The 1,039,305-nt window shown below is 40.7% G+C and overlaps 26 protein-coding genes and 3 long non-coding RNA genes across 66 annotated transcripts; 13 read left to right on the top strand and 16 right to left on the bottom strand.

Moving 5' to 3' along the window:
• The first annotated feature begins 31,587 nt into the window (after window positions 1-31,587).
• cldn10a (claudin 10a) lies at window positions 31,588-35,372 on the top strand. The gene is made up of 5 exons (XM_085264368.1): window positions 31,588-31,842; window positions 33,212-33,373; window positions 33,507-33,588; window positions 33,692-33,796; window positions 34,782-35,372. The coding sequence occupies exons 1-5, from the start codon at window positions 31,623-31,625 to the stop codon at window positions 34,909-34,911; spliced, it is 699 nt and encodes a 232-aa protein (XP_085120494.1). The 5' UTR covers window positions 31,588-31,622; the 3' UTR covers window positions 34,912-35,372.
• A 5,566-nt stretch (window positions 35,373-40,938) lies between these two features.
• Window positions 40,939-46,518, top strand: cldn10e (claudin 10e). Its single transcript, XM_085264379.1, has 5 exons — window positions 40,939-41,170; window positions 41,268-41,429; window positions 42,074-42,155; window positions 42,257-42,370; window positions 45,583-46,518. The coding sequence occupies exons 1-5, from the start codon at window positions 40,939-40,941 to the stop codon at window positions 45,974-45,976; spliced, it is 984 nt and encodes a 327-aa protein (XP_085120505.1). The 3' UTR covers window positions 45,977-46,518.
• Window positions 46,519-51,188: 4,670 nt separating this feature from the next.
• Window positions 51,189-52,771, top strand: cldn10d (claudin 10d). Its single transcript, XM_085264380.1, has 5 exons — window positions 51,189-51,462; window positions 51,659-51,820; window positions 51,910-51,991; window positions 52,095-52,202; window positions 52,338-52,771. The coding sequence occupies exons 1-5, from the start codon at window positions 51,231-51,233 to the stop codon at window positions 52,528-52,530; spliced, it is 777 nt and encodes a 258-aa protein (XP_085120506.1). The 5' UTR covers window positions 51,189-51,230; the 3' UTR covers window positions 52,531-52,771.
• A 5,583-nt stretch (window positions 52,772-58,354) lies between these two features.
• On the bottom strand, window positions 58,355-74,206 carry dzip1 (DAZ interacting zinc finger protein 1). Of its 6 annotated transcripts, XM_085264970.1 has the most exons (20): window positions 74,189-74,206; window positions 73,701-73,807; window positions 73,000-73,076; window positions 72,202-72,804; window positions 70,263-70,347; window positions 67,415-67,530; window positions 66,426-66,584; window positions 66,201-66,332; window positions 66,059-66,121; window positions 65,827-65,955; window positions 65,515-65,563; window positions 63,432-63,482; window positions 63,199-63,258; window positions 62,577-62,752; window positions 62,279-62,480; window positions 61,774-61,948; window positions 59,592-59,950; window positions 59,214-59,335; window positions 58,933-59,092; window positions 58,355-58,806 (listed from the first exon to the last, which is right to left on the bottom strand). In XM_085264970.1, the coding sequence occupies exons 3-20, from the start codon at window positions 73,000-73,002 to the stop codon at window positions 58,721-58,723; spliced, it is 2,730 nt and encodes a 909-aa protein (XP_085121096.1). In that variant the 5' UTR covers window positions 73,003-73,076; window positions 73,701-73,807; window positions 74,189-74,206; the 3' UTR covers window positions 58,355-58,720. The 6 variants fall into 6 exon arrangements, with proteins under 6 accessions (XP_085121096.1, XP_085121097.1, XP_085121098.1 ...); XM_085264971.1 differs by lacking the exon at window positions 74,189-74,206 and having other exon boundaries at window positions 73,000-73,147; window positions 73,701-73,809; XM_085264972.1 differs by lacking the exons at window positions 73,701-73,807; window positions 74,189-74,206 and adding an exon at window positions 73,310-73,619.
• A 30,897-nt stretch (window positions 74,207-105,103) lies between these two features.
• Window positions 105,104-109,521, bottom strand: LOC146547648 (uncharacterized). Its single transcript, XR_014890606.1, has 2 exons — window positions 109,134-109,521; window positions 105,104-109,002 (listed from the first exon to the last, which is right to left on the bottom strand). It is a non-coding gene; the product is annotated as an uncharacterized LOC146547648 (long non-coding RNA).
• A 13,286-nt stretch (window positions 109,522-122,807) lies between these two features.
• Window positions 122,808-153,255, top strand: LOC146547647 (heparan-sulfate 6-O-sulfotransferase 3-B-like). The gene is made up of 2 exons (XM_085265092.1): window positions 122,808-123,704; window positions 151,773-153,255. The coding sequence occupies exons 1-2, from the start codon at window positions 123,163-123,165 to the stop codon at window positions 152,539-152,541; spliced, it is 1,311 nt and encodes a 436-aa protein (XP_085121218.1). The 5' UTR covers window positions 122,808-123,162; the 3' UTR covers window positions 152,542-153,255.
• A 4,866-nt stretch (window positions 153,256-158,121) lies between these two features.
• On the bottom strand, window positions 158,122-160,118 carry LOC146547646 (2-oxoglutarate receptor 1). Its single transcript, XM_085265093.1, has 2 exons — window positions 160,085-160,118; window positions 158,122-159,186 (listed from the first exon to the last, which is right to left on the bottom strand). The coding sequence occupies exon 2, from the start codon at window positions 159,175-159,177 to the stop codon at window positions 158,188-158,190; it is 990 nt and encodes a 329-aa protein (XP_085121219.1). The 5' UTR covers window positions 159,178-159,186; window positions 160,085-160,118; the 3' UTR covers window positions 158,122-158,187.
• A 2,123-nt stretch (window positions 160,119-162,241) lies between these two features.
• Window positions 162,242-171,823, bottom strand: LOC146547645 (kelch-like protein 41b). The gene is made up of 6 exons (XM_085264953.1): window positions 170,592-171,823; window positions 169,531-169,688; window positions 169,061-169,168; window positions 166,004-166,189; window positions 162,746-162,892; window positions 162,242-162,643 (listed from the first exon to the last, which is right to left on the bottom strand). Exons 1-6 carry the CDS (start codon window positions 171,702-171,704, stop codon window positions 162,532-162,534), a joined length of 1,824 nt encoding a protein of 607 aa, XP_085121079.1. The 5' UTR covers window positions 171,705-171,823; the 3' UTR covers window positions 162,242-162,531.
• Window positions 171,824-175,161: 3,338 nt separating this feature from the next.
• LOC146547644 (uncharacterized) lies at window positions 175,162-211,773 on the bottom strand. 2 transcript variants are annotated; one of them, XM_085264691.1, is made up of 36 exons: window positions 211,500-211,773; window positions 211,211-211,368; window positions 209,631-210,205; window positions 207,334-207,354; window positions 207,183-207,242; window positions 204,691-204,744; window positions 204,555-204,599; window positions 204,339-204,365; window positions 203,941-203,985; window positions 203,783-203,827; window positions 203,388-203,441; window positions 200,299-200,367; window positions 200,129-200,197; window positions 195,031-195,099; window positions 192,335-192,403; window positions 191,476-191,544; window positions 187,815-187,883; window positions 187,140-187,208; window positions 186,953-187,024; window positions 186,104-186,172; window positions 185,945-186,016; window positions 185,767-185,835; window positions 185,209-185,277; window positions 184,463-184,531; window positions 183,759-183,827; window positions 182,749-182,817; window positions 181,179-181,247; window positions 180,973-181,041; window positions 180,801-180,881; window positions 180,565-180,600; window positions 180,450-180,486; window positions 179,728-180,285; window positions 178,172-178,452; window positions 177,907-178,081; window positions 176,264-176,458; window positions 175,162-176,102 (listed from the first exon to the last, which is right to left on the bottom strand). In XM_085264691.1, the coding sequence occupies exons 2-36, from the start codon at window positions 211,359-211,361 to the stop codon at window positions 176,095-176,097; spliced, it is 3,627 nt and encodes a 1,208-aa protein (XP_085120817.1). In that variant the 5' UTR covers window positions 211,362-211,368; window positions 211,500-211,773; the 3' UTR covers window positions 175,162-176,094. The 2 variants fall into 2 exon arrangements, with proteins under 2 accessions (XP_085120817.1, XP_085120816.1); XM_085264690.1 differs by lacking the exon at window positions 175,162-176,102 and having other exon boundaries at window positions 176,250-176,458; window positions 178,166-178,452.
• Window positions 211,774-223,830: 12,057 nt separating this feature from the next.
• On the top strand, window positions 223,831-227,443 carry LOC146547643 (ATP synthase F(1) complex catalytic subunit beta, mitochondrial). Its single transcript, XM_085263679.1, has 10 exons — window positions 223,831-223,988; window positions 224,777-224,950; window positions 225,052-225,226; window positions 225,399-225,520; window positions 225,600-225,784; window positions 225,877-226,035; window positions 226,220-226,342; window positions 226,519-226,731; window positions 226,816-227,017; window positions 227,169-227,443. Exons 1-10 carry the CDS (start codon window positions 223,886-223,888, stop codon window positions 227,264-227,266), a joined length of 1,554 nt encoding a protein of 517 aa, XP_085119805.1. The 5' UTR covers window positions 223,831-223,885; the 3' UTR covers window positions 227,267-227,443.
• A 504-nt stretch (window positions 227,444-227,947) lies between these two features.
• On the bottom strand, window positions 227,948-236,307 carry LOC146547642 (retinol dehydrogenase 7-like). 3 transcript variants are annotated; one of them, XM_085263681.1, is made up of 6 exons: window positions 236,162-236,247; window positions 234,588-235,994; window positions 232,439-232,753; window positions 229,423-229,681; window positions 229,188-229,351; window positions 227,948-229,104 (listed from the first exon to the last, which is right to left on the bottom strand). In XM_085263681.1, the coding sequence occupies exons 3-6, from the start codon at window positions 232,749-232,751 to the stop codon at window positions 228,881-228,883; spliced, it is 960 nt and encodes a 319-aa protein (XP_085119807.1). In that variant the 5' UTR covers window positions 232,752-232,753; window positions 234,588-235,994; window positions 236,162-236,247; the 3' UTR covers window positions 227,948-228,880. The 3 variants fall into 3 exon arrangements, with proteins under 3 accessions (XP_085119807.1, XP_085119806.1, XP_085119808.1); XM_085263680.1 differs by lacking the exon at window positions 234,588-235,994 and having other exon boundaries at window positions 236,162-236,307; XM_085263682.1 differs by lacking the exons at window positions 234,588-235,994; window positions 236,162-236,247 and adding an exon at window positions 232,860-233,025.
• A 10,643-nt stretch (window positions 236,308-246,950) lies between these two features.
• LOC146547641 (uncharacterized) lies at window positions 246,951-248,624 on the bottom strand. Its single transcript, XR_014890827.1, has 4 exons — window positions 248,475-248,624; window positions 248,114-248,222; window positions 247,887-248,008; window positions 246,951-247,744 (listed from the first exon to the last, which is right to left on the bottom strand). It is a non-coding gene; the product is annotated as an uncharacterized LOC146547641 (long non-coding RNA).
• Window positions 248,625-249,459: 835 nt separating this feature from the next.
• LOC146547636 (beta-1,3-galactosyltransferase 1-like) lies at window positions 249,460-541,623 on the bottom strand. Of its 5 annotated transcripts, XM_085265583.1 has the most exons (6): window positions 541,489-541,623; window positions 457,972-458,027; window positions 406,783-406,916; window positions 404,466-404,641; window positions 403,490-403,581; window positions 349,938-352,156 (listed from the first exon to the last, which is right to left on the bottom strand). In XM_085265583.1, exon 6 carries the CDS (start codon window positions 351,896-351,898, stop codon window positions 350,912-350,914), a length of 987 nt encoding a protein of 328 aa, XP_085121709.1. In that variant the 5' UTR covers window positions 351,899-352,156; window positions 403,490-403,581; window positions 404,466-404,641; window positions 406,783-406,916; window positions 457,972-458,027; window positions 541,489-541,623; the 3' UTR covers window positions 349,938-350,911. The 5 variants fall into 5 exon arrangements, 4 of the variants coding, with proteins under 4 accessions (XP_085121709.1, XP_085121708.1, XP_085121707.1 ...); XR_014890826.1 differs by lacking the exons at window positions 349,938-352,156; window positions 404,466-404,641 and adding an exon at window positions 249,460-249,922; XM_085265582.1 differs by lacking the exon at window positions 404,466-404,641.
• On the top strand, window positions 259,194-281,061 carry abcb11b (ATP-binding cassette, sub-family B (MDR/TAP), member 11b). 2 transcript variants are annotated; one of them, XM_085263934.1, is made up of 29 exons: window positions 259,194-259,421; window positions 262,762-262,850; window positions 262,987-263,005; window positions 263,644-263,673; window positions 263,754-263,805; window positions 263,900-264,204; window positions 264,373-264,460; window positions 266,220-266,353; window positions 266,423-266,594; window positions 266,820-266,944; window positions 267,033-267,207; window positions 267,445-267,558; window positions 267,648-267,758; window positions 267,845-267,970; window positions 268,416-268,619; window positions 268,705-268,875; window positions 269,078-269,279; window positions 269,414-269,483; window positions 269,890-269,992; window positions 270,188-270,355; window positions 271,929-272,033; window positions 272,326-272,487; window positions 273,046-273,249; window positions 273,854-274,095; window positions 274,685-274,841; window positions 274,966-275,163; window positions 276,685-276,891; window positions 279,140-279,286; window positions 279,749-281,061. In XM_085263934.1, exons 2-29 carry the CDS (start codon window positions 262,772-262,774, stop codon window positions 279,947-279,949), a joined length of 4,071 nt encoding a protein of 1,356 aa, XP_085120060.1. In that variant the 5' UTR covers window positions 259,194-259,421; window positions 262,762-262,771; the 3' UTR covers window positions 279,950-281,061. The 2 variants fall into 2 exon arrangements, with proteins under 2 accessions (XP_085120060.1, XP_085120059.1); XM_085263933.1 differs by lacking the exon at window positions 259,194-259,421 and adding an exon at window positions 262,517-262,674.
• Window positions 290,850-292,708, top strand: LOC146547639 (uncharacterized). The gene is made up of 3 exons (XM_085265148.1): window positions 290,850-290,951; window positions 291,144-291,206; window positions 291,557-292,708. Exons 1-3 carry the CDS (start codon window positions 290,850-290,852, stop codon window positions 292,667-292,669), a joined length of 1,278 nt encoding a protein of 425 aa, XP_085121274.1. The 3' UTR covers window positions 292,670-292,708.
• On the bottom strand, window positions 292,968-299,649 carry LOC146547638 (uncharacterized). Its single transcript, XM_085264761.1, has 11 exons — window positions 299,503-299,649; window positions 299,252-299,314; window positions 297,038-297,448; window positions 296,771-296,831; window positions 296,056-296,191; window positions 295,748-295,834; window positions 295,226-295,527; window positions 294,720-294,943; window positions 294,235-294,435; window positions 293,931-294,120; window positions 292,968-293,678 (listed from the first exon to the last, which is right to left on the bottom strand). The coding sequence occupies exons 1-11, from the start codon at window positions 299,602-299,604 to the stop codon at window positions 293,371-293,373; spliced, it is 2,085 nt and encodes a 694-aa protein (XP_085120887.1). The 5' UTR covers window positions 299,605-299,649; the 3' UTR covers window positions 292,968-293,370.
• On the bottom strand, window positions 377,343-396,498 carry LOC146547637 (uncharacterized). 3 transcript variants are annotated; one of them, XM_085264365.1, is made up of 5 exons: window positions 380,937-396,498; window positions 380,453-380,488; window positions 379,929-380,076; window positions 379,480-379,567; window positions 377,343-378,901 (listed from the first exon to the last, which is right to left on the bottom strand). In XM_085264365.1, exon 1 carries the CDS (start codon window positions 392,985-392,987, stop codon window positions 389,829-389,831), a length of 3,159 nt encoding a protein of 1,052 aa, XP_085120491.1. In that variant the 5' UTR covers window positions 392,988-396,498; the 3' UTR covers window positions 377,343-378,901; window positions 379,480-379,567; window positions 379,929-380,076; window positions 380,453-380,488; window positions 380,937-389,828. The 3 variants fall into 3 exon arrangements, with proteins under 3 accessions (XP_085120491.1, XP_085120490.1, XP_085120489.1); XM_085264364.1 differs by having other exon boundaries at window positions 380,453-381,069; window positions 381,191-396,498; XM_085264363.1 differs by having other exon boundaries at window positions 380,453-396,498.
• An 11,064-nt stretch (window positions 541,624-552,687) lies between the features above and the next one.
• On the bottom strand, window positions 552,688-638,472 carry xirp2a (xin actin binding repeat containing 2a). 3 transcript variants are annotated; one of them, XM_085265645.1, is made up of 10 exons: window positions 638,129-638,472; window positions 600,286-600,394; window positions 576,392-576,537; window positions 567,899-568,036; window positions 566,361-566,441; window positions 566,123-566,192; window positions 565,668-565,771; window positions 555,909-565,167; window positions 554,831-554,964; window positions 554,605-554,744 (listed from the first exon to the last, which is right to left on the bottom strand). In XM_085265645.1, exons 1-9 carry the CDS (start codon window positions 638,327-638,329, stop codon window positions 554,870-554,872), a joined length of 10,203 nt encoding a protein of 3,400 aa, XP_085121771.1. In that variant the 5' UTR covers window positions 638,330-638,472; the 3' UTR covers window positions 554,605-554,744; window positions 554,831-554,869. The 3 variants fall into 3 exon arrangements, with proteins under 3 accessions (XP_085121773.1, XP_085121771.1, XP_085121772.1); XM_085265647.1 differs by lacking the exon at window positions 554,831-554,964 and having other exon boundaries at window positions 552,688-554,605; window positions 555,919-565,167; window positions 638,129-638,468; XM_085265646.1 differs by lacking the exons at window positions 600,286-600,394; window positions 638,129-638,472 and adding an exon at window positions 586,318-586,486.
• LOC146547635 (uncharacterized) lies at window positions 610,988-616,389 on the bottom strand. Its single transcript, XM_085263755.1, has 2 exons — window positions 615,919-616,389; window positions 610,988-615,888 (listed from the first exon to the last, which is right to left on the bottom strand). Exons 1-2 carry the CDS (start codon window positions 616,387-616,389, stop codon window positions 611,704-611,706), a joined length of 4,656 nt encoding a protein of 1,551 aa, XP_085119881.1. The 3' UTR covers window positions 610,988-611,703.
• A 6,223-nt stretch (window positions 638,473-644,695) lies between the features above and the next one.
• On the bottom strand, window positions 644,696-650,004 carry LOC146547633 (uncharacterized). 4 transcript variants are annotated; one of them, XM_085265665.1, is made up of 6 exons: window positions 649,960-650,004; window positions 648,498-648,557; window positions 646,932-647,976; window positions 646,682-646,828; window positions 646,001-646,102; window positions 644,696-645,827 (listed from the first exon to the last, which is right to left on the bottom strand). In XM_085265665.1, the coding sequence occupies exons 3-6, from the start codon at window positions 647,964-647,966 to the stop codon at window positions 645,522-645,524; spliced, it is 1,590 nt and encodes a 529-aa protein (XP_085121791.1). In that variant the 5' UTR covers window positions 647,967-647,976; window positions 648,498-648,557; window positions 649,960-650,004; the 3' UTR covers window positions 644,696-645,521. The 4 variants fall into 4 exon arrangements, with proteins under 4 accessions (XP_085121791.1, XP_085121792.1, XP_085121793.1 ...); XM_085265666.1 differs by lacking the exon at window positions 649,960-650,004 and having other exon boundaries at window positions 648,498-648,879; XM_085265668.1 differs by having other exon boundaries at window positions 645,721-646,102.
• A 10,324-nt stretch (window positions 650,005-660,328) lies between these two features.
• Window positions 660,329-670,122, top strand: LOC146547632 (uncharacterized). 2 transcript variants are annotated; one of them, XM_085265663.1, is made up of 5 exons: window positions 660,329-660,731; window positions 663,748-663,921; window positions 664,557-664,813; window positions 664,922-665,218; window positions 667,142-670,122. In XM_085265663.1, the coding sequence occupies exons 2-5, from the start codon at window positions 663,774-663,776 to the stop codon at window positions 668,240-668,242; spliced, it is 1,803 nt and encodes a 600-aa protein (XP_085121789.1). In that variant the 5' UTR covers window positions 660,329-660,731; window positions 663,748-663,773; the 3' UTR covers window positions 668,243-670,122. The 2 variants fall into 2 exon arrangements, with proteins under 2 accessions (XP_085121789.1, XP_085121788.1); XM_085265662.1 differs by having other exon boundaries at window positions 664,922-665,233.
• Window positions 670,123-673,498: 3,376 nt separating this feature from the next.
• LOC146547631 (sodium channel protein type 2 subunit alpha-like) lies at window positions 673,499-715,752 on the bottom strand. 3 transcript variants are annotated; one of them, XM_085265649.1, is made up of 27 exons: window positions 715,493-715,752; window positions 709,263-709,582; window positions 708,432-708,549; window positions 708,026-708,116; window positions 707,487-707,615; window positions 706,876-706,967; window positions 703,458-703,748; window positions 702,638-702,701; window positions 701,689-701,830; window positions 701,130-701,336; window positions 699,600-699,878; window positions 698,677-699,018; window positions 697,787-697,919; window positions 697,455-697,693; window positions 697,169-697,342; window positions 693,583-693,939; window positions 692,626-693,150; window positions 689,241-689,376; window positions 685,446-685,600; window positions 685,009-685,182; window positions 684,498-684,620; window positions 682,260-682,532; window positions 681,050-681,103; window positions 680,749-680,886; window positions 678,886-678,990; window positions 678,524-678,794; window positions 673,499-678,420 (listed from the first exon to the last, which is right to left on the bottom strand). In XM_085265649.1, the coding sequence occupies exons 2-27, from the start codon at window positions 709,527-709,529 to the stop codon at window positions 677,228-677,230; spliced, it is 6,072 nt and encodes a 2,023-aa protein (XP_085121775.1). In that variant the 5' UTR covers window positions 709,530-709,582; window positions 715,493-715,752; the 3' UTR covers window positions 673,499-677,227. The 3 variants fall into 3 exon arrangements, with proteins under 3 accessions (XP_085121775.1, XP_085121774.1, XP_085121777.1); XM_085265648.1 differs by lacking the exon at window positions 706,876-706,967 and adding an exon at window positions 706,542-706,633; XM_085265651.1 differs by lacking the exon at window positions 706,876-706,967 and adding an exon at window positions 706,542-706,633 and having other exon boundaries at window positions 698,698-699,018.
• A 5,246-nt stretch (window positions 715,753-720,998) lies between these two features.
• On the top strand, window positions 720,999-732,142 carry LOC146547630 (uncharacterized). Of its 10 annotated transcripts, none has more exons than XM_085265658.1 (11): window positions 720,999-721,124; window positions 722,660-722,822; window positions 722,928-723,129; window positions 723,222-723,492; window positions 725,054-725,077; window positions 725,168-725,250; window positions 725,345-725,533; window positions 725,695-725,788; window positions 726,804-726,824; window positions 728,661-729,941; window positions 730,104-732,142. In XM_085265658.1, exons 2-11 carry the CDS (start codon window positions 722,731-722,733, stop codon window positions 730,109-730,111), a joined length of 2,265 nt encoding a protein of 754 aa, XP_085121784.1. In that variant the 5' UTR covers window positions 720,999-721,124; window positions 722,660-722,730; the 3' UTR covers window positions 730,112-732,142. The 10 variants fall into 10 exon arrangements, with proteins under 10 accessions (XP_085121784.1, XP_085121782.1, XP_085121783.1 ...); XM_085265656.1 differs by having other exon boundaries at window positions 725,342-725,533; XM_085265657.1 differs by having other exon boundaries at window positions 725,051-725,077.
• A 63,485-nt stretch (window positions 732,143-795,627) lies between these two features.
• Window positions 795,628-827,898, top strand: LOC146547629 (fidgetin-like). 2 transcript variants are annotated; one of them, XM_085265521.1, is made up of 3 exons: window positions 795,628-795,883; window positions 796,724-796,754; window positions 822,952-827,898. In XM_085265521.1, the coding sequence occupies exons 1-3, from the start codon at window positions 795,683-795,685 to the stop codon at window positions 825,228-825,230; spliced, it is 2,511 nt and encodes an 836-aa protein (XP_085121647.1). In that variant the 5' UTR covers window positions 795,628-795,682; the 3' UTR covers window positions 825,231-827,898. The 2 variants fall into 2 exon arrangements, with proteins under 2 accessions (XP_085121647.1, XP_085121648.1); XM_085265522.1 differs by lacking the exon at window positions 795,628-795,883 and adding an exon at window positions 795,896-796,500.
• A 30,756-nt stretch (window positions 827,899-858,654) lies between these two features.
• Window positions 858,655-903,897, bottom strand: LOC146547628 (uncharacterized). Its single transcript, XR_014890636.1, has 3 exons — window positions 903,835-903,897; window positions 898,453-898,536; window positions 858,655-858,801 (listed from the first exon to the last, which is right to left on the bottom strand). It is a non-coding gene; the product is annotated as an uncharacterized LOC146547628 (long non-coding RNA).
• A 13,084-nt stretch (window positions 903,898-916,981) lies between these two features.
• On the top strand, window positions 916,982-996,659 carry LOC146547627 (voltage-gated inwardly rectifying potassium channel KCNH7-like). 3 transcript variants are annotated; one of them, XM_085265558.1, is made up of 18 exons: window positions 916,982-917,492; window positions 918,263-918,493; window positions 942,518-942,673; window positions 957,873-958,352; window positions 958,960-958,980; window positions 959,710-959,733; window positions 960,415-960,629; window positions 966,464-966,889; window positions 972,386-972,617; window positions 972,713-972,880; window positions 973,180-973,379; window positions 975,382-975,625; window positions 977,158-977,363; window positions 977,902-977,986; window positions 982,246-982,536; window positions 983,660-983,819; window positions 990,072-990,249; window positions 991,731-996,659. In XM_085265558.1, the coding sequence occupies exons 1-18, from the start codon at window positions 917,417-917,419 to the stop codon at window positions 992,004-992,006; spliced, it is 3,669 nt and encodes a 1,222-aa protein (XP_085121684.1). In that variant the 5' UTR covers window positions 916,982-917,416; the 3' UTR covers window positions 992,007-996,659. The 3 variants fall into 3 exon arrangements, with proteins under 3 accessions (XP_085121684.1, XP_085121683.1, XP_085121685.1); XM_085265557.1 differs by having other exon boundaries at window positions 975,373-975,625; XM_085265559.1 differs by lacking the exon at window positions 959,710-959,733 and having other exon boundaries at window positions 975,373-975,625.
• Window positions 996,660-996,908: 249 nt separating this feature from the next.
• Window positions 996,909-1,007,387, bottom strand: LOC146547626 (grancalcin-like). The gene is made up of 8 exons (XM_085265560.1): window positions 1,007,223-1,007,387; window positions 1,006,471-1,006,680; window positions 1,004,032-1,004,101; window positions 1,001,230-1,001,273; window positions 1,000,902-1,001,049; window positions 1,000,059-1,000,172; window positions 999,794-999,852; window positions 996,909-997,576 (listed from the first exon to the last, which is right to left on the bottom strand). Exons 1-8 carry the CDS (start codon window positions 1,007,244-1,007,246, stop codon window positions 997,550-997,552), a joined length of 696 nt encoding a protein of 231 aa, XP_085121686.1. The 5' UTR covers window positions 1,007,247-1,007,387; the 3' UTR covers window positions 996,909-997,549.
• A 7,893-nt stretch (window positions 1,007,388-1,015,280) lies between these two features.
• On the top strand, window positions 1,015,281-1,031,208 carry LOC146547625 (dipeptidyl peptidase 4-like). Of its 3 annotated transcripts, none has more exons than XM_085264808.1 (26): window positions 1,015,281-1,015,490; window positions 1,015,590-1,015,677; window positions 1,016,164-1,016,259; window positions 1,017,040-1,017,131; window positions 1,017,275-1,017,349; window positions 1,017,447-1,017,499; window positions 1,017,632-1,017,704; window positions 1,017,864-1,017,984; window positions 1,019,897-1,020,051; window positions 1,020,139-1,020,236; window positions 1,020,327-1,020,456; window positions 1,021,201-1,021,236; window positions 1,021,604-1,021,702; window positions 1,021,834-1,021,904; window positions 1,023,487-1,023,540; window positions 1,023,630-1,023,739; window positions 1,023,843-1,023,890; window positions 1,023,973-1,024,071; window positions 1,027,669-1,027,738; window positions 1,027,823-1,028,017; window positions 1,028,244-1,028,298; window positions 1,028,458-1,028,557; window positions 1,028,641-1,028,699; window positions 1,028,799-1,028,871; window positions 1,029,373-1,029,446; window positions 1,029,529-1,030,288. In XM_085264808.1, exons 1-26 carry the CDS (start codon window positions 1,015,488-1,015,490, stop codon window positions 1,029,619-1,029,621), a joined length of 2,220 nt encoding a protein of 739 aa, XP_085120934.1. In that variant the 5' UTR covers window positions 1,015,281-1,015,487; the 3' UTR covers window positions 1,029,622-1,030,288. The 3 variants fall into 3 exon arrangements, with proteins under 3 accessions (XP_085120934.1, XP_085120935.1, XP_085120933.1); XM_085264809.1 differs by lacking the exon at window positions 1,015,281-1,015,490 and adding an exon at window positions 1,031,118-1,031,208 and having other exon boundaries at window positions 1,015,539-1,015,677; window positions 1,029,529-1,029,608; XM_085264807.1 differs by lacking the exon at window positions 1,015,281-1,015,490 and having other exon boundaries at window positions 1,015,539-1,015,677.
• A 1-nt stretch (window position 1,031,209) lies between these two features.
• Window positions 1,031,210-1,034,269, top strand: LOC146547624 (glucagon-1-like). Its single transcript, XM_085264810.1, has 6 exons — window positions 1,031,210-1,031,422; window positions 1,031,572-1,031,678; window positions 1,032,375-1,032,530; window positions 1,033,075-1,033,191; window positions 1,033,663-1,033,806; window positions 1,033,907-1,034,269. Exons 2-6 carry the CDS (start codon window positions 1,031,581-1,031,583, stop codon window positions 1,033,929-1,033,931), a joined length of 540 nt encoding a protein of 179 aa, XP_085120936.1. The 5' UTR covers window positions 1,031,210-1,031,422; window positions 1,031,572-1,031,580; the 3' UTR covers window positions 1,033,932-1,034,269.
• Window positions 1,034,270-1,039,305: the final 5,036 nt, after the last annotated feature.

Here is a 1,039,305-nt window from a genome sequence, read left to right as displayed (position 1 = left end):
CTTTACTGGTGAATATCAAATTTTCTTTATGCTGTAAAAGAGCTCAAACGTGTCCATATAAACTTCCTGTGTGTCAGATGCTTTGAGCTTATCCTCATTAGTCAGCAAAATACGTTCCTCATAGGGCTTGCCTTGTAGCTGTGAGGTCTCACTTGACTGTATTTAAGTTATGATAACAATGTATCATAAACGAAATTGTGTCTGTCCTGTGGGACCCAACCTGAGAGTTTTCTACTCAAAAGTTTCCATGGCAAAGGAGGTGGCATTTGTTTGCTTGCTTGCTGTGACTTTATGATCCCAGAGGCAAACACACTGATGTGAGGTAGACACAAAGAGAATATCCTATAAATAAAGAGCAGGTTGTTGATGAGAGAGGCTGTCTGACATTCAAGAGGTGTTTCCTGCTTTGACATAAAAGACCAGAGATAGAAAAAGAGAGCAGGGACTAAAACACCTACCTCCTCTCCTTCTCTCACTAATTTCCCCTTATTCACTGAAATTCAGTCAAATATAACCAGGGTAAATGAATGTCCTGACAGTCTCAGTCTAATGATAACAAAGCTGCATGTTCATAGCTCCTAACCTCACATGTTACTTTATACTACGGTTGATGTTTAGCTAGCGCTGACTGGGAGAAAGGCCAAAAGAAGAGAAGCCAGCAGGAGATTATTACAAGCAGCTGAGCTCAACCCAATAACATTCATCTAAACTACTTTCGCTTGCTATCCTAAGTTGTGTGGCAGGTCTGCTTCATTTCTCACATGTTGTAGTTTCAGGTTATTTTCATTTCTTCAGTGCTCAACAAGGCAAAGGTGCATTATTTTCACAATTCTTCAGCATGCTTTATTGACTTGGGTCAGGGTGACCAGACAACTGCCGCTTACAACATATACATTACACTATAAACCAAGGGGATGGTTCTGTGGGAAAAACCCAATAAATCAGCAGTTTCCCTCCTGTCGTCCTGGGACCTTTTTGTACCACTTTCTGGTTTTAAATGCATGCCATTTCCACTGTGTTCAGTGGAATATAACCAAACTTGCCAAAGGATTTTTTTTTTTTTAATTTTAAAATTTCAGTGTGAATTTCTTAAATCAGCCTAAAATGGCTGAGCAACAGAAATCCTCACACCCTTTACCCTAGGGACCATTTTCGGCCCCATTGACTTCCATTATAAACGCTATTTTTCATCCCAAAATTATTATTATATGATTTTATTTATTTTTTTTGCTTTGGATGTCAATGAGGACTCAGGGCCTTGAAATTTTAATTTTTATATTTGTCCACCAGGTGGTGCAATTTTTTCACTTTTTGGCCAGTGAATGAAATGAAGTAAATTTTCGTATTTATTCCATAGACTTTCTGCTGAATAAATGATAATTCTGTGTCACTAACAGTCTTAGACAATGGGGTGTATGTGTAAAAAAAGAAAATAAAGGTTTTTATGCCTAAAAAAAGAAAAAAAATACGCATGCACACACACACGCGCACACACACACGCACACCTTTTCCCCCCCGTCTTTTCTCTTAGGCCAATATGCAATACAAAAACAATAAATATAAAAGCTGGAACCAAAGCCAAATTAACTTTATTATAGAGCTGGGCGATATGAGATTTTTTCATATCACGATATGTTTTTTTCATTTCAGGCGATAACGATATCTATCACGATATGAGCCAAATAACTATATTTGTAAGATTTAAATGTGCCGTTGCTCACAAGTAAAATGTGAAATAATCAGCAGCTTGTTTTTATTTAAATATTTATTTCCCATAATAAGTTCAACGGGGTAGATGTACTTAAGGAACATGAGACTTTTTCAGATAAATAAAGGCAAATATTGCAAACTACACAAAAGGCAGCCGCTAAAGCGTTTAAGTTTCAAAATAGAACAAACGAAACAGACTAAATTGTCAATTCCACTTAGAAACAAAATATTAATTCTAAAAATAAATCTAAGTTTGTTTTACAGAAGAACAGACAAAACTGACTAACTTTTGTCAATATCAAATAAACTGAGAACTAAAAGGAAATTCTCAATCTCTCCTTGTTGTATAGCTTAGCTTTTCAAACACTTTTAACAGTTACTTTAGTCTGACAAAAGCCGAATGAAGAATTAGCGCTTCCAGTCAGAGACTGAGGCTACGTCCACACGTACACGGGTATTTTTGAAAACTGAGATTTTCCGTTTTCGTTTTAAAAAAGAATCCCGTCCACACATAAAGGCAGAAATGAAGGAAAACGCTGCTATGAACATGCCAAAGCAGCAGGTGGCGCTAGATTCCTAACCGTGCAGAAATGTTGGCCAATCAGAAGTCTAGAAGCCTCGGTGGGAAAAAGTAAACAAAGCTGGGGCATAGAAGCAGAACCGAGTCGTATGTGTGGAGGGACAGTAACTGTGTGTATATGTAAGCATTTAAACACTGCAGAGAGTAGAATTAACAGTAACAGTATTGTAGAAATTCATTTCACCGAAACAATAACGTGGCGCACAGTGTGACGCATGCACGAGTTTATTGTATTTCCAGACTTGCTTTCGGCACAATTTACAGTGCACGCTACTCTGTTTTTTGTCAGACTTGAAATATCCGAAATACCTTCACACTACGGAACTTCTTTGGCTCTTCCGTTCGACAATCTCTCCGGCATTGGAACCATCATCTGTTTTCTCTTCGGTCACGCTCGGTTGATTTTTCTAGTCGGCACACTCATTTCCTCCATTACGCGCTGGCTCCATTACCCGCTGGCTGCTTCCCAAACAAACACACGTGCGGCTTGGCACTTGTGCTGTACGTAACAAGTCACGCGACGTGACGCTGCGGCTGTGATTGGTTCGGCTCTGCGCTACCTAATTTGGATTGGCTGACCTTTTTTTTTTTTTTTTTTAAGAGGACAAGAGCGGCGAGGTCTATCGCGATAGCTTAATTTCTCTATCGAGTAAAAGTTATATCGCGATACATATCGTTATCGTTCTATCGCCCAGCTCTACTTTATTATGACAAAAAGTTAATTTTTCAGTGAAGCTGTGGTTGGGAAAACAAGCTGTACCCCGGAAGTAGTTATTTTTGACGACGGAAGGGCTCGGCGCGCACTGCGGTTGGCACACTGGCACGCAAATTTAACGGTAAAAAAAAGCACCTTTGCCACTCGTTATAACATTGGGAGCGAAAAGGAGATGAATGAGACAGTAACAGGGCGATATTTTAAAGTATTTTGGTCACTCAAAGACAATGATCCGCCATCGCGTTGGCGATGCTTTCAGCCGATGGCTGTTAGCGGATGACAAAATCCGCCCTTCCCCCCTGCATCGGGATAATGCAGGGAAATATTAATGTTTTCGTTACTTTAAAAATTAGTATCGTTGCATTGCCACTCAGTTACCGGGGGTTACAAAAGAAAACGATAGATTTATTGCGTGGGATCGGACATAACGTGTAGGTAGCTACCCTGTCGGGGTAGCTACAGGGTAGCTACACGCTACAGAACATGACACATGTCACGATGATGCAGCGAGCTATGGTTTGTTTTGCTTTTATGAAGAACTTGTATCGTTGCATTACCATGCAATTTGAGAGTTAGAAAAGAAAACTACAGATTTATTGCTCTAGCGTGGATCGGACATGTCGTGTAGGTAGCTACCCCGACCGAACATGGCACATGCGTCACCATGACGCAGCGAGGGAATGTTTTGGTTTTATAAAGAACGTGTATCTTTGCCTTATTATTCAATTTGAGGGTAAGAAAACATTTTATATTGACTATTCTCACGTTCGGACAGGATTATTGTAATGAACAAAGGACATTTTGCCTGATAATTATTTATATCCTGCTGTAACTTTTCTGTATAAAGAACTAAGCCCTCCAACATTTCAGGTGTAAAACGTCATAATTAGAAGTGTTTGTAACTAAAAATAAAAATTGTGGAATACTGTTTGTGCATGATTTAGACTTCCCAGCCTGAAACAAACTGGCCCGGAACACTCACCACGGAACGACACCGGGACCCACCGCTGCAGCCAGCTGGAAGCAGACCGCTCCAAGCAGCCGGCTGGAGGCAGCGGAAATCATATTCTTCCTTGATTCTCAACATAACTGTTCATATTCATCCTTCTCAAATAAATGTTTTTTTGGTTCAAAGTGATCTTGTATTGTTATTAACATATTTTTGTAATTTTATTTTTAGAAAACAACGAGGTAATAAGCACTTAGTATGTGAAAACTAAAAACATAATATACCGTTTTATTATAATTTACTATGATGCTGCAAAAAAAATAATGCTGGATCAAAACAAATGTTGGTGCCAATCTTTGACCCATCGAAAGGCCTAATTATAACAATAATCAAATATTACTTCAAATGTATTTTATGGAAAATATTTAAGTTTTTGTTTTTTGGGGCTAAAAAAACGGTGAGCTCATGGAATTAAACTACGATTTAAAGGGTTAAAACCCCCGAAATATAATTATAACTTTATATGAATATTTCAGGGAGAAGTAGTTTTAAAAGATTGGCTAATTTAAAGTGGAAAAAAATATGAATATATAATCTTTTTATAGCACTTTTTGGGGTGTGGCAGAAAACGGTCCCTAGGGTAACGGACGTAAGTTTTTCTTTTAATTTGCCCCTGCATTAAAAATAATGCTGGATCAAAACGAATGTTGGTGCGAATCTTTGGACCATCCAAAGGCCTAATTATAATAAAAGTCAAATATTACTTCAAATGTTTTTTTTAAAAAATATTTAGTTTTTTTTGTTTTTTGGGGCAAAAAAAACGGTGAGCTCATGGAATTAAACTACGATTTAAAGGGTTAAAACCCCCGAAATATAATTATAACTTTATATGAATATTTCAGGGAGAAGTAGTTTTAAAAGATTGGCTAATTTAAAGTGGAAAAAAATATGAATATATAATCTTTTTATAGCACTTTTTGGGGTGTGGCAGAAAACGGTCCCTAGGGTAACGGACGTAAGTTTTTCTTTTAATTTGCCCCTGCATTAAAAATAATGCTGGATCAAAACGAATGTTGGTGCGAATCTTTGGACCATCCAAAGGCCTAATTATAATAAAAGTCAAATATTACTTCAAATGTTTTTTTTAAAAAATATTTAGTTTTTTTTGTTTTTTGGGGCAAAAAAAAAAGGTGCACTCATGTAATTAAACTGCGATTTAAAGGGTTAAAACCCCCGAAATATAATTAAAACTTTATATGAATATTTCAGGGAGAAGTAGTTTTAATTTAAAGTGGAAAAAAATATGAATATATAATCTTTTTATAGCATTTTTTGGGGCATGGCAGAAAACGGTCCCTAGGGTAACGGACGTAAGTTTTTTAAAGGATCGCACCAGTCAACCTAACACCAGCAAGCATGCCATCTTTAAAGTCACTAAAATCACCTAATTTCCCCATCCTGCCAGTTTGCAGTAAGCAGGTCAGCCTGACCATGTCTATATGCCTAACTAAAAGCTTTAATGCACTAATGAGCTGCTGCCATGTGATTGGCTAATTAGATAAAGAAAAGATACCAATAATGAGTCATAACCACAGATGGGCAATAACGCGTTACTTGTATCGCGTTACTGTAATCCGATTACTTTTTTCAAGTAACGAGTAAAGTAAGGGATTACTATTGCAAAAACGGTAATTAGATTACCGTTACTTCCCGTAGGAACGCTGCGTTACTGCGTTACTAAAACCATGATTTTTTTGCGAGAATGTCTCATCACAGTGATGTAAGCAAGTGCAACGTTCGTGACAACAGCTGTCTGCAGATCAACAGTAGATATCGAGTGCGGGAGAGAGTATGAGCGTGCAGCGTTTAAAGCGTTTAAGTACTGACCTTACTTTAAGTTTGATTCCATAAAAAGTGACAAAAACATTAGTGTTCGTTGTGCGTGGGAAGAAAACTTCTTTTTACAGCTAAAAAAACCCCCTAAACTTCCAAGCAAGCACCGAGTGCACTATGACATAATGGGAAATTCACAGAGAAACTCGCGGATTCTTCCACTGACCGCCGCGGCACACCTGCACCAGAGTAAACCTCCACCTACCCTACTGCTGCTTTACAGGTGAAAATAGAGCAAAAGGACCGCTAGTCTTTGACTTTATTTATCTTCTGCTGTGTTTTACTTGCATCTATTTGAAAGAGTGAGTGTAAACAAAAAAAAAAGAAAAATTATGTGCTGGAATGTGCAAAAAATAGGTTTAAATGTTAAACAAATTTCTTCCAGTCAGAGAATGTTGCATATAATTAAATTTTTGCCTGATGCATAAAGTTAAAAGATTAAAACTAATAAAACAAGTTTTAAAAAGAGACTTTTCCATTTGATTCCATTTTGTATGATGGATCATGTAGAAAAAGTAGAATTGGGCTGAAAGATCTATCGCTTTATCACCGATTCAGGTTGTAAATCGTGTTTTTAAAAATTAACTAAGTAACTAAGTAATTATTACTTTTGAAAATAAGTAATCAGTAAAGTAATGGGATTACTTTTTGGGGGAAGTAATCAGTAATTAGTTACTGATTACTTTTTTCAAGTAACTTGACCAACACTGGTCGCAAGTGAAGCCGCGCCTCTCTAGTCCTCTGTGCCCTCCTTCCAGACCCCCTCCACCCGCCCGGGTCATTGATGGCCACCCGGCTTTCACCATTTCGAGAATCATGGATGTCCGGCACCAGGGGCGCAGTCTGCAGTATCTCATGGATTGGGAGGGCTACGGAATGGAGGAGCGTTCTTGGATCCTGCGGGCGGCCCTCCTGGATCGGGGTATGTTGTGGGCGTTCCATGCGGCTCACCCTGACAAGCCTGGGGTTCGCCGGGAGGCTCCCGTTGGGGGGCGGGGAGGGTACTGTGCTGCATGCTGATCAGCACTCTCTCTGTTTCTCTCTCTCTTCCTCTCTCTCTCCTCTTCTCTCTCGCCGGGGCAGAACTCACTGTGGGTTCACACCCTCGGGAGATGAGACACCTGGTCTCATTAAGGTGAGCAGCATTTAAACCAGGAGGTGACTGCTGTTCGTCGCTGGATTGTTGTCTACCACGCGTTAGTGAAGTCAAGCTACAGCAAGTTTAGTTAAGAGTGCTTTCCTTTGTGCGTCGTACTTAACCCTGTTTCCCTGTCTACAGAGCTTCCTGGATTTACCCCCGTGTGATTCCCGTGTGGCAGTGTCGGAGTGTGAGCCTGTGATCGTGTGAATGGATAATCGGAAGAACGCGTGCTTTCCCCTGGACTACCCTGGAGACCCCTTCTCCCCCCACTCAGCTGTATATAGCACCCCCCGCACATTCTTGTATATACACCTGGTGAATTGTAAATAAACCCTTCTTGTGAGCATCAGAACCGGAGTCCTGCGCTTGAGTCCTCCTCCAAACCGTAACACCTGGAGACTCTGTTGTCCTGCTGGGAGACTTCAATGCTCACATGGGTAACGACAGCAAGACCTTGAGGGGCGTGATTGGGAGGAACGGCCTCCCTGATCTGAACCCGAGCGGTGTTTTGTTATTGGACTTCTGTGCAAATCACAGTTTGGCCATAACGAACACCTTGTTCGAACATAAGAGTGTCCATAAGTGTACGTGGCACCAGGACGCTCTAGGCCGCAGGTCGATGATCGATTTTGTAATCATATCACCAGACCTATGTTCTGGACACTCGGGTAAAGAGAGGGGCTGAGCTGTCAACTGATCACCACCTGGTGGTGAGTTGGATCAGGTGGCGGGGGAGGACGCTGGACAGACCCGGTGCACCTAAACGCGTAGTGAGGGTGCGCTGGGAACGTTTAGCAGAGGCCCCAGTCCGCGAAATCTTCAAGGCACACCTCTGGCAGAGCTTCAACAGCATTCCGAGGGAGACTGGGGACATTGAGTCCGAATGGACCATGTTCAGCGTTTCCATTGCCAAAGCTGCTGCATTGAGCTGCGGCTGCAAGGTGGTTGGTGCCTGCCATGGTGGTAATCCCCGAACCAAATGATGGACACCAAAGGTGAAGGGAGCCACCAGGCTGCAGAAGGAGTCGGGCTTGGTTAGCCTGTGGGACTCCGGAGGCAGCCGACAGGTATCGACAGGCCAAGCGGAATGCGGCTCGGGCAGTGGCTGAAGCAAAAACTCGTGTGTGGGAGGAGTTCGGAGAGGCCATGGAAAAAGACTTTCGGACTGCCTCAAAGAGATTCAGGCAAACCGTCAGGTGTCTCAGGAGGGGAAAGCAGTGCTCTACCTGCACTGTGTATAGTGCTGGCGGAGCGCTGCTGACGTCGACTGAGAAAATTGTCAGGCGGTGGAAGGAATACTTCGAGGATCTCCTTAATCCCACTGACACACCTTCCGAGGAGGAAGCAGAGTCTGGGGATGAGGGGAATGACCCGCCAATTTCCCGGGGCGAGGTCACTGAGGCAGTTAAACAACTCCTTGGTGGCAGAGCCCCTGGTGTTGATTAGGTCCGCCCCGAGTTTCTGAAGGCTCTGGACATTGTAGGGCTGTCCTGGTTGACACGCCTCTACAATGTTGCGTGGAGACCAGGGGCAGTACCCCTGGACTGGCAGACCGTGGTGGTGGTCCCCATCTTTAAGAAGGGAGACCGGAGGGTGTGTTCCAACTACAGGGGGATCACACTCCTCAGTCTCCCTGGGAAAGTCTATGCGAGGGTGCTGGTAAGGAGAGTTCGTCCACTAGTCGAACCTCGGATACAGGAGGAACAATGCGGTTTTCGTCCTGGTCGCGGAACACTGGACCAGCTATTTATCCTCTCAAGGATACTTGAGGGTGCATGGGAGTTTGCCTAACCAGTCTACATGTGTTTTGTGGAGTTGGAGAAGGCATTCGACCGTGTCCTTCGGGGTGTCCTGTGGGAGGTGTTGCGTGAGTATGGGGTGTCTGGCCCATTGCTACGGGCCATTTGATCCCTATACAACCGTTGCAAGAGCTTGGTTCGCATTGCCAGCAATAAGTCGGACTCGTTCCCGGTGGGTGATGGGCAGGATTTCTAGGCGCAGCCAAGTGGCGGAGGGCTTTCACTTTGGTGGCCTCAGAATCTCATCTCTGCTTTTTGCGGATGATGTGGTTTTGTTGGCTTCATCGGGTGGGGGCCTCCAGCTCACACTGGAACGGTTCGCAGTGTGAATGCTAAAAACTTTTGTATATTCAGCAGGTGGAACCATGTCAGGTGACCCAGGTGACCCCGGACTCTCCAGATTAGAATAAATATGATGTGGAGGTAGTGTCTCCTGAGTCTGACCAAGTAAGCATAAGTAACCAGTAAATGCCAGAAACAGTGTAAAATGTGTATAAAAGTGTTAAAGAAAATGTACTGTATTGAAACCAGTTTGCTAAAGCATATAGTTAGGGCCAGATCAGGTGACCCTGAATCCTCCCAAAGTTATGCTGCAATGGGTGTAAGCTGCTGGGGGATTCCCATGATGCATTGAGTATTTCTTCTTCAGTCACGTTTCTCACACAGTATCTGTTAACAGACCTCTCTGCACCTCATACTTGTTATTAATCTCCGTCTCTCTTTCACAGCATGTCTTTTATCCTGTCTTCCTTCTCTCACCTCAACCAGTCATAGCAGATGGCTCCGCCCCTCCCTGAGCCTGGTTCTGCCGGAGGTTTCCTCCTGTTAAAAGGAGGAGCCAGGATTTAAACAGACTTAACCCACATTAAGTCTGTTTAACTTAAGAAACCCACCTTGACCTTACCTCCTAACACAGATTTACAGGCCTGTAGAGAAGCTATTCCAGAGGAGAAGTCCTGATATTGCCCAAGATATGGTGTATCTAACTTTCCTTTATTCTCTTGGTGATTTGGTGATGGTAAATTGAGGCATGGGAGGGACAAGACGTGTGTCAAAAGGAGGGATTCCAGGTTTACTCAAAAACTGTTTTGCGATTTAAAAAAAACCCATTGTTCTATTGATTTGTGTCACTAATAATTCATATACAGGTGGTACATCCACGCTGAGATAAGTCTTTTGATAACCTATAGGTTAAGTTCACTGAGTGAGGTAAGGGGTGAAAAGAGCGCCCTCCTCCAACTCATTGACTGGAGGGAATTCACCAAGTTGGACTCTGTGTCACCTACGACGGATCAGCGATGGAACACAGATAGCACCTGATTAAAGAGCCGGGCTAGTTTTGTCTGAAAAGGTTCAGTATGTTTTAAGTTATGGTAGTCATTGGTGTGATGTTTCTAATTGTTTTACAAATGATAAACATTGACATGACTCTCCAAACATCACAAACACAGTGAAGGTGGATGTAAATTTCTAAGTTTCAAACTCTTCCCGACTCCTGATCCTAATTAAAAGTGACTGAGTAATTATAGCATGCAAATTTCAAAGCTACTTGATTTTCTAGGGTAGCTAGACTGCTTTTCTAGCATGCCAGTTCCTGATACGTAAGTGCATTCGATCCTCATTATCGTAGTAAACATAGCAACAACAGCTGTAAGTTCCTTTGGCATATTTATTGAATTCTGACACATTATTTGATCCCCTTAAAGTACAAACCGGATTGCAAAAAAGTTGGGACACTAAACAAATTGTGAATAAAAACTGAATGCAATGATGTGGAGATGGCAAATGTCAATATTTTATTCATAATAGAACGTAGATGACAGATCAAAAGTTTAATCCAAGAAAATGTATAATTTCAAAGGAAAAATATGTTGATTCAAAATTACACGGTGTCAACAAATCCCAAAAAAGTTGGGACAAGTAGCAATAAGAGGCTGGAAAAAGTAAATTTGAGCATAACGAAGAGCTGGAAGACCAATTAACACTAATTAGGTTAATTGGCAACATGATTGGGTATAAAAAGAGCTTCTCAGAGTGGCAATGTCTCTCAGAAGCCAAGATGGGTAGAGGATCACCAATTCCCACAATGTTGCGCAGAAAGATAGTGGAGCAATATCAGAAAGGTGTTACCCAGCAAAAAATTGCAAAGACTTTGCAGTTATCATCATCAGCTGTGCATAACATCATCCGAAGATTCAGAGAATCTGGAACAATCTCTGTGCGTAAGGGTCAAGGGTGTAAACCCATACTGGATGCCTGTGATCTCCGGGCCCTTAAACGACACTGCACCACAAACAGGAATGCTACTGTAAAGGAAATCACAGAATGGGCTCAGGTATACTTCCAGAAACCATTGTCAGTGAACACAATCCACCGTGCCATCCGCCGTTGCCAGCTGACACTCTACAGTGCAAAGAAGAAGCCATTTCTAAGCAAGATCCACAAGCTCAGGCATTTTCACTGGGCCAGGGATCATTTAAAATGGTGTGTGGCAAAATGGAAGACTGTTCTGTGGTCAGACGAGTCACGATTCAAATTTCTTTTTGGAAATGTGGGACGCCATGTCATCCAGACCAAAGAGGACAAGGACAACCCAAGTTGTTATCAACGCTCAGTTCAGAAGCCTGCATCTCTGATGGTATGAGGTTGCATGAGTGCGTGTGGCATGGGCAGCTTGCATATCTGGAAAGGCACCATCAATGCAGAAAAATATATTCAGGTTCTAGAACAACATATGCTCCCATCCAGACGTCATCTCTTTCAGGGAAGACCCTGCATTTTTCAACAAGATAATGCCAGACTACATTCTGCATCAATCACAACATCATGGCTGCGTAGGAGAAGGATCCGGGTACTGAAATGGCCAGTCTGCAGTCCAGATCTTTCACCTATAGAGAACATTTGGTGCATCATAAAGAGGAAGGTGCGACAAAGAAGGCCCAAGACGATTGAACAGTTAGAGGCCTGTATTAGACAAGAATGGGAGAGCATTCCTATTTCTAAACTTGAGAAACTGGTCTCCTCCGTCCCCAGACGTCTGTTGAGTGTTGTAAGAAGAAGGGGAGATGCCACACAGTGGTGAAAATGTCCTTGTCTCAACTTTTTTGGGATTTGTTGACACCATGACATTTTGAATCACCATATTTTTCCCTTAAAATGAAAATTTTTCTCAGTTTCAACTTTTGTTCCGTGATTTATGTTCTATTCTGAATAAAATATTGACATTTGCCATCTCCACATCGTTGCATTCAGTTTTTATTCACAATTTGTTTAGTGTGCCAACTTTTTTGGTATCCGGTTTTTAGGATTTTGGGGTCACCACACGTCATTGAGGGATTTTACTAAGCCTCAAACATGCTTGGAGCACCTAGAAAATTAGGGTCGATTACCCTACAACAGTAAAGGTTACAGTACACTGCATACATAGAAAACAGAGCTCTATTACTCTATTGGACAATGTAGATTGTATTGTGGCTGTGTGGAGACACGTGGCTACTTCTGGTTTTATCCCCGTCTTTGAGTCTAATCCCTAACAATACTGGGGCTAAGGGTTCTTATTATTGAAATTATTGAAAGCATTGGCTGAAAGATTTAATGATAAGGGCTGACTCACACCGAATGGTTTCCATATCTTAACAACAGTTTCTCATAGATGTGTACTTAGTTGAAGCTCTGTTTAGCAGGTGAACAACAAATGCTATTTCATATTTCCATGTGTAATCTGATATTTATGAAAGTTTTTCCTTTGTGTCATTACTACTATTTTGCATACAAATTTTGTGCCATACGTTATTCTACGCATAGTGAGGCATTGTAAGTTAGAGTGACACATGCAGGCGCCTGGGGGGGGGACAAGGCCTTTCTCGGAGGCGAACTGGGAATAGGAATATCACGAGTGACAGTTAAATATAGGATAAGTTGTGACTTTGTCTCTGGAGAAAGGGGGCTGGAGGTATAGACACTGTTTTGTAGTTTTTGTGTGTTCATGATTTGTTTTGAGAAATTATTTATGTTATGCTCTTAGTCTTCTTATAATCGTTTGATGTTTTGTTCCTTTGTGCTTTTGTGTTTTGGTATTTCATGCCTAGGAATAGATCTGTTAGTTCTTTTTTGTGCTCCCTCTCTGTTTCCCTATGTCTGTCTGGTTCTCTGTGGTTGTCTGGTTTCCCTGTTTCTCCTCTTCAGCTTAGGATGTTCAGGATCTCTGCTGAGGTGGCACTGGTCCCAACTAGAGGTGCTACAATTGAATTGATAATCATGATTGGATGTTATCAGTAGGTGCACGCATAACCATGAGTTCCACCTGCATCCCTTTCTTTGACAGATATACAGGATAAGGATCCACTCTGGGATTGCCCAGCAACAGCAGCCATGGAAAAGCATCACTGAGGGGATTTCATTACGGCACTTGAAGCACTTTCCCCCTGTGGTTTACTAATAGTGAAACACCTGGGTTTAGTCTTCTTGGAATGCTTGCTGTTGGAACACATGCTCATTTTATGATGCCCAGAAGCTGCACCAAAGTCATGTGAGAACAGCACAACAAAGGTATCCTTCGAGTAACAATATGCCCAGAAACAGTGCAAGACTTTTGCATGCACAGATTAGATCTAATCTTTTCTTGGAAATCCTCTGTAATTAAACAGGCCTATATCTATATCTACAGGATGGGCCATTTATATGGATACACCGTAATAACATGGGAATGGTTGGTGATATTAAAGTCCTGTTTGTGGCACATTAGTATATGTGAGGGGGCAAACTCCTCAAGATGGCTGGTGACCATGGTGGCCATTTAGAAGTCGGCCATCTTGGATACAACTTTTGTTTTTTCAATAGGAAGAGGGCCATGTGACACATCAAACTTATTGGTAATGTCACAAGAAAAACAATAGTGTGCTTGGTTCCAACGTAACTTTATTTTTTCATGAGTTATTTACAAGTTTCTGACCACTTATAAAATGTGTTCAATGTGCTGCCCATTGTGTTAGATTGTCAATGCAGGGCAATGTCTCTCAGAAGCCAAGATGGGTAGAGGATCACCAATTCCCACAATGTTGCGCAGAAAGATAGTGGAGCAATATCAGAAAGGTGTTACCCAGCGAAAAATTGCAAAGACTTTGCAGTTATCATCATCAGCTGTGCATAACATCATCCGAAGATTCAGAGAATCTGGAACAATCTCTGTGCGTAAGGGTCAAGGGTGTAAACCCATACTGGATGCCTGTGATCTCCGGGCCCTTAAACGACACTGCACCACAAACAGGAATGCTACTGTAAAGGAAATCACAGAATGGGCTCAGGAATACTTCCAGAAACCATTGTCAGTGAACACAATCCACCGTGCCATCCGCCGTTGCCAGCTGACACTCTACAGTGCAAAGAAGAAGCCATTTCTAAGCAAGATCCACAAGCTCAGGCATTTTCACTGGGCCAGGGATCATTTAAAATGGTGTGTGGCAAAATGGAAGACTGTTCTGTGGTCAGACGAGTCACGATTCAAATTTCTTTTTGGAAATGTGGGACGCCATGTCATCCAGACCAAAGAGGACAAGGACAACCCAAGTTGTTATCAACGCTCAGTTCAGAAGCCTGCATCTCTGATGGTATGAGGTTGCATGAGTGCGTGTGGCATGGGCAGCTTGCATGTCTGGAAAGGCACCATCAATGCAGAAAAATATATTCAGGTTCTAGAACAACATATGCTCCCATCCAGACGTCATCTCTTTCAGGGAAGACCCTGCATTTTTCAACAAGATAATGCCAGACTACATTCTGCATCAATCACAACATCATGGCTGCGTAGGAGAAGGATCCGGGTACTGAAATGGCCAGTCTGCAGTCCAGATCTTTCACCTATAGAGAACATTTGGTGCATCATAAAGAGGAAGGTGCGACAAAGAAGGCCCAAGACGATTGAACAGTTAGAGGCCTGTATTAGACAAGAATGGGAGAGCATTCCTATTTCTAAACTTGAGAAACTGGTCTCCTCCGTCCCCAGACGTCTGTTGAGTGTTGTAAGAAGAAGGGGAGATGCCACACAGTGGTGAAAATGTCCTTGTCTCAACTTTTTTGGGATTTGTTGACACCATGACATTTTGAATCACCATATTTTTCCCTTAAAATGAAAATTTTTCTCAGTTTCAACTTTTGTTCCGTGATTTATGTTCTATTCTGAATAAAATATTGACATTTGCCATCTCCACATCGTTGCATTCAGTTTTTATTCACAATTTGTTTAGTGTCCCAACTTTTTTGGTATCCGGTTTTTAGGATTTTGGGGTCACCACACGTCATTGAAGGATTTTACTAAGCCTCAAACATGCTTGGAGCACCTAGAAAATTAGGGTCGATTACCCTACAACAGTAAAGGTTACAGTACACTGCATACATAGAAAACAGAGCTCTATTACTCTATTGGACAATGTAGATTGTATTGTGGCTGTGTGGAGACACGTGGCTACTTCTGGTTTTATCCCCGTCTTTGAGTCTAATCCCTAACAATACTGGGGCTAAGGGTTCTTATTATTGAAATTATTGAAAGCATTGGCTGAAAGATTTAATGATAAGGGCTGACTCACACCGAATGGTTTCCATATCTTAACAACAGTTTCTCATAGATGTGTACTTAGTTGAAGCTCTGTTTAGCAGGTGAACAACAAATGCTATTTCATATTTCCATGTGTAATCTGATATTTATGAAAGTTTTTCCTTTGTGTCATTACTACTATTTTGCATACAAATTTTGTGCCATACGTTATTCTACGCATAGTGAGGCATTGTAAGTTAGAGTGACACATGCAGGCGCCTGGGGGGGGGACAAGGCCTTTCTCGGAGGCGAACTGGGAATAGGAATATCACGAGTGACAGTTAAATATAGGATAAGTTGTGACTTTGTCTCTGGAGAAAGGGGGCTGGAGGTATAGACACTGTTTTGTAGTTTTTGTGTGTTCATGATTTGTTTTGAGAAATTATTTATGTTATGCTCTTAGTCTTCTTATAATCGTTTGATGTTTTGTTCCTTTGTGCTTTTGTGTTTTGGTATTTCATGCCTAGGAATAGATCTGTTAGTTCTTTTTTGTGCTCCCTCTCTGTTTCCCTATGACTGTCTGGTTCTCTGTGGTTGTCTGGTTTCCCTGTTTCTCCTCTTCAGCTTAGGATGTTCAGGATCTCTGCTGAGGTGGCACTGGTCCCAACTAGAGGTGCTACAATTGAATTGATAATCATGATTGGATGTTATCAGTAGGTGCACGCATAACCATGAGTTCCACCTGCATCCCTTTCTTTGACAGATATACAGGATAAGGATCCACTCTGGGATTGCCCAGCAACAGCAGCCATGGAAAAGCATCACTGAGGGGATTTCATTACGGCACTTGAAGCACTTTCCCCCTGTGGTTTACTAATAGTGAAACACCTGGGTTTAGTCTTCTTGGAATGCTTGCTGTTGGAACACATGCTCATTTTATGATGCCCAGAAGCTGCACCAAAGTCATGTGAGAACAGCACAACAAAGGTATCCTTCGAGTAACAATATGCCCAGAAACAGTGCAAGACTTTTGCATGCACAGATTAGATCTAATCTTTTCTTGGAAATCCTCTGTAATTAAACAGGCCTATATCTATATCTACAGGATGGGCCATTTATATGGATACACCGTAATAACATGGGAATGGTTGGTGATATTAAAGTCCTGTTTGTGGCACATTAGTATATGTGAGGGGGCAAACTCCTCAAGATGGCTGGTGACCATGGTGGCCATTTAGAAGTCGGCCATCTTGGATACAACTTTTGTTTTTTCAATAGGAAGAGGGCCATGTGACACATCAAACTTATTGGTAATGTCACAAGAAAAACAATAGTGTGCTTGGTTTCAACGTAACTTTATTTTTTCATGAGTTATTTACAAGTTTCTGACCACTTATAAAATGTGTTCAATGTGCTGCCCATTGTGTTAGATTGTCAATGCAACCCTCTTCTCCCACTCTTCACACACTGATAGCAACACCGTAGGAGAAATGCCAGCACAGGCATCCAGTATCCGTAGTTTCAGGTGCTGCAAATCTCGTATCTTCACCCCATAGACAATTGCCTTCAGATGACCCCAAAGATAAAAGTCTAAGGGGGTCAGATCTGGAGACCTTTGGGGCCATTCAACTGGCCCACGATGACCAATCCACTTTCCAGGAAACTGTTCATCTAGGAATGCTCGGACCTGGCACCCATAATGTGGTGGTGCACCATCTTGCTGGAAAAACTCAGGGAAAGTGCCAGCTTCAGTGCATAAAGAGGGAAACACATCATCATGTAGCAATTTCAAATATCCAGTGGCCTTGAGGTTTCCATTGATGAAGAATGGACCCACTATCGTTGTACCCCATATACCACACCAAACCATCACTTTTGTTGTTCCAACAGTCTTGGAGGGATCCATCCAATGTGGGTTAGTGTCAGACCAATAGCGGTGGTTTTGTTTGTTAACTTCACCATTCACATTAAAGTTTGCCTCATCACTGAACAAAATCTTCAGCGTGAACTGAGGGTCCTGTTCCAATTTTTGTTTTGCCCATCCTACCAATTTTGTGCGCCGATCTGGGTCATCCTCACTGAGATGCTGCAGTAGCTGGAGTTTGTAAGGGTGCCATTTGTGAGTAGCTAATGTCCGCCGAAGGGATGTTCGACTAATGCCACTCTCCAGTGACATGCGGTGAGTGCTACGCTGTGGACTCTTGCTGAATGAAGCTAGGACAGCCACTGATGTTTCTTCATTAGTGACAGTTTTCTTGTGTCCACATTTTGGCAAATCCAACACTGAACCAGCTTCACGAAACTTAGCAAGCAGTTTGCTAACTGTAGCATGGGAGATGGGTGGTCTCCCATGCTACAGTGCTGCAATGACCCGGTTACTGCGTTCACCAGATATCAACACAATTTCGATCCGCTCCTCACGTGTTAACCTCTTTGACATGTCAATGGCTGTGAACAAAGAGAAACTTGTAAATAACTCATGAAAGAATAAAGTTACGTTGGAACCAAGCACACCATTGTTTTTCTTGTGACATTACCAATAAGTTTGATGTGTCACATGGCCCTCTTCCTATTGAAAAAACAAAAGTTGTATCCAAGATGGCCGACTTCTAAATGGCCACCATGGTCACCAGCCACATTGAGGAGTTTGCCCCCTCACATATACTAATGTGCCACAAACAGGACTTTAATATCACCAACCATTCCCATGTTATTACGGTGTATCCATATAAATGGCCCACCCTGTATCTATATCTATATCTATATCTATTAGGGGTGCAACCATACACGCATAGCTGGACTGGCCATCGGGCATTTGCCTGGTGGGCCGATAGTGATTTTTTGTTTTTATGGGCCGATGATTTTTTATTTTTTTCTGGTAACGGTATAAACAATGAAAGGTGGTGGATTGGTCAGATGCTGGCCAGTGTGTAAAAATAACTCAGTTGTTTGGTGGTGGCTATCGCAGAGCTTCCACAGATTCAGTAACATTAGCAAGTGGTGGAGGACAGCAGGTGGATGAGAGAAAGGGGAGGCAGGAGAAGGAGAGACCCGAGGCGGCCGCCGGTCCGAGTGTCAGGTGAACTGAACTTCAGGTAAGAAGTTATGACCTGCAGTCTATCTGGGTCAGATATAAACCAACTTTAGGTGTAGTTTATTTTCGTTGTGCTGACTTTTTACAGTCAGTTACAATAACTCGTACTGCGTACTAGCATGACGGAGTTTCTATACAGCTGGGTGGGTGCTATGATGTTACTGATAGTGAACTTTATTTTATTCATAAGGTTAGTTAGTAGAGTTGCCAACCGTCCCGTAAAAAGACGGAATCGTCCCCGCATTCAGAGAAAATATTACGCCTTTCGTATTGAGCTGAAAAGGAGCACAGTTTATCCCGTACTTCAGCTAGAATGGAAAAAGACACAGAGCTGGATTTATTCTGTCTTTACGCTGTCAGATGCCTCTTCTTCGCTCATTCTTTCCCCTCCCTCTCCTGTTTCTACTTCAATGAACATGATCATGAAACTGATCAATGATCAGCTGATCAGCTTTTCTCTCTTGTTTATGTATCACCCACTTTGCGCCAGAAAGAGGAAACCAGTGGATGTCGTGTTAAACAACAGCTGCATGTTTAAGCTTGATCAGCTGTTGTTAGAATTTATTTAATATTAAGTATCAGCTGATGTTTGCTGGAGCCACAGCTGTTAAGCTGCTGGTCATGATATCGGTTTGGATATGTGGTGAGAGGGAAACATGAAGATGAAACCAGGAGATGTCCTTACTGAATCATCAGAGCTGAACAGATGATGGACAAACAGGTTCACCTTTTAGGTGACATGAATGAGTTAAAGGGAAGTTATGAACTGTTTTTGAGAGACAAATAACACCAGAATCCTTTTTTACACTGACAGCTGGTAACTGTGCAGGGGCGGATCTAGCAAAGTTTTGCCAGGGTGCCAGGTAGGGCATTAACAAGGAAAAGGGGGCACAAAGAAATATGTTCTTATTCTCATTTAAAATGTCTCGCTTTTATTAAATAATTATCTGAAGATTACAACCAAAGTTTTTATCTGACGTAAAATGTATAGAAAACATACATATACCAACAAGACAGTGTACATCACTTTCACAACAGCGTCTGTTTTCATTCAAAGGCTTTATGGCTTTTCCTATAATACCTGGGGGGCCGGTCTCTAGTCAAAATGCCCGGGCCAATTTTTTGTCCCAGTCCAGCCACTGAGCTCTCAACACAGACAGCATCATCAGAAGAAAAGTTGATCAAATAAATTAAAAATTTTGTATTGTTGTTTTGTATTGTTCGATACATATGCGTACCGAACCGAAAGCACTGTATCGAACGGTTCGATACGAGTATCGTTGCACCCCTAATATCTATCTATCTATCTATCTATCTATCTATCTATCTATCTATCTATCTATCTATCTATCTATCTATCTATCTATCTATCTATCTATCTATCTATCTATCTATCTATCTATCTATCTATCTATCTATCTATCTATCTACCTAATTTTTTTGTCATTTCCTAAAAAAATACAAGATTAGGAATATAATTAATATCGCCTGGTGTTGTACATAGAATTGATGGTTTAACATGTTATATCCATGCATGCAAATTTTTAACATTCATTATACTCAGACTCACTCTTTTGATACCCTTTGCCCTTCATCACACTTCTCAGTTCAGTGCTGTGGACACAGAGGATTCCACTTAGACTCTGTAGTTTCTCGACTATATGTTATTGTATCCTACATGAATCAAGAGGATCTTGATTACATTGTGGCAGGGGTGTGATCTGCATCTCTGCACTTCTTCTGCAGAAGAGGGGTGTAGGTTTGGGGCCAGTACTAGGGAGCCCGGGAGGGCAGCTGGGACTGGTTTTCTAATCATGCTCTCCCTGCTTTAGTAGCCCGCTGAGAATGGATGAGGGAAAGAACTGAGCTGGAGGCATGGCAATTGAAAAGTCAGAAAGGACAAGAGTGTAAATTGTTGTTGGACTAAAGGAACACTTACACTGACCACAATGGTGAATGTGTGTGCATCAGGTACTTGTTACAGTGGTGTCGAAACCCGGACAGCCCCAGCCCAGTTGCTGATTGAGCTAGGGATGCACCAAGAACACGTGGTGGTGCATTGTGCACAGTTAAAAAAGCTGCAGCATCAGACCAAGCACCAGACACAGGTGCTAGAGTAGCTGTTTGCTTGCTCTGGAACCTCTTTGGCACTGCCGCTACTCTCCTCGGCACTGACGGTGATGCTGTATCAGATCGGAGTGGATGATCCCAGGCATTCCTGGAAATACCCCAGGCCACGGTGGAGGCTGAAATTAAATATAGACATTGACTCAAGGCCAGTTTACCCTGCCCGGGATAGGGTTACCGGGGCCCCGCCCTGGAGCCAGGCCCGGGGAGGGTGCCCGAGTGCGAGCGTCTGGTGGCCGGGCCTTAGTCCATGGGGCCCGGCCGGGCACAGCCCGAAGAGGAGACATGGGCCCATCCTCCCGCAGGCCCACCACCCGCAGGAGGCGCCATAGGGGTCGGGTGCATTGTGTGCCGGGTGGCGGCCAGGAGCGGAGGCCCTGGCGTAGGGCTGCTCAATTAATCGAATTTTAATCACGATTACGATCTGGGCTTTCAACGATCATTAAAAATGACTGAGCCAATTATTGGCCCCTCCCTCATTTATCCGCGACACCTTAAAGGCCGGTCCGTGAAAATATTGTCGGGCATAAACCGTGGCGCAAAAAAGGGTGGAGACCGCTGATTAAGAGGACCCGAGGGAAGCTCGGAAAGCTAAGCAGAAGTTATTTGGAGAGGAGAGTGACTGCCGTTGGTTGAAAAGAGAGGTAAAAAAACTTCAGTGGTGTTGCACACTATTTTATATTATTTTTTAAAGTCATTATTCAATACGTTGTCATCGTTAACCCTTTAAAGCCGGTCAGAGCAGCATGCTCCGTTTTGTGTAACAATTTTTAAATCCCTGTAGAACCTGAACCGTGTAAGCTAGCGCAATAATTTGTTTTGCATATGAAACCGGAGTAGTTGTACTTACATCTTATGCCATCAGCTTGTCCTCGGTCACGGTTTCCTTCCACATAAAGCTTTGCAAAAATTGCATAAAAAGCGCTTGCAGGAACAAAAACATAATATTCCAGAAACACGCTTTGCCGATCCGATCAGCTGTTCGTAACACTTCCCACAGTGAAACAGACGTCAGCAGTGTTGCCAACTCCTCAGTAAGGAAAATCGCTATTGGTTGTCCTAAAAGTCGCTAGAAGTCGCTAAATGACGTCATCGCCAAATTTGCATAATTGGTCATGCTAATCTAATTGTAACCTATGTTGTTGGAGAGAGAAATAACATCGTGGAAGAGACATAAAGTGAGTAAAAAACGTCCTAAATGCATTTAGAATTTATTTAGAACTACAAATTAAATTTCTTTTAGCAATTATTGTTTTTTAATGTCACAATTCCAACCCTGCTCCTTTACCCGGGCTTGGACCGGCAAAAGTGACCCGAAATAGGCGCTCTGGTGGAGTTACTTTGTGTGTGTGTTTATAAGTAGTTTTAAACCTTGTGATCCACAAAACAGCATAAGAGTAAAAGAGTAAAAGAAGAACTGACTGCGTTACAGCACCCGCTGCTTGTTGAGAGTAAAAGCAATAAGGGCTTTCACGTCTTTTTTTTAGCGGGTCTGAAAACTTGCTAAATATAGCGACAAAGTTGGCAACACTGGAAGTCACGCATGTCCGCCATTTCCTGCCTGAAACCGGAAGTGACGTCATTTTCTCGGAAATGTAGTTTTTTACTTGTAGGCCTTAAATACCTATACTGGTGTTTTTATAAGTCATGTTTGACTCTATACTTTTCTGAATAGTTTCTGTGATGCTTAGAACTCGAATTGCACTGCTGGAAATAGTTTATTTTGATGCACATGCTGTTTTCTTTGCAAATTTGCATCATAGGATTGTTTTTTCGTTTTTCCTGCAGTATATAGAAATTGGTGTATCTCCAAAATAAAACTATGAAGACACTCAAAATAAATTTCCTGTGGTGAGAAACTATTTTTTGCAACTTTTTTGTATTTCAAGTTTTGAGGGATAAACCTCTTAAATTTCTCCAAGTAGAAATATATGTAAAAAAAACAAAAACGATTTTCAATTTTTTTGTAGTTTATTGTACTTTTTTGCAATTAATGTAATTACTATGGACTTAATGCATACATATTATTACAATATGGGCTATAACAGTTGTATTGATGTATAGCAACTTGAATTGCTCCCACAAATGGCACTACAACATGTAAAAAAAAATATATATATATATAAGCTCTGGCGGACTTGGTTCTATAGTAGGTCGTAAGGGTTAAATAAATATCGTCAAATAATCGAGATCTCAATTTCAGTGAAAATAATCGTGATTATCATTTTTGCCATAATCGAGCAGCCCTACCCTGGCGGACTGACCCCCGGCTGCCAAGACTGGCAATAGGGACATGGAATGTCACCTCTCTGGTGGGGAAGGAGCCTGAGTTAGTGCGTGAGGTTGAGATATAGTCGGGCTCACCTCTACACATGGCTTGGGCTCTGGAACCAGTCTCCTGGAGAGGGGCTGGACTCTGTCTCAGTCTGGAGTTGCCCCTGGTGAGAGGCGGCGGGCTGGGGTGGGTATCCTAATATTCCCTCGGCTTGCTGCCGGTACGTTGGGGTTTTTCCCGGTGGACGAGAGGGTTTGCTCCCTGCGCCTTAGGGTCGGGGAACGGGTCCTGACTGTCATCTGTGCTTATGCGCCGAGTGGCAGTTCAGAGTACCCAGCCTTCTTAGAGTCCCGGGGGGGGGGGGGGGGGGGGACGCTCTAGGCCGTAGGTCGATGATCGATTTTGTAATCGTATCACCAGACCTGCGACCATATGTTCTGGACACTCGGGTGAAGAGAGGGGCTGAGCTGTCAACTGATCACCACCTGGTGGTGAGTTGGATCAGGTGGCGGGGGAGGACGCTGGACAGACCTGGTGCACCTAAACGCATAGTGAGGGTGTGCTGGGAACGTCTAGCAGAGGCCCCAGTCCGCGAGATCTTCAACGCACACCTCCGGCAGAGCTTCAACAGCATTCCGAGGGAGACTGGGGACATTGAGTCCGAATGGACCATGTTCAGCGTCTCCATTGCCGAAGCTGCTGCATTGAGCTGCGGCCGCAAGGTGGTTGGTGCCTGCCGTGGTGGTAATCCCCGAACCAAATGGTGGACACCAGAGGTGAAGGGAGCCACCAGGCTGAAGAAGGAGTCCTATCGGGCTTGGTTAGCCTGTGGGACTCCGGAGGCAGCCGACAGGTATCGACAGGCCAAGCGGAATGTGGCTCGGGCAGTGGCTGAAGCAAAAACTCGGGTGTGGGAGGAGTTCGGAGAGGCCATGGAAAAAGACTTTCGGACTGCCTCGAAGAGATTCTGGCAAACCGTCAGACGTCTCAGGAGGGGGAAGCGGTGCTCTACCTGCACTGTGTATAGTGCTGGCGGAGCGCTGCTGACGTCGACTGAGAAAATTGTCAGGCGGTGGAAGGAATACTTCGAGGACCTCCTTAATCCCACTGACACACCTTCCGAGGAGGAAGCAGAGTCTGGGGATGAGGGGAATGACCCGCCAATTTCCCGGAGCGAGGTCACTGAGGCAGTTAAACAACTCCTTGGTGGCAGAGCCCCTGGTGTTGATTAGGTCCGCCCCGAGTTTCTGAAGGCTCTGGACATTGTAGGGCTGTCCTGGTTGACACGCCTCTACAATGTTGCGTGGAGACCAGGGGCAGTACCCCTGGACTGGCAGACCGTGGTGGTGGTCCCCATCTTTAAGAAGGGGGACCGGAGGGTGTGTTCCAACTACAGGGGGATCACACTCTTCAGTCTCCCTGGGAAAGTCTATGCCAGGGTGCTGGAAAGGAGAGTTCGTCCGTTAGTCGAACCTCGGATACAGGAGGAACAATGCGGTTTTCGTCCTGGTCGCGGAACACTGGACCAGCTCTTTATCCTCTCCAGGATACTTGAGGGTGCATGGGAGTTTGCCCAACCAGTCTACATGTGTTTTGTGGAGTTGGAGAAGGCATTCGACCGTGTCCCTCGGGGTGTCCTGTGGGAGGTGTTGCGGGAATATGGGGTGTCTGGCCCATTGCTACGGGCCATTCGATCCCTATACAACCGTTGCAAGAGCTTGGTTCGCATTGCCGGCAATAAGTCGGACTCGTTCCCGGTGGGTGATGGGCTCCGCCAGGGCTGCCCTTTGTCTCCGGTTCTGTTCATAATTTTTATGGACAGGATTTCTAGGCGCAGCCAAGTGGCGGAGGGCTTTCGCTTTGGTGGCCTCAGAATCTCATCTCTGATTTTTGCAGATGATGTGGTTCTGTTGGCTTCATCGGGTGAGGGCCTCCAGCTCGCACTGGAACGGTTCGCAGCCGAGTGTGAAGCAGCAGGAATGAGGATCAGCACCTCCAAATCTGAGGCCATGGTTCTCAGCCGGAAAAGGGTGGAGTTCCCACTCCGGGTCGGGGATGAGTTCCTGCCCCAAGTGGAGGAGTTCAAGTATCTCGGGATCTTGTTCGCGAGTGATGGGAGAAGGGAGCCGGAGATCGATAGACGGATTGGGGCTGCAGCTGCAGTAATGCGGTCGCTGCACCGGTCCGTCGTGGTGAAGAGGGAGCTGAGTGTAAAAGCGAAGCTCTCAATTTACCGGTCGATCTACGTCCCTACCCTCACCTATGGCCACGAGCTGTGGGTAGTGACCGAAAGAACGAGATCGCGGATACAAGCGGCAGAAATGAGCTTCCTCCGAAGGGTGGCTGGCCTCTCCCTTAGAGATAGGGTGAGAAGTTCGGCCATCCGGGAAGGGCTCAGAGTAGAGCAGCTGCTGCTCCACATCGAAAGGAGCCAGCTGAGGTGGTTCGGGCATCTGACAATGATGCCCCCTGGGCGCCTCCTGGGTGAGGTGTTCCAGGCATGTCCCACCGGGAGGAGGCCCCGGGGCAGACCCAGGACACGCTGGAGAGATTATATCTCTCAGCTGGCCTGGGAACGCCTTGGTATTCCCCCAGATAAGCTGGAGGAGTTGGCTGGGGAGAGGGAGGTCTGGGCCTCTTTGCTTAGGCTGCTTACGCCCCCATATCCAGGACTTCCTCGTCTCCACTGTAGGCATCCGCCCGGAGCAGCTGCTCCAGTATGAAAAGTCGGAGGATGTTCAGCCCGGTCCGCTGACGGATTCGCGGCCTGGCTTGTCTCCTTCCCCTTCCCGGAGAAAACGCCGTCGGCGTTCCCGAGCAGCGGAGCAGTTTTCATCCCTGGGTGAGAGTGACTGTGCGTCACACACTCAGCCCAAGTTTTCTGGACCCGAACTTCATGACTTATGCACTACTGTGAGTGGCTCTGTTTTCCCCGCCTTTGTGTTACCTGACTCGGATAATTCCGCCGCTTTTTGTTTGGACTCCAGAGACACTATACAGCGAGGCACCTCAGTGTCAGATCATTCACCGGTTGCTCTCGCTAGTAACCTTTGTGTTTTTGAGCCCTCTGATTCGGGAAATGCTCACAGTATTTTCTTTGATTTAGCTGATATGAATGTGTCACCTGTAGAGATAGTTGAACCTAAGACTGTTATTTCACACCAGACTCATCTACATACTGCTACCAGCATCGTAGCCCCGCAGGACTGTTTTACTCAGCCCTTAGACTCTAAGGTTTCCCAGTCTGAGCTCAGCCACACACCGTTAGCATCATTAGCTATAGATGTAACGGCGCATGCTGAGAAACACATACCCTCTGAAACTATGTATTCACTGCCTGCTAAGGTTAAAAGCCGCAGGGTTTCATCTGCTATACAGAGACTGGCAAAAGATTTTAGTTTGAGCACTGCAGAGCTGTTTGCACAGGTTAACTTTTCTGTTCCCCGGTCATGTCAGTTTAACTCTATGCGCCGTGCTTTTCGGCCAGGCTTCATGGACTCTGTGTGCACTACGTCTCGGACTACATCCTGTACGACTGTGTGTAGTGTTGTTTCACATCCAGCTTATCCAGACACTGCTTGTGTGAGTTCTCCTGTACCTGTGGCTGCTCCTAAACTCACTCTTTCTAAGACTGCTAATTATGACATGGACAACTTAAGTACAGCAGAGTTGCTAGAACCAGCCCACCATAAGTCTCTGTTTACTGAAACTGTGTTTGGCTCCACTAACTTGGTTCACCCAGTGACTGTTACTGTTCCTGTGCTTCGCTCTCCGCCTCCAGTTCCTGTAACCAGGGCAGCGCGGGCCTGGCTTTCCCTTGCTCCCGTATCAGTTCCTCGGGAGAGGGTGGCTGAGGTCCAGCTGGTCCCTGCTTCTGTCCCCAGCCTGGCAGAGGCGCCGTTCATCCCGGCACCCGTACCTGCCCCTCGGGTGGGGTTGATGGACGCCCAGCCTATGCCTGCGCCAGTTCCAGTTCCCTGGGTGAGGTCTACTGTGACCCTGCCGACTCCTGCACCCGTCTCAGTCCCTCGGGTGGGAGCAGCAGAGGTCCAGCTAGCTCCTGCACCTACACCGGCCCCCAGGGTAAAGGCAGCCAGAGCCCAGCTCGTCCCTGCACCCGTATCTGTTTCTCGGGTGGGGATGACTGGTGTTCGGCCAGGCCCAGCACCCGTTCCTGTTCCTCGGAGGAGAGCAGCCAAGAGTCAGTCACCTGTTCAGTCACCAGTTCAACTACCTGCTGTCCCACCATCACTACAACCACAACTACAACTTGCACTTCAATCGATAGCACAGTCATCACCTCAGTTCATTGCTCAGCAACCCGTTCAGACACTGCCCACCTCAGCTGGAAGCTTTGGTGAGCTTTCTCCGCCAGCTGGGGACTGTGTGGTGCTGACACACTTTGGACAGACTGTTTGCCCTGCACAGCCCCAGCCGTTGCATCCTAAGCCGACTGCGTGCCCTGTGCCGCTACAGTTAGCGTCCGCTGAGCCAGAGGTCCCCGCACGTGCTGGCTCTGCATCCGCTTCCGCTGGGGGTTCAGGAGAACCTCTCCAGCCGTTCCTCGTTTCCGCTGGGGGTTCAGGAGAACCTCTCCAGCCTTTCCTTGTCTCCGCTGGTGGCTCTGGTCAGCCCGGCCAGCACCTCCTCGTCTCCGCTGGAGGGTCCGAGGGGCCCATTCAGCCACCAGCTGCTCCACCAGCAGCCTCATCCACGCCAGCTGCGGCCGCCGTGTCTCCGCCCACGCAGTCTCCTGGTCCAGCTTCATCAGAGTCTGCATCCTCGCCCTCGCCTGGTCCGGCTCCGGCTTCATCCTCGCCTGGTCCGGCTCCGGCATCGCCCTCGCCTGGGCCGGCGCCTGCTTCAACTTCGCCTGGTCCAGCGCCTGGTCCAGCACCTGCTTCAGCTTCGCCTGGTCCAGCGCCTGCTTCAGCTTCGCCTGGTTCAGCGTCCGCTTCAGCTTCGCCTGGTCCAGCGTCCGCCTCAGCCTCGCCTGGTCCAGCGTCCACCTCAGCCTCGCCTGGCTCACCTCCACTAGCTTCGTTTGGTCCAGCATCTGCTTCAGCCTCGTCTTCGCCTGGTCCAGCTCCAGCATCTGCTTCAGCGTCGCCTGGTCCGGCCCCCGCATCTGCTTCAGCGTCGCCTGGTCCGGCCCCCGCTTCGCCTGGTCCGGCCCCCGCTTCACCTGGTCCGGTACCCGCATCGCCTCCGGCTCCGTCGCCTATGGCTGCCACGCCACCGTCTGGTCCTGCCTCGTCTGGTTCGTCTGGTCCGTCTGGTCCTGCCTCGTCTGGTCCTGCCTCGTCTGGTCCTGCCTCGACTGGTCCTGTGCCCACCGAGCCTCGGCCAGTACGCCTGACACTGGAGAGCTGCCGCTGCCTTCCGCGCGGCCGGCCCCCTGAACTGCTCCGTCGTCTCCTTCGCCGCTGCCTTCCGCGCGGCCGGACCCCTGAACTGCTCCGTCGTCTCCTTCGCCGCCACCGCCGTCTTCCACGCGGCCGGCCTCCGGACCCGCTCTACAGCCGCCGCAGTCTTCCACGCGGCCCGCCTCCGGACCCGCTCTGCTGCCACTGCCACTTTACACGTGGCCGGCCCCCGGAACAGCCGAACTGAACTGTTGCGCTGTCACCTCCCGGGTTGACCTTCTGACCTCTTTGGACATTTGCTTCCCTGTTTTGCCCTGTTTTGTGTATTTGTGGACTCAGTTTTGTTCTCGTGCTCCTTGTCTTTTGTTTGGTTTTGCGATTGGGTCCTCCTCCTGCCTGCCACACAGCGATCCATGACAATGCCATTCTCTTCTATACTTTGACTTTCCATTCTATAATATGACTTGTATGACATTCCATTTCATACATTAACATTCCATTCTACGGCATTCCATTTATACTATGACACTCCATTTTATACTATGGCATTCCATTATTTAGAATGACATTCCATTGCCTATTATACACTTCTATTCTAAAATATGACATTCCACCTTTTCCATTTTGTGTGTACTGAAAAGAAAAATACCAAACAAGGCAAGGTGAATAGTTTTTAAAATGAAATATAAAGATAAAATCAAAAGTAGGCAAAACTGGCAATCATGCCACGCACCCCAGAGGGTTGAACTGCAGGAATGTCTTAAAGATGTAAAGACCCGGATTACCTCTAATTTTCTGCGTCTAAATAAATCTTTATTTCTTACTATGCCATACCATTCCATTCGACACTATGGCATTCCATTTAATATGTGTGGGTGTGTCCTGCATCTCTATTGCCTTAGGTGCCATGCTTTTTGTACAGCTGACTCTACTCAGCTATTACCTCTTTGTTTCGAGTTGTAACGCCTGAGAACATGTGAGGGAACTGTGGAGAAGTGAGTGTGTGTACAGATGTTTTGGACATATGAGTCTCCTGTTACTGCCTGTAAGTCATTTAACTTAGTAATTTAAATGTGGAAACAACTCCCCATACATTCCATGTGACAAACCTCAGTGTGCTCATGTTTACTAAAGGTGTATGTGTATGTGTATCTGTCTATCTTTTACGGTTGTGTATGTGACTGTGCTTTATATTGGTGTGTGTGTGTGTGTATTTGGTATGGCTGTGTATGTGACTGTTCTGTATGTTTATGTGGTAAATTGCAACACTAAACGCAGAGCATACATGATGCTGTGTGAAGAAGGAGATGAGATAAGATGTGAAAGGTGAAAATGGGATTACCATTCCATTTTATACTAATGCATTCTATTTGATACTGTACCAGTTCATACTATCCTATGACATTCCATTCTACATTATATCATTCCATATTATGGCATTCCATTTTATAGTATGACATTCCACACTATGTTATACCATTCCATTCTACTATGACATTTCATTCTTTATAATTACATTTCAGTTTATACTATACAATTCCATTGTAAACTGTTACATTCCATTTGATACAATACAATTCAATTTTATATATGTATATAGGTATTGACACCCACAGTGCCCTAGGCAGTTTTTCTGCAAAGTTTAAAATAGCTTAAAAAAGGTATTGGGAAACTCATTGAGAAAAAGATTGCAAACATATAAATATACATACAAATTATACAATCACCATAGTTTTGATGTTCCAAGCCCGATACAAAAATGACTCAATGAATGATTATTATAATTATAAAAAAAATAAAGAAATTATTGTTTATTTTCCTATCAACATAATTTCACTTCATGTCATCCTCTGTTTGACCATAGCCTTTGTTTAAGCCATTGTTACTTTGTAAATCAAAGTTACATAGTTTAAGACTAATATGTTACCAGCAAAACATTGAGAGTTTTATTGACAATTAAATATAAGGGAACATTTAAGTTGTGACAAACATACTCTGCTGTACTTTTCATACATCCATATTTCATTTCACACTACAGACACTGCAGAGCGAGACCAAGGAAGCATTTCGCTTCAGTTTGAACTATTCTGTTCTGTCCTTAAACCATCATACCACTGACAAATGTAACTGATATCAATAAATGTAATAGGTGTATCATTGCTGGGCAGGAAAAAAAATACAGAGCGACAACCACCACAGTTTAATCAGACAGCACTAGGACTCAGTGCCTATTTGTACTGCTATTCTGTTGTCATCATCAGTGACATTCACACATATAAAAGAGTCATAATTTGATTAGCTGTCCTGATTAAATAACAAATATTTATCCTAAAAATTACACTAGGTTATCAAAACTTTGACCAGAACTTTGAAATACTTGTTAGCATTTCTTAATATTTCCTAAACTTCTTCAGCATAGGTTTTATTCTGCTGTTATAACACTTGAGCCCACAGCAGCCTGTCATTGTCACATGGCAATGAGGTAGAAAGAGTGTGCATGTGCATGAGAGAGAGAGAGACCCAGGGTTACTATTATGAATATCAACCCTACAGTCTAATATTTCTTTCAGAGGAGGAACTGTGTTTGTTTTTTCTGCCACTTGATGGTGCTCTAATGCTGCTAAACAGGGATGTCAATCACAGCCTAGGGGGCTATAACCAACTTTTCAATGTATCTAATTCTGCCCACTGGGTTGTTTTGAAAATTGTAACTTCCGAAAAAACAGGGCGTACATTGAAGACTTTTAACTGTATTTTAATCAATTTTACACTCATTTCAATGACAAAGATATCAACCATGTCCAATCATATTACTATAAAGTAAGTCACTAAAAATAACCTATTGCATGACAGAAAAGATGTTTCTCATTGTTTGCATTACATTAAGTAATAGAATTCTTAAAAGTAACAGTTTTTAAACTGTTTTCTGCTTATTTGCAGCATTTCAACAGATTTTTTCCCCCCTGCCAGTACTTTCTCTGTAATTTTATGACTTTATTTCTTAAACTCTAAGTCCAAAGAGCTGTACCAATGGGTTTCTTTGATGTTCTACACCCTTATTTGTTCATGTTGTTGAAAAACCGAGGCATACTGTTGAAACCACACATCATCATCCCTTCTATCTGTGTTCCTCATCTTGCCTTTTCAGATCCTTCCAATTAAAGACTTCCTTCTCCTGGAGATCCTCATGCAACCTCTCTTCATACCGTGTGGAGTGATGACTTGTGTGTCAGTCCCAGCCCCCATACCCTATAAAACTACAGAATGTGGATCGGAGAATGGTGTGTCTTTGAGTGATGCTTGGTCAGAGGCTGAGCAGGAGAAGCAGAAACTAAATTCTGCAGAACTGCCAGCACTGGTGCACCTGTCCTAGACCGACACTCCCACTTTTTGAGAGACAGAACTTGTACTTGTCCCAATCCAGACCTTTAAGTCAGAGGGAAAATGGGCAACATGGCTACAGAAATCACTGCTTTTTTCCTGACCATCTCTGGATGGATCTTGGTGTCATCTACTCTGCCGACAGACTACTGGAAGGTATCTTCTGTGGATGGTACGGTCATTACCACAGCTACCTTCTGGTCCAACTTGTGGAAAACATGTGTGACAGATTCCACTGGTGTGTCAAACTGCAAGGACTTTCCTTCAATGCTGGCTTTGGATGGTGAGTTCATAATATAATGTTGTGTTGCAGTCACAAGGGACGACATTTCTTACATCAGTAAACAGACACAGTTAAATAAATAACCACAAATCTGTGAGCACACATCTGACAGATGTACTTCTTAGATAAATGACCTCATTTGTGAAAAAAGAATGTATTTGAAACTTGATATTTCATTTTCTACCTCAGCCTTGAGGCCACAAATGGCCACTACATTTAAAGCTACTAGCTACTACTTATTAAGCCCTCCTTATATGTCCAATCAAAACAATCTGAGAAAGCCATACAGTCACAGAGAGGTCACTTGATACTTGATATTAGTTTTTCAAAGTTAAGAAAGCAATACTTCTGGCCATCTTAGTGTCCTTTAGACTGCTGTTTTCATTCCTAGGGGTTGGAGAGATCTTTTACCATCTATACATTTAAAAAGCCCAAAGTAACTAAAACACTTTACAACTTAAATTCTACAATTCTTAAATTTCTACAAGAACAAGATGTTAACACAACACTAAATGATAACATTTCAAGTGCAGTCAACTTGTAAGTGAGAAGTCGATATTTACACATCAATCAAACATCATGATTGCATTTTTCTCTACCTGATGAAACATTAAGCTAGCAATAATTAGTTTTACTTACATTTTATTTTTGATCATCTTTTAGTTTTTGCCACAATCTGAGACACTTTTCACATACGAGTCATTTGCAACACTCATGCAACATTTATGCCCATTATTAGCATTATTATTTCTGCATGTGCTCCAACCTTGATACAAGTCTTAAGTACAGACGTAACCTTTAAACTAACTCCCTCACAGTCCACTCTGCAAAAAGTAAGCAAATGAACCAAGCTGGAAAGCATTTCAAAAGACCTTCCTTTTTATCTATTAAAATCAGGACAAACTGTCTTCAAATAGAGGACATTCAAGACTCTTATTAATAGTGGACAACTTGCAAACCATGTGTAACCCTGGAAGAGATCTTTTTTAAAAAGGCAAAACAGATGTAATTAAGATTTTTTTTACATTGTATAAGATGACAAAAGAAAAGATTACACAGGCATTCATAATTTTGGTTCTCGCATTGCAAAGTTATGACATCACATTAATGTGATTGGTCAGTTGCAGTGTTAATCGTAGACCAACTTTATTATGAAAATCAGTGCAGAAATCCAATTTATTCCAAGTGATTTATTTGCAACTTTATCTCAAATTTCCCTCACACAAGAATACATCAAACTGTTCAATATGAACAAAACAATTCTTTTTTTTTTCACATTTGTAAGTCTGTTTATTGTTACGATTCATGGGCAACAAAAAAGTAGGGAAACAACTAATGTATAGCTCTCTTCTCTGTTTCATTTTTTAAGCGTACATCCAGGTGTGTCGGGGTTTGATGATCGCTGCTGTGAGTCTGGGTTTCTTTGGTGCCATTCTTGCCTTGGTAGGAATGAAGTGCACAAAAATAGGAGGCTCAAAGACCACTAAAGCTCGGTTGACTGTCCTGTCAGGCTTCCACTTTATTCTTAGTGGTAAAAACCATCCCATTCTATGTATGTCTGGATTTAATGGAGAATAATGTGTGGATTGAATTCTTCTTGAGCTAAGAACATTACCTTAGTTCCTTTTAATTTGATGTAGTAATCTGCTTATTTCTTTCCACAGGCCTCTGCTGCATGACGGCATGCTCCATATATGCTCGCAGGATCACAGCTGACTTCTTTGACCCCCTATTTGTTGCCCAGAAGTAAAAGGATTCCTTTCACATGGATCAAAGACATAATCAGATGAAAGGAAGTCCAGTCAGAAATATCTTGGTTTTTTCATTTTCTTTTCTTTTTTCCCTGCAGGTTTGAGCTGGGAGCCGCTCTCTTCATTGGCTGGGCTGGATCTGTGTTGTGCATCTTAGGAGGACTTATCTTCTGCCTCAGCCTGTCTGAAGGCTTCAGTATCAGGCAAGTGGCTTGGTTTTGCAGATATACAGAATGCGAACAATGTGATTCCACATGAACAGCAAGGTCATAGTGGATCTGATGTGGATGCACTCTAAACTGCATGATTGATTTACTAACTCAATTGGGCAATTTAAGTAATTACTTTAACTGCAATAGACAGGCAAATCCAGTCAAAAACATCCAGTAATCTCTCAGCAACTTGCTGCATAATTGCTGAACCTACAAAGTAAATTGTATGATTGTACGTTATGTTGATTAGCTACTCCAGCTGAATGTTTCCTTTGTTACAGTTGCATAAGAAGGACCTTTTAGAAGTTAAAGTCACCTTGACTGAGGGGAGCTATTGAGAAGTGTTGCATGAGATGGGCAAAGAAAAACAGATTTTTTTTTCTTTCGTTCCTTTTTCTTTTAAACATCCTAGTTCTTTTTCCCCACTTTTTGATAACAATCAGGCTGATTAGAGTGTTCTCACTGTATGAATACGGTGAATAGCAGCAATGGCACCTAGTATTGATTGGCAGTCAGTTTGTAATCGTAGTGATTATAAACCAAAAAAATGTGCTACTGGTACTACGTGAAAGTTTGTCTATGCATGTTTTAATCAGACAACCTAGAGGCTTCTAAGAATGGCAAGCTTGGTTTCAAAGATCGGTTTAAAATTTTCCAAATTTCCATTAAATTCATGGTTCCCAGTGGAGGAATCCTAATGACTTCTCTGATCAAACAATATTTAAAATAATTTATTCCATAATGGAGCTGAATTTGTAGCTTTGAGAAAAAATATCTTAACCAGTTTGATGAAATCCTATAGATTAAGTCCCTTTGGTTATCTTTGAACTCTTTTGAAATGCATGAAAAACTCAATATGGTTGTAGAACTTCTTAAATATAACAAGAAAGTTGAAAGGTGTAAGAAAAAAAATGTTTTGCTTGAAACAGAGCTTTGTAGCCTTTACTATGTAAATTTCCTGTTTTGACTTTTGCAGAGCTGAATACTCCTACAGTGGAGCTGCATCTTTTCCGACAACATGCAACAAGACCAGTAAGCCAGCCCAGAGGCCAAACAAGGAAACACAGGAGCCATTGAGGCAGTTTGGAAGAAATGCATATGTGTGAAACTGGACTCTTGTTACACGAGTTGATTTGAGAATTTAACAACATTTCATCATTTAAAACCAAGGACAGCATCCTCCAAAATGAACTAATCTGCATCTGTGGGAAGATAAAAAGTGAGCTAATCTGGGATATGGTTTACATATTTGATTTAGTGTTCAGATTTAAATATGGCTGCCTCATTTCTGTCATAAACTCGATTATGAAACATAAGCATTGAGAGTAGGACATTTAATTTGACATAACATGACATTCAAAGTCTTTAATCACCTTTAACAAACTGGCTTTTTCACCATCTTATGGATTGTTAAAACATGTCAAAAATTAATAGTGAAACCTTTTGTTTTCTTACATTTTCTTAAATGTTTTATAACTAACCATTGGCATACTATGACTGATCCATAAATTAAGTAAATGAATTAACTGCTCCAGCTCACAACGATACAAATGTCTTCTTGTTAAAAATGAGCATTTTGGTACTTTTTCCTAAAAGCCTGCATAACTTATAGTAGTTTTATCTTTGTATAATTTACCATCCCTACAACCAAATAATAGGTGGAAGAAGTGCCTTTCTAATTTTCCTAGTCAAGACTAGTTTGACCTCCAAGGCTAACTAGGTCACATCTGACCCCGGAGATGCTTATGTAGATGTGGACGCCCAACCGGAGGTTTCCCGTCTTATCAGCCATCCATCTCCACCTAGGAATATAGGAACCCTGGGCTATGTTACGCAAAACCTCTTGGCCCAGAGGGTAGATACTTGAACCAGCTGACAGAGCGTAGATGTCATGTGCTTTCCACTGCTTTGCATCTGCGAAAAAATAGTCAGGTGTCCAGGGCTCAGCAGAAGGGTGGCTTTGTGTGGTTGTATGTCTCCTGTGTTAAAATGATAAATACATTTTAGCTGGAACTCTCTTGAAATTCTTAAAAAAAAAAAGTTGACAAATATCAACAGCTTGCAATAGCTTTTGTCTAAACTAAAATCATTACAACTACACATTTCAAAAGAAACTGTTGTATCCTGAATGTCTGTGACTGAGAATCATTCAGTCATCTAAGTTATGGTAGTCTTCAGAACTTGAAAAGAAGTAACTGAATAGCTCATTTAAAAATACATTTCTTCCAATGATAAACTTAATGAATTCTAACATCAACTTTATTTCAAACATTTCTAGACTAATCTTCTAATGTTGCTCCTTTTTCATCCTTCATATAAATTAAATACATATTTAATTTTACATATTTAAACCAACACAAAACCAAAAAGAGTTTGTGAGCATGCCAGTAGCTTTTTGACACTAAGCTGAGGAACAGTGCTACCTTTCAAAGGTTTAGACTTTTCATCCACTTTATTAGGTACACAATATGCTTGTTAAGTCAACCAATCATATGGGAGCAACCTAATGCTCAAACATCAGAATGGGGGAAAATTGTGTTTTAGGTGGCTTTGAACATGGCATTGTTGTCTGCTGTTGGTGCTAGACATGCCAGTCTGAGTATTTCAAGAATTTCTCGTGTACTGGGATTTACCACAAAACCATTTCTAGGATTTACAGCGAATGGTCTGAAAAAGAGAAAAGATACAGTGAGGAGCAGTTCTCTGGGAAAAAAATGCCTTGTTAATGCCAGATATCAGAAAAAAACTGATAGGAAGGAATCTAGTATTTGGAAGGTCAGCACATGCATATAGGTTTATATTGGGAGGTTCTACTTGAATTGTTGGTTTTGCACCATTTCAATAAACAGCAGCAAACAGTATAGGGTAGCTGTGATCTCAGTGTTAATGTTAATGTCTGCTTTAGTATACTAGCATTTGTCAGAAGCATCTAAAACACACAATGTGGGTTATAAACCAGTGGACTGGCAGAATTAATACAGTTTGGTATGTTTTTCTTTTTTTAAGTTATTTTTTTCATTTTTTCTGTACAGTCTAAATATCCTGCAGGTTTTAAGAAACAAAGTAACATATATTTCTGTATATGTCTGAAAGCCCATATAAAGAAAAGAGGACATTTGGGAGAGTTTGGCTAGTGAATTGTAAAAGTTGCAGGCTCAGGCGTTAGGCCTATTAAGTACCTACAAGGGGAGGGGCCTCTTTAGGGTTGATGGCTGGGAATCTAATTTAAAGCTAATTTAAACCATCTTTCATAAAGATATTAAGGCTGCCCAGCCTCCAAAATATCAGTATATTTCTCTACCACACTAACAATAACTTTAATATAAGCTGGGTGAACTTTGGAACAAAAAAAGAGCTCTTTCATCTGAACTAAAAGAACATTCATCACTCCCCGGAACTCTCATTACCTCAGATTTAAGTCTAATTAGAGCAGCACAAAGACGCTATGCTGTAATTATGCAGCCCGCCACACAGTGAGGTCCTGGCAAAATTACTAATAACTAGCAGCTTAAATGCCGGAGGCAAAATTGAGAAGAATGCTTCAAGCAGCTTTATTACATATTTCAAGAAGACTTGTAAAGGTCACTCTTTTAGTTGAAATATCAAGCAATGTGATCTCATACGTTGCTTGTTATAATTTTTATACATAAAGTCTGATTTTATTATTTCAAAAATCAGCGGGCCAGAATAGCATCAGTTTAAGGGACAGTTTATCAATCTTTTGACTTATTGGTAGGGACTACCTGAGATAGACTGGAGGATCTGCCTCTCTCCCTATAACAGCTGGCACAGGCTCCAGCAGCCAACCAACCCAGAATTAGGTAAGTGGAAGAAAACAGACGGATGGAAGTGTTGTGGCTTGTGTGACTCAGTGTGTTTTTGAGGTTGACTCTAAGTGATTCTTGTTTTTGTTTTTTAGTGTTTATATTGTTGTTATATATTTTTCTCCTTTAGTATATTCAGTCCCTAGTTTCTTTAGCGTTTCATTCCTGTTACATCAATTCTCCTTTATTAATATCATTTATGTGGGACCCCATATGGAAAAGAAATAGAAAAAACTTATAAAAGACTTGCATCAGATGTGGCCTACTTCATATAGTGAATCATATAAGGCTTATATGATTTACTCATGAAAGTGGCCACTTTCATATATTGTTTTAGTAAGTATCCAAAACATACAAGTTTCATTTATATAATTTTTTATATATATCTGTTTTCACTCTTGTATGTTTTTCACACAAGTTTCACACAAGACAGATAGAAACTTTATAATATATATATATATATATATATATATATATATATATATATATATATATATATATACATACATATATATATATATATATATCTTTTCCATATGCAACAGGCCATGTGTCTGTGGTTTCCCCATATATATGAGGAAGAATTTCATGAATCTGAATTTAAGGCAAATTGGCAAAAATAACTCCCTGTCTGTTGCATAAATTCAATTCAGTTTCATTTCAATGTTGTTTATATAGTTGCATATCACATTAACAGTTGTCTCAAGGCACGTCATCCCATAAACTGTCATGTCCTTTATAGAAATGAGGCGGAATCCAATCACAATGAGAAATGTTTTTCTGATGTGCTTTGTAAAAGCACATCAATATTGTACATTTACATTACCCCTACACATCCACAACTTGGTTAAGAAGCACATCATCATTCTAGAGTTCCCATTATGAGGTAATTGCATGAAGTTAAGAATTGGAAAGTAAAATCTGGAAAATTAAGAGGTCCGGAGCTCAGCTTGTGCTGTAACTCATAGCATCTCAGTCTAACACACTATGGTTGGAAAGCGGGATTATATGTACCAAAAATCGAAAGGGTAACTGGTTAAGCACTTATAATAAAATATAGATGCCAGACATCGGTATGTACTAAAGGCACACTGTCTCATTATGGCTGGCAATGGAGAAATATTAAAACATGACATGTCAAAAAAGAAAGAAAAAAATTCTGCTAGACACAAATCCATTTGTACTTGGTTTATAGCCAGAGTCAAACAAAACTGGGAACCTTTGTTACCATTTTGTGAATCAAAATGGGGATCAGTTTGAAATAGTTATTTGCTAACATTTAATTTTGCAGCATTTCTGCCTCTATCACATAGCACAGTATAGAGTGTGGAAAGAGTGAGGGTGGATGAGTGTAGCTTTTGGTATATTGGTCACCGACTATGGTTCCGAATTATGACATATCCGGTTGTTCAGTGATGACGCGACGAATCCTACTTCCGGGGCTAAAGTAGTCTGCGTTTAATATGGCTTTTGTGTTGTTAACATGTTTAATGTTATGTATTTTCTTCTATTTGATCTCAAAAAGCTCCTAAAACAGTCAGTGATCACTGTTGACCTCCCTCGGCTTTTATTACTGCTAATCATTTATTTAAGCTCAGTTTTTAAAACCTTAGGATGTAACTACAGCCCAGCCCATGCAGCAGTATATGAATGACTAACCTCGTATTGTGGATGGATTATCTCAGTTGTTCTCCTGGCTGAAGTTTGGTCCTTTTACAGCATCCTGCCATGCGATTACATTTGTTCATGTCCACCGAGAACACTCACGTTAACTTTTATCAAGTGGAAAAAAAAGTTAGCTTGTTTATATTATGCTAACATAGCTGTGTCGCTAGTGGTCACGTAGCACATCATTATATACCAGCTAGCTCAACTTCAGTAACCCTACAAACGTCACTGCTGTTTAGTTTTCTGTCTTCATTTATGCTGGAAGTGATAGCAGAGCTGTACGTTTTAATTTGTTTCCAAAACCCCGCAGTCAGGACATGCTATATTGTCTGTGAAGGTTCTCAGTCATCCAGGTCATCGTAGGCAAAGGAGCTTGCAAGGAAAGCGTCTGGACTTCTTTAAGTTACTTGAAGACGTTTCACCTCTCATCCGAGAAGCTTCTTCAGTTCTAAGGTCAAATGGTGGAGAGTCCCAGATATAAACCTAGTGGGAGTATCCCACTAGGTTTATCACACCTTGGCTCAGGCGATTAGAGGATCATTAGGGGGTCCTTTTGTCCCTCTGTGGGGGGATACTCCCACTAGGTTTATATCTGGGACTCTCCACCATTTGACCTTAGAACTGAAGAAGCTTCTCGGATGAGAGGTGAAACGTCTTCAAGTAACTTAAAGAAGTCCAGACGCTTTCCTTGCAAGCTCCTTTGACATGCTATATTGTATTTAGATAGAAGCTAGCGAGCTAACTCCCTGCTAACTTCTAACTCCGTTAAATGTCATAAATTCAGTTTTCATGGATGCCTGGATGTTAAACTCAATTGTTACACCTGGTAGAGCAGAACGCTGATCATTTTATTAAAGATGAAAGACTTTAGACAGTTTTTCAACTCTCAGTAATGCCATAGTGATCGTTTGATATATGGACCTGCAGCGGGGTTTAGGTCCAGACACGGCTAGTGACGTCAGACTGAACAATCGGATTATTGAAAAAAATATCAAGCTAGACCTTTACATCCTTAGTCTGGCAACCCTTCCTTAAATTGTACCGTTTGACCCAGCAGTTGTGGAAGATGCAGAAGAAGTAAAGAAATATTCTAAAATCTCTCTTTTAATTAGGTAACCTTTCCTATTCATTATTTTAAGGTTTTGTGATGTTTTTAAATTCCATGCTTTTTAGCTATATTATGGAGGGAACTTAAAAAGCCTGATATAAAAACAAATCTCAGTATTAATTATGAATTAGAAAAGAAAACGCCTCATGCTATAAATAGGTCCTTCTTCTTTTAAGCTGTCTGAAAACAGTGGATATGTCTCCGGTAATTTGAGATACATGCTAAGGTAAGCAATCTCAGACCCATGAGGACCTGCATTACTGCTTTATCCCACACAGACATGCAAAAAGAAATATCTGGATAACAACACCACACATCCCCTTTTTTAAACACGATATTCACTTCTCTCTGAGAAGAGCATTTGTTTGAGTTTGGAGACCGAGGACTGCTTGAATCACCAACTACCATCTTAAAAATTAAAAAAGAAACTCAACAAACTGGTGGTTTGCAGTTGGGTGAAAAAGGATTCAAGCTTAAATAAACAAAAGCTTCTGGGTCAGAAATCTAGAAAGGAAACAACAACAATCCATACAATGAAAATTCGAGTGGTTCAGATCTGGGGGTTCCTGATGACGGTACTGGGTTGGATCTTTGTGGCCTGCACTATGGCAATGGAGGGCTGGAAGATTGCCTCTGTTGGGGGCATGGGAGGTTCGGCTGTCATCAAGGTAGCCTGGCACTGGACTAGTCTGTGGAGATCTTGTTTTACAGACTCAACTGCTGTCACCAACTGTAAGGATTTCCCTGTACTCTGGTCTGTGGAAGGTATGTCAACATATTCAGTATTCAAGCTGTATTTATTCTCATTTGCAAATCAAGAATGTTTATATAAACCTTTGTCTGTCCTTTATTGTCACTCTAGACTATGTCCAAATAGTGAGAGCCCTGTTGATGTCGGCTCTTTCTGTAGGCATGCTGGGGTTTGTACTTAGTCTGCTGGGTATGGAGTGCACCTACATTGGAGGAAAAGTACAATCAAAATACAAGAAGATCTACATTGGTGGATGTTGCCACATCATCAGTGGTAAATGTCTAACTTTAATTACTATAAAATCATAGGGTGTGAATACCATATTATCACTCTTTTAGAAGGGAGGGCTTCTAAAAGTACACAAAGGGATGGCTTTGTGTACTTAAGTTCTATTCATTGTCTGCTCATGGATTTTGCTGGTTAATTTGTGTCAAGGCTGGATAAAGGTAACTTACTGTTGACATTCAGCACAGTAACTTAATATCCTTTTTGAAGCGTTTACCACTGAACCATGAAATAATTGCCAGAATATTCAAGTTTTTACCTCTGCCAGGCAGTTATGATTTTGGTAGGATGCATGAGATTCCTTCTGTCTGTAAATATGATAACTTGAACAATTCTGAATGAATTCTGATGAAACGTTGTAGGGATGTCATCATCAAACAATCCATTAAAACATGGCCCAAATTGACCAAGGTCTTAAAGGTCAATTAATGAGTAATTGGTTGAAAACTGACAAAATGTCTTATAATTTTGCATCTATGACTCTTAGATTACATTTCACATCTGCCTTTCTTTCAAGCTGACCCCAAAATGTATTATATATCTTATGCATACAAACATATGTTGCATATGCAATATGCATAGCAGCCAGTGTAACTTTTGACTCTATTTTTTTAAATTTGATTTGCATTCAGGAGTGCTGTCCACATCTGGGTATGGTGTCTATGCACAGTATGTCTATGCAATACATATTGACCCTGGTCCCACTGGACTCCAGTAAGTAACCATAGTTACACAGAATAAATGTTAACCGACATTGAATAAAACGGAAATTTTAAAATTATGATCTCAGCATCTCTCTGGTTTGCAACCAACAGGTTTAACCTTGGCACCCCAATATTTCTTGGCTGGGTGGGTTCAGCCTTTCACATCACTGGTGGTGCCTTTTATCTATGGTCAGTGTGCACACCGCTCTGTGGAAGAGAGAAAAAGTAAGTGCTTGGACAGTATAGAAGAGAAATGTAGCTTCCAGGTAGGAAAAATGAGGCCAATGCTTTCTATCTGAAGGCCATTAAATGGTTGTAAAAATGGTGGTTGCAAAAAGAAGTCCTGTATAAGTCTATGGGAAAACGGCTTTCCATGCTAACCTCTGTTAACATTACCTGCCAAGTGTATGGGCTCAATCACTAATTTTAAGTCTTAATAATATATGTCTATTTTGCAACTTTGTCAAAATTGAGGATCATTTGTGTTATGAATCAACACACTTAATGGCAAACAACTTGTTACACAGTCAGACCTGTCTAGGGATGGGAATTGATAAGATTTTCACGATTCTGAATCCATTTTCGATTCTGTTTAACGGTTCGATTCTTTATCGATTCTCTTATCAATTTTTAAAAAAATAAGGAGAACACTAAGGTTGATTAGCTTAGAACTGTGTTTTATATCTTCTCTTGAACAAGATAGAAATTTAAGAGTAACATGGCCTTACAAACCCAACAGTGAGATCTTTAGAGATCCACAGCCTACGGCTCTTCAATGTGGTGTCACAGGGTCCCCAGGAAAAAAAATTGTAAATGTAAAATAATAAAATAAATATTCTTCTGTAGCAATAACAAAGTATAACATAAATTATGCTGTAGTAAATACACAAGAATATCCAGTAATGTCCCTGCCTACAATTAAACACATTCACTTACCGAAAATCAGAGGGATATACTGTGGCAAATGGGTGCAAGCCTTTTACCACAAACTTAGTCACTGCTTGGTGACATTCGTCTATCCTGGCCTGAAAGGAGACGCTACCGGTAGACTGCAGCGAGAACTGCCAGCATCTGAGCCTCATGGTCACCTAAATGCAGCGCACAGTAATGGCAGGTTTTGTAATAAGGCAGATCGCGCTAACATAATATGCACTGTTAGTTGATTATTTACCTGCCGCATTAATGGGAGAGGACGTTCAAACGTTACCGCTGCTGCTGGGTTGAGTCCGGAGCGGAATTAAAAACACGACATTCATTTAAGGTCATCGCTTGTTTTGTGAGCAAATGCTTTTGCATCTTTGTAGTGTTTCCTCCCTTAAATGAAATATCTACTTTGCAAGTATTGCAAGTTGCCCTGCTGTCATCCGTTCTCGTAAAGTATAACCAAACTTTTGAGCGTTTGAGCCGCCATGTTTCCTGCCAGGTCATGTGGGGTGACTGAAATCGATAAGGGAATCGTTTGCAAAAATGCCAAACAATTACAAGGAATTGAAACAGTGGGAACCGGTTCTCAACAAGACCCGGGTTTCGATACCCATCCCTAGACCTGCCCCTCTTTGTCAAATCTGGTATTTGGTAAGGGTAGTTCAATAAGGAGAGATCATTTGAAAGAATGAACACGACAAATGACAAATTTGGCGGTTTGTCTACAATGGCTCGTCTTAGCGGAACAGAAAGGGAGAATGAGAATGAGATTTAAACTACACAGCATGAGTGCTGATTGGCTTGGAGAAAGCCAGGAGAGTGTTACTGGACTAGACCAGTGATGACAAACACCTTGACAACATGATAAACTTGGAGTGATAAAGCTTTAATTTAGCCAGCAGAACCTGGGAGCAGACAGATGAGAGACCATAGATTGTTCTTAAAGAACTTATGCAGAAGCTTATTTCAATAAAGAGAGATTATTTGAAAGAATGAACGTAATTTATTAATGAACAGAAATTAGATAGGGGTATTGCATGATTAGACTACAATGGTCCGTCTTGGCAGAACAGAACCCCAGCTGTGAAAGGGGATAGAGCAAGATCCCAAAAGAAAAAAAGATCTTACTGCAGCAGAGTTCTGGCCCATGGGAAAGGAAACCTATGCATGTAAGGAGTAATGCATGGCATGGCAAGGCATAGGAAGCATAAGCACAGAGAAGAGCAACAACAACAGACCACCCAAAATACCAGCATGAGTTCTGGGCCTGGCAGTGGCCCTCCAATGGCAGGCTATGTTTGCCATTTGATTGGAAGGGAAAACTGAGGGATATCAAAGGCCAGAGAGGTTGAGCTTGGGTTAAGGCCCTGGGCTGCAGATAGCTGACAGAACAGAGAACCTGCAAAGACTGAAAATGCAAGCGGTAAGAGCAGCGTTGGCACAGGGCTTCTGATAATTGACAGAATAGAAAGGCTACAAAGGCTGAAAGTTGCAGCACAGGAGAGAAGAGCCGACAATAATGCTCGGGGCCGCTGATGGCCCACAGAGAGAAAAAAAGGCTACGAAAGGCTGAGAGTTGCAAGGAACAGTGGAGAGAAGACACTGCATTAAGGCTTGTGCTGCTGTAGGCCAGTAGAGAGCACACAGAACATAATGAGGCAAAGAGTTAGGAGTGGGAGTAAGAGTAAGACTTTTATACCACCACCAGCTCGATGCCGACTGAATTTAGACTTGGTAACTTAGAAAAGTAAGGCAGAAGATGTGCAAATGATTTGGAGATGAGTGGAAGGAAAGCTGTTTCGAATTATAAGGACTTACCTTACAACATTAAGCCTCCTAGGCAACTTTGATGTGTTTGGCGCTACACGACTGAGGGTGGAAAGAAAGGCTTGTAAGGCTGATAGAGCAGCACCTACCAACCTATTTAGTGAAGATCTTTGAAATGAAACAGTAGAGATAGAGCTATTACCAATTCTAAATGCAGGACTTTTCCAAGATGTTAATGGAAAGAGTTACTGTATAGAGGCCAAGGAGATGCTGCTAAAATGGCAGATAATACAGGGATCCATGTGACTTTATAAGAACCATGCTTGAATCATTCCTGTGGAGGACAGGAAACATCAGAAACTCAGAAGGACTACTCCCGCTAACGATTACCAATGCTGGTACCCCCAAAACCTGAAGAGTTGTGCTAAATGTTTAGAGCACTGAAAACAGAAGAATGATGAAGACAGAAAAAGGACATGCCATTTAAAATAATGAGCAGGTATGCCAAAACCTCCGAGGCAGAAGCCTAAATGACCAAAAGTAGTAGAAGTGCCATGAAGAGCCAGGATGAATAATCGAAAGTAAATGTGTATGACTTGAAAGAAGGCAAATAATAATAAATAATAATTAAAAACATCAACAGTTTGGCTGACCTATCAATTAATACAAATTTGTTTTTTATTATGTCTTGCTTAGTGGAACATGTAACTGTCATGTTTGACAATAATGTGCATCTCCTTCCTTAGGGTGGTTGTCAAGGGATTGCCAGACCCATTGCAAAACAAGTCCACCACATCTCTGTCCACAGTGTCGGAAATCACATCCAAGACCAAACTGTCCTCTATTTCTGAGCTATTATCAAGGTCGGAGGGCTCAGATTTATCTAGCATTGCCTCAAGATCCAGACACACGACCAAGTCAGGGCGTTCCACCCAGTCAGAAAGGTCTGAAAGGTTTGAGCTGAAGACAAATTTAGGATCAAGATCTGGGTCACAGTCTGGCCTCTCTTCAAGGTCTAGCCTATCAAGTCTGTCAGAAGTGAGGAGTGGCAGGAACAGCCATAGAAGCAGGGCACAAACCTCTATGTCAGGCACTTTAGGGAGTGAGATTGCACCATATGTCAAAAACTCTTATATTTGAACAAATATCAATTATTAGGTAAAAAAAAAACTTCAGAGCATGTGATGACCAAGCAGTCAGATACTTCAATATTTTAATATGTGGTATAAATTGCATTCTTATCATTGCTGGTGTATTGCATATATTTACCAAATGAAAGGGATGTGGAGGAGACCGGGTCAGATCCTGGGGCTACTGCTTAGCATACTAGGCTGGATGTTTGTGGGTTGCACACTTGCTATGGCCTACTGGAGGTAGGCTGCTTCACATTAGAGGAAATAAATAGAACAATTAATGTGATTTCATCTATAGCTAGAGACTTCTGATGGACAGAAAATAAAAAGTGCAGACTGTTAGTTACTAAATAGTGGATATGTGGTGGGATTAAATAAGTTGATGCTTCTTCCTTCTCCTTTTTGAACATGTAAGTTATAATTATTATTGCTTTGTTTTCGTTTTGTTTGCTTTGTCTTTTTCCCTCTTTTGTTGTTGTTATACTATTTTAACATGTTCAAAATAAAGATTCAGTACAATACAATACTTCTATCTCTGTCAATTGAGCATCGCACCTTGTGGAAAATCTTGAAAACAAAGTGTTTAGTGTTAGAATATCCAGACACTGCAACTGCTATATAGAAACCCAAGCAAAGATCACAGGCAACCAGTCCTTGCAGCATAGCCTTGACACAATGAACATAATACATTTCTTACCACATAATACAAAGCTGCTATCTTCTGTTTGTTATAAACACAGTTTATTCCTACAAGTCACAATAGAAAGTTAAAAGGGGTCAAATGGATAGAAATAATATGACCATAATCAAGCAGGAAAAAACAAACAAACAAAAAAAACCAATCAGTCAGTGCCTCCCACCTGACCCCTCAAATTAATCTTTAGTACAATAACAATTAAGCTCTGGAAAATGTTAGCTTCATGTTATAAATATTTTCTGAGTTGAACAACTCAGAGTACATAACAGTTGGTAAACATTTATAAAAACAAACAAACAAACAAAAAATAGCCTATTTGAGTAATGTTAGAAGTAAATGAATCTGTAAATGAAAAAATAAGAGTGGGTTTTATTAAGAAACTATATAAATGTGTGTGTGTGTGTGTGTGTGTTCATGTGTGTGTGTGTGTGTGTTCGTGTGTGTGTGTGTGTGTGTGTATATATATATATATACAACATACTAAAGGTAAAATTCATTTGAGGGCTATGTAGTGGAGTGCTTTGCAGTTGCTGTTCTTGTCACTTTAGCTACTAATCCTAATTTCCCTTGTTTTTAATCAACTGAGGGCTCCAGAAAAAAAATCTTAAAGTGTTATGCATTTCTTTTTAGTTTGCTTCCAAGGAGCACGACTTTCTTGTTGGTTTTTTTAAAGTGTTTCTGAGAAACTTCTCCAGGCTTTATGAAGGTCTTTCAAAGTTTTTCTTTGGACCTTTCGGTCTTTCACTTTTTCACTCATTCTCACATCAGTCCAAGGTTCAACAAACTTATCTGTTTGTTGAACCACTTAATGCTGACCTGAGAAACATTCAAGCATAAAAAAGGCAGCAAACTCAAGAAATGAAACAGTGCTGTGTCTACACACAAGGAACAACTTAAGATAAGATAAGATAAGATAAGATAACCTTTATTAGTCCCACACGTGGGAAATTTGTTTTGTCACAGCAGGAAGTGGACAGTGCAAAAGTTATGAGGCAAAAATTAGAATACAATAAGAATAAATACAGTACACAACTGTACAGAATAGAATAAAATAATATACTATATACAGTAGAATAAAATAGAATAAAAATATACAATAAGATAAAAATAGAATACGAATGCTATATACAACTGAGTAAAAATACAACGATGCCAGAAAAGATTATTGCACTTAGTGTTATTGCACATGTGTGGATGTGTGTGTTTGTTCAGTTAAAGTCTTTGTTGTGGAGTCTGACAGCAGTGGGGAGGAAAGACCTGCGAAATCTCTCCGTCCCACACCGTGGGTGCCGCAGTCTGCCACTAAAGGAGCTGCTCAGTGCTGTCACAGTCTGCTGCATGGGGTGGGAGACGTTGTCCAACAGGGATGACAGCTTAGCCGCCATTCTCCTGTCACTCACCACCTCCACTGGGTCCAGAGGGCATCCTAGAACAGAGCTGGCCCTTCGGATCACCCTGTTCAGTCTCTTCCTGTCCCCAGCAGAGATGCTGCCGCCCCAGCAGACCACACCATAAAAGATAGCAGAAGCCACCACAGAGTCATAGAAGGTCTTCAGGAGTGGGCCCTCCACCCCAAACGATCTGAGTCTCCGCAGCAGGTACAACCTGCTCTGCCCTTTCCTGTAGAGGGCGTCTGAGTTATGAGTCCAGTCCAGTCTGTTGTTCAGATGAACACCAAGGTACCTGTAGCTGTCCACAGCCTCAATGTCCATACCCTGGATGTTCAGTGGTTGCAGTGGAGAATGCTTGTGCCTGCGGAAGTCTACCACCAGTTCCTTGGTTTTACTGGCATTGATCTGGAGGTAGTTCAGCTGGCACCAGTCCACAAAGTCTTGAGTCAGTCCTCTGTACTCCTTGTCGTCCCCATCAGTGATGAGGCCGACTATTGCAGAGTCATCAGAGAACTTCTGCAGGAAGCACTGGGTGGAATTGTGGGAGAAGTCTGCAGTGTAGATGGTGAAGAGGAACGGAGCCAGAACCGTTCCCTGTGGGGCCCCCGTACTGCAGACGACCCTGTCCGACACACAGCCCTGAGTCCTCACATACTGTGGTCGGTCGGTGAGGTAGTCCAAAATCCAGGTAGTGAGGTGATGGTCCACTCCAGAGTTCTCCAGCTTGTCCTTCAGAACCGAGGGAAGAATGGTGTTGAAGGCACTGGAGAAATCAAAGAACATGATTCTCACAGTGCTTCCAGCGGTCTCCAGGTGAGCGAGGGAACGATGTAGGAGGTGAATGACGGCATCATCCGCTCCAATGCCAGGCTGGTAGGCAAACTGAAGTGGGTCCAGTGATGAGCTTGTTAGGCGCCGAAGCTGAGCCAGGACCAACCAACTTTGCCCATTTTAAATGGTATCTTTAGGCACTTTGTTATTAAGGCAGTCTATGGCAAAAACACTTAATTTGTTTCCATGTATTTAGCTGAAAACCTGTGAAAGATAAAACTTCTGATATTTCTGTGTGTGTTGCTTTAAATGTCATAGCCTTTTGTTTAATCTAATACTTATGAGTACCCTGAGTAAACACAATATGCTGGAATGGCCCTTTAAGAAAGAAGAAAATGAGGTGACCAAAGGAGAAAGAACGAAAAGTAAGCCTGCACTCTGACCCTGGTGTGCTATTTTGGGATAATATGTTATAATGAGGTCTTTAAGATATGGTGGGGCCTGACCATTCCGGACTTTGTCTCAGCATACCTTCAGGGAGTCAGGGAGCTTCTGCTGAGCAGTTTCTCCATTGGTTTGGCTGGCATAGTGATTGCATTTTTTGGATTGGAGTGCAGACACATTGGGGGAGACCAGAGAAGTATAAATGGGATCTGATAAACAGCATCTACTTTCCATGTGGTCGGCTGTGAGTATCATTTATTTGCATGTACAAAGCCTGAGCTGCAATTCAATTCAATTCAATTCAATTCAATTCAATTCAATTCAATTCAATTCAATTCAATTCAATTCAGTTCAATTCATACAGCGCCAAATCACAACAACAGTCGTCTCAAGGTGCTTCATATTGTAAGGTAGACCCATAGGATGACCCCCAAATGAGAAGGCACTTTGGCAACAGTGGTAAGGAAAAACTCCCTTTTAACAAGAAGAAAGCTCCAGCAGAACCAGGCTCAGGGAGGGGCGGGGCCATCTGCCATGACCGTTTGGGGTGAGAGAAGGAAGACAGGATAAAAGACACAATTTCAGAAGCTTCTCGGAACACCCACTTACTGGTTTGTTGTGTGTGTTTTTCCCCGTGTGTCATCAACTCTCCCTCATGCAGGTGTGTCAGGCATGGCTGCTTACTGTTTATACATAAACAACGTGGTCGAGTTGTTTTTACATAGACAAGCAGATCCATCGAAACTGAGGTAATGTGGTTTTTAAATCCCTCTCGTGAATTCTCACTCTAACTAGCTGTATAATTCACTGTGTAACTCCACACGTAGTTAACTATCCAAAAAGGTTGGTTTACTTAAATGTAAACCATATAAACTACTGTGCTTTGTTACCACTACTAGAATCAATGGGGGGGAAAAAACATTTAAAGCGTGAGGAAAATTCTTGATCCTCTCCCTCCATCAGACTGAAAGAGGAAGATAGAGAGATGTTTTGAGGAACTCATAACATTATGAGCAAGGAAAAGCTTAGATTCAGAAACATCATGCAAAAGCATCTCAACATTACTGAAGTAATGTAGGATGATCTTGTCAGTGAATGAAACAAAAGGCAGCCAACATTCAAAGAGCGTTGGAATGTCCTTGACGAAGCTTGGAGATCTATTCCAAAAGACTATTTACAGAAATGACAAGACAGCTTGGATAAGACAGTTCTGGCTGAATGCAGAATGCAATGACGGCAAATCGCATAAATGCATGTTTTATTTACAACAGCACGACATGAAACACTCAGACATAAAGTTAGGCAATGGTTCACCAAAATGCAGAAAACTATCTCTATAAATTTTGGAGGATTTTTTTATTATTTTCCCCAATTTTAAGTCGCAAAAGACTGCGATGTACTCAGAAACAACTTCATCCACAAACACAGGTTAAAGGTCTACCATTGCAAATAAGCCCCATATGAACATGATCCAGAAACCATGCTGTCTTCTGTTATTACACAATAACAGATATGAAACAATGAAAAACAAATACGTTTAACAATTCTGAAATCTGGGATCACCGTGAAACTTGAAAGTTATGAAATACCCCCCCCCCCCCCCCCCCCCCACCACACACACACACGCAACATCACACAAACAACAGTTAATGTTTAGTCATGAAAACCATGACTTTTACACATTTGACATCTGAGCAGGGAACCTAAACAAAGTAGAGGCACACCATGATGAAAAGGTTAAAACCAATGGCAGGCGTAATGCTGTTCCTGGTGGCAACATCAAAGGCGCTTACTGGACAAAACTATCTAAAAGATAAGATGAGCTCAAAGCATCCACACTGCTAGTCTGACACTTACACATCAGCAATGACACAAAGGAGGAGGCCCATTCACATTTCCTGCAGTGAGACCTTACTTTTTCAACTGTTACGAATTTTGGTCGAAGACCAGAATTCACCATGAAATACAGGACGGTGGTGATGTACGTGGAGATTGGCTGCTTCGTGTCCTGCTTATGTGGCTGGATTCTGGTCTCTTCAACTCTTCCCACAGAGTACTGGACTTTCTCAGAGGTGGGCACCGTAGTGCTGACCACCTCCAACTACTACTCCAACCTGTGGATGGACTGCATCTCAGACACCACGGGGGTGTCTGACTGCAAATACTACCCCTCCATGCTGGCCCTGCCTGGTAGGATACGCTGAGATCTTCAAAACTTTACAGTCTCTCTTTTTAATTTCTACTCAGCTGTTCCTTTAGCTCATTGCTATGTTTTTCTATGTTGAAGATACAATTTGAAGCAGAGAAATCATACAAATTTCTTTAGGTTATCTTAATAAAATGCACAACTGTTATGTTAACATAAACTGTATTTGTTTTCTTTCAGTGTTCTTGCACGCCTGCAGAGCACTGGCGGTCTGTGCTGTCATTACAGGCTTCTTCGGTGGCGTCCTCACACTCATAGGGATGAAATGTACTAAAATAGGTGGGACAGAGATTGTCAATTCAAGGGTGACATTTTCTGGTGCTATCACCTACCTGGCTTCAGGTAAACAATCCTTCAATACATATATGTTGGTTGATCAGTTTTCAAAATAGCCAAAAAGAGGTTTTAAAATACAGCCTCTTTTCTGGTAGGCGGCTGCGGCATGATCACCTACTCGTGGTGGGCTAACAGAGTCATAACTGAATTTAAGAATCCAAATTTCAGGTCACAGAAGTGAGTAATTTTCAAGTGGTATTCATATTATAGTAGCTGATTTTTAAAAATAGATATTAACTTTAAAAATCCATGCAATGAAACACATCTGCATTCACTTCAGGTTTGAACTTGGAGCGGCAATTTTTGTTGGCTGGGGAGGATCCCTTCTTCTTATTTGTGCAGGGGCAGTGCTGGCCTATTTGTCTGGGAAAGAAATCCTACCATCATGGTGAGTAAAATAAATAAGTCCTTAAAGGTTGTAAAGTGGTAACCTTTCTCTATTCGTGGCTGCCTGTATAGCAGGCCACAACTAGCAACCGATAACAGCTTGGATTACCTCACCTTGTGTCTCCTGTTTTTCTAGCATTAGTTCCACCCAAAGGCCACAGAGACCAGTTTCCTACACCACTGCCCGTACCAGACGTACATACATGATGCCGCCCCCATCCTCCAGAGTGACATTAGTACCCCCACTGTATAACAAAGGCATGGATGGCCGAACAACCAGAGCAACAAATAAGACAGATCAAACCTTGGGGAGAGACAGCTTCGTCTGAGCCAGAGGGAACCAAGAGTGAAGAGAACAGGAAACGTATGATTACCCATACAATATGAAGCTGTAGCATAAAGGAGAAATTGCTCTTACTGGTTGGTGTTGTAAATTACATTTGAGTCCACAAGGTGGACGAGGTGTATTTTGTATAAAAATTGGCCAACCTCCTCAAAATTCCATGTCTCCAATCCTCTTTGTACAAGTTCAGTTGCTAATATAAGTTATAAAATGTTTAACAATTGGCCTTTAATGTTTTACTGGTGCATTTCCTTACTTATAATATTCTGCACCAATTTTTCTGTTTGCAAGTTTTTTAATGCTTAAAATCTCTGCAATAAAGTTGTGTCCCTGAATTGCCTGTGCCACCAGTGACTCTTATGTAAATCCTTCTGAATGGGTCCCCTCATTGGGGACTCAATGAGGGGACCAATTCATCTTCATCTTTTTCTTGATATTTCAGAATAGCTAACTGATGTGTTAAAGCATAACATGTCCAACCTGTTACTCTTATTTACCATACAAACTGATCATTTTTGTAATTTTGATCAAGTGGTTGATAAGCATTTTAAAACTTCTTTTTGAGTTCTTCATGTTCATGCCTGGTTTGTGTTGTGGAAAAATAATTTGAGCCCCTCCCTGAGCCTGGTTTTGCCGGAGGGTTGTGAGAATCTGCCGGAGGTTTCTACCTCCAGCAGAAAGGGAGTTTTTTCTTTCCACTGTTGCCAAAGTGCTTGGTCATAGGGGATGTTGGGATTTCTGTATACTATTGTAGGGTATTTACCTTACAATATAAGGAAAGGTATATTATAAGAAAGCCCTCTGTAAAGCTAGAACATCTTACTATTCATCACTGATTGAAGAAAATAAGAGCAACCCCAGGTTTCTCTTCAGCACTGTAGCCAGGCTGACAAAAAGTCAGAGTACTGTTGAGCCAACCATCCCTTTAACATTAACTAGTAATGATTTCATGAACTTCTTCACAAATAAAATTTTAATCATTAGAAAAATTATTACTTAATTAATTACTAATTACTTCCTCCAAATAATCAACGTGTCTTTTAGACCCCATTTCTACAAAACTGCTCAAAGAAGTCCTGCCATTAATTAATTCTTCGATCTTAAATATGATCAACCTATCTCTAATAATCGGCTATGTACCACAGGCCTTCAAGCTGGCTGTAGTTAAACCTTTACTCAAAAAGCATCTCTAGACCCAGCAGTCTTAGCTAATTACAGGCCAATCTCCAACCTTCCTTTCATATCAAAAATCCTTGAAAGAGTAGTTGTCAAACAGCTAACAGATCATCTGCAGAGGAATGGTTTATTTGAAGAGTTTCAGTCAGGTTTCAGAGCTCAGCACAGCACAGAAACAGCTTTAGTGAAGGTTACAAATGATCTTCTTATGGCCTCTGACAGTGGACTCGTCTCTGTGCTTGTCCTGCTAGACCTCAGTGCAGCATTCGATACTGTTGACCATAATATCCTATTAGAGTGATTAGAGCATGCTGTAGGTATTACAGGTACTGCACTGCAGTGGTTTGTATCATATCTATCTAATAGACTCCAATTTTTGCATGAGTCAAAAATGCAAGGTCAAAGGTCAACTATGGTGTTCCACAGGGTTCAGTGCTAGGACCAATTCTGTTTACATTATAAATGCTTCCCTTAGGCAGTATCATTAGAAGACGTAGCATACATTTTCACTGCTATGCAGATGACACCCAGCTCTATCTATCTATGAAGCCAGATAACACACACCAATTAGTTAAACTGCAGGAATGTCTTAAAGACATAAAGACCTGGATGGCCGCTAACTTTCTGCTTCAGATAAAACTGAGGTTATTGTACTCGGCCCTGAAAATCTTAGAAATATGGTATCTAACCAGATTCCTACTCTGGATGGCATTACCTTGGCCTCCAGTAATACTGTGAGGAAGCTTGGAGTCATTTTTGACCAAGAAAATATCTTGCGCAAATTCTCTAAAATTAGAAATATCCTGTCTCAGAGTGACACTGAAAAACTAGTTCATGCATTTATTACTTCCAGGCTGGACTACTGTAATTCATTATTATCAGAAATTCCTAAAAACTCACTGAAAAGCCTTCAGCTAATCCAAAATGCTGCAGCAAGACTACTGGCAGGGACCAGAAAGAGAGAGCATATTTCTCCTGTTTTGGCTTCCCTTCATTGGCTCCCTGTTGAATTCAAAATCCTGCTCCTCACATACAAGGTCTTAAATAATCAGGCCCCATCTTATGACCTTGTAGTACCATATAACCCCATTAGAGCACTTCGCTCTCACACTGCAGGCCTACTTGTTGTTCCTAGAGTATTTAAAAGTAGAATGGGAGGCAGAGCCTTCAGTTTTCAGGCCCCTCTTATGTGGAACTTTCTTAAAACTTTCCTTTTTGGTAAAGCATATAGTTAGGGCTGGACCAGGTGACCCTGGATCCTCCCTTAGTTATGCTGCAATAGACGTAGGCTGCCGGGAGATTCCCATGATGCATTGAGTTTTTCCTTTCCAGTCACCTTTCTCACTCACTATGTGTTAATAGACTTCTCTGCATTGAATCGTACCTGCTATTAATCTCTGTCTCTCTTCCACAGCATGTCTTTATCCTGTCTTCCTTCTCTCACTCCAACCAGTCGCAGCAGATGGCTCCGCCCCTCCCTGAACCTCTGCCGGAGGTTTCTTCCTGTTAAAAGGGAGTTTTTCCTTCCCACTGTCGCCAAAGTGCTTGCTCATAGGGGGTCATATGATTGTTAATCCTCAGGACCTTCTACCACTGTGCCATTGAGAGCATCCTCACTGGATGCTCTCTACTTCCGTCAGTTAAGCTAATCATCTGCTCCGTCAGGCAGGAGGTACTCCGCATTGTATATATTATACATAAAAGCTGTTTTTTTGAATAATATTCATCTACTGACTTGTGTACACACATGCACACACGCACACACACATATATATATATATGTATATACACACATATGCACACATCTGTTGTTTGTGAAGCTTGCACACAAGACTTTGACTCACGTGTGCTGTACCAGTGCCATCCACTACCATTCAGATAGTCTTCTCCTCTAGCATCTTGACAGTCATAGTATCCTGTTTTGAACACATAGGTTGAACACCTAAGAATAGTCCTTTCATTCTGGCACAGGAGAACATTCATCTGCCAGAGTTTGCCCACATTACTGAGAAGTTTAGCACAGGGAGTCAGCGTGCTCATTAATAGACACTGAGGAGTGGAGGCCTGATGTAGAACTTTGGCTGGACCCTGCAGAGTCAAACTGAGTCATGTCATGAGTGCAGCTGGCCCTCCTTGCCGACCCAGATGTACAGACTCTACTAGAGTCAGGAGATGGGTTCAGAGCCATTCAGCAACAATGGTTGACGGGGAATACCTTGCAGGTCACGATAGGTCTTCAGAGCATCAACTGGATGTGAGTGTTTGGAGAGTTCAGTGGCAGTGAATTCTCTCTGAAACCACTGACCCAGAACTGTTTCCCAGGGTCTGTGGTGGAGGCTATTGAGAAGAAAAACTGACCATCCCAACACCATTCTAATGTCTCTGATTTCTTAGCAGGAGGGCCATAGCCCAATAACATGGTGGTAGTTGCTGTTGCTGCTCTCTGCTTGGTATCAGCTTTGCATCCTTCCCTTGATGGACACATTGTTGAGGATGATGGAAATACACATCATGATCTTGAATACAGACTTTGTACTCGAGCCACTCTGCAAAATCTGGTAAGGTCGGCATTGGTGACTGAAGAGGATTGATGAACCACTTAAACTGTACTCGAAGAATGGCAGTTTGGACAGCAGTCTGGTGACATGCAACCCACACTCCAGTTCTAGTCTCCCCTCTTTCCCAAGCTGTTCCAACATTCCGACTAGAGCTTGTACTTTTAGAGGAAAAAGATGGAACCCTCAGCTGTCGCCACTCCAGACAGGAGGCTCAGACAGCACGTCAGTGATCTGCTGCAGGGCTAGTTTGTGAATTTGACCATACGGCGAGAGCATCTTCCAGCTTGAGCTGATCATGATAAAGGTGGGATCAATTTTGCTACTAACTCTCCACAAGACAGTTAATAACTAACTTTAGTAGCTTTAGTAGTTTTTTAAATGTTTATTTTATCCCCAGTTTTTGCTTAAATGAGAAAGCTTCTGCTTTTTTCTGACACTTTCATTCATGACATTACTTTTTGACTGTATGTGTTGTTAAAGCAGGCATATAATGCATGCTTATGAAAAAAAGAGAGAAAGAGCATCACTATATCCACTACACAATTATTTTGTCACCTCTACACGTCTTCAGATATCTTGCCTTTGTTACTTCTGTTTTTCTTTTGCATTGATTGATCACCCGATACACATGAAACATACACAAAAATCTTATTTTAATAAAGAGATTTTAAAAAATTATTTCCAATCTGTAGAAAACAATGTAGGTACAAAGTATTCTGTACCTACGTCGCACATTGTACATTACATTGTACCATTTGCACTCTCCCTCCTGGTTGCTCAGGTAAGCCAATCATCTGCTCTTAGATGTGCCAGGACACAGCGTAAGCTCAGAGAGCTTTTGCTGTGACAGCGCCTAAGTTGTGGAATTTGCTGCCATTGTCTATTTTTAAGTCACTTCTTAAAATCCGTTTTGAATTATTTCTTATTATTCATTTATTTATTTTTGTATTTTTCTTCTGTCCTTAATGATAAGCACTTTACTCATCACTCGCTAAATACAAAGCATTTTATAAATAAAAATGACATACTTTAATTGGAAATCAACGAAAGTGAATTTAATCGGTAATGCTCTCCATTGAGAACGAGTGCCACACACAGTGATCAATTTCTCATATTTCTTAAAAAGTCCTTACTGTAGTACTGAGCCTGTACTTCTGCTGAGATGCCAGAAGATGGTGCTCAAGATTAAATAAACGAATAAAAAGACAATGTTTTCTGTATACTTGGTAGATGTTGCAATCCTACAGATCAGCAGATAACCTCAAAATGTTGTTGAAAAAAAGAACAAGATCATTACAAAAAGCTGAAACGTAAACTTTCAGTGTGTATGACAAGAACTCAGTTTATCTCATAAGATCAGTTTCAAGGGAATCTACTGAGTTTGTTTTATGCTCCTTACGTGTTTAATTCTTGGAGTCTTTTAATGCAGTTTTGCATGTTCTCTCTCTAATTTTCACATTTCTTGAAAGTAAATCTTTGCCTGAATATAAGGAAAGGCATATTGGGTCTACTTTAACTTTCATCTGACGCCAGGCTCAGATAGCTTGCCTTGAAGACTGTGAACTGGTGCTATATAAAATAAATGAAATAATATTATTATAGCTAAATAATATTGTTTACCCCCAAAATTACAGCAAAAATTGACCCAAAATTTTCCACAAATCCTGCCATTTTTAACGATTTCAAGCATTTAAAGTATATTCTAGTTTTTATCTTATTGAATTAAAAATATAGACTGTAACATAACGATGTCAGTTAATTATTAGGCTGTTTTAGACAAGACTGCATTGAAACTGGTTTGCAGATATCTCATATTTTGCATATTCTGTATATTTAGCAGTTGAATTAATGCTGAAATGTTGTCACATGAAGTTTTATGTTCAAAATCCACAGAATAGGCATCTCAAAAGATTGTTTCCTGTGACATGTTAAGACTTCCTATTGTACAGCTCATTGTTTTATTTCCTTCATTGGACATATTTCATTGTGTTTATTGACATTAAGAATACTTCCATTAAAGCAAAATTTGGGCAAAAAACTACTTGCTTGAAATCATTTCATAAGAAAAATCTATGATTGCTTGTATAAATATTTTATTTACAAAGTCACATACATTATAAAATGGGATATACAAAATCGTACCCACTCTACATACAGTACCAAAATCAGTATCTCATTTAAAGTTTGGATTGTATATGAGTAAAAAACGAAATAAGAAAAACAGAAGACAATCTATTAAAAGATAAACAGTAAAAAAGACTAAGGCAAGAAGAGAGTTTCGAGGTCTATGGTATTGATTAGATGGCCACCTTTTCTATGCCAACCTCTGAATCCTAGCTACCTTTGTGAAATATTGCTTTCCTCTATTTACAGCTTTTATAATATGGCTTTTTATGATTGATTGTAGTTGCCAGAGGAGGTGGCTGAGGTTTCTTTGTGTGATCAGCTGATGTCCTCAGAGTCACTGATGTCACTCAGGGAGCACAGGCTGCTCTTTAGCGTGCTTCCTGTTCCAGCTTCAGTTAGACCTGAGAGCCACACGACAACACACAGACAGCATGAGACAGAAGCTTCATACTCCAAATGTCAACATGTCCTCCTATGAAGACCACGAGAGGCAGTAAAACATTCATCTGCATTAAAGTGGCACTGACCTGATTTAAGACCCTTCTCTGTGGGGGTTCCCCAGACACTAGTGCTTCGTGATTCCAGGCTTTTCCTCATTGGTCCTGAATCCTGGGCTGGTTTTGACATATCCCGTCGGTCCTCTAAGGAGGAGACCATCCACTCGCTGCTCTCCTCTAGATCTGTGTACTGCCAGCAAGTATATTAGTGTTTCAGCATTATGGATCATTTTTAATTTTGCGATGACAGCTTACATTTTTATTTATGCAGTATCAAATCAAAGCAATCCACTGAGATCACATCATCTTACACTGAGTTCCTGAACCTCATCCGCCCTCTCTGGTAAGACGCTAACGCCACCTGGTGGTTTCTTGACTGCTCTCTCAGCAAACTGCTTCTCCATTTTTCTCGCCAGGTCACTGATTTTGTTTTCTGTAAAAAAGACATAACACACAATTTACACTTTAAGGCATTGTAACAATTCCTTGGAATCTTACATAACAAGCAAACTATGATAGCATAAACCACATCCTGTGAATGGTCTTTGATCAACAACCACTGATCAAAATCCAGATAGTACCATTCACAGGGAGTTGAGGAATGGCTATAACCACAGCACTAAGGGTGAACATGTATGCTGTATAATGTCATTTTACACAGATCCTTCAAAACATCAAACCTAACTAACCTTTCCCGTAGTTTTTCTTCTCCACATTGCCGTTCTGGTCTTTGTAATTCTGGAGGTCAGTCTCCTGCTGCTCGCTGACTTCTGACCAATCATCTTCCTCTTCATCGCTCTTTAGTTTTGTGACCGCAGTCTTGGTTACACCACCCACTTTGGAGTACTGAATGTTGGAGATAGGCGACTGCCTGAAAATAGCCTGCCTGTCCTGGACAGGACTGGCTTTGTCAGCTCTAGTTTGGATTTGGGTTGCTTGGTTAAATCTGGGTTGTGGTGATTTCCCCTGCTGGTGTTTTAGGGGCTGTTCCTCATCCTCTTCTGTGACATCATCCTCAGATTCCTCCTCTGAACTGAAGGGAGGAGTCCTTAAGAATGACACAAATAACAGTTTTTGCTGCACACAACTAAGTTGACAGTGATCAGAACAATGTTGCATTTAGTTTCTGTTTCAAATAACCGAGAAGTCAAAGTGTTAACTTTTTAAGTGTAAGAACTTCATTGATAATAAAGCCAGGGGTCTTAAACTTAAATGAGCTGTGGGCCAATGCTGGCACTGTCACTTCATTGGAGGGCCACTTTAGTGTTCAAGTAGGACACCCCCCCACCCCCCCACCCCCGGACATCAAACAAGAAAACACAGTGTTTTGTTTCAAGCATTGTATAACAGGTCAAAACTGCAAACGTGATCGCAATTTATTTCTCTCACTCGCAACTAACTGAAGCCTTTCACGGAACTGCCAAATAAACACACTACTCCTCTCTTTCTGGCCGGACACGTGGCAGCACTTCAGCTACCATTTTGTTCGTATTTAACAAAATAAAAGTCTACTTCAAGGGCCAGACTGCTTCATATTTATTCATGTCAAAATATGGGCCGCAAGTTTGAGACCCCTGAAAAAAGCCGTAGTTCCTAGTTGATGTTCAAAATGATACAACTTAAGCAGTCTATGACAAGTCAGCAGGAGGCTGACAATGTTCTTAACGGTATTTCAGACTTTGCAATTTCCTGGAAAATGATTACAAAATTGTTGATGTGTCACACTGCACTTGGAAGCACTTTCCTTACAAAAAATACCCCGGTCAGAGATGTGTTCCTTGCTGGGGGTGTTGGATGATCAGACCACATCAGCTGTGATATACAAGCCCCACCCCATCTGAATAAAGTGAACATCCTACACACTTTCACTGTTTGCATGTGTATCCAGCACTGAGTCTGATACAGGTTTACCTGCCACATCCTGACAGTACAACACCTGTTTTGTGCCCAATCGTTTCAAAAATGTTATTACAAAAAAAATCAAGAAAGAAAAAAAAAGAAAAAAATGGGAATTTCCAGAAACAACCAAATGGAACTGAAATAGAACATTTGTATTTTCCAAAGTGTTGGTCGTGATACTAAACTATTATTATGATTCTACACAGAGAAGAAAAGGAGACAGAAAATACTGAAGTAAGGTTACAAAAGACCTCAGCACCTGTGTGTCACAGCCTGTACTGACCCAGCCCAGCTGCTTCATGTGTGCTAGCATAGCATACTAGCCTTACAGCGAACGGATAGCACTCTATACTAAAGTCCAACCTACCCATTAGCTGGCTGCAGGCACTGGGGCTTAACAGCACACTGTTACCATGAAAACCATGACACACACAAACACACAACTCTGATTATGGCGACCTCTACCTTTTTGTTGCGGATGTCTTGCTGCTATGGTAACCATCTGCTATTTTATCACGTTAACATTCCTACTGGAGGTGCGAATGCAAACAGAAAAGAGAAGCAGAACTCAGCAAAGCTCACTACATATAGTCGTATTCTAAACAAATATTAAAAATATAAAATTCCCTGCAGCCTTGCTTTAGCACGGGTTCATTTATGCCTATAACCATGTTCACAACCAAGCACTGAGACATACTTAAATATACATCACTTTGATTTTTTTCAGTAAATGGCAAAAGTTTTGAACCTTAACTGTGCTCCACTGAACTGATGATGAACAGACCGGTGATATAAGTAACAGCGTGCTATATTTAAATGGTTCAAAACTGTGTGAGTTTTTTTTTCAATGGCTCATCAAAGATGACTTTAGAACATTTATCACAGCTATGATTAAACCATGTAAATACTGAGTGGACATTTATGGACAAACTATTCTTTTACAAAGACTGATAAATTAACTTGTTGTCATACTTGGTAGCAAAGCTCTTTAAGGCTGTCTTGGAGTTGGGTGTAGAGGTCTTGAATTGGGCGGTGGCCTTGGTCCTTGGTGCTGGCTGAGGGGTCTTAGGCTGTCTGATTGCAGAAGCAGACGCCCCCTGGCTGGCTCTGGAGGGCAGGCTGCTGGAGCGAGGGCGGATCTGCAACACTGAATGAAGAGAAAAACGAGTCAAGTAAACACAATTAGCAGCTCAGTCACTGACAGTGTGTCAGAACTTAAATCAGCTTATGTGGCAGCAAACAAGCTATAACAGATTACACCTACCTTATGGAAAGCACATGCAGTCATTGTCAAATAAAATAAAATTCAACTTTACCCACATGCGATGAAAAATTCTGATTGTAAAAGGAGCAGCAAATCTAACAGTAGCTCAAACAGCAATATAATTGACAAAAGCACAGTGTATTATTTCTTGTTGGTTAAGAAGATGATCTCATGCACTAAGAGGCTTTTGGATGATTAAGAACTGGAAAGCACCTTGAACAGGGTGTCTGGATCTAGGCTGAGAGTATGCAGCAGGATTGCTGGTGCTTTGAGCACCCAGCTTCTGCTCCACAATGCTCTTTATCTCTTCCCGGTGGTTCCAGTAGGCAGACATCGACTTTGCAACACTCTCCCGCTTTGAATCCAGCTTGGACAGAATCGCAGTGAGCTCCTTGTTCTTTAGACCGCTCTGATCCTTTTAAAAGAGGTAGAGGGAATAACATTAGCATTACAGATTAGCATAAGGGTACATATTCTTCCTTGTATTGCTCATTAGGAATATGCAACATACAGGCTTGACCCCCAAGTTCTCCAGCTTCTTGATCAGAGCCTGTTCAAGCTCTGCTTGTATCTCTCTCTTTATGTTGGAGTTCCTTTTCAAAACACTTGTGTTCACCCTTGGCTTCTTCTCTGGAGCCGGCTCAGGCGTCTTCTCCACCACCTTTCTGTCTGACTGGCTGCTCGAGTCTGTAAAGGACATCTCAGTCAGTCAGTCGAGCTGTTCAGGACATTCATGGTCCAATTACAGACAGCAAACGGGAAATAAAAGAATACAATGAGCATGCATTTGGCAGTTTTCACAGGAAGCTCCAAACCACAGGTGGAGTTGGGTAGATGTGACTGCAGAGGAGGAGAATGTCTCTAAGTTTATTTGTCAACAACAAGGCAACAAGATGATGAATGGACATGATGATGACAGCATCACAGAATATACACAGGCCAAGAGTTGGCTTTCCAAAATGCTTTAGTGTACTAAGGTCATCTTAACGTCCTTTGTGTCAGTACAGAATAAGATGATCTCAGTCCAAATGCACTCATTGAAAACGGTCACTCAGAGGAGACTGATTTATCCATGCAGCAGCAGCATGCAATCAGCTGGATCTGCTGGTTTTAATGTCTTTAGTGTATTTTACCTTTCTCCTCTTCTGACACCTCCTGAATAGGATCCAGCTTAAGAACAGAGACTGGCTCCTCTAATTGGACAGCATGAGGTCCAGGTAAGTCAGAAGGTCAGATAAAATGAATACTGAGTATGAGCAGTAGAAAAACAACACAAAACGCTAAATCTTTTGTGCACAAAAGCACATGCACAGCCTCACTGGGAGTGACAAATGTTGCTTCTGCTGGCACGCTTCTATTAACTTACCGACTACAATTCTTCTTTGTTTAGGTTCCAAAGCCGGAGGACTGACAGTGACTGAAAAACAGAAACAAAGATGAAAAGTGTGGCATTAAGATCAGAAATGTTATTTCCTTGTTATAGCATTACAGTATAAACTATATATAGACTATATGCTCAGAGTTATACCACTGCTTCCACTATATCAATGTAATTTCATATGTGATACAAACTTTTCCAGATACCATCATGCAGATGAGATGCATAAATAACTACTTTAGCTTTTGGTGTTTCAGAGTAATATATATGAAAGTTTGATTTTAAAGACCGCTTCATTTCTGCTCATGGTGGTTCTGTGCTGGACAGGTCCTCTGTACAACTGACAAGATGAAGTGATGATTGAGTGTTACTCAAGGCTGATGCGTTTTTACCACAGACAGATTAACTTGTGCCACAATGTCTGGAAGAATAAATCCAAATTGAAATTGTCTGACAGAAAATGAATGCAAACAAACCACAGAAAAGTGTCATCATTTCTGTAAGAGCAGCACAGTTGGCATATTAGGACACAATGACTCCTTATAGCCCTTTGTCTGTTTTTTCTAACACAGCATAAGAGTTGATTATTTATTATTTTGGACGTGTAGTTTAATTTATTGCTGGTTTATTTACTTATTTTTTTTGTGATGCCAGTAAAATGATTTATAATCTACATACTGCTGACCAAAAGGTGACTTACTGTAAACCTATATAAAGGCCTAGCACCAATGTTCCCTAATTTTTCATGTGTCTGAGAAAACACACAAGCTCCCTGAGCGGTCCCTTGGACCACTGTGAGCAACAACAGACGTGTGCACTGTGGTCACGCCAGCATCGAATCCATCCAAGTTACATGGTTTATTAAAATAATCAAATTACAGCATTTACATTTATGTTAGACTACTTTTAATTAACTGCTTTAGCCCACTTACAATGAAAATTTAAAAAAATCTTGTTCATGACCTGTGTAGTATGTTAACACTATTGGAAGTAAAAATAACTTGAACTCCAATTTTGAAAACACAACTTTCTTTCTTTTTTTTATTTTTATAAAGCTCTGACTTGTATTATGAGTCTATGGTCTGGGAGAGAGTCCTGTAACTGTTTGTCTGCAAATTACAGTATACAGTGGCTTACAAAAGTATTTGGTCCCCTTGAACTTTCCCACATTTTGTCACATCTCAAAACACCGCCGTCACTCCTAAAACTTCCCCCTTCCTAAACAACTAAATGCCATGTTGCCATATCATTTTTTGATTGGTTGACATGGTACATTTTTCCACCAATAGGAAAGGGTGGGGTGTTTTTTTTTGGTTTTGCTTTTGCTCACAGGCGGAGAGCGCTTTCCTTATAAAACACAGTTTTTACCGTTTCTTCCCGCAGTAAATATAAACAACGATAGTATTCAGGAAAAAAACCCAAACATTGCAGATATTTTTATCATAACTCTGGTTTTACATGGCCTATCAACACAATTTAAAAACTGGTATAAAGTCCACACTTTTTCCATCAATTGTTCCATCTGTCCTGCTCACATCTCCAGTGGTTGTACACGTTGTCATTAACGTGGCTTCACTCCACATCAGCCACGCCGCTTTGCTAGCTAAAACACCGGTGTCGGCACATAAGGACGCTGCCATAGCCTGTCAACAACGTTGATTAGCTGCGTATATACGAATGTGAATCGCATTATTGGCTGGAGCAGCCAGTCACTGACTGACTCACACTGCAAAACAGAATGAATTGTTAACGTATTTATTTTAATTTCAATTCAGGTCAGATTTTTGTTTTGTTTTTTGTGCGCAATGCAGATTTTCTGTGCACAGAGACTGTGCCAGCCGTGCGCGATTACGCACGCGCACAGCTTAGAACCCTAGCACCACTCTAAATACAGGCATCTATTACTGAATAGACAATTCTATGCTTCAAACACAGGTGGCTGTTCCAGCAAAAACAGATGTGATGTAGAAAGGCAGTGGAGTGGTTGCACATCGCTAATGCAAGCACACACAAGCTACAGGAGAATGCCACCTACAGCTGTGACTGTGGTATTATTAAAAGGAATCCATACCTGGTACTTCAGCTACTTTTGTAGGTGGATTTGAGGAAATGGTCTTTATCTGGGGAAGAAAACAAATGTCACTTACTAGATCACATGATCCAGTATCTTCAAGGATTTCTTGGTTTATAATCTAAAAACTGAACTACTCCAGGAAAAGCACAAGTAGCTTCCAGCCAAATGTACACTATCTCATGTCAATACAAGCCCATGTAGCAAATACAGGATATCCTTAACAAGCACCGGACCCGCGCCTTACTTCCTCGATACAATATAATTGTGCAGTGAGGCGATTACTGTGCCACTGTGATTGTGTGAGCTAACCTGCTCCCTCTGAGCCTTGATGGTTTGCTCCTTTTCCTGCAGCCTCTTCCTCATCTCCTGCTGCTGCCTCTGGCTTTGCTCCTGGTACTCTGATAAAGACGACTGCATTTTGCTCAGCTCATTCAGCAGCTGGAAGACAACGGGAAGAGGATGAATTTTCCGGCTGGTTCATTTCAAAAGAAGCTTGTTTAATACTGCATATGCTTTAATCAGGATGAACATTAAAGCATACCTGATTCTTTTCAGACTCGTGTTGAACCTTCATTTCTTGCAGTCTGGATTCCCACTTCTTATCCTATAAGAGTCATTTTTAGCAATTTAAGTGGCATTAAAAATAAAATCGCTTTGGGGTTTGCAACAATCTCAGGACTGACCTGTTTCTTCAGCTGGTGTTCCAGCTTTTGGATGGCTTGGATCTCTTTGTACGTGTCCACATCTCTCTCTGGCTGTGAGTGCACAGGGCTGGCTGACCTTTCATGCTTGGCTGTCTGATTCTGATTTACTTCCTATGAATGGAAACAGATAAGAAAGATTATAGGAATGATTAAGACACCCTGAAGATCAAATCAGTGGTATACAAAAAAATACTGATTTCATACATTGAGAGCCTGAATATTTCGGTTGTAAAGAAATTCCATCTCTCTGCGCATGCCGTCCCTGCTGTCTTCTATCTTTCTGTCCATGCGCGCCATCTCCTCGGCCTTAAAACGGTCCAATTCTCTCAACAGGTCTTTGTGCATCGATTGTTGTTCTTTTTCCTAGAATCACAACCGTTAACATGAGCTTCATTAGTGACCACGAAGCTCTCAAAAAAAAGCTTTCGCACTGTGATCCATATCTTACAATAAAATAGCAGCATTTTGTGATGACAGTGTTACAAAGTGAGATTAGTGGATAAGCTAGGAATATAGACAGTATGGAAAATTGCCGTTTTAAAAAAAGAGCTATTTCTAAAGTGATTCTGACTTGAATTTATTTTCTGGCAATGCAGTAATACAGTGTAACAGGGGTATTGGGATCAGTAGTGTCATCATTTCAGTTGCTGTTTTTGATTAGGAAGAAAAAGGATGTCATGTGCTTTTCTGGACCACAGGAGGGCCACAGTGCTACAAGCTAATCCAAAAGTCTATTATCTATTATTATAGGATATAGTGTACAATCTAAAGCACCTTGAGTCGACTGTTGTTGTGATTTGGCGCTATATAAATAAAATTGAATTGAATTGAAGTCAAGCTCCATCATGCTGTAAGATTGTGTCAGTGCCCCAGAAAAGTGTTACCTTCACTTTAGCCAAGGCACCATTGATGCTAAAAAGTACACTGAGATCTTAAAACATCATGTAAAGGCTTCAAGACACTTTTTTCCATGAGTATCTCACAAAGCTGAGAACCCTTTTGGCATAACAACATTGCACATCTTACACCTGTAAGAAGAACCTTTTTCTTCTTTTTATTAAGAGTTTTCCAAATAGTAAATATTGTATTATTTTATTGTAACCCAGGCCAAAGATAATTTACAAATCACAGCTTTCAGTTTTATTTGATTAATGTTTTCTGATTAAAGTTCAGATGTTGCTTTGTGATCCTACCTGAGCTATTTTGGCTTCTAACACCTGCTGTTGCTGAACAATCTGTTCCTTCAGACTGCTGATCTCCAGTTTGAGACTATTAATCTCAGATTTCTGCTCACTGTGGGAGTTCAGCTCTGAAAAGACAAGTGACAGTGACATCCAGTGGCTTGTAAAAGTATTCGGCCCCCTTGAACTTTCCCACATTTTGTCACATTACTTCCACAAACATGAATCAATGTTATTGGAATTCCACTTGAAAGACCAATACAAAGTGGTGTACACGTGAGAAGTGGAACGAAAATCATACATGATTCCAAAAATTTTTTACAAATAAATAACTGCAAAGTGGGGTGTGCGTAATTATTCAGCCCCCTTTGGTCTGAGTGCAGTCAGTTGCCCATAGACATTGCCTGATGAGTGCTAATGACTAAATAGAGTGCACCTGTGTATAATCTAATGTCAGTACAAATACAGCTGCTCTGTGACGGCCTCAGAGGTTGTCTAAGAGAATATTGGGAGCAACAACACCTTGAAGTCCAAAGAACACACCAGACAGGTCAGGGATAAAGTTATTGAGAAATTTAAAGCAGGCTTAGGCTACAAAAAGATTTCCCAAGCCTTGAACATCCCACGGAGCACTGTGCAAGCGATCATTCAGAAATGGAAGGAGTATGGCACAACTGTAAACCTACCAAGAAAAGGCCGTCCACCTAAACTCACAGGCCGAACAAGGCTGATCAGAAATGCAGCCAAGAGGCCCATGGTGACTCTGGACGAGCTGCAGAGATCTACAGCTCAGGTGGGGGAATCTGTCCATAGGACAACTATTAGTCGTGCACTGCACAAAGTTGGCCTTTATGGAAGAGTGGCAAGAAGAAAGCCACTGTTAACAGAAAACCATTAAAAAGTCCTGTTTGCAGTTTGACACAAGCCATGTGGGGGACACAGCAAACATGTGGAAGAAGGTGCTCTGGTCAGATGAGACCAAAATGCAAAACGCTATGTGTGGCGGAAAACTAACACTGCACATCACTCTGAACACACCATCCCCACTGTCACATATGGTGGTGGCAGCATCATGCTCCGCTTCTCTTCAGCAGGGACAGGGAAGCTGGTCAGAGTTGATGGGACGATGGATGGAGCCAAATACAGGGCAGTCTTGGAAGAAAACCTCTTGGAGTCTGCAAAAGACTTGAGACTGGGGCGGAGGTTCACCTTCCAGCAGGACAACGACCCTAAACATAAAGCCAGGCCAACAATGGAACGGTTCAAAACAAAATATATCCATGTGTTAGAATGGCCCAGTCAGGAGGACTCAGGGCTGTGTGTCGGACAGGGTCGTCTGCAGTACGGGGGCCCCACAGGGAACGGTTCTGGCTCCGTTCCTCTTCACCATCTACACTGCAGACTTCTCCCACAATTCCACCCAGTGCTTCCTGCAGAAGTTCTCTGATGACTCTGCAATAGTCGGCCTCATCACTGATGGGGACGACAAGGAGTACAGAGGACTGACTCAAGACTTTGTGGACTGGTGCCAGCTGAACTACCTCCAGATCAACGCCAGTAAAACCAAGGAGCTGGTAGTAGACTTCCGCAGGCACAAGCATTCTCCACTGCAACCACTGAACATCCAAGGTATGGACATTGAGGCTGTGGACAGCTACAGGTACCTTGGTGTTCATCTGAACAATAGACTGGACTGGACTCATAACTCAGACGCCCTCTACAGGAAAGGGCAGAGCAGGCTGTACCTGCTGCGGAGACTCAGGTCATTTGGAGTGGAGGGCCCACTCCTGAAGAAATTCTATGACTCTGTTGTGGCTTCTGCTATCTTTTATGGCGTGGTCTGCTGGGGCGGCAGCATCTCTGCTGGGGACAGGAAGAGACTGAACAGGGTGATCCGAAGGGCTAGCTCTGTTCTAGGATGCCCTCTGGACCCAGTGGAGGTGGTGAGTGACAGGAGAATGGCGGCTAAGCTGTCATCCCTGATGGACAACATCTCCCACCCCATGCAGCAGACTGTGACAGCACTGAGCAGCTCCTTCAGTGGGAGACTGCGGCACCCACGGTGTGGGACGGAGAGATTTCGCAGGTCTTTCCTCCCCACTGCTGTCAGACTCCATAATAAAGACTTTAACTGATCAAGCACACACATCCATACATATGCAATAATACTAAGTGCAATAATCCTTTCTGTCATCGTTGTATTTTTACTCAGTTGTATATAGTATTTGTATTTGTATTCTATTTTTATCTTATTGTATATTTATTTTATTTTATTCTACTGTATATAGTATTTTATTCTATTCTGTACAGTTGTGTACTGTATTTATTCTTATTGTATTCTAATTTTTGCCTCATAACTTTTGCACTGTCCACTCCTGCTGTGACAAAACAAATTTCCCACGTGTGGGACTAATAAAGGTTATTTTATCTTATCTTATCAAAGTCCAGATCTAAATTCAATCGAGAATCTGGCCAAGATCTGAAAACTGCTGTTTACAAACGCTGTCCATCTAATCTGACTGAGCTGGAGCTGTTTTGCAAAGGAGAATGGGCAAAGATTTCAGTCTCTAGATGTGCAAAGCTGGTAGAGACATACCCTAAAAGACTGGCAGCTGTCATTGCAGCAAAAGGTGGTTCTACAAAGTATTGACTCAGGGGGGTGAATAATTATGCACACCCCACTTTGCAGTTATTTATTTGTAAAAAATGTTTGGAATCATGTATGATGTGACAAAATGTGGAACAGTCCAAGGGGGCCGAATACTTTTGCAAGCCACTGTAACTGCATGTAAGCATGTTATCAACATGCTTCATATTTTTCCTCCATGTCGTTCTTCAGATCAATCCTAACTTCACTTACTGCTCTCGTACTCATCAGGGTGCCTCCGCTGCATGTGATTCTGCAGAAAGGAGGCATTGAGGAACGATTTCTCACAATGCAGGCACTAAAAGCAAGAAAGAACACAAAAATGCATTAATCAAATTGGCTGCAGAAATAAATCACTACGTAATAACTCAAAATTTATAATAAAAAAATCTTTAATATCTCATCATAAACACACCAATGCTACTATTATTTTACCACACTGTGGTGGACAGTGCTCTCTTTTATGCTGCAGTGTATTAAGACTGCATAACACACGCTTACAGGCACCAACAGCTGGAGACCTGACAGCTTTGTAGTCAAGCTGCATATATAGTTGGTGTATTGTAACGTCAATTATCTGCGGACTAATCTGCTCAGTCAAAAAACAGACAGGTGGACTGTCCAATGGGACCCAAGCAGACACTAGCGGACTAAAAGTTTTTTTTGTCTGTCAGTGCAGCCTGACAGACAAAAACACCAAGTGGCTGATGTTGGCAGGAGACTGGACTTACTTAGGACTCTGGAGGAGAGAGAGCACATTGAACAGACACCCTCTCCACAGCCTCCTTGCTGGCAGAGGAACAGCAATCACTTACACCTTCTCTTACTAAGGAAGAGCTTTATGAATCAGCTTTATTTTATCAAGTAATTGCACAATAAAATAAAGAAATGCTATTTTATAACTTTTTGTTTTTTTCTCCTTAAAGAAGTTACAATAGTAACAAAATAAGGTAGCAGTTAAAGAACTGTATCAGTAAGAATATTATCAGTACCCTTAAAATTTTTAAAAATATCCATCTTTATGTGAGGCGTTTCATTTTGCATAAATTGCAACTGAGGAATCTGTGATAACCGATCTTACAAACTGATACTAATTCCTAAGATTTCACAAATGTAGTGGAGCAAACCACCTGTCTGTGTGTTCATGAATGCAGCATGTGTTTGATTCAGACAGAGCCCAGCAACATAAACATGCTCCAAACAGAAGCATCCTGAGTTTAGGCTCATGTTTCCAAACAGACACATAGCATGAGTGATGATCATGTTTCCCTGCGGCAGACATCGCCACACACCAGCTCACACACACGCTACATTTAACACTGCCTCTGATTGTTCCTGGGACTAAATATTGCTACAGATATGTTGTCAAAACATATGTTAGCAAAAACTCAAATGCAGTCATGTGACTTGGAGGGGCTCATTCAAATTACTGGTTAGGAGTAACTCTGAAAAATTAGGAGTCAAATTAAATTAGTCTTCAAAGACAGCAGTGTGGGTTCATGTTGTAGAAATATGGCACCAAAGTAGCAAAGGTCCTCAAAGGACACATGCACATGGCCTCGCTATCAATAATTGAACCAGCTCTGTTAGCTGAGCTTCTAGCGCACACCTAGCAACCACATGCTCTCATGACACACTATATCTGTTGCCTTGGGAACAGCCTAGCCAGGTCAGAGCTAGTTGTTCACCTGAAGAGGACAGGAAGCTTTTTTTTATTTGTGTGATAAATAACCTACAGGGACAGCATTCACAGACATGCGATGAGATGGCAGATGGGTTTGCTTTCCTTTTAAGATTAAAAAAAAATACACTAATTGCCACTAATTGACACCATCTGCTCAGCAGCTTTAAATCTGATTTTTCCTGCATGAAAACAAAGATTATTAGAACTTGACTGTGGTTAGGACATAACAACTGCTTTCAGAGCTGCGAATTTCCTTGGGCCATGCTAAAAGCTTTCCATTTCTCCCGTGAAACCCTGTTGTGAAATGCACAAAGCCAAAGATGTGAATAGGTTTCAGGAACAATGACAGACTTGGGCCTTCGGAGAGGAAAAAAGAGGGTGGGGGTGGATGTCTGCTGCCACACATATATTAAATTCAAACAGCTCCAATAGCCCTCAAAGAGAAAGCGTTTAGCCTGTCAACGGTACCTTGTGGCTGCTGATGATTCGTGGGGCGAGCAGCGACTGCTGGGTGCGAATAACCTTCTTTCGCTGCTTGAGCTCTGCAGTCAGCGCCTTCACCTTCTCCTCCTGCTTCTTCTGCTGAACCAGCAGCTGCTCACGCTCCCTGGCGGTGGCCGACAGCCTCTCCTCCGCCGCACGCAGATTGAGGGAGAGAAAGTCCTGGCAGTGGAGGAGCCACTCCACCGTGAGCTGAGCAAGGCGCAAGAGCTTCAGCAGAGCTGGGTCCACGGGGGTCTGGCACCGCTGGCATCGCTCCCCCTCCAAGCTGCAGAAGGTCACCATGCTGATGTGCTCCTGAAGGGCATCCACATCCAGCTGGCTCACTACTAAGTCTACATCCACTGCATTGATCCGCCGCCAGTCCACGCTTTCTCTGCGTGGGCGGAACTTGAAAGGGAGAAAGGCGGAGGTGGTGCTGGACGGAGTCATGCCTGGTGCAGATGATGCTGTGTGGCCGTTTACAATGTTCTGGCTGAGAGGAGAATTCAGAAGAGAGGGGATCCCAGCTGACGAGTGGGTCCCCTGGGTGTCACTGGTGTACGGGTAGTAGACTCCCTCGTGAAATGGCTGAAAAAAAGAGGAGAGAAAGGGATGGAGTCACATTAGCATCAAATACAATCACTAGGAGAGAGAAAGAAAGACATACATCAAGAAGCATCTGCTTCAGCGAGGTAACAGCAGAGCACAGATTCCACCACTTCCTGCTCAGCCTCCTTCTACCTATGTTGCTGCTGCTGTCCTCACACAGCCAATCGCCCTTACCATCTTCGACTGGTTTTGCCTTTACTCGAAGAAACAGATCAAAGAGCCGTCACTCCTCTCCGGTTCCGCCCCCGTTGCTAAAGCAGCACAAAGCGACAAGCAAGATTAGGCGTCCGCCCCGTTACCTTGGAGACAGCGGCGAGCGTCCCTGGGGAGAAACGTTATCTAAACAGCGACCAACAAAACGTGTCCACACAGTTCACAGTGCGCTGTAACCTGCAGTACATATCAGCTTATTCTGTACAACAAAGTCTCCTCACTCACCTCCATCTAAACGGTGTGAAACAGAATAAAAGGCGAACTAACGTACCTGCGGAGGAGCACGAGGGAGGTTCAGGAAAACGTTTTCCATGCTAACAGCAAATACAGTTAATCTGTCGGAATCACGTCTCTAAACAGTCATTTCAAGTTCGGGCAGGCTTTTGTTTTATTCCCCTGCTTGATCTCAAGTCAAACAACAGCAGGCATGCTTGAGCTTGTCCTTCTTAATACTTCAAGTTACGGTTTAGAAAAAAAGAGAGACCAGAATAGCCGCTAGCTAAAAAAAAAAAAGAACAACTCTTTGAAATCTTTTCATTCCTGCCTGTCTGGGTAACGGACATTTTTCTTAAGTCAATATTAAACCTTATTACACGTCACTAACACCTGTGAATATTTAATCTTAAGTTTGACATTGGACTACCACATGAAAAATAACTTACCTGGAAGATTGTGATTTTAATTCGTGGCCTTTAAAAAAGTTTATTTTCGACGAGATCCCAGGCGATTTGAGGGTGACGTAGCTGCTGGTCTCCACATTCCTAAATGCCTGCTCCGAAAAGACAACGGTCAAGACAGACGTAATAAATACGACACTTCCTCGTTTGCCTTTAAAATAAAATGCCAATGCAGAAAAGTTTAAGCTAAATTTAAACCTTTTTATTTCATTTTACAGAAACGCAGTAGTACAATGTTCCCAAACATTAGCCATATGCTATATGTTTAACCTCAGCTTTTTTTTCTGACTGAGCCGTCATTTTCTTTTATTTTTATGAATTACATTTGTAATTTTTAGCGATATTCAATTCAGGTTCATGTCTTATTTTACTGCGGAAACTCCAATTCACTGATCCGAGTAGAAACACATCTGTCACTCTGAAAAGTCTATTTCCAGCTTCGATACCAAAGCTTTCCAAGAATTACTACGAACCTGTACTTTGGCGAAGTAAACACATTATTTCCGGTGTTATCCGGCGTGAGTTTGACGCATCTCGCAGTAAGAAGTGGGGGAAGGGAGCAGCTGTTCAATTTGGGGCTGAATAGGGGTGTAGAATCTTCCCACTTCAGCGGAAGGAAATAACTTTAAACACATTTAAAAACACAAAAAGAGAGCACATTAGAAGAAATTGTGAGACACCTGCATATCTACAGGGACGCAAAAGCACCATGTATAGATGCATGTGAAGATTTTGAAAACTTTCCGATCCTCTAACCTACAGCATGCCAGGCTTGCAGAAAGACTCCACCTTGTGGTTGTTTCCTTTTGCCTTTTTTGTTTGCGTCTTTATTACATTATTTCGTCCTTTCTTTTCAGTTCCATAGAAGACGAAGGAACAAAAATAAAAACACACGTTCAAGCGGATTTGAACTTCTCGTGATCGTTGTTTTTTAACTAGACTTCGTAGATGCGTTAATGTTGTTATTTCTCCATCACATGTGAGGTATTTACAGCTGACGGGTTATACAGCAACATATAACACGGCCCCTGGGTCTTTGACTCAAAGTCTTTTGGTTTTGTGAGTTAATGATTTGTCTTTGTTTTTAAGGGATTTATGTTCTAAACATTTATAGATTTGTGTTATTGGTTTGATAATCCCCCCCCACACACACACCTTTCATTTGCATAGCATTTGTTATGTATAGTTTTGTTAGTTCCCAGTCATCATCTGTCTGGTCTTTCTGTGCCACGTCTCCTCAGTCAATCATGTCTTCATGTTTGTTGACCTTTTTGTCTGTGCCAAGTTTAAATGTCTCTGTGTTAGTCTAAATGTTATTTTGCTTTTGCATTATGTTCAGTTTGACCTTCTCTGACTCGTTATCCCTGATTTGTTTCTACTGTTTCCCACCTGTTTTATTTTACCCTCATTGTCTGCAGTGTATTTATTGTCTGAGTCATCCTCAAAAATGTGTTCCCTGCAGCTCTGTTCCTTCCTTGGTTAGTTAATTCCTGCCTCATTCTTTACTCGTGTTTTTGTGTTATAGGGTTATAGGTATATATAAGGTATAAGGAGACTCTTCGGCATTAAAGCTGCTTTTAAGCTAAGTTTAAGTCTTGTCTCACGACTCCTGTATTTGGGTCCACACTTTGCCTGCCACACAGCCATTATTGAAATAGACTCCTATCCAAACAACATGGTTTTTCAGGGAAGACCTTAGTGGTAAACATGTCTGTGTCGCAACTTTTATTTGAGACATGTTGCTTCCATCAAATTCAGTATGGCCTTCTTTCTCTTCTTTTTTAAATGCTACATTTTCTCAGTTTAAACACCTGTTTTCTGTGTTGTACTGTGTTTGCAAAATAACTGAATCCTGTTTTTATTTAGATTTTTACACAGCAGACCAGCTTTTTGGATTTGGGTTGTAATATTGTGATGTTTGGTAGAATCTGTACTTTTTATTGTTTCTACCTGCTGTATTATGGGGGAGAGCAGAGATGCTGAATAAAAAATTGATGCCGAATAAAAAATTCTCTAGCTATATGGAATTTTAAAGAGTATTATCGAAACTTATTCTTTAATAAACTGAACCTCTAACATCTTTCAGTCCATTTCGATTATAGGGGTCACACTATTTACCGCATCGTCTCGCCAGCAGAGGTCAGTAGAGAACTGATCTGTGCTTATGCAGGCGCTTTGACTCTATTGTGGAGCAGCTGTGGAGGTTCCTCCCTCCTTCCCTCTTTGTCAGAGTAAATGTTGCCCACTGCTGCTGTGATGGAGAGCAGCTAGAAGAGGCGACACAGTCTGAGCATTAATAAGGAAGAACAACTCAGCAGGTCGGACCCGCACACACGCACGTCCTTGCACATGCAGGTCGCACTGTTTGTGTTCAAGGGAAAAACGCCAGTCATTCTTTCTATGTTTCTTTTAGACATAAGATTAAAGAATGCTTCATATTCAGGTTGGTGCTGGCAGTGGCACAGTTTACTTAAAGAGTGAAACAAAGTATGAAGTTGTAATGAGTGTGCTGTCAAGAAGCAATCTTCACGGACACATCGCAGCATGTTGAACTCTCCATCTGAGTCCCACTGTTGGAATAGGCTGCCTGTGTGCTGTGTGCCATTTCCCCAGTCAGTCCCCGGACAGCTTCAGTCGAGTCCTGATAAATAGAGATTTTAATTCCTCCGGACAGGGCCTGTGACTGTCAGGATAGCCTGAGGCGAGCAGGAGAGAGTCTCCTTGCAGGCTTTGCCCGGGTAAAGACAGCAAGCTCTCACCAGTAGCATCACAATGAGGTGTCGGAGTTCAGCTGTAGGACAAGACGCTGATGCTTGCTCGTGGACCCAAATCCCTGCTAATCTCACTTTTCTGTTTCCCCCCTCACCATTTCAGATGCTCCTACACTCACTGTAGCCTCCAGGCCAGAGTTACAATGTTTACTTGAAAATAAAATCCACACTTTTTGATGAGAGTTTATCAGAGTGTGTGTGAGAGAGAGACACACATGCAGGGGCAGAGAAGTTGTGGTGTTGCATTAGTCATGCAGTAAAAAAGGAGCAGGGGTGTGTGGAGGAAGAGGAGCAGACCTCTTGAGATGAGTAAGCACAGCCCTACACTCAATTTACTGCTTGATTTATGAGTTCATTTCCTGCATGAAGTTCTGTGGGGGTGAGGTGGTATATCTTTCCTACTATAGGTAGCAGTGGCTCCACTTCCAATTCCCCCATGAGACTCACGTTCACCACTGCAGGCCTTAGTGGGACTATAAATAATGGTTCCTGTAACAAGTGCACATTGAACACAGAAAGGAGAGGATGCCCAAACATCTTTATTCATGAAGGAGATTCTTATCTTCCGCTGCAGAGGACCAGATGGATTTAGACCACTCTGCATACCGAAACACTGCATGCACTTATGCTTACTTTATCTCTGCTCTCAGATAAGCATCTTGATATTCAGAATAATTGGACGATAAAAGGGCACCTTCTGTGTGTTTTTCTGTCTGTATCCAGGTGTGATTGTATGGAATTCATAAATCAGAAAGACAGAAACTGTCTAAATACTTAGACTTTTATTCTTGAACAGGAAAGTACTCAAAGGACGAGGTTAGCAAAGAAAAAGCTGAATAGTCAAGGAGAGGAAGAATGTAGACAGGAGTACTGGGAGGCTAACAATACGGCAAAGAGAGAGGTGGGAAAGACAAAAGAAAGGGAGTGAGCCATATGAAAGGCTGGACACTAAGGAAGGAGAAAAGGATCGACTGGCTGGGCAGAGACATTGAGCTGGAATGGATGTGCAACAGGTTAAGGTGATTAAGAATAGTGATGGAAATGCACTAACAAGTGAAGAGTGTGTTGAGAAGATGGAAGGAGTATTCTGAGGAGCTGATGAATGTAGAAAATGAGGAAGAGGAGAATGGATTGAGGACAGTTATTGAAGCCGGAAGTGCAAAGGATTAGTAAGAATGATGTGAGGGCAGCTATGATAAGGATGACATACTTGTAGAAGTATGGGAATGTCTAGAAGAGATGGTGGTGGACTTTCTTTTTTTTTTTAAACGTAATCTTTGCGAGTAAGAGGATGCCTGAAGAATCGGGAAGTGTACTGGCTCTGATTTCCAAGAACAAGAGTGATGTGCCAGTGAGCTCAACTACAGAGGGATCAAATTGATGAGCTATACCATGAAAAACCCAACATAACAAAATGAGTGAAAAGTGGAGAAAGACAACATCTATTAACATGTTTAGGCCTACTTTGAAAGAGAGAGCTTTGTGTTCTACCTGTTTGCAACAGTAAATAGGCAGTTCTTATATAGCGCTTTTCTTCTCTACCTTAGCAATTCAAAGTGCTTCATACAAAATGTCATTCAACCACTTTTTTCTCTGTTTAAGTGCTTTCTGTCTAACATTCATGCTCTAGTAAACCAGCAGCCTTCTGATTAGTGGATGACCTGCTCTACCTCCTGAGCTACAGTCCCCCACTGAGCAAATGAATGAAATTACCGTTTTTTAAAAAAAACCAAAAAAAACCCCCACAAAAGCTCTCACAGTACAATAGCTTTAAGACATGTAAACAAACAAACAAAACAACAATGGACCATTTTTTTAAAATTTAATTTTGACTCAAATACTTACAGCAACAATGAATAGAAACTTGAATGTTAACATTCATATTTATCTAACTGTAGTTTTGGAGGACTGATGAGGTTATGGCAGGGCGAGGCATCTGTCAGCTGTCTGTTCATCCACAATTCACAAGAATCGCTCCTCATGTCACGTCTGCTGTGGAGTGGAGAGAGTGTGGACCCAAATGCAGAGAACGGAGATGGAGTGAGGAGATTAATAAAAGCCAGCCTTTATTTGAGGCTGTAGAAAACTAGAAACAAAAGCAGAAAGTGACAAAGACTAAATTAACAAAACCTAAACTGGGAAGCAAGAAACCGGGAACATGGGAGGCAACAAGGGAAGACAATCCAGCAACAGACAAAGGCTGTATCCCAATTCAGGGTCTGCAACCTTAAAGGCCGCATTTTAAGGCTGATTACATCACAGCGACGCGACGAAGGCTGTCCCAATTCGAAGGCTGCTCGAAATGGGGCCCTCAAATGAGTCCTTCATTTCCCTGAATTTTAAGGATGTGGCGGTGTAGACTTCGTGACCCAACATATCCCAGAATGCATAGCGCGGCGGTGGGTGTGGATAATTTTGCTGAAAAAAAACGACGGATGAGGGGCGCCCGAAGAGTAAACTTTAAGTAAGTACGAAGAGTAAACTTTAAGTAAGTACTGAATATTATGTCACTTATTTATGTGCAAATGTTTAATAACGAAGAACATTAAAACATTACTGTTAGTGTATGTGACATTAGTGACGTTTGTACTAACTTGGTTTTAAAGCCTTTACTTTAAAATATACACCGTTCAATAGCTGACCTTAATCTTACAGAGAATGATCAAAGCTCATGTAGAAACAAACAAAGAAATGAACAAACGATTTTCTCCTTCATTTCTGTTAAACAAAGCTGTATGACACGTTTCCAGCTGTTAGTATCATGGTTGCTAGGAGCACAGGAAAGGCACAGTGACAGAAAACGAAAGACTAGGAACGATAAATACAACACAAGCAGAAAATAATAAAGAGAACCCAAACTATGAAAAACAACAAATCAAATAATATATCTTGAACCACAATTACAGATACTGGTTCACAGACAGACCCAGCTGTGACACCTCATCCTGGGGTATTGGTCAGATTTGAGTGAAATTTACACACAATGATCAGTGTTGGGAAGGTTACTTTTAAAATGTATTCCACTACAGATTACAGAACGCATGCCCCAAAATGTATTTTGTAACGTATTCCATTAAGTTACTCAATGAGAGTAACGTATTCTGAATACTTTGGATTACCTATTATATTATCATGCTTTTTACAACTACACGAATGTACTATTGCTGTGTGAATTATTACTTTTACTGAAGGTTACTCGCCATACCAATAGCAACTAGATTTTTAAATCTTAATATAAATGAGTAACAGTAGGGTGGGCATTAGGTAAGGCTGCACTTTTTACAGCAATCTCGTATAGAAAACTGATTCAGACGTATATAAAACAGGTCCGCGGCTCCGAACCGTAGTAAAGGGACCTCTGGCTAATATGTCGGGTTCGTGTCGGGCTCGTAGCCGAAAACTAGTGGAAAGTGGAAACCAAAAATAGAGAGGGCATACCTGAACATATGAAACAGGAAAATACCGCCGTGTAATCCCTTCATTTCAGCAAAGTAACTATATTCTGAGTACCACCTTTTTAAATGGTAACTGTAACAGAATACAGTTACTCATATTTTGTATTTTAAATACGTAACGGCGGTACATGTATTCCATTACTCCCCAACACTGACAATGATCACCAAATGGATGTTCACCCAAATTACCAAGGTCAAGGCCTCATGTGGCTCTTGGTTTCTGCACTAAACAAAGCAAAAGGTGTGTTAAAAGGGTTATCCATGAGATGCCAGGAAGTGTCATATCGTCTGTTTACATACGTGCTACATACACAAAGAACATGCCTAAAGTTTGAGTATTATGCTCATATTGTGACAGTCTTGGTTTTTTGACCCAGCATTTTTGTGTTTTTGGTATCATTCTTTCTGTTGACTCTGCCTCCTGTTTACTTAGTTCGTTTGGTATTTTGATAGACATGTGTTCTTGTGTTTTGAGTTTCCTTCCCCATGTCTCAGTCTCAGATTTAGTTTAGCTGCGTGTAGTTTCCAAGGCGTTTCCGCTCTGCCCTTATCACCTTGTGTGTATTTATACCCTCGTTTTGTTTCAGGTCTTTGTTGCATCATACTGTTGTTTCTGAGCTCCTGGAATTATCCCTAGAGTTTCCTATGTTTATTCATGGACTTTGCTATTTTGCTTTCGGGTTTCAGTTACACCTTCAATAAAAGGTCTATTCTTATTCAGTCCTTGTCTGCTTATGAGTCCATTTGAGGTCTTCACTGATCATTAAACCTGGCAATTATATTCAAAAATAAAAAGTACAGACAGGACAGCAGAGCCAGGGAGTCTAAAACAGATACTCACTCTGTATTAACGTGAGGTCACATTAACGTGCTTTAGCTAATACACAGTAGCTGAAGCTGTCCCAGCCGTCATAGGCTGTCATATCAGACAGATCACCGGCAGGCAGTTGCAGAGATTTTGAGCCGGAAAGGTGTCCAAATTATGAAACCAAATTTCAACCACGGATTCCAGCCTGGTGGCACAAACAAAGAAAAATTTATAGGAAACCCATCTATGGTATAATTTTAAAGACCTATTACACCAAACAAACACGACAGATTTTACATTAAGAAGCTAAAGCAAAAATATTATCTACTGTGACTGAGAAAACAAATAATACACAAGTTTATATTTTCATTGAATAAAGCAGAAATTAGGAGAAATAAAAACCTGACCTGAGTTGAGAAAAGTACTTGTCAAACATTAATAGTCACGTGCCTTTTAGTCAATCAAACTGCAGCAGATGAGTCTACAGGAGGCAGGGACAGTATATGGTAAATGGACTGGTTTTTATATAGCCTTTTCTACTCCTCTGAGCACTCAAAGCGCAATACTATTTGCTTCATTCAGCCATTCATACAAGCACTTGTTTTCTATGCTTGCCCAATATCCAAGCATATTTGGCATGCAGACTGGAGCAACCAGGGATCAAACCAACCTTCCAATTAGTAGCTTACCTATGTGACAAAGTGGAGGAGCAGTTGCAATGCTCTCCATTTGTCCCATATGTGTTTACCTTTTTTTTTTTTTTTTTGCACATTGTACACATTATTCTGTTTCTATTAGTGATGTGTCCTGTGTGTTAGATGCCTGCCTGGCATTTCCTCATTTTAAAGTCCTGATGATGTCACATATGACATCAGCAGGTCAAACCAAGTGGAGGGGTTTCTTTTTCCAGAGAGATGCTTCCTTTTGTTTGTGTTAAGGTTTAAAGGGATTTGTTTAATGTCCTTCCTTTCGTTAGTACTGCCATTTAGTTGTGTAAATGTGCATGTTAGAAGTGTGTAGAGGTTTTGTGTTTTTAGATAATCTGTGTAGAGTTTTAGATCCCTCAGTTGAGTGAGTGGTACTGGCTGGGCAATTGGAGGGAAATTGATGGCCCTATTTATAGTCAGTCTCTACCAGATGTGATGGGATGGTTCTGGGACCTTCCTTGATGGTTGAGGCTGACTACTTCACAACCTATGCTACCTCCTGAGCTACAGTCTAAGAAAACTGAATTTACCCCTGAAAAATAGGAATTTCTCTATAGCCCCAAAGCTAAAACTAATGTACAGTATTGCTTCTGTGAGCTCTGGATTATTGGCTTATTGTCTGGCCTTTTGATGTTACCCTGTGTCTCACTTCAAGATCTTTATTTGTTCAAGTAACTATCGTCCCCATAGGAAGTAAATTCCTAAATAAAGCACTTTTCAAGTGAAATACCACAAACTAAGATGTTTGGGGTTCTTTATTAATTCAGCAGACCATTTCTGGTTTGTAAAGATACAAACATGGGTCTCAGCAACAGCCAAGTGCAATAAGAATACTGGTTTTTAGTGGAGAATAGTCTCCACTAATAGTAGTGCCACACTATGTATTGATTACATTTAAATGATCATAATGATGATAGGTTTGGTAACATAACTGACACACATGTGGTCTCTAGTGAAACATATGCATGTGACTGTATCCAGGAGGCAATACATACCAGAGGAGACCTCGTTTGAATGAAATCTGCAGAACAATCAATGGAAAAACACTGTTACGGTAGTTCTTTTTTGGCCTGCGCTATAGAGCAGCACGGTCCTGCCAATACTGAATGCAATGCCATTCATTTTCATGAAAAGGTGCAGAGGAGCTTTTTTCCTTTTCAGACAATGTAAAACAAGCAACTGGCTATGCATAGCCCAAGGGCTGGAACCATGGGCAGAGCTAGCTTGCAGTGGTTTTCAATTTTTAACTGTCAACATTTAAGTTTTGACCCTTTTTGTTTTGTTTCTTGGAGCCAGAAGTGAACATAATTGAACAACAGGTGGCTAAGTTACCAGCTAATGCTAGCTAGGTGGTTAGCAGCCACATACCGCCTAATTACTGCTAATAAAACACTCAGGTTTTCACTCACCAAGGGTGAAGCACAAACATCTTGAATGTTATTTTCCACCAGCAGGGCTGATAATTTGTCAGATAAATAGATTCTGCTTTCCCTTCCATATTTGTCCAACCCTAACCTCAACTCCACCCTTAACCAGACCTGTATTATGATGCATAGTTAGATTACAGATTTAAAACAAGTTTACAGTTTAAACTGCCTAATCGATTAAATGTGACTCTACAGGATAGATGCATTTTGCAGCTTAAACATTGTCTTGTGTTTTATACTCACAGCTGTGGGTGCATGAAAGTACCAGCCTGCTCCCTTATACAGTGCAAGCTAGACAAATGGATGTGTCAGCTAAGCTCAGGGAGAGAGATCTTGCCACTGCCCAGGCAACTTGAAGCTGAGTGGCAATCTAGCCTGCAACTGCCCACCAGTTTTCATCTCAGACACTTTGTTGTCTATTTTCAACGAGGCAGCCGCAGGGGTCACCAGTGGTGAATCAGCCTTGTAGGAAGGGGAGATGAAAGAGTGCCATGGGGAGGAGAGAGAGAGAGAAGCATCCCACCGTTTCCTTTTATTGTCCCCTATGAATGTTGCTGGGGTCATAAAAGACCCCAGCACTAAAGAATTATATATAGCAGACAAATGACGAGGTTTGCACTGCTTTTTTTTCTTATCCTCCCACTGAGCGAGGAGGCCTGGACTCTATAGGGCAAATCAGCCACAGCAGCAGGGAATCTTTGGAAGGGAGCACAGGTAATGGAGATCGAATATATATGGAGAGTGTAATGTATGATGAATGTGCTCATGATTGTGCAACAAAACTCAGAATTTATTGTAACACAGTATACACTGCTTGAGCCTGCAGCATTACCGAGCTGGGCACATTTCCTTTTCATCATTGCAAGAATACATATTTATAAATGTTTAGTTTTAAACTTTCCCCCCACATGGCTGCAATCTTGAAAGCTTATGGTGAGGTTGACTGAAATGACAGATTCCTTCAATGTGTCTCCTAATTAACTGCTCTGAACACACACCACTGCTTCTTCTTCCCCTTGCAAGTAGAAGGTTTGAGTGGCTCTGTGTTCCTGGGCTTCCGTTGTCACATACTCATCAGCCACAGTATTGAAGGACCAGTTTTAGCACCTACTCCCCACCAGATTGTTGTCTCCCTCATCGTGCTAATGTGCTTTATGAGTTTTGCTCGTTGTAACTGTTGGTTGCTTCTTCTGTCTTCCCTTAGTGAAACGCATTGCTTAAGAGATGGTTAAAGAAGAAAATGTGTTTTTTTTGCTTAGTAATTTCTATAAACTGGCTTTTTTTAAAAGTGAATGTCTCTGATAATTAATTCGTGTTTCAGGAAACAAATGCTAGTTTCTTGACACCTAGCACCACAAGCTTAACCCTCTCAAGGCAGGCGTTGCAGATTTGCAACAAGTAAAAGCTAACAACCTGATTACCCCACATACATATTTTATGATTTTTTTTTACTCAGAAGTACCACTGCAGGTATTCTTTTGTGCATTAGCAACAAAACTTAATTTGAGCCTGAGAGGGTTAAAGCCAGGAAAGAACTAGTCTGGCTCTGTCCAAAAAGAAAACAAATTTAAACACAGGCACCTTTTAAAGTTTATATCAATTGAATTCTGTTCAGTGCTGTTTAGACAGGTGCGTTACACTCCCCGATTACTTTACGGTATTGGTCAAATGCTAATCCCAGGTTTGCTTCAATTCTCTGTGGCATAGATTCAGCAGCATGCTGGAAGCATACCTTTTGACATGATAGCATCATGCAGGTGCTTCAGATTTTGAGGCAATTTGAGTGCATGTTCAAGAAACCAGTCTGAGATAATCTGAGCTTTGTAATATTTTGTTAGGGAGCTGGACAATGGTACACTGTGGTCATAAAGGGATGGACATGATCAGAATGGAACTCAGGTAGCTGTTTTTACTCTGCTTGTTGGGTAATAAACCTTACACTTTTAGCATCAGTGGATTCAGAAAGAACCAGACCCATTCTGTAGTCTTGTCTTGTTATATCTAAAACAGTTTAAATCCATATTTCTCCCTATCTATTTAAAAGGTTGCCTTTTTTTAATCACTGGATTAGGGGTGCAACTAAAAAACAGCTATAAAATAAACAGAAATATACTTTTTCTGTTTTTTTAATCAAATTTTAGCAGTTTAATCAAAAACTGAATTATCACATTAGCAAGACATTTAAACTGAGCTAGGCTACGTATTTGAGGCCTTATGTTTTTCATTTCCATTAGCCTATTGTGTTTAAATGCAGTATGTAAATGAACTAACTGGACCTGACTCAACTTTACCCTGACCAGAAGTATCCCTATAGCATGCCACCATCATGCTTCATCATTATTATTTCATTATTTCACAGGCAACAGGTGGTGGACGCTTTCCTCCAGAAGTCATTCAGAGGACTGAATCAACCTGGGTTTAGCCAGACCACAGAATCTTGTTTCTCACAATTTTATAGGTCATTTTTCAAAAACTCCAAGTGGACAATTATGTCTTTTGTGCCTCGTATGTCTGTCTCTGCTGTGGAGCTCAGGTAGAGCTACATCTTGTTATTTCAAACTTCTTCCATTTAAGAATTATGGAGGTAGCAGTAATCTTCAACTGAGCTAATATTTTTATTTATTTTTTGTGGCCTTCCCTTGATTTTTTGCTCTGATTTGTATTGCCACCTGTGAAACTTTAAACAGGTAGGACCGTCTGAAAAGATAGCCTTAATTTAGGTCAACTAGTGATTTATTCAAAGATCACATTTTTCTACATGTGATGTTTCAGTTTTTTGTTTTTAATACACTTTAATACACTTTATTATACAGAAATGTATATGAGGATAAGGATGCAATATACAAATGTGGAAAATGAGAGTTCTCTGCATACTTGCTGAATACACGCTTCAAAAAGAACAGCTGTGCAAGTCTTTTTGAGGACAACACACTTTTGATTGCTGATTTTCAAGGTGTGTTTTTCCACCTTGTCCTCAGGTTTGCCATTGTGAGTCATGAATGATGAGAAAAGCAGCAAAATGAAAGCTGCTATTAACAAGAAGGTAAATGGGAGACATTGTGTTTCTGTCTCAAAGTTGCTCAGGTGCAGCTTCAGACAGCTAAAATAACATCGTGTTATAACATTAGCAGTTAAAGAGTCATCGCTTCCTCAACATTGTCCTCTTGATATCTTCCCTGGGGAATCTAATTATATCTTCCTCTTAGTATTAAGTTACAGAGCGATTAGTAGACAGCTTGTGCTCATGCTGTTTTTAGATATATCTGTACGATGGCGAGGACTGCTTTAATTTGAGTTACACTGACTAGAATTTTAATCCTGCTCTTTCGAGCAGCCATGACTTCTGCTATACGAAAGAAATCTAGCACTCAAATTTAGTTAGGACCAAAAGTGGAAGACTCAGTCGTCCGTTGGGTAGCCCTATTAGAGACTAAATGTTACTTCTGACAGTTTGAACAAATGAAGGAGAGAGCAGGAAAGAGGAAAGCAGATAACTGTCGCTCCCTTTGAGCTATGGCAGCCATCCAGTATGGGCCTTCTTTGTATTCAGAGAGCACCTCGTTTTCGTGTCAGTGCGGGACAAGAGAAGCACTTAACGTGACATTTAGAGATGCTCAGAGATTCTCTCTGGAGACCAGAGGGAGGGAGAAAAGAACCAATGATGTTATCGCAGACATGTGTTTTAAATGCCAGGAGGGCTGCTTTGCCAAAGAGCTTTGGCCACAAAGATAAGAGAATAACCCGGCCTCTGGTCTTGCACCTCTTGCACCCATTCTAGGGCTCACGTTAAGCTTTGTCTGAAATGGTTTCATCTCTTTTTTATCAAATATGCTCTTGTAAAGCTTACAGAACAATCTTCTTAGATTGTACATTAGGGCTGTGGTTATCCTTAGAAGAAATCCTTGCATGCATGGTGCATTTTAAACAGTCGGCCACAGGATAGGACACACTTAGCTTTATGCGTGGGTGACTAGTGCTTTCTGGGATTCTGGATCTTAACCAGATGGCTGTAATACACATCTTAACTGTGGATCATAGCCATTTTTAAAGACTCATGAATAATGTTGAAAATCTCCCTTCCATTAATACTGCACTAAATATCTTATTGATGCGGGTTTATCCTGAAGGGACAACAAGACAGCATGAATATTTAACAGGTAAGGAAAGGTCAGTCTTTGGCATGGCATACTAAGATTGAACTAATCAATCATCGTTTGTGTGAAATCAAATTCATTTAAAGCACAACTGCTGCATTCTGTGGAGATTTGTAATTCCATGAAACAACCGTTTGAATGTTTTGAAATTCAAATGCGCAGCCCTCATCCATCTTACAAATATATCTTTCCTGGTGCAGTCTATGTAAGCATTTGTACTTGTGCACAAAACGCCTCGGTGTTTGATGCAAGGTCTGGCGACTGTGCCCTACCCTCCAATAAATCAGGCTCGGAGTTAGATGTATGAAGATAGAGCTGCATAGTGATGAAGCTGCTGCACAGGAGCAGCGTTTAGGAAACAAGGTTAGCCATTCATCATGGAAACATCACACACATACATCTTGAGAACTTTTCCACAGGCTCATTTTTCCCCATACGTGTCTGATATGGCAAATCGTTCTTGTTAGTTTTATGCTTCACCACAGCTTCACAATATTTAACAATTTTCTTAGAAATGGCGACTAATGTTACAATCAAGCAGTGTTATAACACCAGCTTTGTCTTGGAAATCTATTCTTCTTTTATTAATCTCATCACCTCCCGTCATATTGAACCAAGTGGTTCAATCTGCCAAATGCTCTCTTGCATGCAGTTTTTTTCTCCTCACTGTGCCACATGGTTCTATTCAGTGTGTGTTTACTCATGGAGAAATCATCCATTTGTACATTACTTGCCATCTCAGGGCTCCTTGAAAATTTAAGGCTTTGATGTTTGGTTGCCTAATGCAGTTACCTAAGCAGCTTGTCATAACCGGCCTCCCGGAGATTTTCCCTGCACGCCTCTCTCCTATTTTGTGTCTGGATTGTGACAATAAAGTATCCGTTTGAAGCCCCTTCTTGCTGCATCTTGGGGAAGGTGTTTTCTGTAGATAATGACTTATTCCAATTCACACCTCAACCAAAGACTGCAGCACACATCTTTTCCTTTTTTCTTTTTTATGTTCATTCTTGGTAAAGGATTGAGAACCTGCAAATGTTGTGACAAGAATTCAATGACACACTGGTAGGAGCACACAGAGTAGATTTGGCCTAACATTAATTATCCCTTCCTAATGGTTAATATAACAAAGAACAGGTACTGGCAAGGATGCAATATGGAAAAAGAAGCATAAACATGCCTGAAGATCTGGACAGTTTCCAGTGGATGTGTGCCTGGAATGTGTGATGAGTGAATTCATGCACCCTGCAGTCTTGAACAACGATCCTGTAAATTGGCTGTAAAGTAGTGAGCTGTTGACTGCCACAGTTTTCGGGCTCATGGCCCAGACAGTCACTGACTCAGCTCAAAGGCACAGTTAACTTGGCACAGACACACAAACCAGCTAGATAGACTGTTAACTTCCATAATCAGCCTGAACCTCATTAGAATTTTTATGCTAATATGATCTTTTGTTGGAATACAAATTCTCCCTTAGAAGGAATAAAATGCCTAATTAATCTCAACTAAAATAAAACTTATAAAGAAAACGGTGCCATGATTTTCTAATAATAAAGTAATAAATTATAAGGTAATTGATATTTTTGTACTAAAGTATGAATATTTTTATGAATATAAGTAACATGTTTTTTCCCCATTTACTATAAAATGTGAGAAAACAGTGTTTACTTTGGCAAGTTACAGAATTTCAAAGAAATCTAAACAAACTCATCTCTTTTTTTAAAAATCCCTCTTCTTCTTCTTTTTTTTTTTTTTGCTTAAGATCGGAAAAAATACCACTCGTGTGTGTGTGATGACCAGTTAGTTTGTAAGTGGGTTTTGCTGTTACCATCTTAGTTTTTTGAAAGGGAGTGCAGAGTTCGGGATCTGACTGAGGGACACTGAATGCTCGTACTATACACTATATTGCCAAAGGTATTCGCTCATCTGCCTTCCCACTTGAGTGAGATTCTAATCTTAATCCATAGGCCCACTTGCTGTATCTATAACAGCTTCAACTTTTCTGGGAAGGCTTTCCATGAGGTTTAGCAGTGTGTTTATAAGAATTTTTGACCACTCTTCCTGAAGCGCACTTCTGAAGTCAGACACTGAAGTTGGATGAGAAGGCCTGGCTCACAGATTCTGCTCTAATTCATCTCCAAGGCGTTCTGTCAGGTAGACATCACAGCTCTGTGTAGGCCAGTCAAGTTCTTCCACTCCAAATTCGTCATCCATGTCTTTATGGCTAGGGTGATCGTGGCTCAAGAGTTAGGCGTTCGCCTTGTAATCGGAAGGCTGCCGGTTCGAGCCCCGGCTCGGACAGTCTCGGTCGTTGTGTCCTTGGGCAAGACACTTCACCCGTTACCTGCTGGTGGTGGTCAGAGGGCCCGGTGGCGCCAGTGTCCGGCAGCCTCGCCTCTGTCAGTGCGCCCCAGGCTGTGGCTACAATGTAGCTTGCCATCACCAGTGTGTGTGGATGATTGTGTATAGTGTAAAGCGCTTTGGGGTCCTTAGGGACTAGTAAAGCGCTATATAAGTACAGGCCATTTACCATTTTTGGACCTTGCTTTGTACACTGGTGCGCAGTCATGTTGGATCAGGAAGGGGCCATCCACAAAGTTGAGAGCATAAAATTGTCCAAATTGTCTTTGTATGCTGAAGTATTATGAGTCCTTTTTACTGGAATTAAGGGGCTGAGCTCAACTTCTGAAAAACATTCCCACACCATAGTCCCCCCTTCAACAAACTTTACATTTGGCACAATGCAGGCATACAAATACCGTCCTCCTGGTGATTACCAAGCCCAGACTCATCCATTGGATTACCAGATGGACTGTGAGTCCAGTGGCAGTGTGCATTACACTACTGCATCCAACACTTTGCATTGTGCTTGGTGACTTAAAACTAGGGGTGGGTTTTGATTATTGATTTATCGATTAAAACGATTCTCGCTTGGATAACGTGATATCGATTCATTAAAATCCTGAATCGATTTTTTTTAATATAAATTTATTTTGGCCAAAACGCCAGAATCTCAGGTTAAACCTCCCAAAATTTCAACCACCACCAAACAGCTAAAACAGTAAATGAGAGCACAAAGATGTAAACACAAAGCGCGGACCCGCCGACGCATCAGAATCAGTGAGATGTGACTTTCTCACCTGACTGCACGGACACGAGCCGAAAGCCGACAGCTCGCTAATTCTGATGTTTCGGCGGGTCCGCGCTTTGTGTTTACGCCCTTTTTGCGCTGATTCTGAAGCTGCAGGTTTTATCTCTCTCCAAACAATATTGAGTAAACCAGCAGCAAAAGAAGATCCAAACTACACTTCACATAAACATCGTCATGAATTCCCTCTGATTGTTTTGCTGCCACCACGAAAAAAATCACACTTCATGCACAGCTCTCACTCTCTCTCTCTCTGTACTTCAAGAACATTTTTGCTTGCTTGTTATGCACAAGTCTACCGTTCTTACAGCGCTGTCGGCCGCTGTTTTTTTTTTCTTTTACTTACTTCCGAAAAGAAAGCCTCATTTCTGCTGTTCAATACTGAACAAATTTAAACTTTTTAAAATTATGCAAAATTGCAAAATGCTCTGCTGTGTCTGTAATAAAACCTCTGTAACTTTGCTCTGCTTCACGTCAGCAGCATCAGGTAATGTTCATATGTTCATTAATGGTTTTCTTTCGTCTTTGATCTACTGCAGAATATTTTTTATAAAATCCCAGGCCAGAAAAACCTTCATGTTTTTCTGTGTTTTATCCTCAGCTACTTTGACACAAAGGCATCTGCTGTGATGCTCACACCTTTGATAAAGTCTCGCAAGTGTCAGATTTCTTTTTACAGATATAAAAATATAGAAATGTACTGATGCATGACCTGAATTATAATATTTCTGACTGTCTGAGGCAAAATTTCCCCGATTCAAATTGAATCAAATTGAATCGAATCGTGCAAGGGTGTAGATTTGGTGTTGGAATTGGTGGGGATTGATTCAACCACTGAACCCTGGCCTGTTTGCTTCTTGATTAAAAGAAAGGAGAAATATACTTGCCTACATATGCTATTCAACATGCTTTTTTAAAATTACAATTCATAGTTTTATATGTGAATTATATAATGTTAAATTACTATTAAACAAATGACTAAGTATTTTAGACTTTAGTTTACTTCACCCATATTCCATATAAAAAGTGAGACATGTCAATTCAGATTCTTTGTCAAATATACACTAATGAATCAATTTACATCAGCAGCCTAACAATTGTCATGATAATAAATACTAGTTAATCTATAGCACCAAATCATCAGTCAGTCACCTGTGACCTCACCTCTTCACCTCTGTCCGAGCTACAACATGGCAGAGCTGCCTCTGTCACCTGATGAATAACAGTGAGACATTCCAAATACATGCAGTCACACATGTGCTTCAAATACAGTCATGAACCACCAGGTCATCATCCAATTTCACCTGTGATCTTGTGTCACCATTACTCTCTGAGCTTTGTGTTGGTTCTTCTGTCACCTGACAAATAGGACATACATGACAATAAGAATAAAATGTGGAGCTGCTTCAGTGTTCCTGTCAATTTGTGCAGATCTTGACTCATCAGTAATGTTTGTAGGGTGAGTGCATTTTTAAAACAATTTGTGCAAACTGCACTACAAGGTGGAATATTTGCACAATCATGACTATTCATTACTATGACCTATGAATACATCAGTGCCATTAGGATGAAATTTCTGTGTCACCAACATTTAACATTAGACATATAATTCTAACAGCCTCTGTAAACTAATATCCTGGCTTGCTCGAGGCTGCCGTTTTCTCTGACAGTTTCAATCAAAATTAGAAATGCTACTCTGAGACTGAGAGAACTAATAGTGCTGCCTGTTGTGCAGTTAGTTTCCAAAACATGTTATTCATGGTTACATACAATTTTAGACTGATGTGGGCCAAAGCCTAGCATAGCCTGTAATGTTATTATGACGGACACATTTTATGAGTGAACTTGACTTTAAGTGACTTACAGGTTTCTTTGAGAAATACTTTCTTATATCCAGGTTCTTCCTTTTTGCTGCCATCCTCCTCTCCTCCTTGCAGGTCCTCGCAGCGCAGGCTTGCCGCTGCTAAAACTAAGCAGAGCTCCCTGAAAGGCACAGCCAATCAGTGTTGCCAACTCCTCAGTAAGGAAAATCGCTATTGGCTGTCCTAAAAGTCGCTAGAAGTCGCTAAATGACATCACCGCCTAATTTGCATAATTGGTAATGCTAATAACTTGATGGATTAAACCTGAAAAACCAACTGTAGAAGAAATATCTGAGCAGATAATTCTAGCGCAGTTTTTGAGAATGGTTAACCCAGAGCTGGAGATTTGGATACGTGAGCATGACACGAAGACGGCAAATGAAGCAGCTAGCCTCGCAGAGGTTTTCACTTCAGCCAGAAAAGGCAGCAAGAGCACCTACTTCAGCCGGCAGACCCACTACGCCCAACCAAGTAAGTCCATTGGGGGTGAACAGGGTTCTGGTCAAGTTCAGGCTAGAAATCTTTCTAGTTCGAGGCATCTCCCTTCCCATAGACCTCACAATGTGAAGAAATCCTTTAACTCTTTAGTTCAGGATATTAAATGTTATCACTGTCATAACTTTGGCCATACACAACAATTTTGCCCTGCCTTTAAGTCAAAACCATCTCTTTTGTGTGCAGTTCCAAGACCAGCCACAGAGCCGGTAGGAAAGAAAGCTTGTACTGTCCCTGTTTTAATTAATGGGTGTAAAGAGGAAGCTTTGCTTGACTCTGGGTGCTTCCAAACTCTTGTACATTCTAGCATAATTTCAGGAGAAAAGCTAAGTGGGGTTGGAGCTACAATAAGTTGTGTGCATGGAGACGAACACAGCTACCCCACTGCTCGGGTTTAAATGACAGTGGGAGGTTAAACCTACTTGTTAGTGGTAGCTGTGGTTCCCAGTTTGCCATATTCAGTGATACTTGGTAATGACATCCCCACTCTTTTTGATCTAATACATCAGTCAGATTATGACCTTCAAGTGAGTGCTGAGAAAGACATTTAAGGCTTAGGTGATGAATCTGGAAGCTCACTTCCTCTAGATATGACAGTTGAACCATTTAAACCCTGTCATGTAGTCACAAGAGCACAAAGTGCAAAGGAAATGATGCAAGAGCTACCCTTTTTTGAGGAGTCTCTGGAAACAGTCAGGGAAGATTAGGAAGTCTAGGGCTCAGAAAAGAAGAGAAAAGTTCAAAGGCTCAGGGGGGAAAAGGTACAGCATTGTTTCCTAAGCCAAATAGCCAGCTTGAGTTTGATGTTCCCTCAAATTAAGGTGCACTCCAAAGAAGCGACCCTACTCTAAAACCCTGGTTTGAGAAGGTAACAGAGGTAGAGGGGGCTAGTCAAGGTCAGGTAAGCTGTCTTGAAGACGCTGCTTACTTGATTAAAGGAGGCATTTTGTACCAGAGAAAGGGGAAGTGCGAAGCTGGAGCACTCCCACAACAGTTCAGAAACAAAGGGCAGGTCATATGGCTTTTCACAAAATGCTGAATAGGATCAGCAGCAGTTTTGTTTGGCCAGGGATGTATGTCCAGGTTTCTGAGTTTTGCCGTTCCTGTGAAAAATATCAGTTGACCTCAGGCAAAGGAGTAGCGCGAGCCCAGTTGCAACCACTGCCAATTATTGAAACGCCGTTTGAGAGGCTAGGCATGGATATCGTGGGCCACAGGTCATCGCTACTGAGGCCTTCCCACTCAGATCAATTAAAGCCCGTCACATTGCTAATTGTCTTCTGCAGCTTTTCTCTAGGGTAGGCATATCAAGAGAAATTCTGACAGATTGTGGAACGAACTTTCTATCCAAGTTGTTGCAGCAGGTTTATAAGCTGTTAGAGATAAAGGGACTTAAGACCACCCTGTATCACCCCCAAACGGACGGGCTAGTGGAGAGATACAACCAGACTCTCAAAAGTATGCTGCGTAAGTTTGTCTCTAACACAGGCGCTGACTGGGATCAGTGGCTGCCATACCTTCTGTTCGCCTACCGGGAGGTCCTGCAGGTTTCCACTGGCTTCTCGCCTTTTGAACTTTTGTATGGTCGCCAAGTGAGAGGCCCCCTGGACCTGCTTAAGGACTGCTGGGAGGACCCCAAAGCAGAGGGTGAAAACATCGCAGCCTACGTTATAAACATGAGAGAGGGGTTGGAGAAAATGGCATCATTGGTGCAAGACAACATGAACGCTGCACAAAAACATCAGGCCAGGGATAGGGTCTTCCTTCCAGGTCAAAAAGTACTGTTATTGCTTCCCACCAGTGATAACAAGCTGCTGACAAAATGGCAGGGACCATACGAGATCGTCAGACAAGTGAGTAAAGTCACTTGTGAACTGAATATGCCAGAAAAAGTTAAAAAAACATCAGATATTTCACGTGAACTTGTTTTTTTTTTTTGTTTTTTTTTTTGCCTGTCCCATTTGGTTCTTTAGCCATCAGAATTGTTGTCTGAAGACCAACAAGGATACCCAATGGATTTACTTTGCCAAATGGATCATCATGGCATTGCCGTATTGGTCCATTTGGTCGATCTTTGTTTTTATTATTTATTATATTTTATTTTCAGATGTTACAGACGGGACAGACATGAGTGAGGGATAGGAAAGGGAGAAAGAAGGAGGAAGGAAAGGAAAAACAGAAGGGGAGAGGGACAGTGAGAAAGGGGGGGAGAAAAAAAAATCTCCTGGATCACCTGTTGAGAGAAGAATAGAAAACAAGCAAAAAAAAAACCAAAGCAACATACTAAACACAACACCATCGCATTAATCTAGCTAAGTGTAAACAGCAGTAAATACTAAATATTCAATGTTGTTGTGCAGCACGCAGGACAGATGTGCTTCGAAGTAGCAGCCAAGTAAGGTGTAATTTGGGTCTACGAGCAGTGAACACCCGTGTGCATACCTGTGTGGATCAGCGTGCTTGTATTCCAAAGGTTTCTCCATGTAACGATCTGCTAGGGAGTCACGTGAACTTGTTGAAGGAATTCTACAGCCGACAAGAGCCAGTCTATCAGTTACTGGTGCGTTCAGTTAGGGATGAGGAGGTGACTGAGAAGTTCTTTCCAACTAACATTCTAGTTTGTGCTTCAGTTGACCTTTCTCATTTGTCTCCTACTGAGCAGGCTGATATAGAACCACTCGTGGACCCACAGCTATTTCGAGAAACACCAGGCTTCACATCACTGGTTCAACACAATATACAGGTGAAAGAAGATGCACCCGTTCGTCAAAAGGGCTACAGAATTCCAGAACGGTTGGGGCCAGTGCTGCAGAAAGAAATAAAACTGATGTTACACCTAGTGTTTGTTTGACTTTGGGACCTGAAGCAGAGTTTGGCCCCCGAAATGGCTAATGGCATATATACACCTAGGACCTTCTCTTCTCTATGTACTTTTTGAAGTGTAGGAAGTCATGGATAGCTCTGATTATAAAGCTGATACTTTCTTCCATTTCCCAGAGATCCGTCCAGGTGAACAGTGTTCCAGGTTTTCCCATTTTGTCTGCTCGGCCTACTTGGATTGTGAGAATCTCTTTGTGTCTTTCTTGTCTTGGCAAGAAAACCTGTCAATTATCAGCTTTCCTCTCTGGATCGACTTGTCAACTAGTCGTTGTGCCAACCAAAGTCCTTAGTTAGTCAAAGTCCTGCCCTTCCTTGCTGAATCTGCCCAACTATTATCTCCATGCCAGAGAGAAGATTTTGCTTGCTGCATGGCCTGTGATGGAGTCAATTTCCTTCCTGTGGTCAATGTGGGAGCAGCATATTGCTGCATCTTGAGACTTAGTTATTGGTCATGTTTAACTTAAATTTGGTGCACTTTTCAGTGAGGCTGGAGATAGGCAGTTCTAAAGCACCCTGTTCATGCAAGCTGATACTGCTGAAGCGACACAGGAGTCCATCCCACGCATGTAGGAACTGACTGTCCGCTCCAGTTTCCTGATCTTCTGAATTGGAATCTGATAGATCAATAGAGGTCACAATAAACCCTGGCCTGAGACGTAAAGGTTTTCATTATGCCACCATCCTAAGCTCTTGATCGGCTGCTCTGATACCCACAGACCTTGCATATAGATATATATAAAAAGAACATTTACCCCCATTCTTTAGGGGGAAAAAAATCATTTTAATATCTTGTTCTTTCATTCTCCTAAATCTGACTATTTTAAAATTTACTACAGTGCAGTACTCTCTGTCCTTTGGAGTGTCTGCATTAAAGCCTTCTTTTGAATCAGCAGGTATTGCGTGAATATGAGTAACAAATCTCTTTGAATTAATCTCCCTGTGGAGCGTGAAGGTGTTTGAAATTGTATGTACTTTCCTTTAAAATGTGTCAGGGCCAATAAGTGACTGCCAACAAAAGATACACTGATTCTCCCCCCCCCCAGGTTTCACAAGAACACCACTCTCTATCAGGTTTTAATAGACCTTACCAAACAAGGTCATTTTTAGGAAGTTTAGAAAGTTATTATGTGAAGCTTTCATTATAAGATTACTGAAGATCCTAAACCATTTTTATGTTGCTCTGATATAAAGGTTAATGATAAAGTTAAGGGGACCTGAGCTGCATGTTTGCACTTGTGAGAAGGTGGTAGACATTCTAGTACAGGCTGTAAGCCACATTTAGATCTGTGAAAACCTGCGTTTCATGAATCAAAGTCAAAAATAGGCCAATTTCATACTCTTTTGCTGAAACCACTCAACTGTGGACTGGAACAAAAGTACTTCCAGAATCTGTTTTCTATTTGTAGATACAAAAAAGTGTGATTCCCACATTTCTTTTTTCCTGCTACCAAATGACATCAGACCAGGTCTAGCTCAGACCTTTCGAAATTCTTCAGAATGTTCTCAGTAGGTACAATGGAACATGCGATGAAGATAGAAACTAAGTAAGATTCATGCTAAATAATGCTGTTCCAGTATTGCTCAGCTATAGATGAATGACCAATAGCTGTGCATCCTTACAGGATGCTATAATCTTTATTTAATTTTGTTTTAAAATGCAACATTTTTGCAATATTCACAGCATTCAAACTTCTGGCACTGAAGACGCATTAAACAGTTCCTACATGTTCTTCCCTGATTCTTCATGCAACTACCTCATGACTTCTATAGATCGATCCTGACTAGAGATGGACCGATCCGATATTACGTATCGGTATCGGTCCGATACTGACCTAAATTACTGGATCGGATATCGGAGAAAAATAAAAAATGTAATCCGATCCATTAAATATCACGAAAGCACCTCACAAAACTTGCAACACGCCGTAACTCACCTCAGAACGTATGCATCACGTGATAGAGCAGCTGTGGCATGCAGGACCTGTTGGTGGTCTGGATAGCATGTGGAGCTTCGCTAGCAACCTGGCATTTCATCTCCGACAAAGTTATCCCCGAGAGAAGTAAAGCAAGTGTGTAAGTCCATCTCTGAATGTTTGTAAAGCATTCCCACGTTAAGCTTAACAAGCGACTGCCTCTCGCTCTCCGGCTGCTACTTCAATCGTGAAACTGCTTAAATCAGCTGATCGGCTTTTCTGTCGCGAGTCTGTCTCTCGTTTGTTTTTGGTCCACTTTGCGCCAGAAAGAGGAAACCAGCGGCTGAACAACAGCAGCACGTTTAAGCTTGATAAGCTGTTGTTAGAATTTATTTAATATTACTTTCTACACCAGGATCTTTTTCTACGTAGCTGACGGCTGTAACTGTGCAGGGGCGGATCTAGCAAAGTTTAGCCAGGGGGGCCGATAGGGCATTAACAGGGAAAAGGGGGCACAAAGACATACTTTTCTTTCTTATTCTCATTTAAAATGTCTAGCTTTTAATAAATAATTATCTGACACCCAAAGTTTTAATTTGATGTAAAATGAATAGAAGTCAATTACTGTACATAGTGACTATTAAGTCTAATATATATACCCTAGTAAGCTATAGTACTTTTTACTTTGGGAAGGTACCATCTGTGCAGTCTGCAATTTTGTTGAAGAAAGATGTTGAATCTATTTAATATTTCTTGAAAAATAATTGATTTCTGTGCATTTTTTTTCACACTGCATCAAATTAAGGTTGATTACGTCGATTAAGCATCATGAGGTGGCGCGTGAGGGGTGGTTCCCTATTTTTTATTTATTTATTTTTGTTGTTGCTGGGAGTTGGAACCCTATTAGTTAGGTTGCTTAATATTTACGCTAAGTACTCTTTAAAATACCAGAATAGGGAGGATGGTGTAGGTCTAAGTTTATTAGATTGATCAGTATTGCTGAACTATGAAATATTTTTTTTGTATACAGGTATAACAGAATAGCTTTAGTGTAGTTGTTGTTTTAAACTTGAGTATGAACTTGCAGACTTGCAAAATGCAGCAAGATATTTTAAAAAACAGTTTTGTTGATTAAAAAACACTATATCGGATTCATATCGGTATCGGCAGATATCCAAATTTATGATATCGGTATCGGTATCGGACATAAAAAAGTGGTATCGTGCCATCTCTAATCCTGACTACCAGATCATGATTCAGTATCAATAACAAATTACAGGAAGCAGTTGTGTATGCCATATAACTGTAGAAGTAGTATTCAGGAAAGGTCAGCTGACCTTATTTCCATAATAGTTTGAATGTACATCAAAGAGGACGCATATGACATGTGATGAATGTGCAGAAAGTTCTGGAAAATGAAAAAATAAATCTTGAAGTGTTAGTTTACAAACATAAAGAAATTATATATATAAACTAATGCAGTAGATTAAAAAATTGGGACTTAAAGATTCATCAGAATGCAGGAAATTAAATTCAATATTCATGATTCTTTATCATCATTGTTCAGTCACATAATAAAATTCTGCATGGTAATTCTTAGCTTAACAAGACAGCATGTAGGATAGACTAATGCGCAATAATTATAAAACAACAGGGAAATAGTATATATGATGGTCAAACAATTAAATAAATAAAATTACATAAAATGCATGAAATTTCCTAGAGTAGCTTTTTTAGACCCCCACATAATGTGCATCTTTTTTCCTTATAAGTGTACCAAAGGCGGACTTTCAAAGGTTAAATTGGCTATTTTAACAATACAACTACCGTGATTTTTTTCAACATACATTTACGCTTCTCTGAAGATGGTTTAGTATGCTGAAATTGGATTTGTGAAGGACTTAAAATAAAATGTTTAAAATGCTTTTGGTCTGCTGTGTTGTTTAGGTCCTAGCCCTACAACTTCAGCAGCCACGGACGCATTGTTTTTTTTTTTTTGTTTTTTTTTTGGCCTGTCCCGTTTGGCTCTTTTGCCATCAGAATTGTTGTCTAAAGGCAAAGAAAGATGCCCAACGGATTTACTTTACCAAACTGACCATCCCAGCCTTGCCGTAATGGTCCATTTGATTCACCTTTTATTGTTTATTTTATTTTCACTTACTGAATACGGGACAGACTTGACTGGGGGAAAGAAAAGAAAGAGGGAAAGAGAAACAGCTGAGAAGAGGGACGGGGGAGAAGGGCAAAAGACAAAAACCAACAGAACGGGCAGAGAAAAAAAAATGCATATATCAATCACCTGGGTCACCTGCTGAGAAAGAAAAAAGAAAGCAAGCAGAAGAGAACAAGAGTAATAGAATAAACAACATCACAATGATATATGGGAATATGACAGTAAATACTAAATGTTAAACATTATTGTGCAGCACATAAGATCAACAGAACACAGTGTGCTTTGAGGTAGGAGCCAAAAAGGGTGTAGTTTGTGGGTGTGATCACCCGTGTGTACACCTGTGAGCATGGACGCGCTTGTTTTTTGTTTTTTTAAAAGGTTCCTTCATGTAATAATCTGCTAGAGGGTGTGGGGGGGCCACAGCCCCGTCCTCCAGGGCGTGAAGCAGGTGTGGAGGAGATCAAAACTCCAGACATCCAGAGGCCCCCAGAACACAAGAGACCAAGGAAGACCAACAGAGGGGCAGCTGCGCCACTGTCCCAGAAAGAGCTGAGGAGAGTCCCAGATGAGGGCTCACTCAGCAGCCGCGGAGCAGAAGCCAGGGGGAGTTGCAGTGACGCGCCCGTGAGCTCCGCCGGCAGCCAGCTGCGCCTGAGTGACCGAGCCCCAGGCCGAGAGGCCGGGGGCACCCCACCTCCGAAGTGGCCCGAGCGAGCCCCAGGCTCCAGGCCCCGATAAGCGGCCGCCAAGGAGTGAGCCGGTGTGTACCTGGACGCCCATCCCCGGACACAAAGAACCACCAACGCACCGATGTCTGAGGGGGTCCGCCACTGGCAGGGGAAGTGGTGGTAGGGGGAGATAGGCCTCCAAACCTTGGAGGGCCTGAGATGTCCCCAGAGAGGTGGCGCCTGACACCCAACCTGACATATAGACACAGACATACAGGCACACACAGATACAAACATCCATTCCCACCCTCATGCTCTCATATGCACTTACTCCACACTCAACCAACGTGGAGACATACATAAAGAGACGTTGTACACACGATCACACTCCCCAAGCATACTCTACAAACCGGGTCTAGGTGCCCCCGCCCCTGGAGGGGGGAACTGCACCCAGACCCAGGTGGTGTTTCCCTTTTCCCTGCGGTGGGGGGAGGCAGACCGCCCCGACTCCGCAGCAGCAGGAAGGCTCCACACTCCAGACCGCAGTCGGACGGCCAACTCCTCCTCCTAGTCCTAGCCCCCCCGCTCCAGCAGGTCGCAGAGAACGGGGGTGAGAGAAGACTCCGAACCTCCCTCCACCCGCTCATTGTAATGTTGATGCATGTGTGTTCTAAGGTGCATTTAAAACCCAGGAGGGCTTGGAGCTACCTGCCAGAGAGCAGCAGGTAAGCGCATGGTCCCTCCTGCTAGCCCTCAATGTCTACGTGTATTTAAAATTGAGAGGTGGGCAACGATGCCAGGGGTGGGGTGTACACCCTGATGGTACTTTGGACTCCGTGTATCGTGCCCACCCCCAAGATCCTATATGTATGTGTAATGAGAGTGTGAGTAATGTGAATGTCTAAGTTGTGGGATAAAATTGAGGCAGAGGCAGCCAGAAGGGGACAGGGGGGGGGGGGGGGGGTAGCCTCCTCTGCACCCTGGTGACATACCCCTACTCCAAGGCCCTGCATGTGTGGGTGGTTGTGGTGGAGCGGGAAGAGGGAGGCAGCTGGAGATGGGGAGGGAAGGAAGGGAGGGGCAGGTGACCCCTCCCTGGGGCCAGCTCCCCCGCTGACCCCAGTAGGCACCCCCATACTCCGCGACCCGCCAGGGAAAGGGGGCCCAGGCCCATCCAGACCGGGCCCAGTGCAGCAGCGCCGCCCGGCCCCACAGAGCCCGGGACAGTCCACCCAACCCCACCACAGAGAAAACTGCACCCACCCCACCATCCACTCATCTTCCAGACTACATAAGACAATAAACACCCAGGCTGAGATCTTCCTCCACCTCTCCTGTATCTCCCCCTCCTGCAGAGGCAGCTCCTGAGGAGAGGAAAGCTCCTGCAAGATGTGACAATCTCCCCCACCAGTTGAAGAGCCCCCCAGGTGGCTCGACGCACCGGCGGCACCCTGCTCCAGGGCTGGGCCCCCATGCACCCACCCGCCCACAACCCCGGCAACACACCAACCAGGACCCAAGCCCCCGAGGCCCGGTCCGGGTCCCAGCCCAGAGACGGAGCGCCCCCAGAACCTCACGCCCATCCCGGACCCACCCAGGGGCAGCCAGGCTACCAGGTCAGTGAAGGATATAAAAAAAACAACAACAGCAATAGAATAATATTAAACACAAAGTGAACCCGTCTTCCTTCATTAAATAGGTTCTTTTAGATGTTAAGGAGGAATTGACTTAACCAGGCTGGCGGAGAATGAAGACAACCGGACACCTGCAGCAGATGGGGAATCAGTGAACTTTTATTGAGACAGAGACAACCTCTCAACACAGCTCACATCAGAAGATTCCTAATATTTGCTGTGAGGATGGGTATATATTCTCTAAAACTTACAGGAGGGGGTTGTGAGGAAAGTGCTGCATTAGCAGAAAAACAACTCCATAAAAGGAAAGCGGCCTTGGGTGTTCTAGTCTCTTCGCTTGCAGATATCTTTCGCCTGCAGGATGAGGCGATCGCTTCTTATCGCTCTCAAGGCCAAAGTCGTGAGCACATTTTTATTACACAGTTGCACAGTAACTTTAAAGCTGAACAATATTTAAAGCTGAATAATGTTTGATCAGATTATATTTTCTTCAAATCCCCCTTTTGACCCATCTTAAATGGGTCAACACACAAAAATAAGTAACATTCAAAGGAACACAGAGACGTGTCGAAGCCTGGCTCGAAAAACTCCTCGGGTCTTATCATTTGTCTTTATCTGTCATTGCAGATGAGGAGAAAAGAGTCCAGGCACCACCCTGCCCAGGGGTCGGCTGCAAGCAGTCTCGGTTCCCGACGAAAGCAGTAACAGCTGTCCTGCACACACGGATACAACGAGTTAGTGCAACCAGGGTAGTGACACAAAATTAACAGTTCCTGTAACTCAACAACCAAAAAACATAAGTAATGATAAAAATGTGGAGAGTACAGAGTATACTATAATAATGAGAGATATAAACGTGAAAATGTGAAAGAATAAATCAACCGTAAAATAAACCCAGAACGGTAACTGCTAAGGACATTCAAAAGTGAATATGGTAAAACGTGAGGAAGGGGTGTGGAAAAAAAACAATTTATATCCAGTGGTGGGAGTACACATTCGCTCAGGCTTAAGTCCGGAGACCCTGAGAACATCGCTTAACCCTCACAACCCGGCCAGACACAGTTCAACCAGATATATCCTTCAAGAGGAAGTGGGTGAGGGAAACAATTAATAACAAGCCTAATACGAAACACCACAGAGAAACAACCATTCTAGAAGCATTTAAACAAGAGAAAGACGATAATGTTCGTCGCCCTCACGATCAGAGTTTTCATCATCCGTTGGCGAGGAGGTAACCGTGTCTCGTTTCTTTCTAAATGGATCGGGCGTGGGCAAAACTGGAGAGGAAGTGGTGGGCAAGACCCTAGGGGCTACATTTGTCAGATTGGGACTGTCAGAAGGGGGCGAAGCTTTTGAACTTGAAGGTGTCAGAAGTGTCGGGGGCCCTTCACAGATCAGGATTATGCCAATGGGAATGAGACCCAGGGCCAGGAAGCAAACAAAGACGCAACATCTTTGCCTGCCTGTCATTTCAGGGGGAAAGGGCCAAGACATGTTTACTTAGCTTGGATGTCGTCTAATAGAGGATGATGGGGCACAGAAAGGTGGTCCAGTTCCCCCCACCTCGCCAAGGGCGTGTTCTAGGAGTTAAAGAGCAACAACCTGCAATCTGTACCAAAAATCTTCATAGTCCCACCGGAAAATCATAAGAGTAATAAACGATTCAGGTCAACAGACAAGTATCATGTTCAGGTTTCTCCAATCATTAAATCACTATTATTGCCACAATTTGCTTTATTCACCCTTTGGGCAATGTTATTCCAAGAGAGAGAGAGAGAGAGAGAGAGCCCCTAATGGCCAGTTAGTGGGCTCTAGGTCAAACTGTCCCCAAATTTGTTATTTGTTATTATTACTTGTTTTCATGTCACTTGTCTGTTTTCTACTGCACCCCTCTCACCAAAGCAAAGCAAACATTAGCAGCACATTGACCGTAGTCAGGCATCCTCATTCCATAGGTGCTATAAAACATTTCCTGTAAAAGAATCACAGTTTTCAAGACAGGGTGTGTCTCCCCCAACACTCTCACCAGAATACAGTGTAATAGCATCCCCAACTCCTAACCCATAAACACCGTTTCTTCACACATCCGCCCAGAAATCCTGTAATAGAAAAACATTAAAACTGTAACCCTGTAGGGAAGAAAATGTAAATGGTAACGCTGCGCAGTTACCTCTGTAAGCAACACAAGACACAAAAATGGCATTTACAGGTTCACTCATCCTCGAATATTTTGTCATCCTTCTACTCCTGTAAAAGAAACCCACATAAATTCATCCACCCTTTTATCCTATCTAGGTGGAGGTGGTTAACCTTGAGTCATGGTCAAGTCTTGTCATGTTTTACCAGTCAGTCCGTTTGTTTTTATTCCCAGTCTTTCATCCATTCATCCGTTCTTTGCTGATAGTGAAACCTGTCGTCGCATCTAGTTTCCACACTCAGCAAAATGACGTCATCTCAAAAAGAAACAAGAACTTGAGTTTGGATTACCTCGCTGAATCCTTTTTTAAACAGGGACTCTCGTTTCTAATTGTCCCCACAAGTGTTTCCTCCAGAACCCATTTCAATGCGGAGAAACTCACAACAATTTTCTCGCCGACGTGTAATGCTTGTAATTTCCGATGTGCAGATCTGCTTAAAGAAAAGATTCACAAACAAAAATCAGTAAATATAAAACAAAATAAAATGAAAAATAACAAAAACAAAATGCAGACGCCCGGGTCTTAGGACTTGTCACTGAATATTCTTCCCATCAATAAAAATACCAACCTAAACCTACACAGAGTCAAATCAACACCACCTCAACCTTTTCATATTCATAAAGCTATATGTTTTGCGTTCGTTAAACAAAATTTAACCATTAAGTAAGTTGAGCTCTTGAAATGTTTTAATTCTCTTAATTCTGCCAGTTTATTTCAACACTTATTCAATGACTTTTATTCAACTGCTACTTGGTCACTCGACTTTTACCTGTTCAAATTGCCTAGGGTTCAACAAAGTCTAGATCCCCGTTATCATGAAACTTGAACGGTGTACGATGATTTACTTACAGTAATTTAGAATCATCACTCAACCTAGCTCTACTACTGGCACTGCGTGACTTTTCTCACACTGGAAACCAGAATTTAGTACAGAACTTTAATGCCTCAGGGAATCGCGTTCAAGGGCTGCCCCCCCTTCTCTTCTTCTTTGTCCGTGTGTTCCTCCTTTATTAAATCTCCATCACAATGACGTGGCGCTCTGAAATAAAACTCACACTGTTAATTCCTCGTTTTCACTCTGCACCACTGCTCAGAGTGTTTTCTTTTCTTTTTAGTGTAGAGTAAACAATTAAGTCGAGGCCTTAAGCCCCAGATATCTCGCACGGGCATCATTTTCATAACCAAACCGCTCCGGACTCTGCTCCCCAGACCACACAAATGCCCTCTGGGCTTATTATTATAGCAAATTCTGTATTTGACTTTGTTGTGTGCAGCATTGAGCCTTTGTCAGTAAAGCATTCTTCATTGCAGCAGCTGGAGCATTGTGTGTCACTTCTTAGTAAATTAAATCAACATTTTGATTTTAGTGCATGGGTATGTATCAGTTTTTACTCCCTCAACAAGTGCATAAGTGTTCATGTGTGTGTTTCCCTTCATTCTAAGTAGGCGCATGCAGAAGTGTGTGTTCGTGTGTTGGTATATGTTTGTGTTCATCACCTTCCTGTTCTGTAGTTTAGGTAAACCAGCGGCCTGACGCATGGCCTAGGGTCCTCCCCTCCTCTTTGGGTCTGTTTATGTTGTCCTTACTTTGCTCCACGGCCTTCTGCAGCTCTGCTGTTCGGCTCTTCTCAGAGGTCAGCATCCTTCTGCTCACCGTCCCTTTTCCTCCGGGCTTAATGCGCGTCTCGTCACAGCTCTGTCAGCTGACGCAGCCTGGGAATTTCCCCCGTGTAGTGAAACGGGCTTTAGGTTTAGTGCTCTCCGTCTCTGCTGCATGAGATCACTCTTTTGCAGCACTGTTGACATCCTCAAGTTGTTGTTGTGAGTCCAGCTGCTGTGGCCTTCAGGGGTCAAAGGGTCAAATATGGTCGCGGAGAGGGCAACGATGGTAGAGGGGAGGGTAGGAGTCCAGGTCAGCTTCGGCTCTCAGAAAAAACAAAAACAAAACAAAACAGGCGAACAGGAAAATGATGTTGTGTTGGCTGTGCTGTGTTGGCTGTGTTATCCCGAGAGGGGAGAAACAACGAGATCTCGTCTCCCCCCTTTTTTGTTTTTGTTTTTTTTTTTTTTTTTTTTTCACCATATAATCAACTCATAACCCCTCAAGTTGACAGGACAACACAGGTACGTGTTAAAATTCTTAAGATCCTGTTTAGAAACCTAAAAAGGAATTTCCTATCATTCAGTAGTCATTTGTCTTAAACAATCAACAAAAACATGTCCCAAGTCGACCCTTTTAACCACTAAATTTGTCGTGTCCTCACTTAATCCTCAGACCAGTGTCTTTGTCTTTTGACGTTACGTTGTTGTCCTGCAACCCAAAGCGTTTAATTGTCAGTAATGTATAAACTATATCATTTAAAAACAGGTGTATGTTAAGTGTCGCTACTTTAACCTTGCATGTACGTGCACATGTATGTAAGCTGTTTCTTCATTGCATGTATGGGTGCGTCTGTATATGGGTTACTTTAACTTTTTCTCAAACGAGGCATTTCTCTAACACGCACATGTGTCTGTTCCTCACCCTTCTCATATCTTTCTCTGGTTGTGTGTGGTTTTATTTGTTTCAGTGATTTACCAGGAACATCTTTTCCTTTTCTCCATGTCTTCCGCCAGAGGTTAACACTGGTGAGATTCAGGGACACAGCACCCAGAGCAGTTCAGCGAGAAAAACCCGCCCCAAACTACATTCTCTCTTTTTTGTTTTACCGGGAGGGGTGAGGACAACTCTGGTGTCCAGCCGTGAATTTTAGCCAAAGCTTGGCCTGTCTTCTGCTGCCGTACTCAGGCTTCCAGGTTAAGAAAAAACACCTGTATGAAGACACTAAACATACATTTAGTATTTGTATAAACATAACTGCCTAAATCATTGAACTCTTGAGGAGGGTGTATTTCAGAATCAGAATCAAAATCAAAAACTTTATTGTCATTGTCATGAGACCGACGACATTAAGAATGGTCCCCGATCATTGCATCATCCCTAGTAATATCAAATATAAAAAACAATAAAATTCAATCAATAAAATAGATAGAATACTTAAAATACTAAGTATTCCCACCGTCATGCTTCAGACCGTGCATAGATTAACACAAGAGTGGCATGGTGGACATTTTTGTAGTATTCAGATGTGTTATTGCAGTTGGATAACAGCTGTGTTTGAGTCTATTAGTCCTTGCTCTGATTGCCCTGTACCGTCTGCCTTAGGGCAACAGTTCGAACAGGGAGTGGCCAGGATGTGAGGTGTCTTTTATGATGTTTTGGGCCTTTTTAAAACAGTGGGCGTTGTTTGACTCTTTACTAACTTTAAAACCCCACCATAACAATTTCTCACTGACAAACTTCTATGCATCCATTTAAACATGCGAAGCCAGCACAAAATCACACACATACCCCTACAGCAAAGCTTTAACATAACCACAATGCAACTCCTCCCTTAAACGGGAGAAATCACCCTGAATCAACCAACTCTATATAAAACGTCAAACAAAGATAAACCACAAACATTTCTACACTTCTGTGTCTTCCACGCAGCACAATAGGCAGAAAAACACCGATTACTCACAGTCTACAAAAAAAGAAAAACCTGCTCTTTTCACAACTCTCACAGCTAAAGTCAAAACTCTTACCCAGTGCCTCTGAAATAATAAAAAATCACCAAATACTCGATTACTCTTTTCACTCGCTCCCTCTCACTCCCTTCTTCCTCATACAGCATACACGCTCGCTCCCGCGGACCCGCTCGGCCCCGCGGGCTCACTCGGCCCCCACCTTTTTCCTCTCACAGAGACAGAGAGAGAGACCCTTTTCCTTTTTTTTATTTCTCCAGCACACATACACACACAGAATCCCAACTGAGAGAAAGAGGGAGAGAAGAGAAAAGAGTTGTAGAGAGGAAGTTTTTTAGCAGGAGTTTCAGATCTAACAGATTTATACAACTTATTTACACACACCGGTAATTTATGTTCTATTTATTGATTTTAAAGGAGAATTTGGGCCAGCTGGGTTTCTGCCTCTGTTAGGCACTAACAGCTGGGGCGCTGCTTTAAAGGTGAGTCAGCACTGAAATATCCCTTCAGGTGTTACCAGGCTTCTACCAAACCGGAGTCTGGCGGGTAACCTTGCCTAGAGCTTCCTGATAGGGGTGCTAGTTGGTTGTCACCTTGTTCACACGTCTCATTCACACTTCATACATTACCTGCAGTCACTCATTACCCTCCTTATGTATGTAATAAATGTGTAAAAAAATTCTATGTGTGGTGTATTATTTTAACCAAAAGAGGAACCTAGTTCCTTTAATTGTGTAATCTGTGAACAACGGAGAACCAAACTGTCCTGCCCAGTGTTCCACAGCAAGCATTCAGCGTGTATTTATGTGTGTCCAATATCAAACAGAACATCAAAACATTTAAAACACTAAAATCATCGGGGTTTTAAGAAGAGATCCGTTTTCTCCTATTGATCAAAGGGACCCCTCCTTTGGACTCCAACCAGTACTTCTCCTTTTTAAGTTTTAGAGGATCTTTTCTAATAAAGTCCTCTGGGCCTTCCTAACCCTTCTGTAGTTTAGAGAATATTACTAAAAAATATTCTCAAGGCCTTTAACCTTTTAATTTGTTTAGAAAGGCGTTACTAATAAACCCTTTCAAGGTCCCAGACCTGCACTGAGGTATGTATCCGACACCGGAGAGCAACCCGTCGGCTGCAACCGTGGTCAGACCTCAGTTCACTCTTATCTTTATTCACTTATTCACTTATTTCTTATTCACTTATCTCTTATTCACTTGTCTGATTCTCAACAAGCCTTAAGTAAGCCAGACAATTTTGGTTATGAATTACTAGGAGTTTGGACACTAAGTATTTTTATAATGTTCAATATAGCAGAAATAAAAGGTCTGCTTACCTTGTTTTTGTGTGCACACAGCTTTTGTCCAAACTCCGTTCACTCAGACCACGGCTGATGTCCTCCCCCCCGTTCCAGTTTGGCCTGGAGCGGATCCTGTTCCGTGACGCCAATTGAAGGATATAAAAAAAAACAACAACAGCAATAGAATAATATTAAACACAAAGTGAACCCGTCTTCCTTCATTAAATAGGTTCTTTTAGATGTTAAGGAGGAATTGACTTAACCAGGCTGGCGGAGAATGAAGACAACCGGACACCTGCAGCAGATGGGGAATCAGTGAACTTTTATTGAGACAGAGACAACCTCTCAACACAGCTCACATCAGAAGATTCCTAATATTTGCTGTGAGGATGGGTATATATTCTCTAAAACTTACAGGAGGGGGTTGTGAGGAAAGTGCTGCATTAGCAGAAAAACAACTCCATAAAAGGAAAGCGGCCTTGGGTGTTCTAGTCTCTTCGCTTGCAGATATCTTTCGCCTGCAGGATGAGGCGATCGCTTCTTATCGCTCTCAAGGCCAAAGTCGTGAGCACATTTTTATTACACAGTTGCACAGTAACTTTAAAGCTGAACAATATTTAAAGCTGAATAATGTTTGATCAGATTATATTTTCTTCATCAGTAACCCACGTCCGTCAGCACAGACCCTCCCCTAGCCCCGCTGCACGCCACGGACGCATTGTAAAAGAGACAGAGAGAGAGAAACGACAGTGAACAAATTCTCAATCTCTGAAATCTGTGGAAATATTCTACAACACTAAGCTGGTTAGAAAATATGCTCTTTAAAACCCTTATTCTAAACCCTTTCAGTCAGATTTGATTAGCGATTCTATACGTGCAGTCCTTGTGTCCAGTTTAAATTATGGTTCAAAATAAGTGGCTATCTAAATAAAAGGGAAATATTTTTATTTATAATACTCACTTTTCACACTTTCATACAATGCTTTCCAAGATCTTGTGCACAGACTTGATTAATATGATTAAGATGGCTATGTTTCCTGTTTTACCTTCCAGTTGGCGTTTTGAGGGACAACAATCATTTCTAATATTTCAGAAATCTCCCGTAGATTTTGCTATATCTCCTAGGACCTGGCGTCCACGTATGTGGACATCACATTTTGGGTTATTTAGACCAAAATACTCAATTTTGCTCTACAAGTGCCTGATATCCACTTACGAGGACATTATACTGCTACTGTTCCATCTAAACTTAAAACGAATGTCCTCATATGTGGCTCTCAGTTTTCTTAGAAACAAAAATCAGATAAAAAAAAAATCTCATAATTCTTTGTTTTTACATTCATCGGGTCCCAATCAGCCCAAATATCAAAGAGAAATTAAAAATGCATGCCGTGGAAGAGTTCGGGTCTTAGGAGGTTAAGGAAACCCCATCTCTGACTTTCTGTCTTTCTGAGCACCCCACCCTTAATTCCCTTTTGTTTCGCTACGTCCCCCTTGACTACAACTGGTAATGAAATATTTATGGAACCTCAATAAGTTCCTCACATTCTGCCTCTATTTCTCTTCATGATATGGGCTGCTGTCTTCTTTGCCACTTCTATTTTCCCAGACTTTCAAATTCACCTTATTTAAAATTTCAGCAGTGCCTGACCAGTGATCTATGACCTATGTTTGTTTGTTTTTAATGGTGATTTATAATTAAGACTTAGGACCAGACTTACTTAGACTTCAGGAGGTACAGCTTGTAGATGAAAGGTCTGCGGGTCAACGCTCGTCTCCTCCAACGTGTCCTTGGGCAACGTTAGTGCAACTTGTTGTATAAATAGAGCTTTTAGCCTAGAAACACACAATATAGAATTTTACAGTAATGCCTGTTTATTCTATTTTTAAAATGATTTCTCCTTATTAAAATCATATGTGTTTGTGGTGGGGTGTGGTCTGCGGTGCCGTGCAGGGAGGGCCCACGCACCTGCGCGGCATCCGCCCGGCAACCTACATAAGGGGAACTGGGCTGTTGTGTGTTAGTTTTTTGTTGTGTGATGTGCGGTTGACAGCCAAGAGCTGCAGCCAGAATAAATAAAATGGCTCTAACACTGTGGTTCCACCATGTCTCAGTCACGCCACAGTGTTATTATGTTAACCTTGTTGCGAAAGTCTACTAGTGTTACCAGTGCAGTTTTAATAAGACTAGTATTTGACTAGTATTTGACTAGTATTTGACTAGTATTCACCTTGAGGCGACTTTTGTTGTGATTTGGCGCAATATAAATAAAATTGAATTGAATTGAATTTTGAATGTGTCCCTTAGCCCATGCTCCCTTTGCACTGTGATCTGAAGTAAGAAATGCAAATTGGGTTTCTGTGCAGGACAACAAAAAAGTTCTTTTTTTTGGCCTGGAAATTCAAAGGGAAAAAAATTGACTCTGTATTTCTCAAGGTATCAAATTGGTACAAATGTTTGGAGCAGAAACCTGGAAAGAACAGAAACAAAGATTTAAAAATGTAAGAAACTGCACATGTAAAAATCAAAGAGTCACAAACACGGTGCTTCTTTGGAATGAAATCGCATGAAACTATCTAAATTAATCAGTGTAGCAAGAAAAGATGACCTTAATATTGGGGTATATTAAAGCTTGACGAGTGAAATTACAGCAATTTTCCCTATGACATTCATTCAGTGACTTGAATCAACTGCTACGGGAAGTGACATGCAGGCACCGTTTGAGGAGATGATAAGCATCCATCAGTGCTGATAGTAAGGACAGGAAGGCTGATTAGACCGTGGAAGGCGACATCACCATCAACTGTCCCAAATGTCCCAAATTCAATCACATGCTAGAAAATGCAGATTTTATCACAGGCCTCTCCTATATCCTCGTCGTGCTATGGGTAGTAAACCAATCTGGGCTCTTCTCTGTCAGGCTGCCAAGGTGCACAGCATGGGCCAACAGCTACCTTTTCATGCAACACCAAGTAGAGAGAGTGTCCCTTTTGATTAAGCGCCTTGTGGTTGGAGGCTGGCACAGGTTGGCGTGGTGCTGTCGCTGCACCACAGGTCTGCAGGCCTGCTGGTGGAATCCTGCGGTGGAGAGTTGACACATCTTCGGTTGCCTACACCACATGCAGCCAAGGCAAATGGCCAGCTATAAATTTACTGAAACCAAAGATGCTGTTTGGCATCAAGTAGCATGAACAATTAAAATGTTTAATTTTACAAATAAAAATAGTAAACTCTTGGCAGCCAAGGTGCTGTGGTTTAATATGTTCAGTTATCAGATGAAAGTCAAAAAGGGATTGCAGCTCACCTGTAAACCACTTTCTGCATTTCAGATAGGAAAGAGCAAAGAAGCATGAAGGACAACTTACAGAATCTGTTTGTTCAGTGATGTCAATATCTTAATTTGTCCATTAGTTTGGCTTATGTTCAGATGACTGAAAAACTAATAATATGCCTCAGCTGCTGCTCACTGCTTCTTTCAAAGCACGTTACCATCATATTGTTAAATTGCTAGGAGTTGATTTGGAAAAGGTGCCATTTGACAAGGTTGTTTGGTACTTTTAAACTTTTAAAGCTACAATACCTCCCATTATAGCTATAATCAGCTAATTTATAACACCTTACTGTTTATAGGGCATATAGAAAAGTTTTCTTAGTTTCAGTCTCTTCTTGATATCCAAAACATTCTGTTTCAAAAAATTCTAACAAAAGAAACACTATCTAACACAATATGTGTACTAAATAGATGGCATTTTCTTGGCCTACTGTGAGGAGCCTTGGAGCCTTTAACTCACGCATTAAACAGATGTCTAGACTGCTGAATATAGTCAAAATTAGGACTTAATATCCACACTGCAATGAGAACATTGACAGAGATTAGAAAGAGAGATTGGATTTCTTCCATATTAGCTTTTTTTTTCTTTGGTTCCCAGTGAATGATCAAGCCCCATCATATATTAAAGATCTCACAGTACCACTTTTCTCTCAGAGTGCAGAGAGGGGGCAGAGCCTTTCACTTTCAGGCTCCACTACTGTGAAATAGTGATGTGCGATACCACTGATTTCCTTTCCGATCCGATACCAAGTAATATTCAGGGTGGTATCGACGATACTGATCCGATACCGATACTTTGTACAAAACGGATTTTATTTATTGTATCTCAAATTATAGCGTCATAATGATTACAGGACATCAGAATACCTTCTTCTTATCACTTAATAATGCAGAGTTCATCATATAGAAATAAAAAAACTAAAGTTGTGTGCTATTTGAACACCTTGCCTGCCTGGAGGACTAAAGGACTCCGTGAGAGACTCTCACCCTAGCAGCACCTGTCCCTCTCCTCCTCTTCAGTTCGCCTCAACATACGCTCGTCATATTTTGTGATATGATTTACTCTGAGGTGTTTGACAAGGTTAGTGATGTTGCCACAACCATACATGCCAACCCTCCCGATTTTTCCGGGAGAATCCCACCTTTCTCCAGATTTTCCACCCGGACAACAAAGTTGAAAAACCATATCGCAGAATTCATAGCGCGGCCCAGCCAATTCCAGTTTCCAACAATGACGGCAGCGACTTAGTTTTAATATCACTCTTATTTCTCTTTCTGGGTCGCAAAAAAACTTTTAACATATTTTCAGGTGAGAATGTAGCTAGCTGTGTAAACTTCAAATATCTGAGCCGACCGACACATCGTCTTCAAACCCCCGCGGTCTTTCACCACTCGGGTTAAACATGATGTACAAGTCACTTTGATAACTTAAAAATGTTCTTGTTTGGCTTTTTCAGTGTTTTATTTGTTCGTGAGTAAATCGGTTTGGCTGAGATTAAAGTTATTAGATTAGATTAAATTAAATTAAACTTTATTATTCCCTCGGGAGGGTTCCTCCGGGGTTTTCACACAGCTGAATAAACGTCAAACAGAAAACTGATTAAACAGAAGAGTTTACGTCAGTGTCCGGTTATATTTTAGACAGCAAGGAGCAGACGGCAGAGTTTCACTCCACCGAGGGAGCTCGTGACGTACTACCCGGCTTTCTTTAGACCGCGAAGGCCGGTCCTCAGGTGGAAGCAGCCTCTGAATTTGGACACCCCCGCTGTTTCCGGGCCGGCCAATAATAACGGTGACATTTAACGTATTTTATCCGATAAATAAACCCTGTAAAATATATTTATCCGCCCAAACAGCCCTTTTGAATGTCTCCCTAATTCTGAGGTCTCAAGGTTGGCAAGTATGGCCACAACACCTCACTTTTTTTGCCACATTTATTGCAAACCACGGCTCAGCTGTTTGTGGAGGTAAAATACATCCGCACAATTACGCTCAGCCATTGTTGTGAGTGCGCACGCCAAGGGGCTGCGAGACATTTATACAGCCGTATTTCGCACATGACTATGAAAGGCGGAAGAGGAAGTAGTTCCTTTGAATGTAGGCAATCCGAATGTTATAGTTTCTTTCCACTGTGTTCCTGTTAATGATAAACTACAAATTTACTCTAAATTACTAAAATATCGATATTTTAATGTGAGAATCGATTCTAGAACATAAATGATTGGTATCGGAGGAATCGATATTTCAGGATCGATCCGCACATCACTACTGTGAAACCTACCCCTGTTTGAGTTCAGAAATGGACAAACTCTGCCCCTCCCTGAGCCTGGTTATATTACAGGTCTATTCCAGTTAAAAGAGAGTTTGTCCTCTGTTGCTAAGTGCTTGCTCATAGGGGACTGTCTAGGTTCTCTCTCTGGTATTGTATGGTTTTTTCCTTAAAACGTATAATGCTATGCAGTGGCCTCACCAACGCCGACTCTGCATTCACCAATGAGCTGAATCAGTTCTACGCCCGTTTCGAGGTTAGCCAGGCGGCTAATGCTATCTACCGCCTGACTACCGAGGACAGTGACGTCATCAGCGAGAGACCGGTGACCAGCATCGCGGAGCATGACGTCCGAGCGGCATTGGTGAACACAAGGAAAGCGGCGGGGCCAGACGGCATCACCGGCCGTCTGCTGCGCTGCTGTGCTGACCAGCTAGCAGGTGTGTTCACTTACATCTTCAACGAGTCCCTGGCGAAGTCTGTGGTCCCCACATGCTTCAAAAGATCCACCATCATCCCTGTGCCCAAGAACAGCAAACCCTCATCCCTGAACGATTACCGACTAGTTGCACTGACCTCGGTAGTAATGAAGGTGTTTGAGAGGCTGCTGAAGAACATCATCTCCTCCTCCATCCCAGACACCACAGATCCGCTGCAGTTCGCCTACAGATCCAACAGATCCACAGAGGATGCCATCGCCCACGTCCTACACACCACTCTCAGCCACGTGGACAAGAAACAGGGTAACTATGTGCGAATGCTGTTTGTTGATTACAGTTCAGCGTTTAACACAATAGTGCCCTGCAGACTGTTCACAAAGCTGAGGGATCTGGGACTTAACAGCCGTCTGTGTGCATGGGTGTTGGACTTCCTCACTGGCAGAACTCAGGTGGTGAGGGTGGGCAGGTGCTTCTCCAACAGCATCACCATCAACACAGGAGCACCTCAGGGATGTGTCCTCTCGCCACTGCTCTACTCCCTCTACACTTCAGACTGTGTGGCCACCCATGGCTCCAACACCATTGTGAAGTTTGCTGACGACACAGTGGTGTTGGGTGCCATCTCCAACAACGATGAGACGGCCTACATGGATGAAGTGAAGAATCTGCCATCGTGGTGCCAGGACAACCACCTCCAGCTGAACGTCGGCAAGACCAAGGAGCTGGTGGTGGCCTTCAGAAGGAGTCAGCACAGAGACTACAAGCCCATTATCATCAATGGAGCTCCAGTGGAGAGGGTGCAGTCCTTCAAGTATCTTGGTGTTCACATCTCCTCAGACCTGACATGGGCTGCCCACATTCAGGTCCAGACCAAAAAGGCTAGGCAGCGCCTGTATCACCTACGACAACTGAGGAAGTTCAGGGTCTCTCCAAAGATCCTCAGGATTTTCTATACAGGCGCTGTGGAGAGCATCCTCACACAGAACATGACATCGTGGTTTGGGAACAGCTGTGTGAAGGACCAAAAGGCTCTCCAGAGAGTGATCCGTACAGCAGAACGCTGCTGCAGGATTGCTCTCCCCCCGCTTCAGGACACCTACACCAGGAGATGCCGGACTAGAGCAGCGCAGATACTGAAGGACCCGTCCCATCCTGGCAACAAACTGTTCCAACTTCTGCAATCTGGTAGAAGGTTCCGCATCTTCCGGGCAAGGACAGAGAGACTCAAGAGGAGCTTCTATCCCCAAGCCATCCGTGCCCTAAACACACACACCTGCCCGCTCACATCATCTCACATCATCTATAATTGACTGAGACAGGACTCTTCCAGACACTAAACCAAGGAACAATGTACATTTCAAATTCCTTTAATTTTAAATATGTTTATATTGTCTATCCTGTAAAATAGTCAGATGTCTATTCATATTAATGTACAGAAGTCACGTGCTTGCTGCTACTACTGCACATTCACCCAATGTACATACTATGTATATATATATATATATATATATATATATATATATATATATATATATATATATATATATATAATGTTCTTCCTCTACAGCCCCCCCCAATTTTTGCACATGTCGAGGAGCGTGTCAGGCTACATTTCACTGTGTGTTATACTTGTATAACTATGCATGTGACAAATAAAGAACCTTGAACCTTGAACCTTGAACCACATTGCTAAACTGCTTATAAATGACTTAATGAGCAGAACGAAAAGCCCAAAGTTACTGAACTGCTTGACTGAAAACTTTTAAATTGAGATGAGTTTTGGATGTTTTTTTGTTTTTTGTTTTTTTTTGTCATAAAACCTGTTTAGTGCCAGGGTTTTTTTAAAGGACAAACATTTTCAGTTGGTTTGAAATATGTTGTTACTTTTTTTCTGTGTTCTTAGCATCTGTAACAACTCATGGAAGAAGTGGGATAAGTCAGTCGATCATAGGCTTGTAATCAGCAGCTGCTTAGTGAGCAGCATCCTAACCTATGTTCTTTACAACTAAATTTTATTTTTGGTTGTGATAAGAGATTTTTTATTTTCAAAAAACAACAACAAACATGCAATTAGTTTGAGTAGTATGATGGTGAAAGAATTAGTTATTTCACGTAGTAAGATGTCTTTTCTTTCTTTTAACTTTTCATTTTTACCATGATTCATACTGCTTGGTGAAATGATCATGTCTTGAATTAAAATAGATAAGCCACATTAGAAACTTCTCTCTATATTTTGTATTACCATGACGGGGCGCCACCTTGTATATGAATGGCTGCCTGAAAAGGAGCAACAGCAGGAAAATAAGAAAATAAATGACAAGTATATTCTGATTGCTGAGGCATTTGTGACATGTCAGGAACAAATATAATCTGGAATAAAATAAATTCAGCCTGACATGCTATTGAAAATGGACCGGTTGTATAGGAATGTATTTTTACAGAACAGATCTGGGTATCCGGTACAGGTAACAGGTAGCTAATTAGGTGAAGATGGCATGGCAGCTGCCAGCCTGACAGAACCACCATCAGTATGTTTTTCCAGGTGACATGCTTGATGCTTTCCCCCCTATAACCACAACATGTAGATTAAAAAAAAAGGTGATATGAATAGATTTGTCACATTTTAGTTAAACTGGCCCCAGAAAGCCACATGTACACCACCTCATATTTTTAAACTAAGAAGAATATTAACCATGACTAGTTGTATGTCTTCCACCATATTGCTCAGTCTAGTGGAATTAATCTCCAGTTTTATTAGCTGTATGTTGTCATAGTGAGCTCAGTAGAACAAGTTTGTTTTATCACTGCTTAATCATTATTTTTTTCTCTGTAGTTAATACAGAAAACCTTGTATGAACTAGCAATCATCCCTCATAAGACTGCTGTAAAAGTGCAACCAACAATTATTTATGTTTTCCAAAATCTGGTAATTATTCTCCATTACAGTACTGCATAAATAATTTGAGTCACCCATATTTTATTTATATTATGAAATGGGAAATAGGTGCAACAACTGAAAAATGTTCAAACATAACGTTAACATTTCATATGACCAACTTTATTCTTCAACACTACCTGAACTCTCTTAGGGGTGCTATCTTGTCATTTCTGTAAGTAAAGCTTATTAAGGGTCATTCCAAAGCACTCGGGCTGTTGGCTGGCTTTCATCCCATTCTCTGTCAAGATGATCCCACAGTTCTTGAATAACACTTTGGTCCAGTCTCTGGGGGGGCCAGTCCACGCTGGCTAGTGTTCCATTGTGTGTGTGCTTTTACTGAGCTGGCAGTGTGTATGGAATTATCACTTCATCATCATGATCACTTTCCACATGGTTATTGGATCAAAATCTAATGCTACTTTTTTGTGTTCATGACTCCATCAGTTTTGACACTGGCTGATATGTAGATCCAAACCACGACAGAGCCTTCACAGTGTTGTACAGCTGTCTGCAGACACTGTTGTCCTTCTCTCCTGAACATCAATATGTATAAATTATCATATATATTGATGATGAACCAAAAGTTTCAAATTTGATTCCATAACTTTATAATACCTGTTGCAACTGATTTTCAGTCCAGTTCTTGCATAATGTGACATATTTTTCATCCTATTTCTCTTTGATAAGAACCATTTCTACTAAATAAATGGGAGCAATTTATGTGTTTTTTTAACAGGATGCTTGTGACAAGATAATCGAAGAAAGAATTTAAAACTGTGCCTTTCCTGAGTTGTCTGTTATGGACAGTGGTTCATCCCTTGAGTTTGGGATCTTAAACAAAAAAACAAACAAGAAAACATTCCTCTGAAATGGTCAGCTAGAAGGACTGGAAATGAGACAAAAAGCAACCAGTGTCCAAGAATGAAAAGAAAAACTTGCAGCTTGAACAACAAAGAAAAACTGTTCCTGAACCACAAAAGAGGAGATTATCATAATGTCACGTATTTGACATTTTGTTAATCGTCAGAATTTCCGATTGAATTCTCTGTCAGCTCTTTTCAGTTCAGTTGTGCTAAATTGTTCATAGATGTCTGCATGGGGGATATGATGAATTTGACATGTACGGGGCCAGTGAGAACCAAACAACAGGTGCTTGCCCCAAAGCCCAACAGAATGTTAGTGCACTCCAATTGAGTTTAGCGACATTGATTTTATATTTGCACCCAGTGTAATAGTAAATAGTTTTATGCATTTGTTAACATCCTTTTAATTCTCCTTACTTATTCTCATTTTTTCCCATTGTATAACCCTGAGAACTTGCAGTAAGAGGCAACTATGCCCTCGTGGTACAAGGCTGTTGAGTTTGGAAACATTTTTCATACTCTACACAATGAATCAGCAGCTGAACACACCTCTTTAAAACCCCACAGTGTTTTTTTCCCTTTACATTTTCTCAATCTTTCTTGTGCAGCAGTTTTACATTCCATTTGCTTTCCTTAATAGCATCTCAAGCTGCTCATTTACTACAAATGCCCCAAAAACTCTCAGCTCACCAGAGGTCCCGCTGCAAGAATATTCTCGTATATTATTCTCAGTATTCAAATCAATACTAATTCTAATAAACATAAAATGCTCACACGCATGCGGGCAAACAACAAGGCCACGCTGAAAATGAAAAAGACGAAGACAGATAAACAGAAATCCCAATCCAATCATAATTTCCAGGAAGCTTTAGTTCCATTACTGGGAGCTCCGTACTTTGCTGTAGTCAGCTGAATCAGCACTTCCCAAGGGTTATTTCTCATAAGGCTTGTGTAGTGAGCGTCAGGGACCTCGTAAATATCCCACATGCACAGGCAGAACAACACAAGTCTTGCCTCACTGCACAAAATATTAATGGAGGCCCTTTCTAATCAGGACTTTTTAATCCATTGGTAGAAAATATTTCTTTTTACAAAATGAATCCTGCAGCATCATGTGTGAAAGAGGCCTCGCTATTAAAGAGCAGGCTGACACACAACGTTACCATCACTGAGACGGAAGCAAACCTTAGGTCCAGCAGTTCACTCCTGCGTGACCTTTAGAAAATGAGATATTTCTTGTTCTGACACTTTCCATAACAGATTCCTTTCATGCCCCCTACCTTCTCCTAGGGTGAGGGATGTTGACTCTTCTCAGAGACAAAGACAGGGGAACCGGAGACTTAGCGCCCATACAGATTAAGTCAGTGCCAGAGCAAGAGGGCAGAGGGCACTCAGTGCTGAAAGAGGATTGAATAGAATATATACCAAAGTAAGCCCTGGTTAAATCCTTTGATTGATTTCATCTTGGGGAAAAATAACAAAGGCTTCTGATCAGTGCAGGCTTAAAGGAAATCCATTATGGAGGGCTTGACTTAGTTAGAGCATGTAAGATAAGATAAGATAAGATAAGATAAGATAGAACTTTATTAATCCCTCGGGTGGGTTCCTCTGGGAAATTCGACTTCCAAAAAGCACAGCAACGACCGAAGTTACAGTTACAGAATTGTTATATATATATATATATATACACACACACACACACACACACACACACACACACACACACACACACACACACACACACACACACATATATAAATACAGAGACAAATATAAATACAGAGACAAATATAAATAAAATATACAAAGGGGATAAATAGAATAAATAGGAATAAAAAATAAAAATACAAGTGAATTGCACATTTCAAGTATTGAGTCTATTGCACTGTTGACTATTTACAAAAGTATTGCACAAGGTATTGTACAGTGAGGTGAAGAGGCACTACAGCTTAGTTGTTCCCCCTTCCTTTGTCCTCCTGTTTCCCCTCCCTCTCCCCTCCAGAGAGGAGTTAAACAGTCTGATGGCGTGTGGGACAAAGGAGTTTTTAAGTCTGTTAGTTCTTGTCTTGGGGAGAAGCAACCTGTCACTGAACAGACTATTCTGATTGTTTATGGCCGTGTGCAGAGGATGCCTGGCATTGTTCATAATGTCCATCAGTTTCTTTAATGTCCTTTTCTCTGCCACTGTCACCAGAGTGTCCAGCTTCATGCCGACCACAGAGCTAGCCCTCCTGATCAGTTTCTCCAGCCTGGATGAGTCCCTCTTTGCTGTGCTGCTCCCCCAGCACACCACAGCATAGAAAAGTACTCCAGCAACCACCGACTGGTAAAACATCCTCAGGAGCTTCCTGCAGATGTTAAAAGACCTCAGCCTCCTGAGGAAGTACAGTCGGCTTTGGGCTTTTTTATACAGGTGCTCTGTACCTGTATAAATGACCAGTCCAGTTTATTGTCCACCCACAGCCTGAGGTACTTGTACTTGTTGACCACCTCCACCTCCTCCCCCTCTATCTGAACCGGCAGTGGACCTTCTCTGGACCTCCCGAAGTCCACAACCAGTTCCTTAGTCTTTGAGGTGTTGAGTTGCAGGTGGTTTGTGTGACTCCATGCGACAAAGTTCCTCACCAGACTTCTGTACTCCTCTTCCTGATCATCCCAGATACACCCCATGATGGCCGTGTCATCTGCAAACTTCTGAATATGGCATAATTCAGAGTTGTAGCAGAAGTCAGAGGTGTACAGGGTGAAGAGAAGAGGGGACAGCACAGTTCCCTGTGGTGCTCCTGTGCTGCTGACCACAGTGTCAGACGTGATGTCCTTCAGCCTGACGTACTGTGGTCTGTCGGTCATGTAGTGTGCATACAGCGCTGTGCAACTGTAAAACCTTTATTGGAATCATGTGTTCAGCTCAGTTGATATCCAGGGAGACCTGTGTCAGACCGTGTGTTTCCCCTCAGACATGTTGCCAATTATTGACTGCTGGAATCTGTCCATGGTGCTGAAATGACTGACCTGAGGACTTTATTCTTTCCTGTTGCCTGCATGGAGCTCAGTTCATATTTTCAAAGTCACACTGCACACTGCAAAATAAAGGCCCACCTGTAACACGAGTCTTGAGGCTCAACAGAGCAAATCTCAAGCCTTTCATGAACATAATAGAATTATTAAAAATACTAAAAAACAAACCAGGTGGAATAAACATACAGTTACTATTTAATTTTGTCACCGTGTAATCTGGACGGACATTTGTCCCTTATAACAAATGGGAAAAATACAATTATTATCCTGCGTGCATACATCATTTCCGCTTCAAGACTCAATGTAATTCCATTTTTAATTTAATTCTTGTGACTTTCCGCCAGCAGCTGTTTCCAGGGCACTCAAATAGCGCGCTCGTGTGTGTGTGTGTGTGTGTGTGTGTGATTAGAGATGCGGTTGCGTCACCGACACGGCAGCCGGGACAGACGACTGGCGCAGATGTTGAAACAAGGCAGCGACAATAAAACAGGAAATTGTACTATTTGTACTTCAAGATAAAAGCATGAACTCCATGTGATTTCACTCATTGGCACTCCCTGTGTGATTTAAGTACATCAGTACCTATAACAGGCAAGGCGAAACTGGGTTATTGAAGAATAGGGATGGATGATCTGGGCTGATCAACAGCTTATAACAGGCCCAAGGTCTAAAATGCGTTAGCTAGTCTGTCTGGACTGAGTAATGAGTAATTTGTAGTTTGAGTGTAGTTTTGATGGACTGTTGCTGGGACAGTGTGAATAACCCTCAAATCAAAATGATACAGTGAAAAGTTTTATTTATTTAGAAAAGCAATATTCAGAGTTCAAACAAGCTGAAAGAAACAAAATTATACAAGAAATCATTAATAAAGAATATGCAAAATATATTGCCTTGATATTTCTTTTATTTTTTAACTGCATATAGTCAAGCAATGTAGTTTAATTGGACCTTACCTCAATTGTTTCATGTTAGTTTAATATGGTAAAGCAATGTATTTTGAAAGTCTTGGGCGGAAGTTTATCTCTTAATTGTCTGTCTCTTGCTCCTGGCTCTACTCTTGGCTAAGATACCGATCAGCAGTAGGCAGGTCCGCGAGCGTGGATGCGTGGTTCCGCTCTGAGTGCTTGGGAGCTGTTACTGCACCAGAGTTATGGCAGCACTTTGACACATTTAAGCTGAAATATGTTTAAACCTCTGAGGAAGCAGCTGGACTCAAAGTGACAGCCTTAAGTTTGAGAAGTGGTGCTGTCCTGGTGCAGGACGAGGCCGGTCAAAGCTTCCCTGCAGGAAGAGTTCTCACCTGCCGTCGGGACTTAGACTCCGGGCGATCACCCTGAGCTCAAAGTGCAGGATGAGACGGGGGGAGGAAGAGGACCCACTCGGACGTCACGCTACCGTTTGTGCCGACGGCGTGATTTAGGAGTTTTCCACCATGGAGGAGAAGTTCAATAGACTCATCTTCATCCCCATTGCGGCGGTGCTCTTCCTCATGATCGGCTATCAGTATGTGTGCCCGGCGGACAGCAACACCTGCTACTTCAGAAGTGACGAGAAGGGGCTCTTCCAGCGCTACTCTGCGGGGCTGGAGCTGGTTTATACGGAGCCGGAGGCGGACGAGGATCTCCCCTCCAAAATCACATCCAGATTCAACTTCACGGAACGGGACCTGGACCGGCGCGTCGACTTCAACATCCGCGGGGACGATGTAATGGTGTTCCTGCACATACAGAAGACCGGCGGGACCACGTTTGGGCGGCACCTGGTCAAAAACATCCAGCTGGAGCAGCCCTGCGACTGCTTGGCCGGCCAGAGGAAATGCACCTGTCACCGGCCCGGGAAAGCCGAATCGTGGCTCTTCTCGCGGTTCTCCACGGGCTGGAGCTGCGGGTTGCATGCAGACTGGACCGAGCTCACGAGCTGCGTGCCTGTAGTGATGAACAAGAGGGACAAGAAGAACACCCCAAATGGCAAAAGGTGAGGGGTGACCTGCTGGACAGGTGTGATCTCGTGTTTGTGAACGTGATTTGATTAACTTATTATTTCATCAGTGGATCCGTTTGCTCAGCTGATATGGTCACGGTTATGGTTATTTCATTCATTCATTCATTCATTCATTCATTCATTCATGTTTTAACTGCTTCTTAAACAGACAAATTCACTCAACCAGCTACCTCTTACTTTTATGTCAACCCACTGTATGTGCTACACATAAGTGAGGCACACTATCACTCTTGAATCACTTATTCATTGTGTTAATAAGCCAAACAATGAAATAGAAATAAAGTCTGCTTATTCCTCTATTCAAGTTAGCCATAGTCTCTCCGACATATGTATGCAACAGGGCACTGATTGAGTGATTGATTCCTAATTTATTCAACCTCAGTTATTCAGATTGATTCACTCATTTATTCACTTTAAGCATTTGGCTCTCTTATCAGCTTAAGAATGAATAAATCAATGAAATAAATGAATTAATTTGAAAATGAAACTTAAAGACATCTCTAACCTCTCGTTCACACTCACTCACTCAATCAGTCAGTAAAAGAATGAGTGCATGCATTAAAAAGCCAATCAGTCAACTGTATTCTAATTCAATCATTCATTAAGTAGGTAAACAAAAGGGCAAACGGATAAGTGACTAATCAGGCTAAACTAATGAGTGAGTGACTCAACAAGCAAGTGTTAATAAGGTGGCTCTCACAGTTTGTTCATGTTTTAAGCAATTCATCGTCAAAACCTGACGATCCTTTATGTATTCACCTTGCATATTTTTCCTACACATTTTTTGGCACGTTTTTTGCTAAATACTGAACTGAGTGAACGTGTGAGCTACAGTCTTGAAATCTGTGCAACCCTCTCAAATGGAAATACATCATATTTAACCCTCTACCTAAATAATCAAGACAATGGGCTTCCTTGGAAATGGTGTGGCAGGCAGTTAGGTGCACCTCCCCAATAAAACAAATTCTGGCTTTTGAACTGAGTGCAGTGATTGCACGTAGACAATCGTTCTTTAGCTCCGGGGGCATTCATGAGATTTGAAAAGAATTTCAAATTCTGATTAGTCCACTAGACAGTTTTCCACTTTGCCTCAGTTCATCTTGAATTAGTTTTAGCCCGGGGAATTTTGCACGAGTCAGGGGTGAATTACATTGAGAGAAAATGCTTTTCAGATGTGTTCCAGAGCCCATGCAGTGATTTCCATTTCAAATCACTGTATTCTTTTGTGTGTTTTTAAATGTGTTTGTAATTTTATAGTTAATAGGCTAAGATATGCATTGGGACAAATAATTATTAGATTCCTTGTTGAATTTGTAAGTTTGCTCACTTACAAAGAAATACACTCTCTTCGTGTTTATGGAGAGAGGCAGAAATGCAGGAAAAAAAACACATAAAATTGATATCATTGCATATCATTCAATAAAATAAGTGTTTGATTCCAAAGCAAAACATGACTTAGCACTTGGTGAAGAAATCCTTGTTGCCAAGGACAGCGGTAAAATGTGTCTTATAGTTGATCACCAGGTTAGCAGACATTTCAGGAAGGATTTTGGACAACTTCAAAAAGTCTTTTAGTTTTTTGGCTGCTGTTTGGCAGCTTGAAGCTTCAGCTCAGCTGAAGGAGGAAGGTTCTTGTCAAAGATTTTACTTGGCCATGCCCATTGGTCCATCAATCTGTTGAAGTCATTCTGCACCCTTAGCAGAAAAAGAATTCAATTCAAATTGTATTTATACAGGGCCATATTACATCAACAGTTGCTTCAAGGTGCTTTATATTGTAAAGTAGACCCTACAATTATACATACAAAGAAAAGCCCAACAATCATATGACCCCCTATGAGTAAGTACTCTGGCGATAGTGGGAAGGAAAAACTCCCTTTTAACAGGAAGTGATAGTATATGGTATCACAATGAGATAGATGGTAAGGTGATATGTTAAATCACCAATCATCAATATGTTAAATCTAATCCAAACATGGCAGATCAATTTGATGCCAGAGAGCTCCGTTTTCTCTGGTGAGGAGGTTGGAATGGAAGAAATCGATTCTGTGGCAGATGTGCTTAATACACATAAGAAGCAGCCATCAGGAGTATTGATTAACTGATTGACTCTTTTTTTTTTGTTTTTGAACATGTAATGATCTGTAATTGATTGATACTAATGTAATGTGGCCTTGAGGGTCCTTAAAGGCACCTATAAATAAAATGTATTATTATTATTTTTATTTTTTGTAAGTTGCAAACTTAGAAATTCAGAAGGGGATCAAATAATTATTTTCTCCCACTGTATATCTGCTTTGCTTATCTTGAAGTGCCAAATCAACATTGTAGGTCATGACACCAATTCTCCTTATTGGCATGTAATGCAGGGTATAGGGCTGATAAAGCTGCAGTGTCAACATGAGCACCGCATTGCATGTCCACTCCAGCACACTTGCAAACAGCTGAGCAGACAAGTCGCTTCCTCATCCGCAGGTTTGTTTCAATTTGCTGTAATTACAGGAGCAGCACAGCTAAGCTTAAGGTAGTAAATCACTTAAGAAGGGCACGGTCCTCTGAGGTTTTCCGGCTGCGTGTTGAAGCCAATTTGCTCTGCAATTGGTTGAGAGAGCAAATCTCCATATGTTACTGTGAGTGTTAAAGGGGCTAGACGAGGGCGAGGAGTGCCTTCAAGAATCCTCCAAATCCATTAACTGCTCTCAGTGGCAGCCATCAGACTTAATTTAAGGCTTTGGAATAGTTTTGAGGTGTCACCTCAGAGCCAAATCAGCGCTATGAGTGAATCAACAACACTTCAGTCAACACTTGTCAACTCAATATAATGGCTAGAGAATAATCAGCACTCATTAGCGTTGACATTCAGCTGGCTGGCAAGGTGACTTCATGTTTAAAGATGGAAACAAATCTGGTTTATGCAGCCCTTTCTATTTAAAATAGTCATTTTATATTGTGTTGTGAGTAAAAGAAAACAGGAAGTGGTAGATGGGAGATCATGCTTCCACTCATGGAGATAATGACTGTAAAATGAACACTTGTGGGTGTCAATTATTCTGTGGCTCATATGCACCAGACAATCGCTGATATAGGACACCAAAGTACCTCGGGGGACGAGCTCACTGGTAATGTGACATTGATCCATGGAGAGAACCACTCATTCTGCCATTCCACAGCAAGGTCAGAGGTCACTGCTGCTCCTGAGTGGCTTTTAGAAATCTGGCATCTTAATAAGGATCGAATCAGCGTCTGCTGTCTAATGGCATTCAGTGTGCTGCTGCAATTTGCTGTGTGTATGTTCTAGAAGAAGGTATCAAATCGGAGCCAAATGCACCATGAGTCACAACTCAGCTTATACCCGTGAATTTGTTGGAAGAGCTGTGAGTCATAACTCACTTAACAGCCACAAATCTGTCACCCGAAGTTTTCATTTCCCGCAGCATAATGCTTGCTTGATTTTCTGTCCGCCACCTTTAGGAAGAAATATTGGGGAACCATTACGCAGCGCAGAGCGCCGTGGAAGGAAAGGAACAATTAAGGGAAGGCTTTCTGTCGTTTTAGATTAAAGCTGCTGAATCGCAGAGTCATCTGTATTGCCACCAGGTTTCATGCAGCTTTATCAGAACTGAAAGACTCTTGTCTTGTCACTTCAGGCGATGCAGACCATTCACGATGGACTGTGACGCACACAGCGAAGGGAGCAGGAGAAATAGAACTGAGTCCGTGTGTGTTTGCGTTTTTATAGAGACGTGTTACGACTCATCTTAATACGATATGTAATGCTACTCTGATCCGTTCTGTAAGATCATCCTGCCTCGCTAGATTTATTTGTATTTCAGCCTTGATCCCTGTGTTCTAAAGAGAGGTTAAATAGTGTTAGAGCTGTTTTCCCAAATATCTATAATCCTCGCTGCTTTATACTATACCGAAGTTAGGGCATAATCATAAGTAGCAAAGCACTCAAAACGTTTTCCCTCGTCTGACTGCAAAAGAAAATCCAACTTAGTCAAAGCATGTTGATATTAAAGTCACAGATAGCGACGAGAGTGCAGACAGTCAGTGATCAAACCTGGGAATAGATGAAGCCTACTTTTATCTCAAGGCTACATTAAGCAGGATGTGATGTAGTTTGCAGACAGAGACAGACAAAAACACAGAACATGGGTAAAAAGTTTATATTTTATCATTTTCTGCTACTTTATATGTTTCAGAGACCTTTATTAGCTTGATTTTTTTCATCAAGGTTAAGCTTGTGCTTTTGTACCTTTTTGGCTTGTGCACCTGCCGTGTATAGTTGGAGGGTCCGTGCATAAGTATCATTTATCTGGAGCTGATCTCATCATATCCCAGATGAGCGGGCATATCCTGCTTCCATTGTTTAACTCCTGCTATTGCAAATGTAGATTAACCCACATCAGCTTGTTCTTCAATACCGATGCCGCTTGAGTGGTCATAACTCTTTTCTTGAGTTGTTGTCACATTAAGTGAAGACATGTAATTCAAAGTCGTAAAGCATCAGCTTGCTCTGTTATCAAAGTTTGTCAATGAAAGCTTTAAAAGGATGTTAGAAAAAGGCTTAAAAGGAAAAAGGAAGGGCCAATGTAGAAAATCCAGGAACTGCCATTCTTCTAACAGCTGCTTCAGGCTAGTCAGTCCCCACAGACTCGCAAATAAGGTTTTGTATCTAGTTTGTTGCCTCTTTCCTGTGTTGCGCCTTTAAATTTCATTGAATTAAATTTTCCAGCATTTAATGGATTTAATTAAATTTAGACTTAAGCAAAGTCCTTGTAGAAGCAAGTCTTGCAACTTGGCAGCCATATGGAAATAGCTCTGGTTAAGCTTATAAGACTTGATGTTTACATCCCTAAGAATAATCAGTGTTGTAAAGGTGGGAGGGGTAAAAAAATTCACCAGGGTCATCAGAAGGGCACTGTCCTTCATGGGTTTCTCCTTAATAAGCCTACGAAACTTCAAGAGAGCATTACATTAATACTTGGCATCCTGGGCGTGCCCTCCTCTGATTTTACCCCTCACGTTGGATATCTATGGCCTAGTTAAGAATTTTTTCCTCTTCTTCCAAAGGTACTGCTGCTTCTTCACTCAGCAGGGTGTAACACTGACTTGATAGTACAGTAAGTTGAAAAGCCCATCTTTGAACCCCCATGTTCTCCAGGAGTCTGGTTGTTGACGTGGCCACACACAAATGTGCTGCATCCCACCTCTATAGGGAACACTTGAGTACACCAGCTGCGTTGTTCTGCCTCTGCTGCTGTGTCTCTATATTTTAGCCTTTTGCATTTATGTGCTGCCCACTGCAGTCTCCTTTAGCTCTGTGTGCAGGGACCGCTACAAGATTCACCACAAGATCTGTGAGTAGTTGTAGCGATCTCTGGTGGAAAAGAGTTTCTGCTCCGGATCTGCTCCTTTGTCTTTCAGCATCCAGTAGGGCAGCTTCCACTCTTGCAGATTGTTTTGACCTCATTTTGCCTCCAGGTGTGTCACCCTTGACAACGGCAATTCTATTTCTATGGCACATTTCATTATATATAAACTCAATGTGCTTAACACATAAGATAAAAACTAAAGAACCTGTGTAGGTTTACAATGGCCTAAGACTGTGAGAATGGCAAAAAGAAAACATGGAGAGAAAACACAGCTGTTAAGTGTAAGTCTGTGCGGGGAAAAAAGGTTTTTAGTCTGTTTTTGAATGTGTGCACAGATGTAATTGATCTCAGGTCAACAGGAAGCTTGTTCCAAAGTACAGGAAGACAGTAACTGAAAACACCTTCATCATGCTTGGATCTGATTCGAGGAAGATTTAAAAGATCTCCACCTGATGACTTGAGAGACACCGTGGTTTTTTAGCCAATTAATGTAGTGAACACTAGGTGGATCTTCTTCAGTTTGCTGGTTTAGGTTCTTGGATATGGAGAAAATAAGATAAGGCATGGATAAGCTAACTTGGATAAGGCAGCTTGGATGATGAAGCTCATTTGACTTCCATCTCTCTCTATGTGAACCGATGGTGTTTCCCATTTTCCCATTTCGTCCATTGGGCATTATTCTGGTTAAAAATGTTTTTCTTAAAAATCACACAGAAAGCAGTTTCCTTATAGACTGCCATTATAAATAAGACATCAGTGAAGCTGCTGAGAGGACTCCTCCAGTTGCTACCAAGGTCGATTGTCTTTTTCAGTCCATCAACATTTCATAGACTAAAGGTTTGCATAATCTTTCCACCGCCTGTGAAATATTTCTATGATTTTGTCCCAGTGTAAACACAAGGGAGGCTCCAGCAGGTGAGTTCCTTTAATAATCATTGTTTTTAATCATTTTGATTATAGAATTGCTTTTGACTATGGTGGGAAAACTTTCATATTAATAAAAAATAAAATGGAATGTGGCAACTGTATGAATGTGGCCCCTAAGGTAAAAAACAATGCACTTGATAACTTAACTACAGTTTTTTTTTGTTTGTTTGTTTTTTTTAATCAGGTCATGTCATGCAAAGCGACTGGTTACTAGGCAAGAATGTATATGTCCATTGAAGCTTCCCAGCTTTCTCTAGCTGACTGCATAATGAAACATATTTTGGTCTCAGGGGATTTTGAAATGAGGTGAAGTGTGTCTAAAAATTCTTTGCTGTACCCTGAATGTGGAGAATATTTCAGGGCATGTTCACAATCTACACCTTGGCTGTGTTGAAATCGGTCTCTTTTCATGGTCACACAATTCAGTGATGAAATATCTTCTCTACCTGGATTCTTCTTATTAATGTACTTCGGGAATATTTTGCACATTTGCTGTGTGTTGTTGGTCCTGCTGATATGTTCTGGATACAGAAGCACCATCTGTCTGCTTTCGAGCAGCACTTCATAGTCACCTTGAAGTCACCTCTCTCCCACACACACTGCCAGTGTGGAAACTAATAACACAAACAAATACATAAACTACAGCAGGGTATTAGAGAAACTTGACCATACCTGCACTGTAATAGGTGGAAATGTTTCATATCTGTAATTATCATTTTATTCTCTTTATGCTGCTGTCATTGTAGGTTGTTGACATATTGAAAGATTTTTCAGTGAGTGAGTAAAAAAAAACAACTAAAATTAGAGACTGATCACTAATCAGCTCCTCATTTTTAGGTGAGTTGGCATAAAACAGGTTCAGTGTTCAGCTATAGGGATGCATCATGCAAACAGTTTTTCTTGCTTGTAAGACCAGCAGCAAGCTGGTGACAGTGAATTTGATAACACACAACACAACACAAACACTCCTTTCACAAAAGTAGAATATAATGAGAACTGTGATTGCCATTTCCCGTTTTTTTCCCCCCATCCACCCCTGACTTAATCTAAGCAGCATATCCAGCTATCCTTATGTCTCGTAATTTCCCTCTTAACACGTAAAACTTACATGGCCACTTCAAGTAGTTTTTGATAGGCACACCACTGCCAAAGCCTTCTTCAGGGCTGTGCTCACAGCACGGGGCTATAGCATTCAGATCGCAGCGGGGTATGAAATTGCTGTAAGGCCACATGTCAGCCCTGCTTGAATTGCCAGGCAGTCTTGCTCGTCCTCGACTGCTGGCCTCACACTGAGCAGTCAGAGAGTGTAGCCTTACTACTGACCTCATTATTTCAGATTTAAACAAAGAATGGCCAGAACACAGATGAGCCAGGGTTTTAATTAGGATTCCTTACACATATAATGTGGTCTTAGCTATTAATCTGGCAATGGCACCCTATTACTGATGGCCATAATGGCTTTAAAGGCTTTAAAATATGGAAAGACAAGAAACAGGAAGCTGACATGGTTTAGTAACCAAGAAGGAAAAAAGGTAAGAAAGTTTTGATCAACATACTGAAATACTTTATTATTTATGGAAATAATAGTCTATTGGGAGAAAAACGTCTCTTGACATTAATCTTCCCTCACAGTGGCAATGAGTCAGATGTGTCAGATGAGTCAGATTATGTGGAGATTTCAGAGAGGGGTGTGTATTATTGAGGTTTTCTTTCATTCTGAAGGGGGAGACCTTAAATGTCTGTGGGCATAATGCTGTCTTTTTACTGTCAACCTTGCCTTTGACTGTAATTCAGTGTCTATGCTTTCGCATGAGGTCATTTCAGGCTGCTGACAACAACACAGCTGTTAAAAATCGGTGTGACAAATGCAAAAATAAAAGAAAATGAGAACTCCAGGAACCAGAAATCATAAAAACACTCCAAGTGGGTGTGGGATTCCTTTAAATGACAATTTGTAACTTTTTAAAGACAACAACTTCTACTTACACCAGTTCATAGTCAGTAAAATCTACTTCTGCGTTTAATTTCATACATACAGTTTACATCTTCTGGTATGACAGTAGCTTATAGTGGCTAGTTTTTATGAGAAATATTCCTGTGCATGTTATCTGCTTAACTTATTGCATTTACCATTTATTAACTTAGGGTTATTAATCTGAAGCCAAAAAAAGCTAGCACTGGCTGGTGTGACAATGCTAGTTTGTGCTACTGTTATAGTACAATTTAAAACAATGGGGAAGATAACTGTTAGGAATGCAAAGTTGGCAGGCAGCATACCCGACAAGCGACTGAAGAGACAAACAATGAAAGTAAAGGATACTGTTGATTTAGTGTTTTTTAAACATTAGTGGGTAGTCTAGGCAAGCCGACCCTGGAAAGTTCAGGCCTGACAATTCTATGATTTAATTTTAGACAATAAACGTCTATGGCGTTATTTTTGTGCCACTATTCTGTCAGTTCAGCCTTATATATTATGTTTAACCCAAGTGTGCACCCAGGCAGGTCGTGGGTAACAGGCATCTCTGAAAAAGTTAGAGCACTTTTGCAAATATGTGATGTCTTGATAAATCGAGCAGATATTTGAAGTTTACACAGCACCATTCTCGCATGAAAATATCTTAAAAGTTTATTTTGTGACCCAGAAAGAGTAATATTTCAAACTCTGTGTTCCTCTGCCACTGCCTCGTTTGAGTTTTGGACGAAATGGATTCTGGGATATTGCATTTCGTCATTTTGAGCTGATTGGAGACCAAAACAGCCAATCAGATTTTTTTGCATCCAAGTCTGTGATTGGCTGGTTTTGTGGCACAAATATAACTGTGTACAGAAAGAGTTGAGCGCGCACGGGCAGAAATGTTGAGAGCGCAAGCAACACATTGCGAGCGAGCACAAATGCAAAAACTGAGCGAGCGGGTGTCACGGTCTGCAGAGACAGGCCGTGCGGTGGTGTGTGTGATGGACCCAGGTGCATACACAAGTGAGTAGACGGGAGTGGACTTAACAGAAAGCGAGCCTTTATTATGGCTGAAGACAAAGTGCACAAACAAAGCAGGGATGGCGTGACTAGACTATAACTAAACTGGGAAAACTAATACTGCGACAAACTAAGAAAACTCAGACTATGATGATCACTGCAAGGACTGACCGTGAAAACATGGAGGTGAGAACACAGACGACGCGACACAGACTGTACGAAACACAGAGACTAAATACACATGAGGGATGATCAGGGGAAGTGGATGCACACGGGGAACACAGGTGACACTGATAATCATAACAAGACACGGCAGGAGTGAACGTAACACTGATGGGAGATGGGCAAAGTAAAGCAGGAAGTACACAGAGGTTCAAACAGGAGGAGAGAGAGCACGGGGAGAACGCAGACATAACGGGCTGGGGAAAACATAGAATAAAGCACAAAGAGAGACGAGGGCTCATAAATACACAGAGGGGCACACAGGGGGTAAGAGTCACGAAGGGAAAACACATAAGGAACAACGTAACAGATCAACCCAGGAAGCATGGCCTAAATAAAGAACAAAATACAAAAATACATGAAAACTAAGAATACTGGGCCCACATGGCCCAGGACCATGACACCACCCCCCCCTAAAGGGCTGGCTCCCGACAGCCCAAACCCGAGAAACAAAACACAAGCGAAACAGAAAACACCCCACCCAGGGCGGGAGGCGGGGGACCAGGACGGAGGGAACAAAACGAACCAAAAACAAGGAGCACGAGAACAAAACCGAGTCCACAAATACACAAAAGAGTCCAGAACAGGAAGGCGAATGTCCAAAGAGGCCCGAAGGCCAACCCGAGAGGCGACAACACAAAAGTCCAGTCCAACCGTTCCGGAGGCCGGCCACGGGAAAGGTGGCCACGGTGACAGAACAGATCCGGAGGCCGACCGCGCGGAAGGCAGCGGCGGCGGCGAAGGCGGAGCAGTTCAGGGGGCCGGCCGCGCGGAAGGCAGCGGCGGCGGCGAAGCAGTTCAGGGGGCCGGCAGTGCGCAAGGCAGCGGCGGCGGCGAAGCAGTTCAGGGGGCCGGCAGTGCGCAAGGCGGCGGAGAAGCAGTTCAGGGGGCCGGCAGTGCGCAAGGCGGCGGCGAAGCAGTTCAGGGGGCCGGCAGTGCGCAAGGCGGCGGCGAAGCAGTTCAGGGGGCCGGCAGTGCGCAAGGCAGCGGCGGCTCTCCAGTGTCAGGCGTACTGGCCGAGGCCCGGTGGGCACGGGACCAGTCGAGGCGGGACCAGACGAAGCACAGGCTGAGGCTGCGGCGGACGAAGCACAGGCTGAGGCTGCGGCGGACGAAGCACAGGCTGAGGCTGCGGCGGACGAAGACTCTGAGGCTGACGAAGACTCTGAGGCTGACGAAGACTCTGAGGCAGACGAAGACTCTGAGGCAGACGAAGACTCTGAGGCTGCAGCAGACGAAGACTCTGAGGCTGCAGCAGACGAAGCACAGGCCGGAGCTGCAGCAGACGAAGCACAGGCCGGAGCTGGAGCAGACGAAGCACAGGCTGGACCAGGCGTAGCAGAAGGTGGCTGGATGGGCTCCTCGGGTCCTCCAGCAGACGAGGCGTGAGGCCGGACGGGCTCCTCGGGCCCTCCAGCTGAGACAGGAGGCTGAACGGGCCCCTCGGACCCTCCAGCGGAGACAGAAGGCTGAACGGGCCCCTCGGACCCTCCAGCTGACGTGGCATGAGGCTGGTGCGGTTCTCCAGAACCCCCAGCTGACAAGGAAGGTTGCTGAACGGGCCCCTCGGACCCTCCAGCGGAGACAGGAGGCTGAACGGGCCCCTCGGACCCTCCAGCGGAGACAGAAGGCTGAACGGGCCCCTCGGACCCTCCAGCTGACGAGGTAGGTGGCGGCGTGGGAGCCGCGGAGTCCTGGATGAGCTCATCCGAGCTCCCAGCAGGAGCTGATGCAGAGCCAGAGAGATTTGAGACCCCTGGCTGAATGTTAAGCTGACCAGCGGACCGTACTGCTATCGGGGACTGGGCTACAGGCGGCACTGGAGACTGAACTGAGGGTGGCTGCGAGGGAGCTAACTGAACTGAGGGTGGCTGCGAGGGAGCTAACTGAACTGAGGGTGGCTGCGAGGGAGCTAACTGAACTGAGGGTGACTGCGAGGGAGCTAACTGAACTGAGGGTGACTGCGAGGGAGCTAACTGAACTGAGGGTGGCTGCGAGGGAGCTAACTGAGCTGAGGGTGGCTGCGAGGGAGCTAACTGAGCTGAGGGTGGCTGCGAGGGAGCTAACTGAACTGAGGGTGGCTGCGAGGGAGCTAACTGAGCTGTGAAGGGCTGCGAGGGAGCTAACTGAGTTGTGAGAGGCTGCAGACCCTGGTGGCTCCGAGGGCCCCCGAGAGCCAGGCGTGTTCCCCGAAAGATGTGCTGACTATCGGGGGTAGGCCACGGCTTTCCCCAGAGCTCCTCCTCTACGTGGGTGCAAGCTGCTTGCTGCTGCTCACAGAGACCGGACTCCATGATTTCCTTAGTAGGTCTTTCTAAACAACTAAACACTGTACTGTCAGTCTCCGAACACGATTCAGTCATAGTGTCCGGCCCCGGCAAATCAATGCTCATCTCACTCTGCTTCATAGAGGGGACGTGAGGCACGAAAACGCAGTCACTCACCGGAGTTAATGCGGTGCCACGGCGGCGCCGGCGCCGCCCCCTTCTGGTAGCTGACGCGATGGGCGCTGATGGCACCAATGCAGGGGGTGATGTAGCGGCGATCTCCCGGTCGTCCGCCCACATCCTTGCCAGAAATGAGGCAGGCGAAGTAAAGTCTAAGCGGATTGGAGACGGCGAGCGGCTGGTAGGCTGTGCAGCAGGTGAGAGGTCCTCCTCCGGGATGAGCCAGGGCTTCCACCGGAGCTCGTCCTCCCGATAAGCCCGTAACACCTGCTGCCGCTCTTCCTCGCCAAAGTCTATGGCCTCCGTCGTCTCCGTGTGCCACGCCGTGCGGCCAGACCGCGGTGAAGACGCGGAAGCCGACGGGGCGCGAGCGGAGGGTGTGTCGGTGGCGAGCCTCACCGTTCCAACCGCAACTGCTTCTGGCTCGCGAAGCAGCGGGGAAACGGGACAACAGCAGGGCTCTGGCGGCACCGTCCGCACACTAGGCAGCCGTGGCTGCGGACAGAGTTGGAGAGCGGTGATGAGAAAGTCAGTGATCAGCGGGTGTAGTGCCTCCCATAGCCAGGGAAACACAGACACGCATACTCCCGCTTGGCGGGATAACTCCTCCCGTTCCTCCTCTCCGGAGCACCGCAGCCATTTACCACATAGTGACTCCACCGTCTGGAGGATCTCCCTCTCTTGTGTCGCTGGGTCCGACATGGTCGCGTCGTACTGTCACGGTCTGCAGAGACAGGCCGTGCGGTGGTGTGTGTGATGGACCCAGGTGCATACACAAGTGAGTAGACGGGAGTGGACTTAACAGAAAGCGAGCCTTTATTATGGCTGAAGACAAAGTGCACAAACAAAGCAGGGATGGCGTGACTAGACTATAACTAAACTGGGAAAACTAATACTGCGACAAACTAAGAAAACTCAGACTATGATGATCACTGCAAGGACTGACCGTGAAAACATGGAGGTGAGAACACAGACGACGCGACACAGACTGTACGAAACACAGAGACTAAATACACATGAGGGATGATCAGGGGAAGTGGATGCACACGGGGAACACAGGTGACACTGATAATCATAACAAGACACGGCAGGAGTGAACGTAACACTGATGGGAGATGGGCAAAGTAAAGCAGGAAGTACACAGAGGTTCAAACAGGAGGAGAGAGAGCACGGGGAGAACGCAGACATAACGGGCTGGGGAAAACATAGAATAAAGCACAAAGAGAGACGAGGGCTCATAAATACACAGAGGGGCACACAGGGGGTAAGAGTCACGAAGGGAAAACACATAAGGAACAACGTAACAGATCAACCCAGGAAGCATGGCCTAAATAAAGAACAAAATACAAAAATACATGAAAACTAAGAATACTGGGCCCACATGGCCCAGGACCATGACACCACCCCCCCCTAAAGGGCTGGCTCCCGACAGCCCAAACCCGAGAAACAAAACACAAGCGAAACAGAAAACACCCCACCCAGGGCGGGAGGCGGGGGACCAGGACGGAGGGAACAAAACGAACCAAAAACAAGGAGCACGAGAACAAAACCGAGTCCACAAATACACAAAAGAGTCCAGAACAGGAAGGCGAATGTCCAAAGAGGCCCGAAGGCCAACCCGAGAGGCGACAACACAAAAGTCCAGTCCAACCGTTCCGGAGGCCGGCCACGGGAAAGGTGGCCACGGTGACAGAACAGATCCGGAGGCCGACCGCGCGGAAGGCAGCGGCGGCGGCGAAGGCGGAGCAGTTCAGGGGGCCGGCCGCGCGGAAGGCAGCGGCGGCGGCGAAGCAGTTCAGGGGGCCGGCAGTGCGCAAGGCAGCGGCGGCGGCGAAGCAGTTCAGGGGGCCGGCAGTGCGCAAGGCGGCGGAGAAGCAGTTCAGGGGGCCGGCAGTGCGCAAGGCGGCGGCGAAGCAGTTCAGGGGGCCGGCAGTGCGCAAGGCGGCGGCGAAGCAGTTCAGGGGGCCGGCAGTGCGCAAGGCAGCGGCGGCTCTCCAGTGTCAGGCGTACTGGCCGAGGCCCGGTGGGCACGGGACCAGTCGAGGCGGGACCAGACGAAGCACAGGCTGAGGCTGCGGCGGACGAAGCACAGGCTGAGGCTGCGGCGGACGAAGCACAGGCTGAGGCTGCGGCGGACGAAGACTCTGAGGCTGACGAAGACTCTGAGGCTGACGAAGACTCTGAGGCAGACGAAGACTCTGAGGCAGACGAAGACTCTGAGGCAGACGAAGACTCTGAGGCTGCAGCAGACGAAGACTCTGAGGCTGCAGCAGACGAAGCACAGGCCGGAGCTGCAGCAGACGAAGCACAGGCCGGAGCTGGAGCAGACGAAGCACAGGCTGGACCAGGCGTAGCAGAAGGTGGCTGGATGGGCTCCTCGGGTCCTCCAGCAGACGAGGCGTGAGGCCGGACGGGCTCCTCGGGCCCTCCAGCTGAGACAGGAGGCTGAACGGGCCCCTCGGACCCTCCAGCGGAGACAGAAGGCTGAACGGGCCCCTCGGACCCTCCAGCTGACGTGGCATGAGGCTGGTGCGGTTCTCCAGAACCCCCAGCTGACAAGGAAGGTTGCTGAACGGGCCCCTCGGACCCTCCAGCGGAGACAGGAGGCTGAACGGGCCCCTCGGACCCTCCAGCGGAGACAGAAGGCTGAACGGGCCCCTCGGACCCTCCAGCTGACGAGGTAGGTGGCGGCGTGGGAGCCGCGGAGTCCTGGATGAGCTCATCCGAGCTCCCAGCAGGAGCTGATGCAGAGCCAGAGAGATTTGAGACCCCTGGCTGAATGTTAAGCTGACCAGCGGACCGTACTGCTATCGGGGACTGGGCTACAGGCGGCACTGGAGACTGAACTGAGGGTGGCTGCGAGGGAGCTAACTGAACTGAGGGTGGCTGCGAGGGAGCTAACTGAACTGAGGGTGGCTGCGAGGGAGCTAACTGAACTGAGGGTGACTGCGAGGGAGCTAACTGAACTGAGGGTGACTGCGAGGGAGCTAACTGAACTGAGGGTGGCTGCGAGGGAGCTAACTGAGCTGAGGGTGGCTGCGAGGGAGCTAACTGAGCTGAGGGTGGCTGCGAGGGAGCTAACTGAACTGAGGGTGGCTGCGAGGGAGCTAACTGAGCTGTGAAGGGCTGCGAGGGAGCTAACTGAGTTGTGAGAGGCTGCAGACCCTGGTGGCTCCGAGGGCCCCCGAGAGCCAGGCGTGTTCCCCGAAAGATGTGCTGACTATCGGGGGTAGGCCACGGCTTTCCCCAGAGCTCCTCCTCTACGTGGGTGCAAGCTGCTTGCTGCTGCTCACAGAGACCGGACTCCATGATTTCCTTAGTAGGTCTTTCTAAACAACTAAACACTGTACTGTCAGTCTCCGAACACGATTCAGTCATAGTGTCCGGCCCCGGCAAATCAATGCTCATCTCACTCTGCTTCATAGAGGGGACGTGAGGCACGAAAACGCAGTCACTCACCGGAGTTAATGCGGTGCCACGGCGGCGCCGGCGCCGCCCCCTTCTGGTAGCTGACGCGATGGGCGCTGATGGCACCAATGCAGGGGGTGATGTAGCGGCGATCTCCCGGTCGTCCGCCCACATCCTTGCCAGAAATGAGGCAGGCGAAGTAAAGTCTAAGCGGATTGGAGACGGCGAGCGGCTGGTAGGCTGTGCAGCAGGTGAGAGGTCCTCCTCCGGGATGAGCCAGGGCTTCCACCGGAGCTCGTCCTCCCGATAAGCCCGTAACACCTGCTGCCGCTCTTCCTCGCCAAAGTCTATGGCCTCCGTCGTCTCCGTGTGCCACGCCGTGCGGCCAGACCGCGGTGAAGACGCGGAAGCCGACGGGGCGCGAGCGGAGGGTGTGTCGGTGGCGAGCCTCACCGTTCCAACCGCAACTGCTTCTGGCTCGCGAAGCAGCGGGGAAACGGGACAACAGCAGGGCTCTGGCGGCACCGTCCGCACACTAGGCAGCCGTGGCTGCGGACAGAGTTGGAGAGCGGTGATGAGAAAGTCAGTGATCAGCGGGTGTAGTGCCTCCCATAGCCAGGGAAACACAGACACGCATACTCCCGCTTGGCGGGATAACTCCTCCCGTTCCTCCTCTCCGGAGCACCGCAGCCATTTACCACATAGTGACTCCACCGTCTGGAGGATCTCCCTCTCTTGTGTCGCTGGGTCCGACATGGTCGCGTCGTACTGTCACGGTCTGCAGAGACAGGCCGTGCGGTGGTGTGTGTGATGGACCCAGGTGCATACACAAGTGAGTAGACGGGAGTGGACTTAACAGAAAGCGAGCCTTTATTATGGCTGAAGACAAAGTGCACAAACAAAGCAGGGATGGCGTGACTAGACTATAACTAAACTGGGAAAACTAATACTGCGACAAACTAAGAAAACTCAGACTATGATGATCACTGCAAGGACTGACCGTGAAAACATGGAGGTGAGAACACAGACGACGCGACACAGACTGTACGAAACACAGAGACTAAATACACATGAGGGATGATCAGGGGAAGTGGATGCACACGGGGAACACAGGTGACACTGATAATCATAACAAGACACGGCAGGAGTGAACGTAACACTGATGGGAGATGGGCAAAGTAAAGCAGGAAGTACACAGAGGTTCAAACAGGAGGAGAGAGAGCACGGGGAGAACGCAGACATAACGGGCTGGGGAAAACATAGAATAAAGCACAAAGAGAGACGAGGGCTCATAAATACACAGAGGGGCACACAGGGGGTAAGAGTCACGAAGGGAAAACACATAAGGAACAACGTAACAGATCAACCCAGGAAGCATGGCCTAAATAAAGAACAAAATACAAAAATACATGAAAACTAAGAATACTGGGCCCACATGGCCCAGGACCATGACAGCGGGGCTCCTATTGTGTGTGTGTGTGGATAATAGCAAACACTGAAATACATTTTTTGCACGCAGCAATTAATTTTGTTCACTCAAATTTAGCTTTTCTTCGCTCAAAAATAAGTTTCTCCTCAAAATGCAACACTTGCACCTGGAATTTTTTTTTTTTTACGTGTGCTCAAATTCTTTTTATGTGCGCTCAGAATAGTGGCACAAAAATAACGCCATAGACGTCTGATGTATGTTTCTGATATTCGTGTAAGGTTTGATGCCCCTAAGACTATCATGTCTACTATCTTTGTTGTCTTTTTTTTTGTAATTCTGTGCGACTAATTTTAAAAAATTAAGAGATTTTAAGTTAGCCACTTACGAGATAAGTGGCATTATCTCATACGAAACTATAATCTGCCTAAATGTTACACTGTATCCTTGAAAGAACAGAAAGATACCAGTCTGAAATGTAGAGTGTAGATTTTTGCACACCTCTGTATAGGAGACATTTCACAACTTCTAATTTGTCACTTGCTGTGGGTGGAAAAGTAGATGTACAGTACCTTACACCAGAGTTTTATTTTTAGGAAAGGGTAAACGTACAGGCCTTTTGGGAGATCCTATGCAGCAGCCTGATATTGTGATGTAGGCTGACAAGGGATAAAATCTCCACGTGTTTAGCATTGAGGGCTTTTTTTTCCTTTGCAAATTCTTCCTATCCTTATACAGCTCTGACTAGCCTTTGGTGGCGCCAGACGAGGTATATGACACAAAGTGTTTGATGATGAGGTGTAGACGCTTGATGCGCTCAATCCGAGGTATGTGTTAGCGTATGTCTTTTCACACTTTTCACACTCGTGACACAACATATCCTCACCAGATTCTTAGTGACGTCTGTCTGCATTCAAAATAGCCTTCAATACTAGCTTGTTATGCCAGTATCATTGTAAAGGGTGACCTCAATCACATGCTTTATGATTCAGGTCACATTTACAATATATATTTTTTTATTATTTTCTTTTCTTTTTTCTTTTTACCAAACTGTTGACCTATTGATATTTACTCTGATTACTTATTATGCTTTATTATTTATACTTTATGTATGATTTATTTTTATTTATTGTTTTAAGTCTTTAACAGATCACTGATGCATTTGACATCTGATGAAAATCATGTATAACTGCCTTGAAAAACTGCAACCTTACGGCCCCAGTATACATGTAACATTGATTGCTTTGCTTGAGGAAAGTTACTACAGCTATGTAGCATTTACACCAGTGCTTAGGGTGTGGGTAACTGCAGCAGTATTCTCCTGAATGACAGGTGTCACTTCTCAGACAGCACCTTATCTCAGAGAAGTAATTCTTGCTTCTCCATTTTCAACTGGAAAAAAAAAAATGACATAAGTGCCAATCTTCCCTCCCTGAGCCTGGTTCTGCCAGAGCTTTCTTCCTGTAAAAAGGGAGTTTTTCCTTCCCACTGTCACCAACTGCTTGTTTAGTAGTCTGGTTGTTGATTGATATCTAACCATAATAAGAGAGACACAGAGTTACACAAACAAGTATCTTTTATCTAGACATTTCTTTTGTGTGTAAATGTCTGGTTTAAATCCTTCTCCTAAAAAGTAAAGAAATAGTGTTAAAGTAGAAGGAAAAAAAGTAAAATTGCCCGAATTCTGAAAAAAATCAAAGCTTTCACTGCACTCTTTAAGGCAGTGAGCAGTGTTCTGTATTTTAGTGAGAAATAAGAGATATTTCAGAGGATCTTGGTAATCTTCATACTCCTTCGGGGGATTAGGGACAGTCGAAGACAGACTTTATTGTGGGGGAGGGGGGTGGGGATGGGTGGGGACTGGCTGTGTTTTGGTGTGTGTTTAGATTTTGTTCAAACAAGGGGAAAAAAATCAAAAGCAGGAAGTTTTTGTTAAAAAGGATTAAAATCGGTTAGATCTTTTGGTATAAGACAGACGAGCCAACATGAAACTGCTAAATTGTTTAGGGACTACACTTCAGATTTAGTCCTTTTTACTTCATTTTAGTATCCTTTTCAAGTGCAGTCTTCCTTTTATCCCTACTCTATGTACATGGACCGAGAGGAAAAGCTGACACCTGACAAAGCTGCAAAGATTAAGATGTCAAAGTAAGGTTGAGGCTAAGACACTGTAATGACTAAGTCTGCACATGCCAGGTAAGTGTGCTGATGTCCCTGGTGCTATTCTTGACATGGTTGTGTCTAAAAAAAGGAAAAAAAAGAACCTTATGGAGAATTACATCTGAAAGGCAGACATTTTTATTTTTTTCATAAATGGAGATTTCTGTTGCAAATATAAATTTATATTGAACTGTTGATTACTCAATTCAAATATAAGTGGCCTCCAGCTCTTCAGGTAGTCTATCACCCAGTTTTTAGCAAAACCACACCTTCACACCCGGCTTGCCTGGACACCGCGTCTTTCTCCGTCCCCTTGTCTCCACACCACCATCCCTGAGGCTTTTTTTATTGCTGAAAATAGCTTTTGATATCTCTGACCAATGAAGATCACAGTGCAGCCCTTGCCCATCTCTTCTCTCCTCAAGCTCTCCCTCTAAATCTATGTTCTGTATCAGTTATCAAGCAGTGGTACCTGCAGATACTCTCCACAACTGGGTAATGTTTCGGAGGGGAGAGTGCACTTCTGAGAGACCATTTACTACTCAAAGAGAAAGTACTGTGTTGTAGTTTCTGTGTGTGCTGTGCTTGGTGGACGGTGAACCCGCTGTGCTGCAGATGGGGACAGGGATCATTTTGCTTGTAATTGGGACACAAAGATTAAATTAGTACAGAAGAGTGAAAATGGATCCCGCTTGACCTCTTGGTCCAGAGCCTGATGAGATGAGATTTCTGTGGTCTCAGTTCATCTGAGCAGCTTCACTCGATCATCCTGATAACGTGCCCTTTACCTCTGCCCTCTGACATTCCTCTTCTAGTTGTCTAACTTGTTCCTGGATTTGCAGATATCCGCTGTCTGTAGTGGGGTTTTTTTCAAACTCAAACTAACTTTTTCCTTCTGCTCTTCTGTAGCCTTCCATTCACCAAGAGGCAATTTGAGAAAGAATGATAGCTAAATGCAGCGTTAGCTGCTGTAGACATTTATATACAGGCTTATTCTAGCCTCATAAAAAAAATCTAAGGATTTTTTTTCCATGGGTGGGACTGGGGAATTTATTTATACAGTTTAACACTCAGATTATCTTCTTCATTGGGGTTGTTTAGGTTTGTTTTGACAAGATTTTCATTATTTGATGAATTAATGAAAGAAAAATATTTTCCACAACCTCTATTTGATGTTATTCTGACTGAACTACAAATACAAATTTACATTAATATATTTGTATTAATAAATCCTAAACTTGGATAGACGGCTGGGTGATCTTCTATGTAGCTGGATTGTGCTATCATACCAGTCTGTGATAGCTAGTAACTGATACCATACGTCAGGGACAGGGTGGTGGATGGAAATAATGTGCACTGATTCATACAGCTGCTATGTCATCCACATAGAAAAAGTAAATGCACAAAGAGGAGTTTATTTCCAACTTGTAGCATGAAAAGAAAGGAAGTGGATAATGCAATAATGAACTTACTTAAATTACTTACTGACTAGTAACCACAAGTTACTATAAACACTAATAACTAGTTGTTTCTTCTCTATTTACTCAAATCATAATATTGTTGGCAAATCAGTCAATTTTAGCATTTAAAAATGACTTCTGGAAAGATGAAACTGAAATGTGGAGACAGCAGGAGCGTGTGACTAAGGATGGCGGTGGCTGAGGCAATTTGTAATTCCATGTTAGATCCCTTGGGGGCAAAGAAACACCTTTAAAATTGATCTGCTCCAACTGCGTAAGTTATCAACCCCCGGGCTTCAGGAGCGAAATTGTCCTGCCCTGTGCTTGTTTTAAGAGTCACTTCTTCTCCCATCTTGGCTGATAGAAATACCTCAGAAAGCGATACTTCATTCACAGCGTGTATTGGAACAGTACAAAGCTGAGCCATAGCAAATACGAGGGTCTCAAATACAACATAATCCATTTTCAGGTTTTAAAAGAGAAAATAAACAAGATTGCTGTGGATCCACAAAGCTTCTCTATTGGCTGGTTTTTCTGTGGCATAAAAAGCTTCCATCAAGGCTTTTATCATGAGTCTGATAGCGTCCTTGATGGTAGTGAGTGAATTAACAAGGCACATATCGATCTTTTGCTGTGAGTTTCCTCTGTAGCTTTTTGATGATGATTTAGAGAGTAAGAGAGAGACAATCAGGAAGAGAGATGGAAAGAGGGCGATCAATAGTGTTTGCAGGTTTGCTGTGTGGGGTAAGGTGACAGGCAGCAACGAGGACATTGACAAGGTGTCAGATTGATCGCCAGCAAAATACGACAAGCCGATTTAATTTTGCCTTCAGGACCAACATGCATGATCTCACACCCACTGTTGTGTGTTGGCAATGACTGCGCTATTATTTGACCGTAGCTTCAGGTAGCTTTGTTCAAACTTTTCTGAGGTTTGAATGAGCATCAGGCTTTGGCTCGATCGATCGAGAACCTGAAAACATTGAAAATGTTCAGGCCTGAAAGATTTGACACATGTGGAATTAACTAGGACTGAAGGCAGACGATATCTGATATAAATGGTTGATAAAGAAGAGATCATGCTGGATAGAACTAACATGCAAAAGCAATGAGCATCACAGGAAAAGGTTGGAAAGCTAGAGTTTCTCAGCTCTGTATTGCAGATTATAGAATGTCAATTACTTGGAAAAAATAATCATTGGCAAGACTATGTCAAGTTTAGCTAATGTTAATGTTAAGTAATTGGTGCACCTAATGCTAAATGTTAGGGGGTATCTACAAATATAGAGCCTGTATTCTCAGGCATCAATCAAATAGCCACTAGAACAGTCATTGCATTTATAAAGAAGCTTTATTAAAAACCATAAAAAAGGGTTTATAGTTCAATTCAATACAGTTTTATTTATACAGCGCCAAATCACAACAACAGTTGCCTCAAGGTGCTTTATATTGTAAGGTAGACCCACAATAATACATGCAGAGAAAACCCAACAATCATACGACCCCCTATGAGCAAGCACTTTGGCAATAGTGGGGAGGAGGAAGCAATAGTACAGGGTGGGTGGGCCATTTATATGGATACACCGTAATAACATGGGAATGGTTGGTAATATTAAAGTCCTGTTCGTGGCACATTAGTATATGTGAGGGGGCAAACTCCTCAAGATGGGTGGTGACCATTTAGAAGTCGGCCTTCTTGGATAGAACTTTTGTTTTTTCAATAGGAAGAGGGCCATGTGACACATCAAACTTATTGGTAATGTCACAAGAAAAAACAATGGTGTGCTTGGTTTCAACGTAACTTTATTCTTTCATGAGTTATTTACAAGTTTCTGATCACTTATAAAATGTGTTCAATGTGCTGCCCATTGTGTTGGATTGTCAATGCAACCCTCTTCTCCCACTCATCACACACTGATAGCAACACCGCAGGAGAAATGCCAGCACAGGCATCCAGTATCCGTAGTTTCAGGTGCTGCACATCTCGTATTTTCACACCATAGACAATTGCCTTCAGATGACCCCAAAGATAAAAGTCTAAGGGGGTCAGATCGGGAGACCTTGGGGGCCGTTCAACTGGCCCACGATGACCAATCCACTTTCCAGGCAACTGTTCATCTAGGAATGCTTCCTATTGAAAAAACAAAAGTTCTATCCAAGATGGCCGACTTCTAAATGGCCACCATGGTCACCACCCATCTCGAGGAGTTTGCCCCCTCACATATACTAATGTGCCACGAACAGGACTTTTGATGTGAATGGTGAAGTTAACAAACAAAACCACTGCTATTGGTCTGACACTAACCCACATTGGATGGATCCCTCCAAGACTGTTGGAACAACAAAAGTGATGGTTTGGTGTGGTATATGGGGTACAATGATAGTCGGTCCATTCTTCATCAATGGAAACCTCAAGGCCACTGGATATTTGAAATTGCTACATGATGATGTGTTTCCCTCTTTATGCACTGAAGCTGGCACGTTTCCTGAGTTTTTCCAGCAAGATGGTGCACCACCACATTATGGGTGCCAGGTCCGAGCATTCCTAGATGAACAGTTGCCTGGAAAGTGGATTGGTCGTCGTGGGCCAGTTGAACGGCCCCCAAGGTCTCCCAATCTGACCCCCTTAGACTTTTATCTTTGGGGTCATCTGAAGGCAATTGTCTATGGTGTGAAAATACGAGATGTGCAGCACCTGAAACTACGGATACTGGATGCCTGTGCTGGCATTTCTCCTGCGGTGTTGCTATCAGTGTGTGAAGAGTGGGAGAAGAGGGTTGCATTGACAATCCAACACAATGGGCAGCACATTGAACACATTTTATAAGTGATCAGAAACTTGTAAATAACTCATGAAAGAATAAAGTTACGTTGAAACCAAGCACACCATTGTTTTTCTTGTGACATTACCAATAGGTTTGATGTGTCACATGGCCCTCTTCCTATTGAAAAAACAAAAGTTCTATCCAAGATGGCCGACTTCTAAATGGCCACCATGGTCACCACCCATCTCGAGGAGTTTGCCCCCTCACATATACTAATGTGCCACGAACAGGACTTTAATATCACCAACCATTCCCATGTTATTACGGTGTATCCATATAAATGGCCCACCCTGTATATGGTATCACAATGTTAAAATGACCAAATTAATACTATCCTTAAATGACTGTGAATTGCTAGTCTTGGTAGCCAGGGATCGGCCCACCAGGAGCTCACAAAGCACCCGACCCCTATGGTGCCTCCTGCAGGTGGGGGGCCCATGTCCCTTTTTCGGGCTGTGCCTGGCCGGGCCCCAGTAACCCTATCCCTGGCAGGATGAATTGTTCCCTTGATGGTCTTCTGATAGGGGTCTTCTGAATCGCTCTCTGTCTGGTCCCTCACCCACAACCAATTTACCATGAGAGACCCTACCAGGGGGCAAAAGCCCCCAGACAATATAGCCCCTGGGATTCCTGGGAGACACAAACCCCTCAGGTAGTGATTTGCGGAGGGGCTACTCTGCAGTTCATTTCACATTTTCTTTTATGTGAAAAGAAAATGATCCCTTCACTCTGCAGGACTCCGAACCTCTGCTATTGTTTTCGCCCTTTTTAGCTAATTATGCTTGTCCTCTTTCCTGTTCGCTCTCTGCCCTGTCACAACTAGTGGACAGAAAACGTTAGCTCATGAATGCAGGGAAACATTTATTCTAACAAATGAGTTAATATTCTCAAGTAGCCAAAACAAATTTACTTTACTTCAGCTTTCAACAAATGCTCTCTAACAAGACCTTCCGTTTTAGAATGAAATGTTTCTACTGAAAGCACTTTAGCCACTTCAGATTCAAAAGAACACTTCCTATGGTTGAGGTCATGGTTATTTTCTGCTTTCATAAACGCCATAAAATTCTCGATCAAAGTGAGAGTTTATGTTTGCTGCATGAGAAGACTCCAACTACACACCCAGTGAGGAATCATTCTTGACCTTCTTCGCGTGACCCGCGCCTCTGTCCCTGACACGAGTAAGCAGAGAGCTTTGACATTTACTGCTCTTTGTCAATAGGTCATGATGAAAGCACAGACACACAAAGGCTGCTTTGCATGGACATTTATTGATCTGACTGTCTTGTGGTTAGCTGTACAGATAGATGATAGGCGCAGGAGGAGGAAAAGGCTGAGCTGTTTTCCAGGAAGTACAACAAAGGCTGTTTTTGTGAGGCGCTCTTGTGTGCCCATCCATCTACTGCTGTCTGTTCAACTCGGTAAAGACGGCAGAGTAATTCACTTAGCTTGCACTGTGCATGGCTATTATCTCTGGATGGTGTGTCTGTCTGCGGGTGTTCTGCTGTGATATCATTACACCACTCACTTAAGTATATATCACAACTGATTGATATTGCTGTCTGGCAATAATTGCTAAATTGCTGACCTTTTAGGGCTGTTTGGCTGTGCAGTCTTTACTCTGTAGCACAAATGCTCTCTCAATTAATCACATTTTATTCAGTTTAGCATTGAAGTTTAAGCTATTACAGCTGTACAGATGCTCTTTTTACATCCGGTATACATTATCCAACAGTCCAGCATTCTGCTAATACCACATCCTGGGACTCATGTGGATGTTACATTGGCAAGAGATTCAGACGTCAGATTATTCCAATCAAAAGAATTCACTACCACCTTTCTGGCGAGATAAACTACAAGATGTCACCATCTTGTAGTTGGAGACCGGTTCTGCCGGAGGTTTCTTCCTGTTAAAAGGGAGTTTTTTCCTTCCAACTGTCACCAAAGTTCTCGCTCATAAGGGGTCATATGACTGTTTGGTTTTTCTCTGTATGTATTACTGTAGGGTCTACCTTACAATATAAAGCACCTTGAGGCAACTGTTGTTGTGATTTGGCACTGTATAAATGAAATTGAATTGAATTGAATCCAGAGGCCCTTTGTCCATACCTCGACGATTCAAAACTGTTTTCACAGCATTCGAGGAACCTAAACGATATTTGGCATCTGGTTTTAATGTTGTGTTGCATCACCCAAAGAAGTATTTAATGCTACAGTCAAACACTTCTGCTTTTCTTCCACTAGCAAAATGAGATGAAATTCATCTCCTTTTTATTAATTTCTTTTATAACATCACTGCAGTCAGCTCTCCTTTCATGATAGGTGTCCTTTTTTGATTTTCATTTTGTCCTTTGTAAAAATGTAATCAAAAGTATTTTTCTTAAAGGACGATGACTAAAAATTAAAACAATATGAAAGAAAAAATTTACAAAAGCTCAGTAAAACAGGAATCAAATGTATAATGTCTTGAAAAACAGGTCAAACAAAGGCAAAATTAAGCAGAAAGCTTAGAGCGAGAGGGCTTGAACAGTATAGAAAGCATAGAAGATATTAAGGGCTGTGTAAAATAACAACACAAATAAAAGAAATTTGAGTTGCTAATGATAGAACAGCCACATGAATGATTACACTTTGCTACCCTTCCTAGATGGCAGCAAAAATCCGAGTTCGTTAGGATAATTTTTACCATTGCAGTATACACTCAGTACTGCAATGGTTTCGTGTCTGTACACTAGTTTCATGTCTGCACGGGGCTCTCTCCACGTACTCTAGGTTCCCCCCAGAGTCCAAAGACACAACTCTTTTATTTATTTAAAGAGTTTATTATTAATTTTTTATTATTAAGAGTTTATTAATTCTAATTAATTGGCCTTAGGTTTGAATCATCTCTTCCTCTGTGTTAGCCATCTGTGACTTTTAGATCTCAGAAATTGTCGGCTGTCGCTCGGGGCAATTTACAGTGTTTTGTTTTATAAAGAGGCTTCACAATAACTGTGAAGCATTTCATGCCTGACTGATAAAAACTGTAACTCAAATTAAAGCACCATGTGAAATGTGTGTGTTCCAGCACTGCTTTTATTAGCACCAGCATACTAAACCCACCTTCAGCTAATCACGCAGTCGCACACATGCACACTCATGTGCTACACTATAAAAAGAAACACACAAACCATAAGGGATTGTTACACCTGCAGGGTAACAGTTGGTTCAAGAAAGGTACATCAACAAGTCATAAGACCAGTAGATGAGGAAATTTCTTTTTGCGTTATGTGCTGAAACCATTCCTGCAAATAGGTTTAAAAGAGAATTTTCCAGTGCAGCATTGCTGGTAAGTGTCCTTGGAGCTGAAACCTCCCAGAAAGTAAAATTCAGCTTTGCGGAATGAAAGAAAGAAAATGTTCCGCTTTTTATTTTATTTAGGCCTTATGTCAGGCTTCTGCATGACATGGTAAGGTCATGGTGATCTGTGCACACAAGACGAACATTTTCAATTTCTCCTTTATCTATGCTGTTTTCGTTTAGAAGAAGGAATAAAAAAACTTTTTGAAAATGGCTGAATTTCTCCTGCCGATGACTCCCTCAGTCACCTTGTTGTTATGCTGGTCATCACTGAAATCAATAGATAAGAGCAGAAAGCTGTGTTTGTTCGCTGAAAGGCTTCCGTGCAGCTAGGTTACAGCAATTTTTGAAACGCTGTTAGAGGCAGATCAGAGACAGGAAAGGTGCTGGAGATGAAAAAACTCATTACTAGAGGCAGGAAGGAGCAAATTGGTGTGACAAAAACAAAAATAATTCCACATTTGCAGGATATTAAATGCTATGCGTGCTTGGTTTGTGTTTCTTTCAATGTCATTATTCTCTAACACCCTCAGACATACTCAGTGATGTTTTTCATTTAAACCCTAATCAGACTTTCAGTGCACTCCATATACTTCCAACGCTGTGTTATCTTTTTTCCGCTCATATTTCTTTTTTTAACTGTGGCAGGATATGAGAAATTTGATGTATAGTTTCATCCTCCTTTGCTGTGTTGAAAATGTGACTCGCTGACACGTTTCTTCGACTTTAGTATCTTTCTCTGAGTACTGCCTGTACTCAATACCACGTGCTGTTTCAACTCAGTTGAAGTTTGAGGTTTTAAAAGAGAATGATAAAGAAAATATATCTATGCAGTGGTTGAAAAAACATCATAAACTGTGAGCGGATCAGCTGAAATATGAATTTTTGCCTTTGTAAGTGAAATTATGTCAGTATGCAAATATTGAGTTACAGGCAGCAGGTGTTTAGTTTAGCATGGCATTAAAACAACAAACAAAAAGCCTGATTTGTGGTATTAGGGGAAGTCATGTTTATGATTTATGAATTTTTTGCTGGTAAACCTTCATTATTATTTTCCAGCTATGCTAATGTAAATATTGGCTTACTTTTACTCTTCTTTTTTTGTGCCAGTTAGGCTACGCCCACACATACACGGTCATTTTTGCCTGTAGTTTGCGTGAAAGACACCAACTCGTTTGCTAACACTCGATGCCGACTGGAAATGGAGACCTTTGAGACCTTCAAAGTAAAACCTGGACCTTTTTAAACATGTTTGCTCAATGTTCACTTAGTGAACTTTATGTTTATACAGAAATGAGTGTGGGTTCAGATTTTTTATCTACCTCTTGGAAAAAAGGAGCCTGGTTCTGAATGCTGTTGGGTACCTCCTCCTGTCATGTCCAATATTGTTGGGTCTTTACCTTGGAATTAATTTTTAAGCTAGTGCGATGTGCATGCCAAGCACCTCGTCTAACGCGTCTCTTAATCTGTCTCTGCAGGAATTTCTACTACATCACTATGCTACGTGACCCTGTGTCACGCTACCTCAGTGAGTGGAAGCACGTGCAGCGTGGGGCTACCTGGAAAACTGCCCTCCACATGTGTGATGGTCGCCCTCCCACTCAGGATGAGCTTCCTGCCTGTTACAGCGGTGAAGACTGGACAGGGGTGCCCCTTCCTGACTTCATGAACTGCCCTTCGAACCTTGCTAACAACCGGCAAGTCCGCATGCTGGCAGACCTGAGCCTGGTGGGATGCTACAACATGTCGTCCATGAGCGAGCTGGAGAGAGGCCGCGTGCTGCTCGCAAGCGCCAAGTCCAACCTACGCAACATGGCCTTCTTTGGCCTGACGGAGTTTCAGCGCAAGACGCAGTATCTGTTTGAACGGACGTTTGGCCTGCGTTTCATCCGGCCCTTCACGCAGATCAACAGCACGCGAGCTGCTAGCGTGGGAATCAGCGAGAAGGTGCGGTGGCGCATCGAAGGGCTCAACGCCCTCGACATGGAGCTTTACGAGTATGCCAAGGAGCTGTTCCTGCGGCGCTACCAGTATAACCGCCAGAGGCAACACCAGGAGGAGCGGCTCAGGAGACGGCAGGAGAGGCAGCAGAGACAGCGGCTGCACAGGACCTATTTGGCTGAACTCTGGAGACTGGGAATAGGAGGAGGAGGAGCAGAGGAGGTGGAAGAGGAGGAGGTGGAGGTGAAGGTGCTAGAGGAGGTAGCCACCACAGAGGACTATGGCAGCCAGGTCGTGCGGTGGTGAGGAGAACACGGGAACTGCAAACACTTCATCGGTGACTGACGGCTGGTTGATTCATTGTGCTTTACTCCCCTCCCTCTGTCTTCCTCCATCTCGCCTCTGCTGTGAATCTGCCAAAACCTCCTGCCCTCCCAGCCTCATAGCGCTTTGTCAGACTGCCGAATGGTGTCTTAATATTTATGATGGATGTATTTCTCATGGCGACATTTTGTATTTACATTTTTTTCTTATGGCTATTTTTGGCACTGCGGTTGCGAAATTGATTGATTGATTTATTAGCAAGTGCTCTGAGTGTTCTCAAAGCAGCAAAAATGTTTCTTAAACCATCGTTAGAAGAACTAAGTGAAAAACAAGTGTCATTAAGGAGGCCCATTTTAGTAAATTTCAAACTGGTGACTGCCTTGTGGTGAAGGATCCTCAGTGTCATGTGTGTGATCTTGCGCTGTGTTGAACAGTGAAATCTTGTAGTTAATCTGTGGTGTTTGGCTTCGTAGGAATATCAAAGCACAAACCTGGCAATAGTCTGCAGTGTGTTTTCTTCTTTCCGACTGATTAAGCTGCAATATAAGAGAAACAGTCGAAGCAATTTCTCGCAGGAAATGTGTTCAATAAAAATATGCAGCAGCCAGTGATGTTAATTTGTACCTGATGGACTCTCTGTTATGCATGTGTACATGCAAGTGTTCTTGCCTTGCTCCTTTTTTTCACAGCATGTTCTCACCATAAAAATCTGAAATCTTCCCTCAGTGTGCCGACTTCTTCCACCACCATGCACGCACAAATACAGTGACGCACACTGATGAAGCTTTTTCTCAAGGAGAGGAGGAGAGCTGTTGGCCTGACAGACAGGCTGTCAGAGCCAATTTCAGAACTCTTACATCACAGAGACAGAACATTGGTATTTCCACCATTAGGCCATTGATTATGGGGCTTTTTGCTTCCAGATTGATCATTTAAAGTTCAATTGACCATGACTCCGGCTTAGCACAAAGTAACAAAAACCCAGCAGCTTGCTGAACACATTTTCCTCCCTAATTTGACAAACATGTTGCTCTGCTGAAGTTCCATTTACACTGCAGTAGCCCACATAGCAAAATTGGTATGGCCCGGATCTGGCCCACACAATTTGCTTACACATGGCCACATACCGCAAAGAATGACGCCCCTTTGGTGGCCCAGATCTGGCTTTGCCAGATGTGGCCCACACATAGGCCAGCACAAGGCCATTTGCAGACACGCTGGTGGTCCTGTGCTGGCCCATGTGTGGATTACCTCTGGCAAAGCCAGATCTGGGATACCAAAGGGCCGTCATTCTTTGTGGTATGTGGGCAATATGTAAGTTGTGTGCAGCCACGGTTCAGTTGCAGACACACTGCTGACCCTGTGCTGGCCCAGAACAGTTTCAGCTCTGACCCCAGATGTCAGCCTAATGTGTAACTTAATCAAGCCATGTAATAACAACATGTGCCGGAACATAATAGTGCAAAAGTAACATGACGAAACTCTGTTCAGACAGTGAATGGACTGATTCTTAGATAACGCTTTTCTACTCTCCCATATTACTCAAAGTGCTCTATACAACATGCCACATTCACCCAATCACACACTTTCTCTAAACTGAGTGCTTCCTAACTACATTCATACACATTCACACTCTTGACATGCAGACTGGAGGAGCCAGGGGTCTAACCACTAACCCTCCGATCAGTAGGTGACCTGAGCTACAGCCACCCACTGGCAAAGATGAGTAAACCGTCACTAGGTTTTGGATAAAGTGTACCCTCACAAACCTGTCAAACCTGCATTTGAAATGTTGGCTACCATAGCAGTATAGTATTGCAACATGGCATTTGGGTTTTCTAACTAAAATAGGAACATAAATAGTGCCATCATTGCCAGACCTGGCCCACATCTGGTTGACTTACACCCCGCCATAACATCAGTCAGTCAGAGGTGCCAGCTTGATGCCGGTTGCAGGGAAGACCTGTTTTCTATGAGCCTGGGCCACATAACCCAAACCACAATCAAGACAGATATGGCATGCCATGACATAGACAGCGCCATCTATGCCAGGCCTGGTCCATATCTGGATGACATACGTCTTATCGTTCCAGAAGTCAGCAAACAGTGCCAGGTTGATCCTAGATCTGGGCCAGACCTGTCTACTATGTGGGAGACTGCTCCATGCAGATGTTTTGTCTATGAGAAGGCAAATGAGGATGAGGAGAAGATCAGTCAGGAGGCAGAAAAGGAAATGCCATAGACAAAAATAGCCTCTTTATTCCCAGCTGTAGCTTCAATTCTACTTGCACAGCTTGTATGAGAGCAAAACAAAACAAAAAACATGTTAGTGATGCAGGATTTTTTCCCCCCTCGTACAAAACCAGAGGACTGATGGCTTCCTTAACATTTACAACAAATAATATCACGAATTTTAGGCTTTCTTTGTAAATGTAATCTCAGATATAAATCAGGAAAGGGAACAACAGCAGAACAATACGCTGTATCCAGGAAGAAGCAGCAATAGACAAATGATATAAAAGCTTCTGTTGAGGATGTCTTTGGGTTGACAGTATGACTTTGTTCCAGGACTTCTGGGTGATTGTTTGTGTGTTCTCACAAATTTTGTGCTTTGGTTTGACTTAGTAATATCGGCCTCTTTGAAGGTCCCAAGTCCTTGGCTCTTGCTCTTAGAGCATCTATGCTTGAGAAATGAGAAAATTGCACAGCCTGTCTTGCTAGCACATGGGAAAGGTGAACGCATCTGCACGGAGAACTCTGAAAGACTCTGGGATATGTGAGCACTTAGCACAGATCATGACTGGAGGAGGTGTTGTCGGGCTATATAATCGTTTTATAGCACTGTTGGGGAAATGCAACAAAGCAGGATGACTAATGCAGTGTTTTTAGGGCCAGCAATTAAAACGTTTCTGACCATTTCCAATGTGACGCAAAGAGAAACCTCAAAGAAAAAAGTGCTAGAGATAGATGGTGGAGGTGAATTAAAATGAGTCAATTTGCTGATTCTAAATTATATTTGATGACTCCTGTTAGAAAAAGTTCACACACTGAATACATTTATTTATTTTGGTTATTGTTTTATTTAAATGTTGCTTATCTTGTCAAAAAGCATTATTGCTCACACTATTCATACTGAGACCTTCAACAGCCACATCAAGCACTGTACATGAAATTTATATTTCCTGTTACTTTCACCAGATTTGGATATAAAGATTGCTGTCTTTTAATGTGCTTTAAATAACAAAGTAGCATGTTGTGAAGCAGGTTTAACAAAATGGTAATCCATCCAACTTTAAATAGGTTTGTTCCTTTATCAAATTTAGTCAAATGAGCCAAAGCCTTTGGTGCTTATAGGGAAAAAATCAGATTCAGCATTCCAGTAGAGGTGTAACTCAATAAAATAAAATATGCTTAATGCAATATGATACGTTTGACAGCATAATATTTTAAGATTATTTAACCAGACAATGATAGGCTAAAATGACTCAGCTAGCTACAACTCCTTTTTGAATTTTAGCGTGTTGTTATAGTAGATGTTTTAAAATGTATAAAATAGAGATGGACCGATCCGATATTACGTATCGGTATCGGTCCGATACTGACCTAAATTACTGGATCGGATATCGGAGAAAAATAAAAAATGTAATCCGATCCATTAAATATCACGAAAGCACCTCACAAAACTTGCAACACGCCGTAACTCACCTCAGAACGTATGCATCACGTGATAGAGCAGCTGTGGCATGCAGGACCTGTTGGTGGTCTGGATAGCATGTGGAGCTTCGCTAGCAACCTGGCATTTCATCTCCGACAAAGTTATCCCCGAGAGAAGTAAAGCAAGTGTGTAAGTCCATCTCTGAATGTTTGTAAAGCATTCCTGCGTTAAGCTTAACAAGCGACTGCCTCTCGCTCTCCGGCTGCTACTTCAATCGTGAAACTGCTTAAATCAGCTGATCGGCTTTTCTGTCGCGAGTCTGTCTCTCGTTTGTTTTTGGCCCACTTTGCGCCAGAAAGAGGAAACCAGCGGCTGAACAACAGCAGCACATTTAAGCTTGATAAGCTGTTGTTAGAATTTATTTAATATTACTTTCTACACCAGGATCTTTTTCTACGTAGCTGACGGCTGGTAACTGTGCAGGGGCGGATCTAGCAAAGTTTAGCCAGGGGGGCTGATAGGGCATTAACAGGGAAAAGGGGGCACAAAGACATACTTTTCTTTCTTATTCTCATTTAAAATGTCGAGCTTTTAATAAATAATTATCTGACACCCAAAGTTTTAATTTGATGTAAAATGAATAGAAGTCAATTACTGTACATAGTGACTATTAAGTCTAATATATATACCCTAGTAAGCTATAGTACTTTTTACTTTGGGAAGGTACCATCTGTGCAGTCTGCAATTTTGTTGAAGAAAGATGTTGAATCTATTTAATATTTCTTGAAAAATAATTGATTTCTGTGCATTTTTTTTCACACTGCATCAAATTAAGGTTGATTACGTCGATTAAGCATCATGAGGTGGCGCGTGAGGGGTGGTTCCCTATTTTTTATTTATTTAATTTTGTTGTTGCTGGGAGTTGGAACCCTATTAGTTAGGTTGCTTAATATTTACGCTAAGTACTCTTTAAAATACCAGAATAGGGAGGATGGTGTAGGTCTAAGTTTATTAGATTGATCAGTATTGCTGAACTATGAAATATTTTTTTTGTATACAGGTATAACAGAATAGCTTTAGTGTAGTTGTTGTTTTAAACTTGAGTATGAACTTGCAGACTTGCAAAATGCAGCAAGATATTTTAAAAAACAGTTTTGTTGATTAAAAAACACTATATCGGATTCATATCGGTATCGGCAGATATCCAAATTTATGATATCGGTATCGGTATCGGACATAAAAAAGTGGTATCGTGCCATCTCTAGTATAAAATAGCTGTAACAGCAATAATGCCTGTAAAAGTTTCACATATCTATCTATCACGTTGCCCATCAATTTTTGATATACTCTGAAACTTTAAGGTGAGATCTAGCAGTTCTCTATATTCAGGCACCACTGTGGCATCTCGTTGGGGAGAGCAAAGCAGGCAGTGCTTGCCTTATGAAATCTAAAAATTGACACAAATGGAAAACAATGTGAGCAAGTCTCCTAGTATCTCAATGTTCTGTCCTAGAAGCTGCCCTCATTGTATCTTGTGGCTTTATTTTTCAACCTGATTGCTCATAGGGGGTTGTCTTACTAGCTGAAAGAATCTGAATAAAATTAGCATGTCAGAGGCTCAGGCATTCTGTTAGGAAATCTGAATCACAAACAAAAGAGTTTAGAAATACAAACTCTCTTCCAAGGTCCATAGCTACACAGTAAATATTTTTGGGGCTTCAAACAAAGGAATCCATTGTAAGTCAGGTAAATATGCTCAGGGGACTTCCAGTCAGAGAAAGAAAAACTGTAGACAAAGGTCTTAACTATTGAGTCATTAATACATTGAGTCTTTATTATTTTCACTTCTGGGTTGCTGCAAAGTTTCCCAAGACGAACCTACGGTAAAGACGACACAATGAGTGCATATTATTACAGCATGTCTACAGTATGAGTCACAGAGCTACTGAAGAAAGAAAGTTAGGTGTTGTCAGTCATGTAGCAGACTTGTCCCTGCTTGCCTTGCTAATGACGGCCAGGTGGACCAGTGACCTTGTTTTGGTCAGGCAGCGTTCCCAGTGGAAAGCGTTGAGAAAGGCCCTCCTAAATGTATCACCTGAAAGAGTGTAGAGCACCAGGTTGAAAAATGTGTTAAATCCAGCCAGAGGCCGGGAGATGATATACGCTGCATGCACGATGTTCTCTGCCGGACAAGTCACGTTATGATATCTTGATTCTATCCGCAACACACGCAGGACGTGATATGGCATAAAACATACAACAAACACCACCAGGATCAGTACAGTCACACGCCGTGCTCGCATCCGACAGAAACTTGTTGTGCGTGGTCCGTTTGCCAGCTGTTTTACTATCCCAATGTAACACATAAACACCACCACAAGGGGAAGTAGAAATCCAAACGCAGTAAGTAGCCAGCCGTACAACCGCACAGTAGCGACGGGTTCAGTACTTGCAAAGTCTATGCACTTCTTGTTATCATTCACTGATATCATGCTCAACATGGGTGTTATTTCAGCGGCAGAGATGATCCAAACAGCTGAGCAGGCAATTATACCCCAGCGCTTCTGCTGTACCTGTGCTGCACTCAGTGGTTTAATCACCACTACATAACGAAAAACTGCCAGACATGTTAGAAAGAGGATGCTCCCATAAAGGTTCAAATGAAACCCAACGCGCACGACACGGCACATGAATCCGCAGAGAGACCACTTATCCCATCTGCTGTAGTAGTAGACCAGGAACGGCAGGCTGAGGACGTAGAGAAGATCGGTCACCGCCAGGTTGACCAAGATGATGCTGCTGCTCTTCCAGGGACGCAGCTTTGTCAAGTAAATGCTGATAGATGTTACATTTCCAACCAAGCCCACAATGAAGATGAGACTATAAGCCACAGGCAGGTAGTAGTGTTTCATCAGTTCATCCAAATCGGTACAGTTGGAATTGTTGGAATGGTTGATGGCCATAGTTCAGTCCTATTGAGAATGAGAAATGATTTTAATAACCACACTGAAAACTAAAAAAAAACCCTCAAAATAGAATGTCCCCTGCATTTATGAAAATGTAACTGAAGCAATTTAAAAGGAATTGGGGAGACACAATGTAGCAAAATTAGCAATCCTATAAATTAATTAATTTTTAATTATTCAAAATTATTAATATTACAAGAAGGGCTGGTTAGAGTTTTCAAACAGACTTCAAATATTCACATTTAATGTTAGTGATGTTTTTGGTATAGCTGCTATTTCTGATCACTAAAATTTGGAAATCACACCGTGAGAAACATGGGAATGAACACAACATGAGTAGTGCAGGCCTTAACATAAAAACAAACAGAAATATTAATATATTAAATATAATTGTCACGCATTGAACAAATGCCTTTTCTTTAACAACACCTCTATTCTTGTGTACTGTATTCATGACATATATGTTTTCTGAGCAATACAATAGGCAACACGCAAATCATTTCATTTCCCCCCAGCTGTCAGATCACAGCAGGCAGCAATTACTGCTCATGGAAGGAAGGCGAGAGCAGGACAAGCAAAGAAACAAACAATCAGGGAAACTCGGTGGGAAAGAAGCAAGCAAAATCATTCTTTTTCAACAGTCTGATTTCTGAAAGCCTCTCAGTATATGACAGTGCCTATGGCATCCTGTAATGCTGTCAGTACGATCTGTTCTCATTATGGATGTCAGGGGATGTGTGAGGTGTCACTTACACATCATAAACACTTGGTTTTCATGAGGCAGGAACTTGCACTCATTAAAATGATTACATTTTGCAAAAAACTACAAACTGTAAATTATTATTTCAGTGTTACATCTCAGCATAAAGGTAACATTCGATTATATAAAAGGTTTTTTACTCACTTCTACTGCCAGTATCCTCACCAGTATGCACTTCAGTCCTTTAGCATCTCGTCTCTATTTTCACTTCCATCCCACAGTCACACCCTCTTTTATTCTTTCCTTTTACTGTTACACACCACAAGTGGGAAAGTCCAGAATATTTTTACTTGAAGTCCTGTGTTGTGTGCTTCAGCTTCAGCTATGTGAAGTGCATACTTCCTGGTATCACGCTTAAGCTGACAAAGCTCAAGGGTCAATTTGTCTATGTAGCTTAGGTTTCAGGTGGTGAGGTGAGGGAATGGAATGTCGGGGATCTAGCAACACAGGAAACAGTCCAGTGTTCATTTACAAGAATGAACTCAAGACTTCCTAATGAGGTCTTTATTATTTCTTGAAACGAGCATGTGAATACCTCAGCATGGCACTACCGAGCTAAATTTAGCACACGGTTTCTGATTAAAGGAACAAGAAGGTTTAGAAGCAGGGAATGAACACTTAATTATAATAGTGTGTTACCATTTTACTTTAACTTTCTACAAATTCGACCGTAAGTTTCAATCAAAAGTGTCACACTAAAACTTATATGTTGTGAACTGTGCTTCAGTTGTGCACATCTGTAATCAACAAACTGCTGCTCACAGTAAAATGCAGCATTTTCTAGAAGTCAGATATCAGTAACTAGTAATATAATTAGTTCTGTCCAGCAAATGTAATGTCCAGCAAAAAACGAATATTATATTTTACAGTGGTTCTGAGACTATTTTACTTTTCTAACATGTGTTTTTATTTTTTTGACTACTTGGCTTCTTGTGTTCCTTCTTCCTGATGTTGCTACCACTACTTACCTGAGGATAAAAACAGGAGAAAGGAGCAGCAAAGTGTGAATAAGGACAATTTCCAAAAGCACAACGGCTGAGTTTTCTGCACTTCTATCCTGAGGCAATTAAAGCATTTTGTTCCTAGTCATCTCAAAGAGCTCACAAGTGCTGCTAGAAATAGACAAGATTTAAAACCAAGTGCATTTGACCTATGCAGCTTCTTCTCTGCCTCACGACAGGACCTGGACACGTTCCATCTGTCCATCCATCCATTTTTTTCCACTTATAAAATTCATGGACTCTACTTCACTAGAAAATCCTGAAGGAGAATGTCTGGCCTTCAATTCATACCCAGAAGCTCAATCACACTTGTGTTATGCAGTAGTAAGACAACCTCTGAATGGCTCAAAAAAGGAACTAAATTTAAGCGTTCAGAGTGGCCTAGTCAAATTCAGGGTCAGATCCATTTAAGGTACTTTGGCATGATCTTAAATAGGCTGATAATGCATGAAAACCCTCCAATGTGGTTGAATTAAAACAATTGTGGATAAAGGAATGGGCCAAAATTCCTCTACAGCAACGTGAAAGACTCATTGGCAGTCATTACAAATACTTGGGTGCAGTTTTCGTTGCTAAAGGTAGTACCAAACCAGCAATTACTTTTTCACATATGATTAGGTAGGTCTGGCTACCTGTTTTCTTTTTAATAAATAAAATGTCTATTTAAAAACTGGATTTTGCATTTACTCAGGTTGTGTGTGTGATCTCAAACATGTAAGTCTGAAAAACAAGCAAAAATTTAAAAAAGGAGAGGAATCAGGTAGTGGGAGGGGGGTACTTTTTCATAGCGTTGTAGTTCGGTACTTATAAATAGGTTGCTTGTCTTTGTTAATGATTCACTTCAAGCATTAATGATTGCAGCCGCCTTAACACATCTTCCCACCTCATGTAGTCATCAGCTACAGACCACACTGAAATATTGATTTAAACCTTGTGCAATTTCCTCTTCCTTTTGTGTCAGTCTTTATAATGTAAACATAAAAACATGCACGCTGTTATTTTTCAGTGTGAATATATTTCACTCATTGTCGGGGTAAGCTGCAAAAATACGCCTACAATTCTCACATTATGTTTGACTGCTGCTATCGCTAGAGCATGCAGTGTTGACCGCAGTCATGCTTAATATTTGTCCTGTGTTTAAAGGTTATTACGCTGAGTGTCAAGTCTACACCTGACATTACCTCAAAGCATAACACATCTGCATCTACAAATATATGTCTTTTTTCCCTTGGCTGCCCTGGACATGCTGATGTTCTCTGTAATGTCCCTCACGCACGCACTTAAAAGCAGTAAAAGAAGCTGAAGTTTACAAATGTTTATTTTACAAAAGGGAAGCTAGAAAAGTGAATAGAAATCACTCTAAATTGTGATTCCTATTCACTGTCGGGATGGCGCAGTCCAGAAGCAAGTGTTTTATTGTAGAGATAAAAATCATCTTAGTTCAGAAAAAAATGAATGTCAAAGATCAACTCGACGCACAGAAATCTGAGTAGAGAGGATTAGGAGGCCAGGGGGTAGCTCGCCTAAGGAGGAGAGGGTGACAGAAGGTGTTGATGGTGGGGATGTGTAAGAAAAAGAAACTGCTTCTGTCTACAGTTTAGGCATCTTTGCAGCATTGAGGCGCATAGAAACACAGGAGGATCCAGCAGCATAGCGCATCTCCCTCAGCATGCCGCTCCACTGCTTCTTGTCTTCCTCATACCTAACAAGAGCGAGAATTGGGTCATTTTCCCCAAACGAGCAAAGTAGCAATATAAAAAATAAAAGCCTGTAAATCTGGGTCCCTCAACTTAATAAGACTTACTGCCAGACATCAGTGACCTCTGTGGGAGTCACCTCCTTGTTCTCCATCTGAACCATAGCAAAGCCACCCACAGCGTAAAGCGAGCCACCATTGCTTACTAGGTTGACAGAGCTTCTCTCCTGAGGAAACTCTGTGAAGGGCTCCCACCTGAGGAGACACAACATTAGGAGAAGGTAGGAAATAAGTCTAAGCTATCCCTGTTGTTGTAGTTTGTACCGCAGTCATTTTTTCCAGTTTCAGTATTTCTCTTTTCTTTTGGCAGATAACTGAACTGTAGTTTATCAAAGCCAAATGAGTGCAACATTTTTTTTTAAACGAAAAAATTCTGTTGGTTATAAACAAGTAAATTAACCAGTCCTGTAACTTAAATGTATTTATATTTTGCACTTAATTGCAGAAATTTTAATGTCAGAGTTTAAACTAGCTAGCTTAAATACTGTTAATCTGAGCCAATAGGCTCCAGTTAGTTATAGCAACTACATCGCTAAAGCAAATCTAAATCAACCTGATAGAGGTTCCTGCTGCAAATAAATAAACCACACTAAGATAAATCTATGTTTTATTAGTATTGAGGCTCCTTTTAATCCTATCCAGATGCTGCACTAGCTAGGGCAGATAAATCGCACTGAGAAGCCAGCTAGCTAAAATTATTAGAGAAAGGTTTGACTCAATGAGCATGAAGAACCAGTGAGCGCTGTGATTGTTCTAACCATCTTGGGGGATGTGGGATGATTTTAAATGTGACATGTAATAAAACATCCTGTTCTACCACATCCCAAAGGTGCTCTACTGGCAAAGCTGGACTGGTCATCTGGCATTTTGGGCCAATGGATTGAAAGGCCGCTGCCGTGCAAGCACTTATGGGGGCCCATTAGTTCATTTTTATTACTGACGCTGTATTGCCCAATTAAATCTCTTAAATGCGATCAGCCCCTCCCCTCCCCTCTCCTCCCTTCTCTATTCACTGGTGCAGCTTGTGGAAGAAGTTTAGTGTAGAAGAAGTGAGTAAAAGGTGGAGCTGAAAAGCTAAGAGAAAATAATAAAAAGAAACTTAAAAATAGATGCAGCAAAATGGGTCAAATTAACAACATATTTGTTGTTGGCGCTGCTGCACCGTGAACAGCAACTAGTAACCAGACCTCACAGTTACAGGAGGCTGCTGCTGAACCAGCTGTGTAGAAGTGAGTAAGAGATGGAGGAAGATGAAACTCACATGATAAGAAGATAGATGGAGGGACATACACTCAACAAAAATATAAATGCAACACCTTTGTTACTGCTCCCATTCCCCATGGGATGGACGTAGAGACCTAAAATTCATTCCAGATACACAATATAACCATCCCTCCCAAACAGTGGTCACAAATCAGTCCAAATGTGTGGTAGTGGGCACATCTGCCATATTGAGATAATCCATCCCACCTCACAGGTGTGCCACATCAGGATGCTGATCTGACATCATGAGTAGTGCACAGGTGTACCTCAGACTGCCCACAACAAAAGGCCACCCTGGAATGTGCAGTTTTGTCTCACAGCAAAATGCCACAGATGCCACAAGCAATGAGGGAGCGTGCAATTGGCATGCTGACAGCAGGAATGTCAACCAGATCTGTCGCCCGTGCATTGAATGTTCATTTCTCAACCATAAGCCGTCTCCACAGGCGTTTCAGAGAATATGGCAGCACATCCAACCGGCCTCACAATCGCAGACCTCGTGTAACCACACCAGCCCAGGACCTCCACATCCAGCAGGTTCACCTCCAAGATCGTCTGAGACCAGCCACCCAGACAGCTGCTGGAACAATTGGTTTGCACAACCAAACAATTTCTGCACAAACTGTCAGAAACCGTCTCAGGGACGCTCAACTGGATGCCCGTCGTCCTCATCGGGGTCTTGACCTGACTCCAGCTCGTCGCCGTAACAGACTTGTGTGGGCAAATGCTCACATTCGATGGCGTCTGGCACGTTGGAGAGGTGTGCGCTTCACGGATGAATCATGGTTCACATTGTTCAGGGCAGATGGCAGCTGAGAATGTCCCAGTTCTTGCATGGCCAGCATACTCACCAGACATGTCACCCATTGAGCATGTTCGTGATGTGCTTGACCGGCGTATACGACAGCGTGTACCAGTTCCCACGAATATCCAACAACCTCGCACAGCCATTGAAGTGGAGTGGACCAACATTCCACAGGCCACAATTGACAATCTGATAGACTCCATGCGACGATGTGTTGCACTGCATGAGGCAAATGGTGGTCACACCAGATACTGACCGGTTCTGGGTCCCCAGACCTCCAATAGCGCAAAAAACTGCACATTCCAGGGTGGCCTTTTGTTGTGGGCAGTCTGAGGTACACCTGTGCACTACTCATAATGTCAGATCAGCATCCTGATGTGGCACACCTGTGAGGTGGGATGGATTATCTCAATATAGCAGATGTGCCCACTACCACACATTTGGACTGATTTGTGACCACTGTTTGGGAGGGATGGTTATATTGTGTATCTGGAATGAATTTTAGGTCTCTACGTCCATCCCATGGGGAATGGGAGCAGTAACAAAAGTGTTGCGTTTATATTTTTGTTGAGTGTAATTAGGAAAGGAGCAAATGGCTACTTTCATCATGAGCCACTGCTTATATCTAAAATGTAGCAACTAAGAAATAACCCAAAAACAACTGTACCTGATGAGAACCTGTTTCAATATCTATAATCAAACAAAAACATAAAAAATGCATAATATGTGTATGCCTGACAGATATACATATTCTTAAAAAAAATAATAAGAAGAAGAAAATGATGGTTGGCCGCCTGGACCAAAAATGCCAGGGCTGATTTTTTTGTCCCAGTCCAGCCCTGTCCACTGGAGTAAGACCTTGGGACTGGTGACTTGAGCAGTCTGTCTATCTCTGACCTCTAACATGAACAAGAGGGCTGCTGCTTACTGGATACTTTTTCAGAACATTCCCGGGAAACCCTAGAGATGATAGTGTGGGAAAACTTCAGTAGAAAATTTCAGTCGTTTCTAAAACCCTTAGACCATGACTTGCTCCCTTAAATGACCCTTCTTACCCATTCCGATGCTCAGTTTGAGCTTGAGCAGACTTCCTTGACCAGGCCTACATGATGCACTGAGTTGCTGCCATGCGATTGGCTCATTAGATATATGCATTAACAAACTGCTGAATAGGTGTACCTAATAAAGTGACCAGTGAGTGTTCTCATTTAACAGGAAAGTTGCAAACATATTCATACTTGTTCGTTGCAAAGTCATAGGCTTCACACGAGGCAGTGAGGCCTTCCTCGTTGACTCCACCAACCACTATGATCTTGCCATTGTGGACAACTGCTCCAAACATGGCTCTGGGTGTCTTCATGGCGGCCTGCTCCCTCCACTCTGACTGTTTGTGGTTATACACAAACATCTTGTTAAGGGCTTTGCTGTGAAGATGAAGGAAAGATGTGGGACTTTCAGCATCAAAAGCTGTCAAACGTTTTTGTTCATTTTTGGTGTTGATTTGGTGATGTCACCTACACAAATAGATGCAATTAATGGGTACTTTAAGCATCTATAATTAAAGCTCTAAAATTAAAATGATGATAATTTAAATCAATTGCTTTTAAATAAGGAAAGATACATGTTTGTTTACCGACAAAGAAATTTAATCTTAAAGCCAATGTTTAAATGATTGATTATAAAAATGTATCCTCATGTCTTCATTATTATTATTTTTTTTACTAATTGGACTAATGGACTCACAGTGTGTTTCAACATGAAGCCTTCATTAAAAAAATCATGATTTCTCTATTTGAAAGGGCACAGCCTCTAAACACCAATCAACAGGAACACATTTGAAGAAAGAAAAGCTTCATGTGGATAAAGAGCAGAACAGGAGTGAGTAAATGGACTAAAAACAGTTCTACAAGAAAAGAAAAGAGAAATGACACAAAAAGCAAGTTAGTAAACGTAATCTATATAACAAACAAAGGTGTCCTGAGAAGGAGCGCTTAAAGACATAGGGACAAAATTAGTAAAGGTTCACAAACCTTTACTAATTGCAGTCAATGTTAGGTTGACATTCATTGTTACTTAATCCAAAGACTGAAAGTCTGAACAGTGATTCCATTTTCCTCATAATTAAACATTTGCTGTGTCCGTTTTGGAAACAGTTAAATGTTGTTAAATGGGCAAACGGAGCAGCTAGACCAAAAAGTATTCTTATGTGGTTACAAAACTAACCGATCTTTTTTTAAAGATCTGAATTTAAAGTTTAAAGTTGTAACTTAAAACTGTAACTTTAGTTACGACAAGCTGTTGGGTGTAGAGAAAAGTGCTGGAGTGAATGGGCTACTGTAGTATGCTGTAGAAAAGTGCCATTTACCCTTACCTCTTGCTCTTATTTTCCTCTTGGTCGAGACCTTCTGGTGATAGTCCCAGCTATATTAAGCCAGGTCGAGCACACCTGTTTACATTTGATAATTAGCAGCCTGTTTTACTGACAGCTGAACTCAAGAGCTGACTGCATGTCTTATTACAGTTTTAAAGCCTAAGGTTCATTTTGTTGTAAAAAGTGTGTCCCTTCCCAACTCTGGCTTCTATCGCAGGCATAGAGAGAGAGGAAAAATAGCATATGCTGGCTGTAACAAGAGATGCACAGGGCTGGTATTTTCCATGATTGCAGCATATATTAGATTACACACTCACATTTATTCAGCTATCTCTGTGGGGACACCCATCTCACATTCTTCACCCAACATTTCAATGGCTCCCCTCTGGGCGACGCCTCCACTGCATTTCCTGCAGGACTGAGAGGAGGAGAGCCACCTTTGTCCCCAAAGCCACTCTGCTTTTTAACTCCAGCCGGTAAGACCATTTCCCACACCGATAAACATAAACTACACTCTTCTTATACTACCGACACTTTATTAATTTTTAGTCACTTACAGTTATTTATTCACCTTTCAGTCACTTTAATTTCAAAACCGTATATATTGTATATTCTGTGTATTTATTATTTCACTCTTATTGCCCGTTCTTATTGTCCTTATCTTCAACGTTATGCTCCTCTGTTGTTTGTTAATTGCTCCTTGGGGATAAATAAAGTCTCCTGATTCTGATTCTCACAATAAACACCCTTGTCTTAAATATCACGACAGAATACAAAACCCATACTAATCTTTACCCTAAGACTATAGGATAATCAGTGAGTGTGGTGGAGGTGTGATCCCTGGCCCAGCTACAGGGGAGGGGTGGTGCCAGGGAGGTTGGAGGGACAGGTGGATGTCATTGATGTCAAGGATTTCCCTTTTTCAGTGATGTTGGAGACCAGAGGGGGAGGGGTGTGCAGCTGACTGGAAGTTGGCTGCCATGTGTGCCGAGCGGAAAAGTATTACTGTGTGCTTGATAAAAAGCTCAAACCGAATGGTGTGTTGGGTCGGAATTCTTTGCAGTGAGCATTCAGATTAAAGTTTCCACTCTAAAGTATAAGAACAAGAAACATACAAACATACAGAAGGTCCTTTTGTCACGATCCTGGGTCTTATGACCCAGTGTTTTGAGTTTTAGTTCATTTTGATGTTTTAGTTTATGTAAGCCCTTCAGGTTCCTAAGTTCATTTGTTATCATGCTTAAGTGTTTCTAGTTCTTATTATTTCCCCCTCGTGTTTCCAACTATGGTAAATCTCCCCTGCTCTTCATGTGTTTCATGTCTGTGTCTTACATTGTGAAGTTTGGGTTGTCATGTCTACGTCTCATTATGTTTCCTGTTTTATTGTGAAGAGGTCTGGTGTTTCTGTGTTCATTGTGTTCAGTTTTACTCTTCCCCTGTGGCGTTGTTATGTTCATGTTGATCTACTGTGCCTTTCTGTTCCATGTTTCAGATCCCTATGTTCTGTCTCCCCCAGTCTGTTAAGTTCACATGTCTAGAGTTCCGTCAGTGTGTTTCCTGTTTTACTTTCACAGTCTGTTCTATGTTAATGTTTCTAGTTTTGCTTCCCTTGCCTCGTCCTGCTTAATTAATCTCAGCTGTGCTCTCCTCCTGTGGCTCATTCCCCCTCGTTAATCCCTCAGTGTATTTAAGCCCCATGTTTCTCTTTGTCAGTGTTGCGTCCTCCCTCATAGCGGTGTGATTTTTTCCCTGTGGCTCCTTGTGCTTTAGTTTTCCCAGTTTAGTTTATTTTGTATTGTTTTTCGTGTCCCACTCCACGCCAGCAATAAAGCTGTGTTTTTTGAGTTTACCTTTTGACTCTGTGAGTTTGCGTTTGGGTCCTACTCTTGCCTGCACACAGCCGTATTGTGACACCTTTACTCACTTGTCATCCGTCTTTCCTCCAATGCTATAGACCAGCCCTTTGTGGGAGACAACTGCATGGCCGTGGATCTTCAGGGGAAGCTTTTTGGTCTCGCTCCACCTCATCTTCCTGAAGAATGTGACAATTGTAAGCAACTGAACTCATTAAGTGTTTTTCTCTTCCCTTGAATTCATTGCTTCTAATTTCTTTGGGATTTAAAAAAAAAAGTTATATATATGAGTAATGTCAATAACTTAAATGGCCCACAAATGAATGCAAGAATGAAAATAAAAATAAAAACAGCCAGAGCCGATCAACAACTTCAGATTTACCATAATTAATTAATTAAATTCAATACCAGAAAATCCTTAGTTAAAACAAAGAAATGCAATTAAATCTACTTGGTTAATTATCACCTAAAAATGATCAAATGTGAGATGTTTAATGAGAAATGGGGGAAGTAGGGATCAAAACAAAGAAATAGCACTGACTCAGTATCATAGCACATCACACTATCCAATGATTCATTGGACTGGAGGTCTTTTCCAGCCACAGCAAACAGCAGGTTCTCGCTCTCTCCGATGTTAAAGAGACATCTTGGAGAAGGCATTGGGGGCAGCGCGATCCAGTCTGAGCTGAACGGATCCAACTGTGGAGGAGGAAAAAAAAAACAAAACTATAACTCACAAGAGTGGAGAAAGCATACTTTTAGCACCCATTAGCTCTTTGTCTTTTTCACCTCATGAATCTGCTTGTTATGCTCCATGATATCCGCATATTGATTATGCTGTAAGATACAGCAGTTCAAGGCCTCTATCACATTCTTAATTGTGTATATTGCTTAGACCTGATGGATAATTTAATTCATCTTTTATTGGAAAGAGAATTCAGATAGAACTATGTTGCAGCCTTTTTGTTATCACATGCTAAAAAAATAACTTTCACTTATATTTTCCTTCTAGTTTATTTATAGTTTGAATAAGGAATTAAAATAAAATCCCACAAGATGGTTTAGGTTAACTGATACTACTGCTTCTTTTATCCACTACACTTGAAAACTAGTGCTAGACCAGCTATCATTTAACTTTTAAAAGTTTCACAACCACCATAACATCTAAAGCTAACTATGTAACACAATATAACCCAGTGATACTGAATCAGATTTATACTGTATTTCTGTACTGTTGATATAAACATTTAATATAAAAAAACGGACTTTTTCCCTGCCTTTAAGCTTCTTGCTTCTTGGAAAAAATGAGACTGTTTGCTGTTTTCAAAGTGTCTTAGTTTCAGGATGAGGAACACATTTTACTTCAAATAAGGAATATCCTCAGTTTCTGGTTCATGTGACATTTTTTCAAGTTTCTCTACCACTTAGTAATTAGCTAGCTTTGGTGCAATACCGTCTTTTTGAGTGATTTCACCCAGCAGCAGCCAGCGACCTCCTGCAACGACTCATGACCAGTCAGGAAATATACATTTTTCCTTACCAAATAGGAGATCGCCTACTACAGAGAAAAGATAATGTCAAATGAAAAGAAAACCTCCTCACCAAATATGCATAACATTGCAGAGGAACATCCTTGTTTTCCTCGTCGACAAAGAGTCCTCCAATGATGTATAGCTGGTTCTTCTTTGTCACCAGGCTAACGTGGTTACGTGGCACCTGCTCGGACATGGCTGCCAGGAAGCACTCGTTCTCACTGACGTCATATCCCACTGCTGCCGTGTCATTGATCATCAGGATGAAGTCACGAGCATACATGCCTTGTCTGCGATTATCATTCAGGAATCCAGGGAATGGACTGTCCTCCTCTTCACCTCCTTCCTTGCTGGCCCCCTCCTCTCCCTCATTCTTCTTGGGTTTCTCTGGCAGTTTGCCCTTGAAAGCATCCCTGATGACCTGAATCATCTTCTGAAGCTCTGGGTCAGCTTTGATAATCTCTTCAGTCTCCACTCTCTCTTTGAAGTATTTCTCAGGCAGGAGGCGGAATCGGATACAGTTGAAAGCATCCTTCAGGACCTTGAGGCGTTTCTCCCTGTCATGGCGGACCCAGGCCATGACGGCTTCAAAAACCAGTTCCTCTCTCTCAACATTCAACGAGTCTCCACCAATAATGGCAAACAGTTCATGGGCTGCGAGTTTTAGGAATTCCTCTTCCTTATAAAGGAGTTCAAAGCGGTCAGCAATGTAGTTGCGTGCTGCGATGGCCAGCCTGGGACAGCTGAGCACCAGGCCCATCCTAAAGATGGCCAAGCAGTTACCCAAGGACAGCTTCTTCTGAAGGTAGTTGACACACACTGTGAAGACAGAAGGGATCTGGAACCTGTTTGCCACAGCAATTATATCCTGAACGTTGTCATCGGTGAGATCAATTTCAGCTGAGTAGAGGTACTGAATAATCATGTCCAGGATGGAAGGGTTAACATCCTCAAGGACCACCTCTTTGGTGTTCTCCACCTCCTTCCCATCTTCAGTAAAGAAAATTTCCCTGAAGTAAGGGCTGCAGGCAGCCATGATCAGCCGATGGCAGGGAAAGCTACGATCGCCTACCTTCAGGTGACAGTCCACAAACTTGTTCTCATTCAAAAGCTCTTTCAGGCCGTCCTGGAGCAGGGTGCTCTGAAACAGGCGCAGCTCCTCCTTGATGGCGTTGGGGTCCATGGTGTCAGGAGGTAAACAGTAGGAGAACAAAGGAGTTGGTGGAGAGAGGAAAGAGACAGTGGCCACAGGTCCTCTTGGCAGTCAGTGCTGGCTGGAAAAGGCAGAGCAAAGAAAAGGTTCCCTGTGTGAAGACCCTGCAATTTAATCCTGTCCCACTCTAAATATAGTTCCCTCTGGCCCCCTGAATGGTTCAGCTTCTATGGAATTTAACTGGGCCAAATCACAGTGCACCACAGGCCAGGGTTGAGCAGCTGCTGCCATAGACTGAAAGAAGCAACTGGCTGGGGATATGCCACCATGATTCAGCTCCCAGAGTGTCACAGGGTAGGTAACAGTGGAGACAATGTGGTCACATCCTACAAATAGCTTTCCTTAAGCTGGAGTCTTAAGAGACATTTACAGCAATCGCTGTCATATTCAAAATAAGTGCACCCTCTTAAAGTTGGACATATTGTTCACTGGCTCATTGAGTTTTTTTGCATTTACATTTTCAGATAATTATAGCCACTGATGTGCTTTTGTACTGAAACATACTCCAATTTCCATTGCTTCGCATTATATTATTGATATCAGATTTTGCAGATAATATAAAGTCAGTTTTAAATTGTGGCACATCTGAACCTAGGACCAAAAGATTCCCCCAACGTTATGATACCATCCTTCTTAAGTTCTTGTTTTATCATAGTAAAAAAGTAGCCTAAATAAGTAAACCTATGATAATAAAAGAAAAGTGCTATCAGTGCTTTTTTTAGGCTTATGAAATGAGATAGTATGATACTCACACAAGAACTTTCAGGTGAACTTCGTTCCAAATGAAAACCACCTGTGTTTAACTGTGAGTAGGTTTTTCTGTTTGATGTATTTTAACATTATAGTATTGCATCAAGCCTTGGTAGCTGGGGATTGGACCGCCAGGGCCTCCACTCCTGGCCACCGCTCACAATGCACCCGACCCCTACAGTGCCTCCTGCGGTGGGCCTGCAGGAAGATGGGCCCATGTCCAGGGGTGCACATAAGTGGTCTGCAGGTGCGCATGCGCTTTCAAAATAAAAGACGCACACCAGATAAGAAGTTGCAGCGCATGTTTGCATACATTAAATTTTCTGGAGGAGGACAAACATTTGTTTAGAACACTTAAAGATGTCGAAGAAGCAAGCTCCTTTAAGCAATTACTTTGGTGTTCCTCCACCTCCAAACAAATGTCAGAAGCGCTTCTTTTGCGGTTCAGACTCCTTCTGACATTGCAACTTCTTATCTGGTGCGCGTTTTTTATTTTGACAGCGCATGCGCACCTGCGGACCACTTATGCGCACCCCTGCCCATGTCCCTTTTTCGGGCTATGCCTGGCAAGCAGCACAAATGGGCTTCCTCTGAAGAGTGGCTGGGAAGTTCAGCCATCTGGGAGGGGCTCAGAGTAGAGTCACTACTCCTCCACATCAAAAGGAGCCAGTTGAGGTGGTTTGGGCATCTGACGAGGATGCCTCCTGGACACCTCCTGGGTGAGGTGTTATGTCCCACCGGGAAGAAGCCCTGGGGCAGAACCAGGACATGCTGGAGAGATTATATACCTCTTGGTGTTCCCCCAGACAACCTGGAGGAGGTAGCTGGGGAGAGGGAGGTCTGGGCTTCTCTACTTAGGCTGCAGCCCCCGCGACCTGGCCCTGGATAAGCAGAAGAAGATGGATGGAGATAGCATCAGCAATTCACTTTAACTGACAATATTAACATTTATATTTATGCTAATATCTGAGCTCGAAGTCAAACAGAAAAATATTGACGAGAAATGAAAAGAAATGAAATTCAAAATCAATTCATGGAAATCAAATGCTAATGGATTACAGCAGACTGATAGTCCACCACAAATGGGTCATTTGTAACGTGCATTTGTGCACTTTACAGAGAACACAAAAAATTCAGGATAATAATAAGCTAATGTGGCAAGTTCTTGTAAATTACTCACATGAGCAGGAGTCTATTGATATGAGTGAATTTTGCATAATGACAGCAAAAATTGTCTCTGGAAGAACTTCTTTCCACCAATCAGCATTATTCAGCACTTTCCTTGTTGGCTGTTGGTATGTGTCAGCATGTGTGTGTGGCACTCCGCTATTGAACCTTTTAAAACACTCTTCCATTCACCAAGATGATTTTAAAATGAAAACATTTATTTGATCTCCTTGGTCTTGAATGGATGGATGGTCACACCGCAGAAGTTACTACAAGATGTTAAAATGCCAATTAAAAAAGGTAATTACTGGTGCGTCTGAATCAATATGAGTCTTATTCCTGTTGCCTGATAAAGTGAGGAGTGTGTAGAGTTAGGTAACATTTCTCCCGTGGGCAGCGCTAAAGATAGATCACACTATGCCACTTGTCGAGGAGTGTCTAATGTAATTTAAGGAGAAGGATAGAGCTGACTCTGCCACTTCCCTAAAGCCACAGGAGGTTAATTATGCACACTTACACCATATTGAAATCACATTTAAGTAGCCATTTGTCCAGGGTATTAAGGGACTGTATAAAAATTACTGTTGGGGAAAGTGGATCAAAATTAAATTATATTTTACTCTGACTGGCCCCTTATTCTCGTTGGGTGCTTACTTGTTTTATAAAAGATGGAGTTGTTTCGGTCGGTCACCCACCAGGGCCTTTGTAACCTGGCACACAAAGCATGCCCAGGTTGAAGACATGTACAGGCATTTCAATATATAACCGATTACAGAGAGGAGAATGTTGCAACAGAAAGATGTAAAAACCCTTATCGATCACTTAGAAGAAGTTTAAACAGGAAGCTATTTATATTCTGTACCAGCGCCAATGCAGAGGTTTTTTTTCCCCTATGATCACGTATCGTCAGAAGAACATTGCCCAGATTCTGGTGTTTTTCAACACAAATATAAATGGTTACAGGGCTGCGGTAATAATAAAGCCAGCAGTGATCACAAACAAAGTTTTACCCTTTTCAAATGGGGCATCCCAACTGTGGAGATGATTTGACTGTGAAACCAATGGACACCACCCACTCTTGGTACATTACCTGATTTACTCTCCTTTCTTACCAATGCTGACCAACATTTACAAAAATAATTTCATGTTGTATTTAATGTGACTTAACATAATTGATGGAGCTCATGAAGTCATCATGAAAATAGTCACAGAGCATTCCATCTTTTATATTCAGTCTATGAAAGCCTATGTTAATGTTCATATCTGAACCATTAACCATCAAGAACCATGAACTGCTACGCTAAAAGCAATTTGGTTTTATTATGAGCCTTGATGAACCGTTGAATCGACGCACTGATAACATGAAACATGTTCCAAACTTTAAACATCCTCAGTCAAAATGTTTCTCCTAATAATATTAATAAATACTACAAATGCCGATGTTAGGACACTTTTTATATGATCAATTTTGGGATTTTTAGGAAGGCTTAAATAAAATATAGACATTGGAAAAGAATAAAAGTCAGCTTTATTTTAGAAAAAATACCCCCATACTCCAAATCATGTTTATACAATAACGTTGGTGCATTTTACACATATTACTTTAGAAATGATTAATTAAAAAATGTTTGATATTAAATGATGACCATGTAGCACTTAGTACAGTATGTATGAATGCAGTCAGTATAGCCTTGCAACAAAGATGGGGTGCTCAACAGTAGGTTTTCTGCTCATACAGCAGACGTCAGTTATGACATTAATACTTGTTACCCAGTAGAGGGCAGTGTGTGTGAGTATACATGCATGTATTTCCATTATTGTTACAGCTTGTGAAGTGAAACAGTGTAAACATTTTTCATTCAGTAAATCTAAGAAAAAACACATTCAAATGCTCAAAAAGATTCCATAAAGTTAGGAATCATATATATGAAAAGAAAAAAAAAACTATATTTGATCGATACAAGGGATGAGAAGCTTCATCTCTACTGTGTGTTTTTAGTTTTTTGTGAATATGCACTAATAGACCTCAGAGTGATTGAGTAAGGAAATTAAATCTATATGACAAGTCATGAAGCACTGGAGTTATTAGTTATAGTCCATCTTTTCAACACGTTTGCAGCACTCATGCTTTGTATGAAAAAAATGATCTGTGGGTATGTCAAGTCCTCTGGAACTCCTAACACGCTACGAGCCAGCCCTCATTTGTATTCCTGAGAGAAGACGGATGATCTCCTGCCCTATCTATCCATGCTACGTTCCTTTTTTTCACTGTAATTACAAGAGATCCTGGAGGAGGAGGCAAAAATGTGGAGATGATACAGAACATCAGTGTACATGTATATGCCTGAGAATTATGCTAAAACTTCACATAACCCTGTGTAAAATGGCTGGTCATAGCTGCCCCTCCTCGAAATGTAGGCAGATGTGTGACGGATGCCCTCACTCAGCCACCTGGAAAAAAAATATATGAGAAAGTCAATACTCCCAAACATTTGGATCGAAGCGGAGTGTCAAAGCCTCAATATTTCAGTCATGAAATAGGCAAATAAAGCAGCAAGGTGTGAAAGACATAAAAGACAAAAATATGGCTGACATAAATCATGAGAGCATACCAGTTGATCTGACTTCCACACATGTCCTCTTGCACTCGTCCTCTGTGTCAAATCGATTTTTGTTGCCATTGCAGCCTCCGTACCAGAACTGGGCGCACGCGTTTGCTTGTTTGTCATAGTACCAGCGGATGCTGTAGTCCCTGCACGTGCCTTGGTCCAGAACCAAGCCACAGCGGGGGTCCAAGGGGACAGTCTCTGCAGGAGAAGATGTCATATGAATGAGAGAACTCGTTTCCACCTAATCTAACCTCAGAGTGGCCCTTTCTGCTCCGTTTCTTCACCATGCTGTCAGAAAAGAGCAGATTGCACAAAATCAGCCACACTGCATCAAAAATAATTGGCTCCCCTGTTCTTCACCTTGCTGCGCACACAGCAGAAAGGCCACATCAACGAAAGCTGCTCCCTTTCTGCTGCCTGTACTCAAAGCACACTGGACTAGAACTCCAAAGGAGCTTCATCTACTCCATCAGGTGTCATCACACCACATTTGCAGCCATCTCAAAACTGAGATTGCTGACTATTCGTTTAATGCCCCAGTGTCACTATCCCTTATCAGCACTATACTATACTGCTATCAGCACTATACGGACAAAAATATAACAGGGTGCAAAACACAGAAAACATTTAAACATGAACGGATTATTATGTACCACCCCCACACTGAAGGCAGAGGTTTGGATTTCAGTAATTATCTGATATCATAAGTAATTTTCTGTGCCATTATTCATTTCGGTTGTTGACATTAACATCTGTTTGCAGGTTCTTACAAAAAATATTCATGTCACAAAAAAATACTGTGGCCATGAGGTGGCGTATCATTTTAGGTCCATTTTAAGTATTTTAAGTAACTCTGAAAGCTGCCATTAGTCCAAAGTTATTAAAAGATAAAGAATTTTCCTATCATGTGATAAATAAAGTATTATCCTCCTCTCGTGTCCTTAATTAAGGATAATGTACATTTAGAAAAAAAATAGTTTAGTTATAGCGTGACATATCATTTTAACATGTCAACTAGCTAGCTAACTTATTGCTAACCTTTAGCTCTATTTAACCTTGTAAATATACTGCATTGATTGTAACACCTTGGGCCACAGTCACACTGAGAGTCGCACTTTATTGGACCTTTCCAGAAGAGTTGAAACAGCTGCAAAGGTTTGGCCAATGTCTTTTATCCTGTCTTCCTTCTCTCACCCCAGTCGGTCGTGGCATCTGGCCGCCCCTCCCTGAGCCTGTTTCTGCTGGAGGCTTCTTCCTGTTAAAAGGGAGTTTTTCCTTCCCACTGTTGCCAAACCACTTGCTCATAGGGGATCATATGATTGTTGGGTTTTTCTCTGCATGTATTATTGTAGGGTCTACCTTGAGGCGACTGTTGTTGTGATTTGGCCTTGTATAAATAAAACTGAATTGAATGTCATATTAAACCCTATTGTTTATGAATGGGACATCAATCGAGTTCATATGTATGTGAGGGCAGATACACATAGTATGTGTATTGTCTTTTAAATATTGAGGTCCTAACTGAATTTTTGCTCATGGTATGTCTTTGCAGTGAGGGAATTTATTTATTTTGGATCTCTGTAATAAAAATAATTTTGCTCATAAGAAAGATAGAAAAGTAGAGCAGAGTATTGGACTTCATATACCTTTGGGAAGAACTGGCCTTGGTACAGGTACATACTGTACAGAAACACCGGAGGATGTTGTACTTATGCTTGTGGATGAAGATGATGATGACGATGAAGAGTGTTCCCTGGATGGAGAGAGATGTTTGTCTGAGGTGCTGTGGGTAAATGTGTCCCCACGCTGCACCCCTCCTTCCTATTGAGGAAAAAAACAGAAACCAGTTGTTAGAATAATAAATGTGTGTAATGTACATATAAAGATGTATTCTTGTTTTCATACATGTACTTTGTTGGATCCTTTAATCTCATGCTGGGTGGTCTCTATCATTCCTCCATGGCTGTGTGTGCTGATACCAGTGTTGATACCAGTCTGACGTCCATTCTCTACTTCCGGTTGGGTCACAGGCCTGTACCCATAGCCACCAGTAGCATACTTTCCATTGATTAAATTTTTGTTCCCATTATAACCATTGTTTCCATAGCCGTTGTAGCCATTAGTTATTCTGTTATATATTAGGGCTCCATTCTCATCTTCACAGAACTGGCTGACCAGCTTGGATTCGAGGGCTGTGACACAAAGACACAGAAGTTAGGAACTAGGAAAAAGGATTTAACTAATTACTGTTTTGTCACTATTCGCTCGCCAGACATAGCCTAAAAGATTTTTTTAGGAATTCTTTTCTGTTAAATTTCTAACTATCAGATGGCTTTGCATTAATTTTGTGCACAAACAAACATACAGGTCATATGCAGAGGTGGAATACTAATATACTTCATTTAGTGCCAGTAACAGATAAAGCTTGAGAAATAAACATTCCTATCGCCCATGCCTTTATAAAGCTTTGCCTTCTGCTAATTAGCAGATTCCGGGTCGTGAACACACTACATTCATTATAATAATGCCTACTTTTGCTCCAGTAACGTGCAAAGCTACAGTGAAACCGAACTGGCTAAGTGTGCAAAAGTACAGTAGCTGGCTGGTTTAGGTTAAGCTCTTCAGAAGTGTTATTGAAGATGCATAATCCATTATTTCTTCAAATTGTCACTCACATCAACATAGAATGCTAAATTATGGATTGCCACAGACAGTAGGGCTAACCACAAACTAACCAACTAACAGTGGAAGATCAGAACGCTAATGAGATTTGAAACCACTATGAGGTTATTCTGCCTAGATTAAATAATAATGAGTATATGTGACTTGCATATCTGTAGTTAGACTTGGTGCATTGTTAAAAAAAAAAAAGTAAATGTAACTATAGGGTACATAAACGTGCGCTAAATAGGTGTCTAAAATAGCTTGTATAAGATATAAGTTAAGATATGATTTTTTAATAATATAACACAAAAATTGTAGATTTCAAGTCACACAAGCACTTCACATATAAATGGATCCGTATAAAAATGGAAAAATCTATTTTTTAAAAATTGGTTCACTACAGGCGGGAATCACCAGGCAACTCACAATACGACATCCCTAAGGTAATCCTGGGGACATTTTGTGCCATTACGGGGGTTTTTTCATGCTATTTTGGCTGTGCTGAATGAATACAACTAATTTGTCAGAGGATATTATTTTATTTTAATTTTAGAATTCTTGTCTCAGTTCCTTAGGGATATTATCACAATACTTCAGTCAATTCTTCACATTTTGTGAAGGATGCTGCTGAAGAATGCTTTATTACAGTTAGCTGTAATAAATCACCGAAAATCACATTTATGTTGCTTTTTACAAAGACATCATTCCTGTTCTATAGGAATATAATCAGAATACAATCAGCAAGCAACTCAACTCATTAACAAAGACTCATATTAAGGGTAAGTAAAGAAAATGCCTCTTACCTGGCAGGGTGTTGAAGTCATCAATGAGGAACATGTGCTCCGTGTCTGGATCAGATGCGATTAGATTCAGTTCTTTCAGGAATTCGGCCTGCGTTGGGTCTGAGGTGTTAACGATCCCCAGGGCAAACATCTCAATATTGGCAGCGTGTGCTTCTCGCACAGCTATATCCAGCTTCACTGGTTCTCGCTTGTCGGTTTGCCCATCAGTAATCACGATGGCCACTTTGCTTACTCCCAAACGTGAACTATGGAAGACCTCCTGCGTCGCCTTGCGGATGGCGGTACCAGTGTAGGTGCCCTCTCCCATATATGGGATGTTTCTGATTGCATTCTTGACATCCTGTTTGGTGACATAGCGGGCCAAGTTGAATACAGTTCTCACCTCAAGGCTGTACAGGACCAGGCCAATCCTGGTGGCGTTTCGGCCCACTGTTACCCGGTCCACTAATGCATTCACAAAGTCCTTGATGATTTCAAAGTTCTCAGGCCCCACACTCTCTGAGCTGTCAATGACAAACACCAGCTCCATAGGCCTCTCCTTACACTTGATCCCACATCCTAGAATCACATCACATCAACATATGAGATCATGGCGGAAATGTCACATTGATGAGTTCCAGTCTGTGGAACTGGATCCAGCACTTTACAGATCAGATGACACAGTGGCTTTCATTGAGAAATTAAATCTACTACAATATTTATGCTATCAAAAGATATTTTACCACAGATCTCTTTGATCAATCGAATGACGTCTTCTCTCTGCAATGAATACACAATATAAGCATATGGATAATCACAAAAAGTAAAACGATACAGATATGAACACATGACACTCACAGTGAGGCCAGCTTCACCTTTGGCACCGAGTCGGCCCTAGGATCAAAAATATTAAAAAACGTTTATTCACAAAGTGTCACTGTTTCTGCAAATCTTCCAGTTTCATGGGGCAGACAAATGTCAGTAGCGATAACAAGCAGAATAGGAGCAGGTTCAGGGGTTGGAGCCCTCTCCCCAGCCATCACAAAACAGAACACAACAAAGTGAGACATGAAGGAATCATTAGCGTCACTCACAGGTTGCCCTGGGGTTCCAGGGTCTCCTACATCTCCTTTGATCCCCTTCAGCCCCCTCTCCCCTGTCAAACCTCGATCACCCTGTTGCACACCACATTGCAAAACATCAGCACTCAAAGAATTATAAATGCTCACAACCCCACATTCAGTCCCGGGTAACACAGTAACTGACTTTAGCTCCAGGAAAGCCTTCTCCAGGTATTCCTCTTGGTCCTACCACACCCTGGGCCCCCTGTTCACCCTGAATCAAACACACAAGGCAGTTGTGTTACAGCTTGTGATAGATACTTACAGGTTTAGGTAGTACACAGAGCCCTGGATGTCTTGATATTTTATAGATATGTGAATGTCTATCAAGGACAATAAATTACAGCCTACCTTTGGCCCTTGAACTCCTTGCCCTTGAGGACCTGTTGGCCCAGGTGGACCAGGTCTCCCAGGGTTACCCTGCAAGTCAAAACATGTTGCTTATATAACTACAGCTCAAGGTCAGTTACAAAATAGCTACAATGTGACAAAAAAGCAGATTTGTAATTTATGAAAGAAATATTTGTTGCAGCCATACAAATGGCACAGTTACTGGGGTCAAGGCAGCAGACCTGCTGACTTGCTGTTCACATAAGTATACAGGCTCCACCTGTGGCGAGGTGTAGGCAGGGAGACACCTGTCAGGTGGAATGTTATTAAAAAAGCCAGGAACAATACTCTATTACTTAAGCCTTTTGCTGTAGTCATGACTGAATGTCAACTAGTCATGACTACAGCAAATTCAAGTCACGTGCAGCTACCAGTTATCATCAAACTCCAAAGTGAATTCAGTAATGTGTTTTCTCTTGTCTGTGTTCAGTATTAAAGCTTAAAGTTGGCAAAATATCCTCAATTTTTCTTGAATGGCTTAAAAAAAAGAAAATAAGTAAAATAAGATTACTGATTTTGATTAGAAAACATACACAACTCAATCTTGCACATGCATGTGTGACATCTGTACACTCCTCTACTTTGAATGCTTTGTTGTCTGTATGCTGCTATGACAACTCGATTTCTGGGCTGCAGTGCATCTGTGAAAACAGCTTAATCCAAGAAATTATCTGATGTCATGACCCACAAAAGATTTTGACTGTAATACGTTTCCTGTTTGGGTTGACTTCATAATGTGAGAAAAGGCAATAGCAGCTATATATATCACATGTGCAATTAATAACTCAACCCAACAAAAAATTTACTTTATCTATAAGAGTATGAAACACACTTTGTATTCTTGTAATAAAGAGCAGCAACTTCAAGGTTACCAGTGTTGTTGTGAATGTTTCACATCACCATTTTCTCAGCACGGACAAGAGCTGATAAGTGTCAGTGTGCTCTGCTTTCCCATTTTTTCCTATTATTTGCGTCTTCAATTAAAACCTGCCTACTGCTGCATGACTTTGACAGAGCTCGGACCTGCACAGACAGTGGCCTGAAGCCTGTGGGGAATCTGGATATGATATGTGAGGACATGCGGGGTGCCGGGTGTTCTTTTAGTAAGGCCTGTTAGGCCAAGTGTTTCTCATCAGACACATATGTCTGTGGAGATTCACACCCTGCACCCATGTGTCACAGTGCTGTTGGAAAAATCACGATAAATGCCACCAAAAAATGAACAAGCAGCCCAGTTGTGGGCATGTTTGCACAGAAGACGATGCACTGTGTTTTTTTTTTCAACCTGTTATTCTTCAGAGAATGTAACTCAGTCACAACCATCTGGCAGTACTTAGGAGAAATTTGAAAAAGGCTCCTCTTAAGTAAACATCTTAGAATGTTGTCCTCGGCTCATGTTCCCATAAACCAAATAAAAAACCAAATAAAAATGAATAATATTATAATATTTCTGATTACAAAACAGGTAAAAGGGAGTTGCTTAAAACAGCAGAGGTTAAAGATTTGAAAAATGTAAAGGTTTTAAATTTACCAGAGGTCCTGGGAGGCCTTCACCTGGAAGTCCTGGTAAACCAGGCAACCCTCGAAATCCAATATCGCCCTGCAAAGATGAATGCACAGCAAAGATAGATGAACACTGACAGCACAGCAATTTACAATCTGTCAAACAAACTCGTGCACTGACTAAAATCGTGTTTCCCTTAATTAGCTTCCCTAAACAAAAGACCAAATCTTTCCATGGTGAGATAATCTCACTTATCTTCAGTGCAGATTCAAACACAACTTGGAAATTCATCTTACCAGGACTTGACAATGGCTTTGGCTCTAAATTCTGACCTCACAGAAAGAACCATCTATGTCATATAAGGTTTACATCCTACAAGATTTTTGAAACATGGGACATTTTTGATTGAATTTTGCATTCAAACCAATAATGAATTCCATAATGTTTATAAGCAGTGACTAACTATCATCACAATACTGTATGACAGATCCAGGAGCTTTGCAGACCGCATGTCTACATGTTATAATTGTATACTGAACCTGCGGGAAGCGTCATAAACAGCAACAACTGTTAATGTGGGCTTCTGTTATTCATGTTTGTGCTGTTGCTGGTCCTTTAGCATAGTTCCTATGTTTTTTCCTTCCCAGTGTTGCCAAGTGTGTGCTGATAGGGTATTGTCTTAATGTTGGGGTTTTTCTGCAGTACTGTTTCGTCATTACCTTACAATTTTAAGCACATCAACTGTTGTTGTAATTTGGTGCTATATAAATAAAATTGATTTGAAAATGGAAGTGAATTGATTTCATATAGCTTTAGTGTGTAGACATATTTTTAAAATGACTATGTAGACCTGCAAATTACCAACACATCACTATACTGGGACCTTTGTACAAACCACAAAGTCTGCTGGAAAGTGTGGAAACCTACTGTAACCTTACTATAATTCTCAACTTTTTTTAAACAAAGACCCAACTTTACACTGACATTTGAAAGAAATGCACGCTGGAAAGTTCTATCTTATGGATCCACATTCTCACCTTCGGTCCAGGAACGCCCACTCCCTCCGGCCCAGGTTCTCCTGGAAGTCCAGGCAGCCCAGGAGGACCCTGAAAAAGCAAAAAGCTAACTTAAGTATGGATTTCCAGAAAGAAGAGTAAGTTAATATTGTACTCTGAAACAAGCAGAGTATAATACTTGAAATTGAATAAGAAATTGTCTGGCTTTTATAAAATAATGCAATAAAACAGGATTTAATGTGTAAAAATTGGAACAGTTAGCACCACAGGGGGATTTTGTTACCTTTGGACAGCACCAGGTTAGCGGCTTCTCATTGTTCCCGGACTTTATGCTAAGGTAAGCTAAGCATCTGGTTTACAGACCAAACATTTGGTTTCAATCTTCATATCCAACCCTCAATGAGAAAGTAAAATATAGTAAGTGATTTTTTTTCTTATTTTTTTAAGGCACCACCTTTATTCTTACTGCCCTTAATGAAAGTCATGTTAATTTCATCTCCCTCTGGTTTAAGTTAAAGGAAACATACTCAGGATAAGTGTAAGGGCCACCTACTGTAAAGTTGGGTTATAAATGTCTCACTGATTGATAGAGGGTTGGAACTGAGCGGCAGTACAAGAGAGGCAAATGCTAGATGGATGGAGGACTAGATATAGTATGCAGATGAAAGGTATGGGTGTACAGATTTATGAGGAGACATATGTCATTGTCTAAATCAGCTCCTCACCATGGGGCCAGGATAGCCGTCTCCTTTGGGACCAAATGGGCCTGGAGGGCCTCGATCTCCTCGGTCACCCTACAGGAGGCAGATACATAGGAATCAATAATTCATTCATACAAAGGATACAAAGAGATTTACAGACTTGCAAAACAAACTAAAGTGGAATATGCACATAAATGGACACATATGCTCCTTTGCTTGGTCCCTTATATTAACCCTCTCAAGGCAGGCGTTGCAGATTTGCAACAAGTAAAAGCTAACAACCTGATTACCCCACATACATATTTTATGAGGTTTTTTTTACTTAGAAGTACCACTGCAGGTATTCTTTTGTGCATTAGCAACAAAAACTTAATTTGAGCCTGAGAGGGTTAAGTATTGAGCAAAACATAAAAACAGGTTGTAGCATTTTATTAGCTGAGATTTTCAGCAAATGTTAGCGTATGGAAAGCATGACAGGATGTACAGCTGTGCTTCCCATCCTAATTTTTGACATATTCTCTGTTCTTTCTAGATGGACTGTAAATGGCCTTGATGATGAAAGCACAAACACGTGTTTCCTGATCTGCCCCTCATTACTTGTTTGATTATTGATTCTTTTCCAGATTTGGACGCACTCAGCACATGTTTAAATGTGTTTGTTCGAAAATCTGACTCATGCTTGTTTCTACAGGCAGGCACCCAATAGAAATGCAATACATATTTATATGTGTATTTCTTTTTCAACCAGAGAATAATAATATCAGTTTTACCTTAGGACCAGGAAGTCCATAGCCAGTCTCCCCAACTGGACCAGGAGGGCCATTTGGACCAGGATCACCCTACAACACATTTTTAGTAACAAAGCTGCCCCTTAGTACAGAAGGTTGTACATAGATGTGCAACATGGATGTTGTACATCTAATATAAAAAGGTTAACTTTAATAGACACTGTATATACAATATAAAATGTAGAACATTGTGCAACTGTGCTGTTGCTACTTAGAAGCAAATTAAAGACTTCTACCACTGATAATATTGTTTAATAATGGGTTAATGCTACGAACAAAACATACTAATTCAATTCAATTCAGTTTTATTTATATAGTGCCAAATCACAGCAGAGATTCTACAATAATGTAGTATGTATGTAGTACAATAACAATAATGCCAATAACAAGTTTACGTGCATCAGGAGAATCAATGTTTCTTTCTACAAAGAGTCTTGGAACAACCTAAAATAATAACCACATATTTTGTGAAAATGTGAAGAAAACATGACGAATCTCCGCAGTCTTACACTGATGGCTCAGTAAAACTGAATCTTATACCTTGGGTCCAGTGATGAAGCGTCCTGGAGGACCAGGCAAACCCAGCCTGCCTTGCGCTCCTGGTTCTCCCTGACAAAGTTTATTGTATGAAAACTGGTTAAGACCAAAAACATACAGAGGATATTTTCTCATTATCTCTTTCCAGGTAAATGTTAATGATGGCCTAATGATTGCTCACCTTTGGTCCTGAGGGTCCAGCAATGCCTGGCGGCCCAGTCAAGCCTCTGATTCCTCTTTGGCCTTGGTCACCCTTGAAGGTCACATCAGGAATATACTCACTGGTCTGACTTACTTACTGACTTGCAGGAAAATGAAATATGGAATATTACTTTTTTACCTTTTCACCTTGGATACCAATTCCAGGAGCGCCATCTGGCCCTCTTAGGCCAATAGCTCCGGGCTCGCCCTAAAGACACACATGCATCCAAGTATTTGGCCCCATCCTGTTTTTGTTTTTTTTAATGTTTTGCCTATTTGTCATACTTACATGTTTTACATCATCAAACAAAATGTAATAATAGATATTGCTAACCTGGTTGTAACACCCTTGTTAGTAAGAACTGCAATTCAGCAACTGGCAGTTGCTGAATTGCAGTTCTTCAGAGTCTTTCATATCAATGCAGAAGAATCTTGGCTCACTCTTTGCACAAACTTTTTAATTGGAGACTTTTCAAAAACCCAAAACCTTCATTTGGTTGTTTTTGAGTGATTCAGAGTAAGCCAAGTGGGCTTGAGCTTCAGGATATGAACTGATGGCTGGACATTCTCTTCAGGATTTTCTCACAGATAGCAGAATTCATGGTTTCATCAATTAAGGCAAGTTGTCCAGCTCCTAAAAGAGCAAATCCCCAGACAATCATACCACCATTGTTCATAATGGAGCTCAATGTGGTTTGATTGAGTCCTAAAGCCTTAGAAATGGATATATAATCCTTCCCAAACTGATAGATGTCAACTATCTTTAGAAAATTTCTATATATCATGGGATGCTGCATTGGTTCTTGAGACCTTTTAGCCTACTTCACTTGATCAGACAGGTTTTACTTAAGGGATTTTTTGATACAACAGAAAATTTAATTACCATGTACAGCGAGATAGATTTGGATAGCTTTTTCCCTTAATAAATAAAATGATCATTTAAAAACTGCATTTTGCGTTTGCTCAGGTTAAAACATCTTCAAACTACCTTCTGTCCAGGGGCTCCATCCTCCCCTGGAAGCCCAGGCAAACCTGGCATTCCTGATGATCCTGGTTCACCCTGAGGACAGATTGGTGGCTCTGTATGAGTTTATGGAGGGAATGTTTAATACTTTAAATAATGTATACTGATAACTGCTGCTGATGTGGGTTTTTACCAAATGGTTTCAACTCACCTTAGCTCCAGGGTCTCCAGCCCCTCTCTCCCCTGGAGCACCAATTTCACCTGGAAACCCTTGGTCTCCCTGTGTTAGGCAATAACATCTTCACATCTTGTCGTAATTACTAAAACACTTACACCAGTATTGTTAATATTTGCTAAGCGGACTATTACCAGAGAGCCACGTATTTTTTAAGAAAATATACTTGCTGGCATTATTTTGTACAGGCCTGGTCACACCAGCGTTTATGCTGAGACACCAGGAAGACTTGCAATGAAAGTTTACATAACAGCTTAAAATACAGGACGGACTGAGTACCTGGTCAGTTTAGCATTCAATTTACTTTGATTTAACATCCTCACCCAGTTGTACACTTGATAATCTATGTGGATATACAGTATCGCTCCAATTGTAGGTTAACCTTTAATTTCTGTCTTCAGTGCTGAGAGCAGAACACGTACAATAGAGATAAATGTGACTAAAAGCATCAGCCTTGCTTGCTTGGCTATCAAATCATTAATCAGCTTGCCAGATCCTGCAGTTTAAGTCATTATTGCTAAGCATTATACCACTTAACTATGTGACGTTTCAGGGTCATATGATCCAGTTCCAACTATAAACTCTGTGGCCTCCACATAGAAATCCTGACCCCTTGTTATTACCACTAAGATTTTGAGCATATGTACAAACCTTGGGCCCAGGCATGCCTTCTCCTGGTGGACCTCTGCTTCCCGGTGGCCCCCTTGGACCCTCTATGCCCTGCAGGTATGAATAAATGCAGTAATTAAAAGAAGCCTGAATGGAATCTGTAAACAGGGAGTGTTTTTGCTGAAGGCAGAGTAATTAGAATTTTTTCTTGGACATCAGAAGGAGGCAAACTTTTCTTCTAACACAAAATTTAAATGATTTCATTGGTTCAGTGCAATATATGTTTCTGGTTTAAACACATATTAAAATTAAAAACAGTTTAGCATGAAAAGTTTTTCTTCTTCCAGTAGGCTGGTTTATTATTTTCTATAATCAGGTGATTAATGGAGACTTTTTCAGTCCTATTATGAAGCCTTTTCTTTAAATAACTTCAGCTGTACACAAAGCCCAGTGTGAGAGCACACCTGTCTCCCTCTCTTCCACAAGTGAGTGAATGGTGAACTGGAACCAGACCTGTTCTGATAGCAATTAGCTGATGTTTTGATGACAGTGAAAAACTCTTTGGCTAAGCTGTCAGCAGCCAACAGTTTCCACTAGCTGTGGTTATTGTGTCAGAGCATGAATTTGTATGCACTTCTGCATCATGTTGGTTAAATTATGATTGTTGATCAAAAGCTTGTATTAATAAAGCAACACCATGTAATCATATTTTCTGTCATTTGTTATCAAAGAATAGGGAAAAAGTAGCTCAAAGCAGATGCTTCTTTATTTATTTATTAGTAGGTCTGCAAAAAACAAATACAGGGAGTGCAGAATTATTAGGCAAATGAGTATTTTGTCCACATCATCCTCTTCATGCATGTTGTCTTACTCCAAGCTGTATAGGCTCGAAAGCCTACTCCCAATTAAGCATATTAGGTGATGTGCATCTCTGTAATGAGAAGGGGTGTGGTCTAATGACATCAACACCCTATATTAGGTGTGCATAATTATTAGGCAACTTCCTTTCCTTTGGCAAAATGGGTCAAAAGAAGGACTTGACAGGCTCAGAAAAGTCAAAAATAGTGAGATATCTTGCAGAGGGATGCAGCAGTCTCAAAATTGCAAAGCTTCTGAAGCGTGATCATTGAACAATCAAGCGTTTCATTCAAAATAGTCAACAGGGTCGCAAGAAGCGTGTGGAAAAACCAAAGCGCAAAATAACTGCCCATGAACTGAGAAAAGTCAAGCGTGCAGCTGCCAAGATGCCACTTGCCACCAGTTTGGCCATATTTCAGAGCTGCAACATCACTGGAGTGCCCAAAAGCACAAGGTGTGCAATACTCAGAGACATGGCCAAGGTAAGAAAGGCTGAAAGACGACCACCACTGAACGAGACACACAAGCTGAAACGTCAAGACTGGGCCAAGAAATATCTCAAGACTGGTTTTTCTAAGGTTTTATGGACTGATGAAATGAGAGTGAGTCTTGATGGGCCAGATGGATGGGCCGTGGCTGGATTGGTAAAGGGCAGAGAACTCCAGTCCGACTCAGACACCAGCAAGGTGGAGGTGGAGTACTGGTTTGGGCTGGTATCATCAAAGATGAGCTTGTGGGGCCTTTTCGGGTTGAGGATGGAGTCAAGCTCAACTCCCAGTCCTACTGCCAGTTTCTGGAAGACACCTTCTTCAAGCAGTGGTACAGGAAGAAGTCTGCATCCTTCAAGAAAAACATGATTTTCATGCAGGACAATGCTCCATCACACGCGTCCAAGTACTCCACAGCGTGGCTGGCAAGAAAGGGTATAAAAGAAGAAAAACTAATGACATGGCCTCCTTGTTCACCTGATCTGAACCCCATTGAGAACCTGTGGTCCATCATCAAATGTGAGATTTACAAGGAGGGAAAACAGTACACCTCTCTGAACAGTGTCTGGGAGGCTGTGGTTGCTGCTGCACGCAATGTTGATGGTGAACAGATCAAAACACTGACAGAATCCATGGATGGCAGGCTTTTGAGTGTCCTTGCAAAGAAAGGTGGCTATATTGGTCGCTGATTTGTTTTTGTTTTGTTTTTGAATGTCAGAAATGTATATTTGTGAATGTGGAGATGTTATATTGGTTTCACTGGTAAAAATAAATAATTGAAATGGGTATATATTTGTTTTTTGTTAAGTTGCCTAATAATTATGCACAATAATAGTCACCTGCACACACAGATATCCCCCTAAAATAGCTAAAACTAAAAACAAACTAAAAACTACTTCCAAAAACATTCAGCTTTGATATTAATGAGTTTTTTGGGTTCATTGAGAACATGGTTGTTGTTCAATAATAAAATTATTCCTCAAAAATACAACTTGCCTAATAATTCTGCACTCCCTGTACTGATGCTAGCAGCTTGAAGGTGTTCTATTTTGGCACGGGCATGATTTAAGCTAAATGCTAATGTCAGATTGACCTGTTCTCAATGAACGTGCTACAATGAAGATCTTGGCAGAATTATTGTTTACTGTGGTCAGTATTGGGGAGTTACAGAATACACGAACAGGCGTTACGTATTTAAAATACAAAATATGAGTAACTGTATTCTGTTACAGTTACCGCTTAAATAGATGATAATTAGAATACAGTTACTTTGGTGGAATAAATGGATTACACAGCAGTTTTTTCCTGTTTCATATGTTAGGTTATCCCCTCTCTAATTTTGGTAATTCTGCGCATTGCCGGTGTTCTGACAAAACACCCTACCTATCAAGCTCTCCTACTTGTTTTTACTGACAGTTTATTACAGTTGATACTTGTTTTCCTTAAGCTGTTGTCAATTTGTTAACTTTTCAAGCTAACATGCGTTCATTTGTGCAAAAATACTCCAATTTGGAGTCTCAATTGAAGTCATATTTCAAGTCTTGATTTAGTACTTCTAAACTTCTGTAAACTGGCATACAGTGTAAACCTTGTCAATTAATTTTAGTCCTCCTGCAGTTAGTGGACACCACGCTCCGTTGTTATGTCGAAGAAAGTAATATTGCACTACATACTTGTTAATTGAGTGATAACGTTGTTTAATTTCTAAGAACCTTGACATTGGTTATTTTATTTACTGTATAAATCCAAGCAGGAAGCACGTTTTGATAAGTGTGATTTGGCCATCAAAGCGTCCTACCTATAGATATGTACGATGGAGGCATAAACCACGTAAGGCAGTATATTCTGATAAGGTAGCACAGATTGATTGACATGACTATAAATTTACGCTACGGTAAGATGTTTTGACAAAGTAGGACATTTTGTCAGAACACCGGAAACCCAGACAAACACGCAATAAGAGGCTGTAAGCGTCCTGTTAATGTTGGTAGCATCAGTTACACATTGGACCCGGAGCCAGCACAACAGAGCCAGTAGTGCACAGGCAGGAATGTTTGCACGCTCCTTAGCACTAAAAAAGGGCTTCGCTTGGATTGAGAATCATTGATAAACTACAAACTTCTGTCATATTGCATATGGTATCTTACTTAAACAATACATTTTCCTCATTATGTTATTGATAATTGTCAGTTCATCACTATTGCCTTACATTAACAAGTCAAAACATGGATGGTGACAGTAACAATTAAAAAAAACTATTTAAAAAAATCAATATAAGCCCACTGTGATTATAAAAACATGAAAAAATCAATGTATTAGAGCCACTGTGGGAATCATATTATGAGTCCAACACTTGCCTTCTCACCCTGTATGCCTAGTCCTGGGGGACCGACAAGCCCTGGAAGACCCGGTGGCCCAAAATCCCCCTACAAGTTCAGATAACAACATGTAAATGTTAATAGGTTGACAGTGCCTCACACTGAAATGTGATTTATTATATGTGGAAAACACCCATCTGTATACAATTCTATAGCGCTGCATTTTAATGAATTAATAATATAGGCCACACTTGATGACATCTGCTCCTTTTGCCTCACTTCCTTTTATCTGTCACATGCTATAATCACATCACAAATATATGATGGTAATGCAGAGAACCCTGCAGGCGGTGTTTGTCATTACTGCATGAAAACTTTGTGATTACCTCCAATAAACTTCACTACAAAGCCCACGGTAAAACTGTCAGCAACATCGGTGTCGAGAACACCCGTGTAAATCACAACGAAAAAGTTTTTTTGGGGGGGAAATGATTTTTCATGTAGCAGAAAGAATTACATAGCTAAAAATCAACTCAGCCTTTCTTTGTCTGTAAGTCTGTGAGCTAAAATGCTGCCAGATGGCTGTGAAGCTCTACAAACACATCCTGAAAGACAAACCTTTACCTTTATGTCTATGTCTGACTGTACCTGACTGCAGGCTAACTTTTCCACATTCATCAGCACAAGCAGTGAAACTGCGCTCCTCCTACACTATCCATGCTTTGACCTTGATTCATCATCTGTGGACTGTGACCTCCTACATAACACTGCACTGAATGCATTCATCCGTGGCTCTGCCAACTTATGGCCTTCTTCACAACAGGACTCCGGCTTTCTCTTCATGGCTGTGTGAAGGCTTTTCAGCAGGCGCCTTAGTTAAGGCCTCTTTAAACTCCACCTTGTCTCCTTTGATTCCAGCACCCGGCTGTCCTCTGGGTCCCCGTGGCCCTTCCAAGCCTCGCTCTCCCTGCCAAGATGGACAAAAAAGTTACTGCAAATTGACTCTTGAAATATCAGTAAGATGTATGAAAATAATGCCAAAATAGGAGCAGAAAAATAAGTATAAAAGTTAGAATAATAAGATATTAGTCAAAATACAGATGTTATTTTCCAAAAGAACTCACACAGTGTAAAACATTACACGACTTTGAAGCCAAACAGGAGTTTTAGTTTAACCAATGTATCATCTTTCAGCTGCTTCCTCATTCCCCGAGGTTTCACCACAGCAGATGGATCCACATACTTGATTTGGCACAGTTTCTGTACCAGATGCCCTTCCTGACACAACATACAGGCCTGGGCCCTGCACTAAGAATACACTGGTTTATAACCCCTCCCACTCACCCACCCAAGGCTGGATTTATGTCTCCTCAGTGTCAGACTGGGGATGTCTTATATGTAAAGCAAATGTGTTAACCACTACAGCATGCTTTTCATTCACAATGAATTATTTCATCTTTTTAATCTGACTTTAAAGAGAATGATGGCTTTGTAACTGAAAAGCTGCCATTGGAGTAATGTGCATTACGAGCTGTTTCTCAGTTAGTTTCATGGCTTCTTGTGATGGTTTAGCAAAAACAAAATGCTTATTGTTATTATAAATGTTCAGTTTGATTTATGTCAGTTACTGATAGAAGAGTGTAACTTGCTCACCAGAAGTGGCCTGAAAGATCCAAACTTGCACACAGTTTCTGTTTCTTCTACGGAAAGCAGAAGTAGCCATACTATATAGTATATAGGAATATTGTGGTATTTCATGTATATCAAAACGTGCCTAGAGGATAGATATAAGTATTACACAAAGAGAAAAAGCAGGAGGAGAAATTCACTGAGGGATTAGAAAGATAATACAGGATGACAGTCAGTAAAATGAAAAAAAAAAAATGCTGCATAATGTCCTGCACTTTATAGACTGCAGAAAAATCCGATTTCCCTTAAGGAAATATTTCTGCGTCTTCCAAGGACATCCAAGGACAACAGAAACAATGTCGCATAGAGGAGTACACTGATTAACATGCCGCTCTTGCATGTTAGCCTCAAGAAGTAAAGATTTACTGTCGTAACTCTATGATCCCTCACAAGCTGAGGTGCTAATGATGTGGAAAAAGCTGCAGAGCTCCTGTGAATCTGGAGCCTGTCGAGGCTTGTCATGTGAAGAATGCTGCTTTGGAACAAGAACGCCATTAAAAAAAGTGGGGAAAAAGCACCCTTGAGGCCAATCTTCAGCAGTGGGGGATCCACCTTCTCCTGTGTGTGTGTGTGTGTGTGTGTGTGTGTGTGTGTGTCGGGGGGGGGGGCATGGCTGATACCATCACCAAGGCAAGTCGCCAAGTGATAAATCAAATAGTAGTCTGAAGCAGTCTAAAGTTGAAAATTTCACCTGAATTCCACTTCCTGTGATACAAAACTGCTCTGTTAGTCTTATAACAAAGTCACAGAGTTTTTACAGTAACTATGTTTAATTTAGCTGTGTGCATTTATCAAAACAACAGAGCTGCATGACAAATGCACAGATCTGACACCTGTAATTTGAAAGAAACCACAAACATTTTACAAAGGAACGCTTCCAAAAGTAATAATACATTTTTGCAATTACACTGATGTTGAGCTATGTTGTTTTTAATTGCTTGGGGAATCAATACAACTTTTGTGAGAGATAATTAAAATGATCTTAGGGCTGAGTCTGATAAATATTTTAATATTTTTCAACATTAAAAAGAATGAAATAACTCTGCTGGATGTTTCAAATTGTCTTAAATTTTCCACTTTCATTTCAAAAATGTCTCTGTCTGCATGAAAACACAAAATAACACGTCACTCAAAATCATGCCAAAAGAACAGGTGGAGGCATAAATCTAAACATACAGAAATGTTGGCCAATCAGAAGCCCATAAACAAAAACACGCTGTGCAATCTGAAAAAGGACGGGAAAACTAAGAATAACAATAGGAAACATTAAAGCATCACAAAAACATGCTGTGTATGTCTTCTGCACAGTATAAGGACACACTCAAATACTGAATGAAAAATTTTTTTGGCCCAAAAATGTCAAAGATATCTCTCATGTGGAAATTGCTTTGGAAAACAAAAACAACATGAGAGAACGTATATATCCACATGTGCTTAAAAGACACTGAGTGTGCATATATGAATGTGTGTGCCTGATGGCCTTGAGAAAACACAGACATACGAAAAGACTCTTTATTTCCTCTCTCAGTGAGTCACTGACATGATGCCCTGGCTTTTTTCTTGAACCATCTCTGAAACTTTTTTATGCTTTATGTGGAGATGTTCTCATGTCCTGTGCTGGATACGATCAACGGACTAGATCACAGCACGAGGTAATGAGAGCCATACCACACTGTTAATTTATGGAACTTTTGTGTTGAGTTATCATGTCTTGTAATCCTACACATCATCAATTTCCTGTCATTACATTCTGGAATCTGGAGCCCAGATGGATCTTTGTGTAGGTCAGTTTGTAGATATGAAAGGTATGAATGCCTTAAACAGGGTCAAAGGGGTTAAAAGAGTTTCCCTGGCTGTTTTTTACACGAAAAAGGTCAGACTTAAAAAGCATGAACGCTAACTCACCTTTGGTCCAGGCAGACCTTCTCCTATCAGCCCTCTCTCTCCTTGGACTCCCTGTGGTCCTTGAGGTCCCTGAGTAAAACAAAGGAAACTGAAAAGATGTCTCACATGAAAACTAGGTTGTCTCTGAAGATAAAATGTAATGTCCCTGCTTGGATGTCAACATTTCGTTCTGTTGCTTCTTTACTTGTCTCTTGTCTAAGGTGTGGTGACAAACTGGATCTAACCCCCGCCAAATGTTTCCATCTGGCCAAGGTATTAGCAATAGATCCTTAAACAGTGAGGGGGGTTCACAGAGGGGAAGGTTTGCCTTCAGGGACTTTTGCCAGAAAGCTTTTTTAAAAGTCAGGTGTAGTAGTTTATAGAGCAGCAAGGCTCACATATATATTAGGTTTTATTGGATGTCTGACAGACAAGAGACAGGAGACTGAGGTTGGTGTTCCATGTGTCTCCAAACATCAAAATTCTGATTTTTATTGTTATTCTTTCATATTTAAATTTTTTAAATTACTTTTAAGTTGCACTTTGATTTTAGATTTAGCCATCATTTACCTGCGGCAGAAGTTTAAAACTTGAATTAGATATTATGTGTAGCTAGCCCTCCTGAGTATTTGTTACATTTAATAAAAACTGTTGATGGCAAAAAAAAAAAAAAAGCCCATATATATATATAAAAAAAAACACCCAGCACGCCCATGCGGGCGGTTTTATCCTTCAAGCTCCGGTCCTCTACCAGAGGCCTGGGAGCTTGAGGGTCCTGCGCAGTATCTTAGCTGTTCCCAGGACTGCGCTCTTCTGGACAGAGATCTCTGATGTTGTTCCCGGGATCTGCTGGAGCCACTCGCCTATCTTGGGAGTCACCGCACCTAGTGCTCCGATTACCACGGGGACCACCGTTACCTTCACCCTCCACATCCTCTCGAGCTCTTCTCTGAGCCCTTGGTATTTCTCCAGCTTCTCGTGTTCCTTCTTCCTGATATTGCTGTCATTCGGAACTGCTACATCGATCACTACGGCCGTCTTCTTCTGTTTGTCTACCACCACTATGTCCGGTTGGTTAGCCACCACCATTTTGTCCGTCTGTATCTGGAAGTCCCACAGGATCTTAGCTCGGTCATTCTCCACCACCCTTGGGGGCATCTCCCATTTTGACCTCGGGACTTCCAGGTTATACTCGGCACAGATGTTCCTGTACACTATGCCGGCCACTTGGTTATGGCGTTCCATGTATGCCTTGCCTGCTAGCATCTTGCACCCTGCTGTTATGTGCTGGATTGTCTCTGGGGCATCTTTACACAGCCTGCACCTGGGGTCTTGCCTGGTGTGATAGACCCCAGCCTCTATGGATCTTGTGCTCAGAGCTTGTTCTTGTGCTGCCATGATTAGTGCCTCTGTGCTGTCTTTCAGTCCAGCTTTGTCCAGCCACTGGTAGGATTTCTGGATATCAGCCACCTCCTCTATCTGCCGGTGGTACATACCGTGCAGGGGCCTGTCCTTCCATGATGGTTCCTCGTCTCCCTCCTCTTTCTTGGGTTTCTGCTGCCTGAGGTATTCACTGAGCACTCGGTCAGTTGGGGCCATCTTCCCAATGTATTCTTGGATGTTCGTTGTCTCATCCTGGACTGTGGTGCTGACACTCACCAGTCCCCGGCCCCCTTCCTTCCGCTTAGCGTACAGCCTCAGGGTGCTGGACTTGGGGTGAAACCCTCCATGCATGGTAAGGAGCTTTCTTGTCTTTATGTCAGTGGCTTCTATCTCCTCCTTTGGCCAGCCTATTACCCCAGCAGGGTACCTGATCACGGGCAGGGCGTACGTGTTGATGGCCCGGATCTTGTTCTTACCATTCAGCTGACTCCTCAGGACTTGCCTGACTCTCTGCAGGTACTTGGTGGTTGCAGCTTTTCTAGCGGCCTCTTCATGGTTCCCATTCGCCTGCGGGATCCCCAGGTACTTGTAACTGTCCTCTATGTCTGCAATGTTGCCTTCTGGTAGTTCAATCCCCTCAGTTCTGACTACCTTCCCTCTCTTTGATACCATCCGACTACACTTCTCCAGTCCGAACGACATTCCAATGTCATTGCTGTATAGCCTGGTAGTGTGGATCAGTGAATCGATGTCTCGTTCACTCTTGGCATACAGCTTGATGTCATCCATGTACAGGAGGTGGCTGACAACTGCTCCGTTCCGTAGTCGGTATCCGTAGCCAGTCTTGTTAATGATCTCACTGAGGGGGTTCAGGCCTATGCAGAACAGCAGTGGGGACAGAGCATCTCCTTGGTAGATCCCGCACTTGATGGTGACTTGTGCTATGGGCTTGGAGTTGGCCTCTAGTGTTGTACGCCACATCCCCATTGAGTTCCTGATGAAGGTTCTTAGGGTCCCATTGATCTTGTACAATTCTAGGCATTCCAGTATCCAGCTGTGGGGCATTGAGTCATAGGCCTTCTTGTAATCAATCCAGGCAGTGCACAGGTTGGTCAGTCTGGTCTTGCAGTCTCGGCTGATTGTTCTGTCTACCAGTAGCTGGTGTTTTGCGCCTCTGGTATTCTTGCCAATTCCTTTCTGTGTCCTGCTCATGTATTGACCCATGTGCCTGTTCATCTTAACCGATATGATGCCTGACAGGAGCTTCCATGTAGTACTGAGGCAGGTTATTGGTCGGTAGTTGGAGGGGACCGGTCCCTTCTTGGGGTCCTTGGGGATCAGGACCGTCCGGCCTTCAGTTAGCCATTCCGGGTGTCTCTCGTTAACTAGCAGCTGGTTCATTTGTGCTGCCAGACGCTCGTGGAGTGCAGTCAGCTTCTTCAGCCAGTAGGCGTGAACCATGTCAGGCCCTGGTGCTGTCCAACTCTTCATACTGGAGACCCTTTCTTGGATATCTGCCACTGTGATGGTTACTGGACCCTGTTCAGGGAGGTCGCTGTGGTCTGCCCTCAGATCCTCTAGCCACTGAGCATTGCCGTTATGGGTTGCATCCTTCTCCCATATGCTCTTCCAGTATTGCTCCGTCTCCAGCCTTGGTGGTGCTGTTCTCTTATTGTTCCCTTGCCACTGAGAGTACACCTTTGCTGGTTCTGTGGAGCACAGCTGGTTTATTCTCCTGCCTTCTATCTCTCTGGTGTACCTCCTCAAGCGGCTGGCCAAGGCTGTGAGTCTTTGCTTGGCAGTTTCCAAGGCCTCAGGTATGGACAGCTTGCTGTATTTCTTAGGCACCTTATTTGTCGCACGTTTCTGCAACTCCGTTAGTTGGCTAACCTCCCTCCGTGCTACTTTGATCTTGCCCTCTAGCCTCCTTCTCCATGGAGGGTACTGCCCCTTGTGGCTGTTCAACTTGTAGCCAAGCATCTCACTGATGCCGTATTGTAGATCAGCTTGTTAGTGTCGGTAATCGTGGTTGTAGGTATTGCCCGTAGTGCTGCATTAACATCATCTAGCAGACCTTCTGAGGGTACTTCACGTAATCTTGGTAACCTGCTACGGGGGATCCAGGTTTCAAGCTTGGCCATGATCCTATTTTTCAGGTCAGTTCCTCTCGCACTCAACGATCCTTCTCCTATCACACTTGGGGCTATGTACCCAATCTCGGGTGGGGGTGATGATATCTCCCCCCTGACCTGGCGTCCTGACTCCTCCTTGCCATAGCATTTGTGTTGTACCTCGTCAATCTCTAGCTGTGAGAGCAGTCCCTTCTTTCGAATGTTGGAACACTGAGCTACTAGTTGTTTCGCCGTCATTGTGGATGTTGGGTATCGAAGAATCCATAGGTCCCTCATCCTATTCATGTAGCCCCTTCCGCCGGGGTTACTTGCGTAGTAGCATTCCAACAACACCCTGTTTTCGTCCCTTGCCCACCGATGCCTTCTTGTTCCAGTAGCCCACTTTTCGTCAGGGTGCCCTGGTTCCTCAACACCTGACGCGGACCTTGTTGATCCGGGCAACGTCCGAGCCGGCATGCCTTCATATTTATCTGTCTCGCTCATGTCTGCGGTAGGCTTGCTTAGCATAGGGGGTCTAGCCTTAGGACCCTTACTGGATACAGACGCCCCCAGGCAGGAATCGAACTTGCGATCCTCCGTTCCAAAGGCGTGTAGTTTAACCACTACGCTATCCAGATATATATATATATATATATATATATATATATATATATATATAGAAAGCCCTGAAATATAAGACTTTTAAAACCAGCTCACAATGTTAGCCTCCAAAATTAATAACATTTGAATCTCAATCACGATTTTGGGTTCCCGTAATTAAATTAACATGACAGATTGATATTACCAGATCAAGTATTCCTCATATCAGCGCCTGACCACGTGCCCGCATTCTGTATGGCTGAAGGCATTTGTCCACAAACACAGTAAGTAACAAAATCTATAAGAAAATGGTCAACATATTGCACAAAAGATACATTATTCCCTCAGCAATTATTGTTCTAAAGTTGCAATGCTTATGCAGGGTGCAAAACATTGCAAGGGAAAAAGAGAGGCATATCCCAGCTGTCAAGCACTTTGCTTTGAGTTTTAGTCACACTGATCTCAATGGTACAATTAATGTAAGTTAGATTGTCTCTCCAGGTAAAATATGTCTCTGCATGGCTGTCCATATTTTCTTCTGTCGCTTCTTTACATGTCAAACGATTCTATCATTCACATTTATACAGAAATAGATCACTTTTTAAACTATTTAATACACTGCTGAAGCTGTATGTGTCTAAGAGGTATTTTTCTTCCTAAACATGCTCATAATGGTCTTTATTTAATGTCCACTGGACAAATCTTCACACCTTTCAAGGTTTACTCTTGTTTCTGCCTCCTTTGCCTTGTCCAAAAACAGCACTTTTCCAGTTTAGCAAGCTAGTTGCCATAGTTACTCAGGTTGTTTCACCATTCACTATTTCAGCTGCTTGGAAGAAGGTACCAAGAGCGAAAAATGCTATCTTCTCGCATTTTATTTATTTATTTATGTATGTATCCAGAAGTTTAAGTACCCCCTAGACATCATTACTCCATACCCATTACATTGTACATTTGGCATTTTGACATTACATTGCCATCATCTACAATGCTAATGTGAAGTGTGAGTTGCTAGTTTATCTCACCGGTGGTCCAGGCTCACCAATTCCTAGAGGACCTGGAGGCCCTGGTTGCCCCTGGAAACCAATATCACCCTGCAAGAAAGTGAGAGGAGTGCTCATACAGGGTGAGAGTCAAGTGGATTATTATGCCTTTGTAACTTAATTTTCCAAAAGAATAGGGTAGCAGACTTTACCTTGGGTCCCGGAAGGCCAATCCCTTGTTCCCCTTGGATTCCAGGTGGCCCAGGAAGTCCCCTTTCCCCCTATAAAAACAAGCAGGGACAGACTTGTGGATACAAAGGCACATAAACAGTTGCACGTACAGTTGTAAACAACAGCAAAAAAAATCCGAAATGACTGACTTTCTTTCCCACACCCACATAAACATACATGTTCTGCTTCCTCTCCTTCTCAGCTGTTTTTAAAGGGGATTTAGGACTACGGGGTTCCTTCATTCCTTTAGCTTTATTGTTAAAGAATGCAATTATTCACGCAGAGGTCATAAATCACAGCTTTGCTGTGCAACAGGAGGGCGAGCAAAAGGCGTGAAGAGGCTGTAGAAATGTTAGCAGGCGCATACCAGTAGATTTTTTTTCTTCTGTTGCCCTTTCAAGCAAGTTGGGACAATGTTTAATGCCAGACATTAGTCTGCCATTGAGGTGATATAGGATGACAGCCAGATTATCAACATGAACATTCTTCCAAAATAATTAAGGAGGGAACACTTGGTGGGGGAGTGTGTGCTTATGGCAGAATTGGCAGGTATAACACGGGACTGGGGGCTTAAAAAGTGGAAACAGACAAATAAGCTGACAAGGTAATAACAGATGAGCTACTTCAGAGGGCTTTCCAATGTTCCAGCAGGGACGGATCATAACTCACAATAAAAGCGTTCAAATGTATAGTCATTGAATCAGTGTTATCAGTTAGTAGAGCTACTTGACATTTGTGATGTTATTTATGCCGGCGCTGGATGAAGTTAATCAAATTGCATTTTAAATGTCAATGTTGTGCGTGTGATATTTTGCATCTGACGATCAAACACTTTATTTATGTCACATTCTTCCATAGGCAGCAAAGCGTTTCATGTTTCACTACTACTACTCCACAGGTACCAGAATTATTGGAGGCTCCTTTGATACGGCTATGTAAGACTTAACCCAAAGCAGACTTCAAAGGACTTTATGTGTCCAGCTTAAAAAAAAAGTGTATCCTTTAGATATACATCTGGTTTTTAAGATTTTGGGTCACCTTTGATGAATGATTTTGGGCTGGACAAGGGGAAAGGCCAGTCTCTGGTTCAGAGAGAATTCCATCACATATAAAGGAATGTCTGATTTATGTCTCCTTTAGTTCACTTTTGTACTCTCGGAACAAGTTCTAAAGACATGTAGTGCAGCCTTGTTGAAAATCAAATGAACTTCTAGCCCTTCCACAGGGGCCACAGTGGAAGGTGGAGTGAAAAGGCTGCCACAATCAGATGCATCTATCTTAAATGTAAAAAATGCTTTATTCTCTACACAACAATCAAACAAAAGTAGGGACTGGCTTGATTGCTCAAAAATAAAGTTCCTCTAAAGCCACTTAAGGTGGCTCTGAAAGTGAGTGAGTCCTGATAGACTCACCAGTTAAAATGTCCAACGTTACAACATTAAAAACCTCATTTAGAATCCATCCATCCGTTCGCTTCTGCTTATCCTTCTCAGGGTCCCTGGAGCCTTTCCCAGCTGTCGTAGGGCAAGAGGCAGGGTACACCCTGGACAGGTCGCCAGTCTGTCGCAGAGAGCCATTCAGAACTACAAGTAATTTAGATTTTTCAATTAACCTATCCCCACAAACTACATGTCTTTGGACTGTGGGAGGAAGCCAGTGTACTCACGCAAACACAGGAAGAACATGCAAACTCCACACAGAAAGACTGATAGTGGATTGAACTCAGGACCTTTTTGCTGTGAGGCAACAGTGCTAACCACCGTGCCACCGTGCTGCCCCTTATTTTGAGTATGGCACAAAAACTATTTTGGCTTCAACTGTACTACTGCTTTAATTAAGTATTTGGATACAGCTTAAAATGATATTGTAGGTGTATCTATGGTTGCTTTAATTGACAGGTACACCTGCATGGGTATAGGTTTACCTACACAGGTGACTTAAGCTTCAACTCAACCAGTGATGCTGGTGCTTTTTGGAGAATTTTTACTCTCATCAGTGTTTTCATTGGGACATCTAACGGTTTTATTTCATTTCTTTTTCTTAAGTAATTTCCCCATTTTTTAAACATAACTTTTAATTTCCCTGTGCCATGTTTTTCAAACATTTGTTTTCTGCTCTTACTTATAAACTGTTTTTCTTTTAGTCAATTTTCTGTCTTCACATTAATTATTACCTTCTGGCTAAACCTGTCAGTTACTGGTTAACTTATTGGACACCTGGAAGAGTAAGAAAATCAACACATTTTTTGTGTGTAACAAGAAAAAAAATTTTTTTTAAAGAAAAGCAATAAATAAAACACATTAACCCTTTATTTCACATGAATTGTGTGACTTTAAATCCAGCCACCTTAAAATGACTTAAATCTACTGTATCCATTTGGAGATGTATTAATCAAAGTGGGGTTGCATCAACACTAACCAGATACTTACTCTGAATAGCCAATCACCTGAAAAACAAGTTAATACATTGAATGTAGGCTGGACTATCAGAATATCCTAACAATTCATTGAAAAGCCCTCAGTTGAACCTAAATGCTGCAGTAAGAGTACTTACAGGGACAAGAAAGCGAGAGCCTATTTCTCCCATATTGGTTTCCCTTCATTGGCTCCCCGTTAAGTCTAGCATCTCTTCTGTGGGCCAAACTCCCACGAGACAGCCTGTTTACCTTTAGAATAAGGCTTAAAAATTTCCTTTGTAATCAAGCTTAGTTAGGGCTGGATAAGGTGAGGTAAATGGTAAATGGACTGATTCTTACATAGCGCTTTTCTACTCTTTCTGAGAACTCAAAGCATTTTATACAACTTACCCACCCATTCAAACTTCTTCATTCAAGTACTCTCATCTACGCTTTTGATAAAGCTTATAGTCAGGGCTGGATCAGATCACACTGAATCCTCCTTTAGTTATGGTGCAATAGTCCTAGACTGCTGGAGGCTTTCTCTGATGCAGTGATCTCTACCCATTATGTGAACCGAGGCTACACTACACTACATACAATCAGTATTTTAGATGGAAGCTTCAAACATGTCAACCACTGCAATTGGCTTCATTGAGACAGAGGAGTACTTACTTTTTTGCCCATCACACCTTCAGGTCCAGTATCACCAGGTGGGCCGGATAAGCCCTAAAAGTTAAATGAGTGTGTGAGTGACACACTTATATATAAGTAAGTAGTAGACAGAAGTAGTACATTAAGTTAATGTAAATTAATTATGGATAACATAGACCGACATCTTTGAAATAAAAATACTGTCCTGATGTCCTACTGACCTGAACAACAACATGCTAAGGCTGTATGGATAGGCTACACCTGTTGATGTGTACCTGCCACTAACAGTCACTATTTAAAAAATATCATACAATTTAATGACACAAATTTGTCCTCTTTTTTTAATCATTCTTAAGTGCATTGTGGGATGTTTTGACAGGTGATTTGATACCAAGAGAAATAAAATTTAAATTTACTTGAAGTCCACGATTTCCTCTTGGTCCAACTGGTCCTTCAGGACCCTGTAATAAATGACATTTGTTAAGCTTCATATTCACAAGCAGTGCTTTAGCAACTTTGTAATATTTGAACACATATATAAGATTTGTTTCACAGCATTCAAATTGCAACATACTCTGTCTCCCTTAATTCCAGGTGTGCCACACTCCCCCCTCTCTCCCTGTGATAGAATAAAAAGTGTTAGGTGAGTTCTTTAGTATAGCATCATTATGCATAATTTAGGACTTGTATCCCATGGTTTTTCTGTGACACATTTATGACACAGAGTGTAATGCCCAAGGATAACTTTATCATTGTACAATGGGAAATATGTAAACACAAGATTGGCATCAAAGATAGTTGAACAAAGTTGTAAAACTGAAACAAAACTGAACTGCATCACATTTCCAGTATTACTGTATTATATCATGTACGGAGGATATAATTCTGTAGTTTCCCACAAGCATGGGGAAGTTTGCGTAACCATGAAGACAGAGAGATAGACATAAAGAGAGACTAGAATCTATACATTACCTTCTCCCCTTTGTATCCTGGTTTTCCCTGTGTGTACAAAACATCACGTCAGGAGGATAAAGACAAAGAGAAAAGCGCTGGAATACAGTTAACAAAAAAATACTTCATTCTTCTCATTCTACAATAATGATTTATGGAAGAGCGATGTTAAGGCTTTCACACTGAATTTGTCAGTCTTGACTTAGCCTTGACCTTACCAACTTGATTTAAGCTCACCTCTGCTCCAATTCGACCTGGAAGTCCACTGAGCCCAATCTCACCCTGTGAAAAAGGGAATTTTAGTTTAAAAAGGAAAGGCAGGCCACGTTGTTTGCATGTGCTTTAACTGTGTGAAATAAATACAAGTCTGCACCTTTTGTCCTTTTGGGCCAGGGCTTCCATCCTCTCCAGGACGACCCTTCTTGCCCTGTAGAGAAAAACATTGTAGCAAGGTTAAAGATACATAATCATCGACAGAGTAACATTTCTGTTTGTTAATACTTTGTATAAAATAAATATATTAAATCTTATTTAATTAACTTTATTCCCAGTACAGATAGTGAATAACTGTATTTTACTGTAACTACCTAGCAATACACCTTTAAGTCTGGCCCATGCCATCTCTTGCAGGAGACCCTTCAGCATGTTGAACAGCTGTCAGTGGAAGCGAAGGCCAATAAAATAGCCTTCCTTCTTCCTATTGCTGTGCTGCAATGCACAGTATAACAGCTCTTTTTGTTTAACAGAAACATGTTTCCAGTTCATCACAGCCGCTGAGTCTGGGAGCAGATGAGACAAAAGAGATGTGGTCTGCATGCGAGTGTAAGTCCGTAGACGAACAACCGTCTGGTTGTTTTTGCTGTTTTTGTGTTGTGAACTATGCATGCTCTTACATTGTAAGTATACGCCTTCTTGTGTGTGTCTGTCTTCATACAGTGTTTCCGTCAGTGTGTGCAGATAGACACAGCTTTGGTTTTGGAGCATTAGGTTTGAGAGGGTAATTACGCTGTTCTCATCCTGTGAAAATACATCAAAGAAAAACTGCAGTGTCTAATTGAAGCTGACCTTCTCGCCACAATAAAAGATATCCTCTTGTCACGACATGGCTTTGGCAGGCAAAGGAGGTCTTTCATTGTAACATTGTATCTGCTGAGATGTGTCCTCACACAATCCAAAGTTCACGGGTTGCTTTAACAGACGTGATTCAGCAGATTTCTCATGTACATTTAGATCATTTCTGAAAAAAATCGCTAGAGGAATGTACTCTAACTGCTTCAGGGTTGTTTAAAACCATAAGATTTACTAAACTCCCTCCAAAAATGTGCAAGTAGTCTTTTGGCATAGACACGGAGTTGTTATCTGTGCTGTGCTTGTTATCAAGCAAGCCAGTTTTGGCGTCACTGTCTTTTCAGCACAGTAGAAAAGTATGGATTATGACTGTAAAATAAATGATAACAATTGAAAATTGATAAATGAATTATTAAATATAATTTCATAACTTTATACTACAGAAATTTTTACATAGTGGCGTTTTTTAAATGTCATTCTAATTTATTATTTTTTGATCTGGAAAAGCAGAAAATACAATTTTCTAATGACTAAAGCTAAAAATGTAACTGAAGAAAGGCTGTTTAGCAGTGTACTCAAACTGTTTAACTTCTTCTAAATTGTATTTCTCTGAAGAAGATATTTAGAATTCAAATGCTGCAGTTATTTGCTTCTGTTAAACAGAGCTCTATAGTGAGTGACAACCCCAACCCTGGTATGTTTGGAGGCTTTCGGTGGGTGAGGCTCAAAACTTAGAACACTGTACCAACTGTCTAGTAGCCTCTAGCCTCTGGGGCTTTTCTGTTGCCAGCGATACTGGTACATTACAAAAAGTAAATAATGAAGAGGACCAACTCCAAATTCTTTAACTTCATCTAAAATCATCAGGTAAACAGTTGAAACGTGGACATATTTGGGTGTTCCAACATGATAATGATCCCAAACCCACATCAAAACTGGTTTTTGAATAGATAACACAAGCAAGATAAAGCAAACTATTAACTTTTTGGAGTGGGCATCTCAAAGCTCTGACCTCAGCCATATTGAAACTATGATTAAAAACAGGGTCTCTATCAGGAAACCAACCAATTTAAATGACCTATGAAAACAAGTTTGGTCAAATATCCATCAGAATGATACAGGAAGCATCTGGTGCAGAGTTGACTTACTAAAGGACATCCAGCCAAATATATACGTATATATATATATATATATGAGCCAGTATATGTAATTTTGATAGCTCAGTCAATTTTTAAACTGTACTGGCAACAACTTTAAAATTAAACATGCTAACTGAAGTCTGTAAAGTCTGAAAAGTAGCTCTTGGGCTTTTTTTTTTAGTAATTTCTTTGAGCACTGCAATATTTGACATTTGGGTGAAGTTTGGGAATTTGTGAATATTTTCTGCTCTCAATAATCTTGCTCACTGTACAATGATGGACTACAAGTTATTTGAAAATGGCCATATAACTCTTTCCAGATTGATGCAGAACAGTGATTGATTTTTTTAAGGTTACTGATGATGAGTCTCCTGCTTTGTGTTAACAAATATCTGAATGCTACAGACTAGTGAACATTCAAGATCCTTGTTTTTATAGAGGTCACACCTCTCACACCTGGTTTTGAGCAACTCTGTAAAATTAAATTAAATATTTATCTTTTATTTATATGTAAAATGCAGTTATTTTCCTTGTGTTGTTACATAAGAAAAAAGGCAATGTTACCCAATTTTATTTATCTAGTTACATATTAAATACTTTATTTAGTAATTATTGATTATTGGACACTTTTCTGCTCCATAGATGTTGGCATACTCACAGCAGGTCCACTGGGTCCCCTCTCACCCTTCTCACATGCACATTTGCTCTGCAGGGGGCACTTCAAAAAACAAGAGAAGAAGAGTGAGATGGACCATACAGGGGCAAATATAACAAAATATGTCTGGAAAAACATGAGGCTCAAGACTTACCCCTTCATCAGCCACAGCCGTCTGTGATGGAAGAAGCAGAACAATATCAAGATGTTGTAACCTTCTTTTTTTTTTTACATATATACAATTCAACAGAGTAGCTCAAAATTGAAGGTAAGACAATATTCTCAGTATTCTGGCTTCAAAACACACATCTAAAGACACGTCTGTTATTAGAGGACCTGAGTGTTGCTGTTCAATGGGAACTAAAGATAAAAGACAAGTTCTCAGCTGGGACAGGACTACATGATTATGACATACAGATGCTGACTGTACAAGGCAATGAGATGAAAGTCGTGAGTGTAGATGCTGCTGGGCTGTTGCATGCCATGAGAATTCAGTCTGTCAGATCCAGTGTTCTGGGAACCTCGGTGCAGGTTTTCCATAAAGATTTTCCTTTGTCATGTGTACCACCTGTGTCAACAGTAAAGCTTAAGTTTGAAGCCTGAGTGGCATTTGAGGGGCTTGTTGAATGATGAAGCATGCTTGCATGGGTTTGCTGTGTTGCTGTATTTACTGCACCCAATTTTCCCACAAAGAGTTATAATGTGAAGCACATGTTGCTGCCAGTAGCCTGGAAGCATGTCTGGAGAATGTTTCAGAGCAACACATGCTGCAATTGTCTTGGCAGAAATACTTATAAAAGTTAACTTACCTAACTTAAGTCAACATAAAATGTTTCTTAGTTTCATCACGTTTCTCTACAGAGTTTTATTGCTAATGACAGCAGATCTATTACCATGGCAGCCGGTAGCAGGTGTACATAGGGGATGCAATAAGGCAAGAAATCAAAGCAGTGGGTGGTAACAATGGCAGCAGCAGTGGAAGTGCTTATTCAGTGCCTTGAGATACTAAAGACTTTTGATTTGGAAAGCATCTGTCTGCATAATGGCTTTTTGAAGATTTTATCTGTCATAATTCTTTTCCCCTCTGGAAACAGGCAAATATCAAACATACATGCAATTTCACAAGCAGTGTAAGAGCCGTAGGTATATGGTTTCTAGCCAGTTCAGAATGATAACTTGTAAGTCTGAACATGCATGAGCGTAGGCTTTTCTTCCAAGGTGCTTAAATGAAAATGTATTTAGAAAACTATAATTGGGCAATTTATATTTTTGTGCCATGAAAAATTAATTGCACCCTGCATGATTTCTTAGCGTTAGTGCGTATTTGTCAAACCCCCAAAAAGCAAAAAATGAAATTTTGCATCAGGTTAAACACATTTTAGCATGAGAAAAAGCAACATGAATAAATACAAAATGTGGTTCTTTAATGATTATTTAAGGGGGGAGGGGGGGGGGATCCAAAGCTTAGTTCATTTTCACTAGGCATGCCCAGGCTTGATTAATGCCATACTCGATAAATCCTGAAATCACTTAAAAAGAACCTGTTTGACAAACCTGTTTGCTAAATGATCTCAGAAACTAACACATCATGACTCTTTCTTTAAAAAAAACAACAACAAAAAAAAACTGTTGAAAAACAATGTCAAGAACAGAGTCTGGAAAAACTTTGGACTCTACTGACCCACATGAAGAATTATTCACAAATGGAGAAAACTAGAAACAGTGGTCCAAAAGTGCCTCAATAACTAATACAACAGGTCACAAAAGAACCCAGAACAACATCTAAATGTCTGTAAAGGTTCTCAGTCATCAAGGTCATCGAAGTCTAAGGAGGGTCATGGACCCCCTATTGATCCTCTACCTTATCACACGAGCCAAGGTGTGAAAATGGTGTGGGTCACAATCCAAGCCAAGGTTTCAGGTGAACCCACTGACCCACACCCGTTTTGACACCTTGGCTCGTGTGATTAGGTAGACGATCAGTAGGGGGTGCATGACACTCCCATAGGGCTTAAAATCTGGGACTCTCTACGAACTCAAGAAGCTTCTCGGATGAGAGGTGAAACGTCTTCAAGAAACTTAAGAAATGCAATCTTCACTTTCCTCAGTTAAGGTCAGGGTTCAACAGGAAGAATAAGCCTGGACAAAAATGGCATCCGTGGGAAAAGTCCAAGCCAGAAAAACACATAAAGGCTTGTCTCATAGGAAGGCTTGGGCAGCATTACAGCTTAATAACTTAAATCATCATTTTGTGTTTACTCTGGTTATCTTTTTTAATATTGAAATTTGTTTGATTATCTGAAACATGTAAGTGTGACAAATGCCAAAGACTAAAAAATCAAGAAAGGGGGCAAATATTTTTTTTTATTGCAGTGTACCATAAAAAGCTAATAAGCCAGTCTGTAGCATACAATCCAAAACAAGCAAAAACTAAATGTTGTTTTTACTCACAATTTCTTTAATAACTTTTTCCGCAACGTTTCTGTCCTGCAGGTTGTGAAGGTAGCGGGAAGCTGGAGAGTTAGCAATTAGCTGCAGCTGTGCTTTATTAGCCAGCTCGTTGGCTTCAGGCGTGATTCCTATGGCAAAGAAACGGACACCCTGGTTCTTGGCATCAGCCACAGCTGAAAATATGTCTGGGTTCCTTGGGTGAGAGATGCCATCAAAGAGCAGAATGGCCACCTTTACGCTGCTGGTATCTGACTCTTCTGAGTAGATGCGGGTCAAGTTAGTGATGGCATAGGTGGTGTAGGTGCCGTGGCCAATATACACAATTGGAGAAATTCGGGCCTTAAAGTCTTCTGTGCCTCGCCACTGTTTGAAAGTCTGCTCTATGATGACGTGACTGCTGTACTGAAGGAGGGCTGCACGGGAACTCAACCCCCGTCCAGTCTGCAGCCGCAGGCCCTGCAGCCGGTCCATCAAGTCTAAGGCAAAGCGCTTTTCCTGGGCATGGTTGTCCTTGGCACTCTCTGAGCTATCGATAAGAAAAGCTATCTCCAAACTGCAGTCCTCATCAACAAGCGCTGCAAAGAGAGGAGTTAGGCTTTATGAAACATGCAATAGCAAAAATATCAGCTGCCTTAAACTGAAATCTCTCAGCTTTTAAATATTAATGAAGCTATTAGTGAAGAGGCAGGAGAAAACAAGACAAGAGAGCAGAGACGACACGTAGCAAAGGGCCTCAGGTCAGAATCGAATCGCATTATATTATATTATGTTTAACATATTACATTATGTTATATATATATAACCAATGAGTGATATCAACTAATGTTTAACATTTAAAATGCAGAGCGTAAAGGACCAAGTAAGTATTTAGCAAACAAAGCACATGTTGCATTTCACTGTTACAGGACAGCTGTTAAGCTTCACAGCAAACCTCTGGATACAATGAATTTTCCTGTATTTGTTGGCTGGAAATTTTCATTTTAATGATACCAGCCAAATGCAAAGACCCCACTGATCACAGTCAAACAAATTTCATTACTAGGGGTGACATTTTTATCAGACTGTCCTCTAGAGGGGGGAAAGGTGATTTATTAGGTTTATTGACTGTTATAGGCTGATCGCTTTTCCAGAACAGTGTGATGACTTTGTGAATGTGACATGTCATTTTAAAAAGAAAATAAAAGTAACTCAACTTGCTGCACCAACCTTGGTGGAAGGAGGTCACAGATCTAATACAGGCTGAGGATAAATCACATTAATCTTCACGGGAATATGTCACAGAGAGAATGTGCCTGGGGAAACAGGACTCTGAGCGAATAAAACGTTTGGGTAACAGAGCACTGAATGGTCACGAGGGAGATGGATGATTCTGAGAAGCCTCAGAGATACGATCAATCCAGGTGGATTGCATCCTGCAGCGATGTCCTTGTTGAATATCATGTTCTACTTTTTACACCTGTAGCTGTACTGTTTCCTTACCTGAACAAATTCCACACCACTTCCTCCAAATTAGAGTATTAGTGGAAAAGAAAAAAAGTAGACTCTGGTTTTCTTAGAAATTCTTGAAACAAAAAACTTACATTTGCCATTTGGAGGTATGAAGTTTGAAGAATATACTTTGTTCTTCTTCTTAGGGGTTACCGCTGGTTCTTCATCGCCTTCTTCATAGTCCTGTGCCAACAGACCCTGAAGTCCCCACAGCAGCAGGAGCCAGTGCATGGAGGGGACCATGACTTCTCTAACAGGGGTAAAGGAAAAACGATTAAAAAAGAGATGCATTTGAATACTGCGCACAAAACCCTGTACACACTCACAGAACAAGCTTTAACAAGCATAAATGTTTAAGACTCAGCCATCAAGCATGCATACCTTGCAGTGTTGCTGACTCCTTAAGAACTTGTGCCCTGTACTCCGTAGCTCTCCTGGCAGTGAAATTCAGGAAAAAGTTTAAAATAGGACAAATAAGAATTTCTTCAGTCAGAGTAAGTTTGATTCCATGTCCTGTGCGTCATGTTTATTGGCCTGTTGCAGAAGTTGTTGCAGAGTCTCCAGATGCAGCAGGCAGCATATAGTCACACCAGAAGCTGAAGCAGCAGTGAAAAACCCCAAACCTTTATTCTGGCTCTCATGGGACTCCCATAAATTCAAGCCATCCCCAAGCTTGCATTAAATGAAGAGAAGTCCGGCCCTTTTTCTGATGATCGCTCCCTTTGGGTGAGAGTGTGGGTGGGGTAGAGAGGCAGTTACAGACATTCTAGAAAGACATGATCGAGCAACCAGTAACCTTTCCCTCTAAGCTCATTTTTTTGTAATTGCTGGTTGGGTTCCAAGTGAGTATTTATCCGTGTTTTCAGTGTGTTTTGTGGCAGTAGGGCAATTTAGGACATAAAGATAACGATATTATAATATGTCTGGTGAGAAAATGGGCAATCTATCTAGTTTTTCAATATACAAGATGCCTCACTCATCCAAGCACTTTTTATACACCTAAGTGCTTTTTTGTGTTATCCTTGCCCAAGGATACTTGGTCATCCAGATTCGAGTACCCAGAGCTTAAACCACCACCCTTCTGATTGGTAGTTGACCTGCTCTACCTCCTGAGCTGTAGCCTCTCCACTGGTGTTACTCTATTATCTAACTGTCAATATGACTGGACCATTGAAGTCCAGGTTAGCTATTTCAGGTAACTATTTTGCCTCTTGGAGCCACTGTGAACTCATTGCAGTTTATAGATGTATGACAGAAGCTCATCTAAAAATGTCCCATTGACCCCCTGCTGTACATGTTATTAGCCTTCCATCTAAGCCAGTAGTATTTATTTTAATATTATTTTAATATTTATTCATATTTGTGTTTACCTGATAATTGTAAGTCCAGCCTTTTAGCTCAGATTTTGGACCCCACCATTAACAGAGGTAAACATTTAGCTCATTGTTTTTTCTGTCTGAATATACCGCTAATGTATATTGGATTTTTAGAATCTATTTGTGGCTAAAAGGAATAGTAAGAGTAAAAGAAATAAAGCTTGAAGTCTCCATCAAGCCAAGGGAACAATCACTCCATGGTCATTTTCTGTAGGTTAACCAGTGCAAGCAGCCCCGTTGCGAGATCTTGCAAAACAAACTCGGGAGTTGAAAAGTTGAATTCCAACGATGGCGGCAGCTACTTAGTTGTAATATTATTCTTTCTGGGTCACAAAATACACTTTTAAGATATTTTCAGGCGTGAATGTAGTTGTGTAAACGTCAGATACCTGTTCGGTTTACAAGACATCACATATTTGCAAAAGTGCTCCGACGTTTTCGGAGATCTGACATCCACTAGCTCGAAGCTAACGGGAAGTCGAGACCTACTACAGCCAGGAGGAACACCGCCTTCCCGGCACATCGTGCCTCGACCTCCCGGTTGGCTTCGAGCTGGTGGCCTACGAGATCCCGAGTTTGTTTTGTGAGATCTTGCAAAAGTTTTGCGAGATCCCGAGTTTGTTTTGCGAGATCTCGCAAAAGTCCGTCTTAATTTTTTTTTTCTCCCATGTCCCCTGCGGGGCTCCGTACTCTTAAGGTAACACACCGTGCAAAAGAAGTTACCAGAACCCACCTATGAAAACACCCAGAGCAGTTATCTGTTTTTCCTTTGACTTGATTTCCTGACATTTACAATACTCCGAACTAAGTAAACTAATAAGAATATTTACAGACCAATGTAGTGTCTACAGGTAAATACTAGTGTAATATATTTCTGAGAGTACATCTGGATGGAATTTTCAATATTCATTTATTTATATTGTTCAGAACCAGTAGGTCTAATTTGGACCCACATGAATCCTTTTCAGTTCCAAAGAAAAGTTTCATAGCTCCTGAAATATATTATAATATCTGTGCAGTACTGGATCAGAGGAGTTTTGTATTCCCAGGGTTTAACCATATAACTTGAACCAGACTCCCATAACTCAGAAACTGGAATAACACTTGGACTAAATGAAGAAATGGATAGGCTCAATATAGCAGGAACTCAGCGTAATTGGCAGTCCAAATATAATCAAACAGTATATGAGCGACTTTGGCCTTTGTGATGCATGGCGCTCCCTTCACCCCAACAGTAAGGAATGTACTTTTTTTCTCACATGTTTATCAAAGATGAAGACTTTATTAAATATTTTTAAAAAGAATGGACTCTATATTTAGACTATAAAGACACTCCCGGAACTTCAGCATCTATGGGAAGCAGATGGGAAGCAGGGAAAGCTGTGATGAGAGGTAAAATAATTTCTTTCTCATCACATAAAAAGAAAGAAGAAAACAAAAATATTCAGGAATTAGAAAAAAACATCAAATCCCTAGAAGAAGCCTACGTGTCTCACCAAGATCAAGAAACAATGAACAAAATAGGCAAAACAAAACTAGAATTAAATGAGATAATTGATAAAAATAAAAATAAAAATTCTTAGTACAAAGACTACGCTTACTAAATTATGAACATGGTAATAAATCCGGTCAATTTCTAGCAAACCAGTTAAAAATAAAGAAAGAAAAAACAAGATTCTGCTGTTCAAGATTCATCTGGGAACACAGATGAATCTTGTTCAAAACAAAAAAACAACATTTTCAGGGATTTCTATAAAACGTTGTATTGACCACAAATAAACCCATCTAAAAAAGAAATTGATCAGTTTTTGGACAACAACTCTTCCAAAATTATTAGACACTCAAGCAATGGCACTGGATTCACCACTGACGCCAGGTGAACTCCAGGAAGCCCTGATAAGTGTGCCCAATAATAAGGCTTCGGGTCCAGATGGCTTTCCTGCAGAATTCTACAAAGAATTCTGGACGATTCTAGCACCAGTTTTTTACTGAACGTTGTTGGAAATCAAAGAAAAGGGCAGACTTCCATGAAATATGAATTCTGCAAACATTAATCTCCTGCTAAAACCAGGCAAAGACCCTGTATATCCCTCAAGCTATCGTCCAATATCCCTTATAAATGTAGACCTTAAAATAATCTGCAAAGCTCTCTCAAATAGACTAGAGAAAATAACCCCCCTCTTAATTCTTACGGGTCTCCTCAGCTCTTATATCCCTGGGAGAGCGCTTAGATCAGCAGGCCAAATGCTCCTGGTGCGACCTACAGTGGGGCAAAAAAGTATTTAGTCAGCCACCGATTGTGCAAGTTCCCCCACTTAAAATGATGACAGAGGTCAGTAATTTGCACCAGAGGTACACTTCAACTGTGAGAGACAGAATGTGAAAAAAAATCCATGAATCCACATGGTAGGATTTGTAAAGAATTTATTCGTAAATCAGGGTGGAAAATAAGTATTTGGTCAATAACAAAAATACAACTCAATACTTTGTAACATAACCTTTGTTGGCAATAACAGAGGTCAAACGTTTACTGTAGGTCTTTACCAGGTTTGCACACACAGTAGCTGGTATTTTGGCCCATTCCTCCATGCAGATCTTCTCGAGAGCAGTGATGTTTTGGGGCTGTCGCCGAGCAACACGGACTTTCAACTCCCGCCACAGATTTTCTATGGGGTTGAGGTCTGGAGACTGGCTAGGCCACTCCAGGACTTTCAAATGCTTCTTACGGAGCCACTCCTTTGTTGCCCGGGCGCTGTGTTTTGGATCATTGTCATGTTGGAAGACCCAGCCTCGTTTCATCTTCAAAGTTCTCACTGATGGAAGGAGGTTTTGGCTCAAAATCTCACGATACATGGCCCCATTCATTCTGCCCTTAACGCGGATCAGTCGTCCTGTCCCCTTGGCAGAAAAACAGCCCCATAGCATGATGTTTCCACCCCCATGCTTCACAGTAGGTGTGGTGTTCTTGGGATGCAACTCAGTATTCTTCTTCCTCCAAACACGACGAGTTGAGTTTATACCAAAACGTTCTACTTTGGTTTCATCTGACCACATGACATTCTCCCAATCCTCTGCTGTATCATCCATGTGCTCTCTGGCAAACTTCAGACGGGCCTGGACATGCACTGGCTTCAGCAGCGGAACACGTCTGGCACTGCGGGATTTGATTCCCTGCCGTTGTAGTGTGTTACTGATGGTGACCTTTGTTACTTTGGTCCCAGCTCTCTGCAGGTCATTCACCAGGTCCCCCCGTGTGGTTCTGGGATCTTTGCTCACCGTTCTCATGATCATTTTGACCCCACGGGATGAGATCTTGCGTGGAGCCCCAGATCGAGGGAGATTATCAGTGGTCTTGTATGTCTTCCATTTTCTGATGATTGCTCCCACAGTTGATTTTTTCACACCAAGCTGCTTGCCTATTGTAGATTCACTCTTCCCAGTCTGGTGCAGGTCTACAATACTTTTCCTGGTGTCCTTCGAAAGCTCTTTGGTCTTGGCCATGGCGGAGTTTGGAGTCTGACTGTTTGAGGCTGTGGACAGGTGTCTTTTATACAGATGATGAGTTCAAACAGGTGCCATTCATACAGGTAACGAGTGGGGGACAGAAAAGCTTCTTACAGAAGACGTTACAGGTCTGTGAGAGCCAGAGATTTTCCTTGTTTGAGGTGACCAAATACTTATTTTCCACCCTGATTTACGAATAAATTCTTTACAAATCCTACCATGTGAATTCATGGATTTTTTTTCACATTCTGTCTCTCACAGTTGAAGTGTACCTCTGGTGCAAATTACTGACCTCTGTCATCATTTTAAGTGGGGGAACTTGCACAATCGGTGGCTGACTAAATACTTTTTTGCCCCACTGTAGTTCTCGGCTCAAGACCAGAGGTGACCGCGCATTCGCCGCTGTCGCACCCTACCTCTGGAATAACCTCCCCCTAGCTATTCGGGCGTCTGATTCAATTCAATCTTTTAAATCTCAATTAAAAACTTATTTGATTAGCCTTGCTTTTGTAACAGCCGCCGTTTTCTTTGTGAGTATTTATTACACGGCGTGCTGCGGGCAAAAGCCTGTTCTAACGTTTGAGTCTAAGGTTTATTTTTTAGCACCTGGCGGCTCTTTTTTACGGAGCCCCGCAGGAGACATGGAAGGAAAAAAAATTAAGACGGACCTTTTCGAGATCTCGCAAAAAAACTTGGGATCTCGCAAAAGTTTTGCGAGATCTGAACTGGGCCCCGGTCCAGATGGGCCTGGGCCCCCTTTCGCTGGCGGGTTGCAGAGTATGGGGGTGCCTACTGGGGTCAGCAGGGGAGCTGGCCCCCAGGAAGGGGTCACTTGCTCCTCCCTTCCTTCCCTCCCCATCTCCAGCCTCCTCCCTCTTCCCACTCCACCACAATCACCCACACATGCAGGGCCTTGAGGTAAAGGTGTGTCACCAGGGTGCAGGGGAGCCCCCCCCCCCCCCGTCCCCCCCCCCCCCGTCCCGTTCTGGCTGCCTGTGCCTCAATTTTATCCCACAACTTAGACATTACTCGCACTCTCATAGCACAAACATATAGGATCTTGGGGGTGGGCACGCTACACAGAATCCAAAGTACCATCAGGGTGTACACCTCACCCCTGGCATCGCTCCCCACCTCTCTGGCAGGTAGCTCCATGCCGTCCTGGGTTTTAAATGCACCTTAGAACACACATGAATCAACACTACATATGAGCGGGCGGAGGAAGGTTTGGAGTCTTCACACACCCCCATTCTCTGCTGCCTGTTGGAGCGGGGGGGCTAGGAGGAGGAGTTGGCCATCTGATTGGGGTCTGGAAAGTGGGGCCTCCCTGCTGCTGCCGAGTCGGGGCGGTCTGCATCTCCCCACCCCAGGGAAAAGGGTAACACTACCTGGGTCTGGGTGCAGTTTCCCCCTCCAGAGGCAAGGGTACCTAGACCCGGGGCTTAGAGTACGCTTGGGGAGTGTGATTGTGTGTATAGTGTCTCTTTATGTCTGTGTCCACTTTGGGTGAGTGTTGAGTAATTGCATATGAGAGCATGAGGGTGGGAATGGATGTTTGTATCTGTGTGTGCCTGTTTGTCTGTGTCCACCGAGGTATCAGACGCCACCTCTCTGGGGACATCTCAGGCCCTCCAAGGTATGGAGGCCTATCTCCCCCACCACTTCCCCTACCAGTGGCAGACGCCCTCAGACATTGGTGCGTTGGTGGGTCTTTGTGTCCGGGGATGGGCGCCCAGGTACACACCGGCTCACTCCTTGGTGGCTGCTTGTCGGGGCCTGGAGCCTGGGGCTCGCTCGGGCCACTTCGGGGGTGGGGTGCCCTCGGTCACTCAGGCACGGCTGGCTGCCGGCGGAGCTCATGTGCACGTCTCTGAAACCCCCCCTGGCTGCTGAGTGAGCCCTCATCTGGGACTCTCCTCAGCTCTTTCTGGGACAGTGGCGCGGCTGCCCCTCTGTTGGTCTTCCTTGGTCTCTTGTGTTCTGAGGACCTCTGGATGTCTGGAGTTTTGATCTCCTCCATACCTGCTTCATGCCCTGGAGGATGGGGCTATGCCCCCACCCACACCTTCTAGCAGATCATTACATGAAGGAACCTTTTAAATACAAGTGCGCTCATGCTCACAGGTGTACACACGGGTGCTCACACACACAAACTACACCCTTTTTGGCTCCTACCTCAAAGCACACTGTGCATCTTGCAATTTAAAATTGTTAAAAAATTAGTAAATAATTGCATTCTGGTGTTGTTTATCAATCAATCAATCAATCAATCAAATTGATTGATTTATATTCTACTCAGCATCAAAATGTTTTCTGTAAACCATAAAAAATTTTCTGTACACGAAAGTTTTGCTGGTTTGGTCTTCGCACCACCTGAGTAGAAGAAAAAGAAAGAAAGAAAAAAAAACCAGTTGGTGTTGTTATTGCCTCCTTTGTTACTGAATTTAGGTAAAGGTAAGCGGTCACAAAAAAATGCTCTCTTTCAAAGATAAAGCTGCTTAAATCCCTTTCTTTCAAGTTTCAAGTGCTGATTAAGCAAAGCAAGAAACTCTTGAAGTTACTTTTTTTCGTTTCTGCTTCTGCTTTGGATATTTCACATGAATCAAGGGAATGTCTGTTGCACAGACTCTTTTTTTGTTCCATAACACGCATCATATGGTAAAACTAGGATGCAGCATAGCGCTGAATTTCAATATGACACGTCTAATAAAAATGAAGGGCCAAAAAATGTAGAAAATCTTCTGTAAAACTAAACAAACAGCTGCAAATCCACAAAACTCTCATGACACTTTTTTGAGCTCTGTTTTCTCACTTTTTTGTATTATTAAAAACGGGTTGCATTTTCCATCTATGAACTTTTATTTGTTGACGGTTTTCTAAACGCAACACCCACCATGACTCTAAATTTCACAACAATTAACTGACATTCATTGAGAGCATGATAATAAATTAATAAAGATGATCCTATCTGAAAGTGTACTGTGATGCTCTGAGCACATGCAGACACCACTAAAGGGCATCAATAAAGAGCAGGGCATGGTATTTTTATGCAGTGACACAGAATTGAATTTTAATGAGCAAATAGCTTCATTGGAAGAAGACGTGTATGGCAGATCGTTCTTTTATGACACTATGGAAGAAATCACTTAGCTCTTTGAAATTCCATAACCCCTCCAGACATCTTTCCGGTGACTTTAGTTTAATCACTGCTTTTACAAGATAATGCATGATCTTTAAACAGATCGTTACAGCACCACAGACGCATGACATGCGAAGCTCTTGATTGTCGCATCAATGCATATCACATATTTTTAAGATTGTTTGGAGCAACAAAACACGCATATGTGTCCCAACAAGCCCTCGCATCAGTGTGGTGTAAAGGAGAGCTGAGGGCTATACCACAGTGGAGTCAATAGCTCAGGCTTTTGGTTGCCATGTAAAAGGTTTTCACAGAACTCTTTGCAGTTCTACATCGACCTAAATATGCCTTTACAGGAACTGAGAGATAAAGCAGCAGCCAGGTCCTGGTAATCAAATGAAACTGATTAACTGATCATCAGTAAGTGTGAGCACTTCCATAAAAGCAGAATTCTGGATGCTAACATAATCGCACAGTCTTTCCAGGACTGAATGTTCCAGCAAATTCACCACAAGGTCAGACCATGCAATGTTTGCAGAAACTGCAAAAATCCAAAACCTAGATCTCAGACTCTGCAGGCCTCAGCTAGCATGTTAAATGTTAAAGTTCAAGACATTTGAAAACGACTGACAAAATAAGCCGGTTCCGCTTTCTTAATTCTTCGATAAGTCAGGGCCAAGCCAGCTCCGATCAGCCAGAACCCTGTTACCATGATTCCGAATAGGTAGATATCTTCAGCACTCAGGCTCACCCAAGCCCAAACTTCTCGTTGAGAAAGGGGTGTCAATTGCATATGCAAGCACGACTTCCACTGTGAGCATTCTAACTGCTCCCATCATCTCATGATCAAAAATAGGAAATACAGTTTGCCCATAGATAGTGCCCATAGAAGGTCAAAGGTTACTTTTTGTCGATTCAAACAGAGAGTAGATTCTACAGATAACTCCGTAATGATTAACATTAGCACATTAAGCTTATGTGCTTGAATGGTAACCACATCGACCTCTGCTGCATTTGACTGTTTGAATAAACATGTTGATTCTTGTATCACACTCTTGTGAACTCATATAGCAGATCACTGTGGCTACAGTAACAGAAACTCAAAGTCTGTCTAACACTAAGTAAAGGCTGCTAACTGACGTCAGTATTATTCCACCAACAACATTGGAGCTTTTTCAGCAGAATTGTTAAAATAGTTTTTTTCAACGAGCTTCTACCTGTAACAATCCAGCAACACAAACCACAAAGCCTAGCAACTAATCTCAGTCATCAGTCATCAGACATTACTTTGGGGCATGCAAAGGATGCTTAACTCATGTGCTGTTTTTGCAGGCAAATTCAGACTAGTAGAGCTCTATCTGAGCCTGCTGGTTGTCAGATAGTCATCTACAGGCATGGGGAGGGATGCCAATTTTTCACTTAAAGCAATAACCCAAATTATAGGTGTTTAAAAAAATTGTTTAAAAAACTAATAGAATACCACGAGTGCATCAGCAAACACTAAACTTGATTATTTCATGCTGACTGGACTCACCTGCAGTTTTGCCAAAAGTCAAAATCAGACATCACATCTGATTACAAAGCATACTTAAGATTAGAATGGTTCTATACAGAACATAAGATTAGCACACAGACATTCCTGCTTGTTAAAGTGTTAACTATGTGCTGCTGAAAAGGCAAAGTGTAATAAAACAAAGACAACAGACTTTTCTATACATATTCATACACTAAAAACCCCAAACAACAGTGCTTACACTAGGAAAGAGCATGAGTCACATATTCTATATCTTTTGGTACGGCAGCTCCCTCTACTGTAAATCTAGTGGAATTACAATTCACAATTTCCCAGTTTCATCCTGCAGACTAACTCAAAATATGTCACGGTTCTGGGTCAGTTTCGACCCAGTATTTTGAGTTTTGATTGATTAGTTTATTTTTGAATGTTTATTGTGGTTTTGGGCGCTATGAGTATCATTATTATTATTAGAATTCTATGTTTCTGTTTATTCATGTTTAAGGATTTGTTCTCGGTTGTATCTCACGTTTAGTTTAGTTCAGGTTCCATGTGTCATTCTGTCTGTCTGTCTCAGTGTCAGGTCTGCGTCTTGGTGTAGTGTTCTCGTTTCCTGTTTTATTGTGAAGGTCTGCGTCTCATGTGAGTGTGTTCAGTTTTACCTTTGTCTCGTCTTGTTGATTATTCCCAGCTGTGTCCACCACCTGTGTGTAATTCCCCTGTGTTTCTCTGTGTGTATTTAAGTCGTGTCCTCTGTCATTGTAGTTGCTGGTCTGTCTGTGTATTCCACCCTGCTTCATCTGTGTGTTTCCCTGCTGTCAACCGCCAAGTGTTTCTGCTCGCTTTCATTCATGTTCAGGTTCTGTAGTCAGTTTGTTCCCAGTCTAGTTTAGTCCTTGTTCGGTTCACCTTTTGTCCATTTTTATTTTGTGTTTAATAAACCACCATCACACCTTTACAAGTGCCTGCTCATCTCACTCGCCGTGACAAAATATTTCCCATATTTCTCTCTCTCTCTCTCTCTCTCTCTCGTGCAGATGCCTTGAGCCATCTGTTATGTCTTTATATTTTGTTAGCAAAATGGGAATTAAATGTAGCAATTCATTGAAACATGGGCGAACAAACAGTCTGAATTGTATAAGGCACAAACAGAGATTGTACAATTCGAACACAGATGAAACGCTACCTTTGTTTCATCCTCTGACAAGTTTGGCATGGTGGATCACAATTTAATCAAACTGAATCAAATTAAACACAATTCAATTATATTTATACAGTACCAAATTACAGAGAGACAGAAATAAATATGTGTATAAACAGATAATGAGTGGAAAAAGGTGCATCATGGGAAGCCCCTAGCATCCTAGGCCTATTATAGAAGGATTCAAGGTCATCCGATCCAGCCCTCACTATAAGCTTTGCTAAAAAGGAAAGTTTTAAGCCTAATCTTAAAAGGGTGAGAGGGTGTTTTTCTCCCAAATCCAAGTTGGGAGCTAGTTCCACAGAAGAGGGCTTCTGCTTCCCAATCTACTTTATACTCTAACAACAAGTAATCCTGCTTTCTGAGGGAGGGTTAAACACTATAATGGGCTGATACAGTAATATGAGGTCTTTAAGATCTGATGGGCCCTGATTATTTAAGATCCTGTATTCGTAGAGAAGAAATTTAAATGAGATTCTGTATGTAACAGGGGGCCAATGTTGGAGAAATAGAATCTCTCTTACTAGACTCTGTCAGTAATCTCACTGCACCATTCTGGATAAACTTTTCAGAGAGTTTTTTGGAGAGCCTAATAATAATGCACTACAACAGTCTGCCCTAGAATTAATAAATGCATGAACTAGTTTTTCAGCATCACTCTGAGTCAGGATGTTAGTGATTTTAGAGATACTGTGCAAATGCAAGTCCTACATTTTTTTAATATAAAAATTGAGAGATGCATCCTGGTCAAAAACAACATTCCAAGATTCCTCAAAGTGTTACTGGAGGACAATGTAATGCCATCCATAGTAAGTATCTTGTTAAACACCATATTTCTAGCATTTATAGGGCACATTACAGATTCAATTACTGTACTCGGCCCCATTAGATTTTGCTTTTTATAATTCCATCAGTTGAGAAGATTTTCAAAACCACTGTCTGAAATATGGCCGCAAAACAGGACCGAGCCTCAGATGGCTGTAGACACTCACTGTGTACAGTCATCTGTGCGTTTTTCTACCCAGGTATGCTTTTACGGCATTGGCAGTGTATATCCTGGTCATGCTAAATGGCTTTGTGACATCCACTGATCATTTCAGAAACAGCGGATTGATTAAATGAAAGGTCAGATGCATTTTTCAGGATGCAAGTCAAGTCTTTGCTGTTTATTTTCCTGTTTCTTAAGGACATGACTTTCAGCAACAACTGCTGCTACTTCACTGATGAACAGTTTATTCACACCTTCAAAATGGAAAACAAATGATCAATAATGAATGTAAAAAATTAGTATTATAGTAAAATATTGAACAATATAAAGGGAATATGGGATATTTTAAATTGCATTGTTAAAAGCAGTTCTGGACAACAAAATTGTCCTCAATATTTTATTGATAATGGCAATAAATGTGCAAAATTTAAAAAAGTGGTTTGACAGGAACAAACTAAATCTAAGTAAAACTAAAATCACAATTCAATTATTGTTGAATTAACCCTAACCCTATTACTGTTATTACTATTATTGCACAGTACTCTCCAATTTATGCTGTGAAACTTTAACATTAGCAAGGTAATTTCGATTTACATGTACAATAAAAATGTTCTGTAAAGTCTACTGGCTGTTGCTATAATGTAAACACGGTAGAAGTGTCTTGAGGCAAACTGAGGCAACTATTTCTCATTTTAATGAGGGCACTGTCAGTGACCTATAATAAAAATAGGTTACATGGATAACACTAGTTATTTAGAGTTTCATCAGGGTTTTTATTTAATTTGGCTACCCCACTGAGAGTCCAAACCATCTACATTAACTAAAACAAAGAATTATAACTGTGATTATAACATTTCGTTTGGGCGGTCATTTGGTTCAAATAAGCCAGCTCTATCGAGGTCACAATGTCAACTGCATGTGCTTAACTACTACGCATGGTCGTTGTGGCGTGTTTTACGTTGTGCGCAGGCGCAGTTCGTCTAAGCGGTCATACGTTATAAAGCCTGAAGTTCCTCTGTCTCTTTCCACCTTCAGCCATTTTGACAATGTTAGGAGCTGTGGGACGCTGCTGCACCGGGGCTTTGCAGGCTCTGAAGCCTGGAGTCCAGCCCTTGAAGGCTCTTGTTGGATCCCCAGCTGTCCTTTCACGTGAGTCCTGCATGCTCGTTGTTTCTGGAAAGAAGATTGTTTAAAGAACAGACGCATTTACGTGGCTGTCAGAAGAGGGCAGGGACCATGCTAAACTTAGCTGGTGCTAGCAACACGCTGGCTTGCCTGCCGGTGGCTTAGCAGGCCTTAATATTAAAATGTACATTTTAAATCAGCCGGAGTGTTTCCAAAACATTAAATGGATACACATGTGTGCAAACAGATCTTTTCATGGTTACTTCGCATTGTGAAATGAGCAGACTGTATTATTCTTGTGTTATTAGAAATGACCTCTGTAATGACATGAGGCGGTCGAAGACTGCTGTTAGCATTCGTAGTTGCAGATTAGCAGGGTTAGACAGTCGGTAACACGGTTCACTTTTGTGATACGTGTGGAGGTAATACAGTGCCAAAATAACAAAACTATAAAGGGAAAAACAAAGTTGTGTCACTGAGTTTGTGGCCAAGTATGCAGCATTAGCAATTCTAGCTCGGAATCGCTATCCATTCATCTGTCACTGTTGGCTCTGACGCTATTTAGTGGGAGAACTCGCTTATTTGCACTTAATAAAATAAACTGAAATTTTACTGAATTCTGCTTAGTACTGCTGTTTCACTTTCCAGTTTAAAAACTTATTCGCAGATTAGCATAAGCCACTTGACATTGAGATGTACCGGCCGGACACACACAAGTATAGAAGCCCTTTTCGGTGCTTCTTCCGGCCATAATGCATAACAAGGTCACAGCTGCAGCACATCTGTATGACACTCAGTGGTTCATGTTCCAGGTAGGGACTATGTCGCACCTGCCGCCGCTGCCAGCACCGCCAACGGACGCATTGTGGCTGTCATTGGTGCCGTTGTCGATGTCCAGTTCGATGAGGGTCTCCCTCCCATTCTTAATGCCCTGGAGGTGGCAGGCCGTGAATCCAGGCTAGTCCTGGAGGTGGCACAGCATCTTGGTGAGCCAGCTGGATTATACTCTTCACCTACCTAGCTACAATACCACTAGCAACTCTTTCTTAGGTTAAACAGACACATCAAAAGCACTTTCTGTTTTTAGGGGAGAACACAGTGCGTACCATTGCTATGGATGGTACTGAGGGTCTGGTCCGTGGACAGAAGGTTCTGGACACTGGTGCCCCCATCAGAATTCCAGTGGGTCCCGAGACCCTGGGCAGGATTATGAATGTCATCGGGGAGCCTATTGATGAGAGGGGTCCCATCTCCACCAAACAGTAAGTACACTTTGAAAATATCCTGCAGTTTTTTGTATGAGGTTTAAACATGCACAGTCTGAAGCAATAATAAAACCTGTTATGATAGGACATATATAGATGCTGTGCTTTTAAATGTTAACTGGTGTGTTCAGTGATTACATTAATCTACTTTTTTTCCCCTTCTTCCCAGGACTGCACCTATCCATGCAGAGGCTCCTGAATTCACTGACATGAGTGTGGAACAGGAGATTCTGGTTACTGGCATTAAGGTTGTGGACCTGCTGGCTCCCTATGCCAAGGGAGGAAAGATCGGTATGAGCCCAAACATGCACGTTTTCTCAGCCTTGACTTTGATGCGTGATAAACTAACTTGGTTTTCTCGACTTGACAGGTCTGTTCGGTGGTGCCGGTGTAGGCAAGACTGTATTGATCATGGAGCTGATCAACAACGTGGCCAAGGCCCATGGTGGTTACTCTGTGTTTGCTGGTGTGGGAGAGCGTACCCGTGAGGGGAATGACTTGTACCATGAAATGATTGAGTCTGGTGTGATCAACCTGAAGGATACCACCTCCAAGGTGAGGACTGTGGAAAGCAACTTTAAAAAGATGCATTTTTATTACAGCACATTCCAAAATGTCTGATTTAACCAAACTCTTGTCCATGCTAGGTGGCGCTGGTGTACGGACAGATGAACGAGCCCCCCGGTGCCCGTGCCAGAGTTGCTCTGACTGGATTGACTGTGGCTGAATATTTCCGTGACCAGGAGGGTCAGGATGTGCTGCTCTTCATTGACAACATCTTCCGCTTCACACAGGCTGGCTCTGAGGTCTGTGCAACTTAATTTAAACCAAAGCTTTCCTTAAAAATAAAGATTTACAACTGCTCTAGCTACACCACACATCCAATGTAAAGATTCTCATTTCAAAAGTTATTTTGTTTCCCCCTCTTCCTCCTTCAAATACACTGATTCTGTCAAACTGCAATCTTGATGACTTCACCTTCTCTCTCAGGTGTCTGCTCTGCTGGGTCGTATTCCCTCTGCTGTGGGTTACCAGCCCACTCTGGCCACTGACATGGGTACCATGCAGGAGAGAATCACCACCACCAAGAAGGGTTCAATCACATCTGTGCAGGTGAGGTTTGAGGAGTGCTGAGTCTGCATTTTAGAAATCAAAAATCTATTTACTTTGACATAAGCTGGAAACTATCTTACTGACAGTAAGGAATAAATCCTAGTTTTATATGTTGCTTGGCAACCTAAAGGGTAACCTAGGACTTCCAAAAATGCTAACAAGTCCTGTGTTTCCAGGCCATTTACGTGCCTGCTGACGATTTGACTGACCCTGCCCCCGCCACCACCTTCGCTCACTTGGATGCCACCACCGTGTTGTCCCGTGCCATCGCTGAGCTGGGCATCTACCCTGCTGTCGACCCCCTGGACTCAACTTCCCGTATCATGGACCCCAACATTGTCGGAGCCGAGCACTACGATGTTGCTCGTGGCGTGCAGAAAATCCTTCAGGTTTGCAGCTTTATTGGTACCATTAGAATTAACATGACAACTGTAAGTGCTTCAAACAAACTAGGCTACTTTCTTCTTCTGTAGGACTACAAATCACTACAGGATATCATTGCCATCCTGGGTATGGATGAGTTGTCTGAGGAGGATAAACTCACTGTGGCTCGTGCCCGTAAGATCCAGCGTTTCCTGTCTCAGCCATTCCAAGTGGCCGAGGTCTTCACTGGCCACTTGGGCAAGCTGGTGCCCCTCAAGGAAACCATCAAGGGCTTCAAGAGCATCCTTGGTGGTAAGTTTGAATTGTCCATTTTTTTTTTTTTTTTTAATTTTTATTTTTTTTTAATTTATTTATGTTTTAATTTTTTTTATGGCTTGTGATCCTCAACTTCCTCAGCTCTGTTTATAATTTAATTGCCTTTTTTGTTCTCATTTCATTTCAGGTGAGTATGATGCTCTGCCCGAGCAAGCCTTCTACATGGTCGGTCCAATTGAGGAGGTGGTTCAGAAAGCTGAGAAACTGGCTGAGGAGCACTCATAAACATCCAGACAACCTAACTGAAGGGAAGAGAGAAGAGTAGAAGCAGAGAGGCCCTGTGGTTAGGAGCACTTGGTTTGTAAAACATGTCAAAATACAAATGTACCTGTCTTGTCATCCTGAAAAAGTTCTATTTAATGTTTCCAGTGAAAGACGGAATAAAACAGTCTTTACATAAAACTCATCGTTAACTGCATATTTTCTCAATGGTTATACTTGTAGTGGAAAATCTTGTTGCTGGTAAAGGAGTTAAAGAAATGGCTGTCCTTGTCTACTTTGACCAGAAGATGGCATTCTGGAGCTGCTATGTTAAGCTATCAACTGTGCTGCAGCTTGTCACATGCTGAAATAAAACAGTTGAACAATTCTGTCATTCTGCAGTTGTTTACTTGGTCAAAGTAGTCAAGACGATCTGAAATTGTACATTTATATGTACAAATTAAGTCAACATGCGCCAATGTACATGCTTTCCAAAAACATGTACAGCAGAGTTTTATTGAACCTAAAAAAAAAAAGGGGTTATTGTGGCTAAAACCTATTTAATGCTTGAATCGGGGGTAAAAAAAAAAAAAAAAAAGTTGGTATGAAATCAAATCCTTTCTAAAGACAGTTGACTGTCATGCAGACATAACAGTGTTGACAGATGCAGCCAGTTTGACAGACTAAAACTAAATATTTAAAACGTGATGTTTCAGAAATAATTTTATTTCAGTGTTTCAAGCTTTTCACAGAAGCGTTATACAAATGACCACTCTAGATCTCAAACTGCTGTCAGACGCCAGCAGGGACTATATGAATATAAGAATAAACAAAAGTGTGAAGGTACTACCTAAATACAGAGTTTTGGCTCTAAATCTGGTTTTATTAGAAAGCACTAATGGCATTACTGTTTACAGGAACAATGACAGAATATAAAGGCTTAATATATATATAAAGGTTTCATATAGGAAAGATTGTTAGTGCCACTGGAGACAAAAAAATACTATGTATTTAAACAGTTTGACTCCTCGTCTAGATAGGAGTCACGAAGTAAAATGAACAGAATGAACCTTACAACCTTGTGTCCACCAGGTCAGTGACTCCCTCCAAGGTAAGATTAGCACTGCATCCTAAAAAACAAGATTTTATCTTTTCTATATCTTTTGGACATAGTTCTATTTTTATTTGCGCAGCTAACTCTACCAATAACTAAACATTTTGCTTTGTAACTTAAGAAGTTAAAATCCTGCAGGTGACATTGCAGTCTTGTTTTGATACTGCAAAACAAGGCATTTCTACTATTTGAAGTATAGCAACAACACGATCCTGCTCGCTGTGTACTTTGAAACCAAGTGTGAACTGGACTCTTTTTTTTTTTTTTTTTTATTGGTCTTTCTTAACCTTTCCCACATGCCTATCAATAATCTCATGGACACAGGTCTTTTCATCTGTTCAGACTAGCTGTAGATAAGATGGCCTTGAAAATGCCTTTGTGAAAAAGGTGCAAAGGTTTCTTTCTGAGAAAGTAATGTGATAAGTAATGAGAACAGATTGAAAGACAAAGCCTTTCTGAAATCAGTTAAATTTACTGATGCATGAGATGTACATACAGAGAGAATGCCTTTATTACATGCAAAGTTATTCTATCTGCTTGGCGATGGGAATAGCTTCCAGGTTCAGGATGTAATCACTGATGCAGGTTGGCATGTAGGATAGCGGCAGCCAGAAGAACTTGGCGTCCCAGCCTGGGGAGTAGCGAGTGCGAGGATGGACAGCAGCCACGGCATGTTCCATGCAGCTGACCACTTTCATCAAGTCTGCATCACTCATTTTGGCAACTTTGTCAGTTAAGGTTGTTAATGCTAAAAGGGGCAAATAAATGAAATAAGAACAAATAATCAGTTGGGAACCAAAATAAATGGAAGAAGTGGTAATCCACATATACCTTTCTGTAGGTATGCCGTTCCATAATCATCTCGGACTTCCTGTGGAAGTTTATCCCAGATCATTTTAATGTTTTTGCTCAGGATAGCACTGTTGGTCACATTTGTCTTGAAGAAGCCTGGCTCAATGCAGAGGACCTTCACACCAAAAGGTGCCATATTTAACCTAAGAAGGACACTTCATCAACCCGGGAAATCTTTGTATTATCATACCAATATTTTATGAGTTCTCCTTACCTGAGGCTGTCATTGAATGCTTCAACACCGTACTTTGAGACAGTATATGGGCCCCCAACAGGACTGATCCTTCCAAACACACTGGCAACGTTCACCACCCTTCCCCTTGCCTTTTTTATGAGCGGTAGGACGCTTAGGGTCACACCAATCACCCCATTCAGGTTCACATCCAGCATGGGTTTGTAGTCATTGAGGGTCAGCCAGTCACATGGGGCACTGGGAATGGAGATGCCGGCATTGTTCACTACAGCCCACAGGCCTAAAATAATGAAAAAGAGCACATACAGTCTACTGAAATTCATCTGTTCTTGACCAGTAATGTTTTATGTGCACTAGCAACAGTAGTTGATCGACATTCAAATGGGAAAAATAACTCAAAGCGAAATTATTCTGCTCAAGTCCAGGTCCATATTTTTATCCCTAAACTCTACTACAGTCAGGCTGCATGACAGAGTTTAGAATAAACCCTGCTTATCTCATACTGGTTCTTATCTGTATGTTTGTAAAAGCAAACTCAGTCTCCTCCTACTATAAGACCCTCCTATCATTAGCTTTCTTCTGACTGGCTGCCTGGGATGACCATATTATGCTTCCAAGGAGCCAGACATTCTTTTTAATAGTTGAGCAATAGTTCTGCAGGCTTTCTGGAGGTCTTTAAATTTTTTTCTTTGGACATTTGGACCCTAAAGGGACCCCAGAGAGTACTGCGCAGTATCTTAGGACTGTGCTCTTCTGGACAGAGATCTGGGATTTTATTCCTGGGACTTGCTGCAGCCACTCACCTAGCTGGAGTTCATAGTAGCATTCCCACAGCACCCTGTTACCATCACTTCCCCATTTCTCATTGTAGATACATATTGAAGACATCTAATATATGAAGCAAGATATATGGAATTATGTAGCAAAGAGAAAATTAATAAATAACTCTAAATACGTCTTATATTGTAGATTCCTGAAAGTAGCCACCCTTTACTACTTTCAGGGTTGACATCACAGTAAACCGTTGGCCTTTTGTCAATGAGCTTCATGATGTATTCACCTCAAATGGTTTTCACTTCACAGGTGTGCCTTGTCAGGGTTCATTTGTGAAATTTCTTGCTTTCTTAATGGGGTTGGGACCATCAGTTGTGTTGGTCAGGTTGGTACACTGCTGACAGCCCTATTTGACAACCGTTAGAATTCATTTTATGGCAAGAACTAATCAGCTAATTAAAAAGAAACGAAAGTACATCATTACTTTAAGGACTGAAGGTCAGTCAGTACAGAATATTGCAAAAACTTTGAATGTGTCCCCAAGTGCAGTCGCAAAAACCATCATGGCTACGATGAAACTGGCTCACACGAGGACCGCCCCAGGAAAGGAAGACCAAGTGTCACCTCTGCTGCTGAGGAAAAATTCATCCGAGTCACCAGCCTCAGAAGTCACAAGTTAACAGCACCTCAGATTAGAGCCCAAATAAATGCCACACAGAGTTCCAGTAGCAGACACATGCATAGTTCTCACTGTAAAGCATGGAGGAGTAGGTGTGATGCTTTACTGTTGACACTTGGGGATTTATTCAAAATTGAAAGCACACTGAATCAGCATGGCTACCACAGCATCCTGTGGGATGAGATGGACTGCAGAGTGAAGACAAAAGGGCCAATGAGTGCTCAGCATCTCTGGGAAATCCTTCAAGCTTGTTGGAAAACCATTTCAGGTGATGACCTCATGAAGCTCATTGAGAGAATGCCAAGAGTGTGCAAAGGAGTAATCAAAGCAAAGGGTGGATATTTTGAAGAATCAAACAACTAAAACATGTTTTGAGTTATTTCACACTTTTGTCTTTACTACATAATTCCACGTGTTCATTCAGAGTTTTGATGCCTTCAGTGAGAATCTACAATGTAAACAGTCATGAAACTGGAGAAAAAACCTTAAATGAAATCTTGTATCTGAGCAGCAGGATTTTAAATTTGTTCTGAATTTAACAGGGAGCCAATGAAGAGACGCGAATATAGGAGGAATATGCTCTCTATTTCTAGTCCCTGTGAGTCCTCTTGCTGCAGCATTTTGGATTAACTGGAGGCTTTTCAGGGAGTTTTTAGGACATCTTGATAATAATGAATTACAGTAGTCCATCCTAGAAGTAATAAATGCATGAACTAGTTTTTCAGCATCACTCCGAGACAGGAGATTTCTAACTTTAGAGATTTTGCACAAATGGATGTGCACAATATTGTCACATAATAAAATTAGGAATTAAATAAAAATTTTCTAACTGGGATGTTGGATCTTGGAACAAGCTTTTTAACTAGTTGTTTAGTCCTATGTACCCACATAATCCACCATTTGCGCTTCCTGTCATATGGAGTGTTACTAGCAGAGTTTCAGTGATGCTCAGTGGAGTCCTTTATTTACATTTGGGTCGCACATAGCTGCTGGCATCTCCTCCTTCATACCCTGGTTGTACTTGGTATAATCTGTTTCTGCCTTGAGTGCTGAAACATATTTGTTGCTTCCACCTTCAAGCAAGAACAGTTTTTTGCATATTTTGCAAAGTACTTTATTGGAGGTTGTTGAAGCAGCTCTCTTTTAGGTATTCAAATTGTTGCTGACACATGTGCCTGGGCTTCCGTCATACGTGCACATACTAAGGAAAGTTAACATGTGGCATTGCTATTAGAGTGATATCAGGCTATTACATTTTTATATCAGTTAAAAATGTATACATGTCTTCTGCAATAATACCTGTATACATTTTTATATCACTTAAAAATGTATACAGGTATTATTGCAGAAGACATGATATGGCACAGTCCTACCAGGAAATGTACAGTTGGTGAGACCTCTGTGATTTTCAACCATTTATTTATTTTTTACCAGTTGGCATAAAGAAAAAGAAGATCCTATAGACTTACTTGGTCTTAATGGTGCTATTGAAAGTCAGAGGTCACAAACATAAACAGCACTCAAACTCTGTGGGGAAACAGCTATTTAAATGAAGTGCAGGTATTTCCACCAAATAAAACTTACCACGTGCCCCAACCATATCCTTGATCATTGCCGCAACTTTGTCAATGCTTTCCTGAGAACTAACATCCAGATGAGTTGTGATCAGGTTGCTGGAGCAGGACTTCTTTAGATCCTCTTCTCCTTTCTCAGTGAAACAAGAGGCAATCACTCGAAAGCCCTGCTTGTCAAGATGCCGGGCCAGAAGATTCCCAAAGCCACTGTCGCAGCCTGTGATGTACACATACTTGCTGTTTTTGTCAGAGACCCTGGGGAGCTCTCTGATCCAACGGTACAGGTAGTAGAGAACCACCAGGCCCAGAAGGTACAGGTACATGACTGGAAGGACAAAGGAACGTATGTTTACTCGTTACTGGCTGTTTTAACAAAGTGAACAGAGTAAGCCACGTGACAACACTGTTGTGTAAGGCCAACTTTAAGGTACCTCTGCATGTTTGATTTGGCTTTTTTTCTTAATAACAGAAGCCAGTGTTCTTTTCGTCGACAGTCCCAAGCCCAAGTCTCATGGCCAAAGTTAACAGTGAAGGCATCCATGTGCTGAGCAACAGGATTCATGGTTAAGCAGTGGCCTGCTGGAGGTCATTTTGTATCTGAGCAAACGATCAGGAACAGACTTGATGAGGGTGGCCTGAGGGTCCGACGTCCTCTGACAGACTAACAAACTCAAGTTAGTGTTTAATTTGAACTGGGTGTTCTTCCAGTGTATGTGTTGGTGTTCTTAAGGTCAGTCATTGCAAACAAGGCCTGTGCAGGTGTACACCCTGTATGAACCTCATACAGTTCAAATTGGGAGAAAAGCTAAAATAAATGTGCTAATTATAACTGACATCTAAATGAACTTTTGCTATTAACAGGAGGCAAAAAAAGACGACTGTAAAGTTAGGCTTGGTTGTACTTAATAACATGATATTAATAATCATGATTAAACGTATTCAACTTATTAAAGATTACTTTGAGCTGAACCAAAGTAGGTGACATGGATTCAAAATGGTTTATGCTACAAGTCTGTGTCCCCCCATTAAATTAAGCTAAACTAAACTTATTTAAAGAATTCCCAGTGTTCCAGGCTTCACTGTCTTGTTCCAGATGTTGCATCTGCAGATTCATCATTTTAATTATTAATCATTTGTTTGTAAATGCTGGTAAGTAAATGCTGTTTATTTCAGCATACAACTATTCAATTCAGTTCAATTCAATTTTTTAGTATAGCTCCAACAAGAGCTGCCCCAAGGTGCTTTACATTGTACTGTAAAGGCAAATACTTGTTGGCAGTGGGAAGAAAAAAAAAAAAAACTCTCTTTTAACAGGAAGAAACCTCCAACAAAACCAGACTCTGGTAGGGGCGGCCATCTGCAGCCACAGTTACCAGTTTACAGAAGTGCATGTCTGTGACAATACATCATAAAACATTACGTGGTTAAAAAATAAATGCATTTCATTGATTAAACTCGTAATTGTACGGTGTAGCGTATAATTGTAGTGGCTTACAATATAAAGCGACTGGAGGCAACTGTTGTGTTCCCAGGGAGCCTCCCTCTCTTAATGCACTATGGAGCATATCAAATCAGTGCCTTCCTCTCCTCTATACATGAAGCGTAAGGCTCAGACATTCCTATGATTATGCCTTTTCCTGTTAGTTTGCATTTGTGGGAGCTGATTTCTTTAACCGCTCTTTACAGAGACTTTTTTTTTGCCCTCTACCTGCTCAGTTTGAAGGAAGAGTCCACGGCCAACATTGTTCATTATTTTAAATAAAAAACAAACAAACTCAGTGACGATGTTAGGTCGTCTAAAGTTAATTAAACTTGCAGCTAAACGCACTTCATTTAAAGTCCGCCTCTAAATGTTCACAGATGTGACCAATTTACGACTACAAACTTTTGGAGTTTATTTGTTGACTGGTTGAAATAGTTGACGTGGAATCCAGCTGACCTGGAAGATGGGACTTGGACGCTTCTTTGCTCAATGTGACAGCAGAACAAAGCTGGGGTCATATGGAACAGAGTTCAAAGTACATTAACTCGAAGTTTCTTAACCCTTTTTTTAACAAATATTAAAGCGTCCACCAAACGTACTGAAAATGTAACACTATTCATCTACTCAGCTACTGACTTATGCCAGTAATGTGCTGTCAGTACATGGGATTTCTTACCTGATCCGAAGAAGATTTCACAGACAGTTTGTGACAATGTACGTATCCCCAACTGAGTTTGTTACCCCTGCATCCTGGGTATGGATGAGTTGTCTGAGGAGGATAAACTCACTGTGGCTCGTGCCCGTAAGATCCAGCGTTTCCTGTCTCAGCCATTCCAAGTGGCCAAGGTCTTCACTGGCCACGAGCCACAGTGAGTGGTCAGTTTGCCCTGGGGCAGTCTGACAGATGGCGCGATATGTCCCTCTGGCCAACACCAGTAGGCGGTAGGGTAAAGTGTCTTGCCCAAGGACACAACGACCAGGACAGAGAGCCCGAGGATCAAACCGGCGACCTTCCGGTTACAGATTCGCTTCCCAACCCCCTGAGCCACGGTCGCCCCCACAGAAGCGTTATACAAATGACCACTCTAGATCTCAAACTGCTGTCAGACGCCAGCAGGGACTATATGAATATAAGAATAAACAAAAGCGTGAAGGTACTACCTAAATACAGAGTTTTGGCTCTAAATCTGGTTTTATTAGAAAGCACTAATGGCATTACTGTTTACAGGAACAATGACAGAATATAAAGGCTTAATATATATAAAGGTTTCATATAGGAAAGATTGTTAGTGCCACTGGAGACAAAAAAATACTATGTATTTAAACAGTTTGACTCCTCGTCTAGATAGGAGTCATGAAGTAAAATGAACAGAATGAACCTTACAACCTTGTGTCCACCAGGTCAGTGACTCCCTCCAAGGTAAGATTAGCACTGCATCCTAAAAAACAAGATTTTATCTTTTCTATATCTTTTGGACATAGTTCTATTTTTATTTGCGCAGCTAACTCTACCAATAACTAAACATTTTGCTTTGTAACTTAAGAAGTTAAAATCCTGCAGGTGACATTGCAGTCTTGTTTTGATACTGCAAAACAAGGCATTTCTACTATTTGAAGTATAGCAACAACACGATCCTGCTCGCTGTGTACTTTGAAACCAAGTGTGAACTGGACTCTTTTTTTTTTTTTTTTTTATTGGTCTTTCTTAACCTTTCCCACATGCCTATCAATAATCTCATGGACACAGGTCTTTTCATCTGTTCAGACTAGCTGTAGATAAGATGGCCTTGAAAATGCCTTTGTGAAAAAGGTGCAAAGGTTTCTTTCTGAGAAAGTAATGTGATAAGTAATGAGAACAGATTGAAAGACAAAGCCTTTCTGAAATCAGTTAAATTTACTGATGCATGAGATGTACATACAGAGAGAATGCCTTTATTACATGCAAAGTTATTCTATCTGCTTGGCGATGGGAATAGCTTCCAGCTTCAGGATGTAATCACTGATGCAGGTTGGCATGTAGGATAGCGGCAGCCAGAAGATGGGACTTGGACGCTTCTTTGCTCAATCCGACAGCAGAACAAAGCTGGGGTCATATGGAACCGAGTTCAAAGTACATTAACTCGAAGTTTCTTAACCCTTTTGAAACAAATATTAAAGCGTCCACCAAACGTACTGAAAATGTAACACTATTCATCTACTCAGCTACTGACTTATGCCAGTAATGTGCTGTCAGTACACGGGATTTCTTACCTGATCCGAAGAAGATTTCACAGACAGTTTGTGACAACGTACGTATCCCCAACTGAGTTTGTTACCCTGCATCGGGAGCGCGCACTGGACGGGGAGAGCCGATCCAGTTGACCCCGCCTACTAGTTTAGTCTTTTCTGTTCTTTCTTTCTTCTTTCTTTCTATTGGCGGTTGGCAAACAATTGAAAGGTGCATTACCGCCACCAACTGGTATGTAGTATGGTCTGGAACGACGCTCAAAAAAAAAAAAAAATCCTTCCAAACAGGTTCCCCTCTCTTAAAAACTGAAATAAGGCCTGATAACTTTTACTTCCCGATTCCTTTCGCAACAAATCAACCAAATCCAGTGTGATTTTTAGGTTACTAAGATTTTGAATCAAATGTCTCCTCTCAACCTGATACCTCTGACACTGCAACATGACATGTTCTACAGTTTCCTCTACCCCACAGTAATCACATTTTCCGGTACTATGTTTCCGTATCATGAATAACGTATTATTCAAGCCAGTATGTCCAAATCTCAGTCTGGATATGATCACCTCCTCCCTCCTAGTCCGTCCTGCATTTCTCATTCCTCCCACCCTCCTTTGAATCTTACAGGGAGTGCAGAATTATTAGGCAAGTTGTATTTTTGAGGAATAATTTTATTATTGAACAACAACCATGTTCTCAATGAACCCAAAAAACTCATTAATATCAAAGCTGAATGTTTTTGGAAGTAGTTTTTAGTTTGTTTTTAGTTTTAGCTATTTTAGGGGGATATCTGTGTGTGCAGGTGACTATTACTGTGCATAATTATTAGGCAACTTAACAAAAAACAAATATATACCCATTTCAATTATTTATTTTTACCAGTGACACCAATATAACATCTCCACATACACAAATATACATTTCTGACATTCAAAAACAAAACAAAAACAAATCAGCGACCAATATAGCCACCTTTCTTTGCAAGGACACTCAAAAGCCTGCCATCCATGGATTCTGTCAGTGTTTTGATCTGTTCACCATCAACATTGCGTGCAGCAGCAACCACAGCCTCCCAGACACTGTTCAGAGAGGTGTACTGTTGTCCCTCCTTGTAAATCTCACATTTGATGATGGACCACAGGTTCTCAATGGGGTTCAGATCAGGTGAACAAGGAGGCCATGTCATTAGTTTTTCTTCTTTTATACCCTTTCTTGCCAGCCACGCTGTGGAGTACTTGGACGCGTGTGATGGAGCATTGTCCTGCATGAAAATCATGTTTTTCTTGAAGGATGCAGACTTCTTCCTGTACCTCTGCTTGAAGAAGGTGTCTTCCAGAAACTGGCAGTAGGACTGGGAGTTGAGCTTGACTCCATCCTCAACCCGAAAAGGCCCCACAAGCTCATCTTTGATGATACCAGCCCAAACCAGTACTCCACCTCCACCTTGCTGGTGTCTGAGTCGGACTGGAGCTCTCTGCCCTTTACCAATCCAGCCACGGGCCCATCCATCTGGCCCATCAAGACTCACTCTCATTTCATCAGTCCATAAAACCTTAGAAAAACCAGTCTTGAGATATTTCTTGGCCCAGTCTTGACGTTTCAGCTTGTGTGTCTTGTTCAGTGGTGGTCGTCTTTCAGCCTTTCTTACCTTGGCCATGTCTCTGAGTATTGCACACCTTGTGCTTTTGGGCACTCCAGTGATGCTGCAGCTCTGAAATATGGCCAAACTGGTGGCAAGTGGCATCTTGGCAGCTGCACGCTTGACTTTTCTCAGTTCATGGGCAGTTATTTTGCGCCTTGGTTTTTCCGCACGCTTCTTGCGACCCTGTTGACTATTTTGAATGAAACGCTTGATTGTTCGATGATCACGCTTCAGAAGCGTTGCAATTTTGAGACTGCTGCATCCCTCTGCAAGATATCTCACTATTTTTGACTTTTCTGAGCCTGGCAAGTCCTTCTTTTGACCCATTTTGCCAAAGGAAAGGACGTTGCCTAATAATTATGCCTATAGTTTCCAAATAGTAGGTCAATCTTTCAGTTACCATACGCTCCATCACTTTACAAATGTGCGATGTTAACGCTATAGGTCTAAAATTTCCTGGATTTGTGACATCCTTTCCAGGTTTCCGTACCACCACAGCTTCCTTCCAGCTTTGCGGCAGTTTCCCACCCTCCCAAACTCTGTTATACAACCCTAAAGTTCTTTAGCTGACTCACTGAGTTGGTTCAACATGGTATAGCATACCTGATCTTTTCCCGGCGCTGATAATTTAGATTTCTGTAGTACCCGATGTAGTTCTGGCTTTGTAAAAAGGATATTTAATGAATCATCTGCATCCCCTACCAGGTCCATTAAGCCTCTATTCTCTGCAATAGTCATGTCTCTGCCTCGTCGCCCTTCCTCACTAACATTGCCTGAACTGTGGACTTTAACAAAAGTTTTAGCCAACACATTTGCTTTTTCCTCATCTGTTACAGCTTTGACGTCTCCATCCCTCAGGATTGGATAATCACACTCCCTTTTCATACCATTCATCCTTCTAATCATCGACCAAATGTTCTGTATTCTCGTCTCCCTCCCCACTGAATTACAAAACCCCCTCCAAAAGTCCCTCTTTGCACTTTTAGTGGTTCTTTTTACCTTCCTCTTTCTCTCTCTCCCCCTCCTGCTCTGTTCCTGTGCAAGTCTAACTACCGCCCCTCCCTCCTCTTCCCAGCGCAAAGCACAAGGCTCGCGTGAGGAGTGAAGCGGAAAAAGAGTGCGAGAGAAAAAAAAAAAAAAAAAAACCACGGCTCGCGATCCATTTAACCCTAGTCATAAAGCGTATATTTATTTTCTTACTGTTCTTATATATATTGATATACTGGACTGTATGTAGCGGAGATGACAATAAAGTTTACTTTGACTTCAGCGAGGAAGCGCACCAAGGGTTCTCACGCTCACTTTTCGCGTACAGAATTTCGAAAAAAACATCGGTGCAAATTATAAATCTGTATCATAATGTCCGGTGTTTTCATGTTTGCTGTTTTGTTTTTATTTTATTTTATTTCGCGAGCTCCAGCCAGCCAGAGAATCACCCGCCGCCCCGCCCTCTCCTCCCTGTGCCACAAGCAGCAGGCGCACCTCGCAAACGGTGTGCCCTTACTCCCAGCAAATGGGCGATAGTAAGCCGATCGGTGCCTATGCCTATCCCAATATGCGCTGGCATGACGTCGGGGCAGCATGAGTACGAGTAAATTATTATTATTATTTTTTTGCCGATGCCCGTGATGCCACCCCGGGCAACCGCCCGTATCAAAAACTGGTTGTAGATACAACTTTTCTTTTTTGACCCCTAAAAAAATGCTGGTCTGCACTGGTTTAATTTTTCCTGAATCTCTTCTGAAAACTCCATGTTTTTGCCTCAAAATTATATTCGCCTGACAAGGATCAGGGTCATACATTTGTACCACAAGGTGGCAGAAGTGCTGTTTAATGACTCATTTGCTGTTCTGCAGAGGCTGCTTTCAGATACCCCTAGAAGATTTCCACTTTTAAAGTTTTAAACTCACGGATATGTAAATGCTATACGACAAATTTTTAACAGAATATAATAAAACAGGACTACTTGCTAGGTACACTAAGCTGTTAATGCACATTTCCCAGCTCTAAATAAATCTCACCAAGTCAAGCAACTTAAAGTTTCTGGGGATTTTGTTAATCATTGCAACATTTCTAAGCCTACAGAGAGAACCACAGTTCCCTTTAGGTTGACTTTACACATCATTTATGTGCACGAAGATAATACATTTTCCATGACACATGTCAAAAACACATCAAACAAGAGCTATTAAATGTACCCATTCTTTAAATTATTTATTTAGTGATATTGCACTTGGTACATTTGCCATTTTTTGTGGTATTGCCAGCCTGAATAAAGTAATTGACATGCAGTGGAGATTTTAAAACACTGTGCTTGAAATGAGTATCGCTATGTTACCATGACCTCTTAATCTGAAAGGCTTCTCCCAGACATGCACATTATTTTGTTGTTTGTGGTTTCCTGAATGCACTTGAAAGCTGCGGTGAATGACCTAAAGTTCACAACCATCAAACCCTCAAATGTGCAACCATGCATATCCAATTGCCAGCCATTATTATATAAATAATATAAATCACTAAAGTTGTCCATCATTCATGACTGAAGAGGGAAATTTATACACAAAAAAGAAGAATTTTGTGTGTTCCACATAGTTAAAATATGAGTTAGAGGACTTCAACAGCATCTATAAACATGTCTTAAATTTACTACCTACACTTGCACAGCAATGCCTTGACTGTTCATTAGTTTTTGATTAGAAGTTGGACTTTTTGCAACTACCAGACTCAGCAACCTGTGTTTATCCCTTTATTCAATTTAATCTCAGAGAAATGTACTGATAGTAAGGTCCTCATGAATAAGAATGTAAGTAAATATAAATATAAGTTGGAACAACTTCATTTTTTTTATAAGTGTGACACTGCGTGTCTGGCCCGGCACACACACGTCAGTGTTGCAGGGCAAGTGAACCTTTTATTTTCCTTTTCAGTGAACAAACTTGCAGCCTTTTCAGCCGTTGCGGCTGCTCTGGCTCAGGTCTCTCGTCTTCTGTGGTCCCAGCTGGCTACTAAAACAGGGAAAGCATGATTGGATGATTGAGCCCACCTGCCCTGCCAGCATCCCTGGCACTGCCCCCAAACCCACTGCAGCACCCCTCCTCTGCAGCTGAACAGCAGACCACACCCTGCCACATTAAGTTTAAAGGCATTCATTTTCTTCTTCTTCTTCCTTCTCCAACACGTTCTCACTCCCAACTCGTCAAACGTGTGACGCATGGTCAGGCTCCCTCTGCTTCACTTATGGACGCGCAGGGTACCCCCCTCGCGTCGGGAATTGACGTGAAGGGTCCTCCGATTGAAGAGATTGCCGCGGAAGTGCCTGTTGTCGGTATATTTAGACATTTTCCATCCATCCATCCATCCATCCATCCAGGCCCTGCGACAGACTGGCGACCTGTCCAGGGTGTACCCCGCCTCTCGCCCTATGACAGCTGGGATAGGCTCCAGCGCCCCCCGCGACCCTGAAAAGGATAAGCGGAAGCGAATGGATATTTAGACATTTTCCAAATCACATTGTAGTGACGTATACAGAACACAATAAACTATATAATGTAAACAACTACCTGAAAAACAGGTAGAACGATACTTTTGTATCGTTTATTTCATTTATGGAGGGAGTGATGTATGCTGGGTAATGGCCAACATAGCTACTGGGTCACTATTCACCCGCTTCGGCTGTTATCAGTCCATACAATGGGCGTTATAAGCACAAACCAGTCCCATAGATATGGGCCATCTCCTGCTAGATTGTTCAGAAGGTTGTTCTCATCCATCCAGATGGAGGATCACTAACAGGAGCGTGGAAGACTCCAGAATCCACTCTGGCTGGAATCCGGTGGATATGCAGTGTGTACAGGTAAGACCATTTAAACGGACAGCATTTAAAAGTCAGCGAGTGTCAGTAATGTTAATGTGGTTATGTTAGTAATACACCGAGTGCTAATATAACAGCTTTAAGATGCATTTGTAGATGTTATTACGTGTTTTACCGTCTTTATGGTGCTAGCTTAAAGTTACGGTGTAAACGTTAGCTTATATTGGAGTAAAGCTGTTACTGTTTAAACGATGCTAGCACAGAAATATTAGCTTCTGTCATGACTGATGAAGTTACTAGTTAATAAAGTTTTCAGTAAAGTGTTTAATCGCAGCCACAGATTGACAGCAAATATCTCGATTAGCTTCAGTGCATCCATAATAAATATGTGCAAGTTTCAGTGCTTCGTTTAAACTGTATGATACTTATACTGACCCAGGGTCAGTGTAAAATACAATCCTAGCTGTGTGAACAAAGCCACTGTAAATTTAATCCTGCATGACAAACCTCAGGATGCAGGTTATTGTTACTCTTTCCTGCTGGCACACCTGTCACACCTGAGAGTCAGCTAGAAACTTACAGTGTCGTGGACATCATGCAAAGACTGCCAGACTCTGTAATACTGCAAATGATCAGTGACTCAGGTTATCACTAAACTTTTAACGGCACCTCTGTGTCTCTGTGTGCTGAACATTTAGGATTGAGTCAGGCTGCATCAGCTGAAGCTGTTATTTGTATATATCAGTATTTTTTATTCAGGTGTGGGGAAAATACGTAAGACTGCAGTGAAGCGATGCACCAGATTAATCCCTGGCCAAAGGTATCGTACTTAAATCAGACTACTGATCCAGCCACATCAGCCTTTTGTGAGGTCTGTTTAAAGTTGACTAAAAGTGAACTGCAGGTTCCTGAGAGGTGGACTGTGAGCACAGAAACACATGTTCATACATACAGCTGCAGCAAACTTACATTAATTTTAAATAGATTTGTCTCTGTGTTAGTCCTCTGACAGACTGGTGACCTGTCCAGATGTGTCCTACCTATGACTACTGGGACAGGCTCTAGCCTTTTTAATAGAAATTTTCTGTTATTCTCATTTAAAGTATTTAAGTGCTTATGCATATGCTTAGTTGTGACACTGTTATGGACTGTTCAGTGAAAGTTTCTAAAACTAGATGAACTTACTTCAGCGTCAGCAGTTTGAGAGAACAACTCCCTTTACGGGTGCTGATAAGGCCAAGGGCACAAAACAGCATAACCATTGATCTGTTGAAGTGTGGTAGGATCAGTTTGTAACTTCCTCCCTCTTCCTTGGAATGCATAAAGGAGGAGGAGCACAACTTCTGTGGCAGCACTGACATGACTGAACTGTGATGTTTGATGTGTGTTGGCGCAGTAACAAATAGCTTGATCACAGCTCTTTCTGTGTTGCAGACTTTATTTAAAAAATTCCACGACACCTCCCCCCCTCCCACTGTGAACCTGAATTGAATATTCAGAAGACATTTGTTTAAATAGTTCTACAAATCTGAGCCATAAAGATTGCTGGACTGCATGATGGCCTTACCCCTGAGCAGTCATCCTGTTAAAGGAGGAACCACTTAGAAGCTGTTTTCAAAGTAGCTGAGCAGATTTCATCTCAAGTAAGCGATTAACTGTTTGTTCGTTTGTTCTGCCACTTAAAGAGCATTTAAGGACGTCTTTTGAGTGTCCAGTTGAATTAATTCTACTGGCTCTCATGGTCATTTGTTATTATAGACATATTTTTCATGTTCATCCAGCTATTTAATCGGAAGGTTGCTGGTTCGAGCCCCGGCTTGGACAGTCTCGGTCGTTGTGTCCTTGGGCAAGACACTTCACCCGTTGCCTACTGGTGGTGGTCAGAGGGCCCGGTGGCGCCAGTGTCCGGCAGCCTCGCCTCTGTCAGTGCGCCCCAGGGTGGCTGTGGCTACATTGTAGCTTGCCATCACCAGTGTGTGAATGTGTGTGTGAATGGGTGGATGACAGGTTGTGTAAAGCGCTTTGGGGTCCTTAGGGACTAGAAAAGTGCTATACAAATACAGGCCATTTACCATTTAGTAAATTCTATCTATTTAGTAATATCCGTCAGCTATAAAATGTAATATAAATATAAAAATATCTAAATATCTCCTGCCCTTTATATTTTAATGATGTAAGTCTGTTATCGTGTTACATTAACATTCCTCACATATCAATGAGATGCTGTACAGTACAATCCTACTGACGCAGCAGAGGGATAACGACGGCTATTCAACATCGTTACACGACACATTCGAGCTGCATGACACAGACAAAGTGACTAAATCATCTTTTTTGTGGTTTATTGACTTCAAACCAGCAGACCAAGCCGATTGCAGAAGATGTCAGAGAAGAACTTCAGGCCGTGGACTGAAAAGGTTTTTTTTTTTTTCTTGTTATCAAAAGACATTTGGAGTGGCAGCTTCTACAACTGGTTGTGCTAAAGTAAAGCTTACAGTCTAAGAAATCACAGTGTTGATATTCAGCACAAAGAGAAAAGCTCACTTGTTTGAATTTATTTACAATCATAGTTTTATAAATTCTGACTGTAAACAGCTTTTACAGCTTTGATATTGTTTGGCACTCGATATCAGGTGATAGGGTTTAATTTAAAGGTTTCTGTGTCCCAATGAGCCATTTACACTGACCAGTGTCAGTTTAACTGTAACACATTCATTATTTAGATTCAACAAAGAAATAACTGAATGTAAGCTTCAGCGAAGTGGCGTTCATGGTCTCAGTGAACAGTCATGGTCACACACTGCATGTGGTTTTAAAGCAACATGTCTGTTCACTACAACGATCGAGATGTGTAATATTAGTGCAGCTACGGTTTGTTCTTGAACATCAGTTCTGTTTTCTACTTTGATCACTTAGACCAAAAAAGTGTTGTTTTCAGATTCTTTCTTTTACATCTATAAACCACCTGTTCATTTTTTTTATTACAATTAGTTTCACATGAATGTTAGTGTTTCCTTTATGATCTTTTAATGCTTACACTACACTGTACACATTAGAGACATTTCTGTTACCTGTTTCTGTTGACTCAGAGTTGTGAAATGTTCTTTTATTTGATACACAATATGAAGTTCATAATTTTCTTACAAATAAAACTCTAATGACAAACATGAACAGCTGTGCTTATTTCTGAGACATGAGTTTTCGAATGTGTTGATATTTAGACAGTGTGCATCTGTCTGCTGAAACTGTAATGGTGAACCTGAGGTGATGGTCAACAGAAGGCTAATATATATCAATATAAAACAATATTGAAGTAATGTCTTTACCCCCTGCAGCGTGTGGACGTGGTGCACACAATCACCTTATTCACTGTAGTAAACATGCACCGCTAGCTCAAGTGACTGACTGTCTCCATGGTTACATCGTATATTATTAGCTATGTAAACAGCTTCCATAGATACCGCCATAGCTCTCTGCAGCTGTAACACTTTCACACTTTGCAAATCATTTCACGATTTTGATAGTTATGAAGACAGAATATGTTTTTAAGGTCATGCTAGGCGGTTGCTATGGTGGTTGCTGTGGACTTGGCTGGACCGCGTCCGATTCCTGTTATTAGCTGTCCGCCGTAGGAAGGCTGCGTTCCATTTACAAGTAGTGACAGTCTGCCGCAACTCGAACTCAAACCCCGCTTTGTTCTTTAATTATAGGCCTTTTATAGCCGTTCATGACACGCACACACATAAAGCACTTTGCCTCACCATGAGAATGCAAGTTTACCTAACCTAACCTTTAAAATATCTGATATAGTATAGAAAAATGAAGCAACCAGAGATTTAATGATGAAGACTCTGGGTTCTGTAGTTCACGTTTTACAGTCCTGAATGACTCTTTTCATATGATTTATTGAAGAGGACTTTAGAATGCACTTTACATTTAGACTGTTGCTGTTTCATTTTTTGCATTGTTGCCGTGTTATGTCATGAATAAGGTTCACCTGCTGGGGGTTTGATGGATCAGCTGGACAATACAGTCAAAGACAGACTTCATTCATCATATGCAAGAATCCTAGTTGGATTTTTGTTGTCACTCATGTTTTTGAACCAAATATTGAAAACAAATCTGACAGACTGGATACCTGGTCAGGTGTACATTACCTTGTACTCAAGCATCCCAGGACAGAGCCCTGCCCCACCATGAGCCTGGGTGGATGTGTGGTTATAATATAAAAGGACCAATACTGAATATGAATATTTCATGAAAATTGAATTATAATACAAATTAGTAAAAAGGGTTTCTCTGCGCCCTTATCTACCCCATACTCAAAGAGCTGCGGGCAGAGAGGGTGACAGGAGAGGATGGCACTGAAGAGAAGATGCTCGGTTTCTGGAGTCTCCTGGTCCTGTCAGTATTAGTAGGATACATCTGCTGTGTCTTCTCGTGGATGCTCACCTACCTTGACTCGTTCCAGCCTGGTATGGATTTCCCAACACTGCGGACAGTGGCCCACGTCAGAGACGTTTAATATTTATTACATATGTCTGAATTGCTAACCCTAACCCTAGCTCAACAGACCACAATGCCCTGGACTGTCAGTATTATTACATGCTGTGAACATAAGTAGCTTTGATCACAGTTTATGTTGTAAAAGAGAAGGAATATTGAAAAAAAGATCAACATTGTGATATTATTTCTTCCAAACTGACCAGAAACATGCTTGTCATACTCTCACAGCAAAGGATCAAATTCACTGTGCATGACGGCTCAGGCCAATGATGTCTGTTAGATTGTCAGTTGTTTAGTGCTTCTGTACAGTTAGGGTCACCGTCTCTATTTCAGAATAATTAATATGCGGAAAACACTAAAAGTTGATTGTCTTCCAATATTCTAGCATAATTAAAAAACTTTGACTTTGTAAGTACATATTATTAGTCCTAATGCCAGTATGATTCTTCATAACTCCTGCTTTGAAATACTGAACTTTAAAATTTACCTGATGAAAGATCATTTACAGTGGCACTCTGTCAGGATCATTCTGACTGTAAGATCACTGTATTAATCTGAATCCTTCCGAAATGTGCTGTGAATGAATGCTGATGCAACTCACTGTGGGAAAGCTGTTAATAAAATGAATCTGTGACACATGCAACACATTCACAGAGGAAGAGGACACAAAGGGAGGACACGCAGAGGCTGTGTTAAAGTCAGAAATCCAAATCTTTATTAACTCATTCACTGCCATTGACGTCTATAGACGTCAATTACGTTTTTCAATGGGAGGGGCTAGAATACAACCTCGGGCAGCTTGTCAGTGAACATCAGACTGCTTGAAATGTATTTTTCACAAAAAGCTTGTTTTCTCCCTTTTTGTGGTCAAAACAGGCATTTTTGGTGGAACCCACCTCTCTTCTACAGCTGATTACTAAAGAATGGAAAATGGTAGAAACAAGCTTTTTTTTTTTGGATGGAAGAAGAGAGTCTGTTCTTCATTTTGGTAGGTTCAGCGTTTATATGATCATAACACACAGTTTTCTGTGGCTCTTCAAAAATGAGTAAAAATGCTCAAAAACCCTGGCAGTGAATGAGTTAAAAAACAGGCGGCGGTAGCGAACAGGAAGACAAGCAGTCCATCAAACAGTCCACAGGGTCAAACATACAGAGAATTCAAACAGCAGTAAAAAATAACTGGACACTGAAAAACTTAAAGCAATGTGTGACGCAATAAAAGGAAGCAGCGCAGTATATTCACTGAATTATCATCAATTACAAAAGAGAAAAACGACGATTTCTAAGGATTATTTTCTTAAATGCAGTTAGAGTGTGGCTGGTAAAGATGGAAACATACAGAATGTAAACTGTGTGAGTTTGGTGAACTTTGTTAGTAACAAATGAGGTAAAAAAAAACAACCCCAAAACAGACAAAACACAGAAAGAGGCTCTCAGTATTCATTAATAATTAGAAAGAAACATTCTGGTCGTGGATTTTTACAGTCTTAGTTCCGCTCGCTGTCATCATTATAATCATCATAATCAATGGGTCCTGAGGTGGGTGGGGCTGTCTCTGGTGATGTCACCATGAAGGAACAGCATCTGGCACGTGTTGGTGAAACATCTCAGTACACTGGTGTAGTTTCCTCTCCAGCTGTTTGACATGTGACACTTGAACATTAAGGGGAAGGAGAAGAAACAGTGTTAGGTCAGGTGACCACATGGTTTCTAAAGTAACTGACAGGAAGTAACCAGGCCGTTAGAAATGGATGGCATGTGTTTAGAGTTACTGGAGTTGGGTAACTCTACTTACCAAAAGCAGAAGCACACAGATGAAGGATCAGATGCTGAATGTTGCAGGAACATGCTCATGTGCGGTGGTCATTCAGTGCTGCTCCGGCAGGTTAGACAGTCCAAGACTGATATCCTGCCCATCTGAGAGTTTGAAAACACACATGCAAAGATTTATTTTGTATTACAGTCAAAGTTGGATGTTCATTTTTGTCCTTTAAAAATGTTTGTGTATTTGAAAGCACTAACATTTAAGGATGACTTGGATCGTCTCCTTTAAAGGGGAGACAAGTGTATCCACTGATCCACGTCACTTTACCTGGATGATGACTCCTCTCCCCCTCACTCAGAAACACTCCTAATATAACCAAGCAAATAAATAATATTGAAGATTTACTTATATCATTACAAAAACATCAAAAACATCTCCCTTTGATTCTATTTCTCCATTCCTGCTGAACATCAGGCAACAAATATCTCAATAAATCACAGTAAAATGTAAAGCACATGTTTTCTCTGCTTTGTCTAACCTCTGCAGAGCCTCTGCCAAGAAAAACATATCTGTAAGCATAAAACAAATATACATTTCATAACACGTCACTGGACAAACCTCGGTCAGTTGATTTCCTCTGTGCAGTGCAGACGAACATCAGTCAGCAAGTCAAGGTGGTGAGATGGACTGGTGTCCTTTGTGACTCTGCTGGTTCTTCTGAGGAAACACCACCGTCTCTCCACACCGTCACCATCTGTGAGCACAAACTGCTGCTCTGCTAGCATGTAGGAAATCACATATCACACACACAGGGGTGAAGAAACATTAGAGCTCAACTTTGGATACTTTAGATCTAAACAGATCAAAGTAGCTCTTAGTTTCAGCAATCAGTGAACAGACAAACAATGATACCAAACTGATTCTGTATGAATACAATATGGTATTTTCAATACAGGTGTCAAATTAATTTATTAAAACTAATACAGATATATGTATATATATTTTTTTAATAAATTAGTTTGCTAAATTATAAGAATATATATATATATATATATATATATATATATATATATATATATATATATATATTCATTTAACAATTCCAACTGAAAGAAATTAAATATTGAACAAAAATATATTGTCACATTCTGAGCATGCTCAGCACGCTGACAAACTTGAAGCTGCTACAGATTTTAAGAAGTGATAATTATAGGGAAAAAACTTCTCTTTTTCATCCGTTTAATCAAACATTTGATGCCTCAGCTGTCTCAGTCTATAGCGTTCTGCAACTACAACTAAGCTGAAGCTTGGATTTGGCTGCAGGTGCCCCTGTACATCCTTCTCAACATGTGGGTACCATTTAATCCCACTTCTTCCTGAGCTTTGCTTCGTCACAAGACCAAAGGTGGCATCCCGTGTCACGGTCATATCATCATCCAGAAGAAACATTTGAAGAAACATCATGGAGAAGAAACATTTACGCGCCTCCTGGTTTTGTTTTCTGATCCTGCGAAAAGACTGAGGACAACAAAGCCCAGAGAACACGAGATGCACAACATCCAACATTCAGACTCAACAGCCTCCATAAATGAAAAGCACCAGGTTGGTTCAGTTATAGTAGATATAAGCATACTTCACATTACTGGGTATGAATAATAATGAGGAGGCAAACTTTGAAGATGCAGAGCATGATGTCCCATCATCAGACTGTAAACAAACATCCACCAGGCTTCTTTGCTGGCAAAATTGATGATTCTCCTATCAGGGATCAGTAGAGTGTATTAACCTGTGGTATAAGCAGCAGTCACTGAAATATTACTGTTTCAGATAAGAAATCTAGGACATAAAAGCCAGGGTGGGAGGGATCTCTGCAAACTGACTTACCTCTGCAAGTGTGAAGCTCAACAAAAATCTGACTCTCCAGTCACAGACAAACAAAAAACTCCAGCTGGGAGATAGAAAACGCTGTCTGGGTCTTGCTGGATATTGCTGGTCAGGGTCCACACATTAGCAGAGTGCTTCTTGGTCCCACTGACCCATGTGGACAGTGACTGTGAAGAACTGTTCTGGAAAACAGAAAAGAGAATTAAAATAACAAAAAGCCAAACAGGACCATGCGTCACACGTTTGACGAGTTGGGAGTGAGAACGTGTTGCCTTCTCGCTTTAGCGCTTGCTAACGCAGAGAGTTTGCCCCTAGCTCTCCTTATCCCTAGCATCTTTCTCTGTCTCACAGATCTTCTGCATATCTTTCTTCACTACATTCATGAACCTGCTCTGTGGTCTTCCTCTTTTCCTTCTGCCCAGCAACTCCATTTTTAACATCAGTTGTCCAGTATATCCAATATTTGTCTTCCATACATGTCAAAACTAGGGCTGGGCGATATGACCCAAAATTCATATCTCGATATTTTTTAGCTGGATGGCGATATAAGATATATATCTCGATTTTTTTTTTAAAGCCATAAGTTAAGAACAAAAAGAGAGTTCTTAGTCACACTGTGTCCCAGATGTCACACGGGCACTTTTATTTACATACAGCGTAGATGTACATGAAGAAATTACTCAAAAATAAATTATCAGCATTTATTAAATAATCATGGTCCATAAATAAAAGAAAACAATGTTGTTTTTGTGCATAACAAAAAGCTCACAATTGTGCAGTGAAAATGTAAACTAATAGACGCTGAGCATAATAACAAAGAGACAGATTTCACAGCTGCACCACGTCTCTGAACAGGTGCCATTTGTGGTCCTTATACACACACAGTACTATCACTCCGCGAGGCTCCTCCCCGGTAGCCGTAATCCTCCGACAATCCATCAAGCGGTGCAGCTCCGTAGCTTAGCAAAGTCATATTAAAACATTTTTTGACAGATTGCTGAGCGCTGTGTACCACATAATATCGGTTCGCGGTCAGTAAGCACAACCAGAATTCATACGTAAGGCGCACTGTCGATTTTTGAGAAAATGAAAGGATTTTAGGCCGTGCAGCCCCTCCTGGCTGCATGTCGTTAGCGCGGTTAGCTCGCTAACACGTTGACACCGTCCAGCCCCACGCACGGTAACTCGCTAACGGAGATTTTCCGCTTTCATCTTGTCATTGCCTGCAGGTGAAGCTATGGGGGAGGCGGAGTTGTGTTCAGTGAAGGAGAGGCGAGGCCGAGTAACGTTGCGTAGAGACAAAAGTGGACGAAAGAGAGGCAAACCTGTGGCTCCACAAGTATAATCATAACGTAACATAGACTATATCGATATAAACGATATTGTCACATCTTATATCTCGTATGAAAATATATCGATATTTTTAAAAAACTCGATATATCGCCCAGCCCTAGTCAAAACCATTTCAGCCTGGCCTCTTTAACTTTGTCTCCAAACCACTCAACCTCAGCTACTTGTATACTTGTTTTGAACTCTTAACCAAATGTGACTGAAAAAGAAACAATGCATCATGGGAATGCCCCAGCAGATTAGAGGTATTGCAATGTATCTAAGGAATTACTTAAGGTCAACTAATTCAGCCCTAACTATGCTTTATCAAAAAGCATATAATTACTCCAACAGGGTAACAGGATTTGGTGGAAGCAATGTGATGGTGTGGGGTGGCTTCTCCCTCCATTGAAAAACAAAGCTGCAACCAGTGGCCAAATCTCCACAGTCTGGGACCAAACTCCATCCCCTAACAATTTTTGCCCCCAGAGAGTGGGTTTATCAGAGAGATTTATCAGACTATCTCCAGAATTTGGGAGGAAGAGGCTTGCCTCCAGTCCTGTCCTTAACCACAATGAACACATGTGAGATCACCTTGGGTTGCTGTTTGTGCCAGAGGGACCAACACAACCACACTGGCAGACTTGTAACAAATGCTGGTTGAGGAATGGGATGCCATTCCACAGCAGTGTGTGACAAAGCTGGTGACCAGTATGAGGGGGAAGGTGCAAGGCAGATTTATTTATATAGCACATTTTCATGCACAAGACAACTCAAGGTGCTTTATATAAACATTAAAAGGCATTACATTAAAAACAAAGAACATTAAACAACAGATAGCGAGAAACCATCAACGGAACACACAGTGAGTTATATACGACACAAACAGAGGTCAATGGCAAATACACCGTCATCGTAACTATTATCATTTCCACCACAATCACCACCACAACCATCATCAGCACTGCCATCATCATCATCATCGCCACCACTGTCAGTGTACATATGCATGAAAATATATTCAAAAGAGAAAAAAAAACCTGTACATATTATTTAAAAGTGATAACACAAAAAAGTTTCAAGACCTAATTTAAAGGACTTTTGAGCAGATTTTGATCAGAGTTCAGGTTTTCTGGTAGTTTGATATTATTTGACCAAATTAGTAGAGTTTAGTTCTGGACCAGAACCATTCAGCACCTGGCGGCAGTGTGACAAATACACTGGCAGCAACCTTTTAAAATGAGATGTTTGGGGCACAGGAAATCAGTGTAGAGATCTGTGAACTGAAGTAATGTGTTCCCTTTTATTGGTCTTTGTAAGGAAACATGCAGCTGTGTTCTGAATTAGTTGCAGTTGTCTTAATGATTTTTAAAAGAGACTTGAAAAAAACTCCATTATAGTAGTCAAGCCTACTGAAAACAAATGAATGAACAAAATTCTCTAAATCATTTTGGGCCATCAGTCCCCTTATTCTAGATATATTCTTTAGGTGATAAAAAGGATGATTTGTTTATTGCTTTGATATGACTTTTAAAATTTAGCTTAGATTCCAAAATATCACCAAGATTTCAGGCAGAATTTCAGCATTCTAGCAAGTGAAGGTGGGCATTGTACTTTGGACCCTCATCTGTTTTTATCCATCCATCCATCCTACTCTAAGCCCTTCCCGCATGGCCTAAGCCCTCACCCTATCTCTAACAGAGAGGACAGCCACCCTTCGGAGAAAGCTCATTTCTGCCGCTTGTATCCAAAATCTTGTTCTTTCGGTCACTACCCAAAGCTTGTGACCATAAGTGAGGGTAGGGACGCAGATCGACCAGTAAATTGAGAGCTTCACTTTTACACTCAGCCCTCACTTCACCATGACATATTGGTACAACGTCCACATCACTGCAGCCGCAGCACCAATCCATCTGTTGAACTCCCGCTCCCTTTTCCCCTCACTCGCGAACAAGTACCCGAGTGAGGGGAGAAGGTGGCCGAGATGCTTAAACTACTCCACTTGGGGCAGGAACTCGTCCCTGACTCGGAGTGAGCACGCCACCCTTTTCCAGCTGAGGACCGTGGGATCAGAATTGGAAATGCTGTATTTCATTCCCACCGCTTCACACTTGTCTGTGAACTGCTCCAGTGTGAGCTGGAGGCGGTCACTTGATGAGGCCAACAGAATCACATTATCTGCAAAAAGCAGAGATGAGATTCTGAGACCATCCAAATGGAAGCCTTTAGCCAGTTGGCTATGCCTAGAAATTCTGTCCAGAAAAATTATGAACAGAATAGGTGACAAAGGGCAGCCGTGGCAGTGTCCAACACCCACTGGAAACAAGTCTGAATTATTGCCAGCTATGGGGACCAAGCTCTTGCAATGATTTTATAAGGATTGAATGGCCTGTAGCAATAGGCCAGACACCACATACTCCTGAAGCACCTCCCACAAGACACCCAGAAGGATAAGGTCGAATGTCTTGATAGCGGATATCAAGATTTGTTTCTCCATGGAGAAACTCACTTGAGTCTTTACTGTTGTTGGATGAATGCACTCCAAAACATCTGTAATTTTGAAACTGAACTCATCTACAAGCTTGTTAACTGTTAAGTGGACAAAGTCCACAAAGTGGAGGCAAAGAGGAGATAGTGTGGGAGAATAATTCCCTTGTCATTTCATTAATATATTACTTACTGATTACCTCAATTTTGCGTCTTTGTGCACTGGAGCATTTACATGAAAAAAACACACAGTTATGGTCACGGAGAGCCACATCACTTCCTGTGATCTTAGAAATATTAAAACCCCTGGTTTTAATATTACATCCAGTCTACGCCCTGTGCGTTGGCACTGTAACATGTTGGATCAACTTATAATTAACCAGAATATTACACATGGGAAATGTCAACATGGATGTTATAATCACCAGTGATTACCAGATAATCAGATTAAGTACAAATTATGGACAATAATTCAGCAAATTCATCAAAGAATATTGTATTTAGGTGGCTTATAAAATTTAGAAAAACTGAATATAGTAACCCTGATTGCAACATATTGAAAGGAAGTATATTCTCTGTAGTACATATGTTTGCACTGGATGGAATTATTGACTAGATTGGTCAATAGGCCCTCCTTTCTTTCCCTCTCTCTCGTGAACAAAACTGAAGTCAGGAGTGACTGATTCAGTAAGAATGATTGTAATTGTATCTTTATCTAGCCAAGTCTCCATTAAAAACATGAAATTAAGTTAATGTATGATAATAAAATCATTAATTAACAATGATTTACCTGACAACTAAATTAAAAGTGTTGCAAGTGTTATGTACCTTCTTAGGTCTTTTCCTGTTACTTTTTTTTTTTTGTCCTGTTTGGATCTTTAGCCATCAGAATTGTTGTCTTAAGGCCAAGAAAGATGCCAAGCGGATTTATTTTACCAAGTGGATCATCATGGCCTTGCCTTATTGGTCCATTTGATTGACCTTTATTATAATTATGTAATTATTTTATTTTTGGTTGCTACAAACGGGACAGACATGACAGGGGGATAGGACAGGGAGAGAGAATGAAAGAAAGAGAGGGAGAGAAAGAAAACCAGAGGGGAGAAGAGACGGTGAGAAAGGGTGGAAGAAAGAAAGAAAAACAAACAAAACACCTGGATCACCTGTATGGAGAAAAAAAAAACAGAAGAGAAAGCAAACAAAAAAAGAGCAACATAATAAATACAGCACCACCCCGATAAACTAGCTAGCAGTAGATAACAGTAGATACTAAATATTAAACGATATTGTGCAGCACGCAAGATAGACAGCACACAATGTGCTTTGAGGCAGCAGCCAAGAAAGGTGTAGTCCGCGTCTGTGAACACCCGTGTGTACACCTGTGTGCATACCTGTGTGGATCAGCATGCTTGTATTCCAAAGGTTTCTCCATATAACGATCTGCTAGGGAGTGTGGGGAGCCATAGCCCTGTTCCCCAGGGCATGAAGCAGGTATGGAGGAGATCCAGGCCCCAGGTCTTTTCCTGTTACTAATCAGCATGGGATCTTTTATTTTGAGGACTGAGTTCTCCCTGTACCAGTCTGTCATCCTACTCAACCTGCAAAGATTTATTTTTAAGTATTCTACGTTTGTTTGGGATCTTCACCTGGGCCCAGGTGAAGTAGGATTTAGATGCTTCCTTGGAAGTGAGGGAGGGACAGGACATTTTAGACACGAGGGAATGGCAGTAGGGCAGGGAGTTAGTTTATTACGTGCAGTGACCAATCATTCAAAACTTTCAAAATTTTGGACAGTTTCAGTGCTGTGGCATGAACCTGTGTTTCACACAAGTCTTTATAAGCTCTGAGCAGAAAAATCTCCACAGACATGCACATCTATGCATAGTGTTAATTTTGTATTGGACCATATGATATTATTTATAATTGAGATTTCCCTCAAAACTATCTTTGATTTCTTTTAGAAATAGGCAATGAAATACGTAAGTTAACCCCGCTAAACAATCTGACAAATCACAACAGTACAGCACCTAATCACAGCAGCGATCACTCTGGAGAAACATGGCGTGGCAGGATCAATACGAGGTATCTATACAGCAACAAAATTAAATGTTCTTTGTATTGGGGACGTTAGAAAAGATACAAAATACCAAGTCATACTAAACAAACAAACTGCTACTAAACAAAAAAGCTTTCACTAGCACAATTATTATTATAATGAACTCATTTTTGTTATTACTGGTCGACCACTGCCACTGTGTGTAACATGTGGAAGATGTACAGCAAGAAGTATTCAGCTTTCTAAATGCTGTGCATGTTGTTTACTGTCCCACAAAATAAATGGATGGCCAGGTCATTACTACAGTGACCACAGAGGTTGCATGGAGCTTAGATTAGCTGGAAACTCAAGTCCTTGATTTAATTTAATGTTATTTGATTTTAGGGGCTCGTAAAGAGGATCTACATCATTTGGATAACTGTTACACTGAATCTTCGGTCTGTGTACATTCCCATAGCTACTGACTGCAGAAACTATGTCATCCTTTGCTGGTAATGTAACTGCTGATGCACTTCTGACAGAGCAGCCACACTGATAATAATACTAACAGACAGTTCTTAGAAGAAGGCCTTCTAGTAGACACAGCTATGGCTCACAACTCACCTTGTGTTTGATTATCACATCATCATTTGATATTGGTTAATGTTAGCTAACTGGAGCCTACATTTTCCTTTCATGTTGCTCTGTAACTATCCCAAATAGTGTAACAAAATGTTACCTATCAAAATGTAAAGGATTTACACTTTTTCATACTGGTATTTTAGCTTTTCAAAGTATAGAACTCAAGACCGCAGTAAAGTTTTCAAAGCAACAGTGCAGCCGCTTTTTCCTGCGGAACTCCTTTCCAAGGGGCATAACTTCCGGGGAAAACATGACCACTTTGTTTGATTTGAGCATAATTCATTGTAAGAGACTGAAAGCCCTTAAACAATATATGAAAATTGCAAGACTAAACTAAGTTTAGATGAGAAATTTAAATTAGTCATTGACAGGGGATGTTAGGTTTTGTATTGTTGATTGTCATTTATGCTTAGAAATATTTAACCATATGCTTAGAGGTGTATAATCAATTGTGTAGTGATAGGATGTGTGATCTTTAGCAGGAATGCACACCTACATCCTGGGAGCATGGGAAGAGGTCGTACCTTGTTTTATTGTTTTATGGTAGGATAAACGTGGCTATATCTGTTTTAGGCTAAGTGCCTTTTGTTTAGATGAACTGTTGGACTTCCAGACCAGCAGGTTTAGGGAAGTCATTTATGGGGTCACACTCTGACACCCCCCCCCCCCCCCCCCCACACACACACACACACACAGGCAAGGTACTTTTTGTTTGTATGTAGACGTCATATGTTAATGAACCTCTATGCATATTCATATAACCTCAATAAAAGAGCAGTGTTATGGGGGAGCAGATGAGAGTAACTGGGGTCAAGCGAAGGAACGGCGTTTGTCCAGTTCTCTCCCGTGCACGAGAAGCATGAAGAACTTTGCCTACTTCGTGTCTTGCTTGCTGTGTAAATATATTGTCTTCAACGTTCCAGCGAATAGGTTCAAGCTACAAACCTATCATTAATTGGTCCTTCGAGAGCCGGAGCCCTGCAGTCGACATTCACCAAGGGGAGAAGAGACACGCTGAAAGACTGACGTCAGCCAGGAAGTTCCTGTAGTAAAGTCCCGAGACGTGAGAATTTGTCATCGGGCCAGTGGATTAGCTGTCTGTTTTCTCTCCTTGATGAATGACGATCGGCGGGATCCGAGGCTATACTACACGCTAAGCAACACCGAGTAAGTTTAGAGTCCAACTCTATAACTGTACGTCTTCGCCGCTCAGTGGGGAGTTGTCCGTGGCCGCTTAGTGGGGCTAAAATTCGCCGTCTTAGTGGGGCGATGTACAAAGCCGCTCAGTGGGGTTTTTTTTGTACAGAAGCATTAAGTCGCAGAGTTGCGCAGTTCGAACTTTTTTGGTTCGCCGTCTTAGTGGGGAGAAATGTAGACCGCTTTGTGGGATCCGCCGCTTTGTGGGGAATTGAGAAGTTCAGCGGGGTCCAGATTGTGCTGGACAATAGGCCTATTTTGTGTTGTTGTTGTTGTGTTTGAGTGTGTTTGTGTGAGTGGGTGTGGAGCAGAACACGTGGTCTGTGACACCCGCTGTTGTTGTTATCATGGGTTCCTAAGCAACCAAGAGTGTGTCAGAGGGTGACAGACGTTTATGCTGGACTTTAAATAAAAGAGAGCGACAGCTCCTTAGCTGCGCGGGTTCACGCGGACCTGAGCCGTGCGGTTAATCGCAGGTTTATAAATGGAAGAGATTCAAATGTTAGAAGTTTTTAGAAAACACACCAGCCTTGAAGAGCGTGCGGAGAAGGCCAGTCCACATCAGCAGCACTTGAGATATGCTCTGGTGAATGGCTTTCCCCCACCCCTTGCTGACACAAAATGTTTATTCTTTAGCTTGCCCTGTTCGACAACAGCCTGTGTGCCAGACCATAGATTTAATTGAGGTGGATAATTGTTAAAAGTAATCTGCATTAAGCTTAGGGTTTCTCAAATTCAGTACAATGACATATGAGGTGAAGTGATATAGGTAAATATTTTAACTAATGATGTGCATAGAGGCACTTGACCGGTTTGAAAGACTGTCATCTTATTATGAGCCATGGTTGAGATATAGAGCACACCTGTGAAAACAACTAATATGCTGAATCCTGTATGAAACATCTAAAAGTACATGATGGAGAAGCTGAATTGAATATGAAAGTGCAAGTCTTTGCCACTGTGTGGCAAAGCAACCACTGTGTGAGGTTGCGTTGTGGTCTCTTCTGAGCTGATGAGCAAGCTACACATTATCAGATCGAGAGCTGGCTGAGAACTCCTCAAAGAGAGGGAAACAGAACTATGATAACTGTGATAACTGGAGTGTGCAGCGTTTCCGTGAGCAGTTTTCCTGCATCTTGACTCATGTGTGTAGAGTGTTCATAGCATCAGCATCATGTTTTTGTTTATTTGTTTTGTTGGGTTGAAAAATAAATAAACTTGTGATCATACCTATGGATCACCATGGCACATATCACCAGCCATATGATTTATTTATGCAGATGAAAAAGTGAGTGTGAATGTGTCTGACGTCACAGTGTTTTTGTGCGCTGTGTAAAAGTAATTGCCTCCAATTGTGAGAGTGGTGGTTCTGCAGGTCACCAGCTATTGTAAAGAGAAAAAAAAGAGTGAGAAAGAGACAAAATTTACATTGTAGATGAAAAATAATCATAGGAAAAAGGTTTTGTGTTGATCAGCCAAGAACAACTACAATCTCATTTTCTGCTTTTAAGAAAGGACTGTGCTCAAAAACAGAGAGAGATGTGTTGATTAAGCAGTTATAATAATAATGAACATGTCTTAGTTTGTCACTTTCAGGTGAAAAGCAGACCTGAATCAATTTTCCACATGCAGCGGTCGGAAGAAAGTCAAGTTCCTGGCTAACTTATTTACAGCACCATGTGTCTCTCAAACTCACAAGCAGCTCTCACTCCTCCCTGAAGACAAGGAATGCAGCTCCAAAGAGCAATAACATGGCAGATAAAGAGACAGCAGCAAAGTCCTGAGCAAAGAGTCCCAGCAAGCAGCAGCGGTGTGGACAAACAGGAGGAGAACTGAGGAGACTGTTGGAGTTTGACATTTGCCACCTTTGGAGTAAAATGGCAAGAAGAGACAGTGGAACACAGGACGAAGCTGAAGGAGAACTGCCTGCTTTTGGACTGTTGAAGTGGGAGAGGACAACAGAGTGAGAGGACAACAGAGTGAGAGGAGTGGTGAGAACACATAGGAATTTTGTTATTTAATGTGGGAAATCAAAATTTGGGTTAGCAAACCAGGGGAAAAGAAAACTGACTGTTTAAATTGGAAAATTGAGAAGGGGTCTGAAACACTGCGAAAATAGAAACATATACAAAATCACACACACAAGCAGAACATGCATTAACCCTACTAACACAAACACAAGAGAGCTCATGAAGATTAGACAACATCTTAAGCATGTGAGTCTGTTTATCATCTTTTCCAAGTCACTTAGTGTGATGCAAAGACCAGTGGACTCATAGCACATTACTTAAGAAATGATCAAATAATAGCAGAGAAATGTGTAGGAAAGGCAGCTTTAAGAACATGCCCTGCTGGAGATGCAGCTCCACAGATATGCATTAAACCTGCCTAATGACACAAACACACATGCAATGAAGATCAGCTTGTTATCTCTCATCAGTGTTAAAATAGTGTCAATTTAGCAGACACTTGTTATCAAATACTGAATTTATCCAATGCTGACAATTAACTCTCTAGGTTGCAGGACAACAGTTTAACTTTGTGGGAAAAAAGATTCTGGTTTGACCAACTAGTGATCAGACAATAAATTTAGTCGGTGATATAGTAAATTGGGAGATGCTTCTTGCTTGATTGATGCAGCACAAGTAATTTACTGTATGAGGGAAATTCTCTTTTAGTGATAACATTTTCAACATGCATTTCTGTTGTCCTGTCATCTTAGTGGGTTAATAGCTGATATGCAAATTAGCTGATCGTTCTTAGATTATGATTGAATTCTAGCACAAGTGAATGGGATGTGTTGGAGTTTGTTAGAGTGGAGACTAAAACACTGAGTTTCCTGTTTTGATGTGCGAGTGAATCCTGTACCTAGATACACAACTCTGAATACGTCAGAACAAACTTCTTTTGTGAAGTGCATGACAACATGTCACATGTTTTGTGATGACGGGGAAAAAGGAAAACTGAATAAAATCTGTGGCCTAAATGAGTGAAGAGCACAGACCTGGGGATTAAACTCATAGCTAATAAGACATTAGGCTTGTGTTGTGTGTTGTGCAGCTGATGGTTGGTTTGGAGTGAATCTAGCTGATGATTTTTCTTTTGTTGTGAAGTTGAGCCTGCCAATTAGTATGATGGTATGATAAATCATGCTAATGGTATGATTTACCCTCCTGAGATGAGGAGCTTGTGTCATGACTTAACAAGGCCTTTTTATTTTGATACTTTCACAGTGCACTGAAAGTTTTGTTTGATAATCTCTGTCGTTTGAGCAGATCTGCACGATTAGAACAGAAAGCGCTGTACGACACGTCGTCGAGAAAATTGTTACAAGTGAGTTTCTCCACATTAAAATGCGACAATCGATTCCACTATCAGCAAAGAAATAAAGAATGAATGTATGAATAAATGAGTGAAAGAGAAAAAAAAACTGTCTGACTGGTAAAAGCTGACAAAAGCTGACGAGACTTTACTGATGTAACACGACTGTGCGAAGTTAACCCCCACCTGACAAAGGTGCAGATGAATCTATGTGTGTTTCCTTTTACAGGAGCAGAAAGATGACAGCAACATTGGAGGTTGCGTGATGATTTAACCTTTTATCAGGGGATTTCTAAGAACCACCCCGCAATTCTTCAGCTTGAGACACCTGAGTTAGAAAACACAAACACTGCAGTTGTCTTTCACTCGCAAGGGCAGTCATGGACGCACGACCTGCGTCTCATCACTGTCTGCATGCTTTATTTATACTTTTCTGTGTGTCTGTGTGTGTGTGTGTGTGTATGTACAAATAAAACAGAGTTATTCTAAGAACTCTGAGCTGAGGTTCCCCTTTTTCTAGATCTGTATGTTCTTACAGAAAGAGGGAGCTGTTAGTTGTTTATCACACAAGAGTTTCATGTCAAAAGTCACGTAGACATTTGCTTAGTGATAAATAAAGGAATACATTTCATGTAGCTGATCACATATACACAATTTTCCTTTGACAGTGTTAAAATCTCCCAATTCTTTTAATCTTTGGGCTGAAGGAAGGACAATACTCGGTGTATAAATGCTCAATCAACAATTCTTTTATTTCCATACAATTCAACACTTATGAGCATAAGCCATCATGATGGGGAGACATGCATGAAGAGGGTCACAACAAATCTCAAACTGGTGGAGGGTTACTCAAGCTCTTATAGCCTTTAGTGGCCCCCCACCTAGTCGTAAAAGCCTAAACATTCACATTATTTCTCTGTTACGGCGCCTAAGTTATGGCCTCGGCTCCCTGTCTTTCTGCTCTCTGTAAAGGTGGGGGTATGGAATGTGGTCTGTCTCTTCTATTATCGGCACAAGGTCCTCTGCACACAACATTCTCTTCATGATTCAGCAGTATGAAATGTCAAGAAACAGTGTAACACATTCACAGCAGATCAAGGGTACAGGGTAATGCACACCTGTCTAACAAATCCAAAAATGGTCACATTCTTTTAACCCAAAAATATAATGGAAACTAAGCTACATACACAGCACACAATCTAGACTAAAGGAAATTATATGACCTACAGCAGTTAACATAATTCAACTACTTTAACTACAGATATAAGATAACATATGATAACAGAATAATCTCACAACAGTCATGTTGGATATACAAGTTTCTTATATTCAAATACGACAACTGCCCCATAGCATTTTCTTAGTGTTGTCTGGCTCCATGAAAGCAACATATAAAGAAATGAGGGGTGGCTCACATTAATATGTATTTATATGTATTGCATTTATTAAAATGCTAAAATTGGCCTACCATAATTTTCTACTTATTACAGTATGATTATAATTGGTAGAGGATTATGATAGTTTATGGAGATAGAACCATAACCTACTACAGCTGTACACAGTTTAAAAAGCTATGGATTCTAATATTCAGCTTGACATTAGACTAGGATAAACGGTGGTTGGCCTTTACAAGTAAAAGGTTTGCTTTTGCAAGGTCATTGACCATTTCAGGTCACTGGCCGTTTCAGGTCACTTACCTTCTAACAAAACAATCCAACCCCCTGTTCCAACAAATGCATAATCTGTTCAATAACAGCACGCAAAGAGCTGCCAAGGTATTCAGTGTTTCAACTTCTTCGCAAGTGGCAAGCTGTGACAATCACCAGGGATTAAACAGCTTCATGTTAGGATACTGGACTGCCAATTTAATCTGACTTGGATTTATGATACACCTCAATCAAGGATAAATAGGATAACAGATTTGTAAGATATTCTTTGTGCAAAAAACAAACAAAAAAAGCACTCTGGTACTAGTGGGATTTCAATTTTGTTTTCCTTTTCTTTTCCTAGATGACTCAACATGCCAACAGGATCTGTGAAACTGCAAAGCATAAAACAACTAGGACAGGAAAACCACAGCTATGAGGTTTCAGATGAAGGTAACGTGCTATTTTTTAATGTAGAGAACTTATTAAGAAAACTGAGATATAATCAACAATGAAAATTATGTTAAACTTCATTTTATAAAAATTAGTTTCAATGACAGATATAAATAATGTATCTGTTGTCTTACAGAACCAACTGGCTCATATATGTAAGTTTAATGTTTTATTTATTGATCATGAGAAATTTTAGAATATCTGAATTTTCTAAGTAAAATGTCATTATCAGTCTTATTATTTTTTTCTGGATCAACTAATAATTTAATGCATTTTAAAAAGACTGTGTCAGTAGTTTCTGTTCTTTTTGCTCAACACATCACTGTCTTTAGATTCAACTCAATCACTTGATAGTTTGGTATATCGCAACCTTGTTAATACAAGTTTGAAAGGATAGAAAAGTACTCTGTTTTACATAATAATCTAATCTGATTTTTCCTTAAATGACACTTCTTATGAAGTCTTGATCTTCCTGAATATTTAATAGATCATTTAATATCAAATTTACTTTAAATGTTAAGCTTAAATATTCAATTCAATTCAATTTTATTTATACAGCACCAAATCACAACAACAGTCGCCTCAAGGCGCTTTATATTGTACAGTAGATTGTACAATAAATATAGAGAGAGTTGATAAGCAATCATCAATTGATGACCCATTAGGTATAAAGATATGACTTGTTCATTTCTTGATAAATACATTAGACTCATGAATTCGTCATATGCCCTGCATGAATGTGTTTCTCAAGTATCTGTTTGTCTAATTACTCACTGTCCTGTTTTTCATGCAGAACAATTACACATTCCAAGAAGGATGAAAAGTAAGTAGCAAGGAGCAGGCTCTGAATACTTTGTCACATTTGAGTAAATAATCAACTCATTGGACTTTTATGTCAAATAGAGCTCAGAAAAATGAAGAGCAACCAGCCATTAGAGTCGGCTTCTTTGAGCTGGTAAAAATGCCTTACACTGTTTGCAACGTCCCCTCCTTTATCAATTTGGATCCACCTAATCTAGTGTGTGCTTTGTGTTGATGCACCTGCCCAGTTCCGCTTTGCCACGTGCAAAGACATACTGATGATGGTGGTGGGTTGCTTGTGCGCATTGCTGCATGGCTCAGCCCAGCCTCTCATGCTGCTGGTGTTCGGCCTGCTCACTGATGCCTTCATCGAGTACGACATTGAGCTACAAGAACTGAGTGACGACCGCAAGGAGTGCGTGAACAACACCATCCAGTGGAAAAAGAACTACACTGCAGCGTACAACCTGTCAGCGCCCATAAACCAGTCAGATATCGGCCTTCTCAATTCAACTCTCGAGATGTTCGTACCACTGGAGAACAGAACATGTGGGTAAGTGGGTTGTGAGAAATACAATATTTCATTTGTCAAAACGAAATATAGTTCAAGCTGTGGCTTCTGTATTGTAATCTCTATGTGTTTTATAGTCCTATAGTATGTCTTTGCACGTGGCAAAGCGGAACTGTGACTTTTGAATAATATGTGTGACTTAACTTACAGGCTTCTTGACATTGAATATGAAATGATGATGTTTGCCTTCTATTACGCTGGGATTGGAGCAGCTGTGTTTTTGCTAGGATACCTTCAGGTTAGTCACGGAATATTTTAATATAAACAAACTTGTGTTATAAGTCATCCTTTACTCATTAAAAACACCCATCAACTGCACTGTGACTCAGATCAGCTCATCCATCATCAGCTCGAAAAATTTTTCTTTTAATGAAATTGATATTTTTAATGCTAAATTATGATCCCTGTATTTTACTATTTTACAAAAAGCTGAAAAAGAGTAAAACACTTTTTTTTTTATAAATGCCACAGTAGTTATTTATTTGTATTGTTCTTTTCATTTCCAGTTTTTTTTTTGTTTAGTTTTTTTACCACAACACACAGGTAATGATTGATTGTAATTTGCAGCACAGGTTGTGATAATTCTAACCACAAAGAAGTGAAGATGTAAGTTGAAAGCGAACAATGCAATCTTCCAAAGCAGGGGGGGGGGAAATCCAGGCCTCCAGGGCCGGTGTCCTGCAGGTTTTAGATATCACTCTGGGTCAACACACTTGAATCAAATGATTAATTCATTACCAGGCCTCTGGAGAACTTCAAGACATGTTGAGGAGGTCATTTAGCCATTTAAATCAGCTGTGCTGGACACATCCAAAACCTGCAGGACAAGAGCCCTTGAGGCCAGGAGTTGGACACCCCTGCCCTAGAGTCACAATCAGGAAAACCTGATGAGCCTAGGTCTAATCTATTAACGTGGCTTTCCACTATCTCTCCTTGCTCTGTGCTGCTGTTTCTTTATTCTTATGCTTTTTCATTGTACATGTACAATGACAGTAAGAGGCTATTCTATTACTGCTATTTTATGTCCAGTTAACCGCAAGTAACAACCTGGACTTGTGGCATTTTCTGTTTTAGAAGTGTAGGTGTTAGTGGAGGGATGTCTAACCTCACTGCCAAAAGGACATTTGGAACAATACTAGGGAAATGTGAATTCGTGGAAGAAAAGTAAATAAAAAATGGCATGACCTAAAGAGAAGTTGTATTGGGAGGCTACGTAGCACTGAAATTTGAGCAACAGTCTATGGTTTCTAGGTTATTTATCATGATCAGGCTAAACTGAATCTGAAGATCGCTGTAAGTGATGATAGAACCTAAAAACCCTGGGTAAATTGAGAGTTTACTAAAAGCCTCATTCTACCTTTTGAAAAGCTGCACAGGATAAAAAGTGAAGGATTTCAAATAGGTCTGGTGCAGGACTTGAGCAGCTTCTTCTAGTAAAAGATTCCAGGTCATCTTTGATTTCCTCCAGCAATTAAGAAATAAGATGGCTTGAAAATCATTAGTCACTGTTCTACTAATGCCTTCTTTATTTCCTTACTTTATTTATTTATTTTTTCATAAATGTCACTGCTGACAGGGTAACACTTCTGACACACCAACCAAATGAGAGCAAATGTAAATATTCCAGTCCTTTTTAAATCCCAAATATGCCCTTAGTTTCTGCTCAGGAAATATCACATGACTCTGTTGGCTAGTAAAAAATAAAAATAAATTTTGCACAACATTGCAAAATAACCATCTGGATTATTTTCTCAGCAATGCTCTTCCTGAGCATCAGAAGACTATGTGGAATGTGCATATATCTTCAAATGCTTAGTGTTAACCTTTCATGTGTTAAGTGCCCCTTTAGCTGTTCCACAGGTGTAATTTGTCTTTTTATAAATCAAAAACAAGGTCAGGAGGAAGAGTGCAGGTCCTGATGACACCCTGCTGCCCTGCTTGCTTTTATATTTGCTAATTAACAAAAGTGAACATAACCTCTCTTCAACAACTGACAGATCTCCCTGTGGGTGACTGCTGCTGCCAAGCAGATTCAGCTCATCAGGAAATTGTACTTCAGCAAAGTGATGAGGATGGAGATCGGCTGGTTCGACTGCACCTCTGTCGGGGAGCTCAACACTCGCATGTCAGAGTGAGTAGAACGTGATGATATGGACTACTATGGTTTATCTGTATTACAATTGTTATATCTCTATTCTAGTGACATAAACAAGATCAATGATGCCATTGCGGATCAAGTTTCCATATTTGTGCAGCGTTTCACCACCTTTGTGTGTGGTTTTTGCGTTGGCTTTGTCAAAGGATGGAAGTTAACACTTGTCATAATCGCAGCAAGTCCGCTGATTGGTGTCGGAGCAGGTCTTATGGCTCTGGTGAGACTTGTTTGATATTAAGATTCCAGCTTGATTTTATGACAAAACAGCTTTTTGACTATTCTTGTTGGGGTTGATTACTTTGACCTCAGGGGGTAAATCGTCAAATTCATTTCTCCTGTTTTGTTGAACAAACCTCTCTTGACTTGTCAAGACTTGATTTAACTTTACATTTCAGCTTCACTTCTCCTCTCCATTAACTTGGCATCACTTTGTTGTAACTAGTTTGTGTCTAAGCTAACCGGGATGGAGCTGCAGGCCTATGCTAAAGCTGGGTCTGTAGCTGATGAGGTCCTGTCCTCTATCAGAACTGTGGCTGCTTTTGGAGGAGAGAAAAAGGAAGTGCAAAGGTGAGGTATACAAGAAAGGTACAGCATGTTTACTATTTTCTTTGTACTTCTAAGGGTAGCTCAAATGAACTCTTCTTTTCTTCTAAAGGTACGACAGGAACCTGGTCTCCGCTCAGCGCTGGGGCATTAGAAAGGGTTTGATTGTGGGGTTTTTCACTGGCTTTATGTGGCTGGTTATCTTCCTTTGTTATGGTCTGGCCTTCTGGTATGGCTCCTCACTGGTTGTGGACACTAAAGAATACACACCAGGAACACTGCTGCAGGTATCACATATATTATGCCAAAATATGAATTGCAGCCTATAATAACGGGTAAATCCTGCTTATCTAAATTTGTAACTTTTTGACTTTTCTGCCCTATTTATTTTGCTTTATACGTGTTTATTAGTGCAAGATAAAACAACAAAGTGGCACTTTAAAATAACCTTTCATCGCTCTTGATAAAATCCAGATTTGTTACACTGAAGAGTATAATATACTGACTTTTATATGTTATTTCAGGTGTTCTTTGGGGTTCTGATAGCAGCCATGAATTTGGGGCAAGCCTCTCCGTGTCTGGAGGCTTTTGCGTCAGGTCGTGGAGCTGCGACTATAATCTTTGAGACTATAGACAGAGTGAGAAGACTTGACTTGATATCTTTTAAGCCTTTCCACAGAAAACCATTGACCTTTTTTTAACATTGCACCTTTTAAAATGATACCAGGAGCCAGAGATTGACTGCTTATCTGAAGCTGGATATAAGCTCGACAGGGTCAAAGGGGACATTGAATTTCACAATGTCACCTTCCACTACCCATCCAGACCTGAAGTAAAGGTACTTACAGACATCTACACACATATGCATAGTTGAGATGGTTCTGGTTTCAGGATCTTGTCACAAAGTGTCCTGTCTTTGCTAAGATCCTGGACCAGCTCAATGTTGTAGTGAAGTCGGGGGAGACCACAGCCTTTGTGGGGTCAAGCGGAGCTGGGAAGAGCACCGCCATTCAACTCATCCAGCGTTTTTATGACCCTAAAGAGGGGATGGTAGGTGTGAAGCTCCAAATGGTCACGTTCATCATTCATCAGACTCTTTCATCAGAGTGTGATGATTACCTGGATACACACCTCCATCCTTTGAAGCTTTATTCTAGCTATTTTTAAAATAACCATCCCCTAAAGCTGATGGAAGTACACGATAATCCGTTTCATTATTCAGCAAATGGATCCTAACAGCCTCATTTTTCACTTTTACTGGAATTACAGGCCCATACACCCCACACTGTCTTATTTCTTTAAGCTTCTTGAGTAGAAAATAGCCTGTTATTGCCCGATGAAGGGCATCCATAAGACTAACAACCCTATGATTTGAAACTAGGATTGTTGCAAAGACAGAAAGAAACAAGGAAATGCATTATAGCAGCAAAGTGCTGTAATAGCATCATCCATCAATTTTAGCACAAGCACCTGCTCTCTGTGGCCTCCATCTCAGGTGACCCTGGATGGTCATGACATCAGAGGGCTGAACATCCAGTGGCTGCGTTCTCTGATCGGTATAGTGGAGCAGGAGCCTGTGCTGTTTGCCACGACCATTGCAGAGAACATACGCTACGGTCGCCCTGGTGTCTCTGACAAGGACATCATCACTGCTGCAAAGGAGGCCAACGCGTACAACTTCATCATGGACCTGCCACAGGTGCAGATGAGCAATAGGCTTTTAAGCTTTATAGGTGATCACAACGTTTAAGCACTGGCTGACAACTTTTTTCCTTTCTTGATAGAAATTTGACACCTTGGTCGGGGAGGGTGGAGGCCAGATGAGCGGCGGGCAGAAACAGAGGATTGCTATAGCACGAGCGCTGGTCAGGAACCCTCGTATCCTGCTGCTGGACATGGCTACCTCAGCTCTTGATAACGAGAGTGAAGCTGTAGTTCAAGCAGCTTTGGATAAAGTATGTCTGGCTCATCTACGACTAAATTAGATATTTAATGACGAAAGGTTCAAAATTTGTAAGACTTCTTAAAAAAATGGCTGCCACCGTCACTACAAGGGCCAAATACTGACAAAACTAAAATTTTCAGCCTCTGTTTTGGGAATGAAGAAGAAATGATCAAATATAAGTAAGTATTTAAGTATTTTAAACTTCCTCACAGGTACGAATGGGCCGCACAACTATCTCTATTGCTCATCGTCTGTCCACCATAAAGAACGCTGATGTGATTGTGGGCTTTGAGCACGGCCAGGCCGTAGAGAGGGGAAAACACAATGAACTTCTGGAGAGGAAGGGTGTCTACTTCACTCTTGTCACCCTGCAGAGCCAAGGAGACAAGGCTCTGAATGAAAAGGCTCGGCAAAGTAGGTCCAGCCCTTTGGGAATGACGAAATCCACTCTGCTTCAATCTAAATGTTTTGAAAGACTTATGCATGTAGATATTACAAGAATCTAGTGAATGTGACCATCTCCTTCTATTGATTTTCTTATTTCTTAGTGGCCGACCATGAAGACGAGCCCGAGAGACTAAAGCTATCTAGAGCAGGCAGTTACCGTGACAGTTTGAGGTATTACACAAACTCGTGCCCAATCACTCCTTCTCTTCATCACATTTGCTCATTTTCTTGGTTGAGTTTTTATCCATTTTCTTGGGCCTGACTGTGCATCTAAATAGGATTATTATAGTAGTCATTTTGTAGCTGAAATTGACTTTTGTCAGTGCAATTTTCTTAATCACCCTTTTGCATTTAATCTGACATTTGGAACATTTAGCTGACACTATCATCCAGAGCCACTATACAACAGGTACGACAGTAGAGGAGGCTAGAGGTACTCTGTCACCCCAATACAAGCATCCAGTAATCAGTGCCACAATAGCAGCACCACTCACAAACTCGAGTACCTACAATATTCAGTAACCTATAATGTGCATTACTCTTTTTTTTCTGTAATTAACTGATTAATTCTTTGCAGAGCCTCCATCCGCAGGCGGTCCAGGTCCCAGTTGTCAAACCTGATCCCAGAAGCCTCCGTTCCAACTGGAGACATTTCTATATCTCGACCAGATAACGACAAGGTGTGTATGTGTGGGTGTGAGTGGGTTTGTGTTTCTTTTATGTATGAAACGTTTGCCAACAAACAGCCAACAAAAGTTACAAACCAGTGGAGTATAAAACTACTTGTTTGTATTTGTCGTTTTTTTTAATCCATGCTTAAACATTATATTATTATAATGCTCCTGCGTAATATAACTTTATATATTTATGCTCAGAATGCATTCCTAGAAGAGGACGATGAACTTGTGGAACCTGCTTCAGCTGCCAGGATCCTAAAGTACAACACACCTGAGTGGCCATATATGCTTTTTGGATCCATTGGGGCTGCAATAAATGGAGGGGTCAACCCCGTCTACTCTCTGCTGTTCAGTCAAATCCTGGCGGTGAGGTTCAAGTCTCATGTTTTGAATCTGAATCTAAAAGCTTGTAGAATGTAGGCATTAAGTTTTGGACCAAACCAGATGTACAAATCAAACGAGGGGCAAAAGCAGCAGTCAACATATAGTCGCACCAGAAGCTGAAAATGCAGTGTTCCCTTCATATTGTTCAGCATACAGTTTATGTCAGGAAAGCATTTATGTCAACCTCATATAATTCACTCAACAATATTGTGAATTTCTAGTACTGACATTTTCCACAGGAAGAACAGAACAGAAGTGGCAAAATGGTTGCACAATCACCAAGCTAGCAGTTAGATGTAATTCAGTTAAATCTATTATTGCCAAACTGTGTTCTTCATCTCTTATGGTTTGGAGGTGCACTAGTGCTGCTGGAAAGGAATGTATGCTCCCATGCACGAAACAACTAAGTGCATAGACTTCAGTGCATTAAAAAAAACCCAATGTAATTATATTTACATACAAATAATTAACGTTAGGTACAATAGAATAAACAACATTTTTTTAAAATTTTAATTGTTAAATAACAATTTTTAAAAATTGTTATTTAATATTCATTATGTTGATGTGAATGATAATTTTTTTAAATTATTCAGTTGCCCTTTTTTTAAATCCTATAATATAGTTAAAATTCCTTCCTATATAATGTGTTTCTCTTTTCCTGTAAAATACCCAGAAGTCCCCAGGAAACCACTGTTTATTCGGGGCAGGGCTAGACCGGCCATTGGGCATACCGGGCATTTGCCTGGTGCTGCTCGTGATTTTTCGTTTTTATGGGCCGATGGGGTTTTATTTCTTGTCCTTTTTTAACGGTATAAATGAACGGTGGTGGATTGGCCAGTTGGTCATGATCGACTCTGGGCTGGACCAATTACAGCCCAGAGTTTACACTAACTCACACATATCCACACATGTCCAGCTGTAAATGACAGCTGGACATGTGTGAGTTAGTGTGTTAAGCACTTTTAGATTTGTGTGTCTCTTATCTTTTTTATGACACTGACATATGCACATGAAATATGGCTATAAAGTCATGTAAAACTGTACATGAGACTCAAGCTCTTACTTCAAATCAGAAGACTTTGACAAACGACTGGTTTAGTTTGACAGTGAACTGTGATATTCATTTTGCAAATTTCCTTCTAATTAGCAGCAGTGACCAATACATTATCTGTGTAAATGATATGTTAGCTGGCTAGTATAATGGAATGGCTTTTATATAGCATTTTCCTAGTCTTACTAATCACTCAAACCCCAATATTCAAACAGCCCTTTATTCTATGACTCTGAGTTTAATCACATGACAGTTTTAAAAACTCTAGCCCTGTCAGTTTGGTTTGCCGTTAGTTTGCTGACTTATTAAAATGAATTTTAATACCCACTAAATATTTTCCAGTGTAAATGTTTCGTGCTATCCCACCCTTGAGGTCCTGTTAAACCATCATCAGATTCTTTTAAGTACAGTGACACTGTGAGCTGAAATAAAATAAAATCAAATAAGTCAATGAAATTCTTCATTTATTTGAAAGCACTTTTTAAATGCCTATATGTGTTTTAGACTTTCTCAGTACAAGATCCTGTGGCTCAGAGGAAGGAGATCAACAGCATCTGCCTGTTCTTTGTTGTGGTTGGCATTGTCTCTTTCTTCACCCAGTTGCTGCAGGTAGAGTAGTTCACTTGCAATACTGATTTCTTTAGTGCTTCTTTGCAGCCTTAACACCTGCTGGTGGTCAAGGTTGAAGGAAGGTCATAAGAGACCTGTTTATTTTGGTAAATAAATGCCTTCTGCTGAAGGAAAACATTTCCTTACATCCTGCAAAGCAAAGGCTTTATACTCAATTTATGAGTGGGAAACCTTTTTTTTTTTAGGTTACTCATTCAGTAGATCACATTTGGTATGAAATCACTGTGGAAGTGTTTTGGATTTAATATTTTGGGTGTGCGTGTGTCTCCAGGGTTACGCCTTCTCTAAGTCTGGAGAACTGCTGACCCGCAGGTTACGTCGGCTTGGCTTCCAAGCCATGCTGGGCCAAGAGGTTGGATGGTTTGATGATCACAGGAACAGTCCAGGAGCTCTGACCACACGTCTGGCCACTGATGCCTCACAAGTGCAAGGAGTGAGTTATAGCTTTAATGAAAAAACACAAAACAAAAAAATAAAGTACATCTTCATGTATATTGGGCTATAAAGTTATGCTTATAATTAAATCAGCTACTTGGATGCTGAAACTAAACACAGTATAAAAAATGGATATGCTGTGATGTCACACATTGTTTCTGATAAGATTATTTATAGTTTTAGCTTTAGTTTAGCCTAACCTGGGCTATCAGCTAGCCATTCCTTGATATCACTGGTATCACTGGAACTCTTGCTTAAGCTGCTGAGCTTTCTGTTTCTTTTTACACGTTTCAATAAATTCTAAAAAGTCATATTCAGCTTAGAATGTAATTTCTATCATTTATGTAGTTTATGTCTTTTCTTTTTAAATCACAATTTTAGCCTAAATTGCACATGTTTCTTAATTCTAGCAAGTTTGAGAATAAACAACTGAAATAATTGTGTAATAGCTTGTTTGTTGTTTATAGAATCTTATATGTATTAAAATTTTGTTCAGTCCATGTGGACAATCACCAGAAGTCTGAGTCAAGTGACATCATTGCTCTCTTCCTCCAAGGCTACGGGCTCACAGATCGGCATGATCGTCAACTCTCTGGCAAACATTGGCGTTGCACTTATCATTTCCTTCTACTTCAGCTGGAAGCTCACACTGCTGATCCTTTGCTTTCTGCCGTTCATTGCTCTGTCAAGTGGCTTCCAGGCTTCAATGCTCACAGGTTTCGCCAAACAGGACAAGGAGGCCATGGAAGCGGCTGGACAGGTCAGATATGATTCCTATTTTACTTGCATTTCATATCAGTTTACGTCATCCTCCAGTCTGAAAATAGTACAAGTGCATTATTCAGATATAGAATGACAAGTAAAATGCATCATTACAGTCCTGAACTACAGTTTTAGGCTGCAGGTTTCATCCCTGCAAAAACCTGCAGCTGAACATTTATCGGGGTCCAGGGTTCAATTTAATAATTTTTTTGTTCCTGTAATTTGGGGAGTGAAGTATTCAGTTAATACTATCAGGCTCCAATGGTGTAGGGGCCAGCCATGTTCAAAATGCAGTCAGGATGCTACTGATAAAATTTTAGGAGAATACAGTGGGCTGAAAAGTTCACAGTAAAAAGTGGACTACAAACTTTCTTTATGCTATGTGAATTATCCTAATGCAGTAAGCCCAACCCATTTAAGTAAAGTGGATTAGATGTAAATTTAATAATACCTAAGGGCGGAAACTAGATAACTGTAGCTGCAAAAAACAGGACATAGATAAGAAAGAGCAGCTACGTTATCTACATCCTTTTCTCCTTTGCACATTAAAGCACACAACAACTAGGCTTGCTTTAGACTTTACTCTAGTCCTTTATGCCCAGATTTCTGGTGAAGCTCTGAACAACATTCGCACCATCGCTGGCTTGGGGAAGGAGAAGACCTTTGTGGAGATGTATGAGGCCCAGCTGGACGCGCCATATCAAGCAGCCCTGAAGAAGGCGAATGTATATGGAGCTTGCTATGGTTTTTCCCAGTGCATAATTTTCTTGACAAACTCAGGCTCCTACAGGTTTGGAGGTTATTTGGTGCAAAAGGAGGGGCTCCATTTCAGTTTGGTGTTCAGGTGAGAGTCAAGTCAATGTATATGATGTATATGTCTAATACTAGTCTGCATCATCCTAAAAAGATAACTTCAGTAAAGGGTTAAAAATTATTTGTAATAAGGACATCTTTTTTTAAAGGTCCCCCAAAACACATACTCGAGACAACTTTGTAGATTTTTCTTCTTGTAAATTGTGCATAAACTTGTTGATGGCTCCCAAAAGCATTTGGTCAAAGTGAAACTTGCTAATGTACATTTAGCCTACAATTAGTGGGAGTGTAAGTATACATTTGAGCCTGTATGTATAATTTCAAACTTGTATATAATTGTGAACAACAATTGAGTTGTTAAAAAAAACAGCAAAAAAGATTGTTTCGTTAAAGTCATGAAAAATGCATCTTGGAGGAAGAACAATTCAAAGGGTTAATTTAAGTCCAAAGTTACCATAATGTTACTGCCCACGATGAGTGAAAAAGTCTGACCACACTTGACCAATGTGTATCGTGTGCATATGTGTGTAGGTGGTATTTCCACGTTCCCAAATCATGGTGCAGTACAGTGGGCTTTCATTGTTGCTGGGGTCTATTTGTGCTTTTGTTATCTCTTACAGGGTAATTTCAGCCATTGTCACCAGTGGCACAGCCCTCGGCAGAGCCTCCTCTTACACACCTGACTATGCCAAAGCCAAGATCTCAGCAGCACGTTTTTTCCAGCTACTAGACCGCGTGCCTCAGATCAGTGTCTACAATGACAAGGGAGAAAAATGGGTAAGGTGGTGCATAAGTTATGTGTGAAGTACCATGCACTTTGAAGGTGTAAGAAATGTGGGTGAATGTCTTTTTTATTTATGTGTTTTTATCCTCTCTGACCCTCACTCTGCTTTGTTTTCAGGATAACTTCCAAGGGAACATTGACTTCATTGACTGCAAGTTCACCTACCCCTCTAGGCCAGACATCCAAGTCCTGAATGGGCTGAATGTTTCAGTGAAACCTGGCCAGACACTGGCCTTTGTGGGCAGCAGTGGCTGCGGGAAGAGCACTAGTGTACAGCTGCTGGAGAGGTTTTATGATCCCAACCACGGCAAAGTGGTAAGAGAGACAAAATACAACAGGCTTAATACGCAACAGGCTCAATATGTAAACCAAATGAGTATGTTATGAATGGCTCATATTGTAAAAAATGGAGATACCAATAGTATCTTAGAGCTTTTATTTTATTATTGAGGTGGCTGTAGCTCAGCATGTAGAGTAGGTCATCTACTAATTGGAAGGATGGTGGTTTGATACCTGGCTGCTCCAGTCTGCTTGACTGGGCAAGATACTGAACCCCAAGTTGCTCTCTGATGCGTTCATCGAAGTGTAAATGTTTGCTGCAGACAAATGCTAGTGAAAGATACAGTAGATAGAAAGCACTAAGGTAGAAATTCTCTTAAAATTTGCATCTACTGAGATCTGCTAAGCTAGCTACCTTTAGTGAAAGTCTGCTTTACCTGCTTCTTTTTCATGAACTGAATTAGTTCCTGTCTTTTTAAGGATGCAGAAAATTATTTACTAAAGTATAATAAACCATATGCTAAAGTATAGAATTTTCATTTGACTTTCTGTTGTAAAGGTTACAGTATTACAGTGTTTTTGCAGCATTTTTCTTTTTGTTGTTTTGCTTTGCATTTTACCACAACTCTTTCTTTTTGATGAATTATTACCATATGTAGTTTCATTGTAGAGTAGCAATCCTTTAAAAAGTGACACTAGTCCACTCTATGCTACTTTAACTTAAAAAATATGTGCTGTTACAAGTTACTTTTTAAATTTTCATTTGATATAAAACCATGTACTTAAGTTTTAAAGTGTAACTTTATCTAATTAAAGTAACCAACAATCTACAAAATGGAACAATTGAATTGAATTGAAATTGAAATTCAGTTTTTCATGCGTACAAGTACTGCTCTTCATTTGAAAATAACTGTATGTTCAATACAAGATTAAAAAAAACGTGTACTGTAGCCTTAAAAAAAAATCTGACTCTGCACAAAATGGAGAGTTCTGACTTAAAACTGCCAATATTATACTGTCACAGCAGTTGCTGACCTTTTTGGAAATGTCAGATATCTCATTTTGGAATGAATGAGTCACACTGTGTGTATAGTCTCTGCTTTCATCTTTTTTTCTCATGAGGCTCATTTATACTTTGATGTCACTATGAAAGTGAAACGTGTAATTTGTCTCAGTCAAAGAATAATTGCTGGACATTCAGTGAGCACGGTGGTGGAAGTATTTCATGTCACTTCATCTTTCAGTCAGACATTCTTGCTGACTCTGTGCTGTATTTTATAAAATGGAGCACTCTACCCAGGATGATCATTTTGATTTTATGCCAGGAAGATATTCATGCCAGGATTCAAATGGCCCTAATTGAGCTGGAAGTGGTTTGGAAACACATAGTCCTGATTCTCTGTCTGAGATTTAAAAAGGACACGATCACCTCTGCATAGTTATGAGAGAAATTACAGTCCAGATAGTAGTCTGATGGCTCATTAACTGGATTGTATTTCTAGTCTTTTGATTCTTACATTGCTTTGTACTAATGGAAAAATCAATTACTTCCTGCAGCTGATTGATGGCCATGACACCACTCGCGTCAACGTGTCTTTCCTGCGTTCCAAGATTGGCATCGTGTCCCAGGAGCCCATCCTGTTTGACTGCAGCATCGCAGAGAACATTAAGTATGGCGACAACTTGCGAGAAATCAGCATGAATGAGGTCATCTCTGCCGCAAAGAAGGCCCAGCTTCATGACTTTGTCATGGCCCTTCCTGAGGTATGATAAATAGTTTGTATATGATGCTTGTGGCTGGGATTCAAAAAGAGACAAAATTAAATAAAGTTTACTGTTTGAGCAGTAAACAGGCTGGCAACATGTAGTCAATCAGGAAAGGTAAACAACAGGGAAAAAGGACTCTATGCACTGAGTGACGATCAAGTGCACAGGTTGCAGTGTCCTCCTATTTTCTTCTTCATTATAATACTTGTTCTAACATGTTGATTAGGCATGTTGAAATGTGATTAGTCCACATTAATATGGACATTCACTTGTGCTTTTAGTAGAGATGAACAATGGGCAGCTTGGGTTTGATTACAGTCAGTCAGTCATCAGCTATTACTTATCTAAATGATCGTTTTAAATACCTTCTCAGCCCTGAATTTTACCATTATGCATCCCTAACTTTTGCCTACTCTTTAGATGCCAAATGTCAAAGTTCTTTGTAAAATCCATTAGTTTTCACATTATAAGGCTTAGGTTCAATAATTTATTCTGTAAGCCATTAATGTGTCATTTATACCCCATTCTTCCAAGACTAGACGAAGAAGCTTCACCATTAATTGCTGACTTTTATAGAAAGGCAAACAGAGACAGGTATAAATCATATGTTTGTAGTGACTGTCCTGTGTGGACCACCTTATCTCTGAAAACAAACAGTTGTTCATGAGCTCAGAATCCAACCCGTATCAAGGCAAAGTGAGTAATAGACACGTCAGCACACCATGTGAAATGGACATGCATGCAAAAGTTGCAGTAAGTTGCATTAAGCTGCAGGACCAGCAGAGGGAGATGTTTTATTATAAGGCAACATGAAAAAAAACCCCCAGACATTATGAACACAGCCACCTAACTTCATTATTTCTGGCGATTAAGGACTCTTTGGGTATTTTGTGGGATTTACCAACAACAGTAAAGTAAACAATTCGTATTAAAAATCCAACATGCAGCTGCTCCCTTGTTACAGATAGTCAACACATTTGATAACATCAACTTTGATTTTGGATGTTTATAACAGACGCCCTTCCAGCTTGAACTGAACCAACAATCTTTCATTTCTTAAGCAAATATGTAAATCACAGTTCAATTCAGCTTTATTTATATAGTGCCAATTCACAACAATAGTCGTGTCATTTATATTATAAGGTAAATAATATTAGAAAGAATCCCAAAAATCAAATGACTCCCTGTGAGCAAGCACTTGGAGACAGTGGAGTGAAAAACCCTCCAGCGGAACCAGGTTCAGGGCGATGTGGCCATCCACCATGACTGCTTGAGGTTGATGTTAAAGAGAAGAGAGCACAGAGATACGGGGCAAAAAGCAAACTATAATTGCCAATAATTTAATAAAGTAGCGTATAGACACACAGAGAGTGAAAAGAGATGAGGAAAGCCCCCCGGCAGTCTAAGGTCATTGCACGATGACTAAGGGATGGTTCAGAGTTACCTGATCCAGCCCGAACTACAGTAGCCTAATCTTAAAAGTAGTGCCTGTCTTCCAAATCCAGACTGGGAGCTGGTCCCACAGTAGAGAGGCATGAAAGGAATGAAAGTGCTCTGTAAGGATAATAAGGTACTATGGAGCCTGATTACTCAAGATTTTGTATGTGAGGAGAAGTATTGTAAGTTCCACTCTCAATTTAACAGGAAGCTGTTAATAGTCAAGTCTGGGATGTTCCAATGTGATGCCAATGTCCTTTACGTTTCTGGACGTAACTGACACAACTTCAAGTTAACAATGACAATTGCTTTGCTAAATGCCCACACACCCTCACAAATCCCAGTTTTAATGAAGACACACTATTGAAACAGGTACAGGTAGAAATGGTGGCTACAATGCTACAAAAGCCTGACTACTCATCAGTGTTTTTGTTAGTTGTTGAAATGGAAAATGTGGCTTCCTGGCTGAGTTCCACATACACTCAGCTTTAACAGCACTCTGGGTTCGGGGATCTTTCACTAATAGAACTCTTGGAAAGAGCTCATATTGTGTTATCAGCAGTAGCTGTTTCTGCGATTGCACAAAAATCATTTTTATGGAAGATGGAAGTTTGCAATCAAGTGTTACGTACATGACATAACAGCTGAGCTATGTTTGGAGAATTTAAAAAAAAGCATCACTAACTACTGATGTTTTCTGCTTACTCTCATTGTTTGTTTATGTCGTTTTCAGTGTCTACTTATTTTTTAAGTACTGTATTGAAAAATTGCCTATAGACACAAATTTTGTTCTCTCCCCGTGCTTCAGAAATACGACACCAACGTGGGCTCTCAGGGGTCTCAGTTATCTCGTGGCCAGAAGCAGCGCATTGCCATCGCCAGGGCAATCATACGTGACCCTAAGATCCTGCTCCTTGACGAGGCTACCTCCGCCCTGGACACCGAGAGCGAGAAGGTATGCTTCGCTGAACTCTGAACAGCTTCCATTTGCTGAGTCCACAAACTCAACATCACAGCGTAGTGCAGCTGCTTGATATTCTCCGGGCACACAGAGCAAAGAGAGCAGGCACTTAATTATTATTATCATTAACATCACTACCATTCATCATCCCTATTATTATCACCAACAGCTTACAGTTCATACCAACCCTCCAGTACAGCCTTTTTAAGATGAATACAGTCAGTTTGGTCTGTGCTGTAGCTTTTACAGCTCCAATAGCTGAACCACGCTGAGGAGCAGAGGCCTCTGCAGTGTACTGAGCCTCTGGAACATTCTAATGATAGTAATCAGCCCATGATTGTGAAATTGCTATAATTGTGAGGCTTGTGTGTCTGCTACGTGAGAGAATTGATCATGGCTCCTGACTATGTATGTGTGTGTGTCTTTGTGAGCACTAATTCATGTGTCCCGTGACAGACTGTGCAAGAAGCCCTGGACAAAGCCAGACAGGGACGGACCTGCATCGTCATTGCCCATCGCCTCTCTACCATCCAGAACTCTGACATCATTGCCGTCATGTCCAGAGGCATTGTGATCGAGAAAGGAGCACACGACCAGCTCATGGCCCTGAAGGGAGCCTATTACAAGCTGGTTACAACAGGAGCACCGATCAGCTAACCGCTCAGGGAAACATTGTTACTGCTATAATGTCAAGTGAGGACTTGATGCCATACTTTAAATAATAAAGTATGTAGAAAAGACCTAAGAAGTGGTTGACTTAGCTGTTTACTTCTACAGTATTTATTTTTGTGAAAGGAGTCTTTTAAGAGGTAAAAAAGTATTTGCCCGGATTTCTTATTTGTCACAGTTTGGTTTTTTTTTCCAATTTAAACAAATGTTATTATTAGACAAAGGTCAGACTAATCAGTGTAATCAGAGTAAATACAAAATTCAGTTTTTAAATCATTTTATTTATAAAGAGAAAAAAAAGGCAATGCAAACCCAACTGGGCCTAAATGAGATTAACCTCATTTTTTTGTACAACTGAGTTCATTATCACGAACCCCACCCAGGCCAGGTCTGTTGAAACAAGATATTCAACAGGACTTATTAAATACATTCAAATAGATAAATAGAATAGACTTTAACCTTAAACAGGCTGTTCATGCTTGTAAAGCCTCCAAAGACACATTGCCAGTTATTGCAGTTCCACACAGGGACAGGTAGGATTGGATAACCTTTTTCCCCCTAAATTAAATCATCATTGAAAAACTGCTTTACTTGATTTTTCTTTGTCTAATTATAACATTTCTTTAATGATCTGAAACATTTAACGGTGACAAATATGCAGAAAACTAAGAAATCAGTAAGGAGGCAAATACTGTATGTGATTCACACATCTTGTATGGTGGTATTTTAAGCTAGCCAATCAGTGTCTTTCTTTTATTTACTCTGTTTTTTAATCTCGTTGATACTGGCTTTGTCTCATTGCCTACACCTTCACTCTTAGCAGCCAAATATTCTTTTTATACATCAGAAAAACTGAAAAAAGTCCACAGCTGACCATTGCAATACAGTTTTTAATGGAAAATGGCTTGTAAGCTGGTTTTATATTCAACCAGTGATGTTGAGCAACTGAACACATTGATAACAGCATAGACTTGTTTACTTCTGTGTTATCATTTTGAAATTGTATTTTTTTTCTTTTACTTGTTCAAGTTTCACCATAGTTATTATATGTTTATTACTGACTTGTAATTTTGCAAATTAAAATTTCAAACAAAAGACAACATCAGATTATTTGTTTTAAATTCCCCCAAACAATTTAAGAGGACCAATGCAACTAAAAATATGCTACATCACCAATGGGCACATTAAAAATGCTATTTTGGTATATTAATCCAGTAATACTTTTGTACTTGAGTAAAAAAATGAAGAGGATTTAGTTTTATAGGCAATATAGTGTTACCAGAGAAGCTCTTTCCAAGGATGAATTAGACTACCAGCTTCTGTAAAGCTTACAATTTAATTTTTATATTTATCTTCTTGTTGTTTTGGGGGGTTTACCTAAAATTGTCATTGCTAGGTTAAGCTAATCACCTGGTGCCTTTAGATCCATATTTAGACTCCCATATAATTGTTTTATAAGATGCAGTTTTATTTCCAGTTGTAGTGCTCCTCAATGAAATTGTTTCTTTAATAGATTGATAACACATTGTTTTCAACCCATTAACGAGTTTTATATTTGTGAAATATTTAATAATGCAGTTATGGAATACGTTTTATGGGACAGTAATTACAAAAACCTATCATGAGAATGAGATCAAATTCTGCCAGTATGTCTGCTTTAATACACGCTCTTTTCAGTCAGATATCTGTGGTCCTTTACTCAAATATGAATCTGTTTAAGAGTGTTGCAAATTGGCAATATTGACAATAACAATAACATTAAAAAAAAACTCAATATTGCATTAAATTAATAATTACCCCCTTAATTCCTAGTGAAGCATTAAGGCTGTACTTAGTTTTTGTTAAATAAGCATGACACTCTGTTTTCTTTTTACCATGAATGCATAAGCTTCATAAACTGCACCACTAAATGAAAGCAAATAGCTTCTGCTTTCAGCTGTATTACAAAATAATAATTGCAAAATAACTGACAAGAAACAAGGGCAGGAAAATGGTCAGTATGATGGATTACATATAAAGTGAGGTTCAGACTCAGCACCCAGCTGAAACTAATAAAGTCACATGCTGCCCAGTCGGTGCTGTAGGAAGATATGCTTGGAGCATTTGTATTTAATACACTAAAATACTGAAATTGAAATTTCTGTTTCTAGCTGTCTGTAATTTGTCCGAACGCGATATGTTTGCATTAGTGTCATCACTATTACTCAGTAACAATGCACAGCATGAATGCATTAAAACCTGCTGCTCTAAAATGCATTCCACTGAGACACATGTAGGGATAATGCACGACAGGGCTTCATGGTATAAGAAGATAAGCTGAAAGTCAGTATTTCAATGCTGAGATAAGCAGAGAGCGTCTTTTAGAACTTTAGGTAAACTATGGCAAAATAAATAAAAATAAATAAATATGCAGATGGATAGAATAACACAGCTACTTAAGAAATCTGTGACTGAATATAATTCCAAGCTGTGAGAGGAATATTGAACACCACAGAAACACCCTGCTCTCTCCTCCACCGGTGCTGATGCTGCCACTTGTGACAGGCATACCATGAGAGACACTCCATCAGTTAGCGGTAATATGTGATCACACCACACTGACCTCTGGGAAATTGAGTCTTTAATCATGACATCCCCAGACCCAGACTCCTGCAAAATTAGCATTCCTCAGATGCAATCTAATCTAGCAGCTTCTCCTGCCAATTCATCCAGAGAGAGGACACTGTTTGACTTTGTGCCATGTAATGTCAGTGCAATTCTGATTGATGAAAACAGCCGTGGGAGGCTGAGAGATGTGTCTCGGTTGGGTGTGAGAGTGATAAGCAAGGTCCTCTGTGTGGTTTGTATGATCCTAGTAAATATTCACACCGAAAAGCAAGAATTAAGAATAAGCAATTGAAGCAGCTCTGATCTGAAATGTACATAACAATTCCTCATCTTAATAATACACTTAATGTATGTAAGAAAATGTTAATATTTAAATGTGCAGTGATTTTTACACATGCTGCTACGGTCCCTGAATCTGTGGCTCAAAGGTGCTCAAAATATGGGATGACACAACGCTGCTGCCATTCATCAAGCTTTCAATAAAGGGAATGTAGTAACTCACAAAAGGACAGACAGAAACAAAAAGAGATGGGAGCCCCAGCTAAAACAAACAAAATATGAAGAAAACCATGACCCAGCCACATAATTCCGGCATCTCCCCTAACGTAATCCAGAAAAACAAAACTAATAGCAACCAGGACCAAAAACAGTATTGACTGCAACTCCAACACAGCCTATGATACTTGATAAACAAAGCTAAAGCACTGGCAAAAGGAGGAAGCTGGTACTGATGAAGATCAGGTAGGGGTGGGGGTCATACTTGTTATTAATCTCTGGCTCTCTTCCACAGCATGTCTTTTGTCCCATCTTCTATCTCTCACCCCAGCCGGATGCAGCAGATGGCCCCGCCCCTCCCTGAGCCTGTTTCTGTTGGAGGTTTCTTCCTGTTAAAAGGGAGTTTTTCCTTCCCACTGTCGCCAAAGTGCTTGCTCATAGGGGTCATATGATTGTTGGTTTTTTCTCTGTATGTATTATTGTAGGGTCTACCTTGAGGCGACTGTTGTTGTGATTTGGCGCTGTATAAATAAAACTGAATTGAACTGAATAGTGTGGTGTGGGTGGACATGGGAGGGAGGGGCAGGTAACGCAAAAAATAAAAAATCTGGAAGGGGTCAAATACATTTCCATAGCACTGTATTTATTTGTGATCCATGCCAATTACCACGACAGTACGCCAGTTATGTTGTTTTTTCATCTTTCTGTCACCTAATTATGTTGCAAACAAATTATTTCATATCCAGATGCTCATTATTGTAATGAAGCTCATGACGATAAAGACGATGTACAAGCCAAACAGCAGCCGATCGATCACTGTTCCAATCATCTCCCACTCCTGTGCAGCTTTGGTCCCTTGAAAGCATTAGTCCATCTGAAGTCGGATGGCTGTGAGATCTCTGCTTAATCTCCTCAGTTCATCCAGAACCATCTCGGAAGCTGGCACTGGTTTTACTGGAAGTGTAACACTGTAGATGCTCTGATTGTCCGAGAGGTTTGTGGCACTGGTGTTCATTGATAGTGCTGTCAAAAATAAACAGCCAGTGAAATGCTATGATAAATTGAAAAGTTAAGCATGACCTTGTTGAAGCTGAAGAGGTCCACTGTGATGAGGAAACAGCTGGGGATCAGCAGGTTCACCACATAGAGAACCGGTCTCCGTCTTAGCACGATCTTGGGACGAGACGCAGGTACAAACCTTTGAGATTTTAAAGGTTTTCTCCTCCACAGTGATGTGAGACATTGATACATTCACACAGATTAGTGGCTAAAGGTGGTTCTAACTACTGAAAACAAATTTTTGTATATGTCACGGCTGGCGGAGAGCCGTGTGGAGTGGAGGAAAAGGAGGACCCAAAATGCAGCAAACTGATGATACGAGTGACGTTTATTTACAGGGTGGTAGTGGCAAAAACAGGCAATGAAGCATGAGTAATTACAAACGGAAACCTAAACTGGGAGAAACTAAGTGACAAACCTGGGACCATACAAAAGGGGTGCGGGGCAGAGAGACGCAGAGACAGGAACACCATAGAACGCAGACGAGCCGACAAAGAACACAGACCGACACCCACTAAATATACACACACAAGGTAATCAGGTAATCACACACAAGAGGGAAGAACAGCTGAACCTAATACACATGAGGACCGGAGGAGACAAGCTGAACACAATGACAACAGACACAGACTTTCAGAACAAGACAGGAAATCTAGACCCGAACCGGACACAAGGGGGGAGGACACAGAATAGCTAGAACAGAGGAAAATAATCACAAAACACAAAACGCTGGGTCAAAATGACCCAGGACCATGACAGTATAATAAATAATGACAGGAAGATAATGAAGATGCCATGCAGTCTTGTTCATTTGAGATTGTATAAACCTAATTTAAGAATGTGGTGAAACTGAAGTATTTCCAAAAGGGCAGTGCTGCACCACCAGAAAGTGTTACTATAGGGAAGCCCAAAGCTGTCCATAAGTTTGTTGTCATTCCTCAGTGATTAAGAACTAACACAAAGGAAGTTTTTCAGTGCATGAAAAAGCACTGTTGTGAGCAGCTTTAACAGTTCAAAAATACATAATTAAATAAAAGCATGTAAAAAAAAATAAAGCTTACATAGTACGTGATCTCTGAGTAGCTTCCCACAACTAATTCCAGGGTGGAATCAGCTATACTGATATCGTGAGCTCCCACTCTCCATTGGTCACCATCATGTCTCTGGACTCATTCAGGACCTGTTTGGAAGTTGTGCCTTGAATCATCCTAATATCAGTAGCTAGGTTGATATTTAAGAGCATGGTTTTATTTGGAAATATTAGCAAACAGCTTTGTGTTCAGATATGGATTTCAAATTTGTCGAGTGTGAAGTTCACACTTTCAATAATTTATTTTTAGTTTTTTAAGTTTCAGAAAGCCTTATCAAAGTGTATATCTGCTCCAAACGTCAATGAGCAGTTCTGGATATCAAAGGGGAAAGCATAGAACTGACCACTCTGATGGGCTTATCATCATACACATGACCTGTGTTGTACAAGTAGACATAAGGAGTTTTGGTGGAGCTGACTTCATCCAGGCTGGAATAGAATAGAAAAGGATAACAAAACATTTTTAATAATTAATAATAGCAATTTATTTAAAAAAAAAAAAAAAACTTTTAGTAGCAAAAATATGAAATGACAAGTCTTTTAAGAGAGCAGGGCTGAAATTACATATTGCTGTCTCTCCAGTAAGCCGTGATTAGGGTTACCCATGTTAATTAACAGTCTGTTCAATGACCTCCACCACTATAACTTCAAAACTGTCCAGCTTGTAGCCAATCAAAATGTGGAAAACTTACAACTCTGCTATTTGAACATCTGGGACATAAAGTTTTTCCCGAGGGACAGAGACTCGTTCAGCGCCACAATCCTTCTCATCCCAGTTCAGTCCCTCAATATCCCACTCCTACATTAAGCAGAAGAAAAGTAAAACTGGTATACAGCCTGCAAATGCCAGTTTAACTGCTGAAATAGAGGGAAATACAACATCTACTACTATACATTTTGTGTAGAGCAGGGTCATGTTAGCAACCCATTAACATTTGTCTTAGGTCTGGCAAAGTTTACTATAGGGCGGGAAAATGTTGCTGTTAATTTCAGCATGTTTCCGTTTACAAACGGAGTCCCATAGTCTACAAAGTCCATCCATCCATCTTCATCCGCTTTGTCCGGGGCTGGGTCGCGGGGGCAGCAGCCTAAGCAAAGAGGCCCAGACCTCCCTCTCCCCAGCCACCTCCTCCAGCTTATCCGGGGGAATACCAAGGCGTTCCCAGGCCAGCCGAGAGATATAATCTCTGCAGCGTGTCCTGGGTCTGCCCCGGGGCCTCCTCCCGGTGGGACATGCCTGGAACACCTCACCCAGGAGGCGCCCAGGGGGCATCCTTGTCAGATGCCCGAACCACCTCAACTGGCTCCTTTCGATGTGGAGCAGCAGCTGCTCTACTCTGAGCCCCTCCCGGATGGCCGAACTTCTCACCCTATCTCTAAGGGAGAGGCCAGCCACCCTTCGGAGGAAGCTCATTTCTGCCGCTTGTATCCGCGATCTCGTTCTTTCGGTCACTACCCACAGCTCGTGGCCATAGGTGAGGGTAGGGACGTAGATCGACCAGTAAATTGAGAGCTTCGCTTTTACACTCAGCTCCCTCTTCACCACGACGGACCGGTGCAGCGTCCGCATTACTGCAGCTGCAGCCCCAATCCGTCTGTCGATCTCCGGCTCCCTTCTCCCATCACTCGCGAACAAGACCCCGAGATACTTGAACTCCTCCACTTGGGGCAGGAACTCATCCCCGACCCGGAGTGGGGTCTACAAAGTCAACTTTATGATTTACTGGTTGAAATTTTTTTTAAAAGCCTTATAACTTAGAATCTATACGTGGTTTCTATTGTCAACATACAGAGAGCACATAGTTAGAACAATAGGCTAGAGCCATTTAAATAGATAACAATTTGAATACATGTACATACACGTACAATGTTCTTGAATAAGTATAATTTAGTGATTTTGTAAGATCTTTTCAAAACATACCAGGACATAAGACATAAGACAGGGTTTGGGCTTTTTCATCCTAAAGACGAGACATATGAATTAGTATATTAGAATCATAAACATTAAGATTACCAAAATGATGACTTTTAATATCTAGTGTGTGAACTGTGTAGACTTACCACTCCTAAAATTCCCACCACGGTGATACTGATGCTTATGTTAAGTGGATTTGAAAAGCTTTTGACAGGACGAATCAGTTTTTTTAGAGAACAAATCTTTGTCAAGCTCTTCGAATAGGGCGACAGGAGTTGGACTGGTGCAGTTAAAAGAAACCACAAAGTCTGAGATCTAGAAAATAAAGAGTAAAGAAAACATAATTATCTTAACTTCCTGCTAATGAAAATAGGCCAGTTCTTTTATTTTTATTGGTATTTTACTCCTGCATAGACAGTAGAGAATGAATATGATCACAACAGTTAAAATCTTGAGATCACAAGTCTGCTGACTTATTCTTTTGGTGTGTACTGAGACATTATGAAAAAAAAAAACCAGGATCTGCTGGTGCCACACATTAGGATGAATAAAACTGATTCTGTATAACATAATGTTCTTGGTGAACCTTCTTTTTTGGAAAAGGAAATAAAAGTTATGAAGCAGTATTTACTGTTTAGCAATTTCACTATTGTAACTCTATCAAAGTACAACAGATAATATATGTTAATTTGCATACATAAAAGTTAAGGTGATACTTATTAAGGCGACCGTCTTTCAAAGACTTTGTTGTCCTTGCAGCATGAAACTGAATGTAAGTAAAACATTCTCTTGTCTTACCATGAAGCAGCATGAAGCTGATGATGAGTAGCTCAGCAGCCCTCACCCCTGACATCTTCTGTCTCAGCATTAATTAGCCCTTATTAACATGACAAGTGTCTGATATTATAGATTAAAAAAGCTTAGCCATTGTGCGGATGTCCAAGTGAAATCTGTAAACCACCTGCAGAGACTAATATTGACTTTGCAGTGTGATGCATCTACCATGACACACATGTTCATCCACACACTGTGAGTGTTTGGTTTTAAAACAGGTTTTTAAATCATCTGCACAGCATCCAGAGTTCGGTCTGTTTATCTTAGCTCAGGCGGTAGAGCAGGTCATCTACTGATCGGAAGGTTGGTGGTTCGATTCCTGGCTTCCCCTAGTCTGCGTGCCAAATATCCTTGGGCAAGATACTAACCCCAAGTTGCTCTCCGATGCATCCATCGGAGTATGAGTGTGTGTGAATGTTACTTAGAAAGCACTTAGAAAAATGTGCTGGTGCGAATGGGTGAATGCACAAGTTGTGTAAAGCGCTTTGAGTGCTCAGAACAGTAGAAAAGCACTATATAAGAACCAGTCCATTTACTTAACACTGACCTTTTAATAGAAATTTAATTTATTTGTAGCCTTTCAGAGATCCCCTTTGCTGTCTTTTCTGTAAAATGTGAGTAATGTAAGCAAAATGTTCTCTTGTCTTGTCATGAAGCAGCATGAAACCGATGACGATTAGCTCAGCAGCCCTCACCCCTGACATTTTCTGTCTCAGCATTAATTAGCCCTTATTAACATGACAAGTGTCTGATTTATAAAATAAAACAGCTTAAGCACCATTATATGCAGATAAAGTTGTGTGGATGTCCAAGTGAAACCTATAACCACCTTCAGAGACTAATATTGTTAGGAGTTGGGTTCTGGTTATGTGGTGTTTTTGTCTGTATGTGTTTTTTGGTGCCTCCCTTTTTGTATAGGTAGGCGGGGCAGTGAGTCACTGAACCTGGCACACCTGTTACTCATCAGATGCTTTCCTCAGAAGTGGTCTTTAGGAGCTACCTGACAGAAGACTAGTGTTGGAGTATTGGCGTTTTTTTGGAGCGTCTGAAATTCTGCCCCTGCCTGCTGGAGCCCTTGGATTATTTTGGTGACTGTAAGGAGTTTTGTTTCCTCCCTAGGATTTTGCCTCGACTGGTTTGTTTTCCGTCTGGAGGTTTTGGCATCAAACAGTACCAAATCGAGTGCACTACCTGTGTGTGTTTTCGTCACCTGCATGTCCTGGCTCCGAGTCCCCATTCATACACTGTATATATTTTATCCTTGTAAATACCTCCCCCTCACTGTAAATAAACTGTCTTCACCACAACTCTGCCTCCGTGCGTTCTGCTTTAGTGTGATGCATCTACCATGACTTGATGGTACACACATGTTCATCCACACACTGTGAGTGTTTGGACTTCAAACAGGTTTTTAAATCATCTGCACTTGGGTTTGTATGAGTCAAATACCTGTAGAAAAGCAAATGTAAGAACATGATGACTGGTGTCACAGCTTTTTCAGTTTCAAATAACATAACAACACAGCTGCACAGTTATATTTTGTGCTTTTGTGGTTTGATATTGGGATATTGGTGAGGGTGTAAAGGGCTTGTTTATTTTTGGAACATTTCCATTGACAAGCAATTTTTTTCACAATTTGGGTTAATTCAGTTCTATTTAGTTTTATTTATACAGCACCAAATCACAATAACAGTCGCTTCAAGGTGCTTCATATTGTAAGGTAGATCCTACAATGAGACATACAGAGAAAAACCCAACAAACATATAACCCCAATCATATGGTTAAGGCTGGTTTGATGGAAATAAACCAAAATTGCATATGTATGTCTTGATTTATGGGCCTTTAAAAAAGAACAAACTATCCAGATACAATAGATCTTTTTAAAACAAAAGCAGGAAGCAGTTAAGTTTAAGGTGCTTACATACAGTATATGGACAAGTTGGGTCCCCTACACATTATACCTACAGCAGTTGGTCAGGCATGGATGGTAATATAAAGGAAGGTTTGAGGATTGCAGATCTTTGTCAGAAGAGCATAATTTTGCAGAGAAACAAACTAATTTTACAAAATACAAAAACTACCAGGGTTAAAATTATTAGCCTCCCTGATGCTAATAGCCATTTGTGTATACTTTGGCTGGATAACAGTTTAAGTTGTTTATTGTACTTTTTAATAAGTATAAACTCAATTCAATTTTATTTATACGGCGCCAAATCACAACAATAGTCATCTCAAGGCGCTTTATATTGGAAGGTAAACCCTACCATGCATACAGAGAAAAACCCAACAATCATATATGGGGCGCCGTTTGTAAACTGAAACATGCCGAAATTAACAGCAACATTTTTCCACATTTAGCTCTAAATCTTACAAAAACATGTTTTTTCGAGTCATTTTTTTACAACATTTAGTAAAATATTTGTAACTTTTCATATTTAAAACAGGATTTTAAATGTTAAATCTAAATGCTAAATGTTAAATCTAAATGTTAAATCTAAATGCTAAATGTTAAATGTAAATATTATATTTAAATGTAAATGTTAAATGTAAATATTATATATAAATCTAAATGTTAAATGTTAAATCTAAATGTTATATATAAATCTAAATGTTAAATCTAAATGTTATATATAAATCTAAATGTTAAATGTTAAATCTAAATGTTATATATAAATCTAAATGTTAAATGTTAAATCTAAATGTTACGGGAAACTAAATATTTAGCTAATATGCAAATTTATTGTACGGGTCAACGGTAATACCAAAATAAAAGCTTCAAGAAAACCTCCCGCGCTAAAGTGTGCCGGTCGCGGTCAGGTTCTGTGTTTGCGCTCCTCTTACGGTCACTTTTGACTGCCATGAGCTGCTTCGACTATTCCCTACCAGCATGTCCAGCGATTTAGCTGAAAACATTGGAAGAGCCGTTTTGTCGGCCATCCAACGATTCAGTGGTAATGCACCCTCGACCTCACAAACGCCGCAGCACTTGGTAAGTTTATTGTATAGCATTTTGGACGGGTTGATAGCAGTGTTAGCAAAACTAGCAAAGCTAAATTACTTAGCTAGTCCTCAATTATTTCATTTGGTAGGCAGCAGACAGAGATCGAACATCATACAACTCTATTTATTTATTTATTTGGTAGGTAGGTAACAGTCGTTCTTGATGTAAATGTTTCCTTAGGAATCCAGCAATGCACCTGGACCAAGTAGACCTGCCGTCTCCACTGGGATACCATACTGCTCGGTAGGCCTTCTTACACATATCATTTAGCTGACTAATTTTTGTTTTTTCTTTGGTGTAATATGTCACCTTAAATTAAATCCTGTCAAAGTAATGATTCTGATTCTACATACATTTCATCTTCTTAGGGGTCCATTACTAGCAGTGTCACATCACCACCAACAACATTCACAAGTTTTACGTCATATTTTATTACTGTTTTTGCTGTGAGTGTCTTTTGATTGCTCACTTTCATATTTTAAAACTATTGATAAAATATTACTCTAGCTAATCTGTCACAGTACAATTGCCTCAAATTACCCATCTTTTGTTATAGAATTGTGCTCATTGAGATTTTCTGTGCCGTGTTCTAGGATGGTTACCAAGGAAGGCTTCAGATTTCCAAAGAGGAATTGGAAAATGTTCTTTCCCTGAAAACATCTTTTACTGAAGCTGCATCTATCCTTTCCATCTCCAGGCCCATTCTGTATAAGTTACTGCAAGACTATAATATCTCAGAGTCAAAATTCAATGTAATCAGTGACCATGAGTTAGATCAGATAGTGTCCCAGATAAAAACTGAACATCCAAATGTTGGAGAAGTGATGCTGATGGGTCATCTGCGTTCCAAAAACATAGTGGTTCAAAGATGGCGCGTAAGAAAGTCACTGCGGAGGGTGGACTCGGCTGGTGTTCTATCCAGGAGAAGAACTGCAGTTGCTCGGCGAGTATATTCTGTGCCTCATCCAAATTTCATATGGCACATAGATGGAAATCACAAACTGATTCGTTGGAAGTTTGTTGTTCATGGTGCAATAGATGGATACAGCAGGATGTTGATGTTTCTTCAGTGCTCCAGCAATAATCGAGCTGAGACTGTGAAAGCCCTCTTTACTGCAGCTGTTGGACAATTTGGCAGACCCCTGCATATCAGGACTGATCACGGAGGAGAGAATGCTCAGATTTGGGAGGACATGCGAGCAAGCAGGGGTGAAAGCTCTGTCTTAATGGGAAGTTCTGTGCACAACCAGAGGATTGAGCGTTTCAACCGAGACTTAAACAACAACTGTAGCCGCATTTATGCACCTATATTTTATGAATTGGAATCACTTGGTATCCTAGACTTAGAAAATGCAACAGACCTATTTTGCCTTCATTATGTGTTTCTACCACGAATCAACCGCACTTTGAAGGAATTCAAAGCTGGATATAACAATCACTCTGTTTCCACTGAAGGTAATAGAACTCCCATCCAGCTTTTTGCCTGCGGAACTCATGTGTCTCATCGTCACAACCCAGAACTTTCTACAGCAGAGGTCTCCATACCCTCCTTGTCAAACTCTGAAAGTAGGTTTGTCCCATTAAATGACAGCGATTTACAAGAGCTATATACAAGCATTCACCCTTTTGAAGAAGACAACAATAATGGTAAAACATTGTTTCAACGAACACAGCAGTATATTTTTAACAAACTTGTAAATGTGTGACCTCAACCACAGGATACCAGTGATGTTCTAAAGAGTGATGACACTTCATATTCTTAAATGCTGTACAGCAAATGCAGTTTTTGTACTACTGCAGAAGCCCCTCCCCTCTAGCAGTGATGCCTCCTGCCACATAAGGACTCAGAATTAATGACTGACAGTGACTCATAGGCTATTCAGAAGGCTACAACCACTTTAGTTTATGGGTAAAACCAGTTATTCAGATTGAAGTAAAGATCAAATTCACACTGTAATACAGTATAACAGTGAAAATTATCAACATGGAACAGTCAGTCTTTAAATCAATTCACAAGATTATCTACAGTATTGTTTTAATCATTGTAAAGTTGCAATAGTCTTAATAAATGTTGCTGTTAGATGTCTAAGTAATCCTGGCTTGTTCTACAAAGCATGTTTAGTATACTCTGTGCATAAACTGTTTTGAAGTGTCCTTGTTTAAAAAAGAAAAGCTTAATAAAATTATTGTATTACACCAGTGACTTTATTGATTTGTCGTTGAAAATACAGAGTTAGCATTTTTATAAATCTATTGAAGCTTTGAAAATTATTACATTTCAACATTAAATGCAGTCAGAATTTATTTCAACTATCTTGTATGAAGCAAAGTTACTTGAAACTACAATTAATGAACAGGATTAGAGTTAACAAACCCACCATTTTAATTTCACTTTTTTGGAACATGTTTAGATGGTGCTGAATAAAGCTCCATTCATGAGTGCTACTAAGAAGCAGTAATGAAAAGCATCATCATCAGCCATTGTTGTTTCATTCACAAAAAGCTGAAGCTTATTTGCACATGTGTGTGCAATCGGGAGATGTTTGCTTTCATCGTGAATGAATGTTATTTTAGGAGCTGGTTGAAAACCTATGGCTGGAACCTTGCTGCTCCCGGTGGCAAAAGCCAAGATGTGACCAGGCCTCAAAGCCTTCACAAATGCCTCTTCATCCTTGGTAAGAGTCCTTTCTCCAAGTGAGTCTCTCAGCTCTTCATCTAAAAACAAAGAAAAACTACCGTTAACCTGGGGACACTAAAATAGTTAAAGCTTGAGCTAACAACTAAATGATGGCTAATGTTTTTATAAAAAATACAGAGGTTCTGTCTTTGCCTTGCTTGTCAGTTGTAAGCTATCATACATCTTTATTCCTGTTTTGTGTGTGCGCATGTGACATAAAAAGACAAAGTTTTACTTTAGTGTCCCGAATTGTTTCATGGCCAGACTACATTATGTGAATTTCTGCTTACTTTCGACACACTGGAGAAATTCCCGAAATTTGACCACCATCAGCTCCTCTCTAACTATTCTGTTGCTCCCAAGGACAGAATAGCTTGGCCTGAGAACCCCAGCAATTAAACTGGCTGTCAGATCTTTGTCCTCCCCCGATAGGTCAAGCAGAACACGCAAACTGGGGTTCTCTCTCAGGAGTGATAAAATCTAGACAGAAAAGTTTAAATAATGGTTAAATTCCAGTTTTAAATATAAAAAGTAGCTCACTCTAAATGATTATAAAATAATGACCAATTGATACAGAAAAAATATAACTCTCACTCCATAGTAGGACAAGCCATCAGTTAGTTGATCGAAACAGCTTTGCCGTTGCAGAACTGCAAGGTATAGAGCTGCATTTTTCACAAACAGATCTTTATTGGCCATGGTGACTGTGAGTGGAAGACCTTCAACTTGATATCGCCATGAGTTGCAGCAGCTGACTGCTTCCTCCAAATCATGTTGAGTTGTTGCATTTACAACCTAAATATTTAAGAAAAACACTTTAAATGTTTGTTTTTTACCAGTGTACACAAATACTGCAGATGGTTCATTTTAATTGGACTCGAAACGTTTTTGTTTTGGTTTATTTGGCTGTATTTCACCAATATTTTTTTTTTTAACAAAAAGGAAACAAATTGAAAATATAATACATGGAATTGCCTCTAATAACCAAAAGTGTATTTATTATATATTATAAAAGAAGACCAGAAGACTTGTGAATATAGGAAATATTACAATATTCTTGTTATAATATTGCAATTCACCTTTTTCAGATTCTCTCTTAACTCAGGGTCACCTATATCATCCGGTGTTAGGTGTACTTGAAGAATGTCTCCTGACACAATGTAGTCTACTACATGTGGAGAGAGAAAGGCAGGTGCTTCTCCACCTTGCACTATTATCGTGGACAACATCCTGCTAATGGTTCGATATACTCCATTTTGCAAGTGTAGGATGTTAAATTTCAGTGTGCATCCATTTGGTGTAGCTGAAAAATAACACACAAAAAAGTATATTCTGTACAGACCCCAAACTGATATCTTGAGATTGACAGACAAAAATGTATTACTTTTTTTTTTTTACTGTTTCAGACACACAGAACATAACAGATTTATTATCTGTAGTCATTTATTAACTTGTTAATGTTCTGTCAAACAATGTTCAGATCAGGTGGTTGTTGCGTTTGTAACATTATAAAAACGAGTGTCGTCAACAAGCCTTTAGGCCTTGAGTAAGTAAGTTAGTTAGTTTGACTGCGAAATCCTATTACCTTCAAAAGCACCACTGTCCTGAAAGATGGCCTTCACCAGTAAACGGAAAAACTCCCGCCTTGGCCCCCCAAGGTCAGCAGCATCTTCCTCTGTATCATGTTCATCGCTTGCAAATGTGACATAAAGCATCTCACAGCTTTCTGCAAACTTGGGTCTCTTGAACTGACGCAAAGCAGTCGACCACACATTGGCTCGACTGATATGGAGTTGTCTTGTTCCTGGTGTAATGACTTTCTCACTATGAGCTCTAAGAAGACCTTCAATTTCTTCTTTGCTGAGCTTCTTAAAAGACCTATATAAAAAAGGGACAATGACAAACAGATCTTGGGGAAAAATGGAAATTTGCTGTACATTTGACTCAAGTGCACAGAGTTACAACATATAATTATGTTGTGATAGTCCATATTAAATTAGTCAGACATGAGCAATTACCTTTGTAATTGTGTAACTGCAAAAAAATGATGCAAGTAAAGATGCAAATAAAATATTCAATTATCAAAGGTTACTTTCAAATCTTACCTTGAAATATGGTAAGTCTATCAGACTCTTCTAGGAGGCTACGCTGAATTGCCTCTTCAAGAGCTTCATCTTCCTCCAGAAAAATAGGGCTAAGTAGATAAGAGATATTAGAAATCATAAAACATGTCAGCCTTGAAGAATTTCTCACACTACATCATTAAAAAAAATAAAAATAATTAAATGTAAATCCTAAAGTTGCAGTCATTCAGCAAAAAAACCCCAAACATGCAAATTGGAAACTTGCATCAAAACAATATCCTAAACAACATCTAAAATGAAGGATTTCTTTAACCCCTAGACAACAGCTTACACAAATTCTGCCACATTATATGGAAACATCTGCTGTCCCTCTGCCTGTCCCTCATTTTCACTCTCTTGAATGCAGCTCTCTGTTTCCTGATGCTTGGCCTCACTTTCACCTGGTGTTGTAGACAACGCATGATGCACTGAACAAAGGAAAGAAGGTCAGCATGACTTGCTTCATAATGTTAACAGCCTTTATATATCCTTATATTAGTTTAAGTGAAAGTTGGGCACATATTCCTCCTTGGCTGTAATCACCTGTGATAATTCGTAAACATTAAAATGGTAAATGGCCTGTATTTGTATAGCGCTTTTACTAGTCCCCCCTAAGGACCCCAAAGCGCTTTACACACCCAGTCATCCACCCATTCACACACTGGTGAAGGCAAGCTACAGTTGTAGCCACAGCTGCCCTGGGGCAGACTGACAGAGGCGAGGCTGCCATATCGCGCCATCGGCCCTTCTGGCCAACACCAGTAGGCGGTAGGTGAAGTGTCTTGCCCAAGGACACAACGACCGAGACTGTCCGAGCCGGGGCTCGAACCGGCAACCTTCCGATTACAAGGCAAACTCCCAACTCTTGAGCCACGATCGCCCCAATCGGACAAATTAACGATGCTCTCATCAAACAAACCCCCCAGGAATTATTACGCACTGCAGTAACAAAATCTAGCTGGTCATCGAGCTTAGAACCTCACTAGGTTTTCATTCACGTCACATACCTCGTCTTCTCCGGCAGACTGGACTTTCAAAGTCACTATCAGACAGCTCTTCTGGTTCCTCCTGAGGGAAAAGAAAGCATGTTCTACATAAAATCAAATACAGTTGCACCAAATCACTGGTAACACAGAGGCACATGGCTGCACTAAAAACTGTTTACACCTGCTGAAACTGCAATATTAATTAATACAATTAATAAAATTATATTAAGGGAACAGACTCACTTTTTAGACAATAAATATTTCTGCACTGCAATATAAAATGTTTACCTGTGCAGGTTTTTGTATCCCTGCCATTATATAGAGGCAGGTGGTGGAACAAATCGAGCCAACTTCTTTCTTGCTAGAAACATTTGGTTTCATTAGTCGTTTACATCCTCTAATTGTACTCAAATACTCAAAAGGGAATGTCTGGCCAGTTGACAGTGCAAATGTTCTTCTGAAGATTGCTGTTATTTCTTCTCTAAGTTGTGCTTCAGACCAGTCAGATGTAAAGGAGATCTTCCCAATAAGGCCATCTTGTGCTAGTTTTGCTCGTGAATCTCCTCTTGGTATGAGAAACGTTGATGCTGAAGACAAGGGCAAGCACACAACATCTTTTGTATAGTGTTTGTAGGTCTTGTTTTTTCTCACAAAATGTGAGCGCGTAGCATGAGCTTGAGGAACTGATGGAAGAGGAACCTGAAATGAATTCAAACACAGATACAGATAGATACCTATGCATTACAATACATCCGTAAGGTTTCTGTTATCTGTTCATTAAAAACAAACAAACAAACTGTAGACTCAGACCATCTTACTATTGTCTACCCATTACACAGAAAACTGAACCTTTTGTATCTTGTAGATTAGCATTTGGTGATTGTTGGTCAAGTTGGTGATTCAGTTCCCAGGTGCTCTAATCTAGAGCTCCCAATGAGTTTATCCGACTATGACTGTGTGCGAATGTTGGACAGAAAAAGTGCTTGTATTAATCTGTGCATGTGAATGGGTAAATGAGATCTGTTGTATAAAGTGCTTTGAGCACTCAATTAGAGTAGCAAAGGCCTGCAATTAGGTCAGTGTGTATTTGGACCCTAACAAGTTTTATTTTGTTGCCCGTTTACTGAAACATATTCCAATCAAAATTATATCATGGACATGATGTGCAGACTCAGCTTTAATTTAGGGTATCCATATTAAAATGATGATGTCATTACCAATTAAGCAGATAAAAGGCCTGGAATTGATTTGAGACGCATTTTGAAAATTTTACTGTGAACAGACAACATGCGGTCAAAGAGAACATAACAGAAAAAAGAAAATTAAGAAATTAATACAGCCACTACAGTGACCATCAAAACGATGAAAAATATTGACGTAAAATTTATTTTGCGACACCACAGAACAAATGATAGCGTATAATATGAAATGATAGATGTTTTCATATTGTCATATCGAACAGCCCTAATACAGAGGGTTCACTGCAAGGTGCAAGCCACTCATAAGCCTCAAGAATAGAAAGGCTAGAATGGACTTAACAAAAAAAAAAAAAAAAAACCATCTAGTAAAAGCCAGCTAAATTTTGGAAAAACATTCTTTGGACAGATAAAACCAAGATCAACCTCTACCAGAATGATGGCAAGAAAAAAGTATGGAGAAGGGTGGAACGACTCATGATCCAAAGCATACCACATCATCTGTAAAACATGGCAGAGGCAGTGTGATGGTTTGGGCGTGCATGGCTGCCAGTGGCACTGGTAGTGTTTACTGAATATGTGACACAGGACTGAAGCAGCTGAATGTGTTCAGAGACATACTTGTCTGCTTAAGTCCAGCTAAAAGTAGTCACATTGATTGGGCAGCATTTAATAATAAAGATGGAAGTTGACCCAAAACATACAGTCCAAGCACCCCATGACTTTAATAAAGTAAAGAAATAGAATATTCTTGAATGGCCAAGTCAGTCACTGGATTTTAACCCAATTGAGCACACATTTCAGTTGTTGAAGACTAAATTTAGGACAGAAAGGCCCACAAACAAACAGCAACTGAAAGCCAATGCAGTAAAGGCCTGGCAGAGCCTTAGTAAGGAGGAATGCCAGCACCTGGTGGTGTCCATGACTTCAAGACTTCAGGCTGTCATTGCCAACAAAGGGTTTTGAATAAAGTAATAGAAATTATCATTTTATTTTCAGTTATTTAATTTGTGTAATTACTTTAGAGCCTCTGAAATGATAGGATTGTGTTTACAAATTAATTTTTCCCTCTCACATTTTTATGCATTCATTTAGTCCAACCCACTGAATTAAAACTTAAAGTCTGCACTTCAACTGCATTGGAGTAGTTTCATTTTTAATTAGAAAATGTGTCTGTATCCAACTACTTATGAACCTGACTGTATATCAAAACCAGTCAGCTAAGATAAGATAACATACCTTTATTAGTCCCACAAGGGGAAATTTCATGATAAATGAATTAAATGATATGTGTAAGAAGGCCTACCGAGCAGTATGGTATCCCAGTGGAGACGGCAGGTCTACTTGGTCCAGGTGCATTGCTGGATTCCTAAGGAAACATTTACATCAAGAACGACTGTTACCTACCTACCAAATAAATAAATAGAGTTGTATGATGTTCGATCTCTGTCTGCTGCCTACCAAATGAAATAATTGAGGACTAGCTAAGTAATTTAGCTTTGCTAGTTTTGCTAACACTGCTATCAACCCGTCCAAAATGCTATAAAATAAACTTACCAAGTGCTGCGGCGTTTGTGAGGTCGAGGGTGCATTACCGCTGAATCGTTGGATGGCCGACAAAACGGCTCTTCCAATGTTTTCAGCTAAATCGCTGGACATGCTGGTAGGGAATAGTCGAAGCAGCTCATGGCAGTCAAAAGTGACCGTAAGAGGAGCACAAACACAGAACCTGACCGCGACCAGCACACTTTAGCGCGGGAGGTTTTCTTGAAGCTTTTATTTTGGTATTACCGTTGACCCGTACAATAAATTTGCATATTAGCTAAATATTTAGTTTCCCGTAACATTTAGATTTAACATTTAACATTTAGATTTATATATAACATTTAGATTTAACATTTAACATTTAGATTTATATATAACATTTAGATTTAACATTTAACATTTAGATTTATATATAACATTTAGATTTAACATTTAACATTTAGATTTATATATAATATTTACATTTAACATTTAACATTTACATTTAAATATAATATTTACATTTAACATTTACATTTAAATATAATATTTACATTTAGAATAGAATTAGAATAGAATAGAATTCAACTTTATTGTCATTGCACATGCACAGGTACAGGGCAACGAAATGCAGTTTGCATCCATCCAGAAGTGCTTTAGTGATATAGATATATTACAATATATATTAGCAATAATATAGATATGTGAGTATATTACAGAAATGGGTCTATTATGGTATGTTATAATGTACACGGTATGAAGTATGTTGTGAATATTCTATAACTATAAGTATGTACAGGCTGTAGTGAGTACAAGCTATGTACAGGATATGAACAGGATATAAATATGAAAAACTATACAGAATATGAAATAAATAACTTTACAGAATCTGGGATATACAGTTATACAGAAATGGGAACTATGCAAGTTGTAAACAGTTGTAGGATTAAAAATTATCGAATGTACAGAATGATTATTTACACAGAGCTATACAGTAGTGCAGTTAAGATAAGTGAGGGTGTAGATAGTTTCTACAGAGGCTATATAAAGTGCTAGTGGTTGTGAGTGGTGGTTCAGTCCATGTTATTATTGTGTTTGAGGGTACAGTTGTCCATTGTGGGTGTGTGTATGTTCAGTCCATGAGTTTAACGTGGGTCAGATGTCAGGAGGCAGAGTTCAGGAGTCTGACAGCTGTGGGGAAGAAGCTGTTCCGGTACCTGGTGGTCTTAGTCCGGAGGCTCCTGTGGCGCCTCCCAGAGGGCAGGAGGGTGAAGAGTCCATGTGATGGGTGACTGGGGTCTTTGATGATTTTCCCAGCCCTTTTCAGACACCGCTTCCTGTAGATGTCTTTTATGGCAGGAAGTGGTGCTCCGGCGATGCGCTGGGCAGTTTTCACGACCCTCTGCAACGCCTTCCGGTCCGAGGCAGAGCAGTTCCCGTACCAGACTGTTATACAGTTGGTCAGGATGCTCTCGATGGTGCAGCGATAGAAGTTCACCAGGATGTCTGAGGACAGGTGGTTCTTCCTCAGAGTCCTCAAGAAGAAGAGGCGCTGGTGAGCCTTCTTGACCAGCTTGGAGCAGTTGGTCGCCCAGGTGAGATCCTCGGAGATGTGGACTCCCAGGAACTTGAAGCTGCTCACACGCTCCACAGCCGTCCCCTTAATGTGGATGGGTGGATGTGGGTCAGCATTCCTCCTGTAGTCCACGATGAGCTCCTTGGTCTTCTCGGTGTTAAGCAGCAGGTTGTTTCTGTCGCACCACTCAGCCAGACGATCCACCTCCTCCCTGTAGGCGGCCTCATCGTTGTCACTGATGAGGCCAATCACCGTGGTGTCATCTGCAAACTTAATGATGGTGTTGGAACCATTAACATTTAGCATTTAGATTTAACATTTAACATTTAGATTTATATATAACATTTAGATTTAACATTTAACATTTAGATTTATATATAATATTTACATTTAACATTTACATTTAAATATAATATTTACATTTAACATTTAGCATTTAGATTTAACATTTAACATTTAGATTTAACATTTAGCATTTAGATTTAACATTTAAAATCCTGTTTTAAATATGAAAAGTTACAAATATTTTACTAAATGTTGTAAAAAATGCCTCGAAAAAACATGTTTTTGTAAGATTTAGAGCTAAATGTGGAAAAATGTTGCTGTTAATTTCGGCATGTTTCAGTTTACAAACGGCGCCCCATAATCATATGACCCCCTATGAGCAAGCACTTTGGTGACAGTGGGAAGGAAAAACTCCCTTTTAACAGGAAGAAATCTCCAGCAGAACCAGGCTCAGGGAGGGGCGGGACCATCTGCTGTGACTGGTTGGGGTGAGAGAAGGAAGACAGGATAAAGGACATGCTGTGGAAGAGAGCCAGAGATTAATATCACACATCTCGTGAGCAATCTCAGCCCATTCTTCTTTGGCAAGCTCCTCTAGATTTGATGGTCTTCTGGTATGGACCTTGGTCTTTACTCTTTATATTTTCAATGGGATCAAAGTCAGGGCTTTGCACATTACATTCAGTAACATTCACTTTGGTCTTCTGGAGGTAGTTCTTCATCAGAAGCAATGCATGTTTTGGGTTGTCTTGTTGGAAGACAAAGTGATGACCGAGACCCAGTTTTGCTGCCAACTTCTTAAGGTTTACTTTCAAAACCTTAACATGTCCTTCTTTCTTCATGATTCCTTTTACCGAGTCCAGATGTACTGAAAGAACCCCAGGGCATAATTCTCCCACCACCATGTTTCAACGTGGGGAAAGGGTTCTTTTATACACCTGTCCCTTGTTTCTCCAAACATAAACAACATTTTTATGAACAAATAGCTTTAGTTTTGTTTCATTTGACCAAAGCACCTCATTCCAGTTTGAATAATCTTTCTCCAGTTGTTCTTAGCTTACTTCAGTCTGAGCTGAGGATGTCTCTTCTGCAAAAGTCGAGATTTTCTTTAACCTCACGGTTATTTGCTTTGAGGCCACAATTGCTCAGTTGGCTAAGTCATTCATTAGTATCTTGGCAGTTGTCCTGGGGTCTTTAGGCACATCTCTCTTTAGTTTTCTTTTTCAGTGTTTTGCTTCCTAGCTTTTCCAGGCTTGTTCTGTACTGTGTGACTCTCTTTGAATTTTTTTGATGATACTTCTAACTCCAGTTCTTGACGCTCAGAAACTCTGTGATAACTTTGAATATCCATGTCCCAAGCACCAACAAAACAACAGGCACATAATCCTGGTTCATAACAAATGATCTCCCCAAGGTAATCAGCATCTTAGACTATCTGATTCATACCATTCATACCACAAAAAGGAATGAACCGAAATAATTAAGTAATTAATTAAAGACATTTTAGATTTAACAAGACAAGTTTTTACTGCTTTAAAAAGCAAACAAATAAAAAAAAAAGTAGATTCATGCAGAGACAGTATCTTCGGGAATGGCTCAGGAGCTCACTGTAAATAATGTTTGGTCTTTTTCTACACACACACGCGCCAGCTGTTAGATTTCAGGTTTAAGATCGAGTCGTTTGTAATGACGCAGCTAGCCTCTGGATAAATTGTGCACTCCATCTGAATCTGAAACAGTTCCCAGCAATTTCTAACAGAAGACTTCACCATTATAGGAAACCACGATGAATTTTCTTCAGCTTCTTCTGATTTATCTTAACTGCCGTTCTGTTTCCAGAAAGAATCAGGCGTAAAACCTGCACTTACACTGCATTATTTTCATACAGCTGCTCCCTCACACTGCATATCCCTCTCATGAGTTGTGCTCCTTTCCAAGCCTCCAGTTTGTATTGCTCTTGGCAGGTAATTGATGAAATGAACTGATTGCATCTTTGTATATAAATTAACTTTAACTTTTCATCCCCATGGGTGCATTTTTGCAATACATCAAATTAATTTGCCTGGTGGCTTTCAGTCATAAAACTGACACCAGGCCTCTGTGATAAACCTAATCAATAGCTTTTTGATGTCAAAAGAGGGTTTTGCACTGGTGCAGCCCACGAATCTGAATCTGGCTCTAGACGTCATGACAACAGCTTTGATTACTCATTTTGTTTTTAACTTTGAGCTAACTAAATATTTTTATTTCCTCTCCTGGAGAAAAAACAGTGGCGGAACATCGCTGTGACTGTGGAAAGACTACACCTCTGATGAGGACAGTTTGTTTTACTGTCCTCCTACCTTGGCCTCATCTACTGCCAGACTGTGGGTCTCTGAAGGATTTAAAACGCTGACAGCCAAGAAGCCATTACAGCTCACTGAGAGGATAGCCAGCAAATTGGTTGGCTCTCAGGAGCAGTAAATAAGCTGGAGGAGACCCTTGTTTTTCACCTTGTCAATAGGGCCTTAAGGCAGTGATGTCTTCAGTCAGAATTTAAATTTGTTCACAAGTCAGGGGAAAAAGAAAGAAGAAAGTTAAATTAGACTTGGCTTCAGGTTAGAGAGAGCATAAAGATGCCGGCTCCGAGGTCGCAGTTGGAGGTTATATTCTCATTATGAGCTCACGGGGTGTCTTCACTCAAACACTCACTCTTACTAAAAGTTTGTTATGCTTTCAACAGATCTGTTGAAGTATCATCTTCACTTGAATTATTAAATCAATTTTAAACATACAAGCCTGACCTTTAAAAGGCAAAAGGCAGCTGGTGAAAACTGAGCTACATGACATTTGTTTGGTGATTACTTTAGTTTTCTGAAGAGTTGTACAGTGACTCTGTACTTTGTGTCTTGAAAAAACTGTAATGGGACAGGATCATATAAAAAACTGCTTAGGTTACACACCTTTTTTTTCTCTGTCTTGATCAAGCACTGGGAGAGCCATAAAAGTGAAATTACAGCAGTCACTGTAAAATAAATTCTTACTTGAAAATGTATCATTAACCCAAGGGGAAGTGAAAAGGAGTTACACTATTACATGTGCCTAATTTAATCTTTTAATGATGGCAGTCATTACTGTTAAAGCTTTTCATTATCATAATCATTATTACAGCAGCAATAACAGAGTGACTGTGGCTACAGGGACGGCAAAGGGCCTGAAATAGAGCAGACAGGATGTAATGACCTAAATTTGTTAGCCATTAATAAGAGTGTGAGAAGCACAACACATCAAAAGGCATGAAAATTTGGTCCAGTCACAGGTAAAAATTGATGACGCACAGAGCAGAGAGGCAGGTGTGGAGAAGTGCCAATGCCCAAAAAAAAATGCCTGGAGATTTAAAAAACTGAGTGGGCTGGGCTCCAAAACTTTTTTTTATTTATTTTTTTACATATTTAGTATAGTTCATATTTAAAGTTGATGTTGAGTTACACTTTGTTTATAATGAATATCAGTTTCCAATTTCTATGTTTATTTAATAAATCTATCAAGCAAACAAAAACATTCTGGACCAATAACACATCAATGTCCATCTTAGTATGGAAAATCATTATTTGATCCATTACAAACTAGCAAGAATTTGGCTTAAGCAAACAATCTAGCAACTTACGGATAAACAGTTACCAAGCCAGCTTTCACAGTTAATTGCACCACTTTGTTGAAGGGTATTTAATTACACTCCTAACATGTCTACATCATTAACATCACCACCACAGAAAGACCAAAGAGCTGTCTAAGGATGCCAGGGAAAAGATTGGTGACTTTCAAAAGGTTGGAATGGGCTGCAAGAACATCAGCAAGCAGCTGGTTGAGAAAATGACAGCTGTTATAGTACAACTGTTCACAAATGGAAGACAAAATTACTGTCAGTCACTCTCATTCTGAGGCCCCACAAAAATTCCAATAGCTTTCCTGACTAACATAATTTTCTTAACTTTACTTGGAAATGTACCTACCGAGAATGCACCAAGTGATTATCTCTTATCTCTCAGTTGGTGTGTTAAAAGTAGAACTGTTGAGCTAGTTATTTTCATCTGTTGTGATTTTATTTTGAAAGGATGCTTCCTGTTATGCTGCAGAGTATACACAGAGTTCAGTAAACAAAGTCACCTTTTGGTGTGAATGTTCCGGTAAAAGCCGATGCTCCACGTGTGATTATTCCTCCGTCTAGATAATAAGTATCTTCAAAATTCATGCAGATTCTGCTGGAAGACCCATCTCTGCTAACAGGTTATGGGCCCAGGAAAATATTGAAGCTACGCCAGGGGAAAGTGTCACGGTCCCCGTGTCTCTCTGGTTGGCCCACGCTGGCTACAGGTTTTGTTGTTGTTAGTTTTAGTTTTTTGTCTCTCCTCCTCCTCTCTGCCTGGGTGGAGCTCATTACGGGCTCTCACTCTTGGCCCACGCACCCCTGTGGATGGTGTCCACCTGCGGCTGATCTGGCTGATTTCCCCAGCTGCTATTTAAGGCACAGAGCACAGAGCAGCTCACCGCTGGAACGTCGAACCACCTGAGTTCGTGCTCGCGGCATATTCAAAGAAGAATCGCTTACACGTGTTTTATGTTGTGGAACTAACCTTGACCTTCTGTCTGTAGATTCTGGACCGAATCACCGGACCTGTCCAAGTGGGGCAGTGTGTGGAGTGTTGGGGCGAGTGCGGCTGAAGAGGAGAAAGTTTACCACCAGAAAAGTCGCAAAGTACAGCGTGTTCGGTGAGGCTTAGCCAGAGCATGCTGCTATAAACAGAGGTGCGGTTACTGTAGAAGCAATACTCATCGAGAGTCGACTTGCAGGAGACGACAACGGAATGATGAAGCGCGCACAGCCTCGGAGGAGGGCGGCAACGCAGAGAGCGACGACACCTATGTCTTCCGGATGAGCAATGACTACGCGGAACCTCAACAGCAACAGGACATCAGGACCAAAGGCCTGATGGTGGATACTGCCGCAACATCACACATCCTGAATGATAAAACAGCGTTCAAGAAATTTAATGACGACTTCCAACCGGGAACACACTGTGTGGAATTAGCTGATGGCACCAGGTGTAAAGGAGTAGCTGAAGGCAGAGGAGAAGCAGAGGTGTGCTTGATTGACAGCCGAGGGAGACAGTGTAAAACAACACTGAAAGACGCTCTATACATTCCCTCATTTCCACAGAATATCTTCTCTGTGAGAGCAGCCACCGTGAATGGAGCTACTATCATCTTTAAGAAAGGAAGGAACGTCCTTCAACACAGAGACGGTACATAGTTCTACATCCATGAGCACAACAGACTTTATTACCTTGAAACTGTAAGTGAGTATGATGAGAAGTGTAATAATTGTCTTAATGTGCAGACATGGCACGAAATTTTGGGACATTGCAATCATAGTGACATTCTGAAGTTACAAAATGTGGTTGAAGGTATGAAAATCAAGGGGAAAACAGACAACCAAAGTTTGAACTGTGAGGTGTGTATCCAGGGAAAATTTGTCCAGTCTAGGAATAGAAACCCTGACAGAAGAGCCGAGAAACCTCTCGAGCTGGTACATACGGATCTAGCAGGGCCGATAGATCCAGAATCATGAGATGGACACAGATATGCATTATTGTTTACAACAAAAGTGAAACAATGCAAGCAACTGAAATCTTTTTGGCCGATACAGCCCCACACGGGAAGGTAAAGTGTATCAGGTCAGACAACGGCACAGAGTTCATGGCAAAGAGTTACCAGGCATTGTTAAACAAACATGGAATAAGACATGAAACTTAATAAGTATCTTCATATTCATGCAGATTCTGCTGGAAGACCCGTCTCTGCAAACAAGAACAAATGGGCAAGTGGATGAATTGATTTGAGTAAGTCTGACAAGGGCCAAATTGAAATGGCTACACAACTGGGTCATAGCGTCTCCAAAACTGTTAGGATGCCTGGGTCTTTGACCCAGAGGTTTGAGTTTATTATATCATTTATCATTTCTAGTCTTTGGTTTCTTTGTCTGTGTTCTGTCTTATGGTTTACGTCTCGGTTCCTTCTGTTGCAGTGCCTGCGTGTGAGTCTGTGTCTTTAGTTCAATCTGTGTTGTTTCCTGTTTTATTTTGAAGGCCCATGTCTGATGTTAATGTATCTGGTTTTGCTTCCCCTATTTCGTTAGGCCTGATTTGCCCCAGCTGTGTTTCCCCCCTGTTACTCATTCCCTGATTGCTCCCTCTGTGTATTTAAGCCTTGTGTTTCAGCTTGTTGGTGTCGTGATCTACCCCAATCTAGCTGTGTGTTCTGTCTGCGTAAGTGCATTTTATAGTCCTAGTTTTGTTGCCCTTTGAGTTCAGCATTAAAGCTGTTTTGAGTTCACGTTCTGCCTCTGAGTGTCTGCACATTGGGTCCTCCTACTACCACTCCTGCCTGCACACAGCCCGCACATTAGTGATGGGCAGATGAAGCTTCATGAAGCACTGAAGCTTTTCATCCAATTGGTTCACTCCAGCGCAAAGCTTCTTGAAGCTTCATTTGCTCTAGTAGGACACCCACTGGACGTAAAAATATTAGTTGGCATGAATTTGAAGAGTGTGGACTTTTGCACACAGCCTGTAAATGTCAACAACAAAAGGAGTGTGTAAAACATGTATATTGTAGTGGTGGCAGTATACTGTGTATATTTATACTGGCAGTATGGAAAATGATTATTTGGAAATGCTTAAAATGGAAATGATCATTTACTGTGAGGTGAGGTGTGGTTGGGGTGTGGACAGTGGTTGTGCTTTTGTAACGTTGAGGTATGGACAGCTACACACCGAGTCTCAGTCCTGCCTGTTCACATTTTATTCTGTAAAAACTACATTTTCACTGCTTTTATGACCTTTTTAGTGGGGAAAACATAGCTAGGATTTAATGATTTAGCAAATCTTTTAAATCCTTTGTCTTCCACAATGCTAAATGGCTGGGAGTCCTCGATCACCATGCTAACCAGGTCTTCATCTATTTGAGATTATTGTCTTTCCTCAGGAGAACAAAGACAAAGCACAAATATAAATATCACACACATAACTTATAACAGCTGTATAATATTGTTATATCATTTAGTAACATTACTGCATGCTATATTATCATGGCATTTGATGGCTCACCTGGTCTTGCTCCACAATCGGTGTTCCCCTTATTCTCATGCAAAGCTCTGTAGTGCCTAAGCATGGATGAGGTGTTGTTGTTATATCCCAGCTCCCTGGCACATAGCAAAGACTTCACCTTGTACAAAAGTAAAGCCGCTTAACATAAATTGTATTGCACCATCAGTATTATGAAAATACATCTTCTGTAGAAATTTACATACCTTGTTGGGAGGAATAAAATCAAAATGTTCCCACACAGGGGAGGACATCCTCCTCTTCTTAGCTGGCTCCATTCTCTCCTGACCTTCTCTCCTCACTCTCATAAACCTCCAAACTGTCTCCAAACTGTCTCCAAACTCTCACTAACCGCAACTCTCCATCAAACACCCACATTTTTGAATGAAGTCTGGGGGGTTTATATCTGTCATAGCTCGCGGCAAAGTTCGAACCCCTTCATGAACCAGTCACGTGGTACAGCCGGGCAGCGAGGCTTCGGACGTCATCATTTTCAGGTCCTCCCATAAATGAAGCAAGCCTCGAGACGCGCATTGCGGAAACGCCCCCTCAATTACTCGACACAAGCTTCGAAGCCTCGATACAGAACGTCACATCACTACCGCACATAACAAAAACTGCGGCTCTTCTGTGGTGTATCTAGCAAAAGTTGTCCATGGAAGAAATGACGGTGAACCAGCAATGGGATCATGGGTGGCCAACCCTCACTGATGCAGGTGAGGAGTGAAGGCTGGCCCGTGTGGTCCAGTCCAACAGACGAGCTACTTTAGCTCAAATTGCAGAGAAAGTCAATCAGTGCATCAAAGTTTGTGGGATAAAGGGATTCATAGACACAGTTGGCATATGTGAATCTCCTGCTGTTTGCCTCCAGCAACACAGCAGGAGATTCACATTTACAACATCCATTTTTTAATGCACAACAAATTATGAACATTGAAAGCCCTGTTCTGGAAATCATTAGCATGCGTCTCCTGTAGTTTAATGTACAAGTGCAACAGAAAACAGAAATTATAGTTTATGTCAGTGCGAAACCCAGTGAAAGGTAGAACTTTACTCATATCTATTATATGTGCAATCATAAAAAGAAGAGCTTTTATTTCCTTAGAAATGTCATGGGCATAAACTCATTATGTATTTGACTGAAGGTGCGGAGGAACTGGGAGAGCTGCCAATTTCAGCGTAAAACATACATCTTATTAAAATTACTACACTCAGAACTTGCAGATATTTTATTGTGTACTTAATTTTGTGGAAAGCACAAAACAGAGCTCTTAAACTTTTATTTGTATTTATTAATTCAATTATTTATTTTACATTGAATTAGATTGCACTGACGAATTCTAGTGTTTGGTCACCTTCGCTACATCTACATCTAAATACTTGTTATACATGTTAATTTACTGCAGAGGGTTGCTGTCTAATGGTCCTCATGTCCAAACAAATATAGCTGTGTGTGATGGCTGCACTTACAGCCACACAGTGGTAATACCCACCATGTTAGTGTAGAGGCTTATAAGTAACATTGCATTCACATTTCTTTCTTTAAATATAGGAATTTATTTACAGGACAATAAATAACTGGTTTTGGTTTAGTTAATTCACATATCCACATAACGCTGCATTCTAAAATAAGTGCGCACATTTTAGTTTACACTGTTATGTATGATTAATCTTTTGTTTTCTGAGTTACCTTAGTTGCAGCTGTTCCAGTCCCTTGATTAAGGAGCCAAGAGGTGGAAAAGGGGCGGAGCGAGCTTTAAAGGAAGGCTACAAATTGGTTCACGCCATAACTCAGGACCATGGGGGGGAATTGGAGTTCATTATGTTTGGTTTAGTTAGGTTTTGTGTGTTTTACCCCTTTTCCTGTTTTTGTGGGCTGATCAGCCACTATTTAAGTTTCCCCTTTGTCTCATTAAGTTAGGTCAGTTTGTTTGAGTTATCAGTTGTGTTGTTAACTTTGAGTAGAGTTTTGTTAGTTTGACCTCTTTTATGGGCCCAAGATTTTGATTCTTTTTGCATGAGTTAACCAATTATGTTTTTTGGGTTAAATAAAAAAATCATTTTTTGGACTTTAACCTGTGCCTAAGTTTCCTTCACTGCTCGGTCCATCACACTGTGAAATGTAAATGGACTGGTTCTTATAGCCTTTCTACTCTACGTTATACTACAAGCCTCATTTACACAAGCACTTTTTTCTGTGCTCAAATGCTTTCTATCTAACAGTCACACTCGGGAGCAACTTAAAGTTCAGTATGGTAAATTGTAAATGGCCTGTATTTGTATAGCGCTTTACTTAGTCCCTAAGGACCCCAAAGCGCTTTACACTACATTCAGTCATTCACCTATTCACACACACATTCACACACTGGTGATGGCAAGCTACATTGTAGCGCACTGACAGTATCTTGCCCAAGGATTCTTTTCCATGCAGACTGGAGCAGCCAGCGACTGAACCACCAACCTTCTGATTAATAGAACCTGCACTACCTCCTGGGCTACAGCCACTCCAAATTTAAGCATTAGCCGCTGGTTTTCTAAAATCTGATCAACTTGCACTACCATAAAATGATCCAGGGAAGTAACGTTATCTATTTTGTTATTGAATTCAGGGTCACAGGGGGATGTCATAAAGCTAGAAAAATAATCGAGGAAGACTGATTCAGGAAAACAAAGCGGTTAAAATAGGGAGAAACAGCTTTTCCTACAAGAGCAAAATCATCGCAGCAAAATGACTTTCTAAAGCTAAACAGGAGAACACAACCACTCACCAGAAGCTTTCAGCACCAGACAACTGACCCACTGACCAAATCTTCTTACCATCGTTTTTACACTTTGTGACTGCTGAGCAGAGTCTCCAGCACACTGTCTCCACAGGAGACAAAGGGTGGGCCTTAAGGGGAGAGAGCAATGGCACACACGTGTTTCTTATTTCTCTAATTTATGCCTCTTTGTCTCCTCTGTCCTCTCTAATCCTGCCGGTGACCTGGAAATCAATCTCAGTATGTTATACTTTAAGGAGACTAACAATGAGAACGTCTCACTTTGTCCAAAGACCATTTCCTTTCGCACCTTCCCATCTATGTCCTGTTGGACATCAGTGAGGAGAGACTTCACTATAAAATGTCTACCGTGCAAGTTCCAGTGCCACGACAAGACCACCTCAAGTAGTATACTTGGTGACCTCAGTAGTTCTCATGATGGCCCTTAACCCACACCTTAGCTCATAAGTCTTCACAAACTTAAAGTAGTCCTGTTGCCTTCATTTTCAAGCTCTCAATACCTAATATTTATTTCTTTACATTTTTACAATAATTCTGTTACTACAGATGATATGATGTCATGAGTGCATGCGAACACACAAAGATCTTATCTTTTAATTTCACTTTTTTAAGTAAAAAACAAAAACTAGAATATTTATAAACATTTAAGCTTCACTTTATTCTAATTCTTACAATTATGCATACAGTTATTTGTATCTAGCAAGATTAACAGTCTCTGCATCTTTCATAGAGACCTGAAAAATGACAAAGGAAGAGAGTAAAATATCAATCTAAATTATAATAGAGGCAAAACAAGTAAAAAATATTGCTGAAAGACATTCGTGATTGTTAATATTTTATTTCCTGTTTTTGTAATTGAGCACTGAAACAAATAGCATGCCAACACCTCACTTAAAGTGAAATGATAATAGCTATCCTTCTGAATGAATCACACAACTATAAGAGCCTAATTTTATATATGTATAACAATAAAGATACAGAAAAAAAGGTGCAGCAAATTAAACTTTACAAATTGTGTTTTCAGACGTGTCTTATTAGGAGGAGCCAAGCTGCCCCTGGCTGCTCTGTATTTCACATGCAGTTGGCATTGTATGTGCCCATGTGATAAACAACCTTTTGTTTTCTGGTGATAATGAATAATAATCACCTGCTAGCTAAAGTACAGCAATTCTCCATTCATTCTTTTTCCAATGCTTATCCAGTTCTAGTTTCCAGATGCAGTAGTCTATGCAGAGATGCACAGACCTCCCTCTCCTCAGTCCCCTCCTCCAGCTCTTCTAGGAGGACACGGAAACATTCCCCAGCCACCTGAGAGGCATAACCTCTCTAGCATGTTGTCAGTCAAGTTTTCTAGGCCAGACATGCTTCATCTGCAAGTTGTCCAGGAGGCAGTCTTGTCAGATGCATGGGCCTGCTTGGATGGCGACAGGTAGAAATTGAAGCAGTTCATGTCCAATGAAAAGCTTGAAATGTACATGTAAATGTACAGTTCAAGTATATATATATATATATATATATATATATATATATATATATATATATATATATATATATATATAAAGGTTATATATATAAAAAGGCCTTTTCTATGGAACAGGAAAGGTTAACAACTTAAAGCGGTTCTGCAGCAATAGAGGTTGATCAAGCCTTGAAAGGTGGTGCTATCAATTCCTACAGGTGTCCCAACTTTTCTGTATTATTTAAAACCCCCTCTGTCTGCATAAAGCAGTGTTGGAACACAATGTGGCACCATACCTTCGTGAGCATTATTTGAACAGTGCTGTATTGCAAAAAGTACTGTGTTGTTATAAAAATGGCAAGAAAAAGGCAATTAACAATAGAAGAGGGACAGAGTATCATAGTACCTAAAAGACCACAGCTTTTATAGTGGTTGTTGCAAACAGGTTTTAGTGTGAAATGTAAAGAGAAAACTTTGAGTTGCAGCAAGGAGGCCATTAGTGAGACGCCACAATAGGAAAAAGAGGCTTGCCTGGAACTTGAAACACAGTCAGACTACTGAAATTTGGAATCTTGCAGGATTTTTGCACGCTGTCGAGTAGGCGAAAGGATTCTTTCACAGTGTGTGATATCAACTGTCAAACATGGAGGAGGAAGAGTGATGGCCTGGGGCTGTTTTGCGGGATCCAGGATTTGGTGACTCGTACAAAGTGAGAGGCACCATGAACCAAAACAGATGAAAAATCACACAAGTTCAAACTATGCCAGAACTACCATGGGGAAAAAGGTAGAAGAGTGAAAGCAAAGCAACCTACAAGTGAAGAACTTTCTTAAGAATATTTGGTTTCCATTGTGTGGAAAAGGTGACTTTGATGAGTCAAAAATTTGTAAAACACTTTGGTTTATAAAAAGATTCCTGATTTATTTTTGTTTTGCTTGGTTGTTTCTTCTATGCTTTCATTTCACAGTACAATGAGACATTGACCTAAAAATAACCTGCGATAGTAGTCAGCTTTATTTTTTACAGTTATTATAGATGTTTTAAGGCTGTAAAACCCCTCACTACACACTTTATACACTTTTCTCAGACAGGCATGAACACTTTCACACTTTTCTCTCTTGTTTAAACACTCTCAAAGTTCAAACCTTCGTAGAAAAATAAGTCCAGTATTATAGAATGAAACCAAAGGCACACGCGGTTGCCCTCGACAGTGCAAAACGTTTCATTGACATTGCTGTGTTTGTTGGGGAGAAAACTTACAAACATACAGCACTGCTGGCGATCGAAGATTTATGTAAATTTGACAAGCTGAATGCATTCAGTACTGTACAGGAGCAGTGTTGGGACTAACGCGTTATTAAGTAACGCGTTACAGTAACTACGTTATTATTGTGGTAACGAGCACGGTAACTAGTTATTATGCCAGTGGATAAACAACAACAGCACTTTTAAGCTTGATCAGCTGTTGTTAGAATTTATTTAATATTAATTTCTAGTATCAGCTGATGTTGGCTGGAGCCACAGCTGTAAACCTGCTGGTCATGATATCGGTTTGGTTATGTGATGAGAGGGAAACATGAAGATGAAACCAGGAGATGTCCATCAGAGCTGTGATGGAGAAACAGGTTTACCTTTTAGTTAACATGAATGAGTTGAAGGGAAGTTATGAATTGTTTCCGAGAGACAAATAACACCAGGATCCTTTTCTAAGTAGCTGACAGCTGTTAACTGTGCAGGGGCGGGTCTAGCAAAATGTTGCCAGGGGTCCATGTAGGGCATTAAAAGGGAAAGGGGGGCACAAGGAAATACTTTCTTATTCTCATTTAAAATGTCTCACTTTTAAAAAAATAATTATCTGAGTCTTGCAACAAACAATTGATAGATTGATACATATATCCCATCAGAACAGTGTACATCACTGTCACAACAGCGTTTATTTTCATTCAAAGGCTTTATGATTTTTCCTATAATGGTGGGCCGGTCTCTAGTCAAAATGCCCGGGATGATTTTTTTGTCCCAGTCCAGCTCTGTATGCAGCTCATCTTCAGTCTGGTGTTACCTACATCTTCCTATTAAGAAGGCAGAATTTCCGAGTTCTGAGTACAATCGAAAGCACCACGACTGCAGTTTTTGTGTTGGATGTAAAAAGCAGGCTAGGATAGAATCAGGCGTGGGATTTCTCTCGTGGAAATGTGCACATTATTTTTTCCTTTCTATTGGTAGGTGGCACAGTGCACTTGTGGCAAGTAAGCAAGCTAGAAGACTGGCAATCTTGCTGGGTATCCAGTTACGGAAGCAACACATTAACAAGAGAATTCTGAGTAAAACCAAAGTTACTTTCCCTAGTAACTAGTTACTCTGAAAGTAATGAGTAACTTGAAGTAACTGAGTTACTTTTGATAGAAGTAACTAGTAATGTAACTAAGTTACTAATTTAAAGTAACTTACCCAACACTGTACAGGAGACACGGAACGAGACAGACTGACAGTGGTCTGCAGCCAGTCAGCATGCAGAACACAATGCGCTATAAAAAAAAAAAGAAGTGTGTGTACGTACATATATACATACACACACACGCACACACACACACAGTGGTCCCTTCTTTTTAGTGACACTACAAGTCAACATTCTGTGGGGGACTGTCACCAGCATAGACCAGCAGCATGCCAACATCAAAGAAAAGCACATATTCATCTGTGATTTGTGAGTGAGAGCATCCATAAGTGTGCATATTGTAGTCATGAATGAATACGCTACACTTCTATTAAAACTCAATTCAATTTCTTCCTTATCTTGGCAGTCACATTCTTTCTGAATACACCTGATAAAAATCACAATTATCAAAGCAAGCCACAAATCATTACCAGTGGGAATTGTTAAGTTCCAAGCACAGCAGCTGAGCTGAGGTGAATTTCCGAGGTATTCAAGTGCTAATTTAAGTTTCTGCTGGCAAGTTGTGGCTCAGCTTGCATTAAGCATAGACCCGTGTCACACTAAATAACAGAGAAAACATTATTAGAACCAAGGAGATTGTTTTCTATAATGGTTTTCCTGCTATTTGTACTCACTTTAGTGCAGAGAAGAAAAGATTGCATCATTTTCAGCTGTCTGTTTAAATACGCGAGTCAGTTGAAACAATCTCAGCATGAAACTGGGGAAGAAAGTCCAGTAGGATGTAAATATTCAGGACACGTTTGATTTTCATTCTTAACTAGAGTCATGTTCTGTTCTCTGTTGCTCAATATTAGAGCACATGTTCTGCTTGTATCAAGTCTTGCTTCTGATCTTCTGACTCATTAGAAAGCAAACTGATAGTCAGTTATGAGACTTTATCATCAAACCAGAAGGACTGGGTTATGAGGCCTTGGGGATTTTGGCTGTGCTGACCCCAGTGCTAGGAAAATATCCCCGTGACTAAAAACAGAGTGTGGACTGCCATTGTTGATTTGGCTGGTGCTCCATAGCAACCACCTTCCCATAACCTCATGTGATTAACTGCACCTCCAACCCGGTTGATTTCTCCTTTCAGCTCACCTTCCCAAGAGATCCTGTTCACTCCCTTTGAAATAACCCAAGATAACATTAATGATCCTTGGTCTAAAGAGTATGCTGTCTGAGAGCAAATTCTCAATCAGATATGGCCTCAGAAGAGGCCCAATAGTGAGATTAGCAAATAGCTTTTCAGTAAATGAGGAAATAATTGACCTTGCAGTGACACTGGGCTGAACAACCTGTGAGATCAGCCTTGATGCAGTATGCAGTTGTGACATGCCGTTGAGTGCAGGACTGATTTGCAAGTATGACTAAACTGAGACGTCTGTTTCACAGACTTTGATAACAAAACATGAACTCAGCAGAAATCCCTTCTCCATGGAGAAGAAATTCTGAGTAAGCATGCTTACTCAGAATTTCCACATAACAGGTTGGTTGGATTACTTTTGTAGCACCTGCTTACATCTTACCCTGAAAGGAAAGCCTTAAGATTTTAATCAAGGGTAGCTTTATTTTGCCAGGCTTCAAGAAGCCAAATCAAGCTCTTTCAGAACAAATACTGAGGAAATACTGCCCAGTACGTTTGCAGCTACAGGTAAGATGAGACAAACAGTTCATCCATCTTTATGTTCTTTAGGCTTATTTGGACTTTTTTCTTGATGGTTTTTTAGTTTTTATGATATTTATTCTTTTGTTTTTCTTTTTTACCAGAAACAGAAGTAAAATCTCTGCGAAGCACTTCTGTACTGCCATGACACATAAGGAAAGCAAGTCATTAAAAGAAGTGGTGGCATTCAGTTCAAACACTCAGTCAAGCATTATGAATCTACAAAGTTAGTGGTCATACCTGATGCAAGAAAACCTAAACTTAAACTCTAGAAGAAGAAGAAGAAACTCAACACAGGGACTTGGCATCATCAGGTTAATCTGAATTTCAGATCAGGTGAGGCAGTCATGGTCCTGGCAGGCCTCAGGGTTGCTCCTCCTTGAAAAGAGAAAGTGGGTGAATGCACAAGTCTGCAAGATCACCTTAACCTCACCTTGGCCACTGCTAACCGCTTCTTTCGTCTCGCCAGTATTACTTACCTACTCATAAATTACACCTTTTACCCATGCAATAAAATCTGTGAAACTGCAGTCAGCTTCTGATTCCTGCCTCTTGAGTCCAATTCTTGGTTAATTATGGCATTATGACATGTGAGGGAGGAGATCGCTGTTCTCAGATACTAACTCTATGACTCCCAGCACAGACAGCACCTGTCTCTTGCCAGACTGGCAATTGCAAATAACAGAACTTTAGACTATTAGACTCAGTTGGATCAGTTTTGTGTGCTAAAACACTGCAGAACAAATAGAGAACTTTGAAAAAAGAGGACATTCTCAAATCTGAACTGAGTGACGATTGAATAGAATAGAACGCTGCTAATCATTGTTACATTCACTTAAAAACTGGACCATCAGGAATCTGCATGAACAGAGCATCCACCCAACTGCAGAGCTGCTTGTAGATTCTTCAACCTAAACCACTGAGGCTTCCTACTCAGACTGCAGTCCAGGAAACAGCAGGAACAGACTGAGCAGTTCCTGAAAGCTCAAAGACACTGAGAGTAGAAGCCTGCTAAACAAAGGGGTGCAGGGACACCAACAGAGATTCCATTGTGAAATTTAGAATTTTAAAGCCAAGCACTGCAACAGTGAGGACTTTTATGGGAAAACAAATTATTTGAAGGCCCTGAGCTTGGAGCAGGAGCTGCAGAAAATCAACTCTTCCTACCTTTAAAAAAGAGGAGAATGGTAACATCACTGATTATGCTGCAAGAAGTTCTTCCCTGCCTGTTTTTTAGAATAGAATAGAATTCAACTTTATTGTCATTGCACATGCACAGGTACAGGGCAACAAAATGCAGTTTGCATCCATCCAGAAGTGCTTTAGTGATATAGATATATTACAATATATATTAGCAATAATATAGATATGTAAGTATATTACAGAAATGGGTCTATTATGGTATGTTATAATGTACATGGTATGAAGTATGTTGTGAATATTCTATAACTATAGGTATGTACAGGCTGTAGTGAGTACAAGCTATGTACAGGATATGAACAGGATATAAATATGAAAAACTATACAGAATATGAAATAAATAACTTTACAGAAATCTGAGATATACAGTTATACAGAAATGGGAACTATGCAAGTTGTAAACAGTTGTAGGGTTAAAAATTATCGTATTTACAGAATGATTATTTACAGAGGTATACAGTAGTGCAGTTAAGATAAGTGAGATATGTGGATAATTTCTACAGAGGCTATATAAAGTGCTAGTGGTTGTGAGTGGTGGTTCAGTCCATGTTATTATTGTGTGTTTGAGGGTACAGTTGTCCATTGTGGGTGTGTGTATGTTCAGTCCATGTGTTAACGTGGGTCAGATGTCAGGAGGCAGAGTTCAGGAGTCTGACAGCTGTGGGGAAGAAGCTGTTCTGGTAGCACCTCCCAGAGGGCAGGAGGGTGAAGAGTCCATGTGATGGGTGACTGGGGTCTCTGATGATTTTCCCAGCCCTTTTCAGACACAGCTTCCTGTAGATGTCTTTTATGGCAGGAAGTGGTGCTCCGGCGATGCGCTGGGCAGTTTTCACGACCCTCTGCAATGCCTTCCGGTCTGAGGTAGAGCAGTTCCCGTACCAGACTGTTATACAGTTGGTCAGGATGCTCTCGATGGTGCAACGATAGAAGTTCACCAGGATGTCTGAGGACAAGTGGTTCTTCCTCAGAGTCCTCAAGAAGAAGAGGCGCTGGTGAGCCTTCTTGACCAGCTTGGAGCAGTTGGTCGTCCAAGTGAGATCCTCGGAGATGTGGACTCCCAGGAACTTGAAGCTGCTCACACGCTCCACAGCCGTCCCCTTAATGTGGATGGGTGGATGTGGGTCAGCATTCCTCCTGTAGTCCACGATGAGCTCCTTGGTCTTCTCGGTGTTAAGCAGCAGGTTGTTTCTGTCGCACCACTCAGCCAGACGATCCACCTCCTCCCTGTAGGCGGCCTCATCGTTGTCACTGATGAGGCCAATCACCGTGGTGTCATCTGCAAACTTAATGATGGTGTTGGAACCATCAACAGGTCTGCAGTCGTGGGTGAAAAGGGAGTAGAGGAAAGGGCTCATCACACAGCCTTGTGGTACACCGGTGTTCATTGTGATGGTAGATGAGCAGTGGTTATCCAGCCGGACATGTTGGGGGCGGTTGGTCAGGAAGTCCAGTAACCATTTGCAGATGAGGGAACTGATGCCCAGGTCTGTCAGTTTCCTGATGAGTTGTGAGGGGTGGATTGTATTGAATGCTGAACTGAAGTCTATAAACAGCATTCTGGCGTAGGTGTTGTTGTTGTCCAGGTGTGAGAGGACAGAGTGCAGTGCGATGGAGACTGCATCCTCTGTGCTCCTGTTCTGGCGGTATGCGAATTGGTGGGGGTCCAGGGTGGGGGGAGACAGGATTTGAAGTGTGCTAGGACCAGCTGCTCTAAGCACTTAGTGATGATGGGGGTGAGTGCTACTGGGCGGTAGTCATTGAGGCAAGATGGGTTGGAGTTTTTGGGTATCGGGACGATGGAGGTGGATTTGAAGCAGGCCGGTACCACAGCGTGGGCCAAGGACAGATTGAATATGTCTGTGAGCACTCCTGCAAGCTCCCCAGAACATGCTCTGAGAACACGCCCGGGGATGCCATCGGGACCTGCAGCCTTGTGGAAATTGATCCTGCTCAGCACCGCTCCTACATCGGTGGGGGAGAGAGTCAGAGGTTGGTGGTCTGGCGTCACGTCTGCTTTGGTTGTGGTTGTGGGGTTCCCTCGCTCAAAACGAGCATAAAAGTTGTTGAGCTCGTTGAGGAAGGAAACATCAGAGGATGTGGGGGAGGGTTTGGTGGTCCTGTAGTCTTTGATGGTCTGGAGTCCTTGCCACATGCGTCGGGGGTTGGAGTTGGAGAAGTGTTCTTCTACCTTCTTTTTGTAATGGTGTTTGGCTTTTTTGATGCCCTTCTTTAGATTAGCCCTGGCTGTACTGTAGGCGTGTGCATCTCCTGACCTAAAGGCGGTGTTGCGGGCCTTCAGGAGGAGACGAACATCCCGGTTCATCCAAGGCTTCTGGTTGGGGTACATGGTGATCCGTTTCTGGGTGGTGACACTGTCTGTGGTTTCGGAGATATACTCCAGTACAGATGAGGCGTATTGGTCCAGGTCTGTGTGGGTGAACATATTCCAGTCTGTGTTTTTAAATCTGTCCTGGAGCACTGCGTCTGTCCCCTCTGGCCACACTTTAATTGTCCTCACAGCAGGTTTCACACGTTGGATGAGTGGTGAATACCTAGGTGTGAGGAACAGGGAGAGATGGTCCGATTGTCCAATGTGGGGGAGGGATGTGGCTTTGTAGGCTCCAGCCAGGTTGGTATACACATGGTCTAAAGTCTTGTCTCCTGTGGTGTGGCAGGAGACATGTTGGTGGAATCTGTCTTTAAGTTGGTGTGGTTGAAGTCGCCAGCAACAATAAAAGCAGCCTCAGGGTGTTTATTCTGGTGTTTGTTAATGGCTGCAGAAAGTTCTTTCATGGCCAACCTAGCATTAGCGTCGAAATTACAAAACCAAATTACCTGCAACTTTGCAGGTAACTTTGAAGAACGCAAGAGAAAGAAACCTTCAAGCTCAAACTAAGATCAAGTTAGAGAAAAGGTCCAGAAAGAAGCGAATCTGACTGCTTAAATTATTATATAATAAAAATTATAGAAATGATTATAACACTGTCTCCATAAAATGTATAATTGTTTGTAAATAAAGAACTTTTTACACTTGACTTTAAGCACTGGAAGCCCTGCCTAGATTTAGGTTTGGGAAATAAGTTTTGTGTTTTTTTCCTATCCTGAGGTAACGTGTTTCCAGTGCCTGGCCACAACCATAAAAAAGTTCAATAACTCTGCAGTCAGCAAATAAATATTGTAGAATTTGGTAAGAAAAAATGTTGTGAGTGAACATATTACTGATATATTCACTTTAAACATATTTGAGACTCACCAAATATGTAATTTTATGTTTCCGTATAATCAGAGTGCTACTGCAATCCCTTTAAAAACTCTTACTATTGATATTCAGTTATGTTTTAGATCATTTGGGAAGAACTCGGATGATCAAATAGTACCAATAAATATAATTCTGAAATAATATTAAGCCTCCTTTTATACTGTAAAGTATCAACCCTTCAGTAATAGAGAGAAACTAGCGAACCCCAAACAATCAGATGACCCACTATGAGTTCACAGGAAAATGATGCTGGCCATTATACAGAATATAAACTATTTAAAATGATCTTGACTTTAAACATATGCTGCAATATCATCAATCCAATTAATGCTGATGGTGGGGGCTATAATTCTCTCTGCTTGCCTTTCTGTAAAACTCACTGCACCCAGTCTGCAGTCTGTATTTCCCAGTGACAAGTGAAATGAGAGTTTTGGCTTTCCCCCCATGCATTGCAACAGCAATTTTCATGAGACTGTGGTGGAGCAACAAACTCCACCTCAAACCTCCACATGCTAAAATGCCTTTCTGCTTGCTGCAGGTGAACCAGCTGGACCATAACTACTTTTCATTTATTCATGACTTATGTGAAAAATTGATCTGTGGTCTTAAATGGTCTTTTCATTGTGTAAATGACAGTTTAAATAATTATGATAGCTTTGTTTTCAAGGATGAACGCCACTGTAGCCACACAGTGTGTGTTTATGTGTGTTGGTAAGTTGTAATTACTGTGCTGGGCTTATTTGCATAAGTAATTATCACTGACAGACACTGGTCTTTTCCTGTGTTTAGTCAGCCAGCTGAATCCCAACAAAAGGAGGAAAATGCTGTAAAGTGAATGTAATTCACGATGAACATGCGCGGGGGTGGAGGTGAAAAACATGTCAAAATATTCAAATTTAACGTCACAAATTGTGTGATTAAACTGCATCAAACTGCTCACTCGGCACAGCTGCCTTGCCCATTGAGTCAAAAGAAAACAGATCAACTGTGAGATGAAAACAAGCCAGATTAAAGTCATTTCTGGGGAAACTTCATTCAGCTACAGTCACCCCGATAAAACTCTAGAGTGTAATGAAATAAAGCAGACCAATAACATGAAAGTAAAAGCACTCACAAGAATCAGTGGTTCTGTGTGGGAGAGATGCCTCTTTCCTCATCTGAGCTGACACTATTGTTACAACCCCCTAAGGTGGAGCAGCCAGTGGAAAGGCTGATTTGTCATGACTGGGTAAATGTACACTCATTCTGTGTGTATGGGTGTGGGTGTGCATGTGGAGTGTGGGTGTTGGAGTTGATATTGTTCCTGGAGGTGCTGCTGAGCTGACAGTGGCATAAGTCACATGTGGGCTTCCTGTGTTTTACAAAAGCAAGACGGATGATAGTGAGTTTATGCGTTTGCAAGAGCGTGTGCCCACGAGCTACAAAACGGTGCCTGTGTTATCTGACTTACCTACAGCGCCAGACAAGGATTCAGTTACTATGACCATAAAGAAGCCTGGAGCAATTCTCTTGGCAGAGATTATTATGCTGTGCGATTATCTGCCATCAACGCAGAGCTGTCACATCCTCCATAATTCGCCGCTGACACTAGCCCACCGCCACTTAATTTCGTTGTCAGTTATGTTCTAGGACACGGAGGAGAAAAGCCTGTGTTAGGTAAACTGGAAGAGAAAGCAGTGAGGAAGAAGCTCAACTTGTGCCTGACCCAAGCCTGCTGGGTTATTTAAAAGAGTTTTTCTCCCCAGGTTCATTTAAAGCAGTTTACAGAACAGATTTTGGGCTTTTATTGTCTTTTAAAAATTATTATCAGCAGCTCAGGCTCTGCAGAGGAAATATAATCTATTTCTATCACATTTCATGCACTCACATGAACCGCATGCATGTAGCACCTTGAGTTGAGAATGAATAATGACAGCTATTAATCTCCCAGACACTTGAGGTTTGATTGAATTTTCCCTAAAGCTAGTCTTGACACTGCACACTGCACAAGATTTCTCATCTGTTCAGGGTTTTTCCCCCATATAGCTGTTTTCATTTATTGAAATTTGTGTGATAAATGGGAAGAACTGCAAGCAGAGCAAAGCTTATCGGTCCAGGGATAGTAGAGAGAAATTGACAATGGAGATGAGATGATTACAGGAGGTCAGGCAGAGTGAGAGTGACACAGCATCGGGCTGAGAAAAGAAAAAAATGGATTAATGGAAAAACTAAATCACATCAAGTGGAAATTAAATCACTAGTGCTGACATTTTGGACCTAGTATCAAAATGGGCTCCAACATTATCTAATTACTAAAAGCTTCAAATACAGCAGCATGACTGAAAAAGTCCAAACTCAACAGAAAAATGACACTGTTGAGGACGGACAAGGTAAGCGACTCATGTTGTAACTAGAGATGGCACGATACCACTTTTTTATGTCCGATACCGATATCATAAATTTGAATATCTGCCGATACCGATATGAATCCGATATAGTGTGTTTTAATCAACAAAACTGTTTTTTAAAATATCTTGCTGCATTTTGTATAAGTTCATACTCAAGTTTAAAACAACAACTACACTAAAGCTATTCTGTTATACCTGTATGCAAAAAAAAATATTTCATAGTTCAGCAATACTGATCAATCTAATAAACTTAAACCTACACCATCCTCCCTATTCTGGTATTTTAAAGAGTACTTAGCAGAAATATTAAGCAATATTAACCAACTAATAGGGTTGCAAACTCCCAGCAAAAAAAAAAAAAAAAAAGGGGAACCACCCTCCACCTCATGATGCTTAATTGACGTAATCAACCTTAATTTGATGCAGTGTGGAAAAAAAAAATACACAGAAATCAATTATTTTTCAAGAAATATTAAATAGATTCAACATCTTTCTTCAACAGAATTGCAGATTGAACAAATGGTATCTTTCCAAAGGAAAAAGTACTATAGCTTACTAGGGTATATTAGACTTAACAGTTACTATATACAGTAATAGACTTCTATACATTTTACATCAGATTAAAACTTTGGGTGTAAGATTCGGATAATTATTTATTAAAAGCTCGACATTTTAAATGAGAATAAGAAAGAAAAGTATGTCTTTGTGCCCCTTTTCCCTGTTCCTGCCCTATCGGCCCCCCTGGCTAAACTTTGCTAGATCCGCCCCTGCACAGTTACCAGCCGTCAGCTACGTAGAAAAAAATCCTGGTGTAGAAAGTAATATTAAATAAATTCTAACAACAGCTTATCAAGCTAAAACGTGCTGCTGTTGTTCAGCCGCTGGTTTCCTCTTTCTGGCGCGAAGTGAACAATAAACAAACAAGAGAGACGGACTCGCGACAGAAAAGCCAATCAGCTGATCATTGATCAGTTTCGATTGAAGTAGCAGCAGGAGAGAGAGAGAGAGAAGAGGCAGTCGCTCCATATATTGGTTGTTAAGCTTAACGCTGGAATGCTTTACAAACATTCAGAGATGAACTTACACACTTGCTTTACTTCTCTCGGGGATAACTTCCTCGGAGATGAAATGCCGGATTGCTAGGCTGCAAATACACAGAGCCGCTCTATCACGTGACCCGTTCTGCTGCGATGTGCTACGGTTATGAGCCGAGTTACGCCATGTCGCAAGTTTTGTGAGGTGTTTTTTCTATATATAATGGATCGGATTACACTTTTTTATTTTTCTCTGATATCCGATCCAGTAATTGACGTCAGTATCGGACCGATACCGATACGTAATATCGGATCGGTCCATCTCTAGTTGTAACTGACGTCAGACGCCAGAGATTTTGGCGGAAAATTAAAGCGAATGGTAGTTTGAAATTGAACAAATTCCTTTAAGCTTCAGTATTACCAAATACACTTATCAATTGTCTTATAACTAACAATATTTGTCTACATCATCTCCAACACCCTGGAGAACAACGGGAAGAGTTTAGAGGCTCTCCAAGATTACATTGATCAGTGCTTCCAGGATCTCGTAATGAAGAAGGCTCAGAGTGCATCTTCCCCGGCCAAATCTGAGTCGCCATCGTTGTCTGGCACAACATCGCCAGCCGGCAAAGATATTGCCGACATACTGGAGCACAGCTCAATGCTAAACTCATTCACATATTTGTCATGGGCTCATATGTTCTCTTGGGTTTAATGAATATTCTATCAGATTCTCAGGATTGTCCCCGTTTCCCTGTGTACACGTTGGGGTGTGTGTGTGTGCTGAGGTGTTCGTGCTTTGCTGCCACACCAGACCTGGGGAGTCTTCCCGCCTTGGAGCCAGCCACACCTGGAGTAATCACACTTACCTGTTGCCAATCAGCTTCGTCAAGGAAGAGAGAGCAGTCGGCACGGGGTTGTTCTTTTCCTAAACCTAACCAAGCAATTTTATTGCTCTCAATCTAAATCTAATTTCAAATAGCTGATATAGACTGATGTATCAAACTGCTGCATGCACTCACTGTGTCCCATTTGGATTTCCATGTACAACATCTGCATAAGCTGACCTATTTTTCACAGTAATAATATATATATATATATATATATATATATATATATATATATATATATATATATACATATACATACACACACACAGTGGGGCAAAAAAGTATTTAGTCAGCCACCGATTGTGCAAGTTCCCCCACTTAAAATGATGACAGAGGTCAGTAATTTGCACCAGAGGTACACTTCAACTGTGAGAGACAGAATGTGAAAAAAAAATCCATGAATCCACATGGTAGGATTTGTAAAGAATTTATTCGTAAATTAGGGTGGAAAATAAGTATTTGGTCATCTCAAAGAAGGAAAATCTCTGGCTCTCACAGACCTGTAACGTCCTCTGTAAGAAGCTTTTCTGTCCCCCACTCGTTACCTGTATGAATGGCACCTGTTTGAACTCATCATCTGTATAAAAGACACCTGTCCACAGCCTCAAACAGTCAGACTCCAAACTCCGCCATGGCCAAGACCAAAGAGCTTTCGAAGGACACCAGGAAAAGTATTGAAAAGTATTGTAGACCTGCACCAGACTGGGAAGAGTGAATCTACAATAGGCAAGCAGCTTGGTGTGAACAAATCAACTGTGGGAGCAATCATCAGAAAATGGAAGACATACAAGACCACTGATAATCTCCCTCGATCTGGGGCTCCACGCAAGATCTCATCCCGTGGGGTCAAAATGATCATGAGAACGGTGAGCAAAGATCCCAGAACCACACGGGGGGACCTGGTGAATGACCTGCAGAGAGCTGGGACCAAAGTAACAAAGGTCACCATCAGTAACACACTACAACGGCAGGGAATCAAATCCCGCAGTGCCAGACGTGTTCCGCTGCTGAAGCCAGTGCATGTCCAGGCCCGTCTGAAGTTTGCCAGAGAGCACATGGATGATACAGCAGAGGATTGGGAGAATGTCATGTGGTCAGATGAAACCAAAGAAGAACTTTTTGGTATAAACTCAACTCGTCATGTTTGGAGGAAGAAGAATACTGAGTTGCATCCCAAGAACACCATACCTACTGTGAAGCATGGGGGTGGAAACATCATGCTATGGGGCTGTTTTTCTGCCAAGGGGACAGGACGACTGATCCGTGTTAAGGACAGAATGAATGGGGCCATTTATCGTGAGATTTTGAGCCAAAACCTCCTTCCATCAGTGAGAACTTTGAAGATGAAACGAGGCTGGGTCTTCCAACATGACAATGATCCAAAACACACCGCCCGGGCAACAAAGGAGTGGCTCCGTAAGAAGCATTTGAAAGTCCTGGAGTGGCCTAGCCGGTCTCCAGACCTCAACCCCATAGAAAATCTGTGGCGGGAGTTGAAAGTCCGTGTTGCTCGGCGACAGCCCCAAAACATCACTGCTCTCGAGAAGATCTGCATGGAAGAATGGGCCAAAATACCAGCTACTGTGTGTGCAAACCTGGTAAAGACCTATAGTAAACGTTTGATCTCTGTTATTGCCAACAAAGGTTATGTTACAAAGTATTGAGTTGTATTTTTGTTATTGACCAAATACTTATTTTCCACCCTGATTTACGAATAAATTCTTTACAAATCCTACCATGTGGATTCATGGATTTTTTTTTCACATTCTGTCTCTCACAGTTGAAGTGTACCTCTGTTGCAAATTACTGACCTCTGTCATCATTTTATGTATCGGTATCGGTCCGATACTGACCTAAATTACTGGATCGGATATCGGAGAAAAATAAAAAATGTAATCCGATCCATTAAATATCACGAAAGCACCTCACAAAACTTGCAACACGCCGTAACTCGCCTCAGAAGTTAGCACGTCGGAGCAGTATGCATCACGTGATAGAGCGGCTGTGGCATGCGGGACCTGTCGGTGGTCTGGATAGCATTTGGAGCTTCGCTAGCAACCCGGCATTTCATCTCTGACAAAGTTATCCCCGAGAGAAGTAAAGCAAGTGTGTAAGTCCATCTCTGAATGTTTGTAAAGCATTCCTGCGTTAAGCTTAACAAGCGACTGCCTCTTCTTGCTGCTACTTCAATCATGAAACTGCTTAATGATCAGCTGATCAGCTTTTCTGTCGCGAGTCCGTCTCTCTGGTTTTTTTTTGGCCCACTTTGCACCAGAAAGAGGAAACCAGTGGATAAACAACAGCAGCACGTTTAAGCTTGATCAGCTGTTGTTAGAATTTATTTAATATTACTTTCTACTCGAGGATCTTTTTTTACGTAGCTGACGCTGGTAACTGTGCAGGGGCGGATCTAGCAAAGTTTAGCCAGGGGGGCCGATAGGGCATTAACAGGGAAAAGGGGGCACAAAGACATACTTTTCTTTCTTATTCTCATTTAAAATGTCTAGCTTTTAATAAATAATTATCTGACACCCAAAGTTTTAATTTGATGTAAAATGAATAGAAGTCCATTACTGTATATAGTAACTATTAAGTCTAATATATATACCCTAGTAAGCTATAGTACTTTTTCCTTTGGGAAGGTACCATCTGTGCAGTCTGCAATTTTGTTGAAGAAAGATGTTGAATCTATTTAATATTTCTTGAAAAATAATTGATTTCTGTGTATTTTTTTTTTCACACTGCATCAAATTAAGGTTGATTACGTCGATTAAGCATCATGAGGTGGAGCGTGAGGGGTGGTTCCCTATTTTTTATTTATTTATTTTTGTTGTTGCTGGGAGTTGGAACCCTATTAGTTAGGTTGCTTAATATTTCTGCTAAGTACTCTTTAAAATACCAGAATAGGGAGGATGGTGTAGGTTTAAGTTTATTAGATTGATCAGTATTGCTGAACTATGAAATATTTTTTTTTGCATACAGGTATAACAGAATAGCTTTAGTGTAGTTGTTGTTTTAAACTTGAGTATGAACTTATACAAAATGCAGCAAGATATTTTAAAAAACAGTTTTGTTGATTAAAAAACACTATATCGGATTCATATCGGTATTGGCAGATATCCAAATTTATGATATCGGTATCGGACATAAAAAAGTGGTATCGTGCCATCTCTAATAAATATATATATATATATATATATATATATATATATATATATATATATATATATATATATATATATATATATATATATATATATATATATATATATAAAATAGGCAGCACAGTGGTTAGCACAGTGGTTAGCAGTGTTGCCGCACAGCAAGAAGGCCCTGAGTTCAATTCCAACATCAGGCCGGGGTCTTTCTGTGTGGAGTTTGCATGTTCTCCCCGTGTTTGCGTGGGTTCCCTCCGGGTACTCTGGCTTCCTCCCACCGTCCAAAGACATGCAGCTTGTGGGGATAGGTTAATTGGATAATCCAAATTGCCACTAGGTGTGAATGTGTGAGTGAACGTGAGTGCGAATGGTTGTCTGTCCCTGTGTGTTAGCCCTGCGACAGACTGGCGACCTGTCCAGGGTGTACCCTGCCTCTCGCCCTATGACAGCTGGGATAGGCTCCAGTGCCCCTGCGACCCTGAAAAGGATAAGCGGAAGTGGATGGATGGATGGATGGATATATATATATATATATATATATAAGAGGAGGAAAAAGATGTCGAAGCTTGACTTGACAGGGCTGCTCTCTTTGTGTGAAGGATTTGCGATAACTGACTATGTGCAATTTTTGTGCAACTCTTCTTCTGACAAAGTTGTATTTTTGTATTTTCCTACTCAGTTGTATATAGTATTTGTATTTCTATTTTATTCTATTGTATATATTGTTCTATTCTATTTTATTCTATTGTATATAGTATTTTATTTTATTCTATTGTATTTTATTGCATTCCAGTGTTTTCTAATTTCTGCTACATAACTTTGCACTTTTGCTGTAACAAAACAAATTTCCCACCTGTGGGACTAATAAAGGTCATCTTATCTTATCTTACAAGAAGCAGAGTTCGAATCTCTGCTAAGACAGGTTACACACTGGGTCAGTTTTTATGTTTAAGGGAATAGTGCTGAATTTTTTGTATATCCATTTTGTTTTCTTTGTTCTTTTTGAGCATTCTTTAATGCTCAAAAAAATCAAATGAGGGTAGGATGACACGTTTACTTTGATTTCACAGACATTAGGAAGAGGTAATGGATAATAGGTGCTGATGTGTAAATAACTGAACATGAATAATTTGACCTTATTATATATATTATCTTGCAGTATATTTCTAACTAAGCAGTTCATTCTTTCACTTGACAATGCTTTCTTTAAAGATATAACACACATTAGTGTGAACTTGCAAAAAGGGCAGATGTGAAAATGTAAAAATGTAATTTATGGTAAATTACACACACTGAGCAGGTTACATTGGGGAGCAATGTGGCTGCATAATGACAAATATCCTGGAAACAAAGGATCTACTAAAAAAGATTCAAAAGAGTGGAATTAAAGGAACAAGGTTAGGCTCCTAAGGTTAATGATTATGGTCAGGGAAACCTTGTAATTATGGTTAATAAAAAGACAAAAGCTAATTTTAGAGCTTTGATTCTTTAACACCTTTACTTTCTTTGCACTTCAGTAAAAACACAAGGCTTCCTCAACCCTGAACAAGCACCAAACACTTGGAACAGATGTAATTTGTGAGGTCCAGACATACCCATTGTGCCCATTATTTTCAGCTAACAGAGTCCTATTTTCTCTAAATAATTAAATTAGCAGTATCATGAATATTCAGTGGACTTGTGGTTGTTTTCAGCCTTCCATACTTGCCAGCTATTTAATGTAAGATGCCAGCTGTGAAATTCTGATAAATGGAAACATATTTGTGATGCACATCCATGTGCAGTATCTCAAGATGAAAGCCCTCAGAGTGACAGGCACAAAATGTTTGCATTTTTCTCCATGCTGTTCTTACAAAGCATTTCGTGTTGACAAGTTCGGAGAAAAATGTCAAACAAGTGCAGAGAGAACATCTGAGTTTCTTCTACCCTCTACACTCTGTCTATAAATTCATACATTCCATCACTGCAAAGCCAGCTTGAAATAGCCTTGTTTTCACATTCGAAGCTGTGTTGTCTGTCAACAGCGTGGAACCAGCCGAACACTCTCTCAGGCATCTGCTGAGGATTTCCCAGGCCTTGGAGTAAGCATGGAATCAGAGAGGAGGCAAATGTGAAATGCAGATAGAGTAGATGGAGGCTTAAGACTGGCTTAGATTTTCAGAGACAGAGAGAGATGGAAGAGGCTGTGGGAAACAGAGAAACTGGGCCACAATGTGTAGACAAAAATAAATAAATAGAAAAAGATACAAAAAGCTGACATGTAGTTATAAAGATTTGATACAGTTTTCTGTGTGCTGTTGCACTCTTTTCATTATCATCTCTCTTGGTTTGTTGCCAGTGGTTTGTTCACTGACGTGCAAGGTGGGAACTGGTTTTAATGGAGCTTAATCACATGTCAAATGATGATTTGGATCATTACAGTGCACAGTGGTTATTGACAGAAAAAATCTATTCTGCGAGAATCGTATAATAGTTACATAGACCCTGTGAGAAAAGTGACCAAAGCTGATAAGCATGAAAACAGACAGAAAAACAACCGGCCTTGATGTGGAAAATATCCACAAGAACAATCACTCTAACTGCAACTAGGACATCCACTCCTTCCCATGAGTGCAAGTACAAGCAAATTAGGTTCTGCAACACAGCGACTCAAAAAGAAAAGGTAGCTGCTCATTCAAAGTCCCAACATCAAACCGGCTTAAGTGCTGTGGTGAGACCTTAAGAGAGCTGTGCAAAACAAAATGTCAACAAGCCTTAATGACCTGACACAAAGCTGTAAAGAAAGTCAGCCAAAGTTCCTCTATAATAGTGCCACAGACTGATAAAGTCACACAGAAAACATGACTTGAAGTTATTGCTGTTAAACACGACCCTACACACTACTGGTTGTAGGGTTGTGTGTGGTGTGCACTTAGTTTTCACACACACACTTCTGTACTTTGGCTTTAGATTTTGCAAATTAAACAATAAAACAAAACTTAAAGAGAGTTTCATTTATTTTCACAACTATATTTTATGACTTTGACATACAGTAACAAATAAATAAAAAAAACATAAAAGTAATAATAATAATGGATTGGATTTATATAGTGCTTTTAAAGGCACCCAAAGCACTTTACAATGCCACTATTCTTACACTGGTGGAGGCAAGCTACAGTTGTAGCCACAGCTGCCCTGGGGCAGACTGACAGAAGCAAGGCTGCCATATCGCACCATCAGCCCCTCTGGCCAGTGGCTGGCGGTGGGGTAAAGGGTCTTGTCCAAGGACACAGCGATGAGGACAGAGAACCCGGGGATCGAACTGGCGACCTTCCGCTCTCTTACAGATGCGCTTCCCAACCCTCTGAGCCACAGTCGCCCGTATAAAAGTATTGGCAAACACACTAAGAAATTACAGTCTTAATAAAAGAGCACCCTCATGTAATGAGGTTTGGAATTCCAAGTGGAAACTGTTTAAAGAGAGGCTGATTCAGTTCTTTGAGTACATGCAATAACTAATTAACCATTTCCCCCAAAGTATTGTGGAAAACACCTTCAGGCCTCAGCAGCGTCATTTCACTAAGCTCTAATTAAGACAACAAGGATTTAGTATCCTCCTATCACATTAGCCGGAAGAAGAATTTTAAGTGGCCAAACTGTTGAAAGGGGTGCATTTACTGCTTTTGTTTTTTTTAAATAAGTTATGTGACTAATATATATGTTCCCCTTTGAAATGTTGCAAATATGGTGGATCGCAATTTCAGTAATGGAACTCCCAAGTCTCAGTGTACTCAACCATACAACAGTCAGTTAGCATTCACGATTTAAAAGGACAACATGAAAGAATACACTGAGACTGACTATGCAAGTGATTCACCAGCAGGCTCTCAAACACTCCAGGGGAATTTCTTCAGTAAACCCCATAATTCAGTCACTTGTCAGCTTGTCAGCTTAATAATTTTCTGTATGACTTTATCTGTTTCTCATTGTTTCAGTTCTATGAGATATGCCAGCATTTCTTTGTGCACAGCCAGTGTTGGGGAGTAACAGAATACATGTACCGCCGTTACGTATTTAAAATACAAAATATGAGTAACTGTATTCCATTACAGTTACTGTTTAAAAAGGTGGTATTTAGAATACAGTTACTTTGTTGAAATAAATGGATTACACGGCCGTACTTTCCGGTTTTATATTGTCGCGGGTCAGGACTGTTTGGGTTTTGCTTGACAGCTATGCTCTGTTGTTCCAGGTGGCAGCGTTACGGTTGCCATGGTTACAGGGTGACACACACACTCTCTCTCTCTCCGTGTTTCCTGGGTGAGAGAGGCCTTTTTGTTGTTATGCTAAGCTAATAGGCAGAATGCTACAGGGTTAACCCTAACCCTTCCCAACACTGCTAAAACGGCGGGTTCCGTGTCAAATAGCTTTACTTTGTTGTGTGGGTCAACTTTGCGTGCGAGAGACAAAGAGAGGCGTTGAAAGGCTGCTCCAACGGAACTTATTGTTTCGGAGGAAAACATGAACACAGCGTACAGTCGAGTCTTAATAGCTTACTTACAACTGGGCTCGTCAGGCACTCTTCTTGGCTGCAGTGGTTATTATTATATTTACATGCTTCCAGCTCCCGTTTTTGCTCGATGACAGCTTGTACTTTTCCACTCGCCTTTTTCTCCCTTCTCGCGCTCACAGACCCATAACGTGTATGGCAGTCCATTCTCCCTGCAGCACGGACTACACTGCCCATGATGCTACATTCTTTAGAGCTATACCTGTAGCATTCTGCCTATTAGCTTAGCACAACAACAAAAAGGCGCTCTCTCACCCAGGAAACACGGAGAGAGAGAGCGTCACCCTGTAACCATGGCAACCGTAACGCTGCCACCTGGAACAACAGAACATAGCTGTCAAACAAAACCTAAACAGTCCTGTATGTATGTTACTCCCCAACACTGCGTATTAGTCAGAGGTCCCGTTCGGAGCCGCGGACCTTCAGTAACAGTAATAAATGACAGCAATAGTACATTCATGTAGTTGTAAAAAGCATGATAATATATTAAGTAATCCAAAGTATTCAGAATACGTTACTCTCATTTAGTAACGTAACGGAATACGTTACAGAATACATTTTGGGGCATGTATTCTGTAATCTGTAATGGAATACATTTTAAAAGTAACCTTCCCAACACTGTGCACAGCACTTAAAGGTCCTGTCACAGCATTTTAATTGGGTCTGGACTTTTACTGAACCATTTCAACACCCTTGATTCTTTTCTTTTTCAGCTAGTCTGTAGTGTTTTACAGGAATGGACAGAGTGCAGGGTAAATCAATTAGGTGTGGACTATTAAACATTAGGTCTCATTCTCTCTTTTTATTAGTGAAACATGGTTAGAGTAGGATGAATGTAACAATGTAATGTAAATGACTCAACATGCCCCGAGTCATATTAACTTTCAAAATCCTCAACACAGGCCAAAGAGGAGGAGTGACAGCAATCTTTCACTCTAGCTTGTCAGTTAACCAAAGACCTGGACTGAGTTTTAGTTCATTTAAAAGACTGGCTCTTAGCCCTGTCCATGGTTGTTGCTCAGGCGACCTCTTTAAATATTTGGAAAAGGAGTCTGATATGAGGACTTGGTGAATAAACTCTCACATTTCATGGTGTGAAAATGTATTTAAACTGTTTATAAGAGGAAAGTGTGATTTTTAGGCTAACACCACCTGGCATAATGTTAGCTTATATCCAGCTATTGTTGTCTGCCTGTTTATGTCTAATCTACTGAGAATAAGTAATTGCAACAGTACTAACAATAAAAAATGCATGTTTACGCACTTTTTTCTGTTCTGCAGTCATGACCTAAGTTCAGAAGATGAGACTTTGAGGCGAAGAGGAAGAAGATGATGATGAGGAGAGAATGAAGGAGCAGAAAGACATAATGAGAAAGAGATTTTGAAAATATACATGTATCAATGTTAAATCATCATATAGAGTTTGAACGAGCTATTAGTGATCTTCAAATTAAAAGTGACTTCTAAGGTGCACTATCTATGTGGCTGGTCTCTGACCCCATACACAAAACATGATTAGGTGGAACAATAATGTGGGCAATTTACATGGAAGCAAAACTATATCTTAACCAAGAGAGAGCCTTTTATTTATGGCCAGTGTTGGGAAGGTTACTTTTAAAATGTATTCCACTACAGATTACAGAATACATGCCCCAAAATGTATTTTGTAACGTATTCCATTACGTTACTCAATGATAGTAACGTATTCTGAATACTTTGGATTACTCAATATATTATCATGTTTTTTACAACTAATGAATGTACTATTGCTGTGTGATTTATTACTATTACTGAAGGCTACTCGCCATACCAATAGCAACTAGATTTTAAAATCTTAATATAAAATGAGTAACAGTAGGGTGGACATTAGGCAAGGCTGCACTTTTTGCAGCGATCTCGTATAAAAAACTATTCCACACTTATATAAAACAGGTCCGCGGCTCCAAACCGTAGTAAAGGGACCTCTGGCTAATAAGTCGGGTTCCGTGTCGGCTCGTAGCTGAAAACTAGCTTTACTTTGTTGTCTGGGTCAACTTTGCTAGCGAGAGACAGAGAGAGGTGTTGAAGGGCTGCTCCAACAGAACTTATTGTTTCGGAGGAAAACACGAACACGGTGTACAGTTGAGTCTTAATAGCTTACTTACAACTGGGCTCATCAGGCACTCTTCTTGGCTGCAGTGGTTATTATTATATTTACATGCTTCCAGCTTCTGTTTCTGCTCGGTGACAGCTCGTACGTTTCCACTCTCCTTTTTCTCCCTCCCTCGCTCACAGACACATAACAGGTATGGTAGTCCATTCTCCCTGCAGCACGGACTACACTGCCCATGAGGCTACATTCTTTAGGGCTATGCCTGTAACACTCTGCTATTGCCTTCATATTAAATCATTTTAAAAAATATTTCTTCTTATTATGAGATGCGAGATTCAGACACAGGCATTTGAGCCTCTTAATGCGTGTTTTGTTTGAAACTAAAAAAAGAGAGGGCATAGCCGAACATATGAAACAGGAAAAGACCGCCGTGTAATCCCTTTATTTCAACAAAGTAACTGTATTCTAAATACCACCTTTTTAAACAGTAACTGTAATGGAATACAGTTACTCATATTTTGTATTTTAAATACGTAACGGCGGTACATGTATTCGTTACTCCCCAACACTGTTTATGGCTGGTGAAATATAACAAAATAAAAGGCAGAAGAAAACTAAGACAAAACTGTTAACACTAAACTGGGGAACTAAAACACTAAACACTAGAGGCAAAGAACATAAAACCTTGAACATGGAAAAAACCTGAACGTGAGAATGTGAAACTTGACAGGAGATAAACAGACGGCCTGACGAGGGACAAAGGGAAAGCAGACACAATATATACACAGAAGGGTGATGAGGGAATGGAAACACGTGTGGAACACAGCAGGAAGGAATCAGACGTGACGACACAGGGGGAAGGGAAATTGAACGCGCCGAACACAGTAACGAGACTGTCAAAATAAAACAGGGAACACACTGAGATGCATACTAAGACACACAGGCTTGACACTAAGGTCGGGGAAGAAACAGAGATGGATGAAGGCAGGCTGAGGAGATAGAGAGGGCGAGAGAGGGAGGGACACATAGACGAAGACAAAGGCACAAAAGGAACTAAAAGACAAGAGAGCATAAACCGCGAATTACAAATAAACCCAGTAACATAAAAAGGACTAATCTAATTACTAACTGTAAAAACTTGAACTTAAACATCTTCCAAGTGTAGCAAAAGGACTCATGAATAAAAAATAAGCTCAAAATCCTGGATCAACGACTCAGCACCCTGACAGTAAGAGCTGCTGTTTATGCGTGAAGCAGAGTAATAATTCCCTTTGTACACGTCACATAGACAGATTCATAAATCCTCTGCATACTGTGTAGCTCATGTAAAAGTAAGTGTCATATCTGTTTCAAGTTTATGAAATTATAACAAACACTCATATCAAATTCTCAAGAAGTCTTGGACACCTTGTTCCTTTGCCTGCTCTCTGAATCAAATGATCTTCATATTTCTAGCCCATCAGCTATTTATGAGACTGCACACTCATGTACTCATGCAACTATGCTCCTATTCCTCTGAAGCTTGCAGCTGGTCATAAATATGAGACTGCTGCTTTCAGGAGAAGGTGAGGCTGAGCTCTGTGCTTCTATCAGTTCCATGAGATCAGCTTCCATCCCAGGGCATTAAGAGTTAATTTATCGCTCACGCAATTCAAATTCAGCCCGGCTGTCACACTTATCTCTGTCAAATGCTTGCGGTGCCCCGCCTCACGTCCTGATGCATGCCTCCTATTTAAATTCCATCTATTTGCTGTGGGTGACAGAAAATAATTCATGCTGCCGAGATGCTGTCATCGACAAGGACAGTTTCTCCTGAAACGTATCAATATTAATGCCACATATCAATATTTAGGCTTGTTTTACACATCTGAGTCGCTCTGCAGCAGGGGTTAACTTTTTTGCTTATGGACATGCATGAATAGCTTGGCGAATGTGGCTGCCTTTAAAACACACATTGACAAATCCATCATTAATGGAGTGATGCAAACGTAAACACAATGGGAAGTCTGGAGCTCATTCTGTTCTTCTGCCATTGATTTGTTTTGCAGAGTAAAGTTATTTCAAAACAGATCTGAATGTTCAGTCCCGGTGGCGGCCAAAATCGACTTTGGTTTGATGCATATTTATCAAATTTTTAAAACTTGGCATATAGAACAAAGAGTAATAGCTTATGTGCTTTTCATAGATGAACTGCATCAAGGTTTGATTTTTGAAGAAGGGAATTTTCCTGCCTTGCTTCCTCTGTATGCAACAGCTAATGTCTACATGCAGGCCAGGGACACATTTTACGTGTATGCACATTTTTTCTCATTATCTCCAATTTCCTATTTCTTTAGAGCAGATGTTACATTGTCACAGGCATGTTATAGAACCAACTTAGGAGGAGCTTTGTGCAACGTAACCCCCCCCCCCAAAAAAAAGAAGAAAAAATACAAATGTAAACATTTTTGTCCAATCATACTGTGGCACTCTCATGACAGGAGTCAGCTGATAATTCTACATTTCAAATGGATGGAATATTGTGTCATTATTGAGAACTCCTGCATCTCAGTCAGACAGACCTAAAGACTAGTTGGCAATAGGTTCCCAATTGGCTTTTCCTGTTGCAAATGATTGTTACTAACTGCCATCTCTTGGTGAATTTGCTCACAAAAAAAGGGTGTTGCAGCTAAAACCCAATAGTGGTTGCTTAGGTTGCTGGCAAATTGCTGCAGTCCACCATAGGTGCACCTTTTACTTTGCTGGAACCACTTGCAACATACATTTTTCTCTTGCAATCAGTAGTTGCCATGTGGTCACATACCAGTCACTTTGGTTTTTAGTGTTTCGGCCTGATTCTGTGTTATTGCTTTAAATGGCAGTAGAACATCCTATTAATTCACTGTATTGTGCTTTGGTAATTTTATTTTGTCTTTTCTGTCCTTTGTTTTATTTTTTCTTGCTGATATTTATGCTGTAAAATATTTGATGTTTAACTAACTTTTTTGCCAGCTTTGTTTTTCATATCACTCGTTTCTTTGTTATTTTTCCTGCCATAGTGATTTCCACAACTTTTCAGAAGCTGATGTTAGACCACAACTTGGGCTTCTTTTTATTTATTCCTGCAATTACATAGTTGCTGATCATGGTTTCCAGTAATGTTCCCACTAGACTGTGACCACAAGAGTGTGCAGTCAGATGATTGAATTCGGCTTTGCTAATCGAATTCTCTTTTGAGTTCTGCCTGAAAAATCAAAGACAGCAAGACTGGGTCGTGCTGCATGAGCCATTTTTTACTTTGGTTCTATTCATAGACATGTTTCCTGATATTTTCTCTTAGAAATCACTGTGTTAATTCAGGATAAATTGTTCCATAAATAATGGTAAGCCATCCTTGTGTGGGGAATGCATATTTTCTTTTCTCTTCAAAAAAGCTCTATATTGGTCTCATTCATCCATAAGACATCATTCAAACTGGCATCTGGTTTCTTTAGGAAACTGTGGCCAGTGTTGCTTTTGGAGAGCAGCAGCCTTGTCCTTGCAGCCCTGGTATGCACACTGCTGTTGTTCATTGTTCTCATTGTTATCGATGAGTTCAGTTGTTTACATTATACACTGGAGACCCTGCACAGTATTACATGCCACGCTCTTAGACTGTTCTTTGTTGGTCAACCACTCCTGGGGAATATAACAGTGCTATAGAAGCTCTTTTATGGTGGATTGGTAGGGTTCTAGCCTGATGTACAGCAATAATATCTCTGTCCACATGCAAATGTAATAAAAAATAGCATAATTAATTAATAATCTCCCTCAGTGATGTGACCTTCAGCTTAGATGAATGAAGTCTCAGCTGTATGATGTATCTATTTGTAATATCCTGTTGTGCTGTGGCTTCATGGAACCTCAGTTCTGTTTGATAGGCAGAGACAGGCATAGTCAGAAAATGGATTTTCATTTTTAATTGAATTTTTCCCCCATTTCTAAGTGAATAACAGTTTAATTGTCAATACCCACCAGCATGAATGAATAAAAAAAAAGAATATTTTTGAACGTTACAGAACAGTTTAGAATCCTGAGTGAAATTCAGAATTTTGTCAGAATTGCACAAAAGTTTTATTTTGCTGCGTGAAAAGCATTTCCCCAAACCAAAGAGTAAACATTTAGTCTGGTTCGATGGGTAAAATTACACTGATGATGTAAACGTCTCAAAAAGTCATGTGATCAAATATGGCACACTTGGCTTTAAAGGGTTAACTTAGCTTTAGCAGCTCATTCTCATATCTTTGATCACTCTGTTGATGCTACAGCTCTGCACATCCTTCTTGTTCTTGAAGATCAGCACCAGCACACTTCTCCATTCCTCAGCTATGCTCTCACTCTCCCAAGACTGTGTTTAAAAAAATTCCACGGCCCTCTCTCCTAGACACCTCCACATCTGGAAACTACTTTCTACTCTTCATCCTCACAGCTGCCCTCACTCTTTTCTAATCCTCTGCACTTCATGATATATGAACCATCCCTCCTCCTTTGTCTCTCATTTTCTACATTCATCAGCTCATCAAAGTGCTCTTTCTATTTCTCACCAAACTCTTCACTCATTAGTACTTTTCCATCTTTGTCTTTAATCACTCTAACCCACTCCACATCCTTTCCTGCTCGATCTCTCTGCCCAGCCAATCAATACAATTCCTTTTCTCGCTCCTTAGTATCCAGTCTCACATACAGCTCAGTATAAGCCTTACTTTTGCCATTACCACTTCTGTCTTTCCCATGTACTTTATACATTTGCCTTTTTAGGCAGCTTTGGCTCAGGTGGTAGAACAGGTAGCCTAGCAAATGGAAGGTCAGTGGATTGATCCCCAGCTCCTCAACTTATCTCTGGGCAAGATACTGAACCCCAAATTACCCCCCGACCTATCACTGTTTGTGTGTTCAATAAAAGCACTTACTCAAATTGAGTATAAAAGTGTTATATAAGTGGCAGTCCATCTACAATTGCTTTTCTTCATCATTTAATCCTGGCCTCTGTCTTCACTCGCTTCCTCTTATTGTTTCCAAAGTCATGCTACAGACTTTTTTTTTTTTTTTTTTTTTTTTTGCATTTTAAGGAGAAATTTATTTTGAGCAAAGAAAAGCTAAATTTGAGTGAACAAAATTCATTGCTGCATGCAAAAAATGTATTTCAGTGTTTGCTATTGTCCATATACACCAAGGCTTTTTTTTCTTTTCTTTTGCCTGTCCCGTTTGGTTCTTTTGCCATCAGAATTGTTGTCTAAAGGCAAAGAAAGATGCCCAACGGATTTACTTTACCAAACTGACCATCCCAGCCTTGCCGTAATGGTCCATTTGATTCACCTTTTATTGTTTTTATTTTCACTTACTGAATACGGGACAGACTTGACTGGGGGAAAGAAGGGGAGAAAGAAAGAGGGAAAGAGAAACAGCTGAGAAGAGGGACGGGGGAGAAGGGCAAAAGACAAAAACCAACAGAACGGGCAGAGAAAAAAAATGCATATATCAATCACCTGGGTCACCTGCTGAGAAAGAAAAAAGAAAGCAAGCAGAAGAGAACAAGAGTAATAGAATAAACAACATCACAATGATATATGGGAATATGACAGTAAATACTAAATATTAAACATTATTGTGCAGCACATAAGATCAACAGAACACAGTGTGCTTTGAGGTAGGAGCCAAAAAGGGTGTAGTTTGTGGGTGTGATCACCCGTGTGTACACCTGTGAGCATGGACGCGCTTGTTTTTTGTTTTTTAAAAGGTTCCTTCATGTAATAATCTGCTAGAGGGTGTGGGGGGGGCCACAGCCCCGTCCTCCAGGGCATGAAGCAGGTGTGGAGGAGATCAAAACTCCAGACATCCAGAGGCCCCCAGAACACAAGAGACCAAGGAAGACCAACAGAGGGGCAGCTGCGCCACTGTCTGCTGAGCTGAGGAGAGTCCCAGATGAGGGCTCACTCAGCAGCCACGGAGCAGAAGCCAGGGGGAGTTGCAGTGACGCGCCCGTGAGCTCCGCCGGCAGCCAGCTGCGCCTGAGTGACCGAGCCCCAGGCCGAGAGGCCGGGGGCACCCCACCTCCGAAGTGGCCCGAGCGAGCCCCAGGCTCCAGGCCCCGATAAGCGGCCGCCAAGGAGTGAGCCGGTGTGTACCTGGACGCCCATCCCTGGACACAAAGAACCACCAACGCACCGATGTCTGAGGGGGTCCGCCACTGGCAGCGGAAGTGGTGGTAGGGGGAGATAGGCCTCCAAACCTTGGAGGGCCTGAGATGTCCCCAGAGAGGTGGCGCCTGACACCCAACCTGACATATAGACACAGACATACAGGCACACACAGATACAAACATCCATTCCCACCCTCATGCTCTCATATGCACTTACTCCACACTCAACTAACGTGGAGACAGACATAAAGAGACGTACACACGATCACACTCCCCAAGCGTACTCTACAAACCGGGTCTAGGTGCCCTTGCCCCTGGAGGGGGGAACTGCACCCAGACCCAGGTGGTGTTTCCCTTTTCCCTGCGGTGGGGGGAGGCAGACCGCCCCGACTCCGCAGCAGCAGGAAGGCTCCACACTCCAGACCGCAGTCGGACGGCCAACTCCTCCTCCTAGCCCCCCTGCTCCAGCAGGTCGCAGAGAATGGGGGTGAGTCATGCTACAGACTAGCAATCCTATGCTGCCATACAGAATTCCTTTTTCTTTGCAACCGACATTCAGCCAAACACAAAGTTTTTAAATTTGACAATTAAAATACACCAAAATTGTTAACCGCCCAATGGGCTGCACAGTGTCTCCCCAGCAGCTCTCAGCAAGCCCTTTTCCTTTTACCTTGGTGGAATTGTGAGTGCACAGGTGGCAGATTGCTCACTGCCCATTTTTCCAAGGCTATTTTCTCGTAAACGCACATCCTGTGTGTCTCGAAGGGCAGGTCATGATGAGGTCACATCAGCTGAAAGGCTTTAGGGTGACAGAAAATTCATAAATGCATCCATTATATAGAACGATTAAAAGAAGCAGCTTCTTCATGAGCTAGAGATTACGCTGCATTAAGAAATGTTCTCCAGTTTTTGCATAATGTAGAGCATAATGCCAAACCAAGGTCTACTCTGTGCCCTAACAGTACTTCATTTCTCCTCCAGGCTCTAGAGGGCTGAATTCCAATGCTTTGTTTGGAACGCTGAGCGTTCCCAGTTGTCTAGCACTCTGCCTTGCTCGTTATGAGCTTCATTTACCACAAGCCCTAGAATAATCACTGGCTTTTCATTTTCCCCAAGCTTTAGCCTTTTAAATTCTCTAACACTGGGTTGTTTGGCCAATTACAGAGCAGCCTTTATATTACTCAGCATATTAGATCAAACTGCATATACCATAAGGGGTGATCAGAGAAATGCACAACACAGCACCGAGGATAAGAAGCTGTGAATAACAATTATTTAACATGTACTACTGGGCATAATGTGTGTGTACATTTTAGAAGAAAATAAAGTCACTAAGTGATAACACGCTGTGGCTGCTGGAGGATGAACTCACATTTTTCCAAAAAGCATCATAAGCTAATCAAGCATAAGAAAACTGCTCCAATTATGTTTTAGTTTGGAAAACTGTTCTAGAAAGTGATCAAAAGAAGCATTTGATGCAAAGACACCAACCGGGAATACTTTTATTATGAAGAAATGATAACAGCATTGGTGTGTTTTCTGCCTACAAGCTCCCACAAGGATCACCAGTGAAACTGTCTGAGGAAAGAGCCACACCACTAGTGCTTCCCACATTTTCATGTTTGACTTTGCAAGTGCAGAACAGAAGACATTTTTCATTTCTCTGGCACTGAATCCCACAGGAGCACTGCACTTCCCTCGGATGATGATGAGAATGCCTGAAACAAGGAGTTCATAAACCCAATAGTCACCCACACCTGTAGGCATCTAATTACAGTGATGCTGCCTGATGCTGATTTATCCTCACTCACTGACACCGACTGTGTGTGTGTTACTGACGCACACACACACTGCAAAAATGCTCTGTGCTGAAGCTGCAAGCGAAGAAAATGAATGAACAGATCAATATTTCAGCTTTTTATTTATTTATTTATTGGTCAGGCAAATGGAAAATGTTGTTTAACTGCTTGATTATCATAACTGAAAGGAAAAATTTAAAAAGTCTTATTTCTGATTGATTTTTTAAGATCATTACCTTATCACGGCTGAAAAGTGTGGGCCTGTAGAGGCATCATCAGCAACATATAGGCATTATTAGAATGTCTAACCTTTGGGTTAATAGTGCATGAAGGAGCAAATAAAATTAATGACTACAGACAAAGGACAAAACATCAAATTGCAGAAGATGCGGAAGAAAAAACTTGGTTGTTACATCATCCTCTAACGTTCAGACTATGCTACATGTGGCACAGGCACTGAACGTACAGTAAAGCTCCAGGTCTGGCAAGTGAAGCCATTACCAAAGTAAGGCCCAGTCTGTGACCTCAGTAAACACTTCCTGGTGAATTTACAGGCTCAGTCACTGACATGCATTCTTATCAAATACAACATAAACTTTATTTTGAACTGATTCATGTCCAGACGGATGATAAAGCTGGGTGTGACTATTATGTGACTATTATCAACTATGGTGTACGTCCTTCAAACCTGGATTTTTTTCCATGGCCACTAGGGGGCAATATATGTAGTTGCAAAACGACTTCTGGTCCTATACAAGTGGACATTTTTCATACTTGGCTTATTGGCTACGGACTTGTAATTGACGATTGAATGAGGTTTCATAGTTCCTCTCATCACATCCAGTTTCAAGACACCATGATTGGTACAAAAGTTAATCTCAAGGCTCCGAAGCATGACTTTACAAACAAGTGGGTGACATCTCTGTTCCTATGTTTATCCTTTTCTATCAATGGCTGTTCCACAGGGTTGGCTTACCTTTTAAGTGGCAAACTGCTATTCAATGTAGAGTGTCCTTCTGTCATAATGGCTGGTTTTAATGACCTAAGATGGTGACATCATTCAACTGAAGGGTTCAGGCTTGATAACCAGCGGGCAACTGGCTCACTTGCCACATAAATCTTCTATACCAACAAAACTTTAGTTCAGTGCTAGGACCAATTCTGTTTACATTATACATGCTTCCCTTAGGCAGTATCAATAGAAGACATAGCATACATTTTCACTGCTATGCAGATGACACCCAGCTCTATCTGTCCATGAAGCCAGATAACAGACACCAATTAGTTAAACTGCAGGAATGTCTTAAAGACATAAAGACCTGGATGGCCGCTAACTTTCTGCTTCTTAATTCAGATAAAACTGAGGTTATTGTACTTGGCCCTGGAAATCTTAGAAATATGGTATCTAACCAGATACCTACTCTGGATGGCATTACCTTGGCCTCCAGTAACCCTGTGAGGAACCTTGGAGTCATTTTTGACCAGGATATGTCCTTCAATGCACATATTAAACAAATATGTAAGACTGTTTTCTTTCATTTGCGCAACATCTCTAAAGTTAGAAATATCCTGTCTCAGAGTGATGCTGAAAAACTAGTTCATGCATTTATTACTTCCAGGCTGGACTACTGCAATTCGTTATTATCAGGAAGTCCAAAAAACTCGCTGAAAAGCCTTCAGCTAATCCAAAATGCTGCAGCAAGAGTCCTGACAGGGACTAGAAAGAGAGAGCATATTTCTCCTGTATTGGCTTCTTGTTGAATTCAAAATCCTGCTCCTCACATACAAGGTCTTAAATAATCAGACCTATAAGCATATAGTTCGGGCTGGACCAGGTGACTCTGAATCCTCCCTTAGTTATGCTGCAATAGACGTAGGCTGCCGGGGATTCCCATGATGCATTGAGTTTTTACTTTCCAGTCACCTTTCTCACTCACTATGTATTAACACACCTCTCTGCATTGAATCACATCTGTTATTAATCTCTGTCTCTCTTCCACAGCATGTCTTTATCCTGTTTTCCATCTCCCACCCCAACCAGTTGCAGCAGATGGCCCTGCCCCTCCCTGAGCCTGGTTCTGCCAGAGGTTTCTTCCTGTTAAAAGGGAGTTTTTCCTTCCCACTGTCGCCAAAGTGCTTGCTCATAGGGGATCATATGATTGTTGGGATTTTCTCTGTATCTGCTTTACAATATAAATCTACCAGCTCTTGTTGTGATTTGGCGCTATATAAATAAAATTGAATTGAACTGAATTGAAAAACTGTATTGTGTGAAGCACATGCAATCAGCATGGTCCTTTACTGTCTTGTATTGCTGTTGCTGCATTCCTCACATTTGTACTCAGTTTTCACTGGCTTCGTCTTGTGCCAGAACCAATCTTGGAATAGGAGCTAAAAAAGGAGCCTCTCTCTATGGGTTATTAATAATACCTTAATGATGTTCATTTTTAAATTAGGGTTATGCAAATGGGAAAAGCAAACAAACAAAAACATACAGTAAAAAAATTTATAATAGTAATGTCAAATATAATAACTGTAAGGGCCCATGAAGAGACAGCAGTTCCCGTCTGTCAGGCTGTGACTGGCTGACAGGGCAGAGCACCTCTGAAATATAGTTTGGAGTCTGGCCACAAAAAGCCTTAAATGTAATCCATAAAATCAGTCCTAAAACAAATTTGTAAGCAGTGTACTGGTGCTGTAATGTGATTCCCTGCTCCAACAATTAGCTGAAGCCCGCTGAGTAATTTCTGACTAATAAAAGTCCTGTGTTGTAATCCAGTCGTGATGAGACAGAGAATTGAGAAGCAACACAAATCTGGTTAAATCTTGGTATTTTTAGATGGTGAAAAGAGGAGAGTTTACTGATGTGAAGACTGAATCCAGAATCAAAGAGTACCCCCACGCGTCTTACCATGGCCTTGATGTTGTTAGTGAGATTCGAATTGATCTGAGTGTGCAGGCTGCCCAGATAAATAAGATAAATGTCAGCTTTAGACATGCACAAAGCATAGCTTTTCGCCCATGCAAGCAGTATAATTAAGGCTTTACTTCTCTATAATATGAAATAAATACCTTGTAACCTAATAATTCCATGTTGGAGGACAATAGGCTGCATGTAACTTATGAAGGTCTCCAGTGTCTCTTAACATTAACGCTTTAAACAGTCAAATAAGTATGTCCACACGTCACAAAACACAAGTGCAATTACATCCACCAGATACCACAATCACTGTGACTGTTACAATAACCTGCTAATCCCAGAGAGGAGCCATGGCCCACTGCGTTGAAGTTTCAGCATTTTGTGGCCTAAATCAAAAGCTAACATGGATTTCACATAGTTCAGAATGAATATGTCCCTTCGGCTACCCCAAATGTATATTTTTGGACATTTTCATCTTGCTTTTGATTAAAGGTGTTGAGACCATAGACATAGCTCATTTTTTTAGAATTCAACATGTTTCAACTCTAGGCAAAATGATGCACTTATAGCAATCACTATAGGCATGAATCTTCATGTTACTGTAGGTGTAATGAAAGGTTCCCAAGTCCTTCTAATTTCTACCTTATATCAGGGTTGCAAGCTTTCGTGTGGAGTCAGGTTTGTTTTTTTTTACTTTACAAAGTCTTGAGGTGAAAGTGTAAATATATGTAAAGATGTTTGCAATTTTCTTGCTTTGGAGACATACTCTATGGATCCTAACAAGCTTCAGGGATTTAATAAACTCAAACAGCTGGAAACAACAAAAACAGGTTCAGTCCCTGTTAATGTTTGGTCAAATGGGGACAAGGCTCAGCAGAGAAACTCATTAATCGTCTCTCACTGAGAGGTTGTGCGCCTCAGGCAAATCAAACACTGTTTTCAGTTCTCTAGTGTTTGCGTACCAGCAGATACACCAAAGCTGATGGTAAGACTAAAGAAATTGAAATAAAGCAGTGCCATTGATTCTTCCCATTATCTGGTGTGAGATTTATTTTGGGTGTGAGTCATGTGTCATAGGCCAGAAGCCTGAGAGCTGGTAACACTGCCCATATCATGAGAATGAAATCAAATAAGTGAGGGAGAGAGACGGAGAAGTCAAAGGATTGACGATGCCTTCTGTCGTGTTTTGCCGTTGAGTTAAAAACTTTTGCAAAAATACAGAGAAAGGTTTTTGGTGTAGCAGGAGGGAAATGCTGACTGTTTGTTTTCAACTGCCTTTGCTAAGCAGTATCCTGCTAGCAACTGTTGCACTGCACAGAAAAAAAAAGGGCACAAAATTGTGTAAACTCGCTCTCCAGGATTGTTTTTGTGTCAAGGTTAGACTGATCTCCAAACGTCTGACCTGTGCTTTCCTTCAAAATATCTGGAAACGACTATTTTTAAAGCTAATTTGTGATTTTTTATGTTTTGTGAAACATAAAAGCTGAAATTCAAATACATATACATTTAAAGCAAAACTCTTGAAAACATTTTTTGTTGGTGGATGCAATCCTCATTGATAGGTGAAATTAATAAAACATAACATGTACTATAATCCTACTGTTTTAATCTTATGGCATTGGCATAAAGTCATCAAACATAATTGGTAGCTTTGGTTTGCTAATAGTTTAACTCTGGAGTCAGAATCACTTGGTGACTTGTCTGTAGCGTTTCCCACATAGTACCTATTAAGCAAAGTGTATCAGGATCATGTCTCACTCACTCTCTCCAAACAATGTAAAGATATGTTGATTTACGTCAGACGTTGCGATACGACTGATAGCAGCTCGCCCTCCTGCACTGATTTTTAATATCGTTTCTTTAATGTTTTAGCATCAGTTAAAAACTGATTTTGACATATGTGATTATGTAAGACGTAACTTTACAGTATTATTACTTTACAGTATTTATTGTAGCATAAATTACATATTGTCTAAACCAGTGTTTCCCAACCATTGTGCTGCGGCGTGTGTGCCGTGAAAAATGATCAGGTGAGCCATGGAAGATTATCTGGTTCCACCTGATTAGTGCTGTAAGCGACTGGCGTGAGTGACGGGGAGAACAATTACATTCTCTTGCACAAGAGGGCACTACAACTACCTGCTCTAAATAAAAAGGTGCCAACTGCCAGAAAAACAGAAGACTAAGAAGAAATGACATAATAGTGAGACAACGCAGCGCTTAATAGCAATAAATAAATATTTGAAATGAAAAAATAGTCAATCTGACCCGGGTCATGGAAAAAACTCTAACCCAGATGAAGTCCCTAGCATGAGTAGTGGTCAGAAGAAAGCAAAAAAGATATACTGGTCTTTTGGAGCCAAAAACATACAAAAACAGGCGCAGCCAATTCCGCTGCGCCTGGTGCGTGGGGAAAAATGATCAATATGCTTTTTATGACATTTTTGTTTGGTGGTGTGCTGTGTGATTTTTCTAATGTGAAATATGTGCCGTGGCTCCAAAAGGTTGGGAAACACTGATCTGAAGGACAGTATGTAATTTATGCTACAGTCAAAATAGGGAATATTGGTTTGAGACCATGGCACAACCAAAATTACTGTTCACTGCCTTGTTGCCTTTTAAATGGTTGCTTCAAAAACAGGGATCTGATCTGTGACCACTTGCTGACAGTTACCAATTTTAAAGCAACTTTTAATTTTCAACCCTTGCTGAACCCCAATTTCCCACTTTACTGAGACATTTGCCCAGGATTCTGCTGGTTCACCTCATGCTACATTTTCTTTTCCCCTGAACCTCATCCTTTTTGGTCTCTTTGCCAGCCCACAGCCTCATAATTGAAAGATTGTTTTTCATATGCGTAAATTTTCAATATCTTTGGAGTCAAAGCTACTGTTTGTGTGCATTTGTAAATTTCTTCAGAGGAAGGAGGTCACCTCCCCCCATGTTATCTAACAGCCAAGATTCATTCAGAGGGAGGGAGTTGCATAAACTTTCCTTCACATTTAGTCAGTGAGTTTGCACTTTAAGCCTTTATAATGTGAGTGTGCAATAAGTCAAAGTAAAACATGCCAGGAAAACTAATAAACATTTGTCTATTCACCTGAATTTTTTTTTCTTTCACTGTCTTTAACAAAACAGAATTTACAATTAAACTGAATTTGCAGTGCGTGGTTTCACCTGCTTACTTGATCACACACCCCAAGATAAAAACATTTAAGTTCCCCAGTGTGAATAAACGAGAGACAGTGAAAACTAAGAAAGTGTTTTCGGATCAGTTCATTTGGACACATAAATCTACCGCAGTAATTCCTCTGATTCAGACAAAAAAACAAACAAAAAAAAAAACCAGTCAGTTGCTAATTAGACATCTTATTTAATTACAAGTTGCAAGGGTCTGCCTGCCTACTCACCTGCATGGAAAAGAACAGCAGGTCGTTTCCAGAACCATGCCGAGATTTCAGCTTGCGCCCATCAGTTGGGAGCTGGGATCTGCTTCGACTGGAGCACAGCTGCTGCACAACTAATGAAAGGCTTTCACTTCTGCAGCTTCCACAGTGTTTTCCTTCAGAGACCAAAGAAGATCCCTTACAAGCTCACAGGCATATTAACTACCAGGTTATGTGTATAAATCTGAAGAATATAAACTTTCATATTATTTGCCTTAATAAATGCAACATGGAGTCTTATAAAAGCCTTTATTTAATCTCAAGTAATGGAAAAGAAGAAAGCAATCAAAAATGCAATATTTGTTCTCAATATACACTTCTGCTGCTCCTATAGTACATCTGCTCTCCTTCATGTTCAAGTAATAGAAAATAGAATGATCTGCAGCCTCCTGCCAGTACTGCCAGAGACAAATAACTGCACATTACACATCAACAGAAGTTACATTCACTTGGGAATGCAAGCAGCCCATATCTTCTCTCTGTATAGTTGCTTTATCTTTCCTCATTGTACAATAAGATCTGTTGGTCTCTTGTAAGAAAATATGTCTAATTCTGTAAAGAGCACTACACGCTCTGATCATTAATTCCCCTAATCTGCTTTGCTAGAGGGAGAGCAATATGATCTAAATGAGTCATCACACTGTAAACTCATCGAGGTCCTCACGATGACGTGGCTGCTGCAGTGCCAGACAGTACATCCAAATGTTAACACCTTATTCAGAAGTGCACAACAGCTGAAAATACAAGAGGAACATTCATAATTAGAGCCTGTGATGAACCCAAGAAGAGAGCGTCCGGGTCCAGACAAGCATGTCGGCATTTATTCCATCTGCAGTTGGCAATTTTGGGACAGTTTGAGTCTCATGTAAATGAGGAGTTTAACACAAACCCCTCAGCTTCCTGATTTGCAATGTCTTATAAAAATCACTCTGACAATCACAGCCAACCACCTGATTGTTTCACACATTTCTGGAAAGCATTTTCCCAAGTTTGTGCCTAATGTATGAGCACTCAAACAACTTGGAGTGACAGCAGGCAGGATAATACAGAGGGGTTTGCTTTGGCCTCGCACTGTAGAGCTTCATGGTTAAAGAACTGACAGCTTCATTGTTGATATTCAGTATTAGCCAATACAACCAGTAACAGAGAAACAAGTGGTAAGAGGAGATTCAACGCCACGCTGACTCTGTACTGGTGCCAACAGTCCTGCTAACATTTCAGGTGTTTCTTGCTGGTCATGTCGTTCCAGATGCGGTGCATCTCCTCAGGGGAGATCTGGTGGACGGTGACCACCCTGCGGTAGCGACAGAGGCTGTAGGCCATCTTCCAGTGGTTGAAACCACTGTTCTGGAAAGGGTGAATTCCTAACCTCCGGAGGCACACACCAACGTACACGTCCTCCAAGTGCAGCAGCCTGGTGTGTAAGGAGGTTTTGTAGATGAGTTCAGCCACGTCTGCTGAAAAAACGTAGCCGGTGCCAGAGCAGAACGGGGGGTACTTGCTCTCTGGGTACAGATCCCTGGGCATGTACCACTTGCTGCGCATGTCTCTGATTGGCCCACCGTTGATGACATAACCAGTGAAGTACCTCCTTCGGGGCTTTGTGGTAGGCTTCAGGAGGCTAAAGATGAGGTTCTCCATGTTGACAAAGATGTCACTGTCTGTCTTGAGGACATATTGAGCTTTAGAGCAGAAGGTGGCCACCCAGCGCATGCCCATAAGAGTCTTGAGCGTCAGGTTGTGGTATGAGTCAATAAAATCCTCCACTATAATGTCATGAAAGATCTGACTCTCCTGCTCCACCATCTGGTTGAGGACAACATCAGTGCTTCGGCCTAACAGGAAGAGCGTGACCACGCGCACATCCTGAAACGTGCTCTCATCCCCCCATGTCTCTCTGATGGCTTGACGGGCATCGAATTCCTTGTGAGTGGTGCTGATGAGGATGACAAGGAACGGGGGCTCTGACTCACACTTCTTGTCCTCGTTGATGAGGTAGCCGAAGTCGTGTGGGTTGACAGAGCGCGTGCGGATGTTGCTGAATGTGGAGTTCTTGTTCACCTTGAGTGTATTGCGTATTGGGATGTTCACCTGGCCCACGTAGGAAGTAGAGGGGCGGGAAACACTCAGGTACCACAAAGCGCTGGCCCAGCATACCACTGTCAGCAAGTATAAGCAGGAAACCTTAGAAGGCATCTCTGTTCACTTGGCTGGTATTACCAGTGGGAACAGGGTTGGAAATGTTGAAGCCACGCCTCCATGGGTTGTTAGAGCTTGCAGCGCAGCGGGAGGCTGCCTCCGCAACACAGCTGACATTAATTTCAAGACTTCTCTGTAGTCTAGTGCTGCTATTGTGATTGAAAAGCAGAATGGCAGAGATTTCTCATCATGTCCATGCCCTTACTGTGTTCCATCGCAGCTCACAGGACAACTTTCAACTCTTTCTGACAGCATCTAAAAAAAGATGAGAAAAACAGACATAAATCAGAACCACATAATGAAACAGCAGCAGGAGTGAGACAAGGTGAGACATCTAGCATCCTGTGTCTTACATTTTTGAAAAGGCCAGATGTGTGACTTATTTAGCAGCAATTTTTTATTCTCTATTCATTATAGCCTATAACATCAACTCAGCGACTGTGCAAGCAGAAACGTGCCACAGCACATCATTCCATTGCTGCCTCTGACGAGAGGCGCCGTGAGCTGAAGAAAGTGAATATCCCACGAAACACTACCCTACTTTGCCTCGACTTTGACTATCTTCTGTTTGCAAACAGTTTATCTCCCTCTCATCCCAGTGAACTAGACACAGACTGACGAATCAGAGCAGTCACGGCGGAGCAGGAGGAGACGGTGATATTAAGGCAGAGAAGGTGTAATGAGCTCACGGTAAAAATGTAACCTCATTGCCATGGTTGTATTCACCATTCCCTCCCCAGCTACCCTTTCCACACCTTAATGTCACCACCAACTTAGCAGCTTAATTTTGCCCTGTAATGAGCTTCGTTAGTTGGATGTTGTGGAACTCTTTTAAGAATACACGCTGTAATTGGGCACGCTGACATGGGCTATAAGGATGAATATAACATGGAATATTTATTTGGATGCCAGAATTCATTCAAAGAAAACCAGATAAAAACATAATCCTTCACAAACAGACTTATTTGATCCAGGTGTAATCTCTTACGATATCGAAACAGCCTTCTTCTGTTTTTATTCTGAGGAAACACATTTTTGTGTTGTGCATAACTCATGACGAACCAGAGAAAGTGCTACAGATCCTATTAGAGATGCTTCTTGCGCTCTGTTTTAAGATGGAAGTCCTACGATAAGAGCAGCTTATTCTTTTATCAAGCCAAGATTTTGGAATGTCTTGTGGGGCCTGATGGTTCTTTTCATCGGGACTTTTTTCTTATTTCCCCTCACCCTCTCCACCCTCCCCTATCTCTTTTCTCTCTTTCTTAAGCAGAGCCATCAATCTCACGGTCCAGTAGAATCCATCTCATCATGACTGCTTTTCCACACCTCCACACTCTCCATCCACTCAATCACTCTTTCCTCTACTTCAGTGGGCACTTGATCCATCTTTATATGTCTCACTGCCTCCCGCTCTCGCCTTTTTTATTATTTTTTTGGTCTGGTTTCACGTTTCCCACACCATCTTGTTTCTTTCCTCACATCAACCATGAACCTTTACCTTCTCTGCATATCATTATTTTTGGTGCGGTGCAATATTTATCACATCAGAGCTCAACTCCACCTAATTGGCAGCTTCTACTGCAATCGGTCTACCTCAAGTTCCACAGCCTCCTCCCTCCCACCCAGACAAAGTCACTACATCATCATATTCATCCCCTTGCCACGACCTCGCTCACCCTTCTTCCCTCTCCTCCCTCTCCCATCCACGTCGGTTTCTTTTCACCTTGAGGAAGCTCTGTCGGTTTCATAATCCTCCAGAACGACTTTATGCTCACAATAACAGATATCCCACTTTAGCGATTCATCTCACGAAATCCTGACACTTAACTTCCTCTCAGAGTAAACTGAAGGATGGCTGTATCGTTTCATGATGCTATGCGACATAAAATTACATTAGCATCTGAATACACTCTTTCCCAAATTATCTTACCCTTCTAAAGCAGTATTGGGTGCTTGGGATCACAGTTATTAACTGTGATGATCATTAACACCAGTGTCAGTGTTAATTTGTGGTTAGCAAAAGGTAATATTGAATGGCAAAAACAGCTCACGCAGTTTACTGATACAACCAACTTATTTCCAGACAAAGAATGTTGGATGATAATAGTAGCAGTCACAAAACATAAAAACTTTATTTGGACATGTGGATTACTTTGTTTTGTACTTCTATTTATCCTTCTCACATGAATTATATACTCTCAGGTGCTGATGTTAATCAAATACACCTACTTAAAACTATCCAATCCAACAGTCATGCATACAGTTGTGGTTAAAAGCTTGCTTACACTCATTATGGTCATTTTAGACTTTTAATAATTTCTTTGACTATACATGCAGTTATTTAAGTCTTTTTATGTGGTGCTGAAGGTTCTACAATTTTTTTTTCAGATTAGCTCAAGTACCGTGTGTAAAAAGCTTCATGGAATGGGTTTCCATGGCCTAGCAATTGCACCCAAGCCTTGCATCACCAAGCACAATGCAAAGCATCGGATGCTGTGGTGTAAAGCAACTCACCCCACTAGCTACAACATGATCGCCCACCAGTGCACAAAGCAAGATCCATAAAAACATGGATGAATGAGTTTGGTGTGCGAGAACTTGCCTAGAAAAAGAACACCAATGGCATGAATTAGAGTGAAGACTGTATGCCAGGCTTTCTCATTCAATACCTTTCTGACCTCACAGATGCACTTTTGGAAGAATGGCCCAAAATTCCCAGAAACACATTCCTAAACCTTGTGGAAAACCTTCCCAGTAGAGTTGAAGGTGTTATAGCTGGGATGTCACTCAAGTTCATATGGATGTGAAGGCAGACAAGCAAATACTTTTAGCAATATAGTGTAGTTTGGAACTATTTCTAAACAACTGCAGTCATCACTTCAAACAACTCTACATTAAGTACAAGTTATCTTGATTTGTCACAACTTTGCCGAGGTCTGAAAGAAAAACCAAATGGTCAACTTCTGATGAGAAGAAATTGGTTAAAAACAACCCAGGAACCACCAAGGCTCAAGCCTTCCATGAGCTGGATACTGCTGGAACACCAGCTTCACTGTTCACAGTGACACAAGTCTGACATAATCACGGACTGTGAGTGTGCCGAGCAAGAAAGTAGCCCCTGCTCCAAAACCTTCAAGCTTGACTGAAATTTGCAGCCGCCAACATGAAAAAGCCAAATGCCTTTTGGAGAAAAATTTTATGTTCACATGATACAAAGATTAAGCTATCTGGCCACAACAACAAGAGCAAGAGTATTTGGAGGAGCAAAGGTGAGGCCTTCAGAGCTAAGAAAAATGTCCCAGCTGACCAGCGTGGTGGTTGTAACATTATGCTCTGGATCTGTTTTGTTGCCATGGGTTCTAGTACATATCACAAAACAGATGTAATAATGAATACGGAGGACTACTGCATCTCCTGTTGCTAGCAACAAGCATCATTGAAATGTCTTGAGCCTTGTGAGCAAAAAGATTCAGTGAAACAACCTGAACTGACCAAGGATGACATGGTAGTTTTGGGACCATGTCCCAAAACATGGTGAAGATCACTTCTATGTTCACTTCTATCTTCACCAAAATGTAATTCAAGTTGAACAGAGCGCTTTTTATATAATAGAAAAATCCAACATGAACAGGTGTTAAAGAGAGTAATCCAAAGGAAACAGGAGCTGGACGCAGTGCAGAGATAAATAGGGAGACAAATTCTTAAATAAGACAAGGTTTTAAATAATCAGGCCCCATCTTATCTTAATGACCTTATAGTACCATATCACCCCATCAGAGCACTTCGCTCTCACACTGTAGGATTAGTTGTTATTTCTAGAGTATTTTTAAAAGTAGAACGGGAGGCAGAGCCTTCAGTTTTCAGGCCTCTCTTCTGTGGAACCAGCTTCTAGTTTGAATTCAGGAGACAAACACTATCTCTACCAGTGTTGGTCAAGTTACTTGAAAAAAGTAATCAGTAACTAATTACTGATTACTTCCCCAAAAAAGTAATCCCGTTACTTTACTGATTACTTATTTTCAAAAGTAATTAATTACTTAGTTACTTAGTTACTTTTTAAAAACACGATTTACAACCTGAATAGGTGATAAAGCGATAGATCTTTCAGCCCAATTCTACTTTTTCTACATAATCCATCATACAAAATGTAATCAAATGGAAAAGTCTCTTTTTTAACTTGTTTTATCAGTTTTAATCTTTTAACTTTATGCATCAAGCAAAAAATTTAATTATATGCAACATTCTCTGACTTGAATAAATTAGTTTAACATTTAAACCTATCTTCTGCACATTCCAGCACATAAAATAAAATATTTTTTTGTGTTTACACTCACTCTTTCAAATAGATGCAAGTAAAACACAGCAGAAAATAAATAAAGTCAAAGACTCAGCGGTCCTGTTGCTCTATTTTCACCTGTAAAGCAGGACTGCGGTAGGCGGAGGTTTACCCTGGTGCAGGTGTGCCGCGGTCAGTTGAAGAATCCGCGACTTTCTCTGTGAGTTTCCCATTACGTCGTTGCGCACTCGGTGCTTGCTTGGAAGTTTAGGGGTTTTTTTCGCTGTAAAAAGAAGTTTTCTTCCCACGCACGATGGACGCTAATGTTTTTGTCACTTTTTATGGAATCAAACTCAAAGTAAGGTCAGTACTTCCACGCTTAAACGCTGCACGCTCATACTCTCTCCCACAATCGATATGTGATCCATTGTTGATCTGCACACAGCTGTTGTCACTAACGGCGCACTCGCTTACGTCACTGTTGTGAGACATTCTCGCAAAAAATCACGGTTTTAGTAACACAGTAACGCAGCGTTCCTACGGGAAAGTAACAGTAATCTAATTACCGTTTTTGCAATAGTAATCCCTTACTTTACTTGTTACTTGAAAAAAGTAATCAGATTACAGTAACGCGTTACTTGTAACGCGTTACTGCTCATCTCTGATCTCTACTTTTAAGATTAGGCTTAAAACTTGCCTTTTTGCTAAAGCATATAGTTAGGGCTGGATCAGGTGACTCTGAATCCTCCCTTAGTTATGCTGCAATAGGTGTAGGCAGCTGGGGGATTCCCATGATGCATTGAGTATTTCTTCTTCAGTCACCTTTCTTACTCAGCATGTGTTAATAGACCTCTCTGCACTGAATCATACTTGTTATTAATCTCTGTCTCTCTTCCACAGCATGTCTTTATCATGTCTTTCTTCTCTCACCCCAACCGGTCACAGCAGATGGCCCCACCCCTCCCTGAGCCTGGTTCTGCCGGAGATTTCTTCCTGTTAAAAGGGAGTTTTTCCTTCCCACTGTCGCCAAAGTGCTTGCTCATAGGGGATCATATGATTGTTGGGTTTTTCTCTGTATGTATTATTGTAGGGTCTACCTTACAATATGAAGCGCCTTGAGGTGATTGTTGTTGTGATTTGGTGCTGTATAAATAAAATAAAATTGAATTTGGGCTTTGTAGTTTTTATTAGTGGAGTACAGGGACAAACCAAAGCATTTTGGAAACTCAACCGATTATATATCCTAAATAGTTAGAGACATACTGTAATTTCCTCTAAACCTCAACTTTAGAGGCAATGAAAAATGAATGTATGGTGTTTTGAGAAAGAAAAGCATTCTGAAAATTGGCCAAAAGAATTATTTTGGACTTGCAATTTCATTTACTTGGGAAATAGAAATGGCAAATGGAAGGCTGTTGCCCTATAGTTCTAGTAACACTGACTTTTATTAGTAAAAAATGTTGAAAAGGTAATCATGAAAGGATAGAGTATAAGGCATCAGCACATACAAGTTTGTTTGCTTTTTTAAATATTGATGAGAGCACATGGGTGCTTATTTTATGAGTAATGAAGCTTTGGCAAAAAGCTCAATCATCTTTTTATTCTCTCTTCTTCTTCTTCTTCTTCTTCACTTCTTATTCCATCAAAATCCTTTTCATTTATTGTTTGTTTATTCAGAGATCATTCTGCTTTTATTCCTTGAATCAGTCCAAAGCAGTCATTCTTTAAATATAGTTTTACACTAAGAAATCTCCCTGAAAATACTCTATTAGGAAATATCGAGGAAAATATATTACCATGGATACCTAATCATTTGCACAAATATATGACTCTTACAGATACAGTGGGGCAAAAAAGTATTTAGTCAGCCACCGATTGTGCAAGTTCCCCCACTTAAAATGATGACAGAGGTCAGTAATTTGCACCAGAGGTACACTTCAACTGTGAGAGACAGAATGTGAAAAAAAAATCCATGAATCCACATGGTAGGATTTGTAAAGAATTTATTCGTAAATTAGGGTGGAAAATAAGTATTTGGTCACCTCAAACAAGGAAAGTCTCTTGCCCTCACAGACCTGTAACGTCTTCTGTAAGAAGCTTTTCTGTCCCCCACTCGTTACCTGTATGAATGGCACCTGTTTGAACTCATCATCTGTATAAAAGACACCTGTCCACAGCCTCAAACAGTCAGACTCCAAACTCCGCCATGGCCAAGACCAAAGAGCTTTCGAAGGACATCAGGAAAAGTATTGTAGACCTGCACCAGACTGGGAAGAGTGAATCTACAATAGGCAAGCAGCTTGGTGTGAAAAAATCAACTGTGGGAGCAATCATCAGAAAATGGAAGACATACAAGACCACTGATAATCTCCCTCGATCTGGGGCTCCACGCAAGATCTCATCCCGTGGGGTCAAAATGATCATGAGAACGGTGAGCAAAGATCCCAGAACCACACGGGGGGACCTGGTGAATGACCTGCAGAGAGCTGGGACCAAAGTAACAAAGGTCACCATCAGTAACACACTACAACGGCAGGGAATCAAATCCCGCAGTGCCAGACGTGTTCCGCTGCTGAAGCCAGTGCATGTCCAGGCCCGTCTGAAGTTTGCCAGAGAGCACATGGATGATACAGCAGAGGATTGGGAGAATGTCATGTGGTCAGATGAAACCAAAGTAGAACTTTTTGGTATAAACTCAACTCGTCATGTTTGGAGGAAGAAGAATACTGAGTTGCATCCCAAGAACACCATACCTACTGTGAAGCATGGGGGTGGAAACATCATGCTATGGGGCTGTTTTTCTGCCAAGGGGACAGGACGACTGATCCGTGTTAAGGACAGAATGAATGGGGCCATGTATCGTGAGATTTTGAGCCAAAACCTCCTTCCATCAGTGAGAACTTTGAAGATGAAACGAGGCTGGGTCTTCCAACATGACAATGATCCAAAACACACCGCCCGGGCAACAAAGGAGTGGCTCCGTAAGAAGCATTTGAAAGTCCTGGAGTGGCCTAGCCAGTCTCCAGACCTCAACCCCATAGAAAATCTGTGGCGGGAGTTGAAAGTCCGTGTTGCTCGGCGACAGCCCCAAAACATCACTGCTCTCGAGAAGATCTGCATGGAGGAATGGGCCAAAATACCAGCTACTGTGTGTGCAAACCTGGTAAAGACCTATAGTAAACGTTTGACCTCTGTTATTGCTAACAAAGGTTATGTTACAAAGTATTGAGTTGTATTTTTGTTATTGACCAAATACTTATTTTCCACCCTGATTTATGAATAAATTCTTTACAAATCCTACCATGTGAATTCATGGATTTTTTCACATTCTGTCTCTCACAGTTGAAGTGTACCTCTGGTGCAAATTACTGACCTCTGTCATCATTTTAGGTGGGGGAACTTGCACAATCAGTGGCTGACTAAATACTTTTTTGCCCCACTGTAGCTGCCAATAGTGATTGGCTGAGACTGATGGGTTCCACTGCTACAAAACAAGCAAAAAGAAATGAACTGAGGTGGTTTACTTACTTATGGGCTCAGCTATTTATTTTACTGGACTGCTTCTCATTTATTATCAACCTGGACTACTTGGCAGTCAATTTATTCTTGTGCTGACTAAGCAGCTGTATTCATTTTCTATTTCAATGTTGGTGAAACTGCCTTTTCTTTATCTCTGGTCCTCCATAGTTGCTGCAAATCAGGGGTGACAAATGAGCAAGGCAGAGAAGACTATTATCTATGTAGCCTAGCAATGCATACTCCTAGGTAACATTCACAGTGAAGTTTGGTCTGTGTCACGGTCTGAGCTGGCAGATGCAAATGCAGACACCGAAGACAAAGATGGATGTTGAACAGAACGCAAGCCTTTATTATGGTGAAACTGAACAATAAACAAAAGCAAAGAACGACTACACAAAGCTAACAAAACCTAAACTGGGAAGACTAAACACTACATGAAACCTGAAAACTTGGAACAAGAAACCTGAAAACCTGGAGACACGGGGGAAATACACCGGGGAGGATACACAGACGATCCAACAGGGAACAAAGGAAAACACTCACTATATATCCAGATGGTAACGAGGAAGGGAGTAACCAAAAGGGGACACAGCTAAACCAAATCTGACAAGAGAAGAAAGGAAGAACGCAAAACTAGATACACTCACAGAAGACACAAGACTGTCAACGTAAAACAGGAAATACAAGACAGACACTGAGGCGCAGACTCGACACTGAGGCGCGACTGACTAGATGGAAATTATGAAAAAAAGAAAGGCAAGGTGACCGAAAGCAACGGCAAGAACTATGAATATAACATAACAGAAAACCATCAAGAGAATTATATATATATATATTAGGGGTGCAACGATATTCGTATCGATATTGAACCGTTCGATACAGTGCTTTCGGTTCGATACGCATATGTATCGAACAATACAACATTTGTAATTTATTTTATCAACTTTCCGTCTGACGATGCTGTCTGTGTTGAGCGCTCAGTGAATCTGCGTTCGACTACTCCGCCTAGGCTGCACTGTCGAGCGCAGATCCACTGAGCGCTCAACACAGACAGCATAGTCAGAAGGAAGAGTGCAGGGCAAGCTAGCGAGACAGAAGTTAAGCTCTCCTTGCAACATGGCAAATTGAACCTCCCCCACCCTCATTCAGATCTGGCGTTTGGAATTATTTTGGTTTTCATGTGACATATGACCCTGAAGGTAAGCGCGTCATGGACTAAAGTAAAACAGTATGTTGGATGTGCCATGCAATGCTCAATTACATGGGTGGGAGCTAGTGTGTTAGCGCAGTTAGCTCGTTAACGTGTCGGCCGTCTAGCCCCATGCACGGGGCGATCGGCGGTAGCTCGTTAACGGAGATTTGCCGTGTTGTGGCGTTAAGGTCATTTCAACGAGATTAACCTGAAAGCACTAGTGGGAACACAACGAATATGACTGCACATTTACGCCGACATCATCCTAGTGCAAAGACAAGTGGAAGCAGACAAAAACAAGCAAGCATGCTACTAACTTTAGCCGAGTCATTTAGACAGCTGTTAGCACAGGATTCTCCTCATGGGGACCTGATATGTTTAATATGCTGCTGAGAATATAGCCCAGAAGAAGCGTATAGTATAGCTTTTATTTTGGAAAGAGCCATTTCTCTGTAATAAACTCTCTTTTCCAAAGATGAGTGATTCCTCAATCAGATACAGGGCTCGCAAAATCGCTAGCCCGACGTCCTGGGGCTAGCGATTTTTCCAGTCGGGCTACCAAAATCTATCTCTTCCCTGCCCGTCGGGCTATTGTAGGAAGGAAAAATATATGTCAATGCTTTTGCATTCTTTCAGAAATGTAGCTGGGTAATTATGTCATTGGCATCGGTGAGCCACTGTCAATATGTGACATATTGAAATCGCGTTTGAATTTGCGCTTGTTTTGTTGCTTTCACTTTGCAATCGTGGAAACTGTGTATAGAGAGCGACAGCACTGATCTGTGAGTGATGATAATTTGTGCACCAATTCCTCTGACATTGTCTTATTAATCGTTAGCTTACTATGCAAACATGACAAGTGAAATCTCCCGCAGCAAGCTTAAACATGTGAGAGGTTGATCGCGCAGAGAATCGCTGAGCTTATGTGAGTGCGTGTGTAAAAGCAGCAGGATATATATTTTAGTTCTGCTGAGCCAAATAAGACAGGTCAGGGTGAAGAAGTGACAGCCAAAGAAAAGCTTACCACAAAACGGAGAAGTTATGACAAATCAGACTATAAGGCAAAAAGAAAGTGCAGCTTTATGGTTTCATGGACAAAATAATTTCTGTGGCTGCAATATGACGAGCTAAATAACCAGGGCTGCACATAAGTGGTCCGCAGGTGCGCATTCGCTGTCAAAATAAAAAACACACACAAGGCTTAAGGTTAAATTTAAAAACTGTACTTTTGAGTTAAAATATATATTTATAATTTTAATAAATGACAAATTAAAAAGGCATGAACATTTTTTTTTTGTATCGAAAAAATATCGAACCGTGACACCAAAGTATCGAACCGAACCGAACCGTGAATTTTGTGTATCGTTGCACCCCTAATATATATATATATATATTAGGGGTGCAACGATACTCGTATCGATATTGAGCCGTTCGATACAGTGCTTTCGGTTCGGTACGCATATGTATCGAAAAATACAACATTTTTAATTTATTTTATCAACTTTCCTTCTGACGATGCTGTGTGTGTTGAGCGCTCAGTGGATCTGCGCTTGACAGTGCAGCCTAGGCGGAGTAATCAAACGCAGATTCACTGAGCGCAGGGCAAGCTAGCCAGACAGAAGTTAAGCTCTCCTTGCAACATGGCAAGGCATGGCGTCTAATTCAGATGTGGCGTTTGGAACTATTTTGGTTTGGCATGAATCATCAGCTCTGTTGTCTTTTTAATCAAGTGACCTCTATACGCCGGAGCAAAAAAGCTTGAAGGCTATGTAGATGTGGGAGTTTCAGTCTCGTTCAATGTTGCACCAGGTAATTGATTGCAATCATTAGTGCTGCGTAGAGTGACCTTGCTTACGGGAAAGAATGGGGTTGGGGGGGTTGGGGTGACTTTGCAGGAAGACAGAAAAACAAAGGCAGCACACGAGTGATTTAATAGACTGTAATGTGTGTCTTCATTGTATTGGAGGTGTAAGAGATGAGCTCAGAGGGCAGACACATCTGAAGGTAAATAAATCATATTCCCAGCGCTGGGCTGACATCTTACACTCCTGCTGCCTGCTCCCATATTACAGATTTAATGACTGACAGAGGGAAAAACAGCAAGCAGCTTCTACCACTGGCTGCTTTCATGACTGCTGATTTAAGCAATGCTGTCAAAACATTTACTTCTTTACATCGTAGCATTATGATGTGGAAATACCATTTGAAAGCGAGGCATGACCTGTAAATATAGCTCAACGCGAATGAACAATGAAGTGGAAAACACACTTGCCACTCTGCATTGCTTAAACCAAGGCTGGTTTAAGCAGTACAGGCTGGTTTTGCATTATGGTGGTACTGCTTTTTAATATTTAATGATTTAATATTATTCCTGCTGAATGTGTGAATGTGTCTCCTGTTCATCTCATGATAGAAAAAGACATAGCAAGAAGGAGCAAGCCAGATGGATGAGTGAATAAGTATGAAGTGGATATTAAAACCACAGACTGTGTTTAAAAGATGAATGTAGTCATGGCGATGTCACTTGGTGGGTTTGGACAAGCTGCAGGTTTAGGGGTGCAATGAACAGATACGCATATCTGCTAATTGGTTAATGAGTTAATTAGTGCTTTCACTACCCAAAACAGAAGTAGGAATTTCTTGGATTTCTCAGAAAATTCCATCAAAAATGCTCCAAAAGACACCAAACGCACACAAACAAACCTATGCCCCTCAACCTCAGATCCAGACAGATTAGATAAAAATATTCCTCCGTTGTATATATTTTGCTACAGGAGCTGTAAACATGCTTCTAATGCTGTAAAGTCAGCATTTTAACATGGGAGTCTATAGGGATTGACTCACTTTTGGAGCCATCCTCAAGTGGCTGTGCTGTTCTGTTTGTGCAGTAAATTTCAGGGACTTGGGCAGACGTTATAATCGTGGCTTTAATCTGCAAATTTAAACGATCTCAAATGCACATACACATTTCTCTCACTGATGCTGAAATGGGCTGTCCACAGCACATAACTCAACACCTTATCTCACGCTCCTGCTGTTCACTATGTGATAAGCTCAACAGGAGGTTTATAATTGTCAGTCACAAAAAAAGAAAAGCTATCTTCTGTTTAATGTTTGATCCTCTTTTCCTCCAATCTTCTGCCAAGTCTAAAATCCATTATGTCAGCTTCAAACATTCAAAAGAGGAATTAATGTGGGAAGAATTTAACAGCAATGGCCAAATTGGTTTGCATCCCACCTAATATGAAAGAGACGCAATTAAAATGTCAGGGCTGGAAGACTCCCAGTGTGGCACCAGCTCCGCTTTTGTTTCCTGGATAATAAAGGAGTCAATGATTGTTGAGGAGCAGCACAACCAGACATATAGTCAGTATTACAGTCCACAGGCTGGACATTGTGGGCTTAGTGGAAAGCCTCTGAATGCAAAGTAGCTTAGTAGTGCCAGAGGAAATGGGATATCAATAGCGGCCAACAGATTTGGCCGCTGTTCAGAAGCCTGATGCTCCACTTCAGTGCTGACTTGAGCCCAAACTGTGCTGGGGCATATCAGTTTATAGACAAGCAGTGTTTGCAGAAAATTCTCAGCATTTGTTTTAAGGTACCTGGAGAATTAATGTCTGCCTCAGAGGACGTTCTAACACTTAGTTTCCCAAACTGCCTGAAATGTAGCAGATAATCTTTTGTGGTGCGCGGTGAACTCTGACTCCCACCCATCTTGGGGACTTATTTGCTAAAGTGGCGTTTCTGCTGGATGACAAGGCAAGAAAAAACATGGAGTCTGGTTCCAAAACACAGCTGCATCTTAATCATGACAGTGTTGAGAAAAAAAATAGCTACTACAGTAGACAAGGTGAGTTGTTTTTTTTTTTTTTATTATTATTATTTTGCAGTGCTGGGTATTGGAGGAGGCTTTTACTCCAAATAGATTCACTGTGCTCCCCACACCAGCCAGACCTGTGCTCTGAATGCTAAGCTCTCTCATAAATTGTAAATGACAACTTGATTCATGCAGGTAATACATTTTACTGTCCGACTGGGTGACATTGCGGTTATACATTATTGAAGATCTGGGACGATGCGGAGGGAGGACGTTGGAATTATGGTAATACCACTGAGGCATACTCAGCAACAAAAATTAAACATTACGACACCAGCTGGTGAGGACAAATGCTTGACTAGCAAGGACAAGGCTAGACACAGTGCTGCCCCCTTCCTGATTCTTTAGTGTTTTTGTTTTGGGGGTTTTTTGCATATTTTTCATACTTACATAGAGGAATTTTAAAATTAGCTTTTAAAACTCAGCTTTTAAATTTATGGAGGGGGAAAAAATCTATCAAAAAGGACCAGAGAGATGGTGACTGTGAATCTAGGGCCCTCTTGCTATAAGACCAAACCACTGGGCCATGCTGCTCGTGGACTGATGATCTCAAACATGTAAGCATGACATCAGAAAAGGGGCAAATACTTTTTCACCATGTATCACCATGCTGCAGGGGAGCAAAGGTGAAACTGGTGTAGGACTGACATTGGATAGTAAGATGGGAATAACCTTCAGAGATCTCCTGAAGATGACAGATTTTTATAGTATTGATGGAATATTTCAGCTGTAGTCACTAGAGAGCCCAGTGGCAAGGCCTTTATCCGGGTGCACATACTCTCTGCACTTCAGCAGTGGCCTGCCTCACATCTCTATACCCACAGTGCAAGCACAATTTTCCACCTACAGGCACCTGGCATCTGCAGTGAAGTGGAAGTGCCAGATTCAGGGGCAAGTTATATTTGAATCTTTGTTTATTGATGTGAAAGTGCCGCAGAGCTGTTGACCACACATCACACCACTGACACCATGTTCGATGAGCAATAAAGTGTATACTTTATCACCTAGAGCAACATAAGAAAGTATTAGTCGGTAAAAAAATACAATAAATAAGACAACTTCTGCAATGCCTTGGCAAGGTCAATGTAATTCATCAATCCAACAAATGAAGAGAAACCTCTGTGAAAGAAGGAATCGATACTACCGCAACAAGTAGTGGACGTAAAGACACACCTGGTATCATCATCCTCACATAGCCATTTCTTTGGCTGTCGTTTAAACACCTCTTCTTTCTATGCAATCTCCCTCCCCCTTTCATTCAAACAATGACCTTAAACCTGTGAGTGTCTACAAGCAGAAGCAGCAGTGGTGAGTCTCTGATGAACTTGTAAATTCTCTGCTATTGATCCAGTTCTGCAGGGTCTGTTGGAGTGATTGGCTATAATTTTATTTTCCCTCAGTTACATCCATCAGCCAGGCAATTAATCAGACTTAATATTATATAATATTGTTAATATAATATTGTGTAAGTACAGTATCTTGGAATGGAAACTTCTATTAAAAGCACCAAATCCATACTACTGTGTAAAATTATAAGATAACACAGCCTGACAGACATAAATGAGTACTTTTGCACCAACAAGATTCCCAAAGAGCTATTAGCCAAAAACTGGTATATGTCAACAGGCTGTGCAGTGTGCCCTAAAAAATACTTGAGGAACCAGGAGAATGGAAATCCAAAGGAGAAGCAGATCAAGAAAAAAATATATACACTAGAAGAACAATATCAGAACGCAAGCAAGAGTAATAGGAATACTTCCAGCAAAGACCTGACACAGCACTTGAGACATGGATTTGGCCTTTCTGTTGATTCATTCACTGTTTGCTAAAGCCTCATCAGAAATGGTCTCGATGGAAGGAAGCCGTTCTTCATGATGGGACACAGAGAATGGAATAAAAAGCAGCAGCATCCAAAGAAGAGCATCTTCTTTCTTTCAGGAAGCCTGTAGAATTATTCTGAAGAAGGAAAGAAAGCTAGCATTCAGCCTTAAGTTAAAATCAGAGCTTCCCAAAGTGTGGGGCCTGCCCCCCTAGGGGGGGCGCAGAGCCATTGCAGGGGGGTATGAAAGGGAAAAAAAATAAAAAATGCTTCGACGCTGCTAGCACGGGGCTCCCACACAAACGCAAAGCAGGAGATGAAGCATCACAGAATATGTTTCCAAACCAACTTCCTTCCAAGCCAAAGACTAGAAAATATGGTGAAGCATATCTTACCTTTGGTTTCACCTGCACAAGTGCCGAGGTAGGTCTGCCCTACATAATTGGTTTTCCCTTCCTCGGGAGCAGCGCTGGGCTCTCCAAATCACGGACAAACAGTTTTCCACATTCTTGATTTTTAGTTCACAAACACTTGTTGTAATGACTAACTACTCCTGACATTTTGGAGATGTTAGCTCTTTATACAGTAAAGTTACAGTGGGATACAAATAATATCAGGCTGATCCTGCCACGATTTGTTCCCCCGGTTCAAATCACGGACAAACATTATCCTACAGTTGTTTATGTTTTTGAACCCATTTTGCACAGAGAGGCATTTTTTGAAAAATGTATTAATAGCAATGTTGAATACTATTACACAGGAAAAAAACAACTACACGCAAAATAATTACACCGTGACACCTCTGCCTTTCCAAATGGAGGGACAGTAACTGCCATTCTGCAATGCATCTCATGTAAAAAATAACGTGGCACACAGCATGACGTGAAAAAAGGCATATACCTTTGACGTTGTGTGACGAGCTCTAGTCCTCGTCCACACGTAAACGCAAAAAAGGAGTTGTAAAAAATCTGTTTACGTGTGGACTAAAGGTCCAAACACATAGAAACACCTGCTTTTTTAAAAATACTCGTGTAGGTGTGGACATAGCGTAAAAGAGTTACGAGTTAGAGTACTTGTATTTGCTTAATTGTTTACTAAAAGTTTGAGGTGTGAAATAATCCCCAATGGAGCAAAATATGGGTGTGTGTGGTTGGAGGATGTGTTTGTGCGTGCGTGGGGGGGGGGGGGGTCGCGAACATTTTCCTTGTAAAACAAAGGGGGGCCTAGCAAAAAAAGTTTGGGAACCGCTGAGTTAAAATAAAGAAAAATAAATGTGGTCATACAAAATATTTATTTTCAAGCTCATTAGACTCTGTTTTTGTCTCATATATCATATTTGTGTAGGGCTGCCACAAACGATTATTTTGATAGTCGACTAGTCACCGATTATTTTTGCGATTAGTCGACTAATCAGATCATACATCCATTGTACGTAAAACATACAGCTTATTGCACCAGCATGCATCTGCTCTTATATAACTATCATTAGCTTATAGCTTTAAGTGTTTAAGGTATGTGCTAACTAAAAATAAAGACAAGATGATAGTTTATTAAATTTCTATGAAATTTGCAGATTGTTTCGGTGGAGTTTAATAAACTCAGCCGTCTGCTTCTTGCTATCTAAATTATAACAGGACACCGGAGTATATTTTCGAGCATCTCACACTTCTGATAATCAGTTGTCTGCTTGACGTTTATTCAGCTGTGTAAAAACTATAACTTTAATCTCAGCCAAACCGATTTACTCAGGAACAAAGAAAATACTGAAAAATTATATTTTTAAGTTATCTAAGTGACTTATATATCATGTTTAACCTGAGTAGCGAAAGACGGCGGTGGGTTTGAAAATGATTTGCCGGGAGTCCGGTGTTCTCACCGGCTCTAGTGAGCCTTGAACCCCGGCTAGCTAGAGCTGGTGGGTAACAGACGTCTCCGAAAATGTCGGAGCACTTTTGAAAATATGTGGTGTCTTGATAAACTGAGCAGATATTTGAGGTTTACACAGCTACAATCTTGTCTGAAAATATGTTAAACGTTTATTTTATGACCCAGAAAGAATAATAAGAGTAATATTAAAACTAGCTGCCGCCATTGTTGGAAACTGAGCAGGGCCGCACTTTGAATTCTGGGGTAGGTTGGGCCACAAAGTATACACCGGACCCATCCTTCAAATCTGGGGAAATGAAGGGCGCAGTCTTCGTCGTGACGCTGTAACGTAATCGGCCTTACAAATGCAGGCATAGGAGGATGCGGCCCCTGAATTTGGACACAGCTACAATACTGGACACTGCTACTGCTTCTTCGGGGTTTAACGGCAGCTGAAATCCTTGTACATGCAGTGCTGCCATCTTCTGTTTCAGTCCGTTATTACACTCTTAAATCCTACTACTTATTCCCACATCTTTTGGGATCTTACAAAGCTTCAAACGACGGTCGACTATTAAATTAGTCGTCGATGATTTTGATAGTCGACGTAATCGTGACTAGTTGACTAATCATGGCAGCCCTATATTTGGGCACATTTCAATAAATTGAGTTGCCATTTCAATATGGCAAAAGAAATTGGGGGCACTAAGACTTGTGCACAGTATTGCATTTATAACTGAAATCACCACTAAAATTACCATTGTACCATTGATCACATTTGTTCTACCATGCTCCTCTGACCACATGGCAGCTTTGAGTGCAAAAAGATCAAAGATTCGGTATATGAATTACATTACTCAGATGAAGCATTCACTCCAAAAATGAGCACCTATCAATTTAAAAAAGTGCCACTTGAGCACACGATGGGCAGTGCACATATTAATTTAAATAATATTCCATTGTGCACACAAATCGGCAATTTAGCACTTAGGTGATGAAATTACTTTGCTTTTAAGTTCACAATCTTTTCTGCTACATCTCTTCTACAATGAATGGTGATTAGAGGTAAGCATTAAATCAGCCAAAGTGAAGTGGAAGCATCCTTTAGCGCTTTTTTTGTTTTTCTATGAGCATATCTATGAGTATTTTCGATACTGACCAGATTTTCACTAAACTGAAACAAATGACAGGAAGGTCTGTGGACTGAGAGATTTTTCTAGATGAGTTTTTAAGTGCTTTGCAGAGCAGGGAAAAATGTCTTTTCCTTTCAAATGAATTGAGGATCATAATTTAGTAAGTATTTCTTGATGGTGTAAAGGGTAGGAGAGGAAATATTTTGGTAACAAAGCCAATATGTCTTTGTATGAATGCATGTAGTTTCTTGTTCCTGCAGAGCTGCTGCAAACTTTCAATTAATCATGACCAGTGTAGGGACTAACGTTATTAAGTAACGCGTAACAGTAACTACGTTATTATTGTGGTAACGAGCACGGTAACTAGTTATTATGCCAAAATCAGGAACACGTTAATCGTTACTGGGATTTAGATTGGGTAATTTTTCGTTACTTCGCGTGTTGTGTTTGCTTACCTCGGAAATCGGAACACGGACCTGGGAATAATGTCACACTTGAGTAAACGGAGTTCTGGTTAGCCTCGTCAGAGAAGTCGGGATTCCAATACGGCAATGCCCGCGAAAAGGTTTGTTTTGCTAGCCCTCTACAAAAAGAAATTACTACTAAAGACATATGCAGCCATAGCTGGACTCTTTTTTTCCCGTTACAGTATAAAACAATGAAAGGTGGTGGATTGGCCAGATGCTGGCAGATGTGTAAAAATAACTCAATTGTTTGGTGGTGGCTATGGCGGCACTTCCACAGATTCAGTAACATTAGCAAGTGGTGGTTGAGGGAAAGGTGAGGCAGAAGGAGGAGAGACCCGAGGCGAGTATTTTGACAGATGCATGAAACTATATCTTTTTGGATATAAGTTGTAACGGCCGCCATTTTCTTTGCCATGCTGAGGGAAAAAACTGTTCCGACATTTGAGTCTAAGGTTTTTTTCGAGTACCTGCCGGCTCTTTTTTGCATCTCATCCGTAGAGACAGCTCAGTAGGTAGAGTGTTCACCCCATGACTGGAAGGTCTGGGGTTAAATCCACTGAAGTACTACCCTGAGGTACCCCTGAGCAAAGTATCGTCTCTACACACTGCTCCCCAGGTGCTGTGTTGGTGGCTGCCCACTGCTTCACTGAGTGAACCTTTATATAACCTTAAGCAGACCAGTGCTAATCAAATTTTATTTGTTTATTCATCAGGGAGAATTCATTCTATGGAACAGCTCCCTTGCTCCAATTTCTAGTTTAAATACTGGTAGCCTTCCTGTCTTCTACTTTCCAACTGGCAGGCTGAATGTCATTATTGTGACAGTCCTCAATAACCCTCACCCTCCTTTGAAAGCCTCCTGTCTCCCAACTGAATAGACTCCAACTCCACCTTGACTGTAATTTGTTCTTGACTGTAACTCTTTGTTTTCTGAGAGCTTGCAGCAGATCTGCAGAGTGTGTAGCGGGGGGAGAAATGGTTTTTGAACCACAGAGAAATGAAAGAAGCAGCCAGGCACCCATGGTTTATTGGAATACATATGCATCAAATAAAAAAATTAAATGGTTTTCGATCAATAACTAATTGTTATATTATTATTATTATATTCTATAATAAGAGTGTTTAATTAAACCAACCACACTAAATGTTGAATATAGACACATTACCACACTAAAACGTGCGTTTGCCTCAGTAGTGTGACTCTAACATTAAAAGTCCATTTGTTTACCAGAGGGACTTTATGGGCATCAAATACTACTGACACAAATCATCACACAGACAAAAAGACTCCAGTTTTTGGTCGAAAAGCTGCCATGTTTAATTTCATGCAGCTAATTAATGTCTAGGTGTCAGAATAACCACATTTCTTCTTCATATTAACTAACTTACCTATTTAAACATGTGGGAAACGCTAATGTGGACATAGATAAGAACATGAATGCAATGCTGCTGTCCACTGCTGTCTTTCACTGTGTTTCACCCAGCTGCAGAGTCACAGCCTCTATCAGGGGGGTTGAGAATTATCGGGAACACCATCTCAGACCTAGCAGACAAGTACAGCATGGAACAGACTGAACACATCCCATTATACAGCAGGGTGCAGACAACCGCACCTGCCTAGGTAACACTCCAGTGATGCCGGGGGAGAACACACACACACACACACACACACACACACACACACACACACACACACACACACACACACACACACACACACACACACACAAGGCTGATAAATGCAGACAAATATACTAGTGGGGTTGTTTTTATCTTTTCTTTTTTTTTATTGAACTTGTGCCTATGCACAGATGCCTTCCTGTTTCTCTTCATGTAAAAAAAAGGCTATGGGCTTCATTTTTTTAAGCTCTTGTGCACACACTGGTGCCTACTCACACATCTCCACTGCAAGTTCAGCTGACAGAGCTCCTCTTTGTTGCTCTGTTGAACTTGAGGGGTGAGTGGAAGCCAGATGAAGGGTCCTGTGGTAATTACCTTGTCTCGCAGCCTGTCTACCACACGCACACACACACACACACACACACACACACACACACACACACACACACACACACACACACACACACACACACACACACACACACGGTTGCACACAAAAACGTCCGTGCCACTGCTGATGGCAGCACAGGCTGAGGACATGCAACTTCAGCACTCCTTCCGCTAAATAACACTACTCCTACTGAGGGGCACTAAGAACACCACGTGCACACACACGCGCACATACACGGGTACTCTCTCCAGAGATGAAGTCTAAATTATCTTCCAACAGTGTATAAATCCAACAGTTGCTTCGTAGAGACCGCTCTTAACCCTGCGACAGATCACTGACCTGTCCAGGGCGTACCCTGCCTCTTGCCCTGTGACTGCTGTGATAGGCCCGATGGAAAACACAGAGATTTTAGTACTATTCAATTCAATTCAATTTAATTTAATTTATATAGCACCAAATCACAACAACAGTTGCCTCAAGGCGCTTTGTATTATAAGGTAGACCCTACAATAATACATACAGAGAAAAAAACAAAAATCATATGAGCCCCTATGAGCAAGCACTTTGGCGACAGTGGGAAGGAAAAACTCCCTTTTAACAGGAAGAAACCTCCGGCAGAACCAGGCTCAGGGAGGGGCGGGGCTATCTGCTGTGACCGGTTGGGGTGAGAGAAGGAAGACAGGATAAAAGAAATGCTGTGGAAGAGAGCCAGAGATTAATAACAAGTATGATTCAGTGCAGAGAGGTCTGTTAACACATAGTGAGTGAAAAAGGTGACTGACGAAGAAATACTCAATGCATTATGGGAATCCCCCGGCAGCCTACGTCTATTGCAGCATAACTAAGTGAGGATTCAGCGTTACCTGGTCCAGCCCTAACTATATGCTTTAGCAAAAAGGAAAGTTTTAAACCTAATCTTAAAAGTAGAGATAGTGTCTGTCTTCTCAATCCAAACTGGAAGCTGGTTCCACATAAGGGGGGCCTGAAAAGTGAAGGCTCTGGCTCCCATTCTACTTTTAAATACAACAAGTAAGCCTGCAGTGTGAGAGCGAAGTGCTCTGATGGGGTGATATGGTACTATAAGGTCATTAAGACTACTTTGCTATATATATTAGTACAACAGAGAAGATAAATGATGTGGCATATCATCATAATATTTCATCATAATATATCATCGTATATAAGTAGAGAGAGAGCAAAATAAAGATAGTAATGCTCATTATATTACTGCTGATAGTGTGCAATTATAACAAACTTCCTTTCCTATCATGAGTAAAATAAAAAAAGATGATAAAGAAAATTATTGTTTTATTTTTCTTTCACACAGAGAAAAACATACATATTTTTCTATTTTGTCTGCATTCATATTCATTACATTCATTCTGTTAATCTCTGAGCTGTAACAGACGGGTATTTATGTAAAACGTTTAATAAAAATTTATACTGATATTACTAAACTATTAAATTGATACTATTAAAAGTCGTCACAGTTTTAAAAGGTTGGTGAGGATTAGAAGTGCCCTTAACTCCTGAATTGTGTTTGTTAGGAGACCAGTCTCATATTCCAAGAATTCATAATAATATTTTTACGGTTGTTATGGGTGGACTGGTAATTGCATCGAGGATTATCCTTTGGCACTGGAAGACCATAGTACGTCCTGAGCTGAAAGACTGGATCAGAGTAATGGCAGAGACTGCTTCCTATGAGTCCATGCTGAATAAACTTAAAAATGATGCAGAAGAAAAAGATAAACATTGGGACTACTCTTGGAGCTATCTGAAGCAAACAGGAAATCATGACCATAATATCATAATCTGAAGGATTATTAACTGTGACCACCGGTCCAAATGTTACTTTACTCTCAATTTAATTTGCTCGTTTCTGTGTTTCTTCTCTTGGAACCCACTGTTAGTTTCTCTTTCCTTTTCTTAGACTTTTATAGGGGGGGTGCACACCAGCAGTTTTCTTGTGTTTTTTGTGTATTTTTCCCCCCTCTTATACAGGTTTAAGTATATGTTTTCAAAAAACTTGCAAAATCAATAAAAACTTAAATGCCAAAATTGATACTGTAACATGTACATATAACAGACATAAAACAGAGTATCTGTACGCTACCTAATATTGGTATTTTAGACTGTTATTTGTACAAGGCATTTTGGTTAATTTCTTAGTGAGACAAGTTTACTAGTTAGATCAGTGGCTGTCTCCAAGTACACCTATAAACCCAACTCCACAAAATTTCTACTGCGTGTAAATTGCAAATAAAAACAGAAAGCAATGATTTGCAAATCTTATAAACCAATATTCAAATGTTTAAACTGACTCATTTTAAATGTAATGGCACCAACACAAAACCCTGTCCAACTCAAAAAAAAAAATCAAATAAAAATGGGCCAAGGCCACTATTTTCCACTTTACATTAACTAACTTTCCTGTTATTTGTCTATTAGATATTGTTACTTTTCAATAATCATGTGTGTAAGGAGTGTCCAAAGACATCCTTCTTTGCAGGAAATGACCAAACAGTCATTTAAAAGCTTCATTGGGAATAAGTACCAAACAAATCCAATTTCAAGGGTGGTGGGTGGGGTTTAAATGCTTCTTGATGCCCATGTTTACCTGTGTGTGCACAGTTTGATATTTAATTTTAATGTCATCATCCAGCACAATATGACAGTTTGTTCAGTGGGACCCCCGAGTAACTCACTTGAACCCAGCAAACCATCTTTGCGATGTGGTAGAACAGCAACCCAAAGAAGAACTTCAAAATGTTTTGGAAACCAAGAATGATAGGACTGTAAATACAGGTCCTATCACATGGTACATGGGCAATCGTGGCTCAAAGAGTTGACAGTTTGTCTTGTAACCGGAAGGTTGCCGGTTCGAGCCCCGGCTCTGACAGTCTTGGTCATTGTGTCCTTGGGCAAGACACTTCACCTACTGGTGATGGCCAGAGGGGCCGATGGCGCGATATGGCAGCCTCGCTTCTGTCAGTCTGCCCTAGGGCGGCTGTGGCTACAACTATAGCTTGCCTCCACCAGTGTATGAATGTAAGAGTGACTGAATAGTGGAATTGTAAATGCAATCCATTATTATTATTAGCATGGTGTTCCTGATAAAGAGCTTGGTAAAGAAAAATCCACTATGGAATAAAAAAACATTTAATATAAACTGCACTCACCTACAACTCAAAATGATTCACTTGAGCTTAAATATAATAATCCGCTTATATTGGCTGTGAAGGCCACAGCTGGAAAGGGCAGTCTAATTAATGTTGACACCTGCAACTACAAGCTGAAAATTAAATGTTAATTAAACATACAGGTATCTGACTACACTGTTGCAGTGCTTACATTAACTCTGCACCTACTAAGTACCTTGCTTCTGCTGGTTTACAATTATAAAGTCTATAAAGCTTCCAAGTTTAAAATATGAATATGACTTCCTGAAACTTTAATTGAGTGTCTTCTTAAATGTAGGTGATACCAACTGTTTTTTGTTTTTTTTTGTATAGTGCATTGGATGTGTCAATTTGGTGCTTTCTTCCCCCTTATGCATGACACAAAACTGAACAGGCTTTTCCATAGTAATGTTGCTCAGACAACATTTGCAGGCTCACATTAAATATTTTACATTACCATAAAGGGGTGTTTTTTCCTTTTCCTTTTAATAGATTATATTACATTGAGTAAAGATAATAGTTTGCCTAGTTCACCAGTACCAGCCTAAAAGAATATTCTCATCTATATGTTTTCTGAAATAAAATGTTCTTTCTCCAAAAAATGTAGAAAAATTTGAGTAAAAGTTCAAAACACTGGACTTACTGTGGCCTACATAGTTAGTCTGTATGAATTCTTGTTTAAGTTAGTAAAATTTAGGTCAATTGTGCCATTGCTACAGGTCTGTGATGTACACTCAGATTCTGAATGATTAGAAACTTAATTTCTAAGATTACTCCTTACACACATATGTGGTATTTAGATTTTTTTGAACAGACTTGAAGACATGAAGTTAAAGAATTCAGTGTTGGTAGTAAATATATTTTTACTTATCGTGCCAAAAGAAGAAAACATAAGAGACCTTTAAACAGCCTTTTTCACAAACGAGCCCACTATGAAGCTAAAAGATACCATATTTTCCGCACTATAAGGCACACTTAAAATCCTTCAGTTTTCTCAAAAATAGACAGTGCACTTTATAATCTGGTGCGCCTTATGTATGAATTCTGGTTGTGCTTACTTATCTCGAACCAATTTTATGTGGTACACGATGCTCAAATCTGTCAAAAATGTTTTAGTACAACTTTGGTAAGTATGAAGCCGCACTGCTGGTTGGATTGCTACCGTAGTCAGAAGCCTCGCAGAGTAATCTGGCTCCAAAACTCCGTCCACTTCAGGTCCCAAAGTAATACGAACACTGTGGCATCACAGCCTTATAATCCAGTGTGCCTTATGGTCCGAAAAATATGCTAATGAACTCCAATTCGTTATAGTCAAAAATTATAAAACAGACTTCGTTTTTTATTCAATAGGATCCAAAACATGTTACTGAGCCCAAAAAACTCCAAAAAGATTTCATCCTCTTAACCCTTTAAAGCCGGTCAGAGCAGGCACGCTCTGTTTTGCATAACTATTTTTAAATACCTGTAGAACTGGAACCACGTAAGCTAGCGCAATAATTTTTTTTGCATATGAAACCGTAGGAGTTGTACTTACATCTTATGCCATCAGCTTGTCCTCGGTCATGGTTTCCTTCCACATATAGCTTTGCAAAAATTGCATGAAAAGCGCTTGCAGAAACAAAAACATAATATTCCAGAAACAGGCTTTGCCGATCCGATCAGCTGTTCGTAACACTTCCTACATTGGAATAGACGTCAGCGTGAACTATCGCATGTCTGCCATTAGTTGGATTGCATCGCGGAACAGCTCACTGCAGTTGTGAGTTCTCAGAATCGGCTGTTTGGGCAAAAGAATGAAAACACCAGCAAGTTTGATACCATCATCGGGAAGCTCGCGGTTCTCCAACAGGAGATTGAGAGACCAGTGTCGGAGTGTTAAAGAACAGCTTTGAAATTCTCATGAGTTGTCGCAAAGAAAAATTACCATCATAATCCGGCTACCCCTTCGGTGCCAGCTGTGGGCTCAAGGCCGGAGCTCAAGGCTGGAACAAAAACTCCCTAATAACGACTGTGTTGAGTCTGTTCCTTCCCATTCCATGCAAGGCCACCTGGGTTGGCTGGAAGACTGTTTACTTAGCCTGGCAGGGCGAAGGTCACTGTCTCAGCTGAACTACACTGAAAAAAATATGTTGTTGGATTTACTTAATTCAATGGTGGACATTTGTTGCACACAGATGTTTTGCTTTGGCAGCAACTTAAACAATTGAGTTAAATTAACACAATTTATTCATGTTCAATAAACCTGTGCAATTTGTGTTGATAAAATGTGACTTAAACATGTTTTGATGAAGTAATTTGAGCTCTTGAACTATTTTAATCCTTCACAATTTTCTCACTTTATCCCAACACCATTCAATAACTTTTACCCAATACTACTTGGTCACTTAAATACTACATGTTATCTTCAAATTACATTTTGCTATTATATTCTAGTATCAAATACACAATTTTCAAATGGAGGCCTTATAACAGATTGTATTGTTCTCTTCCAAGATGGTTGCTGGCATCCACCAGTAACCTTTCAAAACAAAATGTCTAATTTCACTGCATTGACAGTAGGTAAAGAATTAAACTGACATTACTCCACTACTGAATCTATATAAACCAACAGTTAAATAATGTCAGTTCTTCCGTGTTCTCTGGAATCAATCACAGCAAAGAAATTAGACTCTTTCTTTTGAAAAATGTTGGGAAAGAACAATACAAAACATTCTATTTAAGGCCTCTGACGTCAAGATTCAGTTAAACAACAATTATAACTAAACAATTTGAGGTAATGTTAGTTTCCATTAACATTAAATTAGGTTACTGAATTGGCAAACACCTTCCTATTAACATTACCCATGTTACCCCAATAACTAAAGAAATTAGCACTTGCAGGTCAAAACCTTTATTCAAGAGATGCAAAAATAACATTGATACAGTGACTGTCAAAAATTACGGCACTGATCATACTGTGACATCTTGGTTCAAAACAGCACACTTAGAAATATTCAACGTTCTTTACTTCAACTGAATGAAACTGAAAATACCATTTCACACGGCCCATATGGGATATTTAGACTGTATAACTGTTCACGCTACATCTCTTCACTAGTAAAAGAAAGAAAAAATACAAAGAGAAATTTAAAAATGCTGCCAAACAGACAGAGAACTTGTACAGAGCAAAAGGAAAAACAAACAACAACAACAACAACAAAAAAACGGCTCGTCTTCATGGCAGTTGCAGTGTATATAAAAATGAACCCTGCGATCTGTTCCTGGAATTGAGCTTCAAAAATGCAGCAGAACAAGTGTGAGATTTAAATGTCTTCTCACCTAGAGCTGGTCACCTCACATGCATAACAGTGAGCTTCGTTGCAGGAGCAGTTTTGTCTTAGTTGTGAGCTTTTCTTGAGAGCTGAGTTGCTTCCAACTCCATTACCACCCTTTGAATCACCTCAAAAGTGTAGCAGAGTTGTGATGGGTAACTCATATTGAAGGAATAAAAAAGGTCCAAACAGCATGGCTACTGCAAAGGTCACGTTATCCAGATCTTGAAGAACTACTATACCCTCGATGATGATGCCAACGTCAGAAAAGTCATTGCCTGGTGCATCCTCTGGAGACAGATGTTCATTGTGGTTTTCTCAATCTGTGCAGTGGCCTCAGTCAAGTCCTGGTTAAACACAAAACATTTCTTTAAGATTCCTTTTTAAACTCATCTCTTTTGAATCTACCAGTTCTAATGTTAGAGTAATTTAAACCAATGCAAGCAACATAGTAAATAGCTATAGCCAAAGAGTGGCCTGCCATGCTGCCATTCATGGTCTAACAGAGTTTCTAAGAGAGGGTGAAAAACATAATTTCAAATGCTTTACATTAGTTTTTCTTAGAAAGACACCGGCCCATCAGAAATCCAGGTTTTGTCACTCAGAAGATGTTAGAATTTAGACTTTCAGCCCCACAATTTGGTTAGCTGTTGGTCTTTTTTTTTTTTTCAAACAAAAGCTAAATATTGGTGGGATTTTCCTTTGTTCACTAGAATGACAAATTTAAAGTTTTTTCACACTGATGTGACCCCTAATACAGGGGTGGGGCCTCAAGGGCCGGCGGCCGAGTTCACTACCAGGCCTCATGTGAACTTCAAATTATTAAAGAGGACTACTGGTCCTAACTGGTCCAATGAGGATCAAGTGGATAACTAAATGCATTTTAAAATGTTGCAAAGCCACAATCTACTCATAAAACACTCACCATGAACTCCTGCACCAAGATGTTGCAATTGTCTTTCACACAGATGTGGAGCACTTTGATGAGACTCCCTTTGAGCATTAATGTCATCCTAAAGTATTATAACAAAGAAAACAGAGATTTGTGAACTTTTCAGTAGCACAGAAGAAAATGATCCCAGACAAAAACTTAAACCAGTCAACATGCAACACCAGCATCTACAAAGCAATATCAAAAGTTCCTGTTTGACATCAACTTTATGGATATATAGTTTCCAGAACATTTATTTTTTTAAAAAGATCAATTTTTCTCAGTGGGCCAGTAAATGCATGACGAAAATTATGGCATCCTTTCGGTGGAATCAGTACTCACAGGTAATAGTTGACTGTTTCAATGGATGCAGCATAAAAATCTTTTACTGACCTAATGCAATACATATACACTTTGTAGTTAAAGAATTTTAAAGTTCTTACTGTCATCATGGCAGCTACATCCTTTAGCTTTGTGCCCTGTTCCCCCGATCACTTTGCAAACACTTTCAGCAGACTGTCAGAGAGAAACTCAGCTCCGTCAGAAACCTGTAAAGGCATGGTTGGGATGCACTGGAATGCTGCATTTCATCTGAAATGACATAAAATTATTTTGAAATAACAGCAGGCACTGTGCTTGGTTAATAATCAGTAATGCTTTGTTGAATAAAAACTGTGTTTCCAGATCTTATGGGATTAAAAAAATCCAAAGATGTTTATTTCTGATTTGCAACCCAAGAACCCACAAGTTACAACCTCATTTTAGTTCAAGTGTGCATTAATGTGAGTCCAGTAATCACCTTTCTGACAATACATACAGGTATAAGTCAAACCTATGGCAGATTTTGGATTTCTCAGTTGTATTAATAGGGTGGTCTATTTGAGTATGCATGCACCTAATAATTATAAAAAACCTATTATAATTAAGTTACAGAAACCTTAAGCGAAAATAGAATATACTTTCTTACCATAACACCTTGAACCCACAATCCATCAGCTGACTCCTGGTGAAATGCAGAATAGAGGTCGTCTCTCAATGTGCAGCAAAAAAAACAAAAACAAAAACAAAAGGACAGCAGGTGAGGGCAGGAGGGGTAGGGATGTAAGCTAGCATAATACCGCTGATGATATTAGCTAAAGCTGTTCAATGTCCAAAATCTCACTAACACCACGGTGCAGTAAATACACAATGTAACTGAAGAGTCAGTTGACAAATCTATTCACACAGAAAACCAAATTATGTTATGAGTGCCTCGTAATTAGGTTTAATGTGATATTACGGCTCTTGTGCCAAAGACAAATTCAAATGAAAAAGCGCCAATTCTTTGATAACAGATAAAACAGCAAATAAGCTAACGGCTCTTTTTTAGCATGTTACATGGCGGCACTTTAGACGTTTAACTACATTTGGCTGAAATATGGTAAATATTAATTCAAAAAATCAAGACATACCAAAAAACGTAGAGTTGGCTGCTCGACTTGACTGAGATGGATGCATTTTTTAAACCACGATCCAAAGCCCGCGAGATGAAATCACGCGTGGTTTCACGAGATTTAACGTTGCTATCTTATTGACTTACTTCACCTGAACATGATATAAACAATTTAATACACCCTTTCTGCATATCATGTAGTTTTTACACTATATAGTTACATTTATCTTTAAAACATGAGGCAATTGTGTTAAATACATGCAAGATGCTTACATAAATCCAAGAGATGGCCAGTCCCTTTTTTTCAGTGTATGGACACGCACACACATACATATACTGATACTGATAAGCACTCACTGATGCATCACCCTCCCTACCCCGGATCCAACGCTACCTCCAACGCTTACCTCCCCTCTGATGTGGACACCGGGTCAGTGGAGGCGCAGTCGAAAGATTGCAGCGGTCCCAGATCAGATGTACACACTGTAACTCTTTCCCATGTTTCCCATGTTCCTATGGTGTGTTGATATCTGTGCATTCCTGTATTATCCTTACACATTTCGATGTTTTTTTCCTCGCTACCTAGCCTGACCTGTCTCCCCAATGTGATGTTTGTGTATTGTATGTACAGTCGGCAAGGTCTGTCATCTCGGTTGTGGGCAAAAGACCTGCAACTGACAAATAAAGGTTATCTCATCATCATCTCATTAGCTGCCCGAGACCGGAAGTGACGTCATTTTCACGTAAATGTAGTTTTTTTTTTTTCAACTTCAGGGCCTCATAAACCTATACTGGTGTTTTTAAAAGTTATCTTTGACTTTATGACTTTCTGTATCATTGCTGGCATGCTTAGAACTCAAATTACACTGCTGGAAATAGTTTATTTTGATGCACATGCTGTTTTTTTTGCAAATTTCCATTACAATATTTATTTTCGTTTTTCCTGCAGTATATAAAAATTTATGTATTTCAAAAATAAAACTATGAAGACACTCAAAATAAAGATCCTGTGGTGGGAAACTATTTTGTGCAACTTCTTTGTATTTACAGTTTTGAGGGATAAGCCTCTTATATTTCTAGTTAGAGAAATTTATGTTAAAAAAACAAAAACTATTTTTAATTTTTTTGTAGTTTATTGCACTTTTTTGCAATTTATGTAGTTACTATGCACTTAATGCATACATATTATTAAAATTTGGGTTATAAGGGTTGTATTATTGTATAGCAACTTGAAATTCTCCCAAAAATGGCACTACAGCATGTAAAAATATAATATAAGGTCTGGCGGACTTGGTTCTATGGTAGGTCTTAAAGGGTTAAAAGGGACTTTTTTTCTCCCCATTGTCACCAAGTGCTTTCTTATACAGGGCATTATGGTTTGGCGTTCTTTCTAATATTGCAGGGTATTTACCATAAGGCAACTGTTATTGTGAATTGGTGCTCTATAAATAAAACTGAACTGAATTGAACAACAACAAAAAAACAGCAGGTGCTCGAACCACTATGATGTTGTGTGCCTCCCTCTGTGTGTGTATGCAGAAGGCACAATAACCTTTTGACCAGCTGCCCACAGCTGTCACAGGCTCTCCGAGGTGAGGCTGCCATCTCTAGCCAACAAGAGAGCTGGTGAGAGGCCATGCTGTTCAGTATGCACCCCAGTAAATAAATGATTTCACCTGTCACAGCTGCTAAATTCAGCTTCACAAGGGTGAAAGCATGTCTTTGAGTTAATTTTATTTATTTGGGCTTATGTGTATGTGTGTGTGTGTGTGTGAGAGAAAGAAGAGCATGATGAGCAACAGAAGGCAGAGTGTGGATACTTTTACTGGAGTTTGACATAAATCCTGACAGAAGTACACAGGCTACTTTCCATTGTTCTGTCAACCTGTCAGACACAATTTGGCTTTAAAAACCTCACATATATCAGCATACAGAGATGTGCACACTCACACTGTGCAGCCCTCTAAACTTCTAACCTCATAACGCATCGGTGCTGGCTGAAGGTGTATTCAGAAAATTATATTAACCTGTGCTTTTGTTTGTGTCAGAGCAGCCCGAAGGAAATGCTATGAGATCAGAGGGATTATGTACAGTGTTTTGAGTGTGAATGGCTGTGTGGAGCGTGTACTTATTTGTGGATTTATTTATTTATTTATTTTAACAATATGAATGAAGAGCCATGATGTTAAAATGAACCCAGTGACATTTTGGGGCAGTGAGCAGGGAGGGATGGATATAATTTTGAAAGCATCTGTGCACTTCTGAAAGAAAAAGGGACACTGATTGTAAATGATACCAGCAAGAGGCCTGCTGAAAGATTAGGTTCCTTTGTGAAGAGGTAAACAGGGTTAACTGGTATGGATACTGGCTCAATGTACCTCCAGCTGCGTGTCTGGATCTTTGAATGCCACTTTAATGAGAGCTTTTCAAACGCTTCCACCTCTGGGCCAGACTTTGACAGATTAGCCTTTGTTACACAGAGGGAGGGCAGTAAAGGTAAAGGGAGGACAGTGAAAAAGAAATCGGTAGAAGCCATAAAATATCTGCAGCGGCTTTAATGGGATTGTTGATCAATACCAGTGACTCATAGACTATTCTGCCACCCTCTGTGGCTTCAAGTTTCAAGCCTTGTAAATAAAACACCCATTAGATGACTTAACACCCCTTTAAAGAATTTCTCTAATTAGGATTAAGGAGACGTAAAGAGGCTACATTTAAAGTTAAGCATTTGGGAGAGTTAATGTAGTCTGTTGGAGGCTTTAGAGGATTTCAATAGCCTCCACTAAAGCCTGGGTGGTGGGATCTTCTATGTTGTTAATATTTCCCAAAGTTTGAATAATTTAAATGAATAGAAGGCAGATTTCAGATTATATTGTGACCTGATGTCACAGCTGCAAATGATTAATATCTTAATCATTTACAAAATGAATTTACCCTGACAACGTATATTATAAGCAGCATCTCTAAAACAAATAAACTGTTATTTCAGACACAAAGTGCTCACAGCAAATTATACTGCTGGACACATTTTTCTGGGTTCTGGTGAATTTTTTATTAACAACTGGCGGAAATGTCTTTATTCATCTAAAAACATTAAACAAAATTAAGTTTAATGAAGCAAGCTCAAAGATTGCTGTCAAATATGTATTATCTTGCATTTTACATTTCTGAATTTAATATTAAACTTGTGTTAATGTCATGTCTGTGTGTAGGCAGGCAGGAAGAGAGGACCCAAAATGCAGGACTCACTGAGGCGAAAGTAACTCAAAACACACAGCTTTATTGCTGGTAAGAAGCAGAACAGAAAAACACTAACTAAACTGGAAGAACAGAATAACTAGGCAGGTAGGCTGGCTGGCAAACGGAACACACAGAGGAAGCGAGGGTGAACAGACGTTAACAACGCGACACCGAGTAGGGGAAGACACAGACACTAAATACAAGAGGTGAACGGAGCGAAGAGGAAACAGCTGGGAGACACGGCTGACGCTGATTACACTGACGAGACAGGGAGAGCACAACGCTGAACGTTTTGCCCACTTCTCTTTACAATGTGGAGTGGCTGTAGCTCAGGTGGTAGAGCAGGTCACCTACTAACCGGAAGGTTGGTTCGATACCAGTCTGCTCCAGTCTGTGTGCCAAATATCCCACATGTTGCTCTCCGATACATCCATCGGAGTATGAACGTGTGTGTGAATGTTAGGTAGCAAGCACTTATGTGAATGAACATTTCACACCTCAAACACCTCAAACAATTAACTAAATACAAGTAATCTGCAATAAATGACAGGTAGTAAGAAAGAAAATAAACTAACTCTTTTATGCTACGTCCACACCTACACGGGTATTTTTGAAAACGCAGCTGTTTCTATGTGTTTGGACCTTTCGTCCACATGTAAATGGCGTTTCGAATCACCGAAAACTGAGATTTTTTAAAACTCCTTTTTTGCGTTTAGGTGTGGACAATGAATACAGAGTTGGTCACGTAACGTCAGATATGCTTCACCATATTTTCTAGTCTTTGGCTTAGAATGAAGCTGGTTTAGAAACATATTCAGCAATGCTTCATCTCCTGCTTTGCATTTGTGTGGGAGCCCCGTCAAAAACCTGTCCATTATGCAAGCAGTGTCCAAGCGTTTTTTTTTTTCCTTTTCGTACAGCGGGCCCCCCCCCTAGGGTGCGGGCCCCACACTTTGGGAAGGTCTGAGTTAATTGAAGATTGTGGTCATTAATTTATGCATGGGTCTCTTAAGGTCCCACCACAGCGTTGGTGGAGGTACAACATTGGAACACAAACACCCATTTTTTGTGGGAACTTTGTTAACCTGAGCCTCCTCCGTTTTTAGAGAAGCAACTTCCTGCTGGCAACTCAACCAAACAAGCCTTCTAACTCTCCTGTCTTGAACTTGAACTGTAGAATCTGAGATACAGCTGGGTTTTTTTTCCCAAAGTCTCTGAGGATTGGTAAATGGACTGGTTCTTAGATAGCACTTTTTTTTTTCCCTCTGAGCACTCAAAGCACTTTATACAACTTGCCTTATTCACCCATTTATTTATGCTCTTTCTATGTAAGTGCTGTCTATTTATCTAACATTCACACACATTCATGTTAGAATGGGGGTTAGTATCCTGCAAGCATATTTAGCATGCAGACTGGAGGGATCGAACCACCAACCTTGCAATTAGCAGATGACCTGCTCTACTATCTGAGCTTCAGCCTCCCCCATTCATCAGGATGTGTTTGCTTCGCAGTGGTTACGCAGATTATGGTACTGCCTTAACAAACACCTGATTGTTCCACATGTGCAAATTGCCTAAAATTCTGGTTTTGTAGAGGTGGTAACATTTGCTGATGATCAATTAATCAAGTGCATTTCATTAACAGCACCTGGCTGCTACTTATCTTATTGATTCCTATGGAAGTAGTTTTCATAGCAGAAATATTTACCAGGAATATAATTATCAAATGTCATCTCTGTAACACAGACAAATACCCATCCCTCTCTCTTCATTTATACACTAACTTAGCTCTATCTCAGGCTATTTTTTAAGGCTGTAAAGTTTAGACCAGTGTTTATTCAGTGTCATGAGCTGTGGTCTGTGACTGGAGTTTAGCTGCTCTTTTGCAAAGCTCTGACAGGTTGGGTGTTCAGAGGGCAGTGCAGGCCATGTGTCTGAAAATGCTCAATTTGTTTTTGGTGGATTCCAGTCAGTATGGTGAAAAAAGCAATGTGGACAATAGAACAGGATAACTGCTCTGATAGAACACTTTTTCTTCCTGAAAACACATTCTGTGCACTAGGGCTTCTCAAGAATCCTAATTTTTAAGCAGTTAAAAAGCAGTTTGTTGTGATAGTTTGACAATACATTTTTGTTAACAATTTAGTACATATATATTTCAGTTCAAATTAAAGTACTTTGGCCTAACTTTACATCACCTTAAACATATAAATGCAAAAACCTAAACATATGAAGTCATAAAATTGAATTTATGCATTTTCCTTCTAATTATTATTAAATAATCAATGCCTCTCATTTATGCAATATAGCTATGTGGTGGGGTGTGGTCTCTGGCTCAGCTGCAGGGAAAGGGTGGTGCAGCGGGTTGAGGGGCAGTGCCATGGGAAGGCTGGTGGACACAGCTGATGATGGTTATACAACTGTCCCTCCCCTTTTTCAGTAGCGTGCTGAGACCTGGTGAGGAGAGGAGGACAGACGGGGCTGCAGCTGTGCAACAAAGCTGGAGCTGTGCTGGCTGTGTATGTGAGGGCAGCTGAAAAGCTATCACTGTTAATAAACGTGCACCAGAAAATCTCTTTGTGTCCTTTGTGCCTTGACTGTGGTCACAGAGAAGTGTTATAAACTATTTCACTTTGTCCTACTCTTTGTTGTTGAAGGATTGTCTTTCTTCCCGTCTTCCTTCTCTCACCCCAACCGGTCGCAGCAGATGGCCCCGCCCCTCCCTGAGCCTGGTTCTGCTGGAGGTTTCTTCCTGTTAAAAGGGAGTTTTTCCTTCCCACTGTCGCCAGAGTGCTTGCTCATAAGGGGTCATATGATTGTTGAGTTTTTTCTCTGTATGTGTTATTGTAGGGTCTACCTTACAATATAAAGCGCCTTGAGGCGACTCTTGTTGTAATTTGGCGCTGTATAAATAAAATTGAATTGAATTGAATTGAACTGAATTGAAGGATAATATAGCTCTTTATTGTTTGGACAAACTCTGCGTGGTGAGGAGGATTTGAGAAATGTCACTGAAATAACTTATGGAGCAGGATTTTATATTTCCAGTGAACTCATAGTACATGGCATTCCTACCACTGTTATTCTAAAAATAACTTAAAATAAACATGATATGGTGTATTACAGTTACTTAAATAAAAATACTTTTTTTCCCTGTTCTGTTCAGCTGTGTACCAATCAGAATTGTTGTTTGAAGGCAAAACGTCAAACAGATTTACTTTCACAAGTGGAGCATTACGGCATTACACCTGTGTGGACACTTGTGTGTACACATATGTGTCTAATAGTGGGTGTGGTGATCGTCCTGGGGGAGTGGAATGGGTAAGACCTGGGCCCCAGACATGCAGAGGCCTCCCAGAGCATGAGAGCGCCAGGAGGACCATCACAAGGAGAACCGCGGCCCCCATTCCTAGAAGAGCAAAGGGAAACCCATCCTGAACATCTCTTGACCTGTATAGTGCACTCTATGCAGGATTTTGTTTTTGTAGTAATTGTAGATTGGGGTTTCTAGTTATTTTAAAGGTTTTTAAACATATCTGGGAGCAGAAGTTGTGGTCAAAGCTGACTGACAGAAATCTACTGGAAATCCATCTGGGCCTGAAACCTTTTAATTGGGCATATTTTTTAGGGCTTCCTGGAGTTCAACTGATGTCAGCAGTAAATCCAGTGCTTGCTTGCTTGACTGTCTGATAATTTGAGAAGGGTTAAGTTATCAAAGAATTGATCAATTTTGTCTTTGGGTTTATCTGAGGTGAATATAAAGTATTGTAAGAGTCCCTGAAAGAGTTGTTTATTCTATCAGGATCATATACTGTATTTCCAGTTAAGACTTTAACAGAACATATAGTTGTTTTTTCTTTATTAATCTTTAACTGGTTAGGTAGAAATCTACCTGATTTGTTACTAGGTTCAAAAAGTCTTTGTACTACTAAGAATTGATTTCCTTTTATCAATAATTTCATGTAATTCTAGTTTTGCTTTTGCTCAACATTTGCTGATCCAGCGTGGTCATGTAGGCTTCTTCTAAGGATTTAATGGTTCCCTCTAATTCCTGAATCTCTGAGCAGATGCTGATGTTCCAGGCAGGTCATTTTCATTTTTAAGCAATAATGTTTTAAATCTCCAGTTTTTACTTGATAAAACTTGATAAAATAAGGAATGACCTCCTTATTTACTACAGTTAAAGCCACAGGAGCATGATCGCTGACAGCTATAGGCTGTATCTCAGTGTCTGAAATGTCACTCAACAGTGAGCTGCTGACTAGGAAATAATCCAGACGTGAGAAAGACTGATGGACATGTGAGAAGAAAGTATATTCCCTATGGTTAGGGTGAAGAAAACATCATGCGTCGCAAAGTCCAGTGTTTAACTATATTTGTGGATCGCTTATTGCACTGAGTTCCAGCTGTACTTCATTTAGTCCAAAGTTGAGGTTGCCCCCAAGAACAGGTGAGCAGTCTAGGTGTTCAGGCAGTGCAGTAAAAAGTGTTGAAGAATGAGGGGTCATCAACATTTGGGCCATATATACTGACAGTACATACGTGAGCGCTTCTGAATGAAGCCCTCTCGGATGGGCCTCTTTACTGGCCAAGAACAACTTCTTTCAAGAGAAGTCGCCTGGCAGACTCCCCCAGAACAACATTGCCACCCGGCAAAGACTTTGGCAACAACTCAATCAATAAGCGCTTGTCCATCTTTGACGACCTCGGATTTAGGTTTCTTGCATCAGCTGACCAAAACACTGGAATGTTTGACTGAAGCTTTGCGGCTTCCAATGTTAGGGTGCTGCCTTACTGTGCACATGAGGACAGAATTATGCAGATGCATTTTATTAGTTTTATAAAGGTGGTTTTGAACTGAGCAATCATGCACTAACCTAATTTCATCTCCCAGAGTTCCTATGAAATGGACTCAGACACACCAGGAAACCTCAGTTTGCAATCAAGACTTCTGCCGTTTCCATTACTCAACAGACCAAGTAAGTAGTGTCAAGGCTCGGCTGTGTGGCAGGCAGGAGGAGGACCCAAACGCAAAACTCACAGACACGGGGATGAACTCAAAATCACAGCTTTAATGCTGGAATGGCAGACCATAGGAAATACAAAACTAAACTGGGAAAACTACAAACTAAGAGCTCACAGAGAGACACAGGGAGATCCACACAACATGAGGGACGACGTCACGCTGAACAGAGGGAGACGCAGACAGAAATACACAGAGGGTTAACGAGGGGAGTGGGAACACACGGGGAACACAGGTGACACTGATAATCATAACGAGACAGGGCGGGGTGAACTGAACACTGACGGGAGAGGTGAAACAGGAAGTACAGAGGAGAGAGAGCACGAGTAGAACACCAACGTAACGGGCAGGGGAGACACGGAATAAACACGAAAGGGGACGAGGGCTCATAAATACATAGAGGGCACACAGGGGGAAGAGAGAGCACGGGGAGAACTTAGACATAATGGGCAGGGGAAGCATGGAATAAAACATAAGGAGAGACGAGGGCTCACAGATACACAGAGGGGCACACAGGGAGACATGAAGGGCAAGGGATCAAAACTAGAAGCCATAAAATAAAATCACACACAAGTACAATAATACGAAAATCACAAAGAACTAAAAACGCTGGGTCAGGAGACCCAGGACCGTGACAGCACCCCCCCCTCAAGGGCTGGCTCCAGACAGCCCAAACACAGAAAAACAAAACCAAACAGAAAACAACCCAGGGCGGGCGGCGGGGGCCCAGGACGGAGGGCTCGGAACAGAAAACAAAGAGCACAGAAAACACCGGAGCCCAAGAAAACAACCCAAAACACAGAGCAGTTCAGGGGGCCGACCGTGCGCAAGGCAACGGCGGAGACGTGAAAACAGTTCAGGAGGCCGGCCGTGCGCAAGGCAACGGCGGAGACGTGAAAACAGTTCAGGAGGCCGGCCGTGCGCAAGGCAACGGCGGCGGTGAAGGAGACGACGGAGCAGTTCAGGAGGCCGACCGCGCGGGAGGCGGCGGCGACGATGACAGCGCTGGTCCGGGGGCCGGCCGTGCGGAAGGCGACGGCGGCCACTCAGGCGATGACGGTGCAGTTCAGGGGGCCGGCCGCGCGGAAGGCAGCGGCGGCGGCTCTCCAGTGTCAGGCGCACCGGCCGAGGCCCGGAGGGCACAGGACCAGTCGAGACGGGACCAGGCGAAGCACAGGCTGAGGAGGCTGCAGCAGACGAAGACTCTGAGGAGGCTGCAGCAGACGAAGACTCTGAGGAGGCTGCAGCAGACGAAGACTCTGAGGCCGGGCCAGGCGGAGCTGCAGAGGCTGAGGCCGGGCCAGGCGGAGCTGCAGAGGCTGAGGCCGGACCAGGCGTAGCAGAAGCACAGGCAGAGGCTGGCCCAGGCGATGACGAAGCGGTCGCAGATGGCGGCTGGACAGGCTCCTCGGGCCCTCCAGCTGATGCGGCGTGAGGCTGAACGGGCCCCTCGGACCCTCCAGCGGAGACAGGAGGCTGAACGGGCCCCTCGGACCCTCCAGCGGAGACAGGAGGCTGAACGGGCCCCTCGGACCCTCCAGCGGAGACAGGAGGCTGAACGGGCCCCTCGGACCCTCCAGCGGAGACAGGAGGCTGAACGGGCCTCTCGGACCCTCCAGCGGAGACGAGGAGGTGCTGGCCGGGCTCACTGGAACCCCCAGCGGATGAGGCAGACGGCGGCGTGGGAGCCACGGAGTCCTGGATGAGCTCATCCGAGCTTCCAGCAGGAGCTGATGTAGAGCCAGAGAGGCTTGGGACCCCTGGCTGAATGTTAAGCCGAACAGAAGACCGTATTGCCATCGGGGACTGGGCCAATGGTTCAGGTGCGAGCTGAGCTGCTGGACACACGGGGACCTGAGCTGCTGGACACACGGGGACCTGAGCTGCTGGACACACGGGGACCTGAGCTGCTGGACACACGGGGACCTGAGCTGCTAACGGTGGAGAAGTAAATGACTGCACAGGGGACTGAACTGATGTCTGTAGTAACGGTGGTGGTGAGAGTGGAGTAGGTGGTGGAGTTAATGACTTCATAGGGGAATGAACTAGAGGTAGTGACGGTTGTGGTGCTGGTGGTTGAGCGGGTGACTGTGCTAAAGGAGGCTGCACTGGGGACAGCAGGGCTGCAGGAGACTGCACTGGGGACACTGGAGGCTGCACTGGGGACACTGGAGGCTGCACTGGGGACACTGGAGGCTGCACTGGGGACACTGGAGGCTGCACTGGGGACACTGGAGGCTGCACTGGGGAAAGCAGAGCTGCAGGTGACTGCGCTAGAGACTGCAGTGATGGTTGTAGTGGAGGTGTGACGGGTGGAGGAGTGGCTGAAGTGGCTGCGGGTCGGGCGGCTAACGGCTCAGCTACAGAGTGTATTAATGGCAGGGTTATGGGTCGAATGACTGACTGAGGGGCATCCTGTGCAGCTGAGTGCAATGATGGGTGTGGGAGCGGATGTAGGACAGGTGGCAGTGTCAGTTCCCCTGGGCCTACAACGCAGTTGAAAGGTGCAGGCACCTGCTGGACACCAGTCGCTCCCACCTGAGGAGTAGGTACAGGTGCAGAGACTGGCTGGGTCCTGGCGGGCCCCACCTCAGCGGTTGGCACAGATTTCGGCAGGGACTGGGCGGCTGCCGTCCCCACCCGAGGAGCCGATACGGGTGCAGGGACCAGCAGAGCCTCAGTTGACCCGGAAACCGGAACAGGGACCAGCTGGGCGCCAGCCCCCCTCACGTCAGAATGGACAATCCCCGGGGGTGATGGCTCAGAAGCAACGAGCTGGGGTCGAGCTATCACAGGAACATTTACGGTCTTGGATTTTACTGTTTTACCATCTAAGGGGGCAGGTAGTAAAGCCCCAGGGGTGAGCTTAACTGCAAAACAATCATCCTCAGCAGACACACAGGTAAAGGGCACAGAGACAGGTGTCTCTAACTCAGGAAATGCTGACTTCGAGTTTTTAGACCTAGGAAACACTAGCGAAGGATGATCTTTCTCGAATATGAGTCCAAACGTAGGAGAAACTGTCTCTGAGTTGACCCTCCGGGCAGTACAATGGTTCATAAGAAGTTCGGGTTCAGATTCAACGTTTACAGACCGTGAGCCTTTAGCGTCTACGGCAAGAGTCACAGAGTTTGCATTCCTGCATTCAGAGTAGTGAGAACTAGCCTCAGAGTGAACAGAGAAAGTGTCTTTGTCACTCACCCCAGCCGGCTGCCCAGTAGTCCCGGAATCCGACTGAGGAGAGGACCGGCGACGGCGTCTCCTCCTTAATGAGGGAACGGAGGTGACGGGGAAAACCGGTGATGATGCGGGGGTGACGGTCTCCTCTTCATCATCCGACCACATCGCTGCTAGGAGAGCAGCGGGAGAGCGACGGTCAGAGCTGAGAGGGGATGGAGAAGGGCTCTGCGGCAGCGGCGCCAAAAAACCCTCTCGTTTTAGCAGCTGCTGTTGCGACACCGAGAGCCCCGTCTGCTGCTGCGGTACCGTCGCGGCGAGCTTAGTTTGCTGCTGCTGCGGCGGCTGATGGGCGGAGATCTCTGTCTGCAGTCGCTGTGGCGTGGAATCCCGGGAACGGACATTGTCTGCCAGCTCACGGGCTTGTAATGCCTCCTTAGCTCGGCTCAATTCGTCGATAAAGCCTTCATAGCAGGTGAGCTGCTGAAGGAAAGGGTTTCCCTCGATTATTGCCTTTATGGCGTTAAGTCCGACGGAAATTGTCCGTGAGTCCGAGGCGTGGGTTATTCGTTGCACCAGACTCTGTACACGGAGAATATCTCCCTCACGGGCGGAGCCTGCTGGGTCCATTTCGTGGTGACGTCGTACTGTCAAGGCTCGGCTGTGTGGCAGGCAGGAGGAGGACCCAAACGCAAAACTCACAGACACGGGGATGAACTCAAAATCACAGCTTTAATGCTGGAATGGCAGAACATAGGAAATACAAAACTAAACTGGGAAAACTACAAACTAAGAGCTCACAGAGAGACACAGGGAGATCCACACAACATGAGGGACGACGTCACGCTGAACAGAGGGAGACGCAGACAGAAATACACAGAGGGTTAACGAGGGGAGTGGGAACACACGGGGAACACAGGTGACACTGATAATCATAACGAGACAGGGCGGGGTGAACTGAACACTGACGGGAGAGGTGAAACAGGAAGTACAGAGGAGAGAGAGCACGAGTAGAACACCAACGTAACGGGCAGGGGAGACACGGAATAAACACGAAAGGGGACGAGGGCTCATAAATACATAGAGGGCACACAGGGGGAAGAGAGAGCACGGGGAGAACTTAGACATAATGGGCAGGGGAAGCATGGAATAAAACATAAGGAGAGACGAGGGCTCACAGATACACAGAGGGGCACACAGGGAGACATGAAGGGCAAGGGATCAAAACTAGAAGCCATAAAATAAAATCACACACAAGTACAATAATACGAAAATCACAAAGAACTAAAAACGCTGGGTCAGGAGACCCAGGACCGTGACAAGTAGAGCAGTTTAACTGATTGTGTCACATCAACAAGGTTCTGAAGCAGTACAACACCTTTCTTTAATCGTTTGCGATTTAAAGGGCTAACACAAATGCCTCCATGCTCAATAATCAAAGCACCGCCTTTTGAGCTCATCATCTATGATAGCTGATTTTATTCCTGCATTTCATGAATTTATCTCCTGTGTAGCAGCAAAGCACACTGCAAGCACAATCTCCTGCAGGTTAAGCTGGAGTAACCAAGTAGGTTTTGTATTGATCGACCCTGAAACACTGTAAACACACCAAGTGCACTCAGCAACATTAAAACTCCAAAGAAGACCCGTAAAAAGTCGGCAACAATCAAAAAGAAAAACACAGAATTGGCTAGTTCTGTTTCATAAAAACTGCCACTGTCAGACCAAAACAGCTTATTTTCCTAGTTTTAGGGAACTACCACTAGTTTGCGTAAAATCATTTAAGAGCTTCACACAATTATAAGACATAAATCTTATTTAATTAAATGCAAACAAAAATTCTAGAATTTCTATCACTATGAAATTTGACAATAATGAATTTGCTTTGTATAAATATATAAATAAATATTCAATTTTCAATTTAATTCAATTTTATTTATATAGCGCCAAATCACAACAGCAGTCGCCTCAAGGCGCTTTATATTGTACAGTAGATCGTACAATATATATCAGATATCTACATGAGAACGCTGATGTTTTCAAAACTGTTCCGATTAAAGTAATAATGGTTAGAAAGTAAGTAAGATGTAAGAAAATCTTTCATTTTCTTCACTCCAAAATAATTGGATAATTATTATTATTAAACCTCGGTATCTGTCAGGATGCTTTAAAATAAATTACACAAATGATACTAAGTTAGTAAGAATGAAATTATTAAGCAAAACATACACTTCCTGATCCCACGGTGGATAGATCGTTTTTTTTATGCCAGATGCCCTTTCTTCCAACACTGTCGGGGATTTGTGCCATTAAAATACAACATCCATTATTAATGCAAGTTTATTAAAGAGACATTCCTCTAAAGTCACAAGTGCATATTTAATGGAAAATTAATGATATTTACAGATCAGAACATTAATTCACTGAAAAAGACTATAGATTAGATTGTGTCGATTTCGAAAATAAGCACACTGATGTGATATCATATTTCTTATTCGTATTTATTCTCATTGTCATTTCAGTGACTCCTTGTTTCTCAACCCTCCAGCTGATGGTTATAGATTTAGTGATTGTTTTAAAGAGGGACAGTCTCCCACATCACGAAGTGAAGCCACAGCACACAGTGAATTTTATTTCACTCTGTGCTGCATCTTTGTGTTGCAGTGTATCAGTGACGACAGGAAGTTATCCAGCAGCGGTCTTACTGTTTTTGATGGTTATTAGACAGCAGATCTATCTGTAAGATTACCTGCTGGATTGCTTGGCTTCTTCTGGGAAGGATCAATTTTTGGCTCCACCACCACTCCCATTCCACCCCACCACAAAACGATGGCTGTGCATGTGTGCGAATATGTGCAATTCGCCAACAAAAGTACAGTTTCAGGGAAGTGCATGCCTTCAATTTACTATCTCTCCTCAACTTGCTTTTCTCTCTTACTTTCCCTTCCCCTTTTTTTAGTCCTCTAGTATCTTCTCCCGTCTGTCCTTGACCACATGTAAAACAGCTTCCATCAAAGCAGGATCAGTCAGCTCCTTGTAGAAATCCCTAGGGTTTAGTCTCTACCAAAAACAACCTCTGGTTCATGGACACTCAGCTGCAGGGCAGCCTGACAGTTGAAACCAGGTCCTCTTCTCACAGTATTTCTCATTACCCCATTCCTTTGTGCAATAAGGTTGGCTCTTCAGATTTTGACCGACATGGGGAGTGATGTCTGCATGGTTCTCAGTTTCTTTATCAGACTCCTGCTCAGTCTCATGCTGGCTGTCTCACTGAATGAATGACAAAAACATCTCTGAAGCAGATGGCAACATGAGCCTGATTCAAGTCAATGATATCAGCTAAGAAGGCCTTACAAGAGTGAAGTCCTGAAATTGGACATTTTAGCCACTAAGGAAGTTCTCTCATCTGTCTACATTTATTGACATTTGAGCTTATACCTGCTGCTCTTTTCTTTTCCGTAGTTCTACTTTTCCATATAGTCAAACCTTCACCAGATTCACCAGATTATAAGGTTTGGTTATTAGGGTTTGGTTAAGATGAGTCCTTTCTGAAGCATTATCATCTATTTGAAACACCCAAATGGAAAAACTTACAGCAGTAAAGTCACAACATGAATTGAATACAGCAAAGTGAAAGAAAGAAGAAGGTGTACTTTATTGGTCCCCGTGGGGAAAATCGCTCTCTGCATTTAACCCATTCACTCAGTGAAGCAGTGGGCAGCAGTGTGTAGGGACGGTATCTTGCTCAGGGGTATCTCAGGGTAGCTGTTCAGGGGAATCGAACCCCCGACCTTCCGATCACGGGGCCACCACTCTACCTACTGAGCTATCCCTGTGAAACCTACCCTCTTAACATTGATCAAAATAAAACTGCTCAATGACAAAACAAAGAACCTCTAAATTTTTAAGGAGCTTTGACAGAAAGCTACTGGGCTTCTTTAAGTTTTGTGAAGAAGTTTCACCTCTTATCCAAGATGCTTCTTCAGTTCTAAGAGTGCCAGGTATTTAAACCCCAGTGGGATTGTTCCGTAAGAGTATTAATTATGCACGTAAACACATGAGCCAAGGTGTGAAAAAAGACCTGGATTAATATCGCCAGAGGTTTCGGGTAAAACCATTGTGACATCTTGAGTGAGGCCTCCCTTATCATGTTGACATATTGAGGTCAAAATTGCAATGTAGGTGGCAGACGCCTGGTGTCGTAAGCCACCCCCTCTTTTTAAAAAATGGTGATTCACAGTGGACATAGATGGCCATTCGTGATATTTTATATACTAACTATGCTACATATAGACAACTTTTCATTTAGTTTGTCCATAGCAACTCATATCAACCTTACAAGCACACGTTGGTTGTTTAAAACAACTGGATGAGAACACTTGAAAGAGCTGTTTTTATACAGTTTTCAGTGTAAGCAAGGACTCTTGTTGGCTTTTTGCAAATGCTTTGATTCCACCTACGTCATCTGTATCAGCAGTAGTTCACTTGGGTTTACTTTTTTCCCTCACATTGCCACATCTTTGCTGCCTTTTGTGCATTTGTGTAAGTCTTACCAAACAGGGCTAAATATAAGTGGTCAAATGTTCATATGATCAGAATCAGAATCAGAATACTTTATTGATCCCTGGGGGAAATTATTTTTTGTTACAGTGCTCCATTATAAACCAACATTAAGACAAGACAGACAATCCGCTAACTAAGAATAGTACAATATATACATATATATACATACATACATAAGTCACTCATAAATAAATAGCTGGAAAAGAAACATGTGTAGCTGTAGCATTAACCAGTGTGTTAAGTGGATGCGTTGTACAGGGAGATGGCCACAGGCAGGAAAGATTTCCTGTGTCGTTCAGTGGTGCTTTTCGGTAATCTCAGTCTCTCACTGAACGAGCTCCTGTGACTGACCAACATGTCATGGAGTGGGTGGGAGGTGTTATCCAACATTGTCTTTATCTTGGACAGCATCCGCCTCTCCGACACCACCTTGAGGGAGTCCAGCTCCATCCCCACAACATTACTGGCCTTACGGATTAGTTTATTAAGTCTGTTGGCATCTGCGACCCTCAGCCTGCTCCCCCAGCATGCAACAGCATAGAGGATCGCACTGGCCACAACAGACTCATAGAAAATCCTCAGCATTTTCTGGCAGATGTTGAAGGACCTCAGTCGCCTCAAAAAATACAGACGACTCTGGCCCTTCCTGTGAAGTGCTGTGGTGTTTTTAGTCCAGTCCAGTTTATTGTCAATGTGTACTCCAAGGTATTTATAGTCCTCCACAATGTCAACACTGACCCCCTGGATTGAAACAGGGGTCAAGTGTTTCCTGGTCTTCCTGAAGTCCACGATCAGTTCCTTGGTCTTTGCCACGTTGAGCTGCAGATGATTCTGCTCACACCACGTGACAAAGGAGTTGACCACAGCCCGGTACTCTGTCTCATCATCCCTGCTGATGCATCCAACCACCGCAGAGTCATCAGAAAACTTCTGAAGATTGATTGATGATGTGCCCTGCTTTCAAATGAAAGGATTTTTCCTATTGCATATGTTTCAGGAACTCTTTTATGGTGTGTATTTCATGCATGTTCATTTCGCAATGAGTGCTATTTATCAAAGTAACACTTATTTTGACAAAGTAAACCATTTTAATCTACATTTCTTTCAAGGCTGCTTTCTGTGTATGTGTAACGTTGGTAGGGTCGGTGTATTCTCTGCAGGACTTTTATCTTATTCTGACAGAACAACACATGATGATGATGCCAAGAGTAACAAAGTTCACAAACGGCGAGCACAAAGGCTTGTTTACCCTTCCCTCCTGAGCTGACGGTCATACATCCTTTTAAATGAAGGTCCTTTTTCACCTTTCACTCAAAAAACAACAAACAATAACAACAAACTCTACACCCACTCAATGCTCTGAAAATGAGTAGTTTAATGTGTAGTTGTTAGGATGTGTCAATTAAGTTGTAATTGACTGTGTTGTTACCCTCTCATTGATTTCTAAGTATACTTTTTCATTTGCTATGGTTGGATTGACTGTTGTGGCAATGGCTACAATACAGACAACAGAGTTGTTCACCGCCTCTCACTTCTAATACTGCTTTCTGTCTGTCCTTGAAAGGAGCGTGTATAAAAGCTGCTGGAATATAACAGCAGAAGCATGGTAAACTAAATGGGTACAACCACAACCAGCCATTCTCTCAGATTGTTTTTTTTTTTGTGCTTGGCCTTTTTTTGCAATAAACTGTTGGGTGGGATTTGGGGAAGCAAACAAAATTACACATTAAAAAACAAAATCTCCCTGTCTCCCTCTGGTTTCATAGATATCTAGATATCACATTTTGCACATTCTTTTGCAAAACTAATTTGAAATCAGTATTGAAATTTGTACTGTACTGTACAAAAATCTCAAACTTTAGCCTAAGAGGATCACAATGATGTGACTAATGCCAGACTGCACTAGAGTACATACATACACACACAAACACGCACACACACACACATTTATCAGAGGTTTGAGTTAGGCGTACCCCCTGAATATTTCTGGCTGCAGGCTTTGGACAATGACTGGCAATAATGGTTATTATTATTCTGGATACTGTAGCTCCTGTGAAAACTAAGGTCTCTAATTAGAAGTACCTGACTCTGTGGTATAATTCTCAAATACGTACCCTAAAGCAGATGACTCGTAATCTGGAGAGGAAATGGCGTGTTACAAATTTAGAGGATCATCATTTAGCCTGGAGAAATAGTTTGCTGCTTTATAAGAAAGCCCTCCGCAAAGCCAGAACATCTTACTATTCATCACTGATTGAAGAAAATAAGAACAACCCCAGGTTTCTCTTCAGCACTGTAGCCAGGCTGACAAAAAGTCAGAGCTCTTTTGAGCCAACAATCCCTTTAACGTTAACTAGTAATGACTTAATGAACTTCTTCACAAATAAAATTTTTATCATTAGAGAAAAAATTACCAGTAATCATCCCACAGATGTAATATTATCTACAGCTACTCTTAGTACCATTGATGTTAAGTTAGACTCTTTTTCTCTAATTGATCTTTCTGAGTTAACTTCAATAATTACTTCCTCCAAACCATCAACGTGTCTTTTAGACCCCATTCCTACAAAACTGCTCAAAGAAGTCCTGCTATTAATTAATTCTTCGATCTTAAATATGATCAACCTATCTCTAATGATCGGCTATGTACCACAGGCCTTCAAGCTGGCTGTAGTTAAACTTTTACTCAAAAAGCATCTCTAGACCCAGCAGTCTTAGCTAATTATAGGCCAATCTCCAACCTTCCTTTCATATCAAAAATCCTTGAAAGAGTAGTTGTCAAACAGCTAACAGATCATCTGCAGAGGAATGGTTTATTTGAAGAGTTTCAGTCAGGTTTCAGAGCTCATCACAGCACAGAAACAGCTTTAGTGAAGGTTACAAATGATCTTCTTATGGCCTCTGACAGTGGACTCATCTCTGTGCTTGTCCTGCTAGACCTTAGTGCAGCATTCGATACTGTCGACCATAATATCCTATTAGAGCGATTAGAACATGCTGTAGGTATTACAGGTACTGCACTCCAGTGGTTTGTATCATATCTATCTAATAGATTCCAATTTGTTCATGTAAATGGAGAGTCCTCTTCACACACTGAGGTTAATTATGGAGTTCCACAGGGTTCAGTGCTAGGACCAATTCTGTTTACATTATATAGGCAGTATCATTAGAAGACATAGCATACATTTTCACTGCTATGCAGATGACACCCAGCTCTATCTGTCCATGAAGCCAGATAACAGACACCAATTAGTTAAACTGCAGGAATGTCTTAAAGACATAAAGACCTGGATGGCCGCTAACTTTCTGCTTCTTAATTCAGATAAAACTGAGGTTATTGTACTCGGCCCTGAAAAGCCTAGAAATATGGTATCTAACCAGATTCTTACTCTGGATGGCATTACCTTGGCCTCCAGTAACGCTGTGAGGAACCTTGGAGTCATTTTTGACCAGGACATGTCCTTCAATGCACATATTAAACAAATATGTAAGACTGCATTCTTCCATTTGCGCAACATCTCTAAAATTAGAAATATCCTGTCTCAGAGTGACGCTGAAAAACTAGTTCATGCATTTATTACTTCCAGGCTGGACTACTGTAATTCATTATTATCAGGATGTCCAAAAAACTCACTGAAAAGCCTTCAGCTAATCCAAAATGCTGCAGCAAGAGTACTGACAGGGACTAGAAAGAGAGAACATATTTCTCCTGTTTTGGCTTCCCTTCATTGGCTTCCTGTTAAATCCAGAATTGAATTCAAAATCCTGCTTCTCACATACAAGGTCTTAAATAATCAGGCCCCATCTTATCTTAATGACCTTGTAGTACCATATCACCCTATTAGAGCACTTCGCTCTCGCTCTGCAGGCCTACTTGTTGTTCCTAGAGTATTTAAAAGTAGAATGGGAGGCAGAGCCTTCAGTTTTCAGGCCCCTCTTCTGTGGAACCAGCTTCCAGTTTGGATTCAGGAGACAGACACTATCTCTACTTTCAAGATTAGGCTTAAAACTTTCCTTTTTGCTAAAGCATATAGTTAGGGCTGGACCAGGTGACCCTGAATCCTCCCTTAGTTATGCTGCAATAGACATAGGCTGCGGGGGGATTCCCATGATGCATTGAGTTTTTCCTTTCCAGTCACCTTTCTCGCTCACTATGTATTAACAGACCTCTCTGCATTGAATCATATCTGTTATTAACCTCTATCTCTCTTCCACAGCATGTCTTTTATCCTGTCTTCCTTCTCTCACCCCAACCGGTCGCAGCAGATGGCCCCGCCCCTCCCTGAGCCTGGTTCTGCCGGAGGTTTCTTCCTGTTAAAAGGGAGTTTTTCCTTCCCACTCTTGCCAAAGTGCTTGCTCATAGGGGGTCATATGATTGTTGGGTTTTTCTCTGTATCTATGAAGCGCCTTGAGGCGACTTATGTTGTGATTTGGCGCTATATAAATAAAATTGAATTGAATTGAATTATTATTATTATTATTAGTTATTTTTGCCTTAACATGCAAAACGCGAACAGTTCTCTACTGCCAGGGGCACAGTGCATAATCGGAAATTATGGACTATGTAATACAACATACATTATAGCATAGAAAATGTTATATGGGATTATACAGACTCAGTATATACTGTACAAGTACATAGACAAACTAAATTAGCTGAGGCTGACATGAAAAAAGGTTATGAAATACGTTACAGTGTGACAAATTTTAGAGTAGACTGTTTCTCCGCACTGTACTCTGACAAGAATTATAGCAGTCAATACGCAATAATATGGAAATGTAATTTTTACCATTCAGTGACCAGGCCTGCATTGCAGCGTGCATTAAATCACCAATTAAAGCACCCATAGTCAGTTTTAAGAGCGTAGCGATCATCTTTCCATTGGTTTAATTAGGCTAATTAATTGCTATTTGAAACATTGCTCATTGTAATTACATTTAATCAAGGGGTGACCTATTAGATGGCGAGAATCATAATGGTTGTGAAGAAGACCTTTCTGCTGGTTACTTAAGCTTGACTGACTCTTGATGAAAAGAAGAGCTGGTATTTTAATTCATATTGTTGATGTAGTTAGACCAGACTAAAATAAAACAAACAAAGACCTACTTCTGAAAAAAAAAATCAAAGGAATAGTTCATTATTGCAAAGGCACATTTTTGCAGTCTTTCACAGTCAAAATACGTCTGTGCAAAAATTCATTCACTGAAAATTGGATGTATATCAGAAAACATCAGCTTACATCAGTTTTCATTTATAATGCCCCATCTTTAGACCACTTGAATTACCTAAAACGGAGGGAAGTTCCTTCCATTTAAAGGGGTCATTACTATTTTGTGTTAGATAGTGGATGAACTAAGCTGCACCAAGGCCCAGTATAAGAAGTTGGGGTTAATTTGGTACTCTAATAGAGCCTAAGAAAAAATATGGAGTCGAAAACATAAATAAGATTCCTTTAAAAGATCACAGACCATCATTCTTCTGAGGGAATTTAACCACCCTCTCTGAACATTATGCACCTGATGAGACAGGCAAAACAAAACTGAACATGACGCACACAGGACAAATGACTATCAGAATAAAGCAGGAAACAAACAGAGGCCAGTCACAGGAAAACATGGAAAACACACAGACTCAGACTGACTGAATACAGGGAACGGGAGACAAGACTAGCAAGACAGAATGAGGACAGAGAAACAGAGAAACCAGACAGACAAAAAAAGAACAAAAACTAGACACACCAATGTCAGAAATACACAAATCCATGATGTTGTAAATAAATGTTTTAAGTAATTTCTAATTTTTAATGACTAGTCTCATTTTTGTCCAGAGTGGATGCCCATGAAAACGTTTCCCAGTCCAGACTTCCAGTTTGATACAACACAATAACCAAATATCCCAACTGGGAAGTGTTAAACTTAAAACTTTCAAACAATCTCTTATTTTCATTAGGATGGAAATAATTACGACAAAGAATCTTTCAGACATCAGCCAAATCCACATTTTATACCCAATGATAGCAGACCTCCATATAACATGAGAGAGGAGATTGCTGTGATGAAAATCACTGCAAAATGGTATCTGCAAACCACAAAGTACAAGACCCAGAACCACTGGCTTCACCTGCAGTTGAAGTACTGCAGAGGAAATTTACAAAAAGCCATTCAAGAGCTTCAAGAACAGCTGGGAGAGGCTCGTAGGAGCAGACCCGAGTCTAACACTGAGGAGAACTTCACCCCTGAGGTGACTGAAGCTTCTGTTGAATACAGCAAGACAGCTAACACCACTGCAGAGCTGAGTCTGGAGACCTCAACACAAACAGCAGAAGCTCCACACACAGACTCCACAGAGCTGAAAACAACTAAGAAGCAGCATGAAGAGATCGAACAATTCTCAAAACTCAAAAACATCAGGAAGAGGAAGCTGCAAAACGCAAAGAACAAGAAGAGAGCATCCGCTGTGAGATCGCAGAGCTCAAAGCCAAACTCTGCGCCACTGAGGCCCTGCGTGAAAAAAGGATTTGAAGACACAGAACTTGAAACAAGAGCTGGAAAAGACCAAAGCTTCCTACCTGGAAATCGTAGAGAAGCAAAAATAGGAGAATGCAAACATCACAGAGAAACAGACGTAGAAAAGATCGTACTGCGGGAGACTTTGCAGTCTCTGCAAGAGACAAGGAAAAAACAAGAAACAGAGGCCAGCATTACTGAATTAGAAAATCCTCAGGACCAAAATAAGACAGGACAGGAGCCAATAGCAGAGAAACAAGCAAAAGTGGGGAAGCAAAGAAAAAGAAAAAACCCAAAAAGAAAATGAAGCGCATTGACAAAATGAAGTTTTTCCTCCCCACTGTCACCCAAGTGCTTGCACACAGCTTGTTTTTTTTCTTTTATTCAGTTCAGTTCAATTCATTCAAAAAAATTGGAATTGTGAAGATTGAATTTTGTCTGATTTAAAAAGTATTTAAAATGTCAAATTACCACAACGCAACAGCAGAAATAGTTTTTTGCTCTGTGGATAGTTTCCGCTATATCTGTGCTGTTGATGCCTTTGGGGGCATTTTTTATCAGTTAACCTGTTTTGGTTTTATCTCTACTAGCAAGCCCCCGGGCTCCACGCGGGAGACGGGGAACAAACAAACATATTTACACACCTGTAACCATGACATTCCTTATGAAACAGAAAACTGGACACGTGACAGCAGTGCGAGAACTTTTGTCACTCACATCACTCATACTTCAGTACAGGAAGATGTAGTTCACTGTCAGCTTTTACAGCCACGAGTGAAGGATCTGCTATCTGTTTAAAGTCAACACAGCTACAGTGCACATTTGTATCATCCCCTGTGTTGTGAATTTTATGAGCCATGTATCTGCTGATACATATGAGAAAGCAGCTTGCAGTGATGTATCTTCCTACTGCCATGCGGGCACGACAAACAGACAAGAAAAAGATCTATAACTGTAACAAGACACTGCATTTTTTAAATTATTTATATAAGAGCGTATAAGAAACATTTAGGATTAGATAATGCAAGATATAGATACCTCTGCATTTTACACAGTCACATAGAAGTGAAATCACAGTTCATTCTGATGAGTAAGTGAGAAGAGCAGCAGACACTCAATATCTCTCAGTACAACCAGTCCAATAGCTTCTCGTAAGGACAGGATCAGGTCTCACAGTGGAGGGAGCAACTGTGGATATAAATCCAGCACACACACTGTTTGAGAAATACACACATATATCCAAGGCTAAAGATTTTGGCAGGAATGGGAATGGCATGAATAAAGATTTTCTGTTGTGCATGCTGAGGAATTATTTGTAGTCTCTTGTTTAATTACAAAGCTTCTCATTCATATGTCTCTCTTTACACTGTATTCTCAATTTCCTAAATATCATCTGTTGTTTTTCATCTCCAATTCTCACTGTTTCTATAATACCCAGATGGTGTTATTATGTCATGATAGCAGGTGTTTCATTAAGACTTGTAGTGCTGATACTAAGGATTGAGAAATTTACAGACAGGGAGATTTTGATGACCCGGGCTACGCATCGAATGGTACCTCTGAGACAACGCATGATGATGTCTTTTAATTCAGCCTCAATTGGTATCTGGACAGAGTCAGGTCATCACAATCACACACTCCAGCAATCAACATTTGTATACATGCAATAGTGTCGTAATGTGTCGAAAGCCTACATTAGCCACACAGATATGGGAAATGTAGATACAATTACAGTGCCTTGTGACGTTGAATATCTGAACACAGTGTTACCCACCACCACTGCTGTAACTGATCACTATGGCCGTTCACAGAAACAACATCAATGTAGCTTTTTTTCTGCTTCAGGGTAGATTATGTTCAAGATCTAAGAAACCACTGATTACTGATCAAACACTTCTCTGGAAATTAGTGTTACAGTCTATCAAAGATCCCAGTTTGTGGATAGTAAGAGGGCATATAGCTGAGCATGAGTGACATCCATCCATCCATTCTCTTCTGGCTATCCCAGCTGTCGGTCGCAGCCGGTCGCCAGTCTGTCGCAGGGCGCATTTCTTTCATATAGTAATTCTACAACAGCAAAGCCATGTCCTTGCTGACCAGAGCCTCCTCAGTTCAAATTCTGTTTTCCTGTTCTTTAATCTCCTCCACTGTGAACAAGAGTTTTGCAGTCACAAGAATAACGCTACTGTCTTAACAATACAGCCAAAGAATTCATTAAATAAATGGATTAGTGTTATACTTTTTTAATACTACTTTTCAATATTTCAATACTTTTTAAATACTTTTTAAATTGTACAATTCATCCATGTAGTGGTGGGGATTTTTAAAACTTGGATTTGTACTGCTCATATATATACAAAAAAGTCCCACTCCCTGGAGGTGGCATGTGTGCTCCTTAAACTCAACCTCGATTAGAGGCCGTGGACTCTGAGGGTTCTGCACAATATCTTAACTGTTCCTAGGACTGCACTCTTGTTACACAGACCTCTGATGTTGTATTGTCTTATGTTCCTGCTCAGGTGGTTGATGTAATGTCTAAGAGGAGTTTCCATGTTGTGGTGAGAGAGGTAATTGCGGTTGGAAAGATCCGTCATGATTACAATTGTTATTCCTTTAGGAATAGAATAGAAGAATAGAATCAAACTTTATTAATGCCTTGGGGAGGTACCCTTAGGGAAATTATGATTAGAGCAAACACCAGTTCATGTTAAATCCAAAAAAAGACAAAAATAGGTACAGTAGATGTAGGTCATGTTTGGTGATGGTGCTGTTCATCTCTTCATTCCAGAGACTGGTTAGATGTCTGCCTTTGTGATGTTGACTGGTTCATGCTCTTCATCTCACTCTCCTAGATGTTTTTCCAGCTTTCCCCAGTTTCAGCTATCTCCTTCTGCTTTTATTCACTTGTAAACCATGGATGGTTCTTCAGAGAACACATTTATTGCCTTGGCTTCTGCCTCTCTGATATTTCTCTTTAGCCCAGTAGCCAGAGCTCTGAGTCTTTGCTTAGCAGTTTCTTGAGCCTCAGTTATGGACATCTCGTTGTACCTCTTTTCCTGTTTCTTATGACGTATTTCTGCACCTGAGTTAGCCTCCAGCATTCTTCCCCATGGGGGTTTTCCTCTGTTGCAGTAGCATATACGAGCTCATTGGTTTCAGTGAGTGAAACTGGCAGTGGGGATATTGCATAGGGCAGTATTCACATCTGCAAGCGTCTCCTCAAATGCTCTTGGTTGGGTGGCTCCTGTCAGCTGGACCACAATTTTCATCCTTAGTCTAGATGCTGGGCATCATGCAGTTCTGGCCTAGCCCGGGAACCCTTAACGGATACATAGAAAAAAAAAATAGGACTTACCGAGTTGATAAAGAACGTTGTGCCACCACTCAGTGTGATTGCTCTTATTAAGTATAGTGAAGACAGATAACAGGACACAGGGTAAGTTGATGTTGCTTCATAGTACAGGCTCCATGGTACAGGATGTGGTTCACCTGTGAAATATTCAAATATCAATTAGGAAAAAGACTGACACAGATCACCCAGTGGTGCTTAAGACCTCTGCATGTCACATTGATGAAAACTGCATAATTTTGTTTCTCTGTGGTTCCCAGTTTCTCAGCGCTGTCTAAGTAATGTTTTAACTGAAAATGTTCACTGCTGTTATTTCCAGTGTTTGCGTTTGATGTTATTAATCGGCATTAAAGCATTGTTCAGTTCATTATGTATCTTTACATTTACTGTTACCTGTTTTTCAGGATTTTCCACTCTTAACTAAAGATGAAATGTTTATGTTAAACAAATCTATGTGATTTGTACAAAGCAGCGTGGGAGAGAAAATGCGATGTTTGCTGTTTAATGTCATATGTATGTTGTATTATTTTACTGTTGGTCAAGGCAGCAACAGCTAAGCCTCAGATACAGACCTTTAAGTCTTAAAGCCAAAAAGCCAAAAAACACGAGCAAAAATAAGTTTATGTTTACAAAGAATAACAGGACTAAAGACAATTTAACGAGAGCGCCTTATTTTCACTACAACAGTCAATAAAATGTCTCTCTTAGTTTAAAAACTTGCCCAAGCTCAAACTCATGGCTGCGCCTTTTAAACCCGCTCTTAATTAGGTAGAAGTTGCCTAGCAACACAGCAGAAATTGTGAATGTGATAAGAAAAAATGTATGATGTTTAAAAGATCAAAACAAGCCATATGTTTAAAGGAAGAACTCATAATGCTTCAGTTCAGGGAAAGTCAGAACCGAGACATTAGTAAGATTTCAATGTCATCTTTCCATTTTATCTGACTCAAGCAGGATAGCATAAAAACTTTCAAGCTGAATTTTATTAAACTTGTTGGTAACGTGTAAAATTAAAGGTCCTAAGTGAAACATCAGATGAAGGATCTCTTAAATCTCTTGAACCCCCCCCCCCCCCCCCAAAAAAAAAAAAAAATGCTATTAGTCAATCAAGTCTTAAAAATGATTAAACTAAACTAATATTGATAATACCACCTAATTTCATGAAACTTGGAGGAGCTACTGCTGCTATTAGACTGGCAGGGGCAGTGTGAAACATGCTGCTTCCCCAGTTTGTTAGTGATTCAGACATCGGCCACTTTATGTGTGAGATTTGACCCTACAATGAATGGAACCTAATGCAGGTTAGTCAGTTGACTATTTTTTGATAGTTACCTTAATATTTGGGTAATTATGGTCTATGGGGACACACCCACCACTTTTTAATCATATCACATAATTATCAAAATATAGTTTATAAACTGTGAGTCTGTGTTTGGATCCCATTTTAATGTCTTAGAGGCTTCCTCTCCTTCACCGTTTGCAGTTTTTCCCCCTTATGTTTTCACTGTTTAGGACATTTTCCAAAACAGTCATATCTTTTAGTGAGGTGAGCAACTGAAGGGGCAAAGACATGAGATTGTTCTATTAAAATAGTCATATTCAGTTCATATTTTAATAGGGAAATGAAAAAGAGTGCATGTTAAAAGGGGCTGAAATGGCATTCAGTTTATTGGCCTTTGGCAAATTATTATTACATTTAAAATTCTTTATTTAAAAATGAAATCTCATTGAGATGGGGATTGCTTTGTGAACAGAAAACATACAATCTGAGACTAGACAGACATAAAACAAAACACAAATACATACTGCAGGTATATTGCAAATATAACCTTTAAAATATTCTGATTAAAAAAGAGAGAATGTAGTTTCTATTTTTCATTCAGTTCATTTTATTTGTATAAAGCAGTTTTTTTTTAACCTAGTTTGGCTAAGTTCAGCGTTATTAAGAGGTGCAACTTGTGCTAAAATGTCCTGTGACCTGACATTGTAAGTACTATATTTAAATGTACCAAGGGAGAAGAGGAAATTGGGCATTCTTTGAAGTAAAACTTTATAAATAAGAATTGTGCACGTTTTTGTTTGATAAGACAAAAAAGATCAAACCTTTTCGTCTAGGATCAAATGGTGAGTGAGAAGTATTTGGACAAGAAAAACATAGTAGTTTACCAGATGTTTTCAGGTCTCGAAAGCTATTAATTCATATGAAATAAAACATGAAGGCAGAGTTTTACTGATGGCTAAGGTCAGATTTTTTCTCTGTTCTGTACTGTAGGTTTAAGGACAGAGAAATAAAGGGTCAAATTCTTAAAACTTCTACCTAACTGATAGGTCAACTAAAATAGACAGAAGAAGACATCTCTCACATAGAGGCCAGAATTTCCATCACTGTGCCCTGATTTCACTGTTCCATCAAGTTTTCAATATAAATGGAGACTGGCTTAAGCTCGCCTGCCGTGTCAGATGGTGCACACAGGGACAACAGGACGAGATGTAGACTGTGATTAACACTTCTGATATCCACCATCATTTCTCAGTTCAGATGGCTTTTTTCTTCTATCCTTCTTGGCCTTTAGATGTAAGATAAGATGAAACTTTAATGATCGCCCTGGAACGGGGTCAATGGAGCCACAAACAGTAACAAGACAGAGCGAAGAAATAGAATACAAAGGCGAGAGCAGGCCATATAAATACATGCAGACAGCGAGTATGAAATAAACTAGAAAAAAATACTCATATAGGCGATAAATGGGTGGAAGTACACAAAATGTAAACAGCATTACTATAATGTATTGAACAAAATTACGTATACAAACATGAAAATGTAGTTCGTTTAAAAACAACAGTAATAAAGCAGTCACTGAAATGACAGCTCTACAAATGTTGTTCTTTAAAATGTCTATAGGGATGATTTAGTTTGAAGTATTCATGAGCTGACAGAGTTTTCCTCAGAACTGCAGGCAGGCTGTATCATTGACTGCTAACTCCTCTATTTTTCATCAAAGACTCATCACCAAAGGTTGAACTGGAGACCTCTAGGTATGATATTCGAAAGGAAAAAACACACAAAAAAACAACTCTAGCTGCCGTCTGGGATGTCTTGCATGTTACACCTTCACACAGGCACTTAAACATGAATGTGAAGGCAACAATCAAAACAAACTGAAAAGGTTTTCACACTGTGAAGCGAGGAGAGGCTGGTGGAGAGGGTAAGGCATGTATAGTAACTTACAGTATTCGACTAATATAAATATACGTATATGCTATGTGAAAAAGGCAGTGAATGCTGGTGTTGTGAAAACAGCGGGAAGTTAGTTATTGTTGTTTGGACCGACAATTTACCTCACTGTAGAACTGCCCTTGAAAACCATTAGGGTATTTGACATAAAAAGTTTTACTGATGGTATAAGGTCAAACAGAAAGAGAGTAGTGACACCTCGTGACACCTCGTAAAAAACATTTTTAGATACTTTTCATGGGGGAAAATAAGCAAAAATGGCCACAATCACAGAACTTGAAAAAGTTGATATCTTGGCTGCCATGTGTAAAAGTTCTTCATCATTTTATATTAACTAAAAGGATACCCTTGCTTTGCCTGTGAATTGTTTGTGATTGAGCAATGAGCTTATTTTCTGCCTTGATCTGTAACAAATCAGTGAAAAAAGCTGAGGAGTCATTTATTTCCCCACAGGAGTACCCACCAGGACCCAAATTCAGGTCAAACTGAGTACTGTGTTCAGCGGCACTGGCTAATCACCACATTAGAGCATCTGATTTGCTTTTCAGTGTTTTTGCAAAATGCAAAGCTGAGCTCAAAGTACCACAAAATGACAGACATGGAATAGCTGTTTCTCACTGTGGCAAAACCACTGGAATCCTTAAATGGAGTTTAAAGATCGTTCTGACCTTTGAACTCTTGAAAATGCTTTTCCCCTCAAGCAGGAGCACGCTGCGTGACTGCTGTTAAGAGTTCATAATGTACAGAAGCTGCTGGGATAAAATCTAATTTGGACATTTGTCCCAGACTCTGCACTGCAGCTGCATAATGAATCCAATAAACACAATACACAACTGCCAGGCACTGATGTTAATGGGAACTCCAGAAGTGCTCTAGAAAAGGTGGAGGTCTAGCAGTGTACATTCAGTGGGACTTGTGGTGTAATTGCATTGTACAGTAGATGTTAATGCAGCCGGTCAGTGTAGTTAGGCTGATGGCAGCTAGAGGGCGAGACCGGTGTGTTTCTGTAGAGAATGTTATGTTATGTGGGGGCAGAGCAAGAACAAGAAAATAAAGTGTGGTTATGAATCGTACAGTGGACCCGCGTATAATTGAATAACACGACATGGTGTCAGAAGTCCTGTACTGATCCATATAACCTCGACTGAACGAACCTGTGTCTGGCGGAGCTCGACACAGGTTTGGAGTGGTCCAAATGGATACGGAGGTTCGAGAGATTCCGTCTCGCCAGTAATTTGAACGTCAGCTCGGAGGAAAACCAAGTCAACACGTTGATTTACTGCATGGGAGATGAGGCGGACGATGTGCTTCGCGGTCAGAGTTTAACAGCGGAGCAAAGGACAACGTACGAGGGGGTACTAGATGGTTTCCAGGCTTTTTTCATTGTGAAGAAAAATGTGATCTATGAGCGCGCCAAATTCAATATGCGCCGACAGGGAGACAATGAGACAGTGGATGCTTTTGTGACAGCACTGTATGCGCTAGCAGAACATTGCAACTATGGAGTGCTACACGATGAGCTGATACGTGATAGGCTCGTTGTCGGTCTCACGGACAAACGACTGTCAGAACGCATGCAGCTTGACCCAGATTTGACTTTGCAGAGGGCTATCAACATGGCGAGGCAAAGTGAAGAGGTAAAGCGACAACAATCCTCCTTGCGAGGTGACTCTAGAGGTGAGGCTAGCGATGCTAAGTCAGTAGATAGAGTGCATAAAATCAGTCGTAAGCCTGTTAGAACCAAACTGCTCCAGACTGATAGTCGTCAAGCTAAAACACGTGGATTCCGAGAAGACGGCAGAAAAGGGCCAACCTGTCAGAAATGTGGTGGCGCTCCATCCCATTCAAAGCAGGATTGTCCAGCGAATGAAGTGAAATGCCATGCATGTGGAAAAAAAGGACATTACAGGCGTGTATGCAGGGCACCAAAAACAGTGCATGAGGTTGAAGAGGATGAACATGGTTTGTTCCTGGGCAGTGTTAAGTGTGAGGGTGAGCCGTGGACTGTCGACTTAAGCATAAACAACAAAAACGTGTCATTTAAAATTGATACAGGAGCCGATGTGACAGTCCTACCCCTTAAGGTGTTTAAGGAGCTCTACAGACACAACCACCTCCCCAGTCTCCACAAATCAACCAAGGCTCTGCTGGGTCCTGGGAGGAGTCGCTTGGATGTCGTTGGTGTCAGTGAGCTTGCACTGAGGAAGGGAGACAAAGAAATACTTGAGGATGTCTTTGTCATCAGACACCTGCACACTGCTTTGCTGGGGAGACCTGCTATTAGCAAGCTGGAGCTTGTGGCTCGTCTGGAGAGCATAACTATAGAGACGCTTAAAAAGTGCTACCCAAAGCTGTGCAGTGGTCTCGGTGAAGTACGTCAGCCGTACGACATCAAACTGAAACCTGGAGCTCAACCTTTTTCCTTGAAGACGCCACGGAGAATCCCGTTGCCTCTGATGGACAAAGTTAAGCAGGAGCTGGCCCGTATGGAAGAACTAGGGGTGATCAGCAGGATTGAGGAGCCAACTGATTGGTGCTCAGGCATGGTGGTGGTACCGAAGAAGACAGAAGATGTACGCATATGTGTCGACCTTACACACCTCAATGAGTCTGTGTGTCGAGAGAAGTACATACTGCCATCGGTGGAGGAAACATTGGGCAGATTGGCTGGTGCCAGCATATTCAGCAAGCTGGACGCTAACATGGGGTTTTGGCAGATACCTCTGACGGAAAACTCAGCCAAATACACCACTTTCATCACACCGTTTGGGCGCTATTACTTCAAGAGACTGCCCTTCGGGATTGCTTCAGCACCGGAGCATTTCCAGAACAGGATGGTCACAGAGGTCACAGATGGTATGGAAGGGGTGGTTTGCCACATGGACGACGTGCTGGTCTGGGGCAGAACGCAGGAGGAGCATGACTCTCGCCTACACGCTGTGCTGGGCAGGATCCAAAAAGCTGGCATCACCCTGAACATTAACAAGTGCGACATCGCGAAACAGCAGGTGACGTTTTTAGGGCATGTTCTCTCAGCCAGCGGTATCAGCCCTGACCCAAGCAAGACCCAGGCTGTGAGGGAGATGAAGGAGCCACAAAGTGTGAGTGAGTTAAGGAGCTTTCTGGGAATGGTTAACCAGCTTGGAAAGTTTATCCCACAGCTCGCAGAGAAGGACAAACCTCTAAGAGACTTACTGTCTAAGAAAAACTGCTGGAGATGGGACATTGACCAGGCTAGAGCATTTCAGAACCTGAAAGATGCGCTCACATCACCGCCAGTGTTGGCCATGTATGACCCAAGCCGTGACTGCAAGGTGTCAGCGGACGCATCATCGTATGGCTTAGGGGGTGTGCTGCTTCAAAGATGGGACGAGGAGTGGAGACCCGTTGCCTACACGTCACGCTCCCTCACTGCAACGGAACAGAGATACGCTCAGGTTGAAAAGGAGGCTTTAGGTCTGACCTGGGCTTGTGAGCGGTTCCGCAACTTTCTTATTGGCAAACACTTTCAAATGGAGACAGACCATAAGCCGCTGCTAAGTCTGCTGGGGGCACAAACTCTGGATGCGCTCCCTCCCAGAATTCAACGCTTTAGGATGCGCCTCATGCGATATTCCTACTCGATTTCGCATGTAGGCAAACACCTGTGGACAGCTGACACGCTCTCACAATCTCCAGTGAAAGCAAAAGAAACACTTCAAGACAAGGAGTTGTTGGAGAGCACAAATATTTACGTGGACATGTTGATGGACAATCTGCCAGCTAGCAACAATTTCTTGGAGCAGCTGAGAGAAGAGCTGGAGAGGGACAGCGTATGTGCTCGCGTGATGCAGCTGTGTGAGGAAGGATGGCCCACACATTTCAACAGCGAACCAGAGCTAAGACTGTACTGGGCAGAACCGGCGTTCCTCACCGTACATGATGGTCTGCTAATCAAAGGGGACAGGTTGGTTATACCTGCAACTATGAGAAATGATGTGCTCACCAGACTGCACGAAGGTCACCAGGGAGTGGTTAAGTGCAGACAGCGAGCACGACAGTCGGTTTGGTGGCCAGGGCTAAGCCAGCAGATAAATGAGCTTGTCCTTAACTGTCGGACATGTTGCCAAGTGAGAGAAAACCACACAGAACCGCTGATGCCATCACAGTATCCGGGGCGGCTGTGGCAAAAGCTAGGAGCCGATCTGTTTATGCTGAGAGGGAAAACCTACCTTCTTGTCGTGGATTATGCCTCAAGATTTGTTGAGATTGCCCCTCTCACACCTTCAAGGTCAGAGGACGCGATCCATCATCTCAAAGGGATTTTTGCACGACATGGGATCCCCGAGCAGCTGGTAACAGATAATGGGCCACAGTTTTCAGGGGCAGCTTTTGAGACATTTGCAAAAGTGTATGGCTTCTGTCACATTACAAGCAGCCCGAAATATCCCCAAAGCAATGGCGAAGCCGAACGAGCAGTTAAGACTGTCAAGAATCTATTGCGGAAAGCTGTTGATCCACACTTGGCTCTGCTCGCTTACAGAGCCACCCCACTGCAGAATGGCTATAGTCCAGCCCAACTCTTGATGGGGAGACGGCTTCGCACCACAGTGCCAATACTGCCATCTCTGCTAGACGCCGCACTTCCTGATAGTGTGGTTGTCACCCGGAGGGAAAAGGAGAGGAGGACTAAAGAGGCACAGTCATATAACCTTCGTCATCGCGCACGCAGCCTCGACAGTCTCACTCCAGGCCAAGAAGTGTGGATAACAGACCAGAGAGCCAGCGGCACCGTTATTGGAAGCCACTCCACACCACGATCATATCTCGTGGAGGGACCTCGTGGGACAATTAGGCGGAATCGTCGGCATCTTGTTCCCATGAAACACTCTCCAGACCAAACTGAGAGCAATAATGGGGAGCCAGAATCTGCAGAAGCCGGGGAGCAGTGCTCCACGGACATGCCAGAGACAGTTTCTCCAGAGCTTCCATCTACACCCAGAACCAGATCCGGAAGAGTGGTTGTGAGACCAACCAGATTGGACTTATAACGGATAAGATGGAAAGGACTGTTTTATACAAGAATACCCCTCTTTCGTAGTATTGTTTGCACAATATGGGTAAAAGTGTAAAAGCTAAAAGGTTGTCATTTTCAAATATGCATGTTCAGAAGTTGGGAAATGCAGGGGGTGTGACAAGTTAGCATGTAAGAATTTGTGTTACTTAACGGGTTAATTAGAGTTAAGATTTTCATTATATAGTATTCCTTACAGGTAAGCGCAGGACCAGACCTTCCAGCCACGGAGGCAGAATAACCCTCTAAGGTCTGGTGAGTCAATGGTAGTCTACCCATTGATTCTAGAAAGGGGAGATGTGGTGTAATTGCATTGTACAGTAGATGTTAATGCAGCCGGTCAGTGTAGTTAGGCTGATGGCAGCTAGAGGGCGAGACCGGTGTGTTTCTGTAGAGAATGTTATGTTATGTGGGGCAGAGCAAGAACAAGAAAATAAAGTGTGGTTATGAATCGTACAGTGGACCCGTGTATAATTGAATAACACGACAGGACTTAATGTCTACTGACCAAACTGAGCATCTGAAAAGTTGCTGCTTTTGGTGTGACACGTCACTGACTTTGTGCAGATACAGAACAAGGCTATTATACAAACTGAGAGAGCTTGATGATTTGTGTTTGTCATAACCAACAATTTTCCCTGAATTCAACTTTGATCAGCTGTACAGCAACAAAGATGAATCACAGATTTATTAAGTTTCACAAGCAGATTGATGCAAATTGTGTCTTATTTTTATTCATGTATTTAAATCAGAGTTGGAATCACTGCGGGTGCCAATAATTCCAAACATCCTCTGGTTCTGCCTTCTAAATATGAGGATTCAATACTTTGTTTCTTTTCTTTTTTGTTTCTTTTTGACATTTAAAAAAAATGTTTTCTGATATTTCATTAATTACAAATAATTACTAATTATTCTTAAGTAAGAATTATCATTGTCGTAACCCTGTTCTAAATAGTTGTGCTAACATATCTGAAATTCAGCACCCATGAGTCTTTCTGATGGTACACATCACTGCCGTGCAATATGGAGTGCTATTATATAGTACTGTGGAAAGATTTTGAGCCATCCCTCATCTTTTTTATATTTTGCTTCCAAAGAACCAGAATCTCTTGTATTTTTTTATTGGTCTTGAGCTAGCATTTCTCAGGATTTCTGAAGGTCTTTTAAAGTTTTTCTTTGTCTTTTGCTGATTTTCACTCATTTTCAGTCCAGTCCTTGTACCTGATCAACATTACTTAAGGTGTGTGAGATTATCTTGACAAAGAACAGAATAAAAGGCAGCCAGAGTCCAAAGAAGAGCTTTGGATTGTCCATCAAGAAACCTGGAGAACTACTGCTAAAAGCTAAAGGCTTAAGAGAGTGCAGACTGTGTTGAAGAATAAAGGTAGTCATGTCAAATATTGACTTTAAAGCTCTGGACTGACTTTGCACAGCACTCTGTGTCCTAAATTATAATGTGGTTTTTAATTGTGTGTTTTTCTTTTTGTAAATTGTGGCTTGCAAATGACTTGCTATTTGCAAGTCATTTGCAAGAATTATTGCATCAAAGGTGTTCATTACTTACCCTTAGATAACTTATGCAACATGCAAAAGGGTCTTAAAAACAAATAAACACTGTAAATATACTGTAATAAACTTTGTATATTTAAAAAAAACAAAAAGGAATACTTGATTCAAATTACACATTTCTCATTAAAAAAAAACTTTGCAAAAGTGAACCATGTCCATTTTAAAAGTATAAGACTGATTTTGGCCTGTTAATGTTATGGTGATCTGTTATTCTTTACATGCATAAAACAATCCGGGCCTCCCTCTGGACCCCCCAGAATCAGCTGTTTTGTACAATACCTTTACTATACTTTATGAAGCTTTGTGAAATTTTACCATCCATACTATAATGTTAAGGTTTAATCTCTGGCTCATTCAGAGAGCCTAACTCTGGATATTAAAGTGACCCTGGGCAAGATACTAAACCACACGCATCCATTGGTCAGTGAATGTGCATACATTAGATAAATAAAAATGCTTGTAGTTAAAGGACTTTGAGTGACTAGACAGACTAGAAAAGTGATATTTCACATGGTAGTCAGTGTTTACCTTTGAGCCCCACTCCTTACTCCTAGTTTAGTGTATATCCTGTGATGGGTCCTGAGGCCCTAAAGTGCTGTTTATTTTCAGGTCTTCACATTCAATTCACGTAAACCTGAACTGTAGTTGCAGTGGGAAAAATAAAAATAATAAAAAGTAGCAGATCAGTCCTGTGTGAATCTCTCTTTGATTCAAGAGTTGTGGAGTTTGAGTAAGAAAACATTAAAGAAAAAACAAGCAAGCTGATAAAGACTGATTTTTTGTGCATTTGCAAAAAGAATCTATATGTCTTGAAAATGCATTTCTTTTAAAATGCATATATGTACTTTAACACCCTCGTATTGTAGATAACAAGTACACACAATTTTTGCAGGGAAATGTGTGCAGACATAAATATGTTCGCCTTATCACCGACTGCAGGCAGAGGAGTCTTCGCACAGTGACAAAGTGCACAATGCCTGCATTGCGTTGCCCATTCTTCCTATCACCATTGTCATCTGAACGTTATTTATAGATAGAGGTGGCATACATTCAAGATAACATGTCCAGCGGTGTGAAGTCATTCATTCATAAAAGATATCAGCTATTGTTAATCAAAGTAAAGTACCGTGTTCACTCTGTTCTATTTATTCAAGCACTTTTTCCTGATTCCAAAGGACATGCAAGAATAGCATTCATTGAACAGGAGCCATGTGCATATGTCTTCCTTTTTAATCCAAATATGTTTATAATAAAGCAGCTTAGCACACAAGAGCACTCAAGTATGCAAACGTGAGCGCACACCTGCCTGCACAGAGGCCACAGAAAGAGCTGGAACCGAATATTTCCACTGCTAAAAAAAGGAACGGATGATGATGATGATGATGATGATGATGCGGCCGCACTGGTAATTATGGTTTCTAATGTGGGACCAATTATCAACAACCATAAAGCTTTACTGCTGCCAGCGTGCAATTAGATTTAATTAGATGTTGGAAATTTGACTGTCAGAAAGAAGACCTAAAGAATAAGTGCTTTTCTCCCAAATGTTGTCTGTTCTTTGAAATGTTAAACTTATGCTGATTGATCAGTGAAATAGTCCAAGCAATAAAGCCGGAAGTTTAATGTCATACAAGTACAAATTTAGGCATACGGTATATTTTTGTGGGGTTTTGAGACCAAAGTGTAAAGGCTAATTTGGATGTGAGTGCCACAGGATATTATATCAATAAACATGTGTATGGCTTTACTTTCTCCAGCCATTGATTCTTATGATATTTTCTTCATTTCACAAAAACCTGACTTTAAAAAAAAAAAAGGTCAAACATGGTGAAATGAGAACATAACTTTATTAGGAACACCTGGCTCATTAAATGATAACCCAAATCTGCTCTATGGCTAGAGATGAGATTACTGTGTAGGCCATCCTAGTACAGAGACAAGTGCAACAATCATTTTTATGATTTGAGCTTTATCCTGTTGGAAGCAGCCATCAGAAGATGGGTACACTGTGATCATACAAGCTGTGGAATTTAATGCTCGATTTAATGCTGTTATGTAATATTCTGACCCTACCATCTGAATGTCCCAACATAAATCAAGACTCATTAGACTGAACGATGTTTTTACAATGTTTTGTTGCCCAATGTTTGTGAGCTGGTCCAAATTGTAGACTTGGGGTCCGTTCTTCGTACCTCGCTTACTACATCCAAGATCAAATGACACATCCAAGATCAAAGCATCGCGCTAACTTTGAGCTCGCTATTCCGGTTCTCCGAACACACCTGTTCTTGACGATTAGTATACCTGGATGAAGTAATGTGAGATCACTGGGTGGCTTAAAAGGGGCTACGCATCGATAGTAGAAACATTGATCGGCAAACCTTTGATTGGTCGGCGAAAATGTCGAAGGAGCGCGCTCGGTATTTTTCGGCAGCAGAGCAAGAACTCTTGAGTGAGGGATTTCAGGAGTTTCAGAGTTTAATTAAAACGCAAGGGAACGCTGCAAAAGCTGCAAAAGCAAGGAGAGAGGGCTGGCAGAAAGTTGCTGACAAATTAAACTCGTAAGTAATTTAATAATAATAATAATAATAGATTGGATTTATATAGCGCTTTTCAAGGCACCCAAAGCGCTTTACAATACCACTCTTCATTCACTCTCACATTCATACACTGGTGGAAGCAGCTACGGTTGTAGCCACAGCTGCCCTGGGGCAGACTGACAGAAGCCAGCCTGCCATATCGCGCCATCGGCCCCTCTGGCCAACACCAGTAGGCGGTAGGGTAAATTTATTATATTACACTATATTATATTATATTATATTATATTACATTATATCCTCTTTCACATTAGAGCCACGACAGGACCCACTAGAACATGGGAACAAGTGAAAGTGCAATATAAGAATATTTTACAGAATGGTAATATTTATCACTTATATTGCTTTTAGTCTCTTGGAAAAGAACCCCTGAAATAATCTGTTTGTTTGTTTATAACAGCAACCAAGAAAAGGGCAGCGCAAAAAAAGACAGGTGGTGGTCCTGCACCCCCTCGTCAACAAGTTGGTTAAGTAAATAATACCCTCACCGGAAAATCGATATCTCTCAATGAGCACACTGTCGCGCTGAGCTAAAGGATCCTGTCTGTCCCGCAATATACGCTGAGTTCTGAAAACTCTCCTTATCAATCTTGCACCTTCCGCAATGGGTTGGTCGCGTATACGGACAGGATATGACTGCGACAGACTTCCCAAATCCACCTTCGCTTTTATAGCCGTGGTCTCTCATCTTGATTACACAAAGTAATTTACAATTACTACTCTGAAATATGGATTTAATAATCTGTAATAATCAAATACATGTAATAGAATGATTAATAGTACATTTCCCTTTTTTTAGGAAATGACCTGTATGTATCTGTATGGAATCAATGAAAGGTTCAAGTACTGCATTAACTTTAGTTACATTGATAATATTTATTTATGGTAAAACAGTGGTAAAATATCGCTGTTGCTTTCGTATAAATGAAGCGGACATACCTGAGTGGCCGCGATCTAATCCTGTTTACATAAAGTAAGCCTGCTCCCGAGCAGGTTTACGCTTACGGATCTGTTGCTATGACAGCAAGTCCCGGATGAGCTTTGGAGAACCGAACGATCCAAGATCAAGCGAAATCGTCAACAATCAAATCCAGCTAACTTACTTAGCGAGGTAGGAAGAACGGACCCCAGGTTTCCTGTTCTTAGCTGACTTGGTTGGCACTCCTGTGGTCTTCTGCTACAGGAGCCCATCTCCTTAAAGGTTTGTGTTGGGAATTTAGAGATGTTCTCTGCATGCCATGGTTATAATGAGTAGTTCTTTGAGTTACTGTTGCCTTTGTATGGGTTTTAAGCAGTCTGGCTATTCTCCCAGGAAAAATCACAGTAGATCAGCAGTTTATGAAATACTCAGATCAGCCCATCTGGCACCCACAAAGATACCACATTCCAAGTCACTTAAATCATCTTTCTGCTCAGTTCTGATGTTTAGTTTGAGACTTACCAGGTTGTTTTGACCATATCCACATGTGCTGAGTTGCTGCCATGTGATTTGGTATTTGTGTTAACGAGGGAAGTATGGTAGGTACTGGGGTTTGGTTAATTGGTGATTCTAAATTGGCCACAGGTGTGAATGTGAGTGCAAATGGTTGTCTGTCTCTATATGTTAGACAGACTGGCAACCTGTCCTGTCCTGGTCCTGAGCCATGTGAGACATGAGGTCAGAGCTCACTTTTGACTGTCCACTTAGTGAGAGCTGTGAATTCTGCTTTATTGCTGCTACTGCAGCAGTGATGAAGTGGGACGTAAAGCAGTTAAACTCTCTGCAGTCACTCAATACCACTCATATTTCTACAAGGATTTCTTCATATTCATACAACTAAGTACATTACAGAGTCTTTAATAGTCAGAAACGTTATGTTGGCTTGAAATACAATATCTCCCTCTTCTGTTACTGCAGCTTGAGGTGGTTCCACAGAAAAGGAGTCTGAAAGATGAAGGTTCTGCCTTCAGTAAGCCTGTAGTCTGAGAGCAAAGTGCTCTGTTGAGGTGGTACTATGAGGTCTTTAAGATACAATGGGGCGTGATTAATCAAGGCCTTGTATGTGAGGAAAAGGATTTTAAATTCAAGTTTGAATTTAACAGAGAGTCAATGAAGAAAAGTCAACATGCCTTCTCTTTCTAGTCCCTGTCGGTAATCTTGCTGCAGGATTCTGGATCAACTAAAGGCTTTTCAGGTGTTTATAACAACTGGCTGATAATGAATTACTGTAGTCCAGCCTAGAAGTGGTGCTTTGAGCTTTCTTTAAAGTTCTTCATTTTTCTTCTTTTCATAATTCTAAATACAGTCTAAAAATCTGAAACAGGAATGCGAAGGCTAGTTATTGTGGAAAAGAGAGTCAATTATAGATAATACAGTTATTTTAACTGTATGAATTCTTCCTATGGCAAATATTGGTAGATTTATTTATTCAATGCTGAAAGTCTTCAGGTTACTCTATAGTTTTGAGAAGTCGACTGAAATTAAGATTGATTGACTCTAGGAGACGAGGACAAGGATATCTCATATTGCCAGCATGCAGAGAACAGAAGAGAAAAGGATGATGACACACAGGAAGAACAATGAACTTTAACCAATTAATAGTGCAATCTGAGGTGGTGGTAAACGTGTTTATAAGGTTGGTGGCTGCAGGCAGAGACTACAATAGATCCTGGCTGCAGGTAAAGTAATAAATCATCTGCATCTTATAGTTTATGATTTGGGATTGGATTCAAACAATGTTTATGTTTTGACAGATAGCTGCAATAAGTGGTTCACTGAATATGGCAAATAAAGACAGACAGACTGAGCATCCTGATACAGTAGATTATCATATCAGATCGTATTAAACCGCTTCCAAATGACTTTTACAAAATCACATAGAGCAGAAGGTAAATAAAAAAAAATATGAAAAAAAGGATGCTGCATCATTATTTTAGCCCTTAAGCGGAAGCAATAGTAACTGATTTGTTGTTTATTATGTCAGTCACCTGATTTGGAAAAAAATGTGTGTGATTGTGTTTGTGTGTGTGTTTGTGTGGGTGCTTTTACATATTTAAAGATATATAAATTCATAATTGTCCATATGAATTAGGTTCTCTTAACTCCTTGTCTGATGAGGAATATTATCAGCAGTGTTATTCCACTTTCAGTTGTCAGTGTGCAAACTTCCAAGAAGCATGACTCCAAATGTTCCAGGATTAGTTAATGTTGCAGTCGATGTCACTGAGGATGTGCTTTTTGTTAGCTGTCACCTTGGTTTCTGTACAGGTCTTGTCAAATCTTGTGATCACAGACATCAAAGTTCCAAGTTCTGAGAGATCTAATTTCTTTGCCACAATTTCACCATCTACATCTTGACTGTTTGTAACTTAGTTCATTCTGATTTAAAAGTTTACATATTTTTATCTTAAGAAACCCTTTTTACTGAACAGTATGAACCTGTAAGTACAATTTAAATGCAAGTGAACAGAGACAAACTGCTGGTCACAAACAAATGTGATTGGCGTCACTTTGTTTGGCATGCTGCCTTACTTTGTCAATATTTACTGCTCACAGTTTGATCTTAGCTCCTATTCTAAGTTCGCCTTTCCCTTAATGAGATTTGTTCTGCTGATTCTCCGTCTGCTTCAGCTGACAATAACCAGGAGCCATGCAAAGGCAAGCCAGTCGGGCTTGGATCTGAACTGAGACACCATAATGAGCCCAATTTCACAGCCTCCACCACAGGAGAGCCTAATGCCTAATGTCAGTAACCCACTGTGTAGTAATCACTGTGCACGTCACTCTCTAATGCTACTTCCTCAAACATACACACAAACACAGATATGGAGACATGTACACTCGTATGCAGACAAACAACAGTGTTGTCTGAAAAGAAAAATGTTTCATTATGCTCTTTTACCCCAGATACACTAATGGCCAATTATTTCTGATATTTTCCAGCAGTAAAGCTAGCTAGTGTTTAAACCGCAAATACCCAGCAGACTTTGTCCTGCGAACTATGTTGCTTCATGATAGCTTTGTGTAGAAGAAGAATGCTCGGGCAGCTAGTGAGAGATGGGGTTCATCCACAATCAGCACAGCTTCTCTGCAGCACTGACATTTGTAGGATCTAATAAAGTATATAGCTGTATTTCTCTTTCCATTTAAATAGGAGTTGGCTTTCATCCTGGTTCTTAGCTGGTAGCTCTTCAATATCTCCAGCACATTGTTTCCCACTGAAATTTATTGTAGCACTGAAAATGCCTAGGAAACTAGCTGGACACCACAGCACTAAAACTCTTCACTAAATCTAATACCAGTGAAATTGCTTCAGGTTGACTGCAGGTCAACTTCAGAGCAGAAAGATCTTTGCCTGGTGCTCAGACACATGCGTTTTTCACACTGAAACTAGAATCTACCCAAATTTAAAAGTAAGTGGACCAAACGTCATGACCTCTGTATCGCAGAAATATGATGACTACAACCCGGTTCGATTATTAAGGATTTTATTTTATTTTTTACAAGTTGGATTTGTTTACTTAACACATGAGCTCAGACTCATCAAAGCCACAGACCTGTGCAGTGATCATTGTCAGGTTGAATGTGTGCTGTCATGAGTTATAGAAACTGATGGATCAATAAAAGTGTAAAAAGAAAAAAAAGAGAAGGACACAAGTTTTTGTCATTTTCTTATTCCTATTTATAACAATACATTAAAATTTCAACCCAACAATATCAATATTCATGTCTCTTAAAACTGTCATCCTTCCTGTAATCACCGAGTTTGATTTTTACATTGAGCATCAGAAACTTCAGCTAAATGGTTGGGCACAGCTTATGCACCACACCACCACAGTCTTAACTGTTTTAACCTACTTCCTGAGGCAAGAGGAAGTAGAGAAGCATCACTTGCCAGCCACAGACAGTGAATCTAAAGCTTGTATACTCAAAAATACACATTTATCGGCCATAATAGGCTTAATCAACAAATAAAATGTTAAAGATGTTCAACTGTGTGGAAAAATTCAATGATTTATGATGAGAAGACATTGTTCCATGTAAACTGTCATGGTCAAGGATGGAGCAGAAAGAGAAGAGGACAAAGTGAATCCTATGGACTAGAACACACAGAAAGGCAATGGTGCATTTAAATGTAAACACATTTGCCAAACAAGTGAATGATGCTTTGTTTATTTCTGGGAGGAGACAGAAATCCCTTTGCGGTTTCATCCACCATATCAAACACAGTAGACGGACTGCTTCTAATGTGGCAGTTTTCTACTCTATGTCAGCACTCAAAGCACTTTATACACAGCAAATTCAAAAGTGTTAAATGTTTTGGTGTTAATAGTCTTCTTGCAAAAGTAGAGTTAATTTTACTCTAAGCAGAGTCACATTCTTTTAATGTAACTCTGAGGTGTAAAATGATAGTAGTTAAAATCGAGTGTTAAAAATGAGTGTTTCTCTGTCAAATCTGGAGGTGTTACAATGGAAACATTAACTCTTGACCTCTTAACTCTGAACTCCTAGAGGGGCTATGACACCAATAGAGTGAATTCACAGACTCCGCCCCCAGCACGGCTCCAATCGAAGCTGAAGTGAAGCCGTTTCAGAACATTTTGCTCTACATATTTGAGTTGTTTGCCATGCTTGGTAAGTCATTTTTTCAAAGATTGTTTCAATTATTTCTATTAACTTTTACTTCTGTGGCTCTTTGGAGTTGAGACAAAGCTGTGTGAAAGGCATTAGCCATGTTGCTCGCTGATAGCATAATAGTCTGTTTTAGCTAGCTGAAAGGTATTGTTTGCGGGCAAATATCACAGCCTTGAAAAAAGCTTGCATGTGAATTTTCAGTCAAACTTTTGGTCAAATACACCTAAAACAATGTGTAGAATGTGAAATGTTGGTATAATGGTGCTACTTGAAGCCTGAAAGCGATCGCCCATAAAAAAAAACAAAAAACGAGCAAACAGCAGTAGCTGACGTCCTGACTCGATTCTACGTTAGCATAGATCCCTCCAGAGTTTTGTGCACACGGTTTAGGTAAAAATTAAAAAGGTTGAGGTTTTACATTTAGTTCAGTATTACCTGTTGCCTGTGTCCTTGTCTTTTGGGAAAATACTTTACACAAGTAATGGCTCAAAGAGGATTCCTTTTTTTTTACTGTGCTGCAATTGTTTACTGGATTATTTGTGCCATTAATTAGTGTCAACAAATTTTTATTCAATCTCCGCACAGGATATGCTTGTGAAGATGGAATATGGGGGAGAGCAGAAGTGCGTTGAAGTTCCACAAAGGGATGAATGAAGGACATGCATATTGTATTGAAGAAATAAGTGATGAGAATGCTGTTATTTGCATTTACCATGTCAGACCTTTTGATAAACAAAATTCTAATGAAAGTGAGAACATGTACACTGTTACATCTTTCAGAAAATGTTTTGAAATTGTGGTGCACAGTTCAGAATAAATGTTTTTCAAAAACCATTGCATCTTTTTAGTAAATGTTTATTTCCAAAAGAAATTTCTAGAAGTTCAGAACAGTAAAATTCCCGCTTTTTAGAATGAATTAGAAGATAACTCTTACGTAGTTAAACTAAAATACTCTTTGAGAGTTAATATATAAACTCTTAACACCAAGTGTTAAATTATCAACTCCAGACAGATTTGGTGTTTAACACTAAATCAGAGTTAACGTACCAACTCTCCAAAAAGAGTTAAATTAACACTCTCTGGTGTGGACCCATATAGACACTTTAATAGTGTTGAAATCAAATCCGACAGTGTTAATTTGGACATGCTGGATTTGCTGTGTACAACGCTCCTCATCCACACATTCATACAGGTATTTTTTTTTCTGTGCTCAAGTGCTTCTATCTGCTATTTGCATACATTCCCACTCTAATAAAAGCATCGGCAAGCAACTTAGTATCTTTCCCAAGGATATTAGTATGGCATGGATACTAGAGCAACCAGGGATCAAACAACCTGCTCTGGTGATCTTTTCTGAGTAATGGGGCAGCTGAAAGTAGCTACCACTCAAAAGTAGAGGATATCTGTCTCCTGAAGTAAACTGGGAGTTGCTTCTACGTCAGAAGAGCATGATAGTTGAAGGCTCTGCCTCCCAATCTAGTTTTGGAAGCTGTAGTGAACCGCAGTGTAGGAAAGTGCTCTACCGGGAATACATGACAGACCCGTTTAATCAGAATATATATATATATGTTATAAATAATTACACAAAGAAGAACTAACTGACCAAGTTTTTGACAAACTTGACCACAAAAGTATGTCTCTCCCCAAGTTTAACACATTACACAAAACACTGAAATGATTCTTGGCTCATGTTCTGCTCATTAGCTGCCAAAGAGCTGCACAGAATGTTTGACTTGTCTTTGAACATGCTGCTGTGTTGCAGGTTGGACTAACATTGACATACTGATATCAAAGAGAATACGTGAGAAGCTGAGAGGTACAGCACGTCACACTGAGGTGACAAAGCCTCAAACAAGCACAATGCACAGACAAATCAAAGAGCTGTGTGTGTGTGTGTGTGTGTGTGTGTGTGTGTGTGTGTGTGTGTGTGTGTGTGTGTGTGTGTGTGTGTGTGTGTGTGTGCTGGAGAGCCAAAGTTAAAGGAATGGAAAGAGAGTCTGTGAAGGATTTCTGACATTTGTATATGCTGTTATTTCCGGCTGCCAGTGTTCAGCAGGTTAAGTTTGAATTCTTGTGATTCTGGTATTGCTTTGCCTCAAAAGTTTTGGCGCTTATACTTAAATGAGAAATGTCAGTAGCACCCCTGTGTGCTGTCAAACTTTAAAACAAGCACGAAATGCACAAATAACAGTTTCCACTTTAACAGAATAACAGTAAATTGTACTTGTAGCTCAACACAATTTCCACATCCTCCTGTTTTTCAAACAGCAGGGAGCAGTACAGAGTGAACGGGATTCTGAGGACACACGATGGATTGTAATTATAATATCCCTGATGCTGGTGTCCTGACACAAAATGACAATAGAGAACCAGTTAAAATGTTTCCAGATGCAGCAGCAGTCGCTGACTCCTTGGAGACGTGCGATAAGCATGAGTGCTAAACAAAACTTGTATTTTAAACTGTCAATTGAATCATAAAGGAAACAAGATTGTAGAAGAATTGGGCGATAGAAGAAGGAAATATCACATGAAGAAGCTATGAAGTAAAGCGAAACAACAACTGGATTTGTTTCTGCCGGTGTCACAAGGGACTGAGAGCAGAGGGAGAAGAAAAACACAAGTCTGTGACCTCAGACAATAAAAAATTTGTTTTGTAAACCAAAAAGTCCCCTGCGACTCCCCACTGAGGGGCTTTGTGATCTCGTGTTGCAGAGCAGCAGCATCTTTATTCCCTGCGTGCATGTCAGTGTTGCCTGTTTACCTGTGCATAAAGAGAGAAAACAAAACCGAGCATCACTAAGAGTGATGACTGAGCTCATTTTGTGATTCACCGTATTACTCAAACAAAAGGCATTAACACACAGATTTGTCTTTGCTTTGTCTGTGTAATTTCAACCAGTGGGTATTTGCATACATGATGTAGAATTCAAGAATTCATCTCTGGTACAGACCCAAGTACATTTTCACTGCTGACATGAAACTCATGCGAATGCACATAGAACAAGTGAGAGGTGGTTTGTAGGTGTGGGTGTGTGGATGTTGCATTGTTAAGCATCCAACTGTTCCTATCAGTGTACCAGTGTATGTGACAGTGTGTCTCACCAATTAGTGAGCCACTATTGAACTTCAACAAACTTGAGTTCTTTTTCAGGTTGAAACAATTTGCACTACCGATGGATTCTACATTTTTTCGTCTATCTTAGAAATTAGCAGAATATTTTAAGCTTGTGAGCATGACCTAGAGTTCTTGTTCCAGCACTTGACTAACAAGGCCAAACCCCATGCTTTGGGCGTTTAGAAGTTAAAAAAAAAAAAGACAAGACACAAAAACTTCAAATATTAGCACTGCTTTAGCTAATATTATGAGCTATCTACTATGCAGATGATACTCAAATTTATCCATTAGGAGAGAAATCACACAAACTGACTGTAAAATATTAAAAACTGTTGTATATATCTGTCAAACCACTTAACAAATATCACATTTCTCTCATAAGTTTGAGACAAGACTACAAATCCCACTAGGGTTGTCACAATATTAAAATTTCAAGCTTGATACTCATACCCAGGAAAACAATATTTGACACCATTTTCTATAAGGACAAAGCAATTGTAAACACAAAAATTAGAAAGATTAGAAAAAGACAAACAACAACTGCAAAGAAGGACTCATCCAGGCTGGAAAAATGAATCAGGGAGGCTGGCTCTGTGGTCGGCATGAAGCTGGACATTCTGGTGACAGTGGCAGAGAAAAGGACACTAAAGAAACTGCTGGACATTATGGACAATGCTGGGCATCCTCTGCACACAGTCGTAAATAATCAGAGGAGCCTATTCAGCAATGGGTTGCTTCTCCCAAAGTCAAGAACCAACAGACTTAAAAACTCATTTGTCCCACACGCCATCACACTATTTAACTCCTCATTGGAGGGGAGAGGGAGGGGAAACAGGAGGACAAAGGAGGGCGGGAACAACTGAGCTGTAGTGCTTTTTTTCACTGTGCAATATTTGCAGTATTTTTTCCTTATATTCGACTGTGCAATAATCACTGTGAAATAGACTCACTCAAATGTGCAATGCACTGGTATTCCTTTTTATCCCTATTATATATTCTGTATTTATACATGTGTATTTGTGTATATATGCTATATTTATGCTAATATCCTTACTCTCATTCCCCTTTATTGTATCTGTAACATGCAACTTCTGTCGGTGCTGTGCTACTGGAAACTGAATTTCCCTGAGGAACCCAAATGAGGGATTAATAGACTAACAAGTTTCATCTAATCTAACCTAACAACATCAGTGACACCGCTATTTTCAAGATGGCTGAAAATAATATATATGAATATACCTGTTATGTGTATAAATGATAAATGAAATATATTTTTAATTTATAAAGAAAATATTTGGAAATTTGATCAAAATTACTAATTGGTGTGTTTGTGTTGCACATCAGCTTTTTTACTCTGAGCACCCAATTATTTATTTGGCTCATTCACCCATTCTTACAACTTTTTAATGGTTTTTCTACGCAAGCGCACACACATTCATACTCTGATGGATATGGTACAGTGAACGGGCTTATTGTATAACACGAATTCTGGTTTGTGCTAAATGTTTATGCATTTATATGGTGATAGTTCTATTTGCTTTCAACCAGGCAGTCAGAAAATCACTGACTCTTTGTTTTCTTTTTTTAGCAACTTCGCCTTTCTTATTTTTTCAATATAATTTTGTCTTTTGATTTCAACCATATATCTCTGGCTGCTATCAGTAAAACTGGTAATTTAAAAGGGGTACTAACTTTGAGGAAGGATTTTGATTTTGACTGTTTCAGCCAATTAATGCTACTGGAAAACCGATCCAATGCAGTCGTAAAGTTCTGACAGCCTGGGGTAAACAGAAATACCTAGCTATTTAAGATATTTAATGTTGTGAGTGTGAAGTGGGAGGGTAGGGTGCTGAGCTGTAGAGTCCCATGCATCATCACAAAGTATGGTTGCTTTATTCCAGCTGATTGTCCCATTTGAGATTTTGAAGAATTTGTTGATTGCACTGAAAATTCCTGAAATGAGTTTTGTGGGTATTTTAGATACAATATTAAATTGTCTGCACAGAAACTGATTTTGTGTTGTGAATCATCATCTAGTGTTACTTTATTAGTTTTTATTTTGTCACATTCCTGCACTGAGTTAAAAAATCCTTGTCTGGTTCTCTGCAGAGTAATCTATGATGTGACCAAGTTTGTGGTTATTGCGGCCCTGTTATTAAATAACAAATATTTAAAGATTTTCTTTGGTAGTGCAAAAAGTCACGGTGTAGTGTTGTGCTTGTGGTAACCTATCGACATATTTTTGTCACTGTAGACTGTCTAGCTACTGACAGACTTTCTCAAACAATCCTTAAGTGAAACAGAACAGTTTTTAGACACAAATAATTGTAATATCCTGTTAAATTAACATCATCTATTATTATATCCCAGATGGGCAGGACTGATTATGTTTGCTGCATAGCTCCAACATTAATATTATTGTTTTATTGTTAGGCATAAGCACTAATGCCTTACTTAATGATAACTTAACAGATGGCTGATGTGGCTATCAGGCAAAGGTGCTTTCTCTTGCTCCCTCTGCACAGAGGTTACCACAGCTGATGTTTGATTTAGGAAAGACTTTATGCCAGCTGCTCTTCCTCATATAACTCTTCCAGTTTCCAGGCTTGGCACTAGTACTAGGAGTAGACTATTTTGTGACACCTTCAGGTTCCCTTAATTAGTCATCAGGTAAACATTTATAACTTTAATATTTCAATGTTATTGAAACATGAGTTTTATTGACCTTTTGAAATTCCTCCTAAAGCATTGTTCAGTGTTGTGAACTCTAGTAGTACGTATCCATACTGGTGGTGGAGTACACCAGAAAGAAGTATGCCATTTTTTTTCATTTTTACCAATAAAAATATATTAATTCATAAAGTTTTGTTACTGAATGTGTAACAAGAAAAGAACAGGTTCTTTTTCTACTTAAAGAAATACAATGGTCAAACCCATGCTGTCCAGAAGAGAGAATTAATCAAAGTAAATATTTGCCACCACCTACTTGTTATAAATTCATAGATGGTTATAAATTTAGATGGATACTCATCTAATACACTGAATGTTGTGACAGACAACAGAAAGTTTTTCCTTGGAGGAAGTTTCATTAATTTTCAAATCCTCATCATTGCCTATCTCGTTAAAGGCTTACATGACCCCACGTGTAGAGCACTGTACGTTACACATCCACGAAGTGTGTCCTGCAGAGCCAGCGTTAAATTACACAGGCAGTGAAAGGCAGGTCATTACGCTGTATGGCAGATCGTTTTCCGTTCTACTCAGCGAGCCTTGTTTTACTCCTCCTCTCATTTCATGCACAATAACTCGCTTAGATGGAATGCCTACAGCAGGAATGATACAACGCATGAACTATTACTGAATATTTTATGGCAACTCCATATTAAATTTTTAATTACATTTTAAATGGGATGATATTTAGAGATTTTTTTGTAACCACTTACATCAGAAGATTCTATGATCAGTAATTTGAATTCATTCTAGTTATTTTTGTTCAAATATCATAATCAAAAGCCTTTGGGCAGGTTTGTTGACACAGATGTAAACATGTTTACACTGCTTAAGGCTGTTTGAATTCAAAGATGTGTTAAAGAATTTTTAGTGTTCTGCTGTGGAAACATAATAACTGAGTTGGTGTTAATCATCCTTATGTATTTAATGGCTTGTCTTAGCCAGGCTTGATATGTTCATGGCTCCAAAATGAAATGTTTTTTCCCCCTGCTTTGTCTGTCTTCTATCACACCTTTTATAGTTATTCTGCAAACATTCCATGTCCAGACCAGTACAGGCAGTATCTGCAGGCCTCCTAGACAGCTGCTGCCCAGACCTGGATCACATATGCACAGCCGAGGTTTAGCTCACCATCTATTCGTCTTCCCTCTCTGCCGTGTATATTTCATAAGTGTTATCGGGGTCAACATGGCATTAAGTCGGCCTGGAATGAAGCGGACTCTTGTTTGAAACCGATTTATTTTCTCATGAAATGGTGTGTCATTACAATTTCTTCATCAAAGTGCAAAAAGAAGGGCAGAGGAGCGAATCGGAGGATGTGCAAAGTGGAAGAGGGAGTAAATGAATTGTTTTATTATCATGTCTGGCCATTTTACATGACTTATTAATCAGCGCTAATCAAAGCCATTCAGATATAGAAACACGCTGGCTTCTACCATCAAAACATGCAGACCTCATGTAGACATAAACTGCGTACACATAATGTCTCAGGAGATATTCTGTAATGGAAGTGAAATATGCACATGCAGCCTCATAAGAAAATAAATAAATATATTGCAATCTTCCGTACTTACATCTAAATATGGAACTTGACGTCTTTTAGCACATGCAAATCATAATGGACTTTTAAACAGAAAGATTTCTTCTGCTCCTGCTGCATTTACCCCTGGCATACTGTATGTGTGTTTTGAGCATTGCTGTTATCAATGACGCACCACTGGCCCACTATCCCAACAACGCCTACATCTACTGTACAGCACTTCTACAGTGTGTCCAAACTTTTGACTGTTACTGTTTGTCTGTGAATATGTTCTGCGGGTTATATTATTGTCTCATGCAGGTTATGCAACAATGTATAATAGCATCTCAGTTAACACAACAGAATATCTAAACCAACACAGTTCCTCATGCAGCTCTACTTGGAGCATTTATCATAACCGCTGTAGCACTTGCAATCCTTTTTTAGCACAGACTACAGCACTGACCTTATATTTTGACTGGAAAACAATATCACAATGAAGAGTACAGCATCTTTTTGTTGTATCCCTTCAAAGAATCATGAATTAATTCCAAAATAGCACATAGTTGTATAACTTCTATGAAAAAACTGAGATGAGATCCTGAGGCCTAGCTCGAGTATTTCTAAAAAAGAAAATGTATAGTTGTGGAATGACAGCTGAAAACAAGAAAACAAGCTCTGTATGGAAGCCTCAAGCCAATACGTTACACCCTTGGACGATAAAAAGGGTTTCTACATCATTACTTAACAAGTGGATAGAGGCATTATGGACTGCATGATATGACATGGAGGTGGGCACTTGGAAGCTGAAGGTCAAACACGCATGCATTGATCACCCTCAGGAAAAAATGTGAGGCTTGTCTTTATTTCCTGGCAAAGCCAGACCTGGTGAGTCATTCCTTTAATATCATGAATTGAACTCTGAGCGATATGAAACAGCAATCTAAGTCAAAACCAAAAAAAGAGGGAAAGAAAAAGAAGAGGAAAAGAAGAGAGACAGAAATACAGTGAAACTACAGCACTCTCCTCTGTGCTTTAATACTGAGGTTTGTCCTTGAGCTTGCTGTCAGCGGAGGGTCCCATGGCAATGTTCCACAGGAAACACAAAGCTCATAAACCCACATGAAGCATCCTTTAGCAATACGTTAGAAGAATGACTGTATTACAGCAAGAAGAATTGAAAAGTGTTGGACATGTCCTCAAATTGACTATGTACTGTTACTGTACTCCACACACCCACCTGCTGCAAGTAATCATGCCAGCACACACCGCAAGCCACCCACATATACCACCTTTAACAAGTCAGTCTCTCTGATCTCTCTAATCTCTGGATGTGCATTCAACATCACTCTTTCTCCTGGTTTATATTTATATCGGGGCTGAATGGCAGAGTATTCAACATAACACAAAAGTTTGTACGACAAAAAGTTTTGAGGCTGCTTGTTGTTTCACTATCACCAGAATCGGCCCAGCTGCTGCTTTTGGATGCAGCCCAAAACAAATGTGGGGATTTAGTTGTTTTCGCTGCCCTAATAGTTAGCCACGCACATCCTTTGAAATAATATAAATATGTAAAAAAGGTCTTGGAGGTTGACGATTGTAGCAAATCTCACTTCAAATATGCATAAATTACCAACATTAGCACCGTGGTGCTGAGTGTTGTATTGTTTTTCAAATTATATTGGTGTGTGTGTGTGTGTGTGTGTGTGTGTGTGTGTGTGTGTGTGTGTGCGCATGTATGCATGTGCAAAAGCTGCTAAACTCGAAACGCTCCTAAAGGAAAATCTGCCAGCATGTACAAGGCCACTCTCCTTTGTGTACCCTGTCAGGTGGAAACAGTGCTCTTCTAAAATGTCAACTTTTCACAAAGGCAGAATTTTCTCCAGCCTTGAGCACCGTGTAATTTTCACTCAGCCTGTGGGTTCTGAAACATGTTTAAAAAGACTAAGATTATATAAACTCTAACAGTACCAAGCAGCCTTTTAGTTAAGGTTATTTTCTAAGGATTCTTTAGCTTGTCGGGATAGGTTAATTGGATAATCCAAATTGCCACTAGGTGTGAATGTGCGAGTGAATGTGAGTGTGAATGGTTGTCTGTCCTTGTGTGTTAGTCCTGCGACAGACTGGCGACCTGTCCAGGGTGTACCCCGCCTCTCGCACTATGACAGCTGGAATTGGCTCCAGCGCCCCCCGCGACCCTGAAAAGGATAAGCGGAAGCAGATGGATGGATTCTTTAAATATAAAAACATAAAGCTAAATGTGCCTTGGTCTGTTTCATTCATTGGTTTAACTATGGACATAATCGGTATAAACAACTAAGATTACAACATAAATATTCTTTTATGCCTCTGCCTATTATGCCTACCACATGCTGCTCAGGCAAGGTGAATGAGTACCCCAAGGTGAGAAAAACTCTGCATCACCATCCTTCCTCCTCCTCTACAGAGTGGCTCTTCTTATTTCTCTCTGGGCTCTCAGTCCTTCCTGGCAGCTTGGGCTCCAGAGTCCCTTTTGTCATTTCCACTTCAATTGCAGCCACTTTCGCAAGGGAGCCCTGACTGCACTGCACATTTTCAGGTGCCCTGTGAATGACAAAACTTCTCTTCCTGGTGAGAGCATATATGCTAACTTTACAGAGTGATCAAACAGTCCAGCACCTTAATAATCTCTTGCTCCCTGTTTGAATCCGCCACTATCCTCCCGGACAAGCTGTGAAGAATGAGATTGGGGTCCGAGCCAAGCTGTTTGGCTGTGTAATTCCTCTCATAATGCCCTTCACTGGAAAACCAGGGGTTCATAAACAAACACTGGAGCGAGTGGCAGTGTGGCATCACAGACAGCTGGGAGGCAGCAGTGAGGCGGGCAGGTTATAAATTGGTCATGCCTAGGAAATGGGTCGGGGTTATAAGCACTGATGACTGAGAGTGTCACACAGTGCCATGATGTCACTGCTGCAAGTACTTATTATGCCAAAGGTGTAGTAGGTGGAGAAGAAGAGAAGAGGAAAAATAAATGGCAGAGCTGCCTACAGGTTATGTTGACTGCTGGCCCTTGTGATGATAGGAAGGCCCCGTGGGAAGACGGGGCACCTAGAAACAGCTTCCTACTGCAAATGCACTCTTTGTAAGTGTGTGTGTGTACATGTTTAGAGATCTTTGTGAGGACAGAAACTTGGCATGCCACTATACTTGTGGGGACCAAATGCCCATGCCCATGAGTTTGAAGGCATTTTTGAGGCTCAAAATGTGGTTTTATTGCCAGGGTTACAATTAGGTTATAGTTAGGCATTAATTTCTGATAGTTAGGGTTAGGGTAAGTGGCTAGGGAAAGCATTATGTCAATTAGATGTCCTCACTATGATATGAAAACGTGTGTGTGTGTGTGAGTGTGTGTGTGCATAACTGAATGCGTCTGCCAGGACGTGTTTGTGCCAGTGCTGGTCCGTCAGCTGCACAGCTGCAGGTGTTTCTTTTCCTGTAGCGGTGAGCTCAGCAGCATATTTCAGGTGCATATTTGCAAGTGGCTACAAGGTCAGTGTGGGCCTCATTGCTCAGTGTCAAAATGGAGGACAGGAAAAGGAGGTAGGTGGGAGTGAGAAGGTGGGAGGAGGAGCCATCATTGTCTCTGTGGGTGGCTGAGTGGGTGGGGAAGAGGGAGCTCCAGGGACTTGAGCCCTTGCTGAGTCCTTGAACTCATGTCTTCTGTGGCCACTCACACGCAGAAATAAACGCTTTTCTAAAATACAACTCCACAGAGTCCACTTCTGTTTATAAATCGTAAGTATTTAGCCTAATACATATTATGTATAATTACATTACCTTATCTAATATTATTTTCATTCAGTGATGTGGGTATAACAGTAATAACACACTACACCCCATATTGTCCTTTTGGACATTACATTTGTGTCTTTTGACAATGGCCAGATGAATAAACCATAATAATAAACACATCACCGCTACAGATTAACAGAAAACGATGCTGTGTGACACTCTGCACTTAATATATTTAATTTTACTTGGAATAAAACCGCTTCCAAAAACAGCAGCGGAAAAGCCCGCTATATCCACAATCAGCCTGTTAAAAGGATGCACAAATCAAGTGCATATTAAATTAACTCCATCCCTGTATGAGACTGAAAGTGTTGGAATCGTTTATGTGATCGCTCCACTGATGCAAAGTTGTGATAGACCCAAGTCATCAATGTTGTGCTGTTTGCATTTTTCCAGATATCAAATTTTAAATGCTGCAATAACCCTTTATTTCTATTGGTATAATGTTACTGGGCATCTGTAACGAGATCATAAATATAATCTCTGCATCATCTAGTCTGTAGCTCTGTATTAAATCATTGCTACTTAAACAAAGCACTCTTTTGTACTGCTTTGTTTAAGTAGCTGAGTGCACCAATGATGTGCACATTCACAAAGTTGAATTGGAGCTTGTTTCTGAGGCCTGATCAAGGAGAAATGCAAATTGGTCAGTAATAACTGACCAGAAGATCATACAGTGCATGTTTAAATGATAAAGTCATCTATCTTTGAAGTCTCATCTCTATCTGTTTACATCTAAATTAGTCAGACAGTAGAGAAAGAGGAAATAAGAGTAGGTCTCACCGTTTTCTACACCTTCTCTTTAACTCTTGTTGTGTCACCCCTGACTCTCATCTCCACCCACACCACCCTAGCTGTGCTCTCTTCTTCAGCTCTTATGTACACTGTTGCTCTGTATGGTTGACCCCAGACATTTAAATGTATGTACCTTCACATTACACCTCTCTCCCTCTCACTGACTTTCATTCCTCTTCTCGCCAGTGCGTACCTCCACTCCTGTAAGTTCTGCTCCATAAGCTCCCTGCTCTCACTACAGACCATAAGGTCATCTGTGAACATCACAGTCCACATAGACTCCTGTCTGACCTCATCGGTTAAACTTTCTATCACCACTGTATACAAGAAGGAGCTCTGAGCTAATTGCTGATGTAATCCCACTGCCAGCTTGGATCCATCTGTCACTCCTACCACACATCTCACCACTGTCTTCATACATGTCCTGAACCACCCTCACATACTTCTCTACCACTCCGGACGTACCACAGATCCACACTTTGTACCCAATCACATGCTGCATCCACAAAGCCACATTCTGACTCCTACAGACTCTATATTTCTGTGTCAACACTCTCAATACAAACATTGCATCTGTAGTGCTCTTTCTCAACATGAAACCATACTGCTACTCACTAATCAGCCTGTTATCTCAGCCAAGCTTCAACAACCAGAATTATATAATTTAGCTAATCAACTCAAATATATTGCATTTCTTTCAGAATAGTCTCTCATTTTTCTGGTAATTTCAATGAAATAAAGAGAGACAAAATCTGGACAAAATATTACATGAAAGTAAAACATTTTGATTTGCATGTCATCAACTGAAATAAGTATTTGATACACAAGGAAAACGTGACTTAGTTCTTGGTGGAGAAACCATTGTTGGCAAGCACAAGCGGGAAGACATTTGTTCTAGTTTGTCACCAGGTTTGCACACACCTCAGGAGGGATTTTGGTCCACTCTTCTTCCATAAACTCTGTAAATCCCCGAGGTTTCTTAGCTGCCACTTGGCAACTCGAAGCTTCAATTCCCTCCACAGGAGAATTGAGGTCTGGAGACTGGGTAGGCCACTCCAGGGACATTTAGCCATTCCCTTGTTTCCATCCACGACCCATCTTAAGTGTTCTAGCTGAGGGAAGAAAAGTTCTCATGCAAGAAGTTATGGTACATAGCCCTGTCCTTGGCCCTACAATACAGTGTGCACTTAGCAGAAAACAGGCCCAAAGCATGTCTCAATGCGTGACTGCAGTCCAAGGCAGGGGGAGACAGTCGTATTCTGTCAAACTGGTATTTACATTTTCATCTTTTAATTGGAGAAATGTCATACTACATCATTTGTATTATCCATTTATAAAGATAGATTTTGTACTTTTACAAATAACTAACAGACTGTTTCAATTTAACTACTATTTGACTTTTTGCACTGAAATGGATCATTTGAATTTTCAGTGTAGTCTGCAAGTTTCCTTCTTCCTTTTTCTATTTGCTGATTGAATTTAAATTAGTCCAAGAAAAGTGTCACTTCAACTGAAAGTGAGCACGCAGTCTACTGCAGCCCACCACTGTGCCACAGCAGTTCCCCTTTAAACTGAAATTAGACCTAGAATTACTTTTACATAACATACCACCGACACAAAGTACTTAGTATGCTATGCAACCCACTTTGAACCACCAGAGACGGCTACAAAGCCTGCACTCCCACGGATTGGAGTAGAGAGTAAGCGTGTGTGGCAGAGTGCTTACGTCCAGAGAAATAGTTTTGGGCACAACTTTGAAAGTTCAAGTTGTCTTTTTCACTTCAGTGGAAGCAGCAAAACAAAATTGTTCCGAAATGTAAAAGTGTATGTCAACAATGTTTGCCGAGACACTTCAGTGAAACTGAAACTAACAGATGGACACAGTGGGAAAAGTGTGGACAAGAAGATGAACACACTCAATCTAGAGTATACTTGTACTTTTTCCTTTTCTTATTTTAACTAAATTTCACAGAACTTTTTAGTGCCCTATTCTGCTGCTTCCATTTACTTCCTCTCATTTAATTCATCTCACAATACAGGTGGAAAAAATGAAAAATGACCAAGTTCATAAAGGTAGACGTGATATATGGGCATCGAAAGGTCTGCCTTTTGAACCTCGCTTTAATGTTATGCAGCATCAAGACACTATTGTGCCAAAGTCCATTCCTCCACACTGGAGGAATGGCAACATAGCACATAAAAGCCCCCTTATGAAGTGTGCTGTCAGCGCACGGAGGGAGGGCCTATTTGTCTACACAGAGTTTAGCTTTATCAAAGTCATGCATGGTTAAGTGTATGCAATCGCTCATTGAATACACAAAAGACTTAAGGATTTGGGTAAGGAGAAAGCATCGCTGCCCGCGCTCAGCAGCTCATTTCTAACATCAAACATCTCTGTTCAAAGAATGGTGTGTGCGTGCGTGCGTGTGTGTGTGTGTGTGTAAAACACCTCCAGGAAATGGAAAGTGTAGCAAGTGTAAGAGAGAGGCAGGGGGTAAATGGTCAAAAGCAGGGTGAGCAAAAGAGATTTACCATAGAAAAGGAGTGAAGAGTGAAAAATGCATTGGCTATACAAGGAAGGTAGCAGCGCCTCTTGGTCTCTTTGGAAAACATTTTCATTTTCAAGTGCTTTCATCTTGATACCTTGCCATCAACAGTCAACCTCAAACACCAGGTTCTCCTCCAGTAAACCACTCACAGGCTTTTTTTAAAGTCTTCAACAGGCTTACAGACAAAGCCTTTAAAATATTTTAAACCAATGAATGAAACAGTCATAAAAAAAAATTAAAAAACAAAGTGCTGTAGAAACCAATGTTTCTTGGACTAAAAATCAGCATTTATGCTAGACTTACCAAACATAAATGCCTCTTTACAACCGATTTAAAACTCTAGGCTAGTAGCCACTTTTTAAAAATTAAGTACTATAAGAAACTTCATCAACTTTATAAAGCTGTAGCTTCAGAGAAAACTGGAAGGACACCCACCAGTTGGATGCCTGTCAATAAGACCATCCCACTCACCATCGACTGGCACCAACAAGGGAGTTTTGTTACTATATTATACAGTTACATGAACATCTGAACACCTGCCAGTTCACAGCAAACTGTCCTTTATCACATTTCCCACTACAGTAAGTGTCTCTCTTACACACAGACTCAGAATACCAGCAAATTTAATGCTGCTAGTAATTAGCTGCTTTAGCACTCACAGTCTCTATAGTTAGGGCTTTCTATGACTTTTCCAGGTTTGTCACTATAAAAACCTTGTTGCAATTAAGTCAGTGTTTTTTTTATCATAGTAGAAGAAGAGTGATTCATTTCTTTGATCCTAACTTTAGCAGAATTTTAGCTAAAATTGATGCCAAGCTTGCTAGCTTAAACTTTTACCAGCAGCAATACTGTTTACTATAAGTTTTTGATTTTTTTTAAAGAATACTGCAATAATTATTCAAATATTAGGAGAGCAGCACTTTGTTTCTGGGACTTTTCCTTGAAAGGTTTAATTAATAGGACCTCTTTATCACCTCCACTTACCCAGTGAACTGTATGAATTGGGCGTGCTTGACGAGTTGTCAGAAAGTTAAAACAATTTGTTAAAGAGGTGTGTGGGAGGGAGGCGGAGCAGAAAAAGAAGCATTGTGACACCTTTAAGCCTCTGTGGACGAGGGTAAAAATAAACACCTGCTTTTGTGCCTGCTAAAGTGAGAGCAGAACTGCAACGCTCTGGCAAAGCAGAAGCAGTTAAAGCAGCTCGGCCTTGTGACTGACTGTTTACGGTCTGCTCACAAGGACGTGTCGGACAAAAACTTTAAATTAGCAGCAAACTGAAACAAAACTCGGGGGTGGGGTGTCAGTCAACTGATTTAAAAAGAAAAACAGCTTGCGACCTTCACTTAAGATGAAACTGTAATTTGTCAAGAAATTTTCTGACTGGCACTGAAGGCGTGCATTATCACATGTTGAAAAACCAAAATGATCCACATAAAATGAACTGCTCTTCATAGCACTAAGCCAGGTTCAGCCGGCACTGCTGGTACAATTTCTTCTCCTCTTACAGATATTAACCCTGCAAACTAGAGGTGACCATAGTTGGACTGCCAGGGGAAATCGTAAGGTGCATCCAGCCTTTAGACATAGCCATGGCTTTGTGGTAAAAGGTTAAACGCTGGAGTTATAGAGCCTGGAAGCTGAGGTACACACCGCCATCACAGAGCTGGGGTAAGTGCAGACTCATAGATCGATCTCATTGATATTTCTAAGGCCTGCTTTAGATCTGTTTAACCGGCTCAGAGTGAGATAAGTGTAGATCAACAAAGTGTTCAAAGCAGCCTGAAGGAAAGCAAAGCCACGTCAGTATGCACACAACTGTAGCCAGAGAAAGGAAAATACAATCTTCTTCTTTATATACAAGTAGCATACGATAATTAATAGGAATGTGGAACAAAAAAAAAATGTATCCCTCAGTCTTGTTCTCTGTGCTGGATCTAAGGTGTCTAAAGAGCGCTTACTGAAATGAAGAACTGTATTATTTATTTTTCCGCACTGACACGAGCCACATATTAGTTTCCCCCCAGCTGACATAAATTTATGACACAGTCCAACAATGTCAGTGCTGTAATTTGATTGGTGCAGCATCTGTGTAGGTGGCCAGTAAAAATAGTTTGTAATATCATTTCAATTTCAACACCCACACAGGCTATTATTTTCGAGCTTGGAGGCCACAGCTTTGTCTCAGCTGTGATTTTCACATTCACTGCTTTACTCCCTGAGTCCCACTGGACCCATGAATCAGGGCTAGTGTTAGCTTGGTTTCCTACATTTTATTTAAAAAAAAAAAAAAAGATGAACAGAGCAATAATCCACAAGTGGCCTATATCATGAAATATAATAAAGGCAATAATTAGAAGGAATCTCTAATACTGCTGGCAGGGCTTTTATCCTCCAAGTGGAAGCTTTTCAGGTTTATTTAAGCTCACTTTTAGGCACACCCTATTAGTACTAGGCTGTAGCGCTTTTTGCATTCAGAACTGACACACATTCAACAAGATATTAGAAACTTTCTTGAGATTTTAGTCCATATTGACATGCTAGCATCACACAGCTGCTCCAGACTTGTCAGCTGCACATCTCCTACTCCACCAAATCCCAAAGGTGCTCTACTAGATTGAGATGTTTGTTTAAGAAACCAGTTTGAGTTGATTTTAACTTCTTAACCTTCCTGCCTTCTTGGGACCTTTTTGTGCCACTGCTATGTGTTAAATGGCTGCCATTTCCACTGTGTTCAGTGGAATATAACCAAACTTGCCACAGGATAGTTTTTACCTGTCAATGTTAATATTCCAGTGTGAATTCCTTAAATCAGCCTAAAATGGCTGAGCAGCAGAAATCCCCACACCCATCACCCTGGGGACCATTTTCTGCCCATTGACTTCCATTATAAACGCTATTTTTCAACCCCAAATTATCATCATATGATTTTATTTTTTCTTCTTTTCTTGGATGTCAATGAAGACTCAGGGCCTTGAAGTTTTAATTTTTAAATTGCAAAAAAAATGCAAAAAAAATAATGGCAGGTCAAAATCTATGTTGGTGCCAATCTTTGGTCCATCTAAAGGCCTACTTATAATGACAATCACATATTACTTCAACTGGTTTTTTGTGGAAATATTTAGTTTCGTTTTTTGGTTTTTGGGGCTTATAACACAGGGCGCTCATGTAATAACACTGGGATTTGAAGGGTTAAAAAAACGAAAATATAATTAAAACTTTACATGAATATTTCAGGGAGAAGTAGTTTTACAAGGTTGGCTAATTTAAAGTGGAATAAAATATGGATATATGGTCTTTTTATGGCGTGGCTGAGAATGGTCCCTAGGGTGATGGGTGTGAGTTTTTTAAAGGATGGCAGGAGGGTTAAACAGCCATCACAACACACTTTCAGTACATTGCAGTCATAGTTTGATGAACATGGTCATTGCATTACTCTGTGCTACTGAAATTTAAACCATTGTACCACCAGCAGCAGCCTGAGGCATTAATACAAGGGAGGATAGAGCAATCCTTTCTTGGTGTTTATGCCAAATTCTGATCATACAATCTGAATGTTGCAGGAGAAATCAAAATTCATCAGCCCATCCAAACATGCTTCATCCATACTATAGTAATACTCAGACCAGCCAGTCAAATGTCAATCACTTCAATTCCCTTTCATCCACATTTCGCTCAGTTTGCACTTCAGGATGTCATCTTTACCATGCCTAAATGCACTGAATTGCTGCCGTCTGCCGATTGGCTGATAAGATTTTTGTAATCCATAAGCAACTAAACAGGTAGATCTGACAGAATTAGAATAAAAAGATTTACGATGGGGCCAGTTTTTATTTCATTATGCTGTTAAGAAAATGTGTCCTACTTTTACTATTTTGTTATGTTTGTGAGCTTCATCTAAACATGTTAAATTGTTGTACTTTCAGTGCTTTTACCTACTATTTCCTTATGTTAACTCAGTCTGCCTTGGAGTCTGCATTTGGGGCCTAATTCATAGTATGTGATAATAAAAAATTGCACAAAAAAGCAAATTAGTGCTTAAACATGTTCAAATAGTGGGAATAAAATATTACAAAGTGGCTACAATGAAATACATTCATTGATCTAAATGAAAAAGTTTAATGGTGAACAATCCTGAAATAGCGCTGATAGTAATGTGGTTAGTTTCATGGTTAATTTACGAAGTTGAGCTTTTTTTCTAAACGCAGGTGCAGCCACTTCATTTCAATATAAGGGCCCAATCTGCCAAGAGCTGCGCAATTTAGAGCAAGGTCGCAAAGTTAGAGATCATATTCAGCTGCGGGTAATTTACTAACCGAATAGGTGCAGCTTGTTAATTGTAATCAGAAAAGCATATAAATACAGGTCATACATGGTCATACATACTGTCTGACCAAACTGTCTGGCACACAGAGTTGCTATAATGGAAACAGGCGTTAGTAACTGACAGGCTCTAATGCAGGACTATAAGCCGTGCAACAATATTGTTACATTGTGTTCCATAGCATTTTTGTATTAAGACAACTTACATCACCTCAAAGGATAAAACAAGCCAGAAATGCCTGATTTGCAAAAGATTATACTTATACTTCACTACTGGTGGTGTTAACTGACTGTTTAAGAAAAAACTGAATTAGCAGATTGTGTGTGTGTGTGTGTATTATCAAAGAATTTGTGTAGGGCTAACACTCATGCGTTAGATTACAGCTCACTAGATGGTGAAAACCATGTGTGCTGTTCATAGTCCTGCAATGGTACCAGTTTGTTTAATTTAGAAATGTTTAATTGAAATGTTATTAAGAACATTTTTTTAAGGATTGAATGTATTGTGAATGCATTCCTCTGAACAAAAAAACAAACAACCTATCAAACCAGTTCAAAAATAACTGGGCCGCTATTAATTGACATTCATTCAAGACCCAATTATTTTTAAGATCAGGTCCGAAGTCAATATCTTCATTCCTCTGTCATTCAGCCTTTTCACTTTGAACCCCAGTACACAGCCTAAGAGCCAATACCATAAACTGAAGAGCAGCAAAATTTTTGTTGCTGCTAGTATGACTTCTTTTGGTTGGAGGTTCAAGGTCATCTCTAAATTCGTTGAGCAAATTTAGAATTAGGTGGCTTGGTAATCTGTACGTTTTTATCACATCTTCATCTGACACTCCAAAAACGTCAGCATGAGTGGATTGTAGCACACTCTCTTGAATCTCTGCAATAGCTCCTCCAAGCAATAACTGCCATCATATCAAGTGCAAATAATAAAACAAAATTATAAAGCATTCAATAAATAAATAAATAAATAAAGCATTACATATTGGCACAAATAGCGATAAATTACATATAATCACTTTGCATACTTGATTTAAATCCAGTCCTCTCTATTTTCTGCACATAAAGAAAGGAACTCCCAGAAACGCATATGCAAGAGTCACAAAAGTCACATTTTAGTTCCACATGCTGGTCAGATCAGGGTTTTCAGGGAATGATCTAAATGTGTTGCACAAGAACACAACTTTAAAGGGGAAATCAGACAAATTATTGTTATTATTTTTTTTACTTTATGATGACTTTACCATCCCATCTTGTATTACTTCGACTCCATGACTCTCACCTGACAGGTCACACATATGATTTGAAATTTTACATGTCAGCTGAGACACCAGGAGCATGTAAGGTAGTGCAATGATTCACGTGTCAGCAAAAACAAACAAGAGGGTCTTGAATAATTCACTGTTTCCTACACAGGACTTACCTGAACACCCCCACCCCCCTCCACACACACACAGACACACACACACAGTCTCACACATGGCCAATTTTAAACCGTCAGATGAATTCACGCACCTCTGGCTTGTTTTCTCACAGCCATGAGGCGTTATTGTTCCAATCAGGAGCCTCTTGCTGCTCTCCATTTGAAACCCCACTACACTTTCATTTAATCTGACAAGTATAATCTTCTGAGATTGCCCTTTCCCACTGTGATGTTTAGAAAGCTTATAAAAGACTCACTTCATTGATCTGAAGACACTTTAAGAGGCTTTATTGTGGTTCCCACGCCACAATCACAACTAGACCTTTTGGAACAGAATAGTGCCAAACAACACACGTCAGTAGACAAGTCAACCTTTCAATAAAAACGTAATCGTTTTATTGATGCAAAGTCCACCTATCTATGTGTGTTACACATAGATAGGTGGACAGCAAGCCGTTTAAGTACAACTCATTTTGATGCAACCACAAAAATCTGCTATGTGCTATAAAATCCAATCTGTAATTGGACAATTTACTATTCACACTGACATTCAATTCATTAATTACAGTCTGTACACTCTATGTCACATGGGACTTCCCCTCTACTTTGGCCAGGCCTGCTGTATGCATTGCCTCTGTCTATCTGTGGTTGTGTTTAAACAGTCCATTCATTCACTCACTCATCATTTTATAGTGTTTGCTACATAGTAATCTAACTAGGAAACAAGCACCCACACCTGCTGATACACTTCTTCTTACTTTTCTTTTTCTTTCAGCTGCTGCTTTAGAGCTTACCACACCAGATCATTTGCCTACATCTAACTCTATCCCTCCATGAACCTTATCTGTGGTCTTCCTCTTTTTCTCCTGCCTAGTAGATACATATTTAGCATCCTTTAGTTACTGCTTAGCTTAGCTCTTTAGCTGTCTCTCTCATGCACTTATCTAGTCTTGTCCATCCTGGCCACTGGCAAACAGAAATTTTAGCATCTTCAGCGGTGCTAGCTCTTGTCTTTTTGTTTCCAACCCACCATTTCCAACCCACACATCACAGCAGGTCTCATTACCATATTGTTAACCTTCCCTTTCACTGTATTATTTATCTTTCTGTCACAGATTACCCCTGATACTTGTCTTCACCCACTCCAACTTCACCGCATTCTCTTCTTCACCTCTCTTTTCATTGTCGCTATCGCTACACTTTGAATCTTCACTTTCCAACTGTCTTCCTCTTATTCATACACATGTATTCTGTCTTCCTTCTACTGATTTTCATTGCTCTTCTCTCCAGAGCATACCTCCACCCCTCCAGGCTCTCCTCCATTTGCTCATTACAGATCACAGTGTCATCTGTGAACATCACAGTCCACCGATAATCCTGGCTGACGTCATCTGTCAACCAACACCACTGTGCACGAGAATGGGCTCAGAGCTGATCCCTGATGTGATCTCACCTAGGGCTGCTCAATTAATCAAATTTTAATCACGATTACGATCTGGGCTTTCAACGATCTTTAAAAATGACTGAGCCGATTATTAGCACCTCCCTCATGCTTTACTCTCGTGCTGCTCCGTGTGGCAAATCCAGCGCACCTCTCTGCGTTTCGAACACGTGTCACAAGAGGACCCGAGGGAAGCTCGGAAACCTAAGCAGAAGTTATTTGGAGAGGAGAGTGACTGCTGTTGGTTGAAAAGAGGTAAAAAAAAAACAAACTTCAGTGGTGTGGAAACATTATGGGTTCGCGGAGTCAGACGTGGATCAAGTAGACATAGTGTGTAAACGTTGCTACAGCGTCGTAGCTGCACCACAGAGCAACACTGCAAAGTTCACTAAACATAGATGTTTACATTTTTCATTTATTTCTTATATTGCAAACATTTGCACTGTTATCAGTATTTGCACACTATTTTATATTATTTTTTAAAGTCATTATTCAATACATTGTTATTGTTAACCCTTTAAAGCCGGTCGCGCCGTTTTGTGTAACTATTTTTAAATCCCTGTAGAACCTGAACCGTGTAAGCTAGCGCAATAATTTTTTTTGCATATGAAACCGGAGGAGTTGTACTTACATCTTATGCCATCAGCTTGTCCTCGGTTACGGTTTCCTTCCACATAAAGCTTTGCAAAAATTGCATAAAAAGCGCTTGCAGGAACAAAAACATAATATTTCAGAAACAGGCTTTGCCGATCCGATCAGCTGTTCATAACACTTCCCACATTGAAACAGACGTCACCGCTAACTATCGCATGTCCGCCATTTCCTGCCTGAAACCGGAAGTGACGTCATTTTCGCGGAAAATGTAGTTTTTTACTTGTAGGCCTTAAAAGCCTATACTGGTGTTTTTATAAGTCATGTTTGACTTTTCTGAATAGTTTCTGGGATGCTTAGAACTCGAATTGCACTGCTGGAAATAGTTTATTTTGATGCACCTGCTGTTTTCTTTGCAAATTTGCATCATAGGATTGTTTTTTGTTTTTCCTGCAGTATATAAAAATTGCTGTATCTCCAAAATAAAACTATGAAGACACTCAAAATAAATTTCCTGTTGTTGTAAACTATTTTTTGCAACTTTTTTGTATTTAAAGTTTTGAGGGATAAACCTCTTAAATTTCTCCAAGTAGAAATATATGTAAAAAAGAACAACAAAAACGATTTTCAATTTTTTTGTAGTTTATTGCACTTTTTTGTAATTAATGTAATTACTATGGACTTAATACATACATATTATTAAAATATGGGCTATAACAGTTGTATTGATGTATAGCAACTTGAAATGCTCCCACAAATGGCACTACAGCATGTAAAAAAATAATATAAGCTCTGGCGGACTTGGTTCTATGGTAGGTCTTAAAGGGTTAAATAAATATCGTCAAATAATCGAGATCTCAATTTCAGTGAAAATAATCGTGATTATAATTTTTGCCATAATCGAGCAGCCCTAATCTCACCTTCACCTTGAATCCATCTCTCGCTCCGATTACACACCTCAACATGATTTCCCCGTCCTCATACATACCCTGTACCACCCTCACATACTTCTCTGCCACTCCTAACTTCCTCATACACTAGAAACGTTCTTCTCTTGGTACTCGCTCATGCTTTCTCCAGATCCACAAAGACACAGTGCAACCTTTCCTGACCTTCTCCATACATCTCTATCAGCACTCTCAAAGCAAACATTTGTAGTGCTGTCTTTCAGCCGAAGCTATACTGCTAGTCACTGATTGTCACCTCTTTTCTTAACCTTGCTTCAAAAACTCTTTCCGATAGTAAATAACAGCACAGTGTCCCCTAACTGTGTTGTTCTCTAGTAAGTTTGACTAGTGTGATACTAATTGTGATTTAATGTCACCCTGTCAAAGAAGTGCTTGGGGCTTGTGTGTCTTGAAAAAGAATGTGCACGGTGTGAGTGGCTACTACTATTATACTGTATCCAGAATTTATTTACATAGGGGTAGAATTTCAACACACCCAGTTTTCTTCCATTTCTCTGCTAAATGGATTTGATCACTGAAATTTAAAATCTAGGTATTTAATTACTAGGCACCATGGTGCGACATACACACACACACACGTGCACACACACCCTTTCTTACTCATCAGCCCTCCACCTGCCACTAAGCTGAAAATAGATTTTCCTCTATGGGCAGCGAGTTCAAGTTTACATTCCTAATGACCAACAATAATTTAACTGATTGACGACTGATTGTGAAAATCATCTAATGACTAGCAACCTCTGCACTTGATAATGCCATGCGCTGCTTCACGACTTTATTAAGCATACCGATCTCACTGCACGGTTAAATAATTCACTGCCATTGGCCAGGTGCAGGCTGATATTTCAGTGTGGTTGGCTGACATGATACTGTGCGTGACAAACTGTGCCCTGCGTTCACACTTAATTCAGGGGACGACTGCTCTGCATAAGGACAGCTTGGAAAGATGTATGAGCTGGGGACTTAATGTATTCATAGCGAAAAGGATGGAGAAATTGGTCTTGAGATGTGATAAAGCGCCTGCTGAGGTGTCTTTGATAAATTATGATGAAGCTATGCAAATAGTGCCTGGAGCAGCTGGATCTTCGGCATGTACTGTTCAATTAGCCTGTCACTGAGGTGGTAGTGTAGCACTTGGACTGGATGAGCAATGAATCCATTTATTACTGAAATTCATGATAACTTGATATCGAACATTATGATTAAATTAGAAATACTATTTAGGAGATCGGTACAAACCTAAATAAGAGATTAAACCCTTATTAACACTTTGTGCATGTGACCTTCATTAACACATCAACTACATACATACATGCTCTGGTCTTTGAATCTTTTACAGAGAACTGCTTCGCTAACGCTGCTAATGTGTATGAGATATAGGTCCCAAGAGCTTTCTTATCTAAACAAATTCAGTTTAGATAAGAGAGTTATGGACTAGTGCTCTAAAGTAGACTTAATTTTACTTAATTTTGCTGTTCAGATTCATACCAAATCCACTGTAACTCCCACAGTCCTAATCTGCAAAAAAGGGAAGAAGCTCAAAGAGCCCTCTCAGATATAGTCTCTTCCACCCCATGGCCCATCATCACATTCAGTCCCTTTCACTAAATATTTCACAATGAGCCCGTGCATTCAGATTTTACATTCCTGATATACAGTCTGCTGCCCAAAAAAACTCTCTCCAGCCCTCTGAAGTATGAGATTAGAGCAGCTTTGAAGGCCATTTTTTTTCCTTGTAGCCATAAAAACAAGGCACTGAAAAAAAAATATATCCAACATCCACCGCAGCCAGATGTGTTTCTCTAATCTCCTGTATTTCAATTAGGTTACTACTACTGAGTAGAGTTTCTTCTTGGAGCTGTCCTCACTGATGGGTTTAGAAAATGACATTTCAGTGTAATTAGAGCTTGGAATATCATAATGCAGCAAGAAACAAAATGTGTCCAGCTGAAAAACTGCTACAATTAAACGTGCCGTAACGTAAAAATAATCTTCAAGGATGAAAATTGTAAAATATAGGCTGGTTAGAAGTACGACTAATTTATTAATTTGGTGGTGATTAGATGAGTAGGAGTAAGCAGCAGCCATTGAATTGCATCAACGTCTAAAAACAGAACGGTGAGGGGAAATGAAAGCCAGCCATTTCTTTCTTTTACTCAGTGTGAGAGTTGACCTTTTCACACAGTCCCTGCCTGCGGCGCTAAGGGAAGTGCACATATGCAGGGGATTTGAACTTTAGCTTCCATGGAGCATCTGGCATATGTATGCTAACTGTTTAAAGTCTCTGCAGGATATTGCAGACAGTAGCATAGTGTGAAGAAAAACATACAGGATGACGGCTGATAGCGATGTCTTATTTAAACAAAATTTTGCCAAATGTTATCCACTGGCCACAAGCGCGTTGTGGAATTTGTAGCAACTGTGGCAGGGGTTAATAGTGAAATCTCACATCCTGAAATTCACTTTGGCATGAGCCTACTGAGCCTGTGAAAACAGCTGTATAATGTCTCCTTTGGCTCTGGAGGACCTTTTTAAACTCAGCTGGTATTAGATTTATGTCGGTTAGAAATATGTAGGGAGTTTTTTAGGCTGCATTACAGACTAAGGGGAGGGACTTCTTTAAAAGACGTGGGTGTATATTTAATGCGCTACAGAATTGCATTATGGGAAAGGATCCATGGTAAAAGAGTACGTTTATTTTGAATTCCACTCCATCAATCATAACTTTTTTTTTTTCATTTCATGTGCTTCTTTGGCAACCTGAGAGTGCTCCGTTGTAGTGCCATGACATTTCCAAATGTGCGTGACCCAATAAAAACGTCTAAACATATTATGTAAAAAGATTTTGTCTTTTGTAAGCTGTAACGAAAAAAAAGAAAGAAAGAAAAGCGAAGCACACAAAAATATGTGCCTGTCTCACCATCATTGGTAACATCACTGCACAGCAAAACTGTCACAGCTAAATAAAATAAAATAAATAAAATAAAATGTTAGACTTCATTTAAACTACTCTGAACCAATGCAAACTCTAATTATCAAAAATGAGACCCGGGGTGATCTCAGCACTGTCAGACCAAACCCAGCATAGTTGATGCAAAAACCTGTGGTCAACCCTACAGTACCTGAGCTGAGTACAAATTCCAATAGGCCTCTTGAGTCCAGATGAAGTGAGTAGTTAAAATGATTTTCCACATTTTGAAGGCTCTATAGACCTTTCATTGTTAGCTCTATAGTTCTAGAAGTCAGCACAGCAGCTTTCTAAAATCTGGCTTTTATTGAACTATTTTATCAATAACTCTGAAGAAAGCCGGGAAGACAGCCATGAAACACACTGGTTTTATTTGATCTAATATTTTAATTTGTGCCCATTTTCATTGAAATGAAGTTGAATTTAGTTAAAAGTTGAAATAGCAACTGCCTTTGATATAAAAGCCCCAGTGGACTTGAAAAACTGAAGCAATCACTTGAATCCTATGTCAGCAACCTGTCTGTTCTGTTTTACAGTACGCAGTCTTGTCAGACTGACTGTTAATTAAAAGAAGGGCTGTACTGTTGCTGAGATAGAAGAAGGAAGTACATGGGTGCTAAATAGAAAAGTTCCACAACAAAATGGCGACGAGGATGGGATGGTCCGTGTGATCGCTGAACAACGGTTCCGTGGACGGGCTGATCACCCCTGAGGAAAAAGGTACCTTTGTCCTACCAGCTGTTGAAGCAAAGGAAATGGAGGAGTCACAGAGCCGTGTGTTTCAGTTACCACCGAGATCATCGATTTTGAGGGGACTGCTGCAGATGGGTGAGTTGTAGCTAACTTTGTATACAGTTATGAGGAGTTTTTTTGTCTGGCCGAGCGGTGAAATGCTTGCTGCTCCGGAGTTCGAGTCTCTGGAGGGAAAATCCTGGGGTTCGAGTCCCCAGGCTTGTGTTCGGTTCCTGTGTTGTGCAAAAGAAAAGCAGTCGTCTGCCAGAGTAATTGCAAAAACACCAGCCCATCACAGGGAATGGTGGTTCAAGTCCACCGTTGATAATCACGTCTGCACAATACAGTGTGTGGAGTGACGGTATTTTAGCACTTTTCTGCCGGTAAGGGAAGAAGGCCATTGCAGGGGACGCTCTGAATGTAAATATGGGATCTAGATCCAGTAGCAGCGCTCCACCGGGCGGCCAGAGACAAAACTCAATGTGTGACTGTATGGTAAGAATTGAGTAAATGTGTGGTGTGTAAGATTGCAGAGAATGGTTGTGTGGGAAAAGTTGATGTGTGTGTAAAAACAGTGAGAAATGGGGCTACAAAATGTTGAAAATGGGGAACAAAAACAAAAAAAAAGAGAGGAGTGTAGAAATGTGTGTAAAAGTTGTTTCCAACTAGAGGGAGAAGGTGGTACTGCAGGCCACCAGCTCCTCTAGGGTGGACACACGAAAAATTTCTTTTTAGCAGAATTGTTGATAAAAATAAGCAATAAAAATAGGAAGAGGGTTTGGTGTTTTTCAACGTAGAACAACTAAAATCTCTCTGGGATTTTAAGAAAGGGGAGATCAGAACCAGAGAGGGGAGATGTGTTGTTTCAAGTAGGGAGACGAATGATCAAAATGTCTCAGTGTGTCACTTGCAGGTGAAGAGCAGACCCGGATCAATTTTCCACGCGCAGCAGTCGGAAGCAAATTATAGGTTAACATGATTAGAAACACTCAAGCCAAGTTTTGGCTGAATTATTTTACAGCTTAACTTCCATGTGTTTGTCACCCTGAGAACACAAGCTCCAAGAATCTCTCCCTGAAGACAAGAAATGCAGTTCCAGACCAATGAGATGGATCTCAAGAGCTCACAGCAGCATCCTGAGCAGTGAAGAAAAGGTCCAGCAACAGCAGCTGTGCAAGACAGCGACAGCAAGGAGAAAAATGGCATCATCATGACTGGATGGATGGATGTGCATTTCCAACGAGCTGCACCTTCACTGTGTGTGAATGGACCTTTGAAAAGACTGCTTGAGTTGGACATTTGCCACTTTCGGCACAAAAATGGCAAGATGAGAGTGTTAAAGACACAGGACAAAGCTGAAAGACAACTGACTCTCACTGGACTGCTGCAAGGGGGGGAGATGAGATGACACCACAGTGGAAGGAGCAGGGGAGGACATGGAGGAAGGCTGTTTTAGTGTGGGAATGAAATTTGGGTTTAGGAAACTGGGAGTAAAAACGACTGCCTTGCATGGAGAATTGAAAAGTGTCTGGAGCACCGCAAAGAGGAGAGGTACACAAAAATTACACAAACAGAAAAATGCATTAATCCTACTAACACAAACACACATGCAATGAAGCTCATGAAGATCAAACAGTATTTTAAGCATGCATTTCTGTTACCATCATCTTGTCCGGTTCACTTAGTGGGTTAAGAAGTGATACATAGACTAGTGAACTAGTATTATTTTTGGGGAGGGATGATTGAATCATTGCAGGGGTGAACAGAATGCTGCAGGAGGGTCAGATGAGTGGAGACTAATAGATTATTGAGTTTCTGGTTTCTGATGTGTGAGGGAGGTCTTATCATGACACACAGCTGGGAACATGGGGGAAAACAAACACTCATTATCTAATAGAATATTGCTGTTGTGTGAGGTGTGACTGGTGGATGAAAGTTTTGGAGATTTACTGATGCATTTTCCTTTGGTACCACTTTGAACCTGCCAGTTTTGATCTATTATTCTAAAAGAGTATGCTTAGACAACTTCTAAAAAGAGGCCTTCATATTTTTTGATTTTAACAGTGCACTGAGATTTTTTGCTTGGCAATTTTCTCTTTTTCAAGCAGGCCTGCAAAATCGGAATCGAAAGCACTACACAACATGTTGACCAATCGCAAGTGAGGTTCTCCAAAATTAAAATGGGCTCGGGAGAAAGCCACTTATTTGGGACAATCAGAAAACAAGTCCCTGTCAAAAAGGATTCAGCGAGGTAATCCAGTCTAAATTGTTTTTTCTTTTTTTGAAATGACGTCATTGCTGGCAGTAGAAACTTATTGCATCACGAGAGGTTCTACTGTCAGCAAATAAAAAATGGGGACTGACTGTTGACTGACTGGACACCAGTATGCAAGATTGCACCTCCACCTAGACAGTGACAAAAGGGTGGATGTATGTATGTTTCTTTTTACAGGAGCAGAAAGGTGACAGCAACAGGTTGCATGAGCTTTTGGGCCGTGCTGATTTAACCTTTTAATTGCCACTTTCTGTGTCTGTGAATTTACCAGCGGTGTGTTATTCATGACCTTGTATTGTTTACAGTGCAGAGGTCACTGTGAGAAAGTGTGCATACAAATGCGCAGCGTTAACATCTACATCACTTTTTCCACAGCAAAGGGTTAATCGTGGGATCTAATCACATGATTTACAGCAGGACACACCACTGGCTAATGTTTTTTCTTACAACAGGGCCTGGAGTGAAACTACTCCAGGGGAGAAGCCCTGGGAATTTTTAACAGACAATGCACAACTTCATTGTGCATGTCCAATTGTGATAAGCTGACAGAGGGCAAAAGAGGGTTTTCCGGGGAAGTTTTCATTTTAAAATTGCAGAGACCGCGACATGAGAGATATGGAAGGATTGACTGAGGCGCAGATGCAGACCATGACCATGAGAGAAGGCTTCAAGAGGACCATTGAGAAGCAGGAACCATCTGTAGGACAGCAGACAAACGACAGTGGGCTGCACCACTGGGCTTCCAAAGGATTGTCACGAGGAGATTTTGAACAGCAAAATCTTAAATAAAATGAAAGAGTTTCGCCGTTGAAGTTGAGGAAGACAACTAAGGTGTACGACGTGCTCTGCCTTAAATCTACAGCCGCGTTGGAACAGAAATCGAGGAATGGAGAGAGCGTGCCAAGCTCCAAAGGTGACAGCGCAGAGGGAGATCAGCGTTGGAATTATGACTCTGTAAACGGCACAGACACCAGGAGCCATGACCGTGACTGGAATGACCACCTAATGCTGCTTCACTTTGCCATGCAAAGTACTTTGACACTCTGGAGAAGACCTTTCCTCTGTATCATTGTTGCTGCCATTTGCATGTGAGAGCTTAGATTGTGGGGAAGATTAAAGATGAACAAAGGGTGGTGGGAAAACAGTGAAGTGAGGATACACAGTGTGAAACTCCTTTAAGTGTACAATAATGTTGATGTGATATACAGAATGTCAGGAAAGAAATTCTGGTTTTAATGTGATATAAGAATCAAAGGGTGGGATTGTATAGGAATTTCTTTCATTTATGTATTAATCACATTATTTTTGTATAATGCCTTGGTGCCACTGGATTTTAACATGTCTGATACCCATACTGAAGACAAATGGTGGGGGTGTAGTAAGGAAGTTTGGGGAAGCAGACCAGAGTCTTTTGTCTCTTCGAGGACTCTGGGAAGTAGCAAGGGAGTGTGAACCTTAAGGTGTGAAACAGCTGTGTACTGCCTTTTGTTCCTGGAGAAGGTATTTAACTGAGAGCCATGCTAGGCTCAGGGAGACTCTGCTGACCGTCTGTCCCGCGGACATGCAGGGGCTCCATCAAGGTTGGTTGTCTGTTGTCTTTGTGTGTTTGGATTAAAGAATGTTAGCTACTGCTCACTGCTCGTCTGCAGGCTTTATTTAGACTTAAATAGACTTAAATAATTCTGGCTGCATATTTGACAACAGTTATTTTATTTGGTCAAAGGTAGCCTTGATTTCACCCAGTGTAAATAACAGTATAGACTAGTTCACCACAATTATGGCTGAAGATGGGGAAAAGCTCCCCATTTCACATAGCTCCAAACTGTAGGAAAGTGAACTTCAGATAAACCTCATATTGTCTCTAAAGTGACGCCATTTACTAGCATCTATATTTCTTCCCAGTCTTTTCTTTTTGTTACTGCACTCTCTCTCTCTGAAGAAGCTTTCAATCTCAAACCTATTTTTCTTTTAAAAAGACACAAGGCGGAAACAGTGATGGCAAGAGGGCAGCACACTGATTTTGCAAGGAAGCCACATTAAAAGTAATTTCATCACTTACTAAAATCCTTATGTTATGACTAATTACACCATAACCATTTAAACTTAATGAAAATTATTAGACAAAGTGTCATGGTTATGATGGCTAATAACAAAATGAACATTGAAGGAAGTATCATCTCTTTAAGATGTTTCTAACTCAACTGCCTCCATTCATTTAGCACTACTCCTTACATCTGTTGAGTACTTAACAGATGGGAACATATATTTCCCATCTCTTCAGTGCACTCAGAAGCATTCTGCTTTTCTTATTACAAGACTTTCCTCATTCTTTCACTTAGTGCACAGCCCAGTAGTAAGAACTCAAAGCAAGAGCCTTGATCCAGACCTTTGTATTGTCACCAGACAGATTGCAAAATAAAGGTATAGAACAAACCTGATGTTCAGATGTGCCATGAGATGACATTCACGCATTATTACTGCAGTAGTAGTATTGTAAATGTGAATACAGTACAGTTAAAAATTACAGTTACAAACTGTGGGCTTAGATGCGTTTTTCCAATATACTCCACCTTACTACCTTTCATAGGGAAATTAAGTTTAATCCACTAAATTTACTGTGCATTTAGAGGAGAATAATTCTGAAACCAATCAATAAATATTAATATTTTTTTTCTAAAAACAAAAGAAAAAAAAACACATCTATTTTGGCCTTCTCCAAAAATTGGGTTTAGGATAGTGTTATCACCTAGGATGACTGAGATCTCATCAAATCAAATTACTTTTCAGGATTTAAACCTGCTCCTCGAAATTTGGCTTTGATAGCAGGCCCCTCTCTTGGAGGGGTGCCTGTATGAGTCTGTGATGTGTTTAAAGAAGGGCAAATAAATCCATTATTATAATTTGCTAGAACTATATTGCTGTAGATTCAATGACTTCAATGGACGTTTGGATTTTGGATTTTGGATGTGACAATGGTAAAATATTTATATAGCAAAAGATTTGTGCGACACAACATGAATAAAACAAGTAAATATCACCCTTTATACCTTTGAGAGAAGCTACCAGATGTAGTCAGTTATAATTAAGTTAAGAAGCCTTGGCTTCTTAACTTAAGTTAAAGGACATTGTAGAAGGGTGTAGCATATATCTGAGCTGTTTGAAGTCTTTTTACCCTGCATGTGTTAGAGAAAATCCTAAATAAATTCAAACTTGTGTACAAAATTCTTTTTTTTAATTCATTAAAGATGTATGCTATTTGATCATTGAAAAATAACAGTTCAAAGAAATCAAAGAAAAAGCCCAAAATCACTGTGTAATTCATGCACTTGATGAGTAGAAAGTAACGTAAACTTCTACCTACAAATAGTAACAAAATACATTTGCACTTGTTTTGTAACATTTTGACATTTTGTACTTTTATCCATATATGCATCATTATAATATGCAGTGCATTAATATTTCTGGCCCCACAGTACAGGGAGACAAGAATGTCTTGAGAAAGAAATTGATATACTGGGAGGCACCACACACCGTGTTTTCTCTTCAATTATTAATTTAGTCATTCTCTTTGAAGACAAAGAGAACACAAGAGACTTAAATGCATGCAGGGGTGATAAAGCCTCTGCTTCATCAAACAGCAAGATTGGCCCGGTGAACCTCAGAAGCAACAATAGGTTTTATTCAAGACTTCAATTCTCAACTCCCTTTGGCTTTCTTCCAGCCAAAAGCTCTGAAATACACCACCACTGTGTCTGCCTATTATGGAAACCCTTTTAAAACCAGAAACAGGCTACACCCATGAGTGAGCAGCAATTTGACAAACGGACAGGAAGCTGAGGTCAGTGTAGCACACCATACCTGCCACAGCTGGCTCTCATCCAATGTAATTTGTGCCCCGTCTCTTCATAACATCCCTGTAAAAATGAAAACACAAAAAAGAGAGAGAAAGCGGCAGGTCAGACGATGTAATGAGACTTGAAGAAATAAAGTATACAGGAGAGGACAATGGCAGATTATATCGCATGGAGTATGAGTGGCTTTCAGACTTAAGTCTTAACATTTTAAATAATGTGTTTTATTGAGGCTGAAACATCACCGGGAATCTCTAAAAAGAATCTCTTTAACTTGAATAAATGAATTTTCATTTACTTAAAAGCTGAACCCATTCTGTCAGAAAATAAAACAAAGAATCAGCTTGCACTTCTCTAAACTGTGCACACACAAACGCTTTCCTTCATGTAAAGTCTCAGCTGAACTCAAATAGATCTTGACGTGAGTTTTAAGTGTAATCAGCCAATGCTTGATCAGTATGCTGCAGCCACCGGCACTATCTCCCCTAACTGTGGCAACAAACAGGAGGAGAAAGTGGAGGGATTTATCGGCATATGCTCTTTCATGAGAACTTATCATTCAAGACCCACTCACGCCCGGAAAAGGTCAAATGAAATTCTCTCCTATCAAATTAAGGTTTTCAATTGATTAATAAGCCTCAGTGGCAGATGCTGAGCCTGCACATGGTAAATTTCACAACACTTTCATGTTTTCTTTTACCCGGTGTGCAGCACCAAGTAATACAAGCCTAATTTGAAAATTATGTGAAAAGGAAATATTTCAGTCACAGGACATCAATATGACCTGCTTGGATGTCCTCCTGTTGTGTCTGAAATCACTCCTTCACCACATTCATCACTCCCATTTTAGTAGGCAGGTACTACATGGTGAAAATAAACCATGTATGTTGTATACTCATGACTCAGTGCAGGACTGACAGCTGTAAAATGCGTTGATGGCAATATTCTACCCAGCATGTGCTTTTGGGACTTAACAAGCTAATGGATGACATCACAGTTTCTATGTCCACCTTTTATCGTGTCAATATTTACATCCATAGAATTGTCAACATTTCCCAATGAAGCAGCCCAGGAACATAAGGTGATGTCCTCAAATGTATTTATTTGTTGTTATTAAAACAGCATGCCAAAATCAAACTTCAAATCAAATTAAAATCCCTTCAGGTTCAGTTTTAGTTAATTATCAACTCATGATTTCAGCTCTCTGGTGGTCTCTGAGATATTTCCATCTTTTACTACAGAACTACACAGCTAGTAACTCTAAAATGAAAATAATAAATCTCTAACAACAGTATTTACCTTTAAGAGAATAGTACATACATGGACTTTGTTATTTGCCCTGATATTGTATTCATTACATACATTCATTTTCCATCAGGCCATCAGACTGCTGAACACTTCATAGACACCTCACCTTCACTTACCAGAGCTTCAACACTATGCACTCCATACTGTATATAAATGCCACTTGTTTTGCACATTTCCAACTGCCAACCTCTGTATATTTTATTTTATTGTTTATTCCATTTAATTTTTAAAAAATATAGATAGATAGATTGATAGATAGATAGACAGACACACACACACACACACACACACACACACACACACACACACACACACGTAGATATACATATTTAGTATACACATTCAGTAATGCGCATACACTCTTATATTGTACATATATTATTCATATAATTCTCAGATTTACCCATTCTTATATTTTGCTTGTTCTTATGTTATTGTATTTTTGCACACCTCTGTTGCTCGTGGAGCTTGCACACAAGAATTTCACTTGTATGTACCAGTGTACCTGCACATGTGATGCGACAATAAAAGTGATTTGATTTTGATTTCATGTCACCTAAAATGTAAACCTGTTTGTCCATCACCTGTTCAGCTCTGATGATTCAGTAAGGACATCTCCTGGTTTCATCTTCATGTTTCCCTCTCACCACATATCCAAACCGATACCATGACCAGCAGCTTTACAGCTGTGGCTCCAGCAAACATCAGCTGATACTAGAAAGTAATATTAAATAAATTCTAACAACAGCTTATCAAGCTTAAACGTGCTGCTGTTGTTTAGCGCAACATCCGCTGGTTTCCTCTTTCTGGTGCAAAATGGGCGATAAACAAACGAGACAAAAGCCGATCAGCCGATCATTGATCAGTTTCCCGACTGAAGTAGCAACAGGAGAGGGAGAGAATGAGAGAAGAAGAGGCAGCTGACAGCGTGAAGACGCAGAATAACTCCAGCTTTGTATCTTTTTCCATTCTAGCTGAAGTCCGGGATAAACTGTGCTCCTTTTCGGCTCAAAACGCGTAATATTTTCTCTGAATACGGGACGATTAGGCTTTCTACGGGACGGTTGGCAACTCTACTAACTAACCTTATGAATAAAGTTCACTATCAGTAACATCATAGCACCCACCCAGCTGTATAGAAATTCTGTCATGCTAGCTAGTACGCAGTACAAGTTATTGTAACTGACTGTAAAAAGTCAGCACAACGAAAATAAACTCCACCTAAACTTGGTTTATATCTGACCCAGATAGACTGCAGGTCATAACTTCTTACCTGAAGTTCAGGTCACCTGACAAGCGGCCGCCTCGGATCTCTCCTTCTCCTGCCTCCCCTTTCCCTCATCCACCTGCTGGCCTCTGTGGAAGCTCCGGCATAGCCACCACCAAACAACTGAGTTATCTGGCCAATCCACCACCTTTCATTGTTTATACCGTTACAAAAGAAACCAAACAAACAAAAAAAACCATCGGCCCATAAAAACGAAAAATCACCATCAGTTAACCCTTCAGTTAACCCTGGGGTGCCCAGGGTTGCCGACCCCTGCACTAGAGAGCACGACGGAGTTACTGTCACACTGCTGTCAAGGTTATAGGAGAGAGGAAGCGCCACGTCAAAGTCAGGATGGAGGCCTGTCACTACCACTGCTAACAGGCAAGAAGCAGTAGAAGTAATTGGGAAGAACTTCCTGCCCTCAAACCTGAGTGGGTTGTCTCAGCCGTCGTGTTAAGTCAGTCACTCGATAGGAGCTTAGATACACCGAGCTGTCAGTTCAGCTCTGAAGTAATCACATACCTCCATTAACAAGCCACTTATGCACCAAAAACCATCTCTCACAGTGTGAACAAACACGCACGTAACATGCTTGCAGTAGTTCCAGTGGGTCAGCTGATTAGCAGTCACCTTGTACCTTTCAATAATAATAATGCACTTATTATCGCCTTTTATATATGCTCTACTGGTGGAGCTGTGCCTTACTATGGAAGCTATTTCACACTTCTTTCTAATACATTTGCCTCATTGTGAAATCATTCTTCTGCTTTCCATTAACATAATTTTTCTGATGCCTGGGAAGAAAAAAAAAACGGGCCATTTGCAATGCATTACCACCCCCCGTCACTGTGCTAATCAGCATAATATGAATTATTGCTATCATTACAGTGGGTGGCTGAGAAATAACAGTGGGTCTTAATTATTCAACAACGAGGAATAATAAAGGGAAAGCAAATGCACCTTTAGTTTGTGCTGCCAACAACCATTTCAGTTTGTATCTCTCTCCCCCTTTGGGAGAACAACTCAGCTGTGGTTTTCTGTTGTAGGAATCATTTCTAAGGTCATGTGACTGATGAGAATGCCCCGACCCTACCTGAATATACTCTGCGTGTTGTTTGTGTTGAGCAAAGAAATTGTCAGAATAAGGGCCCAATGAAAATGTCCTCTGAAATAGGATTTTCGTGTTAGATTTTTTGTTGTGTAATCATGATTGTTTCTGTGGCCAATAAAACACCATCTTCTGCTTCCCTATTAACCAGCTGACCAATCATACCCTTTTCTCCACTCTGTAGAGTCCACTGTGGACTTTACTTCATCATCGTGGAATACAGCTGGCCATAGTGCTTGTTCAGCTCTGAAGAGCTGCTGTAAGTTAAGAGCTACTCTAACTAGAACTGTTGCTATGCTAAGTTAACAGAGACTGCAAAGCAGAACAAGAACCACTAGCTGGAGTCAGTGACAGTCTAGTTGAGGGTTCCTGGCATAACTTCACTTACTTCCAAGGATAGAGGAAGGATGAGTTGAAATGTCTACAAGCAACAGTTGTATTTAAAGAAAAAAGCTTTGGTATATTGCAGTAAGAAAGATGAAATATATGGTTACGTAGTTCCAAGCCGACTGTTGTCTGAGGCAGTAGTGTTAAATAAATGTATAAGGAGAGTGAAGAAAAAATATGCAGTGCATCATGGGGAGCCTTAGCCTATAGCAGGACAACAAAAGTTTGATTTATACTTGTGTTGAAAATCTATGTTGTAACCTACGACGTAAGCAGAGACCCCTCCAGTGGTGCAGGTCATGTTACATGGATGGGTTAAAAGGAGTTTTCTGGTGACGTCAAAAAAATATCCCACTGAAGCATACTTCAGGCATAAGAAATAGTTCTGGGTCACCCAATTCACCTCTAACTACAACCTTTGTCAAAAAGGAAAACTTCACTCCTAATCTTAAAAGTGGAGCGTCAGTGTCTGTCTCCAAACTAGGACATGACCTCCCATTCTACTTTTAGAAATTCTAGGAACCAAAAGTTAGCTATCGGGATAGATGATACTCAAGGGTCTTTAAGAGATTTAAGAGAAACATTCACTAACATAGCACCAATATTTAAGTTTTAACCAAGTTGCAACTTGGGCTGAAAAATGAAGACAATGGGAAGACAAAGTTACACTAACTAAAACCTAACTTCAGGCTGGCTCCAAAACCCATGAAAGGGCATCAAAGTCAGCTAAATGCCCAGCCAAATAGCATTAAAAAGTGTGTTATGTTCCCTATTCACGGGATTGTGCAGCTTGACAACCATGCCTGCTGTCATTCACTAAAACTGTTATCCAAATGTAGTCACTTCTAACTCGTAAATCAATTAATAAAAAAAGAAATGGCTGTGGTCAAAATAGTGACTATATCTGTTTTTCATAGGCTGTGGTTTCTAAGTAAAGTACTATACTGATCATGCCAGACTACTAGACTGTTTCCACTTGTGCTACAATTCATGTATTCTTTAACTTTCTCTGTCATTTAGAATTAGCTCTTTGCACATTTTTAGGGTAAAATATGTCAAGCAAATATGCATGTGAAAATATGCACTATGGTGAAGTCAACAGTAATTAGCCTCAAAAGTGACAAGGACATATATGAAAAGCAGTGCCTAGCACTGTTGAATGCCCAACTGTTTAAAAACCAAGGAAGAAAGAAACAACAGAGGAATTAATGCCAATTAAAACCTGCTGTATTCAGCACCACATTTCCTGTTAGCTTTAATAAGCCCTGGGTCACTGCTTTTGATTGTTTTCCAATGATCTAAGCTCAGATTATTCCTGTAAGGGTGTTTCAATTGGTCTTTCCAACTCTCATCCCCGCTCTGGAAGACATGTAATATATATTTTAAACATAAATTATATCTGGATATCATAAGTTGAGGTTGCCAAAGTCAAACTCATTATGGTTGACTTTTCTTGAGATAAAAGCTTTAGCTGAATCCACAAATCCGCCAGTACTTCAGGGTTTCTCTGACCTTTCAGAATGAACTGCCAATCAAATTTCAGTTTGTCTTAATGGAGACATGGTGATTACAACAGACATGATTCACAGCTATAAACTGCTGCCCTTCAAAAGGAAATTAAGTAACAAAAAGAGTGAAATGGCTTCAGTGAGATGATTCCCACAAAATACAGAAAAACAGAGTAATGTTTTCATTAGGGAATCAGTTTCTCTCTGCTAATGATCTAATGGCCAGTAGACACATCTGTAATCACTATCATTTGTCTTCTCATCCTATTGACAATCCTAATTAATAATTGGTGCTGCTAGCCATGAAACAGGTGCTTATAATACAGAGAGCCTGTGTATGGTCTGACAAGTTGAAAGCATTAAGATCCTAAAAAAACACAGAGAGTAAAATTATGCAAACAGTCCACTGAAAGACATCACAATCTGGTCAATTATCATGAAAAAACCCCTGAACTCAAGGGATGAACCAATATCATGTCTACACATAAGAGACAACTTAGCAAAGAACCAACTTGAAATTGTATCTTCATGCACGTTGTTACTAGCAGCATTATTTGGCGCCATTTCTTAGTTAAATCTATAAAAACACAATTGTTCAAGCACAAATGGACTTTAATGGAAGGAGTTATATTTGATATTTTTTGTCACAGAGGTTCTGCTCAACCCTTACTGCTTACTACTGTTACCTGTGCCAAGAGACAGGAAATTCAAGGTACACTTTAGTCCTCTGCTCAATGAATTCATTCTGAAATTGAAAGTCTGACACATATCCAGATCATATATAGTTTTGTGTCAAACTAAAGCTCTATCCTTCACATAAGCACCTGTCAGCTAGAGCAGGGCGATATGACCAAAAATATTTACCACGATATACATTTGAAAATTTGCGATAACGATATAATTGACGATATAATTGACACTAGACAAAATGCTTTACAACTCCACAACTTTATTAGTGCAAAAAACCCCATCAATGTATTTTCACTTAAACAAGCAGCTGTTTTTTATGTGCATTAAAGTTATATAAAAATGTAACAGTGCAAATTCCTTGCTGACAGTTTAACCGAAAGGCATTTCCAGTGGAAATTGGCCGACATATCCTCAGCATAACCATGTATAATATCCACAAAACTTAAAAAGAGCTTATACACACACAATACGGTAATATTATGTTGAAGCACAGTACATATCACTCCGCGAGGCTCCTGCCTACGATAGCCGTAATGCTCCGACAATCCATCAAGCGGTGCGGGTTCGTAGCTTAGCAAAGTCGTACTAAAACATTTGACAGATTTTCGAGCGCCGTGTACCACAGAAAATCGTTTCGAGGTCAGTAAACACAACCAGAATTCAAACATAAGGCACACGGGACTATAAGGGGCACTGTCGATTTTCAGAAAAATCAAAGGATTGATTTTAAGTGTGCCGTATTTTCCAAACAACACGGTAATAACGACGGCCCGCTAGCATGCTCTACCAAAAATAGTGCTTTGTTGTGTATGTGACAGACGAAAGCTAAATCAGTTCCACACCACTGAAGTTGCAGCATTTTTACAAACCAATTCTGGTTCATCCGCACATGGCGTCGGCACTGCACATACGCGTTTTAACTATATTCTATTGCGATATTTCATTTTCCTATCGTGGCCCAAAATTACACCGGTATTACCGTGAACGGTATGATATTGCCCAGCCCTACTGTCAGCTTTACATAAATGTCTCCTTTCTTAGCTATGATCATATCAGACTTCTGAGAGTGACTAGACGGCATGTGGACTGAATCGCTGCAAGTATTCTTAGTCCCGGCCAAACAACCGAAACTACAGGCGTAAAAGACTTTAAAATAGGTGTCATGACAACCAGACAGGTCCGCACACAAAAGAAAAAAAATAAACAAAACACAAGAGAAGTAGAAAAACTAAAATCTCACAGAAGATAACAAAGGTGTTTCTGGGGACACATTAATATGACAGACCAGCTGCAGAAGGATTCCACGGCAACAAGCTTACAGTAAAAGAAGAGGGTTCGTCAGTGTTGTGAGAGAGAAATAGGTACAAAGTTAGATGTGTGCTTATCACTTCAACAGCTGTTCCGTTAGGTAACTGTCTCTCTTTTGTGATTCATTTTTAGCTTTCGCAGCATTTTTTTCTGCTTCCTTTGTGTTATTCAGCTTTTGCTTTTGCAGGGTTTTTCTAATTTCTGGTATTTACTTAAGTTGCACTCATTTTACCCCTCAAGGCCACCATACAACAGTGTCATTAAGGTATTAACATCCATAATTATGCAACTGTTTGCTGTGTATAATTTCATGGTTACATAGATTCCACGCACTTGCATTTGTAGTTTAAGTAATTTGACAAAGAGACAAAACCCAGTAAAGAAAGGCACGCGCATTTTGTTATTAATTATATATATATATATATATATATATATATATATATATATATATATATATATATATATATGTATTCATTTTGTAGTCTTGTAGTGTCATATGGTAAATGGTAAATGGACTGATTCTTATATAGCGCTTTTCTATTTTCCCGGAGTACTCAAAGCGCTCTATACAACATGCCGCATTCACACGCATTCATACTCCGATGAACGCATCGGAGTATATGACACCACAAGACTACAAAATTAATACACAATCTTAAAAGATTATTTAACCTATTCACAGCTCTTTAATGTTTGAGTATTATATTTAAAAATATTTTATGATGTATTACACAACAGATCAATGATTACTGTAATGTTGTTTCTGCAGTTATGCTTCAACACTTAATCAAAACCTTTGCCACAGTGAATACTGAAAAATTGAAATATCTCTCAGATAAATACCACACATCAGGACACAGTTGTGACTGGACCTGATAAGAGTTCTGTCGGGTTTCGCAAAGGCAAATCGTGTGGAGTGAGTGAGGAGTGGACCCAAATGCAGGCAAACGGAGACCAGAATGGATAATAAAAGAAGGCGAGCCTTTATTTTGCTTGGTACACAACTACAAACAGGCAGAACAGGGAAAACTAACCAAAACCTATACTGGGAAAAACTAAGCATGAAATAGCACGGACCTGAAACTAGACAAGTAGGCAGACTGACGAAGAGTAAAGGACAACACGCACCATAAATACTAGGGGTGCAACGATACTCGTATCAATATTGGGGTGGCTGTAGCTCAGGCGGTAGAGCAGGTCATCTCCTGATTGGAAGGTTGGTGGTTCGATTCCTGGCTTCCCCTAGTCTGCATGCCAAATATCCTTGGGCAAGATATTAACCCCAAATTGCTCTCTGATGCATCCATCGGAGTATGTGTGTGTGACGATGCTGTCTGTGTTGAGAGCTCAGTGGATCTGCGTTCGACTACTCCGCCTAGGCTGCACTGTCGAGTGCAGATCCACTGAGCGCAGGGCAAGCTAGCAAGACAGAAGCTAAGCTCGTTGCAACATGGCAAATTGAACCTCCCCCACCCTCATTCAGATCTGACCTTTGGAACTATTTTGGTCTTCATGTGAAGTATGACCCTGAAGGTAAGCGCATCATGGACAAAAGTAAAACAGTATGTCGGATGTGCTACGCAATGCTCAATTACATGGTGGGAACTACTGCGTTAGCACAGTTTGCTCGTTAACGTGTTGACGCCGTCCAGCCCCACGTACTGGGCGTTCCGCGGAAGCTCGTTAACGGAGATTTGCCGTGTTGTGGCGTTAACGTCATTTCAGATTAACGCTGACAGCACTAGTGGGAACACAATGAATATGACTTCACATTTACGCCGACATCATCCTAGTGCAAAGACAAGTGGAAGCAGACAAAAACAACAAGCACGCATGCTACAAACTTTACCCGAGTCATTTAGACAGCTGTTAGCACATGATTCTCCTTATGGGGACCTGATATGTTTAATATGCTGCTGAGAGTATACCCCAGAAGAAGCGTGTAGTATAGCTTTTATTTTTTTGTATCGAAAAAATATCGAACCGTGACACCGAAGTATCAAACCGAACCGAACCATGAATTTTGTGTATCGTTGCACCCCTAATAAATACATAGCAGGTAATGAGGGGGAAACGCACAACAGGAGGGAGACAAGTCTGGGAAAACTCTGACATAACGAGACACAGGAAGTAAAGCAGATTATACTGACAAAGGACCAAGACTATCAAAGTAAAACAGGAAACACTCAGGCTGAACTCAAGACACATAAGCTAAATACAATGACTTTTCCCAAGAACACAGAGGAGGCACAGAAACAGAACAGGAACCCCAAACCCAGGAACTATAAATATAACACAAACAGAAAACCACAACTCACAGAAAAAAACTTAAACCAAAAACACAACACGCTAGGTCGCAGACGCAGGACCATGACAAGTTCATTCAGGCAATCAAACTGGCGACAGAGTTCCTGATGAATTTGATAACAAGTGTCTGTTAGAATCCACCTTCATTATGACTGTGGCTGTTACTTTAAGAGCTTCATACGATGAATGATTAGAAATGCTTGTGACTTTCCGTTTTAATGGAAATGACATGGATCTAATTGGAAATGGCCTAGATCTTAATTACTCTAATTATGCTCTTGGAGCAGACAACACATAGTATACTTGTTTTAATCCCAGTATTTTTAATATAACTATATGCTTAATTGGTTGACCTTTTTAAAGCTCATGGAATTATCAAAGCTGTAATTAAGAGTCCCATTAGAATCTGAGATCCCGTCAATTAAGTCCTTGAACACAAAGATTTAGGTCTCTCTAGAAACCCTCAGCAGCCATCAAATGTCAGCTAATGACAGTCAAAAGCAAACGTTCAAAACAAAGTTTGAGAAACGGTCCGAGCAAAATAAATGAAAAATGTGAAGTTATGGAACAGAGTTACACAACAGAGAACACAGATGAAGACATGCTCAACATCCATCTACAGTATTCATAAAACACTTTGTGCTCACATCTTATAGATGGTTTTACCAGTGGATGTTAGAGATGGCCCTCTTTAGTCTGCCTATTTTTCAAAACTGTTGATGCATAGGAAATCAAGACAATTTCACATTTGTCAGCCTGACTCTATTCCTCCTCCTCCTCCCTCTGCCTTCAGTGTTGCAGTGCAGACAAGCTGCACTTGGGAGACAGAAATGGGTCATTTCGCCCCAGATCGCCTTTGTAACCTCTCAGTTCATAATGACCATGTTTAATGAGTGAGGCACTCTCCAAGGCATTCTTGAACATGGAAAATGGAAGTATGCCAGCTTCCCTGTTACAACGCTACATTAGTTGCCTTTCAGCAGGAACCACAAGTTAGCAGGAACCACAAGTTAGCAAGTTACCCCAATCCCACGGTTGAGTGTTCTTCTGGTTTTATTGAGGGGCCAGCCTGTCAATTTGAAGCCTGGGTACTGCTGCGAGATGCACAAGTTTTATCTAAACACCATTAGTGGAGCACACTGCATCTGACACATGACTGTGCAGACAAGGTATGAATTCCACATCAAACTAATCAGTATAAATTATAATAATTCTAGTATTGTGCAATTAGCTGCTCCCTCAAGTTTCAGCAAACCCCTAAAAATCAATTAATAAATAAATTACACAAACTAGTGAAAGGAAAAGTAAAGAGATGGCACACCTTCAATTCATATTAATTGCTGTACACACGTACACTCAGCAGCAGCTGCAAGTATTGCTGTCAGTAATGGGGACATATCATGCTTAATCCCAGATTCATTTTTATTCTTGAACTGTACTACAGCCTTCTAGTTCACCTTGAAATGAGCCATATTAGCTCCATTGCCTCTCCCTTAAAGCCAAATATCTTCTGACTGGCTGCTTTACAAACACAAGGTTGATGAGGGGCAGCCAGTCAGAAGGTTTACCAGGACAGCAGGTGGATTGGGCTTTTGTGCTTACAGCCAATACTCTGTATCTGGGATGACCATGTCAGGGATATCCCCTCTTTTTCAGAACCAACAACAGAGAAGAAAAAGAAAAAGGGCTCAGAGGGATTACTTGCAGATACACTGACCTGAAACCTTAACCACATTTAATGTGAATGTCCACAATTTAAGAGTGTATATGTGACAAAAGGAAAGCCATAAAACATCTCCTTCAAATGCAAACTTCAAAGCTACCTTTGTTTAGACTGCTATTTTATCTCTTCGTCTTTTCAATCTAGATTTGTGGATATTTATATAAAAATTAAAACTCATTACCTGGTGGTCACTCAGCTGTAAAACACTTTGAATTGCACAGACATGTAGAATTCTGCTACATAACTCAAGTTTGACACACTAACTGATATAACTGTAAAAAGCTGACTGCGTTCTATTATCAAACTATTCTATAGAACATAATCCATAGGTTTTCAGCCTAGGCTTTATTGAACTGCACATGCATAAATATAAATATATATAGGGCTTTGGAGTTGACGTCACGCCGCAATGCATTGTGGGAGCGCGGCGCCATTTTCGGGGTCTACGATCCAAACAAACTCACTGTTGGAACGGCGACGACGACAAGAAACATGTTTAAAAGCAGCTCAAAAGAAAACGGACAGTATAGAGACCGATTGCGTCCAGAGGCGAAGCAGCGGTATTTGAAAAAAAATAGAGTGCATCGCAAATCTGGACCCATATGACATACGGCAGTGGAGTAAAGACCCAGACGACTTACCGCCACTGTCCTACCCCGATATCTTCACCTATCTTGTTTGTGGAGTAAGCGCTTACACTGCGAACCAGTTTCGTAATTACAAGTCACTGGAGGCGCACATCCAATTTACAAATGGCTGGGTGCAAGATTTGGCTATTTTCAAGCCGCCAAACTCTTGAGTACGTCGTCAAAGTAAGTCAGCTGGAGTGCACCGAGTGAAATAGCCATTTTCCACCCCCCACCATAATTAATGTTATACATTTATCAGTAAACTGCTAAAATATCGTTATCATATTATGTGCCCATAATTGTAAAGTAGATGCAAATTAACACATTGATAATCGGGCAAATTATTAACGCCAATTTGTGTCCTCCCTGTCTCCTCCTGCGAATCTTTACATAGCACATATGTCTGCAAAGTCACTCCATTTGATGTTTGATCGCAATTTCTATAACTTCCGAGACCACCAACGATAATATTATTCAGCTATAAAGTGTGATAAGAACATATTTAGAACTTACCGGAATGAAAATGTCTTGAGCACACCAGCTGATATCTGGAGACGTAACAGAACTTGATATCAGCTCCTCTCTGCTATCCAGGCTAGACGCCTTCGTTTGGTAATATCCGATACATGAGCTCCTTCATGTTGCTTCCAGGTTGGGAAAGCATAAAAAGACAATCCAAACTTATTCCCGTGCCGGTCGTAAGATCGAACATTGCAGCCGAGCACACAGCAAGTACGAACCATGGCTATGCTTTCGCTCCTTACTTAGACCCCCAAAATGGCGGATCAGGCCAAAATCCTTTCCACGCCCACCCCCGTGACATCACGGTCCAAAGCCCTATAGCCTTCAGGAAGGGTGTATAGAATGTAAATTATATAATATTATGCTGACAGAAGTATAGAGAGACTGAGCCACAGATGGGAGTACTTGGTGCTCTCCAGGTTTATTACAGCTCTATGGCGTCTCGGCCCCCCACTCCCCCCTTCACACCTCTTTGCCCCTGTCAAAGTAAAGAAGAGACAACCCCTTGATGAGCGCACCTTTGATCTCTCTGACGCACCTCTGCTCCTCCTCCTTTCATTCTCCAATCACCCTCCTCCTCCTTTCTGCTGGGGAGCTGTCAGAGTTCTGAAGCCTTGGTCCGCACTCTGCTGTCTTATCCGGCCAGTCTCTGGCCTCTTTTATCCTCACGCTCCAATGCTTCACAAAGGGCTCGAGTCCAAGAAGGACCAAAGTCTTTTCTCAGCCAAGCAGCCACCACCTCCCTCCACTCAGCCCTGCAGTTAATCGTAGTGGGCTTTTTCTTTCAGTCAGTGCAGCTTTTAGCTGGCATTAAGGGCTCATTCCTCACTGCTAACAGTTAGCTGTTGCAATCACTCTACTGAAGCACCAGCAGTGTAGTATCTAAGTGTGAAGAACAGTGATCCTGCTGTATTAAACATCCAGCTCTGTAAAGGCACTCTCATTTTCTGTTTATTTATTAAAACGGTCAGGGCCAGAGGGCAGCGTTTCAATCACAGCTTGGCCCATGATTTAATCTTGTTATTTACACTACGTCCTCCAAGTTCCTTGTTTATCATCGCTCCGCAGATCTCGAAGCAGAATTTCACTTCAGAAGAATGGCTGGACTCAGAGCTTCCGTTGAGGAATTTGCATGTGACATCTCTGCAGCCCAGCATTTGTTATCTTCCCATGAAGAGATCCATTGACTGGGCCATGCTTTAACAAAGCAATGAGGCGAGGCCTGCTTCACTCCCTTGTGCTATTATATATTCAATTAAATTCATAGTCTCCTCGCAAGTAATGGTGATGAATATGCAGCGTGTTAATTTCTTTGTGTCACAGTCTCAGATGAAGGAGACATTGGGAGTTGACAAAGCATGCAAGTTGATTGGATCCCTCGTAGCTGCAGGGCAAACTGGTGGAGGTTAATGCTTTACAAGGACAAAGAGTTCTAAATGAGATGTTGCTCAGTGCCAGCGCAATTGGCACGATAAGAAACGACACAAATGAAGAAACGACTAATTCCAAGAAGGACGCTCAACGCTTTGTTAGGCCTCCACAATTTGCAGTTTCAAAGGCAAACGGAAGGTTCAGTATGTACAAGAAGGCCTGCATAAGATCAAAAGATGATCAGGACATCTCTTTCTGTTAACAATCCCGAGAAAAACAGTAAAGGTTCTGGATAGACTCTTTTGGTTTGTTGCCTCTAGTCCCACATTTTCACCTGCCTGATGGCATGATGACCTCGAGCCAAGACAAAGAAATGTTAGGCAAGTTCCAGTAATCACAGTTTTGGGTTCATATCTGAATGAAACCTTCACTAACAAGTATCTTTTATCTTAAAGTCAGTATTTTCACACTAAAGCATACATGAGGCTAATAATAGAAAAAGCAAAGGTGACATGGTGGTGCAGAGCTTCACAGCCCAAGTGTTTCACTTGCACTCACTAAAAATAGAAGAATGCAGACTGTGAAATTCATTAAAGGGCAGGTGTGCAAACAAAATGTAATCTAAAACACAGCTTCGATAACACAACAGTGAAGAAACTGCTGCTACCGTGGAGGTACAGTCGCCTCTGCACTCTGTGTACCATACGTACAGCCCTGTAACTGAAACACTGAACCCAGCTGTACTGTAATCGCAATCAAATCATTTGCAGGTAAAAAGCCAATAATTCTTGTATCAAACCAGGTTTGCAAAAGTTTAAAAAAGAGAACAAACAATCTTTTCACCTGCTCCCATCCATCAACAATTTGTGTCACAAACAGTCCAAAGTGATTATATAATTACATAAATGCTGTTTAAATGTCTTATCTGGCACAGTGACACAGACTGCCAAAGTAATCATTTGATGTAATGACTAACAGTCTGGACTTAACACTAACATTAGAGAAAGGATAAGATAAGATAACCTTTATTAGTCCCACACGTGGGACTAATAAAGGTTATCTTATCTTATAACTAAAGTTTATTAAGAGAGACGCAATCACACATTTGGTATAGTAAGAGCTCTGCGTGTTTTGGCAGATGCCACCAAATGACTTGAAATTCTAACATTCCAAATATTTACAGGTACAGAGCCAGATGTTATAGTGTATACCTTACCATTACTGTCAGAGAAGTGCAGATACATTCAGAACGAGAAGGGCTTTTTCATTTTAGATGACATCCAATTGCATAAACTATATCGGCCTGCAAGCCATCAAGACCTTGAGGTTTCAAAGCAGCCCCACACCATGATGCTCCCGCCACCATGTTTCATAGAAGGAATGAGATTTTGGTGTGTAGTGTTTTATTTTGGGGGTTTTGTCATCCTTTTGTTAATTTTTTTTGTCTGAGTTTGGTCAAACTGTGTGTTTGTAAGGCCAATAACCTCCTCCTCAACACTTCAAAAACCAAAGAACTCATAATAGACTTCAGAAGGAAAAAGGCAGAGATCCAACCACTATTCATAAATGGGGACTGTGTAGAAAGGGTGGCAAGCTTCCGCTTCCTGGGAGTCAATATAGAGGAGAACCTTTCCTGGAGTGTGAACACCTCCGAGCTGCTGAAAAAGGCCCAACAGAGACTGTACTTCCTGAGAATTCTCAGGAGGAATAACATCACACAGAGACTGCTGGTGTCCTTCTACAGAGCCACCATTGAGAGTGTTCTAACTTACTGCATATGCATCTGGTACACTAGCTGCACAGGGGCTCAGAGGAAAGCACTCCAAGGGATCATTAACACCGCCCAAAAGATCACTGGCTGCCCTCTCCCCACACTGGAAGTTCTACACAACGCCCACTGTTTTAAAAAGGCCCAAAACATCATAAAAGACACCTCACATCCTGGCCACTCCCTGTTCGAACTGTTGCCCTCAGGCAGACGGTACAGGGCAATCAGAGCAAGGACTAATAGACTCAAACACAGCTGTTATCCAACTGCAATAACACATCTGAATACTACAAAAAAATGTCCATCACGCCACTCTTGTGTTAATCTATGCACGGTCTGAAGCATGTGTGTGGGAATGTATGTGAATGTTTTACTGTTATATCTTATTAGTATTTTAAGTATTCTATCTATTTTATTTATTGAATTTTATTGTTTTATTTATATTTTGATATTGCTAGGGATGATGCAATGATCGGGGACCATTCTTAATTTCGTTGTTCTCATGACAATGACAATAAAGTTTCTGATTCTGAAAGTTTCTGATTTACAGTGCTTAACAAATTTATTAGATCATCCATATACTACTCTGACATATGGATGATAATTATGATAACTATTTTTAATGGGTAATCCATGTTTAGGATTTTTGGTAGCGTGACAAGAAATTGAGCTGAAATGTCTTCAGAAACAAAATAACATAACATAAAATAACACAACATAACATCTATTTCATAATTATTTGATGTGAAGTTACCAACAAAAACTATGTGGAAAATTCCAGAGTGACCATCCTGCTATGAGGGATCATGGCAGTCATGAAGAAAGATTTAAGAATTGATATTATATTATCACTTGTCGGAAATCGCTCATATGACACCTCAATATAAACTTTTAAAATCCATGTTCCAGAAAACTGAGATGCTATACCCCTAAACCAAACGCCTGATAAATGTATGTCTGGTTTTCCACAGTCATTTGCACTTAATGTGAAGATGCAGAGATATTATTGAATTCACATAGCACAAGCATCATGATTTCACAGGTCTCCTATTTGTTAATAAATAGAAAATCTTTTCTAAAATCTGACAGTTACAAAATGGTAATTTAATCCTGAATGTAATTTGTAAGCAATGCTGAAACAGGCGGCTGACCATGACTCACACCTTACCAAACAAAAGGAGCCAACCAGTGGTTGCCTTAGGAACCCTCTGAGCGGTGAGAACAGTTTGCACTTTACACTCCACATGAAAAGGATTTATTCACTCGTACTCCAAAGTTACCACTTGTCTTGCTGCAAAGCCATTACGAGTTCAGAGGAATCAATGGCTTCAAATGAGTGTAAAAACTAAAATTGTGAGCAACTAACATACTCAGGCGAGCCTAAATTGCTTTTCCCCACACTCGCGATAGCTCAAGCTTTGACCTGACAATAAATGAGAGTCTGCTTTAAATGCTGTGGCATTAGTGTGGTTGTAATACACTGAGGAGAAGCCTGTATATCGCCTTGGCTTAAGTAGTAGTAATTTGCTCAAAGAAACTGAACGAACACTTGCTAGAAATCACACTGATACCTGAGGAGGCACTTTGTCTGCGGCAATAGTAAAAGAAATGACCGAAGCGCGGTGATTAAATGTACAGATGATGGAAAACAAGGTTCAGCCACTGTAGTCATGTCAGAAGTGATGTGGTTATAGTAATCAAGCACCTCAGTGGAGAGTTTTACATGAGTTTACTTAGCATTACAAGAGATAATAATATAGATAATAAATCACTGAAGATGGCTTAAATACATTGTTTTTGTCTGAGGGCATCATCATTTCACACTTGTTCTGTCCTTCAGTATGAGGCTACTGGCTCAAATAAGGGCAGATTTTATAACTTAATGCTGTTTGTGCTTGGATCTTTTTATACACCTTCTACACAAATTGCTGCCTTAAAACCTGAAAAATGAGTACAGATAAATATTTTGGGCTGTGAGTGAAAAAGCAAGAGGAAAAAGGGAAAAGGGATATGGGATCCTCTCTTATGGAGCGAGACAATAAAACAGCGTTTCTTCTCAAACATCCATCCCCTTCTTTCAAGAAAACTTTGACTCCCAAATATAACCAGTTTATCTTCCACGTTTCCCATTCCTCTGCTTCCCTCCCTCTTCCTCTCACAAAAGCCACTGTGAAAATCGATGATAGTGACAGAGCGTAGGTGGCAGAGTCTGCCAGAGCAATGTCATCCTGAGTCGCTGATGTCACCTCTACTGTACACTGCACCGGGAGCGCTGCCAAAGTGCGACTTTTTACCGCTGATTCAGCCGGCGCTCAGCCTGGCAACCATGGTGATGTGCATCGTGGGATGCCTGTAAGTGTCATTAACTGGCACAGATGAGTGTTGGTCGTGGCAGGGTACTGTCACATGCTTTTGCCATCACACAGCTGCAACTGGTGCAGGGCTCAAAGGAAAGACGGCAGGTAGGAGGGAGACAAAGAAAAGCATAAGAAACGGAAAGGGAAGAGACAGTATGACAAAAAAAAAAGGAAGGACAGAGAGACGAGCATAGATTTGAAAGGTTGTATAAGAGCATGAGTAAAACTCATGAGAGACAGCGAGTAAGAACGCACAACACGAAGTGAGAAAGTGAGAGGCAGAGTGGGAAGCAGAATAAAGACAAGCGAGTGAAGTCGGGCTGACTCATTCCCCACGGTTCATTTGAAAATGCTCTTTTGCCTTCTGTTCTCTGTCTACCAAGTCCTAATAACACCACATTGAAAAAGGCCTTAACAGATACAACAGATTCATAAAGAACTACCTCTTTATAGTAAAGGCATTTTCTGAATCTGAAGCAGTGTTGAGAACAATGACAGCAGACTCGTGGCGTTAGCTTGGAAATACATAAAGCTACCAATCGTATCATACGGCGTTAAACACCACAATGCCCAACTTTGCTGTTACAGGATTAGGAAGGATCCAAGATCAACAGGATTATGGCTGTCTCAGCTCCCATGTGAAGAAAAAAAAAACAAGACACAAAAAAAAACAGTTATTCTGAGCAGCAGTAATCTCTACTTGGAAGCAGGAAAAAAGCCGCCAATTGAACAACATTAAGAAAAAACATGATGGAGGAGGAAGTTTTTTTTCCAAATAGAAAAATCACTGACAATAACTGCACCACCTATCTTCCCTTTCCACATCTAGAGACAAGGAGAAACAGGCCTCAATATTTGCAGAGAGCCCTGTCTTTCAATGATAATTGGCTACTTTTGGTGCACCTACTATCAAATCCACTTTCAGCTGCTTTCAGCCCATTGCATCCATGAAGGGTGAGGTCTTATTAAACCTGCAGCTTTCAGGTAAATCACAGAGGAGAGAGCACACTGCAAAAAGCTCTATTTGTTCCCCACTTGCAAACTGACGCAATTGTTGTTTACATGCTGGTTATTGTTCAGCTGCTTATCATTGTTATTAATACTTCCTTTTTCTGCTTCTACACACACAATGTATCCACGTGGACAGTATATGTAAGCCTCCCCAAGCACCGACAGGAAAACAAAACCACTCTTGCCCAGGTGTGTTTTTTTGTTTTCGAATATTTGATGTCTGTGTGAGCACTGCTCCCATCGGCCCCTCACTCTCAACAGCACCAGATGGATCCTCTGGAAATAGCCGGGGAGAAAATTAAGAACAACAGCTGTCAAATCAGCAAGCGAAATGAGCAGGGAAAAAGAAGACGGTATGAGAAGAGGAGGGTGGGGGTGGGGAGTCGTACCTCACCCAGGTAAAGCCGGACTGACAATCAATAAAAGGCTTATTAGGAAATTTCACGGGAGTCTTGAAGTGATTATCCTGAAGCTGTCAGCTGCAAACAGCATGTCAAAATGCCACCCAGGCATTTCTCCCATCTCCAGGTGGTTGGTGTACCTCTGTAAGGAAAACTGAGCGTGTGTGCATGAGACTGACAAGGTAGTGGAGCAGGTGAGGTGGTGGCTGGTACAGTACAGACAGAGGGCAAAAATACACACCTGAACACACACCAAACATTATCTCTTTAATAAATAATTTATCTTAAGCAAAGCAGGCATGTGGGAAAACCCAAGCGCACTCAAGTGTCAATGTTTTCCCTCTCCCTCTCTCATTTGTCTCTCTTGATGCGTGCAGAGCAGCTAATAACGGGTGTGAGTGAATGAAAGTGTGTCATTCTGTCTGCCCATCTCTCCCTCATCTGCTGCCACTCTGATGTTTAATAATTACAAATCACCTACAATGTTTTTCTTTCAATACACATCCTCGAGGGGAGACACCTTTCTAACTCAAAAGCTATTTTCACAGGGTGTATGGTCAGCTGTCCTATTGATTGGATGAACAGGAAGAGGGAGCAAAGTGAGGAAACTATCCCTGAATTACTGAAGTAAAGTTCTTACTTTAGTCCCTGTGTGCAATTTAATACCTGGTTTCACTGCTATAGCAGCTGAAAGCCAAAGGAAACCAGTGTGTATAATGAGGCCTAAGTGCATGAATTTCCATTTGACATTCTTGTCGGTATGTCTCAGCTATACCATACTAATAAAGCATCAGGATACGCAGAAGAACAATAAAAAGGAAACAAGCTCAAAAACTAAAAATCACTGCTTTTTAAGAGTTGGGGTTGCTGGCATTGGCAGCTATAGGATTTCAGAATATCGTAAGAGTGCCACAAACACAAAAACGTGTGAACTCAAACCAGTGCATAATCTTTTCAAATAATTGGACTGTTTTTCAAGTGTTTCCCACACAAACTCATTCTTGTACTGTTTGAGTTGCTGGGTATGCGTGTGTCTCTATGTACTGTATATCTGCACGCACACCAGCACTTTCTTTAAAACACTTATATAATTATACAGTATACATTATAAACCCAGTTACATAAATGTTAGTGTGCTAGTGTGTGTACAATAAAAATTAAAAACAATATTAATTGATTTGCAGATTTCATAAACCCATATTTTAATCCCAGTAGAATATGGCAAACATACCAAATGTTTGAAGGGAGACATTTTTTCTTCCATTAAATTTTTAGCTCATCTAAAACAGGTTGGGACCAGGGCAACAACATCCATCTTACAGACACAGTTTAATGAAAGTAGAGGGTATTTCAATGTTTCTCACCCTAAACTTTTAACGTCTCATTATCTACAATACATAACGGTAAATGGCCTGCATTTGTATAGCGCTTTTCTAGTCCTTAAGGACCCCAAAGCGCTTTACACTACATTCAGTCATTCACCCATTGGTGATGGCAGCTACATTGTAGCCACAGCTGCCCTGGGGCACACTGACAGAGGCGAGGCTGCCGGACACTGGCGCCACCGGGCCCTCTGACCACCACCAGTAGGCAAGCATGGGGTTAGTATCTTGCCCAAGGATATTTGGCATGCAGCCAGGAGGCAGCCTGGGATCGAACCACCAACCTTCTGATTAGTGGCTGACCTGCTCTGCCACCTGAGCTACAGCCACCCCCATAATTTCTTGATAATACATAATATTATCAAGAAATCCAAAGAATCTGGAGAAATCTCTGGGTGCAAAGGACAAAGCTATACTGGATGTCTGTGATCTTCAGGCCTTCAGGAGCCACTGCATTAAGAACAGGTATTATTCTGTCATGGAAAAGCACTTCCAGAAATGGACATAGCTTATATACAGTTTTTCTACTCTATCTGAGCACTCAAACTTTATGTAACTTGCCTCATTTACCCATTCATACAGGCACTTTTTCTATACAAGGACTTTCTAACATCCACACACACATTCATCTATTGGAAAGCAATTTGAAAATTGTTCTGTGGCCATATCGAATCAAAATGTTACATTTTTTTATGGAAAACAACTAAACCTCTGCATTTACTACAGCAGAAGACTTAAGAGTCTGAGCTGACCTGTCTGTAGTCCGTAACTTTCACCAACTGGAAACCAAATATGAACACATGAAAGCCTGATTGGATGTAGATCATTGTCAATCAATCTCCTCCGTTCCATGCCTCCTGTACAGTACAGAATGCGTTCAGCTTTTTATGACCTCCTTAAAGGGGGTCCTGCAAGGAGGTCATAAATACAAGCAGCACAAATTAGTTTCCTTCAAAAAGTGGCAGGACTCTTAGAGATGGGGTGAGGAGCTTAGTCATTCGAGAGGTGGTTCAGGCATCTGAACAGAATAGTTACTGGGCGTCTCATAGGTGATTCTGTGATTCCAGGCATGTTCTATCGGGAGGAAGCCCCAGGGCAGACCCAGGACTTGCTGGAGAGATTATACATCCCACCACTAGAAGACCTGAAGAAGGTGGCTGGGGTGACAGAAGTCTGGGCTTCTCTGGTCAGACCCGAATCCACATAAGCACCAGCAATGGTGGATGGATGGACTGATGGGTGTTTTGAAGGCAAAACCTTCCATAGGTCATGTAAAGGCCATGGTATAGATGTCGAGGTAAAAATTTATATCATTATAAAAATTAACAAATGTAGTAATACACTGTGATCAATGGCTGGGAGATGAGAGCCTGGACAGCCAACTCTCATTGGCCAATCAGTGAGTGAGTTTAAAATACTTCTATTAATGTTTGCATTTATAATTTTCTATATTGTTTAATATTCTTATTTTTAATTTTGTTCTAAAAGTTATTTTGCCTTCGTTTAAAAGGAATGGCTCAGGAGATATAGGAGGGGGGTTTGCGGGATGGTGTCTAGTGCTTTTCAATTTTCAAAATAAATGAGAAAATGTTTTTTCACACACTTGTTTTGTTTTGTTGCTGCACTGAAAAACTGTGATCTGAAAAATGAGGCACATAGAAAACCATCAATTTAGTGTACCGTTACTCTGGTATTGCTCTAAAGGGAAAGCATGGATTCTGAAAATTATCTGCAAATGCACAGGCCATATTAAAGGTTTTTCACACGCAGGACATTGAGTACTCTGAGATTTTATTTCCTGTTTGCATTTGTTGTGGACTTTGACTTCAAAGAGCACCTTTGTGCACTCAGTGTGACTTCTTCAATTACTTTTTCAAAATTACTTTTACTTACCGAGTGCAAAGGGGCACTCTGGGTTTCTTCTTTTTTGGCTCGGCAAATTACCTCTCAAGGACAAAACAGAAGCACAATTCCAGCTGTGCTGCACTTTTCAGAAATGACACCTGGAAAGGACTTTTTCTCCTCCAAGCACCACAAACAGCAGGTTTTTCTGTGGGTTATTACACTTGACGGTGATGTGAGCTCAACTCGAGTGCTGACAGGACAAAGTAAGTGACAAGACAGGCAAAAGTGAAAATCAGGTGTTTCTTTACAGAGCAAGTTTAAGGTCTGTTGAGCACCAGCACTTTAGGTTTCTAATTAAGGACGGAAACAATGAGGCAGCTGACAAGATGGAGACAGCTTACGAGTTAAGCATTGTTTTACACTGTTTTACATAAGCCTGAAATCAGCTGTTGATAGGAAAGTACTCAGAGCAGAGGCCTGCTGCTGATATTTTCGTCATTTATCTATTTTTTATCTGCAGTTTTAGAGTTTTTGTTTTTGTTTCGACAGGCATTAATGCAAATTTGAAAGGCTGTTTACTTATGCATTTATAAGATGTTTTTTTATTCATTTATACAGCCCTTTCATGCATACATATGCTTCATTTGGTGGCAGCATAACAATTTCTTACACAGAAAATATAGTGTTATCCTGAGGAAATTCTCCTGGATGCTCTCTGTCACCTTTATTATCCTTCCTTATATACTCATGAGCCGCAAATGATTTCTCATTTTGATGGAGTGACAGCTTCTCTTTTCTTTTTTCACTCTCCACTTTTATTGATGGGATAGCTTGACTTGACAACACTGATTAGATTCTGGCAGACTGGAAAAATACCTCAATTACAACTCTGCTAATTTCAGAAATAAGTGATGTAATGATTTAAACATGTCAGGGAAGAACATTACAGAGCCAATGTTGTCAATATGCAAAACTTTATTGTGTGTGCATTCTGTAATAAGCTGGAGAGCATATATTTCCACTAAAACTGTGTGGATGATGAATGACAAGAGAAGAGCGATTGTGAAAAAAATATCAGGCAAAGCGATTGTTCAGGCCAGACAGAGTGATATGTGTGTGTCTGCGTGTGTGTATGAGGTGGTTTTGCATGCAGGGTTGCACTACAGCTGAGGAGACTGATTAGCAGCAACATCTTGTGCCAAGCTATTTCTTAGCTGTAATGATTTCACACAGCTATCTGTATTCATTTATGCATAGAGTGACTGAGAATGACGAGCGGTGTGCAAAACGAAATATATTTTCCTACATATGGTCTCTATTTCTCTATATTGTCTCCTCAATATTCAGCTCTCACTAATGCTATCTTCTGTTTTTCAAGTCTTCACTCGCTTCACAGTTGCAGTTCAACATTCTAAGATAAGAAAAAATGTTTCTGAATTTTCTTTTTGTCTTTCTTTTTGTGTTTGTATTCTAGACTAAAAGGAGTACAATGCTGGTTTTTTTTAGGTTTTTAAAGCCAGCATGTGTCCACCTACTGTGGAGGAACAGTCTGACTGGGAATAATAACTAAACGACTCGGAGAGGGTGCAAAACATCTGAGTGAAAGCAAACTGCTGGGCATTGCACATTATCATCGGGCTCTCCGCCATCACTCCCCTCTCTGTTCATCCATGTGCCTTATTTTCCAGGCTGATTTGGAAAAGGGAGAAACATATGAATTCATATCTCGATATTCTTTAGCTGGATGGCGATATACAATATATATCTTGATATTTTTTTAAAGCCATAAAGTAAGAACAAAAGGAGAGTTCTTAGTCAAAGCTGTGTCCCAGATCTCACACGGGCACTTTTATTAACATACAGCGTAGATGTACATGAAGAAATTACTCAGAAATAAATTATCAGCATTTATTAAATAATAATGCTCCATGAATAAAATAAAACAATGTTGTTTTTGTGCATAACAAAAAGCTCACAATTGTGCAGTCAAAATGTAAACTAAAAGACGCTGAGCATAGTAACAAAGACAGACAGATTTCGCAGCTGCTCTGTTCCCAAGTTCTACTGTGTGAAAATCTGCTTCGTAACCATGTCTCTTAACAGGTGCCATTTGTGGTCCTTATACACACACAGTACGGTAATATTACGTTAAAGAAAGTACGTATCACTCCGCGAGGCTCCTGACTACGGTAGCCGTAATGCTCCGATAATCAATCAAGCGGTGCAGCTTCGTAGCTTACCAAAGTCGTACTAAAACATTTTTGACAGATTGCTGAGCGCCGTGTACCACATAAAATCGGTTCGCAGTCAGTAAGCACAACAAGAATTCATAAGGCGCACTGTCGATTTTTGAGAAGATGAAAGGATTTCAGGCAGCCACGCACGGGCTGTTAACTCGTTAACGGAGACTTGCCGTGTTAATTCAGTTATGGCGGTAACGTCATTTTAACGAGAGTAATGCTATCAGCACTAAAATAGCAATCTCCAAATGTTTTCTTTTTACCAACCAGCTCCTCTTTGATAGCTGCCGTGTCCGTCTTGTCGTTGCCTGCAGGTGAAGCGATGGGGGAGTTGTGTTAACTGAAGGAGAGAGGCGAGGCAGAGTAACGTTGCTTAGAGACAAAAGTGGACAAAAGAGAGGCAAACTTGTGGCTCCACAAGGATAATTATAACGTAGCATATACTATATCAATATAAACAATACTGTCACATCTCATATCTTGTATAAAAATATATCGATATAATTAAAAACTCGATATATCGCCCAGTCCTAATATGAATATGTCTGAACATTTGTTCACAACTACAGTTTCTTTTTTAACACCTAATAGCAGACAGCAGTGAGGCACGACTGATAGATAGGCAACATGTAATTGCAGCTTTTTTAGAAATACATCCCTACTTTTGGTAGAAAAGTAGGGATGGGTATTGATAAGATTTTCACGATTCTGATTCCATTTTCGATTCTGTTTAACGATTCGATTCTTTATCGATTCTCTTATCGATTCTTTTAAAAAAGGAGAACACTAAGGTCGATTAGATTAAAACTTTGTTTGGGTGCAAGCCTTTTACCACAAACTTAGTCACTGCTTGGTGACATTCGTCTATCCTGGCCTGAAAGGAGACGCTACCGGTAGACTGCAGCGAGAACTGCCAGCATCTGAGCCAGCCAGACTCTGTCTCTCTCATCATGGTTATCTAAATGCACAGAAATGGCAGGTTTTGTAATAAGGCAGATCGCGCTAACATAATATGCACTGTTAGTTGATTATTTACCTGCCGCATTAACGGGAGAGGACGTGCAAACGTTACCGCTACTGCTGGGTTGAGATTCACGAGTCCAGAGCGGAATTAAAAACACGACATTCATTTAAGGTCATCGCGTGTTTTGTGAGCAAATGCTTTTGCATATTCGTAGTGTTTCCTCCCTTAAATGAAATATCTACTTTGCAAGTATTGCAAGTTGCCCTGTTGCCATCCGTTCACGTAAAGTATAACCAAACTTTTGAGCATTTGAGCCGCCATGTTTCCTGCCAGGTAAATGACGCTCCGCAACGTGGTGATGTCATTCGGGGCGACTGGAATTGATAAGGGAATTGTTTGCGAAAATGGCAAACAATTCCATGAATTGAAACAGTGGGAACCGGTTCTCAACAAGAACCGGGTTTTGATACCCATCCCTAGCCAAAAGGTATAATGCTAAAGTAAACATGATACTGTTATACCAAAGCTATCATACTTTTGTGTGAACAGAAAGATGCAGTTGTTCTGGCTGAATGCAGACCATTAAGAACTGCCTTTTCTCCATGTTTTCCTTCCTTAAATATGGCTTCCTGACAGCCACCCTTCCATTGAGACCATTCCTGATGAGGCTTTGGTGAACTGAAGGGCCAGATGCTCTCTCAGATACCGTGTCGGGTCTTTTCTGGATTTTCTCCTTTGTTTTTTACTGCCTTGACTTTCAGACACTCTTCATCTGCTGTAGATATTTTTAGCCATGGCACTTATTTTGTAGGCGACGCTTGTCCAGTTTCATCACACTATGCCGAGATATGCAAAGTTCTTTGGGAATTATGCTTCTTTTGCAAAAATACCAGTGAAGCTGTTTTTGTTTTTATTTTTATCTTTATCGTGTTTCTTGTAGATTTGGCTAAAAAAAATTAGATCAAATTACATATTTTTGTAACAGGCAGCTAGCAACAAAGTGCCTGAAGGCACAAATTTGATTGTTGTCTGATTTGTTGAGATACAAACCTCTTTTATCCCTTGTGTTTGGTCAGTGTTAAGTGGTTCAAACAACAAAAGGACATTCCTCTGAAGGTGCTCAGGTGCAAGGTCTGGACTAAACAAGAAAAAACTTTGAACACCATTAAGCAAGCCTGGAGAATTTTTGCTCAAGACCACTTAAAAAATGACAAGAATGGAAGCAGAATATGAGGTTTGACTCAGGACTGTGTACCTGGCACTGTTTACCTATCTACTTTTTTCATTTGAAATATACAACTATATATAGGGAGACTGAAGAAGTCACTTGGGATGAGTGACAAAATGTTTCTTCCACTGAAAACGCTACCCCCTGATGAACACAATCAACCTTTTTGGGATTTCCTTACCTGGATGATTGAGCATGCATCAAACAACTATACATAGAGCTAGTTTTTCAGGGAGGGTGATGTGCTGATTGTGTTGGCAACATATCACACCTATCTGCATTAAAAGGATGATTGTTTATAAATAATGTGCCTCACCTATATTAGTGAAGCTAACTGAAAACAAAAAGGGGAGGAAAATTTGCATATGTTCAGTTAGTAAAGTAGCACTTCTAATTTACAAAAACATGAACTTAGTGGCTCATAATTTGCTTGGCTTTGAAACTTGAGAAGAAAATGTTCTAATGCTGGACTTGATCCTCCACAGTAATCACCCTGCATCTGTGAGAACATTCCCAGAGGTCAGACATTCATTAGCAAGAAAAAAACAGAACACAGCTTGTAGCCTTTCTGTCAAGATGAAAAAACACACTGTTCATTTCATACTCACATCAAGTTGAACATGGTATCAAAATGGGAGAAAACTGCAATGTATTTCCTATTTTTCCTCAGTCTGAAACTATAACACATTCAACAAAATAAGCCTACTGATGTGAAATGATGTACAAATTAGTCCAAATACTAATTCACTGTACACCCATTCAATATAGTTACGATTACATATCCATGTAATTGAAAAAACAGACAGGGCAACATCTGCCACAAATAAAAACACAATATCTTTTTTGTAAAAAACGACAACAACAAAAAACACACATAAAAAAACTTGCCACTATATCCTGTTCTGACCAGCAAGTTTTCCTGAATCCCTACCATGGAGGTAGACAGTATTAAGGCAGAATGACCATTATGGACACAACAGGCACATTACAAGGAGACATGATCTTGAAGTTTCCTTTCACTGAAGGCTAATTTATGCTCATTAAATTGTGAAACTGTGAATGCTACTTTCTGAAATCACAATGTTGCTATAAATTCTCTATGTGCAGCACTTTGAGGCTTCTTTTGTGACTTCTCTTCTCACACATCCAATGAGATAAGAGCATTTCAGAACTACTGGTGATTTTTGGAGTGCCAAACAGACCACAAAAAGAAAACTCTACAAAGACAATCAAGGGGACCTTTTCCACTCTGAGCTGAATGCTGTAGAGCTGTTGTACCTATACTGTGGTGAATTTGCCGACACATCCACTCATGGGAAGTTTGGGAACTGTAACTGAATGTTTTAGTCTTGTGAAAGATGTTTCTCACTGTAAAATTATAATTGTTTTTGTTTGGTAATGATCGTCTGTTCTTCCCCACCACCTGGGAAGCAACAATTGCTTCTCAAACATCACTACTGATGTCTTTCCTCCTGGGCATTGTCTTCACGCACACATGAATGCTTCAGATCCGCAAACTGCCAAAACGTCTGGTATTATAGGGACGGTCACACTTGCTGACGATTAGTTAATCAGGTGTATTTGATTAGCAGCACCTGGCTGCCACTCTCCCTCTTAAGCCCAGGAAGGGTGTACTTAATTTTTCAATTTTTCAAACATTTTTTTACATGACTGTATACCTTCAAAATTTTAAATATGACTTATTTTTGGAGTGATGCTCAATAAGGTGGGGCCACAGATGCAGGGAGAGTGTGGGGGCATTGCTGCATCAGTTAGACAGTGTAGCGAGAAAGAGGAGATGCCACTGAAATGACTCTAATGAAGGAAATGGGGCAAATCAATTTATATTGTAATAAAAAAATGGTCTTATCCTCTTTTTGATTTAAAAATATATTGATGCACGTTAAAAAGTCAATATACCACCAGGCCATACTTGATGTGATGTGGAAATTTGGAAATGGTAAGAATGTGGACACTGACATTGAATCAATCAATTTAAGAAAAACAAATCAATACCAATAACAGGGCCTTGAACAAACTATTATTTTTACAATTGATTCAGGTACAGAATATTCTTTCCAATTAATTATAAAATGTCTAGAAAAGGAAAAAACCTAAATTTCCCATAGCCATGCTGACATCCTAGAACAGAATAGGCTTCTATTCTATTAAATGTTTCAATCCATACTTCATTTTACCCTATTTTTTCCCTCTGGCTTTCTTTGTAAAGTGTAATCTCCACAGAGAGCTGCTGAAATTACACAAACCTCCTGCTGTTCATGTGTTGCAAACTCTTTAATGGCTCTGGGTTTCAATACAAGATTTCTGTTTTCATCCACCCCTCTGGAGAAAGTGGGGGGAAATCAATACAACTCCATCAAGTTGTACATAAAAACATTGTTCTTTTCCTTTTGCACAGTCAAAATAAACTGTTCCTATCTACTAAATTCTTTACTATTAGTTAGCCTGTCAAGCAATTCTCTCCTCAGTTACTGTGCAATGTTGACAGACAGCTAGTTCTGGGTAGAGACACCAGATGGACATATCGACTGAAATGCGTGTATCTTGCTCACATGTTGTTTTTTAGTGTGAACTGTTGCAAAGAAAATCCCCAAATATCCATGTGATCCCAGTAACGACCCGAGACACTCAGTGTGCTGGTGACCGTCTTTTTCTTTACAAAATGTGTGTTTCTCAGTATCAATCCCTTGTCCTGACAGCTTTCCAGCTCTCTCCACCTTTCCTGCTTTCCTCCAGGTCCTGGGGAAATAGGGGAATCGTACTTACTGAATTGCTCCCAGCTGCCATGCCAGCCTCCCTGGCATTGCCCCTCGAGCTCGCTGCACCACACCACACACCTCCATCACCCAACGGAGGGCCGGGGAGCCATCTGGATCCAGCAATGGCTGTTGTTTTCTCCACCTGTGGGCGCACCTACCTCCCAAGTGGTACCCCAAATACTATACCTCCCTCCATCCAACCGCACACTTCTTCGGGTTGACCGGGAGCCCCGCCTGCACCAGGGAACACCAGGACCATGGTTGCCACCCAGGTGTTACTATCCATGATGATGTAGGCAGCAGGATATGAGGTGTGGATGCCTTAGTGCACCTGGTCCATGAGGCGCTGTGGCCAGGGCTATATTGGTACAAACTGTCGGGAGTGGAGAAGGCCGTTTTTTTTCTTGGACTCTGTAGACAAGAGAATCTGCCACTAGCCCTTGGTTAAATCCAGTGTCATAAAAAAGCTAGCAGTGCCTAACCGATCCAAGAGCTCGTCGACGTGGGGCAGGGGGTAGAACACATCTGCAAAATGCTTTTGCAATGCAGCAACATCCACTCTCTGTTCCTGTGTAAGATGGCCATCACAAAGGAAGGAGGTGGGAATCCTGGAATTTGGCACTGCCGACCCCAGTATTTTAATAACTGTACAGTAGTCTGTTTTTGGTAACTATAAATACGTAAAAAAAATGTATGTTTCTGTTCTGTGTCCTGTGTACTGTTTGTATATGTGTTTTTCTTGCTTGCTGCTGTTACAACCAAATTTCCCCTTGTGGGACAATTAAAGGATTATTCTATTCTATTCTAACTTATCTCTCTCCTTAACCATGCTCACCAGATAAGTAGTTTCAGCCTCTCTCAAAGCTTTGAGGAGGTTGAGGTGATATATTTGTGTGGCTCCTGCCCTGTCCAACCGTACCCCTTTATAATCAACGTCCCCCACTCACTGTGTGGCCACAAAGGGTCCTTGCCACTTGGCAAGTAACTTTAAGGAAGAAAAAAGTAGTAATACAACCACTTTGCCCCCAGTGAAAACTGCTCCTCTGTTGTACAGGCGCGTGACAACCTTTCCAAAGTGTGTAGCTTTGCTCTCGGGTCCAGAACATACTGATTTTCATTTTTAGCTGGGCTTGGACCTTCCTCCTAGTTTTCTTTAATTAGGTCCAACACTCCCTACAGCTTTCTGCCAAATGGTAACTCAAAGGGAGAAAATGCTTTGGAGGCCTGGGGTAATTCATGCACTGCAAACAACAGAGGGTCTAACTTGCAATCTTACAGATTTAATCCCCAATAATTCATACAGGTGGTGATGATCGACCCAGAAGGTTGCCGCCCTCAGGCAGACTGAAGAAACGGTGGATAGACAAAATTAAGGAGGACATTAAGACTGTCAACACATCACCTGAGGATGCCTTGGACAGAACCAAATGGAGACACCTTTGCCGAAGAGCGGACCCTGCACCGGCGGGAACAACGCCAGGATGAAGAAGATTTCATACAGCTCTTTCAGTGTGGGAGACACAAATGATGTGCCCTGGTCGGTCAGAATCTTTTTGGGGATGCAAACTCGGGAGATGACCTGAAACACCACCTGCGCTACACTCTTTGCAGAAATGGTGTGCAGCGGCACTCCTTCTGGAGGTGGCATTGCATAATCCACCAGAACTAATACAAAGTGGCCCAATGAAGTCCATGCCAATGCGCTCAAATGGGACCAGCAGCTGGACCGGCTGTGTGGTGGTCTGACATGATAAACGGGACACTCAACGTCCTTGTGACTGTGTTTTTATTTACAAAATGTGTCTTTGTTTTATACAGCAAAAATCTACAGTGAAGCTACAAAATTTACATTCAAATATGCAGACAAACTTAGTCTGACAGGATGTTTAGGCAGCTTTTGCTGAAGGCTAACAGCAGCCGTCCCACTTTCTATCGCAGTGATACCTGCAGCAACTAGGGGTGAGACATGGGGTGTACAAGACCATATTTTAAGGCTTTCGTCACATTGTTTTTCACATTTAAAGTGAAAGTGAATACAATTTGAATAAAACTGTTATTTTTTAAAATGTAAATATAAAAGTCTTTACTGCCAATAAAAATTAACAGGGGCGAGTAAAACTCTGAGTTACTGACTGGGGCTGAATTATTATAAACATTTATTATAGACATGTAGACCATAATAACATCTTGTTTTCAGCAGCATAAACACACATGAAGTCTACCTCATCTAGAAAACTGCAATTAAAGGGTTCAGGGTTTTTTTTTTTTGACAGATTCTGTCAATTATTAAAACACTGCAATTTCTAAAGTGGAAACCAATGAGCAGTTTATTTTGAAAGACCTGTGTTTTTTCTCTTTTGAATATTTATACTTGCTCATTAATAAAATTTCTGTTCAGATTACTAAATTAAAAGATGGAATAATTGATTGCATACTTGATTACTATCGATGGTTGATAATTGCAGACCTAGATCAATCTGTATTTATGAATATGATATGTACCACAGTTTGCTGTAAGTAGCCCATTATATATCATAGACCTTTACTTGATCCATCTGTCTTAACTAGTTATAGACCAATCTCCAACCTTGCTTTTCCCATAAATTTTTAAAAGAGTAGTTTCAGTCAGGATTTAGAGTGCACCATAGTACTGAAACAACACTAGGTTACTTCATACGACCTTCATACGACCTACGACAGTGGACTCGTTTCTATGCTTGTGCACCTCAATGATCATACTGATCACAAAATTTAGACCAACACCAGAACACACCACATCTATCAAAGGAGTCATGCTGAAATGGTTTGAATCTTATCTGATAGACTCCGACATGCTCATGTAATGGAGTGAATTAATATTATTACACAAATAAAAAAACAGAGATAGATACAGGGAGTGCAGAATTATTAGGCAAATGAGTATTTTGTCCACATCATCCTCTTCATGCATGTTGTCTTACTCCAAGCTGTATAGGCTCGAAAGCCTACTACCAATTAAGCATATTAGGTGATGTGCATCTCTGTAATGAGAAGGGGTGTGGTCTAATGACATCAACACCCTATATCAGGTGTGCATAATTATTAGGCAACTTCCTTTCCTTTGGCAAAATGGGTCAAAAGAAGGACTTGACAGGCTCAGAAAAGTCAAAAATAGTGAGATATCTTGCAGAGGGATGCAGCAGTCTCAAAATTGCAAAGCTTCTGAAGCGTGATCATCGAACAATCAAGCGTTTCATTCAAAATAGTCGACAGGGTCGCAAGAAGCGTGTGGAAAAACCAAGGCGCAAAATAACTGCCCATGAACTGAGAAAAGTCAAGCGTGCAGCTGCCAAGATGCCACTTGCCACCAGTTTGGCCATATTTCAGAGCTGCAACATCACTGGAGTGCCCAAAAGCACAAGGTGTGCAATACTCAGAGACATGGCCAAGGTAAGAAAGGCTGAAAGACGACCACCACTGAACAAGACACACAAGCTGAAACGTCAAGACTGGGCCAAGAAATATCTCAAGACTGGTTTTTCTAAGGTTTTATGGACTGATGAAATGAGAGTGAGTCTTGATGGGCCAGATGGATGGGCCCGTGGCTGGATTGGTAAAGGGCAGAGAGCTCCAGTCCGACTCAGACGCCAGCAAGGTGGAGGTGGAGTACTGGTTTGGGCTGATATCATCAAAGATGAGCTTGTGGGGCCTTTTCGGGTTGAGGATGGAGTCAAGCTCAACTCCCAGTCCTACTGCCAGTTTCTGGAAGACACCTTCTTCAAGCAGTGGTACAGGAAGAAGTCTGCATCCTTCAAGAAAAACATGATTTTCATGCAGGACAATGCTCCATCACACGCGTCCAAGTACTCCACAGCGTGGCTGGCAAGAAAGGGTATAAAAGAAGAAAAACTAATGACATGGCCACCTTGTTCACCTGATCTGAACCCCATTGAGAACCTGTGGTCCATCATCAAATGTGAGATTTACAAGGAGGGAAAACGGTACACCTCTCTGAACAGTGTCTGGGAGGCTGTGGTTGCTGCTGCACGCAATGTTGATGGTGAACAGATCAAAACACTGACAGAATCCATGGATGGCAGGCTTTTGAGTGTCCTTGCAAAGAAAGGTGACTATATTGGTCGCTGATTTGTTTTTGTTTTGTTTTTGAATGTCAGAAATGTATATTTGTGAATGTGGAGATGTTGTATTGGTTTCACTGGTAAAAATAAATAATTGAAATGGGTATATATTTGTTTTTTGTTAGGTTGCCTAATAATTATGCACAGTAATAGTCACCTGCACACACAGATATCCCCCTAAAATAGCTAAAACTAAAAACAAACTAAAAACTACTTCCAAAAACATTCAGCTTTGATATTAATGAGTTTTTTGGGTTCATTGAGAACATGGTTGTTGTTCAATAATAAAATTATTCCTCAAAAATACAACTTGCCTAATAATTCTGCACTCCCTGTAGATAGATAGATAGATAGATAGATAGATAGATAGATAGATAGATAGATAGATAGATAGATAGATAGATAGATAGATAGATAGATAGATAGATAGATAGATAGATAGATAGATAGATAGATAGATAGATAGATAGATAGAAAGAAAGAAAGCACTGCATATATTTCCATTGCTATGCTGATGATACCTGCTTTATTTATCCACAATGCCAAATTCAGACAAAAAGAGTTTATTGTACTGTACTGATAAGGCATTATTCAAGTATCAGTGTGAGGATTCTCAGAACTTGTTTTATTTACCAAGATATGTCCTTCAACATGCAAATTAAAGAAGCACTTTTATGTGTTTTGTTGTGATATGCCACAATGTGAAATGTCTTCTATGAAAAAGGCTGATTGAAACGTGATTTTTGCCTAGAAGCATAGTAGATGGCAGCAATAATCACACACATCACAATTCCGCACTACCATGAATGAATATCAAGAGTTACAGAGTATGAATACTTCTAACCAAATATCAAATCTTAAAACAGTTTAAAAATGTATTTGTTTGTTGTTTTTATACTGTATTAAAAACAACTTCATTCTACTTTGCAGGGAAAAGACATTAAAAGCCATTTTCCCTCTGTTTCAGATTAGGCTGATGTGATTTATAGGCATGACTCTGCCTCTACTCTTACACCCATGGGCACTGTCTATCATTCTGCCCCGGGATTCATTACTGGTAATCTACAGAGTGCTCATCACTGCATCCTATATGAAACGGTTGGGTGGTATTTTTGTATGAGAAACATGATCTGAATACGTTATTTTTAATCTTCAAGTTCTTTAATGGGAAACAGTCATTGTAAAACACTTACATGCTAGACCTGTACTCTGCACATATCATAGTCGATACTAATGACAGGCTTTCACTGCAAATTTCTCAAATCTGCATTAAGCTTTTAGTTTTTATACTCCAAACACCTGAAACTCTCTATAATGTACCCTAGAAATTAATTCTGTAGTCACAATGTTTCTAACAATGTTGCTGATTTAGTTGCAACTATTAGATTTATATTGCATCTTGATCTCATTCGTCAAGTAGCTGCTATGAATTTAACTAAAGTCAACTAAATTAAATTCATAAAAATAAGGTAAACCAGCTAAAGACAGGTAAAGACAGACACTTCATATAATTCTAAGACACTTCACAACGTTCACATTAAGAGGCTCATACAAACTGACAAAAACTGACAAAAACTGACAAAAAAATGACTTTTTGAGTTTTTAGCAAAAAAAATCATTTTTTTTTAATTAATGTGCTGTAATCAAAGGATTATGATATTTTTTTTATCTCTAAAAACTGTGCAGTCTTTAAACCATAATAAAATAGAAGGCATTGTTAAGTTACATAAGTGTTGTTAAGTTCGATGTCTGGATGTATAAACAGTATATTTATACATATATATGTGTATAAATATACTGTATATATGACATTAGGTGACTTATTTATTAGGAGCTGGGATGCACCAGTTTATTGTCATCTTATCATTGGTTACTGGACTCAATGACAGTCATAGGCATATAAGATGACTCCACTTACAGTGATGTCAGTGTAGCTTTATTTTACTCTGGCTAACTTTGTTGGCTATTTGAGGTGCTACATAGGTTTAGGCTGGTTGGCTGGACATGGCTCAAATGAAAAACAGCACAAAAAGAGCCTGACTGTTCTGTAAGTGCATCAAATATTGTTACAACAGGGTGATAATTTACATGAAGTGAGTGGAACATTAAACTAGTACCTTCAAAATAATCTAAAAGAGCTTATCAGAAATTAAAATCAATAATGACCTTAGTCATGCAAAGGATGGCCAGTACTGAGGCAGAATTCTACAATCCTCCCAATAAATAAACAGTTAAATATGAGAGAGGCAGTAAATGTTGTCCTCATGCTAACAAAAGGCTTATGCTACATAATGAAGGCTGGGATCCACATAACTGTGGTTTATTGATAACTTTCTGTTATTGATGAGCATCAAGTTGTTTGCCGGCGTCGCTGTAATTGTAACTCCCAGGCTTTGCCACTGTTTTGTCAATGTGAAAATGTGATGTTTAGAACACAATGGCTAAATGATAAACTGCTTGTTTTGTGCACGCCCAGAGGGAGGTATGAAAAACTACTCTGTTAACAGTCCCTGAATTTGTAGTCAAAACTGAATCCTTAACATGGTGCCTTCAGATTCTGCATCCAAACAGAACTACAAACAGCTCATGGGCCATTAAAGAGTGAGCTGTAGAACAGCCACTCCCTGGCACCCTGGCATCTTTTGATTTATTACTGGGCTAAGTTCTTCATCGTATGGAGAAGCCGACATGCTGATGTATCCCTGGAGACACATTGCAATAAAATGAACTGCCATTGTTTTCTTGCAGAACTGTACAAATTGCCTCATCAAAGCCACAACATGGGTCCTCCACCTCTAGCCATTAATCAGTGGGAGAGACGTAGACGCCACAAAATGCCTTTGCATTTTCCTGAGATGAGCATCAGGCTGACAAGTGTTGTTGTTTCCATGTTTCACTACCTGCAAGTCAAATACAAAAGCTCTGAGTTCAGTGCCTCTTATGAGACACGGCATTGTTCGAAATGACATTCTACAATGGAAATCTTGCCATCACCTTCACCCTAAATATGGGCATCCATAAATGAATGACATCACTTTGGGAATAATTTAGAGGCACTGCGGGCTGAATTCTAATGACCATGTTAACCTTTGCTAACAAAGTTCCCTTGACATTCACTTTTCAAAGAGGAGTAAGAAGAAGAGAGTCATTTGTAATTTCCAATTACTCGTAACTGTTCTTTTAATAATTTTCCACTCTTGTCTTCACAGTTTTTTATTTCTAATTAGGACAAGAATTGTAAGGAGGTTCAATTTTATTAAATTTCCAAATATGGATTTAATACCATTAAGATGTGCGGTGTGACGCCCTATTTTTTGCAAGTTACTGGTTTAAGAGCATTTCAAGCAAAAACTGTATTAGGTATTCACTGGGCCTATTCAGCTGTTCTTCAAAGATTGTTCTCAAATGTCTGTGCACAGCTGTGGCAGACCTGTGACATGCAAGCCTCACCTGGCAGACTTTGCAATGCTACCCTTGCGAGATGGGCTTTATGGTCAAATACACCCCCTAGTAACAACCCAAACATCCTCCAGTTTATTTATTAATTTAGTTAGTTATTTGTGTCATTTTAATTGTATTTAACCTCCTAAGACCCGAACTCTTTCATGGCATGCATTTTTAATTTCTCTTTGCTATTTGGGCTGATTGGGACTCGATGGATGTAAAAACAAAGAATTACCTGATTTTTATTTTTTACCTGATTTTTGTTTTTGACAAAAATGAGATCCACATTTAAGGACTTTCTTTTTAAATTTTGATAGAACAGTGGCAGTATAATGTCCTCTTAAGTGGATATCAGGCCCTTGTAGAGCAAAATTTAGTATTTTGGTCTAGACGACCCAAAACCTCTGTAAAAATATTTTTTCTTCTACTCGAGCAGCTTTAGTGTTGAAACAGTTTCAAAGAAATCTTCAAGATGGCGCCGAGTATGGCAGCCTCGTCGCGAGCTCCCCCAAGCAACAGCTTTTTTCTGTGTTTAATTTTACTTTTCCTTCATTTTTTCGCGAGTAGCACATGTCTCCTTGTGTACGACCGACAAGCCTTACTGGACATAAAAGACGGTCTTTCTTATAACTTTCCGGAGTTCAAGTTTTGCAACACGGACGCTCCATTTGCAGACCCCCCATTCATCTCACCTGAGACGCCTTTGTTCTCTGTCCCTGGAGGCCGCAAACGCCGACGCAGAGGGAGAAGATCTGGCGTTCTGGTTCGACTGAGACGGCGCACTAACAGATCACCGTTACCCAGTTTATTACTGGCTAATGTGCAGTCTCTGGAGAACAAGCTGTGCGAGCTTCGGGCACGGATCTCATACCAGCGAGAGATGCGGGACTGCTGCATGATCTGCCTCACAGAAACCTGGCTATTGGACAAGGTACCGGACTCCGCAACACAACTACCGGGGTTTTCTGTGCACCGCGCGGACAGGTCACAGGATCTTACTGGGAAAAGCAGAGGCGGTGGTGTATGTTTCATGATCAACAACAGCTGGTGTGATTATGCGAACGTGCACCCGGTCAAATCCTTCTGCTCACCGGACCTGGAGTACCTGATGATTAAGTGCCAGCCATTCTGGCTACTGAGGGAATTTACAGCAGTGATTATTACGGCTGTTTACATTCCCCCACAAGCCGACACTAACCGAGCACTCAGGGAACTGTACAGCGCGATCAGCAGCGAGGAAACCGCACACCCAGAGGCAGCGTTTATCACGACCGGGGACTTTAATAAGGGAAACCTGAAGAAAGTCTCACCAAAACTCCACCAACACATCCACTTTAACACTCGTGGAGACCGGCTACTTGACCACTGCTACACCTCTTTCCGGGATGCGTACAAAGCCCTCCCCCACGCCCCATTCGGCCAATCAGATCACCGCTCCATCCTGCTCCTGCCCGCCTACAGGCAGAAGCTGAAACAGGAAGCTCCAACCCGGAGGGCGGTGCACCGTTGGATGGACCAATCGGAGTGTGCGCTGCAGGATGTTTTTATCACGCGGACTGGGAAATGTTTCACGTGGCTGCTAGGGACATTGATGAATACACAGACTCAGTCTGCGGATTTATCAGGAAATGCGTGGAAGATGTCGTCCCATCCAGAACAGTTAAATCCTTCCCAAATCAAAAACCCTGGATTAACGGAGATGTTCGCGCGGCACGGAGCACCGCCTTTGCCTCCGCGAACACATCGGACTACAAACACGCACATTACCAACTCCGGAAGACGATCAAAGCAGCCAAACCTGAGTACAGGGACAGGGTGGAGCAACAGTTTGACAACCCTCGGAGTATGTGGCAGGGACTAAACACGATCGCAGACTTTAGAGGGAAACCCAGCACACCGCAGACCACGGCCTCTCTGTGTGAGGATCTAAACGTATTCTACGCTAGATTTGACACAGCGAACACCATGAGACCGGACAGTGTGCGCACCGCGGATGACGTCAGTGCGCACACTGTGTCTGAGGAGGATGTGCGGAAGTGCTTCAGGAAGGTGAACGCACGCAAAGCTACTGGTCCGGACGGGATTCCCGGCCGCGTCCTCAAGTCATGCGCGGCTCAGCTGGCTGGAGTGTTCACGCACATCTTCAACCTTTCCCTCTCTCTGTCTGTAGTCCCAGCCTGCTTCAAAATGGCCACCGTCGTCCCTGTACCCAAATCCTCCACCATCTCCTCATTGAACGACTGGCGACCTGTAGCCCTGACCCCCATCGTGAGCAAATGCTTCGAGAAGCTGGTCAGGGACTTCATCCGCTCTGCACTACCCGACTCACTGGACCCTCTACAGTTCGCATACCGCCACAACAGGTCCACTGATGATGCCATAGCCCTGACACTACATACTGCCCTGTCACACCTGGAGAAGAGAGACACGTATGTGAGGATGCTGTTTGTAGATTACAGCTCAGCATTCAATACCATCATTCCCTCGAAGCTGGACAGGAAACTGCAGGATCTAGGACTGAGCAGCTCCCTCTGCAGCTGGATCCTTAGCTTCCTGTCTGACAGACGCCAAGTGGTCAGACTGGGCAGCATCACCTCATCCCCCATCACACTGAACACTGGTGCTCCACAGGGGTGTGTACTGAGCCCTCTCCTATACTCACTCTACACTTACGACTGCACAGCCACTAACAACTCCAACATCATTGTGAAGTTTGCGGACGACACTACAGTGGTGGGTCTTATCACCAATGGTGATGAGACGGCCTACAGGGAGGAGGTCAGCGCCCTGACCCACTGGTGTCAAGACAACCATCTCACCCTCAATGTCGCAAAGACAAAGGAGTTGATAGTGGACTTCCGCAGGTGCAGAGAAGTACACACCCCCATCACCATCAACGGCGCTGCTGTGGAGAGAGTGGGCAGCTTCCGGTTCCTTGGTGTACATCTGGCTGAGGATCTTACGTGGTCAGTACACACAAACAAAACAGTGAAGAAGGCGCAGCAGCGCCTCTTCTTTCTCAGGAGACTGAAAAGATTCGGCATGAGCCCCCGCATCCTCAGGACCTTCTATCACTGTGCCTCACTGGATGCATCACCACCTGGTATGGCAACAGCACCGCCTACAACTGCAAAGCTCTCCAGCGAGTAGTGCGGTGCTCTGAACGGATAATTGGAGGTGAGCTTCCCTCCCTCCAAGACATCTACAGGAAGCGGTGCCTGAGGAAAGCGGGGAGGATCATCAAGGACTCCAGTCACCCCAGCCATAAACTGTTCAGACTACTTCAGCAGACTGAGAGACAGCTTTTTCCATCAGGCCATCAGACTGCTGAACACGTCATAGACACCTCAGCTTCACTACTGGAACTTCAACATTATGCACTCCATACTGTACAGTAATGCCACTGTTTTGCACATCTCAACTCTGTATATTTTTATATATTTTATTTTATTGTTTACTCTATTTAATTTGTAAAATATGTGTACACACACACACACGTAGAAAAATATTTAGTATACACATCCAGAAATGCATATACTATTATATATTGTACATATATTTAGTTTCAGATGTAGCCATTCTTGTATTTTGCTTGTTTACGTTATTGTATTTTGAACAAATCTGTTGCTTGTGAAGCTCGCACACAAGAATTTCACTCACATGTGCTGTACCAATGTACCTGCACATGTGATGTGACAATGAAAGTGATTTGATTTGATTTGAAGAGTTATTATCTATTAGAAAATTCGTATTTTTGACAACACTGGACAATCTGTACATGCTACAGAAATTTACATTAGTTAAATTCAAGTTTGTATTTCCACTGCAACGGAGAAGCTTTATTCCAAGCATACTCTGTATGAAAAGCCTGTGACACAACAGGATTTGAACTCAACTGCTCTTATAAAACAGAGAAAAACAAACAAGCTATTCCTCTGAGCCCGAGCCAGCATGGCCACTTAACCTGAACCCGCAACATTCAGACAGGCAACAAATGAAGCTTTCTGTATGACTGGGTTTTCACAAACTCCCATTTTGCTGCATAAACTCACCTCGATCAGACTAAAATCTCATGCTGACTTCATGAAGACGTGACATGTCTCAGCAGGTGGATCCATGCTAACTGTTTTTCTTATTAGGAGCAATGGAATATCATACATAAGTGCTTGTCAGAGAAAACCAAATAGTTTAACCTTTAAACGCTGATACTATTGCACATTCAGCTCAACAAATTCCAAATGATCTCTACCAATATAATGCAGCAAGTGTTTCACTTTTATTGCAACCATGTACTGAAATGCTTCCTATGTTTGTTGTGATGCCAGTTTGTGACGCTACTAACTACTGTTCACTGTTAAACCAGATAACCAGTCAGATCAACCATAATGTAACAGTAGGCCTTGACCGCTTTACAGTTTGATGTAACAAAGACATTACACAGTTGTGCCTGTTATTTCCATTAAATTATGGAGTAGTGTTTAGATGATAACTAAAAATTGATTAACGGAAAATTTAGGACTATTATCTGGCATTTTGTAGACCATTAATTAAGTAGAAAACCAAGCAGAGAACCAACAGACCAGTGATTCCCAAAGTGTGGGCCAATGCCCCCTGGTGGGCAGCAAAGGCTCTGCAGGTGGGCTGCAGTAATAACAGAAATTCAGTTTGAAATTAGTCAGAAATATGTACAGTTGCATATTTATATATTTAAATAAATGTGGGTAGTTTATGATGTTAGTCATTGCACTAAATTTACTGCTCTTTTATTCATACTCGTCTCCCTGTAGCAGTGGGTCAAACATATGACTGGGTAGCATTAGCAATTTATAGCCAACACCCTTTGTTTGATTTTTTTGAATACTGTGGGGTAGCATAACGTAAGCAGCGAGGAAAGTGATAGGAAGACAGCATCAGCAGACTGTTCAAAGTTTCTTTTATATGTCCTTTATTTTCTGGTGTCGCCATTCAACAATTCTTTCACTCAAACATAAGAACCCACCTGCTTTAAACAGAATTCCACCCACAGCTGAACCTCATTAATCCCTACCACTGAGAAAACAGGTTAGACCAAATAAAACAGGAATAAAATTCAGACAAAGAAACAGGAATATACCTGTTTCACATATGGGACTTGCACAAAGGAACACACAATGGTAAATATAACCAAACTACATAAAAAAATGAAAGATTCAAATCAACTAATGATTAAGTGACATTTGGCTTTAAGAACATTTGCACAGATGTAGTGAATGTAACAGACCTGGGATAGTATGTAGAGCCAAGGTTACATTTGCAGTGTCTACATTAAAGCATTATGATTGACTATAAGATAACACAAGACAAATTAACAATATATGGAAGTGACAAATGGTAAATGAATTCAATCCACTTTGTCACAAATACAAATTTCACGTCAATATATGACTTTCCGTTGTATTTTTATTACAGTGAAGATTTAAGATTGGGTGGCCCACGTGAAATTTTCTGGTTTTTAAGTGGTCAGTAGCCTGTTTGGCTTTGGCAATGGATACTAATATGTACAAACTCCAGCAGATTCAACAACTATACCTCTCAGTTACAGCCGCTCAGTTCGTCTAACCACACAGTCTTCATTTTGAACTGAAGAAACTGAAGAAATTTTATTTCTAAATCCTCAAGTGCTGTTTTGATGAATTTAAAGAGAGCGCAACTGAGTCGAAATGTATTTTCAACCTGAGTTCCTCCAAACTAAACCCACCAAGACTTTTTCTGTGAACCTCAGACTTTAATTCCTGACTGCCAATCCAGCAGCAATCCCCCTCAGACAGCTTTTCACATAAAAAGAGCAATTTCCCCCTCGATTTACTAAATATAACTGTGATGTCACACAGCATGTATCGGAAGATTCACGTCCAGGCTTGACTGCCATTCATTTCTCATAATTACTGTGTCACACTTGTTGCCCACAAGCGCAGCTCGTCATCCACCGGGGCTGTTGTCGGCTCACCTCTATCAGCCAAAAGGCCTGGGAAATCAGCCAGGCACTGAGAGAATAATGGCTTCTGCACGCCAGTGTCTCACACCTGACTAAACAGAGGAAAACGCAAATGGGTAGGGCATTGCTCTTGTGTGATTACAACAGATGGTGACCTACTGCCTCCCAAAACTTGTACGGAGATGGTGGGTAGGCACTGCATCACAGTACAAAAGGCTGTGAGGAGTTCATAAGATGTTTGTTTATTTTGCTTTTACTGCTATGAGTCACCTGTCTGCCTATGAAATGTTTTCTTTCAGCCTTATTTGTGAACTCAGGTGTTTTTTTTTTCTTTTTTTATCAGTTTGATCAAAATGTCAACCTCCTCCAAAAATGTCACTTCAAAGATTACCTCAAATAACATCCCTCAAAGAAAGCAATTCTCACACCAAGGGGTTAGAAACCAACGTAACAATGCCGGTCAATGGAAACCAATATGGTGGCAAACATTAGATGCAGCTGCACTAAGCTGTGGCTTTTCTGCTGCTTCTGAAAGTTACAGTGTAGAGTATTACACAGGCACACACTGGAGATTATGCTGCTAATCTTTTCTGACAACCACACTGTCATTGATTATTAAGAGCCCAATCTATAATCCAAAAGCATAAAGAGAGGACGGCTCAGCAGAGAAAAGCTTCTGTAAGCATTCATTCATTATTGGGAGCTGTGATAAGCACACCAAGCACAGCTCATAGCAAACTTGTGATGTATACATTAGGGCTGTTAGCTCAATCAGATTTTATCTTTGATTTCAGTTTTTTGCCTTTAATAAAGACAAATACAGAACAGTAAAAGAATTACTGAGCTGAATTCATTGTCACAATGATGCTCTTATTTTGTCTTGTTACAACTCTAGTTTCTCCTTTTTCTGGCCCTCTAGTCTAAACTCACTCCTATTAAATTAGCTCAAGCCAACAAGACAGAAAAACAACCTCTGTTCCAAAACCGGTTCCACCCAGAGGAAGTAAAAGTTATATAAATGAAAGTTTCTGTATTGAACCTGCAGAAACCCTGCACTGTGTCTCTCATGCCGATTTCCCAAGGCATGCCCACATCTGCATCTACACAACTCACACGGTGAAGTCTTGAGCCGGTGGCTGCCTGTGTGAAAAACACCACTAGTCAGAGCCTAATGAGAGATTTACAGTCCCATGTTGCTCTGACTCAGAGGGATTCTGGGAATTCAAATAATACTGAGGCACTTGCATGCAGCTGTCCAAAAAAGTCAACATCAAATAACTCCACAGCTATGATGCTATGCACAGATGGTATGCTGACTGGCTGAAAAGTCCAATTCAAAGCGAAGGAAAATACACCCGAGTTCCTCATGAACTGAATCATAGGAAACAAAGGCAGCCCACATTACCACCTATTCCACAATTTTTGACATGTCTCTAGTGAAGTACACAGCTACAAAGCTGTGGTCAAGTCTTTTCAATCAGCAATCATTCTGAAATGCTTCAAGGCAACTGTTTTGCAGCAGTATTGTTAACTGTTATCAGTGTCTACTTTAATTTCTAAAACTACCTTTAATTTTATTGGATATAGTAACTACTTGTATAGAGTCACCTGTCGAATTTGATCAAATATAAGTGCCTAAACAATTTGCTGACTTTGCCTCAAAAGATTTGAAAAGCTTGTTATACCTAAAAGTTGCCGTTGCACATTCCCTGATGTTTCAATTCAGAATTCATTGAGTACAAGGTCGCGTGGCACTAAGTGAGCTACCATGCTGTGAGCTTGAGTTTTCACAGGAAATCCCAGTATACAACAGCACCATTTTCCATTTTCCTTAGATATATATATATATGTTATACATCACATGAATATTTAACACTAGAACCACAAGAGTCATTTTAACCCTATCCTGCAGCAACCACAGATAATTTCAATCTAGTTTTTCTAATTATAAGTCATATGTAACAAAATAAGTATTATTAGAATTATTATATATTATTACATTAAAATTCACTAATAACTGAAGGGTACAATAAACAATGCCTAGATAATACACATCTAGATAATTTAATTATTGTAAAAGAAGAATATGGCAGAAGAGTTAAAAATGAATTTTGGCTAATATGTGGTATTAGTTACGTTTGACAAACTCATTGACTACATTTTAAAGTTGATGTCACAGCTACAAGATCATAAGAAACACATTGGATGGGCCTTAAACCCATCCACTTCAGCTGCTCGGCTGAACAATTCACTGTTTATTGCTCGACTTAGTACTCCACACTCTTGACTCTCTGTGGGCTGACAGATCTAATATCAATTGTGCTGACACCAACACTGGTATTGGTATTAAATTGATACTAGCATGATAGGACACTTTGTTTCTATTCTCTAAGTTCAGTATGTAGCCCACTGAATTGCGTTAAATTATATATTTTTGGGAAATGAAAAATATAACTCAACATGCTCTATGAAAGATCTAAAACCAAATGTAACCAAAAGACATTGATCCAAAGACAGATTGGTCCAAAGTGAGACAGGTACAATTGCATTCCAGGTTTATTTCATTAATTTCATTTCATTCATTAATTATTGTGGAAAGTAAAAATCACAGTGATTTAGTGGTCATTAAAGCGTGCGAAGAATTTCCAAACTGATTGATGATTAATCTCATAAGTCATGACACACTTCTCTCCCCTTCATACTGTGAGCTGCATTTAAGTTAAAAGTGTCGGTATGGCCCTGTATTTAAATGGTATTGGATCAAGACCAAAGTTTGCAGTATCACAAATCACAAAACATGTTTCATTCTCCATGTTTTCTATCACACACTATTTTCCTTTTATTCAACACATCACAAGATCCACTATGTGATGAATAAACTCATTTCAGGAAAAGTCATTAAATATTAGATGATGGTGTTGTAATTTAACAGAGTAATGTAATTTTTAGGCTGTTCTAGAGTTACAGTTCTACAAATGCATATCAGAGAGTTCCTTATTGTTGGCAGAATCGGGCAGCTGTCATACAGATATAAAAATACAGCAAAATAAACAGCAAAAGGACTGTTTTTCATGTGTAGTTGGTTGAAAAAAAAGTTAATTTCCACTATGTACCCAGACATTTTAAAACATGACTTGGTGCTTTTGAAGAAGGTTCCTGATCTGTATCGATTGGAATGAAAAAACTACAGCAGATCAAAGGTGAGCAAAAAAACATAAAGCTCAATTGCTCAACTGTATTATGAGACTGCAAGACAAAACTCTCTTTGCACTCGCCCAAATGCAAACAGCCAAGATGTCCTCATTAATAATAAACTAGAGGGCAACCAAATGATACACAAGAGGGGTTATACAGAAAATGACAATTTCACAACATTACAGCTGTTAATCTACAGTAAATTAAAGCAAAACTGTGCCCATACATGAAAAAGAGGGAGCATGAACCAGCAGCTAATTCCTCTCCTCCCTCTGTGAAAAGTCCCCTGCTCAAAAACAGACGAGCACAATGAGGTCCTTTCTTTACTAGCTTTAACAGATATTCAATTCTGCTATAATCACAGAAGTGGAAAAAAACCTCTTGTAGGACGGATTCTCCTTGTTAGGTAGACATGCTTTCACTGGTAGCAGATGAAGGAGACGGGCATGCCTGTCGCAATTAATATCACGCTGGTTTTCAGCAGCCTATTTTATTATGACACGGGCCTATCATTTGCTGGAACACAAGGCAACTCTGGGTGCCAAAGTCTGAAAGCCTGGCATCCTTCGTTGCTCTCCAGACACCTGTAACGCCGGCATCCCTGTATGATGCAATCCGTCTTTTCTTCATTTTACTCCATTAATCTCCCAGCATAGTAATTCAGTTTTCATTTGTTCCTCCTCTTGTGGGCTGCTGAATGCAAAGCCAGCAGCGCAGACTCATGCCAGATGACTGCTCAAAGCTCCAGATTTTTTCCCCCCCTCGCAGACAGGATGAGGTCGGGGGACAGATTAGACTAACCGCAATTACAAGGGAAACGGCGAAGGGGAGGATTCTCTTCGTTAGCTATAGACCTCATCTGCAGTAACCCTGACTGGTATCATACAACCTGGTCCGGCCCTTGTGGGCTTCTGTGTTTTACCCAATTTGTAGAGATCCTTTGTTGCAAATGTGCCTCCCATTCAGCAGCCCGATTATGCCCTTTCTCTTACTGATGATGGCAAGCATCCAACAGCATAGCAAAGACAAGCCTTTTATCACCGTCTCTCCTTTTAGCTCTCACTGTGTGTCTCTCTGCCTCTCAGATGTTTCCTCTGCTCACACTTATCAAAAATAGATATTTGAATGATTCTTGCAGCACCTGAGAACGATCTCAGCCTGCCACTTTCTGAGAATCAATCGTCAGGTTGAAAAACTGTGAAAAAGATAAGGACACGACTTCAGAAGGCATCAACGTGTGTGTGTGCTATGGCTAATCTTTTTCAGGTGCATTTTGATATTCCTAAAAATAATCCCTGCTGACCCTTGTAAACACATTGCAAAAAACCAGAAAAGCAGCCTTTTTCTCTCTACAGATCATCCATCAGTGACTGCCAGAAGTTGCCAAAAGAGCTCGTCTGTGCTGTGATTCACACATTATAACAACACTACAGTGGCCTCTCACATTTAGTTGGCCTTGAGGAACTGGCTCTTTATCACGAAAACACAAGCCCCCGTGAAATTGAGCAAAACACAAACTACAGATACCACAAGTGGAGCGCAAAAATTCACTCCACGCCACATAGCAGAAAAGCCTATAGGGATTTATGGACAACGGAGATGACTTGCAGTGACACTATAGGATGTTTAAGCTCTTTTGTGCTCCCCATGAAAAGAAAATACTCACCCACAGTTTGTTTTATGCTGACTTGGTGTTTGTGCAGTCTTTTGTTGGAGGATTGATATCAGAAGCAAGAATAATAAAGTAAGAGAAAAGCTGGGTAAGCCGAGGCAGCATCACAGAAGACACTTTAGTGGAAATGTAACTTTTTTTTATCCACATTGCATAAAAAATACTTTCTCATTGCTTAATGTTGCTACACATCATTTAAGCGACACTCATTTCATCTTATTTAGTGACCCTACCCTAGATTTTTAAGAATTGCTAAGTCTTTCTTCTTAAAACGGACCTTCTTTTCATACCATAAGGTGCAGCTCACAGTTCAACACGTGTAATTTTTAAAGTCAGAGTGAAGAATGTACCATAAGTGTCTCTACATTACACCTATGGGCTTTAACAATGAACAACAAAACGGCACAGTAAAAATAGTAGTAAACAGCTCCATAAAACCGCAGGTGCTAGTATAACTGCTGAGCCAGAGAGTGGCTGAGATAAAATAACCCATACACAATGAACTTAGATAAAGCAAGTATGAAGGTATATAAAAGGCCAACACTACAAGATAAAATTAAACTGATGACAATAAAATTACTTCCTAAAGAACTTTGCTATTGCAGTGAGATATTAACACAGAACTTTTTTCTGGTTTGCAAGCAGAAGTTGATGTACAAAAATCCAAACTTTATTAATGTGGAATGCTTAAGTCTATTTAAAAAACACAGCAGACTAGAGCTGCAGGGGGGCAAACGTCACGTGGGATAACAGGCAGGCTACAGACACCCTGACAACACACTAGCTACAGAGTTTTTTAATTAGACATGGGGGGGTGATCAGAAAAGTTCAAATGCAATACTGATACCCAGAAACACCATAAATACTCAACACCAGTTTCAATACGATGAGGGAAAAGCATGAACAAATTACAAAGGCATCTTTGGTGTTGTGCTGACTCATAAAAATGTGTTCTGCTACAGGCCTGTTTATTTCCTATGCTTCTGTTGACATGGCACCATATTTTTATTGTCGATTAAATTGAGTTTTTAATGTCGATTGGTGCTGTTTCTGTCTAGGTGCTGGTAGACTTTACTTCTCAGCTTCAATCAGGAACTAACAACAAGAGCAATAAAACACTTCACACACAAATATCCTGTTAAAATAACAACGCCTGTTATAACATTAGAGGCTTGCAGGACTGATGATGTTTGCTGTCTAGCTTCAACATTATTGTTTTATTATTAGCCATATAGCTACTACATGCTACCTTAAAAATAACTCAACAGATGGCTAATTGTTAATGTGTGCAGCAGCCAGGTTAACATTTATGGTAACTGTTTAATACTTCAGTGTTGTTGAAATGCGAGCTTTACTGACCTCACAAATTTCCTTAAAGACCAGGATGTCAGTCTCTATGGAGTTTGTTGAACTACTGTTTATTTTTTCAGCTGCTAGCGATAGGAGGGGCTGTGAGTGTCTGTCTGTGTGTCTAGGGGAGGAGGGAAAGACTTTACTATTAGTATTAATATTAACTGCAAATTAATATTAAACCCAATAGTAATTTTTAGGATCAATTACAATCTGAGATTTTTTTAACAACTTTACTCAGTATATACACTGTCACTTTTGTCAAAGACAAAGGGACAAAGAGTGTAAAACTAAGGAAAAAGCACAAGAAAAAAAATGACATGCATACACGGGGCAATCTAACACAGAGACAAAGACTTGGCAACATGACAAAATATAACACTGGGGACCCAATGGAGTACAACCAGCCTACTAATGCAGAAGAAGGACTAGCAGCTGGAAGTGTACCACTTAAAAATAAACACATGTCTCAAGTACGCATGTTACTGGAGACTAATTTGGCGACTAGTCAAATTTTTTACCTTGTCTAAAAGTAAAAAACACTCAGATATTAAGTTAAATTTGAGAATTGCCTACAGTTCAAAATGTAAAGGCACTTGAAACCATCATTCACATTCTTCAATAACGGATCATGGTGCTTAACTGTGCGGGACCTCATGTAATGAATTATGAACATTGCATGCTATACTTCAAACAGACAATATACAAGAACATTTATATTATATGAAAACATGTTACTAAAAAAGATGTTCACGTATAAGGGAGAGCCCATCCACCCTTTAGAGGAAAATAATTTCTGCTTCTGTACGAAATGCAGTTTTTAAATGGTGATTTTATTTATTCAGGGACAAGAGCCACTCAAACCTAGCTGTCCATAGATGGCCAAGTGTGAAAAAAGAATTGCCTCCCCTTTTGAAATTGAATTAATCACCTGTGATTAAACACATCATCGTCAAGGCAAAAACCAGTTAACCAAAAAGAACATTAAGACTTTTCTTATTTTTTCCAAAACACATCTTCACAATTTCCAAGACTTAAAACATTCTGTGAAATAACGAGACAAAAGTTTAACTTTTTGGCAGATTTGGATCCCATTACATGTAGTAAAAAACTAACATAACCTTTAATAAAAAGAACATAACAGTCAAACATGGTGCTGGTAGTGTGACCATCTGGGACTACTTTGCCGAGGAGGAGAATGCCCAGCCATTAGCTCATACCCTGAAGCTCAAGCACACTTGGGTTATGCATGACAATGATCCAAAACACACAAGCAAGTCTACCTCCAGATTGACTAAGACATAAAATGAAGCTTGTGGAGTGGCTTAGTCAAAGTTTGATTGTCAGCTATTGCAAATTCTTGACTGTAGCTCTTGATGGTGGCACAATTAGGTTTAGGGGGTAAATACTTTTTCTCAGCACTATTTCTCAACTTAGCATTGTCAACTTTGGCATCTCTAACTCCACGTCCTTACAGTTTGTTAGTGCTATTATCCCCAAGCCATTCATCACACCAGATCTCAATATTATCTTGTAAAACATTCCTTTGACTCTTGCTGATATCTTTCTGTCATAAATCACCCAACACTAGTCTCCACCCACTCCACCCTGTCTGCATTGTTTTCATCACCACTCTTGTGCACTGAGCGTTGCTTCAGATAGCCCCAGGTATTTAAACTCTGCCTCCACTATCTCACCTCCATGCCTCTTCATGTTTTTATCTGTCTCTTTCTCACACACACGCATTCTGTATTGTTTCTAGATACCTTCGTTCATCTTCTCTCCTGAGGATATCTCCACTTCTCTTCCAGCTGCTACTTACTTTCACTACAGATCACAATGTTGTCTGCAAACCCTCACCTTGAGGGTGAGGATTGTATCGAGGCACAGATGTGGTGAAGGGTATAGAAGCAGTATTTAAGATCCCAGTATGCACAGTGGCCTCCATCATGTATAAATGGAAGGCATCTAGAACTGGCCATCCAACCAACCTGTGTGTCAGGGTAGGGAGTTGACCAAAAAACCCAATGGTCACTCTGACAGATACCATTGCTCTGTGAAGAGAGGACAACCGTCGAAAAGGACAACTCTTTCTGCAGCACTCCACCAACCAGGTCTGTATGGTAAAAGGCACATGACTGCCCGCCTGGAGTTTACCAAATCACACCTGAAGGACTCTCAGACCACGAGAAACTACATTGTGTAGTCTGATGAAACGAAGATTGAACACTCTGGTCTGAATGCCAGGCATCTATCGCTCCAGAGTGACCTGAACCCCAAACTGGGGCAAAGGTTCCCCTTCCAACAGGACCACAATTATTAGCACAACAAAGACAACTAAGGAGTGGCTTTGGGACCACTGTGAATTGTAGCCTAGTCAGAGCCGAGACTTGAACATCACTAAACATCTCTGGAGAGATCAGACTGAGATTGAGAATAGACTGTAATGTTTATTACAATAACCACAAAGGTTTTCTGCCGTTTTTGGAGAAGGTGCTCGCCACCTTTGGAATAAAACCCTCAAATATTTGATGTGTTTAGCTGACTTTGAAGCACTTGGAAATAAATATTTCATTAACTGATGTTTTCTGTGAGTTAATGTTGTCAGGTTTGTTCTATAAACTGTCAAACAAAGCTAGTCACTACAGTGGCATGAGGTTAATTAATGAAATTAATGAAACAATAGTATTGTATGAAATAATGTCAGTAACAATGCTTAGGAAAACTACCAGTAACAAACTCATAATTTAGCTGTGTTTAGCTTAGCGAACATGTAAGGAAAATCAGTAAAGAAATGAGCCACAGCAACATTAGCTTCACACTCACCACTAAAATAACAGCTCTATTTTGCTGACTCGATGCAACTGAATAAGTAAGAAAAGAAATCAACCTGTGTTGTTGGCCATGTGCACACTCAGGCCTCTAGAGGGCATGGGTTAGTCCCGTAACTCTTGGATATTAAACTTTGCAAAGCGCAAAGTTTTTGTTTCTTGAGATTTGTGGAGCATAAGTCAAATAATGAATTTTGTCTGTATTTAAAAATAAAATCATCACTCAGGAAGAAGTCACCTCACTTTTCTTTCACAGTACTGAGCCTCCATTCAGGTGCTTAATTGCTGAGCAATTTGGAGGAAGACAAATGTGTTCATAACTCTTGGTACAGAGTTCTTGTGGGATAGAAAGACCTGAAATCCATTAGCATGGATTACTGCAGAATAACAAGTTGTTATCAAGTCAGTTGACTTCATCTTCTGTTAATCCTGTGTCTCTTGTGCCTCTGAACTCTGCCCCTTTCTTCTTCTTTTGCAAAACAGAAACAACCAATACGCATAAAATAAAACACGGCAAATCTGGAAACCTCTAGTTGAGCGCAGTACCTCCTAATGATGTAAAAATTGCTATAACTTAACAACAAGTTAGGCTCACCAACAGGTTAATGCTTCTGAGTGACAGGCAAATACTGCCTGGCCTGTTCTATTTTAGAGTCCTGGCTGTTCTCATCAGCATTCACTCTGGGGAGCACCTGCTGCTGAGGTGGATGCTCCACGAGTTATTGGATTGCTAATCTCTTCCTGGGAGGCCTTTTCAGCCAGCCAGACAGATGAGGTTGGAACAGGCAATAAGCCATCTACGGCGAGCAGCTCATGATAAACTTGAGTAAGAAGGAAGCAACAGAGGGGGTGTCGGGTTGAGGGGTGGGGTAGGTGGAGAGATGAGAAACGTATGTTCATATACACGGCTGAGTTGGGAGAGGTATGGTGCCTGGCTTGCTAGGACACTTCTTCCTCCTGATTTCCTTCTCCACAGCCACACAGTTATTGCTTTTATTTGAAGACTGCTCCAGCTTTCTCCTGCAATAGATCATAGTGCTCGATAAAGTGGTAGTGGCTTCGGTGGGTTTGGGGTAGGGGGTGGCATGAATCTGGTCCTGCCATCTACACTGCATGCTTCCTATAGCCTGGCTGGTGTCCTCCACCGCTGATTGCTTTCTTAATGGTGATGAATGCAGAGGAAACGGCGGGCCTACTGCCACAGATGCAGTGATTGAAGGGAGCAATAACTCTAGATCATGGGGACCATTCTAGTGTGAACATGGCATGGGATTACACAGAATGCACAGTGTCATCAAAGAAACACTAACCAAGTCCAACAAAAGGGGTCTGCTCACAGCTTTGCCTGATAAGACCAACATATTATTTTAAGATGATTTAAAATAACACTTTGTCTGTGCCTTATTTTCTTGATGTAAATGGTTACATTTAAAGGTTATTCACATTCTTTCTTATTAAAATAACAACTTAAAGTCCCGTTTTTAAATAATGAAACTTCCTGCTCTGTTGATCCTCAACAAATCAATGCAATGTTCCCCATATGCACACCAGGTATATTAATGACTTCCTAAGTACTTCATTCAACTGATTCTCTGAAAAAAGTGATCAGCAGGCAAGAGGATTACTAACCAGAAAGTACTGAGAACTGGTTAATGCTGTGCTCACTGATGCCTCAAAAAAGAAGATGCAATTTGTTGTTTCTATCAAAAAGAAAATCTGGCAATTAAAACATTTGCAGAGAAAAAAATTATAAACAGGATTTAACCATTAATGCAAATAAGCATGCCAGTCTGAATCATGAAACAATGCCACACTACACCAGTGAGCTTACATAATGCTACTGCTAAAAGACCTCCCTCCCTCGTTATCTTGTCCTTCTCTTTGGGGGTGTTCAGTGCTTTGATGCATGGTCCAACGTTTGTTTACTGTTCAGATAGATGAGCAGTGTCTCAGCACTACAAAAGAAAAGATAAAAGGTATAATTCACCAGACCTTTATGGCAGTCTGCTACACTTCGAAAATGATACTGTATGCAACGATATAGATTGTGACATTATTTCACCTGTCTTGCTTATCTCAGTGTAACATGCAATGTCCAACAAGATTATTTATTCCTGCTCAGCTCCATAAAACACAAGGAGGCCGTTTTTTTGCCAGGCAGTTCTTGTGGAGATTCTTCCTTTAATTGTACAGATGATCAACATGACATAATTTCTATTATTAATAATATAGAAATCTGTACAGAAAACTATTTTATGTGGCAAGTTTCTTATTGTAGTTTTTTTTTTTTTTTTTAGCTCTGTGAGTTAAATTCAACAGCTTCTCCTAAACTGCAAAACCTAATCTTGCATCCAGCAGCCACTTGCTGCCAAGCAGATGCCAACCAGTCTGTAGTCATGAAAAATATTGCCATTAGCATCAACTTTAGCTGTAGTTTGTTTTTATGCTTATTGGAAAATAAAAATACATAATACAATATCAGTAAATCACCAGTATAAAGTTGGGCATATGTTCCAGGTCAGGTCTGAAAAGTTAAGCCAACGCAGAATGTGGATCGATGCTAAATGGACTGGTTCTTACACATTCTACTCTTAAAGCATTTTATACAACATTCAAACAAACACCTTCTTCCTATCAAACACCCACACACATGCCTACTCTGACTAGCACATTGGGAAGAAACTTGGGATTCTGTATCTTGCCCAAGCATACTTTGGCATGCAGACTTGAACAGCCAAGGATCAAACTACCAACCTTCGGATAAGCTGTAGATAACCTGCTCTACCTCCTGAGCTACAGCCACCCCAATGATGGGTTCAGTTTCAGGCTTCAGGTCAGTCTGGATAAAAAAAATATGTTCATTTGGTGAATTTTGGCCACTTCAGTGAAGGAGAATTATCTACATTATGATCTCTGGCAAACAATCTGCTGCTGTTTAACATCGATCCATTAACAAAGACCATGCAGTTTCACAGTTAGCAACCAAGATGGCAGTGGCAATGGCACCGGAACTTCACTGCCCTCAACAGCTACTCAACTACTAAAGCTGGAATATTTTTGTAGTAATATGATTTTGCTCTCAATCACTGAAACTATTTTCTTGCAGTTTTCTGTTTTCTTCTATTTGTTTGCTGTTATCTTTACTAAAGGTAAAATATGTGTACAAAGGAAAGGACATGGTACTTTTTTATATTATTTTGTTTTATCGATGTTAAGCAACTGTCAAGATTAGATTTACCATTATCATTTAGCTCAAAGTCTTCTAGAACAGCTAACATAGCCATGGATGCCTTGTTTTATCAGCCTACCAAGCCAAAAATTAGAAGCAACATTACCTGTTGTCAAAGGAGCTTGCAAAGAAAAGCGTCTGGACTTCTTTAAGTTATTTGAAGACGTTTCACCTCTCATCCGAGAAGCTTCTTCAGTTCTAAGGTCAAATGGTGGAGAGTCCCAGATATAAACCTAGTGGGAGTATCCCCCCACAGAGGGACAAAAGGACCCCCTGATGATCCTCTAATCGCCTGAGCCAAGGTGTGAAACTGGGTGTGGGTCCCAATCAGCCAGAGTTTCGGGTGAGTTCATTGTGAAACCTGGCCCCACCTTATCATGCGAATTCCTGAGATGGCTTCTTTCACTCCTCTTTCAAACCAAGAGGAGTGAAAGAAGCCATCTATGTCCACTGTGAGCGACCATCTTTGAACAGAGGCGGGGGTTTACGACACCAACTCTCTGCCATCTATAATCCAGTTTTGAGATCCCTTCCCAGACACCTTAACGCCCACTCACATCCTGGGCCATCTGATCTCAGGAATTCGCATGATAAGGTGGGGCCAGGTTTCACAATGAACTCACCCGAAACTCTGGCTGATTGGGACCCACACCCAGTTTCACACCTTGGCTCAGGCGATTAGAGGATCATCAGGGGGTCCTTTTTTCCCTCTGTGGGGGGATACTCCCACTAGGTTTATATCTGGGACTTTCCACCATTTGACCTTAGAAGTGAAGAAGCTTCTCGGATGAGAGGTGAAACGTCTTCAAGTAACTTAAAGAAGTCCAGACGCTTTTCTTTGCAAGCTCCTTTGACTACGATGACCTGGATGACTGAGAACCTTCACAGAAACATTACCTGTTATTCCTGACCTCTGCCCTGTTACACTATATTCCACGGCTATGTACAGTACAATAACTAAGGCTTACCAAAATGCTTTGAAGCTTTGTCCATTTCCATAGCAATTAAAGTCATCATCAATGCAAGAGTTCATGACAGCCCATCCATTTGCTGAACCCTTTCATGCATGAAGTATGACAACCTCAATCAGGATTTTTTTCTTAAGTATTTTTATTCGTCTTTAGGCATGAAAAAAAGATTTTTGAACTTTATTTGTTTAAACACTTAGATGGACCACTGGCTGACTAGTGGGTGGTCAGCCAGTGACACATCAGTGTCCAATGTAGTGGTTTATGTGCAAGCATACCATCAACACTGACACAAATACAAGAAAACAACCTTTGAATAACTGTCCACTGTAGTGACCACTATCCATGAAAGGGTTAAATGCTTATGGTGGGGCTGGGGACCATCCCAGCTGCCATAATGCAAAATCCGGGGCATACTCTGGGGCGATCGTGGCTCAAGAGTTGGGAGTTCGCCTTGTAATTGGAAGGTTGCCAGTTCGAGCCCTGGCTTGGACAGTCTCGGTTGTTGTGTCTTTGGGCAAGACACTTCACCCGTTGCCTACTGGTGGTGGTCAGAGGGCCCGGTGGCGCCAGTGTCCGGCAGCCTCGCCTCTGTCAGTGCGCCCCAGGGTGGCTGTGGCTACAATGTAGCTTGCCATCACCAGTGTGTGAATGTGTGTGTGAATGGGTGGATGACTGGATATGTAAAGAGCTTTGGGGTCCTTAGGGACTAGTAAAGCACTATATAAATACAGGCCATTTACCATTTACCATACTCTGAATAGGTCACTAGTCCATTGCAGGCCTAGTGACACATGACATAATGAATACCAATCAACATTATACATTTATTGTTATTATTCATTTCCAGATAAGGATATTTAAGTTTAGATAGTTCTTATCTAACATTGATAATACTAATACTACAACTACTACAACAAGATTATGAATTTAAAATGGCACATGAAAAACATCTAGTGCCAGATTTGACAAACACAGCTTTTATATGAAAACAAGATTGTCATATTACCTGTAAAATGTAAGGAACAGTTTAGCCATCTACTGTGACATGCATGCTAACAAAGTAAGATACCAACCAAGGCTTAATGTCACATAAGTCCTATCAGTGAGACAACTGACTAACAGCAGTTGGAAGTGTCTGATCATTTGAATTGCTGACATTCAAAGACAAGGCCTAGTCTACTTGTAATCAACAGTATTTACCAAAATGACAAAACTGAAAACAGCATCTTACTGTCATAAAACTCTCCTATGTATGTTACATATGGAAACAGCTGTGTGGTTGACTTTGAACCTGCAGGATTATTGTAGCATTGTTTGGCATCATAGCACATCAAACACATCTCACAGGCTGTGGGGAGGCAGAGCTGCAAAGTCAAACCACAAAGCAGGACTACCATCCACTGGTTCATTACACAAAGGCTGTTTATACTGATGTGAATAGGAGGACTGTCAGCAGCAACACACATATGATGGCTTCCTGTTTCCTCTCGACAATAACAGGTGAACACATCTTTTATCAGTAGAGTTTTGTGACATGACGGAAACATGATGGAAAGTGAGTGACAGCTACTCTCCCAGCTATCAGTGGCTGAGAGAGTACCTTTAAGTCAGTGTAAAGCCAGCTATATTAAATGACTTAGGGTCTAATTTTTCATTGCTGGAAAGGTCACCAGGTGTATATAAGACACCCAATGCTGCCATTTCCTAAGGGCAGAGTGTAATGATGACAGCTGAATGAATGACAAATGATCCAAATATCAAGATTATCCACAGAGCTGGTGAGTAGACAAACATCTAATGACTGCATGGCCACATGAAGAAAAACTAAACTGTTTTGTTCCCCTGTATAAATCATACAAAGTAGCTGAACATATTCTACTTCTAGCTGATGACTTTTCTTCCACATTATTACAATATGTTTGTTTTGTTGCTTTCAGGTGCCATTACAATCCTCATTATCGTTTACTTCTTTGCTTTTTTTCTGTGAATTTTCAATATAAAATAGGATCAAATCTGTGCTAACTGAAGAAGAATCACTAAATACGTGATTACTTTTCACATTTCTGCTCTATAAAAACTAGAACAAATTAAAAGCAGAGAATGGATGATTCGATGAAGATTCTTAGCATATCAGCGTATGCAATCAAATGCATGTTATATGGATATACTGGATAGTTATGTCCACTCAAAGTAAATTCCAAAGCCTGCAGTTGATTAACTGTAAAAAAAAAAACAAAAAAAAAAAAACACTATGACAATATAATCAACCATATTTTTAAAAGATACATCAAGAGAGGACATACTGCTTATCTCACCACGGTGCATATTAGCCTAGCCATATTACATTATTATTTTTCTCAAGGCAGCTAGATAACACACACATTCCTCAAGTAATCCAAGCAGATAAAAGCATCTTTAGAGCTAAAGCTCTAAACAAGCCATGCATTCATGTTGTAAAGCATGCATGCACTCTAAAGTCACGGTGTAATGGAGTGCAACATACAGTATTCAAATCTATAAAGAACATATTCATGGGCTTTTCTGGAAAGATAAGCCTGCGCTGCCTGTCTTGACAACAAAAATAATGAAAAAAAAGTGCCCTGAATGCCTGAGAATAAACACGCTCCAAGAAATGATTATACCAAACAAACCTCAAATGTGTTTTGCCTCTCCTAGTGTTTTCTTGGGTGCTCAAGGGGAAGAATTGTTTTTTTTTCCCTACCTCGGTGCCAATATGAGAGCACAGTCAAACAGCAAATAAACCATGTCTGGTGCCATAAATAAAAGAGAAGAATTGAGTGTGCACACTTGCTTAGATATACTCCAAATATTGATACTCATTTTTCAATGTTTCAGACGCATGGGGTTTTGTAGTCCACGTGCCCAGAGAACACATCTTTATGGTGGTGTCTTTATTTTGGTCGTGTACCACAGTGTCTGACTTTGATCGATCGTTTGCTTGGTGTTTGGTTAGACAACATGACACTTGACCAGAAAGTAAAACCAAAATATCTCTGTCGCCCCCTGGTGGCCGGCCTCCTGGCTGAATCATACAAACTTCAGAGAGCTGTTTAATGGCTCAGCCACACTAGAGTTAAAATAGAAAGGGAACTTGTGATGCACCTGATGCACTATTCACCAAAATCATTTTGGTGGTGTCTCTTATCTTATCCACACATCCATCCATCAATCCATTTTCTTCTACTTATCCATTTCAGGGTCGCAGGGGATGGAGCCTATCCCAGCTGCTATAGGACAATAGGTGGGATACACCCTGCACTCTAAAAAAGTAATTCATCAGGCCTTTTACCACCACTTGACTAAATCCATGGCTGCAAGATAAACATTCTAATTTACTGATTAAGATAGACCTTTTAAGTTGCAAACTTTATTTTTTGGGGTTTTGTTGAATTAATAATGTTGGTAATTGCATTCAATTAATTTTATATGTAATTTGAAATTAAATCCCAATGTTAGTGGGTTCAAAATAAAATTCAACTTGTAATTACTTAAAGAAATTGAATAGGTAACTTATTTTTTCTCCACTGTAACTTCTGATTTCAAGTTCCCTCCCCTGCCCACTTAACTAGCCCAGGCAAATTCACATATTGTGAATATGGCATGATGGACTTGCAAGCTTATGTAAAAGACATTTCAAGGTAAGTAACATTTCATTTACAAATAACAGTTCTAACAAAGCAAAGCATTTGTGCTAGTCACTTGTAGTGGATTTGTGTATGATGTTATGCTCATACAGTTAAGGACATTTTTTGCATTACCACATGTAGGTAATGCTAGCCATTCTAAACCTTAGCACAGGAGAGGATAAGACTTATAAAGTTTCATTTGACAAAGGTCTTCAGCTAGAGAGTGCTGCTGTGGCTAGGAAAAGCAGGTTTTGCTACACAATGCAATCTAATTTCGATCATAGGCTGATTTTGTTTTTCTTTTTAACAAAATTAGAAGCCTTTAAGCTGTGAATAGTTTTGTCAGAGGGGTAACCATAGAGGCTCCTTTTTTCTGTCTGGCTCACCTATTTTATGTCTTCATAAAACTTGCATGACCTATACATAATATTACATTGTAAATGATTTTGGTTACTATTGTGATACAGCTTAAAGTAAGTATTGTTCTTGATCTTAAGAGCTGTAGCTATCTTTGTTTTTTTTAACACATCAGGTTGTGTGAAATATTGTTAATGTCATTCCGATAGCATCATTCTGCATTGGCTATGTGAATCTACTTAACATTAAGACTTTACATTAGTATATTAGTATAGTGTGATAATCTAGGGTCATTAGTGCGTTGTTAAGTTGGGACATATTTTTTACAAAATGGTCTGGGAGTGAACAATGTGTAAATTTGAAACCTCTGCAAAAACAGGGTTGCTAAAACATTACAGATTACGCCATGGTTATGGTGTGGAATGTCTCTCTTGTCTTCACTAAGATTGTTTTTGTTCCCTCCAAAACTTGGGGTAGCCTTAGATCACATCTATCATCTTTAACTAATGTATTAGAGCATTAATTAATGCAATATAGTCTGCAAGATTGAATTCTTCTGTTTGTGTGGTCCACAGATAAAGGAGACGTTCAAGAGTTCAACCACTGTAAGCCTTGAATGGCTACACTTGACCATTGCAACTGATGGATGTCATTTTTTCCAAGGGGAGGACCTAAAGGAGTGAGAATCAGGCAGATCAACGACATGCTTCTTGAGGTAGGACAACTATTTAGACTTTGGGTAGCTTTGAAATGCACTTTGTTGGCAGTAACCCATGTAGTTTATACTCATATTTTTTTCTTAAATATTACAATACAATTGAAATACTTAGAGAAGTAGCCATCTGCTGCCTTATCACATACCTTGGAGAGACGGAAGAGGACCTTTTCATGCGGTTTGGTGTAAGTAATTCAGCATCGTGTGTGTGTGTGTGTGTGTATTCCACTGATCATCTGAATTCATTAAGATTCAGTAAGTATAAATGTCTAATGCATAATCCACTAACCTATTTTTAATTTGCTTTACAAGGACACCAAAGAATTTAAGGCCAACCTTGAAAGGCAGGTGATGAAAACTGCCATCATCGGTGACCAGTACACCCCTGGATCTGACCATACAGTGGGGCAAAAAAGTATTTAGTCAGCCACCGATTGTGCAAGTTCCCCCACTTAAAATGATGACAGAGGTCAGTAATTTGCACCAGAGGTACACTTCAACTGTGAGAGACAGAATGTGAAAAAAAAATCCATGAATCCACATGGTAGGATTTGTAAAGAATTTATTCGTAAATCAGGGTGGAAAATAAGTATTTGGTCACCTCAAACAAGGAAAATCTCTGGCTCTCACAGACCTGTAACGTCTTCTGTAAGAAGCTTTTCTGTCCCCCACTCGTTACCTGTATGAATGGCACCTGTTTGAACTCATCATCTGTATGAAAGACACCTGTCCACAGCCTCAAACAGTCAGACTCCAAACTCCGCCATGGCCAAGACCAAAGAGCTTTCGAAGGACACCAGGAAAAGTATTGTAGACCTGCACCAGACTGGGAAGAGTGAATCTACAATAGGCAAGCAGCTTGGTGTGAAAAAATCAACTGTGGGAGCAATCATCAGAAAATGGAAGACATACAAGACCACTGATAATCTCCCTCGATCTGGGGCTCCACGCAAGATCTCATCCCGTGGGGTCAAAATGATCATGAGAACGGTGAGCAAAGATCCCAGAACCACACGGGGGGACCTGGTGAATGACCTGCAGAGAGCTGGGACCAAAGTAACAAAGGTCACCATCAGTAACACACTACAACGGCAGGGAATCAAATCCCGCAGTGCCAGACGTGTTCCGCTGCTGAAGCCAGTGCATGTCCAGGCCCGTCTGAAGTTTGCCAGAGAGCACATGGATGATACAGCAGAGGACTGGGAGAATGTCATGTGGTCAGATGAAACCAAAGTAGAACTTTTTGGTATAAACTCAACTCGTCGTGTTTGGAGGAAGACGAATACTGAGTTGCATCCCAAGAACACCATACCTACTGTGAAGCATGGGGGTGGAAACATCATGCTATGGGGCTGTTTTTCTGCCAAGGGGACAGGACGACTGATCCGTGTTAAGGACAGAATGAATGGGGCCATGTATCGTGAGATTTTGAGCCAAAACCTCCTTCCATCAGTGAGAACTTTGAAGATGAAACGAGGCTGGGTCTTCCAACATGACAATGATCCAAAACACACCGCCCGGGCAACAAAGAAGCATTTGAAAGTCCTGGAGTGGCCTAGCCAGTCTCCAGACCTCAACCCCATAGAAAATCTGTGGCGGGAGTTGAAAGTCCGTGTTGCTCGGCGACAGCCCCAAAACATCACTGCTCTCGAGAAGATCTGCATGGAGCAATGGGCCAAAATACCAGCTACTGTGTGTGCAAACCTGGTAAAGACCTATAGTAAACGTTTGACCTCTGTTATTGCCAACAAAGGTTATGTTACAAAGTACTGAGTTGTATTTTTGTTATTGACCAAATACTTATTTTCCACCCTGATTTACGAATAAATTCTTTACAAATCCTACCATGTGGATTCATGGATTTTTTTTTCACATTCTGTCTCTCACAGTTGAAGTGTACCTCTGGTGCAAATTACTGACCTCTGTCATCATTTTAAGTGGGGGAACTTGCACAATCGGTGGCTGACTAAATACTTTTTTGCCCCACTGTAAGTAGCAACCATTGTGATGGGAACAAAAATCCTGGAGGGCCAGGATTTCCCAAGGTGCTGTGTGTTACTCATGGGAATAATATAAGATCTCAATCTGAGCTAATGCAAGGATCTGAAATACACTTTTGAAGTTGTTCAGAAGCTGTTCCTTGACCTTGATAGAACCAGCATTATGTTAAAAATGCTGACTCTGTTTCAAAAATTGTTAACTGTTTTGAATCCTGTAGGTGTAACATTGACCTTAAAGGTGTTTGCTGCATTGTGTAAAAGAAAGATGCAAGATCTTGTAAAGTTTGGTAGGCATTGAAAGTTGACATTTACTGAACACTTGCTTGGAAGTATTACTGCAACAAAATGTTTTCTAAGTGTTTTTTTTTTTTTTTTACTAGTTGAACACATTTGTTTCTGTGGTCTTAAATACATAAAGGCATATTGTTTAACTCGGCTGCGATGGTATAAATTGAAGTTTCTGATTTATTTTCACTTTTTAAATATAAAGTGTTGAATGCCTACAGTTAAAAAATAAAAAAAAAGTTATTTGCTAATTGTTGAATGAATTCATTTTTTATAAGCTATTACAATAAAAAAAAATGAGAAAAAGCTAAAATGATGATAATAATGAAGAAAATCAGCAACTTAATATTTTAAACGATTAAACTTGAAAAAAATTGCTTTTGTAATTTATTATTAATTACATAACACTTAAAAATCATTTTAAATAATGTGGAAAATGTAATTGGAGAAACATAATTTTTATGAGTAAGCAACTTAAAAACATGTTTTTAAGTGGTAATTAAAATCACCTTTGATTATGGAGGAAAAGTTAAGTCCCCTAACTCTAGTTTGTTGGTTTAATATAATTTCAACATAAGTTATCGTAACTCAAAAAGATTAATGGAAACTGTTGTGTTAATTTTTTTTTGTTGAGCTTAAACAATAGTTTGTAGAGTGTGGACAGGTCACAAATCTGTTGCATAGACAACAATTCACACTAGTATTCAATTTAGAATCACTAATTAACCTAACCTCCACTAACGGCATGTCTTTAGACTATGAGACAGCCAGAGAACCCATGCAGACATGTGAAGAACATCCAAACTCCACACAGAAAGGACCCAGCCAGATGGTGGGCCCAGGGCCTTCTTGCTATGAGGCAACAGTGCTGCCCACCATGCTATAAAATTAGTTTTTACATTTGTGTAGCTGTGTAACTTGCATTGGTCTAACCCTTCATGTCAGTTTGAAATCAAGACAGCTTCCTGGTAGCTGATAAAACCTCAGCCACCTCCCTCCATGTTAGCAGATGGAACAGGAGAAAAACTGGAGAAAAAAAATTACAGTAAATTGTTCTGAAATTAGATTTCTGACAAACTAAAGTCATATTTGAAAACTTACAATGCAACTCTTCTCCCGGTGTCTGATTGCTTTCGGTTTAACAAGTCGTGTTTGCATTAACCCTTTAAGACCTACCATAGAACCAAGTCTGCCAGAGCTTATATTATATTTTTACATGTTGTAGTGCCATTTCTGGAAGCATTTCAAGTTGCTATACATCAATACAATCATTATAGCCCAGATTTTAATAATATGTATGCATTAAGTGCATGGTAATTACATAAATTGAAAAAAAGTGCAATAAACTACATAAAAATTGAAAATAGCATTAAAATAAACTATTTCCAGCAGTGCAATTTGAGTTCTAAGCATTCCAGAAACTATTCAGAAAGTCTTAACGTCAAACATAACTTTTAAAAACACCAGTTTAGGCTGATGAGGCTCTGAAGGTTAAAAAAACTACATTTTCCGCGAAAATTATGTCACTTCCGGTTTCGGGCAGGAAACTGCACAGTGTGAAGCTCTAAGTTAAGCACACTATGGGAAAAAATGTCCAGAACAATCAAGGACGCAGCCAGCTATGTGAAGTTCCAAGGAGGGGTGGGCAATATATCAAATACACACGATGCATCGCGGGATTTTCCACGTACGATGGTTAAAGTGGCTTTATCGTAACCATCAAGACACATGCACACATGCATGTATTTTTCTCCCACATGCTGCAAATGCATCATTTTCCAACCAGAAAATCTTCTACCCGGTACACTGCACTGAGCTTGCATGTTTATATACTACCAGATAGAGAATATACTCGCTGTTATTTGGATTTCACAAGGAGGATGTTGAACAAAATGCAGTAATTTGCAAAACATGCCGTAAAACTATTGCTGCCAAAGGTAGAAGTACCGCGAATTTATTCTATGGCAAAACGAAGAATGTTTTGAACCCCGCATGCCAACATTCCCTGATACATCAAAGAAAAGGTCAAATAAACTAGGTGTGATACCTGTGGCTCTTCTACGTCAGTCTTTTTTATAGTCGCTGCCTAGACTTTTTTTTCTGTAATTTGAGGGCATCACATTTGTATTTTACAATTTCATATGTTAGAAGCAATGTTCCCTCTAAGTTGCGCGTGTGCGCAATTGCGCACTGCTGGCACGGTCTGTGTGAAGGCAAATTAATGACAACGTGAACAACCATTGGAGATGTGAGCAGGACAGACGGAAACAAATGACGGAAAAAGTGTGGACTTTATACCAGTTTTTAAATTGTGTTGATAGGCCACGTAAAACCAGTTATGATAAGAAATATATATACATACAATATTAGACTTTCTTCCTGAATACTATCGTTACATTTACTGTGGGAAGAGACGGTAAAAACTGTGTTTTATAAGGTAAACGCTCGAAAGCACTCTCCGCCTGTGAGCAAAACCAACCCCCACCAAAAAAAAAAAAAAAAACTAAATGCAAAATGGCATTTAGTTGCTTAGGAAGGGGCGAAGTTTTAGCAGTGACGGCGGTGTTTTGAGATGTAAGAAATTTGCGACGTTTAGCGCAAATCTTGTGTAGTTAGTGTGTAGTCTAGTCAATAGTTGGGATAAAAAATCAGCCCGGGCATTTTGACTGTAGACGGGCCCACCAGGTATTATAGGAAAAACCATAAAGCCTTTGAATGAAAACAAACATCGTTGTGACAGTGATGTACACTGTCTTGTTGGTATATATGTATCACTCTGATAAACTTAACTCCCTATTCTGGTATTCTAAACAGTACTTTGCCGAAACCAAGAGACTGCTTGGTCGAGTTAACCTCCTGAACTATCTACAACATATGGTGGAAATCTGACATTAAGACAGAGAAGACTAGAGGTGACACATGACCATTACTGAATATTAAAAATAATAAATGACAGATTTAGTGATATTTTGACAAACTATTTATTTATCACATCAATAAACAGCATGGCAGGGCAAAATATTTTTTTCTAACATGGCAACCTTTAAAAAGTGAAAGGAGACAGAAAGACAGATGAGAAAAAATAAATCTTAATTGACTTTTTGATGGCATTTTACACAGTACTGGTACAGTATCTAGAAAATGTGGGAAAATACTGGCATCATATACATACTTATGTACAATAATGGATTTCTATACATTTGACATCAGATGAAAACTTTGTTTGTAAGTAGAGCAGGGCGATATGGCCAAAAATATTTATCGATATAACTGACGATATAATTGATTGCGAGACAAAATACAACTCCACAACATTACTAGCACAAAAAAACCCCATCTGTTTATTTTCACTTAAACAAGCAGCTGTTTTTTATGTGCAGAAAAGCTATATAAAAATTTAACAGTCCAAATGCAAATTCCTTGCTGAAAGTTTAACCAAAAGGCATTTCCAGTAGAAATGGGCTGACATATCCTGAGCATAACCATGTATAATATCCACTGAAGTTAAAAAGAGGTGCTTTGTAACATTAAACTGTAGTGTGCCAAATAAAAAAGTCAAATACGTGTTTTTTGGACCATAAGGTGCACGGGATTATAAGACACATTAAGCGAAACAAAGCAGTCAGATAAATAAAACTATTCAACTCATTCTTCTTGCTTCCTCCACTTCTGTACCATTGATTCATTAATCCTGTATTGTATCACAGCTGCTCTATTCCCATGTTGTTGCAGTAGGTTAGTCATTAATTGCAAATATTAATGACTAACCTTCTATTGTGGATGGATTATCTCAGTTGATCTCCTGACTGAAGTTTGGTCCGTTTACAGCATCCTGCCATGTGATTGCATTTGTCTCTAACCATCAGGAAACTTCATGTTAACTTTTATCGAGTGGAAAAGTGTTAGTGTTGATTCCTCCAGCTTCACTGTTTATGTTATACTAACATAGCTGTGTCGCCAGTGTTGCCAACTCCTCAGTAAGGAAAATCGCTATTTGTTGTCCTAAAAGTCGCTAAATGACGTCATCGCCTAATTTGCATAATAGGTCATGCTAATATAATTGTAACCTATGTTGTTGAAGAGAGAGATAACATCGTGGAAGAGACATAAAGTGAGTAAAAAAAAACGTAAATAAATACATTTATAGTTTATTTAGAACTACAAATTAAATTTATTTTAGCAATTATTGTTTTTTTTAATGTCACAATTCCAACCCTGCTCCTTTACCCGGGCTTGGACTGGCAAAAGTGACCCAAAATAGGCACTCTGGTGGAGTTACTTTGTGTGTGTGTGTTTATAAGTAGTTTTAAACCTTGTGATCCAAAAAACAGCATAAGAGTAAAAGAAGAACTGACTGCGTTACAGTCAGTGCGGGAGCAGCGGCTTCGCTCATGCACGATTCATTTGCAGTTTGGACGCATAGGTGTGAACATCTCCTGCCCTGATAGCAGCTGGGGGAAGACTATGCTCCGCCCGTGAGCGCTTTGGAACAGGCGAGGTGCCCACGGCAGCACCCGCTGCTTGTTGAGAGTAAAAGCGATACGCACTTTCACGTCAAAAAGTCGTCATAAATAAGTCTCCAATAACACCAGAAAAAGTCGCCAGATTTGTCGCTAGTCGCTTTTTAGAAAAAAGTCGCTAAGGGGGTCTGAAAACTCGCTAAATATAGCGACAAATTCGTTAAGTTGACAACACTGTGTGTCGCTAGCAATCACGTAGCACATCATTATATACCAGCTCGCCCAACTTCAGTAACCTTACTAACGTCACTGCTTACTGTTTAGTTTCCTGTCTTCATTTATGTTGGAAGTGATAGCAGAGCTGTATGTTTGAATTTTTTCAGAAATCTCTCAGTCAGAACATGTTACATCATGCTTAGGTAACTAGCGAAACTAGCGAGCTAACTTCCACTAACTTCCAACTCCGTTAAATGTAATAAATTCTGTTTTCAGGACCCAGACTACACCCAGATTTACGAGCACCTTAGTCCGATAAATACGGCAACAATGACGGCCTGCTTGCATGTTCTACATAAAAAAGTGCTTTGGTGGGTATCTGACGGACAAACACCAAACCAGTTCCAGATCACTGAAGTGGCACCATTTTTACAAACCAATTCTGGTTCATCCGTTTCACTGAACGATCCGCTTTCTCCCTTATCATTCTCCGTTAACAACATGCTTTTTCGGCCATGTGCACATGCGTGTTTTACCCATATTCTATCGCGATATTTCATTTTCTTATCGTTGCCTAACACTGTACCGGTATTACCGTAAATGGTATAATATGGCCCAGCCCTAGTTGTAAGATTCGGATAATTATTTGTTAAAAGCTAGAAATTTTAAATGAGAATAAGAAAGAAAAGTATTTCTTTGTGCCCTGGCAAAACTTTGCTAGACCCGCTCCTGCACAGTTACCAGCTGTCAGCCGCTTAGAAAAGGATCCTGGTGTTATTTGTCTCTCAGAAACAGTTCATAACTTCCCTTCAACTCATTCATGTTACCTAAAAGGTAAACCTGTTTGTCCATCACCTGTTCAGCTCTGATGATTCAGTAAGGACATCTCCTGGTTTCATCTTCGTGTTTCCCTCTCACCACATATCCAACTGATATCAAGACCAGCAGCTTTTACAGCTGTGGCTCCAGCAAACATCAGCTGATACTAGAAAGTATTATTAAATCAATTCTAACAACAGCTTATCAAGTTTAAGGGTGCTTCTGTTGTTTAACACGACCTCCGCTAGTTTCCTCTTTCTGGCGCAAAGTGGGTTATAAATAAGCAAGAGAGACGGGACTTGCGGCAGAAACGCCGATCAGCTGATCATTGATCAGTTTTGTGATTGAAGTAGCAGCAGGAGAGGGAGGGGTAGAGAAGAGAGAAGAAGAGGCAGCTGACAGCGTAAAGAGACAGAATAACTCCAGCTTTATGTCTTTTTTTTTCACTCTAGCTGAAGTACGGGACAAATCGTGTTTATTTTCAGCTCAATATGAAACGTGTAATATTAACTCTGAATACAAGAGGATTCCGTCTTTTACGGGACGGTTGGCAACTCTACTAACTAACCTTATGAATAAAATAAAGTTCACTATCAGTAACATCATAGCACCCACCCAGCAGTATAGAAACTCCGTCAAGCTAGCTAGTACGCAGTACGAGTTATTGTAACTGACGGTAAAAGGTTAGCAAAACGAAAATAAACTATATCTAAACTTGGTTTATATCTGACCCAGTTAGACTGCAGTTCATAACTTCTTACCTGAAGTTTAGTTCACCTGACAATCGCACCAGCGGCCGCCGCAGATCTCTCCTCCTCCGCCTCGCCTCCCCTTTCCCTCATCCACCTGCTGGCCTCCACCACTTGCTAATTTTACTGAATGTGTGAAAGCTCCACCATAGCCACCACCAAACAGTTGAGTTATTTTTACACATCTGCCAGCATCTGTCCAATCCGCCACCTTTCACTGTTTACACCGTTACTGTCACGGTTCTGGGTCCGTTGGACCCAGTATTTTGAGTTTATTGTGTTTTGATTTAAGTTTGCATCAGGGATTGTGTTCTTGTTCTCTTGTCGTGTTATGGTAATGTTTATGTCTATTATTAGAGTTCCATGTTCTGTTTATCTGGGTTTAAGATGTGGGTTTAGTTTCATATGTCATTTCAAGTCTGTCTCTGTCTAGTCTGTGTCTTAGTAAAGTGTGTTTTGTTTCCTGTTTTATTGTGAAGGTCTGCGTCTCATGTGAGTGTGTTCAGTTTTACCTTTGTCTCGTCTTGTTGATTATTCCCAGCTGTGTCCACCACCTGTGTGTAATTCCCCTGTGGTTCTCTGTGTATTTAAGTCATGTCTTCAGTCATTGTTGTTGCTGGTCCGTCTGTGTTTTCCACCCTGCGTCATCTGTGTATCTACCATGTCACATCCGTGTGCTCTCCCTGCTGTCCATCGTCATTCTCCTCTGCTCGTTCTCATTCAGGTTTGTGCTTTGTAGTTTAGTTGTTTCCCAGTATAGTTTAGTTCCAGCTCCATTTGCCGTTTGTATTTACTTTCATGTTCAATAAACCACCTTTACACCTTCACGACTGCCTGCACTTGGATCCTCCTTCATTTCCTCCACACGGCTCACCTCACTCGCCGTGACAGTTACGGGGGATAAAAACAAAAATTTACCATCATATCCGATGGCCAGTCCAGCAATGTATTAGACTGTTGTTTTCAACAGTCTGATACACTGGTCATACACTGGTCATTATATGCTGTATTTTGCAGACAGAGAGTTACAGGACTCTACAGACTCATACTCATAATACAAGTCAGAGCTTTATTAAAAAAAGAAAGTTTTGTTTTCAAAATTGGAGTTCAAGTTATTTTTACTTCCAATAGTGTTAACATACTAAACAGGTCATGAACAAGATTTTTTAAATTTTCATTGTAAGTAGCCTAAAGCAGTTAATTAAAAGTAGTCTAACATAGATGTAAATGCTGTAATTTGATTATTTTAATAAACCATGTAACTTAGATGGATTCGATGCTGACGTGACAACAGTGCACACGTCTGCTGTTGCTCACAGTGGTCCAAGGGACCGCTCAGGGAGTTTGTGTGTTTTCACACATGAAAACTTAGAGGGAACATTGGTTAGAAGCACCTTTTTAATTTCAGTTGTTTATTTATTTATTTATTTTCTCTCATGAATTATTACTTGATGTACTTTTTTGTTGCTGTGATGTTTGTTAAAGGTTTAGTGTTGACCCCAGAAAGAAGCTTACTGTGACAGTATTGTCATTTGTGAAAAACCTCTGTGTGCAACGGATGGTTAAAAAATGGTTCAAATAAAACATTTCAATTCATTCCGATTTTTTGTAATATAAATATGGAATTGTTGATTTGAATGAGTACACCAGAGGAATTTTAGGCACTGGTTAAATATAACATCTGTTTTTCGAGGTTATTAAAACATATCACGATATATCCAGTATCGCAATATAGCCAAAAAATATCACAATATTAGAGTCCTCGTATCACCCAGCCCTAGTTCAAAGGTGTTTGCATTTGGACCTGATAGCAGACATGACTTTGATACCATGTTTCCACACCCCAGTCACAGAATGGCACAGCATATTTCTAGTTTTGGCTTCAGTTTGTTACAACAGGAAGAAGCTTAGATCTGTAATCTATCTCCTTGTATTGTCTGAAACTACCAAAAAAAAGCTGTAACAAATGGCTCACAAGTTCCTGAAGTTAAATAAATGTTTTAAATCTGATTCTTTTATACGACCAATGTGGAAAAGCCTAAAATTTCTCAGTCTGCTTAATAAGAAAATTAACTAGTATTTACATTTGAAAAGGAGGCGTTTATTTCAAGAAGAGAATAGAGAAAATTCTTGAACACTTCACTTGAACATAAAGGAACTTTTGAATATGTAAAGACATTTCATTCCTACTGTGTATTCCTGCCAATGAGGAAATATTCCTGCAGTCAGTGTTTAGAAACATGGTTAGTGATTCTTCAGTTACTGGTACGTTCAAAACAATCCATCCTTTCTGAAACTTAGGAGAGGGTGCATGGACCAAAGCAAATCAGAATGGTTGAAAATAAAGAAAATACATGGTTTTCAGTGGCTAAGTCAGAGTCCAGACCTTAACCATGAGAGAAGACCACTGAGATGCTGTGGCATGACTTAAGAAGAGCTGTGTAATTAAAGCATGTCATAAATATTAATGAACTGAAAATATGTAGGAGGAATCATCTAAAATTCTTTCTTTCCAATGTGCAAGACTCATTAGCATCCACAGGAAATCTCTGATGGAGTTGCTACTGTTAAGCTGAACTGAAAATTGAACCGGCTATCAAACCCCAACCCTACAGATGATTGTCCGAAATAATACTCACAGCATCATTTAAGCAAGGGCAGCCTCACCATGAATGTAGTTCAAGGTATATCTTCCCAGTATTTATTTGTTGGCTTACTTTCCAAACTGTTCTAACTTTTCAGGGGGTGATTCACTCATGTTACAATTATCAATATTGAGAGTTGAACGAAAACTCCTCAACTGAGAATATTAAGTGAATCCCACAAGCAGCCAGAGGTGGATATTGACTACATTTAAACATCTAAAGGATGTTCCACCAAAATAAAGCAAAGCATAGTGTTAAGATTGCATAAAAGCTTTACCTATACGATCTAAAGAGAAAAACTTGATCAGAATGAAAGCACCAGTGGCAAATCATAACACTGTGTATACAGTAACCTGCTGCACCCTCTACCACAAGTGATCTCAATGAACCTCTCAGTTATTTTACAGGAAGCACCTATTCAGTCCAGAAGGTCAGCTCAGAAACGTTATCATACGTATATCTGTCTGTCCCATGTAAATATATTTATCTTCCAACAACTGAGAACGAAGGCTGTTAACAAGACCAACTGGGATAAGATGAGAATAAGATTGCTCCACATTTTGTCTGCCTACTCCCAAAATCAATTTGGGAGACATTATTTTGAGAAGCAAATGTCAAATTTACATACTGGGCTCAGAGGATAAAGACATTTAAACACGCAAGTGCATCAAATACACCTAAAATAATTGGTGCTATGTTTAGTTTGGCAAGGACTGACAAAATTCTGGATGGTGCTTGTGCACATGCAATAGTGCATATTCTATAATTAGGTCTAGATGTCAAATGTACAACTATTCAAATGGGTTAGTCGGGTCCACTGAGGAATATGTGCTCATTGAGAGCAGATGCTGATTGAAATCAAGCGTGCACACAGGGAGATATTAATATCACCTAAAGGATTATGCCAAAAAGCAGTACAACATATTACACACAGTGCCTCAGAAAGTAAAATTAAATCATTTCCTATGTGGTGTCTGAGGGCCAAGCTGAACTCTCTGTATTTAATTAATTGAGCTGAGAGAACTATAAACAGCAAGCCTTTGACTCTTCATCCCATTTCCCCCTAAAGCTTGTTGGATATAAATATCAGTATGGAACCATGCTGGGCTTTCACAATGAGGAAAGAGGAATCAGACAAAACTTGCTTTACTTTATTTAGTGACACCACCATTTGTATTTGAATCTGGAAGCCATAGCAGGCATACAAGTCCAACATGCCTTCCATTTCCAATGCGGGAAACAGCTTTGTTTTTGACGCATGAATTTTGAAATGGATGATTTCTGAAATTCTTTCACAAGGATTTTCCAAATATTCTCAACATAATGGACTACAGAAATTTTAAATTTAGACCCTCAAATTTAGTTTGACAAGGAATGTTAGTTAGGAATTCTTAGTTAGCGTATTCTTAGTTAGCGTATTGTCTGTCTTGTCTTAATATTGGTTTAAAATGGAGCACTGTAACAAAAAATAATTTCCCCCAGGGATCAATAAAGTATTCTGATTCTGATTCTGATGTGCATGGCAGCAGAATACAGAAAGATGCCCTAACCCAAACAAACCTTTGCTTTCCTACTGCACTGGAGGTTAAACAATCTTTGGAGTTGGACCAAGAGAGGTTTATCCATCTGCTATTTGACCACTCTGATGAAAATCCAATCATCTACTTTTTTTTTTTTTTTTTTTTGCCTGTCCCGTTTGGCTCTTTTGCCATCAGAATTATTGTCTAAAGGCAAAAAAAGATGCCCAACGGATTTACTTTACCAAATTGACCATCCCAGCCTTGCCATAATGGTCCATTTGATTCACCTTTTATTGTTTATTTTATTTTCACTTGCTGAATACGGGACAGACTTGACTGGAGGAAAGAAGGGGAGGAAGAAAGAGGGAAAGAGAAACAGCTGAGAAGAGGGACGGGGGAGAAGGGCAAAAAACAAAAACCAACAGAATCCAATCATCTACTTGACCAAAGGGGAACCAAGAGACATCAGAAGTCACAGTAGCCAGCTTGGCAAACCAGCAAAAGTCCCATCATCAGAACCTAATTAAAAAAACCCGGGGCTAGGAGACTTAGATCTCCACTCTTCCAACACTAAGCGTGGTGGCAGGGGAGGGGCTCAGAAGGCTTTTGCAGCAGACTCACATGTGGAAATGGGAAGGCAGAAACAGCCAACATGCAGCCAGAGCTGACAGACTGTGAGATAAGAGGGTGCTGGGAAACACAGCTCTGATTTGTGATACCACAACTGGTAGAAATGTGAGCTGACCCTCAAAGGTGTGAGCAAAGAAACAAAAAAAAATAAGCACTGTGATTCATACAAACTCACTTTAATTCAACAATGTAATCACAAAGCTGTTCTATTAGACTGCAGAGGATTGCTGCAAAGGACATTAGACATTGCCAGGCTTTCTTTGTGTTCGCTGGTGTGATAAAACCTAAAACCCCAGTCACATATAAGTTTTTCTTAATCCGGTATCTCTGCTTCAGCCTCTATATGCGTTCACATAAAGGAGTCATCTGACAAATCGTTACTTCTTTAACAAAAACTACGCAAGCGTGCAGAAGCAAGGTGTGAAACATTAACTGTTGCTGTTTCCATAGGAATTAAGATGGCAAGTAGCACTCGGGTCCCGCTAAACTGATTATAAGCACATGTGTGCACCTCTACATAACTAGATATTAGAGGTGCACACATGTGCACCAACAGGCCTGGAGCATTCAGGTGTGTGCTACCACATTTCCAAGGAGTAAGTAATAATCTCAGACGAGCAAAACCCAGAAACCACATCAGGCTACGTCCACAAGTACACGGGTATTTTTGAAAACGGAGATTTTCCGTTTTCGTTTAAAAAAATAATCCCGTCCACACGTAAACGCAGAAATGAAGGAAAACACTGCTAGGAACATGCCAAAGCAACAGATGGCGATATATTCCTAACCGTGTAGAAATGTTGGCCAATCAGAAGTCTAGAAGCCTCGGTGGGAAATAGTAAACAAGGATGGGGCATAGAAGTGTGAGGGAGACAGTAACTGTGTGTGTATATGTAAGCATGTAAACACTGCAGAGAGTACAATTAACAGTAACAGTATTGTAGAAATTCATTTCACCGAATAACGTGGCGCACAGTGTGACGTCAAAAAAGGCGCACACTTTTGACGCTGCGTTTCCTGCGTTTTCTCCGCTTTTCTTGTCCACACGTAAATGCAAAAACTGAGTTTTCAAAAATATCCACCCTGGCCGGAGTTTTTAAAAATCTCAGTTTTCAGTGACCGAAAACGCCGTTTACGTGTGGACGAAAGGTGCAAACGCATAGAAAAATCTGCGTTTTCAAAAATACCTGGGTACGTGTGGACGTAGCCTCAGACTCTACAGGCCAGTTAGCATGTTAAATGTTAGCATTTATGAGAGTATAATTAGAAAAAAGACTGAACAAGTATGGCTTTTTTTTTCTCTAATTAAAACACGGCAGGAGGTTTGCAAAATTGCAACTGAACAAAGGACACAACGTCTGGAACAATGCCCTTTGGAAAGATAAGACCGAAGTGGAGTTGCTTGGCCATAATTCATACTTATTGTAATCTGCATGAAAACAAGCGCTCACTCTTCCTGCTCAACAAATGACAAGGGCGGAGCCTTATACCACGTGATACAGAAGCTGTGCCGTGTGATGCTAAAATTAGCAGGGAAAAAACAACGGAGAGCACGTCAGGGATGACGAGAAAGTGACAGGAGTAAATCCGTCCCGGTCAACCACCCAAACATCAATAACGGGAACCTTATACAGCGCTTCCCTATACACGTCGAACTCCCGCAGGCACAAAGAAATTACATAAGCTATCACTTATCACCTGACCAAAGATATGGCTCCCATCAACACTGAGCAAAACAAGGGATTTAGGAAAATGATCAACACCCTAGACAAACGCTACACAGTGCCGTCCCGCAACTATTTTTCTATTGTTGCACTACCTGCTCTATACACGCAGCGTCGAGCAACGGTGGAGACGGAATTTCAAGCAGTACAACATTTTGCGGCAACAACAAAACGTGAGACATTTGTTGTTTTTATGTTTATTTATTGTTTTTATGTTCAGTCTCAACTGTTACGAAGATGATGTGCAGTTAATAAGTGCAATAAATATTTGTACTGGAAAAGAAAATCGTGATCTCAATTCTAAGCCAAAAAATCGTGATTCTCATTTTATGCAAAATCGTGCAGCCCTACTACCAACTGTCAAGTTACAGTCCTTGGGGACTCATAATGTGGGCCACAGAACCTTGACCTCACTGAGTCACCAATAAACTCCTGTATATACAAAAATACCCTAAAATCAAATGTGAGGACTGAAAGCTGTAACACAATGTAACAAAATAATGATCCTAAACACATCAGCAAATCTACAACAAAATGACTGAAAACGAAAAGAACCAAAGTGTTGCAATGGCCCAATCAAAGCCATCAACCCAAAATTCTTCTACTGATGACCTCTGACGTTGTCAGAAAATGATTACTGTTGCTAAATGTGGTTCTACAAGATATTATAGCTGCCAGGGAAAGATTCAGCATAAGCATGGTGCTAGAACACACCCCAATGGCTTTAGAGATGACTAACCTATCTTAACTGCACCAGCAGTGAAAATGTGACATTGTTTCAGCTCAGGCTTTTCATTTTTTGTTGGTTTGTTGTCTGCAAGAAAACAATAGGAGGCCTCTGCCAACTGAGCATTTGAGATATTAACAGCTTACTGTGTTGTCATTCATCATTTTTGTAAACAAAACGAGAAAAACACAGATGACAACATGTTATTTAGTTTCAATGTCGCTGTGCCATTATTGTAGTATCACTACAGCATGCATGTTTTTGTGTCAGATCCTGTAAAAACAACCAGACACACTGACAAATAACCAGGCCATTTATTGTTCTATTCGTGTGCCAAGTTGCTGAAAGGACTTGTGTTTGAAACAAAAACAAAAAAAACCCCAGTGTAACCACAGTTTTGGGCTACTGGATTCAAATCTATCTGCACCTGCAGGGTCATATGCAGAACTGTGTGACGTGTGGCTAAGCTCTAGCCAACAAGATTATCAAATGGATGATAGTCACAGACATGATCACAAGGTGCTAAGCTCGATGGAAAACAGAGTCGCCTGTGCCGCTTCCCAAAGCCTGCTCCACCGAGAGGCACAGAGAGAGCAGTGCTGAAAGAGCGAGGGCAAGATGGGGAGCGTAGGAACTGCATAGGTCACAGCGCATCAGTGAGAAAAACAGTGAACACCCTCGGAGAAAGAAAAGAATCAGAGAAAACTCGTACTGCTGTAGCAGCGCAAAATTCAGGGCTTATAAAAGATGACAGCCTTGTAAGTTACAGCCTCCTCCTATCAGTAATTACAGTGTAGCCAGACAGTCATAAAATCTAATGCATTGTAAATTATGAGTTGTTACACAGAAACCATTAATTCTGCATGAGAACAGGCAACTGGGCAGTGCTCTCTCCATTGGTTTGCCTCCTCGTGCTGCGATTAAACTGACAATTAATTACTGAGAGAGAAGGCCAAGCGAACAACAACAATCCGATACGTCACTGATCCCCTAAGGGAAATGCTCTTTGCTGTTTGCCCTGCTCCAAGAAGAGGTCAAAGGCAACAGCTCCAATGGCCTGCAGGGAGATGCTTCGACACAGCAGCAATTACAGGGGTTGGATGCAGTGGAATTCTGTACAAAATAGTTAAAGAATTTAATCAAGCAAGTAGAGTTAGGGCCCAACAATTTAGGAAAAAACAGCCAACTGATTCTTCAGCATAAATAAATGTTTACTTCACCTCTAAAATAAATCAGACCACAGAGAATAATACTGCCGGTTGTGTCCTCACAGAGTTGAGACGAGTCAAAGAAGCATCATCTTTTAGGCAAATACTACATTATTAGCAGAATTAGAATCACTCAAATAATGATAAGAACTCTTTGGCCAGTCAGTGACCATTTTTTGGGCTTCCTCTGATTTTGCTGACAGCTCTGCTCAAAGATACCCTGAAAAGTGTCTTATCTCTAGAAGCACAATGAAGCATTATTTGTTTGTGGGATCCTATGATGTTTGCATTATGCACATGCACAGAGGACAGCAACTAGCCCCTCAGCTGTGGCTGCTGCAGGCTTTTATAAAAAAGGAAAACTATATATATAAAAAATGCAGATCTTCTCACTGTTTGGTAGGAGGGGCTAAAATGGCTCTTTTTCATGTTGAAGGTTGCCAAACCTTGGGTTAGGTGATCTCAGAGACATAATAGAGAGCTTCCTCCAAAGGGTGGCTGGGTTCTCTCTTAGAGATAAGATGAGAAGTTCAGCCATCCGGGACAGGCTCAGAGTAAAGCCCCTGCTCCTCCACATCAAAAGGAGCCAGTTGAGGTGTATCGGATAAGGATGCCTCCTGCCCGCCTCCTCTGTGAAGTGCTCTGGGCATGTCCCACCAGGAGGAGCCCCCAGGGCAGCAAAGGACATGCTGGAGAGATTATATCTCCTGGCTGGCCTGGGAATACCTTCGTGTTCCCCCCGACAAGCTGGAGGAGGTAAAACTGGAAACAGACTTGAAAAGAAACAGTTCTGGTGAAGCACTGATGCCTCAAAGCTAGAAGGTCTTAGTTTGGTTCTCTGTGGCATTTTTTGTCCCCTGTGGCTGCATAGGTTTCCTCCTTCCTCCCAAAGGAAGCATAAAGTCCAGAGCATAAAGTGTTCTGGACTTAAGGTAAATATGGCTTGTCGTATAAAGTGCTTTGAGTGGTCAATAAGATTAGACAAGCGCTAACAGATTTTGTCACCAGACATAACCTGTGTGGGGGCTGTGTGGGGGAGAGCTACCTCCTCTGTGAGCTCCACAGTTTCTGGTCAATCAATTGATCTGTACAAACTAGCAGATTAAAGCGTGCTGTGTGAGTTAACGTATAGCCTGAGATCAATAAAACTGATGTGTCTGTCAGATTTTAAGGTTAGGGTAGTGTGCTCTTTTGGGGAATAAACCACTAAAAAGACACCACCCACTCATTATTTCTCCAAGGATCAAAAATCATAGAGATGTGTTTCTTTGACAAAAGCCTCTTTAGCTAACATAAATCTAAGCACACCTCATTAACCAGGGACCAGGCTACAGTTTCCTTTTTGTTGTCATAGGGCTAATGTTAATTAGTTACAGTGTGTAAATGTACTCATCATTATAGCTGGTGAAATCAACTTGCAATAGCTTGTTTAAGGCACTTTTAACAATGTAGGCTGTAGGGCTGGGCGATATGGCCTAAAATCCATATCACAGTATAATTTGAAGCATGTGCGGTAACGATATATATTGCGATATATTCTTTTCTTCTGTATAACGTATGTTACACACTATAAGGCACACTTAACATCCTTTAATTTTCTCAAAAATCGACAGTGTGCCTTTGTTAAAAGTCCGCAAGTTATTTGAACTACATCACTGTGGAGTAAAATTCCTTCTGACCGAGGACGACTCAGTTGAAGCGTGATCGGCAATCAGTGCAAACATACATTACAGTCTTATATAGGAATTCTGGTTGGGCTTACTGACCTCGAACCGATTTTGTGCAGTGTACGGCGCGCAGAAATCTGTCAAAAAATGTTTTAGTACGACTTTGGTTAGCTATGAAGGCGCACCGCTTGATGGATTGGCGGAGCATTACGGCTGCCGTAGTCAGGAGCCTTGCGGAGTAATCCAAAACTGGGTCCAAAACTCCGTCTTCTTCAGGTCCCAAAGTCAAACGAACACTGCGGCATCACTGAGAGTTAAAAACTGTCTAAATTCATAAGTGGTCCGCAGGTGCGCATTCGCTGTCAAAATAAAAAACACGCACAAGGGTTAGGGTTAAATTTAAAAACTGTACTTTTGAGTTAAAATATATATTTATAATTTTAATAAATGACAAATTAAAAAGGCATGAACATTTTTTTTGTATCGAAAAAATATCGAACCGTGACACCAAAGTATCGAACCAAACCGAACCGTGAATTTTGTGTATCGTTGCACCCCTACCCAATATGTATATTTAGCATTTTGCCACAGTTACTGTCACTTAAGAAGCACAGCAGCTGCCTGACTGCACAAGGAAAGAAGGCAAGGATGTAGCAATGTGCAGGGTTAAAGTGCAAGTGTAAAAAAAGGGGTAGCCTTGAATATTTGAGTATCACCTAGCTACGGTAAAATCTGTTTTCCAGGAATTGGAAAATGTGGCTGGACCTGATGATGTCGATCACAGGCAAACATAGCTTTCTCAAAAAGTAGCCGAAGAATCCATGATTGCAGCCTTAACGTCCTCAACTGAAGCATCGGTGTGTGGATTCCTTCCTGCATGATGGTCGGATGGTGACTTGACCTTAAATCCCAATGATGAAGTGTTTCCAAACATAATAAGACATTGAAGCTAATGACATTAAAATGGGCTCATTTCAATGTAAAGGTCTTCGTAAAGTAGCAGTTGCCAAAGGAAAAAGAAAATCCAACTGACATTTGACAAACCACGCTGTACACTTTAAAGGAATATGTTCCCCAAGGGCACCAAAATGCCACTGCGTGCAGTAACAAACAGTAATCCACAAGCTGACAGAGTTCCCCTTAAATCGTGTGGACAAGGAAAGCATAAGTGCATTGAAACTGTAAACGAGTTAATAAGCCCATTCTGTAATACACTTTTCTGTTGTGCTCTATACAAATGCTATTCATCAATGCCACGCGCAGTTTATCTCATCTAGGAGGGCCCATGCTGTTCCATAAATTCAGCTCCAATAATATCCAGAACTAAAATATGATGTAATTAAGAGGGCTTTTCTGCAGATTCATAAAAAACAGTCTTCATTTTCCTGCATTGCAAACAGCAAATGTTTCAAAAGATCGATTTTGTGCATTGCATTCGTCCAATAACTCAAACAGGCACATAAAACCCCCACATGAGGGTTAAATTAGTTAAAACAGGCCTATTAGATGCACACCCAGGGACTTGCTTCCTCTCACAGGATGCCAATAAGATGCAGTTTACAACGCAGCACATGTCAACAGCCTATTTGCAGATATAACGACTGAGTTTTGAAGAAGGACTGTTTGATAATAATTTAGCACAGACAGCTTTTGAAAAAGGACTCAAATTCATTAGTTTCATGGGGGAAGGTAAAAGGAGGAAAATCAGAGGGGCTCTTTCCAGCGCTGCACCAGTAATTTATTGATCCACAATCAATGTCATCATGACTTTTAGAAGGACTAGCAGCTGTGATCGCAGCACCTACAATTGTGGAAACAGTTTCTAAATCTCAACATCTGTCAGAGCTTTTGTGACAGAAAAATTGCTTCCATCAAGCTTGAGCTTAATCAAACAGAGGATTTAAACAGCATTACAGCAGCAGAATGGAAATGAGTTCTTCTATACTTTACTTCATCAAACTAGACCTCCAAACCCACGTCCTGGTTCCCATTTTCAGATGTCATTTCCTAATTGAGATTAAACCACTGCATTTTGTGTCACAGGAGACAAATGGAGGACCGCGGGACATTTCTGAAATTAAATGGAACTTTCCTGTCATTCACACAATTCCAGTGTCTGGTCGCATGCCAGTACACAGGCTTAAATGAGAGAATCTGGCAGAGATGATCGTATTAACGACCCAGGCGGCAATGTAAAGGTTGTGCTCCCACAAAAGAGATGGTTACACTCCACCGCTTAAAAACAGTGTCAAGAAGTACTGATGTAAGCACTTCAAGGAGCATGGTACAATTCCAGAAAGAGGATCGGTCCTGTGGGAGGGAGATGCATTTGTGCGTGTGCGGTGTTTATATTTCAAAGAAACTGTCAAAGTAAATCTATAGGAATGGATTTTTGGGAGGCTTAGGCACACTGTTCACAGCAAGTATAGACACTGACCGAGAACTGTGTTATGACCCTTAGATTACAAGGTAAAATCCTATTCAGCAGCTTGCCACTGAGGGTTATATGGCTCGCTTTCAGTTTTTGACTTCTTGGTGTAATGTAGCAGTATCTAACAGGGTGATAAAGGACAGCAAGGTGACACACATTCCTTTATGCTGTGCAACAGAGAGCAGACGGCTTTTCTGAGTTCATGTTAATTGACATGGATTAGAGGCCAGATAAATCCGTTATATCTGATATCAAGCTATGAAGTACAAAGCATTATGAAATGCACAATGCTCTCATCTACTTATCTGGATTTATTTTGCCTCTGCCCTTGCTCGCCTTTTTCTATGATTCTAATAAACGCAAATAAACCCGACACCTGTGAACCGGCTTCTTACTGAAATGATGCCACGCACTTAAAACCGCAGTTATTCCTGCGAACTACACAGTATAAAGCAGCTCCGAGCACCGAGTCGTGCCATTTCAAAAGACGAAAATGTATCAAACTACATCTTCAGTAGCAAGTTTTAAATCTCAGTATTACCTTCGGCGCATGCCTGCTGAAGAAAAGAAAGAAAAGAAACAAGAAAAAGCCACAGTAGGAAACAACATTTACAACCACAACAAGGGTCAAACGGCGTAGTCATAAACAAAACTGCATGTGATCGACTTGGCAAGCCTTTAACTCAATGTCACTTCCAAACACAGCATCCCTGGGAGCTGGGAGCTGGGAGCGAACGAATATTTTTAGTGGCAAGAAAAATTCCCCGACACATAACACACCGAAGGAAAAAAAACACACACACACATTTCCGACCCTTAATGAAAATACCCACCCGTGTTGTCGTCCGCGTCCCGTCCTTACAAGTTGTCCAGGAATCTTAGATCCGTCCGCTTCACACAGCGCTGATACCTCCTCTGCTCGGCGTCTCGAGCTGCACGCTGCGCTCATGGAGATGGAGGTGGGTTGGCGGGGGGCTGTCAGCGGAGAAGAGGAGACTGTCCAATCAGAGGCCGCCTTGATGAGGAGGGATGGCGGCCAATCTGCCCCGGCAGAGAGAGAGCGGGGTGATGCCGCTTTGTTTAACGGAGATTGACTTTCAAGCAACAGAGCGCGAGCGCTTATGATGTGATGGCATCTGGACGAAAATAAGCATGCGTACTAGTTTTGCTGCCGGGGGGGAGGTTTTCCAGCTGCTTCCGTAAAGAACGCCTTTATTTAATTGAGACACCATTAATGACATGGATTAACCATTGAAGGGGAACTGAGTATGTATGCAGCCATCACCATTATGTTCCCATTAAATCATGAAACAGACCTACTGAAACACGAGTCAGTTCAAGTTGTCCATATTATTTAATGGGCATTCCAGTCCATGCCTCATATTTTTTTAGACCCATGGTGGAAATGCTCTTTGCTCATGGCTAGAGCTGATCCATTTGATTGGCAGGTTCACCCGCAACAATATAATTACTAAATAATTAAGCATGTCAGCAGTTTTGCTGTTTTATTGTTTGTTTGTTTGTTTTTTAAGTGAAGTGGCTTCATTACAGTTTGCTTCCAAGGAGGCAGACTTTCTTGTCATTTTTAAAGTGGCCTTGAAATTAGCTGCTTTAAAAAAAGAAAGAAAAATTGGTCTAGTCTTTTGTATTTGACCATATTCAGAATAATTGTTTTAAGCCATTAAATCACTAACTAATAAATGATTCAAGCTTAACTCAAGGGATGAATGAGTTTTGCATCTAAACATAACAGATAACTTAGCATAGAAACAGTTTTAAATTGCATCTATATACACTTTGTTACTAGCAGCCTGTTGGAAAAAAATATGTAATTTGTTCCAGTTTCTTCTGGTGAATTTGCAAATCATCCCAACAATAACAGTTATCACACAGAGAGTAAATAGTCACATTTTTTGCCCTGACTAAGTTATTCCCAATCATAAACTTGCTATTTCCCACCACTGTGTCCAGCTTATACTTCAGCCAAGTTAAGATAAGTGAAAGACAAAAGAATAGGTGGCAGGCCTAAAAAAAAGATCTACAGCTGGTGATCATATCTGAAAGTCTTGCTCTAAAGAAATCCAACAAAGACTTTTTGCAGGACTGAGAGATGCATCTGGCCATTCAGTTAATCTGTTTACTCTTCACCAAAGCCTGAACAGAACTGGATGAGTATCTGTAAAGAAGTCATTCTTAATGAAGAGAAAACAAAAGAAAAGGCCAATGTATGCCAAATTAAACAAATGGATTGAAAATCTGAGCTAACAGGGCTTATGGAGTAATGCAATTTGAGATTTTTGGTAATATTATTTCTTTGCAAATTTTGCAAAAATATATCTGCAAAATTTTGATTCACCAAACAATAATATCTAAAAAGTCTCTAATTGGCATTTCTGACCATGACAATGATTCCAAAGACATTCCAGATGCAGTAAAAGCACATCTGAATAGAAGAAAAGCCAAAAAAGAAAGCCAAACACCATTACAAAAAGAAGGTAGAAGAACACTTCTCCAACTCCAACCCCCGACGCATGTGGCAAGGACTCCAGACCATTACAGTCTACTGGACCACCAAACCCTCCCCCGCATCCTCTGATGTCTCCTTCCTCAACGAGCTCAACAACTTTTATTCAATTCAATTCAATTTTATTTATATAGCGCCAAATCACAACATAAGTTGCCTCAAGGCGCTTCATAGATACAGAGAAAAACCCAACAATCATATGACCCCCTATGAGCAAGCACTTTGGCAACAGTGGGAAGGAAAAACTCCCTTTTAACAGGAAGAAACCTCCAGCAGAACCAGGCTCAGGGAGGGGCGGCCATCTGCTGCGACCGGTTGGGGTGAGAGAAGGAAGACAGGATAAAAGACATGCTGTGAAAGAGAGACAGAGATTAATAACAGATATGATTCAATGCAGAGAGGTCTGTTAATACATAGTGAGCGAGAAAGGTGACTGGAAAGGAAAAACTCAATGCATCATGGGAATCCCCCGGCAGCCTATGTCTATTGCAGCATAACTAAGGGAGGATTCAGGGTCACCTGGTCCAGCCCTAACTATATGCTTTAGCAAAAAGGAAAGTTTTAAGCCTAATCTTGAAAGTAGAGATAGTGTCTGTCTCCTGAATCCAAACTGGAAGCTGGTTCCACAGAAGAGGGGCCTGAAAACTGAAGGCTTTGCCTCCCATTCTACTTTTAAATACTCTAGGAACAACAAGTAGGCCTGCAGAGCGAGAGCGAAGTGCTCTAATAGGGTGATATGGTACTACAAGGTCATTAAGATAAGATGGGGCCTGATTATTTAAGACCTTGTATGTGAGGAGCAGGATTTTGAATTCAATTCTGGATTTAACAGGAAGCCAATGAAGGGAAGCCAAAACAGGAGAAATATGCTCTCTCTTTCTAGTCGTTTATGCTCGTTTTGAGCGAGGGAACCCCACAACCACAACCAAAGCAGACGTGACGCCAGACCACCAACCTCTGACTCTCTCCCCCACCGATGTAGGAGCGGTGCTGAGCAGGATCAATGTCCACAAGGCTGCAGGTCCTGATGGCATCCCCGGGCGTGTTCTCAGAGCATGTTCTGGGGAGCTTGCAGGAGTGCTCACAGACATATTCAATCTGTCCTTGGCCCACGCTGTGGTACCGGCCTGCTTCAAATCCACCTCCATCGTCCCGATACCCAAAAACTCCAACCAATCTTGCCTCAATGACTACCGCCCAGTAGCACTCACCCCCATCATCACTAAGTGCTACAGAGCAGCTGGTCCTAGCACACTTTAAATCCTGTCTCCCCCCCACCCTGGACCCCCACCAATTCGCATACCGCCAGAACAGGAGCACAGAGGATGCAGTCTCCATCGCACTGCACTCTGTCCTCTCACACCTGAACAACAACAAAACCTACGCCAGAATGCTGTTTATAGACTTCAGTTCAGCATTCAATACAATCCACCCCTCACAACTCATCAGGAAACTGACAGACCTGAGCATCAGTTCCCTCATCTGCAAATGGTTACTGGACTTCCTGACCAACCGCCCCCAACATGTCCGGCTGGATAACCACTGCTCATCTACCATCACAATGAACACCGGTGTACCACAAGGCTGTGTGATGAGCCCTTTCCTCTACTCCCTCTTCACCCACGACTGCAGACCTGCTGATGGTTCCAACACCATCATTAAGTTTGCAGATGACACCACGGTGATTGGCCTCATCAGTGACAACGATGAGGCCGCCTACAGGGAGGAGGTGGATCGTCTGGCTGAGTGGTGCGACAGAAACAACCTGCTGCTTAACACCGAGAAGACCAAGGAGCTCATCGTGGACTACAGGAGGAATGCTGACCCACATCCACCCATCCACATTAAGGGGACGGCTGTGGAGCGTGTGAGCAGCTTCAAGTTCCTGGGAGTCCACATCTCCGAGGATCTCACCTGGACGACCAACTGCTCCAAGCTGGTCAAGAAGGCTCACCAGCACCTCTTCTTCTTGAGGACTCTGAGGAAGAACCACCTGTCCTCAGACATCCCGGTGAACTTCTATCGTTGCACCATCGAGAGCATCCTGACCAACTGTATAACAGTCTGGTACGGGAACTGCTCTACCTCGGACCGGAAGGCGTTGCAGAGGGTCGTGAAAACTGCCCAGCGCATCGCCGGAGCACCACTTCCTGCCATAAAAGACATCTACAGGAAGCTGTGTCTGAAAAGGGCTGGGAAAATCATCAAAGACCCCAGTCACCCATCACATGGACTCTTCACCCTCCTGCCCTCTGGGAGGCGCTACAGGAGCCTCCGGACTAAGACCACCAGGTACACAGCTTCTTCCCCACAGCTGTCAGACTCCTGAACTCTGCCTCCTGACATCTGACCCACGTTAACACATGGACTGAACATACACACACCCACAATGGACAACTGTACCCTCAAACACACAATAATAACATGGACTGAACCACCACTCACAACCACTAGCACTTTATATAGCCTCTGTAGGAATTATATCTCACTTATCTTAACTGCACTACTGTATAGCTCTGTGTAAATAATTTGATGTACATTTGATAATTTTTAATCCTACAACTGTTTACAACTTGCATAGTTCCCATTTCTGTATAACTGTATATCTCAGATTTCTGTAAAGTTATTTATTTCATATTCTGTATAGTTTTTCATATTTATATCCTGTTCATAGCCTGTACATAGCTTGTACTCACTACAGCCTGTACATACTTATAGTTATAGAATATTCACAACATACTTCATACCGTGTACATTATAACATACCATAATAGACCCATTTCTGTAATATACTCACATATCTATATTATTGCTAATATATATTGTAATATATCTATATCACTAAAGCACTTCTGGATGGATGCAAACTGCATTTCGTTGCCCTGTACCTGTGCATGTGCAATGACAATAAAGTTGAATTCTATTCTATTCTATTCTAAGAATGCATAATGACAGTCATGGATTGACCTCCCCTGAGCCCAGGCCTCATTAATGAAGCAGTGTGGTATCATCTTGACAGAGCAGAATGAAAAGGCAGCCTATATCCAAAGAAAGGCTCTGGAATGTCCTTCAAGAAGCCTGGAGAACTATACTTGAAGACTGTTTAAGGAAAGCTTGCATACAAGTTCAGGCTGTGTTTAGGAATAAAGGTGGTCATACCAAATAATGACTTTCAAGCTTGAATGCTTTTGCCGTATAATTTGTATTTCCATGTATGTTTGCATGTTTTAATAAAACACTACCTATTTCCCATTGTATGAGCAAAATGTAAATAAATAAAGGGTGGCTCAAAACCTTTGCCCAGTACTGTATTTAGAAAGTAGATGTTAGATAAAGTATAAAATCTGTTCTCCTTTTAGTGGCTTGGGAAATTCTCTTAGCAAAGAGAACGAGAACAAATCTTTGTGTGCAGCAGTGCATTCTAAAGTTTAATAAAATCTACACCCTGTGTTGGACCAATTTGGCAGACATCATCCAAAGTTATTGACCTTTCTGTCCATTTTTCTTGTTTCCCTAGGGAGACGCAATGTAGACACTGTAAGACAGGCAAGATCTTTCTTTAATTCTTTTGGTCATTTTATGATTTTTATTACAGAATTTGGAAAAAGGCCGAAGATGGCATGCATAGAAGGTGCTGAGCTGGATTTAACCCTGCTATTCATTAGGAAATCACTGGTGAGCCAAAAAAATTCAAACAACTGCTGCCTAATATTTCTTTGGTACTTTATGTGTTGCTGTAAAGGACCAACTCTCCAATGCCTGAGTTCTACAAAACCTCTGAAGAAGCTCTCTTCTTTCTGGCACTAAGATAGAAGCAGTGGATTCTTTGGCTTGTAAACTGGAATGGCCACCAGCATTTTCACTCACATTCTTTTGTTAATTCATAGTTATTTGTTCTAAGGTTTGAAAAGTTGAGAAGAAAAGTAAGTTAAAGGTAAAGATTTGTGTATGAGCTGTAGGGATATGTTCTTAGCATAACTGAAATGTTTTCTATTGTAGGGTCTTTTACCTTACAATTTAAACTGCATTGAGGCAACTGTTCCTGTGATTTGACACTATATAAATAAAGTTGGATTCATGTTTTAAAGGTCTATTGCCCCAATTAAAAACGTAAGAATAAAGAAGCTATGGCTTAAAGCACACATCAAATGTAAACAGTATATCGCCTAAAAGTTATTATATTTTAAAATTAATATTGAAATACGGCCCCATTTTATTTTTATTTTTTTTGGGCTTCAGACTTCTTCAAACAAACACATTTGAATACACAATTCCAGAAAACTCAGATTTTGCCCTCCATCCTTTACCTGATTTTTTAATGAAGCTTAAGTTCAATAAGGAAGACCTGTAGTCACACATTTGTCTGCTTCCCACATGTTTGGTCACTAATCTAAGCTTTACTATCAAGCTCATTGTGACATAATTAGTCTAGTCCAATAGTCTTTCTGCTGGCCTTCTTTAGGCCAATCAGCCTGCACTCTGCATACTTTAAATCTCACTGCTCATCTGTCATTCACCCTTTCAAACGCCTTTGTGCAACCCACCTCTGCCCTCATCTCCCTTGTTCCTCAGGCTCCATTCAAACCTCCGTCTTCATCTCCACCACCAGTATCTGCACTCCAGCAGGTTCTGTCCTAATCCCCATCACCACTGGGATTCCATTCTGCAGTAATGGGCCATCAGAGTCTAACTGCCAGATACCTTAATTGAATTCTATATATCAATATATCATCTTCAGTTTCTTCTAATTATCTCTCCATATTGAATTGATTTTATCAGTAAAAAATGCACCGGATGTTTAAGTGTAGTATGTTATAAATACTGTAAAATTTCAAGAACAATTGCACAGTCTTTTATTGGCTGGTCAGTCTTTTTCACTTGGTTTGTTTTCTATTGTTTTTTTTTGTTTCCAATTTGGTTTCTTAGCTTTGTGTACATGTTTGCTTGAGTAGACCTGAAAAAGAAAATTTTCATGAATTTCCAGATCTCTGAACTTGGTCCCGCTGGAGGCTTCTTCCTATTAAAAGGGAGTTTTTCCACTGTTGCCAAGTGCTTTTTCAGAAGGGGTTGTTGATGATTATTATTTTCTCTCTATTATTGTAGGGTCTTAAAAAAAGCAGTTAACATTTACGTTGTTTGTTTTCATGAATGGTTAGTGTTCTTTATGTTTCTTACCAAACTGTGGCACAGCATTTCCCTCACAGTCTAATAGCAGCATTTGAACTGTCTGATTCAGCCATAATTGTGTATGTTTAGCACTTACTAACATGTATTTGTTGCAATAATCAACATGTTGCAATAATCTTCCTCACAGACATGAGTAGTAGAGGCTGTTGTTAACCTGGGGAGGGCAAATTATTATAAATTATTATCACACAAAATTTAAAATTGATATCTTGAAAACTGTAGATGCCAGCCTGCTAACTAACAAACAGACAGATAAACAAACAGAACTGATTACATACTCCTTCCATTCAGGGGCAAGAATAACACTAAGATGGAGAAAAAAGAGAAAACAACTCGATCAGATAACACCTGAATTTGAGTGACCTGGTTGGAAGTCAACATACTCATGTCACTACAAACAGTCAAACTCCCTTGTTCAGGCTTTTAATGCACTTCTGCATCTTTTCACTAATCTATCCAATAAATGAGTGGATAAAGACATACTGAGACTACTTGTTGAGAGAAGATGCCACCTATGGGCAACATCTAAGATAAGAGCCCTTTGTTTACACTGTTCCAGAAAATAGTAATGTCAAAGTATCTTACTGTATATTTTACAGTTTTGTACTGTCTTCCTAGAATATCATTAAATTTACATAAGTAAACTGTGATTTTACATGTCAAAGGTAAAATAACATAACAGCACTGCAAATATAGTAAAACACAATTTACTTGTTTTTTAAATATATATTTTTGTACACATGCATATTTAGATTGTAAAAATACATTCAGAAATGTATCATAATTTCACGAATATGTGTCTGTTATGTGAGAGAATGATCTGTTAAATTCAAATGTAATACTATGGAAAAATATATAAAATGATTGAAAATTAATGAGAATAATCAACAATTAAAGGAATATTTGAATTATAATTTTGCTGAAAATTTCATGTCATCTAGGTCTGATTCAATAATTCAGAGGTAACAAGTGAAAATATAATTAATAGGAATAATTAATAACTAAAAAAAACATAAATCATTGCACGGCCATGCTGTGCTAATTATATATTTAAAAAAATAAATGTAGAGATAGGAATTGGAATTAATATAAATCTCAAAGTATTCACAACATTCCTGAACAGAAATAGGCCTCTGGGGTGAGGGTGTGGCCATAAAAACAATGTGACATGCCATTGGATGTTGGGACACATAATAACATGATGCTAAGCATCGGCCAATGAATGTGAACTAACAACCACAAGGTCACGGGTATGGAGCACTGTAGGAAAAAATCCTAATATAAAAGTGTTTTACTGTGCATTTTACAGTTTTGTTCTGTTCTTCTAGAATATCATTAAAGTTACGTAAATAGACTGTGATTTCACATTTCAAATGTAAATGAAAGATCTTGTTTTTCTTAATATTCTTTGCTATTAAGTGTCATGTAGAGTAGTTGTTCTGGCTCCTCTGAGTCCATCCTGAGTGGAGTTTCTCCATTGAAGAAGCTCTCCGTACACCTGTCTAGTAATCAAATATGGAGTATACACGGCCTGAGTTTGCAAGATTTCTCTGACAGATCATGGTCGTCATTATTAATTCCATAATTAACCAAACTTGGATATCCACCAACTGCCCACAAACAATCTCTAAGTTTCCATTCACTCTTAACTATACTAATAACTAATAAAACTAATGACTATCACAGGTGGACCATATTCTCCTCTTCGACTCCTGGTAATTCTTTATCTCTTCTTTGACAGGGCTCCCATATGCAAACCTGTAGTGCTGCTAAATCTCCCTGCCAACTGCTCTCTATCAGTAAACCATTCACTTCTTAACTATGACTTCTTTAAACTTGCCAAGTGTTGCCTGGGTTTGCTCTTTGGATCCACCTTTTGGCAAAGCATGACACCAGAACTGTTACAAACATTCAGATCTTCACTGCAGCTTCTACCAAGAAAGAAAAGGACAGGGATTATATCAGTTTATTAGTGTTTCTGTACTTTTTCGCTCCTTGACATATACACACTTTGTCTTGAGTGACTCATATGTGTGACTGTAGATTGAGGTGCAGTACATGGAGTCTGTAGAGGGTTGATTCTGGATGCATAGGCATAAATAGTGACAAAATGGAGACACTGAGGAAATGTCAGATTATCATTTACCATCTGCCACACTGTAAAAAAAATTGTAATATAAAAGTATGTTACTGTGTATTTCACAGTTTTGTACTGTTCTTCTAGAATATCATTAAATTCACATAAATAGACTGTGATTTAACATTTCAAATGTAAATCAACGTAAAATCACTGTAAATGTAATAAAACATAATTTTCATGATTATTAAATGTATCTGTCTGTACATATGCATATTTAGATTGTTAAAATACATTCACAAATGTATCATGATTTCACAAATGTCTGTCCATTATTTGAAAGATTGAACTGTTGAATTCAAATGTAATGCTATGGAAAAGTATATAACATGGTTCCTATAAGCTTGTGTTACATCACATAAGTATTATTATCATTGCTATTTAGGGCGATCATGGCTCAAGAGTTGGCAGTTCGCCTTGTGATCAGAAGGTTGCCGGTTCGAGCCCCGGCTCGGATACTCTTCACCTACCGCCTACTGGTGATGGCCAGAGGGGCTGATGGTGCGATATGGCAGCCTCGCCTCTGTACCAGGGCATGTGATTCATATTGCCACATTCATTGACCTTGTTTATAGGTAATTTCATTGTTTGATCACGTTAAAATGTTTCTAATTTAATGTCTAAAAGCACTTGGAAAAGGCAGAATCCCATGTAAAATTAGCGCAACAAACTATTTTCATTACTGAAAATAACCGTATTTTTATGGGACAGTTATTTTCAGTTTTTTTACAGTCGTATTTTGGCGCCCCAGCTGCCCGAATATTACCGTTCTTTTAAGATGGTTTTTTTTCCTATTTATAGATGATTTCATTGTTTAATCACGTTAACATGTTCCTAATTTAATGTTTAGCGGCACTTGAAAAAAGCGAGATCCAATGTCAAAATAGCGCAACTAATTGTATTTTCATTACTGGAAATAACCGTATTTTTATGCGGGAGTTATTTTCTGTTTTTTTACGGTCGTATTTTGGCGCCCCAGCTGCCGGAATATTACTGTTCTTTTAAGATGTTTTTTTTAACAGTGTAGCTGATAATGTTCAAAACAAATGGTAAATGGCCTGTATTTATATAGCGCTTTACTAGTCCCTAAGGACCTCAAAGCGCTTTACATATCCAGTCATCCACCCATTCACACACTCATTCACACACTGGTGATGGCAAGCTACATTGTAGCCACAGCTGCCCTGGGGCGCATTGACAGAGGCGAGGCTGCCGAACACTGGCGCCACCGGGCCCTCTGACCACCACCAGTAGGCAACTATTAGTGTAGTTGATAATGTTCAAAACAAGAGTCCCAGGTAGTTTTTATCGATACCAATAGCCTGTATATATATAGCCTTTTTTCCCATATGATGTAAGTATATTAATGATATTAATGAGAACAATGATTGTTTATGGTAATGATAACTTAAAGGAAGCTCTTGGCCATCTTTCATGACAGATTTATGCGGTACATTACCTTTTCTTGAGACCTTTTTAATCAGTTAATATATAAAAATTTGAGAATCATCCAGTTCAACCCAGCTTCACTTACTTATTGCAGACTAAGTCACTGTTGTAACTAAATAAGCTGAATCAGGAATTGGTCCTCTTGCTTCAGAATAATTTACTTTACCTTCCATGAACTTGCTAATGGACCAATAGAAGACAACTGCATTTATGGTATTAAGCTAAGATCAGCGTACCAAGAGTTCAGAACACCCTTATAGATAAATGTGTTTTAATTGCAAAATTGAATACCATTTGGGTTTTTTATTGTATCATTACTACCTTCTGCCCACAAATCCCATCTGTAAAAATGGCATTCTTGTTGGATTGTCCATTAAAACATTACTTGGAAAAAATATACCCCAATTAAAAAGATGCCAAACAGCCTTTCAGGAAAGGATGCTGAATTATTAAAGCAGCAACAATACTTCCTCAACTTAAAGGATCTGTCAGCATAATGTAATGGGACCTGCACAAAATTTGTGAAGCCATCACTTTTTTCTAAAGTCCTGTAGTGTTTTTTTTTTTTTTTTGCTGCTGTAATTAACACTGCAGTATATATTCGCTTGCCAGCTAATTACCTCACATGTTCAAACTGTAACTGAGGAGATGACAAAAGCCACGTAATGGAAAAATCTGTAACTCGTACAGCAGGTCTGCTCGATCAGTGAAAATCAATACGTCTTTTACCAAGGAAATTTCAGCAGGTGAGGCGCACTGACCACCCAGACAAGGATTTAGATATGGTTCACTACTGCTTCTGCCTGTCTCTGCAATAAGTCATTACAGGAGTCACATACTGTTAAGTTTATGAAGCTTTATTTCAAACAGAAGACAAAATAGAAATGAAAAAAAAAAACCTCCTTATGCTGATTTAAAGAAAATCAACTGCTTGTAATTACCTAATATACTGCAAAGTTTGAAAATATAGCTTTATTTAGATCAGTCAGCAAATATATAGATCCAACGTAACATAAACAGAGAACAGATATCCATTCCTCTGCACACCAGGTGCACTCAGTCTCCATCAAACAAGACTAGATTCAAAAAACTCAGTACAAAAACGCTAAATTCAATCAGAGCTGTTCATCTCTCCATGGACAGGTGAAAACACATGTTGTCATTATTAGCTGAATGGGCCCAAAATTTAAGCATTGTCACTCTCCTCACTATCGTAGTATCTGTTCCTCTTGATCTGCTCCTCCACTGTCAGGTCTTCGTCGTCTTCCTCTGCCCACAGAGAAATACCGTCCCTTCCTGCACTGTAGTCTGTGGCAAAGCTGTCGCTCTTCTCATCTTTTCCCCTCACATCTCTCGGGTCCATCCCAAAATCCAAAAGGTCATCCAGCACTGAGGCCGGAGGCTTCTCCCCGGCAGATTGACTGAAGATGTCAGATTTGAAATCAGATAGCAGGCTGGAGCTGCTGGTACTCAAGCCGGCGAAAATGTCCTCCAGGAAGCTTGATGTGCTAATCTTTGGCTCGGTGGCCTCGTGTTTGACAGCCAGCATTCCCTCGCCTGTTTCTGTGAAGAAATTTGTATCTGAAAAGCAATCTGTGGCTTCAGGACATTTGGCACCCTCTGGCACAAAAGCATCATCTGTCTGTGCCAACTCCAACACTTCACTTGGCATCCATTTTGATTCTTTAAAGGGATCGGCCTGAGATGAATCTGTTGCTCTAGCTGTATCTGTCAAAGCCTGCAGATGATTTTTATTTCCCTCAGCCTTGTTAAGCCCTTCGAGCAGAGTTTCATGGTCAAACAATGTCTGGTCATTATTATTATTACTATTATTATTATTGGAGTTAGCATTCAGCGCCTGTCCTGCTGTTGTCTGCTCATCTATTAATGTGACCTTTACTGCCTCCCCATTGTTCATGCTTTCATTATTTCCCTTATCTATCTCCTTCTGGCCTTCACTCTCAAATGCTGCACTTTCTACCTGCCTGTCATGTCCATTTACTTTCACATTCTCCCTTCTTCCTGCACTTTTCTCTTCATTCTCTTCTGGCACTTTCACGCTTTCTCCATCTCCGCCATCATTCCCTTCACTTTGTTCTTTCTCCTCCACTCCTGGGTGCACTTCAGAGTACATTTCAGAATCCCTTTGTGCCGCAGCCTCCGAGCCGCTGTTTGACTCTTTACTTTCTCGAGTGTGACTGACACCCGCTGGCTCCTCAGCGGCTGCTACAGAGGAGGTCAGAAACTTGGACTGTGCTGGAGTCTCTTCGGGCTTTTTTACACTCTCTGTTAAACAGGCACTCTCATGCACCTTGTTATTTTCCTGGAGTCCATTTTGTACTTCAGCTGAAGGAGCAACGGTGTCTTTTAATGAGGACTTCACAGGCTGATTTAGGTGCTCGTTTTCCTGAGCTGAGCCCTCCTTAGGGGGCCATGATGGCTTAACCACCTTCAACTCCTCCTCGATTGCAAAGGATTTTTTAGGGGAATCTGGCTGGGGAGGCCACACTACGGAAATCTTATTTGTGGGCTTTTTGCTCTCATCAGCTGATTTGCTTCCATCATAATCCTGGGTGGCTAAGGTACTGTGAGCAGTGGAATATTTGGAATCCATGACTTTCTTTTCAGGTGACGGTGATTTCATGACAGAGTTCTGCGTGTTCTTATTATTCCAAAGTTCTTTGTGTGGTTTTTGTCCAAATCCTTCGTCATAATTTCCTTTGGACTTGAACAGTTGCTTGTAGTGTGGCTTGCAGTACATGCGTCCATGGAGAGAGGCGTAGTTGCCAAGGCTGTTTTTTTTTAAAGAAAGTAGACAAGTTAAAACAGAGGAAAATAAAAAGGCAAAGAATGCGTTTGCTGTGTGAAGTAGCGCCACCTTAGTTTGCCTTTGCAGTGCTCACAGCGAAAGCAGCTTTTATGGAAGTTTTGTTTGTCCGCAATCAGAGATTCCATGGGGTACACTCTCTTCCGACATGCCCTGCACAGTTCGGACTCTGGAATTCGAATTTTCTGCAAAAGAGAAGGAAACATTTTAATTTGTAATCTGTAACTAATAATAGAGAAATGATTTCTATTAGTCTCAAAAAAACAAATGATAATAAAATAAAGGATTGGAAAAGCTGCAGAAAGCAAAACTTTTAGCAAAGTTCATAAAGCTAATAAGTAGATGTTTTTTTTTATCAATTATAATTATTTTAGTCATCCTTCAGATTTATCTCGGACCCGACTGTGTTTACTTGAACGCAGTCCAAATCCTTTTGTTTGTTTCTGCTTGATTGTTTTGAGTTTGTTAACTATAAACTGAACAGTTAATAAAAGTTAATAAAACTCTTCCGATCTTCTTAATCATAGAATATTAATAGAGTTCTCAAAATGGGAGAGAAATTTTATATTTGTGTTAGATGTCATGATTACAATAAAAATATGAATAATAATAATTATTATTATTATTGATTATTTGGGAATCTTATGCTGTGAAATGAAAAAATGTTGATTCAAAAAACGATGTTGGAAAAAGGAAGCACTGACATGTGGTGAATCCATTTCAGAAAAGAAAAGAATTCACATTAAAGCTGTTGTTTGTTTTTTCCTTGATGAGTTTTCAGGCGGTTCTTTGTTGTTTCACAGACAAAAACAGCATCTCACACCCAGGCAGGAGATATATTAGTTCAATATATTAGCATCATTGCTAGTTTCACACAGCAGACATGTGGATAAACAGGAACAAAATGTAACCTGTGAATATTAAAAAGCATAAAACTGCCAGGATACAAACAGTGAGTTTTAACCTTTCTGACAAATGAAAACACATGAAAGAAAATCAAGTGTTAGAAAAACACATTCTGAAAGTTAATGCTTTTTATCTTTCCACACAGTGCAGCCGATTCCTTAAAAATTCCCCACACAAAGCATGTTCACCACCCCATCATGCCTCATGCCACAGCTCAGTTTACCCGTCACGACACTCTGCTGCTGGTGCGTTATAATCTGCGAAGTCCTCTGCTCCATGACACTGAAGCCCAGGTTCTGGAAAACTCCTTGGCTTTCAGCCCATGATTGCTGGAAGTTTCTCAGCAGTTCTTCGGAGGAGGCCTCAGGGGGCACAGCAACAGTAGGAACTCTTCCCCTCACAACGTCTGCGTAGGACGGAGGGTTACCACGGGTCAGGGAACTCCCAGAATGCACCTCGCTCTTCATCTGTCTTGTCATATTTCCAAAGTTATCAATGGTGCAGAATTGCTCAGTGACTGATGTCGCTTCAGAGTGACCCGCCTGCCCGGAGCAGGCTGCTTCAGGTTCTCTTCTTTCTATTTGTTCTCTAAGCTCTCTGGCTGCTTGAGAACTATGCTCTCCCGTCTCGAACACATCCTTGATTGCTTTGACATTGAGTGTGGGGATGTCTTCGGTTCTTGGCGCATGTGGTTCAGTCTCTGTTTCCTCTGTGTCACTCCCCAGCCTCTCTGCTATTACAATAGGATCTTTTCTGGTGTAAACTTTTGGTTTCGGAGATTCAAATCTGTTTACAAGCTTTGACAAGTCAACTCTAGGGAGATCCTCTTTAAGAATATCTATGGCAACGGTTTCAGTGACTTCCTCACTATCAGGTCCCAACCGCTCAGGGATATCTATTGGATCCTTCCGGATGTACATCTTTTTAACCTCCGCTCTCTGGGCCTCCTCAAAGAAAGACTTTTTATCCTTCACTGTCATCATGGAATCCACCATTTCTGCGACATCCGTCAAGCCTTGCTCGTTTCTCTCAATGAGGGTCTCCCTGTCTCTAAACGGGGATGTTCGCTCTTTTTCAGCAGCAAAACATTCGGGAACTGGCACGAGAGGAGGAAGGGTGATAATGTGAGAAAGCTTTGATGTGGCATCCCCCAGTTTCACCAGCTTCTCTGAGCGACTCAGTGTGGGAGAAGGTGTGGCCCTGCTAAAGGTAGATGTAGGCGTATGTGACTTGCCATGATGTGGTGGAGGGGTTCCGATTGATTTGTAGGGTGGAGGAGAAGGTGTCACTCTGAGTGGCGAGTCAACTCTCCTGGACTCAATACTAATAAAAGTAGGAGATGGAGTGCGGATGCTTGCTAATGGAGAGGACACCCTGTGATCGGCTCCTTCACTCAGCTCCTTATGCACTCTGTTCTCCTGAGGGGACTTTTTCTCTTCCACTACTTTCTTTTCAGCACTGGAGGAGCCAGTGCTTATCTTTGATATCTTTGCAGTCGCCCCACCGAAAACTTTCTTCTCTGGTCTTGGAGGCACTGGCGGTGGCACGGGCTGGTTGTCTTTGTCTTTTCTTTCCTCCTTTTCCACTGTTGTCAGGTTTTTCTCAAAAAATGCGAGCTTTGTTTCAATTATATTTTTGACATAAACCATAATCTCTTTCAACTTTTTCTTGCTTTGCTGCTTAGCAATTTCACTTAAATTCTTCTTCTCATCTGAGCCCATTATCCAGTCAGGGACTTCACTTAAAATCGTCCTGACAGTGCTGGAGTCTATTTTGCTTGGCGCGCCCTCCAGCTCTTTCATTTGAGTGAGCAGCTTATGAGTTACAGTGCATTTCTCTAAATCGGTGATGTCTTCATGGTAAGCCTCGTCTTTGTGGGAAATTTTGCCTGCCCCTTTCACAGACACATCCTTAGGCTCACCTTTTGACTTTCCTGCTTTGATCTGAGTTTTATTTATCTCCACCGCTTGCAGCTTCATTTGCTGTTTTTGCATCTGAACAGCCTCTTGCCTCTGAAGCCTTTGCTGTACCACACTCTCAGTCACAACCACCTCCTCTTGTCTTTGAATCTCCTCTGTCTTCACGCTCTGCTGACTGTGGGAGACAGCTACATGGCCTTGTCCCTGTTGGGTTGCTTCACATGTTATCTTAGCCACCTTGGGTGTTAACACAGTAACTGATGGCGACAGTTTTACTTCTGTCTCATGTTTTTGCACCTGCTTTCCCTTTCTTGTGTGAACGTCTACTTCAACTTCCTTCACAGGTTGGGTCACTTGGCTTTTTTTCTCTTTTCCTTTCACTTCTGTTTTCACCTCAGTTCTCGTGGAAATTAGCAGGTTGCCTTCCAGACTCACTTTGGTTTCACTTTTCTGTGACACATTACTTTTCTCTTGCTGTAAATTCATTTCACTTTTCTTTTGTCCCAAACTGTCACTTTTCTCTTCTTTCTTCTCCACCGGCATCTTAAAGGTTTTTACCTTGAAACTTGGAGTCACCTTTGGAATTTTAGTGGGTTGAGGGGGACTAATTTTCTCCACCTGAGTCAAAGGCACATTAATATTCCTTACATCTTCAGCTTTCAATGTGACCTGGCCTTGAAGATCTACATTTTCATGGGCCGCTCCCTGTGTGGCAGTAACAGACTTGGTGCTAGATTTCTTAATAATCTGCTGCTGCTCTTGGAGTGAAAAAGTGGCCAAGTTCGAGCACAACTGGACTTCATTTTGTAAAACCTCATGGTGAGCATGAGAAACAGAAGCAGTCTGATTGGCGGATGTAGTTTGTCCCTTTTTATTAACTTCGGCAAAGGCTAGATTTTTTTCCGAGGATTGCTGTCTGGAAACATTTGAAGATCCAGCAGCTGCTTTCTTATTTACCACTGAGATCAAAGGTTTGCTCAAAGGGATTTGGGAAGTGGCTTTCTTAGAAGGCATGTCCTGGACCGCTATTGCTTGTTTGGAAACAGTTTTAGCTTTTTCGGCCTTTTCTATTGTCGCTATATCTACTTTTTTCTCAGTGTTTTCTGCTGCAGGATGCTGAGCATTAGCATCAAATGACTGTATATTACTTGGGGGAGAAGTGGGGGTATTCACTTTACTCCTCTCCATTTCATCCTTCTCCAGCCTTTCTTGGCGGTACCTTTCCTCTGCAAACATGAGTGGGGTTTTAAATTTGCGAGCATAAGGTCTAGCTTTGGATGCTGAATCAGGGTCTGGAGTTGGAGGCAGTTTAATTGGAGGAACAAATACTTTTTTAGGTGGCTGTGGGCTTTGCTTTTGGACTGATTTTGCAACTGGAATGCTTGATACTTTTGTTTGGGACATTGCTGTTGACTCAGTCTGATTGCTGATTTCAACCTGTTGGGTTATTTCCTGTTTCACCTCCTTAACTTTAGCTTCTACTTTCTTGACTGTTGACACAGCTTTTTCTTGCTCAGGAGGGAGCTGAGGTGGAGGCGGCGGAGGAGTGGGTTGTTTTTTCTGCCATTTGGGCTTAACTTGTATGGGCTGCTGTGGTTCTGGTTGCTTGGGCACTTTGAATAAAGGTCTGCTAATGGGTTTCCCTGGCCTTGCAGGGGAAGGCTGCGGCATTGCATTAAGCTCCTGCTGTGAGGGAGGTGGAGGGAGAAAATCTTGTGCGCTCGCAGAGGGTGGTGGTGGAGGAGGTGGAGGAAGAGGGAAAAATTCGGGCTCAGACTTTATGCATTCCATAGGAGGTGGAGGTGGTGGAGGTGGGGGAGGGAGGTCGCTGTCTTGCCTCATCATCGAAGGCCGGTACATGGGGGGTGTTGGGCTCTCAGTCACTGGTGAAGGCGGTGGAGGGAGGGAGAGCTCAGACTCTGATGGGGGAGGCGGCGAGGACGGAGGAGGGGGAAAGTGAATCTCTGGCTTCACTGGCTTTTTATTCACACCTTTCCCTCTCATGTCAAGGCTATGGTTATCCACCTTCATATTCTTTACGTTCTGTTTTTGTACGAGAGCCTTATTTTCTGTTTGCTTTTGACACATTGACACCTGCTCCGTTATATTTTGCTTGTGCACAACAGTTTTCTCCGTCACCGTAGTGTGCACCTGTTTGATCGTCTTTGTCTCACACATTTGCCTGTTTGAAATGTTCGCCTGTGATGTGCTTTGCTCCTCTTTCACCACCGACACATCAGCAGCCCTCACATCTGTTTGATCTTTATTAATCATTTGTTTATTCTTTATCATAACAGGCTTGGTTGCCTGTATTTTCTGTTTCTGTTCTTTCGTGCTCTTCAGTTGAGAGGCCCCTGCAGGATTGTCTGTTTTGGCTATAGTAACAGAGCGGTCCTCTTGGGTTATTACCTGTGTTTTCAACGATTTGTTTTCATGCTGCTTCTGTGTGTGCTTCTGTGACTCACCACTCAGAGAGAGGTTTTTCACAGCGGGGGCTGGACTGACTGCAACACTCTCGCTCTTAACTTCATGTGCACATTCATGCTTCTCTTGTTTTACAGTTAATGTGTTTTGCATGGGCGCTTTTCCCTTCTTGGCAGGATACATGCGCTTGGGTTTTGAATACTGCTTTTTTTGCATTAGGCACTTTATTGTCCCTTGAACGTCACCTTTCACAACATCTTCGTTTTCCACCTGTGTCATCTCCTGTCCTTCATAAAGTGATTTAATGGATGTTTTCACATCCCCTTCATGGCTCCCTCTGTGTTGCATTCTTGGGGACGTTGTTGGCTGCAGCAAGAGCTGGATGGTGGCTTTAACATCACCTTGCTCGCTCACTTGGTGCTGATAAACCTTTTTCTCGTTTGATGCCTCATGTAAACTTTGCATGGCTGTGTGGATATTTCCTTTAACAATCTCCTCTTTTTCCACCTCTTTCACAGCTTGCTTTGCCTCCTCGAGGGACTTCAAGGTGCCCTTAATATCACCTGGCACTAAATCTTCAACAGCTGCGTCGGTTTTGCTGGACGCAGATTTCTCCAGTGACTCGAGAGCCCCCCTGATGTCTCCTTTGATGATTTCAGGCTTTTCCATTTCTTTGGCTTGATTCTGGGCCTCCTCCAGAGACTTCATAGTAGTGGGTATGTCTCCTTTTACCACCTCCTCTTTCTCTATTACCACTTTCTGATTGATGGCTTGGGTCAGTGAATCCAAAGCTGCACTGAGGTTGCCTTTAACAATGTCCTTTTTCTCTAGATTTCTGTATGTGACAGTAGGCTCTGTCATAAAAACCTTAACAATGCTGTGCACATCACCAGGAACTATATCATCCTCTGTTACTGTGCGACCGATCTCTTGCTGATTCTTCCGCAGCAATATTTTGGTCTCCTCGATGTCGCCGCCTATAATGCGCTCTTTTTGGACTTTTTCTTGGAGTTCATCCGATTCATACTGGAGCTGCCTCAGGTAATCCAAAGCTCCGGACTCAATGCATGTGGAGTAAAAGCTGACATTACCCCGCTCCGTGTCTAAAACCTTTATCTTTTTAGAGTCTTCTCCATCTGAGTTGGAGAGAAGGCGATAAAGAGTTTTGCTGACATTTCCTTGAATGATATCCTCTTTTTCCATGCCAGCCCTCTCCTCCTTATTTAAAAGAGAGTAGATAGTCATCCTAACGTCTCCTTTCTCATCCTCTTGAATCAGAATGCCACGCTTGGAGGAGCCTTCCCTCTTGAGGAGATTGCTCATGGCCTCTTGAATGTCACCACGGATAATTTCCTCTTTCTCAACATTGATTCCCCTTTCCTGGTTGAATAGCTGCATCACAGTGGTGCTGATGTCCCCACGCTCCTCCTCGTCGATAGTTATGACCCTTTCAGTGGTCTCCCTGCAGTTCAGGAGGTTCATCATTATGTTGCTCAGATCCCCTCTAATAATCTCTTCTTTTTGGATCTGAGGAGTCTCCTGGTTCATGAGTTTATACTTTGCCATGCGGACATCTCCAATCTCATCCGCTTCAATAAGAATACCCTGTGAGTCCACCATTTTCTGAGAATAAAGTTCCTCAAGTGTTTCTTTGACACTTTTACCAATTATCTCTGTCTTTTCCACATTGCTCTCATTGAATTCATGAAATGGAGTGCTTTCAAACAGCCATGTTGTCGTCTTCACATCAGCCTGTGGGATTTCCTCCTTTATCACAACAAGATCTGTGCCATCACTCTCTTTGATTCTATCAAGCGGCTGCTTCTCAAAGAGCCACACAGACTGCTTGACATCCCCTTTCATTACTTCCTCTTTTGTCACTCTTTCCATGCCATCATACTCTGCGCCATCACTGCGTATCTCATCAATCGTGCGGGTTTCAAACATCCATGTGGCAGCTCTAACGTCGCCTTTTTGGATTTCACTCATGCTAACAGTTCTGATGTACTTTTGAGACATCTCATCAGTCTCAAAACGCTGCTTATTTTTCTTCACATCGCCGCCTTGGATATCTTCAACTGTCTTTGACCTCACTTTTATCTCCTCTGTAATTTCGTCCAGAGGTTGCGTTTCAAACCTCCACCTGGCAGAGCTAACATCCTTTTTGCTGATACCTTCCTCAGTCACAGCTTTAATAACATACACCTCCTCAGAATCTCTAATTGAATCCAAAGGCTTTGTCTCAAACAGCCATCGGGCCCCCACCACATCTCCTCTCATGATTTCTTCTTTAGTAACTGTAGTTACTTCATGATAGTGGCCTTCTTTGTCACAGATGGCATAGAGAGGCTGGGTTTCAAACATCATGGTGTAATTTTTCACATCCCCTTTCTCTATTTCATCTCTAAAGATACTGGAGAGTTTTGAAATATCACTCTCAGTGGACTCCTCTTTAATTTGATCCAGAGAGAATGTCTCAAAAATAAAGCGGCCTTTATCAACATCACCTCCCTGAACATCAGTTACTGTGCGAATTTCCCTTGCCTCAGTGCCTTCATCACGGATCGCATCAATCGGCTGGTTCTCGAACTTCCAAGTGCAGTTGACCACATTTCCCCTCTGGAGGTCCTGAGCTTGTTGCACCTTCAGCTTCTGCATTGTCTCCTCAGAGGTGGAGCTCATAATGTCAGAGGAGCAATTCTCAAAGATGTACTTCATCCTGGAAACATCACCGGACTGGATGTCGATTTCTGTGACTCTCCTGAAAGAGCTGCTGTCCTCCCCAGTGATGTTTTCCAGATTCTCTGTTTCAAAGAGGAAGCGAGCCAGCCGCACGTCTTTTCCCTGAACATCCTCCTGCTTTACAGTGCAGGTCTTCAGGATGGTCTCTGACTCTGAATGATCTCGTATGTTGTCTAGTGTCTGTGTCTCAAAGAGCCAAGTACATGTTTTTACGTCACCTTTTTGCACTTCTTCAACATCGGACTCACTCTTATCCACTTTTTCATACAAAACATCCATTGGCTGAGTTTCAAATAGCCACCTACAAGTCTTTACATCTCCTTTCTCAATCTGAATACTTTTGTTAGTTTTATTATCTTCATTCTCAAAATTACCGAAAAATTGAATGGTGTCAAGTGGTTGGGTTTCAAACAGCCACTTGGCTGTTTTGACATCCCCTGACTCAATTTCCTGTTTAGATATGCCCTTTATGATCTGAAACTTACTAATGCTTTCATCAAATTCATCAATAGGACGCGTCTCGAACATCCATCTGCAACTGCGAACGTCTCCTTTCACAATCTCCTCACGCCTCACAGTCCTTACCTCATGGTAATGGCCAGAGCTGTCTTGCATAGCATACAATGGGGTTGATTCAAAGAGAACTCTGTTGGACTTGACATAGCCACTTGTGACACCTTCGACCTGAATTTTCTGCATTCCCTCACATTTACTTAAATCCATGCTTTCAAACCTTTCTTTGTAGTTTGTCACATCCCCTTTGTCAAGCGCTTCAATATTCACAGTTCTTGTAATCTCCTTTTTCTCCTCCCTTATATTCTCCAAGGGCTGACTTTCAAACACCCACCTTTGATGCCTCACGTCACCCTTTTCTTCTTCTGTTGCCATTGTTTTCTTAAGTTTTCCTACTTCAACCAGCTCTTTCAGATTTTCCATCGGTACTGTTTCAAACAGATGTTTGGCTGATTGAACATCACCTCCTACAATCTCCTCAGAGGGTAAAGGTCGAGCATTGGCATTATCTTTCAGAGTATCCATAGGCTGAGTCTCGAAAACAAGACAGTGGTTCCTTACATCAGCTCCAATTATTTCATCTTTTTCCTTCTTTGAGCTCTCCCATTCTTCATCCTTGATTGTGTCGAGTGTCTTTGTCTCGAAAAGCCATCTACCTTTGTTCACACCACCTTGAATGTTATCCTCCATGGAAATCCCACATATCAGCTTTACTTTGGCAGGGTCTCTGTTGATCATATCCAGAGGCTGGGTTTCAAACATCCAACGTGATGTCTTCACATCTCCTTTTTCTGTCTCCTCTCTGCGAATGGTAGTGATTTCCAGCATCTCTCCTGAATCGCCTCTGATGACACACATGGGCAGTGTGTCAAACATGCGGGACGTTGTCTTCACATTGCCCTTAATTTCTTCCAGCTCAGACTTCAGGTTGAGGAAGTGACTCTCCTCGATTGTTTCTGTTTTACCCAACCAATCCAGATGCTGGGTCTCAAACAGATACCTGGCGGTTTTCACATCTCCACCAGTAATGTCTTTAGTCACACAAGCATCCGTCTCCTGTTCATCTTCTTGGTAGATCTTATTCAGATAATCAAGCGGCTGCGTTTCAAAGAGCCACGTCGCAGTACGGACATCTCCTCTTGCTAGATCGGTCTGTTTTTGCGATTGCTCAGTTGTATCGGATGTTTCTGCGCCCAGAGTGTCTATAGGCTGCGTCTCGAACATCCAAGCTGTGTATCTGACATCTTTGCCAGCAATGATTTCCTGCTGGGCAATAGTCTTCTCATCATTCTCATCAGGGGTATCGTCTTTAATCGTATCTAAGGGTTTGTTTTCAAACATCCAGCGCATGGACTGCACTTCACCTTTAAGGATCTCATCCCACTCCAGGTATTCTCTGTCAGGGCTCGAACACTTACTGGAGCTGTTGCCATCATTTTCAAACATATAGCACACCTGCTGGACGTCACCCACCCCTTCCTTGCTCTCCAACTCTGTCATTTCTGTTTCACTGAGCTGACTTAAAATGTCAACTTCAAGGTTTTTGCGCACTTCTGGGTGTATGTGTTTGTAGAGGCGCTTTATTTCAGCCATGCTCTTGTGTTTTAAGTACTGTTCCCTGTTAATAGTATACTTATGTTGAGATGTCGACTCCTGAGGCTGAGGAGAGACAATGTGGTCTGGGACTTTTTGTGACACCTGCAGCAGGTTTGCGGGTGGAGGAGGGAAATGGTCTGTCACCTCAGAAGCCACTGTTGAAGCAGATGCTACTGATGAAGCAGAAGCTGTCTTTACAGTGGAAGAAGCTTCATATCTTGTCATAGCAGATTTTTTAGAGGACTGGTTCACTGGTGCCCACTGAAACTTGTCAAAATCCACATCAACCTATGATTCACAAGACGTTTTCATCACAAAGAGAGGAACAGTGAGGTTAGAATCGTATTTGGAAAAAATATGTTGATTTTGTGGAATGAAAAGTAGTGGAGAGGAAAGCTTTGAAGCTGAGCAGGAATTAAGAAGTTGCACATTTTACACCTCAAATGAAAATGATTGGAAAAGTTAAAGCTAGACGCAAATAATTCTAATTTGGATGTAAATGCACAAAAGCTGACACATGTTGATTGAAATACTCATTGAACTGCAGACAGTAATGCGACCGTTCTTTTTTGTGTGTGTTTTTCTGGGGTTTCTCTTTAACGGTGAAACTGTCAGACTTCAGCTGTGTAATGACATGAGGCCTTTTATCCAATCCAATTTATTCCCCATCAACTCATGGCATGCGCAATTTCCTTTTGATGATTTCATGATGTGGCCATATCCTCATACTGATACCTAATAAACAACCCAAACTATCATCTATTTCGATAAACAGACAGCATCATTACCTTAATTTCCTTGGCTGGTGTAGCTTCCTCAATCGTTTTTTCATACTGCTGCTTCAAAGCCTGAGTGGAAACCTTTGGTACGTCCTCTCCTCTGACAAGCATAACTGAATTAGACACGAGAAGAAGGCTGCCTCATTAAGTCATTCGTAGTGGGGAAGCTCAGGGGGTTTGGAAAGAGAAATAAATCATTTCATTAAAAACCTGAGTAGTTTTCATTTTCTGAAACCATGCAGTGGTGATTGCCCAATTTCCCTTTCCAATATTTTACTTTCCTGACTTTGCCCTGATTAGATTTGCTGCTATGCACTGAATATAAAATCATCAGAACTCCATCTCATTTTCAGAGCTCTTCCCTTATTCAGCGTGTAGAGAGAACAATTATTATTATGCAGGACGTAAGGGGTGCTGTGATAAAAACCTGTAAATCACAGTATAAAAGGCATGAGCAGAATAACCTGTTTCATTGTAGTGGTTCCCGTAACTGGCAGCCGCGTCGTTCTGGTGGACTCTTTGATTGTGGCTCGCCTGTGAAAAGACAAATCAACAGTATACTGGCAACTGCACTCAAGCCTTGGACTGTTTTTAGTCAATGAGATATAAAAGGCTCGGTATAAGGCTCATTTACTAAAGAATTAATAGTAAGGTCTGTGTGTATTACAGGTAGGATGCTACCCTATAACTTATGACAAATACCTCTTCGAGAGAGAGGGCTGTGGTGGGGGTGAGCTCTCTGGCACTGCTTCTCGCTGTCACCTCGGAGGAGCTTGACATCTCCTGTCAAACAGAAAAATGGGAATGTGGACATGCTGAACCCCTCTCAGTGTGCCAACACACTCCCACAGCTAAAAAATAGCCACACACACACTAAGAAAGAAGTTTTATCACCTCATGACTGCGAGCTGTTGGAAACAGCGGGACGGAAGCAATTTTTAGACCATGAAAAAGGTTAATAAAGCCCCTCTGTGGTCGGTAACAAATGTTTTTCCATTACTATGCTGCTTCTCAGGGAGCTGCTAAGTTTGAATGCTGCCAAAGGAGGATTTTGGTGTTGGAGCAATAGATTACAAAAATTGTATAAAACTGAATCAGCCTTTTCCTCCACTGTGATTCATGCAATTTTGAAGGAGATGAAAGAGATGGATGATATTTGAGCTTGTATCCTCTGCTGTTAACATGAAAGATACATGGAGGGAGGGGGTTCTGTGCTTCAAAAACCACTTATGTCGTAATGCGAGCTTTCCTGATGCAAAACACGCATTCAATATTACACCTGTGCAAAAAAAAAAAAAAAAAAAAAAACTTGAGGGGAAAGTGGTTTTGCCTTTGCTGCATAGAAGCAAAGGCAAAACCACTCGATGAAATACACTCAGACATTTCCCCTCATGTACAACTATGTAAAATTTAGCATTCAGCAAGGTCCTCGTGGCTCGATGAATCCACTCTGCTTCCACGCCTGAATGAGCAGATGGGGAAAAATGTATGAAAGGCCGGAATTGACCTTACTTCACTGAGATCCGGCCTCTGTCCCAAGCTGCTAGTAACACGTTCTGGCATTTTCCTCACGCACTGGATGACAGAGTCACATGGACAAGCAAAGTTGAAGGTGCCCTCTTTGATTTGACCTGCCACGACACCTCAGCAATGCCAGCAAAGGTTTTCCAATAAAACGCTACAGTAGAATTCAAATTATCCAGTCGTTTTCACGTTTCTCACGTTACACGGAGCTTGTGATCAGACAGGACAGCGAAGCCCTGTTTTCCAAGTTATGTAGGAAGAAGAAAAATGTTCCCTTTCATCTGCCACCTTCACTATCTCTAACAATTCATTAGTTTAGGAAAGGTTACGCAGTCCATATCACAAACATACTTCAGCCTCAGATTTTCCACTCTTGCTTTTGTGACATAATTCCATAGTGTAGTGGTTTATTTTTTTATTTTTTGCTGGCTCAGCACCAGTAAAATACCAAAATTCCTTTTGGGACTGCATAGATTCGGATGTTTGGTGCAAAACTCTTCCACATTCAAATGTGGACAGATACCTGGTGTGCCTTCAACTACCCCCTTGTGATGAGGAAACGGCTTAAAATGCACCATTACATCTGATCATAAAAAGCAAATGTATGAAATATATTTCCTTGGAAAATAACAACTATAACTAATCTTTTGTTTTATCTAAAATCATCACAGCTTGTCAACACATAGAATATGTATTGACCATGCTTATGGTCTCACCTGGACAGATCTCTGCTGGAAGTGAACCTGGGTGATGGTAGACTGAGAGGAGGAGGCGGCAAACTCCTGGTTCTCAAACTGTCTCTTCACACTGGCCAGCCCTCCAGGCAGCGAACAAGCCTCTGACTCATGCATCATCTATCAGCAGAAAGCAGATGGCAAAAATCACCCCAGAGTGTCCATCTACACAGGTGTTATAGATTAAAACGGTCAAATGGTAATAATATCCCATTTTCTCCATGTTTGGCATAAACAAGTTTCGTAAGACTTATTTTGTGGCACTTGTGTGTATTTTTGCTCATAAAAAATAATATTTACTGAATGAAAGTGGCCACTTTTATGATTAAATTCCATTATACCTTGTATAAGCCTTATCGTTTCCTTTTGGACAGACTGTCAATCTGCTGTTTCTCTCAGGGGATTGGATCTTACCTTGATAAACTAAACTCTGTTCTCACTGTTTGTGTTATGTTATATTTGTTTGCATTATGCTAGTACAAAAAAGTGAAAGAAATTGCATTATGCTAATACTTTCAGAATCCTAGGCACTATAAGTGCTCTTTTAACCAAGAAATCACTGCTGTGCCATTAACATTCATTTTTCTTTAGAACTCTAGGTTGTAAAGATTGGATGTATCTTCAAATAAACCTGAGAAACATGCAGGTGCCCAGCAGGAATTCATTTGCTTTTTGCATATAGTGCAACAGAGATTGAAACAGCAGTGGAAAATATAGTCTTTCAGATTATTCGGTTAAATAAAACGCAAGGAAGGAATTATTCTTTAAACTAGAGCTTACAAAGTAACAATTTCTTGGCAAAGAAAGGAAAGGAGGACGATTGATGATCACTGAGTAAATCACATCTGTATCGAGAAAGCATTCTCGCCCTCTGAGATCTGGGTAAGAATGCAATCTGACTTTTTGATAAAATAATCTCCTTTTGGGATTGTTAGTTACAGCCTAAGTAAGACATTTATATGTTGACTTCTGCATACATTGCCAAGTTTGTGGCTGTTGATATTTGTGTTTGTGTGTGAGAATGTATTTGTAACATACTGACTCGCCACCTTCCCTCTTTTATACAAATGAGGGCTACTGTGATATTTGCAAGTTATTGCAGAGCAGTTCTGGTTGCTACAACAGATATTGATAATGATAATCATTCACATGGCCACGTGAGTATGTTAGAGACACATTCGGAATGTATTGAATATGTCTCCTTTAAACTGACGTCTAGATGTAGTGAAGTCACGAGCCATTTAGATTGCGAATTACTATATACCTATAGGAAGAGCACTTTTGTAAAATTGACAGTGTAGGAATGGACTGGTACTTTCTATGTAACATTCACATGCATTCACACTTTGATGAACACATCAGAGAGCAACCCTTTCCTCTTGCCCGAGGATATTTCACGATGCAGACTGTAGCAGCCAGGGAGAAAACACCAACCTTCCAGTTAGTGGATGACCTGCTCTACCTTCCAAATAAAAAAAAATCCACACTTGCCCCGCGGGCAGTCTTTTATGTTCAGGTCCTCTAAAAGAGACCTGGGAGCTTGAGGGTCCTGCGGGGTATCTTTGCTGTTCCTAGGACTGCACTCTTCTGGACAAAGATGTTGGATGTTGCTCCTGGGATCACTTGATAAACCACTCGCCCAGTTTGGGGGTCACGGCCTCAGTTGTTTCGATTACCACTGGGGGACTGGTATTGAGCCATGTGCCTGTTCATCTTTGCTGCTATGATGTCTGACAGGAGCTTCTGTTTTGTGCTGAGGCAGATCGTGGCTCAAGAGTTGGGAGTTCGTCTTGTAATCGGAAGGTTGCCGGTTCAAGCCCCGGCTTGGATCATTGTGTCCTTGGGCCTTGGGCAAGACACTTCACCCGTTGCCTACTGGTGGTGGTCAGAGGGCCCGGTGGCGCCAGTGTCCGGCAGCCTCGCCTCTGTCAGTGCACCCCAGGGTGGCTGTGGCTACAATGTAGCTTGCCATCACCAATGTGTGTGTGAATGGGTGGATGACTGGTTGTGTAAAGCGCTTTGGGGTCCTTAGGGACTAGTAAAAGTGCTATACAAATACAGGCCATTTACCATTTTACCAAAAATGACATTTTCATATTTCTAATTCAACAAATGAGATACTGAACCTGAAAAAGTGAGCCCGAGATGTGTTGTGATGATTTTGTTGTTGCATATTGGATGTTTCGCAGGTCTTTAGGCAGATCCCTTCTTAATAACTGCTATGAGTAGCTACATTGGTGAAATTGCGATAGTTTAGATACTACAAGAATAGACAGACTTTGTAATGACACCCTGATTACATTTCTATCAACACAATTTGTACAGGGCATATTCTTTTGTATTCTATGTATTGTGACTCGTTGAATAGACAGCCTTGCTATATTATTAATGAATACTCTTGATCAAGACCTCTGCTATTATTAAGCATGCTGTTACGTGTATATTGACATAACAAACAGCTGTAAAAGGTGGAGAGCAAAAAACCATGGAAATTCCATCTGGTGAGTAGCCTCCTCCCTTTCGTATTCACAGCTACTGACCCACAACCCCGCTCCCCTCACACCCACATATGCATACACATCCAGATGCAGCTGTCAGTAGACACCACGTGAGAGTCAGCTAAGGTTGGAGTGCTTTACAGTGATGTTAGTGCTTGTTGCCTTGCAGACCCCTGACGAGCAATGAGTTTATGCAGTGGAAATCACCATCATGGAGCTATTTGAGCCATTTTTCTGTTAGTGTGTGTTTATAGTTTGCATGCTCTGGTTTGTCACGTGCAGTAGGGTGATAGTGGGAGGTGGGTTCTCTTCTGGAAACATGCCAGAGTGACCAGATGAATGCTCCACATTGATTATTTATCAGCTTCAGATGAAAGTTGACGATGGTTTTAATGAAAAACTGAAGCCTCCATCCTTCCCCTCTTATGTTGTCTGGCAAAGAAAACATTAACAGACTTCACTGCAGCTGCTTCAACCTTGTCGTTTACTGTAAAACATTTAAATGGTGGGAAGTAGTGATAGGCTTTTATGTGCTTTAGGATGAAGAGCATATTTTACAAATAAGGAAAAGGTGATTTCCAGCAGGTACGGTTTTGTTTTAGAAACAGAGCAGGCTTACCGTATTGGCCTTGGCTTACAAAACTGCTCCCACAGTTGAATTAGTGATTTTTAAAATTACATGCTGACTCTTCTAAGCCTCTGAGACTTTTTTGTCCTTGATGATGACTAATGACTCAAGGATATTCTGGAAGTTTTTTTTTTCATTTTTTGTGGGTTTAATTAAAGAAGAAATAATGTTTGAAGCTCTGATGATGACTATTTTTCTTTAAATTATGCCTACAGTTACAATGAGTAGGCCATGGTAGTTTTTTTTTGCTCTATCATTTTGTACAGTAACAAATTGAACAAATGTGTTAGACCTTGATTTTTACATAATCCACTGGTTAAATGCTGACTGAAATAGTTTACTGAAAAGGTTTTAGTCTCACATCTAATAAAAAAGTGATCAAAATAAATCTTATAACTATAATACACACATGGCAGCACGGTGGCACGGTGGTTAGCACTGTTGCCGCACAGCAAGAAGGTCCTGAGTTCAATTCCACCATCAGGCCAGGGTCTTTCTGTGTGGAGTTTGCATGTTCTCCCCATGTTTGCGTGGGTTCCTTCCGGGTACTCCGGCTTCCTCCCACCGTCCAAAGACATGCACTTAGTGGGGATAGGTTGATTGGATAACCCAAATTGTCACTAGGTGTGAATGTGCGAATGGTTGTCTGTCCCTGTATGTTGGCCCTGCGACAGACTGGCGACCTGTCCAGGGTGTACCCCGCCTCTCGCCCTATGACAGCTGGGATAGGCTCCAGCGCCCCCCGCGACCCTGAAAAAGGATAAGCGGAAGCGAATGGAACTATAATACACACATAGAATAAAAAATCCAGGTTGATCCGGTTTATCCTTCCTCCTGGTTACCGGTTACGGTTCCTTCAGGCATTATCCTCCCCAGTGGGCAGAGTTCTCTGTTCACGCTCAGTCTGACACAGTGTTGCTGATCATCATCATTAGCCCAAGTATAACACGACCACCTGATCCATCCAGTATTCACCAGATAGTCTGCCTCTCTCAAAGCCAAATCTAACCTCATTGTTTAAACTTCTGATTTCCTGGTCGTATATTTAGGGCCTGAGTACTGAGAGTGTGAAGGCTCTATTGTATCTGCTCCATTTCTTCTTATTATTCAGGCAAAACAAAGTGCCGTTTTGAGGGCTTTAACATGCTCAAAAACTCATGAAATTTTGCACAAGTGTCAGGTCTGGTGAAAAGTTTTGTATTGTAATGGTTTCACATATCGGCGGTACAAATGACCCTGGAGCGTTGTTAAATGAAGTCCTACGAATACATAATTTGAGCTACATGAATGAACTTTGGCCCACATGTGTATCATGCTGAGACGAACAAAAAAGTCAGTGGGACCATTGACGCAAACCCAACAGGAAGTCTGCCATTTTGGATTGAAGGTGATTTAGCCATTTCCATGCCTTTTTTCCAAGTTTTGCGAACTCCTCATAGAAATTTGATTGGATCAGCTTCATATTTGGTCAGTCTCAACTACACACCTGGGCCATATTAAATTGCGGAGCTTTTGAGTTTTCGGACAAGGGTGTGGCCGTGGCGCCACGGTGAATTTTAATCATTTGCCATGAAATTCTTATTTGCTTCTGACATATGATAAGGCTCCGCCCCTGAACATATTTCAACTGCTATATTTGACAGCAGCAACAGCGCCACCTAGTGGGAACAGGAAATGTCATGTTTTACACTTTGGGGTACAGTATCCGGTTGTTCAGTGACGACGCGACGAATCCTACTTCCGGGTCTAAAGTAGTCTGCGTTTAATATGGCTTTTGTGTTGTTAACATGTTTAATGTTATGTATTTTCTTCTATTTGATCTCAAAAAGCTCCTAAAACAGTCAGTGATCACTGTTGACCTCCCTCGGCTTTTATTACCGCTAATCATTTATTTAAGCTCAGTTTTTAAAACCTTAGGATGTAACTACAGCCGAGCCCATGCAGCAGTATATGAATGACTAACCTCGTATTGTGGATGGATTATCTCAGTTGTTCTCCTGGCTGAAGTTTGGTCCTTTTACAGTATCTTGCCATGCAATTACATTTGTTCCTGACCACCGAGAACACTCACGTTAACTTTAGCTTGTTTATATTATGCTAACATAGCTGTGTCGCTAGCGGTCACGTAGCACATCATTATATACCAGCTAGTCCAACTTCAGTAACCCTACAAACGTCACTGCTTTTTAGTTTTCTGTCTTCATTTATGCTGGAAGTGATAACAGAGCTGTACGTTTTAATTTGTTTCCAAAACCCCGCAGTCAGGACGTGCTATATTGTATTTAGATAGAAGCTAGCGAGCTAACTCCCTGCTAACTTCTAACTCCATTAAATGTCATAAATTCCGTTTTCATGGATGCCTGGATGTTAAACTCAATTGTTACACCTGGTAGAGCAGAACGCTGATCATTTTATTAAAGATGAAAGACTTTAGACAGTTTTTCAACTCTCAGTAATGCCTTAGTGATCGTTTGATATATGGACCTGCAGCGGAGTTTAGGTCCAGACACGGCTAGTGACGTCAGACTGAACAACCAGATAGAGGTGGGTGACCCACGTAGCCTGAAATTTCTCCAGGAAAGCATTAAGGGGCTGGACTTGGCAATACATTGAAAACTGTGAGTTTTCACAGCAGGGTGTGACCCCAAGCAGCATGGCGAACATTGATGTTTTGCCATGAAAAACGAAATTGCTATAACTCAAAGAAATCCAGTCTGTCTTATACTTTGATGCACTGTTCCTCACAGGTTGTTTAGATCAACCTGAAAAGTAGTGAGAATAAACATCAGTCCCTCTTGATGGTTCAGTGAGACAATTGTGAGTTTAAGTTGAACGGCGCACCCAAGTGGCAAGTTGATTCACCCTGAAACAGGAAGAAGCTTTTGAGGGGCTTGGAAAGCTCACAAATTCTTGAAATTTTGCACACTCCTCCAATGTGAGGACGGCTTTCTTGATATGTAATTATTTTCATGTAATATTTTAAAATGGGTCCACAGTGCCCCCTACAAAATTTCAAAAGACCAGCCCCTGCTCTTTGTTTCATCTATGAGTCTGAACACTTGGTAAGCTTATGTAAGATATCAAGATGTACAAAAAAGTCTCTTGGAGCAATAGCCCAAATCCAACAGGAAGTCAGCCATTTTAAAATTCAAGTGTAATTTTGGCGACATTTTCCCCTCTTTTCAGGCCTCGTACTTTGACAAACTCCTCCTAGGGATTTCATCATATCAACACAATCTCATGAAATGGACGCATGGAACCTAAAGACCGTTGTGATGTTAAATTGAGAAGCTTTTTATGTTTGGCGAAACGGGGTGGTCATGGCGGTACGTGGAGTTTCAATCACTCGCCAAAAAACAGTAATCTGCTGTCACTCAAAAACACAATGTCCAATCTCTCCCAAACATCGCAGGCATCAGTTGGGAGTCAAGCTCGGAAAGGTTTGATATGCCAGTATAATTTGTCAGTAATGGTTAGAGCGCCACCTAGTAGGACGACTATAATCATCATTGAACGAGATGAAATTTTAAGATGAAATTCCCAGTGTTTACCTTTGCTCAGTTCCCCATGGTAACAAATTCATAAGAAAGACTGTAAACTTTTCACTGAGTCTCTCTTGGTTCTGCATTCGGGTCCCATTTGCTAACGGGCCACATGGTCTTGACAGTGGCTGGAAATCTATTATCAATTGTATTATTACATTGTTACCAAAGCCTGTAATAGACAGCCAATGAGGTCATTTCACTATCTTTTAAATTAAAAAACAAAAAACCCAGTTATCATGCTGTTTTTTTCTGTTCACCTTTGTTTAAAAAGATGCAGAAGTACCTTTTATATTTTGTATATTTTGGTGTTTTTTGCACACACCAGGAGTGACACATGGGCCAATTAAATACTAGTTTGTATTGCATGGTTCATGCTACACAATACCTTATCTAATTAGACAACACAATGTTACATCTAAAAACAGACATAAATTAAAATATACTAAGGCCCCTCGTGGGTCATCCTTTATATTACTGTTGTCTTGTAGCCGCAGTTAGTAATTGTTGCTGTTGCTGAACCCTCAGCTTGTTTTCATACTCAGAAGAAACTAGCTGTATATATTTTATAGGTGTGTCCGTTTCCTGTTAACAATGACTGAAGCTGGGCAAGATGAGGGACAAGTAGTGTTTTCTGGTGTTTTGGCATGTACATTGTTAATACACCTCTGGTCATTCATGTTAAACTGAGACCAGCGTGTGAGGCAAGCTGCTGCTGGCTCTGCTTTCAGCGAGCTAGGATCAGTTACGATGGGTGATTTCAGTGTTTTATAGTTTCCTTCTTAAAGAAATGGTTTATAAAATTCTTCTACTGCTTGTCATTGTCCGCTAATAGTACTTTTTTGGGTAATATAGTAGATTAATATTTACTCTCAAATTAATCAGCAAGGAAAGAGTGCAGAAAGGTGCAGACATCCATGTAGAGTGCAGACAGGCAGCACAAACAGTATGTTTGTGTGCTGTTGGGGTGCAGGGTGGGGGCATAAATTTACTGCTCTATAGTCATAAATTCTTAGCCTTAGTTGGCTGTAAAACATGACCAATGTCAACATGTCTTTCAGGAAGGAGATGGCAGAGTCCACTCTGTGTAACAATTTCATCTGAAGTGCGCGCACAGTACTGGCCATCATTGTAAGAAAGAAAAACCTACTTTGCACCAGTCTCTGGATCATAGTAAAAGAACAGCATGGCCCATCAGTGCTTTAGTCTACAGCTTCGCTGAGCTGTTCTCCTGGCTAATATCAGGCTGATATTGTGTAATTTGAACCCTGCATTAGTGGTCACAAGCAAAAGGGGTTGAAAAACCTCGCTTAAAATATTTATAATATGTTATGTTTTATAAGCTCATCTAATTTTTTCTTTAAATATTTGCTTAATAATTTACATGCTCAATTTTCTGTGAATGTCACTTTTTCTTTCTTGAAATTTTTACAATAATAATAGACTGTTTTCCATTCATCTAATGCATGATTTGGATCTTTTTTTCATAAAATACTCCATCAATTTTTATTTAATCATTACATAATTGTGTAGAATTTAGCTGACAGCCAAATGCCTGCTGATTTATTAGAAATATGTAATAAAATAAACTGGAATGAAAAAAACGATTCACTTCCAGATTGACCAGTTTTGTAAGAAAACACTACTAGATGATTCCTCTTGACTTCCATTGTTCTTCCCATCCTGTAATGGATTCAATACAAGCAGGACAGTAGATTTCCTGTGGGTGATTGTCTACTGTCTCTGTGGCTGCCTACACATCCCCACCTTCATCTTTCATTATGTGCATGTGCAAGTATAATCTTACCACTGCAGAGGAGGAGCTGCTGCTTTCTTTCTTGGACACGGCAGCCTGATACATTGCCAGCCGCTCTTTCACCGACACCGACTCAGCCTCCTGGTCCTCAGCGCTCGGGGCCCTCTCCTTGGGATGTCTACCTGCGCTGCCAGCAGCTACACACACAAAGAGATATTAACCATTAAGATGCTTATTTAAAATTTAAAAATTCCCAGCAAGCTAAACTGAACTTTATCCTATTGCTGGATATGTCTTCTCAAGAAAACTGCAGAAAATTTACACCTACTCATTACTTTTCTGGCACATCAGTGACTGCTGCGACAGAGCGTGCCATTTAATTGGACATAAGGGACAGTTTTGTGCATGACGAGTCTGTTACAGTGGAAGAAGCTGAATGAGGGAATAGATTATTTTTATTCGGCAGTTTAGACAGAATAGCACCCATTAAAATATTACATAACACTATAATACATTAAAACATACATAGCATATGTAGGTGTTGGTTGGGTTTCAAGCTCTTCTTTTTGCTGTTTACTAGCAATTAAAAAAATCAATCAAAGACGATTTATATTGAGTTTTATGAGTTTTATACAGACATCTGATTTAGTTCAACATGCCACAGATATTTTAACCAAGAAATTGTAAGAGTCAAATGATCCTGATCAAATACTGACACATAAAAGAAGCAGGATACTCATCAGCCTACATGTTGCACAGAACATCCCTGTGGATGGCCAATTAGAGAGGACCATTGATTTTAGATTTGACTTTTCTGTGCTACAAAGCATCATTAGGCAACAGAGAAGGCTCCAATAAGGCTCAAAATACGCCTACACCGGACCTTTTAGCTCTTGGCATGTTTTCAGCCAACAACACCGTGGGATGAAGCAGACCCAAAATATAAATTATTCTCCCTTATTATATGCTCATGCTGTGACCTTTTGACATTTTGAAATGTTCCTCCTGGCTGTACTTTCACATTAGGTGCTTGTATTTTTTCTCGACATGTATGTTGGTATAACTTGGCAAAAAGTGGATGCCAGGAAGTTTGACTTCATAACAGAGGAAAAAAATATTTGAAAAATGTTGCTTCCTCAATGCATTTGGATGGATGGATGGATGGATTAAATAAATGTTCCCTTTGGTGATTCTGTAGTATACAGATAAGAGCCATGTAAAGTACACACTGCTTTGTAGAGTATATAGTGTTTGTGCTTATCTATCCTAATGCCCATTTATTAAATGGCTGTGGCTTATCATATTCCACTCATCATTTCTATGTCTTCCAAACGAATTCATTTAAAGCCCGATCTCTATTATTGAACCACAGCAACATATCAATGGAGTCTCAATGCTCCCCTCAGCATTACAAAAAAAGACTCATGACTTGGTCAGTGCCCCACTTTTTAATTTCAACTTTGGTTACATTTAACCTAACTGCTGCTTGGAACAACACGTCTATAAGAATATGCAGATATGAAAGAAAACTTCAGAATTTTAATTTCAGTAATTGTTTAGATAAACATAGTAAGCAGTGATAAGACCTAAGGTGTTTATGAAAAAAATAAATGGGAATTTGTTTATTGAACAAGGTCAACTCTTCTGCTTTCCTGAAGGCAACATTTTCCAGCTTAATGTCAAAATGTTTTTTTTCCTCTTTCTTTTTTAACTTCTGTTATTTGAAGCTAAAAACAGAACAACAAATAAAAACCGTTCCATGATTGATGAAAAACGATTTACATTTTCTGTAAAAGAGATGCTCCTTTATTAGCTTGGAATTATGATGTCACCAGTGCTTATAATGGAATAAATGGAGGTTTGAAAGTTAAATTGTGGCCGTAAATTGTGGTGAAACACAGCAGAATGGTGATCTATGTTTTTGTTGACTGATACAGCCGTACCTATGACCTGAATGGAATGTGATCCTGACTGGATACTTTTGTTATACTTCAGGCCCACATCAAACTGTTACGTGGTCACAGGCAGCAGGATAGTTAAAGCAAAGAAACCCTCCCTGCTTTTGTTTTAGGCAAATCAGCTTATGAAATGCGAGAGTGTGATCGTCACAGGGTTACATCATAACACACAGAAGAGGAAGTTGTGGCTGCTCGAGAGCGGTATCAACAGAGAACAAAGAGGCAGCAAGCTACAAATAAAACATTGTGCTATCAGAAAAGACATAAAACTACTTCACATCTGAATGACTTATTTTTAAGATTCACACTACAGTTTATTGCAACTATGTGTAACTTCTATATTATTACAGTGCAGTATTAAATGCCAGTAAAATCATATGTGTTATAAGCATGTATGTAGTGCTGTGAGATGTTACACTAAAAACTGAAATGCAAAATTGAAAAGAACAAAACTTTCAGTACAGTAAAGTGTCGTTGCTGGCTAACAGATGCAAAACTGTTTGCATGTATTGCAGATCAGGGGAGTGCCTGCCTGAGTACTGCGACACCTGAATGGGAACTTGAAGCCATTCATATTTCTGATGTTGTTTGACATGGGTGGCAACTACCCAGGATGCTTTGCGATTTCCAGTCTATTACTGTAGCTTTTCCACAATTTACTTTTCCACCATAAAACCACTACTATTATGGTTTCAGCATTTGTGTGGACACCAGCAGAACACATCTGACAGATACTGAGGCACTTACAGTGAGATTACAGTGCACATTGAAAGACTAGGTAAAAATCTTAATCAGTGTAAAGACATTACAATTCAAATGGTTCAATAAGTATTGCTGTAACTATTTTTGAACTGAAGGCATTTTTATACGCAGTCCCTAATTTTCAAAGGCTAATAAATGATCGGACAAACTAGGATAATTCTAAATATAAGGATTGTTTTGAACACTAGGATGAAAATCATTTGTAGTCAATTACTGCCTGAGGTCCAGTTGCAGCTTGTTTTTGGGTCTGAGTATAGAGTTTTGTATTTAATACCTAAAAAGCAAACTCTCTTAGACTGACACCAGGTGACTACTTGGCCATTAGAGAATATCCCAGTTGTTAGACTTGGGAAAGTCTCTGGGGTTTCCAGTATGCCTTTTGTCATAATTTGCAATTGGTTATGTTCGGTACTTGTCCAAAGGCTTAGAAACAGGATATCTAAGTAGACACTCACTTTAGATGCCATTACCTTGGACTCCAGTAACACTGGGGAATTGCGGAGTCATCTCTGAACAGAATATGTACTTCAATGTGTATATTATAAGCATATATAGGACTACTTTCTTGCATTGGCACAATATGTCAACTTAAAAATTAAAATAGTACATGCATTTGTTACTTATGTCCTGGACAATTATAATTCATCATTATCAGGATGTACAAAAAGCTCCTTAAAAAGCCTTCAGTTGATTCAAAATGCAGCAAGCTTCACTTCATTGGCTCTCTGTTAAATTCAGAATTAAAACTAATTATATTCACAGTAGTACTCGCTCACTGTCTCTTTAGGGATTTGCTGACTTAGCTTAGCTCGTAGTTGACCCACTAACAGCATGCCCTATTCACCTGTCCTTCCTGCACTTTCTTGCTCATTGTGTCAGATGTTTAGTTACTCCTCGGCTTCCTTTAGTAATAATGATACCAGTAATAAATGTAGCCTGTTTCCAGCTTTGGAGGTCAGGATCACTGAATTGAAGAACCCACTTCGCAACCTTGAAAAATCCTTACAGTAGCTTGCCAGGCCCTATAGTTAGTGTAGCCGAAGATAGTGTAGCCACCATTAGCTCTCGCCGGCAGATTGTCCCGAGGAGCAAGGAAAACAAGCTGGCATGGGTGATGGTAAGGACAAAGTGTAGTCCTAAATAGAATCCCCAGGTACACCACAAACCCATTCATGCGTTTAACTGTTTTGGCAGTTCTGCTTTCAGACATGTGAAGCTAGAGACACCAGCAACAATAGGTCAATTATCTTCCAGGGACCAGAGCAAGTGACATTAAGGGAAATCTAAAACTGCTGTCTAAAGGTAAACAAGAACTCCATATAATTCACATCACCAGTAATGACACCAGGTTACAACAGATGGAAGTAACTGAAGTTCATATTCAATCAGTGTGTAACTTTGCCAAAACAACAACTCTGTAGTTTTCTCTTGTCCCCTTCCCAGTCGGACCAGGAGTGACATGTTTAGCTGCATGTTCTCCTTAAATTGCAATATATAATATCCACAACTGCACCAAAGAGTAAAACACTATAATGTGGATTATTAAACATTAGGTCTCTCTCTTCTAAGTCTCTGTTAGTACATGAATTAATAATTGATCAACAAATTAATTTACTCTGCCTTACAGACCCTTGTTACAACATGATTATGTTTGTTTTAATTAATTAACACCCCTTAGCTGAAGCACAGGCAGACGGGGGGTCACAGCAATCTCCCACTCCAGCTTGTTAATCAACCTAAGACCCAGACAGAGTTTTAATTCATTTGAATGACTCATTTGTCCAACTTAGTTGAAAAATTCAAAAACTAGTTTAACTTGCTATCATCTATTGTCTACCTGGGCCTTACACAGAGTTTCTGTCTGATTTCTCAGACTTTTTATCTGATTTAGTGCTCAGCTCAGATAAAAGAATTTTTGTGGGTGATTTTAACATCCATTTAGAAACTAAAAATGACAGCTTCAACACGGCACTTATTAGACTCAATTGTCTTCTCTCAAAATGTAAAAGAACCCACCCACCACTTTAATCACACTCCAGATCTTGTTTTAACATATGGGACAGAAACTGAACATTTGGCAGTGTTTCCTGAAAACCTTCTGATAATTTCCTAATAACATTTAAATTTACAATAATGGGTTACACAGCAGTAGGGAATAGATTTCATCAAAGTATATGTCTTTCTGAAAGTGCTGTAAAGATATAATTTAACTACTGTTATCTTCTTCAATGCCTTGTGCCAAAATAGTGCAGAGCAGCATCCCCTACAAAGTGTGGTTCTCCCGCTTGACCCTTGCTGAGTGCAGCGCTATAGGTATTACAGGTACTGTGCTCCAATGTTTTGTATCATATCTATCTAATAGACTCTAATTTGTTCATGTAAATGGACACACACTGAGGTTAATTATGGAGTTCCACAGGGTTCAGTGCTGGGACCAATTCTGTTTACATTATACATGTTTCCCTTGAAGGTATCCCATGCTTTTTCTCTGCTATGCCCATGACACCCAATTTTATCTATCCATGGAGCCACACCAATTAGTTAAATGGCAGGAATGTCTTAAAAACATAAAGACCTGGATGACTGCAAATGTTCTGCTTCCAAATTCAGATAAAATTAAAGAAATTGTACTTGACCCTAAAAATCTTAGATATATAACCAGATGCTTACTCTATCTTGGACAGAGGTGGAGTCTTCAGCTTTCAGGACCCTTTTCTGTGGAACCAGCTTCCAATTTGGATTTGGGAGACAGACACTATCTCTACTTTTAAGAGTAGGCTTAAAGCTTTCCTTTTTGATAAAGCATATGGCCTGGCCTGCATTTGTATAGCGCTTTTCTAGTCCCTAAGGACCCCAAAGCGCTTTACACTACATTCAGTCATTCACCCATTCACACACACATTCACACACTGGCGATGGCAAGCTACATTGTAGCCACAGCTGCCCTGGGGCGCACTGACAGAGGCGAGGCTGCCGGACACTGGCACCACCGGGCCCTCTGACCACCACCAGTAGGCAAACATGGGGTTAGTATCTTGCCCAAGGTCGAACCACCGACCTTCTGATTAGTGGCTGACCTGCTCTGCCACCTGAGCTACAGCCACCCCATATAGTAAGGGTTGGATCAGTGATCCTTACTACCGTAATTGTCGGGCTATAAGCCGCTACTTTTTGCACAAGCTTTGAACCCTGCAGCTTTTAGTCAGGTGCGGCTTTTCTATGGATTGTCCAGGATTTTTGTCATATCATAAGACGATTTGTTTTGTTTGTTCCGCTGTTGTACGGCACTATGCCTGGCGGAAGGGCATGTGATCAGACACACAGTATCGGGGTTCAAGAGTGGCATGTTGGTCACATGTCCATCCGCCAGGCAACATAGTGGCGTATAAGTAGCACGAAAAACAAACTTCAAAGTAGCGCTATGCGTTCAGCGGGAGGCGTGGATGACGAGCAGCAATAAACTTGCGAAAAGCAAGTTATGCTCAACTCCACCGGTGGAATCTGACAGCGTGGAAAAGTGTGAAAACATCCAGGATCACCAACGGATTTCGAAGGGCTGGACTGCTGCATGATGGAGAGGAGGACACCGCCACGGCCCTTCTGAGGGTGTTCGATTCTGATACTGACAAGGAGGATTTGTTTGGTTTTGAAAGTGACAACGAAGGAAAGAAGCTGAGAGTGGATGACGAAGCCACCCTGAGCCTGTTCGTTTCCGACACTGGGGAAGAGGACTTTGGTGGTTTTAGAGCGCAGGAAGAAGAGAAAGATGGTGGTGAATGACTGACTTTTCTTCTTGTTAAAGCCGTGTCACTGCACCTGAGCCTAAAAGGTAGTCTGAATCTATTTTTCTGGTGTGCTGTAGGTTATTGTTATGTACTACATTTGTTACTCATGAAGAGAGTTACTTATGAAGCACAGTACATGTTTCCTACTTGCAATTACCGGTACTTGTACATATACCTAAAAAGTTATGCAAATATGTACCTATAACTTGTTTTTCAAAATATTAATAAAAGGGGTGTGTCTCCAAACAGCCATCTCTTTCCTGACAATTCCCTTTGTGCATATTCTCTTACATATGATAAGTTAACATTGAAACACCTGCGGCTTTTAGTCAGGTGCAGCTAATGTATGTACAAAACAGGATTTTCCTCTGATTTTAGCTTGTGCGGCTAATATTCAGGTGCGCTTTGTAGTCCGGGAAATACGGTACATGCTTTATGAAAAAGGAAAGTCCTCCCTTATATATGCTGCAATAGGTCTAGGCTGTTAGGGGATTCCCATGATGCATTGAGTGTCTCTTCTTCAGTCAAATTTTTCACTCACTATGTGTTTATACACTTGTCTGCATTCATTAGTTATTATCTCTGGCTCTCTTCCACAGTATGTCTTTGTCCCGTTTTCCTCCCCTCAGAGGGCCACCCCTCCCTAAGCCTGGTTCTGCCAGAGGTTTCTTCCTTCCAACTGTCGCCAAAGCTTTTGCTCATAAGGGGTCATGTGATTTTTTGTTTTTTCTCTGTTTTCTTTGTACTATTTTGTATTATTGTAGGCAACTGTAGTTATGATTTGGCACTATATAAACAAAATTTTATTAAATTGATGTAACTTGAATATCTTTATAGACTACTTTGCATTTAATCTTTTATTCATCTCATTCTACAGTGTGTCTTTTATCATGTTTTCCTCCTCTTACCCCCAACCGGTCAGAGCAGACAGCTGCCCCTGAGCCGGTTTCTGCCGGAGGTTTCTCTCTTTTAAAGGGGAATTTCCCCTTTCCTATTCTTGCCTGCTTATCTCTCTATTATTGTAGGGTCTTTACCTTAGAATATGAAGCGCCTTGAGCCAACTGCTGTTGTGATTTGGCACTACATAAAAAACCAAATTAATCTGAATTGAATTGAATTGAATTGAATCTCTCATTGATGTCTTTGGTGTTTTTTAGTTTTTCAGCCTAGCAATGACCTACTTCACATGCTCTTTGGACCTCATATTGTCTGCTATAACTCAAAAAGCTAACAAATGTAAGTTCAGTGTTGAAATCAGCTCCAGACCTTTTAGCTGCCTATTTTTATCAGTCTCTGGAAGTGGCGGACTATGTCTAGAAATGGCTACAATTCTTAAACAATTAATGCAATATTTTTGTTAAATAACTTGCATCAAAACAGAAACACCACAATGATTAATAAAAACCACTGTGGTGGTGTTCAGAAACAAAATTCTAAAACCTGCACCTAACTGTTTGTGACAAGTTCAAAATGAGAACGGGTTGCAAACACATATGAATTTTGCTGTGCCACATACCGGCATGACCAAGCTTTCATTCAGATGACATGTGACAAAAGCATGCTCTCCTCATCCCACCAATTTTAGCTTTCTGCTATGTGTGGCATGGTAGTGCAGCCAGTAACACATCACTGGGGGAAATAAGCTGCCCAAACAGCAGCATCTGAAAATAAACCTGCTACCTCCCATAAATATGGGTTGGAAATCCTACACCTCAGGCTGCAATGTTACTGGGTGCCAGCCTGATGACAGAAACCCAAGGATAATGCCCTCATTTATCACCAGAGACAAATGTTCACGTCATGGTCTGGAGTTGTCAGAGAGGCAGAGACATGACGGTTCTGACGACTGAGAGCAGTGACAACAGTGCTTTAGGTATCTCTGGCTTTTGAGAAGGGTATGCTCTATGTAAAGCTATGGCAGCATGGAGGTGAGGTCAGCAGACTCCAAAGAAAAAATATCCCCAGTCCTTTTATAATCCAGATTTGTCTGCAGTGTTGTGTTTCCCTGTAACATGAGATTTAAAGGGCAGGAGTGAGTGCCGGGGAGCACATGTGCATCTAAGAAAAATTCAAGAAGATTCTAGAAATTAAAGAAACTTCCTAAAAGATGTTTTCAAACATCTAAAGTCATTTAACTCTCTCCTCATGCTGCCACTAATTGACAGTGACACCAGTAGATGTTTAATTAGCATTAATATCAGCTTACGAACACAGACTCATTGTTTAAGATGCCCCAGCATAATGAGGGCCAAATATCTGTTTACAGTGTGGTATTCATATCAGAACAAGCGTCTTTTAAAGGCTTAATCTTGTAACCTGTGTGATTTGTTTTTTGATGGATGCTTCCAGGCATATTTATCCATTACACTGTTTTCTTCCTTTTAGATTATTAGCGTCTTATCTTCTCAATGCCACAGCGGCAGCACAAATGATGGAACCAGCTCGGAGGTACTAGAAGGGGAAGAAAGTAAAGTCAATAGAAGAGGCCAAGCTACTGGCAGTATTCATGGCCCAGTGACAATACTGAGCTGAGCTGAGGGTCAGTGACCTTCTGTCACTGCCTCTTCTAAAGCAACCATTGGCTGGTTAGAAGTGAAAAGGTGAAGGGAGAGGGGGTGTTAGTGAGGGAAGCGTCAGAGGAGAAATAAAAGGAACATGAGAGTGAATTTGGTGGTTAAGGGTGTGAGAGAATATGGCATGGCTTCATAGCTCAAAGTGAAATCAGGGACCATAGATGTGTTGCAGGCCAAAGCCGTCCCCTAATCACGACGGTGTCACCTCCTTCTCTGCCCTCTCCTCACAACAGAAGCTTTAAGCCACACAATTTCTGTTCTGTGCTTACTGACCAGAGCGCTTATCTGGTAAGGCTAGACAGGAGAGCCAAAACTAGCTTCACTAATTGAAATGTCAGCCATGGAGGGCGATTTCTTCCTCACCGACAAAAGCAAAACAGGCAGAATAATTAAGCTGTCAAATCTATCAAAATAACTTCTTTACAAGGAGACTGGATTACCCTCGAGTGTTTCCTTATGCCATGCTAAGCACTTTGTCTCCAATTTGTTATGCTTTTAGAATAGCTTAGATGAGACTGCTGCCGGTTATGACTGGTGGAAACAGGAAGGGCCCATGCATGTTTTATGGCAAAGCACAAATCCTAGTGGAATTATAGAAACATACTACAATATCTCATCTCATTCTTTGTGAAGCTCCCATCACCTGAACACAAAAGAGCCCCTCCACTTCATCTTATTCTTGATTTCACACCAAAGATGTCTCATGTCTGTGCAGCCCAGCTATATCAAACTGTTTCATTATCAGCTAAAATGCCATCTCCCATTTCCAATCTGTCTCCTTCCACTCACGCTCCGGTGGAAAATCACTTACAAAGAGCTGTGCTGCTGTGCTGACAGTGGTTTTTTTGTTGGTACAAGAGCCAGCTTTGATATGCTGATAGTCTTCATATATCACTTACCTTCTGTATGTTGCGTTTAAGTGAAACAACAATAGAATCCAATGGAAGTGAAAAAGACGGGACTTCCAGAAAGTTAAACAATTTTTGTTACCCAGTCTTAACCCAGCACAGAAAGTCAATCCTGGTTAGAGATAGACGGTGAGGCTTGGAGACCAGCTCCAGCAGTGTGTTCCCCAGCTCAATGAGGCCCAGGCATCCAGTGACAGCTGATTTTATTTTAGCAGTTCCCCTTCGTAAAAAATAGGATGGACTTCGGAAAGGGGGTAAGTGGATGTGGCTTTTTTTAGAGTCAAGTATCAAGGTACTCAACATGCTCTCGGCCTTATGTCACAGCAGACTTATGGAGACAGTCGTCCCGACCACATGAGCTGAAAAACTCACTCTTGGTACGTCCTACATTTACGCACCAGAGAGCAGGGAGACACTTGGCATTTTGAATCACTGCTTGTTAGCAGGCTAAATATCATGGCATTTTAGGATTTGACACAAACAGGAAAGATATATTTTATACATACTGCCTAATAAACACAATTCATGCAACTAAGGACAAGAGATGTGGTTTAACCAATTAAAATGAGCACCTTCTGCTTGCAATCCTGAGAATAGATTAGTCTAGTGTAGTTAAAAGGCTGAAAGCAAAGTCTGGCTTTTTCTAAAGTTCAAAAACTCAATACACACAATAGCACTTAAACCTGCAAAAATTGGTATTGCAGTACCAGCATTTATGTCCTGGGCTGTTTTCTGTCACTGTAAAACCAGAGTTTTAAATTAGGTAGTGTGTGTACACGTCAGGTCAGGATTCAGACTTCTCTAAATGCTTGGTTTCCGACAGCATTTCTTCATTTGGCACGAGATATCACAACTGACTCTAATGTAGTCAGCCGTGGGCACCGATGCCCCACCCACCTGTCATTAACACCTTTTGTAAGTAAGGAGATGCCAATCACATGAAAACTGCCTTAAAGTGAGGCTTAAAAGAAGAGAGAGGAATAAAAACTGTATGGTTTTCAGACAGGATCAAGTGCATCAGTTTGAAACTGATAATTTGTTATATTACTCATTAGTCTGACCTGATGCTGTTGCATGGAAGTTTGTGTCCCACACTGTCCTTAATACTTTGCGTATGACATCATTAGCATTAGCAATTTATAGCCAACAGCCTTTGTTATTTATGACAGCGGTCCCCCACCTCCGGGTCCCGTGAGTCGTTTGTCACCGGGCCGCGAGAGTTGAGGTTCGGGTGTGAAATTTATGGTTTTCAGGGTTTTTACAGTTTTTATTGTTAACTCGGTTTCCCTGGGTCTTTTCCTGTGTGTTATAAATAAATCTTCTTTTTCTTGGTACCGGTACTTGTTTTATTTTGTTGTATTTATCTGTGAAACCTTAAAGGCCAGTCCATGAAAATATTGTCGGACATAAACCAGTCCATGGCGCAAAAAAGGTTGGGGACCGCTGGTTTATGATACTGAATAACATTTTCATGGAAATACATCACATTCCTTTTCTTTCTTTCTTTTTAACATTTAGTCCTACACTCAGTTCACTGTGTTTAGAAGCCTGCTGTCACACAGGTCTTAGATATAATGGTGATCTTTAGTTAAATGTTGCTTGCAAATGCTGCCAAATCTTGAATGTTTTCAATGCGCTGAATGGAATAAAACTCTGTACAGAGTTGAATTGTGAGAGCATTTCTAGGTGAAACCTTTGTCCCCTTTAAAAACACATCTTGTACACTCTGCCTACCATCAAGGCTTTGAACCTTTTTTTAAAGAAGGCACCTTAAATGGACAGAAAGGCACTACGGCTAATGCAGTGTAAGGGTGTTCAGTGCAGTGCCTGCTGAGCAGAAGCCCAAAGGACTGAACAAGAAATCCGTAACCATCGAGGCACTTTTTTCTGTCCTTTCTTTCCTTATCCCTTTCCCTTCTTTCTTGGACATATGTTGCCCTAAAGGTTTGGCACAGCTCCTCTCTTAAACAAGTGACCTCCTGTTTGGGTCTGATCAGCCTGAGGCCATCAATTCAATCTTTTTAAACCTACATCCATCACAATACTTTAGAAAATACTATGCTGCACTACTCAATTCCATGCCTTTTCTGTCTGTACTGTTGCCTGTGATCATGACCTCATGTTTCCTAACATTATATATGAAACATAAGGTGTTCTATAGGGGCCCACCCCAAGAGGTGTTGTTTAGCAACATACTGACAAGAGAAAAGTGTGTCGTTATTAGGCTTTGGGAGAAAGCTGCACTCTGCTGATAATCCCACTGCAACCGCACATGGATTTCCTGTTCCTAAAGTGGAAAATAAACATACTCGAGTAGAATACCAAATGAAATGGCCTGAAAACATCCCCAAAATAAAATCCAGAGTGTGTCCACACCCAAAAGAGCTTTAAATGAAAGAAAGAGAAATATGTTTTTAATTCATGTATTTGCCAATAAAGAACTTTACTGATGCAGCCAGTGAAGTATATATACTGTATCTGGGTTTATATGGGCTGTCTTCATCAACTAAGACTCAAGAGGTACACAATGTCAGGATGTTCTAAATTCCTAATACTTCTATTTACAGATCATCAGAGTTCATTACCTAGCCAACTGATCCTGTTTCCTTATTGAACTGTTTTTAAACCATCTTTTTCTTTTTCCACAAAAAGCTGGTACACTCGATGTAACCTAACATTGACCATGAACACCACAGTCACTCAGAACCATTCCAACATAGTGCTCTGCTTGTCCCAAACACCTATGGTCCATACCCCATAAGCTAATTGGTACTAAATCCCAGGAAACTTCAAGAACCTCATTCTCAACTATTACAGAACATTTTCTGCTGGGACAACAACCTCAGCATGGCAAAAGCTTGAGTAGTGGATGGCCACAGGGTGTATCCTCTCTGTAATCCTTTTCTCTCTCACCATGAACATGCTGGTAAAGGCTGTCGAGGTTGAGTGTAGAGGACCTCTTACCAGGTCGGATGTCAGACTGGCACCCACCCTAACGATGACAATCTGTCCAAGGATGTAAGTGGAGTCTGAAGGGCCATGAGAAGCTAATGACCTGGGCCTGCGTGAGATTCAAACCATCACACTACAGACTTCTGGTGCAGAAGAAAGGCAAAATCTCCCACAAGTTCTGCTTTGCACTGGGTAGCATACAGATACTTGGAAAAAAAAAACATGAAAAATTAACTTGAGAGTATTTTGTACTTAACTGTTTATCAAATTTAATTACTTGTTAATATAAGCTGCCATAATGTTAATCTGGATCATTCCAGGCCATGCTTGTTGGGACTTTCCCTGTCCCCTCCCCCATCCTGACTCACCAGTCACTGGTCTCAAGATAGGATCAGTTCAGATTACGGATCAGGAAGTTTTGCGTGTAAGGTAAGAGGCATTGAAATTAAGTTATACTTTGAGAAGCATAAATCAACCATGGAGACACCTTCTGGAGGAAGGCACTGGTGTTTCCATCAGTGATATCTATGAACATCATTCTTTTGGTATGATGAAATTGTTGCTGGGTTTCAGTAAACCTCTGAAACTCGAAGGATAATTTAAAAAGGTTGTGGTTCTAATGCAGTACTGATCATTTTTGACATCTCAGGAAAAAATTAACATTGCAGGTCACTAAACTTCCTGTCATGGTCCGGAGTCTGCGACTCCGTGTTTATGTTTAGTTTATTAGTATTCTGTGGTTTTGGTTGCCTTGGGTGTTTGTACTCTTCTGTTTCATGGTTCATGTTCCTATGTTCTGTGTCCCCCAGTCTGTGTTAAGTTGGTGGGTTATGTCATTGCGTGTATGTGTTTCCTGTTTTATTGTGAAGGTCTGCATCTTATGTGAGTGTTTTCAGTTTGCCTCCCTGATCGGCTATGTACCACAGGCCTTCAAGCTAGCTGTAGTTAAACCTTTACTCAAAAAGCCATCTCTAGACCCAGCAGTCTTAGCTAATTATAGGCCAATCTCCAACCTTCCTTTCATATCAAAAATCCTTGAAAGAGTAGTTGTCAAACAGCTAACATCATCTGCAGAGGAATGGTTTATTTGAAGAGTTTCAGTCAGGTTTCAGAGCTCATCACAGCACAGAAACAGCTTTAGTGAAGGTTACAAATGATCTTCTTATGGGCTCTGACAGTGGACTCATCTCTGTGTTTGTCCTGCTAGACCTTAGTGCAGCATTCGATACTGTCGACCATAATATCCTATTAGAGCGATTAGAACATGCTGTAGGTATTACACTGCAGTGGTTTGTATCATATCTATCTAATAAGATAAGATAAGATAAGATAAGATAACCTTTATTAGTCCCACACGTGGGAAATTTGTTTTGTCACAGCAGGAAGTGGACAGTGCAAAAGTTATGAGGCAAAAATTAGAATACAATAAGAATAAATACAGTACACAACTGTACAGAATAGAATAAAATAAAATATTATATACAGTAGAATAAAATAAAATAAATATACAATAAGATAAAAATAGAATACAAATACAAATACTATATACAACTGAGTAAAAATACAACGATGACAGAAAGGATTATTGCACTTAGTATTATTGCATATGTATGGATGTGTGTGCTTGATCAGTTAAAGTCTTTATTATGGAGTCTGACAGCAGTGGGGAGGAAAGACCTGCGAAATCTCTCCGTCCCACACCGTGGGTGCCGCAGTCTCCCACTGAAGGAGCTGCTCAGTGCTGTCACAGTCTGCTGCATGGGGTGGGAGATGTTGTCCATCAGGGATGACAGCTTAGCCGCCGTTCTCCTGTCACTCACCACCTCCACTGGGTCCAGAGGGCATCCTAGAACAGAGCTGGCCCTTCGGATCACCCTGTTCAGTCTCTTCCTGTCCCCAGCAGAGATGCTGCCGCCCCAGCAGACCACGCCATAAAAGATAGCAGAAGCCACAACAGAGTCATAGAATTTCTTCAGGAGTGGGCCCTCCACTCCAAATGACCTGAGTCTCCGCAGCAGGTACAGCCTGCTCTGCCCTTTCCTGTAGAGGGCGTCTGAGTTATGAGTCCAGTCCAGTCTATTGTTCAGATGAACACCAAGGTACCTGTAGCTGTCCACAGCCTCAATGTCCATACCTTGGATGTTCAGTGGTTGCAGTGGAGAATGCTTGTGCCTGCGGAAGTCTACCACCAGTTCCTTGGTTTTACTGGCGTTGATCTGGAGGTAGTTCAGCTGGCACCAGTCCACAAAGTCTTGGGTCAGACCTCTGTACTCCTTGTCGTCCCCCTCAGTGATGAGGCCGACTATTGCAGAGTCATCAGAGAACTTCTGCAGGAAGCACTGGGTGGAATTGTGGGAGAAGTCTGCAGTGTAGATGGTGAAGAGGAACGGAGCCAGAACCGTTCCCTGTGGGGCCCCCGTACTGCAGACGACCCTGTCCGACACACAGCCCTGAGTCCTCACATACTGTGGTCGGTCGGTGAGGTAGTCCAGGATCCAGGTAGTGAGGTGATGGTCCACTCCAGAGTTGGGTGGTTGAGCCTGTCTAATAGACTCCAATTTGTTCATGTAAATGGAGAGTCCTCTTCACACACTGAGGTTAATTATGGAGTTCCACAGGGTTCAGTGCTAGGACCAATTCTGTTTACATTATACATGCTTCCCCTAGGCAGTATCATTAGAAGACATAGCATACATTTTCACTGCTATGCAGATGACACCCAGCTCTATCTGTCCATGAAGCCAGATAACAGACACCAATTAGTTAAACTGCAGGAATGTCTTAAAGACATAAAGACCTGGATGGCCGCTAACTTTCTGCTTCTTAATTCAGATAAAACTGAGGTTATTGTACTCGGCCCTGAAAAGCCTAGAAATATGGTATCTAACCAGATTCTTACTCTGGATGGCATTACCTTGGCCTCCAGTAACGCTGTGAGGAACCTTGGAGTCATTTTTGACCAGGACATGTCCTTCAATGCACATATTAAACAAATATGTAAGACTGCGTTCTTCCATTTGCGCAACATCTCTAAAATTAGAAATATCCTGTCTCAGAGTGACGCTGAAAAACTAGTTCATGCATTTATTACTTCCAGGCTGGACTACTGTAATTCATTATTATCAGGATGTCCAAAAAACTCACTGAAAAGCCTTCAGCTAATCCAAAATGCTGCAGCAAGAGTACTGACAGGGACTAGAAAGAGAGAGCATATTTCTCCTGTTTTGGCTTCCCTTCATTGGCTTCCTGTTAAATCCAGAATTGAATTCAAAATCCTGCTCCTCACATACAAGGTCTTAAATAATCAGGCCCCATCTTATCTTAATGACCTTGTAGTACCATATCACCCTATTAGAGCACTTCGCTCTCGCTCTGCAGGCCTACTTGTTGTTCCTAGAGTATTTAAAAGTAGAACGGGAGGCAGAGCCTTCAGTTTTCAGGCCCCTCTTCTGTGGAACCAGCTTCCAGTTTGGATTCAGGAGACAGACACTATCTCTACTTTCAAGATTAGGCTTAAAACTTTCCTTTTTGCTAAAGCATATAGTTAGGGCTGGACCAGGTGACCCTGAATCCTCCCTTAGTTATGCTGCAATAGACATAGGCTGCCGGGGGATTCCCATGATGCATTGAGTTTTTCCTTTCCAGTCACCTTTCTCACTCACTATGTATTAACAGACCTCTCTGCATTGAATCATATCTGTTATTAACCTCTGTCTCTCTTCCACAGCATGTCTTTATCCTGTCTTCCTTCTCTCACCCCAACTGGTCGCAGCAGATGGCCGCCCCTCCCTGAGCCTGGTTCTGCCAGAGGTTTCTTCCTGTTAAAAGGGAGTTTTTCCTTCCCACTGTTGCCAAAGTGCTTGCTCATAGGGGGTCATATGATTGTTGGGTTTTTCTCTGTATCTATGAAGCGCCTTGAGGCGACTTATGTTGTGATTTGGCGCTATATAAATAAAATTGAATTGAATTGAATAGTCTTGTCACGTTAATCACTCCCAGCTGTGTTCCCCACCTGTGTGTAATCTCCCTGTGTTCTCTGAGTGTATTTAAGTTGTGTCTTCTGTCATGGTAGTTGCTGGTTCGTCTGTGTTGTTTCCCCTCGGTCTCCCTGCATCTCTCCATGTGTATTTCCCCGGACCTCCCTGCATCTTCGTTTCTGGTCTGTTTTGTTAGTTTTTCCCAGTTTAGGCTTCAGTTTCATGTTCCCAGTGCCTTTGTTGTTTGTATTTCTTTCGTTAATAAATACTCACCTGCACCAGAGCTGCCGCGTCCTGGTCCTACATAATTCCACACGGCTTGCCCCGGCAAACCGTGACACTTCCAGGACTGAACTATGAGGTAAATCGTCCACCACTTCTTTAATAAGATGTTTACTTCATTTCCTGTTTTTTTTTTTATTGATACTTTCAGAGATTTTACTATCTGTTTACCTTAGTATAAAAACTATGTTAATTATAATGTCATATAATTGAATATGCTAGATTGCGTGGTCAATATGCAGTTTGGTGCCAAGCACTGTCTTTAAATCATTGAGCTATTTCACATATGATTACTTTTAACTTTTTTGTGTTTGTGAAACATAACTGCCTGATTTCACCTTATAGTTTCATCTATATTGTTTGACTTTACATGTAGAGTTGTGATTCTTGCTTTTCTTTCACTTGATATCATAGGCACCAAAATTACACAATTTAAAAACGAAATAAAATAAAAACAGACCTTATTATAATGTTAATTGTGTTCAAAAGCATCATTTAAAGCATAGGTGTCAAACTCTGGCCCAATTACATTTGGCCCGCGAAGCCATACCAAATTACTATTACAGCTGGCCTACTGGTATTATACAGCTAATATATTTATTGTTTAGTATTAAGCTTTGCTTTTTCCATATTCAGTTTTCCAGCAAAACGTATTTGAGTCTATAAGAAAAGATTCATTCTTATATCTGGAGGAAGATTTTTTTTTTTCAATAAATATTAATGTTAGCCCGTGACTTTGTTTCAGTTTTGAATTTTGGCCCACTGCGTATTTGAGTTTGACACCCCTGATTTAAAGTCTTTACAACAGCGTAATGAGGCATTTAAAAATGAGAGATTCCGTAAATTTAATATTTAAGAAAGCAGAAGCTCTATACTTGTCAAAATAATACAAGTAGACAAAAACTTAAAGTAAGTGTTAATATATACATACATATATATTCATCAACACTTACTTTGATCTTGTAAAAAATAAATAAATAAATAAAGCAACAGCAAGTGAAAGCATACCTTGACAATGACCAGAGAAAATAATCGAACTTCAGTGTCCTGGTCAAAAGTATGTCAGATAAGCAACATATTCACCAAGAGTGAAGAGAGGAGCCATGTTTTTATTAGTGTAATCCTTGTTAAACATCTGTGGATCATAACCATTTACAACTATAAGACAGCTAAAAATGGTTTCATTTAAATGCCAATGAAAAAGAAAAATTACATACGCTTCTCTGTATATCAAACCTACAACTGTACTGATAAACATGAAACAACCTCACACACATACACGATATAGTTAAACCTCAAAATTCAATTGCCAAACGTCATTTGATTTTAATCTGCGACACATAATAGCCACTAAGGGGATCAAATCTGAAACTGGCAGGAAGAAAATCTTTGTTTTCCTTCAGGATGATAATATAAAGACATCATCATTTGCCAGGCAAATCTGAGAGATTAATTAAAACAAAAACAGTCTTCTGGCAAATCTACCTCCAATTGGCAGCATTTTGAGATGTTTCTCTTGGGCACATGTCTGACAAGTTTAACCAGCCAAAGATTATATGTGTGTGTGTGTGTATTATATATATACATACATACAAGCACGCATACAAAACTGTGAAATAATAGAATAAGTAGCAGAATTTAACAATAAAAAAATAAAATCCTATTTATTTTGCAATACTCTGTATGCCACAAAGACAGCAACAGTGTCATAGTCGTGCAATATGAGAGGCAACATGTAAACAAGCATGCTTGTTTAGAACCAGTGTGGGGACTTAGAGGTGAGCTTTGCATCTGTTTAAAGCACACTTACGCTGTTGCTGTGCTTTATTTAAACTTTGGGGCTTTGCAGGGTACAGCTTCAGTACCAATACCCTTCACCGCTACTGTCAGTCATTTGATCTGTCACTGTTTTCACCGTCAACTTGTCAGCCAAGACTAAAGCTGTCGATCAGTCAGGACAACGTTGGGGATCGTCAACAAGTTCCAATTTTAGATGTGGTGCCGAGATTTAGAGACGTGCAGGGCGACACAAAAGCCTCATTGATCTAAGGTGGAGATGGAGAGGCTCTCAGCCTGCCTACTTGAATATGCTGAGTGTCAGCATGCAAGACTGAGTTCAGAAGTATGAGTTTGCATACACCTTGATACCACTGAGGCGCATCTACCCATCTGTAGATTTGTATCCTCTACATGCTTCTGGACACAATTTTTCAGTGTCAGTGACACACTAAAGCACTAAAAATACGACCACCCCCCCCCCCCCCACCCCCCAACAATAGTAGCTTTTATACAGATCAATAATATAGTTACATAAGAAAATAATAAGTTAGGTTACACTCTTTGCATTCATACAAACTGTGGATTACATTTAGAACGTGAATGGCCAAGTAAGTGAATCATAAACTCTGTACTTCTGCAAAGTGTTTTGCAAAATGTTTTGTCTTTCTTGCTCCTCACTCACCACTGCTATATGTGGAAGAAGCAGGCAGATGTTTATAAAGCTATACCAGATATTTGTCGTGGGAGTTGGCAGTGACTAAAACCAGCACTGAAAATGATACATTTTTGTCCAGTCATATGGACAGAAGCACAATTCCAAATTAAGTTTAATATTACTCTTGAACTAATCCGTGTATAAACAAGCCACTGTTCTCCAATACACCAGCTTGATTAACTACTGGTTAGTGGCACAAATACCCATGGACCCCAAAAGACCAAACCGAATAAATTGGATGATTTCCCAGCATCATAAAATTTTTGCACATTTGAAAATTTGACAAAAATGTCTCAAAATACTACAGGCTGTACTGTCAGTAGGTTTGGTTCAGGCACTTAAGTTTAAGTTTCCTTTATGAGATGCACAAAAAACACTCTTCCTCTAATCAGCCTCATCTTTGTAAACCCTGCAATATACTGTATTATTTAAATAGTTCGTCACTGTAGTCTGGTACTGTTAAAAAACTGTAACCCACATAATTTCCTTAGGGATTATTAAAGTGTTCTGATTCTGATTCTTTTAAAATTCATTTCAGTACAATCTCATTTATAGTGTCAGTTTGCACTAGCTGTCATTACAAGATAGAAAAGTAAAAAGACAAGAAACTTCCAAAATCGAACATTAAAACACCGAACAGAGAGACAAAAACGTAACAACAACGCAGGGCAGCAGGATAACCTGAAACAAGAAATATAACCATAAACAGAACCCACAGCTGAACTAAAACTAAGACGAATATACACTTAACCCTTTAAGACCTACCATAGAACCAAGGCCGCCAGAGCTTACTTTATATTTTTACATGCTGTAGTGCCATTTTTGGGAGCATTTCAAGTTGCTATACATCAACACAACTGTTATAGCCCATATTTTAATAATATGTATGCATTAAGTCCATAGTAACTACATAAAAAAATTTAAAATCATTTTTGTTTTGTTTTTTATATATATTTCTACTTGGAGAAATTCAAGAGGTTTACCCCTCGAAACTTTAAATACAAAAAAGTTGCAAAAAATAGTTTACAATAACAGGAAATTTATTTTGAGTGTCTTCATAGTTTTATCTTTGAGATACACCATTTTTTATATACTGCAGGAAAAACGAAAAACAATCCTATGATGCAAATTTGCAAAGAAAACAGCATGTGCATCAAAATAAACTATTTTAAGCAGTGCAATTTGAGTTCTAAGCATCCCAGAAACTATTCAGAAACACAACACACTAACTACACAAGACAACACATGAACTACACACTCCGAACACGCTAAACGTCACAAATCTCTCACATCTCAAAACTTGCTCTCTCTCTCTCACGCTCTCTCTCGCCGTCACTCCTAAAACTTCCCCGTCTTCCTAAACAACCAAATGTCATGTTGTCATATCTTTTTTTTTTTTTGATTGGTCGACATGGTGCATTTTTCCACCAACACCAACGGGCTGCTTTTGTTTTGTTTTTTTATTTTCATAAGCAGAGAGTGCTTGCTAGCGCTGTCCTTAGACAGTAAACATGAAGAAACTATTGAGGAAAAAACACTTGGATATATTGTTTATCATGACTCTGGTTTTACGTGGCCCATCAACACAATTTAAAAACTGGTATATATCAGCTTGTTGCTTTGTCATCTTGAAGTGGTCATGTGATTGGCTTACCACGACTACTTTATTGTTCCTCAGTCAAACAGCAGCACTCATGCGATTGTTTTGCCCCCTAGCTCCAGGTGTTGTTCCAAAAAGTGATAGTCTGCCAGAAAGTGATTGCCTCCTTGGGAGCGCGTGCAGCTGCTTAATATGGAGCCCCTCTGATGACATCGTCCAAAAAATAAATATATTGTGGCCACAAAATACTACTTCGTCAGCACGAAATGGGTATAACATGCCCACGAAATACTTATTTGTGCCCACGAAATACTATTTTGAGGGCACGAAATAGGTATAACGTGCGCACGAAATGCTAATTTGTGCCCACGAAACACTTGACCGATAACCGTGATCCTTCCCAGGCCCTTGCAGTTGGTTAACAATAAAATCTATCCCAGCGTCCAGGTCCTACTTACGTCTGTAAAGCAACTGGGCTCTCAATGTCCTGTTTAAATGTCTCTCTGTAATAATGGTTCCTTGCATTGCAGGCTTTTCAAAATGCATTTGTAGCTCATCCCCAGCCCAAAATAAAACTCAATCATACTGTCTTTGTCCATGGTGTATAGGTTTAGCCTACTCTTATGCTTATATCTCTACGCAGCTCTCCAGGAATTGTATCAATATGATGTACGCACGTTATCTATTTTGTTGCCACAAATACGTAATTCCTTGCCACGTTATGCCCAATTTGTGCGCACGTTATACCTATTTCGTGCCCTTGAAATAGTATTTCCATCCATCCATCCATTCACTTCCGCTTATCCTTTTCAGGGTCGCGGGAGGCGCTGGAGCCTATCCCAGCTGTCATAGGGCGAGAGGCGGGGTACACCCTGGACAGGTTGCAAGTCTGTCGCAGGGCCAACACACAGGGACAGACAACCATTCACACTCACATTCACTCGCACATTCACACCTAGTGGCAATTTGGATTATCCAATTAAACTATCCCCACAAGCTGCATGTCTTTGGATGGTGGGAGGAAGCCGGAGTACCCGGAGAGAACCCACGCAAACACAGGGAGAACATGCAAACTCCACACAGAAAGATGGTGGAATTGAACTCAGGACCTTCTTGCTGTGCGGCAACAGTGCTAACCACCGTGCATAGTATTTCGTGGCCACACATAAGTATTTCGTGGGCACGTTATACTATTTCGAAGGCACGAAGTAGTATTTTGTGGCCACAATTTATTTATTTTTTGGACCATGTCATCAGAGGGGCTCTGTAGCTTAAAGCTGTAGCGCCCAGATTACTTACGTAGACAGCTACTTCCGTGCAACTGGTATAAAATGCGGTAAGCTGAAGACAGCTGAAGACAGCTTGTTAGTAACGGTAAAGGCGTTGTAATGATAGAAACAGTAATTAGTTAGATTACTCGTTACTGAAAAAAGTAACGCCGTTACTTGTAACGCCGTTATTCCCATCACTGATTAGCAGTAAAATCAAAGCACTGCTCCACCTAAATTCAACTTGACAGAGCAGCTAGCATGGATGAAAAATCTTTTGCTGAGAGAGCTGGGAGCCTTTCAATATTAACTGCACTGGTCAGTAATTTTTATTTAGTATGGAGCACTTGTAAGACCACTATTTTACAGCTAGAACAGTAGCGTCTGCTGCAGGGATGTACTGCTCTTGATTTTCTGGCTCATTTTGAACATATAATTCTTTACATTGCCTTGAAATCTTTAGTTACTGTAGCCATTAGCAAGTCCTGTCTGTAATGTAGCCTCAGACATCTTACTGGATTACTTTACTTTATAGGCTTATCTTTATATGTCACTTTGCATACACAACTTCTGCTTTCTGCTATGGGTTACTATACGGGTTATGGGTAACACATAATAATCAGCAGAATTACTTTGGAGTATTGGAGTTTATAACATCTCAAGTTGTATGAGACTTTTTTGTGTATGAAAGAAAGGTGATTTTTTTCAGGTTTTTTTGCTGTCCTGCTATATATTGCCCATGATTAAATTCTGTAATTTGATAAAGTTTACATTTCCAACAGGAACACTTAGTAAAATAACCAACCACTCCCACTGAATACAGCTTGCTTTCTTGTGTGCAGAGCATTTCACCTTTGTGAAATAAAAGTGTCACAGATTCCACGCTCTACTGTAATCCAGTGTTTGAATTTTTAAATTGCGCAGTTTCATTTTAATACTTTAATACTTCAGCAACACTTAAATCTTATTGCAAGCAACTGTAAATCTTACTGCAAGCGCCACGTGTGTTTTCACTGCTATCGGTGGAAGGCAAAGTGCAAGTACCCGCCATACTACTGCTATCACAAAAAAGAAAGCACCACATCTAGCGAGCCCCAAGCTCCCCATTAAAAAAGCTGCCAAGGAGGCAGCCTTATCTGGAAATGAGCAATCTAGTTTTCAAAAGCTGCTTTCTGCCAAATGTTTATCTAATAGAACAAATAGGACAAAACATTGCATTAACCATCCTGCAGACTCGGTTCTTTGGATGACAGAGTAGTGTAAGCATGATGCAATTCCAGAGCTATCATGAGTTATAACAAGTCTCATACTGCATCAAAGCTTTATGAAAAAACAAACAAACAGCAACTTTAAAGCTTTGCAAATGAAAAACAAGAAAATACTCACTAATACTAGCATCCTGGGGTGAGTCCATGGCATGATCTGTTGACAGGTCAGTTTGAGCGAGGCTGCTACTCACTCTTTTGGCTGGGTAGGTGTGGATGGCTGGGACTTCCTGGTCAGAGTGACAGAGAGAGACAGAGGACTATCAGAGGAAACACCTTGCTTTTTCAACAGCAAGATGGAGAAGTGACTCTACAGGTCATCAAAACCAGCTGGCATGGCAATGTCATTACACCCTATCACACATACACACACAGACAGAAAAACACATGGTTACATACATACCTCAAATACAGTCAAAGTGACATTTAAGCTCCAGTTAGACCGAGGTACTGACATCTAGTCTCCACATATGCACAACTACACACGGATATCTGAGTGCAACCAGACCCAACCTTGAACACAATTTAAACATTAAGCATTGACTGGAAAGTTAGTGTAAACAGCATTTGGTTGAATTTTAATGGAGCCACTCTCGCTCTAACTGCAAGTGCTTTCACAGGCTGCTATTGATAAGAGGTACACTGGTAAGCAGCATGTCCTTGGTGTACTCGTGCTTGTTTTTCCCCAGGAAGAATTTTGTCAAAACTTAGAAGTCAGCCACTGCAACATGCCTATTCAGTTGCAAATCATCCCCACAGAGAACAAGCACACCTGTGTCTGAGTGTGTGTATCCTTCTCTTTGCAAATGTGCGGGTGTGTTTTTTTTCATTTGCAAATCAAATATATCTCCCACAGCGGTTTTTCGACAGTACCTAGTTGGGCGTCGACACAGAAGGACAATAAACACTCTCAGCTCTACACACGTAAAAACCGTGTGAAACATATACACATGCATGCAAACCTGTGTCTGTCTTGCTTATTCTCATTTCACTGTGCTGAAGGTGTCAACCATAATTTCAGTACATGCAGCAAAGGACAAAACATTGTCCTCAAAAATCTCATTTAGCAAATCCCTGAAAGACATGCATGGCTATTTGCATATTTTCCTTCGGTATCACATACACAGACACACACCATGGGAATACAGGGATGCAAGCATAATCTCCCTCTTTCTGTCACTGCTGTTGTCCCTGGCTTGCTGAAGTAGCACTCACATCAAATAAAGCTCAAATCAGAAAGTGCAGCTCCCCAGTGCTTTAAGTTTGACTGCTGATTTTTATACTCAGTATGTTGTCTACAACACAATGATATTTTGCTCACTGGAAGATGTACTGTGCAACTGTATGCTTTAAAGGCCACTGTGTGAAAAATGTGTGCTGGTGTGATTTCCTTACTGCTGGTTGCAGGAGTGAATGCCACTGAAGGAGCCATTAAACATTTACTTGTCTTGACTATCTGATGGGTTTGTTTACTCTTCAAGAAACTGTGAATACATATGGTGAGCTGGTGAGAGCACTTAAACATACCAAAGTAAAGCATTCTCTGTCCTTTTATCTTAAATAGTGTACATGTGTAAACAACCAGCTGCGTGTCATACAGCTTCTCACACATCTGTTCTTGTTCCATCTTGTGGCTGGCGTTCGCTATTGTCTCTGGAGGCAGAATTGATGCAGCTTGACAATGGAGTCATTGTAATTTTTTAAGATTCCTCAAGGGTGTATCTCTGTCCCATGCATAATGCCTGGAGCTTATCAAGTTGAGAGGCCAGCAGCTTGCAGATAATTGTTTGTACATTCACAATGTAGCTAAACCTCTAGCTTCCACTGGTTCTGCTTCCACTGAGAGTTATCAACTATTACAGTTATGAGCAGTGCTTAGTGTGGAAACATTTATCCTAATGACAGATGAGCTTTCTCTTCCTAACTACGTCAGTCAACATGTGTGATATACAGAGAGTAACGCCTTACTGTAATCTGCTTACTTTTTTCAGGTAACGAGTAAAGTAAGGGATTACTATTGCAAAAACGGTAATTAGATTACCGTTGCTTTCCCGTAGGAACGTTGCGTTACTAAAACCGTGATTTTTTTTGCGAGAATGTCTCATGACAGTGACGTAAGCAAGTGCGAAGTTCGTGACAACAGCTGTGTGCAGATCAACAATGGATCATAAATCGAGTGCAGGAGAGAGTATGAGCGTGCAGTGTTTAAAGCGTGGAAGTACTGACGTTACTTTGAGTTTGATTCCATAAAAAGTGACAAAACAGAATTTATTCCATTTGACAGACTAGTTGCACAATATGGGATCAACAAGACAAGATTTTTAGAATATCAACAAATTAAATCCATAGTAAAAAAGAAATTTAACCTCAGTCAAGTTGAATTACAAACACCACTAAGTGCGGCACATTTTCTTACTCTTAAATCCCCCAAATTATTATCTAAAATATACAGAACACTTTCTAAATTAGATGAATCAATATCCCTTCCTATTGCAAAGTGGGAAGCAGATTTATCAGTCAGCTTAGACCAAAACTTCTGGTCTCAGATTTGCTTAAAAACCTTTAAATTAATTAAAAATCCCAGTCTGCAATTAATACAATACAAAATACTACATAGAGTGCACTATACAGGTCATCGGATGTTCAAGATGGGCTTTACATCTTCCAACAACTGCTCACACTGTCAAGGCAATACACCAGACAATTACATCCACGCTCTTTGGTTCTGTCCACCAGTGCAAAAGTTTTGGTGCGAGATATGTGAAGACTTATCGAAGTGTCTGAAATGTAACATTCCAACCTCCCCTTAGTGTGTTTACTGGGCAGCTTAGATAATGTCACTTCAGAAAAGAATATAGCCCATATGATTTTCACTGCCCTATGCATAGCCAAGAAAACAGTCCTCATGAACTGGAAAAATAAAAATAATCTTAATTCTAACCAATATAGAAATTATCTATTAGATTACATTAGTCTTGATACAGCCTCTGCCACCACATCAGATCAATTGCTCTGGACTCCTTTTATCAGCTCCATCACCTAGTGGGGGTGGGGGGTCATAATTTGGTCCCACCTTCACTGTTGTGATTGGTGTGGGGGTAGGGACAGGCTTAGGGCGTCGGGGGGTTCCCCGGAGGCATCTTCCTTGGGGGGCTCAACCCGAGGTAGCGGTCATGTCCGGTTGGGGGCTCTGTTGGCTCTCAGGTGACTGTTTCCTCGCGGCTGCGTGCAGCGGGGCTAGGGGAGGGTCTGTGCTGACGGACGTGGGTTACTGACCTGGTAGCCTGGCTGGCCCTGGGTGGGTCCGGGATGGGCGTGAGGTTCTGGGGGCGCTCCGTCTCTGGGCTGGGGCCCGGGCCGGGCCTCGGGGGCTTGGATCCTGGTTGGTGTGTTGCCGGGGTTGTGGGCGGGTGGGTGCATGGGGGCCCGGCCTTGGAGCAGGGTGCCGCCGGTGCGTCGAACCACCTGGGGGGCTCTTCAACTGGTGGGGGAGATGGTCACATCTTGCAGGAGCTTTCCTCTCTTCAGGAACTCTCTCTGCAGGAGGGGGAGATACAGGAGAGGTGGAGGAACATCTCAGCCTGGGCGTTTACTGTCTTATGTAGTCTGGAAGATGAGTGGATGGTGGGGTGGGTGCAGTTTTCTCTGTGGTGGGGTTGGGTGGACTGTCCCGGGCTCTGTGGGGCCGGGAGGCGCTGCTGCACTGGGCCCCGGTCTGGATGGGCCTGGGCCCCCTTTCCCTGGCGGGTCGCGGAGTGTGGGAGTGCCTACTGGGGTCAGCGGGGGAGCTGGCCCCAGGGAGGGGTTACCTGCCCCTCCCTTCCTTCCCTCCCCATCTCCAGCTGCCTCTCTCTTCCCGCTCCACCACAACCACCCACACATGCAGGGCCTTGGAGTAGGGGTATGTCACCAGGGTGCAGAGGAGGCTACCCCCCCCCCCCCCCTTTGTCCCCTTCTGGCTGCCTCTGCCTCAATTTTATCCCACAACTTAGACATTCACATTATTCACACTCTCATTACACATACATATAGGATCTTGGGGGTGGGCACAATCACGGAGTCCAAATTACCATCAGGGTGTACACCTCACCCCTGGCGTCGTTGCCCACCTCTCAATTTTAAATACACTTAGACATTGAGGGCTATCAGGAGGGACTATGCGCTTACCTGCTGCTCCTTGGCAGGTAGCTCCATGCCCTCTTGGGTTTTAATTGCACCTTAGAACACACATGCATCAACACTACAATGAGCGAGTGGAGGGAGGTTTGGAGTCTTCTCCCACCCCCATTCTCTGCGGCCTGCTGGAGCGGGAGGGCTAGGTGGAGTTGGCCGTCCGACTGCGGTCTGGAGTGTGGGGCCTCCCTGCTGCTACGGAGTCGGGGTGGTCTGCCTCTCCCCACCTTAGGGAAAAGGGTAACACCACCTGGGTCTGGGTGCAGTTCCCCCCTCCAGGGGCAAGGGTACCTAGACCCGGTTTGTAGAGTACGCTTGGGGAGTGTGATCGTGTGTACAGCGTCTCTCTATGTCTGTCTCCACGTTGGTTGAGTGTGGAGTGAGTGCATATGAGAGCATGAGGGGGGGAATGGATGTTTGTGTCTGTGTGTGCCTGTATGTCTGTGTCTATATGTCAGGTTGGGTATCAGACGCCACCTCTCTGGGGACACCTCAGGCCCTCCAAGGTTTGGAGGCCTATCTCCACCTACCACCACTTCCCCTGCCGGTGGCGGACTCCCTCAGGTGTCGGTGCGTTGGTGGTTCCTTGTGTCTGGGGGTGGGCGTCCAGGTACACACCGGCTCACTCCTTGGCGGCCGCTTATCGGGGCCTGGAGCCTGGGGCTCGCTCGGGCCCCTTCGGGGGTGGGGTGCCCCCGGCCTCTCGGCCCGGGGCTCGGTCACTCAGGCACAGCTGGCGGCCGGCGGAGCTCACGGGCGCGTCACTGCAACTCCCCCTGGCTTCTGCTCCGCGGCTGCTGAGTGAACCCTCATCTGGGACTCTCCTCAGCTCTTACTGGAACAGTGGCGCGGCTGCCCCTCTGTTGGTCTTCCATGGTTTCTTGTGTTCTGGGGGCCTCTGGATGTCTGGAGTTTTGATCTCCTCCATACCTGCTTCACACCCTGGAGGACGGGGCTGTGGCCCCCCCCACACTCCCTAGCAGATCGTTACATGGAGAAACCTTTGGAATACAAGCGCGCTGATCCACACAGGTATGCACACGGGTGTTCACTGCTCGTAGACCCGAATTACACCTTTCTTGGCTGCTACTTCGAAGCACATCTGTCCTGCGTGCTGCACAACAACATTGAATATTTAGTATTTACTGCTGTTTACACTTAGCTAGATTAATGCGATGGTGTTGTGTTTAGTATGTTGCTTTGTTTTTTTTTGGTTTGTTTGTCTTTTTTTGCTTGTTTTCTATTCTTCTCTCAACAGGTGATCCAGGAGATTTTTATTATTTTTCTCCCCCCCTTTCTCACTGTCCCTCTCCCCTTCTGTTTTTCCTTTCCTTCCTCTTTCTTTCTCCCTTTCCTATCTCTCACTCATGTCTGTCCCGTCTGTAACATCTGAAAATAAAATATAATAAATAATAAAAACAAAGATCGACCAAATGGACCAATACGGCAATGCCACGATGATCCATTTGGCAAAGTAAATCCATTGGGTATCCTTGTTGGTCTTCAGACAACAATTCTGATGGCTAAAGAACCAAATGGGACAGGCGAAAAAAAAAAAAAAAAAAAAAAAAAAAGTGACAAAAACATTAGTGTCCGTTGTGCGTGGGAAGAAAACTTCTTTTTACTGCGAAAAAAAAACTAAACTTCCAAGCAAGCACCGAGTGCACTATGACATAATGGGAAATTCACAGAGACACTCCCGGATTCTTCCACTTACCACCGCGGCACACCTTCACCAGGGTAAACCTCCGCCTACCCAACGCCTGCTTTACAGGTGAAAATAGAGCAAAAGGACAGCTAGTCTTTGACTTTATTTATTTTCTGCTGTGTTTTACTTGCATCTATTTGAAAGAGTGAGTGTAAAAGGAAAAAATAAATAAATTATGTGCTAGAATGTGCAGAAAATAGGTTTATATATTAAACAAATTTCTTCCAGTCAGAGAATGTTGCATATAATTAAATTTAAAGTTAAAAGATTAAAACTAATAAAACAAGTTTTAAAAAGGGACTTTTCCATTTGATTACATTTTATATGATGGATTATGTAGAAAAAGTAGAATTGGGCTGAAAGATCTATCGCTTTATCACCTATTCAGGTTGTAAATCGTGTTTTTAAAAAGTAACCAAGTAACTAAGTAATTAATTACTTTTGAAAATAAGTAATCAGTAAAGTAACGGGATTACTTTTTTGGGGAAGTAATCAGTAATTAGTTACTGATTACTTTTTTCAAGTAACTTGACCAACACTGGTGATATAAGAAAGTTTTAATAACATATTTAACACATTAGTCATAAAAGCTTTAATGAGGAACTCCTGCCATGTCCAGTTTAATGGACATGGCAGGAGTTCCTGGTGGTGCCAGAGAGTTGGTGATCACTAAATACACCAAGTTTAACTTGCTGTTTTTCTTATATGCCATCTTCCTTTCTACCCCTCAGCTGTAAGAGGTTGGATGGGTGGGCAGCTATTGTGCGCACCCAACTTTGTGAATGTGATAATTCAAGAACGAGGCGAGATAGGATTTTCAAATTGAAACAATAGGTGCATCTACTACCTACTACCAAGGTCAGAGGTCACGTTTTCTGAAAGATTTGCACATGTGAAAACTTATGAAAAAAGTCATCCAAGATTTTCACATTTATACCACATGTGCATCTTTAGGCGACTGAGAAGTAGCACTGGTGACTCATAGTAATTTCAATAATACTTAATCTCACTGTAGATATTAGCAGTTAATTACTCACTGAACACTCAAGCCTTTTAATTCAGTGCAGATTTTTTTCATGAACACATTTGATATGTTTTTAAATCAAGATGTATTTCTCAGCTGGTTAAAAGCCATTTGTTGTACATAGTATTATGACTAAAATCATAACACTAATCATAATTGCAAGACTGTCATTTTTTATGATTTATTAAAAAATATGTTACACATATTGAACATTAAAAATATAACGAAATGTATTTTGAAGTCAGTCTAAATGTAGCCTGCAGACAGTCTGTGATCTGAGCATTTTATGTTGAAACCTGCTCACAAATTGAGATTCAGTCATTATGCTGTCAACATTACCAAAAGTACGGAGTCTGAAATTCAGAGTCTGACTCTCTGCATACTTTCCACTGAAAATCATCTAAATCAGTCTCAGTGGGTCGACCACTGGACCAACCACCCAAAATTATCATAGACTGTGTAATGGTGCAACAAACTGTATTTGATTCAAGTCCACTTGCATATCAGGATGGATCCAACATGGAAAAGGATAACAGAGATTCTTTATTTAAAATAGCTCATCCTCCCAAAATTATGCTGAAATTTTTCAAATCTATAAAAGCTGAGGCCTTTCTTTTAACATTTGGCTTTAGTGATAAAACATTACATTCATTAAATACTTGGAAAGCCATTCTGCATTTTTTAGTTCAGTAACTACCAATAGCAGTAACTCAGTAAAAGTGGGTTCTCCTTCCTGCCCTCCTATTTAAGATAAATATCAAGGTCTGTCACATGTTCATATTCCTAGATCCACTGGATTCAAACGGAGGGTTTGCTCTTTACTTACCTGTTGCCATGGTGAATCCTAGTATTGGACTCTGATGGAGATGGCTTTCTTTCCTTACTCATGTATCTGCTTGAACTAACCCTGATCACCTTTTTGGAATTGAAAAGTCAGTTGTTGACCTCAGAGTTAATGAACTCTTTTAAACAGAATATTGATTACAGCCAAGCCGATATGGTCTTTGACTTGGCCCGTCCAAAACCTTCTGTTTTTCCCCCCTGAAAAAGTTATTTGTTGAGTGTGTTTTCATTCTTTGCTGTATGATCAAGTTGTTCTCAAATATTTTGAATGTACTTCTCTTTAATGTAGCAGAAGACAGAAGACAAAATGATTGCATTAGGCTTCTATATTCATTCTGCTAAGACAGTCATAAATTACATCATCAATAAAAATGATTTAGTCTGTTCCAAAAAGGTGAATGGACTGGTTCTTATATAGTACTCTTCTACTCTATCTGACCAGTCAAAGCACTTTATACAACTTGTCTCATTCATCCATTTACACTCATTCATGCAAATACTTTTTTTGCTTTCTCTATGAAATGCTTTCTGTCGAACATTCATACTTTAGATAGACGCATTAGAGAGCAACTTGGGATTTGTATCTTGCCCTGCAGACTGGAGCAGCCAGTTATGTTCAGTTCAGCTTTATGTATTTAATGCCAAATCACAACAATGTTACACTTTTTATTGTACCCTACAATAATAGAGAGAAAACCAAGCACTTGGGCACAGTAAGGGGGGAAAAACTCTCTTTTAACAGAAAGAAACCTCCAGTAGAACTAGGCTCGCTGAGGGCCGCCATCAGCCATGACCAGTTGGGGGTGAGGAGAAGGAGACATGACAAAAGACACTGTGGAAAAATGACATTCCTTTAAACAGTGGAATGTGATTTTTCCACCCTTCCTCATTGGAGGTCGTTCATGATGTTATGGATTATTGTTTTGGGGTCTGCTTTACTTTTCATCATTAGTCTGTCAGCATTATTCCTTGGTTTGTTGAACCTGAATAGGTCCCTGGCTTATTGCTAAGTTTGTTGGATCCTTTTAATCTCTCTGTTTTGATTTTGCATGGACTCTTGTTTGTATGAGCTTCCCACCAACTCAACAAAAGTGCATTTTAAGTTTATTCTGTCAGTAATGTGTCGATTGCATGTTGTTTCTGATAACATCCTATGGTCTGAACTCCAGACATATACATAAGAAATATGAAATTATTTAATGTTTTTTCTTCACTGTACAAAACTGGTAAAGTCTCATAAAAGTGCAATATAAATTGTGATCATATATTTGTTTTCTTTGGGTGCTATCAAGATTTACAGGAAAAGGAACACATTTGTTAGCTATGGGAAATTGAATGAACTCAGAAATTTTGACCTCAGGAATTAGAAGTGAGGACTGCTGTTATCCATTTTCTGAAATACAATAACATGATGAACAGTAGCGGTGCTATAGCACAATGTCTCATGCAACTTTAACCAAGTGCTATGTAGCTTTAAGTCCCCACCATAAGTTCCCTTTGGCACAGGCTGCTACACATGAAGGAGGAAGAGGGAATAATGATAGCAGTTATATTAGGTGGGGGAGCCTCTCTGGGCATCTGACAGAGTGATAGAGTTAATAAGGGACAGGGCCTGGTGAAATCTGTCGAAATGTGGTCGGCCAGCCTGTCGCAAGAGATAATCCCTGTAGGAAAAAAAAAAAATCAGTGGATCCTCTTAAGAGTCTCAGCTAATGAAATCAGTGCTTGCCATCTGGGACCATTTCACATGTGACAGATGCTGACAAAGGGGACAGTCAGACCTGTGATGGTGAAACCATGGCAACTGGAAACACTAACACTGTGTAACCTTGCACCTTTACAGCAGTGCCTATTAGAGGGAGACACCACCTGAGCATAGAGCATGTGGGGAAACTGTGAGTTCATCATCACACATGTAAGGACTCTTTACATTTTTCACTGATTCCTTCACATCTGCTGTTGACATTTATGTCCTCTAACAAGAAGTGCTCATATGATTTTAATGATGTGTCAAGACACATAGAGTCTCTTTAGATAGCTGTCCACCTCGCTCTCTTCAACAGCTATCCTCTGCCTGTCTCCATTCGATGGCATACCTTCTGTGAAAATCAACCCTTTCAAAAAGTCAGTTAAGACTGGAGTCTAAAGGTTTTACTTTTCACATCCCTGGAGAGACAGCATGGGTGTAGGGTATTGTCTCAGCTGTACCCCAGTAACAAACTGATATCATTTCAGCTTGGATGGAGTCTTAAACTGAATCACGTGGTTTTTATGTTTTCACAAAGGTCAGCTCTCCACTCCAATTTGGATTTCAACTAGGGTTTGGCTGGAGATAATTGGGCATGAACCAAGGATTAAATTAAGTTCTTGTTGGACTGTAAAACTATATCTAATGCACCATCTCCTCTATATAAAGAAATATTGTCCCTAATTGCTTAAGTTGCTAAGTCGCTTCTTTCACACCAAAAAGTCTTTTAACAAACCGCTCGAAGGTTCTATACCTTGAATCATCATTTCTGTGATAAAACTTAAACACAGTTTGACTCTTAAGAAAGACTGTCTGAAAACAAGTTTCATCACCCTGCATTACAACCCTGTCCACACACACATTGCATATGGAGACTTGGACACATTGCAAGGGAGTAGTGGGTATCCTTTCACAGTTATTGTTCCCATGTAATGTTGTGATTGTGTGCTATTTTAACTCAAATCATTATCTTTTTCTAAGCCTAACCAAATGTGAACACAATGTTAAACTAGTGCAGCTGTGAAGGAAAACCAAAACATCCACGCAGGACATTTTTTTCCTTTCAAACAGTATTTGCTCTTTGCTTCTTATTTAGTGCCATCAAAAAGTGTTGAAACAGCAAAGCCAGTTTGTTTGTGCTGCTGACTATCCCCAATGTTTTTGAAATATCTCTGATGGATTTCCCCCCTTTGCTTAGCTTTAGAATGGTAAGCTTTCATCCTAAAAACAGCTCTCTGGTCTTCATTTTGGATGCTTAATGACTAAACAGTAAGTTATATTTGACACACCTGGGTAAAAAGAAACACCTTTGATGCAAAATGTGTAGTTTTGCGTAGTGTTACGTTCTGGTCCCGGCAAGTAAATAAACGTAACAAATAGTTTGCCCCACTCACTTCCCACCCACACAAAAACCCCAACAACGACACCTTTTTTAAGTATTTAAGCAGCCATTTATTTTCCTCAGCAGTGAGCAATGCCAAAACAATAAACAAAACTCCCTATAAAACAATCCCTAGTCTTCCCTACACCAAAATAAAAAGAAGCCAAAACAAAAGACAAGTCACTTACCTATCTATCTAACGAAAAACAGGAGAAAACTTGTTCAACAAAAGAAAACGGCTTCTCACGCCTACTAGGCTGCGACAGTGAAAGTTATACAACAAATGAACAAAAAAGTGACCGCCACTGGTTAACTTATTTACAATTATTTACATGGCAAGGCTAGAGGTACACGTGAATACTCCAGCCTGCACTACAATAATCACACACACAACTCCGTGATCGAGTCAACGGGGTTCCCAAAAAAACACTGCCAGGTGTCTGTCATCCGGACGTTAAGTACTGGAGGTGGTCCATCAATTATCCAATCCGAGGATAGGTAAAGACTCCACCCGGATACTTAGCAGCCACGCCTAGGTGTCCACCTTCTAGGAGAGGGAAAAAGAAAGAAAAGGGAAAATACCACCAAACACATCACTGGGTCATAACAGTTTCCCCCACCCAAAAAAAACCAAACATCCAACCCCACACAAAGATGTTTGATTTAAGCCCTAGAGAGGGCATCAGCCATAACATTCTCTAAGCCCTTTTTATATCGGATCTCAATGTTGAAGTCCTGAAGGAGTAGGGACCAACGCATAAGGCGCTGGTTACTGTTTTGCATCCGAGATAGAAACTGGAGAGGGTTATGGTCAGAGAACACAATGGTTGGAACAGGACTAGATCCCAGGTACACTTCAAAGTGCTGCAAGGCCAATAGCAAGGCTAAGGCTTCCTTTTCAATCGTGCTGTAATGCAGTTGGTGTTTTAGAAATTTTCTAGAAAAGAAGCAGACTGGGTGGTCAATGCCATTGTCATCCTCCTGCACGAGCACTGCACCTGCCCCCAAAACACTGGCGTCCACCTCAAGCTTGAACGGATGTGTAAAATCAGGGGCGGCCAACACCGGAGCACTACAAAGGAGAGCTTTAGCAGCTTCGAAAGCGAACTGACATTTCTCTGTCCACACAAATGGCGATTTTGGACTGGCAAGACTAGTTAACGGGGCTACTACCTCAGAGAAGTTTTTGCAGAACCCACGGTAATAACCTACCATGCCCAAAAAACGCCGCAGCTCCCGGCGAGTCTGTGGAACTGGAAAGTCTACTATTGCCTGCACTTTCACAGCAACAGGGAGGACTCTACCTTGTCCTACTTGTTTCCCTAGATAAGTTACAACCGCCTTTCCAAATTCACACTTAGCCAGATTCAGTGTCAGAGAGGCATCATGCAACCGGTCAAATATTTCCCTGAGAATCTTGAGGTGTTCAGTCCAGGTGGAGGAATAGGCCACTATATCATCCAGATACACTTCGCAATTTACGACTCCCTGTAACACAGTGTTCATCAGTCGTTGAAATGTGGCGGGGGCATTTCTCAACCCGAACGGCATGACGGTATATTGCAAAAAATGATCGGGTGTAACAAAGGCACTGATTTCTGATGCGCGTTGAGTTAAGGGGACCTGCCAGTACCCTTTTAAGAGGTCAAGTTTGGTTACAAAGTTTGCCGAACCCACACGATCGACCAGATCATCCATACGTGGGAGAGGAAACGAATCGGGTTTCGTAACAGCATTTACTTTTCGGAAATCATTACAGAAACGGGGAGTTTGATCGGATTTTGGAACGAGAAGTGATGGTGAGCTCCAAGAGCTATTACTGGGGAAAGCAAAACCGTGGTCAAGAAGATACTGGACTTCTTGCTGCATAATGGCCCGCTTAGTGGGATTTACCCGGTATGCATGCTGCTTTATGGGCTTATGGTCACCCACATCAATATCATGACTTAATACATGCGTTTGAGTGGGGATGTCACCGAAAAGAGCAGAGTAGTTTGTAATGAGCTCACGGACATCAGACTTAGCGGGATCAGACAGGGGCGCCAGATAGGCATCCAAGTCAGCCAAGATTTCAGAGTTCCCAAGACGCGCACCCGAAACAGAGGTGTGCCTGTCATCCAACCCGTCATCGCCGGGACTATACAAGGGTGGAGAAACGGATACCGACACAATAGGTGACACAACAGGTGCCAAACTAGAGCGGTCACGATCAATGTATTCCTTTAGCATGTTGATGTGACAGACGCGACTTTTCCTCTTACGATCAGGGGTTAACACCACATAGTCCGTCTCACTTAGTTTGCACTCAATGACATACGGACCGGAAAACTTTGCTTGCAGGGAAGAACCAACAACCGGCAAGAAAGCCAACACACGGTCACCTGGCTGGAACATCCGTACTACAGACTTCTTATCAAAATGTGTTTTCATTCTAACCTGAGCCTTTGCCAGCATGTCACGAGCCAAAGCACAGGCATTATGTAGCCTCTCCTTAAACAAACTAACATAGTCCAGAATATTTTCTTTCGGCCGATGACTATCTGAGAGAAATTTCTCTTTCAGGAGACGTAACGGACCGCGCACCGTGTGGCCAAAAACCAAATCAGCTGGACTGAACCCCAAAGATTCCTGACATGTCTCCCTGACGGCAAACAACAGTAGTGGCACCCCCTCATCCCACTCACGGCCAGACTCCGTGCAAAATTTGCGAAGCATGTTTTTTAGGGTTTGATGGAACCTTTCTAATGCACCCTGACTCTCCGGGTGGTATGCGCTTGAGGTGTGATGAGTGACTCCGAGCTCTGTCATGACCTGGGCAAAGATTTTAGACATAAAGTTTGTGCCCTGATCAGTTTGGATGCGTTTAGGCAACCCGAAAGTGGAAAAAAACTTAACTAATGCTTTCACAATCCCACGGGTTTTTAATGAGCGTAGTGGAATGGCCTCCGGATAACGAGTGGTAATACACATCATGGTAAGTAGGTATTGATTTCCGGACTGTGTTTTAGGAAGAGGACCCACACAGTCAACAATGACATGTTCAAAAGGTTCCCCAACAACCGGGATGGGTTGTAGCGGAGCAGCGGGAATCGCCTGATTTGGTTTGCCGGCAAGCTGACACGTGTGACACGAGCGGCAGAATCTTACCACATCAGATTTGAGACCAGGCCAAAAGAAATAACGGAGGACACGGTTATATGTTTTTGTGATTCCCAAATGACCGGACATAATGTGGTCATGTGCCAAGCTTAGGACTTGGGGACGAAGCGACTGCGGAACAACAATCTGCTGCACTCCCTCATGGGTGCAGCCAGAACTGGGAGTCCAGTAGCGCATCAGCACCCCATCCTCAATAAGGTAGGACGCAGATCTCCCACTCTTAGGCTCGGTCACATACGCCCAACAAGATGACAAGCTCTCATCATTTTTTTGAATTTCTATAAGCTTGTCTTTATCTACTGACAGAGTCATAGTCTCCTCATCCGGCTGAAGTGATACAGAGACAGGGGTACCTTCACAGGCGGGTTGCAAGCTCAGTGTGTCTGAAGCGCTTAAGAAAAAGTCGCTAAGACCCACCACGTCACCCTGTTTGCGTGCCTGCGCACGTGTCACAGCACACACGGGAAACAAAGGAACAGCATTTGATGTAGCACAAGCGAAACCACTATTATCTGTAAGTGGTATATCAACTACTTCTGGCGACGGAAAAACTGTGCAGCCAGCTAGATCGTTTCCCAAAATGATGTCAATACCTGCCACCGGTAACTGGGGTCGCACCCCAAGCTTAACCTCACCAGACAAAAACTGAGACGAAAGCTGCACCAAATGTAAAGGAACCCGTATTACACACATCCTAACTCCCCAGGCTAACACATCAGCCCCACAATAGGATTGAGCTGAAAACGGTAAAACCCCCTCACGAATGAGCGACTGTTTCGCACCAGTGTCTCGCAAAATACTGACAGGAGCCCGCCGATCTTCCCCTATCAAGGAAACAAAACCGTGTGACACAAATGGCTTAAACTCCTCATCTACCTTATCATTTTCGGGTACCATCACCTCCCCCAAAGGAGGAGGGTTTATCTGTAGAAGGTTTATTGGGGAAGGAGATGCACCCTTCCTGGTCATTTCTTTTCTTTTCAGAGCAGGGCAAACCGCAATAAGGTGTCCCTGCTCATGGCAAAAAAAACACACGCGGTTCTCAACGGATGAGGGGATGGCACGGCGGGTGCCCCTTGGAGACCATCGGGGCGGGCCACCGGAAGACGAAAAACTGTGAGCAGGAGCCGAAAACATCACTTTATGTGTCAACACAAACTCATCAGCCCGTATAGCAGCAGCGGCGAGAGTCGTAACCTTCTGTTCGTTTAAGTAGGTTACCACAGTGTCTGGTAGTTGATTTTTAAACTCTTCTAACGTCACCAACTCACGCAGGTCTTCCAAGGTTTTTACTTCTGTAGCATGACACCACTTATCAAACAAAGTTTTCTTTTCTCTGGCAAACTCCACATAGGTCTGGTTGGCGGATTTTTTCCCATCCCTAAATCTCTGCCTGTAAGCCTCTGGCACAAGCTCGTAAGCGCGTAGGACAGCAGCCTTCACCGTATCATAGTCAAAACTGTCCTCCAGAGAAAGAGCGGTGCATACCTCTTGAGCTTTCCCCACCAATCTACATTGGAGTAAAAGAGACCACACATCCTTTGGCCAGTGCAGCGCACCTGCGATACGTTCAAACACTGTGAAATACGAATCCACCTCAGTTTCCCGAAACGCCGGCACCATTTTGATGTGTTTACTCACATCAAAGCCACCACCTGGCATCGGGGCCGGTGGCTGCGGAGATGGCGACTGCGGGGATGATGACCCCGGGGAGGGTACCTGCGGGGATGATGACTCCGGGGAGGGTACCTGCGGGGATGGTGACTGCGGGGCTAACCGAGGTACAGGAGGGCTGGCAGACACAGAGGCTCCCCTCTCTACCTCCAGAGCCCTGATCCTCAAGTGCATAGCGTCCACCTCCAACTGCTGTTTCTTTAGCTCCACCTCCTTAATGCGCAGCGTTAACTGCAGCTCCTCCACAGAAGAGCTAGGCGGAACAGGGAGATTTTTCAGTGGGGCAGAAACACCAGCAACAGCCCCCAGCTCAACCCCCCCTGCAGGACCCGGCTCACCAAACAACCCCCTGTCCGTTAACTGGACACACAGGAGCTCCCTAAGCTCTTTCTTCTTCGCAGTCAACGGCACAGTCACATCAAAGAATTCAGCAACAAGCAAGAGGTCAGCCTTCTTACACCTGTCCAACTTCTCCGCAGACGGGCTCAGAGTGAAGTCCTCCAACTTAAACTCCATCCTAACACACACACCCCCCCACACAAGAAAAAACCGCCAACCAAGAAAACAAGCCAAAAAAAGAACACAAAAGAGACGAGCCCCCAAATATGATATGTTGACTCGGTCACAGAGTTGTGTGTTGTGTCATTGTAGTGCAGGCTGGAGTATTCACGTGTACCTCTAGCCTTGCCATGTAAATAATTGTAAATAAGTTAACCAGTGGCGGTCACTTTTTTGTTCCTTTGCTGTATAACTTTCACTGTCGCAGCCTAGTAGGCGTGAGAAGCCGTTTTCTTTTGTTGAACAAGTTTTCTCCTGTTTTTCGTTAGATAGTTAGGTAAGTGACTTGTCTTTTGTTTTGGCTTCTTTTTATTTTGGTGTAGGGAAGACTAGGGATTGTTTTATAGGGAGTTTTGTTTATTGTTTTGGCATTGCTCACTGCTGATGAAAATAAATGGCTGCTTAAATACTTAAAAAAGGTGTCGTTGTTGGGGTTTGTGCGTGGGTGGGAAGTGAGTGGGGCAAACTATTTGTTACGTTTATTTACTTGCCGGGACCAGAACCTCAGCAGTGAGCAATGCCAAAACAATAAACAAAACTCCCTATAAAACAATCCCTAGTCTTCCCTACACCAAAATAAAAAGAAGCCAAAACAAAAGACAAGTCACTTACCTATCTATCTAACGAAAAACAGGAGAAAACTTGTTCAACAAAAGAAAACGGCTTCTCACGCCTACTAGGCTGCGACAGTGAAAGTTATACAACAAATGAACAAAAAAGTGACCGCCACTGGTTAACTTATTTACAATTATTTACATGGCAAGGCTAGAGGTACACGTGAATACTCCAGCCTGCACTACAATAATCACACACACAACTCCGTGATCGAGTCAACGGGGTTCCCAAAAAAACACTGCCAGGTGTCTGTCATCCGGACGTTAAGTACTGGAGGTGGTCCATCAATTATCCAATCCGAGGATAGGTAAAGACTCCACCCGGATACTTAGCAGCCACGCCTAGGTGTCCACCTTCTAGGAGAGGGAAAAAGAAAGAAAAGGGAAAATACCACCAAACACATCACTGGGTCATAACAGTTGACATAAATAGCACAGAACAAATCTGAAAATCTGGTCAAAAGGAGTACCCTCCTGAGAACATAACCAAGATGGTGGAGGTGTAGTTGAACCTCAATCCACTGTGTTTATTTTTTTACTGTTTTCAGAGTGTTTTACTAGCTTTTAGACGTGCCAAATGATCTGAATGTATATAATGGTATTGGCAAATTTGAATTTTCCATCCTCTTAATGAAAGTAAAAAAAGTAAAGATGACACAGGAAAAACATGCTTAACAATGTTATGAGTGTTGATGTTGCACACTACACTTACTCTGTTAGCAACACTTGTCTGAAATACCACAAAGACAACAAGCAGCCGATAAAAGAAGAGTCACCAAACCATAAATGAGTAATCCACGAGCTGTTGTGAGAGTAAACACATACTGTCACATTATCCAAGAAATAACTAGGATTTCTGTAATATTTTAAACAGCGTATGCTGATAATATTTCCTGATTTGAGACATTATTGTGCAAAATGTTTATCTTGTCCTGTTACAAGTAATAGTGGTCGATACAGTTTTCTCAAATCACTGTGGTTACGGTGTGCTGAAAACATCACTTTGCCAAAACTAAGAGCTGCTCTGCGCCTCTCCTGCACCTGACTATCTCAGAAATTGCTCCAAATGTTTTTGCTGGAGTTGGTGAAGCTACAGCAGCAGTTCAGATCGATCAGGTCAGCTAGTTCGATATCAAATGTAACACATTGGAAAAGAGAGGTTATCTACCTAAACAGAACGTACTCCTTAAACTCCTTTAAATGTCTTGTTTTTGTGCTGCTCGCTGTTCGTTTCTGTCTCCCTCTTCGCTTTTGTTCTCTTCTTTTCTCAGCCCGCTTTCCCTATACTGTCCTACCTGTCATTTTTATTCACTGTTATTCTGCTTTCTTTTCTTTCTTCTTCCCTTCTTGGGGTTGTGACAGCTCTCTGGACTGCCTGAGCTGAGTATGTCAGCAGCTTACTAGTTATCTCAATTGCAACGAGGTCAGTGGTGGTCAGGATTGTGCTACAACAGCTGGGACCAGTGCTTCCAAGATCTATAAAAGCTTCCATCTCAGCAAGTATAAGGTGAGTCTCTGTGCCCTCCCCTAACTCTGCATGTGTTTCATGTCCTCTAGGTTTTAAATGAAACAGAATAGCTCATTTAAAACTTACAAAGTGCTGTACTTGTGCCTGGTTTATAGCGAGTCGGTTTAGGGGCCTGCCAAGAAAACAAGCCAGTCACACATGACTCACTGTTTGGGTACTTCAATTTATATTACAAGATTTCTTTGACGGCAAATGGTACACACATGAGTGAATCTGTGCACAAAGACATGTGCACTGTATTTACACCTACCATTCAGCCACATGCACGCTTGCTCTAATGCTCCGTACTGAGTGTTTCTGGCCGTGAAAGCTGCCTTATGGGTTCGCTGGCATAACATACAAGTGGCCGCTCTCAAACATGACTCACAAGGCTCAACAACAGAAAACAAATCACTGGTCAAGACTAAGCCAATCAGTTGCTTTGGACGTGTTTTTCTAAACATACATGAGCTTCTCCAACAAGTAAAAGCATTGATCCAGAGGTCGTTGCAGTCATTTCAAATTCTAAGGGAAAAGCTTTATAAAGCTGTCTCAATGGATATTTTGAAGCCTGGATTTGGGGGGTTGTTTTGCAGTTGCTGAAATGTGTGGAACTTACAGCTGAAGTGCAGTCTTCAGTTTAATTTTGTTCAATTTTTAGCTGTGTTACAGTTTATGGCTGGTTCACACAAGCAAAGTCAACAGGACCACAAGTGAAGTAAACACTAGAAAACATTGGTGATGATATTCCTTTATGCCAGTGAGGTTAAAAAATAAAGTGAGCTATAGTTTACTTTATGCAATTAAAAAAGAGTGCCTATTCAGTAAAAAAAAGGGTAAAGCCTGCTGTTCCCTGGTGTGTTGTTGCAGCAGACCCAGATAAGAAGTAACGGGCACCACTAGACATTTGTGGGAGAGAACCCAAGCCAAGCACCAGCTATGAATATATGTTTTCCATATAAACATATATGGTAAGATATCTATCTATCTATCTATCTATCTATCTATCTATCTATCTATCTATCTATCTATCTATCTATCTATCTATCTATCTATCTATCTATCTATCTATCTATCTATCTATCTATCTATCTATCTATCTATCTATCTATCTATAAATAATCTTCAGGACTACAGTAGTTCTAGCAGCTTTCCGAAGGACATCCCAGAACTCTTCTTTGGATCTTGGATGCCTTTTCTTCCATTCCCCATCAAGGTTTTCCCACATTGCTTAGCCAGGGTTTGATGTCCAAGCTCTTGTGAGGCCAATCCGAGGCTGATCATGTTCCATTGTGCATTTTATAAATCCATCTGTCCATCCATCCATCTTCTTCCGCTTGCCCTCCAGGTCGCGGGGCAGCAGCCCAAGTACAGAAGCCCAGGCCTTCCTCTACCTACCCACCTCCTCCAGGCTGGCCTGGGAACATCAAGGTGTTCCCAGGCCAGCCAAGAGATATAATCTCTCCAGCATGTCCTGGGTCGGCCCCGGGGCCTCCTCCCAGTGGGGCATGCCTCACCCAGGAGGCTCCCAGGAGGCATCCTTGTCAGTTGCCCGAACCATATCAACTGGCATATCAAAAAACCAGCCACCTTTTGGAGGAAGCCCATTTAGAGGAAGCCCATTGTATCTGTGATCTCATTCTTTCTGTCACTACCCATAGCTCATGACCATAGATGAGGGTAGGGACGTAGCTTGACCGATAAAATGAGAGCTTTGCTTTTACACTCCGCTTGCTCTTCACCACGATGGACCGGTACAGCGACCGCATCACTGCAGCAGCACCAATCCTTCTGTCGATCTCTTCTCCCGTCACTCATGAACGAGACCCCGAGATACTTGAACTCCACTACTTGGGGCAGGAACTCATCCCTGACCCGGAGTGCGTACTCCACGCTTTTGGAGGTGCTAATTCTCATTCTCACCGCTTCACACTCGGCTGCAAACCGTTCTAGAGCGATTTTATAAATCCAGGTATGCTATTACTACATTAGCAGCGTTTTTGGAATCATTGGCATGCTGGAAAATATAGCAACTGCCAAACAGATGCTTTCTAGATGGTGTTGCATGATAGATCAAAATCTGACATTTTCCTATATACTTGCTTCCATTAATTTTGACGACGAAGATTTATGCTTTAACGATTCATGAAAAAAAATCATTTCAAGAGAAATGAGGGGTGACTCGAGACTTTTGCGAGTAAATAGTTTCTGTAGTTGTTGTATTGTTTAACACACTAAAATTATAATATAATTTCAGTTTTAACAATTTTCAGATCACAGCTCTGCAACAGACTGCTGACCAGTTAGAGCGTACCCTGCCTTTTGCCCTATGACAGCTGGGATAGGGTCCAGCCATACCCCATGAGCGTGAACTGGACAGGTGGTTAAGAAAAGAGACAGATGGATGTTAAAAGGGCAACAATATATTTTACATACTTTGCTTTCCCTCTCTTTGAATGTTTATTTTTTTTTTTTTAACAAATAATTGTACTTTCACCTGATGTTTTGGGATATTCTACCCTACTTTGCTTAAATGCTCATAAAAGTATCATGTATATATCTGAGAAAATCTTACCTTCCTCCCAATCAGCTAGTCAGATTTCAGATCTACACAATTTCAAGTAGTGGGTCAATACAAGTGATTGATAAAAGGTGTTACAAGCAATTTGTATAACTTAAAAAAAGAAACAAATCACCTAAACTCTCAAAGTCATACTGAAATAAAACTGCATTCAACTAAATAGGCGAGATATTGTCTGAAAAACAAATAAACCGTTCCCTGTGTTAAAATGGAATATTTTGATGATCTATCTATCCATACTGACACCGTCTTTATGTGGGTATATGTGACTTTTTGGTTCCAACAATTTATTTTTTTGAGCACATCTTATAGAGAAGTTCGTCACTATTGCTTTGTTAATTATGTTTATCAAGCCGAAGAAAAACAACTGTGCTCAAAAGAGCCAGAAGAGAGTGGGCAGGTTGAGTATACTGCCAGGACTTTGTGTTCAGCAAAGTAATTGACAACACTTCTCAAATTCAAAGTCTGAAAGATGAAGTTCTGATGGGTAAGCAGTTTGTGTTTTGTTTTTTGTTCTTTCATTTTGTTCATACAGAAATGTTCCACTGTTTCAATAGCTTGTAGGATGGCTATACGAATTTCTGAAGGCATCTTTTAGAGCATTTTTATTCTTGAGTGTCAGGAAAATTGATAGTGACCAGAGAAATTTGAATACTCAATTTAGCTATACTAAAATAATATTTTTAAAAAAGGAAACTTTCATAAAACCTGGCAGTGTACAAAGTCACTTTCCACACTGATCCCTGGGCCACCATGGTTCATCAAAACAAAAAGCGTCACTCATGAATAGCAGATCTTAGCAGCATGTTACCAGTCAAGATTTATGGCCAGAGGAAGAAATGCTAAGAGATGATAACTAGAGAAAACCAGGATAAATGAGAACAGCATCTCAAAACAATTCCTATGCAGCCAATTCAAGAAATTCCCAAGATTAAGACAGACTGTCTAAAGGTGGGAAGATTGTGTGAAAGACAACCTCCAATGCTTAGCCATCAGCAGCTGGAAATAGTACCAAGGGACAGCAGATGGAGACAATTAGTGTGAGAAATGCAAAAAAGCAGCTCCATGCCAAGACAGGTTGCCAACAGTGCCACAGAGTTCCCCGTTCTCAGATCTGACAGGGATTGGATTGAACTTTATTATTATCTAGTTAGTGAATCCAAAAGGATGCCAAACAAAACAAATGATACCATCTGTTAAAGAAACTACACATTAAACTCATGTGTGTTTGCCATACAGGTACAGTGTTGTAAAATTAGTGTGTCAGCATGCTGATGTTTAAAGGATCAAAATATCCATCAGGACATGTGTATTAAATGTATGGAACATCAACAGTTGCTGAGACATTTTAGGACATACTTCTCCTAAAATGAGTCCAACATGACTTTTTTTGAGAACTACTTAAAAGCATTGATAGATTAAATAATAGGAAAGTATGTGTGCATGTTTCCAGCCAATATGTACACTGATTACCTGACTGCAGTATGTGTGGGTACATACACGTTTACCAAAATGTCTTGTACACAAGATTAAGACTGATTGTTCAATCAGCATCTAAATGATTTTTAACTGGAATCCTTCCAATCTCATAAAATGATGTTCTCGAAAAGTCCTGATAAACAGGTTTGTTCAATTTTTATATTGACAGAGTCAGGTATCGAATATGAGTCGAAATAATAATTAAGTTTTTCTAATAACTTGAAGGCAGGTGTATTCTTTGTCTGCATAAGTGTTTCTCTGGCAACTCCTTCCCTTGAAAACACTAGTTTTGAAATCTCCTCTTAAATCGAAATTGTACAAATGTTCAAAATGCCTGATGTCCTTGTTCATTTGGTCTCCAATGAAAACAAAGGAGCATCAATGGAGTCTTCAAATGACGTTTGCTGCACTTCATCTAAGATGTACCCGACTCTGCCGCGCTGGCTTAGCTCAGTCGGGTGAGCAGGCGACCATATGCCACATAGCTGAAAGTGGCCGGCCCAGGTTCAAAGTCTGACCTGTGGCCCTTTGCCGCATGACTTCCCCTCTGCTTTCCTGTCTACTTGGGGTGTATCTATCCAATAAAGTCAGTTAAAATGCCCCCCAACCCACCCAAAAAAAAGAAGATGTACCTGAATCAGCTGTACATTGTTTTGAAGACAGAAAAACAAATGGCAGGAAGATCTTGTAGACTTTCTGAGATATTACTGGTCCCTTTAGGGATATAATGCCTGTCCTTTGATTTTCAGATGGCCTTCATCTATTGCTTTCTCCTTTTTAGTTAAAGAACACCATTCCCATCAGTCCCTCTTTCTTTCTTTCTCTTCTCTTTGACTGCTGCTTTCTTTTCACCAGTGCTTTTGTCTCGGTGTCATAAGTGTTCCCTTTTGCAATCTGCAAGAGGTATGAAAACAATTTATTTTATTTTCTATCCTCTATAACTGTCATCCTGATGAAAGGGAGGCACAGTGAAAACCACCCACATTAATATTTCAGGCACTCATGGGCAAAAATGGGCACAAAGCAGACATGGTCCAGAAACAGAGTGAGAGGAGGGAGGGCTGAAGAAGAGCACCAAAAAAAGGCAGAAGAGAGTGAGTGAAAAAGTAAATCATAGACTGAGAATGGCACCGCATGGAACATAAAAACATTGGATGAACAACAGAAAAGAGAACGGAGGGGGCAGAGAAGGAGACCACAGGGGTCTGGTTTGTAATAATGATTGAAGTTTTTCCACCAGGGCCAGCTGGGACCAAAAAGCTTAAGTAAAAGGCAAACACACAGACTTGCTCATAGTGAAACGCTAGAGGTGGACAACTGTAAAATTGAAAGATTTTGAGAGACAGGCAGGGGAAATAATGCAGTAAAAAAGAAGAAAGGATACACAGACATGTAATAAATAAAACATGGACCAAATGATCGTCATTCATGATGACAGAACAGACTGCAACATGCTGGTATTTTCAGATTGGAGCTTTCTGGTTTGATATATGAGGAAAGGGCACATTCAGTTATAATGCTGCTCTGGTTGCAGCATATGCTTCATTTTTCTCTCTGGAAGTTATTTTGACACAAAACTTCAGTGGTGTGTTTTCATCCCATCCTGTGTTGTTGTTTTTTTTTTTTTGGGGGGGGGGGGGGGGGGGGGGGTTATTCTACATGATGCAACATTAAGTCAGAGTTTTCCCTCTGCAGTATTTGCGGTCGGGTCCTGTCAAAATTTTCTTCCTCACTGTCTGCCTGATGTGCAGAACTTCTTAAATTATTTATTTTTTTAAATTCTTTTAAGCTTCTATTTTTTTCACTCAGCAAGATAAAAACAGGATGAGACATTTTTTGGAATAATCACTTTGTATATTTTGTGACACATTCTGTCTTATTTTCTAAGTACTACAGTAAGATTAATGTGGATATTACTAACTGGATTGGTACTACAGAACCTTTCTACTACAAGTGTCAGTCACTTTCATGTAACATTCACAGACAATTCAATGGCTGCATCAGGGGCGCCAGTTCAGTATCTGCAAAGATTGCTACAGCTGGGGATCAATTCACCAGCTTTCCAATGGGTAGATGACCTACTCTACCACCTGAGCCACAGCCACCACAACAGAACAGATGAGATCATTGAGATGATGTTATGAGAACAGATGAACTATTAAGTTCAATGAAATTGTAAAAGTAAGGGTGTAACTAATGAGCGAGACTCCGCTGAGGTTCATTAGCTTGTAAACTTAGCTTATTTAGCCAGACCGTACATTCACAAGACAATTTGTAATACAACAGCCAAAGTCCCTGGGTCAAACCCAGGCTGCTGCATTGAGCTTTGTGGCATATGGTAATCAACTCAGAGAGTTAAACTGTCACCAAACGGCACAAATTTTGAACTGGACACAAAACTGACAGAAAAATTAAAAACAACACTGGGTTGTTAAATGATTTGCTGGTTACTACAAAGTCTTTTTCTTTGTTCTTTTAAGAAGTGGATCCAAAAATTAAGTTATTATTTCTTTGTCCCATTAATATACATTAATGGGACAAAGAAATAATAACTTAATTTTTCCAACACAACAGGAAAGCTTTGGAAATTAATAAAAAACCTCTTTGATGAAATTATAGATTTTCATTCATTTTTTAAAAAGAAATTGTTTTTAAATGTAATGTAATGTAAAGAGTCAAGCCACAAGGCCTTTTTCTTGATAGATCTATAAAAGATATATAAAAGGGAGTTTTTCCTTCCCACTGTTGCCAAAGTGCTTGCTCATCGGTGGTCTACCTTAGAATATAAAGCACCTTGAGGCGACTGTTGTTGTGATTTGACGGTGTATAAATAAAATTGAATTTAACTGAAATTGAATTTAATAGATAAGACACTAGGAGAATGGTGGATAGCAACTATAAAGTTGCATATTGTGAGACTGTACATTGTAGATCCAAATTTTACCAGTTAGGATTCTCCATAAACGCCTGTCATCTATGGAGCACACACTACCATCTGAAATTAAATTACACAGAGATGAAATATTTTACACTAAATGCCAAAGATCTGCAAATCAGATTTAAAGCCCTTTTAATGAATTATACACATAATTTTTTTCGAATTTTTTATCATAACATATTTGAATTTGTATCGTCTTATGTATATTTAATTGTTACTGCGGATTTTTCCCCATTTTTTTTTTTATTGTTGGTAGTTTCATGTCTATAATGTATGTTACTCAATACCATAAAATGTTATTTTTTTGTTTGTTGTGGATGCAAAAACCCACAACACACAAGGACAATGGTTAGTTACTAGCAACAGATAATAAGCTCTCTTTGGAACACCTGCAAAAAACATTGTTTTGGAACTCTTGGAACTTTTATTTGATAGGAACGAGTCTCACACCCAGCTTTTTACAAACTGCCATTTGGGCGGGACTCTTGGCCAAATATTCTCTGTAGAAATGTTTGCCTGACTCCTGGTGCCAATGTAAGAGGTTTTCCTTTGAACATGTAATTAACATGAAGATTTATTTCTCTTTTATCTCAAACCATGATATTTTCCATTCCCTAACTAAAAAGCCACTAAAAATATAAGCCAAAACTGCCCACTTAAACCAGTGTTGAGCTTGTGTCTTTTGGTGAAGGTCTGGTGCTGCCATCCCACACACAGCCCAGTGTGGACTTTGGTGGGTTTTTATATTTTCTCATCTGACAATACTTTTCTGTTGTGCTGCTGCCAAAAGGGTATCCATTGAGAAGCACTTATGATCTAGTGTTAGTATGTCACAACCTGGGAATGGTAATGTGTGGAACAGGAAGTGGAACAAAAGAGTAACTCAAGTTTTATTTACATGATTCAAATACTGTGGTAGACACAAGTTTGCTATGAGCTGTTTACTGTTAGCTTGTCACTTCCACAGCTGGTCTGTCACATGTCTTTTTATCTACTTAACCTTTATTTATATGGTAAATGGTCTGGTTCTTATATAGCACTTTTCTACTCTATCTGAGCATTCAAAGAGCTTTACACAACATCATTGTACACCAGCACTTCCTTATCTATGCTTTTTTCTAAGTTCTTCCTATCGAATTAGATGTCTCATTCTAATTCACATGCATTCATACTGCAATGGATGCATCAGAGTAACATGGGGTTAATATCTTGCCCAACTTGGCATGCAGACTGGAGCAGGGCTGGGATCAAACCACTAGCATTCCAGTTAGTAGGTGATCTGCTCTACACGTGTCAGTGTGTAAGCCAATCTAAAAAGAAAAAGCCAGGGTTTCCAGGGAATTGCATGTAAACTGTGTGCAACTCATTACTACTTTTTAGTCACCAAACTAGGTTGACAGCTAACCCACTGATTAGCTCTGAGGGCTCCTGCTTCCTTATCCCTTTCCAATAAATCTTAATTAAATGAAATGATGTCAATTCCAAAAACAATACCTGGGGGAATGGGGCGGAGGTTGGGACACAGACACAGACACACACAAAAGCTCCAAAAAAATTGTGGGGACTAATGTGACTGATTAGAGCTAACATGTCCTGGCTGCTGGCAGAGAAAGTCCTAAGAGTAGGCACCAAGCTTCAACAAACAAATCTGAATTGCAGACAAATTGCACTCTGCTGCCCCCAATGCAAACCGCTAGCTGTACATTAGGGTGTGGGTAATTTAGCATCCAGTTCCAACAGTTATTAGCTAGTATCACTGTGGGATGGAAGCCATAAGAAAAGACTTATGGCTCACAGAGACTTAGCTGGGAAACAAATCTGTATGTTTACATACATTATAGAAGAATAAATACAGGTAACCCGGCAGTTATAGGTCATTACAGTTTTTCTCAGTCGCTTTGGTGCGTTTCTCAGATCAGAATTGAAATTCTCATAACTATTAGTTCAACCTCCACAACACTCAGTCATTTGTGCACATCATAGTAGCAATTTCTCCTCTCTCTGAACAAACTGCAAATGATTTTGGACATGAATCAGTTGCTTCCATACATTTCCCTGCTGCTTTCTGACATTTCCATTTGCTTATGTCATGTCAGTCAAAAGTAATCATACCTATGGATGCTGAATACTCGTTCCCAATAAAACTAATAGTCATACATCCATTGCTTGAGTCATCACACACAAAATTGTTGAACTAGTTATCACATGCCAAATATTGGCCATCTGTCAAGCAAATCCTATACCTTTCTGTATCATTGTTCCTGGAAATGTCTCCGAAATTGAACAATTGATCTCAGGTGAATTACAGCTGTCACTCATGAGGAGGCGTGTGAAAGTTTAGTTGTAACCAATGACAAACAACTTGTTCACTGTCAATTATGGATGAATCCTGTGAATCCCCAATTGGCAAGCATATATAAACTGCGCAGGAGCTAGTGTGTACCATTTCTACACTTCTGTGACACAAAATGGAAGGTCAGCACCGTGGAAGAGGGGTGAGGATGCGGGGAGGAAGGGGAAGGGGAAGAGGGAGAAGAGGCAGATATAGGCGGATTCCTAATGAAATAAGGGCTACAATTGTGGACCATGTTGTCAATCACGGCCTCACCATGGAGGAGGCTGGTCGAAGGGTGCAACCCAATATTGGAAGAACTACTGTCAGTTCAATCATTCAAACATTCCGTAGGGAAAACAGGTATGCAAACAGTAATACACTGTACTGTACTGTGCCATCTCAGACACATCACATGTTACTGTACTGTATTTGCAATTTCACAAAAAGTTCACTCTGCACCACATAGGATTGTAAGACAACCTCGCGGAGGCGGAAGAGGGCCCCTTTTTACCCCACAGCAAGAAGAAGCCATTTGTGCAATGGTCATTCCAAACAATGCAATAAAGCTGAGAGAAATACAAAGCGCTGTCATAGAGAATTACACGGTATTTGGCAATATTGAATCTGTTTCAATTTCAACAATTGACAGAGTACTCAAGAAAAATGAAATCCACATGAAGCAATTGTATAAAGTGCCATTTGAACGAAACAGTGACAGGGTGAAGGAGATCCGTCACCAGTATGTGCAGGTAAAGCTAGTCTTCTATGTTCTGCACTGCAAACTGTTTTACAGTACTTCGTAGTTTCATGCAGTACACTTGCAATTCCACAGCACATACTCTACAATGTGTTTTACCAAATGCATGCATTACTGTTTGTTACTGTACACAGGCATATTGTGACATTGCATTTCTGTCTCTCTCTAAAGCGTGTACTGGAGCTGGAAGCCAGGGAAACACTGCACACATTCATATATGTTGATGAGGCAGGTTTCAATCTGGCCAAAGGCAGAAGGCGTGGAAGAAATCGCATTGGACAGAGGGCAACCACTGAAGTCCCTGGTCAGCGCGGAGGGAATATTACCATGTGTGCAGACAACGGCGTCCTCACCCATATCCCCCTTCTTGGTCCATACAATACCCAACATCTCCTGACATTTTTAGACACTCTTTACAGGGACCTAGTCCCTGAGAATGAGAGAGGTGGAGGCCAACTCAGCAAGTATGTTGTTGTCTGGGATAATGTCCGTTTTCACCACTCCCATCAGGTCAGAGAGTGGTTTGCAGCACATGACAGAATTCTGGTTGAATATCTCCCTCCATATTCCCCATTCCTTAATCCAATAGAGGAGTTTTTCTCTGCCTGGAGGTGGAAAGTTTATGACCGGCATCCACATGAGCAAATGGCCCTGCTAGCAGCCATGGATGCAGCATGTGACGACATCACAGCAGGGTCCTGCAGAGGATGGATTCGCCACTCCAGGAGATACTTTCCTCGCTGCATTGCGAGGGATAACATCTGTTGTGATGTAGATGAAAATATGTGGCCAGACAGACAGGAACGTCTGGATGTGCCAGCATGATTTACTGTACTGTTACATGTGCTGTTTATTGTTCACATTAGTGCACAGCTCTACCAAATGGGTGATTTTATGTTTACATGTATTCTACAGTGAACAAGTGACTGTAGCATATTTTTCTTTTGCACAATTCTGTAGGATTACAAACACTTCTACACAATGGAAATGTGAGACGTACGTATTCAGTGTCTCAGTTACTCCCAAGACTCCCATAACATCTACAGTGACTTTACTGCACATTTCAGATGGCTGTACAGGTAGGCCATAGTGCTGTCGTCAGCATTTTCAGGTGTCACCAATTGTTTTTGCAATGGGAAACACTGGAATTATAAACTGTCATAGTGGAAACATGACAATGCCATTTGACCATCTTGTTCATAAAGATGGTGTCAAGACTTTTCATTTTGATGGCACTGACAGTTTCATTGACATGGATACTTGCTTTTGAGGTATGGATAATCAATTCTGTGCATGTGACGTGCTTTTGCAGGCTATCCACTAGGTTTTGCAGTTTGCACTAATTGTTTTGGGAAATGCACTAACTGCTGTGCAAATGTTAATGGTGTTCTGAGGAACGCACCAAAGCGACTGAGAAAAACTGTAAATCACATTAAAAAGTGATTATAAGATGTATGTTCCTATATTTGTTTGTAGGTCTTTGACTATGGGTGACACCGAGATTGTGGAGGTTCAACCTACACAGATGCCAAGACACTCACTTTCTTCCATTTCTCTGAAAAAGATCATAGTGTCAGTGATTGGTTGAAAAGTCATCTTAAACACAAAAAGGGAGAGACAGCAGAGTTCACCATGAAGAAAAACTGGAAAAAAACAAAACCTTTATAAAGTCATGGATGAGAAACGCAGACAAAAGCTTCAGTGAATATTTATCAGTGATTTTAACACTCAGTTTTACTTCAGCGTGTTCATAATTCCACAGCGAAAGAAATATTCTGCTCCCTAGAGCACAACACCAGGGAGCAGAATAAAATTCAAAAATAAATTCAAAAAAGTAAAAAGTAAATCTTAAATCAAATTGAATTCAGAGAGGCAGAGGTCGTACGTACGCAGGAAGGCAGTGGGAGTCAGTCTAGCAAAGAACAGGTGAAACGCGTAACTCCAAAGGTCCACAAGGTCATACAGAAGAAAGCCAAGTAAACAAAGAAAGTAAATGATGGTTGGACTTATTGGAAAAAAGTGTTTCTCACAGAACACAGGTGAGACTAATGAGGGCAGGGTATAAAGATATCATCATCACGGATACCAAAACTAAACAGGAAATGACTTGACGGAAACCCAGCAACTATAAAGTAGTTCTTTGTATGTTACCAATTCTTTTCTACAAAAGAGGCTAAGCTAAAGGATCATTAAAAGAAGCACAACAAGAACAAGAGTCTCTGCAAAGCACTGTCATGAGTGCACTCATGCTGTGTATGCATTCATACAGTATGTAGTCACCATTTAGTCTCTCTGTCTCTTGGCCAGCAGAAATCTTTATTCTGCAATCAAGGCTTTTCTCCCCTGAATGTCAGTGTTCTCTAACTCGAGCTGAAACCTGACAAGCATCTGCTCGTGTCCAAAGAGAAAAAGATGTAGGGAAATGAAAAAAAAAAACCTTGTTATGTCAGTGATTGTGCACCCCTGAAGTGGGCCCTGATGAAGCTAATCATTATTGAAACATGAATATAATTTGTTAATCAGACTCTGCTTCACCTGCTAAAATATGAACTCACTCATTTGAAATCTCTTTCAACTCCCACCCACCCCCACTGATTCCCTCTGAATCTTTATTGCTCCCTATCCATCTTCATCTTCCGTACCCTCTGCCTGCCCCTCCCATGCACTCTCGCAGTCCTCTCTTTCACAATATGGCCCCATGCTCGCTGAATGTAAATCATATTTCAGTCTCTTTCATCAGGCGCCTGGCTCTCTAAATGTTCACTGAGCAATTCCAACATAACCAGGCACTACTATTTATACATGTCGACTTCCAAAGAGGCTTGGGATCTGTGTCTGTTTTCAGGCTCCCCCAAATATAAATTAAACCATGTAAATGACATAGGCTACATGCCTAGGTCATATTTTGGGGATTTAAGTCTATAATTATGTGAGCGAGTCACACAAGATCATGTAGATGAGCAAACTGACTGCTATATTAAAACAAGAGTCACCTAAGCTCCGTGCATATGGGCTTTCTCAACAGTAGGTGGGCTGATTTTAATTTTGCCTTCCTTGGTTGGTGATTTTAATCCAGTCTAGAGACTATGTGTAAGGAAGGAATTTTCATCCCTCCTGGAGTAATAATTACAGACAAAATTACCTTCTGTTTTTCAGCAAACCCCCTTGCCCCCCTGTAATTTTAATTACATCCGTGAGTAGGGGTTTTTGTTTGTTTTTCCTCCACAGATCTGTTCCTTCTTCCACATGATATCCATACGCTGTGGAATTTGGATTTTGTATGAAAATAGAAAAAAAATATCTCGCCAGTCTATCAGAATCACTCCTGTAAACAAAATAAGAATGTTAGGTACAGTACATTCGTTACCACTAATTCAAAAGGACTCTTATGTTATTTGTTATTAATCTCTGTCTCTCTTCCACAGCATGTCTTTTATCCTGTCTTTCTTCTCTCACCCCAACCGGTCGTGGCAGATGGCCACCCCTCTCTGAGCCTGGTTCTGCTGGAGGTTTCTTCCTGTTAAAAGGGAGTTTTTCCTTCCCACTGTCACCAAAGTGCTTGCTCATAGGGGGTCATATGATAGTTGGTTTTTCTCTGTACGTATTATTGTAGGGTCTACCTTACAATATAAAGTGCATTGAGGTGACTGCTGTTGTTATTTGGCACTGTATAAATACAATTGAATTGAATTAGTGCTTATTGGCCATTCTAGTAGTGTGTAGTAGGGATAGTCTTCTGAGCCTTTTGATTGAGTGCTGAGAGATTATTTGTTTGGCCACTTAAAAAGATAATATTATTTTTCTGATAGGGTTATTGCAGTTGTAAAGACTAATGATGCATTTTTTCCACTTCTTCCCTTTCATGTTAAGAGTTTAAATGAACATCTACCAAATGCAAGTCTGACACTTGGAATAAATTCCAGATCCTTTATCTGCTTAATTTGTCATGAAATAATGAGAGAACGAGCCTCACCTGGGCATCAAACCATTTGCCAGTCAACTGTCCAATTATTCTCTAAAAACTGAAGAGTGTCTTTAAAAAAAATTATTTAAACCCCTTGAATTTAAACTGAAATTCTGCCCTTGTGAAATCAGTCACTACCACAACCAGCTGTTTCTTTCACATGCATCAATCAACACTTTACAAACATAATAGCACAAAGGTTGCATTATATAATAGTATCAGCATCTCTGCAAGAAAAAGAAAAACTCAAATACAACCTGGGTTTTTTGAGGTTGTCCTACAGATGGAGTGTCCTACGTGTTATACATACTTGTGCAGATTTATATTTTTTGAAAGTAAGTAAAAAAAATCTTAGTTTTGTTTCCCTTTAAACTAACAGAAGATATACTGACTATAAACGTCTACTACTTGTAAGCATGGCCATGTTTGCCATTATATTTGTCGTTTATATTTTCCAGTCAAAGATTACGTGTGACTAAGTATAGATTTACAGAGCTGTTAGCATAGCTATGGCTTAACTGTAACCTCCTCTTTATTCTCTGCATTTTCAATGCTCTAGTCAACAGGTTTACAACCACCTAATTTGCATTGTGCGCCTTATCTCAGGAGCACTTCCTCTTTTGTTTCGCTATGGCAACAATGATTGGGGTATGTGCAGTGGTGCACTTGCAACGCCACACTGAATTTTTCAAAGAATGAGCCTTGAGGTCTTGGACTGTTTATCACACATGCTTTTATGGGGCTGTGCATATAATACTGGTTTAGAAAAAAAGACCATGTGAGTCACACGGAAATCTGTATGGAAAAAACAGAGAACTGGAGATATGCATTCATTTCCCACACATGGAAATTGATTATCATATATTGGAAATGTACATATGATACATTACAGTACCTATAGAAACAACCTTAACAACCACAGACTTAAATAAACAGAAAATGTTATACTTGTACACTCCATAAACAAACCAAACAACGCTAGGAAAAAGACTCCTTTGAGTCAAATAAAGCAGAGCGATTTAGAGCTTCTGTTTGGTAGCGTGTGACTATTCTCACATCCAAGCAGACAAGCAACAAACCTTCATCATCATGCAGCAAGACTAGCAACTCACACACACATGCCTGTGATGCCAGCTCCATTAAAAGATTTGAATCAGAGACAAAATAGATGCCTGGTAAAGTGTTAATGGAATTTTTACGAGCCCAATGCACTTGATAAAGACGCTAGCATCCTCATCAAGTCTGGATTGATTTCTTGCAGGGACATGTTGTGGCCCTTAGTTTATTTAATATTTAATTAAGTGCGTTTAGGTATGGTGGTGCATATTGATTGATCTCGTCTTTTTATTTTGTGGAAAATGGTTCACAATTAAGCAAAAGGCAGTCTCATTTTTCAGCTTTCAGCATGTCATCTGGCACTTTACAATGGGATTCCTAAGTGTGACAGAGTGGCAAAATCCCACTCACTTAAAAGCAGGCAAAAGACGACTTTAAAAAAGCAGCACAAATGAACTATATGAAAAGCCTAATGCATTGCTTCTTTTACTGCCTTTCATATCAAACACTCTTTGAATAAAGGTCTTTCCTCAAGAGTACATCGTGAAAGCTTTAGAGAAAATATTTCCAACTATTGCTTGAATCAGTCCAAATGTCTGAGAGTGAGTCAGTGACAGTGATGATTTAGGTTATGAAAATAAACTGGGGGAACATTCCAGACCTCTTGTGCCGCTGTCCGAATTTATGTAGACACAGTTTGAGCCAGAAACTAGAGACCATGAGACCTCTGCCTAAAAAAGCTTAGACAGCTCTCTATCTTTAACCATGTTATCCTGTTACCCAGCTGTGACCAGGATTATACCATAGTATGAAATCCTTTTAAACTCTGTTATGTTGGGTTTAAAATCCACCAGATGCATCAGAATTAAATGTTTCACCGTTTATGTAAATCCTGATAATCTGACAGCCTTAGACAAATAAAAAGGCCATTTTAAGACATCTTCTGGGATTAGGAATCAACTGTAATTAGCATAGGTGATGAGCAATTGTCTCACCATGATAACTTCCTGATTAAGACCATATTATTTATCTTTCTTTGCACACAGTTTGACCTATACTGTGACTGCTGTGAACCTCAGCTTACCTCCTCAGTCCAACAGATGTTACACTGCCACCCACTGGCAAACAGCGGCCATCGCATCATGAATGAGCACCAACTCATGGCATGAAAGCCAGAAAGCCATGTGTATACATTTTAACCATCTAGTGTCCTGGTCAGTGGCCTACATTTGTGCATATATACAAAGCCCATTCAAGCTTTAAAGAGTTAAACATGACACAGCACCACCACATCTGTTTAAAGCATGTGTTTATTCTTCCTTGTGTGCACAGTCATGACCAGGAGGGCAGGCAGATGTTGTAAACGCAAGCCAGTATCCCACGCATACTACACAACTGCAAAAAAACATACTCCTTGCACAATAAAACCTTACATCATTTCAAATCCACGATTGTTGCGAACAATCCTCTCAGTCCTCTCTCCCCACCAACACTGTGGATTCTGGCCACGGCTGAGCGACCACCCGGGAATCCATCACACATTGCTTTTGCTGACCATCGAATGGCATTGTGCTGTTTAAATAAATGAAATGGAGCGCAGATAGAAAAATGCTGTGCATCATCAAATATGAAGCACTACAATATAGATAAGCTGGAGATGAGGTCAGGTTTTATAGCCAGCCGGTTGCAGAGAGCTAGTCCTCACTCTCTCTGGGAATCTGGGAATACTGCCCATATGCTCCACTGACACTGACTACAGGCTTGTTTCTTTTTTTTTTTCTTTTTTTTTTCTACGGAGCAGATTATGAGCACTCATGATACAGTGCCAAGATACAGCATGTGTAGCAGTGCCAGCTTATGACACCCAGACTTTTGACCAGCTGTACAGATTGTTACCTAAAAAGAATGTAAATAACTGATCCATTTTTGTTTTCTTAGAGAGACACACGTAAGAGAGAAATATGTTTGAATATATATATATATATATATATATATATATATATATATATATATATATATATATATATATATATATATATATATATATATATATATAAAAAGAACCAACTCATAATTAGAAGACTTGAGTCTGATAGAAAATTTTGCAAGGTGGTAACCTGATTAGTTAAGAAACAAAGAAAGACAAAGGTAACTGTTTCCCAGAAGCATTATGGTAGCTGTCTTTACTGGAAGTAGACTGTAAATACAGTAGTAAAATATGCAAAACTCTGTCCTAAAAAAAACTCTTTTCTTTTATCTAGGGATGACAACTGAGAACTGGTTCTTGTGGGGAAGAAACTAAGAATTCCAATAATTCCTTGGAATTTTTTAGTCTGCGTGCCTATCAATTCTACAGTTGTGCTACAATCAGCTGATTTCAGTTTGTGTGGTGCGTCTACAGCGTGATTATAGACATTAATTTTAGTTTTACTGCACAAAATAACGGGAGCAATTATTATTTAGCAATAATATTAGCATACTTACCCAGTATTTAATATTGCAGTCATGTAGGAAAGTAATTATTTTAACCAAATATGAAATTTCATACAGAAAAGTCATAACAAACCCTAACATGTTTTTATTTTTTAAGCAGCAGTTAATAATTAGGAAGGCTGTTGATTGGTATTGCAGTTCTACCTTTAATTGAGGTTTCGCTTTAGAAAACTTGTATATATTAATTGTCTAATAAAATTACATTAATATTTATGTCACACTCTTTCTTTGAGCAGAAAAATAAGCCATGAACACAATACTGACGTTTTAAGCTCGTTAATAAAATGACAGTAAATTTAAAAGAAAATCACAGTTTCCCCTCCTGCTTTGTGATACTGTATTGATTATGTTTAAAAATGACTTCTGCTTTTGGTCTACAGTGAAAAAATACTTCTCTCTTTATCTGCTGAATGCTATTGTTAGCTAGTAGCTATTAACAAAAACAATATCCTGCTACAGATGTAAAATGTGCTAACGGTAGACATAAGCATAACTGAAGCAGTAATGCGTATGGATAAAGAAGAGCAAGCATGTGTCTCTTCATGTTTGCCACTACAAGTCACTTCTCTCACCTTACAAAGACTCATTTAACGCCTTGTTACAGAAAAACTCTTTGCTGAAACAGCTTTACTAAGCCAAATACTACAAGACTGACTGATAACACTGAGAACACATGTATCCACATTTCTTTGTGTATCAAAGCCTAGCACCATTTTCCTAATGGTGAGATAACAAAGTTTTATACATGGGAAACTGAAATGCAAGAGCCAAAATAAAGCCAAAGTGTAGGTGTTAATTCCTGAGATTGTTAGAGGTCAGATAAGTGTAGTCCACACCGCTCTGATTAAGAAAAAAATAGGATATACTAAAAGATAAACTTAAAAGCTAAAATAAACGTCTGAAGATGCTATGGTTAAATCTTGACTTTAGTGATGTACCTCATTAGTCACAGACATAAAATGTTTTCATCTCAGGGGCCAGGTGTGAATTCTGATGGACCCACCTCTCTCCTCTCTTTCTCTCTTCTCAGTCTAACACAGAAGCTTCACGCTGCTTCCAGCAGCAGCCGACATACCAATTACAGGGTTATTTTTAAAATCCTGCTTAACCATAAAGCCCCCAAAATAGGTCTTAAATAACAGGGTGTCAAATATCAGTGCATCTCTGCCACCACTCGGCACCGTTGTATATTTAAAAATACATGGTCCATAATTCATCAACTGTTTTGGATTTTGTTGCCTTTTATTTTATGCGTTTGGAATAATTTAAGGGGTTTGAATTGGTCTCTAAACCACATTAGGAACAAAAAAGTAGGTCATCTGGGCCTTTTTGTCCCATCATCAGACATTTGGTAAATGGGAGCTTGTCTCATAATGGAACACTTCAATTCCAACAGACTTAGATTTTCCCCTCAGAGAAGCCAGCTTGGATGGAAAAACAAAGCTAGAGAGAGAAGGCCGTCCTCCTCTTGGGTAAGGAGACGTGTCCTAGAAGCATTTTCCCCCAGAATCAACAAAGTGATGGAAACTCCAAACTGCCAGCAAGATAACTGTACTAAAGTAAATAGAGAGATAAACAGCACTGTGTGTTTTCTTTCCCATTATATCCAAAAATAAGTCACCAGTAAAGGTCAGCTCCTGCCAGTACATAAAGAAAGAGAGCTACAGTCTGCAGCAGTGAAATCTGCATAGTGTACACTTTCACTCCACATAAACTTGATGGCTTTTGCCTGAAGCATGACTTCACAGTCATGTTACCACTACTGACTTTACATTTTTCTGAAGGTTGCAAGAGCTTTTCAATTTGTTCAAATGCGCATTGCATTAAAGCCATCCATCTACCTGACACACTCAGCAAAAAGTGGCAGTTACCTATACCACTTATTTCCCCTGGAGAAAAACGGATGTCACTGCTCACAAAAGTGCAGTTCACATTGCAATATAAAGACAAAACTTCACAGTCAAAGTACTTACTGTGTTTCCTACAGCGGGCTTCTCAAACATCCTCTTCAGGCTATCGAGCGGGATGTCAAACCTCTCAATCCTCTTAGCCTGTAGGTCCTCTCTGAGCACCGGATCATCTGATGCTTCTACCTGTAGCCCAGAGGGACTCTGAGAAACGGAGCCCGAGGTCACACTCGCCACCTCCTCTCTATTTCCTGATTGAATTTCCATTGTTGTAAAGAAACCGTACACCCCCACTACCTCTTTTCTCTTCAGGTTGATGCACTGAGGGGAAGTCTATTGTGTCAGGTGAGTCAGGAAGCGAGGGGGGTATGAGAGGATGAGGGACAGAGATGAGATGTTACTCGAGTCCTTCTCTGTCTAGAGAGCGCTCTGGGTTGTGCAGGCACAGTAAGAGGCTCGAGGAAGGAGGAGGAGAATAGCAAAAGTTTACAGGGAAAGTTTTTCCTTTCTCCTCTGCCCTCGAATCACTCATGCTCACAGAAGACTAGGTAAAGTCACATGTTTACAAAAAAGAGAAGCTGTCTGCCTGAGAATAAAGAAGCGGGAAATGGGACAGGGAACCCTAACCTTCTGTTAAGTTTCTTCTTTAACAGCTTAAAATATATAGTTAATAATGTTCAAATAGCTTAAGGATTCCTTAATTACATTCATAATAATACATTTACATTATATTTAGATACATTTTATGGCAAATGTATCATTTGACTCGTGTTGATTGTACATATAAAACAGACTTTTGTGTAAGGCAAAGATGTAAAGCTAAACCATTTGTGCTGTTTCAGCTTCTGTGTTCTGGTGTTTTAGATGCTATCACAGTAAATGTTAGAAATGACACCTGTGCTTTTCCAGGACTCACATTTGCCATCCGCCATGAAGTTCGTTTTGTCATCAAGAAGGAGGTCCAGCTAGAAATTTCTGTGAAAATGCACAAATCCATGTGCACATTTAGCAACTTAATTTCTCTTACACTTGTTCATTTCTGTAGTTGTGCACGACTACTAATTAAATATAAGCAGTGGGATTGTGAAAACCTGAAAACTGACTGTGGGTTTTCACAAAACTTGCAGCTGCTGCAAATGCATTTTAGAAACTCCTCCAAAATAAAAGCTTCCTGGAAGCACATAAGGGTTCCAGGTAGGTTTACTCCTATTTGTTTCACAATCCTTCAGATTTCTCACTGGTCACTCAAGTCACTGATTCAAATTTTATGCTCGTGCTAATAACTGAGAAGCACATGCTGCGGCTGGCCTCAAGCCACCTGTTGATGGTTAAACTGTATATAGCCTGAACTAACAAATGTTCTAACACTGAGCTGTGTGTAACATTTCCTTTGTAACCTTCATCAAATGTGACATTTTATATCAGTTCTGAAGAAAACCAGATAACCATAGAGACAAACTGGTTGATTTTCCTGCTATTTTTATAGATATAACACACACCATTGACAACTGTGGGACCACAAACCAACCCCAGCAGTTTTCCAGGAAGCAGGTTAACAGCTTTTTGCCTCACCCATCCTCCCGTTGACACCAGGTCCGGGGAGGGTAGGAGAGCCTATTATTTCTGAACAAATGATGGAAGGCCCTTAACACCTAAGCTGATGGCCCACGCTGCATCCATGAAGGCAAATATATTGTTAATGTTTCAACAACTGCACCACCTCTTCCCGGGGAGTGTTTTCCTTTACTGACTACTAACACAAAGAGAGAAATGAACACTTTAACTCAGTTTCCTCTTGTACTGCTTACATTTAACTTCTGAAAAATTTATTTCAACTGTCTCATCCTGTAAAAGTGTCATTTCCACTATGTTGTCCCATGTTTACACTCTTAATGGGGAGCAAGGGAAGCACCTGGAGTCACTGTTTTCACCTCACATGAGCTGGCAAAGCTGAGCAGGAGGCAAATGGTGAAGAACAGAGTGGGAGGAGAGAGGAAGAGCCACGAGAAAAGCTTAGTTACAGGACTAGATAGAAAGAAAAACAGTAGTTATGTGGCTGAAACAGGGAGTTACAGCCACAGCAGAAACATCAATACACAAACAGAGAGAAAAGAATCGAGAAGCAATCCAGATAATCCAGTCTTAATGAATGAGTGGTCATGATATATTCATCTGATAGTACTTTAGAGGACACAGTATCACTCTATTTATACCAGCAGCACATACATTATTCAGAAATGGCCAGAGTGTGTCACTTTCTGCTGGATCCTGTGTCCACTGAGGCCACTCAGCTTACTGCAGTTACTCTGATATACACAGAAGAAAAGAACTACAAGTGTAGTTTTGTACCTGATTAAGCCACTTTCTATTTCCAACGTTATTTCACTTCTGCAAGCGAAGGTCAGTTTTAAAGAAAATTGGCCACTGAGAACATGTTCTGGACTAATGAAGTAGTTAAGAGTTTCTGTGATATGCATCTTGATGTGTAGCATAGTCAAAACAGATAGAAACACTCACATATGCACAAGCTTATACACACTGTTTGAAGTGCAGGGATAAGTAGAAGGGGACACATAAAGTCCCCTAACACAAAGTTTTAGAGAGGATTTTCTTCATTAACAGATGATATAAGGGACATTATGGTGAAGATTCAGCAGGGTACAAACACTGTCTGCTTCTATTAAAGAAAAGATGCTGCTGGTTGTGTGTGGGCTCCCTCGCTGGTTTTTGGCCAAGCACTCCAGACGACTGTATTTAGAGGACAGGCTGAAATATGATTCTTTTGATAAGACAAGAAGATGGAAGCAGCAATTCACATTTTATTTTTCTACAATGCCACAAATTATATCTAGACACAGATGTCATATATTCCAGTAAACCACTGAATGATATTGCTACCAAATACGAGCACTTAGCATAGTTTAACATGGCACCACTTAAAGGGTCAAAAGGTCCTTCTGGTTCTCAAGAAAAGTCTGGAAATGTAGCAGCATCCCACAGCCCTGATGCCTTGCTAAAATGTCACCTCAATGCACATTATTTATTATTGTTAGTTTCTTTATGTTGCAGAGAATGCCTAAAACACCCAGCATTTATTGATTGATTGTGATGTTCCTTTTCAGCTAAAGATAAACGGCCTTTGGAAGGCCTGGCTTATCCTGCATTATTATACTCATAAATAAACTATATAAACTGTGATTCAAGTGACTAAACCTGGAGAGTTATCATCTGTACCTCTCTAGCTGCTGGCTTCTTTTAGCCATTTGTTTTAATTTCATGGATTTATACTAGTTTGGTTCTGTCTTGCATGAAAACCTTTCCCCCGACACAACAGACCTCTGGTTTATGCAATGAACTCACTTTACCTTAACACCAGATAACTACATTTAAGAAAGGGAACTTTTGCTGTTTGGGCACCCATGGGCAGCTTTTAGGGCCTCTGTAGCTAGGATATGTTCAAAACAAGGCAAAACTTCATCAGATGATAATCTATGCCTTTGACCAACTTGTATTTAATGCCAGTTAAATTAGTACAGTTTTAACAAATTTATAGTGGAATAAAATATACGTCTAACTTCTAATCTAAAACTAAATATTTCAATTTGAATTCTAAGTTTAATGTAAAATAAGCTGGATCAACCCATGGGCAATTAGGACCTGTGTTAGCATCTACTGAGTGTTGGCATGTTTTAGCCTTTCAGATACAGAATTTCAGAATAAACAGGCACTATTGGGCACTGTGATAAAGATGTGACAAACATTCTGACAAACCTACTCTACACTGTCTTCTCAGGACCAAACAAACTTAATCAGAAACATATGCTTTTCTAACCTTATACTCATAATTTCATCACAGAAATCAAAACATTGAAGCTATTTTTCTACAATGTCTCAAATGATTAATATTATTGTGCTAATGCTTCCTGTTTTTCTTGGTGTTCTCTGCTTATGCCTCTGACTTCCTTGACCTGACTTCACGCACCCTGCAACGTGTCCATGGAAGGAGCTGTGTGCCCATTATGCTTGTTACAGTTTAATACGTCTGAGCAAGGTCTCGCTTTTTCTTTGCGTGGCACTTCCTCACAGTCTTGTGAAGTACCTCTTCTCTGTAAGGCCGGACTGGTTGCCAGGCTTGCTTCTTTTACTGACCTAATGAAATAGCGTCACTGAAATATTTTCCGACCACCTCAGATTGTTGGCGGTTGACAGACTCTGAAACTTGAAATTGTAAACATGTTCCAGTTCAGCACCTTTAATACACACAGGTTCCAGAGGGGGAGCTTTCTTCTTGAAATCCAGGATAAGCTCCTTGGTCTAGTCAGTGTTGTGGAAAAGACTGCATTCTTCCCCATCACTTCTGTAGAATTTATGAAATGATAATATTTCTCAGTGTTATATAACAAAAAAAGCTGTTAAAAGAAACAAGCGCCTGTATGAAGCGCCTTGAGGCAACTTTTGTTGTGATTTGGCGCTATATAAATAAAATTGAAATTGAGACATGCAGCCAATTTTATATTATGACCTCTACTTTGTTATTCAGAATGCGCTTTCTGATCACTTTCTAGGGACACAGGTAGACACAGCATTCAGTATCAGATGACAGCAACACTTCTCCTATTACTGAGGTTTTTACTTCCTGCTGTGCCTCCATTAAGATACAGCAGGCTAGAGGAGAGCGATGTACAATCTTAACAACCGTGTCTATCAAAAAGGAAAGCAGCACAATGCACGGTCTTTGAAGGTGAAGCAACAGAACGTGCAAAGAAGTAAAACTCAACTCTTTGTGAATAGCTACATTTCCTGGTTGGATTTATGCATCCGTATACTTGCAATATTGTCTCTAGCAAATCAGTTCATTTAGAGTCTTTAAAGTTGGGTTGCACTGCAAAGTGCAGTGATTTTGGAGTTCTGTGAAAGGATCAAATCTTGATAGCTTTAGGGTGCAATGCGAGAGTGAAAGCTCTGAGATCATCCCAGACCGTGTAGCTGGCTTGTTTGGCTTGGGGCCTCGCCTGCAGAGCTCTTTAAACAGACCAGACAGATGGAGACGCCATCTGCTCTCCTGACTGGCTCTCAGCCACCTCCTCCTCTTCTGACTTGGAAAAAAATGACTGTTTCATCTTTTTCACATTCACACACCACAGCTGGCCCCAACTTGTACTGTGTTTTAATGGGAGCATAAACAGTGAAATACTTTGTATCTGCTTGTAACAGGTTTTTTAATGGGCCACTAGGTTAACTAAGTAAGATCCGGGCACCTTATGGGCTCTTACAGGGATATATTTCCAGCAAAACATCACATTTAGTGCCTTTTTTGACATGTATACTGGGCAATAAAAATATTTATTTTGTCACATTTAGCCAAAATATGCTGTTACTGGTGACGTTAACCTTGATAGTAGAGTTGTTGGATGTGTATTTGAATGGCTACATAATAAGTCTGTTTTAAAGGTGAAGTCTGCCATCTGGTGCTTACTCCCTGGAAACACACAGAGGAATCATTGGAGGTCATTTACTTAAGTAAAAACTCATTCACAAAAAAACCAGAGGCTTATATTGGATAGAAAATGCAGTGCAACTACAAATCATAGGGTGGGTACTTTGTACACATTTCAAGACAACACGCTTTTCTTTATTTATTTTTTTAAAGAAAAATGAGAAATGGGATAGCAGTGATTTATTATGACATGCAAACTGCATAGAATTACAGCATCTACAGCAAAAATCAAGTGTACAAATCTAATGAGCTTGAAGGTCAATATTTTGCTTATTGTTCAGCACAGTCTGTACTCAGGCTTTCTTGTCATTTCTTTTAGTCTTCAGTATTAGACTCCAAGGCTCATTGAAGGAATTTCCAAAGCTTCTTTTCGATCTTGGGTGCTTCATATTCTACACGTCCACTGCTTCGGTAATATCTGAGGTCCAGCCAGTCCATGAAAAATTCTGCCAGGACAAACTGGAAAAAGGTCAGTGATTTTAATTTCAGATTCACAATAGGCGAGTATTTGCAGTTGTTCAGAAATGTACTGATATTTTACAGATGGCTGTGGACACAGTACCTGTCTTTTTACCTCTTCTATACAGAGTGATGAGGGATTTAACCTAAATCTTTAGATTCATCACTACATAAGACTGGTTGTCACCACACTGTAAAAACTGTGACTAGAGGTTACTTAAAAAAGTTATGGCAACAAAGTGACACTTGAAATAATTAAGTAGATTTTAATTTCAAAAGATTTATGTAAAATGTAGAGAAAATGTTAATTAAATTCAAATAGAAAACAAAAGTAGATATTAATAGAATTAAACTGTAAATATGTGTTGGATTTAGGGTCAAAATCTCAAACTGAAGGTTGAAATTGCCCAACTTTACCAAAAAAAATAATTGATATGAAATAAGTCTCTGAGAAAAATTACTTTGAATTTACTAACTATCTGGCAAATGTTTAGTAAAAACTTCCTAAAATATCCATTACAAAGAAATGAAATCTTCTTGTTTTTTCAGTAAAACTCAAATTGGATTCAATAATTTTCCAAATAAACCTTAAAAATAATGACTGAATAATAAGAGAAAATGAAATGAATTTAACTTATTTTCTGAGTAAAATGAATCAATTTCACAAAGAAAACATCAACACAGTAATTTGTTTTATTGTGGAAAATAAAACAGTAATTTATAATATAACATTTTTCTGCTCGTATACACTGAATTCTCATCAACAATCTCCTGATCTCCTAAATACATTCCTCTGCTGTAAATTTGTTTTAGTGTCATAAACAGTTTATCACACAGCTTTGTGTACAGAGCAACAGCAACATAAACTGCATGAATGTAAACCAGTTTTGTAAAAAAGAAATTAATCTTTAGATTAGACTGTAATATCAACATGAACCTGAAATTTGAATATCCTTTACCGTTTCCTTTATCTCTGTTACTTATTTATGATTGACTAACAAAAACTTTAGTTAGTCAATCTTTTGTTAAATTGAATCACTCAATATAACTGTAGAACAAAGGTTTTTTAACTCATGTACATGGAATATCAATAATGTAAATCAACCTTTTATCCCAATTTGGATGTTTAACCTGAGAAAATCTAAGACACATGTAAGAGGAAGTAACATTTCTACAGCTACAGGACTGCACTTCTGTTAAATTTTAAAGTTGTTTTAAACTAATGTTTTATAGTAACATACACTATAAACAAAGAAAAGCTTCACTAGTGATTCCTCCAATTTGTTGCCTTTCAAACAGAATATTCCTAAGAAACTTGTAGGTAATAAAAAACAAACATTAAAATGAAGAGCACAAATACAGCCTGACACATTGCAGGTCATTTGGGTAAGACATGAATAAGTTGAAATTATTTTGAAAACTGAAAAGATAGCTGCATCTAACAAAGACAAACCAAAGGTTTTCAGTGAGCTTACTTCCCTTTCATTCTTTCAGAGTCCTCACTTAAGCCAATAACTTGTTCTTGAGGCTGTTCACTTTTGGTGAGAGCTTAGCACAATCCAGTTCAAGGAAAGTTTTCTGGAATACTTCCAAGGTGTATTTTAGCTCTTTGGGATAGGCAAGATTGACTGCATATGTCAATTCAACCAGCATTGCGCATGCTCTTGGAAAATTGCCCAGAGCAGGCATAACTCTCACACCCTCCAGCACAATGCCAATGTCATCCTCCTCAGATCCAACAGCCTTGATTTTGTAGATTTTCATCCTCTGTTCAGAAAGATCTTGTGACACACCATCCTCATCAGCATCCTGAAACAACAAACACATGAGTTTTCTGACTGTAGTTGCACACATGAAATATTTCCTGGACACATCCTGTAGCTGAATGACAAATAGAACATGATAATGCCTCAAATTATTTGAAACTTGACAAACACATATGAATAACAAAAACAGAATAATGTTTCTACTTCAACACTTACACTGTACTCTTTGATCAGTTGATCAATGGACTCCCCAAGGTACACCATCAAGCACCGAATAACCAGATTTCTGGTTATGTCATTGCTAGGATTGCTTGGTGACTGAAAATGAGCAAGAATTCCAAAAATTACCATCAGATAAGTGACCATTTATTAAGACAAAACTGTGAGAATTGGCAGTATTAAAAAAAACTGTTAAATATCAAATTATCATCACATGGAACATTATGTGCGATAATTAGCTGATGTTAATGCACATGCCTGGGTGCTGACAGTCAACACAAAGGTATTGTCAACATGCTTGTAAGCTTCAATCTTTAAATGTGTCGTTTTAGTAAATTACATTAATTTATTCTTTTAGTTTTTTATCTAATTTAGTTTATGTTCGTCAGAAAGGGTTTTTCCTTCTTGGGACAAAACAAAAACCCAGCAATACCTGTACTTGTGTTTTTTTGTTTGTTTTTTGTTTGTTTGTTTTTACTAAGAATAGACATGTATTTAAAATACAATTAAAACATGAAACCCATAATTGTGTTGTTAATTATATCAGTGACGTCCTGGCGTCCTCTTGCACTGACAAAAACATGCAAACAAATTAGTGGAGCTGTGCACCATGCAAATGAAATTTGACAAAAAAATTCTTTAAATAAAATTCCAAGCTGAAATGTCTGTGGAAAATACCTTGGCTATGATAGCCTGCAACTTCAATCCCATGGCTCCCCCCTTGGAATGGAAAAGGGCCAACAGTTTGGGAGTGTACTCATCCAGCATGGACATGAATTTGGGTTCAAGGTGTACCAGGGTGATCCTGTAGAACTCATCCTGCAGCTGAACGACAAAAAAAAACATGATGCGGCCTCAAATTATTTGAAGTTTGAAAGATTACATTAAAAAAACCCAAAAGCCTACCCAAAATGAATTTGGAACTCACATGAGATGCCTCAAACAAAGCTGGCCATCTGGCTTTGATGTCTTCAATGCTGGGGGACAGGTTGACAATTTCATGTCGTCTATGTGCAAATGTTTTAGCCATTTTTTCTTTTATCACTTTGTTGTTGTCTCTTTTCTTGACTTCAGTAAGCAACTGAATTCTCTCTTCTTCTTGACTGTCCTCATCTTCACCTGCTGGATATGGCGGAAGGTAATTTACCTCTGCTTTCCGAGGCTTTTTCACTTTATTTGCAGACTTCTGGTCACCTGGACTCTTGTGTTTCATGGCATTGCATGTCAACTCAGGAACACCAAACCCTCTAAGTTTTGTACGATAATTGGCCATCTTGTATTTGATGCTTTGTTGCCAACCATAATAACCTGAGAAAGAGCCAGGTTCCTTGAGACAAGGGTATTTTGTCACAAGTGCCTCAGCAACATAACTAACCTGTGCACTTGAAGGATAGGCCGTAAATGTAAATATAGTTTCAGCCAACTTCTCAAGAATATCAGTCTTTACTTTGGAGGTGGGCAGAAGATTTCCATTCTTTTTATACTCCTCAGTGGCTCTTTCCAGGTACATCTCAGTTTCATATGCAAACTGTGGAATGGGAAACTGTTTCGGCCAGGGCTCACAACGTTCTGTGGTCTTCTGCCTTTTGAGAATAATGGTGTCCTGAGAAGAAGTAGTTGCAGCAGAGTCTGCATTGGATACAACTGACTCAGCATATGAGGAGTCATAGTCAGACAGTTGGCCAGAGGGGCCGCCAAAACTGTCATCAACCGGAGTCAAGCTTAGCATGACTGGGGTGATGCCAACAACCTTCACAGTGTCTTTGTCTTTTATCTGGTCAGCTCTGTGAAGAGTGAAGTAGTCCTGGAATTCTGGGTCAAAATACTGAAGACTGAAGTCATTTGAAATCCCAAAAGTATCCTTCACAACACTCTGCAGCTCCTCCAATGTTGGTGGGATCCCTGATGGAAGAACCAACTTCTCGATTTGGTCATCAATAATTACACGAAGCTTTGCCTCCATCTTGTTCAACCTAGAATAAAATGTAAATGGGCAGAGTTAAATTTCCCTTCAATTAAATAAAATTAGTTATTACTTTTCATTTATACAATAGTTGAGATATAAAACTATAAAACAAAAAGCACACTTCAACACACCAAATGTTGCAAATAACAAATACTTGGGAGATGTACATGTTATCAAGTTTTTGTTGTTGTCGTTTTGTTTTTTGTTGTTTGTTTGTTTGTTGAAAAAGATTTGCATATCTTACACTGCCATCCCATTTGCCAGGTCCTAAAGTGATGGAAAAATATATATCTAAGAATCTAAATAGTTTTTGATGACAAATGTAAGAGCATGGGTATCTATACACATTTGATGTTGAGATTATAGAGAAGAAGAAAGAAATCCTACAAATAATAAGCAATTATTTTCTACTTATTGTTTTTACAAAAACAAATAAGTTAGATTAAGTGGGGTCAACTTGGTAATTTTATGCCGCTTCAATTTCAAAACCATTAGTTTAATTTAATATAACATGTTATCACAACTTACTTTATAATGCACAGTCTACATGCTGATCAGGTGAATTTAAGTTGAGGGATCTTCCATTACCTGAAAGGAAAGCAACATTATCATTAATAGCAGTCTCCAAAATAAAAAATTTACACAAACACACGCAGTCATTCCAATAGATTAACACATTTCAAAACATATAAGGACGTTTACTGTTATTTTCTAATAATGATTCTACAAATTTTCTGGTGAGATATTTACTCTTAACAGTAAATATAAACTCACTGACACTGACTTAACGCCTCTAAACGAACACAAACCTTTAGAGCACTTTTGCAAATATGCGATGTCTTGATAAACCGAGCAGGTATTTGAAGTTTACACAGCACCTCGCATGAAAATATCTTAAAAGTTTGTCCAAATTCATGGGCTGCATCCTCCTGAGGACCCGGCCTTCGCGGTCTACGTGGGCCGGGTCCCCAGAAGGTCGGGTAGGCTGGAAGTAAACGGCTGGGGAAATTGGACGGTCTAGCCTTCTGATTAGCGTCACCGCTGTCTCGGTGGAGTTTAATAAACTCAGCCGTCTGCTCCTTGCTATCTAAAATATAACAGGACGCTGGAGTAAATTCTCGACCGTCTCACACTTTTGTTTAATCAGTTTTCTGTTTGACGTTTATTCAGCTGTGTGAAAATCCCGGAGGATTAATAAAGTTTTGTTTTATCTAATCTAATCTAATAACTTTAATCTCAGCCAAACCGATTTACTCACGAACAAATAAAACACCGAAAAAACCAAACAATAACATTTTTAGGTTGTCTAAGTGACTTATACATTACGTTTAAACTGAGTAGCGAAACCCCGCGGTGATCTGAAAATGATGTGCCGGGAATTGTGCCGTTCTCAGTGGCTTCAGTGACCCTCGAGCTCCCGGCTTGCTATCGAGCTGGTGGGTAGCAGATGCTCCGAAAACGTCGAAGCACTTTTGCAAACATGCGATATCTTGATGAACCGATCAGATATTTGATGTTTACACAGCTACTTTCTCGCCTGAAAATATGTTAAAAGTTTATTTTGTGACCCAGAAAGATTACTAAGAGTAATTTTAAAACTTAGTAGCGGCCGCCATTATTAGAAACTGGAGTTCGAAAAACTGACTGTGGCTGACAAAATCACTCACAACTGAGCGCAAAACATTTTCATGAACTTTTAAACGTGGATGAAAGACGTTAAAACTCATCGGAATATGTCGTTGATGTTTTTTAATACGGTAAAACATGTGGTTAGTTAAAGCTGTTCAGTAACACAGTCGTGAAGGCTTGGAAAGTGACCTTGTGCTAGCAGTCCACTAACTGCCATTTGTGTAAAAATACGATACTATCATTACAGTGATGATTATTAATAAAATTTCGACGTATCATACTGTTTAAAACCTTTACTCAAAACCGATATACGTTATTGTTTAAACCGTGTCTTATATTTGAACAAATTAAGAAGTCTTACCTCTGACAAAATGGAGATGTCCACTCATGAAGCGCGTGTGTCCTGCACGTGGCACAAAGGATTATGGGCGGAAGTGTTCAATGATTAAAATGAAAATGCTTTCATCAGTTAAATCTATTAGATTTCTTAAATTTTTTTAGTACTCAAACATTTTTTTTAAAATCTACTCAACAAACCATTGCTGAATTTACCCCAAACAAAACTGTGTAAATTTAAATAACTGAACATCTCAAAATTATTGAATTTTGCTTAGATTTGATTAAAACTACTCATACACGTTTTTACTGAGTAATAATTACTATTACTCTCCTATTAGATTCTAATTAACCCCAATCACAGTTTTTACAGTGCAATTAACATTCCTCCGTGAACGACTTCTTCACAGTCGCTCTTCCGCTGAATCATTTCTAAGGTGTCAGTGAAAGTAGATGGTTTCACTGAAGGGCCAGATACATCTCCCTGGTCCTGTTTCAGGTCTTTGCTGGATTTTTTCCTATTTCTTTAGGGAATGACATTCAGATACCGATCATCTGGTATAGATGGGATCTGGTTTTTGGGTGACACTTGGTCTTTTGTCCTCGACTTCTTCACTTTCATTAAATTACCCCAGCATGGACTGCACACTATAGTTTTTGGCTAATAGCTCTTTGGAAATCACCATATTTGTGAATTAACAGAGATTCCTGTGACTGGACTTAAAATTAGTGGAAAAACATGCAAAACACTGACATTAAAAAAATCACTTAAAATCTGTATTTTTCTCCAGAGTTTATAGTAGGAATAAAGGAGCTATTAGCTATTTAAAAAAACCATTAAAAAATTGCACTTTTTTTGTAATCACTGTTTCTTTAAAAACACTACTGGTACTGCTGGGCTGCCTAAAACAGTTGCTAAGCTAGTTACCGCTAGTAGATTAATGATACTTATTTCGTTAATTTGCAATACAATTATGATAAAACAAGACTGTGGAAAACAGAATATAGGTTGAAATGAAAATGAAAATAGCAGTGGTTGTAGGTAACCTTAATCATCTTTTTTCTTTCCCCCAAGAAATCATTTAAATATGTTCTGATAAATTCTAAAAAATATTCTTCTTCTTTTAACCACTTGTAAGATAAAAAGTTCATTCCATGGACCTTAGCCATACTGGAGCTGGAGCCCACTGTTCAAAATACTAAGAATAGATTTGATGCAGACTGATAACAGATAAGAAAAAGCTATATGTTCCTCTTTGTATTTTCTTATTCTCATTCTTGAGCCAGAAAATCAAATAAACCAAACTAACAAATGTTAGCTGTAGAAACGTGTACACAGATTTCCCTCAGCACATTTTTCTACAGCTAACATCCTGTTTTTCTGTCAGAATCTTGCCCACACGATGTCCAGCAGGACATGCTGTATGTCACTGATAACTTAATGTGAGCTGAATATTATGGGTGGAAATGACCATACCACAATGTCTCAGTGAGGGATCCAGGCAGGAAAATAAAACTGTGAGCCAGGCTTTTAATCTGCTCGGAATGCTATTTTCCAATGCTTCTGCATATTTTCAGCCCCACACACCACTTTTCATTATGTCCAGCATTCTTATGTCCAATTTAGAAATCTGTTAATACACAGATTTTGACCTTCCTCAGATCTATCAGCCAGAAATGTTTATGTTTGGGGAAAATTAAATTACAGCGCAATTATTATATATATTTTTTTATTTCTCTTACATTTTTGTGCCCAATGTTAACCAGTTCCCTCAGCCCAACCAGCTCTCTCATTTTGTATTTTTATTGTAGAGGTCTGTTTTGGTTACCGAGTCCTTTGACTGAGTCGCTGGGGAAATAATTACACCCAGCCAGGCAGCAAAACAGGACAAAGAGCTAATGATGGGCTCCTGACTCAAGCTGAAGCAAAGATTTGCAGTAAAAAGATGGCGTCATTGACAAAGAACACCCTCTGCTGGTCACTGATGGCGTGACATATTAGGGCTGAGGGCTGTGGCAATCACTTCAGTTAAATGGTTAGTAAGCAGAAGGGCTATAAAAACATTTGGAGGTCATCTGACCACTGAGAAAAAATTGTCATCAGAATAATGAGACAGTACTTGTTTACTTGCTATTACCTCCGATTTGGTAATAAATCTTGGTCATTCTCTATCATTAGAATAGAATTAGAATAGAATTCAACTTTATTGTCATTGCACATGCACAGGTACAGGGCAACGAAATGCAGTTTGCATCCATCCAGAAGTGCTTTAGTGATATAGATATATTACAATATATATTAGCAATAATATAGATATGTGAGTATATTACAGAAATGGGTCTATTATGGTATGTTATAATGTACACGGTATGAAGTATGTTGTGAATATTCTATAACTATAAGTATGTACAGGCTGTAGTGAGTACAAGCTATGTACAGGATATGAACAGGATATAAATATGAAAAACTATACAGAATATGAAATAAATAACTTTACAGAATCTGGGATATACAGCTATACAGAAATGGGAACTATGCAAGTTGTAAACAGTTGTAGGATTAAAGATTATCGAATGTACAGAATGATTATTTACACAGAGCTATACAGTAGTGCAGTTAAGATAAGTGAGGGTGTAGATAGTTTCTACAGAGGCTATAAAGTGCTAGTGGTTGTGAGTGGTGGTTCAGTCCATGTTATTATTGTGTGTTTGAGGGTACAGTTGTCCATTGTGGGTGTGTGTATGTTCAGTCCATGAGTTTAACGTGGGTCAGATGTCAGGAGGCAGAGTTCAGGAGTCTGACAGCTGTGGGGAAGAAGCTGTTCCGGTACCTGGTGGTCTTAGTCCGGAGGCTCCTGTGGCGCCTCCCAGAGGGCAGGAGGGTGAAGAGTCCATGTGATGGGTGACTGGGGTCTTTGATGATTTTCCCAGCCCTTTTCAGACACCGCTTCCTGTAGATGTCTTTTATGGCAGGAAGTGGTGCTCCGGCGATGCGCTGGGCAGTTTTCACGACCTTCTGCAACGCCTTCTGGTCCGAGGCAGAGCAGTTCCCGTACCAGACTGTTATACAGTTGGTCAGGATGCTCTCGATGGCGCAGCGATAGAAGTTCACCAGGATGTCTGAGGACAGGTGGTTCTTCCTCAGAGTCCTCAAGAAGAAGAGGCGCTGGTGAGCCTTCTTGACCAGCTTGGAGCAGTTGGTCGTCCAGGTGAGATCCTCGGAGATGTGGACTCCCAGGAACTTGAAGCTGCTCACACGCTCCACAGCCGTCCCCTTAATGTGGATGGGTGGATGTGGGTCAGCATTCCTCCTGTAGTCCACGATGAGCTCCTTGGTCTTCTCGGTGTTAAGCAGCAGGTTGTTTCTGTCGCACCACTCAGCCAGACGATCCACCTCCTCCCTGTAGGCGGCCTCATCGTTGTCACTGATGAGGCCAATCACCGTGGTGTCATCTGCAAACTTAATGATGGTGTTGGAACCATCAGCAGGTCTGCAGTCGTGGGTGAAGAGGGAGTAGAGGAAAGGGCTCATCACACAGCCTTTAAGGCCATTGAATGGGTCTACACAGCAAAGACCTAGAGGACCAAAATCAGTGAATCATGAATCAGACCTTGGTGGCTGTACTTTAAATTTTAATAGATTATTAACATGACCCCACTCTACATCCCTATAAAGTTATACCAGAATTCATTCAAAACTTTTGTGTTTACAGACAGAATGACACGCAAATGCTACCGAAAGTATCAGCTTGGGGAAGGTAACAAAATAAAATAAATAAACCTGCCAACAGACATGACAAAAGGAGTACAAGGAGATTCAAAGTGACGCAAAACGACCAGTAGTCAAAAAAACACACAGTACACAGTTGGAGACACAAATCACTGTGACAGACTGGCAGCTGATCAATCATTGATGTCATTGCTTCAGGTAAAACAGCAAAAATTCTCAGTTTTTCGAACTTTGCATTTTTCATGGGAAGAAAGCAGCTTTAAATTTTTTGATTTCTTTCTAGTTTAAAAAGTGCTTTGTTAATATGTCTGCATGATATTTATATATGTATATTTTATATAATAAGCTGTCTATTACAAATAAAATTTATTGTTGGTTGCAACCATATATGTCCACTAAGATCAGAGAATACAGCCATGTCTGTTAACTAAATTCTTTTTGTATTTTGACCAGTACCGACCCTCTCCTGATACTGCACATTGAAATCCAATAAGCTGTTAGATTCTTAGGAACATGCAGGCACCTTTTTGGTAACTGTGTCTTTTGAAATGGCACATAGTTACCATGAGGTCAAATAGGTAGCCTGAACTCATTAATTAGATGCAGACTGAACACTGTTGGCCCCTTAAAGGGAAAAGTACCAGATACATACTGTGTGTGATATATCTGATAACAGTATTGGGAATGGAAAAATGTTTGGGTTATCATGATTACAGTCCATCTAGTGGCCGTAGGAAGCAAAGCAGCTCAGACGTTACTCATTATATGTGGATGGGATAGCTAGCAATTACAGTGTTTCTGTACATGTCATACTTTCCATACATTACAAGACATTGCAATGTATCCTTATATATATTATATATATCCTTTATTAAACAGAATGAAACATAACGAAGGCTCTGCTGCAGTTATTTTAACTCTCCGCCTTTGTTCAGATTTCAAAGTACACATATACACACACACAGTTTTTTTTCCCTCTCTGTGAAAAACCAGACCTCTCGCAGCCTTCCCCTCATGCTTCAGCGTTAGATTCTACCACCTCCCAGCCCCCACCTCCCCACAACCCTTCTGGCTGCCTCCTCCTCTTCCTCCAACTCCAAAGTCCCTCATCCTCCCTTCCCTCCCCCCGGTGGCCTGTTGCCATGGAAGCTGATTGGAAGGATCACTCTGTCTCTCCCGCACATTACCACTCTATCCTTGCCAGGAGAAAATAGGGCAATTCAGGACACAAAACCAAAAGAAATATTCGTCTGGAACAACCAGTGCAGGTCATGTATTAGTTTCTGACATAAATATATTAAAAAAATGACACCTTATTATTATTAGCTTTAACTTTCTAAAACATGCACATTAATTCATGCAAAGCATTTGATACATATTGTAATGTGTGTGTTGCACTTTTGGTTTAAAACAAGAAACTATACAAAAAACAACCTGACTGATGTCAAACTGCCACACTTTTTAATCACGCTTTAAACTAATTATCAGAATGGCTCGTGGTGAGAGATAATCAGCTATTCGATCACATAATGCAGTGCAATTATCTTCCAACTGACAGATCATTTTATTCATTCATGTTTACGATTTTTGCACACCTTCCTTAAATGCGCTCATTAAAATTCATCCATAATTATCATCCAGGTCATAATATTGCAAAGCTAATTTAAAGAATAGGTTTCTGTATGAATCCATACTGTTTCCCCTTCGACTGATGAAACAATCATTTTAACTCGCTCCCTGGCTGTGTGCTCAAACTCAAGGCTGAGGCTCTAGCTTTATTCCTGATATTTTTCCATTCAAAGTCTGGCATTGCTATAGCAACTATGTTTAGGGACTTGTGGGGTAGGGGTTGGGTAGTTAATCATATTTTTCAAAAGCAACTGGCATGTATTATAATGTGAATTTTCCAAAGCACTATGTAAGGTACAATATAAACTGGTTTAAAAAGGCAATGGTGTGAAATTTCTACTTACTAATTGAGTGAATTTACTCATGGGTTGAATATATCCATACTGAGAGACTGTGTAAAGGGATGTTTGCTAAACAGCTGCAATTTGCTGGATAATTGCTAACATGGTAGGCAGTCACAGTAGCACTAGTCAACAAAAAAAAAAACCCTTTCAGTTTTCTCCTCTGTACTCTGCCCAGGCATTTTGTGCTCGTGCATGATTTCACCGGATAAAGTGAGAATAAACTATATAGTTAGCAGTTACAGTTAACAGGTTCACTAACAATGGAGGTTTATCTATTAGACATTTCAACTTAACAATTGTTTGTAAATCATTTGCCAACACCTAATCTATCCATCTTTCATGCACCACCCTTCGCTCACTTGTGAACAAGAAAACTGGGGGCAGCAACTCGTCCCTGACCTGAAAGAAGTACTGAGAACCATCCATCTGTCCATCTGTCCATCCATCCTTCCATCCATCCATCTTCTTCCGCTTATTCGGGACCGGGTCGTGGGGGCAGCAGTCTAAGCAGAGAAGCCCAGACCTCCCTCTCCCCAGCCACCTCCTCCAGCTTGTCCGAGGGAACACCAAGGCGTTCCCAGGCCAGCTGAGAGATATAATCTCTCCAGCGTGTCCTGGGTCTGCCCCGGAGCCTCCTCCCAGTGGGACATACCAGAGGTGTGGACTCGAGTCACATGACTTGGACTCGAGTCAGACTCGAGTCATTAATTTTATGACTTTAGACTTGACTTGAAAAAATGTTCTAAGACTTGTGACTTGACTTGGACTTTTACACCAATGACTTGGGACTTGAATTGGACTTGAACCGGTTTACTTGAAAAGACTTGATATTTTACCCCAAATATAAAATTTAACATGCATATTATATAGAGATTGAAAATGTGACGTCATTCACGGGTAGAACCGCAAAGGATTCTGGGAACTCGTGGCAAGAGGTACTAGCGCACACAGACTTTCAATTGAAATCAGTTATACAGCGATAAAAAGAAACACAAAAATGGCAAGAAGCTGTTGTATTATTAACTGCAATAGCCGGTCGCATGACAGCCACGGGAAGCCGACGGGTAAAGAGATCGGTTGTTATCAGATTACGTCGTTGAAGAGAAATTGTTCGAGCCATGTTTCCGAAGTAACAAAGACGCGACGGATGGCCTGGATTGCAGCCATTCAAAGACCAAATATAACGTCCCAGAACACTCCAGCTCACAGGTTAGTCTGCTCCAAGCATTTACACGAAGGTCAGTGTTTTTTAGTAGTTAATACGTCATTTTCATTACATAATTGGTGATATAGGTTACAAGCAAGTCTGGCGCTGAACAGAAATTGTCGCGCTATGCTCCTTTGTTTATTGTGCATAAATAGTGAATTGTCCTGACACAATATTGTGTTTCGCTTCTGTTATTATGGTACATAACATATTATGGACAAAAACATACTTTTATTCACAGGATAAAACGGGTTTTTTTGTATCACTAATTGCCCAGTACGATTACAGCATACAATATTATTGTCACTGCTACATTTCTGTGATGCTACCAGAAATTATTTCCACTACTAATTAATTATCGTTGAGCTCAAAGGTCCTATTAATAAACGGTTAAGGAATGTGTATTTATGACGACGATTTGTGAGACTGGTAAACTTATGATACGTACGATGGTCTTTCGTTCTACACGGTGCGTTTCAAGGTCCTGCACCCATCCGTCGGTAAACTGTACCTGGGCTTGTTGCAGTGACCTGAAGTTACTAAACTTCATGAGTGTATGCACTCACTCCAAGAACCGTATAATTATAAATATGCATATAAATATGCTACGATGAGATAGCTGACTTCATCTAACTAGCAAATGTTGTCCAGGCTATGTTGGTGATACAGTTTTTTTTTAATGTGTATGATATTTTTGTCATGCGATTTTAAAGCCGGTCCTACAACCGCATCCAAGAATAACATGCAGCTTATCTCAGAACTGTCGGTGAAAACTATTCTTGGAGCTAGGTTTAATTGAGCTGCATTTTAAAGAGGTGCAATTTCACAATTTGTGTATATTTTCTAAGTTCACTATTTTGTCATGTGTTGAGAAAAACACAGATTTAAAAATTACATGGTCTAATATTTACATTTAGCATAACTGCAACATGCTTTTTTTCGTTTTTTTGAATGACTCGAAAGGACTTGAAATTCAAAGTTTCAGACTTGTGACTTGACTCGGACTTTTACACCAGTGACTTGAGACTCGACTCTGACTTGCCTGACATTACTTGAGACTTGACTTGAGACTTGAGGATAAAGACTTGAGACTTACTTGAGACTTGCAAAACAATGACTTGGTCCCACCTCTGGGACATACCAGGAACACCTCACCCAAGAGGCGCCCAGGAGGCATCCTTGTCAGATGCCCAAACTGCACCAGTTAGCGGGCTCCATTAGCATCATGGAGGTGCTAACTCCTGCTACCCTACACTTGGCTGCATACTACTATCTGTAGGTCACTGCCTGATGAACCTAAAGAACCACATCATCTGTAAAAAGGGAAACTAAGGCCAACAAAGCAGAGCCATTTTCCTACACCTAGAAATTCTGTACATAAAAACTATGAAAACTATTGTTTAAAAGGCAGTGCTGGCAGACTCATACTTCAACTGGCAGTACTTACTAAGCTTTCACCACAGTGACAGAACGGTTTGTAACAACAGGCCAGATACCTCATATTCTCAAAAATCCTCTAAAAGAAACCACAAGGAATTCAGTCAAATGCCCCCTTCAAGATCACAAATCATATGCTGGCTGGTTGGGCAAACCCCACGCACCCTCGAATATCCGCAACAGGATAAAGAACCAGTCACCTGTTCTGCCACCAGTTTGAAAACTGCATTGTTCAACTAAATTCGAGAACTTACATATGGACTCTCCTCACTAATATCCAGGAAGATTCCTTATTAGGGCAGCTGAGGAGTGTGAGCCCTTTCAATGTGAACACACCCTATGGCCTTTCCTAAAAAGGGGAACCACATTTACTCAAGCCTGCTAATCCAGAGTCCCCGACCCAAACCCCTATGCAGAGATGTGTCAACCAAGACAGTCCTAAAACATTTAGAGTTTTAAGGAAATCTGTGCACATCTGAGCTAACAAGGAGCTATTTTCCGTTAACAGTGACTGTATTCCAGTGATGTCCTAGTCTTTCCCCTAATTAAGAGAGTCTGCTTCTTTTACAGAAGTTGTGACAGTGAGATACTGACACACCTTCCACCGTCTGATTAATGACTCAGCTGAAGCCAGCAGTACCCATCCCCATTTTATATACAGTAGTTTGAGCAGAGCACTGCTTTTCCCCTCTGATTCACCTGACAAGTTGCCAAAATTGCTCTGAGGCCCAAAGTCTGTAATTATAATGTAAGAAGGGGAGGTTATGATACTCCAATACAGCCCACACCTCTGGTAATCAGTTGTGTTCCCTTTCCCCTAAAATACCCTAAAGATACCTGCATGTAAATTACATAAACACGCTCAAAGTAGAATTTTGTGTCTCCTTTTTGAAAAAAGGGTACAGTATCAAATACAGTACAATATGTTTCTACGTTCCTCTAAAACTAGCTATTGTCAGCTTTTTGTAGTACCTACTAGTACTTAATTAATAAAAATTACAACCTAAATTTTAGAACAACAACATGACTCCAAGATTCCTCACAGTCTTACTGGAAGCCAAGGAAATGCTATCCAGTGTATCCTATTAGACACCCTTTTGTTGAAAGATTTTTCGAGTATAATAGTCTTTGTTTTATCTAAATTTAGAAGCAGCAAATTAGAGGTCATCCAAGCCTTAACATGTTTAAGACACTTCTGTAGTTTAACCAGTTGGTCTGTGGCATCTGGCTTCATAAATAGATAAAGCTGTGTATCTTCTGCAAATGCTACCGCTTCTAATAATACTGAATAATGTAAATAGAACTGGTCTTAGCACAGAACCCTGTGGAACGCCATAATTAGCCTTAGTGTGTGACTAAGACTCCCCACTTACATGTGCAAACTGGATATTTATATGATTCAAACCACTGCAGTACAATGACTTTGAGAGATACACTGAGGTCTAACAGAACAAGAACAGAGATCAGTCCACTGTTGTCCATAAGATTATCCCTAACCTTTATGAGTGTGTTCTCTGTACACTGTTGTTCCAATGCTCACGATACTTTTAGCATGGTAAAAATGTTATTTCCATCAACAATTTAGTTTGTTAGTGACAGAAAGATACATTATATGCTATATATATTACCATGTCAACTAAAATGACATTATTTTAAAAGTCAAAGTCTCATTGAAATCAACATCTCTTTCAAAAATCTTGTTTTTCCTCTTAAATCCTCAGATCTCGTTATCATATTGTAAGTCAAATGGGCTTTAGAAACAAAAACAAGAAATGACACAAAGCAAAACGCACATCGCATTTTCATTCTAACTACTCCAGCAAATGTATAAATTTCAGATAGTAGTTAGCCAACCTGATATCACCTTGTGCAGTAGCAGCAAAATTTAATGCATATACTTTTACTTCAAAAATTCTGCTGAAGAATGGAAATAGGAGGTAGTTCACATAGCACAACCTCCATGTTCAACCCCCACTCCATCACACCCACCACCACATCTACTACTCCTCCTTTCTCTCTGTGATCTCATAGGGCTTGCTTCACCTCAGTCAAGCTCCAGTGCTTCCAGCCGGCAGCAGCACCAAGCTAACAAGTATTTGTGAGGAGAGAGAAAGAAAGAGAGAGAGGGTGAAAGGGAGGGAGAGAGAGGAAAGGGGTGAGCAGAAGCAGAAGAGAATCAGGCAGTGAGGGACCTCAGAGTATGAGCATATAGAATGAATGCGGAAAGAAAGAAGGCATAAGATAGCGATAGAAACAGAGGTGCTCAGTGCTGCACAATAGTGCCAGAAGCTGCTTTAAAAAAAGAAAGAGAGAGAGCTGGCATCATGGCAACGCTCACTGCATCATCACGACACATGGGGATGTTTGGCTGCTGCTGGTGAATACTGTGTGATGCAGAGGAGAGAGTCAAATAGGACTTCCTGGAAACCAAAGGCAAGCTAAGGAAACAGGTCAGTGACAGTCATAGAGACTCACAAAAAGCCTTTATAGTATCAAACAACACGGGCTCTGTGAGTTTTCACATTACAGGATAATGCTAATTTACAATTGTCAATAAGAATTCCCATGCCAGGGACTGGGATGTGGACATGTATGGAGAGTGGGAGGATGCGCTTACATGCAGATGTTTGAGCAGGCTTTTAGATGTGTGTGCATGTGTGTGTGTGTGTGTATACTCTGTCAGATCTCAACGACAGATGTTAAGGTGAAAGAAAAACCTTCTGTGGTATCAAATATACAGAAACATGTCACGGTGTCTTCTATTACAAATCTTTGATTTCATTGTTCTTTCTGAAAATAAGAGGACAGAAGCATACGTGGGAGCCTGGAGATGGAAATTGGAACATTTTATGATACCAAGAGGGAAGAGAATGGTGGGGAATGAGGGAATACAGGAGAAGTCACAGAAAACAAAAACTGAATAGCAGCAGGTTGTAAGGGAAGGGAGACAATGCCTGTCAGCAAGGGAAAGCTTGGCCTAGCATTAAGCTATGTCGTATATGATGGAATCCAGCATCAGTCCAAGCAGTCAGCTCAACAATCTTTATGAATTTCAAATGTAACCATCAACTGTCAAAAGACACCCCTCTCCTGATTAGCTGTGCTTCCAGTATGTGGGGGAGAACTCATAGTGTGTAAAATAACCTCTTATCTCCCTCGAGAGTTGGTGTACTTTCAATTTCCTATAGAATCAACCAGTATGAAAAGAAATATCAGTTCATTAAAATTTTAATGAGCTCAACACATCATCTGTGAAAAATTCTCCCCATTTTTGAGGTATCACAGAATTTGGCAAGGTCACTGGAAAACACCCAGTGGTGGGGAGACAGTTTCTGCATAAGGCAGCCAAATAACTAGACTGGATTTCTTGAAAAAAAAAAATTTAATGAGCCCAGCTTAGCAGGTTTAAAATGTAGGTTTTACATTGGTGAAATCTAAAATCGTTGTTCCTTGCTTTGTTTATTTACATGTTCAGTACAACATTTTGTATTATGTTCTTTATAATTAAGCAGTACTGTGTCCATTTCATAGTGTCAAAGATAACACAGATCCAAGACATCTGTCACTGTCAATGAATGGAAAAGACGGGGATTTATATCACCCTTTTCTGGTTTTATACTTCAATGTGCATTTACCTTTTTAACTCATATTCATGCAGTACTTTTAATGTATATAATGTAATGCATGCCCACACCTACAGCCAAATAGAGCAAGGCACTATTTATGCAACACATAACTAATGCACTACCATGCTGCCTACTATCTCATTGGACAAGAAGTTCTCGTCTTCTTGGTTTGTTGAGGAAAGTATTCTTTTGTCCAAAATAAGTCAAACATGAATGAATGGTGCTACCTGACCTGGTTTGAACATGGCCATTGGAAAGAAAGGATTCAACTTGTTAAAACAAAACAAAACAAAACAAAAAGAAATCGGCTAAGTGGCTCCAATTTTCCAGCATTATTATGAACATAGAATAGAATAGAATAGAATAGAATAGAATTCAACTTTATTGTCATTGCACATGCACAGGTACAGGGCAACGAAATGCAGTTTGCATCCATCCAGAAGTGCTTTAGTGATATAGATATATTACAATATATATTAGCAATAATATAGATATGTGAGTATATTACAGAAATGGGTCTATTATGGTATGTTATAATGTACACGGTATGAAGTATGTTGTGAATATTCTATAACTATAAGTATGTACAGGCTGTAGTGAGTACAAGCTATGTACAGGATATGAACAGGATATAAATATGAAAAACTATACAGAATATGAAATAAATAACTTTACAGAATCTGGGATATACAGCTATACAGAAATGGGAACTATGCAAGTTCCCATTTCCCATATGCAACATGGTGATGGACCTGTTCTGTATGATGACCTCCGCTTGTCAAGAAAACCTAACATGCTTGTAAACATAACTCATCAAAGCTTTGTTGAGATTTTTTGGTGCAACGATAATCCACTTGTACTGAAATACTGAAGTATCATTATGCTCTCTCACTGCTGCCTTTAGTTCCATTAGCCTTCATCACTAAATGCGTGACAGTTGTGGCTCAGTTAATCCAAGCCATCCAAAATGGTAAAATTTAGTAACATAGATCATAGATCATCTCTTTACAGTGAGCTGTAAATTCTAATTAGTTGACATTACTAAAAAGAAACATCCAAGCTGACTGCCTTAAAAACAAGCTGAATAAATGTAAGTTTTTCTATGAGAGGATTTTATTTTTGTAGTTTCAAGTTTAAGTAACAAAATTTAAACTCCACAGAATACTTAGTATTTCATACATATTGCACAGGGGATCCCGATGGCAGAAAACACATTTTGTCTGTTTACAAAGAAGCAATTATAAATAAATAAAGTAAACATAAGAAAGAGATGACCAGTTACTAGCCAACTGTTCATAGTAACTGTATTTGAAAAAACTGTAGGTAGAGAGCGAGGTAAATTTGATCAGTCTAGATGTCATAATCGTTCAATGATGAAGATACATGAAGTCGACTAATTTTGTGCCCTGGCTTTACAAGAAGAAAATAAATAAATTATATTAAAAAGCAAATATGAGAAGAAATTGTTTTTTCATCACAATAAATGAGTCACATTTGACATGTAGAACTGCACTGTGAACAAACAGATTATGACATTCTGAAACGTTCAAAGTTATAGCACAAATGAGCTCTCAAAGAAATAAAAAACCCTCCATACTTGACAATATATTTATTAGTTACTCACTGGAGAAGGAAAATTCACAGGTTTTTTGTAACAGTCCACCAGTCCTGTCGAAATACTAATAGCAACTTAGGTTTTACAGAAGTTATAGTTTGCAGTTTTTTAATGAAAGGACTCCATGAAAACAAGTTTGCTTGTGTGTTTGAAAATACAAATAATTTCCATGTCCAGTACAAATTAAATTGATGTCTTCTATAAATTTAAATGTGCTTTGCTCAGGTCTAACCAGTTGGAGGAACCACAGGATGAGTGGGATCCTGAAGAGGAAGCTTGATGATGACCCCGCCCCTTATTTGTCAGTGCAAGGGTCTGATGATGATGAGGTATCCTGCAGTGACAGTGGTAACAGCAGTGACAGCCTCAACCATTCTGTCCCCTCCAGCTTGCTGGATGGTAAGACATCACTACCACATAACTTCTGTTTTGTGTTCATTTAACAAAGTGAAATTGCTGTTGTGATCTGCAATTTGCTGACTCCTTTAATCCTCTACTTTAAACCTAATATATGTGGTGACAATTTGATTTATGAGTAAAGAAAACAATGTTTTATCTCAACTGGTTTGTGTCCTCTTTACCATTTTATGTTTAAACTGGGAGTCATATACTTTCATCTGGTGTGGAGTCCCGCAAGGATCAAGTTTGGGACCACTTTTTCTTATGTTCACTCCAGCATATAACCACAAAAGTATAAGTAGTTTTGTTGCTACATCAAGGTTGTCTTACTTAATGTTACAAAAATAGAAAAAGAAACAAAGGGGAATAAAGGCAATTAGTGTGTATAGCCTGGTCAGTATGGCTTTTTCTGTATTTGTTATACTGTTACATTACACTTTAATATGCCCTTGTTTAAAGCCTACAGTCACATAATAAGATATTTAAACTCTGTTTAAAGCTTTAGTCATGGAAACTTGTTGGCAAAAGTTATGCTTTAACTAGCATTTAGTAGCGCCTCTATCAACAAATCTTTTGGAGTTTTTTGGTTTGTTTTTTGATTTAGTAACTGTCAACCCTCTCGGTTTTAATCTTAGCCTCCATCCAGCAGCAGTCAAAGCGACTACGAGGTCATAATGTGCACTTTGAAAGCGTCACAGTCTACTATTTCAACCGGCGGCAGGGTTTTACCAGTGTACCCACACAGGGAGGCAGCACCCTGGGGATGTCACCACATCACAGTGGGGTGAGGCAATTCACTCTCAGGGAGTTTGCCATGGAACAGAAACGGAGCCACCGGAAGATGTTGAGGGACCATCTGAAAGAGGAGAAACTTAATGCCATCAAACTCAAAGTCAGTACAAGGAGTCGATGAATCTTTATTTATCCCAGGGGTTATAATTTCTGATATCCATGGTTCAGTCTTAATTTGTTTGTTTCTATTTGTTTTCCTATCCTCCAGCTGACCAAGAATGGTACTGTGTCATCTTTGGAAGCAGATACACTCACAATCGATGACATTTCTGAAGATGACCTGGATGTGGACAACACAGAGGTGGACGATTACTTTTTCCTCCAGCCTCTGACTACTAGAAGGCGCCGTACTCTTCTCCATGCCTCTGGTGTCCGTCGCATTGATGTGGAAGAGAAGCATGAATTGCGTGCCCTGCGCATGTCCCGGGAGGAGTGTGGGTGTCGCTGCCAGGGAATATGTGATCCTGAGACCTGTGCTTGCAGCCTGGCCGGCATTAAGTGCCAGGTAAATGGAACTGTGGTGAGGCCCAGCTATAATACTAAAATGTTGTCAATGTCTGTCTGTGCAGTAAAATGTTAAATTTGGCTATTTTCATTGCATAAGTTGGCATACAAGTTTCCACCCATCCATCAGTTTTCCAGTTTAGAGTCCTGGTGTCTATCCCAAAAACCGTGAGAGGCAGGGTACAGACTCTAGAACAAGTCTGTAACCATTTTCAAATTTCACAAGTTACTTATTTAAGCAGTTATTTTTAAGAATTATTTGAAAAACGGTCTCTGGTGCCATTTCATTGCCATTTATACCTGCATTTGTAATGGTGGATTAACAGTTGTTATTCTAAGGAGGGAAACCCTCCAAAAAACGGACGGAGCAGTGGAGCAGCCAAGGGAATAGAACTATATAAAAACTGTATCACTAAAATATAATTTATTTTACAAAAACAGTTAAAATTTTAAAATGAATTAAAACAACCGTGGCCAGGGAGAACACACAATAAAAACTAATAAAACATAAGCATTAAAAGTCCAGTGTCGTCAGCCACAACGTTAAAATCCAGGAAATCGGAGCGGGGCAAGGAAAAGCCCGGCGGCGTCACCAGCCGTTCCCGTCTGTCTCTCCACTCCAGAATACTAGAAGAGAGGAGCAGCGACAGTCACCGTTCTTTCTAGTGAGCCGGGTTACTGCAGCACGTGGGACTTACACCGGAAATGGGCATAGCTCCTAACTCTGCCCGCCGCTTTTCTGTGTCACGCCAGCACTGTGGTCTTGCCGTGGGAGGTAGGGCGCTGTCTCGCTGCCAACTAATTCCCCACCATAGCATCCTCTGGCATCCAGCTATTCCTACAGCAGCACAGCTCCCTCTGCCTCTCACGCACTAGCCATTGTATGCCCTCGCCACGTACTGCACACCAACCCACACCAACCTGCACCAACGCCGCCTGCCACCATCTACTCCGCCATCTCTCCTGCTCTGTCTCTCATGCCTCCTCTCTGTGGTCTGCCAGGCCCTCTTATTCACCTCTGTGCCCTCCCAGATGCATCCAATTAGTGATTAGAAGTGGGCAGAGTCTCACCGGGACAAGTTAATATATACAATAAAAACATGCAATAAAACCATAAGAATAAAACACTCCACATAGAAACACAGTAAAACACAGCAAACATGCAAAGCAAAACAACTTCAAAACAAAGTCCTCCCCTGGATGACACATTCTTTCAGATCACTTTCAGCTAGTCGTGTAGAAGTCAAAGTGTAAGAAGTCCCTTGTTCCCTTGGTTCATGTTTTCAGTGAACACTCTTCTGATGAGTTTGTGGTTGCAAGTTGCTGATTTCAAGTCTTACTGAATAGAACTAGATATTTATTTTCTACATGATGTTTTTATTTGTGTCCTGAAGAAAAATAAAGTTATGCTTTAGCAACAGCTAACTCTATGCATCGCTAAAGTATGAGTGTGCATTGTCCACCGTTTCACTGTCACATCCACCCCACATTTGTAACATCACATAATAAAAAACTGAGATGATGCTGATCAAAATGCTTTAGGCTACAAAACTGGGACCAGTGGCAGAGAGCTGTCACATGTCCATCTTTTATGTACAGTCTGTGCATGCTCAGATGGACGTTTTAAAGCCCCGTCCTTCTGATTCTTAGAACATCAGGAATGTTATTTTGTGTTATGCATTACTGAATTCATACAAAAAGATCTGGAGCTTTAGGCATGATAGTCTTTTTTTCAGACACATAAAAGTAAATCTTGAGTGATTAAGGTGTTCTGGCTTCACAAAGTTTGGCTGCACGCTCTTGTTTAATGATATTAATAACACTCTGAGTAGAATCTGCTGTTTCTCTTCATGCATGATCAGCTTTGATTGGCAGCTCACTTTAATTTGCTTGTGTTCTGCACTGTGTATCACTCTGTCTGTAGGTGGATCGCATGTCCTTCCCTTGTGGTTGCACCAAGGAAGGCTGCAGCAACACCACGGGACGCCTGGAGTTCAACCCGGTCCGGGTGCGCACCCACTTCCTGCACACTATCATGAAGCTGGAGCTGGAGAAGAGCCGCGAGGAGCACTATCAGCAGCCAGAGCAGCTTGTAACCAATGGCAACAGTTACCACGGAGACTCCACCTTGGTCCAGCAGCAGCAGCAGCAGCCAAACCTGCAGTTTCCACTGATGAGCAGCACGCAGCACATTCACATCATGCAGCTTCAGAACACAGGTGACACTGAGTCACATCTGGATGAGGAAGAAGAGGAAGAAGAGGCGGAGGAGGGAGAAGAGGAAGAAGATGACGACGAGGAAGAAGAAGATGAAGCTTATGATGAAGATGGCAGCAGTGTTTGCAGTGGGCTGTCGGACTGCAGCACACACAGCTTGGAAACAATTGACCCTGAGGAGGGAGAAGAAGATGAGGAGGATGAGGATGAGGAAGATGATGAGGAAGAAGAGGAGGAGGAGGAGGAAGAAGAAGAAGGAGATGAAGACGATGAGGAGGAAGAGTGGGATTGTTCACTACATGGAACAAATCCTGCACCCTACTCTGTTCCACTTCCTTCTGTGATGAGTTACTCTAACAGCACACTCATGAACCTCAGTAACCTCTTCCACACCACTCCACCCATGCAGCACTATCAAAGAAACAGCTCTGTGAGCGACACGCCTGCTTTCCACAGTGAAAATGTCAGCAGCACACCCACGCTCCCCACAGTAGAGTCTGCATTAGAACTAAACACAGAACTCCACTGCCAAACAGAGCAGCACAGCACTCCTCGCCATTTCTCGGAGTCCCTGCCACTCCAAACTTGCTCACATGTAGAGACGCGTGATGCTAACACTGCCCCTGCTGGTGTACTTGATGAACAACCTCATTCAACAGACCTCCGGAACAATCCAGACTGTCATGACACTCAGGCTGAGCATCCTGCTGAGTCTGAGGAGCAGACAGGGGAGGAGAGAGCAGAGCCTGCACAGGAGGAAACAGGACCGCAGACACATGGTCAAATGACATCATCAAAGAGTGTCTGAAAAGAGAGATCAGTTAACATATGGAAATATGCGGTCAAGAATTGAAGTTTGCTTTATTCATGATAAACGCACTTTCAAAGACAGAATGAGTCACGTATTTGACACAGAAAAAGACAGATAGATGGTACAGTGCTGTGAACATTTGTCTTCTTTACATTTTTCAGACATCAGTAAATAAACAATAAAGTTTAGAAATTATGATTTCAGTTATTAAGGGAAAAAAGGTATCCAGGTCTCTATTGTCAACAATAAGAAAGACAGTATTGCAAAGATAGCATCTGTGAGATAGTTCCAAAGAGAAAATCATCGCTAACCAAAGAGACATTGGAATTTGCCAATAAACATCTTGGTGAACCACATGATTGGTGATTTTTGGTGAAATACTCTGTGGGCTGACAAGACCAAAGTTGAAATTGTTGGAGGTTTGAGTCCTATTACATAAAAATAACACAGCATGTTATAGAAAGAACATCATACTAACTGACAAACATGGTACTGGTAGAGTGATGGTTTGGGCCTTCTTGCTGCTTCAGGACCTTGACGACTCCAAAAATCCTAAATATCTGGCCATCCGTTTGTGGCCTGAGGCTCACTCGGGTTATACTGCAGGACAAAGATCCAAAACACATCAGTAAAAACTCTGAATGGCTAAATAAAAATCCCCAAATGATGTTTTTGGAGTCGCCGAGGTGCTGAGGAGTGATTGAGGTGCTTTGGCATGAGCTTAAATGCTCAAAAAACCATTCACTGTTGCTGAATTCAAACAATTCTGCAAAGAAAAGCAAGTTTGAATTCCTCCACAGCAATGTGAAAGACTCATTGCCAGTTAGTGCAAATGTGTGAGTGCAGTTCTTGCTGCAGAGGGCGGCACAACCAGTTTTTAGGTTTAGGACGCAATTATTTTTTCACATGGTACCAAGTAAGCTTGAATAGCTTTTTTTAATCCTAATAAATGAAATCATCATTTAAATAATTGAAATTTAATTTACTCAGCTTTTCTCTGTCTAATATTAAAATTTGTTTGATGAACTGAAACATGCAAGTGTGACAAAAATGCAAAGAACAAAAACCCCAGCGGCAACTAAAGAAATCAGGAAGAGAGCAAATACTCTTTTTTTCACAGCACTGTAAAATTTAAGTTCACGTTGTCTCTAAACTGTTCTAGGAACGTCAACTTGGACTAAAGAGTATAAAAATTTAGGAAAAAGTTCATCTTTATCACTCAGTCAATCAATCAATCAGTGTTTCTGTACCTGTAACTATATAGCATACAGTTTATGGCTTGTTGTACAGTCTTTGGTCATTACCGCATGTTGGTCATTCTGGTTGTGACTGGCATCTATGACAAGTCAAAATTAGATTTGGAGGTGCTTGTTTTGTTTTGGGGTTTTTTTGTGTTGTGCCACCATCTTATTGTTGATGGTAATGATTGTTCAATTCTGTCTGTATCGCATGTGATCGGCTTACCGAAGAAGTTTATCATCTGTCAAGTGAGAGACATGAAAGTTAATCTTCCCATGTTAGCATACCTAGAACAACTTGTAGGAGTGTTTGCAGCTTGCCAAAGGGCTGGGTATGGTCACAGGCACAAGCACATGTGACTTTGGACCAGGAAACTGTTTTACATCTCGTGACCGTTCACTTTCAGCTACTGTTTGGTCAGGCTTTTGCAGCTTTAAACATCTATTAGAAAGCTTTGTTCTCTAAATTACCAAGACTACAGGTGCATATGCACACAACCACTAGTAGTGCATACTAACACAAGGCCATTCCTACCCTGATTGCCAGTATGATCGCTCTGTGCTGTGCCTGGGCATATTTAAGGTGGTACAGCTGTCCTTGAGTGTGGATGCTCTTAAAATTATGGGCGGACTTGCCATAGGCTCCATTGCCTTGTCTGTACAAGGCAATGGAGCCTATGGTAAGTCCGCCCATAATTTTAAGAGCTAAGATCCTAAAAAGCAAAACTATAGGCGTGTGTTACATTGCAGGAAGGTCCCCTGCCACAGTTAGGACGAATTTTTTTTAATATTGAACCTTGAATTATTTATTCATTCTGTAGTTCAGCTTAACTTTACAAAGCTTTTTTGTGGTTTTCGTTAGAGATCTCAAGATTACTATAACAGTCAACCCTCACAACTCAAACAGCTACAGCAGGCATTTGTTTTGACTGTACAAAATAGTCAAAGACATGCCAACAGAGAGAAAATGAGCAAACAGCTTATCAGAAGACATGTAACATGGTCCGATATCTTCATTACCACCAACTCTGATTTGTATTTTGTGCTATTTTGCAAATGTTAGCATGCTAAGAAACCAAATGAAGATAACAAACATTACATAGCCTAACTGCTAAACATCAGCATGTTAGCAGTGCTGACATGTTACCATGCTGATCTTAGTATTTTGTTCAAAGCACTGCTATACACTGCTAATATACTGTACATGTCTCACCCCTAAAACTATCACAAAATGTTCACCATTAAGTTAAGCTCTTAAAAGAGCATATATTTAGATTAGAGAATGGTCTGTCTGTGCATTACTTATTAGTTTACAGTGATAATTGTGAACATCAGTGATGAAACTACTTCTGCTTTTTTCCAGTGAGAATAATCAATACTGTCAAAAACTGGGGGCCACGTGTTCTGTATCTTCCTTTTTACACAATGCACATTTTCATGAAAGTGTGAATAAAATCAATTTTAACACCCACTGTAGTTTAAGAGTTCTTTATTAATTGTGCTCTGTCTTTTGTACACTCAAAAAGTTCATAAAATCAAATTTAAATTGTGTAATTATATAATGCTGCCAGCAGGTGGCATCTATTTATTTCACTTGCATGCTGCTGATATATCTGGACATGATCATGGGTGTTAGAATACTTTTTTTTTACGTCATCAGTGTGTTCTTTTCTTCCTCAGTATAAACTGTGACATTGGTTTAGCCAAGAACCTTTGTTCCTTGTCAATGTGAAAAACACGAGGTGAACTAATTTCTTCTGCAGTGATAGCTGAAAAAAAGATCTGTAAAGTTAATCTGGACATTTAGATGTCAGCACACATCTGTGCTTTTCCATTTAGACAACAGTCTGACTAAGTGCTGTGTCATCATGCATGCAATTCGTTTTCTTTAATACACCCCACCAGTTCTTCCAGTGGACCTCTAGAGAGCAGTGGTGAGCTAGCAACACACTGACACCTTCAATGGGTGAGGCTGAGCTCAGACTGGAGAAAGAGGAAGTTCTGCATTATTGGCCAGCCTATTCATGTATAGAAATATTTTCATGGCTTGCTGCACACACAACACCTGCAGCAGGTGCTGTGTTAAGTTGAGGCTAAACAAACATTTGGCAGTCCTTCGTGATCCTCCGACAATGATGAGAACAATACACTGGATCTGAGCTGGAACAAGGCCACCATGTGACTTCTCCCATTTCTAATATAATTTAACGTGTGCTGAGGGTTGAAGGAGGGGGTGACTGCTTGTCTATTTGCCAGCAAGGTATTGTGGGTAAGCAAGCCCAGAGACTGCTGATCAATCACAGGCAAGGGAGCTGTGATGTTAGGTTGCTAGGCAACAGGCAGGGAGAAGCACAGAGCAGCAAAGCACTGGAGGGGTTGCTGGGTGGGGGTTGTCTCAGCTCTTCACCTCTTCTTCCTGTGGGTCCCAGCACAAGATTTTCCTTCTTATACACGTCTGTGTGGATCTTGTATTCAGTAGTACTTGATTCTGCATAATGTGGGGAAGACACTGTTGTGTGGTTGGGAATCACTATGCAAGCAATTCACAACAAAAGAGAGGCTATTCATACACCAGAGATTTCAAGCGTTGGATCTTGATTAAGTCTGAATCAAAGCTACAGCTTTGGGGATTTAGACTGCATAAAAACTAGAAAATAAAAGCTTTACCCTAATTAATTTATTTGTTATTTTTAGCTAAAGGTTTAAAGTAACTACCAAAAAAATGTATGTAAGAGGTGAATAGAACACATCGATGAAGGAAGCCTATTGATATTAAAGAAGAAGTGAATGATACGATCAACTTCATAATTTTTATAAACTAGCAGTAACCCAGGCTTTCTGAACATCTCTCAAAGTTTTTCTTTGGGTATTTGCTGCTTTTTCACTCATTTTCAGTGCAGTCCTTGTATCTGCCCATCTTTAGAGCAAGCCCTTTTCGTTGCTATGTCACTTAACACTGACCTATGAATAATAGGTTCAAAGTGTGAACCAGTATTCTGTCTACGTATAACTGACAAACCAATTTTAGGCACTTTGTTAAATTTAATAGCAGCCTGTCATGAAAAACATGTAATTTGTTCCACTTTCTTTAGTTGAATCTACAAAAGAAATGCCAGAGATATCACAGTTTTGCACACATAAAATAGTTTTTTTTCACCAACAAGGTGATTCTCAAAGAGCTATTTGGCAAAACATTTGGCATAAATCAGAAGGTGTGTGATGCTGATAAAAACTGGGGAAAATGGACAAGTGGAGGACAAAAGAAAAAGTGGCAGGCCTAAAAAAAACAAACAAACTATCGACTACACATGAGTATCTAATAGTATCTGAAAGACGTGTCTTAAGTGAACCAGAGCCCAGAGAAGCCTAAGAGAATTCAACCTGTGCTGATGAATAAAGGTTGTCAAACTAAATAACCCTTCAAGCTCATTATAACTTGCTTACTTATTTCCAAAAATTGCTGTTTTACTAACCAAATATAAAGAAATGAGTGGTGGCAAACTACCATTGCACAATACTGTATTTAATAAGTGCTTTCTAAGACTTTAAAATGTGAACTGCTATGAGAATATTTTCAAGAGTCCCAGTTGTCTACATTCAACACAGATTACTTAAGCTGAAAACAGATAGTCACCTCAGCAGCAACGTCTCTATTTAAGCCTATTGAATATGCTGAGCCACTTAACTCTTTCCATCTTCATTCTAGCCTCCAAATGTGTTGTGCATGCAAAATATGCTTCCCAAAACAGGTTTTATTTTGAAAATCTAGGTGTTTACTTTTTAGTTGCCACATCTTTGGTTATAACAAAAAAAAAAGTCACTTGTCACATTTTGCAAATCGATACAGTCAGGTGTAACATGTACTTGAATCACATGAAAGATCCTGTTAAACCTGTAATGCAATCATACTTCAGGTTCAGATCACAGATCAAAGAGCTGATGGCACACACATATGAGCAAACTTTTAGACCCTGAAAGAAAAGACAAGGAAGGAAGTGGAGAAAATAAACAAGCATTTACAAAAAATATGTCCTTTATTCTTTTGGCTTTGAAATTATATTACCATATGAGCGGACAGTAGTCACTTCTGGCATGCAGTTCACTAAAACACTACAAGCGCAATGAAAGATGGCTACTGATTGTTTCATGGTTTGTATCTACAGATATGGGGACCATACATGTGTTTCATCATGTGTTACAGTCATAGACAATAAAAAAGATGGACATAGCTTCCTGGTCAGAAAAAATGAAGCCAATGTGGAAGTGCCTAAAAACCTGTATTCTATCTGAAGGCCACCAGATGACGATAGCTGCGGTTGCAAAAAACACTTCCTGTCCCGTGAAGGGCTCTTTCTTGAGCTCTGTAAACACTTTGTTGCTGAGTTCATTATCTTAGTCGCTCGATTTGGGTAAATAAAAATGAATTAATTTGTAAAACTTGCTCATACCATGTTTCAAAAAACCTCATCAGTTGAATTGTCAATTACCAGTCAGTAGCCAATGAGCAAGCAGTGTCATAGTCAGACCCACCCGTTTGTCATCACATCCAATTTCTTGCAACCAAGGCTGCAACAGTGGAAACGTTCATCTCAAAGCTTCAAATCGCAACTTTGGAAACTGTTGAGTTGATGTCACAGTAGTTACGTCCATCTTTTATATTGTCAAAGGTTACAGTGCAGAATGAAAAAAAAAACTCTTCTAGAAAAGTGTGAATCAACGTCAAAGACTGGAAAAATGCACTCATATCTACAGTGAAAATGTTATTTATAATCAATAGCATATAAGCAACCTGCAGACCCTAATGCACACAGACACACTCGCTCACATAAAGAGATAGATGCCTACATTCACGCAGTCCCATTCTTACATAGATAAACATATACAAATATACAGACACACTCGCCCTTTGTCTCGCACACACAAATGTGACCGTCACACATGGTATTACATAGCAGTGGGGATAAAAAGTGCTTCATCTTATACATCAAATGTGTGATGCATACTGTGAGCCCAAATATCTATAATATTTACAAACCAAACCACTACATTAAATCACACGCTCAATTTAAACATGAATGGCATACAAACATCTGTGATATTATAACCAACCTTTAATGTGATATATTGTAATGTTCTAGCTTGACAGCAGTTAGAAAGATCTTTTTAGAATATTTCATTACGTAAGGAGTTCTGGGAGGAAGTGGGGTGGAGGATAAAGGGAGGACGACAAACGTATGTGAAAGACACTGCGCTGTGAGACGAGCAGGTTTGAGTGTTATTCTCAGAGACGCGTTTTGCGAAAATGTGCTTATTTGCTTCACTGCCAGAGCCAGTGAGAAGATTATTACCACTCTTATATCTGTACATTAGCCAAATGTGACGCTTGAAGCTAATTAGCTTATTTAAACCATGGAAGTTTGTTAGGGGGATTTGTAGTCTTTATTATGGAAGGACAGTGCAGACGATAAGAGAGCAGAGGAAGAGGCAGAGCAAATGACCCAGGGCAGATTCAAACCCAAGTTTTTACATTAGCATTTTGGAGATAAATTATCTGAATTTCAAGAGTGGGACCACCCCTCCAAACACGCTCCTTTCGGGTCTTATCTATTTATGACTCTCCAGTTCTACAAGCTGTTCCTTCTTGTTTTTGTGCCTCACCCTTTTTTCCAAGTCTTTCACTTCTTCACATGGGGATCTGCCAGGCCTGGGAGTTGCCGCCAGTCCCCATCGAGGCCTTCCCCAAACCGCAGCTCAATTCTTAATTAAGCCATTCGCCTTTATCTACTAAAAACGCTGCCAAACCTAAAATGAGGACGTGGGCCCAGCTAGTGAAACGACATATGGGGTTGGGATAGGAACTAACAGGTGTAGAGAATGTGTAGAGGAAAAGGGATAAAACCAGGACTTAACTTTATCATTTACTAATAAAGTAATATTATGGAGAGGTAAAAACAAAAACTAATGAACTGTGCTTAACTTAGCATGAAGACAGTAATCAGGGAGGTCAACAATGTCCAGTAACACTTTATATGAAGAGGTTTGCATAAAACTAAGATGACACCCATCGTGAACATGAGGGTTCCAACTGTTGTCATTTAGAATATTTTAATCCTAACCTGACTCTGACATTATTCCAGAAGCCTTTAACATTATCCAACATGAACCATTATAAAAACTATATTAAAGTATTCGTCGTGAAAAAACGGGGTAAAAAAAAAAAGCTAATTAGCCTTATGTGCTAAATTGTCATATTTGATTAGGCTTGGGATTGGCAGCTGTGAAACCATTCATAATTGTGTCAATATGTTTCCTTGACCTCCAGTGGTAAACAAGGAACTGGACTGCCCATTAAACCCTAGTCTTGGACCAAAGACACCTAAAACAATGTTAACTTTGAATTAAAATAACATACGACCAAATAAAACAAATCGTTTTCCGTGCTCCCAACCAGTGTCAATTATTATTTCAGTGCCAATCCAAGACCAATGCACACCACCTCCAATACAGTTGTACCCAAAAATGCCAATCAGCACAAACTAGACAGGCACACTTGTTTAAACCACAGCAGTTAGCAGTTATAGCTTCATGAGTGAGAATAACTGATGGTGTATACATCATCATCTGGAACCTTTTTGCAGTGACTGTGCTCTGGCTTGATGGGACTATAGTTAAATTTACTAACAAAGACTTTATCAATTCCATACATGAATTTGTGTAAGGCTTCTGCTGCTATTTTATTAGTATGCTAAAATTACCTCAATTTTATATATACATACATTCTCAAACAAAAAATCTAGATGTTTGACACTTTTAGCCCGAGTCTGGCCTTCATGCTCAGTTCAGCTAACAATCCCTTGGCTCTAGCTTTATACTAAACAGATGGAAATGGGAGTGGTAGCAATTTTGTCATCAAACTCTCTATAAAAGAGCAATCAAGAGTATTTCCCAAGGAACAAGTTTCCTTTAATGAGTCTCATTCCTTTTCTTGCATACATTCAGCTTCTCTGTATTTGGAGACTTGTAATTTCTACTGAAATAGGAACAATACAGATTTCAACAATCAGTGATGGTACATCAGTAAATGCAATGTGTTTGTTCATTGCACTTTAGTGGCGTGTTCGTTATTTCAGCTTTGTATACCGTATGAACCAAGAGCATTCTGGCATTGACCCTGCATTGTACGAGTTTCAGGTGGTTGTTGTATTTTCCAGCATTGACTTAGTCTGCCCTTGGTGATTTTACAACAGTGAAAGCAGTGGACACATTCTCACGATAATGAAACAAAACAATGTAGAAAACATTCTTTCGCATTAAAAAACGAAACTGGAAACTGGAAAGGAAAATTCACAGAAGAATGTGGAGCAATTGTTAAGTGATACAGCGATTGTTAAATTCAAGACACTGGATTTATAGTAGTAGCAGCAGCACTAGCTACAGAAAACTTAACAGTACACTCAAGTGTGTCAGTAACAAAAACCAATAGGAGAATCACAAGCGTTTTGCAGAGAGGCTGTTCTGTTTCCCACTCAAACTCTGGCAGTGTCTGCTGGACAGTTTGTTTTCGTATTCCCCATATATTGACATAACCACATTCCCATTCCATGCCTACATGGCACAGACTCCTCATGTTGGAACAATCAACACAAATGTAAATCTATATATCCCCTATATATATAAGCTTTAAACAAAGTTCCCTCATGTCTCTGATGCATTCTTTTTTTGTTGTTGTTCCTTTTTAAGAAGTCTATTTCTTTCGGTCTTTCAAGTCTTTTGCTTTATTTTCTCTTTCCCTATTTTCTTTTTCGTATTTGTCCTTATCTGACTTTGTCACACTGTTATATGATGGCGGGGAGGCTGTGGAGGGGGTCATGTCCATTTTCTCTGACGTGGAGTTCTCATTGAACTTGCTGATGACCATCACATCCTTGTCAGGGTCATGCATGCCCTCTTTCAACTGCTCCTTGTAGAGGGCTGAGGCCTTCTTCATGGCCAGGCGGATCATGTAGCGCCGGAAGGCTCTCTGGATGATTATAGCAGACATTTCCTCCTGTTTGCGGCGCAACGTGGTGGTGATGGGCTCGTAAGACACCTTAGAGGGGTTGGAGGCCATAAAGCGGTCCTCCATCTGTCCGCGCAACATGTCCATTTCACCGCCTTCACCCAAAACTCTTTTAGTGAAGGCAAACAGAATATCGAGGCAGTGGATGCGCTCACCACTCACCATGGGCAGGTCCATGGAGATGAGCTGAATCATGTTAGGCTTGGGTATGCGTAGAGGTGGATCTAGAGCATCTGCAAAGTCAGAGAGTTTGCTGTACGCCACAAACTGCGTGGCATCAGGATCAAAGCGTTCCCACACTTCATAGAACATCTCAAAGTCATCCTCGCTCAGTGGCTCGGCACTCTCCTCAGTGGCCACGCTAAAGTTTTCCAGGATCACAGCAATGTACATGTTGACCACAATGAGAAAGCAGATGATGATGTAGCTGACAAAGAAGAAGATGCCTACTGATGGATTGCCACAATTGCCTTTGTAGGAGTTGCCTGGGTGCTCCAGCTGGCTCTCACAGTCAGGGTCCCTCTTGTTAAGTATGGGTGCCAGCAGGCCATCCCACCCAGCTGAGGTGGTAATCTGAAACAAACAGATCATACTGTTCCCAAAGGTCTCGAAATTGAACATGTCATCGATTCCTGCCTCCCGCTTGACATAAGCAAAGTTGGACATGCCAAAAATGGCATAGATAAACATAACAAGAAAGAGGAGGAGGCCAATGTTGAACAGGGCAGGGAGTGACATCATCAAGGCAAAGAGAAGCGTCCGGATGCCCTTGGCACCTTTGATAAGGCGGAGGATTCGGCCTATCCTGGCCAATCGTATCACTCGGAACAGTGTCGGGGACACAAAGTACTTCTCGATAACTTCAGATAAAAACATGCCTGCAAAGGAAAAAGAAGCCCCATTGGATTTTTTTGTGTTGATATAATTTTTATATTTTTTTAAACACCATCAAATGAAAAGAACTTTAGGACATCTCCTTACCTACAATCGAAAGGATCACCACCACAAAGTCAAAAATATTCCAGCCAATGGTGAAGTAATAGTGACGCAGTGAAATCATCTTGAGCACACACTCCCCAGTGAAGAGCACAATAAAGACCAGATTAATCCAGTACAGGATATGGTCCATCTCTTTCGTCTGGGCATCCGTCTCTACCATCATGGTCACCATGTTAAGGCAGATGAGGATCATGATCACGATGTCAAAGGCCTGCTTTGTGATGAAGTCAAAGACACAGCCTTGAAACGCATTCTGAAAAAAAAGAGAGACAAGGAATGAAAACAAATGAGTCATTTCACTCTGCTTGGAGTTGATTAGAAAGACCTAGGAGTCCGAGTCTCACTGTTGGTCGAGGTATAGGTTTCTGCGGCTTCTTGGACCCCAGCTTCTTCATGGCGTTGTAGTATTTCTTCTGTTCTTCAGTCATGAAGATGTCCTGACCTCCCAAGTAAAGAGAGCAAAAACTTGGTTATAACCACATACTTTGAAAAAACAAAACAAAACAAAAACCCAAAATGAATCTGGTTTTAATTTTCAGATTTTTTAAAATCAGCATTCTAGTTGTTATTATTTTGGAAATTTAGCTCATTTGTGTTTTGTTTGATGATTATATTATATTTGTATATTTCCTTGTTTATTGTTGCGATTCCATTTGCTGTTACATTTTGTACATCATTTTACTCTTTCCTAAAGGCTTTAAATTTCAGCCAAAAAATTACTACACTCTATTAATCAAAGATATAGATTTCCCTCTCGGCATCATACACACTATACACATCCCACTCTCATTGCTGCTCACTGATTGCATACATATCTCAGGGGGTGGCTGGTGTCAGCACGGAACAACCATCTGTGTGATGCTTTGGAGCCACTGTACCACACCAGCCGATAACATGTCTCAGTCAGTCAAATCAGACCGGCCATCATGCAGAAACTGTCAATGTAGACCCATCCCCTCCCCGTCCTCTCCATCATAAATCTCTCGGGTGTTGTCGATTCTACTTGTTAGTCTGCATGGCTCAATGGAGGGTACATTTCCACACTGCATGTGCTACGACACTGCTCGTGCATACAGAAGCAGCTTTAGATGACCATTATTTTGTAGCTCACTGCTTTCTTTAACACAGCCCTGGGTCTACCTTAGCTATATTTGCCCTGCTTTGTACCCAGGCTGTGTGTGCTCTCTGCACAGTGTGGCACAGGACTGCTTCCTACTGGTGTTCCAATTTCAAAAGAAGCGACACTGTAATGCACTACCAAAGCTATTTGTGTCAACATTAATAAAAATAGGTGGCATTGTGGCTCAAGAGAGACACGCTCTTCTATTATATTTTATTCACGATTTTGTGTTTTCTAAGAAATATTACTGCAGGGATGTATAAGTGAGTTATCTAAGAAATCTCCATATCTGCCTTAATTGAAAATGTAGCCCATATAATTTGGTCCACAAATAAACCCCACATTAGCATTTATAACATTTACTCAACAAAAATGAGACACAGAACAAAGGTGGAAGCTTGCAGTTAACTCAACAACAACATATTTAACAAGTCTGAATTTCATTGCTGTTGTAACACGAGACATTTAATAAATCCAGAAACCAAATAAATAATCCATCATTTTATTTTTGCACAGCCATGTCTAGATGTATAATATCTAGACAACATAACACAGCTGTATGCATCTATCAAATTTGACAAATCTGCAAATACATCCCCATTTTTTTACTTAAAAAAATGTTATCCACCTCTTAAAGTGATTTAAAAAGTGATTTCATACTAAACACATTTTTGGTGTTTTGAGCAAACTATAGTTTTACATTTACGCAAAGACAGAGGAGCTACATGTCCAAAATCTGCTTGTAATTAATAAACTGGAGAGGAAAACTAGAAGGAATTGTCTCTGGTGACTAAACAGTGTGAAGATTTCACTGCAGATTGACAACACAAATTAGCTAGCTCACTGCAATTAGGAATCCTAAAAAGTCATTAGAATAAAAATGGTAACTCTCTTAAATTGAACTCTATAATGAGAATCCTTTGCTGTGTTAAGACCTAGCCAAAAAAATACAATAAATAAAGGTAATACTTTACAAATAATATAACTTAAAATGCCCAAACTGAAAGAAGCCTATAAAATATGTCGGTTTACATTAGCTGACAGAAACTATTAGTCAATATAACTTTTAAATGAAGATGTAACTTATCTTTTTCTTCTGCTGATTGAAGTTGTCGATAATGACACCAATGAAAAGGTTGAGTGTGAAGAAGGAGCCAAAGATGATGAAGATGACAAAGTAGAGGTACATGTACAAGTTTACTTCATATTTAGGCTGTTCTTCCAACTAGAAAAGTAAAAAAGAGCAAATTTAAAGTTATACCAGCTACCATAAAAATGTAATATGTAATATGATGAAAATATTAAAACATAGATTATATTAAAATATAAAAGCAAGGACTTTTCACTATGTGGAAGCAAACCTACAACTCTGTTAAACATCTACTTACATCCCGAGAGTCCACAGCTGCATACATGATGTCCATCCAACCCTTAAATGTTGCCTAAAAGCAGGTAACAGAAGAAACAGTATTTTAGCAGGAGATGGGCAGTTTCTCTATGAGAGCTAGACAAGACTGTAGAAGTCCTTAACCCATCGTCAGGACTTGTAGGTGCTCTTTTGAGCACTGCCAAAACCCTACAAAATGACCACAAAGCAACCTCCAGTAGAAACAATCAAAAATAGACTTCATGAGGATGGCCTTAGGGTTCGGCATCTTCTAGTGGCCCCTGTGCTCACTCTGCTTGGTACCGGAGCTCAAGTGGCACCTAAGTGCAGTGGCAAAGATGAAAACCAGCACAAAGAGATTTTATAGTGATGCCACAGTAATTCTACTTTAGAAACATGAACATGTTTGCATGACAGCAAACAGCTTCTGCCTCTAAACAGTTTCAGCAGCCTGACTGCTTGTACATGTTGAAGTTTGCACACTTGTCCTTTTATGTAATAAAAATAAAAGTAACGTTTATAACCATGCTGTAGACTGCGCCACTGTTTCCCTCTTCTGGCACACAGACTGAAATCAGCTGACTGTAGTGCAAGTGGAACTGATAAGTGGAATCGATAGGCAAGCAGACTAATAAGTCCAAGGAATGGAACTACAAGGTTAGCACAATTATTTTTCATTATACTCTCATAATGGCAATATAGGGCTACAGATTCTTCAGTCCTTCTCTCTTTATACATGGAAGGACCGGCTGTGTGCTTTCTTTGCTTTAGGATTTTGAACTGTGTGTGTAGGTCATCAAATTGAGACATACCACCAAATACAAATGACCTAATCCAAAAATGACCATCAAACGTCAAAATGACCTTTTGACTAAGTGGTCCTGTCAAACCTCTCACCTAACCCCAAATGGTTCTGTGTTGAAGTGTGCTGGTCAGATGGTGGCTTTGTGTTTGAGTTTACATGTTTTTCTTTTCCTGCTTGTTTTTTTTCCTCAATTTGACCAGAGTAAAATCTCCCAATCTATACGAATAAGTGGATATAGTTTACGGATGGATGGCGCCAACTGCAAGATTAAAGCTAAAGACAGACTCAAATCACAAAACAGAATTGTAGAAGTCAGACAGTTTCGGCATAAATGATTCCAAATACATATGTATACTTTGAGATTTCTGCTCTTTTCTTCTTAATGCCAATTGCAATCTAAACTCACCACTTGCAACAGAGCCAGATAGCCGGCTCCCACATTGTCAAAGTTGATTTTAACATTCTTCCAGCGGGCACTGTCATTCAAGCTCAGGCAGTCAGACTTGTTGTTGACGACTTCGCTAGGGAAGGGCTCATCCGTGGTGGCATTGACGCAGTAGTAGTACTTGCCCGCAAACAGGTTGACACCCATGATGCTGAAGATGAGCCAAAATATGAGGCAGACCAGCAGCACGTTCATGATGGAGGGGATGGCTCCCAGCAATGCATTCACCACAACCTGGGGATGTCGAAACACACAGTCTGACTCAGAACTCACCGTTTTCTCAAATCAAAGTCTGTGCTAAAGAAGGATAACTGGCCATTACAATTATCTTATCACTTAGCTGTCAGAAGCACATGTGGTCAACTGACTGGATTGAGCCAAAATGTTTATGCTTTCAGAACAAATACCAAGACTGAATCAAAAGTTAACAGTGAAGCTGTGTTACTCAGAGCTGTGATTAATAAACAGTATCTGCACACATAAAGCTCTTAACACCATACATATCTACTTAACAACATGACAGTTGGAAAGAAGAAGGTGGATAGGTGAAAAGGCTACCATTTGAAAGGTAAAAAAGCAAAACAGAAAAAAACCTTAGAGAGGCGGGATGAAGTCACAACATTTTGTTTGACTGTAAATGAAAAAAAGACACACAACAAAGAAAAAAATTACAGGTCAAAGGCACCACGCAAGCAATGCCAGAAAAACAATGCCTGAGAACAGCTATATACAGCAATCCATTAACACAATGTGAAGAAAGTCATGCAGAGAGAACAATTACAGTGTCCAACTGTAAGGAAATGATACATTTACAGAAGTTTTAAAAGCATGCAGTCTTACAGACAGGCCCCCTAAAAAGCTAAAACCTTCTTACAATACCTCTGTAAAAAGATTTATCAAGTAACATTAAAATATTGAAACACGAAAGTAAAAAAAATATGGGGGCATTTTCCCTTCAGCATATCTAAAAGCATATCTAACAAAAACACTGAGAATGTCTATACAGCTTCAGCGATACAGAGAACAAAAAGAATGTCATAAGAATTCACCTTTCTAAGGAAAATAAAGACGTAGGCTGAAAGTTCAAATGAGCATTTTTACATACCGTTTGCAAAATAAACCTATTTACATTACATTGCCCAGAGTTAGATGATAGCAATGATATCGCTACCAAAAGTCTTTATAAGTCTTGGTCATACTGTTTTTCTTAATGGAGAATTATATGTGGAATGAAACTGGGTGCTCATTGACTAATGATCTGACAAGTCATTAATCAGTGAGCACATGCTCAGAACCTGGTGGCTGTAGTTCAGGAGGTAGAGCTTCCTGTAAAAGGGAAGTTTTTCCATCCCACTGTCGCCAAAGTGCTTGCTCATAGGGGGTCATATGATTGTTGGGTTTTTGTCTGTATGCATTATTGTAAGGGTCTTCCCGACAATATAATGCACCTTGAGGCAAGTGTTGCTGTGATTTAGCGCTGTATGAATAAATTAGAAGTGAAAATTGAATTGAATAGAACAGGTCATCTACTAATCAGAAAGTTGGTGGTTTGATCTCAGGTTGCTTTTTAAAATTTAGAGCAGGTCATCATCTTTGCATGACACAGCCAGCACTCAGGTTGCAGTTAGTTATTTATATATTTTTAGGTTCTCAGACAAATCAAGCCAGAATACACTAAATTTTCTTTAAAAAGTAGAGACTTCTTAGTCTTGTTAGTAGAAACAACACGAAGCAATCATAGAGGAAAGCTCAGCTTGGGGTCGTGACATACCACTGTACTAAGTGATAGAAAGTTTGAAAGTAGCCAATCCAAGAGCATTATTCATCTCGGGCAGTCCAGTATTCCAGAATCGTAACATTTTACTGCCCGTAGCTCTCTCACGTATTTCGGGCATATTTAGGGTTTAAACTATAAAAATAGGGATTTATATGCATGTCAGAAATGTGTGTTTTTAACAATTTGCAGGTGCTCAAGGCGTCGACTGTACTAACTAACAAGAGAGTGGTATTTTTTTCCCTTAACTATTGGTACATAAACAGATAAAAGTAAAACTGAATTCCATCATATTTTACAATTTAACTGAATATCTGAAACCTAGACATTTTGAAGCATATGGAAGATGTAATTGGTTGGTGTGAGAATTGATCTTAATTCTTTTTTTTCAACTTGCCCACAAACAGTATTCCTGCTGTTCTTACCCTCATGCCCTCAAACCGAGACAAGGCCCTCAGGGGCCGTAGAGCTCGCAGTGTCCTCAGAGATTTGATGGCACTAAGCTCAGAGTAGCCCAGAGCATTTGCTACCAGGCTGACCAAGGACACCTGAGAGGAGATAATATCAGATAAGCAGGGTGAAGGGTGAAAAATGAAAGGATTTCACTTGCTCTGTGCTATAATGAGTGTTAGAAAAACAACTTCAAGTAAAGAAATGACAGAACAATAAGTTAACTACAATTATGTCAGCATGGCTGTTATTAAAGTTAATTTTCTTTCTTGTCAAATGTTTAATGAGCTGGCTTATGTTATCACAAAGAATGGAGGGAAGAAGATTCAGCTGACTTTGCTAACTTAAGTCTTGGTGTGGGCCATGGTAGCGGTCTGTTCCAGTTACCAGTCCATATGCTGTTAAGGTGCTTTCTGGTTCTATTGTCTCATTGTACACCAGATTGGAGGCTTAATTTTAATAAGAGCGAACACTGAATATACTTACGTCTACAATTAAGAAGTCCAGCCAGCACCAGGCATTGGTGAAGTACTTGACAAAGCCATATGCCACCCACTTTAACAGCATTTCAAGGATGAAGACATAAGTGAACACTTTGTCTGCGTACTCTAGCACGGTTTTGATGGTCCGCCGCTGCTCGATGTAAATGTCCTCAAAAGCCTGTGCAGCATGGAATATTTTATAGAAACTTTAGATAGAAATAGTGAAGTGTGAAATAAGTGATTCATCAAAGATCTATTCAGAATGTTAACAGGTACAATAACTGCTTAGAGAACTGAAGCTGTCCTAAATGTGGTGCTTTCAGACTGTGAAATAAAAACAGAAAGTATATAAAAGCAAGCCAAACGAGTGCAGTGAAGAACAAACTCTGTTCATAAGACAGACCCCAGCAGTGTTTATCAAGATGTCTAACACCCACTCACCAGTGCTCCACTGCTCAGCAGAATCATGAATATGATGAAGGATTCAAACCAGTTATGCTCTACTATGATAAAGCAGGTTTTCCTGAGTGTCCACCAGCTCTTAAACTTGTCTCCCTCCTCACTGATCTGGCAGCACTGGAACCTGCGCACACAGCCTGCAGGCACAGAGAAAACAGAATGAGAAATGAAACCCAGGTATCAAAACTCCATGGTGAATCAACACATAAACACGGCCCCACTGGATAACATATTGCGGGACTGCTTTCTGTTATCCAGATAAGTTATATGAATACGAACTGCATGCCTTAATACGGTAAAGGTTGTTGCTAACATTTTAGCCAACAAAATCCCAGAATAAACTGAATTTTCACAGCTGTTACAATAATTGAGTCTTTTGTTGTTATTTCACATAACACTGCTTCTGTCCTGTTCATGACTTCTTGAAGTTTCATTGTGATCAGGGTCGACCCTCCCCCCCACACACTGTTTTTATTGAAGAATTTTCATATTCTGTGATTGACTGCAATAAGTTGTGGTGACCAAATGGTTGCCCAGGGGTTGAGGGTGTTGTATTCTGTTGTATTTGTATTGTGTTGTATTTCTGGGTGCTACTTTGATTGCAAAGCTGTTGCTCAGATTAGCTGGTGAGAGGCAACCAGTTTCCAAACATTTAGGTCTGACTCGGACCGACTGGATTCACTTTCACACAGATTGGAGTCAGTTTGTGCCAATAAGTCCATATTATTGGCACAGTAAGTCGCTGGAGTAGTCCATCCAACTCAAATAGTTGTCAACTGGTTGTACAGTCGTATAGCCAAAAGTTTTGAGAATGACACAAATATTGGAAATTGGAAAAGTTGCTGTTTAAGGTTGTATAATAGCAATTTGCATATACTCCAGAATGTTATGAAGAGTGATCAGATGAATTGCATAGTCCTTCTTTGCCATGAAATTTAACTTAATCTCAAAAAAAACCTTTCCACTGCATTTCATTGCTGTCATTAAAGGACCTGCTGTGATCATTTCAGTAATCGTCTTGTTAACTCAGGTGAGAATGTTGATGAGCACAAGGCTGGAGATCATTATGTCAGGCTGATTGGGTTAGAATGGCAGACTTGACATGTTAAAAGGAGGGTGATGCTTGAAATCATTGTTCTTCCATTGTTAACCATGGTGACCTGCAAAGAAACACGTGCAGCCATCATTGCGTTGCATAAAAACGGCTTCACAGGCAAGGATATTGTGGCTACTAAGATTGCACCTAAATCAACAATTTATAGGATCATCGAGAACTTCAAGGAAAGAGGTTCAATTCTTGTTAAGAAGGCTTCAGCGCATCCAAGAAAGTCCAGCAAGCGCCAGGATCGTCTCCTAAAGAGGATTCAGCTGCTGGATCGGAGTGCCACCAGTGCAGAGCTTGCTCAGGAATGGCAGCAGGCAGGTGTGAGTGCATCTGCACACACAGTGAGGCGAAGACTGTTGGAAGATGGCCTGGTGTCAAGAAGGGCAGCAAAGAAGCCACTTCTCTCCAAAAAAAATATCAGGGAGAGATTGATCTTGTGCAGAAAGTATGGTGAATGGACTGCAGAGGACTGGGGCAAAGTCATATTCTCAGATGAAGCCTCTTTCCGATTGTTTGGGGCATCTGGAAAAAGGCTTGTCCGGAGAAGAAAGGGTGAGTGCTACCATCAGTCCTGTGTCATGCCAACAGTAAAGCATCCTGAGACCATTCATGTGTGGGGTTGCTTCTCATCCAAGGGAGTGGGCTCACTCACAATTATGCCCAAAAACACAGCCATGAATAAAGAATGGTACCAAAACACCCTCCAACAGCAACTTCTTCCAACAATGCAACAACAGTTTGGTGAAGAACAATGCATTTTCCAGCACGATGGAGCACCGTACCATAAGGCAAAAGTGATAACTAAGTGGCTCGGGGAACAAAACGTTGAAATTTTGGGTCCATGGCCTGGAAACTCCCCAGATCTTAATCCCATTGAGAACTTGTGGTCAATTCTCAAGAGGCGGGTGGACAAACAAAAACCCACTAATTCTGACAAACTCCAAGAAGTGATTATGAAAGAATGGGTTGCTATCAGTCAGGATTTGGCCCAGAAGTTGATTGAGAGCATGCCCAGTCAAATTGCAGAGGTCCTGAAAAAGAAGGGCCAACACTGCAAGTACTGACTCTTTGCATTTGTCATGTAATTTGAAACGTATGAAGTTCTTGTAATTATATTTCAGTACATCACAGAAACAACTGAGACAAAGATCTAAAAGCAGTTTAGCAGCAAACTTTGAGAAAACTAATATTTGTGTCATTCTCAAAAAGCAAGGTTGCACTTATGTCACCTCACAGTTTAACAGCAATCGCTATCCTGTAGCAACTACATCACTATTTGTGGAGGAATTTTGGGAAATCTATTTCAGACCTATGATGTTCTGGCTCGATTCTGAATGTAAGTAGTGAATGGGAATTTTTATGTATGCAGATGGCAACAGCGAACTTAGAAGATGCTGTTTAGTAGTTGGGACCAAAGAAGAGCTTTGATGTAATCCCTTTTTGATCCAACTGAATGTGTTAACAAAATTACCCACAAGAAATCAGTCAGCTTTTTTTGTTTGAGGGGTTTTATTTTGTAAATAACCTTAAAGTGACTGAAATAAATATCCAAACATCCAGAAATGTCCTAATGTCATTAATTATTGATTTCAATCATTTTTTTACGCAAAAACTGATAAACCAACCAAGCTTACTGCTCTAGATCTGTGACCATGCTTCACTGCAAACTATTAAAGTGGTGTGATTCAAATCAAAGTCACATGTTAAGCATGCCTGTTTAGCTCACAACCTGAGTAGGCAACCAGATGCCACAAGGCTGAATGCAGTGGCCCAGGGTTGGTTCTGACCCAAGGCCCTTTGCTGTACATCTTCTCCCACACACTCTCACACTCTCTGCTTTCCTGTCTCTCTTCTATGCTATCTTATGAAAATGCAAAAGCTTAAAAAAATTGAAAAACAAGATCAAAGGAGTCCACAAAACTTTCAGGCAGCATACAGAATTCAGTTCAGTTTATTTTTTTTCACCAACATTTCATAAAATCTTTCCATGCAGTTGTTTGAAAATCCACTGAAAGTTAAAATATGATTGCTCACTGAAAGGGTCTTAATGTTCTATTTGACATATTAGTAACATAGAATAGCGTTAAAATATGTTGTTCTTTGTTAATTCATTCGGGGTCTTATGCTTTCATCTGCTGCTATGATTTACGCACACTCATAATGCAAGTCATAATATATTGCTTACATCTGTTATATGCATATTCACGATTGTACTGGAGGTGGCTCCAGTAGTGGTTTACACACCTAACAAGCAAAATATCTCTGCCTCGATCCCAGGAGGAGACACAAATCCCCTCAGGAAGGCCACGCGACATAAAAATCTCCCAAATTAAATAGTCAGAGCTACCCGCTGTAGTGACCCCTTTATGAACAGCAGAGCTGCTGAAAGTAGCTTTAATGGTACTAAAGGTATGTCAGATAAAATGTCAGGTTACATTACAAAACAACAGAACCCCACAGACCACATTTTTATCTGTTCCGCTGAGCATTTGAATTCACTGTCACTCAGTTGTTAGTCAGACAGACCTGTGCTAAGCACAAGCAGTTAATGCGATTTACTCCAAGTCTTGAAATGTGCTCTGGAAGTGTTTTGTCTCCCCATCTTCCTCGCTCTGGTCCACCTTCCCACTTTCCATCATCATCCCTGCCTATCACCCTTGCATCCCACTTACCCTCTGTAAAGCAGGCTTCTGGGTCCAGTGACTCCTCAGGTTCCAGCTCCACTGAATCAACCCCATCTCCAGGGGGGCGGATATCAACTGTGCTCCCCTCCGATGAGCTCAGTGGCTGGGGCTCTACGTCGAGCTTCTGCATGGATGAGGAAGGACACGAGAGGACAAAGTCACACTACAATGCATCACACTGAAGTCCCTTGGTTATAGGAGCCAACCTTCTGAGCTGGTTATCATTGTGATTCTCCAGTCACACGTACCCCAGTGCCACGATTGAATACCATAGTGTGAGGACTAGGCACTGTAATAGCTCACAGAGTTGGGCTCTTTAAAGTCATTGTATCATCATCATCACATGCAGCATCGATCAAATGTACCTACAGGCTTAGGAATTAGATTTATCTGATGGCTCAAATCAGAATACGTGGCATGGGGAAGTTGGCGTTATGGAAATGCACTGTGGGTACGTTTGATGTGACCTCAGTTCGAGGAATAGTTCATGCAGTATTCCAGTGCATTATCAATCCAAGCCTGAAATAGTACCAAGCAGAACGTGTGCTCCAGTGTTTTCATGTCCACTGAAACTGACTCAAAATCAATTTGTTAAAGATATTTATCCCATTTCTTTTCTAAAAATTATGATCTGAAATTCTTTTCCCACCCTCAATCCTAAAATCCACCTTCAGAACTGCCGCTGAAAATTTTCCTCAGTGACATGAAAACACCATTTATTTCCATTCCTTGAAAGCAGTGTACAAGCTCCTTCTGTTTGTGTTGAAGTAGACGGAGAACCACATTAGCTTACCAGCAAAAACCAGTACTGTGCACTGTTTATAAGACAGCATGTGGTCTGGCAGGTATTTTTTGGGTTCCCATTTGTAAAACATCCGGAATTAGCATCCACACATACCCAGAAACATCCAGGACTAAGATTTGTGTCCTCCACCTCAACCTTCTCTCTGCCCTCCTTACCGTGAATTATGCACACTGCTAACGCTTTTCTAAAACCCTCACATGCAGTGATGTCCATTACAAAATCATCTGCATATAGTGAGACTTTTTGGGTGACGCAAGGCTTCCTGTCTGTTTTCTTTGGGCAGAGATGGTGTTGTTTCCTCATGTCGGTCTGACAGTGCAGCAGCCCTGATTGCCGTGGGACCCAGCTAATACGGCATGGGAATGATGGAAGCATGCTGCTTGCAAGTGTTTTCTGGAAGGGTGGTTTCCTCCCGCTCTATTTCTCACCTTTAATAAGAAACCCATGTTACCTCTTCTGGATGTCAACTACATACAAGGCTTTTAGTCTTAACCTAACATATTTTTATCGGGATAATAACTGGTAGACTTAATTATCAGGTGATGAAATATTTGCAGTGTAACAAAAGTCGATAACACAGGGGCAGAAGCGCCAACAACAGAGGTGGCTTCTTAAGCATGTATATATAAAGCATTTGCCCTCATTTACATAACTCTGATTCAGTATAACCAGCCATGTGTTACCTGTTTTACCACCCTGCAAAAGTCATCATTTACACATCAGCATTTCTTTATTTTCTTCTCGGAAAGAATTCTGTTAAGAATCTTTCATCATTCCGCTATTACTCAAGTAAGACAAAAAACAAGTTTTTCATGTATGTATGCATGGGCTATGAACCAGACAAATGAATTTTGTCCAGCTAAAGCAAAATTCATTTCCCCATTCCATCTTTTTCCCCCTTACTCCTCTTCATTCTCCTCTTCCTCTCTTCCTTCATTCTCAAGCTCGGAGTGTTTGATGCCAATCAAGTCCCAAAACCAAGTCAAAAACCAAGCAATGAAATCAAAAGCAAACGTCATGTTAGATGAGTTTATCTATCAATGGAAAAAGAGGTGGTGTTGCTCATTCTTAATGGTTTGGAACTGCAATACAGCCTGATGCTCAGAGATAAATTATGAAAGGGGCGGGTGGGGTAGGGGGGGGTTACAGAAGGACTCAGAGGTTACAGCAGTGAGTGCCCTGCTGTTTGGGAAAGGGAGGGGATAAAGCAAAGAAGGAGGGGTAGGGTGGGGTAGGGGAACGGAGGGCAGACCAGGCAAAGAACAAAAATGGGCAATCCATTGAAGGTATGACAAAAAAGTAAGTGTGTTGTTTGTCTGTAAATGGCATAGGCAGTCCTCATGGTTAGTGCTATGGTACAATAAAGAGGTCTTACAATTCTCCTCTCACTGAAAACCTTGAGAGCGCCTGTGACACCGCTGCAATAACAAACGGGGGGTTAAACAAAGTAAGTCATACACAGCAAAAGCTAACATACAACCTCAAATCTGTTTTCACTGGTCAGCCCACAACACACAACAAGGGGACCACTTATCCTCAGAGAATATGACTTTAGCTGTCCCCAAATACACATTTCCTAACAGCAATGCAAAAACAGTGGGTTGACACGTCTCACACAACGCATACACAATAAGAACATCCACCAACCCCTCACCGGTGTAGCTCCTAATGTTTAAATTGATGTTCGCTATAATTTGAGTTTATGACATTAAATATTATGACAACACAGCATCGTTTGCTGCATGAATATAATGGCTCACCAACTACTCGATACAGGGTTTAAAGATCACCATTGCCTGATTCATATATGGATGATGAGGTGCCGTCGACATAATATAGTGGACATAGTCTTCTGGGTTGTTTTGAATCACAGATAATTGGCACCACACCCACAGTAACAGGTTGACATCACCGGGGAGCACAGTCTCAGTGCTCTGTCAGCCTGGCAAGGCTCAAGAGCAAATGTAGCTGCTGCTCTACTAGAATAGGCAATGAATTAGAAAAGAAAAACATGTCTTAAGGGTGAGGTAACTTGTTTTGTTTAAACATTTTATTAATGTCCGGACGCAAGCTGATAGAGCAACATCTCTACATTTCTAATAATACGGCTGCTTCATTAAGTCTTTCTCCACACAGGCACACATGTCCCCTAAAGAAAACAAGATATTAAGCAAGTCTACATGAAATATTACAGAGACACATAGCCTTATGTATATGGTCAACGTTAAACTGTTTCATTGGTCAAAATGCAAATTTGAGTCATTATTTGTAACGTTGTATCTTATTCTACTGCCAAGAGCTGCAGGTCTGACTAAAATCTCGAGCAGATTTCATCAGCAACACGGCATGATGCATGTACAAATGAGTCAGCAGGTGTGTTATTTTAAAACTGCTTGACTGTCTCTGGAAAATTTCTCAAAAGGCAATCTCTTGACTTATTCATATAGTGATTGACTTCTATTGGGTGTTAAGTTTACACATAAAGGAGCTAATCAAATACAAAAGCTGTGTCATTCAAGAGATTTCTGTTAATCTGACATACTGCAGTCACTTCATTTTTCATCTTACCTCTTTGCTGCCCTCCACGTCAGATGAGTCGCTACTGAAATCTTCTGTGTTTAGGTTCTCAAAGTCTGACTCGCCCACAGCAATAGGCACCGTGACTGTCAGGCTGGGGTTATGAATAAATGACATGTAGTCACAGTCCTCAACTGGGTATTTTCCCGTACTGTCCCGTCCTACACTGACCCCAACCACCAGCCCTCCTGGTCGTCCGTTGCCCTCCCTCATGTACACCCCACTGGGGTCTTTGGTGATTTCCACTGTTGTGTGATTGGAAATGCAGTTGCCCTTGCCATTGCTGTGTAGTTCATCCAGGGGTTTGCTTTCCTCAGCAAGACCAGAGCCCTTTCCGCCCCTGCCAAAGCACAAGCTCTGGAGGAACTGCCGCACTGCGTTTTTGACAAATGCGATGCCCCGCTGGATCCTGCCCACAGCAATTTGCAGGTTGTTCATCTCGCTGTCCTCATCGGTTGCCGCCAGGTTGTCGGCACTGAATGAACTCAGTAGGAGAGCCAGGAAGAGATTTAGAACCTAGGAAAGAGTCATGGCAGGAAAACATAAAAACTCTATTTTATACAGATTTAACTCTTTGCCCTATGAAGTCGACATTTGATAAAAACTCTACAGCTACGTACACCCCGGAAATGATTTGCAGCAACCTGGCGACTAGATACCATAGAAAGCGAATGATGTTTAGAGATAAACTTCCTAAAAAGAAACTTGCTCAAGTTACAAGCGAGCACCTGAAGCAAAGACCAATTAGAGTGAAGAATACAGCTAACTGATATATGACCTGGTAGTAAATATGTTAGCTCACCTACGCAACCGGAGCATAGAATGTCCACAAGCAACCAGTTTCATTAGATTCAACAACATGTGCCACAAGCAGATCGCTTCCAGTGTGTACGTAGCTTAATGGCTGTCCAAAGGTGAAAAACTTAAAAGAAAATATTGAGCCCATACCACCAGGTTTCCAATCACCATGACCATCATGAAGACGATAAGACACATAGTCTGTCCTGCCACCTCCATGCAGTCCCACATGGTTTCAATCCACTCTCCACACAGCACCCGGAACACGATAAGGAAGGAGTGGAAGAAATCGTGCATGTGCCAGCGGGGCAACATGCAGTCCTCTGAAATCTTACACACGCACTCCTTGTAGTTTTTGCCAAACATCTGCATGCCCACCACAGCGAAGATGAACACGATGATGGCCAGCACCAGAGTCAAATTTCCCAGAGCACCCACAGAGTTACCGATGATCTTGATGAGCATGTTCAAAGTCGGCCAAGACTTGGCTAGTTTGAAGACTCTCAGCTGTTTGAGGAAAAGAAATTATATATATATATTATATATATCAGATTTTAATCTTATCAGTTACTGACACATGTTTTATTTATAGACCACCAACAGGCCTAGTTTCTTAGTCCAAAAAAGAAAGTCACGTGTTTATATGTGTGTGTCTTCTGATGGCCATCAGGGGTTGACTACTCTGAAAGTCAGATTGTATAGAAGTGAATACCAGCAGCCCATAGACTCTTTTCTGCTTTTTCTGCTTGTATGAATGGGTGAATGAGGCAAGTTGTATAAAGTGCTTTGAGTGCTCAGGTAGAGTAGAAAAGCACTATATAAGAACTAGAGATGGACCGATCCGATATTACGTATCGGTATCGGTCCGATACTGACCTAAATGACTGGATCGGATATCGGAGAAAAATAAAAAATGTAATCCGATCCATTAAATATCACGAAAGCACCTCACAAAACTTGCAACACGCCGTAACTCACCTCAGAACGTTAGCATGTCGGAGCAGTATGCATCACGTGATAGAGCGGCTGTGGCATGCGGGACCTGTGGTCTGGATAGCATTTGGAGCTTCGCTAGCAACCTGGCATTTCATCTCCGACAAAGTTATCCCCGAGAGAAGTAAAGCAAGTGTGTAAGTCCATTTCTGAATGTTTGTAAAGCATTCCTGCGTTAAGCTTAACGAGCGACTGCCTCTCGCTCTCCGGCTGCTACTTCAATCATGAAACTGCTTAAATGATCAGCTGATCGGCTTTTCTGTCGCGAGTCCGTCTTTGTTTTTGGCCCACTTTGCACCAGAAAGAGGAAACCAGCGGCTGAACAACAGCAGCACGTTTAAGCTTGATAAGCTGTTGTTAGAATTTATTTAATATTACTTTCTACACCAGGATCTTTTTCTACGTAGCTGACGCTGGTAACTGTGCAGGGGCGGATCTAGCAAAGTTTAGCCAGGGGGGCTGATAGGGCATTAACTGGGAAAAGGGGGCACAAAGACATACTTTTCTTTCTTATTCTCATTTAAAATGTCGAGCTTTTAATAAATAATTATCTGACACACAAAGTTTTAATTTGATGTAAAATGAATAGAAGTCAATTACTGTATATAGTGACTATTAAGTCTAATATATATACCCTAGTAAGCTATAGTACTTTTTCCTTTGGGAAGGTACCATCTGTGCAGTCTGCAATTTTGTTGAAGAAAGATGTTGAATCTATTTAATATTTCTTGAAAAATAATTGATTTCTGTTCATTTTTTTTCACACTGCATCAAATTAAGGTTGATTACGTCGATTAAGCATCATGAGGTGGCGCGTGAGGGGTGGTTCCCTATTTTTTATTTATTTATTTTTGTTGTTGCTGGGAGTTGGAACCCTATTAGTTAGGTTGCTTAATATTTACGCTAAGTACTCTTTAAAATACCAGAATAGGGAGGATGGTGTAGGTCTAAGTTTATTAGATTGATCAGTATTGCTGAACTATGAAATATTTTTTTTGTATACAGGTATAACAGAATAGCTTTAGTGTAGTTGTTGTTTTAAACTTGAGTATGAACTTGCAGACTTGCAAAATGCAGCAAGATATTTTAAAAAACAGTTTTGTTGATTAAAAAACACTATATCGGATTCATATCGGTATCGGCAGATATCCAAATTTATGATATCGGTATCGGTATCGGACATAAAAAAGTGGTATCGTGCCATCTCTAATAAGAACCAGTCCATTTACCACTACCATCTACTTTTCACGTGATTCATTGTACACATTTTCCTGATTGAGTTTAGTCACACAGCCCTAAAGACCGATCAGTGATCATCTGGCAACCACCGGTCACAAGAGAAATGTATTCCCTGACCAGTCACAAATGTTTACGCAGGAGCGTGCTAGAAGTCTCTCTGAAACTGGTTGCTAGAGCCACATTAATGCAGGTCAGTGACTGGTCAGCGACCCCTGATTACCCCCTAGGTAAAAATATGTATTCTGTGAATGGCTGTCAAGTAGTTTCTACAGGCTGCTGGCAGTTGCTAGCGTGACACTGGTCAAAAGTGGTATTGGTTATTGCACTATAGAAAATGCCAATCTCTATGCAACTTTTGCAAACTACCCATCAAGCAATAGTGATACTGTGAGAAGTGGGACGCCAACCTGAAGTTGAGCACATTTGCCTTCAAAGAAAAAGTTGTATCTCTTGAAATGTGTTGGTAGCAATGGTAAGGACCAACTGTTCTCCACTTCCAGATTGCACGATGGTACTTACAGTTTCACTACAGCTCGGAGAATAAAATGACATGTATTTTTATTTTATTTTAAGACAGTGTCTTGGGCAACCACAGCAATCTGCTCGCAGCCAAAGCATTCACAAGAAGGTTTGGCTTCTTGTGAGCAACACCCTATTTGCAGCAGATTTCACCTGGTGACAGCCAGCAATGACTTGCCAACTGGCTAGGAATGCACATTTGTAGTGACCGTGGGTTATGAGAAGTCACCAACCAGTATCTTAGCCTGTGTGTCTGAGGCCTTGAGACATGCAGTGCCCTCAGTTTCTCAGAGAGATCCACTGCTTTCTTAGTGAAAATCCTCAGCTCAATATGAAGTCTGCAAACCAATGGGTGGCCATGTCCATGTTTCATATGCAATCCTCATTTTGAGTGAGACAAGTTGTTTTTGTGCTTCTAATTACTTCTTGTCTTTTGCCACATATTACATGAACAGATCTGTTTTTCCAATAACTTTAATAATCTACTGAAACTACAATCCAAAAACAAGCATGTTAGGCTAAGTGGTCATTTGAAATTTCAGTGGGAATAGATGTGAGGCAGACATCAGAATCAGAATCAGAATACTTTATTCATCCCGAGGGAAATTAGGGGTTACAGCAGGCAGCACGCTAATGGCGCATGTGCACTCACAAAGGAACCTTCTGACCAACTAAAGTGCTTAAAGTGCATTAAATTAAGTGATGTGTTAATGTGTGAATGTGATTTGTAATGTAAACCACTGAGTGGTCAGTCAAGTCCATTACGTACTTGTTGTCTCTCTTTACAACTAGCAAAAGTCAAAAAGCTAATCGGATGAAACAGGGAGATCTCACTTTACACCAAAGACAAAAGTAACTTTCAGTGATGCCTTTCATGTGCTGTTATTACATCATTCCCTCATTATTAAAGAGAATTTTTTGAAACATCTTGGTGTTATTGGAGACTGAGGCGTTCTGAACCCAGCGTATCTGTGAGTGATCTTACCAATCTGAAGGACCTGAGTACAGACAGCCCTTCAACGTTAGCCAAGCCAAGCTCCATCAGGCTGAGGCTAACAATAATGCCATCAAAGATGTTCCAGCCCTCCTGGAAGTAATAGTAGGGATCCAGAGCGATAATCTTAAAGCACATCTCTGCTGTGAAGATGCCTGTAAACACCTAACAATGGGGAATAAAAGCAGTTTTAAATCAATCTGGATTATAAAAGATGACTCACAATGACAATGGTTCTGGTTTTGTCAAGTTTAAGTGAAACACAATGAATACTTGCCAAGTTTCCCACAGAAAGGACATTATCAAATTCTTCTGTCATGGGGTAATGCTCCATGGCCATGAAAAGGGTGTTGAGGACTATGCAAATTGTGATTGCTAGATCCACAAATGGATCCATGACCACCATGCTGACAATCTCTTTGATTTTCAGCCACGCAGGACAACAATCCCAGATCAGGCCGGTGTTGGCAAATCTATACCAGCAAGGAGGGCATTTTTGTCTCGACTCTTCAAGTTCTGGAGTACAATAAAAACATCTTCATGAGTTTTAATGGGTTCAGAATGCAGTTTGTTTTATTTCTCTGGATTTACAAATGTGTATGACCTGACCTTCCATAGTGTTGGTGAGGATACTGGCCACACTCATGGCTCTCTGTCGGCCACCTGGTTCATTTAAATAATCCATAGATGGCTGGTGAAAACCCGACCGCCGTTTCTTAAGCTCAGTATCTGTAGTTGTCCCCTATAAAAAACATACAAGAAAAAGAAACACACACTGTGAGGCTGTCTTTTTAGTATCGCTGCAATACACGTTGTCATTTAATGCACCAGAACTGTTTTGCTAAACAATTTTTCTTTTTTTGAACTTATTACAACTTAGATTTCTACTTTGTAGCTTAATAGCACAAAATTTGTATAATCAAAATATTTAAAGAATATTGATTAAGTGTCATAATCATACACAGCACTATATACGTATTATTGATCACAACTATCTGCTGATGTGCATCTTCCTCTTTAAAGTTTCAGTTGTTGAAGATTTTAATTACTTATTACTTAAATTTCTTATGTTAATAATAAAGCAAATTATCTGCAAACTAGTAAGTATCTTTAGCTAAATAAAGTATAAAATAAGCATTGAAAAAGCAGAAAGCAGCAGAACATAGAAATTCTTACACTACAAGTAAAAGTATTTTAAATCTCCACTCCAGTGAAGTACTCAAGCAAATGTACCCAGTTACCTTCCTTCTGGTTCTATCTGATCTCTCATGCAGTAGTGTTGGGTTTTGTAAGATTAATAGTACTGTTGTACAATCCTGCATCATTTACAGCTACAGACCTTGTCAAGAAATGTGTACCAATGTAATGAGAATTTAATATGACAATATGATATCTCATATCTATTTTTCAACAACAGAATAATGAGGAAATCAAATAAAGGGAAAGGTATGAACTGGAGGAAGTCAATGGGAAAATAAACCATGAAACCGTTAAGTCACCTCAGGCAGCAGGAGACCTACAGGAGAGGTTGTTACAGAAGTTCCACCGACCAGTGACACCACACCGTTGCAGTCTACTGCACAGTGCATCTTGCCATTGGCGGGCAGCATTATCCGAGGTGCTCCGAGGCTGGTCTGGCTAACGGCACTGCACCGGCGCTCGAGGCGGCGCGGCAAGAACAAGGAGCCCCGGCGACTGTCGCTCTCCTCAAAGGTGCTGTGCTCGTCATCCGCAAAGTCGTTCTCGGAGCCCATGTCTCGCGCCCGGCCACGGAAGCTGAAAAGACTTGCACGGCTGTTCCTCCGAGGTGAGAAGATTGAGCCACGGATACTGAGAAGAGACTGGGGGGGGCGGAGATGGGGTTAGATAAGTAAGGAAAGTAATTATAGAGGACATGAAGGAGAATGCAGCATCTAACTGAACCTGACTGAAGCGTATGCATTTTCTACCCGTGTACTTCTGGAAAATGGTAACCTCCAGAGCTACAGCCAACATGAGTTTACACTAATGAGGTTAGCTTAACTTAGCGTAAAGATGAAATAGTTAGTCTGTCTCAATATATTCTCTCTACTGGCATCTCTAGGCCTCAATAATAAACAAGTAATGTTTAGTTTTTTTACCCCATTAGAGATGGATCTGTTCACAGTCTGCAGCTCATTTAGTTGCTGGTATGGTTAGTCATACAATTCTACATAATTTCATTAAAAATCTTACCCAGTGTGGGGTTTGGCCAAGCTTACAAGGGATGACCTTTGAAAGCTGATACAGATCTGTATCTATTTCAGGAATTTTTCAAGGATTCTTTGACATTGCAAAGGAAAAGCAAGACTGTTCATTTTACATCACTTCTTCACAAATGCATACTGATTTGAATAAATATTAGACAACACTGTCTTGATTTTATTGAACTCTTTTTATTTACCTGGTTGGGTGAAGAGCATCTCTTCTCATAAGAAAGCCTGTTGGCATCAATAGAGAAACGGAAGCTGGACCTCTTGATGCTGTCCTCAGACTCAGATTTGTGGAACTTGTCACGGCACCCCCTCTCCTCCTCTTCCTCCCTCTGCTTCCTCTTCTTCCGCCTGTTGCGTCGCTCTTTGGCGCTTTTCGAGCTGAGCTTAGATGTCCCTGAGGAGGACTCGGAGGTAGGGCGTCCTCTCCCGCTGTATTCGCCACTCTCTGTGGCTGCTGCCGCGGCAACCTGCCAGCCAATCCGAACACAAACACAGTTGTCATAGCAACCCAGCGACTGTCTCAGAGGCTCTGGCAGACTGAAGCGGAGGAGAGTAGCCTGGCAGCTGAGCGCAGCAGCAAAAACAGTAACAGCCAAACACGTCTGATACCTTCTAAAAATTGACTTTTGTTTATTTCCAGTCAAACCATTCTTGCATTTATAACATTTTTCAAGAAAAACAACAAACTGTGTGGATGCTTAGATACTTAGTTTACAGTCTTTTTGAAATTAAACACATTGTCTGTTTCATTGGATATACCGTTATTGGGATAGGAATGTCTTGGAAATGTGTATGTGCTACACTTCAGTGTAAAACATATAATTATATTTTAGCATAAGAATTTAACAGTCTCTCATGGCAACCCCTCAACCTCCTAGTAGATTTATCTTTGGTATCAAGTCCCTTTGAAAGCTCTTGAGTTTGGGTGTCTGTGTTGCCCTCCTGCCCGTCCGACAGGGATACAGAAATACCCCATCAGCCTTTTACTGCTGAGGGGTAATAAAAACATCTGAATGCTTGAGCAGAACCACTGAAGGAGAGATCAGAGGTGGAGAAGGAGCGCTGAAAATGCAGCTATGAAATGACTCATGTACATTAATATAATAAGGAAGCAAGAAACAAGCACATTAGAATGTTAAACAAATACTTTTTAAAAATGAAAATTAATGTATTGGTCAATGTTTGATGGTAGAGTTATACTATGAAAAAATGACAGTGCCATTATAGAGTGTAGTTTGCAAACTAATCAGCAACATCCTGTGAAGATACCACTCAACTCAGTACCACTGGCTGCTTAGCTATGATGCATCTGCTGCAAACAGTGCTGAGACCAATCAACGCAATAGAAACGAAGCCATTTGACCCGTTTTATTTCAAGTGTGTTCATTTATAAGTCGAACAACTACATTATTTAATTTGGCATCTAATATTTTCCAGTCAACCACAACAGCAAATCTCCAGAGTTGCCTGGGCCTCATTAACAAAAAGGCGAATAAAAACAAAGCTCCCAAACTTCTCTTTCCTCAGCAGTTTGAAACAACATTAATTAATATGGACAGTTATTTAACAATAAATGCCCACATGAAAAAAATGTCAAATAAAATTTCTCAGATAATCATTATAATTAAATAGCTAAAGAGAGGAGGTTACTTATACAAGTAACCTCTTCTCTTTAGCTTTAAAGTATTAGTTCTAAAGAAAAAAGATGAATGTCCTGCCTGTGCCTCCTCCTGCTGTCTCTTCAGCTGCTCCAGCATAGCCTGGAACTCCTCCTCTTTCTGCTGGGCCTCCTCGATGGTGGCCTGGTTTTGCTCGTCATAAGCCATGGCCACCACAGCCAAGATCAGGTTGACCAGGTAAAAAGACCCCAGAAAGATCACCAGCACGAAGAAGATCATGTAGGGCTTCCCTGCTGCACGCAAAGTCTGCAAAATCCAAAACAGCTGGATTATTTTTAAAACAAGAAAACAAGAAACGGGCACAATATGCATCCTTTAGTCCTCAGAAATAAGGCACAGTGATGCTGTAGAACAGGGGACCCCAATACCAGTCCGCGAGGGCCGGTGTCCCTGCAGGTTTTAGATCTCACCCTGGGTCAACACACCTGAATCACATGATTAGTTCATTACCAGGCCTCTGGAGAACTTCAAGACATGTTGAGAAGGTAATTTATCCATTTAAATCAGCTGTGATGGATCAAGGACACATCTAAAACCTGCAGGGACACCAGCCCTCGTGGACTGGGATTGGGGACCCCTGCTGTAGAGGCCTACCCACCTGCTGGTAGAGGTTTTCCCAGTAGTCTTGGGTCATGAGGCGGAACAAGGACAGGAAGGCCCAGCTGAAGGTGTCAAAGCTGGTGTAGCCGTAGTCTGGATTGCGACCTGCTTTCAAACATGAAAAGCCCTCTGGGCAGACCCTTTGAGAAAACAACACTTTGGATTAGATGTACTTTTTATATTATTTTAAAAGAGAAGTAATAAGAGTAAGTTTGAGGGATCAGAACCCTGAAATTTAGTTATTATTGTCACAATGCATACTGTCAATGCAAAGTATAGTAGAACAAAACCTCTGTCCATACCTCTGTCCATTCACATTTCCATTCTGACAGATAGAGACAATTTACTTTAATGACACTGCTGCATATTACAGAGTATCACTGTCCCCCCCCCATGCTACGCTATACACGAGCCTTTACCATCATAAAAACAACTTCAATAATCAATAAAGAGAAACAGGAACTCAATAGTGTGGATGCTTAAGCATCCACACAATTACACAGTACAAAACTACCTGCTCAATCTGACTTGAGACCTGGAACAAAGTGTGAGACAGACATTGAAAATAACTAAGGAATTTTCCATAAACAAATATAAACATTTGCCTTTAAACCCCTGAGATACTGCAGTAGTTAACATGATATGAAAGATAGCATTCAAAGGACTTTAATAGGGAGTCTGGCCTTACTTAGAGCTACTTAGAGTTACTCAGCAGATCACAAAGAAGAAGAAGAAAAAAAAGGATAAGTAATCTACTAACACAAGTACAGCACATTGACACGCATGATATAACCTTAGATTTTACACGTTTACCCGAGGATAGAGCAGCAGTTTAGATTCCTGGAATGCTTCTGCACAGTGGCAAGTGTCAAAACTGATTGTGTACGTATACTAAGCTTTGTGGTGTAGTCTAATTGGCCATATAAATAAAACATTTTGAGTCTTACCCAGCACCACTGCCATTTCCACAGAGCAGAGCATCCCTACGGCCAGGGAGGTAATAGTAATTTCCTAGAGGGTAGAGGAGATAGAGGGCTGGTCAGTCACAACAACATCAAAGAGCCATGAGCGTCATGGATATGAGTAATGGTGGCAAAAGAAGGCCAATATGCACCCTGTTGGTTTTTCTTCAGTTTTAGCATATGGCTTAAAAGTCTGAAGGAAAGGATTTGTTTTTACACTACTCATCTGTTTGGTGGTTTTTCATGATGTAAGCACATATCATCATTTAACTGTGTAATAAGTATATCAGTTATCTTTAAAAACAAAAATGTTTTTTAATCCCTTTTTCATTTTAGGTCTTAAAAGAAATGCAAATGTAATCTCTCTGTATACATCTTCTTTTTCTCTGGCTTGTTATGTGATTGTTGTGTAGCCGGTGCATGTCTTGTTGATAACCAGTGAGTCACCCTTTTCTAACACTTTAAACTGCTCATGCCACACAGATGGGCTATGGGAGAATGATGAGAGGTAGAGAGGGGGTGAAAGTGGAGGGTTTCATTGTTGTGGCGATTATCTGGCACATTTGCCACATTCTCCCACCAGCTCTTGTTGGAGAGCGCAACGCCTGCTCCCAGCCATCGCTGTCACTCTCTATCAAGGCAACAAGTCAGCATGCCTGACCTCCCCCCACCACTCGACCATTACCGCCACCACCCTGACCTATCTCTGACTATAACCAGCATCTAGGGTGGGAGAGTTGACTGTATTTAACCCCAATGAGCGCCTGGCAGACACGAAACACTTTCACCAATTCATTTGGCTTACTCTCATCATTGATGTACTCTATCCAGTCGAAGGAGTTTTTTGTGATGTTCTCCATGAACGTGACGTTCTCCACCAATGTGATGTTCTCCACCAATGTGTTGTTGCTTTCATGTGTGTTGTTCAAAGTTGTGTTGCTGCCCAAAGGAATGCGCACGCACTTCTGCCTCAGGTTGCCCATGAAGAGCTGGAGGCCGATGAGGGCAAAGACACTGAGACAGAACACGGTGAGGATCATCACATCTGACAGCTTTTTCACTGACTGGATCAGTGCACCAACAATAGTCTTCAAACCTAAATGGGAGAGAAGGCAAGGGGGTACGGGAGTAGGAGTGGAACATCGCAGAATGATTAACGCCTGCTAATTGCAGCCACTAGCTGGTAAAGAAGCTAATAACAGCTTACAGGAGAAAGCAGCCAAAATGATCTGCAGTGGAGGTTCCTGTATGAACTACTTGCAGTCATACTGGAACCAAGCTGACACAGACCACTGCTGATCATGAATAAACCCCTAGAGAAATTTATGTATTTCATGCCCATTACAGTGCTATGGTTTTGGGGTCTCTGGGAGAATGATCATTAATAAGTCATTGCTTTTATTTTAAACAGACTGTCACTGAAACTATTCAAGTGAGCTCTTTTTTTGACAGTGCATAGTACTGTGGATGGGATCATTGAAAACCTGCTGCTGCATGCATTCAGTGGAGTGCAGTATAAATTGGAGTGTGACTTATCCTCTGAGACACAGAATGGTCTCATGAATTTCTTAGACATCTGGTTTGTAAGGCATAAAGAAAATGGGCCACCACATACAGGGAAGACTGCACCCCAGCCTTTTTATGTTGAGGAGCTACAGTTTTGTTTATGTGCTTCAGAGATGAATTATTTCTGCATGTAACCTTTGAACATTTTGTTTGTGCATGGTGGAATCAAGTCGTATTATTTATTTTCTTGATGAAAATTATATTATATAGACTGGAAGATGTTAGCAATGTTTAGCAAACCCACACTAGATTGATAAACTTGGTAGAACATCAAGTTTGATGAATAAAGACCGTATGATGATAACACAAACCCCTTGGCTCAGTTCCAAAATTCTTCTGCTACAACAAATCTAGGCTTTCATTGGAACACCAAACACTTTATCTGGCACAATTAACCTCCAACTTTTCTATTTATGTTTTTGACCCTGATGGCTGATATGTTTTTTGATATCTATATATCGCCAGGTTAGCTGGCATGACTGTTAAAGCCTGGTATTTATCCTTAACCTTAACTGAGAATGATATCTGCTCATCTAACTCTCACCAAGAAAATGAGAACGTTAAATCTCTTAACAAAGTAAATTCCCATAACAGAGTGGTATTACATAGAAGACTGATGAGATATTTACATCTCCGTTCTTTAAACAACCATTTTTTTTCACAGAACCGTCTTTTTTATTACCCTTTATCACAAAATGTGTTCCAGTTCCTGAAAAATACCACCATGCACCAGCACTGCTTGCACTGTCACAAAAGAATGAGCTCACTGTGTTTAACTTGAGTCTGAATGTAGCTATGAGAGCTGCAAAAAGTAATAGAAAGGGGAAATAGATGATGGTCTTTATCCAAAGAGTCAGTGCCAGTTTTTGGCACATAAACCGGTTCACATAAACCGTTCAACAACAACAACAACATTAAAACCATTTATCTAAGACTGTGCAGGGCACGACATGGGACCTCCAGGAGAGCCAGTCTGGCTCTGTGGATGTGTGGCTTGCTCCAGCACATTTAACAGATGTTTGATGGATTAGAATCTGGAAGCCAAGTCAACTCCTTGGGCTCCACATTGTCTTTTTAAGGAATGGCAGGACACATTGGGCCTCATTTTCTAATATTTGCCCTGACCCCCTAAAAAGAAGATTTATGACATGTGTGCTTGTCCTGCCTGCATGGAGTCAAAGTGGAAATGAAAAAAGAATAACATACTATAAGATAAAGAAGAAAACAGGCAGAGGGTATGGAGCATGTGATCTGTCAGGCCAAGACAAGTAACTCACTGCAATGAAAAAAAAAACCCTTCCTATTCTTCAGCATTTCTGGGATAGTGCCAAGAAGTGACGACACCCAAAATACTTTATGATATGATAAAACGAGATGCAGAATACGAATATGCTTGGATTTGAAGGCTAAAGCCTACAGCTTTCTGTTAGTATTTTGATTTTTGTATATGCAATTTACTTTATTGCCGATTATGGTGTTTTGGTAAAGTGGAAATAACAGCCAAAAGGCATCATAATTATTTTAATTATTTATAATTAAAATAATTATTAGTTTTATAATTATAATTTATAATTTATTAGTAGCAGTATTTATTTTAAATACTTGTGTTTAAATTTCCTAAAGGGATAGTTCATAATTATTTAATTTTTCCATAAAGAAATGACAAATGTAGGGACAAACTATTGAGAAATCCCTGACTTGTGCATTAAACATTCATATACACAAATGAGGGCCATTGTCCTGCTTGGGGAGACTGCTGTTGCCATGACAATGATCAGCTAATGTTATCGTCTGTACCTGTCCTGGGTTCTATTGTTGTTGTTGATTAGCATATGAACGTTTTGTTAGTTTGCGCTGTGAATTGCGTTAGTGTTAAGAATGCCGTTACCCAACCACCACTCACCATACCACAATTTCTCACAATTTCAAACACACAACACTGAACAAGACATGCACAGGAAAAACAAGGTAAGGAGGAACCCTACACACGTAAGTGCTTACCACCAGAAAATCGGCTTTTGCAATGTCTCATGCAAAAAGGAAAATGAAATAGTGCACAGAAATCTACTCTTACGGCTCCCAAGGCAAGAATAGATTCCAACCAAAAAGAATTCTGCCTTAAAGGATGTATCTAAAAGCTAAGAATCGTGTCAATCTGTGCAGATTGGAGCCAGATTCCAGCTTTTACTGGCCTTGGGACGAAGGCAGCACGAGGGACGGCTTAGCTACAGTGAGATGAGCTTGGGGGAGGGGGGGGTTGGATGTTAGCGCCAGTTAGCCATTAGCATTTCCCTAACGCCATGGGCCTTGATGGCTCTCTCACCTGGGATGACTGATATAGTTTTCAGGGCTCGCAGAACCCTGAAGGTTCGCAGTGCTGAGACATTGCCCATGTCCACAAACTCTGTGACATATCTGTAAGGGAAAGGAGGAGGCAGACGGGAAGGAGGGGGTGGGCGGGGATGTGGGGCATTTCAGGAAAGGTGTGGCACAAACACACATGCGCACACACACACACACGCACGCACACACACACACACATGAGGTGTGACAAGACAAAAAGAGGGTCGTAGGATGGGAAGAGGGGAGAGGAGGGAACGACAAAAAGTCACACACAGGACAAAAGGGAGGAGTGCTGGCAGCAGGCGCGGCCTTACCTGGTATTACTGAGATAGTTTTCAAAGCTCGCAAAACTCTGAATGTGCGCAGAGCTGAAACATTGCCTAGGTTTACAAACTCTGTTATATACCTGCAGGATTAAATGCACAGTTACTACACAGCAAAGAACAGGCAAACCCAGTGAGAAACAAAACTGCCCCTCAGACAACCATTACCAACTACAGACCTCTCTCAGACACAATAAGATGATAGTACTATTACATTACGTGCTCAGCGTGTAACAAATACTACGTCTCACACACACACACACACACAAAAAAAAAATAGCACTGTAATGCCAAAGGCTGCCTTTTATAGTTGTAAGGGAGATAGCAGAAGTCATTGAGGCATGAGACTAATATGGGCCGAGATACACAGTGCTTTGGGGCCTCACATCCATTATAACAGAGCAGAGTTAAGATTCTTGGCCACGATTTTAAAGCGTACATGAATAAGCTGCAGATTGCTGCAGTGCTCTCCATTTGATCTGTTCTTTTTCTCACATTCAGTGTGCCTTATTAGGCTGCTGGGCTAATTAAAAGCATTTGGCCTTGTAATCTACGCCATATCATGTTAAGCTGATCCTAACTGTGTTTGTCATAATACTTACGCCATGAGGATAACACTGAAGTCCAGCCAGTTCCACGGGTCTCGCAAGAAAGTGAACTTCCCCACACAGAAGCCCCTGGCCAGGATCTTTATAAGGGACTCAAAGGTGTAAATCCCCGTAAATGTGTACCTGGAAAAGAAGGTGAAATGAGTTTTTCTGAGCATAAGAGGTCCTTATAACAGCTCTACTTGCCCTCTGACTGTGGATTTAACAAAATCTGCTTACTTTTCGAAAAAATCCATTATTAATCTAATCAGGCACTAAATAGTGTCTGTTTTGTATTATTTATATGTAGATTCTTAGATGGAGTTTCTATACATAGCAGACTGGAGTAGGGTTGGGTCTGGCACATACTCGTATTTAAGAGGGAATTTTAAAACCTCGATAACAATAGAATCTTATGAATCACAAATTAAGTAATTATCAGGACCGAGCGCCAGGCAAAAATAGTCCTGATTTGAAGAGTGTTGTCTCCGTGTGTCCAAAATTAACTGAATAGGGACAGCGAGAAATTCAAAAATAAACAACTGGTAACTTACTCTACATTCTTGGCCCAATCTGGGGGATTACTGAGGGTCATGAAAGCACAGTTGGTCAGGATCGTGAACATGATCAATATGCTGAACATCGTGGAAACAAAGTCAAGGACAATGCAGTATTTGGGCACTTGAAGCATATATCATTCTGTTTGGTACATACAACAAGCTCTGACAGTTAAACAGCTGAAACTGATATTTCCTCATCCATCGCTGTCATAGTACACAGTACTATATCTTTTCTTCGACAGCTAAGCTGCTGTAAGGACTAAAAAAAAAGTCTACTTAAAAAGTCTGAGCCAATCATGATATTTAGTGTTCATCAGCAGCCCATTTAAATCCCTCTTTTGTCTGATAAACCCTTTAATCCAAATCAAGCTGCATCTGTAGCAAACTCTAAAAGGATATGAGTGCACTAAAACTTTAATAGCTATCCTCCTCAGAGGATTGAAGGGACTTAGGATGTACAAAGCAGGAGTGGCATTGAAACGGAAGATTGCCTTCCCACGATTCAATACTATGAAGGTCTGAAAGAGAGACAAAAGAAATCTGGTTAATATCTGTGTCATACAAAAACCTCATTCTTTTTCAAAAGACCTAAGAGACCCCTGTGCATGTGTGATTGGTTATAACGGTAATTAGGACCGTGTTAGGCTATGTCCAGCTGGATGAGTCCACCGCAGGCAGGACATGTCTGGCACCACAGTCCTACTGGCACAGCAGCTCAGATTAGCATTTAGCACCTCTGTTGGCCCAGGCTTTAAAAGACTCTGGCTTGACTAACCACATTAATGCTGCACTATGGTTTACAGTTCAGTCTGTCCATGTGCTAAATGTGCTACAGTTTGATAATATTGCGTGATTTAAAAACAAACCCTGTTCGTCTGAGCCACAGATTCAATGCAACCTGCCTTCAGAAGAAAACCTGAAAAACCTTGGCGGGATTTTAGACATGTGGGAGGAAACTCTGCCCAGTCGTTCACTTACAATAGTTTGTTCAGAACATCATGCAATTAACCTCAAGCTTTTATGAACTGCAAAGCTTGAACTAGAAAATGTAGACCTGTAATGTATCAAAATTCAGTGCATGAGTCATACTGTAATTGAAAGCTAAATTGGTGTACTTAATGATACTTTGAGGCCTGCAAAGCTAAGAAATTGTGTTAGAGTTATCCACGGATGTCCATTTGGATGTTATTCTTTTACAGCGGAACGTGAAGCGATGACATTAATAACACACCTTCTGACTGCTATAGTAGGGGTCGATGTCCTCCAGAGGAGTGGACACCAGGCCGGGAGGGATGTCCCCATAAATGAAGGGGAGAGATTTCCCCGCCTCCACATCGCTGTTGGGCTTGGGCCCATTTTCATCGTCGCTGTCGCTGCGGCGCTCCACCCGTGGTCTCTGGGCCTCCTCCTCGGCGATGCGCCTTTCGATGGCGGCCAGCGACTCGGGGACGAAGGGGCGGAAGCTGTCAGGTCCGGGCGGTATAAGCAGCTGTGCCATCTTGTCATCCTGCTCCTTCAGAGGGAAGCGAAGTGCTCAGCTGGGATAGGTAGCTGCAGGGGGAAAGGCAAGGAGAAATGAACCAAGACCTAAAAAAAGCACCAGTGGGAGGAGTGAAGTCATCTACCTGGGACATGTTATAATATAGTACGAACAGGTGGAACTGCTACCTGTGTAAATGATTTTAATGACGTGTGAAGCTGGACCATGTGACATTTCTGGATTTATCACTGACAGTTTGCAACTAGAATGTGAGATGGGCAAAGCATTATGAGCACAAAATGCTTTTCCCCCCAAATACTGTTGTGATTATTAGCAGAAGAGAAAACACTAATGACACACAGCATCTCAAAAAAAAATATTAGTTCCTCTATTTTTAATATTTACTAAACATGACCAGCTATACTTTGCTAAAAGAAGGATTTAAAGTAGGTCATTTCTTTCTGTAGGGAGTAATTTAATTAGCAACAGACAACATCCTGATCCCTTCGATGAGTTCAGACCGAATACAAGTCAAATTATAGCATTTCCTCATGTACGTCACCTGAGCAGACTGCCAACTTATATTATTTAATACACATAGATGCAGAACTGTTGGCTGCTGGTTACTGGAACGCCATATCAAAGCAGCTTTTGTGGAGGCAGATGTTTATACCTTCATACTAGTAAATATAAAAGCATAACTCGTTGTACGTGTGATATGGAAGACTTGGGTTAATCTGGGTTTTCATGCGGAAATATCTTATTTTGATTATAACAATAATAGCTATATAATATCATCTTTAAAGGGAGAAAAATGATTTTTTGATCTCTGCTGAATGTGTAAGTCTGGAATGAACAGTCACTATTTTTATGGCCACTAGAATTCTGGCTCTTACAGGTTGCAATCTGTGTACCACAGCCAATGTCTCAGTTAACCAATCGCAGATACTCCTGATCTCAACGCACTGTTCCACAGAACCAGTTTCTTCCATTCCAACTGCTCCACCACCACGGATGAGACCAAAAAACAGGGACAAGATTGCAAACCTGCAAATGGCTGGAATTGGGACCATCAGCAAGAAGTTTGGTGACAAGGGGCGAGCTGTTGGAGTGATTATTTTTCAGAAATGGAAGACATATAAAATGACTACCAGTTACCCTTGATCTGGAGCTCCATGCAAAAATCTTGGCTCATGTGGTGATGATGATTATGAGAAAGGTGAAGGATCAGGCCAAAATAGGATGAGTTCATTAGTAATCTAAAGGTCTTCTTGGTTAGACCGCAGCCACCTAGGAGACCCTGTTTTTTCATGTCTCTTTTGTGCATCTAGTCTTGGTTAATAAAGTAGGTCTAAGGTAAAAGCTGTGCCATGTGCTGAACAGTTCTTATGCTACCAAGCTAACTGATAAACTGCCATCACAGGGTTTACAGCGCTGATATCAGAGGGCAGTGAGCCCATTTTCACATATGACTACATTACAGTCGTAGCAAAACCAGTTTTGGCCAGAGACGTTAACAGTTCAACTATGTTTGCTAGTTGTTTACATTTCTGTAAATGTTTGCACTAGTGAAAAGATAGCTGTAGAGGGACCGGTGGCATATAAAGTAAATGGAAAGCTGGTGCAAATTCAGGCATCAGTTGAAAAGTCTGCAGAGAAATAAAAGGCAGACCTTTCCCTAAAACATCCACTCTTATTATATATTTCACATCTCTATCACTTTATCATGCTGTTAGAATGATAGCCAATTTAGACATTTGCTAAAGTTTTACAGAGATTTCTTCTTCTTTTTATTATTATTATTGTTGTTGTTTTATTAACTCATTCACTGCCATTGACGTCTATGCCAATGGCTGGCAGTGAATGAGTTAATTCCATAGAAGATCCTGCAGAAAGGAATCACGTTGATGTGATTCATTCAGTTCAGACTTAGCTGTGTTTAAAGCGTTAGGAAAATGCAGCAGGTCTGACCCAAAGGATAGTCTGCCATTGTTCCGCCAAAAAACCCCACTCTTATTCAGACATGTTCGATTACCATCACAATTAGGCACATATATCATATTTTGACCATGCAATCACTATTATGCTTCTTATATGGTGACATGAAACCAGTTTGCAAAGATTTGGAAGCATTTGAAAGGCTGGGAGAGAAAACGTATGAAAAGAGCACATTTCACATGCAAATGGTCCTGAGTGACTAATACTAAATTGAGTGCCTCATTGTATAACACAATAGTGTGGCATTTGCAGTTTTTATAACCAGTGAATGACAAACAGGAATCATCTCACAATCATCACATGGAAAATAATAAGTATGATCTGGTTATAAACCATCAATACACTTTGAGACAGAGGCAAAAAAAACAACAACAACTGTCTCTGACTACAAGGTAAACTATTTAAGCAAAGCAGGTCCCAGTCTTCACTGAGGCAGTCAAAAGTGGCACTGAAGTCAGTGACATTCCTTCAGCTGATTCACTGGGACACAAAAGTAGCCAGCAGCAACAGAGGTGGTCAGCAAAAGGAACAAAAAAAAAAAGGAAAAAAAGAGTGTCACTGAAGAGAATATTGGTCTACTTTTTTTAATGCTGCATTCTGCCATGTGGAGAAAGCAGCATCTGCAGAATGAGAGGAGCCACTGTCCTTTTACTGCTAATTAATTGGCGGACAGCCTCAAATTAGAAAAAAAAAAGCCTGTTTTTCCAGTGACTTTCAGCAGAAACAAATGAAGCAGGCATTAATTACAGGCTTTTTATTACTTCCTCCCTCAATCAGCCACACTACCCGATTCCTCCTGCCAACCATCTACTGTACCACCCTTCACACCCAGAGGCCCACCCTGTTCCCACAGGATGGAAGGGAAGAAACACAAACAAGATTTTCTCCCCTGCCAAAAAAACTAAAAAAAACCTTGATGAGCCATTATTAGCTGGTTCACGGTGCCGCCCAGTCGCTGCAGTCTCACAGGTGGGTCCTGTTCCCTGTGGGATCTTATACTGCCACAGAAAACAGGAACCTCCCCTCTGGCAACCTCAAAAGTGAGGTCTCCTTGAATCATCAGCTTTTCTTCCTTTTCGAAATGGAAATGGAGGACCTGAAACTGCCACACTTGGCTGCCATCTAATTTGCCTTCCTTTTTAAAAGGAGGTAAAAGTAAAAAAATGATTTTGTTTTTTTTTTATACTTAGATCTTAAAAACAGGGGAAAGTCTGGAATGCAGAGTCATCCACTAAGAGTACAGTGACTAAGCCAAAGATGTCGGCAAATATGAGTTTACCAGATTTAGACTTTATACTCATGCCTATCAAACCAGAGCTAACCTAAATCACAACCAATATGTAAATCCAAACTATTCCCGATAACAAACCAATACAGGGTTATTTGCTTTCTTTATTAGAGTTAGAAAGGTTAGATAGGAAGACTGACGCCACTGTGGTGTCTAAATCTGAAGCATTTGCTTTATTTATTTATTCTAAAGGAATTTATACTATATAACCGCTGTCAACTTTCATGCCATACTCAGATCTGGTACGAGCTGATTGTTCCCAATTTGAAAGCTACCTTCTATTACTATGGAATTTAAACCTTATTTTAAACCAGTGACAGCTTTAAATTACGATCACAAGCCTTTTCAACTAATCATATAGACATTATATTTTCTTATGGTAAGACATTAATAAAAACAAAAGAGACAGTGGTTCAAACTCCACAGTTTACTGGAAAGGAGAATTAGAGAACCCCAGAGAACACACACACTTCCCATAAAACACATCTGCTTGTGTCCCAAAAACTGCCTCGGGATCCAGTGTTGTGACATGTGGCCTGACAGCTTGTCTAGCATGAGATGCTGGGTGGTGGATTGTTAGCTGTTCTGCCTTACCAACCCCACAGCCAAAACATCCACACCCACTTTTGAACTCTGTTATCAGTGTGGTCATCCCTGGACTCACCGACAGAAACCGAAAACATATCATGTATACATTTCTGACAGTGATCTGATTCACATGCAGAAAACTCTCTTTTGTGCAGTATTACAGAGTCTCATCTAGGTGTGTCATGCAATTCAAAAAAAGAGCCTGTAAAGGAGATTTTTAAAGGGTTAGTATTGGACACTCATTGCTGTGGGCAAAAATGCTCTTTACATTTGAGGATTTAGTTCCTCCAGTATCAGCCAGAATGTCTATCAAAGCCTGAATGACATAGGTGTGCCAGCACTGCTTTAGGACAGCTTGGAAAAATGACTGAACCTGTCCTTTAAGGTGCCTTTCAATGGCTCCCCTGAATGCCCTTGAGCAAATATGTTAAGTCTCCCCCCATCAAGAGCAGACGGTTCACTGTCCATGGTGCTAAACGCTAGAGCAGCTGCCTTAGAAAACAAATAAGTGGAAACCTGCCTGAATGTATCAGATATTTTGAAAGCAGCATACAGCTTCTGTACAGACAAATAAACCCACCTGCACTACTCAAATAGAATGATTTTAGCTGATTTGGCGTCAAAAGGTCCTGTTGTCCATGGTGTTTAAAGAAGAAGAAAAAAAACGACTACACGAGAAAACACTGAGATTTTTTTTTTTACATGATAACTATATGAACACACAACGGCTCCCCTACTGCGTGTTTATCTGGACTTCATAGCCCTTTGAAAATGCTCTTAACCGTCTGTGATTGGCCAGATAGGTGAGATACGTGTATGCTATTTTGCGTATTCATTTTTAACCCACTAATGGCGACTGGTAGAGAGACTGGCATTGGTTGGAAGTGGCTTGCGAAGCTTATTAGAAACCAGAAAAAAAAAGAGACGGCGTGTGTCAGGCAGTACCTTAATTGTTTCAAAACGAGAAGAGGGGGCCGCGGCAGTCGTCGCCATATTGATGATAACCTCTAGCTCTCCGGAAAAAAACGACACTTTGAGTTTTATATTTCGAGTGAGCCGCGGCCATTATGTCCTCACTCCCTCCAGATACGCCACCAGCAGCACAATTCCCAGGAGCCGGGAAAATGAATAAATAAATAAATAAATAAATAAATCTTAACACACACAGATACGGTAAGCGACCGACCGAGGTTGACGTGTATAATTGTTCCTGCCACCCGACCAACACCCCTACAGGTAAAGTCCGGGGCCCACCTGAGGGTCGAAGCCAAACAGGTATCACTTAAAGTCGTTAATCAGATATTTTTATCTCTTGCTCGCTCCTTTTCACATCCACAATTATCCACTGAATGAGTCTGGGCGTGTCCTTGGCAGATGTGTGTCTGCTCCTTGTAATCAATCCCTGACACTGACAGTTTCTGGTGTACCAATAATAAATACGTCGGCGTTATTGTCGGTTGACACCTCAGTTGTTGGCTTACCTCAATGAAACCTCTTTAAATGCAGTCACCCCTTTGCGTCACTCCTGTCAGGAGTAAGCAACATTTTCACACTGAAGGGGCCTGTAAATAAGAGGGCTAGTCCCTCCCAGCACGTCGGTGAGGATGCTAATATTTGAAGCCCGTGTTTGTCACGACGTGAAGGTTATCTGTCATGTGTTATTCATTTTTCTTTCAACATTTGTTTGGAAATGGAAGTAAAATACACAACTTAAGCTCAAGACAAATATAAATAGTATATTTGGTGAAGACTGCATGTCTGCGTAATTAAAACAATCTTGAAGAAGGGGAATATATGTACACACACACACACACACACACACACACACACACATATATATATATATATATATATATATATATATATATATATATATATATATATATATATATATACATATATATATATATATATATCAGCAACACGGGCTTTTAATATATCTATCTATCACCCGGGCAATTAGTGGAGGAATATCAAAACTGGAATATAAAACATTAATGTTGATGCCACAGACTGCTCAACACAAGAGTTCAGAAAAGTCTTATTGCCTCGGACAAGAAACATCTAAAATGATGGGGGACCCTTCTCAAAAGATGTGAACACTCACCACCATTACGGTGCCCAGCAGGTAAGGACCCTGAAGGTAGATCCCATATTCCTCAGAATAATCCCTTCTTCCAGCGGAGAATCACTCAGTTTAAGATTTGAACGCTTTCCTCTTCCTATTGACAAATTCCGGTCGATGCTTAATAGCTTATTATTTAATAAGGACTCGTCTGATTTCTCCCTTTTTTCTATCCGCCCTTGTTGGCCATGGAGGAATCAATCCGCGCTTCCGGTTGGTTAGACATCACAGACTGGGAATGGATGTACTCAAAGCTGTGACTGCCGCAAGATGGCCTGAGCGTACACTTCTAGAAAATACAAGTGAAAGAGAGAGCCAGCAACCTGTTGTCATCCACAAACGTTAAGAATTTGAAATAGAGATTCAGAATGTAAAAGCAACGCTTTATATTTAAGTTCGTACTATTTTAATTTTCCCGTTTTTTTAAAGTATGGGTCTTTTGGATTGTTATTTTTCATAAAGCTATATCGACATATTACAGTTATTTGGCTGCAAAAAAAAAATAAAACATAACAAATGCTCTGTGACTTTGTTTCTATGTTTTTCGGCAGTGGTTACACGTTTTTAATTTGGCTTCAATTCTATTATCCACATTAGTTAAAATGTGCTTTTACTGCTTGTAATGCGCAGGTTTTGCTCACGTTCAGGTTGTTGTTTCGCTATATAAAAGGTAAATATTTATAGATTGCTGATAATTTGGTGAAGACGGAGCGGAGATTAGGTTTTTCAGACATGTGCGTGCTCACGTGCAGACCTGTACACCCCTGTGTGTTTTTCTTGTAGATTTATGACACCTGGTGGACAGACTGTGTAATTACATTGAAGTTCGATTATGTAACGCCTATATTATGGAAAGTTTGCTCTCCTCTGTTGTTGGAATAAAATGGAGCCCTTGTGAAACGAGCGTAATCACAGTATGGAGTAAGCTGTCACCTTCACAACAGGAAATACAGCCACCATTATAATTAAGTTTTAGGTGGCATGAAAGTTGCATAATCATAGCTGAGTGAACAGACAGGTGGACTCCATTTGGGAAATGAAAAAGAGTCACTCCTCACAGTCACTATGAGCAGAAGTGGACACACCTTTGAGCTCAGTGTAGCATGCAGGGAGTTTCACTTCACAATGAGAACACAGTTAACGGCTGCTCTAAACACATTTTAACAATCAGGTTAAGTTGCTTTTTAGTATGTGGAAATTTATTGTATTTGTAATGTCACGTTTGTTTTCTGTTAATAAAATTAAGAGTAGACTATCCATCCATCCTCTTCCACTTATCCTTATCAGGGTCGCCGGGGCAGGGGCTGGAGCCTTAACCAGCTACCACAGGGAGAGGGGCAGGGTACACCCTGGACAGGTTGCCAATCTGATACAGAGATCGCAGATGTTGTTAAATCGGTTTGCACACTTGATGTAAATATTCTTCTCCCTATATTTTGTGCCTTGAGGAACAAACTCCCAGAAATTTTCAACAGAATCACAAAATTCTCTGAGTTGCGATCTCTTACGTGCAATCTTTCTGCTGTGCTCTATGTGTAAATACTGTCAGTACAATGGAGGAACACCTTAGTAAAGCTAGCCCCAAGTACAGTTAATAAATCATCTCAGAGCAAAGAAAACAGAACCAGCAGCAGCTTGCCTCACATGCTGGTATCCTGTCACTTTCCTTGTCAAAGACTGGAGGTTTATCCACAATGTGCAGGCGCAGACAACAAGGACACGTTGCTGGCCTCTCAGCTTGACAAGCTCCGGCCATTGTTAACGGAAAGGGACATAAATGTTGCTGTTATTGTAGCAAATCAATTACAGCAACAACAGTCAGTTGTGAGCATAAGACAGCAGCAACATTGGTGAAAACAGGCTTTATGTCACAATGCTGGTTGAGATAAAAGATAGATTTCTCTTTGGTAAGTTTTAATCAATATTAATTTTTAGATTTGACCAGGCAAGCACTGCTTGCCTTGCTTGTCCTGACAGAATGCCGCTGAGTCAAACCAGCACGACTTGAAATATTTATAGCTCAGCTGCAAAATAGCTAATATGCAATGTAAATGCAAATGTAAATAAACAAGCTCATAACATTTCATAACAGAACTAGAATAATGTTAGATTCAACAGAGTTTATGCATATTTATAAGTACAGACAAATAACAATTTGTGAAAAATGAGTACAAAGGGCAAAGGAGTACAAAGCACAGTATGGTTTCAGGGCAGGCTAGCCACTACCACATGAGCATACAGGCTACAGTCAGATCCAACCCTCACTGACGAGGTCAGGTTTTACACATCAAAATGAGAGCAGTCAAAAAAACATGTACCATTTTGAAGCCATTCCCATTCAGATGAAAATATATTTGCATGAGAAAACAGATCTGGGAAGTTGTGGTTTTTGATATTGCTGGCAAGCTAGTATATTTATAACTTAATGTCCTATTATAATTACATTTAATTGTGGCTAACTTAAAACTTAAAAGAAAAATTTCTTACCTAGAAAAAACTGATCAAATGGCTCTTTAAAGTGTAATTTAGACACAATGCCAAGGAGGAACACCACCAGCAATAATCTGAAAGACGCAACTGTTGCTGCCTATCGATTCTGGGAAGTGAAATGTATTTCAAAACAATTCGAATTCCATCGTTCTATGGTTAGAAACATTTTTCACAAGTGCAAGACATTCAAGATCAAACTGTGCAATGCTCAGACTCTACAGCCCACAGACTGCATAAATGTTGCAAGGAAAAGGCCTTGGAACATTGTAGCACAGCTTATGATTATAAAGTTGCAGCTGAACAAAGCACAAGACTTTGGGGGTAATGTCCTTTGAACAGATGAAACCAAAGTAGAGATGTGTGGTAACAATGCACAGCACCATGGTTGGTTAAAACTAAACAGAGAGCATAACATCATTAACACCTCACATCAGCTCTCAAACATGATGTTGGAGGGGTGACGGTTTGGGCTTCTTTTGCAGGCACAGGACCTCAGATCCTTGTTGCCATTGAATTCACCTTGAAATCCTGTGTATACCAAAGTACCAGAGTGATTGTAGGGTCATTGAATATTGCTGCTACATGGCACAAGCCTTTGAATAAAACTCCACTGACAGTCAGTGATGTAATCAAGACAAGTCATGCAAACAATCTTAACTGAGATAATGAGATTAGAGAAGATTGTTTAAAAAAGTTAAGCTTTCAAAGCACTGAATTGAATAAATAATCTAAAATACTGCAGGGACACACAAGAAGCGCCAAACAATGTTTCCAAAGTTGGGTTCAAATATGTCCTCCTTGGCAGCTCTCTGCGACTGTGCCGTGTTTCATTAGTGGCACAGTGAGGAATTTGGGAACCTTGTTCAGACTGTGGGTTGTCATAATTAGGTTGTAGCCTGTCACTTTGTTCAAAGGACAGGATCCCATTTGGCTTTGTCGCTTTGTGTAAAGCTCCAAATTAGCCCTCTCTCTTTGCTTGTCTTCCTGTTGGACATTTGGGAAAAGTCTAACAGGAAAACAAAAACACTTTTTTGTGTGCCCACACAGTGTGTTTTCAAGATGAATAGAGAATACAGACTGAATAGCACACATCATTTACACTGCTTGATTAAAGGCTTCCCAGGTTTACATAAATTTATGCAAGAATAGCATTTACATAAGCCTACCAACAAATAGAGGATAACATATTGTTGTCTGCATCATCACCTTTTTTCTTACACATAACTATACCAGGGTTAACAGATCTGCTGACATGAACATGAAGTGAAAGCATTTAGTGTAAGGCAACAAGATGGAAACAATGTGACACCTTCTACCTGTTTATCTCACAGTGGAGCTAAAGCTTTGAGGCAAAGTGCATATGTACACATGACATGGCCTTCTTCCATTTCACAACATGCTAAAAGATGAAACAGAGTGACGTGATTAAACATTCTTTCTATTCATCTGTTAGTCATTAACCTAGACAGTCACATGGTGATCTGTTTACTGCAGTCAGCTCCTGTAGCCCACTGAGTCTCCACTGACAGACTGGTGATGAGATTACAAGATTACAGTCGGTGTGGACATGTGTTCCCTGTTCTTAATTTGATTAAAACTCCCACTTAACAGCCTGTTCCTGCTCACCTACTGTATAAAGATGAATAAAGGGCTCTGTGGGATGATGCAGGAGCCTGGCTTGAGTTTCAGTTATTCATTATTGTCTTATAAACATCCTCTGTAAGGAAGGCTTGACTAATCAAATATTATTTAGAAAAAAGAAAATCCAAGAATCCTTCCGTAAGTTAAAGCGATGGTTTATAGCTAACCCTAACCCCATTTAAAAAGAAAAAAAATACAAAACTGTGACTGTAACAGAGATTTGATGGTAGGTATGCAAGCTTATTTTTGGTAGACTGAGACAACAACTATGTCCAAAAGTATTGCAATCATGCGTAGACCATAAACAGACAAAGACATAAGTACTTACTATATATTATAAAAACTTTCTAGGCAGACAGACTTGCTTGAAATAGTTTCCATCTCGGCTCAGTAATAACGTGCCAGCATTTTAACAGTTTTTACCTGATAAAAGTTTGACCATTTGCCTTTTAAATTCAGCTTCAGAATGCTAACACTTGCTTAAAAGCTCTACACACAGACTAAGTTTCCAGGGTCCAGTGTTCACAATCTCTAGGGTTAGGTTTAAGTGTTTATAAACCTTGTTTAGTTAACAAAAAAACTATACAATATTTTAATTGAATCTGAGCCAAATCCATTTGCAAGGTAAACAGCACAGGTGTTAAGAAATTATTGAACTGGCATAGGAGCACAAGAATGGGTCAATTTTAATTCTTGGGAGATCCTGCCCTGTCACCCACCAAAGGATGGTAACAACTGCTTAAAGTGTTCCTTGTGTTATTTTTTAGCTTACATTCCTTGTTCAACGCTCCTACAGCTACTCAACAAGAGATTTACTACATTACCCAGAAGACATTAGCCCTGAGGGTATTGACCCAGCTTGACTCAATTTATAGCACAGTTATATAATGTAGTGGACTAAGTACCAGCAAGAAAATGCAATTTTCTAATGGTGCAAAACACTGTGAAAGACCAGTACAACACTGATGATAGCTGAATCACCACTGTAGCTTAAGTTTGTTTCATGTATTCTGTGCAATGGGGTAAAAGTTTATTTGCATGTATACAGAACAGCACTAGTTCCTGCATGCTATACAATATGATGGGCTCTTGCTGAGATGTCATAATTTAGCCCGACTCAATAGAGAGGATCAGTAGCTTATATGGATTAGAGGGGGTTTTTTTTACAAAATGAGTGGCAAAGTCTTTCAGCACTGATGGGGCAGAGTTTAAAGTTGCAGAATGGTTCACCAGGTTATCACACATGCAGATGCAGATATCAATCCTCCTTGTCCTCCTCAACACCAACACCCACAAAGCATACACACAGTAGCCATGCACATAAACAAACATGCAAAGTGCCATCACATGACTGGGCAGGGCCTGTGGGTGTGGCTGGCTTACAGAGTGAGAGAATTCCCCTGCCCCTCTCCTTCTCTCCTCCCATCACTTAACAATACAGAGGAGAAACCTGAAAGAGAATGGGACCAATGTCTGGACACAGGTGAGTGTAATAGTGTTATGAGTGCATATACAATGAATCATTCCTGTGTCTTTGAATGTGACTGCGGGTAGAGATGCAGCCTTTTAAAAGCACTAATCCTTCTTACTCAAGAAACAGAGTAGCCTAAGCTTATTTGGTGCTCAGCATTACTGCCTGAACGACATGGCTGAAGACAGACAGGCTGAGCGGATCATGTACTGTGTATTTATTCACACAAATTTGTTGTGCATGTAGGATAAGTTTCTACCGAGTTTTTAACTGTTGGTTATTCGGTGAAGGCTAATAGTGGAATAAATTGTTCCTTTAGATAGTTTAAATTTAACGAGATAACTAGGCTAACTGCTTAAAATGCAAATAAAAAATAGCGTTCTAATTGTTACTGATAATTCAGGTGTCCGGTGTGTATATCGGTATCCCTTTGTTCGGGTGTAGTAAAGGACTACAGGTTTAGTTTGGCTGTTCAGTGTACCAGCGTCTGTGCGCGCGCTTCAGCGGCCTGTGACACGCGCGTGTTGATGAGCGGAGACATGCAGCTGTTTTGTAGCACGCTCCGCTGAGCAGCTCTTTTTCAAACACACATCGGGGCGTTGGCTTTTAATCGAGCTATTTGAGAGACTGCGTCTAAGCAATGGCAGAGAACAACACAAGGTCAAAGGTGAGGACAGAGCGTAATGGAATCCCATGAAGGAGGTGAGGTGTCCTCACATGTACCCAGATAGGCAACCTTCAGTTCATGGCGGAGGTTGAGACGTGGGAAAACGGAATCACGGCAGTAACCGCAATTTAGATTTCAGGCTCTCTCCTTTTTATTTATTTTTCGTCATATTTCACTTAAGGGGTTCGTATGTGGGCCAATAGAGCGCTTTATCATTGCTTTCATGTTTCCTGTTTCTTTACCTTGTAATTCTAAGAATGGCGGGGGGGGGGGAACGCAAACACACAAACGTTTTTTTCAGTTCTTCACCTTTGAATGAGAAATTTCAGTCTTACAAGTTCATGTGACTGGATGTATAAATACTACAAAGTAAATGTGACAATAGAGTAATTCCATATGAGGTCAGTTGAATCTGAGAAAGTGTTCCACCTGACATCCTCAGAAACAGCTGGGGTTTCAACTTTAGTATACATAATGGAGCCATGTAAATGTGATACTATGGAAAAATGTCCAATCTACAGGCCCTTTAAGTCCATAGTAGTGGGTTACAGGAAATAACCACATGACAGTCTAAATACTATACAACCAGGAAATGAACACTGTCACAATAGAGACAGTGTTAATTTTTCATGGACTGACTCATAAACGTAGGTCACCATACAAGATAAACTTATTTCCCAGTATGTCGCTGGCAGTCAGTAAACTGAATAACAAACAGTAAAGACCCTTTATTGATAAGTCATAAATTCATAAAATGCAAGAATAATTTAAAGATGATAATTAGCTGTTGCCAAATAGTGAAGTATGGTGGCCATTTGGTTTCTGTTAGTTTGTGGGAGGTCATGTTTTAATCATATTTAGGAATGTAAATGGCTTACAGGTCATTTGTCTGACACTGGGAACAACTTCAGATCTTGTGCGTCCCCGTGACTTCCTCTGAGGTTCACAGAGATGAGCGAGGAGGTGGGTCCACTGCAAAGAGACCATTTGCTGTGCGTGGTTCTGCCAGGTGGGCTGGAGAAGAGTGTCACAGTGCATGGAAGGTGGGTCATATCACAGTTTAAAAAAATAAATAACTGCTGCAACAGCAATGATTTTCACAAAGTGCAAAACATGTTAAGATAATCCTTAAATTCTCATCTTCACAGTAAACCACTGATGGACTTTATAGTGACTTTCTGTGCAAGTAACCATCTGAATCCTTCAGACTATACTGTTGATATTCTATCTCCCAACAAGAGCAACATAAGTTTCAAACCAAACTCTACTATTGGCTCGGTAGAAGCTGAGAAGATTGTGCTGAAGCCCAAAGGGATGGAGGAAAAGCTCAAGGGGCCATACGTGCCTGAGGTAAAAAAGGAGGGGGAAAGTTGTAAAGTAAACCGTTGCTTCATCGCGCTTCATCACAATGAGTATATGTTAACGGTTGTTTCTCATTGCAGGCAACAATACGTCTGTTGATCAACTACAATAAATCCCATAAGACTGTGGTGCGAGTCGATCCCAAACTGCCGCTGCAGATGCTGCTGCCGTTGGTGTGTGACAAGTGTGAGTTTAAAGTAGAAACAACCATATTACTGAAAGACTCTCAGTCCAAAGAGCTGCTGGACCTGACTAAGAGCTTAAATGACCACGGACTCAGGGAAGTGTTTGCCAAAGACACAGGGGGTAAAGACCTCACTGACCATCATCAGCCCAAGACAGCAGAAACAGGTATGAAGGATGTGAAAGCTGCTAGTCAGCAGTCCTGTGATCTTATGTCCCTCTAAATATTTAAAAGACCTGTGATGTTTTTTACCACGATTTAATTCAGGTAATGTCACACTGGCTTGTGTATTTTATTTTGTTGGGAAAACCTCATTTCTATTGTCCCCCTGTTGGGTAATAATGTTAAAGCTGTACAGCATAAACACAGCAGGTACACATCAGAAACTTTTGTTTATGTTAACATAAATAGTTAAAGGCTTAAAGTTGGGGGAAATTAGATGTCAATTACTTTGAGTATGGTATCACTGTTTGTTCTGCCTTAAGTACACAGCAAAATCTCCAGTGTTAAATTAACACTAGAGAGTGTCTATATGGGTCCACTCCTCTGAGTGTTAAATTAACACCTTTGACAGTGTTATATGTTTAAAAGTAACCTAGTCAGTTTTGAAGATTAACAAAGACTAACACTGAGCAGTGCTGATTTTCTAACACTGGAATATTTCTAACATTTTGAGTTATTTTCCAGTGTTAGAAAATCAGCACTGCTCAGTGTTAGCCATTGTTAATCTTCAAAACTGACTAGGTTACTTTTAAACATATAACACTGTCAAAGGTGTTAATTTAACACTCAACAGTGTTGTATTTAACACTCAGAGGTGTGGACCCATATAGACACTCTCTAGTGTTAATTTAACACTGGAGATTAACACTGCTGCTTTCTGTGGATTTTTTTCCCATGAGTGTATGGGAAATGCTTAGAAGCAAAAAACATGAAGCAGACGGAAACTGTTTGATGACAGAAGCCAGATTCAGCAAACAGTCTAAACAGGACGAGTCCATTCCAGGTTTCACTCCTGTGAAGCACAAACCTCTAAGTCTGCAGTAAACAAAGTCTAAACAAAATGGAACAATTAAAAACTGGAAAAACATGGCTTTGGCCTTTTCTGTTGAGGGCTGCAGATGGTGGCTCATAACTGGGTGTCAGCAGCACAAATCCCTGGAGCCAAGCCGCTTGTGTCAACAGTCCAAGGTTGCTGTTTGGGAAATGCAACATGGCACAAAGCAAGAGCCATCAAACTGGTTTTATGAACATGATCACTTGATATGAATTCAGTAGTTAAGCTTCATGACCACGTGCACCTGACTGTCTCAGAGATATGACGTGCAGTCATCAGCAACAAGCAAGTTTGTCTAACATCATGTGGCATCCATGATGGCAAGAGCTGAGCCTGTTTGGAACCAAAAGAGTTGGCCTGACCCTGCAGTAATGTGGTGTTCCTAATAAAGTATTTAGTGAGTAATTCAGTACCATCAATTTGCACTGTAACCTTTGGAAGAAGAAGCCAAATGCAACATGTTGTATATGTTATGGGATCCATAGATAAGTTGTTTATTTCTTAAAAAAACATCTTCCCATGATGCCATGTCTCACAAAACCTTGCTGTCTTAGTAGTCGTAGTCACATATCTTTTATTCCTGCAATACACCTGCTCCTGTGTAAATATTAACCTAATTCATCTGTTTTGGCAACTTTGTTTTCTGTCTGTAACAACTGTCACACCAGCAGAAGTCATCTCACTTCCACTGCAAGGTAACCAACCCAAACAATTTCATATAGTGGCTCGCCATTCAGGGTTTATACTGTATATCACTTACCAATCAGATCCTTTTCATTCCCTAGACCTGCCAAAAAAGGAGAAGAAATGGAAGGAAAAGAAAGGATTCTTCAGCTTATTTAGAAGAAGGAAGAAGAAACACGAAATGGTATATTGTCAGTCTGTGAGGACAACGATGTTTGCTTTATTCTTTATTGATCAACTTTTACTGATGACCAGCATTTACATTTCACGTGTAGCAGGGCGCAGTAAGTGCTCCTGCTTCTCCAGGACCCAGGAAACAAGCGGTACTCCGTATGAATTCGGAGAGCATTTCATCTTCCAACACCTTGCCTATAGAAAAGCCCAAGAAGAGGCAAGCCCCCCCGCCACCAGTTGCTGTTTCTCAGAGTGTCAGTAACTTCAGCACCTGCAATTTAGGAGGAGCACAGGTTAGTTGGTGGCAGGGATGAAAATGGAACACGACCAGAACATCCTGAAAAATCTTTTTGTAAAAATGAGAACACTGGTCAAACTGTGAAAGAATAAAGGAACCACTATATAAATGGAAATACTTGGGACATATGCCAATGATACCATTGTGTCTCTGTAGAGCTCTGAAGGATCTACCTTAAGAAGTACCAAGAGGAGGGCCCCACCACCTCCCTGTGCAAACACACTCCAGGAGCTGCTGACAGATACTCAAGGTAAAATCATGAATGCAAAATGGTGGCGCTGTGAAAAAAAAAAAAAAAAAAGATTCCAGGCATTAATTGAGATAATGGAGCCAGTCTTTCACTTTAAACTGACAAATTATTGTCAGTCTCATTGCTTCATCTCTTATAGGGCAAGCTGTTTATGTTGCTACCTAGTGGTGACTGTCTGCAAGTAAACAAGTAAACTATCCCTGTAAAATTGCCCTTTTGCAGTATTTCAGTAAAAGGTCATTTTTACTGAAATGCTGTCAAATTGGAAATCAAATGTGTTTAAACAGAGATGAATCCTCAAAACCTCAGAGGGGTTCAAGAAAGAAATGAAATTAAGATGAAAATTATCAAAGAAAATGCCTTCAAATGGGAGATTTGGCAGTTAAATCTGACAAAAAAAACATAGCATTTATCGGTCCATACAGTTGAACCCTGTGTGAAATGACCCAGGGCCTTGTTCATAAGACATATTGGCTCCAGTCTGTCCTCAGCTTCAAGCTTTCATTCCCCTGTATTACTGTCTGAAATGTGTCTCCTGCCTGGGTCCAGGTTCTCTGTGGACATGCTTTCTTTTTAATGATCTGCTACAGATTTGGCTCTTCATTTTTAGTTAAAAACTGCTAATAATAACTAAGTGAGAATAAGTAAATTGATCACTTTTTTAAAAAAGCTTTCTTTCGGTGATCTAAATAACAGTGTAATTGTGAACAGCAGCCTCATTGTCTTGGTTCACTCCTTCGTTTTCTTTAAACCACAACACATGCCACACTGCTGAGCTAGTGTCAATGTGATGCTGAAAAAACAACTCCCAGCCAAAGGTAGATGGACATTAAACACACTCCTGATCTCCTACGCTTGCGTAAACATGATCCCCTACAATCTGATCTTTAACATAACAGGATTTTTGCATCCGTGGCAGAACATTTAACGCTCTTCAGTATGAGGTGGTTCTAAACATCTTGGATGTTAGTTAGGAAGCTATTAGACTGAAGCTTTGTCTCCTCCCTGCTTACAGACTCTGTGCCATCCCAAGGAGGTAATTGAGGGCTGCTGCTGCTGCTGGTGCTGCTGCTGCCACCACCCCTGTCACTTTTTGCTCTCCTCCTTCCATCACCCTATTGCTCCTCTCCATCTTCTTCCTGCGTTGGCCTCTTCTTCCTCCTTCCCGTCTTAGTGGCTTTTGTAGATCTTTTTGGTGGCTTATATGGACACACAGTGCCCTCTATAACATTTGAGACAAAGACACAAATGTTGGTTTTATAAAAAGAATTAGACATTTTCAGAGGTTAATGTTAGCTAATGGGAGAATCTAACATAAATTGAGATATAAAGACCTTCACTGCAACCACCTTCAGTTGCTGCCGTATTGAGTTTGATATTTAATCATGGAAAGGAATGCTGTTTTGGGTTCAGATCAGGTGACTGACTTGGCCATTGAAAGATTTGCCTTTACTTTTAGGAACTCTTGGGTTGCTTTGGGTTATTGTTGTTGCGTACTTTAGTTTTCCTTTGAACTAGTCAGTGCATTTATTCTTTTTAACACCAGAATATTGATTTAGCCACTTGTAGAGTTTCTGCTTTTTCTCTGATAGGTTTATTTAGATTTTTTTTTTTTTTATCCTAATGACAGTCTTCCTCACATCTCATATTTAAAATGAGATTAAAATTACAGTGAAAATCTATAAATTACACATTCAAAACTTAAGCTTCAGCTTCAGATGTTATGTTTACCTCATTTGTCATATCTACACCTTACAATCCACTGTGATGGTGCACAGCACAAAGGAAAAACAACAAATTGTGTTTTTTGTCCCAAAGATTATGGCGGGCACTGTATTCACGCCTTCTACATTTATAAGCTGTCCATTTGTGCTGTTCAGCTGTCTGCTTAGACTACTGATCCATATTTCTCTGATAATTCTGTACTTTGCTTTTTCTAATTTGTGTGTGATTTCCTATTAATGGGTTAGACTAGAGTTAGTTATTGTGCCTTTTAAATGATAAAGAAGCCACCAAGAAGAGCATTTGGTTAAAATGAATTATTAATTCTGTTGATTCCAAAGTGACTTTTTAAAATCTTGCATGTTTAGTTCTTTCTTTGCTAAATAATATAGTTATGTGTTTTAAAGTATAATGTTCGAGTCCTTGAAGTTTATTCTTCTGCTTACTCATTTAGACAATACATCTTAAGATAAATGTAACAGTTTTATGTGCACACTTTTCTAGATTATTTTATTATTAAAATGATTGATAATCATATCAATATTTTAATGTATATTTCTGTATACTATGTAAGCCTACATCTTAATGATATACCGTTGCCTCAGAAATAATTTAAATCCTCTTTACTTTTTGCACACAAATTAATAATGTAGCATTCTTTCCCCATCAATCTACATTGAAAAAGCCTAAATGCAAAACTGAAGAACTCAAGAATTGAAATCTTTACTCTATGAGATTATTTAGATCTTTAATTCGGTCTCCTCTTAGGTAAGTTTCTACAAGACTTTGACGAGGTTATTCAAATCAAGGATGGAAAGCATCCTTGAAGCTCCATCTTTAGGTTCTTCTAAGGATGTTCAGACAACGCTTGGAGTTTACCAAAGGCCTTCTTGTTTGGTTTGCTCAGTCCTTGCTTTATCTGCTTCCAGATAAAGACCATTATTCTCCTGAACTGATACCAACTGTTGAGTGCCACAATATTAACCATTTATAGTCAATTTCTTCATTTAAAGTTATTCCTATGTGTGTACAAAAAAGTAAGGGTTTTTAATCATTTAGAAGTATCTGCACACAGATTTTTGGGTCCAAGACCTTTTAAAAATGAATAATTAAGATGAAAACTGTTGCTAAGTCTTTCCTGTTTCTTTAGAAACTGTCAAGTCCCTGAACACTCCGGAGGAACTAAAAGAAAGTGATGAGTCAGAGTGTGTAAACAGATCACCATCTTCACTGGCACGCCCTTTACAGCCAAAGTCAGGATCATCCTCCTTACAGCAATCACTGGCTCATCTCCACGAAGTGGCTGATCCCTATCTGCCTATGTTACGAGGCAAAGACTTCTCCAGCGCCCGCTGCAACCTTGCCAAAGTCCTGATGTCTTCTGTTTCTAGAGAAACACTGGTCAGACGTTTGAAGAACTCTGCCACTTTCCCCAAATTTCAAAATGGCTCCTCCTTTACCCCCATGACCCCAAGGTGTCCAAATAGTGAAGTTTTCTGCACAGATGTTGAATCCGCTTTCAAATCTAACCTTCCAACTGAGAGTGAATGGGAGTATCCAGCTGAGAAGAGGGGGATGACCACATTTAAAGTTATCCCTCTGAAGAAAACACAAGATCTTACCGGAGATCTTCCAGACCAGTGCTGTATATCACCTAAAGATACCCCAGAGAGCAAAACGTCTCATGAGGTTGGGAATAATCAAGTAGATACTGATGAGAAACGATATTCACCAGACACATCGGGGAGTGAAGACCCTGCACCCGGTCCGGATACCTCCTCTCAGCAGATTCAGCTTCCTGACAACCTGGCTTCTCCTCCACTTTTGCATGATTTAACTGATCAGAACTTACCCAGTCCACCTCTGTTGGAGGCTAGGGACACCTCTGAAAAGGAGAGGGAAGAGGTGGGCTATGAGGTCTCATCAGAGGTGATTTCAGGGTGCAGTTATGGAGAGGTTCATACTGAAGATCACATCCACTCAGAACCTCAGAAGGAATTTGTCGATAATTCCAGCGCAGACACGTGCGTCGATGAGACGAAAGCTGAGGAGGAAGTGGTGCAAGAAGAAGAGGAGAAGGAGGAGGGCAGTTTCCCTCCACCTCCTCCACCTGTCTTTTTCAATGAAGACATAGCGATAATGGAGAATGAAAGAGAGGATACTACATCCCCCTCTTTGCTGTCCTCCCAAATATCAAGCCCTACAGTTGCCCTGAATGGGCAAATTAATGTATTCAGGGAGACCCTTCAAGACGAGCCTACTTCACCTAGGCCTGAACAGAACAGTCTGGAAAAGAAGAGTGCAGCCCCTTCCAGATTTGCTCAGGCAGTAGCAATAGCTGTCCAGAGATCTCAATGCAGTAAAGGTCCTCAACTTTCCAGTGGTGCACATGGTTTGCTTCCATCACCACCTCGGTCCACATATCAGTATGGTGAGTTCTGTACTCGACTGGTAGTTTAGTTAAGTCTCTTTACTGTGATGACTTACTTTAGAACTCACTAATAATTATATTCACATGTCTGACTGTCTTCCACTGCCTGTCTGCTTGCTAGAGGCCCTGTGACTTAGAAACATTTCTCTTATTCTTCTACAGGTGCCTGACCTGCTTCCTCTCAGATGTTTGAATGAAAGTCCTGGTTCACAGTTGGGCCTGACTGTGGACACCAGACTGAATAATTTCTAAGAACATCATCAGTTTTTATTCTTTTCTTTTTAAGGTTTGTGCTCACTGTCAAATGTCTGATTTTTGTTACAAAATGATTTATATACATGTTGAGCATAAACATTTTCTGTTATGAAGAAGGCCAAATTCATAGGACATGAGGGAAAATGTCCTGTGTGGGGTTTATTTTTTAATTTTTTATTTTTTAAACCATTTTCATTCAGCATGTGCCAACACAAACACAACTCTATGCGAGAGCTTCTTTTTTTTGTGTCTTTAATTGCAATTATAGGCTTATTTTCTGCATGTTTGAAATTTATTTTCTCTTTCAGAATGCCTGTTTGTATGCTTCCAGATATCAATAATACTGTAAAAAAGAGCTGTCTCATATTCTGGTCTGGATTTTAGTCACCAGGTGGCAGAAGAGCTTAGCTTTTAAAATGCACGAGCCTGACACCATCTCTTTTTGAGATTTTTTTTTTCTTTTTTTTTATAAAATCGCTGCTTACAAAGACAAAATAGACAAAAAGCATTTTATATATTTAACTGAAATTATATGGAACATTATTCTAATACTCAGTTGGGGTTTTTTGTTTTGTTTTGTTTTGTTTTTTTTAGTGTCAGAGTTATTTTCCCGTAGGCTATTGCTGTTCAAAAATCCATACCCATTCAGGGACATGCCGTGAGTAAGAAATACATGTAATATTTATTAGAGATGAGATAATTTCTTGCATTTCCAGGAAAAAGAAAAGGGGAAAAAAAAGAATATCTTTAGTGTAAGCCTGGGTTTTATGCCAAGCTTTTCAGCACCTTCCTGAATAAACTCAGTCCACTTTGCTCACATGCACACACAGTTATGTCTTTAATGGACCCATACCTTGGGGCAATACTGCATAGCTATACTTGGGTGCCAAAAGAATCTGCACTACTATATGTATTGATCCAGCCCTGGCCTTAAAGGAACAGCAAGGAGCTATGCAAGACCTAGCCAGAACCGCCTGTGGCTAAAGCTTCTTGTTTGCCAGGCCTGGACTGAGTGGGCTCACTTGAAGACTTTCTTTCTCTTCGTCTCTCTCTCTCTCTGTGTCTCCCTCTCTTTATCTCTCTTTCTCTAACATTCCTTGCTCCACCTGAGAAGCGAGAGAGAGAGAGAGAGGAGCATGGGTTGCTGGTGGATGATGGGAGGTGACCATTGACCCTGTCGTGTTTCCGCGGCGCTCCTCCCAGAGGAGATGCCTGGCCCTCAAGGGCACAGCCATGTCACGCTGCCGTTGTCATGGAGAATGCCATTACCGCCCCTAAGGGAAAGAGCCATGTCTAACGTTTACCAAAAAAAAAGAAGTCTGCAGGAAAAGAAACACACATGCTGGAGAGAAGCTCTTTCTCCTGCCCAAAGCAATGATATCCAATGTAAGTGACAACTCTGGCATTATCCTTTTCCAAGCAGGGAAAGGTTGAATTTCAACCAGAGCACTAATATTCGTCATTATTCAGACACAACGAAGCTGGATTTATAACGTGGTATAACAAAAATACTACATGTCATTTCTGATCAAGCATACAACCGTGATGTTATTAGCACAGGTGAACGACAGAGAGGAAACAGACGCAAAGAGGTTTTACTGATTATTGTCTCTGGAGACGAGGTGAGTGAAATCCTGGAGGACACTTCAGTCACATGAGCACACACAGGTTCAAACACATTAATGAGGGGCCTTTGGGATGAATGCAAGATCACTCTCTGGATCGGTTTAGTTAAACACACCTGAACAAACAAGGAAAAGTGAGTGCATGTACAGAACACTGATGGACAACAAAGGAACCTACACGGCAAGACTCCACCGTACAACCTCAAAATCAAAGGAAAATCTCTCTCTTAATCACTCACACAACACACAAAATTCATAATTAAAAAATGAAAAAAGTCTTTGATGTTTGATTTCAGTGATCATGTTGATGTCAATATGAAAGCCACTAAACTGCTTACAGTTGTACTGCAGCTCTTTCCACCAAGATCTTCCTGAATTATAAAAAAAATATATTTAAATTATAAAAAAAGTTATAAAAAATACTGGAAAAATTATGCAACGACGAAAAATAAATGATTTTTTTTTTTTAATAAAGAGAAAATGGGCAGTTAGAGTAGGTTCATAAAAATCCAAAATGTATCATGTATGATCAGGATTTTGAAAGCTATTCTGCACCAGCAGCATCACATCTAGTGGGGACTAAAACTAGTTTTAATAACAGAAGAGAATTTCAATTATCAGACAGAAATCTGTTAATTTTCCTGGCATTTCTCACCACTTTTTTTTTTTAAAGAAAAAATGCCTCTGATGCCAGAAAAAAAAGATCCAATAAACAAAACAGGTTTTAAAAACTAAGAAATAACACAAAAAGCTCCAGGATTCACAAAGACGGGCTCTGACATGGGTTTTAATTAGTGGCATGATATCCTCTGGTCACCTGGACTGGCTTATGTGGCTGTCGTGTGATTGTTGGGGGTTCTTTTTCATGGTCTTTGCCTTACAATATAAAATGGCTTGAGGCAACTGATGAGGTGAATTGGTGCTTTATAAATCAAGTTGATTTCAGTTATTCAAAAAAAAAAAAGTGTTCAGTTTCGTAAAGCACGCATGTCCCCTGATTGGAGCATCTTTAAATACACTTACATTTGCATTAAATCCTGTAAGTTGATGAATTCTGCTTTAGTTGAAGATGTATTGTACGCCCTGAATGCATTTAGCACTCCACTGAGAAAAATTTAAATTCTGCCATTTTTATACAACACAAAATAAGTGTAAACATCTGACTTGGCCCACATACTGCGCTGTGAGTACAACTAAAAAACTCCAGCTGGAATCAATAACATAATAGCTGGCCCACACAAATCGAGGTAATGCTATTTATCATTTATTTATTCCTTCATCTCTTCATTCATCTCTATTTAGTTCTCCATCTGATGTATCTGCCTCGTGGTTTAAAGATGCCCACGAGCTGGTAAAAGTCGGAATCTGATTATAAAACAGTGAGCAGGCCCGAGGCTTGCTTTGCTGGATCCGCTGCGTCTGGATGTGTGTAAGGGGTGCACATGTGCATTGTAGACTACTAATATATGTGTGTTTACATGGCACCTCCATGCTTTGGTAGAAATAATCAATAGATGAATCACCCAAAGCAGTGGAGCTCTCCCCAGGCAGTGTGGTGCAGCTTAATGCTATTCTTTCCATTCACCTTGGGAACGGCATCCATCAGGCCTCCCCCCAAAGTGAGGTACACTTGCCTAAAACATCACCAGTGCTTGAGGGGCTGCTTGGAAAATGATGCAGGGAGAGCGCAGTTGACCTCTCACCTCCTCCATGTTTTCGCTCGCTTCCCTCCTCTTTGGCGGAGCGGCAAATCACAGAGTTCCTGCCTCATTGGCATTGTCAGGCGCTTACAGTAGTGTTTCTCTGTATTGTGCTGGTGGTTAACTGGTTCAAATGTTATGGAAATGATATTTACCTCTTCTTTGATCCTGTAAACTCCAAACAGGCAGGCTGTCCCCCCCCCCTCCCCCCCGTTTGAGGGAAGAAGGACTTACAGTAAAAGCAACGCTATAAATACAAACGAGAGGGAGAAAAATAGACGTCTGAAACGGAGCTCGGCGGTATTAAAATCAATCAAATATCTGAAATTTTCTACTTGAGCTGATGCCTTTTTAAAATCACGATCCACTGTTGCTTGTAGGACACAGCAACAATTTTTGACACAAACCACAAAGTCAAACCAATTTGATTAATGATGCTTGACAGCTCTCTATAAAACAAACTAGAAGCAAAAGCAGAAGCAGCATTTGACGGCTCAACATACAGTGGTCGGCCCCTATTGCTTTGTGATAGATAGTAGACAAGCTCCATCTCGCCGTCATTTTTCTTCATTCACCTCTTATCGCTGAGACCTGAGAGAGGGAGAAAAAATGCAGCTTTCTTCTGTGATGAATAGTCCACATGTCTGATTCAGCGCGGTGACAAACTGACACAATCACAGCCGATAATATGTCACCGGTGGCTGTTTCTTTGATCAAAACACAAGCCCCTTGGCCCCTGATTCTACTTAGTGAAACAAATGCAAAAACAATGCATTTCCTCCTCCTGATGATCACCAGTGTAGTGCATCCTTCATTCTAATCAGTCTAATAATCACACCTCTTAGCCGTGAGCTCACTGAGAATGTGCTGTGAGGCTTGTAATGCCCATGCAGTGCTTATTCAAAACCAAAAGGGGGCACAGTAATCCCTGATTCAGATTAGTACCATTAAGATGGATCCGAGGAACGCGCTGACTTTGATGGTTGTATTGAGACGTAAACCCAGGAGAGTCACAGATGATTGGTGAAGTTGATGGATATCTGATTTTCACTTTGACAGAATAAAACAACTCAAACTGCTGGAAACTATCTCCATTATGAATCTCATTATTATTATTATTATTATTTTTACCTAACTTTGTAGAACTCTGCTCATTTTATTTTTAATAAGTAGAAATCATGACCTAAAAAGTGTTTCATTTTAACATGCATCTCAGTGAAATAGCTCGTGTATGGAGGAACCCTGCCATATTTTTGAGGAAAGGGATATTACATTTTTTTAAGTACTCTGAACCTACCGATACACTTCTGAGAAGTAAAAGCAGATTCTGTATAACATATTTTACAGCAGAGTATTGAGACTATTATGTGAGGAAATTGATTTTTATAGTTGTGCCTTCGGCAGACTTATTACACCCACATGTAGGATTTAGTATTATGTCCTCTACATCACCATGCGATCTGGAAAAAAATGAGGTCTTTACAGTCAAGTTTGAGGCTAACATCGAAACTTAAATTCAAAAGAAGCTCATGTAATTAATATGAGTGAAACTTTACCTGTTAACATCCATCAGATCAATGGCGATCCACTGAGGAATCGAAAAAGAGGAAAGGTTTGGTAAACTTCCTGTTTTAACAGAATTTCCCCAGTTTGGAACACCCAGAGCTTTTAATAAATAAATTGGATCTCCCAGTTTCTGATCTTTTGCTGATTTACAGTAGCATGTGGTTAAAAAAAAAACCAACCCCAATTCAGGTGGGTGGCCAGTGATCTGGTAGATGTTTAGATTATAAGGAACAAGTTAATACATAATCACATGTTCCCAGCAATGCTTGTCCATCCATGCATGCATAGAGACTATCTTAGCAACAGCCTGTATTAGGTAACCTACAGTAACTTTAAAGGAGTCTGACAAGGTTGCACAGTTAACATTATTCCACTAGTTGACAACTGCAGACTAGAGCCTAAAGCTTCTTAAATGACCGGGTGATCAGGGTTGCTTTGCTCCATGTCTGTCTTTCAAGTTATTAGCTCAGTTTACTGATGGATCAATAAGATAGCAACAGGTCAAGCTGCCAGACCACAAGGCTACCTATCTGAAACTGAGCTTTCAACATATCTGTTTTTCCACACATTTAAATTAAATTTGGGATTCCAAAAAAATTACAAGCAGCATGTGATATGGAAAGCTGTATTTTGATCCAAGAAGAAGACCTATAACATGGAAAAGCAACATGCAAATACATTTAATAAGATATTGAATATTAAAGATTAAAGTTTTAATCCTTTTTAATTGTTGATTACATGGTGAGAACAAAGCAGTGACAACGTTTGTTTTCTAGTTCTGCATCCTGCATGTATTTAATGCAAACAAAAATTCTTGCAATAATTGATCAGGTTTATCAGCATTTACGGTCTTATTCACAGGCCTCTTGATGGAGCCGCAGCACTCAGCAACAATCCTAAAAATAATAGATTTTTTCCTCTTTTTTTTTTCTCTTTTTTGTCTGTCATCATTAATAATTCATCTCTTTTCTTGGATGCTAAAACAACAACAAACAGAACAACAGCTCGGATAATGTATTCAGTCAAAAGCTCATTGTCTGGGGGAGGAGGAGAGGGGACAGCGAAAATGTGCACTGGAGTGAGACAAGAGAGCACCCCAACAGGGAGAGGCTCAATGTCACTCTGCAGCAAGGCGGGAAGGAAGAAAAACAAACGCCAGAAGGGGGAAAAAAATGTAAAAAAGGGAGCGGAAGATAGAGTTTGTAAGTCATAAAAGCCCAATTAGAGGCATTAGGGTCCTCAAATGGAGGATTACAATGAATAATTTGTGACTGCAATTTTTTCAGGCTGATTGTGCCATTAATGTTGGTGACAAAAAAGGATATATTTTTGAGAAGGGCTTGTAGAAAAGCTTTCAATGCATGAGAGAGAGACAAAAAACAATAATTCAAGGTTACATGTACGCCGTGCCAAATCTGCTCCGCGGTCCTCCATTGACTCAGCTGCTTTTCTTTAAATCTCTTCACTCCCCCGTCACCCCTTCATTCGGAGTAGCTCGACCTTGAATGTCTCCGGTGTGAACCAGTGCTCCAGCTTTCACATTACGCCAGAATGGATCCTGACTCATTCAATTTAAGCCCATCAAGAAAGCACAATACAAGCCAAATTAGCTGCCATTATTTAGACACTTTCCTGCCCCCAATTTGAGGTTATATATCACAATTAGTTACATTTGTCTCGGCTGTCTTCGTGGTTGTCCCACTCTCAGGAACATGCATGAGCCATTTCAACAGGCTTTATTCTTATATGGGAATTAACAGATTTAAGCTGAAAAGTGGCACTTGTAATTGTCTGTTTTCCAAGTTTTTATATTGAAAATATTACAGTGGACAATTATTTATAATTTTCTTTGTGACATCTTATTAAATATGGCTGTTTTTTTTTCTTTTTATTGTAATCAGACAGAGGTGATTTCTGAGGATTCATCCACAGTGAAAAGAAGTTGCTGAACATGGAACTGGTTAAGCAGTGTATATTTTCTGAGCACCTGAATGTCACAGAGAAATGTTTCCAGGTTGTTATATTGCCATTGCCTACTGACATATTGTACATTATTTGGAAAAAGATACAAAGAAACTTACCATCCTGAATCATTTTTCTTTGATGCACTGCACGGCCTACATACATATTTAGACAAAAAGTCAAAACTATTCAAAATTCAAGTATGAATTTTATTTGAAAAAGAAATTGCCTTGGCAGTCAAATTGCCTAGTTTAGACAACTAAACTACAGTTGGGCTGCTACAGCAGATTTTCTTCTTCGTTTTTTAAGATTTTTTTATTTAGCTTTTTTTGGGAGGGTGGGGGGTTAATGTGGGATGTAGGACAGGACAGAGAGCCCCTGATTTGACATATTGTTGCCTGCTTAACCAGCGACGCCCAACAAAATCCCTTTTAATCTTACACCGTAAAAAAAAAAAAATCCTAAAAAACTAGTAATATTCCGGCAGCTGGAGCGCCAAAATAATATCAGAAAATAACAGAAAATAACTTTCCCATGAAAATACGGTTATTTTCAGTAATGACAATACAGTTTGTTGCCCTAATTTTACATGGGATTTTGCCTTTTTCAAGTGCTTTTAAACATTAAATTAGGAACAATTTAATGTGATCAAACAATGAAATTATCTATAAACAAGGTCAATGAATGCAGCAATATGAATAATAATACTTAAATGTACAGAAATATACAGTTAACAGTTGGTTTAAATAACAATGGATTGCATAGAGCGCTTTAAAGACCCTCAAAGCACTTTACAATGCTACTTTATAACTCCCCTCTGGCCATCACCAGTAGGTGAAGTGCCTCGCCCAAGGACACAACGACCGAGAGTGTCCGAGCCGGGGCTCGAACCGACAATCTTCTGATTACAAGGCGAACTCCCAACTTTTGAGCCACGATCACCCTAAATAGCAACAATAATAATAATGATTTGAAGTGAAAAAAGTTTATACGAATCATTTTATATATTTTTCCATTTGAATTTAACAGTTCAATCTTTCAAATAACAGACAAATATTTGTGAAATTATGATACATTTGTGAATGTATTTTAACAATCTAAATATGCATATGTACAGACAAATACATTTAAAAAACAAGAAAATTATGTTTTATTACATTTACATGGATTTTACGTTAATTTACATTTGAAATGTAAAATTACAGTCTATATATGTGAATTTAATGATATTCTAGAAGAACAGTACAAAACTGTAAAATACTTTTATATTACTTTTTTTTTTTTTTTTTTTACAGTGTATTGATGTCTTTTATGCAGCTTCTCAGCACCATGTCGAACCACATGCCCAAGTTTTTTACCTTGTCCCTGCAATTTATGACATGGTCATCAATTTTCAAGATGACATTTTGGGACAGGTGCTGAAATTTTTGTGGTCCAATGACCATCAACTCTGTCTTATCAGTATTTAGGAGCAAGAAATTATCCGATAACCAGCCCCTAATTGCAGATAGACAAGATTCTATTTTAGAGACTTCAGCACAATTTCCAATGGTTAGAGGAACATAAAGCTGCAGATCATCAGAGTTACAATGAAAGGTTACATTAAAAGAACTTAAAAGAACACCAAGAGGCAGCAGATACATAGAAAACAGCAAGGGTCCAAGTACAGAGCCCTGAGGGACCCCATGCCTCACTGCACAGGTCTCAGAGAGATCATTTTTAAAACTAACATTCTAAAACTAACTAACAAACTAACTAAAAATGTACCCTGTTTCTGAATAAATATTATTGTAAGTGTTTATGAGTAGTTAAAGTTACAGCATTGAGTTTTTGACTATTACCTAAAATATTACATTAAAATAGCAATGTACCAAAAAGAAAGGGAAAGGCACACTGTGGGTTGAAAACTGCTGCAAAAATCTTTACAATGATGCAGTCTCAAATTGCTTTCCATAACCTTCCCAGCAAACATGTGCTCTTTGGGCCCATTGAGGCAATGTGGACAGATCCACATGGCGCAGGATGGGCAGCCTACAACAAGCCCCACTAGGGTAAAATGGCTTAAATGTAGGACACAGATGGGCCCCAGTGGGCTACCGAACTCAAATACTGCCAAATGAGTTTGTCTTATAAAATAGAATGTGGCCTGATAACTTCTAGGATATTTAAAAGTAGAATGTGAGACAGAGCCTTCGGGTTTCAGGACCTTCTTCTGTGGAAACAGCTCCCAGTTTGGAACTGGGAGATAGACACCCTCTCTACTTTTAAGATTAGGCTTAAAACAGTGTTTCTTTTGTCTTGTCTTCCTCCCATCACCCCAGCTGGTTGGAGCACATAGCTGCCCCTCCCTGAGCCTGGTTCTGCCAAACATTTCTTCCCTTTAAAACGAAGTTTTGATTGATGGGTAATTCCTTCTCACTATTTCCAAGTGCTTGTTCATGAGGGATCATCTGATTGTTGGGGTTTTCTATCTATTATTATAGTATCTTTACCTTACAATATAAAGTACCCTGAGATGACTGTTGTTGTGATTAGGTGCTATATAAATGATACTGAATAGAAATTGAATTGAACTTTAACTTCCTGAGTTCTTCTGCAGTATATTAGTGTATATGTAAGATGCAGTTTCACTTCCTTTTACTGATCTTTTGATTCTTTGATTGTAAAAATCTTCTATGGTGTAATCGCAGTATTATAAATATTGTGTCAGCGAAGACACCTGTGTGTCAATGGGCAACTGACGGTCAACTGTGGGGATGTGTGGGCCTTATCCTTATCCCATGTGGGCCCCAAGTAGGTTTGCTCACACATGGCCAACAACAGTTTTGCCCTTTGGGGCCCCCGTATGGGTTTTCTATGGCAAACTGACTAGGGGTATAAGTTATCATTCATATTCTACTCAATTCTGCATATGAGAATTCACAGGCAACCAAAGGAAATTATTCCAACGCAGACCAACAAATGGAGACATACATAAAATGCAGTACCTGTACCTGCATTAATACGGCACTGCAATAAAGACAAAAATATTTTCACTGCCTCTGTTTAAGTGTAAGATGGTTGAGATGAGTAATAATTTGCTGGGTATTATTTGTGTTAATCAGCTTGATATGAATTCAGAATACTGTATGATACATAATTAGAAACTTATTGGGTAGCTCTGAAATATTAGACGTTACTTACTGTTTGTGTTTTATTTTTCCTCTCCATGCAAGTGTGTAATGGAGACATTATTCAGGCATCCCTATGATAGTACGTTAGCATTGCTTTGCATGGGATTTACGTTTTATTTTGCATACCAGCATTTATTAGTGTTATTTAAAGCACAGCAATGAGTTGATCTTTTGTTGTTTTCCTAACTTTTAAAAAGAGGGTGGACAAAGTGATCCGCCCAGCATGTGGAATGGAAACATTCTGCATGCTGTGGCGGCAGAATTGTTGGCCACCCCCAACAAATTTGTTTTTGAGTCTCCAAAAACTAGCTGAGGTCCGTTATGTTTTATTTTTCCAAAAATGACACCCCACATGGAATTTCGTTGTCTAAAACTATCTCTTCTCATGCGTACCCTCTGACGCAGAGAAAGAGCTGCAAGAGCACATTGGCAATCCATTGATCAGGCACATGATTAAAAACCGATATGTTTTGAGAAAACATAAACAAGGACCAAACAATAGAATCAACACAATGTGGAGCAAGCATTTTTCCACTCCAGGTAAAGCAGATGCAGTTGCATTCTGTTTCTAAATTAAAGTGGAAAAAATTAAAAACTCACTAATTTTTTGACAAAAAGATACACTAGATGTAATCTTTTCCAACCCATGATAACTTTTTGCAATGTCCCGTAAATAACTATTGACATATCTGCATTTTAATTTAGTTTTGAAAAGAAGACAAAGCGAAGAGAAACAAGATGGAAAAAGCAAAGAGAAATAAAGATCTGGCAGGAATCCATTCATTCAGGAAAGCAGGACCACAGAGTTTACTTCCAGGGGGAACAGATAAAAGACTATCTTTGAATGCAGTTAATGACTTTTCTCACCTGAAGTGTTGACAAGTGTTCCGTGAGTACACTTCTTACCAGATGGGAACATTGACTTGACTGCCCAAATCCACCCCAAGCCTAGTTTTCCTTCCTTCTTTTTCCGCAGAAATGGAAGCTCCTTTCTTTTTTCAAAAGCATCTGCTTCTTTCTTATCTGTACATTGATATGCTGACATTCTCAAACTTTACATCCATGTCTGCTGTGAGTTTAAGGTGGAAGGTTCAGAGCCTGAGAGATGCTTTCTTGTTTGGCGTGTTGTAATGTAAAATCTCTTAAAGAGTTTGTTGAAGAAAAGCTGTCGGCGGCTGTGCTATTAACAGGTGTTCACACTGCCTTCCAGCTCTGCCTGTCTATAGAGCCAGAGGGAGCTTTAACCTCAGTGCCATCATATAGGGTAAACAAATGTGGACCCTAAACACAGTGGGAATCTGCTCTTCAGAGTCAAATGGAACACAATGCAAATTCTCCACATTAACTGGGGATACTTTTAGATTTCTGGATTCAAACACAGGATATGTGAAAGTTTCTAACAATACAGATGTTTTATGTAAGGAAATAAAAACAAGAAACATGACAAAAAAGCAGAGATGCCCTACATGTCTGTCAGAAACTCTTTCGTGGGAGATAAATCCGTATTCATGAGTCTGACTCTTGCCAGTTACACTGTTTTATCTAGGAAGGATTTGCTGAGCCTAAATGTTCGCTTTGGAAAATAATTTCCCTTCTCCTGCAGTTGCTTATCACCTCCTAAATTTAAGTGGTTTCAGTTAATTGCTACTTTGTCGGCATCTGTACAGCACTGTGATGTTATTTCAGTATACTGTCACAAATTAAAAAGGAGTATTGTCCATTTGTCCTTCATATAGAGTACTTTGGAAATCAGGTTGTATAGATGAAAATAGTTAACGACACTGCCATTAAGGGATATTTGGGTTTTATGCAGATACAGTGTCAGTAAAAAGAGATATTTTTCCAGCTAACTGATATATGTTTGAACCACTGATTTCTGCATTCACAAAAATAGCCCCTGACCATGTGCCCGTCTTTCTTTATAAGAGAGATCGTCTTACTAGGCAGCAGCTCTATCTGTTCTATTTTCAAAGCAAGAACCAAAGCTGCACATTGAAGAAAGTGCTTTGAACTTACTTACTTTTAATTGTATGTTTTTAGGATATTGTAAAAGGGGAAAAAATGCTGCATACCTCAGTCCATCTGTCTCAAATGTAATATGAATTCATGGAATGATACCTGGAGTTTATTAATTCAGAGCCACAGAGACAGCTGAATAATGAAATTTAATGAAAATTTTAGATGGACTAAAAGTCAGAGTGCTTCTGTCATTAATTTTAAAAGCACACATACCATCAGGCTTCACACAGTAATGATAAATTCCTCCACTGGACCTCATGGTATATGGTAACTGTGCCCAATACTGAGAAGAAAGGCTTGTTTCTTATTTGATGGAATTCAAGGTCTTATTATGGGAATTGATTTTCCTGACAATGTGCATATCTAAAAAAAGACTTAACTTTAAATTCAAATGAAGGACTATAGGAAAATGATTTGTCTTGTGAGGGTGACTGATGAAAAAAATGTTGTATTTCTCGCTTGCACTTTTTCTAGATTTAAAAAAATTTTTAAAAAGAAAAGTGCAAAACCTACGTTAACTCAGGGATTACTGTTGCCTCACTTTATTATGTTATGTGGAAGATTCAAAATGAAGACGCAATTTGAGAGGCATGCATATGACTATTGCAAAATAGGATCCGTGACTTCTAATGATACCTTTTACAGATCCTTTTTACACAAAATTTAAGTCGCTCTAATTTTCTGGGAAACTGTGCAGCTGAAGTAAAGCATACATTCAGGTAAAAACCTATCCAACCCCTCCCCCAGACAGTCCTTTACACTTTCCTCTGCAGTGTCTAACTATGATAATAATAATAATAAAAGAGATCAAGTCCAAAATAATGTGTGTATTATCTGAATATTACTAACTACCAGATGAAGGTAAAATCTGATTAACTGTCTTTTATGGAAGCCAGCAGGAAGCCACCAATATTTATATAAAGTAAAAGCAAACAGCAGCAGAACAGGTGAAGGTGAAGACAGAAGTTAGCTAAAGTCTGACAGTTTCCTACAAACCATTGTCTAAATTGTTGTGGAACTGAGAAATAACAAAGTTTCTCCTGACACTTTGTGTAGGTATTTCAGGATTTGACACCTTAAAGAAATGACTTTTCAAAGCAATTTCTTCAAAGGCAACATTTTACAGTCTTCTCGTGACCCTTCTTTTTTATGCTATCAAATATTCTCTCATGTAAAGATATGTTTGTCACGCTATAACTAGATGAATTAGCGCCAGCCCAATGTCTCATTTCACTGTCAATGCACTAAAACTTAATTTCAGATCATAACAATGAATGGGAGCCGTTTAATTTTTCCAGCTGCATACTCCAGTTAATTTTTTGAGTAGAACGATACTCTCAAAGGAACAGCCTTCAGCATTGTATCTTAAACGAATCTATTCAAAAGAATCCGCATTCTCTACATAGCACATCTTTACAATTAATTGGTTTATCCGCTTCTTTTCACGTATGCTCAACTAACTTCTGAGATAAGTTGTACATGAGGAAGTGTGCACAAAAACTATTCACAAAGTGTTTATAATTTTCTGCTTGAAGGCCCTCGATACATTTACTGTTGTGGTTGATTTTTTTTCCCCTGCTGTTTTACAAAGAATTGGAAAAAAATAAGATGAAATAAAAAAGTCATTGTCAGACTCTATCTATTAGCACCATCCTCTCTCTACCTGTCTTTATTTCCTGTCTCTTTTTGTCACATTGCTGCTTATAACGCATTGAAACTGTACAATAGGTTCACTGTTGACCAAAAAAAGATGCTGGTAGGAGAATAAATCCAGTCAGATCCCTGTGGTTTACTCATCCTACCTCACGTCCTGTGGACTTGTGACTATACCTCTGGCCCAGCGTGGGCCGCACTCAACCAAGCATGGTGTTATTGGACCAGCCATGGAAACCCTCTGTACTCTGACCCCAGAGGAGATTGGATCCTTGGTAGCAGAGAACCTTAGCGGCTGCCTCTGTGGCTTCGCAGTGTGACTCCATACAGCGGGATAATGTGTTAGTTGTAGAAATGTAAGACCCCGGGATAAATCAGGAGTCAGTACAGGATAGACGGGATCATCCCCTTTACTTTGTCAACTTTTTCAGTTCAAGTTCTTATGTTGTTCTTATGTTTTAAAGCTCTTTCAGTATTATTCCCCAAAGTTTTTCATATTTTTCCTGTGACTGCATGGATTTCCTCCTAGTATTCCTGCTTCCTCTCATAGTCCAAAGACACGCATGCCAGATTTTTAAACTCATTTTAAACTGACCAGGTGTGGATCCAAAGGTAGGTAAATGCATAGAATAAAGTGCTGTAAGGATATATGTGTAAAGGTAAATACAGCTTTAAGAGTAAAATGCTTTGAGTGGTCAGTAAGATCAGTTAAGCTCTATATAAACAGCAGCCCATTCCATCATATCTATCCTACTTAGCAGTAATATGTGTGGATTCTGGAGCTTTATATTAGTGAAGCTTCATTGTTGTTAAAAATATAGATTGAATGTGGGCACTATAGTCTACTCTTATTTTCTCCCACAACACTGTCTTGCTGCTTTTATGATTCAATAATGCACTACATGTGGCTGAAAATAGTCCATACCAAGCAAGTTTTAGTCATGCCAGAGAAATACTAGAATCAGTTATTGGTTCAATCTGTTGAAGGCCCTGAAAAGAACCCCAAATTTCCCCTGATGCAAAAAAGTGTCTGTGTGTGCGGGTTTAATTGTGATAAATTAATAGTTGTTGATGTTTGAGTGTGTTTGTAAATGTGTCTTGTAGTACAAATTGCTTTGATGGCCAGTAAATATTTTAAAAAGCCGCTACAGTGTATACATGTACGGAAAAATGATATTAGGCCCATGTCTTTATAATATTTTATTGTTTGCTATCCTTTTTCTGCATTTGCCTCCACATAATAATTTAAACATCCATTTAAGTGCTTTCCTGAATTTTTTTGTCCTTTCCTCAGGACTAAATTATGACTAAATAACTAACAGCACCTATTACTTACTAGATTGTGAAGTTTATTAATGGCCGTTTTTAGGTTTATGTTTTATTTACTTGTATCGTCCACCGCTTAATGATTTTACAATGTATAATGCTCTTACATATTAAATGCACCAATCTGTATTTAAAATAAAAATAAAATACAAGCCCCAAACCTAAAGTTTAATTACCTGTTTGAAGGGATAATTTTATTCCAGGTGAATATCTTCTTCAATATTCTTCACTACGTTTTAATGTGGCAGTCAGTGAAGCAACATTACAAGTTTGGGCTTGTAGTCCTGATGATGTTTGAAATGCACACAAAGCCCTATTCTGTTGAAAACAAACACAGACACGCACAGACACACACACACACACACAACATTATCCCATCAATTTAGTGTACATTTGGCAACAAAAAGGTGTCCCTATATTTTTTGAGTGGGTATACTGCTCAGCCATTTGAAGGTGTTTGTCTATGGAGTGTCAAAGCTGTCAAATGATGTTGTCACATAAACATGTCACGGCGAGATCCAATATCTAGCCCCCGTCCTTTGGCTGACAGAATGACGTCTTTCCTGTTAAAGTCTCTTCTTGCCTGCACAGTATGACTCTTCATAAACAAACAAACAGAGACAAAAGACAGCCCAAATCTTGCATGTCGAAATCCGACTCTTTGAAAGCCAAAAAGAAGGAATGGATGCAACAACCAGCAGCTGTCTTTCACTTAACTACCCACAGCTTTTGAATAGCATTAGAATACATGAGGACTTCTAGACAGCGAGGTGTACTCCCCTGGTTCCTAATGTATGACTATTTCATATGGACTGGAGAGGGAGCGAGGGAGGAACTGTCTGTGGGGGTGATTGACACAGGCCCACATTAGGAGCAGCTTTTGGAAATAGGTCCGTGGAGACTTGGCGTATTGGGTCTGCTGAAGGAACGGTGTCTCCGTGAGGAGCGGTGCCTTCTTAACCCCACTCATTGGTATGCCGATGCGCGGGTAGCGAGCAGCGCTCCACACGGCAGAGCCTTCCAGACTGCTGCTGCAGCCCCCAATTCAACACGCCGATACGCAGACACAACCCCACTGAGGACCCGTGACGATATGCAGCGTGGAATACTGAATCAAAATAGGCTCCAATTAATAATCATATAGTTAGTTCATTTTTAGGCTCCCCGTGCGCTCACCGCGGCCTGCAGGAGATCTCATCCTTCCAGAAGTTTCGGCAGGCAAAAGTTTGGCTTCAATTTCACAACGCTCCGCAGCATCCACACGCAAGCACACGAGGCGTCAAACATGTCAAGCTTCAAGTTGGTGCAAATAAGAAGGCACAGGCCCTCCCATCCCTCCCACATGTGACAAAACACAGGCAAAATAAAATGTTTAAATTTGGTTTTAGATCTCACTTCGGGCCTCTAGAATGAGAGGAATAACATGTCAGCATTGAGACATACTCTGCTGTCAGGTAAGAAGACAGAATATCACTTTACCCTATTGTGACTTTGAACTATATGACAGTAAGCAGACAGATTGTTTTTGTCACAGAACTAAGTGACCTTGAACCCAGCTGTTCTCTTTTCAAACTCTTCCTCCGTACATCTAAAAATATTCCCATCACAAGCAAACTGATGGAATTTACGAGACCTAATGTCATTGCAAAGAAATATTACCACAAACATACAGTACATATTTTTGTCTTTATCATTCGAAGGGAGTTATCATTTAGCAAGCTTCGAGGTCCAAGGTGAGACAGGAATATTTGAGTACGCCTAATGAAAGGCAATATAAAAGGTGCCTCTTGTGTTGTTTGAAATCAGCTTGTTTTGTTTTTTGGCTATGTTACATGTGCTGGCACTAATTATACAAGCTAGGTAGTCCTCGCACATTCAAAAAAGAAAATTCGACCATTTTTGACATGTTCATTTAAAGTTACTAATCATATGTAAATATGCAAAGCAGGTCCCGATGGGATTTCTTTGATATGCAAATTGAAAGTGCAAACAAAGGTGGGGGAGATGAAGAGGATTTTTTTTAATAATATGAAGAAAAAAAAAAACCTCTGAGATGGTATTGTCATGATGTTCTGCTGGAAAAGAAAAATGTGAGATACCACCACTCATGGCATTTTGTTAGCGCATTTTTTTCAAACATGATAGTGCCATGCGCTGGAATGCCACCGCCAAATTTCTGCCTTTAATATCAAAGGCAGGGTCCGATATGAATCTAGTCTTGTTTGCTATTCGCTTATATTGGAACATGTAAGCGGGCATGACAGTGTAGCCTCTATCATAACAGCAACTTACATGCACAGTTATCTGTTTGATGGGATGTAAAGGGAAGGTCAGTGTTTCCATAATTCACTCCAGAACCATAAATCACAGTATAAGATCTCCTTTGCCCGTGCAGTTGTCGTGTGCTGTTCGCTAAATGCAGAAAATGACCAATTCACCGCTGTATAATATGGCACTTATGGGCACAGGTGGAGGTTTTAAAAGACTTTGTTTTCCCCTTTCCCTCGCTTACTCTGCCGAGCTGTACATTCAGATTAATCGTTAAATTCTCACTGCTCGTGAATCTAATCATTATTTTATGCATGTTAGCACACTGTTAACTGTCCAGTGCTCTGACAGTAAGCTAACAAACGTTCCTATGTGGTCAGCAATGGGAAGCAATGGAGGGAAACTGACTTTTATTGACACGAGGCTGTCAGAATGGAGACACCACCACTGTTCATTTCCAATTTCAGTCCACAGATTGGAATCCGCTGCTGGGCTCTCCAGTGTCTCAAGCACCATTTTCTGAGCCTATGGTGTGGAAAACATGATTTAATTCCTGTTCAATGCTTTTCATCAGATTCTCCATCTCTCCAAATCGTCTTTGTGTGGCATCATATTGAAGGAGTAATTGTACATCACTGTGGATGGTGGAGTGCAACGTCCTCTGGTAAAGCCAAGGGAAAAAAAAGTGATGAGGGAAGCTGTTGCTTGATGTTGCAGTACTGTTACTGATCATTTCTTGCCAGTGAGAAAGCTGTTTACAATATTGTGGTAATGTTCTCTTTCAGTGAAAGTGACTCAGTAACGGCAGTCACAGCAGTGAAAACAACTGCAACTAATGAAAAGTGACTGTAAACCAATGAGCAGGTGCGTGATCGATATTTTAATTACATGTTTGTGGAACGCACTGCAGTGCTGCTCCCTCACCAATAACATGTTGATTCATGCAGAAGTGGGATATGTGGCCTTTCATTGTGTTTCACTGAGTTTCTGTTTCTTGCCTTGAAGAAGGGCTAGTTTTTGTCACATGACCTATGGTTCAAACCACAAAACAGAAATATGTGGTGTGTCACTGTATCATTAAATAATTTTAAAAACTAATTAAAAATATTTTTACTACTTACTCATTATTAAAACTACCATAGTTTTCGGGTCATAAGCCGCTACTTTTTTCCCACACTGTGAACACTGCGGCTTATACTGATGTGCGGCCAGTGTTGGGGAGTGACGGAATACATGTACCGCCGTTACGTATTTAAAATACAAAATATGAGGTGGTAAAAAGGTGGTATTTAGAATACAGTTACTTTGTTGAAATAAATGGATTACACGGCGGTGCTTTCCTGTTTCATATCGTGGCGGGTCAGGACTGTTTCGGTTTTGTTTGACAGCTGTTTAACGCTGCTGCCTGGAACAACAGAACGTTCTGTTGTTCCAGGCAGCAGCGTTACGGTTGCCATGGTTACAGGGTGACGCTCACGCCTTTTTGTTGTTGTTGTTGTGCTAAGCTAATAGGCAGAATGCTACAGGTATAGCTCTAAAGAATGTAGCATCATGGGCAGTGTAGTCCGTGCTGCAGGGAGAATGGACTGCTATACTCGTTATGTGTCTGTGAGCGCGAGGAGGGAGAAAAAGGCGATTGGAAAAGTACGAGTTGTCATTGAGCAAAAACGGGAGCTGGGAGCATGTAAATATAATAATAACCACTGCAGTCAAGAAGAGTGCCTGACAAGCCCAGTTGTAAGTACGCTATTAAGACTCGACTGTACGCTTGTGTTTGTGTTTTCCTCCGAAACAATAAGTTCCGTTGGAGCAGCCTTTCAACGCCTCTCTCTGTCTCTCGCAAGTAAAGTTGACCCAGACAACAAAGTAAAGCTATTTTTCGGCTACGAGCCGACAGGGACCCCGCCGTATTAGTCAGAGGTCCCTTTACTACGGGTTCGGAGCCGCGGACCTTCAGTAACAGTAATAAATCACAGCAATAGTACATTCACATAGTTGTAAAAAGCATGATAACATATTAAGTAATCCAAAGTATTCAGAATACGTTACTCTCATCGAGTAACATAACGGAATATGTTACAGAATACATTTTGGGGCATGTATTCTGTATTCTGTAATGGAATACATTTTAAAAGTAACCTTCCCAACACTGCGTGCAGCTAATGCATTTTTTTTCATGCGGCCAAAAACATTTTGCCTGGTACCAGTAGACCAATAAAATTGATAAGTAGCATATATACGGTATATATTTTTACCGGTTGTTAAGAGACGTTGTAATATTGTTTGTGCACTGTTCCGTAAAAAAACCATGAGCAATGTAATTTGTGTGTTACCGATACGTACGTATACTTAAAGGTAACCGTGTTACAGACGCTGTTCGAGGGGGGGAAAAAGCATTTGCAGTATGTATTTTTGTATGTTACCATAAAGTTTATGTTACCTTACGGATTAAATTAAACGTTAAAAATCCTCACATGTAATATTTCTGTGTAAATATCTCATATTACGAGTGAAACGCATTCGGCTTTAAATCCAGTGCGGCCTGTACAAGTACAAAATTGATTCTCTTTCTAAAATAAGCGCATGCGGCTTTTAATCAGATGTGCTCTGTAGTCCGGGAATTACGGTAATCCGTTACATTGTACATTATATTTGTGTTACCTGACTCATCAGAGCTTCCTATAAGGCACAAACTCTAAAACTTTTACATCCACTTACTCCACCCTCTGCCGTTAACTTATAATAATACAAAACAAAAGTGTGTACATTTTTAACAGACATGAACTAATAGCCCAAGTGACTGATTGTTGGTAATCAAAATTCTCAATTTGTACAATGAAAACAGGTAGATTAAAACACCATTCCACTCCAAGCAGAGACCACCTGATTCAGGAGTGTAAGCTTAGGCTGTAGGGTCACATAGGCTGAGAGTCCGGTCGACGACCTCCTGGTAACCTCGGGTGTAGAGACAAATGTGGAATCACCAGTGTTGGTTAAGTTACTTGAAAATAGTGATTAGTTACTAATTACTGATTACGTCTCCAAGAAAGTAATCCTGTTACTTAATTAATTTTGTCACGACCTGTGGGATCGGCAAGGCGCTGATCATAATCTCCAAACTCCTGGCTCTCCTTTTCTATCTCTCTCTCTCCCTCTCTCCCCCTCTCTCCTGTTTTGCTGGGGTGGAACTCATGGTGGGTTCATGCCCTCGGCCCACGCCTTCCTAGATTGGGAACACTTCGGCCTCATCAGACCAGCTGGTATTTTAGAGGGAGGAGGTCAGCTGTTCAACGCTGGATTGTTGTGAAGACTCTAGTCAGTACACGTCGAGCCCAAGTTTTCGTGCCTCCGTCTCAGAAAGTTAACGTGTGTCTCTGTGTTCTAGATTCCCCGGACCCGTCCCCGTGTTTCCCCGTGTGGAGTGTGGAAGGAGAGAGAGAGGTTGGAGTGAGCACGTGTGTGATTCCCCTGTTTTCCCTGGAGCCCTGGAACCCTGCCTCTCACATCTTGTATATAGCACTATCCTCGCACTGTCCTCTCTGTTAAAACGCAACTCCGGAGTCCTGCAAGTGGATCCTCAGAGCAACCCGTGACAATAACAATCCAGCCATACCATGGATCGAGCAGACTCGGCTCAGCAATCCGCCCCCTCTCCTAAAGCCTTGTTGGAGCGACACGAGCAGATGCTACAACACATTAACCATCAGTTGCTCGCACTCACTCAGGCTCTCGCTCAGCACAGACCTCTGCCAGATCCCACTATGCCTCCCCCGTCTGCTCCTTCACAGCCGCCAACCCCGGAACCCTCCACGCTACCAACCCCCGCTTCCGCAGAACCTCCAGAACAAGCTCTACCGTCACCGGAGCCGTTTGCTGGTGAGTCCACAAGTGTGCTGGTTTCCTAACACAGATTACGTTGCAGTTTAGGCAACTGCGGCGGACATATGAAAGTGATGGAGCAAAGATGGCCTTTTCTGTACAGTTACTCCGCGGTCAAGCCTTAAACTGGGCTCAAGCAGTGTTGTGAACCGACCCGGAGATTGCCTATGCTGATTTTCTCTCAAAGTTTAAAAGTGTTTTTGAAAGGGGCACCGGAACAGAGGCAGCGGGCCACCGTTTGCTGAACTTAAAACAAGGAAGACGGTGTATGGCGGACTTCTCTGTGGAGTTTTGGACACTGAAGATCTTGTAAATAAACCGTCTCTGTTAAAACATAACTCCGGAGTCCGGAGACAGATTTGTTATTTTCAAAAGTAATTAGTTACTTTATTACTTTGTTACTTTTTAAAACATGATACACAACCTGAATAAGTAAAGCACATTGCATCAAGCAAAAATTGAATTATATGCAACAGTCTCTGACTGGAAGAAATATGTTTAACATGTAAACCTATTTTCTGCATATTCCAGCATATACATACATATACATACACTCACTCTTTCAAATAGTAAAACACAGCAAACAAGAAATAAAATCAAAGATTCAGCAACACTGAGTCCTGTCGCTCTTAAATCTATTTTCACCTGTTTAGCAGGAGTGGGGGTTTGTCCGGTGCCGCAGCGGTCATATCAGTGGGGGAATGTGGGGGTTTCTCTGTGAATTTCACATTCCCGTGGCAGTGTGCTCGGTACTTGGTTAGATTTGAAGTTTAATTTTTCGCTGTAGAAAGACGTTTTCTTCCCACGCAGAGTGTACAGCAGACACTAATGTTTTTGTCACTTTTTACAGAATCAAACCCAAAGTAATGTGAGTACTTCCAAGCTTTAAATGCTACATGTTCATACTCTCTCCCACACTCCATATTATCCATTGTTGATCTACACAAGTCTGTTGCTGTCACTGACATCACACGTTCTTACGTCATTGTCACGAGACACTCTCACAAACAAAATCATGACAGTTTAGTAATGCAGTAACACAGCTTACTTACGGGAAAGTAACAGTAATCTAATTACTTTTCTTGCAATAGTAATCCCTTACTTTGCTCATTACTTGAAAACGTAATCAGATTACAGTAACGGGTTATTGCCCATTTCTGATAATCACAAACTGACCTGCATGGAAGATGCTGACCTGTCTGCAAACACCCGCCTTTTACTCTCTGACCTGCGTGAAACACAGAAAACTCAGACACAAACCAGAAATAGGGAAAGTTTGGCTTCAATGCTGCAACCAGTTTTGGGTATATTGCATTGTGAAGTAATGCTTTAGTATTACTACATTTTTCGTTTTTAACATTTTTCAGTAATGCACTAATATAATGCTTTACTGTGCTAAATTCACTAATTATAATACAGTTGATTAAGTAATCTACTGCATTAATTTTAAGGAAAGTAATGTAATGTAACCAAAACATTTAAAAAAGGACATTTCAAAAATTTTATTTTCCCAATTAAATCTGTCTGTCAATATGAACTCCCTGAAACAGCTGAAACAGAATTTCAGCCACCAATATTTTTTTTTCTTTTGTGTACAATGCTGTCTTTTTAACATTAAACCAACTTGCAAGCCTGGCAGAAAAACAAGCTATTGTGAAAGTTTCCAAACCTGCAATTCTTCCGATGGCCACTAGGGACTGCCTCCAAACAGTGAGCCAATCCCCACAGTGAGCTGTCTTAAAATGTTCACTCAATATGCAGCAAAACCAAACAGCCTAGAGTTAATAAAATAAACCTGAATTCTTCCTTTCAACTACTTCAACTTTCTTGAACCTCTGTCGACTCACTGACATAGATCATATATTGTCCTTGTCTCTTTCTTTGTTTCTCTTCTCTTTTTCCTCATCTACTGCCATAAAGTTGGACTACATGGCATGCCACTTTGAGCCTGGCTTTGTCAGATGTGTCTTCCTGTTAAAAGGGAGTTTTTTTCTTCCCCTGTTGCCAATTGCTTGATTACAGGGGATCATACAATTGTTGAGTCTTCATAAAGTGGCTTGAGACAACTGTTGTTTTCAAGTTGCACATGCAAGTAAATACAGCTGTACTGAATGTAAGCAAGCCAGTCAAGAACCCTTACACAAACACAGAGACACAACAACATCTAAACAAATTTTTTCAGTTGAAGATATTAATGGTTTCTTATTCTGGTATTAATTAAATGTTTAGATTTTTCACATCTCTCTCTCTCTCATACACACACAGGGTTGTGGTGTTATTTATTTTATTTATTAGAGATGGTTAGTTTACATGTATTAGTCAGCTGGAGTGGGAGTTCGCTACATAAATTGAGTCCGACTTGGCACATAAGGAGCAATCAGGCAAAACAACACGAAAACAGTCTGTGACTGTTAAGGACACAGACAAAGAAGGTTTGGTGAAGAACATCTAGATTATGTACACACAGAAAGAGAAGAGGCAGAGTTAGTGCTCATTATGTGGCGATGTCACGGACCCGGCTCTGGAGGACTCGGGGGTCCGTGACCAGTTTTGACTGTTGTTATTGTTGTTAGTATTATTATTATTTGGTGATGTGTGTTTTCTCCACAATGCTGTGTTAGTCTGTGTCCCACTCGTATGTATAGGCAGGGTGTGGGTGTATACGTGTGTACGTCTGCGGGTGTGGCTGGAGGATGGAGCACAGCCACCTGCAGGCCTGATAGGTGTGGCCCTGCGAAGGACTGGCCACACCTGAAGTTCCTGCCACACCTGTTGGTGATCAGGGCTCGTCGGGGGAGCTACTTAGGAGAGTGTTGGAGCTCCCACCGGCGCGGGATCATTGAGTTATCGTACCAAGTTAGTGTGTCAGCATATGTCTGTGTTGTTCGTATATGCCCGCCGAGGGTTAGTGTTGACGGCTGCCTCTATGGTTTCCCTGCAGGAGGAAGAGTGGTCCAGAAAGGCAGCATGCACGGGGTGTGCGGAAACACAACAGCGGGGAGCACGAGCACGAGCACAGACGTCGGAGGGAAGCACGCCCACGGGGTTCAAGGGAGCAACGGGGAGTTATTGTGTTTACAGTTTTTCACTGTGAATAAAGAGCACTGTTTGCATCGCAGAGTCTGCGTTTTGGGTCCTCCTTTCCCCACATCCCCACGGTCTGCCAGCCAGACCGTGACAGGCGAGAGCAATAAAAGTGACGCAAAACACAAAACAAAAGAGTAAACCATGGAAATGATCCTGGAGCAAGAACAAAACATATCTTAACAATTTTAATGGTTCCTCCAATGGACACATTACATGTTACTGGCTTTACTTGCTTATATAAATATCCCTTGGGTTGTCCAAACTGCAAGTACAGGAAATAGAAAAGGTGATGGAGCATTGTTGTGGAACGTAATGACATCCCTACATCTTTTTTTTAAAAACTGTAATTAGTCATCATAATGTAATAAGTTTGTATGATTGCTTACACTTACTGTCAAAAGGAACCAGTTCAGTTATAAAACACTCTGAAATGCTCATGGTCCTGTCAGGGGAAGTTCATCCGTCTTGTCTCAAAAGATGGTTTTTTAAAGACAATCTGTAAACTAAACTCAACATTTTGCTTTTCTGCTCTCAGAGGAACCTCGTGACATTTTATAAAAATTTCAGAAACAAGCTGGCCAATATCCTGTTTCAAAGATTAAGGATGAAAAATATCTTGCTTGTCCCATTTACAATACTTAAATAATGATTGTTAATGTATGATATAGCCTAACAATAGCTATTTTACAGAATAATCTTTAACTGAGCCTGGCCCAGGCCTCCAGTTTGTAGTCATAAAGACATAAAGGCTTAATTTTATTATTTTACAAAAATGGTCAACACAACTTAGGGTTAGCTTCGTAGCCAAAAAAGTGTCGACCGTGATGAATAAACCCTTGCAGACGAAAAACAGTCATTATTTAGCAGGTAATGCATTTAAAAATTGGCTGAAAATATCTTCTTTTTTTTTTTTTTTAAAAAACAACAAAACAAAAACATTGCTCACTTATTAATATCTCAGTTTTTTGGCGAAGTGGTAGAATTCCACAAAAATGTATCATCATTGCTTTAGGACTAGAATATTTATCACATAGAGAGTATTATAGAGAGTAATATATACATCAAATGTGTGTTTTGTTAGTAGGTGACAGACTATTGTGGCAGGGCCAGTGCTGAAGTATGGAAGAAAAAATAGAGAGGGATTTATTATCCTGTATTGAAGTTCACCCCAAAAGAGCTAGCATTTCACAGGAGCTGCATGCTGACCTTTCCAACAGCCAAAAATGTCATTGAAGGTTTAAGGCAAAGAAATCCAGTCGTATTTAACCAAGCCTTCAAAATCTTTGACATTTCTTCTGATGTTGCCACAGGATGGCACCCTGAAGACTGAGAGCTGGCCTTCTCATAGAGAGCTATAGCTTTTTACACATACAGACTTCACATGGAAGCAGCCCTTGTGCAAACACCAGTCTCCGCTATGAAAAGAGGGGATTTAGAGATATGCCATTGCAGCTGATGGAAGATAAGATTTTTTTAAAGCCTCTTTTTGTCTTTGTATTGTCTAACATGAATGGGTTACTAATTAGGAAAGACACACAGGGTCATGTCCCAATAGGTACTGATTATTTTAGGAAGATCAAGATACTTTTCAGCTGCTACTGTGACAAATTACTTCATTCTCAAACGCACACATGCACACAAACATATATATATATATATATATATATATATATATATATATATATATATATATAGAGAGAGAGAGAGAGAGAGAGAGAGAGAGAGAGATACCATATACTGCATATACTTTTAATTCTGTTTACTTCTTAATTTTTTCTTCTCTGGTTTTGGAGTATGTGTGTGTCGAGACCCAACCCACACGCACAGACACACACATCAGTGAACACTCCACTGTATCAGTATGGTGTCAGTCTGCATCTTCCCTGCCACTCACTAAATTGGAGAGAAAGCTGCTCTGCGCTCAGGCAGAACTAAACTAGGAAGTGCTAAAGCTGGAGGCAGAGACAAGGGAAATGTATGGTGGGGGGAGAAAAGAAGGGGCAGGGTGGTGAAAGAGAGAACACAGGGGTGGAAGTGATGGCAGCAGTGGTGGTGGTTGGGAAGGTTGTGGTGGGGGGTGGGGGGGTTACACTCTCAACACTACTGGATACTACCACGGTGGTCCTTCACTGATTCACATTCCCTTAATCCCAGTTGGCAACCTCTTGGACAGGCACACTTGATCCAAACGCACACACACACAAACAAATGCACACCCATACAAACACACTCGCCACCCCCATGCTGCTCGAACTCACTCACTCATAGAAAATGGACACAATGGTGTGGATGGGTTCAGCTTTAGATGAGGCAGAGGCGCAGATTGAAGTCTTTACACTTGTGTAGTCATCTCAGAGGATTGACATCACCTCCAGGAAAGAGGCTGAGCTATTGCAAGAATCAGAGGTACTGAAGAGCTTACCCTCTATAAGAGCGCACAGAGGATATTGGTTGAATCACAGTGGGCAGGATTTTGAAAAACAATTATGTGCATTTCTGTGGTCTTTGTATTTTAATCAACATAATATTAATTAACTGATCTTTGGATATCTGTTATACTCTCGTGTCATTAGCCATTTCTGAGCCTAAATCAGAAATTTAGGCTCCATTCCACTCCCCATTAATTGCAAAGCAAACCCAGGTAAAGTCTTAATCCGGTGATGACATGACGAATCCTACTTCCGGGCATAAAGTAGTCTGCGTTTAATATGGCTTTTGTGTTGTTAACATGTTTAATGTTTTGTATTTTCTTCCATTTAATCTCAAAAAGCTCCTAAAACCAGAGGTGTGGACTCGAGTCACATGACTTGGACTCGAGTCAGACTCGAGTCATTAATTTTATGACTTTAGACTTGACTTGAAAAAATGTTCTAAGACTTGTGACTTGACTTGGACTTTTACACCAATGACTTGGGACTTGAATTGGACTTGAACCGGTTTACTTGAAAAGACTTGATATTTTACCCCAAATATAAAATTTAACATGCATATTATATAGAGATTGAAAATGTGACGTCATTCACGGGTAGAACCGCAAAGGATTCTGGGAACTCGTGGCAAGCGGTACTAGCGCACGCAGGCTTTCAATTAAAATCAGTTATACAGCGATAAAAAGAAACACAAAAATGTCAAGGAGCTGTTGTATCATTAACTGCAATAGCCGGTCGCATGACAGCCACGGGAAGCCGACGGGTAAAGAGATCGGTTGTTATCGGATTACGTCGTTGAAGAGAAATTGTTCAAGCCATGTTTCCAAAGTAACAAAGACGCGACGGATGGCCTGGATTGCAGCCATTCAAAGATCAAATATAACGTCCCAGAACACAGGTTAGTCTGCTCCAAGCATTTACACGAAGGTCAGTGTTTTTTAGTACTTAATACGTCATTTTCATTACATAATTGGTGATATAGGTTACAAGCAAGTCTGGCACTGAACAGAAATTGTCGCGCTATGCTCCTTTGTTTATTGTGCATAAATAGTGAATTGTCCTGACACAATATTGCGTTTCGCTTCTGTTATTATGGTACATTGACAAAAACATATACTTTTATTCACAGGATAAAACAGGGTTTTTGTATCACTAATTGCCCAGTACGATTACAGCATACAATATTGTTGTCACTGCTACATTTCTGTGATGGGTACCAGAAATTATTTCCACTACTAATTAATTACCCTTGAGCTCAAAGGTCCTATTAATAAACGGTTAAGGAATGTGTATTTATGACGACAATTTGTGAGACTGGTAAACTTATGATACGTACGATGGTCTTTCGTTCTACACGGTGCATTTCAAGGTCCTGTACCCATCCGTCGGTAAACTGTACCTGGGCTTGTTGCAGTGACCTGAAGTTACTAAACTTCATGAGTGTATGCACTCACTCCAAGAACCGTATGATTATAAATATGCATATAAATATGCTACAATGAGATAGCTGACTTCATCTAACTAGCAAATGTTGTCTAGGCTACGTTGGTGATACAGTTTTTTTTTAATGTGTATGATATTTTTGTCATGCGATTTTAAAGCTGGTCCTACAACCGCATCCAAGAATAACATGCAGCTTATCTCAGAACTGTCGGTGAAAATTATTCTTGGAGCTAGGTTTAATTGAGCTGCATTTTAAAGAGGTGCAATTTCACAATTTGTGTATATTTTGTCATGTGTTGAGAAAAACACAGATTTTAAAATTACATGGTCTAATATTTACATTTAGCATATAACTGCAACATTATTTTTTCGTTTTGTTTTTTTTTAAAGACTCGAAAGGACTTGAAATTCAAAGTTTCAGACTTGTGACTTTACTCGGACTTTTACACCAGTGACTTGAGACTTGACTCTGACTTGCCTGACATTACTTGAGACTTGACTTGAGACTTGAGGATAAAGACTTGAGACTTACTTGAGACTTGCAAAACAATGACTTGGTCCCACCTCTGCCTAAAACAGTCAGTGATCACTGTTGACCTCCCTCGGCTTTTATTACCACTAATCATTTATTTAAGCTCAGTTTTTAAAACCTTAGGATGTAACTACAGCCCAGCCCATGCAGCAGTATATGAATGACTAACCTCATATTGTGGATGGATTATCTCAGTTGTTCTCCAGGCTGAAGTTTGGTCCTTTTACAGCATCCTGCCATGCGATTACATTTTTTCCTGACCACCGAGAACACTCACGTTAACTTTTATCAAGTGGAAAAAAAGTTAGCTTGTTTATATTATGCTAACATAGCTGTGTCGCTAGCGGTCACGTAGCACATCATTGTATACCAGCTAGCCAAACTTCAGTAACCCTACAAACGTCACTGCTGTTTAGTTTTCTGTCTTCATTTATGTTGAAAGGGATAACAGAGATGTACGTTTTAATTTGTTTCCAAAACCCCGCAGTCAGGACATGCTATATTGTATTTAGATAGAAGCTAGCGAGCTAACTCCCTGCTAACTTCTAACTCCGTTAAATATCATAAATTCCGTTTTCATGGATGCCTGGATGTTAAACTCAATTGTTACACCTGGTAGAGCAGAACGCTGATCATTTTATTACAGATGAAAGACTTAGACAGTTTTTCAACTCTCAGTAATGCCATAGTGATCGTTTGATATATGGACCTGCAGCGGAGTTTAGGTTCAGACACGGCTAGTGACGTCAGACTTTACGACCGGATTAACAGTTGGAGAGGTTATGCAACCGAAGTGGCACTAGGATGACTCAGGAGAGCAACAAGACCAAAAAGACAGTAATTGGTCCAGATGAGACAAAAAAGAAGCTGATTCAGAATGCTTACTTGAGTCCACTAGAAGCAGTCAGATAGTGAGCCAGAGGATTGGAAAAATAAGGTTTCGCCTGTGACAGAGGAAATGTGGGACAAATTCTCTGGAAGGCAGACCTGAAAGAGGTTAGAGCATTGCAAGCATATTTTATCCATGATAACTGTATACACCAGCCGACGTGGATATGGGAAGGAACATGGCAGAGTTTCTAAAAATGCCAGGAAATGAGCTGACTTAAAGAATCTGTCCATGATAGTGATGATTCAGTGATAGATTTAATGTTCTTGGGGTCAGTCCTCTGCTGCCCACCCTCAAACATATAAGTGTTCCAGAAAAGATTTTTCAGTGGAAGTGGAACGGATCAATGGAAACTGGTTGGTTATGCAGGTAGGTAGGGATGGGTATCGAAAACCGGTTCTTGTTGAGAACCGGTTCCCACTGTTTCAATTCCTTGGAATTGTTTGCCATTTTTGCAAACGATTCCCTTATCGATTCCAGTCGCCCCGAATGACGTCACCACGTTGTGGAGCATCATTTACCTGGCAGGAAACACGGCGCGTAAGCGGCTCAAACGCTCAAAAGTTTGGTTATACTTTATGAGAATGGATGACAACAGGGCAACTTGCAATACTTGCAAAGTAGATACTTCATTTAAGGGAGGAAACACTACGAATATGCAAAAGCATTTGCTCACAAAACACGCAATGACCTTAAATGAATGTCGTGTTTTTAATTCCACTCCGGACTCGGGAATCTCAACCCAGCAGTAGCGGTAACGTTTGCACGTCCTCTCCTGTTAATGCGGCAGGTAAATAATCAACTAACAGTGCATATTATGTTAGTGCGATCTGCCTTATTACAAAACCTGCCATTACTGTGCATTTAGGTGACCATGATGAGAGAGACAGACAGAGTCTGGCTCAGATGCTGGCAGTTCTCGCTGCAGTCTACTGGTAGCGTCTCCTTTCAGGACAGGATAAACGAATGTCACCGAGCAGTGACTAAGTTTGTGGTCAAAGGCTTGAACCCATTTGCCACAGCAGATGCCCCCAATTTTAGGTAAGTGAATGTGTTTAATTGTAGGCAGGGACATTTCTGGATATTCTTGTGTAATTGCTACTGAATAATTTATGTTATACTTTGTTATTGCTACAGAAGAATATTTATTTTATTATTTTACATTTACAATTTTTTTTCCTGGGGACCCTGTGACACCCATTGAAGAGCCGTAGGCTGTGGATCTCTTAAGATCTCACTGTTGGGTTTGTAAGGCCACGTTACTCCTAAATTTCTATCTTGTTCAAAGAGAAGATATAAAACGAAGTTCTAAGCTAATCGAACTTAGTGTTCTCCTTTTTTAAAAAGAATCGATAAGCGAATCGATAAAGAATCGAATCGTTAAACAGAATCGAAAATGGAATCGGAATCGTGAAAATCTTATCAATACCCATCCCTACAGGTAGGTGATCCACTCTTTCAACCAGTAGATAGGCACTGAAAATTAGGACATTATTTTAGCCGATGTCATTAGCACAGTGAGGATATAACTTCACTAATGAGTTATTTTAAAAAAAACTGCCTGTTTACTATACTTACGAAGCAGACAATCTGGTGAACCCAGAGTGCTGGAGCTGATCCTTTTACACTAAGGCTGATGAGGCGGTCCGGTTGAGGAGCAGGAAACTTTGGCTTCTACCCACAAGGGGAAATCAGTGCTGAACTATGACCCAAAGAACCCAAAGATAATGGATATGTGAAAAGATTTGGGATCACTTTCCAACCTTTTTGGTAAAATTTGGAACAGAAAGCAAATCAGAATATTCATTTGTAATCAGCCAGTGTTTGTTTTGTTACATTATTTGTAATGGCAAAAGACAAATTATGTACTCAGGGATACTCGAAAAAGACTTTGGTAGGTAACTAGATGATTTGTAAAAATGACTTTTTATCCTGATGTACACTAAACAACTTCCTAGGAACCCGCTCTTCACAAAGAGGATGGGTCAAATAAATATCTCAAGGCAACACTAACAGATTACGGTAATGGAGAGGCTGAAAAATGGAGTGATGTAGGAAGACGCTGATCCTGTGGCTGGAGACTGAGAAGGGTTTGTGTGTCAGTACACAGAGCTGAAGATAATTCCAAACTTTTGCTCTTGAGATATAAGTAATCAGACTTTACTTTGATTTTTTCCCATTAAAACTGTCTCAGAACCAGACCTTGCATCTTGTCTGCTGCATGTTTGTAAGTATTCTTGGTCACTTATTTTAGTGCTGTAGAACAGATGGCTGTACTCGTGTACTGGCTTATAATACAAATTTAAGCACAACACAGCAATTTCTTTGGAAAGAGTGAAATTATTTTATTAAATAAAATACTTCCTGATACTTCCTGATCACCTTGTTTTTAGCCACAGCAAGCTAAATGCTGGTAGTCTACAACAAAGACTTCAACTGATCAAACACACACATCCACACATGTGCAATAGAAATAACACTAAGTGCAATACTGTTTCTGGCATCGTTGTATTATACTCATATTGTATATAGCATTTGTATTCTATTTTATTTGATTGTATATAGTATTTTATTTTATTCTATTCTATTGTGTACAGTATCTTATTGATATCTTATTCCACTGTTTTTCTCTAATTTTTCTATGCAACTTTGCACTGTCCACTGCTGTAACAAAACAAATTTCTCACGCGTGGGACTAATAAAGGTTATCTTATCTTATCTTATCTTAGTCTTAGCTAGCTAGCAAATACGTTCACTGGTTAGCTTGTAAAATAGATAATAAACTTACTTGTTTATTATCTATTGATTATTGAAAATTATGTAGAAAAAAATACTAAAACAACTGGCCGTACATAAAAGAGGAATGAACCATTTTATTTATTTTTTTATTTGGGTGAGGATACAATGTCCTGGCTCAAACTGATTGTTTTTGCCTGTCCGGCTTAGCTTTTTAAAACAAGATGTTATCAGTATAGGACATGCCATAGTTTATTCATATTTTTGACTTAAATTGGGACCAATATTTACAAAATGAATATTATTTCTACTTAATATGAGCCCAAAATTCAACCGGGAAAGTGCGTAGTAAAGATACATTGGCTTCAGATTTTGTATTTTGACTTTCTAAAATGCATTCCACCCAGCAGTTGGCTAGTTCACCCATTTTCAGTCCACTGTGGCTAAGATGTTTTGGCTTTGAGGATTTGTGTGTCAGTGCAGATTTTATAGGTACTAATAGTTTATTCAACAGCGACAAAGGACCATTAAAAGAGACTACACATAGATGTATATTTTTTCTCAGAAAAACTCTAAGCACAGCAATAGCCATATATTCCAAACCAGCCCAAGCTTTTGGAAATCCAAGACTCTGATCAGATCATAGCAACTAACAGCTTATTCTGCTAAAACTGTGATAACAGACAGCCTTCTTTTTTCAAAAGAAATAAAAAAAATTTTCACTAGTCAGAACTTTTAAGAAAATTTGCATCATTTTTGGCACAAAAAACAACTTTTCATGTTTATCTCTGTAAGAGCTCTAAGTCATGTTGCCTTTCTTTCGTCATTTGCTTCACACTAATTGGCATCTGGATAATGTGGGTCATTTGTTTTTGTTTTATTTTTTCCTTTCTTTTCCTGTCAGAGAATTTATGAGGCTACAGCTGCAGTTTAGGTCAATAAGATCATGTCTGTGGTACTAAAATCCACTGTGACCCATCCAAAAAAAGAACAAGTTGATATCCTCACAATAATGAAATCTTTAACATGACATTATTCTTTGGGAACCAGTTTGTTTCCATAGGCTATATCCATTGATTATATAAGTAAATGTTAGCATAACACAAATAAGACAAATCAGTGCATTTTTCCTTCTGTTGTAACCAGAACCAATCTGAGTATTTCTAAATTATGTTTATACAAATCTTTTCACTTAAGAATATGGGGAAAAACATTGTTTTGTACTGTATTTACTAAACCTCCATGGTTACAAAATGATTATGGTTTGGGGTGCCAATCAAAAGGCAGTCATGGGTGCCAAATGACTGGTTTTCCTCCAGCAGTCGCCTCTAAATTTGAGTCAGTCCCCATAAACTCCCATCTTAAAATGCCCATTTATAACAACACTACAATGGGCGATTAACTTACTTATTTATTTTTTATAATCCATTCAGATTGATTCTTTGAACGCTTAAAGGTAGGAGCATGCACACACGGGTAGCTGTAGGCTCAACTATGCTAGGCCTCCACTTTGCTAACTACAGTCATTGAACTACAACCCTCAAGCATGTTTGTGTTGTTGGTGCCTTTTTAATATTTTTTTTTACTATAGTCTGGTAACTTAGCACTAACTGGGACTTGCTAACCAATTCTGATCTTAACACTGTATTTTGTCCAACTATGCTAAATATTCGATTCAAGAAGCTCAAAATGCTACCACCAAGGCCTAAACAAAAAATCTGGCCTGGATCCCACTGTCTTATGAAACTTCATGCCTATTTCCAAACTTCCCTTTCTTTCAAAAATTCTGGAGAAAATTGTTTACAGTCTTTTCAGATAATTGAGGTTTAGCGTTTTTTGTCTCTTTTAAGTCTCTTTATAGCACAGAATACTCGCTGCTGACACTTTTTAATATATCATCCTTGTTACAGATTCAGGGAACTTTGTAACCTTGTTTTCTTAGACTTAAGAGCCTCTTTTGTCTGTTGATCATAATATTTGTGTAGGCTGTGTAGGGATTTGTGATACTGCGCTGGAGTGGTTCACATCATACTTGTACCTTTCTGTGTAAATCTACATGACTTCAGGTCTTCCTGTATCTGCTGCCCTTTTATTTTCTCTGTATCTGCACTACATCAGCTGCCCTTGAGGGTGCATGGACAAACTCCCATGCACCCTTAAGTATCCTCGAAAGGTTAAAGAACTGGTCCAGTGTTCTTCGACCGCGACGCAAACTGCATTGTTCCTCCTTAAACTGAGATTCAACTAACTGACGGACTCTCCTTTCGAGCACACTAGCATAAATTTTCACAGAGAGGCTGAGGAGTGTTATGCCTCTATAGTTGTAGTACACCCTCTGGCCCCCCTTCTTAAAGATCGGAACCACCACCCTGGTCTGCCAATCCAGATGTACCACCCATGACCTCCACACAAAATTGTAGAGCTGTGTCAACCAAAACAGCCCCACAACATCCAGTGCCTTCAAGAACTCAGAGTAAACCTCATCCACCCCAGGGCCCCTTTTACCAAGGAATTGTATAACTGTCTCAAGGATCTCACCCCCAGTGATGGAGGAGTCATCCACATCATTCCCAGACTCTGCTTCCTCTGTGGAAGACGTGTCAGTGGGATTACAAAGGTCCTCAAATTATTTCTTCTACCACTTGACAAACTGTCACGGCTGGGGCGGCAGTCGTGTGGAGGGTGAGAAAGGAGGATCCAATAGCAGACAATGGCGGAGGTGCAAGTGGGTTTTATTTACAGTGCACAAAACCAAGGTGTGGGCAGAACCGAACATAAACCTAAACTGGGAAAACTAATACAAAATGGAGGACATGGAGCGAGGAGCAGAGAGACACGAAGAAACATGGAATAATATAGACTACACGGGAGATTCACAGAGAAACCTAGACGGACATGGGGTTAAACAGACGACGCGACAGAGAGCACAGGAAAACACAGGGCTTAAATACATGGGGAGTAATCAGGGAATGGGCCACAGGAGGGAGACACAGCTGGGAGCAATTAGGCTAACGAGACAGGGGAGAGGTAAAACTGAATACACTGACATGAGACATGAACTTTCCGAATAAAACAGGAAATAACAGACACAGAGAACCAGACAGGACACTGAACTTGACAGGCAGACTCATGAGCAGACACAATAACACCATGGACAGACAGAGAAAACACAGGCAGGCATGAAACAAAAACACTAACACATAGCAAACCTAAGCAAAAGACAAAACAGAATAACCGAGAACAAAGAATAATATAAAGAAACGCAAAACACCGAGTCCTCAGACTCAGGACCATGACACAAACTCCTCAGGTGAAGTCGGCGGTGCTCCACCTGCACTATACACAATGCAGGTAGAGCACCAGTTTCCTGTCCTGAGTCACCTGAAGGTTTGCCAGATTCTCTTCGCGGCAGTCCTTTTCCATGGACTTTCCAAACTCCTCTTACACCTGAATTTTTGCTTCAGCCACTGGCCAAACTACGTTCCATCTTGGCCTGTCAGTACCTATCGACTGCTTACAAAGTTTCACAGGATGAGGGGTGGCTGTAGCTCAGGAGGTAGAGCAGGTCATCTACTAATCGGAAGGTTGGTGGTTCTATCCTGGCTCCTCCACTCTGCATGTCAAGCATCCTTGGGCAAGGTACTAACCCCAAATTGCATCCATCGGAGGGAGTGTGAATGTGTGTGAATGTACTTAGAAAGCACTAAATACAGAGAAAGTGCTTGTGAGAATGGGTGTGATTGGGTGAATGTGGCATGTTGTATAGAGCGTTTTGAGTACTCCGGGAGAGTAGAAAAGCACTATATAAGAATCAGTCCAATGGGATTTTCTCTTCAGTTGGATGGCTCCCTTCACTTCCGCTGTTGGCCAGCTCAGTACAGCAGTTTCAGTTACTAAGGACCGATATCCCCAGTCACCCTTGAAATGCTGTCACAGCTTTGCTGGAGGTGGGACTTGAAGATCTCATAGACTGGGGCCTCTGCCAGGCATTCTCACTGCCAGGTCTGTCCAGCATCCTCCACCGCCACCTGATCAAACTCACCACCATTTGGTGATAAGTTGACAGCTCAGCCCCTCTCTTAACCCGAGTGTCCAGGATGCAGATCTGATGATACAATTACAAAATTGAAATACAAATCATTGACCTGTGGCCTAGGGGCCACTTTTGCCACTTATTGACACCGTTATGGACACACTTATGTTTGAACATGGTGAAACTATGGTTTGCACAGAATTCCAGTAACAAAACACTGCACAGGTTCAGATCTGGCAGCTCATTCCTCCCTCCATGTCTCATTGTCTTTGCCCATAAAAGCCTTAAAGTCTCCAAGTAGGATGACAGAGTCCCTAGGTGGAGCACCCTCAAGCATTTCTTTAAGTATTATAATTTTACTGAATCTATGTTTACCCCTAGCCAGCAGTTTTTAAATTTGTGGCTTCACATGTCTCAGAGCAGAATCACCAATTACCAGAATTTGATCCCCAGTGGGTGTGTCGGCGAGTGGGGTAAAGCAGTCTTCTGTGGTCCCCTCCCCAATCAAACCAGGAGTGACATGTTTAGCTGCAAATTCTGCTTAAATTACTGGCTGTCTTAGCGGTGTCCAAAAAACGATGTGGCTTTTATAGTTAATTGGGAAACTTTCTGTAGCAAACCTGGTTATTAGGAGAGAAGGCATCCATCCCACTTTGGATGGAGCAGCTTTCATTTCTAGAAATCTGGCCAAATTTATTAAACCCCCCAAAACGAGATTATCCAGAGTTGGGACCAGAGTTGCAGTCTTACATGCCTCTGCAGCTTTTCTCCTCCCATTATCCCCTCAAAACCCCATCACCTCAGAGACTGTATCCCCCTCTAAAACAGACAAAAAAGAAACTAAAAATGACTTAAACATAAACAAAAAAAAATCACAAAGAAAGGCTCCAGGGCGATGCCCGGGTAAACTTATCACAAGGAAGGGTCAACTGTTGCCTAGGTTTTTCACTCATAGGGGTCTTCTGAATCGCTCTTTGTCTGGTCCTTCAACCTGGATCCATTTGCCATGGGAGACCCTACCAAGGTGACAAAAACCAGATATGCATGTTTATTATGCAGTGATAAACATGCATAATAAAAAAGTAATACATTGGTATAAACATTAACAGCTATTTAACCAGTTAAATTTTTATGTGAAATCATGTTAGCTGTGGAGGCTTCTCAGAATGTTTTGCGTTGTTTTCAAAACTGTTAGCTATCATCTGTTAAAGTGGATATGATATCTTGCTTGTGACCATTTCTGGAATACAAGCACTACAGAAATAGTATATGCAAGGCCAGATTGTTGCAGATATCCCCAGGCTTATATCATGTCACAGTACTCAGTACTCAAAGAACTATAGAAACGATGTGATACACAGGTATATATACACACAACCAGGCGTAGTGACATGCAGACTAGTTTTGTCCACCTAGCTGCACTTTCACACTAAACTTTTCATAAGGTTTACATGTGCATCTTTATTCACACTCAGAATCTCAAATCTCTGTGCCTGTATTCAGAGCCTGACTGCATGTGAACTCTCACCTTGAATCTTGAACAGCATGTGTAAACAGAGACATTTATATGTGCTTGAGAAGATATGTGGTAAATTGTTTTGCATAATTTCCTTTTTATTTGCGTTATGAGGCTGTCTTGATGTGTAATTTTGACATGCACCAGTTGGGTTTGTGTCTAGTGTCCTTTCACAGAAACAATAATGAAAAGCCAACAAATAGTTACCTTTTGCTTTTCATGGCCAGTCATTTAGATGAAGCGGGCAAAGATTTTCTATATGAATTAATTACAAATACTTGGAAATGTCAAGTATAGATAAAGCTTAATACCCTGTCTCCTCCCTTCTGCAAAAGAGAAGCTTTTAAATGGCTCTCTGCCAGCACCTATCTGCCAAACGACACCAAGGTTACTGGGAGAAGCTGAAATATTCATAATATATGCAAAACCACCGCTGTCCATGGGCAGTGTTCATTGGAATTCAAGAGCGAGCTTCAAACCTTTGACAACTGCTTAAGTAATTAGTTGCTGGGAGAGTAGATTCCCCCTCCCTACTTCTGCACCCTCCCTCCACATAGCAGCTGAAAGTAAATATTAGAGCATTTTATCTTTTCAGTTTGATGGTATAGTTACATGCATTAAGGAGCGATAGCAAGAATTTCAGTCTACATTTATCTAGCGATTATTTAAAATGAAATAATACATGAAATTGACTGGCTTAAGGGACAGAATAAAAGTATTTTGAAGAACTGAACCAAATTTCACTAGTATGTATATTTTATATGTATAATTGATTCCACGTAAAATAAAAAGCAAAAAAGGAAACAAATAATAAAACAGCATTTAAAAACTACACAAGCTATTTGGGTTTTTTTTTAAAAGGTGGCTCATGCCTTATTCTACTGTATCTGACTTACAGATTTTGGCCAATGTATTATTAATAGCAGACACCAAAGAACAACATGTTTTTGTGTTGAAACAATAGCAGAATTCAGTGTTGGACACAGGCCCGAACTCCTTTTCTGCTGTATCTTCACCGTGCCCAGCCATCCTGTCCTCAACTGCTACTCACTGGTCACTTTCGTCAAGGCTGGGAGCTGCTGCACAATGAGAATCATGCCCAAATTGGAGCAGAGCCAAAGCTCATTCAAACCGACTCCCCGTGCCTAACGCATTACCTCGGTTTATTAATCTGAAGAGACCGTGTTTTTGTGTTTACTAAGCATGATTCACCTCTAATTAAGGTGAAATAATTACACTTAAAAGGAGCAGGGAGGCAAGATAAATGTTCAAAGACGAGAGCACCTCTTGACACAGGAAGAATTGCTTGCCACAACAATGCAGGACAGCCAAATTAATCACATGGCTCGCCAGAGCTATTAAAGCCAATTTATAGCATAAGATAATCTCCAAACTCACAGAGCAATCCACATATATGTCACTATGTATTAAAGATTTCTTAAATGATGTGATTCCATATTTTTATATAGTTTTTATCATTTCTCAAAATCATTCTCTTTATATACTTTCAAACATTTTATCCTTGAATTTGTGACATTTATTGATGTATTTATAGAACAAAGAGGCCAAATGAAAGGCTTGTGATCATTAAATGCTGGGCAGACTGAGCTATGGCAAATACAAATGTAAAAAAAAAATGTCATGGCATTTTATTGAAAAAAAAAGTGTGAAATAGAAGCTGACTAACTGGGCATATGGACATGTAAGCCTGACTCCAAGGCTTGGCTCAGCAGTCATGGCTAGTGTGAACAATTGGACCACCCCTTTTTATGAGCACAAGTGTCCTTGTCCTTGGTGAGGCCAAGGTCGATGTGGCCCCTTCCCCCCTCCCTCCCGCTGTGGTGCTTCCACTGGCCATTCATTTGGGCCGGCGATGGCTCTAATAACATCTCCATCACATTAAAGCCGAACCAGGCTGAGGAGATGTTAATACTCCCCTACACTCGCTGCCGGGAAATTGGTCATGTATTACAACAAGTGCTTTTTAAGAGCCTCCCCAGCTAAGTCTGTGGAAGCCAGCAGATATTCATGGCTGCCTGCGTGTGAAGCTCTTAACACGGTGGATTTTCAAGTTGTGACAGTTCAAGGGAAGCAGCACTGTTAACATATTCAGAATGGTGCTGTAGCAAGGCCATTCCCCCAATTCCTCTTTGCATCTCCACTGCTTGGCTGACAAGGTTGCCCATGATTTTTTTTTAAAAGAGAAGATTAGGGATGGATGCTGTAAACACTCAACTAGGGTCTTTTCAAAGGACGATATGAAATTGTAAATACCATTTTAAACACCAGGTGAACAGAGTTTTAGATTTTTATTCAGTTTTACTGGAAGTTTTCCAATAAAATTTGTTCATTTCAAGTCGTTTGATTCTTTTTTGAATAAATAGTGTAGTAATCTAAATATTACAAATAAGTCATGTGACTTACAAAGACAGCTTGACCAAGTGTAACCTCCCACTCATCAGCACTACCCAGCAACCACACTCACAGCTCTGGTACAGTCTTATTTTCTTTTTATATACATGAAACAAACAGAAAAATCTCAGTGTTTCAATATACTTTTTTGTATTTACTTAAAAAAGTTATGTCAAGTGATTCCACCAAAAACGCCTAAAAAAACTGGTTGCATTTAACTCTAACATGTTGAACTGACTCAACAGCATGCCATTGAGTTAACCTGCCAAATGACTAAATAACACGAATGACTACAGTAAACTTAAATAAAACAAATTTATTCAGTAAATTGAACTAAATAAGATTCTTTAAAACCAACAATAGTGAGGTTTTATTTGTTTGAGTGTGTTTTGACAGGTCATCTCATGAAGTCAACTCAACATTTTAGATAAAAATTACCAATCAGTTTCAAAGGAGCTACTCCAGCTGTGTAAAATTACTTGGCATAAATCTTTTTCACATTGTGGAGAACTCATTTAAGTCCTCACTGATTTTAGAATTACCACTGCAAAGCACCTGTCACATAGACTGTAGCATTTTCCACACTTTTGATTTTTTTCCTTTCATTTACAATCTTACACTCCTCATATGTACTTAAAGGTTCACTACTCATAACGTTAAGTCATGTCAAAATTGACGTAGTCTTTTATTACAGGATTCAGGTGATTGAAGTCTTCTATTGAGAGAAATATCTATGAAAAAACTCATCAGGTCACTGTGTTCTGTCAAACAGGGGAACATCTGACCGTAAGAGCCAGTGGTGGGGTGGCTGTAGCTCAGGTGATAGAGCAGGTCATCTACTCAGATGGTTGGTGGTTCGATCCTTGGCTGCTTCAGTCTGCATGCCAAATATCCTTGGACAAGATACTAACTCTGCATTGCATCTATCAGACTATGAATGTGTGTGAATGCCTTTTAAGCTGAATTTCTCATTGTATTCTCCTGGTTACAGTGAAGGCACAAGAAATGATCAGAGTTAAGGAAAACACAAACACTACTGAGAAAAAATATAAAACATTTCAAACCAATTACCTGTTCACATCCAGATTAATGCATTTCATTTTTTTCAGTAGATTAGGGCTCTGGTGGTATAGGCTACGTGTCACTCCTGGTCACCATGGTGAGAGAGGGATTGATGGATCCCATTGGCGAGTGAAGATGTATACATCATGTTGGTCCAGGGCTGCTGCATCCAGATGGATCCTGGCCATCTATTGTCTGTCAGGGACACAGCTGTCTGACAAGGGTTGTTCCCTCTTCTCCTCCTTTCTTATGGTGCTAAGGAGTTTATTCGCCAGATAGCCTGAAGTCCCCATAAGGGCAGGCAGCTTTTTCTATCCACGCACAAGGTTTTCAAGGTGAAGCTGTACTACACATTGCATCTTTGTTTTTCTGGCATCACACCAGTGCAGCTGAGCTTACTGTGTAATTTAATGTTGCTAAAATTACATTATTTTCAGTGGAACATTGCGTGGTAAAAGTGTGAAACTTAGCAAATTGAAGGAAGTATTGTGGAAAGTGATGGAAACAGAAAATAAATTGACATTCCTGTTTTTAATACAAAAAAAATCAGATCATGCTTTCGGGTGTTTGTTTGTTTGTTTTTTACAAGAAAATAACTCTGGTAATGATCCATCCATTCAATTCAGGGTCACGGTTGGGGTGGAGCCTTTCTCAGCTGTCATGGAGTGACAAGCAGGGTACACCCTGGACAGGTCACCAGTCTAACACAAAAAGACAGACCACCATTCACATTCACAGCCAATTTAGAACATGGACAACAGGAGGAAGCCAGAGTACCAGGAGAGAGCCCACACAGACACGGGGAGAACATCCAGACTCCACACAGATTCAAACCCAGGAAATGTGGATTATTAAACATTAGGTCTCTCTCCTCCAAGTCTCTGTTAGTACATGACTTAATAATTGATCAACAAATTGACTTACTCTGCCTTACAGAAACCTGGTTGCAGCAGGATGATTATGTTAGTCTAAACGAATCAACACCCCCGAGTCATTCTAACTACCAGAAACTTTGAAGCACAGGCCGAGGGGGCGGTGTGGCAGCAATTTTTCACACCAGCCTATTTATCAACCAAAGATCAAAACAGGCATTTAATTCATTTGAAAGCCTGATGCACCCCAGCTGTAAAACTCAGAAACCAGTCTTATTTGTTATCATCTATCGTCCGCCTGGGCCTTACACAGAGTTTCTGTCTGATTTCTCAGACTTTTTATCTGATTTAGTGCTCAGCTCAGATAAAATAATTATTGTGGGTGATTTTAACATCCATGTAGATGCTAAAAATGACAGCCTCAACATGGTATTTAATCTGTTATTAGACTCAATTGGTTTCTCTCAAAATGTAAAAGAACCCACCCACCACTTTAATCACACTCTAGATCTTGTTTTACCATATGGCATAGAAACTGAACATTCAACAGTGTTTCTTGAAAACCCTCTCCTGTCTGATCATTTCCTGATAACATTTACATTTATCACAGTAGATGTCTTTCTGAAAGTTCTGTATTTAAGTTTAATAATATAATCCACCCACTGTTATCATCTTCAATGCCCTGCACCAACATAGAGCAGAGCAGCTATCTGAACGCTACTCCAACAGAGGTCGATCATCTTGTTAATAATTTTACCTCCTCACTACATACGACTCTGGATACTGTAGCTCCTGTGAAAAATAAGGCTTCAAATTAGAAGTACCTGACTCCGTGGTATAATTCTCAAACACGTAGCCTAAAGCAGATAACTCGTAAGCTGGAGAGGAAATGGCGTGTCACAAATTTAGAGGATCATCATTTAGCCTGGAGAAATAGTTTGCTGCTTTATAAGAAAGCCCTCCGCAAAGCTAGAACATCTTACTATTTGAGCCAACCATCCCTTTAACGTTACCTAGTAATGACTTCATGAACTTCTTCACAAATAAAATTTTAATCATTAGAGAAAAAATTACCAATAATCATCCCACAGATGTAATATTATCTACAGCTACTCTTAGTACCATTGATATTTATTTAGAATCTTTTTCTCCAATTGATCTTTCTGAGTTAACTTTAATAATTACTTCCTCCAAACCATCAACGTGTCTTTTAGACCCCATTCCTACAAAACTGCTCAAAGAAGTCCTGCCATTAATTAATTCTTCAATCATAAATATGATCAACCTATCTCTAATAATCGGCTATGTACCACAGGCCTTCAAGCTGGCAGTAGTTAAACCTTTACTCAAAAGCCATCTCTAGACCCAGCAATCTTAGCTAATTATAGGCCAATCTCCAACCTTCCTTTCATATCAGAAATCGTTGAAAGAGTAGTTGTCAAACAGCTAACAGATCATCTGCAGAGGAATGGTTTATTTGAAGAGTTTCAGTCAGGTTTCAGAGCTCAGCACAGCACAGAAACAGCTTTAGTGAAGGTTACAAATGATCTTCTTATGGCCTCTGACAGTGGACTCATCTCTGTGCTTGTCCTGCTAGACCTTAGTGCAGCATTCGATACTGTTGACCATAATATTCTATTAGAGTGATTAGAACATGCTGTAGGTATTACAGGTACTGCACTGCAGTGGTTTGTATCATATCTATCTAATAGACTTCATTTTGTGCATGTAAATGGAGAGTCCTCTTCACACACTGAGGTTAATTATGGAGTTCCACAGGGTTCAGTGCTAGGACCAATTCTGTTTACATTATACATGCTTCCCTTAGGCAGTATCATTAGAAGACATAGCATACATTTTCACTGCTATGCAGATGACACCCAGCTCTATCTATTCATGAAGCCAGATAACACACACCAATTAGTTAAACTGCAGGAATGTCTTAAAGACATAAAGACCTGGATGGCCGCTAACTTTCTGCTCTTAATTCAGATAAAACTGAGGTTATTTTACTCGGCCCTGAAAATCCTAGAAATATGGTATCTAACCAGATTCTTACTCTGGATGGCATTACCTTGGCCTCCAGTAATGCTGTGAGGAACCTTGGAGTCATTCTTGACCAAGACATGTCCTTCAATGCACATATTAAACAAATATGTAAGACTGCTTTCTTCCATTTGCGCGACATCTCTGAAATTAGAAATATCCTGTCTCAGAGTGACACTGAAAAACTAGTTCACGCAGTTATTACTTCCAGGCTGGACTACTGTAATTCATTATTATCAGGATGTAACAAAAACTCCCCGAAAAACCTTCAGTTAATCCAAAATGCTGCAGCAAGGGTACTGACAGGGGCTAGAAAGAGAGAGCATATTTCTCCTGTATTGGCTTTTCTTCATTGGCTTCCTGTTAAATCCAGAATTGAATTCAAAATTCTGCTCCTCACATACAAGGTCTTAAATAATCAGGCCCCATCTTATCTTATCACCCCATTAGAGCACTTCGCTCTCGCACTGCAGGCTTACTTGTTGTTCCTAGAGTAATTAAAAGTACTTTTTAAACCATCCAAAAAACCTTCCCAACTCGTGTAAATCTACAGTTTTACTTCTTTGGTCTTCACTGAGTTCCTTGGACATTCCATTTGTACTGAGAGCTGAGAAACATGGAAGACTGTCTGGTGATTTTAATTATAAATAAAATTATTTTATTTTTCTAACAGTTAGAAACCCAAATTATCATCTCAGGATGCAATAGTACACAAGCCACAGTTAAATGGCATAGTAAGGAGAGGAAGGTTTGTGTTCACAATGGATGGCTCCGTCGATCGTTCTCCTCAGATCCAAAACACTTAGCATGTTATTCAAAGAAGAAGCAATGAAATTTGTTTTAAAAAATTACACTTCAAATACTACCTTTGTAAAATTTTCAATATATAGAGATTAAAGTATTTGCTAGCCATTGAATTATAGTTTTATTTACATTTATTTACATTTTACATCACAACCAACTGTTGGAAATAGAGAAATAGGGTCGAGAGCTTGTTCGTGGCAATCAAAAGAACAATTGCCATTATTATTGTGTTTCAAGGCTAGTTCAAAATCGTACTTTTATTATTCTTTCAAACCACAGTATATAGACTTAGAGCAAATGGAAGAGGAGAGATAGGGGAAAAACTAAAAATAGTTGGTTGAAATTTGGAAATGAGTATTATCAAGTATTTTGTTGTCTTTTAATCTGTATATTTATTATAAAAATTGAGCACATCATTGATTTTCTTGTGTTTCAAATGGGCAACTAACCACTGACATTGCAAACTGTGAGGCTGTGAATTGCCTTGTTCATTTAACATATTTATCCCTACGTAAACTAAACTAAAACAAATTCAGGACCGATACCAACCATAGGAAAGTTGGTCCATGTGAGACAGCAAGTAAAACTACAATATCAATATTCAAAAAGGCATGACACTTTAGTTTGTTCTATCACTACCTTGCAGATGGACAAGCCCACTGCAGTTGGTCCAAATTCAGAGTGCATAATTGTAAAATTATGACCCAAGCTGCACAAATCTGAAGCTCTAGCTAGCATTTAGGTCATTTAGAATCTTAAGCACATCGGTGGGCTTTAATATGTTTATAGGTGAATGTTGTTGCTTTTGACAGAGCCCAACTAACACCGTCTAGTTTAAGCTGTCTCTTTGCTAGGACTCTTGAGTTTTGATTTCAGAGACGTATCAATCTTTTTGTCTAATTCTAGACAAAAACAGAGCAGTTATTCTCAAAATGTTGCACTGGTTCTTTAACAGAAACAAGTGTGATAACTGTGCACACACACTCTCACACTCCAGCCAGCTACTTCATTGCTTCCCCCTGTGGTGTGAGTTGGGACCAGGGAAGCATGGACTTATTCACTGTCTGCCTACTTGGTTCTAATAGTCTGGCACAGCGTGACTGACGCTGGCCCTCTCAGCAGTGATTGAGTGTATTGATCCTGATCCGCTGCCGCCGGCGTGCTCCCTGGACACCAGGCGGGAGGAGACCAACAATCAGATCCTTCACTGAGGGAAAAAGCCCTCCTCATCTGCCTTAATCATCCGATCGATGATTAGCGCGCCAGCCCACTCATGTCTTTCTCTTGCTGACAAAGACATCTCCTCAGTCTGTGTGTGCACGTGTGTGTGTCTGTGTTTAAATCCTTACCTTCTTCTGTTTATTTCTTCCTCAGCTTTGGTGAGCACGTGGAAACATAAGTGAAGCGAAACAGAAATATTCTACAGCGAGAAGGGCTTCTGCTGAGCAATCGTTTTGTTTGAGTGAAAGTGAGGAAGATGGAGAGTAGCTGATTACAAGGAGAAGAGGACAGGGGAACAGAGAAACAGATGTAGGATAGACAAAGAAAGGTGGGGGGATGTAATGGAATTTCATAATGGAAACTGGTGAATTACCAGATGCGTTCTGGGACTGGGATGCTTTAAACATTCCTCCATCTTCCACCCCGACCCCCTATTTGTTGGCAGTGGGGCACTTCTGCCTTGTTCTTCTGCCCACTATTGGTAGGGCCACAAACTGCTCCCATCACCTGGCATTGGTCCAGCTCTCACTTGTCAAGCTTTTAATCTGATTGTTAACCCAGTCCTAAGCGGCAGCACCGGAGGTTCTGTTTGCTCATGAAAGATATTGTGATTGATTGAGCGAAGTCCACAGCTACAGTATTTCAGGGTTGTTGTTGTCCAACCATTTAAATGTGCGGATTATCAAAACTGGTTCACGTGCTCTGCTTCTCAGGCAGAACCTTTATCTCTTTTGTTTTTTTCTCTCCTACTTTCTTAAATTAAGTTGTTCTCATCCCAAGGTCGCCCCTGTGCTTGTATGGCCTTGTGCAGCACAATGGAAGCATTATTTTTCCAGAGAGCACAATTTCCTGACCATTTCACCACTCTCCTGACAACATGTCATTCATTGTAGTTACAATACCTCACACTCAACATATTCTGAGAATTGTCTACTTTATGCTTTTCATCAAATGGAACAAGGCCTTGTCTTGCATGAAGCGTCCGCTGAAAGCTTGTAACAACTGCTCCAGTCTGTATAGGGGTGGAAAAAGTAGCTGAGGGTAAGGGTACTATTTGTCCTGAGAGCCAAGGACAGAAACAGCAAGAGAAGGCAGAAAGAAAGAGAAGGAATACTGAAGTGGAGGCTCTTTCTGTAAGCACATCCCCTTAACACACTCGAGCAGCCTACTCATCAAATTTTGTGACATTTCAGTGAAACTTTTCAAGGCTGCTGCTTTCTGCCCACCAGTGACAAATGCTCACTGCAATATCTGAGAAAAAATCCTGAGAAAGTTATCTGAGTGAGCTCATGAGCTCTGTCTTCTTGCTGTCGAGGATAAACGTACACCTATATAATGCATAGTATCCACTAATGAGCCCTTCTGTTGCACGTAGAGTACAACAGAGTCTAGCACATGATTACCACAGCCCTTCACCGTGCACGAGGAAAATGCCAGCCAACGGCTTCTAAGTGCTCATTTCAATTACCTTCTATTAGGAATTCCAGCATTTACTGCCCCTCACCAAGAACCCACTTCTGCTGCCCACCCACTAACCTACACGCACTCAATCTAGCACCCCAATGGGCCAAGAGCCCGTAAAGCATACCAGCCGGCAAAACAATGCATGATGTAAGTTTGGAGAGCCACTTCATCGAGAGAATCAGGCTGCAACTGTCTCTGGAGATGTAAAGCGGAAGAGGGGGAAGAAGCAGGAAACAGAATGACTGTTTTTAGAAGATCCACTTCTTCTTGATGAAGCAAAATCATTCCCCCCCCCTCCTTGGTGAAAATTGGTCTTGTGAATACAGAGGATAACTAACACTAAAAATGGGTAGTTAGTGTTCAAGTGGAGTTCTCCAACTTGCAAACTGCCTATCAAATATGTGTGGAGGGCTTTTCCTTGAAACCAAATGCTGGAGTGCTCCCTCAAAGTAAGCAAAACAAAAATGAGAAGCAAGATTAGACAAAAGGAGGATTTGTAAAGTATAGGGAATTAATCCAGTGCTTTCAGGAAGCATAAACAACTGATGATGATTTTGCTTTATGATGCTTGTTGGCTATGGCCCAAACAAAAAGAAGAGAGTGGGAAAACAGCACACAACATCAGTCTTCACTAATGCTTGACTGACAGTCTGTTTGGTGTGACATGAGACAACCGCCCTGTTGTTTCAATTCTCAATTCTGCAGGAGATGATGGAGGGTGTTGATTGTTGTGTCATTCCCATGACAAAAAGGAGGCAGGGGAACCAATTAGTTGCAATAGCTTTCAACATTCCCCTCCAACCAGGATAAGACACAGAGGTTTGCACTAAGGCTCACTTGACTCTGCCACTGGCTTAATTATAAAGAAGGGATGTTTTCCCAAGGCTGGAACATGCACACATATTACTAATTCATTCTCCTTGCATGAATATATTGAATTTTGTATGCAGTGTGGTTTGGATGCATAAATAGTGGCATTTTTTGTACTGATGACCAGGCATTTTGTGCATATAGCATTCAGACGTGGAAAAAGAGATTGCCTGTGGGCATCAGTGATCACTTCTCAGGGAAAAAAATAGTTGGTGATGATAGACCAAGTCTTCACTTTTCAGCACTTTTTTTGTTCATAACTCCCTCAAGGGTCATGGAAGCAGTCTTTTCTAAAATAATCTGTGTACCAGAAATGTCATCAGTTTGTTGTACGGTCACTGGCAAGTCTATGAATTCTATTGATCTATTGCAAATGGATCCAAAGATATCAAAATTCATCTTGCCAAACCTGTTACTTTTTACAGGCCTGCACAGTATGTGTTTTAACATGGTAATAGCACATACCGTGATACACCATTAAATAGGTAGTTTTATTTAATGCTTGCATCATCCAAATAAATACAGAATAATGATGCAAAAAAGTAAAACAGTACTGGCAAATATACTAGCAACAACAAAAGAAATTTTGCTAATCTAAGATTTCCAAAAAAAATCTGAATAAATCTACATCAAAATCTTTTGCTATATGTTTATTTGCATTTAGAAATATAAACTTGATGAAAAGGTTAATATTTGAGATATTGTCATCAAGCACAGAATTTAATTATGCATCCATAAGATATAAATAAGCTAAGCTCATCAATAAAAATGTAGGATACCTGAGAGCAAAGAGTAGCAAAACTGATAATCATCAAATTTACAATCTTTGCAATATATTATAATACTAATACTAATTCACAGGGACAGACTCATCCTTTTGCATAATGCATATGTAATAATGATAATATATTTATATAATACTTTGTAATATAGTGTATTTTATTTTAATCTTTTATCTTTATCGAGCAGGGGGAAACTCCTCTACTTTTTTTTTTATCAGAAGGGCACCATGAAAATGCTCCATCCCTTTTGTGCTGCAAGTATCACTCACACAGATAGCATTGGATTAAAACAAACTACATGCCAGTTTGACTTGGTTCAAACTTGATTTTTTATTTATTTATTTTTTTTAAACTGAGATCAATTTTACGATGCTCCATTAGCCCCTTTTAACATCCAAGACAGCAAACAGTATTTTAGCTGGAGCCTCAGCATGCAAAGACTAAATAAATATTGGGTGCCAGCTGTAGCAATGGCTGAAATTTATCTCTGTGTGTTTATTGAATATTGGATATTAATACTGATGCAATGGCAGGGTTGCCATGTATTCAATGATTCTTTGATCCTATGTGTGCGATACCTGAAAGTATAGGTAGGTTTCACGCTCAGCTTCCTGGAATTAAAACATAATGTCAGCCAAGAAATGTAAAGTGCAGCTTCATTAGCTTTTACTTAACAGCATTGAAGTTTTTCACAGTGAATTTTTTTTTTTATTCTAACAAATCATCTGCAGGGGTTGTTGCTGACTTGTTGGACTTCACTGTGTGAATGGTTCATCACATATGGCAGCTGCAAGCTTTCAGGCCAACTTGCTGAATTTGATGGATAGTGAAAAGGCCTTCGGGCAGCATGTGTTGGCCCTCCCTATCTAACGCTTTCTTTCCTTTTTTCTGCCTTTGTTTCTTCTTCTCCAACTTGCTCCCCGCGCCTATTGATTATCAGAACTTCCTCTCGACAACTTCCTCTCTAATATCTCCTTTCCTCAGCGTGTCTTCACTCCTCTGACTGTTGGAGGTTCTCCAGCACTCTCCAAACAGGTCTGATCCTTAACAAAGGTGAGGGGCTGGAGCTCGTTGTGTTCCAGCACAGCAGAGGTGAACAGAGAGAGGTCTGTGTTCCTGGCACTCGATTCCTTCAGCATGCTGTCACGTCTCTTCAACTCTCCCCTTCTCTGATGTTACCTGACAGGTTAGGGTGTGTGTGTGTGTGTGTGTGTGTGTGTGTGTGTGTGTGTGTGTGTGTGTTACATGCGTTCTGCAGTGAGGGGTAAGGTAGAGGGGGAGGGAGGAGGACAAACAACAGGATATGGATAGGGTCGGATTGGAGGGGGGCACGAGGGAAAGGATGCTAGGAAGAAATAAAGGTGGGAGGTAATCAAAAGCCGGGTGTATATGTGCGTTGTGGATCTATGTATAAGTGTGTTGGCATCTGTGTCTGTCTATCGATTTGTGTATTTGTGTGAGTGTGTGTGCCATGTACAGGGAGGGTGTGCGATGGCAATGCCTTCAGGCTCCTCCAGGCGTAAGAATCAGTGAGCAGGTGGAGCGCACCGGCAGCGCTGTCTTCTGACGAGTCCCTGCCGTCTCCTGTTTTGTCAGGACCCCTGGAGCAAAGACTGGAGAGCGTGCATGCATGTGTGTGTGCGCGTATGTGTGTGTTGCGAGCGGCTGGGATGCACTGTGATCATTACAATTCACAATGGCTTTGACAGCGGGGCTCTGGAGCAGTGGACACAGCATATGCCCAGGGAGATAACTGGTTGGCTGACTGCTTATCTTACAGGCTGGCCGCTGTGCTGACTGCGTCCACTTCACTAATGAATCCAAATCTTTTAATTCAACCAGACTTCACTTTGTATACAAGACCTGCTCGGTGAAGCTGATATGTCTGTATTGCATCAGGCAAGGCCATGAGTCTAAATTATTTGTTTGCTCTCAAAGTTGTGATTAATTTTGCAGAAGTCTCGCCTCTATTCAAGTGGATTCAAAACAGCGGACAGAGAGCATGTTTTTGTTTTTGGAATGGAAATATTTGGAACTGCTGCTATAAAATGAAGCCTGTCTATAGTAATATTGCTGGAGAATTGTCATTTGCTCTTACATGCAAACTCCTTCAACAGAGGAAGAGTTGTGTGTGTGTTTATGTGTGACTACCCCAAGTGTGTAAGTGGCTCAGGTGGTAAAGAAAGGACGTCCTAATAATAGCCCCCTGTCTCCACACTGGTCCACAGGCTGTAGCCGTATCGATTCTGCCTCTCCATCTTCAGTGTTGCCCGGCATCGTTATAGAGCCGATACGAAGGGTTTGGTTGGGAATCCTGTGCAGCACAGAGCAGCTATTTCTCCGACCCGAGCTGGATAAAGCCGAACGCCCTGGGGGGAGACAGCAGTGGTTTTTAATTGTTTGTAGTGTTAGTTGGCCATGCTGGAGGCGAGCTCTCCAGGGATGGGCCTCCAGTCCAGGTCCTGACCTCACCGCTTACATACAAACATCAACAACAGCACCAACGTGCTAATGCACATATTCCCACACACATGTGCTGTAGAAATAGTGCCTCAAAACACATAAATACTTGTATTTAATCAAAATCAGAATTAAGAATTATACTAAAGCCTGAAAAGTCTAACAAAAAATCTTTGCTCTGATTTCATCCCCATGATATCCATTACATAGGGATGGAGGTTTTTTTCTTCACATTTCATAGGAACACCAAAGACATATACAACTCTACATTAACTATATGCAAACTATGGGGATTTCTAAATTGTGGTAACACGTACGATACATAATAAATGTGTTATGAATTTTACTTAAGTGCCTTTTATTCGTGTGCAAGACTAATTCATTCCTAACAGTGAGAACCCAAATGGACTTCTTATGCAGAAAAGCTAAAATCTTATCTGTACTTGAGCTTTTTTCCCATCATCTGCAGAAGTGGATGTTTTATCCTTTGATCTGCAGTACATTAAAGTAATACTGTGGGTTTGAAAAAACCATTAGATGGCCTTTTGCAGGGCAGCAGGTCTCTTTTAAAAGCACAATGAACCTCTACACAGATCAGGTTAGAAACTTAGTTAAAGCCACAATAACACATAGTCTCAAATTAGTCTTAAATGGTGTTAGCCCTCAAATAAGACTATTGACTCTTGACCTGTGCTGTTGTGGTTCAATTACACCTACAGCTTTTTCCTGTTTTCAGCTGTTCGGAGCGAGATGGCGAGTTCTCAGAATCACTCGAGAGTTAAAATATTCACATGCTGTGTGTTTTGCCTTCATGCCTGCCTATCTCGCAGTCCGTCTGTCTGTCATCGTGGCAGGTCTTGTTGAATAGAGAGTGGGTCATCTCCCTGACAGAGCTCAACTGGTAGTTATGGCAGCCTCGCCACGGCTGGCTGGCTCCACACAGCCACCAGGAGACAGGGGATCATCAAGTCTGTCCTCCTGCTCCACCACACACATATACGACTGCGTTGCACACAATCAAGTCCTCAATGTCTTAAAAGCAAAACATGCACCTACTATAATAAAGTTGTGAAATCATTACGACATATGCCTGCATGGATTTTACAATTATCACAGGTATGCACTATTAAAACATGTATTTAACTGGAGTTGAATTAAAGCACAAAAGTAAAGTGTTGATGTAAGCAGCAAATTATCAGAGGCTCAGGTATTTTTGTTTTTACTACACCTAAACTTGCATTTTTCAAATGGCGAGCAGGGGGCAACTCCTCTACTTACAAGAAGTAGATTTAGGCTCTGGCTGCCCTACCATACAAGCATGCAGTGTCCTCAGTCAGATGTAAAAATGGTTATGGACAACATACATCAGACATCTTCACAAACCAGCTGTTGACATCCTATCAGAATACAGTCATTAGAATAGACGAACAACTAGCTAGCAACTGAGCAAGGTTAAAACTTTATGTTATCATGACAACAAAAAGTTCTAGCAAAGAGCTAATTTTTTTCTCCTTGTGACAGCTTTTAAAAGAAGACCGAGCTCTTAATAACATTAAGATTAGTGAAAAACCCTAACCCTCGTCCTAGCCTAACCCTGCCTAGGTGAGCTACTACTTTGAACACATTTTAGACTTCATCAGTATAATTAGTATGATAAATGTTTCATAATGACAAAAACTTTAATCATTACCTTTTAATAGCCATTGTAGATACTCGTATCTATCTGTGTACCAAAATTCATGACATTCTCCTTGACAGCACATCTCCACCACTGGAAAAGCAGCACAATCCGACACCTGGAAGGTTAGAAAATTGTTCTTCTTTTTATAGTTTTTGACTAACATTGTATAGTGTTAAATAAATACTTATATTTCCTAACATAAAAAGTGAAGAGTATTCAACTTTGATATATTTTCGCTGCTTAGGAAAAGCAAAGAGAAAAAAGAAAATAAAAAAGACATAACCCCACCAGTGAATGTCCCAGTTGTTCCACAAAGCCAACAGTGTTTTAATCTTCTTCGCCACTTAATGTCCCATTTAAATGTTCTGCAGTCTTCAAATATGAATCATGAATATCTGCGCCCGGGGGTTGGCCAGCACAGTCTATTAGAATACATCACTACCCTACCAGGGGACCACTTTGTGCATCCCTCTAAAATGTATCATATCTCCACTGTAGAGAGGGAGACATGACTTCATGTGTCTTGTGATGTAAGGATTATTACAATTCATGAAATTCAAACACTTATGGCAGTGCCATTAATTTGAACCATAAGCCATTGGGGAGAGATTTACTGCAGAGTTAAGGGCGATCACACCATTAAAGGACTTGGGAGGAAGATGGAGAGAGACTGCGAGAGATAGCTGGATAGAGCTGGAACTTAGCAATAGCAGCAGCTGTTTGAATTTCATGTATAAGTGCAGCAATTAATATTTCCATTTCATGCTCTAAGGTCAACTTTGCAAACATTTCCGTCAGAATTAGAGGGGGAATCGTTGAGTTCTGAAGGTTCACTAGTTAAACCATAACCCCTGCCTTCTGCTTTGGCTCTATCTCAGACTACATGCAAAAGTGCTGAATTTTGCATGAGCGCCTGAGCGTATAGCAACTGAAACTCTGTTGCGTTGTTTACTGATAGTTCCTTGAGGCATCTCACTCCACGCAGCCCATTCCGATAAGACAACGCACACAGCTGTCTCTGGTCGGTGCTGTGTGAAGGTCTTGTTATACAGCAGAACAACAGGCAGAGGTCAGGACATGCAGACATGCTGCTTAGCTTCAAATTGACCAATAACAAAGTGCCCCCCTTGTGTTTATTTGTGAGCTAGAGCTGGTATAAATTCAAGTGACTTCACATTCTGAAACAGAATGGTCGGTCTTTCACACGGTAAGCACAACAAAATGCATTTTTTCTATTGCCAAAATTGAGATTTTTACTGCTGTTTAACATGATACGTTAAAAGTGTTATAGGAAAGATTACCTGACTTTCACCACTGACAGTTATGGCATTATAATTAGGAGAATGTTAGCAAAGGAACAGGAAGCTGTGAACAACAGCTAGCCTGGCACCTGCAAGTTTTACTAATATGTTATGTATGATGTGGGAAGTTTTAAGCAGACAAGAAAAAAAAGGGTATAATTTGATTTTTTTTTTTTTTGTGGAAAAACTGAAATTTGCAGAAATTAGAGAGAAAAACCTTCAAGTAAACCTTCCATAGCTTACTAGGCACAATACTATATAATACTCGGCCAGCAGCTCCTACAAAATAAAATGAATAGAAGCATGTCTAAGCTGAATACTGCATTTAAATCTAAGATAATAAGTATCTAATCAGTGTCTCAGGGAAAATTTAAAACAAAAAGTTAAACAAGCTCAGTAAAAACTTAGAGCCAGAGGAAAGAGTGAATAAAAAGCAAAAAAATTAACAAGATTGTGAGAGCAGCTAGTTAGAAAGTTCAATTCAATTCAATTTTATTTATATAGCGCCAAATCACAACAGTCGCCTCAAGGTGCTTTATATTGTAAGGTATACCCTACAATAATACATAGAGAGAGAAAAAACAACAATCATTCAGACTCTACACAGTCTGGCTGAAGCTGGCTGTGTGGAGTGAGCAGGAGGACCCAAGTGCAGGCATGAAAAACAAAACTTTGATTTAACTAAGGACAAGCCATTTATTTAAGGCTGGGTTAACAGTACAAAAATAAAAGGGCAAAGGTGAAACTAAACAATAACTTAGACTGGGTGAACTAAGATTCTAACATGAAAAAACCCTGAACGTGAGCCTGAACCTGAACAGGAAGCTCTGACGTGGATACATAAAAAACCTAGAAACATGACGTGAACATAGCAGACGACCGGACAAGAAATAAATGAAAAAAATATAAGAAAAGTCAAAACACTGGGTCAAACAACCCAGGACCGTGACAGAAAGTAATTATTCTTCAGCTACTCACTTAACAGTGTTTGTAGCTTGTGTCTGGCTCAGCACACACACCACTTTAAAATGGCCAATGGGAAAATAGTGGTTTTCTGATGGCCAGTTTCAATTTATGAAAATGGTTATGAAGTGGGTTATGGGCAATGGAAGAACCTAAAATCAATTTTGACATCAATCTGACCCGCTTTATTTAATATTTTAATTGATAAATATATGTGAGGGTAACTTTTACTGAGGTTCTATCTTCTATGGAAAAAAGTAAATGCAACAGCAGGTTATGATTTACCATAACGGTAAATGGTGTTGGCTCACAAACTTTTTACTTTTAGTCAGATACATAGAAAAAGGTTTCAAAGCAACACACATTGATTTTCTCTAGCCCTTATTTCACCTCACCATAGAGACATGTGTTTGTATGGTGGACTTTCAGAATGAATCCAGCTGACTGTAGTCTTCTCCAAGTGGCTCAAGCTCTGTGTTTGCTATCATTTGTCACATGGCTACAGTGTTATGGGTTCAAACAGAAATTTGCAATGGCTCAGTGCACTCCAACAGCACAGTTTTCCATCTCCGCTCTACCCTGGCCCAGTTTCATTATCCACAAGGTATTCAAGGAGTAATGGCTTCTAGGGCCACAAACCTATTGGCCATTTCAAGTTCTTTGCCCAGACCTTTGTTGTTATTGTTCAAGAACTGTGTGCAAGTGAAGTGTTTGAAGAGACGGAATCGCACGGCCAACTGCAGCCGTACATCTGATTGTGGTAGTAAAAGACGTGATCTCTGAGCAGCTCCTTTGAGGATTTAAATACACATTGTAATCTTTTGCTTTAATGCCAATTTGACAGCAGAAAAGTATAGGGAAAAAAGCCACAGAGAATTTATTTTAAATGTGGCCTTGGTTCTTGCATGCTCCAATCATGCAAGAAATTCTCCACATTCACTGACAATCACACAACTACAGTATATGAAGTAGGAAACTGTATATAAACTTGTTGTCTTTTCCCAGGCATAAAATGATTTTCTGCACCAGTGGCAACAATTAAGGAAATTAATGGCGCTGTATCATGTCAACAAGTAAAAATAGCTTTGTTTATGTGCTTAAGATTTAGCTTTCTGCTGTGTCTACATTTAAACATTGTCTGAAAACCGGGCCGTCTTTCCTCTGGGGAGTAGCTGTAGTGTAACTTCAGCTCCATTGAACATCACTCTTCACTGGGTTTGAGGTATCTGATTGAGTCCATCCATGTGGAGCGCTATTGAATCAAAAGAGTAAACCTCAAGGATATGGCCCACCACACACGCACGCACGCACGCACGCACGCATGCACGCACGCACGCACGCACGCACGCACACACACACACACACACACACACACACACACTGTGAGCTAGGATAAATCCTCACACTTACAAATGACAGCACACACACAAAACCTCTGAATTTTAAGCAGGTGCACACACTTACAGTTATCCTAGAAATGTTTGGGCAGTTACACAAGTTTTTGTTACTCAGCTGTGGACTGAAACATGTTCAACTCAAAGTGCTATGTTAAATATAGACTTTTCAGCTGTAATTGGAGGTGTTAAACTCTTGAGGAAGCTACTTTTACAAACAGTCCACTGTTTTCAGGGGCTCTGCTGAAATTAGAAATGCTTTTCAGAAGACCTGCTTTAAAAATTAAGCAGGTAAAAGATCTGTAGTTTATTCCAAGTCTGACATTTGAATGGGAAAGCTGTGGTTCTTAATCCAGATCATACATTCAAAGGAGTTCTCAAAACAAGTGAAACAGGCCATGCCTCAGAGCGAGAGAACATTAGGAGTGTCCATATAAGCCATTGTGGTACATTCTGAGAGGAAATAATGAGGCCTGGAGGTCCGTGGTTGATACTGTAGCAATGGTGGATGTTCACAGCTGCAGAAAACTCTCCACCAGAGCGACAAACACGTTTCAGGAGGAAGGCTTGTCATTATCCAAGTCTAAAAAAGATAAGATTCGATAAGAGAAAATACAGAGATCACGCCACAAAGCCTCAGACTTTACCAAAACACATCTAAAGCAGCCAGAAGAGTTTTCTTAGGATAGATGACACTGTGATCAACTTGTGACAAATAAGGAAGCGAAACAAATCTGGGCAAGGCTTAGAGCAGATCATGATCTGAAGCATATTGCATTATGTCGCAACTGAAAATAAGTGTACCATACAGAAGTGGCCAAATCAGGAATTTTCACTTACAAAACTGAAGCCAGAAAGGTTAGAAACAGGCAACAACCAAAGCCAGCTGAAGTAAAGGCCTGGTAAAGCATTACAGAAGAGGACACCCATTCTTTGACAATGTTCAAGGGCTCCAGACTTTAGCCAGTTATTGCCCAGAAGGGGTTTTCTACAAAGAGGTACAAATCAGCATATTATTTATCCTAAACATATTTACATTTGTGCCATATCGTATTGTGCACAATAATGCCAGTATGACACTGTAACAGTGATGTTACAATGAGACAAGCCCAGAAATGCCTGAGAATGAGATCGGAGTGCAAGCAGTTGATGAACCATCACAATGGTTTACAAAATACGCAAGAAATCCATTCTTGTCATGGTCCTGAGTCTGACGACTCAGTGTTTTGTGTTTCTTTATAATATTCTGTGTTCTTGTTTATTCTGAGATGTCTTTGGGTTCGGTTTGCCATTCGTTAGGGTTTTGTTTTGTGCCTGACTGCTCCCACTTCTCTGTGTTCCCTCTGTCTGTCTATAGTGTCACTGTGTCTGCTTGTGAGTCTGTCTGTTCAGTTCAGTGTCTTGTCTGGTTCTCTGTGTCTGTTAGTTTCCTGTTTTATTCTGAAGGTCCTTGTCTTATGTGAGTATGTTCAGTTTACGTTTCCCCTGCCTCGTCTGTTGTGATTTCACTCAGGTGTGATTCCCTCCTGTCTCCCATCCTCTGTTGTCTCTCCCTGTCTCCCTACTTCTCTCGCTTTGGTTTTAGGTTTGTTTTTGTTAGTTGTTCCAGTTTAAGTTTATTCTCGCCTCACCGTTTCTGTTTTTCATCCTCCTCACTAAATAAAGTTCACTCTCGTCACAAGCTGCATCTTGGGTCCTATCTACCACTCCACGTGACAATTCTGACTTAAGGCAGAAATATTAGACTTGTTTTGAGGCAAAAACACATTGTCAAGTACAACCAAACTGTGAAGGGCCATGAAGCCGAGACGCTGGCAGTTGCTGAAGTGCAACCCAGAAGTAAAGGACTCGACCTAGGATGACTTGAACATTCATTGGTTGCATGCCATATGACACAAAGCTGCTTTTACTTAAAATTTCCAGGAAAAACAGTACCCAAGCTACTTTTGTGTTTACATTTGATTTATGTTGTGTCATATTGCTGCATCACTACTGTTGCATGATAATTCAATTTAATTCAATTTTATTTATAGAGTGCCAAATCACAACAACAGTTGCCACAAGGCGCTTTGTATTGTAAGGTAGACCCTACAAAATAGATACAGAGAACAAAACAACAATCATATGACCCCCTATGAGCAAGCACTTTGGCGACAGTGGGAAGGAAAAACTTCCTTTTAACAGGAAGAAACCTCCGGCAGAACCAGGCTCAGGGAGGGGCGGGGCGGGGCCATCTGCCGACCGGTTGGGGTGACAGGAGGAAGACAGGATAAAAGACATGCTGTGGAAGAGCTATACTATATAGTTGCTACTGCTGCTTGCAACTTGTGGCCCTAAATTCACTCTTTGAACTTGGTAGTCTCTCATCACTAATAGCAGCTTGCTGAATGATAAAATGCAGTCTAGTATTTTTTTCTGTATCGTCAGATATAATTTTGAGACTACGTTGCACACCCCAAATTAATGCAGTGTTTTTATTCAGCCCCTTGAATTAAAACTGAGAGTCTGCACTCCAGCTGCATCACGCCAAATAGGGTGGTGGTACGGAGGTAAACCTGTGAAAACTGCGTCAATGTCCAAGAACGTGTAAGAACTGTAAATGTATATGTTTTAAAAACTTCAATTTACGGTCTGGGCATTTGAAATCTTTCAATTCTTAATCTGGTCAGAGTAAAAAAGAATTTTAATTTCAACAACTGATTGAAGCAGAGGAGTCTGTGATTTATCATTTAATCCCAGCATGTGTCATCGGTTCTTCCCACAACACTGAAGAGATTTTTTTATTATAATTATATTGTTCCTGATTGTCACATGTTGATTTGCATTAGTGGTAAAAAATAAATAAATAAATAAATAAATAAAAGCAAATTCCTGCTCTGAGGGAGATTGGTCTGATTTCAAAGAGGCAACAGAGAGAGATAGAGACAGACCGGTCAGCAACAATAACCCTGCACTCACCACTGCAGGAGCCAATGCTGCACTACTCGGCTACACCTCTCAAGTGGTTAATTAAATGAGTCCACGCACAGAGCTAGCACACTACGCTTGGTTTACCATAAACAATGTGATTAAAGCGGCCATGGGGCAGCCAGAATGTAGAGTTGGGAAGAGAAAAAGAACTCCAATCACCATGGAGATGTGTGAGAAAAAAGGTATGAATGCAGATAGGGATGTCATTATTACTTTTTTATTCATTATTTTCATAATGACTGTCATTATGCACAGGCTCTGATTGAATTCCATTTTGTTAGTCAGGTTTGTGGCGAGCAGAATAATTATCACTTAAGTGATATTAAGATTCATGCTGAACATTTTCATGGTCAGCGCCTGTGCATGTGCAAAAGGACTTGCTTGTCTTTGATTATAAAAGAAAAGCAGAAAGAAGTGGAAATGAGTTGTGACTGATTAGAACAGAGACTGTAACGTTGCAGATCGTTTTAAATGCCAAATGGGAATATTACACACACATTTAAATGCACTGTTTTATTGTTTTTACTTTGATTACTTCATGAACAGCATAACCTCTTTTGTTCGAAATGGTAAAATTCAAAAGCACTCATCCAGTCAGTATATAAAAGTGATGCTTACATCGTTAGAGGTGTAACCATCAGTGGACTAATTCATTTACAGCATGTGAAATAAAGTGTATTCATTGATTAAATCTGTGCAGCCATAAAAATGGAGGATAACACGGTCATTTAGTTGCAAAGAGACTTTGCTTTGTGAATCTGTCAGAAGAATCCAACAGTTCTTTATGACGCATAAGAAGAGTTCTTACCAATGTCAGCACATGGTGACACTGTATTTCATTCGATTGTGAAGTCGACAGAGGCCTCGGTGCTCTGTAACTGAACTAATGCATCCGTGAGACGTGGCTGCTTCAAGCACCCGTATTTTATCTCTTTACGCACAATCTTTGGATGATTCTTTTCTTATTGTCAACAAATGTATGGCCTAGTTTTCTTTGTTCATTGTAGCCTACTCAAGCAGGAGGAGGAGGAGCATTTTGTACGGTGGAAAAGTCTCGAGTTTCCCCTCATTTCTTCATGTTTTGGCAGGAAAATACGTGAAAGCTTAAAATGAATCTAATATATGAGGCAAAAACAGAGTTAGCACCATTCTGATGAGCTCGAAAGTCAATATTTGGTGTTATCACGTCTATTCTTGAACACAGCCTGAACTGGGAAACCACTGTACTTTTCTGCACTTTTACTTTTGACAAGATCTCAGCCCCAAACCAGAGCGTCCTCATGAATTCAGATTCATCACTGAGACCTGTCGCCACTAGTTTTCATTCTGCTTCTTATGTAATTCAGCATACCTCAGCCTTTTCTCCCTGTTTGCCTTCCTTAAGAATTACCATTAAAGAGTGACTACATGGAAGCAAAATACAGAGAAATGGGGGAGACTTTTGCACAGTACTGTATGTAGGCAACAGTATATTTCATGGTACAGTAGAATGTAATGCTGTATATATTCTTACATCAGGATGCACTCCATATAAACTAAATACCTCTTCTCCTATAGGAATTTTAACACTGACAGTTTGGCATCAAGTGTGTATATATATATATATATATATATATATTCTCCAGTATATATATATTCAATATTCCAGTGAAATCTTAAACATCATATCAACATTTTTTATATAAAATATTTAATATCTTTTCAAAAAAAATTTACTATAAATTTGATATAGTTAAAGGATCACCTTATGTAACCCTGTGCTATCAGATCATGACTTTTTTGTCATGATTTTTTTTTTTTCGCTCTCCAAACCCTTAGCAATCAGGAGATCACAAATATTTTTTATATTTTCCAAAAAAGTCCCTTTTGTTTGTCTCTAAAACAAAAAGATTAGATTAGTGTGTGGCGCTAGGGTTGGGGTCACCACTGATGAGGACTTTGACCAGGTTGATGCTTAATGACTGCAAAATATTGGAGCTGAATTCTTACAAACATAATTTTTATTAAATGATGCTATAAAAAATAAGAAAGAAATGTGGTGGTTTGGGGGTTTGATCGTCTCCAAACATAAAATAAGGAATTTTTGGGCACTGTGTGAAATAATATATTGCTAAAGATAAAACATTCCCTTACTTGCTTTGATTTTGTCAGCTTCATAATATATGCAAGATGAGTTTGTGGCTGTTTTGGCCTTTAAAAAAAGGACACATGAATTCCCAGCTGAATTCTTATTGAGTTCTTCGATGTACTTGCACATCGAAGAACTCTCTGTCTCCGTGTTGTCTTTTCTCTGCTCTGTCTCTCTCTGCCTCACACAGCAGCAGCAGCGGCAGCAGCAGGCAGGCCTGCAGCTTACCAATGCGTTCAGTGAGGGGGGATTTGGCCAGGCTCTAATCAATCACTGACAGATTACCTCCAAAGCCACTTCCACAGCCATTAAAGCAGGACAAATGCAGAATTGCAACTGAACAAGTTGGAGTTTTTAAGCCAACACCAGGACTTCCTGGTTATTTGTCAAAGTCAGTGCTGCTGAGCCGCATGAGTGGTCGTGCGAGCGTGTCTGTGTGTGTGTCTATGTGTGTGTGCACAGGGCTCAGAGGCAAAGCGGGCCAGCCGTTCACACTGTGTGTCAGGGAGAATGAGGGAGAGAGCAATAGACAGTAACAGAGTGACTGAGTTATTGTTAGTGTGTATTTTTATGCTCTCAGGTGTGTGTGTGTGTGTGTGTGTGTGTGTGTGTGTGTGTGTGTGTGTGTGTGTGTGTGTGTGTGTGTGTGTGTGTGTGTGTGCGCAGGTGGCTGCGTCACTCTTGGGCCACTGTAGCTTACAGTAAATCACATTCCCCTTATTGCCAAATTTAGCAGCTTATGTTCAATAGGCTCTGCTCAAATCTACACCGCGTCCTATCAGGCCGTTAGTCTGGGTTATAAAAGAGGACTGGCCACACTCTAGCCTCAAAGCACAGGCAACTCATCCCTTTTTCTATTTCCCTATATTATTATTCTTTATCTGAGAGACTGGAAACACTGTCTGGGCTTTTATAATCTCTCCGTTTTCTCCCCTTGGATTTCCTGCCTTTGAGATTCCCCTACAATTGTACCCCATTCACATGGGCTTTGTTTACATCAGGGTATATTTGATAGAAGACACTAAGAAATTGGATATCATCATTTTCATTTTCAGCCTGTATTACCAAGGGAATATGGCCTATTCATAATGTAAAGAAAAAACGTTTTATTCTATAAGCCTTCCTCTTTATCCAAATAGATTCTGACATTTTTACTTCGTGGCAGACAAGGCAGGTTAAGTGCTGATAATTATTTGGAGAAGATGAAGAAAAATATGATATGCAGGGAGGTGACATCAAAGCAACGGGTTTTGTTGCATGTTCTGCCTCTTATAAGCGGGAATATGATACATTTGCAGCCGAAGCTTGATTATTGTGACGTTCGGGGATTCCTTTGATTAGGTGCTTTGTTTTTGCCTCGCATTAAAGAACAGGACCTCGTGTTTCATTTAGCACGGTAATTTCATAAATAACACGAGAGATTTCTTTGGGTTTTATTTATTTAATTAATTAATTTGGGGCTGGTGGAGGGAAGGGGAAAATTCACCAAAAAAGTGTAGCGTTGAAATGATGAGGCCCGACACTGAAGTCTGCTGGTGCTGGGGTTGAAATTTAGCTGGTCATGTGACTCTAACCCCCCCTTCTTATGACCCTGGAGATGGAGAGAGAAAGACAGAGAGGAGGAACACAGGAAACAGGATTGCATTGGAAGGTGTGTATGCGCATTGTGTTTTGTGCACTGTGTGGGTGTTCATATTTGTGTGTGTGCGACTGTGTTTCTCCACCCCCCTCCTATTCAATTAAGAGCTTAAGCTCATTAGTGGCAGACTTACATCATTACCTCTCCAATGGCTAATGAGTTAAAATCTATTTAGATTTATGTTGCTGTTAAATCTTTCCCACACACACACTTTTACACGTCACAAAAGTAGCCTTACACAAGGTTTTCCATAGCAGTGAGCAGTGTGGGAGCCTTTTATAGCAACACTGAATATTCAAAACACTAGAATTATATCTTTTGCCTTCAGTACGGAAATCAGAGGGGGGGGGGATGCTCTGTAATGTAGTTACACACTGTAATGTAAGACAGAGACCTGTTTTCCCCCAGTTAAACATTACAAACCTGATGCATGGAAGCCTTCTTCCCTGTAACTAATAATTAGCACTTCCTAACAAAAAGATCACTCCTCCATGAAGCCATTACATAGTGATTAACTAAGGTTTCAATCAATTTTAATTAATCCTTGATTGCATTGCCGGCTTGACAATTTTAATGAAGTGGTGGAATTGTAAAATAATAATAATTATTGACAGCGAAAGTTGCAGCGCAGGCCCGAGTCATAAGAAGCAGGAAGGAACGAAGGGAAGAAAGGAGGAAGGAAGGAAGCCACTGGTGGAGGTGTGCGTGACCTCAGCATGGATGCACATTTAACCCCGAGTTATTATTGTTTCAAGCACATTTTTAATAACCTCACTTAAAACTTGGCTACATTAACGATGATTTTTTTTCTCTCCCCCTTGCGCGCTAACTACTTAGTGGGGTGATATTAGGAACAATGAAGTGACAGGTCTTCCATCTTTGATGTCTTGTTTAAACCTGGTCTCCCCGCTGACGCTTTGATAACGCGCTAACTGGGACATTTTCATTCTAATTAGGGCTTCAATTGCTAATTCCATACTGCCTGCTATAATTATCACTGGGAGATATTTGCGACTGCTGCGTGCGCTCGTGTTTTTTTCTCTCCATCTTCTTCTTCTCTGCTCGGTTTAAGAGGTGAACGCTAAAGTTTATCATCAGTGAGAACTTTTAAGCGATCGCAAGCACTGTGCTTAAATCAGTGTCCATGTTAGAAAATCAGTTCGTCGGTGATGTGCAAAGATTAAAAGGCGTTTCTTTTGCGTCAGAAACGCGCTTAAAGTGTGTCTGTCTGTGTGTGACCTTTCATATCCTAAAACAGCTGAGTGGAAGTGACTTGTTAAAAGGCGCCTCTTCTTCAGCGCAGGCGTCCTCACTCTTTCTGTGTTTGCCTCTTTCGGCTCATCTCCCATCACTACTTCCAAACTTAACATACAAATCAAGTGCCCACAACAACCTTATGGGTAACAATTGGATTTTTTTTCCACCCCCCACCACCACCACCTCCCTGCTTCGCCGCCGCCTCCTCCTTTTGACGCATGCGTGTTGGCGAGCGTACTGGTCAGTCTGAGAAGCAGCTGTTCAGCGCTGGTGAAATTCCAACATGGCAGTGGCTGTGGTCAGTGTCTACTGCGTTAACTTGGGATGGTTTCAGCTCACACGCATCCCGGCTTAACCTCGGCACCTCGCTCATCAGCAGGACCCCTCCCAGGGATCGATGCGACCATAACGCTCCCCCCCCCCCCACACGCTTTCTCACACATACACACACGCACACGCACACACGTGAGAGGTCGACCTGTCACTGGAGAGCAGAGAGAGAGAGAGAGAGAGAGAGAAAAAAAGGTAAGGAACGGGGATCCGCTGCATCTGCAATTAGAGCGAGCGGTCAGAGCAGACAGCGCGTCTGTGTGGAGGAGACGAGCTCGGAGCAGCCCGCCGCTCATCTCGGAATAGTGCATGTGCAGTTTGTGATCTGACAAGTTTCCCGATTTGCGAGCGATGCCCTCTGCGTAACGGGTTATTTATTCATCTGTCGGTGAAGCGCACCTGCGCCACGCCGCGCGTGGATCGCACAGGCACGGACACGTAGGCTGCACCGTTGGCTTCCTGTTTGTGTGTGTCGACTGTGCGGCACTCCGAACAGAAAAAAGCCACAACTTGGGTGCACACACACACTCACACACACACACGCGGAGGCTTTTTTTTCCTCTCCCCATTAGCTTCCATGAGGCGGGTACGGTTACAACAAGTTGCGCGTGCAGTCAGCGGATCCGGTGATATCGCGGCACGTGTTAATTAATGAATCTCACAAACTGGACATTTGTGGTCGTAAGGAGCGGATTTAACTCGGATGACAGATCCGCACCAGTTGATTTTTCTCCGATATCGTCCTCCTCTTCCTCCTCCTCCTCCTCCACTGCTGCCTGTCATCTCGGGCTCCACTTTCTAATGAGATGCATGTAGGTTAGATGGCTCTCCTATTGAGTTGCTTGCTCCAAAGACTCGCAGGGCCCACCTCTCACACGGCTTGAAATCCGAGCAGTGTTGCACCCAGAAAGTGTCTCCTATTGTAAAGCTTTTTTTTTTCTTTGAGAGGGAATCCTTCCTTCCGCCTTTTCTTCCACAAATTAATTCCAATGCTCTCTCCTCCTCTTCCTCTCTCTCTTCTTCTTTCTGTTCCAGCACGACATGATCAGCAGCAGCAGCGTCTATGGTAGGTTGATGTTTTTTTCTCCATCAACTTATGTACTTTTTCACTTAAATATATGTGTGTGTGTGTGTGTGTGTGTGTGTGTGTGTGTGTGTGTGTGTGTATTTATGTATGTAAAACTATTAAAATAACATTGGGCAGCTGGGGTTGGGGGTAGGGGGGAGCTGATGACCTCAGATTGTTTTCAGTGTTGACTCAAAAAGTGAATTCTTCATGTTTGAGATGGATGTCCAAATTGTAGCTGTGTTGTTTGGATTAATTTCCTTCTCTTAATTTTTTAAAAACTATTTTTTTCTGTAACACAAACACAGCCTTGTGTAGCACACACACTACCTGGTAATTAATATTTGGTGACTAAGCCTGCAACATCTAAATTACACATGGCTTAATTTTGCAGCTCTAATTCGATTTTTTTCAAGATATTAAATAAATGACATATTTGTAATGGAATATTGTTCTTGAAAACCCTCAGAGCTGCAGATTAAATACAGCAGTTTGAGTAGGCTAATTATTTTTTTCCTTGACATTTCAAAATATCATTGAGACAGAATAATGTGCTCAGAAATTCACTGATCACTTAATGAAACAAATGGATGTGACTGGAGTCACTGTGCGCGAGACCTCTGTCACATTTTTACAAAGTGAAAAATACATATTTATGATTTTTTTCCCCTTAGTTGCACCATATCTTTTTTCCGTTATTGTACTAAAGAAACATTCAGTGCTAGTTATTATTTTTCTAATCAGGTGAGGGATTTCCTGCGTGATAGAAGAACGCTGATGACACAATGAGAGCACCTTGCTCCAAAATTAAATTCAGTTTTGAAATTTCAGCCACATAAACACGCAAACAAAACAGCCCTGCATGCGTGTTGCTGTTGTGCCGATGCACAATAAGAAGGTTCACGTTGAAGGCGAGAGTTTTAGGATGGATGACAGCCAAGTTCTGTAACTGCACAGTCTTGTTTTTTTTCTAGTGGCTGTTAGTGAGAACTCAACCTTTCGTCTCTGATCTCTGAGCTCACACACGCAGTCGTTCGCTTCACCTCACCTCCTCTCTCCTGCTGCTGCGTGTGTCTCGCCTTTATTTCTCTTTATACGTGCGCGTGCTGATGTTCTAACACTTTGGTGAAAATGTAGAAGTTATCCTGATACTGGTTTCATTGTTCCAAATTAGCATGCAGGTATGCACATGTAAGTAGCAGCGAACAGTTAAAACTGAACAGTTTCTGCAGCTTTTTTCCCCTAAATTAGTCCATACTGATTTTATTTGGACGTGCGGGTCTGATTTGCAGATGTGATTTTTCTGTTCTTTTTATTGGGCGCTCGCGTACACTTGTGTTCTTGCTTTGTTGCTGTTTTTGAGACTCGTGTGAAATGCGGGCTCTGACGTTTGAGATGGGTAGCATGAGTTTTTCCAAAGGCAAGAGTGTGTGCACAAGAAGGAAACGCAGGAACAGCCACACACGCTGTTGATTTGTGTGTGTGTGGCCTACTGTAAATAATGTAGATACTGAGCGGTTTGTTTATTCCTTTGCTCCAGTCCTCACCGTAAGATCTGCGTCCACTGTGTGAGCTTGTTGCAGTGACAGTCGCAATAATCCCCCTCATTATACACATAAAGTATCGCCTCACATCTCCAACGGCCTCACAGTAAAGCTAATAGGGACAGAGTGTGGAGAAATAATAGGAATAGCAGAAAAAGTGCTTTACAAACAGGCAGCCCTTTACTCTGACTTTATCTATCTAAATGTGGACTTTTCCTTCAAATGAACAGAGAGAGTCGGTGTGCTGCGAGGGTGGCTAAGCTACTCCCAGCGGGGCCGTATAAATAAATTATCCTGACACTTTCTATCAGTATGTAATGTTTACCATTAAAAGCTGTTTTACCATCCTGCAACCACCGGCGTGCGATCTAGTCTGCCCCGCGGGACTCCTGCCAGATGTAAGGGGATGTGCATGTTGGGGGGGGGGGAATACCGGGGCTTTTCAGACAGAGGGAGAAGGAAGGAAAGAAAGAGAGACATTTGTTGGTCCTTGCCACGTCCATATCAGTGGATTTCTCCTGTCTGAGCATCCTGACAAAGGGGCCTCTTCAAATGAGATCCAGGCAGGGTTGTCATCTTTTAGCAAATATGTTAAGTGTTATCTTTTGTGCTCTTGGCTTGCTGAGCGGAGCTGGACCCCATGGGAGCCTGGCGCATGCAAATAGAACAAATCCCTCTCGGACCTGTCTGTCTGTTTCGCTCTCTTCCATCTCTCCACCTCCCCTCCCTGCTCCCCTTCTTTTCTCCGCGTTTGCTCGACAGTGCGTCAGCCTATCTTGTCTCTTTGCTCTCTCATCTATTTCACTCTTTGTCCACTTATTTCCTCCCTCTCTCTTCCCCTCTCTCCCTCGTTCTTCTCTCTCTCTGTCCCAGAAGACAGTGCTGGGGCTGTGTGTCAGCTAACTGTAGCGAGGCTGTGTAGTCTTTGTGTGTTTCCCTGCGTGCTAGCTGACAGCCCCCTCCTCGCTGATCCAAGTTCCTCTTCTCAGAGACGGCAGGTAGCTGTCGGTAGGGCCGCTGCCTGTGTTTCTCCGTAGATGAGTGGACGCCAATTCCTTAAAATCCTTGACACTGTGATCCACTCTATCCTCCTCTTCCTCTTTCTATGTTTCCCCCTCCTCCCCTCTTTTCCCTGCTACACTGGCTGCATCTTTTTTTTTTTCATAGTTTCACATGGGGGTTTTGTTTTTTGTGACTGACAGTTGCCGCTTGATAAATTTTATTTTTTTTCCTCTTTTCCCTGTGTTGCGACTCAACCTTTTTTACACACTCTTCTGATTCCTATTCACTTTTCCTGGCATCTCTCCTTCTCAGTACTGACTAGTTATTATCCAGTCAAAATCTGATGGGTGTTCTTAAGTGAAGGGATAGCCACATAAGACTGACTCAGTGGAGGAGTAATACCTACAGCTTACTACCAAAGATCTTGCTGTAACCTGTGATGCTCAGTGCTAAGATTGTGCTTTTACACTGCCAGACGTGGTTCATCAGGTTTTGGTGCTATTATAAAACGGGAAAAAACATGTAAGAAAAAGTTAGACGTTAAAAGATGTGAAGTCATGAATTTAAGTTTGACACAAATGAGGAAAGAATTGCAATAAATGCAGCAGAAACTGATCTATGACCAATGTAGCCAAATTTACAGATTTATTACCCCCCTCTCAACACACACACACACACACATGCACGCACACCATCCTCTAAAAGACATCCTGTCAAATTCATTTCCATGTTAATTCCAGGATTAAAAAGCATTATCTCCATTTCTTTGAACTCTGAATCCCCACAAAATGTTTGAAGTTTCTCATTTTATGTAATGCATCGTTTTTCATAGGTTTTAATCAAATCAAAGCGACAGTTATTTTATACTTTTTCCTCCCTCCTACCTTCTTTTGCTATCCCCCTATTTCTGAATTTTAAACAGACCTCCGTTCACCTCCCTTTACTCTTCACCAGCAATCTCCACCACCCGTGGCCCGGATTCTCTGGCAGATATTAAAGCATTCTGCGTTTGGAAGTGTTAAATATGCTAAGGACTTATTAAAAAAAGGAAAAATATTCCACACCATTAGACCTTTAATAGACATGGCAGCTCACAGCTTATCCTTTACATTGTGCCTTGAAATGAGAAGGCACCATTTCTAATTAGGTTATTGCCATGGAAGTCTTGTTAAAGTGTGCGAAGGGGCTGCCGCTCATTTGGTTTGACGACGGAGGACCCCGACGAGAGCCTCTTTTTTTTTGTTGTTTTTTAAAGAAAAAGAAAAAGCACTGGCCCAAAGAAAACAGCAGCTAAAGAGCAAGACAGGAGCTGACTGTGATGCCTTGCTGCTGCTCTCCCTTTGCGGCTCTGACTGGATGATCTGATTTTGCTAACAGCGAGGCTTGGCCAGATAGTGACCGTCTGCAACCCCCCCCACAAACCCCCAATCCGCCACTCAGTTTGAATATCTTGATTAGTAGGACACCTTTGGCAAATGGAAAGTAAGTCAGCAGCACTTCTTATTTTTATTTTATTTTTATCTATTTATCTATTTATTTTTGTCTGAGGCGGTTGAGGTGTGCGTGCGTGTTAATGAACAATGGCTCATTTGGCGCGAGAGTGAATTTGTATGTGTGTATGGGTGTCTGTGTGAGCTTGGAAGGCTGCCAGGGGATGGACACAAAGGATGTTGAGTGGCTGGGCGTGTGGCACAGCATCACTTAGCTGCCTGTGGCCTCAGGGAGATGGACACAAACTGGGAGCGAGAGCAAAAACAACTTCTATTGCTAAAGAGCTCCAAATGTGACTGTGGCTATTGCAGGGTTGCTACGTTTTTTTTATCTATTTATTTTTTACTGGTTTGGTTTGTAAAATGTTAAAAAAAAAAGAAGAAGAAAAAAAAATTTGAGTCACATGTTGTCTAGCTTGAGGTGATAACTTTATAGTCTTTTTATGGCTTTTTAAAGCAAAGCAAGAGACACAAAAGATTTATGTATCTCATTTTTTCTGCTGTGAATAAGTAGCGTTTGTTAGCGGAGTTATGAGTTAAAACAGAAATTTCACTGTTGTCATGCTTTTGACGATAATTCTTAACATTCCCATTTATTTGCATTTAAGTGCTGTACAATCAACACTAATGCCAAGCTCTAAATTTGCCTCAGCTTCAATTTCAAAATGAAACTGTTGACTGTCTTTTGTTTGACCAGCAATCAAAAACTTGTACATATGGGTTTTTTTCCCAGTGACATGAAAAAGGAAACGATCTGCAGCTCAGTCGCTGAGAAATTGTTTAACGTCTGCATGTGTGCGTGTGTGTGTGTGTGTGTGTGTGTGTGTGTGTGTGTGTGTGTTCAGGCCTGCTAAGGAGGATTGTGTGTGATTATGTTGTTTCATGCTTGCACTGTGTGTGTGTGTGTGTGTGTGTGTGTGTGTGTGTGTGGCCAAGTTTCCCCACTGGAAGCGGGCGAGAGCATTAGGATGTTGCTTGTATGACTCTGCTGGCAGGATGGACACATGTGGTAGATGGCTAATGATAGCACGCAGCGTATAATGAGATCCTACTCTCCGTCTGTCTCCCCTACCTGGCATCATGCATTAACCATACAAGAGGAAGAGGAGGCACGCATGGTATTGACTTTTGAGTGGGCGTCTGCTTGTCCATTGTTGGTTTTGTTTAGCACTAAGAGTTCAGCATGGCTGCAAGCGCTGCACATTTATAACAAGTTTTTTTGTTGTTGTTGTTGTTTTTTTGTCAATCGTGGCAGAAGCCCTCGGTATGCATGTGTACGTGCGTGCGTGAGGCGAGAATCTCTCCTCATCTGCACCTCTTGAGCTCTGTTAAATGGTTGTAAATTGATTTTAGATGCACTCCAATGTATACACTTAACAAGCCAAATGGGTTCAGTTGGTGGGTTAGTTTATGTGGTCAGAAGATTATTCTATTAATGTATTCCTCACTCTGTAATCCACAGTATGCTGTGTGAGGGAGGGAGTCACTGGCAATGGTCCATCTTCTTGCCCAGTAACATATATTTATCCTCTTCACTACACAATCCTCTAGGCTGCTCAAATCCCCCAGGGGGTCCCAATGACATGCTTACTAATGTGTGCTTTGGAAACGGAGTGCTATTGTATCCCTTAAATCTCACAAAGCACTGTATGATTTGCCCATTGTCGATAAATCGCTTTGCTTGTGCCAAGTACTTGCATCTCACAGAGGCTTAATGCTTTGAGGGTTTCAGGGACAGCTTCAAGTTCCTCTTTTGTTGATTTCGGGGAAAAGTGCCAAGACTGCTGCGCTGAATATTGTTTTGCGTATGGAGGAGGGAGGGGAGGAAGGGCCTTTGCCAAGCAACTCCATTGAGCCCTGTGAATGGGCCATTCATATTTAGGAGAATCACCCAGATGCCATATTGTTGGCTCAACAATGCTAAATATTCTCCAACAAGGATGGGATTGTAACAGGATTTTCAATTGTGCAAGTGTTCGAAAAGGATGTTGAGAAGAACAGTATCCAGCCTTCAGTAACTCTGAAATGTGTGAATAAATAAGTAGAGACATTAGAAGTCATAGGACAATTCAAGTGTTTTCCAAACCAGTCGTGTGTATTGTTGCTTTTTTCTTGGAAAAATGAAACCCTCTACACAATATAAATGTTTTAAAATATTCAAAATTACAGGATCTGTTTAGCAACAACACCTGGAAGTACATTACTGCCTTTACAGGGTTACTGACCGAGGTTTAAAATTTCACTTCGGGACTTTTAAAAGCAGGGTGTGTCTGTAACTGGTGGTACTGGTGGGATTCAAACTACAGGCCAGGACGGTCAGACAGGCTGCTGGACAGGCACAAAATCGCTCTCTGAGCTTCCCAAAGGTGCGACTATAACATGGAACCTGAAAACAACCGCTGTAAGGACCAAACTCTTGTTCTAGGGTCTAAAACAGCCAAAATGTCATTGCGGTCTTTTATGTCATGCATGCACTGTGTATTAATCACGGGCTGGATCTGTGCCTGAGAGGCTGATCAAATTTATTGTTTGGCTGCACGGGACAGTAATGGGTGTTTAATTACTCAATAAAAGCCCTTTTATAGATTCCCAGGCCTCCTGTGTGTTGAGCAAATGGTATTGATCTGTCTCCGGGCTGCAACATGATAGCCTGTGAAGGAGAATTAGAGCCGTTAGCCTGCTAGCGTTTTCTCATTCATTAGCTGCATTAGCCAGAGGGTGATTACGACGTAGCATCATTGTTAATACCAAAGTCTCAAAGGTTTTTCTGTCTGCCTTGTGTTGTAAAGCTCCGTGCAGCTCATTTACACAAATATGGATTAGATCAGCAATGAATAACATTGAGGAAGGTGTTACGATAAGAATCTCCAGGAGAGTTGTATTTCTTTTTTGCAACATTTCCACCTGTGCAGTTTTGTCAGTGCATTAAGCACGCTATAATTCCCACAGCTAAGCTCGACGAAGCCCTTTCCTGAGCTGTGAGCTGCATTAGTCGGGCTACCGTCTATACCTATGCACATTTTAATCCCACCACTTCCCCACCCTCTAATCAGTAATCTGATGGCTCCTCCTCCTCATCCTCCCCAGAGGCCTAATTCTGGATCCCCGTTCTCCTGCACACCCAGCAGTCAGGAGAATGACTCACACAGAGGAGAAAGCTGAATGACAGTCACTCTTAGCATGTCTCCATTAGGTTTTCTGTCCATGCATTCATGCCAGCAAACATGTGCAGCCCTGTATGGTGTCCACTGTGTCTTTTTCTCGTCTAACTGCATCTGCCCCGCGCCCATTGTTCTTTTATGTTCAGAGCGTATCACCGCTTCTGTCGGCCAGCTCCGCTCCTCTTGATGCACGGCAAAAACCTTTTGCAATAAGTTGCTTGATATGTCTATATCAAATGAGTGTGGTCTATTACAGATGTGGCGGAGTCAGTTGGGTGGCTTTGTGAACAAAAAAAGGGGTTCTGCAAGGGACCATGAAAGAGACATTGTCAAATACAGACCATACAGTTCCTTTGTAGATAAATGGATTTTCATGCTTATCAACTGGGACAGTAACATGAGTGAAAACTGTGGAGAATGTGGAATTGCTCTTAGTATTCGGCCATACACAGGGATAAATGTAGCTTCAAGTGTGTGTGGTCTGTCATTGTCCTACAGAAAGGTTTTGTTTTTTGTTTTTTTGTCGTTTGGGTTTCTACATTCAGTTTGGAACCACATTCACTGCTGATGCCACAGATGTGCATCACGCATGGAGCCATATGTTACACTTCCACAGTAATTGTACTATCAGTTCTTAAGCATCATCTGTTTAGTGTCACGGGAAAAAATACTTTTAATCCACAGTCAGGTTTTTTTTTTCTTTTATATCACAATGGAATATTTTTTTTCTTCTCTAAATTGGATTGGAATCATTATGTCAATGACATTTTCATACCCACTTGTAAAAGTTTTTGAAACATTATTCATTGATTTCTAAATTCCCAGTTTAACCCTCCTGCCATCCTTTAAAAAACTCACACCCATCACCCTAGGGACCATTCTCAGCCACGCCATAAAAAGACCATATATCCATATTTTAGTCCACTTTAAATTAGCCAACCTTGTAAAACTACTTCTCCCTGAAATATTCATGTAAAGTTTTAATTATATTTTCGTTGTTTTAACCCTTCAAATCCCAGTGTTATTACATGAGCGCCCTGTGTTATAAGCCCCAAAAACCAAAAAACGAAACTAAATATTTCCACAAAAAACCAGTTGAAGTAATATGTGATTGTCATTATAAGTAGGCCTTTAGATGGACCAAAGATTGGCACCAACATACATTTTGACCTGCCATTATTTTTTTTGCATTTTTTTTGCAATTTAAAAATTAAAACTTCAAGGCCCTGAGTCTTCATTGACATCCAAGAAAAGAAGAAAAAATAAAATCATATGATGATAATTTGGGGTTGAAAAATAGCGTTTATAATGGAAGTCAATGGGCAGAAAATGGTCCCCAGGGTGATGGGTGTGGGGATTTCTGCTGCTCAGCCATTTTAGGCTGATTTAAGGAATTCACACTGGAATATTAACATTGACAGGTAAAAACTATCCTGTGGCAAGTTTGGTTATATTCCACTGAACACAGTGGAAATGGCAGCCATTTAACACATAGCAGTGGCACAAAAAGGTCCCAAGAAGGCAGGAAGGTTAAGATGGATGGTTTGAGTAAACCATACATGACGGGGCGAGGCAGCTTCATGTCTCAGAACCTCATGTCTCAGTTTTCTATTGTCCCTGATTGTGGCTGCAAAAATGGTTTTAGCAAGACACAGTTAAGCTAGCTTAGCATTTCAACTATAGATGTGTTTACCTAATTGCTATCTATACTTTGTGCATAGAACAATAAAAACAGAAGACTACCATACATTCTGCATACTAGTGCTTTCTTTTTCTTTTCATGTCACTATCAGACATACTGTTTTTCAGGAGCTAGCTTTTAACCTGTTGTTGAGTGTATGTGTTGATGCTATAAGCCTAAAAATCATTGTTTTCTTAGACATATATGGCACAATAACTGGATATTTGGTGGCACCTGAAATAATATTGAGGCATTTTTACATTTGTAACTCTAGCCCCAGTGTGGTGGTGGCTTGGCTTTCAGCCAGAGGACCTGTTTGTCTTGTGAGTGGGAACATGGCTTAAATTTATTTATTGTCTTTTTTTGTGTGTGAGTGTGTGTGTGTGTGTTTGCTTACTATTTCAGGGTTTTTTGACCACAGTTATGAAACCTGTTCAATGCCTAGGTACTAAAATTACTTGATTAGGTAATATTTTGGCCAAAGTTTCTTTTCATAACATGTTAGAAGGTACACGTCTCCTGTCTTCAAGCTTCCATTCTTTAATAATTACAATGACAGGTAATATCCCATATAGTTGTAGGTAGGGCTGCTCAATTAATCGAATTTTAATCACGATTACGATCTGGGCTTTCAACGATCATTAAAAATGACTGAGCCGATTATTAGCCCCTCCCTCATTTATCCGCGACACCTTAAAGGCCGGTCCGTGAAAATATTGTCGGGCATAAACCGGTCCTTGGCGCAAAAAAGGTTGGAGACCGCTGATTAAGAGGACCCGAGGGAAGCTCGGAAAGCTAAGCAGAAGTTATTTGGAGAGGAGAGTGACTGCCGTTGGTTGAAAAGAGAGGTTTAAAAAAAAAAACTTCAGTGGTGTTGCACACTATTTTATATTATTTTTTAAAGTCATTGAAGCCGGTCAGAGCAGCACGCTCAGTTTTGTGTAACTATTTTTAAATCCCTGTAGAACCGGAACCGTGTAAGCTAGCGCAATAATTTGTTTTGCATATGAAACCGGAGGAGTTGTACTTACATCTTATGCCATCAGCTTGTCCTCGGTCACGGTTTCCTTCCACATAAAGCTTTGCAAAAATTGCATAAAAAGCGCTTGCAGGAACAAAAACATAATATTCCAGAAACACGCTTTGCCGATCCGATCAGCTGTTCGTAACACTTCCCACAGTGAAACAGACGTCAGCACGAACTATCACATGTCGGCCATTTCCTCCCTGAAACCGGAAGTGACGTCATTTTCGCGGAAATGTAGTTTTTTACTTGTAGGCCTTAAAAGGGCTGGTTATAAGATAAGCTGGTTATACTGGTCATGTTTGACTTTTCTGAATAGTTTCTGGGATGCTTAGAACTCGAATTGCAGTGCTGGAAATAGTTTATTTTGATGCACATGCTGTTTTCTTTGCAAATTTGCATCATAGGATTGTTTTTTCGTTTTTCCTGCAGTGTATATAAAAATTGGTGTATCTCCAAAATAAAACTATGAAGACACTCAAAATAAATTTCCTGTTGTTGTAAACTATTTTTTGCAACTTTTTTGCATTTAAAGTTTTGAGGGATAAGCCTCTGAAAATTTCTCCAAGTAGAAATATATGTAAAAAAAAAAAAAAAGCAAAAACGATTTTCAATTTTTTTTGTAGTTTATTGCACTTTTTTGCAATTAATGTAGACTTAATGCATACATATTATTCAAATATGGGCTATAACAGTTGTATAGCAACTTGAAATGCTCCCACAAATGGCACTACAACATGTAAAAAAATAATATAAGCTCTGGCGGACTTGGTTCTATGGTAGGTCTTAAAGGGTTAAATAAATATCGTCAAATAATCGAGATCTCAATTTCAGTGAAAATAATCGTGATTATCATTTTTGCCATAATCGAGCAGCCCTAGTTGTAGGACATAACCTGCTGTACAGGTTGAACAATTTCAGAGCACTTACACATCAGTGGCGGTTTTAACTCTTTTACAGAACTAAACCACATGTGTGTATATATATTTATATATATATATGTATATATATATATATATATATGAAAATAATATAATGTAGCTAATCCTCCATAAAGGATTTTACATAATTTGAAGGAAAATAATTGAAATAAGGGTCACCTGGTTGTAAGTGTATGGAGTTTGCGAATTAACACATTCTAATCCCAGGTGCACGCGAACATATACACAAACATGCCCACACACAGACACACAAAAACCCTTTTCACATTCCACTGCCTGTGGGGCGCAAATGAGAAGCGATGTCTACTCGATGCAGAGCCAGTGATCTAGGTAATCTGCCTGTGCTGTGGGAGAGGTCTATTGGTCTACAAATCAATTGGCTTCATGTCCGTACCATTAGGCTAACATAGCAGTGCTGAGGCGCTGAGAGCAGTAAACAGACTGTTTAATTCCCCTGGACACCAGCCAGGTGTCCTCCTGCTTCCTCCTGATCCCTTTTTTTCCTTGTTTTACTTCCCTGTATTCTAGCAGCCTCCTCCGTTCCTTCCTCTTCTCCACTTCACTTGCAGTGATTTTCAGTGGACAAGTGCTTACAGGAATATTGCTTGGAGGGATTGTGTGTGTGTGTGTGTGTGTGTGTGTGTGTGTGTGTGTGTGTGTGTGTGTGTGTGTGTGTGTGTGAAGAGAAGAGGTTTTGGCCAATGAAAGTGTCTATACTGAGTAAGTGATCCCTTGGGATGCAGTACATACACCAGGCATCCTTCTTTATCTCCCTGCATGTGTATCTCTCTCCCCTTTTCTCCGTATCACTGTATGGGTTTGTCTCACGCTTTGTTTCTCTCTCTGTGTATCTGCTCGCCTTCCTCTTTATATATATATATTTTCCCCCCTGCCTTTTTCTGTCTGCAGACAGAGCCTGCAAACAAGTCGGTAATACGAGGATGCCGAATCAAAACAAATGCACACTCCCAATGATTAGAAAAATGCAGATTTACGTCCGGGCGGCAAAAAGTTGACCACTTTTACTGTTGCACAGATACACCGGTGACAGATACGCTAATGACTTAGCTTGTATAACGTCAGCAATTCAATTTATCCACTTGGCTGCTGTTCTGCATGTCCTGAATTGTGCTACAGTATGGTAATTGAGCCAGTGTATGTTGACAGATGAGTGTTGTTGGCAGTATTGCTGTTGTGTGTCTCATTTCCTGCACGCTGCTGCAGATTGACTGATAAGATAAGAGGCCCATAGCAACTTCTGAGAGCTTCAGAGTAACTAACAACCTGATGAGATGCTGTGCTATAGCTTTGATTAAGGAGGGTGCAAGGGACAGCAAAGTGTAACAGGTAGTGAATGAGTGCAGATTAAACTTACATTACCAGTGGCCTCACTGTTTGATGTTCTGCTGGCCAGTAAAGGACAGACACAGTATAGAAATCTGTTTTGTGCTTTCAGATTTGCCCGTTCTGCCAGAACATTTTACTGTTGCTAGGAGACGCTGCAACCCTCGGACACATCTGGTCAGCTGTTAGTACAAGTTGTTAACAAAAGCTGGAGCATCTGCAACGACATGATACTGTTTACAAAATGCAGCTCCCTATAGGCTTGGTGTCAATCAGCTTTTTCAACGAAAGCGTGCAGGGAGGATGTTCGGAGCAGAGAACTCAAGGTGAAGAAGAAATGAGTGTAAAAGCAGAATTCAGATGTTATATGGTGCCGCCGTACTGGCTTTGTCTTCCAGTAACAAATATCGTAACTTTCAAAAATGGAAATATCACAGCCTGAATTTCTGGCTCCTCTGTCAGCCTCTTCGTTCCTCAGCCTTGACTCATGTCCCTCATGGGACCTCAGTGGTGGAATGACATTCGTCTTCGAACAGACCAGCAGAGTCACTCCTTATCTTGTGTCCCAACTCATCTCCTCAATAAATACCTCGTGCCCTTTTCTCTCTCCTCCTCGTCGTCCGACTCTGCTTTTAGGGAGCAGAAAATGCTCATGAAAAGGTTCTGACAGCGAAGCGGCACAGTAATATGGGAAGAAGAAAATAATTGATTTTCTAAAACTGCTTTGCCACTGTGAGACATGCTATGTCACAAATATGTGAAATCGCATGCAAACGTGCACATCCAAACTGTTATCAAGGCCCTGGTCTTTGTCACTCCAAAATAGGCAGAGAAAATAGTATTTGGTGTTTTGGTTCACAGCTTCAGGGTCATTGAGAACGCATTCTTTAATCATCTTTTGGCTCCTTGAGTCAGGCTATAAGAAATGAGCGTAACTATAGAAGCTAACCTTAATGCTATGTTTCTTTTGTAAACATGTATTGTGTTAAATTAGTGGTAATTTATTTGCCAGTTACATCAGCAGCATTGTTCTGTGATGATCTAAATGTACAAGTAGATTTGACTTTTGTTTCAGTGCGGCTTAAATACATCAACTGTCGGCCAGATCTTAGCATAAAAGGATTAATCAAATTAATCAAAAGAAAATATTTCCAGCTAAAATGCTTTGATTAACAGAAGATTAGGCATTTTATTATTCTAGCCATTTTCTTGACTCTTAAGTATTTTTCTAGACCTCTGTGATGCTGAATCTCTGGATAAAATAGCTACAGTTATTAAATTAGGGGATATATTTTTTTAGTCTACTACCTTATCTTTAACTTTTTAACCATTATCTGTCCACTTGTATCAAATAATTGCAGATAACAGTGGGGTAGTTTATGCATGCATTGCTGCATGTGAATAATGGCTCACTGGTGTGTCCTCCTCTAAAGTGGAAAATAAGCTCTCCTATAACACTTTTCACAGTTAAATTAATATTTCTGGAGGAAACCCTGGGATTGTTGAACATTTAATCTTAAGCCATGCTGAAATGCTTTTTTGTAACGTGTTAGTCAAGTCACTTCTAGCTATTCAAACTGAGTCTACATGATAGCTAAGTCTAAGTGGTGGAAACAGCAGTGAGCAGGACATTGAGCTTTATTTACTGGGTACTTTTTATATCCTGGTTGTCATTTTAGGCCGTGAAATCTGCAGTCACCGGATAAACAGAAGCCCGTGTTCACAATACCGAACTGTGTTCATCACCCGTGAATGTGATTACAGCTCTTGATCGATAGACAGTGACACGTTGCTGCTGGATGTCACCTAAGGAGATTGTGCGCTGTGTGCATGTGTCAGTGTGTAAGAAGTACAGAGTGTGTGTAGGTGTGTGTGGGGGGTGGAGGGGTGGGGTATCCATATGCTGTCTGTGCATTTATACACACTTTGCACGCCTGTGTGTGTGTTAAACTCAGATCCAGTGTGGTAATGTGAGATCAGACGTAGCCTGTTAGCCGGAGCCTTACATCTGCTGTCAGCCACTCGCTCTAACTCTGTTAGGGATGTTATTGATTGCTCATTATTACCCCGTTCCCTGAAAGATGAGCGTCCCCTATGATCACATTAAATCTCTCCCTTGTCCAATCCTCCCGAGATGCCTTCTGCTCATCGGTGCCCATCAAATTTCTCCTCCGAGATCTGATATCAAGCAGCCTGACGTTCTTTATTGCCTTTGGTTCTCTTTGCGTCGTGTTTGATTTACTCCAAATAACAGTCTCTCTTTTTTTCCCTAACTTGTTCTTTTTTTTCCCCTCCTCCTTTTTTGAACGGACGCAGTTTAGCTAATTGATGTTTTGAGTCTGTGTAATGGAAATAAGCAAACGTAGCTGAGCAACATTTCAAATTATGATTTGTTTTCTTTTTTATTATCGCTAAAAGATACTCGGGGTTTCATGTTAGCTTTGTGATCTGTGTTTATTGACTTGATAGCAAACAAGAAGAGCTGACAAGAAAGTCGTATGTACTTTATTTTCTTAGAGAGGGGCTATTTTTGCTCCACTGCCTGTTATTTAAATGGCACATCAGTCAGTTGTGAAAGGGTCACATTAAAACCATGGTGTCAGTCTTCGAGCCTCGTTCAAAACCTACAGATGCGCCTCTGACAAATTCCTCCCCGAGCCTCCCCTTTAAAGTCCGTGCCCTTCCCTGTGCCTTAGGTTGTCATTTTCGCTGACGATAAGCAGTTGTTGAAGGTGTCACGCGTCCGCCAGCCCGTGTAAAGTTTGGAACTGTTGAAATCCAGCCCTCAGTGAGAGGCCATCTCATCGGCCCCCGCCGTCCCCATGAATAATGCAGAGCTATCGACTGTGTCAGTTGAGCGCAAGGAGACGTGGCGGCAGGCAGCTTGATATTCAGCTGCTGAAGCTGACTGGATGCCCTCACTTTGAGACAAACTGCTGGCAGACTGCTCTGACTTGAACAGACAGGACCTGAATCTGCTCATATGAGATGAGCAGCGTTGTGCTGGTGCGGAGGTAGTCTGTGTCCCAAGGAAGCCTGAGTTTCTGTTCGAGTAGGCAGAGAGGAAGAAATTTAACGTTCGTAAATCTGTATACACATGTTCTCAAATATTTGTCTCAGCCTCACCTTTGCAGTAAATGTGTGTGTCCGTAAAGGAGTGTGTGAGTATGTGTGTATACGTTCTCCAGCCGGCAGCCTGCAGAGAGCTCTAGTGAGAATCTCCTGCCCCCTCGCCACGACCAGTTCAGTGTCAATGCCACCGATCGATGGGCGTATTGATCCGCTGTTTGACTGTTTAGACAACCTGTGTGAATTCTAGCATAATGCGCAGCACACTGGATTTAAAGATGCACGTGCAGGCCGCACTGCCTTGCATTCGTGTACTCTCTTTCGCATGCCTGCTGTCATACCAGAGAGCTCGTTCTTTCTAATGCTCGGAGCATCACGTGCACAAACATGTGCATCCGAGTTCAGAATAAGCAGCTATAGGTTGTATCTCAGAGCAGATATTGGTGGAGTCCAGCGCCATATACCAACATGTCCGATCGTTCCCTTGTCAGTCGCCCCTACATCATGTATAACATTTTCCCACAGTGTGCAAAGGTGTGAGATTAAGATAAATGACTTGTATTTGTTTACGGCTCACTGTTCCCAAATATCTGGAAAAATTTTTGCACAGTTGTTTGAAGGCCATGACTTTCTACCTTCCTTTTCCCAGGCCTCATTTTGGTGCTTGATGTCGTTTTTGGACCGAACTGTGAATTATTTTCATTCAATTTTACTTTTGTTAATTTTTCTTTCCATCCAACAGCCAATAAATGATAGAAAAGGTTGGTTATTCACTAATGTCCTTTTTATTGCTAAAGCATCACAGACAGGTATGAAAGCTTTTCATTTTGGGGGGGCTGGGAGGAGGGTTCCATTTATGTGTTTTAATACACTTCCAAACAGTTGGACTGTGAGACTGGACTCTTTCAGACTCGGTAAGAGGTGTGGGTTGGCATATCGTGCCAAAATCCATATGAAGTGTGCAGAATTTGACACTTCAAACATGAACCGTGAAGGATCCTGCAAGTTCACAGGCTGGGGGTAGAGGTTATCCCAGCCAGGGCCTCTTCAGTAATTCACACACATCCCACAGGCACATATACACACACATATACACACACACACACGCACTTTTGCAGCCTTGCACGTGCGCTAAGCACGGCGGGCGTTAATCTCCACCAACTGCTGTTGAACTCTAATCTAGCTTGCTTGCCAAGTGTTTGATACACTGCAAAATCCATCGTAACGAGTAGAAAAGGCTTTAAAATCTTCTTCTTCTTTTTTTGCCCATGTGACAAAATGAGAGTTTACAGTTAGCTTTCTGTAATTGATACAAGGGGGCTTTATAAATCATGGCATTTTCTGTGGTCTTTAATAGGAAAAAATAATTTGAAATTTGAAGTTTTTTGGTAGCAAATTGGCCTACTGATGTTACAATTGCCATCCAGTCTACTGTCTGAGTGCATCTCCACCCTACCCCTAAACCCCCCTCCCCTTCCAAACCACACACACACACACACACACACACACACACACAACTCGGTGCAGACAGACATAAATGCATCCACAGATGGTGACACCCCGGCAGTCACTCCTGGGCTGGCTGTCTACGTGCCAGCAGCGATAACACATGCAAACACACAAAGACATATGCACACACACACACACACAAACACACACACGGCCTGGCGGCAGCAAACACGGTGATGCATCATTGAGCATAGGCTGGTTTTTCTCTAACTGCTGAGGGGAAATCAGTGTGGTGTTAAGTAACCATTCATGTGGAGCTGAGACCACACACAAACAAACAGCGCAGCGACACTAATAAAAATACATTTACCTTGCGAGATGAATAGAATATGATTGACTAATATGAAAGTTCTCTGGCAGACATGACTCGTGGCCACATTACCGACTACTAAGCTTCTCTGTGAGCAAGCGTCGACGTATTAATACAGCTCCAGTATCATTGTTTAATTCCCCTGACAAATATCTATTGTGCCGCTTTCATACTCTTACTTGGATTGTGATATATTCATTTGTTGATGCGCTGTTAATGTTTCCACTCTGGTTCGGAGTGTGCTGTGTAGGTAATCACCCACTCCGGGGCTGCTGCGCTGCTGTTTGTCATGTAGATCTTCCTGAGGATTGTATTTGAATAATGAGGAAGGCTTGAGCGTTCTCTTGTGCAGAGTGTCTCCACGCTGCCGCAGTAAATGACCTCTGAATAGTTGTTTTGGATTAGCCATCAAAGTCTTCTCTCGAAGTGGCCAATAGATAGGTACTTCCAGAAATGAGTCACTTGAAAATGATCATTGCTGCCGTTGCCATATAAGATAATGGATAACCATTACACTCCATTTTCCCCAGCTCCTCACCCACACAACGCCTGCTCTTGAAATATGATGCATCCACTGTGCTTAGTGAGCACTTAATGTCCAAAAGCACCGTGTTTGTTGAGATTTACAACTGCGCCGGTAGGAGGGGGGTAGAAGAAAGAGTGCGTCGTCTGCGTATAATGTTGTTCACTCAATAATTATCTCATTTTATTTACGAAGACAGACAGCTTTAGACGAGGTTAGAGGCTCCCTCTCTATTATCTCCACCTGCCACCCCTCTATTGTAGCCCCCTCCCTCCTCTGCCCCTAAATGATGTCCTTCATGTCGAGGACTTTCCAAAGTTTCCGTCTAGGAGGAAGAGGCAGGGGAGTGTGTCCTCAGCGCACTCGGTTATGCTGAACAGAGTGTAGGGGAGGAGGGAAGAAAAAAAAGCAGACAAAATTACACCGCACCTCTCGTGCATTGGTAGTCAGATCGATGCCATTTCTGAAAGGATTAGGCCTCCTCTCAGAAATCTATTTTAATTACTGAACACACAGGTAAACAAAGTGGTGGTGGTTCACAGGTATGGATTCGAGCGTCAGAGGAGTATTGATAGCGTGTGGCCCCACGTTAACCTCGGGGCCGCTCTGAAAGATCCTGCCGGCTGCACCCCAGGTGGAAGCGGGGAATGCCGATGTAGCTCCGCGACCACTCTTTCCGTCAGACCGCATTGATGATGGAAACAGATTGAAGTCTACATACTGTGTAGCAAGTTGTTGCATTGTGGTGTTAATGTGTCACATTTTACTACAATTAATCAGAAGCTGCCAGCTTCAGCGTCTGCTAGTCTTCCCATACAGATTGTGCATCCATGTATAACCCTTCTAATAAGGGTTATACATGGATAAGTTGTCTGTGTGTATATCCCATGCATTCATTACCAAACTCAGGCATTTAAAACTCAGTGAGTTTGTTTTTTATTTAATCTGTAATAAGATTAAAGATTTGCAGAGCATTAATAAAAATGTAGGCTTTAGTATTTTTGGGGTTAATACTTTAATTTGTTGCCGTCCCCATTAGCTGCACGCTAGTAATAGATGAGTAATAAAACAAGAATTTGTGACAGACTTTAGTACCTTAACAGTCATTATGTCAAACTGTTTTCACTAATAGGTGCTAATGGTAAATGATTTATAAATGTAAGAGCTACCACAGTATGGCTAAGTTTAGTTTTTTTTAATACGTGAGTAATTTTTATAAATGATCAAATTAACTGTTAACTGTTAAATCTTTATAGACCAGTGAAATCATTATAATTGCAGCTGATACCATAATAACGAGAGTAGAAACATGTTATTAAAGCTTTATAAATTTTCACTCTGTGTTAGGTTGTTTATGTCACGTTATTTTTGTATTTCCTTCATATATCTGTACCTGAGCTGAGGTGACGCAAAAATTTCCCCGCTGTGGGATCAATAAAGTCTTATCTTATCTTATCTTATGTAATTTATAGCAATAAAAGAAGCTAATTTGTATTTGCAGATTTATTGGAGTACTTAATCATTAATAGCTTGTGGATGAGTAATGAGCCACAGATTCTAAAATGACTTTTGGCTGATTTTGCCTTCTTTCTCAAGTAGAAGCTTTCTCACCATATACGTGTAAATGCAGACGGGGGAAAAACAGCTGCCGTAAGATGTTTAAGCAGCAACAAATGGGTTTAAGTTACATACTTTATATCTTTCCACCTATTGATGATGTGTCTGGTTTCTGCATGCTTGTGAAAGGCTTTTCTGATGAAAGAGGCGCTATGGAGATGCTGCTGAGGTCGTGACACTGTTAGAGCACACTGGTGTTGAGAGTCTTTACAGATGTTTTGTTCACACGATAAGAATAATCTGTTTTGCCTAAGTGGGCTCAATGTGTGCGTGCGTGTATTGTACATGTGTCTGTCTTCATTTTTTACTTCATAACTGTGTGTGTGTGTGTGTGTGTGTGTGTGTGTGTGTGTGTGTGTGTGTGTGTGTGTGTGTGTGTGTGTGCAGGGCTGTCTTTGAGGAAGATACCCTGCATGGAGCTGGGTGATTAGGCACGCTGCGCTAGTCACAGGAAATGGAGTATCTGACGGACAGGCCAAGTGCATTATAGATGAATGTCGTGCGTTAGCAGCGCTGAGCCCCTGCCGAATATCTCTCAATTTCCTCTCTGAATGACAAAAGAAGCCACGCACAATTTCCTTGATCCAGAGCATTTGTTTAACTGCGCCCTACCCATTTAACCCACCCATTCAATAGTCTGTCTAGTAAAAGGAAATTTAGACAGTGTCAATTTATACAGCTTTAAGGAAGATCTGATATGGGCAGGCAGGGGTTACGAGGATACGCCTCTGGAATTTAGTTAGAGATTTACGGTGATTTGGTCTGATTTCTCCCGTAAGCTAAACTTGGTATCGTCATTAAACATGTCCTAATATTTTGAAAGTGTCAAAAACAGATTGATTTATTTTTTTGCTCCAGAAATATTTTAGAGTTTGCTGGTTTGGCTGTGCAAACTTATCCCAAGGTCACAGATCGCTGATTACAATGGGTGTTAGAGTTTTTTAAAGTTGCTGTCATTTGTCAAATATCTTTATATCGCAGCTCCGAGCTGTCATCTTTACAGAATCCCCACCCCCACCCACCGTCTTTGAGTTAGTGACAGCTCATCTCTCCCGGTCACTGCTCGCCGTCTAGACTTTGAACTCGCTCTGTTTACTTCCTTATCTGTTGTTGTTGTTGTCGTTACTGTCGTTGCTTTGCGGCAGACTAGTCGTTGTAATGGTAAGCTGTGGCTGGACTTGAATCGAAGGCTTCAAAGATGTGAATTCAGGCTATTTTCAGAGAAAAAAAGTCTGTCATGGAGGATGGAAATGAAATTAAATTTCTGCAAGCAACACTTCTGTCTGTAGTTTGGACTCGGTTCAAATAAGGTTGTTAATAATAACATTTCTGTCACTTTCTGGATTGCAATTTCTGCTCCAAAGAATAAACATGATTTCAGTTTTGATTTTGTGCGCTCATGTATGTGTGAGCGAGAGAGGGCGAGGGCGAGAGAGACACCAGCTCATGACTAATTTTATAATTAATTGCCTTTTGGAGGACCTAATCACATTATTTGACTCTCTACTGTAGGTTGTGTGCCAATACAGCGTAGCCTGTGGCTTAGTCACAGTGTGCCGGACTCATTAACGAGGCAGTCCGGAGATTTGTCAAACACACACGAGGCCTGCGTGCATAGAAAAATGCACACACATATGTCATTAAACAATAGCTGCGTACTGTATGTTGTGTACTGAGGTTTTTTTGTGCTGTGATTTAGGGGTTAAAAGATGCCCTCTGGTGTATTTGATAAGGATTTGAATAACTGGCTGGTTAGATTTCCCCTGTGGTGCGTGAAAACGGGTCTCTCTTGATGAAGTTATCGCTTGTCATGCAGCTCTTTCTACTCCTCCACCTCCTCCTCCTCGTCCTCCTCTTTCTCTTCCAACGCTCGGCCGGAACGCATTTGTTTAAAGGAAGGGGAAAAAAAAGAATTACGACACAATAGTTTGTTTTTGAAGGTCTCTGGTGAGTGTTTATGTTAGAAAGACAAAGAGGGGTGCACATTTGTACGCCTTGTCTTGGCGTGTGTATACGCACGCAGTGGAAACATGTGTGCCAGCATGTCTTTTTCGCGTACGCACACATACACATACGGCTTAATTATGGCGTTACCGAAATGGGCAGTTTGCTCTGACACCCCGCTTGCAGAATCACATAGCAGACAGACTTAAAAGAGCTCATTAGCTCTCTCTAAAGAGCTGTTTACTGCATATACACACACACAGAGTAATAGGCAGTTCTGTTGATGCAGATGGATGCCGAGTGTAATGAGAATTATTAGGCTTCTCTATGTGGAGGCTGGAGGAGAGGGGTGAAAAAAGCTGGCAGACTAGACGCTTCAGAAGGTGGAGAAGATTTCTGCTGGATGTTTCACCCGAGTGCATGATTTCTCTCTCTCCCTTTTTCTCGGCAACATGTACGACTCTTGGTTTAAAAAAACAAAACAAAAACAAAAAAAACTTGAACACCTTATTGCATGTGTCTGTCCAAATGATCTGTAAATATGTCTGCCAGGTCTGCAGCCTTGCAGCTCGATCAAAGTGCTGTAACGAGACCAAAAACAAATGAATGGAAATATTTCTTGTTAAATATTTAAGCCGGAGGCCCCACGCATGTAATCTTGTAACCTTAATGAAGGCCTCTGCAGCCAAAGGCCAAATTGTGCTCCACAAGTAACAGAACAATTTTATATTTTAAAGAAAAGAGCCTTGACTGTTTGTGAAAATGAATGTGTGATGCTTTTAATAACAAAGGGATATTGAATCGCCCTTTGACAATGAATTCAATGACTTTCTTTCAATGTCTTTCAAGGTCATTCATAGCAAGTAAAGGGATGTAGTAAGGCCCCGCCCCACCTGCACCATCACATTAGGGCGCTTTGCTTTGCTCATTGCCCCTGGTTTACATCACATTGAATTAAAGGATACACCCCTGAATGATACCAAAGTCAGTCCTCCTCGATCTCTTCCATATGTTTTGGAGAAGGAGCAGCAAGTTCAAAGTGCTCAGTTCAAAGCATCCGTCCTCATTTGAATAACGTAGCGTAATCGCTATTACCTTATTTAAATAGTGCAAGTTATCGTTTGGCCTTCATTTGCATTGCAGGGTAATCACTGCTTCTCTGCATTAACCTCATTATAGAAGAGATGAAAGCCCTGATGGAGCCTGACATACTCTTTTTATATATGTTATCTTTATTAATGACAGTATTAGAAAGATCGTGTTTCTTTAAACAGAGCACATAAGAGTTTGGTGCATGTCGGATTACAGGGAGTGAAGACTAAGACTTTGAAGGCCTTTGTTTTTTGTGTTTATTCCTCATTTCTATTACCTTCAACATTTTTATATATTACTCTTATTTCTTTCTATCCTCACACCTTCTTTTGAATTATTTTGTGTAATAAGATAAGCTGGAGTATTTTAGCTAATAACACAGCTAGATAAAAAGGTACGCCAAATTACCTAAATGTCATCAACAGATAAGTCTAAGAGAAAATGAACAGTTTTTTTCAGTACTTAGCATCTCTCTGTGTCTTCTGCTAATAGGTAGATTCAAATTATGTTAATTAATGTGATTAAAAAGTAGCAACACCAAAGGTGTGGCACCTTATTAAGCTACACTAGCTTTGCTAGCTGCGTTGTTTTTCTTTGGGGGGGGTTTCACCACATACACTACATCAGTAAAAATGCATGCATTACTTTTTTTTGACAAAGAAGGCAATTTATCATTTATGTATATGTGATTGATATATTATACCTGAGATGTGGCATTCATAAATGATAATGGCTAGAGAAAAACTTAGCTAATGCTAGTTTGGCTAGCTCTTTTATTTGATATAGCTCATACCTATTTGATTGTTTTACTGTATCAAGTGCACATTAAGATCCTTTTGAATGGCAATATTTAAGAAAATAAAATGTTTTGAGTGTACATTTGAAGTTGATTTTTATTTTATTTGAAATGTGTATTTTATTTTGTTCATAGCTAAGGTTAACAGGGTCATCTCTTGCTAACTTTCTTTTGATGTAGCTTTCGTGCTTCGGCTTATTGTCTGGCTGCAAGAGGACATGAGAATTTCTCTAAAGTTAAACATATATACTCAGGCATTAACAATAAAGCAAAAAAAAAAAAAAAAAAACCAAAGCCTTAAAATACAGTTTTTTCTCTACATTAATATGAATATATACTAGATGTCAATAGTTAGCCTCTGTTCAGTTTTTATAGAAAAATGTTTATTTCAGCCCAGATGGTGTCATCTATTACAGAGATTGTGTGATATCTTTAATTTCTTTAAAAAGAATGTGTCATATCATAGAATATATATTTATAACATTTGCTGCCACTTGCTCTGCACTATACCAAATTAATATTATGTTATGTCCATAATCTTCAACTGAAGCACTGTTGAATGCCCATTTAAGAAACATCTGAAGGTGGATTTTTCTGTGGCAGAATCACGCTGCAGAATCACCCTGTGTCAGCAATGCTGTTTCACTGTAGGTCTGTGCCACTGCAGAGAGGAGAGTCACTCTGATAGTATATACAGTGATTATAGCCCCTGAATCAGATGGGGAGTGGACAGTTTGTTTGTAAGAAAAGGTCTATAATAAATAATAATAAATATAATATAATAATAAATATATACATGTATTTACAGATAGTTGAACACATGGCTGAATCTGTTGTCCTCATCCATATCTGCTTTATAGTTATTTGGTAATGCTTAAAAGTTAATGTTGGAACTATACAGACTTTATGTGCAGTCTTTTGCTCCTGGTTACGGATCAGACATGACGCTTAGAATACAAGCTTGAGAGCAGCCTTGAATTGTTTAATATTTTCAGTGATCTTGTTCTATTAAGGATTGATCAATACTCATTGACACTGGCTTACTGACAAAATAACAAGAAAAATAACAAAACTGCACCCTCTGATGGACTCCTGGAAACACAATTTTTTTCTGTGGACTCTCTGAGCTACTCAGATTAAAATGGTTACACTGCTGTATGAACGCATTGGAATCATCACAGAGGAATGTGACTTTGTAGCATTTTGTCTTTGCAAATAGTGCTCTTTGGCAGTTGTGCAGCCATTTTTTTTTAATATCTGTTAAATGTTTCTTTGCTGGTGTGAAATCTGAATTTTGTCTAGAGCGTTGTTCTTATTTTCTCCTGTTTTTGGAAATGTAATTTCCTTTTAGAAATACTGTCCTTTTTATATTGCTGCCTTCACTTAATATATTCTCAATATTAAAAGAGCCTCTTAGCTAGCACAAAACTTCGCCCAGCTCTATCTGAGGTGTTCCCTGCTCACTACACTGGGAGGGTGATGGGCACGCCAGCCCCGGCAAGACTCCCCTCGGCTAAAATGTTGTAAATTAACACAATTAGCAGATCGCCATTCTGCTAATTAGCCACTGGCGTCTGCTGAGAGATGGCTAGAGAGAAGAATCAGAGAGGAAATAGGAGTCTAGGGATACCCCCACCCCCACCCCTGCCTGTGTTGTTACCAAACAAACACAGGGCCTCAGAAAAGAGAGCAAGAGAGAGTGAACGTGTATTTGTTTGTGTGTGCTTGCTTTCTGCGTTTTTTCCCCCATGTTTATGTGTTTGCAGTAGCATAAATGGATGGGAGGAAGGGAAGATTTGCTCCTCCGTGAATGCATTTTATTGTGCGTGCTGGCTTTATTCACACAAGCACAAAAACACACACATAAACCAATTTTGAAACAGGGATTGCTTACTAGACCCCCAGTTGTGGGTCTCTACATGCAACCGCTGCCAGTCAATAAGTCGGAGGAAGTAGCTTAAATGACACCGATATTATCCTTTATTTGTGTGCACTAAGTCAAATCAAACAGGGTTCAATCTGCTGTGCGGCTGCTGTGATTACGCCCAGTCCAGCCTTTGATAGTGCCACGGCTTTGATAGTGAGACAACGATGGAGCCACTGTGTGACTGTCAGTGTTTGCAGATGGCATTGGCTGGGATTAAAGGAAACAGTGGCTCTCCAGCCTCCTGAGGCAATAAAGGGGAGAGCCAGGTGAGTATGTCTGAGATGAGAAGGAGCAAAGGAAGGAGGGAAGGGGAGGGAGGCGAAGTGAGCACAGAGGGACTAAATAAGAGGAGGGGTGGCTTCGAAGAAAGGGAGTGAAAAGTGGAGATATATATCGAAATAGATGGAGTCTGAATAAAAGGAGGTGAAGAGAAATAAAGACAGATCTAGCAGGAGGGGAGGTGGAAAATGGATAACAAACAAAAGCAAAGAGGAGAGAGGCTGAGAGTGAAAACAAGGCAGCAGGGAGGCATGAAGAAGAGGCAGACAGAATGGTAAAGAGAATGGTAGAGAGAGAGAGGTCAAGGTGGAGCTGTGCAGAAAGGAACTAAGCTTGAGACACAATGTGTTGTAATTCATAGCTCGCTACAGCTCCTGCGTGTGTGCCTGTGTTTGTCTGTCTGGGTCAGTGGATGTGCGTGCGTGCGCGTGTGCTCATGGACGTCTGCACGCCGGAGTGCAGGCATAGATGTTTTTTCTTTTTTTTTTTAAACGCCTGTGTGTCTGAGCACAGGTTTGTCTTTAAGTGTGTATTGAATGAAAGTACCACAAGCAGAGGTGTGTGTTTGTGTGTGTGTGTTGCTTTGTGGCACTCGGCGAGGCGCATTTTCAAACCCATCTCCAGCCTCTTCAGATGAGCCGGGGATTATAGAGTGACCCTCAATGCCTCTGTCTTATTGGTCTGGCCAGGGTGCATTAGGCTGCCGTAACCAGCCATCCCAGCGTCTCTCTGTACCGCACTTTACCTGCTGATGCTCTCTCAGAGTCCTTGTGAGCTGTAGGGTTTAACAAATCTTGATTAGTTGGATGCAAATCCATAATAACACACCAAATAACACACCAAACGCCTCTGGACAAATATCACCTTTTTGGACAGTTTTAATTATTGTTAAAATGATGTTAGCTTGACAGTGTGTTAACGCATCTCTGTCTTTTTTTCCTCAGGCGTAAAGATGCAGTGGACCCCCGAGCACAGCCAGTGGGCCGAACAGCATTTCGACATTTCGTCCACCACGCGCTCGCCAGCCCACAAGGCTGAGGCATACAGGGCAGTACCTGGCCACCTGCAGCGCTCGGCCACCTACCAATATGCCTGGGCCAATGACGACATCTCGGCACTCACTGCCTCCAACCTGCTCAAGAAGTACGCTGAGAAGTACTCTGGTATTCTGGACATGCCGGGCTCATATTCGGAGACGCCTGGTGTCCCAGGAGTGATGAATGGACGGAAAGGTGAATCTGAGCCTTGGCAGGATGGTGTCTACCCCATGAGCTGCATCCCAGAGGGCATTTCCGTCAGGAAAGGGGGGGTTGCGGCAGCTTCAGAGGTGGTGTCTGGCATGTGCAGCTCTCCGGGCCTGGCTTCCAGCACCCTGAGTGAGCCCAGCTACTCCAGCAGTAGCTGTGGGAGCCACACAGCAACTGCCCTGCACTCTTCCTCCATGCCCTCTCAGGAATATGGCCCAGCGTACAGCAGCTCGTACCTGCACAGCAGTTACAGCTCCCAGTCTACCCCCGCCCCGGCACTTCCATCTCCACTGCACAGCTCTGGGCTACTGCAACCACCTCCTCCTCCACCCTCCCACCCCACTATAGTCCCAGCTTACAATGGAGGCTCCCCCAACTTGTCTAGTTATAATTACCCCCCAGCAGGCTACCCAGCTCAAAACTCAGTAGGGCCAGGATATAGCCCTGGAGGAGCCCCCCCTCCCTCCTCGTACCTTCCCTCAGGCATTGCTGCACCTACACCCCTTGCTCCCTCTTCTGCTTTACCTGGATACCCATACCAGAGCCACAACCTGACCCCAATTGCCCCAACCCCTCTCAACAGTAGCTCCTCCAACTCACTAAAGAGGAAAGCCTTCTACATGACAGGTCAAGGAGAGATAGACCCCTCTTATGGTAACTTTGGCTACAGTCAGGCAAGGAGCTCAGCTGAGAGTCCCATGTACAGGGTAGCAGATAGCAGCAGTACAAACGGAGGCTCCAACAGTGCCAGTGGTGGTGGGTTTGACAGGAGTGCTGAGAAGTCATCTTTAACTTTTAATCCTCAGAAACAATCCACCATTGCATCAGAGCAGCAGAGGAAGTACAGCAGCCAGGCAACTGGTGGGCCTCTGACTCCACCAGCCTACGTCTCCTCCACCCTGGGGGGTTCCCGCTCAGCAGACTCTATTCCCAGCTTTACCACCCCCTCCCTCAGTGAGCAAGGTCCTGAAGACCACCGTCTCCACCTTTCTCACTCAGCACCTGGACCTACCTCCTCCTCATCCACTTCCAACTCCCGGCCTGCTGAAGAACAACTAAAAACCAGTGATCCTCACCTCCTGGACATGGTTACCTCTGAAATTGTACAGCAGGGGCCCCCAGTGGATTGGAGTGACATTGCAGGTCTAGAACTTGCCAAGGCTACCCTGAAGGAAGAGGTCCTGTGGCCCATTCTGCGTCCAGACATGTTCAGCAGTTTAGGACCATCCCCGCATTGTGTGTTGCTGTTTGGCCCCAGAGGCAGTGGCAGGACATTGCTGGGACGTTGCCTGGCCAGTCAGCTGGGAGCACCATTCCTACAGCTCAGCGGCTCAACACTGGCGACAAAGTGGCTGGCGGATGGAGAAAAAATCATCCGAGCATCATTCCTAGTGGCACGGTGCCGGCAGCCCTCAGTACTGTTTATTAGTGAAGTGGACATGCTCTTGTCGGCCCACCTCAGTGAAGAGAGCCCTATCAACCGACTTAAAGGTGAACTTCTTGCCCAGTTAGACTCACTTCTTATGGGCTCGGGCGAGGATGGAGGCAACCAAGTATTGGTGGTTTGCTCCACAAGCAGACCACAGGATATGGATGAAGGACTGCGCAGGTACTTTTCCCGGAGGGTCCTGGTGCCTCTGCCGGATAGCGCAGCTCGACACCAGATCATGAACCAGCTCTTGGCCCAATCTCAGCACAAATACTGTTTGAGCGAGGAGGAGCTGGCGCTGCTGGTCCAGCGTACAGATGGTTTCTCAGGACTGGATCTGGCCAGACTCTGCCAGGAGGCTCTTGTAGGCCTGTTACATGTCTCTGCACAGGGCGTGGACATGACTGGTATGATGCCCAGGGGACAAATCAGGCCCCTCACCTACCAGGACATTGAGAGTGTCTTTTGTAAATTCCAAGCAAGTATATCGCAGAAAGAGATTGACACTTATACTGAGTGGAACAAAATGTTTGGTTGCAGTCAGTGAAAAGATAGATCCCGCCCTTGAGAAAAAGAGGTTTCCACAATTCCTCCCCTCAGGGCAGAAGCATTGTGCTGAAGGGGAAAGGCACACAAAAGGCCAACACAAGCTCTCACAAGTAGGGTTTAGATGCACCAAGAGAGTCGCTTTGATGAGACAACTGACAATTTTGCAGTTAATGAACAAGAGTTTTAATTTGAATGCTCGACACTCCAGAAAGCCAGGGATTGTTTACACATTGCAAGCAAGTTGGCTTCAGACAGGACACCCCAGTGTCTGTGTATATATTGTTATGTTGTTGTTCTTGAGATTTAGTTGGCTATCCAAGTGCCTGAAGTGGTGCTTTCTGAGTTTATTTGTTTATTTGCCTCACAATCTACATTCATGGCATGAGCTGATAATTATTAAGAGCTTTAAAAACTTCAGCGGCATGTCTGAAAGACCCAGACTGACAGTCACCATTGGGTGGTGGTCAATCGACCTTTATTGTCTTACTAAGAGCAGAAATCCATTTGGGCTGCAGTACCCTGGGCCCCTGACTCTCACCCATGTTTCTGATCCTGTGTCTGCAAAACAAGCAAACGTAACAAACCAACAACCAACACTCAGGAAAGCGTTTGTGAATTGTACAGTACCTCAAGACATCTTCACGAAAAGCACTAAGACCTGAGAGGAGAATCTGGCAGTGTTAGGTGTACCTCAAAAGACTAGGCTAAATAGCAAAGAGGTGGCAATGAATGTACTAAATGTGTTCTGGATTCGTGGAACATATTCTATAGTGAGAGTAAAAAGATTTTGTCCTTTCCCCCCCCTCACTGCAGGTGCTTTAGTTACCTGTTTCTACTTGACCAATCCTTATGAGCTTATTACCATTGCTGTTTCAAAATATAAAACTGTGTTGTTTTGGGGTTTTAAAAGATGGGCAGGTGTTGGGGTGGTGGGAGTTGTACATTAATTAAAACAACCATAATCAACATTGTCTATAATACATGATCTAGGCTATATGGTTTAGCTGCATGGAACCACATCAGTTATCAGCTAACTCCTGCGTAAAATATTCATCATACATTAAGCGAGGTATTCTCTGATCTTGATGAACTTAAATGGAAGGAATCATTCTTCATATAAATATACTTATTTGCTTTTTTAACTGAGAGATCAGGCTAGTACCAACAGCTGTTTACGTTAGCTTGGCATAAAATATGTTAGCCTGTTAGACTGCAGCATGTTAAAGTTAACCAGTTAACTTTTTAAACACTTAACAGTGTTTTTGCAGGGATTTTGCAATGCTAAGCTAACGGGCAAATGTTTGTAGACTTGGCTATCTTTCATAAAGAGAACAAATAACTGTATTTCTCCAAAATATCAGTGATATCAAAGAAAAAATACTGTCTTTTTGTGTGGGTATTACATTATTGTTTGACTTGGTCTTGCATGGTTTTGAGGAAAGCATGTTTGTCAGTCAGCATCAAGAAAGCGAGGCTTGGATATTGCCCTTACCGAGTCCAACTGAAATCATATTTAGTTATTTTTTGCAGTATTAACAAATGTCATATATAAATATGCTTTTAAATTAACTTTTAACTTTGATATCATTAAAAGAACAGAACGTGCTCATACAACCATAAACACCAATCAGACATTGTAACAATATGCTGTGACTAAAATAGGAGCACTATGAAAACATGGGTCATATCATACCTGTATAGGTGCAACATTTTACAAAAATTGCATTATTGCTTTATTTGCTATATTTTATTGAGGTCTTTAACAATTACTGGTGTTTATTTTGAAATAAAAAATGAAAATTAATAGTAAGTCTATTTTTCATTGTGAAAATGAAATTAAATAAGAAGTGAAATATAAGAACATGGTTACAGTTTTTGCAATGTTACCGACTTTGACGTTTTTTGGGGACAGACAACAAAAAAATCTAATTTGAGAGATAGTTGTGCTGTAGAAGATGACACAATGATTTCATTTGGACTTTGGTGTCATAGATACGTTTGTAGGAATTTCCCCTTGTTAAACACTGGCTCAGTTTCCAAGACACAGATGACGCTTAGCTATAGACAAAAACAAATTCTTCATCTTCATTGATTAAAAAAAAAAAGTTAGTTTTTTAGGCTTAATCCACATCTAGGGAAACTAGCTTACCATGTTTAGCTGTATTTGAACTCGATTAGCTTCTGAATGAGATGCCACTCATGTAAATTACATATGTGGAAAGTAGAAATTTAAAGAAATAATATTCGGTTGCACGGCAGTTGTCATAACCATAATACGGTCAGCCAGGAGGTATATGCAGTTGGAATATATATGTTTTATTCTGTTTTTGTTTTTTTTTAATCTAAGATGACCACCCCAGAAAAACAAATCAATTCTAAACAATGTCAGCGCTTTTTTTTCCTGTATCCGTATTGTCTTTCTTTTTGAAAGTTACTAAGATGGTATGAAGCGCACGATCTACATACATTTGAGTTCCTACTGTTTAACATGAGTGGGGAATTTTGGCAGTAGTTTTGAAGACCTACATCACTGAACAATATCTGTTTCCCTTTGTATCATGTTGGAATGTATTTTTGTCTCTTCCTCGCCACCGTTTAAGGAGCTGTTGTGGCATGGGACTACTTAAGTCTATTGCACGTGCACTAAAGCGTTTTGTGTGTAATCTGGGGGGGGGGGTTTGTTGAAATTTCTCAACGGCATTGACAGCACTTATTTAGTTGGTGTTTTATTTATCTAAACCGCTGATCAGTCTTACCCTTTTTATCGTACCTCCTGATTTTTCTATAAGAAAAATATCCCAAAGGTACGAGCTGCTTGTTGTGTATGCCTTGTGTCGCTATCTCGTAGGCACCATCAGTTCAGCACCTGGAGTGGGGTGGGGGTGGGGAGTTCTGCTGAGCATCAGCAAACTGATGGAAAAGAGAGACAGACAGGCAGCGTGGCAGCAGCAGCAGCACAAGGGGGGAAAGCAGAGTGGTCCGTCAGAAAACCACCCTCAAAACAATCTGTACCAGAATTCCTTCTGTCAGCAAATCCTCTGGAGAGAGAGTCCCTTTGGACAGAAAAACCTACTAATGCACTTCACAGCACACAACAGTAGCACAGGCCTTTCCTCCTCTCTCTCTCTATCCCTCGCCATTCTCCACAAGCCGACCGACAAACCACTTGAAACACACTGGTCAATGCTACGCTTTGTTTGTTGCGTGTTTAGCGGGTCCTCTTTTCATGTCTTTTTCTCCATGATGTGCTGATCTTTTCCCCTTTTTTTCCTTTCTTTAAATAGAGTTCTTCTTTAAAGCATTTCTACCTCATGGCTACAAAACACACGTGGTATTTGATTTAGGTCTTTTACAAATGTCAGACATTTGTGGAAAATGTATTTTAAAAAAAAGACAAAAAAAGGAGGAAAGAATAACACCATGAAGTTTTGCGCAGTCTACCTCAGATGACTGTACTTAAAAACATTTAGCTGATGGTGCGACCGGAGGCTGCAGCATAGCCTAGTGTGCGTGTGCGCGTTTGTGTGTGTTACCACGTGTCCTCTCCGAGACAGACACACACTCATGATGAAACTGATGTGAAAACACGCAAGCGATTCGTAAAGGGGGCGGGGGAACGGTTGGGGGTCAACCTAAACGTGACCTGGAAATGTATAATCCAATACATTTGCTTTAATCTTCTGTGAAGTACTGTGGTTGTGCGCGTGTGAATGTGTATATACATGGGCACACTCTTTTTATTTAATTTTTTTTTTTTTGATTTAGTGTGTTAAATTTTATAAATTGTTAGTATATATAACACACTTGCACAACTTTAAAACAGAGTGTAATGTGTTTCTGTTGTACATATCTATACATACAATACAAATGCACCACTTGTTTATATGTGTGAATATGTTGCCATACTTGCAGTCAACTTAAATGTATTTTCATGTAATCTGAGATACAAGCAGCAACAAACAATTCATTAAAGACATTTTCTTGGGAGATTACAGCTTGTATACGTTTTTTTTTTTGTTGTTGTTGTTATTGTTTTTATTGGAAGCGTAAAGTAATAACTGAATTTATTTATCAGTAAAATGGAAAAATAAATGTATTGTCCTGCCAAAAAATAGCCCAGCTGAAAAATCGCCTTAATGAGCCTTGTGTTAGTCACCCTTGTGTGCAATTATAAAATCATCCGTGTTGCACAGGAAGCCAGCGCTGTCGCTTCTCTCATTAAAATGTAACAATTCATTTCTCTTGCTATGCTAAGAGTGGCTAGACCAAAACATTAAAGCATTAATTATGTTTCTCCATCACAAAGAATTTGGATTATGTGAGTGCTCTTAAAGAAAATGATGCGCATTTACCCACTATGTTTCCTAGGTGTCATTATATAGCTACTGGTGAAGTGTGGGAAGCTGCCGCGTAGCCTCCGTAATTATCTCTGAAAACTCGAACACGTCACAAGGTTAAAGTACATCGAGGGGTGCCGTTTTCTTTATTTTTCCACTTTGGCACATGCTATACATGCTATGATCATAAATAATTCATGACGTATATACATCTATTTCCCCATCTGATTTTTCGGACACAAAGAAATAACCCGTATTTATGACGCTATGGTTGATCAGCAGGGGACGTTATTGGAAAATTAAGTCCAGCAGCCGGACTTGAGCTTTACTCACAATTTCAAGGTTTACATTCTTCCAGTGTGTGCGTTTGTACCCCGAGGTTATCTGCCAAAACACTGTCCTCTTCATTTTCTAAAGGTCCTCCTCCCTCCATAAGCTGTGCCTCACACCTTCGCTCAGTCTTTTGCACAACAATTAAAATATGTTAAGTGATCATTTTCCTTAAGTAGTCTTAAATGTGCAATCTATTCAAATATGAGAGGAAATTGCCCACAGCTCACAAAAAAAGAAAAAAAATCGGAGGCGATTGAACGGGGGTAAAGCTGGAATAAATTATGCAAATAACACAAAGGACTTTACCAGTTGAAAGCCTAATTTTCCTATAATCAGCACACTGTCGCCTAATATTTTTTTTCCCACCTCTTATTAAAAGTGACTGTTCTTTTGCCGATCATCAGATGGCTCTATCTGTCTAGCTGCTCTTGTGAAATGACTGCAGCCTGCCAGACTAAATGCTAAAGCATTTTGCTGGAGCTTTTAGATGATGGTTACATTCCCACACAAGTAATTATGCGTCGGAGAGTCCAGAAATAAGGTTTAATTATACAGTAATCGTCTGTGATGGACACTAGGAAGTGGTGAGTACCGCCAGACTGCAATCCATCAATGACAAACCTCTGGCCAGTTTTAATTCCTCCTCATTTGCATCCTAACCTCCACACCAAGTTGCGCAAACGCTGTTAAATGTTAATAGGACCTGTCTCGCCACTCAAAATGAATGGTTAAGCCATTTTTAGTCACTTTTCTGTCTCCCTCCGCCTCCACCTACACCACCGCCACTCACTCTCTTCTATCCTCACTTTGTTTCATCTCTTGTCTTGTCTTTATCTCGCTAGCTCTTTAACCAGCTCACTTCTTTTATTCCTTTCCACGGCCATCATCTTCACACAATTCTCTTTTTTCCTTCCATCCTTTCCTCCCATCTTTCATTCTCTCCTCCTTCCTTCCTCGCAGGCTTCGCCGTGGAGGAGGCACAGAGCGGTCACTGATGCACTAATTGGGAGCAACACTTACAGTTTTATCTCCCCCTACCACTAATAGCGGTCTGCACTGAAGCAACTCACCTTAGGATGAGGAATGGATGGATGAGTTGGAAGTAGGAGGTAGCGGGGGGGGGGGGCTTCAATGAAAAATTCTTCCACGCAGTACCACAGCACAGACTCAGTGTGAGATTGGGCCCTCAAGCCATCGTAGTTAATCCATATCCCGCAGGACCTCGGACTCAATTCCCTGCTTCATTAATTGAAAACGATGGCCCTTTTTTGGTGCGTGTGAATAAAACAAGGAGTCATTTATGAAAAAGAAAAAAAAACATTTTGTCTGGTTTGTTCCTGAAGTAGCTGCAATCTCATTATGTCTCTGTGCTGCATTTCAAAATGTGCTATCATCTTTGTCTTGATTGTCTCCCAACGTCGGGAGAGATAAATACACACGCCGCTTTGCTGTGCTGATGCCAGGACTGTTTTTCAGTGAATCATTTGAAGTCTTATCAGCCTTTATGGAAATAAAGCCTTTGCTTAATAAACTGTTTCACAGGCTTTGGGAGAGTAGCACATAAACACCTTTTTTCTCCCTACAACGCCATCATTAGCGCATCTTGTTCAATGCTTTACACATAATTGGAATCAACATCTATTGTTCATGTTCTTGACCTTCCACTTGTTTTCCAGCAGACACTTAGAAACATTGTATTACTGCTGAGAGGGAATCTTAACTAGGCGAACACATGCTAAGTGCCTTTACTTTGTTTTATCAGGGGCACATTGCTTCACTTTGAATATAACTTGAAAACTCATACCTATCTAATTTAAATTATCTGATGAAAAATAACAATACAATACCAAGTATTTAAATATACAATTGAAATTAATCGTGCTGCCTATTTTCTATATGTAGCTGACAACTACCCATGCAGTGTGGATGAAAATACACATTAAAGTATAATACAGTGAAACTATGATATGTAGTATAATAGAAAGTTGAACAAAAAGTTATGAAAAATGAAAAATTGAAAAATTTACAATAAACGTCATAGACCACGACATTACCTCTCATTAAAGCTGAAAAAAAATGTTTTTATATTAACAGTCATTCACGTTAATACTTGAGTAAAACAGTGACATCATGAAGTCTATACTTCCATTCCTTAGTATCATCTCATGGTCAGCTTACAGAAAACAACTAATCGAATACCCCGAAACTCACACTGGCTATATACAGGGAGCCCTAAACTGTATCAGATGTGCACATTGCTCTACACATCATCACCACTAGCAGTATCACTGAAATCAGTGTACACCACATTCACCACTGCCATAGCAATCTTAGAAGCACAAGCTGGGAGCTGTTGGTCAGTTAACGTGGATGAAAAACAGGTACAATAAGATGTCCATACCTGAGGCTCGAGAAACTGCCAAACAAATGCTCATAGCTCTACCCACAAGGCTAAAGAGATATACAAGAGAAGCAGAGGCTAAGATAATAAATGACTTATTTTCCAAAAATCCATTCTCATGTTTCATTTTTTCCCCTGCAGTGGAACCTTTGTTAATTTCATTAACACCAAAGCAGCTGTAATTTATTACCAACCCGTGTACCTTAAATTACAGTTCTACACACCAGCACAAATCACTTATACGATCTTTCTTTTAGTTTTTATGTATTTTTATTCATAAACACAACACCAGCAACAACACAGTTGAAAACCAGCCCAAAGAGGCTGAAAAGCAATTTGCAAAAAGTCATTCTACTGTAGAGACATTTACAAGAAGGTTACAGTGCTGCAAGCCTGACTGTTCACTGCTTTAGATACCTGTTGAAGGCTCTGGCTGCTTGATCTGAGTTAGCATACACTCAACTTTAACCTCACTCTGCTTTTTTGCTAAGTTTGCATTAGCATGCTGTCTGCGCAGATGCTTGGAAATAGTGTTAGCGGTATAATATAGCTGTTTGTTATCCGGATACAGTTTGCACTTTACCATTGCACTCTTATTCTTTCATGCGATAAAAAAGTAACATTCATATCTCTCCTCATCAAAAATTGTAGAACCGTCGACCATTTCTCTGACTGCAGCACGGGAACTGAAAACAGCTGATTGTAGCACAAAATATTTGTAACACAAGCAACAACATAACTGTAACTGTGATGTAATTGTTGAATTCAGTACAGTAAAGTGTTCCTAAAAAATGAAATGTGGTTATAGTAACACCTTACTTTGGAACAAATTGTACCTAACACTGTGTATTTATGTATGTATAGGCATTAACACCTCCTATTTGTTAACACTTACAGTAACACTGAAGTTAATATATTATATACAGTCTATGATTAATTTCACTTTTTTGTTTTTGTTTGTTGTTGTTGTTGATCATTTCAATGTACTAGTTGTCAATAGTGGCCATACTTTCTAATTATAGATTAATGCTTTATTCTGATGCATAATGTAGCACTTGAACCAACTAAAATCAATGAACTATTGGTTTACAGCTAATATTAATTGCTTGTCACATAAGAGCAAGTCTGTAAAAAAAACCTGAGTTTACTGAACTCAGTATAATATTACCTTTTTAATATTATACTGTATTTTTAACCTTGTCTTGCAGTTATAGAAGTACTCATGATACAGGCACAAAGCTATCCAGATTGTAAATACTGAAATCACTCAGCCTTGAGCGACTGTTCAAGCTTCTTCATCTACAGTTCCAGACCCAAGTCCTGTAGTCACTCCAGCTCTCCCCATGGGGTGAGTTGGATTGCTGCGGGGATTTGCTTCTTCAGTGCCCACTGTTGTTTAATCGCTCACCAAAAGCATTTCTGATCGTCTCTGGGTGGAGTTACATTTACTCTCAAACCTCATCAGTTCAGTCACCTACAATGAGTTCATTGATGAGTTTTAACAGGTTTTTAACAATCCCCTTAAGGAATCCTGAGCTGAATCTGAAGTGTCTAATGATTAACAGGGGAATAGATCTGTATCTGAATTTCCTGTCAAGTTTAAAGTGTTGGTTGATGAAGCAGGTTGGGGAGACAAGGCTTTAAAAAACGGTTTCTATCATTTCCTAAGTGATAAATTGAAGGGTAAGTGAGCCACTAAGAATGACACTCAGCTAAGATTCCCTTGAGAATTTAGGGGACTGCTAGGGAGATTGATAACCAGTTTCATGAACAGGCACAAGAAAAGAACTACAAATCCTACACTTCAAGTAATTTCAATTGTATTTAGATAGTGTCAAATCAAAGCAACACTTGCCCCGAGTTCAGCTTCCAAAACCTCCTTTACCTTTCCATTCATGCGCTTCCTCGTGATCATTGAGGAGCTGAACTGGGGTGAACCAAACTTTCCCTGGAGGAAGAGAGGAGGGAGGAAAAATGTTGCATGTACCATAGTCAGATTAGGCATTATGTTGCATGCCATTAAAAGACCAAGTCCGTCAGGAATTGTGGTGGTACTGGTGGGCAACTTCCTGCAACTAGCCTGCCTTTGTAGACATTACTTTACTCTGGAACTGATAAAAATGGAGTAATATTAGGTGATCAGTTGCCATTTCAGTTAGGAATTCCCTTGGAACCACTCTTCTCACCTCTCTGTGTCTCCATTAAACGGTCAGTTGCTGATCAGGATTTTGTACCGAACAAAGCGAGTTCATCTCATGCTATCAGGAAATGACTGTGAGTACCTGGAGTTTCATAGATTCTCCACACCACAAACTCCAATCGTTTTTGATTGTACCTGGTTAGAAACTCATGACCTTCACATAAATTGGACTGACAGGAGAATTGAGAGTTGGAGTTTTTTCTGCCTTTGTCATTGCTTAGATTATGCCTCCTGCCAATTCACTTCCCGTCAGCCAATTCTCTGCCAGATTTGTCATTGGTGCGCCCCAAGTACTACGACCTGGGACAAGTTTTTTTGTAAGGAGAAAATGCTCTTACCCTCCCAACAGACCTTACGAATGTGCCACTGATCTGTTGCCTGAAGCTCCTCTGCCTTCAACCTGGTTCTACAAATTCTCTGGTCCTGAAAGAGAAGCCATGGAAACCTGCATCAAGGACTCACTTGCTCTCAGTATTATATAGTCATCTTATATTTTTGTTGAGGAAAAGAATACAACACTGAGACCGTTTATTGAGTACATGAATTAGATCATCATTAAAGATACATCACCTGTGCCGTTGAATGATGTAACCGTGTTCACTAAGCTCGATTTGCTCAACGCTTACTGTCTGGTGCACAAAAGGGAAGCTGATGAGTGTAGGTTGCATTCAGTGCTCCCCTTTTAGGTTAACCATTGCACCAGCAGTTCTCCAGGCTTTAGTCAATGATGTGCTGAGGGTTTTTCTGAACAACTTTGTATTTGTCTATTTTTACAATTTTCTAATTTTCTCCAGAGATCTCATACAACATAAAGAAAATGTAGTGAAAGTATTAGAGCATCTATAGGAAAACAGGCTCTGTGTGACAAAAAGCAAAAGCAAATTCCATGTCACAAAAGTGTCTTTTCTGGGCTACATTCCTGAGGGTGGGCAGATGAAGACTGACCCAGGGAAAGTTAAAGCTGTCTTGAAATGCCGTGTACACAGTTGCAGACAGATCTTTTATAAGAAGCTGAAGCCAGTTTGTTTCACAATCAACCTTTCTCATCTCATTCTCCAGGTCGTTTAAATGGAATCCCAAAGCCAAAAAAGCCTTTGCTGAGCTCAAGAGACTGTCAAGTCTACACTTGTCCTGGTTACCTGATCCTCATAAGCTCTTGGCAGTCAAGGTGGCTGCTTTAGACTTCAGAGTGGCAGTACACCAACCTTCTTTTCCCATTGTCTAAACTTTTGCAGACAAATTACAACTGACTTTGTCCCCCTACACATCCTCCAACAAACATGTACATGTGTGGGGAAGCAGTATATACAATCCACAAGATCTTGGATATCCACTGGCGAGGTTGGGGACTCCATTATCTAGTGGACTGGGAGGCATATGGAACAGAAGATAGATGTTGTATTCCCTGGTCATTCCTTTTGGATCCATCTCTTAATTGAAGACTTCTACAGGGTGCACCTAAACAAGCCAGCAAGAGCTAGGCGATCACTATTGTGGGGCAGCTGGATGGACTGGAAATCTGTTTTTCTTGTTTATTAAACTCGTTTTACTATTGAGTATCAAATGGTGTTAGTGGGCTGGCTCTTCTCTCTGGGTCTGTGCCCGGGTGGAATTTCTCAGTTTGAGCAGTCCTTGATGCAGATGCTTGCATCTGATAATCAAGTGTGGAGTACAGAATCATTAGCCTATATATCATTTTTTTTTAAGTATATCCAAACTGCTGTTAAACAGTGCAAGGAATTTGCACTGTAGACAGCTTTTCCAAACATCCTATTTTAAACACAGAAACAAAATAATTTCACAAAAATAAAACAAAAGACCTACCAAGGTCAAAATTATTACAGATTGTGGGTCCCTGAATCTGATAGTCAATTTTGTATCCTTTTTGCTAGATAACAGCCTACAGTCATTTGATGCCTCACACACCTCTTCTGAGAAATCCCAGCCCATTCTTCTTTGGTGAATCTCTCAAGCACCTTCACATTCAATGGTCTTCAGTTCATCCCACAGATTTTTAATGAGAACCAAGTCAAAGCTTTGTGAAGGCCATTCAATAAAATTTACTTTGGTCTTCTAGAGTTAGTTCTTCATCAGGAGTGACATATGTTTGGAGTCTTTTTGGAAGACAAATTGATGACCCAGATCCAGTTCCTTTCAAAATCTTCACATATCCTTATTTCTTCATGATTCCTTCCACTTTGACAAGATTTCCAGTTCCAGACGCACTGAAGCATCCCTGCAGCATGATACTCCCACCTGGTCTCACTGTGAGGATAGTGTTTTTTGGGTGGAATCCCTCTCTCTTCTTCCTCCAAATACATGCAATATCTCTATGGCCAAAGCGCTTTAGCTTTGCATACTCTTACCAAAGGTTTTGCTTCCACTACACATAATGTTTGTCCAGGTTGCCCTTAGCATCCTTGAGTCTGGCTTGAACTTTCAGACAGAGTTTTTCTTGGTCTGCAACAACACAGTTTATTCCTGTATAGGTTTTTAGTGATTGTCTTCTTGGTGACCACAATTCCTCACTTGGCTAAGTCATGCACTACTGTCTTGGCAGTTGTCCTGGTGTCTTTAGACACATCTCACACTATTTTACTTTTCAGGCTTGTTCTGTAATGTGTGACTCTGAGTTTTATGGTGATAGTACTCACTCCAGTGGTTGAAAAGTTATCACACAAAACTGTGATAACTTTGTATACCCATCTCTAGGTTTGTGAGCATCAACAACTAGCAGAGCTCCCATATGCAAAGCTGTAGTGCTGCTAAGTCTTCCCACCAACTACTCTCTATCAGCAAGCCATTCCCTCCATAACAGTTAACAATTTAAATTTTCCAACTTTTCCCTGGGTCTGCTCTTTGGATTTGCCTTTTTCCCAAGCATGACAGCATCGTAGATGGTATAACAGATGGACATGGTGACTGTGATGCCATCTGTTGGTCTTTGAAGTCCTGTTTTTAAGCCTCAAAATAACAGTTTACGCCATTACCATCAAGTAGATATGAGAAGTAGGAGTGGGTTTGAGCATGAAACCAGACACTCTTTAACTGACGAGTTGTGATTAACAGGTGTGAGCATGTAGTTTCATACTTTTTTTTTTCTTTTGCCTGTCCCGTTTGGCTCTTTTGCCATCAGAATTATTGTCTAAAGGCAAAGAAAGATGCCCAACGGATTTACTTTACCAAAGTGACCATCCCAGCCTTGCCGTAATGGTCCATTTGATTCACCTTTTATTGTTTATTTTATTTTCCATTTACTGAATACGGGACAGACTTGACTGTGGGAAAGAAGGGGAGAAAGAAAGAGGGAAAGAGAAACAGCTGAGAAGAGGGACGGGGGAGAAGGGCAAAAAACAAAAACCAACAGAACGGGCAGAAAAAGAAAAAAAGAGAAAAAAAAATGCATATATCGATCACCTGGATCACCTGCTGAGAAAGAAAAAAGAAAACAAGCAGAAGAGAACAAGAGTAATAGAATAAACAACATCACAATGATATATGGGAATATGACAGTAAATACTAAATATTAAACATTATTGTGCAGCACATAAGATCAACAGAACACAGTGTGCTTTGAGGTAGGAGCCAAAAAGGGTGTAGTTTGTGGGTGTGATCACCCGTGTGTACACCTGTGAGCATGGACGCGCTTGTTTTTTTAAAAGGTTCCTTCATGTAATGATCTGCTAGAGGGTGTGGGGGAGCCACAGGCCCCGTCCTCCAGGGCATGAAGCAGGTATGGAGGAGATCAAAACTCCAGACATCCAGAGGCCCCCAGAACACAAGAGACCAAGGAAGACTAACAGAGGGGCAGCCGCGCCACTGTCCCAGAAAGAGCTGAGGAGAGTCCCAGATGAGGGCTCACTCAGCAGCCGCGGAGCAGAAGCCAGAGGGAGTTGCAGTGACGTGCCCGTGAGCTCCGCCGGCAGCCAGCTGTGCCTGACTGACCGAGCCCCAGGCCGAGAGGCCGGGGGCACCCCACCTCCGAAGTGGCCCGAGCGAGCCCCAGGCTCCAGGCCCCGATAAGCGGCCGCCAAGGAGTGAGCCGGTGTGTACCTGGACGCCCATCCCCGGACACAAAGAACCACCAATGCACCGATGTCTGAGGGAGTCCGCCACTGGCAGGGGAAGTGGTGGTGGGGGGAGATAGGCCTCCAAACCTTGGAGGGCCTGAGATGTCCCCAGAGAGGTGGCGTCTGATACCCAACCTGACATATAGACACAGACATACAGGCACACACAGACACAAACATCCATTCCCACCCTCATGCTCTCATATGCACTTACTCCACACTCAACCAACGTGGAGACAGACATAAAGAGACGCTGTACACACGATCACACTCCCCAAGCTTACTCTACAAACCGGGTCTAGGTACCCTTGCCCCTGGAGGGGGGAACTGCACCCAGACCCAGGTGGTGTTACCCTTTTCCCTGCGGTGGGGAGAGGCAGACCGCCCCGACTCCGCAGCAGCAGGGAGGCCCCACACTCCAGACCGCAGTCGGACGGCCAACTCCTCCTCCTAGCCCCCCCGCTCCAGCAGGCCGCAGAGAACGGGGGTGAGAGAAGACTCCAAACCTCCAAACATGTAGTTTCATACTACAGATAATCCCTCATTTTGAAAAATAGAATGACCAAGATGAACAATTTGACAATTTTCTATTCACCCATAATGAACAAGCCCATAAACTCAATGGTAAATGTTTATAGGGGTTATTCAGTGAACCGTTTTATTTATTGGGGTTTTTTGTAGTTTGTTTTTCTTTGGTTATTTCTTTGTACAAAATACATTAATCACACTAATGCTTTATACCAGATTTAGCTACATGCTAATTTTCATCTGCAGTCTCTGAGCACTTTGATAGGACCAGAAGTATTTTTGCAATCACAGCATCTGGTGGCCTTCAGATATAATCCAGGTTTAAGGTACTACCTACTTCCATCTTTTATTCTATGTATGATTATTATTGTATTAAAATATATAAGAATAGAAATAGCAGGACTGCGTTTTAATACAGTAGTTGGTTTGAAAGGAACTAACCACTGTACAACTGCTGTCATCAGATAAGTGAAGTGGTATGCAATGTAGACTTATCTGAGGCACTGAATTAGAGCAACAAGTCCTTCTGATGGGACTGGAACTAATGTGAGATGTCACAAAACTCTGAATTGACTGAAGAAGGACATGTAGTAGAAACGACTTCACCTTTCGCTGAAGTATGGAGATTCAGCATGGTTCACTACAACATCTTCCATGCAAATGTTGGTCTTGATTATGCAAATATATTATTATGTTAATGGTGTCCAACTTTAATAATGCATGATGTTGGCATACTGATAATGCATTGCATTTATTGTCATGCAAATTCTAGGTTAGAAGCATATTAATTGGCACTTATCAGATATTCCTTACTTTGGTTAATAATGAGTAGGCTGTTTATCCATACTTTTTTCAGTCTTTCTTTTAGGCCTGTGTCTTATGGTATGATTTACTATTCAACATCATAGATCTTTGTTCGTTTTAACAGCTGGCTGTTACCAGTCCAGTTCTTCTCTTACAAGCTTCCTGAGCAGCCATCATTGACTTTCAAAAGCCAAAATCTGATCCATTTGATCGCATGGCCCCCTTGCTAACAGGGAGTAAGATGTGAGTCATCCTCACTCCACTGCCCACTTCCCTTAGCAGAAAAACTTAAAACGAGCTTTTGCCAGCGTCACAGGAGAATACCTTCAGAAACACTCTTTTGCTTTTTTTATGTTGTTGTCAGATTGGCGGCGCTTGTGGAATGTTCACAGGCACTTGGGGACGAGCGCATAGTTGTGAGTGGCAGACCGACCAACTGACAGCCAGTGAGGCTGTCTCTGGAGGATTCCTACTGAGGAGGTGTCGCTGAGTGAACTATCAGAGACTGTGATGTGCATTAGGCTGTGCAGGAGACCTCCACAAAGAGATTTTTTTGTGTGCCTGACATTATGAGAGATTCATTAGCTGTCTACTGTTTTTTTCTGATCATTACTCATCAAAGGGTTTCATCTTTCCAGACAGTGATTGACAGGTTGAAATAACTTGATTTCTACCTCTCTGGCAGATTTTATCACAGCACATACTGTACAAGAACTGTGATCTGTTCATCATCTTGTGTTTTTCTTTACTTTGGGTAGAATTTATAACTGCTGCAATCATTTTGTTTCACCACAGTATGTAGTTTCTTATGTGATTTTTATTTTGGCCATAATACCACATCATGCATAACTGCTGTTGGAAACATCCAATTAGTAGCACTCAGGTTATGTTAGCTTAGTTAACATAACATAATATATGTACACACACACACACACAAACATGTCATAAATGTGCAAACACACAGAGACATGCATGCGGGGAAGGAATGGACCAAGAAAATGCATATAACCACTTGCTGTTTCCACATGAGTTCACTCATTGGGAATGGGGGATGGGAAACCTGAGGTGTGTGAGGGGAAAAGAGGAGATCATGGCGGCAGCAACAGTGGGAGCAGTATGGTCGTGGTGGCAATCTCACCAAATCATGAGTAGTGGGAATGACTTCATTAGGAGGGCCTGTAGAAACCTGGTGCCTGGGAATTGTGCTTGTGGTGGCGACTAGAGGGAGGGAAGGAGTGGAGAGAGAAGCTGGAATAAATCCTGAATCCTTCTTTTATCTGGCAAGTGATGGAGAGATCCAAATCAACAGTTTCCAGTCAGATGGGCCCCAGGGCAAAGGCCTCCAGCAGTGGGGGTGGTTGGATGGATGGGGAAAAGATGACAGGGAACGTGGGGGCTTGCAAGGACAAGGTCTGACTGATAAGCTGAGTGTCAACCCAGCGTTTTTCCACAGGTTTATCACATCGTTTCCTGGTTTACACATATTGGTTTAGTGGATTTGCATTAGCTTTTTATCATTTTTAAGCTACTTAAAAGCTAGTTTCATCTATGAACTTAATATGACTTTTATCACTGTTTGTTTCATTACTATTAGGTTAATTTGACACTTTTAGTTAAAAATTTTAACAATTTACCTGTTTCATTTTCATTTTTGTTTTACCTCCCCTTTGATTACTTTTAGCATGGTATAAGATCTCAGTAACCCAGTAAGGTCAAATTTGTCATTGGCGATAATTAACCATAACTTAGGCAATCAGCCTAATTAACCTATTTAACTTGGGCAATTGGACATTTTTTTTAAAAAAATTGCTGTCCCAAGTCTTAGCAATCACAGAAGAAATAAGAAGTCATTCCAAATGACAAACCAAAACTTTCATATTTTTTAAACAGTTGATCCATTAAGCTAACCATTTATGCATTAGTTCAATAAGGAGAGATCACTTGGAAGAAGTAAACATGATTTTTTGTGATAGAGGGATTAATGTATTTGGAGATTTAAAAAAGGAATTCCAGTGGTGATAGGACTCAGGACACCACCCTCCCCAGTCTAGAAGCTGGTGGTAGCGAAGATGAAGACTGAGGTTTCAATAGAGCTGATGTCGAGATGGGTAAGAGGTGGGTTGCATGAAACAGAGTCTAAAGGGAAAATGACAGAGCAAAAGATTTCAACCATGTAAAGCGGAGGCTGATTGGCTCAAACAACGCGGGCGAGAAGATGTTAGGACTAAAGTAGTGATGTCAGTTGACAGCAGGAAAGCATTAATCATGTAAATCCTTAATGCAGGAAAGCAGCCAGATAGGGGACTCCAGATCTTCCTTATTGAGCTTCTGCATAAGTTTCATTTCTAGCTACATATTAGAATAATTATCCATGAGCTTTAACAGCAAACTAACCTTTTCAGCCCTTTTTTTAAAAAAAACAACCATATATGCTCTAATTTGACTTACTTTTAGTAGTTTTTATTGTTCACTAAGAATATTTAAGAAAATATTTTAACAGTATTTCATTTAGTTATCTATTTCAAGTTTTTGTAGCACACTGTTTAAACTTCCTTGTTTTCTTTGTAAAAGGAATCTTTTTCTACAAGTTGTAGGATTTAAGAACTGCTGGCTCAACATATGTGACAATGGAGTGCAGACCCCTAAAACACAAGGCAACTGCAAACCATCCATCAGTCTGAGGATTAGATCTACCTTCCATATGAATTTTTACTCATACAGAATTATAGAGGTGTAAGATACTACATATAAAACATATAATATATATATATATACATATATAATATAATGAATATAATACAAAATGCTGCAGGAAGAGTACTTACAGGACTAGAAAGAGAGAGCATATTTCTCCTATATTCTTATATTCCTCCTATATTTCTCCCCTTCATTGGCTCCCTGTTAAATCCAGAATTGAATTCAAAATCCTGCTCCTCACATACAAGGTCTTAAATAATCAGGCCCCATCTTATCTTAATGACCTTGTAGTACCATATCACCCTATTAGAGCACTTTGCCCTTGCACTGCAGGCTTACTTGTTGAGTATTTAAAAGTAGAATGGGAGGGAGAGCCTTCAGTTTTCAGGTCCCTCTTCTGTGGAACCAGCTTCCAGTTTGGATTCGGGAGACAGACACTATCTCTACTTTTAAGATTAGGCTTAAAACTTTCCTTTTTGCTAAAGCAAATAGTTAGGACTGGACCAGGTGACCCTGAATCCTCCCTTAGTTATGCTGCAATACGCATAGTCTGCTGGGGGATTCCAATGACGCACTGAGTATTTCTTCTTCAGTCACCTTTCTCACTCACTATGTGTTAACAGACCTCTCTGCATGGAATCATACTTGTTATTAATCTCTGTCTCTCTTCCACAGCATGTCTTTATCCTGTCTTCCTTCTCTCACCCCAACCAGTCGCAGCAGATGGCCCCACCCCTCCCTGAGCCTGGTTCTGCCGGAGATTTCTTCCTGTTAAAAGGGAGTTTTTCCTTCCCACTGTCGCCAAAGTGCTTGCTCATAGGGGGTCATATGATTGTTGGGTTTTTCTCTGTATGTATTATTGTAGGGTCTACCTTACAATATAAAGCGCTTTGAAGCGACTGTTGTTGTGATTTGGCGCTGTATAAATAAAATTGAATTGAATTGAATATAATGTATATATAATGTAATATACATGATTTGAAAAGTAAGCAATCTTTGAGTCACTCACATGGCTTAAACAGTAAATACAAAATCAATTTTAAAAAGAAGTGGACAAAAGTTACTTACTAACAAATGCAAAAAAAAAAACAGTCAATTTGGAAATTTGGAAAAAGAAAACAGTTAATACACACACCTTCAGTTTGAATTTATTTGCTTAAGTTACCACACAAAACAGCTTCTCTGCTTTGTTTTCATCTTCACTATATTCGACAGGCTATCTAAGAACCTATATTCCTCATTACTATAGAAAAGCAGGCTGTTTTGTAAAAAGCATAGTTTTCATACTCAAATCTCAGCAATAAACACAAATAACCTCTGCTATCGGCGACCTGCTCAGAAATGAGGGGGAGTATAGAGAAGATGCAGAACAGAGGTGAGCATGCACCACAAGGTCACTTCAGATTGAGAAGTTTGTCAAAATGTGATGACATTAGCAGTCTATAAACTGTTATTGGCCTTAGCTGAGTGTTGGCCATGTCTGAACTGTGTGAAATTACAAAATAAATAAATAAGAGAGATGGGGAGGGAGGGAGAGAGAGAACACATACACCCAAACTGACTGCCACCACTCTTCCAGAAATGATTGCCTCGGAGGTTTCTTTTTTTCTCCCATCTCTCCTTGTGGTGCACATGCCCCCCCCCCCCCCCCCCCCCGCACACACACACACACACACACACACACACACAAACGAACAACACACCCTCCTCCGCCCTCACCACCAACAACACAACTAATATCCCCATCCCCCACGTTTCGTGCTCACATGGTTGTACTGTAGAAGGCAGGCTGCCAGATATGTGTAAGCGTCTAGGAAAGGAGGGAAGGGAAAGCCAGAGGAGGCAGAGGGAGGGAAAAGCTTGATCTGGATTTAATGATATTAAACATGGTTTTTATGCTCAATAACAGGCCTGTATTATGATTGATCCAAGACAGTCAACACTTTATCTAGACACAAATGGAATCGTCTGTCATTGAGTCTATTGAGTCATCAATATCCGCTGTAGTTATTTCTCTTTTTTTTCCCCTCCTGGATCGTTTACAGTGAGTAATCATCTGTCTGGTCGCTCGCGTCTCATGGGTTTGATCGGATACCGCTTTTGAACAGCGGCGGAAACCTGCCTGACAATGCAACAAGCAACTCACTGAAGATTGAGAGGGCCCCATTATGATGGCTGCCCGTGGTCATATCAGAAGGCTTTTCTTCTCCCTCCTCTCGCCTCAACATAACACACAACGGTAAATAAATCACAGCTCCGACTCTGCTTATCGATCGGCCCTGTTCCGAGCTCCCCCGCCCCGTCTGCTCATTCTTCTCTACAGGATGAATTGTTGCTTTGTGCATTGAGGAGGGCGAGACTGTCAAAACACAGAGGTGCAGGTTCAAAACAGTAAAGAGACAGAGCAAACAGGAATACATTCTAACTGCATGACCCGTTGTGATGCTACATTGTTAGCCTCGATTATGCTTCATATTAATCGAAATGATTTCAATTAGTGGCAGCATTTTGCATTTGCTTTCCTGGAGGGGAAGCCTGTGTCCTGCTGGGACTACTCTATTAGTGCCATTGTTTCAGGCATGATCAATTAGTTACAGAGAGGTAAGTGAACCAATTTGGAATACTTATTTATCCAAGACATGCATATAGTTCAATTAAGCAAAGCCTGAAAATTCTGGGTGATTTGCTGTTAGACAGGACATTCATCCCAAAATAATTGACTTTTAAATTCAAATTAATTGATTTGTATTTAAGATAAAATCAATTTAAAGATTTGAAGAAATGGAAAATACTGAGACAGAGAATCTATATTTTCACAAAATACCAACCAACATAATTAAAGAGTGCAAGTGAAATAAATGAATATAATTTTTGGTCCATATTAGACATAAAGAGTGCATTCTATGCCATCTCTTCTCAGTTGTACTCATATCAAGTCAGTTAAGTTATGGATAAACTACAATGCTGATGATATGTATATCAGGTCTTTCATAGCTATACGAGCTCTAGACTAATCAATGTTACCTCAGCAGGTGGAGGCTGTCAGTTAATTGCAGGTCTGGCAGTTCAGTGTTCTTCCACCCCTGAACTCCAGGCTAATGGAACTGCATTGACACTGGCATATGAATATGAGTCGGTGGATGGATAATAGATAAATTGTTTTGTTTAAATGTATGTGGATTTTTCCTATACCAACACATATGAAAATAAGTTTTGCCTTTAAAGCAGAAAACAGCTGCCTGTGCCTCTTTAAAAAAGAGGAATGACAGTGGTAAAATGAAGCAAATCCAAAAATTGGAAGTCATAATCCGCAAGCAACGTAAACGGTTATCCTATAAAATTGACACTTTGTTATCTGATTTAACAGTGTTCTGGGATGATGTCAAATTCCTAGCCTGAACTTTTGTTTCAGTCCAGTCCTGCTGGATAGTGTGGCACAGCTTTATTTTCGTTGATTTTAAACGAACAAACATCCAGATGATGGCCGGTCTCTGTGTCTGGCTGCCTGCCACCGCCTGCTGCCCCTGTTGCTTTTCATTCAACATTTTGAAGAATGATGTATAAGTTGTCATAGTTTATGACCACCAAACTCTCTTGAATCTATGACTGTCTCTCATGTACTCCTACACTTTTGAATTTGGTCAGAAATGGCCCTTTCCGTTCCCTACTCCTCAGTACACTAAAGGTCCCTGGGTTAACACTGCCTGTCACCAGAGAGAAGGTTTCAGGAAGTTTGGGAAGGATCTAATTCTGAGAAAACGTGTCCTCAGTCAACATAACCCTACCGGTTTCATCTTGAGAAAGATGGATCTGACTTGTCAACTCATTCACTGCCACTCCTTGTACTGAGACCAAGACCTTACCCAACAGCAGCCAACCTACCCTATACTACCAAAAGTATTCACTCGCCCATCCAAATCACTAAATTTAGGTATTTCGATCACTTCTGTGGCCACAGGTTCCTAAAATCAAGCACATAACCATGCAGACTGCTTCTACAAACATTTGTAAAAGAACAGGTCACACCCTCAGGAGTTCAGTGAATTGCAGATTGTTATTATAAGTCCAGTCCAGTTGTGAAAGTTCCTCATGGCCAAATATTCCATAGTCAAATCTTAGTTGTAATATAGCCAAATGGAAGCGGTTGGGAACAACAGTAACTCAGCTAGTAGTAGGCCATGTAAAATCACAGAACAATGTCAGAAGATGCTGAGTTGCATATTGTGCAGAGGTCACCAACTTTCTGTGGAGTCAGTTGCTACAGACCTCCCAGTTTCACGTGGACTTCGGATTACCTCAAGAATAGTGTGTAGAGGGCTTCATGGAATGGGTTTCCATGGCCAAGCAGTTGCATTCAATCCCTACATTACCAAGTCTAATTCAAAGCGTCAGATGCTGTGGTGTAAAGCATACCACCACTGGACAGGACTTGAATGACAAATTATGCTTCTTTGTCTGGCAATCCGATGCATGAGTTGCCAAGAGAACAGTACTTATCTGACTGCATTGTGACAAACATAACGTTTATTGGAGGCAGAATTATGGGGGTTGTTTTTCAGGAGTTGGGCTCAGCCCCTTAGTTTCAAACAGGACCTCCGAATGCTTCATCATACTATGAAATTTTAGTTATACTTAGTTATACGCTATACTAAAAATCCTGCCTTTTCTTTGTGTGATAGATCTGAAAATTGTCGTCCATGATCTTATTTACTTTATGTACTTATTTTACAGTCAATCCTGTCCGTCCCATGAGGTTTAGAATTGATTTCAAGATCTTCAGGTTTGTCTGTAAAGCCCTTTATGTGTGGCTTCTTAGATTTCCTACTTTGCTTCCCAGTCCCTCCACTGCCCCCCACTCTAGATTTAAACTCAGAGGTGTTCTCTGTCTTGGCCCTCAAACTGTGGAAGAGCATTCCTCTAACAGTCAAATCTGCTCCGTGCAGTGAGTCTTTTAAAACTAGACTTAAAAATGATTTTTTATTCTATCATTATTATTATTGTTTTAGTTAAGTCTGTCTCATTTGTTTATTGTGTCTTCTGTGGGTTTTTTTTTAGCCATGACTGTATCTGTTTATGGTAAATTGTAAATGGCCTGTATTTATATAGCGCTTTACTAGTCCCTAAGGACCCCAAAGCTCTTTACATATCCAGTCATCCACCCATTCACACACACATTCACACACTGGTGATGGCAAGCTACATTGTAGCCACAGCCACCCTGGGGCGCACTGACAGAGGCGAGGCTGCCGGACACTGGCGCCACCGGGCCCTCTGACCACCACCAGTAGGCAACGGGTGAAGTGTCTTGCCCAAGGACACAACGACCGAGACTGTCCGAGCCGGGGCTCGAACCGGCAACCTTCCGATTACAAGGCGAACTCCCAACTCTTGAGCCAAGGTTTAACATTTACTAACATGTATTTTACTTGTTTTTTATGTATTATATTCCATCTTTTCTACAGCACATTGTCTTTAAATGTGCTTTATGAATTAATTTGATTTGACGAGTAAAATCTTTAAACTAAGGCATCAAGTATTTACATGAGGTAATTAATAATAAAATAATGTATAAAATCTGAGGTGTTACACACTGCCAACATCCATGTGTGGTACCTAATCAAATCAAATCAAATCAAATCACTTTTATTGTCACATCACATGTGCAGGCACACTGGCACAGCACATGCGAGTGAAATTCTTGTGTGCGAGCCCCACAAGCAACAGAGATGTGCAAACACAACAACACAAACGAGCAAAATACAAGAATGGCCAACCTGAAACTAATAAATATATGTACAATATATAATAGTGTATGAATTTCTGGATGTGTATACTAAATATTTTCCTACGTGTGTGTGTGTGTGTGTGTGTGTATACACATTTTTACAAATTAAATAGTAAAAATAATAATAATAATAATAATAATAAAATATATAAAATATACAGAGTTGAATATGTGCAAAACAAGTGGCATTTATATACAGTGTGGAGTGCATAATGTTGAAGTTCCAGTAGTGAAGCTGAGGTGTCTATGACGTGTTCAGCAGTCTGATGGCCTGATGGAAATTATAATTATATATAATATATAATATATATATATATATATATATATATAATATATATAATATATATATTATATATATATATATATATATATATATATATATATATATATATATATATATATATATATAATTATAATACATTAGATAAGGCATTTGAAAGGAATTGACACATGGAGTCTAAATGAGATTCATATTTGATAAAATGCTATCAAACCCCAACCCCACTAATGTTGCAGTCTTTGGGCATCTGTGAAAGGGTTAAGTTAAGTGGTTTCCCGAGGCAGAAAGCATCCTATGACTAGCAATCAACACTAATAAGATTCATCTTCTCTTAAAAGACTCAGTGAAAAGCCCTAAATCCATTCTGAACACATTCAAAGGGGGAACTGAAGGAGGTGCCTTGTTCTGTGATGTTTTCACGTCCCTCACTCTCTCTCTGTCTTTCTCTCTGCCCCATTCTATCTCTTTTTTTCCCTCCCGCTTCATTATCATTCCCAGGTTATCCCAGCAGCCAAGTGAATCTGGAGCACAAATGAATTAAGGGAGAATTAAGGAGCCTGTGCAAAGTGAAGCCTTTCCAAATCTCAGCTCAGACGAAAGGTGGACCTGCTCAGACATGTGTGCACACACTCAAACACATGCTCACAGGTGTCACAACACTCATCCCTACTACCGACCCACCCAACCACCCACACAAACTAACACGCACACACAGACTAACAATGCATAATCTGTAGCTGCGTCTATAAATTTGTGGACGTCATTGAGTGTTTGTTGGGAGTGTTTGTCCTCACCTTGCTTCTGGGCCTCATGCCAAGCACAACTTCTTGCAGTCCGCAGCCAAAGCAGCACAATGGCACCTAACGTAGCCCACCACCCTCCCAGCATATTATATCAGCTGGGGGAAAAAAATTTTCAAAGACAGGACAAAGAAGTACAGATTGCATGTATATACTGCACCAGTATATCTTGCTGTAAAATACAGAGTCTCACAAATGTGCACGTCTGCTGGATATGTCAGTTGAGCAGAGTGTGTTAAAATGCAAATGATGCATTCTATAAGTGGAGAGCAAAAAACATAGAATGTATTTCTCCACCATATATAAAGTGAAGGATGCAGCAGAGAAGTCTGACATTGAAATGGTTCAGTGGAATGTGAAAATGTGACTTTCCTTCCAACAACCTCCACTTTCATTCCCAGCAGAGGTAAAGGATGTAGGTTTGCTGCCATGAACAAAGCTTTACACTGTACAGTGACACACCAGTCATACATATATATTGTGTATATATATATATATATATATATATATATATGTGGTGCATGCTCGGTTCGATGTTTTTTCGATACAAAAAAAATGTTCATGCCTTTTTAATTTGTTATTTATTAAAATAATAAATATATATTTTAACTCAAAAGTACAGTTTTTAAATTTGATGTTGCTGAAACAAAAAAGTAATAAAAAAAAAATATATATCCCAGGGCTCGCAAAATTTCAAAATCCCTGGTAGCCCTTCGGGCAGGGACTCTTCAGTTTTTGGTAGCCCAAAATAAATTTAAGTAGCCCGAATAAAAAACAGAGCAATTTTTTGATTGACGTTTTGTTTCCTGTTTTGTTTCCTTTACAATATTATACATTAAAGTATAATATACATTAAAGTATAATATTGTAAAGGAAACAAAACATTAATAAAAATATTGTTAAAAAAAAATTACAACATTGTATAAAAATTACAATCATCAACTCAAATACTTGGTTCTAATTGAACAGAAATTTCTATGAACTTGTAAGAACTGTGTAGAACATGAATCAATCTGTGTCAGATCCTGAATTTGAAATTTCCACTGAAGTCAGGGGTAAGAGGCAAGTGGAACCAAGGTCGAGGCCGTTTGCTTTTTGAAGTTTGCAAAGACTGCTAAATTATACCAGTGGTAGTTCACTCTTTGCAACATAGTACGCTGTTTTGAACTGATTTTCAGGTTTATTTTTAGTATGTTATTTGCAATTGGTGTTTGTTCTGGGAAAGATATTGCAGACTGAGCAATAATGCATTTCTTGCATTTCTCATGGGTTCTAATGGGGGCCTTTCTTAAAATGACTGGTCCCAGTAACAAAGGCACTTGTCGACTCAGAAATCGAGGGAAAACCAACAACACACCCGGCAGAACATCATGTTATTTACACGGGTGCACATAAGTGGTCTGCATGTGCGCATTCACTGTCAAAATAAAAGACGCACACCAGATAAGAAGTTGCAACGCGCGTTTGCAAAGTGAAAGCAAAAAAACAAGCGCAAATTTAAACGCGATTTCAATATGTCACATATTGACAGTGGCTCACCGATGCCAATGACATAATTACCCAGCTACATTTCCAAAAGAATGCAAAAGCATTGACATATATTTTTCCTAACTACGATAGCCCGACGGGCAGGGCAAAGATAAATTTTGGTAGCCCGACTGGAAAAATTGCTAGCCCCAGGATGTCGGGCTAGCGATTTTGCGAGTCCTGTATCTGATTGAGGAATCCCTCATCTTTGGAAAAGAGAGTTTATTACAGAGAAATGGCTCTTTCAAAAAATAAAAGCTATACTATACGCTTCTTCTGGGCTATATTCTCAGCAGCATATTAAACATATCAGGTCCCCATAAGGAGAATCATGTGCTAACGGCTGTCTAAATGACTCGGGTAAAGTTTGTAGCATGTGTGCTTGTTGTTTTTGTCTGCTTCCACTTGTCTTTGCACTAGGATGCTGTCGGAGTAAATGTGCAGTCATATTCATTGTGTTCCCACTAGTGCTGTCAGCGTAAATCTCGTTGAAATGACGTTAACGCCACAACACGGCAAATCTCCGTTAACGAGTTACCGCGGATCGCCCCGTGCGTGGGGCTGGGCGGCCAAAACGTTAACAAGCTAACTGCGCTAACACACTAGTTCCCACCCATGTAATTGAGCATTGCGTGGCACATCCAACATACTGTTTTACTTTAGTCCATGACGCGCTTACCTTCAGGGTCATACGTCACATGAAAACCAAAATAGTTCCAAATGCCAGATCTGAATGAGGGTGGGGGAGGTTCAATTTGCCATGTTGCAGGGAGAGCTTAACTTCTGTCTCGCTAGCTTGCCCTGCGCTCAGTGAATCTGTGGTCGACTACTCCGCCTAAGGCTGCACTGTCGAGCGCAGATCCACTGAGCGCTCAACACAGACAGCATCGTCAGAAGAAAAGTTGATAAAATAAATTAAAAATTTTGTAGTGTTCGATACATATGCGTACCGAACCGAAAGCACTGTATCGAACGGTTCAATATCGATACAGTATCGTTGCACCCCTAATATATATATATACACACACACTGGTGAAGCTATTTTCCATATTCAATTGTTAACACTGAAAATGAATAAATAAATATGTCAGTAGGCAATCATTAGTAGGCAGTCAACAATGTTTGATACCTATATGGATGCTTTAACTATTTCTTAGGTAAGCATCTGTCTCAAAGAAAAAAGTTTTGAGACAGATATTATTGATATCAAGAAAATATTGTTAAAGCTGATATAATCAATTATCACATTAAATATATATGTGGAAAGTGAAAGGCCTTGAATTACCCATATATATTTCTCAAGACTTGTACTGGACCAAAATGGAACTTTATTATTGCGATTATCTAACACTGATTGAATATCCTGCAGTTCCCACTTGTCAGTTAAATTTTGTTTCCATTGCTAAAAATGTATACAGGACTATAGCAACTGCTTTGTGAGGGTATTAAAAAACAAAACAAAGCATAAAAATGTTGGTTGTAATCCTAATTTCAGCATGTCCTTGTGGAAAGGCGTCAAATTTAGGAATCCTGGATAAAGCGTAATTTATTACAACTGATTTGACCAAACCAAAAATTGACCACTTCCTTCTCTCTCCCCAACCGGTCGCAGCAGATGGCCCCACCCCTCCCTGAGCCTGGTTCTGCTGGAGGTTTCTTCCTGTTAAAAGGGAGTTTTTCCTTCTCACTGTCGCCAATGTGCTTGCTCATAGGGGGTCATACGATTGTTGGGTTTTCCTCTGTATGTATTATTGTAGGGTCTACCTTACGATATAAAGTGTTGTTGTGATTTGGCGCTGTATAAATTAAATTGAATTCAACTTGCACACAGCAATTTTTTTTATGATTTTCACGACTGGGTTTGGCTCAATTTATTTCACACAACACTGTGCTTAATTGTTACACCAGAATACAAGTGACGCTCAGTTGTCGTGAGACCAAACCTAAGCAGTCACCTTTCTCACATCAAAAGGGAATCAAAGGTTGGGGGAGTAGAGAAACGGATGAAGACTTCCTCTATTGCCCTTAAAGCTCCAGTGATTGGAATTTTAAACGCTGAATACCAGAAGTACCTTTTCTCCATGTGGTGTATTTCCTTTTCTTGACTCAGAACTGGTTATATTTGCCCCATTCTGATTCAAAATTGACGGTTTTGACTGTGTGTTATTCCTCCAGTCATTATCTTCTTATCTCCTAATCATACATTGTCTCTCAAAGGTCTGGAAAAGCTGTTGCATCGATTGATGAGGAATGCAGATTGATCCAGCTCAATCTGCATGGGAATCCATTCCATGCGAGCTGAGAGTTTGTAATTGATCAGACAGGATAAAGCCTGTATCTGGCCTGCTTGACTTTCAAAGGTTAAGGTGAAAATTAATTTGCCTGTTTGCTAGTTACATTTCAATCCTTTAATTAAGTCTTTCAAATGATTAAAATGTAAAACAATAGAACAATGAATGTGACTTTGATTGCTTTTTTATTTTTTTATTCAATAACATGATCTGTTGGCCTGATGACCAGGCCGGCAGAATTCTAATCAACAAAAGGAAGCTGATGTGTTCATAGTAGAGATGGCACGATACCACTTTTTTATGTCCGATACCGATACCAATATCATAAATTTGGATATCTGCCGATACCGATATGAATCCGATATAGTGTTTTTTAATCAACAAAACTGTTTTTTATTAAATATCTTGCTGTATTTTGTATAAGTTCATACTCAAGTTTAAAACAACAACTACGCTACAGCTATTCTGTTATACCTGTATGCAAAAAAAAATATTTCATAGTTCAGCAATACTGATCAATCTAATAAACTTAAACCTACACCATCCTCCCTATTCTGGTATTTTAAAGAGTACTTAGCGTAAATATTAAGCAACCTAACTAATAGGGTTCCAACTCCCAGCAACAACAAAAATAAATAAATAAAAAATAGGGAACCACCCCTCACGCTCCACCTCATGATGCTTAATCGACGTAATCAACCTTAATTTGATGCAGTGTGAAAAAAAATGCACAGAAATCAATTATTTTTCAATAATTAGGTTAATTGATTAATCTAAATTGTCACTAGGTGTGAATGTGCGAGTGAATGTGAGTGTGAATGGTTGTCTGTCCCTATGTGTTAGTCCTGCGACAGACTGGCGACCTGTCCAGGGTGTACCCCGCCTTTCGCCCTATGACAGCTGGGATAGGCTCCAGCGCCCCCCCGCGACCCTGAAAAGGATAAGCGGAAGCGAATGGATGGATGGATGGATATTAAAATATTAAATAGATTCAACATCTTTCTTCAACAAAATTGCAGACTGCACAGATGGTACCTTCCCAAAGGAAAAAGTACTATAGCTTACTAGGGTATATATATTAGACTTAATAGTCACTATATACAGTAATGGACTTCTATTCATTTTACATCAAATTAAAACTTTGGGTGTCAGATAATTATTTATTAAAAGCTAGACATTTTAAATGAGAATAAGAAAGAAAAGTATGTCTTTGTGCCCCCTTTTCCCTGTTCATGCCCTATCGGCCCCCCTGGCTAAACTTTGCTAGATCCACCCCTGCACAGTTACCAGCGTCAGCTACGTAGAAAAAGATCCTGGTGTAGAAAGTAATATTAAATAAATTCTAACAACAGCTTATCAAGCTTAAACGTGCTTGTTTATCCACTGGTTTCCACTTTCTGGTGCAAAGTGGGCCAAAAACAAAGAAGAGAGACAGACTCGCGACAGAGAAGCCGATCAGCTGATCATTAAGCAGTTTCATGATTGAAGTAGCAGCAAGAAGAGGCAGTCGCTCCATATATCGTTTGTTAAGCTTAACGCAGGAATGCTTTACAAACATTCAGAGATGAACTTACACACTTGCTTTACTTCTCTCGGGGATAACTTTGTCGGAGATGAAATGCCGGGCTGCTAGCGAAGCTCCAAATGCTATCCAGACCACCGACAGGTCCCGCATGCCACAGCTGCTCTATCATGTGATGCATACTGCTCCGACGTGCTAATGTTCTGAGGCGAGTTACGGCGTGTTGCAAGTTTTGTGCGGTGCTTTCGTGATATTTAATGGATCGGATTACATTTTTTATTTTTCTCCGATATCCGATCCAGTAATTTAGGTCAGTATCGGACCGATACCGATACGTAATATCGGATCGGTCCATCTCTAGTTCATAGTATGTAAAGGGTTTCTCAAATAAATCATATTTAACAGAGGTCAACAGGCAAAATATTAAATTTCATAAACCTAGTGACTATGTGTTAACAAAGGAATTTAGTTTAATATATTTTTGTACAAAGCTAAATTACTCTTATTTCTTTTATCTCCTTTGTATTCTGTGGAATAACATTTCTCAGATGAGAAGTTAGCTTCCAATATTTTACTTTTGTAATATAAGGAATTGCATCTGAATTTGAGTCATCTGTTTCTTAAGCTAACATGAAGTGTCCATTGAAGCAGGAAAGTGCTAAATACAAGGAATAAACAAGTGGTGTGTCTTAGTCAAGTGTTGGGCCACCATGCACCACAACAAAAACGTACCATCCATCCATCCGCTTATCCTTTTCAGGGTCGCGGGGGGCGCTGGAGCCTATCCCAGCTTTCATAGGGCAAAAGGCGGGTTACACCCTGGACAGGTCGCCAGTCTGTCGCAGGGCTAACACATAGGGACAGACAACCATTCACACTCACAGTGGCAATTTGGATTATCCAATTAACCTATCCCCACAAGCTGCATGTCTTTGGATGGTGGGAGGAAGCCAGAGTATCCGGAGAGAACCCACGCAAACACGGGGAGAACATGCAAACTCCACACAGAAAGACCCCGGCCTGATGGTGGAATTGAACTCAGGACCTTCTTGCTGTGCGGCAACAGTGCTAACCACCGTGCCACCGTGCTGCCCCCACAAAAACGTACCTTTGCATTGATTATCCCAAACTCTAGAATTCTGCCGAATGGCTGCAATAAAATATTCTTAATTTGAGTTTTTAATGTTTGGTAGAGAGCACTCCAGCTGTCATATTGCAACCACAATGGGACAGCCTGAGTCAATCATTCACATCTAAGACAGTGCTTGTGATTTCACTAGAGCCACTGCAGTGCATTTCGGAAGCAACCCAGAACTGTTGTCTGTGTCAGTGATCCAAGTGTCACAGAAATGTTAAGACACCCAGTGAATTTCCACAGTTACATGGCCATCCAAATTTTACCATGTGTGATTTTGGATGGGAACTTGGTAAAATCTGGTGACTTTATAGGATTTATTCACATAATTTTCATGCTCATTAAACATATTTATCCTGTGCCCAATTAGGATAGATGTTTCGACATACATACAGTGCTTTGAAAAAGCAATTGTCCCCTTCTTGATTTCTTACTTTTTGGTATTTTTGTTATACTTACATGTTTCAAATCATCAAGCAAGAATCAAGAAGTCACAAAAATTGAACCTCTCTTTTACAAAGTGATGCAGGGCAAAACCTGATGTGAACCTAGGAATGTCTGGCCAATCAAAATTACTCAGAGCACATCAATGACTCATCCAAGAGGTCACAAAAGAACCCAGAACTTCTAAAGATTTGGAAGCCTCAGTTAAGATCTGTTTTTATGATTCAACAATGAGAAAGAGGCTTGGCAAAACTTGCACTGAAGGGAGAGTTCCAAGGTAAAAACCACTGCTGACCAAAAAGAATACGAAGGATCATCCCACATCTGCTGCAAAACATCTTGATGGGGAAAAAGTCTGTGGACTGTTATGTCTAACACACGAACTAACACAGAATTTCATAAAAAGAGCATCATGCCAACAGTCAAATATGGTATGTGTCTCCTGCTTTCATACCTGGATGACTTGCCATGATTAATGGAACTTTAAATTTGCTTCTCTATCAGAAAATCCAGAAAGAAAATGTCCAGCCACCAGTTTGTGGCCTGAAGCTTAGGGACACTGGTTATGCAGCAGTACAATGATACAAAACACACCAGCAAGTCAACCACTGAATTGCTCAAAAAACAAGGTTTTGGCCGAGTCAGAGTCAGGAATGAAATCCAATTTAGTTGGTTTGGCATGATCTTCAAACAGGCCAGACATCTTCAAAAACCCTCTATTTTGGCTGAATCAAAACAATTCTGCGAAAATGAGGTGGGGCAAAATTTCTTCACAACATCATGAAATACTTATGCCAGATCATGCAAATGTTTGATTGTAGTTCTTGCTGCCAAAGGTGGTACAATCAGATATTTTATTTCCACTCGATAAAGAAAATCATCATTCAAAAATTGCATTTAGTATTTACATGGGTTAGCTTTGTTGTAATTTGTTCTGAAACATGTAAATGTGGCAAACAATCCAAAACTATGGTACATTTAATTTCTGTCTGCTTTTAGATTTGAAAATTTAAGCACTGCTTTCCTTGCTTGTCCTGACAAAATGCCACTGTGTTGTATAGTAACATAAATTGCAGATGTATAAAATGTGCAATTGTGTTTTCTTTCCCTGTCTTATTAGCACAGACTTTGAGAATTGTGATTCTAGGGAAAGAAATGTCAAATACAAGCCCATTTTTGTGATTCTCAAAGCACTGTGGTAGCCAGTGTAAAGGAATCTAAAGAAAGCTTGAAATCTACTGCATTAAATGACTTCTTGTTCTTCAGTGGAAATGACACAAATTCGTAGCAGCAAAAATTATGATACTTATATATAGAAATTTTTTGTGGAAATACAGTAACTGGAATTACCTTTACATACTTGACCTTACTGGTTGAAATATTGGCCTTGCTTAATGTGAGCATATAGTTCACAATTTATTAATTTGAAATATTCAGGCTCAAGAGTAGAAAATAAAAGTACTTTTTCTAAGAATGCAGGTGGATAAACCAAGAGCCTGAGTGGGTGCTTTCCATGTTAACTGCTCCAACAATGCCACACATGTGCAAGGAAGTTCTAATGTGCATATTGTGCAAGTTTCTGTGTGTGCGTGTGTGTGCATGTGTGTGTGTTTGCACATAAGCTTGGAGCCTTCTGGACAGGGCAGAGGGTGAAGGGGAGTGCTAACACACTCTCCTTGTCAGCAGCAAGGGTAATTACTCCTGGCTGAAATTACTCAACATTTGTTTATAAGCTCCCCTGAGCACACTGTAAATAGATTGTCTGCTCAAGTCCAATGCCATTGAAGCCCTGCTGTCCCCAGCAAACACACACACACACGCCCAAACACCTACGCACACACACAAATACACACACACACACACACACAAATTTTCATATCTTAGTGAGGACATCTATATGACATAATGCTTTCCCTAGCCACTTACCCTAACCCTAACCATCAAAGATGAATGCCTAATCTTAACCCTTAGGTTATGGTTAGGGTTAGGCTAACTGTAACCCTGACACTAAAACCACATTTTGAGCCTCAAAGTGCCTTCAATCTTGTGGGGACAGGTATATTGTCTCAATAAGTGACTGTTGGTCCCCAGAAGTATAATAAACTTCCAATTTTCTGTCCTCACAAAGATGTCTAAACACACACACACGCACACACACACACACACACACACACACACACACACACACACACACACACAGAGGCTTTAAATTCATTCAATTCCATCTTTACTTGACTTCACACATGTGAGCATAATGTTTTTATGCACTTTCCTTTTTTTCCATGACTTACTTATGTTGTAGACCTTGCCATAGTTAAATACTGGCACTGATCTCTCCGACACCACGTTTTTCAAGACTTCACTCTCCACGTTCCCTGTCTCTCCAGCTCCTTCTTTTGGCACCAACAATGAGATCTTTTTGGAATGCATATGAAGAGAAGAGAGAGAGAGAGAGACAAGAGTGAGTGAGAGAGGGTGAGAGAGAAACTAAAACACCCCAAGTCAAGGTCCATCCATGTAGTTATTATATGAGAAGGTTCCTGTCAAAAATGACAGTTTGAAACACTTGACCCACAAAAATGAATTCTCGGCCAGGGCCAAGTGACAGCCCAAAGTAATTCATTCTTTTGAAATGTTGCGGGAGATGGAGAGAGATGTGAGGAGAAGGCGAGTGACATAGAGAGTGATAGAGCAAGACAGAGAGATGGAGAATACGGAGAGAGAATGAGGCAAAAAAAACAAAGAGAGATAGAGAGCATTGAAAAAAGGGGCACTAAGAGGAAAAAGAGGTGAATTTGAGCAAATCTAAAAGAATCTTAAGGGATGAAACTGTTTAGTTTTACTCTTCTAGGATTACAGTATCTATTAAACAAGTGCTTTCAAACAACTAGTTATTAGTTTACCTAGTGACAACATGATACAATGTATTTGTTTCATTTCATTTCACAAGGGTCAAATACAAATGATGAGCTGCTTTTGTCTGAAATCAAGCACCCATTGTTCAGAACTTACTGTTAACTGTTCGTAGTACTGTAAGCTGCATATCTGAACAAAAAGTTTCGAAAGTGAAAACGTGGGGAGGGGATAAAAGTGAAGATAATCAGAGAAAATGGCAAAAAAAGAAAGCACAAAGGAGGGCTGACATGAAGAGAATTAAGGCCTCCAGTAAGTTTAGTTAACTGAGTCAGTCATTTAACATTACATTATGTACTGTGCACCTCCAGTTTATACAATCAGCATTTTATGGGAGGATTTGCGTTTTTAAACAACAACAAAAACAACTTGCAACACTGTAAACTGACTGCAGTTTTAGTTAGGAATGTTATTGTGCAGTTATGAAAAGCTATTGCTGAGCTCTTTAAAACCCTATGTCTAATTAAGCAGGATTGTTTATTCGATGTTTGGAAACGTGTTGTTTCTAAGAAAGTTGGTAACCGGAAGCCAAGTATGGAGGCGGCATAGGCAACTATAGTGTTTTAATCATAGACAGTATGAAAGATGGATCCAGGTACCAGGATGCTATTCAGTGATATCTGAATTCCTGTTTTGAATACTCACATTGGGAGTATTCACCGGGTGGGTCTGACACTACCTAACAACTTGGCTGAAAACTCATTAGGCAATCAGAAGAATCAGAAGTCAAGCCAGAAAGTTATTTTCCCCAAGACTTCTATAAGATCAGAAGTGTTTTTACAACCACAGACGTCAACATTTTTCAGACCTGGAAGAAACATTTTATACTGTCAGGGCTGTCAGTAGTTGTTTGTTTCCTACCATGCACCAAAACATGAACTTAAAATGTGTCATTTTATCTGTAAAATTTATATTGCACTTTATGCTTGTATGTGTTTATTTATTTTAAAGCAGCACATAGGCATAAAACTCCTAATTAAATTGTATTGCCAAGTACAATGACAATAAAGGCTTTCTGATTCCAATTTGCCGTTTTTCAGCCAAATAAAAAAAAGAAAGAAAGAGTTATGAAAGTAGCACGAAGGAGAGAGGGATAAGATAAACCTATTTAAAATATAAATGCGTCTTATTAATCCACAAGAGCTTCAAGGTGGAAAATTTGACTCTGTTTTCTATAATTGATTAGCTAATGATGATTTTGATTGTATTCTTCTGTAAAAACCTCCTAACACATGTTGGTGTTATTGAAAGCTGCCATCCAGGCTAATTTGTCTTAATTACACTGAGTGTGTTTGCTGCCTACTACCGCCGTCCACTGAGAGAGACAGACACGTTAGATAGAGTGGAGAGTGGGGAGCGCAACATCTGTCTGTTAAAGAGTCGAAACACACACACACACATGCGCGCGCACACTCATTCATAATTGCAGTAACACATGCTCACAAATACACAAATCTGAACACACTCGCATACTCACACCGGCACATACAGTGGAAAACAAACACATACACCTCTCTAATAATAAAACCTTGGTACAGCAACCTCACCACCATCCCTTAGCCCTTACCTCCCATGTCCTGCTAATAGCAGCTACCACAGAGGTGACTGTGTGCAAATAGGGCCGTAGCGCCGATGGCCATCCATCAGAAGGCCCCAGAGCAACATTACACCACTCTAATGGCCCACTCTGGCCTTCCTTATGATATTAATCCACCGCCTCACAGCACTGATTTCATTTGTAAAGTGGTAGGGGGAGAATTTTTTTTTTAGTTTGTTTTGTTTTGTTTTGTTTTTATCCACATTTACATGTACTAACGTACATAGATGCAGATCTCCAATTCAACACATACAAGCATGCTGTCTCTATGATGCATATCTCCATACATAAACATAAAAAACAAGATCAGCAGATGTCTGCACTCTCGTTGACTTTCTCTTAGTCTTTTTCATGCAGACCCTTAACTGACCATCACCGTGAGCATAATTATATAAAGCAAGGCCAGCATAGTGCATACATCAAAATAACTCGGTAGGTAGTAAAAGAAAATTATTGGAGAGTCTTTGATGCAGTCTGAAAACGTGAAAATCAAGAAAACAACAATTAAATTGCTTGGCATACCTTGGAGACTGCACAAAAACACACATTTACTTTGAAGATCTCAGAGGTGTTTGCTGGTAAGTTTAGACTGATGCAGGCAGTTGCTTGAAGGACACAGTGAAGCACATATTTAACACTTAACATCACTGCAGTTTCACTGTCCTCTGCTGGCTTGACGAACTGTAGCATTTAACATTTAACACATAGCATAGCATACACATTCTGCAATCACATAACCAGTGGTACTGATTCATAGTCATAGTCAGGTCTTGTCCTTTCAATGACAAGTAGCTATTTTTTACTTGTCAGCTGTCTCACACAAAGCATGAGTTATGGTTCTTACGGTAATTATACAGGGTTTCTGCTACTTTGTGACGTGCGCTAGAAAATGCATGTATAATTCACTAAAAAGAAATTATACTCACTGCCCCTTTATTAGGTATACCTGTTTAGCTGCTTGTTGATATATATATTTAATCAACAGCAACTCAATTCAGCAAGGAGACATGGTCAAGAAAACTTGCTAAAGTTCAAACCGAGCATCAGAATGGGGAACAAAAGGGATTTAAGTGACTCTAAACATGGCATGCTTGTGGGTGCCAGACAGGCTGGTTTGAGTATTTCAAAAGCTGCTGATCTACCAGGGTTTTCCCCGGATAACCGTCTCCAGGATTTATAGAGAATGCTCTGAAAAAGAGAAAACAATCACTTCTCTTGGCACAAAAAATGCCAAGAATGGCCAGACTGAGCTGATAGAAATGCAACTCAAATAGTCATTTGTGAAAACCAAACTATGCAAAAGACCATTTCTGAGTGCAGGTCAACCCTTGAAGCAGATGGGATAGAGCATCAGAGGACCACAGAGATCAGCGACAATTTTGGCTCCTCAAAAATGGACAATAGATTGGAAAAATGTCGGCAGGTCTTGGATCTTGATTTGGGCTGCAACATTCAGTTGCTACGGTCAGTATTTGGAAACAACATAAAAGTATAGATCCATCCTGGCTTGTAGGTAAGCATTTTGAGTGCTCAGCTAGAGTAGAAAAGCGCTATATAAGATCCAGTCCATTTACCATTTTATCATTGGTGAATTTTTAAATCCCACACAATATGTGGTCATTTCTAATGATAACTTCTAAGGATAACTTCTCCTTTAGTGACACCATGAACTTTACATTTGTGATTTTAGTTGCTGTAGTAGCACGGGCATTAGCACTGTTGCCTCCCAGCAAGAAGGTCCTGCATTTGATTCCACCACCTGGCCGGGGCCTTTCCGTGTGGAGTTTGCATGTTCTCCCGGATACTCTGACTGAAGTTAGTGGGGATAGGTTAATTGGCAATTCTAAATTGACAAATAGGTGTGAATGGCTGTCTGTCTCTCTGTTAGACTGGATGAGCTACAGCCCCCCCTGTGACCCTGACAAGGATAAGTGGAAGAGAATGAGTTGTTGGTTCTCAAGAACCAATTGAATTGGAACATGAAAACACATGTTATCAAGCCACAGGCTCAAAAATGTGTTTCCGAAAACAAAATATCTCCAAACTTATGAGATCACAATCCCTATTTTAGTGTTAACAGCATGGTAAATACAACCACTCCCATCTATGTCTACGAGTGGTTACTTTGAAGCCCCTATCTCAATGAGTATGAAGCCATTTAATTTCAGTGGTCTTTGGAGCATTAAAAAACAAACAAACATATGCACAGAAGAACTATTGAATTTGGGGGTTTTTTAAAAAGCAAATTTCAAAAAATTTCAAATAAAAAGCCAAAAAAGGTTGGAAAAATAAGTTATACTTTTGTTAAATATATGTCTTAAAACTTTATCAGCTTCATTAATGGCTAAATCTAGTATAAAAACACAAGTCTTTTTCACCTTGATAAGCAAAACTTTCTGATGTAGTGATTCAGGTACTGCACAAAAAGGCAGTAAACTGGTACTTTAAATGAAACAGTATTGCAAATTCGTGATTGGAAACTTGCCAAGAAATCAGGGCCTTAAGGGACTAATATTATCCAGACCCTTGAAGATGCTGCTGATCTCTTTGTCTCTTGGGTTTTTGGTTTTTTTGGTCAGGACTAAAATAAAGTCAAATGGTTGCTTTCAAGGTTAGTGCGAGGTGTTTCTGCATTAAAGTGCAGTAGAATTTCCTGTTTTAAAAGAGGTGTTTAAAAGTGGCTGCTGGGGGAAGTTGTAGTAGACAGAAAATCCAAGCTTGCTCTCTTAGTGCTTCACACATCAGTGCATTCTAAAGCAGCTACTAAGCTCACAGGCACCAAGAACGGTGCGTGTGTTTGGTGGTGGTGGGGGGGTTGACCTGGGGAGCAGATGGTGGGCTGAGAGGAAGGTCTGCTGGCTGAACGTCAGAGCCCAAGATGCTCTTTGTTGCTTTTTCCCCCCTTTTAAACAGTCCACCACTGCCACGAACAAGGTATACACACACACACACACACATACACACACACGAGTACCATATGAATGTCAAAAGCTAAAAGTGTCAACCTAAAAGGACACAGAGAAGCGAGCATTCATGTTTTTCTCAAATACCATCGTACATTTTGCACAGGGAACATTTTACGATTGGACCCTGACATGCATGAATCCAGTATTGTCTCTCCTCATGTATCTCTCTCCCTCATGCAAACACAGATGCACGCACTCAAGCTAACCCTTTCTGAAACCACAGTGCTTTTAAATTCGCAATGACAAACCTTGTTGAATGATGTTCTCTCTTTATTTTTTTTATCAAACATTAAACCCACATCACTACGCCGCACTAGCTATTCTACTCCTGCTCATCCCCATGCCATGCTAAATTATAAAAAAAAAGACAGTCTGTTCAGTGTAAAAATTTCATCGCTTGCTGCGGATGAACAGAGTTGTTGCAGACGAGCGGAGGAGTGGAAATGAGGAGAGCAGAGGACCGGTGATGTCTGGCGCTGAACGTGTCGAGCCAGAGGTCAGCCCAACTCTGGCGAAACCCAGAAACAATAACAGACACACACTTGGAGATACACACACATATGCAGACACATATACACATTGTGTGCTTGTAAATTGTTCTATTCACTTACTGAAAAACACTGGAATTTGAATAACCTCCCAGTCATGAAAACAAACTTTGTGAATACTGAAAGATTTTGATGCCTTTATTAAGGATTGACTATGCTTTGAGTTAATCTGAATAGGCTTGTATGATGTCCATGAAACTTCTAATGTGTTGTGAATACTAATGGCTTAGTGGGCAGTGTGTGTGATAAGTGATGAAACATCTTTGAATGCCTAAGTTGTCCTTGGCTGACTAGTGGGCGCTGTTTCATTATGGATATTCGCTGTCCTTTGAAAATTAGCAAAACCTGGCAGGTATCAACAGCCTCAAAAGCTGCATCTTTAAGCACTCCTCTGTGTTCTTAGCAGTCCTTGAACTTAAAAAACCAGGCAGATTGAAGACGCACAAGAGACTGAAGTGATATTGGTGAGCAAAGAAAATTAATATAAAAGTAAAACGCTTAAAATACAAAACTCAGTTGCCAGAGGTAAAATAGCTGTCAGGGATGGCCTTCTAGCCTAAAGACATGCTGGGCTCGTCACGAGAGAGGGAACAAAGACGACACAGGTAGAGAAACACAATATTTCTATAGATATACTCTCATGAAAGGATGAAAGCAGGAATAAAGGCAACAAGAGAAGGAGTTGGCACTTTCCCGTAACATGCCAGATAAAAGACATACTATAACCAAACCAAAGACGGGAGGGTGCATAAAAATAAAGAGATTAGGCAGAAATGGCGAAAGAAATTAAAAGTTAGACTTTACTATTGAAATCGGAGAAACCCTCGGCAGAAAGGCCAGAAGGCCAAACCAAATATTCCTCGACTTCACGTCTAATTCGGAATCGGAATATTAGCCAGCGAGGTTTTAAATGTAAATATGCCATTATGCTGTCATTACAGTGTTCACATCGGCAGGCCCACGGGTCAGCCCAGCCACTGTTAATTTTGCAGGCAAAAGCTTTTTTTCCCCTCCCCACACTCTTGAAATGTTAATAACTTTCTATTAGTTAATGTAGCGTGACTAAAATTCCGATTAGATATAATTCATTTTAATATCTGTGACTGGCCAGCCTGATCATTTCCCGCCACGTTCTCCTGGCCACATTACACGATTCTAAATTAGACTCATTTACATTGGCTGGTTAAATCAAGGCCTTCTCTTGCAATTTAGCTGTCATCAAATCAATTTTGTAATTTTCTTTGCTCTTTGAGGTACGACTGTTTCCGAATTGAATAATATCAGCCATCACATTTAATTAGCCGTTATAGCATGTGTCAGAACAGGAAGGGAATGCAGCAACATCTCAAATGCAATGAGACAGCATCAGCAACACAACTTGAACCCGTTAGATAAGGCGTTGCGTTAGACAAGCGTTATTTTTCCTTCATTCGAGTGTAATCAGAAAACGGCCGTCTAATTAGGAATATCTTATTGTTTTGAAAAAGTGAATTCCATGAAAACTCTAATTTTTTGCACAGTTGAGTAATCTCTCTTATTTCATGATTTGCAGGCAAAAAAAAAAGGGAGAGAGACATGAGCAAAACACTGCACAGTTGGTGTTTAGGGATTTCAGTGGAACCACTGTGGGTGAGGCCGGCACAGGAGTGGAGCTCCCATGTGGTTTTGCTCAATGGTGACTGAACCATAAGAACAGAGGGACAGAGGGCTGCCCACCACAGGGACTCTGGGATAGCTCAGCCTTTTCTGGGAGGACTGCTGCCTTGGGTAAGTGGTGGTGTCGCTTCAGATCAGAGAACGTTCAGACTCTTGAGGGGCGACAGAGAAGGGTGGCGCGGTAGCAATCAATAGGCGGAAGCTGGGTGGTGGGGGAGCTGAGGGTCGGCCAAGGTAGCAAGGACTGGGGATATAAGGGGAGATCAGTGGGAATACTAGTGAATGGCTTCGGTGCCCATTGACTGGAGCCAATAGGTGGCTGATAATAGTGGATTCATAGATAAATATTCGGAATGCTGAATAGCTGAACCCAACAATATTAACTCATTCACTGCCATTGACGTCTATAGACGTCAATGGCAGTCAACGTAAGTTGAACTGAAGCCCACCAGCAGTAAAAGTAGACCTGCAAGGAGGTGCAGGGTTTGCGCACGTAAGGGATTGCGCAGTGAGACAAAAATGTGGTGCAAGTCTTGTTGTGTTTCACTGCCAGCCATTTGAAAATGGCTGGCAGTGAATGAGTTAACTGAAGTTTGAATGTCACCGCTATGGATGTAACAATGTTATATTTTCTGTACGCTGTAATAGTTCCCTGAAAAATTCACGGTAACCATAATATCATAATATCACAATAGCTTTAAAAATTTTAAAAGAAACTACAGTCACATTCAACACATTCAAACTTAATTTTATTTATTATTTATTTATATATTTTGACACTCATCATCAAACATTCCCTATTTTGCACAGAGTGAATACATAAGCAAACACAAAAGAATATATAAATTGAATATTACTTAAACTCTCTTAAATTAACTTCCAATAAAAAAGGTTTATCATTGATTGAAATTCATTCAGAAATGTTTAACGAATGAGCTGTCACAACTTTCAAGTACAAAGTTGTTATGAAGTCTGTCACATCCCCCCCCCCCCTTTTTTTTCTATTTTTCTTTTTTCTCCCTTATTTATTTATCCTTCTTATTTCATTGTACTGTATATTGTTACTCTTATTCGCCTTGTATGTCTATTGTACAAACTGAACTGGAATGATTGACTGTTCACTTTATAATTTCAATAAAGTTTGAAAAAAAAAAAAACCTCTTCTGCCGTATTTTGCGGCAAGATTATCCACACCCACCGCCGCGCTATGAATTGTGGGATATATGGGACCACGAAGCGTGCACCGGACCACGCTTGATATTTGGGGAAATCGACGGCGCATTTGGAGTATGCATTTGAAGCACACTTCGAATTTGGACAGCCATCGTCGCGTGGCGGTGACGTAACCGCACTTGAAATGCGTACTTCAAGCGTGCAGACCCTGAATTGGGACACAGCCAATGAGAGGTGTGGAAACAGGAGGGAACACAGCTGGAACTAATACAGACTAACAGGACAGGGGAAGCAAAACTGAACACAGGACAAGAGACTGTCAAAATAAAACAGGAAGTACGATAACACAGAGACTAAAGCTGTGTCCCAAAACGTAGGCCATCCTTCGGAGGACCCGGCCTTCGCGGTCTACGTAGGCTGGGTCCTTCAAAGACCGAGAAGGCCGGAAGTGCAAGGCTGTGAAATGGGACAGTCTAGCCCTCAGATTTGCGTCACTGCTGTCTCGGTGGAGTTTAATAAACTCAGCCGTCTGCCCCTTGCTCTCTAAGATATAACTGGACACTGGCGTAAATTCTCGACCATCTCACGCTTCTGTTTAACCAGTTTTCTGTTTGACGTTTATTCAGCTGTGTGAAAAAGGAAGAGGAACCCACCCGATGGATTAATAAAGTTTTATTTAATCGAATCGAATCTAATCTAATAACTTTGATCTCAGCCAAACCTATTTACTCCGGAACAAATAAAACACAGAAAAAAGACAAATAATTACATTTTTAAGTTATCCAAGTGACTTAATTATCATGTTTAACCTGAGTAGTGAAAGACAGCGGGGGTCTGAAAACGAGTCTGCTGCTCTCGCCGGCTCAAGTGACCACAGAACCCCACAGCTAGCTATTGAGCAGTTGGGTAACAGACGTCTCCGAAAACGTCGGAGCACTTTTGCAAATATGCGATGTCTTGATAAACCAAGCAGATATTTGAAGTTTACACGACTACTTTCTCGATTGAAAATATGTTAAAAGTTTTTTTTTTTTGTGACCCAGAAAGATTAATAAGAGTAATATTAAAACTTAGTAGCGGCCACCATTGTTGGAAGCTGGAATTGGCTGGGCCGCGCTATGAATTCTGGGATATGGTGGGTCACGAAGGACACACCCGACCCATCCTTCAAATTCGGGGAAAGGAAGGACGCATTTGTCGGCCGCATTTGAAGGAGTCGAAGAATTGGGACAGCCTTCATCGCCTGGCTGTGACGTAATCGGCCTTCAAATACGGCTTCCGAAGAATGCAGCCGACGTTTTGGGACACAGCTTAAGACTAAGACAGTGCTGACAAAACATGGAATGTGGAACACAGGGGAGGTATGGAAATAGAACCTAATGACCAGATGACAAAACATGAGAACAACATCCTGCTGTTTTTTGGATCATGAGCAACAGGAGCACAACAGTCCAAAACAAAGAACTAGCAGTTCAGAAGGCTGGCGAGTGGCCAGCGGCGCAGACGGTGGAGCTCTGTAGGACGGCCACGTGGCCGGTGGCACAGGCAGCGGCACTTGGGAGGCTGACCAGGAGGCTGCTGAGCACAGATCTTTGCCTCAGACAGATAATATATATTTATATTATACAGGACCTCATATGGGTAACTGCATTTGATACATCATTATGTTTACATATCCACTTGTATGTAGCCCACATGTATTATCACAGAAGGGCTGCTGTGTACCGAATGGCCATCAGATGTCAGCACTTCCAAATGAGCTGTTAAACAGGGCTTCATGTGGCTGGAAAGATTCAACTCATTCACAGAGCTTCATCACACCATAATTTGCTGGAACCAATAATGACTAACAGAACAACAAGGAAGCAAAACTGAACACAATGAACACAGGACGAGAGACTGTCAACATAAAACAGGTGGTACAATAACACAAAGACTAAGACACACAGGCTTGAAACTCAGATTGGGTGGGGAGGAGAAACAAACATGGAAACAAGACTGGATGGGGAGACTGAAAGGTAACGTGAAAACAACAGTTAAGCAAACATGAAGACAAGGCTGAGAAAGCATGCAACATGGAACCCACAAAACAAAACCTAAAGACCAGAAACTACAAATATAACACAAAGCAGGAAAAACAACTAAAAGAACCAGAACCAGGGATATACATTAAATCTTAGAATATTAAATAAACCAGAATCCAAAGAGTCCAAATACAAAAACACTGGGTCACAGACCCAGTGCCATGACAGGTTCATACAGGACTTTTCAAAGCACTCAAAACTATCCACTTCTATATCGACAAAAGACAGTTTAGAAATGCTCCTTTCCACCTGCGCTCAGTTAGGTATCAAATAAAAATAAAAATAAAAAAACCCATAAAGAAATGTGTTGTAATGTTATGTGACAGTGACCACTGTTGAGGTAGCTGTCACAAGTAGTAAGCTCAGTTTACTTTGATCATTTCTCCACATAAGCATATTTCTCAACTTATATTTTGAAATGTAATTAGGTGAAAAGAAAGCTAAATGAATAAATACATCAAATGACATAACTTTTCTTTACTTTAAGGACCTTTAAAGGAATTAAGAATGTCAATAACTGGTATTAAATATAGCTTTATTTGCCTTTGTTGTCACGATGTGGGTGCTTTAAAGCACTGGCCTTATTTCATCTGTTGTTCCAGTTATTTTGGTTGTCTGCAAGCTTTTTGAATGGTGTGCACCTCAGCTCAATGAAGCACTTGAAGGATTTTTCTAAATCTGCCTTCACTGAGATACATATCAAAGCCACAAATGTCAAAGAAGATAGCTCCATTGCAGCAGTGGTAATCCACTGGCTGTTGTAGTCTTATGCAAGTGTGTCTGTGGGTTTGAGCTCTATGAATTTTCACATCTCTTAAAGAACGAGGTCATTATAGAAACAGGTGTAATAATAGAAAATTGGGTGTGCGGTATATTTGTGGTGGTAAATGAGGGTAGGGGGATATTAAGCATGTATATATAAGAAAAATAAATGAAGATCCACCCCTCGTTTTTGAGCTTATAAAATGAACAAACCACTCTTTTAACCATTAACATAGACAGCTGATAGAGCTAAACTCTCAATTCCTTCATCTTTTTTGTGATCTCTTCCCTCCCTTTCTTTCTCTTTCCGTCAGCATTGCATAGAAAGCAGCTGATGTTTTAATCATGGCCACAGGGCTCATTGTGATGTGCAGCCACCTCTGGGGTCTCTAATTGTCTCAGGCCAGGCTGGCTCTGCTGATCACCCTGCGTCTGGAATGGCTAATGACTCACAGTGAGGTAGAGAGACAGAGATGCTTCACATGCAGAGCTCTATCTGTTCGGTGTGTGTATGTGTGTGTGTGTACATGAGCACAATCATTCACCATGTGCCATTGCGTGTAAGCGCATGATGGATCATAGAATTAACTGCACATACAGCTTGATTAGGCCAACACATTTCCAGCCCTTGGTTTTCCCCCACCAAAGTCCCTGCTGCTCCTTCTCACCAGAGCATCTACATAGGTGACACTTGAAGATGGTTTTATGATGTTTTGTACTGTAAATGTGTGTTCCATAAAAACATAAAAATCCCTGTAACTGAGATCAGAGCACATTTTACTGATGCCCAGATCGTCGTAATTCACAGTCATGTGCCTGGCAGCTAACGTTTGAATGAAAGACACCATGGGTCCATATAGCTGTGACACATCTCACCAAAGCAACGAGGTAAGATTCAAATATGGCTTTTTATAGTGAATATGTTTGGAATATGTGCAATGCGAGCCACAGGTTAAATGTTTAAGACATGCTTTAGATATCATACACGATTAGGAAATGTTGCTTTATGAATGATACATTTCCTCCTTCATGAAATCCACAACTTAATCTCCCTCTAAGCTCCAAGCAGCACCCTGGGTCTGTGCGGCTGGCCTGTGGATGATGTGGTCTTAGGGTAAAGGGGTCTATTGCTTATGTTGCTGATTATACACCTGTGGATAAGGCTTTCAGGTGCTGTGGACAGAGAGCCCTAAGCCTGCAGTGGCCCACGCTTACAGAATACAGATCTACATCCCCTCCAGGTTCCTTTCAAACTTTCCTGATCATTTGTCCTTTATTCGCCAGCTGGTCTTTGCTGTAATTCAGCAGCTCTAGTAGCTCATTTTGTGAGTCCAAGCCACAGTTTAAACTGTGTATCTAACAAACGTACAGCTAACCTGGAGAAAGTGAACTGCTCTAGTTTAACATGCGTATCCTTCAAACTGATCTGCACTGTGAACAGTTATTTAAGTGGAAAAACTTTTATATACAAAAGTCAAGCTTTTCCTTAAAGACGACTTTCATTCCTTTTGACATTTTTTATAATGTTCGAACATTATTATACTCCTCTGGAGCGGCATTCCAACATTCCCGACAACAATTCATAATGCTGCTAAAGTGTTGGACCCTGAACATTAATAAGCAACAGCGACTCAAGTGTTGCGTATGCTTAATAACAGAGCGTGTCTGCTGCTCCCCTTTCCTCCATTCACCGCCCTTATTAGCATACAATCTGAATGCTGAGAGCGCCAACAATGGTGAGGTCAGTGCCGCTGGATGGGGTCAATTCTGTGGACGGCTGGGCAACATGCTCTGCATGTGTCTTTGCATACTGTAGGAAATCTATTGCGGTGGGAAGTTAAGTGGCGATGAATGCCAATAGTAGACCTTCCGGTCTGCCTTCTCGAAAATACAAAGCATGGCCTCGCCAGTGATGTTCTGCTCCACTTTGCCTTTTGAAGAGGCAATCCAAGACTTTAACCCCCAGAATATTATCTCTCTCCCTTCTATGAGCAGAATGGGCAGCACTCATCACTGAAAAAAAAAATACAATTTTGTGCTGTCGGTCTGGTCCACCCTGTGATAATCCGAATCCACTTTTAGAGTACTGATAAGACAACCTATTAAATGTAATTATAAAATGGGTTGTACAAATTGTTAGTGCTGCTGCTATCTTCAGAATGTCTTAGTGTCTTGAAATAGCCCTGGTGATTTAAATCATTTTAGCATTTCCTTGCAATTAGCTTTCACATAATAATACTGGAGCTAATTTCTGCACCACGTTTGACATTATAAATGTAATTGGCTCCCATTCACATCCCCACTGTGACACATCTATCAAGCTTCGTGGGCGACATTTATGTGTGTTTGTGTGTGTGTGTGTGTGTGTGTGTGTGTGTGTGCTCACTCTTGCGTGTGAGCTGCTTTGCATCTCATAAACAGTCACCTTTTTTTTTTTACTTTTCACCCAAATCTATCAGCCCACATAGTTATAACGACTTGCCATTGATTGCGCTCCCTCTTTCAATTTAACGCTCTCAATAAAAATAGAAATCTACAATGCATTCTAATTACACTTCTTAGGTGACCTGTGTAACGACTGTTTCCCAATGAAAGCTCATTAATTGGCCCGTCATAGTTCAGTTGGAGGCTATTGTGGCACTGTCCTTTTCATAGGCGTGCCGGCATGACCAGCATCACTGAATGCTCATATATAAGAGCTCCAATAACAGTTAAAATGCTATTAAAGTGGATGAGGCACAGCTATGCTGCTGCTCCCACTAATTTGAGGCACTGACTAGAGGGCTGTGTGGACTACTCTCTGGGGAAAACTATTCCCAACTGGCTCCAGCATATGTTGTGACTGTGCCCACACATACTGTATTCACACCAGTGCTTGGCTATGTACACACACACACACACACACACACACACACACACACACACACACACACACATACCTACACACACGCACACACACACAAACCAGCCTTTTGATTGTGGCTGGAGTGTAAACTGTAGCTGATAATGTTATGGTCATAAAAATCTCTCTTTTAAGCAAACATCCCCATGCATGTAAGCTTAATATTATAATTTCTAAACAGTCAACAGCAGATTAATAAATTATATTACTAAAGGACAAATTAAAGAGATGTATAGAGTAAGAGTGTATTCATATCTGGCTCCCTTTGTCATGTCTTTCTTCGTGGCCATGGATGGTTCAGGGACAGCAAAATTACTGGCTTCCCCTGAGTAAATAACTGATTTAACTGCACCAGAATAAATATTTCGTATTTAATATTCTAAAGAATGGAATAATCAAATAATGCAGGAAAATTTGAATACAAGGCAAGGTAAGCCTTTGATACAAGGCAGAGCTCTCTGAAAGGCAGTGGCTCTTGATGGATTATTTGGTAATTTCAGGCTAGTTTGTTGATAGAAGCTAGCCTTGCAGTGATAACAAAGCAACACTTTTGCCATATGAAAGTTGTTCTGTATGAGGGCAATCTGTGACCAAGTTTTCTAATGAAATGGGTAAGAGAATAGAAGGTTATTTCTCTTGGATAGATCCCTGTTTTCAAGTAGCTCCGTTTAAAAAGGCTGTCTTTTATTTGTAATTTGAAAGGAGCTCAAATGAGTGGACGACATCCAATCCATTTGAACCAAAGCGCATGAATAACGCACTCCACGCAGAATGACGAGGAAAAGGAATTGTGAGGAAAAAACATGCATGAGTGAAGAAAAGAGAACTGATAATAAACATTAAAACCCTACCTTAGTTACACTCATTTTTCTCTGGAGGAAAACATACAGAACAAACTAATTATTTTTAATGTGTATATGCTTGGTCTCATTTTACCATTGGCTTTTAATAACACAGATTGAATGGACTGGTATTTAGAAAAGGGCTACCCCATACGTACGTATTACCATTACTGACCAAATTAACCTTGAGTACATCTTAATTACATTTAGTTCCGTTTGGTTGGTCATGCATTTCACACATCTCAGGATGTTACGGATGAACGTAGGGATCATTTTTCTTACAACAAAGTTTATTTTCCACTCCAAGCTAACATTATATAAATATGTCCTTAAACACAAGGGTTGTTATGTTATTTTGTATAATGTGTATAACTGCTAAGTAGCGTGTGTGCGTATCAAATATACAATTACACACCATCCTGCACTCATGAACACACACTAAATTGGCCATAAAGTATTAATCCATCAACGATAACATGAAAATCAACAACAATAGTTTGCTCTCAAACTAGTGTATTCATAACTATTATATTATAACCTGCTTTCAACCAGGTTATGTGTTCAGCATAAGTTACCATGGTGATTTAGCCAGGTAACAAGAGAACCACTGTAGTGACACAGAAAGCTCTGACTTTTAAGTTTCACATAGCTCACTAAGCCATTAATATCCCTTCGCAACACACCCCTCAGTACTATGAAGCAGGATTTAGACTTATCCAGTTAGCTTCGGCGCTAATCCTGGGTTTTCACAAATATGAAGGTTGTTCAGTTTGTACTAGAGAACATTACCATGGCAACTTATGCTGCAAACCTTACCTGCTCTGGAGCAGGTTAAAACACCTCTTTCGAGTCAATAGTTCTTCTATCCAGTCTTTAAGTGATGACATATTGACCCTGCTTCCGGGTCCAGACTACTCTGCATTTATTAAGACTATTGTGTTTTTATAATGTTTTAATGTTTTGTATCTTGTTCTATTTAATCTGAACAAGCCCCTTTAAAAAGTCAGTGATCACTGTCAGCCTCTCTCACTTTTTAAAACCTTACGATGTAACTACAGCCCAGCCCATGCAGCACTGACCTCTTATTGTGGATGGATTATCTCAGTTGTTCTCCCGACTAAAGTTTGGTCCATTTACAGGATCCTGCCATGCGATTACATTTGTCCCTAACCATCGGGAACCCTCGCGTTAACTTTCATCGAGTGGAAAAAAGTTTGCGTTCGTCCTCCACCTTCACTGTGTTTATATTATGCATAGATGCGTAGCTAGCCACCACATAGCACATCATTATATACCAGCTAGCCCAACTTCAGTAAACCTACAAAAGTCACTGCTGTTTAGTTTCCTGTCTTCATTTATGTCGGAAGTGATAGCAGAGCTGTGCATTTTAATTTTTCAGAAATCCCTCAGTCAGAATATGGTATATCATGTTTAGGTGGAAACTAGCGAGCTAATTCCCTGCTAACTTCTAACTCTGTGAAATTTCATAAATTCTGTTTTCATGGATGCCTGGATGTTAAACTTAATTGTTATACCTGGTAGAGCAGCGACGCTGATCATTTATTAAAGATGAAAGAATTTAGACAGTTTTAACTCTCAGTGATGCCTCAGTGTTCGTTTGACTTTGGGACCTGAAGTTTAGACCCGGAAATGGATAATGATGTCAGACTTAAAGACCGGATAGCGTCACCATTGCGGGAAGTTGCCTCAGACCTCTGTCACACACACACACACACACACACACACTCTCTCTGAGCTGACGTATTGAGTTGAAAGCCAAATTTGTGCAACTGTTTAGCCTGATTTACAGTTTTCGAGTAAGTGAAGCCGGAAAACAAAGATATCCTGGATATGCTAAACTTGCTTTATAGTACAGGGCCTGAAGTATTTTGGATTTTGCTGCTTTTCAAGTGTGTGAATTTTTTTTGTTTGTTGGTTCCTGTGACTTTATGATTCCTCTGCTTTCAAATCATTACCCTCTTAAATATTTAATGTGTTCTAATTTATTTTTATTGTGGTTACAAGCTACAACCAGCCTCCAAGTCCCTAATATCTCATGGAAACCTGAAACTATGAACAAAAATCCAGTATTAGCGCTCTAAGCACAGCAGGGAACCTTAACCATGTAAAACTTCAGATACTTTATGATTGACACACTGTCAAAAATTTACATCTCGAGTAGAAACTAAGAGGAGATATTTTAGATAGATCAACAATACAAAAAACGTATAGAATAATGAAAGTCTTAACCTTTCAAACTACTGCGAGGGTACGATAAGTTATGTAAACCCTGTTCTTCTAAAGATTATTCAACAAAACAGGAACATGAAGTAGTGGTTTGATACAGACACATCAATTTCAGCCTGACACTATCGCCTCTTTTGATTAAAATTCACTCCATGACTAGCTCTCAACTGCCACTCACCCAGTCATCTGTCAGTGTGATTCAGTACTATACAATATTATTCAAAAGCATACTTGAATTCTAATGAGAATCCCATTGACAACTTATTGCTAGCCCTGCTGATGAACATCGATTGAAAAAGGGGTCCAGTTTGGAGTGGAGCCCCCTCGGTCTAACCGGAGCTCAAACAGCAGCATGGTGGTGGTGGGGGGGTGGATTTTGACTGAGGGCAAAAAGAATAGCCGTTGGTTGGATAAGAGTGCACCTCAAAGTGAGAGAGCAGGTCTGGATGAGATCTGTCCACTTGGGAACATTTACAAATTCAGCCATGCATATTAGCCTCTATTGCTTTTATTTGCTTTTATATTCTGTACATTTATTGGTCTGTATGTATTTGCTTACAGCTTGTTTATTTGTTTGCCAGAACACGGCACGCTCTTATACTTACGGTCCATCCAAGTCCAAGGCTGCCATGCAATAACGAAGACAGCACTTTCAATAACCTTGACAGACAGATTAAAAAGAGGATTCAATAGCTGCTCTTCCCTATGAGCACTCCATCACCTAGGCCGCTATCCTTCAACGCCCCTCCTCTCTCCCTTTATCGTCAGCCCCTGTCAATCACTCGGCGGCTTGGCAAAATGGCCTCTGCTGCTCCTGAGGAGCTCTGCTGTGTTCTCGCTTATCCTTTGGTTGTGGGTTAGAGAGGTGCAGCAATGGCAGGAAAAGCCTTATCACTGAACTGAAGTGTTGGCTGTGTGTTGCTCACAAGGATATCACCCCAACATACCACACACGGGGCGTTTGATGGCATTTCTCTGAAAGGGTCTTCTCACACAATCACACTTGTGCACATCATTTTCTTCTCACGCATCCGCTCATGTCTGTCTTAGCACACTGTCTTTCCCTCACGTGGGTGGCCTTGTCAATCCCCATTACTACCCGCATTTCTATGGTTTCTAAAACAACTGCAGCATCCTCCCATCCAGCATCCCTTTCAGCTGCACAGCTCTGGAGCTCACAGGCTTAACTTACCCCCTCTCTGAATTTTCACCACGACTTCACTCGCAGCCTTTGAAAGTTCACAGTCTGGCTTGGAGGCACAGAGAGGAAAATCAAACTGCTCAAGGCAGGCTCGGATCACAGGTGAAACCCTCAGAAAGGAAAAAAAATCTTGATGTGAATTCAGGAGACATGTTGCCGGAAGACGGGGCACACGAGTCTTTCTCAATGCCAGACATCATCTTTGAGGTTCACTTACTTATTTGCTATTCCCTGCCATTATCATTTCTATGAGTGCTGCATCATATTGTCTAGCTTTTGGGTTAGTTAAGGTGGAGGACTAAAAGTATGAGCGGTAATAATGTTTATGAATTAAGCCTAACAGGGATATGATGAGGAGGAAAAGTTTTCCAGAGGTTATTTCCAGTACACAGTCTATATAAACAAAAGTATAGGTGATATATCAGCTAATTAATGGTTCCAACTGCTTCCTAATTGCTGTGCCCCCTGACCCACTGTTACCTCCTAGGGGTTGGTCTCTGACCCAAGGGCATTGGAGACGCCTGTGCTCATGCAGGCACGTGCACGTGTGCACACGCACGCACAGTGAGCTACCTCTGTGATCCCTGAATGTCAGGCTAAGGGCACCCAGAGGCCAGCAGTCATCTCAGCCTAGCATGCTAGGAGTTGATAAAGAGCATGAAAACACACAGTGGGCAGTTTAGCCACTATAATCTTGGGGATTACAGGTCAAAACGATTCCAGACACAAGAAAGGAAAAAAATAAACAGTGCATACTCTTTACTGTAGAGAATGATTATCACATGTGCTGCCACAAACAGAATTCCTATCAACAATTATTACACATCCAGCCTACAATTCAAGGTCATGTTAGACGTGTGAATAGGGCCAACAAAGTTACACTAGTTTAATGTTAGATTAACAGTGTATTAGTATAATGTGTAAATAGACATGTAAGCATGCACAGCTTAAATGTCTTAAAGTTTTGCTTTAGTAATTAAATTAAACTCACCCAGCTTTTCACTTGGCTCTTTTTAAATCTAACTTTCTACTTTCAATGATAACAGCTGCCTTTCTCTGTTCTAAATTCACTTTGTTTACTGTGGACAAAAACATGTAAAGCACACAATTCTGTGGATCACATTAAATGTGTCTATTAGAGTCCTTAGAAACTCCATACATATATACTGTTTGTATGCAAACCCCTTTAATTATTAAATATAGCATCTCTATTTAAATAAGTGACTTACTTGCAGAAATATAGATGTCTGTGTCTATTTTCAGCCCCATTAGAGATCCACTGACTGATTCTATTCTGCTGTTTATTAGAGCACTCATGGGATTCAGTGCATTAAACCATCTCTTCAAAACTTAATCTATCGCTTAATTAAAGTTGTCCAATATGAAAACAGAGACAGCCTACTACGCATTAACTTCCACCCTCCATTGTCCCTCAATCTATGCTGCAGACACTTGTGAACTGGCTAATGAAGATGTGTTAAGATAGAGATTCAGGTCTATTTGCATGAGATTACAGAACATTGCTTGAACGCCAAAACTGTCAGCATCCATGCATCCACGCATCCCGCATCCGCTCCTCTCGTCGGAGAATTACGAATAACCCTCCCCACTTCCAATCCCCCCCTCCCCCTGCACTAAAGTCATTGCTCTGCCTCTGCAGTTTTGTTGCAAATGGCTGTAGTCCATTCAAACGTGTGAAATTGTAATCATAGCTGTCTCTGGATGGGTGTAATTAATGTGCTCTATCAGAGAGATTTTGATGGCCAGTCTGGAGTATGTGGGGAGCAAAGCCAGCGAAGGACGTCGGCTAAATGATGTGCTATTATATGGAGTGTTTGGTCATTTGTAATAGCATGCAGCGTGGAATGCACGATGAGCAATGAGGAATGTCCTCCTGGCGCTATCATCATTGTGTTCATTAATTGCATTGTTGATGGCTAGCTGGTAACACAGCAGGTTGAATGTGATGAGTGTTTATTCGACAGAAATAGCCCACATTCTGGTAAATATGGGTTTGCTAGGAATTGAAACTCATACTTGTTAAAGAATGCCTGTTGGGAAATTTACCTGGCATGTTTTCTAACAACTTTACAGTTTAGTCTTAACAGTTTCATTCCTCAACATCTCCCCGGGTGCCTGTACTTCCTGCAGATTGATAGGTTTTACAACCCAGTCATTAGCTGAACAGATATTAGAGGATGTTGTGCTTAACTGATGGTGTCTGTAAACAAGAGGCCAATTCCGAGATAAGAAACAGCAGCAGGAGAAATAGAAGAAGACTGATACTACTGCATGAGTGTATCCCATCCTTCTGTGTGACACGCCAGTCTCAGGTTGTAGATTTATTCTCTCCCAGGGTGCCCAATGTGAGAGAATAAATCTGTTTGCTTTTTTTGTTGTGATCATGTAATTTTCTTTCTTTTTTTTGTACTGGGTAGAACTGGGTAGGTTTCTATTTTGCTGAAATCCACTAATGAGCCAAAACATTATGACCAGTTCGACCTTATACCCTGCCCTGCTGTTCATCCTCCGTGTGCCACATGGATTCTATAGGACCTCTGAAGCTGCCCTGTGTTATCAGGCACAAACTTGACTACAAGACATGACTATACCCATATTACCAAGTAAAGGCCTTTACAGACCATTGGAAATCCATGTAAATATCCTTTTCATTAAAAATATTTTTTGGACTCTATTCATAATGCAGCCATTCACACCAACCGCTAATTTCACTGGATGAATTTGCAACATTTTATTTTTTCGAACATCAATTTTTCCCATTTTTTTGATACAAATAAATAAATCTGACCAATCAGGCTACTGCATTTGGCCACAAGTGCACTGTAGCTTAAAACGTGAACTGGTACTGAATATAGAAATGATAACTTAATAACATGATATGGCTTCAAAAATTTTCCTGCTGCTGCCTTTTCTTGTGAATTGGATGAAACCGATCTCTGTTTCTTGCTTATCACATTTAGAAACATTAGGATTAGCTCATCATCACTTGATGTTGACTTAATTTTTTTTCACAGTGTGTCTATATGTTACATGATAAGTTCACCGATAAATTCATTATTTCGAGTCACGTTTTTAGAACACACTAAGTAGCTGTTCTTGAAACAGTGTGTGGTCATTATAATGAAGTCATCAGTCTATCAGATGGTTTGAAATCAGGAAGTCATGTTTACCTTTTTCTTTTATTGTTGTTGATGATTATTTTTACTTTTAAAAGTGCAATTTATAGGTAACCTACTAAATTACAGTGCAATACATTTGCATTGCCAAAAAAATACACGCCGCTTTAAATTTAGATGTGTTTGTTGGTTATATAACCAGAGAGTTATATAACCAGAGCCTACTTCACATTTACAGTACATTAAGTTTATCTCATTGTATAGTGCAGTGATAATGATAGCATCTTCTCCTCCACAAAACTAGCATCCTTATTTCCCTCAAAGCTTTAGCCAAATTAAAAGATAGCTATTGTGATTTTTGAGCTCTAGCATCAGCATCGTTCTCCTCCTCAACAGAGAAATAGTTGTGCTCAATTGTTTTGGTGCCATTGAGAGCTTGAACTTAACCTTTGTTTTTGTTACGTTTTGTTCTTTTGTCTCTCCCACAGCTAACATCGTCCTTACAAGAGAAAGGAGGTTTACAGACAGAAGTCTATACTATTACGACTATCTAATAGACTACAGGGAGTGCAGAATTATTAGGCAAATGAGTATTTTGTCCACATCATCCTCTTCGTGCATGTTGTCTTACTCCAAGCTGTATAGGCTCGAAAGCCTACTACCAATTAAGCATATTAGGTGATGTGCATCTCTGTAATGACAAGGGGTGTGGTCTAATGACATCAACATCATTCAGGTGTGCATAATTATTAGGCAACTTCCTTTCCTTTGGCAAAATGGGTCAAAAGAAGGACTTGACAGGCTCAGAAAAGTCAAAAATAGTGAGATATCTTGCAGAGGGATGCAGCAGTCTCAAAATTGCAAAGCTTCTGAAGCGTGATCATCGAACAATCAAGCGTTTCATTCAAAATAGTCAACAGGGTCGCAAGAAGCTTGTGGAAAAACCAAGGCGCAAAATAACTGCCCATGAACTGAGAAAAGTCAAGCGTGCAGCTGCCAAGATGCCACTTGCCACCAGTTTGGCCATATTTCAGAGCTGCAACATCACTGGAGTGCCCAAAAGCACAAGGTGTGCAATACTCAGAGACATGGCCAAGGTAAGAAAGGCTGAAAGACGACCACCACTGAACAAGACACACAAGCTGAAACATCAAGACAGGGCCAAGAAATATCTCAAGACTGGTTTTTCTAAGGTTTTTATGGACTGATAAAATGAGAGTGAGTCTTGATGGGCCAGATGGATGGGCCCGTGGCTGGATTGGTAAAGGGCAGAGAGCTCCAGTCCGACTCAGACGCCAGCAAGGTGGAGGTGGAGTACTGGTTTGGGCTGGTATCGTCAAAGATGAGCTTGTGGGGCCTTTTCGGGTTGAGGATGGAGTCAAGCTCAACTCCCAGTCCTACTGCCAGTTTCTGGAAGACACCTTCTTCAAGCAGTGGTACAGGAAGAAGTCTGCATCCTTCAAGAAAAACATGATTTTCATGCAGGACAATGCTCCATCACACGCGTCCAAGTACTCCACAGCGTGGCTGGCAAGAAAGGGTATAAAAGAAGAAAAACTAATGACATGGCCTCCTTGTTCACCTGATCTGAACCCCATTGAGAACCTGTGGTCCATCATCAAATGTGAGATTTACAAGGAGGGAAAACAGTACACCTCTCTGAACAGTGTCTGGGAGGCTGTGGTTGCTGCTGCACGCAATGTTGATGGTGAACAGATCAAAACACTGACAGAATCCATGGATGGCAGGCTTTTCAGTGTCCTTGCAAAGAAAGGTGGCTATATTGGTCGCTGATTTGTTGTTGTTTTGTTTTTGAATGTCAGAAATGTATATTTGTGAATGTGGAGATGTTGTATTGGTGTCACTGGTAAAAATAAATAATTGAAATGGGTATATATTTGTGGGGATAGGTTAATTGGATAATCCAAATTGCCACTAGGAGTGAATGTGAGTGTGAATGGTTGTCTGTCCCTATGTGTTAGCCCTGCGACAGACTGGCGACCTGTCCAGGGTGTACCCCGCCTTTCGCCCTATGACAGCTGGGATAGGCTCCAGCGCCCCCCGCGACCCTGAAAAGGATAAGCGGAAGCGAATGGATGGATGGATGGGTATATATTTGTTTTTTGTTAAGTTGCCTAATAATTATGCACAGTAATAGTCACCTGCACACACAGATATCCCCCTAAAATAGCTAAAACTAAAAACAAACTAAAAACTACTTCCAAAAACATTCAGCTTTGATATTAATGAGTTTTTTGGGTTCATTGAGAACATGGTTGTTGTTCAATAATAAAATTATTCCTCAAAAATACAACTTGCCTAATAATTCTGCACTCCCTGTAGAAGCAGAGTCTATGCCATTCCTCCTCAATGTGACCCGGAAACTGATCTAACCATGCAAAATGTTTCATTCCTAAAATTCTCCTTTACAAGAGATGAGCGAGTAGAGAAGTGACCCATAACCAGCACTCTTCTCTTTCCCTCACAAAGAAGTTATTATTGTAACCATAATGATGAAGAGGCCATATCCATATGGAAAAAAGTAGGAAACCTCTTTAAGCTACAGTAATCTCATCTTTGTTTATTTCTATTATTAGCGTGTTTGGCTTTCTTGAATTATTATCCGAGTGTCCCCCTCTGTGTTCACCTATGTGCGTGAGCCTTCACAATGGCGTTAGTCTTCAGTGTCTCATCATTATATGTTTTCACCTGCCATGAAGCCATGAATTTTTTCCTCCTATGTCCTCCTAACTTTTCTGTGCGTGTAGCCCTGTATCTCTCTTTGTCCCACTGTTGAATCTCTGGTGCTTTTTGGTTTTTTTTATTGTCTTACTCTGCTTGCTCTGCTTATGTTCTCCCTTTTTTGCCCATAAAGGTGTGTGTGTGTGTGTGTGTGTGTGTGTGTGTGTGTGTGTGTGTGTGTGTGTGTGTGTGTGTGTGTGTGTGTGTTCATGATAATCAAGGAACATATTGCCTACAATTTAGATCTGGACCACACATATAATAATACAATAATCACATTCAGTAACTAATGTCTTCCATTTAAGTGTATGTATTTCTCAGTGTATGATTGCTGAATGTTGCTGGAAAGATGATGAAAGAGGCCATTAGTCTTTGATTGTGAAGGACTGACACTAAAACATCATAGCAGCGCTGGAAATATCTCAAGGTCAGATGTCTGTGGGAATAAGAAAAATCAGCAAAGGTAGCCAGAACTTCATTCCTCTTACTTTTAAATTTATGTAAGGAAGAAGATCATGTTTCATTTAATCTATTACAGGGTCATTTTTATTAATCACATTTAAACCTTTATATGAGTGTATTCAAGATATTCTAACCTCATATTCCCTAGTGTCCAATAAAATTTAGTTTCCAGATGTCACCTGCATCACTCTCTTATACAGAAGTTGTCCTTTGGCATCAGTGTATCAATGGGCGTGGCATGGCTGACTGCTGAGTGGTTCCCATTTTAGATACATTAAAAGAAATCCTCATTACAAGGTTTGGTAGTCGTGTCATACGTTTTCAATTTATCAGTCAGGTCTTTGGAAGAACTCAGCCTCCCAAAGATGTGATACACCACAGTTCATTTATAATAGGGGGTGGAGAGCATGGAAGTTTGCATTTTGTGTATACTTGTTGTCTTTGTCCAATATTTAAATGTGTCTGATGATCTGAAACATTTAAGTGTGACAAACATGGGGTGAAACACTTTTTCATATCACTGTATCTTATACATCTCATTAGAGCCCCTTCCAGTTGAAAGGGAATTTTTCTTTCCCACTGTCGCCAAAGTGTTTGCTTATAGGGGGTCATATGATTGTTGGACTTTCTCTGTATGTATTATTGTAGGATCTACCTGACAATATAAAGCATCTTGAGGTGACTTGTTATGAATTGGCACTGTATAAATAAAATTGAATTGAACTGAATCATATTTGATGCTTGTTTTTTTGGCAAGAGAAGGTTGCATGGTTAGGGTTGGGCACTAGTGTTTACTTGGTTAGGAAAAGGCCATAGTGAGGGAAAATCCTGCACATTAAAAAAATGACAAATCTTATTAATGCTGTAAACCAGTGCCTCGGGTCAGAGATGGCAATGTTCACCTTATGTGTAAATGAGCCACACAAGGGCTTTGACAAAATTGTATTAACTGACAATGTAGAACGCAGTCAGACATTTAAGTATCTTTAAGCAGCTTAATTGTCAACAAAAAAGATTTGCTCTGATGACTGTTCAGCTGATTCAAACAGTTATTTGATTTAGCTCCATATCATTATTCTTGAAATAAATCTAAATGTATGGGAGTATATTTACATTTCATTATTCATTTACAGTTTGAAAATTGAATTTACAGGTGTGAAAAAAGTGTTTGTCCCCTTCCTGATTTCCTGTTCTTTTAATATGTTTGTCACATTTAACCCTTTCACGCATGGTCACTACAGTGGACAGCTATTCAAAGGCCGTTTTCTTGTATTTATGTCAGTGTTGATGGTATACTTGCACTTAATTAAAATCCACCTACCTACATGGCCCTGCATGAAAAAGTGATTGCCTCCTAAACCTATTGACTGGTTGGGCCACCCTTAGCAGCAACAACTGCAGTTGATTACATTTGCAATAACTGGCAATGAGACGTTTATAGCGCTGTGGAGGAATTTTGGCCAAATTTGCAGAATTGTTGTAATTCAGCCACGGGGTTTTCGAGCATCAGTCGCCTTTTTAAGGTCATGCTACAGCATCTCAATCGGGCTGAGGTCAGGACTTTGACTAGGCCACTCTTCATTTTGTTTTTCATAAGCTATTCAGAGGTGGACTAGCTGGTGTGTTTGGGATCATTGTCCTTCTGCGGAACCCAAATACACTTCATCTTCAGGTCACAAACAGATGGCCGGACATTCTTGTTCAGGATGTTTTGCTCGACACCAGAGTTCATAGTTCCATTCCAGGTGCTGAGGCAGCAAAACAACCCCTGGCCAACACACTACCACCACCTTATTTTACTGTTGGTATGATGTTCCTTTTCTGAAATGTTGTGTTATTTTTTATGCCACATATAATGGGACATACACACTTTCCAAGTTCCACTTTTTTCTCTTCAGTCCACAGAGTATTTTCACAAAAGTCGTAGAAAACATAGACAATAGAATAAATGGATTTTTCCCCCTCAATAGTAAACATTTATTTAGAAACTACATATTGCATATTTAAAATTGTCTGATGGTCTGCAACAGTGTGACAAACACACACAAAAAAATAGGAAACTCTTTTTCACACCACTGTATCTTATACTGGGCCTTTAGTTCATAGCCATAACTGAAATGAGCGTATTACAGTCTTTGGAATCTCTGGTGCTTGAAGCAATTGGAAATCTGGGCTTTTGGTGATTACGTGAAATATGTGAAATATGCTGAACTCATTATTTGAAACTTTGCCTATGTTTAATGCAAGCATGCACAATTATATCTGTATATATATTCATGACAGAAAATCTAGAAAAGCACAGGTCCACTTTAAATAAAACCATGACAAAGGGAAAGAGGTTTGAAAATGGTACTACAGCACTCTTAGCTATAAAATTTCCCCAACAGTTATCACCCATCTCATTGTTACACTTCACACCTGGACAGGGAACTGTATTCAGCATTTCAAAAATGAAATTGTAATAATGAATAATGTAATACCTATATACCTGTACACAGCTCTTTCAATGCAAGCTTGAATATACAATAATAAATGTTGAAGTTGTGTGAAGCGGTTCCAGGGTCTCCACTCAAGCAAGAAATTGATTCCATACAGTAAGTTTATCTATTTCTTTAAAAAGAGTGCATTTCCAACTACATCAAAACATGTTAAGGCTGCTGATAAATTCACTCACACAGCATTTGAATAATGAGATTGTAGAGTTATTCCAAAGCCCTAACATTATTTTCTTGGATAGATTACATGCATATTGTGTTTTTACAATCATCAGCAAACACTGCTAGTTTCTGGAGGCAAATATAAAATTGCATTCTGAGGGATAAACCTTATTTTGTGAACTGTTATTTATCTGCAATAATGAGTAGATGCTAGCTTGAAGCGTAGACTTTACTGAAAATATAGAAGGAGCTACCACACATGTTACACATGGTTTAGCAAAGTCCTGTTGCTAGCATCTTCAGCCTTGCTATCTTGTGTTTTTGAAAGAACATATCAGGAGAATGGGATGGATCTGACTGTGAGATCCAATGAGCAGCAGAAGAAAAACATAGCCTGGTCTGGTGAGTCTTGATTTCTGAATTTGGCATAAACAACATGCATGGATCATTTTTACCCTGTAACAACAGTTGAGGCTCCTGGTGATGATGGTGTAGATGGATGTTGCACACTTTGGGTCCTTTAATACCAAATCATAAATCATAATCATAATCATAAAACATCACAGCCTACCTGAGTATTATTGCTAGCCATGGGACATGGTTAGCAATAATGCTATTGGAAGATGTGTACACCGCAATGTGCCCATCTTACAGTGGCTACTTCTAGCAGATAAAGTGCTATGTCACCAAGCTATGATAAACTCAAACTGGTCTTTAACAGGACTCAGCTACAGCACGTTTGTAATGTGGTGGAATGGAAGATTCGCATCATGAGTTTGTAGTTGCTATCACCTCAATATGAATCAACATCTCTGAGCAATAAATCCTGGACCTTTTTAATTCTGTGCATTGAAAAATTAAGAAAGCTCTAAAGGCAAAAGAAGTCCACACCTGTACGTGTTACTAATGAAGTTGATAGTGAGCATAGTTTTCAGCGTGTTTAGGACATGCATAGAATCCACAGACAAATCTAATATTAGAAAAGCAATGTTTAAACAGTTTGATGAAGTTACTTCTACTACCCTCTTTGCTATTTTCCACCAGAAACAGACAAAGAATGAGAATACTTTATTAATTCCTAAGGAAATTAGGGATTTACCAAAGATTTCAATCTGAGATTTTCTCATGCCACTCTCTTATAACGTCTTTGTGTAAATGGAGTTTTCCAAATATGTTCACGTAACCAGCATGTGAAGGGTGAAAAAATTTGTATCATAACAGATAATTGTGTGATTTTGTTTTTTGACCATCCAAAGGGAGAAAACAAAGGCAGAGTGGAACAAACTCTTTGCCTTAACAGTTTTGACTTCGGCAGTAACAAGTGACATGTATGGCAAAGGCAATTAGGATACCTGATCTCAATTCTGCTAATAAAGACTGTCTGCAGAGGGTATTTAGACTTCAGTGGGATTAGGAAGATCTTTGTCATGTAGATCTCTGGAATGCCCCTGGTGTCCAAGATAAAATGAAGACAAATCCTTAGTAGAGGAAGGAGAACAAAACAGAGGGAAGGGAGTGGAGGACAGAGAGCTCTCAGTTAATGACAGGGCTACTCTGCATCACTGCACTGACTAATGAGCACTCCAACAAGGGTGAACTTAAAGACCAGTCTGTGAGCATGCACGTGTGTGTAAATGGTGTAGCCATACGCATGTGTCGTACAGAGCATACAGCATTATTTAAAAAAGATACTTACAAGGGGAAATGAAGGAAGAGAGAAAGAAAATAAGAGAAGGAAGGAGAGCAAGAGAGAGAGAGTAAATCTCTGAGCTTGAGATCCACCTTGCGTGACAGAGGAGGAAGCTCTTAATAATTCACATGATATTGATTTAGTTACCTTACTTCCTACTTCACTCCCGCACTCTGGGAGAGGAAGCCCACCTGTAGGTTCTAGCTTTCCCTGGCATATAATGCAAATACAAAGACGCTGCAATCAGCACAAATATGACGATTCTTGAAAATGCACCTACCGCCATACCATCAAGAAAGATGTGGAAGGGTCATCATTAAGGTGATGATAATTATACGTAACATAATAGTGATGATTTCACATCATAAGGTTAAAAAAAAGGTTTAATGGCATCTTTGAACGGGAAAATGTGAAATATGCATATTTGCACTGTAAAATCTCAACTTTAAACCAAATTCATCTGATTAAATATTCTTCATGAACATTCATCCTGCCTTATAATTCAAATGTAACCACTGCTAAATTCGTTGGCCTTTTCCTTACACCAGACTACAGTTTAAGGAGGAATTAAAAAGGTATAATTTGCCTCTAGTATTAACAGCTCCTTATTTCATCCACTCCTTAATCACACAGGAAGAGGGATCAGGCCTGATTTTTTTTTCTGTATTATATATAACACAAATGAAACAGCCTTATTTGTGGAGTCTTGTCTCCTGAGCTTCATTATCACCTAGTGGACGTGCTGGGTAAGACATTAGTTGTGGTAGAGAAAGGCCTTTTCAATACTTAAAATAGGATCATTTGGCATGGATAAATGAAGCACTGCAGGTCACTGTAAGTCACTGTCAGGGTGGGGCTGGTGGTGGGTAAAGAGGACACTACACAGCAGATTATGAGAATACTACACTGAACAGTTAACTGTTCGATTAATTCTGTATAGCAGAGCATCAGTCTTAAAAAAAGAAGCTGTAGCAGTCTCATCTGGAGATAAGTTAATGTCAAGTTGGGAATTACAGGTTATCTTTTTTAGGAGGAGATAAATTATGGGGCGATAGTGGCTCAAAGAGTTGGCAGTTCGTCTTGTAACCGGAAGGTTGCCGGTTTGAGCCCCGGCTCGGACAGTCTCTGCCGTTGTGTCCTTGGGCAAGACACTTCACCTACCGCCTACTGGTGTTGGTCAGAGGGGCCGATGGCGCGATATGGCAGCCTCGCTTCTGTCAGTCTGCCAAAGGGCAGCTGTGGCTACAACTGTAGCTGCCTTCACCAGTGTGTAAATGAATAGTGGAATTGTACAGCACTTTGAGGGCCCCGAAAAGCACTATATAAATGCAATCCATTATTATTATAAATACATATAAAGCCCTTGGTTTTAAAAGTAGTTTATAAACATATGGATAGATGCTGGTAGCCCCCCCCACCACCACCACCACCACCAAAAAGAGTCACCAGAAAAGACAATTGTTGGAGAACTAAGACAGCTAGTTCTTTATGCTGCAGGAGCTCAGTGTGCAATAACCAAGCTCCATGCTCTAAAAACAAAGAAACAAAGCCAAGAAAAAAGAAAACAACTGACAGTGATAGTTTGATATGCTTTATATCAAATAAATGTAGGACGTTTTAAAAACAAGTACTAAAATCATAATTCTTTCTCAGTGAACAAATTTAACAAATTTAATTTATTCATCCAAAATTTGTGTGACTTTATAGGAAGATGAATTGTTGAAGTATAGGAAAAATTATAGGAACATGAATTGTTTTCTTTACATCATAATGTACACTAATATATCCTAAACATAGTTATACTGTTTTATCATATTACTCCAAAATATTCCAAATTAAAACTGTTTACCAAATAAACATTAACAACAAGGATCTGGAAAAATCCTTGTTTTACGTTTGCTCTGTGGGGGAAATGATGACTGCTTGGTTACTGAAAGTAGTTTTGTGATCAATTCATTCACTATTTATGGCACCCATAATATTAAATATTATGTTTTCTGTATTTATGAGCCAATAAGTAAATGAAGGTGTTAAATGTGTTAGCACAGATAGATAGATAGAACAATGGCTCTGTAACTGCTTACTCCATCTGTATTTAATTTTCTGCCACTCATATCCACTTTGCACATTAAATGTTTATGTATTCACAGCTTCAAAAACATGAAAATTAATGTAATTTAAAAAAGCACCTTAAACTAAATACCAACTTAAATAGGAAATCATTTGATAATATTTTGTTGCCAACAATCAGATTAAAGCTGATCTTCACTTATCCAATATATGAAAGGTAAATCACATGGCAATAATAATAATCATTTTAATAATGTGATTGCACAGTTGATGCAAAAAAATATTAATTTCTTAATAAATGGCACATCATCATCAATCCTCTTCTACATTTTGAATGTCATCTTAATATCTGTGTTACTTGATGTGTTTTTTTCTCTAAAGTACAGTAATGTTCTTACATCAACAAGTCAGACTGGGTTTAAAACCTTGACTTACTTACAGGATTTGTGACGTCACAACTAGCCTGGAGCCAGTAATCCAATGTGCAATTGGAACATGACTGATGTCAAAACTGGAACATTTAAACATATTTTTAAAAAAATAACAACAACACTGAAATCCACCTATAAACTACTTTTAAGTATGCTGCATTTAGTGATATGAATTATATTCATAATTCAATGTGCCTGAATTATGAATATCTAAATTTATTCACTAGACAGTGTCACGAAGAAGAAACTAAAAAAATGACTATATGATGCTATTATCAAATGGATGTTACCAAATGATTCAAAGCACAATGTGGTAACAGAAATATAGCCAAAATGTATATATAAATAATGAAAAATAATGTAAATACAGATAATTGTATGTGTGAAAAATCTCAGCTTACTTTTCATAACTGAGTGTTAATTAGATAAGAAGTAGTGTACATGTTAGTAACAGGGAATTACACATTTTTGCATTTATTTTAAATGATGCTGTTAGTATGTTTAAAACAATGTAAGGAATTCATTTCAACAGCGCATAGAACATGTATTTTATTTATTTATTTATTTTTTCAATTTAAATTCTGATGGGAATAAAATTATTTCATTTGTTAAAATATTTATTTTTTGTAACAAATTAATGAAAATAAAAGTGGTTTTGCCTGTTAACAGATGGAATCATTAATTGTGTGGATTGACCATTTATATAAAAACACTGCCACCTACTGGCACTGAACACTACGAGCAACGTCAGGTTTAAAACCCATGTAATTCATATTTACTTGCAGCTTACATAACATGGATACGGGAAGGAATCTGTCTGTGAAAGATGAATATTTACTAAAAGAAGCAAATGTTAAGACATGAATTGTAGTGTTGTGCTAATATTAGATGCAATATGTTTGTTTTGACATGGTTTTACATGCCTTTGATGTATTCAGTGTTTCCTGCACTGTTCTATGCTCTGTTCTATTTTTGCTTTTATCAACACATTTCATCATTTCCCATGATTCGTGACTATGTCGATCTTTTTAAACATCTGGTTCAAAAAAGAAAAGGTGCATTTCTGATATGCAGGATATAACAAACTGTGGCAGTCCTACAATGGGTTAAAAATGCTGCTGTACTCTGCATAACTAGCAGCTATAATTTGATTAAAAAGGAGGCTTGTCCATTCTAGATTTCACCCTAGTAGTGTACACAATATAAATATTAAAAAACTAAACTATGGAACTGAAAATATCTGATTAATATCCCATTTATAGTTGGTATAGATTTTCCAATTTGTACAATAGAAACCAGGAGTTAAACCTGCAAACCTAAACCTAAGTACATTAAGTTGTTCAACTACTAAAATGTCTTCCCTAAAGGTTTTTCTCATTAACTATAGTCTCATTATGAGATTCCCAAGGAAACCCAAACAACACCACATGGCCAGCCAGAGAACAGATTGGGTTGCCTTTCACCAGCTGCTCCAGTACAGTTCCTGCTCCATTTACTTGAAAGTGACTCCTGCTACCTCAGGTCAGCTGAAAGAAATCGTTCTTGTGTGAGTCTGACTGACAGGTAAGCTCTGTGTGCCTTTGAATCGAGCCGTCTCTGAAAATAGAGATGCTACAAAGTGTGGTACAATAAGCATTCTTCCTGAGATCATTACGCCGCTGGTGTTTCAATATAATCCAGAGGTATTAGTGTCAGTAAACCTATAGCCCATATAAGGTTGAACTATGTGAGGAGACTTGCACAGAGAAGAGCGTGTTGATCCTGCGGCACACAGCACAGTTCGTGTAATATTAACATTTCTCTTACTTTCAGTCTTAGCAAGCAGCTAAGTCCTGGGTTCAAATCTACAGGCTGGCTGAGTTTGTGTGTGTTCTCTCTGGGTCCTGGGTTTCCTCTCACAGTCAAAAATCATGCGGTTATCAAGGTTAGGTTCTTTCTAAATTACCCATAAGTGTGAATGTAAGCGTAATCTGTCTCTCTGTGATAGACACACCTTACTATCACATCTGGGATAGGCCCCTGCACCCCTCCACCGGATGGATGAATCCATCAGCTTTTTATGTTAACCAGACTCTAGACTTTGTGGAACACTCCAAAAAATAACTCTTTAAATAAACTTACAATAATCATGGAAAGGTTTTCCACATTAATGAATGGCTTTCTATTAGCCTTAAGTATCTTAATCAGACTAACGTAATTTGCATGGGTTGGATCAATTCAGTCAAATTAAGTTGGACTCAACTGCAGTAAATAAGTTGATTCATCATTAATTAATTAAGTTGGTCCAACTCAAGTACATTAAGTTGGATTAAAAGAATTGCATAACGCTAAAATAAAGCAATTTAATCATGTTCATGTTTATTCAAAGAGTTATTTTTTTTAGTGCAGAAACTATTAATAAAAGATAGAGGGTCCAAAAGTGAAACCAATAATTAAAGATGTGCCCTAACAACTTTCGTTATGAGTTTATTGACTCGGTCACTAGTTTGAGATGTTAAGGAAGAGAACCTGATGTTCATTTTGGTACATTGTGATGCCATTTAGCAGGGGTATGCCTGTCTGATGTTTTTCTTACCCCGCTCATTCTCAACCACTTGCAGCTGATGGCCGCTCCTCCCTGAGGTTATTCTGGTTAAAAGGGAGTTTCTTCTTCCCACTATCGCCAAAGCACTTGCTCATAGGTAGGGATGGGAACTGATAAGAATTTAGACATTACATTTTGAAATTAATTAATCAAATGTTTGTTCATGTTGGCAGTATTTCCCCTCTTTGTTGTGATCAGTGTTACACATATTAAACAGAGTACTTTTTCTTAAAAGTAATGCAGTACATTGTTACTCCCAGGAGATATTAATTTGTTATACTACTCATTACATTACTTTCGTGTTACTCGGTGAAATGACCTGAAAGCATTGTGTCATAATAACCATTCAGCGATATAAAGCTATGGGCTACAGTCCTACGCACAAACACAGATCCCTATCCTAATGATGAAACACACGATCTTTCTCTTAGTATTACACAAGTAGAACACAAAGCCGACAGCACAAACCAAAGATGAAAACCAGCACAAAAGCACAAAGAGACTTTAAAGTGATGGCACAGTGATTCTACTGTAGAAACATGAACAGGGTCTGGCTGCTGGACTGGGGTCAGCATACAGTGAGCTTTAACATCACTCTGGGCTCTTGGCTAGCTAAGCATTAGCATGTTTCTCCATATGCTGTGCAAGTAGGGTTGCCAACCGTCCCTTAAAATACGGAATCGTCCCGTATTTAGAAACAAAAGTACACGTCCCGTATTGAGCTAATAAGGGACGCACTTTGTCCCGTAATACAGTGAGAATCAAAAGTAGTCTATAACTTTTAATGGAATTAACGCTTTGTTTGAAAACATAATTCCCAGCCCCTCTCCTGCTTTGTGACCAATGAGCTGACAGCACACTTACGAGTATGACAATTCAGATTACCACTCATCTCATTGGTCGAGGAAAGGTCGCTTACGGAGAAAATACCGGAAGACAACAAATGACCACAACAAGAAGCATGGCCAACAGGGAAACAAACGCAGACACTGCGGTGCAAGTCTCGGACGACAGTAAACCTAAAGCTGGGCAGACACTGTGCAATTTTTTTCAGTCACGTTATTCAGCTCCTGCTCAAACTGCACGATTGACTCGCAGGGGTTAGAAGTTGGTAGGTCACGATGCAGGTCTCACACTATACGGCCCGATGCTCTGATGCGACCTGAGTGCTCACACTGTGCCTCCATAAAATGAAGGTTATAACAGAAAATCTGTCGCTCTCTCTCTCTCCGTCTTACACTCACACAGACACACCACCACCATCAACTTTGCTAAATTGCTAATGAAAAACATTGATCGGGCAGCTGTGACTGAGCAGCGATGTAAATCCAACTATTTTCACGGTTGTTGTGGTCGTGATAATTTTGTGATGCCACATCGAAAAGGCTCGGATGAGCTTTCCAAAGTTCTACAAGTTGTGCCTCCATCGCTTGTGTCCAGATCACAGGCTGCACAGCCGTGCTGCTCCATCTTTTACACCAACGTTTACGTGTTTGCGCGCGAGCAGTGTGAGCGGCTGTGGTGAGACCCTCACGAGCGATTGATGATCGGGAGCTGGTCGTGAGGTGTTAATCACTTCTCGTTACCCCACGTATACTACACGATGCACGATGAAGGCCAAAATCGGTCCGATCACTCAAAAATCGGCTCAAAATGGGCCTAAAACCGCACAGTGTAAGCCCAGCATTAGAGCAGCAATGTTTGTTCCCCTCAAAGAAAGGGAAGAATGGGAAAAGGAAAACACCTGGCTGGAAAAAGTTAATATGGGCATGTGCAGTGAATATCAGCGCTATGTGGCCAGAAGTGTGATAATATAATTTATTTTGTGTAATAAACAACTGCAAGGATAGATGATTACAACAAATAGATGACTAATACATAAAAGTAATACATAGATGAATAATGATGATGAGTTAAGATGCGTAATCATGGGAGCAAGTGGGTTTACAAACAGGAGCAGCTGATTAGCATTAGAAAAGCTGAAATAATACCTCAACTGAAGCCAATTGTACTAAATGCACTAAATGTGCACTGTTACAAGAATGTTTTTCTTTCTATTGTTTTCTATTATTTTAAGTTAAGCAGGACAGAGTTCTTTTAAAGAAAGATTTACTTATATTCTCAAAAGTTAAGCATGACAGGCTTCTGTTTAAGAAGGAGACCTGTTTTATCGTGTTAATGTTGTCATTTTGAGCTAAAAATAAATGGCTAAATGATCATTTGTTTCACATGTGTTCATATCACAAAGAATACACATCTACTTAAATCAAATTCAAGTCAAATGGTTAAAAAAATAATTTCACACACAAAAAAAAGAGCTAGAAAATTCACCACACTGGGAAGGGTGAAGACAATTGGGTCGCCCGGCCCTGGCCACGAGGTGTCCCTTATTTATTTTTCAGGGAGTTGGCAACCCTATGTGCAAGAGAGCTGTGCAGGTAGTTGCAATGAGCCAAAGTTGTCTTAGCAGCATTATGCAGTTGTTTCTGGCCTGGATGCACTTTACCATCGCACTCTTTTTTTTTTTTTGAGCAACTGTGCCACGATTTTCCTCCTCAGACAAATAAACTGAAACCAGCTAAACGTAGCGTGAGTGCAAGAACCAATTAGCCTGATCGATATTCAAGCAAACTAATAATTCTGAGGAATTGGACTACTAGGAACCAGTACTCTCCAAGAACCAGTTCTCAATTCCCATCCCTACGAGATCATCTGATTGTTGGGGGGTTTTCTCTGTATTATTGTAGCATCTCTACCTTACAATAGAAAGTGCCTTGGTTAGCCAAGCAACAATTGTAGTCAGCAGTGGAATTAAGGCAAACTTAGTCTGTTCCCAAGTGTGCCTGCACCTCTGAAGGTGGAGGTGTCTGCTTCTACATTAATAGTGGCTGGTGCACAGATGTAACAGTGATTGCTCAGCACTGCTCTTCCTCTCTGGAATACCTTTTTATTCACTGCAAACCGTTTTATTCTCCGCGGGAGTTTGCTTCATTCATCTTGGCCGCTGTTTACATCCCGCCAGATGCGGATGCGCAGGCAGCTCAGTGCGCACTCGAGGAGCAGATACTGCACATGGAGCGGACATTCCCGGACTCTCTCATCATTGCTCTTGGGGACTTTAACAAAGCCAATCTGAGCCATGAGCTTCCCAAATACAAGCAGTATATTAAATGCCCGACCAGAGAGGAGAGGACATTAGACCACTGTTACAGCACGATCAGCGGGGCCTATCGTGCGGTGCCCCGCGCTTCACTCAGACTTTCTGACCACGTCATGATCCACCTGATCCCCGCGTACAGACAGAGGCTGAAGCTCTCCAAACCTGTCGTGAGGACCAAAAAACTGTGGAGCAACGAGGCTGTGGAGGAGCTTCGCACGTGTTTGGAGTCTACAGACTGGGACACAATGAAGGCTGCTTCTAACAGCTTGGACGAGTTTACGGACACTGTCACCTCCTATATCCACTTCTGTGAGGACAGCATTGTGCCATCACGCACCAGGGTGAGTTATAACAATGACAAACCCTGGTTTACTCCTAAACTCAAAAAGCTGTGGCTGGAAAAGAGAAAGGCGTTCAGAAGCGGAGACAGGGACTGCTACAGAGAGGCCAAGTACAGGTTCACTAAAGAAGTGGACATTGCTAAACATCAGCACTCTGAGAAGATGCAGCAGCAGATCTCAGAGAATGACTCGGCCTCTGTGTGGAAAGGTTTTAGGAATATCACCAACTACAAGCCTAAAACCTCCCACTCCACTGATGACTTGCTCTTGGCCAATACCCTTAACGACTTTTACTGCCATTTTGACGAGCTATCAGGCAGCCTTCACACCTCCAACGGCCCCAACAATAGAGACACTTTGGACACTCATTCCCCCACCTCTCCCCCCTCCATAGAGTCATCACCACCTTCAAACACTTCACCTACAACACCCCCCTCCTCACCCCACACAAAAGAGGATTTCACACCACCTCCTCCCACCACAACTTTTCATATTCATGAAGAAGGTGTGAGGAAGCAGTTTAAGAGTCTGAATGCTCGGAAAGCTCCTGGCCCAGACGGTGTGTCTCCTGCCACCCTCAGACACTGCAGCTCCTCACTGCAGGCATGTCATGTGCCTGCCTGCTTCAAGTCCTCTACCATAATCCCTGTCCCCAAGAAACCTAGGATCACTGGACTAAATGACTACCCCCGTGGCTCTGACATCTGTGGTCATGAAGTCATTTGAGCGCCTGGTTCTCTCCTATCTCAAGACCCTCACGGCCCCCCTCCTGGACCCCCTGCAGTTTGCATACAGAGCCAACAGGTCTGTACATGACGCCATCAACATGGCCCTACACTTCATCCTGCAGCATCTGGACTCCCCAGGAACCTACGCCAGGATCCTGTTTGTAGACTTCAGCTCTGCCTTCAATACCATCCTTCCAGACCATCTCGGAGGCAAGCTTTCCCAGATGAATGTGCCTGATCCCATCTGCCGGTGGATCACTGACTTCCTGACGGACAGGAAGCAGCATGTGAGGCTGGGAAAGAATGTCTCGGACTCCCGGACCATCAGCACCGGCTCCCCTCAGGGCTGTGTTCTTTCTCCCCTGCTCTTCTCCCTGTACACCAACTGCTGCACCTCCACCCACCAGTCTGTCAAGCTAATCAAGTTTGCAGATGACACCACCGTTATTGGACTCATCTCGGACGGGGATGAGTCTGCCTACAGGAGGGAGGTTGAACGTCTGGTGTCCTGGTGCAGCCACAACAACCTGGTGCTGAATGCCCAGAAGACAGTGGAGATTATTGTGGACTTCAGGAAGCACACAGCTCCACTCCCCCCCATCATCCTGACTGACACCCCCATCACCTCTGTGGACTCATTCCGCTTCCTGGGTACCACCATCACCCAGGACCTGAAGTGGGAGCCCACCATCACCTCCGTCATTAAGAAAGCCCAGCAGAGGATGTGCTTCACTGTGTTCATTGCATCATTCCATGTTTGGCACTGATCACCACCTGCACTCATGTATATATCTATCTACTTAGCACTTTTAATTCTTATTCTTATTTTTATTTTCATGTCTATTTTAGCGTAATTTATGACAGTATGTTTGCACTGAAGCACCGCAGCAATTTCCTAATATTGTAAACCTGCTCAACATTTTCTGATTCTGATTCTGAAAATGGCGTCAACTTGAACAGCCCAGTAGCAAAAGGACATCAATGTGTTATGGGCATTGTCAGCACAACTGTCAACTCCAGAATGAAGTGGCAATGACACAATGAATGGCAGTCTCCAACTCCTTATTCAATCTTTTTCTGTGATCCCAGAGCTTAGATGTACCTTAGCTCCATATGCAGAACAGAACCCCTTCCACCCCAGCAGTGGAGCAATAAAACACCACAGCAACCTACCCCCCACCAAATAGCTCCAAGAGCAAGAGGTTGTCGAGGTTGTCGTGGATACTGGAACAGCTGACTAAGCAGGAGTGGAGGAGCCTGTGGAAGGAGCAGATGGTAGTTTAGCATGGATTGATTGTAAAATATTAAACAACTGTTCAAGGCACTGGGTGACAACTGTTTACTCCTGATAGCATCTACCACTTCTCTTTTGAAATGAGAGGCAACATCAGAAAATAAGTGTTGCGTCAAAAAGTGATCAGTGGCCAAAAACACTAATATTTCTAATATTTTGCTTGTTCAGGTCTCTTGAAAGACATGTTTTTAATCCCAATGAGATAAAAGAACAAGTACTGGATAAACAAAGGATAGAAAAGTGACATTGCCTAAAACTATTCATAGCTTCTAACGTGTAATAGGAATGTTTCTTTTGGCTCTAAATAACGTGAAATCATTCATGAGATTTGTTTGACAGGTTATTGGCCAACAAGTCATTTATAACACTATAAGACTAGAAATCACTTCTTGGCAGGAAACAACACTTTGGCATAACAGCAGGATAAACTTGTTAGGAAAGATCCTCTGTTAGAATTCCCATTTGAGTAAATTCAAGGACCAAAAATTTGCCAAATTTAACTCCTATTATGGCCGCTGTTACAAATAACCAGATATAATGACTGAACATTTGACTCTGGGAGAAATTATGTTGACAGGGATTGTTTATATTTTGTGCTGCTGTGGTAAATACACGGTTTAGCATTTTACTAAAATGCACTCCTTTGTGTGGTATCTGCTGTTGTGCTGTGGTTCCTTTTTACAGCAGCTGGTGATAGAATTAAAAAATATATTCCCAACAATTGCCAGCCACTGCTAAATGCTAAACTCAGCTGTTTTTAAGAGAGAGAAAACTGTGCAACATCTTTTAAGAGGCTCTTGGGAATCCGGGTTGAAGAGGTGGAGATGCTACTTGTGGCTAAACAGGCCTGCTCCCAGATCTTATTCTCAGTCGAATGCTATGTCTTAAGGGAGCCGAGGCTATTGCTCATCCTCTAAGTGGTTCAGACGTGACAAAGCTTCTCTTATATTGAGTCCTGGTTGGGGTCTGTGATGCAGACACTTGGACACACATGAGATTCAGGCTCTGTAATGGAGAAGATGAAGAAAGAGAGAGATATACTGCCAAACGAGCAGGGATTATACTCTCAGTTGGTGAAGTTCGCTCCTCCAGTTTCATTCCACTCCTGCTCTTACTTTAGTTGTTATAGAGTTAATGAGAGCGAGTGATACTCGGCTACGCTGGCTGAGAGCCCAGGTCAACACCAGGTTTAAGTTGACAAGATGTGCTAAATGATTGATAGAGACACGAGTCATATCATGAAACCAAGCTCAGTCATGACCTTACAGTGAGGGTCAGCCTACACCTGTGATTGTGTATTCACACAGCCTGCCCTTCCAGACAGCATGAAAGTCATGGGTCTCTTTTCAAACGGGCCTCACTACAGCTTATTGTGTTCTCCCCCGAAAACAAGACTCATAAATGATTCCAATTAATGAAATTAGTCCTGTTCAAGTTACTGAATGCTAGTGTTGAGTGTGCTTCTAGAACAGTACTCTTTAGGGTCAGGAAAAAACGTGTGCTGAACTTTACTTTGCTAAATTCATAACAGGGAATGAGCATTAAAACCACTACTATTGGCTGTAGCGGTTAAATGGATGTGAATTTTTTATATATAAATACATACACAAACTTTAGAAAGCACTGAGTGTGTAAACTCACATTGGGCTCTCTTCACAGGCTGGAGAGGAACTCTCACTTGCCAGGCTGACAGCAGTCTGCACCACAAAAAGTCCAACTGAGTGTGTTAACTCACACTGGACAAAGGACCTTAAGGTCCTCGGAAGAACGGGTATCTTCTCCTTTTATGCAAGCAGGAACAGGATGATCATTGCCAGGGCCCTACAAAATGGCCTCTAGCACTGGTGTTAATGTCTCTCACCAATCAGAAACAGTCTTAATGAGGGTGGTCTGAGGGCCTGATGTCCTCTAGTAGATCTGTGCTATCTGCCTGGCACCACAAAACCTGAATGACATTTGCAGTGAATACCAGAATTGGAAAATCTACCACTAGCGAACTAAAAGGTTTTGGAGATTCATAGAGAACATTATGCTGTCTGTCACATCATTAAGCACGACCAGTTTGGTGGTGGATCAGTGATGGTCTGGTGAGGCTTATCCATGCAGACCTCTACAGGCTATGGCAGCCTAAATCTACCTACCTATACATATATATAATTAGGTATTAAAAAAAGACTGCTTAGACTGCAAATGCAGACCTGATATGAGTCCTGATAAAATTCCAGATGGTCCCTTTTTAACTTACTCTTTTCCAAGAATAATTTCAAATTTTATTTCATCTGACTACAGAATAGTTTTCTTCTTCCTCCAGCCCATTTTAAATTAGCTTTGAAACAGAGAAGATGGATGGACTTCTATTGTTTCTTCTTTGCACAATAAAGCCTTAACCTGCATTTGAGGCTGCCATGGCAAACTGTGTTTCAGTGTTCCATACAACTTTTGATGTGTGTTTAAATAACATCACCAAAAGAGGGCGATAGAGACTTATCTGTCTGTTTTATGAAATGCTATATATATATATATATATATATATATGTATGAAATTAAATATGACAAAGCTCAACATTAGTATTAGATGGTGCCCATCTGTATCTTCTCTTGCACTCAATAGGCATCGACAGAAGTGTAGGCTCCTGCTATACTCTCTCTAAATGAGCTCCACTTATTGCTCGACACCATCAGTTGCTGACAGCTCTAATTAATTGATTTTAATTATTTAACTTTAATGAACTAAAACCTGGTGTAAATGTTGTTTTTTCTTTTCTCTCTTTACACTGTGACCAGTGTAACACTTTACAAGTGTTCATGCGTCTGAGCTAAAGCTAAAATATTCACTGTGAGAACTTAAAAATTTGATTTAGCTGAACGACAGGCTCCCATCCCAGCTCACCTCATTGTTTGGTAACACAGAAGTCACAATCACTCTTTTTGTTTGTTTTGTTTTGTTTTTTATGAGACACTCAGTAGCCATGCTTTAAATATCCCTATTCATTACAGCTATATTCTATATTTAGCCCTTTATACTATCAATAAGCCAGCAAGCAGGTTGATTATCCTAGAAAATGATTCTCAGTAAGCAGTCACTCACTCAGTACAGCATGTCAATAAGCTACCTGTAAGAGCTTTTTGCAGTCATCAGTCAACGTCGTTATCCATAAATCGATTAGAAGGAGATTGATCAGTGGCCAACTTCACCTTGTATGACATCTTTTTTTAACTAATTGTCCTGTCACGATATTAGACAGAGTCAGTGATTATAGGGGTGTGAACCTGTGTGTAATTAGTCCTGGCTAATGCAAATAGTTTCCAAAGAAGGGAAACTCTCCAGATTTAGAAACTTTTTAGGTACCCCAGGTGAATTGGTATGTCGGCAGAAAAACAAACACAAACTTATCTGTTTTAGTTTGGACTGTGGGGAGGAGTGTCTTGACTCCCAAAGCTTGTTGTGGTAAATTGATAGAGTTAACTCCAGTGCACGTACACTTGTCCTCTCATGTCTAAACCAAAGCGATGTGGTGATCACAGCGCTTTTGGTAAATGGTAAATATTTATATAGCGCTTTTCTAGTCCCTAAGGACCCCAAAGCGCTTTACATATCCAGTCATCCACCCATTCACACACTGGTGATGGCAAGCTACATCGTAGCCACAGCCACCCTGGGGCGCACTGACAGAGGCGAGGCTGCCGAACACTGGCGCCACTGGGCCCTCTGACCACCACCAGTAGGCAACGGGTGAAGTGTCTTGCCCAAGGACACAACAACGAGACTGTCCAAGCCGGGGCTCAAACCGGCAACCTTCCGATTACAAGGCAAACTCCCAACTCTTGAGCCATGATCGCCCCTAATATATCGCTTTTAATATACCTGGTAGCACTGTCTGTCCTTTGAAAGCCGTTCACGGCCACAAATGTATTACTGTGTAAATGAATAACATCACCTGGCAACAGGGCCGTACAGAGAGGTTTAAAGGGGCGGGTGCTCAAAGTTAAAAAGGGGCACATTGAGCTAGGCTGAATAACAACAACACACATTCATCAAGAATCTAATATGGGCAACAAGGCAAAGCAAACGTAGCCAATGTTTTACCTGATGGGTACAATGTTGCTGTTGAGGGGTTGCTGTGGATAGTGCTGGAGGGCAGGGCTGTGTTGATCTGAGACTGTAGACATTAAAAAGTCCATAGGAGAGATGGTAGCTGATTAAACAAGTGTCATGAGATAATGACAAAATGCAAAGATTGGTGACAGTGCTTAGGCTCTGCCTGTGAATCACTCTTTGCTTCTCTTCTTCCTTCCATCCCATCATTTCATATATATCTCTCCACTTGCTGTCTTTCTGACAACAAGGCACAACTTGCTATTGCAATAAACTATAATTTAATTATCCACACCTAACAACTCTTGCACTTAATCTATAATAAAATGATGACAGAAAAATGTTATAGCACTGCCTTTAGTAGCCTCACACAGCTCCTACTGTTTCCTCCTCATGTCCTTACCAGGCATGTCTGGACAATGTTATATCATGAGTAATATTTTTTTAAAAATCCATCTAAATAAAACACACACACACACACGCACACACAGTGACATTTTAGACCGTCTTCAGAATACTGTATATACTATGGGCATCCATGGTGCTGATCCAAAATCCTTACATTATTATTTATTACTAGAGCTACAATAATAAAGCAATGAGGAGGGGGAAGAAATAAATATGAAATAATGTCATTATGATGATTCCATTTGTTTCACTATCCACTCTGTGCAGGGGCAAAGCTTATTACATTTTTAAACTGTAGAGATACAATAATTTTACTGCTTTAAAATCCAAATATTGTCTTATTTAAAATATAAATCTAATATAATCTGCTTCTTAATGTATGTTCTTTAAAATACAGCGTGTGTTTTTTAATATATTATAATTATAATAATTATTATGTGGACATGCATATCAGACCGTTTTTTAGTGAAATATAATCCCTCCAGAAAGGCAGGAAAAGCCCGGAAACTTACTTTAAAACTAAATATGTTCCCTAAAACGGTGACAGAGCTACAGACCCATGACAGCCTTACACAGGTAGCCAGCAGCTATGACCAGCACTACTTGTGCAGTTAATAAAAGGACAGGTAATGTTTGTCACGCTGTTGCTCGTTTGTTTCAGTTCGTCAGTTGCAACAAGACAGCTTACCAACGTGTACGTAATAAGCTAATGCTCCTGTGTGCTATACACTACAGTGTACGCTGTACACCTACTTACTGGTTTTGTGGCATCAGTCTGTGTCAATTTGTGTTTCTTCTACAGCTCCGGACCGCAAAAAATGCGCGTGCTCTTTGTGAGCTCGTTCCCGGCTCGTAACCAGCGCGTTCTGCCGTCAAGGGCGATCATTGGTTAAATGTGATCATGTGACTGATGCAAGCCAGATCCTTTTATTTAGCAAAAATGTGATTAATAGTTAAATATTATTGTTCAGGGGCACAGACAGGACTCCGCACGCACACACACATTAAAAAATAATAAGTTTTTTTTTAAAAAGTTGCCTCAACAAAAGGGGACCCATCAGGAAAGGGGCGGGTGCTCAAGCCCCTCTAGCCCCCCCGCACGTGCTGTCACACACTGACAACACTGGAAACAATCCTTCCCTTCCTCTCATCTATAGCCTAAAAACCTGAAGATGTCACTTCTTCCCTGCAGAATTTCATTATTGCTAGCCTATAATACTTTGCCAACAAAAGAAGCATGATGGAAAATCTGACAGAGACACGTCTGTTCCTATAGTTCAGCTTAAACAAGGAATTTACCGAAGTTTATTTTGTCTTGGCATATGTTTCTGTTTTTCTGTATTCCAAAGAGTTTGTGATAGTAGGGAACAATCCATGGATGGATAAGTTGCCATGGCAACCTTACCTCCTGATCTGTCAGACCGACTGGAGCTGACAGAAAGTGAGAGCAAGCAAGAGTCACACTGGAGGTGAAAGAAGGAATGGAGGAGGTGGGGTGCCTTCGGTCAGCTGAAGTGCTGCCAGAGGTTTTGACAGCAGTGCAGTAATGAACAGGAGGGATGGAGTCATCGCACGGGGGTCTCCAGAGGGATAACCTCTTAGTGGTTAGGCCATCTGAAACCATTATTCAATGACAAGACACAGACAAATATCCACAGATGCATTTTCAGAACAAATTCCAGTATATCAGAAATAGTAAGATTAAAGAAACACTTTAAGAAACACACACACACACACACGCCCTTATGTATGTGTCACACAAACATATTCTTGTCTATTGGTTTCAAACTATTGGTTTGATAATGATGAACATATGTAATTTCTGAAGTTCTCAGCTGCTGCCGTTGATCCAGAAACTATGTGCTGTAGTCAAATTGTACTTTGGATTCAGATTGTTGAGTGTGGAATTCTCAATATTTTTTAAAGTTTATACTGTTTTTATTTTCTTTTTTTTTGAAGATTTTGAATTTCATATGGTCTTTTGTCTTATACTTATACTTATATACTTATACTATTTCTATTAGAGTATAATTGTTCCTCAGGGTTGTATTCTCTGTTATTCACCAGACTCTATGGTAGGGGTGGGCAATTAATTTCCCCCAAGGAGCCACATATGAAACTGGGACTGTTGTGGAGAGTTGCACCAATACGCTTATAAAGAGATAAAACTAATATCGAGCAGAATTGAGTTTGGATTATTGGTGGTTCCTTATTTTCAAGTGTTTATCTTGTACTCTATCAGTTCCAGGACTTGTTCCCTTTGTTTTCCCTGCCAGTCAAGTTCTACATATTCAGTGTTTCAGTTTTCCTTTCCAGATTTATTTTGGTAGTCATTTGTTTGTTTGTGTGTATTTAATTTTAATTCTTTTGTTATTTCCTTGATTAGTTTCAGTTCTGTCTTGTTTCGCTGGTGTTTCTCCCTGAAACTCTTTGATTGCTTCACGTGTATTTAAAGCCTTGGTCTTCCTTCAGTGTTTGAATGTGTGGTGTCAGTTTGATGTCCCTAGTGTCTGTCAGTTCATGTTTTGTAAGTTATTGAAATTTAATAAACTTTTATTATTGTTTTACATTGTTTTTTCCTTCTCGTGGACTCCTACTTTAATAAAACGGTCAGTTTTGCATTTACTTGCCTTTCCTGTTAGTCCTGCATTTGGATTCTCTTTCTTGCTGAACCTTAGGAGACTTTATCATTTCTGGAGTTTTGACATGCTTTCCTCTGTTATTGTATGTGGACTGTCCATCTCCACCCTTAAGACTTTATGCAGCCTTCAGGTCTCACCCTCAATTGAGTGTTTAGCCCAACAGAGCAAAGTGTTCATGAGTAGATGCTTAATGTCTGTCAGGCTATGGATGAAATATACATTTACTTTTTTCTCGAAATAGCTGTTTGCTTTTTCCATTCATGAAGGCATTTCTAGAGTGTGTTTTTTTTACTTGGTTAGATGTTGTTAAATTCAGTTTTTTTCAATTCAGTTCAGTCTTAATTATGCATCCCCTAACTACAACAGCAGTGTCCTCAGAATGGTTTATATTGAAAGGTAAAGACCCTACAACAATTCAAAGAAAACAGAGAAAACCCCAACAATCTTATGACCCCATATGAGCAATTGCTTTGGCACTTTGGCGACAGTGGGAAGAAAAAACTCCCTTTAAGCAGGAAGAAACCTCCAGCAGAACCAGGCTCAGGGAGACGCAGCCATCTGCCACCACCGGTTCGGGTGAGGGATAGAAAGCAGGACAAAGACACTGTGTGAAAGAGAGACAGGGATTGATAATAATTAGCAACTGAATGTGGAGAGGTTTATAAACACATTATTATGCTGCAATAGGCCTAGGCTGCTGGGGGATCCCCATGATGCAATGAGTGTTTCTTCTTCAGTTACTTTTTTCACTCAGGAAGGGAGGATTCAGGGTCACCTGGTCCAGCCCCAACTATATGCTTTAGCAAAAAGGTAAGTTTTAAGCCTACTCTTAAAATTAGAGCTAGTGTCTGTCTCCCGAATCCAAACTGGAAGCTGGTTCCACAGAAGAGGTGCCTAAAAACTGAAGGCTCTGCCTCCCATTCTACTTTTAAATACTCTAGGAACAACAAGTAAGCCTGCAGTGCGAGAGCGAAGTGCTCTAATTTTCGATTAACTGAAGGCTTTTCGAGGAGTTTTTAGGACATCCTGATAATAATGAATTACAGTAGTCCAGCCTAGAAGTAATAAATGCATGAACTAGTTTTTCAGCATCGTTGTTTAATATGTGCACTGAAGGACATATCCAGGTCAAAAATTACTTCAAGGTTCCTCACAGTGTTACTGGAGGCCAAGGTAATGCCTTGAGGCTGTCAAGGTCTTTATGTCTTTAAGACATTCCTGCAGTTTAACTAATTGGTGTGTGTTATCATGTGTTTTAATGGATAGATAAATTTGGGTGTCATCTGCATAGCAGTGAAAATGTATGATATGCCTTCTCATGATACTGCCTGTAAACATAATTGGTAACCTTAGTGTGTGAAGAGTACTTTAGGGATTGGTTGGCTCAACAGAGCTCTGACTTTTTGTCAGCCTGGCTACAGTACTAAAGAGAAACCTAGGGTTGTTCATATTTTTTTCTATCAGTCATGAATAGTAAGATGTTCTAGATGTTTTCGTAAAGCAGCAAACTATTTTTTCAGGCTAAATAATGAACTTCTAAATTAGTGAGATGCCATTTCCTCTCCAGTTTACTGATCATCTGCTTTAAGGTGCACGTTTAAGAGTTCTGCTTGCAGCTAAACATGTCACTCCTGATCTAGTTGGGGAGGGGAACAGAGAAAAATTCAGAGTCCCACATTTTATTTGGCAAAGTTGCACACTTATTAAATATTAATTTTAGTGCTCTCCAACTGGTATAACCAAGTGTCATTACTCCTGACGTGAATTATAATTTTATGGAATTTATGTTTACCCTTAGCCAGCAGTTATAAATTTCCCTCAATGTCACCTGTTCTGTCCCCTGGAAGACAGTTGACTATGGTTGCTGGTGTCTCTAACTTTACACGTCTCAAAACAGAATTGACAATTACCAGAGTTTGTTCCTCAGTGGGTGTGTTGCCGAGCGTGGAAAACAGTTAGAAACATAAATGGGTTAGTGGTGGACCGGGCTTTCTGTTTAGAGCTACACTTCCTCATCGATCGTGGTTCAAGAGTAGGCAGTTTGTCTTATAATCAGAAGGTTGCCGATTCGAGCCCCGTCTCCGACAGTCTCGGTCGTTGTGTCCTTGGGCAAGATACTCCACCCGTTGCCCACTGGTGGTGGTCAGAGGGCCCAGTGGCGCCAGTGTCCGACAGCCTTGCCTCTGTCAGTGCGCCCCAGGGCAGCTGTGGCTACAATGTAGCTTGCCATCACCAGTGTGTGAATGTGTGCGTGAATGGGTGGATGACTGAATGTAGTGTAAAGCGTTTTGGGGTCCTTAGGGACTAAGTAAAGCGCCATTTACCATTCATCACCATCACGTGAGCAGCACCCAGAACATAAAGATTACACTATGAAAAAAGATGTCATGTGTAAGTTTTTAATTAAATTGGCTAAACAGATGATGTCTGTAATTCCCAAGCAGTTAATGTACTATTTTTTTGCTGATCACCTTAAAATTTAAGTTTTAATTGAAGTCTGCACTTCAATCACATTTTTTTTTTATTTAAAGTCCATTTAAAATGTGTACTAGAGCCAAATCTATTAAAAAAGCTGTCTGTCCACCAAATTATGAACCTAATAATAATGGGGGGGAAAGGAAATGTAAAAAATTAGAAAAGTAATTTAGCTTGTAAACAAAGTCTAAAAATACCTCAGCCTCTGTTTGTTCTGTCAACATTAATTGCAAAACATCATGCCGCTGGTCTAATTTGTTACTATGTGATATGCATTGTACTGAGCTGCACAATGATCTGTATTTTAATTTCCCAGACATATAGGCACAAATTGTACACAGCTGAATATCCCCATTCTATCTGTAATGCGTCTATACATCTCATTTTAAGAAAAGCACTTTCTAAGCTGCATAGACATGAATAATTTTGTTTTCAATGTCGAGTACAAACTGAAACCAGGGTAAAACTGCTGTATAATTTCACACTTCTTTCTGCCTTTACTTGATAGCATAGAGAAGAGAGGACAGGAAAGCGGGGAGAGAAAGTGAGGGAAGACAAACAGCAAAGGACCTCAGGTCAGAGTTAAATCCAGGCCACTGCATTGAGCCTTACAGCATATGGTCGCCTCCTCACCCTGTGAGCTAAACTGGCAGCCTAAAGTTCATATTTCTGAATCAATTCTTGTTTCTTTAATGAAAGTAGGCTATATTTGAAAGTAAATGTTGTCCAATGTAGTTCTGCTGCCAAGTGAGTGATATTTTTATATGACTTTGTTCCAATATCTCTTCTCCAATGCAAATACCAGCCCACTATTGTTGCCATTAAGATGACTAATGTGACTTGTTTGCGATTCTGCAGCTGGGAAGTATCCAGCTACAATCACAAATGGATGCAGTTGTCACTAATTGTAACAGCAGTCACTGCTTCATTTAATTCACCCATACATGTAGGATGAGTGAGTGTTTACAGGATGAGCTAAGTCTAAGAACAAGAAAATATTCGTTATTTCACAAATGACTACAAAAGCAGACGTCATTATAGGGCAAAAAATTCAAAACTGCCATGCTCGTGGATTTGGTTCTAAGAATTGGCACAAGAAGCTGATCTGAGACTTGAATCGGGATCTGTGTTAATGATGGACTGTAAATAATTAATCCTTCCCATTTATGAACTTAATTATTATTTATCTACAAAGATCTAAGGCATATCACGTTTTACAGCATACTTTGTTGAACAGACAGACAGACAGACATTAACATACAGCAGTTAGGTATTTATCAGTCAATCATCCTAGCAAAAAAACAAAAGACATTCCTGTAGTTTAACTAATTGGTGTGTGTTATCTGGCTTCATGGACAGATAGAGCTGGGTGTCACCTGCATAGCAGTGAAAATGTGAATATGTCTTCTGATGATACTGCCTAAGGCATAGGTGTCAAACTCTGGCCCGCGGGCCAAATTTGGCCCACAGCCTAATTACATTTGGCCCGCAAAGCCATACCAAATTACTATTAGAGCTGGCCTACTGGTATTATACAGCTAATATATATATTGTTTAGTATTAAGCTTTGCTTGTTCCATGTTCAGTTTTTCAGCAAAACGTGTTTGAGTCCATAAGAAAAGATTCATTCTTATATCTGGAGGAATACAGTACATATATTTCAATAAATATTAACGTTAGCCCGCGACTTTGTTCCAGTTTTGAATTTTGGCCCACTGTGTATTTGAGTTTGACACCCCTGGTCTAAGGGGTGTCAAGGGAAGCATGTATAATGTGAACAGAATTGGTCCTAGCACTGAGCCCTGTGGAACTCCATAACTAACCTCAGTGTGTGAAGAGGACTGTCCATTTACAGGAACAAATTGGAGTCTATTAGATAAATATGATACAAACCACTGTGGTGCAGTATCTGTAATACCTGCAGCATGTTCTAATCGCTCTAATAGGATATTATGGTCAACAGCATCCAACGCTGCACTTAGGTCAAGCAGGACAAGCACAGAGACGAGTCCACTGTCAGCTCTGAAACCTGACTGAAATTCTTCAAGTAAACCATTCCTCTGCAGATGATCTGTTAGCTGTTTGACAACTACTCTTTCAGGGAATTTTTGATATGAAAGGAAGGTTGGAGATTGGCCTATAATTAGCTAAGACTGCTGGGTCTAGAGATGGCTTTTTAAGTAATGGCTAAACTGCTGCCATCTTGAAGGCCTGTGGTGCATTCACATCATCTAGTAGACTCAATCTTGGATTGGGATGATGATATCTCCCTCCTGACCTGAGGTCCTGGTACCCCTTGCTGTAGCATTTCTGTTGTTCCTCATCAATCATCAAGAAACATCTAGCAGAACCAGGTCTCAGGGAGGGGCAGTCATCTGGTGCAAAACATGCAAATGCCACGTAGAAAGTCCCCAGCTGGTCAGTGGATTTAAACCCAGGCCCTTTTTTCTATGGGGTGCTTTGTCTTTGTCTTTTTTATTTTGCTAACATAATGCTTTATAGAAAAAAAAACATAAAACAAACAGAGGCACAAAACAAAGAAAGCCAGTAGTATTGTTTGTTTGAATGGTTTTATGGGTGGAAAACAAAATAACTGCAATCTAAAATGTGGTGTCTGTACTCTCGCAGCTTTGAAGCACAAATCTCTGCCCCTGGGATCTCAGGTGAACCAGGCAATGAGTCCATAAAGTGCAGTTAAAGCACGCTAAAATCATTTCTTTTTATGAAAATTGCCTCAAACTCAAATCTGCTCTTACAAGGACAGCCACAGCATTACACTCACAAATGGATATATATACACAGCCCTGAGTCACAGTCAGTCCACTTTGGAACTTCAAGTGGACTACCAAGGAGACTGGGTCATGTGTAGGGTGATAAATCTCTGGGATGACACCTCTCTTTGGCAATGAGCTGTGCAATCACAGGCATTTAGTTAGGATGGTGACACTGACAGAAGACAAAACTGTGGGTTTATAGAGAGCTGTCAGGGGTATCTTTGAGTGACATGTGGGTTATCGTTGTAATGCCCACACTACATCCTAAGTATGTATTTCCCATGAACCTCAAAGGTGGACTGCAAGGTTACCAAATGATAGCAAGATAGTAGAGAGGAAAGGTGAGAAATGTATCTGTGCAAGGGGCCAGCTGTGGAAAAAGTCTGTGACAAAAGGTGGATGGGTGATCATAGCAAAAACCAATGCAATGCTTCATTACCTACTTAACCTTATTGCCATGCATTCTTCTATTCTGCTTTACTGTGTCTGAATTAATTTGCTTTGGATTTTTCTGACTGTCCCCATGTCTTCACCTGGCTGCCAGCCAGAACAGAGAAGAGCCAACAAAAACAAAAATGGGCAGAGGTAAATCACAAGAGAATAGGAAGAGATAGGGTCCTTCTTGGATGTAGACAGTCATTTGCCCTGGAGTGATCTGTGGATTAGGGGCCAAGGCCTAGCTGCCCGATCTAAATTGCTCCACATACTGAAAAGATTAAGCTACAAATGAATGGGCCAACTGAGCTGATAGTCAGGCCTAAGCTCCAGTGGCGGCAGTAGGAGGCTATATTTTGATGCAAGTTTTGATGGGAGATTAACACAAAGAAGAATGTTTTTTCTCACAGAAGAAAACACAAATAGGACTGTCCCAATTATATCCTCATCAGTGGCATTGATTTAACATTAATAATATCATCTATTATCAAAATAGGTCTTTGTTTAGCTTGACAACAACGTTTTTAAACTTGGAAATGTCAAATTGTGTCCAGTTTTTGAATTATTGTAGTTTAGTCCCCCAAGTCCCCCTAACATCAGATTGATGTTTCAAAAAACCCATAGCAGATATTCTTGTTAACACATGTGCATCTCATTTTTTAGATTTCTGAACAGCTTATTTTCTTCTTGTTGTTAGGGGAGGAATAGTGGATATATTATGCAAAGGATGCTGACTGTGGAGCTGCCAGGTTAGAGTAGTAGTGAAGAAGGACATGCAAAGGGTTGGGGTGACAGAATAGGTTGCAAGAAATAGGGTGGAGATGGAGGAAGATCCAATGTGGGAACCCTCTTAAAGGGGACTGCTGAAAGAAGAAGAGGAAGAAGAATGTAATGTAATAAAGAACGTGTAGAACCCAAAACGTGTTGCTTCTTCTTGTTGTGTAACAATATCCAATAGAAGGATCAAGACAAAGTAGAGTGGCATACTTTACAAATAAATGTTCATACACTGAGTGGATTAGGATGCTCTGGGTTAATTTAATAACTGCTGAACCAGCTACAGCAGCTAGAGCTTATGGGATGAGGTTTTAAAAACCCCATCTCATAGTAATAGAGATCTTTTACAACCATCAGGGGAAATTACTGCCAATTTCTTGGTGGTCCATGTAATTAACCCATGTCAGCTTTCTTAGACTCACAAAAGATGGAAAATAAACCCCGTGTAGACCCTAACCTTTCAATCTGGTGTCACATAAAGTGAAAGGGGGCTATTTAAAGGTGGACAGCATCCCTAATTTTTCCATGACAAAGCTGCTTTAAAATAATTTACTTCTAACAGTGAAGGGGAAAATAATTTTTTCTATTGATGAAAAAGTTTGTCTATAGATGGGAATTCATTATCTTCTCATGCTCTGGGAGGCTCAAGAGGGTGGATGTTTGTTGTTAATGGAGTCAAGCCTAAGTTAAAGTCTCCCCACTCACATCTTTTTGTGTATGAGTAGAGAATTGTCTTACTCCTTGTTCGAGCTCCTCACTAGAGGAAAGAGTACTGGTCATACTCGAACTCATTGAATGAAATGCCAATTGAAATTCTCTAATTTCAATAGCCTGAGTAACAGCACAGGCCAGTTAAGTGTAAGGACAGACTACATTTTCTACCTGATCTGAGCTGAAAAGCGACCACGTTTGATGATGACATGTTTGCCCAAAGACAACTGCATGCAAAATCATTGCCTAGAACAGGAGTGTCCCACTCCAGGCCTCAAGTGCCGGTGTCCTGCAGGTTTTAGATCTCACCCTGGGTCAACACACCTGAATCAAATGATTAGTTCATTACCAGGCCTCTGGAGAACTTCAAGACATGTTGAGGAGATAATTTAGCCATTTAAATCAGCTGTGTTGGATCAAGGACACATCTAAAACCTGGGGGACACCCTCGAGCCCTTGAGGCCTGGAGTTAGACACCCCTGGCCTAGAATGAGGTCAACACCCACTGCAGACAATGCAGGCTGAAATCCCCACAAAATAATAGAATCTGCTTCCAGTTTGTATTCTGGAAGCAAACACCATCTCTACTTTCAAGATCAGGCTTAAAACATTCCCTTTTGATAAAGCACGTAGTTAGGCCTGGATCCTTCCTTGTAAAGCAAGGTTTACACGATGCTTTACAAGATTTCGGGTGATCCCTGAAGCTTGCTTATTGTGTGGTAGCGACTATTCAAAACGTTTGTGTTAAATGTTTGAGTCAAATGTCCCCATGTTATTACTCAGTTATTTAGCACTAAATGGCTGAGTTGTTGTGTCTGCATTGCAACCACAATTTATGAAAGCAGCATGCTAACCAAGCTTGCTAGTATTAACTGATAAAGTAGCAGTCCACCCTTTCACCTATGTAAGGTTTCACTCACACAGGGCCAGAGCCCCACAGTTGTGGTGTTGTGCCAAAAACCTCCTTGTGCTAGAAGATTTGTTGCAGTCATCTGTAACTTTCATGAAGATGCTAACTTGTCTGCAGAAACTCACCAGCTACTCTCCAAGTGGTAGGCAATAATCTTCTGATGGAAAAACTAAATGCTGTAGCCTATCTCTGATCCACTGTTTTAAAAGCTGAGCTAATGCCATTAAAGAGCAAACACCAGTATCAGCAGCCATCATAATCTCATTTTCAATTTTAAACTTTTAATTCAATTCATTTTACGATAAAATGATTGAAATTGATTAAAAATGTTATGCACATCTTTTTTTTTTTAAACAGATACAAGACCTTTCCCTATGCCATTACCAGGGGTACACTGACCAGTCACTAGACCTGTATGAATTGGAAATCACAGTAACTCTTAGCAACTTTCAGAAACCCCACACAATTTGTTGGGGAATACCTATTTTTGATTTTTTGATTGCATGATGTTCCTGGGACAGAGTGAGATGGAGGCAGATAATCTACTGTGACAACACCTAAAGGGACCATCTAGAAGGAAACACGAATAAAAAAGGCCCTCAGATTTTTATGTAAATTTTGTTTTGTCATTTCATTGAGCACGTTAAGAGCTGGAATACAAACTAACAAACACTGCATTTTCTTTAAATGGGATTGTGTGGGCAGCACGGTGGCACGGTGGTTAGCACTGTTGCCGCACAGCAAGAAGGTCCTGAGTTCAATTCCAACATCAGGCCGGGGTCTTTCTGTGTGGAGTTTGCATGTTCTCCCTGTGTTTGCGTGGGTTCCTTCCGGGTACTCCGGCTTCCTCCCACCGTCCAAAGACATGCAGCTTGTGGGGATAGGTTAATTGCATAATCCAAATTGTCACAATGTGCGAATGAATGTGAGTGCGAATGGTTGTCTGTCCCTGTGTGTTGGCCCTGCGACAGACTGGCGACCTGTCCAGGGTGTACCCCGCCTCTCGCCCTATGACAACTGGGATAGGCTCCAGCGCCCCCCGCGACCCTGAAAAGGATAAGCGGATGGATGGATGGGATTGTGACTATGGCAGGGGTAGGCCTTGCCTTCACTGTTTCAGTGAAGGGAGAGTTTTACTCGCTCTGTAACAGACACAGACTGAGGGAGGAGTAGCGGAATAAGAGAGAAATAAAAGACTGCAAAAGCAACATAGTCTGCAGTCTCTGCAACTCCCCTCCCCACCATGTCTGTTGAATTGTCAATCATTTTCTCAATGGAGCAGATGGAGCAGGACAGATGTTCCACTAGAGTATGGGAGTGCTTATTTGCCTGTGCGTGTCTGAGTGGAACACTGAAGGAGACATAGTGAATAAATTGAATCTGCAAGGAAAGTGGACCAAGGGGGAAAAGATAATAAAAGGAAACAAGAGCATTTTAAGACACCCGGTATAGATAACCTGCTAGCTCATGTTGGTGTAGTTCATTAAATGATCAGTAGGAGATCTAGTGCAAATTCTCCAAAAGAAATATAGATAATTGTGGTTGAAAGCACATTTATACAATAAATGCTACTTTAATTTTATAGCTATGGGTTTGTAGATTAAGATTGCACATATATGACCTAATAAATGTCATTTATAGAACAACTGATATAAACATGTTACCAGTTCATATGTGATAGATTACTATTTAAATGGCTCTTAACTATTTTTACTGAGCACTACAAAGCACTTTAAACACTACATGTCACATTCATCCACTCATACCACACAAATTCATGCAGCACTTTAATTCCATGCCTTTAATTGCTTTTTCACTATACGCCCAGACGATTATAATGGATACACTGGGTGCAATTTAGGAACACTGGAAGCCTGCAGACTGGAAGAGCTAGGGATCAAACTGCTGACCTTCATTAGAAGTATTAGTAGATTACTAAATGGCCCGTTCTATCACCTGAGCCCTAATTTGCATGTAAATAACATGAAATGCTAGCTAAAGTCACTCTAATTTATGTGGGGTTTTTTTTATTTCAGTCTACTGTTATTTGTTATCTTCTTTGTGTATCTGAATGTGAAAATGGCATTGAAAAGATAAGTTGCTTTTTTTAAATAAATAAAAAAACACCACCCAACAAGCTAGAAAAATGCTGTTAATGGTAAACAAATAATAGTTCAATAATAAAACATTCAGTCATATGAAAGTACTGCTAATGTGCAGAATATACTATTAAATCTCTGCCAGAAAGCACAATTTTGGAAGAGAGAGTAATTATTTGACCTCAAGTAAGCTGTTGCATTCTAAGGAGAGTTTACAGCAACTAAGTGTAGACTGCTTGAATGGGAAATATTATCTTTTTTATTGTTTTTTTTTTTTTGTTGTTGTTATTTTTTACACAGTGTATTACGTTCGTTACAAGGCAGCAACAAAGGCTGAATCTTTTCATTCAAAAAAAGTTACTGAAACCAGCAGCGGGCGGAATTGTGAGACGCCGCAACAGCAGCACCATGGCCAGCGCCTGGCCGAGGCAGTGACAGCGGATCCTTGCTCCATTTTGGATGCAAACGGTGTTTTACAGGAAAAGCGGAAAGGGGAGATATGTGGTGGCCAAGCGCTCTCTTTGAATAAAATACGCCTGCCCTGGTCTCAGCCTCCCACTGCCGCTGTCGGGCTTGCGACTCAGAAAAAGTAACAAAGAAAAATAATGATTCTATGTCAAAACGTATTTCCTCACTCGATGTCATGTTGCAAACCAAAATAAGATAAGTCCTTTCAGTAAAATTCCGTTGGTTTGTTTTTTTTATTCAAGCAGGCAAAGTTAAGCTAGCTTGCGCTCATAAAGTCTACAATAAATGTAGCAGCTGTGATAAGACAGATAAAAAGGAAAACTGAATATTGAAAATGTCGATAATAATTCGCCTTTAGGCGTGTATCAGCTAAAAGTACGAGCTGTGTTTACTCTGTGCTAACTTAACTAAAGCCTACTCATGAAATGATGCGTCTAACCACACTGGAAGGTGTTACAGTAATCCGTTACTTCTCCGCCTCGCCTCTAACATCTCTACGTTTGCTGCTTTGTCTGCGCATCCTTGTGGGTTCTCCCTTCGCAGTGTCGGTGCTACGCCTCTCAGCCATTGGCCTCAGAGACCATCCGTCTTCCCTTCACAACAATAGACTCCTGCTCGCTCGCTCGCACGCACGCACGCGCGCCTTCTGCTCACGCGCAGACACAAAAAGCGCGCAGTGCTTTCGAGGAGTGACGGTGAAATGTTTAAACTGCGGTTTGCCGATTCTTTCTTTCTTTCTAGCTTCACGTCGGCGAGGAGCGCAGAGAAGCCTCTGCGATGCGCTCAACGGGGGACACGTCGGAGTTGAAATAAGGGAACATTGGGGCTTGGGTAAGAAAACCGGAAAGCGGTTTGTTGGGGCTTTTTTTTTTTTTTACGAGGATGACTGACTGGTGACAAAGAATACGGGGAGCCCCTCTGGCTTCGGTTGACATCCGCTATATAACTTTACGGAAGACATTTTTGTGGGGACCGGTGTGCTCTTACTTGGACAGACAAAGATTTTTTTTCTTCCATCATTATTATTATTATTTTTGGAAGGGGAACCATGCCTGTCCGGAGGGGTCATGTTGCGCCACAAAACACATTTTTGGGAGTAATTATTCGGAAATTCGAAGGACAAAGTAAGTAGATTTCCTGGGTGTCAGGTACTGTGTGGGTGCACTGTGCTGTGCTGCTTGTCTTTTGTGTCTGTCCCGCTGCTCCTCGAGATCAGTTATTGTTAGGAATAGGCCTTCTTTTATACACCAGCAAGGCTTTGGATGGCTAACCCTGTGATGTTAATGCCAGAAATCCATGAAAGTCATTATGAGTCAATTACCATACTGTGTTATCGCGCACCAGGTTTGTTTAGTTCTGGTGTCCTTCTCATTTTCTCCTGCTCCGGTGGGAAATGTAGTTTAAAATGCTGCATGTGATATACACGGATTAAAGGATTAACTTAATTAATTACAGATTATATCCCCCATATATGAATTTAGCTAATTACGCTTTTAAAAATGGGTTTCAGTTATGCCTCAAATCTGGTTTTTACAACTCAAAAATGTGCATCAGTTGTCTCCACATTGTTGTTTTAAAAAAATGTCAAATTTAACGCCACCTCGTTAATAGAAAGTGGAGTATTTAAGCCTACTAAGGATTTACTGAACATGCTTATTGTCTAGAGCAATCCCACCTACATGTGAAGTTTCATAATTTTATTCAGTCAGCTGAGTAGCATTCAGGACTGTAATTCTGGATAATCCCATACAAACCAATACACCTACTTGTATTAGTTAAATAAAACATTTGTTATACTTTTTCATATTCTTATTTATGTGCAAATAGTTTAAAATTACATCTATAAACACGGTAACACGCTTTCTCCCCCAATTTCTTCTCTGCCTCGTCACAGATAAGAAATTCATCATAGCCAATGCCCGGGTGCAGAACTGCGCTATTATCTACTGTAATGATGGTTTCTGCGAGATGACGGGCTTTTCCAGGCCAGATGTAATGCAGAAGCCATGCACTTGTGACTTCTTGCATGGCCAGTTCACCAGTCGGCACGCTGTGGCCCAGGTGGCCCAGGCACTGCTGGGGTCCGAGGAGCGCAAAGTGGAGATCACCTACCACCGCAAGGATGGTGAGTGTTGCAAGGTTCAGGTGACACATGCAGAACTTGACATAAGGCTGCTGCAATAGTCTGACATTGAAATCCACACTGGCTGGAAAGCTGCTTATGTTTTGACTTTATGTTGTGATCCCTGTTATACCTTTCGATGTAAAGAAATTGCTTAAAATAATACAGTTTTTAAATCTAGTGTTACAGTGTTTGAATTTGAATAGATTTTGTGCTGCTATCTGCAAGGAAAGCCTGTAGATGAAGAAAAAATATGTGAAGGGTGACTTGTACAACATCTGCCAGTGTAGGTACATTTAGTGTGTAATTTTTAGTTCTGAATCAGTTCTAGCTGGAGCATTTTGCAGCAGCAAATCACTAAGTGCACCCATTTAGAACCCTGAGGGGGGAAAAGAGCAACTGTTAAAGTTTTGTCTCCCATGATGTCCAGTTTTGAAATGATGTATGCACTGAATGACTGGGAAAAGGTGTTCATTAGCCTTCGCCGGATAGGACACTCCGGGAAGGATGTAGCTCAGCTCCCTTAAGACCAATGTGAAGATAGTCAAGCGTGCGGTTTCTCTCTTTCTGTTCTTGCCATCTCTCGGTTTCTCCTCAGTTTACTGAACACATATGTCACTCTTCATTCTGCTACTTTACATTTTCCAGTGTAAGCCTCCATAGGTGTGGCAGTTGTCTGTAAATGATGGGATCTGTATCACTCATCTATGATTAAGATGATGTAGCATGCATATGCTAATTCATGACTTGACAGCTGGGATAGTTTTGATGAAATACAAAGTTAGCTCCAAAGTGAAAGTTTAACTGTTTGATTCACATCAACTGTGTTGGTTCAGGGAGAGTTTGTGTGCTGTCCTCTAATCGTGGCATATGTATTCAGATGATTAAGTCTCCTTGCGTAACACTTAAGAACCAGTAAAGTTGCACTGTGATTCAAACAAGGATTAATAGTTTTGTAAGAACTTTGTAGGGAGGATCCCCATGTGGTTGTGTGTTTTAGGAATTGTTTATTTTTTTGTCTTGAGCTCAGGGATCATTCTACAGCATTTCTTATGACTTTTAAGAGTTGGCTACAACATCAAGTAATAATACTTGTATCAATATGTAATGACCAACGACCTATAGGGCCAGTATCTGCTTCGGAACAGGATGAGCACTGCCAGAGCCCTACAAAATGACCTCCAGCAGGCCCCTAGCATGAATGTCTCTGACCAAACAATCAGAAACAGAGTTCACGAAGGTGGCCTGAGGGCCCAACATCCTCTAGTAACATTGTTCAGCATGACCGGTTGGGTGGTGGGTCAGTGATGGTTTAAGGAGGCATATACACGGAGAGACACACAGACCTCTACAGGTTCAGCAACAGCACCCAAACTGCCATTAGGTATCAGGATGAAGGCCTTGGACCCATTGTCAAACCCTATGCTGGTTCTGGGTTCTTCCTGGTGAACAAGAATATCTGGCTTCATATGATGAGAGTATGCAGGCAGTTCTTGGAGGATGAAGGAACTGATACCACTGACTGACCTCCACACTTACCTGACCTAATGCCAATACAACCCCTCTGGGACATTATGTTTGGGTTCATCCAACATCGCCAGGTTGCACCTCAGATTGTCCAGGGGCTCAGGAATGCCCTAGTCCGTATCTGGATCCCCCAGAACACAATCTATCGTCTCACTGGAAGCATGCCCTAACATTGTCAGGCATGCATACAAGGATGTGGGGGCCATACAAGAGTACTATTTTGACTTGCTTCAACAAAATCTATTCAAAATGGACAAAATCTATTGTTTATTAAACAACACTTTTTGGCTTTTGTCTGGAAAAACAAAAGCTAAAAAGACTGTCTTCAATTACATTATACTTTGAATGGGACCATACTTTAACATCCAAAGGAGTCTTTGCAGATGTTTAAGTTTCAAAAATACTTTTTAAAGGTGGACTGGCGAGACCATAGGGCAGTTTTTAACTTTGCCTCAGGTCATCTTCAATGAGGCAGTTTCCAATTAACATGCCTGCACTTCTCGAGTTTGTTTACACATTTAAGTTGATCGTGCGTTTCTGTGAAAAGCTTTGGACTTCAGGCGCTGTAGTTGAAATCCTCAAATTGATTGTACTTTTGCAGTTTTCAGTCATTTGTTCCCATGTATTCAAATTCAAAATGGGGGGGGGGGGGGGGGGGGGGGGGGCTTTATTTTGAAATAAATGCAGCTTTTACAAAATGGTGTTATATCTCTGCTTTTGAAATGACATTTTTTCAGGGACAGTGAAACAACATCCTGTCAGGAGGATTTGTTTTGACGCTTGATGTGTAATCGGCGCTGTGGTTCAATCAGGATGACGCATGCTTCAAAGACTGAGCTTTTTTTTGTTTGTTAGTGTGAGTATGATTGTGTATGTAATGTATAAGAAAATCCAGACCAAAAGAAGGTGATGTAGATTAGGTCAAAAGCAGCTTATGGAGCAGTCACAAAGACATAGATGTTTGTGGTCAGAGGTTAAAAGAAAGTGATAAAGATAGAGAAAAATTCTTGAGGGAATAGGCAGAGAGGAGATGTCAGCCCATGTTTTTAAGAAAAGTGTTGTGCTACAGCCTGAACCTGTAACACCTTTCAATATAAAATCTAGCTTTGTGTTATATTGGCCTTGCTGAGCTTTTTGTAAATGTTGCATCAGTAATGCTACATTTTCCCTTTGCTTATCTAAATGGTTTTGTTCTATATTATATTTATAATTATATTTTACATTCTGAAACCATAAAGTCCATTTCAGATTTTTTATTGATTGCATGAGAACTTTATTTTTGTGTCAGAGAATTTCTGCACCCTTTTTGTGTAATAAATGTGAGTTATTGAACACCTAGCATGAACTCCAGGCCTCGAGGGGCAGTGTCCTGCAGGTTTTAGATAACACCCAGGGTCAACACACCTGAATCACATGATTAGTTCATTACCAGGCTTCTGGAGAACTTCAAGACATGCTGAGGAGGTCATTAAGCCATTTAAATCAGCTGTGTTGGATCAAGGACACATCTAAAACCTGCAGGACACCGGGCCCGAGGCCTGGAGTTCGACACCTGTGACATAGAGGATTCATAGTTAAAAGTCCTGTCTTCCTTCTCTCATCCCTAACGGTCGTGGCAGATGGCTGCCCTTCCCTGCTGGAGATTTCTTCCTGTTAAAAGGGAGTTTTTCCTTCCCACCGTCACCAAAGTGCTTGCTCATAGAGGGTCATATAATTTATGGGTTTTTCTCTCTATATATAATTGTAAGGTCTGCCTTACAATATACTTTGATACTGGTCTGCATTTCACAAGTTTGCGTGAAGCTGATTTAAGTGTATATTTTTTAGCCTATATTTTCACTACAGTGGATCAGAGTCGGTCCTCCTGTGCTTAGTGTATGCGTAACACTAGCTGAACACGAGTTCAGCTAGTGCGCTGGCCAGAACGAGCTTCCCTGGCATCAGCAATATGACTTACATTATTGTTGCCACTGTCACCAAAATTAGCTGGGGTGTGATTAACAAACTGCCAATATTTTGAGTTGTCTGTCCGTCCAGACGTTTACCAGTTGGAAAGATTTTATGAGACAGCCACTATTCTACTCTTCTTTGCATGTCCATTGTGGCACATTTTAAATTGGTAACATTCTTTCATAATGGAATTTTCTTTTAATACTTAAAGGATTAAAGTAACTGACCATTAGGAGTCTAATGCTCCTCTAGGCCAGTTTGTCAGCTAAGACAAGCTGGACGTTCAGCGTCCATTGATCTGCTGGGCAAACAGTATTAACGATTACACAAATACCTGCATGTTGCATTGATCTCTGAAAACAGTGTATTGGAGAGTGCAAATCAGTCGTGGCCAAACATCCGCCCTCTGTTGGCCCATCCACAGGAGATCTAAAGTGAAATTGGACAGTTTGTTAATAATAACAATGTTCATTGGATTTAGACTGTTGGGCCCTACAGCAAGGGAAATGCCTTATTACTATTCTGTATCCTGGTTCCTAATTACCACAGTGTTTTCCTCTTACCTGAGTCAGAGTTTCTCCAGGGAAGGTCATACACCTGTTTCAACTTGGCAGACTGCTGTTAAACATCCTGCTTGTATTAGGATAAGCAAATATGGGTACATGTATTCATACATGTAAATCATCTTTTCTTTTGAATTTATATAAATATATTTTTAGCTTTTTATGTAATCTGGTATGTTTGCAGATATGTTTAACCATTTATAATCTTTGACTGCAAAACATTCTTGTGATCACACTGTTAATACAAATGTGCTGAAGCAGGCAGCTCCATTTGTAAAAAATACACATATTATTGTGTCTTTACACAATAATATGTCTTTGATACAGTCTAGCAATGGATAAAGTCATGTAACTGAAGCACGGTTGTTTGTCAGTGATGGACAACAATTAGAATTTCTTTTAAAAAATGCACCAGCTGTCTTGAGTGGTGCTGCAGTGAAAAAAATCCAGAAAAATCAGGTTTAGCAACTCCCAGATTTATACATTTATGAGAATAGATTTAGATGTAACAGCCAGCAATCAGAGAGCCTTCAGCCTCTGTCTCTATTGTCTTCTGTATTAGGATTTTAGGAGAAATGTCATTGCAGCAGATCTCATTGTGGTGCTCTGTAGGAGTTTCCTCAAGCCAATCTTCTTTTTAATCCCAGGATCCTAGGTCGATATAAGCACATTGCCCAATGCCCTTTACAGTCCATGAAGGAGATTCTGCTCATCAGCACAATCTCTGGCACATTGTTAATGCTTTATGATTTTTGCGTTCACTGGACCACTGGTCCTTTTTCCTTTCAGTGTATCTGACTTCTGTCATTAAAGTGGAAATTGTTTCCAACTGCTGGGGAAAGTAATTGTAAATAGTGTGCTGAAGATACGCAGTAGTAATACAAAATATGCATTCGGTAATGTATTTCATGAGTTTAATATGTAAAGTGTGTTAAATACAGACAATTCACGCAAAATAGTTAAAAGATTGAAAGAAATTAGCCAATAATTGTTCTGACAATTATTTTGACAATGGTACAAAGAGTCTTGCACTTTAATCTTTTAAGGAATACAGATGCAGGGCTCATTCTTCTCTGGCAGGATTTTGTTAAATATAGTTGCATGGCCCATTTAAATGGTAATGCTACAAAATTGTCTTTGGAACATCTGTTGCCACCTGAAACACAAGCATATAGTAAAACAGTTCCTGTTTTAAAAGACTACCTGTTTCAGCTCTGGCATTGAACAATGCACCACAGGAGGTAGCTACAGCTGATGTTCCTGTCAGCACTCATTATTACTCTGCAGGCTGATATTTGCTAATGAATGTATCCAGTGTATAAATAAATTACCAGAGTTAAAGATTAAGTATTTAAATGTTAGTGTCTTAATGACAGTTTCAAAAAAAAGTCAGAGTAAATATAAACAGTTCTAATCTCAGCAGCACATATTTACTCAGCAACACTCGCTCTATTTGCGTCTCTGTTCCAAGCATTTGCAGCGCCTTGCTTCCCATGCTAAAAATGCCGACTCTCGGGGTCCTTTGTGTATCTAGAAATCCATAAGCTCAGCACATGCTAACAGCTCTCATTTGTAAATAGCAAATGAGAGTGAAAATGTCACACTCTAAATAGATTAAAGCTGGTTGTGCTTCAGTGATGCTCGCTGAGATTAGAGCTTTTCCAACCTTCAAATGCCATGGATAAATGTGGGAACTTTAGATTGTGATGAACATTTGTTGTCGTTGCTTAAAAAGCCATAATCTGAACAAAATAGGTGACGTTATAAAGTTCAAGTCATAGTTATTTTCAGTCTGTTATTCATGTTGGGTCAGATTTGCTAACGATCTGTCCAAACTTTGCAAACAGAATTATTTTAGGACCTGCTAAAACTTTTAGTATTTAGCATTGGTAGAAACTACATTTTAAATTATGCTTTTAGAATGTTTAATGGATATTTTTAGTGCTATCGTGGATCTGAATGTTATTCATAAATGGAGTGTTAAAAGTGGGTCTTTTCTTTTCTTTCCTTTTGGCTTTTAAAGGCTCAGTTACAAAACTAATGTTGTTTCTGAGTCCTTATCTGATCAATAGTACACATCTGAGATGTGCCTAATAGTTAGTATTTCCTAATTGGTTGATTGCATTCTGGCTTGGTGCATGTGAGTGAATATATATTATTGTGTGTAAGTGATTGTGTGAACATAGCTGTGAGTGCAAGATCAGTTGTATATCTTTTCTCAGCAGTAATACATATACAATACATATACTATGGCAAGGCATGTAAAAGGGGAAAAAGTTGTTCTGCAAGTTTTATGAACAAAGCACAGTAACATTAACGTCATTAACATGCAGGCAGATATATATTGTTCTGTCTGCTTCTGTACATACTTCAGGTCATACTGCTAGGGCTTGGGACAGAATCTAGTACTTTTTAGGGAATTAACTGAATTAGTACAGAGGACAGATTCACACTAAATCGATTGGTGCCAAATTTTGGTACAAGAGCCCATCTGGATTAGACGGTTGTTGCCTTTGCAAATCATGGTGTCCAGAAGTGGTTACAACAGCTGGTGCTGTGTGCGTTTGTGTCTCAGTTTCATGTGCAGCTGCCTCTTGTTGATTCAAGTTACCATGCTACTTTTGAATTGAATGAAACCTGTGCTTACACTGCATTCTTTTGGTTACTAGATGCTTGCTCTCTCAGTGAGTCTGCTGGGACCTGTTATCACGGTTGTCTGGTTATTACTACTCAACTAACTGATGTTTGTTTATAAATTAGAAAATTAGCCTGCCTCTCCTATCAGTCCATTTTTTGTATTGCAGCATCATGTTCATGTTCCCTAATGATTAAAAAAATTACAATTACAATTTCTAGACCCAAGTTGACACAGTAAAATGACATGTTTTGTCCAAGAGTTGAAATCCAACAACATCAGGTGTACTATCCTATAAAACCTTAGTGTTGGTAATATTTTGTTAAACGTGCTTCTAAGAGAAAATTAAGAGAATGTAGGGCAACGATCCATCAGGAGCAAAACAACACAGTGGAAATAATATTTATTCTTCTTTATCTTTCAGCAAACATCACCTACATAAAGGGCTAATATTTGGGCATGCACAAAACACTTAATGTTACAGGTTACAGAATACAGTTTAACACCATATGTAAACCAAACAAGTTAGTATCTAAACCAGATTGTCATGGATATACAAACATGGTATTGCAGGGGCTTGGGGCTAACTAATTTGTACAAGAATGAGATGACTTGAAGGTGTTTTTTTGAAGGTGCTGCTGACATAAGTGCACCACATTGTGGGAATTTTGTATGAATAACTCACAATGTGCAAATAGCCAATGAGGCTATGGAAACTGGACAGGATGACTAATGATGAGATGAGTCAGGTTATTCAATGGTGTGAGTCTTGAATGGAAACCACACTCCATAAAACCAATTCTTGCAGATCCATTGCTGTGCAAACAAGATAAGCTCTTATTCTGTTTCACCTGCATTCTCCGTCATGTTCTCGGGTTTAGCTGTGTTTGAGCGCATACAGTGGGCAGCCTGTCTCTGTGAAAGACATGTGTATGAAGGGAAACAGTGCGAGCTAAAAAGAAGGAAATGCAGAGAGAATAAAAGAAGATGCAGGGGACAAAAAAGGGACAACAAAAGACAAAATAAGGCGCATAACTGAAAGACGGAGAGCTGGGATGAAGAAAGGAGCATTCATCCTTATCTAAATGTGTGTGTGGTTGGGGCGGCTGGCAGAGAGAGTAAATGGAGGTGTCAGAGATGGAAAGAAATCAAGTGCAGCTGAATATCAGATGGCTTCTTCCATTGTGGGAACGCCCCCTTGAATTCAGTCCAGTTGCTTGAGAGCTGCTTAAATAATTGATGGCCCTAGTTCTATATCCAACACCCTTTGTCTGTCTCACTGGAAGCAAAGTGTTACCTCTTTATGCAGATACAGAACATTATTTTCACTTGACTGCGCTAAAAACAGAGTGAGCTGTTCTCGTGTTCAACATTGAATAAACCCATATAAAATAAAACAAAGGATTTGCTTAGAAAACTGATTTTGTGCGACTGAATAAAGCTGTCCAGCTCACTCTTATCACTTTACAGGGCCCAGCTAGGGAGCAGTGTAATGAGCAAAGCTACCACTCTCAGTCTAAAGTGACATAGATAGATTTGTGTTGTAGCAGAAGCTTTGATTTCCTCTATATTCATGCCTCACAGTGGATCCCATTTATAACGAGTCTCCTCAACAGCTTTTCTGGGCTGTTAGCAAAAGAAAGAGGCTCCCCAAATGCAGATGTGGTTCTCAAGAAAAGCAGGCAGTTTCTACTTAGCTTCATATTTCATGTTATGAGAGCAGTTACAGTTATTTTTTTAGCTGACGGTTTATTATAACTATTGCAAAGGAACATTTGACCTGGTAATAAAGATCTGGCTTCATTGACAGACTGAATATAAAGACACTAGAATTGTGAAAGCAGACTGGTAGTAATATAGGAATAACGTCTAATGTTAGAATATCTGTTTAAATTAATGTGTATTTCAGTTACAAATTGACAGAAATTGTAAATCTGACTCAAATCTACTCAGCAGGAATACTCAGCTTTTCCCCCATAATGAAAAGAGTAAGAGTCATAACTTAATAACTAACTAAATTCATTTACAAAGACTGACACCAAGCCCACATGATAAAAACTGCAAAAATTTAACTTGCAAAATGCTAACTTTGTTGCCCTGGAAAGCATTTATATGATGGTACATATAGGTGTAACATCTTCAAACCATATTTCAATGAATAGCTGGACAGTTGTCCCCCGTGACAGACCTGACTAGGTTGATAGGCCCGTAAGCTGAGTATCACTTGCCCAATGTCACACTAGTAGCTCTGTAAGGCACTACTGAGCACCAGCACTTTGCTAAGATAAAGGTCCAAAATGCAGCCTTTGTCAACAAAGATGAAAAGATCTGCTCCTCTTTCAGTCATCTTTTGCAGAAAATAGCATGGCCTCAGACAGATAAATGATTTGCTGCCTTTCTGTCTTCTTATTTGTATTAAAATTCATGAAACCTTTCACTTAGTGTGTAACAAGATCATTCGGATCAATAACGTATTCCTTCACCATCCCTCCCCTCCATTGTGCTCCTGTTAGATCATTCTTCACTGCAGCAGCAGACACCATTTTTTTTCTTCTCACTGACATGTCAGATGAAGTACAATGCTATACATATAGTTGTAGACATTAATATCTACAGAATAAAATCAACACAATATTTAAAAAAAAAAAAAAGAAATCTGATCTTTTTTCTTTATTTGTTAGGAGGTTGCAAAGGAGTTAATATCCTTCCATTGTTTCTATTTTGTTTCACTGTTTTATTTCATTGATATCCATTAAGGTATTGACATTTTTGGATTCTTTCAAAGAGAAGAATTACTTTCATAAATCAAACTTTTAGCAGAAAGCTATACACGCTGCTCTGGACATGTCAACAGCTTTGTCATTTTCCCACATATAGAATTTTATGATATCAGTCACACATACTAGTTAATTAACTGGTATGAATGAAATCTATTACAAAGCCAGGGCTTTACAGCGCCAGTGAATAAATGTAGGTCAGTCTGGTGTTGTATCTTTGAATTAAGCCCACACTCACTGCATTTATGTGATAGTATTACCGCAAACAGACAGTAAACAGTCTGACGGCCCCTCCCCCAACCCATTCAGGCTCAAACACTTGGCTTTCCTCCCCCTCCCCACAAGTCTCTGCTCATTCTTGTTTTATTAAGGGGCTCACATCTCCTGTCCAGCAGCTCCATGTGCAGAGATGCCGTTCATTCATCTGATGTCCAGGAGATAACAGGTTGACTCTACGAATGCTGACTGCATGGAAGAATCACACAGTGTGGGTCTGCCAATTGAACCCTGCCCCCTCCACTCAGTTGTTCATATTTCTCATGAACGATATTTCAGACCTGATCCCAGATTTTCTCTCATTCAGAGACGAATATACAAAGAGCAAATCTGTGAATGAGCAGCCATTCATTTTTTGTCACTGTTATATAGTTTTTCATTCACTGGATTTTGTGCTGTTTGGATTGTTGCAACAATCAGGGAAGGGAAACAATGAAATGTTCTGAAAAACCTCATGTCCTGGCCTTAATTTGGATCTTATGTTCCCTCACACCTGGACATTGAAATTCAACTGCATCTCCCACATAACAGAAAGGAGGAACAACTTGAAAAACACAACAAAGACCCCAAGACACAATCCCAGCCCCACAACAATCACTTGCTTCCATGAATTGACGCATTTTTGCACCCTATCACTAAATGCCATGGATCTGTATTCTGCTACCCTTGGAGGACCATTTGATGGGGATTCAATCAACAAACCCTTAGAGGCAGGGGGACAGCCTAAAGCTAGTGGCATATATCATCACAACTGTACAAATGTCAACAAAACCTGACATCTGACATTATCAAGGTGTTAGACCGCAGTAGTTCAAGTCTGACATTTCCCAAACTTCGTCTGTTTGAGGTCTCTTCATCATGCATGTCTTTCTTATTTACATCCAGGTTGGTACTGTGTATTTTGTCTTCGTTGTTTCTTATTTTTTTGGCTCTTGCTAGACAGTTAAGCATGACCAATGCTGTTCAGATTGTTGCAATGCTAAATGACGCTAAAAAAGAAATTATGGGTTCTTTTTTTAAATTTTAGTCTTAGAAGTCCTCATAAGATATTGTTGTATGTTTTCTAGCAAATGTTGCATTACTATATTGTGTGAACGCTATTTTTAGTTGTCTGACAAAGTCGAACCAGTATTTGGTTATGAACTGGCTAAAAGAAAAAAGTGACTGAACATAAGGGTGGGCGATAGAAACGATATAAATTTGGCCAACGATAGAGATTTTGACTATACCGCTCTATCGTGATAGCGCATGTTGATGATGTGCCTGTTTTGGTCGAAAGCATCGCAGCGGCTTACAGCCATTATCCATCCATCCATCCATTCGCTTCCGCTTGTCCTTTTCAGGGTTGCGGGGGGCGCTGGAGCCTATCCCATCTGTCATAGGGCGAGAGGCGGGGTACACCCTGGACAGGTCGCCAGTCTGTCGCAGGGCCAACATACAGGGACAGACAACCATTCGCACTCACATTCATTCGCACATTGTGACAATTTGGATTATGCAATTACCCTATCCCCACAAGCTGCATGTCTTTGGACGGTGGGAGGAAGCCGGAGTACCCGGAGGGAACCCACACAAACACAGGGAGAACATGCAAACTCCACACAGAAAGACCCCGGCCTGATGTTGGAATTGAACTCAGGACCTTCTTGCTGTGCGGCAACAGTGCTAACCACCGTGCCACCGGCAGCATCTGCAAAATATGCCGACAGTCATAGCAAAGAGATGAAGCACTTTTGAAATGTGGGGAAAGCCAAAAACTGCGCTTCCTCCACTTCCATAACATTGATTCATTAATGACTTTTTTCGAGTGGAAAAAAAGTTGGCATTCATCCTCCAGCTTCACTGTGCCAATGTTATGCTAACATAGCTGTTTCGCTAGCAATCATGTAGCACAACATTAGGTAGTCCAACTTCAGTAACCCTGCAAATGCCACTGCTGTTTAGTTTTCTCTCTTCATTTATGTTGGAAGTGGTAGCAGAGCTGTACGTTTTAATTAGTTTCAAAAATCTCTCAGTCAGAACATAGTATGTCATGTTTAGGTGGAAACTAGCGAGCTAACTTCCTGCTAACTTCTAACTCCGTTAAATTTAATAAATTCTGTTTTCATGGATGCCTGGATGTTAAACTTAATTGTTACACCTGGTAAAGCAGCAACGCTGATGATTTTATTAAAGATTAAAGAATTTAGACCGTTTTTTACTCTCAGTAAAAGAGTTTGACTTTGGGACCTGAAGGGACGGAATTTTGGACCCAGATTACTCCGCGAAGCTCCTCACCATGGCAGCCGTAATGCTCTGACAATCCATCAAGCAGTGCGGCTTACCAAAGTTGTACTAAAACATTTTTTAACAGATTTCTGCACGCCCAAATCGGGTTCGAGGTCAGTAAGCACAACCAGAATTCATACATAAGGCACACTCTCTATTTTTGAGAAAATTAAAGAATTTTAAGTGTGCCTTGTAGTGTTGAAAATACCTTATACAGAAGAAAAGAATATATCGCGATATATATCGTTACCGCACATGCTTGAAATTATATCGCGATATGAATTTTAGGCCATATTGCCCAGCCCTAACTGTACAATCATTAACTGGCTCTTCAAGGTATTCTTCAAAGGTCCACGTACACAGTACACATTCAGTCAAGCTCTCGTGCTGTAATAATACTGTAAACAGTAACCCATACACCACATGAACACAGGATATCCACAAATTTAAAAGTCACTAATCAGTTGTTCGTGTATTCAGTAATTTTTTTTATATATAGTGCCAAATCACAGTAGCAGTTGCCTCAAGATGCTGTATGTTGTAAAGTAAAGGCCCTACAATAATACAAAGAAAACAGTGAAAAACCCGTTTGATGAAGTGCTTTGGCGACAATGGGAAGGAAAAACTCCCTTTTAACAGGAAGAAATCTCCAGCAGAACCTGGCAGGGGGAGGGACGTCCATCTGTCGTGACCAGTTTTTGTGAGGGGAGGACAAAGACATGCTGTGGAAGTTAAGTTACTTTTGTAAGTGTCTTTTGTATTTAGCTGTCATCCTGTCTTTGTCCTCCGGATTCTGAATTTGGGTCCTTTTTTAAACCCTCACACATCATAATGGAATTTTAGTATCAGTCTGTCAATCTGTCAATAGCAGTAAGCCACGTTTTCCCGATCCAAGGATAGAAACAATACCAAGGAAATATCAGATAAAAGATTCGACATATGCTAAAATACAGCAACTAGTTTTTGTAATAAACCCTGAAGTACTCTGCAGTTGTGGGTAATTTTCAGCTCCATCTCTGATCAGCAGTGACAGAAACATATCAGCACAGGCGGATGCTTTAATTTTGTCATGCTTGATGTTGTCCCTTTTTTGGTAGCATCTGAAGCGCTTGTCACATCAGCTACAAAAACCATCTGTCTGTCCAAGATGGTGCAGTAGCACTGAGTTTGGAAAGATAAAGTAAAGACATAAAAACTACCTACTGTAACTTTGGCACTGAGCTCCTAATTTTTTGTTGTTTACTGTTTAGTAACTCTGTTTCCCTGACACTAAAAGAGGAACAGAAAGACAAACTTGTTTACTGAAAATGGCAAAGCAGGAGTCAGCTGACTCCTTGCACCACTATATTTTAATAGTTATGTATGCATGGTAAACACTGCTGGTTTACATTTTGAGGAGGGGCTCATAAAATAAGACCTTGAATGAATCTGCACCACAATCAGGCACACAAAAGGCAATTAAGTTGCTTGTATTCAGTTCTGCATCATGACTCAGATTTGGAATAAAGTTTATCTGCTTCAGCCTGCAGTTTGGCTTTTATACTGTGTGATTTAAACTCATTATGAAGTGTCTCTTATATAAATGCTGAGACAGAATGCATTGACCCTCTGATTCAAATTTTACTTTTAGTCACTGTCTTCCTACCATTATCAGGTCCTGTTGAAAGTCATTGTGCCTCATGCTAACAAGGCTGTACTCTGTCATTGTGATCACAATGTTTAACACCCACATCTCCTGTCTGTTCAAGAGGAGATGTTATGGGATGTTATGACTCCATCGCTAATTTCCAGGAATATATTTATGATATGCCATTACATTCGATTTTAATTATGTTCCAAGACTGTCATTGCCTTACCACTGGCAGGGGATAAATGGAAATAATTTTCTTCTATGAATAATAACAGAGGATATTTCTGCAGTTATAAATAATGTGTACGTATGTACTGTGTACCTGTTATTCATATAGATGCTGAGGCACTTCTCTTGATTTGACAAGTGACCTCTGTGCTACGAGACAGTTTCTCAAACCACCAGGCCCTGTGCTGCCATTGATGACATTCAATTCTGGAATAGATAGCAGACATACACGTATACAGTTCCGAGTACATCTAAATGTTCTCAGTGGAAAAAGGAAAACGGGAGAGGGGTGGGAAGCGCTGGTTACATTTCCAGAAGCATAGGCTTGTTTTTTAAATCTTTCTCATTTATAATCATTTAGCTTTAATACTTTAATGGAATCACAGCATCTTTTCACCCATCTTCTGTTTTTGAGTAGAGTCATCAGATTGAGTGGCTTGTCTGTTACTGTAAATGAGAATTTGTGCTCTTTGCAGTTTACACAGGTCGCCGTCATTCCTACACCCATGTTGCTTTTCTCACTTTCTGAATAAAAGACACTACTGCTACAACAGTGATCGACTCCAACACATTCTAACTTGCTGAGACGGTTAAAGAGTGACCTGGATAACTTGATTTGATGACAATTAGTTGTGGCGAACTGAAAAAGCTCACAGTTGAGCGTTTTACAGAGACATAGAGAGTGGAAACAAGGAGGGAAGTGTCACTGTAACCCCTGAGGTAGTGTAACACCAGAGCTGCTCGAGGCTCAGCTCACATTAGTATCACTCATTTGTGCTCACATACAAACATAACTGCATACACCCACACATACACACACACCATGTCTATCAAACCAAGGCAAAAAGTAGAGTTTTCCATTTAAAATGATTTTCACTTAAATGGTGCTGGCAGAGATTTCTCCGAGTGAGGGCTGTCAAGATTCCCATATAACAGTCAGATATAACCAGTTAACAGATGTTAAGCAACTGTGTGTGTGTATCCGTGTATGAGAGAGACAGCAAGAAGAAGAACTTGATCAAACTGCAGAGATAAATGTATGCTTGTGTTGAACTTTAGTTACCTTTCCACTGTGAATGAGTGTACGTTCAGCTGCATTCTTTTAATTATTGATAGTGGAAATGGAATGAAATTTCCAGCATCCTGAAACTGGAACTCCTCCTGCTGTGCAACTGTCAGGTACACAGTCACATTCAGCAATTTCTATTACCTAACTAATTTAGTTTTTTTACAAAGGATTGTTGTTGTTTTTTTTTATAATAAAGATACCAGGATTTTGTTCAGCTATGCAAATTGTTTATCACACCAACCCTCTTCATATCCTTCTTTTATTCATTTGAATGTTGTGCACATCCATGCATCTTCCTCTTTTCATGGTAGCACCATATTTACCATGCTTTGTCCCATATGACCACTATGCCTGTCCAAACATGTCCAAACTATTACAGCCTTTCCTCTCTAACTTTTCTCCAACACACTCAACTTGAGCTGTCGATCTGATGTACTCATTTCTTCATGAAATTGATCTTGTCCATTTTGGTCATTCCCAGTGTCAATCATAATCTTCAGCTCTGTCACCTCCAACCAAGCCTCCTGTCTTTTGTTAGTGCTACTGTTGCCAATCCATATGTCATATTAGGTCTCACTATCATCTTGTAAATCTTCTCTTTTACTCTTGCTGCTATCCTTTTCTCACAAATCACCGCTGACACTCATCAGCAGGGTAAACTGCCTGCACTTTCTCCTTCACCTCTGCACTCTCCATTGGTTTGTATGGTTGACCCCAGGTATTTAAACTCATCTGCCTTCACTATCTCTACTCTTTCTATGTTTACCTTTCCACCTGTCCCATATCTTATTCACACACACATATTCTGTCGTGCTTCCACTGGTTTTCATTCCTTTTCTCTCCAGAGCAAACCTCCACCTATCCAGGCTCTCGTCTGCGCGCTACTTTCACTATAGATCACAATGTCATTGGTAAACATCATATTCCACTGAGAATCCTGCCTGATCGTATCTGTCAACCTATCCATCATCATTGCGAACAAGAAGGGCAGCTCTGATGTAATCCCATCCCACTATATCTCAGTGTCTTGATGCATGTCCTGTACCAGCCTCACATACTTCTTTGCCACTCCTGACTTCCTCAAGCACAGCCACAGCTCATCTCTTTGCACCCTATTATTAATTTTCTCTAGATCCACAAAGACAGAGCACCTCTTTTTGACCTTCTCTGTACATCTCCATCAATACTTTTTACTACAGCTTTGCGCATCACCCTTGTTCAGAATGAGCAATGCTCAAGAAGTTGCAAACAACCCAAGAGCCACATCTCAGTTTCTACAGGCTTCAGTTATATGTGAAATATTACATTTTATGACAGGGCAATTAGAAAAAGACTGAAAAATCGCCCCTGGTGCACGCAGAGTATTTTCAGACGAAGACACCGTTTTAGTGTTAATGTGGACGTAGCCTAAGAGGACTACTTTATCTTGAAACTTTGCTAGTGGAAAATAAGATGTTGTTTGACTACTTTGGCTACTAGCCAGTTGCCACAGCTGCCTATGGTTGTTTATGTTGGTCTGCAAATACTCACTAATTATTAGCTCAGTAGAAGTAGAATTTGAAAAAATTCAATTCTTTAAAGTAAAAGTTGTGCCTGCAGCCAGCATGTTTCAAAAGACACTTTCACTTTGAAGCCAAATGGTTTTCATTTCCAGTTTGCAGATTCACAGTTTCCATACAGCTCAGGGAATAGCTGTGCAGTGCTTGTGGAAAAGTCCAACACCTTCAAACTGCGACCACAGCAGTGTCCTAGAGACCAAAGCAATCGAAAATAGTTGTGGAGTTGTGCAACACATTTTTCCCAGTGAGAGGTAAAACTCAGGGGGTTGCTGACCGCTGACTAGGGCTCTAGCAATTATTTTTCCAATGACTGTCATCAACTTCCAGCAAATAGTTAGGGAACACTAATTTTTCCCTCATGATCAGTGGTTTCTGGTAGCTGGTCACAGACTAATCTCTAGGCCTATGTAACTTCGGCTTTATTTGTCACCACATGTTTGCAAAACCTCAGTAAGAAAATTGAATATTTCTTCCAGTAGTGTAGACTGTTGACCTCTGCTGAGCCTTGGGTTTTGTGTTTTGGCCATTGCCATCTTGGTTTTTTGGAGCTATAACTTTTCAACCAGGGTTTAACTGAACAGCTACCATTTCAGTAGTGGGTTAACACTCCTACAGGTTACTCAGGTTATTTCCTCAGCAGGCTAAGATAAACAGCCAAGAAAACATTAAGGATTAAGATAATTCTACTGCCTGCTTGGCTGACAAGTCATTTACCAATGAACTGCCAACTCTCTTTCTTTTTGAAACCAAAATTGAAGAAATCAGTAAATTTTCTTTAATTGGTGAAATTAATACAATGACATCTCATGTCCTGTACAGCACTAAATATAATTAAAGTATCAGGTCTTTTACACTATAAAACAAAAATTTTACACTATAAAATACTATGAAAAAATCTTGAGATATCCCTAATTTCTTAATGATTTGCTACGAAAATGGGAAATAGGGGAAATGGGATATTATTAATTGAAACATGCATAGAAATACAATATATAAGGAAAAAAAGAATTTGCACAATTCTAATGAGATTATGAAAGTCAATAAGTTGTAACGCCCACCTTTATTCTTCAATAGAGCCTGAAATATCTTACGCAAGCTTTCTTGTAATTTCTTTAAGTAGGCTTCAGGAAAAGAGCTCCAAGCTTCTTGAAAGATATTTCAAAGCTCTGCTCGGCTGGAGGTAATGCCCTTCAGCAGAGCAGAGCAGTGATCCCTCAAGCTTAAAATGAGCTTGAACTGGCACAACCTTTGATGGTGTAATTAATGTAAGTTGAGAAAGAGAATCATGGCAGTGAGGCACAGACTGAGAGAACTGTGTTGAACAGAGACATGTATTGGATAGCTCTGTAATGAAAGGACATTGTTGGAATTGTTGGTCATTGGTGTATCAATGCAATATAAGACACTACCCTCATCTGAACTTTGTCCTTAGCTCCATTAGTGTTCCTGTTGTTAGTCCAAACCTTGAGGTCAAATTAAGGTTCCCGGGAGTCTTGTGTACTAAAAGGTGTCTATAACGTGTCTGTTATGCAGAATATCAACTTTTATCCACTGTGTTTGAGATGAATGCCGGTTTTATCTCATGCACAGTTGTGTTAATTTCATAGTAATGTCTTTGCTTGGACCAGTCATCTAGGTTACTGGAGAGACATCAAGTACAAAAACTGGCATGGAGGTGACTTTGCATGACTGGAACTACCTTTTTTTTTTTAAATCTTGTGTTTTTATCAGAATGGACACTGACTCCCACTGTACCAGAGTAGTTATGTTCAAAAATGATAATGCTATACAATGTGGCTTTGGTCTGAAAATATTAAAGAGCATGCTGTGATTTGGCGTAGTCTGCATATACACTTGGTAACACACTGTGCTGCCATCCTGCCGAGCCATCTGTCTAGCAAAAGATTACTAGGTAGCTCTGTTAATCCAGGTAGCTTCCTAACTGCACCCTGTCAGCGAGGAAATGAAGTTGAGTGGAAAATGTTTCAATGAATAAGACCCACGTTTCCTCTCAGGCTTAAGGCTTGACCTTGACACACCAAGCAGTTTCAACACTAGCAAAGCAGTAGCCTTATCACGCTGCTTATATATATAGAATTCCCTCCAGTTTGGCTCAAGAATCTTGTTTATGGGGATGATAGGCAGTTTTGTGCGCATTAGATCACTTTCACCTTGCCAAAGTTTGAGATTCTTTGCCACTTACATGAACTGTGTGTCAGCACTTTCCTCCATCCACCATTCTCTGAGGATTAGAGACTAGAAAAGAACAGATTGTGTTTCTGTTTCACTTCATCCATCCATGACTGTAAATTTGTGTCATGGGAGGGCTGATGCTGAGTCACACACTTTCTTTAAGTTTGAAGGGTATTTTTTTTTTCAATTCTAAATCTGTTGTTAAAGCAGTAGAGATGGCACCCGATCTATTAAATGGAGATATTTAACTGTGTTTGCTTTGCTTGTCCTTATAAATATTCAGGTCAGAAATTCTCTGACTAAAGTTGTTTTAGTCAGAGAATTTCAAAGGTGTGCTCTCTCATTACACTGCACCATGTAAAGCAGCTCCATTGCCTGCGTATTAGATTTAGTTGGACAGAGAACATTTTGCTAATTAATGCTGCCGGCAGGCTGTGTGTGAGTGACTGTGTGTGTTTATGTGTGTGAGCCAGTGTCTGTCTGTGGCTGTTTCAGAGTGTGCTGAGCCGAGATCTGTGGACCTCATTAGCGTTTTTGTGCGCATGCTTGGCTGTCTCACTGCCAGTGTGCACGCAAGAAATGTAAATGTTATTTCTGTTTGTGTGAGTGTGTGCATGCATGTATGTGTATCTGTGTTTGCCTGTCACACTCCTCTGAGGCAGGATACACAGGCAGATGGGCAGAAATTTGCATCAGCAGCAGTGTCGGGAATCTTTCTGATCTGTCCGTTTATAACGCGTCAGGTGGCCTTCCTGCAGAGAACCTGGGCAGCTCTCTTTCTTCTCAGGAAGAAAGACATGCAGAGACAGGAGCAGAGAACGAGAGCAGGCAAATAAAGACTAAGGGGAATAAACCAACAGAAAAAAAAGGAGTCTGGATTTAAGAGACATGAAGGAGTAAAGGAGTAATGACCAGAAGAGATAGAGGGAAAAGAAGTTCATGTAGAATTATTATTTTTATGCAGGTTTAAAACTAATACTAAACCCATATTAAAACTGGTCACTCCGCTCCAAGTAACACATGCGTCAACTGAAGTAATGACAAAAAGTCAGATGTCTATTCATATTAATGTACAGAATTCACCTGCTTGCTGCTACTACTGCACATTCACCCAGTGTATATACTATATGTATGTATATATATATATATATATATAATGTTCTTCCTCTACACCCCCCCCCCCCCCCCCCCAATTTTTGCACATGTCGAGGAGCGTGTCAGGCTACATTTCACTGTGTGTTATACTTGTATAACTATGCATGTGACAAATAAAGAACCTTGAACCTTGAAAAGATCACAATGTCCTTGTGCCCCTGTATGGCTTAGAAACTATAAGCACTTCTCTACTCCATTGTCTTTTTCATATTCAACTGTATTTGAATTGAGCCATTGCTAAGTATATGACATGAGATCACATGAAAAATTATTACAATAAACAAAATATAGATTTTTTTTAACAAACTTTAAGTTTTTATAAAATTCCCATCACTTTCTTCTTCTTCTATTCTTCTTCATACACACAGCTTTAAACCCATTCTCATTCTTATGTTGCCTAAAAAAGCCATTGTCACCAAGTCACCATTATGTTTTCTAGAATATAATACTTGACACTTATGAATTATAAATGCCTATGGATTCCAAGCAGCCTATTTTTAGAGTCACTCATACACGTACACACATAGATTGCATTTCAAGGCTGGGGTTTTGTCCCTGCAAGCACTACTTTTATAGACTGCTCTGTACTGTACTGTGAACGAATTTATTACAAGTACTGGAAAGTACTGTATGTTAAAAAATAATATAGTATAGTCAACTAATCACATAAAAATGAAATCATAACTATCTATATTTGATGTGAGCATCTCCAGTTCTCCTGGGTACAGGTGCAGTTATTCAAGCTTGGAAAATGTGCCACAGGTCTCTGGATTTTAGACTGGCTCACTGTCTTTTGTCTCTTGATATAATCTCTGCATGGTGTTTTTAGTGTGGGGCTCTTTGTTCGCCTTGTGTTTGAAGATGCAGGCCATTTACCATTACATCACATAATATTTAGCAAGTTTTATTGGATTTTGTTCGTTGATGGATAGAATGCTTTGAGACTTCTGCACAGCACTGTATGGTTGTGCACATGTGAGGGCATCTGTGTGCATGCATGTGATTTGTTTTTCATGTTTGGTTAGTCTATGCAAATGTGCATTTGTACAACTTCAGACACTTCTTCAACACTACAACTGAAAAAATGTAATGATAGGTGGCTGGGTGGTGTTTGTGTTTTCAGTGGAAACACTGTTAAATGCCCATCTAAATGATTTATTCCATTTGTTTGTTGCCATAAAAGGGAAATTTCTTTCAACACCCTGTATATTGGCAGATGAATAAAGATAATCATTTGAAAAACATCTTGAAGTCACTTTGTACTGATGACAGAATGGTGCAGTGAGTTTAACTTTCTTTGGAGCGCTCAGTTGTTTCCATGGAGACAGACGGAGAAGATTTTAATTTGCAAACAAAGTGAGTCAAATTATAGGATGCTTATCACTGTCAGTGCTACTCCTTGTGCTTAAAGAGATAAAAACAACAGATGCATTTGTATTTTTATAATGACAAAGCTGAGATGAAAGCTAAAATCAAAGTCATTGATTGAAGTTCATATTTTAAGTTGGGGTAAATAACTGAATCTGTCAGTATGAGGTAAGTACACAATAATATCTGGATGCACTCTTTTCATATCCAAAATATTCCACTAATAATGTGTGTATATTTGTGTAGGTCAGGATTTAATCCCTCTAGCTAACGTCAAAGTCCTTCTAGAAGCATGACTTACCACTTGGCAGCCATATTCGTAACTCTTCTGGGGCGATCGTGGCTCAAGAGTTGGCAGTTTGTCTTGTAATTGGAAGGTTGCCAGTTCGAGCCCTGGCTCCGACAATCTCAGTGGTTGTGTCCTTGGGCAAGACACTTCACCCGTTGCCTACTGGTAGTGGTCAGAGGGCCCGGTGGCGCCAGTGTCCCACAGCCTGGCCTCTGCCAGTGCGCCCCAGGGCAGCTGTGGCTACAATGTAGCTTGCCATCACCAGTGTGTGAATGGGTGGATGACTGAATGCAGTGTAAAGCGCTTTGGGGTCCTTAGGAACTAAGTAAAGTGCTATACAAATACAGGCCATTTACCATCTTCTGGGTAGTTATTTCATAAGTGTATGGGGAGCGTGTGAATAAAATTGACAGTCAAGTCTGATTCAAATTGCTTTTAAAAAGTATGTTGAATGCAAACTAAACTATGTGGATTATCTTGTCTTCTTCCTGTCACCCCAACCGGTCGCAGCAGATGGCCGCCCCTCCCTGAGCCTGGTTCTGGTGGAGGCTTCTTCCTATTAAAAGGGAGTTTTTCCTTCCCACTGTCGCCAAAGTGCTTGCTTCAGTTGTGATTCAAAACAAGCTTCTTTTTTTTTACCTCAAGTCATAGTTGCTATATCAGAATGCTGTTCTCTTAATACTCACTCTGTAGTCAATGCTGTGTTCATAGTGTAGTGTGTATATGGGGTGGCTGTAGCTCAGGTGGCAGAGCAGGTCAGCCACTAATCAGAAGGTCGGTGTTTCGATCCCAGGCTGCATCCTGGCTGCATGCCAAATATCCTTGGGCAAGATACTAACCCCGTGTTTGCCTACTGGTGGTGGTCAGAGGGCCCGGTGGCACCTGTGTCCGGCAGCCTCGCCTCTGTCAGTGCGCCCCAGGGCAGCTGTGGCTACAATGTAGCTTGCTATCGCCAGTGTGTGAATGTGTGTGTGAATGGGTGGATGACTGAATGTAGTGTAAAGCGCTTTGGGGTCCTATGGACTAGAAAAGCGCTATACAAATGCAGGCCATTTACCATTTACCATATGTGTGTATATAGTGCCGGTTTACACCAAGAGTCATTTTAAGGTAAAGGTACGGAACTGGAGAGGGAACACTAGCAATCTGGTCATTCCCTGTGAGTGAGTAGGCAGAACTAGGGTGAAGAAGAGGCAACCATCTGCTGTGACTTTATGTTCTGTATTATCTGTAAGCTACAGTGCTACAGTGTTGACACTGTAGTCACAGGAGGCACGGTAGTCCCCCCCCCCCCCGCCCCAGATTTAAGTGAATAGTTCAACCCACCCATGGTGACACTGATATACTGTTAGGCCCTGGATATTGCTTATCCCTTACCCCCTGGACTTCCTAAAACATAAATCAAAACCAGGCCTTGTGAACTACTTTGGTTTACAAAGCTGCACAGTAGCATTTGAGAACCTGATATAAGAAAGTGAGTGGTAATCCACAATTCTTTTGTAGGCAGAGTAAGAATCGCAGTTTAGGGTGTTTGAGCAGCAGTGCATCTATGCTCCCCCAGAAGCTGGGCTGGGTGCCTGCTGGGTGAGCTATAAATAGCCTAATAGTGATACCAGGATTTCAAGTCTAGTGTGTGAGAGAGCATCTTCCAACAATGTCTATGTTTATTAGTTAAAACATAAACATGCATCTCATTTTTGTTCATTGCTCCTGTACTACAGCTTTACTAATGTTGGCAACACTTCAATTACTATTTAAGCCTAGAGTAGGATTAAAGACGGAATCAAACCTAAAAATAAAAATGTAACAATCATATTTTCTGTTTATTTGAGGGTTTTTTCTGAAGCTAGGACAAGTCAGCTGGTAGGAATGGTCTACAATTTTGTCTCCTATATCTGCTTTATTTTTGTTCACCTCTTTCCTATTTGATCAATTAGGAACATTTAGATGTGAGGCATTAGCAGCTAGCAGGGTTGTATTAAATTACCTCCCACTGTGAAGCCATTGCCAACTCTAGTAATTGGGCCTCATTTTTTTTCCTTCCATGAGAACTGCTGTGAAAGTATTCATGGTTGTTACATGAAGAAGAAATTATTAATTATTCAAGGGGATACATTATTTAAATAATCTGCTAATGTTAGGTTTGATGTAAGCTGTTTGCAATGTTTCAACTGTACTGAACTGTGAAGGACACTTGCCGCATGTCTGTATGTATAAAATCATTGAGCTCCAGTGGGTTTCCTCTCAAAGGCCTTGTTGACCTTTTCACCCTCATTTTTCTGCCAGACCTGCCTGTGTGAGCAACGTTATCTGGAATAAGATGCTTGAATGTCAAAGGGTGTTAATGGAAAACTCCAGGGTCAAAATGTCTAGAAACCTGCTATGTCGGGTTTAAATCAGGTTTTCCATTTTGCTTCAGACTGAAAAATTACAAAGATTGATTGGGCCTCATAATTTCGAGATTCTGTATCTGCCACTGGCTCACATGTTAAGTCAATCAAATAGAAAACTCTTTCTAACTGTGATTTCCTTTTGCTTAGGTTCAAACTTCCTCTGTGCCACCCATATCATCCCTGTGAAGAACGAGGAGGGTGTGGTCATGATGTTCATCCTGAACTTTGATTACATCCTGGATGAAGGCAGCAGTGACTCGCTGGAGAGACTAAACCATACCTCACCTTCTAAAGCTGATCAATGTGAGTAAAAACATGCAAGGCCCAGGCAGGAGAAGGTCGGTGCTAGACGACCGTCTGTGACATTTGGTCGGAGCTTTTATTCGTTCCCCAAATCTGGTTGTGTTTGTACCATTAAGTAAATATAGTGTTAGAAATAATACACGTATAAAGGTGGACATATATTAGAAATACATAAATATACTAGAGACCAGTGTTGGGACTAACGCGTTATTAAGTAACGCGTTACAGTAACTACGTTATTATTGTGGTAACGAGCACGGTAACTAGTTATTATGCCAAAGCCGGGAACGCGTTACTCGTTACTGGGATTTAGAGAGGCTCGTTATTCGTTACTTCGTGTGGTGGCTATCGCGGAGCTTCCACAGATTCAATAACATTAGCAAGTGGTGGAAGCCAGCAGGTGGATGAAGGAAAAGGGAGGCAAGAGGAGAGACCCGAAGCGGCCGCTGGTCCGAGAGTGTCAGGTGAACTGAACTTCAGGTAAGAAGTTATAACCTGCAGTCCATCTGGGTCAGATATGAACCAAGTTTAGGTGGAGTTTATTTTCGTTATGCTGACTTTTTCGTACTGCGTGCTAGCTAGCATGACGGAGTTTCTATACAGCTGGGTGGTGCTATGTTACTGATGTTGAACTTTATTTTGTTCATAAGGTTAATTATTAGAGTTGCCAACCGTCCCGTAAAAAACGGAATCGTCTCGTATTCAGAGAAAATATCATGCGTTTCGTATTGAGGTGAAAAGGAACACAGTTTGTGTTTCAGCTACAATGAAAAAGACACAAAGCTGGAGTTATTCTGTGTTTACGCTGCACAGCTGCCTCTTCTCTCATCCTCTCACCCTCCCTCTCCTGTTTCTACTTCAATCATGAAACTGATCAATGATCAGCTGATCGGCTTTTCTCTCTTGTTTATTTATCGCCCACTTTGCGCCAGAAAGAGGAAACCAGCGGATGTCGCGGTAAACAACAGCAGCACGTTTAAGCTTGATCAGCTGCTGTTAGAATTTATTTAATATTAATTTCTAGTATCAGCTGATGTTGGCTGGAGCCACAGCTGTAAACCTGCTGGTCATGATATGGTTTGGTTATGTGATGAGAGGGAAACATGAAGATGAAACCAGGAGATGTCCTTACTGAATCATCAGAGCTGTGATGGAGAAACAGGTTTACCTTTTAGGTGACATGAATGAGTTGAAGGGAAGTTATGAACTGTTTCTGAGAGACAAATAACACCAGGATCCTTTTCTAAGTAGCTGACAGCTGGTGCAGGGGCGGGTCTAGCAAAGTGTTGCCAGGGGTCCATGTAGGGCATTAAAAGGGAAAGGGGGGCACAAAGAAATACTTTCTTATTCTCATTTAAAATGTCTCACTTTTAAAAAAATAATTATCTGAGTCTTGCAACAAACAATTGATAGATTGATACATATATCCCATCAGAACAGTGTACATCACTGTCACAACAGCGTTTATTTTCATTCAAAGGTTTTATGATTTTTCCTATAATGGTCAAAATGCCCGGGACGATTTTTTTTGTCCCAGTCCAGCTCTGTATGCAGCTCATCTGCAGTCTGGTGTTACCTACATCTTCCTATTCAGAAGGCAGAATTTCCGAGTTCTGAGTACAATCGAAAGCACCACGACTGCAGTTTTTGTGTTGGATGTAAAAAGCGAGGATAGAATGGCTAGGATAGAATCAGGCGTGGGATTTCTCTCGTGGAAATGTGCACATTATTTTTTCCTTTCTATTGGTAGGTGGCACAGTGCACTTGTGGCAAGTAAGCAAGCTAGAAGACTGGCAATCTTGCTGGGTATCCAGTTACGGAAGCAACACATTAACAAGAGAATTCTGAGTAAAACCAAAGTTACTTTCCCTAGTAACTAGTTACTCTGAAAGTAACGAGTAACTTGAAGTAACTGAGTTACTTTTGATAGAAGTAACTAGTAATGTAACTAAGTTACTAATTTAAAGTAACTTACCCAACACTGCTAGAGACCTACTATAATCTTAATGTTGCACATGCTGCTGTCTGCTATAATTGATATTTCACTTTAGTATAACTGATCCGCACTTTGTGTTTATGCCTTTTTTGCGCTGATTCTAAAGCTGTTAGTTTCATCTCTCTCCAAACAATATTGACCGAACCAGCAGCAAAAAAGATCCAAACTATGCTTCACAAAAACATCGTCATGAATTCCCTCTGACTTTTGCTGTTTTGCTTCCACCACACTTCATGCACAGCTCTCTCTCTCTTTCTCAGTATACTTCAAGAACAGTTTCCCGTCTAAAAATCTGTTTTCTGCATTATTCGCTTGCTTGTTACGCACAAGTCTGCCGTTGTTTACAGCGCTGTCGGCTGCTGTTTTTTTTCCTTTTACTTGCTTCCGAAAAGAAAGCCTCATTTCTGCTGTTCAATAGGCTTCTGAACAAATGTAAACTTTTTAAAATTATGCAAAATGCATAATGCGCTAATAAAACCGCTGTAACTTCAGAGGTAATGTTCATATGTTGATTAATGGTTTTCTTTCATTTTTGATGTACTGCAGAATATATTTTATAAAATCCCAGGCCAGGAAAATCACCTTCATGTTTTTCTGTGTTTTCTCTTCAGCTACTTTGACACAAAGGCATCTGCTGTGATGCTTACACCTTTGATAAAGTCTTGCAAGTGTCAGCTTCCTTTTTATAGATACAAAAATATGTAAATGTACTGATCTGAATTATAATATTTCTGGCTCTCTGAGGCAAAATTTCCCAGATTTAAATCGAATTGAATCAAATCGTGGATCGTGAATCGGAATTGAATCGAATCGATTCTAGAAATCAGTGACAATACCCAGCCGTATACAAGACTGCTCAAAGACGTTTCACCATTAATGCTTCAATTTTATCCATCCATCGAATTTAAATTTAATTCATTTGTATTTAATATCAGGCTATGTACCACAAACTTTTAAGGTGGTGGTAATTAAACCATTATTTTAAAAAGTCCTTAATCGATCCTTAATTATAGACGGATTTCTAAACTTGCTGTTATTTTTAAAAGTTATTGAAATAGTGGTATTCAAACAGTTAGCTGATCATCTGCAAAGGAATGGTTAGTCTGAGGAGATTCAGTCAGGATTTAGAGTGTATAGCACAGAAATAGCACCACTGAAAGTCAAATGATCTTGAAATTGGACTGGTGTCTGTGCTCATCTAACACGGCTGACCACAGTATTTTACTACAGTGATTAAAATACACTAATGGTAGCAAAAGAACTGCATCGCATATCTTTATACAGGGAGTGCAGAATTATTAGGCAAATGAGTATTTTGTCCACATCATCTTCATGCATGTTGTCTTACTCCAAGCTGTATAGGCTCGAAAGCCTACTACCAATTAAGCATATTAGGTGATGTGCATCTCTGGAATGAGAAGGGGTGTGGTCTAATGACATCAACACCCTATATCAGGTGTGCATAATTATTAGGCAACTTCCTTTCCTTTGGCAAAATGGGTCAAAAGAAGGACTTGACAGGCTCAGAAAAGTCAAAAATAGTGAGATATCTTGCAGAGGGATGCAGCAGTCTCAAAATTGCAAAGCTTCTGAAGCGTGATCATCGAACAATCAAGCGTTTCATTCAAAATAGTCAACAGGGTCGAAAGAAGCGTGTGGAAAAACCAAGGCGCAAAATAACTGCCCATGAACTGAGAAAAGTCAAGCGTGCAGCTGCCAAGATGCCACTTGCCACCAGTTTGGCCATATTTCAGAGCTGCAACATCACTGGAGTGCCCAAAAGCACAAGGTGTGCAATACTCAGAGACATGGCCAAGGTAAGAAAGGCTGAAAGACGACCACCACTGAACAAGACACACAAGCTGAAACGTCAAGACTGGGCCAAGAAATATCTCAAGACTGGTTTTTCTAAGGTTTTATGGACTGATGAAATGAGAGTGAGTCTTGATGGGCCAGATGGATGGGCCCGTGGCTGGATTGGTAAAGGGCAGAGAGCTCCAGTCCGACTCAGACGCCAGCAAGGTGGAGGTGGAGTACTGGTTTGGGCTGGTATCATCAAAGATGAGCTTGTGGGGACTTTTCGGGTTGAGGATGGAGTCAAGCTCAACTCCCAGTCCTACTGCCAGTTTCTGGAAGACACCTTCTTCAAGCAGTGGTACAGGAAGAAGTCTGCATCCTTCAAGAAAACATGATTTTCATGCAGGACAATGCTCCATCACACGCGTCCAAGTACTCCACAGCGTGGCTGGCAAGAAAGGGTATAAAAGAAGAAAAACTAATGACATGGCCTCCTTGTTCACCTGATCTGAACCCCATTGAGAACCTGTGGTCCATCATCAAATGTGAGATTTACAAGGAGGGAAAACAGTACACCTCTCTGAACAGTGTCTGGGAGGCTGTGGTTGCTGCTGCACGCAATGTTGATGATGAAGAGATCAAAACACTGACAGAATCCATGGATGGCAGGTTTTTGAGTGTCCTTGCAAAGAAAGGTGACTATATTGGTCGCTGATTTGTTTTTGTTTTGTTTTTGAATGTCAGAAATGTATATTTGTGAATGTGGAGATGTTATATTGGTTTCACTGGTAAAAATAAATAATTGAAATGGGTATATATTTGTTTTATGTTAAGTTGCCTAATAATTATGCACAATAATAGTCACCTGCACACACAGATATCCCCCTAAAATAGCTAAAACTAAAAACAAACTAAAAACTACTTCCAAAAACATTCAGCTTTGATATTAATGAGTTTTTTGGGTTCATTGAGAACATGGTTGTTGTTCAATAATAAAATTATTCCTCAAAAATACAACTTGCCTAATAATTCTGCACTCCCTGTATGCAAATTTGTAGATGTAAATCTACTAATTTTTAGATGGGACTCTTCTTCACACACAAGTTAGTCACGGAGTTCTTCAAGGTTAAATGCTGGGACCAATACTTTTTAAAATTATTAGAAAAAACTGCATTCAATTTAATTGTTCTGCAGATATCCAGCTGTACTTATCCAGGAAGCCAAATGATACAAGTCAACTACACTCCAGGCATGTCACAGACAAAAGCCTGGATGAGCTCTGATTTCCTACTTCTAAATTCAGATAGTCACTAAATCAGACAACCTCCGTTTTAACCAGATAATTACTTTAAAGTGCATTACGTTGGCCTGCAGTAACACTGTGAAGGATCTTGTGGTATATTTTATGTCCTTCAGTATGCACATTAAACAAATATGTAGGACTGTCTTTATTCATTTCCGCAGTATTGCTGAAATTAGAAACATCCTGTTTCAGATTGATGCTAAAAAGCTAATATCAGGTCCCTCTAAAAGCTCTCTGAAAAGCTTTCAGTTGATCCAGAATACTGCAGTGAGCGTACTAACTGGGACTAAAAAGAGAGACTATATTTCTCCCATATTAGCTTCTTTCCGTTGACTCCCTGTTAAATTTAGAATCTAAGCATGTTTTAAAGATGTCATAGTGTCTTATTATCCTAACAGAGCGCTTCTCTGTCAGACTGCTGGCTTGTAGTACTTGTACTTGTAGTGCTTAGAGCTTGTAAAAGTAGAATAGGAGGCATACTCTTCAGCTATCAGGCCCCTCTACTAAGGAATCAGCTCCTATTTGGGAGACAGATACTCTCTCTACTTTTAAGATGACTCAATTTAGCACAAATGCGTTGTGTCAGAAGAAATTTTGCCTGTTTCTTGATGTTATCAGCTACCAGTTTAAATTGTATGTCATGCAGAGTGGAGTGTGAGAACCCAAATACCAGATGCAAAGACAGTCAGACTGAAATAAACAAAAAGTGAGCAACTTGTTGAAAGCTAATGACACATTTGAATAAAAATGAAAAGTAAAGTACAAAGAAAATGGCAACTACTTGAAACCTAAACTTGAAAACACACTAAGGCTAGGAAACAACAGAGCTGGGGAACAGTGGGAAGGATGAACAGCAGGGCATGGAGAACAGACTCAAGAACACTGCATGAACACATTATTCAAAATATTTTTATTGAGTATTTGTGGATGTAGTTTACAAAGAAAAAAAGAAGACGAACAAAAACACAAACTGTTTACAATGAGCACAAACACATTAGACCAATCAGGGACCAAATAGAATATTTAAATAACTAGAAAGTTAAAAAGCTCAGACACAGACGCAGAACCAAAACACTGTAATCATCTTAGTTATACTTTTATTTGGCTACTTCAGCATTTTTACACTTGATTCCCTGATTGTCTATTTATTTCTCTGTACAGGCTATATTCTTCTTTATGTATTTCTTTGTCATTCCCTTTTCAGGTGCACTTATTTCTGTTTTTCCAGACATGTTAAGCTAATCTTTGCATGTACTCTTGACTACTGCAAAAACACCTCTGGGGTACTTTTATCCCCATATTGACGGCTACATTTTCACTTTCTTTTTTTTTTTTTAATCTTGCAACTGTACTAGCAGCAGTAATCACGAGGGCAGCTGCTGAAATTCCCAGCTAGATGGCTCCTTTGGCATGTTGACACAAGCGTTTAGCAGACACTTATGTGTTAGCCTGCTATCATTTCAAAGGTCTGGACCAATTATAGCTCAGGATGGCCTGATGCAGTGCTGTGGGTCCCTCGGTTTCCCAGAGCTGTCGGTGTAATAGTGGATAATGTCGTTCCCCAGCTGTGCTCTTGAACGTGTTCTTGATGCCTTGTCTTTTTTTAAAGTTTTTCACTTTCCCCATTTTCTGTCTGTGACATATAAAGCAGCATCGTGAAGACCAAAGGTCACCTCAGATTAGTGTAATTGAACGAGGACTCGAACAGACTGCCTTGCTTCATGTGGCGTGTGAATGCATGTTCTTTACATACAGTTTATATACATGTTTATGTATGATACTATGACAGTGTGCATGCTTAGGCTATAGTCAAGCTTTTGTGTGCGTGTGTGTATGACAGGGGGCCATGTTTGGCTGTTGTGCATGTGACTGATAAGGCCCTCGTATTTCACTTTTCTTTTTTTTTCTTTTTTTTTTGTCCTGTTTGGATCTTTAGCCATCAGAATTGTTGTCTTAAGGCCAAGAAAGATGCCAAGCGGATTTATTTTACCAAGTGGATCATCATGGCCTTGCCATATTGGTCCATTTGATTGACCTTTATTATAATTATGTATTTATTTTATTTTCGGTTGCTACAAACGGGACAGACGTGACTGGGGGATAGGACAGGGAGAAAGAATGAAAGAAAGAGAGGGAGAGAAAGAAAAACAGAGGGGACAAGAGACGGTGAGAAAGGGGGGAAGAAAGAAAGAAAAACAAACAAAACACCTGGATCACCTGGAAAGCAAACAAAAAAAGAGCAACATAATAAATACAGCACCAAGGGGACCACCTGCTTATCTGCAGTAGCAGGGAGGCCCCGCATCCCAGATCCCAATCTGACAGCCAGCACCTCCTCCCAGCCCCCCAGTTGCGAGGAGGTGCTGGCCGTCAGATTGGGATCTAACAGGCTAACAGAACCGGGGTGAGTGAAGACCCCAAACCTCCCTACGCCCGCTCATATGTAGTGTTGCTGTGTGCTGTTCTAAAGTGCATTGAAAACACCTGCCCACAGCTCCGGCGACACAACAGCCAGAACCCAAGCCCCCAAGGCCCAGCCAGCACCCCAGACCGGGGGGGGAGCACCCCCAGACCCCCAAGCCTCCACACCCGTCCCGGACCCACCCAGGGGCAGCCAGGCTACCAGGCCAGTAACCAACGTCCGCCAGCACAGACCCTCCCCCATCTCCGGTGTACGCAGCCACAAGGAAAACACCATCTAAGAGCCACCAGAGCCCCTAACCAGGTCATGGCCACATCCCCCGGGTTAGGCCCTCCAGGGAAAACGTCCCCAGGGACTCCCCAGACGCCCTAAGGCCGTCCCTACCCCCATATCAACCACAATAGCGAAGGCAGGACCAAACCATGACCCCCCACCCCCACTTAGAAAAGTATTTCACTTTTCTAAGGCCCAGTCTGAACACTATAGCAGTTCTCCCAGCTCTGTTTCCAGTCTGAATATCTAAGTGAGTGCCTCCACAGATATAGTTCAGATTTGCTTATAGGGTCAAGGCCCGATGCTGGATAGGTTTCTTTGTGCTTCGTTTATTTATCCATTTAACTCTAGAAACTCTAGAAACCTGTGTCATGTTCACAAATTATGAATAATTTTGTCAGAATTTTTCATGAAAAAACTGCTAAATATGTAATTTAAGACTGTGAGACAGACAGTGTTACTATTTAATTAATTGCCTTACACTGCTTGTTACTGAGGAGATGATGCATGCATTGCGTTATCTAGACTCTATCTGAGGAATGCATTAGGCACTGCTTATCAATTGCCCTCTGTCAACCAGTGATGAGTCATACATTCTGCAACTGACTTGGATTGCTTTGATGCAGCAGAGAAGAGCCACTAACAGATTCACAAAATTCACACAGAAATGTGCGCAAAATGGTTCATTTCACTATGCTGTGTATTGTGTTTCTTATGAATTCATAAGTATTGTTGCAATAGTAGGGAATTCCTCCAGCACTGAGCATCACTTGGAAGATGAGAAGCAGAATAGTTGAAAATGTTGTCAGTATATTGAGAGCTGACACTATTAAAACCAGAACAAAATATGTGATCACTACAAATTTGACAGATGCAGTTCAAATTAAGTCTGCTGTGTGTGACAAATCTAAAAACTTATCCAGGTCAAATAAGCATATGTGTGCCTAAAAGTTTGTGTTCTTTACATCATCACTGGAGCTTCTTGTACTTTTGAACCAGAGGCCTATTTTATAAAATAATCAGTAGGTTCCAAGAGCAGATATCAAAATTAGAGAATGGTTAATAATTTGTAATTTTTGTCTTATGGGTGACTGTAAATGTCACATAGATAAAAGCTTTAAAAAATAACAAACAGATACTGTATTTAATTCCAAAATCAAGATTAAAGGTGTTTCATTTTCACATGAGTGCAGGTGGTGAAGACATGCAGGGCGATTTGGAGAAGGTAGTGTGTGGATTTGGTGTGCCAGGTGCTCTTCACTGCAGTGTACAAAAAGTCATTTGTTGTAACCCTGACAACCAAAACTATTATATTCATCTTCACTGAACCTGCGTAGAACTTTGTAAGTTATAAGGGGAAGCAAGGCCTCACACAGTTTTGTTGTCTTTTAAGACTGTTGGTACCTTCATTCCTATAATGTGAGATTGTCTGCTTGTGATATATTTGAACAATAAAGTAGCTCTAAAATTGTCTCACCTCTTATCTTACTTTGCCCAGGCCTATATCAGTTCTTCTTCTAAATATTCTGTCTATGCTAGGCATCTCAAGTTAGAAAAATGATGCTGCTGAAAGGTTACAATGGTTTCTGCTTGTCTCCTTACTATCTCTACATTAGACACCAGATTTTCACGTTGGACACTATTTATTTTGAGCTCTCCACTACAGCTCAGCATCTAATCTAACCACATGATGTGTTTATAACTGTAGAACAACAGGAGGTTCAGAATAGGTTTCAGGAAAAAACGAGCAAGGAATTGCAGATTTAGTGGATTGATGGCGCTATGTGTTGTCTTTAGCATTTAGTCGCACTATAGTTTTCTGTAACCAACCACACTGGCTTATGTGCATTGGGGAATGTGGTGATGAGCCTAGGAAGTGAAGAGCAGCTGGGGGAAATTATTTATGAGCTATCTTTTTCCTCAGGAGGAAAGATTCATCAAATTCCTGTTGGGGAAATGGCTTTTCAGTTTATTCAGGATTAGCCTTCAGGGCTACTAAGACTCTGTCTTAGTCTTTCTTTCTTTGCTTTCAGTGTTTCCCTCTTTACTTGTTTTTCTACCCTTGTCCACGCAGTTTAAGTAATTCGTGTACTTTATATCTGTAGCCAATTTAGAGTGACCAGTGAATATAACATATGTCTTTGGACTGCGGGAGGAACCCTGAGTACCCAGCAGGAGCCCACCCAAGGGGAACTTTCTTTCTGTGAGGTTTTATACTGATCACTGACTTCTATAGTGTTTCTATTTCAAATTCAGCCAGGGACCTTTACTGATTATCACTCTGGTATATTTTCACACGCCGATGGCAACTGCCTGACTTAAAAAATAAATAAAATAAAGCTCTTGACTATCAACTCAGGCTAATTTCCTCTGTAATAAATAAGCAGAGAGCAAAGTTGGGACCCAGCAGAAATACAAATGTTATCCTTTAGAGCAGGGGTCAGCAACCTTTAACACCCAAAGAGCCATTTGGACCCGGTTTCCACACAAAAGAAAACTCTGGGAGCCGCAAATACTTTTTGACATCTAAAATGAAGATAACACTGTATATATTGTTTATATTGGCGAGTATAGGGCTTTGGAGTTGACGTCACGCCGCAATGCATTGTGGGAGCGCGGCGCCATTTTCGGGGTCTACAAATCAAAACAAACACACTGTTGTTGTGTTGGAACGACGACTACAAGAAAGATGCTTCCGCGATTGTGACGCTTATTTTGAGCGACGAAAAATAATAAAATTTGATTTTATTTTTATATTTCAATGTCACAATAATCTTCCAATTTAGAACTACAAGTTTAAAAAGAACGAATACAAAAAATACACTTCAGCTAAATACTTGTAATATATTTTCCCAAACCACGCGGAGCTGCAGTATAAGGACTAAAGAGCCACATGCGGCTCCGCAGGTTGCCGACCCCTGCTCTAGAGCATGTGAGTAATACTAGGGCTGTGCTGGAAGTCTAGGAAAACAACTCTTAAGGTGAAAGAAATCTGCTTTCAAATCACTTAGCAAACACATTAACTGCTGTACAACTCTCTTTTTTATGTAATGTCAGCAAAAGCTCAAGAACAAAAGACAGAGACAAAAAGACACACCATCGTTTTTGTCCTGCGTTTACCACAGCATGGAGGGTTGTTGTTCTCTTTCTGCTTCTAACGTAATCTCTGAATGATGCTCACATTACATCAAGATGTTTCACTCCCCAACATGGGGATCTGAGGACCCAATTAATATTCAGTGCAAATATTACTATCTGGTATCATAGCAACAAGGGCCACTGTACTGGTTGTGTAAAGCTGCCAGTGAGATTTTGCAGGGAGGGAACGGGAGGGGTAAAGAGGGAAGAGACGCATACAGTACATGCAGTAACAGCAGTCACAAAAAGGGCAACATATCCATGAAACGTTTGGCTCTTTCAGTGCCACAATTAAATGTACATGCAATTTTCTCACCACACGCTGACTGTGTGACTGAATTACGAACTAATTTAAGGAGCTGTGGCATACATTGTCCACTTATCCTCCATGCACAATAATTGGAGGCAAGTAATATTGTTCATTATTTTCATAACGTGTCACTTTTAGCAGTCAATGTTGGCCCTTAAAATTGTGAAATGCTTCACAATTAATTGTCTAACATGTTAGTATTGTAATATTACAGTGGTGTGATTAGAAAAATAGAACTGAGCTCTCACGAAACAGACTTTTGTTCACAATCGCTTTTAAAAGACGAGAATGCTGATTCAACCTGTTTTCATCCTGATGAATATGAACGGTATCCCAGATTGGAGTTTCCAATCTGAATCTCAAATGAAATGCCGATGATCACTTCTGGCATCAGCATCTGGCTCCAGACTTAATTTAAACACACCACATTGACCCAAACAGACATTGGCATTGTGTCTAAAGTTAGTTTTTCTCTCTCCTCCCTGTCAGTCTCACCCCAGTAGAAGAAGCAGTGAGGTAGATAAAGCGACGGGCTGCTCCCTGCTAACACTCAAACATTAATTCTACTTTTCTGAATACATCCTTACCTTTTCTGCTATTTGCATATGTCGGTATGTTGTATACAATGTAGCTGTCTGCAGAAAATATACAAAGGAGACATGATAATGTGATGTGTTTACTGATTTTCACTGTGTCACCATGGCAGTAAGACTAAAGGCTGAGAGAGTATTGTTATATGCATAGCATATGTTCAGGTGACTTTGCAGTGCATACAGTATGTGAAAACCTGTAAGTCTGAGCATGTCTTATGGTGTTTGCATATAGTGTACAACCCAAGTAAATGTGTGTGTGAATGGTGTGTGTCTTTGGGGTGGGGAGCGTTACAGTAAACTTATATTGTTATACTATCATCCCTCAGAACTGCCGTATGTTTCAATATGGTCAGAAATATGACTTTTTACTATCTCTCCAGAAGCTATCAGTCACTCATTAAAGCACTCTCTGTAATCTCCTATAAGACTGACTCTTCTACACATTAGGGCTGAACGATATATCGCATTTGCGATAATATCGCGACATGATCAAGTGCAATTTTCTAACCGCAAAGGCTGCGATTATACTCTGGACATGTCCAAATTCATGGGCTGCATCCTCCTGAGGCCGCATTTGTAGACCGATTACGTCACAGCGACGCGCCGAAGGCTGTCCAAATTACTACCATATCCCAGAATTCATAGCGCGGCCCAGCCAAACTCCAGTTTCCAACAATGGCGGCCGCTACTAAGTTTTAAAATTACTCATACTAATCTTTCTGGGTCACAAAATAAACTTTTAAAATATTTTCAGGCGAGAAAGTAGTTGTGTAAACATCAAATATCTGCTCGGTTTATCAAGATATCCCATATTTGCAAAAGTGCTTCGACGTTTTCAGAGGCGTCTGCTACCCACCAGCTCGACAGCTAGCTGGGAGCTCGAGGGTTACTGATGCGGCCGAGAACGGCACAACTCCCGGCACATCATTTTCAGATCACCGCGGAGTTTTGCTGCTCGGGTTAAACGTAATATATAAGTCACTTAGACAACCTAAAAATGTTATTGTTGGGCTTTTTTCAGTGTTTTGTTTGTTCATGAGTAAATCGGTTTGGCTGAGATTAAAGTTATTAGATTAGATAAAATAAAACTTTATTAATCCCCCGGGTGGGTTCCTCCTTGGTTTTCACACAGCTGACTAAACGTCAAACAGAAAACTTATTAAACAGAAGTATGAGACAGTCGAGAATTTACGCCAGTGTCTGGTTATATTTTAGATAGCAAGAAGCAGACGGCCGAGTTTATTAAACTCCACCGAGACAGCGGTGACGCTAATCAGAACTAGCCTTCTGATTCAGAAGGCTAGACCGTCAAATTTCACGCCTTTATTTTTAAAGGCGTGTTTGTGTGTGTGTTTATACAATTGCTATTATGTTTGCACTTTATGTGTAATGTTACTGACTGCAGAGATCAGTAAGATGTGTGTATTTTTTATTTATTAGTTTTATTTATTTAATATTATTTTTTAATTGAATGACTGTCTAGTAGTTCACAGATGTCGAAAAACTGAGTGTGGTAAAGCCACTGATTTTGTTTATGTATATTTCTGCAATCTGCACATTGCACTGACTTTCATTTTAATGTTTACACCAGGGTTCCTTGTCAGCACTTTATGCTCAGATGTTTGTAAGCTAAAAATAAACTATTGTGTATGTTCAAATATACTGTTGTGATTGAAGAAGTTAAATAAAAATGTCAGTCATCAATTCATGCATCACCTCATGTCATCATAACAGAGGTCTGTCTTCCAGGAAAGAACAGTTTAAAATTAATGTAATATAGTATTGGCCATACTATATGATGTATTGCTTGTCTTTGTTTAATAATACAGAAGACAAAGACCTTAAAAAAGAATCGCATATCGCATCGCAATCGCAATATTGGGGCAAAAAATCGCAATTAGATTATTTTCCATAATCGTTCAGCCCTACTACACATCACACTATAGTATTTCCACAAATGTCCTCCCTTATGAATAACTGAAGGAAACTGAAGCCTGAACTTGTGCCTGAGGCAGAGCAAGCACTTGTGTTGATCTGCCAGGGTCTTTTTAAGAAAGCTGTGTTGGTAGGCTTTTCAGTGATGCTGGCAAACAAATGTGAGGTATCACCAGGGATGCTGAAGAATGTAAGCACGTTTTCTTATAAACACACCGTAAAAACACGCCGCAAGGTCACAGGGGGTTGTGTCTCTCAGGGTTCATTAAAATCCACTGTATTCTCTGTTTTTATGCTATTTGGGTGTGACTACAGTCAAATAGTCTTCACACTAATTGAGTGGATCAGTTACATTAAATGTGATATCAATTGTCCTCAGGCGTTCCCTGCTTGACAGAAACAAATCTATGCAAGAATATTTTGTTCCAATCCATTAATAGAAGCTAAAGGTTAGAGATAAAATTTGCAACAATACTCATATTTTCTGGGCTATTTTTGTCACTCCCTGAAGAAAAACTCAAATTACTTTACTTTTTTAAAAGTTTTTTTACTTTACCTTTGATCAGGTGGATAATAGATATGATTGAATGGGCAGTCCCCATTCTGTCCATAGCTAGACTGGGTTTACCTCTTGCTCAGTAATAAGAAAATGAAATCCCACAACGTGCTTACACCTTGAACACATCTCTTTTTTTTCTATGATGCGTTCATGGTGTAGATGTAAATAAAGTTTTTGTCATGGCGCTCAGCATCACGATTAAATTGAGTAAGGTTTTTTAAGTGTCAAGTAATTTCAAATGGATTTTTTCAACAGATTTAATAAATATCTACACATTTGTACATTTGGCTGGCAGAAACAAATTGTTTCTGTGCAGCATCTCACAAATAGTGTCTGCAAGCTAAATGTACAGTTGTTGTAAATATACAACACTGAAAGATGAGTGCAGATGTATGAAAGAGAGGAGCGGGGAAGCAGATGAGAGATTATTTTTAAAGGTGAGGATTACTCAGCAAGTGAAATTTGATATGCTGGAAATTTAAATCTTATTTCACTCACTGGGCCCACGTTCCCATTTGAGGTTTGACAGTGTTTTAGTAGATAAAGGTGAATGGCTTGGACATTAATTGAGCTGCGGTTTTGGAGAAGGCTTCGAAGGGGATTGGGGTATACCAGTTTTGTGTTTCAGAATAAAAGTCTTACCCTCTTTAGGGTCTTTTACTTCAATATAAAGAATCTTGAGGCAACTGTTGTTGTGATTTGGCGCTGTATAAAAACATGTGCTAATCAGAATTGAGACGCTTTGTCAGTGTTGTTATTCATATTCTTATTATAAAAAATATTATCTTGGTGGCATAAGTGTGGAACAATATAGGAGAAACAGAGGCAGTGCGACCACTTGTTCTTATTGATTTTTCTCTTGTTTTCTGTCAGGGAAAGGGAGATTCTTTCGTTTCCGTCTCCCAGCCTTACCTCTCCTGGGAATCAGCAAGCAGTCCCTGCCCCAGGAAGACCCTGATGCCGTCATGGTAGACTCTCCTCGCTACAGTGACGGCTCAGTAGCAACACGCGACTACCAACTTCCCACCACTCGAGAGAGCTGCAGTCCCTCTTACGCCAATGACACCCGTGCCCTCATCGGCCCCAGCCACTGCTCAACCCCTGTGTCTGAGCCTTTGGACCACTCGTCGCCTAAAGGCCCCTGGGACCGGATGTACCCGGACCAGGCCGTTGCCCAGACAAAAAACCAGAGCCAAGAGGACACGCTTATTGCAGCTCCATCAATCCCAGGCCTTACTCCAACTGCCTCCAGAGAGAGTATGTGCAGTATTCGCAGGGCCTCTTCTGTACATGACATGGAAGGCTTTGGGTCCAACTCTAAGATGGTGTTCAGGGACCGGCATGCCAGTGAAGGTAAGAGTGTCCTTTTATACATTTTCAGATATGCATCAACAGTTGCTGAACTGTATATATGGTATTACTTAATAATCACTTTGTATTTATTTTAAATGCTTTAAACTGGTAAACAAAGTTTACATTAGTTTACATTAAACTGCAAAGTGCACAGCACTGGTTGATGATGTCTTGTTTATTGATTTGTTGAATTGATGTGATATAAGAAAGAAACAAATGTAATTGATATTTTATTTACAGATCTAATCAATTACTAAGACTGTCGTCCTAAAATATCAGCTATGTGGGGTTCTAGTGAATCCTCAGTAGATGGTCACATCTATAATCTGTGGTATTGATCTTCCACCTTTTGGTCCTCATTTGGTTGAGGGTAGGAGTGACCCATACTGGTCCTGTTTCCTGCAGCTCAATCAGTCTCCTCCAATTGCCTCTAATTCCTATTTAGATACATTTAATACATCTACTTCCCTGTAATGCATTGTTCACAGGGACAGTAGCGGGTCGTTAACGGCAACCCCCATTTATCATCATAGACACCCACAAATTCTTCTCTCACCTCCACTCCCCTTTTTCTGTCTTCTCCCCCACTCTGTTGCCACCTTCACAGATAATGGTCGCAATATCAAAGGTAACTAACGGCAACCTGCTGCATTTTCAGATCGTGAATAGCAGCATGTCTAATGATACACGTGTACATGTCAAAGCCTGCTTGTTGCATGAGTTTTCCCACAAAAGGTTCATGTTGTATGCAAATGCCTCAGCAGATGACTGTGTTTGTAAGTTCTTTGGCCTCGAAAGACACTAAATGACTACACGACCTGCCTAAACCTAGCCAGCCTCTGTAAGTGCTCACTAAAAAGAAAACACAGTAACCTCTGCACATGCTTGCATGGAAGCAGCACATTAAACTTCTCTCCTGCTTGTTGTTCATTGAAGAGGATAAATTAATGCTTAAGAAATGATGCCTCCTACTGTCTTTAACCTTTGCTTTCTTGTGTGCAAGCTCTGGATCTTGTCTTTGTGAATGGAAAGAAACCTGACTGTTTACATGCTTAATTGAACTGTTGCAGTGCTATGTTGAATGCATAGTACAGTACATATTCAACCAGGTTCTTTAAAAGTCATATGCTCTTTGTAATCAAATGGAATACACATTAATAGCAACATTAGCATCATAGTCTGCCCTTTTTAATCCTCTAAAGGTTTACTGATAGAGCCCCTGTCAAGCTCTATTTACTAGTAATGCCACATTATTGATATGCTTGTACCCGAGACTACTGACCCAACGTCCCAAACACCTTTCCATAATCCCACTTTCTCCTTTACCTCCTATTTCTTCTCTCTCCTGGTTGGCTAGTATCTCGCTCCTGGATGGCTGGGGGTATGGCTTCAGCTTTTTTCTTTTCAGTTGTTTTTTTATGACGGCTTTGATGTATCCTGACTGTGGCATGTATTGAAGCTGCGCATGCACTCTTTCATCCTCAACTGTCTGTTTCTCTGTCCTTGACTCTCAATCACTGTGCTTTGTGGGGTGGGCAGTGTATCCTTCCTCTGCTGGTTCACGCAGCTGAATTAGCAAACTTCTTGTTTTCACTTTTCTCACTCTCATTGGGCCACATGTCAGTTTGTTTAGCGCTATCGCACAGTTCCGTTTTTAATATGATTGTGTTCTACATACAAAGTGTTCACTGATCATACTACATAATTTTATCTATACAGTGAGTTCACTGCACTAGATTTGGCAAACTATGGGAACTTGCACTCTCTGATTGCACATTAAATCATTCTGTTTATTCACCAACAGTGTTGTTCATTATGTTTTAATGAGAGGCTCTGAAAGGCTGTACAGTTTATATTTCAGCATCTTTTGTATTCTCGGTATTGTGTTGTGGTTGAAGTCACTCCAAAACTAGGAATCACTCCATGCTCACTACCCATGTCGCAACTACTTCCAAATAAACACTACTGACAGTGCATAACAGATCAACAAGAGCCCAGCTATAAAACAAGATACGGCATCTTCTAATAATAACACCCACCCTCTGCCGTGCTCTTTTTTCAGGACCACTCAGCCAAATCAAATCAAGCCTGCTTGGCTCAACTTCCGACTCCAACCTCAACAAGTACTCCACCATCAACAAGATTCCCCTGATCACGCTCAACTTCTCAGAGGCAAACAATGATAAGAAGTGCCCCTCCCCTCCATCCTCTGAGAAAACTATCATCGCCCCAAAAGTCAAAGATCGCACTCACAATGTCACAGACAAAGTCACACAGGTAAGGACGTGAGCCAGTTTCAAGTTTGTGAATGGGGAGAAAAATTGAGGGCCTGTAATTTAGAATTACAGGCATAAAATGATCTGTTGGATCCTTGAAATAACAATAATACTACCTGTGAGACCTGCAAACGCAACAAAAATGTTTTCATTGGATTTACATCCTGTCAGCCTCATTTTCTTCACTTGTGCCTTGTGAGTTTCTATTCTTTCTATTTATTTATAGTCCTGTATTCCTATTGATAGTTGACAGTCTGTCTGATTACGTATGTTCTCTGGCTGTGTTCATCCCCTTGCCTTTGATGCCAGTGCTTTTCCACTGTGTGGTTTTCATATATTGCTCAGGCCAGTTTTAGTTTTTGGATTACCTTGTTCCTTTGGAATTATCCAACCTCAGTTAAACAGTGCTTGCTGTGTGTTTGGTCATCTGAGGACTCATGAATTTGGGTCTTCAAACTGTTATGGACAGTGCGAAGGGAATAAAACATACTACATCACTGTTTTCATTCTTGAAGAAACAAGTAGTAATTTCAAGGTTTTTGCCTACATAAAATAAAAACAAATGTATCACCCAAACAAACAGAGGCAGCACTGCAATAAGAATAACAACATAAATAGGACTACTCAAAAAATCAGGAATAGACTGAAATGTCTTGGGCCCTTAGTCTGTATTTATTTGTAATGATTTTAATAATAAAGTCTGTGCAGACTGGAGAACAGTGAGATATTAGAATTCTAATATAATGTTCATCATATTATCATTTATGATCATCACAAATCAGACTTGGACAGATTGAGCACTTTATCAGCAGATTGCATGCACACTCCCAAATGCCCTCAGTCAGCATCAGGATGATTAACTGAAATTCAAGGGATCTGATACGTAAAGCATTGGAGGTGTCTATAGCCAAGTGTTCTCTTACAGCTGTCAGACAGCATCCAGAGCTCAGGCTATATTTCTAGAGTTACGAACAGTGTAAGAGGTCATTCTCACCTTTCCTGCCAGGACTGAGAGGCATGGAACTATAAGTTAATGTAGTCCTAGGAGTAGGCCAGTGCTGCTTGAAACTACTGATTAGGTCTCAGTTTTGCATTTTGCCAATTAATGGTGTAACAGATAGAGGACACAGAAACTGACCCCTGTTTGCGCTCAAAGCCAATTTCAGCTGCAGGCCTTACACTGACGCCAGAGGCAGAGGGACCACAGAATGGCACAATGTCCTCTCACACAAGTGCAAAGTAAGAGAGGGCTTAATATGGTTTTAATTGACTTGGGTAACATGTGGTAGAATACAACACCTCAGAAGAGTTGCTGCATGAGAGTGGTGAAAGCATCAAGAAGCTTCATACTTCCTAGAATATAACTGTAAAATATACTTTTCCTATCCTATCACTTTCCTTTACAGCTTAGATTGGTAAGCGGGTTTCTGGACACCTGACTTTGACAACCAAGTGACAGAAGATGTCTTGAAAGCAACTTTGAACTCATCAGAGTTTATTTGAAGTTATAATTAAAGCATCTGAACAGATACACTCTCTGTTGGCCTTGGCCACCTCACAGGTACTGCAGCCAGATGGTGGCTTCACCCAGGAAACTGATCAGCTAAAAAGGAAAGCAGACTTGCACCTCACAGGCTGTTTATTACATTTTGAACTTCTCAGTGCACGTGTGGCTAGGGCTGTGCAATATGACCAAAATCTCATACCCCGATATAAGAATTCTATCGTCCCGATAACGATATAAATCACAAAAATGTAACATTTTCTGTAAATTCTGTGAATCTCGGGCAGCTCAACTTGCGGGAAGTGTTTCCAGCTGCGCGCCATGTAGCTGGAGTCGAGTGTTTCAACCGATGCATGAAACTATACATTTTTAGACACAAGTTGTAAAGGCCGCCGTTTTCTTTGTGAGTATTTATTACACGGCGTGCTGCGGGGAAAAGCCTGTTCTAACGTTTGAGTCTAAGGTTTATTTTTTAGCACCTGGCGGCTCTTTTTTTAATTCTCATCCGTAAATAATCTGCTCTTTCACGTGATCCATTTTTTTTGGAAAAGTCTCAACAGGATCTTGAGCTTTATTGTGAAAGGTCGTTGCAAAGGTTTTGCGAGATCCCGAGTTTACAAAAGTCTGTCTTAATTTTTTTTTCTCCCATGTCCCCAGCGGGGCTCCGTAGTTGTTGCTAACCACAACGCATAAAAACATGCGCTTGTCCGTCAGTAGTGTGGTTATATAAAATATAAGAGAAAGAGAGAACTTTAAGAAATTAATATAGCCACTACAGTGACCATCAAAACGATGAAAAAATATTGCCGTAAACAGTTTATTTTGCAACACCACGAAACAAACGATAGTGTAAAATGAAACGATAGACGTTTTTATATCGTCATCCGATATATATCGTTATATCGAACAGCCCTACGTGTGGCTCATCCCCATATGAGGCTCAAATGACCGCATCTTAGCAGTTTATACTTCTTGCGGTTATCTGAGGTGGAATCTTGAGTCAAATAACGGTCTATGTACTTCTAAATGATATCTCAGTGTGCACTGTGCAGACCAGAAAAACCAGAAGAGGGGAGAGCTAATGTTTATTTGTGCTTGAGACCGAGACACACACAGAATGTGCTTTCCATTAACCAGCAAGAAAGAGTTCATTTGACCAAGTGCACATGGCTACTGTAACCAGGTTAAATAATTAAGATGGGATCATTAATTTAGAAACAGATGTCTACAACACTTTGATCTAGAACTGTCACTCTGACAAATCAACCAACTTTCTCAGGATTACCAGCAGGTTGTGGGATCATGTGAGCGATCGGGCCACAATCGTCCTCGGTACAGCAAGTGTCAGCTTTTCTCAACATTTATACTCCTTCCTAACAGAAATCATTTTACAAGAATGGGAATCTAAGGTGTTATTTCAAAGTCAACAGTAATTAAACTCTGAGTTAAAACCATCACTTTAAGCATCCAGCTTTAATGAAGTGGCAGCTTGATGAATATTAGAGCGCATTCCCTTTGCCTGTCCTTTGGTTTCTGATCGATTTCAAAGGTTATCCCATATCAGAGGGTAAAAGCGTTTAACCCTCCTCCCAGAGGGATGGGGTTTTTAATAACCAATTCAATTATTAATACCACGCCACATTGTGCTATACGTCATCCTTCTGTTCTCCGGTCCTACCTCCCCAGTTACAATGGTTAGAATAGAGGGGTGACAGGGCACCGATAGAGGAGCAATGAAAAATATGATGAATGCCAAAATAAAGTCACTTAAGGCCCTCCCTTCTTGTTTCATTCTCGTGCTCACTCACATACATCACATCATAATTGTATCTTTGCCTTTGTAGTGCATGCAATTTACCTGCACACCCACCCATCAAACCTACCCCCTCTGCCATAATCAGCAGTGAAAATGAAAATTTGTAGCTATTGAAGTGTTGAACACTTAGATGAATAGCTGTACCCCTGCCTGCACCTATAATTACCTCCAAGTCACTGAGACTCTTATCTGAAAAAAGTCCCATGACGCTGCTTTAATATTCATGTTAAAAGCTATTAGGTTCTGTAGTTTATATGGTGACTGCAATAACAGAGATAATTATGTTGACATTCAGGCTTGCCGGAATGGATTATACCTCCAGTCTTGATGATACATTTTGACATTTATGCATGCTCTTATTTTTCTATATGCAGTTGATGCATCGTCATTTTATTTTGGTTTGATATGTTCAGTTTCTGTTCTTATAAACAATATTCTTACAAATAATAATAATAAAAGGTATCACTCCCTCAACTGAAGCTTCAATTTTAAGAGTTTCTGTAAACAGGCACTGGAGAAGTATTTATTTATTGGAAATCATGTCTAAAGTAATGTGCAAGATGTTCTTGTGGATGACAGATAATGGTGAAGTGCATTACATCTGAATCTATATGATGTACAGCTGCATTATTCACACAGCGATAAGTCTTTTCTTTTGAATTTTACTTGACCTAATCTAAAGAAAATATACATTTTGTTAATTCCACGGCTTTACGTATAAGGGCATTATTAAAAAGGTCCTTATCAGGTCTTACAATTTCAGATTAACAATTGATGACTTATTACATGTTGTCTTTATGATATCAAAGCCAAAATAAAACTAAGTACACCCCATGATTCAGTATCTTGTAGAACCACCTTTAGCAGCAGTTACCTGTTTACATCATTACTTTAGTTCAACGAGGTTTGTGGCCATTTGTTTTCCATGTGCTCTGTAACATTGATGTAGGCTTTAACCTTCATTTAAACATATTCCAGTATTCCTTATCTCATCTTATCCTAAATTATCTTTCATAAAATATGGCATGTCATTGCTAGGATGTTATCACTTACAGTCTAATTTCTTGGTACTCTCCCACAGATGTTGGATAATCAGGAGTTTTGTTTTGTTTTTTTCATGTGGGGTTGACAGATCACATGCACCTTCGTCTGTTTTCTTCTGTTTCTCGTAGCCTGTTTGTCTTTTTCATAGCAAATTTGATTTCAAACTTAATTAAAACTAAACTTTTTTAAAACTTGAGCCACAGTGACTTCTTTAGGATAGTGAAGATATTCCTCCTGTCATCAGAGGCTTCTTCAGTTTTAAAACAACTGATGGAGAGTCCCAGGAAATTAACCCTTAACCCTCAGACCAGAGGTGGGCAACTCCAGGCCTCAAGGGCGTCCTGCAGGTTTTAGATATCACCCTGGATCAACACACCTGAATCAAACAACTAGTTCATTACCAGGCCTCTGGAGAACTTCAAGACATGTTGAGGAGGTCATTTAGCCATTTAAATCAGCTGTGCTTGCTCAAGGACACATCTATAACCTGCAGGACACCGGCCCTCGTGGCCTGGAGTTGCCTACCCCTGCCGTAAACCAACACCTTGGGAGTGGTGCTGAGGGTCAATGACCCACTATTAATCATGCGGGTTATCACATGAACCAAGATGTGAAAAAAGGCGGGGTCATTACCCCCTCCAGAACAAAGGTGTGAAACCGCTAACATTACAAGGCATCACCCGAACCCACCGTCATATGAGCTCTAGAGGTCACCTCGATGGTTTGTCACAGTGGACGTAAATGGCCTCCTTTACTCCAAACCGTCTTTCTTCTCAGTCCAAACTGTGGACATTGTGTACTATAATTTTTAGCACACCGCTTCTTCATTTTAGCTTAATAATTATTCATCTAACTTTATATTTACCTTACTTTAAGAGCTGCTAAGGACAAGTTGATTTTTAATATGTACTGATAGTTATCACCATGACTGTATGCAATTCCACTTACTAGCATGCCCAGCAATGTAAGAGAGCAGACATGCAAACGCTTAGTGTAAATATTTTCAAATTTTCTTGTATTTAACTAAATTTCTCAAAAAACAGAGCATATTTAAGATTGTTAAGTGCATGCAGTTCTTAGATTTGTTGCACCTTCACAAAGTAGAGACTCAAAGTGGCAAATAATAAGTTCTGACTCTTAATCAAAAACAATGCTCATCCTGTATTTCCTGTGATGCAAATCTACTTACAGACTCTTTGAAATGTCCATGTAGTTAAAATTTTAATCCTTTCGCCTGACCCTTCACTCTGAAAATATTGCTGATGGTGTAAAACAGAAATAGAAATTGAAAGCTTCTCCCAGGCACTGCAAAGGCAATCAGTGAAGTCCTCAATAAAAACAAATTTGCAAAGAATCTGCAAGAAAAAGCACCGTATTACACTTTTATTTCCCAAAATGTGTGTGTATTTGAACACAGATAGTGAATGTTAAAGGCAGTAAAATTTTAAAAGTTCTCTTTGTTTTTCACTAGGTTCTTTCTCTGGGTGCCGATGTGCTTCCTGAATACAAACTCCAGACACCACGGATGGATAAGTGGACCATTCTTCACTACAGTCCATTCAAAGCAGTTTGGGACTGGCTGATCCTGCTGCTGGTCATCTACACGGCCATTTTCACCCCCTACTCTGCTGCCTTCCTCCTCAATGACATTGAGGAGCAGAGGAGACGGGAGTGTGGTTATTCCTGCTCGCCCCTCAATGTGGTTGATCTGATAGTTGACATTATGTTTATAGTGGACATCCTTATAAATTTTAGGACGACTTACGTCAACACCAATGAGGAGGTGGTCAGCCACCCAGCCAAGATCGCCATCCACTACTTTAAAGGCTGGTTCCTCATAGACATGGTGGCTGCCATCCCTTTTGACTTGCTCATCTTTGGCTCAGGATCTGATGAGGTGAGGATTTATTTCGTTTATCAGTCAGTTATCAACCAGGCAGAGTTGGAGATGATAACAGTGATGACCGAGTATCTGACTGCCTTTACAAGAAAAGCACTTGAACTCACAGAATAAATCACAACTCACTCTAAAGGTCTTTTAGAACACGAGATAACATTGGTGGGTTCATCCAACCCTATTTGTGTCCTCTCCCAGTCTCCAACCAGGGATCTTTCACCTGTTAGGCAAATGTGTTAACCACTACACATTATGGTCACTAGTATCTCAGTTCATCTTGAGGTGAATGTCGTTCAGGTGATTGAGGTTATTACAGTTCAGCAGTAACAATAGTATGTATGGTCCTTCTTCTTCTTCTTCCCTTTAGGGGTCACCACAGCAGCTCACTGGCTTTCATCTTGCCCTATCCCTAGTATCCTCCTATTTCACACAACCCTCTGCATATCCTTCAATACGTCCATGAATCTGTCTCTCTGATTTCACTCATTTCTTACTTCTTCTACTGACTTTCATTCATCTTCTCTCCAGAGCATACCTTCCTGTTACGTTTCCTCTAGATCCACAAAGACAGTGCAGCTCCTTCTGATCTTCTCCATGCTTCTCCATCAATACTCTCAAAGCAATCATCATGCCTGTTGTGCCTAACCCTAACCCCATCTCAACATGAGCCCATACACATTACACATTGATCGTCGCCCCTCTTCTTAACCTAGCTTCTACAACTCATTCTCATTGCTTCATGACTCATCAGCGTTATCCATCTGTAGTTCTTACATCACCCTCATTCTTGTAAATCGGTAAAAGATTGTATTACATGCTCTAGTTAAACAGTTCGATGCCCCACAAGTATGTTATCTGGACTAGCTGCCTTTATGCTCTTTAACCTGCTCATTTCCTCCTGACTAATCCTCTGCACTTCCAGATTCACGAACTTTCCTCCATCTTCCTCTCCTACTCATTTGCATAATTCAGCAGCTTCTTAAAGTACTCCGTCCATCTCTCAATACACACTCTTCCAATTCAATTCAATTCAATTCAATTTATTTATACAGCTCCAAATCACAACAACAGTCGCCTCAAGGTGTTTTATATTGTAAAGTAGACCCTACCCTACATACTACAGAGAAAAACCCATCAATCATATGAACCCCCTATGAGCAAGCACTTTGGGGACAGTGGGAAGGAAAAACTCCCTTTTAACAGGAAGAAACCTCCAGCAGAACCAGGCTCAGGGAGGAACGGCCATTTGCCGGGGTTGGTTGGGGATAGAGAAGCCCAAAGGGATTTTTGTACTTAATATCCTCTCTGTCCTCTTAGATACAGATCAACTCTTTGTACAGTCACATTTAAATAAGTACAGAACACATTTAAATAAACTTAATCAGTAGATTAATGAGTAGGGGGGGGGGGGGGGGGGGGGTCATTTTTACCTGAAATAGCTTTGTGAAACCTAAATTGAAAAGAACTCTTTTTTTACACCATGAAGCTGCTGAGCATCAGTCCTGCCTTAGTTACCCCTGTGTCATCAGGCTACACTTTGGGCAGTCTTTTTTTTTGAGATGTTATCTTGAATGCTTAGACTCCCAAACCAATCTGACACTTCGTTTTCGCATCTGCTTCCCTCCGCTCTCTTTTCATCAGAGACAGACTCTACGGCCCCAGGCCATCCAAATCTTTAAAAAGGTCTGTGCCTGCCCAACAGCTCTGCTTGCAAGTCTGAGGGAGATGGCTTAGCAAACTCCCGCTGCTGAGAACGGGGAGCAGCAGAGGACATAATTACTAGCTTGAGAATATACAAAAAAAATCAGATTAAATGAAACATTTTTTAATTATTTGCACTCCAAAATAAAATTACATACATCAAGGTTCATTTAATATTTAATAGTAAGAAAACATTTTAAAGGAAATACAATATTCCAATCCTTTACTGCCCCAAACACATGCATTTCTCTTGTTTCTAGAGCGGGTCTGATTCCCAGCCCCTTCCTTGCATTTTCAAATCAATCCAGGAGCAAATCTGGCAATGCAGTCCATTGCAATGTGTGAAAATTCCAGGTTCCACGATACGCAAAGCAATACCTTCAAAAACACACATAAAATTAGGATATATCCAGGATTAAGGTGTGTATTAAGAGCAAGGTCCTGATCTGATGTCAGCCTACTGGTTTGCCAAGTCTTTATTTACCATTAGGTGTGTGTTTCTTTGAGGAAGTACATGGCTAGAGGCCACCAGTGAGTGGCGGGCAAGGAAAAAAGAGCAGACAGCTGAGCGACACCACAGCACAACATACGTCCTCATCATACAGCCAAATGACTTGTGCAGTGACAGGATGTGTTCTACTTACAATTTGCGTCCACAGCACACAGTGTCAGGATGAGGCAAAAAAAAAAAAAATTGTATTTTTACCTCCTCCAATCAAGAGAAGCTGAAAATAACATATCCATGTACATTTTTAGCTCTGGTCTTTAAGGTGTGTTATTTTAGCTCACTGTGCAGAAACAGGAACTATTTTTAGCCCTAATTTCATGCACTTTTGTTGCCTGGAAACCACATCTGACAATGTGTTAAGAGTTTTGTTGGGTCTTTTCTGCTGATTTTATTGGGTGCATATTCCTGGGTGATATCCTGCTTTGATTGGACTTGGCTGCAGGCTGGCACACAAAAGAAAATGATGTGGCTTCGAATTTGCCTGCAGGACTTGTTTCAACTCCTCCATCATTTTCATATCAATGTCCTGTTGTGATAAGATCAGATAGTTTGCATGTTATGTCCACATTCACATGGATATAGTGCCCGCATTTGACACATTTGCAAACTATGGAGGATCCCTGAAAAAAGTGAACCTAAATCACAATTCAAATGTCATTCACCTGAAATTCTGGGCAGACCACTGTAAACCTGGAACAAAGCCAAAATGTCAGGGTGCGTGGGTGGTTACATACATCTCTTCCGTGCCTGGTAGTAAATTTACATAAACACTGTGCTTCCAGTGTGTCTAGCTACTTCATGACAGTTCCACAAAATTGATCATATTACTGTATCTGCCCTCCTGAAAGAGACATTTATGATTACAAATATTAAATTAACCCTTTAAGGTCAAGTGAACAACACAAGCAAATCCTCTTTTCTATAACAGATGTCCTGTGAATATTTTCATGCAAATCAAGTGAGGCGTGTGTAATGGATTGCTTCCCGGCTTCACATTCTGTCTCCATTCAGAGGGTAAATGTGCATTGTTTTCCCCTTGGTTAAAGCAGACTGTACAAAAATGCACTCCAACTCCATTATGCTGTAAAACCTGCAGCAACGGCTGTACTAAACAAAGAGAAAGGAGGCAGATTCGTTGTAACAGGCAGCCCCCTCAGTCTCGCTTGTGCACACAGGAAGGACAGACAGATTTGTACTTGAAATTTTTCTGCAACTGTTCACTCAGACAGTAGACACTATAGTTGTGGATAATATGTTCTCTTTATAGATCACATGAAGAAGGGAAACATTTGGGTGATTATTGGCTTGTTCTGTGCCGTGCAGAGCTCTTGTCGGATAGAAGGAATGTGACCACTTTGAAGACAGAAAGTTATATTCAGTTCAGTTCAGTTCAGTTCATTTTTATTTCAAACATTTCAAACATGTGCCTTCACAATCATTACAAAATATCATTCCATTATTTGTTTGAAAAGGAGTAGGCTGAAGTATTTACTTATTTGTCCCTACCCCCTCAAGTTTTACCTCTCATTCATTTAATTTTTTTTTGTCTTAAATTAAACAAACAACATATGAAACATATAAACATATGAAGTAAAACAAAACATAACATACATAAATCAAAAACAATATATCACACCCTTGGTTGACTCTTGGGTTTTAAAAGTGGCCAGGGGAGCCTGCAAAGCTACAGTGGCAGATGACCAGAGGGATATTTGGATATTTTCTGGGTATTTTTCATATAGTTTGTTCCTAATGTTAGCTTTAGCTTCACTCTTAGCCCCAAATGCATTCAACTTACTTTAAGATTTTAATCAATTTTACACATCATACAGCATGCACTGTGTCATCTGTGCAGGTCACTCAGAGTCACTTGCATGCTGGATAATTTGAAGCCCATCTGTTTCTATACAAGATTCATTCACTGTTCACTGTGTTGTCACTGAAAGGGAACACTGCAATGACAGATGGCTGTGATTTAGGGGTGAGATTGGAAGAATGGAGGCTCTTTAATGGACCCATCAGAAGCAGCTACAGCACTCTTCCTCAGCATGATGTAGACGCACTCTTTCTCATCAGTCATTTGCTTTCAAAACAAAACAACAAACAACAAGCCCCCTTCTTACTTTTTAGTGCTTTGAATAATCAATGTCGTATTTGCTTTCACCTGCATAGGCAAGCACAGAAGTGACGAAGCACAGTTACTAAGGTTTGTGCTTCTTTAAGGATATTAAGATAATTGCCAGGTGTGATAGGGAGTGGTTGGACCTATTAGCATTTTCTTGTACTGTGTTTACAGATTGCTCCACACTAATAGCCGCTCCACTCTCACGTTACATACTCTGTATTCATTGTGTCAAAAATGGGGACACATTGGCACACTGGCTTTGAGGTTCCAAGCTGGTGATATTTTTTGTTTTTTTTAAGCTCATTTTGCCATCATCATATGCAGTTATCGAAAAGGTTTTTTTTTTCATCTGCCAACAGATGAATCACCAAAGCAACCTTCTCTCTTTCATACGCTTTTTTGGCATGCCAGTTAAGAAGCCAGATACTTACTGACATTTTATGATTTGTAGAGCTTGAGGCAGGGAAGTTGTGCTGACACCAAGGGATGCTGAGACCTTGAAAGATCTGTTTATACCAGCACGAATGATCTACTACTGTATGTTGCAAAAAGCTACACCATATGTTTTTGAGTCGGTAATCACTTATAAGCTTAACTAAACAGTGAGTGAACCTAATCACTGATGGACCGATAACCATTAGAGCCCAACTGATTTATTTGCAGACCGATATTATTAGCCATTATTAACTTTTCAAGACTTTCATTTATAACCCCTGATAAATAAAAAGAGATGAGAGAAACTCCTTTTAGCCATGTTTTGAGTGTTGTATAATTTATCAATTTGCAAGTTCCCTGTTCTCAACAGGTAACGCCATAGTTCCCTGTTTCCAACAGGGAACGCCATAGTTCCCTGTTTCCAACAGGGAACTGGTCCCTGTCGGAGATTAAATAAATAACTAAACATTACAAATCTTAGGAACTCTATTTGTGTTGCGTGAGCCTAAAAGAAAAAAAAATAGGAAGTTTTAAATAGTAGGATTTTTTTTGAAATCCCTGAATACCTACACATCCCCAGATTTATCACCCAGTAGAATAAGGACATGAGTAAACTACCATCACTCCCTGTATCACATATTTTAGCACATTGTACCATGTACATATCCAAACGTAGAGTATTTAAAACACATAGATTTAAGTGAGCGTGCACTTCTCTGTTTTCCAGACTACCACTCTGATCGGTCTGCTAAAGACGGCCCGTCTTCTACGGCTTGTACGAGTGGCCCGTAAGCTGGACCGTTACTCAGAGTATGGTGCTGCTGTCCTCATGCTGCTCATGTGCATCTTTGCCCTCATTGCACACTGGTTGGCCTGCATCTGGTACGCAATTGGAAATGTGGAGAAGCCTTACCTGGAGCATAAAATTGGCTGGCTGGACAACCTGGGGGTGTCAATAGGTAATGTCTGTTGATGATAGTTCCTTCCCTCAGTTCTCTATTTTAAAGCTGAATTTAAAAGTAGGATAGAAAAATGATTATGTTGCATTTTACAGGGAAAAAATACAACTACAGTGACCCAAGCTCAGGTCCTTCCATCAAAGATAAGTATGTCACAGCACTCTACTTCACCTTCAGCAGTCTGACCAGCGTGGGCTTTGGGAACGTTTCCCCCAACACCAACTCTGAGAAGATCTTTTCCATATGTGTTATGCTCATTGGATGTGAGTGATAACTGAATGACAGCACATACAGACAGTTAGGAAAGACATAAAGCCAAACACTGAAACTAGTACTGTTTTCATTTTACATGAAAGATCCAATGTATTTTTTAAATATAAATAAATGCACTGTTAAAACCTGCTGATATAGCATAATTGGAACATAAAGGATTCACAGTCCACATTCAGGACATCAGTTTGTGCATTTCTGGCAGTAGCAGCAACTCCCAAGGTAGGTGTTATGTATATGAAGAGATGAACCCATCTGTACTCAAAGGTCACCTCTATGGCTTCTCTCCCAGCTCTAATGTACGCCAGCATCTTTGGAAATGTGTCCGCCATCATCCAGAGGTTGTATTCAGGTACAGCCAGGTATCACCTCCAGATGCTGCGGGTCAAAGAATTCATCCGCTTCCACCAGATCCCAAACCCACTGAGGCAGAGGCTGGAGGAGTACTTCCAACACGCTTGGACGTACACTAACGGCATCGACATGAATATGGTACGAGAGGGATGGTGTTTGCACTGGTACGGAACTATAACAAAACTGGGATTGCTGTTGGGTTTTTCTCTCTGCTACTTCTTCTCCCCCTTTTTCAATTTCATTTCTGTGAGTTTGAAGTTTTGAACCCCATTTCTGCTCAGTTTCAACTATCTTGTTCTGAAAAACGCTCTTACCACATCAGTGTGAACCTATCTTGCTATGTCATTGGCATAGTGCAATGCTTTCATTATCCTGTGCAATGTTTAGCCTTAACCAAGTGAATGAAAGCCACTGTTACTGTGTGTGCATACAGTAACTCAGGCTTTTGTCATCATGAACTGTTCATGGTACTTATATAAGTTTGTTTTTTCCATGTCTGCCTCATGTCAAATGGAATGACCCCACCACTCTGGTAAGAGCAGGAGGTACATGTGCTAACACAATGTTTATACGGATGCTCCTCAGTCTTAGAGCTTCACCTAGCTGTGTCTGACATTAGTAGTGTAATGCTTTGTTAGTTTCTCCATGAGACCATCAAATACACCATGTCAAGGTTTTATTAGTGCCCCAGACATGCATGTAATTAATGGACGTGTTCTGTTCATCAGGGTGTTACACAATTTACTGTGCATATATGGACATATAGCTATTTTGTACACAACTGTGGTGAAACCATACCACATATATTTTATCGACTTGTGCATGCCTTTATTAAGGAACACACACGTAATTCTTCATGTTTCTCACAGGCCCCAGTAATCGTCTATCATTGGTAGACTTGCATGTGGCCTGTCTTGAAGTTCCTTTTGCATGAAATCTGTGTATTCAAACACAACCCCATGATATTCATCTGGTACCAGAGAGAGTGAGTGAATCATGCCTGTGAGAGTGGGCACAGCCTCGCTGGGCACTGCCAGGTTTCCCTCCCACTGTGGGAGGCTTGGCTGCACGCTCCGCGGCGGCACCTGCGCTTGCCAAATGTTGTTCAATCTTTCCTTTCCAAATGTACTAATCAGTTTTTGTTGCGAGCAACAAAAAGCATGTCAGAGCCAGAAATCCTGTTCAGGCAACATTTCTTTTGCTGTGCTTGTGTCATTGTCTAAATGACAAAAAGAAGAAATGTCTTTGTGATGTCCAGTGAACTCAAACCTCATTTTCAAGCCTTTCAGTCTATGAAAATGTACACTTATTAATAGTCAGTTCAAGTTGTCCTGGGATTTTTAAGTTTTTTGTCAGTGGTCGCTGGGTTTTTGTTTTTTTTTTGGGGGGGGGGGGGGGGGGGGGGGGTTATGTCTTTAAACGGTAAGTGCAAAAATAAGTTTTAATTTTAGTTCAAAAATAATCACCTCAGGTCACTTTTTACTGTAAGGTAAATACTGTACAATCGAGAGAAAAACCCCAACAGTGTTTTAACCAAACACCTGGTGACTGTGGAAAAGAAAAACTTCCTTTTAACAGAAGTTGAATGTGATGTCACTAGAAATGGTAATTGTAATGGTAAATGTGTAGGAATGCTTCACATTTTATCGGTTCAGTATTTTTTAAATGGTATTTGTTTTTTTATCCTTTAACAACAAACAAAGGGTCAGAGTATTGGAAAAAAAAAAATATGAGCGTTACTGAGGTTAGAATTCTTAGAGGATTCTCATTATGTGAGTACATAAAGAAACAGACAGAAGACTCAAATGTCAAATCTGTGTTTTGACTTTGTGATTTCATTTATCTACAGCTTTACAGTCTCTAAATGTTCTGTTTACCTCTTATTTTAAGCTCCTCAGAGGCTCACTAAAACAGTAAAAAGACATTGCAGACTATTTCTACTGCAGGGTTTTGAGAAGAAGGAAAGAGCACAAGTGGCAACTGTATTAAATTTCTCTGGAAGTCAAGTCAATTCGACCTACTGCTTCACCCCAAACCCAAAGTCATAAAATATAAGAAAAAAGAACCATCACATCTTACATAATATACTACCTCAATACGTCTGACCATACACATGTGTGCTTTGACTCAGGTCCTGAAGGGTTTTCCAGAGTGCCTACAGGCGGATATCTGCCTCCACCTCAACAAGAATCTCCTCCAGGGCTGTAAAGCATTTCGCGGAGCCACCAAGGGCTGCCTTCGGGCCTTGGCCATGAGGTTTAAGACGACCCATGCGCCCCCTGGAGACACGCTAGTCCACAGTGGAGATGTACTTACAGCACTCTACTTTGTTTCCCGTGGCTCCATTGAAATCCTAAAGGATGACGTTGTGGTGGCCATCCTGGGTGGGTCTGCATTACTCATCTAAAGATTTACGTTAGATATGAATTGCATTCACATTAACAAACATTAACTTTAAAAGCAGCATGCTTTAAGTTAGTGGTTTTTTCTCTTTTCCATCAACCACCTGCTGATTGTAGGTTTATATAGATGGATGTCAAACTTCTTGTCTTGTCTAAGTTTAACCAAAGAGCCAAAGTATAACATTTTGTTAATAATTGTTATTGATTGGCTTTCAGCAACAGAAAAAACATTTTTTCTTCAAATCATACTCTCATGTCTGAGGGTTTGATGAATTCTAGTGCTGTTACAGCCAGCATGAGCTTTCACAGTGCAGAAAACCCGCTGACAACAATTCAGCATCCAAGTATGCAAACATCTAAATGTTCTTAATTAGTGAATAACAATTGAATCCAGCTGATGAGCCAGCTCAAAAACACTTTAAAAGGAACCTCAAAAGAGTATGACTGATAGTCCTGTCAGTCCAGTCTGGTCGGACTTGCCTGAGTACACCTCCATCAGTGTAGATGCAGGTGGGCCAGCTAAATGAAGATGGCTCAGTTGTGCTATAATAAGGCTGGGCTGGCAGCTGAGCTCCCTATCGGGTATGTTGTTTTAACTTCAAAGAAAATTCTGATTACTGCTCCCTCACAGGCATGCTCAAGATGAAGGGAGAGGACAGAACACAGTGGGGGGGGGGGGGGGGGGGGTACATATAGTGGGATGAGGGTAACAGAGAATATGTGTTAATGGAAAAAAAAAAGGGCACGATTTCTTTCATATAGAGACAAATGACAAAAGAAATGGGGAGGGATGAACGAGTGGGCAGGTTAGAGAGAAGAGAAGAGCAATAGAAAGCAAAGAATGTGAAGTGACAGCGGAAGAAAAGAGAGTAGAGAAATTTTGTGTGGTTGTCAGCGTGGTGTGATGTAGTGCTTGATGACAGAAGCCGCATTCTGCTATCAACAGCTTCCAGATTTAATCACAGCAAATCTCATCTGGTCTCCCTGTTTTTCTCATCTCAGCTGTGGGCAGGTGTAGCCTGCTGAGCCTTTTATACGCTTGTTTTTCATTAAGGGCTCTTTTCACACAGCCAATAAGGTCTAGAGAAAGCACATGACACAATAGGGTTAGGATAAGCAAGGGCCATCACATGTAAGTCAGCACATTCTCTGCGAGGGCAGTAGATCAACACAAAAATAACACAAAATGTAAATAAAATCTCATAAATCCATATTTTAGTCAATATGAAACAAAGTTTTATCGTTATCATTTTAAGAAAAACAGGTGGAGGAACATTTTGCATCTAATTAGCTTAATTTGTAGCTCAGTAACATGTTTGGTTATAAGAAAAGCATCAGAGGGAGAGTTTCTTAGGCAGAGGTTCCCCAGTCTGCAAAACACTGCATCTACAAGTTATATATGCTATATGTTCTCCAGTAACTTTAATTTAATTTCTTCTGCCAAAAATAAATGTCCTTCATAAGCTGAAAGATGACACTTCCTGTGTCAACCTCCCCACTTGTTTCTTCTTTAGGCAAAAATGACATCTTCGGAGAAATGATACACCTGTACGCAAAGCCGGGGAAATCCTGCGCAGACGTGCGGGCGCTAAGTTATTGTGACCTGCAAACCATTCAGAGGGAGGACATTCTGGAGGTGCTGGACATGTATCCAGAATTCGCGGACCACTTCTTCACTAACCTGGAGCTCACGTTTGACCTCCGTGATGAAAATGCAAAGGTAACTTAAATAAGGCTGGCCCCACCGATTATAGCAATATAGGCTTTCATATTCAGTTCTATTTTAAAGAAATTTCTGTAATCGCTCATTTGCTGGAAGACAAGAATGAGAGAGTACTAATCGCTGGACAGAAGACATGATGTGGGAGGTTGTAATAACACGTTAAGTGAGAGAGCAGCATCGTGTGTGTGTGTGAATCCAAATGAGCTAGTTTTATCTTTTAAAAAGAGAGCTGGGAGTGCACTTTGTGTTGACCTTTGGTTATTTATTTAGAGAACTGGAAAGCAGAGAGGGACGCAGAGCAGAGGTGACACATGAGAAGAGCGTGCTAGGATTACAACAAAAACAGCAGAGACATGGTGTTCCAACAAGACAGGCAGGAGTTTATATTGCTTAGTTAAGGAAGCTTGTTGTTTTAATACCAACACAATTTTTGTGCTTCTAACATTTTTACTTCTAGAACAACAGAGGCGAGTGACACAGATATGGCACAGACTTTTACGCTGGTTCAGTCTGATCATACATCATCTCTTTATAGGTGACCTACTCACAAGAAACTGATTCTAACATGGATGACTCCAAGTGTCGAAAACGGGTCTCATACAGAAGGAAATCCTCCACAGGTCAGCGTGATGCACAAAAGCACTACTGTTGGTGGTTTTAAATGGGAAACCCTGTTTATTTTGCATCTGGATAACCAGCACACATGCTGTTTACTGTTTACTGTTACCATAGCAGTGCCATTTATTCAGCCAGCTAACACCTCAGACCTGCTGCACCCTCATTTAAATATTCCTCAGAAACATGCTGCCAAAACTGATACATACCATGGATATCTTGGCCTCCAGTAAGGTAAGTTATAAGGAGCAGTGCCTAAAAGTCGTTCCTGACCATGTAACAAGTCTCTAGTAACAACTTTAAAATGCAGAATATTGAAAAAATTAGAAATGGCTCTGCACAGAAAGTCCACATTAGCTAGTCTTCCTTTGCTTTTTGTAAAATCCAGAAAACCCATTTAAAATCCTCATAAAATCCATCTGATCTTTCAGGCCCTCTATCTTAAACACCTCATAGTACCATGTTATCCTTACGAGCACTCTTCAATACGCCTGCACGGCTTACTTGTGGTTCCCGCAGTTTCTAAAAGTAGAAGGGGAGGCAGAGCCTTCAACTATAAGGCGTTTCTCCTCTGTGGAAACGGCTTCCAGTTTGGGTTCAGGAGACAGACAGTGTCATAAAGCTTATAATTAGGATTGGATCAGGTGCCTGAACCATTTTTAGTTATTCAGGTTTTAGATGTGTCCTTGATCCAACACAGCTGACTTAAATGGCTAAATTACCTCCTCAACATATCTTGAAGTTCTCCAGAGGACTGGTTTAAATGATTCAGGTGTGTTGACCCAGGGTGAGATCTAAAACCTGCAGGACACTGGACCTGGAGGCCTGGGGTTCGACACCCCTGGGCTATAGGCTTGGACTTCCAGAAGATTGTTGTTGTTGGTGGTTGCTCTTTGTTCATCTTGTCTTTCTCCTTATGACTCACCTGGCCTCAGCAGGTGACAGCACCTACCTGAGCCTGGCTATGCTGGAAGTCTTCCTGTTAAAACAGAGTTTTCCTAATACTCCTGCCCTGTCCTTCCTCACCGGGGATTGTCAGATTAATGACAGAGTAATGTGAACATTCTCTCAGTTTTAATTTATTTACTTTCATTTGATCAACTTCTGAAAACTTAGTCATAAATTTTACATATAAAATTTGACAATCACTTTAAACTGTAAGTCTAAAGTCTGCAAATTCTTTTCACTGTTTTAGACACAGATCTGTTTGGACTTGTGTAAAAGAGAGACACACAGCATGTAAATCTGCCAAATCAAATATGGAACTACCTGCTGAGGTGACCCTTGTGAGTAAGGGAGCATCTGAAAGTAGCTTTTATTAATAATTAACAGTGAGCCTTTCATCCGAGCAACAGCAGCTGCAATTATGGATCTTATGACTAAATGACCAAAGTTTGGGTATTGAATTGTCAGCATAATTTGAGAGAAATGATCTCCAAAACCACTGTTACACTCTCTGTTTAGCCTTATTTCATGTTTTTTTTTTCTGTGACTGATGTTTCACATACCTGTACCTATCACAGAGACTCACATTCAAATGAAGTCATTTTCCTATACATGTACCTGTGCACAGAGCCTAGGTGGAGCTGAGTGTGAAGCCTTTCTCAGACCTATTTTTAGCACATCTATATTGTATCCAGAAAGATTCCAGCATTTTTTTTAAGTGGATTGAAACCACATTTGGACATTTCTAGAGAAGTGTGTCAGTGTGGATGCTAAAGTCAGTTTACAAAGCGTCTTTTGTCATGCAAAACACAGGACGCAAAGGACAAGGTACACATGCAGAGCTGCTTACTTATTACACTGTTACCATAGCAACTCATTCAGATAGCCGGGCGACATGTAGACACACGAATCCAATCTGATCACTTAACCAAATAACAGTATTGAAACTGGGCCTTAAAAGGAAGACAGCAGGCAAATCAGAGTTGCCTGATGTCTTAGCAAAGCATGTGACCTCCCTGTGTCAGGTCAGAAACTCATGAGGGCTAATGAGAATGAATTTTGGGTGATGTGTTTTTCAATGCTTTGGATGTGTTGAATGTCTTCAAGAATTCAACATTTAGTTATCACACGGTGGCCTTTTGGCACACCGTCCACTCTGTAGGAAGTCATGGTGACCTTAGCTGCGAATTCGGTTTTTCCTACAAACATTTTTGATTCTCAGGACAGTATTTTAAATAAACAGGTCTACGCAACGATGCCTCCAGGTGGTGTTTGAGTTACACTGAAGCCCACTGATGCTCCATTTAACTTGCCAAAGCTGCGCTTCCTCATTCCTAGCCCCTTCTCATGAATGTGTGCTGACTCAAGTGCAATGACAGCCTCAATGTTAATAAAAGGGGAGGTTTATAAAATAAAAAAAGCTTATTTCCAGAAAAGATACTTTAATAAAGAATGTTTTCTTACAGTTAGGCTGGGTTATATTAGGTTTCTTTGTGCAGTCATGCTCAATCATACAAACTGAAAGCAATTCTCTGAACCTTCCTATTTGCTGCGGCACTGTTAATGCATTGTGAAAGTGCTCGGCACTGACAAGCTGGACTTGTTTTGTACTTTTCTGAAGCTCACGCATGACAGAATTTAAAATACAGAGAAGTCTAAACAATTTCATTAAACTACATTAATTAATCCATCTTTTGTCACTGTCACTGGCAACAACATACAAAAAGAGAACCTCAACAATCTGACAGACCATTTTAACAGGAAGAGGCCTCTGGCTGAACCAGGCTCAGGGAGGTGCAGCCATATGTTGACTGGTTGGAGTGAGGGGGAAGAGATGAGTAGAAAGAAGAGCACAGAGAGGCTACAAACAACAAATGGGGAAAATGGGGGGAGGTGAGAATAGATAAGTGCTCAGTGCATCTCCCAGCAGAGCCTATAGTAGCATAACTTGTTTGGATATCCAGATCCAGACTTATATGGGCTCAAAATGTGGTCAAAAATATTTTGTACTTGTAAATCGGTTTTGTACTTGTAAATCAGGATTTGTATGTGTAAAAAAATTTGTGTGTGTGTAAAAAAGATTTGTGTGTGGACTTAGCCAAAAAAACCCTGCAAGTTACAAGTACGAATTTTGACCCTATTTTTCTTCCTTTCATCTGATTGGTCAATGTCATGTCAATCACAAATGTAACAATCCAATCAGAGAAGTCCCTATATTAAACACGTAGACCTGTGACACAAAAATCACCAAACTCAGACGACCACAGACTGTTTTCCTTCGTGGTGGTGAAGGAAAACTCTGGGTTGGCATGTAAAAGGGCATTTATTCCCTTGCAGACCTGCAGTTCAAAAAAAGCACCCCTCAGACAGCCAAACCCATCTGTTCTCTGATTGGATTGTTACATTTGTGATTGACATGACATTGACCAATCAGATGAAAGGAAGAAAAATAGGGTCAAAATTCGTACTTGTAACTTGCAGGGTTTTTTTTGGCTAAGTCCACACACAAATCTTTTTTATAAACACACAAATTTTTTTTACACATACAAATCCTGATTTACAAGTACAAAATCGATTTACAAGTACAAAATATTTATGACCTCATTTTGAGCCCATAGACTTACTCATAACCTGTAGGAAAAAGAAGAGTTTAAAGCTTAATATGAAAAGTAGGGAGCATGTCTGTCTCTTAAATCCAAACTGGGAGCTAGTTTCACAGAAAAGAGATCCAGTAGCTGAAGGCGCTGCCTCCTAGTCGACTGTAAAATAAAATACACAAACAAGTCTGCAGTATGAGAGTGAAGAGCTCTTCTGTCAACAGTTGATACTAAGAGATTTTAAAAATATAATGCTTCATCATCATTCAGTACTTCGTACGTGAAGTGGAATATCTTTAATTTAATCTAATTGGTCACCATGGTTACGAGTCCTCTGTCACTGGTGTCACCATCTCACAGTATAACACAAGTAGGGACAGAGAAAGTAGCTAATGGTCCATTTCACAGTCTAGCAGCTGGCATATCATGCCTACATCCATCAGGTGTGAAGATTTAGACCTCACTTCAGTTTGGAATGAAAAGCTCATGTTCACTATTCATTACTGCTGAACAAGCTTGCCTTGTAAACACACATTTGGAACACATTATGATATAATGCACAACATTAACAGGCTAGATTGTGCTTTAACATTGTTTGTCCTCACTTTAATCCCAAAGCAAGACACGTGCTACTGTTGTCAGATAACAAAGGCAACCCCCACATCCCCAGAGGAAGTCAGTGTTCCCCCAGCAGGTTTCCTGACTGCACTTTGTGCCCGTAGGCTCCCACAACCAGGACAACAAGGAGACTGCGGTCACCTACTGCAACACAAAGCAGACGAGGCAGATCTATGCTTCCTCGGCAGCTGAGAAGAGGAGAGAGTCTGCTGAGGAGGGAGAGGATGATGAGGATGAGGAGGAAGAGGAAGGCAGGGAGGAGGAAGAGGAGCAGAGGCCCTTGTGTTCTGGTGTGCTGGGCTACCCGGTGGTAAGGGACCACGCCCTGGGCCTTGGGTTGAACAGTGCTTCCAGTACACAGGCTGAAGACAACGCACAGAACCAGGAATACAAAGGTGACAGAGATGTCAGATGTATTTGTTCCTACAAATGAAGAGGTTTTTTTTATCTCTCCATCAAGTAACAAGAGATTAGTCTTTATTTCTTTCCTGTCATTCAAATAAATGTTTTTTTCTAACAAAAACCAAGTGGATAAAACACTAAAGAAACATCTGGGAAATTACTGACATTGTTCAAATACACAGTTTCCTGTAAATCTGGGGGTTTTTTCCCTGTAAAGGTTGACACCAGAATAAGTAATTAACTTAGAAGTTCATTTTCAAGAATTCAAAAAACCCCAGTTAAAAAAGCCTGAGGGGAGGATTGTCACATCTATTAAAAATCCCAAAAAGGATTATGTGTCATGTTGAAACCTAAAACCAACTCAGTAATAAAATGTTAGAGGATTTTATCCAGCACTTGGCTCGGGACACCCCTTGTGACTGTAGGTTCGGGCCAAACTGAAGGATCTGTTGGAAACATGTTGTTAATGTGAATGTTGTTAATAGGACTGTACCGGCTGTAAACGCGCAGCAAACCGATACAGAATCCTCCTATGCATTCCGATGCAGATGCAGCTTCCACATAAACAGCTGCATCTGACTTCATTTGATCTGCACTCTCAGTAGTCAGCTGCAGTCACCTTAAATCCTCCATAAATTGGTTTAGTATAAACACGCACAGGGCGCTCCTGAATTTTAACTGCAAGTCAAACTCAGCAGGATTCCACACTGACGTGGGAAATCTGTGTCAGTGTGTTGGTTTGATAATATCCCACAATTCAGATGTTACAGCTGTAAGAGGATTTGTTCTGGAGAGCAGAATGATATTGATTCTTACAAACTGGCGAGAGAAATGCACAGGAAATGTCAATTTAATCTCTAGCAGAAACCCAAAAGAGAGGCAGGAAAATCCCACTGAGGTTGTGATGCAAGCTGGGGTCAGATGGGTGTTTTCCTCTCCAGTGTAAATGTCAGGAATCAGAAGGTGGTAAGCTGCTCGGAGCTCAGTAAAGCTAAATGATGAGAGGGCACAGCACATACAGTGCTTTCCCTGAGAAAACATTCTAATAACACAGATCGTTTCTTGTGCACGCGTGTGTATGCGTATTCATCTCTGCTTGCATGTCTTTCCCTCCAGAGCTCCACCCTGACGAGTGGGTGCGTCAGCATCCCGGTGAGGCTGCGGAGGAGTCGGCTCACTGCCAGGAAACACCAGCCAGGGAGGATGACAGTGACACAGAGCTCACCTATGGAGAGGTGGAGCAACGTCTAGACTTGCTGCAGCAGCACCTCAACAGGTGCGCAAGGGCAAAGGGGAAGGGTTTTGAAACAGCTTGTTGGTCATGTCAAACCAAAAGACTGCAAATGCTCTTTGTATCGTCAACACTCAGGATTACGTTGATACAGAGACTTCAGGCAACTTTAGCGGCTAAACTCAATAGTGAATTTCTAAATGCGATATAGCAACAGCAGCAGGAAAAGACCAGTTTATCAGTCAATGCTGGAGCTGAAGCTGAACGTCCCTGCAAAAGTCTGCTGAGCAGAATGGAACATGATGTCAGTCCTAAACACGTTACTATCTACATATATAAGTATATATAGCATAAGTATTTTTTTTTTCATTTTTCATTTCATTTATCATTAATCACCCAAACATGCTGCACATCCTTTCCAACTCAAGCGCTCTGCCTAGCCAGTCAGTAAAAGTCCTTTTCGCCTTCATTAGTGCCTAGGATCACATAGAAGTCACTGCAAGCCTTCTGTCTCCATTCTTCAACTCTCTGACTACTCAACTTATTCTTAGCTAACCTATTTCTTTGAATACATTCCTGCACTTCTCCATTTCCCCACCAAGTACACCAAACAGCTTCTTGGCAGCTGTTTGGTGTACTTTAGCTGTACTTTCCCACTCATCGGTAACACTTCCCTACAAACCAGAGCAGGTCTCTCTCCCTGAACTGTGCATACGATTCTTTCATCCTCAGCTTTATTTGTACTTGCTTCCTCTTCTTAATATACAGTAATTTCCTATAGACTACCGTCTGATGCTAACTAGCGACATTCTCCCCTGACATAACTTTGCAGTCTTCTCTTTCGGATTCCCCTTCTGCATAAGATGTAATCCACCTGTGTTTAACTTCCTTCATTCTTAGATCACCCTATGTTTCTCCCTTTGTGTTTACAGCCATTTCTGTCCATTTCACAAAATCCACTACCATCTGTCTTTCTCGATTTCTCACTATAGCTATACAGCATGCCCTCATCACCTCTGTTCCTTTCATCTACATGTCTATTGACATCCACTCCAATCACCACTCTTTCGCCCATGGGAACAGTCTCTACTGCTTCATCCAACTTACTCTAGAATTCCTTCTTCTAACTGACATATTCAATCTGTGACACTGACAACATTCAGCATCACCCCTTAAATTTCTGGGTTCAAACTCATGATTCTGTCTGCAACCCTCTTCACGGTCACATTATTCACATACTTTTCCTTCAAGTTGACCCCCTTCTCCATTTCTCTTCCTATGTAGACCACGCATTTTGATCTCTTCTACTTTTTTTGCATTGTTGAAACCACTCATAGCTCATTTTTATACCAGAAAGCTAGCTTTCTCAGTTAATCCCATAAAAACTATAACACATCCTTTTTCTGGGGAGCAACTGCCAAATCACGGATGTCCTGTTTTTAAATAAAGGAACAAAGAAAAAAGCACCAATATGTAAACTTTCAGGCTTTTTTCACATTTTGAACAGTTTTGGTTAAAACTTAAACTAATCTATTGGTCAGTACTACTGGCCAATCAGATTTACCATCACTAGTCAATGTTACAGGAGCTAAATCAGTGGAATGCTATTTCAGGATTTTTCAGGCACTTAACCTTTGGATTACTAAAGACACCTCTGGGATCATGTTTGACTCAATTTTCTATAATAGGCTTTGTATTTTTCAGCAGCTTCTTTGAGAGCTAGCCATGTGAATCCCATAATTCTGCCTATAATTGGCTAAAACTTGCATACACATTTTAGGCCAGACACCCACTGCAGCTGTGTTAATGCAGAGAGTGGACCATGTGAGCAGCTGGTGTGATTCTGGGCTGGTGCACTGATACAGATGAGGGGGAGGAAGACAGTTAACGACTGTCTATTTATAGCGCAGAGCCAAAAGATACAGACAAATTGCAAGGGTTTCGACGTCATCCTACGAGGTTTGGTTTGTGGAAGTCACAGTAAAGTTGCCAATTGAAGGAGATGGCATTTGTTAGCAACTGTCTCACAAATCTCACATGAAGTAATGAATTGAAGGGTGGAACTACTTGAGTTTCTTCAATATTCTGCTCACTGCCTCTCGGTAGAAATTCTGGTCTCATCACTGCTGAATACCTTTCAGCCATTTATGCTGATTCAGTTGATGGGCAGGCTTGGCCACCGCACCACCAACCCTCATTTACCCTCACAGCAGAACCGAGACAAAGTGTTTACTTCCACTCTGTCCTCTGGGTGAAAAAACCCCCACTCACCTGACAAAGTACCAATGTGCTCGAGTCTGCACTGGAAAGCTTCTGTTTTGCTCGCTGTGTTTACTGACTCTCTTTATTTTGTACTGAAGGACAGAAAAGGAGTGTGTAAGCAGGGGGAAAAGAGGTGATTCATCACCTAACACCCTGTGGCTCATGATGTAACTTGGTGCATAAGGTGATGCAGCAATCTCCAGGAGAAATGAAAAACAGTTCATTTTTATAGAGGATTTCATACTTTCAAGTGCAGATATCACAGAATCAGGTTCAAAATCGGCACAACAGTGAGGGAACTGAGCACTGGGAGCACTTCTTCATTATCTACTACTTCACATTTCCACTTCATTTTGGAGGGAATTACTAGACTTTTTACTAGCGAATATCTTTAGCACACAACTCAGAATATTTGAATTATCTTTCCTTATTTATTGCTGGTGAAATCTTTAATGCATCAATACATGCACACACTATATGTGTTCGGTCACACCTTTGAGAATTCCTCATCTTCCTGAAGGCTCTGCATTTGAGCAGGATCATACTACCGGGAAACTCTTGATTGTCCTTACTATATGAAGGAAGCTTTAAAGCTCCCTCTAGTGTTCCATCCATGGTACTGCACTATACTGTGGTATGCTTTTTCTGTCTGCATATTCATTGTATAACAGTCCACACACTGCATAACTTACACTCTGCAAAACAGTTGAAATTTACACAAATACATTTTTTAAAATCCTGGTAGTAAACTGCACTACTGATACACTGATACTATTACTGCAGACGTTGGGGATTTAGTAAGAGTACTTTAGTTCTCTATCATATCAAGACTATCTCTCCACTCTGTTACATATTCCATATGTATGGGGTATAACCCCCACATATGAAATATGTAACAGAGTGGAGAGATAGTCTCTCGCTCAGAGAACAAGGTGACAATGTAACCGTATGTTGTGTAGTAATGATTACCTTTAATGGTCTTCCTTGCTGTCACAGCAACAGCGAGTAGCCATTACCAGAAGACTTCTCTTAGAAATAACAGCTGTTCATTTGTTCGGATCTCATTTAATTAAAGTTTTTGACTGGTGTACTCAGAACTATCAAGCAGGAACTCATCACCTGTTTGTCATCAGTATGGAAATCAGTCTTGATTGAGAGTTCTATAGAACCATTTGATTCATGTTACAGCAGCTTATGAGTGAATGAACATGGCGCAATAAAAGTACTTTTAGAAGTACGTCTGTGAAGGTTCTCAGTCATCCAGGTCATCGCAGTCTAAGGAGCTTGGAAAGAAGATTTAAACCCAGTGGGGGGTTACTCCCACTAGGTTTATATCTGGGACTCTCCACCATTTGACCTTAGAACTGAAGAAGCTTCTCGGATGAGAGGTGAAACGTCTTCAAGCAACTTAAAGAAGTCCAGACGCTTTTAGAAGTACATTTTTCCAAACATTTACATTTACTTACATTTATTTAAATTTACTTAGGTAGAGTTAGGGGTTACCACTTTCTATAGAGTCTTGCTAATTACCTATTAATTTTGTTTGACACCCCTGATGTCGAGCATCAAAAATGGGGGAACTCCAGGCCTCAAGAGCTGGTGTCCCCACAGGTTTTAGATATCACCCTGGATCAACACAACTGAATCAAGCGATTAGTTCATTATCAGGCCTCTGGAGAACTTCAAGACATGTTGAGGAGGTAATTTCGCCATTTAAATCAGCTGGGCTGGATCAAGGACACATCTAAAACCCTGCAGGACACAGGCCCTTGAGGCCTGGAGTTCCCCTCCCCTGATGTAAACAATCAACTATCAAGGCTCATTGTTACTTTGTTGAAGTGAACTTTTGTTCTGCTAATATATTTCCTTCAGATGTGTTTTCTCTAATGAAACACAAAGATCTACAGCATCCAAAATGGTCTCATCACTGCTGAATACCTTTCAGCCATTTATGCTGATTCAGTTGATGGGCAGGCTTGGCCACCGCACCACCAACCCTCATTTACCCTCACAGCAGAACCGAGACAAAGTGTTTACTTCCACTCTGTCCTCTGGGTGAAAAAACCCCCACTCACCTGACAAAGTACCAATGTGCTCGAGTCTGCACTGGAAAGCTTCTGTTTTGCTCGCTGTGTTTACTGACTCTCTTTATTTTGTACTGAAGGACAGAAAAGGAGTGTGTAAGCAGGGGGAAAAGAGGTGATTCATCACCTAACACCCTGTGGCTCATGATGTAACTTGGTGCATAAGGTGATGCAGCAATCTCCAGGAGAAATGAAAAACAGTTCATTTTTATAGAGGATTTCATACTTTCAAGTGCAGATATCACAGAATCAGGTTCAAAATCGGCACAACAGTGAGGGAACTGAGCACTGGGAGCACTTCTTCATTATCTACTACTTCACATTTCCACTTCATTTTGGAGGGAATTACTAGACTTTTTACTAGCGAATATCTTTAGCACACAACTCAGAATATTTGAATTATCTTTCCTTATTTATTGCTGGTGAAATCTTTAATGCATCAATACATGCACACACTATATGTGTTCGGTCACACCTTTGAGAATTCCTCATCTTCCTGAAGGCTCTGCATTTGAGCAGGATCATACTACCGGGAAACTCTTGATTGTCCTTACTATATGAAGGAAGCTTTAAAGCTCCCTCTAGTGTTCCATCCATGGTACTGCACTATACTGTGGTATGCTTTTTCTGTCTGCATATTCATTGTATAACAGTCCACACACTGCATAACTTACACTCTGCAAAACAGTTGAAATTTACACAAATACATTTTTTAAAATCCTGGTAGTAAACTGCACTACTGATACACTGATACTATTACTGCAGACGTTGGGGATTTAGTAAGAGTACTTTAGTTCTCTATCATATCAAGACTATCTCTCCACTCTGTTACATATTCCATATGTATGGGGTATAACCCCCACATATGAAATATGTAACAGAGTGGAGAGATAGTCTCTCGCTCAGAGAACAAGGTGACAATGTAACCGTATGTTGTGTAGTAATGATTACCTTTAATGGTCTTCCTTGCTGTCACAGCAACAGCGAGTAGCCATTACCAGAAGACTTCTCTTAGAAATAACAGCTGTTCATTTGTTCGGATCTCATTTAATTAAAGTTTTTGACTGGTGTACTCAGAACTATCAAGCAGGAACTCATCACCTGTTTGTCATCAGTATGGAAATCAGTCTTGATTGAGAGTTCTATAGAACCATTTGATTCATGTTACAGCAGCTTATGAGTGAATGAACATGGCGCAATAAAAGTACTTTTAGAAGTACGTCTGTGAAGGTTCTCAGTCATCCAGGTCATCGCAGTCTAAGGAGCTTGGAAAGAAGATTTAAACCCAGTGGGGGGTTACTCCCACTAGGTTTATATCTGGGACTCTCCACCATTTGACCTTAGAACTGAAGAAGCTTCTCGGATGAGAGGTGAAACGTCTTCAAGCAACTTAAAGAAGTCCAGACGCTTTTAGAAGTACATTTTTCCAAACATTTACATTTACTTACATTTATTTAAATTTACTTAGGTAGAGTTAGGGGTTACCACTTTCTATAGAGTCTTGCTAATTACCTATTAATTTTGTTTGACACCCCTGATGTCGAGCATCAAAAATGGGGGAACTCCAGGCCTCAAGAGCTGGTGTCCCCACAGGTTTTAGATATCACCCTGGATCAACACAACTGAATCAAGCGATTAGTTCATTATCAGGCCTCTGGAGAACTTCAAGACATGTTGAGGAGGTAATTTCGCCATTTAAATCAGCTGGGCTGGATCAAGGACACATCTAAAACCCTGCAGGACACAGGCCCTTGAGGCCTGGAGTTCCCCTCCCCTGATGTAAACAATCAACTATCAAGGCTCATTGTTACTTTGTTGAAGTGAACTTTTGTTCTGCTAATATATTTCCTTCAGATGTGTTTTCTCTAATGAAACACAAAGATCTACAGCATCCAAAATGGAACCACTGTCATGCTGCTTTTCAGTTTATTTCATGTTTTGTGGCCATCAGACTTGAGTCCCAGATGACTGCAGACATCCAGGCTATCCTGCAGCTCCTTCAGAGGCAAACAGCAGCCGGTCCTCCAGCTTATAGCACCGTCACCTCCAGCCCAGAGTACCAGAGGCCAGCCGTCAGGATCCAGCTGGTGTCTGCCATCGATGTGAGCCCTGCTCCATCCCAGCCGCAGGTACAGCAGAAGCTTAATGAGTGGAAACGCTGATTTTCCCTAACACTGCCACGGTTTTCAGCTGGTTGTCACACTGTTTTACAATAGCTTTGGCTCCGTTTTTGTGGTAAATTTCAAATCTGTATAATCTTAAGATTCTTGTTGATGAATTCCAATCATAGTTTTTGTGTTGTTTGGGGGTTTTTTTGTAATTATTATATAATTAAATAACAGTTACCAAAAGTCAAACCAAATAGCAACTACCTTACCAAAAAGAGCTTAAAGGGGTCATTTCCTCTACATTTACTTAATGTTTACTTAAAGCAAAGATTACACAGTACATAACCTGCTGTTCATGTTACGGTCCCTCCATCACAGGTCAGCAAGGAAAACATCAGTTAGGAGTTATTTTGGAGCATAGTAGAGCAAACTGGTTAGCTGTGATGGAGCTCTGCGTTACACAAATCAGAGAACACCAGTGGATTTTGCCCGTCATCACTCAGCGTGCTGCTGTTGTAAAGTTGGAGCAGCTTGCCCTTCAAAATAATATTAAATATTGATCTTTTATTCCATTAAATCCAGTTTGATTTATTTGTGGCAGCAGTTCACAGTTCACGGTCCTTTTACATTTGAAGGTAAATAGCCTGAAATGTTATAAGATTTATTAATAATACTATCCTTATGAACCAGCAATCTCCTGTGACGAGCATCAGAAGCGTTTGTTTTCAAAAGGCCACATTGACTTTTTTGCACTATTGCACTTTCTTGTTTAAATCGAGCAGGATGGACTCATTTCAGTCATTCGCCATGAGATCTACTAACTGTTTTTTGTTTTTGTTTTGTTTGTTTTTTAGTTTTTAGTTTTAGGACATCAGGAGCCTGATTAGGAAGCTCCATGTGCCAGTTCTGAACCTCAAGCCATATTTTGCCCTTGTGTGTCCTATGAGCAAAGCACTGGTGATGGTGGGGAGGAAGAATTCCTTTTTTTTTTTTTTTTAAAAAAAAGCAGGATAAACCTCCCAGGAGGACCAGGTTCAGGAGAGGGCAGCCATCAGGTGACGTAAAAAACAAGAGAGAGAAAACAGGAGCAGAAAGACAACAAACAGAACGAATCACAGAGAGTAGAAAAAGTTAATGGCATGCAGTAGTGGCATATAAATAAAGAGGCTACTGGACAGCAAATAAAATTTTTCATCTCCTGTTATTATAGGTTTTGTATTATAGGTGGATATTTATGAAAGCAGTGTTGAAATAATGCAGGAGAGCACCTATATGGAAGGACAAAATTCACAGTAAAATTTAAATTAAATTAAATTTTTATTATTTATTATTTATTAAAACTAATAAGAAAGTAAGTGAGATAAAGCCTTGGAAAGAACTACCAAAAACCACTCCTACGTTGACCGGCTGTCAGGGGTTTATATCATGTGATAGAAAGTCGTTTGCTGTGTGTAGTCTTTCTTTAATTTCTGTGGATTTCCACTGTACTGTTCCATCCCCAGAGCCCCGGCTCAGAGAGAGCCCTGAACACATCCAAAGAAACCTCCCCAGTCCTTCTCCATGCAGAGACTCATCCCAATGGGGACTTAGCTGGACTGCTTGAGAATAACACCAACACTGAGCAGAGAGACATCCTAGACTCAGCAGAGCAGCAGCACCACCAACATCCACTGAATTTCCCATCAAGCCGGCAAGCCTCTCTACCAGATGTCCCCAGCAGCTCAGGAATGTTGGGACTCCACAGGCCAGTCTCCGACCCGGGGCTTCCAGGGATGTAGCCCCTACCCCCCACTCCAAACCCTTCGACAATGACTGAAGGTTATTTCTAAAGCTTGACTCAGGGTTTAAGAAAGAGACTAAATATGCAAAGGTTAAAAGAAACTGTAGACTTTCTTCCATTCCTTTTGAGAAAACCCCCTAGCTCCCTCCTCCGTCCCTGCCCTGTGCTCCAATTTAGATGTATAAAATCCATTTATACAGAGGTATTTATACACTATATTACTTCCACGTGTAAAGTCATCATCTACCATGTACATAGTTGAAATAGAACACTGCCAGCAACTCAAGGCACCTAATGTGCTCTTCCGAAAAGATATGCATGATTTTTTTTTTCTCATGTTGTCTTCTGTTGCATGTTCCTCACACACAGTGCAAACCACCATTCATTCAGGGGTGGCCTCAGCACGCTCACAGACTGCACACAGACTGTAGCTTTCCACTCTCATTTTCCACCACTCTTCCCTCCTCACAGGGAACAAAGCTACTTGAAACTCTTTCCAAGGCATTTCTAAACTTAGCACAAAAAGTATGGAAATTTGTGTTTGGTCAATTATTTCTTTGTTGTAATAATCCTTCTTGCTAATAAATGTTATACTGTTGGAACGCTTGTTTATTTCCCTTTAAATAGTGCCACATTTGTAAGGAAAATGCATTTGTGGGTTGAGCAGCAGTGTTGAGCAAGTGGGTTGAAACTATGAAAAACACGCCAAACCAGTTTATCTGTTGTCTTGTTTGGTGTTGTTTATTGAATTAAATGACTGAAGTGCGAAGAAACAAGAAATATTGACAATTTGTTCATTATAAAACAGGGGCCTCGCCTTCCACCTCCTCCTCATCCTAGTCACCAGCTTGGTAGCACAGTGCTGTGCGCTGGTGTCCCATTTTACAACCACCATTTGACCCAAGTCAGCCAAAGTGGTTGTGTTGGTCACAGAATAAGCTGTTTGGCAAGCAACCACATACTTAACTTTGCTGCTCAACCCACAAATGCATTTTCCTTACAAATGTGGCACAATTTAAGGGGAAATAAACAATCACTGATACAATTAGCCAAACACAAACTTCCTTACTTTTTGTGCTAAGTTTATATTTCACTCCACAGCTTTCAAGCTCCAAATAAATTGGTGCAGTCGCATATTGGCAAGGAGAGCTGTCTGTATGTTTAGCGTGCCTAATGTACACCACATTGCCATGACATATGAAAAACCAGTTATTCAGCCCCTATTACAGGATGTAATATTAGAGTGTGTAGAGGCTGCTCTGATGTCCCATAGCACAATGACAACTTTGTCAGTCTTTGAAAGCAATAATGATGTAACGATGAGGAGCCACAGTGGATTTTCTGGTATGTTTCTAGAGTTAAATACATTCTGGAAATAATTATCTATGAGCTGAAGAACATAGCGTTTGTGCTGTGGATGAATTTACTTGTATAGAGCAAACCTGATGTAAAGCTTCACACATTTTAGCTCACTTTAATTATTAGAAACAAACAAAAATTAAGACCACAACATGAAGATGATTAACACCCTGAGGAAGTCAAAAACATGAAGGACATTTATGTCAAGGCTGTTTGGACAAGTTTTTTTTCTGTGATGGTTTACAGTGTGAAGCACAGCTCACTGTCTGCTTGTCCTATTCTATTTTGGTAGTGATCAACGAGACACTGACAAAAGTCAGCATGAATCTTTGATGGCTGTTTGTGACAGAAAGTTTACAAAATGTATTGTTTTTTCCAGTCTTTTCAGGATAATTCACCAACAATAATTCCTGTAGCTTATTAAGCTAGTCCATTTATAAAAAACACACACGCGCACACACACACACACACACACACACACACACAAATCTAACTTTACCAGTAGCCAAATATATAAACCATGAATATGCATGAAAAAGCTGGACAAAGGATGAGTCAAACACACTTCAGAACATGCGTACACATGGTTTTCTCAGAGTAAGTCAAGCTTGACTTGCTGACATGGAGATCAGTAATAATGTGATGGAAATAAAACAAAAGAAAGTGTCCCGGAGCTTAAATTTCTTATTATTTAATTATTATCACACTGTAGAAATCAGTGGGTGGAGATTGTGGTGTGACCAAAATTACTGCAACCTTGGGATCTTATTGCCTCTGAAATAGTTGTTTCGAAGATAGGACCAGGTCTGGGAACACTACTGCAGTTATCTGTGAGGAATTAGTCAAAACTGCTAATCTGTTGCACAGAAAGTAAATAGAAATTCACATTAGCTATGTAGATTCAGAGTCCAGCCAGAACATTATGTTTTTAAAACAGAAATTCCTCCATAAATTGTTTTTGCAATATAGCAGAATAACTGCAAAATGACAGGCTCTGATACAGGAATATAATCAGTATACAACTAGCAGCAACCAGTTGAGTCGAGTGGGCTGTTGCAGAGACTCATCACAGGAGAGTTGCTCATATTGACACGTTGCCTCATTGCAACATGTTTGTAGTCTGACTTTATTCCTAACTTAGCAATTATATGCAAACCTTTGCCAATTTGTGTGAGAGGATCAGTCCACATTTCCTGTTTGGAGATGGGTCGCTGCCCTATTTGAAGCTTGAAGGTGCTTCACGATTCAGTGCAATCACAGGGCAACCAAGGTTGTTGCCCTATTTACACTCTAGCGTGACTGAGCAACACTAAATCTGGTAAATGCTTTTGATGTGGGAGCTATAAATAACAATAATAGTGTGTAGTGGTTATACATAAGGATGGGGCTTATTGGAGGACCTTATTGATGCCTTGGTATTCTTCTTTTTTTTTTTTAACCCTTGCACCTGCTGCCCTTTGCTTTACACATACAGAGCTCTAGCTTCTGCTGATCTGTATGTGATTGTAGAACTGAGACCAACAGAACACAGTTCCCACAAGTGAGTGTTTCACACAAGATCCAGAGTTTTTGTATACAAAAGATCAGTGATAGGATCGGCTAAATCCATTCATGGTTTAAGAAGGTAATTTTCCTAATACACATGCCCGGTTCATACAAGAAGAAAAGAATATGTGAGAATATGTGTACACATTTCAGTTTTTGTGCACACATACATGATTTCTTATGAATTATCTGTATCTGGATACATCAGATAAAGTGAACTTTGCGTTTACACCTATTCAAATTCATCTTAACTTGGTATTATTCTTTCAAACGAAGAGCTCCATTTGTCATTTTGTCACAGAAAATAAATGTTTTAGAAATAATTAAAACTCCTAAACTGATTTCCTTGACATAAAAGTCCTTCAAGTGTTTGAGAATGAGACTGCTTGACAGGAACCAGCGTCCCAAATTCTCTTGAAAGCTGGAAGGAACTGCTGGAGGCTAGTTTCATTCAGTTGCATGCTTTACGTCTTCCATTATACTCCTAAAATAACATTGCCTATGTGAACGTTAACAAAGCATGATGATTAAACAATCATCTTAAACAAGGTTTATTTCATGTATTTTATGCTGAGGACAGAGCTCAGCCTCCAAACGGCCTTAGCTTTATTCGCCTGCTCTAGCCTTTACAAACATCAGTCCGACACACCAAAAATCTGCTTATCCACAAATGTAAATGTACCAAACCATTTTAGATTAGACTGCATTATGAGAATTAGTCCTTTTAGTTTTCCAACTACATAAAGTCCAGCACAAGCTCGTGTATTGCATGGAGACTGCACTTGAAACAATTATAAAAAGGTCTGCGTGACACGTATTGATCTGTAATTACAGCACACGACTCATCCGCAGAGACTTGGAAATAACAGTTACATCTATTTTTCTAAAACAAAGTATTAATTTGCCATTATTTTTCTATGTACCTTGTTTGTTTGTTTCCAAAAGCCCTGCTCTCGGTTGGAATGCTGTGGACTACTGCTGGGACGATGATGATGATTAATGTCATGCGTAGCCTCTCAATGTAGCAAGCAGAGATGGGCAACACTGAAGGCGATGTGTTGCACAGAGTTTGTCTTGATTTTTTGCACATTGATTTGATGATTTTTTTTCCCCCCAGTTTTTACTTGGACCTTTCTCTCTGATCATTTGGTATGTTGAAACAAGCAAGTTCAAACCCAGAACTTCGCTGTTCTCTGAAGAGAGCCTGGCTTGCATTTGATCCTTTGACTCCAAACCACTCAATAATACATGTAGACGTGATCAAAAACTTGGTGAGATATGAGAGAAATGATGAAATCAGATTTATCCTTCCAGAAGAACCAAGTGGTGAGATAATACACAATTAACATGGGTGAGATTAAAGATCTTTACAGGACGATACAAATGTTTCCTGCTTTTTTTGGATAAGCTTTCTTTCTCAAGCACATGTGTAGAACAAAACTTGACATGTCCAACACCTGAAGAGGCATCTAATGAACTTTCTTGGGATTTGCAGACTTTTGCACAGAGATTAGAAAACTTGCTGTACTTGATATGTCACTTTTTAAATCTAGTGCTGTTCACAATTGTTTTTATGCATTTTTTTTAAATGTTTGCCACTGTATTTTATACAATGCAACACTTAACAGCTAATTTGAATGTTTCTGTTAACTATATTTAAAGAAATAAAGTGTATTGTGTAAATAGACTTGGGGGGCGGGGATTCGCAGTTGTATAAATAAATAAACAGAATGCTTGCTGATTAAAAGTGGTTATTCTGATTTTCCAAAAATGCTGTCAATGGACGAAAGGGAAAAGCTGAAACATTCCCAGCTGGAAAATCTCAAACACATGAACATTTTTGAACAGACTGCAGATCTCACTCTACTTTTCCAACACACAGTCATCACTGACTGCTTGGTAAATTTAATTTATATGCATCTGGTTTTGTAAATTGTATAAAACAGAGGTATACATCAGATTGGGGAAATGAGAAAACAGCAGCTGACAAAATCCATTACTGTCAAACATTTAATATAAAAAGCAAATGAACATGTTCTTTGTAACAACAATCAATCGTGACTCGTGATGCACTTCCTGTAAGTCCAACAAAAGGTGTTTGGAGCGTACATTCAGAAAGTCTAATGGCACATCAGAGCATCTTTTTAACAGCGATACGTTGTTAGCATATCTTACAATTTCTGTTAAAACAGGTGTTTGGTTATTGAATAAAATCTCTTGGAAATCATCCTAAATAAAAAATTTATTTTTGAAGTCCAAATCCAAAAAGGTGTTTATGATGAAGCCCTTTAAAGCCACTACATGCAGATTTTATGAGATTACATTTTTTTTAATAAACTTAAAAGATTATAATATTTGTGCCCTTATTTTGAAAGACAAACATTTCTATTACAGGCTTTAAAATATTGCCCTTCAATGCTGATTTATAATATGTGTGTACATCTTCAGCACATCCCTGTGTAAAATACACAATTAATGCATTATAGTAAGCATTACAAGCAGTGGGTGAATTTTCTGTTGCTGCACAGTCTTAGTATACTGGCCTTCCCTTGCATTCCCGTGAGACAATAATCCAGAATTAGGTTCTGATTGGCACACAAACAGCTTGCCCTCGTGGATTGGGACAGACGACAGCACTTAGATGGCCATTGTGCACAGGATAAACTGTCAACAAGAGGGGGAAGAGTGGTAAATGTGGTCATCCACAACAACTCAACAGGAAATGCTTTTTAAAGCTACAGCAAGATGCTAGCAAACCCCCAACTGCTGCAGGATCCCACAGCTTGCAAACACGTCCTGGGCCCTCTGCACAGCGTGCTTTTGTTTGTCATGCTGAGAACATTTCACACCGTGGGTGTACAGGTGTGCAAGGACAAAACCTCTATGATAGTTTCTCGGAGCCCTGTCAGTGCAACGGAAAAGCTCCAGAGCGATAAAGGGTATAGGTGAGGAGGGGACTATCACTGTAGTTCTTAAGTTTTCTACACATTGCTTGAAAGAAGTGCATATGAAAAAGCAAGTCAGATATAGTGAGATCAGGTTTAAGTTAGGGCTGCTCAATTAATCGATTTTTAATCACGATTACGATCTGGGCTTTCAACGATCATTAAAAATGACTGAGCCGATTATTAGCCCCTCCCTCGTGCTTTACTCTCGCGCTGCTCCGTGTGGCAAATCAAGCGCACCTCTCTGCATTTCCAACACCTGTCACAACAATTAAGAAGACCCAAGGGAAGCTCGGAAAGCTAAGCAGAAGTTATTTGGGGAGGAGAGTGACTGCCGTTGGTTGAAAAGAGAGGTAAAAAAAAAAACTTCAGTGGTGTGGAAACATTATGGGTTCTACTTGACGTGGATCAAGTAGACATAGTGTGTAAACTTTGCTACAGTGTCGTAGCTGCGCCACAGAGCAACACTGCAAAGTTCACTAAACGTAGATGTTTACATTTTTCATTTATTTTTTTATATTGCAAACATTTGCACTGTTATCAGTATTTGCACACTATTTTATATTATTTTTTAAAGTCATTGTTCAATACGTTGTTATTGTTAACCCTTTAAATCCCTGTAGAACCTGAAACGTGTAAGCTAGCGCAATAATTTGTTTTGCATATGAAACCGGAGGAGTTGTACTTACATCTTATGCCATCAGCTTGTCCTAAGTCATGGTTTCCTTCCACATAAAGCTTTGCAAAAATTGCATAAAAAGCGCTTGCAGGAACAAAAACATAATATTCCAGAAACACGCTTTGCCAATCCGATCAGCTGTTCGTAACACTTCCCACAATGAAAAAGATGTCAACGCGAACTATCGCATGTCCGCCATTTCCTGTCCGAAACCGGAAGGGAAAAAACGTCATTTTCCATGAAAATGACGTTTTTTTACTTGTAGGCCTTAAAAGCCTATACTGGTGTTTTTATAAGTCATGTTTGACTTTTCTGAAGTTTCTGGGATGCTTAGAACTCGAATTGCACAGCTGGAAATAGTTTATTTTGATGCACATGCTGTTTTCTTTGCAAATTTGCATCATAGGATTGTTTTTTGTTTTTCCTGCAGTATATAAAAATTGCTGTATCTCCAAAATAAAACTATGAAGACACTCAAAATAAATTTACTGTGGTGGGAAACTATTTTTTGCAACTTTTTTGTATTTAAAGTTTTGAGGGATAAAACTCTTAAATTTCCCCAAGTAGAAATATATGTAATGACAAAAACGATTTTCAATTTTTTTGTAGTTTATTGCACTTTTTTTGTAATTAATGTAGTTACTATGGACTTAATGCATACATATTATTAAAATATGGGCTATAACAGTTGTATTGATGTATAGCAACTTGAAATGCTCCCAAAAATGGCACTACAACATGTAAAAATAAATAAATAAATAAATAAATAAAATAAAAAAAATAATATAAGCTCTGGCGGACTTGGTTCTATGGTAGGTCTTAAAGGGTTAAATTAATATCGTCAAATAATCGAGATCTCAATTTCAGTGAAAATAATCGTGATTATCATTTTTGCCATAATCGAGCAGCCCTAGTTTAAATCGATCTTTAACCTTGTAACTTTCTACTGTTAAGTTTACGTTGTGCTGATGTAAGAATAGTGCACCAAACTCACAACCGATGAAAAATGTCTATAATGCTGGCCAAATCCTGCCTATTCATGTCTGCAAAGGGCTTAACTTGGACTGTGATATGGCCATGACTGGGGATTAGGACAGGAAAATAAATAAATAAAATAAAATAGAGTAAGACTGGAGAAATCTTTTTTTCCCTGCATGGGTAACACAGGTGTTTGGAACACCACAAACACAGCAACCAGGTGATCTGAGCAGATTCGGGCAGAGCTAAATTGGAACACCGGACATAAAAAATACTTACATCATCATATTGGAAGGTGACAGATCCCTGCTGCATGACATCTCTCTGCCTGAAGTTGTCTGTAACAGGCAGAGTAAGATCAGGGTCATGATTTCAATAAAACTAATTTCTTGCTGCTTCGTGACTCAGACGTAAGGATGGAGCAAAGTAGAACATTGCAGCACACTACAGCGAACAGCAGGGGAATACAGGTGAAATGAAAGCCATGTCTGCGTTTGCAATGGCTGATCACTGAACATGTCAGACCTTGTCTGTCTTCTCATACCTGTGAGAGCTCGGAGTTTCACACAGCAGGCCACATAGTCATCGAAGAAGACCCTGCCCCCTTTGTTGTATCGCTTGAGAATAGCATTCAGGGCCTGTGGACTGATGCGGTAGCCTTAAAAAAAAAAAAAAAGGGGGGGGGGGGGGGGGGCCACAATATCAGGCTCATCATTCCTGTCAATCTGCTGGTCAAAAGTTGTGTCACTGTGAAATAATTTACTAGATTTGAAATCAAAAGAACACTCCTATGAGCAAAATAAAGTTCAATATTTTATTCTTTCATCATAGTGGAAGCAAGTGCTTCACTGCTGTCTTTTGCAAGAAAGCTGCAAAGCACTTCATAGACAGATAGATAGGTATAGATAAATAGATTTTTTTTACAATAATTGAAAGATTTAATAATGATGAAAACCATTATCACCAGCATTTCGTAGTACTGTGACTCAAGATTAAGGCCTGCTGTTATGGAATCGTCTGTTTATAGCATTATTCTGTGGCTTTATAAGTCATACTGAATGTACTTTATTCTATACAGTTTAAAAGCTTTATCCACTTTACATTCATAAATATGGCCAATTTAGAAACGCAAATTAACCTTACATGCCTGTCTTTGCACTGCCCAAGGAAGTCGGAGTACCCAGATAAACCTACACTGGCACAGGGAGAACATGCAGACTCCAAGCAGAGAAGCCTGAAGGCTGGAGCCCAGAACCTTCTCACTGTGAGGGCCAAGTGGTAACTCCAGTAAAAACCAGTCACATATTATTAGGTCTAATTAAGTGTCACTAAATTAAAGATGATATTAGCCATTAAGTATCTGATGCTGAAATGTTAGGACTCTCACCCATGGCGTTGATAGCCTGAGTCATCTCGTGAGGTTCTACAGTTCCACTTCGATCCCGGTCAAACATCATGAAGTTCTGCTTCCAGCCGTTGAGAGCTGAAAACAGCTCCTTAAACTCATTGAAACCCATCTTGCCTGTCAAGTCTCTCTGGTGACAGGTTGGTTAAGATTTAAGCGCAGATATGAGGACAGTAATTGCTATAACAAAGCAAAGGTTGAGTCACGCCTGCTATAAACCTGAGGAATTTCACCTGAAAAGTTTGATTAGGATATGACGAGCAGCATATTGCAGCTACTTAGACCAAAGATACTGTACAAAAAAGGATACATCTAGCATTGCAATCATGATCCTGCATGTGTCCAGGCTGAAGGCTGTAAAGATAATACACATGTTAGAAATTACTTGAGGCAACATTTTTATTTTCATTTTAAAGATAACACAAAAGTACTGCCTGGTGGTTGAAAGCAACTTTCAGAGCTAATACCATACTCAAAGCATCCCAAGATAAGGTCTGGATTTAGGAAGCTCCTAAAGGAAGTTCCATGTGACTCCAAATCGTATGACTCCTACAAGGTTTCTCAATAAAGCTCTAAACTAGTATTTGCTCTTGTGAAAAAGCTGGTGGTGATAGGGCTGCTCGATTATGGCAAAAATGATAATCACGATTATTTTCACTGAAATTGAGATCTCGATTATTTGACGATATTTATTTAACCCTTTAAGACCTACTATAGAACCAAGTCCGCCAGAGCTTATATTATTTTTTTACATGTTGTAGTGCCATTTGTGGGAGCATTTCAAGTTGCTATACTGTTATAGCCCATATTTTAATAATATGTATGCATTAAGTCCATAGTAATTACATTAATTGCAAAAAAGTGCAATAAACTACAAAAAAATTGAAAATCGTTTTTGTTTTGTTTTTTTTACATATATTTCTACTTGGAGAAATGTAAGAGGTTTATCCCTCAAAACTTTAAATACAAAAAAGTTGCAAAAAATAGTTTACAACAACAGGAAATTTAGTTTAAGTGTCTTCATAGTTTTATTTTGGAGATACAGCAATTTTTATATACTGCAGGAAAAACAAAAAAAAAACAATCCTATGATGCAAATTTGCAAAGAAAACAGCATGTGCATCAAAATAAACTATTTCCAGCAGTGCAATTCGAGTTCTAAGCATCCCAGAAACTATTCAGAAAAGTCAAACATGACTTATAAAAACACCAGTATAGGCTTTTAAGGCCTACAAGTAAAAAAACGACATTTTCCGTGAAAATGACGTCACTTCCGGTTTCGGACAGGAAATGGCGGACATGCGATAGTTCGCGTTGACATCTTTTTCATTGTGGGAAGTGTTACGAACAGCTGATCGGATTGGCAAAGCGTGTTTCTGGAATATTATGTTTTTGTTCCTGCAAGCGCTTTTTATGCAATTTTTGCGAAGCTATATGTGGAAGGAAACCGTGACTTAGGACAAGCTGATGGCATAAGATTTAAGTTTCATATGCAAAAAAATTATTGCGCTAGCTTACGCGGTTCAGGTTCTACAGGGATTTAAAAATAGTTACACAAAACAGAGCGTGCTGCTCTGACCGGCTTTAAAGGGTTAACAATAACAACGTATTGAATAATGACTTTAAAAAATAATATAAAATAGTGTGCAAATACTGATAACAGTGCAAATGTTTGCAATATAAGAAATAAATGAAAAATGTAAACATCTATGTTTAGTGAACTTTGCAGTGTTGCTCTGTGGTGCAGCTACGACGCTGTAGCAACGTTTACACACTATGTCTACTTGATCCACGTCTGACTCCGCGAACCCATAATGTTTCCACACCACTGAAGTTTTTGGGTTTTTTTAACTTCTCTTTTCAACCAACGGCAGTCACTCTCCTCTCCAAATAACTTCTGCTTAGCTTTCCGAGCTTTCCGAGCTTCCCTCGGGTCCTCTTAATTGTTGTGACGCCTGTTCGAAATGCAGAGAGGTGCGCTCGATTTGCCACACGGAGCAGCGCCAGAGTAAAGCACAAGGGAGGGTCTAATAATCGGCTCAGTCATTTTTAATGATCATTAAAAGCCCAGATCGTAATCGTGATTAAAATTCGATTAATTGAGCAGCCCTAGGTGGTGATATAGATTACTTGTTAGCTCACAACAAAAACTGCTGCAGATAATTTACTTACTGAATCACTATTTTAAACCTGTTAACCAATCACTACAGATACAGTAGCTGTGTCCAAAATCACTCATCTGTCATTCACTACCTTCTTTATAATAGACAGTCAACCATCCAGTGAGCAATAGACCAGTGGCTATGAAGATCAAATGCAACACGCCATACTCCAAAAATGGTAGAACTGTACAGCTTCAGCATCTTCTAAGTCAAATATTAGAGCCAACAGAAGGTTTTCATAAATGTGACTTTTCTGTAAAAATTTATTTTTTATGACCAAACTTTCACATGCGCAATTACATTCTTGCAACGTGTGTTAACCTCATCCTTCCTCTTAACTCTGGGGTGTTTCAATAATTGTTTGAACCTTTCACTTCTCTCTTCGAGCTCAGCACTGTGTGGAACTACATGTATAAACATGTGAGAGCTGCCCTAAGGGGGCGGGCCAGAGGACGGCTTTAGAAAGTTATTACTGTTGGTTAATTCAGCAGGTTTCATGATGTGAAGTAATCTCACGGAAAGTCGCCTACGTGTTTTTGTCCTTTTTGCTCATACTTATTGCTCACATGTGTCTGAATGTTTGCTTTTGTTGATTAATTTTATATGTCATCAACCTGCCAGGAAAGACCTGGCATATTAATTGCTAATTAATCTGTCCCTTTTAAATACACATAAACATAGGTGCGTATTAATGATATGCAGTGAACAGTCCACAAACAAGACTTCACAAAAAAAGTGTACATTTATAAAATCCAAGCTGTGACGGTGAAAATTCCTCAGTTTCTCAGTAAAAATTGCTCTCAGTAACAAATATTTAAAGGGCCCACTTAGCTGGAACTTTTAGCTCGATATTGGAGATATAAACTGCCCTTCAAAATTAAAACAGAAATTGTGTAAAAGCATAATTCAAGCATCGACCTCTTTAGTTAAAGAGAAAGCAGTAAACTTACGACTGTAGCTGCCAGTAAAACCAGCTTGAGTCAGACATCTCTGGAGTTCCTCTGCATCAATCTCGCCGTCCTGTACAGAGCAGGAAGTCACATATTTTTTCACTTAAAATTGTAAGAAGTGGTGCGGATGGTTCTGCATTAGGAATTGGATGGTTTCCTAATGTGACAAAGCCAAGGCCTATTAATTACAACTGGTAATTTCTCTTTCCCACCAGATTTATTTTAAAAAAGAATTTATTTCACCGTTTAAAAAAAAAAAAAATTGGCAGTCCTCATTGGATTAACCAATACCTAAAAGAATAGGAAAGTGCATGAAACTCAGTGAAGACCTAAGAAGAATTGTTGATTTACAAAAGTTGGAAAGGTCTCAGCTTTATCTTGGACCTTTCCATTTCTAAACAGATGCAGATTCCAATATAAGTGATCCTGATCCTTCACAAAACAAAGACTGCACTATTAGGCCACAATGACAAGAAATGTAAAGGTGAGACTTCAAACCTAACACTATCAACTGTCAAGCATGATGGTTGTACCATGATGCTCATTCTTTATGCTGTATACAGTGAGGAACATAAGTATTTGAACACTCTGCAATTTTGCAAGTTCTCCCTCTTAGAAATCATGGAGGGGTCTGAAATTCACATTGTAGGTGCATTCCCCAGTGTGAGAGACAGCATTTTAAAAAAAAAATAATCAGGAAATCACATTGTATGATTTTTAAAGAATTTATTTGTATTGCACTGGTGCACATAAGTATTTGAACACCTGAGAAAATCAGTGTTAATATTTGGTACAGAAGCCTTTATTTGCAATTACAGAGGTCAAACGTTTCCTGTAGTTCTTGACCAGGTTTGCACACACTGCAACAGGGATTTGGCCCACTCATCCACACAGACCTCCTCTAGATCTGTCAGAGCTACCTCCAAATTCTTCAACATCACCTCAAATCAACAGCTAAACAGTTGAAACTTGGACACAATTAGGTGTTTAAACAGGACAATCACCCCAAACACACAACAAAGTTGGCTCTGTAAGAGATAAAGCTGCCTAACATTGAGCTTCTGGAATGGCCTTCCCAAACACCCAAACTCAACACTATTGAAAAAACTATACATAAGACCCGAGCCTGTGCCAGGAAACCAACGAGTTTAAATGAATGCTACCAATAGTTTGATTATTTTGTGCATTTACTTCTATTTTGCATCCATAACGGATGGAAGGTTTATAGACCAGTACAAACTCTACTGGCACTCACTCTTTAAGCCTTGCAGCTTACATTAGCTTATAACAAACACTGACTGGGATACCAGAGAAAGACAGGGTGATACTAACAGATTTTGACTAGAATTGCTTGAAGGAGTGAATGAGGTGACATGTAAGAGTTGACTCTCCGAATTATTAACTATCTGTGACTTATTTCTTCAACCACTTATGCAGGGTGGCATGGTGATGTAGAGGTTTGCTCTGTCACTGCATAGCAAGACAGTTCAAACCATAACTGGGGTCTTTCTGTATAGTTTTCATGTTCTCTCTCTGCCTGTTTGGACACTTATTTAAACTTTAATAATTATCAAAACTTTACATTTGACCTCTGATATGCCTTAGCACCAAAAAGGTTGAAAATGGTATGTAGGCAGGTTAAGAGACTAATATTAGTCCTACATGATTCATTCTTGCAGAGGATCTTGTCTGTGTAGCAGAAAGTAAAGAAAGGAAGAAGATGTGACAGACGGTAGTGTAAGTGAAGATGAAAAAAAAAAGTTCAATTAAAATAATCCACCGTTAACCTTGATACTTTAAATAAAACTCGTTTAACCATGAGATTTTGGTAGACTACAGTGTGCGACAAATATGAAAAATATAACGACCACAGATCAACAGATATTAGAGAATGTTCGACCTGTCGGCCTCAGGCAGCTGTGTCAAGTCTCTGAAGATGAGAACCAGTAGGTTTAAAAACAGTTTCATCCCACAGGAAATAATACCCCGGAATAAAAACCACTAAACAAAAATAGTTTGAGTGCAATAACTGCAAACATCATTGTGCAAGTGCATGTACACTGCTGTTTTGTAATGTTTCTAATGCAGTTTTTTCTTGAAAACTAAACAACTTTCTGCTCTCGTCTCAGCAAGCCACAACCTCTCAGCTGAGTGCACACACTATCAAGTAAAACTTTGTGCTCACACCGTTTCGAACTGGAGGCCAGCAGCCAAGATTTTGTGCATTATCTATGCATTGATGACAGAGGGAACTCAAGTTAAGTCAGAGCTCCTTTACTGCTTCATCTGAGCTCCTGACACTTATGACATATTGAACATCTGCAGACAGAGCCTGTCTCGTTTTTGATCTGAAATATGAAAATGAAATCAAAGCTGCTGGGAAAATGTGACTTTCTTAAAGACTATGACTGACATGTTTCTGCATGCATCCAAACTCACCTGGCCTGCTATGGCTGTAAAGTATCCCCACATTGGGTCATTTGCAGGTGGGGGTTGGGCACCAAATGTTCCTGGATAGCTTCCATACTGTCCATATCCTCCTTGAGGTGGCCCACCTCCCATCGGACCCCCCATGTTCCCAGGCATGGGACCTCTCATGGGCCCTCCTGGCATTCCTTGCGGTGGCATGCCTGGCATTTGGCCCCCATACTGAGACAGAAAATAGAGAGAAGATTAGTACTGGTATGTAAAACACTGATCAGAGTGCTGATTTGTTTCATACCACAAAACAATTATAACCTGTTGCCCTGTGTGCCCTACACAAAGTGCTGTCAATACGCTACATTTTCAAATACTCTGCAGTGCTTGTTTAAATACAGTGTACAGACATAAAGAAAGTCTTTAGCACCGATAATCGTACTTGCTGTAATTTCATAGGTTACTCTATGCCAAAACCTTTTTCATATACACAGCTGAGAGACTGAAGGCGAGCACTGAGAGATTTTTCATCCCGGAAGACATTTTTTCGGGGTATAAAAGTTCATTTACAATCAACAGAGGACGCCAATATAGCTCCTGAGTTACAGTAGGTAAAAAGTTACCACATTAATAATTACTACAGGAGTACAGGAACAAATGCAGCACCTCTACAGTCACAACTTAACGTAAAATATGCAAGAGCCTCCAGCAACAGCTAACCCTCCTGCTAGCTACTGTAGCTCGTTTAACAGTGTTTAGTACAGTTTACTCACTCCGCCGTATCCTGGATAAGCCATTTGGTGAAAAGGAAAGACCTCTGACAAGTTTAATACTTATAAAATGTCAGTGTGATTTGATACGAGCTACACTGTAACAACGCTGTAACTTCCGAAGTCAGAAGAGCAGTGCATCACATCCGAGCTGCCGAGAGTTGTCGGAAGTGCCTTGACAGACATTGCAACTAGCCAATGACAGAAGAGCACAGGGCATTTTTAAAAGGACCGCCAAAATGCTCTTAGCTTTGCTCTCCTGCAATGTTGTCATTCACCACTAGGTTGTGCTGTGGAAACCTTGGTTCTGCTCGTGTAATAAAGAAGCGCTATATACTATTTATTTTTCATAATTTCAGGAATTTAAAGGTCTTTAAATAAAAACGAAACAAATAAAATTACAAGTAAGAAAAATGCACATTAAGATACGTTTAAATTAAGTTTAAAAATGTATATATTTATTTATTTATTCTTAATTGTCTGCAGATCCAGCATAAATAACCTGCCAAATCATTTATGTATAGCTACCTACTGTCGCGATCCCTTTTTGAGTAAGGGAGGAGTCAAAAGTAGCTTTACCTAAAACACTATCATAAGAATATGTGTATCTAATCAAGACAGGAAGCTGAAAATATCAACAAATAGAAGATGAGATTTCACATCTGTAAAAGTGAGCAGCCTTCACGGCATTTCATTCTTCAGTAAAACTTCAGTAAAAGAAATTCAAATGAAAAGCAAAATATCTGAGGCTGCTAGAGAACTGTGAGAGCAAAGGACAGTGCAAAAGACATTACTTCCTGTACGTTATGTCCATGGCTTAGTGTGGAGTGGTATCTTAACAGAACCAACATCTGGGGTGGGAGGTCCCACTTTATCATAACAGGGAAATACCAACACTCAGAGCCAAACACCGAAATCAGTGAGCATCTGAGAGTGCTGTAGGTCATCGAGGACACACACTGGCTGCTATGAAGGTAATTATGCTGTGAAAAAATCTAGGTGCACGGATTTGAAAGAATAATGTCTCTCTGTCCACACACACACACACACACACACACACACACACACACACACCTAGCATAAAAAGAGAATTTCTGTTTGGTCACTTATTTCTTTGTTGTAACAATGTTTCTTAGCAATAAATTTATTACTGTTGGAATTCCTGCCATACTTGTGAGGAAAATGCATTTGTGGGTTGTGCCCATACAGTCATTGGTTGTGCCCATGAAAAACTAGCCAATCCTCTCTGCAGTGTTTCCAGATTCTAACAATTAGGTGTCTGACTGTCAGAATCTGTAATCATGGAACCTTCTACAGTGATCCGGTTCTGTCTGCTCTAAGAATGCCACATCAGCTCAACAGCTCCAGACTATTTATCTCAATTTATCTTTAAAAAAAAATACTGCTCCTCGCTGTCTTCAATCACAAGCTCAGAACCAAATGATAACTTTTTTGTTAAGTCTTTCTGTGGAAACTCTTATTGATAATGTTTTTTATTCTTATTTTTTGTTTCCTTTCATTATATTTTATTGGGTCTTAACTTGGTTTTATGCTATTATTAACTGTATTTTACTTTTCAGTTATGTTTTAGTGTGATTCTCCAAATATAGTTCAAATAAAGAAACATGGCAGTGGATAAAACCGTAATACTGGTGCTTCAAACTGCACAATCTATCCGTCATTTCATAATGTTATGTTGTGTTCAGTTATTCACGTGAATATAGTTGCTCAAGATTTTTTGAACTATTTTACCAAAGTGACATTCTACAACAATTCGCTGTAAAATTACATCACTTCCTTTGGTGCAATTGAACATGACAATATTGTGCCATTGGAGAGGCCTTTCTGACTGACGTTTCTCCAGTTTTGCTTTTTGCTAGTGTCATTGTCACTATTGCCCATTTAGGTTCAGAGGTAGTCCAGTATTTCCAGTACAGCACATCAATAAATGCTGGTACTAGAAGGTTTGCTGCATCTCGCTGCACAGTCTTAAGAGTGTAAATAGGCTAAGGCAGGCATCAACTCAACACCCGGACCAGTATTTTGTCCTTTGTGTGAGGAAGAACAAGAGCAGCACTAGCAGAGCCCTACAAAATTACCTCCACTAGGCTACTTGTGCATGTTTCTGACTAAACTGTCAGAATGATACTCCATGAGGTTGGCATGAGGTCTTTCTGTCCTTTAGAAAGAGCTTATTGATGCTCTAAACCAGGGGTGTCCAACCCCAGGCCTCTAGTGCCTGCAGGTTTTAGATATCAACCTGGGTCAACATACCTGAATCAAATGATTAGTTCATTATCAGGCCTCTGGAGAACTTCAAGACATGTCAACGGCTCCCTACACAACACTACTAACTCACATGCAATGTTCCCTCTAAGCTGCGCATGTGCGCAATTGCTGGCACGGTCTCTGCGCACAGAAAATCTGCGTTGTGCACAAAAAAAATCCAGCCTGAATTTAAATTAAAATTAATATGTTAACAATTCTGTTTTGCAGTGTTAGTCAGTAAATGACTGGCTGCTCCCGTAAGGGATTAGAACGATGCCACCTATGGGATGCCATAGTCCAGCCAATAATGCGATTCACATTCGTATATACAGTATGCAGCTAAACAACGTCGTTGACAGGCTATGGCAGCGTCCTTATGTGCCGACAACGGTGTTTTAGCTAGCAAAGCGGCGTGGATGATATGGAGTGAAGCCACGTTAATAATAACGTGTACAACCATTGGAGAGGTGAGCAGGACAGACGGAACAATTGACGGAAAACGTGTGGACTTTATACCAGTTTTAAATGTTGTGTTGATAGTAGAGATGGCACGATACCACTTTTTTATGTCCGATACCGATACCGATATCATAAATTTGGATATCTGCCGATACCGATATGAATCCGATATAGTGTGTTTTAATCAATAAAACTGTTTTTTTTTTAAATATCTTGCTGCATTTTGTATAAGTTCATACTCAAGTTTAAAACAACAACTACACTAAAGCTATTCTGTTATACCTATATGCAAAAAAAAAAAATATTTATAGTTCAGCAATACTGATCAATCTAATAAACTTAAACCTACACCATCCTCCCTATTCTGGTATTTTAAAGAGTACTTAGCGTAAATATTAAGCAACCTAACTAATAGGGTTCCAACTCCCAGCAACAACAAAAATAAATAAATAAAAAATAAGGAACCACCCCTCACGCGCCACCTCATGATGCTTAATCAACGTAATCAACCTTAATTTGATGCAGTGTGAAAAAAAATGCACAGAAATCAATTATTTTTCAAGAAATATTAAATAGATTCAACATCTTTCTTCAACAAAATTGCAGACTGTACAGATGGTACCTTCCCAAAGGAAAAAGTACTATAGCTTACTAGGGTATATATATTAGACTTAATATTCACTATATACAGTAATTGACTTCTATTCATTTTACATCAAATTAAAACTTTCGGTGTAAGATTCGGATAATTATTTATTAAAAGCTAGATATTTTAAATGAGAATAAGAAAGAAAAGTATGTCTTTGTGCCCCCTTTTCCCTGTTAATGCCCTATCGGCCCCCCTGGCTAAACTTTGCTAGATCCGCCCCTGCACAGTTACCAGCCGTCAGCTACGTAGAAAAAGATCCTCGAGTAGAAAGTAATAATAAATAAATTCTAACAACAGCTGATCAAGCTTAAACGTGCTGCTGTTGTTTAGCCGCTGGTTTCCTCTTTCTGGTGCAAAGTGGGCCAAAAACAAACCAGAGAGATGGACTCACGACAGAAAAGCCGATCAGCTGATCATTAAGCAGTTTCATGATTGAAGTAGCAGCAAGAAGAGGCAGTTGCTCCATATATCGCTTGTTAAGCTTAACGCAGGAATGCTTTACAAACATTCAGAGATGGACTTACACACTTGCTTTACTTCTCTCGGGGATAACTTTGTCGGAGATGAAATGCCAGGTTGCTAGCGAAGCTCCAAATGCTATCCAGACCACCGACAGGTCCCGCATGCCACAGCCGCTCTATCACGTGATGCATACTGCTCCGACGTGCTAACGTTCTGAGGTGAGTTACGGCGTGTTGCAAGTTTTGTGAGGTGCTTTCCTGATATTTAATGGATCGGATTACATTTTTTATTTTTCTCCGATATCCGATCCAGTAATTTAGGTCAGTATCGGACCGATACCGATACGTAATATCTGATCGGTCCATCTCTAGTTGATAGGCCACATAAAACCAGAGTTATGATAAAAACAAATATATGCAATGTTTGGTTTTCTTCCTGAATACTATCGTTGTTTATATTTACTGCGGAAGAAACGGTAAACGGCGTTTTATAAGGAAAGCGCTCTCCCCCTGTGAGCAAAAACAGAACCAAACAAACCCACCCTTTCCTATTGGTCGAAAAATATACCATGGACCAATCAAAATATGATATGGCAACATGGCATTTATTGTTTAGGAAGGGGGGAAGTTTTAGGAGTGACGGAGGTGTTTTGAGATATTTGAGATATGAGAGATTTGAGACATTTAGCGCAAATCTTGTGTAGTTAGTGTGTAGTGTAGTCAATAGTTTTGTTGTGTGTGTCAGAACAATGGACTACTGAATGTTACAGGTGTTACAGGAGTGATACATCTCCTGTTGTCAGGCCTGCAGGTATCAGGCTGTTGTTCTCCTTTATCTCATAGTGGTCAGAAATTGTTTTTTGGAGTGGCACAAATAATTTTTGTGGCATCAAATTTGATGCAGAACACCTGATTGTTCTGTAAATAGTTTTAAATGTTTATTTAAAAAACGCCTTGGCTGCATTTTTAGGTAAACAGCTGCAAAAAACTTTGTTTGCATAACTCGGTTACTTTTTTGAAGAAGTAACTATATAAGTAACTATATAATTAAATTGCCCAACATTGGTCATTATATACTGTATTTTATTTTGCAGCCAGATTCTTTTGCAAATATATATATATATAATTTTTTTTTTTTTTTTTTTTTTTTTTTTGTACTTCCAATAGTGTTAACATCCTACACAGGTCATGAACAAGATTTTTTTTTCATCGTAAGTGGGCTAAGGCAGTTAATTAAAAGTAGTCTAACATAAATGTAAATGCTGTAATTTGATTGTTTTAATAAACCATGTAACTTGGATGGATTCGATGCTGGCGTGACCACAGTGCACACTGTCTGCTGTTGCTCACAGTGGTCCAAGGGACCGCTCAGGGAGTTTGTGTGTTCGCTCAGACACATGAAAAATTAGAGGGAACATTGCTCACATGTATGTTAAAGATTTTCATTTTGTATAGTTCACTCACCAAGATCCACTATTTGATTTATGCGATTTACCTTTCATTTATTTTTTGTTAGGTTCCATTTCTTTGAGCAGTGCATATATACTGTGCATATGTAATAGTAAATACAATTAGTTACAGGACTTACAGCAGTAAAACATTTATATGATCTATCAGTTTATCAGTATCCAGTCCTTTATCCACTTATAGTGTTTATAGCTTCAAACTGAAATACAAATTTGTATTGCAAAACAACATTAGTAATTGTAGTGTATAATCTGAAGTATCTGTGTGTGAGTGGTTTTTAAATGAGCTGCTGCACTGCACTGACGTATCATTAAGTTCAGGGCTGCCCAATCCCGGTCCTCGAGAGCTACCGTCCTGCAGCTTTTAGATGCATCCTTGTTCCCACACACCCGAATCAAATGAATGGCTTGTTATCAGGCCTTTGCCAAACATGATGGCATGCTGAAGAGGTAATCAAACCATTTGATTCAGCTGTGTTGGAGTAGGGATGCATCTAAAAGCTGCAGGATAGTAGCTCTCGAGGACTGGGATTGGGCAGCCCTGATTAAGTTGATACGTCAGTGCAGTGAGGATGTTTACAAAATGTTCACTGGCTTATTTCCAACAGCAGTGATTTCCTCACAGTTCCTCCAAACAACTCCCAAATTTCAAGGCTATTCAACCTGAAGCAAAGAATCTGTTTAAGTCAAGGCCCAGCTTCTCAATTTATCCCTGAGACGGCACACTTTTATTAGAAGGCTGGTTGCGGTCAAGCACAATCACCCTCCAAAGAAATGTCTCATGCCCTATATAACAAATTTTTATTTAACACAGGGCAGAGTTGAAAGAGAGTTGAAAAAATAATCTGACTCGGTGACAGTGTTTATCTTACATTAATGACTTCCTGTTTTCTCTGTTTTTATTCACTTTTCTTTAAACTGAAAAATGGTTGTTATGTCAAGACATTGCAATATTTCCATGTATCAAAATCCTGCATTAGATTATAAATCCACCAGTACACAACTGTACATAGATTCAGATGACCAGCGGTTCAAACTTTGCTCTATATCTGTCATGTTTTCTTTCCTCACTCTCTGCCTTCATACGTCAAAGCTATATCTGTCCAATAAGACTAAATGCGTATAAAGTGACACCTATAAACGATTTTAGTCAGGCTGAGTGTCAGCTAAATGGAGGCATCTGTGAAGTAACACTCTTCAAACAAGCCATGCTGCATTAGGGAAGACATCCACTGTCTATTTGTTTGCTGAGGATGTCCGGTATGAGGAAAATAAGTGCAGAATATGATGTCTATTCCTCATAAAGGCACAGCTTTATATTTGTTAAGCCTTTAATGGGCTCTTAGCATTTTCAGACTGGTCAGTGTCGTGTGCAAAGAGGAAGACTTGCACAGTCAGTGGAAATAATGTCTAAAAAAAACCCTAAACTTGTATTTCTGAGAGTCACACTGACTGAAAAAAAAGAAAATATATATATATATATACGTGTGTGTGTGTGTACATATATAGAATAAATAGTGTTATTTGTACAGCTGTTAGAAAAATACATCTGAGCAGAGAATGTAAAATCACTTTTTTTAAATAACTTTTTCATTCCTCCGTACTTATTGCATTGCATACGGCTTGGGGACTCTTACCATGCACCACAGAAGGGACTATATGGTGGATGCATCTAAGACATAATTTTGACAGTCATGTAAAGTGGTGGACAGCATATGCAGTGCAATATGAGAGCTAACAAAAAGTTATTCCTTGTCATACAGGATGGTGGTTCAATATGAATAGCTTGTGTTTGTTTGATTTTTATGAATGAACTCTCAGGACTGCATATATAATGCTACAACTTAGCTTGACTGAGTTAGCCACAATAGCAGCATAGCCAGTGATAGCAATGGTGACTATCTGGCTATCAAAGCAGTGAAATATTTTTAATAGATTTTGGCACATAATAAGGATGCTCAAGTACAGTTTGGCTTAAGCTTTTTTGTTTTTTTTAATAGCCTTCACAGTATTAAATCGTATTTAATAACACAATTGCAGGAATTAATATATATTGGGTGCTATGTGATCATCTTTTGTAGTTCATAATATATGAAAATAATCCGTTTTCTTTAACCTCCTAACTCTTTCATGGCATGCATTTTTAATTTCTCTTTGCTATTTGGGCTGATTGGGACCTGATGAATGTAAAAACAAAGTATTATCTTTTTACCTGATTTTTGTTTCTGGGAAAAATGATATCCACATATGAGGACATTCGTTTTAAATTTCGATAGAACAGTGGTAGTATACTGTCTTCGTATGTGGATATTGGGCCCTTGTAGAGCAAAATTTTGTATTTTGGTCTAGACAACCCAAAATGTGATGTCCACATATGTGGACGCCAGGTCCTGAGAGGTAAAATGACGTTATTTAATATTTATTTCTACACTCTGTTTAGTCATAGTTGTAAACCGTTAATCCGTTTTTTCCTTTTTTCCTGGCAAACGTCCCTGTCTAACAAGCATAATTTTCTCTTTCTGTATGAACAGGAAAATAACTAATCAAACAAGATATTAATTTTGTCATTTCAGGCAATTGCAAAACAGAGTAACAGACTAAACTGATAATTGCAGCCTTGAACAAAACAAAAAGTGTTTACAGACACGATATGTGTTCTTATATTTAAGTGAAATGGCATTTTGCTCCACATGCTGAATAAGAGGAACAATTTTCTGAATAGCGGACAAATTGGGGAACAGCTGGATAACATACTTCCTCAAAACTGTTGTGCATCATAAAACCTGACGAACTTTACTCCGCTGAACATTTTCTGTGTCACCTTTGAAACTTGAGCTGAGATAATATTTAACAACAAACCAATGTGTCACATAACTTTGTTGCTCTCTGCGCGTGTGGCACTGGATCGATGAAGTTGTGATTCGGAGCGATATCGGTTGTATACTTCACTTTACGGCCAGAAACAATGGTTGGTGGTGGTTTGTTAATACTCACACGTCGTTGTTATGCGTATGGAATGCTTCACACGGAACCGTTTGCACTTTCTGACTTTTGTCCCTTCGAACAGGTTTCCATTGCCAAGGTGCTCCTCGGAATTTTTGGGGCAGCTGTGGTCGTCGTTTTGATAGCGGTCCCCACGGCTATATTTCTTAATGGTGAGTCTTTGTTATTAAATGCTTCACACACTGGCGTCATCTCTGCTTTACCGTTAAACACATTTGTCAGAAAGTATTTTATGCGCGCGTCATTGCGCGTTGTTTGGACCGTTGTCACTTAACACTTCTCTAAAAACACTGAAAGAAAACATTTAGCTCATCGGGAGTCACGTTGCCACCTAAGAAACGAGCGAAGTCACATTTATAAGTGTGATTAAAGTCGCAATGACGTTTCTCTGACACCCCATATGCATACCTTTAAATCCAAGCCCATTCTGTACCCACTTTGACAATTTCCATTATTACACATTAACGTAAGCGACATCCCACTTGCCGTTATCAGTTACAGCCTCTACAGCTCTTAGCTTATCTCATTGCTGAGCATCATAATGTGAGTGTGTGTGTGTGTGTGTGTGTGGGAGGGGGGGGCTAGATATTATATCTGTAACATGTGATCTTCAAGTGCTTTCCAAACACGTGTTTCAGAAAAGAACGACGAGGCCAGCATTAGATCTTTCACCCTTGAGGACGTCTTCAACAGCTCACTGAAACCCAAATCCTACAACATGAGGTGGATTTCTGGTGGGTGATGTAATTAACCTGTATTTTTAAAAAAAGAAAGAAAGAAAGTGTGGGGCATGATGACACTGAGTTATTGTCTCCCGGACTGTAAATATGTTATCAGACAGGATAATTTATATCTCCAAAAATCCACTTTGTGTTACTGACTCACTGAGGCACATGAAATTATTGGCACGTATTTAGTTACCCAGTATATGGAACCAAATAACCTAGAATGCAGTAATATTAATAAGGACAGCTCTGACCTGCCTAATTCACTTGTTCTGAAACCAGAACAGCACCTTTTTTCTCTGAAATATCAAGCTGGTTTTGTCCATGCATCTACATGGATCACAAGCACTTTTTCATACTTTTGCATTCATGTTCCCAATGGATAACTAACCCCTGGTGCTAAATCTGGTGCTACTATGATTTTGGTACCAGTGGTTTTAACCCTCTCAGAGCTAACCTACCATAGGGTCTAACCCTAATTCTAACCCATACATTTGGGTATGTTTAAGCATAACTGTAGCATGTGAATAAATCAAGTAGTAGCTATAGCTAGATTAGAGCACTACAGCAAGTTAAAGTTCATTTCCATAAAGTAGTAGTAGCAGTTTTTTCAATTTAACAATCATGAGAAAACTTTGGTCCATATTGAGATTGTCATCTATATGACTGTGTCAACTGCCTTTTATCACAGTAATCAGTCATTTAGTAACTCTCTTCTTTAACACACATTTTCCCTTGTAAGTAGAATATTTAAGGGTGTGCTTTCATCTTTCTCATCTTCCACCATAGATCATGAATATCTGCATACGTCAGAAGGCTCAGTGTTCCTCTATGACGTCGCAACAGACAAGATATCAGACTTCTTGAGCAAAGACAGATTTGTAAGACATCCTTCTCATGTGCATCCATAGCCTTCTTTTAAAGCTTATAGCACACAGCTTCCATACAGATGCTGTGTTGTTTGTATGCAAGACTTTGAGGAGGTGTCTATGAAATGCTTACAATCTCTCTGTTCAACAAACAGATAGACAAAAATGCCTATGATTACCAGCTGTCAGCTGACCGCCGATACGTTGCATTCATGAGCAACTACTCCAAGGTAAAGTACCTTTATTCACATCTGATTCATTTCTAAACTGATTTATATTCAAAGTTTTTAAATGATAAACTACCTTACTTTGTTTTTGTCCCATTAGCTGTGGAGACATTCATTTACAGCTTCATATTCACTTTATGACCGGGAGTCAGAGTGAGTAACTTTTTTTTTCAACTACAAAGAAGGTTTTGGCTTCCTCTATTTAAATATATATTTATATCACCGACATAATTCACAACTTCAGTTACAGGCACCTCGTAAAATGTATGCTTAAATCTGTTTCAGCACATTTATCACACCCTCTGACATTCCTGATAAAGTCCAGTACTTTGCCTGGGCCCCTGAAGGGAACAAACTGGTAAGTTCAGGGAAAGACAGATGATTGCAGGCTTAATTTTGAATGACACTTCTGTTTTGAAGTGGGTAAAAGATTATCATGTACAACCTTTTCGAAGTCCTCCCATCCATCCATATATTTGGGTTTTGTCTCTTGACTTTTGTTTATTTGTTTTTCTAGGCCTTTGTTTGGAACAATAATGTGTATATAAAGACCAGCCCCAACTCTACATCACAACAAGTCACATTCAATGGCGAGGAAAATAAGATTTTAAATGGAATCCCAGACTGGGTTTATGAGGGTAAGTGGAAGATATATGAGTCATTTACGTTCAGTGTTTGCATGAGGAAACTTGCTTCTTACTGTTACACAAGTAGCTGTGTCTCCAGGAAGAGACCCTGATCAACTCTATACGTATCCTGATACAGACATTTGAAATTTTAATATCACATGTAAATAAACCATTTTATATTAATATTAGACCATACCATATGATAAATACAGGTACATAAAGACATTATTCAAGCACAAAAAGACAACATTAGTGTGGTGGGGTGTGGTGGGGCGTGGTCTGTGGCGCCGCTGTGGGAAAATACAGGCTGGCACACCGAAACTGCATCAGCTCATCACGCCTCCCCTGCAGCAGCGGCACAGACTACGCCACCGCCACAATTAGTAATAAAAAGGATGTCATACTTGACTAGCATTTAGATATCATACAAAGTTTAGGCCTCAGATCAGTTGTGAACTCACTGGAATCTTTTGGTGAGAAAAGCAAAAACTCAGATGGAGAGGTGTTTGCTGGCTAGTGTGATGCTTCCATTGTTTGGGTGAAATGTTTTTTAAATCCGTTCTAAATAGGTTGCTGCACCAACAACCTCCTTGTGATTGCTTTGATTACTAGCATATTATGCAACTACCTATACAGTAGTTTGCAGTGGAAGATACAAACTTTGTTAGCAAACACTCTGTAACCAACCACCGAGCAGTATTAAACTATAACAAAGACCAGAAATGTAGAACATTCATCTTTAAAGTAAAAGTTGTGCCTTACTGCTGAGACCAACACATTTCAAAAGGAGAGATTTTTATTTTGTAGGTGAACAGTCTCTGTTTTTTTATTGTCAAACTTTTTTAATTATTAATGAAGTGGAAATGCAGAGCAAGGACAAAGGAGCAACGCTGGTCTTTGAGCACTGTAGTGGTATGGTCTTAGACCGAGTGCCCTTCTGGTTTGAATGATATTGTCAGGGCCCTGGGTCTCCTGACCCAGCATGTTTAGTTCTTTGTGATTTTTGTATTTTTGTACTTGTGTGAGTTATTCTATGGTTTCTAGTTTCGATCCCTTGCCCTTCGTGTTTCTCTGTGTCCCCTCTGTTCTGTGTATGTCTGTGTCTGCATGTTTGAGTTTCCCTCTGTGTCTTTCGGTTCTTAGAGTCCTCTGCCTTATGGTTTATGTCTCTGTGTTTCTTAGTTGCTGTCTCCACCGTGTCAAGTTCGCGTCTCTGTGTCATACTTCCTGTTTTACTTTGAAGGTCCGTGTCTTATGTGAATGCGTCCTGCTTTGCTTGTCTCGTCAGTCCTGATTTCTCCCAGCTGTGCCCTCCTTATGTGTCTCATTCCCCTCGTTACTTCCCAGTGTATTTAAACCCTGTGTTTCTCTGAGTCAGTGTTGCGTTGTCCCTCAAACTGTGTGTTTCCTCGTGTGCCTCGCCGTCAAGTGTAAGCTTATATTTCCCAGTTCAGTTTTGTATGCTTTCCCCTGTCAGCAAATAAAGCTGAGTTTTTTGAGTTCATCCTTCGAGTCTGAGTGCCTGCATCTTGGGTCCTACTCCTGCCTGCCACACAGCGTTTCATGACAGATATTTTATTATAATGTAATTGATGATTTTGACTAATTACTGTACAGTAGAATGCATACAAAGGATGTTTTGCTAATATGTCTGTACTTTAAAAAAATATGTTTACACTATAATATCAGTCATTTCTCTTCTGTCTTAGATTTTCTAAGACAGCAGCAGGCCTCAAATGTTCCCATTCATTTAGAAGAATGTTTGTGTTTTTACAGTCACATTTCAAGGAGTGTAAAAAAACCCCAAACACATATCGATCTATCGATCTATTGTACTGTGACAACATGAAACCATGCTGCTTTACTACTCCATAAGCTGTAAAAGATCTTCTAACACAGCTTCATACGTTCATCGTTCCAGAGGAAATGTTCTCATCCAACCAAGGTCTCTGGTGGTCACCTGGAGGAAAGAACTTGGCTTACGCTGAGTTTAATGACACCGGGGTCCACACTATTGAATACTCGTGGTATGGTGAAAACCAGTACCCCAGCACTGTTTCTATTCCATATCCAAAGGTAGCACATTTGCTGTTTTGTTGAAGACATACATCAGTAATCAGTGTTGGCTTTTGTCTGTTATCTTATATTCTTTTGTCTTTGCAGCCAGGAACTCCCAATCCCACAGTGAAGCTATTTGTCGTGGACACTGACAATGCAACAAAAATCTCTGAAGTTGTTGTTCCAGACTCATTTGGCTCAGTGTAATCTAACACTTTCTAATATATCATTTCTTCCACAAATATCCAAAAACAAAATGTTGAACTTTAACTGTTCTTTTTGTTTCACTTCAGTGAGCACTACTTGTCTACTGTAACCTGGGTGAGTGATGAGCGTCTAGCTGTCCAGTGGCTAAAGAGAGTACAAAACCATCTCATCCTTCAGATCTACAGCTTTAATGGATTCACATGGAATACTTATGAGGTAAAACAAAAATGTATAAACCAGTACTTTTTCCTACCTTTGAGTCCATAACTTTGTGAAAACCGCTAAGATTTTGCTGACTGAGACTAGAGTTTTTTGACATGCTTCATGTTAAATCACATAAAAAATTGATCTTTTTATCTAAAGTATGGACAAAAGACTATTTGTTCAATATATCCCTAGATTTACTCTAAATAGCTTAGAGCTCAATGGTTATGTATGTCAAATCCACTGGAAATTTGCACAACTGAAGTAGAATATGATCTGGAATGCATCTTCCATCCTATATCCCTAGTCTTATAAGGAAAAAATCTAGTCCAAAAATATTTTCTGTAGTCCAGGCTTATATACTAAATACAGTCATGTATGTAAATGCTGCAGTGTAATACATGTGGATAAAATAAACTTTTAAAGATCTAAAAATCTATTCTGGAATATCTTCATATAAACCGTGACAAAAGCTAGTCGAAAGTGTTAACTTGGTGCAGCAGAGTTTCTTGTGGCATTCCACTTAGCTAAAGGGCTGCTAATTATTTCCATTTATGTAAAAATGTGAAAGAGCAACCCTGCCATTTAGAGATTTTCCTAATTTGTTGGCTAAAGAGTTTCAAAATTCAGTTCCCAGTCACAATGTCTCTTTGTGCTCTCTGGGTTTAAAGCTGCTGAGCCGATAAGGCTGCTGTGTTGTACTCTAAACTGTAGCTTAGAACGACAATAAACACAAGTTTTAACATCTTTTCACAGCATCTGGAGGTGGCAAGCACTGGCTGGATTGGACGGGTATGGTCACTACACTGTTAAATGTTAAATAGGTATTAAATATGTAAATGTTTTAAAGTAATACATTCCATGGAAAGACTCACTCCCACAATGACGAGTATTGTGCTTACATCAAAGTGAGTCACGCTGTTGCTCTGACTGTCTGACTGTCAACAGACAGTGCTGCAGAAACACTCAGTAGAACACTGTATGTGTATTAATCCACTGCAGAAAATAGTTCCCTACTGACTGTTGGATAACATTTGCTTACAACCATTTATTTCAGGGTACTGAAATAAAATTAATATTAAAATTAAATGTGTGCTGACATGAATGAATTGCACAGAAAAGGCATAAAAGAATAAATAATAACACGCTTGTTCTTTAGTTCTCTCCATCAGAACCAGTTTTTGCCACAGATAAGAACAGCTATTACCTGCTCATGAGTGACACCCAGCAATACAAGCACATCCATCATGTGGTTGGGGTGGGTGTATGAGTACTGAAATATTTTTGATGGCTAGTCTTTCTTTTGTCTTGCACAATATCTTTTATGAATCTTTATGAATCATTTTTTGTGACATGTTAACCACCCACACATATTCTGTATTCATGCAGGGCAAGGCTACAGCCATCACTTCTGGAGAATGGGAAGTTATTGACATTCTGAAAGTCACAACAGATAGTGTGTAAGTCAAATCATCTCCTACAGGGTTGTCAAACATAAGGCCCGGGGGCCAGAATCAACCTGCCACAGACGAAATCCGGCCCACTGAAAAGCTTTAGAAATTTTAAAAGAGTGCACTGAAGTTTTAACTGTCTTTTCACAAGTTTTGCAGCATTTCCTATTGATACAGACCTCCCCTTCCCCACCACCACTATCATCATAACCAGTACCAATACTGCCACCACCAACAATTAAACAGTTATATATCAGAAAAGTTGCTGTTTTTACCCACAACTTTGTCTGTAATTTTGCTCATTTATCATGTAGTTTAATTGGTCTGGCTTACTTAAGATTAAAGTGAGCTGTATGTGGCCTGCAATGTAAAATGAGTTTGACATCCCCAATCTATTCATTTAATTGCTTGCAGTTAATGTAATAGATGCACACGGTGTCTTCAAATTTTGTTTTTGGTCATCAGCTAGCTGTGTGGCAGGCAGAGTGAGAACTCAAGTGCAGGACTCCGTAGACAAAATATAAATGGCCCTATGTGGAAAAAGTGGTTAGCCCCCTCTGTTATAGCATAAATTAACTGTGGTGTATCACATCTTTGGATAGCTCAATTCAATTTCTCTAGCCACACACAGGTCTGATTACTGTCACACCTGTTCTCAATCAAGAAATCACATAAACAGGACCTGCCTGACAAAAAGGAGTTGGACAAAAGATCATCAAAAGCCAGACATCATGCTGCCATCCAAGAAAATTCAGGAACAAATGAGAAACAAATCTCTCAGTCTGGAAAGGTTATAAAGCCATTTCTAAAGCTGCGGGACTCTAGCAAAACAACAGTGAGACCCATTATCCACAAATGGCAAAAACATGGGACATGGGAGAACCTTTCCAGGAGTGGCTGGCTGACCAAAATGATCCTAAGAGCACAGCAGTGACTGAGCCAAGAGGTCACAAAAGACCCCAGAAAAACATCCAAATAACTACAGGCCTAACTTAATAAAGGTACAATCAGTGTTTGTGACTCCACAATACGAAAGACACAAAATGGCCTGGAGAATTCTGAGACAAAAACCGCTGCTAGGAAAAAGGAAGATAAAGGCTCGTGTCAATTTTGGAAAAAAAAAATCATCTTGATGATCCAAAACACACCAGCAAGTTCACCTCTGAAGGAAAAACTAAATGAAGACTTTGGAGTGGCCTAGTCAAAGTCCTGACCTGACTCAGATTGACATGCTGTGGCGTGATCTTAAAAAGGTGGTTCATATCTGAAAACCCTCTAATGTGGCTGAATTACAACAATTCTACAAAGATGAGTGGGCCAAAATTCCTCCGCAGTGCTGTAAAAGACTCACTGCCAATTATCGCAAATGCTTGATTGCAGTTTTTGCTGATAAGGGTGGCCAAACCAATTATTCGGTTTAGAGGGCAATCACTTTTTTACATGGGGCCATGTAGGTTTTGGTATTGTCTGATTGCCACTGATTATAATTAAGAATTCCAAAGTCTCCATACTAGTGTCCTTCAAGCTTTATTCCTACTTTGCTACATTCTTAAAACTCCTGCCTCACTCATTCTTACCGATTACTCCTCAGATATTTTTCAAGTAATGAAGAGGGTGGCAAGCCAGGAGGAAGAAACGTTTACAAGTAAGAATAATGATTTTCATGTTTTATCCTTTATCTTTCATTAAGAAATTCAATAAGAATTGCTATGTGGGCATTTTTATGTGTTTTAGGCGGACACAACAAGAAACCAAGTGTCTGACGTGTAATCTACGTGAAAACTGTTGGTATAACTCCGCTTACTTCAGCCACAATGCCTCCTATTACCGCATGAGCTGCAGTGGTCAGTTTTATTCTCTTTCTGATTCGTAAAAACCTACCTCTTATTCTCTCTAGAGTTTTTGGATCATTTGAGTTAATTATATCATCATATTCCTTACTCAAAGGTCCTGGCACTCCTTTCTATTCTCTCATGGATAACATAAACAACAGAGGTAAGTTACAGTATGCAACTGGTTCTGCAGTCCAGAAAAAAAAAAGTATTCCAATAACTTTCTTGTATTTGTACATTTGTAGAGCAAAGAGTTTTGGAAGACAACAAGGAATTTGTGAGCATGATTTCTGGTATTCAAATGCCAACCATGCGTCAAGGCACCATCAAATTGGGCGAATACAGTAAGTGAATGCAGAAATGATCATTTTTCCTTTAAGACTTTCCCCATCAGTTTCATTTTGAGCTGATAACATTTTTGACTATACTCTCTAACGATAATCCAATAGCAATAATAAACAACGACCCTGCAGAAAGCTTTTGTTTTTTTTTACATTGCCAGAATATTTTGTCAATGGCAACGGATAAGCATAATCTTGAACCATATGCAGTTGGCTTTGCCCATTTTAAACCTCAACCCCACTACACTGTAGATGTTTTTAAACATGAGATAAAATTCTTAAAATCCCTCTCATTAGAGTATCTGGGTCAATTACAAATCTAGTATGTTTATTTATTTATTTTTTTGATGTTCGCAGAAACAGATCTCAGATGTTGGTCCTGGGATCTGCTGGAGCCACTTGCCTAGCTTGGGGGGTCACTGCACCAAGCGCTCCAATTACCACTGTTACCTTCACCCTGCACATCTTTTCAAGCTCTTCTCTGAGCGCTTGGTACTTCTCCAGCTTCTCATCTTCCTTCTTCCTGATGTTGCTGTCATTCTGTATCGCTAGCTCTATCACTACAGCCGTCTTCCTCTGCTTGTCCACCACTACTATGTCCAGTTGGTTAGCCACTGCCATTTTGTCCGTCTGTATCTTGTCCCACAGGATCTTAGTTTGGTCATTCTCCACCACCCTAGGGGGTGTCTCCTATTTTGACCTCAGGGCTTCCAGGCCATATTCTGCACAGATGTTTCTGTATACTGTGCCGGCCACTTGGATATGGCGTTCCATGTATCCTCTGCCTGCTAGCATCTTGCACCCTGCTGTTATGTGCTGGATTGTCTCAGGAGCATCTTTACACAGCCTGCACCTGGGGTCTTGCCTGGTGTGATAGACCCCAGCCTATATGGATCTTGTGCTCAGAGCTTGTTCCTGTGCTGCCATGATTAGTGCCTCTGTGCTGTCTTTCAGTCCAGCTTTGTCCAGCAGCCACTGGTAGGATTTCTGGATGTCAGCCACCTCCTCTATCTGCCGCTGGTACATACCATGCAGGGGCTTCTCCTTACATGATGGTTCCTCCTCTTGCTCCTCTTTCTTGGGTTTCTGCTACCTGAGGTATTCACTGAGCATGTGGTCGGTTCGAGCCATCTTCCTGATGTGGATGTTCATTGTTTCATCCTGGACTGTGGTGCTGACACTCACTTGTCCCCAACCTCCTTCCTACCACTTAGCGTACAGCCTTAGGATGCTGGACTTGGGGTGAAACCCTCCAGGCATGGTTGCAAGCTTCCTGATCTTTATGTCAGTGGCTTCTATTGCCTCCTTTGGCCAGCATCTCTTCAAGTGTCTGTGAGTCTTTGCTTGGTAGTTTCCATGACCTCAGGTAGGGGCAGCCTGCTATATTTATTAAGCAACCCTTTCTTCATAGCACCTCCGTGCTACCATGATCTTGGCCTCTAGTGTCCTTCTCCATCATCTTGTACACTGTAAAAATTAAATCCTGAAAAAACAGTAATATTCCGGCAGCCGGTGCGCCAAAATAATACCATAAAATAACAGATAATAACTTTCTCATAAAAATACGGTTATTTTCAGTAATGACAATACAGTTTGTTGCCCTAATTTTACATGGGATTTTGCCTTTTTCAAGTGCTTTTAAACATTAAATTAGGAACCTTTTAATGTGATTAAACAATGAAATTACCTATAAACAAGGTCAATGAATGCGGCAATATGAATAATAATACTTAAATGTACAGAAATATACAGTTAACAGTTGGTTTAAATAATAATGGATTGCATTTATATAGCACTTTTCGAGACCCTCAAAGTGCTTTACAATTCTACTATTCATTCACTCTCACATTCACACACTGGTGAAGGCAGCTACAGTTGTAGCCACAGCTACCCTGGGACAGACTGACAGAAGCAAGGCTGCCATATCGCGCCATTGGCGCCTCTGGCCATCACCAGTCGGTGGTAGGTGAAGTGTCTTGCCCAAGGACACAACGACCGAGACTGTCTGAGCCGGGGCTCGAACTGGCAACCTCTGATTACAAGACGAACTGCCAACTCTTGAGCCACGATCGCCCTAAATAACATTATTTAATGTGAAAAAAAGTTTATAAGAATCATTTTATATATCTTTCCATAGTATTACATTTGAATTTAACAGTTCAATCTTTCAAATAACAGACAAATATTTTGTGAAATTATGATACATTTGTGAATGTATTTTAACAATCTAAATATGCATATGTACAGACAAATATATTTAAAAACAAGAAAATTATGTTTTATTACATTTACAGTGATTTTATGTTATTTTTCATTTGAAATGTAACATGACAGTCTATTTATGTAAATTTAATGATATTCTAGAAAAACAGTAAAAAACTGTAAAATACACAGCAAAATACTTTTATATTACAATTTTTTTTTACAGTGTAGCCATGGATCCCCATGATCACTCGTTTCATGGTGTATATCAGCTGGTTGGTTTCGTTGATGGTTGCAGTAGGGATTGTTGCTGCATTCACATCTTTTAGTAGACCTTCAAGGGGGTACTTCACATAGTCTTGGTAACTGGCTAGGAAGGGTCCAGGTTTCCAGTTTCACCATGATCTTACATTTCAGATCAGCTGCTCTCGCACTCAACGCCCGTTGTTCCATCATATTTGGGGCTTGGTACCCAATCTCAGGTGGGGGTGATGATATGACGTATCATCCTGGCTCCCCCTTGCCATAGCATTTCTGTTGTACCTCAATGATCTCCAGCTGTGATAGCAGTTCCTTCTTCCGAATGCTGGAACACCGAGCTACTAGTTGTTTCGCCGTCAGTTTGGATGCTGGGTATCGGAGATTCCATGGGTCCCACATCCTCTTTGTGTAACCCCTTGCACTGGGGTTTCATGCGTAGTAGCATTCATAGTAGTAGCAGTGGTTAGCACTGTTGCTTCACAGCCAGAAGATCCCGAGGCCACAATCTGCCCAGGGCATTTCTATGTGGAGTTTGTATGTTCTCTCTGTGTTAGATGCCAGTCTGTTGCTAGCCCTGCAACAGACTGGCAATCTGTTGAGGGTCACCCTATGGTAGCTGGGATAGACTCTAGCCCCCCCTGCAACTCTGCTAAGTATAAACGGAAGAGAATGGATCAATAGGTAGATACTGGCACTGATATATGCAATATCTTTTACATTAATGACATTCACTAATACTTGTTTATATTTATTATTGGAAAAGACAGGCATGTTTTAAATATGATCTGCCATTAGCAAAATTTGGAAACAAAAAGAATAATTTGGCATTTTGAATAAAAAGCAGTGGATGTCCAAATACCAGTCAACATAGAGGACATCAGCTTGCACGATAGAAGGTTTAAGCAGGTAAACCTTCCCTGAAGGTGGCCCATTGGAAAACTGTCATGAAAAAAAAAACAATTATGAAAAATAATGTAGCTCTCTGGTTGAGCAGGCATCCTAATGTTCTGTGGCTGAAATGCAGTACCATGGGTTCAATTCTGACCAGCATGAAATTATTATTTGTACATTGTTTCATTATTTATTTTACTACATGTCTTATACCTACTACTCTTTTTATGTTCATATTTTTGACAGATCTCTGGTACCAGATGATTTTGCCTCCAGGCTTTGACGAGTCCAAGAAGTACCCTTTACTGATCGATGTGTAAGAGTTCATTTAAAAAATAAAACGAAAAGACTTTTTAAAGTAGGGCCAAAAAACTCATTCTGAATGTGCTTGATGTTCCAGGTACGCAGGTCCATGCAGTCAGAAAGTAAACTACGTCTACAGGGTAAACTGGTCCACCTACCTGGCAAGCACTGAGAAAATCATTGTTGCTAGCTTTGACGGAAGAGGGAGCGGTTACCAGGGCGACAAGTTAATGTATGAAATTTACAAAAGCCTGGGAACCAAAGAGGTGGAAGATCAGATAACAGCAGCCAGGTAAGGAAAGTGAGGAGGAGTTTAGACAAGTCAGTGCATCTCAAACAAACAGGTTCCTTCTTTGCTCCAGCAAGTTTGATAAAACTGGATTTTACTTGTTTCTGTGACTCCCATTTAGAGAGAAACTTAGTGTAGCGGAAATATCACGAGTCAATGATGGCAATGATCAGCAGAAGTTCTTGTCATCCCCTTATCCATATTAAATTCATATCTCTTTTTTTTCAAGGGAATTCATCAAAATGGGATTCATTGACAAAGACAGAGTTGCTATTTGGGGATGGGTAAGTAGTGAAGACTTTGTGTTAAACAAAAACGCCACAACGGTTAAACACATTGAGAATGTTTTAGTGCAAGTTAATGTTTCACTCACAAGTCAATGTGTTTGGCATGTACTCAAGACAATAGATGATCTGCAGTAATGAGTTTTTTATATTCAACAGTCCTACGGAGGATATGTCACATCCATGGTCTTGGGATCTGGCAGTGGAGTTTTCAAGTGTGGAATGGCAGTTGCTCCAGTCTCCAAATGGCGCTATTATGGTATTTCTTTTGCTGTCACTTTTTACAATCCCATTAATGATATGAAATAATAACATCTGCAACTATCTGTCTATTTGTACCAGATTCCATCTACACAGAGCGTTACATGAAATTGCCTTCACAGAATTCTGAAGGTTACGATGTAAGTTTCACAGCCAGGAATATCAAGTTCTCTGTCCTTTATTTTCAGCTGTGCGATTGTCTTTGTTGACGCATAAAAATTAAATCTGACTGTGTGCAGAACACAACAGTAACTGGCAGGGCCAGGAACTTCCATTCAGTGCAGTATCTTCTTGTTCATGGAACAGCCGATGGTGAGCAACACAAGGCCTCTATGTTTGTGTCTGTTTATTATTTTATAATTTTGGGGGGCAACATAAGCCTAAAACATAATAACAATAAGTGTGAGAGTTTATTTTTCATTCGCTGTGATAGAATACATTTGCAGCCCTGCCTTTTCAAACAGGAGGTTTTAGATGCATTCCTCATAGCCATCTCCTGACGTTGGAAAAGTGCAACAAAATTAATGTGGTTATAGAAAACTAAACTGAAATGTTCTAGACTAGTTTGAATTTCTACATGTGGTTGGTAAAGCACACTTTTTTCATCTTTTTTAAATTGAATGCCAATACTATTGCAGAAAATCCATTAGTATACCGCACTTATCATTATCAACAAATTCATACAGACTGATGTAAAATAAATAGATCCAACACTTGCAACTTGATCAGCACTGACAAAAGTAATGGCCATGATCATACCACTATGTTACCTTTCAACGGAACCCTGCCTTATTGTTCGGTTTGTTTTTCTAGACAATGTCCATTTCCAGCAGGCAGCAGAGATCTCAGAAGCTCTGGTTGAGGAGCAGGTGGACTTTGAGGCCATGGTGAGCAACTTGGGAAATGCAACAGACAATTGTGGGACCAATGTCATGAAACACTCATACATATAATGCTTTCTTCTTTCAGTGGTACACAGACAAGGATCATGGGCTCGCTGGTGCTGCCAATCAACATGTCTATACCCACATGACTCACTTTCTACTCAGGTGCTTTGCATAAAACCAAAAATTGTTTTTATTTTCTATGAATAAAGATAGGCAAAAAAATACATGTAAACTCATTTAGTATTGGAAAATTAATGGGTGCAAAACTGTCCCAGTTCTAATGTTATTCTGTGTCTATGAGAGCTTGTTTTAGATATGTTCATTTAGTTTAAAAAAGCTCTGAATTAACAACAAACATCTTGCTCTGTGTTATTTTATTAAACCACAACGTTTCAGTCCAACTGACCTTCATCGGGTACAAAAAACAATCTGATACGTTGTAATTTAATAAAATAATGGTAAGTCAAAAAGTGTGTAATATGTTCTTTTAAAAATATCTGTCTCTTTAAGAATTAAAGCTGATATGGTTCCTTGTAAAACCTATATGTGAAAAAAATTATTTTTCTAGAAATATATTAAGTGTACATTTATTGTTTAAAATGTCATTTAGAGGCCAGCAGAAAAAGTATAATAATGCAAAGAATGAAATGGGAACTGAGTGTAATGGAATATTTTAGTGAACCTGAACTACTTGGACATTTAAAATTTCTACAGCATTGTATTAAGCATAGACACATCAAAGTATTTGATACAGTTTTATGACATTTGTAAAACTGTTAATGGAGTTTTTTCTAATGTAATAAATAATTAACAATGAGGAAAAAAATATCTTCTTGCTTCACTTTCAATTTTAAGGGGTATTTAAAGTATGGTGTCATTAGTGGGTTGGGTGTAGCTCAGGTGAAAACTAGTGTACCTGGGTTAGTGGGAGTTTTTTGTCAAAGACATCTGGTTTAAATATGTGTCATATCAAACAGTTGGTTCCATGTAGTATCGGAACTCTTGGGGGGAAAGGTCCCGGTGATGAAATAGTAATACCTGAAGTTTTCTTGTCCCTTTGTAAAAATCTGTGACACTATATGAAGACAGTCTTGTTGATTTTCTCCTTCATTATATAGACCCAGTTGATACTGAGTAGTGTTGTGCATTCAACGCCTTTTTGGGATTCCTTGACCCCTCCTGATCCAGCCGTGGATCCACAGCACCAGGAAAATCTAAATATGGGGAAGAGGGCTGTCACTAAGCTTATGTTTAAATCCAGCACCTGAATAATATTTCTGGATGTCAGTGCTCTAAAAAAAAATGTTATTTCATGATCAATATTCAATGTCACAAAAAAAGTCAGCAAAATTTAGTGTCAAAGTGAAAGGTTCCAGCCCTGATCCTGTACTAATAAACCTTAATTTCCAGCAAATTAAATATCTGGTCTATGTGTGACAGTCATGTAGCATCACCCACCTGTATGTGTGTATTTATTATTGAATAGTCAGCTTGGTTAAACAGAGATAACTGCAACTGATGCAAAAAAGGGGGGAGAGAGAGATTTCCGATCTTTTGATTCTGAACGGAAGACTCCACAACCTCCATCCAGTTATGACGCCACAAATATTGCTTCCGATCGCAATGACACAGTAGCACATTAAAGCATCTCCCCAACTTTCTGTTTGACAGGATGAACTGCGGTTGTTTGACCTTAACACTGAAGGACCAGCTGGCATCACGCTTGACTGGCACCTTTCCTTCATGAGCAAACGGTCGGCTCATCTATTCAGTCAACAGGCCCCGTGTGTAATGGGTGTGTCTAATAGGTTTAGAGTAATAGGTGGAACTGTTACTCTAAGAGTGGGAAAAAAGACCCACCTATGCAGCTCTTCTTTCAATATATAAGGCTGCAAAGTGAGAGAGGGTGGTTAGATGCAGACACCAGCAATAAGCAGTGGAACTAACAGCGGGTGTTTGGAAAGAAAGAAGAAAAGGTGAGTTGTATCTTGTTGCAGTGGAGAAGGTATTTTACTTTTAGCCATCAAGTTCTTTTTTCTTGGTTTTTTTTTCTGGGTGGGGGAAATGTTTCTTTGTTTGGTTGAATGTTTTATTTCTTTTTTGTGTGTGTTGTCCCCTGTTACAGGTCACCACCATGAAAAGCATTCACTCCCTGGCTGGCATCCTCCTGGTCCTCGGCTTTGTCCAGAGCAGTTGGCAGGTTCCTCTGCATGATGCTGATGACAGCTTAAGGTACAACGAAACGCTTCTTTAAGATAAAGCTGTTTTTAGCACCCTTGTGTTACTCTTGTGACTAAATCACAAGAACAATTCCATTCAATTTGATCTATATAGCACAGATTCACAACAATAGTTATACTGTAAGGTAAAGACCCTACAGTGATTAAACAGTAGGGGTGTATAAAAAACAGAGAGGGAAAAGAAATGCTTAGTGCATTATGGGAAGCTCCCCAGTATCCTGAGCCTATTGAAACATAATTCAGAGCTAGGTCAACTATAAAATACGTCAAAAAGAAATTAAAAGATATTTTAGAAGATATTTTCCGTATGAGAAAAAGTCTCTCCAACTGTATTAAAAAACAAGAAAAAGCTTTAAAGATTATGCTGAAATGCAATTAAAAACTGTTTTTATTGTAGTGTAAATTCCTACATGACCTGATACTGACTCATAGAACCTATGGTTGATTAACTTTTTAGTGTGACCCTGAAACAAGTGATACATAATGTAGGATTAAAGGGAAGGACAAAGGATACATGTACTATATATGACAATGCTAAGTTTAAGAACAAAGTGCTTCCTTTCGGTTCCCCTTTCTTTTACTTCTCTTTTTTATACTCCTAGTGTTCCTAGAGATTTATATAGATATGTAGAAATATGATATGCTATGGAAAACACTTCAGTGGTACCTACTTTGCTCTTCCTTGCAGTTTTGAATCAGACAACACATTAAATGATGAGCCTGTGGAGTTGTCGAGCATGAAGAGACATTCAGAGGGAACTTTCTCAAATGACTACAGTAAATATCTGGAGGACAGGAAAGCACAGGACTTTGTTCGGTGGCTGATGAACAACAAGAGGAGCGGGTCAGTGTGAAAACAGTGTGAAATTTGTGATAAAAGACACTAGAACTGATCTTTTAAAGTAGCCAAGGATACTAGCAGAGTAGTGTTCAATTGTACAAGTGAAACACGTAATACAACATAGTGCTTAAAGTAGCAGCAGTAAAGGAGTATGCAAGAAAAGCAGCCTAACATCTCATGTATTTATATGCATTTTGGCTCTCAAACTAGGGGCCTGGCCCTTCTAAAGCCTCTGCAGATATATCAGAGGGGTCATAAGAATAATAATAAAAAGAAGTATTTCTCTATTTGCCTGTCCATTGGCCTTAAACAGGTTATTTCCAAAGCATCTGACACATGTGCCCAGCAAGCCACACATTTTGTGAGGAATTCAGAGCCAGTCTTTAGTGAGTTGATCTTTTATACTTGTAAATGTAAAATCTTACATTTAAAAGCACTAGAGTGTAAATATAAGGTACCTCAAATAAGAAAGCGCCTTTATAATTGACTCACATGTTCCATTAGTATAAAAAAGACATATCAAGTGGTCCGTGTCTGTGTTTTTTAGTGCTGGCGAGAAGCGACATGCAGATGGCACCTTCACCAGTGATGTAAGCTCCTTCCTCAAAGACCAGGCAATCAAAGACTTTGTTGCCAACCTCAAGTCTGGACAAGTCCGAAGAGAGTAGGCCGCCCTTCTTTTCTTCACGTGTATCTCCTCCTACAATACCCAAACCTTCTAAAATGGCCTGCTTGTGTCTGATTCCACCATGATGGGGAGAGCAAAACAGAGAACTCGAGCTAATCAGCTGATTCTTCTTGCTTCTTCAACCTTTTTCCCCCTTTCCACTGCTTTTTTCCCTTAGTGTTTCTTGTGATTGTGCCAAAATAAATCACTTGAACTTTTCCACTGTGTTGATCATATCTTACTCACACTGTGCAATGAGACATGAACCATGCAAAGAGACAATGAAGCAGTTAGGAAATGATTACACCAGAACAATCTTTTCACTTATGATGAAAATAATCATATGAAAAACTGATGATTTCTCCAGTGCAGATCAAATTTTACAGCTAAATTGTCAGGTTTCCGTACTGTGGGGTTACTGACCATTAGGGGGCAGTGTTTACATTGTGTGCCTGTGTACATACTCAGATCTGAAATGGAAAGATGGGGTGAAACATTCAGCAAGAGGCACGTAGATGGAAGCTTCACCAGCGATGTGAACAAGGTACTGGATTCCATGGCCGCCAAGGAATATTTACTCTGGGTCATGACCTCCAAGCCTTCAGGGGAAAGGTAACATCAAATCATCATGGCTGATTTGGCAAATGCTAGAGGTTAAAGGTCTTTTTTATTGACTGAGCATTGCCGTGATTGTAATTTTCTTTCTTTTCAGTAAGAAAAGACAAGCAGATGAATGAGAGTCTGCTCCATGTCGCTCCCTGCATGCTGTAAACAAAGCCATACACAGGAGGAATTGAAAGCCATTCTGCTTTGCATGATGTATTGTCAAAACTATATTTAAGTTTTTCTTTTTTACTTTTTGTGAATGTAAGGCAAAGACACAAAACATATAAAATACTCTTCCGTATAATTTACATTACACAAAAGAAGAAATTCAATTTTACAATTTACAATTTTAAATTATTTTCTATATTTTTAACACGAACACAAAAACGCTCAATCTCAGGTAGACCTATGGAAAGCACATCTAGCTTATGATTGTCATTATATTAATATTCTGCTCTGCAAAATAAAGTTTTCAGTCACTGTTTTTTCAGCTTCAGTCCTGTTTTATATTACAAAGATGAACTTCATAGAAATGTATAGATATGTGGTTGAGGAAGGATCTGGATTCTTTATTCATGTAAACATGCACCGGTAAATGCTGCGAAACATTTGTATTTAAAGGTTAATTAAGTAAAATTATATAAAAAATATTCAGACAAAAACACTTTAAAAGTATTTAAGTATTAAAACTAATTATCACCGTATTGTAATTCTTATAATACTGAACTAGAACATAAAATGACACATCTAGAGAGCTTATTTTTTCCAAGGAACAGTCCAACCTGCAAAACCATTTTTAAAAAATGAATAGAAAAACAGTCAGCACAATGAAAAGCATGAAGAAGTGGTTTAATCTGTAATAATGCTTGATTTGTGTGAGCTCGTAAAAGCTGTACATTTTACACCCACTTCAAAATCTTAATATGTGAAGAAAATATAAGGATAATCGTGTCTGTGAAAACTGTTGGAATTAAAAGAAAACAGTAGCTCAAATATCAAAACACAATGTAACAATGCAGAACATCCCCAAACCCAGCCTCAGAACTGGGTTTGGGGACCACACCCGGTGCTACTCTGGTCAATTAAAACAGGATACAAAGGCTAAATTTCACATGGGCTCGCCAAAATTGGACAACAAAGACTGGAAAAAACATTGACTGGTCTGATAAATCTTGATTGATCTGCTCTAACGTTTGGATGGTAGTGTCAGAATTAGACATAAACATGAAAGTATGGATCCATAGTGCCTTTGCCACTTTGTGTCCCTTGGTACAAATTTAGGATCACTCAACTGCCAGAGCAAACCTGAGTACTGTGTTCATCTTTTTATGGCCACAATGTAGTCATCTTCTTATGGCTGCTTCCACCATCTACTGTGTCAATATGGACCAAACACCCTGAGGAATCTTTTCAATCACAAGGAATTAGGGCAGTTCTGAAGGTAAGACGGAGTGTAACACTGTTCCAGCAAGGTGTAAACGACTGAAGTGACTGGTAAGTGGATTGCTCATATTATGGGGTGCTTGCTTAGCTAACAGCTTAATAATCAAATTCCAAAGAATGTTTTTGTCTTCACCATTATTAATGTGTTAAGACAGATTTTTGACTGTTCTTTCACAGACTTAATACCTTTACCACTTCTGTTACCATGAATTTATTATTTATTTATCACACATGTCATGCAAGCAATAGGTAGTAATCTATTGGTAGCGCAGGGTTGTCTTTACTGTATGTCTCCCTTTCGGGCCAAAAACATGGTGCTCCTGAGGTCAAAGACGGAGAAACAGACATAGGACAATACTGTTAACAGATTTAAATGTCCTTGAGTGTGCTGCTTACTCACCTTTAACATCCAAGTGGGCAAGGTGCAGGGGTGCTGAAGCCATTACCAGTTTCAAATTTGTTATCAATTCTCACCGGGTTCTCACTGACTAGCTTTAAGAGTCACCACTATTGCTAAGCATCATATCCAAGCAGCACATCGAAAATCAACATTCATGCAAATTAACTGTGGTCAAATTAGGGGTGGAGCCGAACCCGAATACAGTATTCGGAGGGGCACAAATAACGTGGGTTTTTTTTACGAATACTTATTTCGAACAAATACTTTAAAAAAATATTTGTATTCAGGAAGAAGGGAAAAGTTTATATCAAAAAGCTGAGTTTCCTTATGAGACCACAGTGCATGAGTGGATGAGTGAGTGACATGTGAAAGAGGTGACTGACACGGGCTGCTCAAAACAGCAACAGAGAGGCTCGGCTGAGCGAAAAAAATTTGGCGTTATTTTTCTGCCACTATTCTGAGCGCACGTAAAAAAAAATTGAGCGCACATTAAAAAAAAAATGGCAGGTCAATGTGTTGCATTTTGAGGAGAAATTTATTTTGAGCCAAGAAAAGCTAAATTTGAGTGAACAAAATTCATTGGTGAGTACAAAAATGTATTTCAGTGTTTGCTATTATCCATACACACACACACACAATAGGAGCCCCACTTGCTCAGTTTTTGCATTTGTGCTTGTTCGCAATGTGTTGCTTGCGCTCTCAACATTTCTGCCCGTGCGCGCTCAACACGTTATATTTGTGCTACAAAACCAGCCAATCACAGACTTGGATGCAAAAAAAATCTGATTGGCTGCTTTGGTCTCCAATCAGCTTGAAATGACGAAATGCAATATCCCAGAATCCATTTCGTCCAAAACTCAAATGAGGCAGTGGCAGAGGAACACAGAGTGGCGGAGTTTGAAATATTACTCTTTCTGGGTCACAAAATAAACTTTTAAGATATTTTCATTCGAGAATGGTGCTGTGTAAACTTCAAATATCTGCTCGATTAACAAGACATCACATATTTGCAAAAGGCGTGGCACATCGTTTTCAAACCCTACTCGGGTTAAACATAATATATAAGGCTGGACTGACAAAAAATAGCCGACTACACCACCAGGTATTATAGGAAAAACCATAAAGCCTTTGAACTAAAACAAACACTGTTGTCACAGTGATGTACACTGTCTTGTTGGTATATATGTATGATTTGTATCACCTTCATGTTTCCCTCTCACCACATATCCAAACTGATATCATGACCAGCAGTTTTTACAGCTGTGGCTCCAGCAAACAGCTGATACTAGAAAGTAATATTAAATAAATTCTAACAACAGCTTATCAAGCTTGCTGCTGTTGTTTAGCGCAACATCCGCTGGTTTCCTCTTTCTGTCGCAAAGTGGGTGATAAACAAACAAGAGACACGGGACTTGTGGCAGAAAAGCATATCAGCTGATCATTGATCGGTTTCATGATTGAAGTAGCAACAGGAGAGGGAGGGGGAGAGAATGAGAGAAGAAGAGGCATTTGTGCAGCAAAAACACAGAATAACTCCAGCTTTGTGTCTTTTTTTAAATTCTAGCTAAATTGGTTAATCCACCACCTTTCGTTGTTTATACCGTTACAAAAACAAGCAAACATAAAAATAAAAAAGTATGCCTAATGGCCAGTCCAGCTATGCGGTCAGCTGGTGGGTAACAGGCATCTCCGAAAACGTTAGAGCCCTTATGTGATGTCTTGATAAATCAAGCAGATATTTGAAGTTTACACAGCAACATTCTCGAATGAAAATATCTTAAAAGTTTATTTTGTGACCCAGAAAGAGTAATATTTCAAACTCTGCCACTCTGTGTTCCTCTGTCACTGCCTCATTTGAGTTTTGGATGAAATGGATTCTGGGATATTGCATTTTGTCATTTCAAGCAGATTGGAGACCAAAGCAGCCAATCAGATTTTTTTTGCATCCAAGTCTGTGATTGGCTGGTTTTGTGGCACAAATATAACGGTGTACAGAAAGAGTTGAGTGCGCACGGGCAGAAATGTTGAGAGCGCAAGCAACACATTGCGAACAAGCGCAAATGCAAAAACTGAGCGAGTGGGGCTCCTATTGTGTGTGTATGGATAATATATACATTTTTTGCACTCAACAATGAATTTTGTGCAAACTTTTTTTTACGTGCACTCAGAATAGTGGCACAAAAATAACGCCATAAAAAAGGCTAAACTGCATCACTATTATTATTGAATAGATTTTTTTCGTATTTTAACTTGGTTCTGGACACAGTTTATCACTTTCACAGAGATTGGGAGTTTATTCCATTGCGCTGCATTAATGACGTCTGCAGTCGGGTGCTCTCATGTTCGCTCTGTTTACGTAGCTCTGTTAGCTCAGTAATTTAGACAATAGGCTGTTGACAAAGCAACCTTAATGTTAGGTTAAAAAGGTGTGTAGTTGTGTCGAACTGAATGTACTTGTGGGAGTTATATGGTACGCTTAAGTTACTTTGTCTTTTGCAGAGAGCAAAATGTAGGCTATAGGCTAGTTAACCTTAGCATAGCTTCCCATCACCCAACACTTAGAGTCCCAGAGAGCAGCCATTTGGCTTTTCTACCTTTAAAACCCGCCTTCCAGCCAAATGGCTGGTAGGTGTTTAGCTAGGGTTTAGCTTCAGCCAAGTGGAAGCTAAATTGGCTAGTCATTCATATGTAAATTAGGTTGTTACCTGAGAATTCTGGAGGGGAGTGGGGGTGTGTGAATGAGAGGGGGGGGGGGGCTGCTAAAAGCTGTGAACTTCCTTTTGTGTTCGTCTTGATGCATTCTCAATCATCCAGGGAAATAAATCTCCAAAAGTCACCAACTTGGAGTGGTTAGTTTCCTGAGCCACAAGGAAACTTGGAGTGTTTCAGTTTGCCATCTTAGGGAGAAATCAACACACATGGGTGTATGTCCTTTGTTGCTGAGATTTATTGATAAAAACAGTACAAAAAACCAACCATTTGTACACATATTTACAAATAATAATAAAAAGTGAGTGAGTACATTTCAACATTTTCAGCAATCACTCACAATCCTGGCACTGCCATGGTATCTGTAGTCTGCATTTACCACATGTGTATCTGTAGCAGTGAACACATCGCACAGTGGCATGATTGTGCTTGCATTTGTCCTTGCACGAAAGCGCTTCCAAGACATCATGAAACACCTACGCTTTGATGACAAGTCCACCCGCAGTGATCGAGCAAAGACTGATAAGTTCGCTGCAATTTCCAGTGTGTGGGGATCATTTGTCACCAACTGCATCACATGCTACAACCCTGGTCTACATATCACCGTTGATGAACAGCTTTTCCCATCAAAGACTCGGTGCTGTTTCCTGCAGTATATTGCAAGTAAACCTGACAAGTTTGGGATCAAGTTTTGGGTGGCTTGCGACCTAAAATCCAAGTACATTTGCAATGTCTTCCCATATCTTGGCAAGGACCCCAATCGTCCCACTGGGGAGAGACTTTCTGAAACTGTAGTAATGAGGCTGATGGAACCATTCCTAGACAAGGGCAGAAATGTTACCACGGACAATTTTTTCACATCGCTTTCACTTGCGCAAAAACTTCTTAGACGGAAAACCACCATCCTGTGCACAGTCAACAAGATTCGCAGGGAAATTCCTCAATCCACTAGA

This window comes from Mchenga conophoros, linkage group LG23 (assembly GCF_057382185.1).
Source record: "Mchenga conophoros isolate Kocher_MC1m ecotype Shallow Benthic linkage group LG23, M_conophoros_male_GT1.1, whole genome shotgun sequence".
Lineage (NCBI taxonomy): Eukaryota > Metazoa > Chordata > Actinopteri > Cichliformes > Cichlidae > Mchenga > Mchenga conophoros.
Note: the sequence above shows the minus strand (reverse complement) of the source record. Positions and strands in the feature narration are given on the sequence as shown.

Bases quoted from the DNA above. Each gene is read 5' to 3' on its own strand.
- cldn10d (XM_085264380.1), top strand. From the start codon at position 51,231: ATGAAATACAGGACGGTGGTGATGTACGTGGAGATTGGCTGCTTCGTG. The intron at 51,463-51,658 runs GTAGGATACGCT...GTTTTCTTTCAG, and splicing joins CTCCATGCTGGCCCTGCCTG to TGTTCTTGCACGCCTGCAGA. The intron at 52,203-52,337 runs GTGAGTAAAATA...CTGTTTTTCTAG, and splicing joins AAAGAAATCCTACCATCATG to CATTAGTTCCACCCAAAGGC.
- LOC146547635 (XM_085263755.1), bottom strand. From the start codon at position 616,389: ATGGAGTTTAAGTTGGAGGACTTCACTCTGAGCCCGTCTGCGGAGAAG. The intron at 615,889-615,918 runs GTACCCTCCCCG...TCATCCCCGCAG, and splicing joins CGGAGTCATCATCCCCGCAG to TCGCCATCTCCGCAGCCACC.
- abcb11b (XM_085263934.1), top strand. From the start codon at position 262,772: ATGCCAACAGGATCTGTGAAACTGCAAAGCATAAAACAACTAGGACAG. The intron at 263,806-263,899 runs GTAAAAATGCCT...GCACCTGCCCAG, and splicing joins GAGTCGGCTTCTTTGAGCTG to TTCCGCTTTGCCACGTGCAA. The intron at 272,488-273,045 runs GTGAGTTATAGC...TCTTCCTCCAAG, and splicing joins ATGCCTCACAAGTGCAAGGA to GCTACGGGCTCACAGATCGG.
- LOC146547626 (XM_085265560.1), bottom strand. From the start codon at position 1,007,246: ATGGCTTATCCAGGATACGGCGGA. The intron at 1,001,274-1,004,031 runs GTAAGTTTACTG...TTATCTTTACAG, and splicing joins TTTTACTGGCAGCTACAGTC to CCTTCAGCCTGGACACATGC. The intron at 999,853-1,000,058 runs GTATGAGAAGAC...TGCCTGTTACAG, and splicing joins GAAACTCCGAGCTCTCACAG to ACAACTTCAGGCAGAGAGAT.
- LOC146547638 (XM_085264761.1), bottom strand. From the start codon at position 299,604: ATGTCCAGCGATTTAGCTGAAAACATTGGAAGAGCCGTTTTGTCGGCC. The intron at 296,192-296,770 runs GTATGTGACGTG...TCCTTTGTTCAG, and splicing joins AGTCTGCCGGAGAAGACGAG to TGCATCATGCGTTGTCTACA. The intron at 295,528-295,747 runs AGGTAAGATTTG...CATTGTCCCTTT, and splicing joins GATAGACTTACCATATTTCA to TTTATATAGGTCTTTTAAGA.
- LOC146547639 (XM_085265148.1), top strand. From the start codon at position 290,850: ATGTCCAGCGATTTAGCTGAAAACATTGGAAGAGCCGTTTTGTCGGCC. The intron at 290,952-291,143 runs GTAAGTTTATTG...ATGTTTCCTTAG, and splicing joins CACAAACGCCGCAGCACTTG to GAATCCAGCAATGCACCTGG. The intron at 291,207-291,556 runs GTAGGCCTTCTT...GCCGTGTTCTAG, and splicing joins CTGGGATACCATACTGCTCG to GATGGTTACCAAGGAAGGCT.
- xirp2a (XM_085265647.1), bottom strand. From the start codon at position 638,329: ATGGAAATTCAATCAGGAAATAGAGAGGAGGTGGCGAGTGTGACCTCG. The intron at 600,395-638,128 runs GTAAGTACTTTG...CACTCTGACCAG, and splicing joins AGCCCGCTGTAGGAAACACA to GAAGTCCCAGCCATCCACAC. The intron at 566,193-566,360 runs GTATTTGTCATA...GTCTTTTCACAG, and splicing joins CAGCCCTCTCTCTCGAAGAG to GCGAGCCACAATCAAAGAGT.
- LOC146547624 (XM_085264810.1), top strand. From the start codon at position 1,031,581: ATGAAAAGCATTCACTCCCTGGCTGGCATCCTCCTGGTCCTCGGCTTT. The intron at 1,032,531-1,033,074 runs GTCAGTGTGAAA...TGTGTTTTTTAG, and splicing joins ATGAACAACAAGAGGAGCGG to TGCTGGCGAGAAGCGACATG. The intron at 1,033,807-1,033,906 runs GTAACATCAAAT...CTTTCTTTTCAG, and splicing joins TCCAAGCCTTCAGGGGAAAG to TAAGAAAAGACAAGCAGATG.
- LOC146547631 (XM_085265649.1), bottom strand. From the start codon at position 709,529: ATGGCACAGCTGCTTATACCGCCCGGACCTGACAGCTTCCGCCCCTTC. The intron at 707,616-708,025 runs GTAAGTTACCAG...CTTCTTTTCCAG, and splicing joins GATTGGGCCAAGAATGTAGA to GTACACATTTACGGGGATTT. The intron at 678,421-678,523 runs GTAAGGAGATGT...TTTCCTTTGCAG, and splicing joins GGTGATCCTTTCGATTGTAG to GCATGTTTTTATCTGAAGTT.
- LOC146547644 (XM_085264690.1), bottom strand. From the start codon at position 211,361: ATGGTCCCCTCCATGCACTGGCTCCTGCTGCTGTGGGGACTTCAGGGT. The intron at 184,532-185,208 runs GTAAAACTGATA...TGCCTCCTGTAG, and splicing joins ATGGACTTCCTGGTCCTAAG to GGTGACCGAGGAGATCGAGG. The intron at 176,459-177,906 runs GTATATGAAGTC...CTTCTCCTGCAG, and splicing joins AAGGCCAGTTCTTCCCAAAG to AGACTGTCCCCTTGGACCCC.
- LOC146547633 (XM_085265665.1), bottom strand. From the start codon at position 647,966: ATGGAGGCAAAGCTTCGTGTAATTATTGATGACCAAATCGAGAAGTTG. The intron at 646,103-646,681 runs GTATTTTCCACA...GCTCATTTTCAG, and splicing joins TGCAGGCTATCATAGCCAAG to TCACCAAGCAATCCTAGCAA. The intron at 645,828-646,000 runs GTAAGTGTTGAA...TTGTTGTTTCAG, and splicing joins AACTGATCAAAGAGTACAGT to GATGCTGATGAGGATGGTGT.
- LOC146547632 (XM_085265662.1), top strand. From the start codon at position 663,774: ATGAGTGGGATCCTGAAGAGGAAGCTTGATGATGACCCCGCCCCTTAT. The intron at 663,922-664,556 runs GTAAGACATCAC...TTTTAATCTTAG, and splicing joins CCCCTCCAGCTTGCTGGATG to CCTCCATCCAGCAGCAGTCA. The intron at 665,234-667,141 runs GTGAGGCCCAGC...CTCTGTCTGTAG, and splicing joins GCCAGGTAAATGGAACTGTG to GTGGATCGCATGTCCTTCCC.
- dzip1 (XM_085264969.1), bottom strand. The intron at 63,483-65,514 runs GTATGGATTCCT...TCTGTTTTTCAG, and splicing joins AAAAGTAGCTGAAGTACCAG to TCACTGTCAGTCCTCCGGCT. The intron at 62,753-63,198 runs GTAAAATACACT...TGTCCTTTACAG, and splicing joins GGTGTCAGAAGAGGAGAAAG to ACTCGAGCAGCCAGTCAGAC.
- cldn10e (XM_085264379.1), top strand. From the start codon at position 40,939: ATGAAAATTCGAGTGGTTCAGATCTGGGGGTTCCTGATGACGGTACTG. The intron at 41,430-42,073 runs GTAAATGTCTAA...ATTTGCATTCAG, and splicing joins ATGTTGCCACATCATCAGTG to GAGTGCTGTCCACATCTGGG. The intron at 42,371-45,582 runs GTAAGTGCTTGG...CTCCTTCCTTAG, and splicing joins CTCTGTGGAAGAGAGAAAAA to GGTGGTTGTCAAGGGATTGC.
- LOC146547645 (XM_085264953.1), bottom strand. From the start codon at position 171,704: ATGGACCCCAACGCCATCAAGGAGGAGCTGCGCCTGTTTCAGAGCACC. The intron at 169,689-170,591 runs GTGAGGAGGTTT...CCTCCTCCACAG, and splicing joins TGCAATGTTATGCATATTTG to TTGGATCCGTTCAGCTCAGA. The intron at 166,190-169,060 runs GTGAGTAAAGGT...TCATCTTCACAG, and splicing joins GGAGGAAAGACGGATGACAA to CAAAGCCCTTAACAAGATGT.
- LOC146547629 (XM_085265521.1), top strand. From the start codon at position 795,683: ATGGTTTCAGCTCACACGCATCCCGGCTTAACCTCGGCACCTCGCTCA. The intron at 795,884-796,723 runs GTAAGGAACGGG...TTTCTGTTCCAG, and splicing joins AGAGAGAGAGAGAAAAAAAG to CACGACATGATCAGCAGCAG. The intron at 796,755-822,951 runs GTAGGTTGATGT...TTTTTTCCTCAG, and splicing joins CAGCAGCAGCAGCGTCTATG to GCGTAAAGATGCAGTGGACC.
- cldn10a (XM_085264368.1), top strand. From the start codon at position 31,623: ATGGGCAACATGGCTACAGAAATCACTGCTTTTTTCCTGACCATCTCT. The intron at 33,589-33,691 runs GTAAAAGGATTC...TTTTCCCTGCAG, and splicing joins CCCCTATTTGTTGCCCAGAA to GTTTGAGCTGGGAGCCGCTC. The intron at 33,797-34,781 runs GCAAGTGGCTTG...TGACTTTTGCAG, and splicing joins TCTGAAGGCTTCAGTATCAG to AGCTGAATACTCCTACAGTG.
- LOC146547646 (XM_085265093.1), bottom strand. From the start codon at position 159,177: ATGGCCATCAACCATTCCAACAATTCCAACTGTACCGATTTGGATGAA.
- LOC146547637 (XM_085264363.1), bottom strand. From the start codon at position 392,987: ATGGACCCAGCAGGCTCCGCCCGTGAGGGAGATATTCTCCGTGTACAG.
- LOC146547642 (XM_085263680.1), bottom strand. From the start codon at position 232,751: ATGTACCTGTACCTTCTGGGCCTGGTGGTTCTCTACTACCTGTACCGT. The intron at 229,682-232,438 runs GTAAGTTTTATT...TCATTATTTTAG, and splicing joins GGATATGGTTGGGGCACGTG to GCCTGTGGGCTGTAGTGAAC. The intron at 229,105-229,187 runs GTATATGTGGAT...TGCCCCTTTTAG, and splicing joins AACGGCATACCTACAGAAAG to CATTAACAACCTTAACTGAC.
- LOC146547647 (XM_085265092.1), top strand. From the start codon at position 123,163: ATGGAGGAGAAGTTCAATAGACTCATCTTCATCCCCATTGCGGCGGTG. The intron at 123,705-151,772 runs GTGAGGGGTGAC...CTGTCTCTGCAG, and splicing joins AACACCCCAAATGGCAAAAG to GAATTTCTACTACATCACTA.
- LOC146547636 (XM_085265583.1), bottom strand. From the start codon at position 351,898: ATGCCTTCTAAGGTTTCCTGCTTATACTTGCTGACAGTGGTATGCTGG.
- LOC146547643 (XM_085263679.1), top strand. From the start codon at position 223,886: ATGTTAGGAGCTGTGGGACGCTGCTGCACCGGGGCTTTGCAGGCTCTG. The intron at 223,989-224,776 runs GTGAGTCCTGCA...TTCATGTTCCAG, and splicing joins ATCCCCAGCTGTCCTTTCAC to GTAGGGACTATGTCGCACCT. The intron at 225,785-225,876 runs GTGAGGACTGTG...TGTCCATGCTAG, and splicing joins TGAAGGATACCACCTCCAAG to GTGGCGCTGGTGTACGGACA.
- LOC146547630 (XM_085265652.1), top strand. From the start codon at position 722,731: ATGAGCGAGGAGGTGGGTCCACTGCAAAGAGACCATTTGCTGTGCGTG. The intron at 725,078-725,167 runs GTAACCAACCCA...TTCATTCCCTAG, and splicing joins CATCTCACTTCCACTGCAAG to ACCTGCCAAAAAAGGAGAAG. The intron at 725,534-725,694 runs GTTAGTTGGTGG...GTGTCTCTGTAG, and splicing joins GCAATTTAGGAGGAGCACAG to AGCTCTGAAGGATCTACCTT.
- LOC146547627 (XM_085265557.1), top strand. From the start codon at position 917,417: ATGCCTGTCCGGAGGGGTCATGTTGCGCCACAAAACACATTTTTGGGA. The intron at 960,630-966,463 runs GTAAGGACGTGA...GTTTTTCACTAG, and splicing joins TCACAGACAAAGTCACACAG to GTTCTTTCTCTGGGTGCCGA. The intron at 990,250-991,730 runs GTACAGCAGAAG...TTCCATCCCCAG, and splicing joins CTGCTCCATCCCAGCCGCAG to AGCCCCGGCTCAGAGAGAGC.
- LOC146547625 (XM_085264809.1), top strand. From the start codon at position 1,015,539: ATGCTTCACACGGAACCGTTTGCACTTTCTGACTTTTGTCCCTTCGAA. The intron at 1,016,260-1,017,039 runs GTGGGTGATGTA...CTTCCACCATAG, and splicing joins CAACATGAGGTGGATTTCTG to ATCATGAATATCTGCATACG. The intron at 1,021,237-1,021,603 runs GTATGGTCACTA...CTTGTTCTTTAG, and splicing joins GCACTGGCTGGATTGGACGG to TTCTCTCCATCAGAACCAGT.